The sequence below is a fragment of the Alternaria ethzedia genome (assembly GCF_023757985.1).
Source record: "Alternaria ethzedia strain BMP 0044 chromosome Unknown scaffold_1, whole genome shotgun sequence".
NCBI classification, from domain to species: domain Eukaryota; kingdom Fungi; phylum Ascomycota; class Dothideomycetes; order Pleosporales; family Pleosporaceae; genus Alternaria; species Alternaria ethzedia.
This window is the reverse complement of record NW_026056194.1, coordinates 555,560-1,639,804: the sequence shown is the minus strand read 5'-3', so window position 1 is coordinate 1,639,804 and position 1,084,245 is coordinate 555,560. Positions and strand designations below refer to the sequence as shown.

Below are 1,084,245 nucleotides of genomic sequence, written 5' to 3'. Positions count from 1 at the left end.
GCCAATGCTCTTCACGTCTCCAGGCAGCTGTCAAAACTCGGCTTTCTTGTCGATCCCAGAACTTTAGGGTAGGTCGATTACCCGCCGGTAGTCCACTCGGCGTTCATAGCGCATTCTCTTCCATGTGAATGCCACCATATATGCGGTGCTAATACCCTGCGAAGCGCCATCCGTCTTAGACGCATAGTCGCGAATCGCGACCGAGCTCACGGACATGACGAACTATTTCTCGACTCCCTATCTCCTCGGCGCCGCAGTTGTCCTGTACATCGGCTACAGGCTCGTCCAGCAGATCAACACCGATGCGCGAATCCGCAAACTGGGCGCTCGAGCGCCAGTCCGAAAGACATACTTCCCGTATGGCGTTGACATGGCATACGAAGTTGTCACCCATGCTCTCAAAGACAAGTCGTACGAGCTATGGGTTGCCATGTTCAACAAGTGGTGCGGTCCAGGACGATACACAATTGAGGCTGGCGTTGGCGAGCGCGTGGTTCTGACCGCAGACCCCGAGAATATCAAGGCTATTCTTGCGACACAATTCAAGGACTACGGCAAGGGAGAGCAGTTCAGGAAAGACTGGCACACCTTCTTGGGCAACGGTACGTACACCAGAGAGTGGGGTCCTAGGGCAACTACGCCGCATCAGACCAAATGAATGGACGGTTACTGACTTTCGCATAGGTATCTTCACTACCGACGGGCAACTATGGCACAACTCACGCCAGCTGATCCGCCCGCAATTCGTCAAGGACCGCCTCAGCGACATCGACATCTTCGAACAGCACACCCAAATCCTCATGTCCAAGATCGCCGAGAGTGAGGAGATCGATACGCTTGATATGATGTTCAGGTACACTCTGGATGCCGCTACACACTTTCTCCTGGGTCAGAGTGTAGGCAGTCTTGACGAGCCACAGACCGTCTTCGCAGATGCTTTCTACAACGCTCAGCGTATACAGAGCTTTGTGTCTAAGATTGGGTACGTAGACTTACTTGAGCACATCAAGCTTGTTACTAACACCACGTAGACCTTTAAACTGGCTTATCCCCCGCAAGTACTTGGGCTTCTACGACTCCATCAAGATCATCAACGACTTCGTCAACCCCTTCATCGACCGCGCCCTCGCACTCTCCCCAGAAGAACTCGAGAAGAAGACAAACCATGACGAAGGCTACACATTCCTCCACGCGATCGCAGGATACACACGCGACCGAGACATGCTCCGCGACCAACTCGTCTCCGTCCTCCTAGCAGGCCGCGACACAACCGCGTGCACCCTAACATGGGTAATCTACCACCTATCCATCGACCCAACCATACTCGCCAAACTACGCCAGGAGATCCTCCAGACAGTCGGCCCAGAGCGCCAACCCACCTACGAAGACTTGAAGAACATGAAATACCTACAACATATCCTGAACGAAACCCTCCGTCTCTACCCGGTCGTCCCATACAACATCCGCCTCGCCCTCAAAGACACCTCGCTTCCCGTAGGCGGCGGACCCGACGGCACGCAACCCATCGGCATCCTCGCCGGCACACCAATCGGCTACTCAACGCTCGTCATGCAGCGCCGCGAAGACTTGTACCCGCCCACGTCTGCTTCCTTCCCTCCGCCCTCGATCTTCGCGCCCGATCGATGGGACAACTGGAACCCGAAGACGTGGACATATGTGCCATTCAATGGTGGACCTAGGATCTGTATTGGCCAGCAGTTTGCGCTTACCGAGATGGGATACACGCTTGTCAGATTGTTCCAGAGGTTCCAGACGGTGGAGAATAAGATGGGTGGGGCGGATCCGGGGATGCATGCCGATATTGTGTTGCAGCCGGCCAAGGAGATCAAGGTTATCTTCAGGTAAGGTGAGGGTGTGAATGGGGAACTGAGTGCAGGAAGCATTGAAGATTGACGATGTATGAGCGTTCGCGTTTCTTCCATGTGCATGTCGCTCTCTTGCTCTGCTTAGTCTACTTAGCTTAGTACTTTGCGATGTACTGTCGTTGTCTAGTATACCCGTCAAGATACACCACCCTACTGTTAATTCCATGAAGTCTTCTGGACATACCTGCATCTATTCTTTAGCTTTCTGCCAGCATCACGTCGTCTTATCTTAAAGAAAACATGGCATCTCTCAATATCACAGGAGCCCAACATCATCGCCAGTCTCTGGAAAAAATTGTATAGTACCAATCCTCATTGTCTAATTAACAAGTCGTATCAAAAACGCCTGGGTATCTTATCATACACTTTCCGAACAGCAACAGTGAAGGAAACGAAAGAAAAGAAACGGGCTCATCGTGACTCGTAGGAAATGAGCGAAACAGAGGCGATACCAATACACCCTGTCCTCTTCGTGCTGGACATGCTAGCATGCCATGGCGCAAGCAAAGCGGGTGCACAACAGAGGGACCGATGCCTACGCTCCGAGCAGGTCGTACACAGCAGAACGCACAAAGAGCTTCATCTTCTTAGGCCTTTACGCCCCGAGTCCGCGGTGCGGCGCGCTTGGTCGTCGAGTCTGTGCCTCGTGCTTTGGCGGTGCCTGCGGCCTGGAAAGAAAAGGAGTATTAGCTGACGCGTCTCTGATTGAAAAAGATGGGGGATGATTTACCTTCTTTCCCGGCTTACCCTCCACATCACCAACAATCTTCTCGGCCTTTCCAACAACCTTATCAACAACCTTCTCCGTCTTGGTCCTCGGCTTCTTGACCGTCTTGACGTTGGGCCCAGTTGTCTTCTTTGGTGCAGCAGCGGCCTTGGGCTTAGTCGTAGTCGTCTTTTTGGTAGTGGTAGTCGTCGTGGTAGCTTTGGGCTTGGTGACGCGACCAGAGGCTACTTTGCTGGTGCGGGGCTTGGACGTGTTGGCTTTGGTGGTCGTGCTGCGTTTTGTGGGCGCGACTGCGTTTTCGATTTGCTGGACGAGACGGGGCTTGGAGTTGCCTTTGGGAAGAGGTTAGTGTTTTACTGCTTGGTTGGGAAGAGGTTTTCGCGTATGGAGGCGTGGTTGGGGCAGTGCAGGGCTGTATGCGTGTGCCGAGCTTGTGGGCAAAGGGGGAAGGCTTACCAGTTCTCGCGCGTGTAGTAGCGGCCATCTTGCTTGGTCTGAAGGTTTCGAGTAGTTTCGAGTGTTTTTGTAGTGCGTGGAGTGGTGAGTCGAAGCTGGATGACAGGTTAGTACGCGTGCCGCGTAATTTGGAAGCAGTGCGCGAGATGCGAAGCTTCCCAAGAAGCTATCCTTTCAGAAATATAGGAACGCATGGAAGAGATACAGGCGACCAAGAAATACACAAGAAGAAGGCAGAAAAAGCGCGTTGTGCAAAACGCGCGCGAAGTCCTGCTGCCATGCCGCCGACGTGGCTCGTGGAAGCGCAAAAAAGCAGGCGATCGCACAGATATGTGCGCTTCATAAATACAGAAACGGAAGGAAAGGAAGGAGGCGACTTACTTACAGCTATCGGCGACAGTATCCCGGGTGTGGTGTGCGGACGCGACAAGATTGGTGTTGTAGAAAGTGGGAGGGTCGAGGTCAGAACGGGCGGGGGAAGCTCGCACTTTAAACTCTCAAGCGAGACGGAGGACGTGTCTCATCACAACAACACATGGCAAGGTCAGCTGGGCCAATGAGCGATCCGCTAAACCAGCTCTTAGCATATGGGAGCTTCCCGATCAGGCTGTTGGGCTTTGAAAGGGTCTAGTCAGATTCGCAGCCTTTTCCTGCTTGAGGTGTGTGCCTGCCTACTTCGCAACACACCGCTCTCCCTCTCTCCGGGGCTACCGTATTACCATGATGGTCTGTCACGACCGCGAGAAAAAGGTTACAGGCATGAACGCGTGTCTGAACATTTTTGTAGTAGGTTAATGAATTGAAGCACTTGTATTCATCTATCATTCGTTCGTACAGCTAAATAGCCGCCCGTGTCAGCACCCATTCTATGGGATCCCTAAGCGCCGCCCATGTCCATGGTCGGCGCATATGTTTAAACCTCAGATAACTTTTGATCCCTTGCCCAAACGCCGTGCGAGCTCTGACGCTCATGCTCAATACTCATGACAGCCTTCTAGCGAGTAGCTGAGTTGCTACCCTTTGCCATGCGCTTACTCATGAAGTCGAAGAAAGAGAATTGACTGGCTGATACACCGTACTCGTAAACGAAGCGGCTGGCGAGATAGCTTCCGAAGATAGCACGTAGATAGTTGTCGGGTACCTGTATGCTTGTTAGTCCATGCTTCAACTGCACAGGATTGGTTGTGACTTACCCTCTTGATAATCTTATCGAGGCCGATCTTTTCGAGTAGGATGTTTGGCAACGCCTCCTTGAGAATCGACTCCCGGAACTTGACGTCCTTCCACAGCTCGGTGTTCTGTAACTCCTCATCGAGCTTTGTGATCGCGGTACTGAGGGTGTCGCTGAGAATGCTGCGAGGCTGACCAGTCTCCTGGTGTTCCCTCCAAATGGCCTCGAACTCAAGACGCGCGTTGTTCTGGATAGTCTTCTGCACTTCCCGAACGTAGTTGTTGTAGAACTCCGGTGCCTGGCCATCTTCACCGACGCACATATGCTTAAGGAAGCTCTCGTCGTCGAATGCCAACGAAGCAAGCACTTCAAGCGAGGAAGAAGTAACACCGCCCTTGTTAGCTGAAGCATCCTTGTACAGAATGCAGCCAGCCTTCTCGAGGCGGAGCTTAGCGTCTTGGGTGATGAACAGGTTCGCACCTTCAACAATGTAAGGGATCACCGACTTGCCGTCGACAATGAGCTTGTTGGCGGTTGACAGATCGATAGACTCAGGTCGGCCACCACATGGAACAAAGGAATCGTAGTGCATGTCACTGCGAAGATGGAATGTGTTTCGGAAGGTTGTGCCGTTGTACACGAGGTCTCCGTTCGGTAGTCGCTTGTTGGTGTCGTCGACCAGAATACGGTAGCCTTCTGACGAAAGCTTCGAAGCATCGAAGTGGTTGATCATCTTGCGCTCCCTGGCTAGACGTACCAGCTCCTCGTGGTTGATTCCGTTGTTGTCGACCAAGACACCGGAACCGTCAACGATAGCAACGTACTTCTCATTGCTGAGCAGAATCTCGTTCGAGCCAAGATCACCATCGGGTCCACCTGTCTGTAGCTTGCGGACCTTGCTGGGGTCGAGGTTAAGCTTGCGGTAGATACCCAGGACGTACTCGCGGACAGACAGAGTTGTCATGCCGTATCGGTCGTGAGGGATACCACCCAACTTGGGGCTCTTTCCAGTGAAGAAAGATTTCCACCATGGCGCACCACGAGCACGCGCATGCTCAGTAGCCCAGTCGACGAGATCAGCAGTGTTCTCGTCGGGACCCATGAAGAGGATCTCCTCCTTGCCGTGGAGATCGACAATAGGATCCTTGATACCAGGACTGGTAGGAGGCAGGAGAAGATCGAGGATACTGTCGATGTACTTCTCAAAAGCGCCCCGGGCCTTGTCCTGGTGCTTGAAGTCAAGAAGAACAACACCCTTGGAGCCACCCTCTGGAATATCCTTGTTCTTACGTTGCTGCGTGTTTGCGAGGTTGTAGTTCTCGTCAAACATAGAGCGCGCGTTGATGGAGTATGCTTCCTGACTCCTGGATTTGACGATACGAATACCACCGCGGGCAATGTCGCGGAAGCGAAGATGGAAACCACGGAACTCAGAGCCAATGACAAGGAACATGCCATACAGCGGCTGAGGGTATTCTGTGGAGGGTAGGAAGTTGGGGTTTAGCCGGAAGCTGATGGCGACCTTGGTAGGAGTGTAGAAGTTGGTCTTCAGCACTGACTGGTTGAAGACACGGAAGGCAGTCATCACCATCTCGTGGTGATCGTTGACAACAGCCTTGTTAATGGTGTCGGTCAGTTCCGCATCTGTTTGGACCTTGTCGACCTGGAGGCGGAGATAACTCAGAGTTGGTAGGAAGTCATCCTCTTGACCCCGAGTCTGGACGTAGTGAGTCTTAGCGAATGGCAGATACAAGGTGTGGACCAGTTCCGGGTAGGTCATGATGATCTCGTAAATGTAGTCGGCGGTAAAGGTCTCAGCACGTAGGCGGCGCTTCAGCTTGGATAGCAACTCGGCATGTACGCTGTTCTCCGGGTCTAGAATAGCTGACAGAGCGGTGTATTCGCTTCCGAGACGGTTGAGAAAGTGGGTAATGAAGACCCAGACGCAGTGTGCGTAGATGGTCTCTTGTAGACTCAGTCTGCTCGTAGCAAAGAGCGTCTGGAACTTGTTCTGCGGAAGACAGTAAAGCAATGAAACCTCCTTGGTGATCTGGTGGATCGAGGCTTCAATCGGTGGGTGCTTGGCACCGGCAGCTCCTGGAAGCGGGCGCAAGTAGAGAGACATGACAGTGTAGCCGTTCGAGAACTGCTCGACGTACTTTCGCGAGGTGGTCAGACCGTAGTAATGGTACAAGTCGCTCAAGGCACTGAAAAGACCCAATGCACTTCCGCGCTTGAAGCCGACGACTAGGCGCTTATCTCTTGAGCCTTCGATGTCGAAATGGTCAATGACGGGACCAGTACGCTCTACAGCGACTTGGAGAATCTGCTGGTAGATGACCTTTGTGTTTTCAGTCGCCTTCTGCAGGAAACGCTTGTCACCAATCTTCTCAATGTTGGTCTCTGTCTCGCTGGGGTTGGGGTCGACAAAGTCGCACTGGTAGACGAAGTAGCATCGCAATTGCTGGTCGTCGCTACCTGGTAGTGGGCTCTCCGAGCGGAAGCTCTCTACACGGTATGCGAGGCCAGGCTTGGATACAGCCAGGTACTTCTTGCCCAGACGCTGCTCGTATTGAGGGCCGTCAATGACGGAGACACCGGGTCTGCTGGTATCGATGTATACGGCGTGATCAGCGGCTTCCTTGTCGAGCCGGATCTCGAGGCGCTTGTCATCTCTGGCGTATGCGGCGACCTTTGCGGCGTAGAGCGAGTGGATGTGGCTGATGATTCTATAACCTCTGTTAGTGCAGTTCTGGGAAGATTGAAAGCCATGCTTACGCTTCTACTGTCTCGGTAGCAAAGTACATATCGTCAATGCCCAGCTCGTTGTAGAACCACTTGGTTTCTGACTCTACGAGCTCTGGAGGCATGAAGCCCTTCTCCTCAACGCCGTCCATAACGGCCTCCATCTGCTGGGCCTTGCCCTCGAAAACGGGTGCAACATATCCGGAGCCGCCTGAGCCTTCCTGTGGGATTGTTCGAGGTGTCGAGCTTCCTGAGCCCGGGGCGCTCAAATGTGTGGGAAGAGGTGAGGGTCGGCGGTCTGGAGTATGGAGGAGCTGCTCGAGCTGCTTGTGCTGGGGTCCGAGGCCGTTGACGGCTTCAATCGGTGTGGAAGCCATGCTGGGCGTGTGCAATTGATCGTGTGGCTGTTCAGCAAGGTGCTGTTATAGCGATTGAGACAATGCTATTTGAATTGCGTGCTCGGTGAGACGCGTCAGGCGTGATGATAAAGCGCACGAAGTTTGGACGATCGGGCAATAGTGGGGCCCTTGATGATAGAGGGGCAGAACCCAAGCCTTGAGCTCGCAAAACACTAAAAGAAGGGCTCGTTAGTCGACGATTCAGTGCATCCGACAAATACGATGCACCGCTATTTCGGGCATCGTAACTGCCATGACGCAGGAACGCTAGCTTACCTCCTAGTACAACCAACGAGCCGCAGCCGTCGATCACCGCTTCGGATAACGATGGTACAGGCAATTGGACAGCTGATCCACCGCTCTTCTGTATCCTGCCCTGGGGAATCGGGATGGCAGTTTGTGTACAGGTAGATGTGCAGTAGTCCGTATACCCGTCTAATGCATCCGATGCCCGTCAAGACGTGAGTGACAGCGACCCTGTTAGTACGACGCTGCAATCTTCGAGGTACCTGGCGGTGCGACAGTAACACCCTGGTATGCCGATATCAAGATAAGATGCGGGAGTAAGAATAGTAGAGTAGAATGAGGCTTGCAAAGAGGGTCCGGTCAGTGCCCCAGCAGCGAAGGCGGGCCCCGTCATCTTTATAACCTTTCACGTCTTGTCTCATGGTCGTTGGAGGCTCGGCAGCGGCGTACCTGAACTCAACCGCGGAAAGCCGAGTCAAGCTTCCCCAGAATGTGCAGCCGCTAGCGCCTGCACCGCAGCGCCCACCTGGGCAAACTTCACGTAATTAGAAACGGGGCCACCAAGCCGGTGCTCGCAGTGCTCCAAGAACATGACCTGCAAAAAAGCCGCATCAGAGTTTTCCTCAATCCGCCGACCGAAACCTGGCCTTGACTGCATGAGCTATTGCACCATATGCGCGCGCAATGAGGAGCGCCGTCGAGGCCGCCGCATTAGTGCCTCCTCACCTCGCATCCCCACCTACGCGTCCTGCAGAATTGAACTCACGATCCTTGGCGCCGTCTCCAAACGGTTTCCATGACTGATGGGGCTCCCTGGGACTGGCTTGTCTGCTGCACGTGCTGCCAGTCCGGGCGTTACAGGCCACGTCTTCCAGGAGTTCCGATGGCCGGTCATGAGGCGAAGGGTCATCCAGCCCGCCCGCAGCAGGTCACGATGCCCGTCGCTTCCGAGCCATGGCCATTGCACGACCAGTGAAGCCGTCGTAATACACCGCTCTCCATGTCACGATGCTTCGTGTCAGCTGCAGTGCCATGGCGATTACAAAGTCTGGATTTCACGATCCTCGCCACAGTGCTATTTTCGTGCGAGCTGGCATCTAGACTATCTAATCACATAATAGGGTTCAGAACATTGGGTATTCTCAGTTATCCTCACCAAACTCCTTGCCGTTGATCGTCAGAAGCACTTTGTAGCCGTGTCCTCCTATCCAGTTCTTCTTCTTCCCTGCCTTTTCCACCTTTTTGAGCGCTGCATGAAGCCCTTCATCGAGTTCGTCCGGCTCCTTGGTAAACTTGAAATCGATACACAGTTTCTCGTTTTCTTTCTTCGTCGTTGTCCACTGGGAAGTGATCTTCACCCTCTTCTCTCGTATCAGACCCGCAGGATAAACGCTGGCCAGAACTGCAGCAACGCGGCCAAGTAACATACACCACCATCGCAAGTCTTCTGGCACGAGCTGCAGCATTCGGCGGTAGAAGTCCTGCTCTGTTGGACTGATAGAACCGTAGCCACCGTAGCGCTCGCAAAGGAAGATGGCAAGTATCGCGCGGTCTTCGTGTGTCAAACCATGTGCAGAAGAGAACAAACCGGTCGTTGTACTTCGGAGCGCAGCTCCAGCTTGGAGGTCCTTGACTTGCCCCATGTGTGCAAACATAGCACGCCCAAAAGCTCTCTGCATCTCGTAGTTGAACAGTTCTTGATGAGACGCTGTTGGCGGAGGGGTACTGATTCCCTGCAACATCGCCATAAACTCCCCGCTCGATGGCTTAGCGTATCTCATCGTGGTTTCGAACAACGGACTGGGCGTGAGCCACATCTCTGAGAAGTACATGCCTTCCCTCACACCGCCTTGGCAGAAATACACATCTTTGATGCTCGGCAGTGCTTTGGACAGGCAGTTCACCAGGAAAGCAACTGCTGGAACCTGACTTGCTCTGCGGGCCGAGACCCGAAAGATGTCGGGTGTATCCTCTCTTTGCACCGCTGCTTGTACAGCCTGGGTGTCGTGAAACGCGTCCTTGGTCGTCCGGAACCCATTGATGATGGGTATGGGATATGGCTGAATCGCATGCTCCGACATGAGTACAAAACCCCAGCCTCGGAAGCCGCCTCCAGACAGGTAAAGCGAGAGACCTTCGGGTGACTGTGAGCGGTCAAGCAACTGCTGTGGTACCTCTATGTATTGTACCGCAGCTTTAAGCTCCGCAATGACTTGGCTTTCGAATGTCCGGAAAGCATCGCTATCAGGAGAGCCTGCTTCTTCGAGCCTCTTCGCGAGGGCAGCCGCGCCGTATGGTAGGCTTGCGCTTCCTTTCTCGCATGTGTCGATTTGGCCGCGCTGTGACGGAATCATCCAATTGATCTGTGTAGAGCCTCCACCAAGGTCCATCATGAGTCCAATCGGGTTATGATAGGAGCTCGCTACACCGAAAGCTCCAATCCGGCCTTCCATTTCCTTCGACAAGAGTTGTACAGTCCAGCCAGTAGCATCCTTGATCTTGCTTTGGAAGTCTTCAGAGTTGCTGGCTTTCCGAGTAGCTTCAGTAGCTACAATCTGAATCTGCTTCTCGGGTACTCCAAAATCTTCACATGTATCCTTGAAACGCAATAGTGACTTGATCAATTGCTTGATAGTCGGTTCTGGTATCGGCACAACCTGGCCATTTTCGTACTGCGCGTCGTACAGCGAAATTGCTGCCCGATCCAGGTACACAGTCGGCAACAGCCTACTCGTCGCGGGCGCCAGGTCGGTGATCGAAAAGCGGATCCCGTTGCTCCCCATGTCAACCAACCCATGGAGGTGTCTTGACTCGTCTGTCGTGACCATTTTGGTAGTGCAGGTTCCCCGGATTTGCGATTGGTGCCCCAGATGTCAGCCAAGAGGTAAGCGGAAGAAACGGTGCGAACCGTAGAATTTTGATGGCGTGATTAACGCGGTTCCAGTTCGAGACTTAGTTTCTCTTACCCCCAGGAAACTCCTTAGCGGCGCTGTTGTGTCCCGCCTTATGCAAGAGTGATATTGATTACCCCCAGCTTTCTGAAGGTGGTTTCTATTACCCCCAGATTACTTGAGAGGTTGTTACAGCAGTGTCTTGTGATGTGAAGTATTTTCTGGGCTGACTTTCTGTGTTCGCGATGACGTTGCGGGGGTCCCCACTACCTGTATGGAGGAAGATTATGACGCTAGCATTCGTGACCAATCATGCGAGGGTGGGACAGAGACTTTGGCAGGAACGTTCTATGACCGCGGCCGCGACGACATTAGAAGGTGCTGCGGAGATCCAGGTTGCGGTATCGGTATTGTCACCTAATTACCGAGCAGTGTGGTCGAATGTATCGCTTCTGCTGTTCGTAAGAGTCCTATCCTTGGAGGGAAAAGTGATTCGATATCGAATGAAAATCAACAACAATCTGGTCAGCCATGCACTCAGTCGACCAGGTAGTAATGAAACCCCGAGATATATCATGGGAGAGATAGAATTGACTGCCTGTTGCGCACTGCAGAAGGGCGTGGAAGATATCAAAGGGCGCTGTGAGGGCTGAAAGACGGCAATCGGCATCTTTAAAGTCGGAAGCGAATCATGCTTTGTATGGCCAACTCTTCCGCATCCAGTGTTCGATCAAGTCGACTTCGTGGGTGGCTGAGCAGACCGCGACGGTCGAAGCATGCGATAGCAGTCGACGAGAAACTGCCGTTCGAAGAAAAGAACGTGCAAGACGTAAACACCACCCACTGCACCCATACTGATCAGCTCCCCAAGCACCCCAAGCCGTCCAAGAAAGCTGATTGCAGGTTTCGTTCGCATCAGGGTAGGTATAACAGCCGCCGGTGCCACGGCAGCAAGTGAGGGCAATGTCTCGAGTACATTGAACTCGGAGCCGTTCTTCGCGAAGAACCGCCTAATGAACCAGGTATTCCAGACGATGCGCAAGCCCATGTTGACCGTGTTTGCGAGAACCACGCCGTTGCCTCCCATTTCGAGCTGCCCGATGAAGAACCACGCACTACCCGCGAAGAGCGCAAAGAAAATGCCCATGGAAATGGACTGCGCGTATAGCTCTTTGTTGGTTGCTACTGCGGCTACGAAAGCCTCCGTGACTCCGTTGATAGCGAGAAAGGGTATGTAGTAGCAATACGTGGAGAGTACCTGCGAAGCAGAGGTTGCAGACCACTTTTTCCCGGCGACGATGGAGAGAAGCACTGGAGCTAGTACAGGTCCTAGTGTAACCGCGAACAAGGAGATAATTCCATAGAGTCGAAGTATGGTACTCAATACCCTAGAAGCTTGAGCAAGGTTTTGCTTTTGTTCGTCCGACTTCTTTAGATCCTTCTTCTCCGTTGCTGATGTCTCTACGTTGGCGCATAGTTTGGCGAACATGTTGCGACTACTCTCTTCAATGGGCTGGAAAAGCATGCGTGCAATGAGACCTCCATAGTTTGAAGCAAGCGCATAGGCGCCTTGATCTGCGAGAGATGCCAGTGTTGTAATGAGAAGAGAGTCTCCCTGAGTGAGAACATACTTCAACGCCGACTGCAGACTAAGAGATGCAGTCAGTCGCAGCAGAGGAGCTGAGAAGTAATTCAACAATGTCGGGTTTTCCTGAGTGAATGGCACTCTTTCCGGGAACAGCGAGAAGCCATCAGTCTTTGCAACAGGCCACGTTTTGTACGAGTACACAACAAGCAAAGCCAATGCATAAGCCAGCTGCCCGATAGCGAATGGCAAGACCCCAATGTCCAGGCCAACTCGACTAGCCAAGATGGCTGAGCCACATGTACCAACGCAGCGCAGCAAAGTAGCTGAACTCTCAGCCGACGCTCGAACCTTGTAAAGTAGCTTCTGCTGCACAGCAGAAAACGCCGGCTCGCTCAGCAGTTCCAAGAAAGTAGCCAGGCAAAACACAACCAGGGCCTCCATGAAGTACGGAACGTTTGGCGTATCGGAACGCATCCATAGTAGCGCGAGAAGATACGCCAGAGGCGTGCCGAAAAAGACAGCGAGATATGAAAGGTTGACGACAGCCTGCGTCCCATGAGCCTGACGCTGCAGCGCCACACGCAGACTCTCGCGGGCAAAATACAACACAGAGATGGAGAACAGCTCCAGCTGCGCCGACACGCCCAATAGCTCTGGTGATAGGAACCTCAACAGAACCTGATTGACAGCAAACGTCAGCGCGCGAGAAGCCACCTGCAGGAGGATGAGAAAGGTGGCTCCCTTCGCGGAAGCGGAAAGTATTGAATTCGACATGGTAAAGGCTGGATCTGACCGGAAACGACGAAGAAGCTTTGGAAATGATGTAAAGCGCTCTTCAGGACGCCATCTTGATTGGTTGTGTGGTTGTATGCGGTGTGTTTGAACAGCTGGAGTTTTGGAGATGGGCGTTACATGTCTGTAAAGGGAATAGCTCTTGACGCGTGCTGCAAGGCACAAGCGCAGGCCACAGCGACAGCGACAGCTTGATGACATGACACACGACACAATGTGAGTCTTAATCAGCGCACAGTACAGCCGGCAATGGCTCGATATTACTTTCTCGTTTCGCACGCTCGCGACGATGGTGGTGGTTGACCCGCAGATATTCGCGAGGACTCAACGCCTGCTGCTGCGGCCGTTGCGCCTCGAAGATGCAGAGGACGTATTGTTGATGCGGAAGCATCCGGAAGTGATGAAACATACGTCTCTTCTACCTTCAGATGACCTCGAAGGCACGAAAGCATGGATTCAAGGTGTAAGCCTACTACCCTACATAATACATCCGGACGTATGCTAACCGTCTACAGTGTCACCAGGTTGAATGCAACTGGAACTTTGCAATCGTCCTCCTAGCGCCACACGAAGGCCCGCACGTCATCGGCCTGATAGGAGCAGTCCGCGCCCCAGAGATTGGCTACATGTTCAACGCCGAATACTGGGGACGAGGGTACGCTACCGAAGCGTTGGAAGCGTTCATGCCCTTGTTCTTCGAGCATTACTCGGGCCGTGATATCGCGGACTATGTGTCGGAAGACTACGGACTAGGCACATACAACGGCAAGGCAAACAACGGACGGGTAGAGGGAGATGGGAGGAACAACAGGAACAGGCTGGCACCGAGGTACGACTTCGCGGAGGCACATACAGATACCGAGCTGGCAGCTAGTCAGAATGTCTTGACAAAGGTTGGCTTCAAGCTACATGAGAAGAGGGAGAACGACTTTGACAATCCTGTTCTGGGCATGAGGTCGACTTATGTCTACAGGATGTATAGAGCTGCCGCTGAAGCAAAGCCTCCTAGGTAGACCCGGAAGGGCCGAATGTCTAGAAAAGCTACCTACGCGCATACCATGTGTTCGTCTGTGGCATCACCAAAGTGCCTTGACTCTTGTGTGCTCCCATCCATCTCCCGTTCTGTCTCGAAATCGTTCTGCAACTTCAAAAGCTGTAGTATCTGATTCTTTGATCCCCTTTCTTTTCTTGGTCCGTTCCATATCACTGTCGCTGGATTCATCGTCGCTGGACGGAGTCACGATGTTTCCTAACATCTTCCGTAGCCTTGGGTCATCTTCGATCTCGGGACCAGCATCACTATGTTCTTCTGCTGCGATCTCGGGATCGTCGGTTTGATGGGTAACGTGCTTCTCGGTATAGACTTGGGCGAAGTAATCTACCGCTGGTGTGGTAATTATGGGCTGTGTAGATGACATAGTGGCGGGTAGTGGTGGAGAGTCACCAAGCTTGTGACGCCAATGAGGTATCTTCCACCTCGACTGCTGGTGACGTGCATTGTCTGGGGTCTCGGGCACATCGTCGAAATAGTCCCGTGTGACGATGAGATCTCCTCGTCCGCAGGCACGCATCATGCCCTCTTCCGAGGAAGCGGGGCCCCAGTTGGAATTTGGTGTGACAGAGGTGCGTCGCACCTCGGGGATTTGGAAGGTGTAGGTAAGAATACTGCCAATCGACGGGTCCGAGGGGTGACGTTTCCCGTCATGTGGGCTTTCGACAGGTATCTCTTCTTCTATGTCTGCTTCTACTTCAATGCACAGAGCAGACTGGGTATGCCTGAGACGATGTAACGAGGGTATACGTTGAACGGGCTGGGAACTAATCTTTTGGCGTTCCGCGCGATTGTCCGACTTGTCCTCAAATTGTGTTCGTTCTTGCTTCTTTTGTTTCGAAGTCGTGCGACTAAAAAATATGGTGTCATGTCTTCGCCGATAGTTCTTCGGTACTGCTGCCTGACATATCAGTTTGGAGAAGAACCCGGGTTCAGATGAGGAGCTGGAGCTTTCTCGTGATAAGGGGCTCCGTGAGTCTTCACGTGTGGTTATCGCTGGCGGCCCATCTGTCCATCCGCTCGCAGTGAAGTGTGGTATATAATCGCTGCTTTGCTTGCGTATCTTACGCCTCTGACTGACGTATTGCGCCAGCTTCTCTTCGGTAGAAGGCCCCGTATAAAGCCCAGGCCAAGATTCCGTCTCGGAAGGTGGGCGGGCTTGGTGACCGGCGGCTGGAGAATACCGGTGATGAGAATGTGACCGCAGGGCTGTTACGAATCTTCTCTCTTTGCGCTGCTGAAACAGTGGAATATGATTTGCGCTCGAAGGGGGTGAGAGGGTATAGCACGCTGCTAGCAACTGCAAAGCGATGAGTTGGAGAATCGTCTCGCAGGCGACGATGTTACTCTGAGAGACATCTGTCATCATTTTGTCGTCATGAAGTTGTTCGAGTAGTTGGTGTGCAGTTGGAAGTGTCTGTATCTGTCAGTTTGAAGAGCAGCCCGCTTGGCTGAGAGCTGCTAACGCAACGAGGCTGCTGCGCCCGAGGCGCCCAGAACTCATCACATTCTTGTGACTGCATCCAGTCTCCGATCTCTCTCGTGATTCTTGCTTCTGATTTCGCAGATGGGATGCTGTCGTTCGGTGTGTCTTGAGCGTAGTCGTCATTGAGCCGGGTGACGTATCCACCATCTTTACCAAACAGCCAGTGTAGGGACGTGTCGGTGATGTCTAGAGACTGTTCTGGAATGATGCCGACACTCAGTCTGTCTAGCTTTCGCTGCATCGGGATGGGTAAAGGTAGAGTATGTGTAGGGAGCAGGATGATAGATCAGGTATGAGATAATAGAATGTGGAGGAGACGTGACCGTAGAGCTAGTCCATTGAAAGCACGTCTGAAGAGGTAGCCATGTGCGGTCTAGAACAAAGGTGCCTCGAGCTTCCTTTTTGGTGGCAGGTACGCTGATGGGCGGCGTGGCAAGTGCACCTAAGTAGATCTTACGCGGTGACAGGACCTCACTCTTGCGGATACTGCAGCATACCGCTTTATCCTACTACGCTTAGAATTCATCGAGCCATCTTCTTTCGTCGGCATACGCTTTGAGATAACCCTCCTCACTCGCAAGGGTGTTTCGCGACTTGCTTGAATGATGTAGCACGTGGTGGTCCTACCTCCTTCGGCCATCCATCGCTTTCGCATACATCTCACGTACCGCCCATGACCGAGTCGCCATGTGTTTGCGAGGTACCAGTTCCTGCATTGGCGATCCCAGTTGTCGCCTTTTCTGCCACTAGACGCGAGCCTTCTGGTGTCTTCGAGATTGCCAAGCGCGACTTCTCTCCTCTCTTTGCTTTGGCCTCATTCAACCTGGCAAGGAAGCTCGAAGAAACGGATGAGGCCTCTTCGTTGCTGGGAGGCTGAGCGTGTGACGTGTTGTCTACGCTTGTTGTAGCACCCTGGTTGCCGTCTGCAGCAGGCGCGACCTCTGCTGTCTGTTGCGTATTACTAGCGTCGTCGAAGAGGTCGTCGCGCGGTCGCAAACGTCCAACCTTTGCTACCAGCTTTGCGGAGCCTAGAGCTAACAAGTTGACCGACGGCAGAGATCGCAGCGTGTCTGATTGAGTTGATGAGTTCGCGTTCGGCTTCACGAAGAACATGTCGGTTCCGACGGTCGACGTCCAATGGCAACTCAGCAGCTGGCCGTTGTACATGACCAGTGGGTTTGGCGTGTGTAGGCCAATGATTTGAACTTCGCCCATAGTTGCCGTCTCCTGTCCATCGTTGCTGTCGGCGGCGAACTCGGCTGGTTGAGCTCGAGCGGCATTCAGTGCGCGCAATCGGCTCTTGAGCAGAGTCGGATGGCCTGGTCTACCCTGCGAGACCATGGGAATTTGCGCTGCAGGCACATTGGACAAGTCGAGCGGAATGTAGAAATCTTCTGTCTCATTATCGTCGTATTCGTACTCCCACTCATCCCCCTCAGGCGCGGCCATGATTAGCGGCGTTGTTGTGCGTTGGCGCGGGTTGAAGGATCGCAAAGCTAGCAGTGGTGGGGCCGGGTGAGAGAAGGGTGCAAATTGGTCGTCAACTAGAGGGGTTCGACTTGCACGGAAGCATCAGAGCTGGCAGATGTGGGTGAAATATATATGCGTATACTGCCCGTTTCTCCATCGAAAAACCAAGCACGACTTCGTTTGAAGTATTCTCCCCGTAGCTCAGTTGGTTTAGAGCGTCTGACTGTAATATCTGCTGTTATCAGAAGGTCCCTTGTTCGACTCATGGTGGGGAGATTGTTCTTTTTTGGCGTTCCGTCGCGAGGTTGGCGGAGACCACTTCTTTTGCCTGTGTGATGATCATGAGCAGATAGGTGATTCTGCTATGTTCGGGAGTCGTGTTTTTGCGCGTTGTGGCAGGCTCAGAAAACAACAGACACAGTCCTCTACGCCACCCTTCGCCAGATGACTGAACCTTGCATTCACTACGAAGTGGCAGGGACATGCAACAAGCCACAGCTAAGACTAACTTCCCCATGGTGTGGGTGTGCGATTGCTGCAGGCCGTGCCTGGGAGCCAAGTTGCGAGCCGCATGGCTGCCGAGGTCCCCGCGGCGTCTGGAACCAGGGATGACGACGTGTGCCCAGCCGGCAGCTGTGCTACATGCATCAAACACCAAACGTACGCGCCACCCCAATGCCAACTACTGTCGCGCTGCCTGTTCCATTGTCGCACTGAGTGTTTGCCCACGTTGGCAATCCGACATCCTCTCAAGCCGGGTTCTTGCACGCAATCGACTGGCCACGGCCGTCTACTCTCATCAGTAAGTGTGCTTCCGCCCATGTCCGGCCAGATTAGAGCATTCCAAGTCATCATGACCTTTCCGCTACCTCCGCGCCCTCCCCGCTTTTCCCTACACCATTAGCCCATTTCAAGCCTCTTTGGACTGTGCGATGGCCGCTCTACTGTCGATCAGGCCAGTCGCGCCCTGCACTTGCCGTGTCCGGCATCACATAGCTCTGTCGACTATCGGATCTTGGGCCACGCCTGCCGTTTTGTCAGCCATCCGGCAGTATCGGCTTCAGATCTTTCCTACCTCGAGCCAAATGTCTCCTACTTTGCCTGTTCGAGCCTGTGAACAGAAGCTAACCAGTCAGTGCCCATCGTTCCATACCTCCAGCATGGCGGAGGGCAGGTCCCACTGCAGGCGGTCCTTCCGTCATCGCTTCCGTCTTCATCCATACCTTCAATAGACGTACCTGAGTACACTCCGATAGTAACATACTCTCCCGATCCTCCGACCGAAGTCCCAGACGCTGCGCAGGACGCTGCTCACTCCCACTTCCTACCTACCATCGATATTCCTACGCAGCATTCTTCCCAAACGAAACCATCTGAAGAGGCTACTACATCTTTCGCTGGTACCGACGACTCGTTGACCGAGGACGACGCTCAGATGAAGGGCAGGAAACCCGCCATCGCTGCTGCGGGTACCTTCTTTGGCTTGTTCTCGTTCTCGCAACTATACCAAAACGTTCTTTTCGAAAGCCTGACCCCCTCGAGCGAACGCGCAGACGAAGCGGCCTGGGTCGCGTCGTCTCAGTCATGGGTAGACCGGAAGGCCTGCAGTTGGTTCGGCATGTGTGGCCTGGCGCATCTGAACAAGGCGCAATGGACCACACAGACTGTGAAATCGCAGAGCCAGAGGACAACGGAAGATGGAAAGGAGGCCAAGGTCAACTTGACCGACTTCTGGAATGATGCGCGAAACATTCCAGGTGATTACAAACCGTTGGAGCAACTCGAGATACCGCAATACGTGATAGACCACGCGCCGCTCATCCACCTCTTCTCAGGAGAAGAGTACTGGCCAGGCGACATGGCAGAACACTTGATTCACACAACACCACATCTGAACTATACGCCTCTGCAAGCATCTAGCGATCACCCGAACATTAGTGATCTTGGTGACCTTAACAAGTGGGGACGGTTTGTGTACCTCCAGAGCGATGACAACGTCGAGGACCGCCCGTCCTGGCTGGGTGCGGATTACAACATACCCAACGCGCCGAATGATGGAAATGACGACGATGACGACAAAGAGTATCACAAAGTGCCTGGACATCTCACGGAGGACAAGAATGGCGAAAAGTCAAGCTGGTGGCATGTCGGTGCTGGCGATACTAGGGATCGAGGTGGCATCCGGCCAGATCCCACAGCTCCCGGTCTACCAGTCCCTTCGGAATTGCCCGAAGGCGAAGAGCTTGTTGATGACGATGATAAACACTGGCGATCAGAGCTGCGTTATGCTCGACGCAGCTTCACTGGCAAGAAAGTCGTCGGTGGTCGAAGTGATGCGCCCGTACCGCTGGTTGTTGTAGACAAGGGTGATGGTGTGGTGGACGCTTTCTGGTTCTTCTTTTATAGTTACAACCTTGGTAACGCTGTCTTCAACATTCGTTTCGGCAATCACGTTGGCGACTGGGAACATACTGTGGTCAGGTTCCAGCATGGCGAGCCCAAAGCGGTGTTCTTTAGTGAACACAGCTTTGGAGAAGCGTACACCTGGGACGCTGTAGAGAAGAGTGGACAGAGGGTAAGTTCAATGTCTCAACACCGTAAGCGACACTAACATATCTAGCCCATCGGCTTCTCTGCTACCGGTACCCACGCCATGTACGCTACGGAAGGTGTACATCCGTACGTCTTGCCTGGTGGCATTCTCCACGACGTCACAGATCGGGGCCCTCTCTGGGACCCTGTCATGAACATGTATTCATACAAGTACGACTACCGATCCGACCGCCTTGTCGCATCGAACCTCAACCCGCGCGCACCTACCTCGTGGTTCTACTTTGGAGGTCACTGGGGCGATAAGTTCTATCCACTTAGCGACCCTCGACAATACCGCTTCTTGGGCCAGTACCATTACGTCAATGGACCACTTGGTCCCCGCTTCAAGAATCTAGGGCGGCAAGAAATTTGCCAGGGTAACGGCGAGTGTGTGCTCAAGGGACGTCCAGGAGAGAAATCTAGGATCACAAAGAGGTGGGTGAACATTGGCGAGGGCGAAGAGATGAACGAAGAAGACGCAAAACGCGTGTTCGGCACAGAGTATGATTCGGCGTCTTGAAGATGCGATGACGAGGATATGACATTATTGATAGCGACCTTTTGTTGACACTCATTGTATAGCTGCACGGCGTTTGTGGCATCTGTACTATACCTGAATAGCGTCGTTCGATACCTACCTAACGCATACGTGCTTGTTCATCTTACAGAATTTTTCTCTCGTGTTGGCGGTGGAACTGGGTGACTCAATAGGCAAGTCGTCTCGCGACAGAATCTGCAGAGACGTGTTCCTTGTCATGCTTGGAGTACGTTCACTTGTACTGCTGCGTTGGGTAAGTCTAGCGGGCGAAAGCGGGCGATAATCGCCGAATCGGGGCGATGATCGGAGAGGACAACATTCGGGGCATGCCTGACGTGACGCGAAATGTTCGCAGCATTTTCGGGCGATGGAATGCGTATGGCGGTGCTTCATAATGGAGGGAGTCTGGCTCGGGCCTTGACGAAGGTTTTTCGGGATCATGTCATGTTCGTGATGAGAATAGCTTGCGACTGCACCTGGCCCGGTGCCGCACGCAGATCTGACAGTCTTCTAGCGTAAGGGGTGGAGGTTGCGAATCCATGAGCGAATATCGCATGCACGATTGCGTGACTGAGCGACGGCTAGAAAACGTCGCTGGCCCTTCTTCGGTTTCGCAGAATCAGAGGGCAGGAAACATGGCGCGAATCAGTAATCGTTGGCTCATCACATCATCATCAGAGGGTGCAGCGTGTGTAGTTGGCATTTGTGGGACGCCGCGGGGGTGCTCTAGCTGCTAAAGCGGGCCTCGCTGGTTATCTCTTATCAGGGAAGTTCACCTCAGGGTCACTGAACGCGCATCTCTATTCTTGTAACCCTCGCCGCATGCTTGACGCAGGTCAGCCTCCCTGACACATCTCTGTCGCCTTGCAAGGACGCTGTCTCTCCTATATCGCCTGTCTCCCGCGTGTTTCATTTATCTCTGGTAGACTCGTCACATCTTGTTTTACCGCACTTGCGCCTGATCACCCGCCGCCTGCAGTAGTAGCGTGTCCCTAGCGCACGACATACTGGGCATCATACACTCGTCCCCTCCCACCGCTAGAAGTAGTGGTAAACGTCGCAACGAGGCATGAGGCCAACACGACGATAAGGAACACACCGCCCCCAACGCGACGCGTTGATACTATTCCATAACCTCACAATTTATCCTATCTGCCCGACGTCCACGTGCCTTGCCCGAGCACTTGACTCCTCCATCGCCACTACCGTATACGTCGCGGCCCTCCTCAGATTACTACACCATGGCTTTCATACAGCAGCACAGACCGCAGCCCGGAAGGCAGATATCCTACCAAGCACCAGAACCCGCGACCGAACCCGCGACCACCTCATTACAAGCCACCAGATCTCTAGATCAATCGGAGGAATGGGTCCTCTTCTCCCCGACCGCGCCTTCTGCTACCACTCGCACACACACCACTTCGACCGACCGCACTCCACGGACAGCTGGTCTGTCACGCTTCAGCGAATTTGGCTCGCTCGAGACTGCTGCGCGGTCCGAGCAAGATGATGGTGCTGGCTCATTTCTTGGGACGGAAGAGGAGCTAGACAGCCTAGATGATGGCCTACACGCGTTCCATGAGCCATCGGAATATGGTGCGCCAGTAGGCAGGCTGCAAGAGAGTGGTGATACTGTGCTACCGACCCATGACGGATTGGGCGAGTTCAAGCCGAACGCGACTATGCAGGAACACATGTGGCAGTTCGAGCGACAAAAGCGACGAGCACCCAGGCGGCGATCCAGTGTGCAGCGGCACCTCTCAGTCCTCGACGACCATGAGGACACGAATACGGAACACGAGAAGCGACAGCGCATTGAAAGGTGGAGGCTTGAGCAAAGTAAAGCATTGCTGGAAGAGATTGAAAAAGAGACAAGACGGAGGCGGCGAATGAGCATGGTCAGTACGGGAGCGAGTCGGGTTGACGCGCGAAAGGAGGCAACGGGCACAAAACCGCCTACTGCACAGTCTGTGTCGGACGTGCAGAGTGAATCTTCCGAGGAAGGCACGGAGAATCTATCATTGTGGCAACGGATAACGCGACGGGTGATCAGGGATCTGATCGGCCTGGACGAAGACACACTCTCAGTCATCTTCGGAGAGTCTTTACCCGATGAGGCTGCCACGCCTACGCCTGGAACGCCTGGCGAATTCTCAGCAGACAAAGCTCTACAAGACGCAGGTATCGACGCGTCCAGGTATTCAGATGATACCTGGCAGACGAAGCTGCTTGAGAGGGTAGCTCAGGAGTTGGGAACGTTAGTCAACCAGCTTTCTGAGCACCCAGGAGCGTTCTCCACGTACCAGCGAACACAATCAATACCAGATTACGCGGGCCTTACACCGGTATTATCAAACACGACAGTCGCATCTGAACCCCTATCTTCGAAAACCGCAAGCTCGCAACCTACCACATCTCCCGCCTCAGCTCAATTCGCTCCCACCTTTCCCGCCCAAACTTCACACACCTATAGCGAAGCATCATTATGGGGTATTGAAGAAGAACCTACCGAGACCGAAGCCACAACCTCATCCCACATCCCTCCTGCCCCCACCACAAACATCGCCGACGAGCTAGCGCGAGAGCGCGAGTACTGGGAACGCGATATTGACGTCAAAATGATCTTCAACTTTCTCATGAAACGCTTCTCCTCACGACGCCCTAGTATCCCCTCATCTTCGCAAACCATTCCCCCACCACAGCCCCTCCGCACCGCCAGCGCTCCTTCCACAACCACGAACGACAACCTCAGCTCCGCCCGCCGAGCAGCCATCATCCGCCAACATCACCCTTTGGTAAACCGGACGACGACCGATAGCAGACTCCCCACGTCGTCCGCGCCTCACTCGAGGGAGTCACGACGCTTTGCTACATACTACGCGCCGCCGACCGGTGGCAGCAAGACCAAACTCAGGAGTAGCTCTAGTTGCGCCAGTCAGAGTACTAAGAAGAGCAAGAGAAGCGGTGGGTCATCGAGAAATTACTGGGATCTTGGTGGTAGTGTGGGTAGCGGGAGTGTTGTTGGTGGCTGAGGTGAGACGGGGGATGAGATGAGACGAGACGACGCATGGACGGACGATTACGATTATTACCCTTTTGGCATTAGAATACCTTTACGAGCATGGCAGTCGCAAGAGCATAGAATTTTGGAGTCGGTTTGGATGGCCCTTTTTATATGGCTAGTGTCGCTGCTGGACAGAGCGGCGAAGGAACGGTTTCTACTCTCTCACCTTGGCTATAAATCAGAATACCACTACTTAGATTTCTCAACTTCTGTTTGTATAAATATATCCTTACTTGCTACTATTGTTCCTGAGAGTAGGCTCAAGCGAGTGGTCTTTCAAAGCCAAATGTTCGTGTAGGCTTCAAGATCCTCTGCTATCACAGACGATGTGATTTTTAGATTCTATTGTAGCAGGCAACATGGTCAGATGTACTTCGAATGACGAGTGCCAACCACCATGTCGTACACAGCTTCACATCACGGCAACACAAAGACACAAAGACACGAGTATGTCGGTATAGCACCATGCTACCCGCGCCGAAGTCAAAGACCCCGGCGCAGACACGCTGGCACTTGATTGATTCTCTCTATATCCCAACCTCCCCAACCACTACCAACTTCGCGAACTAGCGCGCGAAACCGACCTCACGTACGTGTTGACAACGTACTGCGGTCCAACAATTGTTGAAGCTCTGTATATCTACAGCCTGCCCTAGGCCGATCTAAATGAAAAGGAAATCCGCATAGGAAACTTTTGGAAAGTACAAACGGGCTGGTATCATGTGGGTATAGTTGTAATGCCCCGTGGACGCCGTTGAAACACTTGTTGAAAAGGCTCATTTACCCGCCTCCCAAAGATATGCAAATCTTTCTCACTCATTGACTGCGCGACGGACGTCATTGTCGTCGCGTTTATTAACTTTGAAAACGGTTGGGCTGAAGTTGATTCAAGCCCACCTTTATGTCTTAATCAAGGCGTTAGAATTAGAACTTGAGCTCCTTGGGCTTCTCCCATGTGAAGTCCTGGTTGGTGAAGTGACCGTTCTTGGCGGTCTGGAAGTAGATGGGGTTGATGAGGTTGAGCTCCTTGACGATGACACCGGGGCGGAGGTCGAAGTTGTTCTTGACAATCTCGACGAGCTCGTCGGAGGAGCGCTCCGAGGTGCCGTATGTCTCGACGAAGAGGGAGAGGGGCTCGGCGACACCGATGGCGTAGGACAGCTGCACGAGCGCGCGGCGGGCGAGCTTGGCCTGAACCAGGGACTTGGCGATCCAGCGCGCAAGGTACGCGGCGGAACGGTCGACCTTGGAGTAGTCCTTTCCGGAGAAAGCACCACCTCCGTGGGCACCCCAGCCACCGTAGGTGTCGACGATGATCTTACGTCCGGTAAGACCAGCATCACCCTGGGGACCACCGATGATGAAGAGACCGGAGGGTTGGATCTGGCTATGTTAGTATGCTGGACGGACGTATGGAGGTTTGTGGACATACGTGGTAGACGGTCTTGTCATCGAGCATCTTCTCGGGGATGACCTTCTTGATGATCTTCTCCTTGATCTCCTCACGGAGCTTCTCGGTGGTAATGTCCTCGCTGTGCTGGGCAGACACGACGACGGTGTCAACGCGGAGAGGAACGACGGCACCGCCATCGTGGGCGTACTCAACGGTGACCTGAGTCTTGGTGTCGGGTCGGAGCCATGGCAGAGAGCCGTCCTTGCGGGCAGCAGTCATAGCCGAGTTCAGCTTGTGGGAGAGGAGGACGGTAAGAGGAAGGAGCTCGGGGGTCTCGTCGGTGGCATATCCGAACATGATACCCTGGTCTCCAGCACCGAGCTTCTCGAGAGCCTCCTCGTAGTGGAGACCCTGAGCAATGTCGGGCGATTGCTGCTCAATGGCAACAAGGACGTTGCATGTCTTGTAGTCGAAGCCCTTGTCGGAGCTGTCGTAGCCAATGTCCTTGATGGCACCGCGGATGATCTTCTGGTAGTCGAGGTGGGCCTTGGTGGTGATTTCACCGAAGACCATGATCATACCGGTCTTAGCGGCGGTCTCGCAAGCGACCTTGGAGAGGGGGTCCTCCTTGAGGCAGGCATCGAGGATGGCGTCCGAGACTTGGTCGCTGGCATACAGTCAGAATGTCCCGAAGAGTTGTGGGGAAAGTCCCGGCCGGTTTCAGTAGGTGGGGATGCCGTCTATCGCGCCGAGCAATACGTGTCTTGTCGCGCACCGAACGACGGCCCTGAAAGCAATTGAAGAACTGGAAGAAGTGTACGTACCAGATCTTATCAGGATGTCCTTCTCCGACACTGCAGAGGAAATTAGTATGTCATACGTGCATCGTTCGCTGGTAACATAGCTTTCACCTTTGCAACGGTTAGTAGGGTCTTATTTGTAGTTTGCATATGGGTTACAAACTCGTAAAGAGGAAGGTGGAGTTTCCCTTTCCGTTGGTGACGGTCATTTTGGCGGTTGAGAGCAGGAAATCGTGAGGTGATAGTTTGAAGACTTTCGACTTATGTACGGGAGGATGAGGTGGTGGAGGGCAGTGGAACGAAGTTGGAGGTTGGAGGGGTGATTTAAACTGCAGCAAAGATATGCCGAAGAACGCTGAAGAAAAATGGGCACCGACGGCCCTAGCTCACCATCGCGCCATGCGCTCTCTACCTGTTAAGGTTCAGGGCCCGTTGTCTGTCCAATGAGACACGCTCCCCACATCTCTCTCACCGCCGTTCATGACGCTAGGGCTCATGGCAGAAAAGGTTCCCGCCTGCAAGCACCGAACGTTAGTTCAGTAAAGCCGAACATTGGAATGACGCGCCAGATCAACTGAAAGCCCAACCGTGACGATGAGCAAATACGGAACCTTGGTTATGGTATGTATATCTTTCTTCGGAGAAGATTCTAGACTAACAATAACAGGGCCCAGCGGGCGCGGGGTGCGTAGTCCCTGCCGCTGCTCATGGGACTGAAGCTAACAATCATTAAAGAAAGTCTACCTTCTGTACCGCTTTAATACAGCATTTACAGAATAGCAAACGCCCCTGCTTCTACGTAAACCTCGACCCCGCCGCCGAAGAATTCGCCTTCGAGCCCGACCTCGACATCAAAGACCTCATCAGCCTCGAAGATGTAATGGAAGAAATGAGCCTCGGCCCCAACGGCGGGCTAATCTACTGCTTCGAATTCCTCATGGAGAACCTCGACTGGCTGACGGACCCCCTCGAAGAAGTCACCGAAGACTACCTCATCGTCTTCGACATGCCCGGCCAGATCGAACTCTACACACACGTACCCATACTGCCAGGCTTGGTCAAGCATCTCATGACCGGCTCCCTCAACATCCGCATGTGCGCCGCATACCTCCTCGAAGCGACGTTCGTTATCGATCGGCCGAAGTTCTTCTCTGGCACGCTGTCTGCGATGAGCGCTATGATGATGCTGGAGATGCCGCATATCAATATACTGAGCAAGATGGATCTGGTCAAAGGGCAAATTGCGAAGCGCGACCTCAAGCGCTTTGTTGATGTCGATGCGGATCTCATCGAGGATGATCCGGCGCGCAAGAAGCATACGCCGGAGGAGGAGAGGAAATACAAAGACCCGGCGTCGACCGAGAGTCTCATGAGCGGATCGTCGTTTCATAAGCTCAACAAGGCTGTCGCTGAGCTTATTGATGGCTTCAGCATGGTCTCGTTCCTCAAGCTGGATGTGCAGGACGAGGATAGTCTCGGTGCGGTGCTGAGTTACATTGACGACGCCATTCAGTTCCACGAGTCGCAAGAGCCCAAGGAACCGAAGGATATGGAAGTCGAGTGATTTTCACATCCCAACGTGTTTGCATTCAAGGTGTTTTGGCTACGGTAGGCATGTCTGGCATTTGCGGGCGTTTACGAATTACGATGGTTGGAGCATACATGGGCGGTGGGGGTGACGGACAACACGAGCAGAGATACGATACCCAATACAAAGAAGAATCACGAGTATTCACCTAGTGCACTACAATGATCAGAATTATACGAAATACACCATTGCATGTACGGAAGTACGTGTGTTCGGGGCAAACGGCTTATTTGTATAGTATTACCCGAAACACGGCGGATTATGAACCCCTCGCATCAACGTGCAGTACGGTGCAGGTGGTAAGCCAGCACAAGGCCTCGGTATCTGCCTCCTGTATACGTGTATGTCCGGATCATAACCTGGCGCAATCTAACGAACGACTCCCAAACTATTCATATCGTCGTCCGGCGGCTCGGGATACGTTCGGAGCCGCGCGGTGCTCGACTTGAGCGACGAGAAGACGACACACGTGTTCCTAACCAGCGCTTCACGAAGAAATATCGTTATGCATTAGCGCCGACGTTTCCGGTCCCTTCTCGCAAGTTGTTAGCATGCTTTATGCCAACTCATCATGTGTAGGATCTGTGGTATCCGCGACTCAAGGCATCGGTGCAGTGAGCCTGCATCACGCAATCTCACCTGCGCCGGCTCCTATCACCACTAGCCTGCTGCGCAGCCTGCTGAGCGGCCTCGTGCCCCAGCTCACCGCGCAATGCCTTGAGCTTGGCCTCTACCTCTTCCTTCTTCTTGGCCTCCTTGTCTAACTGCCTCTCCACATCCTCCATCTTCTGCTTGAAGAAGTCCTGTAGCGCCTGCTCTTGTTCCTGGCTGAAAGGAACCTCGTCTGCTCCCTTCTCGGGCAACTGAGCGCTGCGCTCGCCGTTGGGCAGACCGCGCCTGAGCCGTCCGTTCGCACCGAGCGAGGCTTTCTTAGAGCCACCCTTGCCGGCGGGTATGAGGTAGTTCCACTGGTCTTCCGATGTGAGGGCGTCGAAGAGGGCTTCAGTGGGTTCGTTAAACTGCACCACTTCGAGGAACTCGGAGCGCACGCAGCCTGTTCGCTCCTGCTCTGCTTGCATCTTCTCGTCGCCGTACTTTTCCAGCTGCAGAAAGTGTTGCCGGTATTGCGCCTTCTCGCCTGAGATGGGCTGGAAGTGCAGTCTTATGTCGATGTTGAAACCTCCCCATCCTGTCTCGGTCACCTCGAATGGGGGCTTCTCTACCATGCGCAAAGGGTTCTCGTATGTGTTGAATATTTTGAACGACACTTTGTTGAGCCAGGCTCGGATGTCGGGGTCGCCGTCAGGTACGCGCACGTATACGGTCCAGCGCTTCGTGTGGTCGTCGGGTACGCCCTTGGGGCGGTCGGGGTGGCCTACTGGGGGCAGCTGCCAGGCTTCGGAGCCGATAACTGCGTGGAATGAGCAAAATGTTCGGCGCATGGGTTGTACTGCGTCTTACTGAGGTTGCGACTGATGCGCTTGTTCTGCCCATCATCAGTATGCGCCTACAGCTGTAACGAAGCGGCCGACTTGCCTTGACGCGCTTATTTGAGGCGGGCGCAGGCATCTTGTGAGTTCGTGTGAGATACTAGTCAGCATGCGCTGTTGTATCTGTTATGTGAAAGAGTTTGCGCAAATGATAAAGTCGTGTATTCTGTCAAAGGTCGAGCTACGACTGGCACCGATATGCAGGCACGCAAGCTAACAGCTAATCCTTGTCAGGCCGCCCCGCCTACTTGTCCTGCCCCTTCCCACCTCCCTTCTCGTCTCTCGTCCTCTGATTGTACAATTTCTCTTGCTTTCCAGCATTCGGTTTTCCCTCGATCCTGTCCAGCGAGTCCTCAATCAGCCCAATGTGGCCGCGTAGCGTTCCTTCTATCTCGTCCAAGCGCGCCTCCTGCTCCTCCTCCATGTGGTCCAGCTTCTTCGTCACCCGAGATCCTGTAGAACACAACGGTTAGAACAACAACATTACGCGCTTCATACTGGGAGTGGGATTGAAGGGAGTGTGCAGTACCAAGATATGTCGCGAAGCCGGCTACAACGGTGAGGTTTGTGCCTACGAGGACGAGGTCGTTCTTGAAGAGGTTTCTGAAGGCTTGCATGATAGTCTAGTATATGGATGTTGGTTCCGTCTGGAAAGATGCGAAGTACAAGCCAGTAGTCACAATAGCATATTGCATTTGGCTCTGGCAGAGGGCCCCCGTACGCTAATATGAAGCGTCATGACGACATGGACTTTCTTTCTACTGGTCAGAACTGCGAGTGCGACGTGCCTTATAACGCCATAGTGCTACTAACAGGCTCATCCTGTCTAGTCCATATGTATGTCTCGTTGAAATGCGTCTTGACATGGAGCAACGACGCGACCTACATGCAAGACGCGGAGGTGAACAGCTTCTCCGCATATCCCTGTTCGATCTTACGCGACAGACGCGAAGTGGAGTGACATCAGCACTCGTCCCTTTCCATCAGCCATTGCCGTAGCGGACAACAATTTGACCATTTGTCTGATCAACCACCACACAACACAACAATGGCCTCAACGACAGCACAAGCTGCAAAGAAGAAACTCGTAGTATGCGGCGGCAATGGCTTCTTGGGTATGCAATTGAGGAGTTCCCCCGAGCTAGCTCGAGCAATAGCTTTACACCAGCACAACAGCTAGCTAATGTAGCAAACAGGCAGCCGGATATGTAGAGCAGCAGCACACAGAGGCTGGAGCGTAACCTCAATCTCGTACGCCCTTCCAATTCCACACCAAATCAACTCAATCCTCTACTAACACCATCCCAGACGCTCCGGCACACCCCACTGGTCCTCCGTCTCCTCCTCGCAAACACCACCCGACTGGTCCGAAAAGGTCTCATGGCAAAAAGGCGATATCCTCGACCCAGAATCCTACACAAAGCACCTCGAAGGCGCAGATGCCGTAATACACAGCATGGGCATCCTACTAGAAGCAGACTACAAAGGCGTAATTAGCGGACGGGAAAGCCCAATCAAAGGACTACAACGCGCCTTCAGCAGCACCAAGGCCGGAACACAGAATCCGCTCACACGGAAGGAGGGGGAGAAGTTGAGGCCGCAGGAGAGCGACGGGCAGCTTACGTATGAGATTATGAATCGGGATACTGGTATGTTGACGCAGGCATTGCCGTTGCTTTCTCAATTGGCGCAAACGACTAACTATTGTAAACAGCCGTTTCCCTGGCCCAAGAAGCCTCAACCCGCAAAGTCCCAACCTACCTCTACATCTCCGCCGCAGCGGGCACACCTATCCTCCCCGCACGCTACATTACAACGAAACGAGAAGCCGAGTCACTCATCGCATCTACCTTCCCCACTATGCGATCGATCTTCATTCGAGCGCCTTTCATGTACGATAGCAGCCGTACATTCACACTCCCTATCGCGGCAGCAGGCGGCGTGGCTGCCATGATAAACAGTGCTGTTGGAGGAAGATTGACATGGCTCATGGGCGCAGGTGGTATCAAGCCACTGAAAGCGGATCTGGTCGGTGAGGCGGTTGTGGAAGCACTTGAAGATGAGGATGTTAGGGGTCCGGTTGAAGTACCGGAGATTGAGAAACTGGGTACGAGAGCTTGGAGGAAAAACATGCTATAAGATAGACGAAAGATATGGATAATTCATGGAATGATACTCGATTCATGATACCTCAATAACTTCGATCGCATCTATCTAGCACACTGGGGTAGACTCCGAACATTTGTGCTCGACAAGGTCTGCTACAAAGCAGCTTCCCTTTCATAAGCCGTACCCAGGACCCTGGCCTGCACACGATGCACCCTAGGGTGGCTGTGAATCAGGTACAACTCAGGAGAGCCGAACTTCTGCGTAGTGGAGTCTGGAGCAGCGCTATAACGAGGCTGTTCAGGCCCTAGAATGACCTTGCTGCGATGGCCTTCTGGGTTTCTTCTCTTTATGCTCCTTCTTTGTGCCGCATGGAAACTGGAACACGCGACTAGATATAGTGTTCGTGCCCGCATGCGTTCAAACACTCTCTGCGATCGCGAAAAGACTGCAAGGTCAGATAATGTCTAGGCTCACTTCTTCTTATGCCCACCCCCATTCACCAACTTCTTCTTCATATGCTTGGGCATTTTCTCCTTCCTCTTCTCGCGCTTCTCCTCCTTGATAGCCTTCTTATGCGCCACCTTCTCGTCATGATCAACGTGTTTCTTTCCGCGGCTGGGGCCCTTGTCGAAGATACTCTGATCAACCTCAGATCCTGAGCTACCATCGTCCGACTCAGCATCTGAAGCATCAGAGCCGTTGTTAACGACGTTGTCGGCGAGGAGGGCCTGGTAGGGGAGGTCGGAGGCACCACCTGCGTTGACGAGCTCGGCGTCGCGCTCGATATCGTAGACTTGTTCGAGGGTTTGGGGGATGTATTGGTTGCGGAAGACGTCGTCGTCTTCTTCCTCCTTTTTCCGCTCCTCTTCGGTTAATGGCTCTTTGCTTAGGAGGCTGCGGATGCTCTCTTCCATCTCGGTCTGCTCTTTGGTAGTCTTGGCTCCTGCGGCACTTGTAATGTAGGCGTAAGCCTTGCGCTCACTAAGCGTCTCGACGTTGCGGGAGCGGAAGAAGTCAGATACGTTCTTGACATCCATGCGTAGGAACTCGAGAGAGCGAGGATGGTCGTGTTCGACGGCTTGCGAGACATCGATGATCCACTGCTTGCCCTCGTGGTACAGGACGTTGTACTCGCTCAAATCTGCGTGGACAAGACGGCATGTCTGGTACATGATGCGCATATACGCCAGCATCTCGAGGTATAGACTTGTCCACTTCGCGTCTTCCTCTTCTGCCGTGAGACCCTCGAAGCGCACATCCTTCAGACGGGGCGCTGCCTTGCCTTTGCGGTCACCGACGAAGCCCATGACAAGAACGTGGTTTCGCAGCGCATGAGCCATTGGTGATGGAATGCCTGCGTCGTGTATCCTAGCCAGATTCCTACGCTCCTTGTCTGCCCACATCCGTACCATGGCGCGGTTGTTGCTCTTGTTGTATCCTTGCCTAAAGCGGAACTCGCCCTCGACGTACTTCGCGCGGTCCTTGAAGACGAGGATGGACGTCTTGTATACCTTGACGGCACGGTGAATAGGGTCGGCGTCCTCTTCTGGGGCTTCCGTCATCGCATGGTATACGTTGGCTTCTTTGCCCGTAGAGATGACACCGTGAATCTCTGAGATTACGCCGCGGTTTATGAGTTGCAGCAGGATCATCTGCGTCCTCCGATCCAAAACTTGTTCGGTTGTCGCGCGGTCTGCCTTGTCCTTGTCCCTTGCGTTGCCTCCGGACGCACCCGTCATGCGCCCGGTGAGGCGAATCTTGCCCGCATGCTTCGCGAGGGAGGCGACTTGGTCGTCGATGGAGGCGTTTGTGTTGGCGGACGGCTTCTGTGGATTCAACTTGGGCTTGTGATCGTCTGGGATGTTCGTATCGTTTAGCTTTCGCTGGCGGTTGTAGGCTTTGGTGAAGTCGTGGTGGTCGCCCGATATTAATTCTGGCACTATCTCGTCCTCGTCCTCGAAAAGGTCGTCAATTTCGTTGTCATCGTCGTTAGTGGGCGTTTCGTTTGTGACGGGCTTTTCGACCTGGTCAACTTCTTCATGTTGTTGCTGTGGCAGCGCTACTCCTCCGTCGGTGGTGGCCATAGTTGGTTGTGTGTGGAATGTTTACAGGATCTGAAGGATCGGCATGGGCATGTATATTTCGTCACACGTGAAATTCGAATAATTCTGCCACCGAGGGGCAACGGCGGGGCGAGCCCTGGAAGGCGGTGTAGTGACGAGTCACGTGCCGATAGTGAGCCCTGCACACGGGCGCGAGTGAGCTTCGGCTTCAGTTGTGAATCTTGGTAGCCTGGAAAAATCAAGTGAAAAGCTTACTAGCTATTTCTGGGTAGCGCCCCGTTTACACCTGCATCTCACATGTCTGGCACCGGGCGTCGGAGCGACTGCGCCGCCTACCAAACTGCACCTGTCAGACATCCCCCTTTGCAACCTCTCCGCGCGTCCCATGCGCCGACATGTTTGCAACCGGCCGTTGAAGAGACGTCATTGATAGACGGATGATCGCCAAGATAAGATAGGAGAGCGCGCATCGCTCCAGCTGTCAGGGCTGCCCAGGTGCGCATCGCAATGACGGGAAACGTCAATCCCTCCCACTTGCTGGGCGCAGCGGCACAGCCACATCCACGCAGCCGGCCAACTCCCAAAGCATAAGAATTAGTGGCTGGGAAGAAGAAACATGGGCCAGATGATGCCAGGCACTTCTCCATTCTGATAGGCGCCTGCGGCGTCGCCGCCAGAACGGGCTCCGCGGCTCGACTATGCTGACACGCCCTAGTCTCCACAGACGGCTGGTGAAACACTTCAGGAGACCCATCACGACCATTCAGGTCTACGCAGCGCTTGAACTGGAGACATGTTGCATGGGCTTGAAAAGCCGCATGGACTTCGGCCGCTGGCCGCTGATGCGCGTCCTGGCGCGCAGGGGAGATTGCTTCGTATAGCATTTCGTGACTTTTAATAGTCGGTGCTCCTCTGACACGCAGCACTGGCCTGTACTCTTTGTCTAACCTTTCATACTTCACACTCTCTCAGTCGATTCTCTGGACGCAGGTCGACCTCAGTCACTACATTCTTTTCAACGCTCGCTTGCGAAGCACTACATTCCTTAACACCACTCTACGCATTGTTGACATTGTGTCTTGCGTGTGAAACGACGCCGTACAGCACATCTCGGACGACTACTTCTTTTTGTCTTATCAACTTATCTCGAACCACTAGACTTTACCGAGATATCCACCATGCGTTTCTCCACATACTCTACCGCGAGCGTGCTGGCTGCTCTGGCCACCGCTCAGACCTTCACTGATTGCAACCCCATGGAGAAGAAATGCCCTAACAACCCTGCCATGCCCCAGAACTGGGAGACCGACTTCACTGCCGGAAAGGACGCTATCAAGGGATGGAAGCAGACTGCCGGTTCCCTGAAGTATGGACCCGAGGGCGCTGAACTTACCGTTGCCAAGAAGGGTGATGCTCCCACTATTGGATCCGAGGCCATGCTTCACTTTGGATACGTTGAGGTCGTCATGAAGGCAGCCCCTGGCGTCGGCATTATCTCTTCAATTGTTCTTCAGTCTGACAACTTGGATGAAGTCGACTGGGAATGGATTGGTGGCGTAGACAGCCGTGTTCAGCAGAACTACTTCGGCAAGGTATGTGAACAGCACAATCTGCACTTGCTTTTCAAGCGTTTAACACCAGTCAGGGCAACACTACCACCTACGATCGCATGATCGAGGCCGATGCTCTCAACAATCAGAACGAGTTCCACAAGTACGCTCTCAACTGGACTTCTGAATCGCTCACCTGGATCGTTGACGACAAGCCTACCCGCACATTGAACTTTGCTGATGCCAACGGCGGCAAGAACTACCCCCAAACCCCCTGCAATGTCCGTCTTGGAAACTGGCCAGGCGGTGATTCCAAGGATGAAGGCACCCGCCAGTGGGCGGGTGGTAACGTCACCTACGACGATGCGCCCTTCACCATGACCGTCAAGAGCATCAAGGTCATCAACTACTCGCCCGGCAAGGAGTATGAGTGGACCGACAAGACTGGTGACTTCAAGTCCATCAAGGTCATTGATGCCGGAAACACAGAGGGCGCTCCTGTCAACAGCGTAGCCATTGAAGACTCCGCTGCCGCAACCGGAGCTCCCATCGAGTCGGGCATCGACGCCCCAGCCGCCACTGGTGGATCCGACAGCGGTTCCGACTCAAAGCCCTCCGGTGCATCCACCACCTGCACAGAGAGCGACGCAGCAAAGCCCACACCTCCCGCTGTCCCAGCCGGCGGCAACGGCGGATCCGGCTTCAACTACCCCACCGGCGGCGCCGCTGTCCCCCAAGAGTCGGGCAGCCCTGACTCTCCCACTGGCAGCGACAGCGAAGATGAGCCTTGCGAATGCGGTACTGCTACCGTCACCGTCACCGGCGCTCCCCCAGCCATCACCAACGCACCACCCGCCACCTTCACGACTGAGTACCCTGCCGTGCCCATCTCCAGTCTGATCACTTCCCCGGCAGCTTCATCTCCTCCCTACCCCACTGAGTCTGGTCTGGAGATCGACACGAGGTCCGCACCTGGTGTTGTTGTGCCTTCAATTGCGCCTACTGGTGCGCTGCCGCAGCCCTCTGGCAACGCTACCTTCTCTGCTCCACCATCACAGTTTACTGGTGCGGCGAGCCATGTCAAGGCCGGTGGTCTTGTAGGTGCTGTTATGGGAGCTGTCTTGCTTGCTTTCTAGATCGCTTGACGGGGTACTGATGATGTTGGAAAATATATGCAAGGGAAAATTACGTTGGTTGTAAATATTATTTCAGTGGTAGAGCGTTCGATACGCATACTACATTTTTGACGACAAAGACACGTTTTGATCAAATTTCTCTCTCTCTATAAGTGCTTCTTTGTGGGTAGTTGCTACTGTACAGTACTTGACATGCGACGTTGACGACACCCTTCATTACCGATAAAGCTTGTCCTTCCTAGCCGGCTTCCCATCCATAAGTCCAATCCTCCCTACATCATCATTAGGTTCCATGTCGGCAACGAACCCTGGAATCTCATGCAAAGCCTCGCATTCTTCAACATCAGCAATCGTAGAATACCGTTGCATTCTCGCCCGGTACGTCTGCTGCAACTCGGCCCCAAGCCTGAAAACCGTATGCCCGTCCAGAATCGCGCTCCATCGTCGCCTAAATCCGTAAATAAGGCAGAGACCTGAGCTGATCAAGGCCCATAATCCGAATAGAGCAACAGGAACAGCGGCTGGCATGACGCCCGGTTCAATTACGGTGCCAGCGACAAAAGCCGTGAGGTCGGGGACGTGTGACTTGAGGCCTGTTCTGTTGATTCCGATGAAGTCTCGACCGTCGTTGTACATGAGCTTGATGGCGTAGGTGGAGTAAGCTTGTAGAAGAACCTGCCGAAGTTGGTCGGCTTGCAGATATTCGAGTTGAGCGATAGCTCTCAGGTTGCCAACAGCAATCTCTGCAGCATTCACTATAGATGTGTCAAACGGTGACGGTAGGCCTATCGATTCAAACAGCCATCTCAGCCAACCATCGTCTTTGATGTTGAGTGTACACGCGAGTGTTTCTGCGCCAAAGCGTTTCGCACAATCATTCTTTAGAGTAGGTACCGGAGTGTCGCTCCGTTGGAAGTTGGAGTAGGTAGATCGCACGCCGTCGATGTCTGCTGAGCCTACACTGCTGCTTGACGTACAGGATGCGCCAATAGCTTCGAGTTTCTTACCATAAACATCGACGTACTCACCAGTCAGCGACTCAATATTACGGACGATGGTGCTGTCCATAGAAACAAAAGACAGGGGATGTATCTGCCACAACAGAACCTCGAAAGTAGTCTTGTATTCGATTCCAGGATACGGGTTTGAAGGATCTTCTTGCAGATCATGGTAGCAGTAAGACGTTGGTGGGTCTTCCCTCTCACTAGACCAACCGCAGGGTGGTTCGTCGTTTGAGCCTGTTGGTGGGGACAGGGATTGATACGCAGTCTCTATAACTCCACCGATATCTATAGCCCAACTCAGTAATCCGGGATCGAATCGTCCAGCGAAATTCCATCCGGACACTCTCTTTACCTCCACGAGGGTATTGTTGTCATGGAGGCGGTATGACTTGTACTTGATTTGGTCATCATCGTCGGAACTGGAGGTAGCAGCTGCACCAGGGACGTATGTCGGCGTAAACTGGAAGGCTGATGCTGGAGATTCGTCGATGGGAGGATCCTCATCCGCACTTCGCGCCGTTCCTGTTTGTTCGAAATTACGAAATATCTTGTTGCTTCGCCAGACGTATGTTGCGAATCGACGGTCTCTCAAGAGAACGAAGTCAGACAATTTGTCTACGATGTTGCAGTCGTAATGTAGCAACAGACCCCAAGCTTTTCCCTCGACAGGAGTTTCACCTTGAGCAGTCAAAAATACTTCTTCGACGCTCTCAGTGTTCGGCAGTATCACGGGGACATTCTTCAAAAACTCCTTCTTCGATCGATTGAAGTTCTCAGGTGTATAAACGGCGCCGTGTCCGAAAACACGTGCGCCGATGTAGGATCCTCTAGACGGCCTACGACCCCCAGGGTCGGCGTTGAACGTCGATTGAACGAATCCGGTAACATTCGCTCCTTGCCCTGGCTTACCACGAAGGAAACCACTAGTCATCTCAAGACAAAGACCTGATAAGGGCCAAGCGACGAAGACAACCACGCTTGGAAGTGCTAGAACGAACCACAGCCGAGAAGGGATCTTGCTACGCTGGTTGCGCGCCCTGCGTCTTTGCACAACCCATTTGATTGCTTTCATCCAGCCCCCAGGGCCAGACCATGTGTTGTCAGCATGCAACATAAGACGCATGGCATCTTCAACTCTCCAGGTTCGTTCCATAAGCATGCCAGCCTCTGCGCCAGCCAGTCCGTAGAGACTTAAGCTCATTCCGATCACTCCCGCGACGAACCAACCGTAGAAGACCCATTTGGCACCCGGTGGTCCGAAGGCTGCTGTCGAGTCGGGGTGGAGTGAGGCGAGGTAGATGCGCCAGATGGTGATGAAATAAGATACTACGATTACCGGTCCAAGGATGCCGACTATCGTGCGGAAGTAAAAGCGGCGAAGAGGTTGACCGAATGAACCGAGACCCGTTTCTGGCGAGATATTAGAATCCGCACCATCCATATACTCTGAGGTGAGACTGGCTGCGTGGTCTTGCAAATAGATTTCGGACGGGTGATCAACCGCACCCGCACCAGAACTCTGCGAGTAGCCGTTGACGCTCTCATTCTGGGGGTATGATTTGACGTTGCCATTGTGTTGATGTTGAGTACTTTCAAGGTTCTGTTGGTGATCGTATTCTGAGGCGAAGCCGTGCTCAGAGAGCAGGCTGACTGGGGAGACCTCAGTCGTGAGCCCCTGCGGTCTGCAATTGTCAGTCACAAACCCAGGTCTCATCGCAGAACGAAGCTTACCGGTACTCGGACTCATACTCCTCCATCTCCCAAGCAAGGGCTCCAGGCACACCGAGTAAGCTGTAACGTTGAGAACTCATGTCGACCAGACGGCGAAGATGAGACGCAAACTTTCGCAGTAAAGTGGGAAGTAGCAGGGGGCTGGACAGCGAGCCATCTTGTATATGAGATGCATTGCTACCCGTTGCTTTGGCATCGCGGTTTCATCCTTGCGATGTTGCGCAAGGCTGTGTTCGAGGTGTGGGGGCGAAAGAGCGAGATTGAACTCCAGCCCTTGCACCTTCTGTATTGGCAACCAGCTGTTCGGGGTCCACATGACAACACCGATCGCTTACTATTGGCAAGCACCATGAAGATGTTATCTTAATATTGCGCTGTTATTCTTGCGACTACATGGGGATTGTTTTTGATAATCCCGGTGAGAATTGGCGCAACCACCTGGCCAATCGCGTTTAGAGTATGTGTACACAATACAGGACCAGTCCGCGCAGCACCAAATGCGCCTTCCCCAGCACCTTCCCTGATGACCGAATGAATAGAGTGTGCCTTTGACTCAGTCTGCGGCCTGGTCTAGTTCGGGCTGGTCATTGAGTTCCTGATAACAGAGCTGACCTTCCCGCCCCAATGCCCCCGTCATCGCCAATGACTCCCAGAAACGTCCAACCACCACTCACACGCCGTTCAGACATCTCTAACCGTAACCCTGAGATTAGGACCAATCTCTCTTCTCACAACATAAAACCCACTGTCTTCCCTCCTTTCCGTGGTGTACTGATGCTGTTTACTTCTCTGCCACCACTTCTTCTTAGCAGCGCGCGAGCACTTCGCCTTGATACAACTAATCCATTTGGAGCATTTGCAAAGCGAAAGTTTGTACCATGCGCATTTTCCGCCACTTCCAGTCCCCTCCGCTCCTGCTTTTGTAGCGTTCTGTCTTCCACCAGAAACGCCCTCAGCCGCAGGCGCACCTCGCGGCTGCAGAGCTGGAGGCTGCCGCTTCGTTCGTCTATCTCTCTGGCCCCACTTTGTCCGCCGTTGAACTCCTTCGATCAGGGACCCGGAGACGAGGTATGATGATGGATCGGGAGGGTAGGGGTTGACGAGGCCGTAGGGTGTGCTGAAGGGTGTAGGTGTGATGGGTTGGAGGTAAGAGAACTTTGTTTCGGAGCGGAGTTCTGGGGTTGGCGCGACGGTGCAGTGGCTTCGTGTACGCCTGAGGTCGGGTGAAGAGTTTGATGCTGGATCATGTTTTACAGGCGCTCTGTGGTATGGATTGGGATAGTCTGTGGGGCTGGGACGGTGGTGGAGGTTTGTGGGGGAAGATCCCGCTTCATGCTTGACTTTGCTCGCTCCTGTCGGAATGTAGTATCCCGTTTCCGGTTCCTCTTCTATCTTGACTTTGGAGGCTGGGTGTGACGCATCGAAGTCACGGAATACTTCGCCAGCGAACCTCTTGTAGCTCGAGCTGACCGACGGACCTGAAGTTTGGCTGCGAAGTGACAGTACGTCCCTATGTACTAAAGAAACATCGCTCTCCTTCTTGACTACCGTGGATCGGTAGAACTGTTCAGCCAAGGGGGTCGGTACACGGAGTGGCGATTTGGACCATGCTGTTGTGAAGGATGGGTGGCGTGGTGGTGTATCGGGTTCGGCTTTATCTTCGACCTTGATGTGAACTGTATGGTGACGGGAGGAAGGCCCTCCGGGCTTGACTATTCTCGCTTCTTCCCTGTGGTCTCGACGTCGAGATGCTGGCGATGTTGGGTATACCGTGTTATCGGGACTCTCGGGCTCAATTTTTACTCGTGCGCGACTCTCTTGCTTCCTTCCCACTACTGCTAGAGTGCTATCAGTTCCAAGCGCGCTGAACCGGCCAGGTATTTGTATGATTTCGGGAGTCTTTGGTGGCACAACATTTCTGCTTTGTGTACGAAGATCTCGTGCCGAAGAGTTTCGCGTGGATTCGGTGGCCTTGGGGACCATCGTATGCCAAGGCTATCTTGCTTGATCTGGTTTCGATAGTATAGTAGATGATTGCGACGCAAAACTCGTTCCCTGTCCTCGCAGTCTTCGACGATGTTGCTGAATAACTAAATGCAGGTGGGCGTGCAAGACAGTTTTTAGACAATCGAACTGCTTAATGAGTGAGTAAAGATAGAGCCCGGTGATGTGCCATCTGTTGCCGACGATGGGACAGCGTGATCGGGGAAGGGCCTGGACGCGGTAGATGCTGTGAGGTCTGCAGGGCAATTACGAATTCCGCTGGTCGCCTACTCAGTGTGGCATGTCATGTGTGGGTGTACCCAGGAAAAAGGGTCCTGGGTGGAGCCGTGGACCCAAGATTCAATCGACCACCTGTTCTTCGCGGATAAAGACACGTAAGCTGTTTTGGTAATATTTTGATGTAAGCATGCCCAAATGGAAATGTAATGAAGACGTCGGACCAGCGCAAAGAAGACGATTTTGACGGAGTTATGGCATTGTCTGTCGAATGTAATATCGAGAAACCTGCGTCAGCTGATCACCCATTGACACTGACACTGGCTCAAATGCGCCTCTTCCCGTTGCTCTCGATGCCTAATACGTCCCATACGTTGTGATGTGGAAACTGGAACATTACCCTTGGAATTGTCCAAACGCAACATCACCTCCTCCGAAAGTGGAGCAAGGGTACCGTCCGATTGCATAGTCATTTTCGAACAATGAGGGGTCTTTCCATTTGGCGTCCACTCCTCGACCAACTCAACGGCGTAGGGGAAATCCGGCAGCGTAATGGAATTATCCACATCGACCGTGCCTGATGCAGTGTTGGTAGCACTGGCAGTTGTAGCTCTGTTAGGGTAGATGTAACCCTCAACAGTGGTCTCATTAAAGATGCACTGCCACAGACTATCCCCAGGTTGAAATAGAGTATTTGACGTCGAGGCATGCACATGTGGCTCTCCAGCCAGAGGTAGCTCATCCTCGCTGAGCAATACAATTTTGTCGTACGTAGTACGGAAGTGATAGGCAAAATCGTTTTCGTGCTCAGCATTGTTAATTGCTAGAAGCTCCAAAGGTGGAATGTTTGGTATGCGTTCGCCGGGGCGGACAGTATCGTTACTTCCCGATGACCCCACCGCTATCATGATCGTGCTGTCGTTGCCCGCCGAAGCTGGAAGTATGCTTAGCTGAAAGGTTGTTTCAGACGCGCATTGCCATGCATTTATCTGGTCCTTGCTTGCCAGACATGCCATACTCTGTTGCTGCGGAAGTTCAACAGGCAACGCAAAGATTCCACGTCGGAGGTTGTTGGTGATATTGGTACTTGAAGGGTCATTGCTAGCAACGTATGCTGTCGCATCCTCATCGCTGTAGATTCTATGTTAATGGCATCCTTATGATTTGACTTGGTACATCTCACCCTGTTGAAGATCGATCTTTGACAGCCAGAAGACTCAGCCCAATTGTAAGGAGCATCAGAAATTGTAAACTCAGCAAACTTAAGATACGTTGCCGCTGAGACATCCGCTGCCATATACATCTCGGGAGGCTAGGGAGAGGCTTGTTGAGATTATCGACTTCTTCCCATGACGGCACAAAGACTTCTTTCTCTTCTTGGTCTGGGCTGAGTATAGGAGCCGAGAGAATATTACTCCTTTCGAAAGGGACCGCCTCGATCCCATCCTCGATCTTTCTGATGAGGCATGTTCCGGAATGAATGCCAGACGTGTTTGTTGAGTCCGAGCCGCCGTAGTTGGCTGGAAAGGTGGTATAAATGCTAGGGAGTGGTTGAATGCTGCTAATCGACCGGTAAGGCAGCCGCATGAGTGCAATCCAGAGTTATTTTCGAATAAATATTAATAAAGAATGTATTCCTGGTGATGGATCTGGACCGGCCAGGCACGCAGGGCTGCAGGAAGCGAATGAGAGAATAGAGAGTGAGTAAAAATAATGAGTGCCGCATACCAGGAATAGTCCCCTATGAAGGGATATAAACGTTTGTTCATGACCCGTTGAGTTCATGAGAAGTATGTGCCGTGCTTGCATATCGCTTTAGCTACGCCGTGCTCATACTACAACTCGATATCCAATCGAACACCCACCACAACCAGGGTCTGCCTGTATCTCGGCTCGTGTTTGCTATGAGATCAAGGACAGATTGAGTAAGAGGCTGGAAGTGTAATCGTTAGCAGCCTGGAGTATTGGCTCTAAGCTCCCCATATGCGATGGATTGTAGGTAGACTATACGATAGCCGCCCATCCTCATGCCGGTCCTCGGGACGGCCGTGGTGCCTGGGAAGCCAAAGCGCGGACCGGACCGAATGCGAACAGCTGTCGCGAAGGATGCGATTGAGAACAACTGAATGACTTGTGCGCTATGCGCGAGCCTTGGGCACGCGTATACTTCCCGGTGTAGAGTATTGTTGCCAAGCTGTGCTCGATACCGAGAGGTTCAACTGCAAAAGTCGCGAGTAGAGACCTCCATATTGAATCGAACATGGTTGCTGAAGCAAGCAGCGGGAAAGGTTGTGCCGTGTGTCAACGCGCGTGTTTGGTGTGTGACGACTAGCCGCCGCCCAGACGTGCCGTAGGTCGCATCACGGGTCAGAGACAGAGCTCCAGGTCGATCGAGCAGACCTGGGAGCTGTGCATCTGTGCCGTCTCGTTCTTTTACCGCCGAGTGTAGAATTGCAGCACGTGTGAAAGCTCATGCTTCGTCGACGGCCTAAGTGATGGGTCCAGGGTACGGAGACGCGTCTTGAAAATGTGGGTGGTTGGTTGGTTTAGCTCCACCAGCTCTTCCGAGGCGGGCAGGATCGACCCGAAGCGCGTCAGGAACCCGGCCAATACGTTCACGACCCTCCAAAGACACCCCATCAACTCCCGCTTCCTCTTGGTGAGGAACAAGACGCGCTTCGAATTGTGCAGTTGCGTTCCCGTTCCAAGAGTGCACTAATATCTACCCCGTTCTACTGTCTGTTCCCCGGTGAACGCAGAGGCCACCAAGTTTCGCAAATATTGACATGTTTCGAAACAAGAAACAGTGCACCAGCGTCATCTCACCATTGTTTCGAAGACAGGAAATCTTCAGGATTTTATACTGGATTGCGCATATTTCCTACTTCGATAGAGCTGACCAACATGGCTCCCCTGGCGTCATCTGCTCTGTTTCCAAACATGCCAAGCTGAACGAGTAGGAGACTGAGCATCAAGATGCCGACATGCTTGCTGATGATCCCATGTTCTCTGCTAATATTAGACATCTGAGAGAGGTAGCGTGCCTGAAGTGGTTCAAGGCTGCGACAACTAAGCTGCAAAGGTGCTGAGCTCATCCACCCAGCCCGAATGTGTGCCACGATGACGGGAGGAAAAACTCAGCCCCAGATCTGAAGCGTATAATAATTGAGCATGAACCGTTGAGAAGTGCTTTTTCGTCCCTCTCCTCGTATTATACCCACTCCTACGCTCGGTCAATATGGAATTATTACAACCTTCTCCCCGCACAGCGCCCGCCTCGATGACATTGATGGCAAGACGACAAAAGATAAATTGGCTGCTGTTCGCATCGAGCGCTTTACTTTGTGCTCTATCCATCACCGTATTCGGGTTGATCAGTTCTGTGGTGGCTTGGATACATGACCAGAAGCATCAGGTGCATGTTTATCATGTGAACTGGCCTGGAAATCCTACCCAAATCAATGTCGAACCCAAGAATGTGTGGACGGACCAAGGGCACGAGAGCAACGGCGCAGCAGTATATGGGTTCTTCTTGGGCATTCTCGGCATGTGGACAGCATGGAGGATGAGGAAGACTGGACAGGTACGGTAACAATGTTCACGATCTCTTGAACAGGGTACTAAAACTGCGAATAGGGTCGAAAAAGTCTTAGCGCCCTTGCTATCCTGTCGCTGCTCGGAAGTGTATTCTGTTTGTCGGCTTTCATCTTCGTCTTCGTAGTGACGTACCAGACGACAGGCCAGCACATCAAGGAACCTATCGCCTCCAACACAGTCGGAATCAATTACCCGTACCTGAGATGGACGCCCGAGACGTGGTTCAAGGCCGTGCTAGATCTTCCTCTGGCTGACGGAGCACAAGCCGCCGAGATCAAACTAAGGGTTGATTGCATGGTAGCCTGGCGGTGGATATTGCTTCCTCTCTTACTTGTATTTATCACGACCTCTTGCGTCGCAGTGATAACTTGGTCGAGGCAGCGGAGAGACGACGTGCTGGTGCGGACCAGTTCAGGGCATTCTGTGGAGGAGAAGGGGTCACGATGATTGGCATGGCGGTGCACATGACATTTAGCGAGTTGGCGAGGTGCATGTGCGAACCTCGGCGCGTGACAAAAAATGTCCCCACCAAGCTCCGACTCTCTTCCACCCGCAATACGAACACATACAAACATACGCACCTCTCTTCCCCCTCTCCCTCACCCTCCCCGACGAGAGCCTTCGCTATGGGCTGGCTAACCTACCTCGCCGCCATGCCGCCCGCGCTCATCATCGCCATGCGCCTGCTCTCGCTCGTGCTGCCCGCGAAGCCCGCCCAACTGGTGTCGTACTACGCCTTCGCAATAAGCTCCATGCTCCTCATGCTCTGCTGCGCGCTGTACGGCACCCTCGTGGCTATACCTCTGCGCCTCGTGGGCTATGGTGGACTGATCCAGTGGACGGTTGCGCGGGCGTTCAAATGGGTCATGTGGTTGTGCACCGGCGTAACATTCAGAGTGACGGGAAGCATGAAGAAAGAGGGCGGTCTTAGTGGAGAAGACGCCCTCAGGGACCGTCCCGCCATTTTTGTGGGCAACCACCAGACGTGGGTTCACCAGGTCCTTTGGCTAGGCCAACTCTTGACTGCGGCGCTGACATTCCTTGCAGCGAACTCGACGTCCTCATGCTCGGCTGCATGTTCCCCAAATACACGTCCGTCACGGCCAAGAAGTCGCTGAAATACGTGCCCCTACTCGGCTGGTTCATGGCCCTCTCCAAGACCGTCTTCATAGACCGCGCAAACCGCACCTCCTCCCGCGCCGCATTCGATACTGCCGCACACACCATGAAAACAACACGCCAGAATGTCTTCATCTTCCCCGAGGGCACGCGCTCCTACGCCTCGAAGCCTGAACTCCTGCCCTTCAAGAAAGGCGCCTTCCATCTCGCCGTACAAGCACAAGTCCCAATCGTGCCCGTCGTCGTTGGCAACTACTACCACGTCCTAGACGTAAAGGGCAAGAGGTTTGCGCCAGGCGTGGTGGATGTAACAGTTCTGCCGCCAATACAGACAAAAGGAAAGGGACCAGAGCACGTCGATGAGCTGCTCAAGAAGACAAGAGATGCTATGATGGATGAGCTGATCCGGCTGAGCCACGTCTCAGGCACGGGCAATGGCGAGCCTCTTCCGCGTACTAGTGGGACCGACGGACAGGAGCGCAGTGAGCTGAGGAAACGGAATTAGGACTTCTGGCACATACGGCGTTAGGTGGCGCTCGGTATACATTGATATCCCAAATGAGGCAGGTTCGATACTGTCTGGCTGGTTGGCATGTACATAATCGTAGTTCTAGTACAAAGATCATTTACTCAAGATTCGCTCAACCCACTGCAGCACTGACGTCAATATATCATGGCTTTTCGAGATTAGCCAGTCGGCTTGGTGTATGATAGACTGTAGAACGACCCAGAATACGAGCTTCCGCGTAGTGTAGGAGGATTGAAGCTCGGCAAACCTTCCCCGACTAGATAGTGCTCGGTGCTCGTTACCCCACAACTACCCCTCTCGTTACCCAATGAGGCAATCCCGCGCTGGATAGACGCGTGAATGCTGGACACCGTGTACCTAGGTCGCATATATAGCCATGTTGACGACCATGTGAGGGACATTGTTTCATTATTGTTCATCGAACGAGTTCAAGAGCGTGCTTGAGGCAAGATGGCAGCAAGACAACCGGGTTTAGTCAACGAGACGAAATCTGGAAATGCATTCAGTGTCAAAGGGAAAACTGCCATAGTCACTGGTGCTGGGTCAGGTATAAACTTCTCTTTTGCAGCTTTACTTCTCAGCCGTGGCTGCTCCGTCCTTATAGCCGATCTTTCGCTTCGCCCGGAAGCAGAGCAATTGGTCAAAAAATACAGCACTAAAGAGCAGGAGAGACCACGAGCCGTCTTTCTCAAGACCGATGTCACGGATTGGCCGCAACTGGAGCGCATGTTCGAAGTAGGAATACAGGAATTCGGAAAAGTCGACATTGTATGTCCAGGAGCAGGCGTCTACGATCCCCACTGGAGTAACTTCTGGCATCCTCCAGGCGTCGATGGCAGCGCGAGCAGAGACAAGGCGGACGGGGGACGATACGCAACTCTCGATATCAACGTAACACATCCCATTCGCACGACCCAGCTCGCTATATCGCATTTCCTCAATCCACCACCTGGTGTAGATAGAGTGAGTGCGCAGAATCCTAAGAGAGTTCTCATCATCTCTAGTATTGCAGGCCAAAACCCCAACCTCCACGCGCCGATATATACGGCGGCCAAGCACGGGATGAACGGTTTTGTCCGGTCGCTGGGTAGGCTCGAAGCGGAAATGAACATTCGCGTCAATGCCGTCGCTCCGGGCGTCATCAAAACACCACTGTGGACCGAGCATCCGGAGAAATTGGCGTTCGTTGATCAAACCAAGGATGCCTGGGCGACACCCGAAGAAGTGGCAGTCGCCATGTTGAGATGCCTGGAAGAAACCGATCTGGGTGGAGGCACGATCCTTGAGGTGGGCGCGAAACAGACCAGGCTAGTTGAGGCATACGTAAGTATTGATGGAAAACATCCACCCGAGTGTGTGACTGTGTGCTGATGATTGATGATGCAGAACGATCCGGGCCCGAGTGGAGCGGGCCATACTGTTAGCAATCTTGAAGAACAATACAAGGAGGTGTACGGATGGCTGAACCAAGACGGGTGGGGCAAGACGACTGGCAAAGCAAAGTTGTGATATCCTGCTATCAACATGGAGAAGCCTGGAGTCGGCCTTTTGGCCGAAGCTGCCCTGGATATGTCCGCGGGAATTCACGATGATAAGCTAAGAATAACATCGCGATAGTGTATAGCCGTGGGTTGTTGGTAGAACAAGCTTCCTCAATCGTATGACAGTGCATTACTCTGCTCCGAGTACCGCCACGTGGGATCTGCTCAGGCATCGCGTCCAGCCACGTCCAGCCCGAAGCGCGTCTTGATGGATGGGCCGGACGACAGTGCTCCGAGAGCGGCAAAATTTCTGATCGCTAGCGGTTACTCGAAAGGACCCTCACCGCTGACTGAGCTTGACTTCTGCCGCCATTGCCACCGGTGACGCTATTTTTCCATGGAGGGGCCGGAAGGTGAGGGGCGCTACGTATGAAAGGCCCCACCCATGCAGCTGGCCCAACAACACTTTTACATCACATCAGTCGACAACTTTCCTCACCTTCTACTACATATCAAGTGCTCTCACAAACACTTGCAACAAACCTTCCATCCCAATTCCATACACATATACCCCTCACAATGCCTAGCTCCCTCGAACAGCTCAAGGCCTCCGGCACCGTGAGTATTCACATGCGCAACACCAAGCCTGCGGAAGAATTATAGCTGACCGACTTTCCCTATAGACCGTTGTCGCCGACTCCGGTGACTTCGCTACCATCAAGAAGTACCAGCCCCAGGATGCGACCACCAACCCCTCGCTCATCCTCGCCGCGTCTAAGAAGCCCGAGTACGAGAAGCTGATCGACGCGGCCGTCGCATACGGCAAGAAGAACGGCACCGACCTTGAGAACCAGGTCGACACCACCCTTGACAACCTGCTGGTACAGTTTGGCAAGGAGATCCTCCAGATTGTCCCCGGCAAGGTCTCGACAGAAGTCGATGCGCGCTTCTCCTTCTCCACCGAGGAGTCAGTAGCCAAGGCCCTGCACATCATCGACCTCTACAAGGAGATCGGTATCGACAAGGAGCGCGTTCTCATCAAGCTCGCGTCCACATGGGAGGGAATCAAGGCTGCTGAGATCCTGCAATCCAAGCACGGAATCAACTGCAACCTGACCCTCATGTTCTCCCAGGTCCAGGCCATCGCGGCTGCCGAGGCCGGTGCTTTCCTCATCTCTCCCTTCGTCGGCCGTATTCTTGACTGGTACAAGGCCTCGACCAAGAAGGAGTACTCCAAGGAGGAGGACCCCGGTGTCAAGAGCGTCCAGCAAATCTTCAACTACTACAAGAAGCACGGCTACAAGACCATCGTCATGGGCGCATCTTTCCGCAGCGTCGGTGAGGTCACCGAGCTCGCTGGTTGCGACTACCTGACCATTGCTGTAAGTACTGCCCGCAGGCTCTATCCCTGCACATGTGACTAACGAATACAGCCCAACCTGCTCGAGGAGCTGTACAACTCACAAGACGACGTTCCCAAGAAGCTCATCGCCGAAGATGCCAGCAAGCTTGACATCGAGAAGAAGACCTACATCAACAACGAGGCCGAGTTCCGCTTCTACTTCAACGAGGACCAGATGGCCGTCGAGAAGCTCCGCGAGGGTATCTCGAAATTCGCCGCTGACGCCGTTACCCTGAAGGACATCCTCCGCAAGAAGATCCAGGCGGCATAGAGTGTGTAATCCGACAACGGAGACACACCAAGCATCTGAACACTCTTACGGCTTTCTTCGGTTTTGATATGAGACATGATGGGCTGGCTTCCAATAAATAGATAGTAAAATTGACATCAGATGTAAAACACCATCTTTCTATCCTGTCCGTGATATGCTGAAACCTTCAACGTCATGAAAGTGTAAGAAACCGATAGAAACCATGTAAAGTGATGGACCCTCAGGGCTATTAATCATTCGTCGGATCTGGCCCGGCGTTAGAGACCGTTGCGTCACTACAGCCCCGCATTCGGCCGGTGGAGGCGGCTTCAAAGCTCACCTCTAGCCAGCTGTACATCTCCCTCCCATCTCCTCCCCAACAACGCCTCTTTTTGTCACAGATCCCAAAATACACAAGTAATACCATCAATACCTATCACATAACCGTCACAATGGTCAAAGCCGGTACGTATGTTTAGAGTAGCTTCACGAGCTTGCCCTGTTGCGGGAAGGTGGGGTCAGCTCCTTGCGTAAGATTGAGCAGATTATTTGCGACGACACGGTACTCAGGTGTATCGTAACGCTCGAAGAGGTCAATTGGGCAGCTTTGGGACTCACAAGGAGTACCATGCTGTCAGTTGGTACCTGGGGCTTGTCGTTGGACTTCTCCAATCAGCTCGCCGGCTGCAAGACACCCTGATGGCCTTCCGCTACACTGCACGCGCATCAACGCGCTACAGAAGCTTGGTACAGCTTGAAGCTCAGAGAGAACGGATGTGCTAACGCAAACGCTATAGTCGCCGTCCTCCGTGGAGACTCGAACGTCAAGGGAACCGTCACCTTTGAGCAGGCCGACGAGTCCGCCCCTACTACCATCTCATGGAACATCACTGGCCACGACGCCAACGCTGAGCGTGGCATGCACGTCCACGCTTTCGGCGACAACACAAACGGTTGCACGTCTGCTGGTCCTCACTGTGAGTACAGACCTGCACCTACACCCCAACAGCCCTGCACCGGATACGCAGGAACACCCACCCTGCAGATCTAGCCGCCGAGATGCATACCCATACTAATACGCCCATCCAGTCAACCCCCACAACAAGACGCACGGCGCGCCCGAAGACGACGAGCGCCACGTCGGTGACTTGGGTAACTTCAAGACCGACGGCCAGGGCAACGCTCAGGGCAGCACCACAGACAAGCTGATCAAGTTGATTGGCGCCGAGAGCGTCGTTGGTCGCACTATTGTCGTTCACGCTGGAACTGACGACCTCGGCAAGGGCGGACACGAGGAGTCCAAGAAGACTGGTAACGCAGGTCCTCGTCCTGCTTGCGGTGTTATTGGCATCTCCAACTAGATTCTTGCGTGTTAAGAACGTAAATGATGGGGAAGGTTTAGGATAGCTTGACTAGAATCAATTATTGTATCCTATTTCTCGATCGATTGCATGATGTAAACGTGGAGACTATATTTGACATGATGAATGTGCGATCGTGTGATAATGAGGATCGGACAGAAGAAATATGCATTCGTGTTGCCTACGTAGACTAAGTCACTGCCACGACCACCGTCCCAACCATATCCCCGCAGCTGCCACCCACTCGCTCTTCCGCCGAGATGACCGAATCTCAATTGTCCGAGCGTAGCAGCTGGCAGCAATACGTACCAGGTCAGGTTGCTAGTGGACGGGCTAGAGTGTGTCCTAGTCCCCCATGTTGCATCCAATAAAAATAGATGGTGGATCGAAGAAACGAAGACCCGAGCCGTGAACTCCACGCCAATGCAGAGAAAGGGTATCGATGCTTACAGTCGAGAGATAGAGAGTTGTTGATACGCCCCCAATGTCGCAACTTTTTTTTACCGATGAAGGGTACGCAAAGAGAAGCGGACTGCTGAGTGGATGTGATCAAGGTCAGTAGCAATGGAGGGAATGATGAATGAGAAGCCATCCCCACTCGCACTAGGTGCAGGCCTAGAACGGAGAGGGGAGCTAAGAAGGATTACAAGTTGACGACACGAGTATCGTCGTTGAGGAACTGACGGCGATATCTCGCTATCTCCACAGCGATGCCGTTGGGGTCTTTGATGTTCTTCTGACGAAGTTCCTTGAGCACGCCGCGGAGACCATCATTCCAGCGCTGCTTTTCCTCGGAGGTCTTGCCTGGGTTCGCTGTGCCGAGCTGGACGAGCAGTTTGTCACCTATATGATTACAAGTCAGTCTCCGCGCAGAGGTATAGCCGTCATGAATGAAAACAAAACACAACAAAAATCAAGACAAAAACGCCTCTCCCAACGCACCAGTAATAGCAACTTCCCTAAAGTGCTGATCGGGACATTCAGGGTCGTTACATGCGCCGCCAGCTAGTTCGTACTGGCACAGCGGCTTCTCTGGGTTGATCTGATGACTAAAAGTCAGGGACAGGAAGCCACCATTTATATCTTGAGCATAGTTGGGATGATAGCGATAGGACTTGAACATTCGCAGCGGGCTTTCGTACGGAGTAAACCTGGCTGGTTCGGGTTCTTCGTCCTGTTCGGACACCTCAGGCACCTGGTCTGCATTAGCTAGGCCTCCGGTATGGTGGTTGACGTACAGGTCCGCCAGCGGCCGCCGAAGACGTTACCTCTGGTTGTAGCTCGGGCGCTAGATCATCAGCGATTCCAGCGTCTTGATGTAACGGGTTGTACGCTGAGATGGACTTCCTCATTTCCGGCTCTGGGGTAGACTCGTCGTCGGATTCGCTGTCGTCAGAGCTTTCATCAGATGATGTAGCAATGTCCATAGCGCCATCTCCCGCCTCAGCTTGAGCCGTGGGCTCATACTGATCTGCGGTGGATTCTTCGCCGACCTGGACATCCGGCATGTCTTCTTCGACGTCGGGTGGCTCGTAGGCCTCTTCTTCTTGCGGAGAGGCTTGCGAGCTTTCGAGTGAATACTCAGGTTTGGTCTGCACCTCCACTTCTTCTTCCACGGGTACTTCGGGGATAACGACAGATTCTTCTGGCTCGTATTCCGGCTCGTACTCTTCCTCTTCTTCCTCGTCTTCGTCACCCTCGGAAACAGACATGTCGACTTCTCCTTCTTCTGACGGCGAGGGGGCAGTGGTAGGTTGCTGGATCTCTTGGTCCACAGCAGCACTGGCGTTGGCCTTGGCTACGTCGATCGCATTTTGTACACTCGCATCAGCTTTCGATGAATTACTTTGCGTGTTTTCAATCTGGTCTTGCTGAGCTGTCGAGACAAAGGCTGGCGCCGAAGGATTCAGGGTCCTGGTGCCATTGGTAGGTGAATCCTGTGGGCTAAAATGTATCTGTGATGCTGCTGGGTTGAGGACGCCTTCTGCAGGCATGACCTGTTCTGGCAACTCAGGGGGCTCATAACTCTCCTGCTCAGGCTGAATCGTATCCTGTCCAAGTCCAGGAAGTGCCATCGGTACTGAAGTATGTTGATTCGAAGCTGGAAGTGAAACCGGTGAAGCATCCTTGAGTGCAGGCTGCGATACAGGTTGCGTTTGGTTAGATGGGGAGTTCGAATCCGAAGACTGCTCGCCTTCGATTTCATCCTTCTTGGCTCGTAATTGCGCATGAGACATGCCCTCCGTGTCAACACCCAGATCCTCCAGCTCCTTGGTCAGCTGCTCCTTGTCCCTTGCAATTCTCTCGTTCTGCGCCGTTAGCTGCTCCAATTCCTTGGTCAGCTGAGCCATCCTACTCGCGTTACTCGCAATCTCGGCATCCAGGGTAGGCAGCTTAGATTGGATCTCCGCCCGGCGAAGACGATTTGTGTCTTTTGAATGTGATGGGAATGATACAAATTGGGTCGTGGATGTGGGAAGCGAAGCTGGAGTGGAGGGCTGAAGAGATGGCACTGGCGTCGACGTCTTTTGGCTCGTGGACGGTGATGTCGCGACGCTGGCAGCTGCTGCCAACCTATCGCGCTCTCGCTTTTCAGCGAGCTTCTTCTTGAGTGTCTCGCGCATGGCCACCAACTGCTTCTCTTTGTCCACTAGCTCCTTCTCGCGCGCGACTGTGTTGGGTGTTTCTGCGCCTGAGGTACCGACAGCAGCGGCTGATGGGGTTGCTGGCATTGCGCCGGAGTGGAAGTTGGGAAGGGTGCCAGGAGCCTGACGCGAATGCTGACCTGCCTGAGGAGCGGGCTGATCGTCGTCAATGTCCATGTCGCTGCCGTTGGACTCGTCTTCGCTAACATCTATTATCATTGAATCATCTTCCTGGTCAGCATGCGGAGACTGGCCCAGCGGCCGTGGGTGAGGAGTAGAAGAATTTGGTAGAGATGCTGGCTGAGGTGCAGACGGAGCAGGTGTATTCGATGTTGAAGACGCGCCCATGAAAAGACCTGGAATGGCAGAGAAGGATGGGGTATAGGCGGCGCTCGTGGGTGTATGCGAGCCAGGCGTGACCGGCGGCTTCTGTCTCGCCTTGATGGCTTCCAAGCGCTGCTTGATCAACTCGGTGTTGCGCGCTCTCTGTTCATCTGTCACAGGCGGCTTAGCGGCCGGAGGGGTCGCAGGTTGGGGCGTCTTGGTGACAGGCGCAGGAGTGGTGGTTTTGGCGGCGGCGGCCTGTTTCGCAGCCTTTGCGGCCTGGAGACGTGCTATGTAATCCTGACGATGGCCCGGAGTGCTTGGCGACGCGACAGACTTGGGCGCATCTTGCGCGACGGGAGTCACTGGCTGGACGGCGGGCGCCTTGGAGACGGCATCGTTGGCCTTGGGTGGCAGGATGGGCGCAGGCTCCGACGGCAGGTTTGCGCTCTGGTACAGGCCCCTCAGCAGCTCGGGGTCTAGCTGCTCATTGGCGAGGGCTTTGTACGAGACGTTGTTGCTGTGCAGAAGCTTGATGAACTGCTTGGCCGCGTCGCGATCCTGCTGTAGCTTGTCCATGAGCGACGGCGAACTGTCGCCCTCACTCAGCTCGCCATCTTCGCGGTCGCTGTCCGTGACTTCCTGTACGCGCTCGGGCAGTGGAGGCTGGGGAGGCAGCGACGGTGGGGGAAAGGCCATGTTGGGGAAGGGCGGCGGCGGCGGGAGGTTTGGGGCACCTGGAGGGAAGGAGCCACTCTGGAAGAGCGCCCAAAGATTGGCATCGGGCGGAGGAAAGGCAGGGAACGGCGGCTGCTGGCCGTTCTGCGCATACGGGGCGAGGTTGATGCCCGGGATGCCCGGCAGCTGCTGCATGGGCGGGGGATGCGCGTAGTTGTTTGCCATGACGCGCGGTGATGGAGGAGCGTGGGCAGTTCGTGAGATATTAGCATCGCGACAGTATCGAGAAATGTCCGTGCACGCTCCACCCAATCACGACCCCGGCTGTTGCTAGGGGCCCCAGCGGCTGTCATTGTTTACAACAACTTTACGTGCAGCGTCTGTACCAGCAAAGCCTCCCTAGGGTTCCTTTTGCATGTCTGCACCCGCGTCCCCGCATACCACTGTACATACTGGGGCAATGTCAATCAACTAAGCCCAAATGACCCCTTCGGCTACGACGACGACTGCACCACGACAACACCACCACCACTCACCACCATGAGCGCGAACGGGCCCGCGCCGAATGGCCGACCCTTCGCCCGCAACTCGCGCGGCACTCCCTTTGCCAGGAACTCGGTCTCCTCGCCGCTGCACGAGGCCGACGACTCCCCCATGGGCCACCTGCGCAACCGCTCCCTCACCAACCTCACCAGCCCGCCGCTGGGCCGCAGTGACTCGGCACGCCTGCGCTCCAACTCGAACCGCAACAGCACGCCCGTCGGCACCTTTGCCCCGCAGTTCATCTCCGAGGACGACGACGCTGCTCCGCGCCTGGGTGGCATCGTGGAAGGCGAGAACGACTTCTCCGGCAAGCGCTATGTCTGGCTTAGGGATCCCGTCACGGCCTTCGTCCGCGGATGGGTCGTCGAGGACCTGCCGGGCGGCCGCATCCTCGTCCAATGCGACAATGGCACACAGCAGGATGTCGACGCCGACGCCATCGACAAGGTCAATCCGGCCAAGTTCGACAAGGCCGACGACATGGCGGAACTCACCCATCTGAACGAGCCCTCGGTCATCCACAACCTCCACATGCGATACCAGGCCGACCTGATATACACCTACTCCGGACTGTTTCTCGTCACCGTGAACCCCTACTGCCCGCTGCCCATCTACTCGCGGGAGTACATCAACATGTACCGGGGGCGGAGTAGGGAGGAGACCAAGCCGCATATCTTCGCCATGGCTGATCATGCCTTCCGGAATCTCATAGAGGAAGGCACCAACCAGAGTATTCTCGTGACGTGAGTTAGCCCAACATCTAAACCAGCCGTAACTGACCCTCTACAGCGGAGAATCCGGTGCTGGTAAGACGGAGAACACCAAGAAGGTCATCCAGTATCTAGCCGCCGTCGCCAACTCGGAAACCCCACGGGCAAAGTCAGGAGGCCGCCACCTCTCCAACCTATCCGAGCAGATATTACGAGCCAATCCCATCCTCGAAGCCTTCGGTAACGCGCAAACGGTGCGGAATAACAACTCGTCTCGTTTCGGAAAGTTCATCAGGATCGAGTTCTCCCGCACCGGACACATCGCTGGCGCGTACATAGACTGGTATCTGTTGGAGAAGTCAAGAGTCGTGCGCCTCAACTCAAACGAGCGCAACTACCACGTCTTCTATCAGCTGCTGCGCGGCGCACAGAGCCAAATGAAGCAGGAATTCTTCTTGGACAACAAAGACACAGACGACTTTGAGTATACAAGGCATGGCAACGACGTAATTTCCGGTGTGGATGACCGAGATGAGTGGAATGGCTTGATTGAAGCTTTCCATGTCATGGGCTTTACCGACAAGGAGCAATCGGCCATCTTGAAGACGGTCGCTGCAGTCCTGCATCTGGGCAACATCCGGGCCGTCAAGGAGAGTCGGCGGGCAGACCAGGCTACACTGAATCTTGCAGCTGAGCAGCAAGCCCAGATAGTTGCCCAATTACTCGGCATCTCCGCGGATGACTTCATCAAAGCCCTTCTGCATCCTCGTGTCAAGGCCGGCAGGGAGTGGGTTGAGAAGGTCCAGACACCCGAACAAGTCAATCTTTCTATCGATGCCCTCGCAAAGGGTATCTATGAGCGTGGCTTCGGTGACCTCGTCGACCGCATCAATCGCCAGCTCGACCAAACTGGTGGTGGTGGAGACGATTCGCATTTCATCGGTGTGCTGGATATCGCCGGTTTCGAAATCTTCGACGAGAACAGTTTTGAACAACTCTGTATCAACTACACTAATGAGAAGCTACAACAATTTTTCAACCACCACATGTTTGTTCTGGAACAGGAAGAATACGCACGCGAACAGATAGAATGGAAGTTCATCGACTTTGGCCGCGATCTTCAGCCGACAATCGACCTGATCGAGCTACCAAACCCCATTGGTATCTTCTCCTGCCTGGACGAGGACAGTGTTATGCCCAAAGCCACCGACAAGAGCTTCACAGAGAAGCTGCATTCATTATGGGACCGCAAGAGCACCAAGTACAAGCGATCACTCCTTACTCAAGGTTTCGTCCTCACCCACTACGCTGCCGAAGTAGAGTATTCGACGGAGAACTGGCTGGAAAAGAACAAGGATCCACTGAACGACAACGTCACTCGCCTTTTGGCTGGCTCCGCTGACAAGCAAATCGCCAATCTCTTTGTTGACTGTGCTGATGCGGACGATGGCATGGGCGGAGCCCGCAGCCGCGTCAAGAAGGGCCTCTTCCGTACCGTCGCCCAACGCCACAAAGAGCAACTGTCGGTACTCATGACTCAGCTCCACTCCACCCACCCCCATTTCGTTCGATGTATCCTTCCAAATCACAAGAAGCGACCAAAGCAATTCAGCGCACCTCTTGTCCTTGACCAGTTGCGTTGCAATGGTGTTCTGGAAGGTATACGTATCGCACGTACTGGTTTCCCCAACCGACTTCCTTTCGTGGAATTCCGCCAGAGATACGAGGTACTCTGCAGAGACCTTCCCAGAGGCTATCTCGAAGGGCAGGTCGCGGCCAACATGATTCTCGAAAAGATCAACCTTGATAGGTCATTGTACCGTGTCGGAATCACCAAGGTCTTCTTCAGGGCCGGTGTCCTTGCCGAACTCGAAGATCAACGCGATGCGCTCATCCGCGATATTATGATTCGTTTCCAGTCCGCAGCTCGTGGATTTGTGCAACGTCGTCTAGCTCACAAACGTCTTTATCGAGCCGAGGCCACTCGGATCATTCAGCGCAACTTCCAGGTCTACCTTGACATGCAGTCGAACCCATGGTGGAGGCTCTTCGCCCGGATGAGGCCTATGCTTGGTGCGACACGTCAAGCAGCAGAGGTCAAGAAGCGCGACGAGATGATCCACCAGCTCGAGGAGAAGATGCAACAAGAAGCTGCCGAAAGACAGCGGGTCGAGGACGAGCGAAGGCGCGCAGAAATGGACATTCAACGTATCCAGAAGACGCTTGAAAGCGAACGTGCGCTTGCCTTGGACAAGGAAGAGATCTTCAAGCGTCTTCAGCTCCGTGAGACTGAGCTTTCCGAAAAGCTGGCTGGTGCTATCGAAGATCAGGATCAACTCGAAGACCAGCTAGACGATCTCATGGAAGCGAAGAGGAGGACTGAGGAGGAGGTCGAACATCTGCGCAAGGAGCTGGAACAAGCAGGGCAAATCATCAGTAAGCTCGAGGGCGAGACACAAGAGCTAGAGGAGCAGAACGCGCGTCTGGATCAGCAGCTCAAAGAGCTTGAGGTCAAACAATCTCAAAGAAGCCAGGCTGAGGAGACGATGAACCAGGAAATCAAGATGCTCAAGAGCCACTTGTCATTGAAGGAGCGAAAGCTCGAGGACCTCGAGCATAAGCTTCTCAAGACAGACCAGGACCTCGACATCAAATTGGCAGCTTCACAGAAGGAGGTACAGGCCGGCAAGAACCAGATCAAAGAACTCCTCGATGAGAATCGGCAAATCCGTAATCAAATGGCGGATCTGTCGTCGACATCGACTAGCTATGAAGATCTGATCAGACGTAAGGAAAGCGAGCTCGCGATCCTGAAGACCGACCTCAAGAACTACGAGAACGACCGCCGACTGTTTGACGATGAAAAGCGGACCCTGGCTTCCAAGCATGACGATCTCCAAAGCCGCCTCCGTGACGCAAAGGCGGAGCTGGATGCTGTACGCTCCCAAAAGCAACAGCTCGAACGTGAAGCCGCAGACGCGAAACGTTTACTTGAGGAGAAACTGTCCGAGGACGCTGAGTACAGTGAAAGTCGGAAGCTGTTGGAAGAGCAGACAGAAGCCCTCAAGGCTGAGCTCTTTGCTGTTCAAAAGGAGCTCAGTCGGGAAAGACAATCTCGCGACGATGTTGAGATGCTTGGAGAGCACAAGTACGACACGCTCAAGCGCGACTACGATGCGTTGAACGAATCCAAGATCACTATTGAGAAAGAGATGTACGCTCAGCAGGACGTTCTTCGACGAGCTACGGAAACTCGCACAGCACACGAGAACGAACGGAAAGAGTACCAGAACGAACTCCGCAGCCTTCGCGAGAAATACCTTAAGCTGGAAGAGCAGAAGTTGGATGCCGATGCTCAAGCAGAACGTGCGCAATCAAGGCTGGCTTCCGAACGGCAAGCCATCCAGCAACGCGAGCTGGAAGAAAAAGATCAACAGCTTGACCAACTCGAGGCAGAGCGTGACGACTTGGCCGAACAGGTTCACAACTTGACGCAGATGCTCGCCGACTCAGACTCGTTCAAGGAGCGCAACGACCAGCAAAAGGAGCGTCTCGAACGCGAGATAGTCACCATCAAGGGGAGACTTACAGCATCTGAGAATGACAACCGTGCACTCCTCAACAAACTTCAACAAAAGAACTTAGACATCGCGCGATCAAACTCGCGAGCTGGTGACACTCATCGTGTGAAGATCACCCAGTTGACTCACGAGAAGTCCAAGGCTGAGGAAGACAACAAGCGCCTCTACCGTCAGCTCGAAGACGCACAGCTCACGATCGCATCTTTGGAGAAGCAGAAAGAGAAGTTGTCGCTCAGCCTTGAGGACCTCAACCACGAGCTTGCAAGAGAGCATAAGACAAGTCGCAACGCAGAGCAGGCCTCCTCTACCATCAACCTACAACTCGCAGATGTCAACCGCAAGCTCGAGACTGAACGCCAGCTACGTACACAAGCTCAAGCCAACACAAAGGCGGTTCAATCATCGCTTGACAACACCAATCAGGAATTGGAGGAATGCCATCGACAGCTTATGCTTCTCCGCAAGGTCTTTGACCCAGACTCGGCCGATGTCGCAATCACTTACGATGCTGCGAAGCCTGACATTGTTAGGACGGTGGACATTGCCGAGCGCCTGGAAGCTGCGAACCAAGCTTTGCGCGTAGCATCAGAGCGATACTCGCGTGCTGAGGCTCAGCTTGACGAGCTCCGAGAAAGGCATGAGGGCGAGCTTCATGACATGGATGCCCGTCATGCCAACTCGAAGCGTGCTCTGCTAGAGGAGATGAACAGCAGCCAAGTCAATCAAGCCAATGCTCGTCAAACGCCTACACATAACCGCAAAGACAGCGAGAACAAGCGACCATTCTCCATTACGAACACCCCCACCAACCAGCGACACATCAGCAATGCTACACACGACTCCGCACGTTCTGATCGAACTGTTGACACAGTCGCGTTCAACAATCGCATGGACATGGCTGCCGAGCTTGAGATGGTGCAGAACCAGCTGCAGATGTCGGAAATGCAGAACAAGCACCTTCAAGAGCAGCTTGGACGCTCGCCTGAGCGCAACGGCTGGCAGGATGATAGCCCCTCTGTTCGAAGGGTGCAGAAATTGGAGCGTGAGAACTACCGTCTGCATGACATGCTTGACGACTCTGCTACCAAGGTTTCTGCCCTTGAGCATAGCCTTCGTTCCGGCCAACTCTCTTACCAGGAAGTCCAGACGAAGTCTCACGAACAGCTGTTCGATCTCTTGACATCCCAAGAGCAATCGCGTAAATCGATTGTACAGGCTCACAACACCGCCATCAATGAACTCGCCGACGCCAAGACGGCCTTTGACGACATCAAGCAAGTCAAGCTCTCGTTAGAGTCTGAGCTCCGCGAGATGCAAGCTGAGCTCGAAGATCTCACTAACGAGCGAGAGGAAGAGCACGCCAACCATAACCAGCTTCTTCAAGAATTTGCTGATCTCCAGATCCGACTGGACAACGAGACATCGACATTGGTCGATGTACAGTCAAGCTTGAACCTGTACAAGAGCAGGGCCGACGAGTACTTCAGCAAGTTGGAACAAGCGGAGATTGCCGTATTGAGAGCATCTCGTGCTGAGCAATTCGCCAAGACTCAAGCGCGGGAAGCTGAGGAAACTTGCGCAACGATCATGGCTGAGCGAAAGGAGATGGACGGTATGGTTGAGGACTTGCAGCGAACGGTTCAACGGTACGACGAACGTGTTGAAGACCTCTCGACCGACCTACAGACAGCTCTGCAAGCCAAGAAACGACTACAGAACGAGCTCGAAGATTACAGAAGTCAGCACGCTCATGACGTCGAGGACAGCGAAACCTCGCTTGAGCAGACACGCAAGAAGTACCAGTCTGAGCTGGCATCCCTTACCCAGGAAATCGACCAGGAGCGCGAGAACGTAATCCACGTTCGCGAAGAGAATGGCCGACTACGGGAAGAGATCGAGGAGCTGAGGAACAAATGGGACGACGAGCTGCTTAACTCATCGACCTGGGCAAAGGAGAAGAGCCGTCTTGAGATGACTCTGCAAACCATCTCCAACTCGCGCGACGAAGCCGCCAACGCGCATAACGAAGCGCAATCCAAGATCGTCAGCCTGCTATCACAGGTCCGGAATTTGCGCACCAACGTCGATGACCTTGCAGCCGAGCGCGATTCTGCCATCGAAGAAAAGAAGCGTCTCGAATCGCGTCTGCAAGAAGCTGCTGATACGCTCGATGAACTCTCTCGCTCAGAGTCTCCAGCTATGCGCAATGCAGCTGCTTACGATCGTGACTTGTTGGAGCTCAAGTCCGGCTTGGCACAACAGGAGGACATCACTGCTGCCGCGGTGGGCAAGATGCGCCGCGCAGAGGCCCTTGCCCAAGAGCTGCAAAAGGATATCGTAGCTGAACGGGAAGCCAATGTGAAGCTTCACAAGGACAAGGCGGCTGTCGAGAAGGGTCTGAAGGACCTGCAACTTCGCTTGGTCGATCTCGAGACGAAGGGCTACAGCGGCTCAGCTGGCAAGGACGTCCGCTTCCTCCATGGACGCATTCAAGAGGTATGTTGACTCAGATCACACTAACCCACATTATCGATTGATGCTAACTCATCCATTAGCTCGAAAAAGCGCTCGAAGACAGTGAATCCACTCGTCTCTCCGAATCGCGTAGCGTCCGCAACGTGGACCGTACGGTAAAGGACCTACAGACACAGATCGAGCGCCGCGACAAGCAAAACGCGTCTGTCATGGACGACCTCAACAAGTCGCGCGACAAGATTTCCGGCCTCCTGGCCACCATCGATGACCTCCAGTCCTCCGACTCGACAAACCAACTCGCCGCTAAGCGCGCCGAGCGCGAACTTCGCGAAGAACGAGAGAAGACCCTGCGTCTCGAGCGCGAACTTGAAGGCTGGAAGAATCTCCGCGTTGAACGTCGTAGCGCCCTCGGCGTCCCCGCAGCGCCAGCAAGTGAAGCTGGCGACACGCGCTCACGACGAGGCAGCTCTATCGGCCTCCTAATGGGCGAAATGGGCGAAGTTTCTGCAGCCGACAAAGGAAAGTACGGCGGCAGTCTACGCTCCAATCTCCGTCGTGTCAGCGGTCAGAAGGGTTTTTTGTAGTAGATGGGGTCTCTGAGGGGAGGGGAGCATGGAGATCCCGGTATCCTATCATGAAGCTGAGCCCGCCGTTGGAAGAAGAAGAGGGCTTTGCAACGAGAGTTGTTGATGACGCAGTTAGGAACTATCAGTGGCGGCGCGCTGCTGCTGTTGCCCCTGCTGCTCCTATTACGCAAGTGGTGGAGTTGGACGAGAAGGAGTATAATACCCTGGCAAAGGTTCTGGGGAATGATACACCAGGTGGTTCCCCACTTGGGGGCGATCAAATGGATGTAGAGATTACGGATGATGAAGACGAGGCTACACCCGGTGACGATGGGGATAGCGCTGTCGGCGGTATCGGCGCTGCGGGTACTGGTACTATCAAGAGGAAGAGGACGGTTCGTGTTGTAATCAGGTCGAGGGCGTTTATTTAGGCGGCTGCTGGACTGTTGTGTTACGCTGCGCTACGAGCTCTGAATACCCTGGGTCCGGTTGGCATTCGCATGGTTTTGTTGTTTTTGGCAAGGCGTTTCCGTCAGCATCATGATATCTTTTGGACGTCGACGATGAGCGCTTTGATTGTTTTACATACATGTAATTGTTTTGCAATTGTTCTTCTTCTACTTTGCTATAGTAGGCTTTCATTGATTGCTAGTCAGTGAACTTTTGTAATACGAACGGGCTTCAGAACAACAACATGCACGCATAAAGTGATTCAGTGGTGTTGGGCTGGATGTTATGGTGTATTGCAATGGTATCAATTAGTCGAAGATGTCAATATCTAATTAATATATCTGGCGATCCAACATCCCCAGCATCTAGAAGCAGAAGACTTGGTCCTCGAGCTTGCTGACTGGCTTTGCCTTGGCGTAACCCAGGCTCTCGGTTGCCTTCTTCATGGCCGCAACCATGGGCGGTGGTCCGCAAATGAGGATCTTAACATCGCTCGCTGGCGCGGGCAGCTTCTCCTTGATCATGTCGGCAGTAACGAAACCAGTGCCGCCGGTCCAGTTCTCGGGTGGGTTGTTCAGAACGTAGTGGACATTGAACTTGGGGTCCTTGGCCGCTAGCGCATCCAAGTCGTCCTTGAGCAGGATATCCTCGGGGTTGACGTTGGCGAAAATAAGGTCGACAGCGGTCTTGTCACCAGTAGAGCGTCCGCGCATGATGGCCTTCGCGATCTGGAGCATGGGCGTAATACCAGTGCCACCAGCGATCATACCGAAATGCCTAACCATGTTGGGTGTGTAGACCATAGCTCCCTTGGGGCCTTTGACCTTGATTGTGTCTCCAATGTTCAAGCTCGCGACGTGCTTGGAGATGTTTCCGGTGGGGTATGACTTGATGAGCAGGTCGACATGGCCCTTGTCTTCGTCGGATGTGATCGGTGTGTAGGAGCGGACGACTTCTTTGGGCTGGCCGGCGATGGTAGCGGCGAGGGAGATGTGCTGGCCGATGGGAAGGCCAAGGGTGTCGGTTGGGCGAGGGAGGTCGAAGCGGTAGATGGCGGTATTGTGCGAGAGGACAGTCTTCTCTGAGAGCTTGAAGTCCTGGAATTCCGTCGGCTTCAACACCTTGCGGCTTCCACCGCTGCTGCTGCTGTACCAGAGGAAACCTCCTATGACAGCAGCAAAAGCTACCGCGATAGGTAGAAGCTCCATGAGTGATGGCATTGTCGGCTCACGAGGGGGAAGGAGCAATTAAGTAAGGTAGGAAGCGGGGGGAGAGGATAAGGAAAGTGAAGAGGTGGGGAGAAGGAGAACTGACAGGGTCGCCGTGACAATTCCCCGACGACCTATCCCCCCGATTGGCTGCTGAGACGAGACTTGGCAGGGTTCAAGCGCATCATCGCATCGCATGCGCGCATTGGGGAATCGCACCCAGAATCTCTTCATTCCGCCAGATGCCTACATCAATTGACCAACCTACGACAACCATTTGCACTGTTTGCACAGCCCCAGATTTTTACATCATAATCCTGGTTCGCATTGATGCGAGCTCAGGCGCCTTGGCACGTGATTACTGAACTTCACCCCTAAACCATCGCATCTCGCAGAGCTTCAACACTATGTGGTCAGAGGCCCATGACGCCCTAAAATTCCCCGGAACGCGTGCGTCCATGCTAGACAGACCTTACCAAAAGCGGTAACATTACTTCCAAACAGCGCGTTTGAGCGTTCCAACTGCTAGGTATACCACGCGAGAGACATGGTATCTCGACGTCGGATGCGGGTGCTAGTTGTTCAGCGCATCCGACTTCGAGCTACCGACATGCTACATGTCAAAATAGATCACCAAGACCACCCAACGCCGACGCTAATGCTGATCAGCGAATCCCCAGTGGCTCTGTGTCCTCCGCTCCACAGACTCGGTGCAACAACGTTGAGGGAACCGCGACCGAAGCACGACTCGTGAACTAACGTGACATAAGATCTACAAGGCAGACCCGTTCAACGTCGTTTCATCGTGTTCATGGAGGTTTAATCTCTGTCATATTTCGGATGCATAGACATATCGTGGAATCTCTATATAGGTAGCATTTCGTTCCGCAGTAGCTATTGTATCCACGCCACACTCATATTTTCAATTCCATCATCATGCGTCTATCATCCCTACTTTCGTTAACAATCGCTTCGCTATGTACCGCACTTCCTGTGAATGAGACTGCAGGTAGCTGTTCGAACCCGCGCATTAGGAAAGAGTGGTATGTGTTTCGGAGCAAAAGCTATCCGTCTGTGGCCTCTACTGACATTCTCCTAGGCGCACGCTCAATGCTTCTGAACAGAACGCCTATATTGATGCCATTCAGTGTCTGAAGAGGGCACCTTCCAAGGGTACCGAAGTATTCAGCACTCTGAAGACCAGATTTGACGACTTCGTCGCCTTACACATCAACGCTACGCGAGGTTGGTACTAAGCGTCGTCCACAAGCATACATGTCAGCTAACAAGATGCGACAGGTGGTCAAGATGTCCCCTCACTCGCCAATGATCCTGAATCTGCTGGTAAGTACCCTTCGTGAGACATTGCTTACCGAAACAACACCCATACTAACTGGTTTTACTCCAGCCAACGTCACAATCTACGGCATCCACACGGTTGGTGTCTTCCTACCCTGGCACCGCTACGCCATCTGGGTCTTCGAATCTGTGCTTCGCTCCGAATGCAACTACACTGGTGCACAACCCTATTGGGACTGGACTCTCGACAACCCGTCCACCAACGCCAATGGCTCCATCTATACCTCACCTGTGCTGAAGGCTTTTGGTGGCGACGGTTCCGGCACAGATGGTTGCATCAAAAACGGCCTATTCGCTGGAAATACGTCTCTGAACATCGGGCCAGTTGAATCCCTGGCGTCAAACCCGCGCTGCTTGACGCGTGCTGTCGACTTTGATCTGTTCAATGGAAGTACTGGCTGGGAAGACATCTACCCAGCGACCATGGAAGCAAAGAACTACTACCAGCTCCAGGCTTTCATCGATGGGCTGAGTTTCGTCAAAGATGAAGACAAAATCCGTACCAACGCATTCCAGTCGCCGCATGGGCTGGGACACATGGCTATCGGTGGTGACGTACGTAATATTCTTCTATTGCAATCCTTTCTATGTGCTTCCATACTGACACCCTACTCAGATCAGCGACATCTACTCCTCCCCCAACGACCCGCTCTTTTGGCTTCACCATTGCCAGCTCGACTACATGTGGACGCTCTGGCAGAGCCGCGATCCCGCGCGCCTGACTGACATCGGCGGTCCAAGGACCATAGAGGGCTTTGGACCCCCCGCTAACGCCGTCGAGCAAACTACACTAGACACACCGGTGTGGATGGGGTTCATGGCCGAAGATGTTGCCGTTCGTGCGGTCCTGGATACATTGAACCAAGAAGGTGAGGGCGTGCTGTGCTACAAATATGAGGACTCACCGTCAGTAGCTGGGCGGGAATTCTAGGCTTTTGTAACTGGAAAGATGGCAACTCTCCGTGCTTTTTTCTTTAATCATTCTTCTCTTACGTGGCGAACTGATCATGGCGTCCATACAGTTCAATTCATCATACTTCCTCGCCTCAAACACGCGCCGCTTATTCCATCGCTGCCAAATATGCCTATCAGCCCGATATGCCTTTTTGTATCCCTTCCACCTCCTGTTGTTCGTAGTCAACTGAGCCACTCTCGACGGGCTGTGTGTGGGACACCTTCTCCCCAACCCCGAACTCCCTCAAAACCAACCATGCCGGCCATGTCGCCACACCCCACAACGCAAAATTCCAATACACAGCTCCCACTTCAGCGAATACAGTCAGACTCGTAATACCGTAGCTAACAGCCTGCCAAGCACTCTCACTCCCTCTCAACAATGCGGCATAACGAATGACCTCGGGCTCGTCTGCCGCTAGCCTACCAATGATGAAGTATAGGAACAGGTAGTTGAGTTGGAAACCAGCGGTTAGGAATATGAAGACGGCGAAAGCGCGCCCAAAGCCAGGCGACGTCCAATCGTACGTCGGTCTCGAATCGCGAAACTCAGTGACGAGTATCGTGGCCCAGAGCCACCAGGCGCCTTGTAGAACTACAATGACCCAGAAGGTACTGCGTGCGCGGGTACGCAGAGGAATCTTGGTGCGGTCGAGGTATTGGCCGAGTAGGTTTCCACATGTCACTGCGATGATGCCGGAGAGGAACGACCCGAGAGCGCGCGCACGCACGGAGAACCACACTGTTTTTCAGTCAATACTGGGCGCTCTATATCTTTTCTGCAGGTATATGGGATGACTTACGAGCAAGGTAGGTGAAGAATACTGCTTCAGCAAAGACAGCCTGGCCGATCCAAAGAAGGATGAGCAAGAAGCGCTTGGTAAAGAACAGCCTCGTAATTTCCTTGATTTCGACCCAGGGATTCTCTAGGATAGCCAAATTGACTTTCTTCCCATCTTTCCTCTGGACTTTACCCGGACTATTCAGGAACAGACCCACCACAGGTCCAACGCATTGCAAAGCGATGAAGATCAGATACACAGTATACGTGACTTTGCCCGCTTGATCGCGATCCGCGTTGAGACCAAGGTTGATAGCTCCTCCAAGGATCTGGCCAGCAAGCCGGTATGTGAGCCAATACCCCAGCGCTTTTCCTTTGTTCCAGGGTTCGGGGTATGCAATCGCGATCGCAGCTTCAGCCATCCAGAAGACTCCTGCTGAGATGCCGCATAGTGAGGAGCCGAGGTAGATGAACCACTCGGTTCCGAAGCGATTGTTCGTGTAGAGCGCTGCCGCATACGGGGCATAGCCGATGCTGTCGTTCGCGTTAGTCATGCTATGCGCTCATACGGGGTGTGATTGCCTACGTTCCAAAGATCAGTGCTCCTTTGATCCCGACATAGTGCACGATTACGCTGCTGAAATAGCAGCTCACGACCATGAGACAGAATGTGAGTGCGTTGCCTGCGTTGACGAGATGTGGTGATTGGGCTCCGCCGGCACCGAGACTGTTCATTGCGCCCCAGATACCTGGTGCGCTGAAGTTGCAGAGTCCCAAGATGGTCATGTTGAAAAACGTTGAGCGGTACCATTTGACTGCTATTTGTGAGTCTATTATGTTTGGATATTGGATACTTTGATGCTCACCTGGATAGTCTCGCTTCTCAACTCCTTCGTCGCTGCCATACTCGATGGAGGTGTCTGAGTTCGCCATAGTCAACACTCCTGCAGAAAGGCGATACCGGATGAACAGAAGTACTGATGCCCGTCATACTCGGCGTGCTTCAAACGTTTGATAGATATAGTACCTAAAAGTTGCGACAATGCTTCATACTACACTGCGTTAGTACAACTCGCCATACAGCTACATACTCGGCACACAAAGGTACCGAGCTCCACACTCGATACAAAGCCTGTGCAACCAGTGAGCCGTGTCTCCGGTATCCCCAAAACATCGTCCCAGATTCATCGGAAAAGCTCCAGACGCAGCGAGAGGCCTGACGGTATGCTGTCCCGGTCGTACCTCGGACACGGCATGATGATGGGATAGCACGCCATCTCCAAGGTACTTGACGATGCGATATGGGGCAGTCATCCTTAACGGTCGGCGTGTATACGAAATAAGGCCTAGTGGACACTGACGAAACCGCGGTAAGAACAGTAGCGTATCACGCAATCTTCATCCAAGATTGTGAACCACAGTGCAAGACATGACATTCGAAGAGAGTACAACTTGTAGCGAGGAACCACGAACTTTTAGGAGCGGGCCAATTTCCGAGTAAATTGTCTGCAAGCGAGCGAGTATGCACTCATATATTCAAACAGCTCGATACGAGTATCTATGGTTTCCTCTCTGCACCCGGCACATCCCACCAGCGCTCATGAAGATCCCTCAAATCTACTTCCTGGCCAGGCGCTTTGAGATATGAGGTCAAGTCAGTCGATTCATCGAGCTCTGCCTCAGTGTACCCATTCCCAAAATAGGCGAAGCGATTGCCCTTGTGCTCGCGTTCGTACTCCCAATCTTCCCATCGTGGCTCCCGTCTAGCTATGGTAAAGTGCGCAGCTGAACCAGGCCATAAGCCGTGAATACGCTGTCCAGGAATTCCGCCATTGTTCCAAGACGAACACTTATCGGTCAAGACTGTGGTCGGGAAGAAAGCGTCACAGTAGTCGACAAAGTCATCCGTTGCCTCTTTCGATGGTGATAAGGACTTAAGTCCTTGTGAAGAGACTTTGCGAAGTACTTTGGCGAAGTAAGTGAGTGACGTCTCTACGCCATGTGGCACTGTACCCGAAGGCCCCGTAGCATGCGGTCCGGCTAGGAAGAATAGGTTGGGGAAACCGGGTGTAGCCAGACCTAGATATGTGTAAGGAAAGCCCCATTTACCTCCGGGCTTCCATGCTTCGTGGACATCCTCTCCGCGCGCCTTGATCGAAAATGGTGGAACGAGATCGGTGTTGGCACCGGTCGCGCAAAATATCGCATCAAAATCGAACGTTCTGCCATCGGTCGTTTCAATACCTCGAGGTGTAAAACGCTTGATAGGCGACTTGACAAGCTCCACATTCGCTTCGGTGAGAGACTCCAAGTAGCCAGGACCCGGTGTGAGTCGTCTGCAGTGCGGGGCAAAATCTGGTATCAGTCCATCGAGCAGTTCGGGTTTTTGCGCTACCCGCTTCTTCATGACATCGATGAACTGCTCTCGCATGCCCTGGTTTTCGGTTGATCCACGAATCATGGCACGGAATCGTCTCCAGTATCTATCCTCAAGGTCTTTCCTGAAGGCCAGATACGCTCCAGGGTCTTCCAGAGCCTTGCGCTGTTCCTGCGAGTATGGCTGCGGCTCAAAGGTCCGCTCATCGCCTGCCCACGATGTCGCGATCCATGTTGGATTGCGAACGAAGTGAGTGATGTGTTTTGCAATGGGCTGTAGGTTTGGCACGACCTGAATACCGCTTGCGCCATTCCCAATGACAGCGACTTTCTTGCCCGTCGGGTCGAATGAAACGTCCCAGTTCGACGTGTGTCTTAGATGGCCTTGGTAGTCGTTCAGGCCCGGATAATCAGGTAGCTTCCATGAGTTGAACCGGCCAATGGCGGTGATGACGAAATCGAAAGTCTCTGTCGTGGTGGCCTCATCTTTGAGGTTTCGCACTGTCACCCGCCATTTGGACTGTGCATCATCCCATTCTGCCTCGTCGACGCGGTGCCGAAGTCTGACGAACTTGTAGACGTCGTGCTTCTTAGCCTGCGCCTGCCAATAGTCACGAATCTCAGCGCCTCGCGCGAAGATCTCAGACCATTGCGTGTTGGGCGAGTATGTCGCTTGATACACATGAGATGGAATGTCGCATCGTACGCCGGGGTACACATTCTCAAGCCACGTGCCACTCTGCACGTTGTCAGCGCGATTCTCCCACAACTCTTGCGTGCACTTACAATATCGTCGTTCTTCTCAAAGATGGTCAAGTCGATGCCCGGCACTTTCGCTGGCAGAAGTATACCTGCATTGATACCAGCGAGACCAGCACCGATGACAGCGACGCGAAGGCTTCGTACATGATCGATGTACTGCGTTGGACTCAACTGCAGCTTCGAAACGGGGTAAAAAGTTGGCAAGGCAGCGTGAGATTCATCTTGTTTGTTGCCCTCTGCTGACGCGAGATGTTCTGCGAGCTGTGCGACGCGTCGCGATGGTGTTGAACCTTGCCCCGAAACCGTTAGATTGGCCGCGGTTGATGAGATTGGGCTTGGCGTCATTATGTAAGCGGTGGTTGTCCTCGCTGTCCCTGGAATGATGCCCTCTCGTCGGACACATGTCTCTACCCATGATGACTTTAAAGCCCCGGGGTAAGCTGCCTCGCTATCATCAACTTTGTTCTCAAGCACCGATGCCGTAAGACGCTGTTAGATGCGCTATCTTTTCCCGGCCTGCAGAGCCGCCGGTCGGGCAGATGGGCAATCACGTCTTTTCTCCGCTTGCTGACGAAATCGGCTCGCAGCAATCGCGGTGGTTGTCGTGCTCGCTCCCCTGTACTGACGCGACCTTGCGCTCTAGGGAGAGAGAGACAGCAACTAGGACAGATTTGCAACACCCAAGAAGACATCGACGGCGTCGTTCCCCATTGCAGGATGCAACCCAGAGCAAGATCGCGTTACCTTGCACATCTTCAAGCTGACGCATACTGATATGGCATCTCGGTCACTTGCACCGAATCTTAGGGCGTATCGAATCTCTTAGAGCACTTGATTTTGTTTAAATACACGACATCTCAGCTTGCTTAATCGCATTTGCTTTTCACTCCGGAATGACGTGGTCCTTAGCATCGACTCCCGCCTTCCACCGATACGTCGATGCCACGTGCTCCTCAAGCGGCCCTTTCTGTCCCTTCTTCGCATAGAAGTTTTCGCGATAAGTGCCACCAGGCACAGCATAATCGTCCCAGAACAAACCCCGCTTCTTGAGCTCGGGAAGCAACAACTCAATCATGTCCACAAACGACTGTGGAAAGACGGCGTACGCCTAGCTCGTGCATCAGAGTCAATACTACCACAATAACCGGGATACGACTCACCATGTTGAAACCGTCAACGTCGGCCTCGTCAATCCAGACTTGCAACCCATCCGCAACTTGGGTTGGGGTTCCAACAAGAATGGGACCGTTTCCACCGATGCTCACGTGCTCCGCGACTGTATGCTTCGTCCATTTGGAGGTTCCAGGGGAGAACCGAGCGTAGCCTTCGACAGTAGACCGCACAGCGTTGCTCTCGACGTGACGCAGTTCCTCATCGTCTCCGTATTTTCCGAGATCAATGCCAGTCCAACCACAGAACAGCGACAACGCTCCTTCCAAGGACGCATATTTGCGGTAATCGGCAAGCTTAGCCTGGGCCTCTTCTTCGGTTTGACCGATAATGGGTGTTACAAGGGCAAGAAACTTGATGTTCTTCCCTTCCCGACCAAACTGCGAAGAGGCAATGTGTCGGATTTCCGCGATGTTCTTCGCACAGACCTCGGGCGCATGGGCGGAGACAAATATTGCTTCTGCATTTTGTGCTGCAAAGGCTTTTCCTGCCTTCGACGCACCCGCCTGGAGGATGAGAGGCGTACGTTGCGGGCTTGGCTGGCATATGTGAGGGCCAGGCACGTTGAAGTACTTTCCCTCGTGGTTGATCTCGCGCACCCGATCGGGTACCGTGTATACGCCACTCTTCCGGTCCAGTACGACTGCATCGTCTCTCCAAGAAGACTCTAGCAGCTTGTACATGACCTTCACATATTCCTCAGCCTGCGCATAGCGCTCGTCATGCTGAAGTGTATCAGCAAAGTCTCTAGCCAAGCCAAGCCGAGGTACACGAAACACTAACCGGCAGTTGCTCCTTCATACCCATGTTACGCGCAGCTGAATCAAGATAGCTGGTCACAATCTGTAAAGGTTATTATCCATGCAGCGATCGAGGAAGCGAATACCCTCACATTCCAACCAAGCCTAGATCAAGTCAGTCCTTGAGCCAGATAAGAAGAACAGATGTCTCACCTTCCCTTCGAAAGATGATCGACCGTCGATAATCTCCGAGCAAGATGGTACGGTTGTTCGTATGTTGTCGAGACAGTCACGCCGAATCCAATGCTCTTGGTGACTGCTGCCATGGCACTCACAATGGCCAAAGGCTCATTCACTGGCCATTGCGCGCCTGAGACTTTTGCAGCATCAAGATTGCCATTGTAGACATCATATCCACCGAGCACGTCGGCTACGAAGATACCATGAATTTTGGCATTTTCAAGCAGCTTCGCAAGCTCTACCCAGTGCTCGATGTTGTTGAACTCATGCGAACGGTCATCAGGATGTCTCCACAGGCCTGGTGACTGGTGGCCACTGCCTATTGGAGGCTAATTGTTAGCTATCGTCAAGTTGCTCGATCGACTTGCTGCTCTCCCATGTAGATTGGCTTTATGAGGGGGCGTCACGTGAACTTACACATCTCAACGAAGGCATTGATGATCAGCTTCTTCTTGCCTTTCGCTGTCGCATCAATCTTTCGCCTCGCATTCTTCGAATTTGCAACTCCATTCTCTCGGTTTCGCTTCGCCATGGTAGGAATCAATGGTTGTTTCGCAAAGTATCGAATGGTATCGTGCGGAAGAAGTTCGTGGTTCTGGAGGTCGGATGATGTGCTTTGAGCGCTCTCAAACGCAATCGCTTAGGTATCTGCGGGATGCGTCATCACGTCAACTCCGAGGTATCACTATATGTTTGTCTCCGATGTAGGCCCTTCTATCTACGCTACGCGACGGTAAGTTGAGGCGGTAAATTGATAGTATGCCGACTATGCGTATTATGCCATCTTAATCCACAATGACAACAGTTATTCGCGCACCTAGGGTGTCGTTGTTGTAGACTGGCAGATCGCACCTAACCTACTTGAGTAATCTACATGCGTACTCCCGGAGAGGTCGCAAACAGAAACCCGAAAGCTGACGATCAGAAGCCAGTTGAGGAGTTGCATTGAAGGAGAATTGACCTGCCACCAACGCAAACGGCACACACCTTGAGCAACCTGAATTTCAATCTTCATGATGTTGCAAGTCAAGCGAACTCGTAGTATCACAGCAGCGTCTTCAAAAGAGACAGTATCGAAAAGACGTAAAACAATCGAACAGGTCCAGCAAAAGGGCAAAGAAGAGACGCTTCCCAAGGTACAACCAGCACTGAAACTCCATGCGATACGCCAACCATACGAAGTCTCCGCCGACCACCCTCTCCCCAGCATTCAACACGACAGCGAACTCCTAGTAAAAGTGCAAGCTGTCGGCCTCAACCCAATCGACTGGAAAGCACCGTACGTACCGATCACCCAGCCCCATACCCACACATCAACTAACATCCCTCCAGCGACTACAACTTCGGCATCCCAACCCTACCTTACATATCCGGCCGCGAATACAGCGGCACAGTCCTCTTCACCCCAACAACACCCTCATCACGGATCAAAAAGGGCGACCGCGTCCTCGTCCCCTCAACCGACTACCGCGACCCACGCAAAGCCGCCTATCAACACTACAGCATCGCATCCACTTTCAACACCATCCGTCTACCACCGAACATCACCCTTAACTCCGGCAGTATCCTAGGCGTAGCTTTTGTCTCCGCGGCCCTCACACTAGGAATATGTCTCGGGCTCGATTTTTCCGACATCGAGGACGGGCCTGACATTCTCGGTATTGTACGAAGTCTGGATCAGGAGGGTATACCTAGTGATATACGCCAAGAATGTTTCCATAGCATTGGCGTCAAAGAACGTATCAAAGCCGGAGATAACCTGGTTATCTGGGGCGCGGGATCGGTGTGTGCGTTCGTCACGATGCAGATAGCACGATTAGCCGGGGTGAAAGTCATAGCAGTTGTCGATGCCGTAAAACACGGTTCCAGACTTCTGGCCTCGGAAGCAGCGCGACCGGATTATCTCGTTGATGCCCACGACGCAGGAAGAGCGGTGGAAGTAATCCGCGCATATACGGGGAAGACAGGCGCGCGGTTTGGCTTCGATACGCTGGGCAGAGACACGGCGGGGCACTTGATGAGCGCTCTTGCTCATCCTACTGTTCCAGCTTCGTCACAGGCCAAACTGCCGACTCCGCCGTCAACACCGCATACCCCCGTTTCTACGGCGCAGCGGTCTCATCTCGTGGGCTTGACGGGTCTGCCGAAGGATGACGTACCGAAAGACGTTGTGCTGCACAGTGTGCCGATTAAGCTTTATCACGAAGTGCCGAAAGTGGGCGAGGCGCTTAGTGCGTGGTGCGAACGGCTGCTCGCCAAAGGGATGTTGGTACCGCCGGATGTTGTGGGTACGGTGGAGGGGTTGGAAGGGGTGAATGCGGGATTGGATCGGATGAGGCGGCGGGAGGTCAGTGGTGGGAGATTGGTTGCTGTGTTGAAGTAGAGTGAGGTGAAGGAAAAGGGAAAAAAGGGAGGTTGGTGCGAGATCTTGAGATGGATGAACATGTGTGTAGAGGTAAGGATATCCCAATGCATTTTGATATATAGTACAAGTCGCAAATCTCCATCTTGCCTTTTGTCACAAAAGACTAGACGATGAGTCTGCGCAAAAAGCAGTGGTGGTCATCCAGGGTATTGGTAATTCGTAGTCGTCGTCGTTACAAACTACGCCAATGTAATCCCCTTCGCTGCGCCAGCCCAACTGGGCAGCGTCAATGCCGGCAAAACAAAGCACCGCAACGCCTCTCCAAAATGCATGATTATGCCAAAAGCCGTCAAGTTATGGCTGCGTTTTTGCTACGCCCCTCCCCCAATGCGCCCATGATGCAAAGTCCAAGTCCATGATGATGGGTATAGAGAAAGAGAAGAAAAAGGCAAACGTGGAGACCAAGAAAGGGGTATGCGCTAAAAGACAAGGCTGATGAAGATGAAGATGATTGCTGCGTTGTCGTAGGGATAAAGAAGTCATTTCGGGTATTGAGTTACGCGGTTCGTGACAAAGGGTTTTGTTCAAAAAAAGCGACAGGAGTAGCAACGTTAATGTTCGTCTTCGCTGCTCCACGCGCCGTCGTCTTCTTGATCGATACTTTCCATGACTTCCTTGATGACGCCGTGGCTCTTCGGGTCCAGATTCATGGCTATCGTGAGGTGGCGGATGGCGCTCGCGCGGTCTCGCAACTTCTTGTAACACCTACCTAGCAGGAAATGTATGTTGGGGTCGTCTGGAGCAGCGTCTTTCAGGTAGAGAAGCTCGTGTAGGGCCTCTTGCGGCGCGTTCAACTTCAGCAGGACTTGTGATTTGCGGAAGCGTGCCATAACGGAGCGTGGTTCGATCTTGATCGCGTTTTCGAACTGCAGCAATGCGGGTTCAGTCTTCTTCATGCGGTCCAGAACCTGCGTACTCATGTTAGTATTCGACAGACAAGTAAGAGCAATGATTACTTACCAAGCCTATCCGAACAAGGAGCATGGCGTTGTTCTGGTTGATCTCCGCCGCTGCCCGATAATGCTTCTCAGCCACTTCGTACTTGCCCAGACGCTCGTAGACGTTTCCAAGACCGTACCAACCGTTGTAGTGCCTGTTATCGGCACTGATGGCGTTGCGATAAGCCGCCATGGCTTTATCGAACTCCTCATTTGCGACATGCTCATGACCTTGGAGGGTGAAAGCATAGGCGAACTTTGGATCCAACTGGGTAGCTCGAGCGAAGCATTTGACGGCTTCATCATGCTGCCCGTTTATAGAGCTTGCATTACCCAGTGCACACCAAGCTTGTGGAGAGAGACGATCTTGGTCCATCAGCGTGTGTGCAAGATGACCCAAGGCCACCTCGTCCCTGAGCTGCCAGAGCGTATTGGAATACACTTCCATATGCTCTGAGGAAGCAGGTGCCAGTTCTCGTATCTTCCGAAACGTGATGGCTGCGTCTGTATAATGTGTGCGCTCGTAGTGGGCCTTGCCGATCTGCGCCAGGACCCAAGGTGTTTCCCGCTGTGACTTGGGCACGAGTCCAAATGCCTCAAGTGCCTTTGATGCATCATAGCGACTTAGATGCCTGTAGCCAGAAGCTATCTTGAGGAGCAGGTCCAGCAGCCAGCTCAGAACATCTCGGTCCCGTGAAGTATCTGCGGGCGGACCCATTCTTGGGGGCGGTGCGACAGTTGTCTCCGCCACGCTCCGTGGTCTCTCCGGCTTTGTGGGCTCAGAGTTGTCGACATGCGGTTTCCTGTTGCCACTAACAACTCTGCCCACAGTCGAGCCTGTCCCTGAGCGTGGCTTGGGAGCTGCCGCCCTTGCTTTCCGTAGCTCGCGCCGCTCTTTCGACTCGAGGTCTCTGCTTGATGTGCCGCCTGGTCTGCTACTCGAAGGCCGAATCTGAGTGATGGAGTTCAGCAGCCGTACACTGCGCCGTGGGGGAGCTGCTGTAGGATCGAACGGTTGCGATTGTTGTTGTGATTGGGAGTGAGGTTGCTGCGGTGCTTGTGAGTGGGGCTGCGGCTGCTGCAGAGAATGGCCAGATACGGTTCTCTTATGACCGTTCTGGTATACGGGCCGCGGAATGTCCGTCTGATCACTCTCGGGGTTTGTCTTGGTACGGGCTCTTGATGTTATGGGGCGCATTTGGACTGGGCCGCCAGCCTCACCCATCATGGCGTGCTCGTCGTGTACGTTTTGGCCGTTGACAAAGGGGTTTTCGACGTCGTTGTATGAAGGCGGCTGCGCGCTGCGGCCATTCATTCTGGGCTGAAGGTTGTATGAGGAGGCGGGAGGGAGCATGTCGGGCGTTATTTTGAAGATGTTGTGAGGGCGGACGACGGCGCCAATATCGCAGAGACCGGTGAAGGCATCCCACATGAAGGAGTTGATCTTGAGCGCGGCGACAAAGTGTTCAATGGCCCTTTTGGAGTCGCCGTGGGCTGCGTACAGCTTTCCCAGCATGCAGTAGCAGGCGGCGGCGTCGGGCACGTGGCGTCGTGAGGTCTCGGAATGCTTGTCTGTGACGAATGTCAATACAGGTCACCAGTGTTTACTCCTATAGATACTCACTCCAGTGGTTGCGCCCTGCCCAGGAACTGCGCATTTTCTCCAGCGCCTGGGCTCCCTGCTCGTAGCGGCCGAGGGCGAGACAGGCCTGGGCAAAGACGTAGGCGCATCCTAGATGCTGGGTGTGGTTGCCCTTGGCCCGCGCATCGTCCAGGGCTTGCTTGTATCTCCCCAGACGGAGGTTGCACAGGGCAAGTAGGTGCGCGGCATCGTGGCTGCGGGGGTCGAGGGCGTGCAGGCGGCCGGCAAAGAACAGGGCGTTTTCAGCGAAGCCGTTGTCGAGGTGGTAGTATACGATCTGGCGCAGCTGGGCATTTACGCCTGGGGGTGCTGACATGCTTGCTGGGCGGCGGCGGAGACAGGGCGGAGACTCAAGGTAATGCGCTCATAGTCGGGGCGGCGTTGGCTGGAGCGGCGGCGGTGGTGATGTTGCGGGCAGGCGGGTGGACGCGGTCAAGGTGTAGGTTTACGCGCTACGAGTGCCAAGACATGTAACAAAACAATGTCCCGCCTAGAGACGCACGACGTTTCTCTCCACACGTCCAGCCAGTCACAGCCACATCGCACCTTCACCATGGCCAAGGTACGCCCGCCCGCCCGCCGCCCACTGCCACGCACCCGTCACTGACAGCCCCCGTAGAAAGCCACCAAGACCCTCGCGGCTTCCAATGCCCAGCGCCTCAACCAGACCCTCTACATCACCCTCGCCGTCCACGGCCTCTGGTGGCTCCTGCGTGCCCTCGTCTTCCGCGCCTCACTGTCACGCAAGTCATTGATCGTCTATCTACTCCTCTCGGCTCCGCAACTGCTCATCCAGCTGTACTTCGAACGCCTCTCTCGCCCTACCCTTGATACCGATGGCGCCGTCAAGCGACCTGGCGAAGACCTCGATGCCAAGGGCCTGACTGAGTACATGTGGGATGTCGTCTATTGGACGTATGGCTGCATTGTCATGGCTGCCATTGTGGGAGACTACGCCTGGCTCCTGTGGATTGTGATCCCCGTCTACAGTGCCTATTCCGCTTACACCACCTACACTGGCATGAGGGGTGGATACCAGGATGCAGCCGGTGTTCCCCAGCCGCAAGCAAGCAAGAGACAGGCCAAGATGGAGAAGCGAGGTGGCCAGAAGATGCAGTACCGGTGAAGGCCAGCGTCAGATCATCATGTATTATATATACAGCATTATACATAAGTTTAGGCCTCGACCTTTGTGGGAATCTTGGGGATGCCTCGTTTGCGGTCCTGGTGCGGCACACCATACCGCCATCCAGCAGCCGCGGCGCCTCTGCCGTCTCTGCCTGCAGTCTCTACGCTGACGTCCTTGAAGACGAAATCCCACCTCCGCTGCGGCACCACTTTCATGGCCCTAAGCTCCTCTTCTTTGCGCTTCTCTTCTTGCCTCTTCTTTGCTTGCTCTTGTTCAAATCGCTGCTCGGCAAGTTTCTTGCGCTCCTCGAACGAAAGTCCAGACTGCAACTCACGCTCAGCCTGAACAAGTTCTGGATGAGGAATGCGTGCGTCGGCCGGCAACAACGTGTTGTCAAAAGCCTTGCCAGCATCTTCACGCGTGAATTGCCGAGACTCAGCAACAGGCACAAAGAGCTGCTGGCGTGTCGCGGGGTGTACCGCGAGGTCATTGATGGGCTCGTGCGTGATAGGACGTTTGTTTTTGTTCCCAGGAAGCGAGGTATCGATGTGTGGGGTTGTTGGAAGCATGGAAAGAACCGCCTTGGAGTAAGGGAGCGCGAGTGTTTTGCCCTGTACGCATTGAATTAGCAATTGTAATACAGCGTGTTTCCGTTGTTTGAAAGAACAAGCCGACGACGTTCAGCAAGAGCATGACTTAAGATTTGTAACCATGTGGATGTCTTAAAGACTAATCGATTTTTAAGAAGCTCATCATGTCGTGTTGTGGGGGAATTGATGAAAATGTGAGAACATACCTGCGCTATCCACTCTTTCTCCATTTGCTTCAGTCGCACAACAGCGCCGACGCGTTCATTGCTGACGCCAAACTCGACACTGGCGAGCGATACTGTCGCCCCATCTTTCTTGACTCTCCGCCAGATTGCTTCCCGGAGGTCTTCGCTCAATACTGGCTGGCTGCGGAACCACTGATTGAGGGGGAATGGCCGCAAGTCCTCTGCCGTCTCAGGCGGAAGCTTGCTGTCGTCGTCCGCTTCTTTCGGCTTCTTGGTATCCTTCTCCTCGGCTGCACCAGACTGAATGGCAGCATCTAGTGCATCCAGGCTCTCCTGTCCTGCAGGCGTGGCCTTTTCTGTCGTCTCCTCTGCCTTGGCCTCCGCTCCAGCTTGCTCTGCCTCAGTCGAGGCAGCAGCCTTCGCACCCCCATCTCTCCGCCATCCAGGGCCAGCGCGTACCAGGTTGCCGTACTTGTCGTAAGCTCCTAGGTAGTTTGTGGAGTCGGGTATAGGCTCCTTGAGCTGTCGACCCGGCCCATTGAGCCACTCATAAAATTTCCGCCGCCGTAATGTGATTTGTGGACATGGTGTCTGTGAGAAATGTCGCGAATGCCGTGATGGGCTCCAGGCGACCTGTGGCCGTGCAGCTAAGCACTGAGTGGCCTGCGATGGGGTGGCCGGTGTTGAGAAATTTTGACACCGTAACCGAGGAGGCATGTTGAAGATGTGGGAGGCTACCGCATTGGCGCAGGTATGGATTGGAGATGAAAGGAACAAGAAGGGAAGTCGTATACACGTAAAGAAGCTTAGTGGTGGGAGTGGTAGGTTGGAATGCAGAGAAATGAGGAGCTCGCAGGAAATTCTAGTGACGCGCTACGTGCACTAGTGTCTTGGCACAAATGAGCATCGTGACCCTCCACGACTCCCTGGTGTACGATATGATCACTGAAATCTACTGACGCCTCTGAACTTGCTAGGAAGACTTCTCAGATGACCAGAGCGGCGTTGATCTAATAAACAACAGGATAGTTTTCGCTAATTAAAGATAGTCACAAAATAGGATGAACCTTGGAGCCATCATGCCAACCCATATTTACATCAGTATCGTATAGAATACATGTCCACTGCGAATGTGGAAAGGTCAAGAACGCTTTCCATCGTGATGTACTGCATCATCGTAACTCGGCGGCGGTTCCTCACTACTGACCCTCTCTGTCTCCATACTTCGACGTCTCCTTTCGTACTGTGGCGCACTTGGTGGCTCTCGACGAGCTTCATCCAGTGCGCGCTGAGCCTCCTCGCGTTTCTTTTCCGTCCTGCTATTCTGCTCTCGAGTTGTGATTGGCGGCGGTGGCGCCGATGATGAAGACCCATAAATTGCTTCATGTTGCTATAAGAGCCGGTCAGCTGACATCATGATAAACGTTTCAGGATCGGAACATACAGCAATAGCCTTCTTCTCCTTACGCTCGAGTCTTTTCTCGGATATGGTACGTCCCAGCTTCTCGGCACCGAGGCCGAGACTGATGGCAAGGAGGCCAGCCTTGGTCATGTCAGTGAGTTGTCTCGTGCAGCTTGTTCATTGTAAGCTTACCATCGTAGGTCGTTCGGAGAAGTTGGAAGTGTTTTGGGCGCTTGTCTGAAGACGTGCTCGACGTTGTCCACAACAGCCTCGCGCAGGTGGCGAATACAGCGCTTGTTGTTCGAAGTATCTCTGACGGTTCTTTCTGCAACACATTGTGAGAAGAGTTTGAATTGAGTGTTTAAAGCGTTCAAGTTGTGCTTGTAGTGCTGAACTTTGAGAAGATGCCGATTCTTTCATTGTGGTCTTCTGCTTACCTTTATACTATGTCGAATCCTACCACGCAGTCTGACGTACGTGTCGCATTAATGCCCTTGTGGAGATGCCTGCAGTAAGATGAAGCGTTTCCAGTATTGTTTTCTCGCTTTCGGTAGTGTTAACACGCCAAACAAGTTGAGCAGATTGATCCGATGCAGTCGTTCTTATGACTTACGGCCGCAAGACGGTGACGTATGGCAATAGTGGCGTCGTCTACACAGTGATGATTGGCTATTCAACCTACCATTAGGCATGCCGTTCTAAGCGAATGCGAACTGTTACTTCAGAAACTACCATTTCTACAACCGAAGTTTAGCGTATCCTAGTCACGATCCGAAAGGTGAGATTCCTAACGGCGTTCACAGTTGAAGCTTGTTCCTACGTTGCAGGTTGCGCGGACCCAGGGAGTTAGGCCAATCGCTGCGATAGTCTAGTCGAACGTCAATCAAGGCCTTGGAACGTTCCCCACAACACGCGATACTGGAAGCACTCTTTCTGCCTTGCATCGCGACGGTCATTAGGCCGAAGCCCCAGATTACTTCAACAAATATGTGTGGAATTACATGACAATCGATCGTAAACCATTGACATGTCTCGTGGGGCCAGGGAATGAGGGGCAGAAGGATAGCATAGGAAAAAGACGGGTGAGCAAACCTATGATTGGACAAAGGCCGTAAAGAAGCATGGTACATGGCCGAAGCAATGGGCGAATGAACGCCTCCGCACCTCTCACAGGTGCACAAGATGGGTTTCTCCAGACCCTTGGGCAGCGGCGCTGAGCATGTGCCATGGAGGGCGTAGAAGAGGACAGACTGACTGTACTCGACGAAACTTGCTTTTGGCCCGGGGTGTGTACCGGCATGCCGAGTCTAGGCGCAAGGCACAGTGATTGGCAGAAAAGGCCGATGGTGCATGTCTGCCTGATAGACGATGGGACGGATAAGCAGCTTGGACGGGTGACGATGGGTTGGGCTCAGCACACCGGACGTGCAATGTCAGCGTGCCTTGGTTGCTGGCCCGCAGATAGGGGCCCGTGGATGAACGATAGTTCCGTGGATCAAGCGGTGCATCTTGGGGCCGATCTCTCTCGCCCAGGCCGCGACGACGATGGGGGAGAGGCTAAAGTCAGCCCTGGCTATACTCGAGGCCGCTAAGAGCCGGAGGGCCAACAAGACGGCAAGCAGCCCAACGCGACGAGTCTCGCCGTGGGAATCGAGCAGGCTGGTGTAGCGCAGCGCGTCGTCGAGTGGTCGAGATGGGGTACCTGTGTGACGGGCGAATCCAGGACTCGCACAGTAATCAAATTAGCTCCGACGCGCCTTCCCTGGGCGCATCACCAAGTGGGCAGTCGCGCCCCCGTCAACGCTATCCTGAGGGTTTCACTTGCACTTCTGCCGCCTCTCCTCCCCTCCCACAGCCGCCCCATTGCCTGCGCCTGCCCACTGCCTCTGCCTTGAATGATGAAGTGCTAGGCTGCCGCTATCGCCCTTCCGCCTCTGCTGCATTGCATCCCCCGCTGGCTGCGATTCCTGCCCTGCCGCCCATTGGCTTGACGCTTGAGTGTGCCAGAGCCTCGACAGCGCGCATCGCCCAGGCCCGCCGCCCGCCCACGCTCACGCCCTCGACCGCCGTGCCCTGCCTGCCACTCCCACTGCCCCCGACACCCACCACCTGCCCAGGACCCGCTGCCGCTGCCGCCGTCGCCAACACCATCACTGCCGCCATCCTCACCATCGTCGCCATCTTGACCGCCGCCGACGCGCAATTCTTCTGCGCCGCCGCGTCCTTTGTCGCAGCCACACCCGCCGCACCGCCGTCAAGACAAAGGCCGCCATGGCCGCCCGGCCGAGTCCCAGCAGCACAAGCCCCTCGAACCTGTCCAACAGCCCCTTCCCCCACGGCTCTCACGGCTCCCACAGCAGCTCCACCTCGTCGTCGCCGCCCAAGCCCTTTGCATCGCACAACACCATGACGGCCGACGTCTTCGCACCGCACATGTACGCCATGCCCGGAGCCGTCGGAGAGCGCAGGCCCCTCGACAAGAGCCCCGCGAACCACGCGCGCTACTCCATCCTGTTGCGCAAGCTCCCGAGCAGCAGCGATCGCGACGCCGTGCGCAACATCCTGCTGTTCGCCAAGGACCTGATCGACTGCGAGATGCTCCCACCTTCCCGACATGCCGACGACAAGGGTTTCGCATCTGCCATTGCGCATTTCCAGACGCTCGACGGCGCAAAAGAAGCGCGTCACCTCCTCGACGGGAAGCGCAATGCAACCAACGATGCGACGCTGGTCGTCGAGCTGACGCAGGACGCATCGCCTGGCGCAATCGGCTCGCGCCGCAACACAGTCGACAGCACGCCGGCGCGACAACCGTCTGGCACAAGCGCCATGACCGGCGCGACAATCAACGCCCGGCAGTCATCGCGATACAACGGCACCTTCCAAAACATGGAGAACATGTCCCCACCCAACGGGACCCCAGGTCTTGGCAACGGAGAGTTCCCGGTCACCAACCTTTTCTCGCCGACATCCCCCGTCAACACCTCCTTCACGAGCCGCAATCTGGGCAAGTCGGTCATCAATGAAGACGCCGACGACGACGATGGCCTGCTTAACGAGTCGATTGGCTATGCCACGGGTGGCCCGCCAATGCACTCGAGCATGCAGCGTCGCGCTACCAACCCCCATACCCCTTCCATTCCCATACAGCGCTTCGGGTCTCTTTCTCTAAACACAAACGGCGTGACCAATGCCACGTCCCCGCCTCTATCCAACTTCGCTTCTCCACGTTCCGGATCCAACATGCAGTCGCCCGGCCCAGCCTTGTCTGCCTTGTCACCACATAGCATTCCCTCTGCACTGAGCAGCGGACCCAATACAGGCTACCAGCAGTATACGCAGCATTTCGCACGGCCCACTTATCCCCCAGTAAACCCCGCCGATCAAAACCCACCATGCAACACTCTTTACGTGGGCAATCTTCCCATGGACACGTCAGAAGATGAGCTCAAAGCTGTCTTCTCCAAGCAACGTGGGTACAAGCGACTCTGTTTCCGCACCAAGCAGAATGGACCCATGTGTTTTGTCGAATTCGAAGACACATCCTTTGCTACCAAGGCTCTGAATGAGCTCTATGGATACATGCTCCACAACAGCGTCAAGGGCGGCATCCGACTGAGCTTCTCTAAGAATCCCTTGGGCGTACGAAGTGGCCAGAATTCCGTCATGGGCCCGCAGTCTGCCATCGCTCCTTCCACGCCTCTTTCGGGGTTCGGCAGCAGTGCCGCAGGCCCGCCTGGCTTTTCCACGGCTACCGGCCCACCGCCTGGCTTGTCAGTACCTCCGGGCTTGTCCACCACAGTACACTCAAACAACAGCTCTGGCTTTGGCATGTACTCCAATGGTGGCTTTGGCATGGGCCACAACGACATGGCAGGTGCTATGCGCCAGCCTCTTGCGTCCAGTGGTGCTGGGAACGGCTTCTCAAGCTATTCCACTTACATGATGGGGCGCTAGAGACACCAACAGACATTTGTTATGCCATTATGAGTCATGATTGAGGAGTTGAGGGTGCTCATCGAGGAGCGTTTGCATGTTCGGTCTTCATTTATTGTTGCCACTATATCCTGTCCTTTCAATCATGGCAAGGTGTTGAGTCGTTTGGGTTGTATTTGGCTTCATTAACGCACGGGCATGGGTACTGGCGCGGGGTGTCCAGGGCTATCATGCCCAGTGGGTGTGGCTCTCTTTGCAGCATACAGCGATGATTCCCCCTTGTGCGATTTGCTTGTTTTATCATTGTACCGGAGTATGGAGAACGGTCTTTCTTTTCGTTGCAATAGTACGCATTGCCTTGGCCTTGCGCCTACCTTTGTCCCTTGTTACCTTGGATATTCTTGAGGAGCTGGACGTATCTTGGAGTATGGCGAGGAGTTAAAACATGTCCTTTCCCATCACGTGCCAGGAACTGCATGTAAGACTTGTCGCTACTATTATGAATCCCTAAAACGCGTGCATTACTAGCTCCGTTCTGCCAAGTATTCTAGTGAGGCGTTTATTGAATTGCTATGGCTCGCCGCGGGTTCTTTCCAAGGCATGAACTGCTATCAATTTCGGAGCTCTTTGCACTAGGTAGATTCATCAGTTGGGTTTCGTGGCATGTTGCTGTCACAGCAGGTGCTTTTTCTTCTCTGCGCACCTGCCTCGGCGTCAAAATCATGGCATCGTAATCTTCAGCAACGGCTCGTTCCATGCTCATGCGCAAGATTTGTTAGTGAAAATACAGTAACCCGGTATTAATCCATAAAAGTCATTTTGGGAGTTCGAAGCAAGATTTCACGCTGCTGTTTGTCGATAGCTATGCAGTGCTGTGCCTAGATACTTGAGTAACAGCAGATCTATCCAACCAGTGTCTCGCCTCTCCTCTATGAAAATGAAGAAGACAACCTCGTCATCCTACCTTGATTTTGGTTGTGAAAGATTCAGCCAGACGCGGAATGTTCAAGAGATGTTGTAGAAGGTCTTCGATTTGGACGAGGGCCACGATCCAACTGAAGCCCCACGCGCGGAATCGATGCGCATCGCCAAGCGCGGCTGACTGATCGATTGAAAATCCTCCGGTACCACGGACTCCCGTACCCGGCGTACCGTTAGTTACAGATACCACTGTACGGGCGATCTTCAGGAGACAAAAAGTTATCATGATCAAGCAGCTTTCTCAGCATTGGCATTAACTCCGGAGTCCCGTTGTTGTGATCACGTCATGCCTACCTTTGCCCCGCGCTCGCTGTTGACAGGTCTGATAACGGGCCTATTCCTCGCCTTGTTATTGCAGCATGTGGTGCCTGCTTTGAAACTGCCGACCTACCATAGTCACGACGCGTCTGTAACATCTACGCCGCTATACCTATCCGAGTCGATGGCGCAGGTTGTGAGAAATAGCCTCCGCGCCGCTAGGCATCGTGCGTGGGTCGGCGGTGGATACAAAAGCGCATCGTCGCTGCTCTCTCCATCTTCAACATCTGCTCTTCGCATCCATCCAGCCTCTCCAACTACATCACGCACCATGTCTACCCAGAAGTCTTTCTTCGACGCTGTCATTGAGCGTCGCACATACTACCAGCTCAACAAGGAGTCGCCCATCTCCGACAAGCAGATCACTGATATTGCTGAGAAGGCTCTTCTTCATGTGCCTTCATCTTTCAACTCTCAGAGCACCCGTCTGGTCGTTCTTCTGAACAACGATCATGAGAAGTTCTGGGACTTTGTCCTTGAGGTTCGTACTATCTGGAGGACTCCATGCGAGGTGTAGAATGTTGTACTTAATACAGACTAGGTCCTGAAACCCCTCACTCCTGAGGAGCAATTCCCCAAGACTGAGCAGAAGATTGGAGGATTCAAGGCGGCGAAAGGAACAGTAAGTGCATGTATCGTATTATCAGACACCATCTAACAAGATGCCCTCAGATTCTCTGCTATGAAGACCCCGAGCCAGTCGAGGGTCTCCGCAAGGCCTTCCGTAAGTGATCTCAATTATCCATATAGCTCATGCTCACATCTATCGTAGCTCTCTACGCCCATCACTTTGGCGACTGGTCTGAACACACGAACGCCATGCACCAGTACGCTCTCTGGGTCGCCTTGGAAGCCGAGGGCCTTGGTGCCAACCTTCAACACTACAACCCCATCATCGACCAAAAGGCTGCTCAGGAATGGAGCATTCCCCTAGAGTGGAAGCTTAGGGGTCAGCTGGTCTTCGGTGGACGCGCAGGCGAGCCCGGCGAGAAGAAGTTCCAGGAAGTGCAAGGCAAGAGACTGTTTGTGCACGGAGCGAAGGAGTAGTTGCGAGTACTGATTACGGCAACGACATAGAAACTAATATTATCGCATTTCATCTATCACAAGACGGCGACATTGTTCAGTAAATCACTTGCTTTCCAACACTATCTTCCGGACGATCGCAAAATGCTTGTCTAGGAACAAGAAGCTTCTCTGGGCTAACAAAGGCCAGGCTCCAATACTAGCCGACAACCCGCCATCTGCCGGCTCCGATGGGGTCCAGAGTTCCTTGTTTCCTTCCGGCACCTTGGTGAGTAGCTTGTGAATTTTGACTGCCCCACTTTCTGCGGAAGAGTACATCTCGGCACCCCCACCCGGTCCCGTAAGAAGCACGGGGCACGTGACCCTGTTCAGGATCTTTCCATCTTTCTTGGTGTCCAAAGAGAAGTCCTCGAGGCGTCGCAGCATCATACCGGGCGAACCAACACCCATGCTACTCACACCTAGGCCTAACTCCCACCGTATCTGGAAACTCCACCAGCTCTGCAGACTCGCGATCAAGTTGAACATTTCCTTGGTGACCCAACCGCCCTTCCATAGGCTGACGAAGGATTGCGGCACTCGTGTCATCGCAAGATCGAACATGCTGAAGAACGGATCAATGGACACGCAGGCTTTGACACGGGAGTCGGTGGCTGCGCGCAGAGCAAAGTAACCTCCAGTGACAGCGCCCGCAACAGCAATCCTATCCAGATCCAACTGCAACTCCGGCTGCGATTGGGCCAAGTTCTCAAGGAACCCCAACACCTTGTTTGCGACGACCTCAAAGTCAGGCCGAAGAGGAACCCCAGACTTCTTCAACAGCAAGCCCTGCCCCGGGCCCTCTAGCAGAAGCACAGCATAGCCCAGCTGCGGACCCGAGTAACCGAACAGGAAATGCAGCTCTTCTTTTGTCGAATCAGCACCGCTGAAGTAAAGTAGCAGTGGTATCTTGCCCGGCAGTCTCGCCTCTGGAGGGGGAAGGTACAAGTACGCCGGCATACTAACCCCGTTCTCATACGGAACATCCACCAACCTAACCTCCCCCTCCATAAACGCCGTCGCTCTCACAAACGCCTCAACCGACCTCTCCGACAACGGCACAACCCTCGCATCATCATTGAGGAACAGGTACGAAGCAGCGCGGAAATAGTTCGACGCGCGCAGGTACCCGTTCTTCGCCATAGCGTTTAGCCCGTTCTTAGCAGCATCCTTTGCGATTGCTTCAGCCCGCTCTCCTTGTTCTTTCCACGCCGCGTGCCAGGATTCTGGGTCGTTCTTCTTGATTTTGCTGGCTGCCGTTAGGAACTCGGCTGTGTCGCAGCCGCCGGCTGAGGTGCTGCCGAGGAGACGGGTCAGCTCGAAGTCGAGGATGGGGTTGTTGAAGAATTTGAACATCGTGGGGTTTGCGCGAGATTGATGCACGCTGTTCTGGGGTTTTCTCTGTTGGTGCTGTGGACTTGTGTGGTACTGGCAGATGAAGAATTTGGCTGCTTCTCTGCTTGACGAAATGAATCGCCCTGTCGACGTGTCCGCGGGTACTGTTTTCGCAACGATTTGGTGGGCCTCGAACTGCTTCGGTGCCTCAGCTCCACGCCCGATTGATTTCGATCTTTTTTGCAAGCTCCGATTCGGTGCTGACACGCCACTACTAAGTTCGTTGTGCTGCCTGTCGTGCATTGCCGAATTCGGGACTTTTGCAAACGGCACTTTATATGTCCGGCCAGTCCCTTCACGCCGTTGACATGTGCAACACGTCGACGACGTTTCGGAATGATCTCTGACCTCTTCATTCTTGGTTCTTATTACCATTTTCTCCCTTTCACCGGCCCAGTCGAATCAAACGAGCCAGCTAGATACGTAAGCTGCCTACCTAGGCACGCAACCTACAACCTACACCACGCATACCCACAACTAGATCCGCTCACTATCCAAACCAAGATGGCTGCGCCCCCGGAGGTCACAATGCATGACTTCACAGGTTCCTGGTTACTAGTAAGTCAATCCAGACACCCTCCAAGTCGCCTCGCCCAAACCGTCCAACATCCACTAACAACCCCAGAACAAAACCCTGTCCGACTCGTTCGACTCCGCCTTCGTCCTCCAAGGCATCCCCTGGATAATCCGCAAAGTCATCAGCCTCGCGACCCTAACCATGAAAATCGCCCACTCGGTCGACGAATCCGGCGTCCCAACCGTGATCTTCACGCAAGCCGCCTCCGTCGCCATCGCCGGTCTGAGCGAAGAGATAGAAACGCGGTGGTTGGACGGACGAGAACAACTTCACTCGTCGTCTCTGTTCGGCACATCTTCTGCTCGGACTCGCATGATCTGCTTTGATACTGCTACTGGGTACGACGGCAAGCCGCTGGATGCGGTGTTGACGAAGGATTCTCTGCGGGAGGGAAAAGAGGGTGAAGAGGAGTTTTTGTTTGACCTTGTTGTGCATCAGACTAGGGGCTGGGTTATGGAACAGATTTGGGGGTTTGGCATGCTGAATGGAGAGCGAAGGCTGCTGAGGAAAATGGGGTTGAAGAAAGGAGGGGAGGCGGTTTATGTTACGGCTTGGTATGATTGGAAGGGGAGAGATGATGGTAATTGAAAGGCTCTGTTGCCTTCACCCAGTCGCAAGTATCTAGATACTCGAAGCCGTTATTCTGTACTCCCTGCGATCGAGTTTTTTGTTACTATGCGACCCATATGCGACGAATGTGCGACCCAAAGGTCTCAGTATGTCTTTCTCCTAAATTATGTTCGTCACTTCAGACCACTGCTGCTCATCATGTAGAAGGTCGCTACAGGAAGGGCCGTCATGCTGCCGAGATACGTCATCATGACATAATAGCGTCGCTAGTGCCCGGTTTTGGCAGATGTTGAAATAGGGGATAGCAAAGTTGCATTGAAGTACTACTATACTCCATACGGTATTTACCAACCCAACCTATATAGCATCGCACGACCAAGTTATCCCAGCCTACAGCAATGACTTTTCCATCGCCAGTCATCATGTCTCCCAGCTCCCTCACCACGGTGACCAAGCCCTGACAAAGTCAACAGCATAGTCCTTCTTCGTTCCCAAGAACCCCACGCCATACAAGAGCCAAACAACCCACTGAGGAATGTATAGCGGAAACTTAGCCTGCTCCGTCAAGCCACGCCCTTCATACTGCGGTCCACCAACCTCGCCGCCAATAACACGGTCCGCAAAGTCACTCATACCAAGGCCCTCACCGATACCCAGCTCAAACCACATCAGCATGTGCTGGGTCTCGAACTGCCACTTCTTGCCTCGAGCCGGCGACACAAACTCAAAGATACCACCGGTATTGTTGTCGTGATACGATCCTCCACATTCACCACCGCTGTTATACGTGTCTAAGAAGTAGTCCTCGGTCTCGGAGACATCTCCAACGCGCGTGCCTACTAGAAGCTCGTCGTTGTAGAAGAGAACGGCGGAGGTGAACTTCTTGCCCAGGTCTTCGCCCACGCGTGATACCACGTGCCAGTAGGCGATGGTGTAGGGCCCTGCCCAGAGACGTAAAGCTACCCAGCTCTCCGTTAACGGAAGCCAGCCGTCTTTGGCCCAGAGACGGGTTGAGCCGCCTCTGCCGCTGAAGGATAGCTTTTGGCCCGAACCCAGAACACTGTCCATGACCACCTCGCCACCAGCGACAGGCTGGCTGTAGTAGAGGTCGGGTGAAAGTAGCGCGGCGTCTGCTGCATTCTCGCCCTCTGCACCTGGTGTCGAGCCGTCTGCGTGAACGGGTGGCGTGGTGGCTGATAGCTTGTATGTGCCGCGTATGCCTGGCGAATCGAACACGAGCTTGCTGTATTTGAGGTCCTTGGTGGTATAGAATGAGTACGATTTACCCGTACTATTCCAGATACCGTAGGTATAGCCAGGACAGTCCAGTATGGTAGATTCTTCGAGGTACTCGAGCATCTTGTGGTGCTTGCCGTCCCCAGTGTTGGCAAAAAAGTCCACTCGCAGGTTCCCTCTGCCGAAGTAGTGCATCGAATAGTCGCGTGAGAACATTATCGCCAAGAGGGAAACGCCCGTGTGGGACATTCCATCGAATTCCCATTGTTCCCAGTTGGTCTTATTGATATTTGGGGTGATCTTGATCGAGTTGATGGGATCGGATGGAGATGAGGAAAAGCTGTTGGGGCCGTCGAGCACTTCGAAAGCTGTGCTCCTGCTGATGGTACAGGATTCGTCGTCCCATGTTGGGTTCAGGTCATCATCAACGGGAAATTCCGAGGAACCTAAAGGTAGCTGATGCAGGTTTGCGGCGGTGAAGAGAGAGAAGAACGACGCAAGGATGAGTGTCGTGAACATCTTCGACATGGTACCGGAGCTGAGCTACTGCCTGTTCACTGCGGTAAGTCGGCTGGAACAACGGACTTCGCTCGCGTATTACCTTCATTATACGGGTCAAGCATGAAATCAAGGTGTTTCTCTTTCTCACAACCACTACAAAAAGTCCCGAAAACTCTTGGTATGTACTTCGCTAGCTCTGGAAAGTCCCGACCCTGCTCATTCAACTTCCGAACTCCCGAAGAGCACCAATAGCTACTACTCTAGAGTATCTCCCGCCTGGGCTGAGAGAGATGTAGTAAGCTTACTATCAGAGTGAAAAGCAGTGAGCTGCATCTTGGGGACGCCATGAATCCAAGTGACCCGGCATACTGGGACTGCACTTCTCTACAGAGTACCAGACAATGGCAACATCAATTCTCCCAGCGCTCCCCCCATTGCGGCAAGCTGTCGTGCAGTCAGCCACGACACCCGGAGCCTTTGACCTCCGCACTGACCTGCCCATGCCAACCATGTCACCTGACCATGTTCTCATCAAGGTGAGCGCAGTGGCGGTTAACCACTGGTAAGTCATCGCTTTGTGCAATGCATTTTAAGACATATACTGACTTCGTACGTCTACCCCTGTAGCGACTACAAGATGCCAGCACGAATACATTGTCCCAACACGGTCGACGGCTGCGACTTCTCAGGTACAGTCGTGCGCGTTGGCGACACTGTTGCCAGTACCCCTGGCGGTCTGAAAATTGGCGACCGTGTTGCTGGCGCTCAGATGGCCTCCCAGGCTCGACGACCCTGGTCGGGTGCCTTCACTGACTACATCGCGGAGAAGCCTGACAACCTGTGGCGTGTTCCCGACCACTTCTCTTGGGAGCAGGCGGCTTCGATAGGGTGCGCTGTGGCCAGCAGCGTGGGAATGGCGCTTTGGTGGGAAATGAAGCTGTCTGGAACGCCCGAAGAACCGACGAAAGACCCCAAATTCGTTCTGGTCTATGGTGGTTCCACTGCCAGTGGAACCTTTGCCATGCAGCTGTTGAAGATGTGAGTGACCCATGGTTTCCCTTTCACTGCGAAGTGTCGTGAGCGTGTGATGATTGATCTAACGTGTTCGTAGGTCGGGCTATCGAGTCATCACAACCTGCTCTCCTAAGAACTTCAAACTAGTCGAAGAGTACGGAGCCGAGAAGGCGTTTGACTACCACTCGCCGACATGTGGAGAAGATATACGAGCCTACACTAAGAACTCCTTGGAATATGCACTAGACATCATTACCGAAGCGAGGTCTATCCGCCAGTGCTACGCAGCCATCGGACGTGGTGGTGGTAGATACATTGGATTTGAGCTCTTACCGGATGATCTCATGGCCACAATGAGGAAGGCCGTCAAGCCATCTTGGGTCATGGGCTTGGAGGTGGCCGGATTGGAGTTGGAGTTGCCAGGAGGGTACTATCGCAAGGCAAACCCCGAACTGCATGACTGGCTTCATGGGTGGATCAAGCGCTTCGCCGCGTTGCTTGAGTCCAAAAGATTGAAACCACATCCTATGCAGATCAATCCGGGCGGATTAGCAAAGGTGATTGATGGACTGGGAGTCTTGCAGCGAAAGGAAGTCTCAGCGCAGAAGCTAGTGTATCCTCTGTATGAAAATTAGACGCAAGTACAAGTGGCCATAGGCCATTACGACTCGTTCTAGTCATCAAGGAATGACATTGACTCCTTGATACTAGCTCGGATCGACTCTACGTACGACTTGCTACCATGCAGTGATTTGACATCCTCCTGTGCCATAACGGCCCAAAACAATCGGAGTCGGGATGGACTGGAAAATATTCCCGAGGCGCCCGCACTAGATGAGAAGGCTGCCTCGCCCGAGAGGCAGTACTCGGCTGGAATGCCCATGCGACACTCTAGTGTCTGCACCTGGCACTGAATAGCGTCCAAGATGCCTGTGGCATACGCCTTGAGGGGCATGTCTTGAAGTGCGGAGACACCACCAATGCGGAGTACTGATTTGACTTTGATGGATCTATACGATTCCGGCGACACGTGGCAGAGGTATTTGTGTATGCGCTGGAAAAGTGAGTCGAAGAGCCTCATCAACGCAAGGTAACTTGACAGGACCAGAAGCAGAGTTTCCGTGTTGAGTGTATCCTCGGTCTGCGTGTACAATTGAACAGTCGGTGTCAGGCTTTGAATTATCCCGGTGAACTCTTTGGTGCATGTCAGAAGTAGAGCTGCTGGATTTTCGACATCTCCCCCCACGGCATCATCTTTGCAACGCTGTTGGACTTTAGCGGCGTTTGAATAGTATGCGTCAATAGTCGTAATGCGGTGGTCTATTTCCTCACGGAACATTACTAGAGAGCTTGCCGGACTGGAAATCTGTGGTAGTGGTGTTGGCGGCATAATCTCCTCCCCAAAATTGAGGAGCGGGTCGATATTCATATCGAGAGCGGTGTTAGAGGTCGCGCCCATGTGGAGCAAGATGTCGAATTCGTCGTCTGCACCTGGGAGTCCCTGGAGTTGTGATGGAGCGCCAAGCTGATCTGCTAGGTAGACGCTGTCCTCACCCGACGCGGGACTTTGATCCATTGAAGATGGATAGGAGTCGAAGAAGGCGGAAATATCGCCCGTCGCACCCCAGAAATCTGGTAATGGCTCATGAGCGGCAGGGTCTCTTTGCGAAGGGAGGTGCTCGGCGGGATCGTATGCTTTTGTAGGCGCGGGCTGCTTCGACATCCCGGCTGTATGGGCGTTGTCGTGGTTCGCGTCCTGTGACTTCGACGCGCGATGGGCTCGGGGCGAGGCAACGGCGTGACGCTGCTTGGGCGGTCTTCCCGGATGACCGGCAGCGCCTGTTACGCATTGCGCGCCCATGTAGCAGCAGCGAGCGCACGCCGCCGTGCTGTCTTGGGCGCGAAGGCATCGAACTCGCTTCGCCCTGCACTGGTCTGCAGAGGTAGAGGTACGAAGTCAGTACATGTCTCACATGCATTTCGTACAGCCAGGACTTACCGCACGCGGAGCGCCGGACTGCGGACTTGTGCATACCTTTAGTTGGTGTCGTGTTTGGACAGACGCGGAAATGGGAACCTTGGAATGGAAAGCAACCGAGCTAAAGGATAGATGTTCGCATGATTTGATCAGGATAGGCTGACTGTTGTTGCGCGGGTTAGTCACGTGGTAAACCCCCCGAGGAGGGTTTGAGATTAGCCAATCGGCAAGCGTCGCCCCACTTTAAACCGGGGCCATGTCGAGGTGCGTGTGAAGGAGCGTAGTGGCCGGTTTCTGGAATTCACGGTCGAACGCTGGTGAAATCATCTCGTGTTGTTTGGTTTCAGACTCTGATTTTATGTACATGAGCTAGCAGTTGTTACCAATACACCTGCATCATTGAGCTACCTAGGTATTGAACCAAACGTTCATTCCGCTGGGAAATTCTATCCATGTGTGGCTTCCATCCCCTCTAGACATTTAGGCGATGGATATAACTACAATCCTGGAATCTCATCCTTTGCTGTACCTTTCGCTTCCTCCTCCATAGGCTTGTCTTTACTCTCTGTCATGCCAAATTCGGTGTCGTTTTCGCTCCTGAGCGGTACCTGCTTCAGCAGAGCAGCAGCAATAAGACCCACTCCACCAAAGGCAATGGCGACCTGCCAGGATCGCTGAAGCGCGGTGCTCTGTACGGAGATCACTTGCGCACGCGTCTGAGCGGATAGCGTGTCAAGGAAATCGACTTCAGCTGCGCCGTACGCGCCACCCGTCATGAAAAGAGCCGCTACCGTTGTGTCGCTGATAGTCCCCGAGCGAGCCAGCTGTGCAGCTCGGTTGGTGTAGACGGTACCGGCGATGGCCACGCCCCACAAGACGCCGAAGCTTCGCATGAAGCCCCAAGTGGCCGTCGCTACTGCGGTATCCTTGTCAGTTAGAGAGGCTAGCAACGCGGGAAGCATAGCCCCCATGCCGAAGCCCGCGCCAAAGGACTCAAGCACCTGAAAGCCCACCCACGCACCTGCACTCGACGTCTCATCCAGGAGTGTGAACACGCCAAATCCGGCGACAATCAAGGCGAAGGCAGTGACGAGAATGGGCTTGTAGCGGCCGAACTTGCTAAGTAGAAGCCCGCCGATGATCGCACCTGGGAGAAGTGCGAGGATGGTGGGGAGAAGGTATATGCCGGCGTTGTATGCATCTACTGCGAGAACGCCTTGGAAATATACCGGGAGGAAGTAAAGTGTCCACATAGTGACCATGCCGTGGAGAAAGGCGAGCAGAAAGACGATGACGCTCATAGAGTTCCCAAAGAGCCGGAGCGGCATGATGGGATTTGGCGTGAGGCGGGCATTACCTTCGAGTGCGATGAAGCCTCCCAACGTTGCCAACCCAACCAAGAGCGGTACGAGGACTTGGTAAGAGGACCATGAATATCTTCCTCCTGCCCAGCCAATGGCAACTAACACCGGAGCGCAGCCGCTGACAAAAAGCGCGTTGCCCAGCCAGTCGAGGCTCGAAGCCTTGGTGGCCCAAGTCTGGGATTTATCGTATTTGACCTTCAAAAAGAGGAACAACAATATAACTGCAGCACCGCCAATTGGAAGAGCCATGTAAAAAGCCCAGCGCCAGGTGCTGTAGCTCACGAGCAGTCCGCCGAAGAAAGGACCAAGAGCAGCTCCGAGACCGACCATGCCAAACACGGCGCCCATGTAGGTACCTCTCTCGCGAAGTGGTACCAAGTCACAGATGATGATCTCGCAGAGGACGGCGACTCCTGCTGCTCCAATACCCTGCACTGCTCGGCCACCGATCATTTGGGATATATTGGTTGCTCTATGCATTCATCTCATCAGCAAAGACTTCGAGCTTGACGAGAAAAGCCAGATCGCGATTCGAGCACCAGAGGAGTGACAACTTACCCGCCACAAACACCGCTCCCTATCATGAAGACGACCGCGGATATGATCATTGGCCATCGGCGACCGAATACATTAGCGAGCTGTCCATACATGGGCATCAGAGAAGTCCTACACAGATTAGTTCCCGCGTTCATCGCTCGAGTGTGAGCCTTTTGTTCCAAAGAGCCTTACATAGTCAAGAAGTATGCATTAGAGACCCAGATGAACTCTTCGCCCCCACCCAGATCGGCGACGAGCGATGGCATGACCGTCGAAGTGACTGTGGCCTCCAGAGCCGTGAGAAGACTCACTAGCGAGAGCACAACCATGATAGCCCAGAACCTTGGACCCTTCTGGAACTTTGACGGGTTCTTCTCCGTTGTTGGATCCTGTGCATCGACCGAAGCTTGTTTTGACTCCGGGTTCCGGACGGCTGGATCTTGCTGTGTCATCTTGCACAGCCAGGATGTCAGGTTTGAGTAGCGTTGGGACCTGTCGGACGATAGGTAGACCGTGTGGCTGGTACCAGAGCTGTAGTACAATGATGCGTGAGTAACGGGCGGTGTTAAAACCTTGGTATAGTAAGTTGATGGAGCGCCTGGGAATAGTTGCACCTTCGGTTACATGGGAGAAGCTGTGTGTGCCTACGTATTCAATGGTGCATGAAGTCTGGTAACCACCGCGGAGGGTTTCGTTGGATGGGTATGATCGGCCTCGCAGGGTTTTGCGATCCTCCGCGGTTGATACGATGAACGTGGAAGTGATTCGACTCGGTCGACAGGCTTCCTGCAGGTGGCCTGACCTTTACGGCGTTCAAGTGTGAATAAGCCCCCAAACGCATGTTGGTAGATACCTCACTTCCTTTCACCGGTGTATACATTCCGTACCTTGATTAGGTTAGCGTGCCGGCGTTTTTGCCGGCGCGGGTAATATCAAGCCACATCTTCAGCCACAGATGGTCACCGCGCAACGTTTCCGGTAAGCATACTACATTCGCGTGTCTCATATACATATTGACTCTACCAAACCCAACAAGTATATGACGCGATTAGATGACGAGAGCTGCGAGTAAGACGAAAATAGGATAAAGTCGTCCTCAGGTCGTAGCGGAGAAATCCTTCCCCATGTGAGAGGTGTCCTGGTGTAACTTCGCAATCAGATCCCCACCCAGCCTACGGGTGGCTCCTGCGGGTGGCCCAACGGCCCGCCGCCGTATCCCGCGTTTTGGGGTCGCACTGTCACGCCTTCGTTTAATGTACCAACGATTTACCATGCATGCTGCTCGGCGACCTTGAATCCTTTACGGCAAGTCCCATTACATCCCGTCAATTGGACGAGGAGCCAAAGGGATGCCCTTGGGGACATTGGCTTTTTCTTCCATCCACTAACACATCGCGATTATGCCACAACTGCACACCTCAGCTAGCATTCTGATCCTTCACATTCCGCAACGCTCGGGAGAGCAGGTTTCTTGATTGAGTGGTTGCTGTGTCTGCACCACCAACTCTCCGCCGAGCAGCAGTACGCCGCTCTGGGCACTGCGATAAGCACCTGGTCTGCGGGACAGGACAACAATAGCGTCAATCCTATCAGCCTTCTCGTGTCATACAAGGTTTTCTGCTGTACACCATTAACCTCACGTAAGACGGTCATAGCACTATCGCAAGCTTGCCGAGAAGTCTCACTTACTCCTGTAGCTGAAGACTAGCCTTGGTTTATACATTGGGGAGGCACGGCATATAGTTCGCACTATCACCATCGTTCGTCCTTACCTGTCTAGGTGTTACCAACCTAGCATGTCCTCGCATGATTTACACGCTGGCCTTTCTTTGTTCCCAACATGTCACGCCTAGATTCTTCCAGCTGCTTCTCGGGTTGCAAGTCAGGGTCTCTAGTGGAGAACCCGAGAAAAGAAAAGTCCCAACAGCTGGCTTGTGACAGGTGTCGAGGCCAAAAGCTCCGATGCATACGGAGCTCGAACTCTAAGACCCCTTGCGAGAGGTGTCAGAAAGCTGGTGCAACATGTATCATCGATACCGGGGTACGTATGGGAAGACCGAGACGGGCAGACAAGGAGCAGCCTCGAGAGAACAGCGGCAGTGCTCACCACCCATCCCATACTACACGATCATCACCTCCTCCCGAAGCTGAATCTCAAACGAGAACCGCTGTCGACTTTACCATGGATACCGATGCCTGGCTAGTACATGATCTCGACGACACACCGGTTGACCCAACGCTTCAAAGTGTTACGGTTCAGTATCTTGACCCCTTCGATTTTGCACTGCCTGGGGAAGGTACGCTCGACGACGAATCGGTAAACCTACCGACCGAACACTTTCTCATTCCAAATATGGATCTCTCCGCGGACCAATCTATTCCAGCTCGCACCGAATACGAACAAGCAGCAATCGGTTTCACCGAGCCACTCAACGGACGCAGTCGCTATTCACCGATGCGCCAAGAGATAATGCAAGAGTTGTCAGATTTGAACATGCAGCTGTCCCGACAGTTGGGCGCGGCAACCTCTACAGGAACTGGTTTTACGAACAATGACTCGGCTTTGGGTCTGACGGCTTTGGCTACACCACCGGAGGAGAACCGAACGCTCTGTGATACTGTCGTCTTTATGATGCAAAGCCTCCAAACCTACCACCGGCTGCTCGTGGATATCGTCAGACCCAATCACTCCGCTACGTTCGGCTCACATGACAACCTCAAGTTTAGCACTGTGACCAGCAGCTGCCTAAGCCCGGTCGAAGAGTTGGACATTGATGACTCAAGAAGCCGCATATCTGAGACGACAGGCCGATCGCCAGTGAAAAGGCGTCGAACAGATAGCAGCGTCGACTTCACTGTAGCGCACGAATCGTCTCACAGTACTAGTGTTGACATGCCTACGAGTCTTCTGCTACTGTCTTGTCACACAAATCTCCTGCACCTCTGTCGAAATACCTTTGCCGCCATTCGAGCAGGGTTGTTCGCCACACGTCGCCAAATCAATCTTTTCACGATCTCATTCCTCAACATAATGGATGTCTCCCTACCGCCCGATCCGGATCTGCAAATAATTGTCCTCATTCAAGCTGTGGTGAGAATGGTGGATAAAATTGGCCGTTTACTGGGCTACCCGAACGAATGCGAGGCCGGCTCAAGCGGTAATAGATGCGAGAGCGATACTCGCAGCAGTGTCATCCCGCGGCACCTCCTTGAACTGATGCTGAAAAGCGAAGGATGCGGAAATGGCTCGGCAGATAGAGCCGGGACTAAAGCGCTGAAGGAGGAGATCCGAGGATTACATGAGCTCGTTTACAAGCCAGTATGAAGGATATCGATGTGTGACAAAATCGAGCGGCATTTTTAGCAGGTAGACTTTCATACACACCGTCAATAAGATTATAGACGTACCACAAATTTTAGGAGAGTTGACTGTTCAACTTATTCGGGGCCGAGCCCGAGAAGGATACACTTAGGATACTCTAATGCGCTTTTGGGTGTCCTAAATCATGAGTAAGCATACCACAAAGCCGTGGGAACGGTACTGCCCAAATCTATGGGGTAATCCGAGCCGAGTAAGCTTCGGTGAATTCGCCTGGGACATGATTGCCGAGTGGCGTGATTTTGACGCGCTGTCAGACGGTCAGACGTGCCCATGTGTTCGGGACTTTCCAATCTTCCCACATCATACGTTCCAGCTCAGTTTGGAAGCAAAGGGACTGATGCAATCACAGGGATAAATCGCGTGCAAGAAGGAGACCTCTCAGCTGTCAGTTCCAGAGCTTTGCAAATTCCAAATATTGCTTGATCCGAAAGCACGGGAATCAGCTTTTGGCCTCTGTCAACTTTACATTCTTACCTGCCTATCGATCGGACCAGCCATGTCACTCGTCGAGATCTCTCTGCCGCTTCTTCGCCTCAGTCCGGCGCTCGTGTCCTCTATGACCCTCATGTTCGCCCTCGACGAGCACCTGATTTTTGGGACCTGGGTGCAGGGTCCCATCCGCCCACTGGCAAACTCTAACCTTCCTGCCTGGTGGACCAGGGGCGGTCTTCGATGGCAGTGGGTCCTTATCATCTTCTACCCTGTCAACTACCTTCTCGGCATTCTCAACCTGCTTATACCCGAGCATCAATATGGCTCGACAACGTGGTATGCATGGGGACTATTCTTCAGCTTAGCCCACATGCTATTTGCGCCAACGGCTCTGCAGCGCATCGCGGCTATCGAGAAGAACGTTCCAAAGGGCAATGTTGTCATCTCCATGGAATCTTGGCTTCGGATGAATTGGATTAGGGCGTGGACTACGGATCTACCGGCTTGGGTGTGCTTCATCGTTGCTGCGCTCAAGGCGCTGTGACAGTTTGTAGTGAGCAGGTTGGAAACGACAATGTGGATGACGGCGTCGATAGAGTGGGAATGAGAAGGCGAAGTGGGGACGGTAGATTGCAATATTGAATGTCGCAATATGTGACCACAGCGGGTGTGAAATAATGATCGAGGACTAGCCCCCATTCTTGACAGAATTGTTGAGCGTGCGATGTGCTGACGATGCGAGGTCTGTACGAAGTGACTCCACACGTCCACGTTCATGATAGGGGTGAAGCTTTGGCCGTCTACGCGCGGGCCCACTCCTTAGCCTCACGCTAGCGGACCGGTCTCCCGGAGGCTCTTTGGTTGGATGACTTCTCTCTACCAGAAGATCAAAGACTTCGTGACGCGGGAGGAAGGTGTTACATATTATTGGTATATATAATGCAGCTGGCACAGTCCAAGAGCTCATGCTTGTTGCTAAAGTACCCGATAAAGAAAGATTTTGCAAACGCGCGGCTACATCGGTTGCGCCAAATCACCTGAATGCGTGGCACAGTATCCAGCACAACATCCATTGCCTTTGTGATGCTTTCTCTACTACCCCAGATACATCGCACTGCAGCACATCAACAAAAGAGCCGAATGAGGGACGAAGCTTTCCCCTAATTGCGTGTCGGAGTAGAGCGCTACCAAGGCCAAAAAACAGCCAATCGGTAGCCCGATAGTGCGGAGGCTCTGTACCCAGAGCACGACCGAGAGCAAGGCACTGACGAGGACCAGGAATGCGTTCAGCCTCGAATCCGAAGGATTCAGCCACGAGAACAGGACTCTTTTGTGCCCCGGTAGCATCGTGTCAAGGTTTTTGGAGAAACTCGGGGTAAGTCGCGAGGTCAGGCGGGCTTGTATGACGAGGACGTTGAAGAAGACTAGCGTCTTGCAGATGCAGTCACTTATGAACGGCCCCCACGACATATTTGCTGTGGAAATAGGTCGAAGACCTTCAAGAGATACCGTTAGAATTTTGTACACGGTTCCTTATCGGAACAATAACCGATCTCTGTGTATAAAAGAACTTACCGTGATTGGAGTTGGCGTTTTTACCTCGAATGATACACTGGGATGACGACTTGTTTTGGCCTTGCCAGACTTTATAACAGTTGTGCGCTCGTCTTAGGTAGGTAGATATCAACGAGGACGTATGTTTGCGGGTCGTGTCTCAGGACCGAATAGGCACATGGTAGAAAAAAGATATATCCGCATATATGTTGTGTCATCATTTCGGTACTTACGGTTTCCCCTTCAATAGAAGCTGGTACGGTCTCGGGAGTACGGAATGTTAGTACCGACACCGTGGCCGGCTCAGCAAACCCTTCGGTCTTTTCGCTGCCCATATCGATAGAGAAAGTACCGACGTTGGGATACTCGGTAAAGGCGCGGTCGGGCTGCAGCTTCTTCTTTGCACCATTTCTATCCGCTTTGGGTTCTGCTTTCGCACACTGACCGATGCAGAGGCCCGAATCGGACTGGCTGTATATACGAGTCTGACACCGACCCCGAAATACATCAGCCTGACAGCAACGACTCCAGATCCTCTCGAATGTTGGTGTTTGCACGAAAAGCCGAAGTCGAGAACGCCACAGGAAAGTTGGGTCAGCCCTGAGTGAGCATTTGTATGCAAGTTAGTAGGTAGTAGTGTAGTTCGATAGTACGAATGAAAGGGATTACTTGACCAAGGAAACATTGCCTCACCAAATCCTTTCGCGCGTCTGTGATCATTGTCGAGTTTCAACACCGCGTCCCAAGCTATACGACATCTTGCATTCGCAATGACTGCCCACCGAGAGACCCCACATGGCAACGGAGAGCCAATCGCCGTTATTGGAAGCGGCATGCGCTTTCCTGGCTCTTCGAACAATTCGTCCAAACTCTGGGAGCTTCTCCTCAATCCGCGCGATCTTCTCAAGCGCATCCCGGAGGATCGTTTCAACATCGACAACTTCTACCATCCGGACCCGAACCACCACGCAACGACGGATGTTCGGGAGTCGTACTTTCTCGAGGAGGACCACCGTCACTTCGACGCGGGTTTCTTCAATATCAAGCCCGTCGAAGTAGCCGCCATTGATCCACAGCAACGCCTGCTGATGGAAGTGGTCTACGAATCGCTGGAGGCGGCGGGAATACCCCTGGAATCCTTGATCGGCTCTCGTACCGGGGTCTACGTTGGACTCATGTGTGCCGACTACCACGACCATTTGCACAAAGACGTCGACACTTTGCCAACCTATGCTCCGACAGGTACGGCTCGAAGTATCATGTCGAACCGCATTTCGTATTTCTTCGACTGGCATGGCCCCTGTATGACCATCGACACCGCGTGCTCCTCCAGTCTGGTCGCGGTGCACCAAGCAGTCCAGCTACTACGAAGCGGCGACTCGGACGTTGCGGTCGCGGCGGGGGTTAACATGATCCTTGGATCCGGGCAGTACATTGCTGAGAGCTCGTTGCACATGTTGTCGGCCGATAGTCGGTCCCGCATGTGGGATGCTGATGCTAGCGGGTATGCGCGTGGTGAGGGTGTAGCTTCTGTAATTATGAAGCGTCTCAGCACTGCACTCGCCGACGGCGACAAGATCGAGTGCATCATTCGAGAGAGTGGAGTTAATCAGGATGGTCGAACGAAAGGTATCACCATGCCAAGTGCTTCTGCACAGATGGATCTCATCGAGCAGACTTACAAGAAGGCTGGGCTGGATCCAAAAGACCCCAATCAGCGCTGCCAGTACTTTGAGGCGCACGGAACCGGAACTGCGGCTGGCGATCCAAAGGAAGCTGAGGCTATCAGCAAAGCCTTCTTCCACCCTGGCGATAGCACGTCCCATAAGGGCGATCCACTCTACGTTGGCTCCATCAAGACCGTCATTGGTCATACGGAGGGTACTGCGGGATTGGCTGGTCTTCTCAAAGCCTCTCTCGCAGTACAGCACGGCGTCATACCACCCAATCTGCTGTTCAACAAACTTCATCCCGCTGTGGAGCCGTTCTACACAAACCTCGAGATTGCGACACGCTCCAAACCATGGCCAAATCTCGCGGATGGTATTCGCCGTGCCAGTGTCAACAGCTTCGGCTTCGGAGGTACGAACGCGCATGTCATCATCGAGAACTTTCTGCCTTCCACAGGCACCCCTACACCGGACAGTACGACTCTGTCCATTCCGCTGTTCTCACCCTTCAACTTCTCAGCTGCATCTAGCAGTGCATTACGAGGAGTCTTGTCTTACTACTCGAAATACCTTCAATCTCATCCTGCTGTTGATCTCGGCAATCTTTCCTACACCTTGTATGCACGAAGATCTCATCATGCAATCCGAGCCAGCATATCGGCAAAGTCGGCGGATGACCTCCAAGCCAAGATTGACGACTTACTGGCGGCATCGTCGGAAGGAGGTACTGGCTCCAGTTTTGGTACCCGTGCCAAAGAGCTGCCGCGGCCAGTACAGATCCTGGGCGTGTTCACTGGCCAGGGTGCACAGTGGCCGACTATGGGCAAAGGCTTGATGAAGAGTCCGTATATCAGGGCAATAGTCGAAGACCTGGATCGTGAACTGCAGCGTCTTCCTGAGCCACACAGACCAAGTTGGACACTTGCGGAGCAGCTCACCTGCGATGCGTCTGAGTCTCGCGTCGCAGAAGCTGCATATGCACAGCCGCTCACAACCACAATCGAGATTATCTTGTACGATCTTCTCCGCAGCGCAGGCGTCAGCTTTCATGCGATCATCGGCCATTCCTCAGGCGAGATTGCCGCAGCTTACGCCAAAGGGTTCATCACCCGAGCAGAGGCGGTCAAGATCGCGTACTACCGGGGTTACTATTCGACCATGTGTCCATCCGACAAGCCTGGAGCCATGATGGCCGCTGGCGCATCTGCAGAGGACGCGAACGAGCTTTGCGAACTGCCTATGTTCAAGGGTCGTTTCTGCGTCGCTGCATACAACTCGCCTACAGCCGTCACGCTTTCTGGCGATAGCGATGCTATCGAGCAGGCGAGGGAGATTCTCCAAGACGAGGGGAAATTTGCAAGAGTCTTGAAGGTTGACAAAGCGTATCACTCGTCTCACATGGAGAAGGTGGCAGCTGGTTTCCTCGAGGGCCTGAAGGGCTGCAACATCCGACCTCAACATGACACGCCGGAAGGTCCTTCGTGGTTCTCCAGCACGTATGAGAATACGGAGATGCGCGGCGATATGCAAGGTGATTGCGATCTCTCTGGCTCATACTGGGTGAATAACCTGCTCCGGCCTGTTCTCTTCTCCCAGGCCGTACAGTCTGCTGCCACTGCCAAAGAAGGCCAATTCGACTTCGCTATCGAAGTTGGCCCACATGCAGCGTTGAAGGGACCAGTATTAGAGACGCTTCGTGCCCACAGTGATGCGGAAGCAGTGCCGTATGTGGGCTTGCTGCACCGTGGGAAAGACGATATCGTTACGTTCAGCAACGCCCTTGGCGACTTGTGGTCTCGGTTCTCTCCTTCTCCAATCGACTTCCATACAATGGACCTATCGACATCCGGTGCACTCAGCCGAGATCTCTTGAAAGACCTTCCCACATACCATTGGGAGCACGACAGACTCTACTGGCACGAATCTCGGATGTCTAGAGCTGTAGCCAGCGCCAAGAACCCTCACAATCCGTTACTCGGCGCGAGAACGACAGATGTGACCGAGAACGAGATTCGCTGGAGGAATCTGCTTAAGCTCAGTGAGATGCCTTGGGTCCGGGGCCATCAGCTTCAGGATCAGGTCATCTATCCAGCAACAGCTTACATCGCCACCGCCGTGGAGGCAGCTAGATCGCTGTCGCCAGACGAAAACATTGCTGTGATCGAGATACAGGACTTCAGCCTCGGTAAACCGCTAGTCTTTGGGGATAGCGATGCCGGCATCGAGACACTCTTCACGCTGCACAACATCGCCAAGGAAGAAGGTAACAAGAGTTACGTCGCTTCCTTCTCGTACCATGCGTCGAACAATGCAGAAGTAGAACTCCTGTCCACGCATGCGACTGGTAAAATCCGAGTGACGACTGGAGAAGCGCATCCCCGATGGCTGCCGTCTCGAAAAAGTGATCCTCCGAATCTCACCAGCGTCTCAGAAGACCGGTTTTATTCTTCTCTGGAGCCCATTGGCTACAGCTATAGCGGCGACTTCCGGACGCTCTCTTCCATCGAGAGAAGACTCGACTACTCTTCTTCGACCATCTCAGTGCCTGCACAGGATGATGAGCCAGTGCAGATGCTCTTACACCCGGCTATGCTGGACACGGCGCTGCAGGGCATCTTCTTGGCGTATTGCTTCCCGGGTGATGGCAGTCTTCAACAGCTGCATGTTCCCACTGGGATCAAAAGCTTCCGCGTCAACGTCGGTTTGTGCGAGCAGCATCTCGGGGCAGAAAGCAAGAGCGTAAACTCGTGCGCGCACCTGACTGAGAACCCGATGACTTCCAAGCAACTCCGCGGCGACGTCGACATCTATACCCACGAGGGCGCCGGCCTGGTTCAGATGGAGGGTATTCAAGTCGTCGCTTTTGCTGAGCCCACCGCGGATATGGACAAGAAGTTCTTCACCGAGCACATCTGGGCGCCGCTCAACCCAGATTGCGAGTTGGCCATGGGCGGTTTCAGGTCCACGGCTGAGGACTACGAGTTCGCTGAGGTCATGGAAAGGGTCGTTCTCGATTACATGAGGAACATCACCAGCACCTTCCCCAAGGACGTCAGACAAACCATGAACCTCGAGTGGCATTTTGAGTGCATGTTCGAGTTCTACCACCACGTCATTTCTACCACCGGAACAAGACCATACTCTCAGAGCAGATGGCTGGATGACACTGCAGACGACATCGCGGCCTTGAAAGTCAAGTATGTTATACTCCTTCCTCCTCTCGTGACAAAGCGCACCTTCTTTTTCGGCTTTCTTTCTTGCTTCTACCTCCTTCGCTCTTCGATCAGGAATGCTGACTTGAATCTCGCGCAGATGGGCACACAGGACGGAGCTCCAGCTAGCCCGCGCAGTAGGTGACAACCTTCCGGCCGTTCTCAGAGGCGAGACAACAATTCTCGAGCACATGACCAAGGACGGTCTCCTGGATCGCTTCTACGAGGTCGGTATGGGCCTGCGAGAGTGGTCTCTCTTCCTCGGCCAGACCGTGAAGCAGATTGTGCATCGATACGGCCGCATGAAGGTACTGGAGATCGGTGCTGGTACAGGTGGAGCTACCAAGGTGATCATGAAAGAGATCGGCCGCTCCTTCGCCTCCTACACCTATACCGACATCTCTTCGGGTTTCTTCGAGACTGCACAACAGGTATTCTCTGCCGTGAGCGACAAGATGATATTCAAGACTCTGGACTGCGAGAAAGACGTCGTGGCACAAGGGTACGAAGAACATTCGTACGACATGGTCGTGGCCTCTCTGGTCCTCCACGCGACGACTGATCTACGCCGCACTCTGAGGAATGCACGCCAGCTCATGAAGCCTGGAGGCTACCTAGTCATGCAAGAGATCACCAACAATGACGTGAGCCGTACCGGTTTCATGATGTCTGCCACCACAGGTTGGTGGCTAGGTCAGAACGACGGGAGAATGCTGTCGCCTGGTGTATCGACGCTCGAATGGCACCAGTTGCTCCTTGAATGCGGCTTCTCGGGCATTGACACGGCCACCCCCGAGATCGATGTATTTCCTTCAACGCTGACTGTCTGGGTTACACAAGCTGTCGATGACCGCGTCTCGCTGCTCCGCGAGCCACTTTCCTCCTTCAGCACCTACAAGCCAGTTGACGAAGAGGAATGGGACCTAGTGATCATCGGTGGTCAGACGTTGGGTACCAGCCAGCTCATTAGCCAAATCGTTCGGCTAATCCAGCCGTTTGGCGTGAAGCATGCCGTCTATCGGACACTTGGTGATATGACAGGCTCCGCCACGACGACACCTAACAGCGCGATTCTTTGCCTAGCGGAATTGGATGAGCCCATCTTCCGCTCCCTGTCAGAACAGGCGCTCAAGGGAATACAGCGACTATTCGAGACCCAAGGAACCGTCCTCTGGGTAACACAGGGTTGCAGGTCGGATGAGCCGTATATGAACATGTCGATCGGTCTCATACGAACCGTGCTGCTCGAAATCCCCGACCTAGTTGCGCAAGTGCTCGATCTGGAAAGCGGCACCAAGCCCGATCCTCGACAACTTCTGGAGACACTCATACGCCTGCGCTATGGCACCACATGGGAGAAGAACGGTAGCATCGACAAGATGCTGTGGACACAAGAGCATGAGCTCGCTCTTGAGAACGGACAGTTCATGGTTGCGCGCGTTCATCACGAAAACGTCATCAACGACCGGTACAACGCATCCAAGCGAACCATATACCATGCCATCGACCCGCAGACCACGCCGGTCAATCTCTCGCTCGATTCTACCAAGCCGGCTCTGGTTCATAATAGTTCTCTCCAGACCAGGATGTCCATGTCGAATCGGCAGGGTGTTGTCGAAGATGCTTCGGATGTGGTGATCAAGGTTGCCTACTCGCTCTTGGCGCCTGTGCTTACGGCTCCTCTTCAGCCGGCCTATCTGGTCTTGGGTACGAACATGGCCACGGCCAAATCTGTCGTCTCCATTACGCCGACCAATGGCTCGCATGCCTTAGTCCATCCAGAAGACGTGGTAGAGGTTGAAGTGCCTGCGGGTAGCGAATCTCAATTCCTCTCCCAGCTGGACAATTTGCTGCGTGTCGAGAACCTGCTTTCTGTGTGTCGGAGAGACTCTACACTCCTCATCCATGAGCCATCTCCAGAACTAGCGTCCAGCGTCATCGAGGCTGCATCTCTCATCAACGTGACCGTCTTCTTCACCACTTCCGCCACACCAGTCGCTGATGGCGCGTGGATCAGCATTGATTCTTACGCTCAAAAGCGCGAGGTTCGGTCTTTGCTGCCCTCTGCTGTCGCAATGTTTGTGAACGGCTCCAAGGATGCCCAACAGAGGCAGTTGGGCGAGATGATCGCTTCCGCTCTACCCGACTCCTGCCTTCGGACGACGCTCGCAGGGATACAAGCACTGCAGCATGCTCGTGGCTTTGCCATACAGGATCTCCGCCCAAGACTCCACAGGGTTGTGCAGTGGGCAATGAGGGACACGCTCCTGTCGAAGCCTCTGAGCTCCAACTTGGCCCCTATAACATTGGAACAGCTGGTTGGTGGGTCCGAAATCGAGACTGCCACTCCAGCCGTCTTGGACTGGAACAGCGCCTGCCCGGTTCCAGTGCAGATTTCCACGGTCGACGGCCTCGTCCACTTCAAGAGCGACAAGACATATGTCATGTTTGGACTAACCAGCGACTTGGCGCAGTCCACCTGCACTTGGATGGCATCGCACGGAGCGCGGAACATAGTGCTCACGAGTCGCTCACCGAAGATGGATGCCAGATGGCTGGAGAGCATGAAGCAAGACGGGGTGAGGGTTGAAGTCTTTGCGAACGACATTACTGACAAGGCTGCGCTCTCGTCGCTTGTTGACCACATCCGTCAGAACTTCCCGCCCATCGCAGGTATCGCTCATGGAGCCATGGTTCTCGACGACGTCTCATTCTCAGAGATGCCGCTCGAGAAGATGACCAAGGTGCTAAGGCCCAAGCTTTGCGGAGCCATCTTTTTGGACGAGCTCTTCCGTGGAGGCGCGGATGCGCTGGATTTCTTCGTCTTTTTCTCCTCGGCTGTCACCATTGCCGGCAATCGCGGGCAAGCAGCATACAGCGCCGCCAACTCCTTCATGACGGCGCTCGCGAACAAGCGTCGCAGCCAAGGCCTAGCGGCATCTATCTTCCACATCGGCGCTGTTATGGGTGTAGGATACATCAACCGCAATCATGGGTTCTTGGGCAGCGTGCACGAGGCTTCTTTCAAGGTCGGCTTCTTGCTGCTATCCGAGAGGGAATTCCACCTCTGCTTTGGCGAGGCCGTCTTAGCATCCCATCCGCTCTCTGGGCGAAATCCCGAGGTCATGACAGCATTGAGAACGTCTGGACTCGACGATGTGATGATCCGTTGGCCCAGGTTCCCTCGTTTCCAGCACTGCCTTCAAAACGACCAAGTGGGTGACAGCAAGAGCACCAAACGGGCGGCTGACGCGTCGATCAAGAGCCGACTGGTCGAAGCAGCTACAGAGGAGGAGATTCGCGATATCGTGCAAGGTAAGCGTGTATATCCTGGCGATGCACTGCAGCGCAAGACTGACAATCCCTAGATGGCTTCATCCGTAAGCTGCGCGTTATACTCCAGATTCCAGACGACAAAGAGGCGTCCCAGATTCTTACATCACGAATTGATGATCTCGGCGTCGACTCTTTGGTCGCTGTAGAGATTCGTTCCTGGTTCTTGAAGGAGCTCCAGACCGAAGTGCCTGTGTTCATGATCTTATCCGGCGGTCTGGTTCAAGAACTTCTCGATCACGCAGTGGCCAACACGCCAGCTCGCCAAACTCCAGACCAAGGCGACACCTCTCCTGGCCCCGAAGTGATGCTTCCGGATGCGACGCCATTGCCGATCCCCGATGCCACTGATCCATCTCCATCAAGAACCCCACAGACAAGCACAGACTCGTCCAGCCCAAGCCACTTGAGCGATGATGACTTGGATAAGCAGGAGTCATCGTCCGCCACCTCTGGCTCGGTCGCAGACTCCAATGAGGTGACCAAGCCAAGCTTTGACAAGATACTCCCCATTTCACCAGGCCAGTCCCGGTTCTGGTTCCAGAAACACCTGATGGAAGACCAAACGACGGCGAACAGCACTATATGTGTGGCGGTCAACGGTACTATCAGACTAGGCAATCTGGAAAGCGCCGTCCAGAAGGTGGCAGCACGGCACGAGTCTTTCCGGACTTCTTTCTTCGTGGATGAGAATCAGAGACCTGTGCAGGGCATTTCCGAAACTTCGCGTTTGCGCCTCGAGACTGTGCCTCTCGCTGATGAAGCGGGCGTGGCACGCGAATTGGAGAGACTCAAGAACCACGTCTATGATATCGAGCATGGCGACTGCATGCGCATTGTGCATCTCAGCTTGACACCAACGAAGAGCTATCTTCTCCTTGGATCCCACCACATTATTATGGATGGCATCAGTCTGGAGGTCCTCCTCGACGACCTACAGAAAGCCTACAACGGCCAAGAACTGAACGTTGAGCCAGCGTATCAGTATTCGTCCTACTCGGAGAAACTGCGCGGGGACTTGGCATCGGGGGTAATGCAAGGTGAGATAGAGTACTGGCGGTCCGAGTTCGCAGCACCGCCGTCGCCGCTCCCACTTCTTCCATTCTCGGCGGCCAAGAATCGCGTCCCGTTGGCCGCATACGCGCACAACTCGGTGAGTCGCGTCATTGACATGCAGCTCTCATCGCAGATCCAAGACGCATGTCGCGAGCGGAAGGCAAATCTATTCCACTTCCACCTGGGCGTGTTTGAGGTCCTCCTATTCAAGCTGTTCGGCAACAGTGATGTTTGCATTGGTATGGCCGACGCCAACCGCTGGGACGACCGAGTCGCGAAGAGCATCGGCATGTACCTGAACTTGCTGCCGCTCAGGTTCCATTTGGAGAATCAGCACTCATTCGAGGAGGTGCTGAAAGACACGCGCAAGAAGGCTTATCGAGCAATGTCCCGCTCGAGGCTGCCATTCGATGTTTTGCTCGACAACGTGAGCTGCGAGAGGTCGACAGCAATCAGTCCTCTCTTCCAAGCATTCATCAACTATCGCCAGGGTGTGAGTGAGAAGCGACGCTTTGACAGTGCAGAGGCTGAAGTGAAGTCAATTGATCTTCCGGGGTCCGGTTACGACGTGTCTCTGGACATCATCGAGAATCCAGGGGGCGAAACTCGGGTCACTCTATTGGTGCAGCGCGGTTTGTACTCTGAAAGCGATGCATCCCAGCTTCTGGACATGTACTTCGCCTTGTTGAACGACCTTTCTCGGTCTTGCGGAATGGCCTTGCAGGACGTGTCCTTGTTCTCAAGTCAGGATGTCAGCACTGCGATCGAGTTTGGAAAAGGTAAGTCGGCTGTCTACACATTTAACATAGACCCGGAGCGCTAACAACGTCTTGCAGGTCCAGTAATGATTTCCAAGTGGCCGGAGACTTTGGCGCATCGTATCGACGAGATGATCGCCGAGCACCCGGACGAAACCTCAGTCAAAGACTGCAACGGCGCGTCGTGGACATACCAACAGCTTGATCAACATGTCGGAAGGATATCATCCGCACTTCTCAAGGCAGGCACGAATCCAGGATCGGTTGTGGCGGTCTTCCAGGAGCCGTCGCCCCACTTTGTGTTTTCCTTGCTTGCCATTCTACGAGTTGGCGCTGTCTACGTTCCCTTGGACTGCAACATCCCACCAGCGAGGCTCCGCGTCATGATGGAAGAGTCTAAGTGCTCTGCGCTGCTTGTCAACACCACGACGGCTCCTCAGACCGAGAGCATGGAACTCTCGCCATCCGTGGCTGTTCTGGATGTCCTCCTTCTCCAAAATGGGACATCAAGCCTTCCTCCGGTCTCCGCCCGAGCGAGCGAGCCGGCAGCTATACTGTTCACCAGTGGAACCTCGGGAATTCCCAAAGGCGTGATGTTGTCACACGGTAGCTTGCGTAACCACGTAGAAGCCTTGGTGCACACGCATGGGTTTGGACGTGAGACGGTCTTGCAGCAGAGCTCCGTGGGTTTCGACATGTCTCTGAACCAGATCTTCATGGCGCTCGCCAATGGAGGTACTCTCGTCATCGTTCCGGAAGTCCTCCGCAAAGATCCTGTAGCCGTGGCCAACATCGTGCTGGAAGAGAAGATCACGTACACCAGCGCAACCCCGTCGGAATATCTCGCCTGGCTCAGGCACGGCGCGGCTAGCCTTTTTCAAAGCACGCACTGGGCATATGCCACGGCAGGTGGTGAGAAGTTCTTGCCTGAGCTCCTGCAAAGCTTCCGTAAGCTCGGTGCCCGCTTCGAACACGAATTCCACTACTTCAACGCTTACGGCCCGACCGAATGCGCCATGTCGTCAAGCGAGCTGGATCTGAGCTTGCTGAACCACAATGATGGCCTTGTCCCAGCCGGTAGGACCCTTCCAAACTACGGTGTCTACATCGTGGATCAAGATTTGAGCGTCTTGCCGATCGGCTGGTCCGGAGAAGTCTGCATCGCGGGCGCAGGCGTTGCCATGGGTTATATCAACAGCAGTGATGAGTCGCAGAGCAAGTTCCTGCACGACCCTATGCCGTCTTCGGTGGCTACACAGAACGGGTGGACTAGAATGTACCGAACTGGAGATAAGGGCGTCCTCAGATCAGATGGTTCCTTGGAAATCATCGGTCGCATCGATGGAGACACGCAGATCAAACTCAGAGGCCTGCGTATCGAACTGCAAGATATAGAACAGTCCATACTGGACGCGGCCAAAGGACGTGTAAAGATGGTGGCAGTAACGCCTCGGGGTGACCCTGCACTGTTGATTGCACATGCGGTGCTGTCGCCTTCGGACAACTCGGTGGAGAGCGAGATCCAATTCCTAGGCAACCTCGCCGCATCGCTGGACCTGCCGCAGTATATGCGGCCCGCGGCCATTATCGCCGTTTCCTCGATGCCACTAAATGCAGCCGGAAAAGTGGACAGAAGAGCCCTCCGAGGACTCGCTATTCCAAGCACTGTGCGGGGATCGGAATCGACAGAGGAGCTGACAGAGATGGAATCCAAGCTGGTCCAGGTCTGGCTAGACACACTGCCGGAGCAGATGCAGGAGGTGCATCGTATCGACGCCAGTTCTGACTTTTTCCACGTTGGTGGCAACTCCATGCTGCTCATCGAGCTGCGGCAGCTCATCAACAAGACTTTCAAAGCCAGCCTTCCCCTATTGAAGCTCTTTGAGAACAGCACACTGGGCGCCATGGCAACCATGATGCAGGATGCATCTTCAGATGCTGACAAGCCGATCGACTGGGAGGCTGAAACTGCGATCCCCAGTGACATTCTGGAAGGGAGCACACACCAACCTACGGGAGTAGCAATGCAGAACCACACGTCTCCCAAGACTGTGGTAATCAGCGGCGCGACAGGCCTCCTGGGCAGCTCTCTGCTCCGACTGCTAGTTCAGGCCCCCGATGTTGGCAAGATACATTGCATTGCCATTCGCGACATCAGCAAGTTGGCCGAGTTTGCAAGCTGCTCCAAGGTCGTACTGCACAAGGGTGATCTTTCTCTTCCGCGCTGCGGACTAACGGAAGCGGAGGCCAAGTCGATTTCAGCCTCAGCAGACGCCATCATCCACAACGGTGCAGACGTGTCGTTCCTCAAGACATACCAGTCTCTCAGGAGCGCCAATGTTTCCTCTACAAAGGAACTCGTGCGACTCGCATCTACTCGTCGGATTCCGCTCCATTTCGTCTCGACTGCTACGGCAGGCAAGTTCAACAAGTCCGAGACGCTAGCTCCAGAGTCGCTCGCCCGCTTCCCACCTCATCCAGACGGTGGCGCAGGGTTAGCTAACGGCTATGCGGCTTCCAAGTGGGTCAGCGAGATTTTCCTGGAAAAGGCGAGCCAGCAGATCGGCCTGCCAGTGTTCATCCACCGGCCCTCAGCCATCATGGGCGATGATGCAGCTGAGGACATCATGTCCAATCTCCTCGAATATGGATCCCTGATCAAGGCGCTGCCCGACTTGAGCCGCTGGACAGGCTATGTAGATCTTGTCTCTCTCGAGAACGTCACCGAGGGCATCGCTGGTTCGGTCTTGCAGGCGACTGCAGGTGCTGACAGCAACTCGCGAGTCGAGTATCTGCACCACGCAGGCGACCAGATCATCCCCGTACAGAGCATTCGGGAGCTGTTGAGCGGCGAGGCGGGTAGTGGGCTGGAATCGTTGCCTATAGGCGAGTGGGTGGATGGTGCGGTTCGGAGTGGTATGAATCCTCTGGTGGGCGAGTTCCTGCGCGACGCCGATGCGCATGGTGGACTGCAGGTCGGACAGAAGCTGTTGCTGAGCAAAGAGAACTAGATGCTGCTTGTGGTGATAGTTATGGGAGATACTTGACTTTGTTACTCACTCGGGAGCACATATCAGGGAGCTAGGATAGGCGTTGTGGAATTGCTTAGGTTAGGAGGACTTTGGTGATATCCGGCATAGTTTGGGGAGTGGGTACAAGGTAGAGATGTCATCAATATTTTTTCGTGCGCATACCTACTCTATGGAATCTGAGGCAGTTCCGGATGAGAACACGATGCGCGTTAGTCGTTGACGCGTGCTCGGCGCGTCTGGAGATTTGGAGTTCAAGAAGCGGCGCTGGTGGCGCACGGGCCGGGTTGACGCAATCACATTTCCAGCCGATGCTCATGACCTCAGCATCTAGCTTTCACCTTGCCCTGCGTCCTCAAACTTCAAGTCGCACCACACAATGTTGCTTCATAGGGCAACTGTATTGGTCGCAAGCGCAGCAACAGCACGTTCATATCAGTAAAACCTCATCGCTATACCGAAGATGCTGATTGACATAGCTTCTTCTTTCGTTGCGTCATCATCTATTTCACTGCACTTCGCGACTGTCCTATCATCTGGTCAAATTGACATCTCGATTATGTTTACTGCAATACCTAGAGGAAGTGGCATTATCGTGTGGGTTGTCATATCGTGGAGTAACTGGTGGACGCCCTCGGATTACAGTCGCTAGGATCTACATTCGCGATCTTAGCTCTTCACGATAACCCAAATTTGACACTGAATACGGTGCATGGCTAGGCCAAGAAACTTATCTCCTACTGACGACTATCCAAAGTGGCCAATCTTTGTCATGGCAACATTCCTTCGACATTCATTGTCACTGGTCATGAAAACCCACGGGTCGCGCTGCCTGATCAATCATGAATTGGTTGCGACTCTTTCACTAATTGCTGTATACAAACATTTTTTTCCTTCGCGAGTGCCCTTCCATGGAACTTATTAACCACTCCGCGAAGTCTGTCTCGCACTGTTTACGCACACCGAAGTTGTTCCTTCTCTTCCTACCCGCTACGTATATAATCTCGACCCATTCTTCCCTCCTTCTCTATACCCCGCCCTCTTATTAATAATCTCCAAAAGACTTGAAGCTCTAGCTATATTCTGTCAAATGGTTGAGTTTAGATACAGTCGACCTGCCGGTAACCGAGTCTGGCGTGTAGACAATGTCCCACGCGCCGCGACTGAAGACGACATCCGCGATTTCTTCCAACAGCATATGATCCTCGATCAGGTTCGCGCAGCTCATCCACGAACAGGGGCGAATTCGAGTGTATATGTCATGTTCGGGCATATGCATCCCGTACACATAGCGAGTGACTACATCCGTGGCAATCGTGTGCGCGTGGAAGCTGCTCCTTCTGGCAACTATATAGGTAAGTGTTCGATCTTGACAAGCCCTTCGCAAACTATTTGCTAACCTCTCCACAGTCAACGACAATCACGACGGTTTCGTTCGCCCTGGACTTTCTGGCCCTGACTCGGCCTTACCTGGACGGCCTTACGGTACTCGTGGGCTTACCGACTCGGACTTCCCAGATCTTGGGATCACCCGCGAAGACGAAGCACGTCGACGCGAAGAAGATGCCGTGCGGCGTCGAGAAGCACGAGAAGCAAGAGTAAAGGAGAGCCAATTACTGCAAGAAGAACACGAAAAGGTCGTGCGGGAGCGTGAAGAAGAATCTCGAAAGGAGAAAGAACTAGAGGCTCAGGCCAAAGCCCAGGCGGAGAAGAAGCGATCAGCTCTCGCTGAGCTAATTCCACGAGTTCTCCAAAATCTGGGTGACGTTTTACCCCCGCATCGCGTCCCTTCTCCTGATCTCGATAATCGAGAAGATTCGCGGAACCGACTACTCTTTATGACCGACATCCCGCCCGAGCTCGATAACGATGTGGTCATGGCGTTTCTCCACCCGTTTCGCCCCGAAGGTATTGATCGTGCTGAACTCGGAGGAAATCGCATGTTGTCTGCTATTGTCTTGATGCAAACAGCTGAGGGCCGCGACCAGGCTGTTGAGCAGCTCAATGGCACAACGCTTGCAGGCCAGAGGGTTGTCCTCCAGGCTTTCAACAATGTCACTCAAGATGTCCTGGACCGTGTCCTAAACCCACCTGTTCCCAACGCCCCCAGCTCGGCGAACCCTCCGCAGGCCTCGAGCTCCTACTCCCCTTTTGGAGCCTCGGAGATCACGTCGCCTGACCCGCCAGCTCCCGATATGTCGGCCCTCACGGCCGTGTTGCGCAACCTAAACTTAGTCCAAGACCCGGCTCCGGAACCACCGCAACCAGCTCCCCGTGGACGTGGACGTGGACGTGGACGAGGATCTTCTTCCAACCGCCGCTCCTCTGGACGGGGACGGGGTCGTGGCACCACGCAGCCGTCCGGTCAAGTAGTACAGCCACCATGGAACTACAATCAGACAAGCTACGCCCTGAGTCGAGCCGAAGCTGACCGCATCAATGCAGAACGGCAGCGTCGTAATGGAAATATTCGTGGAGGCCGTGGAGGCCGCGGTGGTAGACCAGGTGGCCGAGGAAACGGACGTGGTCAGTAGGTTGGAATGCCTCTTGCTTCGAAGATTGTGGATGTTGTTGCAGATTTTGATGCGTTTCGGACCTTTCGGATGCCTAGCGAAATGGTCTCCTTTCTCGACTCCTTCTTCTTATATTCCAAGAGCAGGGCAGTTCGGGTGGACTAAGCCCGGTACCCCAGTATCAGCACGACGCCCAGCCCGTTAGATACCGCGCAAACATTTTTTCTTTTCCAAGTTTTCTGATTTTCGAATCTGCTATGAGTAGGAACACCATTGTTGAGGCTGGAAGTACTTAGCACCATGATCTTTAAAGTAACAAACCCCCGTCTCCATTTTCCGTCTTTGCCTATAGTGGCCCGAAGTGAGCTTTTCCAATACTTTCCAAAGCCATGTTGTTTCATTGACCTTAACTAGATGCCGCGGCGTGGTCATGTAGGGGAAAAAGAAATGCTACCCACTGCACCCATGTAGCCAGAATGCTTTGTCGAAAGTGCACGATCGTATGTAACAGATTGCGCAAGAATATCAAAGGCAGTAGAAGCGAGGCAAGAAGTCTGTATGGCTGTAGCAAGTTCTTCAAGTGGTAGTGTAGGCATGGCAGGAAGATGGGAGTTGATGAATTATGTGCATGAATAGACGATTCGCACGCTAACCACACAAAGGTGCCGCTACTAAAACGCAAGTAGGTATAAGAGCTATTCCACCATCCTTTCTAAAAGAAGCGACCGCAAACACTTCTACATCCCCCAACCTCTCCGAAACCACCACTCAACCGAAGTGAGGAGCGTTAAGAACGATAGCGCAAGAAACACCACCGATAGTCCCCGCAATGGGAATAGTCATAATCCACGAAAACACCAAAAGCCCCACTCTCTGCCAGTTAACAGCCTTGAGCGTACCATTGCAAAGACCCACACCAACCGTCGCACCGGTAATACACATGGACGTCGAAACAGGAAGCGAGTACTGCGAGAAGATGAGCACCGTAAGCGCGGCACCCATTTCCATGCTGCAACCTCTGCTAGGCGAGTGATAAGTAATCTTGTTACCCATGACCTTCATAATGTTATAGCCGTAAGTAACAAGACCGAGGGAGAGGGTAGCAGAGAGAACGGCGAGTTGCCAGACGGGCACAGATGCTTTGCTCTGCGAGGCTTTTCCTGTGTTCCACGCGCCGTAGATGACGGCCCAGGGGCCGACGGCGTTTCCGATGTCGTTGGCGCCGTGGGCGAAGGAGGCGGTGCAGGCGGTGAGGACTTGGACGAAGGAGTAGGTGTGCTCGACTTCGTTGGAGTACTTCTTTGCGTGGCTGTAGACGCGCTCCATGCGGCGGCCTTCGGGTGTGCCGTGGATACCGGTTTGCGCAGCGTGGATGTCGTAGTTTACGCCGTAGAGGGCGCCGACGACGAGCATGGCGGGGATGCGCTTCAGCGTGATGAGCATGTTCTTCTTTTCGTAGATCTCGCCGGTTTGGATCTTGTTCTCGTGGAGGTAGCGCATGGCCCAGCCGAGAGGTCCCTTCTTGGCGCGGAGCTTGGAGTGGAAGCGCTCTTGGCCTTGGGCGACGAGTTCCTTGTAGCTGGGTTGTTGGTGCTCGGCGATGTCGGTGGAGACGGCCATCTTCTCGTGATCGTGGACGGTGATGCCCTCTTCGGAGTCGTTGTTCTGCTCGGGCTTCTTCATCTCTTCATCCTCCTGGACGACGGCATAGTCGGGAACAACGGCAGCCTCGACGCCATCCTGGGCGAGACGCTTGAAGAGAAGAGGACCTTGGAAGACGTGGTACCAGCGGACGGTGTGGTCGCGTTTCACAACCTTGGCGTGTAGGTAAGGGACGAAGAAGAGAAAGGATAGGAAGGCTAGACCGACACCGCAAGACATGGTGACGGTTGCGACATACCACGCGGGCTTCTTGTTGAGACCGAGGTTGGGCGATCCCTTGTAGACGATAGAAAGTGTGCAAATGGTTCCAGCAACGAGAAAGAAGAAGGGTGCAGTCCAGATGGCCCATGGAATGGGGTTCTTGCGGACGTGGACGGTCATCTTAATCAGCATGAAGATGATGGCACCGAAGCAGGCAGAAGCGGCAGGTGCCATTCCGAGACCTGCGAAGATGGCACCAAGACCCTTGCCCTTGTTCCAGCCCCATTGTACGTTGGCAGCACCGGCAACAGCGACACCAACACCAGCGACGGAAGAGATGAGCGAGTAAGACGATGAGACGTGAGCGGAGTGCTTAGTGCACCACTATATACGGAGTCAGTGTATGCTCCACATGCAATGAGTACAATGGCACTTACCATAACCCACATGGAGGCACCAGCGAGAGCACAAGTGAATGCGAGCATCTGAACACCAGCATCGTCCTTGAAAGCATTGGGAGGGATAATGCCATTCTTGATCGTCTCAGCGGTACGAGCACCAACGGTGATGGCACCGACCATCTCGAAGATGGTACCCAGAATCATGGCCTGGCGGTAGGAGACCGACCGGGAAGACACAGAGGTAGCCCATGCGTTGGCGACATCGTCTGTACAGTGTTAGTCTGGAGCATGATGAAGTGACAGTATTGCACGTACTGGCACCGTTGTTGTATGCATCGAGCATGGCAAAGAAAGTGCCAATGGCGAAGACATAGTTGTACTGTGTAAGACGCGCCATGATGACTGATCCTCGAGCAGTACAAGTCGCTCGATGACAAAGAAGGCTGTTTGAAGTTGGAGCTGGGATGCCGAAAGTAAGGAAGGGGCCTCTGTGAGACATGTATATATATTGAAAGAGACGCTTCAGGTCGCTCTTTGCGGCGGAGAAGGCCCGCATTGGCTTACGGCGTCTATCCCTTCGATGGATTCCAGACTGATGGGTGACATCCGACGCCCTGCATCTCCAGCTACTATACAGCCACCACTCAGAGGCCGCAACGTGAGAGCATTCGCCAAGAAAACGTGTGCTCGAAATGAATCTGTGATTGGGTAGGGCGTAGCAGAATGGCGGATTTCTTGCCAAGGCCGTCAAGATCTCCCCACTAGCGCAGTCAAGCAACTCTGGTGAATGATGGCGGAGCTTAGCGCTTTCAGCACGAAACTCTCATTGACGCTACCAAGCCGATAACTTTGACAGCCATGTCTCTTGGCCGCATCTTGGCAAAGCTCGTAGCGTTCGGGCGCGGAGTGGTCTCGTGTAGTAACGGCAGCCAATGGAATCATCGCACGCCAAAACGTGGGTAACATCAACGGTCGCCAGACGTCGACATCCATCTACCAGCTGAACCAGGCCCTCCCACGGCCCTGGGTCTGGCCTATCTCCCACGCATGTTATTTGCTCGAGCGTTAATTCACCTTCCAGAACAGTGTCCGAAAGCTGACGGGCAGGCCTAGGATTTTGCAACAGACTCTGCTTGGCGTTTCCAGCATGCAAGCCGAAGATTAACGCGACTGACATCGTGAGGTCTACCCTCTCCGGAACATCGTCTAGCGGAGGTAGCTCCTGCGCGATTTTCGAGCACATCCTTCGCGAGCGCCGAGGCTGCTGTTCTAACCAACAGCGAGTCTGTATCACAACACATGGTGTCGACGAATGATTCGTATGCCGTTGGATAGCACCAGAAGGGTGTTGCGCTTTGATGTATGAAGATGCGGATGAACCCGTACAAAGCTAGTGACCTGCGAGTAGCTGAGGTTGTCGGCGACGTCCTATGCCAAAGTCTCAAAGCGAGCTGGAACCTCGTTGTAGATCAGACGATAGATTTGAAGTGCAAACCGGACAGAGGGGACCTCGCATGGCATCCCTTGGACCAGTGTGCGACTTGCGGGTCAACTCAATTATAGTCCGGCTCGGTGGTATCATGCGTAAGCTGAGAGCCATTTACCAACAGAGGCGGACTCTTGGCCCGCCAGGCGCTATGAGGAAGTACCTCCATGACGGACTCACCATCTGCGTAGTTGATCCCGAGGGGCTATGTTTGCCATCAGACTATGCAAGTCCGGTCTCTTGGGATGTGTATATCAGATAACGCAGCGACATCCAGCGCTGCGCGGCGATGTACATCATATCGCCGCTGGTGTAGGATCCTACCAATGCCTCCGTGGTGATCAGGGCGCCGCGGGTGGTTTCGGAGACCAAATTGATACCGCTGCAGTGGCCATCGTCAACGTCTTACCAATAGGCACAGGCGGATCGGTGACTTCATTCCTTAGGATCGAGGGTTCTCAGAGAGAATGTGAACGCGTCGCCATGTCCAATACATTGCGTCGGAAGCGTGACGCGTCGAAAGTCGAAATCCCTTGTCCCTTCTCTTTCAATCAAATCGCGCTAGTCCGAACGGGTAAGCTCCTCTTCCCTACAAGAGAAGAACCGAACGACACCAGTTGCCGCAACGACATTCAAATTATGGCGAAAGATGATATCGCTGAAAAACGACTTACGAAATAAAGGGAAAGAGAATGCGCCAGGAAGTTGCGAGATGCAGTCGACTTAAGCTTGTGGATCACCCTCCACCCAGGTTTGGAGTGTGCCCATCACTCCACAGACCAAGCCGCCTGTGTGCCGACTTATCCGGCTTCGCCCTGCACCTACGGCATCTTTGAGACGAAGCGAGGGAGGATTCAGGTACCCGTCTTGTGGGCATCTGCAATGGGTGGTAAGCTTTGCTTTTAAGTTTTTGAGTGGGTTTGAATGTGAAGTGGCGATGGAGGTGATTGAAGGTGAGAGTCGGGTTGCATCATAGGGCGATATACCGCGAGTGCACATTCAAAGTATACATTAGAGGAAGCCTACCCATCTGATCACACATAAAACTGTAACAGAATATTGGTACACAATCCAATATTCTGTTACAGTTTTATGTGTGATCAGATGGGTAGGCGGGATACTCATCAAATTTGGAGAACTATTTCAGTGATACCTAAGGCAGCTTACATTCAGAGATAAAAATGCTAAACATTAGAGGAAGCTGCCGACGACGCTTGCTTGGAAAAACAAATACTATTATTACATGTAAAAGGCGAGTTCGCCCGTTTTGTCCACTCCATTAACGCCAGATCATAGCAATCCGAACCACGTTTTCCTAATATCCCACACCCACTTCGCCGGGGAAGCTAGCCCAGAATTCCTGTGTCGCATTGATCATCATAGCCTCTAACTCTTCATTCGTCAAGGCGAATGATTCGAACGAGTCAAGGTTGAAGGTCTCGTCGGCTTCCAACGGGGGCACCGCTGGAGGCGTGTTCCACGAGAAGTTTGATGAGTAGCTGTTGGGTGTGGGCGCTGCGGCAGGCATGGGGCTTGTAGCGGGCAAGGGGCTTCTAACGGGTGGGTTGGTAAGGTTGGCGATCATGGGTTTGCGCTGGTCGTTGTGCTGTTGTGAAGGGGACCTGCTGGAAGCGATGTCTCGAGCATCAGCTGGCTTTTGTACAGGCGAGGGCTGCAACGCGCCGTAGTCGATCATGGCATGTCGCAAGGCTCGTCGTTCTTCGGGTGATGCCGGGCCGTCCTGGCCAAGTATCGAGCGGTAGTACGCTTGCATGCGCCTGATGGTATCATACTGGGGCTGTCAGCGTGCGTTTTCTAGATCTCTTGAGTTACTCACCCAGGTCTCTGCCATGGGCCATTGTGTCTTCATCTCCTTCAGGAAGTTGCAACCCTGGATGACGCTCTTGCGCGCCTTCTCCCGCCAGCGAGGATCGTCATCACCACTCGGGAAGTTGAAGCTATACAACATTGCGCCGACTGCAGTGTAGATGGTGAAGCCGATCCACGGCACTAAGCCTCTCAGGAAGTAGACGCCAAAAGTGCGCATCTCCTCGAGCATGTCTAGGACCATGACGGAGTCTTTGAACAGCTCCTTGCGCGAAGTCTTCTCCCACTTCTTCCACATGTCACGGTGTTCGTCGTAGGAGTTGGGCGTCTCTTCGGGGTTCGCCCCGTTCTGTTGCGGTCCCAGGACGGGCAGGTAGGCGCGATGCAGGAACATGTAGCTCATGAAATGTATGCAATGCATGTAGCAATACGCTTGGCCTTGCTCGACCGCATTGTGGCTGTGGAGGGTGAAGAGGTCGTACTGCAGGCGCTGCGGGAGCGAGGCCTTCCAGCCTTCGAGTTCGTATATGAGCTGCTGGAACTGCGACGAGGAGGCCCATGGCAGTTCGCTCTTGAGGTCTTCAGAGCACGCCCAGCGCGCGACCTTGCCCCAGATGTTGGCAGCGCGCATACTATAGCCGATGATGCCAATCTCTCCTACTGGCAGGGCTACTGGCGGCATGCGCTGTGTGTTGTCTAGCTGCGGTGTGCACACAGGCTCCCCGAAGACGAAGTCCTCGCGCTCGCAGGGCAGCTGAATCTTCATATCGGCGTGTGTCAACGATCGCTTGCGCCCCTTGCCGCCACTGAGCAGCGAGTCCATGAGGAAGCAGGTCCAGGCAGTCCGTCGGCGCACTTCAGCCTCGATGAACTCCTCGCGCGTCGGCACGCGGTTTCGCGGTATGCCCGTCTCGCGCGTCAGGTCCATGACTTCGACGAGGCGTATGGCCATGCCCAGGTATATCCACGCCCGCCTTCCATTGCCGGCGCCCCAGTCATGGCCCGTCAACATCAACAGGGCTTGGACGCGGCTTATCGAGGGCGTCTCGAGGTCCTGCTGCAGGATCTGGCGGGCGTGGGCGGCATAGGCGTTGCTGGCCTCAGTCTGCGACCGGAAGGGCGAGGGCGGCTCCTTGACGAATCTACGTCATGTTAGATGTGCGACTGCCTGCGCTGTGGGTGCTCGCATACCTGATGGCCAGTGCCAGGATCGCCCAGGCCATCCATGGCTCGAGGGTGCGGTCGCGGATCCGGCGCAGCAGCGTCGGCGTGTGGTGGAAGCTCCACTTGTAGCTGCATCTGAGGTAGCTGTTCTTGACCTCGTCCGTCAGCAGCTCAAAGGGATCGAGGCCGTCGAGCAGCGCGGATGCCGCATTCGGCGACGCGTGCTGTGCCGCCTGGGTGCCGGTCGGCAGATGTGCGTCATGGCGGCCCTGACGGGGCGCTACAACCGTCGTACTCGAGTTGGCTGGTGTCGGCGTGTCTCCAGCGTCTCCTGCGTCTTCAGAGGGCCGTGGTCGCTTGGGCTTGCGGTGTATCGCGCTGGTTCCTGGCGCTATCGTCTGTCAACACGCGCACTATAGGGGACGGCAGGAGCTTCGACGCACCTGGGAACTCGCACCGATCGGCGCGCCCGCACTGCTTGCACCTGTCGCACGGCGGCCGGTCTTCGTGGATGCACTTCTGTTTGGCGGACCTGCAGGACACACACGCCACGGGATTGCGCATGGTCGCGATGCCTTCCAATGTTGGAGAGGCCAAACATCGACGGGTGAGGGACGACCCTGCCTCGGTCGCTCTTCCCCGTCGCGATCTGCTCTCCGCATCCCGTGCCTGCCCAACATTTGCGCTAGGGCGGCCATCGCCGAGCCCGCAGATACATGAACCTTGTTCGTATTTCTTTTTGTTTTTATCACGAATGATCTATTTCACAATGTCTGTTTTCTCGTCGCTACCTCTGTGCACCCTGGCTTCAAGTATGTCTTGCCTTGGTGAAGCAAACATTCGGCATGAAATATCCCCAGGAAGGAACGATCCTCGGCATACACCCAGGAAGTAGTCGCGACAACATCGTCACAGCCACCACCTGGGCATGCGATACAGTGCTCATAGATCTGGCCTGTTGCCTATGAGGAAACCTCAGCAAGCTATCCCCTTTGCGGTTTGCTATCAAGACAGTCGTCATATCTTGTTTCCCTCCAGCGTCTCCCATTCCAAAGTCAATTCCTCTACTCCCATTTTATCGAGTACATTTTATAACTCAGGTCATCTTCGTAGCTGCTGTCCCTATGTCTCAGCACTGTAGACTAGACCTTGGCCCCGTCTTCACTAGATTCTCATTCTTCACCTATGCTGACTCCAGCTGAAGAGCTACCGTATACGCAGAGCAGGAGATTATGAACCATCGTGACGCCTCTCATTCACCAGTCAGTCTCTGTCGCCCTTGTGCTGGTCTTTCAGCCACGTCTTTGTTCAACACGCATTCACTTTGCACGGACCCAACCACCACGTGTAGCTATCGTTCTTCCCTTCACTACCACAATCTATTCGTAATACTCACTCGATTCCTGATTTGGGCTTAGTGGCGTGTACAATAGCCCGTACTCAACCCCTGCTTGACTACACGAACTTGATCCGACATCCACTTAACAAATTTCGCTTTCCAAGTCCTACTTTTATTTCGACAACACGCCTACTGGCGACAGGATAACGACAGCGACTCCATCGAGATATTGCTAACCCCCAAACGCAATGGCTCACTCCTCGGCCGCCAACGGCCCTGGCTACCAAACATACGCAGTTCCTCTGGCAGACGGAAAGAGGAAGCGGGCTACTGCGGACAGCCAGTCAGAACCGGTGAGCCACTTATCTTCAGATACTTTCCTTCTGAACTGATGCAGATGTCTAGGCTGAACCCAATGCGACTCCCAGCACAGCGCATCTAAAGAGGAGTCGCCCCAACGAAAATGAGTACAACGCCAAGTACATGGCTGAGATGTGCTTCAGCGCGTACAAGGCGCGCTTACACACCGCCGGCTACTCGCAGTATACTTCCGACGTTGCGAACGACTGGCGAGAGGATCTTGTCGAGTTGTTCAGCCACGCGGCGTTGAAAGGAACCATGAAGCAGAATGCCGCGGCTCGTCATGTCATCCCTCGTCTGACAACTCTCATCCCTCAAAAGAACCAAAAGAAGGGCGCGCTTGTGAAGGACTTTGCGAAGCACTACGAGACTGTGCGAAATGACATGATAGTCATCGACAGAGTCATGGGAAATGGCTTCAAGGTCAACGAACAATCCATCGTCGAAGTACGCGAGTGTCTCAACGGCCTACACTATATTCTCGCCAAAGGAGAGCAATGGCGCAACGTCATGCCTTACACACCGCTGCCAATGTACCGGCTTCGAGCCCTCCGCGACCTGATAAAGTACTCACGACCGCACCACCTCCTCGGCGATCTGGTCACCAACATTGAAGAAATGGAAGGTTGGCTCAGCCCGCCACCTGCGAGCTTTAGCTTCCCAACTGGGCCGATCGACGAGACGATAGAGGCGTTGCAGAAAGCAACCGAGGACAAGATTGCGAGGACCAGCATTGGCCCCGACGCACAGCAGATGGCAGAATACCGAGCGCAAAAGGCGGAAGCCCTACGTCTGCAGAAAGAGGAACAGGCCCGTCAACAAGAGAAGGAACGACTTGGCGAAGTCCAGCGAGTTCAAGCAGAGCGAGATCAGCTGAAGCAACAGATCAAGTCGCTCGAGATGACCGCCGCAAAGGAACGCGCTCAAGAGAGTGTGAAGAAGGTCGGGGAAGCTGCAGCAACAGCTCAACGCGAGAAATCGTACCAAGATCAGATCGCGCAACAAACAACTGAGATCAACAAGCTCAAAACCGACATAGTCAACCTGTCTGCTAAGCCGGCAGCGCAAAATAAGCCCGAAGCCACTACGACATCGTCACTTCCAGTCACTGCAGGACAGACTGGCACTCCAATGAACTCTTCTTTCAGTAGCAATCAGACTGCCAACAGTAGCTTCTACCAGCCAAAGAGCTCTCTAGGCACTTCCTTCGGAAGCTCTATAAATGGTGGGTCGTATGGGCAGCTCGGTTCATTCGGCCAAGTTTCACATCATCCTACGCCGAAAGACGACGACGTTCAAATGACGGACGCTCTACGGGTTGATAGCTCGCAGCAACACCCTGGCTTTGGTCCGTTCGATCCTTCCACGATAATTACACGCGGTGTGGGCCAGTCAAACCCCTTCAATGCTCGCATCACCAACGGCGCTCCCTCACAACCCTTCGGAATGTCAGCCGGCGACAGCAACTTCAAGTCGGCTTGCCCAGCATACAAGAAAGGGACCTGTACATTAGGCAGGAGTTGCAAGCTACCCCACACCGCATGCAAGTTCTGGTTGAGCGGTAGTTGCAGATTCGGTGGGAGATGTAAACACAGCCACGATCCTTTCTTCCTGACAGAAGCCGCATCAAAAGGCCAGTCAAAACAATTTCCACGGGCTGACCAAATGGTCATTGATCCTGTCGTTGCACCAGGATCCAGTAACTTCTCCCAAGCGAACCCCTTTTCCAGTCATCTACCGGGTGGTTCAGATCCTTTCGGTGGGCAGATGAAGGGGAATGGGCGTTCTACCTTGCAACCTAAGCAGCAAGACCAGACTTTTGGCTTTCACACTAGCAACAGCAAGAACCCGTTCAGCCCCGCCCCACCACCAGCGCCAGCAGTGCGCAAACCGACACTTGCTGAACGAGTAACAAGGGGTGACCAACCCACCTCTTTTGATAACCAAACGCCATTTGGCTACCATCTCCCACCATCTGGCCCTCGAGGAAACCGTTCACTCGCCGACAGGATAACAAAGAACGATCAACCCATGCCACATCAACCTCAACATCAGCCTTCTACCATTCGCATCGAACAATCCCTAGAGGACATCATCAATGCATCTGGATCGCGCAGGAACGAAAAACAGGCAAAGCCGCTCCAGTCAGAGACTCTCTGTAGGTGGCAAAAGACCTCGCCAGCCGGATGCACGAATACTACTTGTGGCTATAAACACGATCCGCCGAAGACAATGAGTACCAAGGCTGGGAGGGTGGGCGGTGCGCGGGGTTTGAGGAATCCGTTTAGTCAGATTGGTGATATACTTAGGGGAAATCGGTAGGCGGGAGGCTACGTTGGAGAGTTTGACGTTTGGAAGTCGTCATGAAGTATAGGTAATGGGAAGACAACGAGTTTATCTTGATGTGTCTGGGTCTCATCGACTGCTGCGTATTCTTTATGCTAAGTCGTCATATACTCTACTCTAGGCTCCTACTCGGATGTAGGTTCTTCCCCCGTCTATGCCGACCGCACCAGTGCTCCGAGATACGACTCTATTCACCAATGGTGTTTCGACTTCAACCTGAAACACGCCTCACAGCTTCTATACTAGGATTTTTGCCTCTCGAACAGCCTCCGCTACGTCAAGTGCGGTCTCCGACACTGTTCTGGAGCCGCTGGACAAAGCGCCACTAGATACGAGTTTTCGGACTTGATCACGGACAAAGCCGGGACTCACCCCGTGACCTTTGTAGCCACCAACTCTTTGTTGTAGCACTTCTAGCTATCAACCAGCGTCGAGGCACATCCTATGATCGTGACATTGTGTCAGAACCCTGAAGACTGCGCCTGCATCCCAATACCTTCCATCAACCAAAGAGCCCAACATACGATAAACAATATGGGAATGACAAACATGTCGAACACATCAAATCCCACCAGTGCAGGATGCCATATAGACATCATAAACCACATCCAAGCCATCCAACAAAACTGGTTCATCCACCCCTCGACCTCAGAAGAACCCATTCTCCCAGCCTCACTCCTCGCCGGCGTGCCCATCAACTGCCTTCCGGCCCCAATTATCCAAGCCATCCACGAACTCTCCACCCTAACAATCGGCCAACGAGACCGAGCGCACAACTTACTAAACACCTACTTCCAAGCGCGTATCCGCGAAGGCTCATACAGTGGCAAGTCCCAAAAGATCTTCGCCATCTTGGAAATCAGCGATGTGAAAAAAGCATGTGAAAGTCTACGAAGGATGAGCCGAGGACGCGAAATGCAAGGGCCCGTTCCAATCAAAGAAGATGAAACGAGGAAGAGGAAGTACTCGATTAGACAGGAGATTGCAGACGAAGAAGACGAAGACGCACAAAGACTAGCGAAACGACTGAAAGAAGAACTATGCGTAATCTCCGAAGACGACAACACCACTACCAACAATAACGAGGAGCCAAGCACGCCAATCTGCATCAACTTCGACGATATACCCACGCCACCAGATTCACAAGCAACGATAACAGCAACACTTCCTTCCACGACCACCACACCCCAGACGCAGCGCCGCTCTCGGCCCCCTCCCATTGTCATTGCCGAGATACCCACGCCTACAGCTACATCGCCTGGTATTGTCCCACCGTTCTCTTCTTTCACGCCCTTGTTTAATAGCCTGGCTCGGGAGTTTGGCGGAGATCCGGATACGCCGTGTCCGGTACGACAGAACACTTACGAACCCCCACAATCAGATCTCCTTAACATTGCGGATGACGGTTACGGTCACGACAAACTCACCAGCAACGATAATAATGCAAACGGCACTCTCTTCGAGTCATACATGCGCGATACATATCCAGCGCCGAGGATAGATCCTCGTGTCCAGGCAGGGCAGAGAGCAACGCATGAGTTTAACGTGAGGAGGATGGAGGTGATTGAGGCGCAGAGAGTGTTTGAGGAGGCGAGGAGGAGGTTTGGAGAGGCGAAGCGGAGGATGGAAAGCGTGAGAGGAGGGGCGGTGTGGCGGTGATAGTAAGAGTGAGATTGGAGATAGGAAGGTTGGAGATTGTTGCTCGGATGGAGATACGTTCGTGGGGGTTTTAGAGTAGATATACACTAGGTACGCTGCATTTAGCATCAATCAATTGAAGTCTTAAACAGAATGTTTGGCGCTTACTTGTACCAGTCAGAACGCCGAACCCAAAGTCTCAATGAACAGAATTTCTTAATTCCACCATTATTACAAACAGGATGACTGCCCTGCCCGCAACCCCCATCACACCTCACCACTTCTCCTCCTAATATCCCCCAACTCAACATCATCCTCATCCATCTCAACCGCACAACCGTCATCCTCCCCGTTCGCCTTGTTCACCTCATCATCACTACTATCCACAATAACAGGTGTAGCAACCCCCGAGTCCACAGCCCCCGGCGTCGTACACGCACTGCCCCCCGTCTTCTTCGCTTTGAGTCCATACACAGTATTAAGTTCCTTCCGCATCTTGTACTCCTTCTCACCCCAGGTGAGACAAAACCCGATTCCCGCTAGAACCGCGAAAACAATCCACACGCATTTCAGACTCTGGGTAAAGGCATTGATTATCTCGGCTTTGATGGTAGGGGAAGTGGCTTGCGTGGCGATGAAAGAAGCCGTAGCGCGTTGGTATGCCTGACCATTTTCCAGTTTCGCGCGAGCAGTTGCAGAGGAGATGGTGGGGAGTAGGGAAGCGAAACGGACGTTGAAGATGGCACCGGGGATGGCGACACCGAAGAGGGAGCCCGTGCCGCGGAGGAAGGCCCAAGAGCCTGCGCTTGCGCCCGTTGTCGATTCGGGAAGTTTGACTTGTACGGCGGGAAGCATGGTGCTGATGACTATCCCGAGACCAGCTGCGGTGATGAGCTGGAGGGAGAGCCACACACCAATGGAGGACTTGGCGTTGAGCAGTGTGCAGAGGCCTAGGCCGAGGGTTGTCAAAGCGAAGCCGATGATGTGCATGGGTTTGTATTTGCCCCAGTAGCTGAGTAAGGGCCCGCCAACTGCGGCGAGGACGACGATAACGAGGGTCGTGGGCATCACTTCTAGACCTGACTGTGTGGGCGAGGAGCCCTTGACTGCTTGAAAGAAAGGCGGGAGGTAGAATTGGAAACCGTAAGTTATGAAGCCGTGCATGGTTGTCAATGCGAAAGCGATGTTTGTCGTGCGGTTCGAGAAGACGTGCGGTGGCATGATGGGGTATTTGCAGTAAGAGCAGCGTTCCCAAAAACCGAAGCCGATGAGACCCAGGATACCGAAGACCATGGGTATGACGACAGAGAAGTGAGACCAGGGCTTCGGTGCGCCGCCTGTGCTGAGGGAGACAAGAAGCATCAGAACTGAACCAGTGAGCATGCCGCTTCCTACGTAATCCACTTTCTTCAGCTCTTGTTGAAGCGTTGTTTCTGGTGTAGTGTTACTTCCACCGACATTTAGCCAGCGCCAGATGACGACCAAAGAGATGGCGCAGACGGGTATGTTGATGAGGAAACACCATCGCCAGCCGTGTTCAGCGAAGACTCCTCCGAGGAGTGGACCGAGTGTTGTGCCAGCGGCGAAAGCAACGTGCTTGATCGCCAAATACGGACCTCTCTTTCTCAATGGCACGATATCGCAGAGAATCATCTCGGCGAACAGATCAATTCCACCGGTTCCCAGACCTTGGACAATGCGTCCAGCGATGAGCACTGCGCCGCTCTGAGCGCCACCACAAATAGCCGATCCCACTGCGAAGACGGCAACAGCAGTCATCATAGGAGTTTTCCTTCCCCACATGTCTCCGAACTGAGAGTATAGAGGCTGGAAGATGGTGCTCGCGAGGAGGAACGCGGTCGCAACCCAGGAGAATTTGGTGCCGAGATCCAATGCCTCCGAGATCGTAGGGAGGGCGGTGTTGGTTACACTTCCCTCGAGAGCGGAGAGGAGTAATGGGATGCATATGGCAACGAATGATCGCCAAAAGCCCTCCGATCGCTTCCATTTGGCTGAGGGTGTCTGAGAGGGGAGGGAAGGAGGAAGCGTAGGGCGACTGAGGCGGCGAGAGAGCGTATTGTTGAAGACTTGGGGCTGAGTAAGTGGTGTACTTCCCAAGTCCTGTTCTTCAATGACGAAGTCGACTTTGCGCTCCGTTGCAGGTGGTGTCGTACCCATTGTAGAGTCGGATGAAGACATCTTCGAAGAAGAGTGAACGTTCCTCCGGTGCTCCTGAAAAGGACTGATGAGTGAGAATAGCGATATGTTAAAGGAGACCCTGTTTAGTAAAAATTTCTCTCAACAAAGAAAAATAACTCTTCCACTTTGCGATCGTGGTAGCGAGTCCACGTAGCTTCCAGATATTCACACAGCTCAGCTCACACCGTGGCGCTGACCATGTTATATACCTCTCTTGTCCGTCAACAGGCCCAACATATCCATACTACCCACTAGATAAACGAAGCATCTGTGATAGTACGTTGCATTACGAATGTGTTGTCGTGTTCGCGCATGGTGAGGATGCGGTACCGCGGTAGGAGAACCCTCTTTACATCTCGCCCAAACGGCGAGGGCGAATGAGCTCGTATGCGAGGCGGCGACCCTGACATATCTCGCTGCAGGAACGCGCAACTTAGCGGCGCCTTCTTGTTGACAAAAATCTGTTGTTGTCAACTCCGATCGTTACGGATGCGTAGCCAGAGAAGGCGGGCTCATGCCGCGTGTGATCCACTGGTAACTCATTGGTGATCTCCAGCCACACCCATGATTTGGCCTGAAATGCTTCAAATTACTGTTCCGCGCGGTTCTTGCATATCTGAAGGCTGGAGGCGTGGATTATGCACCTTGGAAGATAGGGCTGCGTCCCGGGGTGACTCGGTGCATAGTCCGCGAGAAATACTGACTGTCTCTGCAGTCCCAGACTCTTCGAACGCCTCGATTCGGTATGGCGTGCTGCTCTCTTGGGAGGCGCTGATGGCGCTCGTGTTCAGCTGACGTATACAGTACATCACCCAGCCTTGAACGCCACAGCGACGCATTCGCGCCGCATGACATCGACTATGCAGGTGCGCGGTTCCAACTCACCTCCAGCACGGATCCACAAGCTCAAACCCTGGCAACTGCATCCTCTTCAGATTCGGACAGCTTCTCAACAGCAAACTCGCAATGCGCGTCGAATCACTCCCATCCCTAACCTAGAACATGAGCGCGCTCCGTCAGTAAACCATCTCACACGCTCTCCATGCAAAGAGACGACTCACCTCCTCAACCCAAACCTCCCAATCGCTCTTCCTAACAAAGCACTCCACATTCCCCCTAATCACCGCATCCAAATCCAGCCCCTCACACTTCGGCCACGGATCTAGATTCCCGCCATACGCATGAACCACGGAAAAAGAACGGACTAGCTGGCGATGGGGTGGAGACGTCCAGAAGAGGAGGGCGAGGGGACGCAGGTACTTGAAGTCGGCGCCGTAGAGCGTGATGTGCGTGTAGAGGTGGGCTGTTGCGAGGCGGTTTAGGTGGCGGGAGACGAGGGTGAGGGTGTGGAGTGTGGTTCTAGAGGGGAGGTGGGAGAGGATTAGATCGAGGAGTTCGTCGGGGAGGGATTCGAGGGTTGACAGTTGCATGGTGTGTGAGCGAGAGGGGGTTTGGGGTTGGAGTTGGGTTGTGGTTTGGGTGCACATTTGGAGGTAATAGTGATGACGACTTCGATAATAACGATGTTGTTAGATAGGCAAGAAGAGGTTGCTGTTATGGAACTGCGCAATAATTACAAAGGAATACCTAGGGACGTAGACAGGTAAAACCAAAAACATGCAGAGTAAGAACGCACGCGATATACATGACGATGAGCACTGGCGTGGAGCTATGGATATATCCCATGTCATTTGGCATAAGCCAAGACAAGGGTCCATTCAGGTACAATGCACACGGCAGTTGCGATGTCGCGATCGTCTTCGGATATATCAGTCCTCTTTACCCCGCCCCCACCACTGCTACGTACTTCGGCAATTGCGAAGTTCAGGGCATGGTGACAGACTAGAAAATGATAGTAAAAGAAGTTATGTTGTTCATAAAATCTATGTCATGCGTAGCGTATCTCACACTACAACCATGTCTACGCATCTAACCTGTTATCGGCTATAACATCTACTTGAACTCCTTCATAAACTCCTCGTGGAACTTGACAATACGCCCTGTCCAGTCGGTTCCAGGAGCAAGGAAAGTGGTCCTGAAATGCAGCGTGCCTTCCTTCTGTCCGAAGCCTGTGCCAGCAACAACGCAAACACCTGTGGCGTCGAGCATGCGGAAGCAGTAGAACTCGTCGGGCGCGCGACCTTCCTTCTTGGCTTGTTGTACGGCCTTTTCTGGGAGGTGGATGGTGGGGAAAAGGTACATGGAGCCCTAATGTTTGGGTTAGCTATGCGATGTGTAGTTGGCGTGGAATACGTACCTGTGGCTCGTTGCACTCGACACCCTCCATCTGCTTGAACGCCTCGTACAAAGCGTACGCGCGCTTCTTCAATCCGTGGAAGATGCCGTCGTACTCCTCCTTGTAGAGCTCGTAGCTTGGCTCGCCCTCCTTTGGTGGGTTGACCATCATCTCCACGATACACTGGCCCAGGACTGGCGGGCACAATTGGATAGAGATGAACTTGTAGACCTCCTGCGCGACCTCCGGGTCAAAGCCGATAAGCTCAAAGTAGCCACCTCGGTGACCACACTCTCCGACCATGCCCTTGGAAATTGAGTGCAGAGAAGCCAGCTCGAGGTGGTCGTACTGGCCGGGTGACTCCTTTTGCAGGTCGCGTAGAGCCTTCTTGAAGGAGATGAACTCGCCAATGAAGACGTTGGTCTGGTAGACCTCGTCGGCGATGACGACGAGACCCTTCTCGGCGGCGAACTTGAGTACAGCCTTGATGTCTTCGGCGGGCAGCGACGCGCCAGTGGGGTTACCCGGGTTGATGACGCAGATAGCCTTGACATCTGTGCCCTCCTTAACAGCCCTCTCGTATGCAGTCGCAATTGAGTCGAGTGATGTGCCCCATGCTTGGTCTTCGTTGAGGTAGTATGGCACGCAGCGGGCGTCGAGGACGGAAAGGGTCGCGGTGTAGAGAGGGTACTGAGGGATTGGGACCATGATACCGGTCTCGGGCTTCGCGCAGATGGTGTGGAGGAGGGTGTTCACGCCTGACGAGGCGCCGTTGCTGAGGTAGATGTCCTCGAACTTTGCTGGGTAGCCATCGCGACCTGTCTCTGTCAGTCCAGTTCTCGTAATTGTATAGTGGGACACTCACGCTCAATGTACTCTGCGACGCTCTGCCTGATGCCTGGCGCACCCTGACTCTGACTGTATGCGCCTACGCTCTTGACCTCCTTCAGCAGCTTCCTTGCGCGGTCAAGCACATCCGACTTGTATCCCAGGCTCTTGAGCAGGACATCCTCGTGCTCCAACAGGCCGGGGTTCTCGAGTATACTCGCGACCTGCCTGAAGAATGTGATTGGCTTTTGGTCTAGTTGTTGAGGGTTTCCGATGTTGGCCGCGATGACAGTGTCAAAGGGAAGGTCCTTGCCCTCGCCCTTTGCCAGCTTGGCGCGGTACTCTTCCGACTTGACGGCTAGTTCACCGCGGACGGCATACTTGGCTGCCTTGACGTGCGGGTTGATGTTGCCAATCTGCAACACCTTCTGCGGTGCCTTGGACATGATGCCTCGACTATGGGGAAGGTGCGACGGGGGGTTGTAGAGTTGGGTCGTTACGCGTCCAGCGAGGAACGGAGATGGGGTTTGAGGGGTGGAGGAGGTGAAGGGTCTATACAGGACTAAGGTGGTGAGCACACGTCCAGACTATAACTTAGCTCAGGCGAAAAGTGTATCTCTCAGCGCTACTCAATCCCGCGACGTACTCGAAACACGTATATGATGTGCGTCAATGGCTGGTCTATATTTTTTATGCTGCGTCGCGTGGTGCCCCACTACTCGTAGGGTAGAGCCACTACGATGCTGCCCCTCGGTGGCTCGGCGCGTTGCGGATATGCCAATCTCTTACGCTTTACTCGTCGCATGCACAAAGGAGCAGTGGGATCAAATACCTCTAGAGCCCACGCTGCCACCAAGGCGTCGACGGGCCATGGCTGGAGGGCGTAGTGAACAGGCGCATTTCAGAGCCGATGACGGCGACATGTCGATGGACCCTGATTGATGCTTATCGGCGGCTGCTCGAGGTGATGACCCCACCCACGCGGGTCTCAACCAAGAGCTTGGGTTGGAGCTTGTTACGAACGATGTGATGTAAACGTGGGCGTAGAAATAACTTCGAAGACACGGGACGCCGCGTGGGTATGTTGTACGATTGAAGGGAGCATTGCTTTTGTGTTATCTCACCGCACCTTCATAATACGCTCGTTGAGCCGCACCTGCATCACGGAGATATCGGAGCTAGACCCGCGCGCGAATATGGCAATGCCACCCGGGAAGCCACAGCAGGAAAGCGCAGACGGTCATGGTATGCTTTTGCTTTCATTCAACGGTCTTTGCGCTGATATGTCTAAGTCTACAATGCCTCAAGATCATTACACGTCCACCTCATCGTGACAGTCTAGCCGCGCTCACTGCCCCTCAGCCTGACGGCTTGACCGTACTTCTGCAGCTTGGTAATGAGCTGGTCACCCTGCTTGACTACGTCTGCGTACTGCTTATTCTTGTCGTCGGGTCGGTTGGTCTCGATGATGCCCTTGACGCGGTCGATGGTGCAGGGTATGCGGTCGGCGGCGATAAATCGAGCGAGGTCCCTAGTTGTTGTTAGTCAAAGATGCTGGAACGGGAAAGATGGATATCACTCACTTGTCAAGGAAGTCCACGGTGACGCCAAAGTCCTTGGCCATGCTCTCTAGGCCGACGACCCTGTACGACTGGAGGAGTTGCTGGTATCCCCGTAGGCGCATCTCCCTCACGTACCAGCCACGGTGCTCGTACATGTAGCGGTCCTGGCTGAGGAAGTTGGTCTCAACTTCACCGAGCGCGCCGAAGAAGGTCTTGTAGTCACCCTCGTACAGGCTCTTGACGAGCTTCGACAGTGGTGTGAAGTCAACTGGCACTTCCTTCTCTTGTTGTCCGCCGAGGGTGGTGAGGTTAACGAGGGTAGGCACTGGTGTTGCTGTCGAGCCTGACGCATCTGCCATCTCCTCGTCGCCTGCTGTTGGTCCTGCCGATGCCTGGCCAGTGATTGCCGAGAGTTTCTCTTCTGAGGTTCCGACAATGGCCTTGATCTCAGGCGCGTCCACAACCTTGGACTTGAAGTCGACACGCTTGAGTGACACGGAACCGGCGAGAATGGCGTAGACGACGAGACTTGAGTAGCTGCATAGTTCGTAGCTGGTGAACGTGGACAAGCTGTCGAGCAGTAGCGGGGCGGCCTGCGAGTGTGATCGGACGGTGAGGTAGTGTAGACCAGTGTATGCCTTCAAACGGTTGCGGCGATCCCAGTCACCACCGCTCTCTACCAATGCGCTTGCCCGGTCAATCGACTTCTTGGCCAATATTCTGTCGCCGAAGAAGAGCGCAACGCGTATTATGGCGAGGACGAGGTCGATCTTGGTGCCTAGGATGCCTGTCTTCTCGAAGATAGCCTCGTAGCTGGCGATGGCTTTGTCCTGAATCTTTGTTAGTCCTGTCATCTGATGATATATACTGCTCTGCACACCTTGTCGCCTATGCGGTTGTAGAGCTCTGCGCGCTTGCCCCTCGCAGCCTGTACTTCGGTCTCGCCTGCCTTCTCTTCGGCCTCTTCCTCCTCCTTCTGTATCGCCTCGAGCTCCTTCTCGCTCTCCGCCTTGAGGCTCTCATAGAGTTTCTCGTCCCACGACAGCGGAACTTCTAATGAGGGCGTGCGTGTGGCGAGCATGGTCGCTAAGCTGGTAGACGGTCTCCGGTTCTTGTTTGGCTGGTCTGCGCTGCCCTCGCCCTGTGCATTCAGGACGCCGTCTACCGGGTGGGCGAGGTACCGGTAGAGCGGCGCCATCTTGTTCTCGGTGATGGCATCTTGGACCGACTTGAGGGCGGATTGCTTGGCTTGTTTGGAGGCGGAGGGATTGGTGAGCTGGAAGATGTTCTGTGACAGCTGGAGGTCGGGGTACTTGGCGAATTGCGGATCACCCATCTTGGAGTTTGCTTTGCGGTGTGAGGGGATGGGCGGTGGTGGGTGGTGGTAAAGGTGGACGGGGCGTGACCGTGTGCGATGTTGCTATGATGAATGATGCCCGCCGCTCGACTTCCGCCGACGTAGTAAAGCTCGCGCACGGACAGCCTTTGAGACCAGCGGAAACTAGAACTGCAGAAGCTACCTCACTCGCTCCTCCTATCTTCTCAGTCTCTCTTTCTGTTTTCAGTAGAGATTCAATTTCTTGTTTCCACATCAATACAGTCCCTGAAGAATCTCAGCCGAGCCACTGCAAACTACCTATCCTCATCCAACGCGTCGGACTTGGAGCCGGCCTTCAGACGCGTACCACCAAACTTCACAACATGGCGAACAACGACCAAGGCAGAAAGCGTGCGCGCTCACCCTCGAGATCGCCATCACGGTCACCACCCCGTCAGCGAAAGCGCCCCGGAGCCGGTGCCCGAGTGTCAGCCGCCGACCGCGAAGCCGCCCGAAAGCGTGCGCAAGCGAGAGAAGAAGAGGCGGCGAGGAGGGCCCAGCAGGAAGCCGCGCAGAGAGGTGTGCACGATGTCGTCAAGCAGCATTACAACGCCGTCCCGGAGCGAGGCCGCGAATGGCGCAACACAGACAGCAAGATCAAGGGCCTGCGCAGCTTCAACAACTGGGTCAAATCGTCCATCATTCAGAAATTCATCGGCGACGAGCGCAATATCAAGGTTCTCGATGTCGGATGCGGAAAGGGCGGAGATCTGGGCAAGTGGGAGAAGTCGAGGAAGGTGGAGCTATACGTTGGATGCGATCCCGCAGATGTGTCGATCAAGCAGGCCAAGGACAGATTCGCCCAGATGCAGAGGAAGAACCGGCGCTTGTTTCACGGCGAGTTCTACGCCAAAGACTGCTTCGGAGAGTGGCTAGGCGACATACCCATCATCAAGGAAGTTGGCATCGATCCCGGAGCCGGCGGCGGCAATGCTATGAGCCAGCGCTGGGGCGGCGGTGGTTGGGACATGGTCACCATGATGTTCTGCATGCACTACGCTTTCGAGAGCGAGTCGAAGGCAAGAGGCATGCTACGAAACGTCGCAGGTGCGCTGAAGAAAGGTGGACGCTTCATTGGCTGCATACCCAACTCGGACGTGCTGTCGCAAAAGGTCATTGAGCACCACAAGGCTAAAGGCACCGCACCGCCTGACGTTGACGGCGCCGATGACGACGACGACCGCCCCGCATTCGCAAGTGACGACGAAGACGACTGGGACCCGGAGAAGAGTCTTGATAGCCCCAAGCCCGCCGATACCGAGCACGCGAACGACGACAAGCCAGACGAATCGAAGAACAAGGAGAAGGAGAAGGAGAAGGAGAAGGCACAGGACGAACAAGAGGACGGCGAAGTAGAGGACGAGGGCTTCGGCTTCGGCAACAGCATCTACAGCGTCAAGTTTCCAGGCAAGACACCTTCCGATGGCACGTTCCGTCCTCCCTTTGGTTGGAAGTACTCATACTGGCTCACTGAAGCTGTTGAAGCACCCGAGTACGTCGTTCCCTGGGAAGCTTTCCGAGCGCTGGCAGAAGACTTCAACCTCGAGCTGCAGTACCGCAAGCCCTTCAGAGAGGTCTGGGAGGAGCAAAAGGACGATCCTATCCTGGGTCCTCTCAGTGAGGTCATGAAGGTCAGGGATCGCTCGACTGGCCGACTCCTGACTTCGGAAGAAGAGTTGGAAGCGGCAGACTTTTATCATGCATTCTGTTTCTACAAGGTTTAGATGGGCAGCATTATCGGCGTCTGGGATCTGGCAGGAATGCCTGGGGTGATGATGGAAAAGTCATCTTCAACGTGTATTATATTTTCATATGGCAGGACAGACCAGGTCTGTGAATCAGATTCGAAGGGCTCCCTGATGTTCATACGGGATGTGATAGCCAAACAGGTTCATTGAAATTCTACCTTACACGAATATTGTCCCCCGTGCTCCTGGTATTTACTAGTCGGCTGCAACGAGTCGCAATAACAATGAAACATAGCAAAGGACTATCCAGATACGCGTGATGGAAGTTCAAGCTATCTTGTAGAGAGAAGGTATCAATAGAAAAAAAAAACCTAAATGTAGCCAACATTCACATGCCACCAGTAACCAAATACGCGCGCCCCAGATCACGTTGCCCGTGACGCAGGCGGATCGAGTTGCCGAGGTCGGTCGCGTTTTCCCCGGCAAACGGGGCGTGGCATGGCATCAGATCCAAAGCCCGAACTCCCTGCGCTTCCGCAACCCATCTCCGCATTCCACTACCAACGCCCCCCATACGTTCCTTCCTTACTCGAATTCACCTATCTCGAGAGCAAGCGCGCGCCCTAGTACGACGGAAAATTAATCACGACGATTCGAAGCTGGACTTCTCCCCTTCGCGATACATACTAAGCGTATTCGTGGGCAGCGACGAAGCCGATAAGATGGTTGCTGATGCTTTGGTTTACCACCCGACGGTGTCGCATTATTTGAAGTTTGTTGCGACGACTGGTATGCTTCCTCTTCTCGTATCCTCCATACCCACTATTCAATCCGTCTATCCCGCGTCATCCCATTTCACCTCCGAAACCCCCGTCTCACCACCCCGTATCATACATCTAACGTGCACATTCCTCACTAACCCTTCCTTTCAGTCGGACGCGACAAAGTTCTCCGCACCCTCCAATACTTCTCCCGCTTCCTCGCCTGGTACCTGTACCGCACCAACCGACCCGCGTCGGCCATCGCCCCGTATGAAGCGACCAAGAAGACCTTCGGCGCGACGCGCAAGTTGATGCGCGTGGGCAAGTTCGTCGAGCACTTCCGCGCCGCGGCCGTAGCCAGCGATGCCAAGAGCATGGATCCCGTGCTGAGGTTCACAGCCGTAGGAAGACAGTTGGGATATGCATTCTACATGCTCTGTGACAATGCTTGCGTGGTGAGTCCTCCCACCTCAACAACACAAAACACAACAGATCCAGAAACTAACAAAACCCCCAGCTCGACGCAACATCCATCCGCAAATCCTCCTTCGCCCCGCGTCTCCTCCGCGAAGGCTACCGCGCCTGGTTCGCCGGCATCTCCTTCTCCATCGCCTCGGGCCTCTACCAATACTACAACCTGCTCCAGCACTCCAAGACCATCACTCAGTCCTCGGACCCGGAGAAGGTGGTGGAGACGAAGAAGTTGCAGAAGGAGCTTAATGCTGTTAAAGTGCAGTTGGTTAGCGATATTTGCGATATCACTATTCCGAGCAGTGCGCTGGGCTGGGTTGATTTGGATGATGGCATTGTGGGCTTGGCGGGTACGACGAGTTCGCTGCTGGGGGTTTGGGGGCAGTGGAGGAAGACTGCTTAGGTGTGATGAAGTGCGCGGGGTTTGTGGGGTGGGAGAGGAGAGGTGGGGAAGATGTGTTGGAGGTTGGATGTACGGGATATCTTCAAGTTACTGTCTGCGTTGTTCGGTTCGATTTGCTCAATACTCCTGTTCTCTGCATAATGCCATTATTCGAGACGCATGTGCCCCTCTTTCTTTGCTGTTCCTTGATTGCAACTGTCAGTCTTCATCGTTTCCCCCCTAAGCACCTGGGATGTTCACATGAAATCTGCGTTTCCATCATCAGATACCATACCTCAACGGTTCGTCGTATTCGCAGCACTCCCTCTCTGGCTTCTATGGCGATGTCTCTCTCCCTTCGTCTTGCTTCCAAAGAAGCGTATATTAGGCCTAGAGGTTTATGTCCAGTTCGCATGATATTTGGATTACTTGCACCAATACCGGCATGATGACAGCTAACTAGACGTTTCCAAATATTGTCAGCTCGGAGAACTTTGCGTATTAAAACAACATTCACCGCTTACAGCAACAGATAAGAGCATGACACTCAATGGAGTGGGGGTGAACGTGTCTCCTAGGGAATACAGTAGGTCTGCTCGATGGCATAGATCATGGGCAGTATGGTTGAGTTATTCGTGAAGCTTACGCTGTGTTTATTGTGTGGCAAAGCTGCGCTATAGCCCTACCCTGTATAACTTCTCGTGTCTTTCGCGCTCGAGCCAGGATATTCATCTCGCGAAAAATCTTTGGTTGTGTACATTGCGAGGTGGGAATTTGGAACTGTGGTTAGTCTTACTGTGTAGATATGTGGCAGCTAATCACGAACCACTGCTACTACAAAGACAAAGCAGATCCATCGGGAGACACTTGGTAGAATTTGCGGTGCTATGTCGGTAGCATGTCATCGCGCGTTATGGCACTGTCGCGGAGACTGGGGGAGTTTAGATTCTTTTGAGAGATTCCGAGATGCTGCTTAGGTTACAGAACGGATGGCTACTCCGAGACTAAACAGATTTGAAGAGGGTGTTCAGCGGTTTTAGGATAACGTGCGGAGTTAGTTCTGGTTCCATGAGTTGTCGCGGAGACGAGTCTGGCCTCATGTGAGCTGTCTCCGTGGTCATCGGCTTACCTGCAGATGGTAGACAGCGTAGGCAGGATCATAAACAGTAACAGGGACACTATCTTACCATGCAGTACAGGATACTGTATTGTACAGATACACTAGGCTTTGTCTCTACTTTGAGGTTGCAGACTATTGAGCAATCGTGTTTTTAATATCTCTCGGATACTTGGCGGGATTACTACGCAGAAGCAACGAGGTTCATCACGTACAGTTCGCACCGATGCAAAATCCGCCGATGTACCGCAATCGCCCCGAATTCTCCCTGCTTTTCCCCAAGATAGACATAACGTCACCCACAGTGTAATTGTCTGTAACGCCTGAGCGATGATAAGCCCGAAGACAGCCATACCAAGGCGGGCGCATCGCTCAGATTGCCATGTCTTGGCACCGTCTACTTGCACCCTAAATGAGTAGCCACAAGCGGCAACTCACCCCCTTGGGAGAAGACCGTCCCACTGGATGTGGACATCAGTCGGGCCATGAGTCGGGTTAGTTCTGCCGCTTCCGTGGTCACGCAACGTGGACTTTCTTTTGGGTCGTACAGTGGGTTATCAAGAGGGGCTTTTGTGGATTCATTCGAGAAGAATCCCGGACGACGGCCTGTTCGAGGTAACGCTTTGCAGGCCCGCTTTCTGGTGGAGTCCGCGTGGGAAAAGGCTGAGGTAGGCGCAGAATCGATTCCGGAGTTTTGTGGGATGGGGAAAATGGAGCGAAGGTATATGGTCGGGTACAAGCGGTATGGTCAGCGTTGCTGAACTCAATGTTGTGATAGCCGTTGGCTGTTGGTTGTATCGATAGCTTGGTCTGAGGTCGGCAGCTACTGCCCGCGGAACCATGTTTGGTCCTAGCCGTCGCCGTTGAGGATAGCCACCGGATCTATGTCTGGACAGGGTCCAGGGGAGTGCGGACAAAACGGTGAAGCAGAACTGGGGCGCTTGACTGCATCTGCCATCAAGTTTACGAAGCTCTGTTTCGGTATGCCAGCCGTCGCGCAACGTCCGATTCAAATTTTCCGATGTGCTGTTTCACTGCCATCCATGGATCCTAGAGCCATACCAGGCATACGCGTTCGCGTTGGGTCCGAGGAGTGATGGAAGTTGCAGATACATCGCGGGAGGGTTCTATGCTTTTTTCATCGAACCGCTCTGAACTCGCGAAGGATCCGGGGATGGATTCTGATGCAGTAGTGGGAGCCATGCTGCGTTTATCGATGGCCTCGAACGGCGGCGCGTTATCGCAAGCTTACTTAGGTACACGGTGTTGCGAGCCTCGAAGCGTTAGCCCTCTTCCCCAATGTCTCTACTGCGATAGGAAAGCAAATATGCCGAGGCAGCTGTACTCTTCAGTATAGCTGAGAAAGAGTAATATGGCTTCAGCTAGATAAGGTGTTGCGCCTCATGGCAGGTGGAGGGTGTGTGGCCATGCGACGACGTTGGGCAACTGCCCTGTTGATCTCGGATGCTTTTTCAGACCCTTGGCCGCTTACCATCACCCATGCAGAGTCGCGAACCCCCCTACACCCTCACGTTTCATCGCTTTTCATCTGACCTCATCATGGACCCGGAGAGGCTGCCGGTATACGAGAGCTGCATTCCAAGGTTGCGTCGATGCTACCAAGCGACATTGAGGTGGAAACAGGGCGCGGGGTGTGGTTATGGCTGCGGCGTGGGTTCTCTTTAATCTCCTACCCATCATGCAGCACGCCCTTAGTCCAACTCTCCTATAGCGACACATTCACCGTGTTGCGAAGTCGTAACATGCCAGATCCATGAATCGCTCCACGAGGCCCAGCACCGCCATCAGATACAGTGGGCTGCGCTACAGACTTCCCTTGCCGATATCTGACCGAGGCGTAGTCCTCAAATGTTTGTTGCCCCGAAGCCCCAGGCTGGAACTGCCATAGCGGATAGGAGGTTAAAAGGAAAGGGACATGGGGACAAAACGGGACGCTTCCTGGAATACCGCCGCGCCGCTACAGAACCATCGTCGCGTCATGCCCCGGTAAAGCACCGTGTCGCCCGCGCGCTCGACTAGAGCTACAACCTCCGCGAAACTGTATACCTCGCGTGCAACTAGACTTAGATTTCCATTGGCCGGCTCCGAAATGCGATGCGAACCATACGGCAACACCGAGATCTCCATGGCCACTGTTGTCATGAAGGCCATGAGACTTTGCAAGCCAGGGGGCTGGCTCTATAGCTGCTCGCTTCGAGTGGTGTGGACCCCGGAGAGTCGTGAAACGAGTCATCCACCCTTGCGAACCGTAGCTGTTCGAACGACCTGCGACCATTCATTCCGCATCATGCTCCTTCATCCCGACGCCACCAACGGGAGCTTCCTTTCCAAAGGATTTGATCTTCAATAGGATCCCCTGGATAAGACAGGCTGCACGCTCGCTCACAGATCCTGGACTCTATTGGCTCGCCTGTGTCCAGCCGGCTTTCTTTCCTTTGTTTGTGATGAAGCGACATTGCGGCACATCTATTGCAGGAACTTGAGCAAGGCTAGGAGAAGAAAAATCAAGAAAGTGGCATATATTCAGCATCTAAAGCAAACCTAAGCAACAAAGTTCTGGGCTATCTGGTTTCAGGCGACCAGGTTGCAAGGCTGTTTTGCGGGGTACCAATCAAACTCGACTGTCGGCAGACTATCCTGTTGCCACCATCGCGCGCACTCTTGTCGACTTTTTGCTCATCCTGTTCGTGGCTGCAACACAGGTGAACGACAAGCGATCAGACAACCTCCATGACTTGCTTTCGCCCCCCTTAATGTGGACCCTTGCGGCGCCCCCGCGTTGTAGTTCGTCGATGAATGTGTAAATGATAGGTCGCCAGCTTAGTCAAACGCTGTCATCTTCGAAAGAAGCGTTACCAGTTACGCCAGTGTCTAATGTCTCACAAGGACCGAGTAGGAGAAGCCCTTGCGCTGCAACCCATCACACCTATCACAGCAGGGGTTCGGGCATGTACAGGCTCACCTGCCGCTAGTTGCACGACCCCGTTTTTGATCCTCCATGCGGGACAGCAGGGGTTGCACCATGTGTCGTAGGGAGGGCAACGCACGCATGTCATGACTTGGACGTTCGGCACGAGAGACCCACCGTTTAACGTATTAGACCACTACACCTCCTCGTCTGATGCAGCCTCGAACGCGGCCTCGATTTGGATCCATTGTAGCACCATCTCTTGCAGGTCCATCTTCCATCTTTCCAGAACGTTGGCAGGACCATGTAATGGAGTTTTATCGCGACTAGCTATACTACCTTCACATATATCCGGATTCGCTAACCGACACGACGCTCGCTCGCCTCTACCGTAATACCTCCACATCGAGTGCGCAAACATGAGCACCGACACTGCTCTGTTACAGGATCCGAAAAACCATCCTGACAATGCGAACTTGCCAAACGTCAACGAACCTGCGACAATCCTCGGAGTCACTGTTTCCTTCCTGGTACGTGCGATGATTGAGAAATCATTCCATCAGACGTCATGTACTAAGTCTGTCAGGCACTCGCCATCTTCACATTGAGCTTCCGATTATGGTTCCGCATCAAGGAACGCCTTTGGGGTTGGGATGATGTCTTCGTTGTTCTCGCTGCTACGGCGAGTTTCATCGGAGATATCATGGTTTGCATGAGTATGTTTGTTGAGATCCCACGAACAATGCGGTTGACTAATCATTTATAGTGCCCGAGGATGGTCTTGGGCTGCATTTGTGGACACTTGATGCTGAACATCTAACGGCATATTTCAAGGTACTTCGTCTTGACATAACATTGACTAGCCAGGCTAACTTTGGCTTCAGCACATCTATGCGACAAATGCTGCGTACACCGCAAGTACAACCCTGATCAAACTCTCCATCCTCATACAATATCTCCGACTCTTTGCCGAAGCCGCGCCCTCCACCACTACCGCTCAATATCGACTCGCACGCCGTATCACCTGGGGCATGATATTGATATGCTCACTCTGGGGGTTGACTTTTTTCATGCTCGCGCTTTTCCCCTGCAACCCCGTACGCAAGAACTGGAACCCTACATTGCAGGGCACATGCATTGGATGGGGCAGCAAAAACCCTGCCGACTTTTTCCACATGTTTTTGGGCCATGCTGTCAGTAACTGCTTACTGGATATCATGGTCCTTCTAGTACCTCTGCCCTTCGTAACCACGCTAAGGATTGCGGGTAAAAGCCGAGCAGGCTTAGTTGGTCTGTTCAGCTTGGGCTGTGTGTAAGTGCATAATGAGCTTCCAAAAAAGGCTTCATACTGACAATCCACCAGTGTCGTCATCGTAGCTGTCGGTCGCATGATCGCTATGTCTGTTAACAAAGCTGGCACCAAGCCTGTCCTAGACATGTCCTTCCACACACCCATCGTCTATATCTTCGCCGTCCTCGAAGTCAACTTCGCTATCATCACAGCCTCCATACCCATCTTCTGGCCCGCCATAGCAACACTAGCTTCCAACAAGATCTTCGTCGTCAATGAAGTACAGATCCACGTCGAACATGTCACAAGAAACGATAGCTTCGACTCCAGCGGTGGCATCAGCCTTAGCGACCGAAAGATACAATCGTCAGGTGGGGATAGCAAGATGGGCGTTGTTACCACAATATCCGACCGAGCACCACCTCGAAAGTCAGGCGAGAAGTCATCCATTCACCATCATCACAAACCAAGCACCGCTTCATCTGTCGGTCCAACCACCGGCTTTGGAGGAGGACGAAAACCAAGCACCGCCTCATCCGTAGGCCGAACAATGGGCATGGACCTCGCCGGCCGCCCCAGCCAAGAATCATCACGCTACCTATACCGCATCCCGAGCAACGAAAACAGGAGCTCGAAAAGCCTTACGCAGAGCGAGGGCGACGACTGGTTCATGGAGATGGACAGGGCGAATTCACGCGGACAAGTGACGACAACGGTCGAGAAGTCCTCGATTCCGTTCGAGCACCTCAAGGCGACGGATAAAAAGTAAAAAGCCAGCTTGTTTGAAGGGGAGACGGGGTGGGAAGGATTGAGTACATGTCTTTAGTAATGTCTTTCGCGTGATACCCTGCAGCAATGCAATATGCAACATATCTATTTCCTGTACGCAGCACATACAATAGATGAGTATGTAGTAATGTAGTCATCTAATTCATTCTTGCACGATTCACACATTGGGCACCTTCGTTCAACTTGCTCACGTGGATCGTTCGGTCTTGTTATACATTCCCAAGACGCCGCGGGCCGCAACGTTGGTTATCGGTCCGAACTGGAAACACGATGGAGTCGATGGATACTGTGTACTGATTCAATCACCGATGGTTCCCCCGCAGAGATGCCGTGTTGGATCTCAATTGAATCGCGCACGGTGCTGTTGTTCGTGTTCGTCCTGCTCCCCGCTTGCCGCGCTTTCTCCGTTGTATGAGCGTTGGGGTTTTGGGTCGGAGGGAGGGTTGACCGTTGTCTGCTCTGCCAAGGGGTGGTTCTCGACCATTCATGATTACCAGCCACCTACATTGGCGAGAAGTTAGGAAAAGTATGTAAGACTGTGGCCCCGCTTGCGTAAAGTTTGGCTTTACGTCCACAACTCTTATCTCCACCTGGGAAGCAGCACATGGTTACATGGCTGGAATATCTACTGCGCAGTCTGCTCGTCGAATACAAACACACCTGGGCGGTAAGATACTGCACATTCGATTTCGACGCTAAGGTAAACTCTCGGGTTGCTGTCCCGATCGAATGTTGTACTTTAGATCGCGTGCTCACATGCCTTTTGTTGCGGCAGCTGCAGGATAAGCTCTGCGCGGCGTCAGCGGCGCCAGGGTTGCTAACCTGTTCGAGCGACGCGCGGAGGCTTCGGACGCCTGAAGAAAGCATGGCAAAGCTTGAGGCTGGACGCAACTTCCCCTTCAATATCGACGAGGAACTTTGTGTTTGACAACCGCTGATTGCCGTTATTTCTTGCGAGCGGCAGTAGAACTTAATACCGAACGCCACAGCATTCTAGAAGGCAAAGGACGCGTAACCTTGGATAGAGTTGTAGCCCCAACGGCTGTCTTGCTCGGTACCCAGATATTCCCGGCGGAAATGTGCACCTGCTTTATGGAGTAACAGCCGCGTCGTGGGCCTCCAAATCCTACGCCACAAGTATTGGGAAAAGCTTTCTTCCATTGTGAGTGGTCTGATGAGTGCGACAGGACAGCACCAAACCCGATGCGGGTTCGAGTGAGGGTGATCACAGGGTCTTTTGCAGTGAGTGCCACAACAGCCGTACCAGGGTTGCAAGCAAGCTCCAGCTCAAGTGAGAGCCGTTAAAGTTTGAGCGGTCCGCCTACGAAAGCTTATCTTCTACTCCAACGACGCTCTTACTATCCTATTACGCTGGCAATCGTGACGCGACACCCTGCTTGATCGCATTCGCATTCTGGTTAAGCCCCACGCGACACTACAATGGCTTCCGCCGCGGAAACCCAACCGGGTCTGTACAATGCGACTGACGCGAAAGGCGACATCGAACGTAGAGGCAGTGTCGCAAAGACAGAGAAAGGAAGGTGGGAAAGATTGTGGCCCGTTATCGCATGCGGTGCAGGTCTTTTCAGCGATGGCTACCTCAATAATGTATGCAGAACTCGATCCAAGAAGCGACACCCAGACGATTCCCAATGCGATAACAACATCCCCCATCCCAAAGCACCACCACGACATCCAAGTGGAGATTGAAACTGCGAGAATAGAAATGCTGATACAGGAATGCCTAGATCATTGGACCGGTGAATACGATGCTCAAGACAATCTATCCAGACTCGTATGCGAACTCTTCGGCCCAAGCAAACGTCTCGAGTATTACCTTTGCGGGTACAGTCGTGGGCATGCTGTTCTTCGGGTATACATCAGACCACTTTTCGCGAAAATGGTCGTTGTTCACGTCAACCATTATTATCATCCTTTTCGCCATCTTGGGTACAGCCTCATACGGAGCTGGAGGTAGTCCAAGTGGACTACTGACGGCGCTCGTTGTATACCGTTTCTTCCTCGGAATAGGTACGCCGGAATGCATTTATATCTTCCCGACAAACATACTGATTTGCGACAGGTATCGGCGGAGAGTACCCAGCAGGCAGCGTCGGCTGCGCGGAATCCACCGGCGAACTCAAGCAAGGCACCCGAAACAAGTGGTTCATCCTCTTCACCAACGTACAGATCGACCTAGCGTTCTTCATCAGCGCCATCGTCGCGACCGTCGTTGTCCTCGCTACGGGCGAAGACCATCTACGAGTCGCCTGGCGCATCTGCCTGGGCATCGGAATCATCCCGCCTCTTTCGCTGCTGTACCTGCGATTGAAACTACAGGAGCCCGAGGCGTTCAAGCGCGAGTCGCTAGCCAAGGCAAAGACACCATGGCTGCTTATCATCAAGTACTACTGGTTTCGCCTCAGTATCGTAAGCATCATCTGGTTCATCTACGACTTCAGCGCGTACTCATTCGGTATCTACGCCACGTCCATCTTGGCCAATTTGCTAGGAGAGTCGGCACCGCTGTGGAAGAGTCTGGCATGGAACATCCTCATCAACTTCTTCTACATGCCTGGTTGCCTTGCTGGTGCTTTTGTCGCGGATCTACCTTCCATGGGCCCTAAGAAGACGCTGTTCATTGGTGTGACCTTGCAGGGTATCATCGGCTTTATCATGGCTGGATGCTATCCTTGGTTGAACAAGCCTGAGAACGTTGCCGGCTTCGTCGTGGTCTATGGTGTTTTCCTTGCGCTGGGCGAGTTTGGCCCTGGTGATAATATTGGTTTGGTTGCTTCCAAGACGTGCGCAACGGGTATACGGTATGTCACTTTGTCGCATCCCTAAAGCTCCAGTTTCTAACTTCTAGACAGAGGACAATACTACGGTATCGCAGCGGCTGTAGGCAAGATCGGTGCCTTTGCCGGCTCTTACGCTCTGGACGCACTTCAGAAAGCTGCAGGCGATGATGAAGTTGCTGCGGGTCGTAATCCCTTCTTCGTGGCTTCTACTCTTGCCTTTGTGGCTGCTGGGCTGGTATTGCTCCTTCCTCATATCGGCCAGGACACAATCGACCAGGAGGATATCCGGTTCAGGGAGTACCTGACAGCGAACGGATATGATACTAGCAGCATGGGCTTGCAGAGTGCAGACGCAACGAGCACTGAGAGCGACGACAATGGCGCTGTACCGGTTGAGCAGACGTATGGGAAGTAAGGTAGGTTGGGCGCGAAGAGGAGACAATCGATAACGACGACAGTTTTAGGCAGTAGGGAACTATTTTCATCCGAATACAACTCGCTACAAACCACCATCTCAAGATCACTACCGTCCTTTGCCAACGATCTGTATGCACACTCAAGAACGGGACAGCTCCAGAGCTCCAGAACCGTAAGTGCAAGCACGTGCTAGGACTACACGCTAGAACCTTCCGGCCTAGCGCATTCTCACACTACCGAGGCTATCTGCAAAGCCGGAGAACCTGGAAACTATTACAACCCACGTCACTAGCAGCTCCCCACCATGCACGACAGACGACAGATATACCATACCACAGCCCACTTGATCCTCCCTGTGCCGTCTTAAACTGGGCATCGTGCGTAATACCATTATACAACGGATACATGGACAAGCCCATCTCACGTGCAATTGGGCACATAAACCTAGGTACCTCGGATCACTGTTCAACCAAAGCAGGCTTAGACACCTAGGTAAAGACACACCGAGCCTCTTCGGCAATATGGAACTAGATGGCCTGAGAGTGGAACAAGCCGTGGTATCCCCACACGAAGGAAGAGACTGCGTCTTCATGTGGACCCTAGTAAGCCTGAATGCGTGTAGTTGAGCCCATCGTCCGGGCACTCTGATTCGAAGGGGAAACAATACTAAAGACCAGCGAGAGACCTCTAATTGACTGACTGCAAAAGCAAACAGTGACCTAACATCCTCACCTCATATACACAGATCCGTGATTCCAAACCTCGATTTCAAACCTCGAATCCAGTTCACCCACCATGTCTCCCGCAGCCGTAACCTCGACCCCTCCAAGCACAAACCCCCACACAAACGGGAAATCATCTACCAAACCCGTCATCACCCCTTCTTCGACGGTCACCTCTCAAATCCCCGCATGGGTCCAACCCGACCTCACCCGTCTCCTCCGCGTAGAGCACAACCCCGGCTCCTTCACCTCGCGCTCCGTCTCCCTCGTCAACCTGCCCCCCGGCGCAGTCTTCGCCCGCATCACAAACCCCACACCAGCCACCGTAGCCTACTCCTCCGTCCAAGCCTCGCGCGACCTACACATCGAGCTAAACTGCGACCTCGTCTATATAAACCATAGCTGCAAGCCCAGCCTGGTGTTTGACATGCAGCGCTGGGAAGTGAGGGTTTCTGAACAGGGAGAGGGGCTTAAGGAGGGGGACGAGTTGACGTTCTTTTATCCGAGTACCGAGTGGAGTATGGCTCAGCCTTTTGAGTGCTTGTGTAAGACGGAGGTGTGTGCGGGGGAGATTAAGGGTGCGAAGGATATGAGCAGGGAGGTGTTGGGCAGGTATTGGTTGAACAGGCATATTGAGGAGATGCTTGCTGAGAGGGATGGGCAGTAGGGTTGTTGTTGATGGGAATGAGGGTTGTGACAAGAGATGGAGACGTAGAGCGTGAAGGCGTTGAGTGGAAGGTCGGTGTTGGTGGTAGAGGTTGAACTATTCATCATGAGCAAGGAAATAAGAACATGAGTACTATGATCATGGCTATGAGATCTTCACACCCTCAGTACCCGTCTAACATTCTCCTGAGTAACCTCCGTGAACCCCAGTCCGAAAACCTTCCTATCTGGTATGTGCCCCTGCCAGGCCTTCCCTCCCCCCTTCCTAGCCTTAACATGATAGATTACTCCCCCAGTTTCAGTCATCAGTGCCTCAAAACCGATAGTATTTTCGCACTCCTTACTGCTACCATAGCTGCCAGGCGCGAGATATGTTATCAGCACGTCTGGCCCCTGTGGCACATAAAGAAACGGATGAGAAGAGAATTGATCTGCGAGGTGGGATAGCAATGCTTTGGCGGTGGAGAATGCGGTACAGAGACAGAGGGTGCGGAGGGTGTCATGTGACACTCTGTTCAAAGTGACGACCCAGACTGTAGGTGGGAGAAGGCTGAAGATTTCTTGCTTGGTGGTAGGAGAGATGGGGTCTTCGAGGTAGGGGCGTGGCCATGAGTCTACTGCCGTTGTATCTGCGTTCTTATCTTTTGATTTGTCTCTGGTCGCTTTCCGCTCCAACGGATTCATCGACATCGACTTCCTGTCCAGTGATACCTTGGGTTCATCGTCTTCCCTTTGCCGCTCTGTGGTCAAGGTGGATACGAGTGTCAGCCATTCAAGTTCTTCCTCTAAGCGTTGGATGCGGTCATCTTCCTGAGAACAGGGAGGCATGACTGAGATGGGTAACCAGGATATCGGGTTTGTAGATGGCGGTGCTGGTAGGACAGGCGGGTCGGGGTCGTCCGGGTTCTGGCGACAAAAGTGGATGTGGATGAGGGAGCGGAATATGACTTGATACTGTGGCTGGGTGACTGATGGCGAATTGCAAAGACTACCCCAACACCAGAGGTGATCTTATGCTTGCATGCCGCCCAGATGACCAGCTAAGCAAGTACAGCAGACTCCGTAACCGCCTGATTGATAACAGGACGTCACAAGATCATCTGTAAGCACTCTCCGGATGCGGTAAATCAACCTGTTCCTTCATTAGCTAGCTCTCACACCCTCACACCCCTCCCTACCACATCAACATACCTCACTATACCTCCCCTGATAAGCCGTCGGCCTCCGATCATCCATCTCCACACTCCACACCTCGCCCTCATCCTCATCCTCCAACTTGCGATACCGCCCCTTCCTGCCCGGCAGAAAATTCAAACTCTTCTCCGCATCCATCTTGGCCGCTCTCTTCTTCCGGTCGCGCTTGTTCTTGCAGATGACGAGCGTGATGATGAGGCAGAACATGCCGACGGTAGCGAGGACGGAGAGGATGATGACGACGATGAAACCGCGTTTTTCGCCTGGGTTCTGGAAGATGGAGGAGTTGGTGTCTCGGGTGTGGAGAGGGGTGGGAGACATGGTGGGTGTGGCGTGGCGTGGTTGTTGTGAGGGTATCTAGGGAGGATGAAATGGGATGGGATGGGATTATGCGGTTGGTGTGTTCCAAGGTTGTGATGTGATATTGTCGCTACGAAAAGAAGGAACTGAAATAACAGGCTCACAGTAGAGGAAGTCGCAATCAACCATATAAACACCCATCACCTCGCCGAAAGCACCGCCTACACAGCCGCCTCCTCCCTCCACCGCCTTGGTGGCCTCACCCTCCTCATGATCCCCCTCCAGGATGGCACTCCTCCCACGCTCCACCCGCACCGCCTTAAAATAGCGACGTGTGCAACCTCTCCTGCCAATCGCAATAGGTCAAGGTACGCATCGTTCAGGCGTGACGTGGCCGAGTGCGTGCTGCGTTTCCGTCGTAAATTGGAATGTGCAAATGAGCGACCGAATTGTTGATAATTTCGTTGCCGACTCATCGTTTGTGTGAGTTGTGCGGCACAGCCGCGTGCCGGGGCAATGAATCGTTAGGTTATAGGGGGCCTTGAACGCTCTGATCGTCGTGCGTGAGACGAGACGAGATGAGATGTGGGGGGCCTGGAGTCATTGTCAGCCTCGCTGAATCAGTGGTCATTTTGTATGTTGGAACTTTGACGACTACATAATTGAAGCCGGTGACGCTTATGTACTGTCTAATGGTCTCGAACAGAACAAGTTGAACGCAATGGATGGATACATGATTTGATAATGGTTCGCACCGAATTCTATGTACTGAACTGAATAACCATATTCAACGCCAGAAAATGCACAAGACCATGCTATGTACGACAACAAAAATCATTTTCATAACCCCACCCAAACACCCGAACACCCTCATTACACGTATGCTCAATGAAAAAACGCGGCCGAAGCCCCTGCACAACACCTACACCTCTCACCATCCCCATCTACATCCTCCTATAATTCTCCGCCAACCCCTCAAACTGATCCAGCCCATCAACCCCATTACCAGGACAACTCCAATCGCGCTCATACGCCTTATCCGGCAGAATCCCCGCCTCGCGCCCCCGCCTATAACTCCACTGCGTGCTGCTCTCCGTCTCCCACGTCCAGTAAAACCAGCCCCAACCTGCTTCGAACGCATCCATCTGGCCAATCGCAAACTGGTACAGCCACTTCTTGTACTGATCACTGTAATTTTTCGGGTCGGCATTGGCCTGGTCGCAAGAGCACTGCGACGATTCCAGCGGACACTGCGGCTTGAGGACAGCACCGGATTTACCGTCTTGGGCCTGTAGAGTGCCTTCCCAGCGTGTGCCTGTGTTGACGTTGTTGATGTATTGCGTGCAATCTGTGTCTGCCTGGGACCATTCTCCGCACATGGTAGGCCCGAAACCAGTTTTCTTGTCCATGGAGCGCTTGCTTTGTTGGGTCCAGGCTTCGCAGGCGAAGTTGAGCTTGTCGCGGTGCTCGAGCTTGATCTGATCCGTGTTGAAGATGACGTATTGGTGCACGTCGAGGAGGAGATTGTCGTTGCCTTGCAGCTTGCCTTGCCAGTTGTCGAGGCCCATGAAGCCGTCGCCGAAGACGATGATGCCTTCGATGCCGTCAGCGCGGATTTGATCGATGGCTTTTTGTGTCCAGGCGACTACTTTTTCGGTGTCGAGTTCGACGTTGCGGGGTTCGTTGACGAGGCCGTACATGGTGACTACGTTCTTGTAGCGATCTTGGGCGAAGAAGACGGAAAGCTTGTGGTGGACATCCAGGGTACGTTGGCCGTTTTTATCGCCGTCTGTGCCGTTCAGCCAGTTGATTTGGCCTTGACGACCAGAGTGGTTCCAGCCGTTTTGACTACCTGGTGCGCCATGAAGATCAAGGTTGACGCGGAGCCCGTTTTGTCGACAGTACTCAATACCGCGGAGAAGGTAGCGCCATGCTACTTGCGGTACGTAAACGTCGTCGTCGTATGTCTGCACGATCCAGTAGCCGAATGGGAAGCGGACGTGATCCATGCCAGCCTCCCTGATCTCCTGGAAAGTCTTCTTGTTGATGAATGTAGAGTAGTGCTTCTCCATGGTGTCTTTCGCCTTTGCAGGTCCGAGCTTGCTCAAGAACGTCCATTCGTCGACTACGTTGTCTTTGGACCCATATTGAGAGAAGTAAGACGGCGTAATGAAAGGCTCGAGGTTGAGCCAGCCGCCGACGTTTACACCACGAATAGGTGTCTTACCATACTCGAACGAGTCTGATAGTTTCGGAACGGACGGGTTTGCTTGAACATCATCGTCCCAGGAGTCGTTGAGACCGATGACCGGGAGGCCTCCAACAAGTTTGTTGGTGTAGGTGACGTTGAAATCATCGGTATCGTACCATGCCCACGGGTCCAATATGCCACCTCGGTCCGCTTCCGGCACGCTGTTTCGGTCCTTCCCAGCTAGATTGTCGTTCTTTGGCCCCGATGAGGCAGCGGCGGATCCGCTCCCTGAGCTTTCGTCATCCTTGCCTCTGCTCGAGTGCAATGCGGCGACAGGTATGACGATAGCCAGGATGATCACGACGCAGACTATGGCGAATATTATGCGCTTTTTCTTCTTCTTTCGTGCCAGCTCCTCTTCTGTGTATACTGTCGGCGGGCCACTGCCTGCACCTCCGCGCTTCTCCATCATGAATCGATACTCGGAATCGTCGTCGATGCCACCCTCTTCAGCCAAGGGTCCGCTGATAACGCGCCGCTTCTTCTGTTCTGTGCGGTGTTGCTTCTCTTGCCGTCTTCGTTCTCTCCGCTCGTCGGCCTCTGACGGTGTGTATTTCGATTCGTGTCTGCGTCGTCGTTCTTCCCGCTCATCATCGGTGTATGCGCCTCTTTTCCTCTCGAGCTCATCGTCAGTCTGACTTTGCTTCAACGCAGCAGCCTTCCGTTTCTCCTCTCGCCGTTTCCTAGCTTTCTCCTCAAGCAATGCGGCATCGCTCTCTGCAGCGCGTCGTCTGGCTTCCTCCTCTTGCTGCTCTTTCCTCTTCTCCGCTCGCTCATGCTTTATGCGGTCCTTCTCCAAGTCTTTCTCCTTCTTCCTGACCTCTTTGAGGTATTCATCGTCGTAGTCGTAGGCTCCCCAGCCCCCAGCCTTCTTCGCATTGGTCTTGTCAAGCTTCGCTAGCGCATCGAGACTCAGAGGAGCTGAGCCTCGACTTCCCCTTCCACTTCCGTCTGTTGTAGAATTGCGCCGCGATCTTTGAGCTTTACGTGGTGCTGGGGATTCTTGCTCTGTGTCGCTCTGGTGTCTCGACCGCCGGGGCGGCTTTGGCAGTAAGTCGCCTGAAGAGTCTGTCGCCCTGTGTCCCTTTCTCCGTCTTCCTTCCCGATCGTAGACTGCATCCTCACCGCGGGATTCTCTCCTTCGCCGTCGCTCAGGGTCTACGTCGCCATGTGATTCTCTGCGCCGTCTTCGTTCGTCGCCCTGCGGTCGTCTTCGCGACGCATTGCGCTCGCGGTCGCTCATCGAAAAGGTCGTGTGGTCGTGATAAGTATACGTGCTTCAAGCGAAAGCGCGGTGTAGAAACGTGGGGCTGGGATGCACTTCATGAGATAGCTGCAAAAGCACGCAAATGATAAAAATGCGTTCAGTCGTGTCTGCTACCACCCGGGCGCATGTGATTATCGGTAGCGAATATGTATAATCGGCGGCTGGGCACATGCACGAGGTTGGGCTTGCTGGGATGCCGTGTCGTTGCTGGGGTGATGAGGTGTTGACGGCCTGGCCTGACGTGGCCGAGCGCTGGGCGCCACAAGCCGCTTGGATGGCCATCTTGGAACAGCGACAAACTTGGACACAGGACACGGAGTCGGTCCTGTGTGAAGGCTATTGATATTTGACAAGGCGGGTATCACAGGCGACCAAGTTCTCAGCTCACACTTGGAGTACTTGGTAACGCAAAGCTGCGTGTGCTTTGGTGGCTGTGTCACAAACACAAACAGAGTGCACAAAACAACCTCTAGAGTACAATGGCATGTCACATACCAACCAGCATTTCCTTAAGAATACCATCGCGTCATCACAGATTACCCAATCTCGACGAGACCGTTGAGTCCCTGCGCCCTGCGATCAGCAACGGCAGGGAAGGAAGATGTGCCGCCAACTCGCTTCCGCGGATGACATCATAGCCCCTGTAATGATAGACAAGCCTGCCCGTCACGCTCCGTCACTTGGTGCAATTCGTAAAGATTATCTTGCATTGTTGAATCTGTGTGTGGTATCATAGCTGGGAATATACAAAAACAATGCGCCAATGGTCATAGGGCTCGTCCGGACCCTTTACCCTTTTCAGCCAACCGTGCCTGTGAAGGCCCACCCGTGCCTCTCTAATAAGCCGGTCTTGGGTGATCGTGACGATTTAATGAGAGTACCGCCTCTACAACGCCAATTCAGTTTGCCACCCAGGGATGACGGACGTGCGTTCTTGCAGCATGCGGCGCGGCAGTCCTGTCGGAAGTGGTGGTACATGCAATCCTCGAAATGCGAAGGGGTCATAGCAGTTTCGTAGGCAAGCCTATTCAAGAAGCCGAAACACTTTGTGAGGAACCAGTAGCCTCGGAAGATGCTGTCTCTTTCCCTTTGTCTGCTGCTTTCTTCTCGTCGTCGCTGTAGAGGCCGTGTTCGTAGATGTAGTCGACGACCTTGTCGGGGATATAGTAGCGGATGCTCTTACCCCGCTTGCGGAAGAGCCGGATCTTGGTGGACGAGACGTCGTTTTGGATGAGTTGCGGGATCACGCGGATGTTCTCCCTCCACTGCTGGAGCTGTACGAGCGCATCATCTGTAGCATGTTAGTGGTTGTAGAACGTTATGTAAGGAGAAACGTACCAATATCAGTACCGCTGCGCTCAAGGATAAAGGCACCGTAGTGGCCCAAGATCCTACTCAGATCCTCGCGAGCCCAAAGGCCGGGTGTGCTCATAGTCTGGATCAGGTCGGCGCCTGCGAGAAGCGCCACATGGATGCGTCGCTTCTCGCCGTTCTCGCTTGCTATCCCTCCCATAACCTCGTTAAGCTCGTGGTCAAAGTGATCGAGTACCTTGACGGTTGGAAGATACTCCTTGTGCAGCGGCTCCCACGGGTCAACACCGATCCAAGTCGAGCTGTCCTGCACGGCGATCCTCGTCATGTTGATCCTGTGTTGTGCGGAAGCCAGTCCGGCTTTCTTGTATGCGTCGCCGACAGGGCTGAAGAAGCCGCCTACAACTTCGTAGTCGGTCTCGAACTCGCAGTAGTCGGCCGCCTCTTCAAACATGCGCAAGTGTAGGTTGGTCGGCGGAGAGAAGGAGCCACATGATACGAGCACGAGGGGCTGCTTCTTAGGGTTTGACAGCGTCTTCTTCAATCTCTCCTTGGGAAATGTGTAGTTGGCGAGCGACATAGCCTCGGTGTTGGGAAGCCCGGCGTCGAGCAGGATGTCGCGGTTATCCGTCGAGGACATGGTAGCGACGGCGATTTTGCGTGGAGCGATGCGCGGGCGGATAGCGAGGGGTGACTTCGGAGGGGTGAGCGGGCGGCTATGTAGTGATGGACTGCGGAGGTGACGGCGGGGTGGGGTTGCGGTCGCAGCTGGGATGTGCGCGACAAAACTAAAAGGCCAAGTCAATTGCCGGCGGAAGGGGAGCATTTATGAGTGAAAGGCTTACGAATACCGCGATAAACGGGGTCACCGGGGACTACTAGGAGACTAGGCGGTAGTGAGAAGTGAGTCGATAGGAGCCTGGTTATGACGCGGGGGCAGCGAGGCGACACCCGACGAACTGTGTTTTAGGCAGTGGACGCGACAAAGCGGATAGTGAGACTGTGAAAGTGGACTGTGAGTGAGACGGATATAGGGAAGCAGATGCACAGGGTGAGCCGGCCGTGGAAGAGGGGGACATGTTGTACCACGCCCTTTTACACTTTCAAGGCTGCTTCTAGGCGGCCGTTTGGACGCTGGAACGCGGGCGGCGGGGCTTTCCAGGGTCACGATTTTGCCTGCCCTGCGACCGCACATCTCGCCGTGCATGGTGCCATAACTCCATAACTCCGGCGCGCCACTCGCTCTGCGCCGCAAAAATTGAAACGCCTTTTGCATCCGAAGATTCGCCAAATGGCAAGCGAAGTCTGCAACTGCGCAGAGAGAAGTGGGCAGCTCACGTGCGCGTGGGTGTGTCGGCATTTCCCCGACCCCACAGGTACCAACTGTGTTTTGCAATTAGGCGTGAGCCGTGGGATCCATATGCTGAACAATCCGCGTGCTTGGCTGTGAAGAGGAAGGGATTGCTTGTCTTGGTACTGAGTAGCCCTGGCCGTGACAGAAGGCGCTAAGGATGGCTAGAGATGGCCTGATTACTCGATGCGAAACCGTGGGAGCGACGTCGGAGGGCTGCGGCTAGCATAGCAGGAAGGAGCTAGATCTGCTCCCCATGAAGCTGGCCTGGATTGCTAGATATTAGTAGAGAGTCGAACAAGACGTTGTGTAGTTAGTCCTCGACACCCCAATTGAAGCCATGCCGCGATGCTCTCATCCCAGCCTAGTCGGGCTGAATGGAATACCTCAATGGTCAGATGAGCTCCCTCACCTTGACAGACTTTTCACCACAGTCATCGAATTTGGGAAGAGAGAGTGCCAACTCATCGCCTCGGTGACCTCACCTCACTATTCTGCGGTGCTTCTGGCAGGCGCGGGCCAGCAGGTCGGATGCGGCAACTGCGACTCGCTCTATCGATAACAACAGAGGCGCTAGGCAGGTCACGTAATTAGCTCCCTCTGGCATGCAGGTGGATATCGACGTCCAGTATTCGCCAGCGCCAGGACAGTATTACCATCTCTTTCTATTACCCATCGCACGGCCAGAGCAGCTCTCTCGTTTGCTCTGTTTGCTGAGATCCGCCACACTCGCCGCCGCTCCCGGTCCCCGTGTGTTTGCACCTACCGCACTCGCTTGAGCACACGCCTAATGGCGCGTCCTTGATGGCCTCCAGAGGACCTCGTGAAAGGTAAATACCTTCCCACCCGACCCTTGGCTGCTGCAGCACTCTGCACCCCGCGGTTCAACACCACACGCTGCTGCGGTCCTCAACCAAGTCTCACCTTGCTCTGCCCCCACAGAAGTGCTGCACCCACCGGGGCCACAGTCTGCGCGCATCTCGATTTCACAAGCCTGTAGTCAGAATCTCATGTCGTCCAGAGTCACTCGCTCGCAAAGGCGCCAATCCGCCAACACCAACGACACTTCGCCCCCCGCTGCTCCCCCGACCGCAACGCAACCGCCGCCCGCCCCAGCGTCCCGCAAGAGGAAGACGTCAGCGCGCGACCCCAGCCCCGACCCAGCAGACAACCCAGAGTCTACTCCCAAACGCCGCGCTACCAAGACCAAGAAGGCCAAAGGCAAAGCCGCCATGTCTTCGTCTGGGTCTGTGCCAATTGCCCCAGCCGGCGAGCAAGCGCTGACCGAAGACAGCCCACCATCAGATCCTATCGACGAGAAGTCAACGCCACAGCCCTCGAAGCGATCCAAGAGCGGCCGTAAGAGCAAGCCCTCGAACGCCGCGCCCGACGCCGATAGCCCCTCCACGTCCCGCCGAAGCTCGCGCAAATCGAACAAGGCCGAGGACGACACGACCATGGACGATGCTCCCGCAAGCAAGCCCGAAGAGGAAACGCGCCAGTCTGGCGAAGACCATACCAGCGATGACGAGAACGGCGATGATCACGGAGAGCGATACGATGAGGAAGACGACGACGATGACGACGATCCCTTCACCAGCGGCTTCCTGGGACGCAACTCACACAGCCTGTCTGCGCTAAGGCAGCTCACCGGCATGATGGCAGGTACCACACAGCGTCTGCGGGGCATTCTGGACCAGCTGCGATCGCCAGACATGTCTATACAGCTGATTGCGCTGCAAGAGCTGTCCGAAGTGCTCCTCATCTCCACAGAAGACAACCTCGCCGGTCACTTCTCCCCCGATGCCTACGTCAAGGAGTTAGTCAAGCTCATGCAGCCGAACGAGTTCACAATGGAAGAGAACCCGGAGCTTATGTTGCTCGCCTGCCGATGCTTGGCCAACCTGATGGAAGCCCTGCCTCAAGCCACCGCCAACGTCGTGTACGGTGGAGCTGTGCCCGTCCTCTGCTCCAAGCTGCTCGAGATCAACTTCATCGATCTGGCCGAACAATGTCTGAGCACGCTGGAAAAGATTTCGGTTGAGTTTCCGGGAGTTATTGTACGGGAAGGCGGTCTTACAGCGTGCTTGACCTTCCTCGATTTCTTCGCCACAAGCACACAGCGGGTAGCCGTCACAACCGCAGCCAACTGCTGTCGGAACATCCCAGAGGATTCCTTCCCCGTCGTGCGCGATGTTATGCCTATTCTTGAGAATATCCTGAACAACAACGATCAAAAGGTTGTAGAGCAGGGTTGCATCTGTGTCTCTAGGATCGTCCAGAGCTTCCGGCAACAGGAGAGCAAACTGGAGGAGCTGGTCAGCCCAGGTCTTCTCAAAGCTATCCTGCGACTTCTGCTCCCGGGCAGCACCAATCTCATTGGACCTAGCATCCACACTATGTTCCTGCAGGTTCTGGCGTACACTGCCAAGGCAAGCCCGCGTCTGTCAGCTGAGCTGTTGAAGATGAACGTGGTCGATACACTGTACCAGATCCTAACTGGTGTTTCACCTCCTAGTGGCACTGAGGACGTCGCAGCTAAAATTGACTCTGTCGTCATCATGCAAGCCTTGATTCACCGGCCCAAAGATCAGGTGTTCGAGACGTTGAATGTTATCTGCGAACTGCTGCCCGATGTCCCGACCGAGGGCCTGATGTACCTTGACGATCTCTTCGATGCCGGCTACCCAGGCGACGACCTTCTTCCACTCTCTTCTACTAACAAGCAGACCACCAATGAGAAACGCGTCGAGCTGTTGGAAGATTGCAAGGCAGAGGTTAAGCGCTTCGCCGTGATCCTTCTGCCTACTCTGACAGACGCTTACTCAAGTACTGTCAACCTAAGCGTACGCCAGAAAGTGCTTACCGCTCATCTCAAGATGTTGTCAAATCTGGACACCGATATCCTAGAGGAAGCTCTACGGCCGGTACCCTATGCTTCGCATCTAGCATCGATCTTTACGCAGCAGGACCACCCATCTTTGGTCACATACGCGTTACAGGCTGCCGAGCTATTGCTTAAGCGGCTGGAGCCCATCTACCGGTACCAATTCTATCGCGAAGGTGTTATATCTGAGATCTCACAATTGGCGAACCGTCCCTGCAAATCGTTGGAAATCAAGCCCAAGGATCCCAAGTCAGCAGTAGAGACAGAGGCTGCAGCTGACTCAGGTGCTAGCACCGTCTCTACTGCCGAACAAGACGCTGAGCGGGAGCCTGCCCAGTCGAGCGACGGTGTCGACGTGGAAATGCAGTCCGATGATGGCGAGGACGTGGATCCTGACGATGAACCAAATGAAAGCAGCCAGAACCGAGACGAGGATGATGAGTCGGACTCTTCGTCGTCCTCGGACCAGCGGGAGCCACTACCGATGCCCGACGTCGAAGACATCATCACGCTCCGTGCTAAGAAGTTCATCGACGTTCACGAGAAGGAATCTGATAATCCTATACGCGAAAAGGCGTCTGCGGTCCTGGAGGACTTGAAATCGCTTGCTGGTGAAATTAAGACGTGCGTTGCTGATGGTGCCACAAGCGATTGTATGAACTTGTTCACTAGACTGGCATCTTACTTTGAAGGCGATGCGTTAGAAAGCATCACAAGCTACGAACTCAAGACATCGAAGATTGTGGAGGTGCTCTTGGAGCTGTTCTCGATGTCTACATCTGACAAGAAGGTCGACCCCAGGCCTATCTTCTTGGAAGCCTTCATGGGAGGTAGTGGCCAGAGCAAGATCAAGACCGCGAGCACTGCGTCTCCAGCTACGCCTTTCAGCGTATTGGTCCATAAGCTGCAAGATTTGCTGAGCAGGTCTGAACACTTCGACGTGATTACTGTTCATCAAAATATGTACGACAGCCGAGGAAGCGCAACTTCCATGCTGGCTAAGCAATTGAGGCTGAAGCTTGTCGCCGATGACGATTCAGGAATTCCTAAGACGTACCGCAATATCATGGTGTCTATTCACGCCATTGCTACATTCAAAGCCCTGGACGACTACCTTCGACCCCGCATCAGCCTGGCAGATAGGCCACGCCCGGCCAAGACTCGCGACCAGTTCCCATCTCGGGATCAATTTGAGGCTATGTATGCTCAAGCTGTTTCGGAAGGACGCGCGCCGCCACCACCCCATACCCCTTCAGATTCGTCACACCGGGCTTCAAAGAAGTCTTCGCGATCCAAGGCAGCCCCGACCGACGCATCCCAGCCAGGACCGAGCTCCGCCACACGAGAGAAGTCTCGTCGATCGAGTAGGCGTCAACAGGCGCAGCTTCCTCCACCCCCGCCACCACCTCCAGCCAAGCCTCATTCGAACAGCAGCCAAGATCAAGTCGAATGTGCTGATGAGGCGCAGCTCTCCGACCAAGATTCCATGGATGACGAGAGCGCCTTGAATGCCATCGTCGATGATCTTGAGGATGAGCTGGATGAGGATATGCCAGATCCATCGGCTGTCAGTGTCGAAGTCGCATCGACAGGGCAAGCCACGGCTCGTGAGGAGGATGGCACGCGGATTGCTACACCCGTACAAAACACACCGCTGGCGAAACCACCTTCAGAAACCCGAACTCCAACGTCGCGTCTGTCTGCCTTGCTACAGAGCTCGGCTGCCATGCGTCAGACTCTAGGTGGGGCAGGCGCTCTGTCATATGCTGGAGCTGTACAATCGACCCCTCAAGACTGGCATATCGAATTCAGCGTGAACGACCAGCCACTCTCAAATGAGACAACAATCTACCGCGCTGTGCACTTTAGCCAGGCGCAACCAGCGGACGGATCACATCGCTCGGTTTGGAACGGTATTCATACCATCAAGTTCAAGCGGGTGCAGGGCCCTCCACCAAGCGAGCCTAGCTCCTTGACACCACCGCCAGAGTCGCGTTCGGACGTTTCGGGTATGCCGGCCTCACTTGATCAACACCCTGTGACATCTGGTATTTTGCGATTGCTCAGCATACTTCACGGACTCAATTCGCACCTTGACGACATCCTACTGGCGAATAAGGAACTGGTCAAACTGAATGCTGAGCCGCTTTCGCAATTCGTCAACACGAAGCTCACAGCCAAACTCAACCGTCAGTTAGAAGAGCCTCTCGTTGTAGCTAGCAACTGCCTTCCTAGTTGGAGCGAGGATCTGGCTCGGTTCTATCCATTCCTTTTCCCGTTCGAGACCCGCCACCTCTTCCTACAGTCTACCTCGTTCGGCTACTCTAGGTCGATGACACGATGGCAGAACTCGCAGCCCACAAGCGACTCACGGGACAGCCGTCATAGGGATGAGCGGCCGTTCCTAGGTAGACTTCAACGCCAGAAGGTTCGCATTTCTAGGTCCAGAATCTTGGAGTCCGCCATGAAAGTCATGCAACTGTACGGACATTCGGCTAGTGTCCTGGAGGTCGAGTACTTTGAGGAAGTTGGAACTGGTTTGGGACCGACGTTGGAATTCTACTCCACCGTATCCCGCGAGTTCTCCAAGAAGAAGCTGAAGCTTTGGCGAGAGAATGAGTCCAGCGATCAGGACGAATATGCTTTCGGCAAGCGAGGACTCTACCCCGCTCCCATGAGCACCGAAGAAGCAAGCACTGAGAATGGCGAGAAGCGTCTCGAGCTGTTCAAGATTCTGGGCAAATTCGTCGCTCGCTCCATGCTGGACTCTCGCATCATCGACGTGTCCTTCAATCCAACATTCTTCCGCATCAGCGATGGTTCCAGCGCAGCAGTGGCACCATCTCTTGGAGCGATCAAAGCGGTCGATGAAGATCTGGCTAAGTCTTTGGTTCTGCTCAAGCAGTTTGCCGATGCAAAGAAGAAGGTTGACAACGATAATCTGAGCGCAGCTGCAAAAGCGGCGGCTCTTAACGACATTGTCATTCAAGATTGCCGGGTGGAAGACCTAGCTCTCGACTTTACACTTCCTGGTTATGGTACGATCGAGCTTATTCCGAACGGCGCGGATACCTCTGTCACGATCGAGAACGTCGATACGTATGTAGAGAAGGTCATCGACTTCACCCTTGGCTCTGGTGTCCAGCGCCAGGCAGATGCCTTCCGTGCCGGCTTCACAGAGGTCTTCCCATACTCTGCTCTCAAGGCATTCACCCCCGATGAGTTGGTGATGTTATTTGGTCGGACGGATGAGGATTGGTCGCTTGAGAGTAAGTTTCGAAACACGCACCACTTCAGCAGTGTCACTAACCACACCACAGCTCTTATGGACTCCATCAAAGCAGACCACGGCTACAATCTCGACAGCAAGAGCGTACGCAACCTGCTTGCCACTATGAGCGAATTCGATGCGCAGGAGCGTAGGGATTTCTTGCAGTTCATCACCGGCAGCCCCAAGCTACCAATTGGAGGTAAGTTTTATCGTTCACTGTATACCAAACCCTGTTTACTAATACATCTCCAGGCTTCAAGGCTCTCACACCAATGTTCACGGTCGTTTGCAAGCCCAGCGAGCCACCCTACTCGTCCGATGACTACCTCCCTTCCGTCATGACCTGTGTCAACTACCTCAAGATGCCCGACTACAGCACCGTCGACATCCTGCGGGAGAAGCTCAGCGTAGCCATCCGCGAAGGCCAAGGCGCCTTCCATCTTTCCTAGATTGTTCACCCGGCGGTGTAGTGACGATGATTAAGTGAATGGAGGACTGGCAGGAGAGAATATGGATACCCAGGGGTCTGTTTCCTTGTTGGGAGGCGTCAGACGCGCTCTCTCACTCTCTATACGTGCTATAGATTCAACGCCTTTATTTAACGACACTATTTGTGTGGGCTTAGTATGCATTGCAAAGGTTCGGCTTCTGGGAAGCGGCGTTCTGAGTAAAGGACTTAGCAGTTAGTTTGCGCAATCCGATATCTTTTAGAATCACACGAGGATCTGTCTGGGTGGCTGTGAAATGTCTTGATACTGGTCACAAAGTCTTCCAATTGTCCGTTCTACTTACTGTGGGCTGTGGAATCTCGCACTTCGAAGGCAGCAAATGTCTAGAGTAAATGAGAAGGCAAAAGACCTCGATGTTGACTGCTCACCCTCTTGATCACCATCGAAAGACTAAGACAATGATCAAAGATTGCCATCAAATCATCCGCTAAGAACACAAATGTTCGCGTGAAATAAATTTTATTATCCGATAAATGATCGTGAGTCTCCAAGTCCCAAGCCCAGTCATCTCCACATCTAAATCCAAATTCGATCTCGTCCCTGTCATTACACATCCATTCAAGACTTGCCATACCAACAATCTATCTACATATCCCAACACCATCGCCATCCTGCATGTGCTACATAGTCGCGGGAGTGATCTAGTCCTCCTCCTGAGAATCAGCGAGAGCAGAGTCGGCGTTGCCAGACGAGGCGCCCTTGCCACCTGAAGCCTTTCCGTTACCAGATGCAGATGCGGCTGAGGCGCCGTTGGAAGCGCTGTTTGCACCTGTGCCCTTGGTGCCAGATGTGCTAGTAGATCCAGACGCACCGGTAGAAGCACCGGTAGAGCTGGAAGAACCAGTGGCGCCAGTAGCACCAGTAAGAGCGCCAGAGGCACCGTTTCCAGTCGCTGCACCAGCTCCAGTAGCTGATCCGGCTGAGCCTGCGGCACCAGCACCAGCACCGGCACCTGTGGCTCCAGGTCCTGTAAGGCCAGCTCCTGCGGCGCCACCAGCAGCGGGGCTGTTTCCACCGGCAAGAGGACCGTTGGCACCAGCAGCGGGAGCAGCGCCACCGGCAGTGGGAGGAGTGGGAGGAGTAGCTCCGATGCCTGCGCCACCAGCGGTAGGGGGAGTAGGAGGGGTTGCTCCAGTGCCCGCGCCGCCGGCTGTGGGGGGAGTAGGGGGTGTGGCTCCGTTGGCTGGGGGAGCAGGAGGAGCGGCAATGCCACCAGAAGTGAGAGGAGCAGGAGGAGTAGCTCCGTTAGGACCGGGGGCGGCACCACCGGCTGTGGGAGGAGTTAGGGGTGTAGCTCCAGCTGCTCCAGTACCCGCGCCACCAGCGGTAGGAGGAGTTGGGGGAGTGGCGGCTCCGGCACCTTGTTGACCACGGCCTGCGCCTGATATATGTCAGTGTCTATAATTGGAATTTTGGTGCTTTACATCACTTACCGGCTCCCTGTTGACCGCTGGCAGCTCCATTGCCTTGTCCCCTGCCAGCTCCGGCACCAGTTGCTCCAGTACCAGTAGCGCCGTTGGCAGTGGCTCCAGCACCAGCTGCTCCATTACCAGCTCCTTTGCCAGCGCCAGTACCAGTCGCTCCAGTACCGGTAGCTCCAGTTCCAGTGGCTCCGTTGGCAGTAGCTCCAGTGCCAGTGGCACCGTTAGCATTTGCTCCGGCACCAGCAGCTCCGTTCAAGTTGCCAGCTCCCTTGCCAGCCTTGCCAGTACCAGCGGCGGTAGCGCCTCCTGCCGCAGCAGTGCCGTTGTTTGCAGCGCCCTGGATTAAGTCAGTTTCGGAAATGTAGTCCAAGACGAGAGAGTACTTACGGTAAGAGTACCAGCACCAGCAGCTCCAGCAGCTCCGGCACCCTTCTGGCCCTTCGCAGCGCCGGCGGCAGCACTAGTCGCAGGTGCCTTGGGGGTAGTAGCAGCAGCACCGCCCGCCTTTCCGCCAGCAGCTCCACCACCAATACCGAGACCGCTGAGAAGGTCGCCGATACCACCAGCACCGCCAGCGGCACCCGCCGCACCCTTTGCGCCGCCTGCGCCGCCTGCGCCACCTGCACCGCCAGTCAAACCAGCGAGGAGCTGATCAAGTTGACGCTTGGCAAGACCTGGGAAAAGGGCAGCGAGACCTCCTGCACCTCCTGCGCCACCTGCACCACCTCCCAGAGCACCAAGTCCACCAAGGGCACCGAGACCGCCGGCTCCAGCTCCAGCTCCTGCGCCACCAGCTCCAGCACCGGTGAGAGCGCCGAGACCTCCAGCACCACCAGCCAAAGCACTCAGGCCTCCAGCACCACCGGCACCACCTCCCAGAGCACCGAGTCCACCAAGGGCACCAAGGCCTCCTGCTCCGGCACCTGCACCTGCCGCTCCACCGCCAAGGCCACCGAGGAGCGCGTCAAGTGTACGCTTGTTCTTAACCTTCTCGGAAGAGAGCTTACGGACCGTAGCGACGTAGTGTGCAGGCATCCTCTGGCCACCAGTGGTGTCAACCCATCGCTTAGCCATAGCAGTGTGATCGCAAGGTTCCTGAGCCGGAGCCGCAACAGCGGTCGCCGCCAAGGAGGCGATAAGGATGGACGAGTCGAACTTCATATTGGCGGATAGAAAGGATGTGAAGGAGGATTAAAGATCAGCTGCCCGGCAGTGATGTAAGTAGAGAATGTACAGGTAAGATAAAAGCCGACTAGCAGCGATATATACAAGGAAGAATGATTGAATAGAAGTAGAGAAGAAGACTGAGTAACCTGGATGAGTATCGAACTGATGAATAGTAATACTGCATGGAAAGACCTTCTCTATATATCATGCCCTCCATGGGGAACGGCCCGATGGGGTGGAGCATGTCCCGTATCAAACGGTGCATGCGTTCTAGCCTTTTGTTCGAACGTTTTGTCGATCGTCATGGTAGGTACGCTGTAGCATAGCGTGCGCGAAGACGCACATGCCTTTAGGCTGTTGTGCTGTCGCGCGGGCATGTGTCGTTTGGTACTGCAACGGGCGGACGCGAAACACTGGTCGTGTAGCTGGTTCCGCATACTATACGCAAAACATAATTGCTTGTTCGGTGGACGACTCGTAGCTTAAGCACGAAGTGTACCTTGGCGTCGCGTGGAATCGCTGGGGAAGCGCTTGACCTTGTAAATTCCTAATTCAAATCATATCGCGATGCCTTCCTCGCGCTGTCAGTGAGCCGTGATAGACGTGACAGCATATCATATTCCGATTTCTGTTTTTGGTCAATCGTCGACGCGTCTTCCGAGTGATGGTGTCGCTGGTTCCGTCGCAGCACCCGTGAAACGACAGCTTGGCGCGTTAAGTGTCGGCTAAGTACGCGTGTTTTGGTTTCGAAACTAAGGCAGATCGTGGGTGTAGCCTTACGACTGGAACAGTGGATGTACGAGAGCGCCTTTGACAGGTCCCGAAGGTTTCGTGAGCGACCTGGATTGAGGGTGAGTGATTAAGACGGGGGCAATGGATGGTGGGTGGAGTCCAAAGAAGCTTAAAACCTTAGCGCGCCGCTAGCCTTGGCTTTGAAAGACGGAAAGAGCGAACACTCAGGATGTCTTGAATCCGTGTTTGATGATATCCAATCGCATCTCTTCTCTGTCATACGTTCCACAATGGCACTGTCGCTGAACATGCTCCAACATCCCGTGCGCCATACATCCCTGATATACACCAAGATCTTGCCTAAACATCGAAGCTCACTATCTCCTCCTTGCCAGCCCTGTGACATACAGCTCACCAGGCTCTGCTTCTACTTTCCATCCTTCGTTGACTAACGTCTTCAAGACTGCAGGTCCCAGCTTTCCCCTTCCGCCCTCGCTGTGTCGGCCCAAACCTGTGATGATCCTGTATGCCTCGCCACCACCTCTGCGACCAGCACCGCCCCACTCGGGTATTCTGCGCTCGCCCAGACCGTTCCACCAAGCTTGTGTTCGTTGTTTGGCGATTCTCGTTGCGTCGGCCACAGTAACGCCATGGAGGTCGAGGTATGTTGGACCAGATTGTGTGGAAACAAATGCGTCGGCTTCGGCTGCGTTCATTGCTCTCAGATTGGCGTTGAGGTCGCGGCCTTCTTGTGCATAGTACGCGGCTGCTTGCCTCATGAGTGGTGTCGACTTACCCTTGCGGTAGGCACCTGATGCTTTCCCGAATGCGTCGTTTCGTGCAGCAGCTGTGGACATCGCGTCGCGTGGTCGGACAGAGGGAGTCAAAGTAGGGAGTCTCGTAGCTTCGGAAGGGTCAGATAGATCGACAGGAGCATATCGTAAGTCGAGTTTGATACCACCCTTTCCACCTGTCTCGCTAGCAGGTTGTTGGGTGAGGGATTTCGCTAACTCCTGGGCTTTTATCGTCGAAGGAGCAGTAAGTCGCACTATGGCAAGGGCGTGCTCCAGATCCATAGAAGGAAAGCCCTCGTTCAGTGTGATTGCATCCTGTACCAGTGCGGCATCTGGTTCACCCTCTTTCTTGTGTGCTGCAATATCCTTCTTTACAATGGCCAGCACAGTCGCCGAAACGGACGTTCCATTCGCGTGGTAAAGCGACGATACCGTCTTCGCTGGAAGACCCGTACGCGACGTTATGAAGTCCACATCTCGACTCGTGTTTTGCCAGCGATTGGTTGGCGCATCCGATTCGACGAGGTAGCTAGTACCCGCCTCCAAGGAGAGTCTCTGCTTCTTCTTGCTCTTAGCTTTCTTGCCTTTTTGCGGTACAAGATGGTCTTCTGAGAATGCATCAATACCCTTCGCGACTGGACCTTCTTCAGTAGGGCTTTTCCTACTATCATCGAAGAAGACTTGGTTCAACAGTTCATCCGTCGCTTTATCGTAATCGTATCCACACTTCTTCAGTGTGTACGTGACCTGCGCGAGCCGCAGACCTGGGAAGGTTTCCGCAAGCAGCAATTCTTTTGTGGAGACGTCCGACTGCTCAATATCCTTGTAGTACCCATCCTCCAGGGACCCTTCCGAGCCCCCCGACCGTCCGTTGACACTGAGTGTAGAAAATTCGTTCGATAGTGTCGAGTGGTCCGTCGCTACCGTTTGCGTCGTCCACGAATCAGCATTGGAGTCGACATCGGTACTGTGTTTGTCTGGGCTGCCTTGAACTGCGCCTCCGCTGCTGCCAGAGGGGTCAAAATCGAGGGCTTCGGCGTCGGCCGTCAACTTCAGGGGTTCGAGCAGTTGCCTAGTAAGATCGATTGCGTTCGGTTCTCCCGCGAAATCCGAGTATATCGTGTAAAGAAGAGTGGGGTCTATCGTGGGGCAGTATTCCTGCTGCAAGTCGCATTCCCGTTAGCGACGTCGCACAATTGTCTATTCTCGCGTCGTTGCATACCTCGAGGAGACGGAGGTCCTCATCCATTTTGGTTCTTGTAGTATTGACGTCTTCGGATGTGTCTATGCGGCGAGTGCATACTCAGACTGTATGTCGAGACTGTTGTAGTGTGTAGCACGATTATCTCCTCTTAGAGATGTGCGCGTTTGAGATGACACGGCGTGGTGTGGTAGGATGATTGTACGATAGGCGGGCGCACAGGCAGAAGTGCGTGGGGTGTTGTGGCAGAGTCGGCGCGTAGTCGCGAAAACCATGGGTCGAGGGGAGACACAGCCGAGCTTGGCGATCAAGACACACCTCACCCTTGCTGCAGCATAACGAATCTCGTCCGACAGAAGAGATTCAGAGTTTGCGACGTTCGATTCCCAAGCTCAATGAATTCTTCGCGCTGGCCAGATGTCACACGTCATCTCGTCTTGGATCCAACTGCGCGTCATCAACCGACTTAATCGACGCTAATGCAAGCGCCGCGAGGCTCAAGCGCGGGAGCCCTACCAAGCTTTCGACGACCTCACGATCCGATAGATACTCACCAAGCTGGACATTATCTTTCGTCCTCGCTGAGAGTTTCCGAAGAGTGGTGCAAGTGCCATCAGGAGGAGGCGTTGATCGGCTTGAACAACGTGATACATGCTACACAATAACCAGGACTGGTTCTGAAGCAGCACACCTCTCAGGCCTATCGCCAAATGTAAGACCTCATTTGATCGACTCTCTTCTCGTATCTCTTCAACGCCAGGTCCCATCTTCCTCGATAGAGACATGCCGTACCTGCCGGTCTCGGAGAATTCAACCTTGGCAGCACCGAGAGGTCAGCCTCGCGTACCCGTTTTGGCCCCCAACAGCGCTGCGCCGCTATCACGTCCATGGCGGTGCACCAAATTTGTGCCCAGACGCGCATGAGTTTCAGGCGGCCTATCGCATCCATGCTATGAGGTTAAGTACACCTCAGGCCTCCCAGATGCCGTGACATGTTGGCGAGTTTGATCCCCTCGCGTCTCTCATACTCGAAAACCGCATCTCCAACCCCAACTATCAATCAGACAACATGGCGCCCATCCAACGTCGCAACACCAATCTTTCGCTGCAAGGCACTGTAGCGGTCATAATCCTTGTCATCATGTTTGTTACTGGCATCTTCTGCACAGTCGTTTTTATGAAAATTTGTAGTACACAGCGGAGGCGCGAAAGGGCTATGCGCAGGATGCAGGAACAGAACGCGCAGTACGTCGGGGTTCAGTATACTGCACCACCGAGCGCCCCAAGCAGCGGAATCATGCCACCACAGTATGCAGGACAAGCGCATGTACCGACGGAGCTGCATGGAGACCAATACAAACACAATGGACCGCAGGAGTTGCAAGGAGAAGGGAGGCCTGAACTTGCCCAACCGCAGCAGATTGATGGCTATATGGCAGCAGTGAGTGCCGTTCTTGAAGTAAACATTGCGCTAGGACAAGGGAAGCTGATCTGTTATAGCCAACGGTCGACAATAGCGATCCTATCGAACTACCCGCGAATGCTATGTTGAATAATCACGGGAACAACGGAGCTGGAGGTTTTGCGATGGAGCAACCGCAACAACAAAAAAAGTCGGCGTTTGCGCGCATGCAAGCCATGTTCAAATGAAGACGTCAGGAGGCCCAGCAACGTGATGAAGATCACGGAAACAGTGTGCGAGCAAACGACGAATTCTAGGCAACTATAACAGCAGAGCTATCCACATGAGCTTCACGAGCGCAATTCGGCCACGGAATAGGAGTAACAATGGAGGAACTACGACATTGTCTCGCCTTCGCGGTGAGGGAGCCCGTCACCGCGTCTTTACGATCAGCGCATCGCTAGCATATACACATCATCCAGGCTCCTTCACTGCGACTTCCTGATTAGCGCCTTGCCAGTCTGTATATATAGGTCCACGACGACTATACCTCGATCAATCCTACACCCCCGCTTGACAATCGACACAAGCTATCTTGATAACACTCAAGCTCGTATCAATCAATTGTACTACCCACGACACATCAGCACCTCAAGAACCGTCACCATGGACCTCATCGACGCCAGCAACGCCCCTGTTCCCATCACCGTGGACCCCATCACTGGCAACACCATATCCGCCAACGACACCGGAAACACGATGGAGGACACCCAGATGGCCGACCCCGAAGACCACACCAACGCGGCGAATGACGAAGCCGAGGACTACTTCATCGACAACAGCCCCACCTTCCACGACTTCGCCACCCTTCCTCCAGACACCAAGGCCACAATCACCCGCCTCCTGGCGTCCGCTGGTGCCGCTTGGGAGTTCCGCTCCATGGCCACCCCATTCCCAGTCCAGTACCTCCCCGATCCAGACTGCCACAACTGGGGTCTAGCGCTCATCTCCGCGCTTAGCCGTCTGGCGGATATGACGCGCACTGGTTTCAAGTTGGAGGCCATCGCGTTCGTCATCAAGCACATGAAAGAGCGGAATGAGGTTCCTGGTAATACCGAGGATGAGAGTAAGATGTCTTCGAAACTTGAGAAAGGATTGCGGTGCTAATGATGTGCTTGAAGATATTCCTGCTTCGGTGGTCATGGCGGGTGACTTTGTGATTCGGCTTGAAGACGTCAACTTCAGCATCCGCAAGATGCGGAACAGGGTCAATAGCTACCGGCCTGCTCCACAAGGTCAAGGCCGAGGTCATGGACGTGGCGGCTACCGAGGTCATCGAGGTCGTGGTCGAGGTCGTGGTGGTGGAGCGAGGGGACGAGGAGGTATGATGGGCTTCCATGGTTGAAGTGTTGTTGAGTGATTGAGATCACCTGGCTGTTATCATGAGGTGTGGAGGAACGTGACATAGATGGTCCTGGTGTACTTCCTAGCCTTACTGGATGTACGTGGGTACTTGAAGATATATTGAATATCTCCAAGCCTTGCTATGATGCGGAACTCTGTGATTTCCGGAGACGTGTTGAAGACTACACATATACTACGCCAAATGCAAACCTGCCCCTGCTATACCCACCGTATGCGACAAACCGCAAACCCCTCACCATGATGAACAGCACCACTACCGCGCTCGCGCGCATAGCATCTCTGCCAGTAACCTTACTCGGCTCTATCCCTAGGCCAAATATCTCCTACATCCCCGCCGCACATGTCAAGCTTAAAGCGGAACATATCGTAATGGTGTTTATTTGTGTAATGCGACAGATTTGGCTGTACGTAGAGGGCTGGAGAGATAGCAGGAGGCGAAGGAACCAGGTTGACGAAGACAACGCGGAAGATAAGAGACAAGCAAAGAGGCGCTCGAAGAAGAGGAGAGCAGTTGAAAGGACGAGTAAGAATACGGGTAATGGCCGGAAAGTGAAGATCGTTATGAAAGGGAGGTATACGCTGGTATTGCAGTAATGGACTGGTATAATATGGCGCATGAAGCCAAGTCTATATGCATTTCCAAGCTCTAAGACGTCGCCAGTGTAGTCTAAACATGTTTGCAACACAGTCAGTCTAATGGTACCCTTACATGAAACGGCGAGCACCTGAAATGCTCTCATCGTTATCTGACTCGATGTCCTTGTTCACCCTAAGGCATGGGTCATCTCCCGATTCGCTTTCCGATTCACTGTCCGATATCTGGGTCCTGGCATCCGGTTTCGCCCAGAATTTGCCTTGCGATCCGCTGTCCGATTCGCCGTCCAATTCATTTTCTGATTCGGTATCCTCATCCATAGCCCCAATAATATCCAACTGTAACCCCGCTGTCTTGCACGCGTTCTTGATTTCCCTTGATACTCCGTCTTCGCCCTCAACCACAACCAAAGTCTTCCAATTCCTAGCAACGATATCCTTCTGCTCGATGGTAGCCAACAAAAGGTCTGTGACCTCAGCGTCGCTTCCTAGTTCGTTGAAGAACTCGAGTGTGTCCATAACCGGCGGGAGACCAACGGAATGAAGACGCGGTTTCTTAGATGACTTTCCAAATAGCTGGTAATCCCAGTTCAGGCGCAACGTCTTGAGCGCTGCAAACTCGCGCATACGTAGTACCTTGCGTCCGGTAAGCGTTGGGTGATCGATCGTTATGCTCTTCAAAAACTCGGCTTGTGACTGAGCAGCCAGGATATAGTCCCCAACGTTATCAGAGCTTTCTTCCAGTTCTGGCTCCGGTTCTTCTGTTTGCGTCATGACAAATTCCTCTAGCGCTTCCGGTAGTTCGAGGAGATCTCCAAGCGAGTCGTCGTTAATATCGCATTCGATCAAGTGAAGTTGTTTGAGCGCAGTCATGTGCGGCCGCTCAATGTGATCGAAGCCCTTCTCGTCTAGCTTAGCTCTGCGGATCGTCAAGGTTTCCAGCGTAGGATGGGCGAAGATATGTATGTTCTCGCGGAGGTCCCAGTAAGCATCATTAGCGCATTGGTAGAATAGTGAGCAAGACTTCAAGCAGGCGAGATCGAAGGGTCCGTTGAACAAGGTACCGATACCGTGTAGGAGCACGTCGGGGACGGAAATATCGAGCTTCTCCAAATTTGACATTATCGATAAAGTCCGTGAGAGGCTATCTGAGCGCTTGGGATCCAGGTATGAACCGGCGACAGGTGCATCAAGCGCCAGTTGCGACAGCTCCGAAGATGGGTAGGCCAGCTTGATTTCATGGATGGCTGAGCCGCGGCGCGGGCGACGACTCAATGACTCGCTGAATGTGAGGTGCAGCTCTGGAGTTTCGAACAGAATGCTCTTATATAAGACGGCGTCACTGAGGCGGTGGCATCGTTTGTTGACGCGCGATACGTTGCAGAGGTCGCGTCTGGAAAGGCAACCAACCGCCTCGAAGATGTGGAGCAGCAGCTCATCGGGCAGCGCACTCAGTCTGTCGCGTAGAACGACGTCGGTGTTACTGTCTTTATCCAACGGCATATCTGATACTAGTGTATCGATGCGAGAGAGAGGAGACGAGGAATCCATGCGCGAGGTACTTCGCAACCTTTGCTGCGAACACGTGGAGTTGGCCTGACTCGCTGCAGGTGGAATGCGGGGAAGCTTGTGGAGAGCCGCCGATCTTCAGTCAAGGTACAATAGAACGATATAGAGGAAATGCTGCATAAGAGTAAAGTGTCAAAGTCGTTGTCGTAGACATTAGATGACAATGTTGGAACACGCAAGTCTAGGAAATGAAGGTACAGTGGTGATACGTCCAGTGACGGGGCAGGAACAGCGATGAGCGCACGGCCCGCCACGTGCGGCCGGTCCCATGACATCACCCAAAAAACCTCATCCCTCATCTGACGCTTGCATTCCCACAAATGACATCTCCAAACGACCTGCATCGACTTTCGGTTATATGTTGGCACGGGTCTAATGATGGAGCATGCATCTCCATTTTACACTGCCCAACTATATGTCCAACCAGTAGTAGCAATTTTAGGCAAGGGGTGGACAGCCGCCGGCAGGTGGCGCACGACTGTATCGTGAACCTAGGCTCACAGGCAGACTTAGCGACTGACGCTAAGCTTTTCAAAGCCGCGGGCACAAAGTAGCTTAGATCTTTAGAATGATATTTAAGTATTACGTGGAACTCAGTCGTTTCGATTCCGGCAGTGTTGCTTATCATGCTGCGTAGTTGTTCGTCTGCGCCGCTCAAATGATTATAACTTAGATTTGCATCGATCAGACATGTGAGAAAGATCCATGCGTTCGACGAAGACTCGTCTGTGCTAATAAACTTATGTCTCGCACAAAAGAGCTTGCGTTAGCACTGTCGGACGGAAAGCACGTTGAGCAAGCAAGTTTTGGTGTGCTGGGTTAAGGTACTTAACCACAGGCGCGAAAATATCACAAGAAATCTTAAGGGCTTGGAATTATCGATTGTTGCCACCGCTTTGCTTTTCGATGCTATATACCTCTTCTCAAGATGGTGATTTGGATTGCCGAAGTCTTGACTGGCTCGCCTCTCGCTATATAGAATAGTAATACCGGCGAATACCGACCATGGGATTATATATCAGAGCCACGTTTGTAGTATGCCATTCCCAGTCATCTCATTGGTCTCTTATTCGTACTTTAATTATTTATCTGCACAGCCTTGGTTGGAAGATCTCGCTACCACCATCTTATCAGATTCTTAAAATTTGGAATCCACACACATTAATGCAACACTTCGACACGACACATCTACCAACTCTCTTTCCACACCAACATCCAGACATACGATCCAGCCTACTCAGAACTCTGGAGCCTACTCTTAACTCTTCCGGTCGGAACTACCGCCCTTCTTTTACGTCACAGTACCTAGGCAGCCCCCCTGCAACACATTCACCCTTGGCAGTGTGCTAGATCATCGTGATACAGCACGAGCCTACTCGCAGCACTGCGCCTGTATAAATACGTGGGAAATCTGCCGAAGAGAAACGAATCACCGTTAAGAAAAAGTCTCAACTGTCAGAGAAGTACATCAGCGAGACTGAGCAGTCGACCACCCCTTTTTCCTACCAGATCATACCTGTAAGTCTTTGAAGCCCGGTTTGATAAACAAGACTGACTGATATTACTAGCTCTTGAGATCGACAAAGATGTCCGACTCAAGCTATTCCCGCTCCCCCAGCCGCGATTCCAACGACTCCTCCTCCCCTCCGCCCCTCTCCCCAAACGCTCAGCTTGAGCTCGCCCTCGCCAGCAGGTCCAGCCGCGCAGTCCTCGCGCACTGTCTCGGTCTCTCAAGCCTCGACGGCGTGCCACCCTCCGCCAAGAACATGATCGTCGTCAACTTTGACACCGAGAACTGGGAGTGCAAGCAGAGCGCGCTAACCGAGATCGGCGTGTCCACGTTTGACTCTCGCGACATGCGCGCACTGGCAGGTCCGGGTATGCATGGTGAGGACCTGCTGAAGCAGGTGTACTTCTACCATGCGCGTATTCTCGAAAATGCGCACTTGTTGAACTTGAAGTGGTGTCCTGGAGATCCTGAAGCGTAAGTACCATCTCTTTCTTGCTACACTGAAGGACGTCAGCTAACAGTAACGCAGCAACCGCTTCGGCACTACCCGTTTCCTCACCAAGTCCGAGGCCAAGGAAATGCTCACCGCCATGTTCCAATGGCCTGTCGACGATACCGATGCTTCGAAGGGCTTCTGTCCCGTTGTTGTCATGGGCCATGCTCTGTCTGGCGACATGTCCATGCTGAACTCCACGCTGGGCTTCAACGCCATGGCTCTGGGTACTGTCGTCAAGGTCATCGACACCCAGTACCTGGCCAAGGAGTGTAAATACGATTCCTGGGGCGGCAATAAGATCGGGCTTAGTACCCTCGTTGGCATGTGCGGCTTCTCTTATCGCAATGCCCATACCGCTAGCAACGACGCGGCTATGACGCTCATTGCTGCTGTCCAGATGGTGCTGCCTCCCGAGTTCAAGCCCGAGGACGGCCGTAATCTGCAGGAGGTCATTGATACCATCGAGTTGCTTAGTCAGCAACAACAGTGGGGCTGGGGCAGTGACCTCTTTTGTCTCCGCTGTGGCAAGTATGGCCATACCAAGAGGAATTATCAAGGCAAGCTTTGCTACGCAAAGGTCAAGTGTGACCACTGTGCCTCTTCCCAGTCAGACAAGCGCAAGCAGGCCAAGGGTACTCATATGACTGAGCGTTGCATCTCGTATGCTATGAAAGGTCCTGAGGTCTCCTCGATCGAGAAAGTCGCCAATGCGGTGGCTGCGCTTGATCTTGCAGATTTCTAGAGGTGTAGGTAGTGTGTCGGATTGAAAAGATATGGCACCCTGTAATGACCGCATTTCTTGGCGTATCTTTACACTGTCTGTAGGATACTTTGTACTTCAATCTTCTGGAATTTGCCTGGGTGTTTTTGAGGATGTCCGATGTTGTTCCAGATAGAGATAGTATCCACTATAGGTGATCCAAGAATGCAATATTCTTACAAGAATTCGTGTAGGTGACCGTCTTTTTCGACATTTCGATACGACGTTGATGACCCATCGCAACGAGCGACTCACAACTTCCGAAATCCATTTGTACCCATACAGTCAGGTCTTCTCGCAAAAGAGAAGCATCGTCAGCAAAAGAGCTTGCGACACAACGTTGTCACGTGCGATTGGCGTAGGATATCGAAGCGGTGCAATACCGCAAAGCTTAGCTCGTAGAGAGGACACGTCGGTGTGTAGGCGTAGCTCTAGCAAGCACGAGATTGGCTGTTTGACAATCGTGTGGGTCGTACCTTGGATAGCTCTTTTAGTATAAGTCTCTTAATCCGCTCCAGTGGACATAGCCATGGGAGACTGATATTGAACCCATGATCCGCTACTTCAGGTGAGCTGAGGCCACAACTTATAAGTACGCTGCCATTGCCGACAGATTTGCCATCTACAGATTGCGAGCATATATCCAACGACTTTTCACCAAGATTTTCCTCCTCCTTCACTTTCACTACCGCCCCTCCACGACGACCCTGTTTGCGCGGCGGGGGCGGGCCAAGGCACAAGATCGCTCACGCTCACGCTCACTGACCAGATCAATGAAATACGTGCTCACCTTGGCCTAGTGACCGTTCACACCTATACATTCGGCGTTTCTTGTACCTACCCCTCTGGTCTCCGCCGCACTCTCTACTTGTCTTTTCGCAACTAGAACCCGCGACTACATTCAACCCGAGCGACATCGTCGACTTCAGATTGCCCACGCGCACGACATACTACGTAAGGTAAGTTCTGACTGTACGAAGTGCATATGACACATATACTGACTTCGTACCTCTGCAGACAGCGGACTCGCCCACCGCCATGGGATACTCACCGCATCCCAGTACTCTACCTCTCTTAAGCGACACCGCTATGTCCCAGAACACCCAAGGTGGACCGGTCCCCGTCACCGCTGCCCCGCCTCCAAGTACTCAACCTGATGCTCAAGATCCCGCGGTCGCCGCGCTTGTAGCCAGCTTCAACGCAGTCAGTATAAGCGCTACACCTGATGCTCGAGACCCCAGGATCATCGCGCTCGAGGCCCGGTTCAAAGAAGCCAGCGACCTTGAAGTGTGGGAGCACTGCGTCGGAGGCAGGCTCGTCAAGAACATCCCCGAAATCGCCAAGGACCTCGCCAACCACATTATCGTCATCTGTATTGACTGTGAGCACTGGTCGAACAATACGGACGAGACCACCGAGGTCGGCATCGCTACCTTCGGTCGTCAAGATGTATTGCCTATTGTGGCCACTAAAGACTTCGGTGATCATGGGGAGAACCTGATGAAGGAAGTCCGCTTCTACCTCCTACGCACCATCGAGACGTCCCATCTCCCGAATCAGAATCCAGCATCGCGGGGAGTCGAAGGCAACCGCTTCGGCCGAGGCCGGTTCGTCACCTTCGCCGAGGCGCGTCAGATCCTGACCGACCTCTTTGTCCAACCCATCAGTGACGTCCCCCGCCTCAAGGGTTACTTCCCCAACCTCAAGGGTAACTTCCCCATCGTCGTTCTCGGCCACGACGTCGGACACGATCTGAACAACCTCAAGTCCAAGGCTATTGCTTTCGACATGGAGCCAATCGGTACCGTGGTCCGCTACATCGACACCCAGCTCCTGGTTCGTGACAAAGGTTACTGGATGATGCCGAGGAACGAGCAGGTTGGTCTCAGGCGTATGGTCGAAGAGCTCTCCTTCGAGCATCGTGATTCCCACACGGCGGCAAACGACGCCGCTCGTACGTTGATCTCCGCATTCCAAATCGTTTTGGGTGGACACAAGTGCAAGAAGTTCGCACACAAGAGCATGGAGCAAGTGGCCGAAGATCTGGAGCGCCATAGTGTGGCGAACTTCGATGATAGCCTCGGTGGCGTTGAGAAGTACTGCTTCAAGTGCGGCACTATCGGCCACATGAAGCCAGATTGCACAGCTACAGACCTTCATTGTGATGAGTGCGAGGAGAACAATTGCGATATCGAGCCAGGAAAGGAACACGTCACCGAGCATTGCATCTGTGTAGCCAACAAGAAAGCGCTCATTCGGCGTGAGAAGGACGCTATCGCTCGGGCCCTCAAGAAACCAAAGACCAAGAATCCGCATCGTGGGGGGCTCTACTCCAACTGGGGTCGTCCCATGTCACGTCGTGGTACCACTCGTCCATCCGGTTCTACCATGAACTATGACAGTCTCCGACAGTACTTCGACTCCCCTGGTGGACATGGCTTCGCCCCGCCAGGCCCTGGAGGACACCCTTCTGTCAGGGGGTTTGGCGGGCATCTCGGCCAAGGCGGCTATGGCAACGTTTCGTTTGGTCGCGGTCGTGGTGGATACCCTCCACGTGGAGGACAGGGAGGATACAACCAAGGTTGAGATGGCAGAAGGACTGCACAGGTGTTTCGGCGTTAGACTGGCGGCGCTTTGAACAGGCCGGGAGGTGACTAGTTGCTTTTGGAAGTTCAGATGACGGCTGAAAACGCCTTGAAGATACCCTGGGTCTAGCATAGATGCAAACAATATAGGATGAATGTACATTCTGCCGAATACGGTGTTGGTTGCGAGAAGTGTGATGCGCGGCTGACTAAGCCAAAGAAAGCAGCAGGAAGCTGCGTCATCGGCGGGCTGTAAGCAGCAACCCTGCCGTGTAGCCGTCAACAACTTCGACCATGATAACGATAATACCCCCGCTATGTCTTTCGATGGGGTGCGGTTGAGTTTCTGATAGCTAATATCCTGTCGCACATTCGCCATGATCGAGAACACGCTCCCCAAGTACCTGCTCATCAGGACGTGCATCCTGGGATTCCGCGCCATCACGCCCTTCAGCATCTTCTGGGTCTCTTTCAGCATCGCAGAGCCCCCGCACTCGGCCTTCCGTCGCTTCCTCCTCACGTGGAGCATCATCGAGACCGCCTTCTGGCTGCTCGTCTACCTGCCCCGCAAGCGCGCGCTTCAAGCCTCCGCGCAACACCCGCCGCCCCTCGAGAAGGAGGAGAGGAAGGAGCTCTTCTGGCGATGCTGGGATAAGATCCCGCACCCCGAGTACTACGTCAGCAGGTGGTTTCTGGGCGCGAGACCGGGCGAAATACGACGCGAGAATGTGCGCGAGTTCTTTGCGTGGGCGCTGCTGAACCGCGGCACCGAGAGCGATGAGGAGCGGAGGAAGAGGCGGCAGGCGCACCCGGAAGAAACCAATGCTGAGGACGACGAGCTCAACGAGTATGCGGATGGCATAGAGACGATGCTGGGGAGGAAGCTGGCGCCTGGTATGGGCAGCGCAAAGAGCCTGCGTTTGACTATCGACCAAGTCAACATGGCGCATCGGCCGTTTCTGTGGTATATGGTATGTCTGCTGGTCTTGAGATTATATGTGATACTGACGGCGACAGATCGTCATGCTGGTCGATACCCTCACCGCCGCTCGTCTGCGCTACTACGGCTTCATGCTCTTCCGCACCCACCTTCGCTCCTCGCTGGCCATCTTCCCACCGCGACTTGCCAATCTCACTACGCGCAACATCTCATCCGCGCCTGATCTGAGTTACTGGTATCGACCACACACCTCGAAGACGCGACTACCCGTTCTCTTCGTACACGGCATCGGCATCGGCCTGCACCCATACGTCGAGTTCTTGAACGAGATAAACAAACACGATCCGCTTGCGGCACAAGATGGTCAGGTCGGCATTGTCGCTGTGGAAATTATGCCTGTCAGCTTCCGCATTACTGGGGCGATTCCTGATAAAGACGACATTTGTCGCCAGATCAACATGATTCTGGAACGCCATGCTTTCGACAAAGTCGTCCTGGCCAGTCACTCTTACGGCTCCGTCATCTCCACCCACCTTCTTCGGGACCCCATCACCGCTGCCAAAATCGGCCCGATGGTTTTCATCGACCCTGTTACATTCCTGTTACATCTTCCCGACGTGGCCTACAACTTTACCGCGCGTCGACCGAAAGGCGCGAACGAGCACCAGCTCTATTACTTCGCTTCTACCGACATGATGGTTGCGCAAACCCTGGCGCGCCAGTTCTTCTGGGCACAAAACATACTGTGGAAGGAGGACCTCAAAGACCGGGACGTAACTGTCAGTCTCGGAGGCAGGGATCTGATAGTTGACACCGAGACCATTGGGAAGTACCTTAATGGTGCTGACCTCAAGGGCGAGGACAGAACCTGGAAGGACTCCGAGTGGAGAGGCCACGGCACAGAGACGATCTGGTGGCCTACTGTAGACCACGCACAGGTGTTCGAGAGGCAAGACGGTAGGACGAGATTAGTGCATGTCCTGAGAGAGTACGTGAAGCGTAAAGCAGAGGAGGAAGAGGTAGAAGAGTTTCCCGGGCAATAGTGCATATCCACGTACCTGCATTCAGGGTCTTGCCACTTAGTCGCACCATCCATGTAGATCAACGTCAGCTTCATCGGAAGTTTAATATACGTTTGGTTAATGCAGACTACGGGAAGCCGTAGTTCATTTTGCGGGGGTCCGTCCGGACGGGCCTGAAGCAACTGGCGAGCCGGCCCCGCCGATCCCGAAACGACAGTATATACAACGCTTCTATGCGCGACGACGACATGCAAACAGCTGGCAGCCCGCCTGGAATATACCCTTGCACATTTTCTCGATCAAATATTTGCATCATGCCTAACGGAAATTGGATCCTCGGAGACCTCTTCACCAAGGAATATGGACACCGCGGCAGTATCCAGAAGCTCTGGGAACAACGTTGGAAGTTCCCCTGCACCAAAGGCGTTTACCCCTTCCACGATGGCAAGTTTGAAGATTTCGAACCTATCTTCAAGCATCTCATGGACAACAACATCAACGATCCTTACGACGATGCATACACCAACGCCTTCTTGCCAACAGCGCAACGCCTAGCGAAGGAAGCCAAAGAGATGGAAAGCAAGGACAAAGAGGCAGCGGAGAAGTTATACCTCAACGCAAACGCTGTATACAGATTAGCTCGATTCCCCTACATCGGCACGGAGCTCAAGAAGAAAGTTTTCGAAGAGCAAAAGGAAGTCTACTTCCGCGGCACACAACTATGGGACATCCCCCTCGAAGAGGTCGTAATACCCCACAAACAAGCCTCCAACGGCGACGGCACCTCCATCCCTCTTTACATCCGCAAACCCACCGGCCCAGGCCCCTTCCCCACCGTCCTCCTCATCACCGGCCTAGACGGCCACCGCCCCGACAACACGGAGCGCACCCTAGAGCACCTAAACCGCGGCTGGGCAACCGTAACTTGCGACATACCCGGCACGACCGTCGACTGCCCCGCCAACAAGCGCGACCCGCTCTCGCCGGACCGCCTCTTCACCAGCATCCTAGACTGGATCCGCGAAACGTCTTATCTCGATGAGAAGAAAGTCATCGCATGGGGTCTCTCAGCCGGCGGCTACTACGCCATCCGCCTCGCGCACACGCACCGTACCCAACTCCTCGGCAGCGTCGGCCACGGCGCCGGAACACACCACTACATCGGTTCGGAATGGCTCTCGCAGATCGCCAAACACGAGTACCCGTTCGGTCTCGAGGAAGCGTATATCCAGAAATACGGCTATTCGTCCTTTGACGAGATGAAAGAGAAGTGCCAAGACGAGTTCTCGCTCGTGAGTGGGAAGGGCGAGGGCGTGGCTGTTGTGGGGCAGGGGATGAGCAGTTGTAGGCTGTTGCTTGTGAATGGCGTGTTGGATGGGTGTATGCCAGTGGAGGATAGTATGTTGCTGGCGGAGTATGGGAGTCCGAAGGAGATGCGGTTTATGCAGGGGAGGCTGCATATGGGGTATCCCGAGGCGAATGGGACTGTTTATCCGTGGATGGAGGGGGTTATGGGTGGTGTTTGGGTGGGATGATTGGTGGGAGCGGTATGTTGAGAATGGTCGATCTGATAGATAAGAGTTTCGGACATTAGGGAACTTTGTCAACGACACGATATATATATATTCAATCCTCGCGTACAGTGCCACAATCTGTATAGTTCAAGTAGTACAAGATTCGCCAAATGGGATACTAGTGCCCCTCCAGGTAGTAGAAAGAAACATGTTGTCCAGTTCCCCCATCGATCCGCGCAGGGTCGAAGCAACCCTCAGACACATCTCGCATTGCTACTTCGTAAGTGTCTACATCTGCACCGTCCTCACTCCAGGAATCGCAGCTAATGCCTAATCGCCAAGTCTCCCACTGAGGGTATCTGTCCAGAATTCCGCGCAAGAAGTCTTCCGGTCGTGACACGGAGACCACGGAGATGCGGGTAAACCCGGTACTCGTCAGGATGTTCTGCGAATTTGACGAAACGCCTTTGACGACGAAAACCGCAGGATCGTCCGCTTGGGCAGGAACCTTCCTTGGTGCACGAGGTTGACAAGTAGGGCGTATTGCGGTCCTGAGCACTCCATTCGGAGATCTCCCAACCTTCGCGTCCACTGAGAAACTCTGGTAAGTAGGTAGTCCAACGGAGGCCCACCAGACAACAGCTGCATTCCCACATTCTGAAGCAGTCTGTTATCCAAGCCTTCTCGGGATCGATCAAAGTACAGAGTCAAGACGGCTCCTACCCAGGAAAGCCCTCGGGAACTGAGGTAGACTGAGAATGCGGTACTGGCAAGTTTCCCGTCTAGAACGATCTCTTGAGCGAGAGCGACGGTAGCTTCTGTAGCTTTCTCCACATCTCTAGTGTCAGAGTAGTGAATAGCAAGGGTATCCAGAGACAAAAGGCGTTCCTCGAGTATGGCCTTCAATTTGGCAACGGCGGTCTTGTCTACCTCAGGGACGACCATTGTTTCGTCCAGCCATCTGCAATGCCTCGCTCTCAATATCATCAGCTCCCCTGGAGCTAGACAGTTGCCTTCGTCCGAGGGCATAGATGATACAACCTCCAGTTGGTCGTCTTCGATCCGGATGTTCCTAACGTATTTGGCTAGTCGCGCACTTCGAGAGACGTCGTCGAGCTTTTCGAGATCGGACGCCATCAGAGTAGTCTTGCGGCTGGAGAAGAAGCGCTTGCCGACTACGCGTAGAGTCTTCGCGTCTGCATGTCTACATGTCAAGCGAAAGGACAGAAGGTCTGCGTCGTCCATATAGCCTGCGGCGGCCTCGATAAGCTCGGTGGGCATGTCGTGAAAGGCGCGGTAAGACATGACTGTGAACGCTGAGACAGGTCGATGAGGTAACACAGGCGTGTAGAGATGCTGAAGCTTGTCGGCAAGCAGCGGTAGTGCGTCGAAGACGCAAGAGAACAAGGCTGAATGGAAAGCGGAATGTGTGCAGAAGCGATGGGGATGGAAGGTGTCACATTGAAAAGGCACGTGCCAGATTTCAAGGGAAAGCGCGTAGGCAGCAACGAGGGTATGTTTGTTTGCTCCTCACGTCACCGCGTCAACGCTGTGCGACATCGCTAACCTTGGAAGGCAGACACGCTGCACCTTTCCACTCAACAAGACAGATTTCGCAGCGAGAAGACGACCTGGCGAATTAGGCCACATATGTAATTTCGATCAACCCGGTATCTCCTCAAACAATGCATGCGCATCGACGATGACAGTGCATTCGTCGATGAGCTATTCACGCCTTCCTCAACTCGCAGAAACCATGCGCAAGAGATACCTGGGCAGTTACATCCCGAATTTGAACACCCTACATGCAGCGAATCATCACATGTACGCAACCAGAACACAAACATAAAAATATCTTAATCTGATTTTCTCACATTTTCTATCTGCGCCACGCACAATCTCCCGTCTTATGCCCATAAGCATTCTCATTACAATACCGTCTCGGATCTGTACTCTCAATACAAAACTCACACGGCACAGCATTAGGACTACTCGAGCGCTTCGACCCGCCCTGTCCATAACCCATGCTACCCTGTTTCTTGATCAGCGCAGCCTGCTTAACTACATTAATGCATTTCTGCGAATTATGAGTATACGCCATGTGTCGTGTCAGAGGGTCTTTTTCGCAGTGTTCACAGTGCCAGACACTCACACGGCAATACGGTGCGGTGTGGTGATGAGAATCACACTTCTCACAAAAGCGCGTGACGCCATATCCGCGGCCTTCTTTGATGGCGGTTTGGCCCGCATTGTGGAGTTGCGCTTTGAGGTCTACGTAATGCAACTTATTGAGCGGGGCTTCAGGGGGTGGACAAAGCATGAGGAAGGCGGCGATCATGGTGCATACGATGTCGTTGCCGGCGTTGTGAAGGTATGGTTCTTTGATGTCGTATTCGGCGAGGAGATGTGCAAGGCGGATTTTGCGGGATGGGTTTACGAGGCCGTGCTCTACGGCCAGCACTTGTGTGTCGATTGTTGCGACGATGGTGCCGATTTCTTCAAGGTCGAGACCAAAGCGCGATTTTATGACTTCGTAGTCGTTTGAGACGGCGTGGCCTACGAAGATTATTGGACGTAGGTTACCGTATATGTCTCGGCGAGTGAAAATGCTGCGCAGCATTTCTTTCGCTTCTTTCACGCTGACAAAGGTTGTGCTGCCGAATTGAAAGGCATCTGGATGCCCTTCGCAGAGGTCTTTGTTGGTGAGATGTGCGTGGGGCTTGATGCGCACGTGGTAGTTCTCCATGCTGGTGAGAATACCCCATGGTGATGAGGAAAATGGTTGTGGCACGGAACGCGGATCGAGAACAGATATTCCGAGTTCCGTGATGAAATGGTCATCGTGCTCGTACCACTCGGCATCAGAGGCCACGATGATAGCGTCTTGGAGTGCTGCGGCTGCAGCGGCACTGCCAAGCGGGATTTCGCTCCCAGATCTCTTCATCCAGTGCTGGAGGATAGCTGACTGCGTGAGACCTTGGTGTAATTCGGCTTCGATCAGAGATTTCAACTCTCTTGGTGAGACTGGATAAGACATGTCTGACAAAAGTGTACTGTGCGTGAAGTCTGGCCACCAAGTAGGTATTGAGGTTGGTGCGTAGGAGTATTCGGTGGTCGGAACGGAGGGGAGAGCAGGAAAGTCTTTCAAATAGGCTGAAACCGCCGTTGTGTAGTCATAGGCGAAATCTGAGTAGTGAATGGCGTTGTAGAGCTGATCCGCTTCGAACTCGGTTGAGGTTTGAATCATGGTAAGAGTCATGATGTCTGAGTTTCGGTATTTGCTGCAATAGTTTAATTGTAGAGCATGAATGGGAACAGGAAGTTAATTGTAGAGATGAGATGAGAGTGGGAAGCCAAGCGCAATATATACATACTGGAACTGAAAACGTGATCTTGATGCCTGAAGGCGGCAGACTTTCGGTACCATGGTTGCACACTTTGACCACGGTTGTCGCAACGTATACCACCAATAAGGCATCTATACTTGTAAGCAGTACCGCGACGTTGCGACAATATTTCCAGACATTTTTTTTTTTACACATTTGTTTAGCTAGTGGTGAGTGGGCGCCGAGCGAGGTGAGTAGCGTAGCACAGCCAATAGGCACACCCCTGACTAACTGTCGCAATGAGAATGACTGGAGGACGGAGCGACGGGAAAAATTAATGCAACCTAGGTCTGATTCAAAACACATATTAGAATACGTCGCAGCCACAGCGCTAGGCTGCTGTCTGCGACCTCGTGATCTTGACGACGCGCTCCATTCCCAGATCGCGCCATACTGCAGACCCGATTGAAGTAGGCGAAATAGTTTCCTCCACGCCATCCAGGGGTTGTTTGTAGCGCTCCGAAATTTCGTCTTCTCCCACCTCATAGTCGTCGGACTCATCGCTGAGCTCCCACCCTTCTAGGTCCACATCTATGAGGAACCAGCCGTCGGATTGAGAAAAGCAAGCCTCCCTGAAGAAGTACCTGAGGGCATCTAGATCTTTCATCTTGAGCATATCGCATAAGTGCCCGAAAGCGTTATTGATATTGCTTCTCATCTCTTCCTCCGTGCTTGGTATCTCAAGAGCCATTGTACGCAGGTTAGGATAGTGTTCTTTGATCAAGTTTGACATGAACGATCCGCCCTTTTCGTCGTCAGTTTGCCAGAGTGCTATCGACAATTCGTTTTCGATCATCAAGCTTTTCGTGATGATCAAACTATGAAGGCTCTTCTTCAAGACCTCCGGTAGGAACTGCAAGAAGAACATGGTATCCGCGGTAGTGTTTTCCAGAACGACCTGACTGCGAGACCAAAGGTACTGGAAAGCCCTGGTCGGTTTAATGATCCGATGGTAATGTATGTTGGATCGCGCGACTTCGTTGTAGTAATTGATCCATCCTCGTTTGTTGGCCCGCAGTACCCTCTCCGCCTCTCTATTCACTTCCTTGGAAACAAGAAGTAGTGGTGTCGACATGAAGATCTTGTACGTGAGCATTACATCTTGGTGATCAGAGAATGCGCCTAAGCTTCCATTAGGGTCGTTCCAAAACACATCGTAAAGCTCGTCCGGAACTGGCTGGTCCTCATCAAGCACTCGCGGTGTTTTCATCATATCGAGAATCATCTGCGGGTCTTCTATGGGAGAGTTAGTCCTGACGTGGTGGTTACACCCGAGTCTGCGTACCTTTGCTAGGATTCGTCTCTGGCAGGTCGTAACCCTGGTTTTGTTCCCGTTGATCTTCGCGGTTCGTATGCCGAAAGATCGCTCTTGGCTCAAGTGAATAATCATATATCATATCGCGAAGTTCTTGCGGTAGGTCATGCAGACGGAATCTGCACATTGTTAGCTATAGAAGCGCGATGCGTACGGCGGAGAGTCCTAACGAGTCTAGATGTGCGGCGGCATCACCATGCCCAGACCGCGATGCTTCCGCCGTCTCTTCACGCATTGCTGTTGGTGTGTGTAAAACCGGGCTTCGGTATTGCGCTTGCGAACACAACGGAAGAGGAGCCCCAGCCTCGCGGAAGGAGGGGATGGCACTAGCGCGACGCGTCGAGACGCGTCTCGCGAACGCTAGGACCTCTTCTTGTTCCGTCGCTCGAGCCTTGCGAGTCTTTTCACAAGTAGCATACACGGTCACACAGCTCCAAGAATTGCGCGTACTTTAAAACTTTGAATCTCTGCATGCTTTTGTGTCTTTACTACAACGAGGATCCACTTTACGCCTGAATTCGTCGAGACCACGACCAACGCCTGAACTGTGTGCTGACGACCAACAAGACGATCGGGAGCCTTGCTAAGATGTATCGCAGCCGCTGTACTAGGCTGTTGCCTGCGATCTCGTGATCTTGACAACACGGCAGGCCCGCAAGTCGCGCCATAGTTGAGACGCCAGTGAGGTAGGGGATATGGGTTCCTCAACTCCAGTCAGTAATGACCGATCTTCCTCTTCTGTCCCTTCATAGTCACATCCCTCTAGCGTTATGTGTCTAAAAAAGAGGGAATCTGTTTCCCTACGTGCACATTCGCCCTTCTCATAGTCTTTGTAATAGAATCTCACGGTGTCCAAACGGCCGTTCTTGAGCATCTCGCACAGATAGTCCGAAGCCTCATTCCAATTCATTTCCATGACTTCGCACACGTCTGGTACCTCAATCGCCACCGTCCGTAAGTTGGGGAAATTTTCTGAGATCCAGTTTGTAAATAAGGCCCCACCTCTTGACTGCTCTTTGGTCCACCGCGAGTATGCAATAAGACTTAGGAAATCATAAGGGAGCACCAGCCGGCGAACGCAAGATTTCAGCGAGTCTGGAAGATCTCTCAGGAAGAATATGGACTTGCCGTAGTCGTGCCGGAGGAAGAACTCGCAGCTGGCCCATAAATCGATGAGAGCTGCGCTTGGTGATGTGATGCGGTGTAAATATATTGACGACAACAGAAGTCTCTCATAGTATCTCTTGGTGGTGGTTAGTACCTTCGTCATTTCCTCATTGGTAGCTTTAGACACAGCGAGTAAAGGCGTCGCTATCAAGATCTTGAAGGCCAAGACGGCGGTGTTTCCATCATCACGCGGGCTACCCGCGATCGACAAGTTGGGATCCTCCAAGTACTTGTCTCCTTCTAAATCTTCTTCGAAGCTGTCGGATCGATCGTCATCATCTTGCATATCTTCTGTACTTGCGTCAACATCAGGAACGCCGATCTAGCATGTTTCATACCTGGATGCAGCTCGAGATTGGGCAAGTGGTAAGTAGACGGCCGGTATTCGTCGTACAAGCAACTGTGCCAGAGAGTCACCCTCGGCTCTAGCGCATACTCGTAGATATAATTGCGAAGCTCTAGTGGAAGGTCTTGTAATCGGAAGCTAAGTGCTGTCAGTTTCAGTGACGCAGAAGTCAGATATTAAAAGTGCGTACATTTCCAGATGTGCGGAAGCTTCACCGCGGGAAGTTGGCAGTTCAGTAGTCGACATTTGAGACTTTGCGGTCGTGGTCAAGGCTATTCCATATGAATCGGAAGATGATGGCTAGTGCTGTGTAGATGTAAGAGGAGTCCGAGGGCTCTACCTGGGTGTTAAGAGGCAATTTAAGGCGACGCGCTAGGACGCGTTTCAGAATGATGCGACAACTCCTCTGTGTGTCGCAACGATGACTGACACCCTTAGCGTTTTGGAGAAAATAAACCCTTCCCTTATGTAGTAAAATTCTTACTCGAATGGTATGGCAGGTAGATGCAAGAAGGTTGATTGGACTGCATATCAATGCCAAGAGTGTCGTGGACAAGTGCGATGTGGGCGACTCAGTTCTCATCTATTCAGTTTTACATCACGAGTACGCAGCGGAACAATTTATTTGAAGTGATAGTTTGGCATTAAAGTAAGTAAACTAGCCATGACCAGTAGCCGACGCATCCAGCGAGCGGCACATAACACATGACTAGCGTCCTAATCGCGGTAACCAATAGGTTTGAGGGGTATATCGTTGAACGGTGACTCGATAAGCGAATCACAACATCATGCATCAACACATCGCGATGTGAACCGCTTACATCTTCTCTTGAGCGACAAGGCTAGCGCGCCTCTCCTCGTTGACGCTCTGGCGCCTCTCGATGTCAGCAGCCTGACCCTCCGTGCCGAGGTGACCGGTGGGCAGCAGGTTGAGCTGGTCTTCGTTCTTGTCCATGTTCCGGTAGGCGAAGTGGAAGGCGATACCGGTGACGAAGGAGATGATGGCTACACTTCCGTAGTTCCAGACGATGTGGGGATCGGCGGTAAGAGGAGTGAAAGCCTGGGCGAGGGCGGCAGAGAAGGCGGTGGTGAAGAGCTGGACGGACTGAACGAGCGACCTCATGTTCTTGGGAGCCTTGGTAAAGGCGTACTCGAGAGTGGTGACGGAGGCGAAGATCTCGGAGATGGCAATGAGGACGTAGACACCGGTAACAGCCCAGACAGTGATGTCGGTCTTGTACTCGGGGTCCTTGGTCTCGTAGTAGCCCGAGGTCTTGTAGATGTAGTGTTGAAGAACCGCTGCCCAGACCATGGCGAAGGCTCCGAGGATGAAACCAGCGGTGATCTTCTTGATCGGAGTGAAGCGGATACCTCGCTTGCGGAGGAAGGGGTAAACGAGAGAGTCCATGATAGGCACCTATAGTACGATTAGCATTCGTTCTGGGCGTTAGACCATTGGACAGTACTTACGATGATGATGATAGCGATGGGGTCCAAGTTGGAGAGAATGTCGTTGGGGACGCCGCCGAGCTTCATGGTGGCGCACATCTGGGTCAGGTTGGAGTCCATCTGGCGGTATGCAAGCCAGAAGATAGGCACCCAGAAGAAGACGGAGCAGGCAGCGAAACCACGAGCAACCTCATCAACCCAGGCGTCATCAAAGTTGTACCACTTGGGTGCGGCGGAGCCAAGGACGGAAGGCTTGACAGCAGTCCACATGTTGCCGTCGTTCCAGTTTTTCCAAGTCTTAACGGGGTTGATGCTCATTCCGCGTCCAAGAGCCTTGAAGAGAAGCTTGAAAGCAGGGCCCATAACGTTACCGCTCGGGGGACGGAGGATGTAGAACTTCTTGCAGAAGATCAAGACGGGGAGAGCGATGATGAACATGACGGTGGGGATCAGGTACGCGAGCCAGAAACCAACGTATCGCTCAGCGTAAACCATGCTGATTTGACCGACCAGAGCACCGATGTTGATGAAGAAGTAGAACCAGTTGTAGATACGGGTGACCGTGACAGCGGGGTCGACAATGACGCGCTCAGTACCGCGTGTCTCAACGCGCATCTTCTCCTGAGGAACTTGTTCGGCGATAAGAGGGGCAATGTTGGGCTTGAAAGTTCCAGTTCCAAGACCCATGATGATGAGACCGAGGATAAAAACGCCGAGGGCAGTGTTGGAGTTCTCCAAGACAGACGGCGCAGCTGAGGCGACGAGGATCAAGTGACCGATTTCAGCGACCAAGACGGAGTACAGAATAGTCTTGAAACGACCAAGGTAGGTGTCGGCGATCCAGGCTCCGAGAAGCGGGCAGACGTAGACCCAGAAGGCGTTGAATGTAGTCAAACTGAAAGCGACCTGCTTGCCCATGTTGAGGGCACCGGGCTGAGCCTCAGCATCATCTGGGTTGAGCGCGGCTCCAGTGGGCGTAGTGAGCGGCTTAGCGATGTAGTTGGAGTATACAGCAACAGTTCCGTAGTAACTCATACGCTCGACAAGCTCAACGAAAGCGATCTGAAGTCAAGTCAGTGTTTGTCTCACGTGCTCTGTGAGTGCGATCACGTACGGTGAAGATCTTCCATGGGATCCTAGCGGGCACACGGCGAAGCGTGGCGAGCTCCTCGTCGGTGGGAAAGTCATCAGCCTCGTTGAGGTAGCTGTCCTGGAGCGTGGCCTTGCCCTCGGAGTGGAGGTAGGCGGGCGCAGAGGTTGTGTGCATCTCGGGGTGCTTGCGCGTGGGGTCGCCAGAAGCGTCAATAAGAGCGGGGTCCAAGCCGACAGCTTGCTGCAAGGGTTGTTAGCAAGTATGCAATAGAGCTTGAGAAGAGTGTACTCACGACTTCACCGGCGTCACCAACAGGCATGATGGGCGTGCACCTAGGCCGTTTGACAGTGAAGGTGGACCGTGGTTGAGTGACTGGGAAAGCAGCCAGGTGATTGTTTATGGGGTGCGGCGAGGAGAAGAGAGACCCTGACGAGCAAAGAGAATGGGGTGGTGGTGCATTTAATTTGAGCACGCGAATCACGGGTCCGACGTCGTGCTCTACAGCTTCAGGCCCGATAAGGAAGGCGCGCACACCGACACAGGGATGGGCACCGTATCGACTCCTTCACGACCGTCTGTCCATCAGCAAACGCATTGCCACCGCGGCTGTTGTGCCCGGAAAGGCATTCGGCGCGTGCGCGATAGGTGCTGCACGATGCTCTTTTCGCACCGCATCGCCGAGGCGTCCTGGGCTACTCAAGCCTCGCCAAGTTGCTAACCACCACTGGCAAGCAGCGAGACAAGAAGAGCTTGCTGGTTCCAAGATAACAATTACCTGTGGCGCCCCAGTCGCATGCCATCGACTAACCTCCTGCCTAAAGCAGGTGGTCGCGGGGTAGCGATAGTCGTCCCCAAGAAATGCCCAGAGCCACTAGCTCGCGCCTCCAACGACTCTGGTCTTGGAAGCCCAGCCCATGGCCCATGCATTCTTCAATCGCGGTATCAGCGACCTTGCTCTTTTTGACCGCAAACGCGGTTATCTGCGGGCGATAGCGTTGGCATAGCGTCGATACAAACGTTCTGGAAGACGACCGCAGCGATTGATTCGGGCAAGACATCGAGGAGGCTGGCGGGATGCAGGCCAGACGTTCCCACCAACAACCACGCTGTGGGGCCGCCTGCAGATAGACAAGATAATGGCTCGAAGCTTGGGATACGGACAACGGCTTAGCCAATCGCGCCATACAGCCAAGACTTCCTCCGAACGCTACCATTCGCTCCTCCGAGGGCCATCCTGCCAGGGCTATCGTCGAGGCGGGTCTCCCGAATGTTCTCTGCGTTGCCCAAGACCTGGGCAACGGACCCCGATCGTATTTGCGGCCACGGTAATTGCACGCTCAGGGGACGGACATGCGACATGCGACACCACGACACCGGGTACCGGCATCAAGAATTTCGAGCGACAAGACAAGCCTCGGCCAGCGGATATGAAGACGCAGTGGCAGCGGTTGAGGCTTCCTGCCCAGACGCGGTATGCAAGGGCTTATTCACGCCACCCTTTGAGATACGGGCTCAGTGGTGTGCGGTAATCATACGGCGCATTGGAGTGGTGTCGCGCCTATCCTCGATGGACCTGGTCAGATGCGCGGTCCTTTTTCGCAAATAGAGCGTGTCGACGGTGAAGTTGATAGGGTAAAAGACGGGGATTGGGGGAACTCAAGATCGACACGTCGCCTAAATTAAGCTTGATGAAGACCTCGGCCGGCAAGCGCGATGCCGCACGTGAGCAGGTACTCTACCGTTACGGTTCCGGCTTTATTGGAACGCCTCGCCACGCCAGAACCACGGATAAGCGTCTGCGGTGTTGGCAGTTGGTCCCAAGCTTTTTGCCGTCGTTTCTATGACGCGACGCTGAGCTTGTTGATTTTGCAGACCATCCCATCATGAGCATGCAGCACTCGCATGCTATCGCCAGGGCTCTCTACATCTATCAAAAAGCAGGCTTAGCCGAGACATAGTCAGCACCGTATACTGACTTCAGGGCTGCCTTGGTACAAAACGGCTAAAGCCTACTAGGAGGACACGAGGAATAGTGCATGGTCCGTTTATCGACTACGCTGGTACTCTCCATGTGCTCGGTACCACGCGCATGTCAGAGCGCTGAGTCTAGCCAAGGCCACGGTGAGGTAACAGAAAGGTTCGCACCTTCCCAACGCTGAGGTAGTAGCTACGGCTGAATCCCGCCCCGTCTGACCCCCGCCGCCTGTCGCTTCCCCATCCGTTCTCAAACTCGACAATCTCCACCATCAGCGCCGGATATTCGTATACGTGTGTTGCAGCACATGGCACGCCTAATGACAATTCTTAATTCCCACGTAACGCCAAGTAGATGATCAGTCATCGGGATTCCTTTACTCCAATCTTTACTGGCAGCAAGAGCGGCCTGAGCTACCTGCAATGTCTCACGGTAGAGATCATTGGCTCACTTGAATGCATACACCAATCGCTTCGACTGTCATCACGCCGGGAACCAGTACAGGTACGACTATCACGCGCAGACTGTACCGGGTGGTGCAACTATGCGTGAGATCCTTAGCACCGACATAACTAACTTCCTTTGGTACAATTTGCTGACATACGAGTTACACGAGTACCTGCACTGCGCAGTGTCGAACAACGTATACTGCACATGTTGCATGGAGTTTACCGATTGGATCCTTTTGAATCTCTAACACGCAGTACACTCCGCTTCTTATCTTCCACTAGCACAAAGGTTGAGGATTGCGATCTCTCTCATTTGATGAGGAGTACCTTTGCGTATGTGGTTGCTTCCACTAGCACCTTTCCACATCTTTAGATTCCACCCGCTCAAAACACCCTCCCATTCTCCTGCAACGCCCTCACCCTCTCGGGCGTAACAACACTCAAACTAACCGCCCCACCGATAACAATGCCCAACAACAAAACCACAAACAACCACAACACCTCCACCCTCCCATCCCCATCCTTCCTGCCCTTCCCCCCAGGCGCATACGGCCCCACCATCTTCTTCAACGGCTGCACCCCATTCCTCTGCGCAAACTCATACCCCCTCTTCATGCCAGGTAACCCATCGATACTAAGCTGGCTCTTCCACGCCCAGTAGTAGTCCATCGATTCTTTCTCATCGCCAGCTTGGTACTTTGCGTCTTTCTTTCTGAAGTGTTCGTTCAGAATGTCGCGGTGGCCGACGAAGTCGTAGTAGGGCACGCTGAAGCCGCAGGATGTGCCGCATTGGTGCACATCTACCATGATGATGCTGCGGGAACCCGGGATCGTTTCGACCTTGTGCTCTCGTATGAAGCTTTCGTACTCTGGGGTTCCGTTCTCGATGGCGCGGCCTTCGCCCCATATGCGAACGATTTTTGGGGGGCCGGTGAAGGCCATGAACATGACGCAAATACGACCATTGCCTGGCTCGTGCAAATGCGCGTGTGTTTCTACTCCGCTTCCGGTGAGATCCATGTACCAAAACGTTCGCTCATCCAAGACGCCGAAGTTCTGGCCTCCTTTTGGTGAGATGTTGATGTGGCCGTCGCCTGAGAGGGGCGCGGTGCCTACCCAGAGCATTTGCTGCTCTTTGATCCATGGCATGAGGCTGTTTGGTATGGTTTCGTAGAAGACGCCCATCTTGGTGGTGAGACGGGATGGGCGAGCGGCTTGGGTGGGATGGAAGGTGGTGTATGATTGGCGAGCTTGTTTGGTATTTGGGGTTGGGATGATTTAGGGTAGCGTATGGGTGTTGTTGATGTTGATGTTGATGTGAAAGTTGATAGAAGAGCAATGTCCAGCAACCCTCAATTCGAACAACAAGCACCGTCCACAAAAGCTCCTCCACTAAAGTCGTGAGACCCGACCTTAAATCTCACCTCCCTATGAATCACAACTTTGCCAGTTCAACAGTCCAACCGTACGACAGTAACCACCAGTGTTCAATCCGCGGCCGGTATCGGCGTTGCGTAGGCCTACCTGTGCTGATCACACGTCAAGCTATTCTTCACGCAGACAAGGTTTGTCGTGTTCGCTCGAAGTTTAAGATTTGAAAAGTGTGCGTCGCATATCTTTATGTAAGTGGTGATGTATTGTTCTCGCTTGTCTAGAACAATAAACTTGCTTTTCTTAGTAGCTAGTAGCAGCGCTGTAGAACTTAGTATATACTACCTAGTATAGTTTATTAACTAGATCTCTAAAGTACTTATTCTATATAGTAGACTTTATTTTAAGTTAGGTACTAATTACGTATATATTTCTAGAATAATTCTCTAGAAATATAAACTTAATTTAGATTATACTTATAAAAATAAATACTATTTTCTTAATTATATTTTTATAAATATCTTATAAAGTTACTTTAATAAGTTTAAACTTTTTTATATTTTAAATATAGAAAGTTCTACTTTATTATAGTAGTTATAAAAGTATTTACTAGTATAGCTACTAGTGCTATATAGCTATATTAATAGCTATTTAGATTTTTTTAACTTAATATAAAGTAAATATAAAAGTATTTATTATAATATAAATAGTAATACTAAAATATAGTTACTAAATTTCTACTATTACTATTAAGAGTCTTTAATTATACTATTTATACTATTTTATTCTTTATAGCTATAGTTTAGTTACTAGTAATATTTATTAATATAAGCTTATAAAAAAAAAATATAAAAGTTATCTTAGTAAGTTATATTATAGTTAGCTAGCTAGATTATAAAAGCGCTTTTAATACTTTATTAGATATTATACTTAGTAGTATAAAATCTTTAAATAATAATTCTAATATAGTATTATTATACTTTTTCTTATTAATATCTTTATTACTATTATTATTACTATTATTAGCTAAAAGACTAAATATAACTAATATTAACTCTACTTAGAAGCTTACTATTAGATTATTTTTATTACTTTTTTTTATTATTAATAACTAGAGTCTACTAACTTCTACTATATTTAGCGTATACTATCTTCTTATTAACTTTAGTAATTAGTAGTTTATTATATATACTTATTAGTATAATACTTTCTACTTATCTTACTATACTTATACTTTTTAGCTTTACTACTTTTATTACTTTCTACTTTTTAAAGCTAAGTCTAAAAGTAGACTTATAGTTAAGATTAACTAGTAACTTAAGATTTTTATCTTTTATACTTTATTTTATTTTAACTAAAATAAGTATATTTAAGTTTAAAAAAAAAGCTTCTATACTATTAATAGTATACTTAAGATATAGTTAGATATAAAAAAGATTATTCTACTACTTACTTATATATTAGGCTCTTAACCTAGACTCTTTAGTCTAAGTTAGAATAATCTATCTATATATACCTACTTAACTCTTAAGCTCTTAAGTCTACTAAGGCTATATAGTATCTTAAGCGCTTACTACTTTAAGTAGTACTACTTAGCTAGTACTTTTATAATATACTTATACTTATACTTATATATCTATTTATATTTATACTTATATATTTATTTTATACGCTACTTTATATACTATATAATACTTAATTACTTATATATACTATACGTATTATATTATATTATATATATATATACTAATATACTAAATATAGCTTTATATTTAGCTACTCTTATAAAAATACTATTACTAGTAATATTATAATACTATTACTATTACTACTTACTACTTTACTATATAAATACTTATACTAATATAAAACTTAACTAATATATTATACTACGCGCTTTATAAGTACTACTTAAGTAAAAAGAAAATACTTCTCTAAATTCTATATTTTTAGCGCCTTTATAAATTCTAGCTTAGTATTATCTATTTTTTACTAGCTAACTTAAATAATTAATACTTTTATTAGATTATTCTACTACTTTATAAATATATTCTTAGTACTTTTTAGCTTATCTATTTTTTATTAGCTTACGCTATATAGCTATATATATATATATATATATATATATATATACTTACTATATACTTACTTACTTTTTTATATTTTTAAAGAACTACTTAAATAAACTAAGCTATTACTATAACTCTAGCTTTAATACTCTAGTTACCTTTTTATTATTTTTAGTAATTTTAGCTACTTTTTTATATATAATTATCTTTATACTTAGAAACTTAAAGTTTACTTTATTTATAATTTATATTAAGTAGCTTTCTAGATCTATATATAATTAGCTACTATATATATATATATATACTATAAAATACTTACTAGTTATAACTAGTTCTAAAATAGAAGAAGGTATTATTTTATTAATACTTTTAAATATTTAGAAATTTAGAGAATATTTAATATAAAATACTTCTTAGATTAAAGTTTTTATAAATATACTATACACTTTTTTACTACTACTCTTTTATAACTAAACTACTTTTTTAGCTTTTTTTCTTTTTTTAGCTTTTTAGCTACTACGCTCTAATAATATATATATAACTTAAATTAACTTAGAATATCTACTATATTCTAGCTACTTAACTTATACTTACTATACTTATACTTTTTATTTTATTTATAGCTACTATAATTACGCGCTTACTATCTCTTCTTATCTAAATCTAAACTATCTATATATAAGATACTATCTATAAGACTTTTAGCGCTAGTAAGTCTAGTACTAATAACTAAGAAAAGACTACTTTTATTACTAAAAAGTAGTAAGTATAAGTAATTCTAAAAATAGACTAAATAAGCGTTTATATTATTTTCTCTTAGAGTATAGTAAAATAGTATAGCTTTTTTCTATATCTATTTAAAAAGTAATTATAACTATAAACTAATACGCTAAGTTATAGTTAAGATAATTACTTTTTATATAGTTAGTAATTTTAAAGCTATAGTAGCTTATATAGTTATTTTTATTTATATATTTTTAGTTATTATTTTTATCTATAAAAGCTTATATATATACTATTATAGCTATAGTCTAAGTAATAATTCTACTTTAATACTACTTATTTAATAGCTTCTTACTATTTTCTTTTTTATTATCTTTTATATACTCTAAGTCTAAATATATATAAATTTATTAGTTTTAGTAAAGTATAAAATAAATATAATATAATAAATATAGTAAAAGCGCGTAGTTAAAAAATAAAAGAATAAGACTATAATATTACTAGCTAATAGCTATTAATAAAAGACTTAAAAAAAGTAATATATAATATTAAAGTATAAGAAAAGTAGAGTAGTAGTAGTAGTAGTAAAGTTTACTTAGTTATAGTATTAGTCTATCTTATATATATATTTAGCGTAAGATATATTAAGTATCTAAATTACTTTAATAGCTACTTTATTATAGTAAAGTATTGATATAAAGTAGAGTAACAAAACGTAGTTAGTAACTCTATATAGTAATCTTAATATAGTTATATTTTTTAAATACTTTATACTTACTATATATAACTATAGGTATTAATAAAACTCTTTCTCTAACGTTTACTATAGATATAGATAGTAATAATATACTTATAGAAAGTAATAGTAATAAAAGTATCTTTAGTAGACTTAGAGGTAAACTTAGAAGTAGACTTAGAGGTAGTAATAAGCGTATAGAGCTATAGAAATATTAAAATATTCTTAAAAGTTAATATAAAAGCTTTCTAAGAAGAAGCTCTTATAAAGATCTTAGTAGAAAGAGTAGAAGTTAGAGCGTAGCGTCTTTCTTTTAGCTATAGAAGTAAATAGATAAAAGTCTAGATAGTGTAAGTAAACTTTAGATCTAAAATAATATTAAATTATAGTACTACTATAAAATATAAAAAAATATTTGCGTAGGTAAACTATAGTATAGAGAATAGTAGTCTAGAAGAGAATTATATAAAGCTTTATATATAAAAAATACTTCTCTTTATTCTATATCTTTCTTAATATCTCTATATATATCTAAAAAATCTACTAATATATCTACTAAATATAAAAAACTTTTTATACTAAACTTTTCTTTTATACTTATAATAAAGGCTCTAGTTCTTATAATAATAATAATAATAATACCTAGCGTAATAAAATATACTATACTAGTAGTCTTTACTAGTTACATGTATAGCGTATTTAACTTTCTAGTCTATTTTAAAGAGACTTTAATAAAAGACTTATAAAATATAGCTATAAAAATAGAGCTAGAAAAAAACTTCTATTAGAATAGTATAAAGTAGATAGAGGTAATTACTAGTAATAAGAGACGCTTTATAGCTTTATATATTATAAGTATATACTATCTTTTCTAAATAAATCTTTCTTCTAATATTTTAGTAATTATAAAGAAATAGTTTAACTAGCTTAGTATATTAGATAAGAAGCTAGCTAAGGTAGTAAATACGCTAGTAATTTAAGATAAGCTTAACTTTATTAAGCTTATAAAAGATAATATTTTTCTTAGCTAGAGAGAGGTAGCGCTTTACTAGCTATAGAAGATAGTATATATATAGTGTAGTATTAGGCTATACTAATAGACGCGTAATAATAGATAGAATAGATAGTTAGTATACTAAAAGATTACGTAATATAGCTACTAATATAGCTAGCTTATAAGTAATTATATATAGAATATAGATTACTAGTATAGGCGTTATATAGGCGTTATATAAGTATCTTAAGTTAGTTTAGAGGCTTTATACTAGTAGTAGACTTACTTAGTTTCTTTTTAGTATTATATAATTATATAAGGCTAGTACTAGTACTAGTTAATAGTCTAGATAGCTATTAGTAATATATAATAAATATAAAGTAGTTAGCCTATTATAATTACGTGCGTAGTAACTATTATATTAGTAGTAATAGTAGTAGTAGTAGTAGTATAAGTATAAGTGTTGTAAGTTATAAATCTAGGCTTACGTTAGAGATTTTTAAGTTTACTTTTAGAGTCTAATATAGTAACGTATTATTACGTAATTACGTAATTACGTAATTTTAAAAAAGTACGCTATAGACTCTATCTCTTAGGCCTAGAGAGGTATAGCTACTTTATAAGAAATTTATAAATAAATATAATATTTATTCTTTTAGTTATAAATATTAATTAATTAATTTTAGCTACTATTAATAGTAGTAATAAGTATAGTAGTGTTATAGACTAGCCTTAGAGTTAGAATATACTAAGTATTAATAAAATATTATAAGACTTAGAACTTAAGAAGCTATATATAGAATCTAGAAGTTTATATAGTAAGTCTAGACTTTACTTATACCTTCTCTATTTTAGCTTAGGCTTAAGTAAAGCCTAAGACTATTATATATCTCTAAACTTACTTTTATTATATTAGTTAGAAAAGTAGCATAGTATTATAGAAAATACCTTTACGCTAAGATTATAAGCCTAATAAGTAACGCGTAGAGGTAGATCTATATATATAAAGTTTTTAAACTATATAAAAATTTTACTTATATAACTTCTACTATACCTATATATAGAGTTATAATAACTTTAAACTATATCTAAACTAGAGTTATATTATAATTTTTTATAATTATAATATAGCTTTTATCTAAAGCCTTACTTATACTCTAATATAAATTACTTTTATTCTAACCTACTCTAAATTCTTTACTTTATAACTTTTATACTTACTTCTTTTAAAAACTTATTAGTTCTAAACTATATTTATACTTTTTATTATAAGATTTTATATTATTTTTACTTAGCTTATAGCTTTAGTACTATTTACTTTAGCTAGTTTTCTTAACGTATAAAATAGTAGTACTAGTGTTACTACTACTAGCGCCTTTAGTAGCTAAGATCTAAGAAAGCTAACTAGTTTCTCTAGATATAGCTTTTTCTATAACTCTAAGATAAGAGCTTTAATTAGGTCTAGACTATACTCTAACTAATATATAATAGAGTAAGTAGTACTATATAGACTAGTATAAAGTTAAGAGTAACTTTAATAACTCTAACTTTACTAAAGCTAACTCTAAGAATTATTTATATATTTTATATATTATACTACTTTTCTAGTTTAGAAAGTATAAGTATAAGTCTAGTACTAGTTTATTTTATTTAGGTTCTCTTAAGAGTCTAGACTATAAGCTAACTTCTTTTAGACTTTTTATATTCTTTCTATAGCTATTATAAAGTAAAGTATACTTTATATATACTTAAGTTCTTTATTAACTCTAAGCTACACTATATATTCTATAATTAGAACTACTATATTAAGTAAAGTACTAAGTGTAGAAATACTTATATTATAGATCTAGAGATATATAGTACTATATAGCCTATAACTAGAACTATACTAAAGTTTACGCTACGCTTTTACGTTCTTTACTACTACTTTAAATTAACTCTTACTATAGCTAAGTAAAGCTCTAGTCTAGCTACTTTTTATAAACTTTCTACTTAACACTAGTATAAAGCTTTACGTCTATTTAATAACTAGATATCTTTATTTAATTTCTCTTAAAGAAATATAGTTATTTCTATAGTATCTAGCTATAGCTTAAATAATTTAAATAATCTAATATATTTTATTAGCAGCGCTCTAAACGTTATTAGTAGTTAGTTTTAGTAGTAAAAGAATATATTTAGTAAGATTATAGTATAGGCTCTAACTTTCTCTATACTATCTATATATTAACTTTTATTAGAACTAACTTCTACTTAGTACGCTCTTAAAGCACTACTACTAAGTAGACTATCTATTTCTAAGTAGCTTTAGTTTTTACTACTAAGTCTACTAAATTAATAACTAGTTTAAGAATAAATATAACTTAGATAATAAGAAGTATAGAGTTTTTACGCGCTGCGCTAACTACTATACTAACTTTTTTTATAACTACTCTTAAACTACTAAAGATACTACTTACTATAGTTACTATTATATTAATATTTAGTCTAGCGCTATTTCTTTTCTAAACTTAAGTATATAAGCTTTTTTTACTATATATAAGTAGCGTAGTACTTCTAGATATAGTACTCTAGTACTTATTTTTATATAAAATTTTCTAGCACTTTATATAAATATAGTTTACTATAGTACTAAAGTTTATAAAAATATTAAGTAGAACTAGAATAAGCTAATAAAGAATTTTACTAAGTAGTCTAGTAACTCTAAACTAGCTCTAGACTTTACCTTATCTACTAATTTCTCTATCTCTAACTAACTCTAGCGCTATATCTTAATATTATCTAGCTAGTTTATATTTAACTTTAAGTCTAAAGCTAAATTAGAGGCCTACTTTTTCTAAATTCTACTATTATTAACTTCTAGTAGTAATACTCTACGCTAAGGCTCTATTAAGTAAGAGACTTTTTTACTACTATATAATAACTATTTTATATACTACTATATTAAAAGCTAACTTATTCTAAAGCTATCTTTCTAGAGCTTTAGCTATATTTAGAAGTAGCTTCTACTTAAGAAGAAGCTTTCTCTATTTAAGAAAAATCTAATTCTACTTAAGAAGAACTTATAATAGTAGCTAAAGTAGAAATTTTCTAAGATTAAGAAGAAGATTTTAAAGCCTAATAAGTAGTTTAATATAAGTAGTAGTCTTTTTAATAAGTAGATCTATTATAAAATAGAGAATAACTAAGTAGACTTTATATATCTTTAGTCTAGGTTTATATAGTATCTATAGAGTTACTATTTTTAAAATTTATAGTATACACTAGATAGTATAGGCTAAAGACTATTAAATTAACTTCTTTATTATAGGTCTAAAGCTAAATTAATTATATACCTTTTCTTTTCTTATTATAATACACTAGTTTATTATAAAAATATACGTTTTTATATTTAGCTTTAAAATAATCTAGCGCTTTAGTTTTAGAGAGTTTAAGTAGATTAACTTATATTAGTGTAATATAGCTAGCCTACTTTACTAAAGCTTTCTACTAGCTCTAACTAAAAGCGTTCTTTACTTATAAAACTTTCTCTACTATCTATTTATATAAATTTTTATTATTTTTATATAGATTTACTATAGACTCTAGTTATACGTCTATTAGTAGCTAGCTTAGTAAAGAATTTACTACTACTTACTCTACTAGATTTATATAGATAGTTTTATATAGATTTCTAAGTAGATCTAAAGTAACTATAAGAGAAAATAGTACTACTATTATAGTATACTTTACTTAAAGCTAGTCTAATTTCTTACTAAGCTAGTTTATCTTAATATTACGTATAGAAAACTATACTTTATTACTAATCTAGAATTACTTTATAAAGTAGCGTAACTAGTTTATAGTCTTCTATTACTACTACTAAATAAAAATAATTATAGCTTAGGCTAGATTAAGTCTAGACTTTAGATACTTTATAAACTAAATAGTATAGCTTTTAGAAGTATATGTAAATCTCTTCTAAAGTAGAATCTACTATAGCGTCTCTACTATATATCTATTAAGTAGTAAGTTTAAGCTAACTTCTATAATACTTAAGTTATAGTTATTTAAGATAAGTTAATACGCTAGAAAGTAATTAGACTAGTTAGTCTATTTAAAGTTTACTATTATATATAGTACTATTTATACCTTTTAGTTTATACGCTTTATACTTCTATTAGTTTAGAAGTAGTATAATATTAAGAGTAGCTAGTCTACCTTTATAAGCTTATATAAGATAGTCTAGAAAGCCTCTAACTAGTTAGAGCTATAGTCTATAATAAAAGCTAAGAAAAATTTATAAAAATACTACTAGTAGTTATAAAATACTTATATAATATAGTCTAAGGCTATAGAAAGAACTACTTCTAACTAGATAAATTTTAATAAGTAATCTATAATAACTAAAAGATACTATAGTAAAGTCTTATTATAAGCTAGTAGTTCTATTATAAAGTTTATTAAAATCTACTACTAGTATTTATTTACTACTAGAATAGACTATAATAGCTCTTAGCGCTTTTTCTAAGAGAACTAAGTAGCATAGTAGTAGTAATTTCTAATATAACGTATAATATTACTTAATATACTATTTTAGTAATAGTTTTAGTGTATATAGTAGAAAGTAATATTCTTCTCTAGATACTTTACTAGGCCTAACTTATAAGCTCTTTAGATTACTATTATAGTAAGTAGCTTCTAATTTAGTAGTTATAAAATACTTCTTTAAAGTAGTATACTATATACGCTAATAGCGTAGTTTCTAATTTACTAAGTTATATTAGCTTTAAATAGAAAGGCTCTTATATTTAGATAGACTACTCTTTACCTCTTAATATAGCTAGAATCTTCTACTAGTATAGTATTTTATAGGCTTTATATATAGAGATTAAGAAATACTAAAGAGTTTAGTAGTAGTGTATTCTTTATCTAGACCTAGACTATATTTACTAAGATCTAGATAAATATTATAACGCGTATTAACTAGTAGAAATTCTCTATATAGTCTTACTTATAGTAGCTTAATATATTAGAGCGCACTATAAGACGCCTAGACTAATAATATAATATATACTAGAATTTAGAGAAGTACTTTACCTAGTAATACTATTACTTACTAAGGTCTTATATACTAGTAAAGTACTTTAAGTTCTTATAGTTAGTAAAAATATTAAAAAGCTTATATATACTAGTAAGCTTAGCTACCTATACTTTAAGATAGTATACTATAGTAAGTAACTTCTTATTATAAATAGTATAGTTACACTTTTTACTTATAAAAGCTACTAAATAGTAAGTAACTAAGTATAAAATACTTCTAATATACTATAAAAGATATTTCTCTAGAGTAACGCCTAAGTAGTCTATCTTAATAATTATATAGTAAAAGAGGTTCTACTAATAAAGAATAAAGTCTATAATAAATATAGACTTTAATATTTAGAAAGTCTAATCTTTCTCTAGTTTCTATTTAAACTAAGTAGCCTTTTCTATAAGTTAGTAGAGAGAAGTAGCTACTTTAAAGAAGTTAGAGATAAAGTTATAATAAAAGTTTATAAATCTAAGAAAACTATATATACTTATTACTATTATAGACGCTTACTAGTTCTAGACTATCTAGAGCTTATCTAGGTTTAGACGTATAGCGCGTCTTACTTTAATAATATAACTAAGGTAGTAAACCTTCTTTACTATAAATACGCTTTTCTTAAAGTCTAGGTTAAGTTAGGTATTACGTAGTAGAGTTAGAATCTATTTTACCTTAGTAAAGTAGTTAGCTTTACTTTCTCTAGAGTAGATTAGAATATTATTAAGATACACTATTATAAAATTACTTAGTACTTCTTTTAGTGTACTATTAATATACTATTAGAAGAATATAAGTATACTAGTTAGACTAAAAGAGTAGATAAGCTACTTAAATAATCTAAATTAGATATAAAACGCTATTTTTATCTTATTACTATTAGCTATATATAGCTTATAAAATATAGTATAAATATTAACTTTAGTAAACTAATAAGCCTTTAAAAGTATATATAGTATTTTCTTAATTAAAAGTAGTAAGTAGTAATTTATAACTATAATTTTATTAAAGCTATAGTAGTTAATATAGAGGTACTAACTTCTAAAGACTTTCTTTACTAGAAGAACTAGCAACCTAGTAGAAGAGAAGCTAGTTTAGATTTACTTCTTATTAAGTAGGTTTATAAGCTATATATATAGCTTTAGTAGCTAATTATATAATATTAGATATAAAAGGCTCTATAGCGCATTCTACTTATAGCTATATATATTTATAAATAAGTTAATATAATAATTAAGGTAGCTTTAGTAAGAAAGTAGTCTACTAGCTTTATTCTTATTAAAGAGGTTATAAAATATAGCTAACTTAGATAGTAATTTACTTAGCTTAGACTCTATAAAGAGTTAAATACTATCTAATAAGAGGTAAAACTAATATAGAGTATAAGTAAGAGTATAAATACTTATAATAAGAACTATACTTTTATACTTAGAAATGCGCGCTTTATAACCTACTACCTTAGCTACTTTCTTAATACTAATTATTATAATCTCTAGCTACTCTAAAGCCTAATTATACTTATATACTACTATCTTTCTAGCGTAATCTATAGTAAGAAGGCTTTATAAAATATTAAGAATAACGCTCTTCTAGCGTATTTATAGCTTACCTAGAATAATATTATAATATAAGTTTAAAACTATATAAATAATAAGGTAAGTTAGCTAACTATTAATATTATACTCTACTATAGCTAACTATAAGATAATAAAGTTTTATAAGAGACTTACTACTTAGCGTAGTAACTATAAAGTTAATTCTAGAAATTAAGTACTTACTTTTCTAGTAACTACTTTATTAATTATATAGAAATATTTATACTCTAAGTTAACTAATATCTATACCTACTTAGTACTTTCTAAAAATAAGAATACTAAAAATAAGCTTTTATTTATAAACTAGCTAATATTAACTAAGTAAGTATTAAGGCTATATATTAGTAACTTCTCTACTAATATAACTATAGTCTATTTCTAAGCTAGACTTTTTCTAAAAGTAGTTAGTTTTTTAAATATACTTTCTCTTTATTTAAACTAACTAATTATATTATAATAAAGTATATTATAGCTATATTTAGATATACTTTTATATAGTAGCCTATACGTCTATACTATATATAGATACTTACTACTTTACGCTTACTAAATATATCTATAAAAATCTAGTTCTTCTAGTTAGAAGCTAGACCTCTATAAGAGCTTCTAGATATAGTATTTACTACTTTTATATTTACTATATAAATATTACTATTATAGTTCTATTTTTAAGGTACTATAAGTATAAAGTAATAGAGCTAAAACCTTTAAATAGACTTTATTTCTACTATCTTAAGGTTAACTATAATAGCTTTATACGTAAGAACTATAGTATTATAGTTAGTATATAATATACTTTAGTTTATAGAAACTTCTTTTATATAATTATTTAAGGTATTATAAAGCTAGTCTAGCTTATACTTATTAGCTTAGTAGAGTCTATCTACTTATACTAAAGTCTAGCTAAAGGTAATAAAGAATTTTATAAAGAACTAATACTTTTCTTAGCGTAAGTAGTCTAAGTATACTAAAGTCTACTTCTTACTATAAATATTACTATAGTAGAATAATAAGTAGTTAAAAAACTCTAGTAAATTCTAGATACTATACTTACTTATTTTAAAGTATAAAGTAACTTACTACTAAACTATAGATAATAGTTTAGCGTTAATAAATATAAACTATAACTTTTTATTTTTTAGAAACTCTTAGTCTATTACTAGCTTATACTTAATTATTACTTTTTAGACTTAGAAGTATACTTTATTACTTCTAAAGCGCTTCTCTATCTAAAGAAGTCTACACTTATTTATATATATAAATAAAGAAAAAGAAAAAAATAAAAAGTCTATACTAGCGCTAAAACTACTAATAAGTACCTTTATAGTAAGAGTAGCATTTCTTTCTTATAAAGTATTACTAGAAAAAAATATAGTATTAAACTATATACTTAAGGTCTTAAGGCGTTAGGTAAAGTATTTATTTTAGACTTAGAGTATCTAAAATAAGATATAGTCTTCTATATAGTTTTAGATTAGTTATTATAGTTAGTTTAGAATTACTTATAAAGTTATATTTTTAGCTATTTTTATTTCTTAAGTCTAGCTAGTTTATTTCTAAACTTATATATAGTGTATAAGAAAAAAGCTTTATAAATATTATAGACTAGCTTTCTACTATAGCTTTATTACTACAGCTTTAGGTATACAGAAGTAGTAGCATTTACTTATTACTTAGCACTTAGTACTTAGTATTTAGGTTTATAATCTATTACGTTATTACAATATAGGCATAACTACGTAAATACTAATAATAACAATAATAACAATAATAATAACTTATTTCTTTCTCTTTCTTTCTAATACACCTTACTAGTTACCTTACCTATCTAAGCCTAATCTCTATGCCTAACTCTTAATTTCTGCCTATAATGTATTCTTCTAGCTACGTATTATTAAAGGCGCGCGCCTTAGTTAGTTAATTTAATTTATATATAAAATAGCTTACAGAGCTATATAATTCTAAAAAGAGTAAAGAAGTAGCTAAACTACCTAAGCTATATACTAGCGTAACTATTATTAGCTACACGCTTAAGAAAGTTTTTCTTCTAGTCTAGAAGATTCTAGAGCTTACTATAGGTGTTAAGCTTTATAAGTATAGTATATAAGTTCTTCTTTTTAACCTAAAGGTCTACTAGTTCTAGATACTCTTAACTACTAAGAACTAGATTACTAGCTTACTTCTTAATAATTAATAGTATACGTAGTAGCTTATTACTAGTAATATAGCCTAAGATTAATTTAAGAGGCTTATCTATAGTACTAAAGTAGTAGAGAAAAGGTATAAGCTTATTATAGAGCCTAAAGTTAAGAAAGAGCTTAGTTAGCTAGGTGCGTAGTATACGTATATTATTTTAGACAAAGTTCTTAAAGAGAGTTAAGAGAAGCGTCTTCTAGTATTAATTGCGGTAGTTATTTATATCTATTCTCTTAGTTTATTATATTATAGGTAGTTATAATAGATATTATAGATTATATAGAATTGTAGTAGACTTAGAAAGTAGCGTAAGATATACAAATACATCTCTCTATAGATACTTGTTTACTTAGTAAGCTATTATATACTATTACTCTACACTCTTAGCTCTAGCTATTTAATAATATATTATTATAACTCTAAGACTCTAGCCTACTAGACTTTCTCTTCTTGCCTCTTAATTTTGCGGGCATAACGCTAATTACACTATTACCTACAGCGTTACTCTAATTTAATAATAATTACGTAATAGTTTGTTACGTAATTAATCTTATTTAATAAGAGCTCTAAGAGTCTTAAAGCTTAAGATAATTACGTATTAACTGCGTAAGGTAGTAGGTTACTACTAACTTAGAAGAACTTAGAACTAAACAGAACAGGCTACAAGACTCTTCTAGATCTTTCTATCTAATGCTAGAGCCTATAGAATTACGTATTAAGAATGTTATTAACTTATAGCTATTTTAGGCTAGCTTAGAAGTTTAAATTACTACTATCTCTATACATAAAAAAACTAATCTTTTTTACTACATATTTATTAATTAAAAGTATATAGTAAAGTACTAATTATAGCTGTAAATACATAGAATAAAAATAGAATAGTAGTATACTTGTAAGAGTAAAAGCTTAGAACTCTAAATAAAAAAAAAAAAAAAAATAGACTAGCTTTAGAATTAGAATATACTAAGTATTAATAAAATATTATAAAGCTTAGAACTTAAAAAGCTATATATAGAATCTAGAGGTTTATATAGTAAGTCTAGACCTTATCTATACCTTCTCTATTCTAGCCTAGGCTTAGATAAAGCCTAAGACTATTATAAGTAGTAGTGTTAAGAAAAAGCTAAAGTAGATCTTTTACATAAGATAGAAAGAAAAGAAGTATTTTACTATTATTATATATATTATAAAAGTTAGTTATTATTATAAAGTATAAAATAATATAGTAGTAGTTATAGTGTTAATATATTATAGTATTAATATATTATAGTATTAATGTATTATAGTGTTAATATATTATAGTGTTACTACTAAGTAGTTATATTACTACTAGCTAGTTATATTACTAAGGCTATTATTTCTAATTAGATAAAAAATTATTACTCTCTATAGGGCTAATAATTTTTTGTCCGCATAAATTCGTATCTGAAGGGTTCAGCTAGTGGGTAGCTGCAGCGGGGTATGCGATTGGGGTAAGCCGAGGGTCTTGGAAGCTCTGACCTTGCATGATTGGTTGAATGGGAGGTACGGGGTGAGGATCGGGGTATCGCAGTAGATATCTTGGAAACATGTACATATGGTTCATATGATGCATACGCAGTATGGCGCCGCAGAGACGAGGCCAAAGTATACCATACTCAACGGTATGGATGTTTACACGGTACACCTGACCTCACCCGTCAAAACTCCAATACGTCCCTTACTTCTCGTCTATATAATGCAGTCGAAGCCATCATTTCTTCGGCAGCTCCCGGAACACTTCCTTGAAGATCTTCTTGCTATTGTACAGGTTCACTAACCTCAGGCGCTCGTTGTCCAAATGCGCGCTGTCACTTGCTTGGCCGCACGGCAGATGCGCAGCAGGTGCATTGAACTCTTTCTCCAAGAATCTTATACTGGGGATAGAGCCACCTTCCCGGATGTACAGAGGCTTGCGAGACGCTGCTTCGCTCCGAGTGTGGTCAGGCGTCGAGTTGCCAGATGACGGGACAGGTCCTGCAAGAGCGGGGTCGGATGAGTTGGCCAGAGTATTTGATGTTGCTGGCGCAGGCTTGTCTTTGGTAGTAGGTGTTGCAGGCTCGGCCGCTGCTCGTGATAATGGCGAGAAGTAGTCGGGCGGCTGAACTACAGACATGCTTTCTCTTCTCTGTCCAAGTGTTGGACCCCATACTGACATGATGGCGCGCTCAAGCGTCTGGAAGATCTCGTTGTTGAAATCACCAAGCCACGGCTCGGCTTGGTGGTCGATTGTTACCTTGAGCCGGTTCTTTGAGTCAAGATCTTCGAACTCAGATTGCATGAAGGACTTGAGACTTTCTGCTACGTCGCCAGCTTCTTGGTTCGGCACCAGTCGTATCGATAAGGCAGCCTTAGCAAGACGTGGGATGATAGTTGAGTTATCAGGACCGGAGGTCTGGAAGCGATGGATGGTGAGTGAAGCCTCTCGCCATCGGCGCATCAATGACTGTGCTAGCTCTCCTGCATCACCAAGATCTGGGTTACCACGTAAAAGTGTTTCGGTAATCTCGGTATAGAGTCCCTCTTCATCCTCTGTCAAAGGTAGGATAGGGTCGTAGAAACCTGGGATCTGAACCTTGCCGTGTCGTGCGGTCAATCGGGATAGCAGCATGACAAGATCTTTGAGCGGTTCGTCTAGCAAAGCACTTCCATCTACACCACTGTGCAAGTCAGGGTGCTTACTCTCAATCTGCACAGTAGCATGTATGACTCCTCGGAGTCCGTAAGTCAGGCAGGGCACATGGTCGTCGAGCCAATAGCTGTTGGCCAGGAGGATCCAGTCAACATCACCAATGAGATCTTTCCTGGCTTGCACAGCTCTTTCAAAACCGCGAGAGCCACTCTCCTCTTCACCTTCTATGAGGAAGATGATGTCGGAATCCAGGCGCTGTTCGTTTGCAAGCTCATGAGCTGCGTAGATGGCAGCCATAATCGGGCCTTTGTTGTCAGACGTCCCGCGACCATATAAATAGCCTCCCTCACCCGTCAGCTCGAAGGGGTGGTGTTTCCACTTGCGGTGCTCGTTTTCTGCAGGGATAACATCGTAGTGTCCGTAGAACAGAATTTTCTTCCGTGAGGCCGCTGTAGCCGGGTTGCCGCGAAATTTCGCAAACACGATTGGGTTGTACTCGCTTGTGTTGATCATCTCGGTAACAGCGCCAAAATTCTGGAAGACGGAACGCAAGTAAGACGCCCCTCTACGACAGTCAGCGCGATATTTGGGCAGCGACGATACGGTCCGAAAAGACACGAACTGTCTCAATGACTCCACCATGAGATCTGCACAACGCATTAGTTGAGCAAATCAAAGTTTCGGATGTGTACAAACCGTTGTTGCTTCTGCGTGAGACGGCGTTGGGCTCCGCACAATCTCTGACTTCCCAGATAACCACAGTATTGTCATTGCCGCCGGTAACGAGTGTTGGCTTATCGTTGTATCTGGTAAACGCGGAAGCGAGAATTAGGCCGTCGTGTGCCTTGAAGGTCGTGATGGTTTCGTAATGCTCATTGAATTTCTATCTATGTTAGTCATGGTTCTTACAAAGCAGTAAAGGAGACTCACCTGCATTACACCAGTTTTACCACCAGCGTACAGAACGCCGGCACCCAATGTTAGGGTATGAACATCACCGGTAGTAGCTTTCAGACTTCGCACTAGTTGTCGGGTTTCAAGATCCCACACGTTGACCTCGCCGTCGAAGCGCCCACTGTACAGGAAGGAACCCTCTCTGGCGAGTGAAAGTATGGATTCACCTTCCTCCCTTCCATCTTCCAATGTGTAGAGGCTTGTGATGGCACCACGCTGCGCAGGATCTATGCGCCATAGCAAGATACGCCCGTCTCCTCCACCCGAGACCAAAATCTCCTCGGATGGCGCCTCCGGTATGATTCCGCTGCCCAGGAGCATGCAATGTACGTATCCGTAGTGGGCGAATTGGCAGATGTCATGGCTGTCGATTTGCAGTTCTTGCCCGCCTACTGCGTCGCGTGGTCTCGTATCTGCCCCGCTGGGCTTCGGGGTTTGCGCGCCGCCAGGTCCCAGGGAGTCGAAGAATTTGTTCTTCCGCTCGGCAGGATGCGATGACAGACTCGGGGCCGGTCTAGTGTCTTTCTCTTTCAAATCGTACCACTGCTACTGTCAGCCCATGCATTTCTGCTCGGTCTTGTTTCCTACTTGTATGCTTGTGTTCTGGGCTCCGAGGTAGACGGTACGATGTTGGGAGGAGTATGCGACGCAGAAGATGTCCCCGATATCGTATGGTGACCAAAGCGCGTAGAGGTGTCTGAAGGTCGACGTGCACCAGACCTAACAACTCAGCATAAACCGACGATGGACGTTCCAGACTCTCTCACATTGACGATCGGATCTGCTGCGCTCGAGAACAGCCACTTGCGGTCATGCGACAGACACAAGCCGAGTACGCTGCCCTTGTGCGCGTGTATGACACTGCGCCGCTCGTAGGTATCGAGGCTGAACACCTGCACGTCATGAGCCTGGCACCTCTGGAGCTCGCTTAGACACGTACTAGGATCTCCCCTCCCTGTGTTCCAGCGAAGATGTACTGTGATGACACTGCTAACGCGAGGATCGATTTGTCGTGCTTCATCCGATGCGCGAGGGCCGGCGTTCGATTGCCATCTAGACCAGACTTCTCTGCGCCCTGCGTCTCCGGGATGCCGTCATTATGCGGAGGCGCTGCTGCTGGCATGGTCAGCCCGGCTTGGTGTTGTATCTCTGGAGTGAGTGCATGGTCGCGTGTAAAGGTTTCGCGACTTGGTGGGAGCGATGACGGCACATTCAGGGTCCAGGGCCAAAAGCGCCGGCTGCGGGGCCCTGATGCACCACCGATGGACGCAGCAACTCGACTAGACGTACCTCTTAGTCCTACACCTAGAGCTGTCTTCACTTCCTGCGATGTAAGCGACGCTGACAAGATGCACATGGTCCTTCTTTCTGCTGAGCTACAGCCCGCGAGGAGATGGAACGGAAAGATGGCAGAAGAAGAAAGTCCCGCGCTGTGCGATAGCGGTGCCTCCCTTACCGTGCTCGAAAGAGGCAGCCGTTGATCGGCTTCATCTACCTCGTTCAGCGTAATATCTGAGGACGTCTCGTCGTCGCTAGGTGACCTCTCAGGGGAGTTCGAGCTTTGCTGCTCGCACTGAGTAACGAGCTCACCGCTCCTACATGGCGAGCGATCTCGCTGCAATGACGCCATATCTCAAGGTGGGAGTGTGCTTCACAGTAAGCTGAGATCATGGAATAGCATCACTGCTTCCTTTTTCTCGATTGCCATATCAGCATACCAGCGTATCTCACAGCAAGCGCAGAGTGGTGCCAACATATGTGCACCAGCGTGCATTCACGTATGCACGTGTCGTACAACTTGGCGGCGCGCTGTCAATCATGCAGTCGCTCCCTAGTCTGCGAGCTCTAAATAATAGATAGTTCACCGTTCGCAGGCCCGAATACGTGGTCGCAGCGTAGAGAGCGGCTTCCAACGTTGAGCTACCAATTGTAAATGACGCGGTTGGTGTGGCCCGCCTCGAGTCGCTCCAGCTGCTAAGGAGACTTAGGACAGCCTCACGGGAACATGCATATCAGGGCGCGGGAGGCTGGAGGCTGCCGCATGCAGGTCGAAGAGATAGAGTGAAGATCGTCGGTGTGCATTCTGGAACACTCTGCCGCCAAGTTTGAGGATTGCGAAGCGCGGCCGAAGATTGGACAGGATGGGAAATCGGCGAGCAGAGATGCCTGTGTAGAATGTTAATGGGACCAGTAGCCTTGATCGCCTGCGGGTAATGAATCGTCGATAATGCCTCACCAGCACCACCAGGGAGTGCCTTCCTGTCTGCTTTGAAAACGTGGGAAAAGTGGGTTGAGAAAAAGGAGCGTGGGACCCCAACCAAACTACAGCCACACTGCTGGCGATGACCAAGACTGTCAAACTTCCGACAGCCTCGATGTGACGTAGCTTGCGTAATGTTCTCAGATTTTCAACCTTCTCAGCTCGACGTTGACAGCCTTTTGGAGTCTCGGCCGCGATGACAGAGCGCACCGCCACAGACGCCACAGCAGCACCGCCACGGCTGGCGCGGTAAGGGCAACCTTCCCAGCTGAAGGCTACCGGAGGCTGAACCTAGAGCCGATCATGCCAACTAGACAATGATTGACAATCTCGATTCCAGACGGCTCTATATTGGGGTTTGGGCAGCAACAGTCGGGTTATGGCTGCCAGGGCCTGCATCGTTGCATCAGCACGCGTGAGAACTGAGGCTGCCGAAATTTAGTTGTCCAGTCGCTGTCACGACACGTTCACGATGGCTGCAGTAATAAAGCAAGACAGCCATCCGCACCAATGGCAGGCAAAGCCGGGGCCTCAGTGCTGCAGCGTCTCGCTGCCCGCATAGCCGGCGCCAGGGAAGCGCCTCCAGTTACATGGCGACACGCGCTGCGACTATGCCCGGACTGCACTGGTTGAGTCTTCACGCCGCAGCCCACGAACCAGGGCGAGACGTCACAGACAAGCGATGCGAAGTATGCGGGCAGTCTCGTGAATGGCTTTGCTGCAGGTCGCTTCGGCCACTCTGGTCGCACCCCGCGCTCCACCACCATCATGGCTGCGTGTCGCGGTCGGTAGAAATCGCCTCATTCCGCGCGTAGTGTTCCGACAATAGCGCCGTCAGGAGTGACTCTGAAATTCCTTATAGTCGCAGCCTGGCCGCGACGACTTGGTGATCCAGGTGGGACCTTGTGGAGTTGCGCCAGCTGCCGTTTCCGCGAGCACTGACTGATACATGCTCACCGCCGCCTTTTAGGCCCAGGACACAAGTACCATTCTCACCGCAACCAGCCTCAAGGTCACACAAAACCCCTCTTGCCGCGCGCTGTGCAGCTGCTGCAGGAACACAACGCCCTACTACGTCACCATGGCCGTCGGACTCGGAGAGACTATCACTGTTATTAACAAGAGCGGGAAGGTCGTGAGCAGTGTGAGTGCCCGATAAGCTCGCTAGCCCCCCGATAAGCCCCGTACTCGTACTGACGCCCCGCCCAGAGCAAGCACATTGTCAACGTCTTCAAGGAGGCCAAGGCCGCCTACCGCGAGCGCAAGGCGGAGATCAAGGCGGAGCGCGATGCCGCCGTGAAGGAGAGGGAGGCCGCTAAGGGCGTCAAGGCCATCCGCCTGGATGACGACGATGCCCGCTCCCAGGTCTCGCATCGCTCCAAGGCCTCCAAAGCCCACACCCATCGCACCAAGGCCCATGACCGGCCAGCGATGGAGCGCGGCTACAGCGACAGCTTCTACGCCAATGACAGCCCGCGAAGCAGCAAACACCGCTTCGAAGCCGACCTCGCCGGCGACGCACACAACAAGGAGATTGCGAGGAGGAATTCCGACCAGGCCGTCCAGCGCTCGTCGCAGAGCAGCAAGTCGCGATCCAAGTCAGTCGACATGGACCTCTGCTACGGCGACGTGCCCCCGCCTCTGCCCGACAAGAAGTACAACGACGTCGAGCTGAAAGAGAAGGCCTCCAAGATTGAGTTGCTCCTGGACGAGGCCAACTGCTTACAACACACGGCCACGGCCATGATTGAGAACCTGCAGAAGAACCCCGAAGCGCTTGCCGCCGTATCACTCACGCTCGCCGAGATCAGCGCCATCGTCGGCAAGATGGGACCTGGTGTCCTCATGACGCTCAAGGGCAGCTTCCCTGCCGTTGCAGCTCTGCTCCTCAGCCCCCAGTTCATGATCGCTGGAGGTGTCGCTGTCGGCGTTACCATTGTCGCACTCGGCGGATACAAAATCATCAAGAAGATGCAAGTCCAGAAGGAAGTCGACGCACCCCTACCTGAGCCGCAAATGGCGATGCCCATGCGTGCCGCTACCATGCCCATCGAAGACTCCAACAACCAGCTCGACGAGCTCGAGCCCCAGGAGCTCAGCCGCGTAGAGCTGTGGCGCCGCGGCATCGCAGACGTCGAGGCCAACAGCTCCGGCACCAGTGTGGACGGCGAGTTCATCACCCCCGAAGCCTCCCGCACCCTTTGCGCCGCCGGCGTTCTTGACGAAGACGATCTCAAGTCCCGCCGCAGCACCCGATCCAAGAAACACAGCAGCGAATCAAAACACAAAGAGCACAAAGAGCACAAGCACCGCGCACCCAAGTCCGAAGTCAGCGTCAAGACCAGCAAGACCTCCGACTCAAAACGTCCCTCCAGTAAGGTTGCCTCAAGTAAAGTCGCTTCCAGCAAAGTCGCCTCGAGCAAATCCGGCAAAGAAAGCAAAGAGAGCAGCAAGACCAAGAAGAAGGAGAAAGAACCTTCCGGCCTCAAGATGTTGTTCCGCGCCCACACTGTCGCCGTCTAATCCCCCACGGCGCTCAACCAAATCTCCTCTATCATAGCGTTTGGCGTTTCCTTCGTCCTCATCATCCTTCATCATCGTACATCAGCATTTAGCGTTGCTTTGCTTCCTCACGTTTATACCATCTAGACGACATTACATGGGCATATCAAGATCCCGTCGTTGGCCGCTTGCTTGCTTGCTTTGGAGTCTTCTGGGTTCGTTCGGCGCAGGGGCGAACATAATGGGTCATGACTATCGCGAGTACTACGAAGATTCTTTTCACGCTGCTTTTATGTAACGCATACGTATCAATTACACATTTACGGACTCAAGAATGAATTAATATGTTGACAGTTATTCCTCACAGGTATCCCTGTTCTTGCCACTCTCACACCGAGCACACTTCGTCGATCCCCAATCATGCATCACGCACATCCTCTTATACCTCCCCCCTCTCCACTCCTCACTCCCACAACTCGTCCCGAGTACTGTCAGCCCAACATCTACCCCTTCCTCGCCTAGAAGTCCAGCCTATCCCCTTTCCCTCTCTCCGCGTCATCTGAAACACCCAACGATCCCGTCGACCAAACATGGTCACGCCTTTATCCTTCCCAATGTTCATTCAACATGTCCGCCCGTACATTAAGCCTGCCGTTAAGCGTAAATGAGCAACAAAGACAGTATCGGCAGCAGAACGACACGAACATGAACACGGATAGAGGAGACTATCAACGTAAAAGTATGGGCAGAACAGGAAGGAGAAGGAACTGGCAAGACATCATACAATCAATAGTTTGCGAGGAACACGAGTATGGAAGAATACTTCATACTGTGAAGACAGATGCCGCAATGCTTGCTTGCGCTAGACCGCTCACGAGACGAACACTAATACTGCAAGCCGGAAGATGAGAGCTGGTGACTGAACAAGTCTTGCTCAATACTGTAAGTTGAGAGAAAACTATAACAGAAGTTCAGAGGTGTTCTCCAACCTCCCGGGCCCACGCAAGATGCACCGCTTGCAAGGCATCATCACGTGTATCCGGCCATTGCCCCTCGTTTCGTCGTTTGAACCTATCGATCTTTCGCCGTTTATGACCTGTGGCGATGGGAACATCCTCGCCGCCACTGTGCAGTGGATTGCTTGGTACGTCGATGTCGATGGGAAGATGCCGCTGGCCCGTGTTCCTCCTTAACTCTTCGATCTCTTCATTGCTGAGTTGCATAGACGTATCTTCGCACCATTCTTTGATCAGACGCCGCTTTCGACGGGGTAGTAGGTCTTTGAATTGTTGTGGTGCGGTGGTTTCATCTCGAGCTGCTAGTTGATTAGAGTGTATTTCGGGGCAATCTCTTCTAGTTGCGCGATCTCGCCGGTTTGCATCCGAGAGAGCTTGCGATGCGTCCTCATACTCTTTGTCCGCTTCCTTGAACTTGCCCGTCATATCCCGGCACTTCTGAAGCCATATTGGGCCAAATTCTTCTTCAAGTTGTTGCAGTTCTTTTTGTAGGTCTGGCTGAGTACTTCTCCGATGGAACAAGAAGGCGTCTAACTCGGTCTTATATCGGTCGCGGATTTGGTTGAACTCTACCTCCACGCGATTTGCCTCTTGCGCCTTTTGTGTATATCTGTCCCGCAGCATGACAAGGGGGTCTTCCATGGGGTAGTCTTCCCATGCGTTGTTCCAGGTATTTTCTGGGTCTTCGAATTGCTGGAGCTCGGTAGCTTTTCTACCTTTCGCTACAGCCGGTGTGACCTTCCACTCCCCTGGTATCTCATCGTTCCAGTTATCTTCGGGCCAGTCATGGTATGATCGCTCGCAAGATTCGTTTGCATCCTCCACTAGGACTGGGGGTTTGCTATTCATACTGTTCGCGCTAGGCAACACGCCTATCTTGACGAGTAGATCGCTCAGTAGAATCCATAGAGCGTCCTCGGTTGCTTTGGTCCGGTCCAGTACTTGCTCATGTCGAGCAACAGCTTTATCTTCTTGGTCCTCAAGCTTTGCTATCTCCGCATTGTTTACGTCAATCCGCTGAACGTAATCGCCACGTCGCTTCATAAACCACTCCCGTCTTTCTGGATCGTCTTCACTTTGGAACAAAAGATCGAAATCTTTGATTGCATCTAAACACTTGTCACTATCTTGGGCCGTCGCTGTGTACTTTTGCTTGATGTCATCGATAACGCCACCATGCCGTATCCACGAAGAATTCGCTTCACGACGAGCTACTGCTGCAACGAGTATGGCGCGAAATAGTTCATACGTTGGCATGATACTTGCGAAAGGATTCTGCCCGTAACCGACCAATAGTAGCCCACTCTCGGTATGGAAGTTTTGTTTTCGAACAATCTCTGGATACCACCAGGTGGGTCGGTATGGGGGAAGATGTTCGGGAGGCGGTTCATCGAGATATTCATCGTCCGCAGAATACGGTACCACTGTTGAAGATGCGACGGTGAACCGCGTTCTTGAGTGAGTGTTCAACGTAGCTTGCGGAGCTAGTTTGCATGTCTTGACCTTGCGCTTTGTCGGCTTTTTGTACTGTGGGTGTACTTCAGGTACCAGACTGAGGAAACCTCCAATCGCAGGAGCTTTGGAGCTGGTAGTATTCGCCTTCTCTGCGAAAGAAGGATGAACTTCAGGAGATAACCACAGCCAGCTAGAGACAGTCCTGGCGCTTCGTTGCCGACAGGTTGGTTCGGGGTCAAATGGTGCATCTTCCGTAAGGCGAAGGAATTTGCTGGGTCTTCCAGTCAACTGGTGAGCGCTTGTCGGGTAGTTGTTGACGGCATAGTCCTGGAAGCGTCTTTTCCCTTGAGCGGATCGAGTTAATGATGTTCTCTCAAAACTCACTGAACTCATCTTCAGCTATTGATGGGGTATCAAGAAAGATTCTGGATGCATCCGAGCGGGAGCATGCAGCATAGACATTCGTGCAATTTCTGTAGCGAAGCACTTCACGATTTTCGCACTTCTGGCATATATCATAACAAAGACATGTTTGTTTGGGCCTGGGTCCGCCATTGTCATCCTATCGTCTTTGTTTCCTGACTAGCTCTGTGGGCGGCGCTGGTATGTGCACAGTGCCTGAACGACCTCAGACGCTGTGAATAGGAAGCACGTGCGTCTCGCGAGGCTTGGTAGATATTTGCGGTATAGCGAGTGAATTGATCGAGTAGTTGCAGCTACATCCTAGCGGCACTATGTGATCGCCTTTTCCTATATTGATCGTCGCTGGTTGACTGATCAACACAAGCCAACCTCTACTCTCGCAACCTTGGCAAAGAAGGTTTGTCAACCGATTATGGCAAAAGAGGATGACACCAGCCAGCGAGAGTCGGGAGCCGATGACGCTCAGTCCAACGATCGAGGCGCACGTGGTCGAGGACAAGGAGGAGAAAACGAACACCGTGATAGAAGAGGTGGCTCGAGGTGGGAGCGAGCCGGAACACCCTTCGTCCATCCGGACCAAGGACAGCAAGGCCAAATGCCCGTTCCAACCGGTCATCCCGGCGCACCTCAACCCCCGTCTGGGCCACGCTTTACCCAGCGAAATAATCAACGTGCCTATTTGACAGCCGGCAATAACACTGTCAATATCCATGGCGATGGCAATCCGAATAATATTCCGCTTGGACCACGACGCCTTAGAAACTCTGCGTCGGATGATCAGTCCACTGAAATACCTCAAGCACCCACTACAGTCCCGAGCTTGGAAAGTGGCCCGAACTATGCAGCTTTAGACTCGTCTCGAGAAGCAAGAACTGGAATATCCAATGCAATTGGGGATAGATCACAGTCCGCCCTTCAGCTCGAGAATGCTCTGTCACACAGCAATTCAGCCAACGCGGTTCCAGCTACGAATCATCATGCGTCTCTTCGTACAGGCGTCCGAGGCACCGGAACTCGACAAGCGTCTGCCCTACCTCGCGGCGAACGGCGTTTTGGTGCGGCAGCGGGTCAGACGCGAGCACGGGATCGCACTGATGGACGCGAAGCATCTGTTCGTCTGGGAATAGGAGACGTCGTCAACTTCGTGATGGTCAAGAATAGCTTGGTTGACGAGCCTGCGCGGATGATATTCGACGATGGAGAACTGAAGTTCAAGGGGAAGGGCGTATATCGCTTCTACCCCAGTGATGCGATATGTGAGGAATACGGCTTGCCACTGGGCATTTACTGGGAATCTAGATATGGAGTTGTCGTCGCTGTTTTCCATGGAGACAGTGTCGCAACGGCGACTATCATACCCGAGTTCACGTATAGTGGTAAAGGAGCCTGGAAAAATAAGAACGAGACGGTTCCCCAATCGCTAGCATTTTGCGCGGAGCACATCGGCATCATGAACCGATCGCAGGTCGATGCACGTATGGCCTACGAGACCACGGTTACTAATACGCGAAATCGCGATGGACCCGACAGTGCTAAGTACTCGCGCGGCACCACTGCTGCCCAGCCGAACCCCCATCCATACGCGCCATGGGATTGTGTCGCAACGATTGATCGGGATTGTTCGCACAAACCAAAACGCAATAGTCTATTGAAACTATCTGGCTTCATTACGGTATACGACGACGACCGTATAACAAAGGTTGGAAAGCTAGAGGATGCAAGTAGAGACTTCGTGCGAGACATCTACTTGAAGTTCATGACCATCTCTACTCTCGGCATGGATGAGCGCCAGAACTTGGATGTTGGCAGATATAGTTGGCTGAGGGGTCTTGATCCAAACTTTCAAGCTCACCTGCCGTTCTGGACTCCCGAATCCGATGCTACGGGCGCCTTGACCCAAGACAAAGACAGGGCCTCTCCAGGAAATGGTATCCCGTCGTCACTTACAGGATTGGCAAGAAGCGCTTCGGTGGATCCCGGAAGCAGCTCTCCCAATGAATCCAGGGGAAGTACTTCCATGGACTTGGAGAGCAGAACTCCTTCTGAATCGGGAGGAAGCAGAACCGAGGAGGACTGGGGCGCATCTGGAACAAGGAAGCGAACAGTCGAAGCAACGCATGCGGCGTCATCTCAGGAGCTCGAAGAACATGATCCTTCGGAATCTGATTCTTTGAACCTAGTGGACGACGCTTCTGGTACTCAGCCCGCGAGCGCTGAGGACTCTCAAGAGCGAGCGCATAAGCGACAGAGGACTGACACGGCTGTTGATGACAAAGGTGACGATTTGGGGGAAACAGACTCTGTTGAGCATGATGATCCTGCAAAGGGCGAGTAAGGCTATGACATTACGCGAGAAGGGATGGAGACGGGCTGCGTGCTAGGTGTTCCTCGCGTGAATGGACGCGAGCGGAAGATGAACTCAAAGAAGGGCTTGTTGAGGAAGCAGCTGATGAGCGCAGAATTGTCGCGGCTTCATGTCTCGAAGTTGGAGAACCGGTTGATGGAAGTATGACAGGACGCGTTGCCTCGGTCGATGTATGTATCGCGTGCGTAAGCCATCGGGAGCTTTATGAACGCAACTGGCGTTGAAAGTGTAAATATGTATGATTCGTTCGCGATCTCGCCATCAATGTGCACGTCGCATCGACGTGTGTTCAGTGCCCGAGAATATTAGGGAGGCTGGATGCAGCCTTGAAATCGTGACGTAATGATGACATGTCATCACCGAGCTAAACCACCCGAGGACGTATCAACATCCACTACTTCGAAGCAACATTTATTCACGAAACCTCTGCAGTAGCAACCGCCTTCATTTCTTTCCAATCTAGTGGCATCTTCCAGATCTAAAAAGATGGGATATGTGCAAATGTTGAAAGGTGTCGCCTTTGCTGTGTGGTGCCCAAATGCGGCGTCGCTGCCGAGCCAGCATCACCCGGACTTTGTCTTCTCATCAACCACTTCCGGCACCTCATGCTCTCCAGACTCAGCTGGCTCACGGTTAGCAGCCATCGCCGTCTTCCTATCAAGCTACACGGGTCGTTAGCACACGTCAAACATCTCAGCGACGGACAATACTCACCCATCTGACCACAAATGCCCATCCAATAAAGGCAAAGACCACCACGATCATGGTGATGCTTCCTTTCTTCCAGTACGGTACATCCGTCGCTGGGTACATAACAATACCCCACCACGTGTACAGGATCAGACCACCCATGGCCATTGTATACACGGTCACACCCCTCACCGCATCGTCGCCCGTTCGCTGGCAGATGGTTGTGGCCCAGCCGTACATGATTGGGTTTACGATGAAACTTGTGCCACTGAGATAATGCGCTGTGAAGATTCCCGCGTCTGGAAGGTTTCGCACGAGCAGAAGCGATGCGGTGATGAGCTGCATCGCTCCGCTAAAGATGATCATGGGCAGACGATGACCTGTGTGGTCGATGAAGGCTCCGCCCAGAATTTGGGAGACGATCGCAACAGCTTGAATTCCGAGAGGGTACGTGTTGATAGCGGTTTGGGAGAAGCGAGACTTGTTGTGCTTGAGCCAGAGGAGGAACATGCCCTGGAAGGCGAAGGCTTCGAGCATGGCGCAGACGACTGAGAAAGTTGTGAGGATGTATCTGCAAAGGAGTTAGTATGACTTCGTGGTTTTGACTAACACGATAGGTATCTACTCACATAGTAGGCGTTAGGAGAACACGCTTCGCAAGGCTCTTGAACTCGATGTTGTGGGTGTCTGCTGTCTTAGGTGGTAGACGAGTCATTGCGAGCTGTCTTTCCGCCTGAGTGATGTAGGAGACTCTGGTTGACTCTGGAAGATCCGGGAATGTGAACTAGGGTTACTATCAGTCCTCAGGCTCGGGTGCAAGCACCGACACAACTTACGAATCCGAAGAGACCAACTGGGATTCCCATGAGACCGTCTGAACCACATGTATCAGCAACGCGCGCGCGACGGCCCTCGAAATCGCTCACGTACCAATGATGAACACCCATTGCCAGCCCTTCAAGCCGCCTTTGCCTTCCATCGTCTGGTGCATTGCCGTCATCATGAGACCAGCGCACATACTCCCGACCTGCCCGACCGCAGTAAAGATGGCAGCCCGTTTGGCTATCTCGGAAGGCTTGCTGCGGGCATCGTGAGAATCTTCCCATGAAAAGGAATTCGATCGACTTACTACCATGAACCCATCACATACACGCTACCACTGTATAAACTGGCCTCGATCAAACCCTGGAAGAAGCGGACTGCACAAAGCTGTGAATACGTCTTGCACCCAGCTGAACACATGGTCAAAAGAGACCAGAGGATAAGAGTGAACGGAAGCCATATGCTAGGGCGAACTTTCTGGATAATGAGACCATGGGGTATCTGGCCGACAACGAGACTGCGAAGCTGTCAGCTAGAGTGCCATGACACACCGGCACACTGAACGGACCCCGCAGTGAAAATCGAAAGCAAGATGCTATACTCATTGCCTTTGAGGCCGATGTCTTCGCGGAGACCAGCAACATAGGCATTAGCGAAAGCCTGGCGATCCAGATAGTTGAAGAAGTAGGCTGCACAGCAAAACACCTAGTCAAGACAGTCAGGCATCATGAGAAGTCGAGTTTTGCGACAGTACTGACCATGATGAAGATGTCTAGTCACATGAAAGTTAGCATGGTTGCGCCATGGGGATAAAGATGCTCATACCAAGCTTCACAACGAGCTTCCTTTCCAAAACTTTCTTCGCATCGCCAGAGTCGCTGGGCCTGAGCCCTGCGCACTTGCATTAGCATCCAAGCAGCCATACAATTCTGGAACCACAGATTCCTCACATCCTAAGGCACCCATCTTCGGTAGTGTACGTTGGTGGATCAGATAAAGCGACGATTATCAGATTGATTAGTCGTGGTACCAATCGCCCAGTTTTAATCCATCTGATAGCACCCGCGTGGGGCCAAGGCCTGGCCTCGGAGCCGGCGTATTGGCATGGAAGATTCTTCGCGCTTGATGATCGTCGACCGAGCATCGGCCCGTTGTTAGGGTGAAATAGGGCCTTGGCCTCCTGTCGAGACCGGGTGTTCTACCAAGAACATCACTCTGGTCCTTTGATCTGCTGATTTCCCAGTCATGATCCATGCTTACCGTTCCCGTTGAGCCCAGAGACTTGAGCAGATGGAGTCACTTCTCCATCACGGTGGTTGAGCTTTGCATTTATGTTACGTTCTCCGCGGGGTGTGGGTTGCTTAACGCGAGCGAGCAACCCCCATGATATCCCTCACATGTTTCTCTCCCGACTGGTTGGTAGCTGGGTCTGAATGTGGCACGATGCATATGCGGTTGAACAGGATGGCCGCGGTATGCGCGACACAGGGAACCATCACCCCCATTCGCCAGCTTCCTACCTGGTGGACGGAAGAATCTGTAAAGCTGTTCATCCATACCGGAGTAACCTTCGGTGAGCGACTCTCTGGCTGTGGCCCATTTAACCCGCGTTTTAACCGCGTTTGCTCAGACTTGGCCTTGGGCGTAAGCAGTGACCCTCTTCATGAAGGCAGATTGCCGCGTACACCTAGTGCCAGGTGAGCGGTCGTTGTGTATCTCTCATAGAACAAGATGCCATCGCGGAGAATGTTCAGTCGGGGAACAACCCATGCCAACCAACTGATCTCACGACAATCTGTAACGCTTGTCTAGATGAAGGCCTCACCTTAGTCCCCCCTGCTCTTCAGCTGACGAGCACACAGCCGCAAGGTAGCAACCAAAACGCGTTCGCTATACAACACACCGAAATTCTGACATCTTCCAGCATATACAGGCCAAGATCTCGTCATCATTAAAGCCGGTATAGGCTTTCCAATCTCTGCTCCCATGAAACGACCAAAATCGCAAATGTGATATTTTCTCCAATACAATGATCATATCATCACGAGTCCTAGTCATCCTCCTGAGTTCCCATGATGATAAGGAAGTTTGCTACAGTGAGATGCGTAATACAAAGCTTTAGCCCACAAGCTAGACCACCTCATTAGTTCCAGCAACAAAGCTACACTAAAAATGTCTTCTAATGACCAAGGGGGCGCCAACCGTGGCCCCTCTCCTGTACCTTCCAAAGACAAAGTCCCCGAACTTGTTCGCCCTAAATCTGATAAATCTGACCACCCTAGCGAGGAAGGCGACTCAATGTCGACTATCGAAACCACGAGCACTGAGAGTGTCGAATTTGATGATGAAGACCAACCCAGCGATGAAGAAAGAGGGGTGCCGATCGCAGAACCACATGATTCGCCTAGACACGTCGTCCGCGAGGGTGATGAAGGAAATGAGGGAGAGATCCGGGAAGCAAACCAGGAAGCGAACCCCGGAGGAAATCTAGGAGGAAATGAAGGACGCGAATAGGGATTCCCTCGCTGGAAACTAGTCTGGTAATGAAGCCGGCCTGAAGCTGCAAGGGGCTTCATACCATCATAATCACGTATGTAGAAACAGAGAGGTTTGACGGATTGATACAAGAGCTTGGCCATCGTGGTAATGCAGTTTACTATGGTCTCATGAAGATGGCATGGACATATTTACCTGTTGACTACACCGGTCATAAGGACGTTTCACTGTGATCTAGCTTTCCATACGCATCCTCGTCGGCTACCGTACCACTTATCTCAGCGTTCGCGGCGCGGCGTTCTTGGACCAGAACGATCCACACGATCTGGTCTCGACCAATCATCTTCTGAATCATACGGAGCATCCTCATATGGAAGACCAGTACCCCTCCCGTACGAACGATCCCGGTATTCATCCATAGCGCCACTGTCACTATGTGGGGCGACGCGGCGGCGAGGTGAGCGAGATCGACGGTGAAGCGAAATTGGTCCATACGAGTACTGCGGCGAGGTCGGTCGATACTCAGGCGAAGCTGATCCATACTGAGGCGAGGTTGGTCGATAGTGAGACGAAGCTGGGCGATAGAATGGACTATGAGGTGCTTCATTGTCGCGTCGCTGTGGTGGTGGAATGGCGTTTGGACCGGTTGCAAGGCCTTGAGGCGAAGTTGGTCGATAGTATGGACTGTGACCGTAGTGTGGGTTACCTGGTCCCTGATCGTGGCGCCGGTGTGGCTGTGGATTTGCAGGCTGCGCGACTGCCACTGTAGGATCTTGACGCAGTCGGTCTCTCCGCTCCTTTTTCTCAAAGTCCATCTTTCCGATGACGTCGATGTTCTGCTGTCCACTCCCAGTGTTGACGTTCTGGTTATACACTGGCGCTGTCATGCGCATGTGCGTATTGCCATGTGGGCCCTTCAACGTCTGATTGTGACCACCGGACTTACCATCACCGGCTGTCTTGTTGGTAACAGTATCATTGATCGAGAACTTCTGCTGTCCAGCTTCTCGGTTTAGTAGATGCTCTGGCTCGGTAGGGATCTCGTACTCAGTTGGCGCGGCGCCGGTAGCGGGTGGTGGTGGAGGTTCGAATACGCCATACACGTTGATGTTCTGTTGCCCAGACCCGCTGTTGATGTTTTGGTTGTAGATTGGTGCGCTGTTGGTGAGGAAGCTAGTGGCGAATGGAGCCTCGATCGACTGAGAATGGCCATGGCTGTGTGGACCATTCTGGGAGTTGGTGACGGTGTTTTCCTCTTTAATGTGACGGACACGACCGGATTGATCTAGAGCCTCAGATTTCTGATCTATCTTCCCAGAAGGTGGTGGTGGCGGTGGTCGAATAGGCTCGCGCTGTTGCCGTTTTGATGCATTAGGTGCTGGTGCCGTGGAAGCTGATCGCTTCCCGCCGTTTCGCAGAACCATTTCTTTACCATCAGCTTCATTCTCCACGTTTAATGACATGTCGAACGGTCGAAGGCCAAACATCCTCCGAGCTTCTTGAGCGAGGCCCAAAATACTGTCGCGAATTTCCTGAGATTCTTTCCAAGCTTCCTTCTCGACAGCCTGGGTAAGATTGTTTGCATATGAGGTCTCTATCTGGGTTGGTTGTCGAAGTTCCTTACGGACCTTGGCCATCAAAGACTGTAGATGACCTTGGTTAGAAGTGGCCAGCTTAGTCGTTGTACCTATTGGAGGCGCCATCGTCGGTGTACTTCTGATCTGAAGCTAGCCTGTGTATCTAGGTGGAAGCCGGTTGATAAAATGCGGGTGCAAAGCGGGAGGAAGGCACCAGGAGACCCTTTCCCCTCCGTAGGCAGAAGCGTGAAATGCGGAAGAGGAGGTTTCACTTTATGAAGTTCCCCCATTGTTTGTTCATCGAGCAATTTCCTTGTATCGATATAAACCTACATGCGCTTGTTGAGGTTGTTTGACCAGGTAGCATAGAATGGTAAAGACCGAGTTGGCGAACACCACGTTTGGCTCATGTCTAACGACGTATCTCAACAGCGTTCGCCACACAAGTGTACCCATTGTTACGATCCGCAGTCTAAGTTGGTGTTAACCATGTAGGGGTGCCGCTCGTGTGCTCCAGTCGTGTTAGTAAATGTCAATGGACATCTCGTCGTTCTCGCAGGAAACATTGCAATCGGCGATAGTAGATTGATGAATGGAGCTGGAAGAGAGGATGGAGTGACGGCTGAGATTTGGCAGGATCGCTCCGGAGATGGCGCGGAGATAAGCACACCAGCCACCTGGACTTCGCATCACTTCAGCATTCACAGCTATAGGCTCTACAGTATTGATCGAGACAGATGGATGGAAATCTCGCGCTTTGATCAAATAAGCTCCTGCTGTATCTCAGTCTGCATGCTCATACCAGCCGCCCTTACTGCATCATCACCGGCTTCCCCAAAACGTGCCTTCCTCGCGACGTCATCCCCTTTCTCCACCTCCGCACCTGCAGATCACCCCATCCTACCCCAGACACGCATTTCTACGCGACCAAGCGACGCCACCAATAGCTCGGCAAGGCTTCCAACGGCGTTTTACGTCTTGATCATTCGCCAGAACCTCTTGTACGATCCCTGCCCCGCAATTACTCCGTCGGTTATGGGGGCAGGCAGCTTGTGACAACGGCGATTTTGCCGACTGACCATCTTTTGTGACGTCGGGGTCAGACCCAGCATGCTGCGTGTGTTCGGGTGATATGATCCGGGTAGCGAGCGGTGAGGTATGAAGATGGTGGTATAGATACATGGGGTAAACCCACAAGGCACTGCAGTCTTCCCTTGCGGATCTCATCACCTCCATCGTGCGCATCGCATTCCTTCGCAGAGTGAGACAACAAGACCCCGCCCGCGATGTTTCACACACCCCATTTCAACTGGTACGGTCGCGGCTTCAAACTCCGCGCCGCCATAACAATCGCATGCCAACTCGCCTTCGTCCTCTTCGGCTACGACCAAGGCGTCTTCAGCGGCATCGTCGGTAACGAAGACTTCCTGAACACATTCGACCACCCCTCTCCTGGCCTCGAAGGCATCATCGTGTCAATATACAATTTAGGTTGCTTCACGGGATGTATCCTCAGCTTCATGTTTTGCGAGAAGACGGGACGGAGGCTGGCTATGTGGATTGCTATGGTTTGGATCATAGTAAGAGGGCAGATATGTACTGGTGAGATCGTGGCTAATGATTATAGGTCGGCGGCGCGCTCCAAGCGAGTGCGTACTCGGTGCCGCATATGATGGTCGCAAGATTCCTGACAGGAATTGGGACGGGCATCGAGACATCAACTGTGCCTATGTACCAATCTGAACTCTGCGAGGCGAACAAGCGCGGTCGCCTCGTCGCGTCGGAACCGCTTTTCGTTGGTGTGGGCATCGAGCTGGCGTACTGGTTCGACTATGGAATGTCATTCACTGAAGGATCGATCGCGTGGCGTTTGCCCATTGCATGCCAGGTCATCTTTGCGATTATTGTCATCGTGCTGGTTTTCGGCCTTCCTGAGTCACCCAGATATCTGTATGCGCATGGCCGACATGAAGAGGCGCTTCAGATTCTTTGTGACGTATACGACGGTACGCCTGATGATCCAAAGATTGAGAAGGAGAACAGAGAGGTGCTTGAGGCTCTACAAGTTGAGCGAGAGCATGGAGAGTATAAGTGGTCGCAACTACTCAAGAAAGATCGTGTGCAGACTGGACGTCGTGTGTTACTTGCCTATGGCGCGCAATTCATGAACCAGATGGGCGGTATAAATTTGGTAAGTATACATAAACAAACTGCACGAGATCGGTGCGCTGACTTCGTGCGCCAACTATAGGTTGTCTACTACATCACCTCCGTCCTAGAAGACAACGTCGGCCTCGACAGAAACCTCGCCCTCCTCATGGGAGGCGTCATCAACCTAATGTTCCCCATCGGCTCTCTGTTCCCGACCTTCACACTGGACCGCACCGGCCGGCGGAAACCCATGATGTGGGGCTCTCTCGGGCTCGGATTCTCCATGATGATGATAGCCATCCTCTTGAGCTTCCGGTCCGAAGGAGGCGGCGTGTCACAAGCCACTGCTTCCGCTAGTGTCGCTTTCTTTTTCACGGTAAGCAGAGACGCGTCGCATTAGGAATGAGAAGCTAACAAATCTTAGTACATGCTGGCGTTCGGTATGACAATGAACTGCATTCCTTGGGTCTATGTACCCGAGATCCTACCGCTACATGTACGAGCGAAAGGGACAGCTGTCGGGATCTCAGCGAACTGGATTTGGAATTTCTTCGTCGTCATGGTCACGCCTACGCTTCTCGATAGCTTGGCGTGGAAGGGCTACCTTATCTTCATGGCACTGAACTTCGCATTCATACCGCTAATCGTATGTATTCGAAACGATACCAGAGCCTCCATCCGCTAACTTGTTCTGCAGTATTTCTGCTATCCTGAGACCGCCAATCTTACGCTGGAAGAGGTCGACTGGCTATTTTACGAAGGCGATGTCGTGAAGCGAAGCCGACGTATTGCGAAGGAAGGATGGGAACAAGCGGTTGGCACCGATCCCGCGGCTATCGTGGAGACAGGTAGTCTTTCGAGCGGCAACAAAGCTGTACATACGACAGAGAAGGCAGAGCACACGGTACACTAGTGTTCACCCTAGCATTCCAGCTGGGACGATGTGACTGCGCTCCTCAACCATCGAGTACTTTGTATGAGCAACAAGATCAAATACTTGGTATCAGTAATCCTACTCACCTTTGATCAATGCGATGGATTGATGTTTATATCAAGCATCCGCATGCATTGCGGTCATGAGACGAAAGACAAGCGAATGACAAAGTGAACGTAGAACCAAGGAAAGGTGATATAGTCTATATGCTGTTCGAACCTACATATCGTACAAAGTGGTGACGTATACTACAATGACTTCTCGGCAACCTTGGCGGCCTCGAGTCGTGACCTCATATGAGGAGCAGTGTGGGATCCCGCACTCTGCGGCTTCATAATCTGGCGAAGGACAGCGCGGCGTGGCATGGTGATTCTGCTGCACAGAACGACCGCTCCAGTCAACAAGGCAAGAGCGCCGGCTTGATGTGCGGAAGCCAACCACGTAGGGACCATGTAGATCAGCGTGCTGATGCCGAGGGTGACCTGAAGAGTGACGAGATGGACCATGCCTTGGACGCCCTTGTGGGCATCCTTGGTAAGTTTACTTCGCACACCCTTGCCGAAGCGAGTGTATGCGAAGAGACTCATGATCGCAGTGAAGGTAGTTGTTGCGAGCATGCGGTGGTCAAGCTGAACGAGAGACGGGTTCTCGAGCATGTTGCGCCACCACAGGTCTGATTGGTCTGGGACGTGGCTGTAGAAGGGGTCGAATAGTTCTTTCCTGGGTGGGGTGAGACCCATGCCCATCCAAGGAAACTCGTTGTAGATCAGACCGGCATCGAGACCAGCGACCAGGGCACCTGACATGGCAGTAGTGAAGACGAGAAGAGTAAGACCGAAGACAGAGCGTCTGAAGATGCAGAGTGCAGGGTGCTGCAGAGTCTTGATGGTCTCTGCCGCCTTGACCGGGTCGGCCAGCATGCGGTTCTCCTTGAGGATAGAAAGACCAGTGTATACCATTGAGCAATAGACGGTGAATGCAGCGCCCAGATGGGCAGTCAGGCGGTACTGGCTGACACGGGGGTGGCTACCAGGTTCGAAGAGGTCGTCCTTGAGTCCGCTCTTGACCATCCACCAGCCGATAACACCCTGGAAGCCGATCATGCCGCAGATGCCGACGAGCTTCCAGGCCATTGAAGGTGCTACCCTGCGACGTGCGATGAAGTATGCGGTTGGTACGAGCATCGTGATGCCAATGACGCGACCCCAGAGTCGATGAGCCCATTCCATAAAGTAGATCTGCTTGAAGTCGGCCATATCCATGCTCGAGTTGAGCTGGGTAAATTCAGGTGATGCCTTGTACTTGGTGAACTCGCTGTCCCATTCGGCCTGGCTCATGGGCCAGAGGGAGCCGGTGACAGGGCGCCATTCGGTGATGCTCAGCCTGTTCAACTTAGCAGGTGCGGTGGAGGAGGTGACGTCGGTGCCTACCCAGACTCTGTGAGACGAGTCAGACCACCAAACACGACTATACCGAAAACGCTCGCAGCACTGCCCAGCAGCCAGTATGCGACGCTCTTGGAGGTTGTCTTGGGGAAGCTGCTCGACTGGCTCTCAGTCTTGGTCGCAGCTTCCGCGAGTATCGCCCGTCCCGCATTCGATCCCTCGATGGTCGCGGTACTGCGGAGAGGCTGGGTGGATTTCCACCTCACCGATTGCAGGACGGAGGGTCGGGATGAAGATCGTGAAGCGGAGACGGCGGCTCGAATCGGCGAATTGAGGCATGGCCTGCATACGAAGAGGCGTCGTGAGAGGCGTGGAGCAGCAGTCCGCAGCTGCGGAAACGCCTGGAATATTGAAGCCATTACAGCGACATCTGGGGAGGAGGGAGGAAGTTTCAAGGGCAGCAAGTGTGCACGTCAATGACTTTGACTCTTCGGTGGTTCGACGGCGCGGCGGCGCGCCAAGAACGAACCCTGCATATCCACGCCCGTTGACAGGCGGAAGCGACGACCCACTCCGCAGGTTCGCAACTGCATCACCGGACCCCTCCTAGTGAAGATCGCCATTTGGCGTCTGCCGTGCTGGCAGCGTGATGCGCCCAGCCTCCACCGTATCTTGCGACCACTATCTTCCCTTCTCCTATATGACTTTCACCGTCTCTCCATTGCGTACGTGACCATCCCGTGTTATTAGACCCGGCGTGCACTGCGTTACCCCACCCGCCCCTGTCGCATACCCAGCCGTCGTCGACCACCACGCCCCATGTACTTCCAAAGCAGCTTATAGCATAGCATGGATCCCGCCCATCAACCACCCACAGGTCACGGGAACAACAACCTCGATCATGAGAATGAGCCGCAGATTGGTGGATTAGAGCGCAACGAAACATGGCCGTTGGGCGAGGGAGAGCGTACAGAGGGCGGCGCAGGCTCGAGTAGTACCCCATACGTCAGCCTCTTCTCGCCCAATGTACCCGCCATACCACCATCTGCGCCGTCCGACGTCCCCGCCAGTCCCAGGGCACACGTGAGCCACTCGAGGTCTCTCAGCTACTCGCGCTCGATGCCGTCACTGGCCAACTACTCCAGCATGACATCGCGTGCGTCCAGAGCTCACGGTCAAGAGGAACGACCGCCCATAGTTCAGCTGCAAACCCGGATAGACCAAGCCCAAAAGAGCGCCGATGACCCAAACACCCCGTTGGAAGAACAAGGCAAAAGGCGCACGACGTTGGACCTGATGCGTACAGAGCACTCTGTTCGCACCGACATTAGTAGGTTGTTTAGCGAGAGCGCAGCCATGCCTGGAACCAGGGCACCTTCCTACAACAACGCGACGGGACCATTATATTTGCGAGGTGAGTATCATTATGAAATTCCCCTGTGTACAGGCTAACATTGTCAGTTTCAGGCGAAGCCATACCTCTTCCTGACCACCTTTACACCCGCGGGCTGCTTGAAGGCCGACACTCGGACATTACCATCATCGCCTTTGGCCAGCGATATCCTCTGCACCGCCTCATCCTCGACCGCGCACCCTTCTTCACGACCGCCCTCTCTGAGCCATGGCTCGAAAGCCGGTCCAAGGAAGTCAAACTACACCCGGAAGAGATCGATTCCAGCATTACGCAGGCGTCGTTCGAGTTGGCTATACGTAAACTTTATGGCGTCGACATCTCGAAAGAACTGGACGCTGAAGCCATTGGTCTATTCGCGACTGGCTGCTGGCTAGAAATGCAGGACCTCATCGACTCTGCGATCGAATCCATACTGCGGCAGATGGCACCCGAGACGCTTGCCTACCTCATCCGATTAGTCACCTCTAATTATTATGGCCGGTCTGGAGACCGCATACTTGAGTCGGCCAAGGCGATGCTCAGCAGGAATGGCTGGGAAATGCCTCTCAAATACTGGGACGATATGCCCGGCGACATAGTCCGTGAGCTCGTAGGGTCTGACGGATTCTTTGTGGATAGCGAGTGGGACCGCTGGGTACTTTCCAAGCGTCTTCTTGACCGCCGGCTACGTCAAGCAGCCATCGAGGCTGGCCTTATCCAGCGAGGACAGAGGCCCATCCCACAAGCACCCAACTCTCTTCGTCTCATGGCAGTTCGCTTCGACGGTGTTTATCGCCAGAACGCCCTGACAACGGCGCATTCCTCATCCGACGCGCAGGCTGACTGGCTTGCTCTCTACACTTTGCCCGACATTGAGCGCATACTCGTGTTGCTAGATGAAGGCATTCACTACATTCACATGGAATACGAGCAGCTTGAGTTTATCAGGAACGCTCGCGACGTGTTTGGCCTACCAGTGATGCCCGAAAGGGTCATCTCCAATGCGCTGTGGCAGCAACTGGCTCTTCGCCAGAGGGTGCTCAACACCGATGAGTCTGCTCAGGAGCTTGGTCTATGTCAATCAACTCCAGACCCCGAAGAAGCGAACGTTGCGACGAAGACTGGAAGCGAGCTCACTAACAAAGGAAAGCAAAAGGAGATGGCGGATCCTATCGACGAAGGCGACATCGAGTCGGATAGTTGGGACGGCAATGGCAAGCCACGGAAGTTTTGGATCCCAAGCTCGGACTGCAACATCGTCTTGGGCAACGGCGCAGATCCAGTTGTTACGACATCCAACTCTTTTCAGCGCCATGCTTCACGCCTATCAGCCACGATACAACCAGAGGATGCGCAATGGGCCACCGACTTTGCCTCTACTCCCTCGACATTGACGAACCCAAATACTCGCATGGACTTTGCACAACGCCCAATCTCTGCTGGTGGCGGCAACGCTGGTCAACCAAAACCAATCGCTTATACCGAATTTCCTCCATTCCGCTTCTCGGCTGAGTTTCCTAATCCACGATTCCTCAAAGAGAAGAAGCGCGTCTATTCGAGGACGGTATCCTACGCAGGCTCTTTGTGGAACATCTACATTCAAAAAGTTCGCTCTGCCAAAAACATCCAGTTGGGTGTATATCTCCACCGTGCCAAAGAGCGAGAGGTAGATGAGACTGGACATGTCAGTGGTCTCAGCCAACAGAACAACGGCTCAGTTGATGAGCGTATTGGCCAGCTAGAGCGCGAGATGCTCATGCGCAGTGACCGGCGTGATCGGCGGCGCAGCACCCGAGTTCCGTTCATGGATCCTGCTGCAGAAGAGGATACCTCTGGCAGTGGTGGAGATCCCGACCCTGCTCTCGGCTCTCTGGGATTGCGAAACCCACTCTTCTCTAGCGGCAGTCTTGGCCGCCATCGCAGTCGTCTACCCACTCGCGGTATTCCACAATGGGGCTTCCAAAACCTGGCCTCTTCACCACCCCAAGACGGTGATACCATAGACTCTCCCTCCTACGCTAACGCTCCCTACTCGCCATCCGAACACGACTCAGACCCATCCGATGACGACGACGAGTCAGACGCCGCCGCCTACATCAACCCCTCTCTCGCCTCTAGAGTCCAACGCAAAACGCGAGCCGTCATACCCGCACTCCCTCCCTATGTCGACGGCCGACCCACAATCAAAACCTACTTCAAGATCTACAGCCCCTCCAAGGGCGGAAGGATGCTCAGCATCTACGAAAGCGCGCCTGACCGCTTCAACTTCAGTCAGAGCTGGGGATGGAAGAGCAGCACTTTGATGCTGGACGAAATCACGATCAATAACGGCGGAGATGATACCCTGGCTGGTGCCAACCCAGCTGCAAGCAAGAAGACGGATGGCAAATTGAGATTTATGGTTGTCATCGGCAATTTGTAAAGGCGTATATGGATGCAAAGGTATGAGATGGACTGGAATGGGTTCTGGAATTTGGGGGTATGCATTAGCGAAGGTTGTTTTGGTACAGGCAATAAGGATAAGGCGTCTCGGGTTTATGGCGGGGATGGTTTAGATACCGATTTCTACCTATGCACATTCATAGCTTCCGCATCAACTCGCGCACAAGACTGAGGTAGTGGCCCCTGTGATGGCACGCGCTAGCAGCGGACCGAGGCTCGGAAGGATCGCGGATGTGACGCATCGACGCGACTGCTCGGTCTATCGAGACTACGTACCATCACGTCAGACACGATACATCTGCTGGTACTCCTCTCCGCAAATCCCGATCCATCTACTGAAGAGCAGATCTTGCAATCGTACCCAGCACTTTCGATTTTACAGCGCTAGCGTACAACGGCGCGTGCGGCATGCACTGGGTGGACACTTACTGCGAACAATCACAGCAGTCTGGGCCATGTCCTCACGGAACTTAGGCCCTGAGGGGTCGATTGAGACATTTTCAATTTATTGCAGCTTGTGCACTAGAACTATCTGGTATCAAGTACACCGTACCGCCAAATGAGCTGTCATGCAGAAGCAGCAAGCACTTTTGCTGGTTTCCCCCACCAACTTCCCTCCTGATCATTACTCAAGCTTACAACACAGAAGGCTGTCTCCCGCTGAAGATCCGGGTACCCGGCAAATGGACACGGAAAATGAACTCCAACGCATCGTCAATGCGAGCCAGGGTCTCCTGCACCCGATCGTTGAACTCAGGAGACCTGTTGACATCCCATCGCTCCTCGTCCAACCCCGCGCCTAGATTATGAAGGCAGACTGGTCCCAGGTTTTGAAGCTGCTTGCGAGGAATCGGGTGTACGGCGTGCACGACTCGCTCGGTGATCTCGCTCTTCTCGGGGAACTGGGCCTTTGCGCGGGGATCGACTATAATGGTCGTCTTAGTGTAGAAAGGAGACTTGACGACGAGATCACGGGTGGTATAGCCGCTCCACAAAGTGACGACTTCTTCGAAGTCTTTGGGGGTGAATTGTCGCAGTTGCATGGGGCGAGTGGGCGCGATCATGCCAGGCGCGGTGCCCGGAGCAATTCCACTAGATGCGCCGCGCGCGGAAGGGCGAGCTGGAAGTTCGACTAGAGGGCGTGCGGTAGAAGGCTGCGCGAGAGTCTCGGGGCCGGGAGTCGGCAGAGGTGTGATGCTTGGGTTGCTCATATTGTAAGATGTTGTAGTAATGGTGTTTGGACTTGTGGTGATGTTAGTGCTTTGATGCGCTTCGCAGTATGGTAATGAGTCTTGGTGCAAAAAGGTGTTGAGGATGCTGGTTGTGTTGAGCAAGATGTTGCCTTCCTACTGACTTTATAGATCTTCTGCTATCGATTTGCCGTTGGCAACAGCTCACGATGCAATGCAAGTGTTCGCGTGAGTTTGTTGGCCGCCACTGCTTTGCTGGCTTTGCAAATTTCGTTCCTGGTCTGGATCGAGTCAACGAACGCTACCTCGACGGAATCTCGGTCGCCATATTTGCTGGCTTTGACAACAAGAGCTTGGTACTGATCACTTCAGCAAACCAAACGGAAATTTACCACGCTTCTTGCCAACGCTACTCGCAATACTACAGCTTTACGAAGGGAGTAGCGTCAGTTGATCTGCCCAACTTTTCAAAACAGGACTTCACTTCCTAGCAATACGTAATTCGAGAGCATGGCCTTCCAAGTTCGTCGCTGCATATAGTTCGTCTAATGAACTACATCAAGAGAAGTGGAAAACGCATCATGGGGCGGTTGAGGCCCACAGTGAATTATGCAAGGGAATCCTCGACTAGGAATATATGGTACTCGACAACGCTGATCCACAACCGACTTGTTCAGGACACTTAAACCTGCCCAACGTAGCCCATACAATCACATGACTTCCTCCTCCTCCTCATGCATAATCTGTCCAATAGCTTCCACCGTCTCACACATTCGTCGAGCAAGCTCACCATCAGGCTGAATCCTCTTCTCAGTCCAGTAGCCAAACAGGAACTCCAACTGGTCTCCCGCGAGGCTTCGTAGGTATCGCATTGGTATTGGATGAACGGCGTGAAGGGTCACATACTGTTCCGGCTGTTATTGATTAGCATATTGCAACTATTGGAACCGGCTGCACATAGTCTTACCATAGCAGGTTCACAACTTGGTGAAGGGGCTAAAAATAGAGGTGGTGCGAACATCGTGTCTGAGGATATGGGTAGTCGTATGCAGGCGTAGAAAGGCGAGGCGCGCATTTGATCCAGGGTTTGATATCGACCCCAAGACGCAATTATGAGGCTCTCGTGGTCAAAATCTTGCAGTGGCTCTGCTTCGTACGCATTCTGTCGAGCCCCGCGAGTTGCGCCCAGTGCAGCGGAAGGTAATGCAGGGCTCTCGGGATCTGCCCGAATACTTGCAGTTGGCGGGCTGTTCATGTCGATGTGATACATTATGATGTTGTAAGAAACCTAGGTGAGATTAAGAGGAAATGAAACAGGAATGCCGTGCAGCATGAGGCAGTTATAGTTCCAGAAGCATGGGCCGTCTATCTTTATTCTGAGCTTGGAATGATGAAAAGCCTTCCATTCTGCTGGTTACAAACTATAGTGCTGTCAACACGAAGATTATCAACATCTTTACGCCAGTTACCACTTGATAGGAACAGCCGGGTTTCGTTGGCTGTCATAGTCATTCGCGTAAGAATCATCATATTTGCTGTGGTGTTGGCGAAGACAACCAGCTTCGTCTAAATTGTCAAGCAAACCTTTTGTCATTGCTCATGATGCGCATTAGTATTTACGTAGTGATGTTACAGATGAAATGCTTCATATACTAACGGAACATGACTATCGCTATCTCAGGCAAGAAGGAAAACTTGTAGAACTCTACCCAGATATTTACCTCCCACCGCCAGCACCACTAATACCATCTACAATCGTGTTGATTAGTCTTTCTCTCATTCATTCGGGAAGGCTCACTTACTCTTCCTCCTCCAAGCCTGCTGCTCATGAGGAAATATAGCACCAGCCTCATCGTAAGCCCTCTTGTTCATGTCATCCAAGAGAATGGCCGCTGCCCACTTGATCTCGACCATACGTTTCTCAGCATGATTTCTCTTGGATTCTGACATCGCACTATCGAGAGTCTTCTGATGAATCTTGTTCAGCACTCGTTGGGTAGTTTCGATGTCTTTGACTGGTGTGCGCCCTCTGTCGGGCAGCCCGATAAGTTCGTACGGATCTTTCCGCTTCTCTTCGTCGCTGTCGGAGTCGTCATCGTCGTCGTCAGAAACGAGCTGATTTTGTGGAATTGGGGAGGACCGCCGCGGTCTTTCACGTTCCGGTAGCATGCGTTGCTGGTTGTATGATTGACTATTCAAGTCGTTTGTTCGGCTTCTGGAGGCATCGAGCTGTCGCTGTCTTTCCTGATCGCGTCTCTCCTGATCGCGTCTCTCCTGATCCCGCCTCTCCTGATCTCGCCTCTCCTGATCCTGCCTCTCCTGATCTCGCCTCTCCTGATCCCGCTTCTCCTCCTCTCGCCTCTGCTGCTCCCTTTTCGCGGCTGCTTCCTGACGTGTTCGCTCAAACCTTCGTGCAGCATCAACCTTTTGCTGCTCTGTCCTCTCCGTCATCTCGCGCGTCTTACGGTCCAGTTCGTCTTGTCTGCTCTTCGCTTCGTCAATGCGCAGAATTGTGTCCTCTTTCAGATTGTTTTCAATCTTGTTCCTTTCGAATCTTTCCTCGGCCTGCTTCAACTTACGAGCCTTCTCCTCCGCTGCCTCAATCGTCTTCTTCGCTTCAGCTTCCAACCTGGCTCGCTCTTTCACTGCTAGTTCATCCTCGTACCTGTTCTTCAACTTCTCGTTGCGATCGTTTTCTTTGTTGAGTCGGTCGAGATGAAGCTCGTTTTTGTCTTGTTCGGAGGGCCATTGGATTTGAGCGGGCGCTGGGGCTACATGCGAGTGCACTACAACGTTCTGGGTGGGAGCTGAAGCTACATGTGAGTGCACTACGACGTTCTGGGTGGGAGCCTGGCCAATCATCGCTGGTGCTGGTATCTGCTGATTGATGAAGAAGTTCGGTTGAGGCAAGTTGAAAGAGTGATTCTGCTGCAGCTGCTGGAGGAAGGACTGCTGGTGCTGTCCAAGCTGAAGGAAAGCCCATCCGCCATGACTCCTGAACACCAGATCCACAATGTTCTGAGCGGTTTCCACCAAATCGTCAGCAAAGAACGAGAAGCCGAGGATGCTGTTGCTTCGTAAGGTTTCTATCTCTTCTAGTATGATATGAAAAGCCATGATCAGTTCATCGTCAGGGTAAGTTGCCAACCTAAAAATTGACATCGGGTGCGGACGATCCAGCACTTTACGGCGAAATCGGCCTGTAATATGGAAAGTGATCATGTCGCAAGATAAAAAAGGTAAATCGGGATATGAAAATGATGCGAGGAGGAAGATGATAGATAGCAATACAGGAAGTACGAGTGTGAGGGCATGCGCATAGAAAAGGACGGTTTTGTACTGCGGGCGTGCTTTTGGTGTGATGCCTAATCATGGAATCCCCAGGGCGGCTTCCAATACCCACGTTGTGTCGATGATTATGCATGTCAAGCGTCGGCCTGTGAAGATAAGATCATCCTCATACGTGTTTGCCGCAAACATCGCGGGCATTCCAGGTTGTGACGCGCCAGGCTCCGTGAGCTGCGCTCAATCTTCAAACTAGATATGGTGAAGCAACACCAGGTCGAAACATTCACAGATGCTGATGTAAAGAGCAGGGTAGGATCATTGGGGTTGTAGGAATTTGCAGCTTCTCCACCTAGGCACAACAGCCCTAGAGGAGAACGTGGGAGGATTAAATGCCGATGATGTCATTATTACCAAGCATCCCGACCTTGGAAGGTCCGCTCACACTTCACCACGATCGTCCATAATTATATCTAGGTAGCTATCAGCACGTTTGGGCACGAATTCAATGCCAGATGTACCTAAAATGTGGGCTTGTATCGTTCGAAGTTCTCGCGATGCCAACCCATGTAGGTGCTGATCGCTCGACAGCGCCATGGCATGTTGTGTCACAGCCGCCTGAGCCTGCACAGGTGCCTGACAGTTAAAAGGGCAAATACGAACACGCCATAGCTAAGATCAATTTCGTGTTTAATTCATCAAGCTACAGTTTCTCAACATCTCCATATGCGCAACAAATTCCGACTTCGGCATGCTCATCCTGCCCTCCTCCTAAACTAGGCGCTTTCCTCGTCCAATCACCCCAACCTGACGCCTCCTACTTGGCTCCATGCTCCGCCTTCCAAGCCGCATATTCTCTGTCGTCCTTCTCCTTCTCTGTCTCGGGGCGTAGTCCAAGGTAATTGCCGTATGGGCCAAATTCTTGAATCATATGTTTGTCTGGCAGCGCCGTCGGGGGCGGTAGAGGAGCTGGGGCTGGAGGAGGTACAAAGGTGATGTTTTGCTGTGGCGCTGGAATGGACTGGAAGGTGATGTTTTGCTGTGGAGCTGGAATGGTCTGGATGGTAACATTTGGCATTGGCGCTGTCTGTGTGATTGAGAGAGATGACGACATGCGTGGGAATGTGCCAAAGCTTCCAAAGCTTGAGCCCGGGAATATACCCACGGCATTGCTACCCCTTCGTTCAATGATGCGCAAAATTCTGTTCTTAGTCTCCTCCCAGCAAGGCCTTAACAGGTCTGCAAAGATGTTGTCAGACATTGAGACGGAGATTGCATTGAGAAGACCGACGAGCTCATCATCCGAGAGAGGGTTCAAGTGACGGTACGCCCAAGGATGGATGTGCAAAAAGGGGTCAGGTCCGCGCGATGATCGGAACATATCGAGTATGTATAAGTGGTGTTGTGAGAGGTTATACCGTGTGTTGCGAAGAGGACAAGTTGGCTTTGCTCAGGGTTGATAGAGATGCGCTTTGTAATTAACTAGAAAGTGTAGTGTTCGATAGAGAGAGTGCGTGTTCTAGCGAGGGGGTTTATATTCTAAACAGACATTGAATTTAGGGCTTTGGCACAACTCTCGATTGCCAGCATGCTGTATGAACGTGATCCTCAGAACGTGTCGCTATGCAGAATCACGATCACAACTTGACGTAGAGAGTGCGATCATTGTGAAGGAAACATTCCCTGTGCCGGCGTGTCATGATCTGTATGATGAACGAAGATGTCGGATTATCAACAACATACTTGTACTCACCCCACTGAGTGTATCTGTTTCGCGGCAACCTCGACGCATAATCTATCTACTAAACACTGATGTGCGTGTGGACGAGCACATGAGCGATAACATTCTAATCTCGCGATCAACATCAACCATTAGCTGCACTAGCACTAACAAGATAATTATAGAATGTAAAAAATCTGCACTGTTCAATATCATCAGTTATGGAATATGATCAATAAACTATCATCATCGTCATCATCATCCCCCAGCCTTCAGTCAAGATCATCCTCCGTACCAACTAGCCTTAATAACTATCACTATCACTATCACTATCACTGTCGTAATCAAAGAACCCTCGCCTTCCGAAGCTCCTAGGGCTTCTCACATACCCGATGCGTGGTGAGACAATCCCCCCAATCACAAAACCCTGCACCGGCGTAGATGTCATAGTCAGTGTAGCCACAGGAGCAGGAATGGTGAGCACCTGAGGCTGTTGTAGTTGCTGGTAGACCACATTCTGCTGTGCTGGCGGTTGCACGGGCGGCTGTTGTACTTGATGGTGGTAGATGACATTCTGCTGTGCGGGCTGTTGCGCGGGCGGCTGTTGTACTTGCTGATGAACAATGACATTTTGCTGAGGCGGCTGCTGAACTTGCATCTGTGTTTGGACTGGCGCTGGCGCTGACATCTGGATGTTGAGACTTCCAGCCCCTCCGCCTTCTCCGAGCATCACCGCGCCGTGCGCCCTAAGATGCTCTTCAATGATGCTAGCCGAACCCCGTAATGCCGCGTTATCCTCATAGAAGGGATCCCTCTGTATGTCGCGATAAATGTTGTTGTGTACCTCAAGAAGCCACTCCAAGCTCTGCTTCTCGATAAATGCCTTTGGCCAAGGGTGGTCGGGCATACACCAACCGCTTCCTCCACGCGCATCCCAGGAAGACATGGTAGGTAATTAGAGCGAATGTGTTATCGATTTGAGGTGGAAGTAAAGTGAGTTTCTTCGTCTGGTCAATCTGTCGTTGGCGAAGTAATGTCGGGGCTGGTAGAATAGTGAGAATAGAAGGAGGGAACAGAGTTTTATGCACTTCGTACCATACAAAATTCACAACCACCACTGAGGATCCTCGGTACGAAATTGATTCCACGCACGCCTGTTGTGACAAGATACCTCGTTCGCTGGCTGCCGGAATGATCTGGGAAACGTCATAAGGCGTACATGCCAATGATACACAGTTCACAAGCTACCAGCGACCATGTTGTCGACCGCAGTGATCAGCAATCAAGCACCTTCAGTCGACAGCTAGCGGAAACGTTGTGCGTTGAACAACGCGCATGTTGCCCGTGTTCCTGTCACGTCAGCGAACCTTCACAGTTTCGCGAATAACATACCTACTCAACCCAATCCCCGCTCTGCACTGTCCACGCCCTTCGACCACTGTTTCATACCTGATCCAAACATCAGGCTCCGTACCATAGGCCTGCCTCCATAACATAACAGCATAGCACAACAGCACGACACAGCACCATAACACTACCAACCAAGCACAATGTCAACCTCCCTAACCCTCAACGCCTTCACTCATCCCCACCCCTGGGCACCCACCACCATCCGGCTCTCGCCCACCCCATCTCTTGTCTCCGCCCAAGGTTCAATAACACACCAACTCTACATCCTAGACTGCCGCGGCCACGATGCACGCGACATGCAAAGAACGCTCAACTACATCACAGCCGAGCTGCGGATGCGAGAGATCGAAGACTTGGCTCTAGCAGAAGCCAGTCGCAAGATGGCGAACGCAGAAGGCAAATCCGACGGGAAGACTGATGAAGAGAACGGTAAAGATGGAAAGACAGGCCCTTGGATCAAGAAAAAGGATGGAGGTGCACGGATGCGGGAGATGGAAGATGAAGACAAGCGCTGGGAGAAGGAGAGTGGCGGGAACCCGCGGTGGGGCGAGGGTAGGACTGCGCATCTGTACGGCAAGTAAACATTCATGGCCATGGGACCGAGCACCTATGTAATGTTGAACTGGAAATGTATCGAGATCCTGCAATGCGCTATCAAGTAGTAATGTATATGATACATGTTGCGATCCAGTATTGCTTGGGTATCATACCTGTACGCCTGCAAATGCCCAAACTTTCGAGACGCTGTGTCTAATCAATCTTCCGCGTCTCCTCCGCCGCGCTCCATGCGCGCTCTGATGTCTCGCACTAGTGCTTTAGCATCTTCTACCTCTACACCGTCTTGACAGAGCTCGTTCGCCAGTTCCATGGCCCGTTGGTACATGCCGCGCATGTACTCCCACCGAGCGAGCCAGAGCCGGGCTTTGCTGGTTGTCGCAGTGACGCCGACACCACCGGCGGCTTCGGAACCCACTTCTTCGTAGTCTGGCCCTTCTTCTTGTGCAAGCACCAGTTCCATGTATGCCGCGCACTCATTCATGTTGTTTATCCTCTCGTACAGCAGAGCGATCTGGTAGAGTACCTCGGGGTCGAGGATACCGCCACCAAGACCAGTAACCTCACTACTGCCGAAAGAGGCACCCACACCGGCATCATAGTATGAGCCTGCAACTAATGCGCGTTTGTATGATCGAATGCCATTCATGATCTTGCCCACTTTGCCGAAACATTGGCCGACCGCCATCCATAGCTTCGGATCGTAGGGTCGTAGGGCAGCGGCGCGTTGGTGATAGAAAAGAGCGTATGAGTGCATCTCCAGCATTTCGTATGTCTGACCAAGTCCATACCAGGCGCGGTAGTCTTTCCGGTTGACGTCGACGGCGCGACGATATGATTCAATAGCGGCGTGGGTGTTCTTCATTTCCACGAACTCGTGGCCCATGAGCGTCCAAGCGGAAAGGAAGGTCCGGTCTAGAGTCAGAGCTCGCCGGAAGTACATGACGGCCTTCTCATGCTCCGACTTGAGCGAGTAGTAGTTTCCTACCACGCAACATGTCTCTGGTCGGAATTTGTCGGTCGCTGTGGCGAGCTGTGCCAAAAAGGCAAGCTTGGGTCGCATGCCCATGACATACAGGATGTTGGAATAATTGTCAAGATGATCGACCCGGTGTGGGTCTGATACTAGCAAGTCGGAAAAGATCTGTTCGGCGTCGTCGAAGTCTTTGTTGTGGTAGTGCAGCAATGCCCGTTGGGTCTTCAGAAAGGCCGACGATGGGAAGATGGTCAGTATTTGCGACAGCGAGGTGTGTATCTGTTCGTTGACTACGTAGAGCTCTTGCGATGAAGTGACGTGGAAGATGAAAGTCATGAGGTTCTGTGGTAGGCGTGTGACGATGCCGTTGAGCTCTTCCATGGTGGTCAGTAAACCTTGTAGCTCCTGCCACGCACCCCAGTTGTAGGTGTATTGGTGAACACTCTTGATCAGATAGTCGATAGCAAGCTGCTCGTTCTTTCCCTTGGCTAAGACCATGCCGTAGAGGTACTCCAGCCAGCCCTGCGGTTGCCGCCCGCTGTTGGGCAGGTCTTTGAACCACTCTTCAAGAACAGCAGATACTGTGGGCAGCTCCTTGTTCAAGGTGACGCCCCCATCTTGAGGGCCGAGAATCATCTCGCTATCCTCGTTCATGCGCTTCTCCCCTGCGATGTATTTTGCATACAGGGCAAGGAACAGCGCCTTCTGACTAATACCCTTCATCGTATCGTTGGACAGCTTGGACTTGGATGGCGTGACCATCTTCGCCTTCCCCTTGGCGCCTTGCTTCGCCTTTGCTGTAGGCGTAGCAGGTGCCTGTGAGGCGCCCTTGGGTAGAGGGCCAGGCAGGAAGACGGCGGCGCATCGATCATACTCGCGGCAGTCGAAATATGTCTTGGCGAGGAGGAACTTGTGCGTCTCACGTGATTCTAGGCGTGCTTCGATGGGGTCTTTGCGTACGAGATTGGGTGTCTGCGGCGGTTGCGCATCCGACATGGGGGAGTCGACGTCGGTGTCCGAGCCTTCGTCATCGGCCGATGGGAGCGAATCGAGTAATTCTGCGGCCCTTGTCAATATCAGCATGCAAAAGTCAGTCTACGTAACCATTGGTACTCACCATTTCGCCGAGTGATAGAGACAGCGCTCTGTGCAGCCGATGACGGCGTCCTGGAGCTGGGCCTTGAGTTGGGCCTCGTCGGCCGGCGATAGAGTTCCCATCGCGTCGCTTTCAGGAAGAGATTGCTATTTGCGCGCTTCAGATCATGGTTCAGGGCTCTATCGCGTGATGTCGCTGCCGCCGATGCGCGTGTTGATGGGGAGCTTCCTGTCGTGGTAGGGTGGGGCACAAACAATGGCCCGGCGAGCGGTTAAAGGTTGCGCCGCTGCGCCGCGGAAATTAGCCCCTTCACCGCCCGCACCCCTACATCTGCTACTGCCCCTCTATCTTGAACACTGTTCTCCAGAGATACCCAATTCACTGCGTTCAAGATGCCCACCACACTCAAAGAATTCGAGAGCGTATGGCCGCGCATTGTGGCCGATCTGCAGGAGCACTGCAAATCATACAAGCTGCCCCAGCAGTCTCTTGATTGGTTCACCAAGGTAGATATATCCCGAGCAACGCATCCAGGGTCCAGCTTGCTCACCATACTCCATAGTCGCTGGACTACAACACTGTTGGCGGAAAATGCAACCGTGGCATGTCTGTTATCGACACCACCTCAATTCTGCAGAACAAGTCTCTTGACCCATCCTCAGAAGAGTACTTCCGTGCTGCCCTGCTCGGATGGATGATCGAACTCCTCCAGGCTTTCTTCCTGGTTTCGGACGATATCATGGACTCTTCAAAAACCCGTCGTGGCAATCCCTGCTGGTACCTTGCACCCAAGGTCGGCATGATTGCCATCAACGACGCCTTCATGCTGGAGTCGGCCATTTACGTGCTTCTTAAGAAGCACTTCCGTCAGGAGAAGAGCTACGTCGATATGATGGAGTTGTTCCACGAGGTCACATTCCAGACTGAATGCGGTCAATTGTGTGATCTGTTGACTGCACCCGAAGACGATGTCAACCTTGACAACTTCAGTCTCGACAAGTTCACCTTCATTGTCATCTACAAGACTGCCTATTACTCTTTCTACCTCCCAGTCGCACTGGCACTCTACTATGCCGGCGCAGCTACACCAAAGAACCTCCAGACCGCAGAAGACATTCTCATCCCCATGGGCGAATACTTCCAAGCACAAGACGACTACCTCGATGCATTTGCTGACCCCACTGTTCTCGGCAAGATTGGCACCGACATCATGGACAACAAGTGCTCATGGCTGATCAACCAGGCCCTGAAGAAGGTCACTCCCGAGCAACGAAAGGTGCTAGAGGAGAACTACGGTCAGAAGGACTCGCAGAAGGAGGCCAAGGTCAAGGAGCTGTACCATGAGCTTAAGCTGAAGGAGTTCTACGAGCAGTGGGAAGAGGAGCGCGTTACCGAGCTGAGGGCGAAGATCGACAAGGTTGATGAGAGCGAAGGCTTGAAGAAGGTCGTCTTCGAGGTTTTCCTCCAGAAGATCTACAAGAGGAGCAAGTGAGCTGATGACTAATTATACCACATGAGGAAAAACCTCGAGTGCCTACAGGATTCAACGAACTGTTCGAATTACTATGTGGCTCACAACATCTTATTCACATTTGATCAACTAAATGCCATTGACACTATTGCCGCGCACAGCTAGTACTGGTCCAGACAGACAAATGACATGTTCAGAACGTTATTTGCGAGAATGTACCTTCAAACCCCAAAGAGCCATCGTATCGACAGAGACTGGAGTGGATGGTCGTGTGCATAAAGTGTACAGTGGATGTAGGAGTAGAATGGTCGAGCCATTGGCGTCTAGCAAGCCACGGGTACACACATAAAGTAGATATAACAGCTTGCAGTAAACTACCGTCGCAGGTGCCATTGGCGACGTGGGTGATGGACAAACTTGCACATCCAATGGCATCCACGTGAGCGAGTCACGCTAGGCGCGGGCCGGCAAAGTGGAGCGAGCCATCCCACCAGCTGTCGCGAGATCCAGTGACGCCGCGTCGCGCCTATGACCACGAACATTTCGTCACATTGCCATCAAAACAACAACACGTACGCCTCTCGTTCTCGCGCAGTCACACCTGACGAGCACTGCGATCTATGTTTATCTTCGCGCTAAGCGCAATCTGAAGGATGGTGGTACCTGATGGGGGCCGGATTCTGCGACTCAGGCGCCCTGTCAATCAAAGTGGCGTGGTTAACGATGCCCCGTCCCGTGTAAGCGACCCTACTGGAAGTACTCTTTCGTCTTCTGGTCTTTGTCACTCTACTGGGCCGGTATGTTTTCCAACTTTGCCAGTGCAATATCTGGTAATGCTCCAGAAAGAGCAAGCAAAGATGAGGGGGCCTCGCTCACCTCGGTCCTCGAGACACCCGCGCTACGCGTCGAACTGGCACTCCTCGTCCTTCTGAGCATCGATGCCATGCGAAACGACCTCACGGCCACCTTCGAGCCATACGACAATCCCGAACCGAAACCCTCCATTGCGACCCGGTCGCCCGCACCCAAGCCTGGAAATCAGGCACCAGATCTCATGAGCTTCGACCGGCCGAGACAGACCACGAAACCAGCACCTCCTACCAGGCAAACATCACAAGAACATGAGTCTACACAAATGCAGGCTTTGCGACGAAGCGCCTTGACATTCTTCGATAAATGGCGGGCAAGTGTCATGCATCGAATATGCGACGTCCTCTCTGTACGGGGTGAGACTGTCCGGCAGGCGAAAGTAAAGCGGAAGCACATACTGGACCAAGCCGACAGGCAAAACCAGGGCATCTCTTCGCTCATCGATTTCGACGACCTCGATCCCTTCGCAAACGCGGCTCCCACACGATCCAAGAACACAAGACATGGACACTATAAGGTGATCGAGACTAGGCTCCTAGCTCTTGAGGAAGATAAGCGTGTGCTGGTTTTACACTGCCTCCTGCTGCTCCTACTGAGCTTGGAGCAATACTCGGCATACTCGCGCATCTTATTGCTACGTCTGGCAAGCAGTCTTAAACTAGAGGCTGATTTGCTGGGCGAGCATGAGAAGTCGATTGCACAAGGTCTGCTAGCCACGGCTGCCTCTCAGATGGACGCCGAAGCGACAGCCAAGAACCAAGCGTCAAATGATGCTGTGTCACGCCGTTGGAAGGTTGGTCTCGCGACCGTGGGCGGTGCGGTCCTGATTGGTGTTACTGGCGGTCTTGCTGCGCCTCTGCTAGCCGCAGGTTTGGGTACTGTCATGGGCGGACTAGGCCTGGGAGTCGTTTCAACATATCTTGGTGCATTGGCGGGCAGCTCGGTGCTCGTTGGATCACTGTTTGGAGCCTACGGCGCGAAGATGACAGGGCGTCTCATGGATCAGTATGCAAAAGAGGTTCAAGATTTCGAATTTCTCCCAGTTCAGGGTATGTCAAGCAGAGATTAAGTCTTGCTTGAAGCTAACTATGCCAGATCCCGATCGACCGACGAATCAACGCGAGCTCGACTGGGCTGATGAGCAAGACGCGCGTGACCCACAGAAACGTGAACAGCATCGATTGCGCGTATCCATTGGTGTCAGTGGCTGGCTAAGCTCCCCATCCGACGTCAGCAAGCCTTGGGAGGTGGTCGCCTCCGGTACAACTGAGCCATTCGCTTTGCGTTTCGAGCTTGATGCCATGCTGCGTCTCGGCAACTCCCTCAATGACGTACTCTTTGGATATGCCTTCGACGGCGTCACCTACACTGTTGTCAGTCGCACGCTTCTTGGCGCTTTGTACGCAGGTCTGTGGCCTCTTGGTCTTGTCAAAGCTGCCAGTGTCTTGGACAACCCCTTTCTTGTTGCACTCGCACGAGCCGACAAGGCTGGCAAGGTTCTTGCGCATGCTCTCATCGATGGTGTACAAGGGAAGCGACCTGTCACGCTTACAGGTTATTCAGTAGGTGCGCGTGTCGTATACGCGTGTCTGATCGAGCTTGCGGAACAACACGCGTTCGGTCTTGTTGAGTCTGCTGTTCTTATGGGCACTCCTGCCCCTGCAAACAGCAAGCGTTGGAGGCAAATACGGTCAGTCGTTGCGGGACGCGTTGTCAATGTTCACAGTACGGAAGATTATGTACTCGGCTTCCTCTATCGATCTGCCAAGCTTCAGGTAGGTGTCGCTGGTCTACAAAAGATCGAACATGTCCATGGCGTGGAGAATTTCGATGTAAGCAAGCTTGTCGGTGGCCACGACCAGTATCGATACTTGGTCGGCACGATACTGGTCAAAATCGGCCTCGGCGATGTCGACTTCAACAAGGTAGCTGAGCAAGAACGCGCTCTCGAAGAGGCGGAAAGGCGAAAGAAACAGGCTCAAAAGGAGGCTAAGCGTAAGGCAACTACTGAGCAAACAAAGGAGCCTGTCGCCAGGCCTCAGCCCCGAAGTCGACCGGTTGCTGCGGCTCACGACTCTTCGAACTCTCTGATAGATCTTACAGAGCCAGAGCCGACCAAAGCTCCAGCGTCCAACAGCGATCTATCGGGTCTTTCCTTCACCTCCACTGGTGTATCCGCAACTCAGCTCCCCCCTTCGAACGTCAAATCATCCACCCCGGCTCTGCATAAAACACCTATGGAAGAATCCAAGGGCTTTCCTGATACCACTACGAGATCGTTCCCAGAACCACACGATCTATCAAGCCCCGAGAACTCGGCTGTCCGGCTGCAGAAGAAAGGGACCGAAGTCGCAGTTACCGAGGTTCTTGTCTTGGAAGGCAGTGATACTGCTAAGGACAAGAGTATTGATAACGAGCATGATGACGAGTTTGACGACTTCGACTATGATGCCGAAGAAGTTAGTAGCGAGTTTGGAGAACTCAGCATGGTGGAGCCGCTGCCTATGGACGACTTCGATTATGGGTTGATGTAAGGGCGCATGGACCAATTACATCTTCTTGATACCTCGCAAGGTCAGCCCAACCTGACTAGTGCCCGCTTGATGGTACGCCTCGATTATGCACGTTCCTTGTATGACGGCTTACATGTAAGGCACCAGCTTTTCTTTCAAAGAACCAAGACACGCTTCTCAAGCCTCGGATGATAAGCCGGATTAGTGAACGCGTTACGCGCGTAACGGTATAAAGTCATATGTCTACAATCAAGTTCAGGAAATCTTCTTGCACCCCAGTTTAAATTGATCAGTGAGAGCAGTCATTGTGACAGAAACACCAACCATCTTGCTGACTTTAACCCATCCATCATGTTATTAGCAACATATCCTACACCCACATCACCGTCCCTATCCTTCTCTAAACTCGGACCGCGGATATCTCTCTATACCCCACCATCACACACCACTGGCGAACTCATCATCCTATGCACATGGCTCGGCGCCGCCCGAAAGCACATCGACAAATACATCGCCGCCTACCGTACCATCGCACCCAATGCCAAAATCCTACTCATCCAAAGCGACGTAACATCCGTCACAAGCTCCTACCCAGCACAACACAAAGCCATCATACCAGCCGTCGAAGTCGTGCGCTCTGTACTGAGTGACTGCACTTACACACCATCTCCAACAGTAAACACCACCAAAACGCACCCAACCCCCAAAATCCTCGTCCACACCTTCTCAAATGGCGGCCCCATCTCCGCCACCGCCCTTCTCCTCGCCCTTCATACCCAGACCTCCACACCCTTACCCATCACCGGTATCATCATGGACTCTGGTCCCGCGGCAGGATACTACTGGAAATCATACAACGCTATGATTCTATCTCTCCCACCAGGCCCCATCCGCTCAGCAGGCTACGTTTTCGTCCATGGTATCTTGATCATCTTGCGGGCGAGTGTGGCGTTGGGACGGTACGAGCACCCTGAGGTACTGGTTCGTCGGACGCTGTTGGATGAGGAGTTCGTTTCTGGGGCGGAGAAGGGGAAGAAGAGGACGGTGTGTTATTTGTATAGCAAGGCTGATCAGATGACGGATTGGGAGGATGTTGTTGCGCATAAGGAAATGGCGAGGGAGAAGGGGTGGGATGTGGGAGAGGTGGTGTTTGAGGGGACGCCGCATTGTGGGCATTTTGTGGGGAACGAGGGTGTTTATGTTGGGGAAATGAGGAGGATGTGGGAGGGTAGGACGTTTGAACAGTAAGGATCTTCTGATTTGCTGGTTGATTTGGAGGGACAAGTCGCTATACGAGAAATCCGTTGCTGGCTTCGCGCTCATTATCTTGTTGATCATGACTCTGGTACTTCATCGGCCCATGGTATACTCGACTGTGCTCCCGCTTTCTGCACTGTCATTGATGCCGCTCTATTGGCATGCGCAATTGCAGCATCGAGATCAAAGTCTGCTCCCCTTGACATTGCTTTCCAACGCGCGACAGCAACTGTGTAGGCGCCTGCAAACGTGTCGCCTGCGGCTGTTGTGTCGACAACCTTGACTTTGCGTGCCGGCACAACATGACCTTGCTGAGTCGACTCCTGTTGCTTTGCCGTCTTGTAGAACACGCCCTGGACACTCAAGTAAGTACGAGTCAGATTGCGAATCGGGGGATTGCTTACCTCGCCACCAAGCGTAATAATAACATTCTTAACCCCCCTCGCAATAAACACAGCAGCGACCTCATCCCACGAACTCGGCTTCTCGATGCCCGACAAGATCATCGCTTCCGTCTCATTAACGATAAGATGACCCAGTCCATGATATGCTTCATCCGGCAACGGCACCGCAGGCGCAGGATTAACAATAGTCTCAACGCCCTTGTCCCTCGCTGTCTTCATATTATGCAGCACAACCTGCAACGGCAATTCCAACTGAAAAAGCGCAACCCCCGCATCCTCATCCACTAGATCTTGCACCTCAACATCGCCATTCGCACCAGGACAAAACATAATCCTGTTCTCTCCGGACCCCGTTTCCACGATAATGACCGCAACACCCGTCTTTTTTCCCTTGAGAATCTGCACTTTGTCTGTCGACAATCCATCTTCCCGTAAAGCTTTCAAGAACCCCTCGTGGAACTCGTCGTCACCCACTGCACCCACCATCCTAACTTCGACATCGGATTCCTGGGACGAAGAAGCTTGCGCTTTGGTGCGAGAGAGACGCGCACATGCGACGGCTTGGTTTGCGCCTTTCCCGCCCCAGCCAATGTTGAAGGATTCACTGGTTAGCGTTTCGCCGCCGACGGGGACGCGGGCTGTACGAGTTACGAGGTCGACATTTAGGGAGCCGATGACGGATATGACGGCTGGCTTGGAAGACATTTTCGTTGTTGGGTATGCGAATGTGAAGTTTGGTGAGGGTAGGGTGTTATATGGGATATGCAATGACCTCGGGAGGCTCTGGGAGGTTAGCCGAAGACGCTATCTGGATTAGGCTAGCCGAGCCGACGATTGACGTAGGGGAGACGGCGTGCTTGGGGTGAAATATCTTATATTGGACTGATCGGATTGCAACTTTTGAAAAAGCAATTGAGAACTGGTTTATCAATACATTCGTTTCGCAGTGTTTCATCACCTGATTCTACAAGTTAACCAACCCTCCCCCAGGCCAACATCATCTTCACAACCTCTCCGCCCAACGCATCAAAACAACATCACCGACACGACAACCATCCCTCGAAATGCCTTTCAATCTGATCGTAGACCTACTTCCCGAGGATTTCGACCACCTCCATATATCGCCAGATCGCTGGCAAGATCAAGAAACCACAATAACTCTCATCACGAAGCAAATCCAACGAGAGGAAAACCATCCCTTCGATCCGCACCAAAATCCCCTCCACGTCTCTCTCAGCATCAACAATCCCCAAACCTTGGCAGAACTAGGCGAGCAGCTCTCCAACTTACCACCCAGGACACAAACCCTTACCCTCACCCTGCCCGAAAACCCGCCTGGCGCGAAGCTTGCCATGGCAGATGTGTCCTTGCCGGTCAAATACATCACCGGACTCCGCGTCAAAATCTTGCCTGACGACTTCCCCGAATATAAGCCCACGCCAGAAGACTGGAATGAGCTCGCTCAGGCGTGGGGGGATGCATTTTTTTGCATGCCAGGGCGACATCACATCGAGAATGTTCTGTTGGACCTACGCGGCATAGACCCTTTCGTGATACCAGACATCGTTCCTCTTCTAGTGGAGGTGACGACGGAGTTGTACACGAGAACGAAAGAAGAAAGTGGGAGGGAGTTGGTTTTTGGCGTTGTGGGTGCGGAGAGGCAGAGGCAGTGGATAGAGGGGCAGTTGCCGGGGAAGTCGGAGGATGACTTGTTTGACGAGGAGTTGGCTGCTGCGCGAAGGCAGCGTGGTGGGGGGTAGAGTTGAGTGGTGTGTGGTATGTGGTAGTTTGCCAGGGAGATTTATCATGAGTATGTGCGCTCGCTCGCCATTTGCTACACGCACGCTCCATGCTCGTCACATCTTGAAGAAAGTCGTGTTGATAGAAACATTGCAACATTGATATTCGTGTCCAACCGGCGAGACCGTCACCCTACAATCCTCTAGCTCTGCCAAATCATCAAATCCACATCAGAGGGGCTTTTCGCAATCCGCCTCAAGTCGCATCGCGCATCTAAATACCACTTTCCACAGGGATATTGACTCCCAAGTTCCGCAACTTGTCCGTAGCAGCCTCAACCAGCATGCTATTCCGCTGTATGAGCTCCTGCACCTGCTCGTTCTCTGCTTTCCTCGAGTAGCTGGGTACTTTGACACCGCTACCTCTCGCTTGCTCGTGTTCGCCTGCTTGCTTGGCATTCCTCATAGCTGCTTCGATTTGTTGCGCTTGCTCCTTCTGTACCTCCTTGAGCCTGTTGAGACGCTGCCAGGCCGGACGTTCGCTGCCATCAACAGTGTCGGTCAAGGTCTCGCTTGCAGGGTCAATGGCGCTGTCCATAGTCTGCAACTCTTCGATCCAGTTGCTTTCCTTTTCGCTGAGTTCACTGGAGCCGATGCTGACCATCTTTCGTCGAAGAGCTTCGTAACGCGCGTTGATTTGATCTTGTCGCGCGGTGACCTTCTCCAAACGCTCGTCGATGTTGGCGCTGCCGTATGTTGATCCGTTGTCTGAGCCGACTTGGTCGTTGCCGGTGACACTGTCGATATTTGCTGCGATTCCAGATGTTCTGTAGATTTGATCCCTGAACTCTTCCTGCAGACGCGTCGCGCGGTTGAACAGATCGGATACGGCGAGTTGGAGTTTGGAGGTCTGTGCAGAGAGTACGCGATGAACATCCATAAGAAGCCCCAGGTTCGCAGGAGATAGCCTAATCTCATCCTTGAGAGCACCTCTATGCCGTGCGGGGATGTTGATAGAATTGTAAAGATCGAACGGTTCGTAGAGTTCTTTTGGTGGTTGCCAAGCTTGACGCACTTCCTTGTTAGGGCCAGTGATTGCCATGTATTCGGCAATTTCCTCTTGGGTAGGGAGTCCTTCTTCAGGTGCATCGAGCAGAGCAGCTTGGGGTTCACCGTCAACTGTGGTGAGAAGAAGGTAACCGACGTTCCCGTCTTCAATAACCGCGACTGCGGTGACTTCTTGCTCGTCCACATCGCCAGTGACGCGTCGCTGTAGGTATTGGTCCACGGAGGTGTTTGCCGATTCCAATACGCGCTTGATACGGAAAGGTGAACCCTCGGTCTGTGGCTGTGATAGCTCGGTCTCCAGCTTCCTGATCCAGGGCTCCATTGAGACGTAGAAGACCCCATTGGCGTGTGATACGAAGAACGAGAAGTCGGTGTGCACATCTGGCGTGATGCTCTGATTGAACGATGGTTCATCACTTTCCACCAGTGTAATTGTTTCCGCAATGATGAGCTCGTGTTCGGTTGGTTCTGTGGTGTCGATCTCGTCTTCTGGTGATGGCAGCCATCGCCCAACGATGCCCTCAAGATCCAAGCAGACATGCACCTTGCTCGTTTCAGTGAGCAAGCACACGACAGCAGTCGGCAGACCCTCTGCAGCCTCCTCTTCTTCGCTCTCGGAGAGGGTCTTGAGGGAGAAAACAATCATGTCGCTAAGCTCAAAATCGTCAACTTCGGGCGAGATAGTGAAGGGTCCCTGTAGCAACGGCACCGCAGACGCACTGTGTGGGCGAGCGAAGACCTGAACTGTGTCACCCTGCGCCCGCTCCTCCGCGAGAGGCTCCTCGTATAAGATGTCCGACAGCCATGAGACCTGCTTCTCTGATGTTTTCAACTCGTCTTTGGGCGATGTCTCGTCTTCTGAGAGCTCGGCATAGTTGATGTTGATGGACGAGGTAAGGGTTTGGAGGAATGTGTGGCTGCCGGGCGACTCGACCAACTGCCACTTGCTCGGTAGCAGAGGACAGAGGGCGTATACGTCTCCAAGTACCGTCGCGATCCACAGCGTCATCGGCGCCCAGCCATGGACACCTTCTTGGTCTGGGAAGTCGCCAAAGCATGCCGATGCAACTTCCAGTTCGACGGAGTCGGGAGAGAAGCCCTTGGAAGCTCCGAATTTGGAGGCGCTCAAATCGTCCTGGTCGCTGGTAGCGTTTGCGAGTTTGGGCAGATCGATGGAGAGCGATGGCTCACTGAAGGTAGACCTGTCGGCGCGGTTGATCTCCCATAGCCGAACTACGCCCGCCTTTGTGATGGTGACTAGGCAGCGCCCGTGATAGCCCAATGGATGCCATAGTGTTGTTGCGACGGGCGACTCTTCGAGAACGTGTACGGTCGGTCCCAACTGGAAGGCCTTTGGCTTCAACGGGCCGTCGTCCTCACCAGCTCCGAGCAGCGACGAGTCCGGAAGGTGTATTACGTGTACCGTATGCGAGGTGGAGACGGCGAGGTAGTCTTCTTCGGGCGAAATGACAAGACGCGTGATCGGGAGTGGTATCGAGACTCTGAGTGTTCGGTATGCGGGCTGTTGCTCTTCCTTGAGGTTGACCAAGTCTGCCCATCGTATTTCGTTTCCAACAGCGACAAATATCTCACATCCCCTCGTTGCGATCGTCTTTCGCGGTCCAGGTTCCTGCTTCTTTGCTGCGACTCCATTCCCGTTTGTCTGCTTCGGCGCAAACAGATGATAGCCTGGGTTCGGTCGGCTGAGCCAGTCTGGCGTATAACCCAGTACTTTTGGCATGACGGCGAGCTCCCTCGAATAGTATTGAGAGAGTTAAGAGTGGGTAGGTAATAGTTGCGTGGATTGTAGAGGTAAGAGTGTGGACAAACAAAAGTTCCAGCCGCGCGATACAGCGCCAAGACCGACGCGTCTCGAGAGCTCCGAGCTCGACTTTCCACTCCCGATCCTTACACTCACTCCAAGACAACCCTCAATATCTTCTCAATCCCCCGGACCACGGTCGCTTCCTACAAATCTAGCCGATACCGAAGTTGAGGGCGCGCATCATGCCGGCGCTTCGCAGTACCATTGACCGCCTCGACAAGCCGAGTTCGTATGCGACAGCAAAGGTACGGGAGGCTACAACACATCGCATTAGTACTCAAAGACTGACTCTCTTCTAGAAGCGCAGACGCGACCGCAATGGACGTGACGATGACCGCGGCCGCTCTCCCTCGCCCGAAGACAAGCTGAAAGACGCAACCACCCTCTACGTCGGCAACCTTTCCTTCTACACCACCGAAGAGCAAATCCACGAGCTGTTCAGCAAATGCGGCGAGATCAAGCGCTTAGTCATGGGCCTTGACCGATTCCAGAAGACACCATGCGGATTCTGCTTTGTCGAATACTACACACACCAGGATGCGCTGGACTGCATGAAGTACATCGGTGGCACTAAGCTCGACGAGCGTGTCATTAGGACGGATCTGGACGAGGGTTTCGCCGAGGGAAGGCAGTACGGACGCGGAAAGAGCGGTGGTCAGGTCCGCGACGAGTACAGAGCCGAGTATGATCCTGGTAGGGGCGGATACGGCAGAGCTGTGGACGAATACCACGAAGCGCAGTAAGATGACGATGGACTACTATCTCTCGGATCACCAGGACGTTAATCACGAGAAAAAAACCTAGGCCATATTGATCAGGAGAACCTCGCGCCGCCGCGCCATCCCACGTTGGCAAGCACGACTACGCTGAAACTGAAGACGATGAAGGGCACTCAGTTACATGGGGAAGCTCACCCAACCCAAACTCAACTGGGTCTCGGAACACTGCAAAGTAGGCGTCCGGCGTCTATCATTCGGCAATGTTCATTAGTGCTTTAGTTATAAGCACATGCTCATAGGGGGTAAAGATACCATACTAGATACCTTCCCAAAACTCAGTACCATCTTCCAAACACCCTCTCTTATGCTATACAAGAATGCCGCCCAGCCATGCGCCCGTTAATGTCTAACATTTTCTTTCACTCATCTAGTCCGGTCCGCAAGTTCAAACTGCTGTCGCCTTTTCACGGCCTTTACAACCTCTCCCAACCACCAGACATGTATCCGTGGGTCATCCGTCAGTTCAGGATGGAAACTGCACCCAAACACATTGCCCTGCCGTACCGCTATTATATCCTCCGCACCCGGATGGTCATGTGCCTGATTCTCCTGCAAAGGTTTCGCGTTGGTCGACAGCGTAGCCATGACCTCAACCTCGCTTTCCAATTCCTTCCTCGCCAAATCATCTGCTGGCGTCTTACTCGGCGCAACAATTGTATCGTCCCTCTCGCTCTCCCCTTCTTGTATTCCCACTGCCTTCTTACTCGGCAACAGCTTTTCTACAACAGGCGCGCGGATGAAGACGCATCGGTATGGATCGGTCTTGTTCGTTTTGCTCGTTGATTCCAGGAAGGGCAGCTGGAGGTTTGCCTGGAAACTCTCGGTCTGTCGCCCGAAATGATTCCTGTTCACTCGCACATCTAGACCTCCAATCAGGTCCTGGCCTCCCTTCTTCGTTCTATTGGCACTCTCTGCTAGTAGAATCAGGCCGGCGCATGTACCCCACGTTGGCTTGCGCTGCACCTTGACGAAGTCGCGGAGAGGCTCGAGCAGGGCGCTTCGTGCTGCTACAAGCGACATTGTTGTGCTTTCACCACCGGGGATGATAAGGCCGTCGCATTGTGCAAGCTGGGCTGGTGTGCGGACCTCAATGAAGTGGAAGGTTTGCGACGAGGGGATGTTGGAGGATGCCGCGCGGAGGAGTTGGATGTGTTCGCTGAAAGCGCCTTGGAGGGCAAGGACGCCGACCGTAATATCTTGAGTACCGTTCTTTACCGTCATAGTCAAAACAAATCAGATCCCAGAAACTCCGTGACTGTAGGAAAAAAAGGAATTGAAGCGTCAAGCAAATGTACAGTCATGCAACGGAAAGTGACGGCAAAGGCGAAATCTTTATCGATAAGCCCAGCCCCCACTAAAACTCGGTAATCGCCCGCGCGAGCACATGTCACCTCACACATGCGTTTGGTTCAGCCCTATTGATCCGCTTACCCCGACGCGGTGCCACTCTTCGATCTACCTCTCCATCATCGACACTTCGGACCCCCATTGATGCCGTGAACGATCATGACATGTAGATGCCCACGCGTTCTACACATCACGTCAAGAAAGGTCGTACCTACACTAAGGCTTCCAAGGCTCATATAAGGCGAGAGTCCTCCTAGTAGTCTAGTCTCACTACTTTAGCCGATAACGCAATCCGGTCCAGTATCAGCCTAGGAACAGTGGATGAAGGCGCTATGATCGACAAACAGGATGGAGAGCCAACGGGACACGGTCTCACGTGCTGGCTACTGGACACACGATCGCTATGGCCCGGGGAAAAGATCACAGATTCAGAATCAGTATGTCATCTCACAAACACTTATCTGCCTAGAACACCGACTAACCACGTGTAGGCGCGAGAAGCGCTCTCCCTCGTCACCCCCGAGGAACAAGACCTCATAAAACGCAAATACCACATAGCAGATGCGCGAATGAGCCTAGGCTCCGCCCTCCTCAAACGCCTTTTCGTCCACAAAACTCTCGGCATGCCATGGAAAGACATCCGCTTTGGCCGCAAACGCGATCCTAAACACGGGAAGCCTATCGCCTTGCTAATACCACCGCAACATGGCCCCGCTCCCGTGGAATTCAACATTAGTCACCAAGCCGGTCTCGTCGCCCTCGTAGGCTGCGCAACCAATGAACTCGACGCAGAAGTTGGCGTGGACATCGTCTGCGTTAACGAGAGAAACGACTATCGCGTTGTGGACGAAGAGGGATTCGATGGCTGGGTGGATATGTACGCTGAGCTCTTCAGTGGAGAAGAACTCTTCGATATCAAGTACAACGTTGACCCTTTCCCTCTTCTCGACGGCACAATGGTCACGCACGAAATTCTAGGTCGACACGATCGCTGTTGTAGGCGAAATGAGCATCTCAGCGTTACGCTACCGAACGGAGAAAAGAGGGAACTAGATTCAGATTTACTCATCGACGCGAAGCTACGACGGTTCTACACGTTTTGGTGCTTCAAAGAGGCGTACATCAAACTCGATGGCGAGGCGTTGCTCGCAGAGTGGATACCGCAATTGGAGTTCAAGCATGTTCGTGCGCCGAGGCCGGGGACGCCGGCGCGGTGTAGTACGCATGGGACTTGGGGTGAGAGGGCAAGCGACGCGGAGGTCTGGTTCTCAATGAAAATTGATGGAAAGGGGCCTGCAGGTGTGAGGGAATTGAAGAAGGGAGAGTGTGGGAGGTTGGAGGATACGAGGGTGGAGATCCAGGCTTTCGAGGAAGACTTTATGATTGGGGTTGCGGCGAGGGAGAAGAGAGATTCGGCGGTTGATGGTAGTAGGAAGAAGCTGCCGGATGTTTTGACGCATTTTAGGGGGTTACATTTGGAGGAGGATGTCATGAGTGTTGCGAGGAGTGCATAATGTATATTCGGTCTTTCAGGTGAATTGGGTGTACTACTGGGGCTCGAGCTACAGCGGCGGTAGACGGGGAGGCTGCCACCTCGATCTTCAGCTAGTTAGTCGTCGTTCGATAGTATTAGCAAGGATATCATACCGATGCAACACATCGAGCACATCCACTCCCTTGTGCATGTGCTCAACATGTTGTCTAAAATTTTCTAATCGCGGCCATATCTTAGGACGATCCCTACAATCTTCTATCACGCATTGGTAAGAATATCTGTCAATATCTATCCCATGCAGACTCTTCTTATGGCGCTCGAGATCGTTTACTGTAGTAAATCCCTCTGTCCTTTCACATCCGAGCGCGTTGCATTTGAATGGCTTTAAATGCTTTAACATGTGTTTCCTGTTTCCAGTCAGTAGGCAGGTATTTGCATGAATCTGGATACCATACTCGAACTCGGAATTGCATTTTAAGAGTTCTCCACACTCTGGACATGGGTACGTTCGCTTCGCGCGGCGCTGGTCCTTGCGTGTCGCTCCAAAAGAATCGCCCATGGTCGTCTTCTCTGTCTTTTGCGCTCGAGCCCAAGGGGTCTTTTCGCGAGGGTACTTTGATTGTGTACATTGCGGGGGGGAGATATTCGGTAACGGTGGTTGGCCCATGGTCGTATCTGAAGAGGGTTGCAGTGATGCAGGGAGGAAGCTCCACGCTGGAAGCGGCTCCATCATGCCGGAAGCGGGCCCTGTGGCAATCAGAGGTTCTGAGGATATCAAAACGTCACCGATCTGTAGTGATGATGCAGCCTGGCCAGAATAGCCCCATACATTCATATAATAACGCTCTTCTGGCGTTGACAGTGACTCCGCTTGAGGTACCATCTGCTGCTGAAACTGGAGGTCATATATGAGATTCGCCTCAATGATAGACGTTGCTGGTGATTGGAACCCGGGGTCATAAGACATGGGCGAGTTCTGACTGAACCAGGAATCCTCGGCTATCGCCGGAGTGAAGTCGGAATAGACTGGAGGTACGACTTGCGCATGTAAACTGAGACTCCTCATGCACTGCCCACAAAAAGCGTCTGGACAGCACGTCCATAGCTGGCTCGTAATCGTTTCAGCCGACGGTCGGGCTTCAGGTTCGACGTTGAGCATCTGACATGTCATTTCGATGACATCCTGCAGCCAGGTGTCACAGCTAGGACTTATCTTCTGCATGAGTGTGAAGAACCCTTCGATATGATCTCGATACGGAGTCATATCGGTGTCTAGTGGACCCAGTACAAGTGCACTAAGGATCTCAAGATAGACACATCCAAGCGAGAATATGTCTGTCTTAGAACTGCGTGGGGACCATTCGTGCAGCTCCGGGGCAGCGTACTTGCGGGTTATCGAGGTAGGGCGGCCTGTCGTAATGCTACGCGTAGCTGCGCTGTAGTCCAGGGAGGAGCCAAAGTCCGTGTAAATTACAGACTCTCCGTGTACTAGGATGTTCGATGGCTTAATGTCCTTGTGTCGTACTCTTTGAGCGTGCATGAACTGCAAGCCACTAGCAAGACACCCAAACGAGTTGTATAAGGTATTCAACTCAGACCCCGTAAAGAGACCGTCATGAGAATCCTGGAGGAACGTTTCCAGCGAGCCGCGATCGGCGACCGGTGTCAGTAAGATACCTATTTGACGCCTCCCTACGTATGTCGCAAAGATCCGAGTGATGTGGTGATGCGGAGCTAACCGGCGGATGACCTTGACCTCGTTATCAAAAAGGCGTTGTCTCTCAGCTGAAGAGCCGCCAAACTTGAAGACCTTGCAGGCCAAGACCATGCCAGTATGTCGGTCCTCGACTTCTTCCACGTTGGCGAATCCTCCTTGCCCCAGGTTGCGAAGTAACTTGTACGGCAGCTCGTCGTTGGGTTCGAGGAAGTAGTGTTGACCTTCTTCGATGCGCAACATCCGCTTGGGGCCGCTGCCGCCGTTCATTGTGGGCAGAAATTATTTGGAGGTGAGGATAGGCAGTCGCTGTGCTGTGTCGACAGACGTGGGGAGCGACTAACACATGTTAGCTGCTGGGCTGACAGCTCTACTATCCTGCCTCGAAGCCCCAACGGCTCGTCGCTAGAGTAACGACCTGGGTCGCGATGTCAGCGGGTTCACAGAGTCGACGTGCGACGCGCTGAGCTAAGATGTTGGGATCGTCCTGTGGTGGCTAGGTAAAGACGGCCTTCGTGGTAACTATGGGAAAACGCGTAAACAGGCAGCAAGAAAAAAGACAGGTAGCTTCGAGGTCGTTGAGATGCTAGAAGTGAAGCATACGATCGAAGTTGACAAGGCTGGCTCGCGCCTGGTTGCATGGCGCAGGCTGAGCGCTGCACAGGCGATTGGCCCTACCCAGGTAGAGGCACTGCTTGCAACCACGTCTGCAATCGCGATTGATTTTCAACTAGACCTCTAGATACTGCTGCGGAGCCAACCCCTGAGAAATGACACTGCAGAGGTTGCATGAGTTGTATCTTAAGGAAGATGAAGTATTAGGGTTCGGATTCGTGAAGAGGAGAAAGGTGGCGTGTGCCACACGCGACTGAACAGAGTCCGACTGACTTCCAACATCGGTGCGACAAATCTCCAGCCAAGAGAGGCTTTTAGGTTATTTATCAGTATTTCCATCCGTAGTTGGCTGTCATGAGGGTCAAAGGAATGGAAGCGCGGCGAGCCTGGCATGTTTCGTAGCGTGGCTGAGTAAGCGCACCTGGGCAGGTCCCGATTCCGAGATAGCCTCGGCGGGCGCGTCATCCTGCGCCCTCAATGTAAACTCTCTAGAACACTACCTACCTGGTCCCTTCGCAATACAACGAACCCTACGAGCACGCCGAGAAACTCAACATGCCGAAGCGCCTCATGTTGGTGCCTAGTCTGAAGATGCCGAAGAAGATACGCGTCATGATTGCTGGACCCTGAGCCCATAAGGTTTGATAGCTACGTCAACGCACCCGAAGTCAACCCGCAGCTATGCCCAGATGTATATTACACCCCTCACCAACTCAGTATTACGTCCGCAGTTTCCGCCTTGCTCTCACGTAGTCAATTGAACGATATCTCGAACCCCCCATCCTCAAAGCAATTCAGAAACCGCCACAATGTCTTCCAACTCGCTCAACTACCCGCTCCTCGCGATTCCAGCCTACTATGTCTTCTCTCTCGTCCCGCACATATACGCAGCTAGCCTTCTCACAGCCAACGGCTACAAGATCAACAACGCGAACCCCAAGGCAGCCTTGTCACCAGAAGCCGTGAAGGGCAAGGTTCCCGATGCCGTGTAAGGCGTCTCCACACTCCCCACCCAACTTACCTTGCTAGTCAGGTACTAACAGATCTACAGCTTCAAAAAGTACCAACGCGCCGAGAACGCCCAGTCGAACAACATGGAACAAATGCCCCTCTTCGCCGCCGCCGTTATCGCTAGCATCATTGCCGAACGCACCACCGCAACAGGGATAGGACGAGAGGTCATATCAGGCGATGCAACGGGCTTGACAACATTTGTCACAGCTTGGTTCGTAGTCAGGGCCGCGTACTCTCTTGCATATGTACAAATCGCGACTTACTCGAAGAGTATGATCAGGAGCGGCCTTTGGTCTATCGGTAGCGGGCTAGCAATATACCAGATCTACAAGGCTGCCGCAATCTTGGGCTAGAGATCATGGACAATGAAGCGGCATGGTGAGGACGACAAATATGACAAAGACAACATGGAACAAGAAATCTAGTGTTAGGACTATCCTTTAGATTCGATGTGCAATGAGATCAATTACTACTCAATTCAGGTGTGCCGGCACCTAGAGACTTCCGAATTCACGATACCAGCGATCGACACTTGCCAGTGTAACCTCACCTCGCGTCGCCGTTCCAAAACAAACAAGGCCCAGACACGAACACGCACAACGGTAACACGACTATATCACGCGTGGTGGCGTAGTCACACTGGGATTGGCCTAGAACTCACGACGAAGTTTATCGAATGTATGAGTAACACAATAAATCTGCAGGAGACTTTTGCAATTAGCCAACGGCCAAACTGCCCTGCGGCTGTGTATATATGTGCCATTAACTTTGACACCTCACGTCAACGACCTGATAGCCCACTTTCGATTAAAGCATGGTTCACCTTAGAACAGGGCTATCACCTCGCATCCACGGTTTGGCACTTGCAAGCCTTTTGAGCTGTGTTGCGACGCAATCATCTTCGGCTTCCTTTCTCTACCCAGAGTCCGCTTCTTCTGCCTTGACAATCAACGCCCATGATCAACTAAATGTCAAATGGACGTCAAACTACGATCAGGCCTTCTTACATATGTGGTGCGACGACGACAGCGGAACTGGCGAACAGGCGCTGTGTATGTCCTCACTCTTGTGTGGTTACCATTAGCCATAGCTAACGTACCATGGGACGTGAAAGGGTTATCGACTGAAGTCAACACTATCGGCAGCATGAGATACTCGCCATCGACCGAAAACCTTACGAGTCGAAACTGGGATACACCCGTCGCATGCCACTTCGACATCCTGCCTTTCGTAAACGACACGAATGAGCAGGAAGGCCCATTCCTCACAATCAAGTCAGACAGCGATAGCGCTCCAACTCTTTACGATCAATCGTTCACATCGCCGCTAGCTCCTACAACCAGTATGACGACGACGATCTCCCTGCCATCCTCTTTCGCTATTACTTCGTTGCTAGTCTCCAGCGTAACAACGGTATACGGTCAATCATCCACATCACTCATCGCATCTACTACTAGTTTGACGACGACCTCCATATCGGTCTCTTCATCCACTAGTTTGTCGCCTGTATCCAGCGTAATAGCGGAGAGGGACAGCAAGACACTCTCGGGTGGTGCAATGACAGGGGTAGCATTGGGCGCAGCATTCGCAATGGTGGCGTTGGTAACAGTAGGATGGTTCTTCTTTCGGTACCATCGGAGGATAAAGGCGTTGGAGACAAGAATGTCTGGAGCTGGCGGCCCAACGGGACATCCGTCGCATAGATCGATACCTATACTACCTGCGGAGAAGCGTGACAGGCCACAGGCTGAGTTGTCTGAATTGGTGGCATAGAATGCGGGAACCGATGTTTTATCGTTAAGAATCGGACTGGCTGAATCTCAAACTTTGTCAGCGTTGCCTCCCCACGCTCCATGTTCGCCCTCCGCCTTTGGCTTCCCGATCCTCTCTAGCTGCGCTTTCATGCCCGTACTCGTCGCCATAGTCCTCATGGCCTCATCACAGTACTCTACACCGTCTCGGAAGTAGAAGTTCTTCCCAAAAAGCTCCACAGTCAGACCCCAGTTATCCTTGCCCGCTACCTTCCTCCCGTTAGCGTCCTCAATGTCTCCTCCATCCATCACCTTCACCACGGCGTTGACGACTGTGTCCATGGGTGTCATGAAGCTCTCTGGGAGAGATCCCCATTCCTCTTCGCTCAACAGGCCGGTGCGAACGATGCTTGGGCAGACCGTGAACGTCCTAATGCCAGCGTGGTGGTATGCTACTGTGATAGCACGGTTAAAGTGAATTACTCCCGCTTTAGCACCGGAGTACATAGGGCCGAACTCGGCTGGATAGAGTCCACCACAGCTCGCAGTCATGACTAGGGCCGCGTCATTGTTCTCTCTGCCATGCTTGGCCTGGGATTTCCGGAAGTAGTGGAACGCGAGCCATGAGGTATTTATCACTGCCGTATAATTGACATCGATTACGAGGCTGTTCGGCGGTGGAGGCGGCGCGTCGAGAGCGTGTTCTTGGTAGAAATCTAGGAGTTGGTGATCAAGTCAGTCGGTGTCTGATTTGCCGTACGAACAGGGTTGCTACGCACTGTCTTTTTCGGCGATACCAGCGTTCGCGAAGACGAAGTCGAGACGACCTGACTTTGACCATGCTGATTCGAAAGCCGCTACCAGCGAGGCGTAGTCGGCTACATTCGCCTGGTGAGCGTGCCCATTCTTGAGCGAGGACGTGGCTTTCGTGAGATTATCAGCGCTGAGGTCGACAAGGTGCAGGTCCCACTCTTCATTAGTACGAGCTGCGAGGGCTTCAGCAACAGCGAGTCCCATTCCACTAGCCCCGCCAGTAATGAGAGCTACTTTCTTGACCATGTTGAGATTGTTGAGTCGAGTAAATTTGTGATTCTTGTAGAGAGTGAAGAGGTGCCAAGGGTGAAAGTGTGATAGTAAACAGCCAGCGTGTGAGTGTTGAAGATTGGATGGTTTGGGGTGCAAGAAGGAAGTCGTTGGAATTTATAGATTATGTGTACGAGGGCGACCAGCGCGCTTGAAGAACTAGAAGGGTTGAAATGGATAGTACTAAGGTTGCGATATTCCTGCTCTGCATCAACATTCCACCGTAATAAGGTTGCGATATGTGCGATGAAGGGCACTTCTGCGAGCACGTGATGCCAAGGTACACGCTAGAGCCACTCCTTGTGTGCATCGGCGTGAGGACGCCGACGTCATTCTGACTCATTCTCACTCATTCAGCGCCGGCTTTACAATCGGCCGGTGGCTGAAGCGCATCCTCGCGTAGGCATCCGGGTCTAATGCGCGAATGTGCCCCGAGATGGTAGCAAATGCGGCGTCTAGGTTGCGCATCATGCTTTAGATGGCATCGTCAAGCGCCGGCTTTGTCGGACTAGACAATGCAGCGAGAAAAGGCGCCTTTTCATATTTAGACCAATACCCCAGTCAAATCTGTCGGAATAGGGTCCTTTCTTGACGAACTTAGGCCCGTACTTGGACTTCAGCAAGTGAACCCGATGTTGGTTGGGGAGGTCAAGAGGCAGAATGTCCCTCATGCTGTCCTGTGCAGACTTGTTTTCCACCCGACCGCGCTGGTAGTGGTGCCGTCTCTCCTCCTTTCGTAGCTGGCGCTTCGACATCCTGCCGCCTTGGCTCGACATGCCGCCGTCAAACGTCTGAGCAGGGCCTCAAGGCGAGCGCAATGAGGACTAGAGTGTGGTGTTGTGGGCAAGGCGCAGGAACTTCGGTGGTGAGAGGACTGCGGGTTGCGGCCTGAGCGGCGGTCGTGGAGAAGCGACGGTCTCGAGTAGGCGTCGTTGGTCAGGAAGCGGCAATCGTGAGTGAGCGTCGACGAGGGAGGCGCAAAGTTGATGGCCGGTGTCAGAATAACGCGCATCGTGGCGCTCTACTCTAATGGTGATCCTGCGACGTCTTGGGCTCTCGTCCATATTTTTGCTGACGAGGAGCATAGACGCGATAAAGGCGCGCAACTAGCGTGTGCGATCAGCGGATACATGCCAGCGGTGATGTCGCGGCTCCGGCGTTGTTGTTGTGCGAATTGAGGGCGGGTTTGGCGGGCCAGAACAAACAACCACAATTGCGGTCGCATCACTCTGACAACCGGGCGGTGCAGGCGCTCGCGAAGGAGAATGGAAGCAGCATGACAGCGCGTGTTCGGGGCGGAGGCGTAATCGGCGTCAAGGTACAGTCACGAAGATGTAGTCGTGAGATGTAGTTATGAAATTGATGATTAATCGCAGCGGCTGCCTGCTTGGCGCAACAGTGTTGTCGGATGTGCACGACGTCATTCAAGATAGGATCCAGGTGTGGCTTGAGCGGTGTCAGGTCGGAGGCTGCAGATAAACGAACGATTTTAAAGTTCCACCTGAACCCAGTGTCTGCCAAAATGCTTTTGCACGCATACATATCGGCATCGAGATGTCGCAAGCCAGCGTAAGCAGGGTGGAAAGGATGGGCTCGTCTATCCGTATCGAGTTGCGTTAGAGCAGCTAAATAACAAGACAGGATATCGGATAGATAGGGATTACAAAGACAGCAAAGGCTTTCCTGTGGAGGTATATTAGAGAAGACATTGAAGACCTCTCTTTGAGGTAAGAGCGACTTAAGTCGCTCGTGCAGATTGCGCTGCACAACACCAGTTGTTTGTATCCTTCCAGGCATGGAGAGGCGGCCTTGCTCACACCTGCGGTAAACTGTCGCAAGCGGTCGAGAGCCGCATGGCATACTTCTTAGATCAAGCAACGCGCAAAAGCATCGATTGAGGATAGCGCGACCAACAGATTCAAGATATTCTTCAAGGTAGGCCCGAACTTGAATCGTAAGTGTGGGACCGTTATCTCGGTCGTTCACGTCGGCAGTATTGATGCGCCAGGGTTCACGCATCCTAGCCCCCGCAGTATTTCTTCTGGAATCTCAACATCCCCGAAGGCTTGGTTCTGCATCCTCACTCGCTCGTTTCCTTGTTCAATTCGTTGCAGCTGGTAATACGGAAAGGATGTTTTCGTCAACTCCCCTCAAGACAGCCGCATGGCTCGCATTCACAGCTTCTTTGAGCTCAGCCACACCCCAGTATGGCACTTCTCCAAAGGTCCAGTTCAAGCACTGGCCTGCTGAGGCAGCGACAGCCCTCTCCACCATGATCGCAAAGAACGCCAATCAAAGCAATTATGCGGTCTTCGACATGGACAACACCAGTTACCGCTACGATCTCGAAGAATCGCTTCTTCCTTTCCTTGAGAACCGTGGCATCCTAACGCGCGACAACTTGGATCCCACCCTCAAGTTGGTCGACTTCAAAGACACTGCGAACTTTACCGAATCGTTGTACAGTTACTACAACCGTTTGTGCGAGATTGACGACTTCGTCTGCTATCCATGGGCCGCACAAATCTGGTCTGGCTTCACACTGCGCGAACTCAAGACCTATGTGGATGAGCTTATGGCATACAACTCATCCATTCCCACGAAGTACTGGGACGGTGACGAAGTCACATCCAGCAGCGTAAACCCGCCGAAGGTGTTCCGGGGCCAGGTCGAGCTCTACAATGCTCTCATGGACAATGGCATCGCCGTCTATGTTATCAGCGCCGCGCATGAGGAGCTTGTCCGCATGGTGGCCAGCGACCCGAAGTACGGATACAACGTACCACCTCAAAACGTCATTGGCGTTACCACCGTCCTGAAGAACGTTACCTCCGGCGAGCTCACCAACGCTCGCAAGCAGATCACAGAAGGAACCTACAACGAGACCGCTAATCTCGACCTGGTCGTGACTCCGTATCTGTGGACACCTGCTACATGGTTTGCCGGAAAATGGGCTGCTATCCTTACCTACATCGATCAATGGAAGCGCCCCATCTTGGCTGGTGGTGACACTCCCGGAAGCGATTCGTACATGCAATTCCACGGGGTCGACACAGCAAAGGGTGGTGTGCATCTGTGGATCAACCGTAGAGACGCGTACTTTGAGCAACTGCAAGAGGAGATCAGGAACAACACTCAGGCGCAAATTGCTAATGGCAGGGAGGTTACGGCGGACAAGAACTGGGTTGTTGTCAAGCCCGAGGAGATTCTGTAAATATGTAATGCAAAGGTGGAGAGGCAGAGATGCGATAGATAGTGGCGGATGAAGGTAGCCCGCACTCCACGGCTGCCGAAGAGAAATCGCGCTAGTTGACGTAATCGCTCGGCTAAGCTTTCTTCCAGCTTTTAGTCTCCCCCTTCTCGTGCCTGTTATCGACGCGTCAAACTCACCAACCACCTCACTCACCCCACGCGCCGCCACTAACCATGCAAATAACGCGTGAAACCAGAGCGCATGCATGAAGGGATAGTAAGTTGCGCCCTCGTTGCCTTCCACCTTGTCCTTCCTTCGATGATGATCCCACATTACACTTGAACCGAGAATCTTTAGTTCCGGCCCTTCCTTCGTGCGCCTCGTGGTTTGCGAAAGCTAGCCCGGGTGCACTGGGTTGGGGCAGACTTTGGTTTCGATGCGCGAGTAGAAGATAGCTCTGATTTGCACAATATTGCACCAGTAAACCCATTTCGGATGTCATCAGTACTAACGGAGACCGACTAGTTCAACGTACAATCATGTAATATAGTGGTATCTAAAGCGCTGGCACGATGTAAAACGAATGCCGAAAGAAAATTCATCGAAAATAAAACCTAGCTGTTATCTTTCGATCAGAACCACATCAGCGTCTGGTTTACTCTGATCATCTTCCCGTACCTCATCCGGCTGCTCTTTTGGCATTTCGGTCTTCTTTTCCGGTTCCTTGTACCAGACTTCACTTGGGTTTGCCAAGATACTCTTTTGCAGCGCGTCGCTGAACATCTGCATCACACTAGACGCGCTCGCATCTTTGACACGAGTCTTTCCCATGGTTGTGTAGTGCCTAACGAAGTTCCCGTTGCAATCCGATATATCCTTGTTGGCGGTACCAGGACGAGATAACATATCCTGGCGGAAACCGGGCCACCCTACCGCATCGTCGCAGGGTATCGTAACGATCGTTTCTGGCGTCTTGTTGAAGTCGTAGCGGATGTATTCTGAAAAGGCGCGCTGTTCGTGGCTCCATTCGTATCTCCATTTCGCGCAGCCTTTGTAGCGTGTTTCGGATGTACAATCGCGCCACGCATCCAGTAGTTCCAAAGTCGTGGACGAGTTCTGCGCAACCACAAGGCCGGTATTGAGGACGCGCATGCCCTTGCTGTCTAGGCTAATCGAGCCTTCATCGCGGATTTCTTCGGTATCCCATGGAAGAGCTATGGATGTGTGCTGTTTGATGCCCCAGCGATTGAACATCCACTCGAAGGGGACGTCCGGATGCGCTATCGTAACGTCGGCATCCATTACAATCACGAACTGATATTCAGGTATCAGTTCGCGCAGAACGTGGGGTAATATCCACGTGTTGTAGTGGTCCTTCATGTCGCGCGCTTGATAGAACTTGTAGTCGTAGCCATGGACCATGGCGTACAGATAATGGTTCATGATGGAGTTGGAGACCAGGCCGGCGCCTTCGGTCTTGAGGTTGTCCCAATCTAAGCGTTCTGGGTTGAGAAGCTCGTTCTCGCCAGTCGGCACACGCGTGTCGATGTCCACTATCAAGACCTTTTTGCCCAGAGGCTTCGTCCAAATCGTCTCACTTCCACCCTCATAGTATGTACCGGACGGATCGACATATTCGGTCGCGCTCGGATCGTGTTTTATGGACGCAAACAAACTGGCAACCGTGTCTCGGAGGGTTGGGTTCGATGATCTACACTGGGTGTTAGTGAAAGAGGCTCTACAGCAGGACCTGGATTGACATACGGACGCGTGATCCTCGCCACGACGAATACGCCTTGGTCGCGGAATGCATAGAAAGAGAGTGTTGCCACTATTACGAAAGTGGCAATGGCCACAATATAGGTACGTTGCGCAGCGAGCATGATCAAAGGAGTGACAACCGGGGAAGCAAGAACGATTACCTGTCCACGAAACCTACGAGACAACGAGTGTTCAAAGGAATGGGATGACGCAGGATAGCATTGGCCCCACGGGGAGCGAGTTGACTATCATCAAGTCGTGCCATTACGCCGAGCTCTCCAGCAATGCGCGTCACTGGTTCCAACCCTGTCATGTAGCGGAAAGATACACGGTCAATCCATGTGCTACGAGCTAGGCAAGCTCCCAGCACAAGAGATCCGACGAACACCGCTGACCCGTACGGTAAACTGTTGCGTTTCAGTTCCCTTATGGTAGATCCGGCGAGCGGTTTCCCAAGACCTGCAGGTAGCATCAATCTTGTAGACTCTACGACCGCATTGACATCTCATCATGAGAATGAAACGCCTCGTTCACTCGCTTTGGGATTGTACGGCAGATCCCCAAGGAGGTCCGTGGTATGACCGTTTACTGATCGCGATCACGGACACACCAATCGTTGAGTTCTCGGCCCCATACGGCTACGTGTAACGGCTTCGCGATTGTGGCTGACGACAAGTCTCATGGAAGCTACTAGCGTCGTCGACAGCGTTCCCATCTGATCACAACAAGGTATGCGGGCGACTATAGCTAGAAGCAAGTACGATGCGCTCAACCCCTTCACACACATGGACAGATCGATACACACGGTGGTGCTTTTGTCAGTATGAAACAGAGGCCTTTTGTCGCAACTCCATCCCGATGTCATGATTTGAACGCGCCCGATACGCCAAAGTCAAAACAGCGTTTGGATCATAAAACGTGGCGGACCGTTGAACGTAGTATGATTACTTCGGTATGAACTTGACGGAGAAGAGGCGGCGCCCGCGGATGGGAAGTAGCGCCGATTGATACATCCCGACGCTCCCGCCGCCTTATTTCCTAGTTAAACTCAAATTTATTAATCATGTACACAATGCGCAACGCGTGTGCAGAGGACAGTCTTTAACAAAGTTCGGTGTACGCTTCCAACATCGGTGTTGCAGGTTGTAGTACACCTGGACACTCAGACTAGCGAGGTGATGCTGAACTGAATGAGCCGACGCTTAACTGTACAACAATTACTATCTCGCGCGATGTTACAGCTTGCTTTCACATCTAGACAGCGACGTAAGGGCGCGCGTAAGGATGATGGCATGTCAGCACTAATACGCAATGGCCCATGCCACACGGCAATTCACCATCTTGCATCTACGACGATCACAATTGCATGCGCCGAGATAGTTCTATCGCATTGCGTATACATGTGTCTGTCATCGCATTCTTGTTCTCCCATTTTTCACTGTTCAGACTTTATCGTCTTGCTGTAAAAACTACTACATGTAGAACTCATGGAAGGTGAACTGTCACTAGGTCACGATGACTACAAGACCTTTTGGAATACTCGCCCCTAAACTTCTCGTTCGTCCGAAAACTTCCGGTCCAATTTGCCGAAAGTGTTGTCTGACCAGAGTCTACAGTAGCATGACATCGTACGTTTTTGTTTGCGACGCATGTTGAAGAAGGTAGGCGAGATGACAGCGGGAGAAGCGCCAAGCATCTCGTGACCGAGGCAATTATATAATCACGTTCAAGTTTCCGATCTCCGCCCGCACTCGCTTTCGTTCTCGAGAGCGCGATCCAACCGCGCCACCCCAGCCCGCATTCATCCATCCACTCACGTACGGACGGGACGTGCATCTGAGCTCGCACGAATGCCTAGGTTTGGCTCCAAGAAGACGCGTTCGGGATGCGCACAGTGCAAAGCCAGACGCGTTAAGGTAGCTTCCCCTTCCAAGTCTGTCGCGTCAGCGTATACTTACCCACATTCAGTGCGATGAGAGTAGACCATGCGGCGCTTGCACTAAGTATCACGTCGAGTGCAGCCTTCTGGGGGTTGCAAGCCAAAGTCCAAGCCGTGTAGACACAACATCTCCACGTAACGATCCTACCCCAATGAACGCGTCAACACCCACGAATGGAAATGGAACAACACCACTGGATACGGGCCTAATCCAAGAGGGGAGCGCATCTCCATTATTAGCAGGTGTCTCAGAAGAAGGCTGGATGCAGGACTTGGAACTGACGCACCATTATACCGCACATGCATATCAAACTATGCCGGGCACCGAGCACGTGAAGCAAATCTGGGGGCTCGCTGTTCCACAACAAGCCTTCAAGTATCCTTTCCTCTTACACAGCATACTAGCCTTTTCCGCGAATCATCTCGCTTACATCAACACCTCCAGGGCCACACACTTTCGTATGGCCGCCTCGACACATCAAAGCGCAGCACTCACGGGTCTAAATCAGGCCGTTGCCAACATTGGGCCTCTGAACTGCCATGCTATCTTTGCTGCAGCATCAATGACTGTTATCAACGCATTTGCTGACGCGCATGCGTACAACTTGGACGTTTTGGTGGAGATTTTGCAGCTAGCACGCGGCATGGATTATGTACTCACCAGTGTAACCGACATGCTGAGAAAAGGTCCCTTCGCAGCCATTGTCCGGCCTGCTGAAGAAATGCCTAAGCCGCCGTCTTTGTTATCTGCCCTCCTCGTGGACATCCAAGCGCTGAGCTGTCCCACTTCTGCCAACCCATCGCCGGACGACATCAATGCTGCTAGGGCGGCTGAAGTACTCCGAAATGGTCTTCAATATTCGTTGGAGACTTCTACTCATCCAGCCTTGCGAGCGACAATGATCTGGCCGATCGCTGTCGCGCCGGAATTCATCGAAGCGCTCAAATCAAGGACACATCCTGGAACTAGGGCCATCTTCAAGCACTATTGTCAACTCATGGAGTATGCAAGTACTGACTTCTGGTTTTACACAGGATGGAGAGGAATTTCGCAACACCTGTGAGGTGTCGTACACGTTGATCTCCCCTATAGCCTCTGCAACAAAGGAACGGAAGCATTGATGAGTTGGTCTAATCATCTCCTAGATTTCGAAGACTCTGACATTGACAGGTTTGCAGGAGCAAAATGAGATGTGAAAGTACTCATGCCACTCCCCGCATTCCACTTGCGACTCAGCGTATGTCTACTGTTTTTCACTGCAGCGTCTCATTGCCACACTGTCAGCTGGGTCAATCTCTGGAAGCGCACAGTGGCTTCCACTCTAGTAATTTGCAGTAGTGAATCAACATCACGAACGCATCGTGTGCATATAAGCTCCCTGGTGTTGTACCTTTCAACACTCACATCCAAACACGACCACCACCTACTTCTTCGCCTAGGCAAACTGCGCTCTCGGAATCCACCTACCCGACTACCAAAGTAACGGTCGCTGCAAATAGATTCGAATATGTCAGGCGCATCCTTCTTCAAGGCCCTGGGCCTTGCCCCAACGGCATCGGAAACCTCGGTTCGGTCGAGGTTCAAGATTTTAGCTCTAGCTTACCATCCCGACAAGACAAATGCAGTTAACAAAGCAGTGGCTACTTCCCGTTTTGTGGAAATACGACAAGCTTATGAATATTGCATGTCTCACCTCAGCCCGGAAGAAGAAGTGGAAGAAGACTACGAAGATGAAGAAGATGATGATTCGGACTGGCGAGGCAAGCTTCCTGCCGGGATATTTGATGCGAACAGCGCATGGTGGGAAGGACTACAGGGCGATGAGCCCATGGCTATCTTGAAATGGGCCGAGGCTTGTCAAAACGCCCAACGCTTCGCTGCCGTCAAGCTTGATGAGGTGGAGCAACGTAAGCTCAACGTCAGTTATCTTAAGGCCTACGAAAACTTCGAATACTGGCGTCGTAAGCATATTGAAAGATATGACGAAGAGGACCGCATACAGCAGGATATCAATGCTCTTCCAGAGCGTCTTCAGGTCCACGTCCGCCGCTCTCTCGAAGCTAAACGAGCCGAGCAGGATTATTGCTATGAACAATACCAGGAAGATCATGACGAGGAACAATACTTTTGGGAGCAAGAGGCCTTGGAAGATCCCGATTCCATACCTATGCCGACCGACACGTGGCGCTACCGTCACAATGCGGTAGAAAATAGCGCCACCCCCAAACAGCACCTCGTAAATTTCAGGATACAGTGCGCGGCAGTCGAGAAGCGCAACATAGAATGGAAGGAACAAGGCATCGAGTACTATCCTCAATTGGAGATGGATCGCCGTGCCAGGAGGCGCAAAGCCACGGAAGCTAGGCTTCTCGAGGATGTTGCGCGCGCTGAGAAGCAGGCTCGCGAACTAAAGCTGATCAACATGGCCAACTCCGCGAAGCGTGTTGGCCACCTTGCCAAAGCAACCGCTACCGAGCTGATAGACGATGTCATACCTCAGTGCCTGGAAGATAGTCCCAAAGACGATGCTGTACCTCACAGTCTGGAAGACGGTGTTGAGGATGAGGCCGCATGATTCACTCTTTACTTAAACTATCAGCTATCGGATGTTGGGCATGATGGCAGCGATCTCTCATGAATTTCGCTCTAGCACTCATGGTTAGCCTTGCGTGCTCCAGACGGTAGGGTGGTAGACCTAATCAGAAAGCATCCATCAAGTCTTGCTGCATTACTTCAAGTTTGTCTTTCTGCCTTCTATTGCGATGAGTTTTACACGCGCTTTCTACTGTTCTATCAAGTCCAATCAGATCTCCTTTGTAACATAATTTGCCCCAACACTGTCTATGCTGGAGTTACTCCCCACGCTGCTGGCCTCATGTCAAACTCCGAAACCTCCGAAACGATCTCCGCCGCCTTCGATCCATAGCACTGTCCCACAACCCATAGCGAAGTGTCGATACCCGAGCTAACTCCACCAGCGGTCACAATGCGCACACCCGCCTCGGTAGTGCCCGCATCCGACCATCGTTGCCTCACAACGTTGATTTTCGAATCACCGCCCGCAGCTTCATCAGCGAGCGTCTTCTGCAGGTCGAGCGACAGATGATGTGTTGTGACGGTACGGCCTGCAAGTACTCCAGAAGCCGCCAAGATGAGGCCTCCAGTGCAAACAGATTGCAGAAATCTCTTGCCCGTCTCTTCCCTTGGCTTCGTGTTCGAGAATCGTCGAATAAGCTCAGCCAACTCTTTGCCCTCTTTGCTGCTGATGAGTTGTTTGATGGTATCGTCGTGCGCGCCGGGAATGACCAGGATGTCGTATTCTTCAATGCGGCTGGACATGTCGGCGAAAGTGGCGTTCGGCAAGTAGACCATGGCTTTGGAGATGGAGGTGACGGGGCTCTGATGGGCGAAGGTCGTTACTGAGAAAGGAGCTGGTTTACTCATGTCCATTTCCATGTCGTGGTAGTGGCAGTATATCTCGGCTGGACCAGAGAAATCCAGGAGGTCGCCATCTGGGTAAATGTAAATTGCGACTTTGAATTGAGACATTGTTGCGTTTGGTAACGAGTGAGTTTATGGCTACATGATTTTATATGGTCTTGCTTTTCCTTTTTATAACCACCGGCTCATCTCTAGTGTAGTGGTGTGCCTGATCTTTCGTAACACGATGTGCCCGGATCGGATGTAAGTTTGTGCCCGACTTCCGCGATCGTCAAAGAGTCCGCTCCGTATGTTGTACCACGAGCAAGTATGCACTGACTAATGTAGCCTAATATCATCGTGCGATGTATGGTTGGTTTATTCTTGCAGAACCGAAGACCAGATTCTAGTCATTCGTGCACGTGTCAACATCGGGTGCTGTCGGTGTCTGCTACACAAGCACAGTAAATGCGCATGACGACGTCGCCTGGTGATCGCGCCCAGGGATAATTGTGTCGAACGGAAGATGCCTATATCAATACAGCGCCCATTGAGAGATTGTGTAATCGATCGAAATGAACGCGGTTGAAATATTTGGAGATTGCTGCGGCATATGTCCCAAACCTAGCACCGAATTCTGCCTGCACTGCCTCAACATGCCCTACTGTTCCTCTACCTGCCGTGTCGCAAATGCGGAGAAGCACGCACCGCTATGCAGTACTTTGCAATACTTCGGACAGAGCGCTCGCCCGTCCTGGTTACATTCTCGTTGTATTTTCTTCCCAGTTGACTACTCACAGCCACGTTTTGTTTGGCTGAAGTATTATGGATTACCTTGCCAGCGGCACATTGACCGCGAAGACCTAAGATTGTTCGTGAACGGTGTACCTTCCGGTGGGGACGCAACTTTTGACTGCTTCCGCGAAGGTAACAGGCAACTACGTGATCGGATCACTGTTCGGCATGACAGTAACGCTCTTGGTAACAAGCAACCCTACAACCAATGTATAATGGCATTACTTGGTCAGGTGGCTGGTGAATATTGGAGAGGACCACTGTTGGCTCAGTCTTACAGGTATCGCGTTGTTGACGACCTGCATCGATGGCCTACGGGGGATCGAACCGAGGCGAGTGAAGTTTTGATCCCCGTAGATCTCGATACTACTTCCCTGGCGCCGATTCTCTCATTCATGAAATGGAGGGCGACGTCGACGGATGACTATAACTTGACTATCGCTGCGGAGGACGCGACGCTTAGAGCGACTATCGTAGGGAACCTTTCTCCAAAGAAAGCTTCACCGAAGAAGTCCTCACCAAAGAAGAAGAAGAAGTGAAATCCAGTCGACGGTATATCGGTCGAGGCGGAGGATGAGATCGAGGGCGTTATTAGCTGCAGGAATACGCCTGCCGGCGGTTGGGCGGGGACCTGAACTAGCCGTCGGTCAGGAAGAGAGTGTATTACTGTACCTGGCATGGACATGATAAGCGTTTCTATTGATGGTTTTGCGCAGTAAACGTTGCCTACAGTGTGGGGCCTGACGATGTGAAGGTCATCCTGATATTTCGCACGTAAGCTGACACTAATACTCTCAAATGTGATCGTCCTGCCTGTGATCTAAGATAGGCAATGTCTGCAATGTACGAGGCGACAAAGGTCAAAGATTTCTCGCGGAAGATGAGTGGCGAACCATTTATGTCGCTGTGACGAGGCTTGTAAATTGATAAGTGTGCCTACCTCGAAGATGTAACATCTTGGCTTAACACATATAGCGGAGCCTGCAGGCCGTCTGCATATCGAAGCAGCTTATCTAGGCGCTAGAAATTGTTCTAGATGATCTTCACCCATTGTTATGGGTCGATAAGCCGTGGGTGTCGTTGCAGTGAGCCCTCGCGTACCTAGAATTGCCTGGTCGATCCGCAAATGCATGCAGATGGGACTTTCATGGCCCACCATCCAGGCAGACGGAACCCTTATGATTATAGTTTTTCGAGAACAAGTAAGCGATTCATTGGAAAGAAGGTGCCTATGATCAGCATTGACTTCATAGAGACGAAGTGATGCCGTGTCATCTCCAAATGATCTTACCTGCCTCGTGTTGCAGTGGTGCCCATGCTGACACGATAACGAGCTTGGAAGTCTTCATCCTTCCCACATCCGAGTATTCTTGAGCCGACACTTGCCCTATGGCCTTATCATGTTCCTCATCTTAGCATACGCGGTGGCAGCAAGCGCCCAGACGCGCTGCGCCGCTGGCCAAGCTTCGATGCACACGCGACGAAAGCACCAAGGCTTCGCACTCCTCCACACAAACGTGGATGATGATTCCCCACAGTGTTCTGTTATCCGTGTCTGGTCCAATAGCGCGTCATGTCTCGAGTGGAGTGGTGTAGCCATGGCTTGGCAAAACGCTGCCGGTCAACCGACCCTTGTTCGGCCAAGACAGGACGAGACGGAACTCGGAACGCAACTTTGCTTGTAACCTTCCATTTCGTTCGATAGTCACCAGCGCCGCCAACAGTTCCAAGGGTCGAGTCCCAATGCCTGGGGAGATAGTCTGCACTACTGTCGGGCTTTCCGTCGCGACCTAGACTCAGACATGGCGAATCGATGCCCGCGGATCCAAGTGGCTTGTCCTTGTGATAGGCCGTGGAGACTGGGGTCGGGCGTTGTCTGAAAGTACGGTAGCATCCCGAAGTATTGGTAACAGAATCGTTATCTCTTGGTTGCCACACAAGTGATTTGCAGATACCAAGGGGCGGGGTTCGTGTATAAGATGTCCTGGCTGTGCGTGACCGACTAGGCTGCCTGCTCGACTGCTGTTCCACCACTCTCTCGGAATCCGAAGAAGTCTTTCATTCTTTCCGCCTGCCCAGAATCTGCCAATCATGGGCGAAGCCGGAGAAGTAAAGCACGGCGAGGCTGCTGTTCGCACCACCTCGAGCCCGAACAGCACTCCGTCAGAAGACATCATGCCACGGCCGACCGTCGCTGAGGAAGAGAAGAAGACGTTTGTGCAGAGAGTCATGACGCCAGGATCAGTATGGCAGATCATCATCGCCGCTCTTCTAGCCATTGCTATTGGTTTGGCAGTTACCACTACGGTAGACGAAGTACCAGACGCGGCCATCACGATACTTGCCATCCCAGGTAACCTTTGGTTGCGCGCATTGAGGGCAGTCGGTATGTTGCGATGAAACCTCTCTAGACGCGTGAGCTGATTATCGCAGTCCTTCCAATGATCGTCACCGCCATGATTCTGGCAATCCAACGTCTGCGCAACATGACACAGGGAGGAGGTGCAGCGGGTAAACTCGCTCGCTGGACAATTGGCTACTACGTCATCACCACCATCATCGCTGTCGCACACTCTGCCCTGCTAGTCGGCCTGGTCTGGAGTAAACTCATGAACCCAGTCTCAGGAAGTGCTCTGGATCTGGACGACGAGAACAAGGAGCTTGTGGACGAAAGGAAAGAAACTGCCATCCACGATGTCGTCGAAGACATGTTCTTCTCGTTGGTTCCCAACAACATCGTCAACGCCCTAGCGACCGATGCCCTCCTTTCGGTACTTGTCACGGCCGTCGTCCTTGGATATGTCATCAAGCCAGGAGGTGCAATTCATCGAGCCGTCGAAGAAGTCGAAGTTATCGTCCTCAAGGTCATCACAGTTTTGATCCACCTTGCGCCTATTGGAGTGTTCTTCTTGATCATGCCGAATCTGTTCCGTCTCGATATTGCTGAGATTGGGACGAACCTGGGTATTTTGATTGGCGGTACCTTGGTCGGCATGTTCATCCACCTTTTCATTGTAATTCCCATCATTTTCTTCGCGATCACCAGATCCAACCCGTACACGTTCTGGATGAAGATGAGTCCAGCATGGATTACCGCTTGGGGAACCGCCTCCAGCGCTGCGACCTTGCCTGTTACCATTCGCTGTGTTTTGAAGCAGGGTATTCCCATCACAGGTCAGTCTCCATGGTTATAAGTAGTCGATCGCGATCACTGACACACAGTTAGTAACCAAATTTGCCGTACCTCTCGGTTGTTTGATCAACATGGATGGTACTGCGATCTATTTCCCGATCGTCGTCGTATTTTTGGCCGCCACTCAAGGCATCACCCTGAACGCTGCCGATTACATCATTGTTATTCTTCTCTCGACTCTCGCTTCGATCGGAACCACACCTATTCCAAGTTCGAGTTTGGTCTTGGTTGTCATGATTGCTTCCAGTGTCAACATCCCAATCACCGGAATGTACGCCGTCGTCATCGCTATTGACTGGTTCCTCGACCGCTTCCGAACTGCAATGAACGTCAGTTGCGATACTTTCGCAGCCAAGGTTGTCACGCACATAACGGGGATCAAAGACGAAGATGGTCAGTCGTACGATGAGGCCGAGAATGTCGACCCGAACTCGCTCGGACGAACAGATGAGTCCAAAGTTTAGATGCTGTCTCCCCGGTTTAATATAGCGGTCTTGAAATCTCCGAATTCTTCCGAGCTCAATCTTAAGTAATGCAATCCTCTTTCGCTCATACTCAACAGCGTTCCTTCTCTTTGTGATCGTGAATCAGGCTACTCATTTCACGCGATCTGACGGCGTATTTCGTAAGGCCATCGCATCGACCAGCCATGCCGGCATGCCGCGTGACAAGCGGACCTCGGATTGCGCGACTTGGACCATCGGGTCAACAACACAATGAAAAGAATACGCAAAACCAAAGAGTATGTTGTGGAAGAGATGAGCAGTGCTGCAGAGCGTTTGCCGTATATGTCCTCGCTCCTGATATACGCGCGCACGAAGTCTGGAAATGTGGCCAGTCCGGAAAATTAGCCGGCTCGGAAACGTAGTCAGTCCGGAAAAATAGCCTGGATATCGCCCCTGTGGATCTAGCAGTTGTTCAGGACCGCGAAGTGCTGTAGAGAGACAGCATTCGTGGGTGTTTTCGTGATGACACAGTCGAACACTTCGTCGTGGCGGTCGAGAGGAAGCTTCGCTCCACTTCGCGCCGAATCACGGGTCTTGGCGCGTTAGCTACTTTCGAACCCAGCCATCATTGCGTCATGAACACGAGGCACAATTGAGATGCCCAGGTGTGCCTGCAACAGAAACGAACGCGTTCTAGTCGCGACTCTTAGGCGGAGTGGGTCTATTGAGCGCTGAGGAGATAACTGGCATGGAGGGATGGTCAATGTCGTCGCGTATGACGACGTTCTGGTCCAGCACCGTCCAAGGTACGTGTTCTGACCCCTATCAGTCTTTACTTCCTCATACGAGGGTTTGCATCATCTTTTGTTTTCGTTCGAACATTCTCGTACAGCTCAACGCTACGCGATAGTCAACTATTCGTCTCTAGTCTATCACGCGACGTGGAAAGTCGCGTCATTGCGCGCGTTATATAGTATCAGCGACCCTGGTTAATGCACAACCCGTTCGCTTGCAGACCTGTCGCAACCTATACGAACAATATCCAGAGCAATGCACTTAAAAACACGCGGTGTACATAGGAAGGCTTTCACGACAGCCTCGCGCCTCGCTGCTACAAGCATTTTCGCCCTTGCTGACCGCTCGCGCATCTGCCATGATGGCTGAAGGAATGATACGTAGCTCAGAGCGCCCATGGCAAACAGGACGCAACAAAGCTCATACTTGGACCGTTGCGCTATCCGCAACCAAGAGACCTCGCCAACCCGATCAATGGCATGGCAAGAGTGCCTCCGGGTTCAAAGGGTACTAGAGCCAGAGTGATAACTAATCCTCATGCTAGCAACAATTTACTTCGGCACGTGGCCTGGAGCTCCAAGAGATGCAAATTGCTGTGAGCAATGGCTACAGGCCCGTTCTTCCACGTACTCAGTTTGCCATACTTCTTGGTAGGTCTCCCCGGATACCAATGTTCTGGAAGATCTGGTTCACGTGCGGAAGCTTTAATTAGTCCATTTGCACCAATCAGCAGCCAGATCGGATGCTTGGCCATTGCGATCACAATATATCGCGGGGAAGACTAATGCGGAGTGCAAGATGATCTCGTGAGATGGCTCTCCGTGTCCAGTGTGGTATAGCGTCAAAATGCTCAGAAACCGAAACGGTACATATCTTTGCAATACGCGTAGAAAATGAGGAAGCACACTCAAGCAGAGAGACCGACCAAGATGTTCTACGGTCTTGCTTCGCTTTTACTGCTAGCTACTAGTACTTCGGCTGCAGTAGTTAGCAGGAAAGCACCCGCTAGCTTTGTCACAGCCAAAGGCAACGCCTTCAAACTAGACGGAAAAGATTTCTACTTCGCAGGCAGCAATGCCTACTACTTTCCCTTCAACGACGTAAGTATATTTCACTTCAGAGTTTCCACACTTACTGAAACTTCACAGCTCCAATCTGATGTAGAGGCTGGCCTGGGTGCCGCTAAGAAGGCTGGACTCAACGTCTTCAGGACATGGGGCTTCAACGACCGGAACAGAACAACACTCGCGAACGGACTACCACAGTACGGTGGCGAAGGTGCCGGTCCCAGTTCAAACATCATGCAATGGTGGAGCAACGGAACACAGGAGATCAACCTAGTACCGTTCGACAAAGTCGTGAAGGCTGCGGAGAAAACTGGCATGAAGCTCATCGTTGCTTTGACGAACAATTGGGCCGACTATGGTGGCATGGATGTCTACACGACCAACCTCGGCTACAAGTACCATGACGATGTAAGTCACACAGTCTTCGCCTATATGATCATAGACTAACATAACCTTCGTTAGTTCTATCATGTCCCAGCCATCAAGAAGGCGTACAAGAAGTACGTCAAGGAGATCGTCAAGCGCTACGCCAAGTCTTCAGCCATTATGGCGTGGGAGTTGGCGAACGAACCACGATGCGGTGCTGATGGTGTGCGCAACTTGCCGCGCAGCGAGAACTGCACCCCTGACATGATCACCGAGTGGATCGATGAGATGAGCACATACGTCAAGTCACTCGACAAGGACCATCTTGTTACATGGGGTGGTGAAGGAGGGTTCAACAGGCCTAGTGACGATGGCTTCTACAATGGATACGATGGTGGCGACTACGACAAGGAGTTGGCGCTCAAGAACATCGACTTCGGTACCTTTCATACCTATCCCGATTGTACGTATATTTCATTCGACAGGCATCAACACTATCATTCTTTGAGCAACACTGATTAGACTTGCGATAGGGTGGTCCAAGAGCGTCGAATGGGCAAACCAATGGATCATCGATCACGCCGAAGCCTCCCGTGCCGTTGGAAAGCCAGTCGTACATGAAGAGTATGGATGGCTTACCGACGACAAGAGGCAAGAATACCTCAGCAAGACCTCGAATGTCACAAGACTTGAAGCTATCGGACTATGGCAGGCCACCAGTCTGAAGGAGAAGATGCCGGATATGTACTGGCAATTTGGCTACTCCGGCTACTCTTATGGAAGCAATCACGACGACGGATTTACGATCTTTCTGGAAGACGCGGAAGCCAAACAGCTTGTCTACGAGCATGCGAAGAAGGTCAATGCTTTGAACAAGAAGTGAGATGTTGCGCTGTCTGGTTTGGCTCGCGCTTGTCTCACAGCAAACAGTTAGTGCTGTATGTACTAGTGCTCTTTCATCATGCAAAAGGCGTATGCTTGACAGGTAATGCGTCAGAACTGAGTTGCATCTTTATGCAAATTGGTTCGGTTTGCGGAGTGTTCCCACAATGTATATAGTCAAATCCTTTCACTTCCTCCCCACGCCGCCCGTTATTTCGTTCGACATCGTGCACTGAAAAGGGTGCAGCAACGTAGTTCAATATTTCCCACTACACCAACGTGTTTCTTCGATCCTGCCAAGACGAATAGGTTGCACTCCTCTTCCGTCCGACTATACCACACTAGCTTCCGCTACTACAGCCGCCTGAATCTACACCATCCTAGGCCTATTATTTTACGCCCATTCTCAGACCATCTCATACACAATCTCAAGTCAGTCACCCGATTCTGTCGACGATGTGCGGCTTCACATGCATTACATACAGCGAGTGCGCCCACACCGCGCTCTCAACGAAGCCCGAACACACCTCTCTTTGCTTTAACGCGAAAGAAATACACTTGGTTCAAGGTGTCGACTGTGCACCCGCGAACTGTGTCCCGACTGACGACACCGAAACCCAGATTGCCGCTGAGAACACTATCTTTGATTACTGCGATGACTGCCGAGCCGAAGCACGCGCTGCTAAACCGATTGAGCGCGGTGAAATGGACGATATCGTCCAGGCTCATGCGCATGCAGAAGAAGAATATCAAGGCTCGTACGACGAAGACGAGACGGAGCAACTGAAGGATTTAGCCACCTACCTCGATGTAAAGCATGCTGCCGGTCTTGAGACAATCCAACAGCTCAAAACCTTGTCATCAATTCCGACCGTTCTCGCTCTCATCACAGACCCCGAGCTCCGCGCTCTTCTGTGCGCACCAGACGTGGAAAAACACTTCGCTACTTTCAAGTACTGCTCGGAACTTTTTCCAGTCATGGGCAGTTACATCCAACAGCGCGCTCCAAACAAGGTGTTCGTAGAGACATTCGTGTACCTGCGCGACAAGGCGAAGAAAGCGACGGCGTTACTGGAGTGTTTCCAAATCGTCATTGAGTGCTTGCTAAACTACGAGCCCTCCCGACCGGAAGAGCACTTCAACGGTAGCGAAGCCCGATTAGAGTTCTTTGGCAACATGCTCAAGTGTATGGTTACTGGTAGGGATCTTGAAGTCCCTCCGATCGCCTTCCATTTTCATGAGAGCAGCTTTGTAGTTCCCGAAGCCACCATTCAGCAGCTTGAAGAGGATCAGGACGTGCCGCAAGCTTGCACCGAAAAACAGGAGAAGAACTCGGAGATGAAACCATCGCGGAAGGAGCGTGGCATTCTGAACATACACCACCTGGCGTTCGATCCAGAGTCACTGAAAGGACTACTGGACGACGAACCGTCCCGTAACTTCGAGGCAGTACATGTCGCGTTTCCAGAAGATGAGAATGCTGTGGGTATAGATGTGGAAGATGAGCAGGGTAACAAGCTCGTTTGGAAAGAGGGAAAGCCGCACATCGCGTTGGCTGTCATTGAAGCTGAAGACAAGACTGCTGTCAAGGAGACAAATGAGCGACCGGCAAAGCCTTCAGATGAGCTTCAGGCTGCGCCAACGAAGACGACATATCAACCAGCAGGCGGCTTTGGTTTCGATTACTCGGACGAAGAAGACGACACACTCTTGAACAATGAAGTGGCCGAGACTAAAGTTATTGAGGACAGGAGCAACGACATGTCCTCAGACCCGTCTCCCTACCTTTGCATACCCTCCTCCCCACCCGTATCGGCCGCAGAGTGTTCATTCCAGTCTCATTCATCTAGTACGTCTTCTCCATCCTCACCATCCCTTCCAGCTCTTCCGAACAAACGCGAGAACGGGAGCGCGGAAGCAAGTCAACCCAACAGTGGCTCCTCCTCACCATCGTCTCGTAAGCGCAAGTCGTTATCAAGCGAGTCAAGCGAAGAGAAACAAGCTATTAGTGGTGACGAGGAAGAAGGTAAAGAAAACTCCGACCCTCCCATGAAGCGAAATTGCAGGACCAGTCTATCATCCGATTCCTCGTCTTCTCGATCTGCAACGCCAATAGAGAAGTTGCGCAACTCTCCATCAGCACCAGCCTCACCTTTAGCGGACCTACCTCCTCTACCATCTTCGCCTGCATCTCCAGATGGTTCGTCGTTGTCTTCTGTATCGTCTTATGTGGACTCCGCATCATCGTCTCAGTCGCCTCCTGCACCCCTTCCGCCGCAGCCAACGACGCCACAGCACCGCATGCAGACGCGTGCTATGACACGCAGTGTAAGTACCACACCGGCGCCTCCGGATGCGGCGTCTACGAGAGCAACGCGTTCATCAAGGAAGTGATAGAAAGAACGTCGTCAGCATAGGAGACAGAGGGGGCTGATGAGATGGATGGAACTGGGGGAGAAGAGGGGAACGAGATTGAACGAGGTTAGATCTCATGGATCAGTGTTGTTATATAGGCTTTTGCGCGTCGTGTTCCGTCGACAGTTCTCGTGTGTTTTGTTACGACTAGTGTCAAGACTATTCCATTCCTTTAGTCAACGAGAGTTTCCAAATGTGGTCGCGGAAGTTGTGAAAAAATTAACGAATTCGTATTCAAGAAGAACAGAAAAGCTTTTGTGGGTATCAAACGACTCACTACGCCCCGACTAAACATGCGCGTGTATTAGATATGGTGTCGTATGCTCCACAATGACAAGCGTACGCAAGCGCGGAGAACCTCGATAAAAGTTGCAAACGTAGCTCATTCAGAGTCGTCACCTCCGCTGTCACCGCTCTTGTCATCCTCCTCGTCTTCCGATTCGCCCTGGACATCGTCGTCATCATCGTCGTCGTCGTCGTCGTCGTTATCATCGCCGCCACCCTCTTCTTCGCTATCGTCTTCCAGTACGACCTTCTGCTGTGGTACGGGTTTTGCTGCTGCCCTTCGGCTTGGCCGACCCGTAGCTGTGACTTCACTTGCCTTTCCCCACGCCGCTTCGCCCTCTTTGATTGCCTCGAGGTCTTTCGCAAACTCCCTCTGCTCTTTGATCTTGGCTGCCTTTTCAACTGAGTATTTGCCATCCATGCCCACATCCTTCAGCCAACCCTTGAGCACGCGGATCTTGTCCTTCGAGGTGTCGCACTGGGACAGTTCGGGGTCGCGCGACCAGACTTTTCGAATGCCGCACTTCACGAGCCAGCCTTGGAGTCGCTTGACTTCAGCGGTGTCGGGATCGTCCTCGGTCTTCGCTTTGGGCGCCGCTTTCGGTTTCGCTGGAGCCTTTTCTTTCTTGCCCTTCGCTGCAGGGGCTTTCTTCTTCTTCTTGGGCTCTTCGTCTATGACGCTGGACAGATCACAGTCAGATACGTCGCCCTTTGTGTCTGCCTTCTTCGCTGGCTCGGGTTCGGCGTCGCTCTCATCGTCGACCGCGGCGCCGGGTCTGGACGTTGGCTTCGGCGAATCCTCCTCGTCCGAATCTTCTGTCACAGTCTTCTTCCCCCGCCGTACTAACTTCTTGGGTGGCTCGCTTTCTGCATCGGATATCTCGGCGGGTGGTTCTGAGAGCTCAGCTTCAGATTCTTCGGACTCGGTCTTCGCGCGCTTCTTGGGTTTCTTGGCAGGTGCCGCAGCCTTGCGCTTGGTGCCTCTGGCGTTCTCGGAGGCAGCCTTGGTCTTCTTTTCGGCAGGCTTCGCTTTGGGTTTGGGGGCGGCTTTTTTGGGAGTAGGCTGTGGTGTGGGCTCATCGGAGCAGAACTTCTCCTACATATTTTTAGTACCTGTTAGGCATTGGAAGTCGGGCTTCATACCACTGCGTCTACGATGACTTTCTGTGACTTCTCTTTCCATGTCGAGTCTGTCTTGAAGAAGCCTTCGTCTAGGGCTAGCTCCTTCTCTGCGCGCGCCCGAACGCGCTTGACGGTCAGATCCTCGCTTTTTCCAGATTTGTGGATCGCGATGACAATGTCGCGCAGTTTGTTTGAAATGTTCGCCTCAGAGGGCCGGTCTGCTTCGGAATCCGACATGATGCGCAGCGCGTTCGCAGATGGTGTTGATGATCGACGGCCGTACGCGATAGACGCGGCGGTTAGGGCAGGCACGCCGCCGGTAGCGTACACGTGACTCCGCGGAGAGATCCAATGGCGTCAAGTGGCATCAGGGCCTGCGGGGAATTTGTCGTGTCGAGCCACGGCGATGTATCAGTTGAATCCCATTCCTTCCTGCTGATTGCATGAATCGCATGGTGTCGCCAATGCAGATGCCCATAGATTATGCTGGGCGCCGCCCTTTGACGTCGAGTTGGTCTGTGAGCGCCCCGCGTCTGCTGGATTGGGCAGCTCCACGACCGACGTCACATTTATTCCCAAGTTTCACACAGACACCGCCAGCTTCATTCAGTGTTTTCCAACGCGGCCTACACCTGTCAGCGACCGAGCTGCATGCCGCCAGTCCCGTCCGCCCCTAGCCCCAGTCATCTTTAACTTTAGCATCTGCCCGGGTTGTAACTGCGCCCTGCCGTCTGCCAACTCTGGCCGTTTGAGCTCGGAACCTGCGAGAAGCCGCCTCCACCTTCGAGCGGGCCTTGATCTATTATCATTCTTTCGTCACGCCAGCACCACAATTAAAATAACTGATCCCTCCCCCCTCGTGCCAGAGGAAACCTACCCACACCGCCTGCTCACCGGCCCCAGCCACGTTGCGGAGGTGAATGCTGACCTCGCCCAACACCCTACGCCGCAGATAAATTTCCTGTCAGGAGTCTCGCGACTCAACCACCTTACAACCCCCACTATCCAACATATCCACCGCCAAGATGTCTAACGCGCCCACAACCCTCAAGCAGCCCGAGTCGTCGGAGGGACGTCTGCTGCTCGTGTCGAATCGACTGCCCATCACCATCAAGCGCTCCGATGAGGGCAAGTACGACATGTCCATGTCCTCGGGAGGACTGGTCAGCGGTTTGAGCGGACTCTCCAAGACCACCACCTTCCAGTGGTATGGCTGGCCCGGACTTGAAGTCCCCGAGGACGAAACAAAGACCTTGAACGACCAGCTCAAGGAGAAGTACAACGCGGTACCTGTCATGCTCGATGATGAGCTCGCAGACAGGCATTACAATGGATTCTCAAGTGAGACTATCAATACCAGACTATCTCACTGCAAGCGCTAACAGTCGTAGACGAGATCATGTGGCCGCTCTTCCACTACCACCCCGGTGAGATTACCTTCGACGAGTCCGCTTGGGACGCCTACACCGAGGCCAACCGCCTGTTCGCAAAGGCCGTCGCAAAGGACGTACAAGACAACGACATGGTCTGGGTGCACGACTACCACCTGATGCTCATGCCCGCCATGTTGCGCGAAGAGCTCGGCAACACCAAGAAGAATGTCAAGATTGGCTTCTTCCTGCACACACCATTCCCCAGTTCCGAGATCTACCGAATCCTCCCCGTCCGCAATGAGATCCTGCTCGGCGTTCTCCACTGCGACCTCATTGGCTTCCACACATATGACTATGCTCGTCATTTCCTGAGCAGTTGCTCGCGCATTCTGTAGGTGTCAACCTAAGGGCAGACTTCGCACTCACTAACTCGGACCAGGGGACTTGCCACAACACCAAACGGAGTCGAGTTCAAGGGCAAGGTCGTTACTGTCGGCGCTTTCCCCATCGGTATCGATCCCGAGAAGTTCGACGAGGGTCTCCAGAAGCCCAAGGTACAAGAGCGGATAGCAGCCCTCGAGAAGAAGTTCCAGGGTGTGAAGCTCATCGTTGGTGTTGATCGCCTCGACTACATCAAGGGTGTACCACAGAAGCTGCACGCTCTCGAGGTGTTCCTCACAGAGCATCCCGAATGGATCGGCAAGGTCGTTCTTGTACAAGTCGCCGTTCCTTCTCGGCAAGACGTCGAGGAGTACCAGAACCTCCGCGCAGTCGTCAATGAGCTTGTTGGTCGCATCAACGGCAAGTTCGGCACTATCGAGTTCATGCCCATCCACTTCATGCACAAATCGGTCTCCTTCGACGAGCTTATTGCGCTCTATGCTGTCTCAGATGTCTGTCTCGTGTCTTCGACACGCGACGGTATGAACCTGGTGTCTTACGAGTACATCGCGACACAAGAGAAGCGACACGGTGTCATGATCTTGTCCGAGTTCACTGGTGCTGCACAGAGCTTGAACGGCAGTCTTATCGTCAACCCATGGAACACCGAGGAGTTGGCGGATGCTATCCATGACGCAGTCACCATGGGCGATGAGCAACGCAGTCTAAACTACCAGAAGCTGTCCAAATACGTCCGGAAATACACTAGGTAAGTACCCACGATCACATCTCGACCGACACGTTCTAACTTCACATAGCGCATGGTGGGGCGAGTCGTTTGTCACAGAACTTAGAAGGATCTCGGAGACACCAGACCGCAAAGTACACTTCGCTAACGCTCCAGTCGCGGGAGTTGATGACGCTACAAAGACTGCTGGTGAGACGAGCTCAGAGCTACCGATTCGTCAGGAAACTGGCAACAAGGACAAAGAGTCAGACCCGGCCGCTGCTGTCGATGCTCAAAAGGAGATCGACGGCGCATCTAGCCGATAGGCGCTGTGCCCCACGGTGAGCACCTCTGATTATTACGACGGATGATTTCATGTGACGAAAGTTCGGCGTGATGGATTCGCTTGGGTTAGACGATTGATGAAGGGATCCGATTCTCACAGTACCCCCTCAATTGCTAGATCCTCTTACCTAGAAGCTGTAGTGGAAACATCACTGCAGTAACAATATACCCCTTCTACAGACGACCTTTTTTTGTACTCTAATCGTGACTGTTTTGTTCCGCGAGGGAGTTCGTACCTTCGTGAGAAACAGGTACACGAGAGCGTGGGATGTTCCTGCCTACGAAGGTCACTGCCAAGCCATTAGCGCGTCATCATCCGCTGTCGCAAACCTCACACGCAATTTCGCGTCTTCTGCGCCCCCAACCCCCATCACGCCGACAAGAAAACTTCCACCGGCAACTTCGGAAACGATTGGTAACGAGTTTGAGTTTACGCGTCAATACGAATCAGTCCTCGACGTTGACGCGCAAAACACGCTCATGAGAAACCACAATGGAGCGACCCGCGTCTTTTATTAGAAGTCTGACTACGTAGGTCTGACACTGACATGACCGAATCTCAGCAGTCGACTTAATCAGCACCGCCTATCTACCACTCAATTAAGCGCCACCAAACTCACGCTCCACGAAGTCGACAAAAAGGAGCGTACGTGTGCGGCTGCTGCGCTAGCTCCGAAGAAACGCCAGACGCTCCTTCCAAATAGTACCAGTCCCCTCAAACACCGACATTCACTGCCATCACAAACGCCAAGTCACCGCATGCGCTACCATCATTACTTCTGCTTGAACATCGCTGCTTCCCATCCGTACGCACGAGTTAGTCGACGTCCATACCGTCTGGCCAACGTCAACGGCACTTCCCCGCTCGGATGAGGTTCGTGGAACTGGATACCGCGTGGCAAGTTCAGTTTCTTTGGTGTGAACTGCCACGCAGACCCGTGAAGCTTCTCGACGGCGAATCCAAGCTTGGTGAGCGTAGCCACAAGCTGGTCCCAGCGGATCTTGCCCGGGGGTTCGCTGTCGTTTGGCATATGGAAAAGTGCCTTGATCACGATGTAGGCGTCCTTGCCGACATGGTACAATGGTTTCGACACGACCACCGGTTGCTCATGCGCATCTGGATTGACACCCCCACCCCTGGCCGTAACATTCATAACGCCATGTGTCTTTGTTTTGGTTTTTCCTGCAACGGCAAGACGGTTGAAGTTTCCGGTTATCTCTTTCGTTGCATCATGGAAGATCTCGGACATGGCCTGATACTCGAACGTGATGGGTGATGTTGGCAACTCACCATGCGCTTTCGGGTCATGCCATGGAGCTGTCCTTCGCATTGCGCCACCTTCATCGAGTATTCTACGTATGACCACGTGTTGGGAATAGCCCGTCCGCTTGCGGAAAGCATTGTCGACATATCTCCAAAATTTGTCAAGGTTTCGTTCCGCTTTCCGGCGCACTTCGACAGCCTCTCTAGTATGAATGTCCTCGCTTGGGTAGTCGAACTTTCCATCTGTTGGGTTTCCAAGGTCGGGCGCGACTGCACCTCCCGAGTTTTCCGCTAGAAGCATCGCCCAGCTCTCCATGGATTGTAAGAAGCTTATGATCCACATGGGGTATACACGACCGGTGTGCACAGATTCAAAATACGGCCTCAGCCAGGTATAACAGGAAGATATCCGCAATTGGTGAAGACATTCGATACAAGCTGAATATGGAGTCAAGACTTCCTCTATGAAGGGAGAGAGTTTGTCTCTTGCTGAGGGGTCTCGTGTGCAATAGGTTTCGAGGCAGTCTAAACCGAAATGAGAGAAGTCGACTGCTCCAGGGAACGCGGTAGCTCGGCTTAGAAGACTTAGCACACGTCTGCCAGCGAAGTCGTCACTCTTTACTGGCTCGAACTTATAGCTGGACATTTCTGGTACAATCGACCTGGTCCGAAGATGACGAAGTGGCGGCGATCCTATAGAGTATAGGTTGACGAGTTCCGCGACATCGCCACAACAGATGGTCAACATATAGTACAACTTCTCCACGGTACTGTAGTAAATCCCAAGTAGCTCCTCGCTTGGCTTCGCCTGCAAACACGATGCGTGGAGGGTTTCGACTTGAGTCGACAATTGATAAAGCTTATCCCAGAGGATCAGGTTGGAATAGGCCTTGGATAACATCTCACGGAGGACGAGAGAATAGAATGCCTTCGTTCCCACCGTCTTACATGGATCACCGGCTTCGTTCAGGATGTTCTCAGGACGGTGGTCTGCATGCTCTTGGACATGATCCGCAAAATACGCAGGGTCTTCGCGCAAGGCCCATGCGTGGTCTTCCAAATGCGATAGTACTGTTGAGATCAAGTGCCGGATGCGCGCAACGTTCGGGAGGCCTCGCGAACTATATGGCGCCTTTCGATGTGCATCTGCAAGGCTTCGTTCCAAGTCTTCCTGGTCTGACAAGCTCGGTGGCTCAGACGTGAGCGGGTAAGCATCGCTGCAAAGCATCTCTGGAAGGACATCATGCATGATGTTTTCGCAGCATGCGACAAGAAACTTGAGGATACCTTCCTGGATGCGAAGGGTCTGCAAGGCTGACCCTACAGTATACCCAGGTTCCTGCTCATCATCTTCCTGTTTAGGCTGGGCTTCGTCCTGAAACCCTTCGACGCGGCCGTACATCTCTTCTTGGAACTTGTGTGTCTCTGGGTCTCGCTTTTCGAGCTGGACAGTGACATTCGGGTATCGGGTAGCTTTGATCGGTCTCGCCAATCCCGAAAAGCTGAGTTCGGATGAGGCGAATCCGGCAGGATGGTTGCGCGCTCTAGCATTTATGAAGACGAGCAAGGACTTTGAGTCTGACAGATCCTCTAAATTGAGGTAAGGCCATAGCTTGTTTCGAGTTGGTAAGTAACCAGGATCTTTGCAAGAGCAATTTACGCAATCGACGTGCAATTCGCCCATGTCGGGTCGGTGCATGTCCGGGATCCCAGGAAGGACTGCACTGAGTAGTTCTCGACGCTTCGATGGCGACTTCTTCCTCCATCGACTCCGTATAGTGGCCTCGTGTCGCGCCACGATCGCATATAGACGGCGCCAGTGGGTGAGAATGTTGCGGCTCATCGTGCTTGCTGAGGAGATCACCAAGTCTGGCGGTAAGACAGGCTTAGCGTCATGGTCCGACAGAATCCCAAGTATTTTATCGACATCGTCCATCTTGCAGGTCTGTGACTATGTCAATACAGTACGCGTGATTGCAAGAGGAGAATACATGCATCGATGGTATATTGCTGCGGGTGTATCAGGATCACTGAAGCAGTTCCGCGACTACTACTTGCTCGTGGCCAATAGATAACTTCGCGCCACTGTATCCGATGAAGGATTGGGCGTAAGAAGCCAAAGGTCGTGTAGTGTTTAGGCAAACGCCGTTTGTGTGGCGCTATGACCACCAACAGATAGTCTTAGTGAAGCGCAAGTTGCGCGTGTGTGCATCGATGAGACTACTGGACAAGTCAGCCTGAAATCGCAATATCCCACATCTTCAGTAAGCGTTGTCATATCGTGGAGATCCATCATAGGCATGCGCTGTCGTATCTATCCGGTGGAATGCTGGGTGTTTTTCCCTCTATCAGTCACAGTTCTGCCCCCTCCTTCTGCATATTACGCGGATAATTGAAGACTGGATCTCTCGTATTGGATGTACGCTTGAGCGCTCTTCTCCCAAACGCTTGTAGTTCACATTCGCATAGGCTGTTCTGATAGCGGTCAGACGTCCGTCTTATTTGTCTGCAAGTACTCTCGCGTCACACTTGGGCAACACGGGTGTATACGCCATCTGAGGAAAGCTATTCCCATGGGAGTTGTTTTGTCATCTATTGGCTAACATGCTCAATTCGATTTGTCTGCTCGTTGTAATATTATCGGGCGATTTGATACTGGAATGCATCATCACGCATGGGTATAGTATGATTTGCGGAAGTCGTGAGTGGCTGATCGTGGCCATTATGCGTTAGGAGAGTACCCTTAGCTATAGTCTATTTGGATTGATAGCATCTCACACACTCTCGATTGAGCTATACAAGTAACGCAGGCAACATAATGCCCAGGTGACGTACCTGACGGCTCCCACTTCCTCACCTCCCGCCGCACCTCCCAAGTGAAAGGAGTGCTCTTTCCCCTCCGGTCCTACACCCACCTCTATATATAGCATTACCAGCTCCCCCTACTGACCTTCTACACCACCCATCCACTTTCTCCACATCTCCACTATGAAGTACCTCAGTATCATCACCTTCCTCACAAGCCTTACCGCAACCGCCCTCAGCTCCGCCGTACCTCATGGCGTACCCCCCGACTGCACCCATCACAACAACGGCGCCTGCGTCTCCTCGCCCGCACAGTGCACAGAAGGCGAGCTGCAATGCCTCACTACCCTCCATAGTGGCTACGACGGCATAAACATTTGCGAGCATGGAAAGTGGGAGGCACGCGATACATGTCGCTGCACCGATAAGCCAACACCTCAGTGCATCGACGCTACGCTTTCTTCTCGCGATAACACCCTGAGCCGCCGATGCGAGGAAGGCGTACCGAAATGTATGTTGCGGGAGAACAACGGGAACGGAGGCGTGCTCTTCAGGTGCAAAAACGGGTTCTGGAAAACTGCTATGCGTTGTCGGTCTTCTGAGCGTTGTCATGATGGGAAGCTGGCTACTTGTTCGTGGCTTCGTGCAGCTTAGTAGGATGGATAGGGGAGGGGTTTTGGTTGTTGTCGTCGCTGTTGTCGGAGAGCTGGGCAGTGCTATGAGCTACGGGAGTCATAACCATGGGCAGTGTACATGCAGATGGGACGGATGAGTTCTTTATCACTTTTTTGTATTGTTGTGACTACTATCAACAGGAATGGAAGCATACTATCATCACCATCTCAAGGTATCGCTACATCCCACCACTCTTCAAACGCCGCCAACACCTACTCATTGCGTACAACCCACAGTTTACATGTTTGCCAACAGGTACCTCAGACCAGCCCACATCTCTTCACCACTTGGCAAGATCTGCGCAGCTGGCAAGACGAATCCGTAGTTGCCGGTATCCCTCAACTCAACCGTCATGGAGTAGTTTGCCTTAGCAACCTCGAAAGCATAGTCCACAGAGTCGCCGCTGACCTGGTAAATAGTGTTGCAAATAGGGCCTCCCGTGAACGTAGTTCCATGCACAGCCTTGACAGCAGCAATGGCGCCCTTGGTAAGAGAAGCATACTTGGAGGAGTTGGGGACGACGCCGGAGCATGTGTAGCCGTATGGGTACATCCAAAGCTGGCTGTAGGCGTGGATGTCCATGTATAGCGCGATTCCGCGGCCAGCAGCTAGGCTGTCGAGTTGGGCCTTTAGCAGCTTAGTCTCTATACCGTCGCCTGCAGATGGGCCCTTGTAATCTTGAGCGCAGGGAGAGGTCGATGCGCCTTGGGGTAGGTCCCAGTGAGATGGCCAGTTGCGGTTGATGTCGCGGCCTACGCAAGACGCGGAAGGAGTGGTCTGACGGTTCTTGCGCCACAGACGGTCGGCTGACTGGGTGTAGGCGAAGCCATCTGGGTTCACGATGGGGAAGATGTAGAAATCGTACGAGTTCTTGAATCCAGCTGTGGTGGAGTCGGTGGATGTGAGGAGCTGGTACGCAGCGTACTCAACGACCATTGTTGTGATCCATTCTCGTGCGTGCACAGTTCCGTGCCAGACTACAGCTCTCTTGGATCCTTTGCCGCCGCTGCCCCAGATGTGGATACCCTTGATGTCGCGGCCTTCAACCGATTTGCCAGCAGAGACTACTTCAGCGTTCTTTGGGTACGCCGCGGCAAGGTCCGTGATCCATTGCATATGATCGGCAATCGAGTGGTACGCGTTGAACCAGGAGGCACTTGGTGCTGCACCGGCTGATCATCGTTAGCACAAATTTTAGATCTATCCTGGAGCCTACGTTGCCGCTAGATCTTGAACTCTGCGAAATCGCAAGACAATGTAGACTCCTGGCTTGTTTTTCCTTGCATGGAATATATCCAACGTACCGGCATATATGCTGACAGTCTGCTCGTCTGCGATCGAACGGCCAAGATTGTCGTGCATGACCTTGGTCTATCCAGTTGTTAGTGTCAAGAAACGATCGTAGCTAGGAGGCTACAAACTGTCAAAAAGTTAGCTAAGTATATTCAAATGTACTCGTGGCGGTTACTTTACCCTCTATGTCCTTCGTAGACGCTTCAAAGTCCTTGACTGCCGAAGGTGGGACCATAACGTCGACCACATCGCTGGATGCTGGCTTGCCTTTCCACAAGTCAAGTGAGAGCTTGCTCATGACATCGTCGATCTTGGCAGCGTTGGAACCGACATTGACGCGGTACACCTTCCAGTCATCGTAGTTGATCTTCTTCGTGTTGACGGTGGCCGCAGACGCTAAGCCTAAAGAAGCAAGGGCGATGTTGAGGAGCTTCATGGTATGTGAGGATGAAGGAGAAGCGTGAGGGAAGACTCCAGATGAAGGCACCGACTATGCTACCTATATATTCAGTGGTAGACCAGATGATATCGCGCAGCCCTGCTCTATACCGGCACTAAAAGGTTAGCCCCGGCTCCTCCAATGCAGATGCGGAAGGTCGTCAAAGATCCCCAGATTCGCGCCGACCCGGTCGCTAGCACCATGAACGGAAGGAACGAAACAGGTGACTGCAGACTATATTAGTATGAAAACGAAAGTTTGGGAGATCCGTAGGGTAATGTAGACTCCTAGGTCATTTCTGCGTTTGATTTCTGATGTGAATGGGGCCGGCAAATCAACGTCATCACGTACCCAACCAACCAAAGAACAAAGTAATTGCGATCGGATCACCACGAGACGAACGCGACCACAAGAAGATCCTGGAATCGGGTGCTGCTAAATTCGAGATAGAGACGATCATAAAAACACAAATGCGCGACCATTCGTTGACGGTGAACCTTGGCGTTTACGTGCCTACTGGTTTAGGCAGTTCGCTGACTATGGCGGTTTGGTCCCCTGCTGATCCGTCTAGGCGCATGATGCTTGGGTCGCCTTCGAGCTTATCGTGGCCTTGGGATATTAATTACCATCGCAATGGAAACAGCTTCCTGGGCGAGCGTTTGCTCCGTAGGAGATTAATGCGAGTTGGGCAGGTGGGCTGTGGGGGCGCTACTGCTACTGAACGCGGTGTGTTTGTTGTAGAGTGTGAGTGGCCATCTGGTGAACCGTATGATCGACTCCACATCGTGATCGTATATTGAGCCATTAAGTCATGTGTAACGAGATGGAAAGGTTGTGGAGGAAGCGTGAAGCGTTCCGAGGTTCGCTGTGGCGGGGCGGGGTGCACGTGTTGTCTTGGCGGCGATCATGGCAACGCTATGGAGCGCAACGATCGTTCGTGTTTCTGTCCAGCACATCGCTTGAGGCATCTTGGATCATGGAGATCTCAAGTCCCATGTTAAGCTAGGGAAGAATTGAACAGGTCTGGAGCCTGCATCAACGTTAGGCTACCTACTTTGCAGGTTTCTATATTGATGTAGGCTGCAGACCTCTTCAGTTTTTGCCTTGTATGAGGTGGGCTCATCAACGGCACTACCTTCGTCCAAGGCATCACATTGCCTTCATACATGGTTTCACTTCAGAAACAGCCAAATTTACTTCACCAATACACGAATCTGCGATTTCGCAATCACACGAACAATGAGATACCAGGGCTATGTAGAGAACCTCGTGGCGGTGCAACAGTAAGACGCGCACCCTACTCCGTTCGCTCCTTCAAGCTCTAGTGGGTAGACCAATCAAGAACGTGCCATGCTGAACGACTCGCTATGGCCTTCGTTGTATTCGTTCCAAGATTCGCTAAAGAATGGCTGTGGGCAACATAAGGTACACGCAAAACTTGGTAGAGCCACCGCAAAAAACTGAACGTGATCTTGGCTACCTATGTAATTGTCACTCTTCGTTGCATTTCTTCCACACAACCTTTTTTTCATCGTCTTCAGACTCCCCAAACACACATTCCCACATTTTCGCCATGTCGTCGCTACTTATCAACGCCGCTTGCGCTTTCTCAGCCTATGTACAGATGATGATATGGCCGACACCTTCACAAGAGCCCAGCGTAAAGATGTTCCACACCTTCTACATGATGGTACCACTGTGCCTGTGGAACGTATACTGCCAGGTGCCCCTTGTCAATTTGATAGTGGGAGAAAGACAAGGTGGAATAACGACGAACTTCAAACACTTTCTTGCATGGTGGCTGGTGTACTACCTGGTAACGTACACGGTGTGGAGTCCGACGCTGCTTTTCATATACTTGCCCGTTTTGTCTGAGTTACGTGGCAAATGGTCTATTTGACCTTCTTTCGGACCTCAAGCGGCTGCGGAACGGCATTAGTGCTTCCCGACAGCATTGCGGTATAGTCAACCGGTTACTCTCTCTTCAGTCCGACTTTACCCGCCTTCCTCAGCCCCACGACAGCGATCATCATACAAACGACCATATACCCGAACATAAGCCAATAACTCGCCCTGTACCCCTTCAACACAGCCACGTCATCCTGGTCCTCAAACGCCCCGCCATCATCACCATCACCATGGCCATCAGTACCCGTACTCCCGCTCTTAACCTGCACCCCCAGCGCAACAACCTGGCAACTACCCATACCCAAGCTCATACCAAACTGCGCAACGGTATTGAACACAGCACCAGCGAGCGCCTGCGTCTTTTCCGGGAAGTTGTCACTCACGATGATGAGGCCGACGGTGAACAAGACATCGGCACTGAACGGGGCGAACATCTGCGCCCAGAAAGCGAGTTTCCAGTAGCTCCACGTTGGTGGCACGACGGCCATTAAGAGGGGCGAGATGGCGCAGATTAAGGCGGAGCCGGCGACGAGCCAGCGGGCAGGGACGCGGTGGACGAATAGACCGACGGATATCTGGATTAGGACGCCGGCTAGGAGGTTGGGGAGGAGGTAGAGGGATGTTGCTAGCATGGAGGCGTGCTGGACTTCTTGGAAACTGGACTTGGGTTAGCTCTGGACTTCTGCCATGTTGAGCAACAGGGTGGTGGACGGTGGATGTTGATACATACTATAGACTGGAGAAGAGTTCAATGGAGTTCATGACCCCGTAAGAGAGTGCGACCATGATGCAGGTGCTGGTAAAGGGGAGACTGTTCCACAGCTTGTTCGGTACGAGGGCTGTTTTTCCACGTCGCTCACGGTAGTGCATCCAGGCTGGAAAGGCGCAGAGAAGGAGGATGCTGACGACGAGAAGTGAGGCTGTCTCAGCTGAGCGAATGCTTGTCAGGTCGGCGCTGATGAGACTATGTGCTGTTAGCTCTATCGGATTCAGACGATGAAGAGAAGATACATACGCAAGCACGTATGCGAGGATAGCTAGTCCGCCACTAGATATCATACCACCAACCCAATCAATCTCCTTACCAACCTTCTTCCAAAGCGCAATCACACCATCCTGATTCTGGGAAGGAAGTTTAGGAAGCGTCCAGACCGCAGCCACAGCGACCGCCAACGTACACCCTCCAGTCACGTAGAATCCCAACCGCCATCCCGCTCGTTCAATCATAACACCACTCAGTACTAGTCCGACAGCAAAACCAAGCGGCTGACTGAACCCCAAACACGCAAACCCAAGATTCCTCGCTCTCCCAGACGGCACAGCACCGGTAATGATAGCAACAGAGGCGGGTAAATGCAACGCAAGCGCCACACCTTGAAGAGCCCGAAAAGCTACGAGCTGCCCGCCGGTCTGCGCAAACCCGCATGCTAGCGTGAAGACACCGAGGAAGGTGATGCCAGTGAGCTCGACGGGTCTAGCACCAACTATATCGGCTACAGAACCCGCGATGAGAAGTGCGGCGCCGGATGTGAGACCATAGACAGAGGAAGGCCATAGGTAAAGAGAGCGTTCTAACGCGATGGAACGTGCGATTGAGGGGAGGCCGACCGTGATGATGCCGTTGGTGAAGCTGGCTATGAAGCCGACGAAGGAGGGGGTGAAGATTGTAAGGAAGGTACGGAGAGTGGATGGTTTTGTGACAGATGGCGCGGTGGATGATTCGGTGTCGGATATGCGGTGACCATAATTCGAGATTTCTTGCGAAGGCTGTGGTGGATGATAGATAGGTTTTATGGTTGTGGCTTTGGGTGTTGGTTGGAGCTCGAAGACCTCGGTCGTTGTTTGCGTTTGCGTTGCCATCTTCCGACCTCTTCCACAGGATATGAACGTACAGTTGTTACAAATCTAGAGAGGAAAGAAGCTCTTGAGAACACTTTAATGCTCACATTTTTCTAGTAGATTAGTTGAAAACTGTGGTAGAGGAAATCCTTTGGTGACTAGCTTCACGCCCTACGTCGGGCGACATGTCAAAAGTCAGGGTCCACTATTTGGGTCGAGAACTTCGATCATTGAGAGAAGCATGGAAGAAGAAAATGTATTTATTGTCAGCTGTCAGTGATGCAGTCGCATCCATTGAGGTTGAGCGCATGGCGTTCACGGGTTGCCAAGGCTGTTCTTACGAGTATGCTTCGGATGCAGGTACAAGAGAAGGGACGAAGGCGCTAGTTTTTTTGCTGAGCTTACGACGGTTACTACGGTTGCGCAAGAGATGAGACTAGTCCGGGGATGTGGACTTCCCGCAAAGGCGTGATGCAGGGCGCTGCAAGCCCTTTATGGGGCTCTTCGCGAAGGCGATCGTTGGCGCGCGTGGCCTCACCGCCGAGTCCATTTCTACGCGTCGCGTCAAAAAGCGGTAAAGAAAAAGAGGGCAATTGTTGAGATGGTGTGCTGTACCGTCTGGACTAGACAGACTTCCAATCAATGGCGGGACGCCGCGTGGCGGTCAAGTTGATTGAAGTTGGCGGCCGTGCTGTTGCTGCATCAACGACTTTGTTTGGGTGACGTCGGCTCGCGTCCCCAACCTCGTCCTAACCTCCTGCATTTGCCCACCAGCCACCCGCACCCAACACGCTCCAAACCAAAAGTTAACGGGAGCCACGCTTCCACGCTCCAAACCCCACACTACACATTGCTACCAACACTACAGAATACTCTCTGACTACTTTCTGCCAGTTGCATTCGCTGTTCGACTCGCTATAATCGACCTGCACCTGCGAAAACACCAATACTACCCTCTCGCCTACCATGGCGCCCCATCCCGACATTGCCGCCGACGAGCGGGCACTCTCGCCCATGGCCGTGAATGCTCTGCAGCTGGCCAAGTCAATGGTCAAGCGTGACCAACCTGAGCCATACAAGAACCTCGCCTCAGCGGGTGCACGCCCACCCAACGACCTCTCCGGACCCGGCTTTCAAGCTCTGTTTGCTCTCATCGGTGTCGGACTCGCCCTTGGAGCTATCTGGTTCTTCTTCTGGGCCAAGAACGGTGGCTTCAAGTGGCGCGACAACGACTGGGAGGACTACAAATCAACTGTGCTGAGACGCAAGGGACCCGACGGAAAGACTCTCTCCAACGCAACCAAGAGCACCAAGCTCGGCGGTGGCAGTGTTGTACACGGCGGCAGCTACTTTGGCGAACAGAGCGAGCTTAACTACACGGATGAGTCTGGTACCAGTGTCGACCCCAACGAATATCGCGATGCCGAGAGGGGCGAGGGCGGCCTTCGTGGCGGAGACGGACGAAGGCACAAGAAGCACCGCCGCGACCACACCAACGACTACAAAGACCCTGAGCTCCGCAAGTACCGCGAGGAGAAGGCTGCCCGTGTCGGTGGCCTCAACCGCGTTGGCGATGGCATGTACACCGACTACTCCGGCTCTCAACCCTCTGAAGTCGGCGGCTCCCAGGTCTCTAGTAACGCACCGCTTGTAAAGAAGGACGCCAAGGAAGTCAAGGACCCCAAGAAGGAAGCCAAAGCCAAGGAGATGCGCGCAAGGGAACGCATGCGCAAGGCCAAAGCCGCCGAAAAGGAAGCTGCCAAGAAGGAAGCCGCTGAAGCCAAAGCCCGCAAGGAAGAACAAAAGGCAGAGGCCAAGCGCGCAAAGGAAGAGCAGAAGAAGTCCAAGAAGCACGGCACCCCCTCTGAGGCTCCCGAAATGGCTGAAGTTACCCGCCCCATGATCGAGTACCGTTCCCCCGAAAGTGACTACACTCGCGCCTACACTGAGTACACCGCCCCATCTGAAGCCGGCACACCAACACGCGCTCCCACAAGGAGCAAGGCCCCGTCTGGACCTCGCCGTGCTCCTCCCTCCGCTGCATACTCCTTCACCACCGGCGACGACGACACCGCAACCGTCTACACCGGCGTCTCTACCTCTGACTTCGCCAAACCGCCTCCTCCCAAGGCCGCCCCCAAGACCGAGCGCAGCGCCCCCTCCGAGGTCACCGAGTCAAGCTACTACTCCGACTACCGTCCCAACGCCGACAAGTCCCTCTACTCGGACCCCAACAAGCACGCGCCCCGCTCCCGCTCAGCCCGCCCATCTCAAGACCGCCCCTCCCAAGACCGCACCTCGCGCTCCGGCCGCCCAACCTCTGAGTCTCGTCCCCGCCCCTCAGGCTCGCGTTCGCGTCCCACCTCTGAGTCGCCTCGCAAGCAACACCGCACTTCGCGCCCTGCTCCCCCTGCATCTGACATCTTCACCACTACCAACGGTGATTCTCAGGGCCACATGAGCTACCCGTGCCACATCCCCGGCCTTAGCCAGGCGGGCAGTGTGCATCCCATGGAGAGCGTGTCTCAAGTCGGTGTCCCGACTAACGCGAGGAGGGAGAGGGGCGGTAGAGATGTCATGGACGGCTACCGTCGTGGCGGCGTCCGTGCCGTTGGACGAAGGGACAGTTTGAGCGACAGCGACTAGACTCGTTCGCTCTCGTCTTCTTTCTCTTCAGTAGTATGATTCGGCATTGCATACCCCTTTCTTGGCGTTATTTGGGCTTTTTTATTGATAGAGCGACTTGATCTTTCTTTGAACCTCAGGGTTTCAACTTTGTACAGCGAGCGCGATGAGAGATTGATGTTATGGATGTACAGACTTTGGGAAGGGTATACCAGTGACAAAGGGAACGACGATGGAGGTCTCCGAACGAATGAAGGTTAATGACCTTGTATGTAGTAACACTCGAAGCAATACATGATGACACGGAAGTCACGATAATCGAAGACATTCTCTCCCTACATTCTCCACCTTATACATTACCTGATGCACATCGACCACCACCGTCACTCTCGCTCAAAATACAGCACAGCGCAGCACAGCAAATAGAGCAATTCATCTCAATCGAACGAAAAGGGTATATCACATTACTCTGTCCACTTCTTCCGTCGCAGAAAAACGAACTAGTAACTAGACTACAACGCTAGAACTTGCTTGCTGGCATAAGAACAAAAGCGGAATCCAGTCGGCTAATCCTGAGAAAACGCAAGAGCAGATATAGAGAGACAAGAGACTGAGACTGGATCATAGCTACATACATAGGCATTACCTCATTGGTTTTCCGATTTTCCTTTCCTTCCTTTCCGTGTTCCGTGGTTTCGTGGGCCAGATCAACTGGCCTATGGGTGATTTGTTTGAGATGATAGTGATGGGGTTGTGTAGGGGTGGTTGGTCGTTACGATTGTGGTGGTGGGGGTGTTTTTATGATATGTTGGTGTCGTGTCGTAGCGAGTGTGCTATATTGTGATGTGTTGAGAGTATGGTGGTGATTTGGAGATGTAGGAAGCGAGCTTCCTCAACCCATAATCTACAACTCATCCCTCACAGCCTGGGTGGCTTGAGTAGCGGCGCTGGAAATACTGCTGACAGCTTCCTCAGCGCTACCAGATGCAGCTGCGTACATGGACGCAATGCGGCTGTTGGCGGCGGCTACGGCGTCGGCGATGCGGCTGTTGGCAGACTCCATGGCTCCTTGCTCAGGTCCATAGACGGCGGAACTGGCTGCTGAAGATATGTAGGCGGCATTCTCGCTAGCAGCAGAGGCAACGTACTCGGCGTTGACGCTGGCTACAGACGAGATTGAGCTGTACACACCACCTGCACTGCTCGTGGCTGAGGCGACGTAGTCGGCTGCTGTAGGCGTGCCGAAGATGGCTTCGCTGATAGCAGCTTGGGCGGATGCCGCGGCTGACGAAAAGCTATCTTGAGCTGATTGTGTTCCGTAGAGCTTCTCGCTCACTTGAGACTGAATGGATGAGTAGGCGCTCGCAACTGACTCGCTGGCTTGCTCAGCGGCACCCTTGGGCGTTCCATAGAGGGCAACAGAGGCACTCTCAACAGCGAGATCCAAAGATGCGCTAGCCTGGCTCAAAACATCTTCGATCATAGCCGGAGGAGTAAAGACGGCGCTGACGACTGACGAAGCAGAAGCATACGCGTCAGCAGCCGCGTCGGTGACAGCATCGTAACTGTCGCCCGCGTACGAACTAGCAGCGTTGATACCTTCACTGGCATAAGACTGGGCAGAAGCCATGGCTGCTGGCAGACCCGTGGAGTAAGCGGAGGCGAAGCGGTTCATGACGCTCTCGGTGAAGTCGGGCCCCTTTCCAATGACAAGCTCTGAAATAAGAGCCTGGACCTCGGCATATTGTGCAGCAGCGGCAGCAGTAGCCTACGTGTACAAAGTCAGCATATGTCTCAAATGCAGTTTATTCATCGGACGAATTTCTTACCTGAGCACCGTAAGCGCCAGCTTGAGAGTATACAGACTCTGCCCATGGTGTAGGCTGGCCGTAGACCTGGCTACTGGCCTGAGCAATGAGTGCTTCCCAGTTCTGGCTGGCTTGGGAGGCAACCGACTCAGTCCAGGGGGTTTCTGAACCGATGACACCAGAGCTAACCTGGGAAGCGGCAGACTCAGCGGCTGCTTGGGCGTTGGCGACAGCCGACTGTGCTGAACCAGACACGTACGACGCGGCAGACTCGGCCGATCCAGATACAGCAGACGCAGCAGAAGCGGCTGATACGGAGGCGACCGAAGCCAAAGACTCAATGGTACCTTGCTGGGGACCGTATACAGCGCTCGATGCAGCATCAGTAAACTCGGAATAACGGGCGTGCGCAAGGCCCACAGCTTCGTAGTACTGTCGGCGAGCGCTGTCAGCGACACCGGTGGATTGAGGTGCGGCGAACTGGGCAGAAGCCTGGCTGAGGCCTTCAGCGAGGCGAGACGATGCGATGGAGGAGACCGACTCGAAGTAACCATGGGTGGGGCCTGCTGCATAGCTCCTCACTGATTCAGTGTATTGCATAGCATTCGACAACCTCTCACTAGCGACTGCGAGGGAATCGGAGTAGGCCTTCTCAAAGTAAGAAAGCATGGTTTGGTGCGCAGGCTGGGGCTCCCCAGAGATCAGAAGAGACATCTGGGCCTTCGCATTCTCGAACTGCTTGCTCGCAGCGCTGACAGCATCGTTGTATCGCGAGTTTGCCTCGACTTGTACGGTCTTGATTATGGCTGTCGGCGTTGGGGTACCGTAGATTGCGTATGATGCCGCAGTCACAGCTTGAGCATACTTGTCGGCGATGACGCTGGTCGCACTCTCAACAGCCGGTTGCTCGGTACCGTACAGGACGCTTGATGCAGCAGCAAGAGCACTTGCGTACTGCTCGCTTGCGATCGAAGAGGCAGACTCGACGGTACCTTGCGTCTTGGCAGGACCGAGGAGCGCTTCGCTGACTGCTCGGCTCATCTCAGCTGCTCGGTCGCCAGCGTCGGCAACCACGCTTTGCACTTTGCTGGAATAGGTGTCGACGACTTCGTCATCGTCTGCCAGCGGCTCATCAAGTACAGGTTCGCGGGCTTCAGCAATGATTTGCGCATTGGCTCCACCCCAGACCTTCTTAGGCGATTCGTAGGCTGCGGAGGCCTTCGATGCGGTGTCATCAATGACTTCAGACGCCTTGGATGAAGCTTGAGATAGCAGGCTCTCGGATGAAGGTTCACCATAGATAGCCTCAGACGCTTGAGACGAAACCTCAGATGCAGCTTTCTGGACAGAAGATGCCACACTCTCAGCAACTGGGGTAGAGCTACCTGATACGGCCTCAGAGACCTGCGATGATGCTTTGGATGCTGCCTCCTTGACGGAAGATGCGATACTTTCGGTAAGAGGTGTTGAGCTACCCTGAACAGCTTCGGACGCTTGTGAAGAGACGTCGGAGTACACGTCCTTGGCAGACGATGCGATACTCTCAGCAAGCGGTGTCGAGCTGCCTTGGATCGCTTCGGCAATCTGGGACGATGCACCCTCAACGTTGTCCATAACTTGTTGGGCAGCCTTGCGGACGCGAGGCGCGAAGACCTTGTCAGAGAAATCATCGCTAGCATCGCCGGCCCAGATCTTAGACTTGGAAACATCCTTCAAGCGTACTAGCTCGGCAACCATGTCCGACGCAATGGCCATGGCCTTGTCTTCAAGCTTCTTGGATTCTTCATGGGCCACGCGAAGGCCTTCGTGTCTGTTACCAACGGCTTCGACTTCGGCCTGCCATTCGTTGAGCGTGTTCCTCAGCTTGTGGTAGTTTTGCCAGTCCTTGTACGTGACGCCATCAGTCCACGCCCATCGCATGCCTACTTCTTGGAGGCCAAGGCTGTGGATCTTCTCAAGTACTTCGACAGTGCTCCTGACAGCAGCTTGTACCAGGGAATCTGTCTCTTGATCGTATGATGCTTTCCAGACACGGATGTCCTGGGCACGCTCCTTGACGGTGAGACCGAACTCGCGGGTCTTGGCGCCGCAGTCTTCGTACGCAGCCTCAAGATCGGCGTCTGAAGCATCCTCTGGGAGAGACTGAATAGTCTTCTTGATGTAGTTTTTCAGCTTAGCAATAGTCGCGTCGGCAGTCTCCTCTAGCTTAACAACCAGAGCCTGACCATGTCCGTTGACGGCATTGTCGACCTGTCGCTTTGTGATTTCTGCGACGCGTACCTCGAGATCTTCAGAACCCTTGTCTGCGGCTGTAGCGAACTTGGTCTGCCAGTCGCGGAGATCCTGGTTGAGCTTCTCTTGTAGTTCGGCGCCTGTGAGCTTCGGCTCAGAGGGCTTGACTTTGGTTGGTTTTGCTTCGAGTTCGTTGGAGGCTGTGCTGGCTGATTCGCTGCCGAAGAACTCATCAAGGACACCCCAGCCAGATCCCTCGGTAGAGCTGGGAGGGACAATGGAGGCGGAGGAGCTTGCGATGGTAGGAGTATCCTTGGTGGACTGAGATGGGAGGCTTGTCTCAGCATCGACGGCGGAGACGACAGACTCGATCTTCTGCTGGTCCCTGTAGCGGCCTAGACGCTCGGAGATACGGACCAACTGGGGCTCGACGTTGTCTCCGTATAGCACGCGCAGCTGGGGCCACACTGTGCGGAGGAGGAAGGCCCAGGTGGCATCCTTTGCGGTGTGGACATGGGGATAGACGATGTCGACGAGGACGTGGTGGCCGTATGCGTGACCCTGTTGGAGGTAGGGCTTGGAGCGCTCGTAGGCCGGGAGCAGTGTCAGGTGGTAGATCTCTTCGGAGCTAGTCCTGAGGTCGTTGTAGTACGGGGCAGCAGCGTCAGTCGCCTTCTTGACATGAGGGCCTAGGTACACGTCGTACTGGCCCTTGATTTGCTTTTGGGCATTCTGCAGCTGGGGCTGGACAGACTTCTCGTACTGGGCCTCTGCGTATTTCCTAGCATGCTCGACCCTGTGTGCGCCGTAGGTGGCGTAGTTGTCCTGGGCGAATGTGGTTATGGGCGTCGTGTAGGGCTTGACCTTTGCAATCTGCGGGGCGACGTAGGTCTCGTAGTAGGGGTCGACATAGGGCGCAGCGAAGGACCGGGTCTGCAAGTAGGGCTTGCACACGCGTGGAGAGTCGTGGTTGAGCTGGTGGAGCGATGTGGGACACCGGAAGAGGAAGGTGATGATGAGATACCACGTGGAGAGTCTCGCAACCATGCTCGTGAAGGCGCCCACGAGACTCCGCCTGGGCTTCCGCGAGCGAGCGGACCGCGAGGTGAGCTGCGTCTTCTCTGCGTGGCCGTTGGCGGTGCCATTGGCGGACCCGTTCAGGCTGCCATTTTGTTTGGACTTGGTCGCCCTTCCGTTGGCCTGGGCGGCCATGCTCGCGTGTGGTGGACGATGAAGCGGTGACGCTGTGTGGCTGACCAGCTTCTGCGGGTGCGTATTAGTGGTACTGCCGCAGCAAGTCGGGGTCTGGCTACGTACAAAAATCAGCGACAGGCGGCAGCGTCTGGGTTGTTGATGTCTCTTGAATAATGGCGATGGCTGCTCGAAGTAACTTGTCTGTTAGCGCTGGGGGGACGACAACCGAGCTGCAGCAGTGATGTAATTGCACGTGCGGACGCGGGAACACGATAGCAAGATCAAGGTTTGGACATGCGATAGGCGGCAGAGAGCGCAGAATTACGCGATAGGGCACGAGAGATGACGGAGGAAATAGAGTCTGCCTGTCGCGACTTCTCAGTCCCAGACATTTTCAGTGCCTCAGGCTGCCCCTGCGGTTCGCGTCGTCTCATGTAGGGCTGGATGCCTTCACCCGCGCTGTAGGACCCTGTGACGCTGATCAAGCACCGAAGACACGCCATGCATGTGCAAATCCGATCGCTTGTCCCAGGTACCAGACTAAATAATTAATTGTCCCTACACGTGCACTAAGTGTGGCTAGGTGCCATCGCTCTGCCAGGGGCCCGGGGTGCTCGACTGCCAAGACCGAGACTGTCTGGCGGCGGCGACATCACCACTTCCGTCGCCAGAGCTGCTGCACGCAACCACGGTTCCGGCCGCATCCACCCTTGTGCGCTTTCCCCCAGGTCTATTCACGTCCCTAATTCCCTGCATCTGCATTGTCCTCCACCGCGCAGCACTGCACGCCCGTCCTCTTCACGCCGCTCCCTCGCTGCGATTCCGATGCCTACTTGAGATCGACTTGTGCGGCATCTGCCCGAACCCGAACCATATCTTCCGATTCGATACAACACCCCTCTTACCGCGTGTATACTTTTAATCCCCCTCCACCATGACCACCGATGCCGAGCCCCTCACCGCGGGGCTCTTCGACGATGCCTCCGCGCACGACAGCGCCCCCCAGACTTCCGACGAGCGAGCCATGGACAAAGACGAAGCCGACACCTGCCGGATATGTCGCGGGGAAGGCACCGCCGAGGAGCCTCTGTTCTTTCCCTGCAAGTGCAGCGGTAGCATCAAATACGTCCACCAAGAATGCCTGATGGAATGGCTGTCCCACACCCAGAAGAAGCACTGCGAACTGTGCAAGACATCCTTCCGCTTCACCAAACTATACCACCCCGGCATGCCGAATCGCATACCCACGACCGTCTTCGTACGCCGCGCCGCTCTCCACGTACTCAACATGTTCACAACCTGGTGCCGAGGGGTCCTGGTGGGCGCCGTCTGGCTCTTCCTACTACCCTGGTGCATGCGCGTCGTATGGCGCAGCCTGTTCTGGGTCGGCGATGGTGGCTGGTCACAAGACATGTTTGCCGACACACCTGAGACGTCAGTAATGCCCGCGACTGGTAGAGGACTGGCCCCTAGCGATATCGACTTGATACGCTCCGCACTCGATACCGCCAAGAGCAGCAACTCGACTGTGCATGTGGCAAGTACCGTCGGGCCCATGAAGATAACATATACTCCAAACAATTCCACGACTAGCGAATCCATCCTCTGGACCTATGCCAAACGAGTCTTCTTCGGGGTCCCATTCCCCTTTTCCCAGCTTGCACAAGCCGACAGAATAACTACTCATGTATCTGTCGTTGACAAGAACGGCACCGTTTCCAATACTACCTCGGACCACCTCGGTATTCGTAGTCCGTCGCTACTCTCCGATGTCCCCTTCTTCAACTGGTTCCAGTCTCAAAGCGCCAATCGCTTTATTGTTGACGTGATAGAGGGGCAGATCATCACTCTACTCGTTGTTGTGGCGTTTATCCTTGTCTTCTTGATCAGGGAGTGGGTGGTCCAGCAACAACCTGTCATCAATATGGTTGCCCTCGGTGACAACGTTGCTGCGCAGAGGGCTGCCATCATAGAAGAGGAGGCTCTCGTTGACAACGTGGTCGTTGATGAGGGCGAGCTGGAAGACGCTTTAGATGCTTTGGATGCTGAAGTGGCTGGGGAGGCTGCGGATGCGGAAGAAGCTCATGAGCCTGAAAATACTGACCAAAACGAGCCAATTGCCCCTGGAGACTTCACTCGCGAGAATGATGAGCCCGAGGCTGCTGAACCTACGATACGCCGCGTTCGCCGGTCTTCTTCGCTCCGCCGAGAACGCGACGAGCTTGTTCGCAACATAGTACGCGAAGGCCTCTCCGGTGATTTGAGGTCGATGATGCAATCGGATGATCTTGTGGATGCCTATGACGATGGATTTCCATCCCAGAGCTTTAACGAGGCTATTGAGCGAGCAATGATGGAAGACGGCGAGGCTAGCAGCTCAAGCTTTCCTGCAAGAACCTCGTCACTCCACCAACCTTCAGGCGTAGCGCCAGATCTTGAAGGTTCCGAATCGTCTTCATCTTCGCACAGACCAAACATGCCAGCACGCGATAGATCCTTCATCGCGACAGAAATCCGTCGCGGCCTAGAAGAGGGTAATACATGGTCTTTCGAGAACGTACCACAATCGTCAGCTTCCAACGAGGAAAGTGCTGAAAACGTACCCGAATCGTGGGAAGACGACGACAACGCAGACCGAAGAGCCGATCAAGGACCCGAGGCTGCATCGGACCACGAACCGGGTAGCGAGCACAGCAGTGGAAGCTGGCAGCAAGTCCCTGAGGCTGTAGAAGATGACTCCGACCAAGCGCTGGAAGGAGAACATGTTCACGACAAGGGTAAAGCTAAGGCTGTCGACGCCAGTGTGGAGGATAATCTACCCGAGTCAACGTCTTCTGCACAAAGCAGTTCCACTCATCTAGACAACTCAATTACGGTCGATACTACCATTGAAGTCGACAACAGCAGTAGCCAACCTGACCAAGACTCAACCACCCGCGAAGAACAGGAGCATTCTGAAGTGGGTCAGCAACACCCGGACGACCAGCCTGCGGTTCCAGCCAACGCACAACCAGCAGCGCCTCAACCTCCACAAAATCCAGTGAACCAAGTATTGGACTGGATGTTTGGAGACATAGCCCCGATGGCTCAACCTGTCGAAGAGGGAGGCAACGATGAGCATATCGTGCGCGATCTTGCAGACGAAGCGCCTTTTGTGCCCTTCTTGGGGAACGAGCCGCGGGATCATGGCAATGCTGCGCCCCAAGATCCTGAAGTTGCTGCTGCTGCTGCACAAGCTGGCATAGATGTCAACGACCAGGAAGCGATTGAAGACGCTGAAGACCTGGAAGGTATACTTGAGCTCATTGGTATGCAAGGGCCTATTGTCGGTCTTTTCCAGAACGCCCTGTTCAGTGCCGTGCTGATCACCTGCACATTGGCGTGCGCTGTATGGGTTCCTTATCTCTGGGGTAAGTTCGTCATAATAATGGTGGGAAGCCCTATCGAACTCCTCAAAATCCCTCTACAGGCGGTCGCTGCAGTAACGGACTTCATAGTCGACGTCACGCTCTTCCTCGTAGCTGGTACGACGTACTGGAGTTCTTATGCCATCTCCAGTCTGGTCAAGCTGTGTTCCTTGGGGAAACTGTCTCAAACCATAGATGGTCCACTCCGTGCAGTATCTACGCCAGCATACTCCCTTGCAGAGAGTGCAATGGTTCGTATTGGCAAGATGTTCATGGACTCGCCATTATCGTCTCAGCCCAGCTACACCCAATTCACGCTTAACGCACACGCTTCACTACGAAGCCTGCAGAACACGACCTCATTTGCGCTCAATGAAACGAGCAGCTTTGCAAACGCCATCATCGAGGAAATTTCAGCAGACTCGCCGCCCAAGCTTGTGCTGAGGGTCCTTGGACGCCTTCCCTCGTTGATTCAAGATATCTTTACGACGACCTACGGCCAGTGCAGCTCTCTGCTCTCATGGCTTTGGACGGCCAAATCGTACAAGATCACCATTGATCTAGACTCGAACAGCAGCACCGCTGCAGCATACACTGCACTGGAGCGATGGACGGCGAGTGACCGCCTAATCGCAATACTGGCTGGCTATGGGTTCTTCGCTTTTCTTGGTGCGATATATCTCAGGCGCGGCACACCTTTCAGCTCGTCACAGCAAGGACAAAGGATCGAACGCATTCTTTCTGATATACTACAACAAGCCGGAGGTGTGCTCAAGGTGATCCTTATCATTAGTATCGAGATGTTGGCATTTCCGCTGTACTGCGGGCTGCTTCTCGACTTGGCCATGCTTCCACTATTCCAGAACGCTACGCTGTACAACAGGTGGCAGTTCGCGAGAGAGAGTCCATGGACATCTGGATTCGTGCATTGGTTCATCGGTACCTGCTACATGTTCCACTTCGCGCTCTTTGTGTCCATGTGCCGCAAGATCATGCGCAAGGGTGTGCTGTACTTCATCCGCGACCCAGATGATCCGACCTTCCATCCTGTTCGGGACGTCCTAGAGCGTAGCGTTACGACTCAACTTCGCAAGATCGCCTTCAGCGCTCTTGTGTATGGAGCACTCGTTATTGTATGCCTTGGCGGTGTCGTATGGACCTTGAGTCGTGCTACTACCAACGTCCTGCCAATTCACTGGACTACCGAAGCACCATCGCTGGAGTTTCCGCTCGACCTTCTCTTCTACAACTTCCTCACGCCGGTCATCATCAAGTTCTACAAGCCTAGCGAGGGTCTGCATGCTATCTACAAATGGTGCTTCCAGAAGTGCGCTGGATTCCTCCGCCTTTCCAACTTTCTCTTTGGCGACAAGGTCCCTGCGCAAGAAGGCGATGATGGCCGATACGTTCGTGCACCTGCTTCCGATCAAGCTCGCATTCCCAAGGGCCAACCTGTCTTCGTCGAAGTCGACCGCGACAACGTTCGCAAAGATGGAGAGAATGAGGGCGGAGTGCACAACTCTGATCTCGTGTCGATGGTATTCATCCCACCATGGTTCCGCGTGCGCATTCTCTGCTTCATCGTCACGATATGGATCTTCATGGGTCTATCGGGAGTAAGCGTAACGATCCTACCACTACTCTTCGGCCGCTATCTCTTCTCACTCTTCCTCCCGCCAACCGTCGAGATGAACGACATCCATGCCTTCTCCCTCGGCGTCTACACGCTCGCCAGCATCGGCTACTCCGCCTACCACGCCTTCAAGTTCATCTCGTCGCTCAATCGCTCCATCCCAGATCCCATGTCCACACTCCACACCATCGCAGCAACCACCTCGCGCGTCGGTGGCCGCGCCCTCCGCTTCTCATACGTTTGGGCAACCCTCATCTTCGCCATACCTTTTCTCTTCGCCGTCCTTCTAGAACTCTACTTCCTCATGCCCCTGCACGCCTACCTTGGCCCCAAGGAACCCCACGTCGTCCACGTCATCCAAGACTGGACCCTCGGCTTCTTGTACTCTCGTCTCGCCGCACGCCTCGTCTTCGCGAACCGCAATTCCCGGCCCGCACGTGCGTTCAAAGCTGTCATCAGAGATGGCTGGCTCTACCCCAACGCCAAGATCGCGACACGCTGTTTCCTCATCCCCGTGCTCGCGCTCTTCCTCGTCGCTATTGCCGTTCCATCCAGTCTGGCGTTTGTCACGAGTCGAACGCTATACCGGAATGCAAACGAAGCAACAAAGAATTTACTCTGGCGCTTCAGCTTCCCGGCTGTGGGACTTGCTTTGGTGGTTATGTGGGCATCCTCGGCGGTTGTCAGGCTCCTTGTGAGATGGAGGTTGGTCGTTAGGGATGAGGTTTATCTTATAGGAGAGAGGTTGCACAACTTTGGGGAGAGGAAAGCGCCCGTTCAGCCTGCGTCTGCTGCTACTCCTACGGTGGGCGTTGAGGGTGTTGATGTGGGTACGCAGACTGCTTAGTTTCGCGGGGTCGTCGGTTGGTGTTGTGTTGTTTTGCGTGTAAGAGTGGAGTTGCTGCATATCCTTTTCATTATGCATTTGCTTTCACTGGGTGGATTAGAAGACATGTCAGTCGTTTTGTCAGCGGGCTAGCCAGATAGCCAGTTAGCATGAATCTCACGCTGCTCATCCTTGTTACATTCATCTACACTCCTGCCTTGTGAACTTGGTCTTCTGTCAATTGGTCCATCGACTAACCTCGTGGTCAACTACGCATGATGTGAAGCCACTCCGCCGTTGTACAAATTCCCTTCTAGCACGCATGAAGATACGAAGCCCTCGGCTGCCACCCTCCCTCAGCCATAAGAACCTCTCCAAGAACTCTACTGATCCGAAGGAGATGCCCGTCGCGCCCTCTTCCCGCAGCGATAGAAACACCGGCAGGCATGCCATTCATTCCCATAAAAGCAGGTGTATGTACCACTGGCACATGCAGACCCTGGATTAAAGTCAAACTCGTTTATATCTACCACCTGTGACATGTCAACTTACCGTCCACATCGTATTGAACACCGGACTTCCCATATCCCCAAGTCCCACCGGCGCCTCATTCACAGCACTCGGCGCGATGATGACGGAATACTTGGTCGCTATCGTGTCGAACAGCGTACGCAGATGAGCGAGTTTATCCAGTGCCATCTTTTTCTCTTTATCAGTGTGCTCGGAGTGGTTTTCTACTAAACTCTGGATCGAGACGTTCAAATCACCCTTGTGCGAACGGTATTCTTCGCGGAAAGCGAGTGCGGTCTCATTGTCGATGATTGCGTTTTGTAAGCGCGTTAAAGTGTCTGCGTTGCCAAAGTCATCCGGTAGTGACATCTCTTCCACTCTTACACCGTGGTTTTGCAGGATGGCGGCTGTTTTCTGCATGGCATGTATAGTACCAGGGCCGGCATGTGACCACATGGGTGTTTTGACAAGAGCGACTGAGATATCATCCAAGTATACCTTTCCCGGGCTCTGGTCGTCACAGAGGGAAAAGACATCTGCTAGTAACTGCAGATCTTCGATGCTGCGAGCGAAGAAGCCGATGGTATCGAATGTAGAAGAAACAATCTTTTGCCCCAAGGTTGAGATGGCGTTGTACGTAGGTTTCATGGCAAATGTTCCACAGTAGGCTGCTGGTCGAATGACGCTTCCGCCTGTTTGTATGCCCAAGGCAAGCGGAATCTGCATATCGGCTACGGCGGCGGCGGAGCCGCTTGAGGAGCCGCCTGGGGTTCGAGATGGATCGTGGGGATTGGTGGTCGGAGGCCCTGAGTTGGTGATGGTGAACTCAGTCGTCGTTGTCTTGCCTGTGGGAGACGTCAGACATAATTTATTAGAAAGGTGGATTGACTAGCCGAATATTAAGGCTCCTGCAGCTCGCAGAATCGCAACAGCCGATGAGTCGAAGCCAGATTGATGTCCTTTGTATATCGGTGAGCCATACTGGGTGGGCATGTCTGAAACTTGTCAACATCTAGCATGCAAAAGACTTTGCCTTATGACCTTTCGTGTTCATCACGTCTTTGATACCTATCGTCACTCCATGCAGCGGTCCTCTCTGATTTTGTGGCACATGATCAAGTTCTCGAGTTCGGCGTAGAACAAGCTCTTGATCTGGCGTTTGCTCAGGTGAAGTGCTTTATATGCGCAGAGCAAGACTCACCGAGATGGGCCCATGCCTTGACAATATGGTCCCGGTCGCGGATGTGGCCAAGAACAGATTGCGCATAGGTCTCAACTGTGATGGTATTGGCTTTGAGCAAGTCCAGTATTTCTACTGCGGTCAGAGTGTATAATTTAGGTAACGTTGACATAGTTGGTGACTATTTGGAACAAGAATATCCTAGAAAGTGGTAGAGCACGGAAGAATTGACGAGCTTCTGCGATAGTGTGCATGGCCGATCTGTATGCAAGGGGATGCCGAACTCGCTAACGATGCAGATTGATGTTTGCACTCAGGAAACGAAAGAGCCCAGTGCAGATTTGAGATGTTGTATTGCTCTTTTCCCATAGCGCCGTATCTGATGCAAATTGTACAGTAATACATGGTATACACACGTGCGACCGTCGTTCCCGGTAGGGACCGTCTAGAAACCCGGAGGGTTGAGTCGTTGACTGACTCTCGTCCATTTTGGCACCTCTGTGAACTGTCAGCGACCGCAAATTCAGGATGTACTCCACCGCAGATGCTTTTAGTTCTCCCTCTGCCGCCACCAAGCTTTGTCCCAAGATACTAGAAGCATGCAACTTACTGTGTATTCCCTTTCGATACCTCTTCACCTTACGGTCGAAGACGGTGTATTTGTCCTTGGGAAGCATCTCTGCCTCGGTCGGCATCTCCATCTTCCAGCGCTCCACCTTCTTCATGCTCTGTCCCATGCGTCGTAGTGCGGTATCGATTGTGCCGACCACAGTGTCAACGTGCCGTAGGCGCTCGCGCTGCCTGTACTTCTGATGTCTGGATAGCCGCCATGGTATCTTCCTATAGTTTTGTCAGCACGGCCTGCCAGATATCGAGTCGCAACTGATAGAAGGTGCATCGGAACGGGAAATGTGATGGCGACGACGAGCAATTGCGCGCGGGTGACAGTTCGGGAAACGCAGGGAGTCGCACCATAATAGACCACCCGATAGCGGGTTTGTGAGGCGGAATGGACCGAACATGGTGAGGTGCTGGGGTTGGCGATGCTAGGCTGCGCAATCGACGTCGCGATATTCTTCGAAAGGCACTCCCGCGGACTTTCTTGGCAGACATGCCGATTAGCGTGGGGAAGCTCATCGACACACCCCACACGTTGCACAGCTAAACACCAAGCTACACTTACGACGATACGAATTACGAATTACGACGCAGTTATTTCCGACATCAGTAAGAGTGGAAAGACTGTACTGGGCTATATCACGCATCCTCGCCTGAGCCGCACGGCGCACACCAAACACTCCACACGTATACCGACCGACTTCCCCATACCTCGCCATGTCGTACACATTCTCCATCCTATCGCCTCTCGATGTCCCCCTATTCACACACGACTTCGGTACCTCACGGAGCGGCGGCACCGGTGTCGCGAACTATACCCCCGCCGAGCGCGCCCTCGTCCCCTTCATCCTGCATTCGTCCCTCGATATAGTCGAAGAAGTACAATGGGGCCCTTCTACATCCAGTGGCTCCGCGCCCATGTACCTTAAGCACATCGACAAATACCAGAACTGCTTCGTGTCGTGCTGGATCACCGGCGGCAACACACGCTTCCTTCTACTCACAAGACCACGCGACGAAAGTCTGGGGCTGACGAGTGGAGGTGCTGGAGGCGCGAGAGGAAGTCTAGCAGGTGGAAGAGCTGCTCTGGGAGGAGGTGCTGGCCTATACAACCCCAGCAGTCCAGCCACGGAAGAAGCTGTCAAGAACTTCATGGTCGACGTATACGAGGCATGGGTCAAGACTATCATGAATCCCTTCTTTGCTGTCGGCAATGGCGAAGTCATCAAGAGCCCGGTGTTTAGGCAGAGGGTCGCGACTGCCGCGAAGAAATATCTATGAAGGGAGAGAAATCATCACGGAATCACCGATTCAAGAATGGAGACGACCACGGGTCGAGGACCCATTTCATACCCGGGTGCACGGTGAATGGCACAAGAGCAGTCTGGATTATTGCCATCTGATTGGAGAGTATCGGCAACATAACTGCTGAAACGTCTCACTTCCACCTCGCAGCGACGCAAATCTGAGACAAGGAAGGCAGCAACGAGAGCCTTCGAGCTAGTTGCGAGCCTTTGCACTGAGCAGGTGTATGGCTACTCATGCCCGCGAGGCTATTAGACCTAGCCGAAGTCGACCTCGCGCTTTGTATGGGTTATGATAATTGGGAACAGGAGGCTCAATATCCTGAGAGTCGATGCGATGGAGTCTCTGTCGCGCACGCATCTTTTGATAAGCACTGTACTGGACTAATATATTGCATTGGGCTTGCGCGCAGCCAATTCCTCTCTATATAGCATCCTAGGTCACAAACAGCTGCTAGGTCAAAAGTGGATACTCGTCGTTTGCGTCTCGGCGTTCCGTTTACCTATTATTCAAGGTACCCTACCTGCAAGCCTAAGCCATGAACATAGAGGTCTTACCTTACTTACGCATCCTCAAAACTGTGGTCACCATGAGTTGCGCCTTTACCTTGGTCCCGTTTGTTATCGCGCAGATCTCTCACTCACCTTCACCTTGTCCAAGCTGGTATATCACCACTCCATCTACCCACCTTCTCCCGCTCGCAACGAAATCTCTTACCTCACAGTATTTAATATCTTTGCCTTGACTTCAGCGCGTTGCGACTCTTAGCATGGCATCGAAACCCCCCGAGGTCAGTGCTGCAGACAAACAGTGGCTCACTTTCCGACAAAAGCACGAAGCTGAACTTAAGGGCTTCCAACGGTATGCGACGGAGTCTTTTGCCAAATTTCAAGACAACGTCAACAAGGAGCGAGCAATTATTCTCGCAAAACACCAGAAAGAAGAGGAAGAGTTCTGGAGCAATGCCAAGGCGGCAGCAGATAAGGAGAAGAAGAAGGTTGGCACCATGGCTGTCGGGTCTAAGACGGGTATCCAGAGTCAAGCAAACCGTCGGGTAGCTGTTGCACCACCGAGAGCTGCTCCCACCATCAAGAAGACGCCGGCGCCCAGAGCCAAAGCGCCGTCCATATCCAAGCCAGCGAGCAACACAACCACACCGCTAGCAGGACCCAGGAACAAGAAAGCCGCTGTCACAATCATTGATCTTTGTTCTGACGAGGATGACGATGAACCAGTATTACTCAAGGAGAAACCTGCTTTACAGATAGCTGAGCAAAAGCCTATCGCGAAAGACCCTCCCGGCTTGTCTGGCAAGATCGGAAATGCGGTAAGTCGGCAAATCCTAAAAACATTCTTGTCCTAAGACTAACTTATATAGAATACGTCGGAGCCAGAACATTTGAAGCCTGAACACAGTATCTTTACTCAGCAACCCCGACACCCACTTATACAACCGCCCGCGCTATGTACAAGTAACAGTAACACTCCCGGTATGCACGTCTCGAACTCCGTCGCCTCTCAGCATGCACCGGCAGCTGTCCTCAGTACACAACCGAACCTGGTCGGGGGCGTGGGTTTTGGCAACTGGGCGAACGTTCCTCGCATGCCAGATGCCCGTCAAGGAACAGCATTCAATCGTGGAGGTAGACCATTGTCGGCTTCCTCTCCGTGGGCTACCCCCACAATCTCTGCCTCACAAGGCCTACAATCGACGAGCGGTTTCGCTTCTTCGAGACTCTCTCAAGCCCACCAGCCAGACAAGTTTCAATCGCAACAAAGTGTAGGGTACCAATCAGGCCAGTCATCGATGTTCCGGGAATCAGCTTTCCATGGCCTTCCTCGAGACGACCACGGATATTTGCGAAAGGAAGGCCATGCTTACTATTTGCATGGCTCAATCGAGTCTTCACAAGACCTTGGGCGTAGAGACAGATTCGGTCCTGATTCTGTCCCGAATTATGCAACCAAAAACTTGGAGAGCGACCTTCGTAATTCGGTTTCGAATGGTATGGACACGATGATGCATGAAGCTCCGCGTAGTAAGCTTGCTGTCTTCGATCTTGTAGTGACTGAACTAACGTATACATAGCTCCAACAAGACCACAGCAGCACACTCCAAACATGCTTCCATCACCTCAAGATACTGGTCTCGTATCCACTCAAGAGAGCCCTCGCACCCCAACCGAAGAGCCACTTACCCCTACCACTCCTAAGACGCCCAGCTTCAGAAGGCCGTTCCTTCCAGCCAGTGCCACCAAAGACAGTGTTGCGGTTGCTAGGGGTGTTCGGGCTGGGTCGCAGGTATCTACCTCTACTCCTACTAATCGCGCCTCGAGTATTTCGCAAAGTCAACGCGATGCGTCAGTCGTATCGCATACTTCTTTCTCTTCCCGTTCAGGCAGAGGCAAGCGGAAGGTGGTGGATCTCAGCAGCGATGAGGAGAGTGACTATGCCCCGCCGTCTGATGATGAGGAGCCTAGTTCCCCTGTCATGATGGACGATGCTCCTGAGCCTATAAAGAAGCAGACATCTAGGCCGGCGACCAAGAAGGCTAAACTTCCTCCACCACTACCACCAGCTCTTGCCTCAAAAGGTGTGTACAACAAGGGAAAAAATGGCTTTGGCTTCACGAGCTTGCAGAAATCGAAACCCAAGGTCAACAACCAAGCTGATGTGGCATTACCGACTACCCCACCGCGTATGCCCACCAGAAAGCCTCAGCCGACGACACCATCTACACCGACGCCTGCGTCTCAGAAGTCCAAGATCGTCACGTTAAAGACTCAAGGAGCAAGCGTATCGCGCTCACCTCGAAAGGCCAAACTTGACGCGTCTGCAAAAATCACCCAGCTCAGCGAAGCCGAGTTGCAAACGCGGACCAACATTGCTATCGACAAAGCAAATCAGCGCGAGGAAGCAACAGCTGCAGCTGGAATCTTCGAGCAAGTCAGAGGTGGCATGCGAGCCATGTCCATCACACCGGCGCCTAGCACCGCTAGCAACGCTGCAGAGGACGTAGAAATGCTGGCCGACGTTTCAGACTCTGAAATCGCATCTCCAAAACACGGCGCTGGATTGAATTCATGGACAGAGTCTCGCTTCAATGGCGACAGATATCTTGCCAAGTCTCGCGCTGCTCGGCCCATAGTGGAAGACGACGACGACAACGACGACGATGACCCGGACATCAGTAAGTACAGCGTCATCGACGGCGTTATTGTGCATGAGACGGATCGAGAGAGACTGAGACTGACGCAAGAGCAGGAAAGGCTTATGAGATCAAGAGGGACAGACGGTGGCAGTCGCGCACGTGTAGTGACCGCAGTTGAAATGCCGGAGTATGCTCAGGGTATGGCCGGGCAGAGTGGGAGGCGCGCGAGAAAGACTATGAAATGAGAAGCATGGGACTGGAGCCATGGGGATACGCCTTGTACGATGTACCTTAAATGGGACACCCATATCGCAAGAGCGTCTGGAAGTGGAGATATCTCTTGGAGGGCAGGATGTATCGAAGTATCCGTATCTTCGTTTACTCGCATGAAGTCGCGATATGCTTCGCACTAGCTACACTTCTATCATTCATCGAAACTCTGTACGGTTCATGTTTAGCTAGTGGTAACAAGAAGCTGGTACACAATCCCAAATGGTATCACACTTTAGCCAATCGAGCATGTCATACCCATATCTCTTGCGAGAAGGCAAAACGAACAGCCCCCCAGCTAGCCAACCCATCATCCACTGCTTACTCACAGTCAAAGCATCCAGATCACCACAGACTGCAAACAAGGAAATGACGATGCGCTGCAGCTTATCAAAGCCACCGAATCGGCCAGACACACTAGTTCGGTCCCCGTTCACGCACCTGCAACCCCACTCTCCTAAGCGCATGACAGCAACCACTTCCTAGAACCCGAATCTCGACGCGTCCAAAAGTCTCATCTACAGTAGTATGTAGTAAACCTCCCAAGCAGTTGTCAATAGTAAAAGGCAAAGCTTTTTTTTTTTTTGCCCCGCAATGGTTAAAATACTAGCTCATTAGCTCACGCGACCAGCCAGTCAGCCTCATTCACTCAACGGCGCTGGACACTTTGAGGAGAAAAGAGGACGAGCTCAATCAACCATCCTGCACACGAGAGAGCCAAGACGGGGAAACGAGCATCAACGACGCAGCAAAAAAACGGTCGGCGGTGCTTATACTTTCAACGGTCTGGCAAGTCGCGCCGAAGATTAACGTTAACGTTAAGTTAGCTGTTTTTTAGTGCCGGAAAGTGGGCGTTACCAACTTGTGACTGGCTGGCTTTGGGTGCCCGGAGTTTTTTTTGTGAGAAAGTGGAGTAGCTAGCTAGTCTAGCTAGCTTAGCGACATAGTTGGTTCGGATTAGTTAGTTCGCGCTTTTCTAAGTTGGCAGACTTGCAGTGGAGAAGGTCTTGGGAGTTCGGTTCTTCTTGGTATTAGCAATCGGGGCGGCCGTGAGTGGATAGGATGATGACGAGAGTCTTTGATAGAGGTTGCGTAGGCGTGGAATTGGTGTTGTGGAGTATTGGATCTGGGATACTGCGAGAAGGGATCGAAGGCGTCGATTAGAAAGTGAATTGTTGCAGGTAGAGTGCGCAGACGGAGAAAAGCATCTGTTTCACACACGAGTATACCAAGAGCCTTGGAACTGCCGTCAGCGCGAAAAGCGAACGATATGTCAGCCCATCTCTGGTTTAGTTTTGACAAGCCAACTAGGCATATCCCGCCCTGTGTGACATGCCCTCCAAGCACCATCGCTGCAACTTCGGAGAGTTTTTCTTACGTTGCTTTGTGGAAGACGGAGGGAGGGGGCCATTTCCGACTACTCCTAGGTTCGTAACGGTTTTACCGTTTTCGACACCTTTCGGGGGGGTTGGCAGCAGTTGGGTTGGTTGGGGTCCTTTCCGCGCGTACCTCGTCTCGCGTGCCACATGCCACATGCATGCATGGGTAATTTCGGTCTCCAACGGCCAGCCGTTCCGGCAATCGTGTCTAAACCGCAATCAGCCTGTTCTGCCCACACACCCCAACAACCGTCGGGTCGCATCGCGTCGCACAACATTGCATTGCGTTGCAGTCGTGTGCCTGGCCTTCTTTGATACCCTGCCCTGTTGCGTGCGGTGCGCCCCCCCTCGCCCCTTACTACCCACACCTTACCCACCCTGAAAAGCAAATCATCCTTGTGTGCCTGAGCTGGGTAGTCAGGCACCAGGCACGCAACGCGTAGACATGAGTGGTATTCAGCCACGCGAGACCAGGCTCTCCCGGCCTGTCACCTGTCCGCCTTCCGCTTTGCGAACGTATGGGGGAGGGATGTCCCTAGGGGAGAGTAGGTCGACCGAACGACTATCGACGTGATTTATTTGTCTCGGACAATATCACGTCGAGCATGCATGGAAAGGCTTGCGTGCCGTGCCGCTGTAAGTGATCGTGAGTGGCTACTGAGCGGTTCATGTGGGTTCTCTTCTCGTTCGGTGCTTTGAAGGATTGCGGGCGAACTGGTCAGCTGGCTGCATCTGGGATGCATCCTCCGGGTCTCTCTCGATGATACACAAAACGCCTCTTCCAAGGTTTGGAGGAGGGCAATTTACTCTGGACTTTTGCCGGGCTGTAAACACTCGCAAGTAATCACTTAATGTCAAACTGCATGTTCGTTTTTGAGATGTCTATTATATGTCCAGGGTAGCAACAACTAGCCCATCTACCGAATACTCAAAAAACATGCGCAATATAAACATATCCGAAGACGCAATCATAGCCGACAAGACGCCTTCCTCATGCCATAAACAGCGTCCTGAGTCATGCTTTTAGACGCTCCCTTGTCTCTTTTTACCGCAGACGCCAAAGTCCATTCGCACAAGAGATGATCGCTCAACACGCTATAAACAGACAGGAAAGAACAGACCGAAAACCGACCGAGTATGTCGCAAGAGATCATAACTTGCCGACGGGTATCAAGACGGTGGTGAGTGGCCGAGAAGTATCGAAAAGAGAGAGAAGCAGCCATCGGCAGATGAACGACCAGTCTGAAACCCAATACAGCCATGATGAAACATGGGTGTAAGCAACAGCCGGGCCTGTCGCGAAGGATTTGGTGCCGAGTCGAAAAGGGTTGTCAACCCCGGTCGTTCGTAGGGGCTCCCTGCAAGTGCCGAGAAAGTGGGTCAACGGGGCGGCTGCCTGCAACCAGGGCATCCGTTTGGAGCATGTGGCCTGAGACTTCTTAAGGAGAGCCATCGCGCCTCGCCTTCTTGCTCTTCTCGATTCTCTCGTTCCACCGCCTCTTTCCAACGCGAGTCTCGAAATGTGGGGCTACTTGGGTCACATCTTGACCTTGGCCCATCATGCTACTTCTCATCTTGTTGCGGTAGGCATCAACTGTTGATAAGGTTAGTAAAACGTTCTTCTTCGTACCGAGCCATTGACTTACGAGACTTTTGCAGAAACAATGTCCTTCCTGCGAAAACACGACTCTGGCTCCAGCTCATGCGGTAACCAAGATCGTTGAGCGTAATCTCCTTCGACCGCTTCGCACGAGTAAGACGCGGCTTCGGCACACGAGTCTCGCCATCCAGCGTTGGAACAGGCACAACAGTAGAGCCAGCCAGAGGGAAGCTCGGGTCGCTCTCAACATCGGGCTCGTCAGCAAAGACCTTGCTGCCACGAGGGCTGGCAGGTGGAGAGGTCATTTGCATGGCGAAATAGCTACGAGGGAATACCGAGTTGGACTTGCGGTAAGAATCAGGCATTTCCTCCATCTTGACCGTGTCGAGAGTAACTCGCACGCGAACCCTAGTTCCTCGTTGCGCATCATCTACAAGGATGAATTTGCGGCGCTTCGAGTCAGGTAAGTCGCCAAACATGGCTAGCTTTCGCTCTTCTTCGTCTTGCTCTTGCTGCTTTGAAACGGGCACACCCGCTGCGTGCGATGGAGGCGGAGGGTGGCTCAGGCTGTCGTGGATCGGCGGCATGCCGCTGGAGCCTGCGACGGAGTCGCTCGATGGGTAATTCGGGTAGAAGCTCTGAGCGGGCCGCCCGTCGGTAGGTGATGATGATTGACCGTTTGGCGCTTGGTGATGGTGAGTGTGTGATTCCCCGTATTCATTGGCTGTACACAAAGAGAGTTAGCTTGCACGTCCAAACATGTCTCTACTTCCCGTCCTGCGCTGCTGAACCAAAAACATGTGTAACTATGGGGTGGGTATATATGCAAGCATGCATGGGGCAGTGGTATCGAAGGGGTATTACATCAAGGAGTATGTAATGTACATGGAGAAAGAACGACAGAGGTATCATTTAACAACCAACAACAATTGCGCCTTATCACATCACATCTGGTGAAACATACCGCTAACGTCATCTGGTCCTCCGTGGGGCCCTCCAGGTCCATCATGGTGATGGTGCATCTGAGGGCCGCCCATGCCCATGTTCGGTTGTCGGGGCGGTGCTGCTAATCCGGCAGAGTTGGGAACGCCAGGAGCACCTGGTCCACCTGGTCCAGCCATGTGGTTACCATGGTTAGCCGATTGGGCTTTCCTTGTGGTCATCTTGGCCATTCTGCGCACGCGTCGGCTCCTTAGTCGGGGGTCTTGGTTGCTGTTCCTCCAGCTGTCGACGGCGCGCTGGATGAGACCACGCTTTCCGCGAAGGCAAGGGTTCAACTGCGCCAGTGCCCAGCCGACGGTGTTGCATTCAGTCTCGTAGTGAAGACGGTTGCCCTTGTATTGATCCTTGGCGCAGCAAGCGCGAGGGTATACACAGTTCTCGGTCTTGAAGTCTTGCGGCAGCTCGTCGACATTGATAGACTCGACATCGCAGCGGATGGTGTACTCCATCTTGACCCTGTCGCGAGAGTACTCAAACGCGATCCATTGCACACCATTCTGGTCTTGTCGCACAACAAGAGGAGTGGTGGCAGGAATGGGACCAGGCGCGGCATTAGGGTTGACGTTGGGTCCTCCGGGAGGGCCAGCGTGCATGTTGGGGGTGCCGACGGGAGGGCCTTGAGGCGGAGCTTGAGGCGGGCCGAGTCCTGACGGTGGCCGTTGAAGTGGCGTCTGCGACATGCGCGACTTGGGGCTTCCCGTCATTCCAGGAGTTTGGGGATGATGCTGCTGATGTTGTTGTTGTTGCTGATGCTGCATCTGCTGGTTTTGCTGGTGGGACATGAGCAGCGATTGCGTCGCCATTGGTTGCTGTGGCGCGCTTGAAGGGTGCTGCTGGTAGGGTGACTGTTGGGGAACTGGCGCCGAAGCGTAGGGCGTGTAGTACATTGATTGAGGCATCTGGCTGGGCGGTTGTCCATAGATTGGCCGGCCGTGCTGGTCGTGCTGTGGAGACTGAACAGATGCTGGTGAGTTTGACTGCGGGGTGTGGTATGAGATCGGAGGATAACCGCCCCTGTTCATTGTTGCGGCCGCCATGAGCTCTGGGGTTTCTGCGAATTGTTAGAATTCCATTTTGCGCGGGGGTATATACGACCGGGGCATCCAAGTCGAGGCGTCATTAATGCGCTGGGCGCATGGACAAAGGCGTGGTGATTTGTGTACACAAAAACAAAACATACCTGAGGACGAGTAGTTACTCGGCGCACTGTTGGTGCTGTAGGGGCTCTGGTGGTGCTGGGAGTAGTAGGGAACCTCTTGCTGCTGTTGCGGCGGTGGGGGGCCTTGGATCTGCTGGATGTAGGGCGATTGGTGCTGCGGCGGGCCCTGGGGGTTTGGGTGTTGTGGTGAGGGGTAGTGGCCCTGTGCAGGACTCTGAGAAGGCACCGACTGGTGGGGAGAGTCGGGATGGTGCTGGTGTTGATGTTGTTGATGGACTACACCAGGCCTAGGGTGGTGAACAGGAAGGTGACTAGGCGGTGGCAAGCCCTGAGCCGAGTGGGGATGATGCTAAGAAGACAGCCAGTCAGTAAGGCTGCTGGGGGCAAACAAAAGATAAAAAGCAAGCGTCGCCTTGAGGTGCTGTGGTGGTGATCGGGGCTGGGGGTGCAAGCAAGGTGAGAGGTGGGGGTGCGGGTCGCTGTGGTTGGCTGGGCGGCTAGGGTGTAGCGACGGATGTGCAGCAGCAGCGTGGTAGGCGAGGGGCAGGGTCTGGAAAAAGACAGGACGGTAGGGTATAGTTTATAGGATGGGAAGGGCAGACTAAAGAAAGCAGGGCGGGACTTCGCAACGTTGACAACACAGAGCGGACCAGCGGTGGGAGCGGAAGGCTGCTAGGATGGCAGGGATTCCGCTGCTGGTAGGCTGCGTGACAAGAGGCTTGGACTGGCTTCAGAGGAGACAAGGAAAGCTTTGGCAAGTGCGACAGGGGAGGCGGGTTTTGGGTAGCAGGGCTGCTTGGCGGGAAGGGCATACCATGTAGGCAGAGACGCGCCGGAGCTGGGGTAACTCGTTGTGTGTGGCCGCGACGTGCAGTGGCTGCTGCAGCATGCAAAAAGCGCGAGGGTGAAGCTACCAGCGGCGGTGACGGGTTTAGGGAAGGGTTCTGCGACGCGCACGACGAAACTCCAACGGTCGAGGGTGCGGCAGGGCCGATCAAGATGGGAGCGAGCGGAGGGTAGCGAGTGTATGGGATGATGCAGGTGGTCGAGCGTGCGTGGTAGGGGGTGCAAGGAAGCAGAGGCAACTCACCATCTTTTGCGACGCTACAGGCGCCGGGTCTTCCTTATACTTGCGGGCCCTATCTGGGATTTTTGGCTGCGACATTGTTATTATTGCGCGGTGGTAGACGTCGAAGGATCCGGGCTGCGAGGGTCCGGGCGCAGCGGTGGACGAGGGTTGGGGAGCGATGCAGTAGCGTGGCCTGCGCAATTTCACGCGCAGAGCAGGTGGCGCTAGCGACGTCTAGGGAAAGGCAGCGAGGAGAGTCTGCAAAGGCGGTGGGAGGGCCGAGGGTGGAGTCGGTCGTTAAATCAACCTGGAACAGCCACCTCCCTGCTCTGCTGCACGCTCGGACGGAGCAGCTGTTTCGAGCGCCCAAGCCGCGGATGCGAAGGGGCCGGGATCAGGGATCGCCGGCGGAATAGCCCTGGTCGATGGCGATGTCGTCGCGGAGGGTGGGTGCTGCTACTGCGAGGATGGAGCTGCTGTTTGATGGAAAAGGCGCGTCGTCTTAGACTCTTCTTGCTGCCCGCTGTCGCGTCCGGTGGAGCACGTGACGGTCAGGTTTCGGCGGGTGGGGCTTTGCTGCCCAGAGCAAGAGTCGAGCCAGAGCCAGCGCAAAAGACAGCTCGAGGACGAGCTAGCGGTTCCTTCGCGACGTGAGACTGATAGCAGCTGCCGTCATCGCCTGCCCATCGCGCCTGCCCGTCGCATGCTCGTCGCCCCTGCCTCGCTCGGCTAAATCCTCGACATGGCAGTCGCGACCCCGCGGTACCTCCCTCGCACCCATGGCACACCTGGCGTCTTAATCCGGCCTGCTATAGCTCGCACACGATGCCACCTGCTGCTTCTGCCATTTCATCTCGCCCAGGGCACACAGTGCTCCGCCCGCCGCTGCTCTGACGCGTCCTTCGAGTCCAATTCACCGCCGCTAGTCGACCGTTTTAGCAGTTGCACCACCCAGCCCAGCGCCCCGCCGTCTTGCACGCCATTGGCCCGTGGCGCCGGTGAGCAGACGCCCAAAACGGCTCACCAGCATGTCTCTTTGTGCCCCCAACGTCGCCCGCTGTGACTGGCCGATGCACGCCCGCAGCCTCCAATCGCCATCGAGGCCTGATCGGCACCGCCATGCCTGATGCTGCCACACGGAGATGCTTCTCGGGAAACGGGTCATGGGCTGCCTGCTCAAATCGCCGCTGATCGGCCCTGGGACGTCGGGTTCGCAACCTCTGCGGAGCCATGCCACCGAGCAAACTGCTGCTTCAGGGGCCGCATCGTGGCAGGACCGCCTTCAATGCGCCAGTCAGCCCTGCCATCCAATTGCTGCTGTGGCTATTCCCAGTGAAATTGCCCTCATGCTCAACGCGAGCAACACGCGTCGATAAACTCCGCTACAACATCCGGGCGAATAGCCGCTTAGCCCATCGCGATAGCAATACACGCCTGCAGCCGTCTCGGTGCATTTGCTCCATCGCTTCCGGCGTCAATTCAATGCTGTAATGCCGTGCCCTTCTCGGACGTCTCAAGCCTGCTTCTGCGCGCTTGTCCTCACGTATCACATGCGCACTGAAACACGAGACGCGACCAACACAAATATTCTTGTTCTGTTCGGCATGTCTCGCTGCCAGGCTTCGAGAAGATCGCGTTGGAAACAGCGCGCCGTTCCATGTTGTGAGCATTACCCTCCCTGTCACGATGATCGTGGCATGGGACCTGGGCTTGTAAAAGTTCCGAGCGAGGCGTTCGCAGTGCGGAGAAACCCTGGGAGCACGCTTGCTGGCCTTGTTCACGACAAGGGAGATAGGTCAGGTACCGAGCGACCATCAACTCTATTCTGACGCCGCCCGCTACATTTCGATACAACACAACACTTGGTGACTACCTCCGCCGCCCAACTCGCGACGCACAAGGGCGCGCGCATTCACTCTCCCACCGTCAGCATGCGCATCCACTGCGGATTTGGCAATTCAAAATCTTCACTGCCAACTTTGTGCAAGCCGAACTCCTCCTGAACACCCTCAGGCGGCGCCTCTTCACGCTTTGACGATTAGCCACGCTTGCACTAGTTGCACAAGATGTGGACATAGCCATGTCGATCTTGTCAGCGAAAACGATGCCGTGTTACATCGGGTTGCTCTTCTCACTCCACCCATATGTAATGATTAGCTGTGTGTCTCCGCAACGTGGTGCAAACACGGCTGACGGCGACGTGCATGACGGCCAAGGTCAGCTGGGGTGGCTCGTCGACATTCTCGCGCGTCGCCCGCCGCCAGGTTCTACAACAGCCTCCAACTCCGTTCGTGGTGTCGCTTCCATGATAACCGTTAAACAAGAACGCTCTGTTACGCCCAATATCGCGAGGGCGTCATGGTTGTTGCCTTCGCGTACGGTTATTTGGTTGACAGGCCATCGTTTTGGCCAACCACATTTTGCACACCGTTGTCCGCTCGCGGGAAGCAGGGATACATGCCTGGGCATCAACGGTCGACGATCACAAGGGACAAGGTGCGCGACGCTACCGTACATGGATCCGACTCGTCCCGCAAGTCTCTCGCTCACCACCAGCATTGCACACTGGATCATGCTGCACACCACCGCTACCACTACCGCATACCCCCGATTCGTGATTTCGCGCGTGGAAATAACGTCACATAAAGCTACCATGATATGCGCAGTGCGGTCGCAGGCCCCGATGGTTCATCTACCGAAGGTTCTCTGCTTATTGACTGACCGGGGAGCGATCGGCAGGTGAGCCCCATCACATCGAGCATTTTGACATTATCAAGTTTTCTCCGCTCGCGGCAGCTGTCGTGTGGAATAGGCTAGGCAGCTCTGATGGGCCTAGGCCTGCATTTGCTTATTGCAACTCTATCGGCAGATATCAGTCACATCCAAAGAAGCGATGCAGGAATGTCTATCAGATTGTGCGATAAGATCTTGATGCTGGTGATGCGAGCTCCAGTCACCCACCCGGTTGGAAGATCTCCAGGCCCCCTCGACCTTGCTTCCCGCATCCCTTGAGGGTCGTGGTGCAGCTTGGGTGTCTATCCGACATCTGTTTCCCGGGGTATATCATGAGTGGGCTCCAGGCAAGCATTGTGCCGAACACGAGTACGCGCCCAAGATGCCGCAGTGCCACAAGTTTCGCAATTTGGGAGTGAAGGACTAGACCTTCTCGTCCTGCTTTGAAATCGCTATTTCTCCAGCCGAGCCTTCACTTGCGAACGTTACTGCATAAGCGGCATTTCTGACAGGCGACAGCTTTGTGCTCATTGGCTCAATGAGTACTCTCCTTCTGCCGGCTTTAATCATGAGACGGAGTGATCCGTGCCATCCCAGTCGATATCATCGAGCTGCAACAAGGTCCGGCCGGTCTCCCGTCCTTTCCCTGTTCTCACCAGGCCTTGCGGCGGCACTGATTCGAGCGGACACTTGTGGAAAGGATTCGACATGGGCTGATGGATGCAGCGTCACGGTAACCGCTGTTTTCCATGATGTCAGTCAGCGCTAGCTCCCGATGCACTGCATCAAGCTACCACCCTACTGTGCGAATTGGCCGCCTCGGCTTACCAGCCATCTAGGCCCAGCCTCTTCGATATTCTCGATGGAGAAGCCACAACAACATACACATCGAAGGACGGTGTGATCCCGCGTTCTATGTATATCTGTTGCCGTTATCCCAGCAGCTTGTAACACATTGATTTAGTGACGCGTATGATTTATTTCTACAACGCATCTCTCCGAAGCGCGTGACTGGAATAGAAACAGCCAGTTCCATATGCGACCCACAACCGAGCCTTCTTGATATGCGCTTGGCAAAGTATCAGGAGATGGCCTTCTCGGTGGAATTCTTGGTGGCTGGGTTGTTGATATCATGCGGGTGCGTACTGCTGGCTCTATCTCGGCTCAAATGCGCTCGGTCATACATTCACCTTCTTCCGGATCTTACATGACAATGTCACTGGCGCCGATTTGGCTCACGATACCCGTACATGACTTTTCGGTCCACAAGCTGGTCGAGAGATTGCTCTTGGAAGGCATCAGTACGTGCGTCCATATTTGGTCCTAGAATCAGCACTGCATGAGATGCATTGCATTAGAGATTGGGACCATGCGAAGTCGGCCCTTCTGTCAGATGCAGTCCGCCCTACGCTGCAGAAAAAAATAACTTTGAGGCTTGCCTAACTGGAGCTGTGTGCGTACTCCAGTCGAGATACGACTTGTAATTGGCCCTTAGTCACGTTTCACGATCTTAGTATCCTTCTAGCGGCCTTCTGGAAGGAAGCGGTGACCATTGTGCTCGCCCAATGCTCCATGCTTTTTCGCGAACTCGAGTCAAGAGCTTTGACGCAACAGCCTTGCAATTGCATGTACGCTTGCTCTGTTCATGCGCAGTTTCCCATATCGTCATCTCAAGTCATCTCAAGCCATCTCAAGCCTGACTGGAGGGCCTTTGTCAAGTCATCTCGGCGCGACCGAGTATTGATTGATGGCAGAATTAACTGATCACGATCTGCAATCTCCTCCGTAAGCTCGCTTGGTGCACGTGAAGTGAACAAAGCGCCGAGCTCAGCCTCCTTTTGGTTGCATCTTCTTCACGTCCTTCTCCTTGCTGCGCATAGCACATCCAGAGCGCTGAACGCGACCACAAACGAGAACCGGAACTACATCCCCATGCGCCACGTGTAGCGTGTAACAGCAGATCGGACTCGAATAATCCCAAAGGACTGGTTTCACGACATTGAACCTAGTACAACAGCCCCGAAACTTACACAGACATTTCGTCACTCGAAATAGCTTTGGGACCACCACGTACCGCTGATACTTCTGCGCCTTCGGAACATGCGAAGACCTGCGAGCCGACGCATAGCGCATAGTTGTAGTGTATGCGATGCAATTGTCGGTTCGAAGATACCGAGATCTCATGAAACGTTGACATGTTCGAGAAGATGCTCAGACTGGTGTTTCACGATCGCGTCCCGCATTGACAGCCGGGCGCCTCCAAACTCAAACGATCGAGGCTAACATCTCTCTCGCCAACAGCCTTGTATTTCACCTAGGATCTGGTTTCCTGGGCTCCCTCGTCTTGTTTCAACCTGGTCGTACGACCTGGCAATTATGGATCGGTTGTCGCGCTGGGAGCATCTTGCCAGTCAAAGATGTCACAGTCCAGTCTCTACAAGCAGCAACATCCTTCTAGAATGCCGTTGGTGGGAACTCATCGGGCTTAAGATCAGGGTTTTCTGATTAACAGCACGTCGCATGCGCGTGCCGCTGAGAACGCCCTCATAGATAACAACAACCGGTGTGCCATTCTTGACATGCGCAGCGGAGGAATGCCCCGGGTTGGAACACTCGCATTGCGCCGCATGAAGTCTGAACGTTTCGAGATACTCGGACCGCTTGCTCCATTCTGGATGATGAATCGGAAGAGTAGTCGTCAGTGATTGCCTGATTTCGACTGACAACACCATCGCCCGCTCCCAACCACCTGTGTAGCTTGATAACCTTTAACGGCTCAAACCATCTCATCATCGACCCTCACAGTCGGTACAGTCAAACCCCAACATACACTGTAGTGTAGTCCTCATCAGATCTCAACGCTCTTTACCCTATCGGCCCACCTATTGACGCGTCACACTGCGGCTTACTATACATGCGATTGCTACCCAAGATCAGCATCAACCTGCCGTTGTTCTAACTGTCCGCCTTGATCCGAGAGAGATCCAGGCCTCGTAACGACTGCTCAAAAGCAAGTGAGGCGTGAAGCGAAACGCAAGTGTGCGGGGAACATAGATGAGCTGGCAGTCATCCCGTTGGCCAATTTTGCTCACAGGATGTTCCTGGTCCACGGGAGGAGCAAGGGAGGCCAACTACCGGGATTGCCAGTGGCCTAAAGCAACTTGTTCTGAAGCAAGCCCAACTTGCGCCTCCAGCCAGTCACAGGTTGGGCAAGGGTAGTAAACCGCAAGTCCGGCACCAGAGATGACTAGAATACCTGATTGGAAACTTTCTTCGCCACAGACTACTGCAGTGTTGAGGTGGGGGAGTTACTGCCTTGGGCGTTTCGAAGTCACGGACTGCATTGCGATGCACTGGAGGGGAAGCCTCGTCATTACAGTCGTCGGCCTCATTGCCCCGTTACAGAGTCGTCAGTATGAACAGCTGATGCGTGCAGCCATGACCGGCTCCGCGAACCTTTTGTGGTCTCGCCAGACCTGGTGAAGATCAGACTCGCTGGGTGTCAGCTTAATGTGGGCCGCGGAGGGCTTCCCCATACAATGGTGCTCAGGATCGATGACTGATCGCAGAATCCAGGGCGGAAGGGAGGCCCAGTAAGTGTCCATCCGATCCGCACTGGGAGTCGAGATGCTCTGCACAGCGATGCCTTGATCAGAGAGATCATGAGTACCAGCAGTGCCAGCTGTTGACGTACAAGGACGTGTCCTGTCTCGTCTGGAGGACATCCTGATGTTTACTGAGGTCATGGCCACGTCTCCCTAGTCACTACTCTTGTTCTCTGGAGCATTCTCTCTCGCCGGGTACCAGACCAGCTATCCCATCACGGCCTAATGCCTACGATCAGTACGAGCGGGAGATCCAGTACGCTTCTAAGAACCAAGGGCAAGACCAGATCATCGTGATCCTACGGCCTCAGCCCTTGCATATCTACCTCCACCATACCTCACTTACATGATTACTACACAGGATATCCTACCATAGGGGCCACTCCCAACACCTCATGGCCGGGCCGCCGTATTTACGTCTCACACCCACCTCGTCCATCATCCACACTTCCTTCGCGCTTACCATCGACTTCGGGGCAACTGCTCCGCCGAGCTCAATACCTTCGGTTAGACGAATATGAAGTTGATAACTGGGCAAGGAGGTAGACGACAACGATGGACAGGCTCGTGCTACGCACAGTACCACGGTCTCCCTTGTGAAATGAGAAGCGAATTGAGGGTGCCGCGCAGTGCGTACACAAACGGTGCAGCTACCTCAAGTATGCGAGGCTGCTACGATACTTTGATACGTAGAAAATCTAGACGGTGGGGTCATACGCTGTATAGCTCGCGCTCCACTTGTCGCTGTATGGGCATTAGGATGTTGTAGAGACAGACGTCTCGCATGTGTTGTGCGTTATGCGAGACGTCTGCCTCTATAACATCCCAATGCCCATACATCGATAAGTCTGAGCTTGGTCGTCTTTACGGCATATCTCCCCATCGTCTAGAGTGCACTGGTTGAAGATCGATGTCTTGAGCGCGTGTACGAACAATAAACTAGCTTGTGAACAACCTTGAAAACTTCTACTGCCATGATGAAATACTTGTTGCGCAGCTGCTTATTTTCCTCCTTTTCCTCATGGACTACTCCGTATGGAGACATAAAACACCACAATTTAGTACATGTATGTGACACTGGCATCTTGCAACATTATTTGTTCTCCTCTCATCTCTGGTGATAACGCGCTGCAAAAGCCTTCCGGAACTCGACGTTATACTGCGAGCGAAATTGTGTGTGGGTATCGGCGCGGATAGTTGACGCATACTAGATGCAATTAAATGGCACGGCGCAACAACGTGTCGCAGGAAGAAGGCGTATACATCAAAGTGAGATGACCAATGTCAGAAGGGTCACTAAAAGTGCTTGTGATGTCGTGTAAAGCCTTGTGGTTGCGGCATTTTTGTTATTGTACTTGCCCTAAAATTTTACACATTGCAACCACAATCACACTTGAAAAAATATTCCGCCTCAACACCACACCCTGAACAGAGCATCGTAACTCATAAGTTCTCATATTTTCGCGCTCATATATACATCTTACCTTTTTTTCTGTAAACAAAACATCACTCCCTCCCCTCCCCCTCCGGCTCCTCAAACTCCACCAACGCAGTCCCCGCCTTGCACAAATCGCCCTTGCCATGAACAATACGCTTCACTATCCCATGACTCGGACTCCTGATCACAGTCTCCATCTTCATACTCTCGATAACAACAAGCGCCTGGTCCTTCTTGACCTCCTGACCCTCTTCGACTTCCACTCTGAGGACCTTGCAGGGCATGGGCGCGAGGACGCTGTTGGCCACGTCCTTGACGCCGAGCGCCTTCTTTGTCCACTCTGGCATGGCGAGTTTGAGGCGGTACTGGCGGCCGAGGTGGAAGAGGGTGAGGCGGTCTTCGTCGCGGATGAAGGTTGTTGCTAGGCGGGTGTGGGGGTAGAAGGATGTGAGTGTGTTGTTGGAAGGGGAGAAGGTGGATGTGACGTTGCTGTATGTCTTGTCGCCGACGCTGATGTCGAATTGCTGGGGGCTGGTTTGTCGGATGCTGACTTTTGTTGCTGTGGCTTCGCCCTTGCCGTCGGCGGGGGTCTCGACGAGGTTGAATTCGCGCTGCTGGTACGAGCTGCTGAAGCCGAATCCTACGGCTGTCACGGGCGGTCCAGTCCATATGTCTCCTCTTGATGCTGAGATCTCTTGTAGCGCAAGACCAAGTGCGGCTTGTGCGTAGACTTCTGGTGCTGGGGCTTCGGGTGTGAAGAGCTCGGCGTGGTGTTTTTGGATGTATCCTGTTTCTACGTCGCCAGCGACGAAGTCGGGAGATACGCACATGCGCTTGATGAACTCGATGTTTGTTATAGGGCCCGCGACTTCGTACTCTTCTAGAGCAGCCCGAAGCTTCTGGATTGCAGCCTCGCGTGTCGGGCCTTGAACGATGAGTTTGGAGATCATGGGGTCGTAGTGAGAGGAGACTTCGTCACCAGCAATGAAACCAGAGTCGATACGAACGGTGGACGTGGGGGTCGGTGTCTTCAGGTGGAGCAAAAGACCAGAGTCAGGAATGAAGTTCATGTCTGGGTTCTCGGCGTAGATGCGCGCTTCGATAGCATGACCCCTCTCCTTGATCCTCTGTTCAATCTCCTGTTGGGTAAGAGGTAGCTTCCCGCCCTCAGCAACGATAAGTTGCCATCTTACAAGATCCTCACCAGTCACCATTTCTGTGACAGGGTGTTCGACTTGCAATCTTGTGTTCATCTCCATGAAGAAGAATTCGCCCGTCTCGTTGTCAAAGATGAACTCGACTGTGCCCGCTCCTTCGTATCCAACTGCAAGTGCAGCTTGTCTCGCCTTCTCCCAGATGTCCTGCCTGATGGCCTCATCCAGATGCGGTGCTGGTGACTCTTCCAGGATCTTCTGATGCCGGCGTTGTATGCTGCAGTCTCTCTCTCCAAGCGCAACGCAGTTGCCATGCTTGTCGGCGAAGACCTGGACTTCGATGTGACGAGGCGTGGTGATGTACTTTTCCACCAGCATGACTTCGTCGCCGAAAGAGTTCCGCGCCTCTGATTTTGCCGACGCGAGTTGGTCGAAGAACTCGGCTTCGGTGTTGACGATGCGCATGCCCTTGCCGCCGCCGCCCTTGACGGCTTTCAGGAGTACAGGGTAGCCGATGCTCGCGGCCTGTTCTTTGAGGTAGGCTGGGTCTTGTTCTGAACCGTGGTAGCCTGGGATACAGGGAACGCCAGCTTTGGTCATGATGTCCTTGGACTCACTTCTATGTGTTAGTCACGACGTCTACGGTATATGCTGATGACCTACCTCTTGCTACCCATAGACTCGATTGCTTGCCATGGCGGTCCAATGAATGTGAGGCCAGCGTCTGTGCATTTTCTTGCGAATGTAGGGTTCTCGCTCAGCTATCTTCCTGTTAGCCTTATTCCACCTCATCGTGCATATGAGCTCTTACAAAGCCGTAGCCCGGATGTATGCCCTGGCATCCTTGCTCTTTCGCGATTTGTATTATACGGTCTCCATCAAGATATGCGGAGGGGTCCCCGAGGTTTACGGCGTAGGGTGAGCTCAGCGCATGTTGCGATCGAGCATCTGGGTCGGTAAAGAGGGTCGTGGTCTTGATGCCGTATTCTGAAGCTGTTCTTCCAACTCGTCTGAAATCGTGTTAGTTATGAAAGCGTGAAATTCCGTCGGGGATCTCACAGTGCAATCTCTCCGCGATTCGCTATGAGGACAGAAGTAAGCGGTTTGGCAGCGGGCGCAATGGTAGAGTTGTAGCGGGCGCCATTGGTAGCAAGAAGCTGGCGCGAGAGGTGAGTGGACTTTCTAAAGGCACGCATGGTCACAAATGGGTATATGGAGCAAAAAGATTGATTGAACAGCTACAGAAGCACTTTGTTCGTGGCATGGCGGAAGGAAGTTTGGGGGAGCCTCGGTGTTGTTAAGCCGCGTGGAGCCGTTCGCGGGGAAGGCGCGCTTCGTGTTTACTGTAGCAAACAGTTGCGGAAGTTGCATGTCGGGCCCCTCGATAGGGAAGGAGCATATGGCGGCATCTGGAGTTGCACGGGCAGTCACACATGCCGAGCTGTCTTCTCTCCGCCGGCCTCGACTCGCTCGAATTGGTGGCTTGGGGTTGCGCTGATGACCACCGTGCACTCAGGGAGGAGAGGAGCGCTCTGCACGCCCGCGTCATACCCTTACTCACCCCGACTGCGCGACCTCGACTCGACCCTACGCCCCAACCACGCAGAAGCGCAATCACGTCGTCGCCTCTTCCATCACAACAGCCTGTCGCGCCACGATACTGCACGGTTGCGCATCGCATCGCAAACGACGTCCTCGCCTGCACCCAGCGCATGTGATCGCATACACGACCGTCGATCCTACCCAGCATGAGCGACTACGACGATGACTACGATGATTACGAAGGCGACTTCTTCTACGTCGAAGATGAATACATGGCTGCCGACGACCTTGCAGAGCACGCCGTCGCCTCACCACCACCAGCAACATGCGGCGATGAGGACATGGAAGACGACTGGGACCGCTTCGACTACTTCAACGATCTCGAGTACGCGTCGGATGGCTACGATGACACCAAGTTCCAAGCGCTTGATGTCAAGGGCGCAAAAGCAGGCCTGAAGAGGAAGCGGGCAGTGAAGAGCGCACCGGCCAGGAAGAGATTGGCCAAGGATAGCGTGGACACACAGTCAGAGACAACACCGCTGGGACATTCGCCTATAGTTTGGCGCTCACAGGCGAGCCGTGGAATCAAGCCCAAGACCCTCGACGACAACGCGCAACCATATGCTTTGTTCAAGAACTGGAGGGAGAAGCTCGCAGACATACCAGAATGGGCGAAGGGTTCACCACCAAGCTCACCAGGAGCGCTGTCTTCACGGCCAGGCAAAGGAAAGGCAAAGATGGCCTTTGTCACGGAGCCCGCCTCGCCTCCATACGACGATGACGATGACGTCGACGACGAAGGTGACGATGGCATGGACCAAGGAGAAGGCGGCATACCACAGGACGCGCTATTGGCAGCATTGCAACGGCAACTCGCTGCTACTGGCGGACCGCTCACCGGAATGGACCCCCAACAGCTGCTCGAGTTTGCGATGCGCATGGCAACAGACAACGACGCGGGTGATGATATCGCAGGCGAGATGGCAGAGGCAATGCTAGGTGGGGAGGAGGATGAAGACGACACAGAAGCAGAAGAAAAGCTGCTCTCGTGGGTAGCTCAGCAGCGCAACGGGAAGAACGGAGAGACCACTGCGGAAGAAGAGGACGACACGATGGAAGGAACAACGCAGCAGCCCCCATCGCCGCCTTCATCCGACCTCAAACGCAGCGTCCGCGTCGCCGAGACCAACACAAACAAGTCCTCTCTTAAGCGGAAGGCAGAAGACGAGCCCACCGTCGAAGGCTCTACAAAGGTGCTCAAGAAGAAGGCGACAAGGTCGTTTGATGCACCTACAGCTGCAAGTCAAGCTAAAGCCACTCCGTCGCGACCGATGACGCGGTCAAAGGCTGGGAAGCGCAAGTGAATACGGCCTGTATGATTGATTGCGGACAACAGGAGCATCGGCTCGCGTCACTGGCATATGTTTGACTACTGGTTTCCTCTTCTTTCTTTCTTTCTTGCATACGACACTTGTATACTACTTCCACGATGGACGAGATGACATGAGATATGGGGAAATCGGCCGGCTATCTTCGCAACCCTTTGCGGTATGCAAGGCATGTCACTTGCACGTATGGATAGCATAGCCTAACTTTCTCACGAAATGGCTTGAGACCCCACTGACGAACATCCTATTGACGTTCCGTATGAGTGAGAATTTTGACCTTCGAGTATGAAACTTCGCTGGAGGCGTTCAGAGGTTTTGAACAATATAACCAGATAGGATTTGCTGTTTCTTACAAAACCCATGCTTCATGATACACAGTCATTCGCCTTTCAACGATTAAAACACCTCACCTAGAACAACATGCCCAGCTCATTAGAATCAAACCCCATACCCTCAAATCCAAGCCCCTGAGCATTCCACCCCATATCCAGCGGCAAAAACCCATTCCACAACGCCGCATCATCCGCCGGCGCGTTCCCCCCACCACCACCCACCGCAAACTCATTAACAGCGCCCAAATCCGTCCACCCAAAATCGCCCATCTGCTCCGTAAGCGCCGGACTCTCCCCTGTCCCATTACTACTCGCCTGCGGACTCGCGCCCACAATAGGATGCTGAGGGAACCCATTCTGGTCAACCGGATTACTCGCAATATGCGTGCCTGGGTGGCGGAAAGAAGAGCGACTCGCCTTGTCCTTCTTTGGTACTTTTGCCCAGAGGAGCTTGAGGAGTTGTGAGTAGCGGGAGCCGGGGTGCTGGATGCCAGCGCCGGCTCCAACGGCGCTGCGCTCGAGGCGGGCGACGGTTTCGTTGATCATGGCACGGATGGCGCGGTCTTCGTCTGCGCTTATGACGCCGGTGCAGCGGGCGCGGTAGAGGAAGACGCCGGCGTAGACGAGGTAGAGGTAGTATCTCAATGGCATAAACCGTAGGGAGCGCTCTGGATCGACAAAGTTGTTCACGGTTGTGAGAATGGCTTTTGCGGCGTCGAGGCCTTCGTAGATGAAGCGCGCGTCGCCTACTGCGCCGACGTTGTTTACAAAGACGCGCTGGGGGACTTGCATGCGCCCGTTTGCCATGGTGGCTGGTGTGCCGACTACGGGGTCGGTGGATGTAGATGAGGAGGGCAGTGCCCGCAGGACGGTGGCTTGGAAGGCGAAGGCGTTGGTGTAGAGACGCAGGTAGTCGTATGACATGAGTAGACATGCTTTGAGCGGTGGAGAGCATGTCAAAGTGCCCCAGACACTCTTCCACCCGTATATCGCTGACCGGAAATCGTCGATGAATTTGATGTAGCTGCCGCTCATCTGCGATCGGAAACTCGAACTGGGGTTTGAATACAAAGTATCGTGGACATTGCTGAAGAGTTGCGTGAGTTCGAGATTCGCCTGGAATATAGAAGCATGGTCCTCTTCGTTCGGGCTCTTGGGAATCAACGATGGGTAATCCTCTCTTCGCAGCGTTGTCAAAGGCCCCGGTCCACGCGACCAGAACGCCTTCCCGATTCTGATGCTAATATGACGGTCAGACACATATGCCGCCGTCCAAATGAGGCGCTTGCGATGATGGTCCGGATCCTTGCCCTGATCCACGAAGCGGAACGAGTACCGATCGAGAGCGAGGAAGTACGCGATCCTCAGCGCAAGACCAACATGCATCCAGCTCTCTTTATCTTCTTCCCCCTTTCCGACCTTGCCAGAGCCACGCTGCGTATACGGCGCCCACTCAGCGAGCAGAAGGAGAGCTTCTACTGCTTCGATTCCGGCATCGCCTCCCGCTGCCAACGTCGAGACAAGGCTCTTCATGTGTTCGGAACAGGCTTCGTAGATGTGCGGTTCGTCGACGAGGTCTTTGGAAGCGATGAGGAGGATGGCTGTGAGGAGGTGTTTCTCGTTGTTCACCATGTCGGATAGGCGCGATGTTTCGAAGGCGTGCGCTGGCGCGAGCGGGTAGTATGGATGGTACTGCTGTTGGAAGCGTACGAGCAGCTGGCATAGAGAATGCACGGTGAGTATCCCTCGATCTAGTAACGGATATGAGAAGGACAGCGGCGCAGGCATGCTGAGAGATGACCCTCGCGCATGTCCTATGCTGTTGTTTCTACCCGTCCCGTTGATCTCGTCATTCGAGCTTGATTCTCCAGCAACCCTCGCCAGTATACCCAGCGCATCCGACGGGTTCTGCAGGTTCGAAAAGGGCAGTTCATCGGTATTCGAAGAGCCAGAGCGTGATGCTTGGAGCTCTTCGCCGAAAGGCTGTACGCCTGGGTCTTGCGACCATGTGGTACCGAGATTTCCCAGCGTGTGAAAGCTTCCTTCGGGTGCGGTATTGGCCAGCGATGGGAGCGGCTGTTGTGGTAGCGATTCAGATTGCGACTGCGATTCATCGACGCGTTTCTTCTTGCGCTCGCGTCTTCCGCCGCGGTTGCTGCCGCCTAGTACGCATTCGAGGTTGTCGCGCTTGCACCTTAGGCATGGTATCGAGTTGTCGGAGTCGCTGCAACGCCACGTTAGATTTACATACGATATGCAAGCAAATTCGGCGTCGCGACACAAGCTGTCCACGCGCAAACTTCAATCCAAGCAAGCTCCAAATCGCCGACGCGCAAACAAACAAGAAACCTCAGCCACTTACAGCAAACACCGACTCTTCCTCTTCCTGCAGTTCAAACACGCAATCTGCGTCCTCTTGATCTTCGAAGCTTCGTCCTCATCCGGGTTGGTGGCCGCCTGCGCGCCAGCAGGCTGTTGTGGGGCATTTGCTTCCATGCCTCATCTCGAAGCAATGCGTCGTGTCGGTGTTTGAAGCCGTCGGGAATTGTGGGCACCTTAACAAAACGCGGGGACGGCAACGCTGGCATCGGTTATTGCTGGTATCGGGCCGAAGTCGTGAGCGGACATGGGCTTTTCTGTTCTCAAGGTCATCCCATGGTTTGCGGATCGTGGCAAGGGTCGGACATTGTTTGATGATCTTCAAGATCCAGCTGCACTGGAAACGTAGTGATTATCATGGTAATGATGGCGTTTGGTGTTCTTGTCCGCCCCGGGTAAAGGTAGGTTCGTAATCGCGCACCGCCGGCCCCTGACCCAACCACGTCTGCTCAGTGACATGTAATTCCCCACTTTGACCGTAGAACGCTTAGCTCTCCGGCCCAAAGATCGAAAACCACTTCTTCATCCTCGTCGTGGCGTCTTGTAAAATTCGTACCACGCAAAAGTGCATTTTTTGACTTGGTACATATTTTGGTCTTTTCAGCCAAAGTTCATCAAGCAAGGCTCGTTGGTGTAGTTGGTTATCACGTCAGTCTAACAAAGGCCCTCAAAAGCCCGTTAGTACACTGAAGGTCCGGAGTTCAAACCTCCGATGAGTCAAAGCCCAAGGGTTTCAGTGTAACAGTTCTGCGTTCGCGCAGGGCTATTCTTTTTGGCCAGTCCAAGCTTTCGCAGTTGGGGTATTCATTGCGAATTAGCGAGCTTTTTGCCTGTTTCTAGCTAACAGCGGGAACATGCTGTACAAAGTTTATTGTAGGATACAAGTTAATACTGCCTAGAACTACATCCTGTATTTTCCTTCTTTGCACCATTCGTTTCGGACGCGGGAAACTTGCCAGACACGAAAGAACGGTTGCACTTTCGCAGTGAATCTGACGTCTGGTTTCTAGGTGAATCAGCGTTCCTTTCTTTTCGTTTCGTGCATGAGCGTTCTCTTCTTTTCATTTCGTACAACATCCGGTGGTACACCATCCGAAGACACATCATCCGAAAGGCACAACATCCGAGCATCGCATGCAAGGCACCGACTTTTCTCAGACTGGTATGCTCCAGTTATATAGCCGCTACTGTTATGGTTATCGCATTTTCACATGCGCGTACGTAGTGGTCTATCGTTCAGCGACGGTTGCTGCCGCGTCTACCTAGGTACTTACAGGTCCTCCTGCCATATCAAACGTCCCAGCAACCTTCTGCAGCAGCAACACGACTCAGTCCTCGTCATATATCACCAAGACACGTATCAGTACATGCGATTTTTGCCTCGATCTTTACCACGCTAGACCGTCGTCGGCCCTATAGCGGCGTAGGTGACGCTCTAAGGATAATCTTGGAACCTTCCACGATTAGGACCCATAGCTTTCGAAATCAACCGGTAGTAACCGACGGTAACTCACTAGGTGATGAATAGGCGATACAGACGTGTGATTTGGTAAGGCAGTCTGGTGGCGATTATTCAGCTTTCTGTCGGATGGTTACTACAGTACAACAGGTGTGATATAAAGACGTAGCTGCTCGCGATCGTTACTCATATCTCATCACTACAACATCAATTTCGAGGTTATCAATTCTACCCTTAGATCGTAGTTGCAATCTACATTGTCTTTTGTCCGCAAAAAGAAACATTTCCATCCAGCAAGGAACCTGCACTAATTCCAAACAACGTAACGAACCCCATCCCACTCTCTCAGCACCCACCAGTTCTAATCACTCACCTCACAGACAATGTCCTCTGCCCTCCTCCCCCACCTGACCCGCTTTACGGAGTTCATAAACAGCGGCGACGTCGCCATCGGAAAAGAAGTCATCTCACCTAACGCGACCTTCCACGTCCCCTTCGGTGGGCCCCCTCTCCAAGGTCTCGACGGCTACCTCCAAATCCTGGGCATGATGCGCAGCGCCTTCCCCGACATCCAATGGACGATCAAAGAAACCATTGCCGAAGGCGGCAAAATCGTATGTCGCTTCGAAACACGCGGTACACACAATGGACCCTTTATGGGCGTTGCTCCTACCGGAAAGAGCATTTGCATGACAGCACTCAACATTTACCGGTTTGAGAATGGCCAGATTGTAGAGGAGTTGGGACAGCCTGATATCTTTGGACTGATGGTGCAGATTGGTGCTATCCCTGTGCCAGGACCTTGATGGTTGTGAAATAGAGTAAAGAGAAAAGATGTCAAGTACATCGAATATGCCATTGTGAAGATGAGAGTGATTTGATATATACTCTTCTTAGCGACGCATACGTCGCCTTCAGTAATGAGATTAGTAGTCTGATATGTAAAAGCGACGATACCACATCGCGCTTGCCCTCTTCCTCTCCATCGCTCTTCTATGCACCGCTCATTATGTTTAGAGCCCCACTAACCCCCTAAGTTATATACTCAAGTTGATCCAACGACAACGAGCTTTTCCCAATCCTGATACGCCAATGCTAACAAGCAGTTTAATGGACAAAAGAAACAACAAGTGATGGACAAAAATAACATGCAAGAACTAATATGTACGAAGACGGTACGTCGTGAAAATCTTCATGGCTCATAACTTCATCATTGCTTACGCAACGTAAGCGGGCGGTGCTTCGATCTCATCGTCGCTCTGCCAAAAGCCTCCTGTGGGTGCTGTCTTCGTCCGGGTGTGTGATGGTCGCCGAGATGATCGGTCCTTTTCTTCTTGGACCTTGCGAGCAATCTCCTGCGCCATCTTCGTCATCCATGCTTGTTCGAGGATGCCGCCCGAGCTGGCCATGACGTCAGCGTTCGGTGGAGAAGAGGTGCGCGGCGGCGAGCAGAGGGCTGAGAGCGATGAGACCTTGTCAAAGGATAGGGAGCGAAGGAGCGGCGAGGTGGATTGCTGTGCCTGGCGTAGCTTGTTGCGCGATAGCGGCGGACGTCTGGAAGAGGTGTGGGATACAAATGGGTCTTCTAGGTAAGCGGCTGGTGGAGTCTTTTGCTTCGATTTGCCAGGCTTTGATGACTCTGAGAGGACTGGCGCAGGGGCGAGCAGAGGGCCAAAAGCAGGAGGTTCTTCGGGTATCCGTTTTGGCGTACCGATGTCCAGACTGCCACGTCTACTCTCAAAGCGCATGCCAGGTTGTGCGGGGCTCGTTGGTGGGGTAGCGAGTTCCTCCTCTGCCTCTCTTTCCTCAGGTATGACGCTCGATGTCTCGGAGGCGTATGCGCTGGGCAACGGTGTGTTGGCCCCTGTGGAGACGCCGGAATCGACGCCGTCCTTCTTGCGTAGATCAACAACGCGCTTCTTCCGTTTCCGCATGCCACCTGTGCGTGAGCGACTTGAGCCCAGACTGAGCCCCGCCGATGTCGAGTACGCCGATGCCATGGTGGGTCGCGAGCTCAGCGTCTCGTTGCCTGTGCTGCCAGACGCGACTGACGAAGCGCCAGACTTGAGACTGCCAAATGTCGACTGAATCCTTGACAAACTGCCTTGTGTGAGTGCCGGTGTCGCAGCACCAGACTCGGGCCTGTCTGGGTGACCTGCCCACGCTCGGAAGACGGCATCGCGAATGCCGGGTGTAAAGAGGGAGAGGGTTCGTTGCGATTCGGAGAGGGCGGCTAGGCGAAGGATGTTCTTCTGGGAGAAGGAGGCGTGTATCTCGCCAGAGTCGAGCGACAAGGCCGAGATCTGCGCTTCGTCTAATGGGTTGCCGAACGCATCGACAGCGTCTTGTGGTGGCGATGCGAGGGGATCGATGGCTGCGGTGGTATCGTTGGCGCTCTCTAGCCGCTCTTCTGTTTCAATTTCCTGGTACTCGGGCGACAGCATGCGTAGTGACAACCTGTGAATGATAGCTGGCAAATCTTCCATGAACAAGACACGCAGTTGGCCCTCAATCTCCTTTTGCAGGTAGTCGCGCACAAAGGGGATTGAGTCAAACGTCGACGAGACCTTGAGCGAATCCAGAGGGTCGTTCCTGAAGACCAGCGTCAAGCCCTTTTGTTTCGAGAAGACCAAGATGACGAAACCAGACAGTCGGATGTTAGACAGTGTAATTTGCAACGGTATAGTCAAGCCCGATGACGCTGCCAGTGGCTGCGGTGACGCAAAGTCGGGCTTGTTGGAGAGATACGTCTTCAGCGGATTTGCCTGGACTTTTGTTTTGAGCGTCAGAAACGCGTCGCCCGCATACGACATCTTGAAGATGCCCCTGAACCGGTCCTCAGCCAGGTCTCCAATCTCCAGTATCTCGAGCTCGGGCGGGGTGGTGCCGAGATTGAGCTCGGTGACGATGATGTCGTCGACGATAATCGGCGGCTTGGGCGACTTGTTGAGGGCCGTCGTCAGCATGTCGCGCGCCCTCGACGTGTCGGCTATCAGCGGCGACCAGTTGAAGTTGAAGGCCATGGTGGGTGGTTGATGCGTGGAGCGTCGACGTGGTTACCGCGCGGGTGTTGGGGATTGGCAGATGATGCTGCTGTCGCGTGCATTCGCCATGCGATCACACGAGGCCAATTCTGGGGGTTGGGCGTGTTTCGGACGGGACGGGCGGGGTGACGGGCGGGCAGTGAATATTGCGGGCGGTGTGGGCAGGTATAGATGGGCGTGTTGTGGTGGAGAGAGCGTGGGAGCACATGCGGCACTCGAGGGGATTTTCCGGGTGAAAGGTACCGACGTCAAGGATGATGCCGCCAACTTTTTACACAACCGCTCGTCGGCCGTGCGCAGACAGCACCCGCCCCTCGCATCCGGTTTAGTCTACCTGAACATCGCGACTGGCGGTGAAGAGCCTGGAGCCGTTGTATGCACGTCTACGTTACAGACTAGCATCCCGCTGCGAGTGATTCGCTGCCACCACTGCCACCTTGATCGACAAGTTTCAAAAAGCCCTACGTCTAGCCACATGTCAACACAATATGCTTCCATCGCTGCCGTTTGGCCTGTCAGGTACTAATTTCCCCATCTTCGCTATAGCCCAGCTACCCCAGCAGCTCCACGCCGTCGAGTAGGAAATTGCCCAATAATAGCAGCGGCCGATTGTTTGAATCACCATCCGAGCTTTGGCAGGCAGATCTGCCGTGCGCGGGTACATCATCTGTAGTCGTGAAATTTGTTTTCATGCATCCGTCGTTATCGCAGGTGGTTGGTACACGTGGATGACCTGGCGACCTTGGGACTGAGACAACACACACATTCCTTCAGTCACGCGCATCCTGATACTCGGCCCATTACAACGCTGCGCCTTGATCCTCCTTGAGCAGCTTCTCCACAGCGTCCACCTTGTCCTTGAATCCTTGCTTCTTGTCGGTCCTGCTCCCCACACGAATATCGCTCTGAATCCTCACAATCCCATTCTGATGCAGCATCGCATGGCATTGCCCTATGACCCGCATAACGTCGTCCCACGAGCCCTCTAACCATAGTTAGCATGCACATTCAAGAATATTCCATATACCCCTCCACCTTCCAAGCCACCAGGCCCGCATACCGGCCGAGAAGAGGGTTGGCTCGCACGCGAGAGCGTACAGAATTCAGAAAGTGGGGTGTGTGCAGGCACATACCAACTGTTGTCCCCGCGGAATGCATCGAATAATCCAAGCCGCTTTTCTTGAGGAGCCGCTGCACTTCCGCGACTTCCTTGGATACTGATGCTGTGGGGGTGCCCAGGGGGATCAGACAAAAGTCTGCAATGCACGCTGGCGGGGTCGCAAGATTGGTGAGGTCGTCCGAGGCTGACATGATGTAGTTCCGTTATTGCAGCTGTGGGGTATATGCAAAAGGAAAGTCTTGAAACAAACGGTCGTTGAGTGAGTCCGGATATGGGTGACGTCCGAGTTCCGTGTTCGTCGGACCTTCTTGACTCCAGCACCGAGCTCGCTGCCCTGCCCGAACACCAACAGGCGGATGCAAACAAAAGAACTACTACTACGACCAATTAGTTGATTTGCGTGTTGTAAAAGATATGAGGGTTTGGATTATACAAATGAGCGTAGGGGTAAATTTTACACATATCATCTGCCAACCACTGTCTCCAGGACTCTCTACCTACCTAGGTAGGTAGTCTTTGCGATACATTCAGCTCCCATCAAGATATACATACCTGAGATGCTTCATGAACTCCAGGCATCTATTTCGTTCTTTGACCCATAACAGAATTCCAGTCCTATATCGACCAAGCAAACAACCCACCACCACGCTACCCCAACAACTCCACGCCAGCACACTCACCCGTCACACCACCAAGCAAACGATATGTCGCATCCCGTTTCCAAAGCAAGCATCTAACAATCTAGGTACTCCGTCGCTCCTACTCTCCCGCAATCCTCCACCATGTCACCGCACTTCACCCCCCTCATACCCCTCACATAGCCCCTCGACTATCTAGGCCCATCATAACACCGACAAGCAACGTTAGTGACAATGTCGGCATCCACGAAAACCGGTGGCGACCCTCCGATAATCATATCGATGGGTCCCGCAACTACTATCGTGACGACCATGGACGCACCTACTATCGTGACTACCGTGAACGCGACACCTACAACCCCAACTGATCTGGAGACTTTCCCCATAGTCACGAGACCGGATCCTGCCACTATAGTACCCTCGACGACTGACGCCGGAACGACAACGTCGACTACTGAGACCGGAGATGACAAGTCCTCTTCTGTGATTCCCACTACTTCTACTTCTACAACGTCTCCTCCAGACCCATCTTCCAGTCTACAGACAACTCTCTTTTCGTCTTCGTCTGATGCAGCTCTCTCTTCGTCCACCGCACTACCCTCCATTACAGCGGAGCCTGATCGCGGTCTAAGCGTACCAGCATCAATCGGTCTGGGTGTTTCTACGGGCGTTATTGCGATTTGTGTAATAGCCAGTGTGCTGTGGGCGGTATACGGCCGGTCTCTGAAGAATATGTGGAGGAATTCCGGACGTGGGGCTGGTGGGACGGGTGAGAGGTGGTGGTGGAAGAGAGGGAGACGGGATAGTTTTTAATTTTGATTGGGTGCATTTGGATAGATGTTCGTGACTCTACCGGAGACACGAAGAACCCGATTTGCTTCCAAGCCCACCCTTGACTTGACCCATTCGTGAAGCCAACTCGTTCATTCCCTAGCTACCACTAGATCCATCAGGCATGCCAACTTAGACCTCAATATCCGGCAGCTGTCCCGGCAAACCCACAGGGCTATCCTCCAAAATCCTCTCATGGCAAAATAACAGGTTACTAACAAGTAAGACCCACATGAAGCTCTCCCACAAGCTGGTGACCAACACCGAAATCTTCTTATACTCGGGGATGAAAGCACCCAAAGGTACGTCCTGCATCTCCGCAATGGCAAGCACCATAGTCTGAGCGAATGCCTCTTCGAGAGAAATCTGAGACGTAGGGTTCATCACTGCTGTGGCGTTGTGCTCAACGAGGTCAGCCCACGTCTGATCGGACCAAGCGAGAGTACCAGAACCTATAGCGAGTGGTCAGTAGAAGCAAAAAGAGTGATGGTGGAGAGCGCGAGGTGACTTACTCCATATTGGAAAGCCTCCGCCTACATACTGGCCCAATGACTTTGCGGATTCGGCGATGATACTGTGCAGACTGGCTTGCCCTTTCCAGACTATGGTGTCGTAGTCATTGTAAGCATCCCGGCCACCTTTGTCGTCGGCCGGCAGCGCGATGAAGTGGCGGTTGAATCGACGCATGTTGACGGGAATCAGGCCGATGTAGAATTCCATGAGGTCAGGTTGATACCAGGCGTCTTTGTGGCGGCACATGACCCATGGTGTCTCGTCGCACTGCAGACTCGTTAGCACATCGTCATTTAACAACAACAGACATCATTTCAAACTCACATCTTCATACGTAACCTCGAACATCTCAATAGCCTCGACTTCGTAGCCTTCTTTAGTAAATATCTTCTTGCACGCGTAGTTAATCTTGCTGTCGTTCCACATTTTGACCTCGTTTACTGTCGGGTGCGCCAGCTGTTTGACCAGGTACTCGCTCACATCCAAGACTGGAGGATTGAGAGTGGGCTTGTCGACGGGTTTGGGCTTGTCCTTGTGGCTGAGAAAGTCTGGCATCGGGTCGTTGGACTCTCTTGCGGGGGCTGTACCGACGGCCATGCTGGTGAGCGCGGTAAGGCATAGCAGAATGGCTCTGGAGAGCATCATGATGGGGATATGTGAAGTATTTAATTGGTTGTAATCGTTGTGTGATAAGGCTGAGACGGAAAGTGTGGTGTAGGAAGGTTTGTTACTGAGAAAGACGGGCATGATATAGATCTCACCTGTGCTCCAGACGGCGCTAGTAGCATCTGCAATGCGATGCTGACCGCTGAGGTGGGAGACTGATATGGCGGTCAAGGTGAGAGAGATTACATCTTCTAGTGATAATCGAACAGCAATTACAGGACCATGCGCATCCCGATGGGCTCAAGAGCTTAACAATCCATTTCAAAAAAAAAACCTTACACTCTCCAGAGAGCACAAAGAACCTACAGCACTAAGCACTCGCAGCAACTATCCCACCGCGTGTGATGTGAGGTCTTGCAGCGATCTTGTCCTCCAAGTCTAGCAACGAGAACCTAGGCCTGCGATAAGTGTAGCCCACGAAAGCACCTTTCTTCCTGATCTCCAGAACAGTTTGGCTGACATCTGGATCTCGAAGAAGCTTGTCGCGCGGTCGTTTCTTTTCTCGTTTGCGTCTCTTCATGTCCCGCAATGACTTAGCGAACCCTTCTTGAGCGGGCGTAGCTGCACCATCATGCTGGGTAGTCGGCGGGACCGGGGACATGACATCATCCTCACCATCTTGAACTTCTACCGCAGGGTCTGCCAGCCCCCCGAGAGCTTCGTAGCTTGAAGAGTCGAGATGGTCAGACGCGCTCATGATCTCGGCCTCGTCGTCGAAGTATTTGGTGATTGGCTGACCGCCGTGAACGCGTGGTACGAATGGTGGACGAGTCAGATGCAGTTGTGACCACTGAATGTTGCGGAAGAAGGGGTGCGACTTGATGTCTTCGGCATCGTTGGGGTAAACGATGTGACCAGTGGTGTTGACGTTACGATTGCGGCGCGCACCAGCAGCTTTGTCGCGGAGGACCCAGTCGTTCTCACGGTATCGCTTAGCTGAGAGACGATCTTGTCTGTCCTCGAGCAGTCGCATCATGAGGTCGATTGCGTTGCGTGAAACTGGCATGAGTGGGACGCGGTCGATGTTGGGACGGGCATAACGTTGGTCAGATGGGAATCGCAGCCACCTCCTATGATCCTGCGCGAGTTAGCACCAGAACGCAGCGTATCATAGCCAAACCTACGAGTATGCGCATCTTCGTAGCTTGGCGGTTATCGCAGAAGAAGGGCGTGCAGCCGTAAAGGCACTACGAAATCGTCAGTGTAAACAAGCATAACATCTCATGCCCACATACCTCGTATAATATAATACCAATGCTCCACCAGTCACAGCGACCGTCGTAGCTTTCGCCTCGTATGACCTCTGGTGCCATATATTGGCTCGTACCAACGACACTCTTGGCGAATTCACGCCTCTGCTCTCGATTTAACCAGTCGATGATGGGTCCATGCGTTGAGGCTTGTCTGGTATGGTAACGACCGCGGGCCGCTGCGCTTCCATTGACGAGATTCATGGTCTTGTGAGCGTCTGATCGATCCTTGTCTTCCTCAACGTCTTGTGCGTCGCCTTTGACATGTAGATCCAAGTCGCGGAGTAGACCGTATCGTTGCTCGTTGTAGTAAGTCTGGTTGTGAGCCCAATGTCCATCAAAGGCGAGGCCAAAGTCGGAGATCTTGAGATGGCCAGACGATGTGATCAAGAAGTTGTCGGGCTTGACATCGCGATGGATCCAGTTCATCTTGTGTGCCTCCTCGATGCACAGTATCATCTCTGCGAGATACCACTTCGCGACGTTTTCATCGAGGATGTCTTCGCGAAGAAGGAGGCCCAGGAAGTCGCCGCCCATCATGTATTCCATGACGAGATAGAGATTGTTGTTGTCCTGGAAAGCAGAAATGAGGGGAACCACCCATCGCGAATTCTCCGACGCGACTAGAAAGTCTCGCTCCGCTCGCAAATGTCCCTCTTGGCTATTGCGAAGCATATCCGACTTCCTGATGACCTTCATGGCGAAGACTTGCTTTTGTCTGCGGATGGACGGAGAAGGCCTATCAGTTTTTGGCGTCAATGAGCCATCGAGATATCCCATACTGCAGCTGCTTCCGCGTAGACTGCCGCAATTGTCACTCTTCTCGCGAACGAGACGCACAACACCGAAGCTGCCTTTCCCGAGGACTCTTACGATGTCGTAATTAGAAATGTGCACGCCTTTCATCGTCTGGCGGGCTAGGGTATTCGACTTCATGACACGGGTTTGACGCAGATGATGTGTCTCTGCAAGATACTATTCTCGCCTTTTGGAGTGACGTTGCTCGTTCGGTATGGCCATGGTGAATACCTTCCGCTCCATTTGGCGGCGACGCATAGATCGTGGTGTAATCTTGGTACCGAGAAGCTGATTGAAGTGTGACTCGAAGAAGATCTTCGCCGCTGCTGCATTCTCGATAGTCGCAACGGAAGGCTCACACAGTCGCGGAGCGTCTTGACGTGGAAAGACAAGGAATCTTGGAGGCAAACGTTCTGGGGTCGCCTCACAATAGAGTGCAGGTTGATTGTCGGTTACATGACGACCGTTCTGACTTCGATAGGTAGTTTCAGCAGACAGCGGCGCGCCTGATGAGACCAACGATGTCGGTGCAGTGGACTGGCTCAGCGGTGCGACGCTGCTGGAGGGGCTTAGGACACTTGATGGAAGCGAAGGAACCTCTGACATGGCGCTTTTGGGCGAGGTGGTAGTTCGCTGATCATCGCTTGGATGCTTGAAATGGTCTGTTCGAACCATTGGCCGAGAGCTCATTTTGGGTCGACGTACCACCGTATCGTTGTTCATTAGGGCGTTGGAAATCTTGGCGGTGAGTTGCTGGGAGAGACTTGGTGTGGACCAGCTTGTTGTCATGGGTGTAGGAGGCGGAGTGCGGGTTCTTGGTATAGGTTCTGATTCGCCATCGAAGACGGCAGCGTTTGTGAGTTGGAGTAACGATGAAGAGCCCGGATCTAGGGAGAGAGCTGGTAGAGTCATAGGTACATCGGGAACGACAGGGCACTGTAGAGGAGAGTTGGAGTAGGAATTGATGTTATCGACACGTGGTAGGTCTGCTGGTTTGTTGACCGTTGACCCAGTGCTACCAAAGGTAGCCTCGCCGGAGCTTGGAGCGGAACCTGTTGGTACTATCAGTAGAAGCTAAGAGGTACCAGGCAGTAATGGGTAACAACTCTTGCCATTGCGGAAGATTGAGAAGATCCTGATGCTCCCACGACGAAGTGTAGTAAAGGTACGGCTAGCAGGGGTGCTGTTGCGCCCCTGTAGATTCTTCGTGGAGCCGCTGGAGTAGCCTTCTGCTGATCGCTCGATGACGCGGACCTTGCCTTTATCACGAGATAGTTGTATCGCGTTATGGGCTTCCTTTCTCTTCCGCGCTGGGACGAGCGACAACATGTCAGTAGCTCGGGTGTCGGGTGTTGACCGAAGTTAAGTTCGGACTGAGTAATAATGTTCGATGAACGCCGCGGTCATCGAAGAATATCGATGCAGGACGGTTGGTGGCAAGCGAGCCAGAAAGGACCTGTAAGGTGGATACTGTTTACACCTGCGATGTTGGAAGGCATGACTTGAGTGACGAGGCAAGAAGCCCCATCGCAGGAAGGTGGCCAGGGTCTCTCAGTGCTCGAGGAAGGCGCTCATGGCATCACACCTGGCAGCATCAACAGCGGTCGTACCTAACGCAACCGCTATCCCGGACGCCAGAATCAACGAACCCGTGCACCCTGCGTCCAACACGATCGACAATCTCATGGCGCTTGGCTAAAGCGATGCTTGTTCGCTGCTAACTCCAGTGCGCAAAGATGTTCGTTTGACTCAAGCAAGGGGAGTACGAATGCGGTACCTCGCGCCGTACAGACAGGCACTAGCAGCGAACCGCAGGAAAGATGGCACTGCGCGGATGGTGTGCTGGTGCGCTCGGCACGACGCGGGCCCAGAAGAGATGCCTTTTCAAGCAATTGGTTATTGCGAATGGAGGCTTCGTTCGTCCCGGCGCAGTGGACACTTCCAAGCGACCAGGGGCGGCGAAACAAGCTCCCAATCAGCGTCGTCGACACTCGGCCTTCCCCAGCTGTCGCACTGCAGCCCTCATGCAGCGATATGAGGATAGAAACATGCGCATGTTGACGGCTGGGGATTATATTGCGGCGAGGGCGTTGATCGCCGTTCGTTGGGGGCCAGTGGCGGCTAGCTGACTGTGCGCGCGATTGTCTGCGTCTTTCAGCATTCTTCTCCCACGAACACAGACGTCGCCTACGCGGTGTAGCTGCGGCGTTTCAAGATTCTGCATCACGCCTTGGTCACACTATCACGGCCGAGTCGCGCGGATGAGGGCATTTTTCAGATCCGGAAACCTTCCTCGCTGTCTGCTGGTGGGCATGTGGACTCTGGAGTAGTTGGGCGCTTAGAGGTGTCTGGCCGGACTGCCGAGACTCTGCAAAGTCATCACACGCCTCTGCAAATCAGAGGCGCCATGCGCATGGCCACCTCGGACGCTATTCGCTCCGCCGACAGAGGCTTTCCCTCCCGCCCGACAAGACCTGCATACGCGAAGCTCAGTGGTCGCTGGCCCCTGTAGATTCAATATGCTAGCGACGTGCCTATTCGCTGCCTACTCAATGCTTCGAGGGCTGACATGCAAAGGCTGGCCATGCTGGCGGGCCCGTTTTGCTCTGTTCATTCGCCTGAAGCGTCTCTTTGGCGAGCAATGCCATGGTTGCACGAGGCCCTCGAGGCCAAGTCCCATAATCCATAAGTGCTGATGCCCCCCGCCACCGCACGCTGCCCGTTCTGCGTCGACTACCATCAAATCGTGTACCCCAAAGCTGACGGGTCACTGAATCAATAAAAACAAGGACTTCCGCTTCGCAACAGTCTTTGCTTTCCACATCGCACCGCCAAAATGTTTCGTTTTACCGAGCTCGTTTTTATCGCCGCTACCTGGTCACTCGCTACTGCACATACCGTTATCGTCTACCCAGGATGGAGAGGAAACAACATCCACACCAACGGAACCAAGTCTGACACAGACCCATCGATCCCTGATGGCTCGATTGGGATCAACTACCACGAAGACACCGGCACATATGGATTTCCATACGGCATGCAATGGATGTACCCATGTACGTTTTCCCGATTGGGTATTCCGCGCAGGAGAAGATAACTAACATGAACTTCTAGGTGGTGGCATGCCAATGTCGCAAAATCGCACAAAGTGGCCGGTCAACGGCGGCGCCGTCGCAATCCAACCTGGATGGTTCCCAGGCCACTCGCTCGCCATGTTCTACGTCAACATGGGTTACGGCAACGAACCGCTGAACTACTCGCACACGATGGTCCCAGTCTTCCAGATTACAGGGCCTACAAACCAAGAATACCCCGGTTCCTTCTGCCTACCGCAAGTCCCATTACCTGCCAACTACACACCCCAGGTTGGAGACAACGCGACTATCCAGATTATTGAGCTTGCGCAACACGGCGCTGCTCTTTACAACGTGAGTGCAAGCGTCTGACCATGGCAGCCGTATAGATGCTAATAGATTCAATAGTGTGCCGACATCACTTTCGCCGAACCAGAGGATGTTCCCGAAGTCAACAGCTCAAACTGCGTTAACACAACAAACGTCGATGACCACATTGGCTTCCAAATCGTATACTCGACAACATCATCGCCAGCGCCACACAACATGGTCGTTAACACCTATGCATCGATCATAGTGCCGGCAATGCTTGCAGCAGCGTCGTGGGTCACATGGGTCGCCTAGTGTACGAACCTGACTTTTATCTGCGAATATAGTCTTTTTATGGGCAAGGAGTTTTGGCGCGAAAGATATCCGGTCTCTTTTGAAGCGACGATCTCGATTTGGAGCGTACGCGGTGGTTTGATCTGGGTGGTTGGTGGACCAGCTGTTCAGCAGCTATGACGGTCTTTCTTAGGTGCACATAACACGTTACTGTGCGGTATGATGTACAGAAGCTACACATGCAATACCATTCATAATCCCAACACTTGCGTTTCCACTAGTCGCTCACTTGTAAGCTATATGCTGTCATGCTTATACCGACTGCAACAAAAAATAGCTGGTGTATCCAAGCCGTCGGCAGGACGCCTGATCCGCATGTGCAATCCCGACGCGAGCGGATGGCTTGAACTACCGCTACAGGCCAGATAGCAGACCCCTAATCAAGGGAGGCACGGTTCCCACACGGTCTTTACTATAGTTGTGGTTTGCGGGCCACAGCCATAGCCAAGGTCGCCGCCATTCCGCCATCGGAAATCCCGTTCCGAGCCTCCCTTTCCCCACTAAAACCCAACCAGACCCTGGCCTCTCACGATGATTTTCTACGCGCCCAGGTGGTCCCTTCCCGTCATCGCCTCGCCCTCGATACTTTGGCCACGCCTTACTTACGCGCCCATGCAAGCCGCACCTTAAGTCGACGACGCGACGATCGGTGAACCCTTTTTGTGCAGTGTGCGTCATTGTGGGTTTGAGGTGCGCTTGTGGTGAAGGGAGTATGCGCTTTGGTTTTTGCCAAGACTGATAGCTAAGAGTGGTGTGTGAAGAGGTAGAGAAGAGATGAGTAAGAAAGGAAGAGGCCGCGTTAAGAGGAAGGAGGTGCAGAGTGAGGATGGGTGGACTGTCATTACCCATGGCTTGGCGAGTATTTCGCTTGATGGGAAAGGGAAGAAGGAGGCGGATGCTGGGTCCTTGCCTACGAGGATAGTAGAGGGTTTGACGGCAGAAAAATTATCGGACGATTTCCGCCTGCTTCAAGAGCGGTGGGAAGATACGCTGCTTGCGAAGCAAGTCAAAGAGATTGTGGAGAAGAAAAGCGCTGATGGCAAAGGGGATGTTGAAGAAGCGGTATGCATTGGCATCGGCAGTTTCAGTCGAGACTGGGCGCATCGGTGGAGGAGTCTCTGGCAGCTTGTACTGTTTGTCGATGCAGTCAACCGGCGTATGTTATTGATATTCAACCCTTTGCATCCGCCCAAGATCACTAATCTCCACGCAGTCAAAGACGAAATCAAGGACACCAAGATACAATGTTTCGCCCAAGACCCAGCATTCACAACCCTCGACATCGAATTTCTATCGTACCTCTCCATCACGGTCCTCGACTCCGATCTCCAGGCCCACATCACGTCCAAATCCTTCGTCTACTCGCCATTTGTGGATTGGTATCTTCTCCTACCAACTTTCCTCAAATCGAAAGACCCGGTGTTGTATGTAGGCAACGAGATCCTGGACGACTACAGTGTGTATGCGCAAACGAAGGAGAAGAAAGAGCGATTGGAGGAGTGCAATGAGGTGGGCAAGAAGTGGATAAAAGGCAGGGAAAAGGTGGCGCTAAGAGAGTTTGAGAAGCATGGGAATGCGCTGAATGGGATGGTGGTTTATATGAGGGAGAGTGATGAGGACGCGGAGGGAGAGGAAGATACTGAGGCGAGGCCTAAGAAAGCTCATGATAAAGAGAAGACTCCCACGGAAGACACCTAGAGTATCAGACCGATATACCCACCCTGGAGCGTCTTGATTATAAGCCTTGGTTTCAGTTGGGTTCCGGCAAAAATTCGGAAATCTCAACCAAAGTACACCTCTGGAGCTAGCACATGATTTAAGCTTGCCGATTTCTTCATCCCACTCAACTTATATACCAAAACTCTCAAAAGCTCGACGACAAACGCCTGCTAGAGCTCTACCTCCACACTATCGCGAGATCGCAACTTCCACACTACGCGGCAACGACGCGTCAAGGCTACCTAACCGCTCGCGAACACAAAGCCACGGAATGGCAATGCAGGCGGCTAACCAAAACCTGGTGCGCACGCGGTCAGAGGGTCTATCTTCTTCTTTGAATCAAGGAGATGAAGAGACTATCCCGGCGCCTGTGCCGGAAGACAAGCTAGCCATGTAAGATGTCAACTCACTGCAGTCTGGCATTGCTAACTAAGTAGCTCACAACGCAACGCATCTGTCTCACCTCTCCTACGCTTACCAGCCGAACTCCGACTCCAGATCTGGGAATACTCCATGAGTTGCGCCTATGTAAAACTCAGATATCGCATTCGCTGGAGGCGCGGAGCACATTACAAGCCCCATGGGATCCCGATGAACGATGATGGCACCCCCGCAAAAGATGTTGCTCTCCGCTTACCAGCGACCTCGAGGCAGATTCACGCGGAGACCCGGCTGCTGATCTTCGCCCTCACAACTTTCAAGATTCCTCAATTTTACCAGGCTCGATGGATCTCCGATCACGCGTTGCTACGAAACATTCAATCCCTTTGTATATCCAACGCAGGCTTGTGGCACTTCAGATTGAGATATCGAACCTCCACCCATGGTCGAATCTTTAATCCAGTACCCCATTCTAAGAGTGGTTGTCTCACTGCATCGTTCCCACGTCTGGTACACTTGGAACTCGCTCCCTGCAACGTGGACGACTTCCACGATTTCGACCACCTTGATCCAGAGGACGAGGAAACCCGCACAATGAAAGGAGCCGAGTTTTACCGTAGGCTACTGGAGCAGCGGATACGTGAGCGAGAGGGTAGACCTTCGCTGACTTTTAGTTGGAAATGATCTATGGAGCAGCTGGCGCTTGCGATAGCTGCAAATGATAGCTATGCTTGTGAGCTTCTGTAATCGAGGTCGCTACGTCAATTTTTGACAATATGAGGCTCCGAAGACCGCAATCGGATAAAGTCTGGAAGCAGAGGTTCCGTCATGAGCACATGGTAGCTACAATGTAATGAATGCAGGGTCGAGCAAGAGTCACTACTGGAGCATTTCAATGAAAGAAAAACAGTCACCTCAAGCACCGATAGCGCACAGACAACACAGGCAGGCGAAATAAGCGCCCTCGTACCAGATCAAGTTTTGTGTACCGCTGCTCAGCCTATCCACTCTATCACATAGCTCTATCGACATAACTGCAATCAACCTCTATCGCGCTCCAACGCTTCAACATGAAACATACTCCAGAACCCGATAATTCTGCGTCAATGTCGCAGCAGCAAAACAACAGCAACGTGGCAGTGATCTTACCAAATGGGCTCTTGGACGTATCTCACATGTCTGAACACATCACCGCAATGTCGGTATCTCTCCCGTCTAAGCTTTGCCACATTACTGACGCAAATAGTGCGGCTCGCAATGCGACAACCTCTCGCCTTTTACAACTCCCCGGCGAACTCCGGAACCAGATATGGGAGGTAAGACCTGGATGCACGACATTTGTTTGTGATATACGCTGACATCGCCTCTTCATGCCTACAGTACACATTAAGCTATCCCTATATCGCCCTCCACTTGCGCGTCAACTCCTCGCCCGAATTTCCTGGATCACATGGATGGGCATACACATACGCAGATCCCGAATACCGAGTAAGTTACAGGCCACTCAAATCAGCTCTCCACCTCCCCGAGACCTGTCGCCAGATCTACAACGAAACAGCTACCTTGGCGTACCAACTCAACACCTTTGTGTTGAGCGACGCAAAGGTGAATCCCAAAGCGTATATGTTTCGCACATCCGCACAAATGCTGGCAGTTCGAACAATTCAATTACGCGATTATGAAATGGACCCTTTGATAAATGCCCTCTCAGGCGGCAAAAGGGCTTGGTTCAGTGGGCTCCTTGGCTTGAAGCGACTCGAGATCGTGCGGACATGCTTGCGCGGACCTGCAGAGGAACAGATCTTCGGACTGAACTGGCGATTTCGGACTGAAGCAATCATTGAGGCATACAGCGGGAATTATGATCTCGACATAGTGTGGTTGTTAAGAGGAGGGTGAAATGCTCTGGAGGGCTGTCTCCATCTACACTGACCCTTGAGTACTCGAAGGTTCAATACCTAGTCACTTAATATTGATGTTTTTGAAGCTCGCAAGTCGCTCTTCATAGGTCTCACTAGAAAGTCTTCGGAGATCCGATGCTAAGAATCGATGAGGGATATAAAAGCGAGACTCGCGCTCCACAAACGTTTATGCACTGTTTTCACTGGAAGTATAAAACTCCCACTTCTCCGCTTTGTCTTGGTTCTTACACACTACCTTCCTTCAAAATCTGTCCAAAAAGACGTATTCACCAACTTATGCAAGTGTCTTGTCTTCCTTTATCGCCTATTTCCAAAACGGCCAATATATCGTTACATGTGACTGTGTCACAAAAACCGTAGTGTTCATCGGTCTTTGAGAATCTCTCCTTCCAAGCCTCACGAAATGAAAAGTCTACTCGATACAAAACATGGCGCGTTTTGCCGTAAACTTGATGCTATAAAATATCCAAAGAATTGACGACGACGACTGATGATGGAGATGTTGACGAATGGGAGCAAAAAACGCGACATAAAAAGCCTACTAAAGTACGACATGTCTCCGTCCGCATAGAAAGAGATGTATATAAATATCTGTAGTCTGCCACCTCTGCCTTCCTTCTATCATATCGAACTTGCATGCAATTTTCCAAAACCCGCATGAAGAGGACCCATGTCTAAGTCTTCTGTCTTTCTCAAAAATACCCAAGGAGTACACATGCGCTTGTCGTCTCCCCGCTTCTCTAGCCACGGAATGAGAAACCTCATGTACCGATTTTAAACGTATGCGGCGGTATTCAAAAAGTGCTGAAGCAGCAGAACATGGAAAGATTGTGCTTCCTTGTTCAAAACATGTCGGTTCCTCGCGATGAGTGCACCCTCCGGACGACTCTGGACGCATATAAAGCTGCCTCTCTGCCTTTTTCCTTCTCTCTTCCTACACATTACAGTTCTCTCTTTCTTCTCCAAAAACATACATATGAGGTTTGATGGGTCTTCTCTTCTCCTCGCCCTTTCGCACCTTGAATACCTACAGGATGTTCATGTATTCTATCGTGCTTCCAAAAACACCTGGGGGACATATCATGTCTAAACATGCAAGATACTGAAGCTTTGTGCTTTGAAAGCAGTTCCGCTTTATGTCATGTCGTTCTCCTCTCGACTCTGCTCTTCGAAGAGCTATACTCAAAACAGGGGGGACAGAACTGTCATGTAGAGAGGAAGAGAAGCTGTCTAAAAGAATGGATCCGCAAATCGATGTGCTGCCACTCTCCTCGCCTCAGCTATAAAATCTGCGCTTGTTGCTCTTCCTTCTTCTCTTATCCGCACATTCCAAAGCCATTCTACAAAAATGGCGTTCTGTTCTCAACATGGCTGTGGGCTCGCGGTGTGTTCCAAAAGACATGCAGATGTTTCTGATGTGTTCAAATGGCACAGCGGATGAGGAAATGTCTTCGTGTGAGGAGAGCATATTGGAACTGGTCATGTTCTTACGACAGGGCCAGCTGGGAGCGCATGATACCAAAACGAGTCAGGGATGCTCTCATGTTTTGGTCGAGAGGCGGTCGTTGTTGAGCTTGGAATGAAGTGTGATGATGGTGATCGTCATCGTAATGAGCTTCGATGTGAAACAACTTCCGTAACATCGCATGTTCATTGCATTCAAGACATTGGTAGAGGGAAATGACATTTCCTCGACCAGAAAGAGGAATTCTACTCCCTGCATATCTCACCAGCCAGTGTCCACAAACACAGCATATGCTTCCTCAGTCCCTCAGCCCACCACCTTCCCATCATCGTCTATTTGCCCATACCCTTAAGATAAGCCTCCCACCCGTCCTCCAAAAGTGCCTTATCCTTCCGCATAACCTCCTTCTCATTCCCCTCCATCCAAACCCTCAGCCTCTCGCGAATCGTCTTGTCCTCCGCACCAAGGATGCGCACAGCAAGCAGCGCAGCATTCGTCGAGTTGTTGATACCAACAGTAGCAACAGGCTCGCCGCGCGGCATCTGAGTCATACTGACAAGACTGTCCCAGCCATCCATCACACTCGCCTTGACAGGCAGACCGATGACTGGGAGTGTGGTCCACGACGCACACATGCCGGGAAGATGAGCGGCCCCACCCGCAGCGCCGATGATGACTTTTAGCGACGTCTGAGAAGCGGTCTTGGAGAACTCGCGGAGCCAGTCGGGGGTGCGGTGGGCGCTGGTGATGCGCGTGGTGAAGGGGATTTGTAGTTTAGTCAGGATCTCGAGACCGGCGCGGAGGACGGGGAGATCGGAGTCTGAGCCCATGATCACGGCGACGAGAGGCTCATCTTTGGAGCTCTGTGAGCTGCGTGATTCGACGGTCTTGCCCTTTTGGGCGTCGACAAAGTCGACGAGGGGCTGGATCTCACGTTCGGCGGCTGCGAGGGTGGGGGCTGTGATGGTGATGTGGCCCATCTTGCGGCCGGGACGCGCATCACCTTTACCGTAGAGGTGGATTGATGCGTTTGGTGACTCAAGAGCCCTCTTCGCGACTTGGACGTGGGAGTCTGGCGTCTTGCCGCCAAGGATGTTCAGCATAATGGAGGGTTCGCGGAGGCGGAGGCTAGACTGGGAGATGGGTAGGTCGAGGATAGCCCTGAGATGCGCATCGTATTGTGAGATGGGGCAGGCTTCGATGGTGTAATGTCCCGAGTTATGCGGACGAGGCGCGATCTCGTTGATGAGTAAGCTGTCGTCCTTGAGCAGGAACATCTCAACACCGAAGACACCCTTGCCTTCGAAAGCGCCGATAGCTTTCTTTGCGAGTTCCTGGGCTCGTTGTGTGGTCTCCTCTGCTACGTTCCTGGGCGGCGCGTATGTGAGCTTGCAGATACTGTCCTCGTGGACAGTCTCAACAGTGGGGAATGTGAGTACGCCGTCCTTTGTCTTGACAACCATGACTGCGAGCTCCATCCTGAAGTCCGCCCAGCGCTCTGCATACAGCGGCCTCTTTCCCAAAGCCTCGAATGCTGCATCAACATCCGCCTCTGTCTTCACCACAAAGTTGCCCTTGCCGTCATACGCCTCTGTCTTGCTCTTGAGCATGAACGGGTAGCCATATGACGAACCTACTTCCTTCAACCCCGCAACACCCTTCCCTTCGAGATCGATGCTATCTGCGACATCCACTCCATGCTCTTTCAGGTACTGCTTTTGGGCGTATTTGTCTTTGATGGTCCGGAGTGTTTTCCAGCTGGGTTCAACAACGACCTGCCCCGCTACCTCTTCGAGCATATGGGTATCGACATGTTCGATCTCGACAGTGACGACATCGGATGATTCTGCGAGTTTCTTTACAGCCGCTGCATCCTTGAAAGATCCCTCGATATGGCCGTCGTGCGCTGATATCTGCTTTGCTGGTGATGCCCCGACATCCAGGACATTGACTTGAACGTTCAATCGGTTGGCAGCCTCGATTAGCATACGGCCCAGTTGGCCGCCGCCTAGCACTCCTACTTTTCGACTGTCGACCATTTTGCCAGAGTTGTTGTCAATGTCAAGTCATTCAAGTGATGCAGTGACTAGTCGGGGTATTACGTCGGGTGGTTTAGATTGGCTAGCGCTGGTTGGCTGAATGTGGGGGAGCCGCAGAAAATTTAGCACGCGAAAAACTTCGTCGTTCAACATCGCTATACAGTATTACCTATTGCGGGCAAATTATCCTGCATGTGAGATTCACGGATGCTCATACCGACAGTTGAATAGTGACGACATGCATGTTCATAGAAGATGGTTGTTCATGATTTAACCATGAGCTCGGGAGAGCCCATGTGTATGCTTTCATTTCATGTTGAGCATTGAGTATCTTTTTGCAGGCTTTCGAAGAGCCTTTGCCAGTCATGAAGCGCGCCTCGTAAGAATTCCCATGACCATGACCACGCCAACCCAGAGAAACCAAGAGTGCTGTAAGCACACGCTTAAACCTTGAAACCACGCGACCTTCTGCGTCCACGGGCACGCTCGAACTTGCGGCCCTTGCTCTCGACGTAAGGCTTCTTGTGGGAGTGGGGACCGAAGCCGAAATGCTTGAAGGCCTCACGGGCGTTCTTGGGTCCACGGAGGAGGAGGGTGTTGGATCCAGTGGGGAAGCGGGTAGCGACCTCGTCGATGGTGAGGCACTCACCACCGGCCTTCTCGATGCGGGCGCGGGCAGAGGCGGTGAAGCGGAGAGCCGCAACAGAGAGCTTGGGGACCTCGAGCATGCGGTTGTCGTCAGTGACGGTGCCGATCTGACGGTATGTTAGCCATTTATTTTCGCTGTAGTATCGCTTTACGTACAACGACGACGGTCTTGCCGGCGTGCTCCTTGGCGGAGTGCTTGTTGGCGGCGTTCGCGACGATCTTGGAAACGGAGACCGGCTGTGCTGTGTTAGCAACGTTGTTCTCCTGTGCTTGCGATCGGTCGTCTTACGGGGCGGTTGGTCTTCGACATCATGAGGCGTCGCAGAACGGTCTTGTTGAAGTTGGCATCGGTACGGCCTGTCCGCTGTTAGCACAAACAATGTGCGCATTTGTCCGGTGAAGTACTTACGAGCCAGGAACTTGTAAAGGCGCACCAACAGCCTGACGTAGGGGTTGGTGGACTTAGGGACCTCTGTATACTCGTCAATCTCTCTCCTTCGAAGGCTTCATGTTGCGTCTAAAAGACAGCTGTCGCCAGCGCATTGCTGCGCCGACTCGACGGGGGATCACATACTGCGGTGCCCGTCTCGAACATGGTGGCGGTCGAGGTCGATTCCCATCTTGACTGATTTTGAGCGTGTTGTGCTGTGGGTTAGTAACGACTGAGGGAGGAAGCTGAAGTTCGCGATTCGAATTTGGCAGGAAAGGGCAGCTTGGCGTGGTGTGGCCCGTGCGAAGCGAGAACTCCAGAACTCGGCAGGAGCGACCGCGCATGCATCACGGCGCAACTACAGAGAACTTCACAATCGATAATTGTTATCCACATCTATCAGTAAATCTACATTTAATCTCAATCTAGTATTCATATCTGCTTCATTGTTGTTTGCTCATGTTATCCGTCTTCAAATACATCACGAGTATTGTAGAAGAAATGCATCGGATGCTCCACGGCATTACCAATTATATAGCTACAAGTATATACTTTCGCTCGCAATTCTGTGAATGCCTGCAAGATCTATGTGCCAAAAACGTGTTACTTAATCATTTCCTGTCATTGCTCCCTGACATGCGATTGACACCAGTCGCGTACCGAACCACAAAAAGCATCAAAGAAGGCTCCGTCGGCATGAAAGCTCCTGCTCGTCTATGCGTATAAACACCGGTCACCGTACACTCCAAGCCCGCTCCAAGCTACAGATAAAACGACAAGGGGGAAGGGAAATCGAGGTAGACCAGCGTACTGCAAGTAGGCCTACTCCCAGCTAGAAAATGGCCAAGACCGATCTTAGAAGGAACCAGTTCTTCATACAGCCTTGTCGCCAATGAGCTTGCCGATGCCGTTGTAGACCTGGTTGGTCGAGTCGGGGGCATAGCGGGGTCCGAGAGAGCCAAGGACGAGGAACATGCCAATGATGACCGCGGCGAAGACCATCAACTTGCGAAGGACGGGGCGGGTGTGGCCAAACTCTTGCCACTTCATGCTGCCCTGACCGAGGTACTCCTTCAGCTTCTCTCCGCCGAGCTTGTAGTAGACGAGACCGCCAAGCGCGATGGCGTAACCGAAAGCCTGGAGGGGAGAGACGGGGTCCTTGAAAAGGAACATGGACGCAAAGACGAGAAGGATGTCCTTGAGTACGCCGGAGAGGGTAAGGACGAGCGAGGAGGTCTTGCCAATCTGAAGATGTGTTAGTGAATGTTTGTGGGGTGTGTAGAAGGAACGTACCAGGAAAACGACGGAGACGTTGAGCAAGAAAGCGACGGATGCGTTGGCCAGCAGAGTGGTCAGACCAACGCGGTCGATGTCAGCCATAGACATCTTGGGGAGCTCAGTGAACATGAGAATGACACCGTTGATGAAGGCGCAAGCAGGGGCGTAGTAGTAGAGGGAGACGAGCGGGTCCATCTTGAAGTCGGCACCGCTGAGAAGGCGCTGAACCATGACCAGACGGACAGCCTCGAAGACGATACCAGCAGCCTGGAAGAGGAAACCGACCATGACGAACTTGATCTCTCCCAACGAGGCAATGACTACACCGATGACGATGAAGGAGACGTTTCCGAGAGTCTTAAGGTTGACAGGCGCAACTCCGAGACTCCAGGTGGTGATGAGGACAGCGACGGGCATAGTAGCCTGCTGAGGTCAGTAGCTGCTACAGGTCCAAATTCGTGGAGAACATACCTTCAGCATCTGGATGAAGGCCACACTCAGGTACAGATATGCCTGGTTACCGCAGATCAAGCTCATACTGAAGAAGATACCGATGGGGACGATGGCTCGCAGGTATACGCGTCCGGTCATGGGCACCTTTTTCCGGGAGTCGAGGACGGTGGTGAAGCGGGCGAGGATCTGGGTCATGACGGTCGCGAAAACCAAATGCCATGTTGTGAGGAAGATGGGGTAGTCTGCCGGTGTGTTAGAATGCGGAGGTGCGGCGGAGCAGAGTGAACGTACGGAACTTGGCTGTGTCTAAGATGTACTTGTTGAAGACAATTGTGCTGGAACTGAGCGAGATCCATGTTGCAATGTATACTGCAGGATGGAAAGATGGCGCCTCGGGGGCTGGCTTCTGCGCATCTGGGTTGACGGTCGGCAGCACAGGCAGGGCTGTGTCGCGCGAGGCCTCGACCGAGGATCTCATCTTCTCGTCGGACATATTTGCGGGTGGTGGCTAACGAGGGACGGTAAAGGTGTTGAGTGAAGGTCAAAGGAGGTGGTTGCGGCGCTGGGAATGCAAGTTGCAAGGTTGCAGTAGCAGTGGGCTAGCGCTGCTGACTGATGGCGGGTGTTGCGCGTCAAGGGACAAGCGTGGCACAAGCAACACGAAGCAGCTGTAACAGCGCTGGAGCAATGAGGAGATAAAGAGCGACGAGAAGTGTTGAGAGCACTTGTACAGTAAATGTGACGGTACTAATACCTCGACTGCGCTAGGGAAGGGGAGGGGCGGAGCGGGAATCAGCCAGACGACTTCTAGAGCCGGTGCACAGGGGGGGTTCTGGTTTAGGCGTGCTATCACTGGGCAACGGCCGACTATGTACTAGAGCTGATATGAGGCCAGATGAAGATTTGCCAGGAGCCGCGCGGGATTTTGCAAGTGCTCGATGAGGTGAAACTGATCGCCCGTGGAGCCCTGAGTGGACGCGCAATCGACCACAGCGGCGAGCGCTCCCATCAATGGCGCCGAAATTTTGAGCCGCCTCTTGCACTTGCTTGTGTAGGTGTGTACGCGTACTGGCACCCTGCAGAGAGGCGCCGAAGACACCGGTCCCACATATATGTAGAAAAGTGACAGCTTCATGCACATCGCGCACTCTCGCTGCTGCCACGCGCAGCGGTTTACATTGCAGGAGCTGTGCCGCGTCGCTGGAGCGCAGGGTGAGGCGCACCGTTAGGGGTATGCAGAGTACTTCGCACACAGGCGTCGTTGCACCGTGGCACTAGCACGACACCAAGTCGATGCGTCGTTGATCTGAGGCTGTAGTCCCCCAGAGATAGAGTCGGTCAAGCTTCACCATGTGCTGCAGCCCGCCAGATTGAGGCTCCACCCGCGGGAACGTGCAGAGGCCATGGTGACACACGCAACTCGAGGCCACGGGCAATGAACATGTTGCACGCTCGAGTGGTGAAGCAGACGGCCGGCACCAATCAAGGCGCCCACGAGCAGCTGTGTCGACCCCGATCGCCGGTCCCCATGGCGGCCTGCCCCTTTTCTCGCCGTTGCAGCGCGGCCGTCTGAAGCCCCCAAGCTCTCCCCAGCCGACTCCTTCGGCGGCTGGCCCTCTGTTACCCTGGACCCACTTAACGCAGCATCGCCTTGGCGTCCTTAGTTTATCGCCAGCTATATTCCTCACCACGCCCCAAACGTCTGGCCTCTGCTCCACACCCTCTCTATAACTACAAGTGCTGCTCGCCCGCAGAGTACATGCTCAACTACGCCCGCCAGACTTTGAAGCGCGTTCCGAGTTTCCAGGAAATACTACAGGGCAAGATGGGATCCGCCAAGGAAGAAATGTATGTTCACCGCCTGCCCACCCACACGGCATCCTGCTGAGCACGAGCTGACAATGCCATAGTTCGGTCGACGTGCTCGTTATCGGTGCTGGCCCGACCGGTCTGGGAGCAGCAAAGCGCCTCCACCAGATTGTATGCTCAACACAGAGTCCAAGTGGCGGGGCACATGCTAACAACAACAGGATGGCCCCTCATGGATGATTGTCGACTCCAACGAGACGCCCGGTGGTCTGGCTTCGACCGACGTCACTCCAGAGGGCTTCGTGAGTATCCCCACCGCCAATTGACTGCCCGCCTCTAACACCTCCCCAGCTCTACGACGTTGGTGGCCATGTCATCTTCTCCCACTACAAGTACTTCGACGACTGCATCGACGAGGCCCTCCCCAACGATGACGACTGGTTCACCCACGAGCGTGTGTCGTACGTCCGCTGCAAGCGCAACTGGGTCCCCTACCCATTCCAGAACAACCTGTCCATCTTGGACAAGGACGATCAGGCCAAGTGTGTCGACGGCTTGATTGACGCCGCACTCGAGGCCCGCGTGGCCAACACCAAGCCCAAGGACTTTGACGAGTGGATCATGCGCCAGATGGGTGTCGGCATCGCTGACCTCTTCATGCGACCATACAACTTCAAGGTCTGGGCTGTGCCCACCACCAAGATGCAGTGCCAATGGCTCGGCGAGCGTGTCGCCGCCCCCAACGTCAAGGGTGTCATCAACAACATCATCCACAACAAGACCGCAGGAAACTGGGGCCCCAACGCCACCTTCCGCTTCCCCGCGCGAGACGGTACCGGTGGTATCTGGAAGGCTGTTGCAAAGACACTGCCAGACTCCAAGACAAGATACGGTGACCACGGCAAGGTCAACAAGGTTGATGCCGATGGCCACAAGGTACACCTGAACGACGGCACAGTTGTCAACTACAAGAAGCTCGTCAACACCATGGCTGTCGATCAGCTCGTCGAGTTCATGGGCGACAAGGAGCTCATCGACCTCAGCAAGGGTCTCTTCTACTCCACCACCCACGTCATCGGTGTTGGTCTCCGCGGCGAGCGACCAGAGCGCATTGGCGACAAGTGCTGGCTGTACTTCCCCGAGGATGACTGCCCATTCTACCGCGCCACCATCTTCTCCAACTACTCGCCATACAACCAGCCCCAGAAGGACGTCAAGCTCGCCACTCAGCAGATGGCAGATGGCTCCAAGCCCAGCTCCACTGAGCCCAAGGAGGGCCCATACTGGTCCATTATGTTGGAGGTCTCCGAGTCCAGCATGAAGCCCGTCGATGAGAAGAACATGCTCAAGGACTGCATTCAGGGTCTCATCAACACCGAGATGATCAAGTCGGATGACGAGATCGTCTCCACCTACCACCGCCGCTTCGACCATGGATACCCCACCCCATCCCTCGAGCGTGAGGGCGTCCTCACCAAGCTTCTCCCTGCCCTCCAGGCCAAGGACATCCTGTCTCGTGGCCGCTTCGGCTCATGGCGCTACGAGGTCGGTAACCAGGACCACTCCTTCATGTTGGGTGTAGAGGCCGTTGACCACGTTGTCAACGGTGCTGTTGAGCTTACCCTCAACCACCCCGACTTCGTCAACGGCCGCAAGAACGAGGAGCGTCGTCTCAAGGACGGTGCCCAGATCTTCAGCCAGAGCCCCTTGGCTCTGAGGAACAAGGGTGTTGAGTAAGCGCAGACACATGAAATGTTCGATATGTGTAGTTTCTGGAATGTTTATGGGATACCACGTTTGTTATGAGAAGGGATGGGAAGACATGGAGTCGGCGCATTTGTGCGGAGACTCTAGGTAGATAGTTGCATATAGTTTGCATCTTGAGAAGGTGTTGAGCAAAAATCATACATTTAGACTTGCACCCCAACAAATGTTGTCTTTTCACTTCGTGCTTCAACTTTTGTCATCGCTTCTTTGAACGCTTTTCTGGCGCGTCACCTACATTTCCACGACACAATACCCTTCGATACCACCGAACATCCACATTCGCATTCCGATCGATCGATCCCAACAACATTTGAACAACCCACCTCACTCTACATGACTAGCCCTAATCAAACCACGGACATTTACACCGTCACATCGTCATCTCATTTTCCCGCGCACCAAGGTTGCGCGAGTCGGCAGCAATTACATTCGTACACACCAACAAGCGTGAAAGTGGGTAACGACCCCCACCCCAAGTGTACAACGGGCCGATTAGGTACGGCATGCCAACCGAAAGCAATCTGCCCTCGTTACACCACAGCCGCTGCGGTGGAGTACAGTACATGCAATGCTTGGAAGAAGACGCGTACAACATTCGATAACTACGGTTGTACTACGGAGACGATCCGGGATCAAGAGGTAAATGGAGGGATGTAGATAGGAATGCGTGACGAGATGTGAAGAGTTTTTTTTAACCGCGGGCAGGTAGGTAGAGAGTACAGTGGTGGGTATGGGGTAGGTGGAGCGAGGAGGTAGGTGCATGGGGAAGGTGTTTGTAACGTGGCATTCTTGGTGATGTGTGTCTGCGGGTTGCAAGTCGGTGTATTTGGTGGGGTTGTAATGTGCAGATACGTTGCGTATAGCGGGTGTTGTATTGATCACGTGTTTTTCTTCTGTCGAGGTGTAGGTACTCAGTCGGATGCAATCAAGCCTTGCTTGCCCTGAACTTCCTCAACACCTCCTTCTCCTCCTCATTCCGCGCTACACTCTCTTCGTCACCAACTGGCAGGCGCTGATGTTTCCATTGCTTGCCTCCAGCGCCGTAATCGGCACTGACCTGCGCATCACCTACAATGACCCATTTGTAAATCGTCAAGCCTTCTAGTCCAACAGGTCCTCTAGAATGGATTTTGTTGGTTGAGATGCCGACTTCGGTACCGAAACCATATCGCTGGCCATCCGCCATGCGCGTGCTGGTGTTCCAGTAAACGGAGGATGAGTCGACGGCTGCGAGGAATGTCTTCGCTGTAGTTTCTGAGGTGGTGAGTATGGCGTCGGTGTGGTGGGAGCCGTGAGCGTTGATGTGGTTGATGGCTTCGTCGACATTGGTGACTGTCTTGATGGCGAGGATGTAGTCTAGGAACTCCGTGTCGTAGTCTTCTGGTCCGGCTTCTTGGAGCAGCGTGGCGGAGTGCGGGTCGAGTTTTCCTTTGAGGGCGAGGAGCGAGGTATGGTCACAGCGGAGTGATACGCCCTTTTGTAAGAGTGCTTCTGCGACGGTGGGAAGAGTGGTGCTCAAGGCTGCTTCTTCAACGATGAGTTGCTCGAGGGCGTTGCAGCCAGCTGGGTAGCTTGCCTTTGCGTCCAAGACTATCTTGGTGGCCTTTTCGGCGGGGTAGTCTGCGCAGAGGTAGGTTGAACATATTCCATCTGCATGGCCGAGGACAGGGATGGTGGTCGTGTCTTTCACATAACGTACTAGCTTGTTACCACCACGAGGAATACAAAGATCGATATATGTATCCTGCTTCAGCAAGTCGGCGATGACATCGTGTGTCTGGACTAGTTGCAGGCAGTCTGATGGGACCGCTGTTGACGTAAGAGCCTTGGAAATGATGGATGCAATGGCCGCGAAACTGTTGCTGGACTCTCGGCCACCTTTGAGGATAGCTGCGTTTCCAGACTTGATAGCAAGCGCGGAGATGTTCGCGATGACTTCAGGTCTAGCTTCGAAGATGATGAGAAGAACGCCAATAGGACATGTTATCCTTGAGAGGACCAAGTCATCATCCAGTAGAGTCTTCGCGGTGGTCTTGTTGATAGGATCCTCCAACTCCTTCACGTCCAGTATCCCCTGCAGCATATCCTCATACTTCCCCGGCTTCCCCAGATCCAGTCTCTTGACCAAACTTGCACTTAGCGTGCCTCCTGCTGCGGCCTTGTTCGCAGCTTCCAGATCCCGCGCATTGGCCGCTAGAACCTCCTCTTTTCCAGTTGCTAGTGCCGCATGGATAGCAGTCAGTGCGGCATTCCGCTCCTCGGTAGACAAGACAGCAAGTTTCCGGGATCCGAGTCTGGCCGCCTGGGCGACCTCGAGCGGCGTGGCGTTGGTGAGAGACATTGTCACTTGGGTTACTTCGTGAGGTGGTGAGACCTCGTAACGTCGATAAATTCTTGATGGACGTGTGACTCAGATTCGCCTAGAAAGGGACAAAGTCTTCCACGGTGTTCTCGGAAGGATCGTATGCAGGGTCTTGTGCCGCTGCAGGTGCTATTGGAGACTAGAAGCGGATCGTATGCGGAGTGCGCGTTGTGTCTAAAGATAGGTGCAGGATCTGGTGTTGCGGGGTCTGGATGCTGGATGCGTTGCGCCACTTTTCGACGCCACACCCGAGTTGAGGTCTGGGATACCGCCATGTCGCCTACACCGTGTTTTGCACTTTGCGCAATACCTGTGCATTGTGTAAACTACCACGCACTTTGTTGAGGAGAAGAAATTCGATTGCGTCATATTCGAGATGCATCCCTGCCAGGGCGCGGTGTTGGCAGCTGCGCTCGGCTGAGGCAGGGGTCTTGGTGTGGCTGGGAAACATCGTCTACCAGCCTCCCGGCGTCGCTCAGCCAACCTCGCCCAATTCCACCGAATCCTGTATCGCGACAAGCCCTGGCCCGCTCTGCTAGCCCGCGCGACACCTCATCATGTAGGTCATTGCTCAGAGATGGCTGGTACACTACATATGCTGGCCGGCAGCTGTGTCTGTCACCATTACACACCTCTACCACTGCCTCTCAAGTGCTGAGCGGGTACCCAACCAAACTTCTCTCTTTACCACGATACTCACACGTGTTACTCGCTAGTACTCGTTTGATATCACAGCACATCTTGGACATCACATCGCATCCCGTCGCTGTACCACAACCACCGGCGCATCCCGTCGGCAACGCTCGCTACCTGCCATCTCCGCCGTCACATCGCACTCAAGATGCGCACCACCATGCGAGCACTCACTGCTCTGGCCTCGGTCGCCCTCATTGCCCCTGCCGCCGCTCAGACATGGTCCAACTGCAACCCCACACTACGAAGCGACTGTCCTCCAGATTCGGCTCTCGGAAGGACCGTCAACATCGACTTCTCGTCTGAATCTGAGAGTTTCACACCCCAAGGCAACCCCACATACGGCGACGATGGCGTGTCTTTCACCATAAGACAGTCCGGCGATGCTCCTCAGCTTACTTCGCTGTGGTACATCATGTTCGGAAAGGTGGATATTGAGGTTCAAGCCGCGCCAGGTGCGGGTATCGTCAGCAGTTTCGTACTGCAATCCGACACTCTGGACGAAATCGACTGGGAGTGGCTCGGAGCAGACCCCGATGAGGTTCAGAGCAACTACTTCGGCAAGGGACAAACCACAGACTACAACCGTGGTGCTTTCCACGACGACCCGGGCAGCCAGTCAGGCTTCAAGAAGTACACCATCGAATGGACCCCAGAACAGATCGTATGGCAGATTAATGACGTGACTGTCCGCACTCTCGAGCCTGCCAACGCCAACAACCAGTACCCCCAGACCCCCATGCAGATCAAGTTCGGTGCATGGAGCGGTGGTGACTCCGCCAACCCTGCAGGTACCATCTCTTGGGCCCGTGGACCTACCGACTACTCTCAAGGCCCCTTCAGCATGAAGGTCAAGTCTCTCATGGTTCAGGACTACTCCACCGGTACCCAATACGTCTATGGCGATCAATCTGGCACCTCGGGATCTATCAAGTCTGTTGGAGGTACCGTCTTCTCTGGCGGTAACGCTCCCATCGCAGACGCACCCGCCATCACTGCGACTGCCACCGGACAGCCTCTGCCCTTCACTCCTCACCAGACCTCCGACTACACACGTCCCAGCGTCTACCCCTGGATCCCCGACCCGTCGGCGACTCCCACTGCGCAGCCTACGTTTGCGAACTACCCCGGGCTCCCGAGCGGGTGGACCGTTTCGGATTCCGGAAAGGTTGTTCCACCCAGCTCAGCCACTGTCAGTAAGCCTTTTTCGAGCCCCTGTCTACTTTAGTGACGAAATGCTAACAATCACCTGTAGATGTTCCCTCAAGGTTCCTATACCTCATCGCCGCAAGCTTTGCCTACGGGTTCATCCGACAATGGGCCTAAGACAGTCACCGGATACGACGATCGCGGCTTCACCACTATCCGTACGATATACCCTGCCACAACACCAGCGCCGACTGCCAACGGGCTGGAGAACAATGCTGCTAAGGACGCCGTCCCTGCTGCGCCTGCACAAGGCGCGTCGTGGAAGCTCATGGTCTCCTCCATACTTCCATGGGCCATCGTCCTCATCCACATCCCCGGATGTGTCGGCCTCTAGGCGGGCTGGACCAACTTATGGGATACGATGGTCTTCGGTCCAGCGTTCTACACCGTAGCCGTTGGCATCGTCGCGATGAGTGCATGTGTTAGGAAATGTTTTACGAAAGGATATGTCGGTTTCAAAGTCTCGATCAAGTTATGGGCTGCACCTTGGCCTGCTGCAACTTGGAAGTTGAGCTACCAGAATAAAGGCTCCAAAGGGAGCAGAAGGGAGTATATAGGTTTTTGGAACTGGCTTCGGCTATTATTTGGATATTGAATTGCATAGCGTTGGGTTGGGTCAGTTGTTGTATAACATCAGCATGGCATCGCATGAGTGGAGTTTAGATATGGGCTCAGGCTCTTTTGAACGTTAGATTAATGACGACTATGTCGGAATGTAATGAAATACTACATCACCAAATGTTCCAACGCTATTACCATGTCCTTGGTGTCGAAGACGCAAAAGCTTGCTTGTTACCGAGTCAGATCTCAGACGAGACTGTGGTCTCCATAACAGCATGCAGTTCAAGTCTAAGAGAACACGGACGTCTTCGTTCCTGGGTATCAAACGCTCACGCTAGCGGCCCTCGTGATCAGGTATCTGTGTATACATACGCCTCACTGCACCTTCTTCTCTTCTATATCGACCTTTCATTTTGCATAGCCAAGATCCGAAAACTATCCTATCTTCCTGTCATGACCTGCTGTCGCTCCTGAGCAGATCATAAAACACCTTTCAAAAAGTCCATGTCTTTCGCTATTCGAAATTCCGGTCGTTTTCCAAAACAGTCTTTGCAGGCACGATGTGTTGCCAGACCGTTCTCACCAAATCAGTGTTTAAAAACACAAGGCAATCTGCGATGAGCTGCGTGGATCGAAACCCATGCGAGAATGAGTACATGGTCTTGCGTAAATCAACGCAGGTGCTTAGTATGATTGAGGACTTCGGCTTCTCAACGTATAAAAAAGGACCTGAACTTCAAATTCTATACTTCTCTTTACTATACCCAAATGGACGTTCTGAATCAAAACGAGCGTGGACTTTTCGAATGACTGGCGTCGTCTTTCTCTTCAAAAACACAAGCGCATCACCCATGCCTCTTGTTGGCGCCTTCCCATCTTCCATGTTATCCAAAAATCGTTCGCGCAGGAGTCATGGGCTTTTCTCAATCCGCAAATACAAAAGACTGCATAGACCTTCTCAATGTTTATTAAAACACCGGAAAGCGATATATTGAGCTGCGGAATACAAAAAAGACATCGACTTCTTTCGGGAGTGTGTCGCCTGCATGTATACATGAGCTACCTGCATAGCATCTTCCGCGATTTGGCTGGCGCGTATAAAAGCCTCCGGTTCATCAGCTCCACTACTTCCAAAGACACACATTTCAATCTTTGAACAACAAAATTCCGTAACTTTACATTTATGTAACGCGCTGCGATCCATTCCGAAACTGTTAAGTGACTGTTCAATGTCTCCTCGAGCCGTTTCCTACCTCACTTCTCATTTTAAAGCGAGCAGAGACGTGATCATGTGCCATTCACAAGCTGGAAAACTTCAATAGCAACGGAAAGGGCAAACTCTTGTGTGAGCTCCATCGCGATGCTGGGTGCGTGGTTCGCGTTTCTTCGCCAACACATGTACCATACCGTTCTTCTTTCGAGAAGCATGCAATGGTAACCAAAGACGGTGAATCAAAAACCATCTATGAGCTATGCAAACGCTCGTAGGCTACACATATATAAACAATGTCGTCTGCCGGATCATACTCTCGTTCTTTAGCTATACTCCGGGACTCCAGTGTTCAAAACTTCGCGATCAACGTACATGTCTGCGGGCAGTCTGGCTCCAAAAAAACATTCGATACGTTTTGCATGTGTTCGTCCCTTTCGCCGAAGTCTCTCCCGCGAGACCTATCAAAGTCCTTCTTTGCAGATTACACTTCGACATCTCGGTTCGTATGAACCTTGAGATGACTTCCAAAAACAATGAAGACATGGCTCATGTCTATGCCCGTTTGGTTTTCCTGGAACGACCAGGAGATGTTTTAGTTATGTACTATGTTGCTTGTTGCCCTGGTCCGGAAATTGAAGGCTACCGCATTCTAGCCAGGTATAAATACCTCTCTTCTACTCCTCAGTCTTCTCTTCTCTACTCGTCACTTCAAATTGGCAACTCCAAAACAAAACAACTGAGGACGACATGAGCTTGTCTGCGGTTGGGTTCTTTCAAAAAGACATCAAGTCTGCGTTATGTCGGGTGTTGGGCGCCTCTTCTCCGATTTCCAAAACTATCTGCCGCCTGCATAGAACACTGAAACATGCCACCAAAGAGTGCCTGTTCCTCCAAAAGATAACCGCAGCATGTTCATGTCTCGCTTCGTGTTTTGTGCGTCCATCGATGACGAGTAAACCGCTGCATATCTGTTCGCCAGAAAAGAGGACAAGGAGAACGCATGTCCTTGTCGCTGGCCTGCGGATCGTGGCAGACATGTTTTAGCATGGAGGTACCTACTGTCAACAGACCTCTTAGTAGGCGCATAGGCATATAAAGCATCCGTCACCACCGTGTTTCTTCACTTACAAATCTTACCTTGAAAATCTCTGTACCAAAATAAATGGGATGTCAGCTATGCATTTCGCGGAAAGAAACTTGGAAAGAACAGAGACATGGATACTGCGTTCTTGCACATGCTACCTCACAGGTGTGATGGACTGCAATCCACCAAAAGATGCTTTAATGTATATCTATCCTCCTCGTACTACCAAAAACCACGCATCCTGAGTTCATGGCCTTGTGCTTTCAAGATTACCACATTACTCTCCCAATTCAGCAGGGAGTGCTCACAAAGGATGATTGAGTGGGTCTGTCCATCACGTTTCGGAGAACCGAGAAAAGTGAGAGGCTCGAGGTGATTTCAAAACAAAGGTGTCAACGAAACATGTCGTCTGCGTTTGCATTCATTCAAAGAAAACGCCAGAAAAGCCATGTCGGCTGGTATGCGCCTCTTCTTCAACCTGCAACAAACTATCGTTATGAGAGACGAGTCAAAACACAATTACAAGACGATATATCCTTCTACTATTGATGGTTTCGTTACCAAAATCTGTTGGTCAAGAATAAAACAGCGTGGATGCATCCGACGAAACTAGATATGCGCGAAATTATGCTTGCCGCCGTTCACTGCGGATCGTATCTTAGCCCGAGGATACTCACGTCAAACGGCACTCTTGTTAGCTGCCTCGATATATAAATACTCCTGCAGTCAGCTCCCTTCTTGTCCTCAACCTGAAAATTGATTCTACCAAAAGCTGGGCCGATAACGTGTATGAGCCCGGTCGGATAAGTCACTTCATGTTGTGCCTCTCTTTTCTCCAAAAGGAAATCAATGCTAAACATGATTGTTTCTCTCGAAACCCATCAATTCTGTGCGTATATGCGGATCAGACTGCGGTTGCGAAAAAGGAGGTACACCTGGGGAATAAACTTCAATTGTATCGGCAACTCGAGAAGATGACAAAGCCAAGAACGCCGAAATGGACTTTTTTGTTTTTGAAAATGCTAGTATACAGAAAGAAGAAGACCGCCTCCAACCTGTTCATGCAGCAAACCCCAATACCATGTCATTACCCTCCCATCCCATCCCAAAGAGGAAGAAAAGGAAGCGCAAAATCAAGATCTCGGCCATGCATATCACGAACTGAAATTATTCCACCATGTACAAACCCGACTCCACCCAGAAGAGTAAACACATCTCCGTTTTGACTTCGACGCATCTCTCGGGCGTCATCTCTTGAATCTTCTTGAATCCACGTCTAACCACCACGGCCGCCGTAGGGCTGGTGCCTGAAACCACCGCCACCGCGGTGACCTCCACCACGGTAGTTCGCACCCCTGACACCAGCGTTCTTGGGTCCAGTGGGAGCGTTGATAGGAGCCTGACCACCACCAGCAGGGGGCTGGCTAGAGCCCTGGCGAGAGCGGTTGTTCCTAAAGCCGCCGCGGCCGCCACCGGGACCGGAAGGAATGTTCGGCTGAGGCGCGTCCTCGTACATGCCGTCCCAGCTCTGAGGGCCGCCCTGGGGGTTACCGAAGCCGGCGGGGCCGGAGAGTTGCTGCTGGCGGCGAGCCTGTTGTTGTTCGTATTTCTGCTGTTCGAAAGCGAGTTGATCTTGAGCGGTGTAAGCTGGGCGTGCACCGGCACTCTGGCCACCTTGAGGATTCATCATACCCGGACCACCTTGACCTCCTGGGCCTCCTCCACCTTGCATCTGTGCCATTTGCATCTGTTGCATTTGCTGCATCTGCATCGGGTTCATACCACCTGGGCCACCCATCATTTGAGGGTTCGGGGAGCCGTTACCGCGGTTCATACCTTGGTTCATCATCTGCTGTTGCATCTGCTGCATTTGCATCGGGTTCATGCCGCCCATGGCAGCCATGGGGTTGCCGGGCATACCACCACCGGCTTGCTGCTGAGCGAGAGTTTGCTGCATGGACTGGAAGTACTGTTGCATTCGTTGCCAGTACTGAGCCATCATGGCAGGAGACATGGCGCTGTTGCCGCCTTGACCTTGCATGTTTCCGCCGGCGTTGTCGTAGTTGTTGCCGCCACCTTGGTTACCGTTGCCGCCGTCGTTGAACTTGTTGAACTTGTTATTGCGACCGAACTTCTTGTTGCCATCGCCGCCATCGTCGTCGCGCATGTTGCCACGGGGCTGAGCGCGCTTGACCTCAATCTGCTTGCCGAGAATCTGGAGAGGTCCGCGTAGGGTGGCATCTACGGCTGCGTCGCCGTCGAAGGTAACGAAACCGAAACCACGGGGTCGACCGGTCTCCTTGTCCATCATGAGTGTGGCATCGACAACGCGACCGAATTGCTTGAAGAAGTTGGTGAAGTCTTCCTCGGTTGCTTCTTGGCTCACACCGCCGACGAAAATCTTGCTGGTGCGTTCCTGCTCCTCTCTTGGGATAGCACGCTTGGGGTCAATCTGCATGGTATTAGCTGGCAGCTCGCCGTTGATGGGAGTAGACATACGATTTTACCATCGAGGTAATGCTCCTTGACCATGACGATGTTCACACACTTGGGGTCCTTGAATGTAAGGAAGCCGAATCCTCTCGAGCGTCCGGTAGCAGCATCGCGCATTACGGTGCATTCGCTGACTTCGCCAAATTGTGAGAAGTAACCCTTGAGTGAATCTGTTGTGGGGATTTAGTAAGTCCCTACGTTTGAGCGTATAGTTGTGTGATAAGACTGGGGTATGTCTTGCTCTACTAATGTGTCATCACGTACCTTCTGTTGTCTCCCAGTTCAGACCGCCAATGAACATTTTACTATGGTTGAAGTTAGCAAGATGTTGCTCCATATCATCAACTTCAGGAAGAGCAGGCGAGATTGATGAGGCGCATCATAGAGCATCCGTAAGTATATAGTTGGGTGGCCTTTGACGTGAAGGCTGGCGTTGGCCGTCATCATGATGCCGTCGAAACCATATTGGTAAGACTAAAGATGCAGAAAGTCGCAAGTACAGCATCTTCGCATACAGTCCACCGTAACTCCAGTTCTCATCCTTGGCGAGATATAGCAGGACACAATCTCAGTAGATGAGTGATTGGTGTAGTAGGCTGGCGTCGTAGTCTTTGTCGAGTTGATCGCACTGCACCGCTGATTGTTGTTCGCCAGCGGGGCTATCGAAAGTGATTTCGCAAGTTGCAGTGTCGAAAAGTTCGTGTTCCATAGCTTGTCGTGGTTGATTGATGACCGACGGGAACATGTATGCTGGTATCGTGAGGTTCCCTTGCCGCTCGCGAGGAAGACCGCAGCCGCTGACGAATGGCTAAGCGACACCAACTCCTGCGCCGCATCCGACCCTGGACGTGTCGACTTCGTGGCGTGCACCAATCATATCGACCAAGAACGCACTCCACGTACTCATGTCCAAGTTTCGAGGTGCAAAAGTAGCCCTTGCAAAGGCACAGTTTGATTCGGATGAAACGTCTGTGTTCTGCTATGAATTCGAGTGTGGAAGTCTCAGACTATCTCACGACTCGGTAGCTATCCTCTGCTTGCGTTGCTGGTACGCGCTATCAAGTACCTAGGTATATATCGACATGAGGCGCTGCCAAAGTTCGGGCAAGCCGCGATAGTCCCTGCGTGAGGCGCGTTGATGGTTGCTCTGAGTATCGCTGAGCGGTTGACTTGTGTCTTCCAGCTTCTTCTAACAACCAACACTGGTGGCCCATTCCGCCATGCATCGAACGCCTCGCCAATGGGCGATATGGACCACAATCTTTCGCAAGGTGTCTAGCTCCTCGACCTTCATCCCAGACTCTGCGCCAATCATGACCCCAGGTGCTTTTGAAGGTAAGACACACACCGTGTCCAAAGCTTGTTCCTTGATTGTACATGCAAAGTGTCATACGAGAGCTGGTATCGCTCATGGTGCCTGATGCTCTAGCACAATGTCTTATGCGGTGGTTGATGGCTTTGGTCCTGGTAACAATATGTCCTCGGCGGATGCCCTGACACGGAAGATATATGCTCTTTTACCTTGTGATGCGCCTCTGATAGATGGGGATCATGTTAGACATTGCACGACTTACCCGTCTTCTTTCACGTTGATTGGCCCATAGTTGTCATCATCCATGGGCGCATTGTCGTACGACTGCTCGCCGCCAGCATTGTAACCGGATTGGTCCATGTGCGAGTCGCCGTCTGCCGCGCCTTGGGCTGGCCAAGAGGGCGCGCTATCTTGACCGTTGTTTTGTGCGGTATCCTGAGGAGGCGCGCTTACGGGCTCGGCTGGAGTAGGCTCAGGTTCGGTCTTGGGGGCTGGTGCGGGTGCGGCAGCCGCGGGCTTCTGTGCGGGCTCATCATCGTAGCTGGTGGACCGTTAGTAAGTGTCGCATTACACGCGCGAAGCTACGTCGCGCTGGAGATACTGACAGATCGTCGAAGATGTCATCCTCGTAGTTCTCGTCGGCCATGGTGTAGTCTTGAAGAAGAGCTTCCTAAAAGGTATGTCGGGAACGAGGAAGGAGCAAGCGCGCGAAAGTAGAGTCGCGATTAGTGGGGCGGGACTGTCGGGTTATTTAGAAGGAAGGGAGGTGATAGAAGGAAGAGTCTGTCGCCGGAGTGAGGAGATGAGAGCAGAGCAATGGGCAGGCGCGCTAGCATCGGGCTTGGCGTGGCAGGCGCGACGGATACATGCACGAGCCCTACGACATACCCAGTACAGCCATGTTGTATAGAATAGCTGTACTATTGATGGTGCGGTGATTCAAGAACAGGCTGTTATCTTGGGGATATCCAGAGTTCTTCATTACGGCACAAATCCTACAGGCTCCTTCGTACTTTCCGGGTCGAGCGATTCGGAGCTCAGGTTCGCAGCGGGGCCGCCTCGAGGCACGGAACAAGCATTCACATATTCCAGCATGGCGTCCAAAAAACAGCAGCAGGTTTGTCCACTCAGTCGTACGCGCAATCTGTGTGTTTGCTAACAAGTTGCCAGGAAATGGTCCAGGTCGGTGTGTGCCCATCCAAGTCACAGAGAGCGTCATAGTATCCGGGGTAGCTAACATATCGCTTCCCTGCATACAGACCGATCCTCGTACGTTGCACACTGCAGTCGCATACAGGTTTTGATTGCTGATACCCCATGCGCAGCTCTGGCTCTCCATTCTGGCGAACGGCGTCCAATTCCGCATCCTCGCCGCCGCCGAACAAGAAGGTCATCGGCGCATCCTATTCCCATGCCGACATACTCAACTTCAGCTCTTTGTACGTTGCTTTGTATGCTACTAATGGCCTGTAGCTGATAGTCACAGGAGCGTTTCCGGTTCCAACTCACGACCTCGAACCCCGCCATCGGCAACTCACAGTCGCGAGTCAAGCGCTGCACCGAGCCGGTCTAGCAAGACCATATCGCCCCGTCCTGCGCGAGCCACGTACAGCTACTTCCTCAATGACACCCACCAAGACTGGAACGAGGGGGACGAAGACGATGCCGACAACATGTTTGAAGATGACGAAGACGAGTTTGGGCTGCCGAGCATCGCAAACATGCGGAGGAAGGGCCGGCGGAAACAGCCATCCAAGACGAAGGAAGCCGCCGGGCACGTTAGTAGGGAGAGTCTGGGCTCAACAGCGTGGCGTGGTATAGACAGTGGTGATATTGCAGAGGAGCGAGGCATACCCAACTACCCGACCGCGAAGAAGATTGAAGGGAAGATCTTACGGCCGCAGTACCAGGAAATTCTTCGAGATCCCGCAAACTCTCTGCATCTCATTTCGCATCCTAGTCTACCCCCAAACGCCTCAGCGAAGCAGGTCGAAGAGCACTCCGCGCGCACAACAAGGATCAACAAGTTCAAGAGGATACTGCAGGCGAGCACCATATCGCTATCAGATCTTCGCGACTCAGCCTGGTCAGGAGTCCCGTCTGAAGTACGCGCAATGACATGGCAGATCTTGTTGGGTTACCTGCCAACTAGCAGCGAGCGGAGGGTCGCGACACTCGAGCGCAAACGGAAAGAGTATCTGGAGGGAGTGCGACAGGCCTTTGAACGCGGTACATCTGGTAGTGCTAGCGCTGTAGCATCTGGAATGGCAGGTGGCGCTGGCTATCCTTCAACAAATCGTGGACGAGGACGTGGCTTGGACGAAGCTATATGGCATCAGATCAGCATTGACGTGCCTCGGACGAACCCCCATCTCGAGCTCTACAGCTACGAAGCGACGCAACGGTCTCTCGAGCGAATACTATACGTGTGGGCGATACGGCACCCTGCGTCAGGATATGTCCAGGGCATCAATGATCTGGTGACCCCTTTTTGGCAGGTCTTCTTAGGCGCCTATATATCGGATCCGGATATTGAATTTGGCATGGATCCTGGACAGTTACCAAAGCAAGTCTTGGACGCTGTTGAGGCGGACTCCTTTTGGTGCCTTACCAAACTCCTTGATGGGATTCAAGACAACTACATTGCGCATCAACCAGGGATCCAAAGACAAGTGGCTAGTCTTAGAGATCTCACAACGCGCATCGATGATCAACTGGCGAAGCATCTCCAAAATGAGGGTGTAGAGTTTATACAGTTCAGCTTCCGATGGATGAACTGTCTCCTGATGCGCGAGATATCTGTAAAGAATACGATACGGATGTGGGATACATACCTGGTAAGCTACGTAGCCTTACTCTTAAGTGCATCACTAACATTGTTTAGGCCGAAGAGGATGGGTTTTCGTCATTCCACCTCTACGTATGCGCTGCGTTCCTCGTAAAGTGGTCCGATCAGCTACGAAAGATGGACTTTCAAGAGGTCATGATGTTTCTGCAATCATTGCCAACGCGTCAGTGGACCGAAAAGGACATTGAACTATTGTTAAGTGAAGCCTTCATTTGGCAAAGCCTATTCAAAGGCAGTGGCGCGCATTTGAAGAACACAGGCTCAAGAGGAAGTGGCGTAGGGATGGGACCCGACTTCTGAATCAATTGCTGCAGCACAGTAGGTATTGCAATACCAAAGCACGTACGCAGCGCCTACACGAATTGTCGTCTAACGAGGTGATTCAAGGAGAGTGAACTCCTGACTAAAGACAGCAATCAAGCTCGCGCTTCAACGTATTGGCAAGAATGCTCTTTCCGTTGTCCGAGTCGCGGTCGTCACTTCCACCTCGTCAGTTACCGAGCGGAAGTTACCCCGCCCTTTACCCCACCATACGTCACATAGCTTCAGCAGTGTATCCAGATGGTGTTCAAAAGACCGACAAGTATTTCTACATCGTGGTTTCTCTAGAGTGAACTCATCAGCAAGCCCTCGAAGTTGTCACTTTCTGGACCGTTCCATATATACTTGACACTGCTATGGCACCATCGCGTCCTCCATTCCAGGATCTCCCACTCGACAAAAATGGTCCACCTGGAAACGCATGGGGTCTTTACGGCACAAACGACGAGCTCGGTGCTCTAAACATGATTACACCATCAGCCGTCAAAGCAGCGGCCCAGGAGATACAAACCGGTGACCGGGTCTCACTTGACTGGTATCTCAACCTGCCATCCCATCCATCCTTTAACCGCCCATCTTTCTCCTGGAAGATGAAGAACAAAGAACATCCAGATGGCGCCAAGAGAACCGTCAACGACGACCATCTGGATTTCAACACACAGGGAAGTAGCCAGTGGGACGGCTTCCGCCACTACGGTTACCAGAGTGCAAAGAAGTACTACGGTGGGCGCTCACAGCAAGATCTCGAGTCCTCGGAAGTAATCGGCATTGATCGTGTTGCCAACTCTGGCGGTATCACAGCTCGGGGTATCATTTTAGATTATCCGCGGTATCTGGAAAAGAAAGGCAAGAAAGAAGTGTACGCGCTCGAAGCCAACAGCATCACGGCCGAGGAACTAAAAGACATGGTGCAAGAAACAGGTATAAAGACGCGAGAAGGCGATCTGCTACTCTTACGCACAGGATTCACGCGTGATTACGCCAAGCTAGGCGAGGAAGAGAGACGAGCGATAAAGGATAAGCCACCGACGTTCCTGGGCGTACAGTCGGACAAGAACACGCTACAATGGATTTGGGAAAACGGGTTCGTCGCTGTTGGTAAGCATTCGCTCATCTTACCTCATCTCATCTTCTCATGATCCAACGTCTCCTTGGCTCTTCTCAAACTCCTCCAACCACAACTCAAAGTACACTCTCTAACAATTCCGCAGCATCCGACGCGCCGTCATTCGAGATGTCTCCACTCGTAGGCCCACACAGCGCCCCAGGTGGTATCAACGCGGGTGAAACCTGGGAAACTGAGATGCAGGGCGGTGGCTTAGTACATCAATGGCTGTTGGGTGGATGGGGTGTTATGATAGGTGAGATGTGGGATTTGGAGCGGTTGTGTGAGAAGAGTAAAGAGTTGGGTCGGAGTACCTGCTTTGTTAGTAGTGTACCGTTGAAGGTAACGTCTTGCCAAGTTGCTGATACTGAGACATGAGCTGATTGTCGCATAGGTACCAGGTGGTGTTGCGAGTCCGCCGAATGCCGTTGCTATCTTTTAGCTGGGAGGCGCTTCTCGTGGCACTTGGCATCGGGACGAGGTGACATCAAGATGAGAAGATGGAAATGCGCTGATATGGCGTTGTAGTATCAGTCTCGGGTGATAGAGTGATACGAGATACGAAATGCCAAGTCGGTGCTTACGCTCATCTCCTCTCCGCGCTCGGAGTTCTCTCCAGTGGCCAGCACACGAAACTGTGGGAGATGCGCCATCGCGAACCTCGACGGGCCGAACTCTGCCGTACAAACAATCAACGCAGACAACTTCGCGATACTCCCACAGATTGTCCACGTCTGCTTCTATGACACTTCCTCCACAAACAACCACTCATTCCCTCATACCTCCACTCCAGACACATCTATTTTTACCCCAGCAAGCCCTACGCATGCAAACCATAAAATGCGGGGAACCCATGTCCCCGAAACCGGGTAAGCAGTACATTGCGCCAAGGCTGTTTGTACTTCATTTCCTCTAGCCAGCCAACATCGTCTCGATGGCTTGGAAAAGCCTATCGCTTTGACCACCACCGCCATCGCAGCCGTTTCACCCGCTTCCCTCGGCGTCATCATGCTCATTTGCTGTTCTTGGTAGATCAGCCCCGTCAATTTGCTTAGCACGTGGAGGGAGGATTTGTGGCGTTTGTACTCGCGCCAAATGTATAGATTTGGTATGTGTGGGATTGAGTTCGCATGTAAGCCGTAGTAGTGAAGCTGTCTGTCGGCGTATATGCGACGGCGACGGCTGAGGATCTTCGTGGACCGTGTTCCCCGGTGAAGCTTTTGGTGGGTGTTTGAGTGGGTTACGGTGTATATATATTACTTGTATACGCCCGTGTTCATCCAGATCCTTCACAGCAATTACACATCCTCTCCACCTCTCGTACAGATCATCAAGCCTCCAATATCATCACCAAAAATGAAGTCTTTCGTCCTTATCGCCGTTCTTGCCGCTTTCGTTGCGGCATCTCCTGTCGTACCTGCTCAGATATGCACAAAGATCTGTCTCTTTGAAGAGCCAGACTGCCCAGGTGGGGTATGTTATCAACTTGCCACATTTGATATGAGTATTGTGCTAATATGGAACAGGTGGCTGTCAAGTCTGGTGTAAGTATCCTGCTACATATGTGCTCCTTCATTGGCGAGGCTAGTGTGCGAGCTAACATGACGTAGGAATGCTGGTCCTGCTGCACCAGGGAATAGAGTGCGCTTTTGACTCAGATTTGGGCCTGGCCTTAGCTCAGGCGGATTATTGGGCTGGTTTTGCTGCACTGCTTAGAGCATGTTTGGATGGAGATTCGTGGGATTTGGACTATCATTTGATGAAATTCTGGAACGCATGGAAGGCGGGATAGATGTGATGTCACACGACGAACATCGTCTTCCAACCAATACTATACCTGAACCTTCGCATGCATGACCTTTGGTTTCCAACTGCTGCCTTCTTGCACCTTGAGTCGTTATATTCCCGATGTTCATACGCTGATTGTAAATGGTCACACTGTCGCTGTTCCCGCCTACCCACTCTCTACACTGCTATGCCATGCGTCTCAAAATGCGACCTTTCTCTGAGCTCTTACTGACCCAGTGGTAGCTACGTCTTGTCTTACTGGCCAAGCTTCCGCTGAGTACATCCTTTCGTTTGTTGGTCGCATTTTCCGTTTTCGAGTTAGATTCGTAGCGATGTTTGCACGTCAGCCATAAGCTGAGAAGTCGCACAAACAGGTGTGTTCTTGCGAGTCTAGAGCGTGCCTTCTCATGCCACCCTCTTTCGAGTAATCCCGTTTGTTGTGGCGTTAGGCGCCTTTTTGGTAGCGAGTATGTATATATCCTTACATGCGTCCCCTTGATTTCGGTCCTCATCTTCCATACTCACTCATACTACATACCTGACCATCATCGCCAACATGAAGACCTTTGTCGCCATCACTCTGCTCGCCGCCCTTGCAGCAGCAAAGCCGCAACACTACACCCGTCCTACGCAACCGCCGCCATCAGCACGTGCTGCTCTTGCTACCCCACCACCCAGGGTTTGCGATCGTAGATGCGCTGCTGAGCCGCCTACCAACTGTGGTGAGGGATGGGTATGTGGATCTGATTCTGATATAGGAGTGACTGTGTGCTAATTCCCAGCAGGAACCTGCACAGCTTGGTGTAAGTACCTATCGACTCCCTTCCCAGGTGGTCTAAAGAGATGTTCGAGAGCATTGAGCTGACATACGTAGGAATGCTGGGCTTGCTGCCGTATTTAGACCTGATTATGGGTCCCGGGCGTCGCTGGCAATCTGAAAACGACTTCGGACGTCGATGAGGCGCTGATAAGGAGAACGGGGGTGCTGAAGGTATTTGAGGAAGGCGTACGACTTGATGAAGACGGCGGCGATCTTTGGGCACATGTCAAGGCGTTGTCTAGGTAGCGTAGTCCAAAGTGATAAGGCTTCTTTTTTCCGCCTAGCCGTTACCAGTTCTGCGTTCTTTCCTATCTGTGGACGCCTACAACTTCATGTGAGAATCTCAACTACCTACCCAGGTACTTCGCAGGAAAATAAGTGACACATTGTACGAACAGATGCGAGACATGTACAAACCTCGTACGTTACCCAGCCGTGGATGTAGCAAGAAGAGCCGTACCACAACAAAAGTCCTGCTTGATAGAACTCATGTCGTCAACGACAACACCACTCCGCACTCCCACTCCAACATACCAACCCTGGAAGTACCTAGGTATACGGCCCGATTACCACGTCATTTAACTCCGCCGCGCACATCGTCCTAACCCCGAAACACAACCACGGGACGCACCAAACACGGTGCTTGGAGGGGACTACGACGTATCCAATGTATATCGTGATAGCGCAACTTTAATTCAGCGTTTGTGGCCTCTCATAGGCTTACAGACTGGGTGGCTGGTATAATAGTTATGCCGTGGTGAAGCCGAGTCTTGAACAACGGGCCGTTCGAAGTACCAGTTGAACGGGATGGAGGGAACTTGCTTTCAAGATGGAACTGAGTATATATACGTCTTTTGCCCTCTCACGATTACTGAACACCCACAAACCATCACGCGCCTGCCCCATCAAAGAATAACGATTAATTGACTTGACCCTTACAACAACCACCACGCCCTTCCAAAATGGGCCAGCGATTCAGCCAGTTCTTCCCACCCGCCCCCTCCTTCACCGAGACCGACCTCCCCAATCTCAGCGGAAAAGTCTACATCGTAACTGGCGCCTCTGCAGGAATAGGAAAAGAGCTCTCGCGCCTCCTCTACACCCACCACGCCACCGTCTACATCGCCGCGCGGTCCGCCGAAAAAGCGCACGCAGCGATATCCTATATCAAAGAAGCATGTCCAGACTCCAAGGGCACACTACACTACCTGCATCTCGACCTCGACGACCTCTCCGGCATCAAAGCGTCAGCCGACTCATTCCTAGCAAAGGAATCACGCCTGGATGTCCTCTTCAACAACGCAGGCGTCATGGTCCCCCCGGTTGGAAGCACAACGAAACAAGGTTACGAGCTGCAACTCGGCACGAATTGCGTCGCGCCCTTCCTCTTCACCAAGCTCCTCACGCCAGTCTTGCTGGAAACCGCGAAGAAAGAAGCAAAAGGTAGCGTTCGGGTGATTTGGGTGAGTTCAATTGCGTCGCAGATGAGCGCGCCGTCTGGAGGGGTGGATATGAGTAATCTGGAGTATACCAAGAATGTGAATAATTGGACAAAGTATGGGATGAGTAAAGGTGGGAATGTGTTTCACGCCTTGGAGTTTCAGAGGAAGTATGGGGGCGAGGGGGTTGTTAGTGTGGTATGTTCCATCAAATTTTCTTGTTCCTCCCCCCCTTTCTTTGCGCTCCTCTTTGAGGATCTCTGCGTCGATCGACTAACAGAAACTACTGCAGGCGCTCAACCCGGGGAACCTTAAAACAGAGCTCGGACGCAACATGAATGCTGTGCATCATTTCTTCGCCAATTTCATGTTGTATCCGACTGTTAATGGCGCGTATACGGAACTGTTTGCTGGCCTCGCACCTGAGGCTGCGAAGCTCAAGACGGGCGAGTGGGTTATGCCGTTTGGAAGGGTTGGGATGCTGAGGAAGGACTATTGGTCCGAGACTGGGAAGAAGACGGCGAGCGCGTTTTGGGAGTGGAGTGAGAAGCAGGTGGAGCAGTATGCTTGAGGGTATGTGATGTGTTTAAACGACGTTGCTTTCTGTATTCATCAGTTCTGTGGCCTTCTGTGCATCATCTGCCTCAAAATACGCTCATAACGTTTACCAATTTCACTCTGCAAAGACCAAATCTTTGGTAGATGTGACACATTTCGTATATACATTCTATCATTCATTCATTTGTCAGAATAAGACATCCATTATCAGGCCTTCTTCGCATCCTTAGGAGCCATAGCCAGAAGCGTGTCCGGATCCCGGATACCAGCCAACTGACCCTGCTGCGCACGCTTCACGGTAAGCGCAGCAATCAGAGCAGCACCTACACCAGAGCCGTCCTCAGCGGGAAGCACCTCGACAGGGTCGTTCTTGCCCTTGCCGTACTTGGCGGGCCAGTCCATGATCTCCTTGAGCGCCTGGGCTTGGCGGATCTTGAAGTGGGGGTACTTTGTGAAGACGGAGCCATCGGCACCGACGTGCACTTCATCCCACTTCTTGTGCTTGCAAATGGCACCTACACCGCACGCGGTGAGACGAGCAGCACGTGTGCCAATGAGTTCGGCAAGACGGCGGATGAGCTCGAGTTCGGGCTTCGTGCAGGTGATGCCGAGCTTCTCTTGGAAGAGATCCCCTGTGTCTTGCAAGTTCTCGAAGCGGTCCTCCTCGATCTGAGACAGGAATCCGGCGTCGAGAGAGTAAGGCTTGTCGAGCTTGCTGGCGTTCTGACCCTCAAACATGTGGCATTCGCTACCCTTGTGCAGATCCTGGAGGACGAGACGGAAGATCTCGCCGAGGTAGAGACCGGCGACCATCTTCTCGAAAGATTGCTGACCGGGTCGTGGTGATTCCTTGTCAACGATGACATCGTACTTTGTTCTTGGGAGGATCTGGTGTTCGTTGTCGAATGCGCCCCATTCGCAGTTGATGGCCATTGGCAGGCTGGGGTCGAGCTTCATATGCTTCAACTTGGGGATGGAGCCGCAATCCTCCATGTAGGCGGCGTTGCAGCCGGTGCCGAAGATGCAACCGATCTTGATCTTGGTGTTGGTATACGCGGAGGCAATCATGGTACCGGTCGTGTCGTTGACCAGAGCCGCAAGCTTGATGGGTACACCGCGCTCCTCAAGAGCCGCCTTGAAGCCTGGAACAACATCCACGCCCTCCATGCCGGCGACATCGAAGCCCTTTGTCCATCGCTGAAGGACTCCGTGGTCGATGGCGTCTTGCGAGACGGGGTATGAGAAGGTGAAGCCGAGAGGCAGGTGGTTGAGCTGCTCGCCCTCGTGGTGGTATTCGATGAACTGCTGGAGACAGTCGGCAACGTAGCCCCAAAGCTCTTCGGCGGTTCCCGTCTTGAGCTCCTCGGGCATGCGGTACTTGGATTGTATGATCTCGAACTCGCCCTTCTCCTCTGTCAGGGTGACCTCGCAGACACGCAGGTTGGTGCCACCCATGTCGAGCGCGAGGTAGCTGCCGGTCTCGTTACCGTCGGGGAAGGCCATGCACCAGGTGGGAATCATGGGCTATCACAGTCAGCTCTATCCTGAAGAGCGCAAAGCAAATTGCGACTCACAATGCTTCCGCCCTCCTCCGACAAGCCCTTCTCAAGCTCCTTGACGAAGTGGTTCGAGATGGCCTTGAGCTTGTCTGTGTTCACCACGAACATCTCCTCGAGCCTGTCGATCTGCTCCTTCAGATCCTTGGGCATGTCCGCCATGGAGCCTAGCACGGTGTTATCCCATCTGTCCTTGTATACGATAGCGAGGTTGAGGCATACCCCTGCGGGAGGGCGGTTTCCTTGCGCCGAGTAGCACCATGATTGCGGTTGTGGGGGTGGTTTAGGTAGATTTGGTGTTATCGCGAGAGAGGCGGTGGTGTCGCTGAAATCGAGGGTTCAGGACGACAGGTGGGGACCTTGACGTAGGGTGTTAGTCTCTGTATGACGAAGAGGCTAGAACACTAGAAAACAGCTCAATGGCCATGCCCAGCGGCCAATCCCACTTTTGTACACGATATTTGCTTCTCCACCCGCCCAGGTTGCTTTTGGACGTACGTCGGGGGTGCGGCGGCTTACCAAGATAGTGTAGTAACGGACCCCCGCTGTTGAGTCTGCCAATGGCTCGCGGGCTTGTTCAGTAAGCGGTGTAGTCGTCAGGAAAAGCGTCGGATGATATGGGGAGACGATGCGCAATCGGGGGGCACGAGCGTGAAAACGGTAGCTGTTGAGCTGGCCCCCGCCATCCCGCGCGCCGGAGCAGGAGACGGCTCCGATGACTTTTGGTGCCATGACGCGCCTCTAACGTGGGCTGCACGAGGCTTGGTGGGCTGAAGCTCCTGGGACCCCTCGCTTGCGCTAGCCCCATTCGTCTCCACCACGAGAACTGCCCACGCAGCTCCGATTACTCAGCACGACACATCTCAGATGCAAACACATTCAAACTGAAGCGTCTCTTCATTAGGCATTACACACTACATATGTACAAGAATTGAAACGCACGTCTCTGACATCATCTACGATGCCGTGCAAGCCGCCGCACCCTTCGACGTCTTCGTCACCAGACTGACAACCGTCACAGTACTCTTCGCAACTACCGTCTTGGTTTTGGGGGCCCCAGTAACCGTCTCCGTCTTTACTCCGCCACCTAGAGTCACCGTCTCAAACTTGGTGCTCGTAGAGACAGGCAGCGTAATCGTTGTCTTGGAAGTCACGTCGCTCGACTGGGTTACGACGATGGTTTCCTGTGCTGCGAGGATAGTCGAAGTCTTTGAAGCGGTCTTGAGAGAGCTGACTGTGACCGCTGGCTCAGTGACTGTTGAAAGGACAGTCTTGGTGACGAGGTCGGTGGAGTAGACTGTGTTGGTGGAGGCCTTCAGCGTGGTGGTCTTGCCAATCTTCTCCGTTGAAATGATTGTCGTGTAGTAGGTAGAGCCTGCCTGAGCCATCGTCAATGTCTTCACCACGGATGTGACTGTGACTGTGCTGGTGCTGGCCTTCAGGGAAGTAGTCTTGGTAGCGATGGACAACTCTGTGACAAAGGCGGTCGAGCCAGCTTGAGTTGCGGTAGCTGTGGCTACGTAGCTGCTCACGGTAGTGCTGACGGTGACCGTGGTAGTGCTAGCCACAGCGCGAGGAAGGACGGCACCTCGGCGGACCAGCTTCTCCGCGCTGCGAGTGGGAATGCAAGAGAGCGTGGTAGTGGACTTCTTGGTAGTTGTCTTGATGGACGTGCTACTGATCGTGACTGAGTCTTTGGGTTGCACGGTAGTCGTCTTGGTGGTGGTCGGCTCGATCGAGATGGTAGTCTTGACTATTGTGGAAGCTGCCTTCTGAGTCTTCGAGCTCGTGATGAAGACTGTGGATCCCTCGCTGACGGTGATTGATGTTGGCTTGGGCGAAGAGGTGGACAGAACGGTAACAGTCGTGGTGCCCTTGACCGTCGAAGTCGTAGCGCCCTTGGTTGTCACTCCAGCTTCGGTCACGGTACCCTTGACGACGCTGGTCTTGGTAACAGGTTCCGGGGTAACAGTAAGGCCAACATCCTCAGTTACTACCGAAGTGGCAGTGGAGGTTACGTCAGGAGAAACGATCGAGGTGGTGGCAGTGACCTTTAATGTGCTGGTCTTGATGACGTCGATGGCACTGATCGAGAGCGTCTCTGTGCTTTTCACCACAGTAGTCGAAGTGACTTCAGGGGCGGTGACAAAGGTGCTCGCAGTAAGTGGGGCGATCACGGTAGTCGTGGTGTATGCTGTGACCAACGGTAGACTACTCGAAGAGGTGAGACTCATAGTAGATACCGAAACACTGGCAGACATTGTTGACGATGATATGAGGGACGAGGATGCAGTGCTGCAAACCTGGGGCGAGCCCATACCAATTGCGAAAGGCTGGGTATCGACGAATCGGAAATCTATGAACGCAGTCGTGGCGAAGAAAGAAGCAAGCTGGAACTGAGCAACATCGTTGTCCGAAAGCTGCTGGGAGAACGCAGCGCGCTTGCAGATATCAGAACCTGGGCCAGTGTTATGGTACTCTCCGTATGTGACACCATCAGTCTGCGGGTTGGTCTTTGACCACTGCGACCATCCAGCCGGGCTGATCATGGCATCGAGGTAGCAGCCAACATAAGCGACACGCGAGAAGCTATTCCATGGACGACCAAGGCTGACGCTGCTAAAATTCCCAGATCCGGGTGCAGGCACGATCCTTGACTGATCGAACACGAAGCCCGCAGCAGTTGTGTTGGTCGTACGCTTGTGAGCTGTGATGCTGATGCCGTCTTCGTTGGAGGCGATCGTCGAATCCAGGAAGTAGGCAGATCCACTACCATATATAAAGTCCACATTACCCTCAATGTAGGTCTTGAAGGTGAATAGATTGCCAGACACACTGAGAGTATCCTGGTTACCATAGATCTGGCATCCGTACAGCGCAGCGAACTTGCTGCTTTGAACAGCGAAGCCAAGCGAAGCAATGTTCTGCTGCGTGCCGTTGTTGTTTCGGAAGTTGATGTTGAAACCATGGAAGTAGTTGCCCTTTGCGTAGACAGTCGCTCCATCAGTGTTGCTACCAGAGGTGCCTTGAGTATCCACACCGCGGCTGAATTGAATGGTAACTTGGTTCTTGGAGTAATCGTCGGTTGAATCGGAGTATCCACGGAAGATGGTGTGACCGGACTTGGCGATAATGAGCTGCTCCTCGTAGGTACCAGGGTAGATGAATATTGTGGCATTCGTCTTGCTCGTAGTTGGCGCAGCGTTTAGAGCCGCTTGAATAGTATCGTATGTCACGACACCAGCAATCGGTGTCTTGGAGACAATGAGAGCACCGGCCGGTGGGGTCGTGCCGTTGAAAGTCGAGTTGCCGCCGACGACGATGGGTCCAGGGGGGATGACAACGGGCGCGGAAGGTTGTGGTGTAACAATGGAGTTGAAGTAGGTCATGTCAATCCATTCTGTTGAGTCCATAACAGAAGTCAAAGAGTAGGTGTCAGAAGTGAGCAGCGTAGCATATCCGAATGACTGACGGGCAGCAGCGTTTTGCTCCCAGTTCGAAGGACCCGAGTTGTTGAACTCGGCGAAGGTGATGTGATCGGTACGCGGGTCAGTTGCGGACCATATTTTCCACGCCGCAGGAATAATCGTAGCGTCGAGATACGAGTTCTTCACGACAACAAGCGCGTACTGGGAGTAGGGCCGACCGAGGTAAACTTTTCCGGTAAGATCATCGACTGCATTGGGAGCCGCAGTGAACAGGCACTGATCGAAAATGTAGCCACCAATTTCGGTGCTCGACTTCCTGCTATGCGCCGTGATGGCCGATGACTTGCGCTTGGCACCGATCGTACATCCCTTGAAGTATGCTTTGGAGTAGCCCCAAATGAAGTCGATGGCACCTCCAATGTAGCACGACTCATAGTATTGATAACCAGCGGTAGCTCCGTTCAGAAGGGTATCTTGCCAGCCGTCGAACGAACAAGCATAGAAGGCGATGTCATTGCCGTATATTGAGCCCGCGAGAGTCACGTAGTTAGGCTCGGCACCATCGAGGTTATCAGTGTTGATCATGTTGACGTTGTACATGCTAATCCTGCTTGATGCGGTAGAAAAGACCGATGTTTCCGCGTTTGAGTGTCCGACGGGTAATGGGGAGACGGATAAACCACGAGCGAAGGAGACGGTGACCTGATTATCCTTGTAGGCCTGACCTGGATTACCAGCGGTGTACCCGATGATCCTTACGGCACCAGGACGGTTGACTGATGGGATCTGCTCGTTGTAGGTACCCGGGTAGATGAAGATGCTTTGGTTGGTCTTATCTTGCGGGAGCGAAGCGAGTGCGGCAGTGATGTTGGTGTACGCAGCGCCGTTGCTACCATCCTTGGAAACGACCACAGCGCCTAGGGGCGGCACAGTACCGCTGTCAGGGTGGGCATTGACAGTTGCAGTGGTAGTCGGTCCAGTCACGGTACCGTTAGTAGAAGGGGACGGAGATGGTGATGGCGAGGTGGTCGTGGGGCCTGTAAGGCTGTACGAAGGAATCGCATTGTACGCATCCATGTCCAACCATGCCGTGCTGCCGATCCATGCAGCAAGCGTGTACTTCTCAGCCTGGGACGCTGTCAACTTTGTGGCAAAGTCGGCCCGCTTGGCTGTGTCCGTCCAGCTGCCAGGGCCCGTGTTGTTGTATTCGCCGAATGTGACTCCTGATGTCTGAGGGTTGTTTGTCTGCCATACGGTCCAACCAGCGCTAGAGATATGCTTGTCGATGTACGAGTTCGTGTAGATAGCGATAGAGAATTGGCTGTAAGGCCTGCCAAGGTAGGTCGTACCGAAGGTGTTGCCGTAGGTAGCACTGTATGTGATGACTGAAGAATCGAACACATATCCACCGGGGGCGTCTGCGGTGGCCCTGTATTGTGCTGAGATGAAAGCGCCAGGCGTGTTGCTGACGATCATGCACTGATGGAAGTATGCGGTGGAGAAACCCCAAATGAAGTCAACACTACCTTCAACATAGCAGTTGCTGAACACTTGTGTACCCTTGTTAGCAAGTAGGGTGTCCTGGAAACCAACAAAGGAACATCCATAGGCAGCAATGTTCGCTCCGTAGAAGTCGGCAGCCAGTGCTGCGGTGTTGGAAGTCTGAGGGTAGGTGTTGACAAAGTCGATGTTGTACAAAGCCATTCCCGAATCGCCGCTGGGCTTGGAGTATACTACAGGTGTTTGCTCGTTCTTGCCAACACTGGTAAGCTCGCCCCTGGAGAATTCAATGCGGACCTTGTTCATAGTGTAGTCATTGGTGAAGTCGGTGAAGCCCCTGAAGGTGACCTTCCCCTTGCGAGTGATGGAAAGCTGCTCAACGTATGTACCCGCGCCAATCTTGATCGTATATGGGTTTCCGTCGTTGGGGAGGGCGCTGATAGCTGACGTGACGTTCGAGAACTCGCATGGTCCGGGTGTCTTGGAGACTATCAGAGTCGGGGCTGCGGCTGCGATCGTGCAAGAGGCTACTGGGGTAGCACTGGTCATTGTGGAAGCAGTAATAGTAGCGTTCGAGATGGAGCTGGCGGTACTGGCCAGCGAAGCCATCGATGAAGCTGATGAAGACACTGTAGAAGAAACAGTCGACGCAGCAGATGAAGCGGAAGCAATCTGAGCATCATTCGATGCTTTCAATGACGCAATAACGTTTTGATCGACCCATGCAAGCGAAGAGCTAGCGTAAGGGTAGAAAGCATTTCCGAAGACCTTGTCGATGGTGAATTGAGACACCTGATCAGCCGAGAGAAGAACATCGTAGCTAGGGCGAGCTGCGGCGTTCTTGCTATAAGAACCGGCACCGGTAGTGGCGAACTCGCCGTAGAAAGATGGAGTGGTAGCCGCTGAAGGGTGAAATCCAGCAGGGGCAATCAAATTTCCCATTGCTGTGTTCCGGTAGATTGCCACTGAACCGTTGGCAGCTGGCGCCGCCAAGAATACATTGTTGTTTGTATATCCTGTCTTCTGCTGTATCGAGCTCGAATCGAATACGACCGTGGAGTTCGCAAAGGTACCTCCGTTAGGGGTTCCACCCTTGCTGTACACGATAAGAGCACTCGAACTGAGAGGAACGATGGTGGACTTGTACAGATAGATAGTCGGGTAGTTGTAGAAGAGATAGTTCGAGCCCTCGATGTACGAATTGGCGAAGAAGGCCGTTCCGTAGGTAGCGGAGACTACAGTGCCACCAGGCGAGATGATGGAGCACCCATAGAAAGCAACATTGCTTCCTCTGAGCGAAATGGTTGCCGCATTGGCTCCTGGGCCAACGGCAGCTGAATTGACGATGTTGATGTTGCGGACGGTCACACCCTTGATCTTGTCCGTACCAATGCTGAATGGAACAGTAGTAGCAGCGATTGTAACTTTGTTCTCGGACCAATCATCCGCAGCTGTAGGAGAGGGTCCGGCGATCGTAACAGTAGCCTGTCCGATGACAGTGACAGCCTCGGAGTAGGTTCCAGGAAGAACGGAGACAGTGGCGATACCGCTATCTTGTGCAGCCTTTACGGCTACATTGATGGCGGTGTAATCCCCAGATCCATCGGTGGCGACAGTGATGACCGATCTGGGGCCTGTCAAGGTAGCCGAAGTAGTTGTGAGAGGCGTCGACGATGTCGAAGAACGACTCGCAATACTCAGAGTGGCATTAGAGGCACTACTCTGAGCAGCCGCAAGCCCGAGCAGGGCGGCAACAGCGAACGAGCGCATAACGAATGACGATCAATCGACGAGGATGAGAAGCGAGCGATGGAGATCGGAAGTACATGATATTAGATGGTACTTAAGCTCGAAGATCCTCACCAAGGGTTCACGGGGCTGACACCGAATTGGGTATACTACGACAACGTGGTCTGGATCCCGATTACAATCTGACATCTCGTTAAATCCGCTTTCACGCTTGTCGCCCGACTCGTAGGTACATCTGACAGGGTAGATAGCCGGTGGGTCTCTTCAGAGAGGCCAGGGGACAAAAGCCACAATCGATAGCTGCTGCCGTGTGAGATCCTCACCGTGGCAATCCGTTTTGATCGAACCCCCATCGCTGATGAGATGCCGCTGTTGGGAAGATAGTCTTTTCCATCAATATTGATGGTGCCGGCTTTAGAGCCAAGCGGTACCTACTAATGGGCGTAGGATGCAGGAACGAAAGTAAGATCCCAAAGAACTATGGGAAGCTAAGAGCGTTCCTGCATGGCGTTCGTCTGGGTAGGAACAATCTTAGAAGCGTCGCCCGTTGCTTGACGAATTTCCACGCGTGTTAGCGCGACGTGGCTTGGGTTCAGTGTCAGTCCGGCCAATTTCACCGCGCGAAAGAGCCCCTAACCCGAACATTTTGAAGGCGGGACTTCAACATCGAGCCGCGGCGGTACTTATAAGTAAACAGAGTTAGTACTTGTAGCAAAGAGTTGCAGAGCTCTTAGCTTAAAAAAGTTATATTAATCTAGATTTAATAAAAGTCTTAATAAATAACTAGTAATTTCTCTTCTTTTAGATTTTTATAAGAATCTTATTATAAGCTTTTAGCTAGTCTTTAATAGATATTTCTTATAGTTTACTTTAGTATACTAGCTCTAGTAGAAAGTTATATTCTAGAGTACTTTCTAAAAAAGCTATTATTAAACAATAGAGTTAGTTAAATACTAGATATATAATATTAAACTATAATTAAGTATATTATTTTAAAAAGACTAGAAATAAATTACTACTAAGCTATAATAATAATTTTAAAGTATTTATAGCTAATACTAAGTTAGCCTAGACTCTTTAGAGCTAAAACTTAATATTATTTTCTTTTTTAAAGTAAATTACTTTTAATCTACTTCTAAAGTTATTTAATAAGCTAAATAAAGTAACTATAGCTTATAATAAGCTATTTTAGCTTATAATAGCTTATTCTAAGCTAGTATAGATATATTATATTTATAAAAAAGTAGAAATTTATTATAAAAAGTAGTAGTTTTAGAAAATTATATATAAACGTGCGTATAAAGCTACTACTTACGCTAGTAGAGCTAGCGTAGGCCTATACGCTCTAAGTATTTCTAGCTAGTTAAATTTTTCTTTTTTATTCTTTACTTCTTAATTACTTTATAATAGTAAGTATTAGCTTTTTTTACTTATTATTTCTAGAATTCTAAAAAGGTCTAAAGTAACCTATTATAGCTTATTTTAAAGTATAATAAAGTAGTTTAGCTTAAATTAGAGGTTTCTAGCGTAAATTATACTAAATTACTACTAACTAGCCTTTAGTACTTTAACTAAAACTATTAACGCGTACTTTATATTAATTTACTTTCTTTTTACTTATATCTACTTCTTATACTCTATATTACTCTATTTTAAGCTTTAATAGCTTTTTTTACTTTAACTTAACTATAGTTAGTAATAATTAAATTACTATAAGCTACTTTTATATACTTAAGCTTCTTAAGATTAGTTATATACTATATACTAGTTACTTATAGTTATAGAAGCTTAATAAGTCTTATATATTTAACTACTATAGCTATACTTTTTTAGTTTTTAAAACTAAAAAAAAGCGCGCTATTTTTACTAGTATAATTAGAAAAGTTACTAGTATACTATTTAGAGATACTATTATCTAAACTATTTTATATAGCTAGTATTAGGCTATAAATAAGTAGTACTTTACTATAAGTATCTATTTTACTCTCTTTTAGCTACTATTACTCTTTATTAGCTTTTATAAAGCTAATATATAGTAAATAGCTTTAGAATAAATAGTTTTAGTTTATTTTAGCCTATTTTAGGCCTTTTTATACTAATACTAACTAATATAGCTTTTAAAGAATCTTATTAACTTAGAAACTATATATAAAATTATTTACTAATTATTAGCTAACTAGAAGCTCTTTAGTAAAAGGCTTATTATTCTATATTTTTAAGCTTTTAATAATATCTTAGCGCCTACTCTACTAGCTATAAAGAACTTTAAGTGTAGTAACTTATACTACTTAAAAATAAACTTAGTAGAAGAGTATAAGAGTATTTATAATAATATTATTAAGTAAGTTTTAACTTATATTAGCTTATTTTAGCCTAATCTAGTATTTTATAAATCTTTCTATTCTCTCTAGAGTTAGTAAAGCCTTTATAGAGCTTAATATTATAGATTAAATCTATAATCTCTACCTAATTAGGTCTAGTGCTATACTAAGTAAGAAATATTAAAACCTTATATGTATAGCTATTTATTTAATAACGTAGTATCTTATAAGTAATATAATCTTAACTTATATTTCTATCTATTATACTATACTACGTTTAAAGTCTACTTATACCTAGACTCTACGCTCTACTCTATTAAGTTATATTATAATTAGTTCTAATAATAACTACGTATAACTTATATAAGCTAAAGAAGCTCTAACACTATTATAGTAATTACTATTACGCTTAAGATATAAATTAGATATATATACTCTTTTAGAAATAACGCTATTAAGATATAGTACTAGTAATAACTAGCTTATAGAGCTCTACTATATAACTATAGAGTAGAACTTATAAGCTAGTTAGTTAGATACTACTAAGAGTATACTAAAGATTAGAGCTATAAAGATATAAGAGAGGCCTAGAGAAGCCTACTAAAAGCCTACTACTATAATAGTTAGTATTTATTAATAGAGAATATTACTATAAAAGTGTTAGACTTAGTTATATAAATAATATTAAATTATAAAGTTAGTAGAGAACTAGCTTATTCTACTAGTAAATAAAGTAGTAAACTATTAAGTAAGTAGACGTAGTATACGCTATTAATAATATAACTTTATAATATCTATCTATACTTATATTCTATATATACACTAGTTATTACTATATCTAGCTTTAGCTTTAATATATCTAGCGCGTTTTCTATAAGCTTTAGCTAAGACGCTAGATTTAGTAATAAAACTACCTAATTCTAGATAATTATAGGTAATATCTAAGAAAGTATACCTCTACTACTACTACTAAATTCTAATTAGTAACGTAAGAGCTTACTTTTTCTACTTCTACTAACTATAAATATAAAGTTTAGTTAGTAATGTAAGAGCTTCTTCTATATATTCTATCTATAACTTCTTTATTTAGTAGTTTTAGATAGTAGTTATAAAGAATCTAATATTCTAGATAATAATAATAAGTATATTTATATTAAGATTAGTAATATTACTATAGAAGTACTATAAAATAACTTATATAAAGTACGTATTCTTTTCTATAATAATAAAGCTAAGCTCTATAACTAGATTAAGTTATAATAATATAATAACTCTACTAATAATAGTAAGACTAATATTAGGTTCTTTATAATTTAGGTAAGTTAAGACTACTTTACTAATAATAGTATATACTATAGTATAATTACTTCTACTATTACTAACGTAGAGAACTTCTATAAATAAGTTATAGACTAGCTCTATAACTAGTATTTCTATATTACTATACTTCTTACTACTTTTTATAACACTACCTATACTATTAAGCTTAAGAACTAGCGTATTAAGAAGCTATCTAATACTATTAACTAGTTCTAGGCTATTAATAGCGTTAGTAGTAAGATATACTAGATAAAGTACACTAAGTATAAGAAGCTTAAGAGCGCTATAACTTAGTTATAAACCTTTATTACTAGTAATATAAATAAAATTAGTAGAAATCTAATATATAAGGCTATAGTGTTAGAGCATAATACTACTCTTCTAGAGATTAATAAGCTTAAGAAACGTATTAAAAGTATAGTTAAGTACGCAGCGTTTAACACTATATATATAAAGTTTACTAAAGCTAATAAAGATATAACTATATAGTATAATAAGTATTATTATAAATATAAAGACTTTAATATTACTTTAGATAATATTAAAAACTTACGTAAGGCTAAGAACTAGAAAGTTCTTTACCTCTAGTAGTAGCTAGACTAGACTACGCTTAACTTATAGAGTGCGTAGCGTAATAGTAAATATTACCTTACTAAGCTATAGTATTATAAGCCTAACTACTAGCTATATTTAGTTCTCTAGTATAACTAAGAGTAACTAAACTCTTACTAAGATTGCGCTAGTACTTTAGATTAGAATTACTCTAACTCTAACTAGAAGTAACCTAACTATTACTATAAGTAGAATAATATTAATTAATATACTTAATAAAGTACCTTTCTACTACGTAACTTTTAGAACACCTACGTAGATTATAACTACTTCTTCTAGAACCTAGAATAGCTACTATACTTATTATTAGCTATATTCTTTTTATAGGCTCTAAATCTCTATAAAGCTACTTTACTAGGTTCTTATATCTTCTTACTACCTCTAATAGACTTTCTAAGTAGTATCTACTCTTTAGAGATAGCTTCTATCTTATATAAGATACCTAATATTATTAAATTTTATAGTAACTTTAACTAGAACTATAAGTAATAGCGTAAGATAGCTATAGATAAGTACTTTACTATTCTAGATAAGTTCTTATATATTATCTACTTTAAGCGCTATATTATAAGTAAAGTCTAGCCTATTATTAAAAAGATAAAAGTAGTTTAGTTTATAAACTACCTTAACGCGCTTAATAGTATCTACTTTACTTATAACTAGTTTAGTAAAGTAGAAGCTTTACTTATAGATAGTAGTCTACGCTAGAAGTCTAGTAAGATCTTTACTATCTAGTAAGTTTACTTTTTAGATATTACTAATATTCTTTATACTTACTCTATATATACTCTTATTAAAAAGACTTATAGCTTTATAAATACGCGCTTTAGTAATACTATAGTAATAATATCTAATAATTATAAAATACTTATAGAATTTCTTTACTACGCTTATAGCGTTAATAAGGTCTTATAGAATATTAACCTAAGTAAGACTATTACTACTACGTCTACTATAACTAAGGCTTATTAATAAGTACTTAGTAACTAATTATCTAAACGTAAGTAGTAGTCTAACTATTATACTAAGCGTAAAGTTTAGAATGTATATACTATAAAGAATAAGAAGAAGTATAAAGACTATAATACTTATTATAAGTATAGTAAGTAAGAATATACTTAGTATAATAAGAACGCGCTATATTAGAGTAAGCCTATTACGCTATCTAGTAAGATTCTATTTCTAGCTACTTTTAATATTAATAGTAATATTAAAGATATTAATAATATTATTAATAATAATAAAACTAAGAAGAAGAATTTTTAGATACTTTTAATTAAAATTATAAATAAAAGTAAGACTAGTAAATATTAGCTAAGGCTTTATAACACTAAGTCTAGTAAAGTAAAGTCTAGAAGCTTACTACTACCTTCTATACTAGTAGTAAGATATAAAGAATATATTATATCTCTACTACTACTATTTACAGCCTCTAGGCTAACGTTAGTTATTAACTAGAGTTCTACTATAGTTTAAAGTAATAATTAGGTTTCTAGTAGAAGAATGCTACTTTAGTTAATACTAGCGTAAGTGCTTACTTTATTAGTTAGGTCTAAATTAAGTAGTAGCGCTATACTATATTTACTATTACTAAACCTATTTAACTAGCGCTAGCTAATAGTAAAAAAATTACCTACCTTACTTACGCTACTAATATTACTATTAAATATAGTAATTATATTACTACTACTCTATATTATATTATAAATATAGAAAAGTATAACGTTATTCTAGAAATAAACTAGCTTAACTACTATAAGCTTATTCTAGATTTTAGTTTCTTCTATTTAATAATATTTAATTATAAGAACTATAAAGTTAATTACTTTAAGAATAGCCTCTAAGACACTATCTATAAGAATTATCTACCTACTAGCTCTACTTATAAGGTTGTACCTAGAAATATACTATCTAGTAATCTTAAAATCTCTTTTATTAGCGCTAAAGCTACCTCTTTTATAGCTACTAAGAATTCTAGCTCTATTATATAGCTAGAGCCTTACTACTTTAATAAGGTTAAGTAACCTAAAAACTCTTATACTAGTAACTATAACTTATAGTTCTTTAAGAAATAAGTTATAGGTTTAGCTTCTATTATCTAAGCTAACTTTAAGTACTATATAGTAAAGATAGAGCGCCTATTTATAACTAAAGAGAAGATTTATAAGCTAGTTCTAGCTTATATTCTTAATAAGTTTTCTAATTTATTTAGCTTATAGTTAGCTAACGTTCTTCTTTCTTAATAACTTAGTGTAGATTATACTATTAATATTAAATCTAGTATAGCTACGCCTAAATTATATATTTATAAGCTTACTTATAAAGAAACTCTAGCTATAAAGACTTATATTAATAAGATAATTAGAAAGAGCTTTATTTAGCTCTCTATATCTTTATACGCCTTACTAGTACTAGTTATTAAAAAGCTATTAGAAGAGCTTAGAATCTATATTAACTACTAAGAGCTTAATATAGTTATTTATAAGAACTATAATATACTATCTACTATTAAGAAGACTCTTACTTATATAGTAAAGGTTTAAGTAATAACTTTAGTAGATATTATTACTATGTTTAACTCTATTAAAGTTAAGAAAAGCTATAAGAAAAAAACTACTTTTCTTACTAAGTATAGACTTTATAAGTATCTAGTAATACTTTTTAGCTTCTATAATACTCTAGGTACTTTCTAAATATTTATTAATAAAACTCTCTATAACTACCTTAATATTATTTATATAGCTTACCTTAATAATATTCTTATCTATTTAGATAATAAAAGTAAGTATAAAGACTATATTCTTATAGTCTTAGAAAAGATTAGTAAAGCTAGTATATATCTTAATACTACTAAGTGTACTTTTTTAATAAAGAGAGTTAAGTATCTTAGACTTATTCTTATAACTAATAGACTAGAGATAGACTCTAAGAAGGTTACTACTATCTTAGAATAGTAAATACTACGTAACGTTAAAGACGTCTAAGCCTTTTTTAGATTTACTAACTTCTATAAGTAGTTTATTAAAAGTTTCTTATCTATAGTAAAGTATCTTATAGAGCTTACTAAAATAAATAGTAAGAAAGCTTTTTTTCTTACTCTAGACTTAAAGATACTTATATCTTTCTAGCGCTTAAAGAATACCTTTAAGACTACTAGTATACTTATATACTTTAATATAAACTTTAATATATAGCTAGAAACTAATATATTAAACTTTATTATAGTAGCTATACTATTATAAATATATAATAGCGTTCTTTACTCTATTACATTTGTCTTCTATAAGATAAACTCTACTAAGTATAACTATAAAATTTATAATAAGAAGCTTCTAGCTATTATATAAGCTTTTAAGAAATAGTGCTTTAAGCTTACTAGAATATTAAACTCTATTAAGATTCTTTCTAACTACTAAGCTCTTTAGATATTTATAACTAATAAGCGCTTTAATTATTACTAGGCTTAGTAGACTAAGTTTCTCTCTAAGTTTAACTTTAGTATTATCTACTAGCTAGGCTGCTAGAGCACTAAACTAGACGCTCTTACCTATTAATCTAGTAATCTTCTAGAAAACACTAATAATAATTACTATTAGCACTAGTAGTAGGTAGTATTAAAACTATATTAGATTAATTCTATCTTATAGGTTGCTAGCCTTATAAGCTAGTAGAGGCCTAACACTAGATATACTCTATTTCTTACGTATTATTATCTCTACTATATTAACTTCTTAGCACTTAATATTACCTAGCGTATATATAATAATAGTAAAATAGAGACTATTTATAAGTATAGCGTAGTTAATAATACTCTATAGCTTACGCTAGTTACTAAGTACTCTAATAATACTACTACGCCTAAAAAGAAAGAAAATAATATAAATAATAAGCCTATAGTGCCTAAAGTAGATACTACTAATAACTTAACTAATACTATATAAGCTACTAGTCTATATAATAAAACGCTCTAGGCTATTATTATAGCTAAATAAGAGAGTTAATATTACCTATCTACTAATTTTAGTAACTAAGACTAGCGTCTATATATTAAACTTAGAGACTATTCTATCTATAATAGCTTTTTATATATCTAAGGTAAGATATACGTTTCTAATATTAATTAACTTTATATTTATATCTTAGATTAAGTTTACTATTTACTATACGCTAGAGAATATAAAAGTAAGTATAAGATATACGCTAAAGTAACTTACTAGTACTACTAGCTATATATAATCTATAACGTAGCCTAGTATATATATACTTATTTTATCTATTACTATACTAAGTTATACTATAAAGGTAAGTAAAAACTTCTCTATTCTCTTCTAATACCTAAGAGGTACTAGAGCTTTATCTTAATAGACTATATTACTTACTTACTATTTTATACTAATAATAGATATATATATAAGAATATTCTTATTATAATAGACTATCTAAGTAAGAAAAAAAAGTTTATCTCTATTATTAACCTCTATATAGATACGCTTATCTAAGTATTTATTAAGTATATATAGTAAGAGAAAAGCTACCTAGAGTATATTATATTAGATAGAGACTCTTAGTTTACCTTCTACTTCTAGACTTACTTATGCTAGCGTCTTAAGATAAAACCTAAACTATTTATAGTATATTACCTAAAAATAGATAGCTAAATAGAAAATACTAACGTCTTCTTTAAGTAGTATCTATATACTTATATTAACTATAAATAGAATAATTAAGCCTTACTACTACTAATAGCTAAATTTAAAGCTAATACTACTATTAATATAAGTACTAGAGTATCTATATTTACTATAATAAAAAGTTATATACTCTAATTAGGTATAGAGCTAGCTAAGGCGCTTAACGCGTAGCTAACTACTTTTACTTACTATAACTATCTAAACGCTAATAAGTTTACTAAATATCTAAATAAACTATATAAATACTTACGCTAGTAAATTATTTAGGTATAGATAAAGTAAGTAGAATACACTAATAATTACTATATCTCTATACCTAAATTTAGAGTTAGTAATTACGTTATAGTTAACTTCTATAATCTAAGAATAACGTAACCTAACTAGTTACTTAACTTTAAGAACTATAGGCTCTTTCTTATTATCTAGATTATTAATAATATAGTTTATAAAGTAGCTCTTACGCTAGGTATATAAGTTTATAATATCTTCTATCTCTAGCTCTTATATTATATTAAAGAAGACCTATTACCTAGTTAGGTCTAAGATCTAGAGAGACCTATTAAGTTAGTAGACTTTAATATTAATAATAATATAGACTATTTAGTTAAAGCTATTCTTAATAGCTAAATTAATAAACGTAAGAAGAATTTAAACCTAAATAATATAAAGAGTTTACTATAGTACTACGTTTAATAGGCTAACTATTTTAATAGGCTTAATAATTTATTATAGAAGCTATATATAAACTTTATAAACTTAGCTAACTTAGTTACTAAGTATTACTATTACTAGCTTAGTAAACTAGAACTTTACGTAAAATTTAGTATACTAATAAGTAAGTAAGATCTCTTAATAATAGCGCTTTATTAGAATAATAATTATAACTAACTATAGCTATATAGAACTATTATATTATAAGTAGTTATATAATACTCTAATATAATATATTACTTATATATTAGAAAAGCTACCTTTACGTATTATTCTACTATATAACTTACTATACTAGAGAACTTACTAGTATTACTATTATACTTACTATATAATCTAATAATAGAGCTATTACTACGCTATATTATATAATATTAACTTAGAGATTATAATTCTACTAGACTAGTATTAAAATAAAAGTAGTAATAGCCTATAATAGTATAGAAATATAAGCTAGCTATTATAGAGACGCTACGTCTATTAGTACGCTAACTATTATAGATTCTACTTTCTATATTATTAATGCTTCTAACTATAAAAGCTACTTTAATACACTTTAATTAAACCTATAAAAGTAATATAGAATAGAGACTAGATAATAATAAAGAACTATAGAAGATACTTTAGCTTACGTAGCTTTATAAAATAGGTATTTTCTTTATAATTTAATTTAGAAAAGCGCTTAGATATAATATTACTTTTATAATATACTAATAACTAGATAAAAAGAACTAGAGTAATAGAACTACTTTAAAAAAAAGAGAGAGTAGTATTATAGATTAAACCTATAACCTCTACCTAATTAGACCTAGTACTATACTAAGTAAGAAATATTAAAACCTTGCGTATATAGCTATTTGTTTAATAACGTAGTATTTTATAAGTAATATAATCTTAACTTATATTTCTACCTATTATACTTAAAAGAGCTAAATTAGTCTATAATAGTCTATTCTAAACTATTTTAACTAACTTTAGTAGTAACTACTTCTTTAATTAGAAGTACTTATAATTTTATTCTAGCGCACTCTATAGCTATACTACTACTAAGTTTAGTACGTGCTTTAATAATAAGACTAAGGCTAAGACTATAGTTACTAGCTTTACTAATAGTACTTTTTATATATTTAAGAAGAGAGCTAATAAAGTTACTAGTACGCTTAATACTAAATTACTATTTAAGTAATTAGTAAGTTTTAAAATATCTTTTTCTAGACTTTTATAGCTCTAATTAGCTCTTTATAGATTACTAGTAGCTACTTTACTTCTATTTACTTTTTTTTAGCCTTTTATAGCTTATTTTAGCTTATACTAACTTTTTTTATAGTATTTTACTTTAAAGTCTACTAAGTAAGCTATTATTTTTATAGTTAAAGATCTATAAAACGCTATTTAAGAACTTTAGATAGAGCTTACTTTCTAGCTAAAAAGTAATAAGGCTACTACTAAGAAAAGCTAGCTTAAGAAGTAAATTAAAGCTAAAAAAGATAAAATTAAGTATTTTAGAGCTAGTATTCTCTAAGTTACTCTTAAATAATTTCTAATAGTCTCTTATAGCTTATTTTAGCCTATTCTAGAGTAATATAAGCTCTTCTAGTATATTTAGATAAAGTTTAATAGAGTTTACGTAGAATTAGTTTAGACTAAGTAGTACTAGTCTACTTTAGGCTATTATAAGCTATTATAGTATAGTTAGAAGCTCTTAAGTAATATCTAGGTTAAAATTTCTCTATAAATATAAAAGTTTTTTATAGTAGTTAAGATTATTTATCTATATAAATTTACTTAAAGTATAATATCTTATTCTTTAAAACTAATTATAAGGTCTAAAGAACTAATAACTCTACGCTAAAAAGAGTTAAAGTAAAATAGCCTATACTAGGCTCTTTTAGACTATTAGAGGCTATTTTAGTCTAAGATACTATTAAATACTCTAAAAAACTTTATATAGAGAAAAAAAGTAAAGGTATACTTTAGTTTATACTAAAATAGTTTATTATAGCTTAACTTAACTTATTCTCTCTCTTTATAAAGCTATTTATAGTATTACTTCTTAGACTAAACTTTTAAAAATTTTCTACGCTATTATATTCTCTTCTTATTCTAGAACTTCTATAGCGTATTAGCTAAAATATTTAGACTTAGTTCTTATAAGTTTTCTTTCTTTAGGTACTTAATCTATTTAATTAAGTACTTTTATTAGTTATTCTTATTATACTATCTTTTAATAATATATTTTACTTTATATATATTATTACTAAATTCTCTTAAAGTATTCTACTTAGGCGCTTTAGAGTATAGAATAGTACTTTTTAGATTAAAAGGCTCTAAAAGTAATATATAGAATACTAGATAGATACTATTAAGTTCTAGAAGGTTAATATTAGGTTCTAGCTCTAAAGAGTCTAGGCTAACTTAGTATTAGCTATAAATACCTTAGAATTACTATTATAGCTTAGTAGTAATTTATCTCTAGTCTTTTTAAAATAATATACCTATTTATAGTTTAATACTATATATCTAGTATTTAACTAACTTTATTATTTAATATTTAAATTACTTTACTCTATAATACTCTTATATATACTATTTAGATATAATAAGCTCTAAAGTAGGTCTCTTTAGCGTAATATAATATAGTAGTAAGTAAGCTATACTATTTTTGCGCGTAATAAATAATAACTAAAAGAAATTAGCTTCTATATCTCTAAAAGTAGTAACACTACTTATAAAGAAACTTATAGATCTATTAGAAGCCTTTTTAAGCATTACTAACTTAGCCTTAATTATTAAAAATAGTAACGCGCTATTAGAGCCTATTTTAGAGCTAACTAGGCTTTTATAAGCTACTACTACTAAAGGTAAAGATAAATAGACTATCTTAATCTATAAACTTAAGAAGTTACGTAAGTAGAAATAATTAAAGCGTACTTATTAAGACGTAGCTTATCTTAGAAAATTAAAGTGTAAAGTACTTATAGGTAACTACTTAGCCTTTAAAGAGAATATTACTTACTATATTTTAGCTCTAAGAAGTAAGCTTTAGTTAAACTTAGAAGCTTTATACTCTAAGAATCTAGAGATATTTACTACGCGTAACTACTTATAGTATAACTACTAAGTATATAATTATAAAGCTATTTTTAAAGAAGTACTCTCTACTTTCTTTATAAATACCTAGAAGATAGACTTTACTATAAGGTTTCTAGATAAAACTACTTACTTTACTTAGAATACTTACTTTTAGAACTATATAAGACTTAAGATATTTTAGATATCTACCTAAAAAAAACTTAAGATAGTTATACTTAATATACTTAGTTCTAAGTTATTATAATACCTTATAGCTTATAATAGACTTAAATAGACTAAATAGAGGCTAGATTAGAATTTTAACTTTCTTTTAGCCTACCTTAATATACTTTAGAGTAAACTAGATAACTACGCTAAAGAGTAGTACTATATAGACTTTATAAGCGCTCTTCTTTCTAATATTTAGAAAGAACTCTTACTTTAAGATCTAGAAGACTATAATATAGTCTTTAAGCTTAATACTTTAGCTTACTACTATTAAAGTAAGATAAAGTGTACTACTACGCTTTTTAAGTATCTAGCTTATAAGAATAAATTCTATAACTATTAGGCTTAGAACTTTTTTTTAGAGCCTTTTTAGACCTAGAAAAAGACTAAGAAAACTAGTTTAGTAAAATCTAACTTATAACTAGCTAAATTAGACTAAAATAGTTTAAAAAACTTTAATATAACTTATTAGAGGTGTAATAAAACTAGATACTTCTAAAAAGACTATCTAAAGTCTAAAAAAAACTTTAAGAGCTTATTTAGTTAAAGATTAGAAAAAGATAATAAGTAGAGAAGCTAGAGTTCTTCTTAGCTACCTATATTACTTTAGACTTAGTATTTTAAAACTTAGAACTTCTTTATAATATGCTTTACTTTAAGCTAGTAAAGCTACTAATAGTAAAGGTGTTACTTAGCTAATTAGAGCCTATTAAGGCTTTAGTAGATAGAAGTTCTTAGTTAAACCTTATTTTAGTGTTACTTACTATAGAGTAAGACTTACTAGTTTACTTTCTACCTAAGCTATTAGTAGATAGAGTAAATAGTAAAGAATTAAAGATTTATAGTACTACTATAGTAACTATAAAGGTAGTAGATTCTTATAGAAAATAAAAGATCTAGAATATTTTATATATTATTATAGAAGTCTATAAGTATTAGATATACTTAGATCTACTCTAGATAAACGTATATTATCTAAAAATTAGCTACTCTATATAGAAGCTACTTTTTTAAAGTACTAAGTTTAAGAAAAAAACTATCTATAAAAAGATTATGCTAGAAAAGACTAAGAAGTTTAAGAAAACTATACGTAATTTTATAGTAGATATATATAGCTATCTTATTACTTTAACGCTTTAGTCTAGCCTAGAAAAAGCTAAAAAAAGTAGTTTACTTTTATAATATACTAAGTTTACGTACCTTAGGTTAGAAGATAACTTAAGAGTTCTTACTAACTATAGTTTATAAGACTTAGCTATTAACCTACTACCTAGAACTATAGCGCTCTACTAGCTATTATATAACTTCTCTAAAATAGAGTTAAAGCTCTTATATAAGTATTTAAATAAATACTTAGTATAAGAGTAGATTAAGTATAGTAAGTCTTTAGTAAGAGCGCCTATACTCTTTACTAAAAAGAAAGATAGTAGTATATATTTATACGTTAACTATAGAGGCCTTAATAAAATTACTATTAAGAATTAGTACTTTTTACTACTTATTATAAAGTTTCTAGAAAGATTAGCTAGCGCTAAATTCTATACTAAACTTAATATAAAAGAGGCTTACTATAGAGTACATATTAAGAAGAGTAATAAGTAGAAAACTATCTTTTATATAAGATATAGTAGTTTTAAGTATACTATAATACTTTTTAGTCTTATAAACGCTTCTATATAGTTCTAGACTTATATCTATTAAGTTCTTATAGAATTAATTAATATAACTTATATTATATACTTAAATAATATTCTTATCTTCTCTAATACTAAAAAGAAGTATAAGAGCTATATTAAAGAAGTCTTACGTAAATTATATAATATAAAGCTATTTTTAAAGCTTCTAAAGTATAAGTAGTATACCTAGTACACTAAGTACCTTAGGTATATAGTTTTCTCTAAGAGAATATAAATTAATAAGAATAGAATTAAGATAATCTAAGAATAGTCTAAACTACGTATAGTATATAAGATTTAAATATTTATTAGCTTTATAAACTACTATAAGTAGTTTATTACTAGATTCTTCTAACTTACTCTACTATTAACTAAACTAATCTAAAAAAAGCTAAAAGTAGCTAAGAGTAGCTGCGCCTAGTAAAGAGAGAAGAGTTAAGTTCTTAACCTTAATAAAAAAGCTAAAGAGGCCTTTTAGAAGCTAAAAGACTCTTTTCTAAGTATTTTTATTTTAACTTACTTTAAGTAAGATAAAAAGACTAAGGCTAAAGTAAATGTCTTAAGTAGCGTAATTATAGGTATATTAAGCTAATATATACTAAATAGAGCTAGAGAGTACTAATAGCGCCTAGTTAACTTCTTTTTACATAAGCTTATTATAGTAAAGTATAATTATAATATATATAACTAAGAGCTACTTATAATAGTTAAGAGCCTAAAGTATTAGCGCTAATATCTAAAAAGTATATACTTTAACCTTTAAACTAACTATTAGAATCTAAAATAGTTTATAAAGACTAAGACTCTTAACTATTAATAGGTTAAATCTTATATTATACTATTTAGGTTTAATTTTAATATTTACTATAAGGTAGAGTCTACTAACTCTATAAATAGATCTTTTTACTACTTTAACTATATAGTAAAAGTTTAGAAACTTACCTAAAAGTATAATAAAGCTTTTATCTAGTCTATAAGAGATCTTATAACTAATAGTAATAGAATCTCTTTTTTAGTAGCTATAGTATAAACGCGCTCTACTAAGTATACTAAGAAATAATAAAACCTTACTAAAGGTCTAGAGAGCTTTAACTAAGCTAGTAGATATACTATACTAGAGCTCTAGACTCTAGAGAAGTATAATAAAATAAATTATACTTTTTTAGGTACTTTAGATAAGTCTAAGTCTAAAGTTAACTAGTCTAGTCTAGATAGAGCTAAAACGCGCTATTACGTAGTAAAAATACTAGTAACTACTAAAGAAAAGTTATAAGCTCTCTAAGAATATTATAATAACTCTTTAGTAAACTACTTTAAAGTAAAGCGTACTCTAAAGAAGCTATAGAGGTACTACTTTTAAAAAAGTATATATAAGAATATAGAGTAATACTATAAGAATTACCTTATATATAGAAAGTCTACTTTTATAAAGTATAAGCCTTATAGTCTACTATAGTCTCTTTTAATACCTAACTACTTTTAGAAAAAAGTAATAATAGACTTTATTATAAAACTACTACCTAGTATAGTTTCTAGTATAAAGTATAATACTATACTAGTTATTATAAATAGATTAACTAAAATAGTCTATTATATACTAGTATAAGCTAATTAGAATAGTACTAACTTAGTATAAGCTTAGATACGTAAAGTTATTTAGCTTTATAGCGTACTAAAGTATATTATTTTAGATTAAAGCTTTTTAATAAACTCTAAGTATTAGAATTCTTTTTTTTACTACTTTAATACTAGAAGAGTTCTTACTTTTACTTTTTATTCTTAGACTAATAGCTAAACTAAAAGATAGAACTAGACTTTAAAGTAGTATCTTTACTACTATTACTTTTTAGAATAAAATAATTAGGCGTACTAGATATCTATTAAAAAGTTTACGTATAATAATAGTATCTACTTTACTACTAGAATTACTTTCTTTTAAGCTTACTATAGAAGGCACTCTTATAGAGTAAATTAGCCTAATTTAGCTTTTAGTAAGAGAAAAAGCTCTATAAAGGCTAGTCTTACTAAATAAGTAATTAAACTATAGTAGAAGTGCTATAAAAAGATTAAGGTAGTAAATACTTACTAGAAAGAGTACGCTAATAAGTACTACGCGCTAATACTTTTTAAGGTAGAAGATTAAGTTCTAGTCTCTAACTAATATATTAGAAGTACTTATCTAAAGAAAAAGCTAGATTAGAAGTTTCTTAGACCTAGAAAGATTATAGACTAGATTAGCCTTTTAGCCTTCTAGGTTAACTTTCTAGAACTTAATAGTATTTATCTAGTATTCTATATATTACTTTTAGAGCCTTTTAACTTAAAAAGCACTATTTTATACTCTAAGGCGTCTAAATAAAATACTTTAAAAGAATTTAGTAATAATATATATAAAGTAGAACGTATTATTAAAAGATAGCGTAATAAGAATAACTAATAAAAGTACTTAATTAAATAAGTTAAGTACCTAGAGAAAAAAAACTTATAGAAACTAGATCTAAATATCTTAGCTAATACGCTATAAAAGTTTTAAAATAAGAAAAGTATCTAGTAGTATAGAAAGTTTTTAAAGGTATAGCTTATAAAGTAACACTATAAATAGTCTTATAAAGAAAAGAGATAAGTTATATTAAGCTATAATAGGCTATTCTAGTATAAACTAGAGTATATCTTTACTTTTTTTCTCTATATAGAGTTTTTTAAAGTATTTAATAGTGTCTTAGACTAGAATAGCTTATAACTATCTAACTCTAACTTACTTTCTAGTATAAGAATTAATAGTTTTTTAGGCTTTATAATTAGTTTTAAAGAATTTTACACTTTAGGTAAATTTATATAGATAAATAACTTTAATTATAAATATAGACCTTTTTATATTTATAAGAATAGATCTATCTATAAGTATTAATCTAAACTAGACTAAGCTATAATAGCCTATATAGAGCTAAAAGAGGCTAGTTTTAGTTAATACCTCTTAACTCTAGTTAATTCTATACAAACTCTATTAAACTCTATCTAAATATACTAGAAGAGCTTATACTACTCTAGAATAAGCTAAAATAGGCTATAAGAGACTATTAGAGGTTATCTAAGAGTAACTTAGAGAATACTAGCTCTAAAGCGCTTAATCTTATCTTTTTTACTTTTAATTTACTTCTTAAGCTAGCTCTTCTTAGTAGTAGCTTTATTACTCTTTAGCTAGAAAGTAAGCTCTATCTAAAGTTTTTAAATAGCGTTTTATAAATTTTTAACTATAAAAATAATAGTTTACTTAGTAAGCTTTAAAATAGAATACTATAAAAAAAGTTAGTATAAGCTAAAATAAGCTATAAAAGGCTAAAAAAGAGTAAATAGAGGTAAAGTAGCTACTAGTAACTTATAAAGAGCTAATTAGAGCTATAAGAGTCTAGAAAGAGGTATTTTAAGACTTACTAATTACTTAAATAGTAATCTAGCGTTAAGCGTACTAGTAACCTTATTAGCTTTCTTTTTAGATACGCAAAGAGTACTATTAGTAAAGCTAGTAACTATAGCTTTAGCCTTAGTCTTATTATTAGAACGCGTACTAAATTTAGTAGTAGTATAGCTATAGAGTGCGCTAAAATAAAATTATAAGTACTTTTAATTAGAGAAGTAGTTACTACTAAAGTTAGTTAAAAAAGTCTAGAATAGACTATTATAAGCTAATCTAGCTCTTTTAAGTTCTATAAAAGCTCTACTAACTTTAGAGAGAATAGAAAAACTTATAAAATACTAGATTAAGCTAAAATAGGCTAAAATAAGTTAAAACTTACTTAATAATATTATTATAGACGCTCTTATACTTCTCTACTAAGTCTATCTTTAAGTAGCGTAAGTTACTACGCTTAAAGTTTTCTATAGCTAGTAGAGTAGATATTAAGGTATTATTAGAGGCTTAAGAATATAAAATAATAAACCTCTTACTAATAAGCTTCTAGTTAGATAATAATTAGTAGATAATCTTAAATATAGCTTCTAAGTTAATAAAATTCTCTAAAGACTATATTAGTTAGTATTAGTGTAAAAGAGCCTAAAATAGGCTAAAATAAACTAAAACTATCTATTCTAGAGCTATTTACTATATATTAGCTTTATAAAAGCTAATAGAGAGTAATAGTAGCTAGAAAAGAGTAAAATAAGTACTTATAGTAAAGCACTACTTATTTATAGTCTAATACTAGCTATATAGAATAGTTTAGGTAATAGTATCTCTAGATAGTACGCTAGTAACCTTTCTAATTATACTAGTAAAGATAGTACACTCTTTCTTAGTTTTAAAAACTAGAAAAGTATAGCTATAATAGTTAAATATATAAAGCTTATTAAGCTTCTATAACTATAAGTAACTAGTATATAATGCGTAACTAATTTTAAAAAGTCTAAGTATATAGAAGTAGCTTATAGTAATCTAATTATTACTAACTATAATTAAGTTAAGATAAAAGAAGCTATTAAGGCTTAAAATAGAGTAATATAGAGTATAAGAGGTAGATATAAGTAGAAAAAAAGTAAATTAGTGTAAAGTACGCGTTAATAGTCTTAGTTAAAGTACTAGAGGCTAGTTAGTAGTAATTTAGTATAATTTATACTAAAAACCTTTAATTTAAGCTAAACTACTTTATTATACTCTAAAACAGGCTATAATAGGTTACTTTAGACTTTCTTAGAATTCTAGAAATAATAAGTAAAAAGAGCTAATACTTACTATTATAGAGTAATTAGAAAGTAAAGAATAAAAAAAAGAAATCTAACTAGCTAGAAATACCTAAAGCGTATAAGCCTACGCTAGCTCTACTAGCGTAGGTAGTAGCTTTATACATATATTTATACATAATTTTCTAGAACTACTACTTTTTATAATAGATTTCTACTTTTTTATAGATATAATATACTTACGCTAGCTTAGAATAGGCTATTATAGGCTAAAATAGTTTATTATAAGCTATAGTTACCTTATCTAGCTTATTAAATAACCTTAGAAGTAAATTAAAAGTAATCTACTCTAAGAAAGAAAATAATATTAGATTCTAGCTCTAAAGAGTTTAGGCTAACTTAGTATTAGCTATAAATACCTTAGAATTACTATTATAGCTTAGTAGTAATTTGTCTCTAGTCTTTTTAGAATAATATATCTATTTATAGTCTAATACTATATATCTAGTATTTAACTAACCTTATTATTTAATAGTTAATCTAAAAGACTAAGAAGCTAATCTAGTTTATAATTTTTCTAGGTTTAAGAAACTTTTAATCTAGCTTTTTCTTTAAGTAAGTACTTCTAATATATTAGTTAAAAACTAGAACTTAGTTTTTTATCTTAAAGAGTATTAGCGCGTAGTACTTATTAGCGTACTTTTTTTAGTAAGTATTTACTACTTTAATCTTTCTATAGTACTCTTACTATAGTTTAATTACTTATTTAGTAAGACTAGCTTTTATAAAGTTTTCTTTCTTACTAAGAGCTAAATTAAGCTAATTTACTTTATAAAAGTACTTTTTATAGTAGACTTAGAAAAAAGTAACTTTAGTAGTAGAGTAGATACTATTATTATATATAAACTTTTTAATAAATATTTAGCACGCTTAATTATTTTATTCTAGAGAGTAATAGTAGTAAAAGTACTACTCTAAGGTTTAGTTTTATCTTTTAATTTAGCTATTAGTTTAAGAATAAAAAGTAAAAGTAAAAACTTTTTTAGTATTAAAGTAGTAAAGAAAAGAATTCTAATACTTAAAGTTTATTAAAGAGCCTTAATCTAAGATAATACGCTTTAGTATACTATAAAGTTAGATAACTTTACGTATCTAAGTCTATACTAAGTTAGTACTATTCTAATTAGCTTATACTAGTATATAATAAACTATTTTAGTTAATCTATCTATAATAACTAGTATAGCGTTATACTTTATACTAGAAACTATACTAAGTAGTAGTTCTATAATAAAGTCTATTATTATCTTTTTCTAAAAGTAGTTAAGTATTAAAAAAAGCTATAGTAAACTATAAGACTTATATCTTATAAAAGTAAACTTTTTATATATAAAGTAATTCTTATAGTATTACTTTATATCTTTATATATACTTTTCTAAAAGTAGTACTTTTATAGCTTTTTTAAAGTATATTTTATTTTAAAGTAGTTTACTAAAAAGTTATTATAATATTCTTAGAGAGCTTATAACTTCTCTTTAGTAGTTACTAGTATTCTTACTATATAATAGCGCGTTTTAGCTCTATCTAGACTAGACTAGTTACTTTTAAACTTAGACTTATCTAAAGTACTTAAAAAAGTATAATTTATCTTATTACACTTTTCTAAAGTTTAGAGCTTTAGTATAGTATATTTACTAGCTTAGTTAAAGCTCTCTAAGCTTTTAGTAAAGTTTTATTATTTCTTAGTACGCTTAGTAAAGTATATTTATACTATAGCTACTAAAAGAGAGGTTTTATTACTATTAGTTATAAGATCTCTTATAAGCTAGATAAAAGCTTTATTATACTTCTAAGTAAGTTTCTAAACTTCTACTATATAGTTAGAGTAGTAAGAAAGCTTATTTATAAAGTTAGTAAACTCTACTTTATAGTAAATATTAAAATTAAACCTAAATAGTATAATATAAAACTTAATCTATTAATAGTTAAAAGTCTTAGTCTTTATAAACTATTTTAGGTTCTAATAGTTAGTCTAAAAGTTAAAGTATATACTCTTTAAGTATTAGTACTAATACTTTAGGCTCTTAACTATTATAAGTAGCTCTTAGTTATATATATTATAATTATACTCTACTATAATAAGCTTATATAAAAAAAAGTTAACTAGACGCTATTAGTACTCTCTAGCTCTATTTAGTATATATTAGCTTAATATACTTATAATTACGCTATCTAAGACGTTTATCTTAGTTTTAGTCTTTCTATTTTACTTAAAGTAAGTTAAAATAGAAATACTTAGAAAAGAGTCTTTTAGCTTCTAAAAGGCTTCTTTAGCTTTTTTATTAAGATTAAAAACTTAACTTTTCTTTCTTTACTAGGCGTAGCTACTTTTAGCTACTTTTAGCCTCTTCTAAGTTAGTTTAGTTAATAGTAAAGTAAGTTAGAAGAATTTAGTAATAAACTACTTATAGTAGTTTATAAAGCTAATAAATATCTAAATCTTACGTACTATACATAGTTTAGGCTATTCTTAGATTATCTTAATTCTATTCTTATTAATTTATATTTCTTTAGAGAAAACTATATACTTAAGGTACTTAGTAGACTAAGTATACTACTTATACTTTAGAAGCTTTAAAAATAGCTTTATATTATATAATCTATATAAAACTTTATTAATATAGCTCTTATACTTTTCTTTAGTATTAAAGAAAATAAAAATATTATTTAAGTATATAATATAAGTTATATTAATTAATCTTATAAGAACTTAATAGATATAAGCCTAGAACTACGTAAAAGCGTTTATAAGGCTAAAAAGTATTATAGTATACTTAAAACTACTATATCTTATATAGAAAGTAGTTTTTTACTTATTACTTTTCTTAATATATACTTTATAGTAAGCCTTTTTTATATTAAGTTTAGTATAAAATTTAGTACTAGCTAATCTTTCTAAAGACTTTATAATAAGTAGTAAAAAGTACTAATTCTTAATAGTAATCTTATTAAAGCCTTTATAGTTAACGTATAAGTATATACTACTATTTTTCTTTTTAGTAAAGAGTATAAGTACCTCTACTAAAGACTTACTATACTTAATCTACTCTTACGCTAAGTATTTATCTAAATACTTATATAAAAGCTTTAACTTTATTTTAAAAAAGTTATATAATAGCTAGTAAAGCGCTATAGTTCTAAGTAGTAAGTTAATAGCTAAGTTTTATAAACTATAGTTAGTAAGAACTCTTAAGTTATCTTTTAATTTAAAGTATATAAACTTAGTATATTATAAAAGTAAACTACTCTCTTTAGCTTTTTCTAAGCTAGACTAAAGTATTAAGATAATAAAATAGCTATATATATCTACTATAAAATTACGTATAGTCTTCTTAAACTTTTTAGCTTCTTTTAGCGTAATTTTTTTATAAATAGTTTTATTCTTAGACTTAGTACTTTAAAAGAGTAGCCTTTATATAAAGTAGCTAATCTTTAGATAATATATATTTATCTAAAGTAGACTTAAGTATATTTAATACTTATAAACTTTTATAATAATATATAAAATATTCTAGATTTTTTATTTTCTATAAAAATCTACTACTTTTATAGTTACTATAGTAGTGCTATAAATTTTTAATTCTTTACTATTTACTCTATCTACTAATAGCTTAAGTAAAGAGTAAACTAATAAGCTTTACTCTACTATAAGTAACGCTAAAATAAGATTTAACTAAAAATCTCTATCTACTAGAGCTTTAATAAGCTTTAATTAGCTAAGTAATATCTTTACTATTAGTAGCTTTACTAGCTTTAAGTAAAGTATATTATAAAGAAGTTTTAAGTTCTAAAATACTAGGTCTAGAGTAATATAAGTAGCTAAGAAGAACTTTAGCTTTTTTATCTACTACCTTTTTCTAATTCTTAACTAGATAAGCTCTTAAAGTTTTTTTTAGACTTTAGATAGTCTTTTTAAAAGTATCTAGTCTTATTATACTTCTAATAAATTATATTAGAGTTTTTTAAACTATTTTAGTTTAATTTAGCTAGTTATAAGTTAGATTTTACTAAACTAGCTTTTTTAGCTTTTTTCTAAGTTTAAGAAAGCTCTAAAAAAGAGTTCTAGATCTAATAGCTATAAGACTTCTTTTTATAAGCTAGATACTTAAAAAGTATAGTAGTATACTTTATTTTACTTTAATAGTAGTAAGCTAAAGTATTAAGCTTAGAGACTATATTATAGTCTTTCTAGTCTTAAAGTAAAAGTTCTTTTTAAATATTAGAAAGAAGAGTATTTATAAAGTTTATATAGTACTACTTTTTTAAGTAGTTACTTAGTTTACTTTAAAGCGTATTAAAATAAGCTAAGAGAGAGTTAGAATTCTAATCTAGCTTCTATTTAGTCTACTTAAGTTTATTATAAACTATAAAATACTATAATAACTTAGAACTAAGCGTATTAAGTATAACTACTTTAAGTTTTTTCTAGATAGATATCTAAAATATCTTAAGCCTTATATAGTTCTAGAAGTAAATATTCTAAGTAAAGTAAGTAGTTTTATTAAGAAATTTTATAGTAAAGTTTATTTTTTAGATATTTATTAGAAAGATAGAAAGTACTTCTTTAAAAATAGCTTTATAATTATATATTTAGTAGTTATACTATAAGTAATTATATATAGTAAATATCTCTAGATTTTTAGAGTATAAAGCTTTTAAATTTAACTAGAACTTACTTTTTATAGTTAAAGTATAGTAAGTAATATTTACTTTAAGAGCTAAGTAGTTACTTATAAGTACTTTATACTTTAATTTCTTAAAATAGACTATATCTTAATAAGTATACTCTAATTATTTCTACTTATATAACTTCTTAAGTTTATAAGTTAAAGTAGCTTATTTATTTTTATTTTTAGTAGTAGTAGTTTATAAAAGCCTAGTTAGCTCTAAAATAAGCTTTAATAGTATATTACTATTTCTAATAATTAAGGCTAAGTTAGTAATACCTAAAGAGGCTTTTAATAGATTTATAAGTTTCTTAGTAAGTAGTATTACTACTTCTAAAGATATAAAAGCTAATTTCTTTTAGTTATTATCTATTATACATAAAAATAGTATAACTTACTTACTACTATATTATATTACGCTAAAAAAACTTATTTTAGAGCTTATTATATCTAAATAGTATATATAAAAGTATTATAAAGTAAAGTAATTTAAATATTAAATAATAGAGTTAGTTAAATACTAGATATATAATATTAAACTATAATTAGATATATTATTCTAAAAAGACTAAAGATAAATTACTACTAAGCTATAATAGTAATTCTAAGGTATTTATAGCTAATACTAAGTTAGCCTAAACTCTTTAGAGCTAGAATTTAATAGCTATATACTTTTTATAAAAAGTATAAGCGTATATAAAAGAGTAGGCTAGATTTTAGAGTATATATTTAAGCTTTACTAGAGTACTTATATATAAGAGTAGTATCTTCTTATAGTTCTAGTAGTTATTATAGTACTTACTCTAATTTATTAGCTAGTAATAATAAGCTAGAGAAAAAGTCTACTTTATAGTCTTTGCCTATATATAGCTAGATAGGCTAAGTAGTAAGTATAATAGTAGTAATTAAAGATCTAAAGAAGGTAGATATATTAGCTTATAGTAATGTATTTAAAATAGTATAAAATAGAATAGAAAAAGTAGTAATTAAGCTTTTTTAAGTATAAGATAAAGCTACATCTCTACTAGTAAGCGTTAGTAAAATCTATACTTAACTAATAAGTAGTAAGTTATGTAATTTGTATAAACTATAGAAAGGTTAAGCTTTGAGCGACTAAGAGGGCAGATCTTATCCTGGCGTTGATCGACTAAGTGGTGTGTTGTACATACGATCCACCCATGCATCGGCAGTCTGGAGCTCTAAGGACCAGGGTGATGTGGATATGAAAATCTTTCTGGAGAAGGACCCATGCACCTGTGTTAGACCACGAGGGCATCGCGAAAACCCAGCGTTTCCCAGATAAGCGTGCAGAGTCGACATTACGGGGTTGGAAGGCCTATCCAGTGTTCTGGGCATCGGATCTGGTACCAGGTGGGACAAGCTCTACGACTAGCGGGCAAAAGTGGCGCGCCGGAAAGCTTGGTAACTCAGTTCCTGGCGCTCGGTAGCTGCGATAACGCGTTTAGGAGGCGTTGTGATTCAGCTCGCTATTCGTAGTACTTCGGGCGAGAGAAAAGAGTTGTTCCTCCAATGACTTTGGTAGTTTCCGCGGCGCGAGGACTGTCGGGAAGCTGCGACGGACAGATTGTTGTCGCGATAACATCCACAAACGCTCACCTGCTAGGCTGCGGCTGAGATGGATGATAAAGGCCCGAATGACTTCGGATACGCTTTACGGACGAATAAGTGCAGGCGCCTTCTGGTGTTCGAGCTCTCGGGTTCTGATGGCCTCTGTTGGTGGTCCGGTCCGTTCATAGGGCTGGTAAGCATGACGTTGCGAGTGCTGGCAGGCACGGTTCCGCGCGACGCAACACGCCGCTCAGCCGTCCATTGTCCAGAACTCCCGAGGTCGAGGCTGCGACGAAAATCTCCTAAGGGTCGTTAGTCCAGGGGCGTCATGCGAATTATATTGCTCCGCGGGGCCAGACATCGTGTTGTCTCACACCGAGGAAAAGTAAGTTGAAGGTTTGAAGGGAAGCCACGTATTAACCGAGACAGCCCGGTCGCCCCTATGATCGCATCCATGCAGAACTCGTCCAATTCCCGGAGCTGCTCTCTCTATCAACCCATAACTACTCCAAGCTCTGCTACTTCTTGGAAGTTGGATTTTCTCCCACGAACGCCTTCATAAGCTCCTGCTCGACCTGCTCATCAACAGTGGGTGGTGATGACACGGCCGCCATGCACAAGATCAAGCCGCCACCACCAAATAAAGAGAATGCCACAAAAGCCATCACCCGCAGAGGTAGCGCACGTGATGACGACCAGAACGCAGGAGTCAGGTAGTAGGCTGTTACCAGGAAGAAAACACCTATGCCAACTAGAACATTGGTCAGCGCATGGTCGTAGTCATGCCGACATGTGGAACATACTTGAGATAGCGCGACTTTCACGAGGTAATGCACGTTGGTTTTTCTGGCTGAGGAGTCTGGTCTTAACCTCTCTATACACACACCATCCTTCCTCCGGACCGAAGATCTCGAGATACATCTTGGGAGGGTAGTCGCGCAATTCGCGTCCGGTGCCAAGCTTCCACTTGTCCGCTATGGCGCTTGCATGTTCGCGAGAGAGTCCGCGCGAGACAGACAGAACTTCAGTCAAGAACTCGCGAATATCGGTCGGAAGAGCGTCAAGTTCTGGGATGACAGGCTGCGAAAGCGCGTACAGTGGGGCCTTTTCCTCGCGGTCACCGTGGTCTTGGAACGAATTCGTTGACATGTTTTCTTAGCAAAATGATATAAGTACTCGCTCACCTCAAGAGATGGAAACATAGCGACGGCGGTGGCTCTAATTAACTATCCAAACAGAGCTGGATGATCGGCGTTGGTTCTTACGTCAAGGCAGTGGCACAGCCCTGGACAAGGCTGAATTCTTGGCATTCTGAAACACGCGTGCAGTATGGACATGCCAACCAGAGCTTCGTACTGAGCCATCCTACTCGTGTTCTCACCACTTCATCTTCATTACCTAAACCATAATTAGTGGTCTGCCTTACACTAAAAACATAGACCGGAGACTACCTAGGTGATTACTCTCAGGCCAGTCACGTGCATCTCAGTAAGCGACCGGAACCGGCACGTTGCCCAGCAAAGCCCGCTCGGCACAGCTGATCATTCCCGAAAACCTTGGAAGCGACGCTGGATCTGGGCAATCACAGTCTGGGTTGTTCGAGGAAAGTATCCATGAAGGCCACCGATAGCAACGAAGCATGAAGAGATCGCGGTGAGGATGAGCTGAATGGTAAGGAGCAGCAAAAGCGCAAGTTTGACCTCGTGCGCTCAGTTCGGACCTCGCAACGACGCGACACCGCTCACTCTTGCGTTCTCGGCGGAGTTCTTATTGGGGTCTTCTGCGACTTGGTGTGCATGTCGATAAGCTCGGGCAGAGGCTGCGTATTGGCAGTGCGCATGGTGGAAGACCACTCCTCTGCACGTACACCTCTAAAAGCGTTCTTTGCTATCTGCTGCAGGCGCCAATGGACCTTTCCACATACAGTATTAGCAATCGCAACCCGAAATAGAGAACAGCATCATAGCTCTCGTCTTGCAACTTACACCATCATCATCTTCCAACAAAGCCCCATGCTGGAGCTTCGAAGGAATATCATTCACTTGGGACTGAGCCGGGATGATGGGAAGAGCGTTGTAGGAACCGAACTGCTGGTAGGCCCCGCCGACGCTCAGGCACGCACCGTCGTTTCCTTTTGCGACAGCGTTCTCGAGAGGACAGTCGTCACCCTTATAGAAGGCGATTATGAGGTCTTCATCGGTATCTCCTTGGGCGATGTAGACAGATCGAGCGTTGGCGCTGTATAAGCTGCCGTCCTGACAACCATCATCTGGCGTCAAGCCGACTGCTCCACTGAGACGTTCGCCTCGGCATTGAATGCCAGTATAGAATTGGACGTCGTGGCCTATAGAAGGCACAATGAGGGTAAAGAGGCCGACTGCGATGGTGTTGTGCATCTTGGTCGCTGTTGTTGCTGGAGAAATAGTAGATGTTTGGGCGGTGTGATCTTGTGCTTGATGTAGAGGGAAGGTCGGCTTTTATGTCATCTATGACCAAAGAGCGCTCATACATCACCCTTCACTCACAGTCTGTCTGCGTACCTGCGTCATCTCCGCGCCGCCTCGTTTATCACTCCCCTACCTCACCCCGGCTCATAACGTATAGTATACCAAGAGGACGTGTTCCGTCTTCCGAGAAGGAATATCTAGGTACGTTCCTAGGCCATGCTGCTCGTCCCGAGATAGGTAAGGAGGAAGGAAGGGCCAAGACGGGCGAGCGGCATAGATAGTTGATCCCGCTTTGGCATGACCGTGGCTGGTGGATGACGTCGAGGCTACCTTACGATTCCGCGAAAGGAAGAGAGGCTGGTTGAGTTTGGCGGATTTCACGAGTTGCAGGATAGTTCGAAATATTGTTTGAACACATAATAATTCATTACTCATATCCTCATCCCCTCCCACATAAACACCATGGGTATCTACAGAGTGTACCTGAAGCCCTCAAGGCCCTCAATGATCTTGCCTCCGTTGTTCGCACGCTTGTTCGCCATCCAGAACTTCAAGTTGAGCAACAGCGAGATGATAATGATCATACCGGACGCAATCATGCAAGCAACGATACCAGGGACGTAGGAAGGTGCGTCCTGGGTACGGAAGACAGTGCCACCGATGATGCCACCGATACCACCCGCGCCGACGAGTGTAGCGCTGCAGAGAGCACGCTTCCATTGGCCGCGGATGTTGTTGGCTTGCCAGGTGAGGATGCAGGGGACGTTTGCGTTTGCAGCAGCGGTAGCGAGGAAGACGCCTGAGAAGGGTTGTTAGTGCATGTACAGAGAGGGCAATGGGGATGAATGACTTACCAAAGTATCGGACACCGACGTTGGTGCTGAAGCCAATCATGGGGAGACCGATGAGAGCGAGGACACCGTTGGCGATGACCCATGGGCTGCGGATGTGGTACTTGTCTCCTGCCCAGGCGAAGCCAACCATGACGAAAGCGGCGAAGACGTAAGGAGGTGCGATGAGGCAGTTTGCTGCGGCGGGGCTGAAGCCCATACCGTCCTTCAGGATGATGGGAAGGAAGTAGGCGATGGCGTAGGTGATGGTGGTGGTGAACATGAAGATGAGAGCAAAGCCCCAAACTTTGAGGTCCATGGCGCCCGCGAGGTAGCTCTTGAGGTTAAACTCCTCAGCGATGACATCGTGGCGGTCTTCTTCGATGCGGGCGACGATGAAGTCCACTTCGTCTTGCTCGAGGAACTTCTTTTGGGTCGCACTGGGCTTGGCTGCTAGCTCGGGGAAGTCAACGATGAAGTACCATCCAACGACACCGATCAGAACGGTGATGACTCCTTGCATTATGAAAATCCACCTCCTAAAGTACGAAGTCAGTATATGTCTCACATGCACTTCGTATAGTTAGGACTTACCATCCTGAGAGACCAGGTCCGAAGCTGACGGGTGTGGTGGGCGCCTTCTTGGTGGGTCCGTAGTGGGGACCAAGCCAGTATGCCGCTTGTACGCCCTTGCCGTTGAGAAGAGAGAAGAGGTAGCCGAGGATACCTGAGAAGGCAGACGACAGCATACCGATGAGGAAGAAGACGGTGTTGCGCTTCTGGAGTTCGAATCGCTTGTACCAGCATGAGAGGAGGTATGCAGAGCCGGGGAAGAATCCAGCCTCGAAGATACCGAGGAGCAGACGGAGTGGGATGAGTGTGTGCCATTCCTTGACGAAACCGAAGCCAATCATGACTGCTCCCCAGATGATGACGATAGATGGCAGGAAGAGTCTTGGACCAAGCTTCCTCAGCACAACGGTAGCTGGTGGCTGGAGTGCGACGTATGTGATGAAGAAGAGTAGCACGATGATACTGTATCTCTCGCCAGTGAGCTTGAGATCGACGCCCATACCGGCAACCATGGCGACACCTAGGTTGGTTCTATCCATGAGAGAGACACAGTACATGCAGCCGAGTGTGGGGATGAGACGAAAATCGACCTTGCGGACAATCTTCTTCTGCTCCTCGGGTGTGAAACGACTGATGGCGGCATTGCTGGCGGTTGTGTCGGACTCGATGCGTTCTAGGGTGGCGACGTTGCCCTTCTCTTCAGCGTAAGAGGCCATGATAGTCGTTGGAGACTCTCGGAGTCCTCTGAGGCCCTTCAAGGGGGTAAGATGTAAACCTTGATGAACGACGAGAAGATCAACAAGGAGTAAGGGAGAATAGAAGAGGAAATCTGGCTTGTGATGGAAGAGGATGAAGGTGAACTAAAACCACAACTGTAGGATACTCGACCTCATATACACATCGGCTTCCCCAGACTACTGATCTCGCCTTCCCCAGATTCTTTGCGGCCTCGGCTCCACCGTACCCCAGACTCTCCAAAACTTAGCAATTTGCATTGGATACTGACAAGCTCTCGAAGCTATCTCGCCTACGACCTATCGAAATGACACTGGTACGGAGCCTCAAGCCCATAGCTTCGGAGACGATTCATCACAGCGGTTAGCAGTACTCATGCCAAGCAGCTCCAAGCAGCATAGCATCCGCGATAGTGCTGTCTGGACCCGGCATTCTGGCGGTCTTGACTCCGGTACAGCGCGCAGGCGCATGTCAAGGCGTTTCCGACAGTCACGCCCAGCCTATACCCCGCGTGAACAGCCATTATGGTGATGGAAATCCGGAGGTGGCTGCGACAAATGGGGTGGGCTTTTGGTGGTTTGGAGCCTGGGCAAGCACTTAGCGGGGTGTCCGCTGTCCGCTACGGGCACGTGGCGTGGGCCCAGACTCTCGAATCGAGGTCTTTTGCTAGACAACTTGCCGACAGCCATTGCCATCCAACATTGGCAGGGCATCTTCCGCTGGCTCATCGAGTGATTATCGAGGTGTTGATGTACTATGAGCGGAAGCGTTCCACGATGCCTAGATGCATGTGAAGACGATGCCTTCTGGTCGAGCGGCGAAAGTAAGTGCGTGAGACTGTACTCCGCCTAGCTACACATACGCTGCCGCTGCAATTTAATACAACCGTTCGTATAACTAGACCGGTAGGCCTTCAGCTTTGCAACTGTGTTATCGTCGTCGGAACTCATCTGGGTTTTGCACAAGATGCGGAATTGTTCATGGTCGTGATCTGATCATGTGTCTTACCGGTCCTTCTTCCGGTTCTTAGCTGTCATGTCTCCACGATTTGAGACATTCAATGGCGGATATTGTAGGATGTTGTTTCGAAGTTTGTTGTACTAGTACAATCTTTGACGGGGTTTCCCGCTCGCATGGCCTCTTAGATCCTCCAAACGCTAAGGGTAACAGCAGCCATGTTGTTGTTTGAATTTTCGTGTGGTTGGCATGCGTCTTGCAAACAGCATCTACTGTTGTTACTCCGGTGTGGGGTGTCGTCCGGTGATGGGAACCTTCTTTGTTGGATACTACGTCTTGCCTACCTAGGTAGCGTGTCGATATCCGACAAGATATCGATGCAAATGTTTCCCATCCAAGGTGTGGCGGTCATCGTATGGCTTTAGCCTGTCGCTACTGGAAGACCAACCAGTGCGCTTTTTCTAGCTGAGCTGGCCGGGTGCTGCCCGAAGCCGTACCGAGGCAGGACGAGTTTGCTTCTGAAAATGGGCATCAGGATGAACAGGTGTGAAAAGTGAAATGCAGAAAGAAGATGTTGTCTGTGCAGGTCTATGTAGTTAGTTTACCGAAAGCTGGGGTCAGATCCGAGGGTGTGTTGCGGTTGCCGGCGTCGCTGATCAGTGATCACCATGTTCGTGCCGAGCCGCACCTGAGTCGTTCTCAGCTCACGTGACTCAGCAGCCCGAGTCAGTCGGCTGGGTGACAGAAGTCGCGACACCAAGCACCCCGCTTACCGTCTTGGTCTATGCTGAGGTGACGAAGTTCTTGAGAAGCATGTGGAAAGCTTCTTTGTGAGTTTGTATGATGTTATGTCTTCCGTTTCAGACACGTCTGAACCTTTGCACGACGTTTCACGGGGCCTTGGATAATGTGTGAGTCAGATACATGAGGTTTTCTTTTGAACGCCGCGTAAAGCCACAATTCCCATTATTGAACAAAACCTCCATGGTATGTCTACTCAGACGCCACGATAGGTGACGTGGGTTGGACGAGGTAGTTAGTGAGGCCAGTGTTCAGCAGTAGGCATCCCATGGCTGACGAGGTTGCCGCACGCACCACGGGATGACTGGGCCTACTCCCGTAGACCTGTATGAGGGTCTCCATTCAGGCCTCAACGGACACTAAACACCTGGAGTATCTGGGGAGCAAGTGACGTCAGCTGGACAAGACCGGGACTGACGCCTGACCAGACAGGTGATCCCCCACGTGTACAGCAAAAATCGGACCAAATGCTGTTGAGCTGAGACATATTTCGACGAGACGTCCTCATTCAAAGCTTCCATTCGTAGATCATGATGGAAAAGCTCGGGATTGTTACTATTGCTTTTCGCTCCCCCGTCGCGTGGTACCTGTAGTTGACAGCGGAGGGTATGAATTTTCGCCCACAATAGCCGCTGGGTGGGTCTTTTGGGCATGCTAGATCCAAAAGTCCATGGCGTCAGCGCCAGAAGTGGGTCCGTAGGGCAGCGAGAGCCGCAAGACCAAGTGTTCGGGACCCAATTGGAGACACTTTGGGCAGCGAAGGATTCATTGCTGAGACGAAGTGACATGCCGCATGTGAGTCACACGTCCTGATGGAAACGTAGTCTCTAGAGAGGAATTGCTCGCGCGAACGAACTGAAGCTGGATAGCGCGGTGAAATGAAAGCGTTTAGAATGCCGTTGTCGAATTTCGCTCGGGTTCCAACGAGGTGGTGGATTTGTAGTGGGCTGCGCTTAGCGAGTTCCCACGCGTTCCTCCACCCAACCAGCGCTAGCCAAACGGCGAGACGACAATGGTTAGGAAGGCGCGACCACGATTTTGATATAACGAAAAGTGCAGTTTGAATGTCTGACAATAAGAAATAATGAGTTTGCAGGAGTTCATGTAAGATGGGTTGTGGCGTAGATTATCTTGAGATTGTGGGTACATTACCTGCATGATGCTTAAGGCAAGTGATACTGACATCCATCGCATGTCCACTGCGCATGGCGGCATCGAACGCCCATCGCGTCTTTACGTCGACGATCAATCGCAAGTTCTCAAGCATCGACTCCCACCATCCTTTCTTGAGAAGTATGATGGCGTTTTACAGTTCCCATGCACATGACTGTGTCACTGTGGCACAAGAGCTGCCGATATCGCATCAATCTGACACAGGCTTCAAGCCAAAGATCTTGATGTCTGCAGGGCGTGTGCGATGTGCCGAAATGATTCAGCCCCGATGCTCTGCCGGTCACACCAAGAGTCTAAACGGACGTCAGTGGAAGACGATTGTATGCGGAGACCGTTTCGAGCGAGTTGTCATGCCGTATCTGTCCGCTACCCCGCCGCAGAACTTGCTGGAGGTCACGTAGAAGGTTGGCTAATCACTCAATGTGTGCAACGAGCGCTTTGCAAGACCTGGCGGTCGGCACGAATTGGTGTAGCGCAGAGTGCTGCATCTGAGCCGAAGCGAATGGTTCTGAGTGGCATTTATCAAGCATCACAGCACATATCTGGCGCAGGCGTGGATGAAGGGTAGCCACAGTTACACGAAACTCAACGTCATGCCTGCTGGTGTGGGAGCATTGGATGAGCGGCCACCCTTCCGTTACGGACCACTGCACTATTTCGTCTTACAGGACCGGGACGAGCGAATGGCAAAGCTGTCAAGGATGCACCACATGGTAGCTGGTGGTGGGGTGTTTATGGCGGATGTCTGAAGCTTGATCTAGCAACGACGAAAAGTCAAGACGCTGCACTCTGTCTGCAGACCGTGTACCATGACGCCGGTCGAACACAGCATGGGGGACATGAGGGAGGAGAGCAGTGGCGAATACCTCGGAATACGATAACGGTCGTCGTGCGTGTGACGTTTGGAGTCGCGGTGCCGTGGAAGCCGCAGGTTGCCGGATTGGGCGTATTCGAGGGCGCATCATTTGTTCTGGTTCTGGCCAGAATTGTTGAGGGCATTGCGCTGCTCGATGCGGTGCGTCTGTTCACCGGAAGCTTTGGTGGGGTAGTGTCGATGACTAGGCGAGTAAGCAACGCTTGACGGGCCGCGTGATGAGAGCTGCGTCCGAGGCGATTCGATGGGGTTGTTACACCGATACGCTGTCTTGCTGGCAAGTGCGTTAGTGCCGGGCAGGGCAAGAGCTGGGAGGCTGTGATTTGCGTGGTTCTGAGGACGCAACGCCAGCCATGCTTGACACCGGACAATGAGGACTCGCAGTGGCGAAAGGACACATGTTATGCGTCGCGTCCTGGAGATTAATGAAGGTAACGATGGTGAGAGTGCTCTGTTGTTCCTGCATGGTAAGCGTGATTGACGTGGCCGAGCCAGGAGCAAACGAGTTAGCTGTTAATAAACGACGCAGTGCTGAGGCTCCATGACGTGAACCGTGAGGAAGCGAGGAAGCGCAAGGAAAAAGTTCGATGGAGCTAGGAGATTCTGCCCTGCAACCGTTCACCGTGTGATGCTGCAGAGCATCGAGGGCGTCGTGGTAATACACGATAGACAGTGCCAAGGCGGGGTGTGATCAGCAGCAGCGGCCGCCAATTTCGTCTAGCAGGCGGGCGACAAGCTTTCATGAGGGCTGGATCGAGCGAGGAGCGCGTTGAGATGTGGTTTTGACGGAATGTCGTGACGCGCGAGAGGGCGGTGAGGTGGTGCGTTGAGGTGGATTCGCCCATTCAGCCCTCTCAGGCGAACGGCTCGCAGCTACGAGGGCCGGGCAATCCCGGTTTCATGTCGTTCGAACGGAGACGATCCACGACCACTCAAACCGATGGATGTTGCGCATCTGAGGCAGCCAATGGCCAGGCGACTGGCTATTATTACGACCCGGACGACGTGATCAGCATCAGGGTGGCATGGCGGCAGGGTGAAGCAGTGTAGACGCATGGCGAAACTGTCGCAGACTCGGCCTCGGAGGGCAGGCCTTCCCAGCAGACTACTTGGACGTGGCCGCGGTCGCGGTGCAGACAGCAGCATGGCGATGGCAGTGTTGCGGCTGGCAACGAGTGCGTCTGCATGCAGCCAGCCAAAGTATGGTGTGGAGGCTGCGTCACCACGACAGCGACCACTTGACGACAGCCAGGAGCTTGAGGGCGGCAGAGCAGCCCCTCGGCCAACCACTAGGTGTTGGAGGTTGACTGGGCAGCGACGGATGCGGTGCGCGCCCAACGATTAGACGCATTGCATGAAAGAGCTAGCCCGCTATAAGGCAGTTTATAGTACCACGCCGTTTTGAATTTTACGGGCGGGGGAAAACTTTCGTGTGTCGAAGCCCGAACAACGCCTGCATGCCTGTCTGCTGCACACCAAGTCGCCCGTCATACTCTGCAGCGCCTCGCATATCCCTCATCCCTCTGCCTCCCTCGTCCCTCCGCTCTGATCTTCTTTCCCCTTCACCCACACCACGCCCCCGCCGCCTTGATGAGACGGTAGCAGCCAGCCCTATGCCCGTGCGAATAATGCGCTTTCGCCGTCTCGCCTGATTGATTGCTTGTCCAGGATCGCCCCGCGACGCTTTATTATCGATAGAGCGCGCTGCTGGAGCCGCTAGATATTTTGCCGACTCCTGTCTTCTCTCTCCCCAAAACAAACGCTGCTACTACTGCTGCCGCTGCCACCATGGCGGAACTGCAGCCTACTGTCGAGGACTGCTACTCGGATGACAGCGAAGGCGGCTCTATCCCCTTCCAGGGCCGCCGGTCGCCCAATGCCGCTAACGTCTCCACCAAGCGCTCGCACCCTTCCGACTTGGATAAACAAATGCCGCCCGCGCAGGAGAGGGCGCCGACCAACATCGACCTTCGCTCCGACTCAGGGTACAGCAGCTACACCACCGCCACCGTCAGCAGCACTAATTCCGCTCAAAGTGCTCCTCCCCAGCGCAGCCCGCCCCAGGTGCCTGCCGCCGCTGCCCCAGCGCCTCCCCAGCCTGAGGCTTCAAAGGCCCGACGACGCCCGACGACGGACACGACCGAGAAGACTTCCAAGTCGTCCACTTCGCGACCCAAGCCCTCTCGCACCGCTTCGTCCGCCTCCAAGCCTCCTGCTGTTGTCCAACCTCAGCCACCGGAACGTAAACGCAGGCCGACCGTTACCCAGGAGTCCCGCCCGGAGCGCAGAGATCGTCGTGATAGCAGAGTTGAACCGGATGGTGCCGAGCCTAGACGCACCAAGTACGACCCCAACGCCCCTGCCTCAGCTGTCCGTCGTCGCCCTGACATACTGCCATCTCAATCCGCTCGCGACGTGCGTCCCATTCCACAAGACACACGCTCAATGCATTCTGATCCCGCTTCCTACCAGCAGGCTCCGCCCTCCCCTACGCACTATCGCCAGTCCTACCACGGAGGAGCCGCCGTCATACAACCAGCCACGACACGTCCTCGTCGCCCATCGGCCGCTACTCGACCCATGAGCTACAGCGGTGAGCCTGGGGCCCAGTACCACCACTGGGCCCATGGTGCGCCTGGATACCCCCCTCCACACCACGAGCATGGCCCGCCTCTTTCTCAATCTGCTCAATTCCGGCAACCTTATCCCCAAATGGGTCATCCATCCATGCCCTATGGGACGTCTGGCTACCCCCCTCATTACTTGCAGCAGATGCCTCAATCCTACGACCCAATGCAGAGGCCGGGAATGGTACCACGGCAATCATTCAATACCGCGCGCACAGCACCTCAACCCGCTGTCATCCAAGCTCCCCGCGAGCAGCAGCAATACTCAACGAGGCGCAATCAACCTCAAGGTACATACCCTAATCAACTCCAGATCCAGGATGAAGCCTATACAAGCGATAGTGAATCTGAGGCGGGATCGTCTGATGGAGAAGGCGACTATGAGCGGGAGCCTGAGATCGATCCCGAGGACCCACGTGTCCGCCGTGCGCTCATGCCCCCGCCCCCTCAGAAGCTTTCGCGAACCAAGTCCAAGTCAACGACTAAGCCCAAAACCAGGAAGGCGGAACGGCCTATCTTGTCTCATGCTCACACTACCACAACCGTAGAGCAAGTTCGCAGCCACCGCCATTCGCTGTCGACTCCTCCTGTTGGCGTCGACGACCGCTCCAGCCGTCATCGACCTACCAAAAGCACTAACGAGGCGTCTCGCCGACAGTCCGTCAGCCGACCTCCACCCCCACCGCGCGAAACACAAACCGAATACCCCGCACGACGTGGTTCGGTTTATGTGGGCGAAAGCACCAAGGCTGAACGGCGTCGATCCGCTCACTACGGGCAGTCTGCCAGGGATAAGGAGTATGCACAGTATGCCGCAGAGAGGCAGCAGGAAGATGCACGCCTCGAGGCCGAAGAGCGAGTCAGGAAAGAGCTCAAAGCTGCGGCCCGTGCCAAGCGTGAAAGACAAGCTCGAAAACAAGCGGAAAACGAAGCTCGCTATGAGGCTGAGCAGGAGCGCAAACGCGAAAAGCGCAACTCGAAGGTCTACTACCAGCCTCCCGCGGCGTTCGACGACAGCGACGAGGAGTATGAGTCTGATGAAGCTGTCGCTCTTGTCGTTCCCGAAGCACCGGTGCCTCCTCGCCATCGCCGTCCTACTGACGCTGGGGTGCGCAAAGCCAAAGAAAGTCAGGCTTTGGACTACATTAATAGCCAACGTGGCACGGATGTTCCGTTGAATGATCACATTCATCGTGCTGCAAAGAGGGCTTCTAGGGTACCTTCAATGCCCTCTCATTCCGGCTCCTCTGGAAGCGATAGGCAAAGCCAGTCTAATCGCACCGCTCTTACGAGCAACGGCAATAATGAGATTCGCCTCCGAGTTGATGCGAACGCCCCACTCAGTCTGCAGTTCAACGGCGACATGGAGGGTCGCACTATGCAACTCATCCCGACCGAGGACGGCATGGCAGAACTTGTCATCAGTGGAAGTCGTGATAATGAGAGCAACTATCACAGCAGTGAAAGAGGCAGCAACGCAGGTGACGGACAGGCACTTGTAACGCGGAGCCAGCTAGAGGAGATGACCAAAGCAAGCATGCGCAGCGACCGTAGAAGGCGCGAAAGCCGAACAGTACGGGATTCTTACGATGATCGAATTGTTGAGGTGCCACGACCTTTGCGTCGCCGCGCCAACACCAGTTCGCATTATTACAACTAAGGATCTCCGAACCTCAGACACTCGCGCGCGAAAGGAAGATGCGTAGCTCGACTTTGACTCTCTTTCCTGCTGGCCAGACGTAACTTCCCATCCTCTGCCCTGCGTGGCAGATCTCTTTGTATCTTCCTTTTTTCTTGGGTGGATGATTTCCATATCAAAAGCTTTCTACGAGCGCGGACATGCCTCTTTGGCAGACCTGCTCAACAAAAAAGTTCGGATCGGTTTATTCATCGCAAGTTCGATTTTGGCACTATTGCCCACTCGCATTTCATGTTTGTATGCTTGCTGCGTTCCCTGCGACAGTGCAGGTCACATTTTTATGGTTTGCTAGACTGGACGCTCACGCACACCAACATCTAATGCGTAAGGGCGGTCACCGCCATCGAACTTCTTGTTTGGACCGATCAGATTGTACGGTTATCTTCTTCCTGCCTTTCGTCGCGCCCTTTTTTGAGCGTTCCCCACATTATTCCCCCCTTCTTCTTACTTCTTCTTTACCCTGCACTATACCTGCTCCTCGCGGAGGCTTTTCGGCACTTTTTCTCGATTTTGGCGGATGTAATACCCTTATCTCCTTTTCTACTTGTTATGGCTGGATCATGTACGTGGCAGAAATGTTTGGTGGGGTTTCCTTTTTTTCGTTCCGCTATTTCGCAAAAAAAGTAAGCAGAGGTCGATGTGTTGGCAACGGCTACGACGCTTATGATGATGGACGTATGGATCATGAACTACGCAGCGATGGATCTTTCTCTCTCTTTTCCTTATCTACATAGCTGAGCTGGGATGGATGGATGGCATGATGGGATTTATTCAGATCGGATACTGCAGCTAGCCTGCTGGTATCGTGTAGGACATGATCACAATCACATCTCTTCTACCCTCCTCACCGTTACCCTGTACTGGTTCACCGCAAATGTGATGCAGGACGCCAGCACTGACCTGAGCTTGCGTGTATGCTTTTGTCTGACTGCATAGGGCGACATCCTAATTCGGGCTACAGCACTTAGTCGTTTCACCCCCACACTACAACTGCGGGCATGACGCTACCCACCGTTCCTTTTTCCCACGATTCCAGACCGTGGCCTCGGTACGGTAAGGAAAATGGAAAGTACCGGTACTGTACGCGTTGGCGTGGGCCTGGCTGCCGAGTGTTTCCGGTGTGGCTGGCCTGTCCGCCTCGCTTGCCTCACTTGTGTTGGGCGAGTGAATGCATGTATCGTAGATTGATGGACACGTGTCGGGGTGGGAGATGAGATACACGTCGATGAACTCGTGACATAAAGTACACGTAGTCAGTACCGGAATAGAGATGAACGGTGAAGCCAGGGTTAAAGACATCACTGCTTGATGATGATGATTGAAGAAGGCACGTGCTACTCGTTGCTACGGATGAGATTCTGATTACTGAAGGTAAACCTGGCAAGGCTGAGTGAGTCTGCTTTTGGTTCGTTCTACTGTGGGTGGTGCTTCACCAGACATTGTCGTTCGTGTGCGGCGATGTCTTTACACCCTCGAGTCGACACTGCTGTATACACACACACATAATCCTATGTACATGCTCTACAACCGCGCTAACAGCCAAGCCTTCATACTTTGTCAATAATTCTACCCTCCACTATTCTTCCTTTGCCTCCTTTTCTTCTTGCTCACTACTGGCGTGTACGGCTCTTCAGTGGTGCTTGAGACTGTTGCCTCAGCCTTGGGACTTGGGTTACCGCTGGTTACTGTCGACGTTGTCGGCGTTTCGGACCTGCTCGGACCTATCGCCTCAGCCTTGGGCTTCTGTAGCGCAAACGTCGAAATTCCTTCTTGCTCTTGCTGACGCACAGCTTCTTTCTCCTTGTCCGGTATGGGAGCTTTTCCTGTTGATAGCCGTGTCTCTGAGAAGGCCTTTGGCAGTGGAGGAGGCTGCAATGGGTTGTTCGGTTGCGTGGAGTTACTGGCGGGTATTGGGGGAGGTTGCTGTCCTGCTGGATAAATCGCTGAATGGGGACGCTGCCCCGCTAGATGAGGATACTGTGCTGTTGGATAAGGATACTGTGCTGTTGGATAAGAATGCTGTCCTGTTGGATAAGGATGCTGTCCTGCTGGATAAGGATGCTGTCCTGCTGCATAGTAGTACTGTGGTCGTAGATAAGGCCGATGTTCCGCGTAGTAAATATGCGGTGGTAAATATGGCATGTTTTCTGCTCGATAGAAATGCTGTGGTGCTAGGTAAGGCTGTTGTCCTGGTGGAGCTGGCGTAGGAAGATGCTGTGGTGCTGGGTAAGGATGCTGTCCCTGTGGAGCTGGCGTAGGAAGATGCTGTGATGCTGGGTAAGGATGCTGTCCCTGTGGAGCTGGCGTAGGAAGATGCTGTGGTGCTGGGTAAGGATGCTGTCCTGGTGGATAAGATCGCAGTACTATAGGAGGCAACCACCCCATTGGTGGCGGAATTGAATTGGAGTTTGGGGGTCGTTGCATGGGAACATGAGCGTCGTTTGGCAGCCATTGCGGTGCTTGAGGGTTCGGCTTTACTGCAGGAGAAGCGGGCGGCTTCAGGGTTCTTTTGTGTTTTTCTTCCGCATTCCGCTTATGTTTGATTGCGTCTTGTTCAGCAGAAGCTGCAATCTTTCGCTGCTTCTCTTCATCCTTGGATAAAATGGGTATTAGATCGGGAGGAATCGGAGTGCTTAGCGAGAAATTCCTACCAAACCTTTTGAGATCGTCCAGTTTCACTTGTTTGTTCTTGCTGGCGAGCGACCTCTGTTTAGAGGTAAGTACATCGCCAGCTTTAGATAATTTCATGACACTATTTCCCACAGGATGCTGCTTAGCTGCAGCTTCAAGTTTAAGATCGGAGTCCTGGAGATACGACTCTGCCTTGCTGGAGGCCGGAATGGGGCTTGGGGCCTTTTCGAGACCAGGCTCTTCTTTCTTCTGAGAGACTACTGTCTCTGGGGTACGTTGGCGGACCGTGGGGTGATCGAGAACATTTGATCTGCTTGTTTGCATAGTAGGATTTGCGACGGTTCTAGTCCACATAGCTGAAGCTTGGGTGTATTGTGAGTGCATGGGGATGGTTTGCGTCCATTGCGCAGAAGCTTGCGTTGCATGATTGAGTGTTGAAGGTTTCGGATTCGAGAGCCAATTTGTGTTGTCGTTGGCGTCTTTGACCTGAGTTGTTTCGTTCGAGTTCCTTAGCATTCCAGTTCCATGATTATGCACCATGCTAACGGAAGAATCCAGGGGTGTATGCATATTCGGGATATGGTTTGCGATAAACCAAGGGTGGTCGAGTGCTTGTGCGGTGGTCAGCCTCCGCGAAGGGTCTACCTGCATTAAAGAGCGAAGGAAGTCTATTGCAAGAACACTAGCCCCTGATCTCCTCAAAAGATCATCAGGGAAGCTCATTTGGTATCTTTGGTACTGTAGGAGATGCTCGTCGTCCAGGAATGTGCCATGTCCTGTTAGAGCACATGATATGGTCTCCCCTAAGCACCATATATCAGCACTGAAAGGGGTTGCGCCCGTTGAGGGAGCCAGAAAAGGCTTTCCAATAGTCTCTGGAGCCATGAAGTTTGGAGTGCCATGGATGGTAGTTGATCCTGAGGAGGCGCCGCTGCGGCGACTAAGACCCAGATCGCCGAGCACGACCCACCATTCGATATCTTCTGGTGGTTTACGGTGTATCAGGATGTTCTAGAGAGCTATTCAGCGAACAACCAAGATGAAGCTCCTGTTGTGCCCTTACAGCGGGTTTCAGGTCTCGATGGGCAATCTCGTTATCATGCATACATTGTAACCCATGAATGACTTGAACAGCAATGGTCTTGGCAGTCTCTTCCGGCAAAATACCACAAGTCTTCAGGTACGTTCCGAGGTCCAGATGTTTGCAGTACTCCATGCAGATATAGAGCATCCGCCGGTGCTCGTACCAACCGTACGATCTGACAAAGTGACGTGCATACTGCGCCAAGCGTTAGTAGTCTGAAGGAAAGGTTCCCTTGAGACTCACTCTGCCTTGCGCGAATTTAGATAATGCCTCGAGCTCGCGGACATATCTCTTACTGTCGTTATCCTCAGAAGCGAGATCGGCCTTGAGCATCATTTGTTTAACAGCTAGAATTTCCACGTTGCCAGGCCCTTTGATCTTTCGCTGCAAGAAGACCGTGCCATCGCCGCCGCGGCCAATAGGCTCCGTGGTCTCCCAAAATTGAGGTAGAACGCTGTCCCGACATTCTAGGGGCGCTGTGTGGATGGTACTCTGGCCTTGAACGATTACCTTGAGCTGCGAGTCCCGGACAAGTTCTGGTAATGCATGTAGATGCGTCATCTGACTTTAGCAACAGCAGATATGTGGAGTGCAAATGCAGATGGCCAGACGTACTCGTATGAAATGGTTGCAAGACCGCAATTTGTTGATGGGCGAAGGTAAGAACGTCAGCTGCAAGGCCGACAGGGCGGCAACCCCAAGCAACCTGGTCTCAGCTGGTCGCACCAACTTGGCATGCATGCTAATTGACCAGGCGCAGTAGTGGCTGAGTAGCCGTAGGCGCTTCGATTCTGCCAACAACAAATCAGAGGGAAAGCCGAAAGCCATGAGGCCTGCGAAAGAGCCTGGCCAGATTATGTCGCGTCGCTTAACGCAGCCTGGTTGCGCCTGGCGTCCAGCGCTACGCAAGGCAGCATTCACTGCGATCCAGATATCTAGGTGCCGAGCAGATATAGTGCCATGTTGCCAGCGTCGGATTTCGAGTGTTTCGCTATTGTTCAACATGTCCGCAGAGCTGCTATTAGCGATTCCTCCCACAGTGGAACTTTGCAGAAAGTGAGGCTTTCCAAAGATCTCGTAGTTCGTTCGCGATGGGGCTGACAGAAAACAGATATATCAAAGAAGGGAGAGAGTTGTGCGCTGCACTTAAACATGCCGATACTGAAGCTTCGGAGCGCTTGGTGCAGCTCAACAACAACTGGGTACGGTTTGGGTCCCAGCTCAATTTCTTCCAGCGCATCCAGAATGCGATGCAAGAAGAGCACCGCGAGGTGTATAGTCAGACCCTGCAGATACTCCAAAACAAGTTGGACATCGTGGTGTCTATACTAAGGAGTTTCATAAAACTGCAGCCTGCAAACGAGAATGGGACAGCACCACCCAATCTCAAGGTCCAGCGATTGAAATTCGCAGCTAAGAAGAGCAGCTTGGATGAAGCCATCGACGATCTCGAGAAGTGGCAAGGGCTAGCCGACCAGTCCTGGTTTTTGCTCCTAAGAATCGCGAATACCCAAGTTGATCAGGCCTTGACTACAAGCGGCAGCCACAATGAGCTCAGTACAGGCGTAGCCATGCCAGAAACGATGGCTATACGTGCTGGTTTGCAGCAGGTTGATGATCTCTCACCAGATACATCAGCAGTCAAAAACATTACCCTGCGCTCCAGCGATATAAAGACGATGACCGTCCAGGCCATTTCTTTCTGCGATGGTATCGCACTTGCCACGAAAGCGCATTCGGACGGATCAGCGAGCAGGTACATCCTAAACCACATGCAATGTGAACCTGGTGCGAAGCCGCAGATACTGAAGCGCAACGTCCGCGACCTTGTACGAAAGCTTCAGGCCGACAAGCCGCACAGTTTCGGCTTACTGAAGTGTAAGGGCTTCGTAGCAGAATCAGTCCAGGTAGGACTTGGGGAAAATCTCTCGTTGACTATGGTTTTCAGAGAACCTCCGGCTTCACAAAACCCTAGAAGCCTGCGGGAAATGTTACTCGCATCGTCGACATGCGTGTCTACTACTCGACGGCTCCATATTGCGCGAGATTTGGCTAGGTCCATTGGTTATGTGCATACCTTCGGCTTTGTGCACAAAAACGTACGTCCGGAGTCAGTCCTCGTTTTTGACGATGCCGACGGACAGGGTATTTCCGCATTCTTAGTCGGATTTGAAAACTTCCGACGAGACGAAGGCTGGACGCAGCGCCGAGGCGATGACGCGCCAGATAAGAACCTATACAGGCACGCATCTCGGCAAGGCTTCAACCCTCGCGATGATTACGAGATGCGCCACGACATATACAGTCTGGGTGTATGTTTGTTGGAAATAGGTCTTTGGAGTAGCTTCGTCGAATACGATCCGGCAACCTCAGCGCGCAGTCTTTCGCAACAGCTCACAACGCCGTCTGGGAAAGACAGAGAGATCGCGTCGACATCTCTGCGAGACCCGACAAAGGATGTCTTCATCGCTCTCGCACGATACCGTCTCCCAGGTAGCATGGGCGACATGTACGCGGAGGTTGTGGAGACGTGTTTGACGTGTTTGGACCGCGGCAACCTTGCTTTCGGAGACGAGGAAGCGTTCGAAGACGAGGATGGGATTCGCGTTGGCGCTCGGTATATCGAAAAGGTTCTTATTCGCCTCGGGAGGCTAAATATGTAGTTCTGCTGCGTTCTGTCCTGTTTCTGCAGTCAGATCTTAGAAGGGATGTGTTCGGTTTCTCTGCGCGTAGATCCTGCCTCCTGATCAGCACAACCAATCCTGCTGCATAATTCACATTACAGCGATTCGGCTCCCACAATATACATATTGTGCGACGAGGGAGGCAAGAGCTAGGTGTGGTGTACCCGGGCAGGATTGGAGCATCGGGTGGGATCCAAATGCCGCCGGACGCAGCTCGGCAAAACCTCGGCACTCAATCAACCGAGGACCACGTTATTTGTTCGGTGACCTTCGCGATGTAGCCGCGATCTTACATGAAGTCTCAACGTCATTTCAGGAAAATCCCCAAAATGTCAGATGCCATGTGAGGGAGTGTCGCGTCCCGGGCCAGACACCTCGTAACTTCAGAGGAAAGAATGTACAGCACCGCACTCTATGAGCGCTGAATGCATCATAATTGACTGTCTACTGCTCTTGAACGGAACGTCGTGGCGAGAGTGGCCTTTCTTCACTTTCCAGGAGCGCACTGCTCGCATCAATCACTTCTCCGCTTTGTATCGATGACTCCTCATCCGCGTGCCCCATTGAGGTACCTTCCTCGGGTCCATCAACCCATTCCACACCCTCTGCATCCATGAGTTCAACACCCCACCTAACATCTCCCTGCGCGTCTCTAAACCAACCCAATTTAGTCAGTCTACCACTCTTAGTAAAGCCTTCGATACCTTGCTCTTCAATCAAACCGATCAGCCCCTCGCTTCCAGCAACCATAGCTAGTACGTCTGCCAAGCACTCGACGCGATGTTGCATGCATGAGCTCGGATATACGATCTGCAAGCTCACAACCAGAACAACCAGGATAACGATAAGCAGGATGAGTATGGTAAGCGAGAGCCACGTTGCCGTCTCATTCATAGCAAGAACTTCAACCCGTTTCGTAAACGTCCCATTCACAGGCTGTGACGAGGCCCGCTGGTAGGCTGCTCTCTCAGGTCCTGAAGATGACCAGCGCCCGCTGAGACTCGACGACCCGCTATTGACAAAGTGTTTGAAGAATATTTGTAAAGTCTTCTCGGAATGTCGCAATAGCGTTGTTGCATTTAGCAGGGATTCGGTGTCTTTGTTGGCAAGGTTCCAGTTTGCGTAGGACATGAAATCGACGTTGAGCCCACGATCCCGGTCGCGAATGTTGAAGCGTTCGCTTGCTGTTTCTTCGATGCTGCGGTTGTAGGATAGCCAGGAATGTGCTATGTGAGGTGTGATGATGTGTGGGGCGGTGAGGAGCTGCGTCATGAATAGATGGCCGTAACTAGTAGCTAGTGGTTAGCACTTGATTCGTGATGAACACGCTCGAGGTAGCCACTCAATTGGATGGATGCCTTACCTGACATTTCCTCTTCCTGTGTAGGATGTTGGACTAGGGTACAAGATATCCCAGGCGTAATCCCATGCGTCCAGAGCAGGCTGTGGGTCCGCCACCAAGCTGTAGTCCAAAACGTTCCCAGAACTCCTAGCTACAGTAACACTGGCGGATGTATTTTCGATGACCATGATACAGTCCATTATAGCCATCTTGGGCTCTTCCGTGAAGTAGAGAAGCTCTTCATCTGCAGAGCCGTACGGTGCGCTTATTTGTTGTACCTTCGGGTTCGCAGCTGGATTAGCTCCAGATATTTTCGCAGTCACACCTGGCCCCACGATCCACTTGATGGTAAAGTTACGGTACCAAGAGCCTTGAACGATAACATCTTCTGGTCCATCCTCGCTGAGGGGATCTGACGGCGCATTGGCACTCGTGCAGTTGCCATTAGTAAGTTGTTCATAAGTGCACTCTTGTATGAAGAAATTGGGATCCACCCGTTCAATCATTGAGCTGTTGCTGCTCCAATACGCAACGACAGCTTGCTGACCAGGATCTGTGCCATTCGCACAGCATGACAACCGTCTCCGGGCCGAGAAGACAGAGGTATTGTACGATTCGCCGTCGAATAGAGTAGTTGGTAATGCAAATCCTTGTAGCGCTTCATTGGTACGATTGGGAAAAACGTCTGCGGCTTGGTCAAGCCAGCCGGGGTCAGGTACGGCAATCGGAGAGCACTGTAATCGACTTCGGATAGCGGAAGTGATGAAAGACGCGTTTGCGGGTGACGCTAGAGAATCGGAGCTTGCATGTCTCCCAGAACCGGAACGCGATTTCGAGGATACTGTGACGTTTGGCAGCTCTTGCATATCAAGTGGGGTAAACGTCCATTCGTCCTTAGTCCACGCCAGTTGCGGTGCTTCTAGAAGGATCTCGTCCAACGCGTGGTTGAGCCACTGAATATTGGATGAGTCCAACATATGCTCGTCTAAGTCGAAATTGCGCGTCCGTTCGCCTGGGTTGGAAAAGTCGATAGGCTCTTGTAGAAGCTCAAAAGGTGCTGTCACCCAAAGTGTATCAATATGTGATGGGTCCCAAGTTTCCCGACTAATCAATGCGGTCTGTCTTTCGAAGACGGCTGCCATGGAGATAATGACTACACGGTTAGCTACACGACTCAACGGAGCGAGAAAATGCTTACGGATTTGTGTTAAGGTTGTACCAGTAGTTATTAGACAAAGCATCCAATGTTTCCGCGACGCTGATTTTGCCGCGGCCCATATCCAGTATGAAGACTGGTAAGTCAACGATGCTCCTCGTATTGGGACTACGGGTTTCCGCGACAACGAGAGATATGGCTGCAGAATCCGCATAGGTTTATCGATACCATCCCAACTCAATCCAATACAAACGGCGATTAGCGTTGCAACGACAGAGTGAGGAGAGAACGACGTGTCGAATAAACCCAAATCGACCTGGTAGGTAAAAGCAGTCTGGGAAAGCTTATCTTCTCGTGCATATCTGCGAAGAACGAACATGGTTGTTGCGACAGCGATCAGAGTAGCCAGTAGTGTAAGAAGCCATCGTTTGAGGAGCATTGAAGGCCTCCAGTCATCTTGAGAGCCATCTTTTGATATGGGATGGCTTACTGAAAGCTCGCTTGTCTTGCCGAGTACATTCGGCTTTCTACCTTCAATCGACTCCCCTGTCGTTTCCTTCTCTGAAATGATGCCGCCTTGTAGATGATATACCCGTGATTGGATAAGACCTTGCGTGCGCGATCTTTCATATCCAAGGAATGTACTGAACGTGGTAGAAGAAAGCGAAGTACTGCCAAGGAGGGATGATGTTCCAGCAACGGTGGCAGGATCTGAATGGAGGTTCAGTGGTCTTTTCCTGGGCGATGTGTAGAATACAGCTACTGCAATGTAGCCTGCCAAGAGCATGAACAATACTGCGAGTGTTATTGCAACCTCAGTGACGACCAGAATCCGTCTCCTAACGCGTGTAGCAAGCCCTTTTGTATCTTCCAATTGTGGGTTGTCGGCTTCTATGAGAGAAGAGAGCAAAAGCTCTTTTGTGAAGTGCATCCGAAGTTTGCTAGCTTCTTCCTCTAACGTGACGTTCTCCAAAATATTGGATACGTTGTGAGCGAAAGTTGAAGCAAGAAGCAACGATATACCCTCAAAAGAACCATGAACATTACGAGGTACGGCCATGTACTGGAGGTAGAGGTACGATGTCAGTATATGTCTCGCATGCACTTCGTACAGTCAGAACTTACCTTGTCCCAACTGTCACTGCGAAAAGTGAGATCATCCAATAAGTCGAAATCGATGGCTTGTTTCGACACAGGCTGCCTGCGTCGCTCAAACTCTGATACATCGAAGGACATGGAAGTTTCAACGCCGTCGATGGATGCAGAGACTGGGAGGCTAGCTGTATGATATTCCGGAGTGCATACTTGTGCCCGTATCGTGAGGTTGTCCCATGATTCTTTCTCCCATACACCCACGGGCACATCGACAGGTGACGGCCGGACAATCCATTGAGGCGATACAAGTAGCAGGTCACGCCCAATGCATTGATCGGAGAAACCATAAATGAACGTGCGAGACCATTGCTCGAGGACCTTCTCTCCAATGGAGCGAATTGCTGGAGGCTGACCGTAATCTCGAATAAGTGTCTCCCACGACACGTAATTGGAAGACATGTTGGTCCAGAGCAAGCCTCCATCATCTGTAAAGGTATCGCTAATGAAGCCATCGGAGTTCAACTCGGCTCCCAAAGCATCCCATTGAGCGATTGGACCTTGGATTTGGACCTCACAACCATCCTCTGATCGAACTTTGAAACCCTTTGAGGAGACAGTACATGTGTCGTTTGGACATGACGTTATCGGGATGTCTGTATACTTGTAGGTAATATCGATTATGTCCTTCTCAACCAGAGCCATCGATGTGCAACTGTAGTTTAGATGGAACACCTCAGTATCTGCTTGCCATATACCGTTCGGAAGCGTTGCATGGCGCTTGTCGCCATTTGATGCTCCAAAAGGTACAATGACTTGCGAATTCGACGACCAGATAGATGTAGATACGTTGAAGAGATATCCACTTATAGTTCGGAGATACGTATCCCTTCGAGGTGAAAGCTGAATGGGTGACAAGTCTTCGCCAATTGTCTGGCCAGCGGCATACCGTTGAAGCTGCACATCCTCCTGATACAAGATTTCTTTCGCAACGAATACGGACGACGAGAAGGTTGAAATGCTGAGCACACTGATACCAGCTGCGAGCGAAGACAAGGCCAGATTCCATCTCCGGTGGCCGCCGCTCCGCTTTCGAGAGAAACCTACAAAGATGCTTTTCCACCAGACCTTGGGCAGATAGAATAGGGTGAACTTGGCTTCGATAGATTCGGGGCCGGCCATGCGTGCGTATGCTTCAGTCCTCTTTACATCTTCCGCAACCTGGACAACAGCCTGCGTGAAGAAAATGGCGACGATAGTGGGCGTATATCTCCATCCAATGAGTAGTCCAGTAGACCCATCCTCATCTCCGAGTCCATGGTTTTTATAAGAGTGCCAGCTAAGGGCTGCTAACACGGTCGAGAGTATGAGTGATGCTAGGCTAAGAGTGATCAGGTATGGGCGCCGCAGCGTGTATGGCACCCAATCTGTGGATGTCCGCAGGCTTTGATCTTGAAATTTTGCTTTAAGCTTGTTAGAAGATGTCGGACATAGTAACTTGGGGTACTCGGTGTTGCACTCACGCTCATGGGTATCATCGAAGTTCCTTATTTGCGACTCATCCAGCGAGTGGTCATCGATTGCTCCACTGAGTGCGGTAGATGCTCGGCTGGAGAGAAGCGTCTCGTTTTCCTGAGCAGCATGAGGAGACGAATCGGTGTGTTCGCGTTGCTCTTGAGCTCGGGATTCAGGCCTGCGAGTGCGGTCGACGCCGTCGCCCTGTTCGGCGTGTTCATGCTGCGTGATGCCGCTTAAGGTATCGCTCTCAGGAAACGATATCCATGAATAACGTTCGCGCGGTTCTGACGATGGACTAGTGTTTGAATGCGACATGCTGTTTGCGCATTAAACTCCGGATTGCGGCTCCCACGCAGGTCATTAGGCAGTCTGACTGGAATATGTAGATCGCGCAGAGTACCTAGGTATTTGGGGAAGACATATCTAGAGGCTGAGTGCATTCAGGCAACCATATTAACCCCAGGAAGACTTGGCTCCATGTTACGCGCTGCAGATGCAGCGGTCACAATCAGCAGCATAGCCTCGTTACGCCCGGCGACCCACTCATGGCGGCCCAATCTCCGCTGGTTACCTGGCAGAGCCTCTTAGTCTTGGAAGCCGTTAGACATATAAGATGCGGGCTGTGATTGCCCAGTAATAATGCGAGAGAGATCTGTTTGCATGCGACAAGACGGAAGTCGCGAAGTGCGGAGGACATGCCAAGGTTCCACAGGGGGTCAACGTCAGCGCTAAAGCTCAAAAGGGAAAGCGTTTGAGGGCGGAATTGTCGATCGACGATCTTCGTGATGTAACACAGATCTTCACCGGAGTGCCTACCTACACAGATATAGATAGCATCGCTGTATCACAGCCGACGACAATATTGCTCAATACGTGCTTACCCTATCTACCAGCACGAACTCTGAGAGACCTCGGGAGCATCTGGCTGTCGTGGGCCGTACAAGCAAGCATCAAGTACGTGGTTGTTGTGCGATCACGCAACACATGACTTCGAAATCGTATTAGCTATCTCCAAGACTAAGGGTTCTGGAAACGCTTGATGTTACAACAATAGCTGTCGGTTCGCATCGCTTCCAAGACCCACATCGCGCTAATTGCATTCACAGACTAACGCATTTCAATGCGATCAGTCTCTGGGGATGGTTGAACTCGAGTGTCTCAGCGTGGTCTACTACCTTTCAAAGTTCACTCATCGTCTCTCGAGATCCCATGGACATCGTTACATCCCCCTCACTCCAGCACGAACATGGTACCATCCCAGTCATAAACCCGAGCCAGCCTCCTCCCAAAGTTCCTCGCCAGCTTAAGCGGTATCTCGTTACTCGGATGAGGTTGGTGGAAATGTATACCTCGCTGTAGGTGCTCCAAGCCACCTGTTGGGGTGAACTCCCAGGCTGAGCCGTGCATCTGCTCAGCCGCAAAGCCGAGCTTAGTGAGTGCGCTCAAGAATTCTCCCCATGTAACCTTACCGGGCACGCTGCCGTTTTCATCTGGAATGTGGAAGAGCGCCGAGAAGACGCGATGGGCGTTTTGGTCAACCTTATAAACAACCTTCTCTTCCAACTCTCCCTCTGGGCCTTGCGCAGCTGGCACTGCACCTGGGCCAGGCTCGCCATGGGTCTTCTCTTTGGTCTTCTCCGTCACTGCAAGCTTGTCGAAGCTGGCGGTGACGTCTTTGGATGAGTCGTGGAAGATTTTTGAAGCTGGCTGGGGCTGAAATATATCCTCTGGTCGATCAGACTGGTTCGGCCTTGGAAACTTCTCATCCCATGTCTTGGTCCGTCTGATTGCACCTCCTTCGTCGAAGATGCGACGGAGTGCTCTCCTCTGAGGCCGTTGACAAAGCTTAGTTATATTCCCGTCCACCATGGCCCAGAAGTCGTCTAGATGTCTTTCAGCTTTGCATAGTGCTTGTCGCACTGGCTTTCTAGCGGCGCTCTTTTCGGAAGGGTAAAAGAACTTCTTGTCTTCGGGATCTCCTAGGTCTGTATCCGTAATGAGCCCCTCCTCAGTTTGGAAGACCTTTCCCCAGCCTTGAAATGACCCCATTAGACTGGCTTTATAGTCCGCTGAGTCTGATTCTAGGTAGTATACCGACTCAGTGTACCAGGGCTGGATCATCAATCGAAAGGCGCATTCAGCGAGGACTGAAAGCTTCGTCAATATCTGCTCGATCTGGTGACTGAAGAGATTTCTTGCCGCCGGGCTTCGTGAGAGAAAGGTCTCGAGAACGTCTAGGCCATGGTAGAGCTCCTGCCAATCCGCGATCTTTTCACTCTCGTAAGCGCCAGTGATGCTGAACAACATCATATAAGTTTCCCTCAGTAACGGCTCTTTAAGCATGCTTGGGTTAGTTTTGATATTCCTGTTGTCTCTAACAAAGTGCATGCGGAACCCGGGGCTTGTACAAACCCCTCTGAGTTCCACCAAGTACAATGTCTTCATCTCTTCGAGCAGGAAATGTGTGTAGTCGATGATCTTCACTTCCGACTCTTCAAGTTCGCTGTAGACGATCCCGTTCGGATATGTCTCAGTTAGCTTTTCGAGCTCGTGCATCTGATCCGCTAGTTCCTGCCAGTACATGAGATGGAAATGCGACCGAAGAACTATACCGTTCAGGGTGAGCCTCACAAAGTCTTGTCCTCGCAGTGCTGGGTGTGATTTGCCATGCTCGTCTGGCACCATGAATACGTCATGGTTTACAGCATCCTCATAGGCGTCCTCAAAATAACCAGGATCTTCCCGAAGATGAAAAGCGTGATCCTGGATAGCTTTAGCAGCAGATTTGACAAGTCGGCAAACTCTGCCGATATCCAAGCCAGTGGGCCCTTGGTAATATAACCTAGCTGCAATTCCGGCAAAGGAATTCACAAGCTCTCCACGTCCGACCAAATTGAGTGGTTCCGGTTTGATAGGATGAATGTCGTCTGTCAGCTCTGCTGAGCTAATGGGGCTCAGTATAGCCTCGCAAATCTTGACCAGGATAGTGTAGACGTGGCATTGTATCAACAAGACCTGCAGACCCTCACCAAGGCCAAGGGCGAGTTTTCTAACCTCTAAAACCTCTACACTCTCAAGGTTCGGCCATTCACGAATCTTCCCGTAGGTCAATTCGCCGTCAAAGAGCATTTTGTTTGTCGGCAAGAGCTGATCATTGACTCGAGCGGTCGGTATAAACATACGCTCAAACGCACCGAAAGCGTATGGATGGCTTCGTCCTCGTGCATTAAGATATATGAGAAGCGCTTTCGGATCTTTCGCGAGATCTTGAAGGTTAATATATGGTAGTATTCGCTTTGGATCGATGCTGTCTGACGCTTCTGTACTGGTATCAATGCTGGCGTTCTGCAATCCCCTACACATCGACAACCTCCAAGATCACCTTTTGCGAGAGGAAGAAGAGAGGCTAGGGAGGGTTGACTTACTGATGCTTTTCGCGGGAGTGGGGACAAATTTCCCTGTAGTATCTTCGAAGCTAGATGAAAGGTGCTTGCCCGCCATATCAGGCCAAACGCTCAAAAGGAGTTCCCTTCGCTTCGCTTCGGTCGTGTATGACTGTCTATATCTCTTACGTATAACTTCCTCGTGACGAAGAATTATATCGTGAAGCCTCTGATAGCTCGTCGAAGCCCTCGTAGCATACTCGGTGGCCAAATCCTCGAGTTCGTTCATAGGGTAGAGATCTCCGTGTTTGTGACTGGAGAGGAGCCACTTGAAGATGGATTGCATTTCTTCGTCGGTAAATATAGGCATCATTTCAGGAACGCGATCGTGTCGATATACTTCCCGAAGTTGAGAACAACTGGGTGGATGGAATACGAGAAGGGCGGGGTATTAATAGACAAGGCGAGCAGAAACCGTAGCCTAGAACCATCGTCGTAGAGTCCGTGACCGACTACAGTTCAAGGCCGCACTGACTAGTCTATACGCCATGAAAGTGACGAAATGAGAACGCACTCCAAAGGCTTCTAGCCATCTGCCGGCGAAGGCGGTGCTTTGGAATCAGTGAAGCATCTGATTATACTTATAAGTATTCATTCTGCGCTTGCTAAAGGTTGTGCGTGATCAAGAAGAAAACATCATAGTGGGCCGCGGAGTTGCTGGATTGTGGGGATGGTCAGGACATCCACAAACACGTACTTTGAAGACATTAATCGAGATGCGAACTTGACGTAAGAAGACTGTAAGAGCTAGGTTCTCTCTTTCTTGAAGAAGGCAATCGTTCATTACGCTGAGAATAGCTCAACATTTGATGAGCGGCTGAGATATATCCAATTCCGGGAGGATGCCGGGATACTGTGCCACTTCCAAAATGCCCTCTGGACTCAAATGCAACGGGCCCCATCTACGCCCTCCGTAACACGTGAGCTCATAGACATCCTCTCCAGGCTTGGTCTTGGTTTTGAGGTACGCGAAGATCTTGGCATTCGCCTCGGTGTCCTCCGGATCCTTGGCCACAGCCCACCACGTTGTCGGTTTTGGAGGTACCTTCCTCTTCGTGAATCTCAGTTTCCGCTCCTCGTAGCTCACACCGGGAATATCGATGTCGCGCCAACCCCGGAGATCATCAACCGTCTCGCCTTCGATCAGGGACAACTTCCAACACGGCTTTCCATTGGAATCGTGGGTTTTTTCGACACGATCTCCGTAGAAAGCCTCTAAGTTACACTCCGTCTCTTCATCGTGGCGATCACGACTGAATTCATCTGTGGATGGGTATACGAAGACAGTGGCTGTAATTGGTTCCACGTTCGAAGAGATGTCGACCTCCCTGTTGTTCCCGTCAGGAGACGGACTTGCAATGACCGCTGGTATCAACGCAAGGAACAAGAGACGAAAGCGCATGATGTGAGATTGACGGAACAAAGTTCTTGGGACAAAATGTATGGAGAAGTTTGGTAGTGAAAAGATCGTGGGATCTTTGAGATGTGAGATGGCTCAATGGTAGATAGCAACACTTCAATGCGTGCCCGCTCTTATAGACATATTGCGACGCTCGAGATTACGATCCTGCTATACTTGGAGTTTTACTTCGCCGTCTTGATGTCCACAGAAAGACCATGTTCAAACGTAGAAGTCGGCGCCTAGGAGCTATGACAGCATACCTGTCTTGAGCACTATCCATGATGAGGTCGCTTTGGACCTGATTCGAATGAAGCACAATGAATCTGCGACCGGAATCGACGACAACCGATGCAAACTTGTGGCGGCGGCACCTACTGTCGACGAAGAAGTGGGGGGAAAGTGATGTGGTTCCGTGCCGTAATGTGAGCTCATTTTACCCGTGAGAGCGCTAGGCGATTATGTCAGACAGCAAGACCGACATGATTGGCCCACTGCGGCCCCACTCTGACACGCCCCAAAATAGAGTAGGCTCACTCGTTTGCACTTGCATCTGAATCCTTCTCTCCGCCTTGCGTAGAGATATTTCAGGTGCATGGCACAGCAGCCTCGCGTGCGTTGAACTTGATGGCAGTGTCAATTTGAAACGGACTACTGCCGTCAGCAATGTGCCGCTGGCGCTGGCACTCGTCAAGGTAGTACGAAGTCAGTCCGATGGCAGTCACCATGAATGGTACTTCAGGTAAATCGAGATCACATTTCCGGGGCGTCTAGGGCCATCGCAATGCAGGTAGTCACCGAGCACTGGCCAAATAATGGAAAGGATAACATTGAGCTACTGACGTCCGATATCTCCACAGATGATAACATGCCTACGTAATTTCTTCTAGCATAATGTTTGACCTTGCACCCATCCAGCGCCGACCTATCGACCCATCGACCCGTCTATCATCTGTCTAGATCTTGAGTAAGATTTTAGACCCAGAGTCTATGAACGCCGTAACCGTGAATGACACCCCAACACAAGTGCGACGAATAGGGTTTCCTCTACATCGTCCTTCAGGAAGGGATATTCAAGCGAGCTGAAACATATCACCTCTCCAGCCGTACGTCCTCGCAAGACGCCGACCGAAGCGTCGAGCCCATGTGAAAGGCAGCTTGTGTGTCGGGTGAGGCTCATGGAACTGGATGGGCTGCTCTACATCGAGGTCTCGCGGGGTGAACTGCCAGGCGGAGCCTTGCAGCTTCTGTGCGGCGAATCCAGTAGCTACCATGGCGTATAGGAAGTCGTGCCAGGGGATATCACCAGGATGGTCGCGCGAAAGTGGTGAATGGAATAAGACCTTGAAGACTTTGTGCGCGCGCTTATCGAGACGGAAAGTCGGTTGTTCGTCGATGTTGGTGGGGGCTTCTGGCACGTTCGGGTTGTTCTCATGACCATCCTCGGTGTTGAGGGCTGCCAGACCATGAGACTTTGCTTTGTTGGTATTGCTCAGATTGATCTTGTCAAATGCGCCGGTGATCTGCTTTGTAGGGTCGTGGAAGTCATTGGAGACTGGAACGTATACGTATTCAATTGGCGCAGAGGAGTTTGAAGCCTCCTCGGGCTCGACCCAAAGCGGCGTGCGCTGTAGAGTACGCTCCTTGATAAGACCGGAGACTATGTCGTGAGGCGTAGTACCAGTACATTCTCTAAATCGAACATCTGCAGCATGCCAGAACGCGTCCAGGGCCGCCTCTGCACTCCTGAGATTTTCGACGGTCATCCTGCTTCGTCGCTTGTTGACTGGATAGCGAAACCTTGCGCCTGGCTTCCCAAGATCAGCGAGGTTGGTTCCCTCGAAGGTTGTGCTCAAAGTTGAGTGCCACCTAGAGAGGCTGATAGCATAGGCTGTCATGAGCTCTGTCTGTCGCTGTTTGGCTAAGTACTGAACTCGCTTTGCCCATGGTAGGAAGAAGCTGAGTTGACGAAGACATTCCGAGACTATGGAAAGCTTTGAAAGGAGGGAAGCTGCGAATGGGGAAGTCAAGTCCCTCGCTCGCTCGTTATTTTGCAGGAGGTTGTCCAGTGCCTCCACCAGAGTGTGCACCTTTAACGACTGTCGGACGGGTGGCTCCCAAAGATACTTGAAAAGAGTGAAGACGCGCTCCAGTTCTTTGTCTCGTTTGCGACTACCTTTGCCGGTGAATTTGATACCCACCACCATATCTTCCACACTGTGATCGCATTCTTGGGAGAAATAGGCGCGAATTTCTAAAGAGGATGACCAGGCTGCCCTCAGCTCTTGTATGATTTCCAATTGGAAGAATTCTAGAAAAGACCATGCTTCAACGAGTGACTCTGAGAAGTCTTTCGGGAGCTCTTCTTTGCCACCAAGCGTCCCAAACCCAAGCCCGTCTTTGTGTAGCAAGGAAAGACGATTGAGCTCAGATATACGTTGACGTAGTTCGTTCCACATGAACAGATCAATGTAGCAGTCGGTGGCCATACTATGTAACACACGAGGCCAAAGAACTTCGTTGCGCGCACTCCTGTGTGTTTGTTTGCAACGAATACCTGGCAGTAGCTCAGGCCGATGTTCTTTGCATTCAAGTGTAGACTCTCGAAAGTATCCTGGATCCTCTCGGAGCAACCAGATGTGGTCTTCCGTCGCATTCTGACATGCCGACACCAGTGTTTCGAGTCGACCGAGATCTTCCAATGTGGGTACACGATAGCATGCTTCGCGTACGATAGCGTTGAGCGAGGTGAAGTCCTGGTCGCTGCAAGTGAGAGCTGGAGGCTCGAGTGGGGAAGGAACATCTTTGCCGATCCAAGGTAGATTTACGCACGATTGCTCGGTGATGGCTAATCGCACCATAGCGTTATCTGACAAGATTTCGCCAACACAGAGTAGAAGGAATTGGTATACCATGTTCTGCATCGCCATAATGTGTGAGCCAGGCAAAGGATGTATGGTATCTCCTCTGCTCATCGATTCAGCGGCGTCCTCTTCCGTATTCCACTGAACCATCTGCCCATACCCTCCTAAGTTCAGTTTCATAGTGTACCTTGTCTTCTCGAGAAGTGCTGATCGTAGATGAACTAGAGGGGCCAGCTCGTAATCCAGAAGGGCGAATTTCCACATTGCGTGTCGGCCACGTGCGTTAAGAAGGATGAGCAACGGATGCGGCTTGGTGAGATCCTCAAGGTTGAGATGGGGAAAGGCGTACTGCGCCAGGCCATGCGAATGCCTCTGGTGTGGGCACGCATTAATAACGGACCTGTCGATGTCGGGGCGATGATGCTTTGGTAGCTGTGATGGCCAAGCCTTCTCGAGGATGGCCTTCCGCTGCGCCTTAGACTTCTTGAGCCAACGCGTGCGGATCTCGTCTTCCAAATAGACCATGATACCACACAGAGTTGACCAAACCATAAGGTTGACCACCAGGGCATCGCACTCGGCGTTCTCATCGATGATGTGCTTCACCGGGATCATGAGGGCTTTCTCCCAACATAATGGTTCCTTCTGTATGTCCTTGTCGCATGGGTCGTCTTCTGGGCAGCCGAAGTAATGGTGTACGTGCTCGAAGTAGTGGAAGATAGTTGCTCTTGTGAATGTAAGACCGCCAGACCTTGTACCTTTGAGTAGCGCTTGGCGCAGTGCCTCAGATGCTTCGGGTTCGGGCAGAGATTGGAGTGATTGCAGCCGCTGCCGGTACTGATCGGCCGACTCTATGTCTGGTTCGATTGGCGATGATGATGACAGATTCAGAGCTTCAAAAGAGAGGCGAGGAAATTGAGAAAAGATTGCATCGTTGTGCGCAGACGTAGAAGAAAATGACTCTAGGCTGCAGCGCCGGTTTTCGCAAACAGGCGCCAGTGAGAGGAATTCCCCCCAAATCGCGACAGCAAACGGCCGTCAGGCGAGCGCTCTCATACCGCTACATCCCCGCGTTCACCAACGCGACGACATAGGCTTGCATCAGCGACAAAAACCATGCTGCTGAACTAATTGCGCAAAGCGACATGTGCCTACCGATGTCGTCTAACGGGGCAAACATACCAGAATCGTTCACTATTGACGTTTGGCTAGTGAAATGAGTCCAGCGTGTAGGTCAGTTGTGGTCACTGTAGGTGTCGCTTCCCTCAACTATCAAAACCACCCAAGGAAGGTGCGCCTATTGACGCGAAGCCTCATTCCCCTCTCTTTACACCTTGTCTACGGCCTACTCCACTTTCTCTCACTTTTTTCCCGTCGCGTCGTCGATCAAGTTGCGGTGAAAGCCCTTCAACAGTCGGTCAGATAACGCGCGGAATATCGTCGGGACGCTGCAGACGATCGGGAAACCACAGCGACATCTCAGAACCACCATCTCGCTAATGGCACAACCCGCTTTCGGATGCGACACAAATTTACGTATGCGCGACGCGGCGCGGCATCGTACGACTTGCCCTCCGTGGTCCCGGTGAGCAACGTTGCGCAGTATAGCGGGGGGAAGTTTGTTCCACCAAGGGCTAAGGCAAGGACGAGGATCAATTTCCCCAGATCAGGCTATACGCCAGTCCGGGGAAAGCGGGCGGCGAGGATAAGGCTTGGACGAAACATGTCGGATGTTGCCAAAGAGCAATGGCTACGTCGTATTACCAACGATGAAACGACGTTGAGGTCGCGTTAGCTCGCGTCTAACCCGCGGCTTCCATGGCTTCCTATTCGGCGTCTCGACAATATGATGCCATGACAGGCGAGCTTGGCTCAGGCTATTGGTAGACACGAAGAAGCAAAGAAAGTTCGCGCCAGGAATAGTCGCCCGGTAATAATGTCGATATATTCAACGACAACATGGACTCATGGTTCGGATGATGCGGAGAGAAAACTGTTTGCAGAGGACGCGTCGCGCATCGAGATCGCAACGCGACTGGCGCTGACACGAGTTTTTGCGGCGCCAAACCTGTTCGATCAGTCTTCGATCAGCGATTCCTTGGACCTTTGGCGAGAACAACTTGGATTAGCCTTGCGCAGGGCGGCCAACGCAGGACGGAGAGAGGTCTGAGATCTGAGATGTCACTCTTCTGCCGCAATTTCGACCGGTAGAAAAGGGGCGGCACGATGGCACAAATGTCAGTGACGCCTTGGTCGTGACACCTGTCGGCTCGAGCGTCCTTCCAACAGCGTTCTCGAAGGCTCATTCCAGCCGGGCAACCGTTGCATTGCAGAGATTATTTTCCGCGTCGCAACCTAAAACGGCTTGCCTATCTGGGTGTGTCCGACTCACAGGGAGCATGAGTCGATGATAAGCGGTAGAAAAAGCCGTTGCGAATGCGAAAGGCTGTGCCTGGATGGGCATCAAGAAATCAAGCAGTAATGCGCATCCCGCTGATCAAAGGTGGAGAGACAGAGTTCCAGACGCCTCGTCTTCCTTTTCGAGTGGGCGAATCCCAGCCTGCTGGTATCCGGGGAATGCAGCCCGGAAGCTCCACTTACCCCATCTTGCTCTGCCGCAAGCCCTCGCGTGGGATGTGCATACACTTGCATATCGGACAAGCGGTCAGAGAATTGACTTGTTCGGTCCGGCTTTGATGATGCCTTGCTTGCGACAGCCGCCCAAAGGACACTGTGGTGTCTTGCTGGCCCACGTCATACGCTTGTCGGCTCCTACCCGCGGACCGCCGCCGTGTATCGCAAGGTATTGGTTTGCTGGTTCGGGCCGTCTACGATACAGCGATAGGCATCCTTTCTTTACCCAGCAAGCTCCTGATGCCGTCGAGGAATGCGTAGGAGGCTGCAGAAGTGCCTGAGGGCTTGTGCGCCTTGTTTGTCGCATCCTCGCTTCGAGAACATCGTCTCAGACACGTCGATGATGACAGGACGCCCCAGAACAGCCTTGATTCTGCGACCCTGGAACAGGATCAGGGCGTGGGGTGGACTCTGCGCGCCAGGTGCAACGATGGTTGCGAAGCAAGGAGTTGCAACCGTCCGCTTCCCCGTGTGGCCGCCGCATTTGATTGCTGATTATACTTTTGCTTTTAGCTCAAAACGTATGGCCCTTCCGAGATTCCGTTACAACCCTGGCTAATGATGCGAGTCAGGGTTTGTCTTTTCGGCGGTGAATAGCGATCGTATCAGTACTTTGGTCTTTCTTGTATAAGAGAGCAACCCCCTTCGGCGCGGTATCGCCATTTCCAACACATCGCAAAGTACAACTCAGCCCTAAGCCCAAGACTCACCTGTTACAGACGTCATCATCTACTTGATACCTAAAAACCACATCTACGTCAAACCTCTTTGCTTTCCTCAAACACACCACCAAAGCATTACTCACACACGAGCCTTCTACAACACCAAACTTGTGTAACACGCCTCGCCCAGTGACACGCACCTACCAAAAAGTAAGCCCAGCCCCCTACGCAACACTCTTCCCCATACCCGAGCACCTCAAGTCCGGGGCTCCGCCAAATCTGGCGGCCCTGCATGGCCAACGCACAAACCACACATCAGCCCTGTCGCAAACAGCCCCTCGCCCTCAGCGCATTCTACCCTGATATATTAAATCTGACTCACCCTTCCTTAGGCTCACAACCCCGTCTTCGTAACCGAGTCAGCCCCCCGAAGTTTTAGTTGTTGTCACAGCCCGAGACAGCACATCACATATCTTTTGCGCCTTCCCCCGAGCGAAACTTGCAGTTCCTACCCTGCATTGCACCAGCGCATCAATACTTCCGGCCCGTACCAGCTTTTCGGCTTCCGTTGCGAACTATTTAATCGACTGTTCCGGACACCCTCCATTTTACCCGCCAGTCTTCCTTGCTACTCCCTACAAGACTCATCCTCGTCTACGTACCGAGTACATCGATCTACAAAACCGAATCACCCTTCAACTTCACAAAACCACACAAACAACCACCAAAATGCCCGCCTCAGCAGCCTCCGCATTCAACCCCCGCCAGCGCCTCTCCATCTTCACAAACTCAACTCTCGGTCACGATGTCAGCGCAGCTTTCAAGGCATCATCAAGCCTGAGCTCGCGCTCCATGGAGGTCAACGAGACCCCCGCACCACCGCCATCGCCCGTCGACTTCAGCTTCCCCAGCACACCAGCCGACAGCCGGAGGGGTAGCTCGGGCTCGAACTAGAGCGCCTCGCTCTTCTTCCTCTTCTTACTTCTTTGCACTTAGCGGGCTTGGTTTGGGTACTTGATGTGGCGTTGGATGCTTCGGGTTGTACTTCGACATGTCTTTTTTGCGCGTTGACCGCCGCGTGTCTTTATTCTTGGTTTCACAGTATTCTTCACCACTCTTTGTTTTGCTTCTTATTCCCCGATGAATTTTGCGACTTGCAATGCTATACTATATTTTGGCACTTTTTCCTGGAGGAGGGTTTAGATGTGGGTTTCCTGGGCAGACGGCTACATAGCCGCGAGGCTGGATGGCTTTTACTATTCGGTAACGAGATATGCATCAATCAACTATATACCCAACTCCACACTCATTTGCTACGCGTTCTCATCCCTCGAATGACATTATTGAACACTTTCAATTTCACGTAAAACGCAACGTGTCCTTCGAACACCGTCATCAGAAACTACTCGGTAAACACGCAAAACAATACATCCATCAGACGACGTCACGACAAACTATCAAGCTCACTCACAACACAACCTATCCCCCAGACAACGTCATCAACCCCTTCCCATTCCCATACCACGATGCCCCAGTCTCGACAACAAACTTCACTAGTTCCCACTTCCGAAACAGTCAGACACGTCTCTTCCACAACAAGCATTCAACCCTGAATCCGATACTCAAACTCAGCTTGTATCCGCCCATGCTACGCTACGACATCATACTGGTCATGGCATCTTACAGTCGACATCATAATACTATGCTACCCCACATCGTAACCTCACACTACCCCCACACTACGCGGACTACCTCCACACTATGTGAACCAACAACCCCAACTACCGCCACACTATCTTCCCTGAATCTTACACCGAATCTAACCCTAAATCCATTCTCGAATCCTCTATCCCACTTTAACGTCATCACCCATCCAACACCGTCTCGTCAGCAACCCGTGACTCACAAGGTAGCCCGGTCAGCCGTAGCGGTACTTGTACTTGAGAGAAACTGCTTACTACCCATCGCACGGTCGATTGGTGTTTTGCTCGGGCCATGTCCCGTGCCTGGCCCGAGGCGAACGTTTCGCGAGAAACGTGAGTGAGGTGAGATTGGGATGGGCTTACCTGAGATTCTGGGCGTGGGCGTTGGGTGTTGGATGAAGGATGGGGGAGAAGTAAGATAACAGGGCTTTTGTGAACGTCGGTAGAAGTGAGTGTGTCTAAATACCTGTAAGCGGCTGAATCATCCGTGGGGTGAGGGATGGATGGCATGGTGAAACGGCGGGTAGTGTGAGCATGAAGTCATTCGGCGGTTTACTCGGCGTGTTGTAATGCTATATCATGGATTAGTGTAGTAGTCAACGGATTGATCCTTTTATCTTGGAAACGTAAAAGATTGCAATAGTCTTGCTCGGTGTCTGTAAATAGTATTTTATACATAGATGAACGCAAATTCCACATTCGGAGCTCCAGGTAACTGCTCGCCTCTCATAGTCCGACTTCAATTATCTCGCGGCGTTGCCTGTGCCATCTCAGCCGTAAGTGCATCCTCTACTGCCTCTATACTATTGTCGTCCTTGCGTTTCGCCCTCCGTAGAAAATTGGAAGGAGCATCGTGATGCGACTGAAGCCCAGCATACTTCCTAATCCTCGGCGCCCCCTTCTCACCCTCTACAATCGGCTCCTCATTCTTGGCAAAGTGCTTAGAAATAGTAACACCTTTGGGAGTCTCTGATCCAACTCTCCTAAAGATACTCACATCTTCCGGGCGGCTCGCTCTCAGCTCTTTGATTTTCAGACTCAGCCCAGCTTGTGATCGCTTTGGACCGGGGTCTTTGCGTAGACGCAAGAGTTCCGGGGTACCTTGCAGTGGGGTTCCAGCTTTGATGGCGGAGTCGACGGCGTATTTAAGGTCGGATTCGTATTCTGAGGCCGAATCCATCATCTCGTGGATGCTGACCCAGTTCTGGAATCGGAGTTCATCTAGAGGTATGCCGGTGGTGCTCGTTGGGAGCTGCTCTGGTGAATCGGGTGCGGGTGGTGGTAGAGGTGGCTGGTGCGGGTCAAGGGTGAACTCGTCGTACACTGCCCGCAGATCCTCCGTATTGCTTAGGGAAGGATGTTCGGGATCCAAATGCATGTACAATGGGGAGTTGCGGAGATCGAGTGGTTGGCCAGACATGACATCAGCTTCGATATTCTTCATCTGAGCCTTGAGTGCGTCCAACTCTGCGTTCAAATCTCCCATGCTCGTGTATTGGTATACTTCGTGGAGTGCTGATGGAGTCTCGGGCATCTCGATCTGCTGGATGAGATAGCGCTCGGTGCTGTCGCTGATGGCATACGGCAACTTCAAGATCTGGTTTCGGAAGAAGTCGCCGAGGCCAGCTCTTCTGCAAGCTTTGGTAAAGGTAATCCAATCCTCAAACGAGATCTGTGCACTGTCCGCTTCGGCTGTCAACACAATGTTGGACCAGTACTCCTTGACCATGTTCTTGTCTTTGAGCAAGCCAGCCGTCGTCAAGGCTGTTCTTTTCCCAATCAGTCCAAATCTGAGACCAGCCGCCGCCATGTCTTGAAGAGTAGTTTCCAGTAAACTTGGGACGCGCAGTTTGCCCGAGATGGAGATTAGAGCCTCGAATGGCTGAAGGCTGGGTGGCATGCCAGCTTGTATTAGCTCAGACAGCATCTGATGCGCAGTGGCAACAAGGGTGTCACGCATCTTCGCAGCTTCTCCGGTGTAGTCTTCGCCCGGGATGGGTTCTGGCAAGATTTGTTCGAAGGCGCGGAAAAGAGAACCCACGTGGATACTTTCAATATTTCCTCCGGCTTCTAGGTGCCCATATATCGCATTTGCGATGGCGCGAAGTAGCATGAGTCGATCGGCCATGGATTGCGAGGCTTTCATCGCAGCTCGCAGCTTTGTGATGAGGGCGGTGACATGTGTTGGCCTCATGGCGATGCCAGCTCGGCAGGCTATCATGAAGGCTGTGTAGCCCTCGGATATAGGCCTCTCCGTCATGAAGAGTTCAAAGTAGCGTGGCGGGGTCTGTGTGGGGTATATGCGCAGTGCGGTGTCCAAGGCCAGATAGGCATTCTTCCAATCACGCGCCAGCATACGTGCCGTGAGTATACCTTGGAGGAGAATGGTTGGAATGCCAGAGATTGTAGTGAGTCGGGTTCGGTCGGGGACGATGGCGTCGGGAGAGAGATGGTACTCGGCGAAGGTGCCAGGGAAGCGCTTCAGTCCTTCGGAGTAAAGATTCTCCATGTCTGGCAGGCTCATAAGCCGTCCATATGCCATGAGCTCAATGGCTGCACCATAAGCAGCCTGCGACACGTGCTGCTCGTCCTGTTCGACCAGCCACTGCCAGAGGGCATACCCCTCACCGAAGCGCTTGCAGTCCTTGTAGATGCCGAACAGGTGGACGTAGGCGTAGGGATGGGGCTCGAGCTTTCCTCTGCGTAGATCGCTCACTACCTGCTGGACGAATGGGAAGATTTCGTCTCGCTTGGCCGGAGTGTTTTCGTTTCGCAGGCGAACGTGCAGGACTTGGGTGATGCGCCGAGTATCGTAGGCAGTGAAGAGGCCTGCTGCGAGCAGTGTGGGGTAGCAGTCTATGACATGCTGAACGTCTCGGAGGTCGCAGGCTTGTCGGAATTTCCTGACTAGGCGGAGTTGCTGGTGTTGTGAGCGCAGCCTCCGGAGGTTGTGACGAGTCTTACCTCTTGTTCTTCCTCAGACAGAGCGGGGGGTCTGGTCCCCAACTTCCCTTGTTTGTGATCAATTTTCCTGATTAGGCTTTTCTTCTTCTTTGCCGGCTTCGTTGTCTTCGCGGTCGCATACGTCGCCCTCTGGAAGCGTGGGCATGGCGGGCACTGTACCGATGCCGCTGCGGCGGGTACAGCAGTGCGGAGAAGACGGGGCGCAAGGAATGGCGCTGACGGACACACGAGAGACGCGAGTGAAGTTCGCGATATTCTGTGCATAGTTGTGGTATGGTGGCTTCAATGTCTGAGATGCGCCCGCTGCAGTCGTCGGTCGCACCCTCTCAAAAGTTCAGACGACGCGCTAGGCCCAGGCCCACGACCTCCGTGATTGGCCGCTTCTCCGCAAGCAGACACCTGTGCTGTCTCCCAAAACCCCCCACCGCGTTCACAACAGCGCCGACCCATTGACGCCTACTCGATCCAATCCGCACCTCCGCCGCCATGTCGCGCCCGCTTTCTCTCTTCAGCGTCCAGGCGATCCTGGTCCTCGCCATCGACGACGGCTCCCGCATCCTCACCAAGTACTACTCGAACCCGCACCCGCCAGCCGGCCACCAGAATGACTACCCCGGCCAGATCGCGTACAAGACGGTGAAGGACCAGAAGGCGTTTGAGAAGGGACTGCTGGGTGGGTAGATCATGTGGATATAAAGCTACCGACCTGTTCGTCTGACACGTTGCACAGAGAAGACGGCCAAGCAGACGACGGACATTATATTATATGACGGCAAGGTCATTGTCTTCAAGATGGAGTCGGACGTCATGCTCTACGTGGTTGGAAGCGCGGACGAGAACGAAGTCTTGCTATACAGGTAAGGTCATGGCACGGCGGAGTGCTGGGCTGGAGCTAACATGTCCAGCGTCGTTCTCGCGTTAAGAGACTCTCTCAACATCCTCCTGAAGTAGGTCTAACTTGAACTGTCTGATGGACTCACCTAACACGTTGCAGGAACTCGGTCGACAAGCGCACCGTGATCGAGAACTATGACCTCGTGGTACGTAACAGCAGCCACGACTCCCATATTCTGCTTCAACTAACCTTCATAGTCCCTCGCCGTAGACGAGCTAGTGGACGACGGCATCATTCTCGAAACCGACCCCGTCATCGTTGCCTCGCGTGTCAGCAAGCCCCCGGCGCAAGACATGACCTCGATGAAGAACATCGACCTCTCGGAACAGGGTTTCTTGAACGCTTGGGAGTTTGGTAAGCGACAGCTGGCTGAGAGGATACGGCAAGGCCTTTAGGCACATTCTGTTTGCTGGGCATGGCGTTGTCGGAGTTTGGGATAAAATGCGTGTGGCATTGTGACTGGTGCCCGGACCGTGGCGCACGTAGAGTAGGTAGCGCACCGCACAGATAAAGATCCGATGAATGTATTCAGCTTCTACTGACGCCTCGGACAGAGTGTGAGTTCTACTAAGCAAAAGTAAAGGGTTGTTAGTAAGCGTCCGGGCCAGGAACCATTTCCATTTTCCCATGACCCTTGCAAACGCGCTACTCGCACACCTTCGTCATCGCCGCAGCCCACCATCAATCGCCGACCCCACTAACCACAGACTCTTCACACAACACAACCATGAAGCAGAGGTTTTCCAGCTTAGACGTCAAGGTGAGCACTTCACAGTTTCCCAATGCAAACATCCCGCTAACAGTGAATAGGTCATAGCCCACGAGCTCTCTGCAAAACTCACCTCACTGCGAGTCACGAATGTCTACGACTTGAGCTCGGTATGCTTGGACAGCTTGACACAACACCCCCTGGAGTCATGTGCTGACAAACACAGCGAATCTTTCTCATCAAATTCCACAAGCCCGACCACCGCGAACAGCTCCTCATCGATTCCGGCTTCCGCTGCCACCTTACCGAATATGCGCGAACCACAGCCGCTGCGCCTTCTGCCTTTGTCGCAAAGCTGCGCAAATACCTGAAGACTAGGCGAATCACATCCATTACCCAGATCGGCACCGACCGCATCCTCGAGTTCCAATTCTCCGATGGATTATACAGACTGTACTTGGAGTTCTACGCTGGCGGCAACATTGTTTTGACCGACGCGGAGCTGAATGTCTTGTCTCTACTACGCAATGTAGACGAGGGCGAGGAGCACGAAAGGCTCAGGGTTGGTCTGAAATACAACCTCACCCTGCGACAGAACTATGGTGGCGCCCCGGAGCTTACCAAGGATCGAGTGCGCCAGGGGCTGCAGAAGGCGGTCGATAAACAACAGGATCAGCCCGCAGCGACAGGGAAGAAGGCGAAGAAGGCAGGAAAGGATTCGTTGAGGAAGGCACTCGCCGTTTCAATCACGGAGTGCCCCCCTTTGCTGGTAGATCATGCGCTGCATATCGCGAACTTCGATTCAACTCTCAAGCCCGAGGAAGTACTCGCTGACGACACTCTTTTGGAAAAGCTTGTCGTGGTGCTCCAGGACGCAAGAAAGATCACCGACGAGATCACGACACCAGACCAGATCAAGGGCTTCATCCTCGCCAAGCCAAACCCCTCCGCACCTCCGGCCGATGACGAAGCCTCCGAGAAATCGAGAGTCCTCTATGACGACTTCCATCCTTTCCGTCCAGCACAATTCGAGAACTCGGACTACACCTTCTTAGAATTCGACGGATTCAACAAAGCGGTGGATGAGTTCTTCTCCTCGATAGAAGGACAGAAGCTGGAATCAAAGTTGACCGAGCGTGAACAACAAGCCAAGAAGAAGCTGGAAAAGGCGCGCAAAGAGCATGAAGACCGAATCGGTGGATTGCAGCAAGTGCAAAACCTCAACTTCCGCAAAGCAGAAGCGATATTGGCAAATGTACATCGTGTCACAGAAGCTACCGAAGCCGTCAATGGGTTGATCAGACAAGGCATGGACTGGGTTGATATCGCGCGTTTGATCGAGCGTGAACAGAACTCTGGAAATGCAGTCGCACAGCTCATCAAGCTACCACTAAAGCTGCATGAGAATACGGTCACGCTATTGCTGGATGAGACCAACTGGGAAGAGGGAGGAGACGAAGAAGATGAGGGCAATGAGACAAGTTCTGTCAGCGAAGACACCGACGATGAAGACGAGGCCCCTAAGAAGAAAGCCCCGACCCCAGCCGTATCCGCTCGTCCTCAATTGGCTATCGATATCGACCTCGCTTTGACCGCTTGGGCGAACTCAACCGAGTACTTTGACCAAAAGAAGACAGCCGCTGACAAAGAAGACCGCACACTGCAAGCATCCACCAAGGCGTTGAAGAGCCACGAAAAGAAGGTAAACGAGGACCTGAAGAAGGGCTTGAAGCAAGAGAAGGAGGTGTTGCGACCAGTGCGCAAGCAGCAATGGTTCGAGAAGTTCATATACTTCATTTCCTCTGATGGCTATCTGGTCCTCGGAGGTAAAGATGCTCAGCAGAACGAGATTATCTACCGACGCTTTCTACGGAAGGGAGACGTATACGTTCATGCCGACATCAAGGGAGCGATGCCGATGATCATCAAAAACAAACCCAATACGCCTGACGCTCCCATTCCTCCATCGACACTCTCGCAAGCAGGCAACCTCTGTATCTGTTCATCTGAGGCATGGGATTCAAAGGCAGTAATGTCAGCTTGGTGGGTTCGCAGCGATCAAGTCAGCAAAACGGGCCAGACCGGGGAGTTTCTTCCGGCTGGCATGTTCAATGTCAAGGGCAAGAAGGAATTCCTACCACCTGCTCAGCTGGTCGTTGGTCTTGCTGTTATGTTTGAGATTAGCGATTCAAGCAAGGCCAATCACCACAAACATCGTTTGCAAGACACTGCGGTGTCTGCCGCGGAGATGGACAATGAACCCGCAGACGAATCGAAGACAGCAGAGGCGTCAAAGACCGACAACAGCGATGACGATGAGGACTTCCCAGACGCCAAGATCGATTCAGATTCAGAAGACGACTTCCCCGATGCCAAGATGGAGCAGACTGAAGAGAGCGACGCCGAATCTGAGGCTGCGGCACCAAGGAGCAATCCTCTCCAGTCCGGAACAGCAGACGCTAAGGACGACTCCGACGATGAAGATGAGCCGGCAGCTGCTAAGGATGATGACGAGTACGCCATGTCTGGTGGTAGAAATGGTTCCGCTCTGAACGAAGAGCCTCAAGAAGACGCAGGCTCTGTAGCAGATACTGAGCGGGCGCCAAAGTCCACTGGGAAGCGACAGTTGTCTGCAAGGGAACGTCGCCTTGCAAGGAAGGGCCAACTACAAGACTTGCCTCAGGTCCCATCCGACGCAAAGCCTGCAGCTGATGATGCTGACGAAGACGACAACTCATCGGCAGAAGACGGTAGCGCAAAGAGTCCGCCCAAAGCACCCGGCACAGTGACGACGCAAAATTCCAAGCCAAAGAACGCCCCGCTACCTCGAGGCAAGCGCGCGAAAGCAAAGAAGCAGGCTGCAAAGTACGCCGCACAAGACGAAGAAGACCGTGAATTAGCAATGCGCCTATTGGGTTCCAAATCCGGGCAGCAGGCCGCCGAAGCGGCTGCTCAAGAGAAGCGTCAGAAGGAAGAGCAAGCACAAGCTGACAAGCAACGGCGTCGAGACCAGCATCTCCGCGCTCAAGCCGCGGGCAAAGCAGCTGAAGAAGCACGTCTACGGGCCCTCGAGAACGCGGAAGACGACGACGAAGGCGATGAAGTCCTAAAGACAAACCTGCAGAACCTCGACGCGTTCACAGGCCGCCCCCTCCCCAACGACGAACTCCTCACCGCCATACCCGTATGCGCACCCTGGTCAGCTCTCTCCACCTACAAGTACAAAGCCAAGATTCAGCCCGGCTCTACCAAGCGCGGTAAAGCAGTGAAAGAGGTTCTTGCCATCTGGGACCATGCCGGGAAGGACGCCAAGGCGCTGGATAAGACCAGTCAGGATGTAGAGCGCATTTGGCCCAAGGAGATTGAGATGATACGCGGGTGGAAAGAGACAGAGGTAGTGGGTGTTGTGCCGGTCAGTAAGGTGCGGGTCATGATTGCTGGTGGTCGCCGCGGTGCAGATATCGCGAAAGGAAAGAAGAAGAGTGCGAGAGGTGGGAGGGGTTCGAAGAAGAAGTGAGTGATGTAGGCGATTGCATGGTGAAGTGGGGAGGTATTCAATGTATTATGTGAGCGATATCTGTGAGAGCATGGTGAAGCGGGGAGGTATTCACCGTTTTCTGTCACTGATGTTTGTATGAGTGATAGGTGACTGTGACGCCGACAACGCCTCGACTCATTCAAACGCGACTTCTGTGACTACATTGTAGTCATATCAATACATCGACTCATTGAAGATTGACTCCTGTGAAGACGATGTAGGCTTATAAGAATCTTTTCCTCGCGCTCAACGGTGGTCTCTATACTCCACAAAGCATACTACCAGGTCGGCATCGATAGCATATCTCAACTCAATATACATTACCATCTCGACCTGCGATACCATCTCAAACTACTATCCCAGCTCGATCTACTTACGATACCACGTCTGCTTACCGTACAATATCCTTCACCCTCACCACATCTGACGCACCTCCCTCACGCTGCTTCGATCGAATGGCTTCTAATAACCAGAAACCAGAAGGCCAGCATCCAGATCAAGCCAAGGAAATGCAAAGCGTCAGCAGAGTCACGGTTGAATATTACTGCTGTGTATGCGGAGCAACATTTACTAAAGGGGGTCTGGGTTCGACATGTCCCAAGTGTGGCGATCACAAACGCTGCAGCGATTGTAGGCGATCATCAAGATAACATGCGGTCCCTTTCTTCTCTAGGTCTACATCATTTATTGGTTAGCTGGCATAGCGGAAGGGGGTTCAAAGGTTGGTGCCCAGAGGATTTGTAAATAGGCGACACAATGTTGAGTTCACGGTTGAACATATTCGATGGTTATTTCTCCTTCGCACGCGCATGTAGCCTCTATAGTTGTTCGAGGACTAGTACAGAAAGTGTAACTATTGATGCAGCACATTTTGCGCAGACTAAGTCAGGGTGTTGTAGTCTTCGCCGCACACGCTGCACAAACGATCTGCACTACATAGTACAGCCTGTCGCTAGTGATACCACGCGGCACAGCATACGTACTTACCTATCACGGGGCCAATATTCAAGTCACTATAATTCAGACCAGAGCACCATCAAAACTCTCCTGTTCCTACGCACCCCCCTTATCGTATTTGAATCTTCTGAACCAAAGAAGTCTTGACATTGCGTCGTAAAAAGCAAAGTACCACTTTAGCGGGGATGACGTCGTATGCTCCGTGCGCAACCTGTCAGGGCCTGCTGGTGAGACCGCACGAATCCATTTTTCGAAAGACTCCGACTTATTACACCTACCACATTCTAGTTGCCACAGCCGTGGAATGTCCTCTTTGCTTCTGGGTATTGAAATGGCTCGACTCTTTTCACAATGGGCGCAAAGCAGAACTTGCTGAAACTGGTCAAGTACGCGCAACCCTGCGCGTGGGGCCATACGACGACGACGAACATGATTTCGATCAAAAGGACCCCGAATACTCCGGCGTGCTGAGAATTGACTTCGAACTTTGGTCAAACCAATCAACCGGATTGGTGGCGTCGTTTATTCTACTCCTACGAGGTCTCATCAAAGGTTCAGACGGTTACGAGGCAGTAACAAGGTACGCGGATGATCTTTTCTACAGAAGACGTATACCCGCCAGCGCAAAACAAGTAGCAACAACCACGCGCGATGGAGAATGCTGGATGCAAGTACGGGCTTGGCTGCGCGAATGCATAGAGAACCACACGTTGTGCCGCCATCATCTCGCCCTCCCAGGATGTGAACCTACAGTATCGTTCATTCCGACACGTCTAATAGACGTTCGAAATATCGACACCCAATTTCTCGTCGAGACCAAGGGTTGGGATTCCGCTGAGTCGATTCAATACGTTACACTCAGTCATCGCTGGGCAGTATGCCAGTTGCCAAAGCTCACCCGCTCCAACATCGCGGAGCTGATGGAGGATATCGATGCGAATACACTCCCTCCAGTGTTCAAAGACGCGATAGAGATAACGCGCTCTTTGGAAGTACCATACCTATGGATTGATGCGTTATGCATAATCCAAAATGACGCAGAAGATTGGGAAAAAGAAGCAGCGTTGATGGGCCAGGTATACAGCAACGCATTCTGTAACCTAGGAGCTTCCGCGGCCGCCGAGCGATCAGCGGGTCTGTATCTTGACCGTGACCCTCGGCAAGTCTCGCTATGTCGGCTTCGGGCGCAACGCAAAGAGTTCAATAGGACGTACGGATCGTACTTGGAGTCGAATTCTGTCATGTCGGCTCGTGTTCTATTGGGCCGTGGTTGGGTGCTCCAGGAGCGCCTTCTGAGTCCCCGGTCGATCTATTACGATGATAAGCTGCACTGGGAGTGCTCCGAACTTCACGCTTGCGAAACATTCCCGCACGGCGGACCAATTTCTCCTGGACCTAACCCGTGGGGCAAAGATGGCTTCCCGTTTCGTGCCGCAAACCTTCTGTACGATGATATGAAATATCAAAAGCTTGGCATCTACAGGCTTCAGAGGTGCTCACCCGAGGTCGCCCGAATCCGAGAAGTATACAGGAAATGGCTGTGTGTTGTGGAGTACTTCTCGAAATGCCAGCTCACATATGAAGAAGATCGTTTTCCTGCGCTCATGGGACTTGCGAAGTACTGGCAAGTCATTACCAAAGATGAATATGTGGCCGGTATATGGAGACGCGACCTTTTATACGGTCTTCTATGGTACCAGGAGAACCCTACTCATAAGAAACCTCAGCTAAATGACTATCGCGGTAAGTAAATCCAAGCATCTGCGATATCGTACCCATATCTGATCTTAATTAGCCCCTTCGTGGTCATGGGCATCCGTAGATTCCGCAGTGTGCTTCCCATTCGTTCACGCGGGGAAGATCGCGTGGGGGGATGAGGAGGATTTGTGGGCAGCGAAGGTTGTAGAAGTGGTCACACATCCGAACGGCACAGATCCCATGGGTAGACTGTCGGGTGCCAAACTCCGCGTCACGGCACCCATACGACGACTAAAGCAACCTTTGGACCTCTCCAAAAACACCGAAAAGCCATTGTATCTTCATTACCTGGATGAATGCACATACAGAAACGGGTATTCCGCCAACCGAACGATCTTGCTTCTACTCACATATAGAGTTGAGCCTCTCTATGGAACTCATGAGATCTTGAGACTGACGGGTCTAATCCTTGAACGCGTGGCTGGAAAGCAGGTCTTCAAACGAATTGGAATGTTTGAACACGGATGGTTTCAGTACCGTCTCTCAAACGGCGCGTGGCCTCTCTTCGTCGACTGGGATCCGCTTCGCGGGAAGAAGACGACGTTGACCATCATATAGTGGTAAAACATCGTTCGCGGAACATAACATAAATTTATATTCGCGCTATTCGCGCTGCCATATCCCACTAATAAGCAGACATTATCACACTTCCCAGCTTTCTAACAACGGCAAGTTCAAGTCCACGCATATGAAGACCCATACAGCAGCCCGAACGTCTTATCTCATACAGGTCTGCAGACTACATTGATATAAGAATATGCAAAGTAGTTCACTTCACGTTGATGTAGGCTGCAGGGTGCTCAGTCTTTTCCTACCTTGACGTGATCTCACTCATAAGCCATCGGCGCAAACTCTACCCTCAACTCTCGGAGCGTATTCCAACAACCGGCGTGAATTTTCTATTCACTCGTAATTGACGGCCCATGTGCAACCGAAAATCACGAGCGCAACCACTTCCCATTCACCCACGCCAAACCCTCCTTGAGCCATGCCTCCTCATCCTCCTTCATCGCAATGTCAAAGCCATGATCCTGACCTGACCTAACCTCCAGTCTGACCTCAACACCCTCATCCAGTTTCTTGTACTTCTCCACAAACTTCTTGCTATCCTCCACACTAACCGCCCCATCCGCGTCACCGTGCACAATCCACGTCGGCGGCAACCACTCCTTCTCCTCCACAAGCCCAATCGGCCACATCTTCTCGTCAGAACCAAAGTACGTGAGATAATGACCGTAAGCGGCTAAAGCATAGCTCAATCCCATTCTCTCCGGTTGAACACCCGAAGTGACGATAGCACCTGGTTTGACAGCCGCGAGATGCTTGGCGATAAGAGATTCAGGTGGAGAAGGCTGACCAAAGAACTCATCGACCTTTTCGATACGCAGATAGTTAGTCATGGGGTACTGCGCGAAAACGGCTTTGATACTGTCTTTGGGCTGTGTGAGAGCAGACATCAAGGCCATGTAGCCGCCTGCTGAGTCGCCAGTTACCAGGGTCTTGCCGTAATCTAGACTAATGCCACTGTCCTTGATCGCCGTCTGGGATTTGAGGAACTCATCGACGGCGCCCGCGTTGAACCACTTCCAGAAGTCGCTTAGGTCTTCGAGAATGTCGGCGCCGTTGTGCTCGGGGATGAGGCGGTAGTTGGGGAGTACGACGATGGCGTTGGTGCGGTGGATCCAGGGGACGAAGAAGGCGCCTATCCAGTCGGCGTAGAGACAGTCTCCTGCAACCTGTGATGTAATGTTAGGTCTTTGTCGTCATTGTTCCTCACACCTAATGAGTATCTGTATCGAAGAAGCGTAACCAACATACCAGACCACCACCGTGGAATTTGACCATGACTGGACATTTGCCTGGCTTCACATCTTTTGGCACCAGGATGCCGACCTCGATGTCGTGGTAGTCAACCTGCTTGTACGACGTCTTGAAAACATTGAAACTGTCGAATCGGTTGTCTGGCGTAGTGTCGTCGAGAGGCGCCATCTTGCTCTGTCTTGTTCTTGGCTCTTCTTGCGGAAAGAACAGTAGATGAGCTTCTTAATCTACGATTGCACGCACAGTAGAGCTTGTGGTGAAGTATGAGTAGCTTCAAGAACCGGGACTATGGATGGCGAGGGTAAACAAGCTTTATAGCGTCTTCTGAGTAGGCACCTGGATCTAGGCCACGAGGCGGTCTTCATACGGGAGATAGCAGCGCTCTTTTGTGACGAACGCGCGTTTGTACTTAGCTGTTACAGGCGGTGTTCCTGCGGGGTAATCTACGTGCAGTTACGCCGATTACGCCTTACAGATGACAAGAGCGTTTGTCCGCAATCCACACGACAGCTTCTACGGATTCTAGAGTCACAGTACAGTCCATGAGATCGGCCCTTCAGATTGACGTTGTGTGAGGGTAGGTGCATCGTGTAATTCTGGGTAGAGAGCAGATCTGTCTTGGAGTAGCATCAGAACCTTGAAGGTCTCTCTGTCGAAAGCATGGTATCAATCTTTCATGTGCAATCCGGAGCGCAAGGCGTAGTAGTGGACTATTCGAGGTGCGTGCGCAATCTGCAATCCTGCTGAAGAGACAAAATATTGCTCGAAGAAGCATGATGTAACGCGTCATTGTGCAAGGAAAGAATTCCGCATTACTACCAAGCGCAAGTCTTCCGATATCCTAGCCCAATCCACATGCCAAGTACCATCGCTGCGTGTCGAGCAACCTCGCTACAAACTCCAGCACCTAGGCACCAAGTATCCGTTCTCCTCAGTCATCCCTTCGATATTCAGATACCCCCAAGGTGCCACGCGCGCTTCCGTGAGCTGATGGTCGAAATCGTGCGACAGGAAAGTTAGCGCACGCCTGCCCTAGGGCATGTCATAGGGTACGTGTCGGTAGGTGCGAGCGAAGATAGCGTGGGTTCGGGAAAGGAGGAAGCTAGAATCCACCACGAAGAGCAAGTACCAGATGCAGTGTGGCACCGCCCTCGAGTTGGTAGTCCTGTGCGGTCTTCTCGTCGTTCCTGGAAGGGTTTATGTTAGCTTATTTTGACGTAGGACATGTGCTCGGGCAAATGCCTGAGATGTGCGAGCAGTGAAACAAGAATAGGTGAAGAATGACATACATCTGCTTTCCTCCGTAGATAAGACGTTGTTGCGCTGGCGGGATGCCCTCCTTCTCCTCGACGCGCTCCTTTATCCTCGAGACCTATGTGCCGTCAGCTTCTCGCCTTGTAAACTCGCTAAACATCACTCTTGAAGCTTGAGGCCATCGAAAGCCGATCTAGTTTAGGTATGCGGCGACGAATTCAGGTGGGCGTACCTTGTAGTCTGCCTCGATGTCGAGCTCGATCTCCTTGCCGGTGAGGGTTCGTACTCTGTCCCAGTGTTAGCAATTTGTCATCTTACTGCTTCTTTTAGCCATATTCCAGACTTGATATGACGTACTTGATCTGCATCTTGTCTATTCTTCTCTTATTCGCGCTTCAGTGGCTGTCTCGGTGTAGCGGATGCAGCTGTGGCAAGCTTCGTGAAGCTGCGTCGGCGGTATTGAGGGCGTTGGCGAGAGCTCGTGAGCTTAGTAAGTAAATGTAGGTGTATGTGGGAGGACGCGACGGCGCAAAGGGTTATAGGCAGCAAAGTGGTTGTGAGTTTGCTTGGGCGGAACCGTCAGGCTGCAGTGACGGCGAACCACGGACCATCAAGGTGGGGTCCAGCCATGCGCCACGAGGCGGGGCAGAGGCTGTGGCTGATTTGTGCTAACTTGTCGCAGAAGCATTTCCTTCTCGTGGCTGCAAAACGACACCTTTACTCCACGAATATATCGCTTGTAAAGGTGATATCACGAGTCTTTCGTATTTGGCAGATCATAGCTACCTGTTTCACTGCAAGCAATCACCTCCTAGATGAAATCGGTCGGCTCAGCTCCACCAAAAACCGCAGTACTACGGTAACGCATCCGATTCTCTGTCGAATTACATGAGAGATGTTCGTTTTCTCACATACACTCAACTACAGTTTGATCAACTTATGCAATGGTGTAGTACGTCGTACCTAGGTACGATGAGTTGAAGGCGCAATTTTCTTTTACTAAGGTACTGAGGTTGCTAGGTAAAGAGCATACCATGAATGAAGCATGGAGCAGTTGAGCGTCTCGGCAAAGCTTTAGCAGGGCCTCAATTCTTGCATTGAAGTGCCGGTCAATGATAAAAAAGCATCTTATGGTCAATACTTACACATTCAACCCAAGCCACCCGATTGGCAGTAGACGCCGAGTCCTCACACCGCCACTGCCGATATTCCAATTCGCCAACAAAGTTTGCAAAGGACGCTTCTCTTTCCTCAAACAATATCCACTCGCCCTGTGCGAGCAGAAGGAAAGAGACAGTTACACAACTTCATCGGCACATCCGCGTATGCATAACCTTACGTGGCCAGAGTGCCTCCACATTCCGACCGATCATCGCAAAGACCAACACATTCGAAATATCCCAATCAGACCACTACTGCAAGGCCAAAGGTGAAACACCCAGCGCTGCAAGGCCCTCCTCTGACCGCCCTTGTACTCCTGCATACATAGTTGCGTCTAATAAGGAGAAAAGAAAAGAACAAGGTGCAAGAGTGATGTATAGTGTGCATGCAAACAGGGTGATATTGGTCGGAGTAGGCCTCGCTACTGGATAGGGAAAGACGTAGGCGATCACCCGCCAAGTGCACTAAACACGGGGCAGTGGACATCCGACACCATGTCTAACGGGCGATCTTTTGTATACAAACAACACGCCGATGCAACGGCCTTGCCGCAAGCGCAAGGCTACCTGCTCGCTTACCATCTAACCCATGCCGTCTAGCTTCCCCCGTTCCCCTCCTCCGCCACCGAAGATACTCCATAATGCAAAATCGCCATCTCCTAAAAAGTATGTACAGGTCTGAGAATAGAAAGAACGATAGTTTGCCGATGGAGCCAACTAACAAGCGATGCTGAATGTAAAGCCGAGTGAGATGCCGAAAGGAATGGCCCATCTAAAAATGGGTAAACAGGGGTATACGTGAACATTCTGATAGCCAACAGAGAAACCCAAAGGTAACATTTCGTGATGATGGTACTGGACAAAGGAAAAAAAGCTGGGATGTGGTCTGCGAACAGATAGGTCACCGTATACGGCGTGTTTGTAGCGTATCGCAATCCTGCGATCTGGTTGTTGACGCAATATCGAAAGATACCCGGTGGTATGCCTGATACCAAAAACGGTCCCAACTCGATAGCGTACCTGCCAAGAGAGACCCGACCAAAATGCCGGTCAATTCTAACACGAGCCCCCAGTGCCCAACTGGGAAGAGAACAAGTCTAAAGAGGATTGCAACAGGAAGCTTACTCCGAAGCGAATATTGAAGAGAACACCGGGTATAATACGAGAAAGTGCGATACAATATTCGGACCAAGCCGTTCGTATGAAGTTATGCAATCCGCTGTGGCAAGAATAGGCGTGGAGTCGGCGCTTAACGATGCGTGTTAAGAGCCGTGGCCAAGAAAAGAACTCGATGCGAACCAAGTATAGCAACCCAAGTCGAGCTCGCAAAGGTAAGCCGCGCAGGACAGTGACCGACCAGCGAGAATGGGAATAATGCCCGTACTGCAGCCGTTACGAGATGCATCCAGAGTACCAAACGTCGCATGTTTCGCAACGTGCGGGGTTCGCAAGCGCATACTGAGTAACCAAGACGCGGTGGTGGTGGCGGCTGCGGCTGCTGCTGACCAGAGGCACCAAGATCAAGATAGACGATGCAGCCGGGAGGCGGGGAAGCGGCGTGTGCAGAACAGGCCGCCGTCTGATAGCAGCAACCCTAGCTGCAGTATCCTCTTCGGCCATGCCAACGAAAGGAAAATGTTGAAGTCATGCTAAGACTCGACTGGGTGCCGGTGCGCCGCGATAAAACGCCAGATATAACCAGCATGTCTTCGATTGCAAAAAAGGAAAAGGCCTAGATATGCAGCCTGTACAGTAGATCGGAGCCTTCCTCAAAGGGGGGTCAACGGCAGGATCCGGAAATAACGTCCGTTCTTCGCGATTGCAACAACATGTTCTGCTGTCATCTCGGGCGAGGCCTGCGTCCTGTGCGAGCAAAGGAAAAAGACTGGGTCGGATGCGTGACGTGTGTATGCAGCCCGCGAACGACATTGCGATGCAATTTCAAGAGATGAGGGAAGAGGGTTCCTTAGGTGGGGTTGCGGGGCCGTGCACTAAGATTTTGAGATGAAGTGGAAAGGCCGGAATGTGAGGTCTGGATGTCTTGATGTTCTGTGTCTCATTTCGCTTGCAACTGCTGCAGATAATCGCAATCGCACCTTCTCTTGCCTTCGTCAGCAAGCGGCGAGATTTCTTGCTTGATGCCCGATTGCCGTGCCGACTTCTTCATACTCGCTTTCGCGTTCGCTCGGGTGAATTGCAGAAGATGTGAGCTTATCGAAGGACCGATAGCGATCGCAATAGCCGCCAATCCGGATTCGTGCATTACGATGCTGCAATCGCGTCCCAATCTAATGGTCACCCGCTTCTCTCTTGGGTGATGACGTATAACCTCGATTCCATTGCTGACTTGTCGCGTGATTTGGCGTTTCAGGTTGAGCAGATGTTGAGGCCGGCGCGTAGTTCTGCTGGCTCTGACCGCGAGCTTCATTCCGCTGAGGCGGTGTTGCATATGCATGGTCCGATTTGGACTGTACCTTGTCGTCTGCGTCCCTTGCTTCTTCTGCTATGTCGCCTTGCCGCACAATTGTCTCGTGCGCAAGCCCCGAGATGGTGCCTCGTCGGCTCAAGGAGCCACTGGAGCCTTCCGCCGCTCTCGTGGATGCATCCGATCGGTTTCGAGCGTGTCCCCTTCTTCCAGGTGTCGATGTCGATGACGACGATATGTGCGAGAAGGATGGTGATGTGTATGATCCTGGCGCCGATGTAGGCGGCGGTGGAGGGGGGTGAGGGCCTTGAGCCTTGCGCTTTTTGGGGGAGCTGGTGTATTCTAGGTCAGACGCATGCGACGCAGCACGTTGCCGTGACTGGTGAACAGGCGAAGTTTTGTATTTACCTGATGGCGTAGCTGGCGGGTTCCCACTAGCACTCTTTTCTTGTGAAGCTGAGGACGGAGGTACCCAGTGATGAAAGTATATCGAGGGGGAGGATTGCTCTTGTTGTTGTGTCTGCGTCTGCTGTAATTGCTGCACGCCTGCAGGGGCGGCAGGGGGCTGTTGTACCGTCATCTCGTTCGTAGTCAATCGGGGAAGCTGTGACTGAGGTAATGAGCGTGGAGCTGCTGCAGAAGGGCCACCAAGACCAGCTTGTGCAGCTCGTGAGTGCGGTGATGTTTGTCCACCACTGTACGCACTTGCGGAAAGCGGAGGAGGTTGAATTTGCTGCGGCAATGGTTGCCCGGGTAGGACTGACGTCGAAGGTAGTATGGGTTGGGTGGCTTGCTGCTGGCCAGGGTACACTGCTGGTTGCTGCTGTCCGATCAATCTCGGGTCTCTTCGAAGATCCGGGGAAAGTTGTGCCTGCGCCTGTGCCTGTGCCTGAACTTGCGCTTGTTGATGGGCAGCTTGAACCTGAGTTGTATACTGCTGTATCCATTCGGCACTGATGTTTGCGAGGTTCCCTCCGCCGATGCCAGCGAAAATGATAGGTACGAGGTGAGGTGGTACTCCTCCCTGCATAGACTCTCGGAGCATGGACTGCTCGACCTTGCGTTGCTCAAGTCGTAAAGTTTCTTGTCTCGTCTTTTCCTCCTCTTGCTTACGTCTTTCTTCTTCAGCTTTGGCCGCCAACCAGTTCTTCATCCCATCTTCTGCACCTTGCCATTGCGAAGGCGCTGGGGGTAACTGGCCCAATGACGATGACATTGGTGGAGGTCCTCGTGCGGGATCTGGCAGCGTCATCGCCGAGGGAGGAGGGAGTCCTCGATGAGGTGTGCCCATGGTGTGGGAGGAGTTGACTGTCTCTGGAGGTGGAGATAGCCCACGGTGGTGCCTGTTTGAGTAACGAGAAGCCGAAGAGGATGAGAAGGCTGGAGAGTAGGCATGAGGTTTGTATTCGAAATCGGACTTGACCGGGTTAGAGAGTGTGAGCAACATGGAGGTAGGTGGAGCCGATATGGTAGATGTCGTGGGAGCAATTCAACATTGAAATGAGTCGGTGGGTGGCGCCAAAATTCGTAGGTCCGGAAGGAGAAGGAACAGTGTGCATACTTATTCACCAGACTACGTTTACCGGGACCACCATCCACAAATGGCCCGGGATAGGATCGTAGCCGTTGCCCTAGGGTCTAGGCTTAATATGTCCCTGGCACAGTAGCCCCGATGTGATTCGCCGTTAAAGCAGGGCGACAAAGACCAAATGGAAGAGTAACAGGCGACGCTGCATGCAACGAAGATCAAGCCCCGTAAAAGCTCGCGTGGGCCGGCGTGGTCGATCAAGTCCAGATTAGAGAGAGGCAAGTGAAAATGGGCAACGGTGGGGAATAGTGCACAAGAAGGGAAGAGGGCCGACTGGAATTGGACCAACCAACGGGGATGACGGCCGCAATGGCTTGAGAGTAGCACGAGCAAACGGCAGGCCGTACGTCAAGGACGGGCGATATGTGGCGTTGAGTACGCGAAGGTGGGAGGGGACCTTTGCAGGGATATGCATGAAACGGGATGGTTGTCAGCAAGTGCAATGTTGTTGGAAGTGGTAGTGCGCGTTCTTGTAGTCCCACCATGTGACGCGCCTGGAGAAGGCCTCCGGCTCATGCAAAATCTGGTAGCGGTTCCCACTTGTGGCGCTGGTATATGCCGCAAAACTACTTACGTCCCGTTCGCGAGCCAAGCAAGTTCAGCTCGAACTCAGCGACGGTAGTTTGATGATACATTGGCCTGAGGCTAGACGTTTAGAGTTGGCGTCGCGGATACTGCCACACTGGCCTCTAGCATCCCATGACGCCTGTATGCTTGGAAGTGAACAGATTGATGTTCATATACTCCAAGTGCGACCACCTTGTTCTGCTGCACAGGATGACGAACGAGCTCGAATACTTCGGCACCATTCTGGTCGTACTGAACCGCTCAGCTGTCGCAATCGTGAGGCCGCAGCGGATGACCGCAAATTGGATCACAATGCCTCCACTGGGCGGAATAGCATCCAGCACGCATTCGGTAATTTGTCGTGCAGCTCTGCTCTGGACCACCATCGCTGCCAGGTTCGTGGCATCTGTGCCTGTGGCTGAGAGCGAGGCTCAAGGCATGTGGACTGGATGGCGTGGCCTGGGAAATCTGAGCCGTGCGCTAACACCAGCCAGCAGGGTCAAACGTCCGGGAGGAAGCGAGCGCAAGATTACCGCTGCCCGGATTGTGAACTGGCTCAACCTAGCTTGACCAGCTTGCATGATAGGAAATGAAGGGTCGTCACCATCGTCAGACCTCAGCCATGTAATGTCCCGAAGAGGAAGCGTGAAATGAGGTTTTCGTGTTCTAAGAGCCGCCGTGCTTCAACGCGAAACCTTGGAATTGGTGGAAATGTATCCTGTGGCCCTGTTGCAGAACCTGTTCCCAGTTTAGTGTGATGCCCGAACAAGTATACACATGCCGTCATAGCGTCAACGGCTGAGGGTGCCTGGATGAAAAGCACAGTGGTGGCACGGAGCAAGGGACCGACTTCAACCTGTCAGCCTTGAGGGACCCCTCCGGATCTACATAGCGTGACAGACGGCATGCTCAATCGATAAGATGACCGATCATCGAGCCGACGCAAGACCCGAAAGAGTGTCACTTGGAGTAGTTGGAGGTGCTGGAGGTGCGCGATGAGGCAACCAATCTGCTGATCCTCGCGTGCGCGCTGCTCTCCGTCAGTAGCTCTGTGTAATTAGCGACACGCCAGCACTGACTGTGCGTTCCCACCACAGCCCGTAATGTACACGCAGATGACAGCTCGCAAGCCATCCTTGGGAAGGGAAGGGTTAACAGACGCGGCGTTGCGCAATCCCCGAGCGCCTGGTGCTGGCTCGAACGATCGACTAGAAACGTAAATTTCCGCGTCGGCGCTTAAGCTATACCTATCTTGTTCATGCAGCGGATCTACGTGAAACTCGCGGCGCACCGGATCTGTACGAAGGATCTTTGAGTATGATTTCCGGCCCCGGCTGACTAGTCCTGGAACCAATCAAAGCGCCCCAGCGCTGCTTAGCATCATAACAGCAGTCGAAATGGGGACACCATGGCGAAATTGCTGTTGACAAGACAACATCGTTCTGGGGCGATTGTGCGGCGAAGGCTCTGCTTTTCTCACAGATTCGACAATCCCTTGACCTGAAACCGCCGGATTGGTTACGTAGGAGTCGAGGTGGGTTTAGTAATCGTCTTATTGAGGATTTTGCTTCTTCTGGACGGCACGTCGTCGAGACGGGTGTGCAAGACCAACGAGAATGAGTGTCTTAAGCAAGACACGGACAAAATGCGGCAGGCTTTTGACAGCCAATCTGTGTAGCTTCCTCTGCAATGGCCAGGCTTGCACCCAGAACCACAGCAGTGGATTCTCGATGCTAGAGGGGTTGTGTTCACCGTCGCCAACAGCGTTTACATCTCAGCAGGGGACAAGCGTTCTGTCTGTTCATGGCGGCATACTCCAAAAACGCACCGGCAAAGCATATTGTTCCTGCCGTGCGAGAAGAGCCAAGCATCTTCAATCGTGGAAATGATGAGGCTTGCAGTAGGGATGAATAAAAACAGAAGTAGAGCCTCTAATTCAACTCAAGCTTGTGCCTTAGCTCTGTTGGATGATGGCCTCATGCCATGATCGGAGATTCAAAGACAAATAGCTAACCGCGAAGCAGCTGCTAATGCACTCCTGCAGCAGTAGTCAGTGGACAAGAGGAGCCGGCGTACTCTCTCTGATCGCGATGCCTTGCGACAGACGCGACAATGCCAGGCGGGTAGTCGCTGACAGCTGCATTCGACGCACGTAAGCTGCAACATTGGGGTCGATCTGTCGTCTCCATTGTGTAGGCTATTGGAACCGTGGCTAGTCAGCCGATTAGCGTACCGAGATGTGAATGACTATTCACCGGCTAGTCCTCCAGGGTGTAAACCTCCGACAAAACTTGCATCTCGCCATCGGTTGCCTTTCCTCAGTTATTTGTAGCAAGTGGCGTAGTCGCGGGAAGGTTGTTGCAACCTGCACATGGTTGATGTCCCGATCGAGGGATAGTTTTGCTGATCTTCGCTTCACATTGAGAAAATCAGACCATAGATCAGCGTCGAGTTGCTCTGGTCTTGTTGATCAAACCGGGTCTGGCACCCGTACACGGAAGACGACATGCTGTCCTCACGTTCGGGGTAGCCGACTGCGACTTGAGACGGAAGAAGATAGTCGAAGCAGTCGCCCACTTACGAGGACGCGGTAGTTGAGGGGGGCAAACTTGTACGCGTAGTGGGAGGCAAATATCTTAGTCGGGGCAGGAAGTCGCGGCAGTTTGCCACCCGAATCGGCATCTACGACTGCCCCATCGGGCACCAACGCAACTCTACCCGGGCCACTTGGTTATTTTTACCGACACAACATACACAACTGTACACCGGACGAGTACTGCACTCGGGCAATACTTGCTCGCCCAGCACGAGTGTTGATCGTGTATTCTTCCACCATTAGGCTGTACGTCGGCTGAAGTATCTGCCCGAATGCAGCACCTGTGCCTCACTCTTGTGCTTGTACGTCTTAGACACTCCTCTGGCTCCCGCTTTTCATAACCGGCCTGGTAAGAGGCATGGAGGCTAGGTTTAATCAGCGTTCCTTCTAGATCTAAGATCACGTGCGCCGCTACACCTGCGAGTTTTGGATACCTTGCCTGAGCAGATGTTGTACTCGGCGTAGGAGTTACCGCAACTTTGGAAGATCGGCCGTCAACCTTCCCGATCTCTCTACCCTCCCGTGCGTGGAGCCACAACCCGATCAACCCAGCAGCACTCCCTGTTACCCGCCGCCGCAGTCCGTCCGCCGGGCTGTCAGTCAACCGCCAACGAAGCGATGATCACTTCCATTTGGTCTTGGATTTATCTTTAGACGGCGATCTTGCACCAACGCGTATCTATTATGTGCAAATCTTTTGCCCTTCTAGAAGCTTTCAATATTCGAGAACATGTTCTATGTATGGACTGATCCTTAACGGTAACACATCCATGTTGGTAGGCGATTAACTATTATATTACTACATCTGGTCTCAATTGTGCTGAATATATGTAACCGTAATGCTCCCTATGTCTTGACCGGTGAAAATGCAGACAGAAAAGAAAAGCAAGAGGTATCTTGATAAAGGGTCATTCCATGCATGCGCCGCCGTCTGAGGTTGTCCTCAGATGAACAAAAGAAAAGAAGTCATCGCGACACAGGACCCAACCATCGGGCGAAGGGACGCTGTCCCGAAACATCCTCGGAGAAAGGTGGCTCAGACGTGAGCGAGTCAAGCATTCCTCATACCACGTTGATGGCGGTGTCGTCCACGTTGCACCGCTAATGGGCGCCCAAGTGGTAATGGGGAAGTGATATGTCGCGGGTAAAAACATGGACGTGTAGTTGGAATAGCCGGAAAAAAACAAACATCAATGATGTCGCAAATCTTGGAAAACGTGCCAGCCACGTTGTAGCCATGTGTCCGGTGGAAAATCATCGCAAGCCACCACTTTGCAAGATCGACTGCCGGCTTCTAGAAATGGTGTGGAAGGAAAAGTATTCGTGTGGATGTGGTTCCGTGTTTGGTAGTGTCCGCGCTCCAACTTGCAATGCAGCCGCTTGCGAGGGCACGCGCGTTTCCATCGGGTCGGTGTCAAGTTCCAGGAATCCGAAGCGCCGGCCTACCGCTTAGGCATTGGCTCGCTTCTTGCGCATCTTGTATTCAGCCTTCGCTACGCGCATCAACAGCTCTTCGTCTTTGATGGGAATCCACGATGTCAACACCTTCATCGCATTCTCAAAGTCAGAGTCGAGCAATATCTCTCTTGTCGCATCAATGAGCGCAGCCGAGGTCGCGTGTAGCACATCCATGTCTCCACTAAACTTGGAGTTGGGCGAGTTGGAATGAGACTTGTCGCCCAGTAGCATAAACACGTCCCAGACGCGTAGCTGAGCTGGGAAAGGTAACGAATAGTTGAACAGGGTCAGATACCAGCGGGTACCGTACGCGGTGGAGGTAATGCCAAGATCAATCTATTGAACAGTTTGGTTAGCATGTATGCCAGGACGTCAGCCTCTTCAGTAGTAACTTACTAGCTTCTTCGCGACATCGTCGCCCTGCAGCCAGTTCTGCTCGAAGTCATCTAGAGCGTCCATGAGCCCCTCAAAACCGGCTTCATAAAGCCTCTCCATGCCTCGGAGCTGCCACAGCCGCACTAGCATGACGAAGGCTCTATCCTCCTCGTAATAGCAAAGAAGCGTTGCGGTAAGTGCCGCCATGCCTTGGACGTAGCCCGTCTCGGGGAGGTAAAGTGACATTGCGTGGAGCACGCGGAACAGTAGTCTCTGTCCTCCACGGTATCGCCGCCTGAACATGATATGTCTGTTGATTGTGCGCGGCACGTCTACATCGATCTGCACATCCTCTGCAGAACTTTCCAGTTGCAGCTCATAGAAACTTTCGATCAGCTCTTCCTCCGTCGGACTGTTCGCGTCGGCTTTGGCGCTGGCAGCGAGAAACGAATACCATGCAGTCGCCCTCCAGCGGTCCGGGATGCCCTTCCAGGTGCGAGATATAACTTTGGGGTCTTTGGTATCGAACTCGAATAGCATTCCCCCTTTATCTGCCCCCGCTTTGACAACCTTGGCCATCCTACGCCATTTCTCGTTACGCTCGATTTCCTTCGCTTTCATTGCCTGGGCAGCTCTTCCTCCTTCTTCCTGTTCCGCAACCTCAGCCAAACCCGGAGGCAGCTTGAGCATATCGCTCGCCTCGTCTCTTAGTCTGCGGTCGCGATTGTGAGGTAGCCTGTTCGTCGCATGTCGCAGGGGTTTGTGGTTGCTGTGCGTGTCTGACGTCCGACCCGAGAAGATTGATCTGGCGGGTCTAGAAGACTTGCCCGAAAGTCGCCGCTTGGGTGAGCCTGTACGCGGGTCTACAGAGCGTGCTCTTGATGCGCTCCGACCTAGGCGCCGCCGCCTGGGCTCCTCGGATAGCAGTTGTAGTGTTGTTGTGACTCTGTGCATGCGGGGTTCGTCGGGGCCGTCGGGGCCATCGCCGTTGGTTTTCGATTTGGTCTTTTTGGGTATGATGAAGCCATAGCGATCGACTTCTCCGCCCTCAAGATCCGCCCAGTCCTCGAGTCCACCGGCTGCCTCCGTAGGCTCTTTGACAATGACGCTTCCGTGCCGTGAGCTGATCAGCGAGCTTGTGTCCTCGTTGCCCTCTCCAAGCACCGACGAGCCGTTAGCCGGAGTGTTGGTAACGCCGCTGTTGCCCAAGTAGCTGTTCTGCACACTGCTCGTCTCTGCTTCAGGTGTATCCCAATTGGCAGCACTCTCATTGCCATGCATGTACATGCAGCGGACCTTGCGCGACATTGTCATCTCGTCGGTCGACAGTACCCGATGGCTGGCGGATCGAGTTCGCGTCGAGTAGCGTGAGGTGGATCGCGGTGAGAGGTGTGTCGCAGCGGGAGCGGGTGGTGAGGGGTCTGGTTTGGGTGACTCGTCGGGTTGCGCCTGCTCCTTTTGTCGCGGTGGTGTGCTCGGTGCAGGCGCGCCTTCCACAAGGAGGTCCATCTGTTTACTCCGCCTGTTTGCCTTTTTGCCGCCCAACATCATGCTGCCCCGCTTCGAAAAGGATATCTGCGCGTCCGAGGAGAGGTCGTCGAAGCTGCCAGTCGGGATGTACGTGTCAATACCCGAGAAGTTGGCGTCGTCTTCGCCCGTTGCGCCGGCGTCGAGTGACTGGCGCTGTGACGCCTGGCTCTTGGTGCCTGAGGCGCGTTCATCCTGCACAACAATAGCAGGCAGACTGGGGGTCTTGCGCAGGCTACTCGGTGAAGGTGGCTCGTTGCAAGTAGTGCCGTTTGGCGGTGCTAGGGCCGAGTCTCTGCGGTCGTCGTCTACACTCAGTAGCGTGCGCTTCAGGGAGAACGCGCGAGGGCCTGGCGAAGTGCGTGGCCGGCGAACACCACTGAGCCATGATCGAGACGCGGGGCCCTTGGTCGACGTGATGCTGTGCACATTGGACGGCACCAGCGACAGCGGATTCGAGGCCTCGGACGTCTCCACCGCGGCGTGGCCAGCGGGATTCACAGCCTCATCACTCATCATGTGAGGCGCAGGCTGGTCCTGGTCATAGAGTTGGTCCCCGGGGAGAATAGCGGCTTGCAAAGCGAAATGAAGGGGAAATGAAAGGGCTGGGGCGAGACAGCACCTTGCGACTGCGGTCCAGAGTGCAGCGACGAAGGTATTCCCGGGCTATGTTTGAGCAACGTAACAGCGTCAATGCTATGGCAGATGGTGCAATTGAAAAGCAAAGACGTATGCGACGACACTGAGATCAAAAAAGGACCCTGGCATGGCTCGACTTTTCTGGGGAAAAGGGGCGTCGCTATCGACTGGTCGTGGGTCGCATGCCTTCTCCAGACCTCTTGCCGACCGGAGATTGCCCAGCGCGCCCGGTGGGAGGGTGACGCCTGCTCACCTGGCCGGCCCGCAGCTGCCTCAACCACCACACTCTATGTTTCTTTGTTCCACTCACCGCATCGCGCCAGCGTATTGGACTGCTCTCCTCGTCGCTCCTGTAGACGCTTGACGCGTAGATAACCCTTTGGTCCCGTTTCAGCGCAAGATGCCCCGCGCTGAATCATGGAACCGTCTGAAAACCCCACAAAATCCAAAACCCGGCGACGATCGCTGTTCCACGCGTCAATAAACCTTCCGGTCATGGTTCCCAAGTGGATTGCGACTGACCAACCCAACGTCATTCTCCAGCTGGACTGACATCGTCTCAGTTGTCGTACGACTGAAGTTCAACTCGGGCAAGAGCCTCATCGATACAGAAAGAGCTGGCAGGAGAGCACGCTCCTTCCCCGAGTTGCACAGGCAATTACGCCATTCTCGTGCTTACCACGCCGACGAACGCGCAACGTGTAATCTCGTCCGACACGCCAAGGGTCGTCTCACCGCAGTGGCTTCAACAGGAAGGTGGCTTTGAGATTTGATATCTTCTATACTACAGTCCGAACCACCACAGGCTCAGTCAACGTACAAGTCTCACGGCATATCGCGCGTATTTGTACTTCAGCTTGGGCCCCGAGAGACGTACTCACGGCACTACACGGAAATTCGTGTTGCTACGCCAGCGCGACCTCCAGCTGAACCATCAGTTTGCGTCGTGAGGACGGAGTAGAGTCGCTTGACGAGACCGAGGGAGCGTCGTGGCCGTGGAGTGTGAATGAAGGTTCCTGCGCATGCACTTGTCAGCCTCCGAATATCTCTCGTATTACCCGGCGGTCTAGTGTCACAACTCTCAAACTGCTTTTCATGTGTACTCTCGGGACGTCATACGATTCGATGAGGACTCGGCGAGAAGATCAATCCCAAACCATGCCCGACGGTAAGATATAACACTTACCTCTTGAACCAGATGAGATGTCCGCAGGGTGCGTCCAATCTTTGTTACATGTTCAGCTTATATTGGCATCTCGTCAAACTATGCGTGTCTTCCCCAGGATCATTACTTTTCACACCCTCCATCCGCGTCAACAATCGTAGACACAGTAACTCGTTCTTTCGACTCCCGTACAAAATTCCCTTGATCCCTCCTATCTTCTTATTTCACTCGCCACTGTCCAGCATACATTCGTGGCTGCGAGCTTGACTTCATGGTTTAATGGGCCATGGTCAGTCTGTATGCCCTCAGTCGGACCACTGACGGCCTCTGCGTAGTCGCGCGTACGTCCCGCGGGATTGAAGGCTGACTCAAACACAAGACATTGCGTTCTCATGATGTAAACAATACGTGATCCCGGGTAATCGCAATCCTCATAGACGGATCTGCGTCGGCCGCAGCAACGGGGTCTCAGTGCGAGCACACCTTGCTCAACCCCAACCAACCAACTCCGTTAATTTGCCCAGATATGCTAAACGACCAACCGGCTGTGTAAAGAAGCCCCACTTTACCTATGAACCGCGGGGCATACATCTAGCTACCCCTCATCGCTTTTATACCCGTCACGAATCAGTCATGGTGATTCTATGTTGACCTGTGGGGAACCTGCAAAAACCAGTACGCAATTGGCACAGAATATGTACCTATACAGAGAGTGCTGGCTTAAGGGTTCATAAAGACGAATTTTCCCGTCAGACGTGTCTAGGTAGGTCATCCGTCATGGCATCTTCTCTGGATCTGATCAACCAAGCTCCCAGTGTATGTAATCACGAATAACTGAGAATAACATGCGACTGACAGTCAAAACCAGGGAACCAAGCTATGGGTACATCACTCCACAGGCCCCATTCCAACTACGCCATCCTAACATTACACACATCAGGTCTTGAACCTGGGCACATTAGAATGTGACGACGGGTGGTTTATCCGAGCAGCAAACGCGTCCTCATCGTCAAACCCAAACCCGACCAACAAACGCCGTAAACTGGTCATGCTTGGCATCCTTATCCAGCACCCAACCGAGGGCCTCATCCTCTACGAGACCGGCGCGGGGGAAAACTACCCCGAAGACGTCGGTCCACCAATCCAAGACATCTTCACCCGAATCGATCACGACGCGTCTAAGAATCTAGACGCGCAAATTGCCTTGACCGGCCACAGCATCAATGATGTGAAGATGGTTATAATAGGCCACCTTCATCTCGATCACTCTGGTGGCTTAGAACATTTCCAAGGAAGAGACGTACCCGTCTACGTCCACGAACTCGAAATCAAACACGCCTTTTACAGCGTCGCCACCAAGACAGATCTAGGGGTCTACCTTCCCCACTACCTCACCTTCGACATAAACTGGGTCCCCTTCCACGGGTCGTACTACGAGATCGCCCCTGGAATCAATCTACATCATGCACCTGGACACACCCCCGGACTGACCATCATGCAGGTGAATTTGAAAGAGAGTGGGACGTGGATCTTTACGAGTGATCAGTATCATGTCAAGGAGAATTATGCGGATGGCGTGCCGCAGGGGTGGTTGGCGAGAGATCACGATGCGTGGGTCAGGAGTCATCAGATGATTAAGGGGTTGCAGAAGAGGACGCATGCGAAGGTCGTGCTGGGGCATTGTTGGGATACGATTAGGGAGTTGGATGTCGAGTTTGCGCCTAGGGCTTATGAGTGAGTAGTGCGCAAGAGAAGCCACGGTGTGTTTAAGTTGGCTTGGGAAATGAGACAGATGTAGAGGTACGAATCTGGTGTTGGATCTGGCAAGGGAATAGAATGGGAAAGCGCGATGTCGATCGATGTAGGAATGAGGATGGCGCATACATAGTGTGGTGAAACTGGTGCGATGCCACTCAGGCATTGCGTGTGAAGAATTCATGCAACGAGAGGGTGTGGCTGGGATAACTACGAAAGGTAGCACAAAAACGAGTGGAATAAAAACGACAAGCAGCATCCGCTATTTCTATTCTGCGCATTGCATCACATTTCTGCGGGCATTGGGAGGCCTCGTGCGCGATTCCTCTTTTTGGGTTTAGCGTGCGGCTTTTCCGGCTCTTCATCATGTTCTTATCCGAGCTCTTAACTTCTGACTCCACTTCCTGAACCTGAGCAAGGAGCCAAGAACGACGAACCGCGAAGCTTCAGCCATGAACGAGAACAATCCTCCTCGAACGGCTTCTGCCGACGTGGAGCCGAAGCATGCATCGACTGCCAGATGGACACCCGCCAACGGCATCGAAGCAGTCACGACTGTGACCCCGGCAAGCGCAAGTTCGGATGAACCGAGATCACCACCTGCAAAGAGAAGGAGAGAGGAGCGTGAGAGGAGTAGGGTCAGTAGAGCTTGCGACCGATGTAAGAAGTGAGCTTGTGGAAATTTGGGCGCACATGCGGTGCTGCATAGATTCTATGGATGCGCTAACGCTCAGAGCAGGAAAAAGGTTAGATGTACCGGAAGATGCCCTTGTGCGCTCTGTCTGCGATCTGGGTTGCCGTGCGAGTTTACTGCGTCGTATACTCGAGGAAGACTGCCTTCTGTCATTGTCGACGATCCCGCGATAGCCTCAGATGCACTAGCCTCAAGACGGAAAGAGAGCTTAGCCTCTGGGACGTCTGCGAAAGAAGAGACTGCGATATCGACAACACAGTTCCCACGCATCTATCCTAGTCCTCTGACTCCTATCGACCCGCAGAGTTATTCGAATCCTGAAAACTCCGAATCAAACGCTCTAGGCATGGCTACAGACCAGATCAATCGCCCTTCCTCGCGAGATTCTCCGGTACCTCAGGGAGCCCAACGAGATCAAGAAGGTCACTATGTTGGCTCCTCGAGCGCAGCGTCTTTTCTCATCCGTATTCAGAAGCGTCTGCACACGAATTCCTCCTTGTCGCATGACTCTACCATCTTCACCTTTGGCGACGCTCCCCTCCCTGAGTTTGATCTTTCCATCTTCGTCCCACCACCAAAGCCTGATGCGCAGAGGCTTGTGGAGCGATACTTCGACTATGCAGCACCGACTCATCGCTTTCTTCATCGACCAACGATTGAACAGCTTGTCGAGGAGTTCTATGACACCCAAGGCGAGATGAGAAGTAAAGAAGATGGCAAAGCAAAAGTCGCACTGCTGATGGTGGTGTTTGCGCAAGCTCAAGCGTATATGCCACTCGGCAGTACGGTGCAGACTAGCAGGTTTGTTGACGCTGCCGCTGTTGTAGGCTCTGCTAATGTCGAATAGCGCTCGATACTTCCGCGCAGCCGAAGCGCAACTATTGCAAGAACGCGGCGCCGTAAGACTAGCGAGCGTTCAGGCACGACTGCTGCAATGTTTCTACCTCCTGACACAATCCCGTATCAACCACTGCTGGAGTCTCTTCGGCGAACTCTCGCATCTCGCCTTCGCTATCGGCTTGAATCGTGGAAGGAAATGCGATCCTTCGACCAAGGTGGACTATGTGGAGATCGAGAGCCGAAGACGCCTATTTTGGGTGGCATACTCACTAGACAAGTACCTCGCCGCTGCTCTAGGTCGTCCACGGACTTTCAAAGACGAGGATATCGATCAAGTAAGTGTATCTGGCGTCATCAAAGTTGGGGATCACTAACACAATGGGTCCAGGAGCTTCCTACCATCGTCAACGACAACGATCTCCAACCGAACTACATCAACCTACCCTCGCGGCTTACTTATTCCTTAATGACAGCCCCTGTCGAGCACATTAAGTTGACACGCATCGTGTCTCTCGTGCTACGAGACCTTTACTCAATTCGCCCGCCCAGTCTGGCCTTGCGCATCGAGCTGTCGTCGAAATATACATCAGAACTGCACGCGTGGAAGAATTCCCTGTCAGGATTCCTCTCCGGTTCGACCTCGATAGACCGCATCGACAACCAGCTGCTCATACCGGTCTACCAGCGTCAGCGTTCGGTGCTCAATCTGGCGTATCACCATGCGCTGTTGCTTATCCATCGACCCTTCTTACTCCGAGACTTCGCGAGTCTGACCCATATGGGCACCCATCCTAACTGGAGCGCCGGACTTAGCACAACGTATGACGCATCGGCGAACATCACCGCATGCCTAGAGGCCGCCATGTCAATTGTACGCTCGGTAGACGACGTTTTCAAGGCGTCGAACCTCTTCCGCTCTTTCTGGTTCACCCAGTACTACGCCTTCTGTGCGGTGGTAGTGCTATACATCCATCGCATTCAGCAGGGCCTGGGCGTGAAGACCAAAGTAGAATGCGAGGGATATTTCGAGGCTGGTGTCAAATGTCAAAGACAACTGGAGACAGTCAGTGATACTGACTGCCTTGCGCACCGTTACTGTGTTGTACTGGAAGAGCTCAGGACTGAGGCAGTACGCCAGTCAGGCAGACTATCGACGCCAGTAGCCGACAATACCAGCTTCCAGGACACATCGCTCCTCTCGTTACCAATGTCGACGCCAAACCCCGATTCCGTCGCGCCTGCGGCGCATCTTCCACCCTTGATGTACAGCAGCAACAACAGTAACATCGACATCTCCGATAGCGCAGCGGTATTCAACAACACTAATAACAACGCGACCAATCCAACGTTCTCGTTCGATCTACTCGACTGGTCCGACTTCGCTAGCTGGGGACAGTTCGAGGGTCTCGTGACGGCCGGTAACGGCTCTTTCGATCCGGTAACGCAGAGCGAGAATGACTTCTGGTTTGGGTCTTGAGCGGGCAACAAGAAAAAAGCCGAACAGGCCTACAGCCTACATCAACATGGCAGAATACAAGATATGTGACCTAGCGTTGATTTAGGCTCTAGACCTGCCCAGGTGTTCAGCCTGGAACGACGCTCATACAAAGAGTAAAAGCATAATGATAATTGTCTTCATTCAATCGTGTAAGAAACGCCATGATGCGTCCAGTGGGTATCTCGAAAAGGAAAACAGGCTCTACTATGCATACCCATGACCGTAAAACCATCTCAACATGCCGAAGTCGTCATACAAGATGGTTCGATTGAAGTGATTGTACTATTTCTTGAAGCTTTTATAACAAAACTTCAAGAGAAAATACAATCACTCCAATCAAACCATCTTGTATCAGGTACTGCTTAACGCCTCAAAATTCTCTGCCACCTTGACCTAAACGGCTGATCTGGCTGCTGCACGGCCGTATCCACCGGACCCGCAGCCACAGTACCATTCGCATCCTCAGTCTGCTCCCCTGTCTGCGGCGCGCGATCCTGCAACTCCACCGCCGGCTGAGCCTGCGCTTGAGTCTGCGCTTCAGCCTGAGCATTCGTCCTCGCCTCAACAGCCTGCTGTCTCCTGATCCCACTCCCATGCAAGAAGTACTGCCAATTACTCATAGGCAGCGGCGCCGGTGTCTGATTCGCAGTCCCCGCTTCCAACGCCGCAGGCGTCGCATCGCCGCCTAGCGCGATCCTCTCTTCCTCGTCGTGCTGATCGAGTGCTTCTTTGCTCATGTACATGGAGCGGCATATCGGACAGCTGGTCTTGCGGAGGACGAACCACGAGACGAGACAGTCGGCGTGGAATTCGTGGCTGCAGACGAGGAGCTTGAGGATGGTTTCGGAGTCGGGAGTGGTGGCGGTGGGTGTTTGGTCGGCGGGATCGGACGATGATGGTCGTGGTGCTGAGGGGTCTGTGGATTGGGGGAGCGAGGCGGGTAGGGCCGCGGCATCGGTTATGGGCGTTTCTGGGGAGAGTTTGGCGGGCTCGGGAGGGGCGGGGGCATGGAGGGTTGAGAGACATATCGCGCTGAGAAGGATGTAAGTTGAGAGTTGGGATGGGTACGGTGGATCTTCTAGACTTACCATTCTCTTTCGAGCACCGAGCGTGTCTCTACTGCCCCAAGCGCTCCCTCATTGTCGTCGTCCGCGCCATCACGATGTTGCGATGATGAGGATCCAGTAAGACTGACAACCTCGGTGACTTCATTCAACTTCTCCCTCGCTTCCGCGCGCCTGAGCGCAGGCTTCTTTGCCTTTGGCAGTGGGCGGCGCACCGGAACAGGAACAGCCTGTCTTTTTCTCCGAATGCAGAATATACACAAACTATATCAATGACAATTAGCCCAATTCTTTCGCCAGCCATCCCAGTCTCAAGAACCCCATCCATTTCAAGAGTCCAAGTAGAATTCCGAACAAAACTTACAAAGGCGCCACAATAGCAACAACGAACACGGGAATCAAAAAACTAAACGCCGTAGGCGTCATCCCAGACTGGCCAACGGTATCGCGCCATTCGCGCGCTTCCAGACTGCGAACAAAACCGTGGCTCGAAACCGCAGGCATTGTTGTTTCCAAACTTTCGAAAATGCGGAATGCAGCGTTGGCTTGGTTCGACTGACGTGTGTGGGGGAAACGCAGCTCAAGCTTGGTAGCTGGGGGGGAAGGGATGCGTCTCGACCTCGACACTTTTGGTGCGGGGAAAGGCCAAACGTAGGCGTGGTAGGATCTGCGATGACGGGGGAACGACGGAAGAACAGCGCGGGTATACCGGCAAAACCAGCGAGGACGATTGCGCGTACAAATCGCACGTCCTTGCGTCTATCGTATGCGTCCGTCCGTGTCGTGATTTCGATGTAATGAATGATGTTTCCGCGGCCGTACAGAAGGTTTCAAGCTCACGACAAACAAGATGTGCGTAGCGCTCACTTCTTAACACTTGTTAGCAACCCCCATCTTACCCCGGAGGCCCACTTACCCGAGCGCTGTCGCGCTTCCTATGACACCTGCACCCACGCGCTCAGCCTCCACAGCCACGTCTTTTTTCGCCACTTCTTGATTACGCTCAAGGAAGCTTGGCTCGGCGTTCTAGATGCGTGATGGGGACGGCTGAAAAACGCCGAGCTGCAGCTTATCCATCCTTATCACGGTCCGATAGACTTGTAGGATGTTGCATGTGTGTAAACTGGTCGGGTTGGTTGGGCTGAACGCTTCCACGGCTGGTTTGCAGCGTCAGCGGTACCGGGGTTGGTAGCGAACGATGATGCAGAGCGCAGACACAAGGACAGCGGGAAACGGGAAAAAGCAAGATCAAGCAATAAAGCCTATCGTTCCCAACATCGCTGTTCGCACAGTTCTCTCATCTCCAACAGAGCTCTAGCCTGCACTTCCCCATTGTCATTACCCAGCCAGCGCCCGCCTCACGATCCCCCAGCCCGCTCATCGGCACAACCTTTTTTCGGCCTGCTCAGGCCATTTCCAAGACTACTGTAGTGACTGCATCCCTGGGCTGACGTACTCCACCAACGCGCTAAATCCTTGGTGCGGTCTGGGCGCCGAGGCAGGACGCACTGTCTCGGTCTTGGTGTGAGTGGAGCGGAAAGGTTTGGCATGCCATGGCGGAGTGGGCAGACTGTGGGGATATTGTGGGTCGGGCGGGCTGCGTGTTGCGCAAGCCTCCGAACAGACTTTGAGGGAAGGACGCCTGAAGACTGTGCGGGACTCGTGTCGAGGTGGACTTGTGTTTGCGCTCGTCTCGTGATGGTCTGACTGCAATTCCTTTGGATTAGAGTTTGGGTGGTGTGGATGTGGAGGTAGACTCGCGTCGAGGTGCATGTTGGGTGCTGCTGCCATGGCGATACCATGAAGCTCGAATTGAATGTCAGTATCAAATGCAGGCAGATGTGAAAATGTAGATATGGATGGTAAAAATTCGTTGTTCAGTTCGTTGTGGTATCTAGATTACTATGTACATGCTGTATGACTATAACAGCCTTTTCATCGCAGCCAAGATGGCAAGAGGTATTGCGATCGCGGGCTATGCAAGCAACTTCAAACGCCTTATCCAGGACTAAGCCTGGCCCTAAACATTAAGAGCTCTCAAAGAGATTGCTCGAAAGAAATCATGCTTCTTCGTGTCATTTCTTTGCTCATGCACCTGCACCTGACTTCTTCTCGCCATCCTCACCGTCAGTGCTGATAGCCGTGCTGAGGTATCGTTCGAACACGCGCGACTCCAAATCGACGGAGCCCCTTCTGGCAACGCCATTCTTAGCATCGCGCTTCCTGAAGTACACGCGCTTGCCCCACTTCCACGACTCAATGCCGAGGAAGAACAGGAATGTAGCGACGAATACAATTCCCCATTCCCAGCTGATACCCTTGTGCCTGAAGACGGTGTCGTTGATGACAGGAATATACAGAACGGGGAAGATGGTGACAAAAGCGAAGATGATGGAGAAGAACAGGAACTTGTTGCGCCAGACGTCAATGGCCCATTGCGTGAAGTACTTGTTGGAGTTGGGCTGCATCATGAAGAATGAACGGCGCATGTCCAACATTTGCCATGCCAGGAAGACGGAGAACCAAGTAAGGCAGGCAAAGGTGGTCGCACGAGCGCGGAAGACGGTGTCGCAAGTGTCGTTGAACGATTCATTGCAGCCGTTTCCGAGGTTGCCATCACCGAAGCCAAACATGACCAGGGAGAACGCGCCGAGACAGAGGGCGGCAATCCAGAGACCGTAAACGAACATGTCGAGAATGACCTCGATGGTGAAGACACCGCGCTTGAGCTGCAATTTGTTAGCATGTGTCCAAAGAGACGATCAAACAGGAGTGAACTTACATTTTGAGGCGGGCGAGTGAGGATGTCTGGTGCGGCGACCTCGAAACCGAGACCCATGTCGGGGAGAGAGGAGGTAATCATGATGATCCACATGACTTCGACAGGAGACACTGGGAAGACCGAGAGTCCACTCTCATCCTTGAATGCGAGACCAATGAGCAGAACGCATGCTTGCGCGATGTTTTGGGCAAGCAAATGGAGAATGAACTTTTGGATATTGTCGAACATGCGGCGACCCTCCTCGATAGCGTTCAGGATAGAGGCGAAGTTGTCATCAGTCAAAACAATGTCGGAAGCGTCCTTGGCAACATCAGATCCAGTTCCCATACCAATACCGACATCTGAGCGCTTAAGGGACGGGGAGTCGTTCACACCGTCACCAGTCATACCAGTGAAGGCCTTGCGTCGGTGAAGGGCGTCGATCATGCGGACCTTGGTGTTCGGGGCGCATCGAGCAATGACAAGAGGAAGTAGGGGAAGAGCGTCGATTTCGTCGTCGGAGAGCTTGTCGAACTGCGATGCAGTCATGACCATGGCATCGGCGGTTTCCTTGGGAAGAGTGTTCATGTTTGATGGCACAATACCGACTTCAATGGCGATTGCGCGAGCGGTACCAGGGTGATCACCAGTGAGCATGTGGACTTCGATACCAGCCTTCTGGCACTGGCGAACGGAGCCGGCAGTCTCGGGGCGGGGTGGGTCGTACAGTCCAACAAGGCCGCGGAAGATCAAACCATTCTCGATGCTCTCGCGGTCAAGGTCCTGACCCTTCTCAGGTGATGGGCCATCGTACTCCTTACTTGCGAGCGCCAAAACACGCAGACCCATGGAAGCCAAGGACTCCATGTTAGCCAAGATCTCTTCGCGGTAGTCGTCGTCAAGGTCAACACCAGATTCGCTCTCATCGTTGAATACGCGAGTGCAGGAGTAAATGACACGCTCGACAGCACCCTTGGTGAATACGTATTTCTTAGAACTGGCGGTTTCCTCAAAGATAACGGACATCTTCTTGACATCGGAGTCGAAGGGGAACTCGGCGAGCTGCTTCCAGGCAGGTGTATCACCACCGGTGTGTTCGAGACGGTTCCACTTGAAGCGAGAGGCAAAGACTTGGATAGCGATCTCAGTTGGGTCACCTCGTGCGTTCCATTGACCTTCGTCAGTCTGATGAACATGGGCCAAGTTGGCGAGCGAAGCAACCTTGAGGTAGTCGACCAGGTGCTCGTTGTCCTGTAGAAGCTCCTCCCATGTCTCTGTCTTCTCGTCAACATCAGGGTCGATGTGGCGTGGCTGTTTGGGGTTGAACATCAGGGCGCCAACAGTGGGGTTGTGTGGCTCGTCGGACTGGCCAACGGAGTATGTGCCCTTAGCAGGGATCCATGCCTTCTTTGCAACCATCTTTCCTTGTGTGAGAGTACCAGTCTTGTCGGAGCAAATATCAGTGACACCACCAAGAGCCTCGAGCGACTTCAGGTTGCGAACAATGACGTGACGTTGCACCATGCGCTTTGTGCCGGCGGCCATTGTGATGGTCAAGACGACGGTAAGGGAGGCGGGAATCATACTGAGACCAGTGGCTACGGCGTAGATGATGACCTCGCTGTTGTTGGAGAAGCTGTTGGCGGCCAAAACGATGATTGCGCAGACGACGGCGACACCGAAAAGGAGGATGGCGAGACGAGCGAGCTTCTTCTGCAGGGGAGTACCGACGTTGACACCAAGGAAGTGGCCGACGGCATCGGCAGCAGTCAAAGACCATGCCTGGGCGTAGCGATGAGGTTTGGCTTTGCCATCAGGCTTGCGCTTGACTTCGCGGACGCGGGAACCCTTCTGTCGAAGAGACATGGCGATGGAACCGATCTCAGTGTACATTCCAGTAGCAAAGACGACACCACGGGCGCGTCCCTTGGTAACGGTCGAGGAGCTGTAGGCGACATTGAGGCGGTCACCAGGGCCGGTGTCCTCGTCGAAAACGGCATCGCCATCTTTGTTGACTGGGAGGGATTCGCCAGTAAGTAGAGCCTCGTCGGTTTCAAAGTTTAGGGCTTCGATGATACTGGATGCGAGTCAGTGACGTACAAACTAGTTTAGCGCAATTCAACGTACCGGATGTCAGCAGGGACAGTGTCACCTGTCTTTAGCTCAATCAAATCACCGGGAACAACCTCAATGGTTGGCACAGTAACAGTCTTTCCGTCTCGTGCAGCGGTAGCTGTTGGCGAGGAGAGTGATCGGAGCGAGTCCATTGTCTTTTCGGCATTGAACTCTTGGACGAAACCGATGATAACGTTGAGCAGAATGATGGCGGTTACTACACCACCCTCAATCCACGATTGAATAGCGAAGGACACAGCCATTGCAGCGATCAAGATCTGGGATTTGTTAGGATTGTTACATTGTGTGCTCATTGAGGTAACATACCAATGTCATTGCGTTGGCGACCTGCCTTAGCAGAATCTTGCCTGGTGATACACCTCCATCGTCGCCCAGATCGTTGTTGCCGTACTTCTCATGTCTCGACTTTGCTTCCGCAGTAGTCAGACCGTCTTCGTCGTTACACTTGATCTCGGCGACGACGTCCTTCCATGGGAGGGCATGTGCGGGTTTGGAGAGAGGCTCGTTAGCCTGGCCGGACTTGTGGCCCTCGAGAGACGGTGCCTTCTTGCCCATAGTGAGTGATTTCTGGTGCTAAGAAGTGAATGGGATGCAGACAAAAGATCTAGATCCGGGGACATGGCAGACTTTAAACAAGCAAGTTGGCATGCGGGTGCACACACCATGAGAGCAGCCAAGAACCGTGCGATATCGAGAGCTTGGCGTGATGGTGACTATCTTGGGACCGGTGCAGGGAACGTCATCGTCGGTAACGGTCGGCACTCGTCAACAAAGAGATGCATGCATGTCCGCAAACGTTTGGTTGTCAGCCCTCTGGATATAATCGATGGCACCTCTGACCCTGCCTGCCTTTTACCACACTGCACAACAGCATCATCGAGTAACGTTGAGACGATTGAGCGGCAGATGCCATCCCAAAGTGCTGTAAGTACTGCCGGGCATGACGACAGCGGGGTTGGTAACACCCGTTCACCAGCACTGCGAGCGGGGATGAGTGAAAAGAGGTGGCGAGCTGTTCGGTCCCAGCCAAGCATCCCGCTCGCCTACGATCCGCCTAGCCGTGCTAATTTCTCGGCGCAGGCGTAATTGTGCCGACTTCCGTACCGAAGCCACAACACCAACGTCATTTTGCGCCAGATTCCAAGCACGCTGCCATCGACTACAGATGCTCAAGCCACTTACCTTCACGCACACCCTTGCGCCAAGCCTCGATTCTCTCGTATCGCTCCAGGCGCCCAACACCTTTCCGAGCGTCCTCCGTGGAACCTGCTGAGGTCGTCACGCCGCATGCTAACGGCGAAGCTTAACACCAACATGACAAGGCGTATTTCGCCTGGATATCCCCACTGAGACGGGCCCAAGCCAGCCTCTTGTCGCTCTTATCTGTCACCGGTGGCTTGACTGCAGCGCCGAGCTTTCCGTCGCGGGTCACGAGACTCAACAATCATTCCTGCAACAAGCACCAAGGTCCGCTTACTCCACACCTTCCATCTTGATTACGGAAGGTTCTAGTCGCAAGCTAGATCGGTCGTAATACTTGCGTCTATAACGTGCTCAGTTGCTTTGTCATGGTATCACAAAGGCAGAATCCGGTACACTGTGAGCATAATAACTTCAATTGCCGTCATGGGGATATCATATATGAGGGAAAATTTGCATCCATTTGACAGCCGTAATGGCCTCAACTCAACTACATGCGCATAAAAGTGGGCTTACCCCACTTCTACCACGATTCAGACAAGCACGCAAGAGATGGGTCTCTTGGAATATCCCACGCCTTGGCATGCCTCACGCCATTTCCCTGCCGCGGTCTAGTCTAAGCATCCCAGTCCTCCGAGCACCCATCGGAGAACCAAATTTTGTCGCTTGTATGTCTGTCTAACATTTCAACGGTGATGCGCTCTTTCACAGCGCGATCGAGGCTCGTTACTACCTCATCTCCTTCAGCTGTAAGCGAGAAGCCGCCGGTGAGATGCTCAGCTACATTGTCGGTGGTGTACCTGCCGGGTTGGTATATATTGTTGAAACGGGTCTGGTATTGAGAAAGTCTGGCGAATCGAACACTTGTTAGGCAAGGAGACATCGTCAACTGCTTGAAGATCGTAAACCAGGTTGCATCTTTTAGCTCGACGAGTCCCGGTTTCAGCTTTCGTCCATTGACCTCTTGAACCACTCCATCCTCGTCGGAATCAGAATCTTCGACATCCGCAAAGTCGGAGGGCTCAAACGCATCTTCGTCGGAAAACCAACCATACAGATTCGCGCCACAAAGGTGAAGGCTCTGCAGGGTTTTTCGGTGCTTGAACAGAACCCTCTTGAAAAGAGGGGATGCTATCGGACTACTACGGATGTCGAGGTGCGTGAGAGTAGGGAACTGGGTCCATCGAAGGAAGGTGGGCACATTCTCGCTACACAACGTAAGCGACCTGAGATTACCGCTGACGGACTGCAGCAACGCTATGATCCACCACTTCTCAAAGATTTCGAATGTCCGGATGAACTTCAAGCGTGTAACACGGTGCTGAACGCATGTCCAATCGGAGCTCGAGATATCGAACGGTTGTTTCTCGTAACGCAATACCATCGTATTCAATGCGACTTCCAGAGTCCAGTCTTTGCGATCTTCGATACCTCGCAGCGCCGAGAGCACTTTGGCGATGTGGCCATGTAGCTTACCGCGGCAGGAGTCTCCTTCGTTGCGAAGTGCCCATTGAGGGCTAGCCCAATGTCCGTAGGCTCCCCAGCCCATTTCGCGAAGGACGCGCTTCGAGCCCCAAGCCTCAGTCCAGGCAGCAGCATCATAGTCTTTCTTTGGGTAAGAGTCTTTCGGGTAAGAGTCAATGCGTACATGCTTCAAGTTCGGGAAACCTCGCAGTGCCGACTTCAACATCTCCACTGCTTCGTCGCTGGCATCGAACTCTTCCTGCTCTTTAACAAGCTTTTCGTGCTTTGGCCCATACGTCCTGGGCCAGTCTTCCTCCTGGTCTCTAGATCTACAATTCTTTAGCTTCCAAAAAGCCATGTATCCGTTCACGTGCTCAGGTCCGATAGCCACTTCCTCAACGTAATTTCTGAAAACAGGATCGGTGGAGATGCTCAGAAGGCATTGGAGACTGGCGCGGGACAGCATATGTTTTCGCGTAGAGAAACAGCGTTTTGTCCAACCGTCATATGACGTTTCTCTTATGCGCCGGCTCGTAGAGCGGAGATTGCACAGGTCGTCGCCAGAAAGAATGGCCTTACCTTTGGCGTCTGTGCTTTGCGTTACTAATGTCATGAGCTCGACGGGTAGCGCTTCTAGGCCTGGGTTTGAAGACGTCGTAGCTGCTGTGGATATATCGAGGGTCTTGAGCTCCTCGGAAAGAGCCTCTGGATCTTGCTGTGGAGACGCCATAGCCGTGGATTTACTGGAATACGTTGGTGGGTATGGATGGGTTGCGTCAAAGTCGTGACTGTGGTGATCCGCTTGATCAACACTTTCTGTGGAGAGAAGGGAAAAGTCCGAATAGCTTTGAAAGGTCAAATTTGAAGGGTTCAAAAAGGGTACGAGCATTGAGAGAACACAGCTGGAACGCCGCCACCGAAGTAATGTGAATGCAACGACTTCACAGTCGCTTAGCCTCACAACGTGCCTAAGAGGAGAACCTCCGCAGAATACGCCATGAAGGAACATATCACGAAATTAACACAGTTCTCTTCACACTGTTACTGCTGAGACAGTAAAACGCCATATTCATGCTTTTGAGATATCTCAGTGTCTCCCCTCGACATAGTAGCCTATAGCCACGTGCAAATGCATCCGCAACAGGCCTTACCACGCTTTCATTGGCCGCCGCTAACGCTACTTGAGTGAAACCCCAGGATCGATCGAGTTGAGCCGACGCCTCTACTATTCGTAGAGCACGGTAGTGCTTGCTTCCCACAGGATAGCTAGTTCGGCGGCGGTGTATTGAGCATCAGGATTGACTTCGACTGCACTTCCACTGTCTGCTTGCTCTTTGAGAACGACTGGCGGTAGGTCTAGCTCCGAGTCGTCACCAGGGGTGGGGTTAAACACCGTACCTAGACACATGTTATCAGCCAAATCCACCCCATGACCATCGTATCCAAAGCTCACCACGATACGAAGGACCAAAAGTCCTATCCATCCACGCAACTGCATCCCAAGTCCGGAGATCATAGTCGTCCCATGCCTGCCTCCAGCAACACTGTGGAATATCAATGCTCCACTCAATGCCCATCGAGGAAAGCACGTCCAGCGCAGGGTGCGGATACGAAGTAAACGCAAAGTCAACATATGAGCCTCCGACCCAGCTTGAACACGCGATACCAATATGCTCCAGCACAGGAAGCTGTTTCCGATAGTAAGATAACGTGGTGAGCCAGTCAAGGAATGCGAGTTCTGGGAAATGGACCTTCAAGGTCTGAAGAGTCGGGGGCAGCATCTCATCCGCCGGTTGCTGGATATGTGCCCATTGTGGCTCGCCTCGTCCGAACAGGCACTGGTAAGGTACCAAAAGATGCTTGAGCGCCTTGAAAATAAGGAAGCCATCTCCGGGTAACACGTGGTCTAGAAAGCTGGTGTCCTCCTCACTGCAGTGAGTGGATGCGTCTAGTTCCAGCCTTGTCAAGACAGGCGCCACTGACATGAGCTTCTGGAATAAGACAGTATAGCTACCCTGATCGTCGCGATCGAGATTGAAGTGTGAACGGGGTCCGGCTACTCCTTCGTCGGCATCGTTGAAAGGCATACGCAGAGTTTCCAAGCGAGGGAAGTGTGCGAGGAAGGGAGACAAGGCGTCGTAGTGGCTGCAAGCTGGATTGAGAACGGCGGATTGTACCGGGAATGTGAGAGATTTGACAGCAGTGTTGATCGCAGACGAGTCTCCGTCAGCCAGGATGTGGCTGGCACGAGTGAGAACAATCTCCTCCAGATTTGGGGACTTGGCGAGTACCCAGTGGAACTCAGTGCCTTCGAATTTGAGGCTTCGTAGCTTTTGTAGTCCAGGGAATGTCGTGAGATGTGCTGTGCGATTATCGAAATGGGAGATGAGTTTGCTCAAGCACTTGGGGACGAGCCTGGGCCTGCCATCGTCGTCCTCGTCGGCATGTACAATTGACAAGCTAAGAAATTCGAGCTCGGTCATTTGCCAGAAGATAAGAGCGCAAGCGATGCGAGTTTCTTCTATTTCTGCTCGGATGGTAGAGGGGAACATCGCGCCCTGTGGTACAACACCAAGCGTGGGAACCTCGATACTCATCATGCGATCAACGACTTTGATGACGAGATATTCGGTCTTCATGGACAGATCCGGCCGTGACTGGATTGTCCGGTAGAATGGCCATAGATCTCCCGCGAAGCCCCAGCCTAGGACCACATCGCGATATAGCTGTCGTTCGACAAGCGCGCGCAGCTCAGGGCTTATGCATGCGATGCTGGCAAGACGGAAGTGCGAAGAATGATCGATAACGGACTGAAGAAGCTCTGTGGGTAGTCTTCCTAGACGACTATCAGCATATGGAAGAGCGCTGCCCATAGCCTCGTCGTGGCCTGGTGGTGAGATTGTTTCCAATGCCATGAGCCGCGCAGCTATCCACTTTCCTGATCGGGTGGTGTCAGTAGTAGGGTGTTCGATAAAGTCGCGTATACATATAAGAGGTAGAAAGTGAGGTGAGAACGATACTATCCCCTTTTGGACCAAGCGCGGTGCAGGTAAGAGAAAAGGCTGCTTCACCTTCACAACTTGATGTAGGCAAATACTTCGGTTGCCATCCACTTCACCCAGTGGTACTGCGACAACACAGAGCGAGACGAGCCACTCATGACTCCCGCAATACATCAACCACATACGCATAGGTACTCCTCATCAAATAGACAAGATCGCAATCCTCATACTCTTTGATGTGGGTAACAGTACACTCATCCCGCTCAACATGCTGTATGATATAGAGATGAGCATTTGTGTATTGGCGAATCGAAGGCCGTCTATCCATGGACATCCTGGAATCGTCCAGGCACCGCGACAGTATGACCTACTCAGGCAATGCCCTTTCTTGTATGGCTTGATATAAACGCTGCTCCACAGCAGTGCTGTTAAAGAAAATTGCCGCGTCTTCGCGTGACCACGATACGTTCACAGACGCCGGAATCTGGTTTATAAACCATCTGCCAAAGCGCTCCAATTTCTCATATTGAATCCGCTGTGATTCCAGACCTTTAGGATTCGTAGACCCTGCCGCACTTAAACGGTAGATATCACTCTTGATGAAGGTGATGCGGATACGCTCAAGCTTGAGTGCGTAGTATATGCGGCCCAAGGGGTTCATCCATGATTCTGAGGGGTAGCTCTCGCCGCACATATGTTTACAGAACTGGAATTCCAGCTCTTTCAGAAGCTGCAAGATAGTCGGGTTTATCGTAGTTGCCATGTGTAAACCCTTGAGGCCGTGGTCATATTTGATTACGAGTTCTTTGTCCATGAGGCCGGGTCCCACTTCAATGAACATTCTTCTGTTCCCGTAGAAGAGCTTCCTAACTTCATTGTGTAACTGCCTGTTGGTTCGCATGATGTTGAGGCGTGGACGCGTGACGTGTTGACGTGAAGGGTCAAGGACGATGCGAGGCCCGGGGGGAAGAAGGAATGAGTATGTGTGGAGCCGGAGCTCAGCGGGAAGTCGGATGAAGGGAAAGGGTTTGGCTAGTCCATGTCAGCAGAGTCAGAGTATGTGGTCCCTTCTGTACATACCTCTTTCCTCAAGTATGGCAAAGGCGCTTTCGAGGTTCGTTTCGCAGGCAATGTCAATATCTCGTAGTAGAGGACGTATCTCTGAGAATGTGGGTGTTGGCCCCTCCCACCAAGATAGCTTGTACTTGTTAGCATAGGGCCTGCCTTGTAGCACAGTCTTGTATGCTTCAGCATAAGCATCGGCAGTGGCGCGCGGCCCCGTGAGGCCTTTTACTACGAGGTAGAACCTCTCCGAGCCAGCGACGTAGACGGATCCTCCAGATGGGTTTGTTTTGCAGGCATCGTCAATATTGGTAATATCATCTTCGCTATGACTATCTGGCCGTATGCTCGATATGGCGCGATCGAGAGCTTGTAGCTTTAGCTTCAGATGACCAGCATCTGCGAGAGAAAAGCGCTCTGTGTCCGTAGAGGGGCTAGGCTGAGCCGGCGGCAAGACCAGTTTTCGGGCGTTCAGATCGTGGATGGTGCGAATGACCATGGTGTTGAGAGGTGGCGGTGTGGTGATGTCGTCGACGCGCGACGCGCATGGAAGAGCAGTTGGCTGCCCCGCGCGTTGGCCAGTGATGTAACTAGCCGCTCCGGCCATGCTGCGGCCCTGAAATCAGAAGCACATGCAAGACACCAGCGAGCCCATGCAATCCCATGTTTCTGACACCTGCCACCGCCCCATGACTGTATAACATGCCTCGTCCCGCCATTACCCTCTGAGCCACTCTCCATCGCCAACACGTTTCCTCGACGCGTCCATCTTCGCGTGCTTTGCCGATCGCCCCGCCCGAGGCCGCTGGCTCCACCCTTCCAAGCTTCACAATACAACACAAAGTCCTGGCTGAGCAAGCTGCGCGTTGGCGGCGACGCCCCTCCAGTCGACAGAATGGCTGCCCCGGATAATAAGCAGGGCTTTCTCTCCAATCTATCCCCATGGCCTTCACGCGCCGGCACCCCCAAGCCCCCGGCGACATCCAAGGCCGAGGGGAGTGCGGACAAGCCGAAGAAGGCAGAGCAGGAGAAGGAGAAGGATAGAGCTGCGGCAGTGCTGGCTCCTCAGCAGGGAGGAGACCATGTGATTGACCGGAGGTACAGGCTGAGTCTCAAGCGGTACCCCAAGGACTGTCCTCCGCTGGCTGTGAGGTGGTTCCATGCTATAGATGTAAGTAGTCAATATACACCTTTGGGCTTTCGTCATCTCCACAGCGCTCCTGCCTTCCGTTGCGGCACTGACTTTGGCAGACGCCCAAGCGCAAACCCCTCTCGAAACATGCCATGGCCCCAGACACGGCCCTGCCCAAACCCAAGAAATGGATACCCTTCGGCGCCAGCGACTCTCGCGCCATCGAGGCCGCCTTCCAGAAGACTGCCGACGAAGCCGATGCCGACGAACTGCGAAAGGGCATCATCAGCCCCACGACGCCCACCCAAGCGAGCGCGACTCCTCCCAAAACCACAAAGGTGCCCGTCAACGAAGACTACCTGTTCGATGTCGAGATCGAGACACGCGAGCTGGCGCCATCATACTGGCTGGGTCCTGTATACGATGTGAAGCGAGGGACGTGGTTCACACCAGATGGGGAGGCTGTCGATGAAGGTCTAGCCATGCAGCTCGAGGAAGGCTACCTGAAAGTCAAGCCATGGAAGTTCGGGAAGCCGGAAGAGAAGCGAGCAGTCTCGCAACCCCGCGCTCGGCCGCTCTCTATGGGCCCAAGTGCTGGCGAGGACCACCGCAAGGAGCTGGCCAGGCTGAATCGCGATTCGACATCCAACCCAGTCACGCCCAAGTCGTCGTATGATAATCTACAGAAAGAGGCTTCGAAACAGTCCAACGATCTCAACCCCGGCGATGCATCTACGACCTCCAATGCGCCCGCCGACTTACCGCGCACACACCGACTGTTCGGCGCACATCTAAACTCTACCGTCACCTATCAAGACGAGACGACAGCCTGGATGTTGACTGATGACATGTGGTCGCGCATGGGCAGTACCCTGTACCAGCGCTTCGCTGGAGGAGCCCATTATGCTGGGTACAAATACATCCGAGGGTACACCGATCCCAAAGAAAAGAAGAAACAACCGACCCCAGGGAAGGGATCTCAAAGCGCAAAACAGGAGGACCGACCGGCTACCCCCGCCCTGGCATATGGTTCAGATCACGGCAAGCAGTCTGACTCTGACGCCGACGGAGAAACGTCGGAAAACGAGCGAAGCATGTCGCCTTCGCAAACGCGCAGGCGCAATCTCGAACGACAGGTATCGTCACTGATGACTTCCTCGAAACCAGAATATGAGCAACAACAAGAAGAGGAAATACGAAAGCGTGAGGAGAAAGAGATGCGTGAAGACTACAAAACGCAGCACGGCAGTGATCAAGACCGTGACATCGAGCATCTGCTCTTAGTAACACATGGCATTGGACAACGGCTCGGAATGCGAATGGAGTCTATCAACTTCATCCACGACGTCAACACGTTGCGCAAGTCCCTCAAATCTGTCTACTCAGCTTCGCCCGATTTGCAAGCCCTGAATGCGGAAACAGACTCAGAGACCAAGAACAACCGCATACAAGTCATCCCCATAATTTGGCGGCACTTATTGGACTTCCCTAAGCAAAGCTTGAAGCACAACCGCAAAGAACACGACCTAGGCGATCTCGACCATGAAGATGAAGAGTATCCTAATCTCGAGGACATAACCGTTGAAGGTGAGTTGAGCGATCCGGTCCTGAGCTAGACTCGATAACTAACAACACAGGCGTTCCCGCTGTTCGCAATTTCCTTACTGATCTCGCGCTTGACATCTTGCTGTATCAAAGTCCCGCTTACAAGGGCCATATCTCTCGCATCGTCGTTAATGAATTAAACCGCACCTACCGCCTATTCAAGGAGCGCAACCCGTCTTTCAAAGGCAAAGTGAGCTTAGTCGGGCACTCGCTCGGGTCTGCCATCATGTTCGATATTTTATGCATCCAAAAAGACCCAAAAGCCAAACCAAGCGCACAATCGGCCAAACAGCGAAGATCTACCGAAGAAGGCCTGAAGCTGGACTTTGAGGTGGAGGACTTCTATGCTCTTGGATCGCCTATTGGCCTGTTCCAGATGCTCAAGGGGCGTACAATTGTTGGAAGACCGCAGAATTCCCCTACTGGATTTGTTCCGCCAAAGACGCCTGCGACGTCGATTGATGACCCCTTCTCACAAGGCGGAGACGAGCATGCGTTCGATATTACGACTTCCTCGCCTCTCTGCAAGCAAGTCTTCAACATCTTCCATCCGACCGATCCGATCAGTTATCGCATCGAGCCGTTGATATCGCCAGCGATGTCAGCTCTTAAGGCTCAGCCTCTACCTTATACCAAAAAGGGCATCTTCGGTGCGCCTGCATCGCAAGGCTTTACTGGTATTGGACAGCGCGTTGGCCAGGGTGTGACTGACTTTTGGACTTCTCTAGGATCTGGTAAGTTCGGACCACCTCTGGCTACCTGATATGTTCGTTACTAGGAAATACATGCTGACAAACCATGTGCTACAGGCATCGCCAGTGGACTCCTCAACCGCAGCCTTGGCATATCAGGAACCGAGATGACAGGCGCAGGCAACAATACACAAGGACAGCGCACTTCTCGACCCCTCACCGCTGCGGCGCCCGCCCCAAATAGCGCTGTAAATCTTGTGCCAGGACTCAACGAGCCGACCAGTGCCTTCATCAGCGAAGAGCGTCGCCGCCGCCTCGGGCAAGAGACCATTGCCGAGGGCACAGACGGCGAACATCCTCCCACCCTCATCGAAGGGGACATCGAAACCCTCTTTGCTGGTTTCCAAAAGCGAAGAGCAAGTCAACAAAGCGAAGACGGCGAGCGAGACGTAGAGAAAGATCTCGAATGGCAGGAGCTAGAAGAACGAAGTCGTAAGCTTAAGAAGGAGGAAGCTAAAGTCCGGGCGCTGAACAGTAATGGTCGCGTGGATTACAGTATCCAAGAAGGCGTAAGTGACAAAATCCTCTCCATGTGTAGCTTACGGTTCTAACATTGCAACAGGCTTTTGATATCTCGCTGCTGGCGAGTATAGCGAGTCACATGACATATTGGGCCGACGAGGACGTTTCGCATTTCATGATATCGCAACTTTTGGCGAGACATCGCGTTTTTAAGCCGAAGGAGTGAGTGTTGCTTGTAGACTTGGCAGTAGATTGATGATATACCCTGAATAGATTCCTGACATCTTCGATAACGGCTGCGAAGATTCCGATAGTGAGTATCATGGGATGACTTATATAGTCTGACCTGTTCGTGTTGTTCTGAAGTTTTCATCTTGGGCTAATGCACCCTTCCGCCGGTGATCATTCTAGAGACGACAGGGCATTTCTCCGCCAGGTGTTTGCTGCAACGCGCGGACGTGCGTTTGCTATGCGCGCAGTCTTCTTTGTTTGTTTTCTTTACCCAAATAGGGCAGTGCGCGCTTTCCTTACTTTCACGCCCCGGAATTTGCATTGGGAAGCGCGTCGCACAGACTTTTCGAGTAGCATGATCTCACTGACCGCGAACAAGGCAGTCGCGACATCGACCCGCACAGCCACCTCTCCACCCGCACCCGCAACGATGGCCACTTCAACGACCAATTTGACAACCGCACCTGCTACCACTACCGCCACTACGCTCAATTTCCTACGTCACATCAGAACGCGAGTCGTAGAATTCTTCCTCCCCGAAAACATCCGCCAAGAATATCGCAGGATCATCGCGCCTCTCGCCAAGTACAGATATGCATTCGTCGCACTTGTCGCCAGTACTCTATTCGCGGTCGCAGAGTATGAGCAGCCCGGGTTCTTCCCTAGACCCCAAGAGTTGACCAACGCCGTGGTATGTACGTCGTGGAAGCTACCTGGAAGACATTACTAACGGCTTGTAGATTGGCTTCCTGTGTGCGAGCATGCTGATCTTCGCTGCGTTCGCGTTGATGGAATACACCGAGACGCACACCTGGCCTTGGGAAGACGAGGGCTTCGTGTGGCCGTGGCAAGCGCTGCTGTGGAGTCAGACTGCATACGTCGATGAGACGATGGGAGAGGGCGTCGCTGCGTATCGCAACATGAACATGATGGCGCCCTCGACCCGGGTAGATGGAAGTGAAGAAGCTGTGGTACTGGAGGAGACTGCATCTTGGAACGACAGTACCAGATCCATGGCTGATTCCACACTCGGCTCTACTACCCCGGCTGGCTCGCCCGCTCGACCCGACATCATCATCCCGCCCACGCCCTTGCTACCTGGTGGCCTTCGACCAATCCATCTTCCACCGCCGCCGGTCCATCATTCTGGTCTCTTGGGGGAGTCGCCGATGCAGATCAAGTTCAAACACTTCAGCGGGCATTCGAGCCGGGAGAATGTTGATGAGGAGTAGATTGGGATAGCCTAGAGGTGTATGCGGACATTCGAAGCAAAGAACGAGGGGATCTTGGAATGTCGCGCTATGCTTCAGCGGCCTACAGGCTGGGAGATGTCAAAGTCCGGAGTAGTCGAGGATATCAAGCGTAGGTATAATGAATCACTTCAACAGAGGCAAGCATGGTTTGGAGATGACATGAGAAGGCAGAAAAAGTACCATTCTCAACTATCTACTAATCGTGAAGTGCAGTACCCATTGCGGACCAGCCGACAACAAGCATACAAAAAAAAGAGCATACCAAAACGGCGCTCGCAAACAAAGCTGCACCCCACCGCCTCATTTCTGAGCGCGAGCCGGCTTCAGAAACCTCACCCAATGGGTTTGGTGCTTCCTCACCAACTCCTCCAACTGCCCAAACAGCGCCGCGTCCAGTTCTCGCTGCAGTTGAACCTTGTTCTCCTGCCAGCCGACCGTCTCCAGGTAGCGCCACGCCCGCGCCCACAAGAAGAAGTCGCCCCCTTCGAACAGCTGCTGCTGACCCCCATTGTCAGCGACAAACCCAGTCACCAACCCATCAACACGTGCCAGCACGGAGATGGTTTGACGAAGAGCCACTGTCCCACCAGGGGGCAGCGACTGACCAGATTTGCATTGCCAACGCAGGAGGTTAGCAAACGAGCGAAGTCCGTTCTCTTTGCGACGAAGATTCGTCTCGAAAGAGGCGAGGGAAGAACCGGAGATGTAGTCGGCGATCTTGTCCAGACCGACCGAGCTCACATGCCCGAGGTCGGCTGCCATGACCTGCAGGATGCTGAAGAGCTCAGCGTCGAGAGGGGTCTCCCGGCGGGAGGTCTTGTCGTCGGCGTCGTCCTTGATGCCCGGGGCAGCGACCTCGCGGAGTTGGTAGATGACGTTACCGCCACGGCCAGCACCGCGACGGCGCGAGGAGGGGCGGGAGGCGGGACCAGAGGAGAAAGACGAGGTTGGCGCGAAGGCCAAACCGGCACCAAAGGCGCCACCGAAGGAAGGAGCGGGAGCAGGCGCGGCAAAACCAGCACCGAAACCAGCACCGAAGGACGGAGCAGCAGCACCAGATCCAGGCCCGAAGGCGAAAGAAGAGGAGGGGAGAGGAGCGGGCGCGACAGGTCCAGGAATGTCATCAGCCTGGGGCTTATGGTCAGCCCCAGCTGGAAGAGAGAGGGAAGGTGGCGGCGCGACAAATCCGGAATTGTCGTCAGCCGGAGGCTTATGGTCAGCCTCCGCTGGGGGAGAGGGGTGTCGAGGAGGAGGGAGAGGAGCCGAAACCGAGGATGTGAAGCCGGGCAGCACCAGTCCCAGGGAGCCCGAAGCATGATTAGCAGGTGTCGCCAGCGACAACCCACCAAACAGAGGCTGTAGCTGTGGTCCTGGTGCTGGAGCCGGGAGCGGAAAGATGTGTACGAGCCCTTCGGGCTTCGACGGGATGCCGGCCAGGATTTCAGCGACTGTGCGCTGAGGCGGCGGCGGTGCGACAATGGGGGCGGGTGGTGCCGAAACAACCACAGGAGCCGGAGCGGGAACAGGAGCAGCAAGAACCACGACCGGAGGAGGAACCGGAGCGACGAAAGGCGAGGGGGGAGGCGAATTCGGAAGGGGAACCAAACTCGCAGCCAATCTCTCACCACGAACCGCACGCCAGCGCCACCCACACACCGGATCCCAAACTCTTTCTATCTGGCCAGAGGCCTCGGTGGACCTCACGTCCAGGAATGTGTCGTACTTGCCCTCAGCTGGCAAGTATTGCTGCTGTTGTTGCTGTTGCTGTTGCTGTTGCTGCTGCTGTCGGGGCGGCGACAGGAGGGAGCCAGGGCGAGCCCACTCAGGGACCGGAGGAGGAGACCGGGACCGAGCACGCGCAAGAGCTCGACGCTCTCGGCGCGGCAGCGAAGAGGAAGGCGAAGATGGGGCGGTATGCGGACCAGCCGCAGGGACCGAAGAAGAAGAAGAGGATGGGGGAGAAGCCCAGAAGTCATCATACTCGCAAGCGAGCCACCCCAGGAGAGTAAAGACGGCGAGGAAGAAGAGGAATGCCATTTTGGCAAAGATATGTGATGGTATGTATGTGTGTGTTGGAAATGTGTGGGCTGGAGAAAGAAGAGAGGGGACGGGGAAATCGCTCTTTATATATTGGGCATCTGGGAGCTGCAAAGCTGGGGGGAACGGTACAATAGCTATCTTTCTATTATGAGGTGGATTGAAAAGTCGAGGTGACTGCTGGAGACGACAATGGGGAAAAGTGGAGAAGTGAAGGTGGAAAATTTACCTATTGTGTTCGCCTTCACCTCGGATTATCGTGTGGATGGGAGACTCATGGAATAGCGAGGAGGTACTCACGTCGCCAGCGGACTTTACAAGCTTCATACAGAATCATGCGTATATCTCCAGACCTACCCATGATGTCTCTGCCCATCAAGCAAAAGTAACTTGCAAACCTCCAGGCCTCCCCATGATGCCTCTATCCACACACTGCCAATGCGATGTAGACCTCAACACCCTACCACTCTCTGACCTCACCCCCAGGCCCAATAAATCCCGGACTAACCCAAGCCTTTGCATCCCTACTTTCCCTTCTAACCATCTCCTCATCAACTTCAATCCCCAACCCCGGTCCCTTCATCAACTCAATATACCCCTCCTTCACATCCCACACCTCGGGATTCTTCGTGTAAGACGTAAGATCCTGACTACCAGCATTATAATGTATACCCAAACTCATCTCTTGAATCGCGAAATTGGGTAGCGTGCAATCTACCTGAACACACGCGGCGAGGGCGATGGGGCCTAAGGGGCAGTGCGGCGCGATGGCTACGTCGTAGGTTTCTGCGGCGGAGGCTATACGGCGCATTTCTGATATACCGCCTATGTGCGAGATATCTGGTTGGAGGATGTCGACGCAGCCGGCTTCGAGGAAGGGGCGCACATCCCACCGTGAATGGAGGCGTTCGCCTAGCGCTATGGGTATGGACGTCTGGTTGTGAAGCGATGTGATACCTGTGATATGTTCAGAGAGTAGGGGTTCTTCGATGAAGAGTGGGTGGTGTGGTTCCAGGGCTCGCGCCAGTTGCTTGGCCATGGGCTTATGGACGCGTCCGTGGAAGTCCATACCGGCGTCCATTCCGAGGTCTTTGACTGTTTTGAGACGGTCGACGGCGGATTGGAGGACTGATGGGGAGTCGAGCCACCCAATGTCTTCTGTTGCGTTCATTTTTACGGCGTGGAAGCCCTGGGCCTTTCGTGCTAGACTATTTATGTACATTAGTACTGCATGCTTGCGGCTACGGCGATGTCTTGTAGTCAAGATTTGCTTACGCTTGCTCTTTGACATCGTTTGGTCTGTCTCCACCAATCCACGCATACACTTTGAGCTTGTCGCGTACTTTGCCTCCGAGGAGTTGGTAGATTGGCACATTGAGTTTCCGAGCCTTGAGGTCCCAGAGTGCAATGTCGATGCCAGCTAGTGCGCTCATGAAGACTGGTCCGCCACGGTAGAAGCTGGTGCGCCAGCACATTTGCCATACGTGCTCGATGTCACTGTTATGTCGTCAGTATTGATGCGGCTCCATATACTTGGGATTGTCTCACTCTGCTTCGAAGCCGACGTAACGCTCAGCCCAAGCGTCTAAGCATCCTTCGACTGCTTGTGTATGGCCTTCTAGTGATGCTTCACCCCAACCATAATTTCCATCTGCATCGGTGATCTTGACGAACAGCCAACGCGGTGGAACGCGAAAGTACTCGATCGTTGCTATTTTGCCCATGGCTTACGCTCTTCGTTTTTGTACTCTACTATCTCTGTTAACGTTCGGAGTTGTCGATGCCAAGTTACTGTTAGGTTCTCAAGCATGTTCTTCACTTGGAACATGGCATTGCCATCTGGGTCTACATAACTCCTAGATTGGCCAATCAGCACAATGCCGCCGCCATGTCCCCTTCGCGGTAAGCCGAACGGCGGCGCGGGGTCAAAAGGGCCAGAAGGGCTCCACCGCGGGGCGCATAGCTTCGGCAGCTGGAGTAAAGCAACCCGAGGAACGGCTGATCAAGACTTGCAATAAAACTCGCGGTACTCGCTGCGCGTAATAGCTGCTGCTTGACATTTGACTCCAGTAAAAAGAAGAAACACATCACCAAGCGACAAGAACGCGATTCTACGCACGAGCCACAAGGATGACATCATCACCACCAACCGGCGTCTTCGTCCCCGTCCCGACCTTCTTCAAACCCCAATCCGAATCCAAATCGCTGCAACCCGCTGTCGACGTGCAGACTCAAGTCGAGCACTCTGTATTCCTTGCCAAAAATGGCGTGCGCGGTCTCGTCCTGCTCGGCTCCACGGGCGAAGCGATTCACATGTCGCGACAGGAGCGCATCGACCTTGTCTCTGGTGTACGGAAGGGGCTAGAAGAGGCAGGCTTCAAGGACTACCCAATCATGGCTGGTACATTGATCAACAGCGTGGATGAGACGCTTGAGTGGCTGGAAGACTTCAAGAAAGCGGGCGCGCAATGGGGACTTGTCCTTGCGCCGGGCTACTTCGGAGCCGCGGCGAGCCAGGAAGGCATCAGAGAATGGTATACCGTCGTCGCGGACAAGAGCCCATTACCCGTACTCATGTGAGTTCCAACCACGTGAAGTTGTTGTATCGTACTAACGAGGCGACAGCTACAACTACCCCGGTGTAACCAACGGCGTCATGGTCACCCCCGAAACCTACCGCATCCTCGCCCAACACCCCAACATCGTCGGTTGCAAGATGTCGCACGCCGTCGTCTCATGGCACAACCAAGTCTCGCTAGACCCCAAGATCGACCACAACAAATTCCGCGTCTACTCTGGCCTCGGCCAACAACTCGGTCCCATCGTCATCTTCGATGCCGCAGGTGTCATCGATGGTCTCGCAGCCATATACCCCAAGACCGTTTGCTCGTTGATGAAGCTGGCGGAGACAAGGCCGATCACCGATGAGAACCTCAAGAAGATGAAGGAGCTGCAATACACCGTTAGTACTGCAGAGGAGTTCATCGGCAAGTATGGTATCGTGGGCATCAAAGAGGCAGTCAAAAGGGTCACCGGTTTTGGCACAATGGAGGGCGGAAGGCTGCCCCTCAAGGGTAAGCTCCCTGATGGCGAGTGGGAAAAGTGGAGTGAAACTTGGGAAAGGATACAGAAGATGGAGGATTCATTGAGTGAGAAGGACTTCAAGTAGAGAAAACTTTGTTGATCTAAGCGACCGTAACGATCGAGCTTCATGTATCCTCATGTCTTGAGTGACATTGTTTTGATCTCTTCCTCAAAGTTCAACGTCATCACGTCGGCTAATCTAGCACAGTGCTTTCCTTCTGTCAGCACCCAAAGCAGTAGTTCACAACGTTTATGAACAAGGCATGGGTCACGTACACAGACGGCGAGCAATATTCCTGCTACATATACTGGTCTAACGAAATACCAGTCGAACTGATCCTGATCTCACGCCTTACCACTCTCGAGCCTGCCACAGGCAGTGCACTACGTCAAAATGGCTAAGTTGGATGATCTGCCAGATGAGCTGATACTCAACATACTCCACAGAATTACCTCCAATGAAGCTGACCAGACTACTCTAGCAGGTTTCGCACGTGTTGCGAAGAAATACCGACCCGTCGCCGAGGAGGTTCTTTACCATGCGCCTATCCTTCCCCTCGGATTTGATCATCATGGTGCCGTTATGCAATTCCTGCGTGCATTGATCAAGGACGCGAAACTCGCGAACTTCGTGCATCATCTCGTGCTTCCAGTCACGAAGCGACTGCACCACGATGTGTCAGAATGTCAAGATCAACAATGCGTGCACGGTCTGGAGAACCTCAAAGCTGATATAGATCGCCGAGTGGGCTCCGATTATAAGCTTTGCACTCAAGTTGAGGGTGAGAAAGAGATTTCCATCGACGGAAAGATCGACGGACAGACGATGCCTGCATGTTATTTCGAGCCGTCACTCGGTGGCCTCATCCTCGGTCTGCTCCCCAACCTGGAAACGCTCGACATGCAAACCTACCAAGAACCATTTGGCCCGGATGAGCATGGTAAGGTACGGCCAAGAATCACCGAGACAACGGTCCAAGACTGGTTTGGTGCTCAAAGCAGTCAGGTTGGCGACAACGCCGTTAGTGGTCTTGCTGGTTTGCAACACCTGTCTTGTGAAGAGATCACAGGCTTTGAATTCTTTCGAGGGCCAAATCTAACGTCATTGGAACTAAAATGGGATACTTACTTGGGAGCGAACCCCATCGCAGCCCCGGTACCCGCTGTCATTTCTACCAGCATCACTTCTATACATCTTGAGATGACCATTCAAATGCTCGATGGCAGGAGGTGCATCAGAAGCGAATACCTCCACGATCTTTTGCAGGGTTTGCCAGCGCTTCAGAAGATATCAGTATTTCTCTCTTACCCTGAACGGCACTCTCACCTTGACTTTGAGGATAGAGACGACCTAGGTTGGGATAACATCATCGAAGCTCTGAAACACGCAGCGCCAACGCTTGAAGAGTTGTTTATTGATGTCGAGGTACCCTTTACGGATGAGAGCGTATCGACACGGGCTCGGTCCATTGCAACTTCGCTGCGCAATCATAAGTTTGACAAACTGAAGCGGCTACGCATCCCGAATGAAGCGCTGTGCAGCGTACAAATGAGTCATAGGGTTGATTCGGTCGACTCGCTTCCCTTGGGCCTAGAGACGATCGAAGTTGTAGACCCTGATTACCGCACTCTGGTTTGGGTGGATGCCCTGACAGTTCGTAAACGTGAGGGGCATCATGCTGCACTGCGCGCAGTTGCATTGAGACAGCGGGATTGGGTCGAAGCCGCGCAAGTCTGGTCAGATGCGGAAGAGGAGGGCATTGCGATTATTAGAGCCGTCTTGCCCACTCACTAGCTGCTAAAATATTGTGGCTCGTATACATTTCATATTACGCTTTCGGTGGACACTGGTAGAGGGGAATTACCAGATTTCGGCTGCTTTATATACCCAATTCTTCTTCTCGGATCTATAGCTTCTTAAAGTGGCTCATAAGTTCGTAAGGGCATCTTCATGTAGAACCAATGTATCACACGTAACACCATGATGAAGACGATGAGATTGAATGAAGTGCAAGGGTGAGTAGCTGTGATGAGGCGCGCCGAGGTCGGACGCGACGCGCACGCGCCTAGCAGCTGATCTAGATCAAGATAAGATAAGATCAAGCAAACTCATATTGGATGTTCTCCACCCAAACATCGAACCACGCGCAAATTTTCGCCAGCCACAACACGACTTCCTTTTGAGACCGTCAGCCGCAATGTCGACTTCAACAGATCATTTGCGGGTGTAAAGCTCGTACCACCGGAAAAGAGCCGAAGATGGGGTTCAAGCCGTCTCTGGACCCGCCGAAAGGACCCATCTGATAAGATTATCCCATCAACACCATGCTTCGAAGGGCTAGTACCCCTTGACTGCGTACCCGTCATGGCTAAGCCCTTACCCAACATCTCGTGTTCGCCGTCTAGTCTTGCTGTCGCGACGTCGTGGTCAAGCTCCGGGACAAACTCTAGTTCAAGGCGTCCTGCGCAAGAAGCTTTGGCTTGGGTATGTCGGCCCACACGAGTATCACGCTTAGCTGTTGCTGCCGTGCAGGATCCAGAGTCGCACCAGTGTATTTGATCTTCCATGCCCTGCGCGATTGGAAGACTGCGTTGCGTTCGATTCCTGCAGACAGATTATCAAATCGCTGAGAAACGCCTACCATGGATTCTATTGCTGCTGTTCAGCCTGGCACCGAGCCTACGAGGCAAAAGAGCATTGATGTTGTCGATGTTGACGAAGAAGATGCGATTCGCAAGGTTGAGGAAGCTAACATGCCTTCTGTCTCTGCGCAGGAGGGTGTCAGGGAAGTCGAGGCTGTTACTTTGGCGTGGACCAAGACATCTCTAGCATGCGCATTCTTATGGTACGTCGCTAGAACTTCCAACCATATATCGACGATGAGACTGACAGAACCCCAAGCATGTGGCTCTTGTACCTCACGAATGCGTTCCAGTCATCCATTACCTCGAACCTCACACCTTACGTAACATCCGGATTCGAAGAACATTCCCTCATCACCGTCATTACCATCGTCTCGAACTCCATGGCTGCAGCCGTATACATCCCAACCGCCAAGCTGCTCGATCTCTGGGGTCGTGCCGAAGGTTTCGCTACAATGGTGTGCTTCGCTACCCTCGGTTTGATCATAATGGCTGCATCTACAAATCTAGCGACGTACTGTGCTGCGCAGGTCTTCTACACTATTGGATTCGGTGGTATGACTTACTGTGTGGACGTCATCACAGCGGATTCGAGTAGTCTGAAACACCGAGGTTTGGCTTTCGCATTCACGTCTTCGCCATACATTATCACAGCGTTTGCTGGTCCAAAGGCGGCTGAGGGCTTCTACAACAACATCAACTGGCGTTGGGGTTTCGGTACTTTCGCAATCATTCTGCCCTTTGTCGCTGCACCACTGTTCTTGCTATTGAAGCTCAACCTGCGGAAGGCGAGAAGAAACGGCGTCCTTGCAAGGGAGGCGAGTGACAGGAGCCTTTTGCAGAGCGTCGTCTTCCATATCCGCGAATTTGATGGTCAGTGTCTTCTACTCTGGAGAATTTTGATGAAGGCAGGCTAACAGCTCTATAGTTCCGGGAGCCTTCCTGCTGGCCGCCGGTCTCGTCATCTTTCTCCTCCCATTTACTCTCGCCGACTCAGCACCCAACGGATGGTCTACGGGGTACATCATCGCGATGTTAGTCATTGGCTTCGTGCTACTGATCGCGTTCGGCCTCCACGAGCGCTTCACAGCGGGAAAACCTTTCTTACCTTTCGACCTCTTGACCAGCCGCTCGGTTCTGGGTGCTTGTCTCCTCTCTTTTACATACCAGATCTCATACTACGCCTGGAACTCCTACTTCACCTCATTCTTGCAGGTCGTCACCAACCTCACAATCGCAGAAGCAGGGTACGTCGCTTCAACATTCGACGTCCTCTCCGGTGTACTACTCTTGTCAGTCGGTCTTGTCATCAGTAAGACCGGCTACTTTCGCTGGCTTCTTTTCATCGCCGTACCGATCTATATCCTCGGTCAAGGTCTCATGATCTACTTCCGTCACCCAAATACCAGCGTAGGCTACCTAGTCATGTGCCAAGTCTTCATCGCGATCGGTGGTTCCATCATCATTCTCTGCGAGCAGATCGCCGTCATGGCCGCCGCAGATCACCAACACGTCGCCTCTGTTCTCGCACTTCTCAACATCTTCGGGTGGCTAGGCGGCGCGGTAGGATCCACCATCTCCGGCGCGATCTGGACAAACTCCTTCCCGCAGGCACTAATGAATCTACTGCCAGCTGAGGCTATGGAGAACTTTGATCTAATTTACGGTAGCTTAGATGAGCAATTGAGCTATGCGAAGGGTAGCGCGACGAGGGTAGCGATCGAGGAAGCATATGGTATTGCACAGAAAAGGATGCTGATCGCGGGTACAGCGATCATGGGACTTTGTTTGGTATGGGTTTTCTTGATCAAGAATTTCAATGTGGCGAAGATGCAACAGACGAAGGGACGGGTATTCTAGGCGGCAGAATGGATATAGTGCAAGGTTGCTGCAGGTGAGAGAGAAGTTACAGTGAGAGGGAAGGCTTACGTGGAGGGGCTCCTCTGCCTGCAAACGAAAGTCGCGACTCTACCACCTTCCTGTATGTAAATAAAATTCTAATCTCTGCGTCCACAACGATCGTAAGGCTGTTCCTGGCACTCTAATCCCGGGTTGCATGCGAGAATTGACTCTCGCCACCACGATGTTGCACGAAAATGATCTTTCATCCGCATACCAGTACCGAGTACTGCCCTACTACTACGCCAAGTCCGACACAAAATCTTCCACTCCCTCAACAACCCCAGTTTATCTTGCAGTACCCAAGCGCACCCGTAGGATCCAGTCACCACCAACCCCGCCAATATCCGAGGCCCAGCGCCTTAGTCGCGAGATCGAGATCAGGAAAAGAACAGGCTGGCTCGAAGTACTGGGAGCGCGAAAAGCACGACTACAAGCCGTTCAAAATGGCGTGTCAACAACTGTCCCGGAACCACTATTTGGCTTGAGACGCGAACTCATGGTCAGCTTATCTGCGCTACATGGCTTAGAGCGACATGGCTAATACTACATTAGAACAAGGACGCGGTTGGTCAAGAAGTACTGCATCAAATTGACTTGATCGATGACGGTATCGAGAGGATCATCGAAAGGCGCAAGATGGAGGAGGCTGCGATGGCGCTCGTGCAGATGTCGAGAACGAGGGCATGTTGCGCTTGTGCGCAAGACATCCGAAATTCTGGGGATCCGAGACCCAAATGATGAGGTCAACGAAAAGACTGTAGGGCCGGCCTTTGGAAGGGAGGAAAGGCGGGATTAATAGCCGTGCGGATGTGTGAATGAACGCTCGACCCGATAGAGTTGACAATTTCTTCGTGTTACAGTACTGGTTGGAGATCAAGATCTCAAAAGCATAATGTGTATTCCGGCAACCGCTTTAGATAGCCCTATGTAATTGCAAAACCTTCGTTGAATGTAGATCTAGACCAAGTCTTTGTAAAGACCAAAGTAACGTCCGCAGTTCAGTTCTGCAAGCTCAATTCATATTACATCTCCTTCCCCCCCAGTCTTTCCAGATATCTTGTGTATCATAAGGCATCTGGAAGACCCACTAAGCCCCGTGCCACTTGTGGTGTCCTCCAATTCCTCTCCACCGAGCTGGAGGCCTCAGATGGCTAACCAAAACGCAAAAGAAGAAGAGCAAACAAATAGTTGGCAACATCCAGTTGCTCTCCATGTAATGCTTCTGGCTCGGCTTGCTCGTATTGATGAGACATATGAGACAGACAGCGAAGCCAATGAGAACGATGGTGAGAAGGCGCACGTATTGACGTAGATGGCGCTTTACGGGTGGCAGGGAGACGAAGGCAATGATAGCCATGAAGGTAAGTGCAAGTCCAGCCTAGTGCATGTCAGTAAAGAGTAATAGAGAAGGAGCGGGGCTTAACTTACGGATAGAAAGACGTAGTCGAATACAAGCTCGAAGCGCGTTTCGTATTTCTGAAGCAGCGCGGCCTTGTCGAAGAACTTTCTCTTAGGCTCTTCTACTGTCTTCGGTGCCGTCTTTGGTACCGAGATGGATAAGCTGTCGAACAAAGTCTGGATGGCCATACTCTCTGCGGTGTTCAAGCTTTTGGTGATCATGTCCACAGCTGTCAAGTTCTGCTCGTCCGTCAGATGATTATCGAAACTCTGCGCCAGGACGGTCAGAGTGCTGTTCCAGGTCTCGAGTGCTTTACTCGCATCGACGCCTTTTGGGATCGTGTTCCACAGGTAGACGTCGATCTTGCGACGGAGCGCGTCGGCGAAGAGGGTGCCGTTGGCATAGGCACCAGTCAAGCTGAGTCCTTCAATTTCGCGGAACTTCTCATCGACACGGTCCATTCGAATGAGGGCCACAACCCACATGATGAGGTAAGAGACGCCCTGGAGGACGAGGACGAGCATGATGTGGAGGAAGAAGTGGAGTGAAGCCCAGACTTGCTGCTTGATCGTACCAAAATGTTCCTCGTGCATGCGGTCGAAGTATAGCATGTACAGAAGATCTGAAAGGTATTAGCGTGACGCTCGAGAAGCCAGGTCGATGGTTGGTATCTTACAGATTATCAACACCGAAGAGACGATCTGGCCAGTTAGCTGAGTATCGAACTGAGATCCATTCTTGACGATCTTCGATATTGCTTTGCAGACAACGATGATTCCCTCTCCCAGGATGATCAAGGTAAGTAGCGACATGCGCTGTACGATGTGGGTACCCTTGAATGAGATGACGCGCCAGTAGCATGAGATGCCAACAGTGATGACGATTTCTGCAGCGCTGATAATGTACCATGCGTAATGTACTTTAGTCGTGAACTGCTTGCAGACACCTAACTCCAGGTTGCACGTCTCCTTGGGTAGAGCACCAGTAATGCTTCCGTACATTAATGCCGCGATGAGCGTCGAGCCGATAACGAGCGATAGCGGCAGGACAGTCCTTTTGTGTTTGCGCACGAAGAACAAAGTGACGCTATACTGAGCCGCGAGTACTAGACGAGACACCATGAGGATGAATGAAAGCACTTGGTACTTCTGGAGTGAGCTTGTAGGTTTTCCAGGTTCCCAGGCAGGACCGACGACAGCGAACCCGACCATAACACCGAAGTGGAGGGCTTTGGCAATTCGCTCGAAGATGCAATCGGCAGTGAAGCGAACGTCATAGAGCGAGTTCGAGTACCAGGTGAGCCAGAGCAAGGCGAAGAACCCGACGTAGGCGCGCAGGGAGGCACTGTCGTTGATCTCCTTCAACGAAGTGAACGTGGTCAAGTTGGCGACGAAAACTGAAAGATAGCGTCGTTAGCAAGAAACCTTCAAATTGTAGAAAGACCAGAATGCTTACAGAGATCGAAGAACAACTCTTGATTCGTGGCTTCGGCATGGCGCTTGAAAGATGGCATGTCACGCAGCTCTTGCGTGCACACCTCGACCTCGAGCTGAAGACCAGCTTCGGCATTAGGATCGTGAAACTCGCTATCGAGGACCGACTGTGTATTCTCTCGGGTTATGGCTGGGCTTTGATGTTCCTTCTCGCCGTCGTCTTTGACATGGTCTTCGACCAAAGGCGAAGCAAACCACTTCAAAGGCTTCTTTTCTTCGCTATGATGGTGGTACGTGTTGCCCATCTTGACCTTGGAGATATATGAAAGAGTGTAGAGAGTGATGCAGTCTCTATGAGTCACCGGTATGAGTTATAAATGGCGAGTGTCCTCGACCTAGGTGATGGAGAGTGATGATGCCAGAGCTTATATGCAAGCAGGGCCGACTGTCTGTTATTGCGTGATTGCGTGCTACTGTGATAGTGTGGAGTCACGGGTAGCATGGGAATAACTCTGGAGATCTATGAATGTGACGCGTCAATATATTGGGGTAACTGTGAGTACCGAGTGCTGTTTGGTTGTAGACGTACAAACGCTGTTTGCACGTGCCGTGGTATGTGGAGATACAGCAGCGGATGTTGCGGTGACGATATCAGAAGCTGTGTCATATCTCCTTATCTCCGGTCCGTAACTTCACCGATGAATACATCCTCAGATTGCAGACGACGATGCGACGGTGATGTTGTTTGTAGATTTTTGTGAAGCAGGCTGGCTGTAACATCGATAACGTCACCTTATCGTAACAGTACACATTGAATCTACACCAACTTCAACTCGAAGTTCTTAACCAGGACCTCCCCACCCAGCTTGCTTGTCGCAAAGTTGAACACACCGAATCGGTATCCCGTGAAGAACTGCCATGTATTCGCCATGTTGTATGCAGGACCAAGCTGCACGAACTTGGTGCCATCAGTGCTGTACCAGAAAGTTGTTTGTCGCACCGCGTTGGTGTTGGAGAAAGCTGGCGTGATGTCTGACTGAACGCGGAACCACAGATCGGTTGTGCCGGCAGCAAGACTAGGTCCCGTGGCAGCGACAGTACCGGTAGACTTCGTCGTTCGGTCTGCGTTCAATTCCAAGCCGTTGACCATTACCAACTTTGCCGCAGAGCCTTCTTTATGTATACCGATGTATGCTCCGGTGTCACGGAAAAGTACAGCGCCAGCACGGTCGCCAGTGGCCATTTTGCTGATGTCGATCTTGAAAGTTCCCGATGACTTCGGGCCAAGGATACGGTGTGTCAGCGTATTGCGCGCCGCGTAGAGGTCATTCGTAACAGAAGCAGTCTGTAACTTGATGCCACCAGCCCCGCCTACTAGGCTCCACTTGCTGGTATCAGGGTTGTGGTTGAATTCCCACTCTGCACTTAAAGCTGTTCCAGTAAATTTGTCCAAGCCGGTGGGTGGGGGGACGGTCTTGGCGGTTGTGACTGGCATAGGGTATGTCTTGCCCCATTCACCATTCACTTTCTCAACTTCCGGCCATCCATCCGCCGTCCACTTCAAAGGCGCAGCGACAGGAATGCGTCCACCAGGATACGAGTCCATAAACGCAACGTAATACCACTTCCCATCTTTGGTATCGACTACACCGCCTTGGTGGCTGTTGCCTGCGTTGAGCAAAGGTCCTGCAATGCTGTCGACGAGGATTCGCGCCTCATATGGGCCCCAGGGACTCTTTGACTTCAACACCCACTCGTCATCGGCCGGCTTGGTAGCAAAGATGTAGTATGTGCCGTTGATCTTGTACATGCGCGAACCTTCGAGGTATAGGCCATTTGGATCTTCATAGACTTGTTGACTCCTGACTTCCGCTGTGCCGTCGGCGTTCAATTGGGCAACCTTGAGCTGGTACTTGTCGTACACGATGTACATGGTGTCATCATCGTCAATAAAGATCCCGTTGTCGTAATAGCACTTGGGGAATGAGCCCGCGGCAGTCCAATTCCAGCTCGACACTTCGCCATTGTTGGCGGCTGCATTGTTCCCGTCGGCAGTCCATATGTACGACTTCCCGGTGGATTGAACACAACCAATCCAAATGAACTTGTCGGACGATTCGCGGTATCTCAGTGAGCTGGCCCAGATGCCCTTGACGTAAGCATGGCCTGCTGTGTTATCGAGGTCGTATATCGAGCCGAAGTTAAGTCTTGGTACGCTATGAGTTACTGGTGTCCAATTAACGAGGTCGTAAGACTTTAGGACCGGAGCTCCTGGCGAGAAGGCGAAAGTCGAGGAGGAGTAGTAGAACACATCGCCTATCCGGAAGACGTCGAGGTCGGGATAGTCTTGCCACAAGACTGGATTGTTGAACGTTGTAGCCCGACTGGTAAGCTCGTTGCTGGCGAGTGGGCTTCCCACGGCCGACCGAGACAATAAGCTGGCGAGCGCAATAGCTGAAGAGAAGCGCATGGTGGCTGGCGTATGCAATGAATGTGCTTGTGAATCGAGCGACGATGCCCTGGAGCATTTATACCAGCAATGGGCATTGCGCTATTTCGAGTGGCGCATGTCATCTCTGGAGAACCTTGTCTATTGTAACATGTTCATCAATTACCCCACATAGCCCTCTCAGGAAGTGCGCTACCGCTCAAGACGCCGTATTTACATTGAAAACCCGGGGTAATCACCGCACCAAGTTTGGGGTCGTCGGACCGGCTTCGCAACGCTCTTTCCCATTGGTGCAGCTCGGCTTGAGTTCTTCCGACTGGACACAGGCTGAGTGATCGACGTCGTCATTGCCGGTGGCTATCCGTGGTGTCGTGAGTTTTACCGAGCGTGAAGATTTGCGAGAATGTCGTATACATAAGATGAGATGCGAGGGGAGATGACATCGAGTGTGAGATAGAGGATGCAGGGGTAGATGTCAAAGCAAGAGGGCCCGAGCGTCAACCGTGTTTCGTCCGAGCTTCCAGACACGTCCCTTTAGACCCTGCACCAGCCTCGCTGCGGCGAAGAACATAGCGCAGACGTCTACCTGCTCCAATCCAGTCCGGCTGGTGTGCTTCCAACAATGCGACCTCTCAGGATGACGTCAAAAGTGTTGTCGTTCGTAGAATGACAGCTTTCCAAACAGGGTGTGACCTTTTCCCAGAGTCGGCACAACTTTTCTCCGATCGCCTTAGCCCGTTTGTATGTCATCTTCGCCCTGTACTTCACTTATCGTCACACAGAAGGACATGATCGGTGTGAGCAAAGAGCGACATTGCTTGTCTGCACATACCCTCAGACTGCTTCCCCGATTTGGCAATTTGTACAAACATGGGGTGCAGATACGGGATGCACATGGCGCATGCCAAGAGCAGACAGGACTCTCTGGAAGAGGAGGCAGACGACTGATGAGGGGACTAAATCGGTTCGTTTTTCACACATTGCCTGGCGGCGAACCCCTCTTGCCCGTGGTCGCCACAGTAGACTCGACATGATACGAGAACGGACACTACAGGCAAAGTTGGCTGGCTTCACGAGACCAATGGCTTCGATGCTTTTTTGCTGCACGGCGATTGGACATAAGTCTTCGCCCCCACCCTTCAACTACATGAAGGTTTGCTAACGCTCATTACAAATCACGGCTACCTTGTCTTGTGGCTTGGAATGCGGTATGAATGCTAGTCAGCGAAGGATGGTGGCCTAATAGCAACTGCATAAATAGTTGTCGTCATCTTACCAGGACGAAACGCCCACAGAACAACTCGAACTCCTCGAAGATTACTGAAGCGGCCACTCGATCAAGATTGTTTGCTTCTACTCCTTTTCAATGGACGAATTTGAGAAATACCTCGAGAAGGCGACTGCCAAAGGCTCGGACATTGTGCCCGGGGCGGTGATGGCTGTCGTCGATAAGGATGGTACTTTCCCTGATACTATCTCCAAATGAGTGTATCTCACGCGCGCTGCAGGCAAATTCATCTACAAGAAGACCGCAGGTTACAATGGCGTCACTGAAGATGCGGAGCCTATGGACTTTGATCAAACCTTCTTCATCGCATCCTGCACAAAGCTCATCACTGCTATTGCTGCCCTGCAAAGCGTTCAACACGGTTTAGTCACGCTAGATGGACCAGTCGATCAGTACTTACCAGAACTGGCTTCCCAGCCCATCGTTCAGATGGACGGCTCCGAGATCAAAGTGCGTCCAGCCACGAAGTCCATTACGCTGCGTCAACTTATCACGCATTCCAGTGGCACGACGTACGGTAAGTGTTTCTAGACGGACAGCACACAGCATGGACTGATTTCGCCAACTTGTAGACTGGGCTTCTCCAAGTCTTTACGCGTGGAGGGCCTCACGCGGCGAACTACCCGCTCTAATAACCGACGGCAACGTGGCTAAGAAGTATGCCTATCCACGGACCTTCGAAGCTGGAGAAGGCTGGGAATACAGCGGTGGTTTCGATTGGACCAGTTTGCTCATCACACGTTTGACCAACATGAGTTTCGAAGAATATGTCGAAATCAACATTGCAAAGCCTCTCGGTATAACTTCATTCACCTGGCATCTCAATCGCAAGCCCGCAGTGGAAGAAAAGCTGATGCGCACGAGCACTCGGCAGGACGACGGTAGTCTCACAGATGGCCCAACACCCTTTTGGTCTGGCGACCCTGTTGGAGAAGGTGGTGGAGCGGGCTTGTATGCCAATGTGTACGACTACACGCGCGTGCTTTCCGATCTCCTCAAACCTTCGCCTATCATTCTGTCCAAAACCATGGTCGACGCCATGTTCAGCCCACAGTTCGCCGAAGACAGTCTCGCGGCCAAGGCACTCGTCGATAACGCCGAGCTCGCTTATACCTGCACGTTGGACGCCAGTATGGAAGGCGTCAAACCGAACTTCGGACTGGGTAGTCTGTTGCTGATGGAAGATGTGAATCGAGAGAACTACTTCAAGCCAAAGGGTACGTTGTGCTGGTCAGGACTTCCGAATCTACAGTGGAGTGTCAATCGTGAGAGGGGAATCGCGCTGTTCTTTGCGACGCAGGTGTCACCTTGGGCAGATCGCAAGACGTTCGATCTTGTCGCAAGATTTGAGACGGCTGTTTGGCGAAACCTGGAAGCATAGAGTTGGTGGCAGTTGATAATTAGTAAGATGACTGGTCTTTTCGCAGTGTGCTTTTGCTATGCATGCATTGATGTCTGCAACGCTCGAGCTTATTTAGTTGAGTCTGTGCGCTACTGCGGTGGTACAGGCGAACGTGGAAATGACTACCTAGGGAAGTTACCAGTGGCGCTAGTTCTCAGACTCGCACACCCGCCCTTCCTCACCACCGATACTGCACCACGACCGACCCACCAATATCGCAATGACTACCAAAGCACCAAACATGTCACTCATCGGGACAAGCTTGCCAAAGGCTCCTGCTGCTCCAGGTACCGATGCAGATCAGCCTTCTGTTACGGGCGAAAATCTCCTCAAGATGGTATGTTCCAAGAATGTGAACTGAGTGCTTGCATTGCTAACTATTGGAAGGTTTGCGATGAGACTGGCGATGCCCACTACTGCTCCTCTACGCGCCAATCGAAGAAAAGAAAAACACGCCAAACAACTTCACCCCCACTCGACGACACCGACAAGCCCTCGCACGCTGCGCATGACCACATGAAGGCTTCAGTCACCAGCGATACTAGATCCAATACCTTTGCGTTCATGCGATTACCCGCCGATGTACGTCTTTGCGTCTATGATCAGCTGGTGGCCATGCCAGTAGCTCGATCACTTGTCGGGCCTCACTTTCAAATACACCATGCGAAGCCTTCTGTGGGCATACTGAGAGTCAGTCGACTAGTTCGCGAAGAAGCCTACCCCATCATAGAGCGCGGCCGTTTGAAGAGACGTCCATCATTAATCGTCAAGGTTCCTGCGAACAGCAGCCCAGCCGATACATCAAAGTACCTATATCGGATCGCAGATTTGATGGGTGACCTCGCGTACCGGTTCCGGAGAGCTCGGAAGGAGGATAATGAGCAACATAGCACATCCAACGAAATGCACCGATCGACACTGCTTAGTCTTCATCAGTGGATCGAGGAAGTGTTCGTCAATGACTGGGAAGGCGCTACGGAACATCGCGACAGCACGGCTGCCATGTTCGAGTTCTTCAAGCGGGCGATCCTTACTTTGCGTCAAGGAACGTTCAGTATGCACATCATGTTGCACGACAGCAGTCTCGTTCTAGGACACCCCGTCGGTGACTGGTTTTCTCTTGCTGAAAACTTGAACGCAGTTTCAGCCGAGTGTCCATCTCCTATTGATGAAATGCTTCAGGTCTCGGTACCAGAAGATCGCATTTCACATATGCGGAATCTGCTCAACACGCCTTGTATCTATGGAAAACGCCTGCGCCCTGGGATGTGGAGAGTTGATGTGCTCAAAGGCGGCACTCAACTACTGGGAAGCTGATGAGTAGTTTCTGGAAGAAGAAGCCTGGAAGGCCTCTTACTGGCGATGGGATCTTTCTGGATGACTTCCCTTCATCGTGGTACCTTTTGGTGGCAATTCGGTAGGGGCGTAGCCCATTTTCCCAGTCAGATTTTGCTACTACAACGGATACCAATGCACAATTCCCTACCAAAGATCTCCGTTTCAGCGCCACGTCTTCCTCTAAGCCTGCGGAAGAACCTTCTTCAACACCTCGACCAATCCCTTGATCTCCTCCTCGGTGTTATAATGTACCATACTGACTCTTGTCACACCCTCTGGCTCCAGCTTCAATAACTCATCGCAAAGCCTCTTTGAGTAGAAATGTCCCCATCTAAACCCGTAGTTACTAATCTTCTCCGCCTCAGCCACGATCGCCTTGCTGCTCATGCCCTTGACCGTGAACGAGATCGTTGGTACTCTTTCCTTGCTATCGCTCGAGGTAGAACCCAGGACCGTGACATCTGGTCGTGAGTTCAGGAAGTCGAGAAGAATAGCCTGCAGCTTTCCCTCATGCTCAGTGATGGCGGGGAAAGCGTCGGTGAGGTAGGCGGTGACCGTTGGAATAGACTGTACGCATTCGTAGTTCGAGCCAGCGAACCCGATCTTGTCTTCAAGAGTTTTGGTAGGGTTGAAGAAGTGAGATAGGGGCTTCATGTGCTGTTGGGCTGAGTTGCTGGCGTAGAGGGCCTAAAGATGTGTACGAAGTCAGCATTCGTCTCAAATATAGCTCGCAAAGTTTTATGTCGACTAACCGCGATATGTGGGCCGTAGACCTATGTCATTTTGTTAGTACCATGGTAACAAGAGGGTAGAGTAGATGCCGGACGGACCTTGTACCAACTGAATGCGTAGAAATCGACTCCAAAATCCTTAACATCAATCGCACGATGCGGCGCGTAGCTAACTCCATCCACGCAGAACAGCGCGCCAACCGAATGCACCGCCTCTGCAATAGACTTCACATCATGGATCGTCCCCAGAATGTTGCTCACGTGCGTGCATGCTACGAACTTCACTTTGTCGCTCAACAGCGGCTTGAGGTTCTCGGCTGTGAGTTTGAGTCCATCCTCCTTTGGAGACGCCCACCACTTCACAGTCAACCCAAGACGCTCAGCCATGAAAAGCCAGGGCTTCGCATTAGTCTCGTGCTCCATCTTTGAGAGGATGATTTCTGAACCCGCAGGGAATTGCAGGGATGAGCCGAGGTTCATGAAGAGTTGTGTTGTTGAAGCACCGAGAACTGTTCATCGTCAGCAACAGGATGCCCAGGTGTGAATGAATCTGATGGTTTCGTTACCGATCTCATCGCGGCCAGCATTCATGTACTTTGCGGCTGCTTGATAGCCCTCCTCGTACTTCGTGTTCGACTGCGTGCCGGTGTGGTATGAAGCGCCAAGCTGAACATTGGTCTTGGACAGGTATTGTACTATTCTGTATTCATATGAGTCATCATATGTATCCACGATCTAGAAATTAACTCACGAGTCAATCGCGTCGCCCAGTGCCTGACTGCCACCGGCGTTGTCAAGGAAGACCTGATCTTGCTGAAGTGCGGGGAAGCGCTCCCGAGCTTTTGAAATATCGAACGTCATGATGCCAATGTCGAGTTATCAAGAGTGATAGGAGTTGAAGACACAAGTTTGAGGGGTTCAGAACTTTTGCTAAGATGCTGTATACCTATGATAGCCGCCGGCACGCCCTATGCAGATAGTGCGGGGCTTGGCTCAATTCAGCAGGTGCTAAAGTCAACCTGTGACGGCATTGCCTGCCCCACGTTGCGCCAGTAATCAGAACGCGCATCCTCGAGGCTGCAAACTAATGTCGTGAAATAGAAGAAATGAAGTACCCCGGTAAGATCTCTATGAGACAGGCCGCCATACGCTTGCAAGATCATGTTCTTCCATAGGTGTCGCGAAACCCGATAGCTCTCCCATGCTCGGTCCTACTCCAGGCCAATTGGTCCTTGATCTTATCAGATCGCAACCCAATAATCAAATGATCATCGGGTGAGTGAACCCTCAGCGAAAGTTGCTTCTCGCATGGTAATCCGCACCCTGACCTTCGAAATATCCCAAGAGACTAGCCAATGCCGCTGTATCAATATCGCATGGTCTACCCATCTCGGACTCCCACTCCTCGTCAAACATAACGCCGTTCTCGTAGGCGTGTGCGAGCCAGGGTCCACGAAAGTATTCGCCTATAGCTGGTCCCAGCCACTTAGTCAAACTCGGGGTCGCGGGCAAGCCTTGACCAATGTAGTTGTCGTTGTAGTAGATACCGAGGCGGTGCGGGGGTATGCGCTTGAGATAAGGCTGTTCCTGAATCACCCAACCGAGTATGTTCTTGCCGAAGAAGGGCTCGCAGGAGATGGTTGCGGAAACCTCAACGCTGCCGTATTCAACCCAGACAAATCTTGGCAAGGGCTCATCTTCGGGGAAGAGGAGACCGCGAAAGAAGCATGGACCAGGTCGGGGCTCGAGATCTGCGAAGGACTTGCAAAGCATCTTGTGCATCTTCCAGTCTTTCTTCTGGCATGCGGTAGAGCAATAGCGTGCATTGCTACAGGTGGAACAGCGTTGTTCAGCAGGCTGTTTGCAGACGAAGCAGGCATGGGGAGTTGTAGGCGGAGCTGGCGTCATATCTTCTGGGTTGGTGATCTTTGAGAAGGTGTCATGGAAAGCAATGGATAGTTTAGTAGCGATAAGAAGCGATTGAAGGAAAAGGCCATACGAAGGTAAGCGGTGTTCTACGTACTTTAAACCGCGAAGACCTTCGAGGTGAGAGAGTCTCTCACTTTGGCTTTCCACATTTCCACTTCTTCTGTCCCAGCTGACTCGAACTGACCTTCCAGGCGTCCTGATTTGGTAATCACATTACCTTTACCTTCCTCCAAGAACTTCCCCGTAACTTGCACAGCGATCTTTAACAGCTCTACCGAAGGCACACCGTCCGTCTCGATATCTTTTTTACCCGCTGCCGTAGAGAAGACGAAGCCAACAACAAACGGCAGGTTGCTCTTATGTGCTTCCCACTGCTTCCCAGATTTGGCAGCAATGATAGGACTGAACTGCTCCTTCATCCTTTCCATCAACTCCCAGCAAAGGTCATGCATGGTGAAGTAATCGAACGTGATTTCTGGAGCCTCGGCGTGGAGAGCAGTGGCCAATTTTTGTATGACGTGGGTTTGCCTTTGAATGGCCGGCATGACGGCGGCGAGGGAGGAATGATGGCGTGCGCCTTCTTTGATCTCGTCTTCAATTGTTTCAGCTGTGATGAGTCGTTCGTCGCCATTTGTTGAAATACGCGAAGCCATCCAGGCCGATACTGGACCCTTGAACTTCAACAAACGTGCGTTTGCTTTGGTCTCCTTGACCTTCGTATTCCTCTTTGAGCTTGCCCAGTTAGTTGCTGAAGCACCAATAGCCATGAGAAAGTTCTTCCAATGTCCCTCAAAGTCTTTAGGGGGTTCGCCAATGAAGTAAGCCGAATTTCCCTGCATGTCCCACAGCGTCTGAAGATCCTTCCACTCTTCCGAAAGAAGCTCAGTCTGGCGCAGGGCATGGTATAATTGCGTTACGCACATGACCGCCCCGGGTGTTGCGGCGTACTTGACAGCTTCTCTATGGAAGACGTTTCGCGCATAGTGAATCCTGCAGAAATAAAGGCACAAGGTCAGTCTATGTCTCACATGCATTTCGTACAGTCAGGACCTACCAAAGACCACAATGTGTGGGGTTGCGACGCCATACGGTATAGTCCTTGTAGGGAAAAGTAAACGCCGATCGGATGATCGCGATGGGATCGACCTCCATGATCTTATCGACCGATTTTACCAATTCCTTCATGTCGGAAGAAGCTCTAGGGTATGTCTCAACGTATTTCTGGAGCGTAGTAAACTCGTTGCGCATCTGCGTCCAGCCCGCACCAACCTCGGTAGAGTAAATGATGTCGAGATATATATGGAATGCAAAGCACGACCAGATTGGTGGTTGCTTGTTCGTATTCTCCCTTGCATAGGATTTCCGCGCTGCCTCGAAGGCGATGACAAACTGATCCTCAACCGCTCCCGGATGATTGTGTAGCAAGGGAAGATCTTGGAACACTTCCATCAACGTCGACTTATCGCGGGCATACTTTTGCTTGTTCGTTCTGGGTGGTGGACCCTCATTTTCATCGAATCGACCCCATTTGCCATTGTAGTCCATGACTGACCCGGACGCGGAGAGATCGTTGTAAAGGTAGACCAGGAGGCCATTACGGGCGTTGTTGAACAGGGCGTCTGCGATGTCGTAGGCTTCGAAGTTGTAGTCGTTCCACCAGCCGAACCAACCTTTCGCTTGTGGGTCAACACCAGCTTCTTTAGCGATAGCCAGAAAGTACACCTCATGGAACGGCACGCTTTCGACGAGATGCTTCATCACTGGATAAACTTCGTCGTGCATGCTGTGCGCAAGCTGAATTGCTGTGTTGGTCGCTACCGACACAGTTGCCAAATCGAGTTCTCCCGCATGGTGCCGACCCCATAGGTCTGCAATCTCAGCACGAAGGCGGGAGAGGTCGTCCATCAACATGGTCATTGCCATAAAGGCATCAATGACGGAGTCGGTCAACACCTCAGCAGTGTAATCCAGTTTCATAGGTTTAGGTGGAGGTACCACGTCTGGTGCAGCCAAGAACTCCGCCGATGGCTCATATATATCCAAAACCTCGAAGATGTTGCGAAGTCCAGTCTGTCTGACTCGGTCTTTATCACTCCGAGGCTTAGCATTCTTGATGCTGTTGAGATCGAGAGCATCGTTTCTCATCAAAGGCTTGAGTGCATCGCGAACACTTTCTAGGACAGTGACAAAAAAGCTGTGACGGTCATCTGACGATTTGTCGACAGCTTCGCCGGCAGCTGCCAGCTTGTGCGAGAAAGCACTTCGAACCGATATCACCCGATCAAGTGCAACGTTGAAGTAGTCCGGCACTTCTACAGTGCCTTTGACCTTAGCAATGTGAGCAGACAAAGGTACGAAGTCCTTGATAGCAAGGGTGTATTTCGGCCTGGACGTCTGCTTGTCTGATCCACTCTGCGTAGTATTGCCGGCTTTTCTGGCTTTGCCTTTGAGCCTTTGCGTCTTCTGTTCCGTAGGAGCAGGCGGTTCGAGGGGCTTGTTGTAGCCAAATGACTTGGCTGTAGACGCGACTACAGAAAAGGGAGATTAGCGCGTGCATCTCTCGTAAGTCTGGCCGCAACTTACGCCATGATGCCACGACATCCGTATCGTGCTTGTATTGCTGGTAAACGCTTCGTAGGTTGTTGGCCGCCATTGTAGTTGTGTAACTGCGTCTATTCCAACCGAACTGACCTCAGTACATGGGTATCTGAGTGTGCAGCCTGTCCGTCTCTACTAAGTGGAACTTCGGGGGAGATATTCTGGGTGTGTTGTCTTCGCTACCATAGATCGTAAATGGGTAGAGACAGCTTTCTGGCGGTGCGCGAAGATATTGCTGGGTCCTTCCCCGCCACGCGTCGCGTCGCGATCGCGACAAATCGCTGTCTGAGGCACGCATCGACAAAAGCAAATTCCAGCCCCCAGCATCTTGGGGTGCAGAGTTTTCTAAGCGCATCCGGTTTTCCGCCCCGTCCATTGCTAAGTGATGCAGACTGAAGTGTTGTACTCCCAGTGGTAATTCGATGTCGCGCGCCTGGATGATGGAAGGCCAGATGGATGCGGCCGCCCGAGCCGTGGAAAACCGCCATGCTAAATTGGGACTAGCGTTAATGACATGCGCTGTGCGGCACAGCGAGCACCTGCAGCATTGCAATCCAGGCTATCTCAATCACCCTGTACTTCATCAAATTGGTACATCTAGAGAACGGCTCTGAACAATGGAAGGGCTGCTGCCGCTTCAAACATCCAGAAGTGAGCGTGCCAAACATCCGCGTCACATACGTCATCATCTAACGCTTCCCAGGCGACAGCACCAGCTCGCTGAGTACTCTGCCCAACGAAATACTACTCCAGGTCTTTTCGCATGTCGATTTGTATCGTTCCATTCGTGTATTGGGCTATATTCCAGATGACCCCCCTCCAAGCTCTCCAGACGAGTATCTCATTTCCGATTTTCGCGCTAATTCTCGCTCGCTACTCAACATTGCGTTGACGTGTAAGAGGTTCACGGTTCTGGCTCGCGAAGTACTGCTCTCTTCGCTCGTGCTCGAGGTCGGCTTCCCAGGAACATTGAATGAGCTTTCCAATTCGGACATCTACGGCCTGATCTGGAGATTGCAAGCACGACCGGAATGGAAACGACATATAAAGCAGCTGAGATTATGCTTACCGTCGGAAGATCGTGGTATCATGAAGTTCAGTGGACGAGGTCCGGTAGAGCCTCACGTGAACTATCTTGTCTACGAGAAGGCGTGTGAGATCGTCGCTTCCCTCGACCTACCTGTTTGGTGGAAGACAGGGAAAATTGCAGAACTGAAAGGCACATTTGCACGTGCTTCGGCTTCCGTGTTCTTAGCTCTGTTACCAAATATAGCGACCTTGTGCATATTCGACCCAGAGTCAAATCTTACCCTCGCTGAGCCGCATTTCCAAGACACGCGCCGTTGGCAGAGATTTGCTTTCAAGCTACCGACCGCGCATGTGCTATCTTATTTGAAGTACGAAAGTCCCTTACCGCCGCTATTAGGGGGTGGCTTGGAGCACTATCCCAATTTGCACACCCTCGACCTGAGCATCAGACTTCAAGGCCAAATACACTCGCAAATTCGCATGGCATCCGAGCACTACCTAAGCAGCCATTGTGCACAGCCAACGATCCGACATCTCCGTCTAGACTTCGAGGTCAGAACGGTCGGCGTATGGAATACCACTTCTCGAGCGTGTATGACGAACGTTCTCCGCGCCTTTCCCAATATTCAATCACTCGAATACTACGCGGAACCGTCGGACAGTAAGAACCCGTATCGGAGTGTCCGCGCGTTTCCTGCCTATCAGGCAAACATCCAATACTATCCTACCGGGCCGTCTCCTCTTGAGGATGATGTCTACGTAGATGAGCAGCACTGGGATCGAACGATATACGATGCGCGGAGCGAAGTCACCGACTACCAGAACCTCGTGGACGGCATGATACATCTGCGACCAAACCTCGAAACCCTGAAGCTACCAGGCGGCTTCTGGACATTGCCAGGCGCGATGCGCAAACCTTTACCGCGATTCGACCAATTTGCGCAACTCAAGAAACTGGTCATTCCTCAAGCAGCGCTCATATCGATCAAGCTCGACAACATGCGTTTCGACGCCGTCTTTGAAGGCGACTTCGAACTTTCACCGACGCAAGCTCTTCCAACTTCTTTACAGCACCTCAAGGTCTTTGACGTTGACTTGGCATTCTTAGAAAGCAGGTGGCTACAGGATCTCTTTGGCGCGCAGAAGGCCGAGAACCATTGGCCGAGGCTGCAGTGTGTAGAGATCTTGATGGGGCCTACAGTCACGGGGTTGTGTCTTGAGGAGTTAAAGGCTAGGCAGAGCGATGCGGAGTTCTGGAAGTCGGTGGATGAAGCGAACTTTGAGGTGGTAGTGGGAAGGGATGAGGAGGGACCGGATGCGTGAGGTGGCTCACGACTGTCATGTACGAGGCGGGGATATGTTTACAGCGGCCTTTGGTCGATACAACGAGATCATGTATATGCCACGCTACTTCGAACGAAGGGCAAGGAAGTCGAAGTCGTACGATGTGGGCTTCAGAAGGAATTGAGATGCACCTGTCAAACTCTCAACATTCAATGTAGGCAACTGGAGAGATCTCGCGCGTGGGATTTAACGAGGAGAAAATAAGTGGTAAAGTTTAGTGATTCGTATAAACAGTATGCAAGTCTATATATGCACAAAGAAGTCGTAGTATATACAAGACTCCGCCCGACCAAGCGAAGTCCGATCATGCCTTCATAAACGCCGCGCTATCATCGTTCAAGCCTCATAGGTATCATCTAATCCAAAAGTAATCCCACCCAATAGTATCAAAGCACACACATTTAGACCTTGGTCTCAAACATGCGGGCCTCGACGTCCTTGCCAGCAAGCACAGAGTCGTTGTCAATAGCACCGTCAGTGGTACCGACATGGCTCTCGCTGTAAGCATCGAGCTCGGCGCCCTTGACCATGTTGAGGTAGATTGGGTAAGACCAGGCAATCGCGAAGAAGATGAGCGGGATGCACATAGCCTTCCGTGTTCCAATGCGGTCAGCGACGTTGCCGAGAATGACGGGACCAACGGCACCACCGCAGACGGAGGAGACGAGGAAAGAAGCACCGCGCTTGGTGTGGCGTCCGAGACCGCGGAGTGTAAGGGCGAAGATGATGGGGAAGATGCAGGACTCGAAGAAGAGGACGATCATGAGCATGCTGAGACCTCCCCAGTTGGGACGGGTGGCGCTGCCAGTGTTGGTGCCGATCGCAGCGCTGATGAAGATCATGATCAGGGTCTGGAAAGCGAGGAGAACGTAACGGGGCTTGCCGCCGTAGTACATGAGTCCGGCTGCTGCGAAACGTCCGACTGCGAAAAGGGCTTGGGCGATGGCGTAGAAGTTGGCTCCCTCGTGGTGGCCTTCAGTAACGGAAAGGTCAGGGCGTGCCTCAGCCTACAAATTTGAAGTCAGTAAATGTTTCATAGCATATGTGTACGGGTTATACGAACAAAATAGTTAATAAAATAAGCAGCGACGCCTACTTGTCCAGCGACGTAAGAGAACTGAGCAGCGGTACCCCAGAATAGAGTGTACTGCTTGCGGAGAGGCTTGTCGACGTAACCGGTAGCAGCGGTGGTCATCTCGGCTTGGTCGGCCATGTCGGAGTCGGTAATCTCAGGAATAGGAGCGAAGTAGAAGACAACAGCGAGGATACCGACGAAGCCAGCAATACCAAGATAGACCCATTGAACAGCCTCAAGAGACTTGCCGTCGGTACCAACATTCTTGAAGATAACCTGAGCAGCGAGGACGGGAGCAACGACAGAGCCAACAGCCTGAACGGACTGAGACAGCTCAAGGCGGAACTCGGAGTACTTGGGAGGACCGCAAACAGCAATGTAAGGGTTGGCGGAAGTCTCGAGAGTAGACAGACCAGATCCAGCAAGGAACATGGCACCACAGAAGCCACCGAAGCTTCGCTTGACAGCCGCAGGCCAGAACATGAGAGCACCGACGCAGTAGATGGAGAGACCGAGAATGAAGGTGTATCGGTAACCGAACTTGCGGAGGAACCATCCAGAGTATGTCAAAGGACCGATGAAGTAAGCACCGAAGTAAGCAGCCTGGAGACCAGACGACTCTCCACGGGTGATGTCAAGAGCGACCTGGAAGCGAGAGTTGAGGACATCGAGAAGACCGTAGGCGAATCCCCACATGAAGAAGAGGATAGTGACCAAAGTGACGGGAACGATGGATTGGCGGACTGTGAGAGCGGAAGCTCCAGTGACGACACGATTGTCGACAGACTTGCGGCGAACCTGTTCGTCGACGACTTCAGCGACTGAAGGGCGACGAGCTTGCTGCTCGTGGACTTGGTCCAGAGTAGGCTCTTGCGAGCCGTTGTTTCCAAAGAAACCCATGGTGATAGTAGGGTAAAGATGAAGATTGGGAACGAAAGTAGATATAGCCCAAGGATCAACAGATGATATGTCTGTAGAGGCGAATCCCAGATAGTGAGAGACGAAGAGCGAGAAGCTGATGCTGTTTCAGTGAAGGGATACAGCGCACACTATATATCCGCTCTCCGCGTCCCCAGATACCCATCTCCATGGTATAGGTCGCGACATGGGGCTGGTGCCATCCAGACTGCAATAGCAGTCGGTAGCCCATTCGGTAGTCCCATGCTGGCGTTGGTTGAGCGCGGCGTATAAGCCGGGGTGTTGGGGTAGAATCTACTGCTAACGCATCGCCCCGTACGCTACACCCCAGTATCCGCAAATTTTCATCGGAGCGCTGCCGTGATGGGCTGGCTCTTCCTCGGCGACTCAGTAGCCTGCATATTTCCCCCGAGAGTATAGCCGGCAAACATCGGATGGTGCGTGTTTGTGTCCAATCACCACGTGCATAAGCATGCACTAACTGCAGCGCATGGACGTTCTTCTCCGAGCGGTCCCACTTAGTCGTTGAGCCTCATGAGACAAATGCCTCGCAGATGGGGCTCGATAGCATCTCCGCGTTGCCAACCCCATGGAGAGACTGTAGCGCAGAAAAAAACTGGAATGCACACAACAGTGGAGTCCCCAACCCGCAAAATGCCCAATTAGCAGCCGCTCCAGCGCCTTCTAGAGGGGCGCATCATCTGCACCCCGCTGTTGATCTCAGCGATCTCGCCTGGTGCTATGTCGTCAGGGTCCTTCGGTGCAGAACCTCTAGAAGGCGTTTTTACAAGCAACGGCAAGCGAGGCTTGTAGGGCCAGCGAGTGAACGACAAGCGATCCAGGAAAGACTCTGGGCGCCACCAAGCCTTCTTTGGGGAATTCATGATCTTGTTTAGCGTTGGTGCGCACCGTCTCTTGGACGCGCAGCCAGTAGCCTCTGGGCTCCCTTGGCATGTTTTAGGCACAATGACATGAGGCCTTGTTGAGGCTCCGACTGCTGGGCCAGGGTGGTCTCGCATGGCCTGAAGCTTGGGGTCTGTGACCTGTTTGCCGCGAGGCTGCATGCTGGGCTGTCCTATGGCTGCGCTGCGATATCGCGATATTCGACTGAAGCATTTGGAAAACCGCTCAACATATGCGGTATTCGTTTAGTACATACCAGCTATGCCTAATAGCTCGGTGGCTTTGCATATGAAAAGATCTTCACATCGAGCTGAGAGTATCGGCAGTGGCTTGCTATATGCTCAATCAGTGCGGATGGAGGTCTTGACCTCTTCGTCAAAAGGTGTAGATCTTGCACTTGCGATATGGATCCGCTATACGCGACAGCCATGACATTCGTCACATGTAGTCAAAAGACATGACGCTCACAACTCAAAGGCCCGTCTGATTCACAGCTGGGCAACCATCAGCCTCCATCTCCCCATCTTTTGCTAGCAACTCTGCCGCATCTCTACCAGGTTCACCATCTTTGCCTTCCGCGGGCACTGTACCCAACCTGCAAGGGTGCCTGCACCACTGGGGTGGAAGCTGGGGTCGACATCTCAACGAGAGCTTCTAGTGTGCTTCTAGCGTGCTTCTCCGCATGCTCTTTCTTCTGCACCACGCGCATGTAAGCTCCAAAATGACGTGTCGCATGTCAGCGCCACTCCGCAAGTACCGTGTAATTGGTCACGCGAGGTGCTGGCGGGAGGTTTGTCGGGAGATCAAAGGCTAGGCGTCGGAGTTGTCTCACGTGAACACTTCTGGGCGCCACGGCGGCCTGGATCACGAAAGTGTCGGTTTTGGCCGTTCTGCTAACGGAGATGGGGTGTAGTGACGGGAACCATGCACTGTGGTGCGCTGGTAGAGGAATATGTCGCCGCACGTAGCCGACTAGTGGGTGCCGCTTTCTGCTCGTCTGGCGGTTGTTGTGATATCGTCAATGCGTCTGGGGTGCCCATGGAGCATGGGCGGAGCGTAGGCGATGCCGAAATCACTCGAATCGTGCGCGCAAAGTGCCGGACACCCGTTTGTTGAAAGCGAAAGCGGAGGTGGAAACAAGCGATTGCCTGTGTTTTGCCCCTCCAAGGACTAGTCTTTCACGCAGTCTTGTGCATAGTGGGATGATGAGTCTGTGCAAGGGTGAAGAGGTCGGAGTATTGCCAGCGAAAGCGCCTATTACCTTTACGCGCCCACTCCGTTATCTACCCCATGCGTCTGAACTTTGAAAGGTGGAGCGTTGCCGAAATGGAGATGACCAGAAGAAGCGCAGCGGCATAGATCAGGCCTCGATGTCTTCACGAAACCTATTTCCCGCCCTTCACAATGTACTCATCTCCCAACGTAAATCCTCCAAGTACGTCTTTTAACCCCTCATCATAGTCAGGCTGTACGTCTCTTCCCTCCTCGTCTAAGTTGCCCAGATAGTTCGTAATATCCCTCCCATCAAACTCTCTCACCTCAAACCCATTTCCTAGAAACGCCCACATGTTTCCTTGTCTATACTCAATCTCAAAGTCTTCATACCGCGGCGTTTCCATGATCTTGAGAAAGTGGAGGCGCGAGCCGGGCCACATGGTTGCTTGACCATCCGTCTTTCCTTGCTTGAACCAAGAGCGGCATGGTGAAGTCCACGCGGTGCGTTGTAGAAAGAGATCGGCGTGTTGGCGGAATTGCACACAAGGAGCAAGTTTGGGGGCAAGAGACTTGATGTTCTCGACCTGGCATTTTGTAATGACGGAGAAGATGTAGCGGGTCCACACTTCGATCAATGGCATGAAAGAACCATGACCGAGAGGACCGTACGGACCACAGAAGGAAAACGTGTTCGGGAAGTTGGGGATACCAACGCTCAGATAAGATGTTACGCCCTCCTCCGAACCCCATATATCGCGTAGATCATGCCCATGGGCTTTGAAGGGGAAACGCGGTAGCCATGAGGTGTCGAAGCCGGTCGCGCATATTATTACGTCGACTTCGTGGTGGTTGCCTTCTTTGTCTGTGAAACCTGTGGCTGTTATGGAGCCAATTGGGTCGGTAAAGACAGTGGCGTTGGGCGCAACGAGAGCTTCGAGATATCCCGGTGCTGGCGTTGGACGGCGGCATCCGGGATTGAAGTTCTTGGGTATCATCTTCTCGATGAGACGAGAGTCATGATTGAGCTTATTGCGCATTTCGGTGTCTGCGTATTCACGTGCGAGACGAGCTTCCTCACTGCCCTTGATGATGAACTTGAAGCGCTGGTTGAGTTCGTTCTCAATCTGTTTGCGATACTCCAGATACTTCTTGGGATTTTCTTCGAGGTATCTGAGCTGTTCCTCGCTGTCTATGGGACGTCAGTGCTCTCCTTCATATCCCGGAGGGTAAAGCTTACATCGAAAGTTTGCGCCGTTCTTTCCGGCCCAGGTCTGAGCAAAGCCTGCTGTGATCCATATTGGCGATCTAATCCAGTGGTACAGATGTTGGACCTTCTGCTGTATTGACGCAACAATTTGCACACCCGAGCTACCAGCACCGATGACAGCTACACGTTTGTTGGAAAGATCGTAACCTTCTTCGTAATTCGCAGAATGCATCAGCTTGCCCTTGAAGTCTTGCAGACCTGGGATCTCTGGCCACTTCCACTTGTTCAAGACACCTCCGGCGTTGACAAAGAACTCGGCACTGTCTTCAAACACGACGTCCTTCTCCAGATCACGAACGCGGAACCGCCATAGACCGGCCGCATCGTCCCACTCCACATGCTCCAAGCGGTGTCGCAGCCTAATATACTTGGCGATGAAGTCATTTTCGCGTTCGATGGATTTCAAGTACTCCCATATCTCCGGCGAATACGAGTAGTAATGTGACCAAAGTTTGATTTTCCAAGAGAACTGATAGTTGACCGAAGGGATGTCACAGGCGCAGCCAGGGTATCGATTTTCCAACCAAGTGCCGCCAACATCGTGGTTCTTCTCGTAGCACACTATTTCCAGGTTCTCCATCTCTTCTTCAGCCTTTTTGAGAAAGTTTAAAGTCGATGCGCCAGCGCCCATGAGGACGACTTTGACCTTTCTCTTCGTCCCCATGGGCTGTTCGTTGATTCGGTAGCCATGTTGGTCAGTTTCTGGTGGCAGTTGATCACGGACCTTTACGTTGTCGTCAGCCGCAGTGCCAGCAGCAGCGTATAGTGAACTCGGCGGATCTGACTGTATGCCCATTTTGAGATTAGTAGCTCGAAAATGTATGAAAGATGAGCTTGTTGGTAGTACACCGAGGAGCATTCCGGGTCAAACAACAACTGCGCCATCTCATATAGTTGCGCCATAGCCAGACCTCGGAAATAGCCATGTAAGGCGGAGATGGTGACAGCATCGCCAGCAGCACTGCGGGGTAAGATTATGTTCACAATACCTAGGTACCTTACACAAGCTTCGCGTGTGTTTTGACCCGTGAAAGCGCTTTCGAGCCTGCGGTCAGAATTGCTGGTGCATGACATTCTCTAAGAGGTGCGCTCTGGTGACACGGCCATGGGGCTCTTGGGAGATGGCTGCACGCCCAAAGAAACAGCGCCACCGCTGTGCACATGCGACACTGTAGTTGGCTGCAAGCATACAATGACTGATGTTAGTCATGTTTTACTCCGAGTTGGCGAACACGGGGGCTACAAAGGGTGCAGTGTGCGGAACAATGGTACGAGATGGATGATCAGGCACACGGTAGGGCTCCGCTCCCGGTTGTTCTTGGCTCCGCGATAGTTGGACGGTAATGACAGCAACGCCGCAAACAAGCCATAGCCGTCTTCCCACCACCCTAATTCCTGCATCGCCATTGCGGAGTCCTGTGTCTCTCCTCGAATCTCGCAGTTCCATAGCAGCGTCGCCCAGCGGCCCGCACTCCCCGCTACAGCCACGCAAAACACGCTTGACGACCCGCTCGACAGCTGCCACCTACGCACAGGCAGGGCTGCTTCCCGTCCCTCATTCCTGCCCACCGGGAGAGTTATCACCGCCGGCGCATGCGAGCGCGCGACATAGTACGAGTCGCAGAATCGCCTTGCGTCTCCTCCCCTCCGCGCGCTGGCTAGGTTGCTGGACTCCAAGCTCAGCTCAGCGGCCCTGGTCATGGTGCCCGCGCAACTTGGTCAGATAGCCTCGTGAATGACGCTTCCCACCGCACCGACTCCCCTCGCGCCTTCCTAACCATCCTCGCGCCTTCCTGCCGCCATGTCGTACTACGGAAACGGCCAGAACTACTACAACCCCAACATCCCGCACTCCAATGTGGGCGCGCCCGGCCAATATCAGGATCCCTACAACCGCCGCACGCCAAGCGCTGACAATGGCGATGCCACCAACGGCGCGCCCACGGGCTATGGCCATCTCCAGCAGCTCGACCGCCGCAACAGCATAGCGGCCCGCCAGAACGACGAGCTCTTCATCGGCGCAAACAGCTCCCCGCAGCCACCTCAGGGTCCAATGTCCCCCACAGCGGGCGGGTTCAACGGCGGCTATGGCTACCAGCGGGCGCAGCAGGCGTACAACCCCCAGAACTACAACACGCAGCCCATCGCTCTGCCCAACCCCCAGCACTACGGCGGTGTAAGCAATAGGACCTTCGCGCCGCCCGTCTCTGTGTCGGCTTCCCACCAGCCGTACAACCCAGCTGCCTACGCCGACAGCAACATCGCACCCACCAATTCCCTGAGCCAATCCTATGGCTTCTCGCCCACCTCCCCGACCGCCTCATACCACTCGCCTTCAGTCTACCAGAATCAGGGCTTTGGAAGAGCACCCTCTGTGCAGAGTCGCGGGTCAGCTTACGCTGCATCGGGCGCGCCACCACTGCCTGCTCCTCCAGGGAGCGCGCAATCTGCGAGTGAGGACTGGGGCACCTACCCGAACCGACGACCCTCGAACGCGTCCTCGGGCTACTATTCCTCGAGCGCCTCGCATGCTCCACTCCCGTCTCCCCCGGGATACGACACTGGCTACGGCTCCCAGCGCGGCGACAGGTATGCCTCCATGTCTGGCAACGCCCTTCCACCCACGCCCGAGGTCCCTACACATGGCTCGCCGCAACGGACCAACACGGTATCATCGCGACCGCTACCCCCACCACCACCCCACGAGTCCGACAGCGACGAATACTTCGCGCCGCAGCAGAACGGGTATCAAGACGAACTATTCAACGACGTTATGAACATGACATCGGGCGGCGCCCAGGTCCAACAGCCAAACGGCCAATACTACAGCGAGTCTGCAGGAAGAAACGGCACGAATGGCGCAGTTGCTGGACGCGACACCTACCTCAGTGACGAGAGCGACGTAGAGGCAGCTGCTGGTCTAGCTGCACTTCAGATGGCCGAGGAACAAGAAAGAGAAGACGAAGCTCGTAGAGCTAGCGGTGGTACCGGGCTCTTCAGCAACTACACGTCGGTACATTCACCGCAGATGCCTGCTGAGCCGATGCGACAGGAAAGTGCCAGCGATAGTGACTACGTGGGCATGGACGTGGGTACCTATGGCGGCGGATTCGCACCATCTTTCAACTACGGCGGAGACCCAAGCGTACTGGCAGCGGGTGGAAGTCACACAGCATCCACCTCAGGCTCTCAGCGACGATCCGATCCTATGCGCGACGACTACGACCCGATCCATCCCTTCCCGTCCTTCTCGAGCAACGCGCGTGTCGATACATTTGGTACCGGTGGTCTGGAAGAGCCTAGCGCACGGCGGCGGAGCTACGACGAGGGCGATGAGGTCACACTCATGGATAGCGCATCTGCCCTGTCCGGTTCGACACTCAATGGCCCTTCAGCAGTCATGCCGGGCGAGCCACCGGATATGTTCTATCACCCGGGCATTTCAAACCGGCCACTACCCCCACCTCCAGTGAACACCGGCAGCCGGCGAATGAACCACCAGAGTAACAGCTCCACCGGATCTGGATCCTACGAATACTGGCGCAACGCTCCGGCTGCGCAGCGTTCATACCCCGTGGATGCGAATGCTATGCACATGATCTCTCCCACCGGGGCCCCTGTGCCTCGCTCAACCTCTCTACTCCAGCACAGCAATGCCCGAGATGCCATTCCCTTGCCTCGTTCCAAGACAGACGCCGAACAGGGGCACAGACCTCGACCTCCTCCCGGCAACCGGAATACCTTCTATGGCGGTGCCATGGACAGTGACGGCAACACCCTCACCCCTGGCAGTGCAGAAGCTGTAGCTATCGACCTACCCACGATTCCAGCCGGCAAGCGCTTCAATCCCGCAAAGCTTTCCAGCATCGACTTCAAGAAATGCACTGAGCCTTGGGCACTGAGCTCGATCATTTCCTGGCTGAAGAACATGACTGAAGGCGAGAATGACCTTAAGGAGGGTCCGATCCAAGAAGGTCTCATTGCGCTATTCACCCACAAAGTTCCAACTATGAACATTGCGGATGCCGAGACACTGAGTAGTCGGGTAGTGGCTGAGATGTACAAAGCAGGCACGCTTGTGCACGAGGAAGAGTGGTTGAGATTCTCGACCGCGAGCATGACTGGAGTAATATTCCAGCTCACGGGGGCCGGATGCTACGCTCCCATGTTGCATACACATGCAAGCCCGGGTCGATGTTACTCGCACCATTGCCAACGCACACTCAAGAAGATCGACCTGCACGCTCCGTCCGCCGCACCTCGATCAGAAGACTGGGCTACCTTCTATAAGCTCAAGAAAGAAGACATCGAAGGAGCAAACAAGAAGGAGATTGAACGTCAAAACATCCTACACGAGATCGTCCAAGGAGAAGACAAGTACATGAACCGACTTGACGTGTTAAGGCACCTCTACCGGGACCGACTTCAATCAGCCCAGCCTCCAGTCATACCTCCTAAGAAAGTCGACAGATTCATCCGCGACGTGTTCAGCAAGGTAGACGCAGTACGGAAAGCGAACGAAGACCATCTTCTTCCACAGATAAAGTACAGACAGCAAGAGCAAGGTCCATGGATTGTAGGCTTCAGTGATATCTTCCGAGAATGGATCCGAAAGGCGAAGCAGGCCTACATCGAGTACGCCGCGGCTTTCCCGTACGCATCCTTTCTGGTTCGACAGGAAGCTGACCGAAACATACTGTTCCGCACCTTCCTGGACGACGCTCAAAAGCACAAGCTGTCAGAAAAGCTTGGATGGGATACCTATCTCAAAGGCCCTATCGACAGACTGCAGCGCTATGGTCTTCTCATAGACACGGTCATCAAGTACTCGACTGTGGACAACGAGGAGAAACGAAATCTGCAGGTCGCCAAAGAAGAGATCAAAGCCGTGACATTAGAGTGCGACAGCCGTGTCGCTGAAATGAGTCGGAAAGTCAGTCTCACCGACTTACAAGCGAAGCTTATCTTGCGGCCCGGTATGCAGCGAGTTGAGCTCAACCTGGATCACCTGGGCCGAGAACTCATCTTCCGAGGCGACTTGCAAAGGATGGGAGGCAGCCGTTTCAACTGGCTTGAGACCCACGCATTGCTCTTCGATCATTACCTTGTACTCGCCAAGGCCGTCTCGTTCCGGGAAGCAGATGGTGTTACCAAGTCTGAGAAGTACGATGTGTCAAGATTGCCAATTCCCATGGATCTTCTTGTTCTCGAGAGCGAAGACGACGATCCCGTTGTGCGCTCTACCATGAAGGGTATCTCTACTGTCACCACCGTTTCTGGTCGAGTCGGTTCTGGGGCCGCTACAAGATTGAACAACAGCCCTGTACCCGGTGGTCTATCACACACAAGCACCTCAAACTCGCTTGGGTCGACCAACACGAGCAATTCCGGCAAGACCATGGTCAATACCACCTCGAACGATGCTTCAAAGGACGAAAAGATTTTGTACCCCTTCCGCGTAAAGCACTTGGGCAAGGAGACCTACACTCTATATGCACCATCAGCAACAAACCGTGCCGAGTGGTGCGACAAGCTTATCATTGCGAAGACGCGACACGCAGCAGCTCTCTTTGCCCAAAACGCCGAACCGTTCAAGCTGAGAGTCATGGCTGATGCAGCCTTCGCTTATGATAGCGCGATGCCATCACAAAAAGCTATCACAATCAAGGGAACGCCATTGGACCGCGCAGTCGACGAGGTGGAGAAGCTTTTCGTCAACGTTGGGCGGCCTGTCCCCATCTGCCGCGCACGGGTGAACTGTGCAACAGCCTTCAGCCAGCCCTACGGCAAGCATATGGTAGCCGTCGGTACGGATATTGGAGTTTACGTATCGGAGTTTGATAATCCCAGAGGCTGGTCTAAGGTATGCAACACACCCATAGTAGTATGATACGACGCTAACTGTCACAGGCAATCCAAGTACCACGTGTGACGCAGATTGCCGTCCTCGAACAGTTCAGCTTGATGCTGCTCATCTCCGACAAGGCACTGATTGCATACCATCTCGATGCCGTGTGCCCAGTCAGTGGCGTAGCCCCCTCAAACGACTCAACACGACGAGCACCCCAAAAGTTATCGGGTGCACGCGACATTGGCTTCTTCGCCACTGGCGTGATGAAAGACAGAACGCTAGTGTTCTATAAGAAACGTGACGGTATCTCATCCACCTTCAAGGTGCTTGAGCCCGTCTACCAGAAATCATCCGAGAAAAAGTCCAGGATATGGAAGTCTGGACGCACAGAATTCTTCCGCGAGTACGACGAGTTCTATATCCCAGCAGAGTGCTACACGATCAATCTCTTCCACTCGTCGCTGGCAATCTCCACAGCAAAGGGCTTTGAAGTGCTTACCCTCGACAAGAAGCAGCCATGGTCCGTACCCGATCTAAAGCAATCACACGTGGCCACCATCGCTTCACGTCTTCAAAACCAGGACCCACTGGGCATGTTCCGCCTCTCGGATCAAGAGTTCTTGCTCTGCTACGAAGAGTGTGCCGTATACATTAACAAGAACGGTGACATCTCGCGGTCCGTCATCATGGAGTTTGTCGGCAAAGCCAAGTCTGCCGCTATGTATGGTCCCTACGTTCTCTTGTTCGACCCCGACTTTGTCGAAATCAGAAATGCGCAGAACGGTCGCCTACGACAGGTCATTGCTGGACGCGATGTCAAGTGCCTCGACGACGGGCTCAGCGGAGGTTCAAGTCACAACAGGACAGTCAAGCTGAGCTTGCAACATCCGCAACACGAGAGGAGTCAGGTGGTTGTTGAGCTTGTACTCAACGAAGGGCAAAAGGAGTAAGGCAAATATATACGGATGGATACTTGGATGGCCTGCTGTGCAACACCATCTTCCGGGCTATATACTACGCTACATCTACGGCAAGCGGGCGGAGTTATGGAGTCAGGACCCCGGGGCTGGGTATACCCACCGCTGCACTACCCGTTGCGACAGAGCTGGGGCGATTGGCGCTCTTTCTTGCATATCATTAAGATTTTGATTCTTGTTCGCGTAAGGATACCTAGTTCATTTGTGCTTGGTGTTTTGGTTTCTCAGGCGGCTAGTCTTGTATGTGCTGCTTGGTGTCGGTGTTCATGTTCGAGATTACGGTCGAACTTATGTAGTTGAAATGCGGTAATCATATTACAACCCACAAGCCATTTACCGTAAGAGGTGTTTGAGATTCCTCTTCTCGTATTCAACGCTCGTCCAACCCTCTCATGACCACAATGAATATACCTCAGCAGCTTCAAACACGGATCCAATGCCTCTGCCGCTGTTCCCACCCCGGTGTGGGTATTTCGAAGTGATCGTCCGGAACAGCACCTGAAGATGTGTGTAAGAAGTCAGTGTTTGTCTCACATGCAGTTCGTACATCGGCAATTACGCACCTTTGCAGCGCTCCATCAGCCCCATCCACCACACTTCAAACACGACACCCTAAGTCGCGCCTGCCCAGGTCGTTTGTATCGTAAGTTGCACCATGCCCCAATAGTGAATGTCGTAATCCTGGCAGCGCCGCGAGACCTCCGCCCACCAAGTCTCAAACACCATGTCGAGATTCTCGCGTGTCCAGTCCATCGCTAGATCGAACTCGGCGTTCGTGCCCGGCCATACCTTTCGTCGCAGCCTGAGGTTGGGGTTCGACGTTAGTACATGCGCATGGGTTTCGTACAGTGGGGGCTTACCTCTTCTAGATAGCATCTGCCCGCTGCATACAGATCTTGATGACGTCCAGGTGGTCCAGAGCAAGAGCTAGTATGACCCAAGAGAGCATTTTGTGGTACATGGGTCTGCTCGGGTGGTCGATGAGCTCTTTGGCTTTGTTGATGGCTGGGTAAAGCTCGCCGGCCTCGAAGAGGTCTGCGATTTCGTTGAACTCCGCTGCGAAGACGGGGTGGTAGATTTGTGCGAGACGCATAGCGATGGAGGTGGATAGTGATGTTTGTTGTAATGGTGAGATGCGGAAAGCTGAGTGGATGTGGTGGGTATGGTCCGTGGCTGCCAGTGCTGTAGTGTACGAGCATGCGTTTGTTTGTAGCATGACGCAACTTTAGAGGAAAGAAGTACACGTGTGCGCCTCTACCTTCTTCCTAGAAACCTACATGACGTTAAGCCTTCGCCAACTTCCACTTTTGTATCAGTGCAGTTGGCAGTACACCTGTCTAGCTTTTTCCTTCTATGAGATTCTGATGCCGCGCAAGAGAGGCTTCTCAGTCCGAATCAAACGGATCACGACCGTTCGTCGGCCAACAAAACAATGCCAAAGACTCCGATAAGCCTGCCAGATGTGCAAGAGGACGAGGAAATGGCTCCGACTTTGCAACCAGGATTGTTCAATCGTATTCGCACTGCGAAGGCTTCAAAGCAACCTCAGTGGCTCGGCTCAGTGTAGTAACGTGCTAGACATCTACAAGAGTGTGTTTTGAGCGATGATGAGCTTCATGGCTTCCGTTTGATAGCTCTACGTTGCAAGTGTACCAACGGTGTCCTTGGAAATGACCTTACGTCTCTTCTCGGTCGGCCGGTCTCGCTCTTTTCCCATCTCTCAAGCTCTCTAACACTCTTCTCTTCGATCAAGTACGGCAGAATGGCCGGCATTGTTACTGAAACGCATGTTGTCTGGATCACCGTTATTGCGCCGATGCCATCACCTCCGTATCTTCCACTTCCAGAACAGTTCACATCAACGACGGAATCCAGTACATTTTACGAATGTGCTCCCGATGTACCAGAAGCACCAGACACCTCGAAGTCGGAGATAGCAGTATACATTACAGCCGCGGTAGGGACTGTGTTCGCTGTCTTGATGTTTGCGTCGTTGATGGCATATTTGAGGAGATCGAGGATGGATGGAAGAAGACTGAGACATGAGAATTGAGTACTGGGCGCGACATACCGAAAGGGAAACTTGCCTGATCGTGTATCATAATCAAACGAAGAACATTCGAGAACGCGACCACAATCACTGTGCCACTGGAACATGCATGGTAGAAGCTCTTGCAAATGTACTGATTCCAAGGCTGAAACTTGTACTGCTTGACCAAAAGTGCAGTTCTCATTAGGTCTTCGAATGCGAGGCGTTCTCGTATGCGAAGTCACATGTCTGCCTTTGCAAGGCACCCCAGCGCCTTTCGTTTATTTCGCGCATTTTCAACTAAGCCGATGCTGACAAGATTACCAAGTGCTTGGATATGGACAAATGTCGCCGTCAAACATGGAGGTCGGCACAATTATCGGCCAGAGCGGTCCAAAGAATCCTTTGGGTGTTGGCCAAGTAGATAACGAGCATCGAGTGGCCGTCACGATCGCCAATGCAGCGTTGGGTCGTCATCTTGGGGTCTTCCAGAAGCATGGTGCTTAGCGCCAGGGTTTTCCAGGTCTGATGATGGTGCATCCGCTAACAGGACTAGAGAGCCCGGGATGGCCATTTCGTTAGTGATTCCATCGCACAACAGCAGAACTGGGTGCTCCGGTTTTGATAATGGTTATCGCTATGGGGATGTCGATCGGTCCGAAGCGTATCGGATGTGGAGAGTGTTTAGTATTTTCGTTCTTGGTGTGGAGCAGCTGAGCACGCGATATGTAATGCGAATTTAACGCGGATGTCGTAAGAACGGCAATCAGCAGTAGGCCTTTGTGCGGCGATGGTGATGCCTAGCTGTGTCGGGGAAGGGACGACACCGTCAGGCGCGTCAACTCCTGCCACCCGAACGAGGTGCCGGCCCGTGCACGCGCCGCCTAATGCGGGGGCAAAACCGCCGCGGCTGAACAGGTCCTCACGCAGCAATCAACTCAGCTGCCTCGTGATGCGACGCTCGCAATACCGCCTCGTACAAGACGTATCTTCGTCAGGCAGATGCCTCGCCCTAAATAACAGGGCAGAATCCCGTCACGACCCGTAGCGGCAGGCAGCCGGGTGGCCGTTCGCTTTTTATCGGATCCCACAAACGTCAAATATCACCTTATCATGCTAGGAGCGAATTAAGGATAGGCAAGAAACTTGGCTCAGCATGCCATGGCCACCGCCAAGACACACAGAGCAGGGTCCGTCCCACCAGTCCAACTGCATCAAGAAGGAGATATACGCGGAGACGACAGACGCGCCAGCATGGCTCGCTGGACCGGGCGATTGGCGCTGCGCTCAAGGCGCTCTAGAAGACACAAGTCGTCAATATTGGTTGGATCTGGCGGTGCCCGTTCCACACCATTCTTTCACTGCGGTCCTCTTTGCTTGGCCGTCTTGGGTTACTTCGCCCGCCGCGACAAGCCTTCCAACGGGTAGCTCGTTATCAGCACCGTTCCGTGGGACCACTATCTCGCCCTCCCCGCAGCCTCGGTCGTATAACAACCGGTGTACCCTGCTGCTTCAGCCGCTCAAGGCTCTCCGCTGCCTCACCAGTATTTGACGTACCAGCTGTAGATACAGTTGCTTTTCCTCGATACCACCAGGTTCGAGTCGCTTCACGTTTTCGGGCTTGCTTCCCGCGATCACCGCTTACACTCACCCGTGTGCGGCTCTTCTCAACACGCGCCATAAAGTACTAGTCTACCTGACTGTACACACCACACTTCGTTCAAAATGGCCATCTGGAACCGCAAGTCGAGTTCTTCGGACGGCGTAAGTCCTCACGCTTCTGATCCTGAGTATGGCACCAAGCCCGAGTACCAGCACGAGACTGGAGAGGTCTCCGCTGTAGACAGCAATGGCGTTGCCGTCCACTCCGACCACACGCATCTGCACCGTGGTCTGAAGTCGCGCCACATTACTATGATTGCCATCGGAGGAGCCATTGGAACTGGTCTCATTATCGGTACTGGTAAAGCGCTGGCACAATCTGGGTAAGTAGCGCGAATCTGGCGACTTCTCATCATCACTAACAACAACAGCCCTGGTTCAATTCTCATCGCCTACACTTCCGTCGGTCTCATCGTCTACGTTGTCATGACTGCTCTCGGCGAAATGGCCGCTTGGATTCCTCACGCTTCTGGTTTCGCTGGCTACGCTACCCGTTTCTGCGACCCTGCTCTCGGGTTTGCTCTTGGTTGGACTTATTGGTGCAAGTACATTATCACGACGCCGAACCAGCTTACTGCCACTGCTTTGATCCTTTCGGAATGGAAGTCTAGAGATGAAGTCAATCCCGGAGTCTGGATTGCAATCTTCCTAGTCGCCATTATCTGTATCAATTACTTCGGTATCAAGTTCTTCGGTGAACTTGAGTTCTGGCTTAGTTCTATCAAAGTCATCACGATTGTAAGTCTCAAGCGCTTTTCGATACAGAACAATACTGACTAATGAAAAGGTTGGTGTCATCTTCCTCTCGTTCCTCCTTGCTGTCGGTGCTGGGCCTGGTCCGGCAACTGGCTTCAAGTACTACAATGACCCCGGTGCGTTCAAGCCATTCATCGCTGGTGGCTCTGCTGGTAAATTCTACGGATTCTGGAGCTCCTTGGTCAACGCCGTCTTCGCCTATCTCGGTACTGAACTTATCGGTGTTACCGTTGGAGAAGCCCAAAACCCGCGCAAGACCATTCCTCGCGCCATCAAGCTCACCTTCTACCGGATCTTGTTCTTCTACTGCTTGTCGGTATTCTTCTTGGGCATGATTGTTCCCTACAATTCCGAGGAGTTGGCGTTCGCAAACAAGGCTACTACTGGTGCCTCCGCTTCTCCTTTTGTCGTCGCCATCAAGCTTGCGAAGATCCCATATCTACCCACGATCGTCAACGCCTGCATCTTGCTCTTCACCTTCAGTGCTTCCAACTCTGACCTTTACATTGCCTCCCGTACGATCTACGGTCTGGCCGTCGAAGGCCATGCCCCTAAGATCTTCCTCTGGACTGATAAGCGCGGTGTGCCCGTACCTGCTTTGGCCATCTCCGCCCTTTTCTGCTGCACTGCTTTCATGAACGCCGCAGATGACGCCAAGGTGGTTTTCGGTTACTTCGTCAATCTCACCACTATTTTTGGACTGTTGTCTTGGATTTCACTTCTGGTCTCGCACATCTGGTTTGTTCGCGCGCGTCGCGCTCAAGGCATCACCAAAGACATGATGGCGTACACTGCTCCGTTCGGTCTTATCGGATCTTACATTGCGCTGTTCTTCTGCATTCTCATCGCCTTGACGAAGAACTTCAGTGTCTTCACCAAGGATCCGAAATATGGCACTTTCGACTACAAGAACTTTGTTACTGGATACCTCGTAAGTCACTCAATTCGTTCATGTGCAACCAGCATGCTAACAAACGTTTCAGGGTATTCCGGTCTACCTGATTTGCATCTTCGGTTACAAGTTCATCATGAAGTCCAAGATGGTCAAGCCTCACGAAGCCGATTTCTACAGTGGCAAGGCCGAGATCGACCGCGAAGAGGAGGAATTCCTCGCTCATGCAGCAGAGAAGAAAGCCACCGAGGGCAAGGGTGGCAGCTGGTTCTACCGAACCTTCGTTGCATGGTTGATCTAGACTGCAATTAGCGACTATATCCGTTAGTTTGGTTTACTAGATGCCATTGCTGTGCGTGCGCCGCAGAAGGTGTTGGTGGTGACCACACCTAACAATAAGAACGGCAAGATATTTCCTGAAAATAAATATTGGATTTTCAACTTCACTGCCATTCAAATTTTGGTCTCGAGCTTTCTTGCCATCCCGACCAGAATGCTGCTTCCGTCCGTGACTTGATGCTTTTACACTCCTACATGACATAACTTATCGCTAAAATGACAGAGCAGGTATCAGAACGTACAACTATCCACCTTGCTAGCTACACATATCATCTAGTATCCACATTAGTGTTCTCCACAGCGGGTATACAAATGCCAAGACAAGTCACGTTACCGCTCTTGGCAGCCATCCTACACCAACACTCACAACGCATGACAACAACGTGGCATTAACCTCACAATTAAGCTTAAACGCCAGCGCGGATCACAAATCCTTATCAGAAGCCAAATGATCAAGCAAAGCACATTGTCTTGGACTGTTGCCGTGCTTGCCGTCTGCGAGCTTCCTGGATGGGTGGGTCGATCGGGTATACGGCAACCGCGAGCTTGGGGTGCGGGAGACCCTGGTTTGGGTGAGATGCGTGTTGACACCGCGCCTTTCCATCGCAGCGTTCTACTGCTAACATCGACATACATGCCGCTCGCAGTCGCCATGGGTGCCAGTGAGGTCCTTCTGGGTCACCTGCGTGTATGCGCAACATTGCGACATGCGCGACACCAACTCCGTCGCTTCCACTGCCCTAGAGTGGTAACCCACGACCAGGCAAACGGTGCGCAGACCGCCTGCACGGAGGCCCTCTCAAGCCCTTTCTGAGGCCAACGTCGCCTGCTGCACTGCATATCCTGCCTGCCGACGGAGCCGACCGGGCAGCCTTACTGCGCAGGCGTCCACGATGTTGGGAGATTCGTCACGACGAAATGACCGCCCTCTACGCACGCTTCATCGAGTCGTTTGAAAGGATGGTGGCTGTGCTGGTATCTTGGAGTCTTTTCCCCTGGTTTTTTGGCCGAAATGATGTCAAGTCAATTGGCGAAATGATGCGCTGTGTTGCTAATGACGTGATAGCATCGCGAAGGGCACGCTTTCCATGCGTCCGCGGCAGACTTCAACGACCGACTAGGATCTTCTTGCCAGGTTTATACCTTGAACAAGCGATATTTCCAACATGTTGATCCATCTAGTGCTCGCTTATCTCCAATGGCGCGATGCTTCTGCATACCTCTATCGCGACGACACCCGACACAGCTGCTCTGCATGATGGGAGCGGGAAGAATCCAACATACCGACATGGGCAGCATGCATGCTCCGCCGTACGACGATCTCTTTTCATAGGGCTGGCCATCTTCTGTTCCATACCTTTCGCCTAATATGGAACGTCACCTGAACCTCACGATGCCCGTTCGTTGGAGTACCATAATGACTCTTCGGAACGAAACGTCCCTTTGAGGGCTTAGACAATAGCACTACGACATACGCAATGAAGCAATCCCTCTCACTATGTTGGCATTGGACAGTTACCTCCGGTGCGACGAAGATTAGTAGGAGGGACTGAGTGGAGAATGAAGGGCACATCTGCTCTAGTACGCGCCCCTTGAAACTCGCGGTCAAGAGTAGCTTCACAGGTAACTTGAGAGGCAAATGGCTTTGGTCAAGTCGTTTACAGCTTCACATTCTTCGACCGAGATGTATAAATGCCGTCGACACGACTCCTCAGTATAGATCATCTCATCAATCACAGCAGTAACATCTCTATCATCAAACACTTCTATTTATCACAATCCACCAGAAGCAAAGAACAAAAGCATTCAAGCTCACAGCTATTCCATCTATTGCTGTCTTCGAACTTAGCTACGCCTCCAAGCATCGAAACACCATTTTGCAAGCCTATCGGAAGTCCAGCATCTCCAAGATCGTTGCGCATCATTACAGGACCAACCCCAAGACTCAAAAGCCTCGATTGGTATTATAGCGATGTCTTTCAACATTCCAAACACTTCGCGAGCCATGTCGGTAGGACAGGAAACCTTGAGTGGAGTGCCAGGCAATCGCAGCACTCGAAGCAGCTATGACGGACACGAGCGCTGTGACGCAAACCTCTCGGCAGTACCGAAGTATGCTCATATTCACTCCGCTGAGGAGTCTCTTTACACACCCTTGACGAGATTACCCTGTCCAAGCTCCATCTCCACTGGCCATGGCGATCACTCAGTGTCTCCCAACGCGACCCCTACTGGACAGATTCATACTTGCGGAGGTTACAGCTTTGTCCCGGACCACTCTGCAGACATGTGGAAATGCCCTAACCCTTATGGGGATTGTGCGGACACTTGGAATGCTAAGTGGATGGATGAATGCCCGCTTTGTGGTACGCCGAAGCCTTAGTAGACGCGCCCGGATATCGTTGCTACAATCCTTTTTCTGTTTCTCTTTGCGCTGGTCTCTGATATCTCTATGGTTTTCTATTCAGGCCTTTGTTCTGTCATTCTATCTTGATCATGGCGTACAGGTGTTTTGGTTGCTCTTTGGTCTCTGGTCATCTCCTTCATCTCTTACTTCCGCTTCTCATTCTCTCTTTCTTTTGTGAAACCTCGTCACCAGTCATCCTTTCGAGTTCCTTATCTTCCCCACTGTCGTTACCGGTATCTCTACGTTACACCACAAGTCCTCACTTTGTTCAATGTCCGGTCCTTGCTCTTGACGTATGGTGTTGGTGGCTGGCAGCTTTGACTTCCCCATGACAACAATAGGTAGTCGAATCAATCCTTCAATTAAATTCATGATAGCTTTGCATGCATGCATGTTCGCGTTTGCACGACTTCTCGCTCGAAGTAGCAGATATCTTTACAGCGATATACTACAATAATTCTTCTCCTCATCTCATCACTCCTTCTTTACTTTCCGAATGAGCACATACCTTTCGTTCTACAGTCATTACACAGTCACCATGGAGAGTCAAAGCTACTTGTCAGGACGGACAGTCACTAACATTGCCAGACTCAAGCCACGACCAGTCATTACATGTATATAAATGCGCATCGTGTCTCCTTGCATTGTACCCATTGTTCGCAAGCCCTCCATTGTTCTATACTATACTTCTCAGCAAATATCACAACATACCATTTTCCAGAACGCCCCCGAGTTCTCACATCTACGTACCTATACTCGACTATGGCGACACTACCATTGGGAAAAGGTGACCCCATCCCAAGTCACATGTGGGCTTGCTGCGAGTATTACCACATCAACAACATTAACTTTGACGTCGCATGTTCACGATGCTTTCACCCGAGATGTAAAGACTGTCTTAAACCAGACGAAACATATCCTGGCGAGAGGACTCACTAAGTTCGAGTGCGAAATCCAGAGGAAGACCTTCGTCCTGGCTATCCACACCAGAGCAGTGATGAGGCGTCATCTGACCTCGATTTACCATAGTCCCCAAAGCTGCCAATGAGGAATTGTCACATAGTGAACCATCGATACGGCTTCGACCTACTCACATCCTCGGCCTTGTGGAGCACGAACCTACTCTCGATCAACATCTCTTTCATGGAGAGATTGACCAGTCTCTCTAATCGTACGCCTACGGTGTCAGCTACAAACGATTCTTGAGCCACTATTGCCAGCTACAGGATGTGGAGATTGGGAGTTGCTGTATCTCATTCTTTTGTATGGTTAATAGCATGTATCATTATTCATGTTATTTATGAGTGGTGGTATTGAGAGGATCGTGTAGCTTTATTTACTTGCAGGGGCAGTCAACTGACTACATTTAATGCAGGTTTGGCGTCACTCATTTTGCAATTTCCAAAATTGTTTTGTAATCTCAGCACAACATCCCTACTGCTTGTATGTTGGGAAGGTCATTCTTTAGATCTCTCTCTTATTTCATAGAAGACATACATACTTTAAATCAGTTTATACGCAGAATGTCCAAGTGTCGTGGCACCTTCTACTAACAAAATCAGCAAGCGGAACCCATTCCGCCTCCCCTCGGCACCTACCCAATCCAGCAACCCGACCATCCTCACCCTCCACCCACCTAACCCCCAACAAAGCAAAAACTACCGTCCATCCCCTCCGCGCCTACCCCAGCTTTCCCCAGATCCACCTGCCTCCACAACAAACTCTCTTCTCTCGCACAAGACTGGCCGGCAAAAGTCTTGACGCACGTCGAAGGCTTCCGTCACAAGCGCTGAGTGGTGCGGGAGACAGACAAGAGGGGTGGGCAGCGGCTGGGCGTGCGTCAATGGCGGACTTTTATCAATGACCGAGTGAGAGCGTGTCATGTCGGGGTATGTGCCCGCGGAGTAAACTTTGGTTAACGGGTGAACGGTCGCTGGATAGTTACGGTAATCGTTGACCGCGCGCCCCATGGGGGTGGAGACGATGGTTATTCGGCTGGACTGGCGTGCAGTGGGCGCGCTCGCGCGACGGCGGGGATCTGCGGCTCGTGGCTTTTAGGATGTGGTATGGGATGGGCCCCGGACTTTTATGTTGCGAGGGATTGGTCTTTTTAGCTGTTAGGTATCTGACATTCTTGGTCGTTTATTGCACGGTGTTGCTTGCATCTCTCTTCTTCCCCGCAAGCCTACCCACCCCGTCTTCAATACAGGTGTCTGAACCCTCGTCACCATGGACGAAAAGCCTGCCATTCACCGGCTCTCCCACGCCAGTGATTCTCCAGATGGCACATCTATCCATGCCGCACGCAAAGCCTCGATCACATCATTCGGCCATGGGGGAACAAAAGCAGAGGAGCGGGCGCGCATCGACGCGCTGGCTACAAGTCCAGGCGTGACTATGGCATCTTTTGCGCATCTCGACGAGAAGAAGATTTTACGGAAGATGGACTTGCGCCTCATCCCCATGTTAGCGCTGTTGTATCTTCTCTCCTTTTTGGATCGAGGAAACATCGGTAACGCGAAGATTGAAGGGTTAACGGAAGATCTCAATATGACGGGTGCGCAGTACAACTGGTATGCTTTTCGCAGATCTATCGGTCTTCTGAGTTTATATGATAGCCTAACAATGGAAGCAGGTGTCTAACAGTCTTCTTCTTCACATACGCCTTCTTCGAAGTGCCCTCCAACCTCCTACTGAAAACGCTTCGGCCATCGATCTGGCTCCCAACCATCATGGTAGCATGGGGCATCGTCATGACGCTCATGGGCATAGTGCAGAGCTATGAGGGACTGTTGATTGCAAGAATCTTCTTGGGTGTTACGGAAGCCGGGTATGTCTCTACCGAGTCCCTGTCTGCCTATGGAAACGGCATGCTCTACAGCCGATTGAGCGCGTCAGGCTAACAAACCATCTGAATAGTCTCTTCCCAGGAGTAGCATACTACATCACAATGTGGTACGCCCGCCACGAAGCGCAGTTCCGCCAAGCCCTCTTCTTCTCCGCTGCCTCTGTCGCAGGCGCTTTCTCTGGTCTTCTCGCCTTCGGCATCGCACACATGGATGGTGTAGGGAATCTCGCGGGTTGGCGCTGGATCTTCATCCTAGAGGGAATCTTGACCGTCATCGTGGCAATCATTGCATACTTCACGCTCTACGACTTCCCGGAAACCGCTACTTTCCTCACGGAGGAAGAGCGTGCTTTTGTTGTATACCGTTTGAAGTATCAGAACTACAAGGAAGAAGCGGATGGTGGTGTTAGGGTCGCGCAAGATGATAGCTTCCAGTGGAAGTTTGTCAAAGCGGCGTTCCTCGATTGGCAGATTTGGACGAATGTTTTGGTTTATTGGGGTATGTGCCAATTCTCAACTCTTTTGCTGGTGTGCCGAGCTAACATAGGCAGGTATCGTATGTCCGCTATACGGCATATCCCTCTTCCTCCCATCCATCATCCGCGCACTCGGATATTCCTCTTCCACAGCCCAACTCCTCACCGTACCCATCTATATCACCGCTTCCGTATTGGCTGTTGTTGTCGCGTGGTTCAGCGATAGAGTTGGAAAGCGGTATCCGTTCATCTTGGTGTGTCTGTGCATCATGGCTGTCGGCTTCATCATGTGTATCGCGGGTGGCAGCGTGCCAGGGCTCGTATACGCGGGTGTCTTCATCGCGGCGTGTGCGCTGTATCCAGCGTTCCCTGGAAATATCACATGGCTCAGCAATAATCTAGCTGGAAGTACGAAGAGAGCTACCGGGCAAGCTATCCAGATCGCCGTGGGTAATTTGGCGGGTGGTAAGTTGTCCATTCCTCATGTGCCACATTTCTTGTCACTGACTTTCGCCAGCCATGGCCTCCAACTTCTATCGCGCAGAAGACGCGCCGCGTTATCTTCTCGGTCATGCTCTCGAACTCGGTTTCATCGTGGCGGGTCTCATAGCGTTGCTGTTCTTGGTGTTCAACTACAAGCGCATCAACGCGAAGAGGGAGCGACAGGTAGCTGAGGGCGCGCATAACGGGTATACTCCCGAGGAGCTGGGCGCGCTTGGGGATCGGGCGATTACGTTCAAGTATTTCCTGTAGTCTGGGTCGTTAGTCTCGTACTTCAGACAGATAGAATGTGTAACGACGTACCCTTTCGCCTGCGATTGCAAGAGTTTTCGGCGATAGTTATGGCATTCAGCCAAAAACTCCCTTCCTGGCTGTTTGTGCATCGCTCGCGTGTGCTCAATAGTCCTGTATGCCCGTCTCACCCGTCAACACCTTCTCCTTCCCCTCCCCGTCCGAATCGAAGTCGCTTTCCATGCTCTCGAAATACGCGTCCTCTAAATCTCGTTCCGCCTCAGGGTCGTCGTATCTAGGGTTCTTGTCGACGAGCTTGTCGTATTCGAAATCATCGTCTCCGCCTCTCAGGAAGCGCTGTGTCATCTCGTCGATCCACCACGCTCTCCCTTCCTCCTTCGTCATGGGCACATCATCCTTTTCCTCCTCCATTATCTGACCCTGTGGTCCGCGGTTGTATGTGAAGAGTGAGTTGGGGTCGGGTTGCGACAGCGCGTCTTTCTTCGCTTCGGCACGCCACAGATCGGTAGCCATCTGGCCCGAGAAGCCTTTCTTGCGCCCTTCGGCTTCGCGCTCGGATGCGGTTTGGAAGCGGCGTATGAGGCGGTCGTATAGGAGCGGATCGGCGAGCTCGAGGGACGAGTCGGAGAAGTATTCGGGATGCACTTCGAGGTAGCGCTTGCGCCGGTTCTTAGCCTGGAGTCGTTGCGCACGTTCGTCTTGGTTCTGGCGGAGTTGGTCGCGGAGTAGCGATTCGTCTACCTCATCGTCCATTTCCACGTCTTCGTTTGTAGGGGCGGATGCGCCGCCGTTGACATGGCCATTGGGGGTCGCGGGGTCCTTGGCTGCTTCCGGCGCGTTGGCTGGTCGTAGAGCGAGACCTGGCGCCATTCTGGGTGACCCGGTCATGTATGGCATACTAAGAGGATTCAGACTCCAGATATTCTCTCACTGCAGTCGCTATGGTAGAAGTGATGGGCAATCGCAATGCTTGGTAATGACGCCACACGCCGTGCTGGGCGCCACACTCTAGTGCGAAACGCGCCCAGTCGAAACGAACTCCACCTTAATGATCGCCCGTTTCACCCGTGCATCATCCCATTCAGCCAGGAACAGCTGGCCTTCTTGATTTTTAATTTCAACGTCTCTTCCTTTCCTTTTCCTGCCTTATACCCTTCTTTTGCACTTTGCTTGCTGCTCTCTATCGTTGTTCGCGGGCCGACTACACTATCGCGGATCTACGGTCCGTATAGAGTGCTTGAAGAACTTGGGATTCCTTGGACCGTTTACGCGATATCTGGTCTTTTCAACGCTTCACACGCTTCGCCATCTTTCTTTTTCGCGAAAGCCGTTACAGCGACTTGTTCAAGAGCATTTGGATTTGGTTTGATAGAAAGAGAAAGAACGGAAATTCTACATCATGTCGCCGAAACAGAAGACACCGAAGAAGCCAAAGGCAGCGAAAGAGGCGGAAACCCAGGCGCAAAATGCCCCAGCATCGACTATTCTTCTGAACATTGGTAGAGCAGCAGCACTCCTGCTTGTCGCAGGTTTTGCATCTCCAGTCTCACAACTGAACCTGTCTCCTATCTATGGATCGATCCCAGCATCGCTGCACCATCAACGGACAATGACTATCACCGCTGTTGCAGCACTCTTAACGCGACGGGCATTGAAGAGCTACGTATCTGCGAATGTGGCACAGTACATCGCTGTAGTCGCGTACTGGACGCCCGTCATCCAGTTCCTACTATTTCCATACAGCGGAAAGATTGGTGTAGAATACGGACCTCTGCTCATCGAGTCCCTTACCTACTTCCCCCTACTGTTCTTGTCAGTTTTTGCTGCCGCCGATCTACTGGAATGCATCGACATTACCGGCATCAATCCCTCGCCATTGAAGGAAATCGCTATCCCCACTGCATCCTACTTTACCGTCTCGACCGTAGCCAAGATTAGCAGCGCTCTCATCCCCGGCTTCATCGGTACATCCGTCTACTTCACACGCGTGGGTATGCAGATGCTGCTTGCGTCGGCATCTGCTTTCTTCAGCCCATCACGTGTCATCCTTCTCGCATTTCCGGCAATCCTCCACACGCTCTGGACGAATCCGCATCATCCTTCAACCCACGGTCTACAATTGGCAAACTCCACTTTGCAAGCTACGCAGAACTACACGCTTCTCGCTCGTCATGAGTCCGTCACTGGATATGTCTCTGTCATCGAGAACCATGCCGACAATGCATTTCGTCTTCTTCGATGCGACCACTCCCTCCTTGGAGGCGAGTGGCTCGTAACACCCCAAGCCTATGCTAAAGGCCAACGCCAACGCGAGTCCATCTTTGCCGTCTTTGTACTCCTCGAAGCCGTCCGCCTCATGGAACCCCCAGTCGATACCATACCTATCGTAGACGACAGCGAGAAATCTGCATTGGTGATTGGTCTCGGTATCGGCACAGCACCAAACGCCATGATCGCGCACGGTATCAACACGACGATTGTCGAACTCGACCCCGTAGTCCACTACTACGCAACGAAGTACTTCGCGCTAGACCCAAACCACACAGCCGTCATCGACGACGCAACCGCCTACGTAGCACAAAGGTCCGTCTCAGCACCCGGCAGCTTCGACTACATCATCCACGACGTCTTTACCGGCGGCGCAGAACCCGTGTACCTCTTCACCACAGAGTTCATGCAAGGCCTCTACGACCTATTGAAGCCAGAAGGTTTCGTCGCGATCAACTACGCCGGAGACCTTACACTGGGCTCAACGAGACTGGTGCTGAACACAATTCATGCCATCTTCCCCGCCTGCCGCCTCTTCCGTGACTCTCCGCCTCAGGCAGAACACAAGGAAGGTGAAGCCGATTTCATCAACATGGTCATTTTCTGCGTCAAGAACGACCACGGATTGGGTAAAGCGGCTGTCAACTTCCGCGATACGGTCCAGAAGGATTATCTGGGTAGTATCGCGAGGAGGAACTTCTTACAGCCGCAAGAGAAGTTGGAAGTCAATTATGATTTTGTGAGCAAGGAGAATGGAGGCAGGGTCATGGGCAATGCGGATGTGGGTGAGCTGGAGAAGTTTCACGAGGATGGTGCGGTTAGCCATTGGAAGATTATGAGGACGGTGTTGCCCGAGGGAGTTTGGGAGATGTGGTGAGCGACTTCTCGCATTGTGGCTGTGGTGGTAGTAAGTAGGCGCAGGGCTTGTAACGGAAGAGAAAACGCGACGTATAGAATGGGGTAGATTTCGCGAAGTTAATTAGCATACGACTATTTATAATCTAGAACGGTGTCTAGAGAAATCAAGTCTTCCGCACACACCGAACCCTTAATAAGCTCAACCTAGTTATCCCATACCGAATATTCTGATCTGTATCTACAAAACACCCATGCAACGCCCATCACCTTTCTCTCCAATGCACGCTCATCCGGCCCTCCCCTCCGTCGCCAATGAACCCTTTATCCACCCCCACGCCACCCACACACCACACGTCTCACCCTTCCCCTCACACACCTGTCACAGGCTAAGCATTCGCCTTGCGTCGTCTTGTGCGTGATAAGCCATGCTAAGCATAAACCTTGATGCATGAGAACAGGCAAGAACAGAAAAGAGCACCTCCTGCGATGCAGCATAAGTCATCACACCGCGTTTTCTGCCAGGGTGATGAGACAGGGGTGGGTGTGCATTGCAGCATGTGGGGAAGTGTGGAGGTGGATATCGGTGAAAGGTCATGGGGAGGGAAAGGGTCTTGCGAAGAGGTTTTGAATGGTCGTTGGGTAAGGAGTGGAGGATTGGTGGGAGGGAGTGCGTGAGGGAGAATTTGGTTTGTTGATGTGGTTGGAAGGACTGCGTTGTTTTGTGATGTTGATGATTGAGCCTAATGATTAAGGCCCATTACCGTCCAATAGGTTTAGGCTATGAATCATATCAGACGTACATGTCATGCGAAGGGGATGCTTCAAGTCTGGTTGATGATTCTGTATGCAAGGACGCGGAAAGTCGGCATCCACACAACAAGGCATGCTTGTTTCCATTTCCCATTAAGCGACCCTTTGCATTTCAGCCTCATCAAATTCATGACGAAGTAATCACCTGCTCCACCTGGTACACACTCGCTATTCAGCGCATAGTCGTGTGACAGCATCAAGCTGAGCAGCGCAAAACAACACACCTACAGCAAGGCGTTACCCCGCTATTCACACACGAGCTCAAAAGCCGGAGTATCCTAACCAGCATGAGACATGTCTATCGCCTACCTATTAGTCGAACCAACGTGCTGACGATGACACGACAGTATCTCGGTACCACTCCATCAGCGGCTTAAAAGACACTCGGCGGTTGTTTGACAGGGTGCTGTGCGATGACTTCACACATGCCCCGCATTCGAGAAGCATGTGTGGAAACTGCCCAGCGCCGACCGCTAGTACGCTGCGCCAATGCTTTGTCTGATTCAAGCTCGATCGTGTGTTGTGGGCGTATCATACTCCCCACGTGTTTGTTGAGATGGTTGCTTCGCGTTGTGTTGGAGTTCGTGTTAAACTGGTTTGCGCCACCATTTGATCCTTCTCTCCACGCTTTTGATGACTTGCAGTATCGCGCATGCGCAACATAGCGGGCGCAGTACCCGGAATACCCCATGCTACACTCCAGTTTGTAAACGCAGAACCAGCTCATTTTCGCGCGCTTACATTCCTTCATCGCCGAGCCTGTGGACCTCTATCCCTAGCGGACCAAGTATCTCGGCGCCACGTCGGACAAGCGGGTCATTACAAACTTGCTTGCTGCCGTCGGCATGCATCGTCAGAGCGGGATTCGATAACCCATATCAGCGAAGTTGGAATGACGAAAATCTGGAGATACGTCAGACAGATACAGTTTTCCGATAACAGCGGAAGATCAGCGTAAGCTATTCGCTAGCTCGCGAGTTGCGCAATCATAATTCCTCCGAGACGAAGTGGAGCTGCTGCTTGGTGATCTCCGCGCGTCAAGGCAATTGCCGCGTTCGCACTTTCTGCAGGGCTGCCAATCGCATGGCACGCGCATACACGTGTGTTGGACAAGGAAAGTAGCGAGAGACGGAAAGGGAAGGTGGGACGAGACAAGACGTCGATGTGGTATATGTGTCGTTTGAAGTGGCATTCGCAGAATGCTGATGGAACTGACGTGCTAGTAAAACAAAATACAGTAATGCCTCCAAATTGGGAACGGGACAAAGACCGCCTTTTGACCCGCTATGCTCGGCCTTCAAGCGCCGTAATGCAGTGATCGTGAAAACAATGGTCGTCAAAATATACAGTCGTGATTATCGTTCGCCCATATCGAACCTATGTGTGAATGCCTTCCCAACCTTGTTCTCCGGCTTGGGCGGAATGTGATGATGCAAAAACTTCTTCGGGGCGGCAGTCCTAGCACTCGAGGACTTGGAAGCGTCGAACATGATTTTGGGGTCGTCGTACGTCTCTGGACAGCAGCAGCCAATATTCTTGATGCAGCTTGTTTTTAAAACCTCGCCGATGGTTATGCGTTTTGAGGGTATCGGATGAAGCATCTTTAGCATGAGGCGTTTGATGGACGGGGGCTCGATGAGACTGAACAGCTTGCCACACTTAGGGTGGCCATCGACACCATCAAAGATGTCACCGTCGGGATGGCGTTCCAGCCAAGAATCCCAACCCTTCTTAAACCTGGCGTAGTACTCGAATTCGGGCTTCGCAGCTTGCCACGGGCAGCCGCCAAAGGTCATAGTTAGGTAGACGATGGCGGTGGACCAGATATCCAGCGGACGTGGGTCGTAGCTGTGATCCTTTGCAAGAACTTCCGGAGCGATGTAGGGAAGACTGCCGCAAATTCCAGGCTCGGATAACCGGATCTCGCCCATGTTCTTTCCACACTCACCGCCAGAGGCGCGAAGTCCAGGATGCTCGCCAGTGAACACTTCCGCGACGCCAAAGTCCGAGATCTTGAGATGACCGTCTTTGCTGAGGAGCAAGTTCTCCAGCTTGATGTCTCGATGAGCGATGCCATGGCTATGCAAGTAGCTCACGCCGCGCAGTAGTTGCTTGAAGAAGCACAACCGATCATCCCTACTGTAAAACCCTTCCGCGCCGCCAGCGAACAACTTCCGTTCTACTAACGAATAGATCTCTCCATATGTACAAAACTCCATAACGTGGTTCCAGCGACCGCGGTTCGTACATAACCGTACTGTTTCGACAATGTTCGGATGATGCAGACTCTTCGCAATGCTGTACTCGGACTTGATCTTCAGTACGTAGTCCTCCTCAGTCTCGTCCTTGTCGCGTTCTCTAAACTCTTTGACAGCGACCAGATCTTCTTCCCGTGTGATGCCTCCTCTTCGCGCCATGATCCGAACTTCAGATGTTGCGCCTTTGCCTAGAATCTTTCCTCTCTTTCCAGGCATCAAACTCGAACTCTTGAACTCCTTATCTAGCTCACACCAGTCGATGATGAAGTCGTCCGGTAGGTTCACACTAAGTCGCCGTGCCTTCATACCCACACCTTGGACAGCTGGCTTGGAAAAGGTAGCCAACATGCCAGCGGTAGGCTTCTCTGCACTCTCGTTGATGCGTGGGACCTGCTCTGTGCTTGCGGACCGTCGGCGTGAAAAGCCGACTTTCTTAGTAGAGCTAACGTTTCCACTACCCGCCCAGGTGATACCAGGCCGCGGTCGGCTCATGCTTGCCAGGCCCGTGGAAGAAGCGGGTTTGGTGCCAATTCCTGGTCGTCTGTCCGTCGATAGCCTGCTCATAGGTGATCCAGACAGGGGTGGAGAGTTTGCGCGGGAGGATTTGTCAGAGCGTCGCGTCAGGGAGAAGGAGCTCAGTCTTCGGCTTTGCTTGGGAATGTCGACTGCCGGAGTTGCTACCTCAGCGGGCCCATCTACACCAGTCTTGACAATGTATGTGTTGGTCTCGGCCTTTGCTTTGGGCGATCTGTTCGGCGTCGAGATGTTGGAAGTGTCGGACTGATTGGCTCCATCTTTGCTCGAATGTCCTCTGTGCAGTTTGCCGCGGATCAGCGAGCCCACGCGCTTTCCCAGACCGCGCTTCTCCGGTGGTGACTGGCGCTCGGCCTGTTGAGGCGGCTGGACATCTTGTTGGCTCTCGATATCTTGCGGCGCCTCTTGCAGCGGTGACTTGTTGGGCATGTCGCTCGTAACAGGGCGTGGGGTTGCGAATACGTCGTCTACGGAGTCATCGTCACGGAAAGGATGTGAAAAGGGCGTGCCCTCGCTGGTATGGCTGGTGGGTGTAAGAGGCTCGGCGGGCTCGCTTGCGGTGCCAGTACTCTCATCCTCCTCTTCAATAGCAAAGCGGTGGTCGAGCGGGCGTGAATCGCGGTGCCGAAGTCGGTCGGAGAGGGTTCGCTCATCGAAGGAAATTGACAGTTGCCGTGGTTGTTCAGCGACCATCGGCATGGTGATGGGGCGCTGCTGTGCTCCGATTGGCTGGCAAACGACCGAGCGCTGGTGAGGGTGAAAGTTGCCAATACGCGAATACGGCGAGGTGCTGGGGCTTGTCGCTACGGACGCTGGAGGGGGCTCGGACAGTTATACGAGCCTTCAAGCGTACTGCACGAGTGCAGGTGTAGGGTGGGCAGCAGGAGCGGGGTGTGGTAGAAGTGTTGCAATTGTGACAGAGCCATATACACAACGTAGGAAGGGTGACTGGGGAAGAAAAGTTAAGTTGCGTCGGAATGGCACCGACGACACGCGAGTGAGGTTTGCAGCGGCCGAGGGGTGGATGGCGAGGGTCCAGATGCAGGCGGGCAGCGGCAGGGAGATGACGTCCCTATCTATCCGCCTTGCTCTCGTGACGTTGGAATATCAATCAGTCCAACTGCACGCAAAGGCGGTAATCGTCCCAGAATGTAGGAGAAGCGGCGCCCGGGGCCTTGCGCGATGATATGTGGGCTCCAGAAGTCGCAGAGAGACTAAACTCTCTTGATTTGACGCCAAAACACCCCCGGCCCAGTCCCCCTGCGCGACCCCCACAGCGCCAAAGGCCACCTGCAGCCCGGATGCACGTCTTGCGAAGGCCGCCCAGTAACTCTCGTCCACCGTGCACTCTCCCCCAGGACCCGGACCTTGCGCCCACACAGCAGCGCCGTGTGATGGATGATGTGCGTCGATGATCGATGTCTGCAAAGCTTGACCGCCCGGCTTGTCCGCTTACGGCCTTCCCTTTCATCTCCACCATGGCCAAACGAGCCTCTCCTCTAGCACCAACCCGCCCTTCCGCCAGGATGCACACTTGCCTTTACTAACAGAACCATTGGACACCCATCCACTGGCGGCGGCCAGCCTGGATTCAGCAGCGCATCCTCGCACCCTCCGCCATGCACACGACGGCCCTGGAGAGACGAGGGCATCATGCTGGCCTTGTCTCCCTTGTCTGGCCTGTCTGGAGGGAAAATGCCGCAGCTGCCTTTGGATGTGGTCTGAGCTGCTGCAGTCATCAATGTGCTTCCAGGACAGCATGCCGTCGTCCGTACGCCGTGAGCGCCCCTACGTCCTGCGTCCGCCGAACCGATATTCGCTCCTGTTGCAGATGTGCTGCTCGTGCAGCTCTCGACGTCAACTGACGACAGTCCAGCGTGGTGCTGCCCTTCGATCCCAGCTCAGGGCGCTGTCAATCCAAAGCTTAGGCGGCCCTTTGCCGCCGAACGCGACAGGCGAACATCGTGGGGGTCACCAGCCGCTGCAACGCCATTTCCCCGCCATCGCTATTGCCTGTTGGAACGCCAGCTGAACCACGCCTCTCTGCTTCCCGGCACAAGCTGTATAGTACGACACCAAGGTCTCGAGGTTGCTTAATTACGTGCATAACTTGTTCCCTCGTCGCTGAGCCCATCGGCCCCCGTACTGTCCAGACTGAATGCGGGGTTCGTATCACCTCATGCAATCTGCAAGCTTCTGCAGTGCTCTGGACAGGGACTCGTGCTGAGACGGCTCCCGATCGCGACCATGTGCACCCTGATCGCGTTGCACACATGCGTCTACCGCACTCCAAACGTTCGGCGACCCAGCTTGGTTTTGCTTTGCAAAAGATTCGCGTCAACGACCGCCATTGGACGAGTTGGCCTGCTCCTCCCACGCAGCGGGCTCTCTTCGCCTCATTCACTTGCACAGCTGACAGATGCAACCTGGCCAGTACATACGTGCTCTGACGTCGTCGCGCAACTCTGGCGGTGAGTCCCGCTGAGACTTGGAGTCAAGCGACTGGTTTCCTATCCCGTTATGTCCCCACTGTCACCCACTTGCACCTGCAGTAGTCGTTGTTTCTTCTTCCGACCGCAGAGCGTTCAACACGTCTTGCAGCGGAATGCGTTATTTCTCCATGTACGTGCGGCTCGTGCTTTTTGTGGGGTAGGCGAATTCGGAAGGAAGTCACGACCCAGCACTCACTCTTGACCGGACAAACTCTCTATGCTGTACACACAGAGTGACAGCACTCGATGCGTTGTCGATCGCATTTCATTAATTCTCCGTACAACGGACCGAGTTGCGCGGATCACTGTACCAAACAAACGTCCCCTGAGACCGCCGTTGCTTTGCGTTCCACTACCTCCACGCCGCCGGATCACCAGTCTTGGCAATACTCTTGACGACTTGCTTTTATTGCCTGCCTCTTGGCACCATGGAGGGATTGCTTTCCGCGCTTGGCACTCGTTCATGTGCCGCTCATCATTCAGACAGCCAATCTACACGAGATTGACGATATGTGCGTCGGGTGGGATTTACTTCCCGTCGCTATTGCCGTTCACGAATTCTTAACACGGAGAAAACGTCCGCCACTTGGCAGGCAGCACAACACAACCACAGGCACGAGACTAACGAACCCAGCGGTAGGCAATGTGGACACCGCTCCAAAGCTCAACAACTCATCTACATATAGTGACGTTCCGGTGGCCTACAAGACATCCACTATCTTTGCACTGCATGCATTGCCCCGACTAGACCAGTGCCTAAGACCCAACATTCCATTGTCCCCCAGGTACCAGCCTCGTTGACGACGCGCTAGGATGCAGAGAAGCTTCCGCTAACAAGACTCTGTGCTTGTTGCCATCAAGGTTTCGTCGAGGCTGGACAAGCTCACGCACGGCAGCATCTCGGACACCTCCTGACCTTCTCTGATACATGCTTCGGGTGGTACAACAGCGCGGAAATGGCGCGCCAAGATGGGTAGATCACCTTGGCGCAGCAACGTGTGCCACTGGCAACTTTCTGTCGTGCATGATCTGCCCTCTCCGCCGGAATGAAGAGTCACAGCAACGTCTTGGCCTCATTTCGACGGGAGCACCCGGAAGTCAGTCGGGCAAGAAAGCAATCACGTCCACGACCGGTAAGACCACAGTCTATACAGAGACATGCGGTCCGTATCTTGGAATGCCACGCCGGTCTTATCGCGTTCTTGTTCGGGTCGACCCGATCCGGTAGGCAGTCTGGTGCATTCCAGGAGTGATTACATATCGAGGTATGCATTAGCTTGAACTCTATAAACACATCGATGTAGATCATATCGAACAAGTTCGGGACGTATCTATCCGTGTGGGGAGCGGACAAGCTCATTTGTAGATATTTCTCTTTATGAGCTCTTTTAAAGATAGCTTTGTACACTTTGTTGATCTTTGCGGACCCGAAATACAGTTCATACTACATCCAGAAAGACGATAGCATACTTGTGTTGTACATTGGCCCTCACAAGCTGCAATAACACGCTCCAGGGAAAGTAGTACTGTCATTCTCCGTGGAATCTTGGGCACTCGCGCCTGGCTTCACCCGCTTGAGCAGCACCCGGTATTTTCCCGAGGATTTACTGAGCCCATGAACATAACAAAGCAAATAATGTAGATAGTGCGAGGTCTCCACGATCTAGGTTGGTGTCACACAAAGCTTCTGCGGGCCAATTAACTCCTTTATGCGCGATTGCCCTCTCTTGCTCCGTGTGGGTACGGATCACTTTTGATAGCTGCCCGGATTCATTGGAAACTGCGAACATTTCGAGCTAACTAGTATGCAAGATAGTAGGTCAAGCGTGCGATCGCGCCCTGCTTTGGTATACATCCGTTGAAAATCTGATTTGCTTCGAACTCGTCCTCATGATTTGTTATTCGCAACGCAACAACTTTATACCAGCTCTATCACGCAGGCCACATTTCTCTATTGACAATGGGTATTTAATTGAATTAATGAATGTGCTGCGATCTGTTCTTATGCTTTCCCGCGAAGTAGATATACCTCTCAGGGCAAGATCTAGAGGGAAATTTGACGCTCTGAGCAAAGAGACGAGTAAAGAGACGAGTAAAGAGACACCTTTCAAATCCTGCCATGCGTAACGAAAGATTGTATTCCAGACACTACACTAGAAATACCGTTTGCATGTCTTGCTTGGGTTTGCCGTAGTTGTAACGCGTGGGATCATTAGTCCCAATGCACTGATCTTGTAACAGACCAATTCTGCGGTACGTAGAAACATGACCGTCCTTTGTAGCCTGGATATCTGTTGCGTGTACTCGCTCAACAATGAGCGCGGTATGTTCTCGATTGCGATCAGTTCCGACAGGAATAATATCGTACTCCTTCTCTTTTGTCGTGTTCCCTTGCCATTCGTCCCAATAAATCGTTCTTCTGTGCCAGTTGCTTTCCCCATTTCCCATATCGAGGGGAGGCAACCTACCTTCTCGTACATTCTCTGTTTCAATAAGAATAGTAACGACCTGAGCAAGCAGCTTGATCGATCCTGATTGGATGTTGCCATAGGGGTTACTGTGTTGCGCAAGTGTGAAATGTACGTCCAACACTTGAACCAATATGTCTCTGGTCCTCGACCCCCCTCTCCTCAATATACTTCCGTGCACTGAGGCCCAACTCCAAGTAGGGGCTATCTTCATCCGATTGGGCGTGTCCACGTTTGGTGGTTCAAATTTGTACCACAATAGATCTTCTGGCAAGCGACTTTTCCATAAGCCTGCGCAGTACAAATCGTCACTATTGAATTTACGATGTACGAGGCTCGCCAAAGACGACAAGGCGACTAATCGATCTTCTGAATTAGTGAACTCTGTCTTAGAGTAATCAGCGACGAAGTACATCCATGTGGCTTGCCGCGGACCATTGCCAAATCGTGCGCTCCAATTAAGTCCTGATACAGAAGTCGTTACTTCTAACACGTTAGTATGGCCATGCTCTAGGGCACTACCACATTCCCAGATCACGCCTTGCAACGTAAAGTGGAGTACGCGTCGTGAGAGGAGCCGCTCTTGAGTAACCCATCCGCGCTTGTTCAAAGCCGAACTTGTGAGTGCCTGATTGAACTTGATGGATACTGGCTTCAAAAGGCGAACATTCATGTCCCCGCTGCTCATGTGCTGAACAACCTGGCATGGAGCGGCGCCAATTCGCTTGCTGTCCGTTTTCGAAAGGAAGCCATCTTTTGCACTATCGGCGCAAGTAGCGGCAATATTGCATATGGCGTTTTGATATGTAGTACCCATGCGAGGGCCCTCCGTATTCCAGTCCGTGTCATCGCCATAGGCATCAGGCTGGACAATACACAGTGCATCTATCCACAGGAATCGCATTCCGAGCCCTCTTGTTGTTTCTATAGCGTCTCTGAAGGTTTGTGGCATACTCTCCACTTCGATGCTGATTTGGCGTGCGAAAGGCGCTCTCAAGACGCAGCCATGAGGTGTGTCTCCCCATCGATAGCTCAAGGTGCAGTATTGTGACAATTCGGCTACTGATAAAGCGCCATTAAGGATATGCGCCTCTACATCGACCACGAGAACATCAGAGCCTTTTGAGAGATCTAACAGCCGACGCGGCAAGGATCGCTGCGTACTATAACAGGCAGCAGGGTTTTCGAAACCTGGGGGTATTCCGTCAAGGCCGACGTTATCTATCTTGCCGCATTCGCAATGAGATGAAAGACACCGCGAGAGAAGTTGCTGGGCTTGTGATACCGGATCTTCCTCTACTTCCAACGGAGATGGTCTACATGGTAGATCGTCGGCGCCTATCCATACATCAATGCCGTCCCCAAGTAGTATAAATGGTGCTGATTTCATGACTGTGCCGTGCTGCCGAAAAAGCCGTATCGGCTGATCCAGATACTTTTCCTCCGATGCCCACTCATCAGCATGCTGCCAACAAAGCGTACAAAGATCACAGCCAGCACGCGCTGAAGCGATCATATGTGCTCCTGATGACCATTGTCGATCGAGTTGTGGCGCCGGCAGCACTTCCGCGAAGTCCGCGAACGCTGTGCAAGGAGCACAACGAGGCATGGCGACCGTGAAGCCAGGGCGATGAAACGATGTTTTGAAACTATGTTGATAAGTGTGCAGTCGGAAACATGAGCTGAGGGTTCTCGATTCGTATATTTGGAGACTGGACGGTTCGAGGAAAGCCTGTGGTGAGAAGGAATGTGTTGGAGTTCAACCACGCCGCAACCTTGCAGGAGCGGGGTAAAGCTCAGTAGAAGACGACAGAGCCTTCGTGCGACTGAAGATTAGGACCACGGTTCGACTTCCGACGCATCGATAGCAGAGATACATCCAGGGCGAAAATCCGATCGCTGTGCGCAACCGCCATACTTGAAGACGCACCCCCTCTGAAACGTGCGAGGACCAGACCGGTCCGGCTAACGGGTCAATTTTATACATTTCTATGCTTTTACCCTTCAGTCCCACTACTCAGCGACCCTATATACACGCCATCGCTCTTGTAAAAGTTTACACCCCACCGTCTCCTCTGCGACCCATGCCAGAGTCTCCAACACGTACCTCTTTCTTAACATACGCCATCTCTTTAGCAGGCACGATCACCCACTCCCTCTCATCCATAATCCTATCCAGACCACAGCTACGTCCCTTCCAGCCCTCTCCCCTCAAACTCCTCGCCACCTGCCAAGACGCGGCGATGATATCGTTCACGCTAACGCCATTGAATTGCGCGCCTACAACGCGTAACCGGCCCTTGAACTCGTTGGACATGCCTTGCGCGAATTGCTTGAGGCGTTCATCGTAGCCGAGTGTGTATTGAGGAATGCAGTCGCGGGAGAGGTTTGCGATGTGGGCGGTGGGCTCGTCGGTAATGTTAAGGTGTCGCTTGATAACGCTCCTCGCCATTTCTAGACCTTCTTCCTCCGTGGGAAACCCCTTCCAGCCGTCCCACCAGTGGCCGCCCATCATGACTGTGAGTTTTGTGCCGCTAGCTGTGTCTTGACCTTTAACAGCAGAGGAGTCCCAGATTACGCCAAGAGCGCGCTCGGGGTTTTGCTCGAATGGAATTCCTTGTGGGATGAGGTAGCCGAAACCTTCATAAGGGAGAAGGTTTGGATTGGGGAAGTAGAGGTTTACTGTCATGACTGTGGCGAAGGGGGTAATCTCGTCGTTCTTGAGGGTGGAGATGGCGAGATCGAATGATTCAGTTGATGTTGAGCCTTCAGTCTGTATACTGTCAGTACTTGCGGTTCTAACTGAAGACGATGAACGTACCCCAGAGACAACCTCGACACCCAACTTCCCGTTCTCATTGAGAGGCTTGAAAGTATGAATGGGCGACTCTGTTCTGATCTCAATGTTACCTTTCGCCTCCACAGCATCCACTAATGCTCGAACCATCTGCTGCAATCCGTTTCTGAAGGAAAACATAGCGGAATCCTTCAGGTTCTTCGCAAAGTCGAGTTCCAGATCAATCTCCTCGTTCATAGCTTTCGCTACTTCCCGATCATGTGGGTGGACGAGTGTGACCGGCTGCGATTGTCCGTGTTCATTTTGCATGCGGAACCAGCCTCCAATAGCACTGCCGTATCGCGCCTCCAATTCCCAACCCGTATTAAACAACGTCTTAGCGCTCAGCTGATTGATATCGCCGGCATATATGCCGTGGAATACCGCTGAGACAAGATTGTCCGCTATCCTCTTATCCACCCTTCGTGCGAGCCACGAGCCAATTGTCTCATCCGTCAGGGAGTCCGGCCGCTTTGGCCTCAATGGTTCTGTGATCGCACCCAATATACCCTTCAGTATGCCAGTCCGCCATAATGTAAAGAAGTCTGCGAAGGTGGGTGGTGGAGAGGGAAGGCGGTTGAGCTGGTCAGGATAGTAAATGAAGCGGTTCTTTGCGCCGGGTTCGCTGCGCCTCGTGTATGTGATGTCGTCAACGAGACCGAGTTCTTGTACCTATACACACTCCATTAGCAATGCCACCATGGTTTAGACATGTTCGACTTACCAGTCCTGCAGTGACAGTTGCGTTTCTCAATGTCCTCGGGCCCAATTCGAACAGCACATTCCCATTCTTTCCCTCTGAATCCACAACGTCGACTCGTCGACTCTTGATCCAGCCACCCGTGTCCTTCCCCGCCTCAAACACCACCACTTTAGTCTGTGGGAACTCCTTCGCGATGAAGTGGGCGCTCGTCAACCCCGCTATGCCACCGCCGAGAATGGCTATCCGCTCTGGGTACGAGGACTGGTAGCGAACGGCGCATTGTGCCGTGGAACGGAGGAGCAGACGTTGTGATGATGCGAGAAGTGGCCGACACGGATGCAATGGGGATGGCGTGTGGGATGCAAGCGCGGGGCGCGCGGCAACGGTCTTCAACGTCTTCTGCGAGACATTCTGGAGCCGCATTGCCGGTTCAATTGGTCGCAAGATCGATTGGATGGGCGTTGCGACGACGACCAACAAGGTGCATTGGGAAGTTCAATTGATGTTCCTGCGGGAAAATGTCCGAGCTTGGGCCGCTTCCTCTCCGCAATCGATGGCTGCTGCCGTCATTGATTCAGCCCTACACAGGCCATACCATGCACGAGCAATTCAGTGCACACAAGAGATCAGCCACGACATCGGGTACACAGCTTAATAACAGGCTACACGCTGAGGGATTCAATTGTCAAGAAGTTGTATTTCACAAGCTACCGTATACATATAAAGTCACTGTCACGGCAGAACAAGTCTATCTACTGGCGCAAAGTATACAAACCTTGAATATCGTATATTTTCGCATCGGGGTGGGGGCGTCGGGGGAGTTGCGTGAACGTGATTTCGGAACGGGGATCGAAGGGGGAAAGTGAGGTTGGAAGACTTCGAGGTACTACGGACCGACCGAATAGTGTACAGGCAAGGAACTCGAACCGCATCGATATCGACCGATCGACCGAAACAAGGCGAGAAGTCCGAATCGAATGGAAGTCGCCGTAACCGTTCGCAAAGAAGATCCGAATCGAGCTTTTCGACTGCTGAATGCATTAATGTCGTGGCAGGACATAGAAGTAAATCTAGCCTCCACTTATGAAAGTAACAAAATCCCAGAAACCATTTTCCTCGCAACAAAACACCGTGCTTGAACCAATTTGAGCACTCGTGTCAATACTAGCCTTGGGCAGACAGTGACAGTGAACCGGAAGCTGCTTGCTAGACGCAACGCAACTCGGCTCTACTCAGCCACGTCCAGGTCTTCGTGAGCGGGAGGGGGAGGAGAGTCGACTGTATTTGTGATCAGAGTAGTTCGTCGTAGAAGGGGTCGGTTGCCTCACTCTTGCGGACTTCGCCGACCGGGTCAGCCTCGCGCTCACGCTCGCGCCTCTCATCGCGATCGCCACGGTCACGGTCGCCACGGTCGTCCTCGCGATCACGGACATCCTTCATCTCACGGTCGCCATCAATGGGGCTCCTTGACCGGTCGCGGTCACGGCGGTCGTAGTCGCGCTCGCGGCGGTCGTCCTTGCGAGGAGAAGCTCCGCGCTCGCGACGAGGAGAGGTGCTGCGGCGGCGAGGAGAGCGAACACCTCGGTCTGCACGGTCACCACCACGGTCGGAACGGTCGCCACGGTCGCCGCCACGCTCAGAGCGCTCGCCACGGGGACGGTCACGGCCGGAGTCAAACCGCCATGATGCCGAAGGAGGCGTACGGGCCCACTGTAGCTGATTAGACAGACCCACGTCATTATGCGGTTCGGACATACCTCGATCTTCAACAAGTCATCGCGGCCGATGCGCTTGTTGTGCATCTCGTGGTACGCGTCGTCGGCGTCACGGCGAGACTCGTATTCGACGAAGGCGAAGCTGCTGGCCTGTTAGAGCCTGGGTCGTTTGCTACCGGGGAGGGCCAACTCACAGTCTAGAAGAAGCCGAACGGGGCGCTGGGATGTCGCAACGAACGAGTCGGCCATAGCTTGAGGATTGTCAGATCATTTGTTTGGAAGGAGCGTGTGGAAGAAGGGCGGAAGGTGCAGATCGTCGTCGACGCGCACGGGTGTTGTGGGAAGGAGGAAGCTGCGCCGCGCAACAGCGATCGCGACACCCGGGGCGCGTGAAGTGTACAAAGGTTGTGGAATCGAGGGCTACGATGCGGAACGACGATGCGATTGCGATCGGATTGGGGCGAGGCGTTGGAAGACATACCGTTCGAACTCGTAGGCAAGGTCGCGAGCGCGTGTGCCGTGGCCGAAGCCGGTGACGTAGAGCGTGGTGCCGCCGCCGCGAGACATGGTTGTCGTCTAGTTGGGTATCGTGTATGGAGGTAAACGGTTCAAACTTGCAGCTGTGACAAGTCGAGGGTGACAGTGACGGGTGTGGTCGATGATGGAAGGTCGCAAGCCGGCAGGAAAGTACTGGAGGCAGCTACAGCAAACGCTTGGACTAGCGCGCCTTGGCATTCTCACGCAGACGTCAAGTACCTGAAGCTTCGACATTCACTCGACATCTGATCCTTGCAATTTGCGCTAATCGGCGGAACACTGACGTCGCGCATACTGTCGCACTGTTTTGGTGGTCCTGCCTCTTCGAGATGGTCGGTGCCAAAACTACCTCAATTCGACTGATGGGGAAAGAGCTCACGAGCGCGACATGCGCAAGGCAACGCGTTGTCGAGCAACTGTCGATTACATATTACACTAATGGTACATCTATTGCTGACTGTCTACATTTTCACTACGCAGGAAATGCTCCGTAAGGTGCTCCCTCGAGCTTAAAATACCCTGGCTGGAGCACCTGGAAGACTCCCGTTGGGTCGTACTCGCCAGAGATGCTCTTCAACCTTTGCTTGTTGGCAGCCCCATAACTAGCAATGACATCTTGGTACGGCGACGCGTAGTTCATATAGATGTAGTCGTGATTGAGATCCTTCTTCGCCGCTTCCTCGACAAGCCGCTCGTACAGGCTGTTGCTGAAAGACATGATCCGGGCATTATCCGCAACGTCTGTCCAGAGGATAGCCAGATTACAGATGAAGATTGGGCCATCGCTGGGGTCAAGACCGAGCGCGTTACCGCCGTTCTGTTGCATCTTCTCCATGGCAGGGACGGTGATTGCCTGGAAGGAGAGAACGGGCAAGATGCCCGCAGCGTCTTGAATCGCAGGCACCATCTCGAAGAATATGTCAATGAACGCCTTGAAGATATCCCGATCCACCTTGAAAGTTCGGTCCCAATAAGTCTCTTGGACGCCATCGGGTGCCCCAGCACCAAGTTGGTTGGCCAACGTCGACATGTTCGCAATGGCCGTTTGGTCGATGATCGCTGGGATGGCTTTCCAGTCGTCGAAAACTGCTGGCCATGGCGTAGGCTCGGAGTACTCTAGATCCTCGGCCGCAATCTTCATACCAGCCTGTAGCGCAAAAGACACGATCTGAGCTTGTTTCGTGTCCTTCTCTGCGTTGACAGCATAGTTGTAGTATGCTTCGTACACTTTATCCCACTGATCCTCAGTATGGGCGCGCTGCCCACCCCACATTTCACCTTGAACAAAAGTTCTCATGTTGAACTTGGTGACAATACCGAAGTTGTTGCCACCACCGCGAAGAGCCCAATAGAGATCTGGAGATTGGGTGGCACTCACGTCCACAATGATGCCCGAGGCTGTCACCACTTCGAAAGACTCGATGTTATCGCATGCCCATCCATGGGCGTTCGCGTAATGGGAGATGCCTCCTCCTAGAGTTAATCCAGACACACCGACGGATGAGATCTGCGCACTGTTAGAAGAGTCATGGCAGTAGGGAGCTATAGAGAAACAGGAAAGGGAAGCAACATACGCGACCACCAATAACTTCAAGGCCATACTGCTCAATCCATGGATACACGTCCGCCCAGCGATTTCCTGAGCCAACAGAGGCGATCTTCTTGTCTGCAGATAGGGTCTTTTCGGTGAATTTCTCCAGGGCAATAGTAATGCCTCCCTCAATGCTAGATCCACCAGCAAAGGCAGCGTGTCCACCTCCTTTCACAGCGAAAGGGCATTGCGTGAGTCGGGACAGGAGCACAACAGTTGAGACTTGCGAAACACTACTAGGCTTGAACACACAGAACGGGTTGACAACGGCTTGCTGAGCCGCCCAATAATCGCCGGTGAAACTGTCGTATCCTGCACTTCCTTCCGACAACACGGTACCGTTACCAAAGGAAAATCTTAGGGCTGCACACTATACCTCTTGTCAGTATCGATCTTGAGCAACATGCAAAAATGTGTATCAACATACAGCTAGCGAACAAGCACTGGAGGAAGATCGTTCCGCCAGAACTGCCAAACCAGAAATGCCAGTGACATCGAAGCCGTTGTTCAGCAACGCTTTGGTGACATTGAAGTCGTCAGGCTCGAAACCACTTGCCAGCACGCAAGCTGCAAAGGCGCTTGTCGAAGTAGCTATCGTAAACTTCATGCTCCCTGTTCGCCAGTATGCGGAAGATGCCGGACGGTGGTATATAGCTGGTACCGAGAGAGTGGCTCACTGACTGAGTTGCAGGGAGCCACTGCACTTAATGTACTTCGGAGTAGGTTTACCATATTCGTTCCAGGCCGCGAAGGACACTACTACGGACGTGTTGTTAGTGCTTGTCCGACGGGGTCTATAGCTCTCTAGCGACGCGGAACGGCCAGTTCGGTCAAATTCTTAGTGGACAGTAACCTCGAAGTTTGTGGGGTAGAGACTAGGTAGTCTATTGACGTGAGGCGCGCCGTGGCAAAAGTATAGCATGGTAGCTGATAGCGGTATTCATCTGGAGCTGGTGTGGCTGCATGGCAATTTCGACGTAGCGCAACATCGGTGGAAGCATGAAAGACATCTTTGTTCTTTTTCTCCGAGGGCTCTGCGGGTAGATGCATCGCTTCCGATGAGCTGGGTTGCTGTGCCTCAATCTTGCAGCGATCCATGGTCTCCACTTTGCAGCGTCTGGAGTAAGACATAAGAATTCACTTGCCAAGCAAGCGTTCGCGGTTCGTGTTGGGAGTGGATGAGGCAGGAGCCAGCCGTGCCGCTCTCTCATCTTTGCCACGGGACGGTTCAATACGCCACCACCACGCCAGCTGTACACTACTATCCGGGCATCCGCCAACCGCAAGACACCTCTTTGCACCCGCACCTATCGACCAGGAGGCAGCTGACTACATTCATCCGACTTACCACTGAGCAGACTTCTAGGAGCAGCCACTTCTACGGCTGTCCAAAGTCTCCCTTTTAGGTTCGCACCACGATAAAGTCTGTGAGCCAATATGTGATATGCTAGTCTCTTTGTGGCTTGCCTCGCCGAAGCCTGCTCCCCATCCACGCTGCCAGGTGGTAATCTCCAGGCACATGTCGGCATTGACAGAAAAAGCATGCTGTCCGCTAGGTCCGCGTCAGGCACCGTGCCGCTTCGGACGCTGTAGCGCAAATACGAACAACACACGACGAGGAATAGCGCGAGCGGAGAACTGCACCTCCTAAGCTAAGGGTCATTTAGCCAGGAGGCGTTTTGGGGGCTTGCTGACTTACGTCCACCACGGAACACCAAACGTGCGCGTCAACACTTGAATAAGGCCATCACAACTACTTTCGGACTTCTTGAAAAGAGTGCGTGACGTCGCGTAAGAGGAAACGATCGGGATACCAGATTCCAGGAACCGGGAACTGAGGACCGGGGCAATCCAGTCGCCGTCTAACCCTTACCCACACTCCGACACGCGATGGCCCCCATGTAAATCAATTTGCATATGCGTCTTACGGGCTTTTGCACCCCTACGCGCACTGTACTTTGGGTAATCCCTGGCAAATCCCAGCTCCGAAGTGCTTTAATCCAGAGTGTCGGGCTTCGTGGATCGGAATCCTAGGTTCATTCCATCTTGACAGCTTCAACGGCACGGTCTTGTCGCGACACACAAACGCTTCGAGGAACGTATCCCAAGGATTCTGTTATTCTTTGTGCGAGTTTAAACGACAACTGGAAACACACGCCTCAGCAACCATGTCCACGGGCGCTGACTGGATCTCGCAGCATGATTTACTCCGGACAGACTACGCCATGCTGGCGATGACATCGACGGTCTTCATCGCACGGATCGGTGTTCAGATTTGGCGGCGCAAACCCATTGAAGCACAGGACATCCTGCTTTACATTGCATTCGCTGCCTATCTTGCTTTTACCATTCTTTACATCGTCATTACGCCCATATTCTTCAGACTCCAGGCTCTCCAAGCTGGTCGCATTGCACCATGGCCCACCATGATGGAAGACATTATTCTCGCCGCGAAAGTCATGTGGCAGAGCGGAATGGAATATTGGACGTGTCTTTGGTTTGTTAAGTTCTCACTATTGGCACTATACAAGAAGCTGTTGTCTGGAATGCCCAAGAAGTACCTTTGGATCTGGTGGTTCACCTTGATCTTTTGCGTTGTGGTATGTAAGAGTTCACGTTGCTTTGTCTTTACGCACATAGCCTCCAGCAAGCATGACTAACTGGGCACAGACATGGGCAACGTGCATCATTACAGGCCCTGGTCTAGCCTGCAACGACACCAAGAGTTTCTTGGGCGAGGGCATTCTATGTTCATCGCCTAGCGAAACACGCCGGCAAACTGCGAATCTCTATTATGCATACGCAGTGGATACTGTAACCAACATGATGGGTGTGTTCAAACGCGTAACTTGATCATATTCTTAGTACTGACAAGTGGCAGTCATGTTCCTACCCATCAGGCTTATCTGGAACCTGCAGATGGAAAAGCCGAAGAAGATCGGTTGCGGTCTCCTATTCGCATCCGGCCTTGTTTGTATACTGTTCTCAACTATCCGCATTGTGCAGGTTGGCCAGAATGGAAGGCCTCGCTCGCCAGATCCAAAGTGGCTGACCATGTGGACCATCATCGAATGTTCGACAGGTAAGTCCAACGCATCTCAATACACTCTACTCGGCTAACTTGATGTCAGCTATCATCATCGGTTGCTGTCCAGGGCTCGCGTCTGCAGTACCAAAGAGCCGCTTCCGACGAACAGACAGTATCTCCTACGACACACAGGGCTACGTTCGACAATCGCCTAATCGATCCAGTGGAAACGCGCCGAAGAGTCATGGCTTGAGGAATATGCTCGGTTCCAGAAATCGCGACAAGAACAGCGAGAAGATGTCAGGAGACATTAGTATGTCGAGGACTGGGCATGAGAGTGAGGAACAGCTTCCAGAACGCAGAACAACAGGCTCCGGTGTTCTTATCACAGATGAACTACGCGAGCAACAGAGACTTCGGATGGAGGAAGATGAGCGCATGGAAGAGGCACGCCTCAAGTTTGAGCAGTCGCATGCGTGATCTTGATCGGCAGAATACATGAATTTCTTGATAAGCGCTCTAGATGCTGTGACAGTCCAATTGGAGTATTCAGTGAATAGTATTACGTTGTACTGTCTTTCGAGAACGATGACCATGATTTGGTCCACGACTGTTGAAAAACACGATCACCTATCATTGAATGTCAAAGAGAGCCTCTCTTTGATCGCCGGCGCGTGTTACTTCTGTTCTCACTATTGGCAGAGGTGATGCAACATCTTACTCGTCTCCAAATAAAACATGCACTGCAAATGTCTGTCTGTATCTAACAGTGACTCTGATTATTATGACAAGGACACAGCTGTCAGTGACCTACTACCGGCAACACGGTCTAGGGGTTTGAACCAGCTGCGTTACAAAGCAGCTACGAGCCGCTTTGATCCACCATACAATGTCTCCGGGTGCTGTTAGAACAACCCCATAGAGCACATCCTGATGTATAATCGGGTGGCGAAGAAGGCGGGCGATGGAACAAGACGCACCGCGAGGCGCTAGTGGCAGCGGCAAGTGCCGAGCTTTGATTGCGCAGAACTTGAGCAGGCGCTCCGAGACAATTGCTTCCTTCTCCACAACCCACGCTCCAACCCACTGCACTTGACGCGCACCCATCTTCACGACTGACGACACATCTCTTACGACCGTCGCACTCCGTACCCGCGACAGCCTTACGTCACACGTCACAAAAGTCGCGTTCCTCGTCGCTCCCTTTGTTTTCCACCCACCGCCAACCTCGAATTCACGCGACAAGCCCATCAACCAACGCCTGCCTTCACCATGGCTGTCGATTTCTCGAGCGAGTCGCCGCTGGCGATGCAGCTGCAGCAGGTAGTCCAGCCCAAGCTCGCCGAGTTTGGGTGGACGACGGGCGGCGAAGACACGACGCTCTTCGAGTACATCCTCCTTATGCTGGCCAACGACAAGAACGAAGCGCAGGTCGCATCAGAACTGTCAAATGATCTGCTCGACCTGGGCCCGGAGAACACAGAGACACAGCAGTTTGCGCAGTGGTTATTCGAGCAGATCGAGCACCTCAAGCAGTCGAGCGGCGGCAACGCGCAGGTCACACAGTCAATCGAGAACCAGATGGACAGCACCTCAAACGACAACTCGGCAGCTGCGCAAGATACAGATATGGAAGGCGCGTCAGAAGGACAAGGCAATATGTATGTGAACCCTCCACTTTCCCGCCCCTTTAGGGCAGCTCCACAACCGTGGAAAAACTGCAAGGAGATCGCGCAATCACGCGCATGCCAAATCAAGGCGACGTCGAAGCTTGCCGTGGCTCCTCTGCGCTCACGTTCCTCGTATCAAAACCTGCAGATTCTAACCGCAAACAGTCCTACAGGCCCCAAGGCTATGCGCAACGGCAGCGGTGCCCAAGCAGCACGTCCAGCACGAGGCGGCCGGATGCTCAACCAACTTAATAAGAACATGGACCGCAACAGCGACTCGGTGTTACATCGCGTACGTGGCGCCGGCGGTGGAGTTGGTCGTGTGAACGCGCACGCCCGCGATCCGCCAAAAGGCCCACGGGGCCAGAACATCGGACGCGGAATCGAGGCAATGGCAAACGGCCGCGGTATGGGCAACGCCAACATGAACATGGGCCAGAACAACATGAACGGTATGGGTATGGGCGGTATGCCAGGAATGCCTATGCCGGGAATGGGTGGTCAGAATGGCATGCCTGGCATTGGCCTGAACCCGCAACAGCAAATGGCCCTGATGCAGATGTACGAGCAGCAGGCACAGATGATGCAGCAGATTTTCTCCGGTGGCCAACCAACCGGCTTCGTCAACCCCAATTTCAATGGCAACAACCGCGGACCTAAGAAGCCGTTACATCAACGCATAGACCGGTCACACCAGGGCGGCAGAGGCATGAACCCGAATGCTAAGACTTTCACCAAGAAGGAAGGCGAGGACGAAACGATGGCAGATGGTCCAGCTGGAGAGAGCGGCAGCGGTATGGACGTCGAACTGCCTTCCGGCCGCCCAGATCCCTCGTCCACCATGTGCAAGTTCAACTTGCGATGCAGCAACCCCGACTGCCACTTCGTTCACCAGTCGCCCGCTGCGATTCCCGGAACCCCGGTCGACATGAACGATACGTGCGACTTCGGTGCGGCATGCAAGAACAAGAAGTGTGTCGGCAAGCACCCATCGCCTGCGCAGCGACAGAAGTTCCAATCAGAGCAGGAGTGCGCCTTCTGGCCCAACTGCCGTGATCCCTCGTCGTGCCCCTACAAGCATCCCACATCAAAGCCTTGTCACAACGGCGCCGACTGCGCTGTCGAGGGCTGCAAGTTTGGACACAGTGCCATCATGTGCAAGTTCAACCCGTGTCTTAACGCGCGCTGCTTGTATAAGCATGAGCCTGGTCAGAAGAAGATCACTACAAATAAATGGGTCGCCCCCAAGGAGGGAGAACACGTTAGCGAGAGGAAATTTGTTGACGACGAGCAAAAAGAGGAGTTGATTATTCCGGGCAAGGACGAGGAGATGCAACAGGCACCGGCGAACGAGGGCCTGGACGTGCAGGCATAGAAGGATCCTGAGCTATTTTACTGGGACGTAGGTGGTGGATATGATACCATTGAGATGACGGGCAGGTGATGTTGGGTGGAACGTAGAGCATTGTATTATAGTCTGGATCTGCTGGACGAGGCGTTAGGGTTGGAGGCATGGCCCCAACGAGGAGGAGAGAGAATTACTTGTTTCTGGCGGCCCGCGTTGGCTGCGCTCTTCTTCTTACATATTCGCATCCTCTTACGCGTGACATTTGTGACTTTCTGACATGTCCCCTGGATGTACCCGCTGTTTTGCAACGATTACTCACCAGGCAAAGTGCTGCACGCATTTGCAGTCATGCATCTACCATGTGTACTTGATATAGTAGGACTACGAAATACTGTAATAGCTGCGAAGCCGACTATATGCATGATCACGGATAACACGGTACCACAAGCCTTGGGAGTATAGCGATTCGCGCTCACGGTGGACTATCGAATGAAGACTATTCCGAACAAGGCTTAGCCCGTCCGCCACGTTTGCTCAGCCACCCTCTTTCGTACGCCGCGACATCTGGTGTGTGATCAACTCCGCATTCTACTTGTACTTCTGACCACTTTGTCGCTCCTTCCTTTTACTCCAGTAAACCTTGCCTTCCCTACTTACCCTTCATTCCTTCCTTCTTCACACTTTTCCCGGAGGATCGCCATTCACACCTGGCACAACCCCCCAACAAAGTTCGATCGACAGCTGGAAGAGATTACCCAGCCTTGCCGCCCAGTAAACGACGTAACAGTCTTTTTGCCTTCCGAGGAGTCCATCACACTTACACCACACTCTCTGTAATCCTCACAAACCATCAACATGTCTAAGCCATACGTAAGTCTGCCTCGCATCCGCTAGCGTCTCCTGTCGCAATGCGCGCGACATTCCCATCTCCTATCCAATCCAGTCGCAACCACAACCACGTGCTAACCCTCTCTCAGGACCAAGGCGCACCACCCGCCTATCCCCCACCAGCGCACCAAGATGCTGGCCCAGCCCCCGGCGGCATGCAGCCCTCATACTACAACCAAGGCGGTGCCCAACCCGACTACTACGGCGGTAGCCCGAACCCCTACCAACAAGGCCAGCCTGGCCCCTACGGACCGCCACAGGGCCAGTACGGACCTCCTCAAGGACAATATGGACCTCCCCAAGGAGGATACAACGGCCAGCAGATGCAGTACCAGCAGGGTCCACCGCCCCCAGGCGGCTACTACCAGGACGACAGGAGGGCTGATGGCGGTGGTGGCGGTCTATTTGCGGGATTGTGCGCTGGTTTGGCGTGCTGTTGCTGCTTGGACTGCTTGTTCTAGACGCGTTGTCGAGACAAGCAAGGCTGGATGGAATGATGGAGATGGGACGCGCAAGAGGTGGCATACCAGATGGAGCAATTTGGCTTTTTGGCCGCCTGAGATGCGTATACCATGCGAAGACGGATCGAGAAGACGAAGATTCCGCGTACAAGCTATAGACCAAGGTTTCTTTTTTTCTCACTGGGGTCTCTTTGGACATGACTGATTGTCGATTTGGAGGCATATCAGGGAGTGCTGCCAGCTATCATCTTACCTAATTCGACGATTTCTTTCTCGGAATCCCGTTCGTACTTGTTCCTGTCTCGAACGCCCACGGTTATGGTTATTGGCTGATTGTACAGGTATTTGCGTTCGAGGACTGTTTGCCAGCACGCCGAGTGCGGCGACTTGAACGAACGTCGTGTTTGCGTGCCACGCAAGTAAAGTCCGAGGTGCCATCATTCACCCCAATGCGCCAATGCGCACTCTTGGAGTCGAGCGAAATGCAATTGATTGCTGCCACGCAAGCACCGATGTACACTCACCTTCGGCCCTTAGTTTCTCAACTATAAGCGCACGATTCCCTGGACTTACTCTAGAAAGGCTGTGAAGCATCGCCGCTACGGGTATATAGATAAGTTTCTGACGACAGCTCGGTCACCGACATCGGATCGCCTGACCGGCGTTCACTCACCGTACTGAGGGGGCTAGACGAGGACGTTGGAAGGCGTGGAAGTTGTGAATCAACAAACATCTCTCATCACATCTTTCTTCACATCTTGAGTGCTTCACGGCTGCAGAGTTGAGACATGGCGGACAACAACAACCCCTCAGGGTACACTCCTCCTGCTCCTGATGCCGTTTCCGCTTCCGATATACCATCGCCAGCATCTCCCACTATGGACCTGCCTGGATATGTACCGCCTGTATATGAAGTATGTGGAATTTGACCCTGTTGTTTTCTGCAGATCAGCTAACTAGCTCAGATATCCAAGAAGTGCCAGGAAGAAGCAGAAGGGACCATGTACCCAGACCAGCCGGACAATCCGAACAACGAGCACAAATGGCTGTACTGCGAGAGCCACAGCGGGGACACTCTTGGATATTTTGGATGCGTCTGTGACAAGACACAAGAATTTGGTCGCAACCAGTACTTCTCCGCCGATTGCATATTGAGGGAATTGGTCGGTGACGACAAAAGAAGGCGTGCGTACCGTGCCCCCGCCCCAAGCAAAGGAATTAGAAAATGAGTGAGAGAGCTAACCCATAACTGGCTAGTCTTTCTCAAGCAGTACTCTTCAGGCTGTATTGGTAAGACCTTGATCGATCTCACTGGAGCCTGGGCTCAGTACAATCCGCATATCCCAGTCTCCACTTTTACCACTGCGCAGTCCACCACCACCACGAGCTCTCAACCTAGTACGTCTACTCAACCGAGTACACTGACTCAGGCTACAAGCGCAACCATTTCCGCGGCGTCCTCGAAGACTACCACGACGCGACTCACCACTACAATCACCAATTCCACAACCACCGTAATGCCTACACCGACGGGGCCAGCCGATGGACAGATACCCATCTGTGGAGTATGCGGTATCAAACCCGCACTTCTGCGCGCTCACTAACATCGACCAGATTCCACAGAAGTGCATGACGACAAAGCCACAGGGTGAGTCGTTGTGTCTCATGGGCGACCTCGACTGCATATGCAAGGCCAGCAATTCGCTCGAACATAACACGGAATTCAGCCAGCAGTGCGTTCTCGACGCTTGCTATGGTGACATTGGCAGAGAAGGTAAGTCTTATTACGTAAAGCATAAAATTACGTCGCTCACCACTGACTTCGCTGCAGAGTTTCTCGACAGTCTCTACTACCACTGCAAGAAGGTAGACAAGGAGCTTATCGACATACCGAAACGATGGGAGCCCTACCTTCCAGTCACCTTCCCTTCCACAACGCCCGACTCGACGACGAGTGACCCCAAGAATCCTGCACCTGATTCTGCCGGCGTCAAGCTCAATCCCCAATCCATCGTGGGCATTGTCATCGGAGTCCTTCTCGTCCTCTGTATGGTTTTCGGATTGCTGTGGCTCTGGTGGAAGAAAAAGAGGGAGGCCAAGAAGCTGCGCGTCGAAAACGCTCAGATGCTTGATGCTATGAACCCTGACGGCTTCAGCAACAGGATCCATACCTTGAGGGGCGACTCATCAATCCGCGACTTCTCAGATCTCCAGGGAACCGGCAGCGCAGGCTCCGACGCCGCAGCATCCAGGCACGGTACCGCATCCACCTACAACGACGCGACACTCGTCGGCTCGCCGCGGAGCACGACTGCCTTCCCCCTCAGCCCTACAACCCCTAAGAGCCCAATCCCCGAGTACGGTACAGCCGACGAAGACTGCGCCATGTCGACGTTCGTCCGGTACCCCGGTCATAAGCCATACAATGACGGCCAATTCGAGCTACCCAACAACCAGCTTCGCGGCAGTCAAGTCATGCAGGGCCAGCGCAACACGCAAGATGACTCGGCGAGTGAGTACAGTGCACGCCGGCCTAGCTACGGCGATGACTCCATCGACATTCGGCAAGACAGGGAATCGCGGGCACAGTTTGAACGAATGCAGCGGGATGAGTGGGAGAGAAATGGGGATCTGGAGCCACGCCACAACCGGGGAGGTGCATTTTGAGATTGCGTGTTTTGGTTTCATTGATATCTCCCTGTTCCTACCGGTGAGATGCTTCGGAATATATCCCTGCGGACTCGTGTAGCAGTTCCTGCGGATGCCCGTTGGGCGACGAGCTTGGTTTAGGCTTATCTCCGTTGATAAAGTCGCACGGAGCTAGGCGGTGCATGCGAACCGGTAGTACAGAACAATCTCAAGTGCGGCTTTTATGTGGCTAGCCGTTTGCCAAGTGCCGTTGAGATTGTTTATGTTGGTGTTTTGTGTGAGTTGAGGTAGGGCATGTGCTCTGATTGGGCAGTGGAGAAGGTCAGAGGTGAGAGAGCAATCGCGGGCGTTTGCACTTAAAAGCGAGTAAGGCTGAATCTCTTCTGCTCTTGATGGGCTTCTTCTTCTTCGACTCGATCTAGCCATCAACGCTTACGTTCGACATGATACTTTACGTGCTATTCTTGCTGATCAGCATCGTCGCGGCGCAAGCGCGTGATCAATTCTGTGTGCCTCCGAAGCCACCACTACCGCTTCCTGACTGTACTGTAAGTTGCTTGTACTGGCCATGCAGCTATTCTGGTAAACTATGTCACTGACACTGGTGCCAGAGGCAATGTCTCGTCGGCGAGGGCAAGTTTCTCGATGGCAATTGCGCCGATAACCTCGCTGGCTTTTGTAGCCTTCCAGACGTTATCCCCATACACTTCAACATGTTTGGTCCGTGTATTCTCGGTGCATGTCCAAGCTTGACGGACCGACAAGGTAAGTCTCGAATGTGCGCGACACACTTGATCCAGACATACTAATAAGAGACCGCAGACTATGTGAATCTATTCTTCGCAGCGTGCGAGGATAAAAACGTCAGATTCATATCTAGCGAAGACTATTTCAACTACAAGGACTTGCTCAAGGACACAACATCGAGTAGTACTGCGAAAATTACTGTAACTGTGCTATCATCTACCAGTGATCCACACGCGTCAACAAAATCGGGAGGAGATGCACCCATTGATTCTACGGATAGTACCATCACTGGAGTCCCAGTAACATCGGTCGCTACTTCTACAGACACAGGACAATTGGCAGACGCATCTTCCCAGCCATCACTGTCAGCGTCTCCAACGCCATCGAGCTCCACAACAGAAGGGGGAACGACATCAGTTGGGCCAGCGCCGCTCCCGAACGACACTGGTCTCGCGGAATCTACGTCGAAGGGGCAAAATGGCGTGACTGTCCACTCGCATGTCACTATCACTGCAACCTCGAAAGCCGCACCTCAATCTACCGCCACTGCCGCTGCTGCGCCTACACTCAGTACCACCGCTATCGCTGGTACAGCAGCAGGCGGTACTGTAGGTATTGCGCTCATCATCGGCCTCATATTCCTCTTTATGCGCCGTCGCAAACGCCAATCTTCACTGGCGTCTCCAGCAGATATATGGGAGCCCTCTCGCAACACCAGCCCGAAGCCTAAATTGCCAAATATCCAGGATGATTCGAGCTTCGGTCGATACTCGGAGATGGGAGCCGGTGTACCGATGCGCCAACGCTCGAAAGCCGAGCTACACAGCGAGGATATATCAGTGCCACGTCCTCAAACAGGCTACTTCAGACCCCCAGAGATGCATAGTGAAGGCAGCGAAAACGCGCGATACTATAGTTCAGCACAGCTACCTGAACCGCATCGTCATGGAAGCAACATGGAGTCTCGATACCCTGAGCTGAGTTCACACGCCGTGACTAGCCTATCATCACCCACATCGCCCATCTCTCAAATTTCAACAATGCAAGGCTGGCATGCAAATTCGCCTTCCGGCGGTCCGACTATCAGAATGAGCAGCACTGATCTCCGTAGCGAGGGAGTGAAAAGTCCCGTCAGCGAACTTGGCACGAATGCACCTCTACGCTCTACACGCTCGGCTGAACTGCATGGTGCGGGGACCCTGAGTCCAATGAGTGAGCTTGGTACTGATAGCTTTCATGGTGCGGGTCATGGAGCGGCTGAGTTGCACAATGAACCTCTACTTCCGCCGCAGCTTGATGCAAGAATTCAAGGAAACGTACCGGATGGCGTCGCGGAGATGGAGGATTTGAATATGCATAGAGGCGATCGGCCTGGGGTTTCTACGAACTTCTGATCATTTGGCGCTTGAGCTAGACTGGAAGTTTTCAAGCAGATGGTGTACGATTATAGGGAATTAGTAATGAAAAGCAAGATTGCATGGCAAGTTTACTTCCCCACAATCCAATCGGGCATTTGACCTCAAGTCGTAAGGTTTTGTTGGGTTTCTTGTCATACTCTCTAATTTAAACGCATGTATAGACAAGGATATGGCCAGTAAGGATCTTGACTGTAGCGCTGGGGAAGATTCAACTCACCGGCGCGGTGTACGAACATGCATCCCTGTTGCAGTGCCACGTTAGTGTAACGATCCGTGGGTGACAGCCGCCTTATTGGATCGTGAAACAATGTCAATGTTGTCGCAAGGCAGAATCTTTACAGCTCAGCGTGAAAAGAACGCAATAAAGTCCGGCATAGGATCGAGAAACGCGTTTACATAGTTGGCTTGCTCGGAAAAGCGTGGGGGGGAGGTATCGAGCAATCCAGCAATCTACAGGGCACTTCCAATACTCCTCACTGAGCCTACAGTCTCACCGTCTCTCTCTCCGATACGTGAAGCTTCCATCAACATTCCATGCAGGTTTCCGTTAGTGTAAGTATTGACGGGTCGGTCGTTCAGCCCTATCGGGCATTCTCTCAGCTCGTTGGGAGATTAGAAAGCGCTGGGACCGGCCTCTTCGTGGCTATGTACTGATATACATGTACAAAGTGACTTGTTTGGAAAGAGAGCCGCATGTTATCCCAAAAGATTGTTGCTTCCCACGAGAAGTTGTGTAAACAGTGAGTTTCAATAAGCGAGCTCTGTATGTTGTGTACGTTGAGACAGAATATTGGGGAGACCTTTGACCATGTCGAAATGGAAATCGTAAGAGGATACCGTGCGCAAAAGCCTCTGAGTCTACGGATAAAAGCACGCTGTAGCTCTGGGCGTACTGACAGCTCAAACCCATACACCCAAACGCTCAGCTAGCCTCAAAAACACCAAACAGTTGACACGCATTAGCTCAAAAACTTTGTAAGTGAGTGCTTCCTCGTTTTCAGTCCATAGCCATGACGACTAACACCAAAGACCACAGCAATCCAACCCAACCCAATCATGGCAACCACAACACTCGCTACCTCTATTGTCGCAACCTCCGCTTCACCCGCAGAAAGCGCCACTTCCACCAATCCCAACGAGTATGTCTACTTCGGCGTTCACGGCAAAGCCATCATGATCGGCCTCGCAGCCACAGTTGCGCTTCTCTTCTTCATCCTCGTCTGCATGGCGTGCTGCTGGCCTAAAGAGAAGAAGCGCAACGACCAAGGAGACTATGTGACGACGACTTATTGGAACGGCGCTGGGAAGAAGGGGAGATGCTGTTAGATCGGATGATAATGGTATGGGATTGGAGGTTGAGCGATAGCGCGGCTGGTCGGAAGGGTACGATGTGAATGCGGTGGTCTTCGAGATAAAATGAGGTGCCAATACTATACACTGCGATACAAATAATACAGCTTGTTGAACTGAAGTGACTACTAAGCGACATCTTGAAGAAATAGGGAGGTTAATGCCCGTCAGCCCACCAGGCCTCCACCAACACCCCATCGGTAAACTAAGGATCATAGGACGTGTGCAAGCAGCGCGATCATGGCTGCTTGTAAGACTTACTCCTCATCCCTCTTTCTATCTTAACGAACTTTTTCCTGCATCCTGGCTGAACAAGATGGCTGGCAACCTTACATTCAGTGCACCATCTAGGCACCCCAAATGCCACAACAGTCCCTTTACTATCCTCAGAGACATCGTTCACAACGTCCTGCAGCGAGCGGGCTGGGTCGGTCGGCAGCGAATTCTTCAAGACCATCTGTACGGCACTGATGATGGTATATGCCGCATCGTTACTGGCTGTGTGACCATCGCGAAACTCCACGCCAAAGTGTGGGATCAAAGTTTTTAGTGCGATTTGCTGGCCCTTTTTCTGGCCCTTTCCACGAATACCCTGCTCATTCGCAATCTTCTGGGTATCGATAATAGCGACAACGTTGCTGTCGAATTTGGGGTCGATACCAAGCTCTTCTTGCAGCATCCGAAGGTCGTTCTTGACTGAGTGGCCGAGGAATATGACTGGGCATTTAGGACCATCCTCGTTGTCATCATCGACAGGCCACGCGAGTGTTTCGACCAGGAACTCTTTTGCGTCTTCCTTCGTGGCAAAGCGCGTTGAGCCGAAGTGGTTTCTTTCGGGGTTTCCTCGGACGAACCTCCAGTTGATAAGGTGTGCATTCTCGCGTATACGAATGTGGTAATAGTAGATGTTCTGTAAGACGTTTTCTCCATGTATACCGGGATTCTCGAGAACTGGCGCCATCTCTTTCCGCGAAAATGTATTGAGCCCATATTCTGTCAGCACTCGTGGCTCTATCTCGTGCATTTCGCAATCCATGGTGACAACGATGGTATGCGCCGCTAGTGGTGGTGCGCCAGGCATCTCCATACCAAGGCCATACTGCAATATCTTGGTATGGCTTTTGCCCAGGAAGAAGCGTCGGACCTCTTCCATGGGCGTTTCAACAACATGCGAGACGGTAGCTGTGTTGGTGCCATAGAGTTCTTCGAGAGAATCAACTGAGTTGATTGAAGCGCTTGAAGACATGGCAAGCGATTAATATATGTATGCTGATACCAGATGTTGGGTTTCTGGTCGGGAAGTTTTGTATCATGAATATTGTGATCTTGTTGAAGCTATTAGAACCGCTAATGAAGAAGACTTTTCGGGGGTTCAAATAAAGTCGTGTGCCTTTATAGACCCGTGTTTTTTGCTAATGAGGTGCAATTTAGCACGGTGGCCCCGTATGTGGTACCAGGGTTCGCGGCGTCGCTACCTGTAACCTATCTCTGGAGATGCCAGTAGAAGCTCGAGTATTACCACGCCAATGGTAGACCCACCATGAGTAGAGCGTATGATAATGCTGCATTGCCGAATTGTAGGTACCAGCTTCGTCAGCCCTGTATACTGGAGGAATCGCATACGCGGGCACGGCGAAAACCTGCGTTATACTGTCTAGTACCTCATTGGCATGCTTACTCTTCTCCACCGAGTTGGTGTTTTGAATTGGTCAGAGTGAGGAGTCGAGTGATGTAACAATGTCATCATGGCATAGAACCAGGGGTAGGCTCGTGCTGCATGCTGTGCATCCGAAACTTCGCATGTACGCGCACTCGTTGTTCTACTCAGACGCACTTCGTCGATATCGCATGTTGCTATAGTACCAGAAGACCCATTTAGCGACATCATTTGACTCTGAATGGGTGGCTTGATTCCAGGAGAATTACAATTACCTAGGTCATGACTGGAGCTACAGTCAGACCCTCTTTTACTACCTGAGTTCGCCCAGTGTGCGCCGCTAGCGCTTCCAAACAAGTAACTCAAATCGCAGCTTCGTAACGTATTTTTTCGCTTCTGGAATCCGTAGAAGCGGCTAAGTTCGCAATCTCATGAAGTTGGTGCCACAAGATTTCCTATGGAGGAACCTCGAAATGGACTTGCCAGAACGTGATCTCTCGACCCGAAAGAAGTAATATGCGCTGCGTCACGAAGTCTAGCATCGAGCGAACCTTCTCGTACCCTTTGGCCTTCAGCCGATCAGACGTGAGTGGCTTAAGAGCCCATGAGTATGGCGCATTGCTAGACATATCGAGATCGCCTTGTATTTCGAGCTGTTCAAGCGTGACACGCCCGAGCCGATGCATGTCTTTCATTGCCACGAATACGTCTCTCCATGCTGCTATGCTCGTACCTGTGACTGTGACATGCGAAAAGCTCACATCTTCCAATGTTGAGCGATGACGGAGAAGCATCCGAAGCAAATTGCGCCCGTGACTGCGAGACCGGAAGAGATGTAACGTTCGAAGACTGGTCCAGGAAGACTGCACAAAGACAGTCCGCAACATCCGGTACTCAAAGTCACAGCTGCGTCCATAGAAGTGCTCGACTGCAGTAGCATAGATAATCATCTCCGATATCCATGTTAGCAAGGCAGGAACCTCGCTGCCATCAATATCACTCATTGCGCAATCGAAGGTTAGACTTCGTATCCGAGGAGCTATAGCTCTCCAGCTTTGATGACCAGGATCATAAATCCTGCCGTTCGATGGAAGGTTCGCCGCAGTGATTGTCAGGTCGACTGTGAGCTTGTCCAAGTCAACCGTGCTCAGTATTCTCGAGAGATTCTCCAGCATGATGACCTCGGCGTAATACTCCATGAAGAGAAGGCCATCGAGGCTAAACTCCAATAGAGTTCTCGAACCAGATGGGGCCAAATCGGTAGTCACTTCGATGGCGTGTGCCCCGACTGCGCGATAGAGCGACATGGTACCTCTACTCCGTAGTATGGGTTTGGCGAATCGTTCTTCGTAATATGCCCCTATAGGACGGGGATTGATCTTGATACTCTTCAAGTTCGTAAGCTTTCCGATGGCATCTCGAACGTATTTGGCCGCTGTGCTAAAGCGGTTCTGGTGCTCGACCAGTCTTTTGAGTGTGCCTTCGTACTTTTGAAGCCAGCGGGTATAGCCACCTCGGTCATTCCAACGAACCACTAAAGCTGATCCTGAACCTCTTCTAGTAAGGCCTTTCCAAAGCGGCTCCGGAAGCTTGACCATGGGCCATACAGGTCGGGCAGAATCCATGTGTATGTAGCTCTGAGGGTGTGGACATCCCATAGACGGCTCTTCCCACGGCTCTTTGATATATCGAAGGTCCACATCCAGATTCGTGTTTAATAGCTCCGGGCCGAACTCCAACTCTTCCACGTATGTGCACAGATGCTCGTTTTCAGATAGGTCCTTCAGAATGGCCAGACTCCATGGCATCAGGCTGAACTTGGATGAAGAGAGATGACGCTGTAGGAATGCGTCTTGGGTCTTCGAATGGATGATTCGACTAGCGAGACGGAGATTAGAAAGGCTTATGGGGTCAAGGATGAAGCTCTCCCCGTCTGCGTACGACGCCCGTGAGTGGCAAATCTGCGTCCAGATCTCAGGAGGTAAACCTTCAAACGTAGGTTCTGGTTTTCCAGGGAGTGGCGGCTCTGACATCGCTCGTGTGGAAAATAGTTGAATGTGTGCCAAGCTGCGAAGTGGTGGTCAAGAAAGGTATTTGGCGACGTATAACAGGAAGTGAGCTGGAAAGGTTTGTCCGTCTCCCTGGAATCGCTTTCTCACAGGTGGGAAAGCGACTACGACACGCGAAAGACAATCATTTCTCCTAATACCATGGCTTCTATGGCGATTTCGAGAAGAGACCATGATCAGATGTCAGGAAACCAAAGTCTCCTGCAACATGTCGCGAAACAGCTGCGGAATGGGAGGTAAAACATATGTCCACGTCTCCGAAACTCCACAATGTTGACTGGATCCATTAGTAAAGAAGGTTCTAGAAGATTACCGTAACTGCTGCACCAGGAGGTACAGGTCAATCCAATCGCCTACATTCAGTGTTGTCCAGTGCCAGCATCTATGCAGTGACAACGCCCAGGGTAGCTCGAGGTTGCGTGGCCCTTGCACATAGTTGAGCTGCAGATGGATGCTAAGCCTTCGTGTATCTGCCCAATGGAGGCGCACTCGATCAGTCACACGTTGGGCGGCCGTATTGCATCCGGTCTGGCTATTGAAAGAGAAGGAATCTAAGGATACCCGAATGATGTACCTGGAATGCGCAGAAGTGATAACGTGGTAGAGATGGCATCTAGCTCGCGACAAGGTGCGAGGCATTAGGTGGGGTGGCAAAATCTTTGTCAAAGCTTCTTGGCGTCGCGTCTCCTTCCCATGGTCCCGCGACGCGAAGATGACGCGACATTCCGCCCTTGGCTTTCTGACCACCTGCGCCAACTTGGGCCCAACAGCAACGCCTCGCATCGCCGAGCAGTCCCAGGTCTGAATCAAGACAACACACGAGAAATGGTTGCTCAAAGTAAGAAAGTCTGCTTATTGGGTCACTTTAGACACATAGGAGATATTTGGCCCATCTGAACAGGTTCTATTGAAAGTATCGAACCACGCCCATCACCCGAAATACGTACGACCGACACGTCCACCAGCGCATAAGCACGCTTCTGCTTCAACCCCCAAACCCGACGCGCTCAAGACCTCCTCGGAGCCGAACTCGTCTTTCCAATCCCGCCGCCACCTACGCCAAAAGTACCCGGCCTCTTGCTTGGCTGGAAGCTCATCTGTCTCGTCTCATTCGTGGCGGGCTGGGAGGGCGCCACGGGAACGGGATCCGGCAGAGCAGGCGCGGAGGTCTTCGCCGGACATGGCATTGCCGGAGGAGACTTGGAGGGGGCTGTGAAGCCGGCAAACACAAATGGAGGGGCGGCAGAGGCGACATGCTGAGTCGCGCAGGAGGTATTCCGTGCGTTCTGCATGATGGCAGGAGGGGCACTGAAGGTGTTGTAGCCGACGGGGGGTACCGAAGAGGCAGCGGCCACGATGGCTGGAGTGGAAGCGACGATGACACTGGGACCAGCCTCGACAACCCTGTTGCCAAAGACGCGCAGACCAGACAGCGGATACCGAATGCCATGAAGGCGCAAGCCACCTAGACAATGATTAATAAATGGTCTTCAAATCAGTAGAGGACATGTTAGGAGAACATACCTTGTGGAAGGAGAGGACAGGGGAGGCCATCACAGACCGCCATGGCGTAGCCCAAGTAAGTCTGGAACTGGGTTCCGTCGATACCGAGCTCCGCAAGGTCAATGCCAGCATTGCCCGCAAGAGCCCCAAGGAACAACACCACAACGGTCATCTGAAGACCTCCCGTCTCCACCATCCGGTGGATATACTCCTTGAGGGCGTTGAATATGGCGACCTGGGCGTCGTGCTGGTACATATCGCGGCCGTGCTGAAGAGCGATCGGCTCCAGCTCGTTCAACCTCTTCCTCTTGGCCTCAAGGGCCACCTCCAGCCGGTTCCGCTCGCAGAGAAGGGTCGACACCGTTGTGTCGTTGCGCCTGTGGATAATGGCATCTTTCAGCCGGGAAATCTCGTCGCACTTTGACTGAAGCTCCAGCTTCAGCTTGGCGATGGTCCGGTGGGAGGTGAGGCGGTCGGCGTCAACGGCGGTGACGTTGTAGTGTCGCTCATACATGGCGACATTGCCAGTCAACTTGTTGATCTGGCGCCGGAGCGTTTCGATGGTGGCCTCACAGTCGACCAGCGACTGCTTACCGGGAGGGGGGACGTAAGCGGCACCCGAATTCTGCTCAAATGCCAGCACTTGAGCTTTCAGGGCCGCTATCGTCGTATCGCGAGAGAGGACAGCAAGCTCACGAACCAGCGCGGCGAGAGTCCGGACAGAGGAAGAGAGGGCACGGCAGGCGGGTGGCGAGGACCGAAGGACACAGCAGCCGGCGAAGAGCCATGCCCCAGAAGATAGATGGGGACCAGCCCCATCCTCCAGCGCGGCTGGGAGGAAATCCTGAAGGCCGAACGAAGTTGCGACCTGGAGAGCGAAGAACATGACTGCGACCAGCGCAAAGAAGAGGAAAGTAGACGACATATCGGTTTATTTTGAGAGTTTGTTTATCGTTATGAGAAAGATGGACGGTCAAGAGCAGGAGGTAGACTTTATATGCTGACTGGGAACTGTGAAATGTGCTACTGACTATCGTAGGTTGCGACAATACGAAAGTCGCTATTGTCTTTACAGGGTGAAGGGCGCAATACACACACCAAGACCGTGGCTATGATAACTACAATAGCTTCCATCATTGCGGCCGTGTCTATTCGCAGTGACTGTAGCTCTCTCATCATGGTAACAGCCAAAGTCTGGCTTTGCAACAAGTCCATGACGACAGACAAGATCACATACATCTTTCACCTTCACCACGGAAACAGCCAATGTCGCCCGTATCATCGCGATTTGGCCAACTCTTGGTCTCTGTACATTTCATCGTAGGCATCTTACATGGATCCTATCGCTCTAATGCCGCATGAAATGTGCTTGAACTCCCCTACTCGTAGTGTTCCTAGACCATCGTTCCTGGGTGACATAAGCAAATGACGACGCTATACCCAATTGGGACGAATAAGTGAACACGTCACGACTGACTGCAGCGTAGAGTACCTATCCGACATTGATGGATAAATTGCGGCAGTTCCAGTCGCTTGCTTACGGTCACTTCACAGATGAATACATGCGCAAGTATGGAGCATGTGATCGTCTTATTCAGCCTGACAGGCGTCAGAGCGGGGAAGTCTCGGCCTGATGTCTTTCCTACCGTACCGTCCACCCAACTCTTCTTCAATCACCACATGCAAATAACACGCGCCACATATGTACCTCAGCTATGCGTCTCATAAACTGCAAAACTCTCGAGCTCGAGGAATACTTCGGCGCCGACATCCCGGACTACGCCATCTTATCTCACACGTGGGGCCGCGAAGAGGTGTCGTTTTCCGACTTGCCTCTGTACCAACCTTCAACAGCAAAGAAAGCTGGATACCTGAAGATCAAACATACCTGCGAACAAGCGTTACACGACGGGCTACAATATGCATGGGTGGACACGTGCTGCATTGACAAGACATCAAGCGCGGAACTATCAGAGGCTATCAACTCCATGTTCAATTGGTATTCGCGTTCTTGCATATGTTACGCTTTCCTAGTGGACGTTTCGGCAATCGGATTCGAAGGAGACCTTCCAGGAAGCCGATGGTTTACCCGCGGCTGGACTTTGCAAGAGCTAATCGCACCCGCGGAAGTGATCTTCTACGACCGGAATTGGACGGAGTTTGGACGTCGCAGTAACTTATCAGAGTTGATAGGGCAAATCACGCGGATCGACTCAACGGTTCTGAGTGAAATCAAAAGAGACCGTTTGGGCCAATTGGGAAACAGACTTGACAGCTTTTGTATAGCGAAGAAGATGTCATGGGCATCATACCGCAAAACAACCCGGAAAGAGGACGAGGCGTACTGCCTTATGGGGATGTTCGGTATCAATATGCCCTTGCTTTACGGCGAAGGCGAGAAAGCGTTTGTGCGTCTGCAGGAAGAGATTATTAGGAAACTGAACAACGATGATTCCATTCTAGCATGGGGCCTAGACACCGAGGGAGCAATATCGTCTGCGGACGGAACAGCTCCACAACACAATCCGCCGAGAATCACTGGTTTAGTGCTGGCGAAGTCGCCGTTCGAATTTAAGAATTGCGTGGCTCTGGAACTGGCGCCTGTTCCAGGACCACTATTGACTCTTGACAATCTGGGTATCACTATTCGCCTGCCGCTTGTCTCAATGCACGTTGCCACAGGAGCTCGAATAGCTGAGAGGCTGTTGATCGGCCTTCTCAGTTGTTCGCTGCGAACAAACAAGAGTTCTCATATGGTTGGCATCTTGCTCTCTCCCAAGGAATGGACCATGTACCCCATCTTTCCACGCCATGTGGTACGGCGATCGATTCCTCTACACTCGACCTATTCAAGGACTGTGCTTGTAAGCAGCCGCGATGCACTTGCAAGCACAGATTTCCAGCAAATTACCATAGTTCCATACATTCAGCAAAACCCTGCTGGGCCAAGTCTATATAACAGGTCTTACTTAATTGACGAGAAGACGAGGATATCAGCTGTGGGACTCTGCCTGGTCCATGTAGAAGGATGGTATGGTGACGACTATCCACAGCTCGGTGGACGAGAACCCAAAAAGAGGGATGGGACCAATTGGCAAGCAGATTCTCGAACCTACACTCGCCTTTGGAACGACCCACCGATCCATGTAATATCCTTGGCCTATTCTTGTCGGCATACTCACCCAGATGTAGCTTTCATTGTTCACCTCGAAATGAGCCTCAATCTAGCGACCGTCTACGTCCCTTCAGGAATCAGTGCTGAGTATGATATGCAGACGGCTTGGGATTTATTGCAAGAAAGGCGTTGGCAGATGAGTTCGGATAGGATGATGTACACACGTGCCGATGGCCGTCGCATAGAGATGTCTGTAAGCTTGAAAGAGAAGAGAACCATTCATCAGTGGCGGATATTTAGCGTAGAGGTTGATGTCGTTGACGTCTCGTGATTAGGAAGTCGTGTAGCTTCATGATCATCCAGGGTGTCGGTATCTCGCCTTCACGTGATGAATATATGGTTGGTTACCACGAATACGATATTCATTTGTCTTAGGCATGGAGAGATGAACAAACCGACACGAGTGACGCCTAACAACTCAACGCCGCAGCAAAAGCCACAGCCAAAACGGCCGTGACACTTGCAGCGATTGTCCCCGCCGCACCCGTTTCCTTGGGCACTTCCGCTCCAGATGTACCCGACGCATCCCCACTCTGCGTCGCGTTGTCACCAGCTTCAGCTTCCGTCCCATTCGAAGCGAGAGGTTTGGCCTTGGAGAACAGCAAGCTCTGCACTATAGCCAGCGCACTGAACACCTCACCTAAATTGCCGTCGCTAGCAGTTTCCAAACTATCCGCATGATCCCATGAGTGCGAGCACTTGACGTCTTCCGAAACTTCTTCGCATATACCGGCGGCGGCTTTGGCGGACGCTTCGAGCTTCTTGGTGAGCGGCTCTGCGAGGGAAGGGGCAGCGATAACTGCACGGGCATACGAGCGTGCGGTGATACCTTTGAAAGAACGCATATCGATGCTGCACTTACCGTTGCGTTCGCAGGCTATCTCTGTGAGGATATCGTCTTCGAAGAAGATATTGGAAGAGTTCACGAAGCCTTGTACGGCATCGGTCCATTTCTGTTCGCCGTTGGTCTGCCGGTGGCTATTAGTATGAAACTGGGTCAAACAATGAGAGATACTCACAATATTCTGCATGATAGCAGAGCCCTCTGTATATACCGAGTGAATGTATGACCACTGCACGCGATTGGCATCCTCGCAGTTATCTAAGTCGGCAGAAGTACCGTCGTAAACATCATAATCATCGCTGATCAACCCCCGGTCCTTGGCCCAGGTATACGATTTATCCGCCCATTCAGAGTAAGTTCCGTTGCCGGTAAGCTTGGCTAGGCGGGCAGCCAGGAGGAAGAAATCGCCAGTGGCAGCATTGGATTTGTAGTCGTATCCAGACTGGAACGTGAAGATTGTATAACGAATACCTCCTCCACAGGTTTCTTCGTCCCATCTTAGCACCTGCACATCGAATACCTCGGCAGCGTACTCAGCCCACGATCTGTTCTCTGGTGGTGAGAAGCCAGTTTCGGCCGCGGTCAGGGCTGCTAGAGCCCAGGTGGTTTGATCCTCGTTCGTAATTTGTCCAGTTTGATTCGCTGGCATAAAGGCATAATCCTCACCAAGCTGCGCTTGGATGCCATCAGAAACGATGGCATCATACTGGCTATCGCCGGTTAGGTAGGAATAGTCGATGAGCGCGTTGAAGACGAGACCGGCTTCCCACCAGTAGTAGGGATCGGGGAAAATGCCTGGGATTCCAGATTCGGACACGCTCTCATTGTAGAAGGTGACGAGACCGTTAGCAAGCGTCTTTGCAGCACTCTTGATGGAGTCTATCGATGTTAAGCTTTAGTTACGCAAGTGGGGACGACCGCTGTTACCCTGGTTCTGAACATCCAAGTCTAGCGCGGCGGTAGAGCTGATGATGCATGACAAACTGAGTGACAGGACGCTAGCGCGTGTGAACATGATGAAAGACGAAAAGAGTGTAGTTACGCTGCGAAATAGAAGTTGACAGTAGAGAAGCCAGTACTTCAAAAAGCAACAAGACAGGAAAAGCAGTTGGTGAGGTTTGTCAAGTGGCACAGGATCAGCGCTAGTATTGTCAATCCAGCCGCTGTGCTATGCGTCCAGTCACGGTTCATCGGCTAGCTAGCGCAGAACGCCTGAACCCACATAGCCTTGTTGCTCATCTCGCATAGCCATTCAGGGGCAGAGCATCGTATGAGACGTGTATACGGGCGTAAAGCTGCCTTGCGATGGACGTTGGAAACAGCACAGCCCTACAATATATATAGGTGCGCCCTGGTTACGGGGCCAAGAGCAGCCACAACATATCATCTTTCATGCTTGAGTATGTCCGTGTAGCTAACCAGGCGCATGGAGTTGGTTGAACAATCTCTTTCTGTGCACCTCCAAGTCATACTGCATCGCATCAATTCGCCTTCCGACCGATACCCATCTTCGCGATCAGAGCTTCCGCGATGTCGCGCGCGAAGTTCTGATCGTTGATTGCGCGCTCGTCCTCGATTATCTCGACCTTACTATCCTGGAGCCCTCTTCTTATCGCATCGAAGAGCGCCGCATCCGCCTTTTCGTCTTGAAACGGCCCATCAGGGACCGCAATCATGCTGATACCGCCCTTTGGAAGCCATATCTGAATCACCTCAGGGTTCTTTGCATGAGTTTCCAACTTCGCCGCAATGAAATCGCCGACTTGAGTCGCTTCGTCTACGGATGTCCTCATCAGGGTGACGACAGGGTTGTGCTCGTAAAGTTTGCGGTCCTTGTATCGTTCCGGTACCGTGTTCATGGGGCCAAAGTTTGTCATGTCAGTCGCGCCTACGGAGACGATATATGGTATTCCAGCTTCTGCAGCAGCCTCGAGACGATGCTCGCCCGCGCTCATCACACCGCCGGTGATGTGGTCGCATATTTCGGTAGTGGTGAGATCCAGCACTGCATCAAGGCCTCCTTCTTTGATAAGTCGCTCCATTGCTTTTCCGCCGTGGCCGGTAGCATGGAAGACGTACGTTTCGATATCGTAATTCGCCTCCAGATGTGTGCGTATTGAGTCGACGGCTGGAGTAGTAACACCGAACATGGTGATACCAACACGCTTCTTCTTGGATTGAACGGAATCTTGTTGACGAGCCGCGTAAGCTCGAGCCATTCCCGCGATGGCGGCTCCAGCATTACTGAGTACATTTCGGAGTACCTGGTTGAGACCAGCGACGTCCACTACGCTGTACATCAAAGTGATATCCGTTTCTCCCACGATGGGTCCAGTGTCACCGCTTGCGACGGTAGAAACGATAAGTTTGGGGAAGCCGATGGGAAGTGCGGTTCTCATCACTTCTGCCGCTAGGGATGTGCCACCCGAGCCTCCTGCGTTGATGACAGCGTGTATCTTTCCTTCTTCGAACAATTTCTTGACTGCCTTGGTAGCGCGAGCAGCCATCGTCTTGATGACTTCGCCTCGAGGTAACTCACTCACATCTTCTACGCCACCTTGATCCTTCAGCAGTTGGTCTTGACTGATGCTGATGGAACTGTGCCTTATACGCTTTCTACCCACATCCATCAACGTCACGTCGACATTGTTTTGTTCTATTTCTTTGCGGAGGAAAAGAAGCTCCTCCAACTTTGTGTCGCAAGTACCAAGAAGTACGACGCGTGGGTGAGAAAACATAATGATATAATCATCTGATAAAGAATTCAAGGTTGATGTATAAGTATCGAGTGGGTCGTAGATGCGCATGCCCGTGTAATGCCCCCCCGCGCCTGCATTACGTCATCGTGCATACTTCAAAAGCGCGACCTAGCATCATCGCTATAGCATCGAGACTTCCGATTATATCTTTTGATACCAGACACCTCATCTCCACTCCAATCAAGAGCTGAAGTACGCTTAGTTCGCAAACATGTCACCCCCAAGCGATCGTAAAAGCATATTACAAAATCTCCGCTCGCAGATCGACAATGGCAAGATCATTGTTGGCGCGGGCGCTGGCATCGGACTGAGCGCGAAATTTATCGAAGCCGGTGGCGGTGACCTCATCATCATATACAACAGCGGAAGATACCGAATGGCAGGCCGCGGGTCGCTGGCTGGTTTGATGCCATATGGAAACGCTAATGATGTGGTTCTGGAAATGGTATGCTAGATGCAACAAACAGGTGCTCCCAGTTAGCGGCTAACAATCTCAGGCAGGCGAAGTTCTTCCCATAGTCAAATCCACGCCGGTACTAGCAGGAGTATGCGCTACCGACCCGTTCCGTGACATGTCTCGCTTCTTGAAGCAACTCAAAGACCTTGGCTTCGCCGGCATCCAAAACTTTCCGACTGTTGGATTGATCGACGGATCTTTTCGGCAGAATCTTGAAGAGACGGGAATGTCTTACGACGCCGAAGTGGAAGTCATGAAGATGGCGCGAGAAATGGACCTCCTAACGACGCCGTATGTGTTCAATGTGGAAGAGGCGAAAAAGATGGCCAATGCAGGCGCCGATATCTTGGTCGCTCATATGGGACTTACGACGAGCGGAAGTATCGGGGCGAGCAGTGGGAAGAGCTTAGATGATTGCGTTAAGTTGATCCAGGAGATACGCGATACTGCAACAGGTATCAAGGAAGACGTCATCATCTTATGTCACGGCGGCCCTATCGCAAAGCCAGAGGATGCGGAGTATGTGATCAGTCGAACGAAGGGCGTACATGGTTTCTATGGCGCAAGCTCTATGGAGCGCTTGCCAGTTGAAGACGCGATAACCAATATCACCAGAACGTTCAAGGGACTGAAGCCTGGGTCCTCTGCATAGCCTAGTAATGGGGAAATGCATTCGTTATTTTGTGGTTGTGTATCTACAATGTATACCGGAAGTCGGGATGGCGATCGCCAAGTTTACCTGAGTCGATCTGTCGGATTCGTTCCTCGATAGACATTACCTCTCTCTTCTTATTAATGCCGCGCAAAGTGAAGTACATGAGAGCGTAGCCACATGCCGCGATTGTGATCGTTGTGATGGAGACCGCGTGACCAATCACATAACGACCATCGTCATTCGTAATACGGTAGATCTGGCCGGCCATGATACCCGCCGAGTTACCGATCGTTTGTTGCAGTCCTATGGCGGTGGCGCGCTTGAAGTATCCCGCATTGCTGTTGATCACCCAGGTAACGTTCAACCCCACGACACAGTAGATGCCAGTAGCAGTGACAAAGGTCGCAAAGTACAGCACCCCAGTCGAGGACATGGAGACACCCAGCATCATGGCATAACCAATTGAGGTAACTAACGCCAAAGGGACCATGAAGAACGCTCGACGGTTGAAGTAATCCGAGCAGAAAGCGACGAAAAGATATACTACCGAGGCCCAGATGTACACGGGTACGGTGAGGAGCTGAGTGCGAATGCTAGAGTATCCAAATCCACGAATGATGACGGGGAGAAATGTCGAGAAGCCGAAGGAGCAGGTATTGGCGCAGAATTGGCAAGCAGAGCTGAGCCATACTTTGGGATCGCGGAAAGCAAGCTTTACTTCCGACTTGTCCAAGGCATCTGTTGTCATCGACTTGCCCTGGTACAATCGTTCGTTCTCGTGTCGGGCGCGAAGCAGAGCCTTTTCGTCTTCGTTCAACCACCACGCGGTCTCGAAATTGTCAGGTAGTAGGAAGATGGTAGCAACACCGACGATGATGGAGATGAGACCCTCCACCAAAAATAGCCAGCGCCAACCAGCTAGTCCTTTTGCGCCATGGAGATTTGTGAGACCGTACGCCAGTAGCCCGCCGAATGCACCGCTTAGTGCAGATGCAACAAAGAGATACGACACCCTCCGCGCTTGCTCCAGAGGCTTGTAGTACATACTCAGGTACAAAGTCAAGCATGGAAACAGGCCGGATTCGAAGGCACCGAGGAGCAGGCGGGTAGCGATGAGAGAGGCGTAGTTCTCGATGAAAGCAGCCCCGATAATGACAGCGCTCCAGCCGATGATGAATGTTGGGATTAGGCGGGATGGTCGCAGCTTCTTCAACAATATAGAGGCTGGAACCTCGAAGGCGATATAGGTGACGTAGAAGAGCGTTACGGCAACGTTGAGACGGTTGCCGGTGAGTCCCAGATCCTCGTTCATGCCTGCGATGGCAGCATTTCCTGAGCGCTATCAGCAAATGACCTTGTAAATTATTATTGCGAGATGTGTGTACCGATGTTGGACCGGTCGAGGTAGGCCACCTGAAGCACACTTGTTAGGCTCGTTGTAGTGGATGAGAGTTTGTATGCATACCAGAAACACCAATACCATCATCGGAGATAAAATGAGGTCCAGTTTGCGAATGAGCTGTTGATCTTAGTTAGCACGTGATACCCAGTGTTGCGTGCATTGCTTGTACCTTCTTCTCAGCGACTGGATCAATATGAATCTCTTCGCTAGCGCCAATTTGGGTATCCTTCTCGTGAACTGAGCCATCAAAGGTCTTATCATCCGGGGTTGGATGCGACATGGTGTCGGTGGTGTCGTCTTCCGCGGCTAGACGAGACGGAAAGCTCATGATACAGACTTGCGATCCAAACCAGACCCATCTGCCCTAACATATACCTTATACCGTTCATCTTGACCTGGGACAACATTATTGCCGATCGGTGCCTAAGGAATTGTCCGACGCGGGAAGATAGCGAGCCCTGCTAAAGTGGGCATGATACGCATGGAGGATGCGCTAGGAACATTGGCAGGCAGGCGTCCGATAGAGATACTATCGGCTAAATCCCAGCGTTATCGGGAATCATCAACATGACGGAGACGCGATACGAGGGAGAGATGGACAGAGGTGACGAAGGTCCGTCAGCGAAGAAGAGGAAGAGAGGTCGACAAGCGAAGAGCTGTGTCGCGTGCCATCGTCGGAAGCAAAAGGTGCGTATGACGTAAGCAGTCGCTCCGAGCTTCGCGGCGCGATAACGCGTTGTGATGACGACCCTCCAACCCAGCCATCTTCGCAGTGCTTCCGTTATGAACGATTGCAATCATTCCACGAGCAATGCTCAATACATCGGATAGATAGCTGATGGCCTACGCAGTGCGACGGAGAGCTGCCATGCTTCAACTGCAGCAGACGCGACGTTGCCTCCAGCTGCACGTACAGCGACGAGGCTGAAGCCCGTCGTCGGCAAACTTCACGTGTCGCCGCTATCCCTCTGAATGATGATATATCGTCAGAGAATCCCACAGGTACGTTTCTATCGGCGCTGGCGTTCACGCAGCAGAACGCGAGAGCCTTGTCGACACGCTCGTTGCAAAGATTGGTGCTAATGTTACCGCGAAGACACACGGGCCACTTCCACGCGTGCGAGAAACTCGCCCGAACCCAGAGACGCACAAGTCGGTAATCTCTTCCGCAGTCGAGATGCCCCATCCTTTTTCGGCTCATCCTACTTCGGACCTCAAGCTGCAGCGAAAATAATCGAAGAGCCCGCACCAGATCTTTCCTCCGGCATACGGCATGCTGCAGCCTCGGCGCAATCTTTCCGCGATGTTGGAGGCCCTTTTTCGCAAATCTGGGATCTCCTAGGTTTGCTGCCGCGCAACAAGGCCAGCGTCGATCGCCTCGTACATGTCTTCCTCGACGAGCTGAATTGGACCATAGACGCCATCCATCCCCAGTCCTTCAAACTCAAGTATGACGAGTTCTGGGAGCGTAAATTCGGCTTCGATGACTATGCATCTATCGATCTGAGATGGCTGGCATTGTTATTCATTGTCCTTGCGTACGGTGTTTTCCTCGACTGCCCCCATCCAAAGAATGGCGAAGTGCAACGGGAGCTTCAAGAGACATCACTACGCTTCTACTGGGCAGCAAGACGCGCTATAGTCATTGCACCAACATTCTACGGAGAGTCGACAGATCTTGTTCGTGCCGGTCTTCTGGTCACAAGTTATCTGATCCATTTGCGAAGAGTACCGGAAGCTTGGCTTACGACCAGTTTTGCCATGCGTATGGCCCAAGCACAAGGCATGCATATCGATGGCGAACGTTGGCGTCTCTCGCGTAAAGAGACCGAAACCCGAAGGCGTTTGTGGAGCCATCTTTACACCTTGGATAAGACCATCGCGCTTGCCATCGGTCGTCCCTTCGCCATAGTTGACCAGCAATGTCTCGTCAAGAGAGCCACCAACGTTTGGTTGGACGACCAACCGGACGAGGACACGTCCGCCATTCCAGAACTACCAATGTCTGAGCCGACTCTGAGCGTTTACAATTTTCTCGCACACGATCTGGCAAAGATTATCGGCAGCATTCAAGAGCGTTGCTTTGGTCTCTTTACCGTTTCGTACGACACCGTCATTTCGCTAGACCATGAGATTATCGACTGGGAGGCAAGGTTACCAGACTACTATCATCTGAAAACCCCAGTTACTTCTATGGATAGCACGCACCCCTTCCTTTACTGGAACCGCTTGCATCTCCACTCCATGTACCACTTCGCCCGCGTCACGCTTCATCGACCGTACTTGCTGCGTCAAAGTATCACCAATCGCTTCAGATATAGTCACGATGCGTGCATATCGTCGGCATGCGCAGACCTGGCCATGCGCATCGATTACTTCCAACAGCCATTGAATGACCGTCTGAAGTGGACTTTGGGTCCACACCACCTCTTCAACAGTGCTTTAGTCCTCGGGATAATTGCTGTCAAAGACCCACACTCGCCTAAATGTCGCGCGATACTAGAGGACCTCTCCGCATATTGTGAGATGCAAAGAGCTGATATCTGGCTCAATGAGTTCGCGCTAGCTGAGGTCAAAATCATTGAACTCTGCATCAAGAAAGCAAATCAGTTTCGTGCTAGTCGTACCGAAACACGTCCCAACACAGCAGACAATGCGCCACCCACCGTGCATGGTGCCAATACCATCGACCTGACATCACCTTATACGGAAGATAGCTCGGCAACGGTGCCAGATCTGCCGGCGATAGGTGCAGGTGGGCCCTTCCAATGGCATGCGCCTCCATGGGGTGACCCATCTTTCACCACCTTGTTTGAGCCAACCGATCTACAACACTGGGAGAATGTACTGGATAACATCACACAAGAGCAGATGCTGTTCGGCTTCCAATAGCACATCACGCTATGTAGACACTGCCGACCCCGTCAATTGTGCAACCATGGTTTTGGCATATCTCGTTGCTCTCTAAGGAGATGGTACTGTTTCACTTGTATGTCATGTAGCCTCGCTGTCGGTATATACCCTAAGCTTCCTCATAAGCTACGGGTGTAACCAGACTTCCCATACCATGACTCATTACAATCCTCAGATCATCTCCCGGTTTGAGCCATACCTTCGGCACCTTGCTCACACCGATTCCATGCGGCGTACCCGTCATGATTACAGTACCTGGCTCCAGCGTCGTTCCCTGGCTCAGATATGCCACTATTTCTGGTATGCTGAAGATCATATCGTTCGCCAGCGAATATTGCATAGTCTCGCCGTTGAGTACCGTCTTCAGCTCAATGTCGCCTGGGTTTGGTATCGAAGACGCCGATACCAAGCATGGCCCCAGTGGCGCGAAGCCATCGAAGCCCTTGCCGAACCCCCATTGCGCTCCGTTAAACTGATGGACTCGCGCGGTTACGTCATTCGAACATGTGTAGCCCAGCACGTAATCCATCGCATCTTCTTTACTCACGTTCTTGGCTAGCTTCCCGATGACAACCGCAAGCTCGGCTTCGTAATCGGCCTGGCCATCTGTCGCCTGATGTGGAATGACCAAAGGTGCGTTTGGCGAACCGAGGCATGTTGAAGGCTTGAAGAAGAGAGTTGGGTGGTCGGGAAGGTCCAAGTTCATCTCTTTGGCATGTTTCCGATAATTCAGGCCTATACAGCGGATCGTTCCAACTTCGGCTTTTGAAAGCGGTGGCAATAGTCTTGATATCGTGTAGGTCACTAGTGTTGGCTGGGTGTCCACGGAGAGTACGGTCGACCCGGTGAACACGCGGACTTTTACTTCTGATCCTGAAGTAAGGGCTGCGCCGACTGCGACGTATTAGCAACAACGGGCAATAAAGACAAAAGATCGACATACCATCCAATTCGGCATCAATGGGCTCGCCGATGTGCTCAGCACCGTCCTCGCTCGCGACAAACCGCACTAAACGACTCCAACTCTATGCAGCGTCAGCAGAGCTCTTTGACTATTTCCATTGATTGCCTACCGTCCTAATACCACTTGCGATATCTATAGACCCCATGCTTTCAAATTTTGAGAAAACGATCGATAGGACTTTGGGAAATCGTTCAACGAGGTATTTCGTGCCTGGCTCTTGGATACTTATCCCCTTTTAGTTCGCAGTGCAACAGTTGGTCTCATTACGACGGCATGCATCTCCGCTGCTTATCGATCGGGAATTGATGGAGAGGCCGACACCCCTGCTCGAGCGGGCCATTACCCCACCACTCATACGCGCGATGTCGGGTAACGTTATCGGAGGCGTTCTTTCCCGGTTGACAAGCAAACCAAACGAATAGCCGTTGAGCTGCAAGCCTATTGGAGCCGTACCACGACGAAATGACGATGCGACAACAGCACTGCAAATCTTTCCGAGACGGAAAACGATATACAATTATTTGCGATACTTGCTACAACGATGCTGAAATAGTCAGACGGGGACTCTTCCTCTACTCCAGGCTTCACTTCTCTGTGCCTTCTCAACCTTCAACACTGCTTCCGTAAAGCCTTTTGGGTATCCTTCTCCTTTTTCCTTGCCCTGGCATCCGAATTAAGCCTTTCCTGCTGCACGTGCGGTGGACGGGCATAGGTCTGCTCGTACTGTCCACGTAGTGGCTCCATTATCGCAGCATTGCCTACTTGGCCCATCATACCCAGATCCATCATTGATCGTGAGTTGAACTCATCAATGCGACGTTCACCAGGCGGCACATTCGCTAGGCTCGTGTCAATTGGTCCAAAATTACTGCGTCGGTTCAGATCGACGTTGATCCGACGAGGTGTTGGGGGTGTCACCGTCATGGAATCCGGTGAGCCCATCGTTGGTCCTTGGGTCGGATTCATGCCAGGAAAATGCACTGGTTGCTGCACCCACCCAGATGCCTCCTCTTGTTCGCCAAGCATACGCCTCGTCATCGGATTCCGGCTGCGAGGAGGCGGTGGTGGTCGCGATGGTGCTACACATGCAGAAGGACTTGCCAGCTCCAAAGGCTTTGGAGGAACAGGAGGAGGCTGCTTGCGAATATCCAGCGGCTGAGGGCGCAATTCGGAAGCGCACCGGAAACTATCCATCGAGCTTCTCACCCTCGATTGACAGACACTAGGCGGAGTCACGGCATTACCGTTCACGTCCGAGATCTGGGACACAGTCGATTGATCCAGCGACATTGACCTCGACGGTATCGTTGCTGTCAGCGGAGGTGACGTCACCGACCGCTGCGATGTAGATGGTCGAGGAGTGGCGACCTCTTCACTCTGCTGTCCGGGCATCTCTGATTGCAGCGACCTTGCAGTTTCAGGTGTGCTCAAGCCCGAGCGCGTTGGGTCTGCATTCACGACGTGCAGACGCTGTCTCGCAGGCCAGGGACTGGCGATAGTACCCACGTCGTCATGAGCTAGGGAAACAGGAAAATGGTCAATTTCCCTCGCTTCGTTGTTCACAGCATTTCCAGCTGATTTGGAAGACCTGGCAGGAAATATCTTCCTCTTGTTCTTCCAAAGGTTGCTTGTCGCTTGAGCTACACCGTTCAAGTAAAGTCCTGCCCCTTTCTGCTCAAAAGCTTTCATGCCCTTGTTAGTCTGCCGGCCCTTATTTAAGACTTGCTTCAATAAATTCTGGGAAGGCTTGGGCTCTTCGGGAAAGTTGTTGATGACCACACTGACCGGACCGTTGAATATGTTCGTCATTGGGTCCTGCCGCAAGCCAGACGAGATCACGTCCGACGAACTGACAGCATCGGCGGCAGTAGCTGGCTCTGGGTGCTCAGCAGCAACGGAAGTAGCGTGCTGAGATCTTGCAACAGGTTTACGCGCAACACTCCCCTGAGACGTGCGAGACGACGGTGGTCGAATAGCAGATGAAGCTTCGCTTGAATCTGTAGATGACGATACGGGTGTGAGCGGACGAGGTTTTGGTTCTTCCCGCTGGTAGCTATCTCGGTCCCGATGATTCCAGAGATCGGAGAGAGTGACCTGTGGTCTTGCTTGGCGCGGCGGTGGCTGCGTTTCCTGGGCTGTGAAGAACGTCCCTCCGGATGAAACCGTATCCGGTCGACTCGGTACACCACTTGCTTGCGATGATGGCGGGTATGCGCCAGAGAACGATTCGCTTCGCATAGACACAATGCTGGATCCCCTGTTACCCAACGGGCGTCGAGACACAACACTTTCTTGCACAGGCGTCTCAGAGAATACTCTCGCCTCGCTGCGAGGTGCTCTACTGCTCGCGTACGAAGGGGGGTATGCTCCTGGAAGTAAGGGCGTCCCAGCGATGGGCCTTGAATCCAGCACCGTACTAGCAGCCGCCGAACCGGTCTGGGAAGGAGACGGAGGATAAGCGCCGGGATATCGAGGAGGCTCTTCGCTGGGCTGCGACTCGTTCGGGACATCGTGGGGTGCCTCAAACGACTCCACTCTCCGCGCAGAGTTCTCTTCTATCGTCTGATACGACGGTGGACGGCCTGAGGAGACCGATCGGATGGACGATCTGCTTCTTTCGGAGGCCGGTGGCGTAGGAATTCCGCCCAGCGGGTGTAAAAGCATCGCACCCACCCTGTTGTAATCCATCGTGTGTGTGGCGACGGTACGGCCAGGGATTTGGGCTCGGGAATGTGTCGCTGATCGCAGACTTGGCGGTCGCGATGCAGATGCCTCTGAGATCGGTGTCAAAGGCCGATAGAGTATATTCGGATTGTCAATGGCCTCCTGAGCGTCGGCCACACTCCTTTGTTCCTGCTCAGTGACTGGACCCGGGGGGTAGGACGCCATGGCCCCCAACACTGGGAGGTCTTCTGGATGCTGGGTAGCCGATGGCTCGCCTGATGGTGCAGAAGTTTGTCCTTGCTCGTTTACGCAGCGTAGCATATCCTCTCGAAGTTGCCCGACCTGTGCAACTTCACGAGAATGCTCTGCGTCTTGACTCTGGCTTATCGCCATCTGCAGCTGCTCTTCTTCACTCAGGCCGCGCAAACTGTATGCCTCCTGAAGGCGCGCAGATTCTTGTTCATAATGCTGCTGCTCAGTCTCGGCAGCCACTTTGCTCTCGACGATGGCCTGATCCAAGGCCTCTTGGCGTAATCGTGCATCTTGAGCCCGAGCACGCTCATCTTTCAGAGACTGTAGTTCAGCTTTGCGAGTAGCTTCACGTTCTTGATCAGCGGCTAGTGCTTCACGCCCCGACTGCCTTTGAGCTTCGAGAAGGCGTTGTTGGTCCGCCTCTGCATCTGCATTGCGTCTCCGATCCGCCTCCTCTGCCTCTACCTGGCTGATGGACAGCGCAACAAAAGTATGCTCGCGTTCTTGATCGGCAGCTCGTGCTTCGAGCTCCGACTGTCTTTGAGCCTCGAGAAGGCGTTGTTGATCCGCCTCCGCGTCTGTATTGCGTCTCTGGGCCGCGTCTTCTGCTTCTATCCGGCTAATGTCGAGCGCAACAAGAATCTCCTCGTCCTCCGCCTCGAATTGTCTTGTGACCCTAGCGCTCGTTGGACGCGGTGGTACCCCGATTCCCGCGGAAGCTCGACTTGCTTCAAGGGCACGATTCAGATCTTGTTCTTCCCTCATCTGAGCATCGGCCGCGACCCAGGCCATGTCTTCCGGACCGTACTCTTCGTTCAAGTTGGACATTGCGACGGTCGGAGTTTGGCCTTGTGGTCGCGCGATACGGGCAGAGTCCGCCGGGTCGGCGCAGTCTTTTAGGCGCTTGTCGGAAGATGTGAGGGCGGGACGATGTGCGAGGAGAGCGGTAGTCGCGGTACAGCCGGTGAAACCAAGACTTTGAGAGCGCTGGTGGGTGTAAGGGTGGAGGGGAGCCAAGGTCCTTGAGTGTAAGAGACGGGCTATTTATCAGTAGACGAAGCACCCTCTGGGTGCCCGTGCTCACTTGCATCTCCTGAACGGGCCCATGGCGAGGTGATATAATTTTCGCAACGTCATAGCAGCTCTGGAGAGCCTGCAATGACAGACGCTGGCCATGCGTGGTCATAGCATTTTCCGGACAGTGAGGCAGGGAGCTCACTTGGCGTGAAGACCACTGGAAGAACCCCGAACATCGTAACCGATAAGTGATTTGAAAGCTTGGACTACCATATACTGTTGTATTGTATATACTGACGAAGAGGGTGGGCCGACTCAACCGTTGATGCGAAGTCGTAGCGCGAACATATAGCATACGAAACATCACTTTCCCCGCCCAAAGAGGTTTGTGTGTCGGCACATTCGTTGCTGTTTGCATACGCGCTTGTATTTGGTGTTTGGCGTAGGACTCTTTCCGCTGACGCCGTTGCTCTGTTTGCGCGACCACTCCTCGTCCTCAGTCGCTAGTATTTAATCGCTCTCAAATTTGGTATTTGTCGCAATTCGACTGGGTATGATGTCCAGAATTAGTCCACCAGCTATAATCCACATCCTGTAGTCAACACGTCCACGACTTGCTTTCGGAACTCAATCATGCCTTCGACTGGATCTTCGTAGTGCCAAGTAAGACACTTTGACACGACTTGCGCGTAAGCCTTTCCCATCTCTCTCTCGATTTCGGTACTGTTGGCCCAATCTAATATCGCATTGTGTATACGATTAAAGAGATCCTGCTGCTGTACTATGTCGAATATCGGAAACTTCTCTATGCGGCGGGCGAAGACTTTCGCCATCGTCCGCCATAGTCCAAGCTCTAGAAGAACCACGCCCAGTGAGTAGATCTCGTGCTCGTTGGAATATTCTGAAGATGGTCGGCCAAAACGGTCATGGTGGCGGTACAGGTTCGGCTCCAACGGGAAGTGCGTAGCCTCGAGGGGTTGGAGGACACCCCAGCCAACAAAGAAGGGAGACAACTCGAGATCGTTAAACGATCTTGGCAGCATTACGATACTGCGCGACTGTACGTTCCCGTGAACCCAACCGGAGGCATGCGACTCGAGTAGTGTGCTTGTAAGCGCTCTTGCGATGAGAAAGCGACTTCCTATTGAGGGTCTCGCGGTCGGACCCTTCGAGATCATGTCATACAAAGACGGTGGGTTTGATGCCCAAGGATGGCTTTGCGGAGCGCGGTAGATGATCAGACTCTTTCTGTTCAGTGGATCATCGATGAAACCCATACAGCTTAATGTATGCAGCTGGTAGCCGTTCTGGGCGTCACTCTTGACAGATACGTCAGTCTGATGAGGAGCCTGTAGCAACCACGTCAAATGACACATGTACTCAGCAGGCGTCTCGTCGTCCGATCGCGTTTCAACAAGAACGTCGACTTCATCTCCACCGTCATCGTATATCGTCTTGATAAGGCCATGCGATGGCTGCCCAGTGCTAATCGTTTCTCTGAGCGCGCCAACGAGCGCAGTATAGTCGCCCGAAGGTTCTGCACCTGCTCGATGCTGGCGTTCGAGTTGTTCTGCCACGCCAAGGATAGCAGCCTGCCTGGAATTACCGAATTCTGGATCCGGAGGTCCGATGCCAAGGAAGACAATTTCCAGAGTTTGACGAAGCCGATGTGTCCATTGCAAGCAATTCAAGGTGAGTGTGGCCATCTCCTCTTCTCCGAACAATGCTTTGTATAGCCCTGGCCGCGCCTTTTCTCGCCAGAGTTGCGAGCGTTCTCTCATTTCGTCTCTCCAGCTCTTCTTTTCATGCTGAACATCTAGTGACGCAGCGCGACCGCGCTTCAGATCCTCAATGCTTTTCTGCCCCGCACCGGGGGTGGGACTCTTGCCGATGTACCTCCATGCCTCCCGGTGCGCGGCTAGAGACTTGTTGAGCGAGTAAAGAGAGTGCTCTACATCACTTGGTAAGATACGATGTAAACGACTGTCGCGTAAAACTCCGGTTAAGTCGCTGAAGCAGACATTCGAAAACACATCCAGGAACACAAGCGTCTCGTTCAAAAAGTTCGTTGTATTCGTTACGCCGCTTGTGTCTTTCGTGACGTCGCGGACAAAGATCAAAGTTGCGCAAATGACTACAGCGACGTTAGCATCGTGAATCTAACCCCATTGTCTCCTGTTCCGTGTTTGAGAGCAGACAAACGATTAGTCAAGACCTTTTTAGTTCAGCCATCTCTTGCACAATGTCGTGAAATACACGAAGCTTAGAACGTGGTAGGTTGTTGATCGAGGCGTTCAAGCGATTATTGACGGTTACACGTACGGTGAAGGAGTTCGAGAGATGCGCTGACATGGTCCATAGCGTCCTCTCGTGTTTGAATGGCGTCGCAAACTGCCCAACAAAGTTTGGCCTCAATCGCCGCTGATAGAATGCAATGAAGTCGCAGGATGTGAGAAGTGCATTAGCGGCGCAAGCTGTCACGAGGGTGAGCGAACGGCAGTGCGGCGTCCCATCGTCGCGCTAAGCCACCACGCGGGCGCGTTGCACCCAGCTAAGATTGAGTTACCCCGCCGCCGCATAGCTGTTACGAACGACTACGAAACGTGATGGGCAGAATCCTGACGTGATTTGACGAAAACAAGTAGAAGGAGACGAGAAGCTGGAAGGGAAGTGGGAAGATTGGCAGCTATCCAAGGTCGGGCGCGCGTTCGCGATGGGGACGTCATTGCCCGGGCACAGTTTCGAAGACACTAAACTCACCTGGGCAGTATGTGCGGACTTGACGGGACATTCGCATTTGCGTCGCGTCTTCTCTTCTCACGATCGTCAGTTTGCAAGATGCAAGATAGTCCACTTATATGGTTTGGATTAAGTACATAGTCATTCTACACTACCTTGGTACCCGCCAAACAGACAGCACGTGACTGACGTCATCGATCGCGCGAGATGTGCGGGCCCCTTCCCTCTCGACCTATGTTCTCACGATACCAGGAGACCACCTTACGAAGAGGTCTTCATAAGCTCAACATCTACGCGGCTTCTATCCTACGATATGGTGGCTGTATATCATCTGGTTAAATGCCCATGATGTCACGTGGTATTTTCAAGACGTCCATCTCGATTAGAAACCGAAATTAGTACTCCTCCGTTTGCCGCGTTTCGCGCTGTACACGTCTCCAGTACTCGGTCTACTGGGTTTGCTTCTGTTCTCATCCAAGTCAGAGCTTGTGAAGCGCCGAATGAGTCTGCGTGCAAGACCAGGCCGCTTCTCTCTTTCCCGTTCCCATTCCGTACTCCGCCCTCTTTGCTCGTAATCGATTACCTCGGGGGTGGCCCCACCTCTATCTGCATATGATTCTGTCATACCCGGTCCTTGTGGTTTATCACGAAGTCGACCGTGCACGCCTGCTCTACCAGAGCGCCAGGAATAGCTAGAGCCGATCGACTCGGTTGGAGAAGTTGAGCGTTTACCTAGTGACGCGAACATACGCCTAGGAGCGGACCGGAAGAGCTTCGCTGGACGAAAATTTATCATTGAGTTTCCTTGCGATGACGAGCCGGTCACGCCAGTTGGGGGCAATGCTGTAGCCAAGTTGCTCAGATCGAGCGAGTGCAGACTCGAAGAGGTCGAGCTATGTGTTGAGCTGCGGATGGGGTCGTTGTTTATCATGCTGGTGTCTACAGCACCTGCTGATGGTATTGTGTGAGGTCGGTTCAAGCCAACTCTCTGGATGCGGTCATCGCGATGGCTCTCCTCCGCACTCTCCTCGCCAGTGAAACTGGACGTGATCGTGTGGAATCCTATTTTTAGGTCGGGTACGAAGCTTTGCTGCCTACAGTCTGTCGAATTTGTCTCGGTCTGCGGGCGCGTTTGCCATTCTTGCGAAGACTGTCGCGACATCTGCGCTGCCAAGGAAGGTGTGCCAATGACTTGGAATTATAGAAGAGAACTCTGGGTGTTATTGCTAGCTCCCATTACTGTTGTGAAATTGAGTGATGCGATCAACACTTTGTATGGGCGGTGTGAATGAATTATACGGTCCCTAGTACCGTTGCCGGAGCGATTACCCACATAGGCGATCGCCGGAAGACAATGAAACAGCTCTATCAGTGCTGCATTCGCAATGTGAGTAGGACAGTCTGGTCGAGTGTGTCGAGTGAAAATAAATACAGATCTGATCCTTCAATGGTCTTGCCGTTTTTGATTGTCGCGCAAGAACGACACCAAACTAAGGTCTCCATATTCCTTCCCCAGATGTACCCCAGGTTTCGATACACTGGACCTCACTCATCGACGAGCCCCAGCTTTCCGACCTTCTACTGTAAAAGTCCAACATGACAGAGCTCTTGGTCGGGATGGGAAAACATTCTCCCAAGATGTCGTGTCTGGCGTTATCAGGAGGGCTCTAATATTTATTTGCCTCCCCCGGCATCTTCCTCGACAAAAGCGGGTAACAGCGTGAATAAGTCGCTCCATATTACAATAATGCGCTGGCGCTACATATGTATGGGGTATGAATATTAGAGTCTCTCGACGCGGGAACCGATTCGAGAGATGTGAATATCAAATTCGACCAGAATAATCGAATTAGCATAGTCTAGACAGTAGTACGCATTATCCTGGGACCCAAATCGGGACCCACATCCTAGCATCAAGGCCGCGAACGTTGAGATTAGGCCACTTGCTGTTAACACTAGTGGGAGGGCATACCCGTGCGTTGTTGAGAACGTAGCCTCTACGTCGAGTGTCGAGCAAACGATTTAGTTGTTTGCTTCAAGGTCGAAGCTCAAATGCGTCCTTGACTGTACTTACTGTTAATGTATCGGAGACAATACCTAGGTACCTAGGTATGATGATGTTGGTAGGAGATTTTATGTGTAGTGATGGAACTTCGAAGACATACCGTGAGCGATTGGAAAGAGGCATATGTCACGCGACTGTTTGAGCGACGCGAAGGTTTGCCTTCTCAACAGTGGCCTGAGTAACGACCAGCTCTCACCCCAATTCTCACAAGACGTATATTCAGAGACGAGATCATGGGAGAGAAAGACGTGCGATGAATCAAGGCGGAGCGAAGAGCGATTGCTTGTTGTGCTGTGTTCATATGACATTACATTATTCGTGTGGTAGGCCGACGCGTCGATGACGTCACGGCCCAAAATCTGCTTGATCGTCCATAGACGCGAGCTCCGCTACCTCTCCATCACCACGCCCCCTAGCTACCACCAACCACACCCGCTGCGATGGCGGCCGTTGAGTACGAGACTGCGTGGCGCTACGCTTCGGCTTCTGGGGCTCGAGACGAACCGCGCCCTCCCACGAGCTGACGACGCGATGGGTAGCACCCGACACCTCCGCTCCATCCCGCACGCGCCGACCCGATGCAGCCGCACTGCAGACCCCGATGCATTCGGTCATGGACACCTTCCACCCATATATATATATACAAGAGGCTCAAGTCTAGTGGGGCTTGATGCCACCAGGCGGTGCCGGTTTGCTGGCGATGCGCTTATCCTGCTCTTCTTTAGGCAGCGCATCCCATTCGGCGACGTTCTTGTCCTATGCGATGTCAGTAAAGATGCGTATACACAAGGCCGCTGTCAGACTTACCCATTCTGCTACACACTCAGGCTTCCAGTTACATTGCTCTACCTCGCCGTACATGGGGTGATTGCGACGCGGGTGAAGCGTCGGCCATCCCGAAGCATGGTAGTGATGCTTGACCAAAGCCCCCCTTGAGTCATGGTTACCAGAGTCCGAGTGACCTTGGCCGGCTGCGAAAGCCTCCACATTCAACACCAGGATGCCATTGACGAGCCTCGACTCCGCAAGGTTGTGGAAGAGGTCCCAGGTAACCGGCTTGCCTTGATTCTGTGCAGTCATCTGCTCCAGTACGGCCTTCGTGAACGCGGACGGACCCGTCCCGCTTATGACCTCATCGAAGTCTAGCTGCAGCTCTGATATCTCGACTTCTTTCTGGTGAGACAGCTCATGAAGCCACGCTTGTATGTTCTCCATGAGCCTCATCATGACCGGCAGTCTGGGCTTGGCGGCGAATGTCCACTGGCAAAAAGACTTGCACTTGCCACCGAGGATGGGGTGCTCGGCGAAGGTTGGCTCGTCAATCTCGACACCAATTATCATATCGACCTCCTCCTCAATGTACCGTTCGGGTATGAATCGATCGATAGGACGGAGACATTCCACATCTATGTCGGCATACACACCACCCTCAGCGTACATGACGAGATAACGAAGCAAGTCAGCCTTGATGATTGTTATGTTAAGCTCTCGGTAAAGGTTGACAAGGTCTGGTCTGTTGATACCGTGAGCGCCGTAGTGGAATTCGAGATAATCGTTCGCGTTATCGTCGGTCAAAACCTCGTACCGATACCGGGGGTTCTTCGCCGGCCAGGTCTTCGCTGAATCCGAGTCGCGCTTCTCGAAGCCAAGAGGGCCGACCTTCCATGTCTGCCAAATCTTCCTCGGAATCACATCAGTTTTTAGCTGCAGTGGCTGTTGGTATCTGAGCTCGCGCCTGTAATTGTTGGCAGCCCGAATAGGTGTAGTAAAGAAGTGTGTATTGGCGAAGAACAAGAAGATAAAAAGCAGGGCAAGATATGCAGGCAGGACCCTTCGCACTTGGCTTGTGAGCTTGCCCGAGAAGTGCGCTGCAATTGGGGAATGGGGAGCCATTGCAATATTGAGGTGAAGCTTGGGTGGAGGTGCCCTGGGTCGCGTGCGCATGCTGTGGTTATTACAAAAAAGCAGGCGACTATTTCGATCCTGAGTCTTTGAGAGATTAGCTTACTGACTATCTTTTCCAAGACCCTCCTGTCGTTTTCACATTCGGCCCTTGCGCCCACCAATCCCCGCGCAGCTCTACTTCCTCGGTACATCGGTACAAATGTTGAATGCAGGACCAGCCTCGTGACGGGAGTCCAATAGCGCATGTGCGTCGCATAGCTAAGGAGCCGCCTGCAGCGTTGCGGCGGCGATGTTGGGTCAAGACGCCTAGGCTAAAGCTTCTCTCGATGATCCCTGCAACATGGTCGGAGGCGTCGACACAAACGGTAGTATCCCCACTCAAGCCCCGCACCGGACGTCTCTCATCAGGAACGGTCCAACTGTATTGTCTATGATATCAAACTGTCTTGATTCGTGGGCTGTTGACTTCACAAGATGGTGCAACCTCGGATCCTTCTGGGCTATGATGCCAAGTTCATCATTCCCCGCTTGCATGATCGGCTCGACCTGGACGATCGCTTTATTAAACTTACCGTTGTGAACCACACATGCTGCCTCGGTTGAGGTAAGCTAAAGCCATAGCTCCCGTCAGAAAACTACGCGTTCTCTAGCCTCGCGCGACACCCGCACCATTCGCTCCTGTACCAAGCGTTTGTGGGATTCTTAGATATTGATCTTTACATTCGATTGAAACCACAGTCGCCATCACTTCTGCTACCGCTTCGGATTCAGCTATGCCAGCCACACACCAGGGCTTGCTCGACAAAGGCTGCCTTGAAGAGGTCAAACTCTCGCCGACAATATGGAAACCAGTACGAACAACAAAATTGAGTCTCAACGCAGTGCGTCCTGAGTTTTTGAGCTTACGCTCTATCACGAAGAGCAAGCCTGTCAGACCAACAGCATGGCTGGACGGCCTAAGGGGCTTTGCGGCGTTCTTGGTGTACCTGCACCATAATCAACTTTGGTCTCATGGCGGCAAGGGCAATCAAGCATTCGAAACCTCATTTGGATACGATGGCAAATACTACTCGGCAGCATTCCCATTCTTTCGACTCATATTCTCAGGTGGTCACTTCGCAGTGGCTATCTTTTTCGTCATCTCAGGATATGTCCTTTCGCTCAAAAGCCTACAACAAATCCATGAGGGCCAGATCTCAAGTGCGTCGAACACCGTCGGCTCTGCCCTTTTCCGCCGCTGGCTTCGACTATACCTTCCCATCATCGTCGTCACCTTTGCGTGGATGTCGTTTCGCCATTGGAGTGGAATATCTGTCGATATGCGCAATATGGAACCTACGTTTCGCGAGGATGTTGTCAGCTGGTATCGAACCTTCAAGAACTACAGCTTCGTCTTCTCCACGAACATCTACGAATTCACAGAGCCCTACCACCCTCATTCCTGGTCGATACCGATCGAATTCAAAGGATCCATTATCGTTTACACCGCACTCTCCGCTCTTTCCCGATGCACACGCAATGCTCGCCTCATGTGCCAGGTGGCTCTGGCCTTCTACTTCCTGTACGTGGTAGACGGCTTCTATGGAGCATTGTTCATATCTGGAATGCTGCTCTGCGACCTCGACCTGCTGGCGGAGCAAGACCAGCTTCCACGATTTCTCAATGCCCTAGCTGGATTCAAGGAGCTCATATTCTTCCACTTGTTCATCGCCGCACTTTACCTTGGCGGTGTACCAGCATTCGATGCACCCGATATTGATCGCACAGTACTCATCTCAAAGTCTCCCGGATGGATATGGCTGTCGCATCTCAAGCCCCAGGCTGTCTTTGACGCCAAATGGTTCTACCTCTTCTGGGCTGCGTTCTTAGCCGTAGCGTCGATCCCACGACTGCCATGGCTGAAGCGCTTCTTCGAAACCGGGTTTTGCCAGTACCTCGCGCGCATCTCATTCGCGCTGTACCTAGTTCACGGCCTAGTCATCTGGACAATTGGAGACCGAATCTATGCCGCGGTTGGGCTTTCAAGACCATTCCACCAGGACGGTCTTCCAGGATGGGTCGACAAGTTCCCGCTTCCCAAAGGGGGGCCCATGGGGCTCGAGCCCGCATTTTGGCTATCGCAGCTAATTATCCTACCCATTACGCTGTATGCAGCCGAGGTTGTCACGAAACTAGTGGATGAGCCCAGCGTCAAGTTGGCAAATTGGCTTTACAGATGCACCATCCAGCCACAAGTCTCCCCTCCAAAACACCAGCGCAGCTACTCTGTACGTTAGAAGAAATTGAAATAGTCTTCATCCACAAATCTTCGTTTGTGTCATCGCAATGCGCTGGCCCACTATCGACTCCTCTAGACACTTTTGGCTCGGCTTCATGTGATGTTGGCACGCCAGGGGCAACCCGTCACGGCGCTACTGCAGGTGCTAAACGGGTAAGATGCATTATCATGTTGGTGCAAATGTTTATTGGTGATCCAAAGTGGAGATTGCTCCGAAGCGGCGCCCCATGGGGTACTTGCTCGGCATGGACTGGTGGTCCTTGCCCGCCTGCCGATCATGCTGACGGCAGCACCCGGAATTGGCGACATCACCGTGCGTGATTAACTCGACCCTTGCTCTCAATTGTGTTGGGACTTTGATCAGGATCAACAGGTCGTCGTCAGTGTCACTGTTCCATCCAGGCGACATGCACCTCATTGTCGGCTGGACTACGACACGGCTCGGCGCCCTAGCAGTTTGACCAAATGCGCATGTGAAGTTCCCCTCTCCTTTTCACGAAGGTTGCATCTAGACCTGACTAAAGGTCCATCGCGAAACCTGAGCTGTACTTCCGTACACATTATGCGACGGCGACACAACATTACCCTAGCGACACTTGCTTGTTTCGGAACCGTATACCTTGTCGCACAACACCGACATGGTTTCTCATATGCGCATGGAGACGGGCACATTGACGGGATCGAGATCCTGCCATCTGACGGGCACCGTGTCTCCAACCATGACGATGCATCCGCAATCGGAGAGAAGGGCCTACTAGACGGTATTCGGCCGTCCAGTTTAGCCAACGCACATTCCGCTTCAGGCCTTCACCCGGAACCTTCCTTCGCAGGAGCCTCGCCGCCATTTAGTACGGAACACGTACCCGGAACGAAATACAACTTTCAAGACGAACTCCAACTCGAGCTTCCCACTTCAGTGCTCCAAAAGTACCTGGCACAGAAGCCTCGCAACTACAATCCCAATGGTCCGAGAGGATATGCGTATGCAACTTTTCTCGCTACTCGCAGTCCTTCCTTGACGGACCCATATTTCCTCGCCATCCATTCGCTCATCTACCGACTACTCTGGTCATCCCGCACACGTAGTAAAAAGCACCCATTCATCGTCTTCGTAGCCGAATATGTCACAGACGAGCAACGCGCACTCCTCAAAGGAGCTGGCGCCCTAGTCCGCGAGCTTCCACCTCTTCATTGGGAGTGCAATGTCGACGGCGTAGAAGACCGATGGAAAGACCTCTTCGCCAAGCTCAACATGTGGAAAGAGACTGAGTTTGAGCGCATACTTTTCTTGGACGCTGATGCCTTTCCGCTGTCTAACATGGACGAGATGTTTGAGCTTGCGCCGATACAGGAATGCATACCCGATAAGCTGCATCTCGATGACTTTCTTGAGGACGGCCCAGTGTGCGAGCCTTATATCTTCGCTGGTGTCGCGCAAGACCTCGATGCTAAGCACCCCAACATTAATGTCGGTTCAATGGTCTTCACTCCTTCTTCGCGCATGCACGCTCGCCTTCTCCAGAACTATGTCAAGACCGACAATTACAATTGTTTGATGGCGGAGCAAGCATTCCTGAACTGGCAGTTTGGTCCTGAGGGTGCATATCCCGGGACGAAGTTGGAGAGGCAATGGGGTGGTTTCTTCCCCACCGAGGGGGAGGGCGATGGCTCGTTGAAGGTTGTGCATGAGAAGCTTTGGGTCGCAGAACATGGGTGGATGAAGGACGAATGGGAGAAAGGCTGGAAGGACATGATTGCGTTCTATGAGAGTAAGAATTTTGCGAATGCGAGGAAGAGTGATGGTGTGATTGCTGGAAGTAAGTGAGGCGTTTAGAGCTTTCATATGCTTGCATCTAGATTATGCACATCATGCTTCTCGGTTCCAAGACTTTCTCATACCTACTAGAGTAATGTAAATGTTAATGCTACGATTTTCTGGATTGATCTCGTTGTCAAAATACAATCAAAGCAGGTACATACTTCCGTTGCCTCTCCACTGGTCTCGCGTTCCAAAAAACGAGCTGCGAAGATGGTCTGGACCACACGCAAAAGAAAGTACTCCGAGTATGATGGTCCGCACATCCCCAATGACTACGCAACAAAGAAAGCGAAAGCGAGTGCCAAAACCAGTCAGTCTACAAAGAGCCCTGAAAAGACGCATGTACCGCATCCAACACCCTCTTTACTAGGCTTGCCAGGCGAACTCCGCAACCTCATCTACACATTCACACTGACTGCTCCTTCCAAGCAACTATCACCACTACCCACATCTCGGTGGCGAGGGCTGCGCCAACCCCCAAACAAACACAGCACCTATCCCCCCGCATTCAACCAACTCAAACACGTAAATCGCCAACTCTACACAGAAGCAGCTGACTTGGAACTTCGCTACAACACCGTCCGAGCCAAATATGCCTCGGATCTCGATCTGCTCCTCGCAGGCTGTACCCCGAAACAACGCGCCTGGATCAACTTCTCACTACACTACAAAAGGTTGGAAGACATCATACCTATCTTGCAAAAACGCTGGATCAGCCCAATAAAATGGGACGACCTCGTTTACATAGCACGTTTCTGCCGGAAACACCCACACATCCATGTCGCTATCACTTTCGCCGACTTCAAGTATCCCGCCAGCTCAAAGGAGAATCGTGATCCGCTGGAGTACTTTCTTACAACTGCCATGTACATTTCCATGGTGTATAGGCGGATAGATCTTACGCATCTGCTGCCGAGGGCGATGGCGGACAGGCCCATGTATGGCATCACAGTGAGCGATGTTATACTAGATAATGGGGAGAATTTCGGGAAGACGTGGCCGGTGCCGAAAGAGGCTGTGGATGAGTTTGAGGCGGAGAATATGCGGTTCTTTCCGCGGTGGAAGGGTAGGAGAGAGGATGCGGTGGATAGAATTGCGAAGTGGTGGGCGAAGGCGCATCGGAGGGACGGCGGGGCTGGGGAAGATTGGAGAGAAATTTGCGAAGCGGAAGTTAGACGGTGGTTTAAGGAGGGCATATAGGAGGGCGATGCTTCTCGTTGACACCGCAATGTGAGTCACATGCACCAGACTGTGCTTGAAGGTGGAATATGTTCGTTATAGTTTCCACAAGATATACAAAGATGTCTTCTACGCACTGGCCTCCGCAGTGCTCTGCCTTCCGGCTATACTTCCGCCCTTCCAACTTCCCTTAGGGTCAATCTTATCCTGCACCCTACTTTGCTCGCCCTCTTTGCCCCAGCCACCGCCACCAGGCGTGTGGATGATGATCCGTTCACCAGGCCGCATGGCTGCTGTGTTCTTAGCACCCATGTTGATGTATCTGTACTCCACATCTTCCTTCCTGATATCGGCATCCTTCTTCAGCAGCGTTTCAACTGCATAGGAAGTGGTAGGCGCATGCGCATCCTCTACAGACTCCGTTGGACGCTTGGAGTCAGAATTTTGATCGATGGCTTTCTTGTCAACCTTCTTCACCCAGATGTTCAGACCGCATGCGGCATCTCCTCCTCCTTCCATACCATACGGATGGTAAACTCTTCGTTCGCTGAGGATACTGACTTGGACAGGGATGCGGAACTCGATGTCGCGGATTACGCCCTCACCACCGATGTGCATGCCCTTACCTGCACTATCTTCCCTGAGTGAGAACTCGCGGAGAAGAACGGGGTATCTTCGCTCGAAGACCTCGGAGTCGGTAATTCGGGTGTTGGTCATGTGCGTATGAACACCGTTGGTGCCGTTCCAGGTCGAGCCTGCACCAGATCCTCCTGCAATTGTTTCGTAATATCCAAAACCCTTCGTGTCTTTGCGTTCGCCGCTCTTTTCGCCTTCTCCGTATGTTGTGCCGCCAAATCCAAAGGTAAGATTATTGCAATCTCCCTGACTTGCAGCACAAGCACGGAACGCTTTGAGGACGACATCTGTCACGCGCTGACTTGTGAGCACGTTGCCACCTACAACAGCGGCATTGTCAGACGGCGAGAGGAACGACTTCTTGGGGATGAGGACGTGAATAGGCTTGAGACAGCCTTGGTTCAATGGGATGTCCTCGCTGATCAGACAGCGAAGACAGTATATGATGGCTGAGTAGGTAACGGCTTCTGGCGCATTGATGTTTCCGTACACTTCAGGCCCGGTACCAGAGAAGTCGAAGACAGCTTCACCCTTCTCGGGATCAATAGAGACCTTCAGTCGTATTGGACTACCGTCATCCATGAAGTCCTCTGCGCTAAGATCTTGGCCCTCGAATCGCTTGTATACGTCCTTTAGCAGCGCGCGAACGGACTGCTCCGCATTGGCTTGTATGCTTGTCATGTAGAACTTGACGACTCGCTCGCCATAGTCTGACATTAGTGTGTTGATTAGGTTAATACCCTTTTGGTTAGCGGCGACCTGGGCCTTCAGATCATTGATGTTGTCACTGAGACATCTCGTACCCGAGCAGCCAGGATATTGGCCTGGTTCATCGAAGAGTAGCTCGGTGATGCGCTTCTCGTTGAAGTGTCCTTCTGACACCAGCTTCTCGGATTTTATGGCCGCACCTTCCTGGTAAAGTTCCTTTGACGCAGGGGGCATGGAACCAGGAAGTATTCCGCCTATATCGGCATGATGCGCGCGGGAAGCGACGTAGAAGATGATGTTGTCGCCACTGAACGCGGGTGTGATCACAGTGATGTCTGGCAAATGAGTACCGCCGAACATGGGGTGATTAGAGACAAGGACGTCGCCTTTCTTGAGCTTTCCCTTCCAAATGGCGGCTTGTTTACGGACACAGGTTGACATACTTCCGAGATGCACCGGTAAGTGGGGAGCTACACGAGTGTTAGCTGATTCAGTTTGCTCCAGCGATCAACTTACCATTAGCGACTAGTCCGCCATCCGCATCGAACAATGCGCAAGAATAGTCCAATCGTTCTTTGACGTTCGTTGACACGCTGGTCTTTTGCAACGCGCGGCCCATTTGCTCAGCAATAGCCATGAACCGGTGAGCAAAAATACTGAGCAATATCGGGTCGACTTCTTTCGTGTCAACCTGCTTATCTTGGTCTTCCGTCTCACCAATGTTGATCACCACATGAGTATGAATGACAAGCGCAGTGGCACCAGGCGTCACGACGATGGTCTGCGTGCCATCTGCGATGATTGCTGGACCCTTCAATCGATCGCCCACTTCTAAGTCTTCGAGCTTGTAGACGGACGTATCTTGCCGGCCGCCTTCGAAGAAGACCTTTCGGGTATCGTAGCGCTTTGAGTCTCCTGAGAGGTCCTTTGGTTTGATCTCCTTGAGTTGCTGATCTACACTCTTCTCGAGACCTTCAAAAGTCTTGCCAATGCCGCGAGCTCGTACGTCATCGACAATGATGTCGCGATCGGGTAGAGTAAAGCCGAACTCCTGGTCATGTTGCTTGACGAAAGCCTTGCCAAAAGCCCATTCATCGCCGTCGTACTCTTGCTCTGCCTCCTCCTTCGTCGGCTTGATGATCATAAGTGCCGACTCTGTTCCGCGATACCTCAGGTTGAGATACTCTTCGAAGTGGACATGCTCTTCGTCAAAGCCCTGGTCTCTAAGCGTACTCGTTGACTTGCTCTTCAGATCTGCCATCTTGTTCTTCAAGTACTCTCTTACATCCTTCTCGTCTGACCATACTGTAGACTCTGGCTCTTGTCTTTCATCGACGACATCAGCGAGTGCCATGCCATATGCTGATAGCACCGATGAGTAGCGATGAATCAGGATTTGCGAGATGCCAAGTGCTTCGGCGATGGCGACCGCGTGCTGGCCACCCGCACCACCAAATGTGGCGAGCCTGTGCTTGCTTGTGTCGTGTCCACGGGCTTCTGTTAGACTTCGAATCGGCCGGGTCATGGTCTCATTAGCGATTTTGATAAATCCGTTTGCGATATCGTCCAGCGACATCTCCTTCTCCTTATTACCACCTGCGACCTCTTTGTTGATCTGCTCGGCCAATTCCTTGAACAGTTTCTCGCTCGCTTGCGCGTCGAGGCCTTCGTCTTCATTCTTGCCGAAAATCTTGGGGAAGAAGTCTGGTAATAGGCGGCCAAGGAACAAGTTTGCGTCTGTGATGGTGAGTGGGCCACCCTTGCGGTAGCATGCTGGCCCAGGGTGTGCGCTTGCCGACTCGGGGCCTACAACGAACAGTCCGTTCTTCCAGAACAGGCGCGAACCACCACCTGCTGCGACAGTATTGATGTCGAGCTGCGGAGACTGTATGGTAACGCCAGCGGTGGTAGTCTCGAAGACGTGGTCGTAGCGTCCCGCGCCGTATCTGCTCACGTCTGTACTGGTGCCGCCCATGTCGAAGCCGATGACGGGAATCTTGGTTTCGGGGTCGTATGACGTGAGCGCATAGCCAACCACTCCTCCAGCAGGACCAGATAGGATGGCTTTCAGGCCAGAGAAGATGTCGACGTCTACCAGGCCTCCGTCCGACTGCATGAACTCGCAGCGAGCGCCCTTGGAGCCCTCTTCGCGCTTCACATTCTTGGAGCCAAGGCCGCCTTCGAAACCCTTGGAGAAGCCATCGATGTATTTCCGGATCGCGGGGGTGAGGTATGCGTCTGCGCAGGCCGAGGTAGCGCGTGGGACCAGTTTGATCATGGGCATAAGCTCGTGGCTCAAGCTGACGTGCTCAAAGCCAATGTCCCTCGCGATCTTGCCCACCAACGCCTCGTGGTTGGGATATGTGTATCCATGCATCAAGGAGACGGCGATGCTCTTCAGTCCGCCGTCGTAGACTTCCTGCAGTTGCTTCCTTATCGCCTCCTCCTGCGGTCGTTGTAGTATGCGCACCGTCTCGCCCGATAAGCCCTTGACCAGTTCTGCGCTGTCTCCGGCCTCTTCTATGCTCTTTGCCTGTGTCTGGTTCCTCTCCGGATCTTCGGCGTAGTCTTCCAGGGTGACGCGCTCATCGATCTCGACGACCTTCTTGTACAGCACCTCGGGCTTCCGAATATCCAGCGCGAAGATGTTCGGCCTGCTCTGATTACCAATCTCGAGACAGTCCTTGAAGCCCTTTGTGACCACCATGGCGATGTCCTCGCCCTTCCTCTCTAGCAGCGCGTTGGTGGCGACGGTGGTGCCCATGCGTATGCTCTCGATCTTGGACGTGTCGAGCGGCTGTCCACGGGGGATCTCGGTGCCGGTGAACTTGGAGAGGAGGCGGCGGATGCCTTCGAGCGGCGCGTCATCGTAGTTGGAGGGGTCGACGGAGAGGAGCTTGATGAGAATGTCGTCTTCCATCTTGCCCGTGCCGGGATTGCCTACGCAGTCCGTGAAGGTACCGCCGCGCTGCCTTGTCAGCTACAGTTGTGCGTATGATAGTGAGACATACATCAATCGCGATGCGGATTCCCCGCCCACTGATCTTGGGAGTGGCCATGTTGACGATAGATGGTGAAGCTCAGGGGCGCAAAGGCATCAACAGGCACGGGAAGAAACTTCGAAATGGACAAAAGATGATGCTAGGTCGTGCATGGCTCGATGCTGGCTACACGCGACTGCACCACCCATGAGGCTCGAGAGTGGGGTAGCGTTTGCTGCTGCCCCGCGACCTTTTGTCATCATTCGATTATTGATCCGTGGCAGGCGCATCATTGCTATCTCCGCGGCTTTCGCTGCATTGGGACTAGTGGCCGTCTCCATGAGCTAGGCCAGATATGTGCACAAGGCCCCCAGACAACCCCACCTAGCCTTCGCCCAGCTGGCGCAGGCAAATACCTACAAGCCAGCTTCACTGATTTCTATCAGTTACAATAGCATTGATACCCGAGGAGCTTTTGGAAATTCGACATGTGGACGCTGGCGCACCTTCAGTTTGCCTGCATCCGAGCAATCGCTCATACCTCGCTCTATATCCGGACCTCACCCTGGCTAGCGCCCGCAACTCAACCCGATTTTATCAAGAACTACCCTTGTCGACCGAGTCTTTATGGCTGCCGTACATTCATACCAAAAGACTCTCAAGGCAAACAGACTCCGCTGCCCCTCGTCATCAGAGCTCACGGTGGTGGCTTCATCGTCAACTATCCCGCAGCCGACGATGTTCTGGCGCGACATCTTGCTGATCATGCAAACTGTATCGTAGTCAGCATAGATTATGGCAAATCGCCACAAAACAAGTTCCCCACTGCCTACGAGGATTTCATCGCTCAAACGCTCGCCGTGATTGATGATCCAGAATTGCCTATCGACAAGTCAAAAGTCGTCCTCTGCGGCAGTTCAGCTGGAGGTAATCTTACCCTTGGCGCGGCCCAAGACTCGAGGCTACTGTCCAAAATTCTGGGTGTCGTATCCATCTACCCTGCCGTTGACTTCGACTCCGATAGCGATACAAAGATGGCAACTCGGCCAGATCCTCAAGTCCCTGACTTCATCGGAAAGAGCTTCGATGACATCATGAATCTGTACCTGGATGAAGCCCAGATGCCCTCCATGCAGGATGTGCGTTTGAGTCCAATGTATTTCGCTACAAGAGAAAGGTTGCCGCCGGCGCTTCTACTCATCGGAGCTGAGCATGACATGTTCTGCCGCGAGGTCGAAGTCATGGCTGAGAAGCTTGCGGGCGGCAGGGCTAAGGTTCCGAACAAGGAAGGCTGGTCGGCGCCGGGGGTGCAATACTATAAAGTATTTGGCCAGCCACATGCATTCGAAGGCTTTCCCGCTAAGGATCCCGAAGCGGAGAAAGCGAGAATAGCTGCAAAAGATGCCATGTTTGACACCATCTCAGAGTGGCTGAAGACTACCTTTTCTAAAGTTGACAGCTACTAGCGAGACCTTGCTCGATGTTAGCGCTTGGGTTTTTCTTGACGTCTCTGTTCACAGTACGCGATTGAGATCGTTGCCAGCAAATAGTGAAGCAAATGACAATAGTGCTCTTGACAACGTTCATAAACGGAATGCTTGTCGACGCGCGGCATACATAGTATACAGCGAGGTATTCATTTGCTATTCTCGCCTTGTTTTCTCCCCTTTTGGCTTTTACTACTTTCTGTGTCGTAACAGACTTTATGTTCGTTAGCAAATGTTGACGCTCGGGAGAAACTGGGCTTGTTACATTACTTCCGATAGTAGACGCTACCTTGTCGAAAGAGTCGGTGAAGCGTGCGTCCAGGTTGATGCTGTTTCATTACCTGGGCGTCGCGCCGTAGACTTGCATTGGGCCTACGCTCACGTCATGTCCTTGACGTATCAACGACACGGACTGGCATGGTGTTTGTACAGAATCAGATCGACATCTTTATCGGACCGTCCAAACCTGAAGAATCCCATGTCCCGTACAACAACAAAACAAGGACTGAAGATACCCTCGGCAGGCGCCGGGTAGCTGATACCAACATGCTTTCGGCTGCGGGAAGGCAATGCAGTCAGCTTACAAAGGGGTCGGTGATGACAGGCAGCCAGGAATGGACAAACCCCTGACAATCTCATGTCATATGCTGCGCAGGTACCTAAGTATATCCATGCGTAGCCTTCGAGAATATTGATGAAAGATCACATTACGTGCTATTGGGAGTGCGACGCGCTGGAGCGGCTGCAGCATACCTAGGTACGTCTTCCAAGGTTGGCCGCCATGTTCGCTTCACATATCTGAAACCGCAACCTTGAAATGTCCCTCGGAAACCTCACACGACTTCATCAAGACGTCTCGTGGCCGCCATGCTTATATTAAGGTTGCGGTCCTCGCCGGCTTCATCTCCCGCATGTCAGCTAAAGCCAATCCAGCTAGCGGCATGACATCACAGCACATGGCGCATCCACTTTGCTGGCGCGGCTCGCAACACATCGTGAAACCAGCGGTCAGAGCACTGCGCCCATGCCCATTCCGATATTTGCGCGACATTTGGTGCAATCAGCTGCCGCTATTTCCCATGCCCGGCTGATCTAAGGTCGGGCGCCGTTTGGGGGCTCGACTCGCGTGTGTTACAGGACGGGCGGAGGACAGAGTGCGTCATTGGCAATGCGGAGGGGGTTGCGCTTTATTCTCCGCGCTTTTCTTTTCCTACTTCACTTTGTTGCATTACAGATTTCTGAGAAGGCGGCTACTTCACGAGGCTAGAAAGAGTTGGGATCATATTCTGTCAAGCACGCACGTGTCGTCTTTCCAACGTGCAACCTTAACACGCCATCTCCTCGGCCCTTTCCGCGGTTCGATACTGAAGCGGCGTACGAGCCTACTTGCTCACACCACCAACGCGACAATGAATTACGCATCATGGATCGAAGAGGAGAAACTCAAGGTATGCCCACTCCGCGCTTACTGTTGATCGCAAATCTAACACGTGCGGCTCAGAAAACCTTCATCGTGGCCACGTTGGCGTCCACGCTTGTCGGCACGTTCACGGCGTCTATGGGGCTATGGGAGCGCGTCTCAGACAAGCGCCAACAGCACCGACAGAAACAGCGCGACACGAAACAAGATGGCGAGATCAAGGAGCTGAAGAAGCAGTTCGAAGAGGCGCAGAAGAGAGCCGACGGTAGACAACAGGAGATCGATCGGCTGAAGAACGGTGGAGGGCGCGACGACGTAGGAAACAATTTTGAGAGGGATGGCATGATGGTTCAGAGGATGTATGACCAAGGCTATGGCAGGATGGGCAGCCGGTTCGCCCAGGGTGATGGTAAGTGGATTGCGCTGGAGAACTGGTACAAGACTGACCCCACGCACAGCCATCGTCGAGAACAAACTACAAGCGCACATCATCTCCCTCCAACAAACTGTTATAAACGTCCTCCAAGATGCCTTATACAACGACCGCCAATTGACTCGCGCCGACATGTCCAAACTCATCGCCGCCTCAAACCAAGCCAGGGAAGGCTCCATGATCGCCCTACAAGAAGCGCAACAACGATTAGGAGGCTCGCAAGTCGGCGCACCACCCCCACCTCGCCCTGCATCGCCTCCGCGCTCCCTCGTTCCTTCGCAGCGCGCGCCTAGTGCTATTATGCCCATGGATGGCCCCGAGCAACTCTTCTGCCGCTACGCACTCGATCTACAATACATGCCCGGAAACCCCTTGGCAGCTTCCTTTGCCCCTGGAGGTAGCTGCGCATGTCCTGCATGCGGCGTTCGCCTCGACGTGACCAGCGAAGACTTCTGGATGATCGGCAAACGGACACCCGTCACTATCTGGGACAAGACAACTGGATATGAGCACGACATCATGGACACACGCGAGTTCCGTCTTGCCCAGCGCTTCGTCATCAAGTGCCATACCCCAGATGGCGAGTACGCGTGCACAATTTGCAGCAAGGGCAGAGATGTCGACGCGATTTGCCGGACAGTAGACAGCCTTGTCAAACACGTGGGAACATACCACGATGTCGGCGAACTGGAACAAGAAGTCGATCTGCGCGAGGTCAAGGTCGAAACGAAGAGGTTGAGTCTCCCTGCGCCACACGTACCCAGTCCGCCGAGGAGTGTTCTCAGGGAAGAGATGATCTATCGGTGAGCATTTGGCAATCGCCATGGTGAATCCTGTATCTTTGGGGGTTGTTTGTTTTATGTCACAGCAAGGCGTTGGGTCGCAAGTATACCTTTTTTGGGGGCGGTGGGCTGCATGCATGCATATTGCGATTTCCTCTTTTCATGATGTATGAGTAAACGATGTAACGGCAGCAATATATCCCATCAACAGTATACTTTTCAACGTGAAATACGAATATAGTCCAAGCTTCCATATCATCCAGCTAACAACAATGCTAGCCTGAGCCTCCTGAGGTACGCTTGGAGTAGGGAACCAGGCTGCGTTGACATGTCCAAAGTCGATACTAGATATGCACCAATCCTAGGCCCCAGCCTCGCACTGTCTCCAAAATTCTCAAATCCAGCCTCGCACTAGACGTCGATCAGAAAGCTTGTGTGAACGTCGACTTCACAAGGACGAAGCTCTGTGTTGGGTGAAGCCGTCTGATCCGAGCTGAGGTAGTGGTCTGTGCACGTGGGGACATGAGTGGATACGTCATCAGGGTGCTGCAGCTATGGGGTGTAAGGTGTCCACAAGGAACACTACACTGCAACCTCAACAACGACTCTCGGTTTCGTTGAATCTTTTTCAGATACTTGCGATGTTCTTGCGGTCTTTATTGCTACATTGCACCAATACATTGAGCCACTCCCAGTTGATCCATCGCTCCCCGGGTAGCTACCTCAGCCTACCTGCGTCGCAACATGCCCCCCATTGTACACGTAGTACACTCAGCACATGAAGAACAACTGTATCGATCCGACCCGGACTTCATTGCTGGCGTGTTTCTACGCCGGATCTAAGATTCCAATCAACGAGCGGTCTGGAGTTCATAGGGCGTGCCTGCCTAGGTAGGCGGGGCGTGCGACTGGATGCCATGAGCCCCTGTTTACACAGCAGTAAACAGCCTCGCGGTCTCAAAGCTTGAGACCAGCAAAGACATCTTTCTGTGTGTATCCGGGGTCGAAACAGGAATACCTGACTTCAGAAGCTCTTTGTTGGTCGTGAGACACAGCTTCCTGCATCTACGCGCATCGGAGGCCCATATACCGCGGCTGAAGTATATTTAGTGAACAGTACCTTGCATCCGTAACACCAGCAAATCCCTCCGAACAGTAGAAGAGCGTCAGCATGATCGTTCTCGGTTGACAAGTCATGTAGGTTACACGCACGATGTTCGCCGGCCCTCCGCCGCCGGCGGCCCCACACGACCGCAAGAAATTTTCTTTGCTACCACAACCACCAATCCCAAACTTCAACAACTTGCAGCCTGGTTTGCTACAGCCTGAACGTTACTCTCAGGAAGCATCATCTGAGTATAGATACGTTTCAATGTGAGCTTCTTCCATCAAACAACAGCATCGCCCGGCTAGCTCAATCGGTAGAGCGTGAGACTCTTAGCTTTCACGTCCTAATCAGACTCGATTGGTTATCTCAAGGTTGTGGGTTCGACCCCCACGTCGGGCTTCCTTGTTTTTTGCGCTCTTGAGGACATGTGGTCGTCGTCCAGGAGTCGTGGTGTTGATTTTTTGGTGAATCTTTTTGCCAAGCACTTCCGCCAGTGCGAACCACAACAACCTATATCGCTAAGTCAACGTCTATAGGCTCTTTTCATACCTTCCATCGTCGCCTGTTTTGTCTGTTGCTAATTGCTAGGTGTGGTATGATGTTTATTTTGTGTAGTCAGGGTTACACGGCGCATTTCCCTATCTTGTAGGTTCACAGCTAACGAAGAACAAGCTACCTAGGTACTGTGACTAGACGCTGTCACAACGACGAACGTTATGCACGTCAGAGCAGCTGTCTCATCCGTTGTTATCGTGTGCGACATTCCTATAATGCCTTTGAAAGTACAATGTCGCAGACTTCAGACCAGAATAACACATGCATCTGTCAATATGTCTAGCATGAGGATAGTAACCGCTGATATGCACATCGTACTTGAGTGTAAGCCTGGCAGCTGATGTCATTCTTTTGATCTTTACATAGGCCGGCATCGGATGCATTGTTGACTTCAAGTTGTTTGGTGCAAAACCGCCCGGCAAGATCTGCCATGCTTGCAAGACGCATCAGCAGAGCCCTCATCAACGCATGTCATGATTACAAAACGGTCTTCCTCCAGTGAGTGCCCGCGCCACCTTTCCCCGCCTGTAGCGCCAGGTTCGTCGGCCCCATGATAAAAGGGCCGAACCTCCCATGATGCATATAGTACTACATGGGTCTTACATCCTCCACCCGTAGCTGTGCAACTGACCATATCCGCTGCAGGCGCTGCCAAGCTTGGTGTCACAACAAGACAGTAGCGATGAGTGCACTCTTCGTGCTTTGGAGCAATGTCAATGTGACGTCCACGTTGTATCGTGCGATAGGTATTGAACCTCCTGCAATCCCACATTTCCGCTTCAGGAACTGACCCCAGCCGTCCAACGGGCGTGCCGTACCGCAGAGATCTTGGCGGGTCCAGAACGGTGCCATGTCCGAAAGACCCCGTACCAGACTAAGCGGGGCACGCAATGTGTTACCACCTCTCACCGATCTAGTCCGAGACTGAGCACAAGGATTCGTCGAGGTATGGCCTGATGAACAAGACCAAGAACTGCAGGATTACCCTCCCGCACGCGATGCGCTGTGCCAATACACCCCGGATGAACTGCAGCTTATTCCTTTAAGCTACGCAAGAAGTCCAACAGTCTGCTATCCGTATAAGCTTCCCCTCATTGTCATCTCTTCTCCGACCGAACCTGCAGTGCAATCAATATTGTATCGGCTCCATCCTTCACATCCACCAGCGCGGCTGTGGCTCAAGTCTTATATCAACATGGGCTCCATCGAAGATATCCAAAGATTGTCCCTCAACGGCAGTGCTAACGGCACCAATGGCACGCACGTCATCGAACTCGACGCCCTGATAGTTGGCGCAGGTTTCTGCGGCGTATACCAGCTGAAGATACTCCGCGACGCAGGCTATAACGTCAAGCTCGTCGAGCACGGATCCGATTACGGCGGTGTATGGTACTGGAATCGGTACCCGGGCGTTCGTGTCGACAGCTCGATTCCCCACTACGAATTCTCCGACCCAGCACTTTGGAAGGATTGGACATGGAAGCAGAGATTCCCAGCGGGCTCGGAGCTTCGCGCTTATTTTGCTCACGTGGCGAAGGTGTGGGATCTGCGGAAGGATACCAAGTTTGACACATTCGTTTCGTCTGCGACATGGAGTGATGACGAAGCGAGGTGGACGGTGAAAACGAAGGCGGGCGAGATGTACAAGGTGAAGTTTCTTTTGTTGAACACTGGCTTCGCGGCGAAGCGACATATTCCCGATTGGAAAGGCATCGATTCTTTCAAAGGTCGGATCACATTGCCGTCGCAGTGAAACTCACTAACCTTTGATCAGGCACATTCCTCCATCCCTCATTTTGGCCTCATGAAGAACCTGATCTCCGCGGCAAGAAGGTGGCTGTTATTGGAACTGGCGCTACCGGCATTCAAATAGCGCAGGAGCTGAGCAAGACTGCCAGCCAGCTCACAGTCTTCCAACGGACACTGAACATGTCAATGCCAATGCGTCAAGTCGACTACGACCTTCCGCAACAAGCCATCGCCAAGCTTGAGTATCCGGACTTCTTCGCAGCGTTGAAAACACGCTTCTCAGGCTTCTCGTTTGAGTTCATCCCCCGCTCTACATTCGACGATACGCCAGAACAAAGGATGAAGGTTTACGAAGACTTGTGGAGTGAAGGCGATTTCAAATTCTGGCTTGCGGCTTATCAAGACATGCTTTTTAGCAAAGAAGCCAACCGCGAAGCATACAACTTTTGGCGAGACAAGACGCGGGCGAAGATCAATAACAACAGAGTCGCTGATACACTCGCTCCCATTGAGCAACCCTATTCCTTCGGTTGCAAACGTATCGCGCTGGAGAATGGGTACTTTGAAATGTACAATAAGTCCAACGTCTCTCTTGTTGACATCAGCGAAAAGGGTACGCCAATCCAAGAGATTACCGAGAAAGGCATCAAGACCACAGAGAAAGAACACGAGTTCGACTACATCATCAGCGCGACCGGTTACGATGCCCTTACCGGTGGTCTGAAACAGATCGATATCCGCGGTCCGTCAGGCGAGAGCTTGAGCGAGCATTGGAAGGACGGCGTAAAGACGTATCTCGGAATGGCTGTCGCAGGCTTCCCGAACATGTTTTTCACATATGGGCCCCAAGCGCCGACTGCGCTGTGCAATGGTCCCACGTGCGCTGAGCTGCAAGGCGGCTGGATCTTGCAGATGATGAACCATATGAAGGAGAAGTCGCTTCGTAAGATCGTGGCCCAGAAGGAGAGCGAAGATCAGTGGAAAGAGCTTATATGGAAGCTTGCAAATGCATCGCTGTTGCCCAGTGTAGATTCTGTGAGTTGCAACGAGCCAATGAATCAGGAATTGTGGTATACTAACGCTGCGATAGTGGTACATGGGAAGTAATATTCCTGGGAAGCCTAGAGAGCCATTGATGTACATCGGAGGTGTGCCGACTTATTACAAGACGATCAACGAGACGGCGGAGAACGGGTATACGGGGTTTGATCTGTCGTGAATGCGTGCTTTGTGACTGAAGTAGGTAGGCCTGTCAGGGTCGATGACGCGACTGGCTACCTAGGTAGATTCGGCTGGGTTCAAAGGTTGATGGAAGTATTAGAGGTCTCATATACGCAATGTATGGCACATCGTGCGCAAATATGCTGCGTGTACATTACCTAGGTACGATAGTGACGTCGTCCGATGCTCACAGTTGGGGGCTGAGGGAGCTGGGAAATGCGCTAGTCAATGCGTGCCGGCCGTTCGGCCGCCCGACCCAGCCCCCGAATTTCTTCCTGCCACTGGGTCTACGTTCATCATTCACTTAATCCACAGAACCACGAAGCTCCACGACTTATCGCAAGTACTACATATCAAGATTTCGCATGCGATGCTAGTACCAAAAACCCTTACTGCTACAGTCACCCTGCGCCTAGGCCTGCCAGGTGCAATAGAGCCAGTCTTCTAAGAGAGCAAAAAACGTAAAAAGTAAACTAAATATCTAAGCAAAACGTCTTATTTAATATAAGTTATTTAGCTACTAGTCTAATTACTAGTAATATTAAATTTTATACTTAGTTTACTTATCTATACTAATAGTATCTATACACTTACTTATAGTAGTATATATTACTTAATTATAAGAATATAATTCTTTTTTATATTATTAAAATAGTTCTAGTCTACTTAAGTTAGCTACTAAATTCTCTATACTAAGGCCTTAAAGACTATAACTTTAGCCTAAATTTAATCTATTTTAGAATAAAATTATAAAAGTAAAATAGGTTAATATAAGATTATATAAATGTAAACCTCTACTAAGTAATCTAGGTAAAGCTATTACTTATAAAAAGTTTCTTTAGGTTTTTACGCTAGTAAAGCCTATACTTATATAAGCTAGCGTAGTCTAGAAAAGTCTAAAGAGATCTAGAGTAGTCTATAACTAAGTAGTTATAATAAAGTCTTTCTTTTTTTTAGAAGTACGTTCTATATAAGATAAAGAATTAAAAAAATTTAGAAGATTATATAAGCGCTAAGCTTAGGCTAAAATATAGCTTATATATTAATATTAGAGAATTTCTTTTTAGACTACCTACTTAGACTTTTTACTTCTACTTATTATTTAGTAAGTATTTCTAAAATTTTTATATATTAGAATTAGTCTAGACTACCTTAGATTAAAGTAGATCTAAGCTAGCCTAGCGTAGTCTAGCCTTACTTTTTCTTTTCTTTTACTAATAAGTATAAAAGCCTATTAACTAATACTATTAACTATAATCTAGCGTAATCTTATACTATCTATCTCTATCTTCTACTACTTAAAGTATTTTAGTAATAACTAGCTATCTTTAATTCTAATCTAGTCTTATTTATACTAATCTAGTTATAATATAGACGCTTAGAGCCTAGTAACTAAGAGATATAACTACTAAGGCTAGATATAATCTAAATAGTTATATACACTATAGTAATATTTTATATACTACTATTAAGAATAACTAGTAGACTAATCTAGTACTTTACTACTATCTACTAGATAAGAACTATAAGATATAAGTTAGTGCTTCTTTCTAGAGCTATCTATACTAATTTATACTAACCTAGACTTTATAGAGTAGAACTACTATAATAGCGTTTTATACTATTAGTAAGAAGAAAGCTCTAACTTTTTTTTACTATATTTTTTATAACTTATCTAGTTAAGATTATTTTTAAGTAAGTAATACTATTCTAGTATAATCTAGGCTAATCTAGACTAATCTAGCTACCTAAGTACACTATCTCTAGTATTATTATAATATAGGTAAAGATTTATAAAATATACTTTTAGGCGCTTTTAAACGCTCTAGTTTATAATATCTTAAATACTTTTACTATAGATAAGTTATCTCTAAAGTAAAATATTAAGGCTTAGGCTACTACTTTTACTATATAAGTAATCTAGAGTTATTTATACTAATTTATACTAATCTAGATAGAAATACTATTTAATACGTTAATAATAAAAATACACTTTTATACTCTAGTAAGTATATCTAGTTTAATACTAAAATTCTTAAGATTACTTAAAAGGCTAAGTCTTATAGTAACACTAATAGAGCTTCTAAGACTTTTAGTAAGTATATAAGTATACTCTCTTTTATTTTAATCTAAACCTATCTAATCTAGTCTAAAAGAAAAAGAATATAAATCTTTTTAAGAAGAAGGTTCTAGCTCTAAAAGCTAAGATTAAAAGTTTTATTAACTTACTATTTTTAATTAAAAGTAAGCTATCTAAAGCTACTAGAAATAGCTTCTAAGCTAATTACTCTACTCTACTCTAAGTTAACTTAGTATAGTCTAGGTCTATTTAGAGCTATCTCTAGGTTAATTTAAGTAGTTTTATTCTAGTTAGCGTTTTTTAGTTATAAAGTTTAGCGTCTAAGATACTCTAGTATAGATTAGTTTAGGTTAAGCTCTCTAGAGTTCTTTCTAGTTCTAATTTACTTATTATTATTTTTTATATAGTAATTAGTTACTATCTAATCTAGATAGGTTTAAATTAGTATAGATTAGCTTTAGCTCTAGAAATATAATTATTAATTTCTTTATACTTATAATTAAGACTTAAGTAATTTTAGAGTCTATTATACTTAGAAAATTTATTAATTTATTTAATCTAATATGTTCTTTAGCTTACTTTATTAGAATATTAGACTAGGCTAATCTAGACCTATCTAGCTCTTTCTAGACCTACTTTTATTAGGTTCTAGCTCTAAAGGGCCTAGGCTAACTTAGCATTAGCTATAAATACCTTAGAATCGCTATTGTAGCTTAGTAGCAATTTGTCTCTAGTTCTTTTAGAATAATACACCTAATTATAGTCTAATATTGTACATCTAGTATTCTACTAACTCTATTATTTAACATTTAAATTACTCTACTCTATAATACTCTTGTGTACGCTGTTTAGACATAATAAGCTCTAAAGCAGGTCTCTCTAGCGTAATACAACGCAGTAGTAAGCAAGCTGCACTATTCTTGCGCGCAACAGACAACAACTAGAAGAAATTAGCTTCTATATCTCTAGAGGCAGTAACACTGCCTACTAAGAAACTTATAGACCTATTAGAAGCCTCTTTAGGCGTTGCTAACCTAGTCTTAATTATTAGAGACAGTAACGCGCTATTAGAGCCTATTTTAGAGCTAACTAGGCTCTTGTAGGCTACTACTACTAAAAGCAAAGATAAATAGGCTACCTTAACCCGCGAACTTAAGAAGTTACGTAAGTAGAAATAATTAGAGCGCACTTATTAAGACGTAGCCTATTTTAGAGAATTAAAGTGTAAGGTACTTATAGGCAACCGCTTAGCTCTTAAAGAGAACATCGCCTGCTACGTCTTAGCTCTAAGAGGCAAGCTCTAGTTAAACTTAGAAGCTCTGCGCTCTAAGAACCTAGAGATATTTACTACGCGCGACTACTTATAGTATAACTACTAGGTACGTAATTATAAGGCTATTTTTAGAGAAGCGCCTTCTACCTTCTCTATAGGTACCTAGAAGATAGACTTTGCTGTAAGGTTTCTAGACAAAACTACTCGCTCTACTTAGAATATCTACTTCTAGAACTATATAAGACTTAAGGCGTCTTAGACGCCTACCTAGAAGAAACTTAAGATAGTTATACTTAATACGCTTAGTTCTAAGTTGTTGTAATGCCTTACAGCTTACAATAGGCTTAAATAGACTAAATAGAGGCTAGATTAGAATTCTAACTCTCTTTTAGCCTACCTTAACACGCTTTAGAGCAAATTAGGTAACTACGCTAAAGAGTAGCGCTGCATAGACTTTATAAGCGCTCTTCTTTCTAATATTTAGAAAGAACTCTTGCTTTAAGACCTAGAAGACTATAACATAGTCTCTAAGCTTAATACCTTAGCTTACTACTATTAGAGTAAGATAAAGCGCACTACTACGCTTTCTAAGCATCTAGCTCGCAAGAACAAATTCTGTAGCTATTAGGCCTAGAACTCTTTTTTAGAGCCTTCTTAGACTTAGAAAAAGGCTAAGAAGGCTAGTTTAGCAAAATCTAACTTACAACTAGCTAAATTAGACTAAAACAGTCTAAAAGACTCTAACATAACCTATTAGAGGTGCAACAAGACTAGACACTTCTAAAGAGACTGTCTAAAGTCTAAGAGAGACTCTAAGAGCTTATCTAGTTAGAGATTAGAAAAAGGTAGTAGATAGAGAAGCTAGAGTTCTTCTTAGCTGCCTATATTGCCCTAGACCTAGTATTCTAGAACTTAGAACTTCTTTATAACGCGCTTTACTCTAAGCTAGTAAAGCTACTAATAGTAAAGGTGTTACTTAGCTAATTAGAGCCTATTAAGGCTCTAGTAGATAGAGGTTTCTAGTTAAACCTTATTTTAGCGTTGCTTACTACAGAGCAAGGCTTGCTAGTTTACTCTCTACCTAAGCTATTAGTAGATAGAGTAAATAGTAAAGAATTAAAGATTTATAGCACTACTATAGTAACTATAAAGGTAGTAGATTCTTGCAGAAAATAAGAGACCTAGAACGTTCTATATATTATTGCAGAAGTCTATAAGTATTAGATATACTTAGGTCTACTCTAGATAGACGCGTATTACCTAAAGATTAGCTACTCTACATAGAGGCTGCTCTTTTAGAGCACTAAGTCTAAGAAAAGAACTATCTACAAGAAGATTGCGCTAGAAGAGGCTAAAAAGTTTAAGAAGACTATGCGCAATTCTATAATAGATATATATAGCTATCTTATTACCTTAACGCTTTAGTCTAGCCTAGAAGAGGCTAAAGAGAGTAGTTTACCTCTGCAATATGCTAAGTTTGCGCACCTTAGATTAGAAGATAACTTAAGAGTTCTTGCTAACTATAGTCTATAAGACTTAGCTATTAACCTACTACCTAGAACTATAGTGCTCTACTAGCTATTATACAACTTCTCTAAGATAGAGCTAGAGCTCTTACGTAAGTATTTAGATAAATACTTAGCGCAAGAGTAGATTAGGCATAGTAAGTCTCTAGTAGAGGCGCTTATACTCTTCGCTAAGAAGAAAGATAGTAGCATGCGCCTGTGCGTTAACTATAGAGGCCTTAATAAGGTTACTATTAAGAATTAGCACTCTTTACTACTTATTATAGAGTCTCTAGAAAGATTAGCTAGCGCTAAATTCTACACTAAACTTAATGTAAAAGAGGCTTACTACAGAGTACGTATTAAGAAGAGTAATAAGTAGAAAACTACCTTCTGCACAAGATATAGTAGTTTTAAGTATACTATAATACCTTTTAGTCTTATAAACGCTCCTGCGCAGTTCTAGGCTTATATCTATTAAGTTCTTATAGAATTAATTAATGTAACCTGTATTATATACTTAGATAATATTCTTATCTTCTCTAATACTAAAGAGAAGCATAAAGGCTATATTAAAGAAGTCTTACGTAGATTACGCAATGTAAAGCTATTTTTAAAGCTTCTAAAGTGCAAGTAGCATACCTAGCGCACTAAGTACCTTAGGTACATAGTTTTCTCTAAGAGAATACAAATTAATAAGAACAGAATTAAGATAATCTAAGAATAGCCTAAACTGCGCATAGTGCGCAAGATTTAGGTGTTTATTAGCTTTATAAACTACTACAAGCAGTTTATTACTAGATTCTTCTAACTTACTCTACTATTAACTAAACTAATCTAGAAGAGGCTAGAAGTAGCTAAAAGTAGCTGCGCCTAGCGAAGAGAGGAGAGTTAGGTTCTTAACCTTAACAAGAAAGCTAAAGAGGCCTTTTAGAAGCTAAAAGACTCTTTTCTAAGTATTTCTATCTTAACTTACTTTAAGCGAGATAGAAAGACTAAGGCTAAGGTAGACGCCTTAGGTAGCGCAATCGTAGGTATATTAAGCTAATATATACTAAATAGAGCTAGAGAGTACTAATAGCGCCTAGTTAACTTCTTTTTGCGTAAGCTTATTATAGCAGAGTATAATTATAATATATACAACTAGAAGCTGCTTGCAATAGTTAAGAGCCTAGAGTATTAGCGCTAATATCTAGAGAGTGTACACTTTAACCTCTAGACTAACTATTAGAATCTAAAATAGTTTATAGAGACTAAGACTCTTAACTATTAATAGGTTAGATCTTATATTATACTGTCTAGGTTTAATTTTAATATCTACTATAAGGCAGGGTCTACTAACTCTATAGATAGGCCTTCTTACTGCTCTAACTACATAGTAGAGGCCTAGAAACCTACCTAGAAGTATAATAAAGCTTTTGTCTAGCCTATAAGAGATCTTATAACTAATAGTAATAGAATCTCTCTTTTAGTAGCTGTAGTGCAGACGCGCTCTACTAAGCGCACTAAGAAATAATAAGACCTTACTAAGAGTCTAGAGAGCTTTAACTAGGCTAGTAGATATACTATACTAGAGCTCTAGACTCTAGAGGAGCGCAATAAGATAGATTACGCCTTCTTAGATACTTTAGACAAGTCTAAGTCTAAAGTTAACTAGTTTAGCCTAGATAGAGCTAAAACGCGCTATTATGTAGTAAGAACGCTAGTAACTACTAAAGAGAAGTTACAAGCTCTCTAAGAATGTTACAATAACCCTCTAGTAGGCTACTTTAGAGTAAGGCGTACTCTAGAGAAGCTATAGAGGTGCTACTTTTAGAAGAGTATATATAAGAATATAGAGTAATACTATAAGAATTACCTTATATATAGAAAGTCTACTTCTGCAAGGTATAGGCTTTATAGCCTACTATAGCCTCTTCTAATATCTAACTACTCTTAGAAGAAGGTAATAATAGACTTTATTACAGAACTACTACCTAGTATAGTTTCTAGCATAAAGTACAACGCTATACTAGTTATTATAGATAGATTAACTAAAATAGCCTATTACGTGCTAGCATAGGCTAATTAGAATAGTACTAATCTAGCATAGGCCTAGATACGCAAAGTTATCTAGCTTTACAGCGTACTAAAGCGCATTATCTTAGATTAAGGCCCTTTAATAAACTCTAAGCATTAGAATTCTTTTCTTTACTACCTTAATGCTAGAAGAGTTCTTACCTCTACTTTCTATTCTTAGACTAATAGCTAGACTAAAAGACAGAACTAGACCTTAGAGCAGTACCTTTGCTGCTATTACTCTCTAGAACAGAATAATTAGGCGCGCTAGATATCTATTAGAGAGTTTGCGTACAATAATAGCATCTACTCTACTACTAGAATTACTCTCTTCTAGGCCTACTATAGAAGGCACTCTTGCAGAGCAGATTAGCCTAATTTAGCTCTTAGCAAGAGAGAAAGCTCTATAGAGGCTAGCCTTACTAAATAAGTAATTAAACTGTAGTAAGAGTGCTACAGAAAGATTAAAGTAGTAAATACTTACTAGAAAGAGTACGCTAACAAGTACTGCGCGCTAATACTCTTTAAGGTAGAAGACTAAGTTCTAGTCTCTAACTAATACATTAGAAGTACTCGCCTAAAGAAAAAGCTAGATTAGAAGTTTCTTAGATCTAGAAAGATTGTAGACTAGATTAGCCTCTTAGCCTTCTAGGTTAACCTTCTAGAACTTAATAGTGTCTATCTAGTGTTCTATGCATTACTTTTAGAGCCTTTTAACCTAAAAGGCACTATTCTGTACTCTAAGGCGCCTAAACAGAATACTTTAAGAGAATTTAGCAACAATATGTATAAAGTAGAACGTATTATTAAAAGACAGCGTAATAAGAATAACTAATAGAAGTACCTAATTAAATAGGTTAGGTACCTAGAGAAAGAAAACTTATAGAAACTAGGTCTAAACATCTTAGCTAACACGCTGTAGAAGTTTTAGAATAAGAGAGGTATCTAGCAGCGCAGAAAGTCTTTAAAGGCACAGTCTATAAAGTAACACTATAGATAGCCTTATAAAGAAAGAGAATAAGTTACGTTAAGCTATAATAGGCTATTCTAGTGCAAACTAGAGTATACCTTTACCTTTTTTCTCTATATAGAGTTTTTTAGAGTGTTTAATAGTGCCTTAGGCTAGAATAGCTTATAACTATCTAACTCTAACTTGCTTTCTAGCGCAAGAATTAATAGATTTTTAGGCCTTGTAATTAGTTTTAAAGAATTTAAATATTACACTTTAGGCAAATTTACATAGACAAATAACTTTAATTATAGATATAGACCTTTTTGTATTTGCAAGAATAGATCTACCTATAGATATTAATCTAGACTAGACTAAGCTGTAACAGCCTATATAGAGCTAAAAGAGGCTAGTTTTAGTTAATACCTCTTAACTCTAGTTAATCCTACGCAAACTCTATTAAACCTTACCTAAATATACTAGAAGAGCCTATACTACTCTAGAATAGGCTAAAATAGGCTACAAAGGACTATTAGAGGTTATCTAAGAGTAACTTAGAGAACACTAGCTCTAAGGCGCTTAATCTTGTCTTTCTTGCTCTTAATCTGCTTCTTAAGCTAGCTCTTCTTAGTAGTAGCCTTATTACTCTTTAGCTAAAAAGTAAGCTCTACCTAAAGTTCTTAAATAGCGTTCTGTAGATCTTTAACCGCAAAAAGAATAGCCTACTTAGTAGGCTTTAAGGTAGAATACTATAAAAAGAGTTAGTATAGGCTAAAACAGGCTATAAAAGGCTAAAAGAGGGCAAATAGAGGCAAAGTAGCTACTAGTAACCTATAAAGAGCTAATTAGAGCTGTAAGAGCCTAGAAGAGGGTATTTTAGAACTTACTAATTGCTTAAATAGTAATCTAGCGTTAAGCGCACTAGTAACCTTATTAGCTCTCTTCTTAGATGCGCGGAGAGTACTATTAGTAAAGCTAGTAACTATAGTCTTAGCTTTAGTCTTGTTGTTAGAACGCGCGCTAGATTTAGTAGTAGTATAGCTATAGAGTGCGCTAGAATAAAATTATAAGTACTTCTAATTAGAGGAGTAGTTGCTACTAAAGTTAGTTAAAAAGGTCTAGAATAGACTATTATAGGCTAATCTAGCTCTTTTAGGTTCTATAAAGGCTCTACTAACTCTAGAGAAGATAGAAAGGCCTATAAGACGCTAGATTAGGCTAAAATAGGCTAAAATAGGTTAAAACTTACTTAATAATATTATTGCAGACGCTCTTGCACTTCTCTACTAAGTCTATCTTTAGGCAGCGCAAGTTACTGCGCTTAAAGTTCTCTATAGCTAGTAGAGTAGGCGTTAAGGTGTTGTTAGAGGCTTAAGAACGCAGAACAACAGGCCTCTTACTAATAAGCTTCTAGTTAGATAATAATTAGTAGATAATTTTAAATACAGCTTCTAAGTTAATAAGATTCTCTAGAGGCTGTATTAGTTAGTATTAGCGCAAAAGAGCCTAAAATAGGCTAAAATAAACTAAAACTACCTATTCTAGAGCTATTTACTACATATTAGCCTTATAGAGGCTAATAGAGGGTAATAGTAGCTAGAAGAGAGTAAAATAGGTACTTACAGCAAAGCACTGCTTGTTTATAGCCTAACACTAGCTGTACAAGATAGTTTAGGTAATAGCATCTCTAGATAGTGCGCTAGTAACCTTTCTAATTATGCTAGCAAAGACAGCGCGCTCTTTCTTAGTCTTAAGAACTAGAAAAGTGTAGCTGTAGTAGTTAAACGCATAAGGCTTGTTAAGCTTCTACAACTATAGGCAACTAGTACACAGCGCGTAACTAATCTTAAGAAGCCTAGACACGTAGAAGTAGCTTATAGCAATCTAATTATTACTAACTATAGTTAAGTTAAGGCGAAAGAGGCTGTTAAGGCTTAAAATAGAGTAATGTAGGGTGTAAGAGGTAGATATAGGTAGAAAGAGGGCGAATTAGTGCGAAGTGCGCGTTAATAGTCTTAGTTAGAGTACTAGAGGCTAGTTAGTAGTAATTTAGTATAATTTGCGCTAGAAACCTCTAATTTAGGCTAAACTACTCTATTGTGCTCTAAAACAGGCTATAATAGGTTGCTTTAGACCTTCTTAGAATTCTAGAAATAATAGGCAAAAAGAGCTAATACTTACTATTATAGAGCGATTAGAGAGTAGAGAATAGAAAAGAGAAATCTAACTAGCTAGAAATACCTAGAGCGTATAGGCCTACGCTAGCTCTACTAGCGTAGGCAGTAGCCTTACGCGCGCGTCTGTACGTAATTTCCTAGAACTACTACTTTTTATAATAGATTTCTACCTTTCTATAGACATAATATATCTACGCTAGCTTAGAATAGGCTGTTGTAGGCTAAAATAGTCTATTGCAGGCTGTAGTTGTCTTGTCTAGCCTATTAAACAACCTTAGAAGCAGATTAAGGGTAATCTACTCTAAGAGAGAAGATAATGTTAGGTTCTAGCTCTAAAGAGCCTAGGCTAACTTAGCATTAGCTATAAATACCTTAGAATCGCTATTATAGCTTAGTAGCGATTTGTCTCTAGTTCTTTTAGAACAATACACCTAATTATAGTCTAATATTATACATCTAGTATTCTACTAACTCTATTGTTTAACAACTTTAGTATAATTATCTTTAGTTAAAGTGCTCTTAGAACTTTTTAAATACTTTTATAGCGCTAAGAGAAATCTTCTCTAAAAGTAGCTATTAATTATTAGAGTCTAGATAGCTTATCTACTTAACTAAATATATTTAAGAGTCTTTTACTCTTTACTTCTTAAGTATTTTATTTACCTTATATATATTATTACCTACTTATAGAGTAATATAATAGAGTAGATTTTAGTTTCTTTAGACTAGACTAGTATTAGAAGCGTTCTCTAGTAGGCTAATATAGAAAACTAGATAAATTCTACTATTTTCTAGAAAGTCTAGTTAGTAGACTTACTTACTAATCTATTCTATTACTTTAAGTAGGCTCTAGTACTTATAGTCTAGTTTCTTTTTAGGCTTAGTTATATAGATATTATATATATTTAGTATAACTTAATTACTAACTTTAAACTTCTTAAGCTTATAGCTTTTATTATATACTTTTTATTAGTACTCTTAGGCTCTTACTAAGTTCTATTATACTATTTTACGCACTTTCTTACGTAGTTTCTAGTTCTAGAGTATACACTTAAATAGTCTAGTTAGATTTAAACTAGTTAACTCTAGTATAGATAGAATTATATAGCTATACACTAGCTTAAATAAAGTAATACTAGTTAAGTTATATTTAGAGTTATTATACGCAAACTTAGCGTTAGCTAGTAGAGTTACTTAGTTATTTTACTTATAGTTTATATAGACTCTAAAGTATTATTCTAGAACTTAATTTATACGCTCTATCTAGCTATTAGTCTAGAAGTAAAAGGCTATTAATAGTAGTTATCTAGTCTCTAAGTATTAAGTAAAGGTACTTTAGTATACTAATATAAATAGTACTCTCTTATTAGTAACTACTAACTTTAGTAAACTATAAAGGCGTATAATCTTTTAATAAAAGGTTTTAGCTAGTTCTAGCGCATTTAAGTTACTTCTAGATAGTATAAAGTATACTATTTTAGAGAAGTAGTATATAACTATAAGTATACTATTATACTTTTACTCTTTTAGAGTACTTAGAGATAACTTAGTAATAAAGTCTATTATAATATTCTTCTAGATATTAGCTAGTATAGGTAGTAACTATAGTTCTTTATACCTAGTATATTTAGTAGATTTTATTCTTACGTAGGTTATATAGAACTAATAGTAGTTCTTAACTATTTATTAAACCTCTAGCTACTAGAATTCTCTTAATATAAGATCTAGAGTTTAAGTAAATCTAAAGTAACTTACTAAGAGGTTATTATAGTAAGCTTATAAAACTTTAATATAGGCTACTTTTAAAATATAAAGTCTTTTCTTATAAAAAAGTATATTATCTAATTCTATACTCTATTAGTCTACCTAATATAGTTAAGTATTATTTAGTATTAATAGTGCTTCTTTAGTAAAGTCTACGTACTTATTACTAAGTATACTTTTTTTAATAGCGTTACGTATAGAGTATAGTAGCCTAATCTAGTTAGTATATAATATTAGTTAGTCTAGAGTAATAGCTCTAGTTATATTTATAACTACTTTAATCTAGAGTTCTCTTACTCTTTCTAGAGTAACTACGCGCTCTTTAAAGCTATCTATATTAGTTAACTATAGCTTATACTAAAGCTCTACTAGTAACCTCTTATTACTACTAGCTAAATCTACTATATTCTTACTTAACTTATAATTTAGGCGTCTAGATAGTTTATTAGTAAAGTTAGTCTATCTAGAGTAGTAGACTATAGTAAAGTAAAAGGCTACTAGCTATTCTATCTATCTAGTCTATTTATATAATAGTACTTTAGTAAATATAAACTCTTATAAGTTATAGTAGTCTATATAGAAAGTAATATTATAAGCTATACTTTTAAGGTAATACCTCTAGTATTTAAAGGCCTCTACTACTATAAAAAGTTCTCTATTATATATATTATAATTATACTTAGTAGAGGTTATTTTACGTAAATAGTATATAATTAGATACTATAGATTTTTACTATTAGATTCTAGTCTAGACTAGTTTAGAATTCTAGAAATTATAAAGTCTAAGGCGTTAGTTTCTACTCTATAGAGTAGACTAGAGTTAAAGTAGACTAGAATAGAGCTTATAGCAAATTTTTCTTTAAAAATCTTAAAAACTTTAATAGCGTTAGGTTCTAGCTTAATTAGATATAATTCTTTTTATTATTACTAGTAGCTACTTTTACTTACTTTAGATAGCCTTTAGATAATCTAGTAGAAAAAAGTAGCTATTTTAGAGAACTCTTTTATAAAGCGCTAGTAGTAGTTAGTAAAGTTTAGAAAGATTTAGACGTCTTTAACTAAAGTAGATATAGACTAGAATTAAATAGTATTAATATAATTAGTTTTTATCTCTACTTCTTATAGAGTAACTACAAAACTTAAGTAGCTTACTCTCTAGGTATAGAAGTTATACTTAGAGAGTTTAGTATATAGTCTATACTAGATAAGTTTAGATAATACTTCTTAGACCTAGCTAACGTATTTCTTTTTATTTTAGAAGTAGATAAGAATATTATTAAAGTATATAATATAGTAGATATCTAGTAGATCTAATAAAATTAAGTTAATATAATTCTAAAATACTATAGAGACATTAGTAAGACTAAATAGTATTACTATATATTTAAAATAGCTATACTTAGTACAGAAAGCTATCTTCTACTTATCTTTCTTCTTAATATAAATATAATAGTAAGTATTCTATAGATCTAGTTTAGTGTAGATTAATATAGATCTAAGTTAATTAAGAAACTTTTCTATAAGTAGTAGTAGGTAGTAGTTTTTTATAGTAATTACGTTAAGGCTATAGTAATCTATATATAACTAGAGAGAGCTATTCTTCTTTTTTATAAATAGAATTAGCGCCTTTACTTTAGAAGTAGAGCGCCTAATCTATTTTCTAGCTAGGTTCTTATTAATATATTTATATAGTATCTTAGCTTTTATTACTAATAAGCTATAAAGTAGTTTATAAGGTAGATTCTTTCTTTTCTCTAGATTAATTACTATTTTATATAGTCTATATTTAGCTAGAATAGTAGTATCTTCTTTAGAAAAGACTCTTACTTAGAAACTATAGTACTAATAGAGTAGAGTACTATTATTTAGATCTACTTAGTCTACTACTAGTAGAAAGCTATTATTATTTTTATTAAGAAGTATAGCTATAAATTATTTAAAAGTCTCTAGAGTAATCTTATAGTATCTAGCCTACTTTATAAATTTTATAGATTTTAAGATAAAGTTTAGAGTAAGTTACTATTACTCTAGCTATAGTATATCTAGAATTATATTAAATCTTTTAAAGTCTTTTAAATAGAACTTTCTCTACTCTTCTTAAATAGTATTATAGCTATTAGTTATAGTATACTTTACGTTTACTTAGCTTAATATAGCTAGCTCTTAGCTATTAAGACTATAGAACTAAGTTATACTATCTTAGTATAGTATATATCTAGCTTTGCTAGCTATAGCTTAACTAATAAAGTTAGCTTTAGCGCTACTATTAAAAAGCGCCTAAATATAGATAAGCTTAGACTTAGCTAGAATAGTGCCTTCTATAGTAATTAGAGATAAGCTTACTATTCTTAACTTAGTCTTATACTTACTACTTATAGTAGTAATAAAACTCTTAAAGTATATAATAAGTCTTTTAGACTATAAAGTTAAGTAGCCTAAAAGTACACTTTTTTTTTCTAAGTACTAGTAAAGTTAGAATACTTTTTCTTATAGTACTCTTTATAGTAGTAGTTATAGTATTTAACTTAACTAATATTCTTTATACTTATTTAGGCTACTAAAGTAGTTATAGATTTTCTCTTAAGTAGTGCGCGTAGTTTTACTTCTTAGCTAAGTAGGCTACGCTAGTTAGTATTATACTATATCTACTTAAAGAGTAACTAGTCTCTTTTAGTATTATCTATACTTATCTAGGCTTATCTAACTTAAAGTATAGATTCTAGAGCTTTATACTACTAGTTAGTCTTAGCCTTTAGTACTATAAGGCTATACTACTTTTACTTAATATTATTTAGTTATTTATATATCTTTAGATTAAGAGTAGAGTAGAAGTTATAAATATAATTCTTATTAGTATTATTAAGAGTAGCTTAAGTATTAAGCTTTTTCTATTATATTTTAAGGTAGTTAAGAAGCTTAGTAGAGGTATAATAATACTATCTTACGTTTTTAATCTTTTTTTTAGCTATCTACTTACGTTTAAAAAGAGAGCTAAGTAACTCTAGTATAGCTAACTTTAAAGTAGTCTAAGTTAGAACTAGCGCTTCTAAGTTAGTTATAATAGCTCTAGCTATTTTTTTTTAATAGTTTAGTTAGTAGTTTCTAAGCTATCTAATTATAAAGTTAACTTATATAGTTAAGTTAGTTAAAGTAGAGTTACTCTTAAAGAAGCGTTTATAAGCTTTAGTCTAGCTATTAAGTTATACTTTATTCTTACTTTTAAAATATATTAGAAGGTTAAATTTTAAGAGTAGAATCTTAAAAGATCTAGTCTAGTATAAAGTACTCTTAGTAGGCGTAGCTAGAGCTAGTATTAGTATAGGTAGTAATAGAGTTTAAAAGTTACTACTAGTAAGTATAGCTTTAAGAGCTTTATATTAAGCACGTAGAGTAGTAATCTTTATATACTATTTAGCTTTTAATAAAAGCTATTTTTTTTATTTAAGTTTTTACTAAAGAGTTAATAGCGTTAGTTTATTAATAGGTATTTTTTTCTTAACTAGTAGTATTTTTATAGTAGGTATTAGAGCTTATAATTTCTTTTTAGTAGTAGTTAAAGCTAATAAAGTATTAGCTAGCCTAGGCTAGGCCTAGAAAGCTACGTTTTCTACTATACTACGTAATTATAACAAAACTATATTTATAGTATTACTAATAGTTATAGGTAGAGGTTTATATTATAAAAGTAGAATAGATTAATATAAAATTATATAAATGTAAACCTCTACTAAGTAATCTAAGTAGAGCTATTACTTATAAAAGGTTTCTTTAAGTTTTTATACTAGTAGAGCCTATGCTTACGTAGGCTAGTATAGTCTAGAGAAGTCTAAAGAGATCTAGAGTAGTCTATAACTAAGTAGTTATAATAAAAATATATCTATATATAGATATTAGCGTTAGTATTATACCTAATATATACTTTATATACTAGTGTAGTGTTCTAGAAATATAATAATCTACTATATAAAAGTAAAATTAGTAGGTAAAATATTAGTATTAGCGTAGACTTTTATATAAAGGCTTTTACTTTATAACTTACTTTTTAAGCTAATAAAATTAGCTTTAATATAGTTAATACTAAGTTAGATAGAAAAAAGTTATATAGTTAAGAAGATAATTATATTTAGAGATATAAAAGAAGTTAATAAGAATAGCTAAAAGTAGTAAAATAAAATTTTATACTACTTATAAGCTTTCTAAAAAGACCTTACTTATAGTTATTATAACTATTTAAGTTACTACTATACTATAGTTATTAACTAAATTTTCTTACTATTTTATAGTACTAGGTACTACCTACTTATTTAAGAAGTAATATTATAATACTATACTACTAATTTTAATACTAAAAAATAATTAGTAATTATATATAATTTATATAACAAACGCGCAGAACAATAAGTGCAATAGAGCCGACTCTCGTGCTTTCTGCCGCCCCATAACTAGGTAGTCTCCACCTGGACGTGTTCGGTGTTAGCAGCCCAGTCTACCTACACTCTTTACCGAGACACGCCACCCGCGGCTGTCAAACCCAGATGCCTGCTGCATGAGTCCATGTGCACCATACATCTCGTCGTGTATGCGTCCAATCATTAGGTACAGGCCATTGTGTGCCAACCTGGGAAGGTATAAGTTACGCTCATGAAGGCCCCATTGTACCTTTGCAAAGCCGTCCCATTCAAAATGTCTACCACTAAGAGCCGTATAGCTCAGCTTGCAGCTCATATCGCGCATCATACCCAACGAGTAGACGAGCACCTTTCCAAGAACAACTTACCGCACCCGTCCTTCAACGCAGACAGTCCTGCTGATCTCGAGCTACCGTCGGAACTTGAAGAGTCGCGAAATGCCGTCCTTGAAGCAACTCAGGAGCTGAACGATTTGCTCCAAACCCCAAGAGATCTGATCTTCAATCATCATGTCAGTATGGAACAAAAGGATGAGGCACGGCTTACAAACTGATGGCTGTCAGCACAACGCCATCTCATACCTGCAGTTCATCTCTCGCTTTGGTCTTGCGAACAAGGTGCCGATAGACGGGGAGATTTCTTTCAAAGATCTCGCAGCCACCATTGGTATTAACACCGCGGCGACCACCAGTATACTGCGGCTAGGCATTGCGTTTCGCATATTCACAGAGCCCCGTCCTGGCTTCATCGCGCACTCTGCAGCTTCACGACAGATGGTTAACGATACGCGAGTGTCAGATTGGGTTGCAGTGACTACAGAAGAACTGTGGCCAGCAACGCAAAAGCTCACTGATGCCTTGACGACCTGGCCCAAGGCCGCCGAGCCAAATCAAACTGTGAGTTTGTACACATGACTATATTATAGCATTATTGACAAGTCGCTAGGGGTTCTCGCTGGCCAACAAGACAAACCTGCCATTTCATGAGGTGCTCGTCCAGAATCCCGAACGCGCACGCCGATTTGGAGGTGCCATGAGCTCCTTTACCACTGGTGAAGCATATTCTCTGCGCCATCTGACAGACGGTTATTGTTGGTCTTCAATCGTCCCGGGGACTGTGGTCGATCTCGGAGGTTCTCATGGTGATGCGGCATTTGCTCTCGTTCGAAAATACCCAGGTCTTCAGCTCGTGGTACAGGACCTTCCAGGTGTGATCTCGAACTCAAAGACAGAGGAAGGGCTAGATGTGAGGTTCATGGCGCATGACTTCTTCGAAGAGCAACCTGTGAAGAATGCTAACTTATACTATTTCCGTTGGACCTTGCATAACTGGCCGGATATATACTGCGTCAAGGCGCTCAGGGCTTTGATACCCGCATTGAAGAAAGGCGCACGTATCCTGATCATCGATGCAGTGATGCCTCCACCTGGCGCATTGCCGAACGGCCTTGATCGAAAGCTCAGGTAAGCTCAAGCTGGTCGCAAAGACCGCATCTGCGGTATTGACCTCTTATACAGGGCGATGGATTTGACAATGCTGGAAGTAGGCAATGCTAGAGAGAGAGAGTTGGAAGAGTGGAAAGCGCTGCTTATCGAAGCCGACGCAAGATTCAAATTTCACGACTTGCATCAGCCACCAGGTTCTGCACTTGCGATCTTCGAAGCTATTTGGGATGAGTAAGCGGTAGTGCCAAATGGAGCTCACTGGAATAAACATGTCAATGCATCAATAGGTTTACGACACATCATTGCATGGGAAAAGACGCATGGTCATCGATTGATTCGTTTCTCATCAAAGATTCTGAGCAAAACATCCTCCTCCTCCTCATCCTACTTCGATACTGTAGAATCTCTCAGCTCCTGTTCTTCCCTTTTTTCCAAGCCCGAGGATTTATTCTTTGCGGCGCCACTGGTAGACCATGCCGTCATCGTCGTCGCTGTCTGTGTGCTCCCACACAATGACTGGTTTAAAACCTGGCACTGCTTCAGCTTTGGGCAGCGCTGCAGCATCTGCTTCACTCGTTAGCACTAGATATCGAACACGCGATGCAGACTCCACTGACCTCTCTTCGGTTCGACGGGTAAAGCGCTAGCGTAGAACCCGCAGGCTGTCAGACTGAAAAGGATTGTAGCAAAGCGCATATTGATTGTTGTTGAGGAAAGCGTATACTGAGTCCAGCTAGGATAAGGTTTGATACTCAGGTACTCCGACTGCGATGCTACGAGCTATGCTTCTATATCAGTACCCACCCACTTCGCTATCGCATACGAAGTCTCCAAGATTTCCACCCTTCCCTCGCATCGCATTGCATCGCATTGCAGTGTACACGTCGACAGTCTAATGCGACTCTTCCTTCGCTCCAAACTGTCGTGTTTGGCGTTCCGCTAGCGATGAGCTCATCTCTGAGTTGAGATTGCTGTGCCGCAAATGCAGCGCAAGCCACTAGCCGATTGCTATGCCGGTTGCGTTAGTTCGGCGATTAACCGAACCATGTTTCCTCCCTTGTGCCGCTCGCGTGGACCGCTGAATCCTTCCGCGGGGCCGTTGGCCAACGGTTTGCGGTGATAAACGCTCGCATTTCACATTCGGAAGTCTCCTTACAGGGTGCTCCTGACTCGGTGAAGACAGCACGTTAGGGGCGATGCCCTCGCCGCTTTACTTCACAGGATGCGATTCACGCGATAGCCTGCCGTAAATTCGGCAATTTCGTAGTTGTAACTTTCGCGTGTTGCTGACATGGAGCAATATCTATTTGCATTGTCACGCGTTCCTCGTAGCCTGGCGGTGCACGTTTATCACCAGTATTATTATCATCATGGGGAAAACCAAAGGATATCTGCCTGTCTCTTCCTCTGAGGAAAGTAATAGTTCCCACAATGCGCACGAAAAGCGCAACACTGTGTGGCGTAAGGTTATTCAGACCTTGGTAGTCCTTTTCGGCATACTTGGAGCCTTGAGTGTAGGCTATGCACTGGGATCAAAACATGCAATCGTTCCTTCAGCCAACACCATAGGTACGTTCATGACGACACATCATGTATCGACCAAACTCACATAAAGCAGTGCCTGTTGGTAATATGCATTACTACATGCAGTTCAACAAGACATTCCCTCAAAGACCAAACGAAGAAAGCGATGCAGCATGGGCGTCACTTTTCCCAGAGAAGCTAGGTTTTATCCAACATCCTGAGCTCGCTCCGGAAGTAGCGGGTATCGCTGTCTTCCATGAGCTTCATTGTTTGGTGGGCCGCATCTTCCCCCATTCCCCTCCTATTGCTGACAACTTCGAAGAACATGCTACGAGAGGCTTTTTGGGCATCGGTAGACGGGAATTTGGTGGAGATGGGCGATGAGTCGCGCGAGAAGAATCATCGTACGAGTCATCACCACGTCCGTCACTGTTTTGAGTACTTGAGGCAATCGCTCATCTGTCTTGCGGATTCCAACCTCGAGATGATGAACTATACTGCGCGCGGTATCTCTGGATGGCAGACTGAGAGGACCTGCAGAGACTATGATGGGTTGGTGGACTGGGCTGATGAATGGGGCGTCACGAGAGATGAAGCGCTGCACAATCACGACCTTGCAGTGAACTTTGCTAATGAAGGTGACGGATTATGAGATCGCAGAAGGAGAAGCAGTGGACTCGTAGGGGAATGATGAACATTTGCTTTTAGTGTGGCTCTGTTCTTTCCGTAATATGATCTGGACCGACATCCTCGGGTTTGACGAGGACTCCATCCGCAAAAATGTCGACAGCGCGAGCTTTCGTCCAAGCCATAAGTGCATCGAAGTCCACACATTGGTGAGAAGCCCAATTCCGCGCCGTAATATCATGATCCCCTCCTGAAAGATACGTATACGTGCCCAGAGATACGTCGCCTCTGCACATAATGCCTTGGCGTAGTGTTTCGATGCAGTGATCTACCGGCACATTAGCTTTCAAAGAAACTCATGTATCTGATGGCGCGGGGATTTCTTACCAATATGTCTTTCAAGCTCATTGCGAGCCAGTCCTTGCACATCCTCAAAGTATGACTCCTTGTACACCCATTGCCTAACCTTCTTCTATATGATATCAGTCTGACCCTTTTCAACGCATCGTTGCTTTGCTTACCAAACAATGCAATTCGTGCGCTACGAACATCTGGGATGCGAATCCAGAGCCATCCGCCAACGGTAAAGAAGTGACGTTATAGTGATACAAGTCTTCCTTGGAGACGCGAATAGTCATGCCTATCATCCTCGATTAGCTATGTAAGCCGGTTCTCATGTTGAGAAGCTTGCCTTCAAGGAGTTTATGCCATGCATAGTCGAGTTCTGGAGTCGGAGGGCCTGCAAACGGCGTATCATCGACCACCACGGGAAACGTTCGACTTTCGCTACGAAAAGCTGTAGATTTTGATATCGCTAATCCGAACATTAGCAAGCTTAGAGATAACAAGCAGGAGACTGACATGGGAAAAGTTCAGATCCTGAACTCCGCATCTTAGATTGCAAGCTCGTGAATTGGATCTGTAGATTGATGTATGAAATTACGAGTATCGTGTATCCAAGAATAGTAGCCGCAACCAGTAGTCTAAGTCCCCATGCGGAACGCAGTTTCGATCTTCGTTTAGGGTAGGACGTTTCCTCGTCTTCATACGAAGACCACACCTGCATAGGTTCAGCTTCATCGAGTGTGCTCTTGCAATGATGCATCGTTGTTATGATCGCAAACTAAGATCGAAGACCACGTACACGAGGCCAAGCTCAGGTCTATCGGAGTGCCACGATCGCGACGTTGACCAAATGGTTAGCCCCGGCCAGGCATACGATCTACCGAGACATAACTTGTCGCACGGAGTTCTGCCACACGGCTAAAGCGGCGAATGCATTCGGAGGCTATCACATCCTTTCAATGTGATTGTGACGCGGGATAGCAAGCCCTTGCGCTCGGCTGCATGCGGCGCGGCAGCGGCACAGGGACCGAGCGACGTCTAAAGTTAAGTTGTACCCAAGTACCCGACATGAAGTGACTGTATCTCGCTGAACTCTCGTTACATGGCCTTTATTTCTTAGTATTTCGTCAACCCTTCTCTTGTTTAGATGGTGCGCTCACACCAGCTCAATCTCGCACGCGACTTTCGGAGACATATGCACGACTGCGCCGCACGTCCGCTCAAGCGAGCAACTACAACAAGCATTAGCTGCAGCAAGATCAAGCTGCATCAATGGCGTGGAACGTGGTCAACTTTCTTGCGTTATCCGGTGCGCTAGCAACGCTCGCCACCATTTCTGTCGCTCTGAGATTCTGGGCGCATACGAAATCGGGTAATCGGGCTGGCATAGATGATGCTTTGATCGTCGTAGCGTTGGTGAGCGGTGTGAGCACCTCGTCAAAGAACTGAGCAACTAATCTTCCACCAGATAGGTGTTGTGGGTATGGTTGTAGCCGAAGTCATCGGTAGGTTGGAACCGCGTGTCATCCATGGATGCGAAGTATGTCTAATCCAAGATCAGGAACCCAAATTGGTGGTATGGCGCAACACCAAAAGAACGTGATAGATTCGAATGGCCTATTAGTCTATACCAAACAGCTCGAGAACTACGAGAAAGTACGAGAACTCCTCGCCTTGTAGCAACAGTGACTGACGCCGACAGTGCAACTACGCCATCCAGATCTTATCCCTCACGTCCTTGGGTTTTAGTAAGACATCAGTCTTAATATTTTATCGTCGAGTATTTTTCGTATACAAGCGTTTCCTAATCGCTAACAACCTCCTCACGGTCGTGGTTGTAATGTGGACGTTGGCGTTCTTCTTCTCGATTGTGTTCCAATGCCCTGATCCCCGCACTTTGTGGACCACGTTCGAATGGACAAGAGGCAAGTGCGTAGACAATCTGAAGCTCTATTATGCCTTAGCTATCAGTGGCTTCCTTACGGATTTGATGATCCTGGCTTCACCGTTGCCTGTCATCCGCCAACTGCAGATGCCAATGGAGACCCGCATTGCAGCGGCCTGCATCCTCTTGCTCGGAGCAGTGTAAGTATTTACCTGAGTCGCTAGAGCTATTTCTAACGATCCTTAGCGTGTGCAGTGCAGGAATAACAAGGTTTGTTATCTTCCTTCGAATCGGTAGTGGCATGGTCGAAAATGGTCATGATCTTACATGTACGAGTCGCGGAGCTTCTGACGTGGCATCATCAGCTGACGGTTCGCTTAGACTACACTGTACCCGTGTTCTCATGGAGCATGATCGAGACGTCTCTGGCTGTTGTTAGCGCAAATCTACCGCTTCTCCGTCCGCTCCTCCATCGCATCACGCGGTCTTGCTCTTGGTTCACTTCTCTGATTCGGACCAAAACTTCAACTGATTCCACGCTGGACGAAGAGTCCACGGAGGCGACTGAGAACGAACCAAGGATAAGTAAGGAGTCGTCGGTCAGAAGCTTCCTCAGCTTCGAGTTACGCCCTCCAGTACCACCATCAGCCCAACAAGTCCGCGCCTGGCTACAAACCTCCTCTACCTCGTCGCGGCGTCCGTCTGTGTTAGAGAGCCACGAGTTGTAATTGCTTGTATAAACTTGCTTCATGTACAATAGTTCACATACCTGTGGGAAATCAATCGTTTCAAGGTTTCGAGCCGACGAGATGGTGTGGCAACAATCTCTCTAGCTCTGTTTGGCGTATCCCAACCGAAGAAATCACTGACCTCATTTTACTGTGATGACGCCCTACTATGATGCGTGAATAAGGGGAACAAGCCTCGGAAAGGTGGAAAGTGAGAGCGAGATGTCGTAAAACTGGAGCAACCCTTTGGAAAGTACGATGCGGGGTCCTCGGAGCTTGATGTGCTCTCATTGGTTGGTACGCACTAGCTCCATGCACCCATTCACGCCGCTTGTGCAACGACTGTGAACACTCCTTCCACCTGGCTCACTCGACAATGATGAAAATGACAGAAGCACATACATCGCAATGTTTTCGATGGTCACCGCGCCTAGAAGCTGGATGCGACCTTAGAAGGGCTTGAGAGAAATGTACCTGACAATAGATTGCAAAGCTGCAGTGCGCGGGTGGAGTAGCCGACGCACAGGCAGGCCTCCATGCATATGCTGTTGATCCTGGATGTCGCCGCTGCGCCGTACACGTCTATATGAACAGGGATGTCCTCACACCCGTACGTTACTCCCAACTACGACATGGAACAAGAAACACTGTTACCATCTCATGACGGCTCAATCGATGATAACCGCGATGATTTGCTCGAAGATTTCGACAGGTTTTCGCCGCCGGATCATTTTTCTCGCAAGAGAAGCAAGAGATCTGGAGCGATTCGAATCGGCCTGTATATTTGTCTCTGCGCCGTTGGTCTGATCGTAGGCCTCTTCGGCAGCACGATATATACCGAGAAGGTATCCATTTCGTCGAAAACTGCTGAGGTGGCGACCTGCAAATCGCCGTCAATCCGTCGGGAGTGGAGAAGTCTAAGCATTGCAGAAAGGGATGCCTACATTGACGCAGTGTTTTGCCTCAGAGCGAAGCCTTCACGCCTGAACACAAGTCAAACGCTATACGATGACTTCGCTTATGTGCATCACCAATTCGATGAAGAGAGTAAGTCTACAGTACTTGTGCAGGAATTGAGACTTACCGAGACACCCAGTACACTTCGCGGCGCCTTTCCTTGCCTGGCATCGGTATTTCATCCATGCCTATCATCGCACGCTCGTGGATCAATGCCATTACACTGGCCAACTACCGTGAGGCCCCAATGTAGCCAGCGCTTTCGTTTTGCTAACATCATATAGATATTGGGATTGGACTCTAGACTGGGAAGAGCTATCTTCTGCACCGGTATGGGATCATGAACACGGCTTTTCTGGTAACGGTCGCGAGAGCTCGGAACCCAGTCTATACTTCCCGCGCGCCCATTGCGTCGAGGATGGCCGGTTCGGTAATATGCAAGTCGCCCGCGCTGGCCCGGTCTTGATCTCTCACTGTCTGACCCGCGACTTTGGATCCGGGGAGCCGATCGCGAATTTGTCGCAATTGTTGCGGCCTGAAGCGGTTGAAGAGCTTCTGCTTGAAGACGACTATTTTCGGTTCACACTGCGATTCGAGAATGGCCCGCACGTTGCGATCCCAAAGTTTATACTGGGGGACTTTCGGCTTTCGACGTCGCCAAATGGTCAGACAAACATAGCGACCACTTTTTGCCGAACCATCTGCTAATGATTAACAGACCCGATATTCTTCCTTCATCACTCGCAAATCGACAGGATTTGGTGGCGGTGGCAACAATACGACTCACCACGGCGACAAAACATGTACAAAGGTACTGTCAAGCCGAGATCAAAACAGCAAGCCAGTCTCGACGATACGATTTCGATTGGAGGTCTAGCCCCGGATATCAAGGTCTCGGAGCTTATGGATGTACGATCAGGTATCTTCTGCTATACGTATTAGTAGCTCCGCAACTAGACCAACCAATATGATGATGTGACGAAACCTGAACGCTCAACAGTCCTAGCTGAACGCTCCCGAGGTCGGCTTGCGTATGAACCGTTCTGAAGACAGCTGTTCGGCCTAGACACACCATACCGTGGATACGAGGTGATGGGAAAGTGAAGGATATATGTCTTATTTATTGATGCTAACGGGGTATGTCCTTGCGCATGGAGATGACAGGAGACCTCGCTCACGTTACCGAGGCCAAAGAGCTTGTGCGCACGTACCAGTATTGACGTCACCACCTGGGCAGCTTGGCCATCACGAACTCAAACTGCGTCGCGAACTCCGACTATCTTCTGCAACCCAACCGCCGTTTTCTCAAACCTGCTCCCGACTTTCCGTTACATCCTTTCTTTCCTTCAGTCTTATCCATGCACTCAAGTCCTGCTGGCTTCTCGTCATCGATTCGTATCGCTGGCCGTCAATGGTAGTATCGTCGTGACCCTGCAGGTGCAAATACCAATAGAGGACCCCAACAAAGAAGCCGCCGCCGACGATGTTGCCAAGTAGTGCAGGAGCGATACCTTTCCAGACATACATGCCGATGCTGATGTCTGGTGAGCCATGGAAGATGGCATTGGGTATCAAGAACATGTTGGCGACGACGTGATCTGATGCAATGTCAGCTAACTTGTAAACGTTAACACGAACGTGTGGTACTTACCGAAGCCCAGCGATACAAACGCGAATGTTGGCCACCATATCCCTACTACCTTGGAAACATAGTCGCGACCCGAACATCCGAGAAAGCAAGCTAGACAGACCAACCAGTTGGCGCCGATGCCTTTGAGAAAGATTTGGTACCATTCTGGCTCGACTTGCTTCTTGTAAGCGAAGTGCAGCGACTCTTCTCGATATAGCTTTCCGTCGAACAGTCCACCATCTATTACAACGGGTCAGCTTCAAACTTCCAGGTCGTTGCTGCCATCAGAGACTTACATCCGACGATCACACAACACACGAACAAACTTCCTGCGAGATTCCCAAAAAAGGTTACCACCCAATGCCTCAACATCCGCCAGATGCTGAGTCGTCGATGTAACGCAGCAACGGTCGTGTACATGAAGCTGCCAGTACACAGGTCGCTGCCAGTCATCTGTACTATAACTAGACCGTACGGAAATACGAGCGCGGCAATTGTCTTGATCAGACCTGGAGCATTCTCCTGGTACCATGGCGAGGTGTTGGTCGATATGAGCGTTGCGCATGCGAAAGACAAGATCATGCCAGCGGAGCAGGCACTGAGGAAGCTCTTGTCGACACGCATATACGCCTTCTTGACGCCCATGCGCGAGACTATCTCAAAAGACTCCTGAGGAGTATAGGCATTGTTGGTTGGTTGGTGCATGTTGTGAGCCCGGTGTTGACTTGGCATCGATGAAAGAGTTGTCGGGGCTGCATTAATAGGTGTTGCTGTCCCAGAGGAGGGGTTCGATTGGACATGCATTGGAAAAAGGTTATGAGGCAGTACAAGTCTTGGTGATGTTGATCTGTGGGCCATGTTGATGTCGTGGCTGAGGCGATTCGTAACGGGACTCACGACAACGTTGAGCAGCGGAACCGAAGGCGAGTAATCAGAGTTTCAGCACGCATGAGGAGACGGAAGTATCCATCAAATTAAATACAGGAAGTCAAGTGTGACTCCTTACAACCACCCATCCCGAAAACCATCCGCGCGATCTCCACAACATCACCGAGGACCGAAACACCTACGGATACAAAGTCGTTCAAATTTGGCGCGCAAACACCTTGCTTATCACAAAGATGACAAAAAGTGCCAAATAGGGAATGCGGTACCGCAGGCTTGCGGCTCAATCCAAGCCCTTGGCGGCTCAACCAGCGTCAATGAGACCGAGAAGTTTGTCGCCAAGGTGTCTGGGCGCAACGACGCACGAGAAAGAGCCGCAACACTACGACTGCACCCGACGGTCGATATAATGGTGATGTGAGGGTGTGAGTAATCGTGTTCAACTTTGGGGCCCCGCACACACTCCGCATACACTCCGCATGTGAAAGAAAGGAGTGGCTGCGCAGGCACAACACAAAGTTGGGCATCATGCTCTTTTCGGGCAACCTGCCATACTATCGTCGTAGAGCGCCTGTATAGTCCTAATACACCGATCTCGGTGTACCAACTGCTAAGGTATGTAGTGTGAGTATACAACAATCTTACACGTGGCATGGAGCTCATTTCCTTCGACATCTTGTGCTTTCGCAGCTCTCATGCGGGTGCTGCATTTGGTTTGGCATAGCCGCCGAGAGCGACATGATCCTGTGCCCAAGATTAGAAAGAAGCTTCTGGGAGACGGTCCCGACCGTAATGGCTTCGAAGCGTGAAGCCTTGGGATCGATCGATTCGCACTTCATCTTGAAAGCGCGGAGTCTACTAATGCAACTGCCTGCCTTCTTGAATCATTTCTCTATCTTATGCGCTGCTGTAGCCGTCGTAGCTTGAGGATCGCTGCGGGTTTTATTTTCCCATGCTCTTTGTGTACCAAATTAATCTATCTTGCAGTTGCAGAGGGTATCGGGGCAGGGAAGGCGCGTTCGAATGGGTTGGAGACGGCTCCAGAGCGAACAGATCGTAGCTAAAGTGATCGTGATTATGATGAGCGATGACGAGCCTTAAAATCGGAGATGAATCTGGCATTCGCGGGCATTTTGCGGAGGGCTGATGATGACGGCCCCGTGTGTCCTCGAGAGCTTAGTGTTATCGATAAGACTAGCGTGAACCGGACGCGTCGACGCGCTCAGTCAATTAACGGCAGGCGCGCCCAATCATCGCCAACTTTTCCCTTCTTTCCTCTGTCGTCCCACCCCGCAATTGTCTTTCTACAGCATATCAACATGGCATCCCGACCGGAAATCAAGGAGGAGGATGAGTCGGGTTTCTGCAAGTTCTTCCGCAACTTGCCTGAGAAAGACGATGAGACGGTGCGCATCTTCGACCGCGGTGACTACTACAGCGCCCACGGCGAAGATGCAAAGTTCATCGCAAACACAGTAAGCACGAACGAGCTCATTGGCGTATGGCTAAGGTATTGACATGCTATCAGGTATACAAAACCACAGCCGTCATCCGCAAGCTGGGACGGGAACCCGGCCTCGAATCTGTTACCATGACCATCACCGTATTCCGCAACTTCCTCCGCGACGCACTCTTCAGACTCAGCAAACGTATCGAGATATGGCAATCGACTGGCAAGCGCATGGATTGGAAGGTGGTCAAGCAGGCCTCACCCGGCAACCTGCAAGACCTGGAAGACGAGTTGGGAGGTCAGATCGAGAATGCGCCCATCATCTTGGCGGTCAAGGTGTCCGCAAAGGCATCGGAAGCACGCAATGTGGGTGTATGCTTTGCAGATGCAAGCGTACGGGAGCTCGGTGTTACGGAATTCCTCGATAACGACCTCTACTCAAACTTCGAATCGCTGCTCATCCAGCTCGGCGTCAAGGAGTGTCTGATACAAGTCGACTCTACCAAGAAAGATGTGGAGCTGGGCAAGCTTCGGACGATTGCCGACAACTGCGGGTGCGCTGTGGCAGAGCGATCGCACGCAGACTTTGGCACGAAAGACATCGAGCAGGATCTGCCGCGGTTACTCAAGGATGAGCGAGCAGCCGGCTCGCTGCCATTGACAGATCTGAAGCTAGCTATGGGCTCAGCTGCATGCCTAATCCGGTATCTAGGGGTTATGTCGGACTCGTCAAACTTTGGACAGTACCAGCTCTACCAACACGACCTCTCGCAATACATGAAGCTCGACGCTGCCGCGCTGAAGGCACTCAACCTCATGCCGGGGCCACGAGACGGCGCCAAGAACATGAGCTTGTACGGACTGCTCAACCACTGCAAGACACCCACCGGTAGCCGACTGTTAGCACAGTGGCTCAAGCAGCCGCTCATGAACGTCGAGGAGATTCAACGACGGCAGCAATTGGTAGAAGCCTTCGTCAACGATACCGAGCTAAGGCAGACAATGCAAGAAGAGCATCTACGGTCAATACCGGATTTGTATCGTCTAGCGAAGAAGTTCCAACGCAAAGTTGCAAACCTGGAAGACGTCGTGCGCGCATATCAAGTCGTTATCCGACTGCCGGGCTTCCTCAGCTCCCTCGAAGCGGTCATGGACGAGCAGTACAAGGAGCCGCTTGATGCGGAGTACACGGATAAGCTTCGCCAATACACAACGGCATTTGCAGGTTTGCAGGACATGGTAGAGACGACAGTGGATCTCGAAGCGCTCGACAACCACGAGTTCATCATCAAGCCTGAGTTTGATGAGTCGTTGAAGACCATCCGAAAGCGTCTGGACAAGCTAAAGCGCGACATGGAGTCAGAGCACATGCGTGTGGGCGATGACCTCAACCAAGATACCGAGAAGAAGCTATTCCTAGAAAACCACAAAGTCAATGGCTGGTGCTTCCGACTAACCCGCAACGAAGCAGGCTGCATCAGACAAAAGAAGCAGTATCAAGAGATCTCCACACAGAAGAACGGAGTCTACTTTACTACCAACACACTACAAGAAAAGCGACGAGAGTTCGATCAGCTTTCTGAGAACTATAACCGCACCCAATCCGGCCTCGTCAACGAAGTCGTCTCAGTAGCATCGTCCTACGTGCCTGTAGTCGAAAAGCTCGCCGCCGTCCTCGCGCATCTCGATGTCATCGTTTCCTTCGCCCACGTCTCCGTCCACGCGCCCACCTCCTACACTCGACCAACCATGCACGCGCGCGGCACCGGCAACACCATCCTCAAAGAGGCGCGGCACCCTTGCATGGAGATGCAAGACGATATATCCTTCATCACAAACGACGTCTCTCTCGTCCGCGACTCGAGCGAGTTCCTCATCATTACCGGTCCCAACATGGGTGGTAAATCCACATACATCCGGCAAATCGGCGTCATTGCCCTCATGGCTCAGATTGGCTGTTTCGTCCCTTGCTCAGAAGCCGAGCTCACCATCTTCGACTGTATCCTGGCTCGTGTAGGCGCGAGCGACAGCCAGATCAAGGGCGTGTCAACTTTCATGGCAGAGATGTTGGAGACGGCGAACATTCTCAAGTCTGCGACAAAAGAATCCCTCATCATCATCGACGAGCTCGGTCGTGGCACAAGTACATACGATGGTTTTGGTCTCGCATGGGCCATCTCTGAATACATCGTCAAGGAGATTGGCGCTTTCGCGCTGTTCGCTACGCATTTCCACGAGTTGACTGCGCTGGTAGACACATACCCACAAGTCCAGAATCTACACGTTGTGGCACACATCTCTGAAGGTAGTGCTCCTGCACCCGACGCCGACGGAGACGCAGACATGGACGCCGCCGCTGTGCAAAAGAAACGCGAAGTCACCCTCCTATACAAAGTCGAACCCGGTTTCTCCGACCAGTCCTTCGGTATTCACGTCGCAGAACTCGTCCGCTTCCCACAGAAGGTCATCAAGATGGCAAAGCGAAAGGCCGACGAACTGGAAGACTTTGCTGGAAAGCACGAAGAGGGTTACATCCAAGCCAGTAAAGAGGAGGTAGAGGATGGAAGCCGGATGCTCAAAGAGGTGTTGGTGAAGTGGAAGGAAGAGGTAGAGAGCAAGGGCCTCACGAAGAAACAACAAGTGGAGAGGATGAGGGAGCTGGTCAAGGGGAACCCGGAGCTCATGGCTAATGGGTTCTTCAAGGGCATTCAGGCTTTGTGATCAAGTCTTGAGTACAATGGCGTTTCGGGATATAGCAAAACTCTGTACTCGGGCAAGAGATCCGTCGTAGCTTTCGTCAGATTCGTGAGCGTATTAGCATGATACCAGTAGTTTACACGTACCACGCATTCTCTGGTCCCCAGTATAGCGATCGAAGATGTCTGAGAGTGCAACATGGGGAGCCGTACAATGTGATACCATATGGGAGGTTTCTAGAGAACAGGAGCAGTTTGCATCGATATCATTGCGCGCAGCTCAGCAGCTGGCTATCTTGAGGAGTAGGAGACTTAAATCACGGCCATGACTATCGTCCGCCATCCCTTACGTTTTGGCTCATCCTCTTGGTACTGTGCCAAAAGTCTTTTTCTTAACATGATTCGTGAGCAGTCTGTGGCACTCCCACCAGACTCATCCTTGATGTGGAAGCCTTATGGGAAGTCCGCTGAATTTCAGGCCCAACAGTCAGGCCCTCATTCTCACCGCATCACCTCTTCAACTCCGCAAACCTTCTCGAAAGCTCATCCACATCCGGTATCTTGCCCAGCCCATCCTCCTTCTTCGCCGGCTTCTTCGTATTCGCTTCGCTCTTCGCTACTTTCGCCGCCGCACTGCCCGGTAACTTCAACCTCGGCGCTACATTATCCGTACTGGGGCTGGGCGGAACAACTCTCAGCGGACTTTGCGGACCCAGCTTTTTGGGCGTCGAGGCTTTCGCCAGCGCTTCCCGCTCTTCTGCCTTTTTGCTCGTGCTGTCGTCGGTCGATATGGGGTCTTCGAGATCGGCGTCTGCTTTCTCCGCTACACCACCTGACGGCTCGTCATCGTCGTCTTCGTCTTCGTCTTCACTCTTGGCGGTGCCGTATGGTACGCCGTAGAACCTCGCAATCTCCGTCATGTACGCCTCAACCAGCTCCTCCTTCGGTGTCTCGACCTTCAGCTTCTTCATTACCCTCTCCGCAACACCCTCCCCTTCCATACTAGCGACTGCGACATCCTTCCCGAACTTATCCACCAACAGCGCCCTCACGGTATGCAGTTCTTTGATCTCGGTTCGCGGCGCGGCGTATATTATGCTACGGACAGCTTCTTCTAGCGCGGGGTCGAGGAGGGTCGAGGTGGATGCGGACGTGGTGTTTGAAGAGGAGACTTGCGATTCGAGGAGTTGGGAGCGCGCGAGCAGGAGTTCGCAGTAGAGTTCGAGGATCTCGTGCAGTTCGGTCGTGATGTCGGTGCGGATTATGTTTTCGACGCGTATGCGCGCTGATTGGACTTTGCCGACCTATGCAGAGGTCAATATTAGGCGTATCAAGGGGGACATGGCAATGTCTGGATACGCGCGGTTGCCTTGCGCCTGGGCGAGGCGATGCGACAATTGCGTGCAAGGAGCTGGCGACGTACCTCGATCAGTTGCGCCATCTCTCTCCTCTGCTGTTTGACTTTGGCGCTGTCTTTCTGCTGGACCATGCGCAGTCGCGATATTGACAGCTTGAGCTGTACCTTGAGCTTGTTCTGCCCCGCATTAGCTGGCAGTCGCGATGGCAGTATCTGGTGTCGCCATGGAACGTACGACTAACGAGACTGAAGGCGCCATCTTGTATGGTCGGCGATAGTATCTGAGTACGTGGACTTGTGTGAATAGTGCTGTTGAATGTCGTGTCGACCTCTGGTGTTGGCTGGGGCTAGTGGTTGGGCTGGGACCTGGAGGCGGGACACGCGTAGGGATGTCTTGGTGGGGTCCAGCGGCTTGGATTGTGGCGGTGCACCGAGTTGGCAATGACATCGCGCTCGAAAAGAGACTAGACAAACCCCCATCGGTTGTTCGCTCAATCGCAATCCAATCGAGAACGGCTTCTTATAAGAGACATACACCTCAAGAACTTGATTCTGACTCGGACCACATTCGGTATGCACACTACGACCCGTTTTCCCAAGCAACGTCGCCTTGCATGTTGCCTCATCCCTGGTACACTTCTTAAGATCAGAGTAGTGTTACAATTCGTGTGTCCGTCTTTTCAAGCATCTCCTTGAGACGATTGTTATACTCTTCCGTCAGCCCGTCGACATGGTAGCCTTCCACATACTCGGTATCTCCTGATCGCATAAAGATGGCCCACCACCCCGCGAAATGTACATTGACGATACCTAGGCGAACGAAATGACCTGGATGATTTGTTTCCATCACGATCAGCGCGCATGACTGACCGCGGAATATAGATGGTCCTTGTTTCAGAGCGAGAAAAAGCAAACACAACCGAGATTGGATGTCATGATAGTGAATCAGCTCCACGTCGTCCCACTGGGGGTCGCCATGTGTCAATTCGCTTGGTCCCGCCGAAAGGCCTTCATGAGTCGCCTCCTCGAGCGAGATTGGCACATCCCAGTGGTATCTGATGTCCCAAAGATTGATCAAAGGGCAGCGTATAGTGATCGCAGCTTCAGTAATTTCACCAGAGACGGTCGGCCCATGCACTCTGTAGTCGACCTGGAGGATCTCAACATTGGAAAGAACCGTGTCCGCTGCCAACCATTCTACCCCTGCACTTGTGGATGCCCAAGACCAAGTAGGTATGCCTCCAGCCATACGCCTTTTGACTGCCGCCAGCAGATCCTCGGTCCATTTCCATTCAGCTGGCAACAAACGAGTGCGCCATAGCATGTCAAAACAAAGAGTCGATCGCCAGATCCCAGCAATGTACTCATCGCCTGGTCGTAGTGACTGCATTGTTCTGGCAATTGCGGCGATTGCTGGCAAACGATCTTTACTGTAGGTAAGTTTCCGTTGACTGTACAACCTTACCAGCTCATACCATACCGTTCTAAAATTCTGATCTTTAGATTGAAGGTTCTCTGTCGTGCAACTTATCATAATCAGATCGCTGATCGATGGTGATAGAACTTGCTCTAGCTTACGACCTTGGGACTTGACTGCATGTCGACATTGCCATATAACCTCGTTGGGACCAAAATGTACGACGCGAGGAGATAAGGCAAGCTCTTGGAACACCCATGCTCGTTTTAAAAGCGGCCACGTAATGTTCAATTCGTTCAACATCCGTACGTACACTCCTGAGTGGCCTGGAAGTGGCTCACCAAGGAAGTCGGGATCAGCAGTTCGAAACAAACCCTTTGTAGCGTTCTCGGAATCTGATGCGGCAACCGTGAGGAACGCGTTCGCATAAATGTCGGCCATAGTCGCAGACTGACTACGCCAGTCTTCGTCGCTATCTTGAACAATACACAGGCTGTCGATCCATAAGTAAGAAACCTTGAGGAGTCGGCAGATAGTAACGGCGTCTCGGAAGGTTGCCGGCAGGCTACCCATGGGAATGCCTCCATTCGAGTGATCAATGAAGCTAGAGACTGTTGTCCGGAGTATACCCTCGCCCCCTCCCCAGCAGTGGCTCAGACAAACATATTGCGCGGGGCTTGTATCTTGTACAAGGAGCAGCCGATAGTCCTCAATCTTTAGGAATCTTGCGCCTGTCTGACGGCTGAGGTGGGCGCTAGACATTGGTTTAGCGCAACCACCGTGGCTTTTTAAGCAGTCATCCAGCCAACTTCTAATAGCTGAGAATGTGCTGTCTGGACCAGTCGAGCTTGGCATCAATCTTCCCGATGCCGGGGAGGTCGCTGGGGAAGTTAGTGAGACCCTCTAACAGCTGTCAATTCACGTACCGCAGAGATCGAAAAGTTCCACGTAGAGCGCCACCGAGTCTCCAAAAACCATCAATTGAAATAGCCCGCTGTATCGAATATTGCACCCGGGGACATCTCGACCTAATCGTGCTAGAGCCCACTCTACACAAGCCAGTCGCACAAGAGATAAAGGACATTGACTCCCAGCACCTGCTCGCAGCTGGTCAAGAGTTTCAGAAAGCTTGTCGCATACTTCGCACTTATGTCCATCGCATACGAGTTTGAAGTTTTGACTTCGCGATGCCATTGGGATGATGGTTTCAAGCCCGATCGGGCCTTGTCCGGACTCAAACCTGCGCAAATGACTTGTAACGTTTCGTCTTCTGAGCTTCAGCGCGAGTATAGATAGAGAACCAGATATGGGAGTCCAAATTGGTCGAGCTTTGAGCGCTATCTATAGTCATTGCTTCTTTGGATGTAATGAAGACAGCCGAAACCTGTACGTTGCGAATCGGCGAAGCACCTGCGATGACGTCATCTGGTCTCTTTAAGTTGGTCGCCTCTTGCTTTCCAGAATGCCAAGATCATGGGCCTATTCAATAAGGCTTGATTGAATAACTTAGTATTGCACATAGGCTTGATTATTATTTTAAAGACCGATACCTATGTAAACAGGTAGTTGGAGGTTTGGTGCCCACGTGTTGACGTGGATCGGGCAAGGATTTGCCGCGGCAGCACGGGCTCATGTCATCACCACCAGCAACACTCAGAAACGGCCCCCAGATTATCGAGAATCCGGCATACCGCTTATACAGAACGAACCATCGCTAGTTTTCTTCACACCTGGGCATACAGACAAGAAGCCAAGTTTCATCTCTCGATCGGAATCCAACTCCAGCTACTGTCTCGTTGACGCATCGCCGGCGGAGCAATGATGGAAGGCAACCTGCTTCTGCCTTATTGTGGTGGCGCAATCATGCATATGCGCGATCTTGGACACAGCCGCGCCGTGTGTACAGCCTGTAGCCTCTGGAACTCTGTCGCGCACTGAGAATTGAACTTAAAGACTTTTAGGTACTCTCATATCCACGAAGTATCAATTCTCCAAACTTCTGACTCATCGCCAACCATGCGGCTCTTGCGCATAGAGCCTGATGACACATTCAGCCTTGTCGAATACTTTAAGAAAGACATACCTCCGTATGCGATCCTCTCGCACACCTGGGGCGCTGACAGCGAGGAAGTTACGTACAAGGACCTGGTTGAAGGCAGAGCGACGCTGAAAATCGGGTATAAGAAGCTGCATTTTTGCGGCAAGCAGGCGTCGCTTGATGGTCTGGATCACTTCTGGGTCGATTCTTGTTGCATCGACAAGGCGAGCAGCGCGGAGCTGTCAGAGGCTATAACCTCAATGTTTCGATGGTATCGAGGTGCACAGTAAGTACCAGGCTGCCATTTTCCCCAACTATGTATCGTCCCAACACGAGACTAATGAGCATTGTGTCGTTTAGTATTTGTTACGCATATTTGGCTGATGTATGGTCAACACGAAACGGACTAGCTAACGAACACCGGAAGTCTGATTTCCATAAAAGTAGATGGTTCACTCGCGGCTGGACCTTGCAGGAGTTGCTCGCCCCCATATCTGTCGACTTCTTTTCTGCTGATGGGAACATGCTCGGTAACAAAGGATCTCTTTCACATCAGATCAATCTTGCTACCGGTATACCCATCGAGATCTTTTGGAAAAAAAGGTCTTTCCTCTCATACAGCGTTAGCGAGCGAATGTCCTGGACAAAAGGCCGTCAAACCAAACGCGAAGAAGACGCAGCTTATTGTCTGTTTGGCATGTTCGACGTCCAGTTGCCGGTCATGTATGGAGAAGGGGAGAAGAAGGCTCTTGTAAGGCTGCAGAAGGCTATCCACGAGATATCCAGTTACCCACCGCCGCCACCACCTCCTCCTCCGCAGCTTCCCTATGCACAACTGCTTCCGCTACCTCCACCGCCACCACCACCACCTCCTCCACCTCCGCATCACCAGTATCTTTCGGGTATGGAGCCAACCACTGACGCTCATCGGTCCCTCCGAGTACGATCGAGCAGACTATAGAAGCAGCCCATGCAGGCTCTACAGGGTTTTGGTGTATCAACTGGAACAAACAAAGCTGTCAAACGAATATTGTCGGCCTTTTGGTCATTGCCAGTCCATCAACTGAGGTTACGTCTATTTTGTGATAACGCAGCTGGTACACATGATCAGAAATATGCCGCTGCACGATAATATTGCTTGACAGATACAGCCTTATGTGTTCGATGCTCGAAGGATATGCTGGATGCAGTAGGCACGGCCTGCCGGTTTAACGCACCTAGGGGTCTTAATGATTCATTCGGGTGGCCCATTTGTAGTAGACCAGTGATCGTTATGTATGATGTAGAAGCACAAAGCGGGGTGGTTTCATGCACCCTACGCCTCGTCCAAAAGCGGTGCACATACCCAACAACAGAAAATCCAGGTTTCGACGCATATCGACTAGCATTCGAGATCCCAGGTATGATAGATGTGACCGGCATGCAAGCAGGCACATTGACCGACGTTTCAAGCTGACAATGCAGCTACCCACGCCCAATAGGTTGCGCCACTAGAATGCAACTCCAATCAGGAGAACTGCTGCTATCACGATGCATGACAGTACGAGAAATCTCTTTGGCTTCGGTCTCAAGAAGCACATCCTGCGCCCGGCTTACGTTGCGCACGCTGGTTTCTTTGTCTGCTTATCTCCTCTTCTCTGCTCACCGACTTGACCTTGATGCTCCTGTGAGACGAGTCAATTCTCCTGCACATGCTTCAGCCCGCTTCAATGCCATGGCTCCATCATGGCGCATAAAAAGTAGCTTCATCTTCAGCCTTGCTGCCGTCGTCTTCTTCCAGCCTCGCCTGATAGCAGCGCAATGCGACATCCCGCCTCTGACACTCACCTGGTCGAACATCACCGTCACACAGGACGGCCTCGGTGTCGCACGTGGCATTGAACTTGGTATTGGGACTCCGCACCAGATCTTTGCTTTCCGACCGTCCACTACGCTCAACAACACGCGGATCAATAATGTTATCAACTGTGGATCTGCGACCAACGACAGCTGCATTGGTGGTCTGGGTGGTGCTTTCGATGCGCCAAAGTCGACATCGTATGCGGTTTCGATCAAGAGCCAATGGAATGGCAGCCAAGTCGACGCTGAAGACAGTACCGGTGCATACGTCTACTTCAACGATGATGTCGCGTTTCAGGAAAATGGCGATGTCGACGGCTTTCCATTGGTCATGGATAGTGAAGTCTGGGGAGGTGAGGATCCCTCAATGCGTCTCGTCCAATGCGGGCCGTCGAGCTATGAATGAAGCTGACTGATAGCAGGTGTGCAATCTGGTCTACCTCTCGGAACCAACTCCTCCTTCCTCCGCGCTGCAGTCGCTGGTGGTGTCGCGCCATCTCAGGTATTCGGTCTTTGGAGTGGTAGCAGGGGCATCGATCCACATGACGGTCTGCTCGTTGTGGGAGGATATGATCGCGCGCGGGTTGACCCTGCATCCAACTTCACCACTTTCCCGATCGGCGAATGGAACCTCATGCGGGCCTGCCCACTACAGGTAACGGTCACAAACCTGACGTATCAGGATATACCGCTCATACCAGACGGAAGCGATGGGCTGATTGCTTGCATTGAGCCATCGACGCAGCGTTTCGTCTTTCCTCCAGCGATTGCGCAGGCATTCGGAAACTCTACTGGCCAGGATGAGACCGAATATCCGGGGAAGATGCAATACAACGTCTCGAATCGTCCCGGCGGCGATCTCGTTGTGACATTGGCAGGCGGCTATCAGTCCAGGATACCTAACAAGGAATTGTTCACGCCACTACGCGGATCTGATGAGTACGGCCGGTATGCCATCACCAACGACAGCACACTCGAAGCCTTTGTGTCGGATACGCGACAAGGTGATCCAGGCGATGTTGACAGTATCCTGGGAGGGCTCTTCTTGACCTTCAACTATCTTTTAGTAGATTACGCGAAAAGCGAGTTCCAACTTGCGCCAGCTGTCGCAGCCAATGCGGAAAACGTGTCGCCAAACCCTACCACAATCTGCACACCTACCAACATCACGCCCGTGAGCCCGACTCCGACAGCGAAAAATAAATCGACCAATAAAGGTGCGATCGCAGGTGGTGTTGTGGGAGGTGTTGCTGGACTAGCCCTGCTCGGAGCCGTGGGCTTCCTGCTGTTTAGGCAGAACCGCCGAGCCAAGAACCCTGCTGTCAGCGAGATTGATGGGCAAACAATTGAACCAGTATCGCGGCAGCCGTCAGAGATGATGGCGCATGAAGTTACACCTGTGCATGAGATGTCTGCGAGTCGATACGCAAGTTTCCGAAAGCCTGAAGGAAGGGGATGGCATTGAGCGCGGGCGCGGGCGTGGGCGTGAGAAAAGGGGAGGCGGGCAGATCCGCTTCGGATGTGTAATGACATAGTTCTACACTAAATTTCTGGGCGCTACCTCGAGCAGTCCATTGTTCGCCCAAGTCGCCCTTTTCTTTCCAACATGCCTTTCGTCCTTTCATGGCAAAAGTTTCGCTCTCCTAGTCGGCTCATACACGGGAACCGTCATAGGTACCACATCGCTGTCGCGACAATAGCCCACTTCTGCCCACCTCAGCCAACCCGCATACGTCCTAATGGCACAGTCGCTGCCACGATGCTTTCTCCACAGCATACCGAGAGTGTCACTTCCGAACAGCTTCGCCGAAAACCCGTGCCCAAGCTTCAAACACCAGCTGTCTGCCACTACTTTCTCTACAATACGCCTCGCAAGTGCTTGATCGTCTGTCTCAATCTCGCTCTCCTTGGGTAATCGAAGGCTCAGAAGATCAAATTGCCTCTGACCACTCCATCCAGTCATCTGCTCGTGTGCGAACGCACCGTCCATCATGCTGAGCAGCCAGCACTTCTCTCTGACATACTTCGGCCCGTCCCATCCATCTTCTTCATCCACCCAGCCTTGCGCCGATCCCATACATTGGATCTGAATCGCGTAGTCGGTCATGGCTTCGTCGTTAATCACCATCTTCTCCTGTCCCTCTTCTTCTACAACAACCTCTTGTGGCACACGCATAAGCGGGATGTGGGACACCATTGGATGCGCATGTGTGCCGATCGTGTTGGTCTTGCCTTCCCAGACTTGGAGCAAAATGTGATGTGCGCGTTGCACGAGCGGGTTGTCCGCTCGACACATGAGCGAGAAATTTACAACCTGCGGCTCATCTGCTCCCAGCGTGAAGCCGGCGAAGTCGTAAGGCGAATCTGGGTTGGTCATGTGTTCGGTCCAAAGACGATTAAGGTCGCCGAATTGAAGGATGCCAACATCAAGATACACACCACCGTACTTCAACAGGAGCGGATAGCGGATGAGATCTGAGGTGTGTTGTGCAGCATACTGTCCGTCCAGGGTGCCGTTTGTGAATGCCGCCGGTACAACCGAGGAGGACTTGGTGTCGATGTAGTTGCCTACATTTAGTGGGGAATTTGACACGTTGTCAAAGACATAGATGGTCCATCCCAGTGGTGAGAAGCGGCGGTACCAAGCAAGAACGTTGCGTAGTAGGACGGGTGGGATCGTTCGGATGCCAGAATGCCAGAACGCGAATATGGACTTTGAGTCTACAAGAGGTGGCTTCGGCGACAAGAGCTCTTCGGGTAGAGGCCCTTCTGTTGAAATAGGCTCCAGAACCTTGGACGGAATTGTTGAAGTTCCTGGAATAAACGGGTAATCCATGATTCGGCTTAATCGTAGACGGTCGATCTTGATCTTTGAATTGTTCTCTTTGTTGATAGGGAACTGCATCGTGAATGCCAGTACAACTTTAGTGATATTTATCGGGAAAGGTACGCAGGTGTCACCGTTCGCCGTCCAATGGTCATTTCGACTCATACACGCTAATCCACGCGTGACGTCATCGTGCATATAATCTTCACCAGCGTGTTGCGAAGCATCGAAACGTGGTGTCGCGACATTATCACATGATATTCGCTTGGGCAGACACGTCTGAGTAAGATTGGTCATTATCTGCAGTCTGATCTGCCCAGGAACATGACTACCACAACCACACGACAATGTGTACCGAATCGACGATCGAGCCCAAGAGCCAACTCGTGTATGGTGCAAGATGATCGGATATCATGCGCTGACGATTGATAAACTGGCTGGGGACAGGCTTGAGTCTCGAATCTTCAGTCGCTGTCTTGTCTACGCCAGCCTGTGCCGGAATTGATCACATGCGTTGGGTAAGCTCAAAAGAGCAACGAATAACACGCACGACTCCAGAGAACGCACAGCAGGTGCAGATACGGTAACTTGGTCATTTTGGCGAGAAATTGGACTTGCTTGTTTTCACAGTCGTCACCGCTCCATCGAATCGCGACTTCCGTTTACCGCCAAGCACGCGACCAGATGTGCTGGGTCTAGACTGCTACCTTCACTGACAGACTATCCTCCTCCATCGACACACCATCAACATGCAGCAACCCAGATCCGCCCTCTCGCCCCTTCCCGACATTGTGCGCGGCCCATCCGCACCGCCGCGACTACCACCTCGCCCTTCCCCACCACCGCCTGCTCCAGACTTCCTCGTCATCGGCTTGTTCGCCCTGCGACTCACCAAGCGGTTGATTGAAAGCCTCGAGTACTATCCCGGTCGTGATGCCGACATCATCTGGCTCGTTAACTTCCTCTCGCCCTTCCACAACGAATACGAACTAGCCAAGATCTCAGGTGCTCGGAGAGATGACTACCTCGCGACGTATCAGAGCATTGTCTCACGGATGAAGAAGCAGCCAAAATACCCTATGCGGTTCATGCAGATGAACCCGGATCGATCGGCGCAGCCAGCAAGGCGAGGAAGCGAGATGGAGCGACCGAGGGACATGACCGATGGTGAGTAGATCGGTACATGTGACAAACATGCTGCTAACATAACCCAGTGGAGAGACTGGAGATTATCAACTTCTGTGATGCAGCGGGCGAATGGGGATCTATCCTCCCGATACCAGCGCGTGAAGCAGAGAGAATGGTCGAACTGGCTGACCGAAGGAAGATCGCGGATCTCGATGAGTCTCATAGGCAGAGGCCGCGCTATGAGGAAAGAGAGGAGTTACGGGATCACAGGCAGTCGCGATCTGAAGACAGAGAAGAGTTGCTAGATCGGAGGCCATCCCGATTCGAGCCACAGTCTTTGCCTCACGATACAAGGCGACCACTGCAAGAGGTCAGGCAGCCGGACCGCGACGACAGATATCGACTACGTAATACTGGAGTGTGGCGTGGTGACGAATACCTTCCGCCTGATGAAAGGCAGCAGCCAGTGGATACGAGAAGGAGACGTCGGGTATCTTTCGCGGATGATAGGCAGTACTACGAGGTAAGAGTTTTGCGTTCGCATGGGATTTGTGCACCCACTGACTTGAGTAGGACGAACGCCGTTAAGAAGATGTGAGATGGCGCGAACGTTAAGACTTGAGTAACCGGGCGTGCGCTGGAATGTTGGTTTCCCAAGACGAAGACACGATCGTGATGAGAAGATCGTGGCAAGGGTGTCTGATCCGCTTGTTCTGAGTACTGCACATCTCGTCCACCTTAACTAGACTTGTACAATGTTAGCAGTGATGTGTCGAATGAAGTCATTGGTTACTACCGATTGCGCAACTCCTACTTTGTCCGGATACAGTTCGTGACGTTATCGCGCGCCTTGAGATCCAAATTTTATCGCGAACCTGGTAACCCGCTCAACAGGTCAGAGGTCTAGGCGAGGACGCTTCGCTCCTTCCATCTACAGCTCTTTCGGGACTGATCGTTCACTTTGGCGTTGGACTCGGAAGGGGTTCAGAGGAAGCGGCAGGCGCGGCCTTTTGCATGATAGGGCGCAGTCCGGTCTCTACCATGGTTTGCACCCCTCGCTTGAACGAACCTGACAGTCGAAAAGTCGTCTACGATAGATTTTGAGCTTATTTCAACGTTCCAGAAAAACTTCTTTTGCCAGAACATCAAATCAGAACCGAAACAATTTCCAAGGACGGCATAGCGTGACTACCGCTGCGAAGCACGATCAGCTACCACCAACCGCGCGAAGAGACCGCTCACCTGGAAGATGGCGCTCCGCGACCCTGCGAGCACTGATATCGTCGACTATTGTATACGTGGCGAGTCTAACCACCTCTATGAAGAACCAGATGTCGACGAAGACATTGTGTATCGCATTATCCCCGGAGATGCAGTGACTGACGAAGAACTGGACATATGCGCTGGCAACTTCTCTTCTGATTACGGCGTGTGGAGTTGGAGAGCGCATCTTGAAATGGGGATGATGGCCGAGTATGGTAAGTCCTCCGGTATTATTGGAGCGTGTAGGTCGGCAGCCAAGGACGCATCGCTGACTCTGGTGTAGGGAAACCAATACATATGAGTCGCGTAAGGCTGAGAGCTCAATGCCTGCCTGAGGGCGCGAACAATATCCTAGTTACGGTCGTTACTAAAGACGATCGGCACGTTGGGCACTGCTTCGTGAGCCAGTGGATGCATGGGGACAATCGAGTCTGGTGGATAACACAACTGGTCGTGGTGAAACGCTATCGCAACCAGAGGCGAGCTACACGAGTGAGCATCTATCACGCATCTTGATTGAGGATTTGCAACTAACATATAGTAGATGCTACAAGCCCTGGCCATGCACTACGATGTCGGCAGATCTACCCAAAGAGATCTTGTCGGAATAGCAACCGTGAACCCGTATAGTCTTTGCGCTATTCTTCGCGTTTTCGGTCGTGGTATCGAAGTACTGCCGTCGAAGCCGGATTGGGAGAAATGTCGCATTCGCCACACGCCGCTGCTCAGTGCCGCATGTGAGCCTATAGTCGGCGCCGCACCACTCAGTTACATCCGTAATGCCAAACTATCGCAGGGGAAGTTAATTGCGAATACAAGGTTCTTTGTAGATCACGCTACATCTGAAGAGGCGATGGAGAGAATCATACACAGTATGAACCAGCAGGTGTCCGGGCCGTGGGAGTGGTTGTTCGGCTGCTTGGAACCTGGGCACGAATATGTGTGTATCCTTGACTATTCCTACGATCAGGAATACAAGATGGATCTAGCACTCTTCGACACGCCATCGGTTCCTAATGAGCCTTGTTTGGGAAAGCACGCTGCAAGCCCGTCGAAGGCGCTGTTTAGAGCAGCTTTTGGCAGCTCCAGGCCGCCTGAGCAGAGCCCAACTCCGGTTCGATATGCTGACATCGATCGATACTTGCTCGAAGTGCCTGAGAGTTGCGTTCTCGATCTGAACCTCAGCAATCGTGCCCATGCATCCTTGCATGGCAGTATGCGCAAGCTCATCTACGAAGCCAAAGAGCTGATTGCAAAGCATTTGCGTGTGTTGCCCACCATCATGGGCGCAAAACATATACCAAGAGACCTTCGAAGAGTCTATCAGACGGCCAATATGATCTTCCCGTTACCAGGACAGATACAGACGTGGGGAGATTTTGTGCCGTACGTACAAGAGGTCTTCGAACACGGCATCAACACTGAAGCTCGCATGTTGATCCTGCAGGCGATTCATTTCCAGGAGCTCCGTGAGACCGATGAGAGGGAACAGAAAGAGAGGGCGAAGAATGCCTCAGCATTAGCCAAAACGACCAGGTCGAAAGAGAAAAAACGGTCGTTCATGGACACGAAGGAGAAGCCTGGGATTGAACCGTTAGCATACGCCGCATATTCCCTCAAAGACAATAACGAGGAACGATTCGCAAAATCGCGAACAAAGCGTAAGCTCACGCCGACAACGCCTACTAGAAAGCCTCTGGCTCCGAAGTCTCAAGGACTGTTGGGAGCAGCCAAGGCGATGATAAACACACCCACATCCACTCCCAGACATCGGGCAGCATCAATGTTTTCTTCCATGAGCCCCTTCCGGAAATCTAAAGAGCCAAAGTCACAGTCTCGACCTTCTAGCATGGCGATGCAGGCCAACAGCCCTACACCAGCCACACCCGTGACGGCACCTAAGCACACGTCCAGTCCAATTGCCCAATCAACCGTCTGGACGCCGGCTTCTGTGGCTCCCGAAACACCAATCTCTACAGCTTTTGTTTCTCAAGGACAAGGTGAGATACATGTGGTGACGACACCACCCACAACTCCACCACCCGCTCAATCGCAGCCGAGTCTTCCACACTACATGGCCCCAACCGCGGGCTCAATGCAACGGTACGACACCCGCAGCCCTCAGCTTTTCTATTCCGATGAGTCTGATGGGTGCAGTAGGTCGAATGTTTTTGGCCGGCGTTCTCTAAGGAATAGTGCGAAGACGTTGGATCGGACGCAGGGTATGAGGGGATGAACTATAGGCCGAGTTGAAATAGATTGCGAACCATTCTAGGGGCATGGCCCTCTTGGTTGTTTGAACAATCATTGATGGGTATTACTTTGTGAATTCCAACAAAATAAGAGGCTGGTGGACGATGCAGAGTCAGGAGCGATGCTACGGCTGAGTGTGGGGCATGACGCGTCTCGATGAGCTAGTGCGTGGAGGGCACCTTGCTTTTCTCTCTCTTCAATCAATGTACACTTCACTTTCACGATCCGCCTAGATGGCGCTCGAAATACTGTCAACACAAAGCCATCTCATTCTCTAGGCATATTACAAGACCTTAGTGTTGCGAAACCAGTCGCTCGAACTAGGTACGAGTGTGATCCACTCGCCACTCTATATGAACGCATCCATCTATCTTACACTGACGCAAAGAAATATAGCATTTGAGCTAGTTGTAGGAACTTGATCTACGCTTACAAGGCCCAGGCAGCAATAGCGAAAACGACCGACAGACCCATGGCCATCGAGTTCACGACAGAGACTGAAGTAGCAGCTCCAGCTCCAGTACCGCTAGGGGCGGCGGTGCCAGATTGCTGAGCACTCTCGCTTCCACCGTCACTTCCGCCATTGTTACCGTTGTCGCTGTCGTTACCGCCGTCGTTGTTGTTACCGCCAGTGGTAGTGTTGCCGCTTGAAGAGCCACCAGATGAAGTGCCGTTGTTAACGGGCTCCGCCGATGGCAACTCCTTCTGCTCCTTAGGGCAGCTGATGTCGAAGCGCGGGGTGGTGGAGAGGTTGTCGGAGACGGCGAACTTCACCTTGTTCGCGGGGTTGGCGTCGCGGAGTGTGTACCAGAAGACGTTCTTCTTGCCGAAGAGCGCGCAACCGACGTCCTTCCAGTATGTCTCGGCGTTGTCCACAGTCGACTTGGCAGCACCAAAGTCTGGACCCTTGTATGCCCAACCGGTCTCGGTAACCCATACGTCCTTGCCTCCAGCAACACCCTCGGTTGCGCTGATGGCGCTGCTCAGGAGCTTGCCAGCGTTGTCAATCTTGTTGTCCAGCTCGGACTCGTAGAAGGGGAAAGCGTTGACGGCCAAGAAGTCGATCTCGTCGATGACCGCGGCGTTGGACTCGTTGACCCAAGCAGTCCAGGTGTCGACGTGGGTGATCTTGACATCCTTAAGGGGTGTGTCAGCAAGACGCTCGCGCGCGGCCTTGATGAACTCGACAATCTTCTCGGCGCTGTTACCGACACCGGCCTTGTTCCGGATGCCGGGCTCAGACACGCGGTAGAGATCCTCGGAACCGACCGACAGTCCAATTACGAGATCCGTCAGCTTGGTGCCGTACTCTTCGACGGCAGAGTTCAACGCCTTCAGCTCGTTGTCGATATCGTCGGTTCCCGAGGCCCAAATGCCGAGAAGGAGCTTGGAGTTTGTCTTGATGGCAGCAGGGAAGGCGGCGATGGGAGTGTCGGTCGTCTGCCACTGGATGTTGGAGTACAGGCGGATGGCGGTGAAGTCGCCCGGCGCGCCCTCGAGGTTCTGCGCTGTGGTGAACTCCTTCTCAAAATCCGCCTGTGTCTTGGCCTTGCCAGTGTCGTCCGAGGCTCCCGAGTTGAAGCCCAGGACGAAGTCTTGCGCAAGGGCGCCGCTGACGGTCGCCGCCGCGACGGCAAGCGCTGATACGAAACGCATTGTTGGTAAAGTGGATTAAGGGAGCGACTGTAGTTGAAAAGTTGAAAAAGATTGCAAGAAGAAAGGTGTCAGAGAGTGTGGAGAGAGTGTGGAGAGTGAGATTATTCAAGAGAGAGCAGGGCAAACCCCCGTGTAGGTTCGTGCAAACACGCGCTGGCGATCATTCACGAGCGGCTTACCCCGTAATTGCGCTCTCGGCGTCCGGGGCCGTTTGATTGGACAGCCGGTCGCACCGCGCTGGTATCAGCCTCAGCTAGGCCTTGGCGCCAAGAGTGGCAGGTGAGCCGTCGGTCTTCGTTTGGTGAGTCTTTGGTGCACAGCCACGCGCCTGAAACGGCGCGTAGAATGAAAGCGTTTCGGAAGCTTTTGGACGTCACGTCATAATAGGCTATCCTCCTATCGTCTCCAGGCTCTGGCGCTTCTTATTCCCGCAGCACGTACTAACCCGACATCATGTCTACAAAGCCATACATCTTTGAACGAAGACATTCGCTCCAAGGACGCAGCAGACATCAGCATCAGTCCTGCAGGCTATGCCAGCACCTATCGCGTACTGCTACGACTCAGCCGTTGTGCAACCCTCATCGCAGCCGACATGTGTTACGATGCAGTTGGGATACCCATACCTACCTACGAGCGTGTTCATCCAGAGACTGCTCAGGTGAGGATGGTGAGTAATCGTCAGAGAGAGAGTTCAATAAACATGGAGCACGTCAAGCAAACGCCATGCCACCGGAACAATCCCGGAATACCTGAAGTCTTGTGCTGAGCTGTGCCTCGAATATGTTGGAACATCCCCCTCTTCAACGTTACACAATCTCGCTCCTCGATGTAGCGAAACAGCTGCTTACACGGTAACACTCGGTATAGCTTATGCCAGAATCATCTAAGATGGGCGGTTCTAACAGCCGTGCATTCCGCTAGGACACAACACAGCTTACATTGCCCAAATATCACTCCATAGTATACCATGCGTCTCCTAATATAGACCCCATAACTTCCTGCCTGAATAGTAATCGTCCACCCAGTTCACCTGAGCGATCTCCGCAATTGGTAGTCCGTTTTCAAGGATTCAGATAACCGATCACCTGGATTAGGGTCTCAGAACGCCACATTAATCTATAAACTCTGCTTTTCGCTCCTTATCAAGATGATTCCAACCGGGCAAGAAAACTGCCTGTTGGAAGTGGGGTCCAGCTGATGCAGGCAGAGGACAAATCATGGCTATTGGCGAACTCGTCACCATGGGATTGCTTGATGGGGACTAGATTGCTACATACAAGGCTTGTGGTGTGCGGAACTATGCCGCAGGAACGACAATACCGACCGAGGATAGCTCCTGATGTCGTTCCTCGTGAAGCCATCAACATGACTAGCAGATGTATTCACAGGCTATATGAGCCGTAAAACATCCAGTGACTACCATTTGCTGTTTCGAGACTAGCATTGTGTGAAGGACCTGGAGGACGATTCGAAGGGTCGTGCTGTTCCAGCACGCGGACTAGGACGTCTGTGCCACTTCCCCGCTTGAGTGCTCGCTGTGCGACATCAAGTAAGCAGGCTTCGTTAGGCGGAGTCGGGATGTTCAAAGTGATGGGTAAGCGCTGAGATGAGCATGAGGACTTGTAGAGTGAAATCCTGAAGTGGCACAAGAGCGCTAAGACTGTACGATCACTCGCATCACACCGGTCACTGCCTAGGTACTTACTAAGAGCCATGGCTGGTTAAGCCTTAACCTGTTGTCTAGATGTGACTCGTCCCTGACGTACCAACAAACCTTTCCAACCGGAATACCAGCCTCAGATGTCCCGAATAATGTGCCTGACACCCGCTGTACCCGTTGTACAAACACAACATCCACCTAGTGTGACGGGGAACTGTAGAACAAGAGCCCGACATTACGCGCTGGGAAACGCCACTTCATGCCAACCCCAGCAGAAGGCAAGTTGACTGGTACAGATATACATGCAGAGGTTACACTACATTGCAGAACTTTCCTCGGAAATGTACATGTACAAGCTATGAAGGGAGGTGCAGTTACGACACTACGTCGTTTGGCTTACACATCATATTCGTACACGCTGAGAGAGGGAAGAAGTCTCGAGAGAATTTAGAGCACGTGTGGCTTTCTGAGGCCGGTATTGTGGTGGAATCCATACCAAACCAGTGGGCAGTAGAGGGGCGAAGCATGAAGGTGGGGGCTGTACGACGTGTTAATGCTGACTTATTGTGAAACAAGACCCCCAGCCGCACAGTGATGATAGCGAGCGCGGCAGTGGATGGGCTATGGCCGTGAGTCCACGCGTGCGAGTGCAGGCGGCACTGGTATCACTGTCAAGTAGAGCATAACGCTGGTGCGAAGACATGGTAAGAAGATCTCGAAAGAATCGGGAACCGGCGTATATTATCCTGTTCGAGCGTTGGCCTCTCAGGTAGCCTCCGCTGCAGATGGAGCCGAATTATCATCAACATCCATCGCTCGCAGCTTAGCCTCCACGGCCGCCACGACCTGGGAATCGAAACGCTCCCCTTTCTCAGGTTTCCTGACACTGTGATATGTTAGCGATGAATATTTCTGAAATCCTGCAAGATGTATACTCACGGTGATCTTGTACACTTGTCGCATCTCTCATGCCCACATCCTGGACATTGCGGCGAATTATTGTGAAAGAGGCCATTGCACTTCTCACACTGCCAGCGCACCCTAGTCCTCGGCTTTCGCCAGGTCCGTCTGAATTTCTCCAGCTGTTTCTCCACCTCCGTCTCGCTGTCAGGCTCAGCATCGCCCGGGTAGCCATCAGGCCATTTGCTGAGCTTGGCTGGCTCGCGCGGGCATTTCGTACATCGGACATGCTGGCATGAATTGCAGATATTCGCCGTTGCGGGAACGAACAAATTCTCACACACATGACAGTTACGTCTGATGCGTTGTCTCGCAGGTTGATATACCAACTCGTCGCCGCCACGAGTCCGGATGGTGAGCATTCTCTTTCGCTTGGGTTGCTCCATACCCTCTTTCTCGGCTTGCTTCTCTTCCGGCGTCTTCTTCTTGGGGAAACGAGGGCACTTCTTGCACCGCTTGTGCTCGCATTGCAGGCACACCTTGTCGGAGCCGTAAAGGGTTCCGCAGCGGTGGCAGCTGCGATGGACACGCATACGGATCGATTTTTCGACACGCTGGACGGTGGGTTTTGGAGCTGGTGCAGCGATCCACTCGTGTGACTCAAGGGTGAGGCCATACTTGGCGAAGAGGGCGCGGGCTCTCTCCTGCTGCATGGCGTTGCGGTCCATCTCCTTGGTAGTTGGAGTTGATGGCACTGACACGGCGGGAGTGATAGGTCTTGTTAAATTAGTACGCATGTTTCCAACGACACGGCGTTATAGAACTCACGTGGCAGGTGCGACTTCCGGGATGGTTTGGTCCGGCTGCGCAACTTCCTTCTCGACAGGCTGTTGCTGCGCGACTTGAGGAGTTGACGATGGCTCGGGCGCCAGGGTCGGTACACTTTTGTTTGATTTCTCCCTCTTGAACACAGTGCTCATCCGCTTCACATATTTGCCCAGGGTGCCGCGTTCCACATTCTTGCCCTTGTCCACCGCTCCAGTATCTGCTGGTGTCGTCATGGTTGGCGTCGCAAAGATGTGTATGCGAAATGGCGATGCAACAAAGGGGCGCTGCTAACTTATGAATAGAGTTGGCCTGGACCCGAACACATGCGATCCGGTGACGAGGTTGCGCCGTTGAAAGTCAGCCCTGCATGCAGCTCAACTAAAAATCCCTGGAGTCTGGCCACTGGAACGTGTCGGGACACCGAAGGTTTGGTAGGCGGCAATCTACTCGACGGCCAAGGACAACCCTGAGAAGTGTAAACTGGCGTACTGGCAGTTTTAACCGTTTGTCAAAGCTGGCCGGCGAGACCTGGCGATGGCGATGTGACGAAAGGTGGCGGTCCACAAGTTATGTATGTATGTGCAGAGCGGCGCGCATCAGACCATGACCCGGCTTCCCAGTGGGCTGGAATCGACCCCGAACTACACAAGCGTGGCTGAGAAAAAGCGCGAGCCGTTGGTTACAAAAGCGGACAACATCAGGGCACTGCCTGCTGGACTGGAAGCGACTTCTGCGGCTGACTACGGCGAGGGACGTTTTATCGCTGGGAAAACCGCCGGGGAAGACGAACAGCAACGAGCAGTCCAGGGCTCAGGTTGTGCACGGGGAACAGTCGCACACGACGGCTGCATGCATTCTGGCTGCAACCGAGCCTGCGTCGCTGTTTGGTGCCCACGGCTCCATGTCTGCTGCGGGATCGCGGCGGCGCTGCATCCATTCCAGGCATCGATCAGTCGGCTTGCCAGCGGCCACCATGACGGAACCAGGGCCTGCGCCGCTCCGCGGAACATTGTGCCCGCATCCTGGGGGCCTCCGCCCACCACGGTTTGGCAGGGCTCGAGAGCCTCTGAACCCACACATCAGGTCGACACTGTAGCACGTTGGAACTCTGCCTCAGCAGACCCTTTCCCTTTCACCTCGCACCGGGGAACATCCAATCGATGGCTGGGCACACCCCACACGGTGCGGCGTCGCACTGTACTGTCTAGACAGCCTGACCCAACACGCTTTACCCAGCAAATGAGCGCCTGGATTCCGCGACGTATATTGCCTTTATCTGCAGCGCTGGATTCAGCAAATCCATGCGCAATCACATCGCTCCATCGGTTGCATCGCACCTGCCAAGAGGCACAGTGCAGCACCTTCAGCGGCCGGCTTAGTACGCTGCAGTCGGTAATGCACTTGCAGACAATCCGCTTGCTGCGCTGGCAGCCTGGCACACACCTGGGCACGTCGGCCGTTTCGTCCTTGAGATGAAGAGGCCAAGCGACGATGTCATCGACGCTGCAAGAGGTGCTGTACCGCCGAAAGTCTCGCCGCCGGTGGGCTTTTGGGCATGTATGCAGCTCTACCCATGGGCTGGATCGGGGCTTACTGCGGACAGTTGGGAAGCCATGGTGCCATATCGAGGCTGGCAACGACGACTTCCCAAGTGCAGCGCCGATCCGTGCTGTTTCAACCAGCCCATGCCATCGGTGGAGAAGCTTAGGTAACTATGGCTGGCCCGATGACCTGGGTGGTGTGGGGATCACGCCCCTCTTCGCTTGCCGCTTGAAGAGTCGGCAGCAGCAAGCTTTCATTAGCAGTCGAGCCGAACTCTAACTTTCCCTCCCCGGTGGTTTCTGCGTCTTCTATCGACAGCCCATCATTCCCTTCCAGGTGTCTTCTACTGCACGCACGTGCGGGCGTGTACCGCGCGCGCGAGCAATCAACGGCAACTTCCGCCGCCGGCCGAGCCGGCATCACCGCTGCTGGCCGCCGTTGCTGCCCTTATCGATCGCAGTATTCCAGCATTAACATGCCTCGGGCCCCGCGCGACGCGTACTAACTCTAGACGACTGCGACATTCCAATGCGACGTCGAAGCCGCTCTGCATCTCGGTGCACATTGCCGAAATTGCGTCCCATGTAGGCGCTTCGTGAAATTGACATGGCCTTTGTCTGGCGGAGGCTCGAAGTTATTAGGTTTGAGTAAAATGGCATGTTGTTGATGCACCATATTACAGAAGTCCCAACAACAGAAAGGCCTAGCAATTCCGATATCATGACACGGAGCGCGGCACAGGTCCATCAGCTACGCATTGCAATACGCCGCAATCCTCTAATACTAGGAGTAGAAGCCCTCAACATCACATATGCTTCCTCTAGTTCGACTCACTCTTCACGAGATCTTGTCACATGGAAAAAAATGCTGGAACAGACCCGTTACGACGTCCCACGATAAGCAACTTCCCCTCAAAGCCAAGCGTGATCGACTTCAGAAGGAGCAGACAACCTTGCGAACAAATGAATACTAAACATCAAACCCGGGTATAATTATTGTTACGCTCCATCGTGAGGCTACAACACTCGTCTACCGACGTCGCCTCGCTGTGCAAGATTTGTTGCAGGGTCTCTGAAACGCCAACAAGTACCGTGGTGGAGATGGCGGTACGGCAAAGCTTGACTCAGTCGTCTGGCCAGAACATCACCGTAAGAGTAAGTTAGGGGGTAGGTCCCCGTGCGCCGCGCAGCGCTCAGTCCTCTTCCGCCTCCGCACCATTCCGTCCCACCCTTTCCCGGTATTTTGGGTTGCAACGGTTGGGTGTTGAGCTCGCTTTCGGAAGCTGCTATAGGAAGATCATCCAGCATATCGCTCGAACGGGCAGGGTCTGTCACCGAGGCTCCCGGAAGGGTGACGCGTGCTCGGAACCGCCCATCTCCGCTGTACAAGGCGTGGAGGATTGAATGGCTCGCAAAGTATTCGGAGATGTGACTATGTGGAAGCATCACCGGTTGGACGCTACGACTTCGGTCAATATTCGATATGGTTTCATCTCGTCGCCCTCCGAAGTAATAGTATCGCTTTCGATGATTACCAGTCTCACATCAGGTTCCAGGGAGTCATCGCGCTATCTCCTTCGTGTTCTGATAACACGAGCAACCAATAGAGCAATCAAGAGCAGACAACGACAGGATGATCAGGAATACAAAATGACTAACATCTTTGACGATAATGACACATACGGGGTACAAGTACGTATTGTCATGAAAGATCTTTCGCACATAAGATTCGTTAGACCACTTTTTTATATTCGATCTTTGGGGTCACGGGTCCAGGGGACCCATATCGTAGCAATTTCAACACACAAAGGCTTCGCAGCTTACACTGAGACGGTTTCGGAAGAAAGGTAGACATCTTTTGGGTCTTTTCAGCGCTAATAACGACAATAAAGGCTGAATGCCACGTAGCAGAAGGTTTGTGATGTATAAGTCTCCGGCGAAGTCGGGAATCCTGCCGCAATCGACTTGAGCATGCCCCTCGTCACGAGCCATGTACTTTCTAGCTACAGATCATGACGTTGACATTCTGTGAACCATAGCCTCTCCGTCTTCGCTTTTGATATTCCACACATTTTGGCACTCTCTTCCGCCTTGACTTCACCCCACTTTTGTATGGAAGACATTAGTATAGGTCTTATAATTAGTGGATGGTAGCACACTGCAAAGATCCGAAGGTCTCTTATCCGCGCAACGTAAACCAGTGCTTCGAGTGTGCTGTAACTTTGGGGTTCGTCCACCGCGCCGAGCGCACGAGACAACACTACTGAAGTCTGGAAGTGTGTTGGGAGAACTACAAAGCACCACGGTCAGCATGTGAGGTTCTTTGGGTGAATCAAGTCCTCCGTTGCTTCCAGGTCGCTAGCGGAAGTTTCTAGTGTTCAGTCAATATGTTGAATCGTTCCTACCCTAGACAGGCGCCCATGCCAGGGTGGCGGACATATTTCGGGAGAAAACGATGTGGTATCGAACAGATGACTGTATGCCCGGGCAGCAGGAAACTTTCTTCTTTGCAGCTGGGTGCATGGCTTGATATTTTGACTTGACAAGGTCGCAATCGTCACAGATCGTGCGTGAGTGATCATCCTCGACGAGTTTGCAATCTGATGAGCAGGGCAGCAAGGCTGGAGATAAGTATCTTGAAACATGAGCGAGAGGGGAAAATCTTACACAAAACGGGCAAGGAAGAGCAGTAATGAGCAATGTGAGAGATGTGAGTATAGGCAGCTAATACAGTATAGTATACACAGACCGATTGTAACGAATGCAACGCTAAATGCAAGACACCAATCCAACTCCTTTCCAATCCCACCAAGACCCATGACTCAGACAATCTACATTCTACAATCTGCTCTCCCATCCCCTCCTTCCGTCTTCGCCCTCCCATCTCTCGGGCCAAACCTTGCCCAAAGCCTCCCAGATGTGGCCTACAAACTCAATCTTGAGACCCTGGGTAACTTCCAACGGTAGATCCCTAGCATCCTTCCGGTTGCCCTCGGGTAGGAGTACTCTTTCGACGCCTGCCCTCAGCGCTCCAATCAGCTTCTCTTTGATACCACCGACAGGCAGTACCCTTCCGCGAAGGGAGATTTCACCAGTCATGGCCAGTGTAGGCGGAACAGGCTGGTTAGAGAAGAGGGAGATGAGGCCGATGGTGTGCGCAAGACCGGCACTGGGACCGTCTTTGGGAATAGCACCAGAGGGGCAATGAACGTGGATGCTACGACTCTTCATAATGTCCTCATCGTGGCTTGCACTCAGGCCGAGATCAAATGCATGTGCCTTGACCCAAGTCAAAGCTACCTCTACACTCTCCTTGAGTACGTCGCCCAGCTTGCCGGTGAGCTGAACGCGGCCTGAGCCGGGCATATCTGCAATCTCGATGAACAGAATAGAGCCTTGGCCGCCGGTGCTATATGCGACTAGCCCTGTAATGACACCTGGGCGGGAAGATTGCTCAGTGAGCTCTTCGGCGAACTTCTCGATGCCGAGCGTGGTATCGAGGTCTTCCAACGTGACGACAGGGGAGTACGCGGCGAGAGTATTTGTGTCTTTCGCCGTGGCGTATTCGACGGCTTTGGAACGACAGACGGAGCCGATCTCGCGTTCGAGATTTCGCACACCGGACTCGCGTGTGTAGGATGTGATGATCTTGTCGAGCACGTCGGTCGGGATGTTGAGGTTCTCGTGGTGGAGACCATTGCTGGTGATCTGCTTCGGAATCAGATGTCTTGATGCGATATGCCTCTTCTCAAGTGTAGTGTAACCGGAGAGCTGGATGGTCTCCATACGATCGAGGAGCGGTGGGGGAATGGTATCGAGCGAGTTGGCGGTGGCGATGAAGAGCACCTTGGAAAGGTCAATAGGAATGTTAACGTAGTGGTCTGTGAAGGTATGGTTCTGCTCTGGATCGAGCACCTCGAGCATGGCTGCACCGGGATCGCCATTGTGGTTCGACATGCCTAGCTTGTCGATTTCGTCGAGCAGGAAGACTGGGTTTGCAACGCCGACCTTCTTCAGTCCGCTGACGATGAGACCAGGCATAGCAGCGACATAGGTCCTACGGTGGCCGCGGATCTCTGCCTCATCGCGCACACCACCAAGTGAGATGCGATGGAACTTGCGACCAAGTGCAGTAGCAACTGACTTGGCCAACGAAGTCTTTCCTGTTCCTGGCGGCCCGACGAGCAGCAAGATTGGCGACTTGTCGACCATGCGCTTCTTCTCCAACAGCCGCAGCTCAGCCTCCGATGGTTCCTTTGCAACCTTGTCTTCGGGGTCTTGTTCCTTGGCCTCGTCATCTCCCTCTGGTGTATCGGCGAGAGCGCGGATCTGATCGTCGATGGTCCTGTTTGCCTGCTCCTTGAGCTTGAGCACTGCCAGATACTCAAGTAGTCTCTTCTTGATCTTCTCAAGACCGTAGTGATCGCCGTCGAGCTGCTTCTTTGCCCTGACCAGTGTAGTGGCATCGAGTTGATCGACTGTCGTTTTGGTCCAGGGGATTTCGGCGAGGTTCTCAAGGTAGTTCCTGCAGACCTGGTATTCTGCTTGGGCGGGGTTCATCTTCTGCAGCCTCGATAGCTCGCGCTGAGCTACCTTGTCAGCATCTGGAGACAACTTGGCATCTTGGAGCCTCTTCTTCAGCTCGTCAATCTCGTTGGGCTCTTCTTCGCCGGCCTGTTGCTGCCCACCGCCTGGGAAGCCGCCAGGAAATCCGGCTGGGAGACCGCCTCCCATCTTTCCTCTTCTTGTCAGGGCTTCCTGCTGCAGTCGTCGCAGTGTCTCCATGTCCAAGCTGCCGCCCTGCGTCTGTGTTGTCGTGACAGTCATGCGTGTGTTGCCTTGGATGCTGCCGATCTGCCGCTGGAGGATCTCGATGACCCTGTCCACTCTCTCCTTGACGTCTACGGCTGCCAGAACGCGCAGCGTCTCCTCGTGTGTACTTTCCACCACGTTGGCCATGAAGTCGGCCAGCGCGCCAGCCTCCGACAGGTCTTTCCTTGTGATGTACATCTCGAGTCTCCGCGCGACAATGGGCGAGAGGGTGACTTGTGGCGTGCGCGGTAGAATGGCGGAGAGGCGGACGAGGGCGAGCAGCTCGCGCGACAGCTGCTTGAGGAGGTTGAACTGGTTCAGGAGGTCTGCACTCGCGATGTCGACTGTGCTAGTCAGTATGCGTGCAGGACCAATTCAGACGGGGGTATACGCACTGTACTCGTCGACGGCCATAAGCTCTCCCTCAAAGTACGGCCTCTCCTGGACGACATCGACGACCTGCACCCTCTCGAGGCCCTCGACCACCAGGCTCAGATCGCCCTGCCGCCGTCCTTGGACACCGCTGACCTTGGCGATGCAAGCATAGCCATAGATGTCTTTCTTGGTCGCCTGCATGGGATCGCTCTCGAAGGCCGTCTTGTCCCCCTGATGGCCATCGTCGATCAGCAGCTGGCCGTCCGGGCCCAGCGTGTTGGACTTCAGCGGCACGCAGGCGACCGTGATAGCCGCGTCGGGCTTCGCGGTAGGGCTAATGCTGTATATCTTGGCGAGGATGGCGGCGACATCGGAGCGGTTGGTGATGGGGATCTTGAGGGTTGTGCCCGGGAGGACGGCGAGCGGCGGCGCGAGCGGGATGAGCGGGAGCACCTTGGTGCTGGTCTTGGAGGAGCCTTTTCCCATCATGAGGTGCTAACGGCGAGTTGCTGGCGGGATGGGGTGAGCGTGTGAGCGAGGAAGGCGCAAGGTCGCGTGGTGACGTGCGGACCCGCTGGGCACTGTCGCTGGTGCGGACTCCCGAAGGAAGAGAGGGTGAGAGGCTGCCAAATGGACGGTGCAGAACAAAGAGGCGGCACACCAATGTTTTTCACGCAAACAAGTACACCACTATGTCGCGCTCGCAAGCTGAATTGTCCTGTAGATAAGAGCGTCAATGCGACGGCGACATGGTCGGCGCAGGAGGCGTGACAGCTTCCAGAAGATGCTCTCACGGGCCAGACCGAGGTTAAACCAGCCGGCGCGAATCACGCTCATCACGACGCCATCGCCATCGCCATCTGATAAGATCATCTCCGCACCCAGCTCGCAATCTTGCCGTCATCGCACAGCCTTGACACCTTGTCCACGATGCATTGGGCATTAGTTCTCGAGCCATGCGCTCTCCATGCGTTTGTCGGAACAGCAAGCCCAAACCGGGCAACGAGTACGGTGCTACAGACAACCACATGTGACTAAGCTCTGCATGTCGTCGCAGAGTCTCTCCCATATGACTCCTCGGGCTTTTATCATATAGGAACCACTGGCTACGCGAAGGTATCTTGTTGCAATGTGTAGCTCAAATCCCATGACGTTAACACAGTAACGTCTACCAAAGGTACTCAAAAACAATCGATTCTTTTTATGCTCATGTACACCTCCTACTCTACACCGTACATCGCATGTATTCACAACTCCAACGCACCCTCCATGTACATGAATCAACCGCCCCAAGACGCATGTCGCCGTCTGTGTGCGCCACATTTGTCTTCGCAAGACGTGCATGACACCCTAACCTTGTCCATTACCGAGATGAAGGGCCATTTTCTAGAAGCCTCCTCTATAAAGACAATGCCCAGCTTCTGCTGTTGTCTCAATGAACCAATCGCGGGTGTGCCGTACAAGCTTTCCTCAACCCATGGTTGGGGTGTTCCTACCGTGCGTAGCGGACGACATACTGTAAGGGGCCTGCCAACGCCGTTAGTGACCCAATTTCCATGCTGTAGCTCGCGAATAGCTCACCAAGACTTTCTTGGCATTAAGGATCCTCCAGGCCAGATTCTTGACCGTGCCATCGGCTTGTACCACCTCAGGAGCGAACTCAATACCGAACCTGGATATCGTTAGTCACATGATCCAGACAACAACGCACCAAGGGAGAGAACTTACATTTGGTGCACTGCGAAGACAACACGTCGCGCAAATTTGCCATCTCGCTCGACCAAACTGCCAAAGGTTTCTTCGGCGGTCGATGGCGCGATTTCAGGGTCGCGGTCAAAGCAGTTCTGGATAACTGGAAGCAGCGCTTCCTCCACCGCACGCTGAATCGTGCCGTTGGCGTCTGCTTCAACGTCGGTCTCATCAAACTTGGGGATTCGGATCTCGAAGGCTTGTGAGAGCGCCATGACGTGATGTCGACCACCATGGTGATACCGAAATTCGAAGACACCAGTAGTCCACCAGAGCTTGTCTCCACGGAACTCGACCTCGCCAGTGTAGCAATCAGATGACTCCTCATCCGTATTATCGGCTGGTATGAGCTTGTCCGAGACCAAAATGCCATCGTCAGCTCTCGTGGAGTCAAAGACATCAGGGTTGGTGGCTACCCATCGCCCGTTGGAACTGATGCGCGTAACTTCTCGAGACTGGTTGTCAGCAACCATGTACAGGCCAATCCAGTCTTTCTTGCTGTGGTTGATAGGTGCCTGCCAGCGAACCCTGATGGGTGCACCGTACTCAAGGATGAGTGTTTTGAAACCATTTGTACGAACAGCTGGTGTTCTTGCCAACTCTCCTTCGCGACCACCGCTCTTTTGCTGCTCCACTATCGGCGGGGAAAGGGTGCCCTCAACCTCGAGCCTGTATTGCTTCGCATCCAGACCTACGGGCTCCGACGAACGGCCGCTGACGGGAATGCGCGATGGGTAAAATTTGAATCGGCTTGTTGTGTCCTTGATCAAGGCATCGACACGGGCAGCCACTTTGGGCCTTACATTGTCCAGAAATTCTTCGATGAATTCCATAGTAGAGTTGAGATACTCGTCGGCTGCCGACTGCCACTGGCGTACTGGGTCTGGTAGTGCTTGGCGTACGGTTTTACTGACTCCCGACATCTCACGTAGGTTTCGCCCATACAACTAAGCATACACAGTCAGTAAAGTTCTGGTCAAGCACCGTATTGTACGTCGAGAAGAATCATGACTAAAGGAAATGTTGACTCACCTTGATGACATGGGGCTTCTCGACAAACTGGAGGAACGCGAGGTTGAGGACATGGGCGGTCGTAGCAAGATAGAAGATCGCGGGGTTCCAAGTAATGAGAGCTACGCCCCAGACGCCAGCCAATCCGAGAACTCGTTCAGGATTGTTCAGGAAACGATAAATACCGGAGTAAGTCAGTGACCTTGAAGGCGGGTCGAAGAAGAAGTCGCCACAAAACTGCAGAGATGAAGATGCAGTGTTAGCGTGTATCCTACATGCACTTCAAACTTCCAAGACTTACCCATCCAAACTCGCCCAGGGACTCGTAGATGCTCATGGCAACCCAAAGCTGAAGTACAATCATACCCGAGCCAAGGACATGTCGGAAAAGCGTGAGACCATTGAGACCATCAGCAGGAAGACTGTACATCTTCCATGCCACGGCGAGAAACGAGGCGTGGCTCATGGTCATGCTCATATGGTATAGGGATTTCCATTGGCGCCAGGCTTCCTCCTTCGTGTCGCCATACTTGATGAAATGTTTGGTCCAGTTCTTCTTCTTCGACTGTCGATCTAGAATGTAGCCTAGTCCCAGCGCGTACCAGAGCCGCCACCCGAAGGCGTTGATGAAGAGAAATGTTCTTACCAACCAAGTGTTGGGTGTCAGCGTCGCCAAGCACATCATGTAGAACGAAAGCAATACTACCGTGAGATCAATAGATCGATGAAAATCCGTGTTCAGGGGCCCTACAATGTGGTGCGTTTGGGCTGGTTGGTGCTTGGTGGGATCGTAGGCGGTATCAGAGAAGGCGACATCAGACTGGCTAGTTTTGGGCCGGTCTTCGAGCTGGAGATCTCCAGAATTATGGCGCGTACGGCGGGGTGGCGGCGGATTGTACAAGCGGTTTATGTGAGGCTCCTCTACTATGGAAAGGAAGGCAAATTGGGCTGCATGGGCGATAATCGAGATTGCTAGGACTTTGTAGCTTGCCATCATGAGGGCGATACCATAGTATCCAGCATAGCCTATTGAATACATGGGACTGGTGGACCGGCGAGTTAGTGTCTTTTTCAGGCTGAAAGTAACATGGAGCCTCTTACTGCGGTGCCATCTCAAACACGCCATCGAAGGTCAGGCTTTGATCAATGAGGTAGAAGAAATCGCCCCAATACCTGTCTCGCATGTTAGACGTCTATCTTTCAGAGTCAGGGAGGGGTCCCCAACCAAGCGAAGTCCTTGACAACTCTGTGGGCGTCTAGCTTGACCCACAGGTTGAAGAGGAATAGAACAATGCCCGTCGTCCAGCGCAAAATCCACAAGAAGAAGCTTTCTTGGGGGCGGTTGAAGCAGGCGAGGGCGAACAGGCAGTATGAAACAAAGTCACACATGAGTATAAGGTCTACTACACGCCTAAACACGAGCCACGTGTTGTACTCAAGCGGCGCTTCGTCGAAGTTGTAATCGTTGGGGATCTTGGTCTCTAGTTCCCGCTTGAGGAGCTTATACAGGGCGGGGTGTGGGTTCTTGCCAGATTCAGGCTTCTCGAAGACATGGCTCTGTTTCGCCCAGAGGACGAGACGGTTGTGTTTAGACTGGCCATCGAGCAACCAGCCAATACCGGCATTGTAACCGGCGCGCCAGAAGAGGAAGATGATTGCGAATATGGGTATGCGGGCGCTTTTGGGCAGTACGAAGAAGGTCAAGATCAGGGCAGCAAGCACGGCGAGGACTGCTATATCGGACAGGTTCTTGGGTTGCGAGGGCGAGAGCAGCTGCGAGACCATGTCGTGAGTCTGTGGAACGATGAAGACTAGACGTGTGGTGTTAGTATGAGTAGTTCGTGGTACAGGTGGACACGCTATGCATGCATGCATGGTAATTGCTTTTGCTTCGGTGCAGCACCAGGGGAGACGTACCTGTACCGTCTGGAGTTCTTCCATAGGTGCGTTTCTTGCTGTCATCTTTGTGGTTCTTGTCTTCGTGGTCGTTCAGCTCCAGAACCTTTTGCTTAGCATCGTCTGCGTTGTTGAGATGCAGCGGCTTAGCCGACGGCCGCTCGCGTAGCTGGCTATCGTCGGCGCTGGACCCATTGCTAACATCAGCCATGTTGGATGAGACGAAGCAATGGAAAAGGTGTCGATTCTTGCAGTACCCGCCAGGTGAGGGGTTCGCCGGTTGATATTGCTGCGACGGCTGCGGCGCGAGCTTGCCGCGACGCTATGCAAGCACTGCGCAGTGGTCTGCTGTATGAACTGCCGGGATGGCGTGGAGGCACTCGTTGGAGCCACACAGCACGGCTCTAGGTTCCGTCTTTCTAAGACACCAAGAAATCGCGCTTCTCTTCTTTGGGCCGACGGACGGGCGTAGAGTGTTGAACTCTAGCTAGCGTGCAGATGTTGAACGTGGATCTGAGGGGAGAGGTGGTTCGGTTGTCTGCAAGTCGCGCAAACACGGGTGCGCTGTGATGACGGCACAGTGTGGGGCAGCCCGCTTCACCAAATACGGCAGCGATGGGCCGAGGCCAGATGACAAGCGCAAGCAACCAAATCTTGTATTTCACATGGTAAACATCAACAACCTGTAGCTACATCCTTTTCTCCCGCCCAAACGCCCTATCTTGCATCTTCCCTGAACAGCTTTTGCTCCGATGAACCCACGTTCGCCAACCGTGCCTGCTGCCGAGTTGAAGAAAGGCGCCATCGGAAGCGATCGAACGTGACGGAAATGTGTGGATCCAATTATATATACTGCTGACCGCACCAATGAGTGTGGGACCCTGCCAATAGTATTGTGTGCCGTGGGGTGCTATGGAACCTGCCTAACATGCCAGCGTGGTCTCATCATAGGGAGCCTCTTCTGTACTTGAGCTTGCCACCCGTGACAGTTGCGTCCGAGCTGGGCTTGGCTAAACGCAGGCTACCTAAGTGATCTTCTATGTTCCCAAGTGAACCCTGCCGTCGTGCTTGGCCCATGCCCGCATAACTGACAAGGCATCTGTCCAGAAGCTCCAACACCACTATACTTGACGTTGTTACTGCCATTGCGGAAGGAAGGTTGATTTCGGCTAGTCGTGTAGCTACAATCCCTTTCTGGTTCGTATACGTGGACTGAGGGTGGAATGTCGGAGCCTCGGGGCTCAGCAGAAGATGGGTCTGCGTGTTGGACGATGCAGATTGGATAGGGTTGATCTTTCGGGTATGCTGGGCATCGAGTGGTTGTTTGTAGTCATCCGATATCGTTCCGTCGGTACTTCTGGCTTCGAGATGCTCGTCCGGAGCGACATCGAAGGTGAAAAAGGGGCTGATGCTTTCTCTCTGAAATGGCGAGAGGATCGACTCATCCGTCCAACCGTTCCAACTCGTTTCTGTAGGCGCCGATTCCAAGTCTCTTGGGTACGAGCATCCTGTCGAGATCGAGCCAAAGTCTGGTAGCGTTGAGGATATGGCTGTAGATGGCAGAGAGACGGTCTCGGCGATGTAAATGTTTGCTTTGCAAGCCTGGAGGTTGTTGAGAAAAGCCTGTTCATCCTGCTCTCGATGCTTTATTTCTTTCTCTAATTCACGTTTGACCTGCTGGAACCGTTTCTTCTTCTTGCGTGGTAGTGAGGGATCTGTGACCAGCCGGCGTTCTGTTCGAGCTTGCTTCTTACGTAGAACCTGCAGATAGGTAACACAGTTGGCGAGTCCATCCTCCAGGATTTCCTTCTCGGACTGCAGTGTCGAAAGATCGGCATTCCAAGTTGGAAGCTCGTTCGTAGGGAAGAAGCTGTTGGTAACGGGGGTGACCCACAGCTGAGAGGGGCCCATCTTGCGGGAGGTACAGTAGTCGCTTCTTGCGGGCTTAGTGAGTAATAAATTGGGTCACAACTGATGTCCAGCACACGAAATAGGAGATGTTGTAAATGCAAGGCTTCCGCTTCGTCTGATTAAGAGACTTATTTGATCGCGGGCGAACTCAGCAGACCGCAACGTCTAGGTTCAATAGAGACTAATCACCTTTAGCGCGGGCTTATTCCATACAATATGAACGATGTCGCGAATAACGGGAACAACAAGTGCGACCAAGGCTCGGGAACAGTAGTGGCGTAACGCCCGACTCGAGTGTCAGCGCGGTTGGCGGCCAGACGCCCATCTCTTAGCCATCACGGAGCAATAAGACTCGTAACCAGACTGCGACAAAGCCATCTGCCCGGAGACAATTGCAACCTTGGAAGGGCCACCAAGGGGTGTCGGGAGGCTTGCCGCAGCCAGGCTCTGTACTGGGCTCTTCTATCATGGGCTGCTCAAGCCGCTCAGGCCGCCCAGGCCGCTAGACCCATGAAGCACGACATTCATGCGGGGTGCGAAGGTTTGCACGATTGCTGCTTCGCCGTCTTTGTTGAAAACGTCTTCAGTCCAGGTCTGATGACCGTGTCCGACGCATTGAGACTTCGTAAGCATTTGCGTGAACTGGATTCAGTACTTGAGACGTTTCAAAAGGCGTGCGGAGATGGGCGGTGGTGATGGGATCAGGTACGGCTCTAGCGGATGCCGTTCGTTTGTTCGGCCGTGGTATTGTGATGCCCTATGCAAGGGGGAAGCTACGGTGTGCTTCTGTGCTTGGTGCGTAGCGTCATTCGAGGCGACTCAGCATCGGTGAGATGATATGACAGCTCGTATGCGCACATCAAAGGGGAGTCCCAGACGAGCTGTGTTTGCTTGAAATCTTCGGCAGCCCTCATTTTGAAAGAGACGTTGGATATTGGCAGACTGGTGAGTAAGGAGCGACGGATGCGCCTCGAGAACAAGCATTGGCACTTCTGCGCAGAACGACCCAGAGTCAGCCATCAGATGCACTGCGATCGTTTCGTGGTATGAGGGCTGAGCTGATATTGAAAGGGAGCGTGATTGACCTCAAAGCGGGACAGCGCGTAAGTGAGAGCACCTACATGCGTGTCATGTCACAGCGGGTATGCAGACGATCAAGGTTGTTGCCTGGCGTGCGGATCGTGGCTTTTCAGCACGACCTCCAGCGGACGATTCATGGATGACTGGCATTGATGGTGAATGTGCACAAAGTCAGATGATCGTTCTCTGACGCGCGGACTTTTCCGCGCGCTGCTGTTCCGCGGCGGTGTTGCACCTCGCGTCATTGTAACCGTATTGCCCAGCCGTGCACCGGCTGAAGCCAAGGCTCGCAGCCGATCACGTGATGATCCTGCACCAGACGGTCGTCACTGTTGCTGCCCACATGTTTCTGCTTGTTAACACGCTTGTACCTGACACTCTCCATGCCGCCTACGCCAATGCCAACCGCATCCAACAAGCCGCCCGCCTTCCCAATCACGTTGCCATGCCCAGCCATGGTTGAGCGCACGGTAATGTGTCAACAAGTTCGCGACTCCACTGTGACGGCATCGCTTATGCAGCAAGGCATCGACCCCGCAGCAGGCAGTGTGGTCATCCACGAACATGTTACAGTCGGCGAGAGTTTGCGACCGAGAAACAGCCTCAGCCTGCCCTGCAGCGTGTTCCTGGACGTGGTGGTTTGGCGTTGGTTTTCGAGGCCTTCTTTGCCTTTGCTCCCGGACTTCCGTCCTTTCCCTAGCCGGCACACATTGACGTCATCATTATGGTCTCGTAGCAATGCTTGACGTTCCAGCTACCATGCCTCCGGATGGCATTGGTACCAGAGTAGATTGCCTCGGTGGGGTTGTTGCCGATGATGTGCTCGACTCGAACAGGAGTTTTTCTCGCACCGTCGTTGACCGTGAGAAGGAACCGTGTCTGATTTGTCGCGTGTTTGCGAGTGATATTACCACCACAGCCGCTAGCCAAACAGTACACGTTCTGACGGAGCATTGCATTCTACACTATTCCGTTTGAACAGTTACCGGCCCTCTAGTTACCGTCAGCTACCGCACGGCATAAGCGTCCGAGTACCCACATTACGTACTTTTACGCGCTGTATAAGTATCGCGCGACCCTCGGCATAAGACGCATCTAGTAGACCGGCTCTTGAGGGGCATACCGATTGACCACAGCATCCAATACCAAACACCCCAGAGAGATGGCGACCAAAATAATCGACATACGAACGGACACCGCCGAGTCGGATATCCTCGCTGATATCAAGAAAGGCCTCCGGCCTGAGAGTGGCGGCGAAAAAAAGCTGCCTACGTTGCTGCTTTACGAGTAAGCAACGATTTAGTCAGCCCATGATGCACGCTAACCTTTTGTCTCTTCTGTTAGCCAAGAAGGCCTTCGTCTATTCGAAGAGATCACGTACCAAGAGGAGTGAGCAGCTTCACGCTTGGTTTATATAAACACCAAGCTGATAAATGTTCGCAATGTTAGGTATTACCTAACGAATGCCGAGATTGAAGTCCTCGAGACGTATGCGGAGAAAATCGCCGAACGAATCCCGACGGGGTCCATTGTCGTGGAACTGGGGAGCGGGTACGGTCCTGGCTCGCACTGCGCAAGAGATTGGAAACGAGCCCTGTGCTTCGTGAATACTAATGTGTTTGCAGCAACCTCAGAAAAGTCAACATACTCTTGCAAGCCGTCGACCGTCTTGGCAAAGACGTCGAGTACTACGCTGTCGACCTTTCCCTGCCGGAGCTGGAGAGAACATTTGGGGAAATACCTACAGGTGAGGATTCATTCTATCATGCTGAACATTGAGGGGAGTCGAGGGGTTTGTATAGTGCGACACGCTTGCATCAGTTTCCTGTGAAAGTGGCTTAGACCTACATGAGCCTGCATACATGCACCTCAACGTAGTAGTGGCCCGGACACTTATCTCCTTATCATTGCGCAATACCGGGCAATGCGAACTGCCGAAACTCGCTAATCAAGCACGCAGAAGGGTACAAGCACGTCAAATGCTTTGGCCTCTATGGCACCTATGATGATGCCCTTGAGTGGCTGAAGACTCCCGAAATCGAAGCGAAACCGAAAACTATCCTTTGGCTGGGCTCAAGCTTGGGCAATTTCAAGCGCCATGAAGTACCGCCATTCCTTGCTGGATTTGGTGCGGTTCTCCAGACTGGCGATACCATGCTTATCGGTATCGATTCATGCAAGGATCCCGAGGTAAATCTATTGTCCCCACAGGCATGCAAACACCCACTGATCAGATTCCTATACTAGCGTGTTTACCATGCATACAACGATCGCGGCGGTGTAACACACAAGTTCATTCTCAACGGGCTGAAGCACGCAAACGCACTCATGGGCGAGGAAGCTTTCGACATCCAGGACTGGGAAGCCATTGGAGAGTACGACGAACAGGCTGGAAGACATCACGCTTTTGTCGCACCACGCAAAGACACTGTCGTCGACGGTGTTCATATCAAGCAGGGCGAGAGAGTTCGTATCGAAGAATCCTACAAGTACAGTCGCGAGGAAGCAAAGGAGCTCTGGGAATTGGCCAAACTCGCAGAGAACGTTGTGTGGGCAAACTCGAAGGGCGACTACGGCCTGCATTTCGTCTCGAAGCCTGCAATGTTCTTCCCTACCAAACCTGAGGAGTACGCAGCGAACCCGGTGCCATCTTTGACCGAGTGGCGTGAGCTTTGGACGGCCTGGGACGCGGTCACGAAGGACATGATACCCGAGGAAGAGCTACTATCTAAGCCGATAAAGCTTCGCAACGAGTGCATCTTCTACCTTGGCCACATCCCTACATTCTTGGACATCCACATCGCCCGTGCCACCGATGGCAAGCCGTCAGACCCCGCCTACTTCTGGAAGATCTTTGAACGTGGTGTTGACCCTGATGTTGAAGACCCAACTCAATGCCATGCTCACTCCGAGGTTCCCGAAGCGTGGCCCCCGCTGGAGACAATCCTGAAGTTTCAAGAGACTGTGCGACAAAAGGTTGAGGCGCTGTACACTTCGGGAGAAGCAGAGTCGAACGGTCGCGTGTCGCGAGCACTGTGGATTGGCTTTGAACATGAAGCCATGCACCTGGAGACATTGCTCTACATGCTGATTCAGAGTGACAAGGTCTTGCCACCTCCAGGAACCAAACTCCCAGACTTTTCGGCGTTTGCTGCGCAATCTGAGACCCTAGCAACCGCTAACGAGTGGTTCACAATCCCCGAAGCGGACATCGACATCGGTCTCAAAGACCCAGAGAAAGACTTTGAGACCAAGCGTTACTTTGGCTGGGATAACGAGAGACCTCACCGCTCAGCACATGTCAAGTCCTTCCGCGCAAAGGCTCGGCCAATCACAAATGGGGAGTATGCCACATATCTGTCCAAGACAGGAAAGACAGGTATGTAATCTTTGCAGCGGGAGTTGTCGCGTGTATTGATCAAAAGTCTGAGCTCTTCTGCTAACTTGTCGAATCCAGCCATACCTGCGTCGTGGTGCGAACAGCCATACTCAAACGCCAAGGATCTGAGCACTGGCAAGAGAGACAGCGTGGTAAACGGCCACCATGAAGGTGGTAATGTCTCACCTCAGAGCATCACCGAAGGGAAATTTGTACGCACCGTCTACGGCACTGTTCCCTTGAAATTTGTCATGGGATGGCCGGTAGTCGCCTCCTACGACGAATTAGCTGGTTGTGCGCATTGGATGGGCGGTCGCATCCCTACCATGGAAGAAGCACGAAGCATCTACAGCTATGTCGACAGCATGAAGCCGGAATTTGAGAGCTCGCTTGGAAACAGAATTCCAGCCGTGAACGGGTATGATGCCTGTCATTCATCGTCGTAGACTCTTGACTAACAGTCTGCAGCCATTTGATCAACGAAGGCGTTTTTGAGACACCACCATCCCGAGCTTTGTCAAACGGCGCCTCTGGCGCAGTATCTAGTCTCAACCCACGCAATCTTTTCGTTGACCTTGAGGGAACGAATGTGGGCTTCAAACACTGGCATCCAGTCTCAGTGGTCGAGAAGGGCAACAAGCTCTGCGGCCAATCTGACCTGGGTGGTGTTTGGGAGTGGACTAGCACTGTGCTGGAGAAGCATGACGGCTTCGAGCCGATGGAGTTGTATCCAGGCTATACAGGTATGATGCGATGCGACGGGCTTCTGCTCCTCAAAACACCATGAGATGATATAGCTGACAGTAGGCAGCCGATTTCTTCGACGGTAAACACAACGTCACGCTGGGTGGATCGTGGGCGACGCATCCGCGCATCGCTGGGCGTAAGACCTTGTAAGTGAACGACAGTGGCTGCAGATGAGACCACATGATTAACGTGTCGAAGCGTCAACTGGTACCAACGCAACTATCCCTATGTCTGGGCAGGTGCGCGCATTGTGTCGGATGTTTAATAGTGGTACTTGATTCGTGGTCTTCGCGTTTGTATGGTGTCAAAATCCTGTCTAATCCTGGCCGTTATGATGCAACAACGCGAAACCTCGCGGATGGTCGGTTCACTGCATTCTTCACCGCAACGACGACGAGTCGTTTCCTTACAACGACCCGGAGGCACTCTTTTTGATCGAACACAATTGATATTTGCGCAAGTCTTGTTGGTCGCTGTCTCTACAGAAATCTTTCATTGTTGTGTTGTCGCAGTCACTCGCTCTTTCCGCACAATTACGTAGCCAGCCTCGGAGCAACCCTGGATGCGCTGTTACACCAGTCAACAGCCATTGCACCTCGCCCCGCTACGTTGCCACGCACAATCCCAAACAATTGCGCGTCTTCTCTACTGCACTCCGTGTCCAAGCAGAATTATCCTCTCAATCGCGCGTGCATTTCTCGCTCACACTCTCAAAGCATCCAATCCTATCGGCTCTGCCTTCCCGCCATCTGCCTACCCAGGTCGCGATCGATCTCGAAAGCGCAAACAAAATTAACATGGTCAACAGTCTTCTTTTCAAGTGGGAGGATTCGGAGGCGCTCAAGTGAGTTGCTGAGCCCGGTGTTTGTTTGTTTGGGCCACCGGAACGCAGTCCGAAGGCAACCACCCAAAGCAGACGGTCGCTAATGATAATCCAATAGACACCACTGCGGTTTTTGCGAGCGTCCGTTGAGCCACCCCGGCGCGAGGGCGTCTTGTTTCGGCAAGCACAGCGAGCCATGCGTGCGCTTCCACCAAGTTAGTTGCATGGGATATACCCAAGGCGAACGATGCACTAACCTCTCCAGGCCATGTTCATGCGACTTCGTGGTCATACTTGCAAGTACTGCATGGGCATTGATGAGCAACACTACAAGCGTCATCACGACATTGCCGAGCGCTTACGAGCCGTCTATGAGAGTTGTGGCGAGATCGACTGGAACATCGTGCCGGACGAATCTGAGCTAGAAGAACGTGGAACAGCGAGAGATATCGGCTATGAGGACACTCCATCCTCAAAGCGTGAGCGGAAGGATGCAAAGCGTCTGGCAAGAGCGGCTAGTAGATCTAGAGTTATTACGCAGGAGGAGATTAGATACATCGACTCCGTTGTACATTCAGCTGAGGGCATAACGAGCAACGACGCGGACGGGCCGCGGAATCCTGAAGAGATCGAGGAGATTGAGCGACAGCTTCGTGTAGGTGCCGAGTCTCTTGTTTTGGTATCTACTCTGTCAAATTACTGACTACTCCACAGTACCACGCCCATGTATACAGCACGCAAGTCGGCCGCAAGGGAATCAGAAAGCTCGCCGAGGCGCCTGTCGAGTCTTTAAACGTTGACTTCGAAGCCGAAATGGACCGCATCTTGGAAACCTTCCGTATCAACGAGCTACTCAGGCGTAACACCAAAACGAAGGGTCTACAAGGCAAAGAACTGAAGATTTTCCAAGGCCTCGTCGAAACGTTCAAGCACGCCGTCCTGGAGGACATCGTTCTGGTCAAGAAAGACACTGCCGAAGTGCGAATGCGACGAGCAGGCTATCTCCGATACACTAGTAAGACCGCGTACGGTATTGTAGAAGAGAGGTATACTGGAAAGGACTGGAAAACTGGAGAGAAGTTCGCGTCTAGTCTGAGTGATTTCAGTGGCGGTATCACCCCCACGGATGAGACTGCTCCACTGGTCAGGTTCGTTGCCCTTGCCCTCATTTAGTCCCGCAAAATTGCGACAAGACGCTGGCCAACTTCGTTGCGCAATTCATTTATTTTCAAAACTGACAGAAATCCAGTGATCAGGACGATGACCAGTCGCCGCCGCGGTCTAGTACCCTTGACATCTCCGACCGAAGGCATCTTGAGAGCAACCACAAGCGCGTGAGCGGCGACGATGGACTCTACCATGCAGATATCGAACCCTATCATACTCCGCTATTACCTTTGCCACCCGCCCCAACCTTGAACAGACAGTCGGCTGCGGTTCTGGTGATCAACGTCAAGGCTTCAGAGCGGGGGCCGACGACAGTGCCTGGCCGGATCAAGAAGTCACAACAAGCTCCTGATGGATGGCAAGTCGTCACGAATGGAGTGACGCCAACAAAATCGGTAGCAAAGACGCGCGCTTGGGGTAACATTCCAAGTAAGCCTCCGGCTCGTGCTCCTCGGCCTGGACCGACTCCATGGCTTTCCGATTCGCGCGACTTCCCAAACCTCTCAGCCTCGCGGAGCTCTTCAGATGAGCCTTATAGCCCAGCTCCAGCAGTAAAGCCTCCAAAGGCTTGGGGTATGTCAGCACCCGAGAGTTTTACGACCGAGACGGAAGACTCTGTCAACGGCCATCCCGCAATCTCGCAGAGGAAGAAGGCTAAGAAGGCACGAGAGGCGAAGCGCAAGGCAAAGAAGCAATCTATACCGGAGGCAGCTATGAGTCTTCCTGATCTCCGAAACGAAGCCACTGAAGACGTCTGTGACGTGGGTGACGCCTTAGCACAATCTGCTTCCATGCTACCTGAGACTATACTCTACACCAAGGACAGCGATAGTTCTCAAGATGTGCTATCGTACACGGAGAGCGCCAATGATCACGACGCTTCCACCGAGGTAGTATCAGAGCCAATCCCCACGGACACGACATTCGCCAAGGGAATGTCTCCAGTACCTCTGCCTGAACCTGTACTACCTATCACAAAACACGGCAAGCACATGCACTGGATTAGATTTGCCCGCAAATTTATTAGCGATCAACTCACAAATCCGTTCCCGCCGTCATGGGATGGTTGTTCACACAGCACATCATGTTCGTTTGAGAACAATGACATTCTTGATTGTCCCTTCCATGAGCCTCGTAAGTGCATCGCAACTGGCACTTAGCAGCAGATACTGACTCTGACGTAGATTGTCCCTGTGTTGATCCTCTGGGAGATCAATGCTACCTGGTGATGCCATGCCTAGAATTATTTAGCACCGGGCCTTTCAACCGCCTCCGTGGAGAGAAACTACTATCACTGTACGAGAAGGATCATCGGACCAAGGGCCGCTTGATGCTAGTAGACGATGACCTGATCAGCTATCTCATGGAAGACCCTACTATTCGAGCGCGCAATCGCAACCCAGATGGCGTACCTGATCGTCTCCAGAAGGAGTACGACGACGTTAAGAATGGCTTCAATCCTGGAGCACTAATGGCTCAAGAGCTTCGATTCGAGCGACTTTATGCAAAGAACGGATTCAACAAGCAGGAGCTCACTCAGGTCATGTTACAGGATATCCAGCACAACGAACTCGAGCGTCAAGGTACGACGCGCATTTGCTACTGTCGTGCTACCGCGCCAAAGGGTGGATTACCCGCGAAGGACACTGTCGTTTGCTCACATCGCGACTGTACTACTACGTACTTTCACAAGTCATGTGTAAAGAAGCTCGGTGTGGAGAAGGTGTCGCGCTGGTACTGCACATCATGTGAACAGCAGATGAAGATACTTGCATGTCAGACGCTACGTGGACTAGGCTATACTGATATCCCCACGGAGCATCTTTGCAGCTCTTCATATGGGCTGAACGCGGAAGAATTCGAAGGAATGTTTGACGAGAAGTTTAGGCAGATGATGAACTCACCCGACATGGACTTGTTGACACTGCTACCTCCCGAGATTAGAGAGAAGGTTCAAGAACTTGGTGGGCTGTCTTCCATGCCTGCACAGTTACAGAAGCAACTGAAAGAGAAGGTTAGGGCTCTTGGCATCAAATTAGCGGGAGCCGACTCTGATTTTCCAATATCTGATGAGATGCGACGCGTGTTCTGAGGCTCGTACCATACGAGTGGGTGTTGGGGCCTACAGTCGGTACATCTGACGTAGATTTCTCGCTTCCAAGGAGAGATGAGGGATGAGTAATGTGAATCGGAGATGGCATGTTTGGAACCAATGTATGGGCATATGAAACACATCAAGCCAAGGTACCTTTATTATGGCTCCCATAGTTTGGAAGAAAACGAAGCCGCCGGTTCTGGCTTCTCAATTTGCTATAAGTCGTCTGCTCTTGCTCTTAATCCTAATTTTCTTCTCTCAACATCCCTTCTGCCTCTGCTACACTCTACTTAATCTCAGCCCTCCACGCTACCGGTTATCTCCAGCCTTGATCAAAGCGACAGCCATATCAACTTTCGCCTACTACCGAGCACTTTCAAATTCCAAAATCCAAAGATCAAGCGCACATCACGCAGACATGTCATCTCCAACCGACTCCGCACACAGCCGTGTTCACGACTCTACATACCCACTCACACGCTGTCACGCAAGAGCGCCTTCGTTTCCACGACCAGAGACACGATACAACACAACTGAAGAGGAGATCGAAGATGCTGAAGTCACCTCTTCCCTAGCTCTCCGTGCAATCGACAGTCTCGTCGTCGAGAGACGAAAGAGAACGAGGATTGGATTTTGTTCTCGTCAAAGCAACCTAGAACAAAGGTGCCATGGGGAATTTCCGGAAGAGGCCGAAGAAGATGTGGATGTGGAAGGCCTGGGCGGTCTTGCTTTGCGCACCGTCAATAGCATAGAGCTAATTCGTCAGGAAAGCGATAAGCTAAAGATGAGTAGTGCGAAAAGCAGGATGAGCAAGAGGGAGAGGGTCAGGAGTTGGTTCTTTGGGGTGTGGTATCGCGCATAAAGGTTGAACGTTCCATGGTAACAAGAGCAATTGATTGATAAGCGAGTTATTGATTGGAGCTATATAATAATGACGCATCGGCATGTGCGAACGTGAACAATCACCCTACCAATGAAACCAAAGGCATTCGCAACACGCACTTTGCTCTTAATAGTACTTGCTGCCGTATGCCAAGAGCGAAAACCATTTGGATTGCTTTCCCTTCCTCTCCCTGATGAGCTTGTAGCGCCGTTCTCCGCTATCCGCTACTGCTCGTACAGTCCGGTTTGAGCGTCCACTACCACCACCCTGAGCATGTGCAGTCGTACTGTTTTTGTCGCCATAGTGAGTGTAGTTTCCGTTTCCATGGGCGTTATCGTTGTGCTGCGTGATTTGAATGATGTAGGGTAATGTGGTGTCATGATGATAGTTGGTTGGGGAGGGTGGCGATCGTGGGCCGCCTGGGCCTCGACCTGTCAGACGGATCACGTTAACTCCATCTCTAATAGGACGATTGGGATCATCGAAGTTTATGGCCTGAGATGTGTACCCTGGATCTGGATCACTGGGGTCTCCAGGCTGCGCGCATACCAGTGGACCTGAGCCATGGTCGAACCGATTGGAAAGCGGGCTGCGTGGCCGTGGGTACATGAGTTCCGGAGATCTACGGTGTTGTGGAGGCAGGTTCCATGTGTCGTCCCTGGTAATTGAGCGTGACGTCCCGGAGGGTGAACAAGACCCATCAGCCATACCTGTATCGTTACAGTCTTGCTCAAGGGGTCGATAATTTGGTGGCTGTTGGGGGTTGATACGGAACGTTTGTGGCTGATGTTTGATAGGATCCAGACCGAAGGATCGTGCTTCGTCCAATATTTCCTTTCGGATAGCAGGGTCCAGATGTTCGCGGGTGAGATTTTGATCCAGTTCGCTGACGAACAGTGCTGTGCGGCCAACAAAGCATATGAGGAACTTTTCGGCATGACTATTCGGATCGACCTGCTCTCGAAGATGCAGGAAAGCTTTGACGAGAGACCCATCGGCAGTGCGCTGCCAGGGCGAGTCTGTTACACTCCCATTAATGATTCTGGCGTGAACGTCGGTCATAAACGATATGAGCTCATTCTGCAAGATAGGAAGACCAAGTCGCGCCGCGAGCGCCCACATTTGAGCGAAGAGGAGCAAAGGCGCACTGCTGTCGACGCGACTCGCGAAGACCGCCGGGAGATCGTTGCCGTCCAGATAACTCGTCACGGCCTGAAAAGGCTTCACTTGCACGTTGGGTAGTATGGTACCCGAGGGCATTGCGTTGATTACCGGACAGTTTCTGAGTACGCGATCATTGAGCTCGATCGGAACAAGGTGCCCGTTGTCGGATTTGACCGTAATAGTGACACCGTCATTCGGTATCTTGAAAGGCATGTTTTGGTGTCGGATGGTCGTGTGAGTCTCTGATGGTTGCGATGTCTTTTTCGAGAAGACAATGGGCTTGTGAGATTCCTGCTCTTATAAGCTATCGGCCACAGCATCATCGGTTTGTACAACATGAAAGAAATGCATCGTCTGATGTTTCCGGTGTAGATACGACTGCACATCCATTGGACAGATGTGGAGTTTGAAAATGTTTGTGTTCTTTGTCCTAATGCATGTACTGAGAGGAGTGTCCATCGTGGATGTGGCTTGTTAGGACTTTCGACGCCGTTGTACATTGTCTGAAAGTTTGCAGCTTTCCAACTATTCGTTTGATTCGTCCTTCATGATTTTCAATCCCCCAATGATCTAGGACTGTAGGCGGCGTTTCCAGTGGCGCACTAGCGGTTTCCAAAGGTTTGTTTTACCATCAAAGTATGAATATGCTATGCCAAGCATCCCGCCGGCGAAGTGAGCCTAATGATGTTAGTAAATTCCGTGGAGTCATGCACGTTGAACTTACTGCGTGGCCAAAGTTCACGAAGCTGTAGCCGCGAATGATGCCAACGAGATCGAAAAGAAGGATCGCAGGCAGTACATATTGCGCATCGAAGTGTACTGGAATAAACAATATCCCTATTCCAGCGTTCGGGTATTGCATGCAGAACACCCCTAAGATTCCAAAAAGTGCTCCTGATGCACCTCCGGACTTGATGAAGATCTCGGGGATGGGCCGTCGATGGAAAGGTATGCGGGTACTCCATGTCTGCCAGTGTTGAGCAAAGCCCGACAGCACACCTGCCGAGAGGAAGAACGACAACGTATGATATGGGCTACCCTCGAACAGTCGCGAGTATCCGACTGGTGCCATGAAATTGTTCAAGAAATACATATTGACGAAAAAATGCAAAGCTCCAGCATGCACAAACATGGATGTGAATTGAGTGTGGTTGACGTTGCGAGCAGGTGTATGCCATAGTGCATCCCAGGCTTTAGGCACGAGAAAGCTGCTGAGATGAACACCGCTATTGGCCCCGATAAGTCCGTACGTGACTCGCGAAATGGGATCGAGACCGGTCCACGCTCCAGTTATGACTTCAGTTGGGGTCGGAGGTCCGCGTTGTGTTGTGTTCCATTGCGGTGCCTGAAACCACCCTCCACTAGATGTCGGCTTTGTTTTGAGCTCCCTCTTGGCCTCTAGATAGGCGAGACCGTAGAATATGCCGCAGGATACCGAAAGAGCCCATAGTGCGGGGCGCAGGTATCTAACCCTCCTAGGACTTTCAGGTGTTGCGTTTTCGGTAGTATGATCGATGGGCGGTGATACGTCTACCAAGACAGATGGTTGCTCGTGTGTAGGCTTTTGGGCATCATTCCTTTGCTGGTCACGAAGTACGCGATTTTTGGAAAGGAGGCGGAATTGTGATACAGCAGGACGGAAGGTAGAAACCGCCGGCAACCGAGACGCGTAGCACGCGGGCCGCAATGATGACCCGGCAATCTTGGATGCAAACATGAGGCGCGAGTAACTGTTGCGCGTGGTTGAGATGTAGGGGCGATGACGCGAGGTTTGCATTTGGCATCGGGCCGACTAGCGTATGGTCCGTGCACATCTGTCTCCTGGATCCCCGGCGTGCCGGTTCCCTCTGCCCTCTTCTACACCTGGGCATCAGGCTCCATCACCACTGGAACTTTGCAAATCAAGAGCGCACTCCTTCGCATAACAATCACATCTGCGTATCCGTAGCACCGCCTTATCTACCAACGCAAATGGACCGTGCATTCTGAGGAGCTTCCAAATTGGGATCCAGCAGTCGTTGTTGGTAACTTCGAGCTGCTCATAGGTCACGCAGCAGTATTTTACTGTGGCTCCCACAACACCATGCGCGCTGTGCAATGACTCTTCGCGAATGTTCGTTCGATCGACCAACCCAGGTGCTAGCATTACGCAACGGATGAAGTTTGCGGTGCTCCTCACGCAAGGTGTTTGAATCCATCCTCGGCGTTCGCAACATCCGCAGGGCGCCCGTATTATATGACTTCTATGAGTACGGAGACTGTGCGGCTTCATTTACACCATGTTGAGGTATACTTGAAGAGACGTGTTCAACACTTGTGAGCTTCTCCCGACACGTAACGTCAGACACAGCTTGAGAGAAAGCAAAATGTGTAGATAATTTAACGAAGCATGTACCTTGGTTCGTTCACCACTGAACCAGAGGAACCACGAATCCTGAACCTCTCAAGTCGTATTGACAGCCCTGTCCATGGGATCTCATATACAGGTCATGTGTATTAATGCTGCACCACTTTCTCATTCACTTCTCCAGCTTCCAACAAACATTAGAGATTGGTGGCACGATCTACCCGCCTCAATATTCAACTCTATCCCACGCTTTCAACCCGAACAGAAAACCCCTGATTGTATCTCGATAATGATCACTTCACTTCAGGCGACACTAGGTGATCAGTCTTACTCTAAAGGACGGTCCTCTACAAGCTCCTCAAGTGCAGATATAGCCACTGTCTATACTTCTCCAGCGAAGGTGCGCACTAAAGTCCCGAACACCAACGACATCGAAGTTCGAGTGGGTAAACCACCCTATGCGCGCTTTATCCATATCCCTGGCTCGGCCCTGAAGGCATGCCCAGTACTGCGCGCGCGTCTCGTACAGGGATGCAGGATTATGAATACCGACGCCGATGTCTTTGAGATCATCTTGGACTACTTGGGCAGCAGCAGTCTGATACGGCGACTGCGACCAAGCGCAAAAAACCCACTAAAGCAGCTCACAGGTAGCTGTGACACGATGCTTAAGCTGGCCAAGGCGTGGTGCCTCGCAGATATGATCGACGATGTACGATTACAAAACAAGCTTGTAGATACTTATCGCACATTCTACCTGGAGCTACTGGACGCTCACGCCCAAATACCCCTAGAACACGAGCCCTTCCTATATTTGGAGGACCACATTGGCACCCACACGAAAATCGAAAAGTTCATGATAGACTTCTTCGCCGGACTCACTCGGCACACGGGCGACTTCAGCGCTGAGGAACTCCTTCCATTTCGACATGACATTGCGCAGTCTCTAAAGTTGCGACGTGCGCAATTGGTGGTACTGAGGCTTTCTGACGATATGATTGCTACCGGCAATGGATGCTTCAATGTCAGTAAATTGGACACGACAAAGCATGCGTCTCTACATGTCACAATGCCGATTAAGGTTTCCTCAAGTACGGATCTCAGCTCTTCATCATCAAAGCGCAGCTGCTCAACGTCTATGTCGTCATCCTCGGTATCTCCTCACATAACACCAAGAGCTCCTATATCAGTCAGCTCGCTCATATGTGGCCGTGGACATCGGATGCGCGTGCCACTTCCAGGGACCACGAGCTTGACCGGACAGTCCGAAGTCATAGTGTCTCACACGCTGAAAAGTGCGTTACAACCAAATTTCGGCGCGGCTCTTCGACCCTCTCATACACGTTCGGTGTCTCTGATGACTTCACCTCCCAGTGGGGCGCCCTTCGTCGGATACCGACCTGTCGCCAGACGTCGAGAGACCGTCTTTGGGTCAGATGATGATTCATCAGATGAAGATACAGTTTATGATCTGTTTCCTCCAAGATTACCGGCGCTACCACGTAGCATCAACGAGTTATTCGGAACTAGCGTAACGACAGATGCATGATGAATTTGAGAGCTACCACTTGTGAACCGTTTCGAGGTTTCATTTTGGCATACATAAGCCCGTTGAATACGAGCTACGCTTTCAGATGGGTCGGTGCAAGGTTGTGAAGTTATCGCAGCTTGTCCCCTTGTACTTCGCATGGATTCTCTCACAATATGCGAATTGAGGCTAGGAAATGAAAGACGATTAATATATCTATGAGTGATAAATCTATGGATTTGACAAAGTCTCTATCTACATCGTGTGATGATCGCCAGTGGAAGAGCCTTCGTTTTGGAATTGTTATGCAATTTTAACAGCCAACTGCAGCGCTGCGCGCGCTGCGCCAACACCTAGTACTAGGCGCTCACCACTAACTCTTACGATTGCTTTCCGACCGCTGCCGCAGGAACAGATGTAGGCACATTCTGGCTGCTTGAGCTGCTGACATTCGCCTCGTAGTGGTTCTGGTCCATGATACTCCAGTCGCCAATCTGCTCACCCCCAAACTGGTCGTAGTCCAGACCCATCATCTCAGCCTCAGAGGTGACACGAAGATGCATGCCAGGAATGAACTTCAGGATGTACAGAAGAATGCAGGAGACGACGAAAGAGTAGGAGGCGATGGCAACGATCTCGGCCAATTGGCGACCGATCTGAACGCCCACACCATCCATGCCACCGAGGCCGTCGTAGGGACCCATGCCGTCAAGGTCATAGATCCAGGCTTGGCCGAAGATGCCGGTGAGGAATGAACCAACCATGCCACCGATTCCGTGGAGCTTGAAGACATCCATGCCCTCGTCGATCTTAATCCACTTGTCGACGTTCTGGCAAAGAGAACAGACGGCCGCAGTGAGAAAGCCGATTAGAGCAGCGATCCACACAGAAACATAACCTGCAGCGGGAGTGATACCAACAAGACCAGCGATGGCTCCAGAGCAAGCACCGACGACGGAAAAGTGACCCTTGGTACGGACGTACTCAACCGATACCCAACCAAGCACGCCAAAACTGGCGGCGGTGTTGGTGTTGAACGCCGCCAGCATAGAGCGGACTGTGCCATTGAGAGCACTACCTCCGTTGAAGCCGAACCACCCGAACCAGATGAAGACAGTGCCTATGAAGACCAGTGTGGGGTTGTGAGCCTTTCCGTGAATCTTGTCACCCTTGTGTAGACGCTTGCCGAGGACGAAAGCGTATGCGAGGGCGGACCAGCCGGACGCGATGTGGACGGGACCCCCACCGGCGAAGTCAAGTGAAGGAAGGTTGAATAACCATCCGTTCCTATGATCCAATTAGCTCAGTTCGATGATCACAATCGCGAGACTTACGCGTTCCATGTCCAGCATGCGATGGGGCAGTACACGATAGTCGCCCAGCAGAAGGCAAAGACCATTGAAGGTAGGATGCGACCGCGTTCAAATGATCCACCGACGACGAGCTGCACAGTGCATGCACAAAAGAGCATCTGATACAGGCAAAAGACGATCTCGGGCAAGAACGATGAGCCGGGAGATGGCGCAGACATGACGTTCTTGAGGCCAAAGTTATCCATGTTACCAATAAACGGACTGGCAGTGCGAGAATACGCGAGCGTGTAGCCCCAGAACATCCATTGGAAGGTAACAACTCCCATGACTGCAAAAGACTGGAACAACATGGAGAGGGCCGACTTGCGACGAGAAAGACCAGAGTAGAGGAAGCCGATTCCAGGTATGATGAGGAACACAAGGAAGGCCATAATCATGAGGTAGATGTAGTGGAACTCCAGCCCTGTGTACTGAAGGTTGATGTTCTCGACATCTGGATTGCCGCCATTGGGCTTCGCCGGATCGAACTCGGGCTACACAATTGTTATTCATGCTACATGGAAGGTTGCCGTCCTAGCTGGGGATACTTACGGTGGGTGGTGGCTCCATGATTGAAGACATGTCGGTATATCGACCAGGACTGGGACCTCTGGGGTATTCTGGAAAGCAAAGACGAGATGGGCAGGGGCTCCCCAGGCTGATATATCTTCCCACCCGTTCTTTCACGCCATTCCGCCAATTTCAAGGGACCGAGATTGATGCGCCGTTGAGCCCCTGCTCGCCTTTGACGCCCACACATGCGAAGCTGCTGTGCCCCCAACGTCGAACATGGCCCGTCTTGGCAGCGATAAGCAGGGCGTTCCCAATCCCATAGTGATGGAGCCGAGCTTACAATGTGGAGCTTCTGGCTTGGGTGGCTGTATTTGGCCTGAGATTCGGTGCCGCGAAGGAATGCGAAGAAATCAAGCGCGCCGGACTGGATGTCTCAAAGGGCCAAGGACCCGTAAGCCACGGTCGCGCTTGTACCAAAGGGTGAGGTAGACTCTCAGGGTCTTGGTGGCTGATAAGAGACAGGATCAAAGCGGTATAGTCGCTTTGGCCTGAATGATAAGCCAGGATCGGGGGTGATTGGATAGGACGGGCAGCCTGCCGAAGGCCCTATGTACGAGAGTTTACGACATCGTCCTAAGTAACGCAATTTGGCGATAAGATGGGCGGATATTACCATCCTGCTCTTGCGTGCTGCGGTGCAGCCGTTGCTGGCGGCTGATTTAATCCCGGTGATGGTCCGTGTATCCGAACACTAGGTCCATGCCAACGCCGCGAGGCTGATCTACTACCAGCTTCTCTTTGAATCAGTCCTTTTGAAGGTTCCTCAACTGCGCAAATACATCGGCGACCGTTGTAATCCTTTACAAGGGCGTTGTGCGAACAATTCGCTCCTCCTCGAACAAGTGCCATGCATTCCAAGTGTCGCCATGTGCTGTGCCGCAAGGACGCGAGACCAGATGTACTGCACGGTTATTACCTGCTTCTCTAACCAACACGCGGTAAGGGGTACCTGCAGAGTTAAAACAAGCTGCTGGGTGCCATAATTCATACACTATGGATAGCGGTGGCTCATCTACCAGAGAGCAACATATCCGGCCGCACTGAGCACTAGGGCGTCCTTGGCTACTTCTGCCGCAATACTATTTCCGTTTGATCGTACGATGATTAGATGTGCCTATTCTCATGTCGTCTCGTGTCGTCTCATAAGCTGCTGACATGTTTTGCTGTTAGTAGCAGGAGCCTTAGGGATACGCATCAGCTCATTCATTACCACGAGCACCATCAAGGTCTCCTCTGGTAAGGATTCCTAGCATCTGCCATAGTTTCCAGGTTCCTGCGAGCCAATTCATTGAGCCAGTAATGTCCTTTCCTCGGCATGTATAGTGAAGCGCGCGCCGCGGCGGCGTTCAAGGCGAAGAGGGCTACCGACCATGTGAAGATGCATACTGCCAAGTTCAACACGGCCTGCAATTTGTCTGCATAGTCGTCAGAGCATGCTGAATGCATTATGTGATGGTACATACGTTGCACGGGAAAGTGGCGCGTCCGTCAGCCTGCGCCTGCGCTCGTTTCGATGCGAACAGCGTTGCAGGAAGCACACCAAGGTACCTAGGCCTTCAATCAGCTGAGAAAAGGATATGCACAATCGTTCTAGTACGGTAGAATAAAGCGCGTAGCGATGATGACTATACTGTCTTGGGTCGTGTTGGTGAGAGGGTAACGCTTCAGGTCGCTGCGAGGGCGTGGTTTTTGCCAAGAGGTCCGAGGTAGCTGGAGCTGTCGTCATTTGGTTTCAACACCATCTCTCGCCCATCGCAAACCCACGAGCGCACCCGCCATGTACGAGCAGACCAGACCGACGGCACCCTCCGGAGAGCATTCGAGGTCTAGAGCACCGTCGACAGTCTCGATGCAACGCGTAGGATACAAGCTGGACACTACGACTTAGCGGACCAGAACCAGTCTGCATCAACCACTACGAGCGATCTCTACTGCTGGAGCCGGCTATCGCAATTACAACATGCATAACCATGGCACGACACCCCGCAATGCTTCCCTCTTCACCCCTCCTCCAGGCAACGTCCTCTCATGAGCTGCTTCTCCCGCTTCGCCCAACATCAACAGCAGGTGGGCAACCCCAATGTGGCCGTTCAATGAAAGCTCGCAGCTGCTTTCATCTGCTAGTAGCGTTGGAAGACACGCGAGAGTGGATGCCTTACGAGAGGAGCTTCACGCTTTGACGTTACAAGACGCGACAACCCTACCGCCAGGTCCCCTTTCGTCCGATACGGCCCTTCCTTCCTCTCCCGAGTCTCCTCCCATTCAGCCTTCACCTCAAGCCCGAACCCTCGCAGCTATCGCAGATATACCCGGAATACATACAGCGGTACTTGAGTCCGGGCCGCGGAGAAGGTCAGCTCATAGCAGTGGTGTCAGTGATGCGCGGCGGTTTGGGTTATATCTCCCAAGCGCTACTGCGAGCGAGAACAACCTTGCGCTGCATCGACCTGGACCATTTATGCTTCACGGCTTACATCAGCGCACTACCAGCCTCCCACTCGCTTCTTCAGCGGCAGCGGCAGCGCTTGAGCACGGTGTTCCATGTCGACCCCAAACATCCCCGCACCAATACGACGACGTAACCCACCATGATCCGCCGCCAAAATACGTAGCATTCGATCCCTATCCCTTCTTCGGTGTCGAGCCAAGAACCCGTCGCCGGTCAACTATACAGGTCATCGAGACCGTCTGCAAAGATGGGTTCAAGGCTACAACAGGCAAGGTGGGCAAGAGTGTCGTCAAGCACGTCGAGGATGTAGGCAAAATAGCGAAGGACGTGCCCAGCGCCTTGAAGGGGGCTCAGGTCAAATTGAGTTCGAAAAGGGCCAAGGGGAAACTTCGCTGGTTGGAAAAACGCAACTACCTGAGTGGACAGGAGAGGCTTCTGACGCAAGCTCTCGTTGGTTGAGGCGTGATCTTCTCCTTGGTGAATAACCCCGGAGATATATCATGTCTACCAGAGTCACCACGTGTGGGAGGATGGGACACAGATGAAGAGCGCATGGAAGGTACTCTGCACTTCTCAGTGAGTTCGCCATATCGGAAGGTATCGTCTGCAAGACAGAGTGCATACCGTCGAGGGGCTGTGTTGCGAACAATGGCTTTTGGATAATTGTGTCGAAGCTGTTAACCCGCCAAGGCTATCAACTCAATTCCTGGAAGCGTGCGGGTAGACAGGGAACACAGTCTGTCAACCAGATTTCTCAATTTATCCCATGATCTCCTACTACTCCGTGGCTCTAATCTGAACAAGATAACTGCCGCTCTTTCCACTGTCCTGCTCTACCCTAACCTCCTCCCAATTCCATGTCTCATCTTTCGTTATATGCGTGGGCTGCAGGCAATGTTCTTCCACAACTCGACCTTGTTGCTGGCGAGTTTGCTTTCGTATGTGCCATCATTCGCCTGACACAGCCTCAATTATTACTCGAGGAGAAAGAAAGATGCAGCTCAACTTGTTTGCATGTCTGTAAAGAGCAGCAACTTTGGGTCCCGGTCGGCGTGGCGGCGCGCTGCATAACGAAGCAGCACCCTTGTAGCGGCCTAGCTTCCGACCGGCGGCCGTTTCCGAGCCCCCAGGCCAATTCGATCTAACGCGTAGCTAATCATTTCGCGTCAGCTCACGAAGCATGATATCTAAGTAGGTCAAAGTGCGTCTACATTCTCTACCGCCATCATTCGACTTATTACGAACAAGCGGCTACCTATGGTAGGTACCATCCTTGCAAGCCGCGGGTTTCAAGGTCATCTTAGGACAAGATGTCGCCGGCCACCGAACACAACAAGTCTGGTGCTCCGAGAGTGGATCTCCGCAGCGCGATAGGCCTGCTACAAAGCTACCACACAGCCATCGACGGCAAACCGGATGCGGAAAGGTTGAGCCTTGTCGACTACCTTCGACAAGGTCCAGATCTGCTTGATGTCAACGAACTGACTATAGGCGACGTGCACGAGCTAACAGGTCTCTATCGCGCAGCCGCACAGGAAGACGATGGCTCCCTAGGTCAAGCGTCCGATGAAGCACCGCTCGGGGCGACAAACAAGGCTCAGAAGAAAACAGATGCGGGCGGAAAACTGTCACCAGAGGCTGGACGACGACGACCACGCACCCAACAGGCAAGTACCGCAGGCTTTCGGGCAAGATCGTCATCCTCATTGCGAGAGAGTGAAGAGAAGATCGAGGTATCAGATGAATGGGCGCAGGAGTTCTCCCAAGTCGTACAGGAGAGCGTCATGGTTGATCAGCTACCGGGTGGCCTCACAGACGACCCGGCAGAAGACCCCGACGCGCAGTTCTCGGTGGGAAGGAGTTCAGCGAAGCGCCCGCAGCCAGAACTCCAGCCTCATCTGGAACAAGATCAATGCTCGATCTTCAGTTGTTGAAAACATCGAACATGCCCTTCAAGCTCACAAGGCTCCAGCAGATACTGCTATGATACTCGACATCATCCGCATAATCGCCGCGTTCGGACTGGTAAGTCACTGGCGACAAGAGCGGAGCGTTCTGGTGGCTTCTCCAATCACGTCTGGTCGTGATACAGATAGAATGGTGATATCTGGTCAACCCACTCCATCGGACCGGAACAGACAAAGGGTTCGCAACTGGAAGGCCACTAAACGAACACAAGGGTAGCATGGCAGCTATCCGGAACTCTAACGCAATGAGTCCTTGTACCTAGATAGTCTAAGACCTTGGCGAAGACCGGCTTCAACGGATACGAACGCTAAACGGAAGATCGGAACATCTGGCTACCTCACCTCATCATCAAAAGCGTACTCAGGCGACTAGAACTATACCCCGGATTTACTACTCCACTTGTAAGCCCCACACTTCCAAGATCGAAAAGATATCGGGGAACGGCACAGTGCCGAATACGCGATGGGTATTCTCAGCACTAGAAGTGGAATAATGTAATAGTCCAAGTTCATTACCTCAATGAGTTACATGAATGGAAGTGGCCTTGCATCGATCGATCGCGATGTCTTCCCAGTCAGCGCTGGGAAGCCAACATGGTCTGACATATTCGCTCCTTCTAGGTTTTAGCCTCTACGTGGAAAACGATGAGTAATCGGACATTATGCACTATCCGACTTAATTGCAGAGCCAATGCCAATCAAACAAACCGCTACTGCTAGACCGTGTGTATATTTGGACATACATACAGGCCTGGATTTGGCAGATCAGCCACGTCGTGGTAGCCTCTTGAGACCTGGGCAGCCAAGACGATCTACGGCTTTAGTATCAAACTATTAACTCCAGTACAGTGTCCAACGCTGAGATGTATTGCAGTCATGGAAGGGGGCTTACTGTGTCTGCGACGTTGACGTCAGATTTACTCAAGTACACTCCGCAACTTCGCGCGGCCGCAGTATTGACGCATGAGTTGATGAAGTAAAAGTGTAAGTAGTCTCCACGCGTATTAATGTATGCGCCAACGATAGTTCGTCGGTAGGCTGTAGTCTGGAGTGCGTACCTGTTGATCCGTCAGAATGGGTAATCGCCCACCAAGAGACCTATTAGATGCCGTGACGAGGGAAGGGGAAGCAGTGCCGACCCAGTCCGGCAATTCCATGTGTCATGCCGCCAAGGCACTACCCCGCGTATGGCTTTGTTCGCGTAGAGGAGCTTCACTCCTCAACCTCTCAAATAGCTCCTGTTCCTTTTTCCGATGGTGGCTTGGAAGATGGGCTCGCACATGGTGACCGAAAGCCCCGTATGCGATGTATGCAATTGCCCTAACCAACAGCATGGTGGGCCAAGGCAACTATACGAGGCAAATCAAGCTTCTGCTGCAGTCGTCACGACAAGCTCCCCAAGGCATCTCAAAATGAGTCGTGTGTATGCCTTGGAGTAAGCTCCGGACAATGAAGCAGTGCTGGGCAATACTTCCCTGCGTCGCGGTCACGACACTTGCTTCACCACCGTGCCAGTTGAGGGCGTTCATCAAGAACTTATGACTTCATCACGTTCGTATCGAGCTCGTTCGAGATGGGCTAATATGAATAGCTTCAGGACTGGAGTGCCATGACGGTACTTCGGCTATGTGGTGGAAGCCAACACTATGTTCTCCAAGACAGTAGGGCGTCTCCAACATCGAAAATCAATACTGTGAGACGTAATTGTGCAGGCAATTGCCTAGGAGAGGGTCAAGCCGTCAGAGCGAGACGGGGTAGCTCTATTACAGCCCAGGTATTTATATGAGAGAGATGAAGTACGCTGTTTCGACATCAGCTACCAAGCGGATATCTCTCGTTCATCTCGAACTGGTCGCAGCAGCTATCTACCGTTCATATCTCGTTCACTACAAACTCAGTCGTTTTAATCCCTTGGATTGACCATCATCATGCGCCTTACACAAGCCGCTGTCGTTGCCATCTTGGCCTTCACAGCCGCTGCAAAGCCCATCGCCGTCCGTGGTGATGATGTGAAAGCCCATGAGTACCAGAAGTGCTGTGAGCAGCGCGACAAGTACGATCATGGCAAGGTCTGCATTCCTCCCAAGGTGGAGGTACCCCACGTACCCGAGCCTATAGAGGACGGCAAGCATCCCGACGAGCACTACCATGCCGAGCCGCCTAAGGGTGACGAGCACAAGAACGAAGAGCCGCCAAAGCCGAGCCCGGAGCACCCCGAAGCACCCAAAGAAGAGGGGGAGAAAGACGATCATGATGATGGCAGCTACAAGCCTCAACCCCCGAAGCCGGAACCAGAGCATCCAGCTCCAGAGGACGACAAAGATGACCACGATGACGGCAGCTACAAGCCTCACCCACCTATGCCGCAGCCAACACATCCAGCCCCGCAGCCTGAGCACCCAAAACCCGAGCATCCAGCTCCAGAAGAAGACAATGACGATCACGATGACGGCAGCTACAAGCCTCACCCGCCTATGCCGCAGCCAACGCATCCAACACCTCCGAAGGAGACGACGCATCCGGCGCCGCCTAGGGAAACGCATCCAGCTCCTCCAGCTCCCCCCAAAGAAACGCATCCAGCTCCTCCAGCTCCCCCCAAAGAAACGCATCCAGCACCGCCCAAGGAAACACATCCAGCTCCTCCAGCACCTCCCATGGAGACACATCCAGCACCGCCTAAGGAAACGCATCCAGCTCCTCCAGCACCTCCCATGGAGACACATCCAGCACCGCCCCAGGAGACGCATCCAGCACCGCCCCAGGAGACGCATCCAGCACCTCCCAAAGAAGAGCACTTACCCCCATCGCCAAAGCCGGTCCCAGAGGCTGACCAACATGGGTATTACACCTTCGGCGAGGAGATTAGTCTGAAATGTGAGGGTGGCAAAATCGTAGTCAAGGGCCACAAGTACTAGATTTGTGCTGGGCGAGAATAATGACACAAATAGCACTCACCTTTTACCATCAAATTGTTGGCATAATACTATACCTGGAGCTGCTAACCATGTACTTGTCTCATGACGTCTATCATGTTTGTGTTGTGTGTTTCGACTACCGCCTTAATGTTGGTAGGTGGCGGCGAGACCGTTAATGATTCGAAGAAGCTTGAAGCATCCGCTTGCAAAGTTGATCAAGTTCGCCTGTTGTGATGTTGACCTTGAGGCGAGGATAATGGATCAAGTATCCAAGTCGACAGAGCAGCGTGTGTAATCTGCGATACCAGACGCGCGAGTGCACTTGCATCACGGGCAGAGAGAAATAGCTCCCAGATGCTCTTCAAGACCTCTGGAGACAAAGTCAAGACTCTACTGGCAGAGTTGGTCGCTTCGGCCGACGTGCACAAGGACGCCGCAGATGAAGCCCGCCTGAATAGGTGGAGCATGAGAACTCAAGGGGTGCCGCGAGACGAAGTTCGTGATGCCGCATGATCGATCGGGCAGAGACAGTCGGAAAAGTGGTGATGTTCGCCGCTGGAAGGCCTCGAGGCTGGCTGTGTGGCTGAGGCCAACGCGCCACTCACGCGTCTTTCGAACCTTTTCTTTGCTTGTTTGGTGGGCGACGAGAATGCGCAGAGTAAGCACGGGTACAGACGCGCTGCGTGTGTTAAGAATAGTGATATACCGTCTCTCCTGCGGGATGATGCATGTGTACCTTGGAAGAGTGTCGCGTGACAGTGGGATTTCCAGTGACGTAGGTCCGTGCGGACATCAAACAGCTGAAGCTCCGCCCCGCCGCTTTCATATAGAAGGCAGCAGCCGTCAACACCGCAACACTCGCCTCCTCCCTCTCACTGCACCCATTCACGCTTCATCTTGTCCACCCCAGTCTTACCTCACCCATCACCGCCATCATGATGAACTTCGTGCTCTCTCTGCTCCTCCAGCTGTCCATGTTCATGCTCGCCGAGGCAGCTCCCATTACGGCGCAGTCAGCTAAGCCCTGGCAAGCTGGCACCGGTGGCGGCATCATTGGATTCATCGTCCTCGTCCTCGACATTATCGCGTGGAGTAATTACCCACAACGCCCTTGACAGCACGGTTGTCGCGCATCGAACAAAGCTAACATGTGCTCTAGTCGAGATCTTCAAGTCCAACCGTCCCGTCCCGAACAAAGTGCTCTGGGCCCTCGTCGTCTTCCTCTTCCCCGTCGTCGGCATGATCATCTACTACCTCTTCTCCAACCGCCAAGCCCACAACACCTACGAGCCCATCCCGGCATAGACGAGCCAGATAGGCTACGCGCATACAAGGCTTCACATACCACCGCGCACCCGCATAAGCTTACGCGCCTGTTGGGACGAGCGCATGTGCCGTCGCGAGGGCAGATCGGAAGAGAGTGGCTACCAAGACATCCTACGTGTGAGGATCGGCTGCCGCTGATGATGTACAGGTTTTCATTACGGTTATCTGGCGTAACTGGTTCAATGTTTCATACCCTCTGACATGACAATCAATTCAATCTATGACCACCTAATTACTTCCCTTCAAGCTGAAGCCCCTACATCTAGGCTAACAATCCTCTTCGCCTTCCACAAGACAGACCCTTCGCCACATCCTTTCAAACCTTCCCCAAGATACCTTCCGTGGTGGCGAATTTAGCAGACAGTGCAATAAGCCCACCCATCAAACTCATCACGCCACTGAAAATCGACACTTCTTTGAACCCGCCGTATCGATCGATGAACGCGCCATTGATTGGAGGGCCGACGAGAACAGCGAATGCTGCAACACCCATGCCCATACCCATGTACGTGCCAAGATTCCTCGGGTCCTAAAATGGTGAAGAGACGAAGTCAGTGCATGTCTCATGCATTTCGTACAGTCAACTTACCTTTGTACACTTGGAAATAGCTGCTGAACCAGCCGATATGATGGTACCCGATACAAAGCCGAACATGACCGAGTAGACAATGATGCCAGCATTAGTCGTTGGCTCGTTGATGCAGAACACTACGATGGCGGTGCCAATGCCGGCAAAACCGAACATGTTCATGCCGCCCAGCTTATCCGCGAGTATTCCCGGAATAATACGACCAAACGTGGAGGACCCGTTGATCATGGCGAGGAGGTACGATGCGAGTAAAGGCTTCATACCTCGGCTGACAGCATAGACTGGGAGGTAGAAAACCGGTATCCACATGCCCATCATCATGAAGAACAGTCCTGCAACGAGCAGTACGTATCGCTTCATCTTCCATGCTTCGCCAAGGAAGACTGTAGTCTTGCGGGGTGGTATGCGCGGCTTGATGACGAAGCAGGCAAACATCATGAAAGGGAGCATGATGAAAGCGATGATACGGATGCACCAGCCAAAGGACAGGGGCGAGTCGTTCAGAAGTTTGGACAGAACGATTGGAAAGATGACACCGCCGATGGAGGACCCTGATACCACGATACCGAGGGCGGCGGCGCGTCGCTTGTCGAAGTAATGTCCCATTACTGCAAAGGCAGGTGTCTGAAGGAAGACTACGCTGGAGCCCATGAGGACAGACTGCGCGAGGAAGAACTGGTAGTACTCGCTACACAAGGACAGCATCATGAGGCCAAGGACGTATGTAAGTGTCGCAGGCCGCATCATCTATTCGTTTAAGTCAGTACGAGATCAGTTTCACGCCAGTAGAAAATACGCACCCAAACACCAAAGCGATCAAACATCGGTCCCCCGATAACACCCCCAGCAAACTGGATGAAACTTGTGAGGCTGCCTATCCACGCAATCTGGTCCATGCTGTGGTCTCTCAGTTGATGGGTAGAGTAGTATTGTTGTAGGACGCCGAAGCAGGAGGTAAAGCCGAGGCAGCAAAAGAAGATGCAGAAGCCGCCTAGAGCGTTCAACCAAGCTGTTAAACCACCGTCAGGAGCAGGGCCTAAAGCGGCGATCTCAGCGTCAACGGTTGCTTGACCGTCATCGTGGGCTGATTCGATCGATGCTTTCTCAACATCGTAGGAGGGAATGGAAGGGGTGCTGGTACCGGCAACGGCGTTGGGTTGAGCTGTTGGTGTGGACATCCTGACTTTGTATCGGAGGGGCTTGAATTAGAGTTCTGTGGCTCTAGGAAGGTCGAGAAGCTGATGAGGGCTACCACACTCGTCCTGACGGTGTATATATACAATATTGTTGCTTGTCATCTCGTCATGAGAGGGAGGTTTCCAGCAAAGTCGGGGCGGAGATATTCTTGCAATCTTATTGGTCAATACCCCGAAAAGGCGTTTTTTTGGCGTATCTGGGGTAAGGTACATGGGCATTCTAGGCGCGCCACTAGATAAACAATCCAGCTATAACCGAAAACCTATCCCCGGTCCGCTGTTATAATACTTACACCGACTCCCTCCGGGCCGTAGATCTAACTTCCATTTACCGAACAAGAAATCGACACGCACAATGACCGACTTCAGCCGCAGACGCAAGAGGCTTACTATGTGAGTTCATCCGGTCAACCTAGAAAATAGCTGAACACCGTGGAGCCTACATCGACGTCAGGTCGCCCACTTTGCACGTTCTTACCTTACTGTAGTCTGCAAACCAGATTATGTTTTCCTTCTATGAGGACAGAAGCTAACCACATTCAGCTCTTGCACACTATGCCGCAAGCGCAAGCTACGCTGCAATCGGGAAACGCCATGCAGTAACTGTCTGAAGAGCAAGACTGGCACTTGTGTCTACGAAACTGGAGTGCCGGATAAAAGGCCTGCCACATCGCCTTTCACACCCATCCAACCGTACATCGGAGGCCCGACTTCCAGGAGCATACCTAGCATACCCTCAAGCTCATCCGTCAAAGCGCCCAATACCGGCACCGACCGAAGTCCTTTCGAACTTGATGCTATGAGAGCACGTATCACCGAGTTGGAAGACCGGTTATCGCGAGCTGAAAGCACTACTACTCTCTCGCCATCTTCGTCGACTCCTGTGTCGACGCACACTGTACAAACTGTCAGCAGCTTTGCCTGTACAGTGAATGTCCTCCAAGACACCCGGATGCCTAGCGGTACAGCTGTCTCTCGAGGCATTGCACACAAAAACCGAGTTTTCGGACAGAGCCATTGGATGAATGGATTCGTGAGTATTTGCCGATGTACGAACTGCATGTAAGACAAACACTGACTTTGTACACCCATCTTTAGGTGATATTCCGTGATATCATCGAAACAATTGAGCCCTTTTTACATAGCGGAACGCCCAACGTAATCACCAGTATGCACCGAGCAAAGCCCTTAGCCCGGATCATCAAATCGCAACGCTCCCCAGCGTGGCCTACGCCTCCAACACGAGACCTTCCTCCGAAGCATGTTTGCGATGACCTCGTCGCTGCATATCTTCGAACCATGGAGACTCTTTACCGCGTGCTGCATGTTCCCAGCTTCCAACATGCATACGATAACATGTGGAAAGGCAAATCGGAATCTAACATGGCATTTGTAATGATGTTGAAGTTGGTCCTGGCGATTGGAGCCATGATATACGACGACAAAGTGTGCATGCGAGCCGACGCGGTGAGATGGGTCTTTGAGGCCCAGACCTGGCTGTCATCACCCTTGTTCAAATCAAAGCTCGGTATCCAATATCTACAGATCAGCATCCTCCTCCTGATCGCACGAGAGCTTGTCGACGTTGGCTCTGAGCTTGTGTGGATCTCAGCGGGCGCGGTGTATCGAGCAGCGGTATATGTTGGGTTGCACAAGGACCCGTCGCAGCTTCCGAGTACGACGGCTCTTGAGACTGAGATGCGCCGCCGGATATGGAATACAATCCTGGAGTTGTCGCTTCAAATGAGCATGGGATCGGGCGGTCCGCCATTCATCTCATCGGACGACTTCAACACAGCGCCACCAAGCAATTTGGACGATGAACAACTCTTGGAAGCAGACCCCATTGCAAGGGCAGATCATGTGTATACGCATACGTCCATTGCTATAGCTCTGCGCAAGACTCTTCCGGCTCGGCTTGCGGTACTCCGATTTCTGAACGACGTCAACTCGAGCGGGACATATGAGGAGACGCTTCGTATCGATTCGGATCTGAGAGCTGCACATAAGCTCTTGCGTCGCACCCTACATGCATACACCTCACATACCAGCTCGTCGCCCTCACAGTTTACTCTTCAAGCTGTAGAGTTCATAATGCAGCGCTACGTTACCTGCTTACATCTTCCATTCTTCGCTCCTGCACTCAAGAATCCGGTCTATGCCTATTCGAGGAAAGCTACTGTCGACTCCTCGCTCAAGATCTGGAATATGGCTTATCCGAACGCAAGCGAGAGCTCACGTCGTCCGAGCGAGACCGACTTTGTTCGGATGTGCATGTGCACAGCGGGGTTCTTCCGAATGTATACTTTCCACGGGTCGACATTCCTGGCTGCTGAACTGCGGATGCGAATACAGGAAGACGAAGGGGATCTTGACGCATTGCCATCATCACTAAATAATATTGTCGATGACGCTGCCAATTGGTACCTCCGCTGTATGAAAGCCGGTGAAACTGGTATGAAGGGCTACGTTCTTTTGCGGCTCGTCGGTGCTTGGATTGACGCGGAAAGTCATCATGTAGACAACTCAGATTTGCCTGCATTACTGGTGGGAGCCGCAGAAGACGCTGCTCAGGTTTGTATACCGATTCTGGAAGCATTGGCTGGTTGTGAGGAGCCGCGTCCTGGTGCTGCCGGCATGGAGGGCAGCGGTATGGAAGAATTCGACTTCCAATTCTCACCGGAGTTCACGGAGGACTGGGACATGCTCATGTCGGGGACGTTCAGTCTGGACGACGCAGGGGTCTTCGACGCGTTCGTGTCGTGATAGTACTAATTCGCTGAGCCATCGAGTAGGAGCGTCGATATGCCGCGTCGCGCGGCCTGAAAGGGGACAGTGGCTCTGATCAAGTAATCGCCGTTTCGCACGATGACAGCGGCTGTCACATATCAGACTGAGGACGCCAAAGAAGGAGATTTCTGGGGCTGTCGCTAGACCCTAATGCATAAAATACCCGTGCGCGGATGACGATCATCCGCACTAACGCCGCTCCCCAATCATTCCATCATCACGCCGCAACCCATCTTACCGCCACAGTCTCCATCGCGACTAACTATTTCATCGCAGCCACGCTCTAAAGCTCCGCTAATGACCACTGGTGCTTATGCTAATGACGGCGAGCCGGCGCGATCCATTGAATACCACGAGGCACCCTAGCGCCTGTCTAGGGGCGCTTAAGAGCCTCCGTGTGACCTGACACACCATGAGCCTCATAACCACCCCTTATCCGGCAATCCACGTCGCAGCGCGGTATGAACGACAGCCATCATCGTTCTTGCGGCCTCATATATCACGGTAAAGTGGCCTGATTTCTTTTGCTTCCCTTGTCGCCTTCTTTCCTATCCCGAGCTTCTGGTATACCTCAGGCAGTGGTACCAAGCCTCACCACCAACGATCTTTCTTTCCTTTTCGTTCGTCCATTCATTCACTTCTTGAGGCGTGCCGGTCACCAAAATACTCTTCACCTAATAATTCTTTACTTCTTTCACTTGCTGTCCCACTCCCGAGGAATCCGCTCACGAAAACATCGACAACGACATCATGCACTCTTCGCTCCTCACAAGTCTCTTCCTCGCCCTCTCGGTCTTCCATCTGGCGGCTGCAGGCCCCAATGCTGTTCCTATCGTCCCCGGCGGCCTACTCAATACCAAACTTGAAGTTCGCCAAGTCTCCGCCACACCCTCGCAAGCCGATCTATGTCTCGACTACGAACGCACAGCCAACATGTCGACAGTGGGCGCCAACGGCTCCTACCGTACAGTCGTTATGCAAAAGGCTAATGTCGGAACGCTGACCAGCGCGCGCATGATGGATGCTGCCATCGCGAAGCTACCTGCGCTTACGGCCGATGCGGATTTGAACAACCGATGCGGGAACTGGACAGAGATCGCACTAGCAGAGGCGGAGAAGAACTTTACACAGGGGATTGTGGCGCAATTTACCACTGAGGGGTTGCCTGTTGGCATCAAGGCTGGACCCGAAGTGTTGGTCATCGTGGGCGTTATTGCCACGCTCATGTCGATCGTATGGGTGTTCCCTGGTTAATCTAGGATGAATGCAAGATGCATGCTAGAACAACTGGGAAAGAAGAAATTGGAGCGCACCAGAAGAGAATCAACTATACCCAAACATCAATACTAGAATCAATCGTCACATGCATACCGTTGCGCGAGCTTCTCTTGATGCTCATAACTAATGATGAAACATTTTCGAGACCAACTGTTTAATTAATGGAATGTAACTATATACACGAATAAAGCTATGCACAAGACCGAAACTCGCAACTCCTTCAGCGCTCCTCCCTCTGGCCAGCCAGTATGTATCACTAAGGCTGTATCTCCTCATTCTTCGTCATGACCTAGAAGGTGACAACACCCACACCGGCGCTCTTCTGCACAATAGCGCAAACACTGGCCGCTGGGTCCACAGTGTACTTGTAGCTGGGCGCGAATGAGCCCTTCTGCGTGATTTGAGTAGGACTGTTGGTGAAGATGTTATCCTTCTCAACCGCAAAGCCCTCCTCGTCAGAGTCCAAGTTGGTGACAACAGCCTTGTCGACGTTGGTGAAGGAGTTGGCTTCAACCAAGACTTGAGCGCCCATGCGCGAGTTGACACCAGAGATACCACCTGAGTAGCAAGAGCTGTAGATGTGGCCGGTACCAAAGCGGATCGAGGGCAGACGCGAGTTGATGCCGGTGAAAGAGTTGTGATGGTAGGTCACGTGGAGTTTGCCCTTGTCCTTGGAGGCATTGTTGTCAGAGTGACCGACAAGCGAGCCCTTCCACTGATAGGCGTTAGTACTGAGTTTTACATAAGCGTAACGGTGTTATGGAGACTCACGTGGTCGTGGAACTTGTTCCAGGAGAAGGTAAGCATATCGGATCCAGACTTGGCGTCAAGCAGGCCATCGTATGTATCCTTGTCGCCTGTCACACCCACGCTAGAGAAGTCGTTGTGATCAACCCAGATATTGGTCGAGGCCTCGATGTCGATGAGATCCTTTCCCTTTGGCGCACGGTAGAGTTTGAGGTTTCTGATGATGATGTTGGACGTCTTGAAGACCTGGAGGCCACTGTCTGTCAGGCCGGCGTCCTTGCCAACACCGAGAATGGAAGTGCCTGCAGTACCGACACGGATGATGCCACATCCAGTGAGCATGCCCTTGATCTTGATCACACCGCCGGCCTTAGCTGCCGCTGTGAGCTCAGCACAGGAGGCGACAGTGGTTCCAGCCCCGCTGCCTCCTCCGGTGGTGCCTTGGGCGAATCCAACAAGCTCATCGACAGCTGCAGCGCGCTTTTCCATAGGTGCACCGTACGCCGTAGAGGCAGCGGTCATGGCCACTGTGGCGATCTCGAAGAAGCGCATCTTGGTGTGTTTGGAAGATGTGATGAGACTGAAGGTGGAAGAAAGAATGTAAAAGAGTGAATAGAGATCTACTCTGATCTGATGAAAGAATGTGTTGGAGGTGACGATAGCTGATGGTGTCTAATGGTATCTTTATACCAGATGTTTTAGATTGCTGAGATCTGTACAGGCTCCATGATCGTCAACTCGGTCCCCCTTTAATACTGTGAATCGCGGAACCATCTTTAGCATACCAGATGTGGAGTTTCTCCGCGAATATATGACTTTTGTCTTGGCCTCCAAGACGTTTCGAAGAAGCATTCATAATCCACCAAGGACATTCATGTACAGCGGTCTCGTGAGCCAGTATGTGGTTGTGGCTCGAAGGCCGGAAATGTATCGCAAACCTGGGGTGCATACCTGGGGAAGTCCCAAAAGCCGACGGCCCTCAGTGACTGCATTAGCGCTGGAGCCTCGGAAGAGTTCCTGGAAGCCAACTGAAGGGAGGAAACAATATACAAGTCGGCGCTACCGTTTGACAGCATCGTCCAGAATGCTTGGCTGGCTGTGGAGAAAAAGACCACCAATGGGATAAACTTGAGAAACAGAAGATCGCCATGCTCGTCACAAAGAGGACTGCGGTGGCTGTAAATGTCGCAGTGATATCGATACCTAGGCATCGATGAGTGGGCGGAAGAATTCTCGAGGCGCCACAGTGTACCTGACACATGAGGAGGTGGTAAAGTCGTTGTAAGCTACCTAGGTAGGGTGAAGACGGGAAGGAACAAATTGGCTGCATCTAGGCTGAATTGAGACTAGCCTCGCGAACACGCCTGTCGAAACTCCCAAGATATCGCGTCAAACGATGAAGAGTAATCACGTTCAGCCCATACTGCTGCCTACACCTGTTGCTCTCCAGGACAGTCCACGGGTCGTTCGAATGCATGCTTCACCCACTGAAGTCTCGGGCTATGCCCACAGCAGACTCCACAAGATCACAGTCAGGTCCGCTACAAGCTCAGGCAAAGAGAAAGTTCGGCCTTTTGATGCGCATTTAGTGTCGAGTCGAGATGCTTAGCCATCTGAAAGCCCAAGATCGCCAAGGCCGTATCTGACAATCGTCGAAACACCCGTTCCTAGGCGCATTTCCTTCCGACGCCAGTTCGGCCGTACCTAGGTATACTCTCCGCGCCTGAACATCGGCTATACCGCGGTGAATGAATCCTTTTGCATCTCTGCTGGAGAGCACACTTCCCTTGACAAATTTATTGTCGTCCTCCTCCGAATATTGCTTCGCAGCAGTCGAGGACACGACTGCCCAGGTGGCGTTGGCTGAGATCGGTGCCACCTGCGTGTTTTCCCGACGCTCCGACATGCGCTCCAAGACCCAGCTGAAGATAGCCATTGTCGAGAAGCGCAGGGTGATCAAGAATGCATCGTTGGCAATTCTTCGTCGAATTGTTTGCGCAACTTGGCACAACGCGTTCTTGTGACTGCTCATTCACAGGGTAGATCAAGCAACAAAAATTCACAAAGTTGCATGGATACACCCAGTCGCGAAGAACCTCTCTTAGCACGTTTTCTACCCTCGCTGACCGCCAGCCCACTACTCACCTGCAGATCGGAATCGGCCATGGCTGGTAACGTTAGCAGATACCTGCAAGTATCACCAACGTGCTTCCTTTGTAACAGAGCTTTCGGTCCAGATCACGCGCCGGCCGCATTACGAGCCTGTGGGCATATATTCGGCTACCGTTGTCTTTCGATCATTCTTAACGGTGGCGACGTCGAATTGAAGAGCACTTGGCCTGACATACCCAGCATTGGAATCAAGGGTGCCGAATGCCCAGAATGTCAGGTTCCGATTACAAACCTCGACAGCGAGCAGAGAGCGCTGTCAATACTCGGCGACATTAGCTCTGCTATACCAGACCACCGGGACAAACTCAACGCCTTCGTCGAACAGCTACGCGATAGCGTCGCAAACACCGATCCTGATGTCAACCGTCAAGACATCCTACACTTCTTCAAGAAATGCTACACGAGCGACGGAGACGACATCCTGCAGAAAGCTTTGCAAGATGCAGCAAGCGCCGGGGATTATTTTTCGCCGTTTCATGACGCGATTACAGCTTCTCGCGGTGCCAGTCCTCAACCCATGGCATTTCCGCTCATTCGATTCTGTTTCCTACTCTGGGACGCCCACAACGCGATCGAGAGGAAGACAAGCCTGGCGATCAACATACTACTGTGGGAAGCCAACCGCTGCTTGGGTGTCAACAACCCATTGGTTCAGTGGGAAGATGTAGAAGAAGCTGCCGACTTAGAAAATGCTCGACTCTTCCCATTGCTACATGGACTGACGATGCTGGTGTCCCAAGGCCTTGCACGCAATGGCTTAATGGACCCCTGGCCTGAAGAAAAGAAGCTCGATCTTGCGCAACAGTTTGCATGTGAATTTATTGGTCCGCACTTCGAGGGTCAGCCTTCAGATATGTGGCTGGCGAAGCTGGCGCTTGTTGTGAACGAACTCAAACGCCATCAATTCGAGATGGGTAGGAAGCCATTGACGGGCGTCGCAGCCGAGAAGAGCATCGTTCGAGGGTGGTGGGCGATTGCGCATGCAGAGGTTGATGAATCTGATTGAGCTGGTATAAGTGCTGCTTTATGCATGTGAGCTACATTTTGTATAGGACCCCGTTACTTGTCTAAACAATACAGGTAGTTTTTCCCAGTTCTCTCTTGGTCTCATGTGAGGCCGATTCCGGGCTCAGCCCGGCGTGACGCGTCTTGGAGCGCTAGAATTATGGAACAGGCTAGACTTGCGGGAAGATCCGTGATCTCACGCTAGCCGGAGACGGGTCTTCGTATATCGTATTTGCGTAATCTGCGTATTGCGTAGTAAAACCGTGATGATAAAAGTCGCCGTCTGCCAGAATTGGGTCAGAAGCAATACTTTTTCACTTCACCCAATTGCCCTTCATCATGAAAGCAAGACCAGATAGCACCCAAGCGCCGATACCAGTAGATTCTGAACGCGACGATGACGTATATCATTTCGGCGCACCACCGCCGTACACTGCAGAAGAGCTGACGGGCTCAATACCACAGCCAGGAGATACTGGAGTGACGAGTAAGCGCAACTCGTCTTATTATCTGTAACTATGCTGACGGGGAGCAGATGACGGTCGCATCGACATTGACTTGAACTCGCGACTGACCAAAACACTCGTCAAGCTTGTACCGAAGCATGACAAAGATGAACCAGAACTAAGCCGAAGATTCACTGTTAGCCGACTATGGAGTATCCGTCTGAACATCGTCATCCAAGTCGTAGGAAGTCGAGGCGATGTACAACCGTTCATTGCCCTCGGACAAGAGTTACAAAAGTACGGCCACCGTGTCCGCATAGCGACACACAACACGTTCGAAGGCTTCGTAAAGGAGTCAAATCTGGAGTTTTATCCTATTGGCGGGGATCCCAAAGAGCTCAGTATGTTATGCTGTAAAGGTCCGTTCGTACCTCGTTAACATGCAGCAGTGGCCTACATGGTCAAGAACCCAGGGTTGATACCGTCCATGAAGAGTCTTCGCGAAGGCGATATCCAAAAGAAAAGGGAAATGATCGCCGAGATGCTCTATGGCTGCTGGCAGTCATGTATCGAACCGGACATCAAAACTCAACAGCCATTTGTGGCAGACGCAATCATCGCCAACCCGCCTAGTTTCGCGCATGTACACTGTGCCCAAGCTCTGGGCATTCCACTCCATCTCATGTTTACCATGCCTTGGAGCAGCACCCGAGCCTTTCCGCATCCGCTGGCGAACTTCAAGAGCGACGAAATCTCGACCGCTCTCATCAACTATGCATCGTATGGCGTCGTCGAATTTCTAACGTGGCAGGGTCTAGGTGATGTCATCAATGGGTTCAGACATTCCTTGGACCTTGAAGAGGTGCCGCTATCAGTCGGACCTGTACTTGCTTCTACACTCAAAGTGCCTTTTACGTACTGCTGGTCTCCGGCTTTGGTTCCGAAGCCACCTGATTGGGCAGCGCATATCGATGTTTGTGGTTTTTTCTTCCGCGAACCAACGCCGTACACGCCGCCTCCGGAAATTGATCAGTTCCTGAGAAACGGACTTCCGCCGGTCTACATCGGCTTCGGGAGCATCGTCCTCGACGATCCTGCAAAGGTGACATCAAGCATCCTGGAAACCGTGCGCGCCCTAGGTATCCGAGCGATCATCTCTAGAGGATGGAGTAACCTTGGAGGCGACTTACCAAACGACAATAACGACGTTCTGTTCATCGGCGACTGTCCACACGAATGGCTGTTTCAGCATGTTGCAGCGGTGGTACATCACGGCGGTGCAGGTACAGCTGCGTGCGGACTACGTAATGCATGTCCTACTGTTGTCGTTCCGTTCTTTGGAGACCAGCCGTTCTGGGGAGAGATGATAGCAGCAGCGGGAGCTGGTCCACAGCCTATCCCCCACAAACTTCTGACGGCCGAAAACCTTACGGCGGCTATCCACTTTTGTCTCACGCGCGAGGCAAAGCAGGCCGCACGGGGTTTATCTTCGCAGATGGCAAACGAGCGAGGCGTCGAGGCAGCAGTGCAATCTTTCCACACCAATTTGCCTCTCGAGACTATGCGATGCGCACTGCTACCTACACAAGTGGCATCGTGGAAGGTCAAGAAAGAATCTATCCTTCTTTCCAAATTAGCGGCACAGATACTCATCGAGAATGGTTCCATCGATCCCACCGATCTCGAAAACCACGAAACCGATCCTTTCATCATCACCAATCAACGCTGGGACCCCATAACAAGTACAACTTCGGCGTGTGTTGGCATTGTCGGAGACATGGGTATGGCAGTGAAGGGCATGGTTGTGGATCCCTTCGTTGAGCCTAAACACCCTGCTACATTCTCAGGAGCCTCAGCGTCTTCAGGAAAGCCGGGTTCAAGCGGCGCAGCTGCCGCAGGTCGCTTTGCCAAAGGCTTTGGTAGATTTGTAGGTGCATTCTATAAGGGTACCATCGTCGACCTCCCTCTCGCTGCCACAGAAGGTTTTCGCAACGTGCCAAGGTTGTATGGTGAAGAAGTCAAAGACCATGGGGAGGTCACTGGCGCTCTTTCTGGCTTCCAAGTCGGTGGCAAGACCTTCATCCATGGCTTTGCCGACGGCCTCTCGGATCCCTTCCGTCAGACGTATGAGGGTGGGAAGAAAGAGGGTGCGATCGGGTATGCAAAGGGCTTCGGCAAGGGAATGTCCGGACTGATCACGAAGACTGGCGCAGCAACCTTTGGGATTATAGCGTACCCTGGAGATGGCATCGTGAAGAGTATGAAGTACTTGGCGAAAGGCGGTACGAGAAAGCGCATCAAGGCGGCAAAACGGGGAGAGACTGAGTGGATGGGCCGGAAATCCGAGGCTGACCTGAGAGCTGTTGAAATTGTTCAAGAATTCGAGAGGCTAAGGAAAGGCAAGGCGAAGGTGAAGACGTAAGGGGCGGGATGATCTGCGGCGTTAGGAACTCTGGAGTTCGGACACATACCCTATTCAAATGATTATTTCTTTACCTCGCGAAACCAGCCAGGTCGCATTTGGAGTCAGAGATGCCTACTCACCTTCATTGTGGCGTGTAGTAACGGCGAACGGTCCCCCTTGTTTGGGGGGCGAAACACGAAATTGGGTCCACTTGGCTGCCTAATTTCGGTCATTCCGCTCCGAATCCCGCCCTTTTGCGCGTTGCGCGTGCACAGCCAACGCCATCAAGCTCGTCTTCTTCGCATACAGATTGAGTACCTACTATACAGACGAAATCCTATCATGGAAACGAACGCAGTAGGCAAGACCCCTGCGCCATATGGTCAGGCATGTAGCAACTGCGTTAAAGCGAAATGCCGATGTATGTTACGCGACGGCGGTGTTTGCGACAGGTGCGCCATCCTTTTGATCAAAACGCTCACTATGGAGCAATCACACTCGGGGATGCACGTCAACCTAAGAAAACGCCGAACACCCTAGAGCCTACATCGACGTTAGGTCACCTAGTTTGGAGGCTTTTAGGTTGATGTAGGCCCAAATCGCTACCTTCCGCGCACTCGGGCTAACTTGAACGCAAAGATGTCACCGCCTAGGTAAAGAGTGCAGAGCTTCATCAGCTGTGCGCAGGAGGGCACCTAGATCAAACCAAGCGCCGAAGAGGTCAAAATTGGAGGACAAACTCGATGAAGTCGTCTCTTTGCTTCGAACACAGCGCACAGCGCCCCTCACCATATCGCCCAATGATCAGCTCGTGCTAACACCCGACTCCTCCGTAATTCCCCACCAGGGGACCGATGGTTTTGACAATGACAAGTACTTGTCTAGCGATCAGGTGCACGACTTCCGGACGAGTTATCTGTACTATTTCCCCTTCATGCCTATGTCGGAGAATACTACCACAAACGAGCTTTATCTCAAATACCCGCTATTTTGCCATGCTATCCGCACAATACTCACCAAAGCAATAACGAAGCAAAGCCAGTTGAGCAAGCACTTACGAGAACAATTGGCTTCCAGGATCATTGTGCAGGGAGAACGGAGCATTGACTTGCTCTTGACTGTCATCATGTGCATAGCTTGGTAAGGACGCAGATCATGTATGGTGTTTCCAACTCTAATGCTTTTAGGTCACCGTACTTCACCCATGGAAAACAGTTCCTGGGCTCCATGTGCGGTCTTGCAAAAACGCTGATTAGCGATCTTCGACTCGACAAGCCCATGCAACCCGCGGGATGTCCAAGCCTAGGCCCTCGTGTTGATAACAAGGAAGTTCGGAAGACCGAGGGCAGTAGAGCATTTCTATCTGTTTTCATATTATGCGCCAAGTAAGTTTGCAAGTAAACTAATCGTAGCTCAACTGACGCGAGAAGCGTTGCTGTTATCTTCGAATATGACCTGATGCTTTGGTCGTCGCAGATCGAAGATGCATGCGATCACCTCACTAAGAACAAAGAATGTGAAGGAGACGTCATACTGGTCGCCGCTGTGCGTCTGGCAAAGATTGTTGTTAGCGCCGCCGAAGTATCACGAAGAGCTTCGGACGATCACAATACAGCAAAGCATGCTATGATGGCTATCGACCCTCTAATATTGGCGCTTAACAACTTCAAAAGTTCACTTCCTATTGAGGTTCTACAGCACTGTAAGATCATTATTCCGCCGCCTCTTCCAGCGCTCAAATTACTCCAGGGTTAATTATCGGTCTCAATCAAACCGCCCAGGTTGCCATCTACGATCTTGCGCTCTTGACAAAGCCTTCGGAGGAGCTGTCAGTGTCGCATCTAGCTTTCGAGCCCAGGCGCATCGAGTACTTTATGGAGCTTCTAGAGACCAGTAAAGCCTGTCGAGAACACGCTTGGAATGGCGGCGTCATAGGTCTGACGGCTCCATCGATGCTCGTATTCTCGTATTGTATCAAGACCTTGTACAGATTCGCCAGCCTCAAAGGAATCCCAGACTGGATACCACCCATCGTCCAATCAAGCTTCGACATCGTGCAATGTCTAGAGAGGTTTGCCGAGATTGCTGAGCAGGCTAACACGGAATTCAAGGCCAAGACAGGCGAGGATACTCTATTTGCTGCGGCTGCGGAAACGCTAAGGGCTATGGCACCAAACTGGAAACTTCCAACGACGGAGAACGATGACGATATGGGCAATGCGTCGGATGGATGGAATGGCAGTTTTGGTGATTTTGGGGCACTGGACTTTTCGAGTGACTTCTGGTTGCCTAATGCTTTCAATCCTTGAGCCATGTGAGTGGGTCTGAATGGATCAGTTTACAGACGTTTGCGCAGATGGTGAAGGACACAAAGATACACTTGAGATAGGCTCTAAATGATTAATAGGGCATTACGAGAAGCTTGGGACGGATTTGCGAGGATCTGACCTAATTTCCGGCTGCGGCTGCCTGATATGCAGGTCAAACCCGCCCGAAACCCGATCCATGGACAAAGCCACAGGTCAACATGCGACTTCCTATTATATATGCCATTCAAACCTGCTCTTACCTGATCACTGCATATCGTTATCGCTCGTTGGCCTTTTGCACACGAACATTTTACTACATTTCGTTCGAAACCTACAACAACCTAGACAAATTCTACGTGAACCTGAACATACCTACATAGCAGCCAGCCAACATGGACAGCTATCGCGACACGCCGCCGCCAGATCGATATCTCAAGGGTCCAAAACTCTTCACCCTTCTCGGTAGCCTAACGCTAGTTACATTTCTCGTCTGCCTCGACACCTCCATCATGGGTACTGTATGTATCGCCTGTGTCGCTGGTGGGATGATCCGATTCTGATGGTATTAGGCAATACCACGCATTACATCCGAATTCCACTCGCTTCCAGATGTAGGCTGTAAGTGTAACTGCGAAACCGCGATGTGAGACGTATACTGACTTTGTATACCTGTAATTAGGGTACATTGGTGCTTTTACGCTGGCTTCGTACGTCGTCTTCTTCAAACAACGTTTTGTCTCCCTTCCAAGTCTGAGTGAACCACGTCCAACTGCTTATTGATGTCGCTACCAGAGCAACATTGCAACCACTTTCCGGCAAGCTCTACACACACTTCAACAACAAGATTGTGTTTCTCATATTCGTATCTCTGTTCGAACTCGGGTCCCTACTCTGCGGTATCGCTAGCTCTTCAGCCTTCCTTATCGTTGGAAGAGTGGTTGCAGGTTTAGGAGCGTCTGGTATCGTGAACGGCGCTATGACAATCCTCGCAGGGGCTGTGCCGAAAGAAAAGAGTCCAGGTGCGTTCTTAGGGTCATGAATTCTAAATGATGAACGCTAACAGGATGCGACAGTGTATACTGGTATAGTACTCGGAAGTATGCATGCTGTATCATGGAGTGCGCATGGCTGGATGCTGACCAGATGATAGCTGCGCAAATGGGCATCGTCGCAGGACCGCTTATTGGAGGCGCTCTCACTGAGCATGCGGTCTGGCGTTGGTGTACGTTGTTCATTTTATCACGTCTTGGTCCTGCCTTCAAAGCTGACGGTAACCCAAACGCAGGCTTTTATATGAACCTACCCATCGGCGGAGTGGCAGCCGCCCTCATCGCTTTCGTCCCCATTCCTGAGCGCACAACGAAGCCGCGCGTTACTCTGTCTCTCGTCCGCAAAATCATACCCGACCTCGATCTGTTCGGCTTTGCTCTCTTCGTCCCTCCGTCTGTTATGCTGCTCCTCGCTCTCCAGCTAGGCAGTGGTGGCAAGTACGCCTGGAGCTCCTCTGTCGTCATCGGACTATTCTGTGGTGCTGCAACATGCGCCGCCCTCTTCATACTTTGGGAGAGAAGAATGGGCGACCAAGCCATGCTTCCAGGTAAGCTGCTTGGACAGCGCATCATCTGGACGAGTTGCGTGTACGCCAGCTGCATTATCACTTGCATGATGACAGCGAGTGTTTGGATGCCGACGTACTTCCAAGCCGTGAAGGGCAATGGCCCGACTGATAGTGGTGTACACGTACTACCGAGTATATTGAGCCAACTTCTCGTTGTTATCGCTACGGGTGCTGCAGGTATGTCTCCACACTATCAAACTCATGCTTTCGCTAGCTTACTTTTCAAAGTATCTCGCATGGGCTACTATCTTCCCTGGGCGCTCGTAGGTGGTATCATCACCGCAATCGGCAACGGTCTTGTGTCAACGTTCACAGCATCTACGAGCGCCTCGGTCTGGATCGGCTACCAGATTTTGTTGGGCGCTGGCCGAGGATGTGGTATGCAGATAGTAAGTCCAAGTTCTGCACAGCTTGGGGTCGCATCGTTGACGCTTTCAGGCCATCATTGCAGTCCAGAACACCGTATCCCCGGCCCAATACCCAGTCGCGTTGGCCAGTGTCGTCTTTTTCCAGAACCTCAGTACATCTATCGCTGTCGTCATCGCGAACACGATCTTCGCGCAGACACTCCGCTCCGCCATCACACGCTACGCGCCCATGATATCGCCCCAGGCGGCGGTTGATGCTGGATCGAGTGCCAGTGCCGTGCGAGCCCTCGTCCCGCTTGGAGAACTAGATGGCGTGCTGAGAGCATACTCGGAGGGTCTGCGCGATGTCTTTTACTTCTTGGTAGGCATAGCATGTCTGGCTACCCTTGCCAGCTTGGGTATGGGCTGGAAGGACATCCGGAACAAGCGCAGCAAAACGGACATGAATGCTGAAATGGATGAGAGAAGTGAGACCAGGGACAAGTAGGCGGTTTATGTAGACAGCTAGCTGAAAGAGTAGCTTAAAGACTGTGGATTTGTAACTCAACATGCTGGCACTGAGGATTGAGCATCTTGATAGGCATTTACTTAGCAGCCACCATCCAATCATGGATACGTTTCCATATCTCATCACTGTTCTTCTCCATAAACATCATATGCCCATTGCCATGGATGCCGACTTTTCCAAGCTCAAGATGTTCAGCCTTAGAACAGCCAGATTGCTTGAGAAAGTTGACAGTGCAGTAGTCGTACGGCGCGTGGTAGCTAGCTTCTGACGTAACGGTAAGAATGGGCACAGGGGCCAGATTGGGAAGTCGTCTCGGAGCTGGCTCGGCTGCTTGCAACACGCAAGGAACAGTAGCATTGTTACTTGTCAGGTTGGTAGGCTGATAAACTTGTTGCACTAAGTCGATCGCGGGGTCAGTGACCGGAGGCGAATAATTCATCGGTATGTCTGTCAAGCCCTGTAGTTCTTGAAGTCAGCAGCCATCTCAAGTGAGACTGAAGGATCGGTGGACCTACCCATTGTCTCGCTGCTGCAGATCCAAAGACTGCTTCCTGGAACGGCGGACCAGTCGGCTCCACCAAGAGGAGGCCCTTCGTGAGATGAGGCCGTGCATCAGCGATGAGCAACGGCAGAAGACCTCCTTGGCTGTGGCCAAGCAACCACGCGGGAGTACCGATCGAGTCCAAAAGCTGTGCTCCTGCTGCTTGCATGGTGCTCTGTTGATAGGTAGCATTCGATATGAACTGGACGTTGGAGGAATAGAAAGCGTCGAAAGTAGGATCGCCCATGATGCCTGTTCCTGGCCATTGAGTGTGAAGGGTAGATTGGGGCCAGAGACGATATTGCTGTGGAGCAGTGAAGCGTTCTTGGATAAGCTCAGCAGAATAGGTCGACGGCGCATCAGCACCAGTCACTGGTGCCCAGGCGGAGCGGCCGCGGAAGGTTTGATCCACGATATAGACGGTATGGCCAGCCTCAAGGAATCTTGAACTCCATGATATCCCTCCGTCTGGCTTCACGAGAAAGTTTGTGCCCGTCTGCGCTTGTCCGTGGATAAGAACAACAGGATCCGTATCATGTTGTTCGGAGGATACTGGCGTTAACTTTTCGACATACATTTGGTCCTTGAATATATGACCACCCTTGCCATCTTCACTGTAGCCACCCCCGACGTAGAAAAATGTCCGGACTGCAGGTGTTTCCGTTTCCGCACGATGATGGTTGTGTGCCGTCGCAAAAGAGACGAGCAGCGCAAGGGAATGTAGCAGCATTATACCGTGCTGATATGAGGATTTCGTACTGAAAGAACGGAAATAAGATGTCGATGAAGGATGCGGCGAGCCATTGCAACCGAGGTCAGTTGCCGTGTGGAGTGGGCTTGGCTTGCAGCTTGTCGAGCTGTGCCTCGATGATCTTTCTTGCAGGGGCCCATGCAGCTAGGAGCCACACCTGGCATTCTCAATGCTGAGAAGTCGAGCGTGTCAGACAGAGGAAGTACCGAATTGCCAACACACATACGGACGTAAGAGTCAAAGGCAAAAGCATGAGCTGGATTCCTTGGGAACATGCTGTTCAGAGTCTCCGCGTCCTCTGTGCCTGCGGTTGTACCTCTACTCGCATAGCAGCAAATCTACCATCCTTGCCCGTCTCCGGGTCAAATCCACCATACACCGTGTCCTGCTCTTCGCTCGTAACCCTTGCCAATTCTTCCGCACTCCCTGTGCTCTTCAACGACGTGTTCCTGACCAACTCGAAGTTATCGCGACTATCGTTGGGCAGACGTTCGTGGTGCGTAACGCGGACCTCGTTGGTGACAAAGATTTGGGTCCAGGAAGCCATGACGGTGGGCCAGAATATAGGCATGGACGCACACATTATCGCGAAGTCGATTTCGAGGCAAGAGATGATTAGGACTTCGGGGTACCACCATGTGAAATCGAAACTTTGGGTCATGCTTTGACTGTTTTTGAAGGTGCTCCAAAGGCGGAGGATAGCCATGAGTACGACACTGCGTCTGTCAGTGGTGATGCTGGAGTGTTCAGAACCTGCACTTACATCGAACCGAGGGCGAACAATCCAGTCATGGCAAGCACCTGTTTCCGTCTGAGATCTTTCCTAAAGTATTCCGTGATCGGGACGAGGAATATTGCAATGTCGAACGCCATGTTCGTCGCAGCAAATGCGAGGATCGTGAGTTTCGCCTCCATGATAGTGCGATACCCGAAGCCGTAGCATTTAGAGCCAGGTTGTCGATCCCAGAAGTTCCTTACTGGAAAGCAGGGTACCCAAGCCATGAATGAGAAAGTCAGGCCCCATACTATCACCAACGCGAGAAGTACGATGCAAATGATGCGGCGAGCTCCCTGCTGAAACAGCCTCAGGTACTGTAGGAGTAGGGATATCTTGATGAAGACAGTGGTCGTATGATATGCGGCATTTGTGATATACAGCCAGATCATGGTTGGTTGCAACTCTCGTAAGGTGTAGATAAGATGGTGACCCATTCCATAATTGGTGCCTGCGCGAGAAATCAGTATAACGACCACGATTTTAGAGTCGTGCAAGCCTACCGTGGAGGAAGGCTATGATAGATATCAAGTTGAACACAGCCGCTAGGACTACGAAGAGGTCATCGAGACCAGGTTCACGAACAACTCGCAGGCGAGTATGAAGACGGAAGCCTACGACAATCCAGCACAAAACCTATGACGGTGAGTTTGTAGGACGTTTGTATTGTCGAGAAGGACCTACGTGGAATGGTATCGAGACACCAAACATCGTGCTTTTCTTGTTCGCCAGTGGTAAGGGCGCATTTGGGTTCGGGGGAGTTAGCATCATCTCCTCGACAATGCGAGTAAACTCGTCGGCCATGGCGGGCAAGTATCTCAGCTGAGCTTCGTTAAGATAATTATGTGACAGATGTCGTAGTCTGCCTGCGTGCGAAAGGCATCGATTACTCAACCTGCGAACTGAAGAATTGCGACTTGCGCATCAGGTCATGTCTCTAAGAGAGGCTCTACCCCATGTTCACAAGTGGCAGAAACGCCCTTGCGCATGCTGGTCTTTCAGCCGGCTCTGCTAGCGATGCCGGCTGAGTCGCGTACGGCTATGGATGAAGGCGGCCCTTTCTCCGCCAAAACTTAAACTTCAGGAAACTCAAAGTTGACCCTATACGACTCAGTGGAGCAAAGCCCGCGACCTCGTTCGAGCGCGGTGAGAAGCCGTTCGGACGGGAGCGAGTCTTATTTCCTGAACTACCTAGGATTGCGTGTCGCCAGGATAAGCTGGCGGCGATGGTGCGACACGCGAGGCACCGGTAACCACAAGAGCCGGAAAGCCTACTCGCAGATTGCGCAAGAAACTGTAAATTAGAATGACAGAGAACACTCGTGGAACACTGTGGCATTGAACTTTCGAGCTCACGGAGAATCTCGACATCGCCACGCAGGTGCCCAGGTGGTTAGCTGTTGAGTCGGCCGCGCCAACTCTTTCGCTGTCCTGAGTAGCGCATGACACATGGCGCAACCTTCAATTGCAGATCCGGATCGCCTGCAACATCAGCAGTAGGCAGCACACATCCGTTGACGTGATCAAGGATATCCCCGCGGAAGGTGCTGGGCGTGGGCAAGGGGAACCATCAAGCCTTGATCAAAGTTCAGAACCGGGCCTATCCGTGCCGATCTTGTGTAAACTGTTGAGCTGTGTGAGGCCTGAAAATGAACCTTCAGAGAGGCTTGAAGCAAGCTGGTGAAACTGTCGCCATCACTACCAGCCGCACTGAGCTAGCGATACGGCACCTACGTCGCCGCGCTGAGGCCACTAGAATCATGATAGCGAACGATGTCGATTCCTGCTTTCACCTGCAGCAGTAGAATTGTCACAACCTCTACAGCCACAGCGACGAACGAAATGGCGAGGTGAATGAAAGTATTTTGAGATTGAAGGACAAGATGCCCAGTCGACATTGGATGAAATCGACAATTCTATAAACGTGGTACTTCCCGTCCCTTTTACCCGCCAAACGCCCGTAGATGCAGCAAGCCACAACGCCATAACTCATGCGACATTGATCTCGTCATTTTTAACTTCAGTCGTGCATCTTCATTTCCTCGAAATCATCCAGCAGTTGATCCATCGGAATCTGCAGGCCTTCATCCTCATCGTCACCAAGACTGCTCTCAGTCTCCATGGCATCTGCGTCGCGCTGCTTCTGTTCCTGCTGCGCCTTGTATAGCGCCATGGTAGCGCGCAGGTCTTGGTCCTCCTCGACGTCCTGCAAGAACATCTCGAAGTCGCGCTCCATCTTCTCCTGATCTTGCTTACGGGGCAGCATCTCGCCTTCATCCTTGTTGATGCGCTTGACGCGCCAGTTGCGCTTGTTCTTGTTCTTCTTGGATCGCTGGTAGTACTTCTTGACAAGCATGACATCTGGAATAGCGGCCGCGTACTTGTTGTTGTTTTCGAGAACGTCGAAGAGATCGTTGTTGAAGTTGGTGTTGCTGAGGAGGTAACCCATGACCGAGTCGCCGACGTGCAAGATACCACCAAGATGTGTGCGGCAGTAGTATGTTGTGTCGTTGACGCCCATGTCTGAGGAGCGGGCCACGGTGGCTTCGGCGAGGAAGTGGCGGCCTACTGACTTGCCCAGAGGCTCGATGTCCAGGACAATGAACTCGGTCAGTTCCTGTACGTCTGCGAGGGGTCGGAACGGTGTGCGCCAATAGATGTCCGTGGCGACATCGGCTGTCTGGAGGGTCGAAGGGTCGAGTAGTTGTATGGAGGTGCCGATGCGGGTGCAGAGTGTGAGGGGCGAGATGTTGCCGATCTTCTTTGCGAGGGGAATAGGGAGGACTACAAGATCGTCTTTGCAGATGGGTACGATTTCGCAGGAGAAGGAGAACTTGTAGTTCTTGGTTGAAGTGTGGATATCGTGTGAGATGAGCTCCTCGGAGCGCTTGATGTTGACTGGGATGACGGCCTTGAGGAAGTCGCAGAAGCCTACGGCATGATTTCGCTGGGAGAAGAAGAAGTCGATGCCGTCGTGAACTTCCTTGATGTTGATCGTGTCCTTGTGGGCTCCGTGCTTGAGGATCAACTGCTCCAAGTACAAGAAGGTCCTCTTGTGTGGCACCTTCTGGCGGATCTGCACACAGGCCCTCCATGTGTTGTGGGTGTAACTCTTTGCGCAGTCTGGGCACTGGTTGTAGTTTTGTGTGTATTCGACCTCGAAGCTCTGCTGCATGATGGCGCCCTCGTTGATCTCCGACTGCACGGTAATCTTAACCTTGATCCTCCTGCTGTGGGGCTCCGTCCAGATGAAGCCGGCATCGATGATTCGCAATTTGTTCAGTCCGCGCAGTTTCTTCAGGCAGAGAGCGAGCAGTTCGCGCGATTCGGGGGCAGCGACGACCCAGGTGGTGGGCGGGGAGAGCCATCGGTCGCAGTCGCGGCACATGAGCAGGATTGCCTCGCGCTGGATGCCGCCCGTCACGTCCGTCTTGAGTTTGATGCAGTCGTAGCAAAAGGCGCCCGAGAGTGTGCCGTCAACCGGCGCGCCGCAGTCTGCGCAGAGAATCGTGGCCGAGTTCTTGGGCTCAGGCGCGAAAGAGCGCTGAGCATCCATCACGACGCCCTCCATGTGTGCGGTGGTGTTTGGATAGAGAGGTTTCGATAGTGCGCGTCCCTCTAGGTATCAGAGGACCAGTGGAAGGATATATAAGGAGAGAAGCAGCGGTCGGTGTGAGTCGGACAGGCAGTGACTGCTTTGAAATTGGTGCCCCGCGTGCCCGATGATTTTCAAAAGTTCGCCGCAAGCCCTCTTTCGCCCCCACTAGCTCTCTTGGCAGATGCATCCCGCTACCCAAACCGCTGAAGACAATATATCAGTGTTATCATAGACACAGAATGAGCGAGCTTTCACTCTATAGTAGTGCCATTTATAACTCGTGCGACGGATATCGTTTATACACGATAGCGTGCTGTCATCACAATGCTGGTGCTACAAGGCCAGACATGTGATGGGGAAGTTCATAGGACGCTAGTAGGGGCCCACAGTCGGTGCTACGAAACACCGATGTCATCGAGAAAGTCCAACTGCGCAGTGCCATGCCACTATTCGTGTCTGCTCTATCCACACCATGTCTTTCTCTAGGGCTGCCTCTTCTAGGTTCATCTGCAATGCCTGTCGGAGTACCCAGATTCGCCAATCTACCTCAGTGCCCCGACCCAATGGCGCATCTTTGCGCACCGCGCCTTCGACAGTCTCACGATGCGCCTTCAGTACGAGTGCACTTCGGCGGGTAGACAAGAACGATCCTTCAACCGACGATCCCGGGTTCGGCTTCCTCGACGACAGTTCCAAGCCTGTTAACGACGACACTGTATCCCAGGAAGCCACAACGAACGCCTCCGAGGGCTGGAAAGAAGCTGCGCCAGAAGTCGCGACCGAAGCCTCGCCATCTACAACGCCACCTTCCCAACAAGACAATGCAATCCCGTGGTATCTCAGACAACAGTCATCGGTCCCGTCGCCCGCATTGAATCCCGCCCAGATCCCAGACCTCCCTCCGAACCCGCCACCTCTCCTAGCCACCCTTCTCGAATATGTCTCCATCACGGCCGGTCTCGACGACTTGCAATTGCTCGACCTGCGAAATCTTGACCCTCCGCCTGCGCTCGGCCCCAAGCTGATCATGCTCATCGCAACAGCGCGCTCGGAAAAGCATCTCCACGTAGCAGCCGACCGATTCTGCCGATACCTTCGACGCGAACACGGACTGAAGGCGAATGCAGCCGGTTTGCTGGGTCGCAATGAGCTGAAGATCAAGCTGAGGCGAAAGGCCAAGCGCATGCGAATGTTGGCAAACGTTGGTGGTTCCGCACCCGAAGGCAACATTGACGACGGTATACGCACAGGCTGGATCTGTTGCACACTTGGGAAACTGGAAGCGCATCCCGATGACACGCACATGCCCGGAGATGATGTGAAACAGTTTGTCGGTTTCAGAGACATCAAGCCTGGCGTCAATGTAGTCGTGCAGATGTTCACAGAAGAGAAGAGAGCCGAGACAGACCTCGAGACATTGTGGGGTGGAGTGCTAAGGACACATCAAAGGAAGGACAAGACCGCCGATGAAGCACTAAGAGAACTGGAGCAAGACATCGAAGATCTGGAAGAGGATGCCGAAGATCTTGATTATCGAACACAAGAGTCGCCGCAGGCACTCAACACGTCGCCCACCGAGTCTAGCAAGTCTGCCAGCCCGCCGACACCCGCGCAACAGATGCACCGACCACGTCCCACTCCTGGTGATTTCTTTCCGCCCGCTTCAAATCCAGAAAAGAGGAAACAAATACGCCGGTTACACACAGTTGGCCTCAGATGAGTGCACCAACGCTACGACTGAACGACCTGTACAAAATGTAGAAATACTGTAGAACTCGCTCCTGTGCGAATTGAAATGGTGCAGGACGTTACACTAAAAGAGACTTCAATGACACACTATAGTAGTGTTATGGCAAATAATTGGCTTTCATGATGTATAGGCAGCGTAGCAGCGCGCACGTAACATCGAGTATGATACATATAAAAACTAACAAAAGTAGAAACTACATACTACAAAGACACCAGCAGACCCCTCACATCATCACAGCCATACCTTGAGCGGTCTTTCCTGCCATTCCGCCCAGGTCGAAATGCTGCACCTGCTTCATTGACCCTTGACCTCCGGAAACATCGAGCACTGTAATCGCCGCGTTGGTGGTTCCATTGCCAGGACTCAAGGCATAGACAAAGTCGCCTGCAGCGCGGAGATCAATCAGACCAGGATCGCCATTAGCAGACAGATCGAGCTGCATGATGATGCTCGCGTCATCTAGACTCATCTCCACAACACGGTTGACACCGACGTCTGTAACGAATGCGCTCTTTGTTGCATCGGAAATTGTTGCCCAGCAGGTTGCTGCTTGACCGTCGATCTTCTGGGAGCCTTTGACTGTCGCTTGGCCTTGAGAGTCTACCGATAGGACGGCAGCACCAAAGGACGCGTCGGTGACGAAGAGGGAGGATGGGTCGTTGGGCATGGTAGCTGAGCCGAACAGCACGGCGGTTCCTTCGGGTGAGCTGCGAACGTCTTTCTTCGAGAGAGCGGCGGCGCCATTGGAAGCTTGCACTGCGTAGGTGGAGAGGAACCCTGTGTTGTTCACGGCTGGATCGCCCTTGACGGTGGTGAAGAGAGCGGACTCATCGGATGAGAAGAACGCCTGCGACACGGTGTTTAGGGGTCCAACGGGGGGAGTGGTCTGTCCGAGGTCGAAGGGCCGGAGGTCGTCCATCTGTCCAAGCCCTTGCTCGGAGAAAGGTGCGCATGAGATTCCAGCTAGTGCACCCGTAGTTCCCACGCATGCAAGCTTGTTCTTTGCAGATGCCGCGACGGTGTTGGGAAATTCTCCAGGTATGGCTACAGGCTTGCCGGCGCAGGCGAGTGATGTGGGATCGTTGGCTGATATGGTCATCATGGTAAGCGTATTGGAGCCAGCGTTCACGGCAAACAGGTTCTGAGACTCGTCAGTCCGACATTCTTGTCCATATTCTCCGGAGATGTGTTAAACTCACGTTCCCAACGACAGTCAATGCCGACTGGCCAACCAGTGCATCAGGCGTCGCGGGCTTGCCATCTGCATCGACGGCAATAGAACCCGCACCACCCGTCTTCATAACTTTGCCTTGCGAAAGCATACCATCGGCTCCAATGGGCAGCGCAACGACAGCGTTCTCGGCATCGTTAGTCAACATGTAGATGGCTTTGCCGACAGCAGGTTTTCCAGCACTCTGCTGCTGCATGCAGCTCATTCCACCTTGTTGTTGTCCCTGGTGTGCGCCTGGACGGGGTCGTTGGTGTGGTGCTGCTACTGCCATTGAAGGAAGGAGAGCGAAGAGGAAAGATTTGGTGAACATGTTTGCGGTGTTGAGTACGGCGTCAAGACAGAACAGAGATTAATGATGAAGTGTGAATGGGTAGCCTGAGAGCGAGTGTGTGGAGAAGGTAAGATAGAGAGTCCAGCTGATCTGTTGAATGCCCAATCGCCAAATACACACCCTTCTCTTATAGAAACCGCCTTTGAGCCAAAGCCTGATACTTTTGCGTTCCAAGAGACCGCGATTATTCGATCAAGATTGCCTAATCCGGAATGGCGTATAATTTCAGAAGACGACCGGGGGAGCAAGCCACTTCTACAGCCTCAGGCTGAAGATTACAAGGATTCTCCGCACCACCCGTCGCTTGGTTTCATGGAAAATGCAGCGCGAAGAGATGGTACATATCGGGTATGCGGTAAATACGAAACGGTGCCCGTGTCAAGCGAGCGCTTCGTCGATCTATTGCCTGAACGAGTAGATTTGATTCTGAAGCAATTACCAGAGAGGGCTAGCCTAGAATTCCCAGCTGAGAACAGGGCCAGGGCGCGCAATTTGACTTGTGACACCGTGTCTCAACTGCGCCCGTCAGACATGTCAACCGGGCCGTTGTCATTGGCGCGACATTGGAGATGGATACGGCATAATGGGAACACTAGACTTGGCATCTGCGCAGCACGCGCAGCTTCGTCGCCTTGATCGCTCTTGTCTTCCGAGAGAGACTGATTACCTATCAGGTTTCTGCACTTTGGGGCCATAAGCACAGTGGTCCATTTCCGGTCTTCCTATCGGGTGGCTGACAGAACACCACATCTGAATACCGGAGCACCATACAGGCTGTGCACGTGATGAAGTTCACCTTCAAGCCGTTCAAAGGCGACAAGAGTTCTCCCGACGGTATGTCCAATCAGGGCCTACGAAGCTCCAGGTACGGGTCGCTAAGCATACATCTCGCTGTATTCAGACGATGGCGATACGCGTAATCCAGGACAAAGGCGGCGAGAACAGGTTCGACGAGCGCAGAAGTACGTTGCGCTTCCGTGTTTATACGTCAGGTGCTCTACTGAACATGAATCAGAACACATCGCGAGCGCAAAGAAGCATACACGGCTTCTCTCGAAAGTGAAGTAGTCCAGCTCCGCGCAAATGAAGCTCGATTGTCGCAAGAAACCAAGGCGCTGTATTCTGAGGTCGCTTTCTTGAAAGGTCTGCTGACTCAAAACGGCATTGCCGTACCCGATAGATCAAGAGTAGGACTTGCTCAACAGGAAGAGGGAGCGAACGTGGAGATTGAGAAGAGGATCGCTCTAACCGTTGGGCAAGAAGAGAACAAGAAAAAGAACCGACGGAAACAGATATACGCACAGCAAGTGTCTCAGCAATCGTTACGTAAGTACACTACGGCTGGGCTACGACAAGTGTTCTCAATCCGTGGTAGCTGACACTTGTCATGCAGCCGGCTCGGCACAGCTCATAAGTCCGCCGTTGTCTGGCTCCGCATTATCAGGGTACACATCCACCACGGGCTCGCCTGGTGGCTCTGCGATATGCATGGGTAACATGGACCCAGAGTTTGTTGGGATGGACTTCGTCTTGACGTATGAGATCCCCGTTGTCTTTCCTCACTGCGCCGTCACTAAACTCCTACGTATAGTCTTGAGTCTCCCTGTTTACCACATATCGATGTGGCTTCGCCCAATACTGGCAGATCCGACACAGATACTTCTGCTTCGACCGGCCACGCCTTGACTGTCTCAGCATGCCTCTTTCATCTCCACCCTTCACCACCTGGGCAACGACAGTTCTCTCCTTCGACTTGGGAGGTTCCACATGCGAGTATCGACCAGCTTCTAGCACTGTCTAGTTATGTTCCGCTTCAAGACGGCGAAGTCACGCCAGTACAGGCGTGGGATTATATCCGGCGACAAGAGGGATTTGCGGGACTGGAGGCATACAGGTGGGACAGCTTGAAAGAGAAGTTGGTGGCATTAGTGCGGTGTTATGGCTTCGGTGGTGTGGTCGAGAGAGAAGCTTTTGAGAACGCCGTGTTTGAGGCTTTTGTGGTTGGGAGGGTGTTCTGAGGAAACAGGGGCATCTGAACTGATTCTCTCTTTGCGGAATACGAATCAAAGACCGCAGATTGCGTACACCATTACGTCGGCTCTTTTTGTGCATGGAGATGGTAGTGCGATAGCGGCGAGGTGAGGGCTGCAGGGCCGCGACTAGTTGCCATGGTGAGGGTACCTAGGTATTATTCCCGAACGCCCAGTCATCATCGCTGGCAAATGGCACGGAGGTCGTGTGTACGATACCTATTTCTTTCCACTCAGTTGGCATTCCATCCAGTCTTGTAAAAGTCACCGATAGTAACAACATTGTCAAAAGAGCCTGCTCCTTCTCTTTACTATTGGCGGACCTCGGCACTGAGGAGCCATCCTTGCATCATTCATCGTAACAAGCGAGATACGGATACGGGGTATGCGCGGCTGATGGCGGACCTCTGGACCTGCGTCGCGTGTCGCTTCCTCAACTCCCGCAGCACGTAGCACGCAGCAACGGACAAGTCAAAAGTCTGCCCGATTTTGAGCAGCACAGCGCGACGCCAACCAAGAATGAAGAAAACTGGGGAAGGCAAACCCACTAAACGCTCCCGAAAAGCTTAGCCCTCGACTAATCGATAGATCGCCCAATCGACAGCCCCACACCAAACAACGACAGCAGCGTCATCAGCGCCTACGTCGCCACCTCGGGCCGGGCGACTTGTCAGCATAGCCACCCAAGTGATAGAAATAGTATAGTACCTGCAGCCAGCCGTAACCCGTAAGACACGCGTCCCGGGTTCCCTAAAACCAAGGAAAACAATAACTCTCCGGCTGCCCCGGAAACACTGCGGTTCTTTGTCCATTATCCACTCACTCCGCAACCAAGCTTTTGCGCACTGCCTACCAAGCACTGCGCTGAGAAAGCTTCGAATACCCATTCATTCATTACCTACATTCGCTATCGACAATCAGCATGGTAATGTGGAAGGGTATCGTTTCTGCTGCCGTGGCAGCGCTAGCCACCAGCGGGGCAAAGGCAGCCAGTTACGACGACATACCAGACATTGAGGTCTATGGCCAACATTTCTTCTACACAAACAATGGCTCGCAGTTGTGAGTACACGCCCATTCTGCCAGTCTAGAGCACGATACTGACAGCATCCAAGCTATCTGAAGGGTGTCGCATACCAGCAGAACTACTCTCCCAATGGCTCGACAAGCGCCGATACGAAATACACAGATCCATTAGCCGACGGCGACGCCTGCCGACGAGACATTCCCTACCTCAAGCAGATCTACACCAATGTCATTCGCGTATACGCTATCGATCCGACCCAAAACCACGATGACTGCATGGAGCAGCTGGCCAGCGCAGACATCTATGTCATCTCCGACCTGGGAGAGCCTGGCACGTCGATCGAGTCGAACAACCCAGAGTGGGACGTCACGCTGTATCAGCGATACACAGGGGTTATCGACGCGCTGAGCAAATACAAGAATGTCATTGGCTTCTTTGCTGGTAACGAGAACGTCAGCAGCGATAACCAAACGGCTGCCGCCGGATTTGTCAAGGCTGCTGTCCGTGACACCAAGACGTATATCCAAAACCAAGACTACCGCAACACGCTAGGTGTGGGTTACGCGACTGCCGATGTGCCGTCGCGCAATGAGCTTGCGCACTACTTCGCGTGCCAGCCCGGCGACTCAGGAAACAAGACCTCCATCGATTTCTGGGGCTACAACGTCTACTCGTGGTGTGGCGACAGCAACTACGCTTCTTCTTCCTATGGCGAGCGCGTCGATTTCTTCTCCGATTACCCCGTCCCTGTCTTCTTCGCTGAATACGGATGCATCGAAGGTTTGGATGACGGTCCCACCAGCCGTCCATTCACCGAGGTTGAGGTTCTCTACGGCAACATGACTGACGTCTTCTCTGGCGGTATCGTCTACGAGTGGTTTATGGGTGAAAACGACTACGGACTCGTTTCGCTCGCTGACAATGGCGCCAGCGTATCGCCCTACCCCGACTTCACATCTCTACAAAGCCAGCTCGCCTCCGCCACTCCAGCTATTACTCAACGATCTGAATACACACCCACCAACTCGGCACCTGCCTGCCCCTCAGTCGGTGGATCATGGCTCGCGCAAGCCTCGCCACTGCCTCCCAACGTCAACCCCCAGCTATGCGCCTGCATGGTGGACAGCCTACAGTGCGTCTACAAATCCGACGATGACGACAAGTACGCCGACGACTTCAACTTCATCTGCGGCGAGAACGAAGATTACTGCAACGGCATTGCGCGCAACTCTACAACCGGTGACTTCGGTGCTTACTCTGGCTGCGACCCCAAGGACCAACTTGCGTTTGTCGCAAACCAATACTACATTGGACAGAAGAAGCGCGCAGATGCTTGCAGCTTCTCGGGCAGAGCTAGCATCCAGAGCGCTACCACTGCTGGCAACTGTGCCTCACTACTGAGTGCTGCAGGCAACAAGGGCGATGGCAGTGTACCTGAGGCTACGGGTAAGGGTACTGCGGCTGTCAGTGGTGGCAGCGGCAGTGGTGGTGCAGCAAGCTCCAGTTCTGAGGGTGCTGCTCCCAGCGTCAACGCGCCTGGTTTTTTCCCCCATGGCCATCTAGTCATGGGCGCGTATGCTGTCCTGGCTGCGGGCAGCTTGCTCGGTATGCTTGTACTGTAAGTCGGCCGAGGAGCGACGTGGTAATGTAGCCATCTTGGATGATGTCAATGAGCATATGTGGCGAAGGTGGGGGATATCTTCTGGCGTTTATCATTCAGTGATACACATGAGCAATGTAATTCAAATTCTTTCTATACTTCGATAACTGTACATGCTGCGTGTGTCAAGTCGAGGTTCACCTGGTCTATGAACATGAGCACGTTAACCCTATCAAAACCGTCTTGCATGATTCATTACAGTGTCATACCAAACTTTCAGGCACATGCGTATCACAATCATTGGAGATATCAAGTTGCACCAACTGTCGATACATTCTATGATCTACAAGCTGGCCTTTTCTTCTTGTTTCTTTCTTTCTTCATGTAACTACGCTGCAGTAGCGCAGTACATCTTTGTTCTTGCTGCGATGGCATCGTCTCGTGCCTCGTAGCCCCTCTATACATTAGAGTGCCCAAGTGACTGTACGTACATAAAACCCTCAGAGATCAGACATATCACATCTGAAATCTGACGACATGCCAATCCTGTCCTTCCCAGGGACATATCGCTGTAGAAAAGGGAAGGCCCAGACCCAAATATACAGCATCCCCGACGCCGACGCTACGCTTGAAGCCAAGAACTGACATTATTACATTCTGCTGAAATCAATGTAAAGTTGATGGTTTGTGAACCCCGAATACATTCAAGCTCGAAGATGAGCCCTTCAGTCGAGACTGTACGAGAAGCTAGTACATATTGGGTGGCCCAGGACGACCTGGCTGCTGGCGTGGAGGTCCGCCGAATTGGCCGTCGAACATCATGCGTGGATCTTCACCACCTCGCATACCGGGCATTGGGGGGCCGCCATAGCCAGGAGGTGGGAAGTAGCCAGGTGGGCCCTGCATGCCATTACCACCGGGTCCTCCTGGTCCGCCTGGAAAGCCTAATCCGCGGATACTGCCACCGGGCGGAAAGCCAGGAGGATGACCAAGCGGTGTGTTGCCAGCTGAGAAGCTCGGTCCTCCAGGTCCCATTTGCTGAGGGTTGGGACCATTGAGGCCAGGTGGCTGACGCATTGGACCGCCGAATCCTGGTGGTGGAGCGATGTTCGGCCGCTCTTGCGGTGTTGGCGGCATTCCCGGTTGACCTCGTCCGCCCATATATGGCATATCCGGTACAGGCTGCGAAGGTATACCCATATTGGTTGGCATGCGCGGGTCACCTCCTGTGTTGCGGCGCTGGAGGCCCATTAGTGGATCTTCCGGGGTTGGATATCCCATTGGCATGCGCTGGTTCTTGGCTCGCATGGACTCCTGTTGTTGCTGTTGCTGTTGTTGTAGTCTTTGCATATGCTGAAGCTCCAATTGGCGATCGGCAGCCTCACGACGCAGCATCTCGTTCTCTGTGAACATACGAGGGTCTTCCATGAAACCTGGAGGCAGACCGCCACGACCCTTGGCCTGGTGTTGAGCAGGGTGCTGAGGCTGCTGTCTTGATTGCTCGAAGAAAGGCATGTTGTGAGCTTCCTGAGATGGGCGAGGCAAGTTGTGACCCTGTACCTGCGGCGGTGTAGCGCGAGAAGGTTGCTGCATCAAATTCAATAGGAAGTCACGCTCACGCTGCTTCGTGACTTGATCGCGTTGCGTATCCTCGCGCTGACGACTGTTCAACAAAGCTGCGAGATTTGCATCTTGCGGGGCGTTACGTTGCGGCGGGGGCTGGTGAGGATAGTGATCTTCTGGATGGCCAGAGTCAGGGCGTGGGGGTCTGAATTGTTCAGAAAGCGCATTCTCTGGCGACATGCTGTTGAAGCGCGATTGCTGTGAAGGTCGAGAATCCGGTGGACCGGCTCGTGGAGCCAGAATGTGCTCCAATATGCTCTGCTGTTCGAGTGTCCTTGGAGGTGGTCTACCGTGCTGCAGATCCGGCGGCGGCGATTGCTGATGGAAGTCTAATGAGACGCCTCCACCCTGCCTCATTCCGTTCGTTGGGGTTGGCATGCTCGTAGGGGGTTGGGGTCCCGGGGAAGGCCCAGTGCTTACTTGACCAAGCATCTGGAGGATACGCTGGAAGCCTTCTTTGTCGGCGTTGGCTTCCATGGCAGGTGCTGGCGATGCAGGTGCCGGGGCCGGCATTTGGCTGGGCGCTTGCGACTCTTCAGGTTTCGCAAACATTGTCATAAACCTCGATTTCTTATCTGGCTTGGGTTTCGCCGAGATGGTCTCTGCTGGTGGGATCTCTGCCGACTTGTCTCTACCCCAATTTCCGAAGAGGATTCCCTGTGTAGGTTCGGCCGCAGAAGGCGCGTGCAGGGGCGCAGTCAACATAGGCGGAGCGGTGATTGAGACAGCCGTAGATATCTCTGCGGGAACCTCTCTTGATTCCTCCTTTTCGCCAGCCGGGGTATCTTTAGCCCTCATTTGCTCCTTCCAGCGCTGGAAGTCCTCTTGTGTGCGAGGCTTGAACTCCTTCTTCTCCACTTTGGTGTCCATCCATTCTGGGTCTTCTTCACCACGGTTACCGCCCCTGTTCCATTCGCGGCCGTTGTCTCGCTCGCGATCTCGGTCTCGTTCGCGCCAACCGCCCTGGACGCCGGTCTTTGTACCCTCATCTTTATCGTCGCGACGACCCCAGCGCGGCTCGTTTCGCTCGCGATTGCCACGGCGTGGGGCTACGTCCATCTCGGGGTCCCCCTCGTGCTTGTCGCGGTTGCGATCGCCATTACGGTGGAAGCGCTCAAAGTCTTCTTGGCCCAGACTCTTGCGTCCTTTGACATTTGTCCAGCCCTCACCGTCCTCGCGTGGAACGCGACGGCCATTGGCGTAGCCCTTGTCCCGGTTCCGGTCGTTTTCGCGGTCCCGTGTCCACCGGTCGTTCTTTGGAAAGCGGTCGCCAACGTTGTCTCCGTCTGTAGAGGTGAAGCCTGTGCGTTCTTTTGTATCGCCTGTGCCCTTCGCTGGAGTGCGCGCCGAGAGGAAGGCTAGCTTTGGCGGACCGAGCACTGTCTCTTCGCCAGGTTCTACAAAAAGCGCGTCAATAGCGGCCTTGATACCCTGAACATCAGAAGACTTACGCATGCTCTGGCGCCGACCGAATTGGCCCATGGGGTTGATCAGCGGTCGCTGCTCATTTGGCGTAGCCCCTTCTCCGTCTCGAGCGGCCCGAGTGCGACGCATGGTTCCATTGTTGTTGGCGTGGGCATTGTTGGTGTTTTGGTCGGCAGGCACATCCATCCATTGCTGGATTGAAGGTAGCCCGTCCGGCTTCTTGACGAGGGGAGACTCTTTCAAAGCCAACAGGTCAGCCTCCGAATAGGTAGGCCCCCGCATTCTCGCGAGCTCAATGCAGCGCGAATGAGCAGGTGTGTGTGGGCTAGCCGAGGCTTGCTTTACTCAGGGACGAGAGGCAGACCGAGAAGCAGGTGTTGTAGTGTTTGGTTATTGGTGATGGGTGAGGAGGCCGTCCTGAAGCGGGCGGGTGGTGAATCGCTTGACTCGCTTGCAATTGAACAGTGCCCGCTCTGCAGCCCTTACGAGGACTAAATATGCGGCCTCGGTGACGGTTGCGGTTCAAAGAGACGTGTACGATGGCGTGATGCTAAGCGGTCGCAATGTAAAGGTTGAGCAGACGCGTGCGTGTCGCAATTCGTTGAAGGAGGTGAGGGAGCTCGAGGTGGGATGCAACGTGGTAGGGGTGTGCGGCGACAGAAAGCGGAGAAGAAACGGTTGCGAGCTCACTGCTGACAGCAGAACAGCAAGGTTGGGGTGCAAATGTCTTGGAGAGCTCTGGGATACTTGGGGGTAGGCAGCGGGTGTGCGGTTGATAGCGCAGATGTTTGTTGTGGTTTTGAGTCCAGGTCGCGAGCGGTGCGGGCCTCTTCGAGAGAGCCCTGGGAGATGCGCGCCAAGAAGTGCTGCGGGAACGAGTGCCTAGCAGGTGCGTCATATTAGGGTCCAGCACATGACTTCAGCCTGCACTTTCGCTGAAGCCGCATCTTCACAGTAATCACGACATGATTGCGCATGGGAATCAGACCATATCGCGTGATGGTGGCAGCCTTGATTTTCTGCCAGGCAATCGCGCCACAAATGACCTTCAGATGACCTCTAGATTAGGAAGTCGCAAACAACGCCCTGCAATGCTTCGGAGTGGCTTCCCCAACGCCCCATACGGTTTACAGACATGTGCAAAACTACAAAACTCAGACCTTGCATAGCGAAGCGATCGTTTCGCCTAGGCTGTCACTGCTCCATGCAGCTACCTTCTCCCGGTCGCATGTGTCGTAGACACGCCCGGCCAGTGTCCTCAGAGCGCGATGTCGCGGATCATGGCTATCAAGCATCATCTGTATCCACGGGATAAGCCCGCACCTCGTGATGAGCGTCGTACTGCCTTCCACATGTGTTGCTCGCAGCAGTAGCTTCACGATCTTGTCCTTTGCCGACGCAGGACATGATCGAGAGCCGTAATGAGTCAACAGCTGTTCAAAGATGTTGCTCCTCCTAAACAGTTCCATATCTGCAGGTGTCCGCAGACTGTCCAGAAGATAGTCGAAGTACCAGTCCACTTCCTTGTGGTAGGTGGTGTCGTCGTCTGGTTGACTGGCGACGATGCGATGCCAAAAGAAGCGCAGTAATGAATGGACATCCCAGGCTGGGGAGGCCGTAAGGAAGTTGTTCACTGTGCTGAAGAGCGTGTGTGTGGGATCCGCTACAATGCCAGCACAACGAGCGGCTAATACACCTCCAACGTAGGGAAAAGCTTCAGCACCTGCCGGATCCACCGACTCCAAGACCTCGCAGAGGAGAAGGTAGAGTTGCTGAAGATCCCAGTCCGGAGTGAGTCCCTGCTGTCCAGTAGCTGTGTCGTCTGCTTCAGCATTGTTACGACTGCTTGTCATAATAGTCGCAATGACACGTCGAATGTTGCTGATGGCTTGTATGCGGATCTCGGGGTGCTCGGAGCAAAGGCACAACAGTAGTTCTCCAATGTCTCCATCATCAATTGCTTCACTCAGCTCTTTCTTCCTCCAACGTGTGAGTCCAGTGTGCTTCTTGTCTTCGACGGGTGGCCTTTCAAGATCGACAGCAGACCTGAGCTTGGCATGCTGCTCAGGCTCTTCCGTAGGCCTTGGAACCGGCGATGTCGATGATCTATCTGAGCCGCTGAAGTCTGCCCCGGTTGCCAGCTTCAAGGCCTCCTTCGCTCTTTCTTTGCCCATTTTCCACAAGAAGGCATCCTTCAGCACCTCTTTGTATGCTACATTCGCTGATTCTACCAGTGCGTCGCGTACGTGTTCCAGTGCTGTCTCGTCTTCGCCAATTAGCTTGAGGAGATACAGCAGTCTCGACAGCCACTGAGCAATGGTATCCGCCGTGTTATTTGTGGCTGTCTCCCCACCTTTGAAGGGCCATTGTTCTACTAGTGTCATGAGCAAGTTACTGAATGGCCCAAGCCCAGTTGTAGATTGCGCAGTGCGGCCACACATGACATCTAAATCATCAAAGTACTTGATAGGCACCTTGGTGAACCGCGCGCAGCAGTCGTCCAGGAACTCGAGGACGTCGGTAGAAGGCGTTACTGATCCAGAGGTTGATCCCAAACTAGCAATTAGTGCATCGAGCGCGTCGGGTGAAGTCTTGGTCTGCAACATTTCCTGGTCATTCAAAATGTCGCTCAGGAGAGACCTAATGCCTGTGTACAGTTCGCTCTCTTTCGATGTCACCAGAAGCTTGAGAAGTGTTACAAATGGCGAGTATTGAAGTGATTCTGCAAAGTCAGTAAGGGCTGTCCAAAGAGGTCGAGATAACGTACTTTGCTTTTGCCACCAACGCATAGCTGGTGATAGTTTCGCCATCTGTATCCAGTGCTCGAGCTCCATGATACGGAAAACCTTGTCTTCGGGCGAAGCTGTGGGCTTGTCGACCTCTACCAATGCGTTACACAACGGTAGCGAAACATCGAATTTCTCTTGTAGCGCAACTTGGGGCGTGGATTCGTAGTAAAGCCGCAGCAGCCTGGTGATCGACTCCCGCTTCATGTCTTTCAGACCAGGTTTCTTCAGTGCCAAAAAGACAGTGCGAATCGGCGGGCAACGTCTGCTAACTTCTGAAACTAGGCGCTTGGCTGCTTGCTCCCACTGTTTCGAGGATCTGGTAGCACTGGCATTGTTGAGCTCCTGGAGAACGGCCTGTAACTTCTGGAGCGCTACAATTAGAACTCGGATGGCGAACAGCTGGATGAGGTCGGAGTTATGGTTGAGACATTTAGTGAGCACTTGCTGATTCAGAGGCTGTGGAAGGATGCTGTTCATAAGGACAGGTACCGGCGGTGGATGGTCGCGGAAGTTCCTCTTCGCGCCGAAGTATTTGGGTACAGGGAGCTGGATAGCTTGATACAAGAACGCGGAGTATCCTATCCATGTCGAAGTAAGCTTTGGATCGTAACTGAAGTCGCGTCGTTTGACAAAGTAGTCTGCTACAAGCTCAGGACAGGCTCGAAAGATATCGACGACAAGCTCTTGGTGAAAGGTATTTGCGTATGGCCTCTGGCTCTGGATGAACTCTGAAAGAATGATGTTCCGCACTTTAACAGTCTTGCTGTAGTTGTCAACTGATTCCAGGCCCAGATCGTTGCCATAGTCAGCTGCATCGTCCAGCTCGCCTTCGTCGTCATCAAAAGTAGACGGGTAGAAGCCCTGTGTTGGCAGCATGACACCATAAGCAGGGTCGGTGCAAACTAAGCGAAGGAAATCGTGAGCGAGCTGATCGGGTGCTTTCTGTCCTTCGGAAAGAGCGCCTTCCTCCACCTCATAGCTGTACAGACCGGCTATACGCGAGAGTGCCTTGCCGTTCAGAATTCTACTCTTGGTGTGCCTTGCAATAGTCTTGTCTTGAAAAACATGGCTTGTGAATACATCGAGGATTTCGTAGATAAGGAACGGCGGGTCCGCGCGGATGTGATCGAAGACGGCACGGACGACGTTGGTGTTGGAGAGTATTTCGCTCTTTGCCCGCTCGTCCTGATACCTCAAATGCATGAGAAGATACCTGATGGCCGTAGTGCGAATGCTGGGTTTCTTGACATGGTCTGCCGCCGACTGCTCTCTTCCGAGATTGATGTTCCTTCCAAGTATCTTCGGCTCGAGCGTAAAGTCTCTCTTGGCGTATACGGCCCTCGCATGCGCACCTTCATTGAACCGAGTAAGCTCTGTGAGCAGTCGCAATGCCGGCGCGATGACGCTCTCCTCCTTGGGTGCCGCTGAGGTACTTCGGACGAAACGACGAGCGACCGATGGCTGTAGCAGAGTCTTGGCCAGCAGAGTGCCGTACTCGAGGAAATCGCCATGGGTCGCAAAAACCTTAAACAGGAGCGCGAGCACAGCTGTTACCTGGGAGACGACGGCACTGTAGTTGGTTTCGACAGCGTGGTCCCACCCGTGAATCAGGTTCTGCAGGAACGTCTTTTCCTTCTCATCTTGGCCTCTTCCTTTCTGTGTGTCCAGGTATTCACGGAGAATGGCTCGCTTGCGGGGCACGTCGTGCTCATCGGTCGGGTAGAGGATCGAATCGAGGAATCGCTTGAAAGTACTTAGGCCTAATCATGTCAGCCGTTGATCATACATAGCATCTGGTTGCACCTACCACTTCGAAAGCCGGCTGAGGAGCTCTGGTCGAAGTACAGCGCATTCTGTAAGTCGCGCCCAGACGTGATGTCCTCGGCGGCGCCATTCGGTCGTGGTGAGTTGCGCTCGTGGGTGTCGTCGAATCGCTGACGCTTCGAGTCGCGGTCAGAGTGTGCACTCTTGGTATTGGCCTCGAAAGCCGACCGTTTGCCCATGTCTCATATCCTGTCGCAAACACGGTCGCATGTGTTCGACCTCAAAAAAGTTCTGGAAGTTCTCAGCGGGAGCATGCAGGGATTAACGCGCTAGCCGGGGTCAATGCGCGCTTCCAATCGGCCAACGTCAGTCATCACTCCGCAATCCACATCTCCCACATTTCCAGCACCTCGCCTTTGTCTCCTTGCAACACTGCAACATCGGCCAGCATTCGATACACGTATCCGCCCGTGTATCTTGGCTATTTGGCGTCTTAAAACACCGCCAGGACGAGTCTGTGACGTTCTCCGGATGTCTCAGAGCCTAGAGCGAGGCGAATATGACCTCTCTTTGTGGCCACGGTAAGGGACATGTTACAGGCTGCTCTCTATACAGACCTACACAAGATTCTTCAAGACGCTGGTATGACAACGCATAGATTTAATAGCTTCAGTCAAGCCAGACTACTACTAATACATGTCAATCGACCGCGTCGACTTCTAATCTTTCTCACCCACTGGAAACTGCCACCGGCAAACATCCACCCAGAAACGCGCGCTCTGCAACTGTCTACCTCCAAAACGACTACCCATTCGCTATCAACACTTGGGCTATAAACTTCAACTCCAACGCAGCTCTTGAGCGGCAATAAAGCGAAAAGAAAAGGTCATACCCGCCGAAGACAAAAGGGCAAATAGAAATAAGGGCCGCAACCAGTCTCGAACCAGCACCAAACTCAAGCCAGAGAAAAGGGCAAAAATAAACCTAGGTACGAGAGGTATCTGCTGGAAGCATGCGCCCGCGGCATGATCAGCTACTTCACAGAGGCGAGAAAACTGGGACAAGCATCTGGAGGAGTGAGTCTTTGCCATCGCCCTCACAAGCCCGTCGGAATGCCATTTTTTGCTCATTCGGAAATTCCTCAATGTTGCGGTTTAAATAGGCAGGATGGGATAGGTAGAGAGCTTCTGAAGGCAGAGCAATACTGCCGACGCAGGCGTTTGTTTGTGGGGTTGAGGCAGACAGCAGTAGGTGAGAGCGCGCGGCGCCAGATGCAGTGGGGAGTCACCTTCACCTCGGACTTCAACCCGATGGCAAAGCGCATGATGCGAAAGCGGAAGCGTGTCCAGTCGAAGGGCTCTCGCAATTAGAAGTCGTAAAAAGTGAGATGGGAGTCTGACTTCATATCAGGACATGCTCTAAATTGTTAGCAAATGGCCTCTTATCTGACGAGCTTCCCAGGCAAGAACGAGACTGAATCACAAAGCGCGACATAGAGCCTTGTCACTAAAGAACCTAATCCTCAGAGTAAAGTATACTGTGAATGTAGTAGCAACCGAGCTCACGTCATAGTGAGAGCTGATGTCAATAGCACGCACTTTAACTGCCCATCAGAGCCCTTGCACATAGTGCGGCGTTTTAATCAAAACAAACACATGTAACAACACACCACGCGCTTCTATTATTCTTTCGATTGTTTTATTGTATTTGTTATATCATCTACTTGTTCCGAAGCAAAACCACCCATCTTCTCTTCCAATTACAAGATCCTAGGGTGACAATACCAAGATGCGACCGTTACTCTATTGGGCAAACAGGAGGGCTCAACGTGTTTCTTCTAATGGTGATGGGGGACGGGACAAAGACCACGTTCATGATGGTATTGACCAAGGCTGGAAAATGCAGATATACAAGGGAAGAGCAAATGAAACAAACGCCAAATGTGCCGCAATGTCGCGATACCATGCAGATGATTTGAGCGATGGGAGATGAAGTCGTCATAATGGCCCGAAGCCCTGCGCAACGAGCAAAGTATGGTCCGAGATTATAACGCCGTATAAAGTTTTGGTTGTATGTTTGCCGCTAAACGAGAAAATCCGGGGTATCATGCAGCGACGTGAAAAGGGAAATAAGAGGTCAAGGAAAGAGCGAAAACAGGACAATTGGTGGATTTGGAAAATTGATTTGTGCGTGTTTTTGGCATTATCGTTTTAAAGGCTTGTGGTACTTTGAGCCGGAGCTTATCGAGTTGTTCTTCTCGCGAATCTGTATGGTCGGGGGTGGTTCCTGATTCTTGACGGACAGGATGGCGGAGATGGCGAGAGTGATGAGTGTGAGAAGCTCTGCGGAGGCTGCGCCAATGGCGGTGTAGAATGCGACACCCTGGAGAAATTGTCAGCGGCATGAAGTTGGACTCGGAAGGGGCGCTGTCTTACCTGCTCTTCACAGACGGCGCGGTATTGGTAGCGGCCGTTGGTCAAGACATTCGCGTTGGTGCACGAGTATCTTCCCAAGCTTGCCTTGCTAGCCTTGTCCAAGAGGTTGAAGACGACCAGCGCTGTGATCCACATGATGACGCCAAAGCTGCCAGCGACGATGCGGTAGACGTCGCGCGAGCGGAAGGGCCGGCGGAAGGAGCGCTTGAAGGAGAGGGTGAGGATGGCGACCGAGGCGAGGAAGTTGCCGGCGGCAATGGCGAAGAGGATGATGGTCGGCGCCAGGTTGGTATGGGCAGGCCAGACCATGGGCAGTTCTCCTTTGCGCAGGTCGATGTAGCGATTGCCGCGGTAGATCTCAAACGTGTGCATGAGCATGCAGACGACTGCGCCGCTCAGGACGATGATGAGCAGGCGGAGACATGACCGGACCCGACTGAGCCAATGCGCCCGCGACGAGATGGCGAGCTCGAGAGGCATTGGCAACCTCTTGAACCTGGAGTCGCCGTGGTCCTCGGCCTTGGGGTACGAAGAGGAGGAGCCGACGAGGCGCGCGAAGTTGTAGGGAGTTGGCGGGGGCGGCGACGCGGCGGAGGGTAGGGTGGTGGTCGTAGTGCAAGTCTGGGCAGAGCTAGCTAGACAGGTCGTCGTGGTGGATGTGGAGGGATTGGACGCGAAATAAGCTCTGGCCATGATCTTGGGAGAGGTGTCGGCACAGGCGTGGCTGCTGGGCGGCGCGCACCCCTCGAGCTGCTAATGTCGCCGTGGAGATGTGCCGCGACGAAGTGTAGAGAGAGTCACGGCGGGCCCGGAGCAGAGGACATGTGTCGGAGCAGGACGAGGTGCAATGGACGCGGCGGGAAGAAGTGGCCGTGACATGCCCCCTAGCCCTAAGCAACCACCTTAACGAGGCTGAGTCCCGCCCACGCTTGTTGAGCGCTGCCGATCGGCTTTACGTCGAGACTCTGCATGCGCCAGACGCGTCGGGTTTAGTATTTGCGAGTCTTCATTCGTGCGCCGCTGTCGCGAACCACTCATGCATCCATATCTACGCCCGTCTTCTCGGCGACGTAGTCACTTGCCGTCGAGCATCGTGAAGTCGCTCAGGCAGACTTCGGGGAAGCGCCACCTGCACTAGCGACAGAATAGTCAGATTGCGCCTTCTTCATTGGCCCCGCGTTTCACCCACGCCTCTAGCATATATCTCCGTCAGACGGTTGCGCCTCCGTCTATAATCATCCATCGCAGCAGCACCGCAGTCGCGCTTACTTGGAGTACACTCTCTATGTGCATGCGACAGTGGCCCACTCCAAACCCATGCCGCCAAGCAACACCTCTTCTACATCACGGGCATCATACTGAGATCACATATCCCCAGCATCGTCTCATTGAGCGTGAGACGCGCGTTCGTCGAAAAAAGGCGTCCAATGGCATCCTCGTCCCCGGCAGGGGTGTGCGGGCCGCTATTGACTCGAGTACAGTAGCCAGCGCCCAGGAACCACTTTCAAGAACACCGCGCGCAGTCTCAAACGGCCCTCTGTCCGTGAGTAGCATGTGGGAGGTTGCAATGTCTACACAGCATTGTTGCAGCAGTCAGGACCCGAGTTCGTATCTGACCTGACATCTGGGCTGTGTAAACACCGATTACACGCCAAGCTGTCGCCCCGCATAGCCACGGACCCCACGGCAACGCAGGCAGACTTGACGTTGTCGCCTGATGCAACTATTCGCGAATGCCCACTCATACGCTCGACGTGTGCGGCATCGTCTTCCGAGGATAGAACAGCTTCCTGTTTCTGACACTCGATGCATGGCTAAAACCGTTAGCCTGCATGTGGGCCATCTGAATCAATCGCTGCAGGCGGTACCCACGTGCCTGTCGTCACTGTGCAGCAACCACGCTGTGCAAGGATGTGAAGAACTCGATCATCACAAAACAGCCATCCTGCTTTGCTGGTTCCAACGCGCTAGCTTTGTATGATTTTGTTACTGCCCAACATACTGCACATCACAACGTAAAAAGATGGAATGAATGCAGCTTCTTCTGGCTGCTAAAGTACTACTCATTGACACGCAGAGAACGTGTGCTTACTCTTGTCCGGTCACACACTCGTCAAATAATTCCTCAACTCCGGATGAGGCCTGCATCAGATCCTGCTTTTCCTGCTCCCAGACTTTCGCTAGTCCGTCCGTCTCGGTAGCCTGCATAATCGCGTCCAGCATAGCGACCGATTCCTGTGTCTGGCGTGTTATTTCCTCGATGTCCTGACTACCGGCCTTCTTTCGCTCTTCTACACACCGAGCCCACAGCAAACATATGCCCATCATGATTGCTCCCCTGTACCCCGGTAGCCTAGGCCACGCATTGAGCAACACGCTTTGCAGCGCTTTCAGTGCTGAAAGAAGAAGGGGCTTGTGACTAAGTGCGAACGGCTCCTGCAGTATAGCCGAGATCAGAGGCACAAGGTCGCGAAGGTGCTTGACACAATCAATGCCCATGTGGCCTAATAATACAGGAACGTGTGACATGATCAGGGTGGCCAATTCCGGGTACGACGAGGGTGTAGGGAAATGTGCAAGAGGAGAGAGGACCCCTTCACGCAAAATTTTGTCCAAGAAGCGTTCTCGGGAGGGGCCTTTGCTGGGGTCTGTCGGAAGGAGCTGGGCGAGTGAGATAATAGTAGGGAACACTTCTCGGAAAAGGGTGACAGATTCGTTTTCCGGTGTGATGGAAGGGATGTAGGTGAACATGGGGAACAGAGCCTCAGTAAAGATGTTGTGATACCCAGTGCGTTGCAGGAAGCTTGTGGAACTCTGCACGGCTATCGATGACTTCTTCCCAGCGTCCATCCCGATCTTCTGGTGCAGATTATCGAGTAACAGACCGAGCATGTGGCATCCTCTCGCTTTCCATTTCATATCAATGTCGTCCATCATTTTCAGTATCGGAGGCATCAGCAAATGCCATTTCCCTTCTATCGTTTTCCGGTCGAGTGTGCTGATCGCCCATTCCAGCAAGTCCAAAGCATACTGATTCCCAGTGTCTTTCCAAGGGGCCGGTTGCCGCGAAGCTTCCAGCGCATTCGACGTGGGCTTATTCTGCGGAAAGAGAGGTGGGATGGTAAGCTGAAGAAAGTGATGTGCCAGGCGAAGGGAAAGCTCACTATCAGTTTGTCCGTCCTTAGAAGCCTTTACGGCCTCAATGGCAGCGGTGGGATCAGTTGTGTCGGGATTACGTAGCTGCCAGGCCATAACGACATCGAGGGCGTCCTTCATCCAAGGGCCAGGCTTGGTACCAAGTGCCTTGGCAAGGTCTGTACCTTTGAGAAGAGGTCTGAACGTGTCCACATCAAGAATCTTGAGCTCGGTAACCCGGGCAAGGAAGCTGTCATATGATCGAAGAATTTCTAGAAACAATTAGCAATGGCCAAGTAAGCAAATTGGCAACACTGACCATCTTTTGACACCCGCCCAAGCACAATCTCGTAGACGAGGTTCATAAAGACTTGCGTCCTCCAGCTCGAGCCCCAACGACGGATAGCCATACCCAAAGTATCCCTAGCAGTGGCATCATCTGTCGGGTTGATGGTATCCGGTCTCCGAAGTCCCTTGGCGCACCGACCGACGACGTTGCGGATTTCCTCGCTGTTGCTCAAAGCAAACGCAATGACGTCGCAGATCTTATTTGGGGCCTTGAACCCTTCGCGAGCTACTAGATAAGCAGCGAAGTAGGGTCGCTGTAGTGGCTTCTGATGAGGTATTGTGGGTGCATCCATCCAAGGCATCATGGTTGTGCAAACCCAAGCTAGATACCTCTCGTCCTCGTTTCTCAGCAAGGTATCGGGGATAGCAGCTGGTACATCGGCATTCTTCTCGATGATGGTCTCAACAAAGTTGTATGCTGGCTTGAAGTAGGCTGTGTCCGGTTCAGATAGCTCGCGGGTAGGATCTGTGAAGACTGTCCTGTAAAGGCCGAACTGGTCGATCAGCTCTAGAGCCATACGTGGTCTGGGACCCTTCAACATCTTCTCGAGCTCTATTCCGACTCTTTCACGACTGATTTTGATCTTCAAGACGTCTTGTATCTCTGCGTTGCCCATTGCCTTTGCTGTCTCCGGCTCGATCATGTAATCGAGGCGGCTAGCAAAGCGGATCAGCCGCAGTACCCGGAGCGGATCATCCTTGAAGGTCTGGTAAGGCTCTAGTGGAGTACGGATGATCTTGGAAGCCATGTCTTTGTGTCCCTGCCCAGTAAAGTCTTCGACCTGACAAGTGTGGAGATTGTAGAACATAGCGTTGACGGTAGCGTCGCGCCGCATAGCGTCCTCTTCCGCTGTACCAAATTCCATCTCTGGGTTACGAGAGACTTCGTTATATGTCTCTTTCCTCAGATTGACAAGGTCCAAATCGATACCCATGATCTTGGTAGTTGCGGTCTCGAGGTTCTTTGACTTTTCGGGGTTTGCCTGAATCTTGTGCAGCCCCGGTGCAATCTTCTTCGTCTTGTCACGTCCACTGAGGGCGTCGTTTTTGTCGATCAGACCGTGCTTTTCAGCATTGCCTGGTATCTCGAGATACTCTTGCATCTTTAGGCCGAAATGCTCACCAGTCATCTTGTTGATGGCAACGTCGATATCATGACTGCCAATTTTGAGGAGCTTGTCGCGCACCCATCCGCCAGTCCAACGCAATACAATCTTTTCCTTCGCTAGCTCTTCTGGAACCTGGTCACCAGTGACATCGCTGCTTGAGGGTGCTTCGTCAATGTAAGCAGCCACGTCCAGTAGAAGCTGTCTGAGCTTCGATTCGACCTCAGTGAGTTCCAACTGGGCTGATTCGGCATTATCCGTCGACGCCATAGTGCCGTAGGGGTGTATGAATTTGGGTGAGGGCCGGGCAATTTTGCGCCGTTTAGCGTTTGGTTCTTGGTTTTGGGATGGTGAGCCGGTCCGGGACATACGAGTTGGCTGTAGAGTGAGAGCAGAGAAGGTTCTGGAAAGCAGAAGCGATCGTGATAGTGGTCGAAGGGTGGGTGCAGGGAAGTCACGTTTGTATAGTAGTGAAATTGTTCGCGTTGAACAGAGGAAGGCTCGACTCATCAACGACATCCAAATGAGTCAGAAGGATTGCTGCGATGAGGTTCTAGCTCGCAAAGCGCCGTAGGGACAGACAAGAAGTTTGAAGTGTGCGTTGTGTGCTATGTCTGCAGACACATGTGCGACGATAGGGAACGGCTGTGTGCTGATGGAGATGCCGCATTTCGTCCAGTCACAAAGCGCAGCGGCCGCAACCGCGATGATGCACCACCCAACGTCGTCACACTCGCGCAGCTACAAACGGGCGGCTGAGTAAAGGAGCGCTTCACTGCCGCCAAGTCCAGCACACGACAATCAGAATACATGCCGACTGCCTCAGAACTTCCGCGCGCATCCAGAACCCCGCGGGCGCAGCGCCCTAGCCTCTCATGACGCCGCCTCAGGATGCCACGCCGAAACCCCCAAAGTACCCAGCCGATGTGGAGGCGTCGATGATACTGCCCAAACAGCGCGCATCCCCGGCTTCCTCTCTCGCAAGCCTCCCCTACCGCCGCTCCAACCCAAGCCTCTCCAAGCTGTTCGAGTCCACCACGAGCATATCCACGTCGCGCCCCAACTCCGGCGCCGCAACCCCCACCCAAAGCACCGTACAGGGCTCCGTCTTCTCGCCGGGTTCAAGATTGAGTGGGACAGGCACGCCAAACAGCCTGCCGCCGGGAGTATCGGACGAGTACCGCGCGCTTATACAACGGGCGTTTGTGCCATGCGTTGCTGTGCTTGCGGACGCGGAGACGGAAGAGCTGATTCGGGGCAAGGGATTGGAGGGCGGGCTACTACAACTTCTGCGGCCATTCGGAGAGGCAGTGCCAGGAAAGGTCACGATACGAGATAGCAATGGGGCGAGCAAGAGCTGGGAGGACTTTGGTGTGCGCTTCATAGGCGTAGACGATGCATATCCAGACTTGCGCGTGGACACAGGTGGCCAACGAACATCTTCGAGCTCCACACGGCGACCGCGACGGTCAGGAGGCGATGTGTCGCAAATCGAAGAGCTAGTCGACCGACATCTGCAGTACTCCGAGTTCAACAAACAATCCCCCGTGTCCGACTACATGAGCAAGGGCGACACAACAGCCACGCAGACAGACGGCACCGCTTCACCATTCCATACTCTATATCTACGGAGGCTATTATCAGGACTACCAGTAGTGCCTCATGAGACCTTTTCTCATCCCGTGGCTGGCATAATAGCCATCTCATCACGGAATCCACACCCTATAGAAGAGCTGCGGAGGCTTTACAATCGCCAGCATGACGGCGATCTCCGTTTTCCGCAATGGGTAGAGAACGACTTCTTACGATACTACGTCCTGATACATGATGAGGAGACTGGGGATATCGCCAAGTCCAACCAGACATTCGACTCGATGAAACGCCATTTTGGTCTGCACTGCCACTTACTGCGACTGAAGAGTCAGCAATGCATAGCTTCAGACGATGACAGCGTACGTCTACCGACGTGCGAATGGATGTCTGCAGGAGAAGAGCTAGCAGAGATTCAGAGGCGAGGTAATCATGATAGTGTAAACCTGATATCAACCCTGCGTACTGACTATTTATACAGAAACCACGGACGACATAACAGACCCAACACCCTACTTCCCCGATTCCGACATCAGCAGCTTGCGTACCTTCATCCGTGAACTAGTCACACAATCCATAATACCCAACATGGAGCGCAGCGTCTCAACCTGGAACGAGCAGATCCTGTCCCGACGCCGCGGTCTGTCTGGCCGCTTCATGTCTCTATCAAAACGTTGGACACCCTTTGGCGGCTCAAGAACCTCCTCATCATCCTCGACTGCATCAGGAAACTCCAACTACGACAGCCTACAGGGTTTCTACCGCCCCGACGCCCCCGAAGCCATCATGCGACGGCTAGCAGATTACTGCTTTATGCTGCGCGATTGGAAACTGGCATTGAGCACTTATGATATCCTAAGGACAGACTTCCAAAACGACAAAGCATGGCGGCATTACGCTGGTGCTGCTGAAATGGCCGCTTTGTCGGCTCTCATGGCACCCACACCACTATCCTCCAAGTCCCGCGCTGAGAACATCGATGCGTGGATAGAAGCTGCATCGTACTCGTACACCGACCGCCAACGCAGCGCAGCGCCGTACTATGCTCTCCGCACCCTCGCCCTCAGCTTCGAGCTTCTGCGCCTCCGTGGCTCCTCGGCCGCAGACGACGCCGCACGCTGGGCAACCCGCATTCTGGAAACAGGTCTTGTAGGCTCGATAGGTCATGCACTCATCACCGAACGCATCTCGGCTTGCTATGCTGTGCGCACTGGCGTGGGCATGTATAAACTAGGAAGCCGACGTCGGAAAGCAGCGCTTTGGGCCGTGCTTGCCAGCGAGAACTGGTACAGACTGGACAAGTCGCAGCAAGCGGAACGCGCCCTTGATACAGCGCTCCGGCTATACAACACCCAAGCTGAAAATGCCGATGGAGGAGCGGTTCGATTACCATTCGAGGACATGCAGCGATTTGTGGATGAGTTGAGGCAGCAGATCATGGGCTTGAGGCTGGCAAATCAGGGCTATGGTAGTGAGCATGGAGAGGGCGATGAGGATGGTAGGCTGAGTCCGGAGGTGGAAGAGGAAGCCGAGACGTTGGACAAGAGCCCGCGGTTGCATAGGAAGAGCTTAATTGGGGTTCAGGTGCCACCTGTTGATATGGCGGGGCCCCTGAGTCCGGCGCTTGAGAGACCAAAGGGCGAGGTGGATGCCAAGGGTGAGGGTTTTGAATAGACGGTAGATATGCATAATGCTCATGACGATCAAGACGTACTTATCAACAACCTCACACATGCTGAACATCACACACACAAATCAAGCAGCGACAAGTCAACAGCAGTAATGGTTTCTCATTTCTAGGTTCAGTCATATCCCAAGAGATGAGCCATCATCATCCATGTGGAAACGCAAGCGTAACCCCCAAACGCCAAAGCCAGTGAACAGAGCGCGGCCCAAGCACTTTGGCACCCGTCAGTCATGCTGGCATATGCAACGATGTGTAACAGACAGCCCCTGCCAATGCTCGTATGCTATGCAAAGAAGGAAAAGGAAAATAACCCGGGAATAATAAGCGCCCAATGTTATGCTGGGGTATCATCGTCAGCGTCATCAATATGAACCGTGAATCGGTGTCCGTCGTCGTAAGGCCATGATGCTACCAAGCCTACTAGGCGGTAGCAGCGGGTGTGGTCTCTGCCACGGCAACACTCTTGGGTGCTGCAGGAGCCGGCTTCTTGGGCTCTGATGGGGTTTGTGTGGAAGGTGGTGCGGGCGTAGGCGCGCGAGAAGTCGTGCAGGATGGAGTAGGGGAGGAAGTATCTGAGGTGCGAAGACCGCGGAGCTTGATGGTGAGCTTGACCTTCACGGGCTCTGGTTGAGGAATTTCAATGTTGGACCGCTGCGACGCTGCGAATCCGTTTGATTCATCTGACGAGCTCTCAGTGCCCTCTGGTGTAGAGTCGGAGTCGAAGAGCGGCAGAGGCGAGCGGCGCTTGCGTGAGCGGCGACGCTGGTCATCGTCGTCACCGTCGACACTAGGGCTAGGCCGCTTCTTGGAGATGACCTGGGGTACGATGTTGACGTCAGGGGGGCCGCTGTGAGGTCCGGCGATATTGCGGACGGAAGAGTAATGCTCCCAAGTCTAATTTGGACGTCAGCACTGTGCCAGCGGGGTAGTCAGTGGTGGCATGACTTACGTGATAGGCAATGTGAAGTGTCTGGCGGCTGTCCTGAGCAGCCAAGTCCTCATTCGACGTGTAGCATGTGCGGGGCGAGAAGAGGTAGGTGTAGTCAGCCTGCCAGAGGCGGACGTTGACGTTGAGGGCGGAGGCAAATGCTGAGACTTCCATGTTGTCGGCCCACTCGCCGGGCTGGCCCATCTTCTCGACGTGCTCTTCAAACTGCTGTTGCAGCTGCTCGTCGGTGTAGCATGTGGTGTCAAGGCGGTTGGCGGCAGCTGCAGCAGTCTTGCGCTTGGGGTTCCGTCGCACCGTGTTGCAGGCCATGTACTGGCGGTAGAAGTCCGCGCTGTCCTTCATGTGCTCTATGGTGGTGGTGCGCAGCACCTCGTGCATATCTTGGTTGCCATAGAGCTGGTCAGACAGGGCGTTGAAGAGGCAGTTGCCTTGGGCGAAGTCAGCCTTGAACATGGGAATATGGGGTAATTAAGCTCACCATCGCCGCGGATCTGGCTGGCATACAGGGCATTGGCCTCGAGTATGGGAAATTCAGGCGAGTTGGCCCGCTGTCTTCGGGTAGCCATATTGGTGGTGGTGTATCAAGCGTGCGTGTTGGACAGGAGAAGTCGGTGTAATGCAAAGAGGAAGGCACAGGAGTGGGGTGACGGGGTCATGGATGAGGGTTGAGCTTAGGTGCGACAGTTGCTATTGTAGAGAGGGCTGGGCCGGCCACGCCAAGTTGGTGAAGGTCGTGGCCGGTGAACGTGAATGATGAATATCTTTGTGACGCGCCCGAACTCTTGAGGCTCTCGAAGGGACACGGCGACAGGGATGGCTCAGCTTGGCGGGTCGCAGGAACAACGATCTCCGCCCCGAGTCAGGACAGCTCGCGCTCAGGAGCCTGGAGAAGTACAATCAGACGTCAGCCAACCAGACACCGGGACAGCGCCTTCTTGTACTTTTCAAACGGCAGAAACTAAAGCTCCAGATGGTACGGAAAAATCTTCGGCCTACATACCTCGGAGCCTGCAATGATGTCACGGACCACAGAGCTCCCCCAGCTAGCCGATGGGGCAGGCCCGACTGTTTTTCGCGATATATCGGCGGTGAAGGGCAAAAAGCGCGTGCAAGTGGGCGAGGACCGAGTTTGCTCAATATTCTGGACAATAGCACCAAAGTGAAGGGGGCCGGGGCCAGCGTTATAATAGCTTTACAATAGCAAGCAGGCCGTATGGTCAGTAAACAAAGCTCGCATGTGCGCACGCGTTTTGTCTCGTGTGCGGGAAGGAGCCAATAGGCGAGCCGGGGATACAAGGCATGACCCCGCCATCCTCATCAGGCTCCGCATCCACGGCGATAGCAACCTTGGAAGTCCTGTTCAGTCACCCCACGGCATATCACGGGTGCGTCAAGGCAGCCATCGCTCTGACTCTGAGCTGCTAGCATGGCCAACCAGAAGAGTGTCGTCGTTGTCGGGTAAGCTCGCCTATCAATGCTGTCATGATATTTTGTGTTGCCCCTCCACGTCCCGTGGTAATATGTACTCATCCTCGCCTATGACTCTCCAACATGTCTAATCCATCTTGGGCGGCAACCTCAAGACCGCACTAACACCACCCCAGAGCAGGCGTCATCGGCCTCTCCACAGCCCTCGTGCTCTCCAAGCACAAGGACCTCAGCGTTACCGTCGTAGCCAAGCACATGCCCGGCGACTACGACATAGAATATGCATCACCCTGGGCTGGAGCAAACTACTTTCCTGTTGGCAAGCCAGGCTCAAATTTGCAGAGGTTCGAGAAAGCTACCTGGAGTGAGCTCGATCGGATCTGTCGTGAGATACCCGAAGCAGGCATCCACTACCAGGCGACGAGGGTCTATGGGCGAGAGAAAGATGCAGGCACCGCTACAGGACAGTGGTTTGAAGAGCTGACCAAAGAAGACGCATGGTTCAAGGACGTTGTGCCGAATGTATGTAGTGCCTACCCCAACTCGGTTTCCATACATTCATCTACGTTGCTTGCGTGAAGTCATGCTGATGCTTCTTAGTTCCGCGTGCTGTCCAAATCTGAACTCCCAGAAGGCTATGACAGAGGCACAGAGTTTACCTCAGTATGCATAAATACTGCTGTCTATCTTCCCTGGATCGTGGGACAGTGCGTGAAGGCCGGTGTGACCATCAAGCGCGGTATACTCTCCCATATCTCTGAAGCAGGCAGCTTCCATACCTCGGGGCATGCAAATGCCGTCGTGAACTGTACTGGTCTTCTAGCCGCCACACTCGGAGGCGTCATGGACAGTAACGTGTACCCTGGACGTGGTCAAATTGTCCTAGTGCGGAACGAGCCTGGTGTCATGGTGACAGTAAGCGGAACCGACGATGGCAGTGAAGAAGCTACGTATATTATGCAGCGCGCAGTCGGTGGTGGAACAATCCTCGGAGGCTGTCTACAACACCACTCTTGGGAATCGCAGCCTGACCCCAACCTCGCACAGCGCATCATGCAACGCTCCATCGACCTATGTCCGTCGCTCGTACCGAAGACCGGAAAAGTGACCGAGCTGAGTGTCATTAGACATGGTGTTGGTCTGCGCCCTATGAGGACTGGAGGTCCAAGGGTCGAGAGAGAGAAGATTGATGGAGTTGAAGTAGTGCATAGCTACGGGCATGCTGGCTATGGATACCAAAGCGGCTGGGGGAGTGCGTGGGAAGCAGAGAAGCAGGTGTTAGACATCTTGAATGAAGACAGGACAAAAGCGAGACTGTAAACGTGCCCACAGAGCCTTGATTTGGCCGGTCATGATGATGGATAGTAAGAGACAGCTATCGAAAGGATGGGCTATAGTAAGACTGTCCCCATCAAACCCCTACTTACCTGAACTTCCTTGGCTTCTTCGACCCAACGACGTTCAAGACTGTCTTCCTTCTCCGAAGATGACCTGGTCCCAGAGGCCGTGTGTCTGCAATCTCGCCATCGTCTACCTTTTCCACGTCTTTTGGCTTTCGTTTCCAGGCACGCCGCCCGCGCGATATCTTCTCTGATCCCCACATAGCATCGCCCATCGCGCGTACCTTAGCCCACATGTACGTTCCATGATATGCGATCATCAAGGAGAGTCCTCCAATCAGCGTTGTGGCAGGAATGGCAATGACCCAAAAGAGAGCTTGCGAGCTGCTCATGTCTCTTATATCCGTAGTGTTCATGCCGAACACGGAAGAGATGAAAGAAAGAGGGAGAAATACGATTGTCACTAGAGTAAACACTCTGATGGCTTTCGAGTTGCTTTCTTCTGAGACTTCAACGTTGTGGCGGAGCACCTCTTTGGTCCTATCGAACAATGCCTGTGTTTCCCTTACTCCTATAGAAGTTGCTCCCATGCTGGCAGGGCTGCTGAGATTTTGGTCCATGAGGGGAATTACGACGTCTCTGTCGGCTCTGAAACATTCTTTAGTGGCTATGCGATAGGTGGAGGGACCGATGATTTCGTAGAAATCCCTGATCATGCGGCGTTGTTGAGCGCAGATGGAGGCTACCATCTCGAATTCCTCTTCCAAGAGGTACAACTCTCGGAGGGCAAGCTTGGAGGGCCGACGGCTAGCTTCGTATTGCTATGTCTTGTTAGCGGGTAATCATCTGGCTGAGCTAAACAGTGCACATACCATTTTCGAAAGATGCTCTCGGTACAAGTCAGGTACAGACAAGTCGTGCAATACCGCTCTTGACCAGAGATGGATGAGGCATATGAGCAAAGTAACTTCAGGCGTACTGCGGAAGTTTTGTACAGCTCCCCGGTGGCTGCCGGTATGCGCCATGATCAGTAGCTCTTTGCGCGCTGACGAAAGCGTAGTAGAGGCTGCTGAGCCAAAGTATGAAAGCAGGTCCATGTGAGTCTTGAGCTCCTTCCACGAAATGATCGGCATCGTATCGTCCAGATTGAGTTTGTGCAACTCAACAACACTATACCCGCAAGTATCGATCATCTGCAGAATCATCTCTGCTGCTTTTACAAGCGATAGCGGTAGGAGATACTCGCTCGGCTTTTCGTTTCTTTCATTGGCGACACTGTTGCGGATATCAATTGCTTTGGATCGCAACGTCTCAACGCGCAGTGCCATTGCACTGAGATACTCGACAATGAGCTCGTTTTGCTCCTCCACACCAGCTAGCTGAGATGACATAACCCAGTGGGATAGCTGTGCTCGAGAAAGATGTGATGACTGATTCGTATCGCTGACGTGATCGCGCCGCAGATGTTCGAAAGCTTCTTCCGCGCTCGAGTAGTACCTTGCGCGCTTGCAGAAGTCACACTGATTAACAGGAAAGGATAGATCAGTAAGCTTGTGAAGCCTCAAGTATTCTTTATGAGGAAGTTCACGGATCGCGTAAGTCGACGATGGCTCTGACTCCTCCAGCTCTTGATATACAACATTCTTGACGCCCATATAGCCAACGATCTGCCAAGGTCGTGTAAGTAGTAAGCCAAAACAGCCTTTCGGCGCATTCAAAGGAGTCATTACCTCAATGATAAACTTCAGTGCACCCCAACATCTGCGCAGGAGCTGATGATCGTAGTGTTTTGGTACAAATTGGTCTACGATCTCCATAGTAGAATGGAAAACGCGTTGTGCGTGTTTGTGCATCAGAGCCATTTGCCATTGGGTGACTCTTCTCGTCGTGACATAGGTCTCCGCTTCTGAATCAGTTCTGACATCAGCTGCAATGTCACTGGTAGTAGTGCCGGTACCTGATTCAAGTGGATTGGAGAGGCCATTTGTGTCGTCCATTACAGTCAGCTCGTTGGGTTTAGTTGTGTTTCCAACGACTCTGGCACAGGCCCTGTAACAGGCCGCTAGTGATGTCAGGACAGCGTCGAGGGAAGACTCTTTATTGGTGAGGCGTACACCTAATTGATACTTGTGGGCAAATGGATGCGTGAGATCGATTGGTAGTCTTGCTACGTCCGTCCGCGTCCTGGTCAGCTGCTGTTCGATAGCAAACAGAGTAAGCTGTATATGGGTATTCTCATCAATATCCTGCTCTGACGGGTTCTCTCGTGTTTGCCATGCAAGGAAAGGTGGCACACGAAGACCGGTATTCAATCTTGTAAGCTTAGGACTTGGGGAAACTTCTCGCGTTCGATACGTCGTGGCTGCGCGATTTCTGTCCATCGTCTTTTCGCGTGAAGCTCTATCATCCTGTTAAAGTAAGTGTGATTTTCACTTCCGAATCTCCGTCAGCGAGTGCGTACATGTTCGGACGGAGAAGCATCCATCGGCGGATTCTGCTCTTGTCGCTCCTGTGTTTGAGCGCGTGATCCCTCTTGACGCTTCCTTTCGAGATGCGCCTCTATCCGACGGTCGCATGTGTGGTCAAACATCGGCAGCAACTCTTCTGTTGTCAGGTGTTGGAAGATGATCCAGAAGTTAGGATCAAGTATGTCATGCTGGAATCGAAGATTGAAGTGAAGCAAAGTAGCCCTATCGAGTTGACTGGTCGGTACCCTGGTATAGTTAGGTGGAGACCGCTCTTCTCTTCCGGGTGCTGTGTCGGTTCCTTGATTGATGATGGCTTCGATAAGGTTTGGAAGGAGGCCTGACTTGGCGAGTCGATTGCGGAGCTCAAATTCTAGTTGCTTTTGGACATCTCGGTTGACTTGGTCAGTATTTTGCCTCAACGCAGCAGCAACTTCTTCACTTATTAGTCCTTTGAGGTCTCTGACTTGTAATCCCACGAGATCCCTTAGGTCCCCAGGGCTATCCTCGACACCGAGACGTCTCTTTTCTTCCTGTGTTATATTCGCATCATCCTGTAGTGGTAGATCTGAGTCAACGAGCTCTTCCCCCTTTACGTCTCCTTTGAATAATCCTGGAGCATCTTGTGTGGCAACGTGCAAGTTGGGTTGACTTTGTGAAAAGCGAGCTTTGGCTTTTACTCCAAATCCCACGCCCTCTTCACGATCTGATATCGCAGTCCGTATCGCTCCCAACGTAGCCTCTTCATCTTCAGACTCAGGACGATCTCGCTCGTTGATTGAGCGAGATGATGATGACAACGGACCCTGAACATCTTTTTCTGTGTATTTTCTCGTATCGTAGACATCAGGCGTAAGTTCGAAAGAGCCGGAGAGCTTTTCATCGTCTTCTATGTCGATGTGTTCAGGTACATGAGACTCTCTTGAACTGTGCGCCGACTCGACTGGATCATCAACTAATGATGTACTACTGACTCTTTCCGCGAACGATAGAGCCTTACCAGCAAGCTCTTTGGTGTCAACAACGGATGCATACGAACCACTGCTGATATGACCAGAGTTATCACTCTCATACGTGATGGCCCTGGCAACATGAAGGCCATCTTGTGCAAAAGGTGGCCTTACCATACGTTCTGGACGGCGGAAGATGACCGGCTTCGGGCTAGTAATAGGGTTGCTGCCACTCACGAGCGAGTAGGGGTCATTCACGACGTAACCTTGCCTTGCTAAAAGCTCACTGGTTGCGCCGACGTATTTGGAGTGGTAAATCGGCTCGACATCGTTGCTGTATAAAGATCAGCGGGAGGCCAAGAGAGAATGTGTTCGGCTGGTAACCGCTTACAAAGGTCGCCTTAAGATAAGTGCTTTAGTCTTGTCTTCATCTGTTGAGTCATGTTCTGAGCTCAGATCACCATACTCAATCTTTCCTTGTTCACTACGCGACCGATCGATCAAGGAGATATCCCTGCTTGTGCTCTTCCGGCTGAGACGCAAAACAATCATTGCAGATCGTTCGGATTTCATGATGTGTGGCCATTGATCTGCCTCCAGTACTGAGTCATCTGACCCCACATGTATGAAATAGTCTTCGCCATCTTCTTCGCTGTCATCTAGACACTTGCTCTCAATGTTACGACGAAGTGCAACGTATGTTGAGCACAGCTTGAGCGGTAGGTACGTGGTTTGTCCGTAGAAATCGGTGACCTGAACTAGACTGGGTCCGTCTGTGCGAAGGTAGTCCCCAGAGATGAACTCAACACTGCCGTCGAAGAGTTCCGGGAGAGCACTTGGTCCGCAGGTGATGATAAGATGGGACTTTACAACCATTGACCAGAATTGGGGAACCCGGAGAGTGTCTCCCTTTCTTATACCCTTGAACTTCTGGAACATTTGTTCGTCATCCCGACCCTGTGCAGCTTCTTGCGGATATGTATACTGGGACAATCCTCTGCCGCACCATCCAGCAACATGTCAGTAAAGTAGTTTTCTTATACGAGCCGTTGCGTGCTGCAAACTTACCGAACCTCGTGTAGTGATGTGTCTTTTGGTGTACGAGAGGGAAGGAGCGCACCAATGTCAAAGTACGGAAAAGCAACAAAGATAGCAGATATGTCAGGGTTATGGGCTTGTGTAGGATCGGTTCCATCACATCGCAGTACTGTGTTCGGCCGTATATAGCTGCCGTGTGAGGTTCGCTTCGTGCATGCACCTTTGATGTGTTTCAAAAAAGAGAGCACAACCGGTATGGCGTCTTCGTCATAGTCAAGCGCAAAATGGGTTGCGGCTTTCTTTCATGATCGTTAGATTGCTGCCAGTGGTCTAGGGATAGAAGCGTACCTCAAACGCATCGAAAGCTATGCAGTGAGTTTGGATATGCCTGCATGTCATTAGCATGATGCAGCCATTGGAATGATTTACGTACAACCAGTGTTCAGATCTCGCATCATTTGTTCCACTGGTGTCCCGCTTTGACCTGGTAATGATCCGAAGCCGTTGAGCTTCTCCGTCAGATGGGGTATAGACCATCGATGCTGCGACAGCGAACTTGTCCTGTTCATGTTTTGAGGCCCCTTGAAATTGTGTTGTGGCTCGTTTTGCAGCCAACAGACTTTGGTCTAATCTGTCATTGTTCAGCCTGATCTTGATGATTCGTTCATCATCGGCGCTGTAGCTCGAACTATCCGCGTCTTGCGACATGGTATCGGCTTCTTATGGATGACAATTAATTGTCGGTGTTGGAATTGAAGTCAGAGGTGCAACAAAACTCGGGACGATGGTAGAGGAAGGAATGCGCGTTGACACAAACGCCCGTCCATCTGTGCCACCGAACACTAAGCGGCCCCCAGCCCCCACTTTCGCAGCCGGGTGTAGCGCCCTGCAACGCCTCTACAGTACATGAGAGCTGCAGGGTATAGCGCCAGAATTTGATAGGCCAATGGTTAAATGCCCATGGACATTCGCGCCACTCGTCACAGCTGGAAGACAGGGGCGATTATCGTACTCCGCGTAAGGGGCAATCAAGGACAGAGGACGTTCCAGCTTGAGCAGAAGGCTCATATCGCTTGAATAATGAACAAAACAAAACACGTTCAGGATAAGAGGCATAGAAATTGCGTTAAAGACCACGAGTCGTATGTTAATCCCAGGTAATATGCACTCAGCATGGCGCTTGAGCCGGTGTTGTCGCGAAGCATGTCTTGATCTCATCTACGGCCGGCTTCAGACTCTTCGATGGTAATGTCCAGTCGTGACGCTTCAACCCTCCTTCGTGAGTCAAGTACCAGAGAGTCTCCGCTGTTGTGATGCGTACCTAGACCTCATTAACGTAAGCCAGCGGCAATAGATTATCTTATGCATACCTTCGGGAACGGATGTAACAGCATGCTCACAGCTTTGGCTAGCGTATCGCTCCTGGTCATTGGGATGACACCTAAGCCCCGATACACATCCAGCGCGAGGTGAAGCTTTTGCATATGCGTGGACTTGAAGTGTGCTTTCTGCGTATACGAAAGAAGCGCTCGGAAACTGACACGATTAGCGCATGCGCATATGGAACACCAAGAGAGAGCCCTTACTTGAAAGACGTCGACTGAAGACGCTGCATGATCTGCATGTCGAACAAGAAGGCGATGACCTCTAGTAGCGGGAGCAAAACTCTATCGTTGGTGATGTTGTTCTTCAGGAGTGTCAGGACGCAGTTTGCAAAGTCAACCAAGGCAAACTGCGTAACGTCGGATGTATCTTCGTCTTGTAGCATATCGACAAAGTCTAGCAAAGCTGCTCGTGAGTTCTGAGCCACGGATTCGGAGCCCATCCCCGCGGAGCTGACAAAACCAACACAGATAGCTTCTCTGATCGCGGGGGTTTTCGTTGTTTGTAACGACATTAGTGCGTTCAGGAAGTAAGTCCGAGAGGAGACCTCGTCTGTGGTTGCGCCGCCGGCTTCTCTCAGCTGGAGGACTTGAGCGGCGTTCATGCGCATTTTATCAAGCTTTTCGAGAGATAGCCGAACGATGTCGGCGTAGATATCGTACTCGCGTTCATTGCGTTTCTCGGTGAGTATTCCATTTGCCCAAGCCAAGCGCACGGTATTCAAGGCCTCGAGTCGGACGAGTGACCCGACATCTCCCCGTTCTGTAATGGTGTAGTCGTTAAGTGCAATGTGCAAGGCGCTCGCGATCTGGTCTTCTACATCGGCAGCAAGCTGAGTTGATTTAGGGTTCTTGCTTCCAAGCAAACAACGCAGAGCACGTAATGCCACCGTTCGGGCCTCGATTGCCACAGCTGATGTGCACCTGAAAGTAAGTACCTTTACGATCCGCCGCTGGAGGACATCCCTTTCAGTATCGGATGCCAGGCTGTCCAAGCTGCCATGCGCAGCTCCCAGGGCGATCGCATGCCCGGAACATCGCGACCCATTGTACGATGCTTCATTTTCCAAACGCAGCAGCCATGACATCACGACGCCAAATGTGTCAGACCCCGGTAATCTAGGTAATAATGAGACTGCTGCAGGAACTGCGGTAGCAATAGCATCGAGGACTGATTCCTCATGACGCGCGAGACAAAGGTCCAATAAATTACAAACCTGTGCCACGGGTAGGTTTGAAGGCCAAAGCTTGCTGAGAGTCCCATTGGTGAGTCTCGAGATTGCTCCGATAATTGCACAAACTGATGATGCGGTGAACTGGGGTCGCAATGCCGGCGAAGTGAATGCCTTGTCTTCAAGCTCTAGTTCTTTTGAGAATAAAGTCCAAAGAGCCATCAAGGACGCATATGGGTTTTCGGGCGCTTGTTCCACATGCATAGCTACTGTCGTGTCAACGAGGGTCGCAAGGGCAGTCACCAACCCTTGACGCTCTTCCACCTCGCGAGGACGCAACGCCGCAAGCTTGCCGCGGACCTGATCAGACATCTTCTGCACTACCGCAGGCGATCGAGCCTTAGAAAGAGACCCGATGGCCTCAGCTGCAAATAGACGTGAGTCTGAATCCAACGAGCCGGTTCCTCTCCAATCTAAAAGACCACCGAATAGGGCCTCCCAGTACAGAGACTGTAATTCTCCAGCCTTGATCGCCACGTCGCACATTGCGCGCTGGCGGAGCCCGACAGCGTGGAAGTCGACTATCTGTACGAGCGGTATGCCCTCTTCTATTGTATTGGGGTGGCGACCTATAAGTTCTTGAAGCGCAGCAGATGAGCCTCTTCTGATGTTGCCTGCTGGATCGAGACAAGCAGCAGCTACCAATTCGATTGCCAGCACTTGAGGGACGTGTAATGATCTGAGGTGCTCGGAAGCCCTTATTGTCGCGGTTTCGACCGCGAGGAGGTCAGTGGTGGGGTAGCGGCGAGAGAGCGCCCAAATACCGAAGCAAGCTGCATCGCGTACGTTCGTACCAATGGACCCTCCAGTGGGCGACCGTTGCTCAAAGCCGAGGGAAAGTAGGAGAGCGTTGAGAACGTCCGCCAAATGACTGGTAGAGATTGCTTTGCGATAGAGAAGCTGAGCCAGCGTCAAAGTCAAACCGTGCCATCGGAGTGGGTTCACGCTGTTCAAATTGCGCTTGGACCCCTGCCAGTAGATGTTCTCTGTGAGCGAGCCAAGTATCGCTTCGACAACCTCGCTGGCCATCTCCGCGTCTAATTTGAGAGTGATGATGCTGAGCGCCTTGCTAGCACCGTATCTGACTGGCGTGTCACCATCCGCGAGTGCTTCAAGGAGAAATTCGATGACTTCTTCCAATACCACGGTTGAATCGAGTCCAGGAAGGGTTGACGTCGCCTGTAGGCAATGCAAAACGACATTGCGCAAGCTTTTCACAACTAGCTTTCGAGCCACAGCTGATGACTTGACAAAAGCGAGACTCTCCTGATCCAGTATCTTTCTGCAGGATAGGTATATGGCAGCGAGGAAAGGGCCAAGCTCCTCATTCGTAGCGGAGGCCAATAGCCCTGACAAGAATGAGAGAACTCCGAGACACTGATGTATGTCGGTCTTCTCTTCGGATATGTCTGTGAAGAAAGACAAGGACCATTGGACCATGGCATCCAGTAAACCTAACTTTTGCATATCTGGTCGCACGCATGTCCTCACTAGGAGACTTGCAGCGGCGCTTCTTTCCTTTGTTGGGGATTGAAGCCCCGACATGCACAGAGAAATTACCCGAAGAGTGACACCTGGAAGTTCATCCGGGAGCTTCAGCCCAAGAGCTACAGGTGTTTCTGCAGAAACTTGCAACCCAGACATAGACTCCAGGGGAAAGGGCGCGAGTAGTAACTGTGAGAGCCATAAGAGCAGCACATAGCGCTCTATCCAGGGACGAGCTGTGTCCTGCAGTAGGGCATCGGTATTTTCAGATTTAACAACCCCAGTCGCTTCTAACTCGCCCAAGATCGCTTCGAGATGACGTGGTTCGTTATTGAAGAAGCCTTTGACGACCTTTTCGCCTCGGACTTTACAGAACGTATTCAAGACGGAGCATATGGCGTATGCAAGAGTCACAAATCCTGGTTTCGGTTCTTCTGTGGCGCTCGCCGATATTGCTTCTAGATAGGCGGCGACGAGTGGAGGTATGAAGGTTTTGAGGTGGGTGTCTAGAATCTGGGGGTCTTCCTGGAATGGCTCTATCTGTAAAAGGTCAGACAGCCATTCAGAACATTGATTGATAGGGTTCATACCAAGCTGCATGCCTTGTACATGTCTGCTGTTCGGACATGTTGGCGGACGGGACCAAGGGCAGAGCCATGCTGCCGTTTCCGCAGTAGTCGCGGTAGCAGCCTCTCGAAGTCAGACAGGAGCGATGCAGATGCTCGCTGTAATTTCAGGTCGTCGTCCTCTCCGGCGCTCATCATGGAGTAAGGTGGAGTTGTGACGCACTTTGCGGGCGGCAATGGGTGCCTTGTTCGCCGAGTCAGTTCTGGCAGGCACGACGCGTGAGTCTGAGTCAACCCCGCGACGCGCTTTCGCTACTTCTTCCACCATCACCACTGCGACGACTACGGCAGGCACGACAACACACAATGGCGGGAGAAGACTACAACGACTTTCTCGTTGCGCGGGTAATTACCGAGCAGAGGCCTGTCACCTACAGGCTGCTCAGCAGAGCGACCAGCACCAATGTCAACACAGCGAAACGGTTCGTGCAGCTCTCGCCAGCATCTGAATGCCGGCTCACATAATACAGGATGCTCTTCGAATTCCAAAAGAACCAGAATGCGCGGAAACCCAGATCGGTCCACGCCACCTACCTCGTGACTGGCACACCCAAGCAAACCGTAAAACCCAATGGTGCCCCCCGTCCGAAGCGTGAGGACGCCGACATGCGCAGCTCGCCCTTTATGAGCTCCATGCCCGAACGAGAAGAGCCCGAAGACTCTGATTACACTAGCGATTCCGATGACGAAGATACACCCGCACCTGAAGGTGTGAAAGAGACAAAGATTGTATTGGTAGGAGAGGAAGACTTGGAAAGTACGATTGGCATATGCTATTGGAAGGACCCAGCTGACGGCTGCACTAGAGACTAGGTCAGAGTTTGAAGATGGATTCACGGCTCACGTTTACAGTGTGGAGCCCGGCCCGCTCAAGGTACGAGATCCTGGGAGGCTTCAGGACCAATACTAAGACATATAGGCTGTCCGCGTACTGTCTTTGTGCAACCACGAGGTCGTAACAGAGTATGCAGACGAAGATCCTCTAGAACGGTGGAGAACATATGGTTCCATTCAAAACGAACACATCAAGGTACGCACATGGCTACAGCTACACGGGCGCGCTAACATTATTGTAGCGAAGAACTGCAAAGTATGCTCCTCCTACTGCTACATCGAAGCCCGCTCCGAAGACCATCACGAAGCCTGCCGGAAAGGGCTCTTTCGCTTTCGCGACGAAGGAAAAAGAGACGTCCGCGTCTGCGAGAAGAGGAAGCGCGTCCGAAGATAACACATCCGGTCGCTCAACGCCACAACCCTCGGCGGGGTCTACTACACTGAAGAGGAGCGATTCGAAATCTGGGGTGAAGAAAGACAAGGCGACAAGCGACCTGTTCAAATCCTTTGCAAAGGCTAAACCGAAGGCGAAAGAAGCGGAAAAGTCCCAAGAGTCCACACCAGCGCCGGTCGAGGATGGTACGTACACAAACAGTCTTTTCTGGTTACACGACTAACTTTGCTAGAACCAATGGAAGGCATGTCTGAGGATGAAGGTGATCCCGATGATGAGCCCGAGATCAAGATCGACGAGGAGAAGAATGAGGCAGCCCGCAAAGTCCGAGAGGAGCGAGCCGAACGATTGCGCAAGATGATGGAAGATGACGGTAAGTCTTTCGAGCTGGATATGATCGTAGTGTCTGACGTGTGTAGATGAGGAAATGCCGGATGCACCGGCCACAGCAGAATCTCAGCCTGAAGCTCCTTCAACAGCGGCGACGGATACCACAGAGCCAACCGAGGGCGAAGCTACCGTCACAGTGGAGAACGGTCGCAGACGCGGCCGGAGACGAGTGATGAAGAAGAAAAAGGTCAAGGATGAGGATGGCTATCTTGGTAAGTAACCAGTGCACTCTGAAAGCCCTCCCACTGACTGCATAGTGACCAAGGAAGAGGCCGTCTGGGAGTCCTTCTCGGAAGAAGAACGTGCACCAAAGAAGACCAAGCCAGCGCCAGCTAAACCAACGAGCTCGGCAAAAGCGAAGAATGCTGGCAAGAAAGGCCAAGGAAGCATAGCCAGTTTCTTCAAGAAAGCCTGAGAGATCTACAGATGTGAACAAGACGAACAGCGTTACCACAGCTTCAACCGAACAAAGCAATATTCAGGCATAGCGTACAAGTCATTCGAATCATAATCGTGTATTTGGAATGACCAATACGTCGCTCGTACCCGCCAAACGTTTCGTCCATCTTGCAAGAGCATATTGTCCTACCACTTGAGCAGCAAACTCCTGCCGGTTTGGCGAAGCGACGTTGACCAGGTCGCCGACTTGTGCTGCCCCAGACGCCTACTGTACAATGTTATACACAGATCTTGACTTGTTGAACAGTGTCTGGATATCGTGATGTTGTGTGACATGATTAGCATGTGATCGAGAGCAATCCTTTCTATAGACAAGCATGCTAAGCTTAAGTACAGATCCAGTTGGTGCCACCCTCAACACTGGAGCCTGAATGTGTTTGTATTGCAAAGGTGAGAAATCGAGACTCCCCATCTTCTGGGTTCGCGTTGTCGCTGGTGACTGGCGCGGTCTTACTCGGATACCCCGCAACCCCACGGAAGCCATGATTTGCTGGCGTACAGCTCTGTCGTACACAGTGTGCTTTCGGTGTCCGCAGATACCATCATTCTTAGTTACTTTTCTACAAAATACATGTCGAACAGCCGCACAGGTACTTGCACTAGACTAGACACAGGCTACTGACCTCATTGAATCTGCACGATTGCGCAGGTACCGATCTAGGTGATGACGACATCATTCTCCGACACATCAAATAGTCTGTAGCTTCAGAGCTCAATTGACTTCCATCATCACGACTAACACAGTATCATCTACTCATAATAGCCATCATAGCTTCACGCGCAGCATCCCGCCGCCTTTCGCGCTTTCTACGCACCATGTCTACCACCGCACCCTCAGCATCGGCCCTCCCGCCTGCGCCATGGAAGTCCCTGTTCAGCGAGCACATCTCGAAGATGAAGTCGCCTGAATTTGTGTTGGGAACGCTCGATGCAGCTCCCAAGGGCTCGCCTACACCCTTCGTGCCCCGCGTGCGATACTGCATCCACCGCGGTTTCTGGGCCGAGCTACCAGAGAACAAGCACAACGATGCAGAGCGCAATCCTCAAGTCTACCAGAGCGATTGCCCAACGTTTACAACGGATGTTCGCATGGAGAAGGTCGGACAAATATTCGCGACGAGTGCGGGGCACGCTGAGAGCAGCGAACAAGTGCAGGGCAGTGGTGGTGGAGGCCCTGTAGAGGCTGTGTACTGGAATGCTGATACTGGTACACAATGGCGGATCAAGGGAAGGGCATTCATCATTGCACCCGATATTGAGGGCGATGACGAGAGCAGTGGTGTAAGGACTGTCAAAAGCGAGCTGGGAAAGAGGATGAGGATCGTCGATGAGGGCAAGGAAGGCGACTTCAGCTGGCAAAGGGAGCTGACCGGTTTCTTTGGTAACCAGAGTCCTGGCATCAAAGGTAAAAATGGCCGCTGTCTACTGTACATTGCAAATCGCTAACAAGTCATCTCAGGCTCATTCAAGAACCCTCCACCCGGCCAGCCAACCTCCAAACCATTTGACGACAAGAACCTTGCCCTTGGCTCAAAGGTCGACGATTTGCAAGACCCCGTGGCACGCAAGAATTTCCGCCTTGTGGTGATTGTGCCAGACTCGGTGGAGCAGACGGATCTCAGCGACCCAGCAAAGGCACGGAGATTTAGATACACGTTCGACGAGAGCGCAAAGGCCAACGCTGGATGGAGGACTGAAGAGCTCTGGCCGTAAAGGCGCTGGTGAACAGCACGCATGAATATGGTTTCGAAAGAGTTCTAGTATTTCGAATGTTCGAAACAATACCACGAGTTCCCAGGCATTATTCGATGCCTTGATCGGGCCGAGCGTATGTTGTGCTGTGTAACTCGTTTGTCACAGAGACCGTGGACCCTTGCTGGATGCACATGGGTGGTTCCGATGCAGTCTTCCCCACAATGTGGCTCAGGTCGGCGACCACGGCCATGGCCCTTGTTGATTTGAATAGTCGCCTACAGATGGCAAATTTGTTGAGCGCGGTTTAGATTTGCCTGGTGAGAGGAGCTGTTTTCAATTGCGTAGGGCAACACACACAGGCAGGCAAGATGTTTTTCCTCCTCCTATATGGGAGGTGAAACCTGGGCAAGAGGTTTGTTCATTGCAAGTCCCCGGGCTGATGACATCAAAAAGCAGACGTGCGAAACGAAACGCGTGTTGAGCAGGCCCCTTACCCGCACGACAAGGGTGCGCTATTTCAGTCGCCAGGTTGCCTGAAGGAGTAATCGATGCGGTGCGTAGTTGTCAACTGTCTGGGATCAACCTAGGCGGCCAATCTAAATAATGATGTGTGCGTTAACATTCAGGCGCACAGCTGTTTGTGTGGTAAGCTTCAACGGTTAGCAGTCCAACGGTATTGGGTACGCATTTCAACAGGTCAGGTGCGCGCACCCGCCTTCCTAGCCGGGCATCGTTCGCGAGCACAAGCAGGTCGGTCACTGGACTGTGCACAGCAAGTCATCATTTTACACAGGACCAAGATCGTGGACGGTGTCTGCGTCATGTGCGTGGACACTTTGGGAGACCGGATGGGTACGGACGACGATACGGACATGTGGGATGCTCGTCGTTGCGACTACCGCATTTGGTAGGCAATTCGCAAAGTTGCGAAGAAGCCAAAGGGCACCCTGTTTTCGTTTCGGCTGAGGCGCTGCGGCACGGGTATAGGACGCGCCGCCATCGTGCTTACTGGTGGTATTAGCCGCCGGGCGGAACTCATATGCGCGCTATCGCCAAGGTCGATGGATGGGGGTGAGCTGGCACCGTTGGACGGGCGGCGGGTGTGCTCCGAGATGGATGTTTCGCGCTGTCATCGCAACTCGAGGAGATCATGTGCATGCGAGACAGCTGGAGGCTAAGAAGCGGTGCCCCTGCCGGCTAGTGGATTGCGACAGGTGAAGTGTGTAGGTGCGTTATCGTGAAGCCATGCGAAACACGGTGACAGTAGGATCGATCTTGTACGGCGTCGGCCATGTGGCCGCGCAACGACGACACACGCGGGCGCGCAAGGAGTGAGGCAATTGAATCTTGTAATCTGGCGACTCGTCTGCAATAAGGCCGAGCGCCCTGTTCGATCACCGCCAAGGGTCGACGAACCGTTGCTGCGGTACCCCATACCTCTTGCAAGCGGAGTATCCTCCCTGCACCTTGCACCCGCGCGCGCCCATGCAAGGCCGTCTCGTTGCTTTCTGGCTGCCCCCTCTTTCTTCTTGATGCAATGCACCGTGGCCTTGTACCACCATCGTCCCACTCGCATGCCGGTAGACACGACTCCGTTTGGGTCTGTGAGTCTGGCCCCGTTGATCGCATCTCGTAGCAGACGCACTCCCTGCCCGTCAGCCGTCTCTCCCCATAAGTAATCGCTGATCGTCCTGCCACTATTTCTCCGCCCAACGCTGCACACGTACCCCGACCACGCCCTTTCTGCTCCCCTAATCCACATCCACCGCCTCACTGCTCGCTGGTCGACACTCACGTCAACTTCGTCGCCGTCACCGTCGCCGTCGTTGCTCTATGCAATAACCCGTCTGCATCCGTCCCTGCTACCACCACCACTCGTGCCGCTTAACCCCGAAACCCCGATCAATCCTCGCCCACCATGTCCGACATTGAGAAGTCGTTCGTGTTCCTCCAGGACAACTTGCCGCAATGGCTGCAGGACATTGCCAGCATCCAAGAGAAGGTCACGGCCATGCAGGCCGATAATACGAAAGTGCCCGTATCGCAGTCACCGTTCGGGAAGCGGACCGACTCCACCGCGTCCATACGACCAGCACTGGACGCCATCGCAGAGGACGCAGCGCCTTCGAACACAACACCTCCAGACGCCGTCCCAAGTCGCAAACGAAAGTCGCTATCCGTCTCGTCCGGCCACGAACCTGGCACTGCCCGCCATCGCCCTCGAACCATGGTGGTTGTCAACTACGATGGAGATATGCAGAAGTCATTCGAACTGCTCGTGCGGGCAATAGGGACTGGACGCAACATGTTACGTAAGGCCAAGATGGAGGCCAGAATGAACGAGATGGCCACGCAGGCAGAGTCGAGCGCAGAGGAGGACGACATGGACGACGACGACGAAGAGATCGACCTATCCAAAATCAACTACCGAGCCCGCATGTCATCATTACGCGCAAGATCGGCGGCGAGGAGAAGCGGCAGACTGGGCGTCACCAGTGGTGTAGAGACACCTGTCGTGCTGTTCGATACCTCGGACAAAACGTTAGAGCAAGCCCAAGAGCTGTGCGAGAAGTCGGCGCATCTCACATTACGTGACGGCGACTGCAGAACAGAGCTGGAAGGAGTGCGAAAGAACTTTGAGACTGTGTTGGAGACGGCAAAGATCGAGGTGGAGAAATGCAACGCACGCAAGGCACAACATCCACCTGAATTACAGGCGCACGAGACCTCCGACACATCCGTGTCTTCCCTAGAGCCTGAGATGACATACCGGAAAGACACTTCGCAATCCGTACCACCACCACCACCCGAACTCGATACTCAACCCAAGACCACATTGGCAACACAGCCTGTGACTACCCCACAACCACTGAAGATCGTCGACATTGAGGTTGATGACGAAGACGACGATGACGACTTCGTACTGTCGCCTGTACGGCTAACCTCGCGACTGAATCGTCGAGGCTGATCTTCCTGATCCATCCATTTGTCTTTTCTTTTCATGCGTTCAAGCGATTTCCATCTCAGCCATTGCTCCTATCACGGCGTTTCGAATGCATTGCGGGTGCATGCGTCTTTTCCATGCATCATGTTGGGGACGAAAATGGAGGGCGAGGGCTTATATCCACATGCATCACTAAACATCTCTTGGGTGTCGGCGTCTTACAGCGAGGCATCGTTGCTGCTATCTTACAGCGTGTTCAATCTATCTCCAAGTTATTCATGCATCATGTCGCAAAGACAGTTCACGTTCGTTGGGAGACTATTGCTTAGTTCATAGCGCATTTTCATCATTACTGTTGTCCAACTAACATGACCGATTGCTCCATGTCTTACCCGCTCCCAGCAAAATCATTGTTCTATAATAAGTTCTTCGAAGTTGTGCTCAGTGAAACCCGGCATCTCCCCAGAGGCGATGTTTTCACTCGCTCCTTCCTCAGAACCACATGAGCGCAGAACAGGGAAGGGACACTGGAGCGCGTGTCCGACGCGTTCAGCGCACCTGCCTTGCAATGCATATTCACTCCCGATGCGTTATCATCCCTCAGTTTCTCCCCCGATCTCCACTCGCATGAGCTTCGCTAACCTCCTCTACGATCACTACCCTCAACTACCCAAATGGCTTCGTCGCAAGCGAGTACAGCTGAATTCAATTTCTTCTCATTCATAGAAGATGACCCTCAAGTGACGGGTGAGACTACAAAAGAAGATCACGATGTGAGTGAATCATTCACTTCCCGCGTAGGCTACACTAACGCGACACAGTTGCTTGTCCAAGCAGATGCAAGCATCACCCGAGAAGAAACCGCTAATGGATCGCGTTACCCAAGTGAATCGCTCGACGATGCCAGGAAACCCCCAATTGCGTCCGAAGAAGCTTCCGAACGACGCGGCTCCAGTCATTCCAGCGAAACAATCAGCAGTGGCAGTACTGTCTTTCTCCACCCAGACGAGAGCGGTCAAGGTGTTCCCGATCCTGTGAAGACCCCGGTAAGTCCGTCCCTGATTCTGTGGTATAGTTTGATTAATGTATACAGCAAATCACGCCATCTTCTGGAAACAAGGACAGCAGCACCAGTTCTCCGCCTAGTGCTGGCGTTGAGAATGTCGTCGAATCCAACAAGTCACCGATGACACCACCCGCTTCCGCCGTACCTACCTCGTCTTATAGCTTGCGCAGCCGAACACAGAGTAAGCTCGTATACGACGTGAAGTACCACCCCATGGACGATGCCGTTCGACCCTCTCAGGCTGCCAAACGTCGCTCGGCACACGGAGAAAAGCTAGTCCCCGAGTCTGGCGATTCAAGTGAGGCTTCTAGCATCCTCGATGCTGACGCTGATAAAACCGAGTCGGATGATGCACAAAGCGAGGGAGAAGATGAGGAGGAGATACCGAAGCGAAAGACGAAGAGCAAGGCGCGCAAGCAGTCCAAGTCGCGACCAGTACCTACCGAGGGTACGAGACGGTCTACGCGCAATGTCTCGGGTATCAAGGCATCGTATGATATGGGTAAACACCCTCAGGACAAGTATCTTGTCATCTCGAGCGATGATGACGGCAGACCGATCTCGAGCAACAAACGTAAGAAGCTCTCTCGTAAGCGTGCAAATTCCGGACATAATGCATCATCCAATCCCAAAGGAGCGAAGAGGTTTAAAGCAGTCCACGGGAGGCGATCGCGCCCCGCCGACTACGATACATCCGATGCGTTGGACTTAGACTCCAGTGGTGCGCCCGTATTTGCTAGTGTGGAGGACGGTAACAACATTGAGTCCAGCGCTTGTAGGTGGTCAGCTTCCCCTAGACATTCAGACTTACTGACAGAATGCAGCTACTGTCGCCCTCACATCCCCGCGCTTGCTGCTTATAGCTGACACTACTGGCCATGGCATTCGTCGCCGGGAAGGGATGGATGTCTGGCACTATCCTCCAGGAAAGAGATACCTCAACCACGATCGAGACTATTGGTCTGTCCTTCCAGGCGATGCCTTCGAAATCTTTGAAGAGAAACTTGAAGACCAGCTAGCGCGCGAAGCAATGGAAGCGTCACCACTGAACTATGAGCATGATGATAAGGAAAACCCCAGCAACACAGGCCCCGAGCCGCTCATCGAGGAGAATGAAGGGATGTCCATCATACCAGTTGCGCAATATCGACAGTCGAGCGCCGAAAAACAGGTGGCGGACCGACACTCCCTCGTCTCCAGCGCTCTTTACTCTGACGATCCTCCGCAATCGTACGGCCTAGACGGTACTGATAATATCCATGAATCTCCTCAGGATGACCTCTTTGACGGCATGAACATACTCGCGTCTGGACAATGTTTGCCTCCGGGTCAGATCCAACCCGAAGCGCAGACTGAGACGCAGGACTCAGTGATCGGTCCCAGCCTGATCAGCGATATTTCAGGGTCTGATTTGTGAGTCGATTATCACGTACGTCAATCTGATCGGTCAGACTTTATCGACTGTCTCTTCATTAGCCTTACTGACTAGTACCTATAGATCTTCGCTATGATTATACAGGCATATGCATGAGGAGCTACATCGTTACTATTTTCGCCAGTCTTCTGCAATATCTTTATGGATGGCGTTATCTTCGGTCGATTATCATTGCAACTTATGCATGATCCTAGGATTGAGATATGTTCCTTTATGTTCTAGTTCAATCTACCACAGTACAGCGGGCATGGGTTTACCAAGTACGATGATTTATGTCTAGCTTGTTGCTGTCAGAGGCGAAGTCTGGAGCACCCCGATATATGGGCATGCTCATCTCAAATGTATACAGTGTACGATGAGATAGCGCGTGTAGAAGTGCAAACAAATCTTCGTGTCTTCACAGCACAAAGTTTGCCGAGTGTGGTTGATGGATACCTGTGCAGTCGCCGATAGGACCAAGGCCCAATATTGTAAAGACTCTCTTCATACCTGCCATGGTCCTTCATAACGAAACAGGTCGCCGGCCGAGACATCCGATACGTTTCTTCCCCTCTATTTCAGAAAAGCTACATCACGAGTCTCCTTCTAAGCCAAACTTTGTCGCGACGACTGAAACGTAGACGCTTCATATCTCGCATCGATATCCCGTACGAATCTGCTACAGCTACAAACTTGCTTCCTCTTGTTCTGTCGTCATAGTAGAGCGGTAGCGCGTTGTGAGTGTCGTGTTTCTTCGTGACGATCTCGGAGGGCAGTTTATTATGTTGGAGTGGGAGCAACAAGATTAGGTTGTTTCAGCCATGCGTTGATCACTCTTTGACAGAACATCATTGGTAAACGGTTGCAATCTCCTCGAAAACAACGCATGGTATTACTCCTACTCCCGGCCTGTGCTCACAAGAAATATAGGCTGTGATGGATGCCTTGAGCCAGCCGTTGAGGCGCAGTCGTGTTAGATTTCAAGGACTGCATAGATAGCCTAAGTTGTGCTGTGTAGGATTGCGGCCTGACCATGGGTCGCCTTGCGGTCGCAAGCCCCGCGGCCTGGCTATGCTTGTAATGCTGATATGCTGATGATTAGAAGAAGATGGTTTACCTGAACCTACTTTCGCCCGGTGAAAATCGTCGATGTTCAATGTAAGTTCTTCAGTGGATGTAAACTACTAAACCTTAATCTCCAATGACGTTGTCTACACTGAAGATCTTCTGCTCAGTCGGCTTCGATTCGCGATTTGACCCTCGATCCCGCTCGGCTATGGCCCGCCAGCACGTACCCTGTGCACATGCAAGTGTTCAAGCTCTGTACCGATGCATCATTGCAGTAGTATAGACGCACTTCAGAGTCCCTGCATACACTGTCCTGTCCACGAGACTTGTAGAATCTATCTCAGAACTGCAATCCGCCGATATATAACCAAACTCCAGGCTTGTACACGAAAGCGAAGCGCAGAATCTATAATTGATCGTCCGGGCGAGCCCAGACGCCAGGTCACCAGGTTTAAGCGACAGCGCGCTATCGCCAGCGGAGCGGCCGCCTAGCGCTGTTCTGGATGCGATCTACGCTGCGATCCAAGCGTAAGGCTGGCTGAAGACGATCTTGGTGTTGGTGTTGTTGTTCGAGCGCAGAGGCGGAGCTGCGGAGGAGGGCGGAGCTAGATAGCGAGCATGATGCTGATTGCTGCAGGTTCGTGAAAGATCAACCTCGGGAGCACTCGAGCTACCACACCACGATGCGTGCAGGCATAGTGCTGACAGTGCAATCTTCTGTCCAACGCCGATAATGCGGCCTTTTGCCCCTCTGCGCGAACCTGCAGGTCGTAGCACGTGGAGATGGCTTGCGTCCCGTTCAGGTATAGGGGACATGTTGCAGCACTTGAGCCGGTGGTTTAGCGAGAGGGCGCAAGCCACGGAAGTTAATCTTCTAGGTGTCTGTTAGGGTTTTAAGTAGTAATGTTTAATATATATTCTATAGAAGAGTAAAGGCAGCTAAACTATAAGTATAAGTTCTATAATACTATAGTTACTTATTTCTAAAAGTAGAAATTTTACGCGCGCTATACTTAGTTTCTTTTTATTACTATAAAATCTCTACTATTATTATTATATTTACTATAGTATTTTTTACTACTTTTACTAACTTTAATAACTTTAGTACTAATAAGTATAAAAATATTACTATATAAAAATTAGACTTTAGTCTATACTTTAAGTAATAGCTTTAATCTATATATACTAAGATTATTAGCTTAGTAAATATATAAGTATATATTTAATATAAAAAACTAATTATTATAATTAGTATTAAGCTTAAAGTTATTTATATTCTAAGTAAATTATAGTTAATATACTTAAGTAATATTAGATTTCTTATACTTAAGAAGATTACTATACTTAAGGCTCTTTATAAGAAAACTATTATTATACTTAGAACTAAGGCTATATTCTTTATACTTAATACTTAGTTATAGTTACTTATAAGCTTAAAAAATAGAGTTTATAACCTCTAAAATTACTAAGTACTTAAATTATAAGCTTAAAAAAAAAGCTAACTAGTAAAGAATAAATAAGAGCGTAAAATATATAAAGAATTTAGTAAATTATACTATAGAGACTAGATAAATTAATTAGTGTATTTTAATGCCTAATACCTCTAAAATAATACTAGACACCGGGGGAGAAGTTGATCTTGTCCCGGTCAGACACACCACATCCTCTCCTTCGACCAAGGACCGACCAACACCACGATGCCGTACGCCGCCGATGATGCTGGCCGGACATTCAAGTGTCCTTTCCCGCGGAGTTATCTGTGACATGGCTCCCAACTTCATGGTACGACAGTCTCGTGAGACACATTGGCCTGCAGCGCGACGTCGAAAACGTGAGTAGCTTGCTTCAATACGATGGCGCTTGGATGCAATCCTGCCTCGAAAATTCGGTCTCTAGGAATCTAGTCCGTCATCAGCTGTCATTGTAGGTTTCCACCCCCGCCATCGCATCGCGGAGCGGCCGTTCTGTCACGGACAGTGTCACGCACGTTTCCTGTCGACCGCAGAAGTGTTCCAAATCCACCCTGGCTCTTTCGTTTTCAGCAAAGTGGTAGCGGCGCAATGTCGCAAAGACCAATGGGAGGAATTCCTTCTACCCTACCCTTGAACACATCTTCGCGAAGTGTTGCGCTCGTGCTCCGTTTTTTTCGCACGCTTAGGGTCCCTGCAGCTATCTTAAGCTCATCTGCCGACAAGCTTTCTCGTATGGTTAGATTGCTAGGAAGCTCCACGCGCGGCAGGGTTCTATGACGGCAGAGGCTAGACCTATGAGACCCTGTAGGCTCAATTTGGAAGACCTCGCGAAAGTCGTTGCGACCGGGTCCTGCTACTGGCTGTGGCGTGGGTGACTGCGGCGTGTTGTCTTTGTTGTTGTTGTTCATGACTGGCTTCACGTCCTTCGATACCGAGCGTATAGAATGGGGAGACGCATACCGTTCACCGCATCACCAACAACGCAAAGCCCTCCGAGCGGCACAGTGTAATCTGGACCTACAATCTAGTCTCCCGTCTCCCCAAACCGACCAAGCGTTCTGACTACTCTAGCGTCATCTATTCCCGATACGGTCTTGACAGGGGTGGTACAGCCAGCCTTCCTGAGCCAGGCACAGCCGCTTCCTCCTTCCACGGCGACCAGCACATGTACGCCGCACCCGGCCTTTTGTTTCTTGACTCTAGGCGACGACGAGCAAGGGCGGGGTGGGTGGGGCTTAGGCCTGGAAACAGCGGCCAGTCTACTCCGCCGTCAGTCGTCTGATCAGTCTAGCGTGCACCGTACTGTGTCTGGGAATTAGATATAAGGTGCCGGTTCACATCCCTGGATGTTGATATCACAAGCAAGCAACATTCAAGGTTTACTTTGCTACTACTGCTACGAACTATCCATAACTTATATTGCTTCGCCCCCTGGCTCACTATACTTTTTCGGAATAAATATCTACACGTTCGCGGAATCTATCATAACGGCCCTTTGAACTCGGTGATTGCTAAATACATTGGCCTCATTTCACGGGTCACGCAAAGCTCCTGCCGCCTTACGCTTTGGACCTTACCGGGCATCGCGATAACAAACGGCACAACGCACGAGGGGCTTCCCACGCGCACGGATTCCACAACCGACGGCTTGACTGCGCGCTGCTATTAATATATAATACCGCGGCCTTCCTCTTCTCGAGTTCTTGATTACTGGTCAACTACTCAGACAACCACGAAATAATCCCCAGAACTTCACCACTTCTATACATTATCCATATACAAGATGGTCAAGATCTCCGCCCTCGCCCTCGGGCTCCTCACCCTTGCCAGCGAAGTCTGCGCTCAAAAGACAGTCAAGGTCATGCCCTTTGGTGCTTCCATCGTCTCGGTACGTATCCCACCTTCCTCACTTCAAGTTTCCATCCACTGACTCCCATTCAAGCGATGCTGGCGCGCCAACCTCCAAACCAAGCTTAGGGATGCAGGTGTGACGAACTTTGACTTTGTCGGTGGCCAAAAGAGCACCTGCAGTGGGACCAACATCGACCAGGATCACGAAGGTCACCCCGGATTCCAAGCCGCCGACATTGTCAAGAACAGTCAACTGCCTGGCTGGCTCGACAAGAACCCCCCGGATGTCGTTCTCATGCTCCTCGGCACCAACGATGTCCTCATCGGCAAGAGGCCTATCAACGACATCATCGCTTCGTACGACATTCTTATCGCACAAATGCGGAAGAAGAATCCCAACATGCAGATCGTCGTCTCTAACCTCCTTCCATTGGACCCCGCGCGCTTCAATGCCCAGGCCGTTCAAGGCATCAAAGACCTCAACGCTTACATGGCTACGCACATGCCTAAGAAGAGCAATGTGAAGAGCCCGGTCTACTTCGTTGACAACTTTGCCGACTTCGACGCAGTCAAGGACACAGATGATGGTGAACACCCCAACTTGCAGACGGGTGTACAGAAGATGGCGAACAAGTTCTTCGACGCCACCAGGACAGCAATCAAGGGAGCTGCTGCGGTCAAGGCAAAGAGGCAGAGCATAGTTGAGAGGAGACTACTAGACTAGAGTGGAGTGATGAGATAGACTGTAACGAATTCATGACTTTTCATTGTGCTAAACTAGACTTGGGTATCTTAATGCAATGCCATTCCTTACTCCAGAAATCAAGTTTCAAATGTGATATGCCGCCAGACAGATGCCACCAGCTTTGATCAAGCTTGGGTATCTTTCTTTCAATATCAGGTTCCAACTTTTATACTGTCGCCAGACGGGTACCATGAGCGGAGGAGAGACGGTCGTCCGCAGGTGTCTTGGTGGTGCGCGGTCGTCAGGGCTTTGTGGTCTTGTCTGAGTCGCCCTCCGACTCGTAGGCACCCGCCTGCGAGGTGGCTTTGTCCTTGGCGGCCTTGCGTGCGGCCACGATTCCACGAGACTTCTTGCTCCTGATGAATTTGGCTTCTGCAGCCTCAGCAGCCTCGATGGCCGCGATCTTCTGTTGTACGTTAGTGCCATGGTAGTGTCAGGAGGTGATGAGATACTTACGGCTGCCTCGGCCCTCTTGACCTCGTGCATGGCAATTGCGTCTGCCGCCGCAGAGTCCTTGTCGTTGCAGACGTAGGTAGTTTCGTACCCTGCTCGACCCATTTTCACTGGCTGGTTGGTGAGGTGGTGGAGTGCTTTGCTGACTGCTGCGTAATCTGGTGTGGCTGATCGCCATTAGCAAAAGATACGCTGAAGCCGTACGATATACTGACTAGTGATGGGAGTTTGGTGGTTGGAGAACCAAGACGAAAGCTCAAAAGTTTGTATATAGCTTCTAGCTTTTGTTAGCGCAGAGGTGAAGGGCAGTCTGGGGCTACTGCCCTTCACCTTGAGTCCCGGTGAAGAAGACATGGCTGCACAAAGAGGTTCGGCAACGGTGACGGTGTTCATGAAGGAGAGACGGAGACGGAGGGGCAGAAAAGACTGATATATGGCTAGCGGCTGTGTGCGTTTGCCTCGTTAAAGTCGCCGTCAATGGGGATTACGACGGCCCGGTGCAGTTTTCAGACCACAAGGAAATTGCAAACGCGTCAGGAAGAGCGGTGTTGCGGCGGCCAGGCAACATGCGGGACGCTCGAACATCAACATCAACATACAGGGCATCCAGGAGGAAAATATCTTGAAAATGTAATTCAATGCAGTATGTACACGTGCTGTTTCGCGCCTGGCCAAATCCAACTCTTACTTGGTTGTTATGATCTTGAGCTTCTTTGGGCTGTGACTGAACAAGTTGGCATATGCCTTGGGGACGGTCTTCCGCTTGTTGGGTTCCTGGACAAAGTATTCGTAGCCTTGCTTGTTAGCAAATTTGATGGCATCCTCCTTGGACTTGAACTGTATCCGGTGGCCGTTCATGAAGTCGGCAGACGACTGCCAGCCCATGAGCGGGTTCTCCCATCGGTGGCCCTTGGGGAGGACGTCCCAGTCCATCAGCCAGTGCGAAGCGTTCCAGTCGCCGGATTGTGTGGCGGTCTTGGAGGGCTTGTAGATGCTGGGAACAGTTAGTATCAAGGCCGACGTCGGGTGAAGGATGTCTTGTACCGAACAGTACGCGCCTGGAGGTCGGTGGGGGCGCCGGAGAGAACGGCAGCCGCAACACTGTCACCGGGCTCGCTGCCATCCATGACGCGCTTGGGAACCGGGGAGAAGTTGCTGGGGACATGTTAGCCATATGCCGCCTTATCCTAGTCCACGGTTGACGCACGAGGTCCGGTAGTCAATGGCGACATTGTAGTCTGGCTGGTGCCTCATGCCCTCTGCGGCGTTTTCCTCGCGGATCTGGGTGGACTCGCTCGTGAGTTTGACGGCGGGCGCATCTTCGGAGCTCGTCTTGTGGCCGTGGGGGGTGGGCTCGTTGGTCGCATAGGTGCGGAAGGAGGGGGCGATGACCCTCGTCGCGGAGGGCCGCAGGGCGGGGGCGAGCAGTCGCGGTGCAATTGTCCTCGGTAGGGCAGCCATGGTGGTTGTGTCGTCGGCGTGGCGGGCGGGAATGCTGGTGATGTCGATGCAATGGGATGAAGCTGGGGTGGTTGCTTGGCGAAGGCGCCGGCATAATCCGTCCTGCAGCTTTCTTCCTCGAACCTCACCACCGACCGCACGACCTCCATCTCCACTCCATCGTCTTGCCCGCCCTGGTACGTCGCCCGAACCGATCCGCCACGCAGAGAGAGTGCAATTGATGCTAACTGGCCCGCAGCCGTCAAGATGAGCTTCATGCAAAAGCGCGGTCTCTCGACCCTCATCCCCCCCAAGGTACGGCTTCTGTCTGCCCCTCGGACCGCGCATGGCACTGACAATGCTCTCTAGATTGCTTCTCCCAATGTAAGAGTCCTCCAAACGCTATCCTAGCACGCCTTCGAACCCCCGCAATCGCATACGCGCAACTTTCGGCCCACCGCAAACGCCTCCACAGTCGCAGCACCCCGACTGCGAACCCTGGCGCATCCCGACGACTCTCAAAATGGCGATTCCAGACCAGGGCTGATGTACCAAACAGGCTATCGGCTCCTCCCCCAATGCTGTCCGCATGCAGAAGGTCGTGAGCTTCTACGAGAAGCTGCCCCGTGGCCCAGCTCCCGAGCCCGAGGCCAAGGGTCTTCTCGGACGCTACCAGAAGAAGTACATGGGCAAGAACCCTTCAGCAAGGCGTGAGTGCACCCGGCGGGGCAGGAGACTGTGCGAGCGCTGTCCTTGAGCCTGCGAGATCGGATGGGAGCACCAGACTGACCCTGTACAGCCCTCGTTCACGTCATTGGCTTCCTGATCGCCATCGGCTACGCGCAGAACTACTACTTCCATCTCCGTAAGTCGAATCAGATGCGCTGACGAGATGATGTGACTCACCACTCGCAGGCCACCACAAGAACAACGAGCACTAAGCGGATCCTCTGAATGCGCTGCATCGTCACGGGCGAATAGACCGGATGTGTATATGTAAAGTGTAGTTGGTGAATCAAACATCTAGCCAAGACAGTCTCTTCTCCTATCATGCAAATGACTCTGCTCTTTTCTTTGTCAACATTCACACGTGTGCAGTGGCGGAGGCCTGGTCAGCTCTCATGGGGCCGACAACGTCATCCCGGGCGAGGATAAGGTAGTACATCATGTGCAGTGCTACGGAAATGTAGTGGGTCTTGTCGTCTCGTTTCTGAAAATGCACATGTCAAAGAACCTCACGTGCATGGTGTGAGCATGTGTCAGTAGCAGTCTGTCGACCAGTCTTCCCAGCAGGCTTCGTCCGGCCCGCACCTCCGCAGCTCAGGCGTGAGTCGTGATTGTCGCTGCAGCCGTGTGACGCATAGCTCCCAGGGCATTCCAGATGTCAGAATCGATACAAAGAGGACCCCAGGCGTGTGCCAAGACTAGCGCCTCTCACCATCGTGGCTACTCAAGCTACCCGCCTCAACCTCCTATACACCCATCCACACCCGCAGTCCGCCCCACCACGAAAGGGCCCCTTCTTTCACGCCGCCCCCTCCCGAGCGCGACTCCACGCCGTTCGGTGAATCAGCGCGACCCAGCACGTGTTCGCGACTGCCTCCAGCCCGCGCATCCATCCAGCGAAACACTCCGAAACCTCCGCACTCGCCGCGTCACCTCAGCAACTTGCAGATAGCAACTCTGCGGAAGCGCCGACTCGACATCCGTGGCGACTTGTAGCATCTGACATTAGGTGATTATCCCCAACTTTTCTTAGCTCCCATGTCGCATGTGGAGGACAGCGGGCGTCCGGCCGGGCTCAACTCGCAGCAGTCGGCGCCGCTCACGCCCACGTCCTTGTTTGGATCAGACCAAGAACATCTTTCTGACATTGAGTCTTGCGCCACTTCAGTTCCGGAAACTGTTATGGCAGAGCAGGTTGCCAACGATGTGGTAAAGGAAGCACAGTCGGTGGGTCGTTCTGCGCCCATCGACGACTCTGCGTCAACTACCAACACCCCCGCCGTCAACGGCGAACCGCCCTCGGGCACAGCGACCACGAAACCGACCCCACGAGAAGCGTCTCCTACGAAACCCACTGTGAACGGCACAGGTGCACCCGCCACTGGTAGTGCACACGTGTCAGACAAGGCCGATGGAGATGTGGCAGCTGTAAGTAGCGAGGAAGAGGCATGCGGACGTGGTGTTAATAGTAGCAGGGCGAGAACAAGCAGTCGGATGCATCACGGCACGATTCCAAACAGCCCCACCTCAATGGCTTCTCGAGCGAACATCTGGCGGCGGAGTCGCAAGCCGTAGCAGATGCCAGTGGTGGCTCAGATACCGACATCAGCCGCCCAGGAAGCGTCGACCAGTCCAAGCGCGACGGAGTTCACGTGCGGACCAACTCAGCAGCCAAGAAACAGCCGTTCAAGTCAGTGTCTGTGACGAAGAGCTTTCTGGCCAAGACCGTTCCGACCACGCCTGCTGCACGACCGGGGGAGAAAGCAGCCCCGGCAGCCCCGCCCAAGACGTCGATTCTCACCGCGAAGCCCCGCCTCGTAGCGAAATCCGGCGCTGGCAACGCCCCGCGTGCGCTGGGACAGACCAATGGCGCAGGTGCAGGTCCAGATGCGAGCAAAGTCTGGAATAAGAACCAGCCCGTCCCAACTCCACCGCCCAAAACCTTCACCGACGAAGAACTGAAGCAGCAGTACGGCATACACCTTGCAACACGCCTACAAGCTGATGAAGGAGGCAAGGAGGCCAAGTGGGCAGACATTGACGATGACGAGGAAGACTGGACCCCGGAAGCAGTGCAATGGATGGATGGAACCAAGTCCTCAGTTGCGGTGCCACCGGAGACGCAGCCACCGCCTGCCGAAGAGCCCAAGACTATTCTCAAGCCTGAGACGCCCGCCGAAGCACCCAAGCCTACTACGTCCCCGGCTCCAGCTACGAACGCGCCCAAATTGAGCGTCACTGGTGGTGCCAAAACTATCTTGAAGCCTGGTGCGCACACGCAGCCTACTACTGGAAAGTCAAGTCTGGTCCTCAAGGGTCAGCCAGAGAGACCAACTCTAGTGGCCAAGCCATCAGCAACCGAGAAGAAGTCACCATGGGCGCCCCTGCCTCCAGTCGAGAAGGTGTCGCCGATCCAAATCAATCCCCCTGCGCAGCAACCGCCCCCACAGCGCTACTCACAGCGTGATTCCTATGGTTACGACTCCATGCCCCCACCTCCCGCGAAGGAGATCGCCCCAGATGACTTTAATCGCAACTGGCGCAACGAAAGCGGCGGCCGAGATACTCGAGACGGCCGGGAATTGTTCAATTCACAGAGTGGTCGTTATGAGCCTGTACACAATGACATGCGGCGGGGTTCTGGTCGAGATGCTGGTGGTGGTTACCGGCAGCAGCCGTCCGCTGTGTTACAGAGGCCTTCTCAGGACGGCGGCCCAGCAGAGCCTTCAGCGGCGTTCCAGACGTCAAGGGCAAGCGCGGATGGTCCTACTTGGGGCAGGAGGAGGAACTCGTCCAACGTGAGTGGAACTATGCCTAGGCGCATGTCGATGGACCCACGGGGCGTAGACATGCCTACTGGTCCCATGAACATGGAGCGACGCGAATCACACTCGATCAACGGTGTGGACCCTTCGGATCCTGCAGCCGCCAGACAATCGCCATTCCAGCAGATGAAGTCTCCGAACGTTCCTCATGCACACCCGGCTTCACCCTATGGCTCAGTAACCTCAGCTGTACAAGATGTACCGGCGCCTACACCAGCACCACCGGCAGAGAACCCAGTCGAGGTACAGAAACGTTTGATGGCTGAAAAGATCGAGCGTGCTCGTCTCAAGAAACAGCAGGATGCGGAAGCCGAGAAGCAGGCAGAGGCAGAGAGGAAAGAACGTCTTGCTAAGAAGCTGGCCGCTATGGGACCGCCTGAACCCAAGCCCAAAAACAAGGATCAGTCGCCTACCCGCCCAGAGCAGTCCCCACAGAAAGACAAGGCTGCTCCTGCGCCATTGCAATCACCGCCAAAGCCACCTGTACCGACTGCCGAGGGTGAGGTTACACAGTATGGTATGATGAAGGTCCATCAGTCTCACCCGGTGAAAAGATCGCCTCAGGCGAGCCATGCTCAAGTAAATCCCTCACCGGTGACTGCTCCTTCATCACTTAACCAGCAATCGACGCCGCCGTTTGACGCCTTCACTCGTGACAACGAAAAGTCTCGGCTGTCAACTGAACAATCTCAAGCGATCGCTCACCAATCAGACGGCGCTATCCCTTCTGGGCCTAGGCCGCAGGCACCTCCGACCTGGTCGCAGTCTTCTTCTACAGCACCTCAACCCAGACCTTGGACATCACAAGTTTGGGGTCCTCCCGGCGCAAAAGATCGAGCTCTTGGTAACGGTACCTTCGACTCCGATTACAGAGGCCAATCTCGCCCTGGTGCCCAGCAGCAACTTCCTGTTCAGCCACCTGCCGCGACAGCTCCCATTGGCACTGGCCTAGCTCCTCAGGCTTTGACTTCACACCCAGCAAGACAGATGCCACCTTCGCAACCCATGTACGCCCAGCGATCTTCGCGCGTCCAAAACGCTGCGGCGGCTCGGGCGGCTAGACCACCCCCAAGGAACGTCACTGGCGGCGGTTGGGATACATTTGGTGAACTTATCAAAAAGGATGACCAGGACCTCGCAGCGAAGAATGCTCAAGATAGAGAACGCCAGGGCGAATTCCGTCCCGAGCTTCGAGAGGTATACAAAGATCAACGTGGGCAAGCACAAGTGACGCTGCATGACAAGGTCGCCGCCGAACTGGCTCTTGCCGAGGCATTGAAAAAGGACGATACTACGAAGCCTTTGGTTGAAGGTTCGTCGCCTCAGCAAGGTCTGACTCAAGGCCCTCTCCAGCAGGCTACTGGTCCTCGCGCATCGCGCTTCTTCCCTCGTGCGACTGAGACCTCAACAGAGGCGACGGCGTCTCCGTCGACCTTTGTGTCAAGTAAAGCAGACTCACCTCCTCCGCCTCCCGAGACAGAGACACACCCTGCTTTCAGCAGTGAAGCCGGTCACCCATTGGTGAGACTGCCGAAGCCCTCGCCTGTCGTGCGACTTCCACCGTCGGCAGCTGGCAACGGTACGGCCGCTGCTTCTCACGTGAACATGCCGTCGCGCGGCCAAGCTCTAGGCGCCAGACCTCTCGCAATGAACCCGGAGTGGCAGGCAAGGTTTAATAAGCTCCTCGACAAGCCAGGTTCCAACCGTCCATCAGCCCATCCAAGCACGTCTCCAATGCTGCCGGTCGCTACTCCACAGCAAGGCGCGGTCGCCCCGGCTGCCTTGTCCAAGGCTTCGCTAGACGTTCGAGGAAATACTGGTCCTGCAACTGTGTCATTGCCCAGCGCGTCTCAGACGAGAATCTTTGCAGATGATCGTGGTGCAGAGGCTGTCACTCGTGGTGATACTGAGGCTCTGTTCGAAGACAGAGAGTTCGGTTCGCTGCCCACCGTCAAATTGTCCAAGGTTCCGCACCTCGCAGCCAATCAACCACCCAAGGCCGCGCCTAGAGATGAGCAGCACCCGAGGCACAAGAAATTGGAGAACCCGTTCACCATTCGCCGCCTGGAGGCATTCGACATTGAGAAGACGACACAGAACAGGCTGAAGTTCGACGTTGTTGTGCGCCTCGCGAACATGCGTCAGCCTGTCACCAAGTCAGTGCAGAGGAAGCACTACGGTCCAAAACTCAACAGGCAACCGAAACCCAAAGCGACGGGTACGCCGAGCACCACTTCTACCAACAGTGCGAAGGATCGCCCGCGCAAGCCCTCGCACCAAAGCCAGACAGATCGTTCTTACAACAACAGCGCTTCACGCCCGTCTGCTCCCAAGACTTGGTCCACCAGCAACAACAATGCTCCTCGCTCATCCCCAGCTCACACAGCTACAACCTGGGCTAAGGTTGCAACGGCCTAAGTGTCGTCCACAGTCCCCCACTAGCTCCAACCACTGCTACAAGGAATGTTCTCCTCGTTCGAGCACTGTCGCCACACAAGTACACGAATGTCTGATAGCTCCTCGAAGTGCTTCACCTGGTTACTCTACGTACTGTTCTCATCGCAGCACACCATTTCACTCTTCTTCTCCTTCAACAGCAGTATATAGCGCGGCATCTTGTACCACAACGGTTTGAGTGGATCACAGGGTCGCTTTTCTTGGGAGGCAGTGTACTCCCGATCTTTCTTCCACTGGACTCCAAGTCCTCCATTCTTGCTTTGGCGCGACATCACTTTCGGGGTCAGCATGTTTTTCTTTCCTTAGACCTTCGTTCATCTCCTTGCCATGACCGGCGTCAGGACGCGAGTATGGGTATTGACAGCTACGACGGGCCATGACCTCGTGGATGCGGAAATGGGATGACGATAGAGGACTTCGTGTACTGCTAATAATACTTCTGAAACTTCATACTGCTTTACCCTGCTGTTCTTGTGATGGCGAACTACTCTTCTTCTGCTTGGAAATATAAGACTATGCATCTAATTCCCTCACCGGAAAGTTGACGGCTTCAAGATTTGTTCCTCCAACCTGCTTGCCACTCGCTGCAGTGATCAGCCCGTCCAGCCAATCTTGGTGTCCTAGAAGCATCTTGTTCGGCTTCTGCTCCTCCCAATCCCTGAAAATCTGCCCAATCTGACTCTCCTGCGTCAAAATCCTCACCCTTTGCCCCTCCAGATCCTCCACAACCCACGCATGGTAAATTTCCAGCCCATCCGGCGTCTTAGAGCTCCACGCCAATCTACCCGCGCGCCCGTTACTCTCCGGCGGCTCCGACTCTTCGACCGTGCAGGTAAGCGGCGGGAATCCAAAAGTGCTGAACTTGAAGACGTCGCCTTTGTGCAGGAAGGTGCTGTCGGATGACGGAGGAGTGATTTGAGCGCAGTTCTTGTAGTAGGACTCCCATTTTGAGATGTTGGCTAGTAGGGCCCAGATTTGTGTGCTGGTTAAGTCTTTGGCGATGCGCTCGTTGGAGACGAAGTTGTCGGTTGTGCCCGGGAGGAAGTGCGATGGCCAGTTGATTGCGGATTGGGTCGCCATGTTGTTGGGTGAGCAAAGTACTTTTTGGAGATGCCTGTTGTTTCTGTGTAGGATAATGTGCAATCAATATGAGAACGTAGAAGAATGTTGTGCATGGATACTTGGCCGTTCATGTATCGATGGATATCGTTGACGCTAACATGTGGCGCTTATGCATCATTGCGCATGGGAAAGACTACATCCGCGAGGATCCACAACTACACTGATTTGTCACTTTTGAACCTGAGCGGGAATGCCTTTAGCAATATTTTGCGCATTTTGTTTATTTCTTGGGAAAATAATCGTGGCTCGAGGTGCTATGCGCAAACTTTAATGTCGACGTCATAACGAAGGCCTGATCTCGACGCAAAGCAGCCACGTCTGTGATCTGCTAGTAGAGAACATAATGTCCACTCAACCTTGAGAGCTAAAAAAAATATCGACGAAAGAGATGAACGCCAGGGTACAATTCTTTGACCCAAGTTTTTCCATGTTGCACTGCCTAGTGCCCAATAGCTTTATAGACTGTCATTGACCAAGATCTCATTGTTGAAGTGGAACTCCGTGACGGCGACGAGGAGCTCATCTTGTGCGCTACTCATTGGCAACCCGTTGGCCATCATCGCTTTTCTGCAGTCTTCGTCGCGCCAACAGTCATTCCTGACGTCATGGTGCCATGCCAATGGGCAGAGAACATGCCCAGCCTTCCTGACGACATATTTCTCGATAACTACATCGCCAACTAGTCTCTGGTCTTTCATAGCACTGTCGATACGTGAGACTGTCACCACTGCTTGCAGGTACTTGCGCTGCTTGATCCAATTCCGCAGCCCCTCCAACATGAAGTAATCCGCCTCTGCCTCGACCCGGCTGTAGAGAGCATAGTCGAAGCCGTCTTTCCTCGTCCAGTAGAGCGGAAACCTGGAAGGCCGACGCATAAAGCTGAGTAGATGCTCGAATGTATTCGCATCCGCGTCGACGCAGTACGAGCCGTCGGCCTGGAGGTCTGCGCCGTCTTCCCAGCGATTGAGTAGACCCTCAAAATAAGGCGAGACCGAGAGGACTGATTTGGACGTACGAAATTTGCGACCGGATACTTCGAGCGTGATCTGATTGTTTGCCATGATAGGAAGAGATGGATAAGTTCGGATTAAAGGGGAGGGAGGACTAGCCGGGGGAGATGTCAGCTTTTACGCTACAAGACGTTTGTAGAACCCAGGCTTTACGCTGCGACATCGCGTGATACATTGTTTGTGAAAACAGGTGGGTGATCCGAGCAGAGTCACATGGCGTCTCTGGAATGCTAACCAAGAGCCCACAGTTGAATTGAATGAAGTGCTTCTGGAGAGATGCAATACCACATGGCAGATAAGATCAATATCACAAAGCGACGTCATCAGATTCCATCATCGCAGGCCATGAGAGTCCTACTACGCAACTACATACTTAACGAACCTTACGTTCAAAGGACCAAAACGATTTAGGGTAACTGAATCACCGTTGCTTGATTCACAGCCATCAAAACTGGCTCATTTCGTTAACTCTTCCAGCGCTCACCCACAGCCACTCGTCATCGTCTTTCGAGGTGTTCTTATCGTGAATATATGCGTGGGGCCCACAGATGTGCATTGAAGACGCGGGGATGTTACTATCAACAGAATCATGGGGCCGAGGGTATTGGCAATGGCAATTTGCGTTCATACACTGCGATGGCTGCGTTGACACTGCTTGCGCTGGTAGCGTGTACTGGGTTTCCAAATACCTCGCATCGTGATTCGGTACGCAATATTGTGGCTGAACGTGAAGCCATGATGTTGGCTCTGCAGGTAGCGAATAGTTCGCCTCGTAGCCCAAACCCCAATCGTGGAGTCTCTCGCAGTCGCAACAGTCGTAACCCATCTCATCGAGAGTCACTCGAGGAAGACCAAGGCCCGGATGCTCATATAGGAATTGATCGAAAGATTGAACCATGCGAGGCACTGGAGAAATTGCGAGGGACTCCTCGTATGGGTCGTGGCGGTGGGCGGTCAAGAACGGGCGGTTCACCACGTGGGCTGGGAAATTCTGCTGAGATGAAGATGGTGCCATGCTGGACTGAAGTTGGATCGTCTCCACAGGTCGCCTTCCGTCGACATGAAAGGATTCCTCCGAGATGGGGATGCGCATGTCTGATGCAGATTGTGCTTTGATGCGCGTAGTGTCGAGTTTGTGGTTGACGTTTCCCCCATCAAAACCTGGTCTTGAAGCTTCTGATGTGCTAACCTGGGCTGCAAAGTCGACTAAGAAATCGAGAGCGTTCATGCTGCCGGATGACCAAAAAGAGCTTCGAGAAGATAGAGGACTAGAGAAGAGTTCAGATGTAGTCCTTGCCAGCGCGCCCTGATATCGTGACTGTTAACATTGATCTTCAAGGGGAAATGTCGCACTGATGGTACTCGCACCAAACGGGTGTAGCAGTGCATCGTGTTGTTGCACCCGTGAGGGAACAACCTATCGGAAGCAAACCCATTGTCTGAACAATTGTGATGATGCGATGTGATGGATCAGAAACAGTCTGATGCATTAGGAGATGTGTGAGCCGTGCCCCTTCCTGAGTTAATATCCTCAGTTCTTATCGAAGCTCCTATCACAAGAACAGCATAAATGCACAACACCTGGGCAGTCTCGTGGAACCAATAGTCAGATGTATCGCACGGCTGCACGACTGCCTTTGTGTAGAACTCCCTGTGGGAGACTAGAATTGTTTCAGTGGAGGGCAGACCCCCGAGTTCCTTTGGAATTCGATTAACTACGTTGCCTGTAGTAAGATATGCATTGGTACTTGTGGTGGTGCGACCATCTTGTGTATGCCCGAAAAAGCACAGGTTGAGAGACGAGATGAATCCACCGGACAGCAGCGATGCGCTGGTGCTGCCAGACAGCTGAGGGCTGCTACGCCAGATGACACGAATTTATCGTGTCTTCGCTCTGCGCACAGGAAATGGTGGTCAATATTGGCGTGCAGTCAGTAGATGCATGACGTGGTATTGTCTGTTGAAGAGTCGAATCACCCCTCCCCAGGTTGGTCACGCCCGCCCGGTGCATGAGCTTGCCGCTAGCGCGGGCACTTGTTGACAATCCGAGCCCACTCATTCCCTCCGCATCGAGCAATGCGCGCAGCGCGACGCGTTCAATGTGTCGCTTCGAGCTCTTGAGCTTGATCATTGTTTTTTTCGAGCGACTGGCGGCACGGAAGAAACGGTTCCGCGCACCCAGCGACCTGTCAGCGCCGCGACCATGCTCCACGAAATCCTCCTCTCGCTCTCCGGACACCCATCGGCGCTGTTCGATGCCCCGGACCACGTGACGGCAACTGCGCGTCGCCTACTGTCACCGCCCGAAGCAGAGCTGCTATCTTCAATCGGTCATCTGTCGCGTCTGCATCGAAGCACACGCGATCATGTCGCTAGAATCGCCGCGTCACATCCCTCAGTCATCTGCAGGGCGGTCGCTACTTCGATTACCTCTTACCATCTCGAACGGTTCCAATGCAAGGTACTGGAAGTCGAAAGCCGTGTCTTGAAACAAGATGCTTCCATCGTGGGTGCATACAACATCGTACCACTGGCTGGGATAGTGAGCGAGTTCTCGGAATGGACCAGGGTGATGGAATGGCTACGGGATATCAGCAACTACATGTTGCCCTCGGACGTTCCTGCGAAGTTCGAAATGATGATTGGAAAGGCTGCCTCTGGAGCTGCCGTCATCGACAAGCTGCGAAGCGAGGGACAGACAGGCTATCCGGACATTGAAGAGACTGCCCGGGGTCTGAGCAAAGTCGCAGAGACATCGTGGCTACGGCAGCTATCAACCTGGCTGCTGTACGGTCGCCTTCCATCGTTTGGTCGTTCCGACTTCTTCATCCAGCAAGGTGACGAGGATGCAGATGAGCAAGTCTTCGTCCTTCAGAACAAGCTGCTACCAAAGTTTGTCACACGGCAAACGGCTCTCTCCATCCTGTTCGTCGGACGATCGCTAAATCAGATCCGCGCATTGCCGTCAGCCGTGAAGGCGTTAGATACATCCAATTCGGTCTCGGAACTTGATCTGCTTCCCAAGCATGTACAACAACTCTCTCGAGTGAGTGCACCGGTGTCAACGGCCATGCTCTCGGAGGCAATCGCCAACATTCGCCTCTCGCTGTCTCGGAATCTTCTACAACACTTGTTACCTCGTGAGAAGATTGTTGAGACATTGACAGTTCTACATCAGTTCTTCTTGCTAGGAAGAGGAGAGTTCGCCCTGACACTGATTGCAGAAGCAGATGATAAGATATTATCTCGACATAAAGGGTTGCAGCCCACCAAGTCTGGCCAATCTGTCAAGGCAGTTGTGATCAAGGAAGCGGAGATTAGCCAGGTCCTCGCACGGTCTTTCTCCGTTCTGTCCACCTTATCTAGCGAGGACGAACACACAGATGATATCCTGGACGTTGCAACTCAGCTCCTACATCTCAGCGTTAACGGCTCGTCTAATAACCGCCCTGGGACACCGGGCCGCGCTAAGGACGCGGACTCGATGCTTCCACAACTTGCCATCATGTCTTTCGACGACCTACTGCTGTCTGTACCAACGTCTTTAACGATGGACATCCGTTCACCACTTGACCTCTTCATAACAAAAGCAGACCTTGACGTTTACTCATCGATCAATGCTTCCCTTCTCGCAGTCCGGAGAGCACATCTGCATTTAGCAGAACTATGGCGATACAGTTCAATACGGAGAGACCATCCTTGTCCGCCTGGATATCAATACAGCAATTCCGCGCATGGTAAAGCAATGCTGAAGCGGCGACGACAACGTACTACGAAACGGGCTCAGGACATGCGGAAGATATGGGCGACATGCGCAGCCGCCATCTTCTTCTTTGCGGAAAGCGAAGCTTACTTTCATGGTGCGGTCGTACAACAATCCTTCGGTCATTTCATAGCATGGGTTACCGGTCCTCAAGTTCCTTCAACCGCGGAATCATTGCCAGCAGCTTCCGACAATTTGAGTGCCACTGGCTTCCGCAGGTCGACGACAGAAGAAAGCATACGGCAACAGCATGATCCAGAAGCATTGGCCTCAGCACATCGCCGCTTTCTGTCTTCGGTCGCGTACTCGCTTCTGCTTACCGATCAAGCTTTCACAAAAGCGCTGCGTACCTTGTGCACCCACGTAGACGAGTTAGTGGCATACATCAAGCGTCTTACAAAGATCCAGCAGAACCTGGATCTGGAAGAAGATGAAGGTGTGGAGGACTATGCGCAAAACTACAAGAAAGAAGAGCGCGAGGTCAGCCTGGAGATGGACCGGGCAAGGAGGAGGCTTGACAGCGACCTCAAGACGCTCGTAGAGCGGCTTCGTGAGATTGATAGCGACAGGATTGGAGCTTCTGCACCTGGTACATCAATTGGAGCGACGATGGAGGAAGGTGCCTATGAGCCATTGAGAGTAGGAGGTATCGACCGTCTTTTGATGAAGCTGGACTGGAGCGGCGAGGACGAAGAAGAGGAGACCGAGGACTTGATCGATCTTTAAAGTACATGGCTTTGTCCTCGTCAAACGTTTTCAGGGACTACTATCTTCGCGATCCTTGTTGGCTCTTGGCACTGTATCATGACCAATGTGGTAACGGCGGAAAGCGCGTTGATTGCGCGGTCGCGATGCCTCCGCATGGGACGGACTTTCTTCTAATGTCGACATGGGTGAGTATCGTCCAGGCATCATTTAGGTCGCCTCCCAACATTCTATCATCACATTCATCACACCACATCATACCGCTTCAACAGCTTATCAACATTGCTCTCTTGCATCAATACTGCGTATGCACCGGTGTTCACGCTCACAATTCGATGCTAACAACGCTAGGTCCGCTCAAAACAATTCCCTCCAATCCGCCTTCGTGTTCAACTTTATTCGATACGATCACTCCGCCGTAAGAGATTTCGCCATGTCTTCAGATCGCAATTCTGCACGTTCTATCTTCGGATTTGTACGGGGTACCGGAAAACGTCTGCCCGCCGAACGCGACGACCGTCCAGCATGCCTTCCAGCCACGTCAGGCGAGGCTTTGCCTAGGAGACGCCATTATATCTACCCGCGAGAAGACTCTGGAGTATACATGCCGACAGGACCGGCTGAGATAACAGGCAAAAGCTCTTCATCGACTCCTCATCCACCGGCACAATTGAATCCCTTCGAGGACGCCCGATACGAATACAGTGCTACCATCTCTGAGACGCAGCCGTCACCTGCACCATTGGGAGGCCCACGGTGTATCACCTCTGATCCATCGGCAGTCACGACCATAGCGGAGTCGAAGGGTCGCAGGGGCTACAGGAGACGCCTACGAGATCGAATCTGGGCTATGTTCAGAAGAGAGAGGATCGTTTGCGTGTACCGGCCGTCCAGCGATAGAGTGCCTCTCCTAGGAGGGGAAGGAACACACCTCCGACGTGGCACTGTGCGAGGACAATGACTTATGGACCCGCAGGACGAGAGCGACGATTATCGTCTTGGTCATGAGGCTGCGCTGATTTGAGGGTGGTTCTGTGTTTCATGAGTTGGCTGTAATGCTTGTATTCTTTCGCACGTGCCCAGTAATTGAACCCTCTTTCCAACAGCTATGGAAAACACAATGAGGTCGGATTTCTTTGACAAGTGAATATATGATAGCCACTGATGTATTTGTTACACATTTTCACTCAAAAAGTGAGAATGCTCTAGACTGTGTTGCACTTGCTATATATATAGAGGGTCATTATTACATCACCAGCATTAATGAAGCGATAATATCAAGATCAAAATTCACCGGAAACAAAGATCTGAGAAGGTGGCAAGGGGCGTTACAGCCAAGCAGCAAAAAGATGTTCGTCGTTTGCCCCACATGAGAATCGAACGCAAGGGCAAAAAAGGATGTTGCTTAGGTCGTGCCCGGGTTCTGCTCAATTGTTAGAATTTGACATCGAACAGTGGAATGCGATAGACATACCGAACCGGGGTTACCAGAAAGTTTGAGAGAAGTCAAAATCTGGAGTGATAACCACTACCTGTATTGGCGGTTAGACAGACTTCTTGAGAAGAGGGTTGGAGGAGACGTACACTACACAACCGTGTTTCTGATGTTTGATGACAAAATCGGGAGAAATATAATCCATATTCTTAGACGTCACATTTCATCAGAAGGCCACCAGAGTCCCACGGACCGATGCTCAAATTCAACACTCTAGCGTGTGGCGAGCGGGGTCGCAAATGTGTGGAGCGGGCCCCGGGGGCTTAGCCGAAACGCGGAGCTTGTGAACAAGCTGGCCATCCCACATGCTCACGGTAAGCATCGTCTGCGCCCGATGCTACAACGTCTGAATTCCTTCGATCCCCATAAGGCCATCGCGTGCTCGTGCATTGGTTCTGTATGCTGTCGCTACTCGAAGCATGAAATATGTGCAGCGAATCTTTAACACGTCTCAGATCCATTAAGACGCGTCTTTGCCACGCCACAAATACGCGTCTCTACCGAGCCGACGCCACAAACATCTGCTTGGATGGTCTGCGCCAATCCTGGGCTTACGTAGCGATAAAGATGAAGAGAGACGGCGCAGGCGGTGGACGACGAGCAAAACAAGGTCCAGCCTCAGAGGGATGCAAGGGTGACACAAAGGGTAAGAACGGATGGGTATCGCATCCCAAATTGAACGCCAAGACATACGTCAGATGATGGTAATTCGCAGGAGGCAACCTTGGAAGGTACTTGCGACATGTTACCTTGAGAAGCAAACAAGAGCCGCATGTCTTCTGCTTCTTTTGCTTGCGCGATCCTAGATCGTTAACGTCCCTGCCTACAAGCCGACTACACGATGACTGTCCAGCTCAACATCTTCTCCGCCAAGGCAACTTTCAACTTCACAAGCAACAAACCGGCAACTAGCGGCCCCGAACTTCCAGAAGTCGTTAGTGCGGAAGATGGTGATGACAAGTCTCGGGACCAGTCGCTGTCGGCTTCTACTAAGACTTTCGTAGATGAACACGAAGATGTCATCGCGTTCAAGACGATCAACTGGCTAGCTGGAGTTGGGGATATATGCAACGGCACCTCTAGAGAAACCGGCGAGGCTAACGCTACACCCCAATGTTACAATGACAAGCACAGCATAGGAACGAGAAGGAACACGAAGGTGATCACACATCGGGACGTTCAGGGCAGGCCCAACACTCGACGAAGTGCCCTCCGCCGGCATTGCGACTTCTGGGACGCCGATCAGGACGGGGTGATCTACCCATGGGACATATTCATAGGCTTCCGCAAACTTGGTTTCAGCATCGCTCTGTGTCTATGGGCAGCGGTCACCATGGCTGTGTGCTCATCTTACAGCACCCAGAGTTCTTTCCTGCCGCACCCGCTCTTTGCCATCTACCTTGATAATGTCAACCGCAACAGACATGGAAGCACCACTGGCGCGTACGACTTAGATGCCGAGCTGGACACGCGACGCTTCGATGCGATATTCGAGAAATATGCGGGGGGCAAGGACTACCTGACCGGGCGAGATCTATACGACGTTTGGGCAGGCCAATGTCGCGCGAATGATTTCTTCGGATGGTTTGCGGGTGCCTTAGAATGTGAGTTGCGGCTCATCACCTCACGGACTGAGCATACGATACTGACATTTAACAGGGATAGCCATGTACATTTTGCTATGGCCACAGGACGGAAGGATGCGCAAGGCCGATATTCGAGGAGTATATGATGGTACCATTTTCTGGAGAATTGCTGAAACCCGCTCCCAGCGTTCACGGCCATGAGATTGCGGAAGCCCATGATTGGTTCCACTGGGGCCATACACGACCCAGAAAATTTAATTTACCAACATCACTTTGGTACGACCACATTAGAGTTTGGATGTGACAAACTTAAGCAGCTAAACGAAACACACATTAACTCCCACTGTAATTCAGCGTCTGCCTGAATGTGTCCTCTCCATTAAATTGTTGTTGCAAGAATCAAACTTACGCTACGTCCCTTGACCTCTAAACTGGTAGTCTCGAAATTGCCACTTCAGCCCATAGATATACACCTTCTAGGGCCTGGATCGCCGCTACACAAGTTCCTGCCTCGATAGATTACCGCCGCCACAATGCGCCACCCCGAGCCCTGCCCATCCTCGGATCCCATCACCCCGATCAGTCTTGTCAAGACCCAAAAGCTTGCGCGAGACCGATATCGAGCCTTGAGCTGGAGTCTTTTCCGAGTACCTTCTTCTGACAGTTTTATACGCTTGGATACCCGCGATGATACGCCCGCACACGCCTTGCCGGACGAGAACGATGGATTCACTGTCGTGCGCCAGTATCTATACGATGTGCTCACCCACACAGGATGGGGTATAGGTTATGAGTGCCCTGCAGCGATAAGAGCAACGGTGGAAGGCTGGTATGGGCACGGAGGGTATTTCAAGGCGCAATTGGCAGAGAGAAATGGATTGTTGGATCTTTGTCCCATGAAAGGAAAAGATGGTGAAGGTGACGAAGTATACTTCGAGGACCAACTGAGAGACAAAATCAGGCAATGTGTCAGATACGAGAGCAACATGCTATTGTATCGTGAGGATGAGCTGGACGACGCGATGTCTGAAGCAGATACATGCGTGGGCGATAATACTCCTGAGATCAGTGTACAGGAACGGGGTTACCAGGATTCCGATGGAAGCGAAAGCATATACTCGGTATTCCGACCGTCGATCGATCTCAACGAGGATGCAATGACCATTGCTGCCCATGAAGATCAAGATGACGACCCTGAACATTCAGCACCTCATGTACACCGCAGCGACAGCGCAAGGTTTTCGGGAACAGTCGGATCAAAGACACGGATCAGCAAAGGACTCGTATCATCCGACCCCGAGCCCAGAGTAAACGCGCCTTCCGAGATCACGCATGAACTCACTTTTCAGGTTCCTACGCCAAAAGTAGAGCAATCAAAGAAGAGGAAAGAACGGTCGCATGAAAGTTCAAGAGCCATGGATGAGCTGGTTGCAGGACGCAAGTCATCCATCAGCCATGCAGTGTGCAGCCAAGCCAACGCAACAACACCAGACTCGAAGTCTCAACACCAACCGAAAAACGAGCTACCTACTGCATACAAACATGCAAGATGTGGCGCCGTTGTACCCACCGAGAAGCCCATACCTAGCGTACGGCAGAGAAACCACAGAAAAAGTACAAAAGCCATCAAACGCCGGACACAGATGACCCACGACACAGCTTGCTCCGTTAGCTCGGTACGCTACGAGACACTGCCACAAAGTCAACCACCCGCAATAAAGGGTCAGCATCTCCTTGTCGAAGCTACGGCGGTGGCGAAGAGAGCGGTCGCTCTGAATCTCTGTGTTGATGAGGCAAAGTGCTTGAACCATCACGAGCGGAATAAACAGAGTCTCATGTCTAGGATGTTTGCGAAAGTGGGTGGAAAGAGAGGGTGAACGTGTGGTTTCAGAGGGAAGAGGCAGAATACAGCGTAACACAATACCATCTCGTTTGTCACAACTATGAGTTTAAAGCCGGCCGGAACAGGAGTATCTAGGAACCTAATGAGTGGCACTATTGATGTTCATTCAGTTCATTTCATGATCTTTTTGTGGCCTTGACTGTGACCCTAGCTATATACACATCTTTTGATCTAGACGATTAGACCTCATGTCCGCACGTAGAAAGGTGCATTTCTCCTTCCGCAGGCAGCGTCCATCTCGGCTCAACACCGATGATACCACGCTCAGTGATCATGCTGGCGTTCACCGGGCTCTTGGGAATAATCTGCTCACCCTTGGTGGCAAGGATGGAAAGTACGTGTGCAGCAGCCTATGTTTGTTAGCAGATGTTCTCACTGTGTAAGCTGGTTTCTTGGTGCTTACCTTGGCGTTGATGAAAAGTGTCTCTGGGTTGGGGTTGTCAATCGTATCGCAAGCTTGGTGGTAGCAGGGATCTTGCTCGACACCAGTGCCAGTGTGGAGACCTCCAACGGGCTTTCCAATGTTCATGAAAGATTGGTAGTCACTTCCACCGGTGAAGCGTGCCGCTGTCACGTTTACACCCTCCTTCTGGAAATGCTCGACGAAGAGCTTCTCAATGGCTGCCGATCCCGGCGCACCCGTGAGGTTGAAAGTGCTGCCATCGCCATCGAAGACACCAAAGTAACCGCGGGAAACCATGTCGAAGTTGAGGTAAGTGAGGATGTTGTTCGCTTCTGTGGCATTCAAGTTCTGTGTGTAGTACTTGGATCCAAGCAGACCGTTCTCCTCCGCGCCCCACCATGCGAATCGGACCTTGTTCTTGACATTGAATCTCCTGAGCGCCTTTGCAATCTCGAGAATAAGTGTGCTACCTGAGCCGTCGTCGTTGATACCAGCGCCGGCTTGTACACTGTCAAGATGCGCACCGAGCATAATGACGTTAGTTGGGTCACCGTCTTTGGTCTCGGTGAAGACGTTCTGTGTGATGCGTGTTTCTACGGTTTGGGTTTGCTGGAAGTACGCTTCGATAGCTTCGCCGGCCGTGAGGCGTGCGACGAGGGGTTCAGCGTCGGCGAGGTTGATGTAGCCGGTTGACACGTATTCGGGGTTAGGGTTGGACAACGTGCCACCTGTAACGTTCGCAGTGTCGCTTGCGTAGATGATTACTGCAGAAGCACCAGCGGCAGCGGCAGGCTTCATGCGACCAGCGAGGGTAGTACCATCAGGGCAGGCCCCTCTTTGCACCAAAACGATCTTGCCCTCAACATCCAGGTTGTCGTAGGCTTCGTTTGTGCAACCTTCGGGTCCAGAAGCACCCAGTACAAGCGGAAGCGTCAATCCTTCCGGAGTGGTCGATGGCGAGTAGGACAATCCAATGACACGGTAAGAGCTGTTGCTCACACTGAATTCGATGGACTCAATCCTGTTGAAAAGAGCCGGGAAATCTTGAGTCCATGTCTTGAAGTGTGTGTTCTGGGTTTTGGCGAGCATGTAGTCAACAGATGCAGCGTAGCCCGGAAGACCGAAAGCACGGTTGCCGCCATTTGCTTTTGCGATGGAGTCAAAAGCTTTGAGGTTACCCATCAGCCTAGAAAAGTCAGTGTGTCGTCGAATCAACGAATAGACGCCCGTACTTCTCAGTCTTGATCTCAGCTTGGATTGGTCCAGAGGATACCATAGGCCGGGGTCGCACAGCAGCGAATGCTTGCGCAGCGCCCGCAAGGACGATAGCACTGGAAACCTTCATGTTGTCACTTTAGTCGGCTAGCTTCTCCAGGACCCAAATGTGACGAGCGTGCGAGTAACGTCGCCCATGTTTAGGTGGCGGCGCCGAACTCATATACGCATGTTTCCCGCCACTTGACGTTCGGCTTCCTGGGTAAATGTAGCTTGTTTGAGCGCGGAACACCGTGCCTGGCCCACTCTTATCATCGTCTTGCAGGTGCTGTGTCCGGAAAAGAAGGTCACAAGAGAGTAGATCGGTCTTTGCCAAGTTGCCAAGGGGCAAACATTGATACCTGCCCAAAGGGCGATAGACTGGCTTGGCGGGAAGGTTACCATCGTCACGAATCCAGTCTCTTCTATCGCAAGGTGACCAGAGAAGTCGATATATCCGAACGGTCTCTGATTGACCGATGTAAAGCGATGCAAGCTTCACCGATGAGTACGTTCCGTGTCATGGCTCCTGGGTATTGGTGGTGTTGGCGTGTCCGAGCGGCGAACTGAATATGAATCCGGGACTATGATCCATGATAACAGAAACCTGCGACTGGAATACTTTTGGTGAGTTCATGCGGCTGAGTTGGATCCCAAAGTTGCGAAGAATGTGATGTGTCTTATCTTGACTTGAGTGAGGCGACGCCAGCATATATAGCTCGCGAAGGGCGCGAGTACCTCGATGTCAAGGTCCGTCTCTGGGCGCTTCCAAGCCCATGAACAGAGTAAACGTAAGGAAGCGTACTCGGTAAGAAGTCTGTATCGAAGAGAAATGTGAAAGTATTAGAATTATTAGGCGAGATTGAATATCAGTGGTATCAAGGATCAGGATATCATCTTTCACCATGCAGCAATGGCGCTCGCTCGCTATCACCAGCAACGCCGCTCCCATCGGCATCAGCAAGCTGCTGGTCTCTCTGCTTCTTTCTATCTCTCAGAACGAAAGACAAACCCATAGCGAGTAGGAAACCCTGGAGGATGCCCGTAAAGATGAACAAGCCCCAAGCACTCCAGCCTCCAGGTCCTAGCCTCGCATATAGACTTGCGGCAAAGACGAAGCTCCCCGGTGTCTGAATGCACATCATAGGGATGGATAGACTTCCGGTTTCCTGTAGTCTCCAAGTCATGAGGATCTGTGGTATGTATTGTATAGCGGCAAGGACGGTAGCAAGCAAGCCGAGGAAGTTTGCCCATCCGCGAACGTGTGAAGGGAGCGCGTATACGAAAACGACGGAGCCGATGAATGCGACGACGAAGAAGGCGAGCGAAACACCTAGGACGAGGACGGCCTCTTTCCATGTGGGCATGTCGGTATCTTGTTCTTCTTCTATAGCTGGTGAACTGCCTCGGGGGAAGAAGATGAGGAAGAGTAGCATGCTGTCAGTTGTTAGTGTCTAGTATGCTGGACGGTTGAGAGTGCCGTACATGAAGAAGAAACAACTCCACTGCACCCCGATCTGTACTATCCCGAGCATAGCTGCTGCGCATGGGAAGCTTCCAATCTCCTTACAGCATCCCATATCCCTTGTGCTTTCCGGCAGGGTCAAGATATTCGCGATGCTAGCGGTTCCCGACACAGTCCCTAAAAGGACGAACATGGGGCTCAGACCACGCGATGATCGACGCGATATGATCTTGTAGTGCTGTGGAAGGTAGGATACGAGTATTCCGAGGACTATGAAGCTACGCGACGGTGATTAGCTGTGTTGACATGCGACGAACAGGGCAGGCTTACACGGAGACGCCAAAGTTGACCAGGTCGGGATACGCGAGTTCGGTACATCTTGGGTCGTCTGAATACATCGTGGCGGAGTAGATTGTTGTATACGAGGGCGTGTTGCTGCTACATTTGCTATGACTGAAGCGCAGTGGTGTCAGTTGCCGCCTGGGGAAGCATGTGACGTAGGAAGGAGTGCACGCGTCGAGCGGACGCGGAGGCGACGGCTAGCCCCGAGCGCTCCTGCCTCGGCTGCGCGTACCTTCCGCATCAACCATCGCGAAGCCGACGATGCCACAACACCCATCAACCCCAACCCCATGATCATCCGATCTCCCAGTCCCTCTCACAGGCCGACATGGAGTTCCTCCCCGCCCTCCAGCATGGCATAGACGACCTCAAGCCCTCGCTCTTCGAACTCCTTTCCGAGCAACAGCTCGCATCGCTCCTGCCCCCGTCGCTGCGCTACCTCCTCGCCATCACAACACCCCGATATCCACGCTACCTGCTCCCCATACTCAATTCCTTCGATGAAGTCTACGCGCTGCTTATGCTGCTAGTGGAGCGCCACTTCCTTCGCACATACGGCGGATCATTCACCGAGAACTTCTACGGGCTGAAGCGCGCCCGGGTGCTGAAAGTGCGAGGAAGCGAGATACCGCGCGCACAATTGGGCGCATCGGACAGTGTACGAGAGGCTGTAAAGCTGGGCAATGGCGACATATGGAAGAACCTCGCCGTCCTGGTCGGCCTCCCATGGCTGAAGAGGAAGTTCGATGAGGGCTACGATGTCCATGCTGCGCATGCCAACCTTTTGGGACCCGGGTACAACCGTGACAGAGAAGGATTAAGAGCAGGGGCCAGCGTTAAGGAGAGGCTGATGCACTACTACAAGTGGTTTCTACGCAACATATATCCGAGTGTAAATGCTGCTTACTACTTTTCCTTGCTGGCCTTCAACATGGCCTACCTCTTTGATGGGACCAAGTATCATTCGCCATTCATGTGGCTGATCGGCTCGCGTATACGAAGACTGGGAGAGGCGGATCACAGGGCGATTGAGATTGCGACGGCGCCGAGGAAGGTTGGCCCGGCGCGGCCTGGAGAAGGCGGATCCATCTTCTCGCCAAGGAACATTGCGAGGAGCATAGAGCCGCGCTTGTTGAGTTCGCTGAAGATTCTTCTTCCAACCAGTATCTTCGCGCTCAAGTTCCTAGAATGGTGGCATGCTTCAGACTTCGCCCGACAGCTATCGAGGAAAGCCGCTGAAAACATCGACCTACCACCGCCAATATTACCTTCGTTACCGCCATCCGCGAAGCAACCTTCGAAACAGGGAGAGTCTTCCGAGAAGGCACGTCCGACATCGTCTTTGTCGGACCAACCACAACGCATCGACCCTCCGATATCCTCAACCACTCTCCTCCCAATCCTCACTGTACCCTTACCACCATCATCAACGTTATGTCCCATCTGCGTAACACCCATCGTAACACCCACAGCCTCGCCTACGGGATATGTCTATTGCTATACTTGCATACACAGGTGGGTTGGGGGTGATCACGACCGCCAGGTCGCCTTCATGGAGGGTGCTGCAGGGTTTCGAACGGGTGATGATGGAGAAGCAGAAGATGAGGGCTGGGGTAGGGAAGAGGGAAGCAGAGAGGGAAGATGGGAAAGTGGTAAAGGAAGAGATGCTATTACCGGAAGGAGGATACTTGGTGGCACTGAAGGTTTGCGAAGAGTCGTTGTTTAGAGTTATTTTTGCTGCACATCATACCCCTTAGCAGTCATTCCACAAGACTAGTAATGACTCGTCACTACTTCTAATTTACTCCGGACCTTTGTTGTCGTCGTGTTCGAGAAAAAAACCTCTTTACATATCGTGCCTTGCGTTTGACGCTGAATCATTGAGAATATTCGGTGACGTGATCGGGGTCCGGCGTAGTACGAGCCGATGAGGCATTCCACCTTTGGTTGACTGTGCGCACGCGCGCTAGGTCACGAAAATCAGCCTCAGCCGACGATATCCTGCAAAGATCAGCCGGCCTTCAACCTGCCGCAACCGCCGAATAGTCATAATCGTGCAGGTTAGAGTCACGACGTGCGCCCTTTACTGCCGTTTGTCATGTATCTAAGCCAGGGCGGAAGCCAACACTATTTTCGCTTGCAGCTGCCGCATTAGACCATGCATACGAATTCTGTCAGCCAATGCAAGTCATATGCGAGGGCCCATATCAGTCAGTCCCCACTCTTTGACTTTCTGGTAGTCCTGCCCTCTATATTCCTTCGTTTCTCTTTCACCAACATATTTATGAGTGGGTGGCGCATCTGATCTTAGATTCGCGCCTCAAACCCGTCAGCAATGGCCCCACCAACAATACCAGCAGAACATTCCGTCAATGATTTCGCAAACGATGTCGCGTCTCAAATGGAGGGCTTCACTCAGTCACAGGGTATAGCAGAAGAGGCTATTGCACGAGATCGCGAGGAAGACGAGTCTGCATCAGAGGATGACGATGAGTCTTCCTCGGGTTCGGATATAATCCGGCAGCAATATTCCATGATAAATTCTTATCGCCGGCCTTCCTGGGTCAACCCAGGATCACGATCCACCGCCATAATATCGTCCAGCGTACCCGAAAGGAGTCATCTACCAACGTCATGGAAGAAACACAGTCATCTGTCGAAGAAAGAGAGGGAGAACGCGCGAGACGAAGAGCGGAGTCTGCTCCGCGACAACCATCTGATCCCGCCCAAGCACCCAAGAGCTGGAAGCGAGGGACCCTTTGATCGAGTGCGATCTAGAATGTCAATTTCAGGACTGCGAAAAGTCAAGAGCACGCCAGACGAGGAAAGCGCAGTCGAATCACCCTCCGAGCGAACAGCGCTATTGGGAGCATCTGAAGGTGATCCAGGCCAACCATACGGGGGGTTGGACTCACCCAAGACAATCAACAAGAAATGGAACGAGGCGGTTGCAGCAGGGAAGATCAACACGAGCTGGCAGCGAGAAGCTAAAGTCTTAACCAAGAGTTCCGCACCGCTTATCTTGACATTCCTACTACAGTATAGCTTGCCGGTAGCGAGTATCTTCACCGTCGGACACATTGGCAAAACCGAACTAGGAGCTGTGAGTCTGGCGAGTATGACGGCGTCGATAACGGGCTATGCAGTATACCAGGGTCTAGCAACCTCGCTCGATACCTTATGTGCACAAGCATACGGCTCGGGACGTCCCCATCTCGTTGGTTTACAACTGCAACGCATGTTGTACTTTCTCCTCTTGATCACCATTCCGATATCCCTCATATGGGCTTTCGGCACACAGATCCTCTCGCTCATCGTTCCAGAAAAGGAAACGGCACGCTTAGCCGGACTGTACTTGAAGGTTCTCATCTTCGGAGCGCCCGGCTATGCGGCCTTCGAAAGCGGAAAACGCTATGTACAGGCGCAAGGTATCTTCAGCGCGACTATGTACATTCTCCTCATTTGCGCGCCACTAAACGCTTTCCTCAACTGGTTCATGGTGTGGCATCTTGGCTGGGGATTCATTGGCGCACCCATTGCTGTTTCCATAACAGAGAACATCCTTCCTCTGTTATTATTTCTCTACGTCAGATTCATCGACGGATACCAATGCTGGGGTGGTTTCGATCGACGAGCGCTCAGGAACTGGATGCCGATGGTGAAACTTGCGCTTCCCGGCTTGATCATGGTGCTTGCCGAGTTTCTGGCTTTTGAGATATTGACGTTGAGCTCATCGTGGCTTGGCCCAACTGAACTTGCGGCGCAGTCTGTGCTGGGCTCGATTACCGGTATCACTTTCCAGATACCGTTTCCCATGAGCGTGGCAGCGTCCACGCGTATCGCTAATCTCATCGGCGCTACTCTGGCAGTTCCAGCGAAGACAGCAGCCAAGGTCGCCGTCTTTGCCTCGGTCCTTGTCGGCATCTTCAACTTACTACTCCTTTCGCTCCTTCGCGAGGCCATTCCCCGTCTCTTCACACCTGACGAAGAAGTCATAGACATGGTCGCAAAGCTCCTACCGCTATGCGCGACTTTCCAGGTCTTTGATGCGTTAGCCGCCAACTGTAACGGTATCTTGCGTGGCTTGGGCAGGCAGGAGATTGGTGGCTATGTTGGATTGTTCGCCTACTATGTCGTTGGTATTCCAATCAGCTTCGGCACCGGGTTTGGATCACCACATTGGGGGTTGTATGGGCTTTGGAGTGTAAGTTCCGCTGCTGACACCTAATCTAACATCTGTTAACATGTCACAGGGACCTGCGATTGCTCTTGGCATAGTGGCTGCCATTGAAGGTGTATTCATATGGCGAACAAGCTGGGATAAAGCAGTCGAAGATGCGAAGATGCGAAATGCTGCAAATTAGGAATAGCTATATCCGATGACAGTGTATTGCTGCATGACCCTAGTGTTCAATAATGAACGAAAATGAGAAATTGCATTGATGTCATGGGTCTTCATGGCGTGTCTAGTCCTGTGCATGCTTCTAAGTAATACATGGGGTGAAATGAATGATGGTATGCTTGGAGATTTCTATTGCCGAATACGAGTGAGTGACTGGATTTTGTCTCCTTGCAATAGTGTTGTAAACTTCGGTAATGACTGCTGTCTACCTTCCGCCTCCTACGGTATGCCTGAAATGTCCCGTTTCTTTATCGTCTCCGCGCTCAGTCAAGAAGCTTCTGGGCCCAGGGTGCACTCTCATACCAAGCGCGAATCTTCTTGCCGAAGACATAGAGTGGAAGTGCAGCTCCGGTAACAATGGCAGCGGCCGATGCTAGGGTTCCGAACACGGCCATAGGTCCAGCAGTATCAAGCCAGCCAATCATCGGAGTGATACCAACAGTGACAGCACCAGCCGAGATCATGTTGATTGAGGAGAAAGCTTGAGCAGAATGCTCGGGGTGACAGTCGATGACGTAGGCAATGGCAATTTGTACGCCAGCGACACTACCCACGTTGGTGACTGTCATCCAGACGAGAATCCAGACTAGGGGCAGACTGTTCTGGAAAGAAGCACCCAGACCTATCAAGCCGACCATGGTGATTGGGGTCGAAAGCAAGAGGAGTACGAGGCGGAATTCGGGCTCGACCATGCCTTTAGTGGTACCGTTGTGGCGCGCCATCAGGCCAACCGAGGCGTCAGACATCCAGCCGAAGAATGGTCCAGACAGCAGACCGACCACAAATAGAGGCAAGTTGGTCAGACCGATCTGACTGGGTGTCAAATCGTATGGAGGAGATGACAACAGGATTGACATGAAGGTGGACATGCCAGCCAGGAACAGGAATACTGTGGTGTTGAGAAAGCAGCTGTAAAAGACGATGGGTGAGCTGATGAGGCCAAGGGGCTTGATAATGCCTTTGAAGAACGATTTATCCGAGAGTCGGCCGCGAGACAGTGCTAGCTTCTCGTTGTATGTCTGCCTCGCAGGTCGAATGGAGGCCTTTAGATCTTCCTCGTCCCATTCTGCGCTTAGCTTATCGGCGGGCACGTGGATTGTTGTGACATCGTCCGTCTTACGGTTGAAGTAGGCTGACTCGAAGATGGTAAGGTAGAAGACGGGGATCAGAGCTGAGTAGATGAGGGCGGTGATGAGGAAGTTGGCGGAAACGCCGAACTGATCGGTGACGAAACCGGCGATAATTTGACTAAAAGGAAGTTTGGTTAGCAGCTGAAGAGGTAACGGGTCACTGTTGTGACTCACCCAACTTGAGCTCCAGAGTTCAGCATCAGATTCCACACCGCGATAGATCGACCTCGTTGGTGAACGAAGAAAATGTCGCTGATCGTTGCGGTAAGGAGGGTGAACAAAGGTGCAGAGAAGAGACCACCAGCTGTTCGAGCGACGGCTAGCATGGGGAATGTTGAAGAAAGGTAAGCCGCGAAGTTGGCTAGAGCAAGCAGTACAACGCTCCAGATGTAGAACGGTCTTCGCCCCCAAACGTCCGTTCCCGCAACCGCGACGAAAGCTGCGGCTGAAGTCCAGAATGTTGGTGCTGTAAGCAGCCATGTCGACACATCGCCCTCATTGCTCTGGATCTTTTCGGTGAGAGGCTCCAAGCCTGGGGTAAGCATAGTCGTGGTTCTACGATAGATGAGCGTAAGGATTTGTCAGTCCAATCCGTATGAGGAAGACTTACGCGTTCGTGACTGCAGAACCGAAAGCGAGGATGAGCAGATGAATGCATTTCCACTTCAAACTCCAGTTCAGAGGGTCGTTTGGGTCATCGGACGGTTGCGGGGAGAGTACAATGCCTCCATTCCTTTTGGAAGTATCCAGTTCGGGTACCTTGTCGTCGCTCGTATCCTTGACCCCTAATCTAGAGGTACCCCGAGGAAATGCTGACCGCGTGCTTTCCAATACACCCCAACCCATGATGACCGGCTTTGATGTTCAAATGGAGTTAATGCGGAAGGGACGGCCCGCGTCTCTTGAAGATCGAATGCGAAAGGTAGCAAAAAGAAGAGAAAATGCCGTCCAGCGGTTTGCCAACACCAGCAGGCGACGAAGCGAAAAAAAGTGCAAGTAGAGAGAGGTGAAGGAGAAGTCGAGAACCAGTCTACAGAACAAAATACAAATCGCTAACCACCATGATATATATCCATCACCATATCGTAAACTGCCCAGCCGGACGTTTTTCACGATCAGCAAACACGTTACGCATCCGACAGGTCGGGTTAGGCATAACTCGGCCGTTCGTGACGCTGCGACATGTCGCAGAGGAGTCTCACAAACATTTGGAGAACAACACGCGTGAGCCCTACTTAAGTCGTCCCCAAACTGGCATTGATCTGGGTCTTTGGACGTGCGCCTGGCGTGGTGCCTGACGCGTTATGGGGTTTAAGGCGTTTCGAGTCGCTGGGGAAGATCACGAAAGAACGTTGGGATTGAGAAGTCCGAATGTCCGTGAGTGCCAAGCGCTGAAAGTCCGAAAGTGCGGGGAGACGCGCAGCCACATCGACGCCACGATTCGCTCAACGCTCAAGCTTGGCTGTCTCGCTCTATCATGCTAACTGCTGAGCATTACAAAGCGCAACAGCTCTTTGTCCCCTGTGCAAAGGTCTGATACTACATGCAGATGCTGCAGGCGGCAACTGTCTGGAGGACGCTGCCATCAGATATCCGCGTCGCCGGAGGAAGGTGGACTTGGAGACGTTGAGAACACGGACTAGAGTACGTAAAGACTACCTTTTGAAAGCTAATGCCGAGATAAGGCTGAGGATGCGGGGTCTCGCCACAATTCGTCTTTAGAACAGAAGATTCCAGCCCCGGCTCCTTCAAGATACCTTGTATCATATCAGTCGGCAATTTGAAACAGGCCAAATGTCTTGCCCCGCTCGCCTGTATCCCTTTCGCAAACCTCGAAATCATCGCGTTCCTATCCCTCGATGGAAACTCAGCCTACCCACCAACGTCGAACTAGTGTTTACATCTTACGTTGGTATCGAGCAGCATGAGGACAGCACTGTAGCTGCTCAGGCAAAAGAAGAAGGCGTCTGTGCTATCCAGCAATGGCTCAGACAAAACGATGCGCCAGAAGCAGTAGAAGCATTCACTACGATAGACAATTACAGTCGCATCGAAGGGACTGTGTGGGTTTGCTATTGGAGCGATGAAGAAAGACGCAATCGTGCCATGAAGTCATTGAAACTCAGGAATATACATCAGAATATATCCACCGCTGGTCAGCCACTCATCGGGCTATGGCACGAAGGCTTCAAGACATCAGTATCACGTCTCGAAACGAACTATTCTGGTCTTGACTATCTTCCCGGACTGGCGAGACTACCTGGAGCCAGCACCGAAGAACACAATCTAAGCACGTACTGGGGAGCAGCTCGAGACCGCATCCCAGATTCCGCACACGATCTTTTCCCTCGAGCGGCTGATATGCCGCGTCCAAGCCCAACACCAACTAGCATAGGCCAACGCTTGACTGGTACCAATCACGAGAACATGGTCCACATTCGCTCTGGCCAATATTGGGAAAACTGCAGTAAAGAAGAAGCAGATTCGTATGAGCAGAAGCTCGAACCGACTCTGAAGCAAGGCCTCAAATATCTACATGAGAATTCAACGGAGACTGGAGCTCTTAGTATCCAATATCTTCGTAATGAGGATGTACAATCCCCTTGTGGTAGTAAGGAAGAGCGAAAGGAATCGTGTGGCGCGGGTTTCTTCGCCAACCTCGAAGATCTAGAGCATTGGGCCAAAAGCCACGCGTCGCATCTGAAGATCTATGGTGGTGCACTTGCACATTACAAAGCGTTTGGAGATGAGAGGAAATTCCGGACATGGCACGAGGTATGTGTCATCGATAAGGGCGACGCTATGTTTGAGTATGTGAATTGCTCGCCTGAAACGGGTGTTATTTCATCCGTACCTCTTCAGGGCGGCACAATGTAAAGCTTGATGTGTACTCTCAATAGATAGTAGTCCGACAGTACAATTTTCCTCACACAGGGACCACCCGGTTCGACAACTCCGAAAAGAGTATTCGATAATGAGAACGCCATAGCAATGCAAAACACGATATACGCGCACCATGGTATTGTACACATTATTTCTTGGGTCCAGACCTAGCCAGCTTCCGCATGAAGGCATTTTGGACACCCTTGGTCCCCTTGAGCTCCTTATTTCTGCTCTTGTTGACCTCCATGTAGGCCATGGTCTGGCCACCGGACAACTCGGATAGTGTACCTGCTGCTCGCCTCACACCATTCTTCTTCCTATTGCCCTTGTTGGAGGCGTACTTAGTGCCAAAGGCATCACCCTCAATCCTCTCTTCCTTTGCGTCTTCTTCGCGGGCGAGGAGGACGTCCATCAGTAGCTCTCGACGCTCTTGCGGTGTCGCAAACGCCAGTTGTGAGAAGTTTTCTAGTCCTTCAAGACGAGTGATGACCTTGAAGGCATATCCTTGGTCGACAAGGAAGGCTTGTCGCTTCGACGAGTAGTACATCTCATCCGTGTCTTTTGACACGAGGGAATAGAAGAAGGCGTTGAAGCCTTCGTCGTTCCTACGTTTCGCCCTCAGAATTCTGCCCAAGCGCTGTGCTTCTTGACGACGGGAACCGTAATGGGAAGAGATTTGAATGAGACACGTTGCCTCGGGTAGATCGAGACTGGTGTCACCAATCTTGGACAGGAAAATAGTGTTGACAAGCTCGTTGTGTTGAAAGTTCTCCAAAATACGGAGACGTTCTTGTTGAGGTGTCGCGCCGTAGATGTAAGCCTTGCCCAGTTTTCGTGAGTATTTCTCTAGTGCGTAAACATTATCAGAGAAAACAATGATCTTGTCGCCTCGTGACTCATGGTAATTGATCAAGAACTGGCAGGCTTGGAACTTCTTGGGGTTCATGATGGAAAGCAGTGCACGTTTTTGCAGGGACGATGGTTTGAGCCACTCAGTGTAGAACTCGGGTGTCATCTGGCACCAGACTTCAGCGCACTGAACTTTGGCGATGTGACCTTGCTCCGATAGCTCTTGCCAGTTAGCTTCGTACAATTTTGGTCCAATCAAAAAGTTGAGGTCATCGATCTTGTCATCTTCTCGCAGCAGTGTGGCAGTAAGACCGAGTTTCGCGTGTGATGCGATCTCATAGGTGACCTTCTTGAAGATGTTGGCGGGTACAACGTGCACCTCGTCAGCAATCAGCAGACCCCATTCTCTCTCACGAATGAACTGCATGACCTTTTCAGCATCATGCGAACGCTTCCTAGCGTTACTGATCATAGAATAGGTGCTGATAATGATACCGGCCTGGCGAGGAAACCTGGTCTTGTTATCGGCAGTGAAGACAGCAACGTCCTCTGGGTTGATGTTGGACCATTTGATGAATTCCGCTCGCCATTGCACAACAGACATGGCGCTCGTGCACAGGACGATGACGGATTTTTTGACACCACAGGCAGCTGTGATGCCAACCAAAGTCTTACCTGCACCACAAGGCAACACGATGATGCCGGAGCGCGCTCGAGAGTTGGAGAACATCTTACTCAGAGCCTTTTCCTGGTAGTATCTGATTTGCGCGTGGGGTTTAAGATCGATTTCGAGGTTCGGGTTGGTATCGTCGTTGTTGAAGTCGTATTCCTCCGTGAGCGGCAGACCGATGCTCCGACAGCGCTTGACGACCTTTTCGCGCTCTTCGCTTCTGATTTGAAACGAGTGGACTTGGGCCACTTCGTCATCGTCGTCGTCTTCTCGAAGCGTGGCGATCATGTCGCTTGGCGGCGGCTGCTGTGCAGCTTCTGGCTGTTGCTGCTGTGCCATGTTGTTCGCACCAGCAGCGAGCTTGGTACCCGGAATAGCCATCTGACCAATCTTCGGGGCGGCCTCCTTGATGAGACCGTCTGTTGAATCTGCCCGACACTCGGCGACTACAGGATCGCGTAGAAGCTTCTGTAGTATGGTAGGGTCCTCGCTCTCAATGTACGACAATGTCTTCTTCAGCACGATCTTGGCCTTGCCGAAGGCGGAAGTGGACTTTTCGACGAATTGCATGATGGCGGCGGACAGAGCTGTCTTGGAGTATCGGTCGAGTTTGTCTATAATCTCCTGCTTGGAATGCCCGACACTGACGGCGGCGAAGAGGCTGTGGGTGGTAAGCTGGTACTCATGCATCTTGGAGACACGCGACTGCGGCTCGGCGATGTTGATCAAAAAGTCCTGGGCCTCATCGAAGAGAAGATGGAAGGACTCGAGGATGATTCCACCCGCGTCGTTGACCCAGAGCGGGCGATTGTGATGGTCAGGCTTCAGCTCCGCACTCCACTGGTCTGACTTCCTGAAGAGATCGGCCGCTGCGTCTCTGACCCTACCAGCGCGCGCTCGCTTTGTCATGGCCTTGACGTCGAACTCCTCTTTGAGCTGGTCGAACGTCTCCTGATCACTCATGGGGCCCTCATCGTTGTCGTCCCAGCCATCCTCGGCCTCTGCGTCTGCTGCCGTCTGCGCTAGCTTGCGTTTGGGTGGCATCGTGGCGGCCGCCTGCTGCTGAAGGACGGAGCCTCGTTATATATCTCTGTAGTATACGGGTGCGAGAATAGGCGAGCGGTGGGAGCGACAAGATATTGACGGGTGGTATGGACGTGCAGCGGTCGCGGGTGGAGTGTCGGTGGCGGAGGCAGCAGGCACAGGGAAAGAAAGGCGCCGCGGTGATTATGTAATGACGTATGGCACCTGCATTCGCGTCTGGATTCAAATGCAACTTCTGGACGGTCACTGAGCGTGGAGCAGACGATGACTGTGCCGGTCTGAGCAGACGACGAAGATAAGTCGACTGGGTGGTGAGTCTGAACTGGCAACGCGCCCAGACGCGAAAGCATGTGAATAGCCGGCGTTTGTTCGGGGGCGCTGCCGACGTCACTCTCGGCGAGGCTGCTCTCACCACATCTACTGTGTCAATCTACCGCACCTAGAATGCGCACATGACGCCGTGACATGCTTGCCAATGGGTGCATCCGACTCGAAACTGTCCTTCAAGCAGGGCGTCTTCCGCCTGTCTGAGCCCAAGCAGATCCCCGCCGACGACGCCTATTGGACTGGCGTATGCTCTGCCCTGCCCTCTGCCCTCTGTGCTGTTGCTGTACTGACGACGGCGCCAGTTCTGGGAGCTGCCCGAGTCGACGGAAGATGTCTTCTCGCTCTTCTCGCCCGCAGACATTCGCCGCACCCGCGACAACAACCTCGCCAATCTCGAGACGCTCATCCTCGCCGTCACCTCGCGCCTCATAGTCCTGCGCAACCACCCCTCCTTCCCCGACCCCGAGCTGGCCCCGGAGCGCGACGCCCTCAACTGCATACGGGTCCTCACGCGACTGCTGCCCTTCTTGTATGAAGCCGACCACCTCGAGACATGGGAGGACCAATTCTTTTGGGCCGCGCGGCGGAAGCGCAGTCGGCGGGGCCAGCTGGTGCGAAGCGAGATCATCTTCGACGAGGCCGACCCAGAGCAGACGCCCACCGAGAAGGAGCCTGAGTTCGAGAAAGCCAAGCCGCTGGCTGAGGAGATCATCGACACGCTGATCGACCTGCTCTTCTTCTCCGACTTCACCCTGCCCAAAGTCGCGGCTGGCAAAAACAAGGTCTCGTATGCGATATGGCAGAGCGGCGTTGGCTGCAACACGCCTGTCGCTTCGACCAAGGAGTTTGAGAGCAACAGGACCGAAATTCTGCGCTTGTTGCTTACCCTGGCTAGCAAGTCCATGTACATGTCGGCCGGTGTGCTACCAGTCAAGGGCGTAAAGGCCATCACCTACATTGCGACGTGTCCCGACAAGCAGGTCGTTCTTTCCGTCCTCTGCTCGCTGCTCAATACCGTGAGTGCCTCGGTATGCTCTGTTATGCAATACTAATTCTCACAGACCCTCAAATACAATCCCGCAACATGGCGCGTGCCATACGACCACGTCGTCTTCAAGGACCAGCGACAGGTTCTGGTTACCTACTGTTTGCAGTTGCTCCTCGTCCTCGTTCTGTACCCTATACCCGAGTCTGGAAACGGCCCAGCGCCTAAGAACTTCTTCCGCCATTTCCTCGGCCGTCTACACCGTCCCCAAGACTTCCAGTTCCTGGTTGATGGTATGACGAGAATACTTAATCAGCCGGTATGCAACACATCCAATGCGCTGTTTTCTCTCGCTGATACAGACTAGCTTCAAGCCAACACCTCATACCTCCCTGGTAGCCACAAGTCATTGACCTGGGCACCCGAAATGATCATGCTCTTTTGGGAGGCACTGCAGTGCAATAAACGCTTCCGCTCCTTCATCATTGACACCGATAGGGCCCACGATTTCGTCGTCTTGGTGCTCTACTATGCCATCGATCAGCGGAATGATCTGTCAAAGCAGGGTCTTGTGCGCATGTGCATCTTCGTGCTCCAGACGTTGAGTGTCGAGCCGCAATTTGGCAAGAGCCTCAACAAGACGTTTGAGGGGCAAGAGTCGCTTCCGGCTAGCATACGCATACCCAACTTTCATGGCACATATGCCGACTACGTGATCACGGTAAGTATCACCATCAAAATCAATACCTGTGCTAATTATGCTAGTCTATATATACCCTACTCACCACTGGTAAAGGCAGGCTAGACGCCATCTACCCTGCTTTGCTCGCAATCCTCAACAACATCGCGGCTTACGTTCAGAACATCGGACGCGCCTCGAGCTCTAAATTGCTCCAACTCTTTGCGTCCATGTCATCTCCTAGCTTCCTATTCGCCAACGAAAACAACCACACTCTTCTGCAATCATTGTTAGAAGTTCTCAACGCTATGATTGAGCATCAATACCCACGTAAGAACAGCAACTCTGGGCCTCTTTTACTTGGTCTAACTGTCTTTAGACAACCCAAACCTGGTGTACGCCATCGTGAGATCGCGGAAAAGGTTCCAGGCACTGCGAGACTTCACGTTGGAGAGCGGCCAAGAAGAAATCGAGCGTCAGAACCAGCAACGCAAAGAAGGCGGCGAAGACCTCACACGAACTAATTCCATCGACAGTCTTAGAAGTCCCACGGTAGCTCGCACACCTACTTTAGGTAATGTACCGGAAGAGGACAGTGCTTTCGCCATTGGCGACGATGATGACTCCGACGCAGAAGATGCACGTCCATCAGAGCCATCAAGGTCTCCTGTCCCATCGCAGTCAGGAGCCTCGAGAAGCGCGTCAAGAAGCGCATCCATAGCCTCATCTATAGACGACTCTGTGCCGCTTCAAGTAAGGGGCATGTCGGAGAAGGCAAGGGGCAAGATGCCAGTTGGCCAACCTGCCTTCTCTCGGCAGAACAGTATGACCAGTCTCCATAGTCTGACGGGCCCAGCCTTGGCCACTAATGAGTTCTTTACTCCCTCCGTTCCATGGGTAAGTTTGCACTGTACAGACCACGAGCTTTACTGACCTCTGTAGTTGGAAGGATGGCTTTCAGAACTACCGATGCATACCATTCTCATGCTGATATCGGAACTCGGTCCCAAGATGCCCAGCTCAGGCAGCGCCAACGACACGGCCGCAGCGTTGAAAACTATACGCGAGACCGAAGTACGTGGGATTGAGCCTTCGCCTATCAGGGTGCACCTCTTCGAGTGGTCGGCCTTATCTCTGGGTTGGTATGAGTCGCTACTCTGGGGATTCGTCTTCGCAGCCGAGATGGTCGTAGCCAAGGGTACTGCCGGGGTATGGAACAACACTAGCATAAGGTTGTTCAAGGTTCAAGAAGCTGCGGCCACAGCGCCTTCACTTCTGCAGCCAAGAGGGGCTGTAGATGCAGTCGGGACGAATCTCGTGCAGCGAATTGGCTCCCTCAATCTACGCGGAGTTGCAACCCAAGGCGCGCAACGCTCCCCAACGAGCAGCGGTAATGCCGGCGCCAACACAGTTAGAGACGTGTAACAAATGGCACGGCAATGTTATTTCAGCCACATGGCAAATATTGGCCACAACTTCCATCGTATTCGAGAAGATTTACAGCATCGCGAATGCTCATTGGTGTGCCTGGCATGCGGGTTAGGCCTTTTATCCTAATCAGACCCTGACGTTTGCCGATCATTTGGGCTCGACTGCACAGCCACAACACTCGCCACATCTTGGTGCGCTAGAGATAGACAGCCAACAACAGTGTAAGGACATCTACAAGCGACCCTAGATTCGTTTCATGGCTCTACAATGAAGCGAAACGCGCAAGCTCCAGGGTGTTCTGACGTGCCTCAGGACGATCTTATCTTGATGTGCGTTCGCGACGGACGAAAGTGTTAAGTGGTTAAGTGGAGGTACCCCATGTAATGTAGTGCTCCCGCAACCCAATAGTGTCCATTATACTTTTGTGCATTAATCTCCGCGTCTTAATCCTATGGTAGCGAGCTCTTTGTGAATATCTTACGGCTGCTGTGTACCGATGCGACATTTGGACGGAGATGGGATATACATGACAGGTATTTCCAGTTGCGCCCTACCAAACCGACCCTGCGACTGGCACTAACGAACAGAACAGACTCACTCCAATACCTAATATACCTCTGCAATCATGAATACATCCGCACCTCACGACGATGAAGCCATCACCACGTACAGCATGCATGTGCGTGTCTCCCTACAATCCACCTATCGCCGAGCCGAGAAGTCTGACCTCAAAACAGGTCTCTGCCAAATACCTTGAGCTCACCAAGAAGAAGTTAGAGTTGACGCGTTTACCGCGTGAACTTGAATTACCTGATGAGAGGATATGGGAGCAAGGTACACCGAAGAGTGTACTTGAACCGCTCTTGGACTTTTGGTACATTTCCTCTTTCTCCTACACCAGACCTTCACAAAAACTGACATTCAAGCAGGCTCGAAGGTTACGATTGGCGCGCCGCCGAATCGCGCTTCAACTCGACTCTCCCTCAGTACCGCACAACCATCACCATACCCTCCACCGTCACCTCCACTGATGCCACACAATCGCTACGTATACACTTCGTGCACAAGCGATCTAAACACCCAAACGCTATCCCATTGCTTCTCTGCCACACGTGGCCGTCGTCGTTTATCGAGGTCCAACGCATCATTGATGGGCTGACGGATCCACACTCTCTGCCTGGTCATGCGAACAGTGCACAACAGGCTTTCCATGTTGTGGCACCGAGTATACCAGGGTTTGGTTTTAGTGATGCGAGTATGGAAGAAGGGTTTGGTTTGCACGGGACAGCGGATGTATTCCAGAGGTTGATGGGGAGGTTAGGATACACACAGTTCGTCGCTCATGGAACGGGATGGTAAGTCATAAATTTTCGTGGTCTCGACTTTGGTTACGTGGTCGCTGATAAGTCTTACAGGGGATTTGGTATATGTCGCGCTTTGGCATTGAGACACCCAGAGAGTTGTCTGGCGGTGCATACTACGAATCCATCGTTTGAAAAGCCGAACTTGAAGAGCGGGCCGATGCGGTATCTCAAGTACCGGATTGCGAAGCTGACACGGGCAAAGGTGCCGTTACTTAGTTTTGGATATACGCCGAATGAACTGCAGACACCTCCGAAAGGCCTGCATGGGAAAGACCCGGCAACATTGGATGCAGTGTATGGCGGTGAGCCGCTAGGACCTACGCTCCATCGCCTCTACTCGCTTCGGCCGCAGACGTTGGCCTTCTCTTTATGCGACTCACCTGTGGGATTGCTTGCCGCCTTGCTCGATGTTATCCATACAAGAGATGTACTACCGCGTCCGCTCTCGTCGCGGCCAAGGAGTCCCTTTCTTTCGCCGATTGAGCTGGAGATGCAGGGTGGTGAGGAAGAGCAAGAGGAAGAGGATGATGTTCCTTCGACATCTACGGCACAACCTGGAGGTACGACGAGCCCAGAAAGAGTGGACGGCGATGGGAGGAGTTACACATGGAGTCCGACGGAGGTGCTGAACTTTACAATGTTGCAATGGTTACCAGGGCCTGAAGCGGTACGTTACCTTTTTCATATATCTGACGCGCTTGTTATGAGGAGGCCGGGAGGTACTCGCCGCTGTTTGTGACGTACTCTTTGCCACCTGAAGATCTGCTGAGATCCGTCTTGGTTTACCCTTGAACTCTTCGCCTGATGTTCTTCACCGCTGACGTCTGACGACGAATAGGCCCTCCGCTGGCTCCGCCGCGCACACATCGACATGCAATCCCCTTCTTACCAACCCTTCACGTCCACCCCCCTTGGCATCTCGACGTTCCTCCATCCTAACAGCAGCACCGCAACACCGCTAATGTGGGGTGCACGTTCCTGGGACATATCCTGGGTGAAGCGCCATGCCGGCCGCCCCGCAATGTTGCCAGGCTTCGAGGCACCAGATGCGCTGGTACTGGATCTGAGAGAATGTTTCGAGATGATGATCAATAGAGGGAAGCTGAAGTTGAAGATGCCTGAAAGGGAAGGTTAGGTGGTAATAAGTGTTGATTCAGGATATAGATATATCAGGTTTGTTGTATGCGATTAAGCTGGAACAAAGACGGACGGGTGCGCCTGGTGTTTCGGCCCGTAGTCACGAGTACTGGGAGTATGCTTGCTTGTTGCAGGGGCTGTGCTGACGCCATAGGGCCTGGTGTCCTTATGGGGAGGTGTTATACATGTATACGCAGTTTGTGCGATTATTATTCCGGGCAATACAATCAACTTGGCTATATTGGATGGTGTGTATTTTCGCCCTGGTGGTGAGAGGTGGTCGCACGCAGTAATGTAAAGCAGCTGCGTTAGAATTGGGATACTTTGACAAAAGAGATTGCGAAGGAGCATAGAGTGCATGCCCATCGGGTTCTGATTGATGGGCTAAGGCTGTGCTGGTGAGATCAGGTACCATTGGTACGTATGTGTAAAGCCGTGATCATGTGCTGCTAATCCCGTCTGGGCGTAGTATGGAATGGCAGAGGCAGCATGTTCCCTGATGTACATAGCAGCAGCCGATCATGGCAGCAGTGGCAGTCGGACCTATTCGCGTCTTGTGTCAGGCACATGGCGGGTGGCCGAGTCGGGTGAAATGGCAGACGGCGGGGCGCTCCAGCCAACTGGGACGGGCGGTGACGTCCTGATGCGAAAACACCGCACTCGTGAAAAATCGCAGTCGCGTGAAGGCCCGAAGCTTCCACGACGTCGCCCCAGCACCACACACGTCAAATTGCCCTAGTGAAGTTTGCACCCACTGCGCACAGTACGTCGCTCTCCTGACACTCTGCACACGTCCATATCTCTCGCGCCTGCCGTGTGGGAATATAACCTCGTCACGTCCGCCCGCTCATTCACGCAGATTCTATCAGCGCCCAACGCCGTTGCATTGACTCTCTGCTCAACGCTCCCCACCAGACCTACATCGTCACGCTGGCAGACCTACTCTCCTCCCTCTCCACCACTGCCTAGGCCTCAGTAGCCCGCAGACCGTCTACCGCCGCCCACCTCGGCTCTTCTATGCGTCGCGAGGACCTGGTACGCTTTCTGTCCAAGCCTGCGAAGTGAGTCGTTGTCTCCGCGAGAAGCAGCGTGTAAGACATCCCAAGGGCCAGTGCTGACTATTCACAGGCCTCGATAACACCCGCCACGCCCCGTCCTTCACCACCCACCATCGTACCCATTTAAAGCAGATTTCCTCGTCTGCTGGACCCGATACTTGCCCAGGGTATCGGAATCTGGTATCGCGAGGACCCCAACCACTGCCACCATTTCCCGGCGAAAGGCCTCGTTTATTCCCCTCAACGCCCGACCTCCCTAACATCGACTACGGTCGGTTACCCTCTCCTCCATAAACTGCTGCTGGCACACGCCAGCCTCGCCTACACTTTGCGACCCGTGGGCCAATTCTTCTCAGGCGAGCACCGCATTGCTTGTCTGAGCGAGGTTGTGCTGCACATAGCTTCCTAGCTAGCCACCTCACCAAGCTTCCGTACAGCCACGGCCACCAACCACACCCATCATACCTGTTCGTGCGCGCGACAGCCACACAGTCAAGAGATGGTCGCTACTGAGATTCCTCAGCACTACACTGCCTCGCCTTCGTCGCACATTGGCACCCCTCATTTAACCATCAACAAGGAGGCTACCATCGATCTCGACTCTACCAACTCGTTTGAGGGTCCTGAGAAGCTCTTGGAAGTATGGTTTAGCGCTTCTGCTACCGAACTGCCTGGGCAGGCCGGCCCGACTGGACTGAAGACGGTGTCGGCAGATGTCTGGAAGGACATGCTCGATCTTGTCAACTGCAAGGTTCTCTCTGTCATCGAGTCTGAACATGTCGATGCTTACCTCTTGTCCGAGTCGAGCATGTTCGTCTTTCCTCACAAGGTCGTGCTCAAGACCTGCGGAACCACAACTCTACTATGGGGTCTCACCCGTATGCTGGAGATTGCTGCAGGGGTCGGCTTCCCCTTCGTTGCACCCAAGGCATCAGGCGTCGCGCCAGCCGCCACACCATACCGCGTGTTCTACAGCAGGAAGAACTATCTCTACCCTGATCAGCAGCGTGGACCCCACCGCAGCTGGCGTGATGAGGTTCGCTACCTTGACGACCGCTTCCAGGGTGGCAGTGCCTATATGATTGGCAAGATGAACGGCGAACATTGGTACCTCTACATCACCGGTCCAGACACCAGCCTCACTCCACCTCCCAGTCCTGGTGAGGAGAAGCTTGCGCCTGATACCGAGACCAAGTTCGTGAGCCACCCTCAACGCATGTTGCGTGAGCAGGCCACCGACGAAGAAGAGGACGAGACTCTGGAGATCCTGATGACCGACCTCGATGAGAAGAACGCCCGTCAGTTCTATCTAGAGGACGCAAGTGCGGTTGCGGAAGGTCGCTACATTCAGAGGGCCCGTGAGGCTCGCAAGAACGCTATCCAGTCCCTAGGTACCATTGCGGAAGAGAATGGCCACAGCGAGAGCCTCGGCGGCTCCACTGTTCTCAATTCCGCTGCCAACACCCATACCTCTGACGACAGCTTCGACGTATTCGAGCAGACTTCTTCCGACCACTCTGGTTTCAACTCTGACGAGGAGCTTACTTTCCCGGAGGAGTTGACCACTGAGGGCCACACGCTCGGCACAGTTGTTTCTGAGCACTGCGGTCTGGCCGATGTTTACCCTACCTCGAAGTACCCCGACGCCCGCATCGACGCCTACCTGTTCACGCCCTGTGGCTTCTCTGCCAACGGCGTCATTCCCGCCCCAGGTGGTGCTCCCAACGGCTCCAAGAAGGGTTCTGATGCCACCCACTACTTCACTGTACACGTCACACCTGAGCCCCAGTGCTCCTACGCCTCGTTCGAGACCAATGTACCTGCCCGCCAGACTGGTAGAGAGACGGCTGACGTCGTCGAGCATGTCGTCGGCATATTCAAGCCTGGCAGGTTCAGCGTCACTCTTTTCGAGGCTAAGCCTACTGCTGACGAGATGCCCGCCAAGGACATTGAGAAGGCGAAGAGGATGGAGACAATTGCGGGATACCGTCGCGTCGACCGCATTGTACATGACTTGGATGGCTACGATCTTGTCTTCCGATACTACGAGCGCAATGATTGGAAAGGTGGAAAGCCTCGACTTGGCGAGATCTTCTAAATGGGTCTGCGATGGAGTGGCCGTACACAGTAGCATCCTGATTTGATGTTTTGCGAGTATACTCATTTGGTATTTTGTACAGCGTTGCTGCACAGTCACTACAATGTCTAGCTAGCGCTTCGGTTTGTTTGGTGTTTATTCAGATCATAATCAAATTTGAACTTCAAATCATATACTTCGTATCCCAGACTCTGCCCGCGCTTATCATTTTGTGTGCTTATCTTTCTGTTCAAACAAGGTGACTGTGTTGTGTCCGAGGTTGCGTATCGTCCACCTCCACTCAACATCAGTCCTTCTCCCACCGTCACTGCGGCATTGGCGTCTGTGTTTGTTTGCCTGTTCATTTCTGCCCGTTGCAAACGCTGCTCTCGCACGGCGTCAGCCACTCCCTGTCTGTCCCTCAGACACCGCCAGCTAGCTCTTGTTGCTCACAACATACCGCCCTTTGCCTTCACCTATGCCTTCTCATCTCTTTTTTGTAAAGGCGGGGTAGGTGACGCACCTACCACATCTGTAGTGAGAGGCAGATGCCTAATTATTTGACCGCTGGTACGGATGGGACCTAGTACTATTTAGGTGTCTCTTCTCTAGTTTAAATTTTAATTTCTTACACTACACCATACTAGCACTTCCACAGTAACATCAAGTATCTGCTGAACACCCTTCTCTACCGGCTCCTACCAGTCATAGCCGTCGTCACTAAGATGTCCTCACGCTCTGCACGTCCTGCTCGCTCAGGGAAACCGTTATCTAACGGTGCCATGCGCTACTCACCGTTTGAGGATGACAGCGGTCAAATGCACGAACCCGTTGATGACAGCCAAGAGTATCTTCCAGATATTGCGCCTTCGGACAACGAAGAAGATGACGGACCCATCCCTTCACTTCTGTCTCCAAAGCCGAGGGTCATGGCACCAAGCGTGTCGATCCCACGTCGTCGGGTGAGCAAACCAAGAGGATAACGTCTAACGCATGGATATTCTAACTCTTTATGATTAGGGACAAAGTGTAGAAGTAAGGATACCTGCGAACATTCCGAAGAGTGCACAAGCTGGAGCTCAATCGGCATCCTCGTCCAAGGCCTCTGGAAAGCAACGGGCTCCTGAAGGACGAAGGCCGATGCCCAATAATGCAGAATTCAGCTCCGATGCGACTGCACCTACACAAGAAGAGGGTTCAGACGAGTCAGAACCTGGAACCCACAACTCGCACGACGTAGGTACTGAAATTTGACTCTTGCACATGTGCTAACAAGGAACCAGATCAAGTATACGATCAATCCTCATGAGACTAGCCGGGGCACCAACTATCACATTACCTTCTCGGCTAGAGGAGTATCTACAGAGACACGAAAAGTCGCCTTTGAGCAGATCACAAAGCACATGCGTATCTGGAGTAGATGGGCTAAGGCCGACTCTGCCGATCGTCAGAGGGACTACAACAACAAGTTTGGCCGTTATCTGAAGGCCAAGTTGAAGTAACGTCGTGGCCGCTCTTCCCCTCTTTCGACCTTAAGTAAGTCTTGTCTTCCCTAAAGCGCTTACTTTTCTCTTCACTCTTCTACATTGCTAATCTCTCTAGAACAGACATTAAACAGTTTCTTTCGGACTGTCTTGTCCTGCACGTTTGATCCTTGAGCTTCTGTTTCTTTCCTCTGTCGAGCATCCTCTTAAGCGTGGTTTAGGACTCTTGCCAAATGCACATGCGAATAGGCGCGTCTGTTCGAGCTTAGGGTCAGCAAAATGCCTTAGCTGCTCTAGCATATGCACTCTTCTTTTTCTTTTCTTGTGCTAAGTTTGCTGTTTTCAACTGCGTATACCCTTCCCTTTTATATCTCAGCTACTTCTTCTAGCAACTACTTTGCCTCTTGCATTAGGTCTCTCCGCTAGTAGCACATCTTCTACAGAAAGTAGCTAGCTATGTACAAATAATTAAAAGTGCCTGCCTTTACCTTTAATACCTCTGCTGCCTAAGCGTGCTGCTCTTTAGAAAATGTACGTGCATGTTCTTCTACCTACGTATAATACTAGATGCTGTGCAGAGCAAGACATTGCAGGCTATGTCTATGCATAGACAGGGCTTTCCTAAGAAGCGTAGAGTAGGCGGGGCGAGGACGAGGGGCGATGCTACGTAGTGAAGCACCCTGAAGCACCCTGAAGCACCCTGAAGCACTGTCAAGCACCGTAACGCACCGTAACGCACCGTAACGCACCGTGAATGGGGAGATTATCACGCCGATTCACGCCAAATCTGCGCTAATCTGTGCTAGTCCAGCCTGGATTCAGCTTTAAAAAAAATGGACAGGGTGTTAGCAGGTTGCAGTGAATGAGCAAGTTGCAGTGGACGTGCAACCTGCAGGCAACCTGCGCCAACAACTTGTTACTCTACTTCACCTAGACGTTGCGACACTGGCAACCCCTCAACTACAGAATACTTGAGTGGAGTGGGAATAATCACTAAGAGATTGACTCGTTCTGATTCGACTGCGACGGAAGATCATTTCATGCGACGCTGAATCAAGTTCATACATATCTATCATACACTGCCCTTGCCATCTCCACCGTCCATCCGCTCAAGTGCCTCCCTGACCTTTCCTACAGCTTCCCTCGCTGTCCTCCTCTCAGCTACGCTTTCATCCTCAACGTACTCCTTGCCTCCATTCTTGATGATGAATCTAACTCTCTCCTCTGTACCCTTCAACGTGCGTCTACCTTCTTCCCTCAGTGTACCCTCCCATGATTCTCTGGCACCTTCCCATAGTTTCTGCGTGCGGCGAAGAGAAAACGTAAGACCGAGTGCCGCGACGGCTGAAGCCTCGAAGACTGAGAAGGTAGACATGGAGACGTAGAGTAGTGCGGAGGCAGCGGTCGAGAGGGATGTTGTGCTGAAGGTCTGTAGGAGAAGTCGCTGAGCGAGTGCCTGGAGAGGTGGCACGGTGTCATTGATGAGTTCTGTGCGAGCAGCCGCGATGTGTTCGGGCCATGGTATTGGTTTCCGGACGTTAGTGGACAGATCTGTTCGCGGGTTCTCTGCTGTCGGCGCCGTGTCCTGCGTTGTCACTTCCGGGATGTCGGCAACGGCGAGGTGTTGAACGTCATCTGGGAAACCAGCTTGGTTCATACGACCGGCGAGGTAGATGCTGTTCTTCTCCGCTGAGACGAGCCATCGCCGCTCGAGGATCTCTGAGCTTATCATCGTGACGTCGTCGACACGCCAGAGGAGCTTCCACCAAGCCAACTTGTGCCAGTTTCGAGCCGTAAAGGCTTCATCAAGCTCGTCACGGAGCTCCGCATGAGACTTCTCAGCCCAGGTCTCGAGATGACCGACGATGGAGGTTGTGACGTCTGATTGTGTCTGGACCGGAGCAAGCTGTTGCAATCGAGCAGCGTCTTGTTTGGTGATGCTCGCTTCTACATCGTCGGCTATAGAAGCTACAAGCGTCTTCATCGGGGGCTTGATAGCGTCTGTGGCCTGAAGGTCTTGGACTAACCACTCCGACAGCGTTGGCAAACCACTTTTGAACCACCCTCGCTCATAGATGATGGAATTTTGGATCGACTCGCGGAAGCTGTCGAGCGCTTTCGTGCCAACTTGGAGGTTGACGGGAGCGCTTGCGGCGTGGGTATCTGATTTGACTTCGTCCGACGGAGCGGGGAGGTCGACGGCCATCTTCACCATATCATCCATCTCGTCCAGACCATCCGCCGAGAATCTGCCAAATGCTATGGCGCTGTCCAGACCTTCTCCTAATACTAGAGTCTTGTGTACCGGGTATGGGACGGGCAATCCTCGTGCGGAAGTGGCCTGGAGCTTGGGAACCAGCAACGATTCGGTGGAGCTCTCTGTTACCATATGGGGTAGAGACTTTGCGACATTGACGTTGATGGTAGAGACGAGGACCTCTAGGTTGTGCGATTGAAGGGTTCGTGAGGGTATGGAGAGGACCTTGTAGAGGGGCGAAGGCGCATGTGCATCGGCATCGTCGCCGTATCTGCACAACAATCGTGTTAGCTGATGCGCTATCCAGTATGGCAGATCAAGCACATACTTTAGCAATACCGCTCTCTCGCTGCTGTCGCCTGATTTCACCAGTTCCTTCTCCCACTGCTCCTCAACACTGAGTGGATCTGCGAGTAGTAGCCGTGCAAGCTGCTGCGCACTTAATTGGCTGTTCAAACCGAGAACTGTCCATCGTCAGCCCCTAGTCGTCAAATTCAACTGCGCGTTCCGTACCAGCGACTCTTGTTACAGCATCCTGCGCCGCCAGACCCCGCAATGCCAATTGCAATCTGCTTATATTGACGTAGGTCTCGGCGGCTCCACTAAGCGCTGACAGTGCATCGTACAACTCCTTGTTCCGAGGTGGGATGTGCGGGCGCAGATTTATCGCGGTCGGGGAGACATGCGTCGATGCGGAGCGCACGCGGAGGCTGGTGGTCGGGCGTGAAGTGAGGACATTGCGACAGCGACGCGCAAGCGGGAGTCGATCAGTCGGTCCTGTCTTGCGAAAGATCGTCAGTCGCGGCACTGAGGCCACCCATGGAGGCATCGGGCTTGAAGTTGAGCATTGCTGTTGAAATGTCCATGTTGACGTAGGTCGGCAAAGCTAGCTTCGGCCCGGGCCCGTGCGCAGTCTCATACGCCTTCACACGGAGCAAGTGGCTGTACACTGGTGTCATAGGAATTTGATTTTATGTGATTCAATGAGAGGTCGACGCCCTTAAACTTGAGCAGTCGACCGACAAATTACTACCGTGCTTCGTAAGGTGATGTCCTCTAGGTTACGCTGGCCCGAATACGCCTACGTGGTATACTGATGACATTTGGTGGCCCGCCAATACAGAAATCAAGAACCTAAACATCCTGCAATGTCATAGCTCGTCTATCGGCTTCGCTCTCGGATCGCGAGCGCTTGAATCGCGCCTAGCTTCTCCGGCTGCGTCCAGAGCCAGATGACCTAGGCGAATTAGTTACTGCACGACAAGCTACGTAGGATCGATGCTTACATGCTGATGCGTCTTGCGACAGTCGCGAGACCTTGGTCGTTGTCGGCTTCTTTGGTGGCCTTCTCGAGAGCCTGCTCTCGGCTAACCTCCTGAGACTTTCGCACCTCTTCGTGGCTCGGCGGGAGCCTCTCGTTCTGCAAATCAACCTTGCGTGCGTCCTCGAAGCTGTGGATCGCCTGCTTGATTCCCTCCGCACCGAGCATGAGCGTACCCGCGGGAAGTCGACCACCCGATGCAGTCTTGAGCTCAGTGACACGCTCAGACTCCTCGCGCAGCACTTGGAACACACGAGAGAGGCGACCAATCGCCAGAATCTTGTTTTTGATCGCACGTCGCTTGAACTCGGTCGAATCTGGGTCGAGACTGGAGAGGGGTGGCGATGATGGACCGGAAGCCAGAGAGCTGGGCGTCTCCTCTTCGAGCTCCTCCTTCGAACAGGTGTTTAGGATCGCAATGAGCATGTCAGTAACTACGACTTGTTAGTATGATACTCCAGTGTGAATTGGTACTTCTGCTCACTCTTTTCGCCGACAAATGGCAATGACCATGTGAAGACGTCCATGAAGTTAGGTAGCCAGTATGGATGCGGTGTGCAGTTGAACTGTCGGATGTTCATGACGTTGTTCTCGTACTTCAGAACCGCAGCCTTGTTGTTGTATACGTCGAGGTAGTTCGGCGCGCTGAAGATTGTCATGACACTGGGGAAACCAGTCGTCCGTGTTTTCCTGTACATTCGGTATCCAGCATCTTGCGCCTCGTGTGCGCGGATGATTGACAGAAGGTTGTTCTTCTCGAGGAAAGCGCACGCAGCGGGGTACGAAAAGAAGTATGAGCATCCGCGGACGTGGTTGTGGACGAAGAAGTCGTTGGTCTTCTCCTGACCGAATTCCTCGAGGGGATCAGCCCAGAGGATATCGCACATGAGGCCGTGGGTGGGTGGCTCGCGGAAACGATCAATCTGATAAGGTTAGCGATGGCGTGAGAAAGGGTAGAGTTTCGCGTACGCTCTTCAGGTCGTCTAGAGTGTGAAGCTCGGGGCTCAATCCACCGTGTATACACAAGAACTGCTTGTTCATAACAGCCGCTAGGGGAAGTGCGCAGAACGAGTCCATGCAGGCTTCGTACACAGCCTCGGAGTACTTGTGCTTACATTCGAGCTTGAATGTGAAGTAGTCGGTCAAATGGCGGCACTCGTGGTTTCCTCGGAGAAGCCAGAGGGTGTTGGGGTACCAGATCTTGAGCGACCAGAGGTACAAAACACACTACGAGTGTCAGCCATTGCACAGCGGTTGCTTTCCTGCCGTCTTACCTCTATACTGAAATAGCCGCGATCGACGTAGTCTCCCAGGAAGAGGTAGCGCGTCTCTGCTGGGTCGCCACCGACTTCGAACAGCTTCATGAGATCGTAGTATTGCCCGTGAACATCACCGCACACGGTAATGGGTGCGTCCATCTCCAGCATGTTGGGTTCCGACTTGAGGATCTCTGTGCCCTTCTTTATGATCCATAGCGCCTGCTGTTCGGTCAAGCGACCTTCGCGGTAGAAGTGCTGCTTCAGAAATTGGATGTTGGGCTTTGTGCGATCTTGAGGGGAGAAGAATTGCTCGTCGGTGGGCGGGTGGAAGGCGGGTGCTTGTACGTCTGGCGAACACGGCACAGTTAGCTGACTGTGTGCCTCGAAAACGGCGCAAACGCGAACAAGCTGGCGGAATGCCATGCCACGACGTATAGAATGAGCATACCTTTGCACACACGTTCCTGGGTGCTCACTTGGTTTCCATCCTCCATAGTATGCAGGGTGAAGTCAATCTCGGGGAGCGGCTTCTTCTCACGGACGGCGCGAATAGCATTGTCAATGTACTTGGACTGGTCGACGTCCTGCGGTTGGTTCTCCATGGTGGGCGGTCTGAACAGTAAGGCGTAGGGAGCGAGCACAAGAAGACGGTGGAGGTGAAGGCAGCGAAGTAGTGGGGCGAGCGCAATGACCGCCTAAGCTTGAGTGGCGGCGGCGTGCGAAACGAAGGCCTCGGCGCGGTTAGAATTCTGGGGCCTGACAGCACGAAATAATAGTAGTCGACTGGCCGTAGGGGGATTTGTCGTTTGGCTCGTCGCGTGCTCGGGTGTGCGCTGGCGACAGGAGCTTAGGGCTGAAAGTGGGAATCAGAGGGGAAGTTGGTCCCCTTGGCTGTTCCCTGAGAGGCTGCCCAATCAGAAGCCGGCCATCCCATGAACGTCATAAACCGGTGAATAGCCTCGTGGTTTTGCTTGGCTACGCTACGTTTGTAGTTGTCGCCAGAGTTGTATAGAGTCATGGAAATATCATAATTAAGAAGTGCAGACAATGCGCAATTGCATGGCTTTCCCATGCTGTCTTCAGTGGTAGATTGACGACAACCTGGGGAAAAACTGAACAGGTCTGCGGCCTACATCAATATGAACAAATGTAAAGTAGCTGACCTAACGTCGATGTAGGCTCTAGAACCATTCAGGTTCTTTCTCGTATGAGGTGGTTTTACAATTAGAAGGAACGGAAAGTGGGAGCAAGGAAGCAAGCGTCACGACATTCATACATATGAGCAAGATAGTATAGAACGAGCAAGTGTTTTGTATGATTTTGTACAGTAGGTACAGGGTATGTTGCGCTCGTAGACACGAGGCAGATCACAGCGACTCTCTCCAAGGAAGATAACAGGGCATGCCGGCTCAATCTAGAGCCGGTCATGAATGAATGTAACAACAGCAAAGCGCAAAAACAGTCACGAGCCCAGAACCGAACGGCATCCGCGCATCATGAAGAGGTATATGAACAAGAGACCCAAAACCCAACCCATCCTGTATGACGACCCAATCCGTGGGTGCCCCGATCCGTTTCCCAAACTCCAGGTATTGCATTTCGTAGCCAACGGCTGTTGAGGATATCTAAGAACGTCTGCGAGACTCTTAGATGAAGAGGGACGAGCCGTGGCGGCGGTGGAGGTGGGCGCGAGGAAACTTGGCGGATCGCTTGACAGAAGCGACAACAGCACCACCAGAGCAGGACATGCCGTTGGCGAGAGGCTGAGCAACAGCGCATCCGCGGTTGCAGAGACCGAACATGTTGGATCCGATGCATACAACGGCGCCATCGTTGTCACAGGGAGTGCAGTCACTGCCGCTGGCGGGTGCGCTGGGAGTGCTGTTGTCGGGGACCTGAGGAGGCGAGCTGTAGGCTGGCTGCTCGGGAGCGCTGCTAGGCTGCTCAGCAACATAGGTGGGGGTAGGTGTAGCGACAGGGGCAGTGGGCTCAGCAGGAGTGGGCTCAGCAGCGGGAGCAGAAGAAGCACCAGGGGCGAAAACACCACCGCCGTTGGATGGGAGTGCGGCGTAACCGGAAGTCGCGACAGGCGCCTCGCTCGATGCGGGTTGGGAAGCCTCAGGCTGGGAAGGTGTTCCCATCTGTCCGTTTCCAGCGCCCATCTTGGTCATCTGATCGCATCCGGCACCAGTAAGAGTGTTTCCAAGAGAGGAGCCGTTGCCCTCGATGATGTTCTCACCAGGGTTGGGGTAGTTGAAGTCCTCGCCCTCAGCGGTGCTGCAAGATGTATCGGGCAGGTTGGCGACGAACATGTCCGGAAGGGCGGAGAGCGCAGATGCGTCACTCTTCGTTGACGCACTACCGGATCCGCTGCCGACTTTGACAGGAGCACAGTTCATGTAGAATTCCCGGTTGCCGATCTTGTTGATCCAAGTCCAGGCGAAGGTGTATTGACCGTCGGGGATGCTCTCGGGCATCTTCACAGGGAAGGTAGCGGCTCCGTGACCGTTGGGGTCAGCCGGCTCAATGTTGCCAGTGACGTTCGATGGGCAGCCACCGACGACGCTCTGGATGACCTTCCACTGAGAGCTCTCGGATGGCTCGGGGTCGGTAGTGATGGAGAATTGGCATGATCCACCTCCGTGAACAGCAGAGCCTGTGAAGGAGATGGTCTTGGTCTCGCCGGCGTCCCACTGGTTCATCTCCGTGACTTCGTACATGCCAGAGCGTTGCTTGCATGGGTAGTCGCCTGGAGCGAGGGGAGAGCTGTTCAGAGAAGCCTTTCCGTATGGAACAGGGTAGTCCATGATCATGTGCGCGGTGGCACTGGCAGCGAGTGCCAAGATGAGGTTGGCTTGGGCAAACATGTTGATGTTGTAAAGAGTGATGTGAGAAGTAGATATTCTCGTTTGGATATCGCTAGACCTGCTGAGCGATGAAATGAATGTGATGGCTGTGGTGGTTTGAAGGTCGAAGAGCAAGTGGTACTTGATATAGGCGGACGAGGTGTTGTTGAGTCTAGCTCTTCGTTGACGCACAGCAATGGTAAAGAATGTGATCTGCCACAGGCAAGATGTGCAAAAGCAAAAGAAACAGAGAAGAGTTTGGTACTGCTGTGAATAGCTTGAGATGAGAAGGAAAAGCAGACGAAACACAGATCAGTTATATACGGAGGCTCATGTCTACCCACATGGCTAGCCTGTGGCGGTCGGGACGGGCTCGTACAGCAGTGCAAGGACTCAGGAGCCTATGCCCGGCGGATCATCGTGAAGAAGCATAGGCTATTCGACGGAGCAAGGCTTCTCTTGCAACGGTTGACGGGCTTCTTTCGGCTGGCGTCCCCCTCCCGGTTTAGCGGCAGGGGGACGAGCGCAGGATAAGTGGTGTAACGTCAAAGTCCTGAGCTCTCGGCAGGCACGATACCGATACCATTGGCCATGTGGTCATGACAAGAGCATTGTCCTTGAAACAAAAAAGCGGAGAGCGACTCAGAGGGGAAGGCATTGGTGCGAGGCTATGGCCAGGGGGCCAACGTCAGGTTTGAAGTTTGTGCCGACGGTCTGTGTACTATGCAGGGGAATGCCGAATCCTAGCCTATCGATAACTCCATAGTGGGAAGAGCTAGCCATGGTGTGGAGTGGCGATCGCCTGCTAAAGCTGAAACGATCAGCATCCTTCGCGAAAGCCGCTGCGGAGCCTCCCATTGGCAGACGTGCTCATCTCGACGCACACCGGGCGTGCGCCCATGGCTTGTCCGACAACAAACCAGGTTGCACAATCGCGACTCTTTGCAGGTAACGCAGAGGTTACTTACCGCCGTGTTTGCGACACGAGCGCCAGACTGAAGTTCTGGAGTCTGCTATGTAGCGGACCGACCAGAATGACAAAGAGGTCTTTGATTGCAGGCCTTGTGGGCGACCGGCCGCGTCGATGTCATCGAACTTCATGCGTCGCACCCTGGGTATCCCTCATGCGCGAGGTCTTTTACTGGGCCTCCACCTTTTAGCCGTCACTTCTGTTACTCTCGACAGTATTAGACCCTGATTATTAACAGCCCTCGGTCTATGCATGGTTCCTGACGGCGAACGCTGCTAATCTGGGAGATCGACCCAATGCAACTGTCGTGGCCTCGTGTTCAGCTGGCTGCGCCACAACGTGGGCGAGTTGCTCTCGGTGTCGGAGCGTCAGTGTCGACGAAGGTCGCAAGTACGGCGGATCCGGGCAAAAGGTGAGTGTGGCTGCGGCGTCTGTTCTCGTGCAGGTGACGACACGGCGGTACCTAGCGACCCGTGGGCCTCGCTACCAGCCTGTCGTCGACATCAGCTCGTGATGGGAAAGCGTCGTTGCCTTCAGGCCTTCCTCGCTCCAACGACTGATTGGCTGTCTACCAACCGCAGCTTGTTTCATCAAATCACTTACCCGTACACGATAGACGGGCGGCGAGGAGCCAACACCGCTGGGCCTCCCTTTCCTCCTGAAAGCTGATCAGTGGGGATCGAAAAAGGCTAGCGAGGCCGTGTTTCGGATGCGCCGTCGATTACTGACATTGGACCGTCTACCACCAGCTGCAAGTTGGTGACGCCAACAGCGCGAGACAAAACAATAGTAAACCCCCTCGTCATTACGTCCTACCTGGCTTACTGTTGCTGATGCCCAACGCGAGTGAAGCAGCGCGGTTGGTGCCAGGAATTCAAGACCATTCGAGCCTATCACTTGAACGCAACTTTTCCGAGTGAGACTTGCAGAAAACGTGCGACGACAGCCCCGCTTCTCCCATCTCAAAGGTAAGTTGTGGTGATTGCGGGGAACGATTTGAGGCAAAAGCTTCGATGGCCTCGCTGGTGATGGCATGTGACAGGCGACGAACCCTCGCTACCCACGAAACATGATCCAAACGGCATTCTTTTTTACGTTTGCATTTTCCCAAACGCCAATGCACTCTTTCATGCCCACATTCGTGCTGTGCGGATTGGCACCCAAGCAACTCAAATAGCTCGGCTGTCCATCTCATAGAGCGCACAAACGTTCCTACGCGTCACCGTTCTCCACATCTACTACATCCAGCTCCAATTTCCGTTCCTGGCTCCACGGCACGAGCGTCCATGATCTTGGTAGTCGGTCTGTCTATCACTCATGTAGCCCATTTTCACACTCGCCAATCGCATGTACCATCGTCATTTCCCCATTCGACCACTCAGATAACTGCGAGATGATAATCCCGCAAACATTGCCATCACATGTTCTTGGTCTTGGAAACTCAAGAATGAAGGCAGACTAACGATTTGTACACAAAGAGGACAGTCTTCATCAAAAAGAATGCGTTCATCGCGAAACAGCAACTACGAAGGCTCTCAGGCATCAACGTTCCCTCAATCCCGATCTCGTTTGAACATCGAGCTCTTCGAGGAAAACCCAGTCTGTACTTTTTCTAGTACACCGCGGAGCGGCACGGCATCCACAAGCGGTTCTTTCTCAATCCCCTCGTGCAATTTCCCGTCCGCGCCCACGAATGTCCCGTAGCCGTACGTTCTGTCCAAGCTCTGTAGATGCTTTCTCCGCTCCCTGCTGGACAGTAGACTAGTCCCACGCATATCCAGCACGGCCTGGCTCGCTGCGAAGAGCGCTATAATGGCACCGATGGAAGTCGGCATGCGCGGCAGGAAGCGGCCCGGTCGCCAAAGGAAAATGCATACCGCGACGACTACATAGACGCCCAGGATAATTTCGGCCACGACGAATAGCGGCATGTACAGAAAGAGTCGAGTTTGCCGGCCATTCGCTAGACCTTCTACAATAGTAGCGGTGTCCTTCTCGCGTGGTACTAGAAGCTTTCTTTTGTTGACGCCGAGCCAGATCGCGAACAATTTGCTGTAGACGGGATACAAGTGCCGTGTCACCTCATCTAGTGAGGGCAAGGATTGGCTTGGATCCGTCAACCGGCTGCTGTTACCTTGCTTGATCATGAAGTAGTTCATGAAGTCGCCAGCATATGATTGGTTGTGCCACTTCGGTATCGCAAATCTCGCTAGAACATAGGCGTTTCCTTGGTGCAAAAGATTCGATGCATCGTTACTGAAGTGTCGGCCCAGGAACGCTGGCGATAGGTCCGAAGTGACATTTGCTTGCGAAACATCTTGTACTCGCCCATCCTTCGTGATCGTCACGTTCGCCTCGCCCCCAACGAGTCTGGAGTTGCACCCGAAGAAGACCGCGCCTTGCTCATCAAACTTCGTTGTCGTATTCCGTGAACAAATGTCTGCGTCCCGGATGTATCCAAGCACAGCCAGCTCAGCGCAGAAATTCTTCTCGGCTGAAGTGGCGTTTTGGCGCGCCTCAAGAATGCCTGCGTATTCCAAGGCGACTTTACCAGTCTGACATTGGGATTGTGTGGCCTCGACAACAAACGGGTTCAGAGATGTGTTGATGCCTTTCCTTGCACAAGTGATGCCATCCACCGTCACAGAGATGTTTGAAGTGGACCTGTCGAAGCCGTCGCTGAACCAGCTCGCTGTCCAATCCCGGGCCTGGATCTGTCGGCACTGGAGCTTTGCTCCAATGGCCTCCGTTCGAGCCCGAAGCTCGTCGGTCGGCTCGGTGCTTGGATGTTCTTCGTCCACAAATGGCATGTACATGAATTGATCGTCGGTCCATGCTGGAAGTGGGGTACCTGCAGTGTAGTTGGACTCGGCAACTAGGAACTGGTTCGAACCTAAGCCTCCTGTATAAGCGCCAGAAGGCCTCAACGATACTTGCTCTTGGTTCGGCATGTTCGGCCCCACGCTTCCGTTGACCGACACGAACTTGTGTTCGTAGGGCGGCACGAACGACATCTCCATAGGAACCATAACGGAACGCTCTTCGAAAACTCCGGAAAAAGCAACTGCAAGAACATTGGCAAGAAGAGCCATGAGACAAACTGCAGCAAGTTTGAAGTGAGAGGATCGAAGTGCTTTGAAGACGACAAGCTGTGGTGGTAGAGAGCTGTAGTCGGCGTTGATCGACTTTTGTGCGGTCGCTTTACCGCCTCGGAGCTCCTCGAGAGGTTGTAGCAGGCACAATAAGCGGTTAATCAAGATCCAAACAGGCTCGATCAATGTCGCAAGTGCAGTAGGGATATAATTTGTAACAAGTTGGCGAACAACCGTATCCGATGGTCTAGCGATACCTTCGAGACATATTAGCGGAGCTGCATCGTTGCAGCGGCATGTTCTTACCGTGAGGCTGGCTCTTCGATAACACAATGCCAAGAGCGATCGCAAGAGCTATCAGTAGGCCAACAAAGGGTAGTATCATGAAAGAACGGAACTCTCGTGGCCGTACTGGTATTAGGGTCTGAGACTCTTCCGAGTCGGTACGAATAACACCATGAGCATTAATACCCAGCGGGTCGAAACTGTCTGCTTCGGTAATACTGCGAAAGTGATCAGTGAGAATCCAGAGCCATTGGTGGGCATCTACTTACGTATTACCTCGCTCACTATGCTCTAGTGAGAACTTCTTGTCCTTCAAATGCGCTTGGAAGTCTTCCATATTGGCGCATTCAAGCTTCGAGAAGTCATCTAGTAACGATGGGTTATCGGAGACCAGCGCCATAACACTCGCGATCGTTGCCGGGTCGGATTGCAGGCTCCATTTTCGACGAAGAGATATGACAAGAAGGGCGATGCTGCATATCGATATGAATCCTAAGAGACCCTCTACGATGTAAGTAAACACTGGAACGACAACGACAGCCGCAATCATATACTCAGTGCTACCGTTTACCATAGTCGCGACGGTGAAATCATGATCCAGGATTTCTACCATAGATCTTGCAAAGATGATACGATAAGCAGCTTCATACGAGCGTCTCAATGCTTCAGGGTCCAGGAGCTCTTCCAGTGAGCCATTGGACGTTCCGATGGAGAACCCTGCCATGCCGCTGAGAATGGCGCCCTGCGATCCCAAACTGAGAGGAAGGGTGGAGACTGTTTCCAGTTGGTCGGGCCAGTACTTGATTGGTAGTGAATCACGGTTCTCTACGTCGCTCTTTCCCGTGTTCATCTGGTAACCAAAGAAGGTTGTGTTCCACTTGTCGGCTGGAAGCGGCACTTTGTCTCCCTTGGCTGTAATGTTGATAGGACGCCGCGTAAGAGCATCAATGCTCGCCATGACCTCTTGTTGATAGTATGAGGGTGTACAATAAAGCCTGGTTACGTTTTGCGGCTTCTCGTTGATCGACTTCTTATTTCGAGTGAACAGCACCATGAAGGTACGATCGGATGTTTCTGGGCAAAGTCCTTCAAGATAAAAGTCGGCGAAATCGGTACGGTGATAGCCGATGTACACGGAAGCGAATTCTTTCGTATCGTACACGGATTGGTTATTGAAGTCCGGATTTGGGCCCATGGTCTCGTTTCCGAATGTCTTGTAGTAATCAGCCGGGAAGCTACAGCCACTACTGCTCATGTACATCGCTGTTTGTACAGTCTCCATCCCAGTGTTGATGTCCCCACTGTAACGAGTTTCGTTCTTGACTTTGATAGTGGGTGTCTCACACTCCAAATCTAGACTGTACAATGTTGTAGGAGTTGTCCAGGTCAAGTTTGAAGCCAAGTCGCTAACGATATCCTTCGGCTGAATGGGTGCAAGGACGTAGTCGCGGGTCATGTATTGCGGAAGCGTCTCGTTCAGCCATATAATACCATGGGCAGATTGAATATAGCGTCCGGTGATGTTATTGATCTGCTCGCTTGCGGGCATGAAGCCATCGGACCGTGCGAATTGAGTGTCGGATGTACGAGTAATTGTCTCTGTGGCGAGTATACCGGCTTGAAGGGGGACCACGCCCCATGTGACAAAGACTACGCATATGCTAGCCCAAAACACAGCCCAATGGCTAACGAATGTTAGCTCTCCAGCTTTCTGCAAATGAACAAGATAGACCATACCGGCTTTTGAGAGCGCTAAAGGGTACGAAGGGGAGGAAGTCAAACGGATAGCTGATCAGCAAGCTGTCCTTGCCCCAAGCACCATCAGGTTGGCTAAGCTGATAGTAAGGCTCAACTCTCTTCACCTGGAGGTCAATCCAACCCCAGAAAATGCTGAAGACGAGGGCCAAAATCGTTGGCAGATATCGGTAAACGAAGGATTGTGCAAATGGTATATCATCGATAGTAGTCGCAAAGATGATGCCGCCATCATTTTGGCTACGAACCAGCAAAACGTGCAGAACTGCAATGATAGCCCATGCCATCAATGTTGCGGCAATGAGAGTAACAGGACGGAACGCGCTTGGCTTCCATGATGAGCGATTGGAATCTTGACGCGTTTAGATTCTACCATTAGAGTATGATGTTTGTACGACATACCTGTGGATTGCTTCCGTTGCGTAATGAACGAAGTCCAAGGTCTTTTGAGACTAGCAATAGATTCCGAGGTGGCGGCTGGCTGCGCGCTTGCGCTGAAAGGAAACATATGGTAGTGTGTACAAAGAAAAGACCGGCCAATCCAGGGCGAAGGAGGCAATTACAGGGAAATCAGTTCTGTAGACAACCCGATAGAAGTAGATTCAGCCATTCTACACGTTGACAGGACAGATACTTAACAGCATTATCGTGGAGCATAAGCGCCCCCAAAACTCAAGGCGCGAGACTGCGCCGCAAAGATGGCTACCATCCAATCATTTAGCGACCGCAGGCCCGATTAGGGCAAGAACCACAACCTCGGAACGCGACGATTGCGGGCCGGCGCTGGAACATCCAATGCGATATCCGAGATGTGCGGTAAGTGGGTTCAGACTTTTCTGTAACAGTAAAAACGCAGGTACGGATAGCTATACTTGGGGCACGTCGCGGAGATCTACCGGCGTCGCAATCTTGGCTTTGCGACTAGCAATATTGAGACACCTGACCATTATGCAGCAGGAGCACAAGGTCATCACGTTTTGGAGGCTTTTCTGGTGATCTACCGATAGGCGTTTGTGTGTTGTCAACCGGGATAATCCTCAGCGGAAAGCCCCAACTTCCCGCCTCCTGCAAAATTGTGAGCGGTGAAAAGCGACAGCAAGTAGTACTTACCACCATGTGCGGAAGTCAACAGTCGATACATCGATACCCAGGTCCCGTAGCGCGCTAGTGTCCAGATGGCAGTCGTAAGGCCTGATGGTGCCATCTTTTGGTTCTTCGTCAGGTTTGAAGGGCTCCATATTGTCGAGCGGCAACCCCATGATATCGGAGAATGTTTGGCAGATCTGCCATTTAGTCATGCGGTCTTCCGAACTGAAATGAAGGACTTTGGGTAGCTCGCGCTTCCTATAACAGGCCGTCAGCACTGTATCAGAGAAGCATCTCATCAATCGAAGACGCGGGTTTGGCTTACGCGTTCGCGGGATCAAGATACAGCTTCGCTATGTCGCGGCATACTCGGCCAACGTCTTGAGTATTGGTAGGGTATCGAAGCGCATAGTCGTCGACTTGAATTTTGGGTTGACCATGCTCTATCTGTTGGGCGTTCCACAATTGCGACATGAGGACATTGACTGCACTGTCTTTGGGCTCATCGCAGGATCCGTAGAGGACCGGTACTCGAAGAATGACGACTTTGTTCTTTGCGCCAGTTTTGGCAGCAGCCTCAAGAACGGCCTGTTCGCCTTCCAGCTTGGTTTGGCCATACCTGATGGAGTGTCAGCTGTGATCAGACACCTCGCCCAGCATTATCCTGAGATAGCGTGGTTCTTGGAGCAGACTCCGAAGACATGGATGAACGACCCAAAATCCGCGACGACTATAGTGTGATAAACCCAGACTTACGTATTAGGTGGGCTCGGCGTCGAATCTGTCTTGTAAGGAGCTTCTCCAGGTCTTCCTGCAAAGACGTAGTCTGTTGAGATGTATATGAGGAAAATTGCCCGAGAGATGGTGGCTTCAGCCAGCGCTCGACTCGCGTCTACGTTCAATTTCCTGGCCGCTTCTGGGTCATTGGTGCAAGAGTCAGGGAAGCGGTTGGCAGCACAGTGGACGACGACTTTCGGGTTGACTTCATCAAGCACCCTGGCGATCTCATTCTGATCCAAAATGTCCAGCTTCACCACATCTGGAGCAGTGATGCGATGCAGACCAGTGCCGAGAGACTTCCAGCCATCTAACAAGAACTCTCGCTGCACTTGCCGGCCGAGCAGACCACTAGCTTCGCTCTGCGGTCAGCTAGCAGTAACACATTCGTGGAGGCTATTTACCACCGGTGATCAATGCTGTCTGTGCCATACTGATCCCATGCGCAATCAATGAGTTCTTGAGAAGTTTAGTTGCGGTGATGACGACAGCGTGGTGCATCTGTGGCAGCTGCCGTGGGGCATCCCCAGGTCCGCGCATCATCACGTGCTAGCGAGTCCCTGAATCCCTGCAAGCTCGCCGCGACTGCTCGATTGTCGCGACGCAACAAGCAACCCACCGCTTACACGACCCATCCGCGCCCACCATGTCCACCATAGTCAAGGAAGCTTCCCAGAGCTCATATCCGTACGTCTGGCCAGTCATGTCTCCTGCATTAGCTAATTGAAGCAGCCCCGTCATTCCCAAGGACTTCAACGGCAACCAGCCAAAGACCATCCGCTTGTTCCCTCTAAGCAACTACACATTTGGCACCAAGGATGGCCAGCCCGAAGAGGATCCGTCCGTTCTTGCCCGGCTCAAGCGGTTAGAAGAGCACTACTCGGAGCATGGCATGCGACGGACTTGCGAAGGCATCCTGGTCTGCCATGAGCACAACCACCCGCACATCCTCATGTTGCAGATCGCAAACGCCTTCTTCAAGCTGTACGCGTTCGCATCCTTCATCTTTCACCCTCACTGACGTCATGCAGACCTGGCGATTACCTCCGCGCCGAAGATGACGAGATTGAGGGCTTCAAGGCGAGGCTGAACGAGCGCCTCGCACCAGTGGGCACACAGTTCACAGGCGAAGGCGTAAACGACGAGTGGGTAGTTGGCGATACGCTGGCGCAGTGGTGGCGGCCCAACTTCGAGACCTTCATGTACCCTTTCATCCCTGCGCATGTCACCAGGCCAAAGGAATGCAAGAAGCTGTACTTCATCCAGCTTCCCCGTAGCAGTAGGTCGACTCGAGTCGCCTGTTTCCCACAATATGTACAACTGCTAATACGTCGCAGAGGTTCTTAGCGTCCCGAAGAACATGAAACTCCTCGCCGTTCCTTTATTCGAGCTCTACGATAATACCGCGCGCTACGGACCACAACTTTCGGCGATCCCTCATCTGCTCTCCCGCTACAACTTCGAGTTCGTCGACGAGGACGGCAATGTCGCGGCGTGCACACCTGGTGTAGGCCCACCAGACGGATACCGGCCTCAGACCAAGGTCCTGGCAGGCGGCGATGGGGACGATACTACGATGGAACAGAATGGGGAAGGTAGCGACATCACTCTTTCGTAGAGCGCTTTCGTCATCATTCCGCTCTCTGAGTTTTACCTTGCTAATTCATACCCGGCGTCAGGCGTTACGACAGCGTAGGCATCATCATGACTTTGGTGGTTTGGCTACGATGCCCAACTCTCGACGGGGATGCTCGATATCTCTTTTCTTCCTGGCCTGGTACATAGAATGAGTAGCGGTGCATCATGTCGAATTCCGACTGTACTGTACGCGTTTTGGGTTGCCACGGAACTGCGAACGTTACGCCAGGATAGTGCATAGCTAGGAGCATGGCGCATGCGATGAAGCTCATATCTCGAGGCCGTATCTCATCACTAAATCGCGCCATGCAAGTATAAGCGGTCTGTTGGCCCCTAGGAATCAATGTATATGATCCAGCGAGTACGTTTCAGATAATGTTCTGTGCCAGGCTCACTGGTTCCGCGATAACCGGTACCGACGAACCACTCAAAGCCTACCTATTCCAAACTACGTCCATACCAAAATTTACCCTTAGATTGGAGCACTCGCGAAAGCAATGAATTCTGGTACTAGATGCCTGAGCCAAGGTACGAACGAAAAAAAAAAACGGTTGTCTCTTATGAGAGCCTCACACATACGCAGCATACGATGAACCATTGTCAACTACGGGAAGCACATTATCCTATTGCTTGGGTCGACCAGATTCACGTCTTGAGGTCATTGAATAACTCACCGAAATTCGCGACGCCATACACACGATTGGCTGGTGATCCTCGTGACCTGAGGCCACTTGCAAATCGCTTTCGTTCTCCTATGAGATCTCGGTAATGCTAATTCTGTCCATGTATAGGCATGGTTCTGCAACAGTGCGATAGAGAAATTTCGTTAGTTTACCAAAGGTCTAGCGATTTCTATTCGACTCGTCTTCATATAAAAGCCTTCACATCCCTCCTCTCATGTCCTTTTCCTCTCACCATATAGCAGTAACTTCCAGTCTCAACACAAGTCAATCAAGTCTTAGGAAGAACAACCCCACGCAAATGTACGAACAGCTTCCCCTTTACCTATTACAACTGGCTAATGGAAAATAGTTTCAAAACGATACCACTCTCGTACTACCTGCCTAGTCCTCTTCCCTACTAATACTAACTAAGTCCTCTAGGCCCTTACCAAAGATGCGTCTCATCCTCTCCGTCGTCGCCGCCGTGGCCCTCTTGGCCACTTCCACGGTCGCTCACAGCGGCAAAGACAGGATCGTCTGGCACGAACGCCCGGTCAAGGAGCAGCATGGCTGCATAGTGACCTGCAAGAAGTCCTCCGATAAGCCATCGGAGTTCCTCAGGACACAGTGCGCTGTCTGCATGGACAGGATCAGGAACACCGTGTGCGCCGATTGCGCAGCAGCATACCGGGATGGAGTCCCGTTCGACAAGTCCGTGGACCGCTGTTACCGATGCCGTCATGTATCGGACTATGACTCTTCCTCCGAGTTTGACGAGCCTTGGGACAAGGATGGTGGGTTCTTTTGGCCCGGCCCCGAGGGCCCCGAGGACTGGAAGTTCCCACACTAGAGCAGTTTGAGATGCTTAGGAGGATTCATGAAGGGGATGGATGACTACCACGCGCAGTGGTTTGCGAACAGTGGATGAAGACTTTTCCACTGATGGGTATGGGTCACGGCTAGCATAGTACCGTAAAGCCAAATCAAGTTGTTCGGTACAATAGTGAGCCTTATTGAGTGATTTACTTGTAAAGAAACGGAAGAACACCTGGATGAGACCTGCTCCTCATCGCAACGACCACTTCTACAGCATCTTCCCAGAAGGGCACACCCCTCTTGATGCACTTGGGAGAGTAATGCGACCGATGCTCTTACACCTTAGGGCACGAGACGCTGAGCGACGCGAACAACTCACTAGTGCACATCTTATTATACGGTGTCATACTGCTGCCTCTGCAATTACTACCACTATGAATCGTAGTCGTGCAATGCCTATAAAAATGAGACCACACGTCAGTTCACCTCTTTTGAAGCAGAATCTAAAAGACGTACCCAATGTCAGACTCGTACCACGCGAAGATCGATCCAACATTCTGATACGGAATGCATCTGTCCTCGCCGGGAAGTACGTAGATGTTCCAAGCAGGACCGTTGTTTTGATCGCAGTTGAGGTTGCTGAAGATCCAAATCTTGGCAAGGTTTTTGGGCAGGTTGCCGGATAGTGCGTCGCGGCCTAGCTCGGCTGTTCCTGCATCTAGTGCAGGCAGTGCTTCTGTGAGTAGTGCGGGTGCTGGATTGGCCGTAAATGTGGCTGCCAGAGCGCCGAGGCTGAAGAGGAGGGGGAATAAGTGCATGATGGCTTTCTTGCAATATGAGGACTCAAGTAACGACGTTCTGAGACTGCTTTGATAGGTGCTCCTGGTGAAAGTCGAGGCTGCGTATCTTATACCGGTAGCTTACCATGTCTCTGGTGCCAGCCCCAGCGGCCAAGGTCCTTCGAGACATGTGTGAGATGCTGGCAACGCTCATCGTGAGTATAGGGAACGTTTCAAGTCGATAGTCTTGCGATCGTGAAAGCCCTGCTGGTGCTGATCGATGTTATGACGCCTTTCTGCTTCCGCGCATCGTGAGCGCCACCTCCTACTACATTTCGTATAGCCCTCTTCCACACGGAACGCCAGCACTCTATCTAAAACTGATCGTAAACACATTTGGCCTCGTAGGCAGTAGCTCTTGAGTGTGTATGTCTCACAGTGTCATTTTGTGGTCATAGATGTCGAGGACGCTAGCAGGCCCCGGAGTCCGAAGAACAGTGACAGTTAGCGGGGCTAGGGCGTCTAGTGACAACTAGGAATTACTGTTTGCTGAGAGAGTACAATTGATTCAAGTGTAATTGTTTGCAGGTTGAGAAGCTGACAAAAGCTGGCGTACACAGTTCGTGAGCGGCGTCAGGCAACTAACGGCCGGCATAGTGTCACCAAAATCTATAAGCTAGCCCAACTAGAGCCTACATTCCCACATTGACAGCACATGTGTCATCTGTAACGGGTGATACGTTCAGTACAATCTGGTTGCTTGCAGGATATTAGCCGAAAGATGCGATGAAGTTTAGATCCTTTGGACAGGCTCAACTACCGGGATGTGCAAAGTCAGGCAAACTTGACAGGTGAATCACTCATCTACACGATCTTTTTTAACATGAGGATGATATTTTGATTGCTCATCCTCTGTACTCATAGTATACATTATCTTGTAATACACATTATGTTCTAACTATGTAGGGAAATGAAAGACTTATGGGTTAGGCTAATGTGACGGTGACGTATGAAAGCGAGTGGTGCGTAAAGAGCGTTGCGACATCCAGTATGTGGGTCTACCCGTGCCACGGTAAACTCATGGGAGTACGATCTGTACAGTCCGGGCGATGCTAGGAACTCCCTCCTTCGACATGACAAAGACGTAGTAGGCACCTGGGATGAGAATGCCACTGTCGTCGGGCAGTGTAGCAGTGTAACTGCATCCATCACCCTTGACGTTGGTCAAAGGCACGCGGCGCTGATCGGTGTTGACGGAGTGTGTGACGCTGCCGATGCGGACCAAGGCGAACTTGAGGCCTGGTGTAGACGTCTCGACTTGGATGGTCAGTTTGCCTCCAACCTTGACGCTCTCCGCGCTCAAAGAGCTGATGACTGGTCGGGTTGCGGGGGTACCGTCGTTGTTGAAGAGATATGGTGGGGAAAAGATCTGGCCATCGGCATGGTCGACGAGTTTGTTGCAGTTGGCGGAGCTGCGGCCAACTCCCTGCGCGACGTAGCAGAGACCACCGCCACCGGAGAAAACGCGTCCATCGGCTAGCAGGATGCTGACTGAGTGATAGTTGCGGGGGACAGCTTGTGGTGCTAGAGTCTTCCAAGATTTGGTGGCTGGGTCGAACAATTCTGGGTAGAGAGCTCCATCCGTATCGGTGAAGACCAATGAGCGTTTCTGACCACCGCTTACGAGAACTTTTCCGTCAGGCAGAACGACCGCGTTGGAGAAACCGCGAGGGTAGGCCATGTTCGCGACTCGCTCAACCTTGGCAGGGGTGTTCGGCTCGCCGATTGTAGTGATGTGGGCCCGAGCGTTGGCGTCTGCGTTGGTGTAGTCAGGCGCGCCGCCAGCACTCAAGATCTTGCCAGCAGTGGCATCGTACATGACGAAGATTCCACACATCGCATCATCAATGGGGTCACGAATACCAGCAGCGACTTGCGATCCAGTTCCCTTGGTACCGTACCAGTTCATGGCCTTGCTTGGACCGGCCTGGAAAACGGAGGCGTTCTTCCAACCAAACAACCATGCATGGTTGTCTTCACGCCAGATGCCTTCATGGTCGGTCGTGAGCATAGCCTTCATCTTCGCGTTTGGCAGTGCCGTCCAGGCGTTGGTGGCAGGGTCGTACACTTCGCCGTCTTTACCCTTGCGTGGACCAGAGTATGCACCTCCGATGGTGAAAACGCGGTTGTCGGATGTCGTCGTGGATGATTGGTAGCCGCGAGCCATTTTCCTAAGTACCATCAGTATGAAGTTCATATTATTGAGCTAGAAAAGACTAACATGTCGGGTGCACGAGTGAATCCGTTTGATGCTGGATCATAAAGACTGGCCGCGGAAGCGTCAGATCCTCCTTGGATCAGAAGCTTTCCGTCCTGAAGACTGCTCATTGCGGGACAGAACATGTCGTGATGAGTGTTGCTCACTGTACGAGCTGAAACAGCTCCACTGAGGGAATGTTAGCGTGCGTTGATGATACTGGACCACTATGACTTACGTGTTGAAGTTGTAGTCCGCAAATTGAGTGCGTCCACCAGCACCTCCGAAAGCATCAGCGCCCCAACTCGAGAATACGAGAAGACGTTCCGAGACCGGGTATTCCGGGACGACATATGCAGCAACCGGGATGACGGGCAGGCGGATAAGATCTGACCATTCACCATCCTTCGCAGGCGCAGGCGCTACATTGAGACGCATTACATCGAAGCGTTTGTCGGTTGACCAGATCAAAGTGTTACTGCGCGAGTCGGCTTTGATGTGGCAAGCCTTCTTGGCAGAGTCGTAGACAGCGGCGGTACATGTGGCCCAGTTGGCGCAAAGGTAGGCACAGGTATCAAAGGTGTTCACGCCTTGCCATACCTTCTCGCTTGGTCCGCGGATGTCGGTGCCAGGGCAGATGCTGTATTGTTTCTAGGGGTGCAATGTTAATGTCCGCGTGTCTCAAGCTACTGGGGAGCAGACTTACTCTGTTTCTATGATACGTCCATTCGCCAGCAGGGCAGCGAGCGATGTTCACTTGCTCTGCTTGAATGACCTGGAAGCGATCGTTGGCAACCCAATTCAGGCCGGTAAGATCCTTGAAATGGCAATCTTTCGTCTTGGTATCAAACACTGCCTTGAAGCAGTCCATACTCTTGTCGCAGAGTTTTGCACATGCTGTAACCGAAGCAACGCGCTTGATCGATGTCGTAGGTCCTGTAAGGTCGGTACCGGGGCAAACTCGATATCTGATGCCTTCCGCTCCAGTAAAGATATCGTCGTTGCCAGGGCAAGCATTAAGACCGTTGGTGAATTGTAAAAGAGTGGCTGCCGAAAGCACGGCGAAAAGAGTGCGGACCTGCATCTTGGATGTGAAATCAGACAACTGGCCTGAGGCAGGAATCGGAGGACTGGCGTCAACTATCTATATACCCGTCCCAGCCACGATCCCATAACGGTGACCCGCATAGGAGTTTGCAAAAATGGATACCATTGAAACGAACGAGGGGATTGTAGACCTAGCATCGAAGAGGATAGCGTCCTGCCAAGATGGGAACCGTTCGTGAGTAGCTACCCTGTATATGCTCACCTATATATCGTATTTTAGTATCTTCGATAGCGCTAATGGCACCAGATCCGGACCTAACAGGGGGTTCATGTCAACGGTAGCGGGCCGGGAGACCCAGGCAGGTTAGCGACGATGCCACTATCGGTATGCTCGGTGTTCCTGGAGTCATGCTGTTGACTGCGCCTCAAGCAAAAGATCGAATGGATCTCGGCTCCTGGGTCGTGATGTGGAGTGTCGCATTGTCGTAATGAGTTGTTATGCTGATGCGATGACCCCAGTTCCCACATTTTCATGGGGACATGTGCCTTTTCCTCTGACAAAGTGCTATACCTGACAGTATTTCATACATCCTGAACGGCCTGCTGAAGGATTGCGGCGGTGGTTCTACACGCGCCAGCTGGCAATTATCGATTCCTTGTCAGGCTGCTTGAAACGCCAAGGCCAACGCTCCACCCCACCCCTGCGCCCATCAGGGAGACGTTATCTACAAAAAAAGAACTTCATGTGAATAACCACCGTCAAAACTCCGCCCCTGTTCCCAGCGCATGGGAATTGCAGGAACAGCTCTATCGGAGGTATCGTGGCGGATCCACACGATTTAAAGCCGGCTTAATAATGTGCTCTAAATTTCAGTAACGCAAACCATTGTAGCTGCGATGCATGACGTTGAAAGGTAAAAAGTGACGGCTGCCGGCACAACGGCCGGAGTGCAGAAGGCGATTGGGGTATCCTGGTGTGAATGCGGCTAGGTCAGCCGAGACGATGGCGGCGCTTGCACTGGACTTTTGACTCAAAGGGAGGCTCGGTGAATCTGTCGTGACAGCTGAGACACCCTGGTTCTCACTGCTCGAGTCAGTCTATTGATGCAAAGAGCAGCCCGTCTTGGCGATGGCTTCTATGGGCACGATCACGTGTCGTATGAGGTACTCATCGAACAAGAGGATCTATGCGTGAACACGGTAGGTTCACCAGCCTTGACCGGGCATTCCAGCCCAAGCCGGCATTGGCCAATCCCATGGATTGCCATTGTAGTTCATCGAAGCTTGTTCCATGGGGAAAGCTACACAGCCCAGATTCATGCCACTGCCACGGGTAACGCTCGATTGGGAGCCGAGACTGTCCAAACTAATGAGCTCGGACGTTTGTGGATCATCAAGACCTGGCGTCTGGAATTGCGACTCTGCCGCTAGTTTGTCCCTTAGGGCCATCTTTTGTCTGATTTGCGTCACGATAGCTGGTGGATCCGATTGTTCGGACGTTATTGCTTCACGTGCCGACCAAGCTTGCAGAACAAGCCCCCCAAAGAGTGTGAAGAAAGGGTTGTTGGGTTTGGTCTCCACCGGGCTGTCCTTTTTCTCGAAGTCCATCAACCGAGCGGCGCAGTTCTCGCTCATTGCCTGCCACCATCGATCTGCGAGTTGGCCTAGTGGGCGTATTTTCAACTCTTGGGCGAGATGAATATAGGCAGGGAACGGGAAGTGCATGTAGACAACCCAGCGGAAATTTGCTATGAGGGGTGAGGTCATGAGCAGCGTATCGCACTCAAGCATACGGTGCGCAAATCCAAGACCAACGTTGCGCTGCTCCTCACTTCCTTGCGCAAGTCCCTTCGAGTTGTTTGATAGGTATTGTGCAAATCCGATCTTTGCGAGTGACGCGCGCGCCATCCACATGGTTAGAAAGTGCAGCGGGTTTTGAGCATCGCAACGCGTAAGATACTTTTGCTCTATCGTTGACTCAAAAGCGGCAAGCTCGTCAAGACCTGAATAGGAGGCGTCAAATGCCTTCTTGGAGAAGGACTTCAGGGCCGGATTGATGAAGTCCAAATGAGATGGGCTTTGACGAATGAACTCGCCAATCTGGCTACGGATGACTGGAAATAAGGCTTCGGAAACGACCTCAGACTCAACAGGAGGGGTCTTGGTCTCGACTCGTAAGTTGAAATCATTGACGTTGAGCGGGGCTTTGCAATCCCATGTCGGGATTAATGTAGTGGACTTGCTCTCGGTCATTTCAGACATCCTGTTGTCAAAGAGAGAGAGAGACCACCATAGTCTTCTGCGTAATTCGGCCTCTAGCACGCAATGCCTGGAATTGGCAGATTCGGCATCGATACCCATTCGCTGAGCAATGCGAACAGCAGCCCCTAGCATGGACGACAATGACCGTGGGTCTGTGTCTGGTTTGAGCGAGACCAGGTACAGATGAAGGGCTGTCAAGCATTCTCGATCGTTAGACTTTAAGAAGTTACAATTCAGCAGCGCCTCCCTTGCACCCAACTGGTAAGATCTGATCAGGTCCGGCTTAGGCCTACCAAACCATGATTGACACTGCTCCTGATTGAGGCTGAAAATAGCCATGCAATAGATGGAGAACATTAGGGCCTCCAAATTTGGATCGATATGTGAGACGTCGCTAGCGGCATCGATGATGCGTGGCTGGAGGGTAGGCGTATGGGTGAGCTTCAATAATGGGTCGACATTCTCAAGGTACAGTTGCCAAAGTTTGAACACCTGGCTTTGTGGGGGATGGAGAACCGATAGGTCGACGGCCGTACTACGCGAGCAGAACAAGAGATCTTCGTTACGGTGTAGTTTCTGCGCATAGAGGTTATCCCAGGCTTGCACAATCTGCGCTTGCTGTAATGCGTGTTGCGAAGAGCCGCTGTTCTCGGAATCGTCGTCGCTGCCGTCGTCATCAGCATCGTATGCTAATCGGTTTAAGGCAAGCCAAAAACTCCTAGTACAGTTAGTAGTGTCTCTTTCAAGTGCTACAGTTTCTGCGTACTTGGGTTGGGTGTTGTCGGTATCTGATATGGTGGACGATTGAGCTCTGGAAATCTCCTGACCACGACTGACGTTACTTTCGTGGGGCCCTGTGGATAGGTTCGAAGATGCATGTAAGGGTTGGAAGGCAATGCCGTTGGTCTTCAAGAGGTCTTCGTAGTGGCGAAGACGCTCAAGCAGCTCCCGTTCGGCAAATCTGCGACGTCGTTGCCGTGGTTGCGTCGCTGCGGAAATGCATTGCACACCCGCCTTCTTGCAGTTTGAGCAAGGAAAAGCCCGGTCACATTTGACCTTTCTTTGCGCGCATAGCACGCACGAAAGCACGCGCTGAGACTTGCTTGCATGCGCCAATGGAGACAGTGCATCAGCGCTGAGTTCAGGTGTGGGTATATCAGACGACATGTCAAGGGAACGAGCTCTCTTTCGTGACAGCGGTATTGATCAGGTATGCGAGCGCGGAGTGGAAAAGGCCACCACAGAGCAGGTGGCGAGGCAGGCGCTAACCAGGCAGCCAGGCAACCAGACGCGAGGCGCTCGCCTGGCTCTGCTTGTCCCCGGGCTGACTGTGACGAAAGAGCATTGTGGCTTCATATGAGAAATATGGGTCCTTGCGACGATGAGGGCGGTTCGCAGGATAGCAGACAGGCAGGCCGGCGCAAGAGGGTGCCCAGGCTGGCAGGCTCGATACCACCATCACGACGCGTGAGGCTTACGTAAACCGCACTTCCCGCTTCAGTCGCGTTCGTCAACCACATCCACTCCTCTCCCTTGTTTCAGCAGTGACGGGATGGCATCCATCCCAACATCTCCGCAATCTTCGCGTTTATTCACGCTTACTACCTCCGATGTCTGAACTTGAGGTTCGATCCGCAAGGGCGTGATGACGCGCACCGACGCCTCAGTAAGGTGCGGCAAGCCTCTCGGTCAGATCTAATCCCCGAGCCCATCACGTGATCTCTCTCCCACCGAACACCGGGCAACTCTGGGCATTCAGGACATTGAATCGTCACAACACATCAAATCGTTAGTATGCGTTCGGGGAAACTCTGGTATTTACTACCAGTTCTGAATCACTCGTTACTCTGCAACAGGTCGAAGTTCGCTTCCAAGGTTTGCGTAGACCGCCTCCATGTCGGACATTGCTACTCCCCGAACGGGATTGTATTGCAAAACACCATTCGGGACGTTGCACATACCGAATGTACATATAACAGCCAAGCTTCTCTTGACAATGTTCTAGTGTATCCAATCTCAAGTTTCTCTTTGAACCCCACTGCGCCTATTCCGAAGTTTACGCCATGACTACAACATCTCAAGTTGGGACTGCAACAGTCTCCCAGCCCGCTAGTTTGCACGAAAATCTTGGAAAAGATGCCCCACCTTCAGCCTCTGGAGGCAACGAGTACGCAGATTCCGAGGAGAACTATAAGCCCAAAACGCTCAAGTTTTGGCTCGTCATCATCTCGATCTATCTGGCCTTCTTCCTTGTTGCTCTCGACCGCATGATCATTGGTATGTGGAACTTCTCCGTCTTTAGTCCTTACTGACACTGCTTAGCTACTGCTATACCGGCAATCACAAACACATACGGCACTATCGCGGATATAGGCTGGTATGGTAGTGGCTACATGCTTACGTGCGCAATCTTCAATCCACTCTTCGGCAAAATATACCAGCTTTACGATACCAAATCGACGTTTTTGGTGTCCGTTTTCCTGTTCGAAGTTGGCAGTGCATTGTGTGGGGCCGCACCTACTTCTGTTGTTCGTAAGTAATCCACCAAATCGCGAGATGATGCACTCGCTGACCCTCATTGAAGTCATCGTCGGTCGCGCAATCGCTGGTATTGGAGCAGCTGGACTTCAATGTGGTGCGGTCATGATCATCGTACCCCTCGTGCCATTGCGAAGGCGACCCATCTTCACTTCTTTTCTCGGTCTCGCATTTGGAGTGTCATCTGTATTGGGGCCCTTCGTTGGAGGTACCTTCACGGACAACCCGTAAGTCTCCCGGTTTTCTTCATGAGTCACGGTTAACACGCAAATAGGACCTTGACCTGGAGATGGTGCTTCTACATAAACCTCCCCATCGGTGCCTTGACGTTCGCATGCATATTCTTCTTTCTGGATCTCCCTTCAACACCTAAAGAGAAGCTGTCCATTCTCGCTCAGCTCAAGCGCCTCGACCCAATAGGTCTTCTCTTCTTCGTACCATCCATGGTATGCCTTATCCTCGCTCTTCAGTGGGGAGGTACGACCGATCCCTGGTCGGCACCGAAAATCGTCGGCCTGCTCGTCACATTTGCAGTTACTTTCATCGGATTCCTGGTTGTGGAGTTTACGATGCCGGATACAGCCATGGCCCCGCCTCGGGTCATCTTGAACCGTTCGATGGGCGGTGCTATGCTTTTCATCTTTCTCCTCGCCGGCGGTATGATGAACGCTGTATACTACATCGCCATTTGGTTCCAGGCAGCTCAGGGCCAGTCTGCCATGCAGGCCGGTGTACGCACGATACCGTTGTGCACATCGCTTATTGTCTTCGGTATTATCACAGCAGTGATAACTCAGAAGATCGGATATTATGTCCCTGCTTTACTCCTTTCGGCCGTTGTCGCATCAATCGCCAGTGGCCTCCTTTCTACACTTACGCCGGAGTCGAGCGCTCGCGAATGGATTGGCTATCAGGTCTTCTACGGGTGCGGGCTTGGCTTTGGGGCTCAAACAGCGAACCTGGTGCCGCAGACTATCCTGCCGCGCTCAGATGTTTCCCTAGGCATGGCGATGAGTAAGTTTCTCTGTACGAACTGCATCTTGAACATACGTTGACTTCGTAAACCTATAGTCTTCTTCTTAAATCAACAGGGTGGTGCTATCTTCCTTGCTGTTGGACAAAATCTGTTCTCGACCCAGCTCGTAAAGCAACTATCGGGCAACTCCAACCTTGATACTGAACTCATCATCAATACCGGCGCAACAGACCTCCGAAAAGTGGTAGCGGCGAACGAGATCGATACGGTGGTATCGGCGTACAGCTACTCAATAACTCGGACGTTCCTGCTAGCAGCAGCACTCAGCGCTTGCACCATCATTGGAGCGTTGATGGTGGAATGGAGGAGCATCAAGGAACGTGCGGGAAAGCCAGCAGAACAAGCGTCAAGAGATGTAGAGAAAGAGGCTGCTTGAACTGAAGCACCCTACATTTGGAATACACGGCAATGAAGCAATCGACGGCGTTGGGAATAGAGGAATTGTAACTAGAAGATAGTCTAATAGCATCATAGAACCTAATACGCAATCGATCTTTATACAAGGAGTTTTCGCAAATCCATCGACATATATCGACAAACCATAGCCTTGCTTCTGACGACTAATTGGCCAGGTTACTAACATCAGCGCTGCGCATCCTCTCCTTTGACACCAAGAGCTCTCTCGGAAACCATTCCGATAACTTGCCACCCGGTCTCCCCGCAGCTTCAGGCAAGTCTTCGTCTTCACTACCAGCAATCATAACACCAAGAGCAGCACCCGAAAGCCAAGCCCACACCATGCCCTCTCCCGAGAAGCCCGCCGCAATCCACTCCCCACACGAGTCCTTGTCAGACGCCACGCGTTTTCGTGCTTTGATATCCCGCCCCGTTAGCTTTGCATCCAAGCGGCCCACGAATGGCATGTAATCGCCAGTCAAACCAATGATACCAGACCACATCTGCTTCAACTCAGCACCAGCACCCCATTTGGGATGGAAAACCGCTGGAAAGACACCCGTGATGTGTGCGGCGGTCAAAGGATCGAGTGAGGGGCCATCGTCATATCGACCGACTTGATCGATGCCTTGCTTTAGCGATCGAACGAAGCCGCCTCCAATCATCAGATCTCCTTTGGAATCACCGGTGGCTGGTGGACGTTGTGTTACGTAGTCGAAGCCCTCGCCGTAGACTACACTCCACGAGCGCATGCCGTCGGCGTATGGGAATGTTTGTCCTGGTTGCTGTGCAGACATGTGGGCTCGTGCGCCCACGATCTTGCTGCGTAGCCCTGGGACAAGGTGGCTTGCGAAGCTGTTGGTGGCGTGGACTATATGGCGGGCGAACATCGTTCCTCGGGTAGTTTGTACAGCGTATGGGAAGTCTTCAGAGGCCGTTTCCGGGACGCTTATCGATTCTACAGGAGTGCTTGTCTCGATGGAGAGGGTATCAGGGAAGTCATTGAGAAGGCCGTTCCAGATAGACGCAACGAATCGGTATGCCCAGATAGCACCTGCTTCGTATGACAAAGCACCGACGACGCTGTTGTTGACACCAAATTTCTACATTCGTCAGCATCGGAAAGTTCCTTTGCTAGCCACCTTAGGGTGTCATCAAACCTTCTGTACTTGGCCACCCCTCCATACCGCAATCTCAACCTCAGGCAACCATTTCTTCAACTCCTCGACATCGGCGACAGCCTTGGAGAAACTTTCGTCATCCAGAAAAAAGTCCACAGTCTCGACCTTTCGAGCTTCGGCAGCCTCAATGCCTTCGCTTTCGCATAACTCTGTCAAGTACTTGACGTGCAGAAGCTGGAAACGCGCCAGAGCAGCAGCACGATCTTTTGGTAACAGCTTGCTGAATCGAGAAAAGCTTTCGTACACTGAAGGTTTGATGTGGCCGCCATTCCGAGCAGTCGCACCGCTGCACAGCTGTCGAGCTTCGAGGACCACCACTTTCTCATCAGTGTGGATGTTGCGACGGCGTCGCTCGTGTAACAATGATCGCGCGACAGCAGCGCCAGCTATTCCGGAACCGATGATGACCACATCTACAGTTTCCGGCAGTTTGGACGAGCTTGCGTCGCATAGTGCAGGGTGTGGAGGGTCGCTGAGCCAGTAAGTTTCGGATGGCTTGGGGACCGGAAGACCCGGGGGTTGTGATGCACGCTTCAGAGCTTGATCGAACTCGGTTGACAAAGCTCTTAAGAGAGAAGCTGCTGCGATGAGAGCCTTGGCTGTGTTTCGCAGAATTGAGAGAACTCCGCCCATCTTGACCTAGATCTATTGACTGAGACAGCTGATTGCAGATTTGCTTGTTGTACGAGGATGGAGAGTCCCCTGTGTCGCATTTCCTTGGCAAAGTGGATGCCTAACACGATGTACGAAGTAAAAATACACCTCGCCTCTGCAAACAATCGTTTGGATGCTTGTAAATCTATCATTTCCGTATCGTAAATGCCTATAATAACCACCCTAAACGCCAACCAATCCATGCATACCGAATCGCGTCTCTCTCCAAGCGTGCTCTAGCCGACCCATCGCCTAGCACTCTTGAACATGCGTGACCACGGGCCAAGTTCGCCCCATCCTTCTACATCTCGTGGGATATAGCTTCCGACCTCCTTCAAGATAGTGCGTTCGGGGTGCGGCATCATCGCCAATACCCGACCATCGGTACTCCTCACACCACTGATACCCATTGGACTGCCGTTCGGGTTGTATGGGTATGTCTCGGTTTGCTTTCCGTAGTTGTCGACGTAGCGGAACGACACAAGGTTTTCGTTGTATAGCGTCTGTGGGCTCGAGACCGAGGAAGCAGATTTGGAGAAGTGAGCGCGTCCCTCGCCGTGCGCGGTGACGATGGGAAGTTTGGATCCAGCCATGCCGTGCAGGAAGACAGATGGCGGTGTGTTGGGTCCTTTGGGATCGAGCACCTCGACCATGCAGACACGCGCTTCGTATTGCTCAGACGCGTTGCGCTCGAAGCTAGGCCATAGCTCCGCACCAGGGATCAACTCCTTCAACTTGCTCATGAACTGGCAACCATTGCAGACACCAAGGGCAAAAGTATCTGGGCGAGCGAAGAACGTCTGGAATTCCTTGCGTGTGTTGGGGTGCAAGAGGACAGACTTTGCCCACCCTTGGCCTGCGCCAAGCACGTCACCGTAGGAGAAACCACCGCACGCTGCTATACCCACAAAGCCAGCGAGCGATACGCGCGAAGAGATGATGTCGGTCATGTGTACATCGATGGCAGTGAAACCGGCCTGGTGGAAAGCAAATGCCATCTCGGCTTGGCCATTTACACCTTCCTCGCGAAGAATGGCTACGCGGGGCTTGGCGGTAAAAGGTGACTTGAGGTTCGACATGAAGGGCAGAATGTTTTCGGCAGGCTTGAAGTTGAGGTTGTACGACAGGCCTGGGTCTTTGTCGTCGAGGATGTTCTTGAACTCGGCGTCGGCGCAAGCAGGGTTGTCTCGGAGCTTTTGCATGCGGTACGAGGTCTCTGCCCAGCGCTGCTGGAGCTTCTGGCGTGTGCTGCGGTAAACATTCTGAGTGCCGACGTAGAAAGAGATGTCTTGTTTTGTGGCCTCAGGTACGCGACCAATCTTCTTGATCATACCTGGAGGCGGCCCGCAGGTGGCAAAGCAGCGGTTGAAGGCAACTTCGTCCTTCTTCCTGATCTGGAAGACAGCTCCGAGCTCTTCGTTGAATAGTGTTTCCAGAACATCCTTTGGTTCGCTTGACGCCGCGATGCCGTCGAGCATGACCTCGATACCACATCGGCCGGCAAAGGCCATCTCAACGAGGGTTGTGAAAAGACCACCGTCAGACCTGTCATGGTATGCAAGCACGATATCCGACTCATGAAGTTGTTCGATCGCGTCAAAGTAGTCCTTGATGATATCGGCGTCGTAAACATCGGGTGCTTCATCGCCGATCTGTCCGAATGTTTGTGCTAGGGCAGAACCGCCCATGTGTTTCTTGCCTGCTGCTAGATCGACGAACATCAGGACGGTTTCACCGACATCCTCAACCCTCTCTAGAGCAGGTGTCCATGTTCGATCTGTGCGGTTGACAGGGGCAAATGCAGTGATGACAAGCGACATGGGTGCTGTGACTTCCTTGGCCTCGCCGTTGTCCGACCACTTCATCTTCATGCTCATCGAGTCCTTGCCGACGGGAATAGATATGCCAAGCTTAGGGCAGAGATCCATGCCGATAGCTTCGACGGCCTCGTACAAGGCTGCACCCTCTCCGGGATGACTGCTTGCAGACATCCAGTTGGCCGAGAGTCGGACTCTCGATAGCCTATCGAAGAGGCTTGCTGCAGCAATGTTCATCAAAGACTCTGCGACTGCCATCCTGGCAGATGCGGCCGGCGAGATGAGCGCCAGGGTCGGCTTCTCGCCCATAGTCATAGCCTCGCCAGTCCTGACACCAGCCAGTAGCGATGTAGCTGTTACCGATACATCAGCTACTGGGACCTGCCATTTGCCAACCATCTGATCACGGACAGTAAGGCCACCGACAGTGCGGTCTCCGATGGTGATCAAGAAGGACTTTGAGCCTACGGCTGGTAGGGTGAGAACTCGGTCCACGGCTTCGGCGATCAAGCCATCCTTTGGTGTGTCGGGAATGTACATGGACAAGCTGCTGTCAAAGGCAGGGAGCCTCAACTTGCGGCTCTCGACAATGCGGGACATCTTTGGTGGCTTTCCGAAAAGTGTGGCCATTGGAAGATCGATGGGTGTAGGGTTCTCCTTGGAGTCCCTGTCGTTTAACACCAGACGCTGCTCCTTCGTAGCCTTGCCAACGACGGAGTAACCGCATCGCTCACGGTGGCAGATACGCTTGAACAAGTCTAACTGATCAGGGCTGACTGCAAGCACATAACGCTCCTGAGCCTCGCAACACCATATTTGCAGCGGACTCATGCTCTTGTCAACATTGTCGATCTCGCGTAGCTCGAAGATGGCGCCAAGACCAGAGTCGTGAACAAGCTCGGGCAGCGCATTGGACAGACCGCCAGCTCCGACGTCGTGAATGAAGAGGATGGGGTTCTTGTCGCCCATGGAGCGACACGCGTCAATGACTTCCTGCGCGCGCCTCTGCACCTCGGGGTTGCCTCGCTGCACACTGGCAAAGTCAAGGTCGACCTTTCCTTCGCCGGATTGGATACTGGAAGCTGCTCCGCCACCAAGGCCGATAAGCATGGCAGGTCCACCGATAACGAGAAGGTGCGAGCCAGCGGGTACAACGTCAGGGTCCTTGAGCGCATGCTGCGGCCTGACGGTGCCCACACCACCTGCCAGCATGATAGGCTTGTGGTAGCCCCGTAGCTCCGACTCCTTCTCGTTTGTAAAGACGCGCATGAGCATGGTGCGGAAGTAACCGGTGGTGCATGGGCGGCCGAACTCGTTGTTGAATTGGGCGCTGCCGATGGGAGCCTCGAGCATGATGTCCTGGCTGCTGGCGATGTGCGCAGGCTTTCCGACGTCCTTCAGCTCCCATGGGCGTTCGAAGCCCTCGATGTTCAGGTCGGAGACAGTGAAGCCCGCCAGTCCAGCCTTTGGCTTGGATCCACGTCCAACGGCTCCCTCGTCACGGATCTCGCCGCCAGAGCCCGTGGCGGCTCCGGGGAAGGGCGATACCGCAGTCGGGTGGTTGTGCGTCTCGACCTTGCAGAGGATGTGTACCGTCTCTTTGGTGCCGTGCCACTCGCCCGTCAGGTCGTTGGGTGCCCAGAAGCTCGCCTCCTCGCCGTTCAAGACAGCAGCATTGTCGCTGTACGCGCTGACAACGTGCTTGGGGTTCTTCTGGTGGGTGTTGCGGATCATACCGAACAGCGACATGGGCTTGCGCATGCCGTCAATGGTGAACTCGGCGTTGAACTGCTTGTGGCGGCAGTGCTCCGAGTTGACCTGGGCGAACATGAACAGCTCGACATCGACTGGGCCCCTCTTGAGTTCTTGTGTGTATGCCTCTACGAGGTACTCAATCTCCGACTTGTCCATGGCCAGGCCCAGCTCGCGGTTGGCGTGGTCGAGGGCGGCATGGGCGCTGTTGTACTCGTCGAACTTGATGGTCGTGGCCTGCGCAGGCTCGCCCTGACCGAAGATGGCGTCGAGGTTCGGGGCGGTGCGGCTGATGGTCTGCGTCATGCGGTCGTAGAGATGGTCGCGGTTGGGGATCTCGTCGGCTTCGAGGGTGCGGTCGAAGGTGGCGGCGATGACCATGCCGCGCTCGATGCGCTTGACGGCGCCTTCGAGCGTGCAGGTGCGCGCGATCATGGAGGCGAGGGAGCTCCATGGCGATATCGTGCCGGCGCGCGGGCAGATGTAGAAGAGGACCGTCTTGTCGTCGCGAGGCTCGCCGCCGCGGTTGACAGCGTCGAGGAGGACCTGGGCGAGGCGGTCATCGCTGCTGGGGTATTCGCCGTAGTGCAGGATCTGCTGCAGCGTCTTCAACTCATCGTCGGCGAGTTGCTTGAGGGGGTTGACAAAGTGCACCCACAGCGAGCGCACTTCGGTCGCGCCAATGGCCTGGGCGAGGCGCTGCAGGCGGAAGTCGGAGAAGGCGGACGAGCCCGGCAGGATGAGATAGGGGTCCTCGTTAGACGCCATCGTGTGTGACGCCGAGTCGCTTTCTGGGAATCGTAATCGCGGGTGTCCGAAGACCAGAGCGATCGCGGGCGCGTTCACATGGCGGGGGAGGGGGAACTTTTAGAAAAAAATCGGCGCGCGTCACTGCCGCCGAATCCTTGCTCTTTTCCGCGCCCCGACTTTCATCATACTCTAGGTTAACGTCTAAACTCCAACTCCTGTACAACGAAGCCATTGCGAGTCGCGATCAAGGCCCCAAGGTTTCGCGTTGGTAGCTTGGTGCAAAGGCAATTTTGCGTCTAAACTTGCCTATGCCCAACCAAGGGCGTCTTTGCCTCAGCATCTGCAGACCCAACGTGGCCATTGAAATTGCTACTTATCCTGGCTATGCTGTGCGACTATAGTTTCTGACTTGCGCTGCGTGTTCCTTGCTCAGGACGCGTCACGGAAAATCCTACGTTGGAGGGCGATCGATAGTAACGGTTATCGATATAGCCTGACATCGCAACGCCATGTTCACTAACTAAGAACGGCGTACTCAAGGTTTGGGAATATAAAACTTGCTCTCGTGTCTGTCAAAGATGCTATTGCCACACCAGTCTATATCTTCTGCTATCTGAATGTCTCAAAAACTATCCAGATGCACGCCCACTCCCTTCTGCGCGGCCAACTCCATCAAAGCCTTGCCAATCGCGATATCCATAATACCCACGCCGACACTCTTATACACAACAAACCCCTGTTCAAGCCACTTCTGCACGTCGTCATCTTTCCTGAGCCCATCCACCTTCCCCACCTCAAGCATCTGCTCTGGCTTCAGTCCCGCTGCTACCAGCTCACCAGCCTCGTCCATGCATCCCTTGATGCTATCAACATTGATCAACCCTTGGTAGACCTGAGAGGCAAAAGAACCGGAAGGGTTACTGAGATTCTTAAGTAGCTCTGGGTCAATCTCTTGCATGTCTAGACGGTAAGACCCGATTGCGGCGATATACCGAGACTTAGCAAGGCCAGCGTCTGATGTAAGGTACGAAGCCGGGAACAACGGAGATGTGCTGGGTGTTGTGCAGAACACAACATCCGCTTCCGTGACTAAGCTCTCCAGCGCGTCTTCCTTCTCGTTATCGAAGAGCTCCATCGTTATATGTTCGCCGACTTTCGATTGTGCCAGTGAATCAAGGAGTTCCTTCGCTCTTGCACTTGACCGGTTTACAACAGTAATCTTCCGGATATCATTTCCTTTCAGGAGGATAGCAAGGCGAATATGCCACTCTGCCTGCTTGCCAGCTCCAAAAACAAGGATGTTCTCAGTCTTCTTCCGGTACCGATACAGCAGCATACTCCCCAGCGCTGTTCGAAATGCCGTCAACTCTGCCGCGTTCAATACGCCCACTGCTTGTCCTAGCTCGTCGCATATCGTAAGTACACTTCGAAGTGCAGACTTGGGCTTCTCTCCCGGTGGAGGGGCTTGAGATGGCGCGACACCGACTATCTTCACACCGATAGATGATGGTGTTGTTGCTGGCATGAAGAGGCTGACTTGGCCGTTTGGTCGCGCGACATGCGCGCGATGTGGTTGGTAGGGAACTTCATCGTTACATGAGTATTCGGTAAGGGCTTGGTTGAGTGTTGATGCAAGGTTCTGGACGTCGGATGGAGAAATGTTGTGGAGGAGGGATTGGATGTCGGCGTCGGAGAGGACGGTAAAAGTCATGGTGGTTACGAGAAGGGCCGACTTCAGATGTTCGGGAACTTGGTGAACTGCGTTCGATGAACTTTATGCTGATCGTGCGATGGATTCCTTCCTTGTCTTCCTTTCTGCGCCCTATCTCGGTGTCATTTGCTGTTGCCTAGTGTTGACGTTGCTGTTATATGCGGAGATGCTCGCCTGCGGGTACTGTCGGACCACTGCCCCGCTTCATCCTTAGGCAATGGGCAAAGGACAACAAAACAGCGAGATAATCGCACGTATCGAAACATCTCTTGCATGAAAAGGCCCAGCCATCGTGCCGACTGATATTGGGAAAGTGGCAAGCTGCGCACAATTCCCTTCTTCCCCAGCACGGCACACCACAACTTATCCCGATTCCCATTGATTTGAAGACCAAGATTTGTCAGCCAAAAGTCAATCCGCGAGACAACAGTGCTCTGTTGGCTGATGGCTGTGGTTTAGGCCATACATGGTTGCGTGGAGTTAAGGGTGAAATTGGATCGAGAGTATCGCGCCTCGTCAAATCTTCTTCCTGATCGTAGCAGGGCTTGATTTCGCCCAGACTGCGGAATACATCCCCACAACTCTTTCGTCGCAGATGACCCAACAATTGAGTGCTGGCTGACTCTGATAGCGTTTTTCGAAGCACTGGGATACTGTGTTGATCCTCTAGCGTTTCCTGCCAATGGACCACCAACATATCGTCTTTGATTATGTCAAGGAAGTTCTTGAAGTCAATGGTACAGCGTTTATGCGCTCTCAGTTCATCCATGACCTGAGGTAATTTAGCAATGAGCGACTAATGAACCTGGTATCATCGTAGCGTCGAAAAGTTGACTGAATAGACTGACCTCGATGACTGCAGATTTGACTTTAGCTCTTTTCACCCCTGCCTCAAAGTATATGGAGAAAAAAGTGTCGGTTGGTCGGTTTGCCAGGAAGGGATCGCTTGCCAAACGTCTTCGGCCAAATCTTTCAACCAGCTTATGTCCCCCAAGGTACCACGTAATGAACTGCAGATACACACATCCGAGAGCCCATACGTCACACGCACTAGTAAGGACATAATCGAGATCCACCTCAGGCGAACGATATGCTGCTGAGTTTGGAATGCTACCTGTGCGCCGCGTGTCCCAAGAATCCTCGGTGTTAAATCGAGTAACCCCGAAATCGGTAATCTTCAGAACACCATGACCGCCTGTGGTCATGTCATCTGGATACCAAAGAATATTTTCCGGCTTTAGATCCCCATGACGACCAAACAGATTCATCACCATCCGGCTTGGATTTGTATTTTGAACTGACCCATATTGTTTATGCCTCCCAGCCGCCTTCTGCACTGGTATGTCGGGGGCGTGGTTCAAGAGAGTTCCAGAGAGAGTCGCGTATCGATGCAGACTATTTAGTCCAGCCGCAAGGCCGCGACATTGTTCCACAACCCACATACCCATCTCCTCGACTTCAGGGGTACGCTGCTTCCAAAAGTCGAACAAATCAAGCTCTGCCCACGGGAATATGAGATGGTAAACCCCATTGTGTTCGTAAGTGGCCAGTAGGGTGACGAGATGAGTGTGGGCGTGTTTCCGGCTGCTTAGCTTAGTGAGAATGGTAGCTTCTCGACCAAAGGCCTCTTTGTCGCTTGACTTCAGAGCTTTGATTGCATATATGTTGCAACCAGGCTGATTCGCAGGGATTGTTAGTTTTGTTACATCGTAAAACTAGGCGTGGGGATATGACATACCAGCATATTGTTCAAACGATCATGTTCAGGATGGATATTAGTTTTGTAAACTGTACTGGATCCTCCTCGTTTCAGAACCTCCTTGCATGATAAGAATGGCAGGATTGCTTCTGGGTCGAGATCAACATGGGGAACGGCAGCATCATCGGTTCCGAAGAAAATGGGCGCAAGAACACTCCATTGATGCTCTAGAAACTCATTGGCGTAGTCTCGTCTTTTGAATACAACCGCACAGGCTTCGGGATTATTTCTGCTTCTCAGCTCATGAGAGCCATCCGCTCTGTCGAAATGTGGGTCTTTATCGAGCGGAAGATCTTTGTCGCAGACACCAGACCTGACAAAAAGTCTAATTTTTGAGGGCTGCTTCATGAGGTAGAGGGCCGTGAGTATCTTCACATATGGCGTGCCATCCTCAATGCTCAAGCGTGGTTTCCTTATCCTTCCTAGTTTCGAATAGTTCGAGTCCAAGAGTTCTTGCCGCACTGCCTCGCTTGAAACGATTCTCTCAATCTCAACCTCTGGTATGAAATACGTCCGGAGATGTGTTTGACGTCTGGCTTCACGAAGTTTCTTCGGAATCTGTGACGTAGGACTATCGTTCGGCAAGCGCGTTTGCGCCCATCGTCGCACAAACAAAACTGGGTTAACAGCATGCTTCCTTATATCAAGAGCATCTGATCTCTTTGGTACAATGATGTTGGTGAGCCTTTTCCTCAGGGTCGTGTTCTCTGTCTGAGATGGCACTGGAGGTGAATTCGTATTATCCAATTCATTGATAGCTTTGAGAGCTGTGTTGGTAGCACAATCGGACTCGGAGTGTGTGTTTACCCCGCACGCAAACAAAGGCTCGTTCAGTGGTCGTAGTCTTGGCTGTGGGTCTGTCTTGCGTCGTCAGTCAGGAGTCCATAAATTACCGCGTTTGATGCGCACCTCGTTGTCTGGTCAGAGTGAAAGAACTGTTTAGCGAAAAGGCCCACTCGCTGTTGCGCATAGACGTGTTCACTGGTCTATGATCATTGCGTTGCTCGGATCCATCACCACGTGGCTGTCTCAGCCCTGACTGCTGGCTCGGGATTACTAGTGAGCTTGAGGCGACGGCCATTGTGCGTGCGCGGTCCGGATATTGCAAGTTGGCTTAGACTGTGAGCCTGAGGTATGAGACTGCACGCATTCTTGCTGGTTGGATCTAGCGATTGTGTTCAAGGCCAAACCTTGGAGGTCTGCTGGGCGGTACGTACTTCCATTCAGTGCGGGGTCAAAGCATGCGGATTTGAGATACCCCTGCCAGAAGTGTACGCTATGGAAAAAGGTACGCAGCGGTAATGTTGTACTCTCAAAATGTCTGGTCTATCGACCATTGAACCTCGAGAGAGCGACATTCGACCTGGCCGACAATGTGATTAACGCTCAACCGATATCCAAGTGGCTTGATCTCATCGCCCTGGTGTTGAAAGAGTTCGAAACCCAGAATTGCGAGGTACAACCCGTCTAGGTGTTGCTCTATGTCAAGAAAACAGCGCACGAGACCGCGGACGAATTGTGTCATGTTGCATCGCGTCATACGAACGGATAATGGCACTGCATGAAGCAGGCGCCTTGCCTTTGACGCCCCCAACATGCACTCATTACATAGCCATAGTTGGTGTGTTGGTTAGGCGCATGATTGGTTGTCCAGCATACCTAGGTAGACTGTGGCCGAAAGATCCTTGACGACTGTGTAGACACAGCCTTCCGAGCGTCAAGGATGCAAAGTACAACAGCCAAAGAGACACGTCGACGTCCCGATAGCTTCCCGGGAAGGGATCGTACAGTGTAGACATTGCCGTGATGGTCTGTCTAATCAAGAAAATTAGAAATCCCTTCGGAGAGCCACTGTCCAAGCAACGAAGCCCGTCTGACCAGAGCGTGCCGAGCCCCGATAGTGAGACCATCGTTCAATCGGTGAACATCGCCGAGGTTCACCCGGAAAAGTCGACGAAGATGCTGGACCAAAGTTTCCTGTATGAAGGCCCAAGAAGACAAGGAATAGAAGTCGCTAATTCAGAACTGCAGATGATGCACAATGCTTATATCATTGAAGCCACTGGGAGAGCTCCACCGTTATGCTGGTACTTCTTGATGACAATTGCTGTTGTGCCTGACTTTCTTGCGTAGGATGATGTAGAAGAGTGCCGGTAGCGGTAGATTGCTCAGGAACAGCTCGAGTTCATCGATTCGGCTATGTTGCCTGCAGCGAGGTGGCTACCATCGCGTGGCTTCGCGTTTGTGATCGTTACCGAAACGGCATGCTGCTGTGTGATGGGACGTGGGAAGGTTGCAGTAGCGGGCGCGTCTATTAGGGGGAGGTACGCGCCTAGGGAAGTGGGGCTATCTTGCAAAAGCAAACGTCATCACGCGACAGACAGCTGCGCGTTGCGATACCCAACCACCGATCTCCTTCAAAACATCCACTTCTCGCGACACCGTCCAGTCACCTCATATCACAGTGTAATCAATCCTTTATTCGCCTCGTCTAGTTACGAGATTTCACGTGGTGACACCGAAAGGCGCAAGGCCTAGGTACCCCGGATTGCAGGACTGGCCCCCACGCTGCCTCGCCCCATTCCACTGCAGGCTGTGCCGCAGATAGGGTGGAGAATGCAGTTCGACTGGCTGCCTAGACAGAAAGGATTGGCTCGATAACACACAAATGCATCCCGGTTGCCGTGTGGTACGCTATGACCGTCTGTTCTGCATGCTGGCTTGTCGATCGCCCCTTGACCCGTGAACATGGAAAGGAAACATTCGCTGCTTATTGCAATAGTGTAGCGAGCTCATGTATAGCTGTTTAACCCCATGTTCAAGCGGGTAACATCTCGGTCAGCTGGTGGTGGCTCGGTCGCCCCCATGCATGGCTGAATACGTTCTTAAGACCTTGCTCGAGACAGCCGTTACCATCCTACTTGTATTGCCGCAGCATTCGTGAATTTCGAAGAAGCCGCAAAGCTGCAATCTATTTACACACTCCTCTTTCAGGTGGTGTGTTTGAGATAGAGCTTGCATGTCGTTATCGTCCCGTATCATGGCGCCTGACACTGAGGGCTCAGATATCGAAGATGATGAGGATGATACGAAACCCGATCTCAGAACATTATTATCCGAGAACTTTATCAAAAGCGCATTTGAAAAGACGCCGCACAAGTTTGTGCCCGAGGGTATCATCCACGAGCTGATCACAGAGGAAAGCATCAGCGAGGCCTTGGAGACACATGCGGGCACGCGCGGAGATGCCGAACTAGTGGAATTCATACGCATGCATGCGAAGAAGGTTTTCGCAATCTTCATCTACATCCGACCTGCCAAATTGCTCGCAGCACTGAATTGGTGGAGAAGAAAGGAAATGGACGACCGCGATCTGCCATTCGGTATCCAACCGGGATGGAAGAAGCAGGCCTGGTTTGCAGAATTTTGCGAAGACCAGTGGAAATTCCTCGCTCCAGTCTTTTCGACAGCCCGGTATAACCACAACCTCGAAGAAGATCATATCTTACCTTTTGTTTCGAAAGAATCGGACTCTGGTAGAGGATCTTTCGGCGTAGTTTCGCAATATACGTTACATGACAAACATCTGGACCCAGTGAGTATCCGGCCTGTCGGCCAAACATCGACATCCGGCGATTACTGAAAGAAGGCAGGCTCTTTTGGACCGTAGTACCTTTGCAGTCAAGGAGATTCAGTCTTCTGATGATGCACAGGAGGTTGCGGAACACTGGGAAAGAGAGGTCAAAGCCCTCCGGACCATGAACGAGTTGAATCAAGAACATATCGTTCGCTTCATAACAGCTTTCCGACGCCGTAGAGGTAAGGACGGTCAAGACCACTACCTCATGTTCGAGTGGGCCGATGGGGGAAATCTCCGCAGTATGTGGAAAAGGGTGCCTTCACCAACACTGACGGTAGCATTGGTCAAAGATGCCATGTTCCAGATATTGGGACTTGCCAGGGCACTCGACGCTGCCCATAACCTCAACAATACCGGCTCATCATACCGCCATGGAGACATCAAACCCGAGAACATCCTGTGTTTCAATAACGGGCGTGAGATTGGCACTCTGAAGATCGGCGACTGGGGAGAAGCGAAAGAGCACGGACAGGTCACGGAGATGCGTCCTAGTAAAACAACAGCAAAATATGGCACTCGTGTCTATGAGGCTCCTGAAGTGGAAACGGGCGTAAGGGCTAAGTATCTGGGCCAGTCAACGAAGCGCCGCTCACGTCTCTACGACATCTGGGCGATGGGATGCATTACTTTGGAATTCACCATCTGGTTATTGGAAGGGTATGAGGGGCTTACAAAGTTCCGCCGCGACCTTGGAGAAGGAAGCTTCTACGAGATCAGCATCCAGAATGGAAAGAAGGTAGCTCATGTGCGCAAGGCTGCCATAGACTGGATGGATAAAATGGGAGGGGATCCCAGATGTCGGGTCGGCACTACAGCGATAGGGGATCTGCTGGAACTAGTAAGAACATCGTTACTGGTCGTCAAGCTTCCGCGAAGGCTCGGTACGAATATCTCAGATCGTTCTGAACGATCTCGTACCGACTCCGTAGTTTCGGAAGCGAGATTTGAAGCAAGTGCTAGTCCCGTCAACGAAACACCTCTTATCGCGACAGACGTCCCAGATATACCACCTGCAGTAGGCGTTCCCTCCTTCAGTATCACTCCGGCGGATCCAGAGCCTGAAAGAATTCCCATACAACCCGAACCAGAAGCCCAAGGTCCTGCTAGAATCCTCGCGACCGACTTTCGCTCCAGAATGGAAGACATTGTTGCAGAAGATCCGGACGAAGATGAAGGCTACTGGCTCACATATTGGGTGCAGCCTTTAGAACTGCGCACATCTTCAGATCTGGTGTCGCCACCTTCTCCTACCACAGAAGTTTACTCTGGCGAGGTCTTCCAGAAGCCAGTCTGGGAAAAGTGCCAAGCTACCATTGACGGATTGATAGCTCCCTCTCAGAAGAGGGTAAGTTGACGCGACCGGTTGGTCCACTCACGGATGACTAATTCACAACACAGATTGACTACGCGCATCCAGAACTCGATGAGGATGACTGGAAGTACCATTCTGGCAATGACGTTGTTTCAAATTTGTTCGCTCAGCTTAGAGAGAGCAAGTCACTTGGACCAAGCGACGTTGGCTCTCCCTCACGGCTCTGCCCAAACTGCATCTGTCTCCGAGATGAGATATTTGTACCTGGATTTTCCAGGTCCTACGATACCGAAACACTTCGACTAAACGCCGAGAGCAAGCTCTGCGACTCATGCGATCTGCTTTGGCAGACTGCTACTAGAGACGGATGCGCAAAGTTTTCAAGCATCAAGCTTGACCGCACAGGATCATTTCTCCGGATGAGAAGCAACGGCCTTCCTGTACTGTCCATTGTTCGTCATCCAGAAGAGCTCTCAAGGGCCATTAGCGATGCCCAGATGGGGTTCGTTCAACTCCCAGAAGCAGGCAGCACTGCACACCTAGAAGTGCTCCAGCACTGGCTCCACGATTGTGATGGCCATCATCAATGTTCCCCACCCAAGGTGGCAGCAAACGGCGCGAAGTTACGGCTGCCCACGCGGCTCATTGATGTCGGCACAGATGACGATGACCTGGTCCGATTGTGGCAGACCAACCCGTCTGACGTGGGCGAATGGATTGCTTTATCGCACAAATGGGGTTCTCAACACCTTTCGACCACACCCGAAACTCTTCACGACCATCTCAATGGTATCGAATTCAACACTCTTCCTGCCACATTCAGAGATGCAGTGAAGGTGACTCGTGCGCTCAGGCGTCGTTATCTTTGGATTGATTCACTTTGCGTGATACAAGGCCCGCAAGGTGACTTCATGACTGAGGCCAAGCGTATGGAAGAAGTTTATAGCGGCGCCTATTGTGTTATTGCAGCCAGCTGCGCTACCGATCACTATGACGGCTTCTTGAAGCCACGCAACCGCCGAGACTGTGTCCGTTTGTGTGGTCAAAGCAAAGGTAAACCTCCTTTCTACCTCTGCCAGAACATCGACAACTTCAAAGACCATGTGCTTGACGGTGAGCTGCACCAGCGTGGCTGGGTCTTACAGGAACATGCTCTCGCTCGTCGAACCCTTTTCTTTACTGAGCATCAAACTTACTTCGAGTGCGGCAATGGCGTGCGCTGCGAGACGTCAACGAAACTAAGCAAGTAAGTTTGTACCCACCACTGCTGACCTTTTCGAATCGACTGACTATCCAGCCCCCTCGCCGCCTTCCTTGGCGACCCAGATTTCCCCAACATCGTCCGCGACGCGCCCCAAGGCGAGAAGATTTTACGCTATCAAGAGCTATACCGCAAATTCTCGCGCCTAGATTTGTCGAAGGCGTACGATCGACCTACTGCAATCGACGGCCTTCAGCAACGTCTTCTTCGCACAATGCGAGTGAGTGGTGGGTTCGGAGTCTTTGATGAAGGAGCTAAACGTGGTCTACTCCGGCGAAGCCTGCTTTGGTGTCGGGGCGCCGACACTGACAGCTTACTTCGGATCCGTTTCCCAACAGAAAGCGTCGTCGCCAAGGTTCCATCGTGGTCATGGATGGCATATACCGGCGGGATCGACTATCTCCAGCCTGACTTCGACTACTTTGAGTGGGAGGTATTGCAATCACCCTGGTCAGCCAAGAGTCCAACCAATGTGTCAAGCACAGATTTCCACGCAGCAAATATAGCCCTCCACGGTACAGCGCGAGAATACAATTCCCTCAAGGCTGGGATGCAAGGAGAAGGTGACCTGATATTTGACATGCCAAACGGGTCTACGGCACCAAAGAGGTTTTGTGTAGTCCTAGGGAAGGCAAAAGGCAGCACTTCGTCTGCGACTCAGCGACACTACGTTCTGATCATCGCTGCAACCGCACAGAGAGACCGTAACGGGGACAACGTGTACGAGCGCATCGGGACAGGGTACTTGTCGGGAAGATGTATATCGTCTGGTGGATTCAGGGTGAAGATCCATTAGTTGTAGTCAACCTGTTGTGTGATCTCCGCGATGTTCAAACCGATACTGGGGTTCGAAATTTTTTGTAATCATTCGTTGCGTCTATTGGTATATTTGCTATTTCTTCACGTAAATGCGTCATGTCGAGATGGAAGTCGTACATACTCAGGCGCCAAATAACTCCACAACAGCTAAGACCCTCGTAACGTGAGCAAGTACAATCATAACAGTCACTTCCGAGACTACTGTACGCTGCACATAGCTGTAGGCAATACGCGGCAGCATTGCCCAGACTAGAGCTCAGTCCATGCCGACGTATTTGAACCATAACGGCCGGCAATCCTCCCGGTTCAGCCACTTCTCGCCGTCTGTAAACTGACCAGTGACGCAACCGGAACACTTTGGACTGTTCGGGCAGTTGAAAAAGGGTATGTGTTGGTAACCGATGTCTCGGAACCAGTGTATCTTGCTTTTGTCTTCGAAGAGTCCCAGTGCGACGCTGTGTACTGGAGCGTCGCCCCAACGTTCGTAGAAGAAGCCTCCAGCGCGATCGAGATGGTCGAAATAGTCGCGGTACTTTTTGCTCCTCCAAAAGCTCAGGTCGCCGATCTCGAAATTAGACCAGAAGTGGCATGTTGAGTAGCCATGGGCTTTCTTGTTGTTCTCAGGCCGGCGCTGGTCGTCTTCCAGCCACTCGCGCGCATTGTTTGGATGTACATATCCCGGATTGTCTTGGATGAACTTCTTCGTTTCTGGCCACAACGTCGCAACGCTGTCGGCGTTATCGTAGATGTTGACGTTGAAGCCGTACGTTTTGTTGTGGTCTTGCATCCAAGCAAAGACATCGTAATCCACATCGCAGAAGAAGTGGACGTTTGGTTCCACCCGCCAGTAGTATTGGATGTCCTTGAGCGCAGGGTGCTCGCTGAACATGCCGCTGTTCCACCGACACATCTGGTGATAAGACTTCTTGCCCATGTACTGTACATCCAGCGACGTGAGCAGGGACACAGACTCCTCGTACAAGTCCATATTTATCCACGACGGAATGTCCCAGTGTTCGGCAGGAACCAGTTCGTATCGTACTTCGGCGTTGGTAGCTGCTCGCGTGGCCTTTTTGAACTCTTCGGTAAAGGGCTTATCGTTGAAGAAGGTCCAGGGGTAGTTGAACTTGTGGTTCCAAGTACGCTCAAGGTCGCGCATACTTTGCAGCATGTCGTGGAGCTCTTCATTGCGGACTAGACTGAGGATCGTGGCGTTGATGCGCGCGCTCGCGGGATTGTTTGGGGCGTAGTTGTCACCGTCGACTCGTCGCAGCGGCTCGGGAGGTTCGCCGGAGGCTGATCACATGATTAGCATCTATAATGGATTCATACCATATCCCAGGCTGCCTTACGATCCAATTGGGGGTCATGGTCCCAGTCGCCGAATTTGTTGGTCGGAACTTTGCTCGGAATCTCGACGGGTTTCTCGGAACCAGGGGCCTTGAGGATTTGCACAAACAGATAGACGAAGATGCAGAAAGTGGCGCCAGCCAAGTAGCGCATGCCCTTGGGAAGCGCCATGATAAAGAGCAGTTGCAGTTGCGGTGGCCGAGGGTTGGGACACAGTCCCGCCTCAGAAAAGTCGCAGAAGCGCTCAACCTCGAGTTTCACAGCCGGCGGTGACGCGGTGCGTGATCACGCTAGCCCACATCGGGCATGATGTCTCTGTCAAGTGGAGCCGAATCAACCGCCGCAAGTCACCACAACGATATCACTACTACCGGGATCTTATTCCCATTGGCGTCATCGCGCGACGGCAGATGAAGGACGCGTTACTATGGCTCAAAACGCGAAAATCTCCGGACTCACGGACGAGTTGATACAGTCCATACTGAGACACGATCCAGCAGCCAACAAACAGGCCTACAGACACGCCAGAGAGATTGCATCGCGCAATCTTCGAGGGCACCAGTATGCAAGAACGAATCAATTCGACGTTACGGCGAGCTTTGCCGGACTGGATGAGAAGTTTCGCATCAAGAACCGCGATGACCTTGCTGATGCGCTCCAAACACGGCTTCAAAAGTTGGAGGCCTACACGAACAAATTTAAGCCAGAGTTCCTATCTCTTTTACTCCAGCTAGCCGATCGGCCTCTTGAGAACACCCAGGTCGAAGCCTTAGAGCTGCTTAGACCCCCTAGCCCTCCGCCGCCACTGACTTGGGCGGAGATCCTTGAAGACGACCCCTACAGCGATGAGGATATCTGGAAGGACATCGACTATGCCGTGGACTCTTCGGGCGACGAAAAAACGCCCAAAAAGCGCAGGAAGGCTCCAAGCACACCACCGACCAATTTCGACGCAGATGATACTTTCGATCCCGAAGCCTGTATCTCATCTACAGAGGAGAATCTTGTTACCAAGCTGGAAGACGCGCAATTTTGGACCTCGGGCGCGGATCGCAGTAGCACTGGCGTGAACATAACAGAGCTGCAGGCTGTGCGAGAAACGCTATTCATGCTTGGTGGGCTGAAGACGAGCTTGTACCGGATCGAAAAGGACAGCATTATCCCCAATGAGACATATACTGTTGACAACAATCAATCAACCGCTATCACACATCTCCTTTCTCAAGTCGCCGACACTGGAACACGTATAGAGGCGATAAGACGCTGGATGCTGCAACAACGAGCCAAGAAGCCACCGTCATCACCTCTTGTCCAGACCTTCGAGGCCGTTGTACGGAAACAACTACTTGACTTCGACCACTCCTTATCCGCGATGCAGCAGAGATTTCTCATTCCTGATACGCCACTTCCTGTCAGTTTGTTACCATTGCACGGCGATGTGCGGGCACTATGTCACCCTATCTTACGTCTGGCGCCGATTGTCGATGGTCTGAGTCGATCAACGGCAACTCAAGATCCATCGATACCTGTAAATCCCTTTTACCACCTGGAAGCATTGTACGAGCAGACTACTCTAGCGCAGATGACGCTGGAAGACGAAATCTTTGCATACACGTCGAAGATATTCTTTGAGTGCTTCCAGACATATCTGAAGCCAATCCGACGGTGGATGGAAACTGGCGAGCTTGGTCCCGACGAGGAGAACTTCTTTGTCATCTCGAGCGATGCACTGAGTGAAGCTGCTTCCCTTTGGCACGACCGCTTCATGCTCCGCCGTAATTCTGAGGAACACATGCAGTTGCCTGCTTTTCTACAGCCAGCTGTTAAGAAAATATTTAATACAGGCAAAAGCGTTATTTTCTTGAAAGAACTGGGCATTTATGATACAGGTTTACATTCCTCACTGGCAGAGCCGCGCCTCGATCATGAAACAGTCTGCGATACGTCATCCGACGTACCCCTCTCGCCTTTCCCAGAACTGTTCCAGACAGCCTTCGAGACATGGATACGTAGCAAGTACTCAGTCGCCTCAAATGTTCTTCGTCAACACATCTTCGAGACTGACGGCCTGATGCGTGTGCTACATACTTTCGAAACCCTTTACTTGGGCAGCAACGGTGCCGTTTTCGAGGACTTTTCCACTGCAATTTTTGAGCGCATGGATGCCGGCAGACGTGGTTGGAACGATCGATACGTGCTTACGGAGCTTGCACGGGGCGTTTTCGGTACGATCCTCTCTGGTCCCGACACGGAGAAACTTGTCGTTCGTTCTATGAAATCGAAGGCGCAAGGAAGCTTGGTCAAGGGTCTAGCCGCCGTTTCCGTGGATTATGCGGTATGTATCGGAAGAATGCTCTTATGTGCCCCAGCTAAAGATCTTTCTAGGTACCTTGGTCGATTCAAAACATTATCCAACGCTCGTCCATACCCATCTACCAAGAGATCTGTACGTTCCTGATGCAGATCTACCGAGTCAAATACCAACTGCAACGCGCGCGCATTCGCGCATCCAGAAAGAATCGTCCACCGATGTTCTACAGACTTCTGCAACGCTTGAATTGGTTCGCCGATATCCTCCGTTCTTATGTCACCGAGACTGCCGTCTTCCTGACCATACGAGACATGAATTCGGCAATGGAAAAGGCCGATGATATCGACGAGATGTCTCAGATTCACATCAAGTGTATGGAAAGATTGCACCAGCGAGCGCTCTTGTCGAAGGAAGTGAAGCCAATCCATAAAGCGATCATTGAACTTCTGGATCTTGGTGTGTTACTTTCGCAGGCTGAGGGTAAGAGCCATAAACATGTAGATCAGGAGTTCGAAAGACTTCTCCCATTCGTGGCAGCGGGTCTGCGAAGCACGGCGAGGGTTGGGGAGCCCATGTGGGAGCAACTAGCAGATCGACTAGAGGCATTCTCAAATGCCTCCAAGCCCTAGTTCCACTGTGCTTTATCGTAGCCCTGTAGATGTAGACATAGTTCGGAAACTGCAGCGCTGCATCTTCTTCCAACCACCCAAATGGACTTGTGCATGTGCACTTCTCATACACAATGTGTTGACGTCGTTTATGGCGCTCTTCTTCCTCCCCTCCGCTCAATGCTCTCGTTGGTGGTCATCGAGACTGCGCGCAGCGGAAACCCAACGAGCCAGAAATGCCACCTGCTTTCGGAAAGGAGGGTGATTTGATGGATTCAGTGATCGTTCCGAGCTTCGGATGTTTCGATCTCGTCACTACTCGACGAAGGCTCTCTCTGCTTTTCCCTTTTTCGCGGTATATCGTCCGGATGGGGATTACCCTCGTGGTGCCCGTCGCCTCGTGCTCGGCTCCACAATATCATGAAGAAGAGAAAGCCGAGAAGTACAGCGATGATCGTAGGTGCTGCGGGATGACGCATTCTTGTTGTAAGTATCGCCTCTGCTTGTTCGCGGATGCTGTGGTAGAATGCCAGACGGTATATCGTCTTGTCACCTTTCGCGTCTCGAAATCACCCAGTAGTGCCGTCCGAATCTCGAATTTGGCTTTTCACGCTCTTGTTGGGTTACTTGGGTAGCTCGGAAGTAAACTCGTCCCACGGTCTCGATCCCGGAAAGACCCCCAACAACCGCCTCATGCGCATGCACCCCCGATGACTGTCTGACTGATCAAATTTCGTGTTTATCTTCGCTTGACATCCGATCTCTTCGTGTCGGTGGGAAACCGCAGCCACCCTGAATTCCAAATGTTGAGATTGCGTGGTGCACTCGACATGCTCGCATCACGGGCATCTGCGCGCCGCGCTTACATAATACCGCCGCCCTGTCTTCGTGAGCTTAAGCGAAAGGGTCAATGCTTAAGGGGTAACGGGTGGCTGGGGTTCGAGGACAGCTGAGCTGCACCATTTCTTGCCGCAATCGACGCGTCCAGCAAAGCTGCCTGATCAGGAAGGTACTAAGCGTGAAAACACTCGTTTCCCGGGATGCTGCCTTGTCCTTGCCTGACTTCGAGGACAGCCGACCTATGCCCGAGGACAGCCGAGTTACTCTCCGGCTACTAGCGAGGGTCAGCTCAACTTTACAGTCTGTAATTCCTATTATTGGAGAACATCACAAGCATCTGCACGACATCTGTACACTCAACAAAGTTTGAGTTCAATCGCACTATTTGTCGCAAGCTACCTAGGTAGCTCAGCGCTTACGCTCCGACTCCTCATCATCCCTAGGTACCCATTCCGTTCCATTAGCACTTAACAGCTCCGTGACCTTGTCCATGTCTACACCCAACGCGGCAGCCACGTATTTGGGCAAATCGGTGTTATCCCAACCACCCGCCATATCCAGAACAAGCCTGTCACCCATTTCACCAGCAGCGTAGCCGTACAGGGTGGTGTCGACGCCAGTGTGACCGCCAGTCGACCATTCGAGTCCAGCGCGAGCATTCAGAAGGTCGGCGAGCTCCTGTCCAAATTCATCGCCAGCGGAGAGAAGCGTCTCAACTTCGGCATCGGAGACGTTCGTCAGACCATAAGAAGGAATGATCTCGCTAGACAGATATGCGGCGCGGTCGGTACCGTTGTAGTCGCTCCAGAGCTCACTCAAGTATTCGACAGAGTGTTTACTGGGTTGGAGTAGCGATGGGTCGTACTGAGAAGGTATGGTTATACCACCGGTTTCGTGGTCTGCCACAGCGAGGAAGGCGGTGTCAGGATGCGAATCGATCCACTTCATGACCATGTTTACGACATTGTTGAATTCGAAGACCTCGTGAAGATGGGCGACTGAGTCGTGCGCGTGCGACGAGTGATCAATCCGCGAAGCTTCGATCATCATGATGTAGCCCTTCTCGTTGGATGCACTGGCTCGCGAAAGTGAATTGAGAGCAGCTTGAGTCATCTCAGACAGCGATGGTTCGCGGACTTCCGCGGCTTGTTGTTGGCGGTCGACCTCATAGCTGAGATCTCCCTCTTTGAACAGGCCAACGTAAGGAAGCTTGATGTCACCTAGACCAAGCTCAAGAGCGTCAAAACTCGTACGATCGCGGGCGGTATAGTAGCCTTTTGACTCGGCGTATGCGAACAGGTCAATGTCATCAGTGCGGCATGAGTCAGACTCATTCTGAGGCTGGAAGTAGCAGCGACCGCCACCAAGCATCAGGTCAACGCTGATACCTAGGGGATGGCTGTAGCCAATTTGTTGCTCTGCGAGCTTATCAAGAGCGTCTCGGCTCACAGCATGGGAGAAGTAAGCTAGGTATCGTCAGCGAATATTTTGCGACACCAAGAAAGCATTTCCTACCCGCAGGAGTTGCGTGACTGATGGGTGAAGTCACTACGAGGCCAGTGAGATAGCCTGCTAGCTTCGCAGCTTCCATCACAGATCCAACCGGTGTGCCATCGGGCATTACACCGATAGCTCCATTATCGGTCTTGTGTCCCGTGGCAAGAGCAGTACCAGCGGCGCCAGAATCTGTCACGAGATTGTTGGCAGAGTGGGTTCGAGTGTTGCCGATGACAGTTACATCGATAGGTAGAGCATTGATTCGGGGAGCACGAGTGGTCGAGTTCCCATTGACCATGGACAGGTATGTACGAAGCAGTGTCTGGGAGACAGGACCCATGCCATCGGGAACGATGAATATGAAGTTCTTCGGTTCGATTGCTGCGAGTGTGACTTGTCCCAAAGAGAGGGCAGTCAAGATTGTGGAGGTGCGCATGGTGAGCAGCAGGCAGATGATGGCACTGGAACAGGGTGATGGGAAAAAATGGTGAGGATGAGTTCAAAACCTGACCTACAGTACAGCAGCCCAAGCTGATGCAGTTTATATACTGCTAGGTTGACGGCTCATACATCCCACGACCCTGTGGGTACTCACATTAGGCCCTGAGTGTCTGCATATGCCTGTTCGCCAAATCTTGGACTCCGGTGACTTGGGTCCGAACAGATCCCGATTGAACGATATCTAAAGATTGACCAAGTTCTGCTACATCTTGCAGAGTGTCCAGGTGTTTTCGACTGCTCTTCGCTGAGTTTCTGTCATGTCTCAACCCATTTTACAACATTGCGATACCTTCAACATACACATTGCAAATGTTGCGAAATACTACCGCTCATGTTCTGAGATTTGATGTCAAGAAGGCCGTTCTGAATCTCAACCACTTACATCAATTGCCGCAATCACGTTGTGCACCTCCATGTACTATCCTGGGCAGGCCCAGCCTTGGTATGTCTCTTCGAATGTGCGACGCTCTTTTGCCAAGGTTCTTGGGGACTTGGTGGGCGGCATGGCGGTCGGCGAACACCACAAGCGTGCCTCCTTCCGTATCCCACGTGTTGATGTTGAGGGCGACGAACATCGCGCTCCGGGACTGACGGATAGCTCATTTCCTGCCAAAAAATTTGCCTTCGTACAATATCTTCCTGCTGTGTCGACAGCGCGTCTTGCACTCCTGTCGTCATGCTTCCTGCTCATGGCTAATGGGGTTGTTTGCGTGTGCCGGTTCGACCTACTCTTTATCCGATCCACGAGCGACAAAAAACAGTGCGACCGCCATACGAACTAGCCCGTATACCTCCGCTCCTAATGTCGTATCCGTTCAAAAGTCCGCTGCGGGAGTGGCGCCAAAAAACAAACTCCATTCATGGCGCTTTCAGCAATGGACATCGAGACAGCAGTACCAGCACGCGTACGGAGACTCTAAGATTCAGCGAGCAAGCTCCCTACACAGATGAGGAACAGTGGTCTTGCAGTCGTTTATGAGTCCGGTAGTCTTCACCCCGAGTTGCCATCAAAGCAGACCGATGCCGGTGGCTTGTGCGTCGTTAGCGTCATACCCCGCAAACTATTTCCGCATAGGACCTCGGGAGGGGCGTCATCGTCTTCTACTTTCTCATGTGCCTGATAGTCCACACTTTTCATGCTCCACGACTCAAGCAGATGTGGAGGATAGTCCGGGGATCGTCAAGGTTTAGCTGTTTGACACGACTAGGGTCCCTGGAAGTCGCTGAAAGAAGGTTCTGTCCGTCAACGCGTATTCGTGGAGTTTCTCGTACTCAAGACTAGGATACCAAGAGTCTAGGAAATGAGTTGATGAAGTATCGCTTCCGATGGGTGGTTATGGTTCCAAAGTATGAGTTAAGTATAGCTCCCGGCTTACAGTCGCAGTATATGTTCAAGGTATGTATTCCCATAGAATCCGTAGGTCATCTGTATCTCTTTCGTTACTCCCTCTTCTTCCACCATGCGGTCATACCGCCTTCCACTCTATGTGTGGAGTCTGTGGTCGACAGTCTCTGCCCAAGCCACCTCCAAAGCGCAGGCCCAATCAGCGCTTGAAAGCCTCGCGATCACGAACATTGACGATGTTCGTGGGAATCTTCATCTACCAAGCGTCTCCGAGAACCAGAACGTCACATGGATGAGCAACAAACCTTCCGTAATATCAGCAGACGGCGTGGTTCAGCGACAAAGTGCCGACACTGTAGTTGATCTTACAGCGATTATCGACAGCGATGGCACGACCTCGAATCGCACCTTCAGTGCCAACGTACGTCAGGCGGTCAAACTTGATGCTTTTGAAGGTTATGCCTTTGCGTATTTTACGGGCAACTCGTTGGCGGGCGAGAAGATCTATCTTGCAGCCAGCGAAGGCAACAACGCTTTAGCTTGGAAAGAACTCAACAACGGCGAGCCTGTCCTCGCCTCCACTGAAGGCACGAAGGGGTTACGTGACCCATTCGTCATACGCTCGCCAGAGGGCGATAGATTCTTCCTGCTGGCTACCGACTTGTCAATTGGATCCGGTACTTCCTGGGGCGATGCAGTTCGCAGAGGTAGCTTGTATCTGGAGATCTGGGAGTCAAGCGACCTCAAGACATGGTCTCAGCAACGGCACGTCAAGGTCTCCCCCTCCACTGCTGGAAACACATGGGCGCCAGAGGCATATTACGATACGGATCTTGGATCGTACGTAGTCTTTTGGGCGTCCTCTCTCTACGCTGAGAGCGATACGGACCGCACAGGAGCAACATACCACCGCATGCTCTACGTGACTACTCGGGACTTCGTCACGTTCAGCGAGCCCGAGATCTGGCAGGATGCAGGCATGTCACGGATCGATACTACGGTCATCAAAGAGGCGGATACATTCTACCGGTTCACAAAGGACGAAGGCGGCACAGGCACAAACTGCTCCGACATTATTCAAGAGCGTTCTGACTCACTCCTTGCTCCTGTCCAATCCTGGACTCAAGTTGCCACATGTATTGGTCGCAACGCCGGCACTAGCAGTGTCGAGGGACCGACAGTGTTCAAATCCAATCCAGGCGATGTCAATGGCGAGAAGTACTACCTCTTTGTGGATGAGTACGGTGGACGTGGATACATTCCGCTAGAGACGGCAGACATCTCCAACCCTGACTGGAAGGTTTCCAGTTCATACAAATTGCCGACTAGCCCACGTCACGGCACTGTGGTTCCAGTAACGGCAAAAGAACTTGCTGGTTTGACTGCGGAGTCAAAACGCTCTGTCGCTGCTAAGATAGCAGGCAGCCCTGTCCTTCCCGGTTTATACGCAGACCCCAACATCGCGGTATTCGGTGATAACTACTACATCTACGCGACAACGGATGGCTTCCCTGGCTGGGGCGGTAATGTCTTCTACGTCTGGAAGTCACCTGACCTAGTCTCATGGACCCGATCAGCCGAACCTTTCTTGACCCTCAATGGTACCAGCGGTAACGTACCTTGGGCCAACGGAAATGCCTGGGCCCCCACCATTATCGAGAAGGACAGCAAGTATTACTTCTACTTCAGCGGAAACAACCCGCAGTACGACCGCAAGACTATCGGCGTGGCTGTTGCAGACGCGCCCGAAGGACCCTTTACAGCACAGGCAGAAGCTATGATCCTTAACGAAGGCAATGTTACCACTGGCCAAGCCATTGATCCAGACGTGTTTGAAGACCCGACTACTGGCAAATACTACATCTTCTGGGGCAACGGAGGCTCAGACATCACACCCGCGCTTTACGCTGAGCTCAGCGATGACATGCTCTCGCTAAAGGCTGACACAACGCGTTCCATTGGCGGTCTCCCTGACTTCCGCGAGGGCATCTTCATGAACTACCGCAAGGGCCTCTTCCACCTCACATACTCTATCGATGACACTGGTTCAGAGAACTACCGTGTAGGGTACGCGACGTCTACAAGCGTTCATGGCCCCTGGACATACCACGGTCTTATACTGCAAAAAGATGCCTCAAAGGGCATCCTCGCTACTGGGCACAGTTCTATCATCAACGTCCCGAACACCGACGATTGGTACATCTGCTATCACCGATTTGCCATCCCGAACGGCAACGGGACGAACAGGGAGGTCACCATCGATAGACTGTACTTTGACGATCAAGGCTTGATGAAGCCCGTTGTGCCTACTCTGGAAAGTGTACCGGCGCAGCCGATCTCTGCGTAGATATGGAGTGCTTAGAATAAACTGATATAACAATACATTGAATCATTATACATGAAGCCTTCAATAACGACAGTGTGACTCGCGAACAACAGCAAGCTCCGACAATTTCACTCCGATTCGCCATGCCACTGGTACCCAAACCTGTTACATCATCCCATTTCTCCGTTACCCATACTCAGAAGCCCAAGCCCCTCCTCCTACTAAAGCCCCTAGACAGACTCCTACTACTCTCCAAGCCCAAGCCCAAGCCAACTCCACCCAAGATCTTCATTCCCTTCTTGCGACCGATGAGCAGCTCCTCCAGTATCAAGCTCACTTCCTCCATCTGCTCTTTGAACTCCTCCATTGCCTTTCCCAGGCAGACACCCTCCTCCCACATGTCGCTGAGGTGGGCTTCGCTCAGGTCATCGGGCTTGATCGTTTCAAGCGGCTTGACGACGGCGGTGAGATGAGTGAGGTTGGCCGAGACGATAGCTGCGCGGCGGTTCAGAGCGCTGACGCGAGAGGGGAGGTCGATTGGGGTGTGGATGGCAGTGGGTATAGAGAGGTCTTCGTAGGAGGGGACGGGTGTGAGCTCGGATTGGTAGAGATAGCCGTGGTCCCAGGAGTAGTTCTGCTGGCGGCGTCGGTGGTGGCGCGAGGTAGAGTGTGGTGAGCCAAACATTTTGTGATGATGGTTGCTCGTTACCTTTGTGATAGAACAACGTATAGAATCGGTTTGAAACGTGAAGAGAAGGGAAGTATGATCAAGCTCCAGATCGGTATCCCGTGCGACAGGAGGTATTTGATATACTCGCTCCCTGACGCTATCATGAGGGAGGTGGAGCCACATCGATGGTATCGGGACGCTGCATAGCCGATGTTTGGGCTTGCTCGACCGCAATGCTTGCCATAGGTTGGCTCAGCAATGCCATTTCTATGATTTCTGAAGTACTTACCCGGGCTAGATGACGCGCTTAGGAAGTTTGGATTTAGCGATCAAGCTTAATGGTATCGCAGCAATCACGGAACTACAGCGCATTGCTCGCAACAACGGAGTTCAGCTGCTTACACGCGCATACCCATGAAAATCAATCCAGCAAACTTCTGCATCTCTTCATTGCCTGCTACTTCCCTGAAGCGGCTTCCTGCTGCGAGTACACCAACTTGATCATCACACAAGCAACATTGAGCTTCTCGTGCCAAACCTTGAACGGCGCTTCCACCTCCGCACTTTCATCAAGGAGCCCATCTATTGCATCTGTCATCTCCTTTCCTCTTGTATCGCCCATCGTGCTGCTGGCTATTTCGTGGAGCGTGTTGATCTTTGTCAGCATTGATTTCAAAATATCGCCTAGAGCGTGAGAAGGCTCGACAATGGACGGGAAGTTTTCGCGGATGGCGAACCGAATGGCTTCATGAGGTACTTTAGAAGTGGATGTGGCGTTAGAGTTCATGGTGACGAGGAAGCGTTTAGCTAGGTATCTTTGCGCTTCGTCCTGACCGATGCAGGTGGACTGGGAAGTCGTGATATATGTACTAATGCCATGGAATCCAGTGCCGGCCGACCCCGCGAAGTCAGGCGAAGAAGTCATGGGTCGATTGTCATCGTGTTCGAGTGGTCCTAACCCCGGGGGCTCACGCATTGGTATCGTGGTATATTTATCTGGTAACCTTATTATTCTGACATACGTGGTGCCTGTGTACATTAACGTCTCTTTCATTATGGCTTCCTTCGTCTTCGTTTCGCTTCTCTGATCCGACATGACTCTACGCAGCCCTCGGTCTCTCCCACGCCTGGCCGTTGCTCATCTCGATGCTACCCGCCATACTCGTCTGTCCCAGCTTCTCCGCATTCCATCCCTCCTCGGGCGGTATCGGGCTTCTGATCTCCTTCTCCCTACCCAGTCCCTCCACGCCTGGCGGCCCGTCGCCCCAAATCAAGTATTGCGCTGCAAGTCCCAAGTCGCAACATGCCTGGAAGATACCACAAGCCTTGAAAGCCCAAGGTACCTCACCACTGCTACTGGCAAAGAAGAACCACATCTTGAACGTATCACCGATGACCCAATTTACTATGACACTAGGCCTGAATCCTTTGCACCCGCGTCTCTGGTAGTTAGCCAGGAGCTGGGGAATCGGAAGCGTGGCCTCGATTGTCAACGCAACCATGCCCAGCAGATCGGTGTACGGCACAAATACGCTCGTGGATGACATGAGCAGATGCAGCACCAAGAGCACCCCAGTAAAGTATGTGATGAAGGTCCAATACGGCCTTGGCGCCCTCCACTGCCAGAAATCGTACGGTCGGTTCGAAACATCCTTGTGTTGGAAAGGGAGATGCGAGGGCGGCGGTCGGTTCGTGAGCGCGACGTGGAGGAGGAGCAGGTGGACGCATATCATGAGCAGGGCTTGGACGAGCAGCGAGGTGCTGAAGTGGGCGCCGAACCAGTAGTAGACCTTCAGGATGCTGGCGACGAGCATGATGAGCGGAATGTCGAGGGAGAAGCCGGCGGAGCTGCGGGCTCGGTGCATGCTGTAGATCTGGTCGCCATAGCTGGTAATCGGACTCGTCGCGATGCTGGGTGCTGTCTGTTAGAGACGGAGAGGCTAAGGAGGTGTGGAGTCGTACAAGACGGGTGCGATGTTCTTCACAATGGCGCTGATGAAGAACATGTTGGTGGTCGTGTGCTTGGCCCGGCGGTTCGTCTCGGAACGTCGGAAGGCTTTCCTGAGACTCCTTTTGCAACGCTGGAATGTCCGACGACTGTGGAAGGAACGCACACGCAACCACGGAACCGTTTTGGCGCAATACTTGGGGGTATGAGGCTCGAACAAAACAACACCCGCGGCGAAAAGGGAGGAGGCGCAATCTCCCGCAGATCAGATCTGGCTTGCATTAGTGGCCGCTGTAGGGCTGATAAGCAGCTTAGCGCCTGCCGTCATGGCTGTTACCCCAAATGCACTCACAGATCCATGCTTCCACTCGATTTCAAGATTGACGATATATGGATGCCTTTCACCTCTACCAGCATCAATCCTCTAAGCCTCAACACACACAGACTTCCCCTCGCTGTCAACCCACCAAAATGTCACATACCGCCTTCTTCTACGGCACCCTGATGGCACCGCCCGTCCTCCACCGCGTAATATGGGGCTCGCAAACCCCTCCTACACCAGCGCATGCCTCGCTCCTGCACATACGCCCAGCCATCCTCCACGCGCACCGACGACACAAAGTAAAGCAAGCAGACTACCCAGCCATCCTCCCCGTCGATACCTCCTCATCTGTGCGCGGCACACTTGTAGAGGGCCTCACAGACGGCGACATCTGGCGACTGGACATCTTCGAAGGCTCAGAGTACCAGCGTCGGAAAGTAAAAGTCAAGGTCCTGCAACCGAAACATGACAACGCCAGTACGGAAGTGGGCATGGGCGACCTATCACAAAAGGAAGAAGATAATGTAGAAGGCGAAGAGGTCGAAGCGGAAACATACATCTGGACAGCGGGCGCGCATAGACTGGAGGCCGAGGAATGGGACTTTGCAGAGTTCGTTAGGGATAAGATGAAGCGGTGGGTGGGTAGAGAAGCAGCTGAGACCGATGAAGGGTTCCAGGGTAGGCCGTCGATCAACGGTAGACCTCCCGAACGAGGGGGGCCTGGTTTCAAGGCTAACAAGATGCAGAAGTTGATGATGCAGTTACAGCGCTCGATGACCCTACAGGCGGACGCGGCGCGAACGGAACTATATCACGGCAGCTGAACGAAGGAGGTACGAAAGAGGATAAGATTCTCGAAAGTGCAGTATAAATATTGCTTGTTCATATGGCTGTACTATCATCTCTGGCACACTGCCAGATGTGCATATAGTCTGCGACATGCTGTTCTCCGAGATCACAGCTGAGCTTTGCAGACCCCGTCACTAGTCCTGATAGATAACGCCTCCGTGAAACCAAGATAGGTATAGATGTGTTGAGTAAAAGGTCGAGCTGGCGCTCGCAGAACAACAAAGAAGAAGCTTCATCTCGAGCAGTTAAAGAAGGGTAGGGTTGTCCCTCGACCATCCAGTTTGGACGGTTGTGCTCTTCTCCTCGGGTTCTGGTGTTTCTTGAACCACGGATCCGTCGTTGACTCCATCAAGTTGCAGTTCGTGAGTGGACTGTGAGATCCCTTCCATTGGATCACATACCTCCTCTCTACGCTCCAGCGCTCCATCTATGTTGCTGGGAGCAGGTGCTTCTGAACGCCGGGCCTTGTCCCTAGCATAGTCGTCTTCGTCCAGCTTTGTCTGGAGCGCACTATCAACGGGAGTACCTTCGTATTGACCATGTTTAGACGTCTTTGTGCTGTACGACAAACGCGGAATCTCTTCAAACGTAGGTGAAGGACGGAGCCCTTCGCTGGAATGTGCATAACGTGATGCGGGTTTCCGCTGAGCAGTGGGAGCTGCCTGCACCTGCTGGCGATGGTTGACGTTGATGTCTTTGACTTCCTGTGAGTCCTTGATCTCAATAGGTGCGTCGGGGACACTGCCTTCTCGGCTGCGCGAAGCTCTTTGCTTAGTTTCCAGATCGCCATCTTGATGTCGTTGGGGCGACTTGATGAGCTGGCGCTTCGCTGATGGCGATTTCATGTCATCATTATCGTCACCGTGTCTTCGGCGCTTCTTTGGGCTTGATGTACCGGGTATTTGAGATGTTTGATCGTTTTCTTTGGATTGACGTGGTGTTCTGTTCGAAGTGATGTGTCCGTTGCGCAAAGAATCATGTGATTGGGGCGTTCTGCTGGAAATGCGCACTTCGGGACTATGGCGCCTTGGTGTCGTTTCTAACCGTGGACTACCAACGGCCTGCTTTGCAGGAAATGTGAGCACAGGTGGTGAGTCAGACACCTTGCTGACAGCTATTTGAGGTGCTTCCTCAACAGCAGAAGTATGCTTCGCATCGAAACTGAACGGCGATGCGAGTCTGAGTGGAGGATGAGAAGGTGAATGGGTTCGTGGCGATGTGGGCTGCGCGCCTGCGTTCTTGGGCGAGAGTGCGAGCTTCGGTTCTTCACTGGATAACTCATCAGAGTTGTGTCTGCCCAGATCCGAGGCTTTGTACGTTGTCGGAGCTGGTGATGTCTTTGAGCTCGCAGATCCTTTCTTCGCCTTCTTCTGTGCTCTCCTATCGTCTTCCTGCTTCTTGTAGCAATCAAATATGATTTGACGCATTTTGTGCCTCATTTCCGATGGGTTCAGCTCCGGCCAGTCTTCTTGAGCCGACATTGATCCAGTGAGCAGCTTGTTCTTGAAGTCATCGGGATTCTGGAAGAACTTCTCGATGTAGCCAAGTAGGTAAACACCGCAATCGGTGAAGTTGTTCTGCATTGGAACCTGTGTACTCTTGGGATAATAGCCGTTCTCTTTGATGACAGCCTCCATAGCACGCCGGCTTGCCCCCTCCGCTGCTATCCAGTCTTTGAGAGCGCGAACCGCTCCAGTACGGGCATTACCACCAAGAGAATCGAGTACTATGATGACAGGTTGATCAGGATCTCTTTTGGCTATGGGCTTGCGTTTTGCCTTCTTTTTTGCAGAAGACGCGGTGAACTGAGATTGGGACAATATTCCTGGGTGTGTGTCTCTGATTTCAGCTAAAGCTTCTGTATCTGGATTCTGGGATGTTGAATCTGCTTGGGTCGTCTCTGATTTATGCGGAGTTTCGGTCCCAGTATCGTCGCGGTCGACAAGAGATAGTGCCGCTTCATCAAAAAGCATAGGCTCTTCATCGTTCGTTTGGGCCGCTGTTGCTTCTTCATTGATGACATTTGGCTCTGGGGATGTTGATTTGTGTACCATAGTCGCATGCGTCTCGGGGTTCGTGGCTGTCACGGCTGAATCACTTGCTTGATCGTGTGGGATTACCTGAGGCTCATCGAAGTCTTGAACTATGGGTTTGCGTTGAACCTTCGACATATTGCAGATAATCGCCAGGTACCAATGGGCTCTATAGACTGTTAGCATAGGCTATCAAAGCGGTGGTAATTTGACATACTGTTCGTTGATGGGAACAACAATGTAGTCGTAGGTGAAGATATCAATCTTAGACGTCCAGCGTTGCACAGCCTTGTAGTCCATGGATTTCCGACCCGAGTTCTCGGTAAGCTTCGTGAAGAAGTAGGTGTTGAAGAAGTAGACTTTATCAGCAGGCACTTTGAGCTGCTTGAAGAGGTAGCTGGAGAAGGTTAGCAGCGCTAATGGCAAGGTGAACACGCACTCACATCATGTAGAAATCGATCAGGCTGTCGTTCAAGAATTCTTCCTCGTCCAGGCGGGGCAGATCATCAAAGTGCACTATCGCCCGTTGACGACCTTCGCCAAATTCAAGAGACCTTGGGATGGTTAGCAGAATCATGAGTAAGTGCGTGGAAACTTACTTAGCCCAGGGTTGTCCAAGTCCAGTTTCGACTGAGAATTTGGGTACATCCGACTGTGTAGGCGTGTCTTCGACGTAATTAATCGGGGCCGATCTTGTTGAACGTGACGGACGGGTGGATGCTCTGCTTGTCGTGGTAGTGCCAGATTCAGCATCAATAACATGCTGACGGACAGCGGGCTTGAGCTGATCCAACAGAGGTCTCTTCGACACTCCATTAGCTTTTTCGCGGTGAGGCTGTTCAAAACTCGCTGTTGAATCGCCTACCAGTGCAGACGTACCAACCTTCTCGTTTCTCGATGGGAGAGGTGTTTTGAAAAGATGGGTCATGTAATCATCCGACTTATTGATACACTTTCCGCCTGACGTCATCGACACTGCGTGTTCATCACGGAAGATGAGGAAATCGGCAGTATCAGCAAACTCCAGGTCCAAGATGAGTTTGTTCCCGTCGTGTCCGCGAGGGCCCGTCAACCGCATGCGGCTTGTACCGTCCGCGTATACTTGGTTGACGTCTTTAGGCTCTATGACAAGTTTGCTATCGTAGACGCCATCCACTGACTCCCAAGTCTGGACACGTAACCCCTCATCTTTCCTCCATCTTAAGAGCAAGATGGCATGGCCGTCCATGGTTGTTGATCCGTGGCTCTGAAACCCATACGACCGTGCAAACGAAAGTGGCCAGAGTCCTTCTACAACCCTTCCGCGAGCGTTTCGCTTGACTCCACTATTTGCAGTCTGCTTTTGCTTTTGCTTCGAAACAAGTCTGGTTCCCGGGTGCGGAGGCGTGATGGCAAGCTCGTCCGCGCTGTAGTTGTCAGTCATAGGTCCCGCTTGCTTTGGCACAGGTTTGTGTTGGGTGCGAAGGTCCTCGTCTTCAACTGTTACACGTTGGTTCTGGTCTGCGTGATCAGATGTTGACTCATTGATGCGGGCTTCGGGAAAGTAGCGAGACGTGACTATGTCGACTTTTCTTTCGGCTCCGTCGTACTTCCTAGGACTTCGCTTGGATTCACCCTGTCGAAACGTCTGCAATATCGCCTGCCGAGGAGTATGTACGCCAGGGCTGGTCGATAGAGAACCACCGGTAAGAGGAGAGCGTCGCGCGCCACCTTTGGCTGTGTTGAAACTCGAGTTCCTCGGCTTCTTCTGGGACGGTCTGAGAAGATTGTCCACTTCTCTAAATTCGCTTGTAGCCTGAGGCGGCTTGTAGTCGCCTACTGTGCTCTCGCTCCCGTTGCTTATCTGTGAATGCAGAGACCAGGCAGAACGCGGCCTTTCGCGTGACGTGCCAACAGGTGTATTTTGGTGGTTTTGAGATACTTCCACCACTTCATCGTCGTCATCGACAAGTGAAATAACGTTGGCAGTCCTCCTTCGTTTTCCAGGTGTAGCTCCACTCGACCATCGATCCTGGCTCTCTGAGGAAGAAGGACGACGAGGCGTTGTTGCAGGTGCTCTGTCTGTTCGCTGAAGGTAGGCAGCCTGGCCCGGCCCATGCGCCTGGCCTATCAGTGGCGTCTGTGTACGATCGCGCTTCCCGTACGTAGTAGGCTTCTTGGATCCTCCTTGTATCGTGTCTACGGGCTTGAAGACGTTACTCGACCCTGGCTTTTGGAGGTCAGTATAATACTATAGGCACAGACAGGTGGTAGTATGCATACTTTTGTAGGCATGGTGCGCTTCTTCGGTATCGCCATCCAAGTGGATGGGTCGGGCATACTAATAGCATCTGCAGGTCTACTTCGCAAACATTAGTCTCTTTCTTCCGTTTCGGTGTACAAAGGCGATTTACGAATAATCCCCAATTAATCGCTTCTCATCCTCGCTCCTTTGTGTGACGTGCTGCCGTGGGCGGGCCATTTCCGAACGCGCCTCTTTGCGTGGAGTTCGGCTTGAAGATTTCGGGGGCGAAGAGAGGTCTATGAGGACGCGCGAGGTCTTCCTGGGGGGTGTTGACTCCTCGAGGAAAGGATTGGGAGGCAAGCCGGGACCCGAGGGCGACTGGGGGACGACATCGTCTGTCTGTGGCGACATGGCGTTAGCTGGGGGCGCAGGCAGTTCAGCATGAGAGGGGAGTGTAGTTGTTTGAGTGTCTGAGGCAGTCGAGCCGTCGAGCAAGGAAAAGGCGCGTACGTCTGAGTTGGTGAGTCCGAAAGAGCTTTCGGCAGCGGCTCGTATGCCGTTGAATAAGTTAGTGAACATTGGTGTCGCATTGCGGTGGCAGAGCGGCGGGCATTCGCATCGTCTGGTAGGCTGGGTGACCTCGGAACTGCGTGAGGGAACTGCACAAGCGCAGACGCGCACCGTGGGGCATGCGGAGGTGAAGGTGCGCCAGAGAACCCGTCGGCGATACGTCCGTGCGCCTTGACGTAGGTGCTTCAGCGCGCTGCAGGGACGCGACGGCTCAGCTGCGACGTCGAGCTCGAGAACAGATTGGTGCGTCACGACAAACGGCACGTCGGATAAGGTCACGTTGGGGACTTTGGTGATATGTTCATAGTCACAAATCAATGCGACATATTCTTCTTCGATGCCTCGCTCTGTGGACAGGCGGGCTTCAGGGCTTGGTGCTACCTGAGATCCTACGCTTCGCTATGTAAAAATACAATGTACAGAAATGAGGCTAGGGCCCTGGATGTGCTACGTGCATGGCCAGCCTTTCAGCGACGTCCCCAATCGAGCGCGCTCTACATTTCCGAGTTGTGACTGACGTGACCAGAAGGTATTCGCGGTCATGTCATGAACGCATCTACAGATGACAGTATGGTGTATACCTTCACGGTATCTGTTTGTGCATCTCGGCAAAGAAACATCTCTCCGTGCAACTCACTCAGCAACAGAAGCTAGCAGTCTCTCTTACAAGCGGTGCTCCGTCGAAAGCACCAGAGTATTGACAGCCAACTTGCAACCCGCACCCAGTACAACACGAAGCGGCGTTGTTTCAGACGCGTTTGGGCATACGGTGCGAATAACGGTCGCGTAAGCCAGCCGTCAGACGACCGTGGCGAATACATGGGTTGTATGGTTGGCTTTGCGATTGATCTGGGGTCGGCCTGAAGATCGTCGCTAGGCTGAGATTCTCCTAGGAACCAGCAGTCGGCTTCTCACGTGACTCATCCGTAGACACTACTCTGCGTTTTTCATGCTGGCTCTTCTCATGGCGGGCTTGATCGATGGCCGATCTTTGGGCGATGCTGTCGTCGTGACTGCGCCATACTATGTTGGTCCCCTCCGGCAGTTTGAGGACCCGCCTTATTGTATCCCGAATCTTGACATTCTTCACACCATCGCTCTTAGTCCAGATGCTGAAGACATCTTCGCCGCTCCGGACACTCAAGACGAAGCCGCAGAACTCCTCCCCGGCATCCAGGAACTGATCTCCAACGAGTGCTAGTAGCAGGTCCTCCCAGTAGCGGTCAGCCACGCCCTTTTTCAGGCGCATGATCCACTTGCCACCTCGCTTGTTCTCATCGTCCTCCCATACCGGCCGGATGCCTTGCTTGAACACGTGGTAATCGGAAACGGAGGGGAGACTCGAAGGACGCTTAAGATGGGAGAAGACCTTCCAGAACTCTTGCGCCGTACTGAATTTACAGAGGGGCACAATCGACTTCTCGTAGTCTACGTTCTTGGCCGTAGGCGGACGGTACCATACCGCCCATGTGTATTTGAGCGGCCACGGCGCATTGAAATCTGGCGGCGCAGAGGGACTCGCTGTGTTGTCTGGTATTGAGGTTGTGGATATCGATTCTTTGCGTATGCTATTGACGACCTTGCTCACGGGCTTGTCCTTTTTATCAGAAGGTGTCGCGGGCGTGGGCGACGACATGGCGGCTGCTTTGAAGTCGAAAGCAGTGCCAGGCGTTTTGGGCGCCTTTCCCGCAGATCCAAAGGAGGCGAACGCGCCTGAGCCGAGCCCAAACGCAGAAGAGCCCCCAGTTGTGGGTGACGCTAAACCACCGGGTGTCAAGGGCGATATAGCGTTGAAAGGGTTTCGACCGCCGTGGGAGGAGTCGCCACCGAAGCGTTTGGTAGCGGAGACGGTGCGTTGGTGCGGCTCGGATTTTTCGCTGTTATTTTCCGAATGTGACATGGAGAGAGAGAGCTTGCTGGTGCTGTTGGCGGCCGTCAGTGGAGAGAACAAAGATGCGGGGACGCAGGAGCATACTTGGAGCGCCGAGTCCAGAGATTATCCCTGTTATCCATTGGCAGCAGTGTCAAACGAGTATATAATACAATGCAAGAAGGTTAAATATCCAAGGCTTGGTGGGAGTAACGAGCGAACAAGCAGCAGAGGAGCTGGCGGGCTAGCGGCCAATGTGCGTCGAAGATATGCGGGGTGTAGTTTGTGGTGGTGGATGTTTGCTGCGAGGAGGAAGTCTGTCACGTGTCGTTGGTATGATGCTGCGGAAAGATGTGGCGAAGGCGGGGGTGTGTGATTGTCGAGCGTGGTGGGATGTATCGTGTGCAATGGCGGATGGTGGTGCGTACTGAGAAAACGTTTGAGAGGTTGGCACTTGCAGCTCAGGCGCGCGCCTTCCGCGGCAGGGATGTGGCTTAGTCATCAACCGAGCTCGATATTCTCTTCGCCGGCGCGCCCGTCCTCTTCTCTTCTTCAACACCGGCCTTTGACTCGTATCATTTGCCAGCTCGACACATCCTACTCAGCTGGCAACTCGGATAACTGGCCCAGAACGAGCCATCCTCTTCTAAAACCATCATCACGAGGGCCGCTTCGGTGGCTTCCATGATGCGGTGATGACCTGAAAGTAGGGACATTATTTCATCACGCGCGCGACGCGTTGAGGCTGCAAGCTGTCTCAGTCTCTTCTGTATGTGTGCCGCCATGATTTTTTCGTTCGCGACACGGCTAGTGATGACTAGGTCCTTTGGACCACTTCTGGTAGTCTGAGTCTCAGCCAGATGTACACTATCGCAACTTTGCGATTTCTTGGTTGAGCTTGAAGCTCTAAGGCAAAGTCTGAAGCCCACAATTGTGCCACGCGTGTATCAGGTACCTCTGGAATCTCCGCTAATTGACGACTAAGCAGTACTATATAGCGCTGCTCAGGCGGTGAATTGGCTCTGAATAGCCGCTAAGGTTGGGCACTGGTTCCTTTGTGGTCTCACCGTGTATCTCAGTACCTGACATCTCGCCGCCATGGATGTTTTCCGGTGCGAGTAGCGTCAGGCGCGTCGCGGTTTAAGAAAGCTCTAACATTAGAACACGCTGAAGAGTCTTGGCGGACATTGGCTGCATCGCTTGACAGTTACCTCTCGTAGACGCTAGGTGCCGTAGAGCCGCTTGTCCTTCGATACAGAATGAGGAAAGCATCAAGATGGCGGACTTGTTCCGGAGTGAAAGCAATATCAGAATAATACAGATGATTTTCTCATGCGTGCTTTGACCACAGGCGGCTTGCGACCAGGTTGTCCACACTGACCACAATGGGTGGACATTTCCTCGATGCATCGAGACGTCTTAATAACCGCGGCAACCTCTGCATCTGCTACAATGACCGGGGTTACAGGCCGCACCTGCATGTGAATCAGAACGCGTGCGGGGTGGGATTGTGCTGGGGCCTACGTCATACTTCCGCCGTTCACAGGACAACGCACCCCACCACGCGCATTGCTTTCTAGCCGTCCTAAACTAACGCCGTCGCCTCATCTGTCGCCCACCACCATACAAAGCCCGCTCCTCCCGCATCTCAGCCTCTCACACCAACGGCTACTGTCGCAAAGTCCCTCCCATATCACCCAACATGACTGGACAATCCCCCGAACTGCATTCGCCGAGCTCGCATCCTGAGCGACCTAAGGGTGGGACTCTCCCATACCCCGCCGCCTGGTGCACGCATGGCTAACAAGGCCAGGTATCCTCAAAAACTCTAGCTCGTACCGCGCCGACTCCCAAACGTCCCCCACTAGCGAGCTTCCACCGGCCGTAAGCCCCATATCCGAGCGGCCGCAGCTGGGTCGCGAATTATCAGAGAAGGAAATTGTATTGGAGAACACGCTGCGCAATGCTGGCGCTCACCGAAGATCCTCGTCGAACCCACGCGGCATCGGTTCACGACGGCAGTCGGGCATTGACCCCGCGGATGAGACTAGCCCGCAGCTCAAGTGGGACGAGGCCAACCTTTACCTGAACGAGCAGAACCGCGACAGCACCATGAAGATCGATGAGCCCAAGACACCATACGCCAAGCAGTACGATCCCGCCGAGGACGAAGAGGAGGTCGAAATGCTCAACGCCGAAGAGCTCAAGGTGGACGAGCTGGACAAGCCAAAGCGGAAACCTAAGATTGAAGATATACCCGAGTTCGACTTGGGACAGCCGGAGCTGCAGGCACGACAGTCGCAGACACCCGAGAGCGAGAAGAGGGTCATGGTGGAAGAGGGCATGGATACAGATGAAGGCTACCACGGCGAGCTCCTCCCCAACGCCACCCAGGAAGAGAGGGAGAAGCACCGCAAGTTTGAAGAGTTGCGCAAGAAGCACTATGAAATGAAGAACGTCAAGGACCTGCTTGGTCACCCAGAAGATGACGAAGATGAGGAAATGCCGACACGGCCCAATGCTTAGTAGACGTATGCTTCTGTGCTATGGGTACTGCAGCGGTGGCCAAGGTCGATCCCGAGAGTATGTACGAAGCTCGCCCAGCGGCGTTGCACGAATTGATTTTGGCGGCATCAAGGTGGAGTTTTCGGATTTCCGGCGCTATGGTCAAGGCCGCGGAGTACTTAGAATACTTCAATTCGTAATCTGTTCAATGAATGACGTTCTGGTTCAACCATGTAGACATGTGGTCACTGATTTGTATTGTAAGACGTGAAAACCAGTTGTGATTCTGTACTCGATAATATATCCAACTCCAACGACACTCTATGCCCTGAACTCCTTGTCAACACTTTCAAAGTTCTCCAAGAAACTCTGGAAAGTAAAGACACCCAGACCAGGATCCAAACTTCCGGTCGTTGCCCTGATAGAATGCATACTCAGCTGCGGAATGCCGCAATCAATGGACCTGATACCCGTTGCAGAACTCAGCATTGGTCCAACTGTGCCTCCACTCCTGCTATCATTCCGAATTTGGAACACCTGAAGCTTAGGGTCGACCTTGCGCATGCCGACATCGCGATCAACACAGCGCTGCAGAATAGCGGTGGAGACAGCGTCAGTCGTCATGTGCGCGTTTGAGTCCGCAGAGACAGCAGGACCGATATTGAGACGGGGAGAGTGGTTCTCGAGATACGCGTTGAGGAAGTTGGGATTCACCGCGTGAATCACGTCGCTGGAGACGAGGAAAGAGTTTGCATATGTTCTGCTCAAAGCACTGCTCGTCTTTCCATTCGATGCAAAATCTTCGACGATGCGCTCCATGACGCTTGGCAGGAAGTTGCCATGGGCACCTTGTCGGAGTAGCGAGCCGACTTCTTCGTCGTCGAAGAGGGCGACCATGCGGATCTGGGACGAGGTTGCGAGGGATGAACTCGAGTTGAGGAGAGCTTGAATAGCAGCCCAAGAGCAGAGTTTGTCGTCGATCCGACCGGCGAAGATGAACTCCCGGTCGAGGCCACCGGTCTGGGCAGGCTGCGTATCGAAGAGCTCAAGCTCCCAATTGACAATGGACGAATCTGTTTCAAGTCAGCATCTTCATGGACGTAAGAGTGTAGTGCACATACAGTCCGTGATGCCGAGTTCGCTTGAGATGGCTTTCACAAGCCTCTCCGGCTGCGTAGCAGCGAATGCGCCCTCTCCGCCCAGCACACTGGCTTTCCAGTTCTCCTCACCATGTTCCGACGAACTTCCAATATCACTGTTGTCCAGACCGATTATAGGGACCATTTGCGTCTCTTTGTTGAACGGGCCGTTGGCGGCAGCACCAAAATGAGGTGCTAGTGTTGGAATCCTTGCAATAGGCCAGTCCAGCTTGACAAGCCTCGTGACTATCTTCCCATTCTCCTTGACGAGTACCCGTCCACCAACACCAAGGTCGCGGTCCCACCATGTGTCGCTCAGTGCACCGGCGTATGGGGCCACACCGAGCTGTACGTAGCCTGATTTGGTGCGAAGGTTCGAGATGGGCTTCAACTTCGCTGTGAGCGCATCAATGTGTCCAGCGAGAATCGCAGCTCCATTGCCCGACGCGTAGTTATCACCAATGGCGAAGGCGATGAGCGAGCTCCCGTTGCGTTCAACGTAGTATTTGCCGCCAGCCTTCAGCTCCCACGCATTGCGCTCAGACAACTTCTTGTAGCCATCCTTCTCAAGGTCCTGTGCGACAGCGTCGACAGCGTGGAAAATTGTAGGATTGCTCGTCATGTAGTCGGTGAAGGGCTTCGTGTAGCGTGCCGGATCTTCCTTTGAGCGAGCAGGCACCGGAATCCAACAATGAGAGGGCGTTGGCTTAGGCATCTCGACGTCCTCTTTTACTTGCTCAACTGGAACCTCTAGTATCTTCGGTGGTACAGGGGGAGGGTTTTGGTAGCTCGAAGGGGGCGCGTAGTCTTCGTCTTCAACATCGATGAGGTTGGGATACGTCGCGGCGATACTGTGCCGGTTACGGTAGTCGGAAACAGCTTCGCGGCTCCTCCATCCTCTCTCTATCACTCGGTCCTGTCGATGACGTTGAGGTAGCGATGCGGTTGTGTGAGCGCGTCCAAGTGTCGTGGAGTACGAATGCCGTAGCGGGCGGGGCGGTGACGGATCCGCGTAGAGGTCCGCGTTCGAAGCCGCCTTGCGAAGGCTGGGGTGATTTCTCGTCATATCGGAAGTTTCGCACAGTGTTGATGAAGCTCGAGACGGAGTGAGAGAGACGAAAGAGTCGATGGCAGAGAGCGAGGCTGTGTTGTTGTAGTACAGCTGGAGTTACCACCTGAGCAGCGCCACAGATGGGGCGAAGCTATCCGAAAGTGGAAAGCTCCGGACGACTCGCCGCAGCTACGAAACGCCATCAGCCAAACCAATAGTTTGAACCATCACAAATATCAGAGCCACTGTCGTTGCATTGAGCGCTTCCACGAGCTGTGTCAATTATTGGACCAGCTGAGTCGCGAAAGTACCTAAGTATGGCATACAAGGAGGTACAATCAACGATCAGATACCCCCGGCCTGAGCCCGTTCCGGTAGAGAAGATACCTAGGTACTTCTACACCACCCGACTCGTGTTGACTGCTACTGCTCAGCCTCCTATCACCACCAACCTGGCCCAATACAACTCCTCTTCCGTTTCTTCTGGTGTATCATCTATAGGTTGTCTACATCCTTCGGCCTCTTACTGAAATACCACCATGATGAAATTACGATTCCATTACAATAGCTTCAGTTTGGGTGAGCAGAAGAACGATCTGGTGCCTATCCAGGAAGTGAAAAGTCTCGCATTGCTTTTGTCGTGCTCACCAGCATAGCAATCATCGTCGTCGGTTCTGTTAGGTTTTTTTACTATTGCCTCAGTACCAAGAGATAACAATGACCTTGGCTGTAACAAAAGTGATTCTTGGCTAGTTCCTGCATAGTAAAGAAACCCCGCGACGGCGTTGTATGTATGAGGGTAAGGCCTTACTTCAGAATTTAGACAGGTTAGCTGGGGCTGTGACTACCTAGGCATGCTACGCCTTTTAGAGAGCGAAGGGGTGCCAAGGGCGACAGTGTGATGATGGATAGCCAGCGTGTGAGCGGTGGAAACCGGATTGTTCGGGGTGCAATAAGGAGGCAGTTAGGAATCGAAGGTATGTCATGCGTGCGAGGGCGTTAAAGGGCGCCCAAAGGGCTGAAATGGATGTTGCTACGCCTTCTACGACCTGACTGCGCCACACTAAAGAGACAGCATGTTAGAAAGGGTTTCCGCCCTCGGCTTCTTCCCTCCAACCCATTACCATTTTGGCAGCTGAATTCCATCTTCCAAGCCCGCAATATTCATTTTCCAAATCGCAAGTGCAAAAGATATTCACATTCAAAATTTATCTTCTACATCACTCAAGCAATGGCAGGGCTTACTGATAACAACGAAGATAACTTCAACACACAAATGCTTGCCGCTATCGAGTCCAACGACCTCGCTACCCTACATGATGTGATGTCGAAACGCGAGGCTGAAGGTCATGATGCTTTGCGCCAGGGTAACGGATTGAGCGATGCCCTCAACGAAGCATTAGGGCTGGCCCGGTACGACATGGCCGAGGAGCTTTTCAAACGTGGTGCTAGGTGCACTGATTGCACCATCGGGTATGTTCTGGATGGGGCACGTAGGGAAAATGAGTGGAACACGAAAGCCATCGATGTGGCGCTGGCGTACGGTTGGAATATCAACGAGCCCTATGAGCATGTTGGCAGCGCTCTTGTGTAAGCCTTCGCTACCCTTCTGGAGACCATTTGACTCCCAGAAATAACTGACAGGTAAACAGATCCACCGTCAATGACGCGGAGACAGGCCCAGGATTTCCTGATGGCGATACAGCTTGCCTAAAAATTGCTGCGCATCTATTGTCAAAAGGCGCCCATGTGAACGAGAGCACCCGGACGAACGAAAACCCGCTCGAAATAGCCTGTGGGAAAGATGACAGGCATATGGCCGCGCTATTGTTGGCACACGACGCATCGCTGAAAGAGGCGCCCAAGGCACTCCTCAATGCTGCCAGTGAAGGCAGCATTGACATTATGCAGCAGCTTCTGGATCGAGGCGCCGATGTCAATGCACACCCGTACGGAAGGCTCGAGATAATCCCTTGCCAACTAGAGGACGAAGGTTGGGGCTCTGCGCTACATTGTGCCGTTAAACACCACCATAATGAGACAGTCTCATTTCTCTTAGAGAAAGGCGCGACCAAGGAGTACAGGAACATGGTGGGGTTAACAGCTTTGGATCTTGCTCGCAAATTGGGACATGAGGATATTGTGCGGTTGTTAGAGTAAACTGATGACCACATATACAATCATGTACCCTAAACAGCACGATTCCTTCTTTGAAAGTTTTTGTTACTGAACCAGTACGAAGAATGCTGGATTTTCTGGTACCGCGAGAAGGTAAGAGTTTCGCCCGACACGAAGACCGATCGATGCACTGAATGTCTAACATCGACGTGGATCTGTCAAGCGTTGCATGCTAACATAAATTAGCGATAACTTTAAGGGTGCAAGTATCTAAGATAAAGATTTGAGTTACGCGTGAGCCTGGGAACTCGTTAACAGATGGTTTGACGCTCGAAGAGATGGAACTTGATGAATTGGTGGGTTGAGATCATAACGACCACTCATACGCTGCCCGATCACGCCCTCAGCAACTTCTCTGAGTGCCGGAGGGCAACTTTGACGCAGAATATCCATTCATCATGATTATGTCGACAATGGGCTTGGATCTAGCAGCACAAACATCAAGAACGATGCATGATGTGACGAATCCAGGAGAACGCAATGAGTCGACGATAACGGCGAGAATTTCTATGTCGTCTAAGAAAGCCCTGAGACGTGTTCGTCGATGCCGTTGCGATTGAAACATCGATGATGAGGACGCGTTAGAGAACAAGGGTGAAGAACGACGACATCGATGGAGCTGCGTAGCTACATGTTGTCTAAGTGCTTGGTAGTGTCACCACACTCAGGCGATCGTGGCGATTCTATAAAGCGATCAATACGATGATAGTGATCCAATCTCGAGCACACATCTCCAATCACAACTTCATCTCCTCCCACTCTCCTCCCTGTGGAAAGCCCAAATGAAATCTCCCGCATTTCGCAAAACTGAACACTGCTTCTTCAGCCATCGTGAAATCGACGACCTTCCCTCCGAACTCTTCGTTTGCGTCCAGAAAATGGGCATGGATCCGTGGGCCGCTGATGGCCTTCATCCAGGCTGGCACCACGAAGCCGAACACCGTACCGTCGATTGCATTTCTACTGGGCCCATCTTCGAATTCTATCGAATCGAAACGACCAGCGATCTTAAAGGGCATAAGAGTATTCACACCCTTCGCTGGACCCACATCATCTGATGAAACGAGCTCATCAAGGGCTTCCAGCGACATCGACCCGATCTTCAGACGAAATGTTGGCTGGTATACTGTGACCAATGCGAGAGGAAGACGTGCATTCATGGGTGCTGACTTGGCTTTGCCATCCTTGGTAAGTGCGTACGCTTGTCGGTCTTTCAAGATCATGAGACTGCCATCTTCGTAAACACCAATGCCATCTGTACCGTGGGAAGTAAGGTCTGCGGTTCGGGGTTGGCCTTGATTGAATCCGGCGTTGAGAGCTGCGTAGGTGGAGAATTGGAATATATCGTTTGGTATTGAGCCAACCATGATGGAAAGTACTGTAAAGGTCTGTGATTCGGGTGATGGTATCTGGTGTTTGATGCCTAGGTATGTTGGAGTTCGAGGTTGGATAGGTAAGGGCCCGGGCTTAGCGGAGAGCCGATCTCCGACTCGGCTACCATATCAGCCCTGTGGTGTGTGGGCGTCATCCCTAGGCGTTCTCTTCTACATGCTTATTCTGTTGTACAGATGGTGGTTCGAGATGAACTCATTGATGTGCTTTGCGAAGCAGTACTCGGCAGATCTTGAGCCTTCAGTGTTTCTACTACATGTCGCCTTCTCGGCTCAGACCATCGAAACTCCGCGTGATACGTCTTTCTCTTTGCGGCTTTACGTCTTTAACTTCCGATTTCCAATGTGATCGGCCGTAATAAGTACCTGGAAGCGTCGAAATCGTGAATATCAGGGTAGGAAAATGCGATATGTACCATACGACTGTACCTAGGTATCTCTTCCTCAGTATCGGTTGATACTGTGTTGGTCGTGCCTTCTCAGGCCAAGTTAGTAGTTCATTACAATGATTTCACTAGTCTCGAGATCTGAGTTTAGTGCTATGTCTTGGAATTGTTCTTGGAATCAACTTTCTTGAAGGTTGAGTGTGAAGGGAAGCAAGCCAATAACACGATCGCTTATGTAAGTAATTTAGCGCGAACCGCCCGAAGCTCAACTTCACCATCCAAACGGCATCTTTCCCAAGCAATTGCGCAGCCCGTCTGCTCCAACACCTCGCCAGATATGCTCCCAACGGCCCTTCGCGCCCTGCGCTCTCGCAGCGCAGCGGCTTCCTCCCGCTCCTTCGTCCGCTACACCTCCACCGCGACTACCAGCAACCAGGTCCCCGCCAACGACCCTGTCAAGCGCGATGCGAAGCCGAACGTTTCCGAGACCAATGCGATGCCTACATCTTCCGAGGGTTCGTTCGACAAGGTCTTGCAGGAGTCTCCAGAGACAGCCGAGAAGTTGAGGGTTGAACAGGCGCCGAACTACAAGGGCATTTGGTCGCGGAGTCAAAACCCGAGGGAGGTTGCGATGAGTGGGCCCAGGTTCGAGCAGAGCATTATGGAGGATCAGGTATGTCGAACTCTCCTGGAGCGGACATCATAGAAGAAACGGAAACAACCGTGGAAGAAAGGGTTGGTTTATGCAGGGGAGATTCATATGCTGACATAAAGTCGTACAGCCTCGCCCATATGCCGCGATCGAGCTCATCCACAAGCAGCCCGTTCGCTGGACACACGACCGTACTGTATCCTGTGACGGAGGCGGTGGCCCTCTCGGACACCCAAGGATCTTCATCAACGTAGATAAGCCCCAGATCTGCTGGTGCACATACTGTGGACTTCCATTCGTAAGTCTCCACTTGGGCTATGTCTACTTCAGCTTTTCGATACTGGTGCTGGTCATGTCAGTAGAATACCGCTAATGAAACTCATAGGCACACGAGAAACACCGACCGCTCCTCGAAGCCACCCCTGAACACGAGCTATCATACCCCCTTGGACCCAAAGGCGATGCGGCGGAAGTCAACGAAACGCAGAAGGTTACGGATGAGCCGCTTGCACAGCGATAGAGCGAGGCAGTCACAAGAGCGGTTGGGGCTGGTGTACATATGCATTGCAATCGAGACATTGACAAACTATCGTCTACCATCGTATTAAGGTTGCGGCCATTCCCAGTCTTCAAGAGCGATACAACCCATACGCATCGAAACTTGCAGACTACGAAATTGAGCTCCGCTCTGATAATATCATGCGAGAGCTGTGGAGGAAATCGAGCTGGAAACAATAGATTCAGGTGATCGGGATTGTAATCACTGCTCTTGTAAGATCAGACGAGAGCAGCGTAATATATACAGGCGAGCGCGTAAAACACTAGTACAAAAGAGAGAAAGCACGTGATTGACCTAACAGGTGCTCGAACACCTGTTGCGACAAGAGCAAAGTGCGTTCTCTGGATGGATGGCTCGCGCGACTCAAGTCGAGCCGTGTCCTACTTGACAGCATCGAGTGATCATGCTACATCGTCGTGAGACAGCTTTGATGTGCCACTTCATAGGACTGAGAAGCAAGCAGTATAAGCACAAAAACGCTGACATGCTCTGGGCTCTTATCTCTATGTCACTTCCAGCGCATATGAGAAGACAACCGACCCTGGCGGCGATGACAAGGAGTAGAAAGGCCCTCATTTAAGCTTCATCGCTTATGAGATCGCGGTGAGAATCGGTCTCACTTCCACAAGTGTTAGGTCTATGTCAGACATCAGCATGCGTCAAACCTGAGCATGCTGGGATATGCTCGTTGTACATGTAAGACCCAACGAGCTCCACGTTTGCACAACACCGGCTCAAAGAAAGCAAACTGCATTGAAGATGGATGATCTTTCGGCCTTCTATTCTTTGAAAGCTTGATACACTCATTGGCTCATGATCCGAAGGCACAATTTCCGATGGCTTCCTCTGCGTCAATTGAGTCTGGACACTTCAAGTCAGGGTATCGCACTCGCAGTCTGTCTTCTGCGGTCAAAATGGTGTTTTTCACGTTGATAAGGGTGTGCATATACCTGCTGCTGATCCAGTGATTTTGAAATAACACCTGAACACGTACGAAACGCGTCCTGAGAGCCTTGATGGTCAGTTGAAGTCATTGCTGATAAGTTGAAGGCGGAAAGAGAAGAGGACGAGGCTGTGCCTGGTGGAAAGACCTCACTACGGGTGATTCAGCACTGGCTCAACGTGGCACCCCATTCTTACTGCGTCAACGACCACACAGCCAAGACATGTATTATGTGCGTATGTTGGGTGTGAAATTTGACAACGGACATGCTCTTTACATTTCAGACGACCTAACCCCACCGCGACACTCCTCTGACGTCACTGCACCCCACATAACGCGACTCAACTCTCCGAACTTTAGCTCAACGCAATGCCGCAACCACACTCTACAAGCTCACATCTAACGACCTTCCTGATCGTCTTCATCTTCGTAATCGCGCTATTCCCAGGCCTCTTTGTCGGCATATTCTGGGCGCCCTACAACAGCCTCGCAAACTACCTCGTACCAACACCCCAACCACGCGCAAGCGTACTGTGCAAGAGTCCGAACGTCTGCACCTCCGTACCAATCATGTCTTGGTATGTCCTTGCTTTTTCTACTCTACAACGTGTCTTCTTTTGTTAACAGTTCTTAGGGCACAGAAATCCCTCACCCTCCCCAGCCGGTCGCGCGGCTCCTACCTCATCACCGACCACATCGTCAAAGAAGTCCCCGAGATCAAGAACTACAAGACTGGCCTGCTGAACCTCTTCATTCAACACACATCGTGCGCGCTGTCTTTGAACGAGAACTGGGATCAGGATGTTCGCGCGGACATGAGCACGGCGCTGGACCGCATTGTGCCGGAGGACAAAAAGGGCCAGGGACTGTACCGCCATGATGCAGAAGGCAGCGATGACATGCCCGCGCATGTCAAGTCTGCGTTGATTGGTGCGAGCGTCACCATTCCGATCACAAATGGAAAGCTGAACACGGGCACATGGCAAGGCATATGGTACCTCGAGTTCAGAGATTCGAAGCACACACGAAAGGTAGTTGCCACAATTCAGGGAGAGAAGATGTGAAGTGCAGGATCTTAAGATGGACCTGTTCGCGAGCAACGTTGAGCCTGTGTTTGACTCGATGAGTCTTGCATGAGGAACTTGAAACGTCAAGGATATGATAACGAAACAATACCATAAGAGTGCGAAGTACGAGAGCTGGATCCGAATGTTTGAGCAGTATGTTATGTTACTATGGTCTATCGTGCAGTCGCAATTCCGCCGTTGCTTTTCTGACTCTCCTAAGAAACACTCCTGATAACGCCTGTCCTTCATAACCTCAACGCCAATGACATGGTATGCTGCTTCGTATACCTAGGCAGAAGTATCCACCGCCCTATACATGAACAAAATCGTGAAAACCGTAGATCCCGTCACCTCGTTGTCTCATTGTCGTTGATGCCTAACGCGATGTGGACCACTCCTTCCTGTCCGTATCATCAACCGCTTCTTGTCTCTGATGAGCGCGTCGCTAGCTGTGGAAGAATGCTCCGATCATGCGCGGTGGAAGACGAGGAAGCCAACGTCAGCATCCATCATCCATCGGCCAGGATGACACTCGTTCTCAATCTGGTAGTAGGACCTGAGATGCCACTCGCCGTTGAGCTCGCGACACCAGAAAGGATCGTCGTCGCGTGCATCTGCTGGCCTAATCTTGCGCGGGTCGTACGAACCACGCTCAGTCGCGATCCTCCGATTCTCCATCTGGATGTCTTCACGCGTGGGACCTTGCTGTGTGTGGCCGTGAACGTATGCTGGCCTTGTCTCTCTGACCGTCCTTGGGCCTGAGAAGCCTTGCGGTCCTTGTGGTTGACTGTTCGTCACATGGTATGTTGTGGTAGTTGTACTTGGTCCGGGTGGATAGACGTGCGCCGAGTAGCCGTAGCTAGGCACAGTGTTGTAGTAGGTCCTCTGGTAGGGGTAATAGAAGTTAGCAAGTGGGTACAGCGAACCATACAAGTTGTAGTTGTAGTAGCCATAGCCACCGCCATAGGAAGGGTAAGAATAATTGGAGGCATAGTAATTTTGGGGAAAGTAGTTGGTGGCGTAGGTTTGAGGGTACAAGGGACGGGCGTTGTATACCGCAGGTTGGTAGGCGGCCACCCCGTATCCGACACCCATTCCAACACCGTAGCCATAGCCGCCGCCTATGACGCCGGTGGGCGCGGCGCCGTTTGCGGCTTGGCCGGCATAGGAGAGGAAACCGCGTTGGCCGTAACGAGGGTTGTAGATGTATTGGTGGCGGGGCTTTGGGTATGCCTCCATTGCAACGATTGATGGACAGGAGCCGATCGGACGATGACGAGGAGAGTTGTGAAGGAGGCAGGTCGCGATGGCGGTTGGTGGGAATTGCGCGGTTACAGTGGAGCAGGGCGAGGGGAGGAACGAGGTGAAGGTCGGAGTGAGATACAACAAGATCGAGGGAAGATGGTGTCGCGGCAGTAAAGGCCGAGAGCCACGCGATGTTCAAGAAAACATGCGAACCAATGATGGCGGGGCAAGGCAGCGGTGTAGTAAAGGGAAGTCGCAAACAAACGCGGTCGGGGCAACGAAAGACAACTGGGAACTTACCATTGCGGGATTGAACGGCACAACACTACGAGCACCGCCATGGTATCCGGTACCGTACGTATATGCAGACGAATGACCGGGATGCACACCTCCTATAAACCCTCGAGGAACCATGGCCTGGGAGTGGCCGCCGGGGATTACGCCCCTGGAATAACCTCCAGGAACGACGCCACTTGGGTATCCGCCGCTGTACTGAGAGTACCGATTTGGATACGTGACTGCCCTGCTCATATAGCGGCCTCTGGGAGCGTGATCGTAGTAGCGCGAAGGGTAGTACGAACCGCCGAGGCCATATCTGCGGCGTCTGGACATACCAAAGCCGGGGTAGTAATCCTCTGTGTAGTAGCGCTGGCCATTGCGGACCTCAACTCTAGACTCGTAGCTGTAATCGTCGTCGTTGAAGCACATCCTGTTGGCCGTTGAATTGGGCTGGATAGGGACTGGAGATGAGGGAAAGAAACAGCCGAGAAAGCCGACAATGAGCGAAACAAACGGCCGCCTATGACGCGAATGAGAAGATGAAGGAGATACAGACTTCACCGCGATATCGATAGTAAGGCGTGACTTGAGAAGTAGCCAATCGAGAAATGCTTACCATATATCTGCATTCAGTGATACAATGGTATGTACAGTGCAGACCTAAAGTACCTACCAAGGGCCTGTCTGCAACTAGAGCCCACTTACATGATCAAGTCTTTCCACTTCCACTCTTCGGTATAGCACCCCCTTCGGTAGCACCAGTCCCCGCTCCAGGCGCGCCGTTGCCCTTCTTCCCAAACATTGCGCGGAACTTCTTCAAGACCGGGGCAACGGTCCATCGCGCAAAGGTGGGAGTAGCCCACACGCTGAACACGATTCTCGGAATCAAGAACATCTTGACAATCGCGTAAGCCGTCGCAAACTCGACGACCAGCCTGACACCGCCTTCGCTGATGTTCCATGCCTGATCCACCTTCCTCAGCCTCTTAGTCTCGCTGCCGATGCCGTCGTCATCGGAATGCGACAACAAACCCTGGCTCTTCATCCACTGCCTCTGTTTGTCATCCTTCTGGATCTCGTCGACCTCACGTTCGGCTTCCAGCGCTTCATCGCTGCGTATCCAGCCCTTGCGCTTAAAGTACCGACCGAAGCGCTCGACGCCTGACGCTATCCAAGCCCCTTCTGCGAACCACGGAGGCAGCCAGTGTGTGTAGTGGAAGTAGCCAGCGAGACCGAACAGAGGGATGACGGCCGTGAGCTCGTGGAGGATGAGAAATGACGTTATGTGCGTGACCGGCGCATTTCCGAGCGCATTGGTGTACTTGTGCAGGAACTTTGGTAAGCGGCGATTGAAGCGCTCGATGCGCGACTGGGAGGACGCTGGAGAGGCTGGCGGCTCTGTCGCATAGCGGCGCGTGTGTGGGCTGCGAAGGAGCTGTGGTGGGCGCGCGGCCGACCGCAGAATGGTTCGTCGTAGCATATTGGCTGTAGCAATTCCTCCTCCTTTTCTCAACCTTCCGGCCCGAGTGGCTCCTTACGCCTTGCGCGGTGTTGTGGTTCCATGCGGAGAGCTGCCACTGTGCCTTCGTCAAGTATGACGAAGCCCTGGAGCCGTCGGAACACTGACGGGCCGATCCACGTTGGTCACGTCTCCCGATCACCTAGGTAGCAGCACCTTGCCAACTGCCGCATTGACGAGTAGACCTGGTAGTGTTGTTCGCGCAATTCGGTCTGGCGACATTCAGAGGTCTCTTTGAATAATGGGTGGCATATACCTCCATGGATGTCCGTCAAAGGAATGATGCCGCGCCCCCTGTGCCACCACGCCCTAAACATCAACCACTAATCAGACGCCCTGTGTGACCAAAGCGCGTCAAACACGTAGTTCCACAAGTCAAATTATTTTCAGTTACAAACTACTGCAGAAGCATCTGCAGAACTCTCTCAATTGTACTGAGAGCAGACTCGCTCGATATGTTACTATTCTACGAAGATGAACCCAGCTCGATTGAAAATGTGCAGCCCTCATTCAAGACGATAACCAATGCTTCAACGCCAACCATCGATCCACTACCGCAATACGGCTCCCACGCTTTCATTCCATACCCACCTACGACCATACCAAACGACGCCTCGCTAGAAGATCTCGAAGCTGATAGTACATCCCCATCACGGCTGAAAGTACTCAGCCCTTCTTCATGGACCTATTGCGGTCCTCTCCTCCACGCAAGCACCACGTCCCTCCCACCGTCATTCCACACCTGGGCATCTCTTACACTGTCTTCTCCAGCCACTTTGATACACCGGCTCCTCCCTCTCCTCTCATGGCTACAGACTTTCTTGTCAGCAGCGAACATCCACAATTACTGGCTGACCATCCGCTGCACCATGACAACCCACGAATACGATACACCACGCTGGCACACAGATGAGAACGTGTTCGCCTACGATGCTGAAGCCACTGGCTTTGGTCTTGCTCAATCTAGTACGCAAAGGTTATGGAAGCTCTGTACCACACTTCTCGGACCAAGTACTCTTTTCACAAAACGTAATGAGATGGCGCTGAGAGTGCTCAGGGAGACCAAGAAGATCGAGAAAGAGAAGTTGGGTGACCATACCTGTACATCGATATGTTGCGTAGGCTGTTCCACGTATAGTGACTCCGTACGTCAGTCACTCGTACATTCTCTACAAGATGTGGAGCGTGAGACCCCGGCTTCTAGAGAAGTGGCGTTTTTTAGGATAGGCGGAGAAGAAGGGGCAGTGCATTCGGAACCCCGCTGCGATACCGATCGCATATTCATCAATGTAATTCCAGGTACAGAAGAAGATTTGCGGAGCTTGATGGCCAAATGGGGTATAGGGTTCCCACGTGCGTGGTGTTTCGGTTCGCCTGTCGGCTTCGTGAAGAGTGACGAAGCGGAGACCTTTGCGATGGGAACTTGATCTAATGAGACAATGGGACGAGGTTCGATGGCTGATCAGAGATCATAGATCAGACACGTGCAATACGTATGATTGATTTATAGATCGAGGGAAACTACGCTAAGATGGGAACGAAGCTGCACCCCTTCCTTTTTTTCTACATCCTCATAATGCATCTCCATGTCCTTCTTCGATATATTGCTGAACAGAAAGCTCAGCGCGATACTTTCACTCACAGCTTCTCAGCAACCTCGACGAAGTCTTCCAAGTTTCGCACCGGTCGAACACCGGTGCTGACTTGCATACTCGCCTTCCAAGCATGCACATCCTCGATAAGAACAGGCTGTGAAGCATCCACTACGCTCTTGACATCTGCACTCGTATCCAGGGCCTGAGGCGCGGCCGGCAGACCTGAATCTGCTACACCCAATGCAGCCTTTGCTTCGTCGAGGATCTTGTTAGCGACTTCCTTCTCGATCTTGAGATCGTCAGTGAGGTGGCTGGCAACTGCATCCGAGATAGCCGCATTGGACGATGCGTCCATGATGCGAGCCTCGAAAGCTTCGTCATTGGTTGTGATCTTGTGTTCGGCGAGAATGATTTTGAGCGCAGCGGCGGCGGCAGTCTTCTTCTCCTCGAGCGAGGGCTCCTTGGCCTTGGCTTGCGCTTGTAGATGTACTGAGAGTTTGGAGCGTTGAGAGGATGAAGTCGAGATGAAGTGACTGTAGAAGTTTACCATGTCCTTCTTTGTAAGCTTCTCGATAGTCGCGGCATCAACATCGGCTGTATACTCGTTAGAAATGCACTAGTGCACGGGTCTAGGCGACAGCATACCTTGCAGGAAATCATACGAATCACTGTAAATATGATTCCAGAACCTGTTGTCCTCGGACGATAGATTCTTCAGTTTCGCGAGCCTCTTGTTAATCATCGCACGCTTGTGACTCTCAAAGTCTTCCTCATTCATGTCGTTTAGTGTCTGCTCGAACGTGTTGAGGAAGTTCTCGATGCGACCTTCAAGGTACCGACAATCTTTCTCACTCTGGATGAGAATGCGATATCCTGACCAAATGTCGTGGAAGCTAGGGCCAGAGAATACGACGTAGCCAAGCTGCTCAATGGTACGAAGTTGATTGAAACACGGCTCGTCCGTCATCTGCCCAAGAAGCAGGAGCTTGGCGCGTGTGACGCTGTCGTAACGGTGACCGGCATATAAGCTATATTCGATGCAGTGATTGACGTTTTGAGGATCTTTTAGTTGTTTCTCGTAGATGAAGTTACTGCCGGATGGCCAGATGAGTCCCCGGCGTGTAGGTAACTGGTTCGATGGCAGTCTCCTTGGCTTGATAGTACGTTCTACTAGATCAGTAATCTTCAGAGCTTCCTCCTTGTAAAGGTTGCCATGTGCCAAAACCTCGATTTGACATTGCGCCAGGATTTGCGGGAAGAACTGCTGTACGTCCTGAGCCGTCACGTTCTCAAGCTCTGGAAGAAGTTCGTCGTTCATTACGCTCTTCTCACTCTTGAACTGCCGAGAGTATGTCCCAACCTGATGGAAAGGCTGCCCGTACTCCCAGTTGCGTAGGGAACGAAGCATACGGTCGTGAATAATCCTGAAACGATCTTCTGATACTTCAAGATCCCGTACTTGCAGTAAGACCTTCTCTAGCAATACGTGCAACTTGTCGTTGTAGCCACTGACGGTAATCGAAAGGCCGCTGATGTGGTTGGTGAAGTCGTAGACCAAACCGGTTAGGTCAGCGTCGTAGGAATATTCCACTAGAGCGTCATTCACAAGCTCGCGATAGATCGTGCACAACAACGTGATACGAGCTGTGACGTTGGTGATGGGTGTTCGGAAGTAGATATGAACGTTAGCCTTGGGTACCCAGAACTGATCATCCTTCTTCCACCAGATGCGCACGTTGTCGTCGTGGCGGATAAGCTTCGGCTCCTTGGTCGGCTGTTCAACCTCTTTCTTCTCTACTTCGAGCCGGGTCGGGATGAACTCATTCTTGTGCGGGAAGTGTAGCTCTGTCGGCCGGCTCTTGCTCTCGAATGCTTGTTTGATCTCGGCAAGGAAGTCTTCTGGTATCTTTTCGACCTTGTGCTCTGTTCCATACCACTTTTCCTTTTGATCCCATCCACCTGGGAAATCTTGACTAATGATCGTCATCCTGAAGTTGTCTGGTCGAAGGTAGGACATAGCCTCACTGATCAGCTGGGCATCGAACTTCTTGATGATGGCTGGGCCGCTTAGAAGCATCTTGCGGTCGTAAGGCCTCTGCATGATGCCGGCGAGACCACTGGCAGTGCGGCTAGGTGGGCTCTTTTGCTTAAATCGGAACTCCACTTCACTGATCCGCATTTGCTCCTCGACTACCCATTCGAGAGGTGGCTGATCGCGCATCAATCCGATGTATTGGAAGACAAGCTTGGCAACCTCTTTGTAATTCTTGAGCCCCTCCTCGGTCAATTTGATATTGACAGTGAACAGCCCGGAGCCAGGGCACAGGGTAGAGCCTCCAGCACCAAGTCCGTTCGCCCAGCCCTTTGCTTTGATGTGTGCAAGGATGCTACCGGGACCTTCGTGACCGAGCAAGTGACTAAGGTATCTGGAAGGATGTGACTCGTAAAACTTCTCTTCATCGCGATAGGCGAATGTGAGCTCTAACGACCGTGATTCCAAGACCGGTCTGGCAAACGTCTGTGTCAACAGTTCATTCCCAGTGTAGACGGGCATATCCCATCGATTTTGTCCAAGGTTCTTGTTCGGGACTTTAGCGAAGATCTCCTCCACCCATGTTTCCAGTGTGTCAAGGCTCTCTCGGCCTAGGACGACTAACTTCATGCGGTTTGCAGAATAGTGCGTTGAGTGAAACTTGATAAACTCGTCTCGAATCTTCACGCCTCGTGCTATGGGCTCGTCATGGAGGGTCTTGTAGCTTCCGGTCGAGAAATGGTTGTAGGGATGATCTGGATTGGCCAATGCCTTGTTAAGCTGATGCATCCGCCAGGTATCATTTTGGAGGTTCTTCTTATTCTCTGAGTCCACAGCTTTGAGCTCGCGATCGACCGTGTCTTCCAAGAACAGAGGACTGATGAAGAACTGGCCGAAGCGGTCCAGCCCTCCCCATAGCGGCGACTCGTCCTTGGACTCTGACAGATTAGTTTGTGACACGTCTGGCGATGCGGTTTGGCTGCTCGCAGGTGTGGAGGAAGGGTATGAAAGCTCAAAGTAGTAGTTGGTTGAGGTAGAGGCTGTGAAGGCATTCGAATACCCGCCGTGGCGTGTCAGATATTGGTTGTAGGCGTTCTCCTCTGGGTACTTTTGTGTCCCCATGAACAGCAGATGTTCCACCGCGTGCGCGATACCCGGCATATCCGGCGCATCGCTGAAGCTGCCCACATTGACATCCAGCGCCGCACTAGCCTTGTCCGTCCCCGCCTCGTGTATCAATAGGACCTCTAGTTGATTTGGTAGAGTGATGATTCGGTAGGAGCGATCGTCGAGTTGTGGCCTTTCCAGGTCTTCTATGCGCGACCTCCCCCCGGCCTCTCGTCCTAGCTCTTCCGCCATGGCGGCTGACTGCTTTCTTCTCAGCGAAGTCGCAAGGGCGCGATGCGTAGCTGGTAGCGGGACGACGGCGGCCTGGCAGCGAAGCGGGTTATGTATGGCGCGTGATCCGAGGTGACTGGTGGCGAGCCGAGTCGAGGCTGAGCAGTGTGATGACGATGTTGTGTACTGTGCGATCGACCAGGCAACCGGTAGCCTGGGAACGAGTGTTCGGTGTCGTGGTACCAGCGACAGGTTTCCCAGAGACTGTCGTGCGCCTAGCGATGGGAGCATCCACAAGACGTGCGGTGGAGCGGACAATGGTCGGACAGGCGGGTCCGCTGGTGATTCACTGTGGTCCGAGACTAATCAATTGCCTGCAGCTGTGGCAGACAAGAGGCGGTGAGGGACAGCGTATATTGTGGCGGGGAAGTGGCAGGCGCTGAGTGCGGCTCTACTCACCAAACAATGAATGCAGCAGCGTCCGGCGTTGTGGTAACGACCAACGTCAGATACGGTGGGCCCTGCATTGTCGACAAGACACTAGGGCTGGCTACTGCCCGTGCCCGTCACCGTTGATCTTCGTCTACGTGACAACATGGTACCCAAGGCATTTCAAGCAGGTTACGCGAACACGACTGGCTTCAGAAAGGTTGTCAAGGCGACTATATACATCAAGAAGAAAGATGGCATGTCGGATGCCGACTTTATCGAGTACTATAACAACAACCACGCACAGCGCGCAGTTCCCATCCTGCAGCGCCATGGCATCCTCAGCTACAGCCTTGTACAGCCCGAGCGCAGTCCACTACATAGCACCCAAGCTGAGACCGCCACAGACATACCATCTAGAGCGGGATCGAAAAGCCATACAAGACATTATGCACGGCAAAGCCAAGCTCATGGACTACGATGCCATCTGCACCTTTGTCTTCCCCGACTATCTGGCGCTGGCCAAGTTCATGTACGACAAAGATGGCGCTGCCTTGAATGGCGATCACGACAACTTCATGGACGACAGCCAAATGAAGATGATGGTCGGAGACGAGTACATGCTCATCCAAGACGGGGACAAGGTCGGGTGACCAAAGTGCAACTGAAGACGGAGTCTTCATGGGGTATCATTGAACCGGACCAAGTGTACAAATGCATCGAGAAGACGTCGCCGCGGCTACCTCCGGCCCTTGCCTTTGCCTCTGCCTGCAGATCCTCGTGGTGTAGATGAGCAGTTGGCTGAAATATGTCCCTTTTGCCCACATTTATAGCATTCCATGTTGGCCATGCCACCGAAGCCGCCCCCGCCACCGGACCGTCGACCGCCTGATATCGATGTCAAGCCCTGTAGGTCGCCATTGTCTTTCTGTCGCTTCGGTGTTGCCTTGACGGAATCGTCGCCCCGCTTGTTCTTGGATTCGCGCTTTTCCGTGGCCATTTCGCGCTTGGTCTGTCGGATCAGATCTGCGGCAGGATCGTCCGAATCGTAATCGTCTGAAGAATGCTCGGATTCTGATTCCGAGTTCTCGGCCTTGACAAAAGGCACCGTTGTCTGCATTTCGTCAGTTTGATTCTATCGCAAGTGCAAATTGTACACACATCTGCCTTCTTCTTGATACCACCGCCGAACTGCATTCTTATAGGCTTAATATCTTCCTCATCGTCCTCGTCCTCATCCTCTGCGTCGAGCTCAGCGAATCCCGCTTGCCTAACCTTCATTGCGTCTTGTCTCTTTCCTTCGAGAGGATCCTTGAAACTCAACACCCACTTTGTCTCACCCGCATGTTGCGCAGCTTTGTCAAGGGCCGCCTGGCGCTTTGCTTCTTCCGCATCCAGTCCCGATTGTATGATGTCGTGATCCGAGGTTCCTACAGCAGATGCACCATTTGACAGGCGTGCTTTCTTGCTAGGCGGGCCATTGGGCGTCGAGGGCGAAGATTTTGCGGCCGCGCGCTGCATAAACTACTCGCGTTCAGCGTATTCCTAGGGTAATCCAGTAGCGACCTGCGTACCTTCATCCCCATCAGTCCCTTGGACATGGTTTTGGGCGTATTTCCAGACATATTGTGATTGGCTACAGTAGCGGTATCGCCGCAAAGGGTTGGCTGGGTTGTGAAGTTGCTGTCTTCGTTTGCGAACGCGCAGAGTCGCGTTCGGCGAACTTTCGACGCACGGACCAATCGCGCTATCGATAAGGCCACGCCCAAGTGCCAAGCCGATGATGTAGCTCTGCCATTTCACGCATCCTGAGCAATGTCGCAACCGAGCTTCCACAAAGCCTCTTTTGGCGCGATTTTGATCTTATCTCAGCATTAGGGCTAGCTTCGAGCAGTATGAACAGTACCTCAGAAGGTCTGAGATTGGCTACACACGACTTCGCCTCCCACAAAGCAGGGCACGAACACAGTGGACCCCTAGGGCTGCATGCAGCGGTTGCCAGGAAGTTCACCGGCGTACAAGAGACGGATTTCAAGATGGGCCAGACTCGCAAGACATGCAATGACGTGGAACAAAACGTTCGAGAACTCTTGTAGAGCCGTGAATTAACAGTAGTGATATTCTAGCGTCGCCCTACGTCTCGAACCATGAGGACGTTCCGGACTGCAATGTCCACCAAGAATGAATCTGGACTAATCATATGGCGTCGTCACCATATGTCGGCTCTCAGACCACCAGTATCTCCGTCGTTTGCACTAGCAACGCTCCGTGCCATTAGGGTATCGTCGAGGTTCCAGCCTCCAGGTATCTGCCGTATAAGGCGGCGTATGACGCCATTGGTCGTTAAATGTAAGTCGTCTCAGTAGTATGTGTGGGTTGGCATATGGCATGCGGCGGAGAACCGCGCCTCCGCAAGATGCTCATGCGGGCTTGGTTATGCTAGGGCTCATGGCTCTCGAGAATAGTGCAGCTTTCATTTGTCGGTAGGCCTCGATAGCTTGTTCCTGGGACTGAAGACCGGAATGAGATTCTGTCGACGGACACAACTGGGGTCTGGGTAATGAAGTTGTCCATGATGATATGTCGGAGGCGTGTGCAGGTGATAGGAAAGGATGCGACGACGCATGGTGGGTGGTAGAAGCCATGATCCTTGGAGAAGAAGTGGATGAAGACTGAGAGCCAGTTGAGCTTGTAGCGGGAGAAGACATTTTGGTCTGCTGGAAACGTGGACACTCGCGACCCATATAAGGCCTGGGGATAATTTGTCAAGCAAGATGCGAACGATAACAAATCCCAAAAGTCGAATACCATGCTGGACTCCGAAACGTGCTCCGGCACGATTACAACTAGGGCTTGCAGGATGATGGACCAAATTTCCAAATCACGACATTGTGATAAGAATGGCAACCTTGCTGTCGTCAATGACACAGTAATCAGAGTGCAGACGCGCAGAGTCGCACGGGAGATCGTCGCGAAACAACCTTTATCCAATCGCGATACGAAATCCTTGGAGATCTGACCAATCGCAACCGAGCGACATGGATGGGCCTGCTTCACATAAGGGACTGCTAGATGCCACGAGGACGAAAATCGTGTGTTGCTTGACAAATCCCAGAGCCTCGGGAACCGCCAATCTCATACGGCGCATACGCGACATTCCGTGTTGACTTACCGACAGTCTGGTGGTGTTTATTCCAAATTCCGGACGCGAATTCGACGCTAACGGCTGTTAGTTCCTCCGGTCTCACTTTCTCGAAACGCAACTTTAACGATCTCGCATGCACCTGCATGTTCTCTGAAGCTCGGTCCGCGAACATGCCCATGTCCGGTGTCTAAAGCGCCTCAACCGCTGGTGTTGATGATGATCGTGCACTCTCGTCTGGTAGAGCAATCCTTATCAAAGAACTACCTCACACGGCAAAGACAGTCCAGGGCCAGTTGCATGCTACACGGACCGCGCGGTCCTTTGTAAGGAGGGTGGATCCCCGGCCGGATGCGCAATTTGCCTCAAGAGCTTCTACCGTCATAGTCTCTTCTCCGCATCTTGGTGACAAAAGCACGCAAGGCAATAGAGCATCATCCCAGAGCGCACACCGCTTATTACATGTTCACCGCAGTCAGCCTGAGAAGACTCCACCCAGGCAGCCACCAAAGATCCTATCCTACACGAGGCGCAGACTAAGGCATCCCGCAGTGACAAATCTGTAAACAGCTGTGCGCCTACGAGCTGGGCATACCCAATTCCACCAACTGTAGACAACCTGAGATCTCTGAGTCGGTTTATGGGCATCATGCCGATGTAACACTCCACGTGGACGTGCCGCTCCGATGCCAATGCGGCGTGCAAGAGGGGGCTAATCGATTCAAAGACTTTGCAACCTAGCCTATGCTCACACTCAACTCCTGTTGGATCTGACGTCAAACCCTGTGTCGTGTCGGCAACACTACCCGGTACGCATCCGTCGAAGCCATCTTAAAAGAGGTCCCCTAGCTGTCAACGCGGCCGCCATGCTGTTAAGCCGCTGAGGGGCCATACTTCATGCACATCTAGAAGTATTGTCGGCCCAGATAGTGTCCGACACATGACAATTGACAGCACCTAGCGTAAAAGCCTCCAAGCCTCCAAGGGAGATTCGGACCGATCTCTATCAGCCAACCTGCTGAGGTGCACCCTTACATGTGCGCTCTCTTAGAAGGAGTCACTGTAAGTATCCCTTTAGGCAATGCGAAGACCCGGCACCCTGCGCAGCGTTCACTTTTCCATTTGCTACATTCCACAAGTATGCCCTTTACACATGTATACGATACAATTCGCCGCGAACGTCTACACACTGTTTTCAGAACTCGATCAAGTCGTCTCGATTCTCATGAAATGCGGTGTGAACGCGCTCTCTGGTGTTTGCTTCTATGTACCCGCTACATGATCTGCGAGTCCTGTCTACACACCATGGCGGTCTCATAGAAAGAGTGAGTAAACATCAAGATGATATCATCCAGTCTGTGTATTCCGGTTCAGCGTGGCCCGATCCACTAGTGAACCACACTTTAGCACAACGGCTATCTCACGATCGATGATCACCATGTGGTGTATTCACCTGACTTATTCATTGTTTTGGGAAGTAGCTGTGTACATACTCGAATATTCTCTGAACTGAGGTGCTGAACGATCTTTGTTCTGTCCCCTTATGCACAGTTCCTAGGTACCATGGTTTACCCCCCAGCTGAGCTTATATTTGGCTAGGAGCTATCACAGTGGGTCTGCGGCATCATAGCGACCAGAATTGCAGTGCCCCTCAGGAACGTGTAGATTGGTCCAGCCCGCGTTTGCATGTGCCCACAAAGGAATGCGGCTGATGACTTCGGACACTTATTCCAGAAGACAATCGCCTTGCTGTTCTGCAAACGCCGAAAGCGCTCATTTTGATTTCCACTCAACGATCCCATCGTTTCCTCACCAAATGCACGATCAATCTCCAAGTTGGTTCGTCCTGAGATCAAAGGCAACAGCGGATATACGATATGAGACTTTGATTCCTACTGTGATCTTCACTGCGATCGCCTCACTTGTGGTGGGCTTGCGATGGTGCAGCCGAGTAACATCAACTACAGTTATGCCGGAAGACTACATCGTCACTGCAGCCATGGTAACCAGCACGAGTAATCTGGGCAGTATTTAAAGCAACATTCTGATTCTCGCAGGTGTTCTCCATCGGATTCTCGGCCGTAGTTGCTGGACGCAAGACACCCAATTGAACATTGCATGATGAAGAAAAAGCTGACTGCAATACAGAGTTCAGCATCGACGGAGAGGATCTGAAGCAAGGGGGCCTTGAATCACCCTCGCTTGCTGCTATGCTGAAGGTGGGTGATATCCATTAGGCTTCGTACACTGTTGACTGTTGGTAGCTTGTTCTCGCCCAGACTATCCTCTACCACCTGGCAAGTAACCTTGTCAAAGCCTCATTTCTGGTACAATATCTTCGCCTCTTCCTAGTCATCCCTCAGATCGTCTGGATTTGCAACGTGCTTCTTATTCTGGTCTTCGGTGCCACGGCTTGGGGCATCTTCGGTAACATCTTTCTCTGCGAGCCTGTGCAGAGTTACTGGAATGTCACGCTATCAGGGAAATGCATGAACAAAGAAAACCACTTCTGGTCAACGAGCATCATCGGTCTCGTACTCGACTTCTCCATTTGGGTTCTGCCTATTCCCGTAATTGGGAAGCTGAATTTGCCCAGTCGGCAGAAGCTTGGACTGGTCGCAGTCTTTGGGCTTGGTGGATTGTGTGTTCCTCCATTCCCTGTGATAGAAAGCTATCTGCTGACTTCGATTCTAGCGTCTGTATCATAACACTGCTACGATTGGTGCTGGTACATGACGCAGCGAATGACGGTGAAGTCACAAGTATGGCCTCGCTAGATCCGATATCAGGTGTACGCTGACACGACTGCAGAGGCGGGTACCTACGCTATAATTTTCTCGACTATCGAGGTTAACGTCGCCATCATCTGCGGATCGCTGCTTGTCATGAAGCCTCTGATTGCACGCTTCCTGCCAGGTATCATGTCCGAGCAACCAATGACCGCGGCGGACGACGAGCGGACATGCAGAACCTTGACCGGATTGCATCTACTCAGTGGAGGCACGGAGGGTGACGTGGAGAAGGCGCAAAGGGGCGGAAGGCGCGACACCTTGATTGAGTCGGATGCGTTCGCTACGACCAAAGAGATGAAGAGGCTCATGAAGGGGCTGGGGAACAGCAAGCGAAACACTATGTAGCTTACCGAAGACGGGATGTAGCTTCTGCTATGACGTATGTCAACGTCGACGGTTCATGTCTCGCCCTGCTACCATTGTGATGTTTTGCTCAACAGAAAGCCTACCATGTGTTCCGAACAGAGGTCTTCAACTACATGACGGCTGTTGTCCTTGTCCACGAATATCTGGGGAGCTCGCAGGCAGATGACAAGGAATGCCCCCACCAGACGTTAGCGTGGCAGCTTAGCTTGTCGACCGTGCTCAACCTCAACCTGCATCCAACATCGTTGATCGATTGAATGCAACTCGGTCTGCGTCCTCGTTTGCGAACACGGCCATCTTTATACGACCTAGTCCAAAAGAAGAACATTGACCAGATCTCGATATCTGGAGCTCATACCGCCGCCGGCCACGACGACGTTGAGCCACACCGAGTGCCGCTTCCCGCGAGCCCGCTGATATCACCACAAGGCGAGCTTCCCACCCAGCCGCCACCGCCGCACATCACCCTACAAGAAGCCAGCGACGACGAGAAGGAGACACCAGCACCCAAGATGCCTCCCGTAAGCACTACCAGCTATAGAGACGGGGTTGGGGCAGGCAGCTAATCCACGCGCGCAGAAAGGACAGAAGAAGCAGGAGCAGAAGTCGGAGGGCGAGGAGCATGGTAAGCTTGAACACTTTGCACTTGGACGTAGGGAACAATAGGACATGTCGCTAATTCCATACAGGCGCCATCTACTCCATTTCCGGGTACGTCACCGCATCGCAGCGCAGCGCTCGAGTCGCATACTGATCCGTCCAGTCCTGTCATCATCGCCGAGAACATGATCGGATGTGCCATGTACGAGCTTGTACGTGGAACGGTTCTACCAGGATGGACGCCTGCTGACTGCCCTAGGTCCGTGTTGGTCACGACAACCTCGTCGGTGAGGTCATTCGAATCGAGGCCGACAAGGCCACCATCCAGGTCTACGAAGAGACTGGTAGGCACACCGCGCAAGGACACACGTTGGAGGACCGGGCTAATATCGCACAGCTGGTGTAACCGTAGGCGACCCCGTATACAGGACCGGGCAGCCATTGTCCGTCGAGCTGGGCCCTGGTCTTATGGAGACCATCTACGACGGTATCCAGCGTCCCCTCAAGGGCATCGCCGACGACGCCAACAGCATCTACATTCCCCGTGGTATCAACTTGCCCGCTCTTGACCGCAAGAAGAAGTGGGATTTCACACCCGGTTCCCTCAAGGTCGGCGACCACATCACTGGTGGCGACGTCTTCGGTACTGTCTTCGAGAACAGTCTGCTCAGCGAACATAGGGTTCTGCTGCCTCCCCGTGCCAAGGGTACCATTACCCGCATCGCCGAGAAGGGCAGCTACACCGTCGACGAGAAGATCTTGGAGCTCGATTTCAATGGCACCAAGACCGAGTACAGCATGATGCACAAGTGGCCCGTACGGGTGCCTCGTCCTTCCAACGAGAAGATGTCATCCGACCAGCCGCTCATCGTCGGCCAACGTGTCCTCGACTCTCTGTTCCCCAGTGTTCAGGGTGGTACCGTGTGCATTCCCGGTGCTTTCGGATGCGGCAAGACTGTCATTTCCCAGTCTTTGTCCAAGTTCTCCAACAGTGACATTATTGTCTACGTGGGCTGCGGTGAGCGAGGAAACGAGATGGCTGAAGTCTTGATGGACTTCCCAGAGGTATGGAAATTGGATTATGGTGTGTACGACATGCTGACATGCTCTAGCTCACTATCGACGTCAACGGCAAGAAAGAGCCCATCATGAAGCGAACGACCCTCATTGCCAACACCTCCAACATGCCTGTGGCTGCTCGTGAAGCCTCCATCTACACTGGTATCACCGTTGCCGAGGTAAGTTTTAACTGCTCGGCATACACGTGAGAAGTATGCTGACTCGATTACCTGTGTAGTATTTCCGCGACCAGGGCAAAGACGTGGCCATGATGGCTGACTCCTCGTCACGATGGGCTGAGGCTCTTCGTGAGATTTCCGGACGTCTCGGAGAGATGCCTGCTGATCAAGGTTTCCCTGCTTACCTCGGTGCTAAACTTGCGTCTTTCTACGAGCGTGCTGGCCGTGTTCAGGCTCTGGGTAGCCCCGAACGATTTGGCAGTGTGTCGATTGTCGGTGCCGTCAGTCCACCAGGAGGTGACTTTTCGGATCCCGTCACCACGAGCACACTCAACATTGTGCAAGTCTTCTGGGGTCTCGACAAGAAGCTTGCTCAGCGAAAGCATTTCCCATCTGTCAACACATCGATTAGTTACAGCAAGTACACAACGCCGCTCGACAAGTACTACGCCAAGAACAACCCGGAATTCCCTCGTCTCCGCGACCGCATCAAGGAGCTTCTCACTACGTCAGACGATCTCGACCAGGTTGTGCAGCTTGTCGGTAAATCCGCGCTGGGTGATAGTGACAAGATTACGCTTGATGTGGCCACGCTACTCAAGGAGGACTTCTTGCAGCAGAACGGCTACTCGGACTATGACCAGTTCTGTCCGTTGTGGAAGACCGAGTGGATGATGAAGAACATGATGGCTTTCCACGACGAGGCCCAGAAGGCCGTCTCCCAAGGACATGCATGGCCCAAGGTTCGCGACGCGACCTCGGAAATCCAGAGCCAGCTCCGTTCAATGAAATTCGAGCTGCCCAGCGACGGAGAGGAGAAAGTCACCAAGAAGGTAAGCCTGGCGGCAGGACGTGACACTTTGATTTGTACATACGCTGACTTCGAAACAGTACGAGGAACTCCTGCAGAAGATGACCGACAAGTTTGCATCGGTTGTCGACGAGTAAATGCATGTGCTCGAAGGCGATTTCTCAATAGCGTGTCTGTCTCGTATATCTCAAAGATCGTAGAATGTGAATTGTACCAAGATACCGATACTGCTGCCTGAACCCGCTGACGACGCCGTGTCGCGTCCTGTGACCGCAATGCGCATCATGTGCGCGAGGAACGACATCATGGTAGTCAAATTATCGAAGTGGCTCTAGATTACTACTAGCGGAACACGGTAGTAGTTGAACACATCTCTGATTTGATACTTGTGACAGCCTGGTGACGTACGCAGACCATGGATATCCCCAAGTCGCGCGGATATTTCGTGGGGCTGAGTCGTGTGGCGTATCGAAGCTTGGGCTCTCTCCGACGTTGGCACCTGCAGCAGCTACGCAACCCGCAAGCAACAACCCCAGATCTCAGACACTCTCGCCTTCAGCGCCCTTGATACCACCAACACCCAAACCCGCTTCTACACACGAATACTGAAGGCATCCGCACCACTTCGACCCACACTTCGCCGACCATGGCGACAAACCCAAATGCGTACGCACATGTTTCGAGGGCCCCTCGCATTGCGGAAAGCTAACATGGTTATACAGCATCAACGTCAACGACCCGGGGCTGATTACTCTCGTAAACAAGCTCCAGGATGTCTTCACCACAGTCGGAGTACGTCGCTGCCCTCCGCCCGCCCGCGCGCAACTGGCTACACCAACAGCCCAAAGACGCATACTGATGCCTAAGTCAGGTCCAAAACCCCATAGACTTGCCCCAGATTGCCGTCGTAGGATCGCAGTCTAGTGGAAAGAGTTCGGTGCTCGAGAACATTGTTGGACGAGACTTGTGAGTGCCCACCGCTGCGCCATGGCCTGGGACATGTGGTTAACGATAGCTCTCCAGCCTGCCCCGAGGAACCGGTATCGTCACCCGAAGACCGCTCATTCTCCAGCTCATCAACCGCGCATCCTCGCAAGCGAATGGCACCCCCGAGGGAGCAAAGACAACAGACCAGGAGAACAATGTCGACGAGTGGGGCGAGTTCCTGCACATTCCTGGCCAGAAGTTCCACGACTTTGGCAAGATAAGGGACGAGATTGTGAGGGAGACAGAATCCAAGACGGGTCGCAATGCGGGTATCTCGCCCGCGCCCATCAACTTGAGGATATACTCGCCAAACGTCCTCACACTTACGCTGGTCGACTTGCCAGGTCTAACAAAGGTGCCTGTTGGAGACCAACCGAGGGATATTGAGCGTCAGATCCGAGAGATGGTCCTCAAGCAAATCAGCAAGCCCAACGCAATCATCCTGGCTGTCACTGCTGCCAACACCGATTTGGCCAATTCGGATGGTCTCAAGCTGGCGCGCGAGGTGGACCCAGAAGGACAACGGACAATCGGTGTCTTGACCAAGGTTGACTTGATGGACGAGGGCACCGACGTCGTGGACATTCTCGCTGGCCGCATCATTCCACTGCGGTTGGGCTATGTACCAGTCGTCAACCGAGGACAGAGGGATATCGAGAACAAGAAGGCCATCTCGTACGCGCTCGAGCACGAAAGGCAATACTTTGAGAACCACAAGGCATATCGAAACAAGGCAGCGTACTGTGGTACACCCTACCTTGCGCGCAAGCTGAACTTGGTAGGCTCAGTCTCTTCTATACACTTCGGCACAGCAACTAACAGTTACAGATCCTTATGATGCACATCAAGCAAACGCTGCCCGATATCAAAGCCCGCATCGCCTCCTCACTACAAAAGTACCAGGCAGAACTTGCTTCGCTAGGCAACTCCATGCTCGGCAACAGCTCCAACATTGTCTTGAACATGATCACGGAGTTCACCAACGAATACAGAGGAGTCTTGGAGGGCAACAACCAAGAGCTTTCTGCAGTAGAGCTGTCTGGCGGTGCTCGTATCTCTTTCGTCTACCACGAATTGTACGCCAACGGTGTCAAGGCCGTCGATCCTTTCGACCAGGTCAAAGACATGGACATTAGGACGGTTCTCTACAACTCCTCCGGATCATCGCCAGCGCTGTTCGTCGGTACTACTGCTTTCGAGCTCATTGTCAAACAACAAATTAAGCGACTAGAGGAACCCAGCTTGAAGTGTGTCAGCCTCGTCTACGATGAGCTGATCCGAATTCTCAGCCAGCTTCTCAACAAGAACGCTTTCCGAAGATACCCGGGCTTAAAGGAGAAGCTACACCAGGTCGTCGTCAGCTTTTTCAAAAAGGCTATGGAGCCCACTAACAAGCTCGTAAGGGACCTTGTTGCTATGGAGTCTGTCTACATCAACACTGGTCACCCTGACTTCATCAATGGTTCACGCGCCATGGCCATCGTACACGAGCGACACAACAGCAGCAGGCCTCAACAAGTGGATCCCAAGACTGGAAAGCCTCTTCCACCTAGCGTGCCGCCGCGGTCGATATCTCCCTCGCTTGATCCTAACGAGGGTGGTGGCTTCTTTGGTTCCTTCTTCGCAAGCAAGAACAAGAAGAAGATGGCGGCTATGGAGCCACCACCACCTACACTCAAGGCCTCTGGTACCCTCTCCGAGAAGGAGTCACAAGAAGTCGAAGTTATTAGTAAGTCGCCTCTAGCGTTGATGTCGGACATTGACTAACGATGTACAGAACTACTGATTACCTCCTACTTCAACATTGTTCGTCGGACAATGATCGACATGGTACCCAAGGCCATCATGTTGAACCTCGTTCAATGGACCAAGGAAAACATGCAGGGCGAGCTTCTAACCAACATGTACAAGACGGACGAGCTCGATGAGCTACTGAAGGAGTCAGAGTACACTGTCAAGAGGCGGAAGGATTGCCAGCAGATGGTGGAGAGCCTTTCCAAGGCACAAGAGATCGTCAACCAAGTGCAGTAGAAGGATGCGTGTCTGGGAGGATCTTGCGGCTAGACTTCCAAGGTTGTGTTCTCTGGGTCTGGCATCCTGTCAAGACATGCAAGGTGTTTTGGGTGCAGCTTGCTAGATTTTGGTCTTGAGCCTGTTCATATTATCGTTGATGCATACAATGTTTGTCAGCAAGTGGAATTCGTGATTGCTCTGTACTCGCTGTGATTCTACTAGCCATGGCGACCGCGCGGGCGTAGCAGTCGCCTGCGGAGCATGCACGGACCACCGAGCATCTCGAAAAGTCGCAGTGCACTCGAAGGCCCGCCTCTCCAGCAACTGAGCGGCCATGCTGCTCCCACGGATATTCGCGCCCGTCCGCGCATCATTGGCAACATCTACGACATTCATCGCGCCATCTACACGTGTTCTCGACGCCCTCCGCGTGGCCAATGGCACCTCGGCGCCCACCCCGGTTCTCTCCTTCGTCAGGCACTCAGCGCATCAGGCCCAAGGACGAGCCAACGGAGCAAAAGATGGACCTGGTAAACGTTTAGGAGCAAAGAAGAGCGGAGGTATGTCCACAGTTCGAAGAAGCAGTCAAGAGCCTGGCTAACGGCATTGTAGGAGAGTATGTCATCCCAGGAAACATCATCTTCCGACAACGAGGAACGGCCTGGTTTCCCGGCGAGAACTGCAAATTCGGCCGCGACCACTGCATCTTCGCTACAGAGTCTGGTTACGTGCGATACTATCGTGACCCGAAGAAACACCCCAAGAGGCAATACATTGGTGTCGCCCTCGAGAAAGACCACACCCTTCCATACCCACCAAATGCGGCGAGACGGAGACGCTTAAATATGCTCGCCGTCCCTATCACTACATCAACGAATCCTTCTGCGGACGCAGTTGTCATAACCGGTTTACAAGTTGGCGACGGCACAGGCAGCCCGAGCAGCGTGCGCGATACCCCGCGCGAAGCGACACGGAAGGGATTGAGCTTGACCGCTGGCAAGGGATACGCGTACCGTGAGGCCAACTGGCAGATTGGACGGGCGGCCGAGAAGGCGGGTGTGCAGGTCAAGGAGTTTGTGCCGGGTGACCGATGGACGGCCTGGAGGAAGAGGAGCACAAGGATCCAGGCGAACATAGAGAGGAAGAGACTCCGCAATGCTGGCAAGAAGGCCAGCAAGCCGAAAGCGAGAAAGGCGAGGGCCTAAGCAACGAGACGACATACTGCGGGTTGTATGAATACATGTGTAAACTGAAGATGTACAGCCTTTGACTGGCGATTTACGAACACAAGAAGCGCGTATGTGAACAAATGATGATGCGTAGTGAATTTGACATGATCATAACCTTGCAGAGTCCTTCCAAACCAAGCCCCCTTGGTCCTCGACATAATGCCTACCCTTAGTCCATCCCATCCACGTGGTCAATGTATCTTCGCCCCCACTGCCAGGCTTCAAGCCCTTCTCGCTCCATCCACTGCCATCCATTCCTATACCCTGGCCCTCTGCTGCCGACCTCCCATCATGACCATCGTGTATCGCATATCCAGGTGAGGACTTAAGAGTTACAGCCGGCCGTTGATCGAAGCCCTGGGTCTCGAGTTCACCCTGCGTCAGCACGGGCGTGCAGCATGCATCTGTGCCGTCGAAGATGGCCTCCCATTCCTCGCGCGTTTTCTTCTTGAACTCGACGGCGAAGAAGTCCTTTAACTTTGGCCAGTCCGCCCTGTCGTCCCTATTACCAGGTAGATCCGACGGCTCCAGGCCCATGCCCTTGAGTAAAGCGGCGTAGAACTGGGGTTCAATCGCGCCCACTGCCATATACTTTCCATCCTTTGTCTCATATGTATCGTAGAATGGCGCTCCACCATCTAGCATATTCGTGCCCCTCTCCCTCTTCCAGACCTCTGTCTTCAATCCCAACCTTGGCATAGTCGCCAATATCGCACTGCCGTCAACCATGTTTGCCTCGACAACCTGTCCATAGCCGCTTCTTTCTCTCGCCAGCAGCGCAAGCAATATACCAATGAAGCACATTGCGCCGCCTCCCGCGAAATCTCCCACGACATTGCCCGGCGCATACGGTTTTTCCCCTTTCCTGCCAAACATGCTCAACACGCCGGATACAGCAATGTAGTTGATATCGTGCCCGGCCATTTGACTGTATTTGCCATCCCGACGGAAGCCCGTCATGCGAGCTACGATCAATCGCTTGTTCAACTTCAACAGCACCTGCTCAGGGTCGAGACCGGCTTTCTCGAGGACGCCAGGTCGGAAGGGATCGATTACCACGTCGACTTGAGGGATGATCTTCTTGATAAGGGCGAGCCCCGCGGGCGATTTGAGGTTCACGCATATCGAGGTTTTGCGCCGCGTTAATTGATCGGAGGATGGGGCTGAGGGTGCGCGGTCGAGGCGGAGGACTGTGGCGCCGTAGTCTGCTAGGAGCATGCCCGCGAAGGGGCCTGAAGACTGTTAGATGGAGCCTAGGGATTATTTTGCGAAGGGAGTTTGAGGTTACCTGGGGCCAGTCCTGCAAACTCAAGGACGCGTACATCCGCGAGTGGAGGTGGTTGGTTTGCTGACGGCATGACGAGGTAGCTGGAGGTAGTATATTACTTGGGACGATTGAAAGGATGCGCGTGAAGAGAGAAAAACGCGAGCTTAGTAGTAAACATGCTCGACGTCGACATTGTTGGCCGTTGCGCCGGCTAAGGACTCCCGCGGGGAAGCATGCTCTGGAAGCCGAGGTGCGGATGTGGAGAGCTTGAAAGCTGGGGTAGTAGCTTCATCTTTCGCGTTTGGTCTGTTTGTCTTCGCACGCGACCATCACGACGAGTCGATATATCCCTCGCTCTGAATTTATCCGAATGAGTCTGATGAGTTGTGACATGTCATCCGATAGAATATCATGGCGCGCTTCGCCCCGCTCTTCCAAGGTGCTATGATTGTTAGCATTAGGCAACAGCGCGCGTATGCCTTCGTGAGCGGCTCTTCAAGGATCGATAACTCTGTAGAAGCCGCGGAGCTGTTCTTTCAAACGCTGAACGAGCGTGGCTTCCTTTCAAGATTCACCCGTGCTCGAACACATCATGCCTCCCCAGTTGAGAGCGCGAACGTCTCGCATCAAACCTCAATCTTACGCTCTTTCTTCCAATTCATCTTCCAGTCAAAGTCACCTCCTCATGTCTGAATCAACTGCACAATCGGCAAGCAGTACACCTTCAATCTACACCATTAACCTTTCACTACCACCACGCGAACGCTATGTGTTGGTCGCCACCGAATACGCCCATGTTCTGCGCAAAATGCCGTGTCTCTACGATGAAGCCGTTCAGCACTTGAAGTTGCCTACTGGGATTTTTCATCTCTTAGGCCGTCTGTTCTTACGTCGTCTTCACAGTGACGAACAGACTGAGGAACTCAGGGGCATTAGCGAAGCATCTGGCGTGCCAATGTACTTACTCGTCGCTTATAATGTCTTCCTGGACCTTCTCATGGGCTGCACGAGCGGCGGAGTCATGGTAAAGGATCCCGAAGCCGAGACAACGATGATGCATTTCCGAACGCTGGATTGGTCTATGCCCCTCTTGAGACAAGCAATTGTGCAATTCGACTTCATCGAGGGTGTGGGCGGCGGAGTGGTAGCGAGCACAATTGGCTACGTTGGTTTTGTGGGTGCACTTACAGGTGTAAGGAAAGGATTGAGTGTCTCACTCAACTTTCGACCTTATCACAACGCCCGGGGAATTTCAGGACCTAACATCAAATATTACTGGAACACTCTCATGGTGCTTCTGGGGAAGAGACCGAGCATCTCCACCCTCATACGCGATTGCCTTCTACCTAGGTCAAGCGCACCTCGCAGACGGCACAGGCTCTCTAAGAAGTCTTTACAAGAACGAAGAGATCCGTCATCTGCACTAATTCCGCCATACAATGCATCTGACGCACCCAACAACATCGCAACTATGCAGACATCAGTGGCGTATTTGATCTTCTGTACCAGCGCAGAGACCATCATCCTGGAGAAAGACTTCCACAGCGCAAGGATTTTACGCTCATCAACCTTTATCAGCACCACTAATCACGACGTATCGTTGGAGTCTACAGTCAACCCGCACGCCTATCAGAGCCAGGCCGTCCATACTCAGGGCCGGAATCACAGCTTTCTCAATGCTGGCATGCAAGAAGTACTCGAAGAAAGCATCATGCGAAAACAGTGTCTAGAGCGAAAATGGCGAGAGTGGACCCAGGAGCAGGGCCGTAAAGCGAAGCGAGGGCAGGATGCAGCAGTAGGCGTGAGTCCAGAGAAACTCATTAAATGGTTAAAACAGTACCCGGTGTGTAATGAGGTGACACATTTTGTCTGTGTCATGGATCCAGCAGAAGGGATATTCAGATGGGTGCGGGCTTTTGAGGAGGGCGAGATACCGTTCCAGGGTTGATATCAGGCTTTTTGGCTGTTCAGGTCACTTGTAAATGATAGCACTTCTCGATCAAGAAGATGGGCTGTTCGCGTCTATCGTGTTGCTAGGAGTGCAGGCCTCGGCTCATGATGGATACGGGAGCTAATACTAATGCGGTTTGCCACCGTTTACCTTCCGTTCCTGACGGTTCTGCAATTCCCCTGAACTTCATACATCGCCCACTTCCGCGACCTATTGAGTCATCAGTCGATTATGCCAAACTTCAGGTGGTTCTAGTGAATGACCATTACCGTGATAGGGCACCGAAGATGCGCCGCACGTCTAGATGGCAACGCACAAAAGATCCAGGACCGGCTGTTGGACTTGTCGGGGGGCTGGATATAAGTGTGACGAGGTGAAGCCTTTTTGTGGGCGTTGCACAAGACTAAACATCATCTGCAAAGGCTATGGAGTCAAGCTGAAATGGCAGGACGACGCCGCCAATTCATTGGCAAAACCACCACGGAAGAGTCGGAAGAAGAAGGCTATCAACGATGACCAAGCACTCAGCCCAGCGTCGACTATCAGCTTCGAATCCATACAATCGGCAGTTACGAGTCCAGATGTACTGTTCTCATCGCCTGACTCGGCGAAAAGTATGCCTGCTTTACCCTTCAACAGCCCTGTGCTGTCCTATGGGATATCTCCAGCCGATCGATGGCTCCTTAGTTATTGGGGAGAACAGCTCTCAAAGCTGTTGTCGGTTTCACCTCAAAATTGCATCGCGACACCATTCCAACGGCATTTGACGGCCATGGCCTACGAATCGCCAGCACTCAGATCGACAGTCCTCTCAATGGCTGCAAATCATCTCGCATTTGCATCAAACGATGCTTCACTTCACCTACAAGGCTACCGTCATCAACGAGACGCAATTCAAGAGCTTCAAAGGATGATTCAAGATCCAGTGAAGATGGATACTGAGCCAGCGCTGGCCACTGTCATGATGATGCAGGTTTCGGCGCGATTGTTTGGCGATGAGGATGAAGCCAACGTCGCGAACCATCTGACTGGCGCCAAAGCCATGATAACAGGGCGCAGTGGGGGCAGCTGGCTTGTCACATCTAGTGCTCGCTTCCTCCTGAGCCTGTTTGCATACCACGATATTCTATCTTCCGTGTCGAGAGGCTCGCAGCCATTATTGGATCATGAAATGGACTTTGTCGCCATCGAAGGGGAGAAAGAGCTAGAAAGTATCGCAAAAGTCCTAGTGGTCGTTGCAAAGATCAGTCAGCTGCAACACGCTATCAGGACGAGAAGAGCCCTGTCGCCAACAAGCCCTGCTTTGTCGGAAGATGAAAATACCACTGGTCAACATATCCAGCAGATTCTATTAGCCATGGAATTCGTTGCATGTAAGAGGGGGGACAGCGAGGAGCGCATAGACATTAGCTCGACAGCTGAAGCCTATCGCCACGCCGCCTTCATTTACCTCTACCGAACCTGGCTTGATATAGGTGCTCCCAACCCGATAAGCATGGAACATATCAATCAGTGTCTATCACAGCTACAGCAAGTCGACATCCATTCGCCTTTAACATCAGCGCATATGTGGCCGCTGTTCACCGCGGGCTGCGAAGCGATCGACAGCACACAACGACAATTCGTCCGTGATCGGTTTGAAAAGCTGTATGCTGTGAAGCATTTCCCCAGCTTGAAACGCGTCATGCGCGATATCGAACATGTTTGGGCAGCCAAGGATATGGAGCAGCAGATGAAAGGTCAAGATGGAATGGCCAAGGTTGACTGCATACAAGTCATCCTGAAAAGAAAGGGGCGGGAGGTCGATCTTGCGTGAGAGTTTGCCTAACGGACGTAGCTTGCTTTGCGCACAGACAGGTGGTTCTTACACGTAAGGCAACACTTGGATGGAGCAAGGCTCCGTTTGCGCCGGACGATATAAAAATGGGATTCGGTGGCCTATGCTGCGTCCATTATACCTTCAACCAGCCAGACTACACTCAACCAGCCACAATGAACACCCCAACTTCCGTCTCTCACTTAGAGTCTCTGCCCGCAGAGCTCTTCAACCGCGTTTTGAGCTATGTTTATAATCCTTACGATTGTGAGATCGACGAGTCCGACACCGCGTTCGGCGGTTACCGCTTCGAAACTTCCCTTCTGCGCATCAGCAAGAGCATCCATCAGCTCGCGAAGAGCTATGTGCATCACATGCTGTCTTGGATACGATTCGACATCAACTGGGGTGCTTTCGCAATTCAGCCACACTGGCTTGGTGTAAAATACATCAATATTCGTCATGTCAAAGCCACCAAAACACTCCCGGACGGATATCTGAACCTGAGTCTACGGCCCATACCTCAGGAAGCTCCAGCTGGGCGTTTGCACATCAAGATAGAGTTTCCACATGCCAGCGATGAAACCCAAGAGGATGTTACACGCATGGTCAAGACTGATGCAAACATCTCGATGTCCCTGCTAGTACTTGAGAAAGACCTACCTGGTTTCATGCAGGTACTTCGCATGAATGACCTAGCCTATTGTTACCGCAAATTCCCAGGGACTACAATCTCCAATGGCGTACGTGCGCGTCCTGGTGTTCATGGCATGAAATCTGAGATCGTTGTCGCACATGGCCAACAGCTCGAGCGCTATCAACATCTAATCTTAGAGTTTCACGTCATGTGGAATGTCCTCCACAAGACTACCATTACTGGACACGCAGATAGCCATCTTGCTAAGAAGTCTGCGGACTTTATACAGGGGCAGCATGAACATCAAGCGCGAGAGTCGGTCGGTTTCTCGAAAGCAGACATGAACGCTAAATTGCCTATCGAGCTCATGGGAGAAGGGATATCATCTCTCCTTTGGCTCAAACACCGGGGCGACGAGTATCTCACGAAAGGCTTATACGCAAATGCTTACATGTGCTACTCTAGCGCATGCACTCTTGAGGATTACTGGCTAAAAATGGCTCCACCGCCTGCTGATTTCACCGTTTGGTCACTTGCCGGCTTCCTCTATGTCACCTTTGGAGTGACGCTCATGTTCAATATGGCGATCGCCAAGATGAAAGGGCGCTTGGACTTGGTTCTTAAACATCCTCGTGGCACATCAATGTTTGGATACTACGGTATGCTCGCTATTCTCAGCGGTGGCGGTGGACTTCTTGATGATCAACGCTATATGGAGCTGAGCATGGTAGCCATGATCTACGAAATGTTGACTGAGGACCTCAACCAGGGTGATCGATTATTCGATCTCGTTGGCAAAACTTGGGAGGATGACGACACAATCGATGATCTATCGCCAGATCTAGGTCTTCTCTACGACACTGTCAAGGAACTCGACGATGCAGAACCCACACCCGCTTCTGGCCCTAAGAGTCCTGATGGACTGAAGGCAGCAGTAGCAAGTGGCTTCGCAAATGTCGCGCCGCTGAAGTGGGCGGTCTCAGTTGACAACTTCCCGAATCCATTGCGAGAAGTCGTCCAGTTCTTGCCACGGGTTCAGCTCTTGCCGGACGGTGCTGTGGAGAACCCTAGTGGATATAGCTTCCAGATCCCGGTGTACTGCCAGCCAACTGATGAGCAGCGCATCAATAGAGAGGACCACCCGAGGTATCTCGTGTAAGGAATGCTCAAGGACATTCGCGGTATTCTAGATGAAAGCCTTGTGTACAAGGGACATGTCGCTGTTGATATGACGTACAGGCAGGAGGCTTGAGCGTTCCAACCTAAAGTTATCCAACAAAGTTTATTGAGGTCTTCTGTGTCTAAAAGGTTGTGATTTCTCATCGTGCATTTTGGTTCGAAGCTGCCAAGGTAAGCCCTAGTCGCAGAACCACAAGAGATCATACCTAGGTATCTCGTGAATCGCCCACATGCGCGACGGCGGCGATGGCAGAATATACGCTTTGATCACTTGGAAGCTGACGAGATGCATCGATATAATAGCAGACTACACGTCAAAGACATGCACGCCGGTAATAGCACGCGCCCGTGAGGCGCAACATTACGACGAGCGCGACAATTTGGACTATCCTGCAGATGGCCATATAACTATCATCCGCAACTTTGAACAAGCATTGAAAGCTCTCGGTCATTCGAGTTATCTGCTCAAAATCACGACGATTATGGGTTGTGTATGTACCGCTCCTATGACACCGCCTGCGCAACCGAAAAAATGCGCAGCCAGCTCTAATGGATCGCTTGGTTCCTTCTCCGCAGCGCTATATCGCAATCACCCAATAGGAAATCTCGGGTCGCATCGATACAAGACGTAAAGATGCGGGTGAGATGGGTGTTGAACTGTCTGATGGTGCGTGAAGAAACAGAAGGGAGGCCGGGCAAATTTTCGATGTCATCGAGATTCTGCTTGGCGCGCTAGTCCAGGCATAGATTGGCGCCGACTGTCTTCCCGAGGGGTCTCCACTTAGGGCCCCTTCCCAGCCACTTTCAGACACATGCAGAAAGATCAGGTCCATGGTGAGCTTTGTGGCTTACCCCGCGATTGTAATCCTCGGCGATGGGGAGAAGAACGGCTGAGCCTCACACATCAAACGCCTGTCCGCCGACATGGACACGCAATCTACCACCGCAAGGACTGTGGCCAGCAGAGACGCGAGCATTGAATACATCAGCGACCACATCTTTCAATTGACACTCTCCCCAGAGAACAAAGCGGAAGTATTTGAGCCTGGCCTTTCCAAGCTCGACGAAGGTCAAGAGGAGGCCAGCCTCATCCTTCGAAATTTGACCTCATGGTGTCCAGATGTCGCTGCTCAGTTTTCCCAACGCTCAACTACCACCATCTTGAAGACACCATTCCGTCTGGTCTTTCCTTCAGGCGCTCGGGGGGCTTTCGACAAAGACCTGTATCCACGACAGTATTTCGCGATCTCCTATTGCTGGCATTCAGGCGACTATCCGAACCCGAACTATGAACCGCACGATCGTTGGCCTTTCAGCAAGCCCTTTGTAGATGCCATTCTGGGTGAGAAAGAAAGTCCTCGCATAGGACTTTGGATTGATCAGCTCTGTATTGAACAAGAAGACACTCTCGACAAGCAAATTTCTGTTGCTGCCATGGATGTGATTTATCGATCATGCATGCGTCTATTGGTTCTGTTAGAAGACGTGAAACTTACTGAGGCGGAGACCCACCTTGTGGAGAACTTTGAAATCACCAAAATACAGTGGCATAAGTCATGGTTACCTGAGCCGGAGGTTAGACCGCTCTATTTGTCTTTCTACAAGAAGATCAACACAGCGAGATGGGTACGTGAAGCTTCAAGAAAAAGGGAATTCTGAAGCACACGCTAACTTGCTCATTCTTTCGTTGCAGTGGGATTGTGCCTGGTGCTTCCATGAATTCAACGTCAACGAACCATGGAGCGACAAAAGGCAGCGTTACAGGAATCACAATGCGACGTTCTTCATGAATGGACCCGGTGATTCCATAGTCAAGATGAAGTGGGTAAATCTCCAAGTCATCATGTCTACAGCGATAGACTTGCCGTCTCACGAGAACAATATCACATTAAACGCCTTCAAGGGCCGAGAAATCTTCTCGGGCTTTGCTAATCAAGGCGGACCTCCTACAGCGACCATGACATCGAGTATCATGGCCTCTCATAACAGCGTAGCTCGAAAAGGCTGTCAGAATCTTGGAGACCGCATCAGCATCATGATAAACATCAGTGGGCGTGCCCTCGCATACTACGGCGAGGCATTGAACAACAAAGACGAGGTACTCTATTTCAGCGCACTTCTCGCCCTCGCGGCAGGAGAGACATACCCACTCAGTGTGACGGACCCCACATCGATCAGACTCATGGGCAATAAGACGTGGCTTTCGCGAAGCCTCGGTACTGGCGATACTATAATTCCAAAATTTCTTCTAGGAAGTGTGCAGGGCATCCGCCAGATTTCGACCGAAGTCATCAAAATCGACATGATTTTTCTTCCAAGGCTCAGTACACCAACAGATCACAGCTTCGAGCTGGACACTGTTGGTCAAGTTTTCCCTGGCACAATACCAACTACAGAGCCGGCAAAGTATGTCGCTGATGCAAGCAAATCGCATTTACCTGCCGCCCAGACGGACAGCGAATGCGACGAGCACCGACGAAGGTTCATCGCCACTTGTATCAGTAATGGTATTCAGTTTACTGCCAATCTATGGGAGCAGCTAAAATGTGATGTTGTACACCCCAACTATAACCAAGGCATTTTCAGAGATCTGCAGCCAAACACCGCCCTCTATATACCAGCACAAAGATTTTTGGACCAACTACGACGATATGCAAGTCCAGAAACGTTGGAGAGTAATGCATTTGACTTGGATGACGCCAGCATCTTCTTGACCTGGGTAACCGATCCTCGTTCAATGTATTACATTGGATCTCTTTCATTCCGCTTGCAATGCACCATGGATGGGCGTCAGGCTCTCATGACTATCACGAGCATTAAGGAAGACTGGAAAGATGCTAAGTTTGAGGAGCTTCAAGCTGCAATCCCTACTGATTTGCTTAACGCGAGTTGCATGACGTCGAGGGTTTGGATTCTGCAACCATTGGAGATCGATGAAGGCGTTGTGTTGAGATGGAAAATTGTGGCAAAAGCGCTGCTGCTCGGTGAGCCAAATTTGATGGAGGAATTGAGACTGCATGGTAATCAAGACGATGCGGTGGTAGCGTTGAAAGCGGACACATGCGTGGGTGGTTAGGCATGTTATGGGCCTATGTACCGAGGTTGGTGCGTAGCGCAGGACACCGGACTTGCTGTTGCCGACCTTAAAAGTATTGCGAGCTCCATTGAGACCATCAATATACTCTCAGTGCCATCTTTACGGGCAGCTTACTTCGCTCCGGCGCACAACATGCTACATTCTTATTCAATGACTTGCTGTTATTATTGGTCATGCTGTATCATGGCGGACGGACGAGCACAGCTGCTGCACGGCCTTTCTTGCTTATTCACGAGCCTGACAGGTAACCTACATTACTAATTCTCCCGGAAGCGCATCAATCGTCCATCCGAATTGTAACGTACACTATCACCCTACTCGACAATGAGGTTCGCTTCCACGGAGTTCGCCTTCGTGTCGCCTGCCTTTGAGTGGCTTGTTCGCTTGCTGCAGCCTTGGGAATGACGCCCCTCCTGTGCGATTGCCCTGCAGGTTCATGCTCTCGGCATCTCCTTCAGCTCCTCTGCCACTCCGCCCCAGTCTCGCTATCGATATGGCGCCGAAGCCCCAATGTCGATGACAAAAGTTTGCCGCCGCGCTCACTTGTGCCTTGGGTATATATCAAGATATCGAGCTCTCTGTGAGGGCCACAATCACGGCCCGCAATCATCGCCATGGATCGCTCCACGAAACCAAGCTTCAACTTTGTGAACCTCACACACCCCGACGATCTCAAGAATGAAGAAACGCAACTGCGCATTCGACGTCTAGCTATGACTGAGGTCGGTAAAGCGAGAAGAAAACCCAAAACGAAGAGGGCGCGCAATGAAATCGTCCTTGAGTTTCGCAATCCGTCTGAGAGTCGCGTCGATATTGACCGGTTTGGTGGCGGTCAGCTTGATCCCTTTGACCCCTACCCCATCGAACTTGACGACTCTTGTCGAGCGCTACTAGCGAACAGTAGGCGCATTCACTCGTTTTTGTCAGACTCTTTCCTGACTTGGCGTAGTCTTTAGTACCGACGACAGCAATCATCCTAGCCAGCTCCGTGGCTCCTGGTACCCCGTTGGACTCAGCGATGCGGCAGCTTTTAATAACATGCTTTCCAACTCACAAAACTTCTTGTTCCAGAGGCGCAACGGATATTACCCTTCACAAGATGATGCCATAGCATTGAAATATCACAACAAGGCGCTTCGCCACACCACCCAGATGATGAACGACCCGGCGAAGCGCACGAGTGATGAAGCTATAGGTGCTGTGGTTTCTTTCATGATCCACTTTGTAAGTCGCCCGTGTGAGGACAATGGCGGCAAGGCTGATGATCTTCAGGCTTTATTGGGGAACTTTACCAGCAGTGATTGGCAGAAACATAGTAACGCACTAGTGAGAATAGTGGGACTAAGGGGCGGATTCGATACCATTGAGAAAGAGCACTTACGAGTTACGATCAGCTGGTCAGCATCTCCGGGTGAGCCCAAGGCTTGATAATTGCTGACGTCTGAATAGGGCAGACCTCATAGGAAGCTTCTATCAAGACCATCCTCCTATTGTACCAATGCCACGACAATGGACAGTGGACTCGAAATCTCCACCGAACTCCCCACGGACGTGTAACGGCATATCGTTAGTCTGGAAACAGCAGCTACCAATGCAGCTTGACTTTGTCACCATCTTTGATGATATAGTCCAATTGATCTCTCTCGATAGAGCTTTCAATGAGGAGCAGTTGATGCTTGCGATTACGAGCGGTAGCTGGCTGGAACCGACGATATGCCGTCTCTTAGCTATTCGTCCTCTAAACCACGGCAACGCCAGAGCGAACGTAGTTGAAGAGGTTTGTCGACTTGGAACCCTACTCTTCTTAGCACCAGTTTGGAGAAGCTTTGGTCAATCACCAGTATGGACGGCGGCTATATCGCGCAATCTTCTCCTTGTATTCACGAAAAACATGGTCGAATGGAACGACTTGAAGCCTTTGCTCATCTGGGTGCTCTACGCCGCCGCAATCGAAACCAAGGATCTGGCAGAACGTAGCCAGTTCGTCTTCATGCTTGGCATCCTGATGAGTGGCATGCAGCTGCAGGCGTGGGATGACATCATGTTGATCGTGAAAAGCGTATTGTGGGTGGAAAAGGTGTTCGTAAGTACTGATGAGTTGATTCGCGACGAGGTTATGCAGATTGTCAACCACAATCCTATGAACATGTTCCCGGTTGAAACTACGCCGCCGCCAAGTTTCTTAGACGACTTTGCGGCGGAAACAGAATAGAACTAGACTAGATCTGGAAAGAAGACACCCTTGTTGCTGCAGCTACCAATAGCAAGACTTAGCATTGCTGCTTGACCTCGCTCTCTTACAGTCGTTGTACGTACAGTAAATGCCCACCACGACTGTAGGGAGCACATATGAAGCTGCCGTGAACGATCAATACTTGCAGCTACCCTCTACCTAACTATAGATTTGCATCTAGGGTGCTCTTGTGATTCGCATAAGGTTATCGTGGCAGAATGGTCACCGGAGGCCTACTGAAGAAATTGCAGCTGACCAGAGGCACACGCGCTATCATGCCATAGCAGTCTGAAGTTTTGTCCTTTAGCCAGGGAATGCCTAAGTAAAATAACATGTATGTGCTGCATGACTCAAGGAATTACATCGTGCTGACAACTATCCGTACTCTTGCACAGTCTATGATCTAGGTGCCCTTCCGTTGTAGTCCATTCCCGGCTCTGCTGTATAATTTGCGAAGCAGTCATAATTGAAGTCGATTTCGGCACTGCGCTTTTGGAGGAGCTCGACAACGTGGTCGAAAGAGCAGAGACCGTTTGCATCAGCGGGACATCCTGGATGAGACTCGTTGATCGGCACAACGGCATCATTGCTAGTTGGCCAAGTTAGCTGGGTATCGGGTTTCGAAAGAACAGAGTGTACTTACACGATGAATCGGATCTGCTTTGTTGGTTGCATGGCAGAGCAAGAAAGAACCTGAGTAGTGAAGTGGGTAGCAAACGGCACGAGCTTGCTAGCTACGAAGCTGTTCTGCCCTTCATTACCGAGAGGACTCAGTGGTGGGCCTTTGAACAAAGCCGTCAAGTTGAACGCAGTGAGTGTATCAAGGACGACAACTTCGTGCGTAGCATCGGCATAGATAGACTGGTCGAGCGGGAAGTACGTCGAGGAGTTGTCAAAAGTCTCGTTCAACGCGGAGTTGGCACCGGGATATTGATGGGTGAAGCGTGCGATGAATTCGTCTAGGAAGCCTTTGCCTTGAGCAGCAGAGACAGGAGATCCCGGGCCGTTGTTGTAGTAGAAGGACAGATCGAAGTAATACTCGTAGTTCAGGAAGTCTTGTTCGTTGAAGAGGTTGCAGAAGGCGGAGTAGCCGAGAGCGTGCGTCTCATACGAACACAGTTGAAGCATAGCGATGGCGTCGGTGGAAGTAAAGCTGATACCGCTAGCCTGCGACTGCAGACGAGCGAGAGTGGCGTTGAACGCGTTGTTCGCAAACTGAGCTGCTACACGGCTACCGATACTGCCTCGGGTCGCAATGTTCGAGTTGTTGCAGATCTCGTAAGGTGCGCCGGAGTTGTTCACGCCTAGAGTCTCAACAAGCAACTCGATGTTGACCTCGTCCATGTACTCGGGTACACCAAAGAAACCGGCAGCGAAGTTTTCCGCAGTCTTCACCATCCGGTCTTGGGACTGTGTTCGGAAGACCGGAATGGTGCCCGCTTCAGTAAAATTGTTCAAAAGATGGCCATACAATTGGCGGTACTCAATACCCAACAGGAAGTTCATGCTGCGACCCGACGGTGTTAGGAGCTCGGCGCCCAACTTGTATGTCCAATCGCCCAGGAAAGAAAGCTCTCCAGAGACTGCAAGACCAGTTTTCGTCGCGTTCGCAATCTTCTGAGCAAAGGTAGCGGGCGCAGCGCCACTGGTTGGGTATCTAGCGCCGTGACGGTAGAGCAGATGCATCTGGGTGATGTCGCAGCCATCCGGTATCAGAGGACTGGCATCAGGAAGACCGTAGTCTGCGCTGCGAACCGAATACCATGGGCTCAAATTACCCCAGTATTTGGTGATATCAAAGTTTGGAGACTGCGAGCCACTGCCGTGGGGCTGTGGCTTGATCAGAGGGTATGAAGATGCATCGCCATCGTTGTAAGGATACGACGGTGCTGTTTGGATGGCATTCGGCTCGGCGCCTGTGGGAGTCGCTGATGATTGTTGGGTTAGTTTAAAGACCAGAGCTCAAGGAAATATTGGTGACTTACGGCCAGGGAAGCCGACGACAGACTCTGGCGGGAAGAGTTCGGAGTTGACCTCGGCTACACAATCAACCCATCAGCATTCCGCTCTCTGCGCAGCTTCGATCAGACTTACTGCCAGCGGGAGGATACACGTCTGCACTGCTTGCGCCTGCGTTCCCAGCTGCCGAAATTGTCGTAGTTGGTACAGCTCCAACCCTTGCAAGGAGGGCAAGCAGTGCGCCTTTACGGGCGGTGTTGGTCGTGATGCGCATCTTGACAATCGCAGAAGCCTAGGTCTTTCAAAAGGTATGTATACCAAGGAAAACAAGCTCCGACAAGCCTTGATGCCCAGCAATGTGGGTGTCCCAGAGACCCATCTTATAGTCCCCCAAGCCCTGCAACGGTGGAGAAAGGCGTTAGAGTTGGGCATTTCGCTACCGAAGGGATACACGCGGCTCGTAGTAAGCGTCGCGCAACCAATGGGATGCGGAATTATGAACACATGCGTTGACCAATACTTCGAAAGCAGGGATGCCATCACTGCAATGACAGCACTGACGTTTGCGGGATGCAGATATCACGGTACCCAGGTACTCATGCGGTAAAGCATGCATTGGTGCGGGGGACCTTTGCAGCTGCTAAGTCCTGGTCCACGATGACGGCGTTGGACTATGCTGCTTTGGGTGCCGCACAACGGCGTTCTTGTCCACCTTTGAGCATATCGACAGGAGCACCCTGGCTGGCGGGTTCATGGTGACGAAGGGCTCTTTGTAGCAAGATACGCGATGAGGAAAAGTGTTCAGGCTACATTGATGCGGACATAACCCGGCCAGAGTGAGTTCATCGGTTTCGTCATCACATGCGAGCCCAGTTCACTTCCTTTCGACGTTGACGAGAAAGGTTGCTATTGTCATTACACGTCCACGGACTATTTATACATGAAATCGAGAAGCCCCCCGTTCTCGCCAGACACAGCAGAACTCAAAACGCCAGTGCCAATGCCGATGTATCGATGAGACGCAGCAAATTAAACACCGCCCAGAACGACTGATATGAAGACCCCGGTACCCACCCATAACCACGATCTCATCAGTCATTAACATGTGATCCATCAACGCCGAACACAAAGTGAGGAAGGTAGCATCCAAGTCGCGATACAGCGCGTGAGCAACGCGACAACGCCTTACAAGCAAGAAAGGAACCAGCGCTAAAAGCTAAAAGACTCAAACTCGTGTCTGTTCAATAAGACGGAGAAAAGAGGAAAGCACTAAGCGATAGGCCATCGAGTACGCAGTCCTTGTGTCCATTGCCCGTAGAGGATGTCGGCCAGTATCCCCTGCTGCTCCATACCAGGCTCGACGTAACCAGGCAGTTTCTTCTCGTCAAAGTAACCGTGGCCATCAGCCCCAGAACCCTTCTCACCGACCACAAAAGCGCTCTGGCGGCGTTTATGAGACTTGAGGTGAGGGTTGTTCTTGGCCATTACGAGCTTTGGACCCTTCAGCGGAGAGCCCGAGTTGGCGATCGGTGTGCCATTTCGTGTCGGTGTCGATATCGGAGTGTTGTCACACTCCTCTGAAGACTTACTGACGGTCGACGTAGCTGCACTCGTAGTGCTCGACCGAACACGTGTTGTGCCTGTACCATGCACAGTTGTACCACCCAAGCTAGTGTCGCTGGTTTTGGTGTTGTGCTTCAATGGTGATTGCGCGGGCGAGACTTCTATGCCAAGAGCGTACGCAAGCTTTGTGTCATTCTTGAGACGGTCCACCATAGCCTTCAATAACATAAATTCGCCATGTGGGTCGATTTCGTCAAGATGCTGCCAGGCCTGCGCAACTCGTCCGATAGCGTCGCGTTGATGGGGCGATGCTGTGTCAGCATGTGCCTCTTGAAATACTGAGTCCAGGACCTTGCTGTACGCTCGGCGACCATATAACGCGTCTTTGGTGATTGGCATGTGTCCATCGGGAGCAGGTGGCTCGTTCTCGTTGTTCATGTCCAGTGGATGGTTGGACGTGGGAGGTGATGGGCGGAAGGTGCGCGCTTCGGGGTTCGGCTGGAAAGACTGGTTGTTCTGAGCAGGTGGGTTGCTAGGGGGGTTTGAGCGAAGTGCTGCACGACGTTCGCCCGACGAGACGCGCTTGAAGTGTCGTACGGTCGATGGCGAGTTTCCAAATGTCAGATCGACACCCAACGGCGACTTATTGAGATTGCTGACGCGACGAGCGGTGGGTGTATCGCCAGACGGAACGCGGAAAGCCGTGGCTTGGGAAGTTCTCCGAGAGGACGGACGTCGTCGTGCTGGGAGTGGTGAATCGGTTATGTCGCCCAAGGGTGCTGCGTTGAGGTCCATCCGTTGCATCATGGATTCGACTTCATCGTTGCCTGAGGAGGGTATGCGGGCCAGTTTGCGACGCTGTTTCAAAGTCTGGCGTGCTTGAACGGTCCCTCGCTTGACGGTATCAAAGTCCCAATCGTCTTCCTCGGCTCTAGGGGAGAGATCGACCCTGATAAACCTGTTAGCATGCTGTTTGCGAAAGTCCGGCGAGTTACTGACATGGTCTCTTCATAGTACTTGGGGTGCGATGCCGCTTGTTGTTCCCTTTGGGCGTCGTACATTTGCTTGCGCTCGACGAGCTCGCGCAATGCCTCGACCTTGCCCGCGCGTTGGACGAAGCGGTGTTTGAGGAGTTCCTTCGCGGTCGCACGTCGATCCGGATCCTTGATTAGACATTGTGCAATGAAGTCTTTAAAGTCTTTGCTCCATTCTTCGCCCTCCAGCCTTGGTGCTGGGTTCTTCGGAATGGTGAAGAGCACCTTCATGGGATGTGACCCAGCGTGTGGCGGTGCGCCCTCTGCCAACTCCATAGCGGTGATTCCGAGGGACCAGATGTCGGCTCTGAAATCATAGCCAGCCTCTTGGATGACCTCGGGTGCCATCCAGAAGGGTGTACCGACAAACGTCATGCGTTGTGATTTGATATTTGTGAGTTGTGCGGCGACACCGAAGTCGGCGAGTTTGACCTTGCCTTGGTCTGTGAGGAGTACGTTGGCGGCCTTGATATCGCGATGGATCTTGCCGGTCGAGTGTAGGTAGTCTAGCCCGAGCAGGAGCTCTCGGCATGTGATGGCGATGTGTGCTTCGCTGAAGGTACCTGGTGCCAACTATGACGGTTAGTCTAGCTACGTGATGTCCGTTGTGTGACTGCGTACCAAGTCGGCGGCAGAACCTCCACCCAGATATTCCATGACTATCCATAACTTGACGCCCTTGACGAAGCTAGTCTTGTATTCGGTGATGTATGGACTGTGGCAGGTGCTCAGCAGCGAGATCTCGGCTTGGATGTCGGCGAGCTCTTCGCTGCTGTCTTCGAGGTCGATGTGCTTGATGGCGACTGTCTCGCCCGTTGTGCGGTCAATGGCTTTGAACACCTTTCCGAAGCTGCCGCCTGCAATGGTCAGTAATGGAAAATCGACCAGGCTATGTCAAAACGTACTGCCCAGCTCCTCCATGACTTGATAGTTTTCGGCCATGGCGGGCGATTACAATGTCGCTAGGCGGAGCGCAATGGCTGAGAAATATGCGATGTGGTCGGGGTCGGGCCAAGATAGATGCAGTGGTGTTTCGGCGGAAGACGGTTGGGATAGGAATAAGACTCGGCTGTGGTACTGGGCTGCTCAATTGCGCCGCCGTTGTGGTGTATATCAGAGTATCGCGCAGGGTCCAGCCCTATCATCGCCGAGGCAACCAGCCTGATCGTCAAACAAACGCACATCCCCGCCGCCACCTTTTGGCGGAGATTGGCATGACGTCGGTAGGTATCAGTGCTGTAGAAAAACAACACAGGTCGGGCATGTCCAGGACAGCGCACCAGACGTCGGAGCAGTATCGCGGAGCCTTTGGCATCCAAGATCAGTTTGTCCACGCCATGTCCAGAGCAGCCTATTCCACTCCTCTCCAATGTTGCCCTGCATGAGCTCCCCACTGCGGCTGTCATGCAGCAGCGGCTACCAAAACCGTCAGCCGTCTTGCCAATAGACGTGTGTGGTGGTGCATCGTCTGCGCCTCATCCCGCCGATGATTACTTTTCCGGTTGCTGAGGGAAACGTGAGCTAACGACATGGTGCTGCGAGGCACTCCAGGCATGTCAAACCTACCATGCCACGCACCGCCAGCTAGGCTGGATTGCGAACAGTCCTCGTAGCCTGAAACAGGCCGCCTGTACAGCGCACTCCTGGCTGTTGCTGCAAATTAGGACGAGGGCGACGATGGGCCTCCATGGCTGTCTAACCGCCAGGGCACGCGCACCACGTTATCCGTCGCGGTTCTCCTCAGCAACCGCAAAATTAGAGTCTAGTACAAGATGACCACTACCCGTCGTTGACCGGACACTCGACGTGCTACCCAGCTAGCTCAAACTTGACGGCTACATGGGTCGTGTTCTGAGGTGTCAAATTACGTGGCCCGACCCCTCATCTCCGCAACATGGCAGTGTCGTCTCGAGAATGTGGGACCGAGCATGTGTTCGACAGCAGACTGCGCGTGTGGTGACCTGTACGTCTGAGTATACCATGGAGCAATGAGCGGGCGGCAGTAGATACAAGACAGAGCAGACGTCGCCCTCAACAGACGGACATTGGTTCACCGTCTCCACACAGGGCCTCCGTCACGAGACTAGCCGCGCAAGCAGTCCCTTGGACATGCAGCCAGGAGATGGGTTCCTGGATTGGGTTGTTGATGGCCTGAGCACGGCGCGCGTGAGCGACGGCTGCACAAAGACTGCGGCTTCGGCTGTAGGAATCTCTAGATACTCGTTGCCGCTCTGAACTCCGTGGCATGCGCTCTTCAATGTCTTTGGTATGAGTTCTTGCGCCGCTGGCTCAACGCTCTTCAAGTCTTGGTTCTCGTGGTTTAGAGGGTCGCTCCTTCTCCGATTGGTCGGCCTCCCTACAGCGCTTCTAGCCCTTTATCTCGAAGTCTACGGCAGCTCCCCAGCCGCCGCCTCGCTTATTCTTCACCGACTCGCTCGCCGCGCTCGTCTCTCAACCATTCTCTGTACGCTCAAGGAGGGACAGTACGTCAGCAATACCATCTTCTTCGTCGGAGGAGCAGACTCCATGGACAGAGCACAGACACCGACAACCCTGCACGACAAAGGGGCCGAGTCGTCATCCCAGTCGTCAATAATATCCTCCAACGCCCCCGACTCCAACGCTTCTTCTCAGTCTTCACCACCCAAGACCATGCCGTCGCATTCTCGGTCCAAGACGGTCGACGTCATCGGGCAAGGCAAACGCCTGTCCCTGCAGTTCCCCATCCAGCCAAGTACGGGCATCAGTTCACCAACCTCCTCGACACGGTCGCGCCCGCAATCATGGATGAACGGGGCAACGTCTGTTCATTCGCCCGAACCCGAGGATTCTACCTCCGAGACGAACATTCTGGCGGTTCTCGCTGCTCAAGAGCGCTATGTCCTCGAACTTAAGGAAGAGCTCACCAAAGCAGAGGCTGATCTGAACACGCTCAAGACGCACTGGACCCATCACGAAGCGAACAAGCGTCGCAATGAGGTGCGCAAGGTCGCCGCGCTGCAGCCTCTCAACACATCGCTCGCCAATGCTCCACCGGGCCAATACGAAGACGATGGTTCGAATTCGTGGATGCAGAAAGAGATGGAGCGCAGGAAGAACCTACTCAGCAGCACCAAAACATCCCAACGGAAGGTCTTCAGCGGCTCGCGACATCTAAGAACCCTATCACTACTCTCTCCCGACCGCCTCCAGTCGCCATCATTCCCCCAGCCACTCGATCTACACGACGACCCCGCTTCCAACTCCCGACCGCAGCTTCCTGCACGGGCTTCCACCTCGTCAGAGATCACACGACAGGTCGTCAATGCCGGCGAGCACGACCGATACGACATGGGCGGCATGCCCACCATACAACGTGAGCAGCTCATTCGGGCTGGCACTCAGATGGCGCAGGATTTCAAGAAGGGGCTATTCACATTCATGGAGGATATCCGACAAGCTACGGTGGGCGATGAGGCCGTCAACACGGCGGACGGCAATACTGGAATACCAGGTGTCAAGAACCCCTCTAAATCTGGCCGCAAACCGTCCGAGGGTCGCCCCGCCCTTAGTCGGTCCGCCAGCTCGAAGAAGACCACACAACAACTAGGTTCCACTGGCGATGACTTCTGGAAGGAGATGGGCCTGGGCGAGCCCAAGACTACTGTAGTCAACAAGAAGACGCACGCACTCAAGAACACGACGACTCCGCAAAAGCAGATCCGCAAAGTTGCATCCGAAGAAGACTGGGATAACTGGGACACCCCCAACGAGTCACTTCTGGTCGACTTGGAAGACTCCAAGGACAGCTCAGATGAATCGGATGCGCAGACCTCGCCGGTGTCCGGCCCAGGCAGCTCTCGAACTAGCACCAGCACTAGATACCACTCGAAGCGTCACGATTCCAAGGCATCGTCGCTCACCTCCATCAACCAAGAGGACCTGACACCACGAGAGTCAAAGCGCAGCTCCATCCCATGGCCTGATATGACCAAGGTGTCACCCAGCAACCTGAAGCGTACCGCATCACATCTAATGAAAGAGTGGGAGAAGCAACTCACCCCGCCCCCGGAATCGAGGAGTGAAGATTACTCGCATGGCGATTTTATGAACTGAACGTTTGAAACGGTAGTTGCATTTAGCGATTTAGCATTATGACGCGACGCCATTAACAGCAATGTCTAATTCAGTGTTGAAGAACTTCTTGAAGAGGTGGTTTGCTGTGTGGAAAAGTTCAAGGTATAGCATGGCGTTGGCGTAATTGTACATATTGGAACCTAGCTTCGGGTAGACATGTACCGTCGTAGAAGCATAATGAGAATCCGAATACCTCAAAACGACGCGACCGAATCGCTTGCTTGCAACATGTGTGAAGACATCCGTGACGCTGGAGTGGCGGTGCCAAGACCCACCTGCCCGGCATCTCCCGTCCTCCGCTCTGAACTCCGCAAAAGTTCCCGGCGGCGGCGCATCGCATCGCCTTTGCAACAGTATCACTTGTACCTCACGCTTGCTTCGTGCCGCAGTCGTAATCAGCTTCAAGAAGATGGCTTTTCCAGGAGGTGTGGGCTCCATGCCAGCCGCCATGAATCCCAATGCAGGCATGTCCGAGCAGGAGCAGCAAATGGTGAAAGCAGTATGTGCGACCCCGTCTCCTCTATACAATTGCGGTGGAACATAATAGCATGTCGCGAGGGTGTAGCTGGCTATACACGGCTGTCAAATAATATGTTTGGGGAACCATGGCTAACATGCGAATAGATGCAAATGGGTATGGAGTCTTGCATCGGCAAGACAGTAATGGCAGGCGTAATGGGTGGCGGTCTGGGTGCTATGTTTGGGCTCTTCATGGCTTCCGTATGTGGCCAAACAACTCATAGTTTCGAAAGAAAGAGAAGGCACGACTGACATGCACAGATGCGATACGATACCCCGATGTCACAGCCCCTCCCCGTCAACACGCCGGCTACAAAACCTACAACCGCAGCCACCGGCGCAACGGCAACGGCAGGCGTCAAGCCTTCGACGATAGCTACCGGTAGCGTCAACTCCGCATCCGCAGCCACTCTCACCTCAGCACCCTCGGCCTCTGCGACTGCTACCCTTCCAAACCCCACCGCTACCGGTACCGTACCGCTTACCGACCTTCCCCTACGCCAGCAACTACGGGCCGGCTTGCGCGACATGTACCGATCCTCAATTTCTAGCGGACGCAACTTCGCCAAAGTTGGTGCTATTTTCTCAGGCACCGAGTGCGCAATCGAGGGGCTCCGAGCCAAGAACGATCTGTACAACGGAGTGGCGGGGGGCTGCTTGACTGGGGGTATATTGGCAAGAAATGCTGGGCCGCAAGCCGTGGCCGTAGGATGCGCAGGCTTCGCAGTTTTCAGTGCGGCCATCGATGCGTATATGCGTATGCCAGAGGACGAGAGAAGCAAACCTATCGCGTAATGTCTGTGAGGCGACCATCACGACTATGAGTCGAACCTGGGGTGGAACTCATGTCATTGATGTATGTGTACGATATACCACAAGCGATGTTGGGGTAGACTCGCGACTTAGCATTGGGCGGCGTTTGGAGGATTCACTCTATCGAGACTCTCGACTTTACCAACGAGACTAAAAACAATATCAAGGGCTATGGAATACAATCTTGGCCGTCTCTCAGTGTTACAAAAAAAGTTCGACTCAATATATGTTGAACCAGCGTCGACTCATCTACTTCCAGCACGAGGCTCCCCTTACTGCCACCAGCGCGATCCGGCCAATCAAAATTCGTGAGGGTCTCACACCAAAAAAGTCGGGCCCCACCGCCACCATCGCGAAATCTTCTACCACACCAGCGGCACGCCCTAGTCATATTGACGGTCCAAACCTCGCAACCTTCCGAACTTAATATCAGGATCTCAACTTTCCACGTACAACAAACTGAAACTTCCTGTTTACCGGACTGCGACTACTGCCGGTCTACCGCGCAATGGCAACACCCACTGCGGCCCAGCAAAAGCCCATTCACTCGCTTATTTTGGATACGGGCCCATTGATCAAGAACACAGTATCGATCTCTACTATCATCAACGCCGCGGAAGAACTATGGACTACTCCTGCTATTCTCTCCGAAATCCGCGATGAAGCCACACGGTCACGTGTACAGACAACATTGATCCCATTTCTGAAGATACGGAATCCTCAGCCGGCAAGCTACGATGCAGTCATTGCGTTTAGCAAGAAGACAGGTGATCATGCGGTACTCAGTAGGCAGGATTTGGGTATCCTAGCCCTGGCTTACGAAGTGCACTGTGAGAGGAACGGTGGCGACTGGGGCCTGAGAGAAATACCCAAAGGAGGAATAAAGAGGAGGCCTGGAGAGATTGAGCAGTCGAACGAGGAGAAATCGCAGAGTGGGGGCCTTTCCACCTCAGCAAAGAAGCGCAAGAACAGGCGGAAGGCAGCCAACAAGACTACCGAAGATACCGCTGAAGATGCGATGGAAGGCGTACAGATCGATTCCGGATCTGTCGAACCAGACGACATTGATGAAGGCTGGGAGCAGCCTACAGGCAAGCGGGCGGCGAAGGCCAAAGCGCCCAAATCTACTAAGTTTAACTTCAAGCCCGCAGCGGAGTTAGACAGCAGCCTGGAACAAGCCAATGAATCGGAGGAGCAGACCGCCCAAGCCGAAACAGACGAAGCAGAAGGTGGAATAGCTGTCACTCAGGAGCAGGTCGAGGAGCAAGTACATGAGCAGGTTGTTGCACAGGTTCAGGATCAGGTTCACGAGCAGGTGCATGACCAGATTCACGAGCAACTTGAGAAACAGGGCGAGGGAGAGCTCGAGTCTCAAGCTGTAGAGCAGGCGGAGGAAAAGATCGAAGAGCAGGTTCAAGAGCAAGTTCAAGAACAGCTTCAAGAACAGGCTGGTGAGTTGGGGCTAATCGACCAATCGGCGGCGGTCGAGGTGCCCACCACTAACATCCACATCGAGCAGAAGGCAGAGCTCTCACTCGCGCCTGAGACCTCCAGCCAGCAGGATCTACAAACCCAGCAAGTCAGCTCTGACGAATCAAAACTGGCGCAGGAACTGGAGGACCTCTCGGTATCCCATCACGCCACTCAACAACCTACGCCCCCTACGACTGACGATTCAGCTGCGGAGTCTGACTCTGATGGCGACTGGATTACTCCACAGAACCTTACAGAACACCAAGCCAAGGACGGAGCCATCCAACCGCAAATTCACACAACAGCCAATCGCCAGCTGGACGTAGCAACCATGACGATCGATTTTGCGATGCAAAACGTATTGCTCCAGATGAATCTCCAACTTCTCTCCACAAACATGCAACGCATCAAGAACGTCAACACCAAGGTTCTCCGGTGCCACGCCTGTTTCAACATCGTCAAGCAAATGGACAAGCAATTCTGCCCCCGCTGTGGTCAAGCAACCCTACAAAGGGTTTCCTGCTCTACAAACGCCGCTGGAGAGTTCAAGATCCACTTAGCCAAGAACTACCAGTACAACAAGCGTGGCGATAAATACAGCATCCCCAAGCCCATCGCCGGTACTGCAAACACAAAGTGGAGTCATGGTCAGGGAGGAGGCAAAGGCGGCTGGGGTCGAGACCTCATCCTTGCTGAAGACCAGAAGGAATACACTAAGCGCGCTGAAGAGGACAAGAGGACCAGGACGAGGGACCTCATGGATGACAACTATCTGCCGGGCATTCTGACAGGCGATCGGGGCAGAGCCGGTGGCAGAGTCAAGGTAGGCGCAGGCAAGAACGTCAATGCGAAGAAGAGGACGTAGGATGCTGTTGTGGCTGCCACTGAGCCAAAGCAGTTGGGGGCATGCAGACTTTTGGTCAGGCGGACTCGGATGATCTGATGTGGTGGTGAAAGCCATCGGGTCACCCGGCTTACTGGGTTTTGGGCGTAAAGGTTCATGGCGAATGGTGTTGAGCCATGCTTGGTTGATCATCGGAAGATATGTCTCAGATAGACGCATGATATCCTAAAAGTTTCCATTTGTCCTCTCTAGATATTTGAGTAGATGGCCCCCTGCCGCCTCGCTCCACCTGTCCCATTCGACTGCACACAATCCAATGTCTGACGACCGTACGGTAACATGATCCTTCAACCCTTCCAATATACCTACATGCACTACACGTTTGTATTCTGATAGCGCGTGATGGGTATTGTAGTGCACACCGCTTGTATATCGCCGTGCTGTGATTATGTGCCATAACTGCATTGTCCAGTAGTCTTACTTCCCAAAGCGCCACTACGCCTGTGACTGGGTGGCATAGTAGACCCGGGAAGCCGATTGTGGCTCGGCACGCTCGGTTATCTTATCGGACATGCGGCCTCTATGTAAGGGTCAACGAGCTGCATCCAAACGAGCTGTATGCCGATAACACTTCAAGATACTCGGCACATTTTTCTGCATTACTACGGACGCAGTAGTGCATGCACAGGTCCTTAGATCGGCAGTATGGCTTGGCGTATCTCTTATCCCGTGCTTCGAGTCGCAGGGTAGTTCTTTAGATTCTACGTAATTTACCTGTACTCAGCATTCAGCCCCTGCGCTGCGGATGTGAAGCCATGGGTCCGTGTCTTGGAGGGCCTAAAGATATGACTCAGCAGGCACTCATTGGGGACGACGCCACTATAGTCTGACAGGATGTGGTGCATACAGCGATACTATACGGTGCCATTATTCGTATCCTGAGAGCTGCCTGAGAGTGGCTCAGTCGCAGGAAAGTGGCGCAAAACCTATCAGCTCGTGATGTAATCGACAAGCCAATGCGCAATGATTTTGAGCGAAAGGACTGGCAGTCAGCAAGTGTATTTCAGTGGTGGCTGAGATGTAGTTCCAGACTTAACCTCAAGCTGATGACCCTGCGCGGGTTCAGACGATCGGTGGCCGTCTCATCTGCCCCAGTGGTATATCGTGATTCGGAGCTGGACGCTCTCGTGTCTCACAACTGCGGAAACGTGGCGTACAGTGACAGCCGAGTCCGTGTAACAACGCATTACCCTTACATAGCTCCTTACATAGCACACATGTGGACTGTGCCCAAACGCCTCGCTTACGTCAATTCAGTCCAGCTTGAGAGGTTGCGATTGGTTCTGGGGGCTCTTCGGGGGTGGATCACGTTTACCGGAGGTGCAGTGAAAGAGCGCTTTATGTGAATGGTAGGGCGCCTCGAGACCCCAGGCGACGGGGAAGTGACTGCCGAGGGGCCAGCATGTGAACGGCGTGGTATGAGAGTATACAAAGACCTCTGTTCCGTTACCATATTACGGAGGGTGCGATTGTCTTGTACAATATACTTGGTGTTTGTCTGTTATTGAGTCGTTATGGCAATTCTCAGTATTCTTAACTCTTGGACGTCGCTTCCTAGATCGTACTTTAGACGCGTAAGTCTTGTTCAATCGTTTGTTGTTTCCTTCTTCACCATCATCACACTTACCCACTCCAGCGATCGAGATCGAGATCTTCTTACATGCCCGAGTTCACCGACAGCTCTAAACAGCTCGGCTCCTCCGCGGCTAAGGAAGCGCCGACCAAGCCCGGAGACCATCGCACCAGGATTATTGCTCGTCTTCGCGATCAAGAAATCCATGTTCCGGATGTGCATTACATATACACGGACTGGGCAGCTAAAGTGCACCCGGATGTTCTGGTGCTGAGACAGCATCTAGAGGGATATTTCCAAACGTTCATCAGTACCGAGAGTCAAAGGAAGAAGCAACGTCGGGTAGACAACGGACTCTGCGCGGGATACTTTTGGACACATGTCGAACCAGAGACGTTCGTTATTCTAGGAGAGCTTGTGGCCTGGGTAACTTGGCCCAATTCCTTATCGCGATTGTCGACTAACGTAAACTGTAGTTCTTTTTCTGGGATGACGAGATCGATTGCGGTACTCTGACAGATGATCGTGACAAGACCGAAGCTTATTGTGACGACACAATTAATTTCATCCGACATTGCTTGCAGCCAGAACTCTCTGGCGAAGTTCCGGCACCGGGGCGGTTGCATAACTGCGGTCCATGGGTCAACATAGGAAGAGCAATGCAGAAGGGCCAGTCGAGAGGTACGTCCATCCAAAGTATGCTAGGCAGATATTAGCTAACAAGCATTGCAGAAGCACGTGACCGGTTTGCTGAAACCATCTACGACTTTATCCGCGGCGTCAAGACATCTCAGGCTACATGGGCGCAAGGGATGTCTACTCTCGAGGAATATACAGTGCGCCGTTTGAGAACTGTTGGTACAAACCCGTGCATTGCTGTCATGCAATGGGCCTACAACCTCACTCTTCCACCGTCCATCTGGAACCACGAAGCTGTAGTAGCCATAACGCGCGAAGTAGCCATCTCCGACTTCCTCTGGAACGACATTGTGAGCTTGCGGAAGGAGATAGACGACGGCGATATCGATTCTGCCATCCCGGTGATGGTATGGAACGAGGGATGTAGTGCGCAGGTTGCCGTCGATCGATGTGTGAAGATGGTGGAGGAGAGCTGGGCGAGGCTATTGGAGGCAGAGACCCGACTTGTGAAGGCGCATGCTCAAGAGTCTGAGCAAACCAGGCGCGATATCGAGACGTTGGTCGGCGGGTGTAAGGACGTATTGGTAGGACATATGGTTTACTCGTGAGACTTTTAGGCAAACTGCATCGAGGACCACGCTGACTTCAAGCCAGGCTCAAGATTCCGCGCAACATGGCCGCAGCAAAGATGAACGAGAAGGATTGCAGTTTCTGCATTATCCTATAGAACCGAAGGCTTGAGAGGCGTCGTCTGCTGTGAATAGAGAGAATGATAGACCCGGGGGCAAATAGCAGTTTCCGCCTATCGTATACACGCCCTTGTTTGGCTTGAAGATGAATGGCTCGCGACTTGGTATCAAGGCTAGAACGGACTTTCCTCAGTACACATCCGGAACAATACAACATATTCTCTGGACGTGATAATTGCCGTCATTGTGAGCTCTCCTGTGTAGGGTCAGCTTTGCAAAAGCAACGCGAAACTCCCCTTTTGCCAGAGCTAGGACCACGTTCATAGGACGAAGAGGCTGGATGGCGTACTCGCCGTCATTCTAAACCGCGATAGCGAGTTGCTAGGACATTGCCCTGAACTGCCAATGTCCGGAGCACAGTCTGCCGTCGTGCGGGCCACTTTCAGGCAGACAATTGACGTGGTGCGGGTGGGTCGTGATTGGTCGGGCGGCGATGTGTCCGAATCGCCAGGAGGAAAGACCGCGTCTTTGCCTTAGCTTCCGCAGCCGGTACCAGACTTCATCCCAGCGTCAGACCTCATGTCCAGCCCTGAATTCAGCCTCCTACACCTATTGCTCATCCGCCGTCATACTTGACGCTCCTGTCCATGGCTGTTCCTGCAGCCAGGCGCCGTGCCTTCCCCGACCGACGCGCTACTTGCATTCCTACGCGTCCTAGCGGCTGGGTCCATACCGATGCCTGCAGGGCCTCTCCATTCGTACACGCTTCTCTCCCACACTGCCGTACCGACGCGCCTACTCGAGCTCTTGAGTCTTTGACGGCATGGGCAAGCATCGCAATACTGGTGGAGAGTTGCTATAACTCAGGCGACATGAAAGAAGCCTGATCCGAACGTGACGGGAGCCAGCATACGGCGTAGAAGCATCTAGGTCATGTATACTCCGGACCAAAGCCCGGGTACCGCCAGGTCCCGACGGTTGCTTCCCACCATCGCATGCCGCAGAACCGGATAAGGTGTTCAAACCCTCACCTCATGGTCGGGGCCATTATAGAGACCAATCTCGGCTCGGCTGAGCTATCATTCGACTTCCTCGAGTCCATCTCGTACCGCCGGTGATCTCTTGGCGGGTTGCTCCATAGGTTCACGATCGCGGCGTCAATGGCCCGTCTCGTCAGTTTGGCCCGCCATAGACCAGATCTTACTCCTGCAAATGGCGTCTAGAAGCGGCGTTCTGGTCCTAGCCAATGGATGCTTGCTTTCTGGGCTCTCGATGACCAATTCATCGCGGCTCGAGCCACTCGGGATACTGCTACCGACTAAGTCAGTCGTTGTCTGGCCATTAGTGCGTCTCAGATCAGACATGAACCTTACCTGTGCCGCATGTGTCATAGACTACCACCAAACAGCTCCTGTCCATGTGCTCTATGCCAATATCGAGACAAGCCTACCCTGATGTGAGCGCATATCCTTTGTTGAGGCCTGTATAGTGTCAGGATTCCGATCGAATTGCCTCTCCACCAGGACATCAAAGCCGCGCACGCTGTGATACGCCCCTCTTTCGGCCACGCCGCCTTGACTGTTACTTTGCGGTATCCGCTCTGAAGCCCGAGGCTTCGGTGCGGGGTCATATTGTCAGTTTGCCTTATCTGACCGGCTTCCGGATTTGACAGTAGCCGCCGGGCGCGGCAGTGGGGTTCGATTCGATAGAGAGCGCTCTGTTCCGTGCGGTTCATACAAGCAGTAAGTCTGTTGATTGGGAGTTGAGCCGTCAAAGTGCGCATGACTTCTATCGTGGCAAGTTCATCCCGTGTGCCTGGGCCGCCATGTCAACCGGTGAGTGCTTGTTCGTAATTCCCGCCAGTTTGCGTTGCTGTCGGGCGAACACACGAGACGACAAGGGTCGTCGTCCGGTGAAGAAAGTTCCACGATCATGCAGGTTGCAGGAACCATCTGCTTCGATCAGCAGGTTGTTGCCGCCAACTAGGTAAGGGGTACTTATCCATTGCACATTAGCGGCAATTTCTTTAAAAGGCTCACCAATGAAGAGCATCAGGCATACTTGAAAGTGAGGAAAGAAGGCGAACAGGCAGAAAAAGGTCCTCCGGTCGTCTTGGGGCCGCACGCCTAGTCTGTCAGCCGGTTCCTTTCTACTTAAGGCACACTCGCCCTTCATACATCGGGAGCCGCTCTGTTCTACTTACTCGAGACGTGTTTTGAACCAACTTCTAGATGTCGCTTCAAATAGCCGCCGAACGGACACAAAGAGTCGGAGACGCTTGCCGGTCGATCAATACAATACGCGCCCACTGAGGAACGTTGGTCCACAATGTCCGTACGCCGGCTTTATAACCCCTCTTTCTCGCAGAGCCGCACCTCTGGGATATTTGTCCCAAGATACATGCACATCTTATCGCGGCAATGGTTTGACCATACGAAACAAAAGCATGCATAGTTGACGACGCAACATTATTCAGTCCTGCTCATACTTGATCTGCGAAGCGATGTTCCACTCACTCACAAGCAGGACACAACGATTCTGGTGGCAATCATAGTGCATGTGGCCGCAACACCTTCGCGAATACAACACATGCTTCACGTTGCAGTCGTGGGATCAACATAAACCAGGCTTTGGCCACGCCTCTCGGCTAGACTGTTCGACAGATGGCTCTTCCACTGTTTCGCAACAAGTGCCGTGCAACGGACGGCACACGCAAGGCGCTTCGCTAGGAGGGATCCACCCTTGATCTCTCTCGGGTTGGCGCTGTGCCACTCCATCTTGTTGGCTCGCCGGTTCAGACCGGCTGTTATGCTGCAGGCGATGGGACACGTTGGGCGCGATCCACGGCCGGTTGGCACCGATGCTTTTTGCTGAGATGCAGCCGAAGGCCAACCGTTACCGAAACACTACTGCTATCATGATGCTGTCATGGCAATTTACCATTCTCACAGAGCACAGTCTTCGGAGGACAGGAAACACGACACAAGACATGCAGATGTTGCTTGTCTATACCGTCCCCCCGGCAAACCCGACGCAGCTATACAACGACACACATCAGCGACCAGGGAATGAAAATGTCCACAGCGGGGTAGGGGAAACTGGGCTGATTACCTGTAGCCCACGTATACGTCTGCTGCAGCCGATGCAGGATTTTGCGCCATGCCCCTTTCAGGGCATCTCTAGCTTATCAGAGGGCTGCTCCGAAATCTTGGCCGTCAATCAGAAATCCCGTCCCGCACTGCTGCCATGTAGGAGCTTGTCGCCTGACCTCTTGACTGGGATGGTTTCCGTTGCAACTCGTCAAACGCAGAGCCGCATGGCGATGAGAAAGATAAAGACGTGTCGAGTGAGGGGGCAGTGGTGGTCTGGAGCCGGGTGAGAGCACCACATTACAGTCACAAGAACTACGCCGCTCATCGGGACTTACTGCACGAAGACGCACGAGTAGCAAGCAATGTCGGGCACCTATTCCAACCCAGTGGTCAGTCGCGTCAGGTCCATGGATGTGTACCCTACTAAAGTGATTCTTCCAGCCTTCATACCTTTTCCAGATCGACGAGATTTACGAGTACCTAGGGAATACTCCTGCCCAGTATGATGTTCATGGTATCTGGCAGCCTACGACAGGCCCTTATGCGAGTCACGACTTTACGCCCGGTGTAGGTGCTTCCGGAAAGACTTGGCTCTGCGATGGGGTGCAGATACGCGAAGTTCCCCAGCTTCCTCGTAATGCTCAACGGTACAAAACCTTTTCGGTATATTACGAAAGCGGTGCTGGATTTTGGGTTCTGGAAGGAGATGCGCGAAATCCGCCTGTTCACGACGTTTTCCACAGACTGCAGTTCAACTATCACCAGCACCCTCCCGAATCGTCCTATCTGACCAATGCTGGCCAGTACAACATGCTTCGTGTACAACTGCAAAACGGGGCGGCAGACCTGCTCTTACCTGACATATACCATACCAACGCTACTGCGTCACACGTTCAATATGGCGGAGTCGTGGGTGAGCTGCCGATATTTCTGGCTCTGATGGCCTTCACGACCTCTCGAGAGTATCTTCCGTCGGTTTTGCCCCATATGTTCACAGCAGGGCGCTGGAACCCATGGCACGGATATCGATTCACCAGTGAGTTCTCGCTCCAGGAACACACAGCCAGACTAACTCCTCTAGGGATTCCCCAGCGCGGTGTTGTTGTCAAAGTTTACAATTGCCCTGTTGACTACCCACCAGAGAGACCACGAGGCTCGACAGCTACAGATCTCTACAACTACGAGATAGGTCGTACGGTCAAATACTTCGACTAGAGAGTTTCCATGATTGGTAGGCCACAGACGTCGCCTAAGCTCGGATCACCACCAGCAAGCTTTCTGTCAGCCTTACAGGCACTTGGGCGAGTTTCATTGGCATCGCCCCGCTTGGGCTATGCATGACATACACGGTTCTACTCCCATGGCCAGTTGGACTCTTATTATCGGTTTTTGTTGGGTATCGGCATTCCCCTGGCCCTACATTCTCTCGTGTTTCTTTCCCAGACTGCCAATCACCATTACGTTGCTCACGATCCAGATTGTTATATACGTTTATGAAATACAACATTATCTATCTACGACCACACTTTCTAGCCTGAAACTATGCACATCTTGCCCCACCACCCCGTCTCGCTCACAGGCCATGAAGCGACTTAAACCTCGAGTATGATGCAAGCTCACAATATTGCAATCAAGAGCCCAAACACTTGCACTGGGCTGTTGAGGAAATATAGCCAGGTGAGTGAGAAGACATGACGAGATATGATAGCTCACGAGGTGAGCATTGTGAAGCTTTTAGTCGTATTCAAAGGTCAAGATAGTTAATAATTACGAGATCCGGGGTGCTTCTACAAGGGTATCATGAATGGCGAAATCAGGCATCTCCCCTGCTCAGTTTCCCATGCCCCAGACAACAACGTTGCCATCGCCACCACCACTACACCACTCACGCCTCGTCTTGCAGAAGGCCACGGCGGACACGACATCCTTCTTCGCCTTGGTGGCTGGTGCAGCCGCTATACCTCTGACCTCCCTCATGTCGGAATGCTTGAATTTGTGCAGACATGTCCCTTCCAGTATGTCCCAGGCAAAGACCATACCGTCATCACTGCCACTGATAACGACGCTGTCGTTCAAACCAAGAGTGCTTCTAACCCTCAGGTCCTTGTTCACAAAAGAATCGTCCTTGTAGGTTTTGAGCAATTCGCCGTTGGTGCGATCCATGAGCCTGACGGTCGAATCCAAGGAGCCAACCAGAAGCTCTGTGCCCTTGTTGCTAACGGCCAAACTCGTACAGCTCGGTCCCACGACATCAACCTGACACGTACCCATCCTGATGTCATAACTCCTAACACGACCGTCGACGCTCGCTGCTATAATATCCGCGTCGTGTACGGCGACATCAGAGATGCTGTCTTTGGCGTCTGACAGGGTCATGATGGGCTTGTATGCGTTGGATTTAGTATCCCAAATCCTGACGGTGCCATCGAACGAGCCCGTCGCTATGATACTGTCGCTCTCGCCTCCAAACACGCCGCGATTTACACGTCCAGCATGACCAGTCCACCGGCGTATCGTCTGCGCCGTTTGCACGTCCCACAGGAAAACTGTCTTATCTCTGCCTGTGCTGACAAACTTGTCATTGGCCGAGTTCACATGGATGCTGAGGACTTCATAGCCGTGCGCTGTGTATTTGTTCACGAGGCCAGGGGGTCGTTGCGAGGACGATGTTGGGGCGGTAGAGGTAGGCGGCGCTTTCGAAGGGTTGTAAAGACGGATTGTGCGGTCGGACGAGCCGGTTAGGATGTAGGTTTGGGGACCTGAGGAGTAGGCGACTGCGTGAACGATGCCGCCGTGGCCAGTCAATTTGGCGATAGGCGTTGTTGGGAATGACATTACGCTCTCGTGGGCAATCGCAGGCTGAGAAGTGCAGTACCAATCTGTCTGCTATCGTTCGCGAACGCGACGGGGCTCTTCTTTGAGGAAGCGGAGGTTGTATTCTGATGCCGCAGCTATCGAAATATGGGTGTTCAGGACATTGTGGACAAGAAATTAGGGGCGATGTCGGTAGCGGAACAATTGCGCTCTGTTCCAGCGGTTCCTCCCTCTCGTGAATGGTTATGCGATGCGCAACTATGCGAAAATGTCAAGGACATGCGGAGAGGGAGGAAAGTCGCACACGCGCCGTGCATCTGGTACCTGCCAAGGCCGAGGTGGGGCGATGACGCTCGATTAGCTCCCGCGACTTTTTGGTCCCTCAGCAATTAGCTGCCTATACACGTCTAAACATCAACAATAGCGCGCTCGCACTACAACCACGTATCGACATCCTCTTGTGCTCGTCCCATAGTAATTCCAAAATACCGCATTCCACGAGACCCCGCCATGTCACTCCAGCACCTCGACAGCGCCCCCAAGGCAGACGACTTCACCCCGCTATCAGAACACCAATCCCAGACCCCGACTTCCTTCTTTGGCGCAAAACCCGTCCTACATGCTCATTATGAGGGAATGACTCTGGTGACAGCTGCCGATCAGCTTAAACAAGATGCCGCATTCAGCAAATTCAGCTCCAAGCGCGAGGGCGAAGAGGATCTGGTCGAGGGCGTTGACATTTGGGTGTCTTCAGAGTAGGTCCGGCTGCTGCTTAGCCATGAATCATGCTGATATATGACTGCAGAAATGTCGTTCTGTTCCAGAGCACGCCCTCGCCCGTCGGCGTATCCATCCCGTTCCCATCCCTCGCGCTCCACGCAACGATGAAGTACAAGTCCACCATCGAGGCGCTATACGTAAATATCTCGCTCAACGATGCCGAATCCGTAAACGAAGACGATGACATCCATATGCTCGAAATCACCGTGCTGCCACCATCATACACTTCGAAACCCACCGAGACATGTATCACGGAGCTGTTCAATGCGCTGAACACTTGCGCTGATCTGCACCCCGATCCAGATGGCAGCGACGACGATGGCGACGACATACTGGATGATTCAGCGCCCGGCGCATCGGGTTGGATAACAGCGGAGAACATGGATGAATACATGGACGAAAACGGCAACTTCAGCGGCATGGTCATCGGTGAGGAGCTGGGTCCCGGAGCTGGAACAGTGAGGGCAAGGGAAGACGTCGATGGAGACGCTAACGGAACAAACGGCGCGAATGGACACGAAGAAAAGTACTACCGTACTGGATAAATGTGTATGCATGTCAAGAAGTAAGGGAAATCGAAAGAGTCGAAAAGTATTATAAGAAGGATACCCAAGATAACACCAGCAATTGGCTGCACTTTGGTGGCTGTGAGTGTCCACTCGTCTCGCCCTGTTCAGCGCAATCACCCTCACACCTTCAGCAGACCACCTTTGCCACGCAGGGCAGTAACAGCGGATGTTCACCTCGCCATTCCCATCTCCAACCTCTTCTCGCCCCGCTCAACATCTCTCGTATAAACTGGCAATGGTTCCCGAACCACGCCAACTTCCAGACCTTTCTGTTCGTCGTTGATCATTCGTCTCGCTCTATTTTGCCATTCCGATCCCCCTACTTCGCGTTTGCCCATGACTTTACCGGCCTTCACATTACGTCGTAAGCGGCGCTGGTACAGGAGGTAGGTAAGAACAATGACACCGAGAAGACTGATGATGAGCCCGACGATGATAGCTGTGCGGATCGATTCCTTGCTAGGTGCTTGAGTAGGCCGAGGGCGCGTGGTCGGCATATTAAAAGATTTGAAAGGATAACACCCAGTGTGCAAGGTGCTGATGGGCTTTTGCTTATGGCGAGGAGGTTTCGAGTGATATACAGGCCACTTGTACACAGGGACCTCCGGTGACGCGAACAAAGATTCTGCTCGAAACACGAAGTATGTGAACATGCAGTCAATATTTTCTTGTCTTCTGGTTCAGCAAGATCCAGCAGTCAGTTACCTTCTTGTACTTACAATGGTAGTGACTCACAGTGCAATGTGATCGCTCGTCACGAAACAAGTTCACGATAGACCATGTATAGCAGTTGTGGGCAGTAGCAGAAGCAAGCTTTGGTACTCTGCTCTTCACATAATTTACTAGATCTACGACGTAAGGCTGACCCTGACGCTGCACAACGCATACACCGATCTGGCATTCGACCATCTTCTCAGCCTGACCGTTTGGCCTTACTTCCACCAATCAAAAGCCAACGTATTTGCCCAAAAGCCCCAAAAGGCGTTTGTCCAGATGCAGGTTCGACGTACCCGCCGGATGTGTCGAGTTTCTCCTCTTCTCTGCGTTTGTAAGAGCGTCGCTCATCGCCGTAGTTGGTCATAGTGCTGAGCCTCAGGCCTTGGCTTGGAAAAGAAGGGACCTGGAACGTTTGTCGGTAGGACTTGATACGCTGGCTGCTGAGTGCAGGAAGAGAACTAACATATCGTCGGCTGGAAAGTGGTCTCCAACGCCAAGACGCCACTAATGTTTCTATCTTGTTGGAGACTGTGGCAAGGCCGGGTACCGAACTCGCGAAGGAGGGCTTGCAACAGGTGCAGGCTGCATTACATCGGCGTACATTGGTGGCCATCCTGACAACGAACTGCTATTCGCGTGGGGTGCAATCTCTGTATGCGCACGTCTATCCTCTCTCACAGCTTCGTGATATGCTGGAGGTACATCTTCCAAGGGTGCTCCTTCATTGTCCTGACCTCCACTGCTCCGCCCTCCCTGGTCTTGTCTTGCTCCAACTAGGTTTCCACCATCTCCACTTCTACTGTTGTGGCTGTCTCTCCCTTGGGCACTTCTGGCTTCGCCGTACAGCGCTTCCGCAAAACGCCGTTCAGTTGCGGCCCCTTCTTCCGCAGCCTGCTGGCTACGCAACTCGCTTAGGAGCATTGGTCTCTTTCTTTCTCGGGCTTGAGAGTATTGGGGACTATAGCAGCATCTCAGTACTGATAGGACGACGATCACTGCAATGACTATGCCGATAATGATTCCAATACGTTTGCCAATCGGCCACCCATACCATCCGTCCGTTCGACAGCGGTTGAATTTGGATTGAATACAAGCACGAATTTGATGTCGAGCGTGAGGTGTGTAGGCTGCGCCCGAGAAAGATGCATGCAACCAGTCTTGGGTCGTTGTAGGGGCAGGAGTGACGGTAGGTTTGGAAGGCGAAACGCCGGTCATGATTGCTGCTAAGGTGGCTCGAAAATGAAGATGGGCGCCATTACATCCAGTAATTCTAACAGGACGAAAGCCATGTTATGTATACCTCAGGGTATCGAGTCGCATATTTGCAGCTTATACTGGTTAGGGACACCAAGCATCGTATTCCTATCGATCAAAACGCCACAGCGTATGCAAAGCTTGGGGTTTCCATCTCGTGCTTCCTAACCGAGCTGGTGCAGTTGCAGGATTGGCGGGAACATCATGTCATGAACCTGCAAGCGCACTCTGATCAGCCGCGTGACCTTGAGGCTGGGCTGTCGTTGCCCGAACACCCGGATGTCAGCCCTGTGAGGCTGATTTTGGCCGCATATCCGCTTGCTGACTTGGATGAGTGGTGTCGCGCTTCCACCGATAATCTTGCCAAGCCGGAGGAGATCTGAAGTGGAATCTTATCGCAGACCTGCTATCGGAAAGACCTGTACCAAAAATGGTGTCGCATATTTGTTCTGTATCAGAGCTTTTGCTCGATCGGGGATATTCAGATATTCAGACATTCTCGTTTACTAGCAGTGCCAGTGAACGTGAATCCAGAGATAGAGGAAGCGCCGATAGATGCTCGCGTCTATGTGTATACCAATTTGCAGTGTCGACGTTCGTCGGTGAGATTGGAAGCCTGATTTCAGAGATGGCCTAGAGGTACGAACGTCTAGGAAAGCAGCAGGCATCGGCGGTGCAGGAATACGTTTCGGTCGACTGCGTAAGATATCGTGTCCCTGGCCATCATGTAAGGTAGAATTGTATACTTGGCCATGCTTAAGCGTTGCAAGAGGGACCGAGGAAAGGAAAGACATGTCGAAGCTCAACGCATCGCAGCCAGGCTGGGTACATCATGAAGGGCGACAACGATCGCAGATAGAAAAAAAAAGACGGCATACAACGCCACAGAAGGGCGCTCATTGCTAGACGCGATAGGCTATGGGTGCAAGCTTTTCAAGGACAGTCAAGTCCTGCGGCGCGTTCGTTCCAGGTAACCGCCAACCTTACGCGTCAGCGTCACCATGCGCCATCCGGAGACATCCGCGCCACACTGTGGCTAGCCAATCAGCCACACAGGGACAAGGATCATGACGTTGAAGCATGAGCGCTCAGTAAGGTTCACGCATGGGCGTGATGGCCTTTAGGGTGTTTATAAGACCTGAGAGTCCCCGCGAATAGCTAGTCGCGTACCTTTACCAGCTCGAGAAGTCACACAGTCCGGCGTGCGACATCAAACGCAGACAAACAGTCATCACCTGTGCAGACATCAACTATCGCAGCGCATAACCAAGTACATCACTACAGCGCGAAACAGAAGCCAGTCACAAACATGATCAAAACGCTACTCTTGATCCTCATCACGATCTTCAGTAAGCCTTTCCCCTTCCTTCTTCCAAGTAAATCCCAGCTAATCCATCCACAGTCCCACCTCTCGGTGTCTTTCTCGTAGCGGGCTGCGGCGCCGACTTCTTCATCAACCTTCTCCTCACAATCCTGGGCTGTAAGTGTCTTCTGTCAAATGCTCATGAGACATGCACTGACTTCTCCTGCACTCAGACTTTCCCGGTCATATCCACGCCTTTTACGTCGAATACGTGTACATCAAGCGACGCGACGAGATACGCGCGGGCATTTACAACGCGCGTCCTGCACCGGGTGTGTACAGTCAGAAAGTACAGAATGGAGGACACAAGAGCGTGCCTGTCGCGCCTGCGCCTGCGGGCGTAGAGGCAGGACATGGGGTTGTGCCGGCACAGCAGGGTTACGTTCAGCAGCAGCCACAGGGATACGGAACGGTGCATTAGGTTGAGAGTAGAGCAGTCGAGGACCAGGTCCCACAATAGAGCAGAGAGGTCGCCAGTCTGATAGGATGTGTTAGTCGCATTCAGAGGGAGAGCGTGTCTAATGGGCTTACACTTGGCTTTTGTGATCATCATTCTTATCGCGTTGTTTGTAGCACAACTCACTTATCTTGCTTCACGCTCAGGCTGCAAGTGATCATGTCCTTGACATTGCTCGTAGTATTGTACATATATGTACAGTGTGAGACGCTCTCGTGGGTCTACCTCTTCTTGCCCCTGCCCTTCTTCTTGCCACCCATCATGGCCGCTGCAGCCCCGGCACCCTTCTTCTTCTGTCCCTCGGACGTACCCAGGGCAGCCTTCTGCCTGAGGTACATCCTGACGACATTCTCCACGCTTCCCCTGTCGTGCTTGACAGTCCTCATGTACGTCAACCTGGCGCGTCTTGCCCTCTTGGCCGCCCGCTGCACAACCTCTATGCCCTCTACCAATGGGCTGTAGACCTTGTACCACATCTCCACACCGACACGGGTAAGCTGGCCGCGCAGGAGGATAGCAGTGTCGGTACCGCGACGGCGGATGTTGATGCATACGCCAGCGAAGGGATCGCCGGTGCGTTGGCGCACAAGTAGGATGTCGCCGACTCGCGCGCATTCTGGGTTGTCCTTTGCGAAAAGGCGGGTTCGTGCCCCGGTGGGGTCGAGGAGGCTGATCTGCGAGGCGTTTACGGCTGAGATTGGGTTGGGACAGGTTTTCTTGATGTTGAGCGTTGTGGGCCTGAAGACGGGTACGCCGAATTGATGGCCTGTGGGATAGAGTCAGCGCTTTCTTCGTCAGGAGATGACCGCCATGTGCCATTGCACCATTGTTCAGCATGCAGCAATATGGCCTGGCATCAAGGGGTGGCCGTACTCAATTGGTGGTCTACGCTCTTCTGCTTCATCACCGGCTGCCACTTGGAGTCGATGGGCTTCTTCTGTTTCCGGCGCTTCATTCTCACGAGTTCTCCGCCTGTGAACTGGCCGTCTTCTCCGTACAAGTGCGGATACAAGGCTCTGTGCAACCGCTGGCTGAGATCCGGCTCCTGTGTTGACAGCCGCTGCTCACGCCTGGCGGGCAGTATGGGCGTCGTGGGCGCTGCATCGACAGCGACAGTCTCGGTGCTTGCGAATCGTCTACATCGCACGGCTCGGAAGGCGACTCGCTGGGCTGTAGCCCGCGTGCAGGGTATGACGGCTGACATTGGCGGGCGGAGTTGCAGTCGTCGCCGCATAGAGTCCAGCTTCAGGAAATTCGAGGTCGCTTATGTCAGCAATCGTCCGTCCCGCATAGCCCAATTGCCTGGCCCCCCTTCACAACCATATGCTTCACTGATGGCCTCGTGCAACTCATCCTGGCAATTGTTCGTATTTGTGTATCATTTTCATCTTGGCTACAGTTCAAACACCGTCGCAATGCACCGATCGTAATCGGTGTGAACCTAGCCCGTACACCCACATCGCTTCCATGAAACAGTCAAGTGGACATCTCCCTAGTGGAGTGATTAAGAAAGGACTAACTTTTGAAAATGCAGATCACCACCGCCCCTGGTATACCGCAGTGTATGCACACGCTGAAAAAGGCAGCCCAAACACCATGCTTGCGCGATGTCGAGCGAGGAAACCACGAGTGGTCAAGATAACGACATGGACCCGCAGAAAGAGCCCGGGATTGCCGCCCTAGGCATCCCATCACCATGCATTTTACCGCTTTTCTACCCCGATACTCCAAAGGAAAGGTAAGGCCAGACGCCGTTGAGATGCTACCGTCCGACGCCGAGGGAACCAAGGGGACATGTCGAACCGAAGGAATTAGAGTCGCGCCTGGTTGAGCTGCTCGCTTAGACCCAAGACAACGTTGGAATGCTGAAAAATCTCGCCCTGGAAGATGAAGCCAGCCGTCAGCAATTGATCTGTTCAAAGTCGATCTCGATCTCTCTCCTAGGCGTCTCTACCTCTTCCATCCAAGTGAGACCGTTGGCAGCCTCTTCCACAGGGAACACCTCCTGGGCATATTCCTCCATGGATCGGTTTCCCTCCCACAGTTCAAGGGATACCTTGGGAACGTCTGGCTCAAGGTCGGGTCCAAAGTACGGTGCGCCCTTCTCGCCCAGTGTGTACTCCAGCGCGGAAAGGTGCTCCCGATAGCCTGTGGGTGTGGGCACGTTGATCATTATGGGGCCCCGCTTGTAGCGGACTGGTCTCCGGAGGCCCGTACTGAATGCTTTACAGACTTCTCTCGGGGTCATTGACGCAAATGCAAGCGGAATCCTGAGTCAGTCAGTACATAGTCCAAAATCTTACGTGCCCTACAGGTATCTTGTGATGCAGCCACGTCATGACAGCATGCGAGAAAATGGCGGAAAATTTTACAGTCGACCACCAGTGATGCTAAGCCACCAGATCGAACCACTGTGGAGACTGTCCGCATGATGTGGACCGGGATATGCAGATGCAGAACACGCTTACCGCTTGCCATTCCACTTTCGTGGACCTTCCTTAAATAGTTGGTAAATAGCTGGTCCTATATCATGTTCCGAGTCCAACCAGGGCAGAGGCTGATCTGGGTGGAATGGTGCTTGCCAGACGAAACTTCCATCGTACTGGTGCTCCATGCGGAATAGCGGGAAGTCGAGACCGGTAAAGTTGTTGTGGTAGATGCCGCAGTAAACAAAGGTTGCTGGCAGGCCGATTTGGCGAATGTACTGTTCGACGGTGAACTTGGGTGCCCATAGTGGTAGTGATCTCCAGTTGTTGCCAAAGACAGAGTGGTCGGGCATGCTAGAGTAGATGTAGTGTTGGATTCCGGCCTTCTTTGCGGCATCGGCAAGCGATCGACCAATCGAAACCTCGTCTCCCCAGTGCGTGGTATTTATGAATGCGCATTGCGCGCTCTTGAACAGATCGTCGAGAAATTTCTTGTCTTCCAGCGCGCCAATATAGACAGTAACATTGTCCAATTCCGACAGCTCCCGCGCAACTATTCCGTTCAAGTCTCGCATCTGCGCTCGTACTTGCCATCCTAGTGCGGCGGCCACGCGAATGAAGCTCGCCGATTGGCGGCCATTGCTGTTGATGGTAACGACGGTCCTTTGCATTCGTGTATCCTTGAGCGAGAATCTTGGGCGAAAAGAAGTGCTTTAGAGAAATTTTTTCGCGGTCCTGTGGAAGTTGCGACTTTCGGAAGGGTGGTTGTGGGTATATAAAACACAAACAGGGCCAAGGCGCGAGGATACCGGGCAGTCGTCACCTGGGGCTCCGGGAAGTAGGCAGTAGCTCAATGGCGGGTGAGGGTGAGATAAGGACTTGGTGTAAGGGTAGTGGTAACCTTGGGAGGGATTCGGTTCGGCGGCGTCAGCGATGCCGGTTCGGCGGGCAGATAATAACGTGCTTGCGACGCACAAAGGTGGTCAAGCCTCTGATAGTGCGATCGATGGCAGGCACGTGAGTCGCTTTATGCAGGGTTGCGCGAAGCTAGTCGTCGTGTTCTGAGGTTGAGGTTGCGGTCCGATTCCTTTACCTTTGACGTAGACACACGCAATGTTTAAAGAGCAGAGCTACGGTCAAAGACGCCGACCGGAGAAACAGGAGAAGCTCGAAACGAGCTGTTTTTTGTATGACATTACAGCCAAGTTTGGGCTCGTCATTTGCATTGCTGGGAAAAGCCTTACCTAATAGTCCACCCGCAAGGGCGAATAGGCTCCGCTTGACATCGCGAACACCTGACCGCGGCCACTACTTACCACAGTTGGCCAGCGCAATATGCCCGTAGTGGTCCACTCTATCACTCGAGACTGTTCGAGTTGCTCTACTGGGCCATGGCGGAACAATCTCGCAGAATCGCCTTTCGTTTTTCGACACGCCATACTATGCATACACAAGCGAGCAGCGTGCACTATCATCCGACTGCAACGAGCTTGGTAGGCTAATTCATAGACGAGCGCTCCACATTCGAATCTGCTCGTAACGCAAAGAAATCGATGAGGGGCAGTGTCTGCGAGTCAATGCGGGGATACACTAAGTTCAGGGACCGCGAATGACGGATATATGGAGCCGTCAGAAACCGCTGCGCTGTACACGTTGCTGAACTCGGAGCCATCTACCGTCACCTGTAGAAAACGTGCTATCAACGGGTTACCCCGAGTGTAAGGGACATCACGGTGTCGGTTCTTGGCACAGAGATTTCTTTTACTAACTGAAACAAGCTCCCGAGGTCTCCATGCCTTTAGCGGGACGCCCTGGTCGATGTACATCTTCAATCTAAATGCGGACACGCACTTGAATAACTTCCCCACACGCATGGCGGGTCTATCCAGCACCATCGTTTGGTGTATACCTTCATGTCCACGTCGACCCCGGCCATACCAGCGTTACTGCACAACTGCGGTCGACCACGAGTGCTCCTATCAGCGGCAAGATTCCGAGTGGGTTGCGCTCCATGATAGCAGCCGGGATATTGTCGCGTAACTCCAATGATTCACCTCTGTCAACGCTGCAGCATTCGTCGGGCTGATTCCGGTGCGTCACCAGACTCTGGGGACCAACGTGCCATATATGGCGACATTTCGAGGCGCCATGCATCCATCATATAGACAATTTGCTCGCTAGGCTGCAGCCAACAAGCAGCCACAATCAACCGTGCTCCCAGCAGTGCTCAACGTGCTGCACATTTCAGCCAATCACACGGCTCCAAACTTCAGCGTTGCCGTCGCCCTCTGACGCATGCAGCTTTGCGGCACTGACTTCATCGCTGTGAAGATGGGCTCCTGCGTCGATTAATGTCTGTACGTGATCTGGTAAGCCAGCCGCTGCGGCCAAGAAGAGCGGGGTATTTCCTGATCGGTTTCGAAGATGCACAGAGGCGCCTTGGGCCAGAAAGTCGCGCAGAATCTCAACGTTGGGGCTTGTTGCCGCAAGATGCTACACCGGCACGTCAGCAAGGAACGCAATCTCGCTCAGACGGATTAAGTCGCTCCAGAAGCGAATGCAATGCGGTGATGGGCTGGAAGATAAGCGACTGCGTCTCACCGCACTACTGGGGCACAACTGTGAGCTGTTTGGCTCTGTCCCTCTGAGCCGGCGGCGTCTCGTTCCTTTATCTTGATAATGGTGTATGCGTTACGAGCCGTGCAGCAAATATGGTGCAACCCTTCCGATACCGGCTCTCGCATGATACAGGAACAGTGAAGGTCTCAAATTGCGTGCTGTTGTTGGAAGGTGACTCGGAGGGCAGAGATAGTCATAAGGATGCTGAGTGGATGGAATGGCACTTACTACAGGGCTGTTCATTTGATAATCTGCATCGTTCAACAACCAGCGAGGCTCTCCTCGAATTATGTCTTTTGTCGCTTGCAGGTCGCCCTTTTGGACAGCATAGCCGAGCGCTGTGAGACTTGAAAGCTCAGGGGTAAGGACACCACTTCTTGACGGGTGTTCGAAATGTGTCCTTGTAGTCTCAGTGAGCTCGCCACGTAAGGAAACGGACATGCGCTTCGCAACCTCTTCGGGGGTAGCATCCGGTAGCGCAAGGAGGTATGCCAGCTTAGTGAGCGCTGCCTCTGAGGTTAGATCCTGGCCGAAAACGACGCCTGCACGACCGAGGTACGCTCCTGGGGCGTATAGAGCGCTGACACTGCCGCTCAGACATTGTGTTACATTCACAATCACGATCCCTCTCTTTACCGCATCCGCTAAACATCGCGTCATTGCGCTGTCTGGTCCTCCGGGGGTATTTCCGGCTCCAAAAGTTTCCAGTACCAGTCCTTTGAGGCCTTCCAAGCGTAGGACTGCATCTACCATTGCAGGTGTAATACCTGGGAACACACGCAGGCAAGCTACGTGTGCTGTATCCAGACTGGTTTGTATAGTAAAAGGTCTTAGATCGACAGATCTATGAACGCGGTGCCACAGGACATTCGTCTTGGTAGATGAGACAGTAGCCAACGGTGGTAGATTGGGGCTACCAAATGCGTCAAAGTCTTCTGCAGATACTTTGGTCGCGCGATTTCCTCGGAACAACTTGAAGTTGAAAAATAGACACACTTCCGGTATCATAAAATGTCCAGCAATGATCAGAGAGTTCAGGAGGTTGTCCTGTGCATCGGTTTGCAAGTTCATCATTGGCGCTTGAGATCCCGTCAATATCACCGGCTTCCCCAGATTATGGAACATGAAACTCAACGCCGACGACGTGTACGCCAGAGAGTCTGTGCCATGCAAAATAACGAAACCATCGAAGAGTTGGTAGTTTCGCTGCACCGTCCGGGCAATTTGATCCCAACCAGTGGAGTCAATAGAGCTACTATCGAGCAACTTTTCAAATTCGAGCACGCAGTATCGCACGCGGCGATCATAGGTGCTGACTGGAGTTCTAAGACTTTGAACGGCTTTGCGTGTGCCCTTGTCGTCGGTAACAATCTCCAAAGGCTCGGGGTACGATCCATCATTGAAGACTGGTCTGGGTGCAAGTCCAGCTTTGAGGAAACCCCGCGCAGGTACCAGTCCGTCTGGAGATTTGCGCATGCATATCGTGCCGCCTAGTGAGGTTAGTACAGACGGACACATAATGTCCACTCCATGAATATATACCCGTTATGACGATCAAGACCCGTGACTCTGGCAGTTGCAGCTCGGGATACTGGTCGTCCATCTCGTCCACGCGCTAGAGGATCGAAGTTGTCGTAGGGCTTATCTTTGTTAGGCGGAGACTTGTGGATGCGAGCAAGCTATTCGGTGCGAAACAAGCAATGCTGTGAGTGGTAGCTGGGTTCTGTCGATCGAGATCCGTCTGACAAGGTAGTGCCTTTGAAGGTTCGTCACGATCCGGTACCGCACAAAGCAAAAAAGATAAGAGCCACCTTGGGACACAATCTTGGCAAGATAGCGAGTAGCGTAGCGCAATTCACTCGCAGCGATGACTACTGACCATCGGAGAAATGTTGCAAATCGTCGTGATCAAGTTGCCCTTTCCCATCGGGCCGAAGTAGCAGGTTCGACCATGCGACCCACTTTAGGTATTCTGATTACCCCTACAAAATCGTCCGTATTACCCCTTCGAAACTCGATTCTATTACCCCTACGAAACTGAAAATTTGCATCGCGAAGCCAGGTCTGATCATGCTCGCGTTAAAAAGGCCCGCAGCTGCATGGGAACCATCGGCTTAAGAGATCCACGCGTTACGTCACGAAAACCGCAAAATTTAGATGCGTACAGTACCACGTGTGAACGCGATTGGAAACAGTATCTACAGTACCACTACCGCATAAGTCTCTGTCATGTCTGCGCCTTGCACTACTTTGACTTTCATCAGCCTGGCCCAGACCTCACGATGCGCCCTTCGCGGCTTCCTTGGCAGCATTCGCACGCGCCTTCTCCAAAGCCTTGACTTGTTCCCAGTTATTTTTCACCCACTTGAGCACAGCGTCTTTGTTGTCCGCCGATACAAATTTGGACCAGATTAAAGGCTCACCAAGGTTGGGCTCAGACGAAATGCGCGGCTCATTATCCTGGAACATGACCCAACGCCTCAAGCCCTTCAGAACGAGAGCGAGAGAGTTGCTTTGTATCGGGACCGTGACTTTGATCTCCTTCCAGAGCTCTTCTTCCGCCGTCTTGAGGTGATGATCCTTCATCATAGTGTCGTACTCATCCTGCTTCTTGAAAACTGCAAGAGCCTCTTCCAGTACTTGCTGCTTAGTCCACGTGTTTGCATCACCCTTGTCGGGATGCGCTGGCATGTAGTCCTCTACAAAACGCTGGTACATGGGCCGCTTTGCTTGCCGGGCTCGATCATTGTGCTTCTCGACACGTCCTTCGAAGATCTTGTGCGAAAAGAACCGCCCGCTGGAAGCCCAGTCAAAGAGATCGTCTTCATCCTTGAACCCTGACCAGTATTTTGCGACATCCATGCCGTAGAAAGCGATCGCGAGATTTGGATCTCGTGTGAGAAATAGTAGAGCTTTCTTCTTGTTGTATGGCTCAATCTCTTCGACTCGTACATGCAGGCCCTGGTCATTGCAGGTGAGACCCAGCGGACGATGAGAGACGCCAATGATTTGCACGAGGTCAGCGTCGCCTTTCATGAAGCGCGTCCATTCGAAGAGCTCAGCGCTTTCCGGGGTTTCATCTCCAACTGAAAGTTCGACGTCGACTTGCACGTGGGCATCTGGTATTTCGGGATGTCGCACCGCGTAGGAAGAGGACCCGCCGCGTGGGAGATGGATATCGGCGTCGAGAGTCTCCTGTATTGCTGCCCATATCCCCTCTTTGGTGTTGGGTGGCCGAATGCCTTCTACCAAGAAGTCGATGTCCCCATGGTCTGTCTTGGCTGGAGCGTCACGCGGGACGACAACGCGTACGAATAGTGTTTCCAGAAGGCCTTGATACTGCGCGGAGAGCGTCTTGTACAGTGCTGGTGGCAGGCGAGGGACCTTGATGGTCTTGCCGGAGTCTATTGGAACATTCGCGAACGCGAGACCTCCCATGGCTACCTAGGTACCTAAGGAGCGAGTATTGCGCAGATCGTTGTCGGGCCTGGTAGAAGCGGATTGCGTGTTGTTCTCGTTGGACCCTGATTGCTATGACTACAATTGTCGAACAGAGGCAGTAGCGAGCTTATATGGCACTGTGGGGTATCGGGTGTTGCCTATCGTGAATGTACCAGAGCGCACTGCCACGAGCGAAGCTGTGGCGGAGTGAATGAAAGCAAGTCATCTCTGTGACTCCCAGCCACCCTAAGGGCCTTCTGCTGACGTGCCTGCCGCGTTAAAATAATCACGATGTAGATTGATTTCCCGCGCCATAGAACTTCGCGTCGGTCTATCGTGTCGACGAAGCAGGACAGATAGATGCGTTCTGCTGCCAGAAGGGTGCAGAAGCCGGGATGAACGTGTGCACGGGTGCGTGGGGCCGAGCACCTCCGCCTTTTTAAGTGGGCCCCGTCGCGCAAACATCCCTGCAGCAGTTCGGAAATTTTATAAACAATGCTCACGGCTGAAGTCTTTCGTCATTCCACCAAGATTTAATGTCTGAAGTGTCAAATTGTTGCTCACCCGGCGGCAGCTGCTCGAAACCCATGGATCACCAAATGAATGAAGTAGACGTCGCTCGCTTCGAGGAGCTTGCGGCTCTTGAGCACGAATTCGAAGACGTGGAAGAGGAAATCAGTAAGTTGCGATTCCATTTCTATCACGTCGCGTCTCGAGAAAGGAAGTCGCATTGCTAACCCCATCGCAGTCCGCCAAGCCGAAGCTCTGCAGGGCCCTCTCTACAAGAAGCGCGCCGACTTCGTAACAAAGATCCCGCACTTCTGGTCGCTCGTCTTCGAGCAGGCGCCGCCCGAGATCGACAACTTCATCCAGCCCACCGACTCCAAGGTTTTCGCCGAGTGTCTCGATACTTTTGAGGTGTCGCGGATCGAGCTCAATGACCCCAATGGCTCCCCGCGCAGCTTCTCGCTCAAGTTCGGCTTCACCGACAACGAATACTTCGAAGACAAGGTGCTCGAGAAGAAGTTCTGGTTCAGGAAGACCAAGGACTGGCAAGGTCTAGTTTCTGAGCCTGTCAAAATCAACTGGAAGAAGGACAAGGACCTTACCGGTGGTCTCACGGATGCGGCATACAAGCTGGGCGAGATGAGGAAGAAGTTGGCAACCGACACTGCCAACGGCGTTGCGAGGAAAGAGGAGGCCAAGACTAAGGAATATAAGAACCTGGCCAAGAAGATCGAAACAGCTACAGACGCCTCTGTTAGCTTCTTCGGTCTCTTCTCTTTCGTCTCCGGCTATCGCTGGGTCAGCGCACAGGAGTCAGCACAGGCTGCCAAGGAGGAGAAGGAGAGGTTCGAGAAGATCAGGCGAGGGGAGAAGGTCGATGACGAGGATGAGGCTGAGGACGAAGAAGACCCGCAAGACTACCAGGAGATCGAGGTCTTCCCAGGCGGCGATGAGGTTGCTACCATCCTCGCCGAAGACATGTGGCCTAACGCTATTAAGTACTACAGTACGTGGCATGCGCTCAACTACTCTTCATCCCGTCGCTAACGGATCACAGAGAGCACATTCGACGAAGACGAAGACGACGAGGAGCTATCCGACTTGGATGTCATGGATGCTAGTGACGATGATGACGACGACGACGAACAAGAACCAGTCGACATTCGCGCATTGGTGGGCAAGGGTCGCAAGTCAGAGCAAGAGCCGCCCTCGAAGAAGCAGCGCAAGGCTTAAATGAAACGAGTCACCACAAGCTCCTTGTGGACTTCTTCCCACCTTCGTCATATAATACGGCGAAGACCATATACCCGGAGAACCTAGTGACGTTCTGCTAGGACTCTTTTACGTAGCGATGAACTGAATAAACCTCCTCGGTCAAGCCCGACAATTGCATAGTAAAGGTGCGCCGGGGCAAAACGACACAATCCCCTTCTGTGGCATCCAGAATCTTTGTGTCCTCCACCCGCAGCACCGCTTCATTGTCAAATTGCGTCCTTTCGTCCCGTGTTTCCTTCTACCGATCTCACCAAGCTCCGGTCGGCGGACCGTTCATGCCTTCTGTTCTGCCGCTCACCTTACTATCTGGGTACACAGCTTCGTACGACGTCTCTTGGAAGCTCAACAATCAGTCAAGATGGTTGTTGATTCCCCGCAATAGCTCCGTGCATGGCTTCGAGAAGCTTTGCCTCCACCAATCAATCGGCAGCAGCCTCGATCTATTCCTCTTTCGGCACGGAAATTCACTCCGCCAGTTCCGCTGGCCTGCCCGTTGATGACGTTTGCGGTCTTGGTGCAAATCCTCACGCTCGAGCATTCGGTACCGCAACGAAGCTTGGAGCTTACATTAGCTCCTTGGAATCGACCAACGATTGCCTTTGTAGCCTTTTGTAATCCACTATATCGGGTGCACAAAGATGATTTTGAGCACTTTCTTGAGGGGTACCATGCACGCCGAGCTCAAAATTTCCGGGTAGGCTCCATCGATCAAAGGTTTCCGTCAGCGGGGAGCACAATGAAACCACCCGGTATGATGCGGATAGATCTAGTAGAGGTACATAGGTACTTATTTAAATGGTCTCTGGATCCGTTCATAGTGGTGCAACATCTCGTGCTATTCCACCTTGACTCTTCAAGATGGATCAATTACTGTCGGTCTTGAGCCTTCTTGTCTTCGCCGCTCCTGCCACTGCCCAGAGCAACGGGACAGCTACTATCTCTTATGTCTTGCCTTCAGGCTACAGTACCTCAAGCTTCAACGCCTCCGCACAGCCCACAGCCTATACCCGCACTGATTTCGGACCCAATGCACTCGCCTCGCTCTGGGACATGGTGGGGCCTATCGCTACAGGACCCATCACGACTACCGTTGAACCAACAGCAGAGCCAACCGCATATCCGCAGCCAGATCCTCAATACTATCACGCTCTTGTAGGAAGCGGATATCCCGAAGTACAGGGCTTGAAGCTCCCCGAGAACTTCCAATGGGGCTTTAGTTCTTCCGCGTATCAGATCGAAGGCGCGGTTAAGGATGAAGGCAGAGGACCCAGTATTTGGGATTTGTTGGCACACCGGGGTAAGTTCTGTCTACACGATGTGCATGTGAGACATCATGATAAGCTGACTTCGTACCTGTATTCTGCAGTTCCTAATTACGTGGCCGACAATACGACTGGCGATATCGTGGATCAGCATTACTATCTGTATAAGCAGGATTTCGCCAGACTAGCAAGTCTAGGAGTCAAAGCCTTCAGCCCTAGCTTTTCATGGCCGCGCTTTTTCCCCTTTGGACATGGTCCGGTTAATGAAGAGGCCATTGCGCACTACGACGACGTGATCAGAACCATGCACGAGAATGGCATTCATCCAGCGGTAACGCTCTTCCACTGGGACACTCCTCTCGCCATATTCAATGAGTACGGTGCCTGGACTGACCGCCGCGTCGTGGATGACTTCTTCAACTACGCAAAGTTCGTCATTACACGGTATGATGCCTACGTTGACGAGTGGTTTACGATCAATGAGCCCCAATACTGCAATTGGCAATACGCCGGGTATCCGGCAGGTGAATACTACCCAGCGCCAAATGGTAAATCTCTTCATACGAACTGCATGCGAGACATACACTGACTTCGTTTACCACGGCTCAGGCGTTACAGGCGGCAATGAAGCCCGCTTCCTTTGTGGCCACCATACACTGCTAGCGCACGCAAAGGTGTCCAAATGGTACCATGAAGAATTCAAAGGACGCGGCCGCATGACCTTCAAGAACAGCGGTAACTACTACGAGGCCAACAGCACAAAGCCAGAAGACGAAGTTGCACGCCAGCGGAACTTTGACTTTAGCATTGGCTGGTTCGGTGGACCATGGACTGACGGTGACTACCCGCAATCGCTCAAAGATACACTTGGCGACCTCTTGCCCGAGTTCACACAAGAGGAAAAGGACATGATCAAAGGATCGTGCGACTTCTACGCCATCGATCCCTACTCCAGCTTCTTAGCTTTTGAGGTCGATGGCGGGCTGGAGTCGTGCACGAGCAACCGGTCACACCCCTCCTTCCCTGACTGTGCTGGTTCAGCAAGTGTAGCCCCTAATGGCTTCCCCATTGGTCCTGCCGCCGACCCGGCCATGTCGTGGTTCTACTCTGCCCCTGCCGGCGTGCGCCGCTACCTCAAACACATTACTCAGGTCCTCTTCCCATCGATCCCGGACATTGTTGTGAGCGAATTCGGGTTTGCAGAGCCTTTCGAAGGGCAATGGGTAAGTTCTGACTGTACGAAGTGCATGTGAGACATATACTGACTTCGTACCTCTACCTCTGCAGTCCAACCTGAATTCTGCCCTTTGGGAGTGAGTGTTTCTGTGCGAACTGCATGTGAGACTTACGCTGACTTCGTATACCTACGTTTAGTTTGAAGAGAGCGGACTACTTCCAGCAATATCTAGACAACATTTTGCTGGCGATTCATGTGGACGGCGTCAATGTGACTGGAGCATGGGGGTGGTCCATTCTAGACAACTTCGAGTGGGCGCTTGGTACGTCGGTTAGGTTCGGAGTGCAGTACGTGAACTACACGAGTCTTGAGAGGACACCGAAGGCTAGTTTGTTCCAGTTCCTCAACTGGTTCAAGGAGCATGAAGCGGGCGGGAACGCGACGATGAGGGTGTAGAAGAGGAATGGGGTAGTAACAGTGCTACTGTGAAGTCGGAATCAGAATTATGATCATGGAAATCTTGTCATCTTTGAACAATCTGTGGTTGTTTGAAGAATGCCTGATGTTGGTTGATGGGTGGTGGTGGTTGATGGATCCGCATGACAGCGCGTACCCTGTTCCACATGACGTGTTGCTCTTGTCTGTAATGGCCGGAAGGCAGCCTGGAGCGAGGCATGACGCGTCTACGGCCACAGTCGACGCGAATGCAGCAAAGACGAGCACTTGGGCGTCCTTGTGAGTCGTGCCGGCCATGGTGTGGGCGTTAGCTCCCTTTCTTATCGCGCGATTAGGTCCCTTGTGACAATGCGGATCCACCCGAGCATCTTGGTGCGCATGCCTGCCTGGGACCATTCCACGCAATATGTTGTGACGATGCCGTTTGAACTGACTGAATGACTCAGAGAGTGGACGGTTCTCCATTGAATGCTTCCTGTGGTGTAATACTTGCGCTGCTTTGGGCCATCTCTCGCACATCGTGGCTGCCACTTGGCACATGAGCTTAACGCATCCGGTTGCACCTAGGTCCCCAGCTACGGACCTCAAACTGCCAACAACCACCAAGACGACCACTAGAAGCTCCCACGGCGTGCACACGACGACTATCGTATCTTCCCTGTTTGGCGCAGCTCGAGCGTTTGTGATAGCATCAAAGGTGCCCGGCCCCGACGACGGCATCGTCATTGCTCGGCTCGTGACATCGCCAGCTGCTCCAAACCTCCGAGCGCACCTCCGCAAGCTTGCCCACCTCTCCCCCGTCTACGCCGACTCCACGCGCACTCCAGCACAGCGCCTCGCCTCGAAGCTGCCTATGCTCTCTCCCTAATCCCCAAGCCAGCACCCCTCCAGGCACGGCGCTGCCACCAACCCATACCCGCGTCATCTGCGGGTAACCAGACCCAGCGTTCGTCCTGGCAGACGAAATCGCCCCAAACCCTCCCTCCCCAGCCGCCTCCGACCACCCATCCACCCCGACGTCCCCCGCTTCTTCTTCCCCAGTCATCTCTGCCCCCTCCAACCAGCCCGCACCCGCCGCCCGAGCCTCCAGCCACGCACCCGCTGCCGCTATCCTGTCATCCGACCAGACTACAGCCGGAAAGCGCAGGCACAGCTTCTCTGCGAGCGACGACGCCGACGACGAGCCCCTCACCAGCGGCACCCGGGGCAGCTTATCCCGCCACATCTCGAAGCGCAGGCGCAGACAGGAAGGGAAGATGCGCCTTGATAACGACACCTCCAAATCCTCACAATCGCCCTCGCGCAACTTCGCAAACGGATCGTCGCAGTCGTCGGGGCACAGGTCGCCCCTGGCCAAGGGCGCGAATGGAAGCACACACGGGAGGAACGAGAGCAATGGCTCCTATACGAATGGAGGTCCGGTAGCGAACGGGGGATCAGTGCCTGCAACTTTCTTTGGCCATGACAGGGAAGAAGTGACGCGGATACTGATACAGAGTCTGACCGACTTGGGCTACCACAGTGCTGCGGGCGCACTATGCAAGGAGAGCGGCTTCCAGCTCGAAGGGCCCACAGTTGCGGCATTCCGAACTTCGGTACTGAACGGTGATTGGGAGGAAGCCGAAGAGCTGCTGTTTGGGTCAAATACATACCACACCGGTGGTGGTGTCGGTCTAGACGCTCCCTACGGAAGGCCCTGGGGAAAGTCGACATCACAGCCCAGCTCGCAGCGTTCCACAGGCTTGACTCTAGCCGAGGGCGCAAATCGCGAGGTGATGCTATTTTGTCTGAAGCAGCAAAAGTACCTCGAGTTGCTTGAACGGAGAGATCTGAGCAAGGCACTTGCGGTACTTCGGCAAGAGCTGACGCCGCTTCATCGAGATGTTGGAAGGTTACACGCTCTTTCGGCGTAAGTATCATTCTGCCATCAGACACTATCCAGCTAATACTTCGTAGGCTTATGATGTGCCAATCTGCCGAAGACCTCAGAAATCAGGCTCAATGGGACGGCGCTCGCGGTGACTCACGGATGCATCTGCTTTCTGATCTTTCCAGTAAGCAGCAAATCCCAGATTATGGCGATTCATACTAACATCCTGTAGAATCAATTTCGCCAAGCATCATGATCCCGGAACACAGGTTAGCAGTACTGCTAGATGAAGTAAAGGATAGCTGGATCGCAAATTGCCTATACCACAACACCGCCGCGTCACCATCTCTCTATCTCGACCACAACTGCGAAAGGGATGACTTCCCAACAAAGGCTGTTCTTGATTTGAAACACCACACGGGTGAAGTTTGGTACTTGCAGTACTCAAACGACGGCACAAAACTTGCATCTGCAGGCGAGGACCAGACAATCATTATCTACGAAACCAACACATACAAGGTGTTACATCGACTCGCAGAACACAGGAAATCTGGCGTCGCTCATCTTGCTTGGAGCCCTGATGACACAAAGATAATAACATGTTGCTCGCAACCAGAGAACTCGGCACGGATATGGGATGTCAAGGTAAGGCGGCAAGATTGCTCTGATAGCTCCGACTAAAACTAGCAGACCGGTGTATGCATACAATGTATCAACGACTTCACCTACCCATGTACCACGGCGGCTTGGGATCCGTCCGGTACACGGATAATTCTTGGATCACAGGACGACAACATGGGCTGTAGTGTTTGGGACCTCGACGGGAACCTCAAGCACAACTTCGCCGATGATGGGAAGCTCCGTGTAAACGGCCTCGCATTGTCATCCGATGGTCAGCGATTAGTCGTCATTACAGAGAGCGCGATTGTCGTGTTTGATTATGCCACTTATGAGAGGATTGCCGAGTTCCAGCTTGATGGTACAAAGTTGACGAGTGTTACGATCAGCCAGGATTCACGGCATATGCTCGTTAGCATAAGCCCGGATCAGATCAAGCTCATGGAAATCGACACTGGGGATGTAATACAACGCTTCGAGGCACATACTCAAAAGCAGTTCATGATTCGATCAGCGTTTGGCGGCGCAGATGAGAACTTTGTAGTCAGCGGCAGCGAGGGTATGTTTGTCTTGTTCCTTCATGAAGGATCATTTGCTAACACACGCTTTTAGATTCACGAATATACATATGGCGCTCCAATGGCCTCCTTATCGAAGCTCTCGACGCACACTCCAACGGCTGCGCCAATAGCGTAGCGTGGCACCCCAAGGATCCTACTACCTTCGCTTCTGCTGGCGATGACAAACGAATCAGGATCTGGAAACCAGCTTCCGCGTCACCAATGCCATCGAGTAGCAGTAACGGTTATGCAAGGTAGAATGGGCCGCTCACCTGGTGTAATTTGCATGTAAGGGTTCACGTGTGGTTTGCGTGTGATGTCCTGTACGATGGTTAGTTTTGTGTTCTGTTGCATCAACTTTGGCGTCAGAGGCCCATCTGAGGACTCACAGCATGGCTTATTCTTGGGTATGTGGGCTCTAGTTAGCATTCATCGGGCAGCCTGTACTCCCCCTTCGGTATGATGTACGTTATTCATTAGATGCTATCTTTATGGGATTGATTATCTGTTCTTGAGTGAACGAATTGCTATAGATGCAAATTTACCTGCAGTTACCCAACTTCTCACCTCCTCCGTTACGTCCCGATCTCCCTTGACACAACTACGGCCTCCCTTTCTTTACGATATTCCGCCCACTTCATCCCTATCTGCGCGGCATCCACCGTGTCATCCGATTTACGCTCCCATATCCAAGACACCCCGTTCCCACCATGTCTTCTCGCAACCCTCTTTTCACCCACCCACAACTCCTCCAGTGCTTCCACCTCACCGAACGCTAACCTCGCAACATCATTTTCGGCTGCGACTCTCCTCCTCTCGTTCCCTTTCCACAACGCCTGTCTTGCTTGTTCCGTCTTGCATTCCATAACCGCTCGTTTCCACACCGCTCGATACCCCATATCAAGATATTCGATCTTGCTGACTTGCAGTGTCTTGAGCTGTTTCAAGCCCTGACCCAGAGCACGCATGATTAGCGCGACATCGGATCGATAGCAGTACGACTCGCTACGCAAGACAAGATGACGAATATTCGGAAACGTTGTCGTGAGAAAGGTAATTTCGGCCAGAGACCATGCCGCACTTCCATCGAAACTCCGTAGTCCCACTGCATACTGGAAACATGGATCGTCGGCCTCCCTTCTCAGGCTAGACCGCGGAATCATCTCGAATAAATCCTTCAGCTCGGTATACTTCTCCATTGCACAATCCTCACCATCGCCCTTCCCCTTCACCACCAACGTCTGCAGATTGGGACAATGCTGCACTAAGAACGCGGCACTGCTATTCACAACCAACGTCTCCACTCCTCTCAACTCAAATACAGGGAACCGGGATGAAAGTGAAGAGTCGGTGAACGCAGCGGAGAAGACATCCAGACTCCGGCTCATCATCCTCACCTCCAATCGCGTAAGCCGCGGTAACGAATGCATAAAGGCAAATAGATCAAGAGCGTCGCTACTGGATACGTAGGCGCCGGAGCACCACCACCATAGACTGCCAAACATGTCGATTTTGAGCGCGCGAGCTTGGTGAAAATGTGGTATCAAGACGTCCGTGTCTAGGGCTTTGAGCGGCGCGGTAATGCGTAGGGTTTTGAATAGTCGTGGAACGAGGAGGGCGTGGAGACGGCGATTTGCTAGAGAGAGTTGTTTCCATGGAGTCGCGCCGTGTTGCTGGTGATGGTGGTCCAGAAAGTCGCATATGAGTAGTAAGACGTCATCGCATAGGTCGGGGAGAGTGAGTGGCTTGTGTAGTGATGGGAGGAGTGTTGGGTCAATGAAGCTGTCGACTCGTGTCTCTCTTGTTTTGGGTGTCATCTTGTTGTTCTGGTCTCAAGTTTGAAGAAGGGCGTGGTTTTGATGTCTACTCCATGATGCTTGATACCGTCAACGAGAGCGGAGATGGAAGTGAGCTAAGCAGCTACCCCACGTTTTAATGCACACTTGATACTTGAAGAGGCTAGTTGAGTTGAAGCTCTTAGATTGTCCAATCCAAAAGAGGTAGCCACTATAGGCCGTCAAAGGCTGTAAGTAAGGCTTGAATTGTTCTATACTATTGCATCGAGCTATTTACTTGTTGTCGTTAGTCATTATCATAAGACGTTATTCATCATTGCGTCTTTCGGAGCAAGAGTCCTACTCAAAGCACAAGCATCCGCCACTCCACTTTTCGTACACTTTCAGCTTCTCCTTGGGTATCTGCGATATGTAACAAACAATTTCAAAGGAAGTATTCAACGCTTTGGAGATGCGAATCGATCCGATTCTCAAATGACGCGCACTGCTGCTTTACCTTTCCCGAGGGTTTGGGATGATGATATCAGCATGCTTCTGAGACGGTCTTCGGCTTTTGTCAGCTCCTGCCGGCTGTTCTGGTCGAGATCTGACGGCCGGGGCCATGGTAGCCACGCCTTTATAGAGTCAAGGGTACCAGAACGTGCTCGTGATGCCGGGAGACTGCGCATAGACGCTCCGCGTTGGTGTGAAGGGGTTCTGCGTGGTGTTGCAGTCTGAGGCCGTCCGTTGGATGATCCATTGGCGTCCTTGCCAACGTTCTGCATTGCCGACGATGTATCGAGTGATAGTTGTTTCGAAGCTGTAGGAGCGGCAATGGTGATTGCTGGATGTGAAGACGAGGTGGATGCATGGACTGCCCAAGCGGGCCCCGAGATTTGGGCTTCGACCTGTTTCGAGCTGCCAGCCTCTTGGTCTCGGAAAGTATCGCCATCTATGGCTTTCCTCTTACCACTCCCACCACTGATGACGCTCTTCAAGCTTCCGTATGCTGATTGACTACGCTTCTTACTGCTCTCGGCCCTACCCTCTTGCGCCAGGCGCTCGCTGGAGCTGCTCGCTTCAGGCACTGCCATGAGTGTGTTGTCTGCGGCAGTCCATCCTTGACTGATCCTGTTCAAACGACCTCGGCTGGCCAATGCTCCTGTACTTGCAGCCCACCCCGACCCCCCGCTTGTTATTTCGCCTTGTGGGGGTAGGTGAGAGTCGTACTCGTCGGCAAGACTCATTCTGCTTCGGGCGCAGATCTCGGCAATGGCATCGATGGCGTCTCTGATCTCAGGGTCCACCGCGCGAAGGATGGCCGAAAAAGAGAAGTCGTCAGCGGAGGGTAGCTGCTCGCTCCTGCCTGCCAGACCGGCTGACAGGGCCGACGCATGTGTCTGCCCGTTCATGGCGAAGGAGCGTGGCGTGTTGAAGCCGGAGCCAGAGCGGGATGCGTGCCGCGAGCCTGAGTATGTGCGCACTACCACGGGCTGGCTGGTGACGGTGGTCCGACTGGATGTAGACTTTGCAGACTTGCTCTTGGTGGGCGAGGAATGGAAGGCGGGGGCGTTCAGGGCGCGCAGTGCAGCAGACTGGGTCGGCGGCAGTGTGTTGGTCAAGGTAGTAGCCGCACTGGGCACCGAGCCTGAGCTCGCCGTCAAGTCAGACAGGCCCTCGGGGGCATCTAGTGGTTGCGTGTGGGCGAGGACGGGCTCGTCGGACAGTATAGGCTGGGCACTAAGGGTGGACGTGGTGTTGTTCCCCAAGAGGGTCGAGAAGACGCCCAATGGTACCGACTGTCTGGTGGTCGTTGCAGGCGTTGCAGGCGTCAGTGGGTGTGGGATTGCACTCGACTCGGCGGTACCTGAGCCATGTTGCTCACAGTCGGTCGGAGGGGCAGCGCTGTGCGGGAGCCGTGGCGCCTGGAAGGGAACGCGCGGATCATTAGACATGCCGGCCATTGTTGTGGGTTCTGGTTCCGTAGCTGCAGGTCAATGCATTGCCGCTATGCGACGCCGTCTGAGTTGTTGGGTGAGCTGCCGTGATCGAGGAGATGCGCTGGCGCCAAGCTTGGCGGGTTATTTTGTCCCACCCGCCTTCCATCATTGGGCCATTGCCGCTTCACCCTACGCAAATTCCGACATATTGAACGAGTTGCATGCCACTTGGGATGCGACGCCCAATTGTAGCCATGCAAGACTTGGGATATTCTTGTTGCCCCTAAGAGGCGTCTCACTGGCTTGACACCCTAAAATCTTTCCGACGATAATCTCGACATCCCCGCCGCTCGATATCTGTCTGTCTTGCACGACTACGTGGTAACACATGTGGACCCTGCGCATGGAAGCGCATCTGCCTCGCAGCGGTACTCCAGATCTCAAAAGAGCATCCCGTCGTCTGGCTTTTCGCCTTCTATCCGCTGCGCGCGCACCAGTTCCGTTGTCTGCCTGAGCCTGTCGCTCAACCAAGACACCAATCCACCTGGCATTTCGTCAAGTATCTGTATTTCAGCCTTGACGTTAAGCATCAGCATTGTCTGTAGCTCCTGCCTCCAGCCCTTCTCGGGACCCTCCTCGGCGCACAAGTTCCACTCCAACATTCGCGCTGCTTTGTTGCGGTCGCGCGCCGTCAGTCTCATCAGGCCTTGAAGTTGAGATTTCGTGCTCGTCTCTGTGTGCACTTCGCCTAGCGAAGTCCCGCTCATGTGGTGACTCTTTACACCGAGCCAGCGGATGTTAGGCAAGCCTGGTGTGGCTGTATCCGTGGATGTAACGTCTTCGTGCGCAAGACGATAAGACCCATATTTGTACGTCGATAGTATGGCGATACCGTCAGGATCAAGGTCCATCAGAGCATACATGGGGATCTGAGAAGCCTTAGCAGCTAATTGACTCAGAAATTTCCGTGAAGCGAGGTCTGGATATCCTTTCGCCTGTCTTGGCTATTAGGTGACATTGGCAACAGACACGGTCAGGCTTACAGTCAGTATTGTTCCGCTCGAGCCCAACGTGTGCCACCGTGGTGAACTCATCAATGACCTAAAGGTCGCCTAGGTATGCATTAGCGGTAACATAAGTGATCCCAAAGCATCGACCATACCTCCTTTTCGACAATGAGAACCCATTGCACGTCTGTCAAGTCGAGATTGTCGTTGTCGTTGACACTGGGAACGAGTATCCCCTGCTGATGTGTTAGGAAGGTATCACTGAGCCAGCACGCTCGTCAAACCTCTTTCTCGCTCATGCCATTGATATGATGACCATCGTTTCGAGTCAACCTAAAGCCGCCCGCCAGCAGGCCTTTCGCGGCGGCAGTCTGGTATTGGCTATCAGCTGTGCTTCCAGAGAGACGACCGAGACAAGCGCACCACGTTCAATTGTGATCTAGTGATGCCGAATGTACAAGCCAGGTCATCCACGTATCGGTCGACTATCGACTGCTTGATGAACAAGTCTGGATGTCGATAATACATGTCCCTACCTCAAGTCAGCTTTTTGTTGTTATCATACAAAGGCAAAGCTGACCTCTTCGTCATAACGGTACCATCGACGAGACCGGCATGGACAAGCTCGAGTATACGAACTAGTACAGCTACACGACCATTAACGTACTCAACATGTACAAACGATCGGGTTCACACACTGAAGTTCCATGCCTCTTGCGCACTTGCTCCTGGAAAATTGATATCGCGTTCCTTCGGTTCGGGAGTCTGTTCTTGGCCGTCGGCTGTGGCAGATCGTCTGCGAGACAGAGCCGCACGGGACTTCAGCGTGATAGTTAGCGCTTCATGATCCTCTAGCTGAGCATCCACAATCAACTCTATCATCGCTTCAATACGAGCGATCACCCAAACTCTGCACAAGGTTAGTCATAACCCGCTCAGAGTGAGAGCGCCTGAAGAACCTGTCGCGTATGGGTCCTAGAGCGTGCTCCTGATGGTGATACCGAGGTGCTTCCTGAACATATAGCGCTGTGCCATTGGTTGAGGTTGAGGATGAGCTGTTACACACATCCCACGGTATATTTTCCCGTTGGGAAGTTGCAAACAGGAACTCGTCTTCTGAGTCCTCCTCTTCCGTATCACTAGGAGCGGCCTGCATGTCATGTTCACCAAACAACATGTCATCGAAATCGCTTGTATCCATGGCGAAGTGCAGAGAGGCGAATGATGGTATGGAACCTCGCGGATACTGGGTTAGCTGCTAGCAGGTATGTGGCCGACTACTGTGAGTTCGATATAGCAGCCATAGAAAGCGTGGTCGGGGCGTGAGTGCTGCGAGACGGCAGGCACGACACGTGCAGGATACACCAGCAAACGCAGTTCTAATCGCGCGTTTATCACTAAGCCCATAGCCTCAAGATTCGCTTTAATACTGTCCGGTTCACGTCTTGCACGAGTACAATAGTGGTGCTCGACGTGTTGATGTTCGCGTTCGTTTCGCAGTAACGCTAAAAGGAAATCAGAGCATGAAATCGCTAAAGTATACGCCATTCGAGCAATTGCACCCCAGTCGCACTTTCCCGCACTAGGCCCACATCAGCCCACTAGTCGTTCGCGGTTTCCACGCGCTGCGCGTCGCGCCTTCGACCTTCGCGTCTCCTCCCGCATCAACGTCCGCTACCGCAACCACGCTGCTTGTTCAACGACAACAACCTCTTCAGAATTGAGCGTCGGCCCCCTCACTATCGACTCGTGATAGACCTGCAAAGTCTATCGGCTGCACTTTCAGCAACCATCGTACACTATGGAGGACCCCACACACATTGCGCCGCTGCCCCAAAAGCGTCCACACACCGACGACGACGATGCCGAGCCTACCGTATCAACTCCGTCAAAACAGATTCGATCAGAAGCCTCTACGCCCCTTTCAACCCTCTCGGTTCAAACCCCGTCACCCCTGAAGAGCAGCGCTCCGAGTTCAACCGCCCCAAACAGCAGCAATGTCTCTGCTCCAACCCCTTCACAACCAGCCAAAAGGCGCAAGTTGACGTCACAAGAGAAAGAAGCCCAGCGTCTAGAAAAGGAAGCGAAGGCCAAGGCGCGAGAAGAGAAGAAGGCGCAGAAGGAGGCCGAGGAGAAGGTCAAGGCAGAACAAAAGGCACAGAGAGAAGAGGAGAAGCGCAAGAAGAACGAGGAACGAGATGAGAAGAAGCGTCTGAAGGAGGAGGAACAGCAACGGGTAGAGGAGGAGAAGGCAAAGAAGGCACGAGTAAGTCGACCATCGTCCTTGTAGTACGACTCGAACAGTGCTAACCTTTGGATAGTCCCAAATGAAGCTCAACGCTTTTTTCGTCAAGCCAAAGGCGGGATCAAGCCCAGGACAGGCCGTGGTAGCTTCATCCCAGAACCCTACTGCCTCGTCCACATCTTTACCTAGCACATCCGGAGTCAAAACTAATTTGGCCCCTCCATCCCCACAGAAGAACATCGTCAAGAACGCTCAGTCAGACTACGAGCGATACTTTCTACCGTTTAACCTCCCTCCACATACGATCCTCGCTCCCATAAATCCTCTGCTCGACGATCCGGAGCGGCTGGAGGCTGCGCGAACACGGCTAGAGAACCTTATCGCGCACAACGGTACCGGTACCGAGACCATCACACGAGAGACCCTAGTATCTTCTTTCCCGCGACGGATTCGACCAGCGCATCGGACTGCGACCATCGCCGAAGTTATCGAACGTGTGAATGGCTCATCGGACCGTCCCATCGATTTGACTGTCCACAGAAGCCCGTTGGAGATGCTCAGAGAGATCCCAATGAAGTACATACACTTCTGCAAGGATGTACGTCCCCCGTATTATGGCACCTATACCAGGCCTTATACCGACGCGGAAGCTTCTCGGCTCGCACGAAACCCCATTGCCAGGGTCCGACAGGACACCGATTATGACTACGACTCTGAAGCAGAATGGGATGAACCCGAGGAAGGAGAAGACCTTGACTCTGACGGCGAAGACGACAACGAAGAAGATGCAGAAGACGACTTGGACGGTTTCCTCGATGATGAAGAAGACCCACAACTCAAACGGCGACTCATTAGCGGTGATTTAGTTCCTGTCAGCACCGGCTTGTGCTGGGAGGATGCCGATAGGGTTTCCAGGTTGAACGATAGTTCAGATGCTATATGCACCGACTTCAAGGGGTTCTCAATGGGGTTTCTGCTGGATCCGCAGATGACTTCAATCGATCCGTTTTCTACGGCATACTGGGAACCGGATCCTGCGACCATTGCAAGTACCGCCGCTGCTGCGAAGAAAGACACTAAGAGCGCCATGAACCCTCCGCGGGTACCTCTGGTCCAACGCTCTATGAATGGTCTGCTCAACACATTGAACGGCCCACAGAAGTCAACAGGAGGAACTCCAACTAAGCCTGCAAAAGCTAAGCGATTGGTGCCCACCGAGCAACTTGAAGCTTTCAAGGCCGAAATTGAGGGCAAAGATCTGACCAAGATTGGCATGATTGAGGCGCTGAAAAAGGTATTCCCAAAGCTGCCTAAGGACGCCATCAGCAACACCTTGAGCGTAGTTGCCGCAAGGGTAGGACCTACCGAGAAAGAGAAGCGATGGGTGCTTGTCAACTCCTGAAAGTCTCAATGCTCAACGTTGCGTTCAGCTGGATGTTTCCCTTTTTGCTCTTAATGTACATCAACTTTTCATACATGTCGGTAAAACCCGACGCCAACTACCTGTGGAATATGTGGGATAGTCTTTTAGCATAGCGGGTGAAGGAGTACGGGGTCAAGGCTGAGGTTCAAGGTGCTCCAAGTCATCATCAAGCGATATTTTAGCTTTCAAAGTGAGTCCATATTTACACGCTGTGTAGGAGGTGGAGAATCGAGCTTATTCAGGAGCTATAGGAAGTCGTCAAATTCACGCAACGAAGAACGTGTTCACGCTGCAGTGGACCTCATATACTATATGGCTTGTACCAAGCAGTGCAGCGATTGAGACGAATGCGTGAAGTCACTGCGTATTCCATATGGCGTAGAAGTGCAAGCGCTTTGTTACACCCCTTCGTCCCCAGCAAGGGAGCCCTGACACACACTACGCAGCCGTCAAAGAGTTATGCTATCCCGCGAGCATGTGTTGCAGAGCAATCAGGCTTTCTGTTCCTTCTGGTTCTAAAAACGAGTCGGAATCAATGCAGTTTTCCAAGTATACCTTATGCTGGCACGCATCCACTTTGTACACAAACTTTAGCCCGTGAGCAACAACGAGAACGGCGTGCGGGGTTGCGGGATTAAGATTGTACGGCTATTTCCGAGGGTATCTCTCTAAACGCATCAAAATCTCCCCGAGCGGGTACGCAATCTACCTGCCTCTGAGATTGCAGACTGTAGTGAGCGGGAGGCTAAGAATAGCGACTGGTGTCAGATCCACACCTGCAGTCGGGTCCGTGCAGCGGGCGCTTGGGAATGTCGCGAGACAACCCTACCCAATCAGCCTGGTCTCGTAAACGCCCGCTATCTTGGTGCAACTGCCTACAATAACGATCCAATCATCAGTGTCTCTGCGACGGCAAAGCTTACCATCGGAGAGGGATCATCTTTCTTCCTTGCGCATGTTTCTATTCAAAGCGCCCATGGGGGCACCTCCCCAGGTCGTGGTACTTCCACAACGGCATCAGCAGGCGCTCTCGGCAGCGGTTCAGTCCCATGCGGCTCTAGATGGCGCCCAGGGATGCACTCATGCGCGTCCAGCAGAAGCAGTGTGGATATTCCCGCATGCAAGAATAGCTTGGCCCTTGCCTAACTGGCTGACTGTCCGCATGCTCATCTTAGTGTATCAAGGTACAGACGATGGAGGCCTACAAAGACATCCTACAGCCTCTGGCACCTCCGCAACTCGAGTTTGAGACGTTTCGTCATCATCGTCGTTCACCTTGCCTGTTGGTGTTGTAAGCGTTGTCCAACACCTTGTTACCTGCTTTCAGCTTGCTGGACTCAAGCGTCTCTCATCTTCCATCATGGCGTCTTTCGTTCTATGCCTTTCCGCAACTTTGCTGTTCACTCAGTCTGCAATTGCTTCAAACTGCACCAAGAAACCAATATACGTCGACATCCACAAGCGGGCCGTACACGACTCATCAGAATTTCAATATGGATCCTTCATCGGACTAGGAACGCCAGCACAGAACCAGAGTCTTTGGCCATCACTACAACAGAACCACATCTCTTTCGCGTCGAGTAACTACTGCAAGAACACAACTCTTGACAAGTGTGCCACGAGTACAGGGGGCTTCTATAACGACCGCGACTCCACTAGGTATGCTTGACTGTCGATGTGATACTTTAACTTGTTAGCTGACATGTAGAATAGTTTTGTGAAAGACGACAACTTCCAAACCTTGGACAATGAACAAGAGGGTTTCACGGGATTCTTCGGTCGAGAGACCTTACGACTATACACACATTACTTCGAGACGGACGGTGCATCACAAACATTGGTAGAGAACAGTACGATCGAAGTCGCGGAATCGGGGTCAATCACACCTGGAAGAGTTGGCATGGGGTTGTCTTCCACTCTCCTTCGGGACCTAGCTGCACAAGACATCATTGCTGGGAAAACATACTCGCTCTACATCGGACAGGGATTCAAGCGCGCCGGAGGCGCAGTTAACGGTAGCAATGTCTTTGGGGGATACGACTCAGGTCGCTTCACTGGAGAGACACACAAATACGCCATGAACATCGACAATCCGAATCCGATGAGCGTCCGCATCAAGGATATCGTCATCACTAACTCCGAAGATAACGCAAACGTATCACTGTTCGATAACACGGTCTTCACCGACATGAAGACACGAGCAGAGGACTTCGAGGCCCAGATTACGACTGAACAGTTTCCGTTCTCCCTTCCGTATCAGATTACCCAAAACTTCATCAAACGACTGGGAGCCGAAAAGGATAACACATGGGGCGATAATTCTCTGAAGTTGAAGAATGCCTTCAACGGCACGTTCTCGATAGTGCTAGAGGATGGCTTTACAGTCACGCTACCCTCTGAAGTCCTCATGAACGCTTCCAACATCACGCCCATCCAAGACCGCGAAGAGTCAGCCGACACACCATTCTACCTCGGTACCGCTTTCCTTGGCCAAGTCTACTTGATGGCGGATTACGAAACCAATAACTTCTTCCTCGCTGAAGCCATTCAAAAGAACAACATGGTCATGCCTGTCACCTTCTGCCCGAAATCCACGCCCGCAGCCTACGAACGCCCCAAGCAGTCCGCATGGGAAAGCCAAGGTCTCATCGGCGCGGTAATTGGTGGTGTAATAGGCGGTATTGGTATTATCTGCGCAAGCTACTGCATTTGGATCACTTGGATGCGCAAGAAGGATGAGCGCAACTTGAAGAGGGAGTTGAAAAGAAACTCGCAGAGGAAGATGGAGCAGATGGACATTGAGGAGGCACAGCCCAAGTTTGACCCGCCACCACGGACAGTGAACGCGGCAAAAGCTATGTTTTGGAGGAAGAATAAGCCGGGTCTAACGTTTTGAGCGGGTCGCGAGAGTTCTTTTCTTCTTGGAGGTGTCCGTCTTTATACCCTGGGCTAGCAGTGTGCGGCTCGTTTGATTCGGATAGCATCTTGCAATCTTCACGCTATTTTGTGTTCATACCCACACGGAATTTGCTATGATCTGTGATGTTTGACAACGAGTCTATTGCCCGTAGCGACAGTTTCGCTATGACGTTAATCATCTGAGATTTCCTAAAGCCATCCGCTTGAATCGCGGATCGTGACAGTCACCGTTCTTACCCGATTCCTCGTCTACGTACGTAATCTGTGTCTTCATCTAATAGTCTGTGTAAAAGTGTCGATGGTGTTGCCTTCCAGCAGATCACGAGAAATAAAAAGTCTCAATCGACTCGTCAAGACGGGCAATTCGTACTAGGTGTGATGTCAATGTGACCGTAACCTGAGAGACAATAGGTGATGGCGAAGACGTATTTTGATTAGAAAATCGCGATGTTCGCCATGTCAAGTTCTTGTTTACAATATGGTACAAAGTCTGGCAGTGGTTTTGTACAGAATCGAATTGCGTCCAGGTCATGATTCGGGCGAGAAGCTGAAGCCAAGCGGTGCGAGTATCTTTTCTTGCACAACCTTGTTGGCCACTTCGCCGCCACGCTCGAGAGCGACCGCTCCGACGATGGCGTATAGAGAGGTCATAAGGACGGTTTCAAAACCAGAGCCTTGGAGGTTGTCCGCCTGTAATTCGTCAGCCTGTGGACTAGGGTGTTGTAAAGGTTCGAGCATACCCTCTTGGGTGTCCACCGTGTGACCTTGTCCAGACGATATCGCTCTGCTATCGGTGCTAGCCGTGTCTTGCTCAAGACCAGACTCTCGGCCTCGTCAGTCAAGCCTTGCAGCCCATTCAAGGCGGGGTGTAGGTATGGTTTGCGTCCAAACTCGTCGCTAATTGGTACACCAGTGGGATCTCTCGGCCATTGATTCTCCTGCGGCGAGTTTATGAGCGCCTGTGTTGTTTGTAGTTCGACTATCCTCCGTCCTGCCCTTTACATTAGCCTCCCGTCTGTCCGCCTTTGCAATGTGCACACATACCCAAGTATGCTAATCGGTCGTTGAATCCTCTCCTTCCGTGGTCGAAGCTCTTGTGTGTGACGGCTAACCACTTTACGTCGTCTCCCAGTATTTTGTCTCCTCCAGGGCCCAACATGCGTATATACGCATCGTCCAGCTTTTTCGGGTCCTCATTGACCTGGTAAACGCCCCCTCTGGCTTTCGGCCGTATCCTGTGAGGCGCCATCATTCTCGGAGGTGTCTGTTTCCACCGCGGCCTGTCGACGGCTGGTGTAGCTTCTGCGTCATATTCCGTGGACCTCGATGGGGTGGTGCTCGAAAATGCGCATGCGGAGGACCGCACGAAGGACGTTCTGGATATTTGCGCGGGCCGGAGTGACGATGAAGCGGTCGAGACGAGTGATCGGAGCGGTCGTTTGGAAGTCATTGTGGCGCTCCCAAGTGGTGAGCGAGGTGTGAGAGGCTTGATTGGCGGCGGGCGGGCGTGATGCTGCTGGCGGAGGTCAGTTCGGATCATCGAAAAGTTGCGGCACGCGGATCGCGCCTTACCGCAACTACGCTAGCACCAGTCGCGCTTGCCGCTCCCCATCGTGCGCCCCCCGATGCGCGACGCTTCCCCTTGCTGCGCTTCTCTTGGGTCATCATGACGAGCGCTGGGGTTTCCAGGCCGCTGAAAGAGTTACTCGCCGAACAACTGCCAAAAGACGTGCCCATCACCTTCTACCACTACTCAACACCGCCCTCCAAGTCCTCCGCCCTCTTCTCCGCGCCGCCCCATGGCAAGTCCGAACGAACATACTGCGAATCGCAGACCTTGGCAGCGTCGATAGTTCCAAAAGATGGAGCAGCCTCGGAACTGCCCGAGGAGCTTCTTATATTGGCAATTGAAGTCTTGATCTACACCACGCGAAACCTCACGACCATCTTCGTCTCCAAAGCCGACTCGACAGGTTATATATCCGAACTACAATTACCGCGAGCCCAGTCTGCGTCACCTCTGAAAGCCATTTGTGGAACCTTTGTATCCTGGCTAGCACGAGAACGACAGAGGGAAGGGAAGAAGCTGGTAGTGTCTCTCTTCGCCAGGGCACAGGATCAATACCTGTTTCCGGCAAGCATCGAGAACAAGAACAAGCATGTGCTAGATGACAGAGGCTTGGTGAAGTGGTGGTGCAGAGTGCTCGATCCCATCATATGGGAGTACAAGGCTGAAGGAGAGCGGAAGCCCTTCGCCGAACGGCTGGTTGATGATGACGGCTCCAAGGCGGACAGCACGTCAGTCCAATCAGAGTCCACGGCCAAAGGCTACTTGGTGATACCGGGCTTCGAGCCATACGACACGCTGCGATACATTCCTCCACCTCCCGTCTCGAATACCCCGCGACGCTGGGTGGCCACCCACCCGCTGCTACAAATCGCTCCCTATCCTGCCGCTCCACCGCGCTGCCTCGTACCACACTTTCCAGACGATCCGAAAGCCAGATTTCTTGACGAACTGGACGAAGAACTTCCCGATCGTGGTACCGATGCTATGGTAGTAGATGGAGGCACACCTTCGAGAAGCAATGGGCACTGGAAGAGCGTTAAGACACTTGACCAGTTCTGGGAATTCATGGCTTTCAGGCAAGAGTGCTCATCAGGGCGTATAGTAGGCTTCATCTGGGTCGTCATAACACCACCCAAGCCTTCGATACCCGAAGAAGACGAGGACATGCCTTCGCAGCAATCAGCGTCGCAGTCGTTCTCACAGCTTGAATCGCAAGAGAACATGCCCAGTCCAAAACGGAAGAAGGCTAGTCGACGCAGGCAAGAGGCTAAAACTAGGTATGGACCAATTCCCCTGGTTCTGCCAAAGATCAAGAACAGCTCTTCAAACTTATCGACGGCATCCAACGTCTCTTCGAGCTCCGCCAAGAACCTTCCCGAGAACAGTCCATACTGGAAATGGCCCGCTTCCTCACGTGGCACCATCTGCTTTTCGCTTAAGAACTATGACCGCGCACATGAGGTCCTTTTGCAACAGAGTTTCGCAAACCGAAAGGCAGCAGCACGAAGTACGAGGAAGTGGAAAGAGGAAATTGCTGTTCTCGGGGGCATGGACGATTGGAGCTTCACAGTCAAGGGGATAAAGGAGTATGTAGCTCCATTAAAACCTTCGGATGCAACAAACGGCGTGACACCTACTATGGTCATGGGTGTGCGAAAGAAGAGGAAACCCGATACCCCATCAGAAGCGGCGGTTGGCGCAGAAAAGCCTGCAGAGTCCGCGCAAATACCAGGAGAAGGCACAGTCAGGAAGAAGGCAAAGCTAGAACCCACACCCATTACTAATGCAAGCGCTGCAAATGGGGTGAACACTTTGACAGCAGGCCTGGTGCGTAAGAAGCCGAAAACTTGAGAAAGGCTGAGCTCAATCGGTATATGGCATTTCACTTGATTCCAGGAAGGCTTCATTTGGTATAACGAAGTGTTCTGGCTGACACACGTCTTTATCTCACTCACACGAAAGTGTGTTAACGTATTAATATGTCCTTGCGGACTTCATTTCAAGCACAAGCTATATGATGTTCCGTGTCGAGAAAGTCCGCGAATTGTATAAAACTTCCTTCATCAGGTGGTTAACTTGAAAAGTGAACGAGTCCATAATCTAAAGTGAGTAATCGATTTACAGATGGCCATCTATGGAAATTGTTGTCGGATGAACTGCTTTGTCGGTGTGCAGGAAGTTTGATCGCAACAAACGATCGCGATCCATGGATGTCCCTGGCGGTGAAGTCGGACCGTTCGGATGTGCAAACGATTGTGGGACAAGAAGCTGCTTCGCTTTTAACAGCTGCAGTACGTCTGCTCTTTTGCCTGTCTTTGTGATACTGCATCTATTCAATACCCCTGAACATCGTCGAGTGGTGCTGCGTCTTGGCGGTCGTGGCTTCCTGGTTCTCCGCAACCTCCGCGCTGCGAGATTCGCCAACACCCCACCCTCATTCTAACCCTACCACATTGTCGCGCATGCTTCGCGCGCCCAACCTCGCGACGGGACAAGATGTCTCCATGTCGCGCACCATCATTGCGACCGGGTGCTTGATTTGGTGGGTGATAGTTTGGAGCGTCTGTGCCATCGGCTTCGTCCAACTATTCCGCTACTATTGGAGGAGACCCCAGCAGGCAACATGCGTCACGACATTGGAAGAGAACGAAGTCCCTCAGGTCACCGTTATACGGCCGGTCAAAGGCCTCGATCCGCGATTGTACGAGTGCCTTGCAGCCACCCTCCGCCAGACGTATCCCAAAAACAAATTGAACACCGTGTTCTGCATTCCCGAGCGTTCCGATCCTGCCTTCCCGATCCTCGAGCACCTATGCAAAGATTTCCCGGATGCCGATGTACAGATCTTGGTCGAAGAGGAGGATCCGCTGCTACTGAAGGATAACAACGCGCTGGGGCCCAATCCGAAGATTAGGAACATGAGTCGCGCCTACAGGGAGGCCAAGGGCGACATCGTATGGGTACTTGACTGCAACGTCTGGGTCGGCAAGGGCGTTTGCGGGCGGTTGGTGGACCTGCTATGTGGATTTGGAAAGGACAAGCATGGCAACAAGAAGACAAAGTACAAGTTCGTTCACCAGACGCCTCTTACGGTAGATCTTGACTCGCAAGGTCTCTCGCTTCAGGACAGGAAGGAATTGCTCGGAGGCAAGCCTGAAGCTGTAGCTGAGTCAACTAGCATCGCGGCAAGCACGTCTTCCGATCCGCGCAATCACTCCAGCAGTACTATCAGGAAGCTGCTGCAGCGCGGCGGAGGACGTCTCGACGAAGCTTTCATGTCTTCTGCTCATGCCAAATTCTACCAAGCCATCAACACAGTCGCTGTGGCACCCTGCATTATGGGCAAGAGCACCATGTTCCGTCGCTCTCATCTCAACTACGTTACCTCATCGAACCCGAACCGCGCCCCCGGTATCGACTACTTCTCTGACAATATCTGCGAGGACCATCTCATTGGTGATGTGTTGTGGAAGCAACCTCAAGCTTTCGAGGAACGAGGCTACAAACCCGAGCCAGGAACGACAAAGGAGGCTTGGGGCAAGCATGTAATGCTCTTCGGTGACTTTTGCTTCCAGCCAATCAGCCATACGTCTGTCATGGCCTACCTGCAACGTCGCATTCGATGGTTACGAGTACGGAAGTTCACGGTTACTTTGGCGACGTTTGTGGAGCCAGGAACAGAAAGCATTCTTTGTGGACTGTATGGCGCATATGCTCTGACGACACTACCCTTCTTCCACAGCATCGGCATCAACCCAACATGGACCTCCTTCTTCCTGATCTGGCTTCTACACCTATCCGCATGGTGCCTTGTAGACTATGTCCAGTATCTGCTGCTGCACTGCGCGAAGACTGTCGAGATCGATTCCGACACCCCTGACTTCATCCTGCCTCAACGATCAGCCTCTGCGTACCACCGTACCGAGGTTCTAGAACCTCTGCTTGGCAATAAAACACCAGGTGAACCTAGTCTACTTGATGGCGCGAGGAGAAACTTCGTAGACTTCTTATTTGCGTGGCTCGGCCGCGAGATTTTCGCATTACCAGTCTGGGTCACCGCCTTCTGGGGAGGTGTAACAGTAGAGTGGCGAGGCAGGAAGTTCTGGGTGGGATTGGATATGAAGGTCCACGAGATCTTGCCGCAAGAGAAGGAAGTCAAGAATGATCAACACAAGAAACGTTAGGATCGTAGGAGGAACCATAATTGTTGTTGCATAGCGTGCGGTCCCGGTAGCATTTCAGGCGTTCAGATGAGAATACGGACATTATCAGCCGACGTTTCCATTGTCACATCACTGGTGAAGGAGGTCTATTTTGATTCAAAAGCTAACGAGTGTTTTTAATCTTGTCGAGCAGGATCTAGCTGAACGCTTCCCACCACAGCGTTGATTTCAGCCATCACATCTGGCGTAAGCTTGTCTATAATCTTCAAGGCTGCACAGTTGTCCACCACCTGCTCTGGCCTTGATGCGCCAGTGATCACCGCAGATACATGCGGATTCTTCAGGCACCATGCGAGCGACAACTGCGACTGGCTGACACCCAGCTTATCCGCGATTGGCTGCTCACAGTTAGCTAGATGCCATCAAGGAGGCATGGGGACTTGATTTACCTTCAATTTCCTCGCTGCGCCGATCATACCACTCCACTCATCATTCCCATATCGGTCGCGCATTCCACTCACAAAACCATCTTTTCCCTCAGCAAACCTCGATCCTGCTGGCGGCGCATCCGGACTATCATTGTACTTTCCGCTAAGTAGTCCAAACTTCAGCGGCGAAAATGTAGTCAACCCGATCCCGAACCGCGAATACAGGCGCTGGAACTCACTCTCCACCTTTTTCCTCTCGAGCAGGTTATACTGCGGCTGCTCCACTACTGGTGCGATGAGACCCAACTGCTTCGCTATTCCGCAAGCCTCGGCAATCTCGTCTGCAGACCATTCTGACGTGCCCCAGTACAAAGCCCAGCCCTTCTGCTCGATGACGTGGTTGAATGCGCGAACTGTTTCTTCCATGGGTGTAAGGCGGTCCGGACGGTGCGCATACACTATATCGACATACTCCAGATCCATGCGTTTGAGAGATGCGCGAAGACCCTCGATGATGTGTTTGCGCGAGAGACCGTGGTTGTTGACAAGCACTTCGCCGTTTGCGCCGCCCCAGTTGAGTTTTGTGGATATCACAATGTCGTTGCGGTTCCACGCAAATTTCTCGATGGCCTGGCCCATGATGATCTCGGACTGGCCTGCGGCGTAAGACTCAGCCGTATCGAAGAATGTGATTCCATTATCGTAGGCCGTCTTCATGATGGAGAATGTAAGCTCTGATAATGGCGTTAGTGGAGTGGCTGATGAGCGTATAGGCACAATATACCATTTTCGACGTGGCCTCCAAAACTACGATCTGATAAGTCTATGCCCAAGTGTTTTCAGAAAAGAGGATGAGTGAACGTACGTGAGCCATCCTCCTAGGCCCAGCGCAGATACATGCAAGCCCGAATTACCTAGGCGGCGGTACTGCATGCCCGTTTTACGAGGTTCTTCCCAAGCCATCTTGCGTGTGTCTGAATGAATCGGTGATGGATTCACAAGTTGATTTCTTATGAGTGCTGGAGCAAGGTGGTCCCTCAAGTACAAACCGCCATCTTCAGTCACAGGTCTTACCAAAGCCTTCAAGAGTTCTGCTGACTACGCTCAAAGCGGCGGGTTCTCCATGAAGGGCGATGCCGGCGATGTAGCCTGCCGCATCGGACAGAAACCCTGATTTGGGCAGTTGCAGCGAGTTGGGCGCTGTGCTGCCGCGGCCTTGGTATCCAGGGTTTCGGCATGACTCGCAACATCGTGGAGATTCCCGAGGTCGTCATTGATCCCCGCAATCACGACATGCAATGGTTCTGGGTAGTTGTGGGGCGCGGCAGGGAAAGTGGATCAGGCTAGAGACGTCTTCGTTGAACAAGGCGGCTCTCTGCAGCCGACGCAGAGACGCATACTCACCATACGCGCAGTCGACGCACGATCATCCGCAATGTTGCGTAGGAAAAATACAAAAAGTATAGTTCAAAGCGTATTGGAAGTATAAGTGACACAATCTCCGATAATATCTCTTTGAAAATGGTACTGGGTATCAAAGCTTTGGGATTGGGACTTGGAATGCGACCTCGGGTTGATCTCAATGACGGGTCGCACATAGTTCGGTGCAATTGAAAGGCAAGGAGGCATTGGTTGGTAGTCGGATACATTGAAAAGACCATGTGATGCTGCAAGGACCACAGTCTGCATGCGGCTATGCATGTTGACATTGACTGTCTGTGGATTTCACCGGCTATCGTTTCCCAACGAGATCAGAGTGTGAACCTGAAGTCTAACCGCTTGTTGCCATCTTTCTCTCGGGAGATGATGTCTGCTTGGTACAGAGCCTTCTCTTCCGAAGTCATCTGTTCCCACTGTATCTGTTTCCTTTTGTTGAGACGGACCAAAGTCTGCCGTTGCACAAGGAAAGTAATGACACTCAGTGCGCATATAGCCACAAGAACGGCGTTTCCCTGCTTGTAGTACGGGCCATCGTACTTGCGGTAGATCTGTGAACTGATCAGAGATCCAATCTGCACAATGACATTGTACGTTGCGGCCGTAATCGCACGTTTCTTAACGTCAAAAGTGTTCTCAGAAATCCAAGAGGAGACCAAGGGATGGAAATATGGGTACCCGGAGATCAGCGTGATTAGGGAAAAGCGGCCCCATTCACGGCCACCATCGGGCAGTGTCAGCAATGCGATGAGAAGCGGCATGATCCAGAACTCGCCAAATATGCAGTGAAAAGTACGTTCGTTGAAGTAGTCGCTTGAGTATGCCAACGCTAGCATGGTGACGACCTGGAGAGCCGCAGACGGAATTGTCAACATGTTGCTGTTGAAGGTGCTGAAGCCGAGGCGTTTAAGCGTGAGAGTGAGGTATCCTTGCACCGGCGAAGCAGGGATGTAAGCGACGAGGCCGATGAAGTATAGACCCCACATGGAGGAATCAGACCAGGCCGCGCGGATGTCGTTGAACGTTGCTGGCTCTTTGAGAGCAGTAAGGCCTTTGGCTGGGTCGTCTCGCAGTATACGGTTGACCATGATGACTTCTTCCCGCTCAGTGTACCAACCTTGGCGCCAAAGCACATTCTTGGTGGATGTCGGCGCGGTGGGCAAATACAAGTACGAGAGAATGGCGATGACGACCGTCAAAAGGCCTTCGAGGAGAAATAGCCAGAACCAACCTGGCTTTCCACCAACACCGCGCATCTCAAGAATACCCGCCGCAAGCAAGGCCGAGATGACACGTGCGATGTTAAGTGTCGACCAGAAGGCTGCCAGGCGTAGAGAAAGCTCCTTGGACTTGTAGAAATAGGTCGCAAACAAGATTACACCGGGGATGAAGCCACCTTCGCAAAGTCCGATGGCTGCGCGGCCCAGGTAAAAGGAAGTTCGGTCGTGCATCCACGCCTGGCCCCAAGATGCAGTTCCCCAGGCAAGCATCATGGTTGGGAGAATGTACTTGAAGCCATAGCGTTTGGTGAGACTGTAAAAGAACACGGTCAGAGAGAGACTTTAACAAGAAAATCGGTGGTACTCACAACTGCACTGGAAATTCAGCAGCCAGAAAGCATACCAACTGTATCGTTGTTCCGTTGTTGTAGTCGTCAGAAGTCAACCCGAGGTCTTCCAGAAGATTGTCTGCGAGCGCATTCGATATGTTTCCACGATCGAGCTGAAATAGTCAGTATTTCTGATCGGCTAGCACGATGTATGAACTTTCCTGCAGCCCGAACATCATGAGACAGAGCCATGTCAGTAGCCGGAGGTCTGTCTTCCGCACCACACGCCGTTCTTCCTCAATCGTCCAGCTCGCCTGGGGGTCGAAGCGATGCCGGCCTTCGTACGTCTCGTGGGGTGGGACGATATCCGCAAGTTCCTCTCTACCCACGTGGGCCGATGATTTGAGCGAATTGGCATCTTCACTGATCCGTGTTTTGTGCGGAGATGCTTCTATGTCGTTGCCCATTGTCAAGGGCTACGATTGTCGGCTACAGCACAATTGCCACGAAAGAAGGTTATTGCTGAGATGTGATAGACTGGACACTGCATATTCCCTGCTATGCTCTCTTGCCTCCTATTTATTACTTTGGACATGGCATGTCGTAATTCAAGCTCGTCCCGTCGCCATCGTCGCCATCCTACCGAGGTAGTAATTGCCCCGAAGAACGAGGGGAAAGCACAATGTTGTGCATGTTGATGCATCTCCTATTGGTCTTACTGTCGACATCCGCCTTGGCGTTCACGGGGTCATGTAGGCTAGGCGCGGCACGCCTAGACCCAGAGCGTACAATTAGTCCGATGACGTGCTTTACCACGCAGGCGGTGGTGTCACCCTGGTTCCGGGAATGATTATATGTCCTGGACTTCCAGACATTTGGAGCTGTTGGTCTGCAGGCTATCCAAGCGTTTTGTAACACTGAATTTGAGCCGGAAGTTGCACTAACCGCGCACCACATTGCCTTCAAGATGCCTTCAGTCAAGCGCAGTCGTATGGAAGACGTTCATGAAGACGGAGATGCAAATATCATTGGCGGTCACCCCAGCGCCCGATCGAGACTGTTGGAGCCCTTAGTCTATTCCGGATCCTTGGACAGCTTCAGACACCAAGACTTGACCCCCGTCATTGGAAGAGAGTTCGAAGGTCTCCAAGTGACTGACCTGCTTCGATGGGGCGATGCTATGATCAAAGATCTGGCAATAACGGGTAAGACTCTCTGTTTGCAGCTTGATGTAGCTCATGACTGACTCATAGTTCCAGTCTCACAACGTGGCGTTGTCTTTCTGCGGGATCAGGATGTTACGCCAACTCAGATGAAAGACTTGATGCTGCGGATCACCGAATTATCTGGCTGTGTATGTCCGATTGACTGCGATGGCGGTTCTACTCTAGCGATAAACTGACAACATATTAGCCTTCTTCCTCAAGTTTACACGTGCATCCTCTTACCGAAGAGGGATCTGAACTCGGTGACCAGATCTCTGTCATAAGTAGCGAAAAGCAAAAGAAAGGTGGCGGTCTCACTCACCAGCTCTCGGACGTATCTCGCCTTGCATCTGCGGGCTGGCATAGCGACATCACATTTGAGCCAGTCCCGTCGGACTATGCGATGTTGAAAATCCACACCTTACCCGCGACAGGCGGTGACACGCTCTGGGCTTCTGGTTACGAAATCTACGATCGTCTTTCTCCTGCTATGCGTTCGTTTTTGGAGGGCCTGACTGCGACGCATGATGCGAAGTTCTTCCTGGATGAGGCAGCGCGATTAGGAAATCCACTCCGGAAGGATGTGAGAGGCAATCCATTGAATCAAGGTGATGCTCTCACAGCCACACATCCGGTCATTCGCACGAACCGTAAGTTTGACGTTTCTCTTGCGCTGCCGTCGCTAACTTATCGTGCAGCTGTAACCGGCTGGAAATCAGTATACGTGAATAAAGGATTCACGAAACGCATCAATGGCGTCACGAAGGACGAATCCGATCTCATCTTACCGTACTTGTTCAACCTTGTGACGCAAAACCACGATGCGCAGGTACGGTTCAAGTGGCGGCCGAACGATCTGGCTATCTGGGACAATCGAAGTACGTGGCATTGCGCCACGTACGATTACGAAGAGGCCAGAGCGGGTGATCGTGTCTGCAGCTTGGGCGAAGCACCGTATCTGGATTTGGGGAGTCAGGGGAGAAGGGAGGCTTTGGGTCTGAGATAGAGATCGATCGCCGATAGGTAGAATTGAATGGTGGCTGGTACTTAGCGTTGCATTACATCACCAACTCGCATCATTCCATCGCTCGCGCGACTGTCGCGCTGCAAGCCAGATTTCTTAGGGTCAATGCCCCAAGTGCCTGTGCACTCGCGTGCTGAGATCCAAGCGTGCAATGGCTACGTCATAGTACAACAATTCGCAAATGGTCCACCACACGAGCATGATGTCAATTGTATAACGACATCGTAGCTTCACTTCTTCGGAGAATCGAGACATGTTGCATGATGGTTGGCTCGAGTCTTCAGCTTCAGCATTAAAGCAACCCGCAAAGTGAACATAGAAGTCTGCATTGTCCGTACTATATGTTGGACGTATATACCAGCTACAACAAAATCACCGCATCGACGGATATTGCAACCCACATGAACGCTATCAGATCTAGAACCCACCAATAAAACAACAAAGCACAAGTGTATCTACGAACACCGATGTACGCCACGCTATACCGAAGCCCCAAAGCGCCTTGAACACCCACAAAGTCGTGACTATAAGGATACTCATCATGTCCTCTTTTCCCTAAATTGGCCCGTCGGACCCGCACTGAAAGCGCCGCTGATAATGCGCTTGAGTTGCTTAGGTTTACTTTGTGGCACTCTCTCGCCACTCGCCGTGCTCTTGCGACTGAGTCCCGTGCCAGTCCTCGTAATGCCATCCATACTCATACTGACACCGAGATCCATAGCGTTGCTACCACGTCGTGCACGTCTCGTCGCATCTTCGTTCTCTTTCTGGTGTAGAGTTTCCGATGGAAGCAAGATGGCACGATCGAGAGCATATGGAAGACCACGATGTCTTCCACGGATCTGCATGGCGATGATGATGAGTTTGCTCAATGTCTTGAACTGGCCGGAGAAGGACGTGTTGAATCCGGGGAATCCCTGACTCAGTCCGACCGTACCGTACGCAGAGACAATCTCGAAAAGGACGGAGAACAGGCTGAACGCGTATTCGTTCGTATTCTCGAGCCGCACGCCTTCGATGATGGCGATGAGGAAGAAACCCAAGAAGACGAACCACAAGTCGAATGAGAGTTGGCGACGCAGATGATGCGAGAGGTAGCTAGATTGAGTGTCGTCTTCATCGTCTGCGGCCCAGACACCCAGTGACTTCTCCTCGTAGACATTCGACTGGCGGATAGACATGGCGATGGGGAAGATCGAAATGTACATCATGATGAGGTAGCTGACTTGGACCGCAGGGTGCAGATCGGCGATGTTGACAACGGCGAAACCTGCAGTACGCGTTGAGGCAGCTTGGAAGAGACCAGCGAGGAAGCGGTGACCACCGGATAGCGAGGTCACGGTCGGGTCGTTGAGATCGAGAATGATGAAGAAGATGAGATCGACACCATTCAGGACGACAAGGATCCAGAACAGCCACCAGTTTGCCTTGCTTGGGAATAGTAGAGTAAAGCACCGACGCGGGTGATCCAACAGGAAACGAAGCTCTTCCCAGATGGCGCTGCTCTTGGGTACCATCAGGGAGTACATCCAGATGGTGAACCGAAGCATACAAGGAAACCCGGTATTTCCGATGATGATCAGGAAGGTACCCAGCACAAGGGGCCACACAGCTAGCTGGAAAGAGACCATCGAGTCTGGAGTGAGAGTGAATCCCAGATCGTTGAACAGGGAGGCTGAAGTAAAAAAGCTCCACCAAGTTGGGTCAACGCCAAAATCTCTCACGACACCACTATAGTGAGCGTCGTTGTTGATCCATGGCGCCAAACATATAATGCCGATGGTGTGCCACCCGAGGTAGAATATGATGAGGATCATGGCGAGCAGCTTCAGAGCACGATATTCGATACCACCGAGCTCTTCTCTTTGTTCTTCAGTCAAATCAACAAAATTTGAGTTGCGTCCGAGGGTGGGCGTCCAGCTGAGATAGGGCATCGGGTCCTCCTCTTCGGTCTTGGCCCTGGTAAGGAAGCTGGTAAATGTTCTTGATCGTGACCTATTACGTAGATGCATGCTCGATGCAGGCACGTTTGCATCGCCCTCATTGGTCCTGGTTCTGTCATAGACGGAATGTCCGGTAGGGCGTTGCTGCCGGTCCGGTACGTCGATGGTGATGTGATTCCTGAAGGGGCGATCGTCTCCGTTCAGAGCATGGGGAACAGAATTTGAACGCTCTCGCTTGGGATGAGACTCATGCGATAGTCTACTCGCAACTCTGTCCAATTCTTCTTCTCCTTTAACAGCCTCTGGGATGAGCCCCTGGTCGAAGTCGCGTGGACCTGGTATACGAAGCTTGTTCCTCGCTGTCGGGTTTCGCTGCGCTTCTACGAAAGCGATGCTCTTCTCTTTGTTCGACTGTGGAAGGCGGCCGCCAGGGGATTCTTCAAGCGACTCCTTGGGCTTCTTTTCCTTAGGTGTGCTGAGATTGTCGGCCCATACAATGCCAGATGGAGCAGTTTGAACGGGAGTCGTCGGCCGGAACGGTGGCATTTCGTCTTCGCTGGAACTAGATCTTCTCGGGCGTATGCCATTGCCAGTCCAGTCCAGTCCGTCACTGAAGGCGTACTCGTTCGCGATTGTTCCACCGTGTGCGTGGCCACTGGATCCACGCATGACCCGAATCTCACGAGCGCCGACCGCTTGCTCTTCTTGTCCAACATTACGTTCTGTTGCTGCATTCATCTCACTCTTCCTCCTAGAAAGTGTGCGAGTCCGACCGCTCCGGTTCCCTCTCTCGAGCACGATGTTCTGGAAACGCTTTTCGAACCAATAGAGGCGAACGACTACGACGGAGCTGTGGATGAAGATGGGCGTACATAAGCTGGCGATAAAGTAGATGACTATCTGTTTATTGTTAGCAAAAGACTTGTAGATTTCAAACGCATCAAATACCTGTTGATATAGATCCAGTGTGTTTATGTCAATTCTGCGCTGGCAGTCAGTTCACTGCCCTCATACCTCAGGGACTAACATACGTGTTCAAGCCACTCTGTGTTGCTGCGCCGCTTGCAAAGAAGAGGGCATCGACATAGGGTATGCGACCACTGCCGTATATGATGACGGATCCGATGAGCGCCCACCCAATGATATACGAATCTGTAAACCTATCAGCCACAGTTCAGTCCCTCCCCTGTGATAGTGCGCATACAGTGAAGGGTGATAAAGTTGGCGTGTGGTTTGAGGGCCTTGAGACTGGACGGGAGGCGCTGCTTCAGCCATGCGAACATGACAAGCCATGGGCCGAACATGTTGCCACCAGTGGGCTTCCAAGGCGATGGGAAAGAGTGAATGGCACCCAGTGGGCGGGACTTGTCAGGTTGAAAGAGGTGAGATCAGCAGAGGCAGTGGGAAGGAAGAGCTGAAAGTTCGAGTCTAGTCGAGCGCGCCCCAAGCAGAGAGAACGTCAACGGACCGAGCCGGTAGCGCGTCGCAGAAAAGCTCCGTCGTAGTGGTGCATGTTTGAGGAAAGAAGAGGGCGAAGTGTTAGTTCGAGTGGGCGCTGTGAACTATGGGTCGCGTTGCGGGACGGTAGTCGAGTGGTGCGCTGTGAAAGATTGCCGGCTTGTCGCGCTGCCAGGTGCGGCGATGACGCTAAAGGGGCATCGAGGCCACGGAATGCCCAGCCCTGCTATTCGCAACCGGAGTTTTAACAGACCCCTGTAGTGCACATGGGAATCCAATCGAGAAGGCCTTCCTGCCACACCATAGCCATGGCACTACGCTGCAACCAGAGTTCACATGTGCAACGTGCTTTTTGATCTGCATGCACGTTGGACGTGTGCTTATTCTCCACTGCGATGCTTCCGCTCCGCCCCGCTATCCTTCCTTCCGCGTCGCGTGAGCAGTCCCAACTGAGGATTTGATAAACGGTGCCCCTCCACATCTCAATATATATGGTGGGTGTGGACATCGACTTTGCATGAAAGACTACGTTCGCCAGCGCATATCGCGATACGGGGTTCGTCCGCCGGCCGAGCTGATATCTCACCACCCCAACACAACAAGAAATGGCAACAGCGCCGACCACAGCCAAGGATACCGCGGCACCGGCGAGTATGCACTTTTGTTTCAGGACAAGATGCTTGCTTTGGCCTTGATAAGGTGCGCCTGATTACTTTACTGGGGCGAATGACAAGGGCTAGTTCACGTTTCGCCGGACTCACGGACTTTCGTTGTCCTCATTTCTTCTGCGATTGCTGCGCCACAGTTTGGTGTTCTGGCTAGTCATCTGGGTGCGTCGATTCACGGAGACTTCGGCACTTTGGACGCTTGTCGTGGCACGTCCAAACTGTATACCTGCTTCGCTTAGCTGATTCCATCACGTCAGCTTTGCTTTTATTTGGCATGCCGAGCTCGTTTTATAGGAGGAAGACGCGTGTGCATGCTTGGTTCGGATATTCGGTATCAACAATAGTCATATTCGGACCGCGCAAAGATGTGGAGCAGACCAACGGACCCTGATATTCACATCCTAAAATACACTTGATCCTGCTCCGAGGCAAGACATCCATATCCTCCACTGTTCCGTCTCGTACGTCCATTCGTCGTCGCCAATGCAGTAAATGCGTATGAAATCAAGCCAAGCATAAAGGAATAGATCATTGCAATTTTGGAAGTCTTTGCTTCTCTTCCTCGTTCGGTTTCTTCGTCACCCTACAGAAAAGAGTTGGCTAGTCAGTACCGTTCGGTGCAGCAGAGAGAGTAGGAGTTGTGGCGCCTGAATTAGGCTTACTCTTCGTCTTCAACGTTAGCGGGAAGGTAAAGTCGTCAGCCTCTTCTTCTTCACTGTGCAGTTGTTAGCGTTGTCATCGCGCGTTACATCCTGATAATCACTTACGGGAGCTTCCACGCAATGTAGTCCTCGGTGCTCAGTCCCTCGCGGCCCTCCTGCAGCGAAGCAAAGTCACCGGGCGTCATCATGCCCGAACGATCGCGGGGAGACCCGGGCTCGGACAACGGCCGTGAGATTTTGACGTCTTGCGAGCTGAAGAAATCTGGCTCATCATCGTCTTCGTATGCCGCAGGGTATGCGCGTCGAAGAGCCAATTGTCGGGCCTTGACGTATTCCAAGCCCATGCGCTTCCAGTCGAGCAAGTCGCTAAGTCTCTCGGTCCGGTTACGCTGGTTGATACGCTGGCGCTTGCTCTTCTTGGTGAACTCGAACATGTAGTCGACAAGCTGGTTGACTGAGTCGTCCACGCCCTTCATCCTTCGGTCTACGATGTAAATACCATAGTCCTGGGCATTTTCAATCAGTTCCTCCATATAACAACCGAAGCCAGACAGGTTGGTTGTGATGCTAGGAACACCCATTACGGTGCACTCAGCCGGAGTGTAACCCCAGGGTTCGTAGTAGGATGAGAAGACACCAAGGTGAGTTCCACGAACAAAATCATCGTAGTCTAATGGCAAGACAGGGTTCGCTGAGTTCAAGAACTCGGGATGGAACACAACCTTGACGCGATCCGATGGGTGGTTGAAGAGCTGGCAGCGACGGAGCTGGTTCAGGACGGGGTCTTCGGCATCGTTGACCATGTTGTGAGTAACGATGGGCGGAAGGTTGTGACGCTTCATGGCAAACAACCGTCGGCGGAGCAAGATCTTATCAGCGGGCGTGATCAAGTCCTTGTCCTCGGGGAGCTCAGAGCCCTCCGTCCAGGTCAACGAACGCTCGAACAACTTCTTAGCAACATTCTCGGCGATGTTGTTTACACTGTCATGAAGCGCCTTGATGACGGCTTGTCCCTTTAGTGAGTCGACCGAGAGCGACGTCGTCTGCGCGGGAAGAATGATGAAAGCGACGACTGTCATGTTCGAGTTCTCGTTCTTCATCTTGTGGTTCAGCCGGGCTAACGACTCAATGAACATGTCTACACCCTTATTGCGGTACTCATAGCGACCGGCAGTGAAGAAGTAGAGGGTGTTCTCAGGATCGAAGTCGTTGTGGCCGTAGAAATGTCCGCGCACGAAGTCATTGATCTTGACCTTGGCTTGCTGATGCAAGTTTTGGAACTCGTGAGTAGCCGAAAACTTCTTGACGTTCAGACCGTTGGGCAAGACACCGTCCGGCTTTCGCTTCAGAAGATGCTCGCTCTCGTATGCGGTGATGTGGGAAACCGTGGTGAAGACATCAGCTGCATGTGTAGCGGCGCGCTCGATGCAGTAGCGGTGGTAAATACCGCGCTTTCCCGCCTCAGCGTCCACGTCGAAATATTGGAGGTTGTTGTAGAAATCGACCGAGCCGGCGCAGAGGTAGCGACCGAGGAGCGTAGCGTGGGTAGTGAAGATGGTGGTAACATCGATGCGGCGCTTCTTGCAGAGCGGGACTGCGACACCTGCCAGCCACTCGTGGAACTGAACAATGACGGCTCGCTTCTTCTCGTGGTAGACGTACTGGAGAGTAGTTAGCGCAGCTCGCAGCGACTGCACACATTCTCAACTTACCTCGCCCAGGAACCACGCAATGAGGTAACCAAAAACAATGGCCTCGTTGGTCTCGGAATCGCCAGGCGGCGAAGGAATGCCGGTGGAAGACCAGAGGTCGCCCTTCCACTCGTCAAGCCACCTGTAGCCGGTACCAGTGTCGAAGAGGAGCACACGTGGGGCACCGTCGATCAACCAACGTCCGTACAGCATCTTGATGCCACGGTCGTCCATAGACTTCATGGTCGCAATCAACGCCGGGTCTTTGGGCTCGATGGGCTCTACTTCGACCGCCGCCTGTTATCTCGTTAATTTCTGGTTTCAAGATGCCATGGGTTGCGCCTACCGAAGCTCTGTTCCATGGGCCCAAGAGGGTGTATGCGGCGCCATACTCAGCGGTGGTGACCTGGGCCTTGGACTTGAGGACTGAGTAGATACCGCCGACTGAGACTGGTTAGCATTGCAGACGGGCATCAAGTTGGGACGAAAGCTACCTCTGTTTGCGACTTCGGTCGCAACCTCGAACAGGACGTGGTTCTGCACGTCTCTCGCGCCGGTCTCAGCCATTGTGGGTGGGTGTTGTGAGGAGATAGTGGGAAGGCGCAATGGCAAGATCGGAGCTCTTTCTAGGGGAGAGAAAGCTTGGAAAGTCGAGGGAGTGTGAGAGCTTGAGCTCGGTGCTTGGTTGAGCTACTGCAGGTGGCCGCGCTAGACAAGCGGTTCGATTACTCCCGGTTGAGTACGAAGTGCTGGCGGCGGACACGGTGTGGTGGAGCTGCAGGAGCAATTGGACGTGTGGTAGCAGAGCAGCAGCAAGCAAACTCTGTCTAATAGTCGAGGAAAGATGTTTTGCAGGCGCCCTGGGGACAGAAATGCTGGGCCGCTATTGTTTGGCGCACGAGCGTTGGCTACCCGGTGGAGGTTGGGATTCCTCTTTGGGTATCGGATCAATCGTCGTAGGACCGCCGGCGTACTCTGCCGTGACGTAGGCGCTCGGCTTCTACTGCCCATTCACGTTTAAACTGCCATTTAGCCTGGCCGCCTTGACGCGCCCCGTCCCAGCTGCACCACGTCTCTCCGATGCTGTTCACACTCGCCGCGCTGCACTTGAAGCCAGAGTCGACCCCACGGGCAGCGCCCAATTCTGAGGCTGAAGCGCAACGGGCGAGGCCAAGGCCGCGAGTCAACAACTCAACAGTTTCCTTTGGAAATGAGAAGCGGAGCATCGACCGATCCCGCCGCCCGTTGAGCTGCTCGCTTATTCCTGTCTGCTTGTCTATGCCCGTCCGCTTTCAGACGCATCAAGAACATCAAAAGGGTCAGCTGGATGCAAGAGCTGCGCGCTGCGTTCGACTGCCGAGGCGCTGCACCAGGTCCGCTTGCTGCAGTATTCCGTCATACGGAGTGCAGTAAGGCCGACAATTGCGGGGTTCCCGCGAACGGTGGGAGAAGTCGACAGCACGCCAACTCTCTCCACAGCGCCATTAGTGGGTCGTGGGTGGAGGCGGAGAGGAGCACGTGAAGGGCCCACGACAGCCACTGCCGCGCCGTGTGACAGGTGTGCGATGCGCTGCGGAGAGTTCATCGGAAGAAAAGGTTTTTCTTGCGAGCCGTGTCGTATTGCATCTCGGACGATATTGTCTAGCAGCACTGTATCGCCGTTACCCGTATCGTGTTGGGGTTGCTAGGCAGGCACATGACTCGTATGCAGTCAGTGCCTGATACACCAAGGTCTAGACAACGGCACTCGGCTAGTGAGAGTCTCGAATACAACATGTCAGCAGTCTTGAACAGCGAACGACCCTACGAGATGGCTGGAGAGCAAAGGAAGCTTCTTCTAGAAATTTTTGCATTTGCTTTTGTGTCATAGAGTCCAGAACAAGCATTGGACTACTCCTCTCTCACGGCCTCTATAAATCTATTATACCAGATACCACCCAGGCCGTAACATGCGACATATGAAAGTGCAGCCAAAGCAATGGATATCGAGCTAAACGCGCAAAGCCAACAAACGAAAACGACGAACCCCAAAGAACTCCAAGCAAAAGGTACCCGTCGAGCAAACGACCCTACTTACCACTCCGATCGATGACCGGAGCAGCGTTTGGCAGCGCACTCAGCAAACTGCCTTGTGCGAATTCGTTGTTCGACGACAGGTTGACCATGGGGCCCTTGGCTTTACTACCATCCATAACGCCCCTACCCACCATGTCCTTCCCCTGCGAGTAGCCGGCTTGCGATAGCAAACCGCCTCCGGTAAACGCCTTACTGTCATCCTCTGGAGCACCGAGATGGTTGTTTTGAGTATACGCGGCTAATGGCTCGCCGCGACCCTTGAGCGAGCGCGTACGTTCGTGACCACCAGCGGCTCGCGATGTACCTGGACGACCGGCGCGCCAGTCTGTTGATGAGGGAACCTTGATAGCCTCCTCGATTGACGTTGCACTTTCGACCAACGGTCCGGCGCCAGCTCCTGGGTTGTAGCCTTTGCCCTTGTTGAGATGCTGCGGTGGCGGGCGGTACTGGGGTGTTAGATCAACCAAAGGCTCGGGCATGCCAGGTACCCGCTTCGAAGCACTACGTTGGAGATCGCTGGATGCTCGCCGGTGATGATTGCTGCGGACTGAGGTATTGCGTTTCAGACCAGAATCGTTGGACGATACTTGGGCTACACGGCCCATGTTGTTCAGCAGAGATGGTCCTTCTGTGAACGGGCCTGACGGTTCGCGAGCCTGTAGAGCGGCTTGACGTTGCGTGTAGCTACGTCCAAGAAGGCCGCTCGAAGCAAACGCCTCCTCGCCTTGCTGATCGACACTTCGACTCCGGCTACTGGGCGGTGAAGTACTTTCTGCGACCAGACCACTCTTGCTGAAGGCGGTTGGAGGTGGTTGCTTTACCCGTATCGACTTCATCCGCGAGTGCATTGCCCTGCTATCGAGCTTGGAAAGAGGTTTGTCGTCTGGGAACTCTCCCGGTTTGTGAACTTCGATCTGGTCCAGCGTCTTGTTGAAACTGTCCATATCGAGCAAGGACGAGAAAGCACCGAGCTGGTAATGCGACCCAACTGATTCTCCTCTTGAATGCGAGGACGTCTGTGCGGCTTCAGCAGCCCCGGACACATTGCGTGTCGCATGAGTCTTCTTCTTCAAACCCTCGCCCTTCTGGTGTTTGAGATACCAGCTCCGCCAAGTCTGTAACGCTGTATAGAACGTGTTCGCTATGTTTCGGTCGTTGGTACAGAAGAAGTGAACATACTGCGATTCGTCCGCAAAGATGTTGGACTTTTGCATACTCTTGACGGCGTAGCAAATCTTCTTTGGGGGCTTCACCCGTGCCAGCTTGGACTGGGTCACCGAGTAGATGTCGTAGTCTGTGAGAGTGCAGATGTTTTCCTGGTCCTTTTCCTTGGTCTTTTCGTTCTTGGCCATGACTAGTTGTCCGTCTGGACGAAGGATGAGAAGTCGTTTACTCCATTTCCCAGGTCTCGATGAGTATTGGATAAAGCACGAAGCCCCCTCTGGTCTGGTGTCTGGGACTTTGTACGAGAGTAGACTGTCCTGGTCGATACCATCGACATCAGAGTCAATGATGGTAAGTTCGTTCTGATTGTCGTAATCCCAGGAGTTCATCACATCTCTCACGTACTCGTAGTTGCGAAGGGGGCGTGTGATGCTAACCTTGGTGAAGAGCTCGGAGATAACAGCTGTGCGAACGTCAATGGGATCTGTGAGCACCGTGGCGGCAGACTTGATAAGATCGAGAGGAGTCGTGGTTGGAGTCACAGGGAGCAGGATGCGCTTCTCGTTGCACACGACTTTAACGCGCTATTACGGCTGTTAGTCGCATGTTCGTGTTTGACGAATGGTGTACATACTCTATCACCAGCGTTCACGGCGGATGTAGGCGCATCGATGCCTAGAACAACGCCACCTCCACCGGGTCTGATGGTATCCTCCTCTCCGAAATTAAGACTCAGTTGCGGTGCAGTTGGTTGTTGCACAGGGGCATCTAGACCCAAAGCTTCATCCTTTCTCCTCTTGAACATTCCAAAACCTGTCTCCTGCTGTCGCGGTGGCGATACTGGAGGTGAAGAAGAGGGCGCTTTTCGGGCCTTCTGCTCAAGCTTTGCGAGGGTTGCCTGCCGCTCCTTCTCTTCGACCTTCGCCTTGCGGACGCCCTCTTCCCTTTGTTGGAGGACTTTCTGGTTCTCGGCCTTCTGTAATCGTCTGCCACGTTCTTGTTCGGCCTTTTGTTCCTCCCTCTGCCGACGCAGGGCCTCGGCTTCTTCCATCTCTCGTTGGGCGTCTAAGCGCGCAGCTTCTTCCTCTTCGTGTCGCATCCTCTCGATTCTGTCCAGCTCGGCCTGCTTAGCCTGCTTCTGTGCGCGCGCCTCTGCCTCATATTTTTCTTTGAGCTGTCGCTGTCTCTCCTTCTCCCGCTGCAAAACCTCTCTCGCGCTGTCATCGCCTCTGAGCGACTGCTGGCGCGGCGCATTGGAGACGGGTGGTGAGGCCTCTGTCGTGCGAGTTCTGGCGGTCCTGGGCCGACGCTGGCCGGTGTTTGCGGAATGCGACGATTGGTACGGCGAACTCACAGCGCGGTTCCGAGATGTAGAGGGCGTGGAGGGCGGTACTTGCGCGGGAAGGGGAGGAGGGGCATTTGGAATTGTGTTCGAACGGAGCGGTGGGGGGTTTGGGCTGGTCGCGTGCGAAGTAGTCGGTCTGCGGTGGTAGCGGCTCATGCTCCTGCTGATGGGCGCATCGCTTTGGGGCTGCATTTCGGACACGGCGGGCATGGGAGGCACTGCGGGCACGTCTGGCGAAGTGTGGTGTTGCTGTTCTTGCGCGCGCCTCACACTCCTATAGCGCGACATCTTGGGGGCTGCCGCCGCCGACGAGGGGATTGTTTCCGTGGCCATGTTGTGCTCGGCTGCTGTGCGACACGACTCTGCGTGCCTGTGCGACGACAAGTAAGGGACATAGGAGACAGAGGCTGGAGGGCATACACCAAGCAAGTGAGGGGGAGCGGCGCAGGGAGGGTGGGAAGAAGCAACAGGGAGCGGCAGGTGCACACGGATACTCGGCTGTTTAATTCATGAGATTCCAGTACCTAAGTCCAATCACTACGTCAAGCAAGCGACCCAGTCTTGCACCGTCGCAATGGAGGTGGTCCTCTCAGGGGGACAAGGTTGGCTGGACTCTTACTTGATGCAGCAAGGGCGCCCGTTGTGGCGCTAACAATAGCTGGGCCGGGGCAGCTGCGTGTTTGGCCATGCCCGCCTAGCTGTTTCGGCCAATCTAGCCGCACACCCGCCGCAAGTACCGCCCTGCCGCGCATTATTATTACACTTTGCCATGCATCAGCCACAGCAGCCCTGTTTGTGTAGTCTCTCGGCTTTACATTGCCAATAATTTCGGTTGTGGGTGTCTGATAAAACTTGGAACCTACTTCACACCACGCTGGACTTGGAACGTTAGTGTCCATTGTTTGTAATCTTGCAGCAACCTAGGAAAATAGCACGATGGACTGAGCCAAGTGAGAATGAAATATTGAAAGGTCTAGCTACATTCGCGAGAAGTGAACTAAAGAGTGAAGAGAATGATGTCAATTGGGTGACAGAACCTACTTCTCCAGCTACAAGAGTCTCTACTGCGTTTACACAGTACTGCATTTCACTATGTGGACATGCCCCAATCACCTAGGTAGATGCCACTAACATACGCTCTTCTCCCTCTCCCACATCTCCTCTGCCTACCAAACATGGCTCGGAAGACCCAGCTTTTGTTTGCGGGTTTCTCGATTCTTGCTCTGATTTACCTGTTCTGCCATAACCCCTACGCCTACATATCCAGCACATCGCACTTTCAGCAACCTCCACCTCCCCTCCCACCAGCCAATTCCACTCTCGGTTTTGGTGCTATCCTTGCAGTATCACACTCCAGCTCACCACGACGACCCAGCCTACTATGGGCTGCCAACCTAACAGATATCGAGATTGTGATTCCTCGGCAGAAGGAGTGGGGTGTGGGTGATGTCGAGAAGCTGAAGACGAAGGAAGGTAGTAGTCTAAGCACTGGAAGTGCGAAAGCCTGGTTGGGACATTTGGAGGTTTTGAGATGGTACGTCGGTTTGAAGAGGTCAATGATGGAGAACAATGTATTGATGACATGACAGGTTTCTCGCCTCAAGCCACGAGGCAGCTCTAATCATCGAAGACGACACTGATTTCGACATCTTCATCCGACAATCCCAGGTTCCACTCCTGGCATCCGCTGTCCGCTCTTTGCTCGACAAGGGTGTCACTGACGACTCATCATCATCATACTGGGCTTCAACCACCAGCTGGGACCTCCTCTACCCCGGCCACTGCGACGACTTGATCTCCACGGCCTACCTCTCCCAGCCTTCCCTTCTGTACCGCGATCCTACCGTGCCTCCCACTCCCCTCCTCCACCCAGACACCGCTCTTTTTCTCTCCTCTCTATCTATACCATCAAAAGCTCGGTTGCTACACAGAAGCTTTTGGCCGTTCTGCACATTTGCCTACGCCGTGAACCGCCGGTCTGCCGCCATGATCCTCTCTACCTACTCCAAGGAACCGGAAGGTGGCAGTTCGGCATACGATGTTGCCCTGTTGAGCGCGTGTAGGGACCTAGATTGGAAGTGTTGGAGTGTAGCTCCGGAATTGTTCCATCACGGACTTGGGCATTCGGAGATATTTAGGGCAGACACAGAGGGTGAGAAGAACAGGGAAGAGAGAGACGGGAGGGGGAGGGTGAGGGGAACCTGGAATTTGGGTTGTGGGGCTAGGCATAGGCAGTTGTGGGTTAAGGAGACAGATGAAGAAATGAGGAGTCTGGTCAAGGAGAGCGTGAGGAGTGCAATTCAGAGTGGAGAATGTCCGATTGATGCGGTCATGGAGGAGGAGAGTTGGAAGGGATGTGAGTATGGAGAATGTGGGGCACAGTCCTGATTCTGCTTGATCACCCTTCATCTTTCTGATGACACGCCCTGGCCTATAGACTCATCTTAATACTTGATCACCACGTGCAAGCGAAAACCTGAACGCTGCAGTCAATCCGAAAGTTGGCGAACTCTTCACATAACGTAGACCCCTTGGGTATTAAGGTATATCAGGTGCTGTAAGTGAGTGTTCGATTTCTTTTCTTTGTCATGAGTTGTGGTCACATGTAGGGCTGGCCAGGTGATCCCGTAGTATAAGAACGCCATGTCAAGTTACAGCATCACAGCATTGATAGCAAGCGCATGCGTTGATACGTAGATGGCGACGAGATCCCAGATCCCGCCGCTTTTCGAGGCTTTTGCAGCTATCTCTTATCTACAGATAGCCAAACATACCCCGTGTCCCACGTTAAAGGTATCTTCGTTCGTGCCATCCGAATATTCCAACGTCAATGATTCGTCCAAAAATCGCACCGTACCCCTATAAGATCAAAAATGAACTCCAGTTGGTATCTTACAAAGATCGCCTATGAAGGAAAAGAAGAATGGACGGGTATCCAGAAGTGTGAAGTGAAAGAAGTATGCAAGCAAGGGAACAAGAGCGATGCAGGTTGCAGTCGCCCGACTCATCGCCAGAGGTCCGCCCTCGAGGCCCGCTTCTCGCGACCTGCATGGCTCATCCAGCTGGCGCGTGGACTAGGCTCCCTGCCGCCAAGCGAGTTGGAGTAGCCGTGTCCGAAGCCTCCACTAGGCGCCATGTGTCCCGCACTCCGTGGTCTTCCATCGTTGTCTGCAGGCACGGCCAAGAAACCTCCAAATCCATTTGGTACCACAATACTTTTACGAGCATCTCCACCCCATTGGGGCCCGAGGCCCTTGTGTGCTGAGTAGCTGCTCAATGGCCGACCGACTGAGACTGATGCTCGGCGTCCCTGTGCCTCAGGCGGCATGATGGATGTGAAGATCCAGTCTAACTCATCCAGACCCTTGGAGTAGACTTCGAGGGGCTGGTTGAACATTGGCGGCGGTGCCTCGCTGAACGGTCGGATCGGTGGCGCGAGCGTCAAGACCTCTGGGAATTCGGGATCGCGCACGTAGAGCTGTCGCAGCGCCGGCATGCAGTTCGCAATGAGCGAGTTGGCTAGGTACTGGTAGCACGATGCACTAGGCGGGTAGGCTTGATGGGCGGAGCTGGAGATGACCTCGAAATGCAGCTTGTGTAGCGTGTACGACGTCATGGGTGGTATCGGGTCCAAAGGAAGAGATGCAGAGACTGTGGCGTTGTATTCCAGCGTTCGTAGGGTGACTGCAGCCTGCAGAATGATGTGGAGGGAGGGTACGGGAATGCCACCGCAATCTTTCAATATGAGGGTCCGCAGCCTGCCGCTGCACATTGGGTTGTAGAGGTACTGTGCGAGTCCGTTTGCGGTGACACCGTGTACCTTGGTGAGTTTCAGAGTTTCTAGCGCAGGGAAGTTGGGGATCCCCGGGGCGTCGTGGAAGGTCGAGTCGTTCAGCCACGAGACGCCGGTGATGGTGAGCTCCTTCAAGTGAGGCAGCACGCCGAAGACCTGCCTCAGGATGCTGGGCTCTATCTGGATCTTGTTGAGCTCAACCGAGATCAGCTCCTGCCAGTAGCCCTGGAGGAGCGTCTCTAGCGACTGCTCTCCGCCCTCGTTGTACTTCATCTTCCGGATGTGTGGGCAACGCGCCTGCAGCTCCTGACGCAGCAATTGGCACGACTGATCGCCATTGTAGAAGCCGTCCGGGAGGTCGATGAACTCGATGTTCGGGCAGCCCGATACGGTTCGCGCGAGGTCAGCCTTGCACGCCTCGCGCGTCATGTAAGGAAGCTTGATGAAGCGCACGCGCTGGCCGAGGTATTGGTTTCCACGCACACTCTGGCCCAGCTGCTGCAGCCGGAGCGTGGGCGCGTCGATGTCCTCGCCGTTTCGTGACTTGCGCCGGCGCTGGTCGGCGTAGACCTCCTCGAGCTCGCAATAGTGGACGGCATCAATGCGAATGCTGTTGTATCTGGGGCACGTTAGGGGGTAGCCTGGTGCACTGAGCATGTGGGACTTACAGGAGACCGGCAGCAACACCGTACCATTGTCGCTTGGTCAGGGCACAATGGGCCAGGTCGCGCATGTCACAACTCATGCAGCCGTCATTGCCGCTGTCCTCGCTGCCGTCGAGGGATTCATCGGCCGAATGCGGACAGACTTCTTCGAAGATGCGGCGGAGGACCTTATCGGGCAGGCGTTGGGTCTGGTCGGGGCCGTGGTAGTCATATACTGCGGGGGCGTAGAGGTCGTTGCGCGGACGCGACTCGCTCTTCTTGGAGGCTTTTTGGCGGCGGAAGCGCTTGAAGAAGCCCATGATGCCTCGCGATGAACTGGAAAGGTATTAGGGGACGGATTCCATGTAGGCGTCGGACATTTGCTTTTGAGGTGGTGCAGCGCAGTCCGTTGTTTCAAAAGTGGATAGGTGAATACTAACTCGCGTCCGTTGGCAAGCTGCGGGGAAGATGTGAATCCCCGTTGCCGAGAAGACATGCTTGGATTGGTAACAAGCCTCAGCCAGACCCAGGTAATTGCCAAAGCCGCAATGCAGGTGCAAGGTCCCCGGTACGTGGGAGCGGGCCCGGGACGAAACTGGAGAGCATAAACTGCAAATTGCAGGCGGATTGCGGAGAACAGTCAGTCAGTGAAGGTGCTCGAGCGTCTAAGGACAGAGCAGAGGGAGCAGCGCGTTTAAGGGGCAGGCCCAAGCAGTTAGGAACTTCCCGCACAAAGAATCCAACGGCGCGCTGACAGGGCTAGTGCATGTTGTACGTGTCAGCAAGGCTCGAAGATCATCATCCTCCTGCCCCCATTTCATTGTTCGGCGGTACGAGCAACGGGCGACAGCCTACGCGTCACGTGAGCCTGGCCCCAGCTCCAGGGCTCCGCGGGAATGGGAAGATCGCCAGGGGTTCCCGGATGGCGAGCCCAAGCGGCATGGGCGGAGGGGGCCACGGCGATATTCTGCATGTCCTGAACTTGTGTTTAGGTACAGATTTGGCGTGCACTACTACAAGAGCGACTACCTCGCGGCGATGTCGTCGAGGGTGGGATGCGCGCGGCGTTAGAGGCGGACTTAGAGGCGCTTGACTCTCAGCCAGCCGCCGCCCCGTTGTATAAGACGAGGGCATGTCGCGCGGTCAAGATGGGCCAGCTGGCCAGTTGGACCCTGATTACGCAGTAGTCTCGGTGGCCCAAAGCGGCACGGCGAGCAGCAAAAGCACAACTCGAATGCAGCTGTTCAGGACGAGCACACGCGGTATCGATCAATATCACCATGGGGGCACAACGTGGCACGGTCGAGGCGCAGCACACGCGAGCGCCTCCAGCAGACGCGTGGAACATTGGATCAGAGGGCGGAGAGTGTTTCAGATGGGTACAGACAGTTCTGCCGAGCGGCTGCGGGAGCTGCTGTCCGCCGTACTCGTGGCATGGCCTGCTGCACGCCGTCCTGCGTCTGGAAATTTGGAGCGACGTCGTCGAAATTAGCCTTGCTTCGTGACGTTGCAGGACAACTACGGGGCAAGTAAGGGTAAGAGAAACGTCAATTGAAGTCTCAGCCAGCATAAAACCCGTGAACAGATTGCAATTGCAGCACCGTCACACTATATCCCACATCGCTCTGACATGCCCGGCACTAGGCGGACTAACGTCGAGCTCCCGCCAAGATCTGGAAGTTGTGCCTTAGCTCTGCTATCCACGTCAAGAAATCTGCCCGGGATCATTGCACGGAGCCTCAGGTCGTCCGTCCCCATCTCGTAGCATTTGGTTTCATCTCACCGTATCCTCCGTCACCTCGAGGCTCCGTTTTCCCCTTCACGCCCTCACAGCTTGCCAGCTGTTCCCCACTCCTCTTCACCATTCACCTTGGGCTCCCCGCTGACGTACTCGCCCGTCGCGCCTTCTCCTTCCGCCGACCGTCGTACCTCCTTCCCCAACAGACGTCGCCCGCCGAACCTCAAGAACCTCAATTGCCAGCTTGCTCTGAGATACCCAAGGATACCAGGCTAATCTTGACCCTTTCAGCAACATAGATATGGCTTCTCAACCCACCCCCAGCCCCCAGGCGGCCAACCTGGACCGCTACGTTGTAATCCATGTAGCTACCACCTGCGACGAGCACGGCGTGTATGTTACCAAAGACTCTGCCGAGGTCATTGAGCTCGGTTGGATCCTGCTCGATGCAAAGTCGTGCGAGGAGGTATGTCTACCAGATCCAATGCCGACCTCAATCGCTAACTCAACAACAGCTCCATCGTGAGTCGGTCCTCGTCAAGCCGGTCAACACGCCAATCACGGCCCTATGCAGTAAGTTTGCTCTTCACCTCCATGGTCCACAATTTGTGCAATTTCCGCTGACGTCGAACCCTGCACAGCCAGCTTGACGACCCTCACATGGGACCAGGTCCGCAACGCCGGTTCCTTCCGCGACGCCGTCGACCGTTTCAGTAACTTCTACAACGAGCATATTGGCCCGAAGAACTTGGAATTCGCTTTCGTGACCCTAGATTCCTGGGACCTCCGCGTCCAGCTCCCTCGCGAAGCCCGCGACAAGGCCGTCGTTCTTCCTCCTTACCTCCAACACTCCCGCACCTTCGACCTCCGCACAGAATACCAGAGGTGGCAGGCACACCACCCAGAGTCGCTTCCGTTTGGCTCCAGCGCCTTGACAAACATCTGTGCGGCGCTTGAGGTGGAGCCTGTCCAGTCGTCGGCCCCCATCAAGCACAACCTGCCCTTTCACTTGCAAGCCCTCGCGCCCGCTTCGCCCCGCCGGGCCATGGAAGAGGCTGTCACGCTTGCTCGCGTGCTTCGTGGACTCATCCGCAAGTCGCAACCACCCCAGGACCACCCCGACGTCTTGACTAAGCCTATGGATGCCCGCGCCGACGTTCGCGCTTTCTTATCGGAGCGCAGCAAAGTGCTTCACATGAGCGGTCTGCCCCATGATACTACACAATCAGAACTAGAGAGCTGGTTCACCCAGTTCGGCGGACGTCCAATCGCGTTCTGGACCCTCCGCACTCCTGACCAACACAAGCCCACCGGAACTGGCTTTGCGATTTTCTCCTCCCACGAAGAGGTATGTACTGCATCAGCAATTTCCGCGCTTTGGTTGCTAACATGGAATAGGCTGCGGAATCACTCTGCATGAACGGACGGGCTCTAAACGAGAAGGCCATAGAGGTCTCGCCGTCCTCAAGCCGTGTCATCGACCGCGCTGGCGACATCATCGTCCCCTTTCCTCCTAGCAAGAACCGTCCTCGTCCCGGTGACTGGAACTGCCCCTCGTGTGGCTTCTCCAACTTTCAGCGTCGTACCGCCTGCTTCCGATGCTCTTTCCCCGCCATGCAGCAGGGCCCACCAGGTGGTGATCCCATGGCTTACGGCGGTTACGGATACGGTGGTCACCCTGGCATGATGGGCCCCCCTCAACACCACATGGGTCACGGCCACGGCCACGGCATGGGCGGCGGACATATGCGCGGTGGCACTGGCGCTGTGCCCTTTAGGGCTGGAGACTGGAAGTGCGGAGAGAACGGCTGCGGCTACCACAACTTTGCAAAGAACACCGCCTGTCTCCGCTGCGGAGCGAGCCGTGCCGGTGCTGCTGTTGTGGCTGACTCTGCATTCCCTTCGCCTATGGATACTCCTTCCGGCTTCGGTATGGGCCCTCCCTCCATGGGTGGCACTCCCGGCGGCGGTCCTTACGGTCCAGCTGGCTACGGCGGCGGTGGCTTCCCAGCTCAACAGTACGGCGGTCCTCCTAGCTCTTACGCTTTGCCATCCGGTATGGGCGCCGCTAGCCCTTACCCTCCTATGGGTGCGCAGTACGTGCCCAATGGTGGCATGCACTCCACTCCCTTCGACAGTCGCTCAGCTGAAGCCGCATTCTCTTCTGCCGACCCCTACCCCAGCCAGGGTGCCGTCAACGGCGGTGACGGTCGCAACGATCCCTTCGCTTTCCTTTCGAGTGGCTTCGGGTCTCTTTCTATGAACGACGACCGCCGCAACGTTTCCAACCCCGCAAACAAGTCACCGGCATAAAGACTCTCGTAAAATAGGTATCGATCATCTGGAGCGCGGATCTTGCGGTGCAATTTGATATGGGACGGTTTCTTCGGATAGGCTGGCGTGGGCAAGATTGGCTTTCGGGGAGTTGGACAGCGTCGGTCGATTAAGAATTTGTGGCATTTGCAGGCTACCTACGGCTCGGATGCGTATAGACGGAAAACCTCATTTGACGGAGTTCGATACCTAGGATGGGGGTGTTTGGGGATCGACTTGCATTTCATTTCAAAAGCGGGGCGGATGGACAAAAGTACAACACGGACGGCGGCATACGGGCTTGCTGGAGCTTTTGGATTCCAAGGTCGATCATTTCGTTTGATGTCTAGGCTGTGAGCTTCTCTTTCCATATGCCTTGCTTTTCTTTCTTTTTTATCTGATCCAAATTGAACACATCGCTTCGGCGATCAAGGCGCGGAACAAGAGGCAGCTCCTTAGCCTCGTGTCTTTTGTACTTATCATAGAATTACCTTGCTTACCTGCCCTAATAATTTCCAATCCATCTTGCTCATTACGTGTTGGTCATGATTGCATTGCATGCGGTAGTGGCAACACGATCACGACTGCAAGCTCCTTTGATGTGGTGAGTATTACCGTGTCATATCGAACATGGAAAGCGAACGAGACCTTTCTATAGTCGCCATACATCAGCCGGACGATCTTCACAATTCAAATGTATTCCTGCTGAATTCTCGCTACAAGCAAAACTACTGAATTTTCACAGATAAGGTCACCATGGTACGTAGAAATTCTCCAACCAAATAATGGTGGCCAACCATACAGATCCCATTGACATCGTAGACGCTGCTAGTTGTGGCTGAACATCGCACCACCCACGTATATCTAAAAATGTCCAAATACGGCAGACTATGATGTCCGGCGGCTTGGGCTGATCCGCGCTCGGTCCGACAAGACTACTACATACCTTGGATTGTAGTCTGCGCACGGATTCGAGAGGAACTACAAACACCCTACACGTCATTTGCCCATGTTACAGTCTTCCCAGTAGAGAGCGGCTGATGGTAAGAGGTGGACAGCATTTCACCATATGTCGCCCGCACTGATTCGGCGCGTCGCACTGTGTCCTTGGAACGCGAAATGAGCGTCCCGCCCCTGTCTCCTGTGTACATATTGAACTCTTTCCCAATCTCCACAGTATCTCCGTAATTGCAGAGTTCCCGAGTCTCATTGTAGCCATCTTCGCAAAGTGGCGTGCACCTGATGGCCGTGGTCTACATTCCGCTGAAGTCTTCCTCTTCACACAGGAAGACAGTCATGTGTAGACATTTTTCAGCACGATGACTGTTTCGGGTTAACTGGAGCTGAGTAGCACGGCGTAGCGCCTGAATGACGCGATGTCCTGAAAGAGATCCTGGGCCGTTCGTAATTTCGTGTCCGGTAATATTCAGCAGCGCTTGTTGGTCGCCACGCAGCCTCGGGTGCCTCGGGTGCCTTGGTACCATCCGTACGGTCTCTTTATAACGCGCCAATAGAACGATTTACCTCGAGTTCTTGGGAATGTCAAGGCCTAGCTAGCCCTGTCAAAGTGTAGACTACAAAAGTTGAAGAGGTTGCGATCACGCATGACGAGCGATCGATAACGCCCGAATACGCGAGCGACCGTTTCTTGTTAGTTGCAGGGTCCGGCCTGTGAACCCCTAATTCCAGCCACCGGGTGAGGCCGCAGATCACGCTATGCGTCTAACTAGGGATTTCTATTCCTAGATTTTCACTCCAACACAGGGCTGAATTATCGCGTCTCGGCGGCCGTCACCCCAAGGCTCTGAGGGCTCCCTACGCAGAAGATCGTTTTGCAACAGAAGGTGCGTATGAGCCCACTCACAGCCCTGGCGAGCTGACAACGTTGTGTCACGTTACACAAGCATGCACTCGCATGAGTAAGACGGGGCGAACGGTGGCTGTGTCTGAGCTCTGGGGGCTGTAATGTCAGTCAATATGCATCTCGCGAGGCCGGTTAAACTCATCGTCCATATGGACTCTAGCCGTCTATGGACTGTGCCTCCACTAAGCCGCACTGTCGTTGCCTACCGTTTGCATGAGCGGGTCGTAGCTTCTTATCTTACCAAACGCCACGCACCTTTTTCTATTGGTTTGGCAGGTTTCACGCAATGCTGACGCTCAGTAATTTCACTTGAACGCGCTCTCACCCCTCTCTTTCATATTGAACCTGGTCTTCCTCTGTCATTGTCCTCCACTCCGATTATCCACCTTCATGGACTTCCTCCGACGATAGCAATCCACCCGCGACTATGCTCGTATCCGTCCCCTCGATACCGCGACTCATCGTCATCCCGCTCTTCCTTCTTACATGCGGCATCTTCTTTCTCCCACACGGCTATTATGGGTCGAATGCCTTGCATATGCCTTTATTGACGGGCAAAAACCTCACTGCCGCTAGCTCCACCTTCGGCGTACCTGTGCGAGAGTTCTGGTCGGACCTTGTCACAGCCCTAATCGAGTCGCAGCCGCAATGCGAGGCCTTACGCCTCAAAGGCGACGGCGATGCACTGGTGAAGAACTTTCTGCCTCTCGAACCACATCAAGCGCATCCTGAGAAGTTGCTGGACTTCACCGACAAAGAGGAGACTGCTCTATTCCAGTCTCATTATACTATGCGTAGATGGGCACAACTTCTGGCACCAAAGTTACCATTTGCCAAAGGCACAACGGGGATTGTCACCACTGCAGACGTCTTCTATATGCCGATCTTCCTGGTGTCGCTGCGCATGCTGCGGAGAACTGGCTGCGATCTACCCATGGAAGTTTTTATCGATGACTGGACAAAGTACGACCCGGAGATATGCGACACCCTCCTACCGTCCCTCAATGCCCGTTGTGTAGTATTGTCCAACATCTACGACACAGCCACAAACGCGAAGCCACCCAATCACTACCAGTACAAGATCTTCGCCATCCTTTTCTCATCCTTCCAGCATGCTCTCTTCCTTGATAGCGATGCATTCCCAACCCAGGATCCCACCAAATTCTTCTCCGCCGCACCATATACGACTCACGGCCTAGTCACTTGGCCCGACTTCTGGGCTCAGACGATATCCTCGCATTACTATCATATCGCCGCGATACCAGAAGTCGCCTCTCAATCGAGGCTTTCTACCGAGAGCGGCCAGCTTCTCATCAACAAGGACATCCACCGCGCGTCGCTCCTCATGATGGTGTACTACAACTACTACGGCCCAGACTACTATTACATCCTTCTTAGCCAAGGCAGCCCAGGTGCTGGCGACAAAGAAACCTTTGTACAGGCAGCACTCGCAGTTGGCCTGCCCTATTACCAAGTCCAAACACCCCCCAGTGTTCTTGGCAACCATATGAATGGCACTTTCAGGGGGACCGGCCTCGCGCAAGCAGACCCGACACTCGACTACGAATACCTTATTCCAATGCGCAGCCATATTCACACCGAAACACTCTGGCGAGACGCCGACCTTGCGAAACCGAATACCGAGATCGGGAAAGGACATGACAGGATACTCAAAGCCCCACATAAACCATCGATCCTCTTCCTGCATCACAACAATCTCAAGCTTGACCCGGCGAAGATGCTAGACGATAAGCGAGTGTATGGGGATGACGACGGTCCGCACAGGATGTGGGGCCCGAACAAAGATATGACAGAAGACCTAGGATACGATGCTGAGCGCAGACTATGGGACGTCATAACGGAAGAGGGATGCAGATTGGACTCGAGGAGTGAAACATGTACAAAAGTACTGGCGCATGTGCAAGGGGTGTTTTCTTGATGGTAATGACGCAGTTTGAGACGATGGAACTGGCTTTGGACCAGATCGTGGTCTACGAAAATTGGTATGAGTTTACGTGATGATTCCGGAGTATATTTTGGCGAAGGGCATTGATGTCGTCATTTCCGGAGCAGTTTGTAGTATACCCCCTCTTAAATTCTATATAATGATCTCTCGAAAGTACAGGGGGTAATGAGTACCCTACTACGATGGTCACGTCGATGCATGTGAATGAGCGGTTGATGATGCTAAATTGAGACTGAAATGAACACAGAGCGCGCAGTACGTCTAGCAAAGACTGGACGATTGAGAAGAAGTATCATAAGACGTTTCTGCATTCATGAACTCGTTGCGCACTACCGGAGCTCGTTCGTAATCAAGACAAAATATGCCGAGAAGAAGCCAATGTGACCATGTAACGCCGTCGGCCCAGAGAGGTCGAGAAAGAGAAACAAAGAGACTACGCAGAGTGGTCCATCTCGCTCTGCAACAGGCTCTCCATGATATCATCTTCGGTCACCTGTGTCCGTCTCCTGTCATCCCTGCCAACGGTCAATGTGCTGTGTCCAGCCTCAGACTCAGCATCGTCTTCTTCCTCTTCTTCATCGTCATCCTCAAGAGGCATACGCGTGCCCTCACCCTGCATACCAGCTAGCATAGTATCTTCCTCCTCTTCCTCTTCCTCCTCTTCTTCGTCGTCGACCTGCGTCACATTAGACTTCCTCTGACTCCGCGATGCAGAGACTTCAGTAGCATCGCCCTCTGTCTCCTCCTCGTTGGCTTCCGTTGCGTCGGCAGCAGCAGTCGTTTCGGGTGTGGCTGTGCGCTCTACATCCGTGTCTTGCACTTGTGTAGTCTCGCCGAGTCGCTTAGTTAGCGTAGCTTCCAGCTTGATCAATGCGTTGCGTTGAGTAGCATCAGTGCCGATCTTTCCTTCTACAGCCTCGGACACTAGCTCGTGTAAGGTGCGGAAGGTTTCCTCGTCGAGTGCGCCCTCTTCTCCTTTGGGAATTGAGCCAGAAGGCGCGATGAACAGTTTGCCCAACAGTGAGAGTAAAGGCCTTCGCTCGTCCTTTGAGCATGTACCTGTCAATGCGCGTTCCAAAATGTCGATCGCGAGCTGGATGTGCGGTTCTTCAGCTTCGGCAATGGTGCTTGTCTTTCCGTCGAGACCAAGTTCAGTTGCGCCCACGACCTTGCGTCCATCGGTCCATTCGGCAAGATGGGCAGTGATGACAGGCCAGCCCACCATCTCGTCTACATCTTCGTCCTCAACGTTGTCGTCGCGCATGATGAGTAGTTTTGAGATCACTGGCACAGCAATCTCGCCCATCAGCTTTGCGTTCTTGAGCTTGGAGTGACAGTACACGGGCAAGAAGTAGCTGAGCGCTTGCCTCAGAGCGGGATTCGACGCCGTCTCGGGGTCAAAATACGTCAGGGTGAAGGCTTTGAGGACTTCGGTTGTCGATAGAGGAGGTAGAATACCCAGGAGGAGAAGTTTGGAGGCTGCGGTGCAAGAGATCAGGCCAATGCGCTTATTATCCGAACTAAAAGCCTTGAGCAAGATCTTGGTAACGGGGCGGATTCGTGGGTTTGTGATGGGCTCTGCATCTTCGGTCGAGGCATCTGGGTCTGGTATCGTAGGTGTGAGAAGCTGAGGATGTGTGATGATTACATCTGTCAGAACCTGAATGACGATCTCTTTGAGGGCATCGTGGCCCTTCATGAAACAGTGGAAGAAGAGATCGAGGTTGTTATCAGCGAGGTCCTGCTTCTTGTTAGTAAAAGTTCATGGGTGGGAATAAACTGATTGACTTACCTTGCTAAGGAGGGCTGCCAGACCCAAGCAGATGACACCACGCTCTCGTATCATGGCCTGATGAGCTTGAACAGCAGGGATGATGAGTGTGTTAAGGATGCTGGTGAGTGATGTGTCTGACTCCAGATCGCCTTCCACGTTCTGAAGTGTGCATTGAGCAATATGCAGACACTTTGAGTACACCATAACTTCGCGGATCTGTCGTTCTTCTTTCTCTTCCTCGGAGAGATTCTCGGAAGCCTTTGCGGTCTTGGGCTTGATCAACGGTGCATCCCCTTCGGCATCAGATTGCGCAGAATGGAAGCTCTCTTCAGCGTCCTCGCCAGTGACTGTAGCGTCGTCGGAATCCAGTAAAGAGTCGCGGACGTCCGCAATGGCCTCTACGATGAGAGCACAGAAGTCTGATTCGCCACGGGCTCCACAGACCTTGCGCAACACCTCGATGGCGAGCTTAGTACACTCTTCCGGCAGCTGAGCCTTGGCAATGGCTTCACGCATGATGTTGTACATTTGCCTACGCCCCATCTCGTCTGTATAGTCAAGGGTGTGAGCGATGTGGAGCAGTTGCTGAACAATGAAGTCTTGCTCCTCGACGTCTTCTTGCGCTTCTTCGGTCTCTGGGTCGTTCTCTTCCAGGACAGCAACCTTGTCCACCAATTCCATCAGAGAGTTGAGCTCTCTCTGTAGGACGAAAGCAAACATGGTGACTTCTGGCATCTTGTCCTCGATCATGCTTCGCACTCTCTCGTCATCAGTGCTGTGACTGTAATCGTTCAGTGTGCGGGCAATAAAGGCTGTCTGTGCATCGAGGTTGTTCCAGAATTCATGATCGAATGTGATTTCCTTGCGGTAGTCTGGCCGGCCGTCCCAAAACTGACGCATCGCTTCGTGAGCCATGCCCTCTTCTTCCCCAGATCTGGTGACATCGATACGCTCAAGAAGCTCGCAAAGTGCTTCTAGATTTGGCGGAGCGACATCTCCTGGCTTTTTCTCCTCTTCTGGTCGGGTATCGCGCCCAGAGGCACAGTCCTCGAGCCAGCGTTCACGGAACAGGATGGCAGCAGCCTTGCGGACAAGGTCATCTCGATCACGGAGACCCCATCGGATGAGCTTCTCACGTTCGACAAGAGACATATGGCGGAAGTCCCCTAACGCAGGTAGGATTTTGCCGTAGACTAATCGGCGAGTGGTAGCATCCATGTCTCGAGCTCGCTCCAGGATGTAACGGAGGGTGGATGGCCACAACGGTAGGTTTAGCAGAACAGCGCGTCGCACTTCGGCACTCGGATCGTTAATCATAATGTCCAGAAGCTTGTCGAGGATACCGCCAGCGGCCTCATCGTCGCTATCCTCGTCGTCTTGTTCTTCATCATCATTACCAGCCAGGCGGCCCAAGCCCAAGATGGCCTGCACGCGCACTGTCGGCTCTTTGTCTCGCAGACGCTTCAAGAAACCCAATCTTATTAGGTCAAATATATCGTCGTCGATGGTCGTAAGGCTGTTCACGATGTGCGCAACCGTTTGTGTGGCTCGGAAACGGACCGTCTTGTCCTTTGCCGTCAGGAGGGCGAGAATGGTGGTGAGAATGTTCGAGGTCAGCCGACTGCTGGGCGTTTCGTGGAATGCTGTGGCTTCTTCTTCCGACTCGGCAGCGAATATGGTTTGGTCTTTCTCAGAGGCATGCTTCAGGAATAGACCCAAGAAACGAATCACCCTGTCTCCAACAGGCTCGCTCTTCTTGACAGCCATAATCCTCAGTACACATCGTACTACCTCGGTGTTGAACTCTTCCTCATCAAAGTCTTCCTGCTCCTCGCCCTTGGACTTCTTCCCGCCCTTGCCCGTGTCTGGTGGCTCGAAGCAGCATGCTTCCTGTATCTTCCTGAGGTTTACGATGAGCTTCCTTTGTGTTGCAGTCGTTCTTTGCGCATCGCTGAAGACCTGGGCGATCTTTGTTCGGAGGGAGGTGACGGGGCCCTCATCGGGGATTTCGACTGCGTTCGAGGACTGCCTGGCGGACGATGCGCGCGTGGACTTGGTGGTGCGTGTCGTTGAAGAGGTCGATGTTCGCGGCGCACGTGTCGATGTGCGGCCGACCATGTTGACGAGGTCGTTAGTTGCGTGCCGTGTCGCGAAGTCTTGACATGCAAATGCGGGCGTCGGTGTTGTTGTTCGACTGTTTACCGTGACCCCACGCGGCAACAACTCGTGGCTGCAGGGGTCTCAGGACGACAGGGGTCCTGCAGTTGCGACATCGGGCGAGAGCGCGTTGATTCGCCGATCAGCCGAATGGCATCATCGTGAATCTTTAGTACTCCAACTTTCCCATGCTGACTTGTTTGCCTCTTTCTGTAAAGCAACAATGTTCAGGACAGCAGCGCGGAGTTTCGCCGCTACGGCATGGCGGAATGCTGAAAGCCTCAGTCAAATAGAGGCTGCACAACAGACCGCCATCCACATTTCGCAAGCCCAAGGCATTGGACAGCGGGGTTTCCTAGATGGTACCGTACTTGACAAGCATACCCAGAGAATCTATACTGACCCGTCGGTACAGCGATCGGTAAAACTCCTCTCATCCGCCTCAAGCGCCTCTCCAAAGAGACCGGCTGCAATGTCCTCGGAAAGGCCGAATTCCAAAACCCCGGTGGCTCTGTCAAGGATCGCGCCGCCCTCTTCGTCGTCGAAAACGCCGAGCGCCAGGGCCTCTTGAAGCCTGGCGGTACTGTCATCGAAGGCACCGCTGGAAACACTGGTATTGGCCTCGCACACGTCTGTCGCTCAAAAGGATACCGATTGGTAATCTACATGCCCAACACGCAATCGCAAGGAAAGATTGATTTGTTGCGCTTACTCGGTGCGGAGGTATACCCGGTACCAGCAGTGGCGTTTGACAACCCGGAGAACTACAACCACCAGGCGAAGCGACATGCGGATAGATTAGAGAACGCGGTTTGGACAAATCAGTTTGACAATGTGGCGAACAGGCAGGCGCATATTGAGACTACCGGGCCCGAGATCTGGCATCAGACAGGTGGAAAGCTCGACGCTTTTACCTGCGCCACCGGCACTGGAGGCTCGCTTGCGGGCGTGACGCGGTACCTAAAGGAGAAGAGTGGCGGAAGGGTCAAGAGCTTCCTAGCTGACCCTCCAGGTTCGGTACTGCACTCCTACATCCAGAGTGGCGGCAAGCTTCAGGAACGAGCTGGTGGTTCGATAACCGAGGGCATTGGCCAGGGTCGCGTAACAGAGAACCTGAAACCTGATATTGACCTTTTGGACGGCTCAGTACACATTAGCGACGAGAAGACCATTGAGATGGTATACAGATGTCTGGACGAGGAGGGTCTATACCTAGGCGCAAGTTCGTGCCTCAACGTCGTGGCAGCCAAGGAGGTGGCAGAGAAGATGGGCAAGGGATCAACTGTCGTCACTTTGCTGTGCGATGGCGCATACAGATATGCTGATCGCCTCTTCTCAAAGAAGTGGCTGGAGCAGAAGAAGCTGTATGATGCGATACCTGAGCGGTTGCGCCGATACATCGTACTGGAGTAGAAGACCATAAGCATATACAAAATGCAATAACATGAATGTACAGCAAAACACGCGTCTGCGTGATTATCTCCTCTATATTGTACTACTACTACACTGTACAAGATGTAACCTATAGAATGTCCATTATAGCCGAGCCTGCGCATCTAAATCATGGGGCTCCCGCTTGCAAATCCATTAGCTACAGCCGTTATCAGTTGATTTGCAATGGCAGTCTTCGGCGGCAATCTCAGTCCACCCTCCTTGTACTCTGGCCCAGCGTCATCTCCAAGTCCACTAGTACCAATGCGAAGCGCCTCTCTGATTTCGTCTGCTGTGAACCATTTCGCATCTTCCAGCTCAGCGTCATGCCCGAGGTGAATTGTTTCTCCATCTGGAATGGCCTGCCCAATTGCGCCAATCATGAGATTGGCAGGGTAAGGCCATGGCTGAGTGCTGTGGATAACAACGCGACCGAGATGGATACCAGATTCTTCCCAGACTTCGCGACGTACGGCTTCTTCAACACTCTCTGCGGGTTCGAGGAAACCAGCTAGTGTAGAGTAGAAGTGGGCAGGCCAGCGCTTCTGGCGCCCTAGTAGGATCTTCGTGCCGTCGGCAGATACGACGGCCATGATGACTGTAGGGTCTGTTCTAGGAAAGCACAGGTTCGAGATACCGGTTCGGGTCGCGCAGGGTGGGCGCTCGCCTTGGTTGACTTCGGACGCGATGTCCTTAGGCGGGCAAGTGCGCTTGAAACCGGCGTTAACTGAGAGAGTCTTGTAGCCGCAAGAAGCGCAGAAAGGGTTTCGTTCGTTCCAATCGAGGAGATGTCGGGCTTCCGCATAGATGGCCGCTGTGGAGTGTCAGATAAGGATCCCAGACTAGTCAAGATGGATCAACGGCAACGCACCTTCCTCAGCCTGCAGACTCAGGTTCATTCTACCCTTGCTAAACTCCAAGCCCGTGCTTGTCATTCGCTCCAGCAGTTCCTCTGCCTTCTCCTTCACACTCTCCTTGGGCGTGACATCGACGGCGAACCATGGTTGTCCTTTATAATGCTCCTTGTACTTGAATCCATCTTTCCGCTCGTCCAGGCCCAAGAAGATTATCTGTGGAACGTACAAGCTCGAGTTGTACTGCGCAATGACTTCTTCCTCCGACTTCTCGAACGGGTTCTCGCCGATGAGTGGTTTTACGTCGGCAAAGGTGCAGCGGGCGAGCTCCGACCCAGATTTTGTAAGGGGCTCGAGTTTGTTGAATAGCAAGAAGGTTGTGCTGGGATGATTGAGTGCCGAGGAGAGGAATTGGTGGTCGGGACGCAGGAAGCCCACGCGATTGAGTGGGGAGCCTGCATAATCATGTCAGAAACGGGCTGCAGAAAGGGTATAGGTGGGTTATCTAGGTACCAGAGAAGTAGTTGGCCACCTCTTTTCCAAATCGGCGGCTCAGCATCGAATCTACTTCTGGATGCGCTGGCTCGGGAAGCTCAGGTTGCGGTGGCATCGTCTGGTATACTATGACGTCTCTTGGCCTTGCACACTATGCTGAGAAAGAAAGATTAGAATTGGTAGTATTGAGACTCTAGGGGAACTCAGATACAAGATCAAGGGTAAATGCTACTGAAGGCAAGGCGACTGACGTCTTCGCTTTGCTTTGCCCCACGCCGCTAGATGGCGTGCATTACAAACCATGAGATGCGTGTCGAGTTCCGAGGCCTCGGTTCATTTCCGATGCTCCCAACCTTATCGATAGCTCTATTTGGACTTCTGGCAACACGCACAGCCTCTCGCAGGACCCTCCACATGGAGCTGAGACAACAACTATGAGCCGCTTCTATGTGCGTAACCCCAAGAGCCTTTCCTTATCGTGCGCGAGATGACGCGAGTTTGCGACTAACCCACGTCCTCCAGTTCGGCGACGACTCGCGTTCCGCATCCAGCGACAACGACAATGACGACGAAGACAATCTCTCCACCCTTCCCTTCGCGACGCCCTTACGCCGATCAGACTTCCTCGCCCCGAACTTCTCACCAGCAACATATCTCTCTACGCTCCACAACCGACACCAAACGCTCGAAGACCTGCGTTCGGAACTGCGGTCGCGATCGCAGCTTCTCTCAAAGGAGCTGTTAGACCTCGTCAACAGCAACTACCAAGACTTCCTCAATTTGGGAAACAGTCTACATGGCGGCGAAGAAAAGGTAGAAGAGGTACGAGTAGGACTGTTGGGCTTCAGGAAGGAAGTTGACGGCCTGGCCGGTGTCGTGGGGAAGAGAGAAGAAGAAGTCGGGGAGCTGCTACAAGAGAGGAGAGACGTTAGGGCCAAGATTGACTTGGGGAGGCGGCTGGTCGACTACGACGCTAGACTCAAAGAATTGGAGGCTGAACTTTTGATTGAGACGGCGGGGCACGAGACGATCATCCTCGGAGAAGAGGTCTCGGATAGCGAGGACGAGGAAGATGAAGACGAGGAAGATGAAGACGAGGAAGAAGAGGGTTACGGCGTCTCGATCGCCAAGTTGAGGCGGAATGTTGTGCACTACCGGTTGGTGCTAGGATTGCAGAAAGAGCTGGGTGAGCATCCATTCGTGGCAGCCCAGGCGGCCAGAATAGCAAAGGTGCGGAGTACATTGTTGATGGACCTGAGTACTGCACTGCAGCAGGCCAAGACTGCTAATAAGTCTGACGCTGGTCGCGTGATGAAAGTCATGAAGATATACGCGGACATGGAGGAATCTGCTGAGGCAGTCAAGGTCCTCAAAACACTGAAGTCACCATAAGAGAAGATATTGTCCAGCATAGCGACGGCGTTCGGTATGGTACATTGGTCATACACCCCAGAAAGCTACAGTTACAAAGGCCCACTCAACTCCTTTGGTGATATCGAGTCCGGTCCTTTAAAGTCCCCGCTCAACGTAAAACCTGGTGCGTTCGTCGAGCTAAGCACCACCTCGTGAATCTCCTTGGTGATACGATCGCTCATTTGCGCCATCTCCTTCTTTATCGCATCCATGAATCCCTTGATATTGTTCTGCATCTCTTCTGGCGTGAATCCTAGTTGTCCAACTGCCATACGAATCACACCCAGGCGTTCTCTGTACTCGCTACCACCAGTCATATTCCGGACAGTGACGCCCACGTTCGTAACGACCGTTCCTGCTTTTGTGCTCGGCATCAAGCCTTTGGGACCTAGCAGCCTTCCCAACCCCGCCTTGTTCATCTTCTGCAGACTATCAATGTGGCAGATGCACCGTTCGAAATCGATCTTCCCCTCTTTAATCTGGTTGAAAACCTCGTCTTCGCCTACAAGCGTAGCACCAGCTGCTCGTGCTTCAGCAGCGGGTTTCGAGTCGGGGGCGGCGATGACGCAAATTCGTATATCGGTCTTGACAGGGTGCGGGAGTCGTAATCGGTTTCGTATGACGGGTCCGTTCTTGAGTGTGCGTAGGCGTACATGTAGTTCGTATTTGGAGGAAGACGGGTTGCGGCCTACTTCAAAGGCGCGGATATATCTGTTCCACCGTCAGCCCTCGATCTTCGCACTTCCTTGTACATGATCCAGATAGAACGTACTGCATTGCATCGATAAGCGAGAATTTCTCTGCCTTCTTCAAGTCATGTTGCAAGAACGTGTTCCGCGCCTTCTTCTTTTTCTTGGGTTGGGCTTTTGTGGTTGCGCATCGTATCGTCTGGTACGGTATTGAAGCGAAGCGCGGGACTTCTGATCTCGAGGCGGCAATGGATGATATAGTGAGTCTGCTCAGAGGAGCTAGTAGCGATCGTGGGTGTGCCATTGGTGCTGATGCGGATGTAGGTGTTCGTCGCGACAGTGCCAAAAGTTCGGTCGGCGATTCGGGAATGCCAAGACATGAGTGGCGCTAGAATCCCACACCTTTGCTGTCTCCTCGCGTCAAGACATTCATGTGCCGTCACTCCAAAACCAGCCGGTAAACACATGTCCTGTTATCTTGAGTTCATCCTAGACTATCCCAACTGAGCCATGCGTGAGGCAGCGAGGCAGGAGCCAAACAACGAGACCGCGACGAAAGCCAACAACGCAAGACAAGTCCAAGGCTTCATTCACGGCAAAGAAGCAATCATACGAAAAAGGCTGCACTCATTTTGAGCTCGAGCATCCAATACCCAGTTAATGATCGGGTATGGGATATACCCACCGCTATCAGAACATATCTAGAATAAAGCGCTATATGCTGTACGGAGTTCTGCATGTAGCCACGGCATGGGCGCGTCAAGCTTGACAGTAAGCAAAGCCGACCATGTCAGCGACTGACTCATCGTTGCATGTTTGTAGGCTGGAATATACAGTGAGCATACCGTTGGCTAGCTCGATGAAGTTTGGTGTCGAGGCGCAAAGCCGTCTGATTCGCACGACTGGGTGTGATCCCAGAACAGCCGCAATGAAGATAACTTTAGTTGGGTGTCAGCACTCTGCGCGGCCGATTCTCATTGGGGCCTGGAACAAGGCCCTCTACCCAGAGGTGTGCAGACATAAGAGTCACGAAGCATCGGAATGACTAGTCCAGCCGTGGACAGCCGAGGTCTTGCGCTAATCCTTATTCAGTGATTACCGAGCTTAAGGAACGCCGATTGGACCTTTCGTCTAGTCTATTCCGATGTATATCAGCCTTCAGAGGCTGACCAGAGAGTGATATAAAGGTTGATAAGGAAGGCCCTGTGAGAACTGGAAACCTCCTCTCACAGCATTTGACAACTATGGATCACACAATCTTCACACCGCAGCTAAAGTTGACGCGGATCATGGCAGCAGAGAGAGGAAGCCAAGAATTCGAGTGGCTACACCAACTACGCAGTGACGAGAAGGCCGCATTTTGGAGGTAGGTCGTCCCGTCTTCTGTTATCAGCCAACCATATACCGTGCATCATGTACACCGGGACTGAATTAATTCCGCTCAGCATTGACGGGATCGCCAAAACCGCCGAAGACACCGAAAGGTTCACCAAATACGCCCTGCCAGTCACGGTCAGCGAAGGCGAAAGCAAGTCTTACCGAGTATCCTATGCCGTACACGAGTTACTCCTGTCTCCCGGACACGAGAGCGCAGACAAAGACTCGATTCCAACTCGCTTCATTGGTCATATCGGTGTAAAATCTCTCGGCGATCGGAGTCTCACCTTGAGATCTGACATTCTGCCTCCTTCCTCATTTGAAAGGGAATGTCTCACCGTCGAACTTGGTTATAGTTATCTACCCTCTGCTTGGGGTAAGGGTCACGCAACGAGTGCGGTAAAAGTACTCATCGAAGCTTGCAAAAAAGAAAGATCTTTCTGGGAGCCATACAACAAAGTCTTTCTACGAGCGATTGTCAACTCTGAGAACCCGGCGAGTCGGCGTGTGATGGACAAGAGTGGTCTGAAGGAGCTGGGTGTGCACGTCTGGGAGGGTGAAAAGATATTCGTAGCAGGAAGATGGAGGACGAGGGATGAGTTGCATGTTTATGGAACGTTTCTCGTTGAGTGATGGGCTATCGATCGTAGACTAAGCTCAATAGCCCGCATATCTATCATGAACTAGTAGCAGATGAGTCTCACGCTCTACTGGTAGCATGGCTCAAGTTGTTTTCCGAAGATCTGGAACCGTGTTCTCTGACGCGCTCGCTACTACCACTGACTCCTGATCGAGCTTGAGCTTCTGGATCTGGATATCTTCTTTTTTTCTTTGACTTGGCTCTTCTCTTTTGACTCTCTCTACGCCACCTTCGAATGTCACGGATCATGTTCATCGGACTAGTGCCAAGCGATCGGTACCCAAATTTCGCGAGTGGGATGAAAAGTATCGCGTTCGAAGAGACTAAAAGAAGAGTTATCACAATGGTAAAGCCTCTGTCAATCCCACGTAGCCAAAGCAGTACGATAGGGCTAAGAAGAGTAGCTATAAGCGCTCCCACGAGCACAAACGGGAAAACAACAGCGAAGACCTTCGTAGATGTTCCCGATAGAAACCTGCTGATAGTGTTGTGCAACCATCCTAAAACTATGCGTGTTGGTATTGGCTGATTGTGCGGGACGTGCGATTCAGCGTGAATTTGGCTTAGAATCTGGGTCTTATATTCGATGAGGCGGGAGCTGCGAATACTGAGGCGCATAGCGTAAGCTACAAAGACAGTGGCTATGGCAGCGAGCGTGAAGACGTAAAGTGGCACTCCGTCGCTCAGTTCCTTGACTTGCATACTGAACAGGCTTGCGACAAAGGACAGCGGAATAAAGACGAATGCCAGCTCGGTGAGTTTGGACACGCTCTCAGCTTCCGCGATGCTTCGTCGGCTGTCAACTATTTGCATTTCGGTAAGCAATGCTGTGGAAGATCTCTCGACGAGATCGAGACAGTTCCTCAAGGTTTGACTCGTGTCTCTTGCGAGTCTTTCCGATGGTAATTCGTTTCGTTGATTGCCGCCAAGGTAGAAAAGTTCCTTATCGTTCTGAAAATGTATCAAGGACCGCAGTTGCTGGTCCACATCCGCAAGGCTAGAATTGAAGCGATGAAGCAGCCTTCTCCAGTATGTAACCCGCTGTTGCATGACATCTTCATCCAGCGTGTCTTGGCGTATGCAATGCAATGAATCGCGTATGACATCGGTCAGATTATGACAATCATCGTGAATAATTCTGAACAGTATCTGGAGTGGATCTAATAGTAGGATCACGAGGTCAGTGTATGTCTTTCATGCGTATCGTACAGAGACGCTTACCGTGTATCGTTTCCTTGCCTTTTCCTGTCGACTGCAAAGCAGCTTGAAACTCGCCTATTACGGAGAAAGGTATATGGAGGCGTTCGATGTGCGATGGCATATCAAGCGTGGTAAACGTGTCGCCAAGCATCGCGGAAGATGAGGATCCAGCTTTGATAGGATAATATGGAATTACCCGGTCATAATCGTGGGCTCGGTACTCGGAATGGTTACTCCTTGCCCGATTCAAATCGATTTTGTCTGCTGTGTTGTGTGTGGTTCTAGTCGGTGAGATGCCACTTTTGCGGTTCCGGCTTGACTTCCGTTCGATGGCGAATCTCGTACTCCGCTGACGAGCTGATGATATCGCTCCTACAGCGTCAATTGTAGCGCCCGTGACATGTGCACGGCTCATCTTAGCTTCCGCCGATGAGTGCAGAAATGTTACACCCGCAGGCTTTTTTGCTGGGACGACTAACAAACTGTTAGTCTTTCTGGGTGAATCAACTGGGCGTGATGACGGTAAAGTTTCCTGACGTCTACATGTGCGATCTGAAAGTCGATGCTTCTGTGGAACGACTGATTGCCAACACGATTTACGTGAGAGGTACGAATTGGAAGTCTCTCATACGCTCTCTGTGCGGCGTTGCGGAAACATGTACGCTCCAGAGAAAGCTCATACTTACAGGGATGGGTATCGGGTAAACCAGCATGTGGTAGCGGATCATCCACTGCAACATTTACATTTGGTGCGAGCGAAGATCTTGCCGATTCTGGATGCGCAGCTGCAGTAGAGAGAGGGCGTTGTTGCGCAGCCCAGCTCTCAATGCGATGGCTCTGAGTCTCCTCCGTGTTCAGAGCATTGTCACGTACTATCTTGAGCTTGGAACGAGCGATATCCTTCTGCTGGTCTTGATCGGTACTCCACCCAACCCTAGTGAAGGGCAGCGGATCTAGTAGCACAATAGCTGGCATCGTCAGATTATTTGCAACTAGTTTTGGAGTCATTCGGGAAATTCCCTTCGCATACCAAATTTACAGCCGTCAATTCGCCTTGTAAATATTGTTACCCTCTCTTCCCATGCAACAGGGTACTCGGTGTCAGAGCCCTTTACATAAGCTCCGGGACTTGGGCACAATTTTACGTTGCGACGCAAGATATTAGCAGTTGTTTGCAACTTATGAACCTTCCCACAGCCTTCAAGCATGCAATTGACTTTCGGACGTAGATTGCTGAGCAGCTGACTGCGGAAGTTTGAAGCCACAGGAAGTAAAGGAATTACAGGTCGGAACCAGGTCAGTGAAGAACAATCAGGACTAGAGGAGTGATTCAGCCACCGCGCTGGCTTCTTGTCATCGAATGATTCGCCTGCAAAGCCGGACCCATCCAAATGTTTTTCGAACACACCTGGTGGAATTTGGAAGGTGGCACCCAGGTAATCAATCAATGAAGGATTTAGATCTTCCACAAAGATCATTCTGAGATGACACCGAGCTGGAGTACGCCTCAACGTATTCCGGAAGTCCTCATATGTCGGTGCCGAACGCGAGTGTGCATCAGGCCAGAGAGCTTGGAGAGTAGAGGCACTAGGCTGCTGTGTCTCAAGTATGTCATATAACATGATGTGTGAACTCCAAATGTGCCGTGTAGTTACGGCACTAGCATGATGTAGATTCGAAAAGCGGTTGGCCGACGTGAGCAGACCCATGCGATAGATCTCTGCCTCATTGCTGTTCGTCGCCTGTTGCACCTCCTGTTGTTGCTGCTTTGGTTTTTTTCGGAGTTTCCCGCTTGACTCCAATGCTATTAAGACTGCTTTCCAGAGCTTGCTCAGCTCTGGTCGTCGCGGTGCATCGCCTTCGGGTCGCTGCCTGATTGGTTCACGCTCTGGTGAACGCGATTGCGGTGATCGATCCCTCGCGTTTCTGTACTTCACTTTCAGAGATTCTTCTCTTTTTATCGCTTCTTCTTCGGAGACTGCATCTGCTCGGAACTTTGCTCTCCCACGTTCGCGCATCCCCCCAGAAAAAGCTGCCCGTTCCGGTCGCACTATTGATTGTTCCACGGACTTGGGTTCGCTAGTCCGACATAGATCTCGGATGGACGGCTGATCTATTGAAGAGGAACGAGATGAGGGTAGAGCGATTGCGCTTGCGCTGGTCGTCCGGCACTCTGACGGTAATCGTCTGGGGTGGCGGGTCTGTAGATCATCTAGTGATGTGCGGGGTCTTGCCTGTTGTTGAAGGATGAGAGATGGTGTGGAACTCGTCAAGATCATACCGCGGTAATCTGCACTTGGAGTTCTAGAGTGTCCAGAACTGCAATCATCAATCGATCCGTCCTTGGTCTTGCAGTCTGCCCGTGGGTGAGCGTCATTTTGGCCATTGTCCTGCTGCAAATCCTCAAATGCTGGCCCATCGTCTCGCGTGTAACCCGGTGAATCTTTGGGACTGTATACACTTTCTTCCGAACTCCTTTCATGACCACATGTTGCTTGTTGGTCGTCCTCCATCTCTGCGCCTACGACCCACGCTCGTGTTCACCGGCAAGGCAACGTTGACCCCTGCAATTTTCTTGTTTGGCGCTCGCTAATGTGTCCAGGGTTTGTGTTCTGCGTTTCCGCGCATCAATGAGAAAGACGTTATATGCCCATTGTTGTATCGTGGTTCGTAGCTGTTAGTTTCAGGTGCGGCTGAAGAAGTGTAGGTCGGCGTTCTGCATGGATGCAGGTTGAGTTTGTGGTTGTATCACTGATGTGAGGCCGGAGGTAAGCCCGGTGACAGTCGGGCTGTCCAGCATCGAGGTAAGCGCCTGGTGGCACAGTCGTGCAGTGTGCGTGCAGCTACATGCATGCGACGTATCACACATACGCCAAAACATCTGCGGGGCGGCTTAGAGATAAAGGGTAAAGTTTCACTGCGCGCAGTAAAATCCTTATATTTACTAATTATTACTTATTAGCTTAATTTACGCACTAGTAAAGCTTAGGCTACTTACCTAAAAGAAGTAGTTTTTTAGATAATTATAACTATTATAATAACTACTACTTATAACTATAGCTCTAGCTAAGTTAATTAAATTTACGCGTAATAAGACTCTTTACTATTTATTTTATTTTTTTTACGTTTACTACTTTACTTTTATAGCTTAAAACTAGTTCTATATTAACTATACTAGCTTTATAAGTTATAAGGTTTTATCTAAATAAGCTATATTTATACTAACTTTCTACTTTAAAGCCTACTCTTTAATTTTTTACCTTTCTACTTATACTACTATAATTTAGTAGTTAATAAGCTAGTAATAATTTATAAGTTCTTTTTTACTTTTTTCTTAGTCTTTTATTTTAAAGCTTATTAATTCTAATTATATTTTTATTCTTTACTTTAAAGTTTAGTATAATATTTCTACTTTTAGCTATAACTTTTAAATTTATAAGCTTTTTTTCTTACTTTTTTAGTAGCTACTTTAAGTAGTATAAAGTTAACTTTTAATTTTTAGTTTATATACTATATTTTACTACTTACTTACTTACTTTTTACTTTAAATTTTATACTTTATAAGCTTTACCTTCTTTTTTTTAGTTTCTTTCTTACTTTATACTAACTACTTTACTTTTTAAACTTAGCTTTACTTCTAGTAAAACTTTTACTAGAATCTATAGCTATATTATAAACTACTTTACTATTTAACTAGCTACTACTCTAGCTATTAAGATTTTAAGTACGTTTAGCTTAAGTAGTAATAGTACTAATACTACTATAAATAACTTTAGTAAAAATAATAATACTACGCTTAAAACTAGTAAGAGTATTCTAGATACTATTAAAACTAGTAATATTAAAGTTATATAAGAAGATAAAAAGGCACTTAAGCGTATTAATAGTAATAATAAAAATAACTACTTTATTTCTAAAGGCCTTATTAATCTAATAGATAACTATAGTAATAAAAGTAATACTTTATCTCTATTCTTTATTTTTTCTAAGATTATTCTATAAACTTCTTATAAGAGAGTAAAGAAGCGTAATAAGCTATATTAGTATAAGAGAGAGTAGTATAAAATAAAAAGCTACGCTAAAGTTAGATCTCTTTATACCTTATTTAAGAATTAATAAACTAAGCTATAACTTAAAGAAAAGAGTAAGAATATATATTTCTAGACCTTTAATTTAAAATCTTATTCTTTTCTAGTAACTACTAATATTTACTAAGTAAAATATAGTATAAAGAATAAAGTTATATAAGTAGAGCTCTATTCTTTTATTTTCTTTCTTTTACTATTACTTCTTTTTTATTTTATTTTTCTAGTACGCTTAGCTTTACTTCTTTTTTTTTCTAATATCTCTCTAGCTTTTTATTCTAAGATCTTAGTTTTTCTAGTATTTATGTCTAGACTTTACTAACTATACTACTATATAGAATTATATTTTATAACTATAATAGAAAGACTCTATAATACTTATTTTATAAGAAAATAAGTAGTGTATGTATAGCTTATTTCTTCTAGAGATCTTAGAAATTCTACTACTTCTACTAATAATATTAGTTTATACTCTCTAAGAAAAATACCTCTAATAGCACTAAGCTATATATAGTCTACTCTTATAGCTATTTTTTTACTACTACTTTTCTTAAAGCTATCTATATAAAGTAAGAGCTCTATATAGTATACTACTCTAAATACTAGTTATTCTTTAGCTTTACTAATAGAATATCTAGAAGATAGCTAAACTCTACTACTATAATAATAAGCTAATTAAGCTAACTTAGTTCTTTAGTAAGTATACGCTTATAATTCTTACTATATTTAAGATATACTTTAGTAAATTTATAGTTAAAAAGGTATATTAGATCTTTTAGTAGTAAAACCTTAGAATATATAAGAAATATAGCTAATAGATTCTATTTTATAGACACTAAATATTAGTAATATCTAGATAAAAGCGCTATAGAGCTAGATTAATGCGCGTAATACTTTAGAAAGTTACTTTAGTACGTACTCTTATCTTTTCTAATCTTTAGATAGAACTTCTACTAATTATTTCTAGCTTCTACTATTAATATTAATAACTACCTAATACTATAAGTAAATAGAAAGGTAGTAAAAGTATTAAAAGTAAAGTTAGCTTAAGCCTCTAAAAAGCGCTCTATAAAGCTAGATAGTAATAACGCTAATATAGAGAAGATACTAGTAAAAAAAAAAAGTTATTCTATAAAAACCTATAAGACCTAGAAGTTAATAAGAGTTTAGACTAGTATATACGTTATACTTACACGCTATTATACACTTCTTAGAAAGTCTAGTTACTATTATATATATAATACTATAGTAGAAAGTTAAGTAATAAGATATATATATTTAAGGTTAGAATACTAAGTTATATAAAATAGTTAATAGTTTACTCTTCTATAACGTAATATACCTTAATTTCTATTAATTATAATCTTTCTTATATAATATTATAAAATTTCTACTCTTATATAGCTAACTTTATCTCTAGTCTTTTAATATAGGCTAGTTTTATATTACTACTAAAGACTCTATACTACTTATATGTAATTTAGCTATTTTATACTTAGTAATTTTAATAGTATTAATTAGTTAGGTTAAAACTTTATTTCTTAAAAGCTTTTAATTTCTTAGTATATATAAAAAGTATAAAATAATTAGTATAATTACTAACTTTAGAAAAGAGTAAAGTTTCTTATAGAAAAAAACGCGCGTTTTATAGAAAAAGTATAAGTAACTAAGATCTTATACTAAAAAGCTTAGAAATACCTATACTAAAAGTGTAAAAAAATTTTAGTAACTACGTATAAATATAAAATAACTATATTAGTAGTATTATAGCTATTACTACTCTAAAAGTTTAATTATTAGTTTTACTACTCTTTTAACTATATATTTTATAAATTATAAAGGTTTTCTAGTAATTATAGTAACGCTGTAATTTTTTAAAGTAACTTTATATTATAAGTTAATTATAAAAAACTATATACCTACTTATAATAATAGAAAAAAAATATAATAGCTAGTTATACTATGTGTTCTATAGTATAAGCTTATATTTAATAAGTATTTTATCTATAACTTATATTATTATTCTTATATAAAGTACTAGCTATCTATATATTTTATTTTCTTATACTACTTTAATACTTTAAAGTATAAAAATAATAGTATACGTAATTAATAGAGTTATTTCTCTAGATACTTATTATCTCTATTACTATTACTAAAGTCTAGCTAGTTATAGATACTATGCTATTTTATAGTAATATCTACGTCTCTAGTTATTAGTACTCTTTTATTTCTATTTTCTCTATATAAGAATATATCTATAAACCTATTTTCTAGTAAAGTGTATACCTTTACTACTACTAATTTATTAATCTATTATTATTCTTTATAAGCTTTCTTTATAATCTTCTTCTAAGATAACTACTTCTAAGTCTCTACCTTTTTACTACGCTTAACTATTTTATAGTATTCTAGCTAGAAGCTATTAGAAGAATAATATATCTTCTATATAATAACTATAGTCTTTTTATATATTAGCGTAATTATATTAGTTTCTCTAGAAGTTATATACGTTTTACTTACTCTAGTACTTTAAGTATATTACTTAGAAGTTAAAATCTTCTTTAGTAGAGCTCTTGTAAATCTAAGGCTAATAGCTAATTAGAATATTTATTTTATTAATCTATAGTAGTAAAGCTAAGCTAAAGTTCTAGTTATATATAAAGGTTTTAATATTATTACTATAAATCTTCTATTCTCTTAGATATAGTACTATGCTAGGTACTACTATAATACGCTAACTACTTACTATAATAGCGCAGCGCTTAGAGCTATTATAGAAGTACTTTAAAAGTATTTAGAGTTCTAGTATTATACTCTAAGTACTTATAGTAATATACTTAGTATTACTAATATATTACTAGTTATTTAGCGTAAGACTTATTAGTAGTAAGTTTACTCTAGCTCTCTAGTGTAACTAGTAGTAGAAAGCTATAAAGAGTATAATATGCTAGTATAGTTTTATATAGAAAGTAAGTAGCTACTAAAGTAGGTCTACTCTTTATAGTAGTAGTATTAACCTTTTATTATTATTAAGTTTAGGTATAATACTTTTATAAATACTAGAATATTTATCTATTAACTTCTTACTACTAGCTTACTAAAATTATCTTAATAAATTTATATAATATAAATATATATAAAGAGAATTAGTAGTTATAAGCTCTTCTAGTGTATAGTAGTATATATTCTATCTAGCTAGGCGTCTTATATAAATATTAGTATTATAATATAATTCTAGTATTTTTATAAAGAGCTTTTATATATAAACGCGTAGATTATAAGATTTTATTTTATAAAGTAGCTATAAGCTATAAATTCTACTATAGCTCTATACATCTCTCTTATATTAGCACTAATATTAGTATTTCTTATATTTTAGACTATATCTATTAGTAGCGCTACTACTATATAAAGTAGTAGTTACTATTTTCTATAGGCTTATTATCTACTAGCTATAGTTATAAGTATAAGTAAATATATAGTTAAAATAGAGAGAATATCTTATTTTATATAAGAATTCTAAACGTAATATCTATTAATAGTACTAGAGTAGCTAAAACTAGCTAAAATCTAGTCTATAGCTAATAGTCTATAGCTATATTTTATATTAAAATATTAGTATAAACTCTAAGAGCTACTAAGAGCTTAGTCTAGCTAGGTATACTTAGTGCTTAATATTAATTAGCTAGTAATAATAAGAATTACTAAATAAAAGACTAGAAATAGTAGCACTATAATAAGAAGGTTAGAGTCTAGAGTTAATAGAAAGTAGGCTCTTAGATCTATAGCTTCTACTTATACTACTCTACTAATACTTATAATATATTATACTAGTATTACTTTCTAAAAGCTCTAAGATACTAAGAATTATAACTATAGTCTAATACTTTTATAATCTTATTTAGACTATTACTTATAGTATTAGCGCTAATAGAGGTAATATTTTAGATAGTACTAACCTTAAGATTACTAAGAAGATAGCTAAATAAGATTAGATTATTAAGAATATTAGAGCTAAACTTAGTAAAAACTTAGAAATAATAAGTAATTAATAGGCTGCGCTCTTTACTAGCGTTTAGAAAAATATAAAAAAAGCTTATACACTATATATTTATAAGAGCTATACCTTATATATAATACTTTTCTTATCTAGGCTCTTTAGTTTTAATAAGTTTATAGTTAAATTATAAAACTAAAGGCTTTTATAAAGTAGTATTACTTACTTAAGTATTAAGATATTAGTAGACTCTATAAGTATACTCTATAAGTTCTATATCTTTAGATCTACTTTAGCTATAGAAAAAAACTCTATAGTCTCTTAGTAGATATAAAAGTTTTAGCGTATAATAGTAGTGTTAATAAAGTAGATAATATACTCTATAAGAAAAGCTAACTTTTTAAGTAGTTTACTACTTCTACTATATAAGCTACTACTACGTACTACTATATTTATAAGCTTAGCTAGTCTAATACTACGTATATCTAAAATATTAATAGCTCTTAGTTAGAAAATCTATATAACTTAAACTCTATTTAGCTATATATATAGTCTTTTAAATGCTAAAAGGTACGTTAAAGCTCTATAATACTAAGGTAGTAATATTCTATATACTAACTACTCTAGGCGCGTAAGAGTATACTATTATTTAGTTAAAAGGCTATTACTAAGAAGGCGCTTAAGTAGTTATACTAATATAACGTAGGCATAGAGTATAAAGCTAAAATTAACTAAGGTTCTTTTAATAAATCTAGAGAAAGACTTTAGAGTAGATACTACTAGTAACTTATAATAATACTTACGTATATAGTTATGTTTTATTATCTATTACGCCTAAATAAAGTACTACATATTTAAGTATAATATATCTACTAGTAGAATTATAAATTAGGTTAAGTTAAACTTATACTAAGCTTTTATAAAACTATATAAGCTAAAGATAAGTTTTTATAAATACTAAGGTTTCTATATAATACTTATAGATATATATAGACGTTAAGCTCTTTATTTTATATTTTAACTAGAAGAAGCTATAGATTAATATATCTACTCTATTAGTAGAGTAGCTTACTACCTCTAGAATTAAGAGAGAATATCTATTTATACTATTTACTATATCTAACTAACTAAAGCTTATAGATAGATAATAAAAGAAGCTAGTACTATTTACTAGAAATACTAAGCTTTTATACGCTAATACTTTATAAAGCTATATAACCTTTCTCTAAAACTTCTACTATAATTTATATAATATTAGTAAAGAGGTTTAGCTATATAGTAGCTACTTCTTTTAATAAGAGACTATATAGTAGTATATAATAAATAAGATATAAAATATTATTACGCTTATTTAATAAAAAGGTTAGAGTAAGAAATTTAATATAAAAATAATTATTTAGTATATAATTAGCGTTTTTAATAAGTAAGCGTATAGCTAGATAGACTACCTCTATCTCTTCTTTAATAAGAATAGCTTATATTATATATATAGAAGAAGCTATAGGTATAAGCTCTAGCGTAGTTATTAGATTATAGGTTTTATAATAAAATCTTTATAAATACTAATAAATTTCTCTTTAGGTTTAGTAATATTACGTTATATATAAATTAGCGCTCTCTAGACCTATTACTATAAACTATATAGTTCTACTACATTTTTCTATCTTATAACTCTAAAATTCTTTATATACTCTATATTATAACTAACGTATTATAAATATAAATATAATACTTTATATCTATTATAATCTCTACTCTTTTTTATATAGTCTTTTACTTTTCTCTTTAACGCGTTTTATTACTAGTAATAGCTCTTTAATTAAAAAAGAATAAAAAGCTATCTAAACTACGCGCGTAAGAAGTTAGTAGAAAGTTCTAGAAGTAATAGAATAAGCTTACTATTTCTAAGGTTACTACTAATAGAATCTAAAATATCTATAATATTCTAGATAATAAGCTAGCTTCTATAAACTCTAAGCTACTATATAAAGTTTCTATTAATTCTATACTATATAAGCTACGTAGAAATAATAAGGTCTAGTAGTAATAACTTTAGAGCTTCTATTACTCTCTATTATACTTACTTTTACTATCTACACTTAATAGAGCTATTAATAAAGATAGAGATAATAGTACTATACTAGATAAAGACTAGGTAGTACTAGTTAGTATATAATAAACTTCTACTTTATTAACCTAGTAAACTTATATAACTATAGTAAAAGCCTTAGAAATTAAAAAGTATAAAAAGTAGAATAGTTAGCTACCTAAGAGTAGCTTTACTAGCTCTAGAGGCTACTATAAAACGTATCTACTAGTAATTACATTAGAGAAAAAAACCTAAGAACTCTAAGATAATAAAAGAAAAGCTTTAGTAATTTTAAGAATCTATAGCTTCTATAATACCTACTTATATTAACTAGATCTTACTTTTAGAGTAATAGTAATACCTACTTTTACTATTATAGCTATAAGATATTATAGTTTATAAGCTATACTTTATTATCTCTAATATTCTAGCTACTAACTCTTAGTACTATAGCGCCTTACTATAAGTAATAATAGCTCTAATAGTACTAAAAATAAAAAGCTTCTTTTATATAGCTACCTTTATAAAGTATCTATATTAGAGATATAGTATATAAAAAAAAAGTTTTTTATAGTATACACTAACTAACACTTATTTTTTTTAGTCTTTCTAATATTAATTCTTATAAAATATAGAGAATAAATAAATAGAGCTTAAAAAGGTAAGTAGCTAGATAGAGTATATTAGTTCTAAAACTTTTAGAAAATATAAACTACTACTTTTCTAATTCTAAAAGATAATATTTAGGCACTTTAATTTTAATATAGTAGGTTACATTATATAGTATTTCTAGAGCGCCTTCTTATTATTAATAGGTATAGCTATTTAATTACTATAGATAATAGAAAATAAAACTTATTACTTTTAATAATAAAGAAAAGTATACTACTATCTATTTTTATAAGTTTATATTATTATAATAACGCGTCTATAGCTAATACGTAATACTAGAACTAAATTCTAGTTATATATAGTAAGTATAAAAGAAGTATAAGTAAATATAAAAGTAGTTACGTAGTATATAAATATAGTCTATACTAGATATTTAAAGTTTATCTAATCTACTACTTTAACTACTCTTATAATATCTAGGTTCTACTATTATAGCTTTATTTATTATAAGATTCTATTCTATAGTACTATATACTAACTAGTTATTTACTTTTTTACTTACTATAGAAATTCTACTTAGTTCTAAAGCACTACTACTTTATAGTAACTAGTAGACTAGCTAAAATTTATAAGTTCTTTTTAGCTTTTTCTTTAGTTTTTTATTTTAAAGCTTATTAATTTTAATTATATTCTTCTTTTCTACGTTAAAGTCTATTATAATATCTTTACTCTTAGGTGTAACTTTTAAATTTATAAGCTTTTTTTTTTACTTTCTTAGTAGCTACCTTAGATAGCGTAAAGTTAGCTTTTAATTTTTATTTTATATATTATATTTTACTACTTACTTACTACTTTTTATTTTAAAACTTTATACTTTATAAGCTTTACTATCTCTTCTCTAGCTTTTTTCTTACTTTATACTAACTACTTTACTTTCTAAACTTAGCTTTATATCTAGTAAAAGACTCTACGCCTATAAGTATAATAATTATAATACTTCTTACTCTACTACTATTTTATATATCTTTTAAGTTATAAAAAGAAAAAGTTTATATAAAAAATAGCTATTTAGAGTAAATATCTTATTAAGACTAAGAATATTATTATAAATAGCTATTAGAACGCGCTTAATATCTCTTAGATAATCTTAGTCTTATACTAGTAACTTTAGAAAGAAGAATAATAGTTAAGATATATATATAGAGAATAAGTTTTATTCTATATTCTATATAGTAAATATTAATTAGACTATAAATATAGTAATAAGAATATTAAGCTCTAAACTCTTATCTCTACTAAGATTACGCTTCTAAAGAGCTAAAAGAAGTATAATAAGCTATAGTAGTAGAGGTATACACTAGAAGAGCCTAAAAGCTATATTTAGATAGCTACTCTACGTACTAAGTATAACGCTAGATAGACTAAGCTAAACTCTAGAAGTAAGAGTAAGAATATATATTTCTAGACTTCTTAATTAAAATCTTATTTCTTTTAAGTAACTTTTTATATCTACTAAGCTAAATATAATATAAAGAATAAGACTATATAAGTAAAGCTCTATTCTTTTATTTTTTTTCTTCTACTACTACTTTTCTTTTATTCTATTTCTCTAGCACGCTTAGCTCTTCTTTTTCTTCTTTCTAATATTTACTTAGCTCTCTATTCTAAGCTCTTAGTTTTTCTAGTATCTACGCTTAGATATTTATAACTTTATTTATATAAAATCTAATATTCTCTAACTAAATATATAAAGATTTAAAGTACTACTATAGCTAATCTATAGTAGCCTTATATATAGCTTATTTCTTTTTAAGATCTAGTTTTTTCTAATTATTCTAGATAGAATATATAGAAATATATAGCTTTTATAATCTTTTTATTTTCTACTCTATTACTATAATACCTTAGTAGATTTTATACTATAGTTACTATCTAGTATATATACTTTTCTTAGCCTACGCTAAATAGCTATTATAATTTTAGATACTTTATACTTATTTCTTAGTAGTTCTAATCTTTACTACTCTAAATATTAGTAGTATTATACTTTAATACCTTAAAGACTTTATAGTAGAGTTTACTCTCTTCTATATATATAAAGTTCTCTATACTTTCTTATAGTAGCTTTTAGAAATACTAAAAGAATAGTATTAATATCTATAGTCTATACTACGCTAGATAAAGGTATATATATAGTAACTATACTATAAAGACTAGAGTAGTTATATATCTAGTATAGTATAAGCTTATAAACTTTCTTTTATATCTTCTAAAGTTATAATAGCTTTTTAATATTATATAAGTATTAGAGAGTATAAAGATGTATTACTATAAGAACGCAAGGTAGTTAGTATAGGTAAGAAAGTATATAAATGTTAGTTTAGTAGAAAAGAGTTCTATTATAGAGAGATTCTATTATCTAAAGTATTATATAAAAGTTTAATACTAAAAAGTATAAGTAAAAAATAAGATAGTAGATAATAAGATAATTCTAAAGAGCTTTTATTAAAAGATGTTCTCTCTTTAAATAATTCTTAAGTTATTAAAGATCTAATTTATATAAGAATACTTTATACACTAGTATAAACCTTCTTTTTCTAGTAGCATAGTTCTATTATACTATCTAGAACATATTACTTACTTATAGTATAAAGAAAAGATAAAGAAAAAATATAGAAAAGAAAGTAAAAAGTAAAATAAATAATTAAGTAGAGATATTAGTAGTGCACTACTATAGTGTAGGTAGTAAGTAGATTTTAGGTAAAATAAGAAGCTTACCTAAAATCTAAGTACTAGTAATATTACTAGTATGTCTAGTCTACTTTACGTTTTATCTACTATAACGTAGCTTAGATAAGCTAGTAGTAGAAGCTAATAGAGCTAGTGTTAGTATCTTAAACTAAGAAGAAAGTAGTAGAACTAGTAGTAGTAATATTATTAGAGAGCGTAAGAAGCTAGAGAGTAATAATAGACTAGACGCTAGACTACTAGTATAAGCCTAAGAAGTCTTAAATAAAAAGAAAGAAGTAGGTATAGTGTTAAGATTAGTAGTGTTATAGAAGTAGTAATAAATATTTAGTTTTATATTAATTTTATTAATAAGATGTCTAATAGTATCTTTTATACTATAATTATAATTCTAAATATACTACTATTTTTTATAAGAAGAAGGTGTGCCTTTATTAGTAAAGAAGAAAATATTTAGATATTTACTATTAGTGCTCTTAGCAAAGATAGCCTTTTTAAGCTTCTTAACTACTAGCTATAGTATCTTAATCTTTCTAATAATATACTTACGCTCTTTCTAGATATACTCTAGAATACTATTTTTATTCTTACTAAGAAGTTTATAAACTTTCTTACGTATAAAAGAGTTGTTCTAGAAAACTTATATAAGAATAGCCTTCTAGATCTAGAAGAAGAAGTTAATATATATATCTACTAGAAATATTTACTTAATACTACTATACTTATTATAATATTTAGATAGTGTTGTAAAAGAGGCTATAAGATTATAATAAGCCTTTAAGATCTTATTATATGTTTTTATAGCTAGAATCTTTATAACGCTCTAGCGTACTATAATATACTATAAAAGAATTATTTAATAGATCTTAGTTACTAGTTTTATAGAGCTATAGAGCGTTATAGAGTAGGTAATATAAATATCTTCTTCTCTATAAATAGACTTCTTCTACTTTACGCCTAGCGCTATTACTTATACTTTTTACGTCTAATTAATATTATTATACTATTCTTTAATAAAGCTAGTAGAATTCTTCTTAGTAGTCTTGCGCTATTATAAGTATAGCTCTATATATTAATAGAAGCCCTCTAAAACCTCTATATAGTTCTAAAAGTTTTTATTATTAATTAAAACTAATTCTTAGATTATATCTATATCTTAACCTTAAGCGTAGATAAATGCTAGATTAAGATTAATATAGTAGAAGAACGTCTTATTACCTAGTATAGTATACTTAGCATAGTAAAAGTAAGAAACTATAGTGTATTCTTTATAAAGTACTAAGTAGAGTATCTAGTAATAAAGATTAGTATAGATAGCTTATTAAATAAGAGAATAGTATATAATATAAAGCTAGCTAAGGTTCTTATTACTATTAATACATTAGAGGTAGTAATAGTATATCTTAAAGAATTCTTTAATAATTTTCTTAAGTTTCTTATTATTAAAGAATAGCTACTTAAAGTTCTTTATAGTAATATTACTTTTCTACTTAAAGTTTTCTACTAGCTTACTCTAATCTATCTTTTTACTAACTACTTTCTAGAAAGAAATTAGGTATAGATTATAGGCTATCTAAGAATAAAAGTAATAGCTAAGAAGATTAGAGTTTTATTTACTAAGCTTATATTACTTAATAAAGAGAATAGATATAACTAGATAGGTTTAGAGTTTATACTACTTATCTTAAAAAAGATATAAAAGAAGAAGAATATTATTTATAGCTTTTATATTTATAGCTTACTTAAAGAGATCTATATAGATAGCTATTACTTATATATAAGTCTAATAGATATAAGTACTATTAATTAATAAGCTATTAGAGTAGTAACTAATATAGACTTCTTAATACTACGCTTAGATAACTTTAATACGTTTATAGTTATTAAGTTTAGTGTACTTAGAGTAGCTATTAAGAATTAGTTAAAGAAAATCTAAAGTTTTATCTAGATATTTATAGTTCTTAGCTATAGTTAAAGCCTTAAGCTTATTAGAATCTTAGTCTTTATCTTCTAAATTATTTTTATTAAGCGTAGTGTCTATCTTCTTAGATAAAGATTAGTAAGCTAGAGTAGATTTTAGAGCGCTAGCGCTAGGTAGTAGTAGTAGTAGTAGAAGGCTAGTTTATATACTATAAAGCCTTAATTTCTATAACTTAGCTACTACTACTCTTTTCTTAACTACCTTAAGACTAGCTTAGCGCTCTTAGTGTACCTACTTCTCTAGGTTTACTAAAGAAGTAACTAATCTAGCTCTACCTAGTTACCTTACTTTAATCTTCTTTAGTTCTACTTTAATATAATTACTACTTTTATTAATTACTTTTAACTTATATAAAGATAATCTAAGTTCTATTATAATAGAGATAGCTAATTAATAAGTAGAGTAAAGCTTTATTTAGTATCTAGCTATAGTGTTAGTAATTATTACGTTATTACTACTATAAAAAGTATATGTAATCTAGTAGTTCTTATTAGAATACTTATTAGCTATATATAGAAAGATATATTACTAAAACTTATATTAACTATTATAAGTACTATCTTTCTTATACTTATAAGTAAAAGAAACTATAATATTTCTAGTAGTAAGGCTAAGTATACCTAGTGTTATACTATACTTCTTATAGTTCTTTTTTAATACTTTAATAGAATACTTTAAAAGAGATAGTACCTTAGAAAGTAGATTCTTCTTAGTAAACTAAATAGTTATCTTAATAGAATCTTTTAAGGTAGCCTAGTCTTATATAATAATATTAGTTTTAGTACTTTTACGTAGAGTATAGATATAAATAGCTACTACTTAGACTAAGAAAAGAGCTATATTACTAATGTTTAGACGCCTAAAGTAGAACTATATATTAGATATAGCTTAGTAGTTATATAGAATCTTACTTAAAAAGTAAGAGACGTAGCTTATAAGACTAGGCTCTAATACGTTAATACTTTTAGTAGTAGTAGTTAGCTCTAAAATATACTTATCTTTAGTATTCTTAGCTTAGCTTAAGACTTAATACTAGCTATTAAATACTTTAACACTACTATACTTATCTATAAGCTCTAGCAGCGTCTTAACTATATTAGA

General features: G+C 51.2%; 342 protein-coding genes and 3 non-coding genes across 345 annotated transcripts; 162 read left to right on the top strand and 183 right to left on the bottom strand.

The window, feature by feature from the left end:
* Positions 1–214: 214 nt before the first annotated feature.
* Positions 215–1,866, top strand: J4E87_000525 (uncharacterized protein; the record flags this gene model as incomplete). The annotated part of the gene is made up of 3 exons (XM_049372181.1): positions 215–602; positions 685–982; positions 1,032–1,866. The coding sequence occupies 3 exons, from the start codon at positions 215–217 to the stop codon at positions 1,864–1,866; spliced, it is 1,521 nt and encodes a 506-aa protein (XP_049238315.1).
* A 607-nt stretch (positions 1,867–2,473) lies between these two features.
* Positions 2,474–7,362, bottom strand: GDH1 (glutamate dehydrogenase (NADP(+)) gdh1; the record flags this gene model as incomplete). The annotated part of the gene is made up of 6 exons (XM_049372180.1): positions 2,474–2,554; positions 2,617–2,945; positions 3,070–3,164; positions 4,149–4,210; positions 4,263–6,969; positions 7,019–7,362. 6 exons carry the CDS (start codon positions 7,360–7,362, stop codon positions 2,474–2,476), a joined length of 3,618 nt encoding a protein of 1,205 aa, XP_049238314.1.
* A 1,409-nt stretch (positions 7,363–8,771) lies between these two features.
* J4E87_000523 (uncharacterized protein) lies at positions 8,772–10,457 on the bottom strand (the record flags this gene model as incomplete). The annotated part of the gene is made up of 1 exon (XM_049372179.1): positions 8,772–10,457. One exon carries the CDS (start codon positions 10,455–10,457, stop codon positions 8,772–8,774), a length of 1,686 nt encoding a protein of 561 aa, XP_049238313.1.
* Positions 10,458–11,250: 793 nt separating this feature from the next.
* J4E87_000522 (uncharacterized protein) lies at positions 11,251–12,882 on the bottom strand (the record flags this gene model as incomplete). Its single annotated transcript, XM_049372178.1, has 1 exon — positions 11,251–12,882. One exon carries the CDS (start codon positions 12,880–12,882, stop codon positions 11,251–11,253), a length of 1,632 nt encoding a protein of 543 aa, XP_049238312.1.
* Positions 12,883–13,189: 307 nt separating this feature from the next.
* J4E87_000521 (uncharacterized protein) lies at positions 13,190–13,913 on the top strand (the record flags this gene model as incomplete). The annotated part of the gene is made up of 2 exons (XM_049372177.1): positions 13,190–13,363; positions 13,416–13,913. The coding sequence occupies 2 exons, from the start codon at positions 13,190–13,192 to the stop codon at positions 13,911–13,913; spliced, it is 672 nt and encodes a 223-aa protein (XP_049238311.1).
* Positions 13,914–16,097: 2,184 nt separating this feature from the next.
* On the bottom strand, positions 16,098–16,886 carry J4E87_000520 (uncharacterized protein; the record flags this gene model as incomplete). Its single annotated transcript, XM_049372176.1, has 1 exon — positions 16,098–16,886. The coding sequence occupies one exon, from the start codon at positions 16,884–16,886 to the stop codon at positions 16,098–16,100; it is 789 nt and encodes a 262-aa protein (XP_049238310.1).
* A 211-nt stretch (positions 16,887–17,097) lies between these two features.
* J4E87_000519 lies at positions 17,098–17,183 on the top strand. Its single transcript has one exon. It is a non-coding gene; the product is annotated as a tRNA-Tyr (tRNA).
* A 295-nt stretch (positions 17,184–17,478) lies between these two features.
* Positions 17,479–20,019, top strand: J4E87_000518 (uncharacterized protein; the record flags this gene model as incomplete). The annotated part of the gene is made up of 4 exons (XM_049372175.1): positions 17,479–17,490; positions 17,534–17,567; positions 18,044–19,482; positions 19,528–20,019. 4 exons carry the CDS (start codon positions 17,479–17,481, stop codon positions 20,017–20,019), a joined length of 1,977 nt encoding a protein of 658 aa, XP_049238309.1.
* Positions 20,020–21,278: 1,259 nt separating this feature from the next.
* Positions 21,279–23,069, top strand: J4E87_000517 (uncharacterized protein; the record flags this gene model as incomplete). Its single annotated transcript, XM_049372174.1, has 1 exon — positions 21,279–23,069. The coding sequence occupies one exon, from the start codon at positions 21,279–21,281 to the stop codon at positions 23,067–23,069; it is 1,791 nt and encodes a 596-aa protein (XP_049238308.1).
* Positions 23,070–24,025: 956 nt separating this feature from the next.
* Positions 24,026–25,503, bottom strand: J4E87_000516 (uncharacterized protein; the record flags this gene model as incomplete). Its single annotated transcript, XM_049372173.1, has 4 exons — positions 24,026–24,484; positions 24,534–25,161; positions 25,319–25,348; positions 25,454–25,503. 4 exons carry the CDS (start codon positions 25,501–25,503, stop codon positions 24,026–24,028), a joined length of 1,167 nt encoding a protein of 388 aa, XP_049238307.1.
* Positions 25,504–25,888: 385 nt separating this feature from the next.
* Positions 25,889–26,858, top strand: J4E87_000515 (uncharacterized protein; the record flags this gene model as incomplete). Its single annotated transcript, XM_049372172.1, has 3 exons — positions 25,889–25,915; positions 25,962–25,978; positions 26,030–26,858. The coding sequence occupies 3 exons, from the start codon at positions 25,889–25,891 to the stop codon at positions 26,856–26,858; spliced, it is 873 nt and encodes a 290-aa protein (XP_049238306.1).
* A 659-nt stretch (positions 26,859–27,517) lies between these two features.
* Positions 27,518–28,451, bottom strand: J4E87_000514 (uncharacterized protein; the record flags this gene model as incomplete). The annotated part of the gene is made up of 3 exons (XM_049372171.1): positions 27,518–28,293; positions 28,344–28,368; positions 28,425–28,451. 3 exons carry the CDS (start codon positions 28,449–28,451, stop codon positions 27,518–27,520), a joined length of 828 nt encoding a protein of 275 aa, XP_049238305.1.
* Positions 28,452–28,616: 165 nt separating this feature from the next.
* On the bottom strand, positions 28,617–28,989 carry J4E87_000513 (uncharacterized protein; the record flags this gene model as incomplete). The annotated part of the gene is made up of 2 exons (XM_049372170.1): positions 28,617–28,825; positions 28,902–28,989. 2 exons carry the CDS (start codon positions 28,987–28,989, stop codon positions 28,617–28,619), a joined length of 297 nt encoding a protein of 98 aa, XP_049238304.1.
* A 431-nt stretch (positions 28,990–29,420) lies between these two features.
* Positions 29,421–30,511, top strand: J4E87_000512 (uncharacterized protein; the record flags this gene model as incomplete). Its single annotated transcript, XM_049372169.1, has 4 exons — positions 29,421–29,487; positions 29,569–29,623; positions 29,681–30,021; positions 30,087–30,511. The coding sequence occupies 4 exons, from the start codon at positions 29,421–29,423 to the stop codon at positions 30,509–30,511; spliced, it is 888 nt and encodes a 295-aa protein (XP_049238303.1).
* Positions 30,512–30,951: 440 nt separating this feature from the next.
* J4E87_000511 (uncharacterized protein) lies at positions 30,952–32,565 on the bottom strand (the record flags this gene model as incomplete). Its single annotated transcript, XM_049372168.1, has 1 exon — positions 30,952–32,565. The coding sequence occupies one exon, from the start codon at positions 32,563–32,565 to the stop codon at positions 30,952–30,954; it is 1,614 nt and encodes a 537-aa protein (XP_049238302.1).
* Positions 32,566–33,722: 1,157 nt separating this feature from the next.
* Positions 33,723–35,230, top strand: J4E87_000510 (uncharacterized protein; the record flags this gene model as incomplete). Its single annotated transcript, XM_049372167.1, has 2 exons — positions 33,723–34,136; positions 34,190–35,230. 2 exons carry the CDS (start codon positions 33,723–33,725, stop codon positions 35,228–35,230), a joined length of 1,455 nt encoding a protein of 484 aa, XP_049238301.1.
* A 216-nt stretch (positions 35,231–35,446) lies between these two features.
* J4E87_000509 (uncharacterized protein) lies at positions 35,447–37,991 on the bottom strand (the record flags this gene model as incomplete). The annotated part of the gene is made up of 2 exons (XM_049372166.1): positions 35,447–37,916; positions 37,984–37,991. 2 exons carry the CDS (start codon positions 37,989–37,991, stop codon positions 35,447–35,449), a joined length of 2,478 nt encoding a protein of 825 aa, XP_049238300.1.
* Positions 37,992–38,646: 655 nt separating this feature from the next.
* On the bottom strand, positions 38,647–39,948 carry J4E87_000508 (uncharacterized protein; the record flags this gene model as incomplete). The annotated part of the gene is made up of 1 exon (XM_049372165.1): positions 38,647–39,948. The coding sequence occupies one exon, from the start codon at positions 39,946–39,948 to the stop codon at positions 38,647–38,649; it is 1,302 nt and encodes a 433-aa protein (XP_049238299.1).
* Positions 39,949–44,408: 4,460 nt separating this feature from the next.
* Positions 44,409–45,406, top strand: J4E87_000507 (uncharacterized protein; the record flags this gene model as incomplete). The annotated part of the gene is made up of 2 exons (XM_049372164.1): positions 44,409–44,767; positions 44,830–45,406. 2 exons carry the CDS (start codon positions 44,409–44,411, stop codon positions 45,404–45,406), a joined length of 936 nt encoding a protein of 311 aa, XP_049238298.1.
* Positions 45,407–45,880: 474 nt separating this feature from the next.
* J4E87_000506 (uncharacterized protein) lies at positions 45,881–46,939 on the top strand (the record flags this gene model as incomplete). The annotated part of the gene is made up of 2 exons (XM_049372163.1): positions 45,881–46,753; positions 46,817–46,939. 2 exons carry the CDS (start codon positions 45,881–45,883, stop codon positions 46,937–46,939), a joined length of 996 nt encoding a protein of 331 aa, XP_049238297.1.
* Positions 46,940–47,490: 551 nt separating this feature from the next.
* J4E87_000505 (uncharacterized protein) lies at positions 47,491–48,584 on the top strand (the record flags this gene model as incomplete). Its single annotated transcript, XM_049372162.1, has 3 exons — positions 47,491–47,529; positions 47,595–48,293; positions 48,345–48,584. The coding sequence occupies 3 exons, from the start codon at positions 47,491–47,493 to the stop codon at positions 48,582–48,584; spliced, it is 978 nt and encodes a 325-aa protein (XP_049238296.1).
* Positions 48,585–49,015: 431 nt separating this feature from the next.
* J4E87_000504 (uncharacterized protein) lies at positions 49,016–49,924 on the top strand (the record flags this gene model as incomplete). The annotated part of the gene is made up of 3 exons (XM_049372161.1): positions 49,016–49,028; positions 49,361–49,540; positions 49,653–49,924. 3 exons carry the CDS (start codon positions 49,016–49,018, stop codon positions 49,922–49,924), a joined length of 465 nt encoding a protein of 154 aa, XP_049238295.1.
* Positions 49,925–50,567: 643 nt separating this feature from the next.
* J4E87_000503 (uncharacterized protein) lies at positions 50,568–53,796 on the bottom strand (the record flags this gene model as incomplete). Its single annotated transcript, XM_049372160.1, has 3 exons — positions 50,568–50,767; positions 50,867–51,119; positions 51,163–53,796. 3 exons carry the CDS (start codon positions 53,794–53,796, stop codon positions 50,568–50,570), a joined length of 3,087 nt encoding a protein of 1,028 aa, XP_049238294.1.
* Positions 53,797–54,111: 315 nt separating this feature from the next.
* Positions 54,112–61,464, top strand: J4E87_000502 (uncharacterized protein; the record flags this gene model as incomplete). Its single annotated transcript, XM_049372159.1, has 3 exons — positions 54,112–54,857; positions 54,904–60,901; positions 60,961–61,464. The coding sequence occupies 3 exons, from the start codon at positions 54,112–54,114 to the stop codon at positions 61,462–61,464; spliced, it is 7,248 nt and encodes a 2,415-aa protein (XP_049238293.1).
* Positions 61,465–62,261: 797 nt separating this feature from the next.
* CBR1 (NADH-cytochrome b5 reductase) lies at positions 62,262–63,116 on the bottom strand (the record flags this gene model as incomplete). The annotated part of the gene is made up of 1 exon (XM_049372158.1): positions 62,262–63,116. One exon carries the CDS (start codon positions 63,114–63,116, stop codon positions 62,262–62,264), a length of 855 nt encoding a protein of 284 aa, XP_049238292.1.
* Positions 63,117–64,040: 924 nt separating this feature from the next.
* On the top strand, positions 64,041–65,394 carry J4E87_000500 (uncharacterized protein; the record flags this gene model as incomplete). Its single annotated transcript, XM_049372157.1, has 6 exons — positions 64,041–64,044; positions 64,114–64,147; positions 64,204–64,349; positions 64,404–64,448; positions 64,513–65,018; positions 65,080–65,394. The coding sequence occupies 6 exons, from the start codon at positions 64,041–64,043 to the stop codon at positions 65,392–65,394; spliced, it is 1,050 nt and encodes a 349-aa protein (XP_049238291.1).
* Positions 65,395–65,551: 157 nt separating this feature from the next.
* On the bottom strand, positions 65,552–67,131 carry J4E87_000499 (uncharacterized protein; the record flags this gene model as incomplete). The annotated part of the gene is made up of 4 exons (XM_049372156.1): positions 65,552–66,159; positions 66,221–66,732; positions 66,785–67,013; positions 67,065–67,131. 4 exons carry the CDS (start codon positions 67,129–67,131, stop codon positions 65,552–65,554), a joined length of 1,416 nt encoding a protein of 471 aa, XP_049238290.1.
* A 625-nt stretch (positions 67,132–67,756) lies between these two features.
* J4E87_000498 (uncharacterized protein) lies at positions 67,757–69,681 on the bottom strand (the record flags this gene model as incomplete). Its single annotated transcript, XM_049372155.1, has 2 exons — positions 67,757–69,313; positions 69,361–69,681. 2 exons carry the CDS (start codon positions 69,679–69,681, stop codon positions 67,757–67,759), a joined length of 1,878 nt encoding a protein of 625 aa, XP_049238289.1.
* Positions 69,682–70,219: 538 nt separating this feature from the next.
* On the bottom strand, positions 70,220–72,018 carry J4E87_000497 (uncharacterized protein; the record flags this gene model as incomplete). The annotated part of the gene is made up of 6 exons (XM_049372154.1): positions 70,220–70,444; positions 70,497–71,231; positions 71,290–71,349; positions 71,399–71,411; positions 71,460–71,784; positions 71,904–72,018. The coding sequence occupies 6 exons, from the start codon at positions 72,016–72,018 to the stop codon at positions 70,220–70,222; spliced, it is 1,473 nt and encodes a 490-aa protein (XP_049238288.1).
* Positions 72,019–72,502: 484 nt separating this feature from the next.
* On the top strand, positions 72,503–73,640 carry J4E87_000496 (uncharacterized protein; the record flags this gene model as incomplete). Its single annotated transcript, XM_049372153.1, has 3 exons — positions 72,503–72,765; positions 72,819–73,273; positions 73,546–73,640. The coding sequence occupies 3 exons, from the start codon at positions 72,503–72,505 to the stop codon at positions 73,638–73,640; spliced, it is 813 nt and encodes a 270-aa protein (XP_049238287.1).
* Positions 73,641–74,462: 822 nt separating this feature from the next.
* On the bottom strand, positions 74,463–76,807 carry J4E87_000495 (uncharacterized protein; the record flags this gene model as incomplete). Its single annotated transcript, XM_049372152.1, has 3 exons — positions 74,463–74,819; positions 74,872–76,421; positions 76,474–76,807. 3 exons carry the CDS (start codon positions 76,805–76,807, stop codon positions 74,463–74,465), a joined length of 2,241 nt encoding a protein of 746 aa, XP_049238286.1.
* A 237-nt stretch (positions 76,808–77,044) lies between these two features.
* On the top strand, positions 77,045–77,617 carry J4E87_000494 (uncharacterized protein; the record flags this gene model as incomplete). The annotated part of the gene is made up of 2 exons (XM_049372151.1): positions 77,045–77,053; positions 77,111–77,617. The coding sequence occupies 2 exons, from the start codon at positions 77,045–77,047 to the stop codon at positions 77,615–77,617; spliced, it is 516 nt and encodes a 171-aa protein (XP_049238285.1).
* Positions 77,618–77,667: 50 nt separating this feature from the next.
* J4E87_000493 (uncharacterized protein) lies at positions 77,668–79,947 on the bottom strand (the record flags this gene model as incomplete). Its single annotated transcript, XM_049372150.1, has 3 exons — positions 77,668–78,231; positions 78,417–78,986; positions 79,840–79,947. 3 exons carry the CDS (start codon positions 79,945–79,947, stop codon positions 77,668–77,670), a joined length of 1,242 nt encoding a protein of 413 aa, XP_049238284.1.
* A 2,121-nt stretch (positions 79,948–82,068) lies between these two features.
* J4E87_000492 (uncharacterized protein) lies at positions 82,069–83,754 on the top strand (the record flags this gene model as incomplete). The annotated part of the gene is made up of 1 exon (XM_049372149.1): positions 82,069–83,754. One exon carries the CDS (start codon positions 82,069–82,071, stop codon positions 83,752–83,754), a length of 1,686 nt encoding a protein of 561 aa, XP_049238283.1.
* A 1,549-nt stretch (positions 83,755–85,303) lies between these two features.
* On the top strand, positions 85,304–86,079 carry J4E87_000491 (uncharacterized protein; the record flags this gene model as incomplete). Its single annotated transcript, XM_049372148.1, has 4 exons — positions 85,304–85,513; positions 85,574–85,654; positions 85,705–85,756; positions 85,805–86,079. The coding sequence occupies 4 exons, from the start codon at positions 85,304–85,306 to the stop codon at positions 86,077–86,079; spliced, it is 618 nt and encodes a 205-aa protein (XP_049238282.1).
* An 84-nt stretch (positions 86,080–86,163) lies between these two features.
* Positions 86,164–87,735, bottom strand: J4E87_000490 (uncharacterized protein; the record flags this gene model as incomplete). Its single annotated transcript, XM_049372147.1, has 1 exon — positions 86,164–87,735. The coding sequence occupies one exon, from the start codon at positions 87,733–87,735 to the stop codon at positions 86,164–86,166; it is 1,572 nt and encodes a 523-aa protein (XP_049238281.1).
* Positions 87,736–87,996: 261 nt separating this feature from the next.
* J4E87_000489 (uncharacterized protein) lies at positions 87,997–88,657 on the top strand (the record flags this gene model as incomplete). Its single annotated transcript, XM_049372146.1, has 2 exons — positions 87,997–88,050; positions 88,118–88,657. The coding sequence occupies 2 exons, from the start codon at positions 87,997–87,999 to the stop codon at positions 88,655–88,657; spliced, it is 594 nt and encodes a 197-aa protein (XP_049238280.1).
* A 420-nt stretch (positions 88,658–89,077) lies between these two features.
* Positions 89,078–90,403, bottom strand: J4E87_000488 (uncharacterized protein; the record flags this gene model as incomplete). Its single annotated transcript, XM_049372145.1, has 1 exon — positions 89,078–90,403. The coding sequence occupies one exon, from the start codon at positions 90,401–90,403 to the stop codon at positions 89,078–89,080; it is 1,326 nt and encodes a 441-aa protein (XP_049238279.1).
* Positions 90,404–90,777: 374 nt separating this feature from the next.
* Positions 90,778–92,025, top strand: J4E87_000487 (putative secondary metabolism biosynthetic enzyme; the record flags this gene model as incomplete). The annotated part of the gene is made up of 3 exons (XM_049372144.1): positions 90,778–90,938; positions 91,004–91,414; positions 91,488–92,025. The coding sequence occupies 3 exons, from the start codon at positions 90,778–90,780 to the stop codon at positions 92,023–92,025; spliced, it is 1,110 nt and encodes a 369-aa protein (XP_049238278.1).
* Positions 92,026–92,063: 38 nt separating this feature from the next.
* Positions 92,064–93,626, bottom strand: J4E87_000486 (uncharacterized protein; the record flags this gene model as incomplete). The annotated part of the gene is made up of 4 exons (XM_049372143.1): positions 92,064–93,229; positions 93,271–93,325; positions 93,390–93,407; positions 93,618–93,626. 4 exons carry the CDS (start codon positions 93,624–93,626, stop codon positions 92,064–92,066), a joined length of 1,248 nt encoding a protein of 415 aa, XP_049238277.1.
* Positions 93,627–93,865: 239 nt separating this feature from the next.
* Positions 93,866–95,185, bottom strand: J4E87_000485 (uncharacterized protein; the record flags this gene model as incomplete). The annotated part of the gene is made up of 1 exon (XM_049372142.1): positions 93,866–95,185. One exon carries the CDS (start codon positions 95,183–95,185, stop codon positions 93,866–93,868), a length of 1,320 nt encoding a protein of 439 aa, XP_049238276.1.
* Positions 95,186–95,457: 272 nt separating this feature from the next.
* On the bottom strand, positions 95,458–95,721 carry J4E87_000484 (uncharacterized protein; the record flags this gene model as incomplete). The annotated part of the gene is made up of 1 exon (XM_049372141.1): positions 95,458–95,721. The coding sequence occupies one exon, from the start codon at positions 95,719–95,721 to the stop codon at positions 95,458–95,460; it is 264 nt and encodes an 87-aa protein (XP_049238275.1).
* A 5,686-nt stretch (positions 95,722–101,407) lies between these two features.
* Positions 101,408–113,677, top strand: J4E87_000483 (putative Hybrid PKS-NRPS biosynthetic cluster; the record flags this gene model as incomplete). Its single annotated transcript, XM_049372140.1, has 4 exons — positions 101,408–105,504; positions 105,620–108,834; positions 108,888–110,687; positions 110,745–113,677. The coding sequence occupies 4 exons, from the start codon at positions 101,408–101,410 to the stop codon at positions 113,675–113,677; spliced, it is 12,045 nt and encodes a 4,014-aa protein (XP_049238274.1).
* Positions 113,678–114,956: 1,279 nt separating this feature from the next.
* On the top strand, positions 114,957–116,229 carry J4E87_000482 (uncharacterized protein; the record flags this gene model as incomplete). Its single annotated transcript, XM_049372139.1, has 2 exons — positions 114,957–115,050; positions 115,106–116,229. The coding sequence occupies 2 exons, from the start codon at positions 114,957–114,959 to the stop codon at positions 116,227–116,229; spliced, it is 1,218 nt and encodes a 405-aa protein (XP_049238273.1).
* Positions 116,230–116,976: 747 nt separating this feature from the next.
* On the bottom strand, positions 116,977–118,869 carry J4E87_000481 (uncharacterized protein; the record flags this gene model as incomplete). The annotated part of the gene is made up of 3 exons (XM_049372138.1): positions 116,977–118,455; positions 118,509–118,738; positions 118,788–118,869. The coding sequence occupies 3 exons, from the start codon at positions 118,867–118,869 to the stop codon at positions 116,977–116,979; spliced, it is 1,791 nt and encodes a 596-aa protein (XP_049238272.1).
* A 2,404-nt stretch (positions 118,870–121,273) lies between these two features.
* Positions 121,274–123,513, bottom strand: J4E87_000480 (uncharacterized protein; the record flags this gene model as incomplete). The annotated part of the gene is made up of 4 exons (XM_049372137.1): positions 121,274–121,750; positions 121,796–122,927; positions 122,977–123,340; positions 123,393–123,513. The coding sequence occupies 4 exons, from the start codon at positions 123,511–123,513 to the stop codon at positions 121,274–121,276; spliced, it is 2,094 nt and encodes a 697-aa protein (XP_049238271.1).
* Positions 123,514–124,536: 1,023 nt separating this feature from the next.
* Positions 124,537–128,653, top strand: J4E87_000479 (uncharacterized protein; the record flags this gene model as incomplete). Its single annotated transcript, XM_049372136.1, has 3 exons — positions 124,537–124,641; positions 124,694–126,152; positions 127,587–128,653. The coding sequence occupies 3 exons, from the start codon at positions 124,537–124,539 to the stop codon at positions 128,651–128,653; spliced, it is 2,631 nt and encodes an 876-aa protein (XP_049238270.1).
* A 246-nt stretch (positions 128,654–128,899) lies between these two features.
* On the bottom strand, positions 128,900–130,810 carry J4E87_000478 (uncharacterized protein; the record flags this gene model as incomplete). Its single annotated transcript, XM_049372135.1, has 1 exon — positions 128,900–130,810. The coding sequence occupies one exon, from the start codon at positions 130,808–130,810 to the stop codon at positions 128,900–128,902; it is 1,911 nt and encodes a 636-aa protein (XP_049238269.1).
* A 1,974-nt stretch (positions 130,811–132,784) lies between these two features.
* Positions 132,785–134,341, bottom strand: J4E87_000477 (uncharacterized protein; the record flags this gene model as incomplete). Its single annotated transcript, XM_049372134.1, has 3 exons — positions 132,785–133,039; positions 133,089–133,885; positions 133,933–134,341. 3 exons carry the CDS (start codon positions 134,339–134,341, stop codon positions 132,785–132,787), a joined length of 1,461 nt encoding a protein of 486 aa, XP_049238268.1.
* Positions 134,342–135,233: 892 nt separating this feature from the next.
* Positions 135,234–136,793, bottom strand: J4E87_000476 (uncharacterized protein; the record flags this gene model as incomplete). The annotated part of the gene is made up of 3 exons (XM_049372133.1): positions 135,234–135,426; positions 135,479–136,287; positions 136,338–136,793. 3 exons carry the CDS (start codon positions 136,791–136,793, stop codon positions 135,234–135,236), a joined length of 1,458 nt encoding a protein of 485 aa, XP_049238267.1.
* A 365-nt stretch (positions 136,794–137,158) lies between these two features.
* J4E87_000475 (uncharacterized protein) lies at positions 137,159–138,559 on the top strand (the record flags this gene model as incomplete). The annotated part of the gene is made up of 1 exon (XM_049372132.1): positions 137,159–138,559. The coding sequence occupies one exon, from the start codon at positions 137,159–137,161 to the stop codon at positions 138,557–138,559; it is 1,401 nt and encodes a 466-aa protein (XP_049238266.1).
* Positions 138,560–139,245: 686 nt separating this feature from the next.
* Positions 139,246–140,158, top strand: J4E87_000474 (uncharacterized protein; the record flags this gene model as incomplete). Its single annotated transcript, XM_049372131.1, has 3 exons — positions 139,246–139,312; positions 139,456–139,739; positions 139,802–140,158. The coding sequence occupies 3 exons, from the start codon at positions 139,246–139,248 to the stop codon at positions 140,156–140,158; spliced, it is 708 nt and encodes a 235-aa protein (XP_049238265.1).
* A 4,444-nt stretch (positions 140,159–144,602) lies between these two features.
* On the top strand, positions 144,603–146,243 carry J4E87_000473 (uncharacterized protein; the record flags this gene model as incomplete). Its single annotated transcript, XM_049372130.1, has 5 exons — positions 144,603–144,713; positions 144,770–144,899; positions 144,950–145,017; positions 145,068–145,495; positions 145,547–146,243. The coding sequence occupies 5 exons, from the start codon at positions 144,603–144,605 to the stop codon at positions 146,241–146,243; spliced, it is 1,434 nt and encodes a 477-aa protein (XP_049238264.1).
* A 1,789-nt stretch (positions 146,244–148,032) lies between these two features.
* J4E87_000472 (uncharacterized protein) lies at positions 148,033–150,870 on the top strand (the record flags this gene model as incomplete). Its single annotated transcript, XM_049372129.1, has 5 exons — positions 148,033–148,294; positions 148,347–149,085; positions 149,137–149,475; positions 149,533–149,610; positions 150,267–150,870. 5 exons carry the CDS (start codon positions 148,033–148,035, stop codon positions 150,868–150,870), a joined length of 2,022 nt encoding a protein of 673 aa, XP_049238263.1.
* A 155-nt stretch (positions 150,871–151,025) lies between these two features.
* Positions 151,026–152,384, bottom strand: J4E87_000471 (uncharacterized protein; the record flags this gene model as incomplete). Its single annotated transcript, XM_049372128.1, has 2 exons — positions 151,026–151,823; positions 152,061–152,384. 2 exons carry the CDS (start codon positions 152,382–152,384, stop codon positions 151,026–151,028), a joined length of 1,122 nt encoding a protein of 373 aa, XP_049238262.1.
* A 923-nt stretch (positions 152,385–153,307) lies between these two features.
* On the bottom strand, positions 153,308–155,857 carry J4E87_000470 (uncharacterized protein; the record flags this gene model as incomplete). Its single annotated transcript, XM_049372127.1, has 1 exon — positions 153,308–155,857. The coding sequence occupies one exon, from the start codon at positions 155,855–155,857 to the stop codon at positions 153,308–153,310; it is 2,550 nt and encodes an 849-aa protein (XP_049238261.1).
* A 1,052-nt stretch (positions 155,858–156,909) lies between these two features.
* On the bottom strand, positions 156,910–157,832 carry J4E87_000469 (uncharacterized protein; the record flags this gene model as incomplete). The annotated part of the gene is made up of 2 exons (XM_049372126.1): positions 156,910–157,172; positions 157,220–157,832. 2 exons carry the CDS (start codon positions 157,830–157,832, stop codon positions 156,910–156,912), a joined length of 876 nt encoding a protein of 291 aa, XP_049238260.1.
* A 1,721-nt stretch (positions 157,833–159,553) lies between these two features.
* J4E87_000468 (uncharacterized protein) lies at positions 159,554–165,150 on the top strand (the record flags this gene model as incomplete). The annotated part of the gene is made up of 3 exons (XM_049372125.1): positions 159,554–164,699; positions 164,751–164,900; positions 164,954–165,150. 3 exons carry the CDS (start codon positions 159,554–159,556, stop codon positions 165,148–165,150), a joined length of 5,493 nt encoding a protein of 1,830 aa, XP_049238259.1.
* A 701-nt stretch (positions 165,151–165,851) lies between these two features.
* On the bottom strand, positions 165,852–167,795 carry J4E87_000467 (uncharacterized protein; the record flags this gene model as incomplete). Its single annotated transcript, XM_049372124.1, has 3 exons — positions 165,852–166,585; positions 166,644–166,971; positions 167,022–167,795. The coding sequence occupies 3 exons, from the start codon at positions 167,793–167,795 to the stop codon at positions 165,852–165,854; spliced, it is 1,836 nt and encodes a 611-aa protein (XP_049238258.1).
* A 1,115-nt stretch (positions 167,796–168,910) lies between these two features.
* J4E87_000466 (uncharacterized protein) lies at positions 168,911–170,576 on the bottom strand (the record flags this gene model as incomplete). Its single annotated transcript, XM_049372123.1, has 2 exons — positions 168,911–170,488; positions 170,550–170,576. The coding sequence occupies 2 exons, from the start codon at positions 170,574–170,576 to the stop codon at positions 168,911–168,913; spliced, it is 1,605 nt and encodes a 534-aa protein (XP_049238257.1).
* A 2,020-nt stretch (positions 170,577–172,596) lies between these two features.
* Positions 172,597–173,318, top strand: J4E87_000465 (uncharacterized protein; the record flags this gene model as incomplete). The annotated part of the gene is made up of 2 exons (XM_049372122.1): positions 172,597–173,056; positions 173,197–173,318. The coding sequence occupies 2 exons, from the start codon at positions 172,597–172,599 to the stop codon at positions 173,316–173,318; spliced, it is 582 nt and encodes a 193-aa protein (XP_049238256.1).
* A 742-nt stretch (positions 173,319–174,060) lies between these two features.
* On the bottom strand, positions 174,061–175,452 carry J4E87_000464 (uncharacterized protein; the record flags this gene model as incomplete). The annotated part of the gene is made up of 1 exon (XM_049372121.1): positions 174,061–175,452. The coding sequence occupies one exon, from the start codon at positions 175,450–175,452 to the stop codon at positions 174,061–174,063; it is 1,392 nt and encodes a 463-aa protein (XP_049238255.1).
* Positions 175,453–177,104: 1,652 nt separating this feature from the next.
* On the top strand, positions 177,105–178,266 carry J4E87_000463 (uncharacterized protein; the record flags this gene model as incomplete). Its single annotated transcript, XM_049372120.1, has 2 exons — positions 177,105–177,502; positions 177,558–178,266. 2 exons carry the CDS (start codon positions 177,105–177,107, stop codon positions 178,264–178,266), a joined length of 1,107 nt encoding a protein of 368 aa, XP_049238254.1.
* A 791-nt stretch (positions 178,267–179,057) lies between these two features.
* On the top strand, positions 179,058–180,870 carry J4E87_000462 (uncharacterized protein; the record flags this gene model as incomplete). The annotated part of the gene is made up of 2 exons (XM_049372119.1): positions 179,058–179,066; positions 179,302–180,870. The coding sequence occupies 2 exons, from the start codon at positions 179,058–179,060 to the stop codon at positions 180,868–180,870; spliced, it is 1,578 nt and encodes a 525-aa protein (XP_049238253.1).
* Positions 180,871–181,246: 376 nt separating this feature from the next.
* J4E87_000461 (uncharacterized protein) lies at positions 181,247–182,852 on the top strand (the record flags this gene model as incomplete). Its single annotated transcript, XM_049372118.1, has 2 exons — positions 181,247–181,840; positions 181,887–182,852. 2 exons carry the CDS (start codon positions 181,247–181,249, stop codon positions 182,850–182,852), a joined length of 1,560 nt encoding a protein of 519 aa, XP_049238252.1.
* A 293-nt stretch (positions 182,853–183,145) lies between these two features.
* J4E87_000460 (uncharacterized protein) lies at positions 183,146–184,366 on the top strand (the record flags this gene model as incomplete). Its single annotated transcript, XM_049372117.1, has 1 exon — positions 183,146–184,366. One exon carries the CDS (start codon positions 183,146–183,148, stop codon positions 184,364–184,366), a length of 1,221 nt encoding a protein of 406 aa, XP_049238251.1.
* A 414-nt stretch (positions 184,367–184,780) lies between these two features.
* On the bottom strand, positions 184,781–187,604 carry J4E87_000459 (uncharacterized protein; the record flags this gene model as incomplete). Its single annotated transcript, XM_049372116.1, has 3 exons — positions 184,781–185,754; positions 186,317–186,422; positions 186,498–187,604. 3 exons carry the CDS (start codon positions 187,602–187,604, stop codon positions 184,781–184,783), a joined length of 2,187 nt encoding a protein of 728 aa, XP_049238250.1.
* A 458-nt stretch (positions 187,605–188,062) lies between these two features.
* Positions 188,063–190,499, bottom strand: J4E87_000458 (uncharacterized protein; the record flags this gene model as incomplete). Its single annotated transcript, XM_049372115.1, has 3 exons — positions 188,063–188,964; positions 189,857–190,225; positions 190,412–190,499. The coding sequence occupies 3 exons, from the start codon at positions 190,497–190,499 to the stop codon at positions 188,063–188,065; spliced, it is 1,359 nt and encodes a 452-aa protein (XP_049238249.1).
* Positions 190,500–191,376: 877 nt separating this feature from the next.
* Positions 191,377–193,420, bottom strand: J4E87_000457 (uncharacterized protein; the record flags this gene model as incomplete). The annotated part of the gene is made up of 4 exons (XM_049372114.1): positions 191,377–191,976; positions 192,030–193,070; positions 193,123–193,341; positions 193,415–193,420. The coding sequence occupies 4 exons, from the start codon at positions 193,418–193,420 to the stop codon at positions 191,377–191,379; spliced, it is 1,866 nt and encodes a 621-aa protein (XP_049238248.1).
* A 2,489-nt stretch (positions 193,421–195,909) lies between these two features.
* Positions 195,910–196,710, bottom strand: J4E87_000456 (uncharacterized protein; the record flags this gene model as incomplete). Its single annotated transcript, XM_049372113.1, has 1 exon — positions 195,910–196,710. One exon carries the CDS (start codon positions 196,708–196,710, stop codon positions 195,910–195,912), a length of 801 nt encoding a protein of 266 aa, XP_049238247.1.
* A 15,299-nt stretch (positions 196,711–212,009) lies between these two features.
* Positions 212,010–215,004, bottom strand: J4E87_000455 (uncharacterized protein; the record flags this gene model as incomplete). The annotated part of the gene is made up of 6 exons (XM_049372112.1): positions 212,010–213,490; positions 213,624–213,810; positions 213,858–214,424; positions 214,470–214,601; positions 214,649–214,774; positions 214,822–215,004. 6 exons carry the CDS (start codon positions 215,002–215,004, stop codon positions 212,010–212,012), a joined length of 2,676 nt encoding a protein of 891 aa, XP_049238246.1.
* Positions 215,005–217,222: 2,218 nt separating this feature from the next.
* On the top strand, positions 217,223–218,664 carry J4E87_000454 (uncharacterized protein; the record flags this gene model as incomplete). The annotated part of the gene is made up of 2 exons (XM_049372111.1): positions 217,223–217,285; positions 217,351–218,664. 2 exons carry the CDS (start codon positions 217,223–217,225, stop codon positions 218,662–218,664), a joined length of 1,377 nt encoding a protein of 458 aa, XP_049238245.1.
* A 950-nt stretch (positions 218,665–219,614) lies between these two features.
* On the bottom strand, positions 219,615–221,507 carry J4E87_000453 (uncharacterized protein; the record flags this gene model as incomplete). The annotated part of the gene is made up of 2 exons (XM_049372110.1): positions 219,615–221,441; positions 221,499–221,507. 2 exons carry the CDS (start codon positions 221,505–221,507, stop codon positions 219,615–219,617), a joined length of 1,836 nt encoding a protein of 611 aa, XP_049238244.1.
* Positions 221,508–222,514: 1,007 nt separating this feature from the next.
* J4E87_000452 (uncharacterized protein) lies at positions 222,515–223,872 on the top strand (the record flags this gene model as incomplete). The annotated part of the gene is given in 2 exon segments (XM_049372109.1): positions 222,515–222,518; positions 222,533–223,872. The coding sequence occupies 2 exon segments, from the start codon at positions 222,515–222,517 to the stop codon at positions 223,870–223,872; spliced, it is 1,344 nt and encodes a 447-aa protein (XP_049238243.1).
* Positions 223,873–224,465: 593 nt separating this feature from the next.
* J4E87_000451 (uncharacterized protein) lies at positions 224,466–226,380 on the bottom strand (the record flags this gene model as incomplete). Its single annotated transcript, XM_049372108.1, has 8 exons — positions 224,466–224,564; positions 224,617–225,163; positions 225,222–225,354; positions 225,523–225,671; positions 225,743–225,791; positions 225,966–226,103; positions 226,240–226,305; positions 226,377–226,380. The coding sequence occupies 8 exons, from the start codon at positions 226,378–226,380 to the stop codon at positions 224,466–224,468; spliced, it is 1,185 nt and encodes a 394-aa protein (XP_049238242.1).
* A 1,741-nt stretch (positions 226,381–228,121) lies between these two features.
* On the bottom strand, positions 228,122–229,547 carry J4E87_000450 (uncharacterized protein; the record flags this gene model as incomplete). The annotated part of the gene is made up of 3 exons (XM_049372107.1): positions 228,122–228,594; positions 228,617–229,508; positions 229,539–229,547. The coding sequence occupies 3 exons, from the start codon at positions 229,545–229,547 to the stop codon at positions 228,122–228,124; spliced, it is 1,374 nt and encodes a 457-aa protein (XP_049238241.1).
* A 1,226-nt stretch (positions 229,548–230,773) lies between these two features.
* J4E87_000449 (uncharacterized protein) lies at positions 230,774–232,551 on the top strand (the record flags this gene model as incomplete). The annotated part of the gene is made up of 5 exons (XM_049372106.1): positions 230,774–231,067; positions 231,115–231,678; positions 231,739–232,014; positions 232,063–232,284; positions 232,336–232,551. 5 exons carry the CDS (start codon positions 230,774–230,776, stop codon positions 232,549–232,551), a joined length of 1,572 nt encoding a protein of 523 aa, XP_049238240.1.
* A 269-nt stretch (positions 232,552–232,820) lies between these two features.
* Positions 232,821–234,376, bottom strand: J4E87_000448 (uncharacterized protein; the record flags this gene model as incomplete). Its single annotated transcript, XM_049372105.1, has 2 exons — positions 232,821–233,955; positions 234,003–234,376. 2 exons carry the CDS (start codon positions 234,374–234,376, stop codon positions 232,821–232,823), a joined length of 1,509 nt encoding a protein of 502 aa, XP_049238239.1.
* A 430-nt stretch (positions 234,377–234,806) lies between these two features.
* Positions 234,807–237,772, top strand: J4E87_000447 (uncharacterized protein; the record flags this gene model as incomplete). The annotated part of the gene is made up of 2 exons (XM_049372104.1): positions 234,807–235,371; positions 235,419–237,772. The coding sequence occupies 2 exons, from the start codon at positions 234,807–234,809 to the stop codon at positions 237,770–237,772; spliced, it is 2,919 nt and encodes a 972-aa protein (XP_049238238.1).
* Positions 237,773–238,427: 655 nt separating this feature from the next.
* On the bottom strand, positions 238,428–239,003 carry J4E87_000446 (uncharacterized protein; the record flags this gene model as incomplete). Its single annotated transcript, XM_049372103.1, has 1 exon — positions 238,428–239,003. The coding sequence occupies one exon, from the start codon at positions 239,001–239,003 to the stop codon at positions 238,428–238,430; it is 576 nt and encodes a 191-aa protein (XP_049238237.1).
* Positions 239,004–240,776: 1,773 nt separating this feature from the next.
* J4E87_000445 (uncharacterized protein) lies at positions 240,777–242,099 on the bottom strand (the record flags this gene model as incomplete). The annotated part of the gene is made up of 1 exon (XM_049372102.1): positions 240,777–242,099. One exon carries the CDS (start codon positions 242,097–242,099, stop codon positions 240,777–240,779), a length of 1,323 nt encoding a protein of 440 aa, XP_049238236.1.
* A 3,438-nt stretch (positions 242,100–245,537) lies between these two features.
* On the top strand, positions 245,538–245,978 carry J4E87_000444 (uncharacterized protein; the record flags this gene model as incomplete). The annotated part of the gene is made up of 1 exon (XM_049372101.1): positions 245,538–245,978. One exon carries the CDS (start codon positions 245,538–245,540, stop codon positions 245,976–245,978), a length of 441 nt encoding a protein of 146 aa, XP_049238235.1.
* A 173-nt stretch (positions 245,979–246,151) lies between these two features.
* Positions 246,152–248,146, bottom strand: J4E87_000443 (uncharacterized protein; the record flags this gene model as incomplete). Its single annotated transcript, XM_049372100.1, has 2 exons — positions 246,152–247,994; positions 248,046–248,146. The coding sequence occupies 2 exons, from the start codon at positions 248,144–248,146 to the stop codon at positions 246,152–246,154; spliced, it is 1,944 nt and encodes a 647-aa protein (XP_049238234.1).
* A 270-nt stretch (positions 248,147–248,416) lies between these two features.
* Positions 248,417–249,516, top strand: J4E87_000442 (uncharacterized protein; the record flags this gene model as incomplete). Its single annotated transcript, XM_049372099.1, has 2 exons — positions 248,417–248,530; positions 248,587–249,516. The coding sequence occupies 2 exons, from the start codon at positions 248,417–248,419 to the stop codon at positions 249,514–249,516; spliced, it is 1,044 nt and encodes a 347-aa protein (XP_049238233.1).
* A 778-nt stretch (positions 249,517–250,294) lies between these two features.
* Positions 250,295–252,899, top strand: J4E87_000441 (uncharacterized protein; the record flags this gene model as incomplete). The annotated part of the gene is made up of 2 exons (XM_049372098.1): positions 250,295–251,414; positions 251,461–252,899. 2 exons carry the CDS (start codon positions 250,295–250,297, stop codon positions 252,897–252,899), a joined length of 2,559 nt encoding a protein of 852 aa, XP_049238232.1.
* A 330-nt stretch (positions 252,900–253,229) lies between these two features.
* On the top strand, positions 253,230–254,126 carry J4E87_000440 (uncharacterized protein; the record flags this gene model as incomplete). Its single annotated transcript, XM_049372097.1, has 1 exon — positions 253,230–254,126. One exon carries the CDS (start codon positions 253,230–253,232, stop codon positions 254,124–254,126), a length of 897 nt encoding a protein of 298 aa, XP_049238231.1.
* Positions 254,127–254,212: 86 nt separating this feature from the next.
* On the bottom strand, positions 254,213–255,244 carry J4E87_000439 (uncharacterized protein; the record flags this gene model as incomplete). The annotated part of the gene is made up of 2 exons (XM_049372096.1): positions 254,213–254,488; positions 254,540–255,244. 2 exons carry the CDS (start codon positions 255,242–255,244, stop codon positions 254,213–254,215), a joined length of 981 nt encoding a protein of 326 aa, XP_049238230.1.
* Positions 255,245–256,552: 1,308 nt separating this feature from the next.
* Positions 256,553–259,087, bottom strand: J4E87_000438 (uncharacterized protein; the record flags this gene model as incomplete). The annotated part of the gene is made up of 1 exon (XM_049372095.1): positions 256,553–259,087. The coding sequence occupies one exon, from the start codon at positions 259,085–259,087 to the stop codon at positions 256,553–256,555; it is 2,535 nt and encodes an 844-aa protein (XP_049238229.1).
* Positions 259,088–259,353: 266 nt separating this feature from the next.
* CBP20 (Nuclear cap-binding protein subunit 2) lies at positions 259,354–259,914 on the top strand (the record flags this gene model as incomplete). The annotated part of the gene is made up of 2 exons (XM_049372094.1): positions 259,354–259,416; positions 259,471–259,914. The coding sequence occupies 2 exons, from the start codon at positions 259,354–259,356 to the stop codon at positions 259,912–259,914; spliced, it is 507 nt and encodes a 168-aa protein (XP_049238228.1).
* A 399-nt stretch (positions 259,915–260,313) lies between these two features.
* On the bottom strand, positions 260,314–261,171 carry J4E87_000436 (uncharacterized protein; the record flags this gene model as incomplete). Its single annotated transcript, XM_049372093.1, has 1 exon — positions 260,314–261,171. One exon carries the CDS (start codon positions 261,169–261,171, stop codon positions 260,314–260,316), a length of 858 nt encoding a protein of 285 aa, XP_049238227.1.
* A 458-nt stretch (positions 261,172–261,629) lies between these two features.
* Positions 261,630–262,811, top strand: J4E87_000435 (uncharacterized protein; the record flags this gene model as incomplete). Its single annotated transcript, XM_049372092.1, has 2 exons — positions 261,630–261,734; positions 261,789–262,811. 2 exons carry the CDS (start codon positions 261,630–261,632, stop codon positions 262,809–262,811), a joined length of 1,128 nt encoding a protein of 375 aa, XP_049238226.1.
* A 374-nt stretch (positions 262,812–263,185) lies between these two features.
* On the bottom strand, positions 263,186–264,776 carry J4E87_000434 (uncharacterized protein; the record flags this gene model as incomplete). The annotated part of the gene is made up of 2 exons (XM_049372091.1): positions 263,186–263,199; positions 263,243–264,776. The coding sequence occupies 2 exons, from the start codon at positions 264,774–264,776 to the stop codon at positions 263,186–263,188; spliced, it is 1,548 nt and encodes a 515-aa protein (XP_049238225.1).
* A 1,154-nt stretch (positions 264,777–265,930) lies between these two features.
* On the top strand, positions 265,931–266,488 carry J4E87_000433 (uncharacterized protein; the record flags this gene model as incomplete). Its single annotated transcript, XM_049372090.1, has 2 exons — positions 265,931–266,109; positions 266,173–266,488. 2 exons carry the CDS (start codon positions 265,931–265,933, stop codon positions 266,486–266,488), a joined length of 495 nt encoding a protein of 164 aa, XP_049238224.1.
* Positions 266,489–267,556: 1,068 nt separating this feature from the next.
* J4E87_000432 (uncharacterized protein) lies at positions 267,557–268,945 on the bottom strand (the record flags this gene model as incomplete). Its single annotated transcript, XM_049372089.1, has 3 exons — positions 267,557–267,944; positions 267,984–268,602; positions 268,666–268,945. 3 exons carry the CDS (start codon positions 268,943–268,945, stop codon positions 267,557–267,559), a joined length of 1,287 nt encoding a protein of 428 aa, XP_049238223.1.
* Positions 268,946–271,100: 2,155 nt separating this feature from the next.
* J4E87_000431 (uncharacterized protein) lies at positions 271,101–272,183 on the top strand (the record flags this gene model as incomplete). Its single annotated transcript, XM_049372088.1, has 1 exon — positions 271,101–272,183. One exon carries the CDS (start codon positions 271,101–271,103, stop codon positions 272,181–272,183), a length of 1,083 nt encoding a protein of 360 aa, XP_049238222.1.
* Positions 272,184–272,783: 600 nt separating this feature from the next.
* On the bottom strand, positions 272,784–274,045 carry J4E87_000430 (uncharacterized protein; the record flags this gene model as incomplete). The annotated part of the gene is made up of 2 exons (XM_049372087.1): positions 272,784–273,873; positions 273,927–274,045. 2 exons carry the CDS (start codon positions 274,043–274,045, stop codon positions 272,784–272,786), a joined length of 1,209 nt encoding a protein of 402 aa, XP_049238221.1.
* A 3,325-nt stretch (positions 274,046–277,370) lies between these two features.
* J4E87_000429 (uncharacterized protein) lies at positions 277,371–278,438 on the top strand (the record flags this gene model as incomplete). The annotated part of the gene is made up of 1 exon (XM_049372086.1): positions 277,371–278,438. The coding sequence occupies one exon, from the start codon at positions 277,371–277,373 to the stop codon at positions 278,436–278,438; it is 1,068 nt and encodes a 355-aa protein (XP_049238220.1).
* A 266-nt stretch (positions 278,439–278,704) lies between these two features.
* On the bottom strand, positions 278,705–279,412 carry J4E87_000428 (uncharacterized protein; the record flags this gene model as incomplete). The annotated part of the gene is made up of 1 exon (XM_049372085.1): positions 278,705–279,412. The coding sequence occupies one exon, from the start codon at positions 279,410–279,412 to the stop codon at positions 278,705–278,707; it is 708 nt and encodes a 235-aa protein (XP_049238219.1).
* Positions 279,413–282,169: 2,757 nt separating this feature from the next.
* J4E87_000427 (uncharacterized protein) lies at positions 282,170–283,735 on the top strand (the record flags this gene model as incomplete). Its single annotated transcript, XM_049372084.1, has 3 exons — positions 282,170–282,464; positions 282,512–283,252; positions 283,305–283,735. The coding sequence occupies 3 exons, from the start codon at positions 282,170–282,172 to the stop codon at positions 283,733–283,735; spliced, it is 1,467 nt and encodes a 488-aa protein (XP_049238218.1).
* A 1,670-nt stretch (positions 283,736–285,405) lies between these two features.
* On the top strand, positions 285,406–286,828 carry J4E87_000426 (uncharacterized protein; the record flags this gene model as incomplete). Its single annotated transcript, XM_049372083.1, has 4 exons — positions 285,406–285,612; positions 285,661–285,987; positions 286,042–286,408; positions 286,479–286,828. The coding sequence occupies 4 exons, from the start codon at positions 285,406–285,408 to the stop codon at positions 286,826–286,828; spliced, it is 1,251 nt and encodes a 416-aa protein (XP_049238217.1).
* Positions 286,829–287,283: 455 nt separating this feature from the next.
* Positions 287,284–289,221, top strand: J4E87_000425 (uncharacterized protein; the record flags this gene model as incomplete). Its single annotated transcript, XM_049372082.1, has 1 exon — positions 287,284–289,221. The coding sequence occupies one exon, from the start codon at positions 287,284–287,286 to the stop codon at positions 289,219–289,221; it is 1,938 nt and encodes a 645-aa protein (XP_049238216.1).
* Positions 289,222–289,624: 403 nt separating this feature from the next.
* Positions 289,625–290,886, bottom strand: J4E87_000424 (uncharacterized protein; the record flags this gene model as incomplete). The annotated part of the gene is made up of 2 exons (XM_049372081.1): positions 289,625–290,623; positions 290,671–290,886. The coding sequence occupies 2 exons, from the start codon at positions 290,884–290,886 to the stop codon at positions 289,625–289,627; spliced, it is 1,215 nt and encodes a 404-aa protein (XP_049238215.1).
* Positions 290,887–291,674: 788 nt separating this feature from the next.
* J4E87_000423 (uncharacterized protein) lies at positions 291,675–293,456 on the top strand (the record flags this gene model as incomplete). The annotated part of the gene is made up of 4 exons (XM_049372080.1): positions 291,675–291,990; positions 292,041–292,413; positions 292,462–293,172; positions 293,222–293,456. The coding sequence occupies 4 exons, from the start codon at positions 291,675–291,677 to the stop codon at positions 293,454–293,456; spliced, it is 1,635 nt and encodes a 544-aa protein (XP_049238214.1).
* A 792-nt stretch (positions 293,457–294,248) lies between these two features.
* Positions 294,249–295,055, bottom strand: J4E87_000422 (uncharacterized protein; the record flags this gene model as incomplete). The annotated part of the gene is made up of 1 exon (XM_049372079.1): positions 294,249–295,055. One exon carries the CDS (start codon positions 295,053–295,055, stop codon positions 294,249–294,251), a length of 807 nt encoding a protein of 268 aa, XP_049238213.1.
* Positions 295,056–298,456: 3,401 nt separating this feature from the next.
* On the bottom strand, positions 298,457–299,948 carry J4E87_000421 (uncharacterized protein; the record flags this gene model as incomplete). Its single annotated transcript, XM_049372078.1, has 3 exons — positions 298,457–299,391; positions 299,524–299,590; positions 299,688–299,948. The coding sequence occupies 3 exons, from the start codon at positions 299,946–299,948 to the stop codon at positions 298,457–298,459; spliced, it is 1,263 nt and encodes a 420-aa protein (XP_049238212.1).
* Positions 299,949–301,924: 1,976 nt separating this feature from the next.
* J4E87_000420 (uncharacterized protein) lies at positions 301,925–303,719 on the bottom strand (the record flags this gene model as incomplete). The annotated part of the gene is made up of 3 exons (XM_049372077.1): positions 301,925–302,516; positions 302,590–302,823; positions 302,875–303,719. 3 exons carry the CDS (start codon positions 303,717–303,719, stop codon positions 301,925–301,927), a joined length of 1,671 nt encoding a protein of 556 aa, XP_049238211.1.
* Positions 303,720–304,664: 945 nt separating this feature from the next.
* On the top strand, positions 304,665–306,344 carry J4E87_000419 (uncharacterized protein; the record flags this gene model as incomplete). Its single annotated transcript, XM_049372076.1, has 1 exon — positions 304,665–306,344. One exon carries the CDS (start codon positions 304,665–304,667, stop codon positions 306,342–306,344), a length of 1,680 nt encoding a protein of 559 aa, XP_049238210.1.
* An 883-nt stretch (positions 306,345–307,227) lies between these two features.
* J4E87_000418 (uncharacterized protein) lies at positions 307,228–311,575 on the bottom strand (the record flags this gene model as incomplete). The annotated part of the gene is made up of 2 exons (XM_049372075.1): positions 307,228–308,091; positions 308,153–311,575. The coding sequence occupies 2 exons, from the start codon at positions 311,573–311,575 to the stop codon at positions 307,228–307,230; spliced, it is 4,287 nt and encodes a 1,428-aa protein (XP_049238209.1).
* A 916-nt stretch (positions 311,576–312,491) lies between these two features.
* J4E87_000417 (uncharacterized protein) lies at positions 312,492–317,444 on the top strand (the record flags this gene model as incomplete). Its single annotated transcript, XM_049372074.1, has 1 exon — positions 312,492–317,444. One exon carries the CDS (start codon positions 312,492–312,494, stop codon positions 317,442–317,444), a length of 4,953 nt encoding a protein of 1,650 aa, XP_049238208.1.
* A 499-nt stretch (positions 317,445–317,943) lies between these two features.
* J4E87_000416 (uncharacterized protein) lies at positions 317,944–320,135 on the bottom strand (the record flags this gene model as incomplete). Its single annotated transcript, XM_049372073.1, has 5 exons — positions 317,944–317,949; positions 317,976–318,778; positions 319,135–319,245; positions 319,724–319,953; positions 320,086–320,135. 5 exons carry the CDS (start codon positions 320,133–320,135, stop codon positions 317,944–317,946), a joined length of 1,200 nt encoding a protein of 399 aa, XP_049238207.1.
* Positions 320,136–320,448: 313 nt separating this feature from the next.
* On the top strand, positions 320,449–321,012 carry J4E87_000415 (uncharacterized protein; the record flags this gene model as incomplete). Its single annotated transcript, XM_049372072.1, has 1 exon — positions 320,449–321,012. One exon carries the CDS (start codon positions 320,449–320,451, stop codon positions 321,010–321,012), a length of 564 nt encoding a protein of 187 aa, XP_049238206.1.
* A 793-nt stretch (positions 321,013–321,805) lies between these two features.
* On the top strand, positions 321,806–322,512 carry J4E87_000414 (uncharacterized protein; the record flags this gene model as incomplete). Its single annotated transcript, XM_049372071.1, has 2 exons — positions 321,806–322,363; positions 322,453–322,512. The coding sequence occupies 2 exons, from the start codon at positions 321,806–321,808 to the stop codon at positions 322,510–322,512; spliced, it is 618 nt and encodes a 205-aa protein (XP_049238205.1).
* Positions 322,513–323,157: 645 nt separating this feature from the next.
* On the top strand, positions 323,158–324,432 carry J4E87_000413 (uncharacterized protein; the record flags this gene model as incomplete). The annotated part of the gene is made up of 2 exons (XM_049372070.1): positions 323,158–323,317; positions 323,435–324,432. The coding sequence occupies 2 exons, from the start codon at positions 323,158–323,160 to the stop codon at positions 324,430–324,432; spliced, it is 1,158 nt and encodes a 385-aa protein (XP_049238204.1).
* A 2,843-nt stretch (positions 324,433–327,275) lies between these two features.
* J4E87_000412 (uncharacterized protein) lies at positions 327,276–329,616 on the bottom strand (the record flags this gene model as incomplete). Its single annotated transcript, XM_049372069.1, has 4 exons — positions 327,276–327,430; positions 327,483–328,121; positions 328,401–329,402; positions 329,610–329,616. The coding sequence occupies 4 exons, from the start codon at positions 329,614–329,616 to the stop codon at positions 327,276–327,278; spliced, it is 1,803 nt and encodes a 600-aa protein (XP_049238203.1).
* An 8,894-nt stretch (positions 329,617–338,510) lies between these two features.
* J4E87_000411 (uncharacterized protein) lies at positions 338,511–340,792 on the bottom strand (the record flags this gene model as incomplete). Its single annotated transcript, XM_049372068.1, has 4 exons — positions 338,511–340,212; positions 340,260–340,357; positions 340,408–340,606; positions 340,656–340,792. The coding sequence occupies 4 exons, from the start codon at positions 340,790–340,792 to the stop codon at positions 338,511–338,513; spliced, it is 2,136 nt and encodes a 711-aa protein (XP_049238202.1).
* A 552-nt stretch (positions 340,793–341,344) lies between these two features.
* On the top strand, positions 341,345–342,502 carry J4E87_000410 (uncharacterized protein; the record flags this gene model as incomplete). The annotated part of the gene is made up of 1 exon (XM_049372067.1): positions 341,345–342,502. One exon carries the CDS (start codon positions 341,345–341,347, stop codon positions 342,500–342,502), a length of 1,158 nt encoding a protein of 385 aa, XP_049238201.1.
* Positions 342,503–342,936: 434 nt separating this feature from the next.
* Positions 342,937–345,354, bottom strand: J4E87_000409 (uncharacterized protein; the record flags this gene model as incomplete). Its single annotated transcript, XM_049372066.1, has 2 exons — positions 342,937–345,082; positions 345,221–345,354. The coding sequence occupies 2 exons, from the start codon at positions 345,352–345,354 to the stop codon at positions 342,937–342,939; spliced, it is 2,280 nt and encodes a 759-aa protein (XP_049238200.1).
* A 505-nt stretch (positions 345,355–345,859) lies between these two features.
* On the top strand, positions 345,860–345,957 carry J4E87_000408. The gene has a single exon. It is a non-coding gene; the product is annotated as a tRNA-Val (tRNA).
* A 1,122-nt stretch (positions 345,958–347,079) lies between these two features.
* J4E87_000407 (uncharacterized protein) lies at positions 347,080–347,502 on the top strand (the record flags this gene model as incomplete). The annotated part of the gene is made up of 1 exon (XM_049372065.1): positions 347,080–347,502. The coding sequence occupies one exon, from the start codon at positions 347,080–347,082 to the stop codon at positions 347,500–347,502; it is 423 nt and encodes a 140-aa protein (XP_049238199.1).
* Positions 347,503–347,913: 411 nt separating this feature from the next.
* On the bottom strand, positions 347,914–349,719 carry MDM34 (ERMES complex subunit; the record flags this gene model as incomplete). Its single annotated transcript, XM_049372064.1, has 1 exon — positions 347,914–349,719. The coding sequence occupies one exon, from the start codon at positions 349,717–349,719 to the stop codon at positions 347,914–347,916; it is 1,806 nt and encodes a 601-aa protein (XP_049238198.1).
* Positions 349,720–352,461: 2,742 nt separating this feature from the next.
* J4E87_000405 (uncharacterized protein) lies at positions 352,462–353,487 on the bottom strand (the record flags this gene model as incomplete). Its single annotated transcript, XM_049372063.1, has 3 exons — positions 352,462–352,781; positions 352,842–353,109; positions 353,167–353,487. 3 exons carry the CDS (start codon positions 353,485–353,487, stop codon positions 352,462–352,464), a joined length of 909 nt encoding a protein of 302 aa, XP_049238197.1.
* A 331-nt stretch (positions 353,488–353,818) lies between these two features.
* Positions 353,819–355,694, bottom strand: J4E87_000404 (uncharacterized protein; the record flags this gene model as incomplete). The annotated part of the gene is made up of 3 exons (XM_049372062.1): positions 353,819–354,586; positions 354,633–354,695; positions 354,744–355,694. 3 exons carry the CDS (start codon positions 355,692–355,694, stop codon positions 353,819–353,821), a joined length of 1,782 nt encoding a protein of 593 aa, XP_049238196.1.
* Positions 355,695–358,392: 2,698 nt separating this feature from the next.
* Positions 358,393–359,254, top strand: J4E87_000403 (uncharacterized protein; the record flags this gene model as incomplete). The annotated part of the gene is made up of 3 exons (XM_049372061.1): positions 358,393–358,612; positions 358,671–358,984; positions 359,039–359,254. The coding sequence occupies 3 exons, from the start codon at positions 358,393–358,395 to the stop codon at positions 359,252–359,254; spliced, it is 750 nt and encodes a 249-aa protein (XP_049238195.1).
* A 5,858-nt stretch (positions 359,255–365,112) lies between these two features.
* On the bottom strand, positions 365,113–366,819 carry J4E87_000402 (uncharacterized protein; the record flags this gene model as incomplete). The annotated part of the gene is made up of 1 exon (XM_049372060.1): positions 365,113–366,819. One exon carries the CDS (start codon positions 366,817–366,819, stop codon positions 365,113–365,115), a length of 1,707 nt encoding a protein of 568 aa, XP_049238194.1.
* Positions 366,820–367,262: 443 nt separating this feature from the next.
* Positions 367,263–368,062, bottom strand: J4E87_000401 (uncharacterized protein; the record flags this gene model as incomplete). Its single annotated transcript, XM_049372059.1, has 5 exons — positions 367,263–367,574; positions 367,624–367,704; positions 367,757–367,824; positions 367,877–367,937; positions 368,042–368,062. 5 exons carry the CDS (start codon positions 368,060–368,062, stop codon positions 367,263–367,265), a joined length of 543 nt encoding a protein of 180 aa, XP_049238193.1.
* Positions 368,063–368,770: 708 nt separating this feature from the next.
* Positions 368,771–370,121, bottom strand: J4E87_000400 (uncharacterized protein; the record flags this gene model as incomplete). Its single annotated transcript, XM_049372058.1, has 4 exons — positions 368,771–369,142; positions 369,191–369,598; positions 369,647–369,870; positions 369,920–370,121. The coding sequence occupies 4 exons, from the start codon at positions 370,119–370,121 to the stop codon at positions 368,771–368,773; spliced, it is 1,206 nt and encodes a 401-aa protein (XP_049238192.1).
* A 1,266-nt stretch (positions 370,122–371,387) lies between these two features.
* Positions 371,388–373,174, top strand: J4E87_000399 (uncharacterized protein; the record flags this gene model as incomplete). The annotated part of the gene is made up of 4 exons (XM_049372057.1): positions 371,388–371,476; positions 371,539–371,608; positions 371,659–371,739; positions 371,789–373,174. 4 exons carry the CDS (start codon positions 371,388–371,390, stop codon positions 373,172–373,174), a joined length of 1,626 nt encoding a protein of 541 aa, XP_049238191.1.
* Positions 373,175–374,129: 955 nt separating this feature from the next.
* J4E87_000398 (uncharacterized protein) lies at positions 374,130–375,545 on the bottom strand (the record flags this gene model as incomplete). Its single annotated transcript, XM_049372056.1, has 1 exon — positions 374,130–375,545. The coding sequence occupies one exon, from the start codon at positions 375,543–375,545 to the stop codon at positions 374,130–374,132; it is 1,416 nt and encodes a 471-aa protein (XP_049238190.1).
* Positions 375,546–376,407: 862 nt separating this feature from the next.
* Positions 376,408–377,802, top strand: J4E87_000397 (uncharacterized protein; the record flags this gene model as incomplete). The annotated part of the gene is made up of 2 exons (XM_049372055.1): positions 376,408–377,451; positions 377,515–377,802. The coding sequence occupies 2 exons, from the start codon at positions 376,408–376,410 to the stop codon at positions 377,800–377,802; spliced, it is 1,332 nt and encodes a 443-aa protein (XP_049238189.1).
* Positions 377,803–381,602: 3,800 nt separating this feature from the next.
* Positions 381,603–384,777, bottom strand: J4E87_000396 (uncharacterized protein; the record flags this gene model as incomplete). The annotated part of the gene is made up of 5 exons (XM_049372054.1): positions 381,603–382,778; positions 382,826–382,989; positions 383,084–383,124; positions 384,394–384,672; positions 384,737–384,777. 5 exons carry the CDS (start codon positions 384,775–384,777, stop codon positions 381,603–381,605), a joined length of 1,701 nt encoding a protein of 566 aa, XP_049238188.1.
* Positions 384,778–385,448: 671 nt separating this feature from the next.
* Positions 385,449–387,279, top strand: J4E87_000395 (uncharacterized protein; the record flags this gene model as incomplete). The annotated part of the gene is made up of 3 exons (XM_049372053.1): positions 385,449–385,570; positions 385,618–386,968; positions 387,016–387,279. The coding sequence occupies 3 exons, from the start codon at positions 385,449–385,451 to the stop codon at positions 387,277–387,279; spliced, it is 1,737 nt and encodes a 578-aa protein (XP_049238187.1).
* Positions 387,280–387,656: 377 nt separating this feature from the next.
* J4E87_000394 (uncharacterized protein) lies at positions 387,657–388,847 on the top strand (the record flags this gene model as incomplete). Its single annotated transcript, XM_049372052.1, has 3 exons — positions 387,657–388,398; positions 388,512–388,747; positions 388,800–388,847. The coding sequence occupies 3 exons, from the start codon at positions 387,657–387,659 to the stop codon at positions 388,845–388,847; spliced, it is 1,026 nt and encodes a 341-aa protein (XP_049238186.1).
* A 3,128-nt stretch (positions 388,848–391,975) lies between these two features.
* J4E87_000393 (uncharacterized protein) lies at positions 391,976–393,023 on the top strand (the record flags this gene model as incomplete). The annotated part of the gene is made up of 2 exons (XM_049372051.1): positions 391,976–392,456; positions 392,773–393,023. The coding sequence occupies 2 exons, from the start codon at positions 391,976–391,978 to the stop codon at positions 393,021–393,023; spliced, it is 732 nt and encodes a 243-aa protein (XP_049238185.1).
* A 194-nt stretch (positions 393,024–393,217) lies between these two features.
* On the bottom strand, positions 393,218–394,828 carry J4E87_000392 (uncharacterized protein; the record flags this gene model as incomplete). Its single annotated transcript, XM_049372050.1, has 3 exons — positions 393,218–394,534; positions 394,585–394,733; positions 394,789–394,828. 3 exons carry the CDS (start codon positions 394,826–394,828, stop codon positions 393,218–393,220), a joined length of 1,506 nt encoding a protein of 501 aa, XP_049238184.1.
* Positions 394,829–395,522: 694 nt separating this feature from the next.
* Positions 395,523–401,264, bottom strand: J4E87_000391 (uncharacterized protein; the record flags this gene model as incomplete). The annotated part of the gene is made up of 1 exon (XM_049372049.1): positions 395,523–401,264. The coding sequence occupies one exon, from the start codon at positions 401,262–401,264 to the stop codon at positions 395,523–395,525; it is 5,742 nt and encodes a 1,913-aa protein (XP_049238183.1).
* Positions 401,265–428,584: 27,320 nt separating this feature from the next.
* Positions 428,585–429,239, bottom strand: J4E87_000390 (uncharacterized protein; the record flags this gene model as incomplete). Its single annotated transcript, XM_049372048.1, has 2 exons — positions 428,585–428,734; positions 428,829–429,239. The coding sequence occupies 2 exons, from the start codon at positions 429,237–429,239 to the stop codon at positions 428,585–428,587; spliced, it is 561 nt and encodes a 186-aa protein (XP_049238182.1).
* Positions 429,240–429,760: 521 nt separating this feature from the next.
* Positions 429,761–431,409, bottom strand: J4E87_000389 (uncharacterized protein; the record flags this gene model as incomplete). Its single annotated transcript, XM_049372047.1, has 3 exons — positions 429,761–430,089; positions 430,145–430,659; positions 430,715–431,409. 3 exons carry the CDS (start codon positions 431,407–431,409, stop codon positions 429,761–429,763), a joined length of 1,539 nt encoding a protein of 512 aa, XP_049238181.1.
* A 5,612-nt stretch (positions 431,410–437,021) lies between these two features.
* Positions 437,022–439,520, top strand: J4E87_000388 (uncharacterized protein; the record flags this gene model as incomplete). Its single annotated transcript, XM_049372046.1, has 1 exon — positions 437,022–439,520. The coding sequence occupies one exon, from the start codon at positions 437,022–437,024 to the stop codon at positions 439,518–439,520; it is 2,499 nt and encodes an 832-aa protein (XP_049238180.1).
* A 1,605-nt stretch (positions 439,521–441,125) lies between these two features.
* J4E87_000387 (uncharacterized protein) lies at positions 441,126–441,944 on the bottom strand (the record flags this gene model as incomplete). The annotated part of the gene is made up of 2 exons (XM_049372045.1): positions 441,126–441,459; positions 441,940–441,944. The coding sequence occupies 2 exons, from the start codon at positions 441,942–441,944 to the stop codon at positions 441,126–441,128; spliced, it is 339 nt and encodes a 112-aa protein (XP_049238179.1).
* A 2,421-nt stretch (positions 441,945–444,365) lies between these two features.
* Positions 444,366–445,937, top strand: J4E87_000386 (uncharacterized protein; the record flags this gene model as incomplete). Its single annotated transcript, XM_049372044.1, has 1 exon — positions 444,366–445,937. The coding sequence occupies one exon, from the start codon at positions 444,366–444,368 to the stop codon at positions 445,935–445,937; it is 1,572 nt and encodes a 523-aa protein (XP_049238178.1).
* A 465-nt stretch (positions 445,938–446,402) lies between these two features.
* J4E87_000385 (uncharacterized protein) lies at positions 446,403–451,613 on the bottom strand (the record flags this gene model as incomplete). The annotated part of the gene is made up of 4 exons (XM_049372043.1): positions 446,403–447,246; positions 447,322–449,519; positions 449,582–451,350; positions 451,610–451,613. 4 exons carry the CDS (start codon positions 451,611–451,613, stop codon positions 446,403–446,405), a joined length of 4,815 nt encoding a protein of 1,604 aa, XP_049238177.1.
* A 683-nt stretch (positions 451,614–452,296) lies between these two features.
* Positions 452,297–454,195, bottom strand: J4E87_000384 (uncharacterized protein; the record flags this gene model as incomplete). Its single annotated transcript, XM_049372042.1, has 1 exon — positions 452,297–454,195. One exon carries the CDS (start codon positions 454,193–454,195, stop codon positions 452,297–452,299), a length of 1,899 nt encoding a protein of 632 aa, XP_049238176.1.
* Positions 454,196–455,308: 1,113 nt separating this feature from the next.
* Positions 455,309–455,911, bottom strand: J4E87_000383 (uncharacterized protein; the record flags this gene model as incomplete). The annotated part of the gene is made up of 1 exon (XM_049372041.1): positions 455,309–455,911. One exon carries the CDS (start codon positions 455,909–455,911, stop codon positions 455,309–455,311), a length of 603 nt encoding a protein of 200 aa, XP_049238175.1.
* Positions 455,912–456,981: 1,070 nt separating this feature from the next.
* Positions 456,982–459,387, bottom strand: J4E87_000382 (uncharacterized protein; the record flags this gene model as incomplete). The annotated part of the gene is made up of 1 exon (XM_049372040.1): positions 456,982–459,387. One exon carries the CDS (start codon positions 459,385–459,387, stop codon positions 456,982–456,984), a length of 2,406 nt encoding a protein of 801 aa, XP_049238174.1.
* A 5,123-nt stretch (positions 459,388–464,510) lies between these two features.
* J4E87_000381 (uncharacterized protein) lies at positions 464,511–466,999 on the bottom strand (the record flags this gene model as incomplete). Its single annotated transcript, XM_049372039.1, has 2 exons — positions 464,511–466,691; positions 466,736–466,999. 2 exons carry the CDS (start codon positions 466,997–466,999, stop codon positions 464,511–464,513), a joined length of 2,445 nt encoding a protein of 814 aa, XP_049238173.1.
* A 222-nt stretch (positions 467,000–467,221) lies between these two features.
* J4E87_000380 (uncharacterized protein) lies at positions 467,222–468,025 on the top strand (the record flags this gene model as incomplete). The annotated part of the gene is made up of 5 exons (XM_049372038.1): positions 467,222–467,408; positions 467,466–467,592; positions 467,641–467,682; positions 467,730–467,775; positions 467,828–468,025. The coding sequence occupies 5 exons, from the start codon at positions 467,222–467,224 to the stop codon at positions 468,023–468,025; spliced, it is 600 nt and encodes a 199-aa protein (XP_049238172.1).
* Positions 468,026–468,357: 332 nt separating this feature from the next.
* On the top strand, positions 468,358–471,856 carry J4E87_000379 (uncharacterized protein; the record flags this gene model as incomplete). Its single annotated transcript, XM_049372037.1, has 3 exons — positions 468,358–468,390; positions 468,441–468,509; positions 468,566–471,856. 3 exons carry the CDS (start codon positions 468,358–468,360, stop codon positions 471,854–471,856), a joined length of 3,393 nt encoding a protein of 1,130 aa, XP_049238171.1.
* Positions 471,857–475,530: 3,674 nt separating this feature from the next.
* On the bottom strand, positions 475,531–476,957 carry J4E87_000378 (uncharacterized protein; the record flags this gene model as incomplete). Its single annotated transcript, XM_049372036.1, has 3 exons — positions 475,531–476,328; positions 476,411–476,631; positions 476,951–476,957. The coding sequence occupies 3 exons, from the start codon at positions 476,955–476,957 to the stop codon at positions 475,531–475,533; spliced, it is 1,026 nt and encodes a 341-aa protein (XP_049238170.1).
* A 4,158-nt stretch (positions 476,958–481,115) lies between these two features.
* Positions 481,116–482,468, bottom strand: J4E87_000377 (uncharacterized protein; the record flags this gene model as incomplete). The annotated part of the gene is made up of 1 exon (XM_049372035.1): positions 481,116–482,468. One exon carries the CDS (start codon positions 482,466–482,468, stop codon positions 481,116–481,118), a length of 1,353 nt encoding a protein of 450 aa, XP_049238169.1.
* A 4,984-nt stretch (positions 482,469–487,452) lies between these two features.
* On the bottom strand, positions 487,453–489,882 carry J4E87_000376 (uncharacterized protein; the record flags this gene model as incomplete). The annotated part of the gene is made up of 2 exons (XM_049372034.1): positions 487,453–487,797; positions 487,858–489,882. The coding sequence occupies 2 exons, from the start codon at positions 489,880–489,882 to the stop codon at positions 487,453–487,455; spliced, it is 2,370 nt and encodes a 789-aa protein (XP_049238168.1).
* A 2,062-nt stretch (positions 489,883–491,944) lies between these two features.
* On the top strand, positions 491,945–492,905 carry J4E87_000375 (uncharacterized protein; the record flags this gene model as incomplete). Its single annotated transcript, XM_049372033.1, has 3 exons — positions 491,945–491,983; positions 492,036–492,050; positions 492,108–492,905. 3 exons carry the CDS (start codon positions 491,945–491,947, stop codon positions 492,903–492,905), a joined length of 852 nt encoding a protein of 283 aa, XP_049238167.1.
* Positions 492,906–493,374: 469 nt separating this feature from the next.
* Positions 493,375–495,933, top strand: J4E87_000374 (uncharacterized protein; the record flags this gene model as incomplete). Its single annotated transcript, XM_049372032.1, has 4 exons — positions 493,375–493,564; positions 493,751–494,417; positions 494,464–494,791; positions 494,845–495,933. The coding sequence occupies 4 exons, from the start codon at positions 493,375–493,377 to the stop codon at positions 495,931–495,933; spliced, it is 2,274 nt and encodes a 757-aa protein (XP_049238166.1).
* Positions 495,934–496,316: 383 nt separating this feature from the next.
* Positions 496,317–497,346, bottom strand: J4E87_000373 (uncharacterized protein; the record flags this gene model as incomplete). Its single annotated transcript, XM_049372031.1, has 3 exons — positions 496,317–496,986; positions 497,043–497,248; positions 497,338–497,346. The coding sequence occupies 3 exons, from the start codon at positions 497,344–497,346 to the stop codon at positions 496,317–496,319; spliced, it is 885 nt and encodes a 294-aa protein (XP_049238165.1).
* Positions 497,347–499,105: 1,759 nt separating this feature from the next.
* J4E87_000372 (uncharacterized protein) lies at positions 499,106–502,470 on the bottom strand (the record flags this gene model as incomplete). The annotated part of the gene is made up of 4 exons (XM_049372030.1): positions 499,106–499,747; positions 499,801–501,856; positions 501,907–502,172; positions 502,222–502,470. The coding sequence occupies 4 exons, from the start codon at positions 502,468–502,470 to the stop codon at positions 499,106–499,108; spliced, it is 3,213 nt and encodes a 1,070-aa protein (XP_049238164.1).
* A 1,261-nt stretch (positions 502,471–503,731) lies between these two features.
* J4E87_000371 (uncharacterized protein) lies at positions 503,732–505,309 on the bottom strand (the record flags this gene model as incomplete). Its single annotated transcript, XM_049372029.1, has 1 exon — positions 503,732–505,309. The coding sequence occupies one exon, from the start codon at positions 505,307–505,309 to the stop codon at positions 503,732–503,734; it is 1,578 nt and encodes a 525-aa protein (XP_049238163.1).
* A 495-nt stretch (positions 505,310–505,804) lies between these two features.
* On the bottom strand, positions 505,805–507,770 carry J4E87_000370 (uncharacterized protein; the record flags this gene model as incomplete). The annotated part of the gene is made up of 3 exons (XM_049372028.1): positions 505,805–505,977; positions 506,033–507,517; positions 507,767–507,770. 3 exons carry the CDS (start codon positions 507,768–507,770, stop codon positions 505,805–505,807), a joined length of 1,662 nt encoding a protein of 553 aa, XP_049238162.1.
* A 178-nt stretch (positions 507,771–507,948) lies between these two features.
* Positions 507,949–509,142, bottom strand: J4E87_000369 (uncharacterized protein; the record flags this gene model as incomplete). The annotated part of the gene is made up of 2 exons (XM_049372027.1): positions 507,949–508,613; positions 508,662–509,142. The coding sequence occupies 2 exons, from the start codon at positions 509,140–509,142 to the stop codon at positions 507,949–507,951; spliced, it is 1,146 nt and encodes a 381-aa protein (XP_049238161.1).
* A 396-nt stretch (positions 509,143–509,538) lies between these two features.
* On the top strand, positions 509,539–514,057 carry J4E87_000368 (uncharacterized protein; the record flags this gene model as incomplete). The annotated part of the gene is made up of 7 exons (XM_049372026.1): positions 509,539–509,814; positions 509,895–511,362; positions 511,413–512,114; positions 512,190–512,641; positions 512,695–512,816; positions 513,390–513,516; positions 513,566–514,057. The coding sequence occupies 7 exons, from the start codon at positions 509,539–509,541 to the stop codon at positions 514,055–514,057; spliced, it is 3,639 nt and encodes a 1,212-aa protein (XP_049238160.1).
* A 321-nt stretch (positions 514,058–514,378) lies between these two features.
* J4E87_000367 (uncharacterized protein) lies at positions 514,379–516,115 on the bottom strand (the record flags this gene model as incomplete). The annotated part of the gene is made up of 1 exon (XM_049372025.1): positions 514,379–516,115. The coding sequence occupies one exon, from the start codon at positions 516,113–516,115 to the stop codon at positions 514,379–514,381; it is 1,737 nt and encodes a 578-aa protein (XP_049238159.1).
* Positions 516,116–516,575: 460 nt separating this feature from the next.
* J4E87_000366 (uncharacterized protein) lies at positions 516,576–517,839 on the bottom strand (the record flags this gene model as incomplete). The annotated part of the gene is made up of 3 exons (XM_049372024.1): positions 516,576–517,323; positions 517,391–517,612; positions 517,664–517,839. The coding sequence occupies 3 exons, from the start codon at positions 517,837–517,839 to the stop codon at positions 516,576–516,578; spliced, it is 1,146 nt and encodes a 381-aa protein (XP_049238158.1).
* A 406-nt stretch (positions 517,840–518,245) lies between these two features.
* On the top strand, positions 518,246–519,284 carry J4E87_000365 (uncharacterized protein; the record flags this gene model as incomplete). Its single annotated transcript, XM_049372023.1, has 2 exons — positions 518,246–518,691; positions 518,741–519,284. 2 exons carry the CDS (start codon positions 518,246–518,248, stop codon positions 519,282–519,284), a joined length of 990 nt encoding a protein of 329 aa, XP_049238157.1.
* A 309-nt stretch (positions 519,285–519,593) lies between these two features.
* J4E87_000364 (uncharacterized protein) lies at positions 519,594–520,994 on the top strand (the record flags this gene model as incomplete). The annotated part of the gene is made up of 1 exon (XM_049372022.1): positions 519,594–520,994. One exon carries the CDS (start codon positions 519,594–519,596, stop codon positions 520,992–520,994), a length of 1,401 nt encoding a protein of 466 aa, XP_049238156.1.
* Positions 520,995–521,842: 848 nt separating this feature from the next.
* On the top strand, positions 521,843–523,702 carry J4E87_000363 (uncharacterized protein; the record flags this gene model as incomplete). The annotated part of the gene is made up of 3 exons (XM_049372021.1): positions 521,843–522,045; positions 522,102–522,715; positions 522,771–523,702. 3 exons carry the CDS (start codon positions 521,843–521,845, stop codon positions 523,700–523,702), a joined length of 1,749 nt encoding a protein of 582 aa, XP_049238155.1.
* Positions 523,703–524,831: 1,129 nt separating this feature from the next.
* Positions 524,832–526,881, bottom strand: J4E87_000362 (uncharacterized protein; the record flags this gene model as incomplete). Its single annotated transcript, XM_049372020.1, has 4 exons — positions 524,832–525,122; positions 525,173–525,765; positions 525,820–526,539; positions 526,599–526,881. 4 exons carry the CDS (start codon positions 526,879–526,881, stop codon positions 524,832–524,834), a joined length of 1,887 nt encoding a protein of 628 aa, XP_049238154.1.
* Positions 526,882–527,393: 512 nt separating this feature from the next.
* On the bottom strand, positions 527,394–529,046 carry J4E87_000361 (uncharacterized protein; the record flags this gene model as incomplete). The annotated part of the gene is made up of 1 exon (XM_049372019.1): positions 527,394–529,046. One exon carries the CDS (start codon positions 529,044–529,046, stop codon positions 527,394–527,396), a length of 1,653 nt encoding a protein of 550 aa, XP_049238153.1.
* A 1,345-nt stretch (positions 529,047–530,391) lies between these two features.
* Positions 530,392–531,694, top strand: J4E87_000360 (uncharacterized protein; the record flags this gene model as incomplete). Its single annotated transcript, XM_049372018.1, has 3 exons — positions 530,392–530,482; positions 530,534–530,830; positions 530,886–531,694. 3 exons carry the CDS (start codon positions 530,392–530,394, stop codon positions 531,692–531,694), a joined length of 1,197 nt encoding a protein of 398 aa, XP_049238152.1.
* A 1,539-nt stretch (positions 531,695–533,233) lies between these two features.
* On the bottom strand, positions 533,234–538,366 carry J4E87_000359 (uncharacterized protein; the record flags this gene model as incomplete). Its single annotated transcript, XM_049372017.1, has 9 exons — positions 533,234–533,740; positions 533,806–533,826; positions 533,884–534,293; positions 534,351–534,484; positions 534,536–534,623; positions 535,170–535,581; positions 535,848–536,703; positions 536,768–538,241; positions 538,297–538,366. The coding sequence occupies 9 exons, from the start codon at positions 538,364–538,366 to the stop codon at positions 533,234–533,236; spliced, it is 3,972 nt and encodes a 1,323-aa protein (XP_049238151.1).
* A 2,719-nt stretch (positions 538,367–541,085) lies between these two features.
* On the bottom strand, positions 541,086–542,659 carry J4E87_000358 (uncharacterized protein; the record flags this gene model as incomplete). Its single annotated transcript, XM_049372016.1, has 2 exons — positions 541,086–541,691; positions 541,748–542,659. 2 exons carry the CDS (start codon positions 542,657–542,659, stop codon positions 541,086–541,088), a joined length of 1,518 nt encoding a protein of 505 aa, XP_049238150.1.
* A 2,306-nt stretch (positions 542,660–544,965) lies between these two features.
* J4E87_000357 (uncharacterized protein) lies at positions 544,966–546,858 on the bottom strand (the record flags this gene model as incomplete). Its single annotated transcript, XM_049372015.1, has 2 exons — positions 544,966–545,984; positions 546,033–546,858. 2 exons carry the CDS (start codon positions 546,856–546,858, stop codon positions 544,966–544,968), a joined length of 1,845 nt encoding a protein of 614 aa, XP_049238149.1.
* A 1,005-nt stretch (positions 546,859–547,863) lies between these two features.
* On the top strand, positions 547,864–552,863 carry J4E87_000356 (uncharacterized protein; the record flags this gene model as incomplete). Its single annotated transcript, XM_049372014.1, has 2 exons — positions 547,864–551,925; positions 551,973–552,863. The coding sequence occupies 2 exons, from the start codon at positions 547,864–547,866 to the stop codon at positions 552,861–552,863; spliced, it is 4,953 nt and encodes a 1,650-aa protein (XP_049238148.1).
* An 892-nt stretch (positions 552,864–553,755) lies between these two features.
* J4E87_000355 (uncharacterized protein) lies at positions 553,756–553,983 on the bottom strand (the record flags this gene model as incomplete). Its single annotated transcript, XM_049372013.1, is given in 2 exon segments — positions 553,756–553,766; positions 553,782–553,983. The coding sequence occupies 2 exon segments, from the start codon at positions 553,981–553,983 to the stop codon at positions 553,756–553,758; spliced, it is 213 nt and encodes a 70-aa protein (XP_049238147.1).
* A 2,661-nt stretch (positions 553,984–556,644) lies between these two features.
* J4E87_000354 (uncharacterized protein) lies at positions 556,645–558,530 on the top strand (the record flags this gene model as incomplete). The annotated part of the gene is made up of 4 exons (XM_049372012.1): positions 556,645–556,904; positions 556,953–557,319; positions 557,369–558,268; positions 558,321–558,530. The coding sequence occupies 4 exons, from the start codon at positions 556,645–556,647 to the stop codon at positions 558,528–558,530; spliced, it is 1,737 nt and encodes a 578-aa protein (XP_049238146.1).
* Positions 558,531–563,204: 4,674 nt separating this feature from the next.
* On the top strand, positions 563,205–565,052 carry J4E87_000353 (uncharacterized protein; the record flags this gene model as incomplete). Its single annotated transcript, XM_049372011.1, has 5 exons — positions 563,205–563,548; positions 563,611–563,805; positions 563,895–564,322; positions 564,375–564,764; positions 564,817–565,052. 5 exons carry the CDS (start codon positions 563,205–563,207, stop codon positions 565,050–565,052), a joined length of 1,593 nt encoding a protein of 530 aa, XP_049238145.1.
* Positions 565,053–565,196: 144 nt separating this feature from the next.
* J4E87_000352 (uncharacterized protein) lies at positions 565,197–565,922 on the bottom strand (the record flags this gene model as incomplete). Its single annotated transcript, XM_049372010.1, has 1 exon — positions 565,197–565,922. The coding sequence occupies one exon, from the start codon at positions 565,920–565,922 to the stop codon at positions 565,197–565,199; it is 726 nt and encodes a 241-aa protein (XP_049238144.1).
* A 529-nt stretch (positions 565,923–566,451) lies between these two features.
* J4E87_000351 (uncharacterized protein) lies at positions 566,452–568,197 on the top strand (the record flags this gene model as incomplete). The annotated part of the gene is made up of 1 exon (XM_049372009.1): positions 566,452–568,197. The coding sequence occupies one exon, from the start codon at positions 566,452–566,454 to the stop codon at positions 568,195–568,197; it is 1,746 nt and encodes a 581-aa protein (XP_049238143.1).
* Positions 568,198–570,343: 2,146 nt separating this feature from the next.
* Positions 570,344–572,473, bottom strand: J4E87_000350 (uncharacterized protein; the record flags this gene model as incomplete). Its single annotated transcript, XM_049372008.1, has 1 exon — positions 570,344–572,473. The coding sequence occupies one exon, from the start codon at positions 572,471–572,473 to the stop codon at positions 570,344–570,346; it is 2,130 nt and encodes a 709-aa protein (XP_049238142.1).
* Positions 572,474–578,796: 6,323 nt separating this feature from the next.
* On the bottom strand, positions 578,797–580,702 carry J4E87_000349 (uncharacterized protein; the record flags this gene model as incomplete). Its single annotated transcript, XM_049372007.1, has 3 exons — positions 578,797–579,513; positions 579,562–580,248; positions 580,301–580,702. The coding sequence occupies 3 exons, from the start codon at positions 580,700–580,702 to the stop codon at positions 578,797–578,799; spliced, it is 1,806 nt and encodes a 601-aa protein (XP_049238141.1).
* Positions 580,703–581,569: 867 nt separating this feature from the next.
* On the bottom strand, positions 581,570–582,561 carry J4E87_000348 (uncharacterized protein; the record flags this gene model as incomplete). Its single annotated transcript, XM_049372006.1, has 4 exons — positions 581,570–581,989; positions 582,037–582,136; positions 582,189–582,245; positions 582,476–582,561. The coding sequence occupies 4 exons, from the start codon at positions 582,559–582,561 to the stop codon at positions 581,570–581,572; spliced, it is 663 nt and encodes a 220-aa protein (XP_049238140.1).
* Positions 582,562–583,003: 442 nt separating this feature from the next.
* On the bottom strand, positions 583,004–584,729 carry J4E87_000347 (uncharacterized protein; the record flags this gene model as incomplete). Its single annotated transcript, XM_049372005.1, has 3 exons — positions 583,004–584,038; positions 584,106–584,492; positions 584,550–584,729. 3 exons carry the CDS (start codon positions 584,727–584,729, stop codon positions 583,004–583,006), a joined length of 1,602 nt encoding a protein of 533 aa, XP_049238139.1.
* Positions 584,730–586,290: 1,561 nt separating this feature from the next.
* Positions 586,291–587,630, top strand: J4E87_000346 (uncharacterized protein; the record flags this gene model as incomplete). Its single annotated transcript, XM_049372004.1, has 4 exons — positions 586,291–586,722; positions 586,793–586,952; positions 587,004–587,204; positions 587,254–587,630. The coding sequence occupies 4 exons, from the start codon at positions 586,291–586,293 to the stop codon at positions 587,628–587,630; spliced, it is 1,170 nt and encodes a 389-aa protein (XP_049238138.1).
* Positions 587,631–588,422: 792 nt separating this feature from the next.
* Positions 588,423–590,195, top strand: J4E87_000345 (uncharacterized protein; the record flags this gene model as incomplete). The annotated part of the gene is made up of 2 exons (XM_049372003.1): positions 588,423–588,811; positions 588,986–590,195. 2 exons carry the CDS (start codon positions 588,423–588,425, stop codon positions 590,193–590,195), a joined length of 1,599 nt encoding a protein of 532 aa, XP_049238137.1.
* Positions 590,196–591,023: 828 nt separating this feature from the next.
* J4E87_000344 (uncharacterized protein) lies at positions 591,024–591,517 on the top strand (the record flags this gene model as incomplete). The annotated part of the gene is made up of 2 exons (XM_049372002.1): positions 591,024–591,038; positions 591,146–591,517. The coding sequence occupies 2 exons, from the start codon at positions 591,024–591,026 to the stop codon at positions 591,515–591,517; spliced, it is 387 nt and encodes a 128-aa protein (XP_049238136.1).
* Positions 591,518–593,034: 1,517 nt separating this feature from the next.
* On the top strand, positions 593,035–594,184 carry J4E87_000343 (uncharacterized protein; the record flags this gene model as incomplete). Its single annotated transcript, XM_049372001.1, has 3 exons — positions 593,035–593,082; positions 593,132–593,291; positions 593,349–594,184. The coding sequence occupies 3 exons, from the start codon at positions 593,035–593,037 to the stop codon at positions 594,182–594,184; spliced, it is 1,044 nt and encodes a 347-aa protein (XP_049238135.1).
* Positions 594,185–594,879: 695 nt separating this feature from the next.
* Positions 594,880–595,894, top strand: J4E87_000342 (uncharacterized protein; the record flags this gene model as incomplete). Its single annotated transcript, XM_049372000.1, has 3 exons — positions 594,880–594,886; positions 594,989–595,752; positions 595,790–595,894. 3 exons carry the CDS (start codon positions 594,880–594,882, stop codon positions 595,892–595,894), a joined length of 876 nt encoding a protein of 291 aa, XP_049238134.1.
* A 1,253-nt stretch (positions 595,895–597,147) lies between these two features.
* Positions 597,148–597,657, top strand: J4E87_000341 (uncharacterized protein; the record flags this gene model as incomplete). The annotated part of the gene is made up of 2 exons (XM_049371999.1): positions 597,148–597,156; positions 597,361–597,657. 2 exons carry the CDS (start codon positions 597,148–597,150, stop codon positions 597,655–597,657), a joined length of 306 nt encoding a protein of 101 aa, XP_049238133.1.
* Positions 597,658–597,919: 262 nt separating this feature from the next.
* On the bottom strand, positions 597,920–598,927 carry J4E87_000340 (uncharacterized protein; the record flags this gene model as incomplete). Its single annotated transcript, XM_049371998.1, has 1 exon — positions 597,920–598,927. The coding sequence occupies one exon, from the start codon at positions 598,925–598,927 to the stop codon at positions 597,920–597,922; it is 1,008 nt and encodes a 335-aa protein (XP_049238132.1).
* Positions 598,928–602,414: 3,487 nt separating this feature from the next.
* On the bottom strand, positions 602,415–603,835 carry J4E87_000339 (uncharacterized protein; the record flags this gene model as incomplete). Its single annotated transcript, XM_049371997.1, has 2 exons — positions 602,415–602,872; positions 602,932–603,835. The coding sequence occupies 2 exons, from the start codon at positions 603,833–603,835 to the stop codon at positions 602,415–602,417; spliced, it is 1,362 nt and encodes a 453-aa protein (XP_049238131.1).
* A 2,660-nt stretch (positions 603,836–606,495) lies between these two features.
* Positions 606,496–607,944, bottom strand: J4E87_000338 (uncharacterized protein; the record flags this gene model as incomplete). Its single annotated transcript, XM_049371996.1, has 4 exons — positions 606,496–606,884; positions 606,948–607,053; positions 607,105–607,808; positions 607,857–607,944. 4 exons carry the CDS (start codon positions 607,942–607,944, stop codon positions 606,496–606,498), a joined length of 1,287 nt encoding a protein of 428 aa, XP_049238130.1.
* A 466-nt stretch (positions 607,945–608,410) lies between these two features.
* Positions 608,411–609,559, bottom strand: J4E87_000337 (uncharacterized protein; the record flags this gene model as incomplete). Its single annotated transcript, XM_049371995.1, has 1 exon — positions 608,411–609,559. One exon carries the CDS (start codon positions 609,557–609,559, stop codon positions 608,411–608,413), a length of 1,149 nt encoding a protein of 382 aa, XP_049238129.1.
* Positions 609,560–609,899: 340 nt separating this feature from the next.
* J4E87_000336 (uncharacterized protein) lies at positions 609,900–610,797 on the top strand (the record flags this gene model as incomplete). The annotated part of the gene is made up of 2 exons (XM_049371994.1): positions 609,900–610,133; positions 610,186–610,797. The coding sequence occupies 2 exons, from the start codon at positions 609,900–609,902 to the stop codon at positions 610,795–610,797; spliced, it is 846 nt and encodes a 281-aa protein (XP_049238128.1).
* Positions 610,798–610,840: 43 nt separating this feature from the next.
* On the bottom strand, positions 610,841–612,482 carry J4E87_000335 (uncharacterized protein; the record flags this gene model as incomplete). The annotated part of the gene is made up of 4 exons (XM_049371993.1): positions 610,841–612,132; positions 612,186–612,213; positions 612,266–612,319; positions 612,372–612,482. The coding sequence occupies 4 exons, from the start codon at positions 612,480–612,482 to the stop codon at positions 610,841–610,843; spliced, it is 1,485 nt and encodes a 494-aa protein (XP_049238127.1).
* A 287-nt stretch (positions 612,483–612,769) lies between these two features.
* On the top strand, positions 612,770–615,094 carry J4E87_000334 (uncharacterized protein; the record flags this gene model as incomplete). Its single annotated transcript, XM_049371992.1, has 3 exons — positions 612,770–612,889; positions 613,054–613,204; positions 613,299–615,094. The coding sequence occupies 3 exons, from the start codon at positions 612,770–612,772 to the stop codon at positions 615,092–615,094; spliced, it is 2,067 nt and encodes a 688-aa protein (XP_049238126.1).
* A 130-nt stretch (positions 615,095–615,224) lies between these two features.
* On the bottom strand, positions 615,225–616,224 carry J4E87_000333 (uncharacterized protein; the record flags this gene model as incomplete). The annotated part of the gene is made up of 3 exons (XM_049371991.1): positions 615,225–616,009; positions 616,059–616,140; positions 616,189–616,224. The coding sequence occupies 3 exons, from the start codon at positions 616,222–616,224 to the stop codon at positions 615,225–615,227; spliced, it is 903 nt and encodes a 300-aa protein (XP_049238125.1).
* A 464-nt stretch (positions 616,225–616,688) lies between these two features.
* Positions 616,689–619,823, bottom strand: J4E87_000332 (uncharacterized protein; the record flags this gene model as incomplete). Its single annotated transcript, XM_049371990.1, has 1 exon — positions 616,689–619,823. The coding sequence occupies one exon, from the start codon at positions 619,821–619,823 to the stop codon at positions 616,689–616,691; it is 3,135 nt and encodes a 1,044-aa protein (XP_049238124.1).
* A 767-nt stretch (positions 619,824–620,590) lies between these two features.
* Positions 620,591–622,371, bottom strand: J4E87_000331 (uncharacterized protein; the record flags this gene model as incomplete). The annotated part of the gene is made up of 2 exons (XM_049371989.1): positions 620,591–622,146; positions 622,335–622,371. 2 exons carry the CDS (start codon positions 622,369–622,371, stop codon positions 620,591–620,593), a joined length of 1,593 nt encoding a protein of 530 aa, XP_049238123.1.
* A 3,102-nt stretch (positions 622,372–625,473) lies between these two features.
* Positions 625,474–626,709, bottom strand: J4E87_000330 (uncharacterized protein; the record flags this gene model as incomplete). The annotated part of the gene is made up of 2 exons (XM_049371988.1): positions 625,474–625,572; positions 625,624–626,709. The coding sequence occupies 2 exons, from the start codon at positions 626,707–626,709 to the stop codon at positions 625,474–625,476; spliced, it is 1,185 nt and encodes a 394-aa protein (XP_049238122.1).
* Positions 626,710–627,494: 785 nt separating this feature from the next.
* Positions 627,495–628,997, top strand: J4E87_000329 (uncharacterized protein; the record flags this gene model as incomplete). The annotated part of the gene is made up of 1 exon (XM_049371987.1): positions 627,495–628,997. The coding sequence occupies one exon, from the start codon at positions 627,495–627,497 to the stop codon at positions 628,995–628,997; it is 1,503 nt and encodes a 500-aa protein (XP_049238121.1).
* Positions 628,998–629,561: 564 nt separating this feature from the next.
* On the top strand, positions 629,562–630,824 carry J4E87_000328 (uncharacterized protein; the record flags this gene model as incomplete). The annotated part of the gene is made up of 1 exon (XM_049371986.1): positions 629,562–630,824. The coding sequence occupies one exon, from the start codon at positions 629,562–629,564 to the stop codon at positions 630,822–630,824; it is 1,263 nt and encodes a 420-aa protein (XP_049238120.1).
* A 1,302-nt stretch (positions 630,825–632,126) lies between these two features.
* On the bottom strand, positions 632,127–636,400 carry J4E87_000327 (uncharacterized protein; the record flags this gene model as incomplete). The annotated part of the gene is made up of 3 exons (XM_049371985.1): positions 632,127–633,811; positions 633,858–636,309; positions 636,353–636,400. 3 exons carry the CDS (start codon positions 636,398–636,400, stop codon positions 632,127–632,129), a joined length of 4,185 nt encoding a protein of 1,394 aa, XP_049238119.1.
* Positions 636,401–639,218: 2,818 nt separating this feature from the next.
* On the top strand, positions 639,219–640,469 carry J4E87_000326 (uncharacterized protein; the record flags this gene model as incomplete). The annotated part of the gene is made up of 3 exons (XM_049371984.1): positions 639,219–639,257; positions 639,311–639,638; positions 639,688–640,469. 3 exons carry the CDS (start codon positions 639,219–639,221, stop codon positions 640,467–640,469), a joined length of 1,149 nt encoding a protein of 382 aa, XP_049238118.1.
* Positions 640,470–641,847: 1,378 nt separating this feature from the next.
* J4E87_000325 lies at positions 641,848–641,951 on the top strand. The gene has a single exon. It is a non-coding gene; the product is annotated as a tRNA-Lys (tRNA).
* A 1,351-nt stretch (positions 641,952–643,302) lies between these two features.
* Positions 643,303–645,075, top strand: J4E87_000324 (uncharacterized protein; the record flags this gene model as incomplete). The annotated part of the gene is made up of 3 exons (XM_049371983.1): positions 643,303–643,834; positions 643,882–644,891; positions 644,947–645,075. The coding sequence occupies 3 exons, from the start codon at positions 643,303–643,305 to the stop codon at positions 645,073–645,075; spliced, it is 1,671 nt and encodes a 556-aa protein (XP_049238117.1).
* Positions 645,076–670,108: 25,033 nt separating this feature from the next.
* On the bottom strand, positions 670,109–671,138 carry J4E87_000323 (uncharacterized protein; the record flags this gene model as incomplete). Its single annotated transcript, XM_049371982.1, has 3 exons — positions 670,109–670,401; positions 670,455–670,673; positions 670,730–671,138. 3 exons carry the CDS (start codon positions 671,136–671,138, stop codon positions 670,109–670,111), a joined length of 921 nt encoding a protein of 306 aa, XP_049238116.1.
* A 1,499-nt stretch (positions 671,139–672,637) lies between these two features.
* MSH2 (MutS-like protein) lies at positions 672,638–675,489 on the top strand (the record flags this gene model as incomplete). Its single annotated transcript, XM_049371981.1, has 2 exons — positions 672,638–672,793; positions 672,847–675,489. 2 exons carry the CDS (start codon positions 672,638–672,640, stop codon positions 675,487–675,489), a joined length of 2,799 nt encoding a protein of 932 aa, XP_049238115.1.
* A 484-nt stretch (positions 675,490–675,973) lies between these two features.
* Positions 675,974–677,080, bottom strand: J4E87_000321 (uncharacterized protein; the record flags this gene model as incomplete). Its single annotated transcript, XM_049371980.1, has 3 exons — positions 675,974–676,768; positions 676,888–676,998; positions 677,057–677,080. 3 exons carry the CDS (start codon positions 677,078–677,080, stop codon positions 675,974–675,976), a joined length of 930 nt encoding a protein of 309 aa, XP_049238114.1.
* Positions 677,081–681,990: 4,910 nt separating this feature from the next.
* J4E87_000320 (uncharacterized protein) lies at positions 681,991–683,580 on the top strand (the record flags this gene model as incomplete). Its single annotated transcript, XM_049371979.1, has 2 exons — positions 681,991–682,468; positions 682,538–683,580. 2 exons carry the CDS (start codon positions 681,991–681,993, stop codon positions 683,578–683,580), a joined length of 1,521 nt encoding a protein of 506 aa, XP_049238113.1.
* A 156-nt stretch (positions 683,581–683,736) lies between these two features.
* J4E87_000319 (uncharacterized protein) lies at positions 683,737–685,020 on the bottom strand (the record flags this gene model as incomplete). Its single annotated transcript, XM_049371978.1, has 1 exon — positions 683,737–685,020. One exon carries the CDS (start codon positions 685,018–685,020, stop codon positions 683,737–683,739), a length of 1,284 nt encoding a protein of 427 aa, XP_049238112.1.
* Positions 685,021–685,691: 671 nt separating this feature from the next.
* On the top strand, positions 685,692–689,235 carry J4E87_000318 (uncharacterized protein; the record flags this gene model as incomplete). Its single annotated transcript, XM_049371977.1, has 8 exons — positions 685,692–686,109; positions 686,157–686,286; positions 686,581–686,593; positions 686,644–686,653; positions 687,282–687,548; positions 687,617–687,825; positions 687,878–688,994; positions 689,195–689,235. 8 exons carry the CDS (start codon positions 685,692–685,694, stop codon positions 689,233–689,235), a joined length of 2,205 nt encoding a protein of 734 aa, XP_049238111.1.
* Positions 689,236–690,015: 780 nt separating this feature from the next.
* J4E87_000317 (uncharacterized protein) lies at positions 690,016–691,242 on the bottom strand (the record flags this gene model as incomplete). The annotated part of the gene is made up of 1 exon (XM_049371976.1): positions 690,016–691,242. One exon carries the CDS (start codon positions 691,240–691,242, stop codon positions 690,016–690,018), a length of 1,227 nt encoding a protein of 408 aa, XP_049238110.1.
* A 2,428-nt stretch (positions 691,243–693,670) lies between these two features.
* J4E87_000316 (uncharacterized protein) lies at positions 693,671–694,866 on the bottom strand (the record flags this gene model as incomplete). The annotated part of the gene is made up of 3 exons (XM_049371975.1): positions 693,671–693,791; positions 693,845–694,582; positions 694,634–694,866. The coding sequence occupies 3 exons, from the start codon at positions 694,864–694,866 to the stop codon at positions 693,671–693,673; spliced, it is 1,092 nt and encodes a 363-aa protein (XP_049238109.1).
* A 4,146-nt stretch (positions 694,867–699,012) lies between these two features.
* J4E87_000315 (uncharacterized protein) lies at positions 699,013–701,850 on the bottom strand (the record flags this gene model as incomplete). The annotated part of the gene is made up of 2 exons (XM_049371974.1): positions 699,013–701,330; positions 701,382–701,850. The coding sequence occupies 2 exons, from the start codon at positions 701,848–701,850 to the stop codon at positions 699,013–699,015; spliced, it is 2,787 nt and encodes a 928-aa protein (XP_049238108.1).
* A 981-nt stretch (positions 701,851–702,831) lies between these two features.
* On the bottom strand, positions 702,832–706,228 carry CHO2 (phosphatidylethanolamine N-methyltransferase; the record flags this gene model as incomplete). The annotated part of the gene is made up of 8 exons (XM_049371973.1): positions 702,832–702,888; positions 702,943–703,033; positions 703,090–704,057; positions 704,143–704,358; positions 704,423–705,164; positions 705,223–705,294; positions 705,347–705,932; positions 706,039–706,228. 8 exons carry the CDS (start codon positions 706,226–706,228, stop codon positions 702,832–702,834), a joined length of 2,922 nt encoding a protein of 973 aa, XP_049238107.1.
* A 734-nt stretch (positions 706,229–706,962) lies between these two features.
* On the bottom strand, positions 706,963–707,928 carry J4E87_000313 (uncharacterized protein; the record flags this gene model as incomplete). Its single annotated transcript, XM_049371972.1, has 1 exon — positions 706,963–707,928. The coding sequence occupies one exon, from the start codon at positions 707,926–707,928 to the stop codon at positions 706,963–706,965; it is 966 nt and encodes a 321-aa protein (XP_049238106.1).
* A 2,242-nt stretch (positions 707,929–710,170) lies between these two features.
* J4E87_000312 (uncharacterized protein) lies at positions 710,171–713,284 on the top strand (the record flags this gene model as incomplete). The annotated part of the gene is made up of 9 exons (XM_049371971.1): positions 710,171–710,295; positions 710,353–710,397; positions 710,458–710,559; positions 710,634–710,755; positions 710,969–711,198; positions 711,256–712,387; positions 712,466–712,805; positions 712,856–713,130; positions 713,199–713,284. The coding sequence occupies 9 exons, from the start codon at positions 710,171–710,173 to the stop codon at positions 713,282–713,284; spliced, it is 2,457 nt and encodes an 818-aa protein (XP_049238105.1).
* A 941-nt stretch (positions 713,285–714,225) lies between these two features.
* J4E87_000311 (uncharacterized protein) lies at positions 714,226–717,216 on the top strand (the record flags this gene model as incomplete). The annotated part of the gene is made up of 4 exons (XM_049371970.1): positions 714,226–714,612; positions 714,672–715,105; positions 715,207–716,258; positions 716,309–717,216. 4 exons carry the CDS (start codon positions 714,226–714,228, stop codon positions 717,214–717,216), a joined length of 2,781 nt encoding a protein of 926 aa, XP_049238104.1.
* A 1,012-nt stretch (positions 717,217–718,228) lies between these two features.
* J4E87_000310 (uncharacterized protein) lies at positions 718,229–719,656 on the bottom strand (the record flags this gene model as incomplete). The annotated part of the gene is made up of 2 exons (XM_049371969.1): positions 718,229–719,557; positions 719,651–719,656. 2 exons carry the CDS (start codon positions 719,654–719,656, stop codon positions 718,229–718,231), a joined length of 1,335 nt encoding a protein of 444 aa, XP_049238103.1.
* A 3,865-nt stretch (positions 719,657–723,521) lies between these two features.
* J4E87_000309 (uncharacterized protein) lies at positions 723,522–725,075 on the bottom strand (the record flags this gene model as incomplete). Its single annotated transcript, XM_049371968.1, has 3 exons — positions 723,522–724,428; positions 724,476–724,987; positions 725,046–725,075. 3 exons carry the CDS (start codon positions 725,073–725,075, stop codon positions 723,522–723,524), a joined length of 1,449 nt encoding a protein of 482 aa, XP_049238102.1.
* Positions 725,076–728,825: 3,750 nt separating this feature from the next.
* Positions 728,826–729,449, top strand: J4E87_000308 (uncharacterized protein; the record flags this gene model as incomplete). Its single annotated transcript, XM_049371967.1, has 1 exon — positions 728,826–729,449. One exon carries the CDS (start codon positions 728,826–728,828, stop codon positions 729,447–729,449), a length of 624 nt encoding a protein of 207 aa, XP_049238101.1.
* Positions 729,450–731,410: 1,961 nt separating this feature from the next.
* J4E87_000307 (uncharacterized protein) lies at positions 731,411–732,397 on the top strand (the record flags this gene model as incomplete). Its single annotated transcript, XM_049371966.1, has 1 exon — positions 731,411–732,397. One exon carries the CDS (start codon positions 731,411–731,413, stop codon positions 732,395–732,397), a length of 987 nt encoding a protein of 328 aa, XP_049238100.1.
* Positions 732,398–733,332: 935 nt separating this feature from the next.
* J4E87_000306 (uncharacterized protein) lies at positions 733,333–733,702 on the top strand (the record flags this gene model as incomplete). Its single annotated transcript, XM_049371965.1, has 2 exons — positions 733,333–733,489; positions 733,557–733,702. 2 exons carry the CDS (start codon positions 733,333–733,335, stop codon positions 733,700–733,702), a joined length of 303 nt encoding a protein of 100 aa, XP_049238099.1.
* A 337-nt stretch (positions 733,703–734,039) lies between these two features.
* J4E87_000305 (uncharacterized protein) lies at positions 734,040–735,490 on the bottom strand (the record flags this gene model as incomplete). The annotated part of the gene is made up of 3 exons (XM_049371964.1): positions 734,040–734,252; positions 734,313–735,059; positions 735,113–735,490. The coding sequence occupies 3 exons, from the start codon at positions 735,488–735,490 to the stop codon at positions 734,040–734,042; spliced, it is 1,338 nt and encodes a 445-aa protein (XP_049238098.1).
* A 1,188-nt stretch (positions 735,491–736,678) lies between these two features.
* Positions 736,679–738,274, top strand: J4E87_000304 (uncharacterized protein; the record flags this gene model as incomplete). Its single annotated transcript, XM_049371963.1, has 1 exon — positions 736,679–738,274. One exon carries the CDS (start codon positions 736,679–736,681, stop codon positions 738,272–738,274), a length of 1,596 nt encoding a protein of 531 aa, XP_049238097.1.
* Positions 738,275–739,048: 774 nt separating this feature from the next.
* Positions 739,049–739,552, top strand: J4E87_000303 (uncharacterized protein; the record flags this gene model as incomplete). The annotated part of the gene is made up of 1 exon (XM_049371962.1): positions 739,049–739,552. The coding sequence occupies one exon, from the start codon at positions 739,049–739,051 to the stop codon at positions 739,550–739,552; it is 504 nt and encodes a 167-aa protein (XP_049238096.1).
* A 313-nt stretch (positions 739,553–739,865) lies between these two features.
* On the bottom strand, positions 739,866–740,875 carry J4E87_000302 (uncharacterized protein; the record flags this gene model as incomplete). Its single annotated transcript, XM_049371961.1, has 2 exons — positions 739,866–740,291; positions 740,348–740,875. The coding sequence occupies 2 exons, from the start codon at positions 740,873–740,875 to the stop codon at positions 739,866–739,868; spliced, it is 954 nt and encodes a 317-aa protein (XP_049238095.1).
* A 1,612-nt stretch (positions 740,876–742,487) lies between these two features.
* Positions 742,488–743,501, top strand: J4E87_000301 (uncharacterized protein; the record flags this gene model as incomplete). Its single annotated transcript, XM_049371960.1, has 1 exon — positions 742,488–743,501. The coding sequence occupies one exon, from the start codon at positions 742,488–742,490 to the stop codon at positions 743,499–743,501; it is 1,014 nt and encodes a 337-aa protein (XP_049238094.1).
* Positions 743,502–743,839: 338 nt separating this feature from the next.
* Positions 743,840–746,368, top strand: J4E87_000300 (uncharacterized protein; the record flags this gene model as incomplete). Its single annotated transcript, XM_049371959.1, has 3 exons — positions 743,840–743,987; positions 744,036–744,347; positions 744,396–746,368. The coding sequence occupies 3 exons, from the start codon at positions 743,840–743,842 to the stop codon at positions 746,366–746,368; spliced, it is 2,433 nt and encodes an 810-aa protein (XP_049238093.1).
* A 1,137-nt stretch (positions 746,369–747,505) lies between these two features.
* J4E87_000299 (uncharacterized protein) lies at positions 747,506–748,659 on the top strand (the record flags this gene model as incomplete). Its single annotated transcript, XM_049371958.1, has 3 exons — positions 747,506–747,735; positions 747,781–748,052; positions 748,100–748,659. The coding sequence occupies 3 exons, from the start codon at positions 747,506–747,508 to the stop codon at positions 748,657–748,659; spliced, it is 1,062 nt and encodes a 353-aa protein (XP_049238092.1).
* A 509-nt stretch (positions 748,660–749,168) lies between these two features.
* Positions 749,169–751,132, top strand: J4E87_000298 (uncharacterized protein; the record flags this gene model as incomplete). Its single annotated transcript, XM_049371957.1, has 7 exons — positions 749,169–749,172; positions 749,415–749,678; positions 749,733–749,756; positions 749,810–749,881; positions 749,945–750,454; positions 750,506–750,666; positions 750,716–751,132. The coding sequence occupies 7 exons, from the start codon at positions 749,169–749,171 to the stop codon at positions 751,130–751,132; spliced, it is 1,452 nt and encodes a 483-aa protein (XP_049238091.1).
* A 97-nt stretch (positions 751,133–751,229) lies between these two features.
* Positions 751,230–753,360, bottom strand: J4E87_000297 (uncharacterized protein; the record flags this gene model as incomplete). Its single annotated transcript, XM_049371956.1, has 4 exons — positions 751,230–751,610; positions 751,669–752,342; positions 752,788–753,161; positions 753,209–753,360. 4 exons carry the CDS (start codon positions 753,358–753,360, stop codon positions 751,230–751,232), a joined length of 1,581 nt encoding a protein of 526 aa, XP_049238090.1.
* A 1,880-nt stretch (positions 753,361–755,240) lies between these two features.
* Positions 755,241–756,791, bottom strand: NMD3 (ribosome-binding protein; the record flags this gene model as incomplete). The annotated part of the gene is made up of 1 exon (XM_049371955.1): positions 755,241–756,791. The coding sequence occupies one exon, from the start codon at positions 756,789–756,791 to the stop codon at positions 755,241–755,243; it is 1,551 nt and encodes a 516-aa protein (XP_049238089.1).
* Positions 756,792–757,290: 499 nt separating this feature from the next.
* Positions 757,291–758,538, top strand: ATP25 (ATPase synthesis protein 25 mitochondrial; the record flags this gene model as incomplete). Its single annotated transcript, XM_049371954.1, has 1 exon — positions 757,291–758,538. One exon carries the CDS (start codon positions 757,291–757,293, stop codon positions 758,536–758,538), a length of 1,248 nt encoding a protein of 415 aa, XP_049238088.1.
* A 253-nt stretch (positions 758,539–758,791) lies between these two features.
* Positions 758,792–760,109, bottom strand: J4E87_000294 (uncharacterized protein; the record flags this gene model as incomplete). Its single annotated transcript, XM_049371953.1, has 2 exons — positions 758,792–759,709; positions 759,768–760,109. 2 exons carry the CDS (start codon positions 760,107–760,109, stop codon positions 758,792–758,794), a joined length of 1,260 nt encoding a protein of 419 aa, XP_049238087.1.
* Positions 760,110–761,034: 925 nt separating this feature from the next.
* J4E87_000293 (uncharacterized protein) lies at positions 761,035–761,816 on the top strand (the record flags this gene model as incomplete). The annotated part of the gene is made up of 3 exons (XM_049371952.1): positions 761,035–761,117; positions 761,191–761,456; positions 761,524–761,816. The coding sequence occupies 3 exons, from the start codon at positions 761,035–761,037 to the stop codon at positions 761,814–761,816; spliced, it is 642 nt and encodes a 213-aa protein (XP_049238086.1).
* Positions 761,817–763,088: 1,272 nt separating this feature from the next.
* Positions 763,089–764,809, top strand: J4E87_000292 (uncharacterized protein; the record flags this gene model as incomplete). Its single annotated transcript, XM_049371951.1, has 2 exons — positions 763,089–763,222; positions 763,276–764,809. 2 exons carry the CDS (start codon positions 763,089–763,091, stop codon positions 764,807–764,809), a joined length of 1,668 nt encoding a protein of 555 aa, XP_049238085.1.
* Positions 764,810–765,534: 725 nt separating this feature from the next.
* On the bottom strand, positions 765,535–768,117 carry J4E87_000291 (uncharacterized protein; the record flags this gene model as incomplete). The annotated part of the gene is made up of 1 exon (XM_049371950.1): positions 765,535–768,117. The coding sequence occupies one exon, from the start codon at positions 768,115–768,117 to the stop codon at positions 765,535–765,537; it is 2,583 nt and encodes an 860-aa protein (XP_049238084.1).
* An 872-nt stretch (positions 768,118–768,989) lies between these two features.
* On the bottom strand, positions 768,990–772,627 carry J4E87_000290 (uncharacterized protein; the record flags this gene model as incomplete). The annotated part of the gene is made up of 3 exons (XM_049371949.1): positions 768,990–770,557; positions 770,603–772,384; positions 772,432–772,627. 3 exons carry the CDS (start codon positions 772,625–772,627, stop codon positions 768,990–768,992), a joined length of 3,546 nt encoding a protein of 1,181 aa, XP_049238083.1.
* A 1,963-nt stretch (positions 772,628–774,590) lies between these two features.
* J4E87_000289 (uncharacterized protein) lies at positions 774,591–775,516 on the bottom strand (the record flags this gene model as incomplete). The annotated part of the gene is made up of 2 exons (XM_049371948.1): positions 774,591–774,770; positions 774,824–775,516. 2 exons carry the CDS (start codon positions 775,514–775,516, stop codon positions 774,591–774,593), a joined length of 873 nt encoding a protein of 290 aa, XP_049238082.1.
* A 1,395-nt stretch (positions 775,517–776,911) lies between these two features.
* On the bottom strand, positions 776,912–779,682 carry J4E87_000288 (uncharacterized protein; the record flags this gene model as incomplete). Its single annotated transcript, XM_049371947.1, has 2 exons — positions 776,912–778,230; positions 778,278–779,682. 2 exons carry the CDS (start codon positions 779,680–779,682, stop codon positions 776,912–776,914), a joined length of 2,724 nt encoding a protein of 907 aa, XP_049238081.1.
* Positions 779,683–780,287: 605 nt separating this feature from the next.
* J4E87_000287 (uncharacterized protein) lies at positions 780,288–782,676 on the top strand (the record flags this gene model as incomplete). The annotated part of the gene is made up of 2 exons (XM_049371946.1): positions 780,288–781,428; positions 781,484–782,676. The coding sequence occupies 2 exons, from the start codon at positions 780,288–780,290 to the stop codon at positions 782,674–782,676; spliced, it is 2,334 nt and encodes a 777-aa protein (XP_049238080.1).
* A 433-nt stretch (positions 782,677–783,109) lies between these two features.
* Positions 783,110–784,204, bottom strand: J4E87_000286 (uncharacterized protein; the record flags this gene model as incomplete). Its single annotated transcript, XM_049371945.1, has 3 exons — positions 783,110–783,583; positions 783,639–784,066; positions 784,117–784,204. The coding sequence occupies 3 exons, from the start codon at positions 784,202–784,204 to the stop codon at positions 783,110–783,112; spliced, it is 990 nt and encodes a 329-aa protein (XP_049238079.1).
* An 860-nt stretch (positions 784,205–785,064) lies between these two features.
* Positions 785,065–786,386, top strand: J4E87_000285 (uncharacterized protein; the record flags this gene model as incomplete). Its single annotated transcript, XM_049371944.1, has 3 exons — positions 785,065–785,096; positions 785,243–785,588; positions 785,667–786,386. The coding sequence occupies 3 exons, from the start codon at positions 785,065–785,067 to the stop codon at positions 786,384–786,386; spliced, it is 1,098 nt and encodes a 365-aa protein (XP_049238078.1).
* A 103-nt stretch (positions 786,387–786,489) lies between these two features.
* Positions 786,490–791,218, bottom strand: J4E87_000284 (uncharacterized protein; the record flags this gene model as incomplete). The annotated part of the gene is made up of 5 exons (XM_049371943.1): positions 786,490–787,227; positions 787,279–788,814; positions 788,868–790,155; positions 790,213–790,789; positions 791,215–791,218. The coding sequence occupies 5 exons, from the start codon at positions 791,216–791,218 to the stop codon at positions 786,490–786,492; spliced, it is 4,143 nt and encodes a 1,380-aa protein (XP_049238077.1).
* Positions 791,219–792,441: 1,223 nt separating this feature from the next.
* J4E87_000283 (uncharacterized protein) lies at positions 792,442–795,719 on the bottom strand (the record flags this gene model as incomplete). Its single annotated transcript, XM_049371942.1, has 2 exons — positions 792,442–795,498; positions 795,549–795,719. 2 exons carry the CDS (start codon positions 795,717–795,719, stop codon positions 792,442–792,444), a joined length of 3,228 nt encoding a protein of 1,075 aa, XP_049238076.1.
* A 171-nt stretch (positions 795,720–795,890) lies between these two features.
* On the top strand, positions 795,891–797,617 carry J4E87_000282 (uncharacterized protein; the record flags this gene model as incomplete). The annotated part of the gene is made up of 8 exons (XM_049371941.1): positions 795,891–796,006; positions 796,055–796,341; positions 796,391–796,458; positions 796,504–796,614; positions 796,661–796,997; positions 797,045–797,185; positions 797,232–797,414; positions 797,460–797,617. The coding sequence occupies 8 exons, from the start codon at positions 795,891–795,893 to the stop codon at positions 797,615–797,617; spliced, it is 1,401 nt and encodes a 466-aa protein (XP_049238075.1).
* Positions 797,618–798,477: 860 nt separating this feature from the next.
* J4E87_000281 (uncharacterized protein) lies at positions 798,478–799,374 on the top strand (the record flags this gene model as incomplete). The annotated part of the gene is made up of 2 exons (XM_049371940.1): positions 798,478–799,066; positions 799,121–799,374. 2 exons carry the CDS (start codon positions 798,478–798,480, stop codon positions 799,372–799,374), a joined length of 843 nt encoding a protein of 280 aa, XP_049238074.1.
* Positions 799,375–801,274: 1,900 nt separating this feature from the next.
* J4E87_000280 (uncharacterized protein) lies at positions 801,275–802,324 on the top strand (the record flags this gene model as incomplete). The annotated part of the gene is made up of 1 exon (XM_049371939.1): positions 801,275–802,324. The coding sequence occupies one exon, from the start codon at positions 801,275–801,277 to the stop codon at positions 802,322–802,324; it is 1,050 nt and encodes a 349-aa protein (XP_049238073.1).
* A 650-nt stretch (positions 802,325–802,974) lies between these two features.
* On the top strand, positions 802,975–804,783 carry J4E87_000279 (uncharacterized protein; the record flags this gene model as incomplete). The annotated part of the gene is made up of 4 exons (XM_049371938.1): positions 802,975–803,073; positions 803,122–803,346; positions 803,394–804,141; positions 804,191–804,783. The coding sequence occupies 4 exons, from the start codon at positions 802,975–802,977 to the stop codon at positions 804,781–804,783; spliced, it is 1,665 nt and encodes a 554-aa protein (XP_049238072.1).
* Positions 804,784–809,103: 4,320 nt separating this feature from the next.
* On the top strand, positions 809,104–809,895 carry J4E87_000278 (uncharacterized protein; the record flags this gene model as incomplete). The annotated part of the gene is made up of 2 exons (XM_049371937.1): positions 809,104–809,208; positions 809,263–809,895. The coding sequence occupies 2 exons, from the start codon at positions 809,104–809,106 to the stop codon at positions 809,893–809,895; spliced, it is 738 nt and encodes a 245-aa protein (XP_049238071.1).
* Positions 809,896–810,157: 262 nt separating this feature from the next.
* J4E87_000277 (uncharacterized protein) lies at positions 810,158–810,474 on the bottom strand (the record flags this gene model as incomplete). Its single annotated transcript, XM_049371936.1, has 2 exons — positions 810,158–810,322; positions 810,373–810,474. The coding sequence occupies 2 exons, from the start codon at positions 810,472–810,474 to the stop codon at positions 810,158–810,160; spliced, it is 267 nt and encodes an 88-aa protein (XP_049238070.1).
* A 579-nt stretch (positions 810,475–811,053) lies between these two features.
* On the bottom strand, positions 811,054–811,830 carry J4E87_000276 (uncharacterized protein; the record flags this gene model as incomplete). The annotated part of the gene is made up of 3 exons (XM_049371935.1): positions 811,054–811,363; positions 811,414–811,524; positions 811,577–811,830. The coding sequence occupies 3 exons, from the start codon at positions 811,828–811,830 to the stop codon at positions 811,054–811,056; spliced, it is 675 nt and encodes a 224-aa protein (XP_049238069.1).
* A 246-nt stretch (positions 811,831–812,076) lies between these two features.
* On the top strand, positions 812,077–812,750 carry J4E87_000275 (uncharacterized protein; the record flags this gene model as incomplete). Its single annotated transcript, XM_049371934.1, has 5 exons — positions 812,077–812,124; positions 812,179–812,193; positions 812,369–812,519; positions 812,609–812,674; positions 812,725–812,750. The coding sequence occupies 5 exons, from the start codon at positions 812,077–812,079 to the stop codon at positions 812,748–812,750; spliced, it is 306 nt and encodes a 101-aa protein (XP_049238068.1).
* Positions 812,751–813,573: 823 nt separating this feature from the next.
* J4E87_000274 (uncharacterized protein) lies at positions 813,574–817,778 on the top strand (the record flags this gene model as incomplete). The annotated part of the gene is made up of 3 exons (XM_049371933.1): positions 813,574–813,582; positions 813,625–813,963; positions 814,011–817,778. 3 exons carry the CDS (start codon positions 813,574–813,576, stop codon positions 817,776–817,778), a joined length of 4,116 nt encoding a protein of 1,371 aa, XP_049238067.1.
* A 552-nt stretch (positions 817,779–818,330) lies between these two features.
* On the bottom strand, positions 818,331–818,897 carry J4E87_000273 (uncharacterized protein; the record flags this gene model as incomplete). Its single annotated transcript, XM_049371932.1, has 1 exon — positions 818,331–818,897. The coding sequence occupies one exon, from the start codon at positions 818,895–818,897 to the stop codon at positions 818,331–818,333; it is 567 nt and encodes a 188-aa protein (XP_049238066.1).
* A 497-nt stretch (positions 818,898–819,394) lies between these two features.
* On the bottom strand, positions 819,395–820,000 carry J4E87_000272 (uncharacterized protein; the record flags this gene model as incomplete). Its single annotated transcript, XM_049371931.1, has 1 exon — positions 819,395–820,000. One exon carries the CDS (start codon positions 819,998–820,000, stop codon positions 819,395–819,397), a length of 606 nt encoding a protein of 201 aa, XP_049238065.1.
* A 2,152-nt stretch (positions 820,001–822,152) lies between these two features.
* J4E87_000271 (uncharacterized protein) lies at positions 822,153–824,438 on the top strand (the record flags this gene model as incomplete). Its single annotated transcript, XM_049371930.1, has 1 exon — positions 822,153–824,438. One exon carries the CDS (start codon positions 822,153–822,155, stop codon positions 824,436–824,438), a length of 2,286 nt encoding a protein of 761 aa, XP_049238064.1.
* Positions 824,439–826,753: 2,315 nt separating this feature from the next.
* J4E87_000270 (uncharacterized protein) lies at positions 826,754–827,699 on the top strand (the record flags this gene model as incomplete). The annotated part of the gene is made up of 2 exons (XM_049371929.1): positions 826,754–827,516; positions 827,572–827,699. The coding sequence occupies 2 exons, from the start codon at positions 826,754–826,756 to the stop codon at positions 827,697–827,699; spliced, it is 891 nt and encodes a 296-aa protein (XP_049238063.1).
* A 1,881-nt stretch (positions 827,700–829,580) lies between these two features.
* Positions 829,581–831,149, bottom strand: J4E87_000269 (uncharacterized protein; the record flags this gene model as incomplete). Its single annotated transcript, XM_049371928.1, has 3 exons — positions 829,581–829,751; positions 829,805–830,990; positions 831,037–831,149. 3 exons carry the CDS (start codon positions 831,147–831,149, stop codon positions 829,581–829,583), a joined length of 1,470 nt encoding a protein of 489 aa, XP_049238062.1.
* Positions 831,150–831,951: 802 nt separating this feature from the next.
* On the bottom strand, positions 831,952–832,921 carry J4E87_000268 (uncharacterized protein; the record flags this gene model as incomplete). The annotated part of the gene is made up of 4 exons (XM_049371927.1): positions 831,952–832,495; positions 832,544–832,580; positions 832,629–832,801; positions 832,854–832,921. The coding sequence occupies 4 exons, from the start codon at positions 832,919–832,921 to the stop codon at positions 831,952–831,954; spliced, it is 822 nt and encodes a 273-aa protein (XP_049238061.1).
* A 272-nt stretch (positions 832,922–833,193) lies between these two features.
* Positions 833,194–834,591, top strand: J4E87_000267 (uncharacterized protein; the record flags this gene model as incomplete). The annotated part of the gene is made up of 1 exon (XM_049371926.1): positions 833,194–834,591. The coding sequence occupies one exon, from the start codon at positions 833,194–833,196 to the stop codon at positions 834,589–834,591; it is 1,398 nt and encodes a 465-aa protein (XP_049238060.1).
* A 609-nt stretch (positions 834,592–835,200) lies between these two features.
* Positions 835,201–837,229, top strand: J4E87_000266 (uncharacterized protein; the record flags this gene model as incomplete). Its single annotated transcript, XM_049371925.1, has 2 exons — positions 835,201–837,069; positions 837,119–837,229. The coding sequence occupies 2 exons, from the start codon at positions 835,201–835,203 to the stop codon at positions 837,227–837,229; spliced, it is 1,980 nt and encodes a 659-aa protein (XP_049238059.1).
* Positions 837,230–837,530: 301 nt separating this feature from the next.
* On the bottom strand, positions 837,531–839,243 carry J4E87_000265 (uncharacterized protein; the record flags this gene model as incomplete). The annotated part of the gene is made up of 4 exons (XM_049371924.1): positions 837,531–838,515; positions 838,572–838,952; positions 839,008–839,182; positions 839,240–839,243. The coding sequence occupies 4 exons, from the start codon at positions 839,241–839,243 to the stop codon at positions 837,531–837,533; spliced, it is 1,545 nt and encodes a 514-aa protein (XP_049238058.1).
* Positions 839,244–841,428: 2,185 nt separating this feature from the next.
* J4E87_000264 (uncharacterized protein) lies at positions 841,429–843,843 on the bottom strand (the record flags this gene model as incomplete). Its single annotated transcript, XM_049371923.1, has 1 exon — positions 841,429–843,843. One exon carries the CDS (start codon positions 843,841–843,843, stop codon positions 841,429–841,431), a length of 2,415 nt encoding a protein of 804 aa, XP_049238057.1.
* A 475-nt stretch (positions 843,844–844,318) lies between these two features.
* Positions 844,319–847,259, top strand: J4E87_000263 (uncharacterized protein; the record flags this gene model as incomplete). The annotated part of the gene is made up of 7 exons (XM_049371922.1): positions 844,319–844,414; positions 844,473–845,186; positions 845,232–845,474; positions 845,523–845,876; positions 845,921–846,164; positions 846,214–846,731; positions 846,777–847,259. The coding sequence occupies 7 exons, from the start codon at positions 844,319–844,321 to the stop codon at positions 847,257–847,259; spliced, it is 2,652 nt and encodes an 883-aa protein (XP_049238056.1).
* Positions 847,260–847,890: 631 nt separating this feature from the next.
* J4E87_000262 (uncharacterized protein) lies at positions 847,891–849,764 on the top strand (the record flags this gene model as incomplete). The annotated part of the gene is made up of 5 exons (XM_049371921.1): positions 847,891–847,944; positions 848,003–848,139; positions 848,195–848,620; positions 848,681–849,296; positions 849,468–849,764. 5 exons carry the CDS (start codon positions 847,891–847,893, stop codon positions 849,762–849,764), a joined length of 1,530 nt encoding a protein of 509 aa, XP_049238055.1.
* A 1,559-nt stretch (positions 849,765–851,323) lies between these two features.
* Positions 851,324–852,922, top strand: J4E87_000261 (uncharacterized protein; the record flags this gene model as incomplete). Its single annotated transcript, XM_049371920.1, has 1 exon — positions 851,324–852,922. The coding sequence occupies one exon, from the start codon at positions 851,324–851,326 to the stop codon at positions 852,920–852,922; it is 1,599 nt and encodes a 532-aa protein (XP_049238054.1).
* Positions 852,923–853,683: 761 nt separating this feature from the next.
* J4E87_000260 (uncharacterized protein) lies at positions 853,684–854,403 on the top strand (the record flags this gene model as incomplete). The annotated part of the gene is made up of 3 exons (XM_049371919.1): positions 853,684–853,863; positions 853,922–854,137; positions 854,185–854,403. 3 exons carry the CDS (start codon positions 853,684–853,686, stop codon positions 854,401–854,403), a joined length of 615 nt encoding a protein of 204 aa, XP_049238053.1.
* A 1,054-nt stretch (positions 854,404–855,457) lies between these two features.
* J4E87_000259 (uncharacterized protein) lies at positions 855,458–857,508 on the bottom strand (the record flags this gene model as incomplete). The annotated part of the gene is made up of 3 exons (XM_049371918.1): positions 855,458–856,913; positions 856,971–857,106; positions 857,451–857,508. 3 exons carry the CDS (start codon positions 857,506–857,508, stop codon positions 855,458–855,460), a joined length of 1,650 nt encoding a protein of 549 aa, XP_049238052.1.
* Positions 857,509–857,924: 416 nt separating this feature from the next.
* Positions 857,925–859,824, bottom strand: CNA1 (3',5'-cyclic-nucleotide phosphodiesterase (PDEase) (3':5'-CNP); the record flags this gene model as incomplete). The annotated part of the gene is made up of 5 exons (XM_049371917.1): positions 857,925–858,397; positions 858,448–858,886; positions 858,933–859,190; positions 859,238–859,569; positions 859,671–859,824. 5 exons carry the CDS (start codon positions 859,822–859,824, stop codon positions 857,925–857,927), a joined length of 1,656 nt encoding a protein of 551 aa, XP_049238051.1.
* A 1,044-nt stretch (positions 859,825–860,868) lies between these two features.
* J4E87_000257 (uncharacterized protein) lies at positions 860,869–862,089 on the bottom strand (the record flags this gene model as incomplete). Its single annotated transcript, XM_049371916.1, has 1 exon — positions 860,869–862,089. One exon carries the CDS (start codon positions 862,087–862,089, stop codon positions 860,869–860,871), a length of 1,221 nt encoding a protein of 406 aa, XP_049238050.1.
* A 2,502-nt stretch (positions 862,090–864,591) lies between these two features.
* Positions 864,592–868,150, bottom strand: J4E87_000256 (uncharacterized protein; the record flags this gene model as incomplete). Its single annotated transcript, XM_049371915.1, has 3 exons — positions 864,592–866,387; positions 866,437–866,633; positions 866,685–868,150. The coding sequence occupies 3 exons, from the start codon at positions 868,148–868,150 to the stop codon at positions 864,592–864,594; spliced, it is 3,459 nt and encodes a 1,152-aa protein (XP_049238049.1).
* A 1,057-nt stretch (positions 868,151–869,207) lies between these two features.
* Positions 869,208–870,465, bottom strand: J4E87_000255 (uncharacterized protein; the record flags this gene model as incomplete). The annotated part of the gene is made up of 5 exons (XM_049371914.1): positions 869,208–869,235; positions 869,281–869,514; positions 869,582–869,875; positions 870,013–870,388; positions 870,438–870,465. The coding sequence occupies 5 exons, from the start codon at positions 870,463–870,465 to the stop codon at positions 869,208–869,210; spliced, it is 960 nt and encodes a 319-aa protein (XP_049238048.1).
* Positions 870,466–870,679: 214 nt separating this feature from the next.
* On the top strand, positions 870,680–871,651 carry J4E87_000254 (uncharacterized protein; the record flags this gene model as incomplete). Its single annotated transcript, XM_049371913.1, has 4 exons — positions 870,680–870,720; positions 870,766–871,017; positions 871,065–871,312; positions 871,371–871,651. 4 exons carry the CDS (start codon positions 870,680–870,682, stop codon positions 871,649–871,651), a joined length of 822 nt encoding a protein of 273 aa, XP_049238047.1.
* Positions 871,652–872,692: 1,041 nt separating this feature from the next.
* On the top strand, positions 872,693–873,183 carry J4E87_000253 (uncharacterized protein; the record flags this gene model as incomplete). The annotated part of the gene is made up of 2 exons (XM_049371912.1): positions 872,693–872,724; positions 872,775–873,183. 2 exons carry the CDS (start codon positions 872,693–872,695, stop codon positions 873,181–873,183), a joined length of 441 nt encoding a protein of 146 aa, XP_049238046.1.
* Positions 873,184–875,006: 1,823 nt separating this feature from the next.
* Positions 875,007–877,269, bottom strand: J4E87_000252 (uncharacterized protein; the record flags this gene model as incomplete). The annotated part of the gene is made up of 4 exons (XM_049371911.1): positions 875,007–876,159; positions 876,210–876,374; positions 876,424–876,836; positions 876,892–877,269. The coding sequence occupies 4 exons, from the start codon at positions 877,267–877,269 to the stop codon at positions 875,007–875,009; spliced, it is 2,109 nt and encodes a 702-aa protein (XP_049238045.1).
* A 1,169-nt stretch (positions 877,270–878,438) lies between these two features.
* J4E87_000251 (uncharacterized protein) lies at positions 878,439–880,661 on the bottom strand (the record flags this gene model as incomplete). Its single annotated transcript, XM_049371910.1, has 3 exons — positions 878,439–880,212; positions 880,261–880,455; positions 880,657–880,661. The coding sequence occupies 3 exons, from the start codon at positions 880,659–880,661 to the stop codon at positions 878,439–878,441; spliced, it is 1,974 nt and encodes a 657-aa protein (XP_049238044.1).
* An 896-nt stretch (positions 880,662–881,557) lies between these two features.
* J4E87_000250 (uncharacterized protein) lies at positions 881,558–883,444 on the top strand (the record flags this gene model as incomplete). Its single annotated transcript, XM_049371909.1, has 5 exons — positions 881,558–881,771; positions 881,817–881,895; positions 882,032–882,259; positions 882,307–883,046; positions 883,104–883,444. The coding sequence occupies 5 exons, from the start codon at positions 881,558–881,560 to the stop codon at positions 883,442–883,444; spliced, it is 1,602 nt and encodes a 533-aa protein (XP_049238043.1).
* A 184-nt stretch (positions 883,445–883,628) lies between these two features.
* Positions 883,629–885,278, bottom strand: J4E87_000249 (uncharacterized protein; the record flags this gene model as incomplete). The annotated part of the gene is made up of 2 exons (XM_049371908.1): positions 883,629–884,567; positions 884,625–885,278. The coding sequence occupies 2 exons, from the start codon at positions 885,276–885,278 to the stop codon at positions 883,629–883,631; spliced, it is 1,593 nt and encodes a 530-aa protein (XP_049238042.1).
* Positions 885,279–885,535: 257 nt separating this feature from the next.
* On the bottom strand, positions 885,536–889,636 carry J4E87_000248 (uncharacterized protein; the record flags this gene model as incomplete). The annotated part of the gene is made up of 1 exon (XM_049371907.1): positions 885,536–889,636. The coding sequence occupies one exon, from the start codon at positions 889,634–889,636 to the stop codon at positions 885,536–885,538; it is 4,101 nt and encodes a 1,366-aa protein (XP_049238041.1).
* Positions 889,637–890,240: 604 nt separating this feature from the next.
* On the bottom strand, positions 890,241–891,329 carry J4E87_000247 (uncharacterized protein; the record flags this gene model as incomplete). Its single annotated transcript, XM_049371906.1, has 1 exon — positions 890,241–891,329. One exon carries the CDS (start codon positions 891,327–891,329, stop codon positions 890,241–890,243), a length of 1,089 nt encoding a protein of 362 aa, XP_049238040.1.
* A 4,799-nt stretch (positions 891,330–896,128) lies between these two features.
* Positions 896,129–899,290, top strand: J4E87_000246 (uncharacterized protein; the record flags this gene model as incomplete). Its single annotated transcript, XM_049371905.1, has 3 exons — positions 896,129–896,683; positions 896,742–898,073; positions 898,127–899,290. The coding sequence occupies 3 exons, from the start codon at positions 896,129–896,131 to the stop codon at positions 899,288–899,290; spliced, it is 3,051 nt and encodes a 1,016-aa protein (XP_049238039.1).
* Positions 899,291–900,376: 1,086 nt separating this feature from the next.
* J4E87_000245 (uncharacterized protein) lies at positions 900,377–901,641 on the bottom strand (the record flags this gene model as incomplete). The annotated part of the gene is made up of 2 exons (XM_049371904.1): positions 900,377–901,416; positions 901,473–901,641. 2 exons carry the CDS (start codon positions 901,639–901,641, stop codon positions 900,377–900,379), a joined length of 1,209 nt encoding a protein of 402 aa, XP_049238038.1.
* A 256-nt stretch (positions 901,642–901,897) lies between these two features.
* Positions 901,898–904,410, top strand: J4E87_000244 (uncharacterized protein; the record flags this gene model as incomplete). The annotated part of the gene is made up of 2 exons (XM_049371903.1): positions 901,898–903,805; positions 903,856–904,410. 2 exons carry the CDS (start codon positions 901,898–901,900, stop codon positions 904,408–904,410), a joined length of 2,463 nt encoding a protein of 820 aa, XP_049238037.1.
* A 1,227-nt stretch (positions 904,411–905,637) lies between these two features.
* On the bottom strand, positions 905,638–907,162 carry J4E87_000243 (uncharacterized protein; the record flags this gene model as incomplete). The annotated part of the gene is made up of 2 exons (XM_049371902.1): positions 905,638–906,695; positions 906,745–907,162. The coding sequence occupies 2 exons, from the start codon at positions 907,160–907,162 to the stop codon at positions 905,638–905,640; spliced, it is 1,476 nt and encodes a 491-aa protein (XP_049238036.1).
* Positions 907,163–908,687: 1,525 nt separating this feature from the next.
* On the top strand, positions 908,688–910,919 carry J4E87_000242 (uncharacterized protein; the record flags this gene model as incomplete). The annotated part of the gene is made up of 1 exon (XM_049371901.1): positions 908,688–910,919. The coding sequence occupies one exon, from the start codon at positions 908,688–908,690 to the stop codon at positions 910,917–910,919; it is 2,232 nt and encodes a 743-aa protein (XP_049238035.1).
* A 175-nt stretch (positions 910,920–911,094) lies between these two features.
* J4E87_000241 (uncharacterized protein) lies at positions 911,095–911,583 on the bottom strand (the record flags this gene model as incomplete). The annotated part of the gene is made up of 1 exon (XM_049371900.1): positions 911,095–911,583. The coding sequence occupies one exon, from the start codon at positions 911,581–911,583 to the stop codon at positions 911,095–911,097; it is 489 nt and encodes a 162-aa protein (XP_049238034.1).
* A 442-nt stretch (positions 911,584–912,025) lies between these two features.
* J4E87_000240 (uncharacterized protein) lies at positions 912,026–912,447 on the bottom strand (the record flags this gene model as incomplete). Its single annotated transcript, XM_049371899.1, has 2 exons — positions 912,026–912,415; positions 912,439–912,447. 2 exons carry the CDS (start codon positions 912,445–912,447, stop codon positions 912,026–912,028), a joined length of 399 nt encoding a protein of 132 aa, XP_049238033.1.
* Positions 912,448–912,668: 221 nt separating this feature from the next.
* Positions 912,669–913,574, bottom strand: J4E87_000239 (uncharacterized protein; the record flags this gene model as incomplete). The annotated part of the gene is made up of 2 exons (XM_049371898.1): positions 912,669–913,479; positions 913,531–913,574. 2 exons carry the CDS (start codon positions 913,572–913,574, stop codon positions 912,669–912,671), a joined length of 855 nt encoding a protein of 284 aa, XP_049238032.1.
* A 413-nt stretch (positions 913,575–913,987) lies between these two features.
* Positions 913,988–914,709, top strand: J4E87_000238 (uncharacterized protein; the record flags this gene model as incomplete). The annotated part of the gene is made up of 2 exons (XM_049371897.1): positions 913,988–914,534; positions 914,585–914,709. The coding sequence occupies 2 exons, from the start codon at positions 913,988–913,990 to the stop codon at positions 914,707–914,709; spliced, it is 672 nt and encodes a 223-aa protein (XP_049238031.1).
* A 223-nt stretch (positions 914,710–914,932) lies between these two features.
* On the bottom strand, positions 914,933–919,523 carry J4E87_000237 (uncharacterized protein; the record flags this gene model as incomplete). The annotated part of the gene is made up of 6 exons (XM_049371896.1): positions 914,933–916,889; positions 916,938–917,117; positions 917,164–917,274; positions 917,320–918,929; positions 918,983–919,058; positions 919,114–919,523. The coding sequence occupies 6 exons, from the start codon at positions 919,521–919,523 to the stop codon at positions 914,933–914,935; spliced, it is 4,344 nt and encodes a 1,447-aa protein (XP_049238030.1).
* An 880-nt stretch (positions 919,524–920,403) lies between these two features.
* On the bottom strand, positions 920,404–921,414 carry J4E87_000236 (uncharacterized protein; the record flags this gene model as incomplete). Its single annotated transcript, XM_049371895.1, has 1 exon — positions 920,404–921,414. One exon carries the CDS (start codon positions 921,412–921,414, stop codon positions 920,404–920,406), a length of 1,011 nt encoding a protein of 336 aa, XP_049238029.1.
* Positions 921,415–923,086: 1,672 nt separating this feature from the next.
* Positions 923,087–923,910, top strand: J4E87_000235 (uncharacterized protein; the record flags this gene model as incomplete). The annotated part of the gene is made up of 2 exons (XM_049371894.1): positions 923,087–923,144; positions 923,198–923,910. 2 exons carry the CDS (start codon positions 923,087–923,089, stop codon positions 923,908–923,910), a joined length of 771 nt encoding a protein of 256 aa, XP_049238028.1.
* Positions 923,911–924,210: 300 nt separating this feature from the next.
* J4E87_000234 (uncharacterized protein) lies at positions 924,211–926,094 on the bottom strand (the record flags this gene model as incomplete). Its single annotated transcript, XM_049371893.1, has 2 exons — positions 924,211–924,962; positions 925,011–926,094. 2 exons carry the CDS (start codon positions 926,092–926,094, stop codon positions 924,211–924,213), a joined length of 1,836 nt encoding a protein of 611 aa, XP_049238027.1.
* Positions 926,095–927,310: 1,216 nt separating this feature from the next.
* On the top strand, positions 927,311–928,239 carry J4E87_000233 (uncharacterized protein; the record flags this gene model as incomplete). Its single annotated transcript, XM_049371892.1, has 3 exons — positions 927,311–927,669; positions 927,732–928,072; positions 928,124–928,239. 3 exons carry the CDS (start codon positions 927,311–927,313, stop codon positions 928,237–928,239), a joined length of 816 nt encoding a protein of 271 aa, XP_049238026.1.
* Positions 928,240–928,994: 755 nt separating this feature from the next.
* Positions 928,995–929,624, bottom strand: J4E87_000232 (uncharacterized protein; the record flags this gene model as incomplete). Its single annotated transcript, XM_049371891.1, has 1 exon — positions 928,995–929,624. The coding sequence occupies one exon, from the start codon at positions 929,622–929,624 to the stop codon at positions 928,995–928,997; it is 630 nt and encodes a 209-aa protein (XP_049238025.1).
* A 747-nt stretch (positions 929,625–930,371) lies between these two features.
* J4E87_000231 (uncharacterized protein) lies at positions 930,372–931,206 on the top strand (the record flags this gene model as incomplete). The annotated part of the gene is made up of 3 exons (XM_049371890.1): positions 930,372–930,707; positions 930,817–930,984; positions 931,072–931,206. 3 exons carry the CDS (start codon positions 930,372–930,374, stop codon positions 931,204–931,206), a joined length of 639 nt encoding a protein of 212 aa, XP_049238024.1.
* A 1,351-nt stretch (positions 931,207–932,557) lies between these two features.
* On the top strand, positions 932,558–933,252 carry J4E87_000230 (uncharacterized protein; the record flags this gene model as incomplete). The annotated part of the gene is made up of 2 exons (XM_049371889.1): positions 932,558–932,766; positions 932,823–933,252. 2 exons carry the CDS (start codon positions 932,558–932,560, stop codon positions 933,250–933,252), a joined length of 639 nt encoding a protein of 212 aa, XP_049238023.1.
* A 471-nt stretch (positions 933,253–933,723) lies between these two features.
* Positions 933,724–934,494, bottom strand: J4E87_000229 (uncharacterized protein; the record flags this gene model as incomplete). Its single annotated transcript, XM_049371888.1, has 1 exon — positions 933,724–934,494. One exon carries the CDS (start codon positions 934,492–934,494, stop codon positions 933,724–933,726), a length of 771 nt encoding a protein of 256 aa, XP_049238022.1.
* A 994-nt stretch (positions 934,495–935,488) lies between these two features.
* Positions 935,489–936,259, bottom strand: J4E87_000228 (uncharacterized protein; the record flags this gene model as incomplete). Its single annotated transcript, XM_049371887.1, has 1 exon — positions 935,489–936,259. One exon carries the CDS (start codon positions 936,257–936,259, stop codon positions 935,489–935,491), a length of 771 nt encoding a protein of 256 aa, XP_049238021.1.
* Positions 936,260–937,936: 1,677 nt separating this feature from the next.
* On the bottom strand, positions 937,937–941,284 carry J4E87_000227 (uncharacterized protein; the record flags this gene model as incomplete). Its single annotated transcript, XM_049371886.1, has 2 exons — positions 937,937–938,487; positions 938,539–941,284. 2 exons carry the CDS (start codon positions 941,282–941,284, stop codon positions 937,937–937,939), a joined length of 3,297 nt encoding a protein of 1,098 aa, XP_049238020.1.
* Positions 941,285–941,858: 574 nt separating this feature from the next.
* Positions 941,859–942,345, top strand: J4E87_000226 (uncharacterized protein; the record flags this gene model as incomplete). The annotated part of the gene is made up of 2 exons (XM_049371885.1): positions 941,859–942,047; positions 942,100–942,345. The coding sequence occupies 2 exons, from the start codon at positions 941,859–941,861 to the stop codon at positions 942,343–942,345; spliced, it is 435 nt and encodes a 144-aa protein (XP_049238019.1).
* Positions 942,346–942,431: 86 nt separating this feature from the next.
* J4E87_000225 (uncharacterized protein) lies at positions 942,432–943,293 on the bottom strand (the record flags this gene model as incomplete). Its single annotated transcript, XM_049371884.1, has 3 exons — positions 942,432–942,806; positions 942,854–943,216; positions 943,267–943,293. 3 exons carry the CDS (start codon positions 943,291–943,293, stop codon positions 942,432–942,434), a joined length of 765 nt encoding a protein of 254 aa, XP_049238018.1.
* Positions 943,294–946,803: 3,510 nt separating this feature from the next.
* J4E87_000224 (uncharacterized protein) lies at positions 946,804–947,971 on the top strand (the record flags this gene model as incomplete). The annotated part of the gene is made up of 4 exons (XM_049371883.1): positions 946,804–946,861; positions 946,983–947,053; positions 947,099–947,468; positions 947,646–947,971. 4 exons carry the CDS (start codon positions 946,804–946,806, stop codon positions 947,969–947,971), a joined length of 825 nt encoding a protein of 274 aa, XP_049238017.1.
* A 278-nt stretch (positions 947,972–948,249) lies between these two features.
* VMA1 (H(+)-transporting V1 sector ATPase subunit A) lies at positions 948,250–950,778 on the top strand (the record flags this gene model as incomplete). Its single annotated transcript, XM_049371882.1, has 9 exons — positions 948,250–948,513; positions 948,572–948,617; positions 948,682–948,703; positions 948,756–948,804; positions 948,852–948,936; positions 948,990–949,657; positions 949,705–949,830; positions 949,890–950,663; positions 950,722–950,778. The coding sequence occupies 9 exons, from the start codon at positions 948,250–948,252 to the stop codon at positions 950,776–950,778; spliced, it is 2,091 nt and encodes a 696-aa protein (XP_049238016.1).
* Positions 950,779–951,287: 509 nt separating this feature from the next.
* Positions 951,288–953,659, top strand: VPS1 (vacuolar protein sorting-associated protein 1; the record flags this gene model as incomplete). The annotated part of the gene is made up of 6 exons (XM_049371881.1): positions 951,288–951,307; positions 951,364–951,433; positions 951,513–951,607; positions 951,665–952,406; positions 952,457–953,357; positions 953,406–953,659. The coding sequence occupies 6 exons, from the start codon at positions 951,288–951,290 to the stop codon at positions 953,657–953,659; spliced, it is 2,082 nt and encodes a 693-aa protein (XP_049238015.1).
* A 316-nt stretch (positions 953,660–953,975) lies between these two features.
* J4E87_000221 (uncharacterized protein) lies at positions 953,976–954,846 on the top strand (the record flags this gene model as incomplete). The annotated part of the gene is made up of 2 exons (XM_049371880.1): positions 953,976–954,201; positions 954,254–954,846. 2 exons carry the CDS (start codon positions 953,976–953,978, stop codon positions 954,844–954,846), a joined length of 819 nt encoding a protein of 272 aa, XP_049238014.1.
* A 132-nt stretch (positions 954,847–954,978) lies between these two features.
* J4E87_000220 (uncharacterized protein) lies at positions 954,979–956,228 on the bottom strand (the record flags this gene model as incomplete). Its single annotated transcript, XM_049371879.1, has 2 exons — positions 954,979–956,102; positions 956,159–956,228. 2 exons carry the CDS (start codon positions 956,226–956,228, stop codon positions 954,979–954,981), a joined length of 1,194 nt encoding a protein of 397 aa, XP_049238013.1.
* A 1,916-nt stretch (positions 956,229–958,144) lies between these two features.
* Positions 958,145–959,904, top strand: J4E87_000219 (uncharacterized protein; the record flags this gene model as incomplete). Its single annotated transcript, XM_049371878.1, has 2 exons — positions 958,145–958,151; positions 958,511–959,904. 2 exons carry the CDS (start codon positions 958,145–958,147, stop codon positions 959,902–959,904), a joined length of 1,401 nt encoding a protein of 466 aa, XP_049238012.1.
* Positions 959,905–960,080: 176 nt separating this feature from the next.
* On the top strand, positions 960,081–961,700 carry J4E87_000218 (uncharacterized protein; the record flags this gene model as incomplete). Its single annotated transcript, XM_049371877.1, has 1 exon — positions 960,081–961,700. The coding sequence occupies one exon, from the start codon at positions 960,081–960,083 to the stop codon at positions 961,698–961,700; it is 1,620 nt and encodes a 539-aa protein (XP_049238011.1).
* Positions 961,701–965,431: 3,731 nt separating this feature from the next.
* Positions 965,432–967,029, top strand: J4E87_000217 (uncharacterized protein; the record flags this gene model as incomplete). The annotated part of the gene is made up of 3 exons (XM_049371876.1): positions 965,432–965,717; positions 965,767–966,214; positions 966,267–967,029. 3 exons carry the CDS (start codon positions 965,432–965,434, stop codon positions 967,027–967,029), a joined length of 1,497 nt encoding a protein of 498 aa, XP_049238010.1.
* Positions 967,030–967,446: 417 nt separating this feature from the next.
* J4E87_000216 (uncharacterized protein) lies at positions 967,447–969,283 on the bottom strand (the record flags this gene model as incomplete). The annotated part of the gene is made up of 4 exons (XM_049371875.1): positions 967,447–967,639; positions 967,694–968,978; positions 969,036–969,089; positions 969,145–969,283. 4 exons carry the CDS (start codon positions 969,281–969,283, stop codon positions 967,447–967,449), a joined length of 1,671 nt encoding a protein of 556 aa, XP_049238009.1.
* A 995-nt stretch (positions 969,284–970,278) lies between these two features.
* On the bottom strand, positions 970,279–972,548 carry J4E87_000215 (uncharacterized protein; the record flags this gene model as incomplete). Its single annotated transcript, XM_049371874.1, has 4 exons — positions 970,279–971,521; positions 971,572–972,179; positions 972,228–972,463; positions 972,512–972,548. 4 exons carry the CDS (start codon positions 972,546–972,548, stop codon positions 970,279–970,281), a joined length of 2,124 nt encoding a protein of 707 aa, XP_049238008.1.
* A 1,326-nt stretch (positions 972,549–973,874) lies between these two features.
* On the top strand, positions 973,875–975,701 carry J4E87_000214 (uncharacterized protein; the record flags this gene model as incomplete). The annotated part of the gene is made up of 1 exon (XM_049371873.1): positions 973,875–975,701. One exon carries the CDS (start codon positions 973,875–973,877, stop codon positions 975,699–975,701), a length of 1,827 nt encoding a protein of 608 aa, XP_049238007.1.
* A 457-nt stretch (positions 975,702–976,158) lies between these two features.
* On the top strand, positions 976,159–977,036 carry J4E87_000213 (uncharacterized protein; the record flags this gene model as incomplete). The annotated part of the gene is made up of 3 exons (XM_049371872.1): positions 976,159–976,221; positions 976,347–976,442; positions 976,503–977,036. The coding sequence occupies 3 exons, from the start codon at positions 976,159–976,161 to the stop codon at positions 977,034–977,036; spliced, it is 693 nt and encodes a 230-aa protein (XP_049238006.1).
* A 526-nt stretch (positions 977,037–977,562) lies between these two features.
* On the top strand, positions 977,563–979,392 carry J4E87_000212 (uncharacterized protein; the record flags this gene model as incomplete). The annotated part of the gene is made up of 1 exon (XM_049371871.1): positions 977,563–979,392. One exon carries the CDS (start codon positions 977,563–977,565, stop codon positions 979,390–979,392), a length of 1,830 nt encoding a protein of 609 aa, XP_049238005.1.
* Positions 979,393–981,663: 2,271 nt separating this feature from the next.
* On the top strand, positions 981,664–982,370 carry J4E87_000211 (uncharacterized protein; the record flags this gene model as incomplete). The annotated part of the gene is made up of 3 exons (XM_049371870.1): positions 981,664–981,685; positions 981,737–982,247; positions 982,298–982,370. The coding sequence occupies 3 exons, from the start codon at positions 981,664–981,666 to the stop codon at positions 982,368–982,370; spliced, it is 606 nt and encodes a 201-aa protein (XP_049238004.1).
* A 4,884-nt stretch (positions 982,371–987,254) lies between these two features.
* J4E87_000210 (uncharacterized protein) lies at positions 987,255–988,259 on the bottom strand (the record flags this gene model as incomplete). The annotated part of the gene is made up of 1 exon (XM_049371869.1): positions 987,255–988,259. The coding sequence occupies one exon, from the start codon at positions 988,257–988,259 to the stop codon at positions 987,255–987,257; it is 1,005 nt and encodes a 334-aa protein (XP_049238003.1).
* A 489-nt stretch (positions 988,260–988,748) lies between these two features.
* On the top strand, positions 988,749–989,563 carry J4E87_000209 (uncharacterized protein; the record flags this gene model as incomplete). The annotated part of the gene is made up of 2 exons (XM_049371868.1): positions 988,749–988,993; positions 989,044–989,563. 2 exons carry the CDS (start codon positions 988,749–988,751, stop codon positions 989,561–989,563), a joined length of 765 nt encoding a protein of 254 aa, XP_049238002.1.
* Positions 989,564–992,867: 3,304 nt separating this feature from the next.
* J4E87_000208 (uncharacterized protein) lies at positions 992,868–993,342 on the top strand (the record flags this gene model as incomplete). Its single annotated transcript, XM_049371867.1, has 3 exons — positions 992,868–992,907; positions 992,961–993,038; positions 993,095–993,342. 3 exons carry the CDS (start codon positions 992,868–992,870, stop codon positions 993,340–993,342), a joined length of 366 nt encoding a protein of 121 aa, XP_049238001.1.
* Positions 993,343–993,599: 257 nt separating this feature from the next.
* On the bottom strand, positions 993,600–994,582 carry J4E87_000207 (uncharacterized protein; the record flags this gene model as incomplete). Its single annotated transcript, XM_049371866.1, has 2 exons — positions 993,600–994,144; positions 994,252–994,582. 2 exons carry the CDS (start codon positions 994,580–994,582, stop codon positions 993,600–993,602), a joined length of 876 nt encoding a protein of 291 aa, XP_049238000.1.
* A 696-nt stretch (positions 994,583–995,278) lies between these two features.
* J4E87_000206 (uncharacterized protein) lies at positions 995,279–996,475 on the bottom strand (the record flags this gene model as incomplete). Its single annotated transcript, XM_049371865.1, has 2 exons — positions 995,279–995,648; positions 995,847–996,475. 2 exons carry the CDS (start codon positions 996,473–996,475, stop codon positions 995,279–995,281), a joined length of 999 nt encoding a protein of 332 aa, XP_049237999.1.
* Positions 996,476–998,048: 1,573 nt separating this feature from the next.
* Positions 998,049–1,000,026, bottom strand: J4E87_000205 (uncharacterized protein; the record flags this gene model as incomplete). The annotated part of the gene is made up of 3 exons (XM_049371864.1): positions 998,049–998,297; positions 998,652–999,913; positions 999,966–1,000,026. 3 exons carry the CDS (start codon positions 1,000,024–1,000,026, stop codon positions 998,049–998,051), a joined length of 1,572 nt encoding a protein of 523 aa, XP_049237998.1.
* A 674-nt stretch (positions 1,000,027–1,000,700) lies between these two features.
* Positions 1,000,701–1,001,861, bottom strand: J4E87_000204 (uncharacterized protein; the record flags this gene model as incomplete). The annotated part of the gene is made up of 1 exon (XM_049371863.1): positions 1,000,701–1,001,861. One exon carries the CDS (start codon positions 1,001,859–1,001,861, stop codon positions 1,000,701–1,000,703), a length of 1,161 nt encoding a protein of 386 aa, XP_049237997.1.
* Positions 1,001,862–1,002,463: 602 nt separating this feature from the next.
* Positions 1,002,464–1,003,604, top strand: J4E87_000203 (uncharacterized protein; the record flags this gene model as incomplete). The annotated part of the gene is made up of 3 exons (XM_049371862.1): positions 1,002,464–1,002,542; positions 1,002,613–1,003,377; positions 1,003,429–1,003,604. 3 exons carry the CDS (start codon positions 1,002,464–1,002,466, stop codon positions 1,003,602–1,003,604), a joined length of 1,020 nt encoding a protein of 339 aa, XP_049237996.1.
* Positions 1,003,605–1,004,504: 900 nt separating this feature from the next.
* J4E87_000202 (uncharacterized protein) lies at positions 1,004,505–1,009,847 on the top strand (the record flags this gene model as incomplete). Its single annotated transcript, XM_049371861.1, is given in 11 exon segments — positions 1,004,505–1,004,943; positions 1,005,013–1,005,456; positions 1,005,518–1,006,131; positions 1,006,196–1,006,221; positions 1,006,283–1,006,537; positions 1,007,369–1,007,472; positions 1,007,487–1,008,450; positions 1,008,498–1,008,595; positions 1,008,644–1,009,056; positions 1,009,102–1,009,588; positions 1,009,642–1,009,847. The coding sequence occupies 11 exon segments, from the start codon at positions 1,004,505–1,004,507 to the stop codon at positions 1,009,845–1,009,847; spliced, it is 4,050 nt and encodes a 1,349-aa protein (XP_049237995.1).
* Positions 1,009,848–1,011,855: 2,008 nt separating this feature from the next.
* On the bottom strand, positions 1,011,856–1,013,328 carry J4E87_000201 (uncharacterized protein; the record flags this gene model as incomplete). Its single annotated transcript, XM_049371860.1, has 1 exon — positions 1,011,856–1,013,328. One exon carries the CDS (start codon positions 1,013,326–1,013,328, stop codon positions 1,011,856–1,011,858), a length of 1,473 nt encoding a protein of 490 aa, XP_049237994.1.
* Positions 1,013,329–1,013,744: 416 nt separating this feature from the next.
* J4E87_000200 (uncharacterized protein) lies at positions 1,013,745–1,014,985 on the bottom strand (the record flags this gene model as incomplete). Its single annotated transcript, XM_049371859.1, has 5 exons — positions 1,013,745–1,014,299; positions 1,014,467–1,014,547; positions 1,014,596–1,014,682; positions 1,014,735–1,014,820; positions 1,014,979–1,014,985. 5 exons carry the CDS (start codon positions 1,014,983–1,014,985, stop codon positions 1,013,745–1,013,747), a joined length of 816 nt encoding a protein of 271 aa, XP_049237993.1.
* A 1,127-nt stretch (positions 1,014,986–1,016,112) lies between these two features.
* On the top strand, positions 1,016,113–1,017,958 carry J4E87_000199 (uncharacterized protein; the record flags this gene model as incomplete). The annotated part of the gene is made up of 2 exons (XM_049371858.1): positions 1,016,113–1,016,577; positions 1,016,633–1,017,958. The coding sequence occupies 2 exons, from the start codon at positions 1,016,113–1,016,115 to the stop codon at positions 1,017,956–1,017,958; spliced, it is 1,791 nt and encodes a 596-aa protein (XP_049237992.1).
* Positions 1,017,959–1,019,339: 1,381 nt separating this feature from the next.
* J4E87_000198 (uncharacterized protein) lies at positions 1,019,340–1,020,875 on the top strand (the record flags this gene model as incomplete). Its single annotated transcript, XM_049371857.1, has 2 exons — positions 1,019,340–1,019,638; positions 1,019,693–1,020,875. 2 exons carry the CDS (start codon positions 1,019,340–1,019,342, stop codon positions 1,020,873–1,020,875), a joined length of 1,482 nt encoding a protein of 493 aa, XP_049237991.1.
* Positions 1,020,876–1,021,426: 551 nt separating this feature from the next.
* J4E87_000197 (uncharacterized protein) lies at positions 1,021,427–1,022,147 on the bottom strand (the record flags this gene model as incomplete). The annotated part of the gene is made up of 3 exons (XM_049371856.1): positions 1,021,427–1,021,588; positions 1,021,639–1,021,889; positions 1,021,943–1,022,147. The coding sequence occupies 3 exons, from the start codon at positions 1,022,145–1,022,147 to the stop codon at positions 1,021,427–1,021,429; spliced, it is 618 nt and encodes a 205-aa protein (XP_049237990.1).
* A 417-nt stretch (positions 1,022,148–1,022,564) lies between these two features.
* On the top strand, positions 1,022,565–1,024,319 carry J4E87_000196 (uncharacterized protein; the record flags this gene model as incomplete). Its single annotated transcript, XM_049371855.1, has 1 exon — positions 1,022,565–1,024,319. One exon carries the CDS (start codon positions 1,022,565–1,022,567, stop codon positions 1,024,317–1,024,319), a length of 1,755 nt encoding a protein of 584 aa, XP_049237989.1.
* Positions 1,024,320–1,024,930: 611 nt separating this feature from the next.
* J4E87_000195 (uncharacterized protein) lies at positions 1,024,931–1,026,652 on the top strand (the record flags this gene model as incomplete). The annotated part of the gene is made up of 1 exon (XM_049371854.1): positions 1,024,931–1,026,652. The coding sequence occupies one exon, from the start codon at positions 1,024,931–1,024,933 to the stop codon at positions 1,026,650–1,026,652; it is 1,722 nt and encodes a 573-aa protein (XP_049237988.1).
* A 155-nt stretch (positions 1,026,653–1,026,807) lies between these two features.
* On the bottom strand, positions 1,026,808–1,028,022 carry J4E87_000194 (uncharacterized protein; the record flags this gene model as incomplete). The annotated part of the gene is made up of 4 exons (XM_049371853.1): positions 1,026,808–1,027,029; positions 1,027,081–1,027,793; positions 1,027,844–1,027,866; positions 1,027,925–1,028,022. 4 exons carry the CDS (start codon positions 1,028,020–1,028,022, stop codon positions 1,026,808–1,026,810), a joined length of 1,056 nt encoding a protein of 351 aa, XP_049237987.1.
* Positions 1,028,023–1,028,810: 788 nt separating this feature from the next.
* J4E87_000193 (uncharacterized protein) lies at positions 1,028,811–1,030,512 on the bottom strand (the record flags this gene model as incomplete). Its single annotated transcript, XM_049371852.1, has 3 exons — positions 1,028,811–1,030,029; positions 1,030,085–1,030,218; positions 1,030,327–1,030,512. 3 exons carry the CDS (start codon positions 1,030,510–1,030,512, stop codon positions 1,028,811–1,028,813), a joined length of 1,539 nt encoding a protein of 512 aa, XP_049237986.1.
* A 500-nt stretch (positions 1,030,513–1,031,012) lies between these two features.
* Positions 1,031,013–1,032,256, top strand: J4E87_000192 (uncharacterized protein; the record flags this gene model as incomplete). Its single annotated transcript, XM_049371851.1, has 4 exons — positions 1,031,013–1,031,250; positions 1,031,305–1,031,399; positions 1,031,459–1,031,900; positions 1,031,949–1,032,256. The coding sequence occupies 4 exons, from the start codon at positions 1,031,013–1,031,015 to the stop codon at positions 1,032,254–1,032,256; spliced, it is 1,083 nt and encodes a 360-aa protein (XP_049237985.1).
* A 557-nt stretch (positions 1,032,257–1,032,813) lies between these two features.
* J4E87_000191 (uncharacterized protein) lies at positions 1,032,814–1,035,521 on the bottom strand (the record flags this gene model as incomplete). The annotated part of the gene is made up of 4 exons (XM_049371850.1): positions 1,032,814–1,035,117; positions 1,035,166–1,035,199; positions 1,035,249–1,035,369; positions 1,035,422–1,035,521. 4 exons carry the CDS (start codon positions 1,035,519–1,035,521, stop codon positions 1,032,814–1,032,816), a joined length of 2,559 nt encoding a protein of 852 aa, XP_049237984.1.
* Positions 1,035,522–1,036,943: 1,422 nt separating this feature from the next.
* GSY1 (glycogen synthase) lies at positions 1,036,944–1,039,263 on the bottom strand (the record flags this gene model as incomplete). The annotated part of the gene is made up of 5 exons (XM_049371849.1): positions 1,036,944–1,037,058; positions 1,037,111–1,038,666; positions 1,038,718–1,038,993; positions 1,039,043–1,039,140; positions 1,039,191–1,039,263. 5 exons carry the CDS (start codon positions 1,039,261–1,039,263, stop codon positions 1,036,944–1,036,946), a joined length of 2,118 nt encoding a protein of 705 aa, XP_049237983.1.
* Positions 1,039,264–1,040,765: 1,502 nt separating this feature from the next.
* On the bottom strand, positions 1,040,766–1,043,491 carry J4E87_000189 (uncharacterized protein; the record flags this gene model as incomplete). The annotated part of the gene is given in 3 exon segments (XM_049371848.1): positions 1,040,766–1,042,520; positions 1,042,571–1,043,467; positions 1,043,483–1,043,491. The coding sequence occupies 3 exon segments, from the start codon at positions 1,043,489–1,043,491 to the stop codon at positions 1,040,766–1,040,768; spliced, it is 2,661 nt and encodes an 886-aa protein (XP_049237982.1).
* Positions 1,043,492–1,046,285: 2,794 nt separating this feature from the next.
* J4E87_000188 (uncharacterized protein) lies at positions 1,046,286–1,048,038 on the bottom strand (the record flags this gene model as incomplete). The annotated part of the gene is made up of 2 exons (XM_049371847.1): positions 1,046,286–1,047,693; positions 1,047,743–1,048,038. 2 exons carry the CDS (start codon positions 1,048,036–1,048,038, stop codon positions 1,046,286–1,046,288), a joined length of 1,704 nt encoding a protein of 567 aa, XP_049237981.1.
* Positions 1,048,039–1,049,757: 1,719 nt separating this feature from the next.
* Positions 1,049,758–1,051,769, top strand: J4E87_000187 (uncharacterized protein; the record flags this gene model as incomplete). Its single annotated transcript, XM_049371846.1, has 4 exons — positions 1,049,758–1,049,922; positions 1,049,972–1,050,029; positions 1,050,098–1,050,804; positions 1,050,855–1,051,769. The coding sequence occupies 4 exons, from the start codon at positions 1,049,758–1,049,760 to the stop codon at positions 1,051,767–1,051,769; spliced, it is 1,845 nt and encodes a 614-aa protein (XP_049237980.1).
* Positions 1,051,770–1,054,171: 2,402 nt separating this feature from the next.
* Positions 1,054,172–1,055,572, top strand: J4E87_000186 (uncharacterized protein; the record flags this gene model as incomplete). The annotated part of the gene is made up of 1 exon (XM_049371845.1): positions 1,054,172–1,055,572. The coding sequence occupies one exon, from the start codon at positions 1,054,172–1,054,174 to the stop codon at positions 1,055,570–1,055,572; it is 1,401 nt and encodes a 466-aa protein (XP_049237979.1).
* Positions 1,055,573–1,056,032: 460 nt separating this feature from the next.
* J4E87_000185 (uncharacterized protein) lies at positions 1,056,033–1,059,491 on the bottom strand (the record flags this gene model as incomplete). Its single annotated transcript, XM_049371844.1, has 2 exons — positions 1,056,033–1,057,340; positions 1,057,392–1,059,491. 2 exons carry the CDS (start codon positions 1,059,489–1,059,491, stop codon positions 1,056,033–1,056,035), a joined length of 3,408 nt encoding a protein of 1,135 aa, XP_049237978.1.
* A 262-nt stretch (positions 1,059,492–1,059,753) lies between these two features.
* On the top strand, positions 1,059,754–1,060,943 carry CYS17 (Cysteine synthase 1; the record flags this gene model as incomplete). The annotated part of the gene is made up of 2 exons (XM_049371843.1): positions 1,059,754–1,059,892; positions 1,059,946–1,060,943. The coding sequence occupies 2 exons, from the start codon at positions 1,059,754–1,059,756 to the stop codon at positions 1,060,941–1,060,943; spliced, it is 1,137 nt and encodes a 378-aa protein (XP_049237977.1).
* A 143-nt stretch (positions 1,060,944–1,061,086) lies between these two features.
* Positions 1,061,087–1,062,425, bottom strand: J4E87_000183 (uncharacterized protein; the record flags this gene model as incomplete). Its single annotated transcript, XM_049371842.1, has 3 exons — positions 1,061,087–1,061,775; positions 1,061,833–1,062,270; positions 1,062,329–1,062,425. The coding sequence occupies 3 exons, from the start codon at positions 1,062,423–1,062,425 to the stop codon at positions 1,061,087–1,061,089; spliced, it is 1,224 nt and encodes a 407-aa protein (XP_049237976.1).
* Positions 1,062,426–1,062,757: 332 nt separating this feature from the next.
* Positions 1,062,758–1,063,702, top strand: J4E87_000182 (uncharacterized protein; the record flags this gene model as incomplete). Its single annotated transcript, XM_049371841.1, has 1 exon — positions 1,062,758–1,063,702. The coding sequence occupies one exon, from the start codon at positions 1,062,758–1,062,760 to the stop codon at positions 1,063,700–1,063,702; it is 945 nt and encodes a 314-aa protein (XP_049237975.1).
* Positions 1,063,703–1,063,773: 71 nt separating this feature from the next.
* J4E87_000181 (uncharacterized protein) lies at positions 1,063,774–1,064,716 on the bottom strand (the record flags this gene model as incomplete). Its single annotated transcript, XM_049371840.1, has 2 exons — positions 1,063,774–1,064,434; positions 1,064,496–1,064,716. The coding sequence occupies 2 exons, from the start codon at positions 1,064,714–1,064,716 to the stop codon at positions 1,063,774–1,063,776; spliced, it is 882 nt and encodes a 293-aa protein (XP_049237974.1).
* Between the last annotated feature and the right edge of the window lie 19,529 nt (positions 1,064,717–1,084,245).